Source organism: Bacillus rossius, chromosome 7 (assembly GCF_032445375.1).
Source record: "Bacillus rossius redtenbacheri isolate Brsri chromosome 7, Brsri_v3, whole genome shotgun sequence".
Classification (NCBI taxonomy): Eukaryota; Metazoa; Arthropoda; class Insecta; order Phasmatodea; family Bacillidae; genus Bacillus; species Bacillus rossius.
This window is the reverse complement of record NC_086335.1, coordinates 237,409-1,390,841: the sequence shown is the minus strand read 5'-3', so window position 1 is coordinate 1,390,841 and position 1,153,433 is coordinate 237,409. Positions and strand designations below refer to the sequence as shown.

Sequence of the window (1,153,433 nt, the reverse complement as noted above, 5' to 3'; positions counted from 1 at the left end):
GACCTTGACCCGCACTGCAGAGGTGCAGGCCCACAGGAGACCTTGACCCGCGCTGCAGAGTTGCACGCCCACAGGAGACCTTGACCCGCGATGCAGAGGTGCAAGCTCACAGGAGACTCTGACTGATGCTGCAGAGGTGCAGGCCCACAGGAGACCTTGACCCGCACTGCAGAGTTGCAGGCTCACATGTGACCTTGACCCGCACTGCAGAGTTGCAGGCTCACAGGAGACTCTGACACCACGCTGCAGAGGTGCAGGCCCACAGGAGTCCTTACCCGCTCTGCAGATTTGCAGGCTCACAGGAGACCTTAACCCGCACTGCAGAGGTGCAGGCCAACAGGAGACCTTGACACGCGCTGAAGAGTTGCAGGCCCACAGGAAACCTTGACCTGCACTGCAGATTTGCAGGCTCACAGGAGACCTTGACCCACACTGCAGAGTTGCAGGCTCACAGGAAACTCATACCCACGTTGCAGAGGTGCAGGCTCACAGGAGACCTTGACCCGCACTGCAGAGTTGCAGGCTCACAGGAGACCTTAACCCGCACTGCAGAGTTGCAGGCTCACAGGTGACCTTGACCCACGATGCAGAGGTGCAGGCTCACAGGAGACTCTGACCCCACGCTGCAGAGGTGCAGGCTCACTGGAGACCTTGACCCGCACTGCAGAGGCGCATGATCACAGGAGACCTTGACCCGCACTGTAGAAGTGCAGGCCCACAGGAGACATTGACCCGCACTGCAGAGGTACAGGCTCAAAGGAGACCTTGACCCACGCTGCAGAGGTGCAGGCTCACCGGAGACTCTGACCCCACGCTGCAGAGGTGCAGGCCCACAGGAGATGTTGACCCGCACTGCAGAGGTACAGGCTCAAAAGAGACCTTGACCCAAAATGCAGAGGTGCAGGCTCACAGGAGACTCTGACCCCACGCTGCAGAGGTGCAGGCCCACAGGAGACCTTGACCCGCACTGCAGAGGCGCATGATCACAGGAGACCTTGACCCGCACTGTAGAGGTGCAGGCTCACAGGAGACTCTGACCCCACGCTGCAAAAGTGCAGGCCCACAGGAAACCTTACCCGCACTGCAGAGTTGCAGGCTCACAGGACACCTTAACCCGCACTGCAGAGGTGCAGGCCCACAGGAGACCTTGACACGCGCTGCAGAGTTGCAGGCCCACAGGAAACCTTGACCCGCACTGCAGAGTTGCAGGCTCACAGAAGAACTTGACCCGCGCTGCAGAGTTGCAAGCCCACAGGAGACCTTGACCCGCACTACAGAGTTGCAGGCTCACATGAGACCTTGACCCGCACTGCAGAGGTGCAGGCTCACAGGAGACCTTGACCCGCACTGCAGAGTTGCAGGCTCACAGGAGACTCTGACCCATGCTGCAGAGGTGCAGGCCCACAGGAGACCTTGACCCGCACAGCAGAGTTGCAGGCCCACGGAGACCTTGACCCGCAATGCAGAGGTGCAGGCTCACAGGAGACCTTGACCCGCACTGCAGAGTTGCTGACTCACAGGAGACTCTGACCCATGCTGCTGAGGTGCAGGCCCACAGGAGGTCATGACCCGCACAGCAGAGGTGCAGGCCCACGGAGACCTTGACCCGCACTGCAGAGGTGCAGGCTTACAGGAGACCTTGACCCGCACTGCAGAGTTGCAGGCTCACAGGAGACCTTGACCCGCACAGCAGAGGTGCAGGCCCACGGAGACCTTGACCCGCGCTGCAGAGTTGCAAGCCCACAGGAGACCTTAACCCGCACTGCAGAGTTGCAGGCTGTCATGAGACCTTGACCCGCACTGCAGAGTTGCAGGCTCACAGGAGACTCTGACCCCACGCTGCAGAGGTGCAGGCCCACAGGAGACCTTACCCGCACTGCAGAGTTGCAGGCTCACAGGAGACCTTTACAGGTGCTGCAGAGTTGCAGGCCCACAGGAAACCTTGACCCGCACTGCAGAGTTGCAGGCTCACAGGAGACCTTGACCCGCGCTGCAGAGTTGCAAACCCACAGGAGACCTTGACCCGCACTGCAGAGTTGCAGGCTCACATGAGACCTTGACCCGCACTGCAGAGGTGCAGGCTCACAGGAGACCTTGACCCGCACTGCAGAGTTGCAGGCTCACAGGTGACCTTGACCCGCGATGCAGAGGTGTAGGCTCACAGGAGACTCTGACCCCACGCTGCAGAGGTGCAGGCCCACAGGAGACCTTGACCCACACTGCAAGGTTGCAGGCTCACAGGAGACTCTGACAACCGTTGCAGAGGTGCAGGCTCACAGGAGACCTTGACCCGCACTGCAGAGTTGCAGGCTCACAGGAGACCTTGACCCGCACTGCAGAGTTGCAGGCTCACAGGAGACCTTGACCCGCACTGCAGAGTTGCAGGCTCACAGGAGACCTTGACGTGCACTGCAGAGTTGCAGGCTCACATGAGACTCTGACCCCACGCTGCAGTGGTGCAGGCTCACAGGATACCTTACCCGCACTGCAGAGTTGCAGGCTCACAGGTGACTGACCCGCACTGCAGAGGTGCAGGCCCACAGGAAACCTTGACCCGCGCTGCAGAGGTGTAGGCCTACAGGAGACGTTAACCTGCACTGCAGACGTACAGGCTCACAGGAGACCTTGACCCACGCTGCAGAGGTGCAGGCCCACAGGAGACCTTGACCCGCACTGCAGAGGTGCAGGCTCACAGGAGACCTTGTCCCGCGCTGCAGAGTTGCAGGCCCACAGGAGACCTTGACCCGCACTGCAGATGTGCAGGCCCACAGGAGACCTTGACCCGCACTGCAGAGGTGCAGGCTCACAGGAGACCTTGACCCGCACTGCAGAGGTGCAGGCCCACAGGAGACGTCGACCCGCACTGCAGAGGTACAGGCTAACAGGAGACCTTGACCCATGCTGCAGAGGTGCAGGCCCACAGGAGACCTTGACCCGCACTGCAGAGGTGCAGGCCCACAGGAGACCTTGATCCGCACTGCAGAGTTGCAGGCCCATAGGAGACATTGACCCGCACTGCAGGGTTGCAGCCTCACAGGAGACTCTGACCTGCGTTTTAGAGGTGCAGACTATCAAGATACTCAAATCCCACTCTGCAGATTTGCATGCTCACAGGAGACTCTGACCCGCGCTGAATATTTGTGGGCTGACAAGAGACTCTGACCCGCGCTGCAGTGTTTCATGCTCACAAGAGACTATTACATGCGCTGCAGTGTTGCAGGCTCACTGGAGACTCTGACCCGCGCTGCAGCTTTCCAGACTCACAGCAGACTGACCCACGCTGCATGGATGCAGGCTCACAGGAGACTCTGGCCTGTTCTGCAGAGTTGCTGGCTCACAGGATACTGACTTGCGCTCCAGAGTTGCAGGCTCAAAGGAGACTCTGACCCACGCTACAATGTTGCAGGCTCACAAAAGACTCTGAGACGCGCTGCAGAGATGCAGGCTCACAGGAGACTCTGACCTGCGTTGCAGATTTGCAGGCTCAAAAGAGACTCTGACATGCTACAGATATGCAGGCTCACACGAGACGCTAAACCCGCACTGCCAAGTTGTATTCTTACAAAAGACTCTGTCCCGCTCTGTAGTGTTGCAGACTTACAAGAGACTCTGTCCCACGCTGCAGTGTTGCAGGCTCACAGGAGACTCTGACCCGCGCTGCAGTGTTGCAGGCTCACAAGATACTCTGACCCGCGTTGCAGAGTTGCAGGCTCACAGGAGACTCTGACCCGCGCTGCAGAGTTGCAGGCTGAAAGTAGACTCTTACCCGCGCTGCAGTGTTGCAGGCTCACAGGAGACTATTACATGTGCTGCAGTGTTGCATGCTCACAGAAGACTCTGACCCGCGCTGCAGTGTTGCAGGCTCATAGGAGACTATTACATGCGCTTCAGTGTTGCAGGCTCACATGAGACTCTGACCCGCGCTGCAGCTTTGCAGACTCACAGCAGACTGACCCACGCTGCATGGATGCAGGCTCACAGGAGACTCTGGCCCGTGCTGCAGTGGTGCTGGCTTACAGGATACGGACTTGCACTCAAGAGTTGCAGGCTCAAAGGAGACTCTGACTCGTGCTGCAGTGGTGCATTCTCACAAGAGACTCTGTCTCACTCTGAAGTGTTGCAGACTCACAGGAGACTTTGACTTTCGCTGCAGAGGTGCAGGCTCACAGGAGACTGACCCGCGCTGCAGTGTTGCAGGCTCACAGAAGACTCTGACCCGCGCTGCATAGTTGCAGGCTTTCAGGAGACTGACTCGCGCTGCAGATGTGCAGGTTCACAGGAGACTATGACCCGCGCTGCAGAGGTACAGGCTAACAGGAGACTCTGACTTGCTCTGCAGAGGTGCAGGCTCACAGGAGAGTGACCCGCGCTGCAGTGTTGTAGGCTCACAGTAGACTCTGATCTGCGCTGCATAGTTGCAGGCTCACAGGAGACTGACCGGCGCTGCAGATGTGCAGGTTCACAGGAGACTCTGACCCGCGCTGCAGAGGTACAGGCTCACAGGAGACTCTGACTTGCTCTGCAGAGGTGCAGGCTCACAGGAGACTGACCCGCGCTGCAGTGTTGTAGGCTCACAGAAAACTCTGATCTGCGCTGCATAGTTGCAGGCTCACAGGAGACTGACCGGCGCTGCAGATGTGCAGGTTCACAGGAGACTCTGACCCGCGCTGCAGAGGTACAGGCTCACAGGAGACTCTGACTTTCTCTGCAGAGGTGCAGGCTCACAGGAGACTGACCCGCGCTGCAGTGTTGTAGGCTCACAGAAGACTCTGATCTGCGCTGCATAGTGGCAGGCTCACAGGAGACTGAATGGCGCTGCAGATGTGCAGGTTCACAGGAGACTCTGACCCGCGCTGCAGAGGTACAGGCTCACAGGAGACTCTGACTTGCTCTGCAGAGGTGCAGGCTCACAGGAGACTGACCCGCGCTGCAGTGTTGTAGGCTCACAGAAGACTCTGATCTGCGCTGCATAGTTGCAGGCTCACAGGAGACTGACCGGCGCTGCAGATGTGCAGGTTCACAGGAGACTCTGACCCGCGCTGCAGAGGTACAGGCTCACAGGAGACTCTGACTTGCTCTGCAGAGGTGCAGGCTCACAGGAGACTGACCCGCGCTGCAGTGTTGTAGGCTCACAGAAGACTCTGTTCTGCGCTGCATAGTTGCAGGCTCACAGGAGACTGACCGGCGCTGCAGATGTGCAGGTTCACAGGAGACTCTGACCCGCGCTGCAGAGGTACAGGCTCACAGGAGACTCTGACTTGCTCTGCAGAGGTGCAGGCTCACAGGAGACTGACCCGCGCTGCAGTGTTGTAGGCTCACAGAAGACTCTGATCTGCGCTGCATAGTTGCAGGCTCACAGGAGACTGACCAGCGCTGCAGAGGTGCAGGCACACAGGAGACTCTGACCCCGCGCTGCAGAGTTGCATGCTCACAAGACGATCGGGAGGTTTCATTAAAATACTATCCTCAACATACCATCGAAATGATGCTATCTGGATGCACGTGGCTACACATTCATTTGGCTGCAACTGGCTACAATGGCTCCAACTGCTTTTGGCTACAACTGGCAACAATTTCTCCAAATGTCTCCAACTACATTTGGCTCAAACCGCTCCAATGTTTCCATTTGACTGCATTTGGCTCCTATTGCTGCAATTGCAGGCACTAACTATATTGACTACAAGTGCTTCGATGGCTCCATCTGGCTGAAATGGCTCCTACTTATGCAATGGATCAGTTCAGCTTAATTATTCCAACTGCATTTGGCTGCAACTGGCTTCAATTTCTCCAGCCGTATTTGGTTCTAACTATATTTGGCTCAAACTGAGATGACTCTAACTGGTTTCAATGACTAAATTTTTTTATTACTCTTAATTTTGTAACTAATTGGAAGTCTTTTTTAGACCTTAAACTTAAAAGTTAGATTACAAGAAATCAGCTTAAGCTTAATGTTAGGTTATATAGAATAAAACCTTTTTTTTTTCAATGTATAATATATTTTATTTTTAATTTCTTACAGATGCAGATAATACAAGTCTCTTGTATGTAACCCGCACTTCTTATATTATGAATTATAGTCCATTTTTCATATTTTTTTTTTTTTGCATTTTATGAAACAAGTAGATTTCTTAACCTGTCGATCAATATATTAGAATCTTCCCAAGGCGTGTGTGCTAAATCTCATCTGTTTCGTTATCTTTCTTACATACCTCATTAAGATGCTACATTCTTTGTTAGCTTTGAATTCAAAATCACTAACGAGATCTGGGATAGTGTTTTCAGCATCAGCATTTTCTCATTTTTTGATATCATAATAGTCATACAATATTTTGACTTCATTCCACTCCCTTGATGTTGTAGACTCGTCCCCGTTATCACAAGTCAGCTTGCGATCTTTTTTCAATACATATATTTGACAAAAGGTTTCCTGGCACTGACTGCAACGAAAGATTATTGGTAAGGACCCAAATCACACTCGTCTCTCTCATGACGCTAATCAATTTATCTCAAGGTAAACTCTTTGCTGCAGTAACTATAATGGTGGAATTTCGATAACTCTGCAGATATCGATTGGAAATCCATAATAGGCCTCTGAGAATTTTCGAGATGCATACTGAAATTTAGTATTACAATAAAATGCTCAAATTTGAATTAAATAATCTATGAGCAAATGTATATATTCTATTTTTGAAAAATTATTCCCAAAAAAGTTCTGCTTTTCACCAACAGATGTCGCATCATGTAACTACGCAACCTTTTTACATCTAGGCATTTTAGTAAGTTTATATAAGTTACTCTACAAGTGACATTCCATTCTGTCGAATATTCAAGTGTGAAGGGATAAAAGGTCAGATCACTTTTAAAATTATTATGTACACAGTTGGCAATTATATAAAAGTTGAAATCTATCTTATTGGCTTTAAAATATATCCTTAATTTTATTTATTTTTTGTTTTACTTTTCGGAATATTTATGCAAACAATAATTTTAAATTAAGAAAATTTAAATTCTTGATTTCTATTATCTGGTTAGGGCTTCAGATGATGTCATACCGATTTTATCAGCTCTCTATACCTCGATTTCTATAAATATCAGTATGATGACAGCATATTATTTATCCTTACATCATTTTTTAGTCACAACAGATGTCAGTTGTATGTCAAAATTACTTAAAAGTTCGTTACCTAGCTATGACTTACCAGTGATGTCAGACCTAGGTATTGTGTTCACTGGGCAATGCACAGTATACACAAATTAAACTTTTCACGTGGTCAATTTAACTTCAACATGTCGGTGACGCGACCTCACAATATTTTACCCATCCAAAAAGAGTGCAACGCGCACATGATACAGTCGAGTATATACAATGTATTAGAGTATACATGTACACAGGCCGCTGTGTGTCGCCAGTCTGGCGCAATACGTCACTAGCATGTCAGTGACGCGAACCCATATGTTTTGCCCATACCAAAAATCGCTCCACGCGGCTAAAGAAGTTTTCACTTCAAAAATATTTTACTGGAACACACTAAAATTGGTCATTCTTAAGGTAAACACGTTAGGTACACTCACCAAAACACACAAATAAAACTGAAAGAAGGCATTTGTAAATATTGCGCTGAAGTTGGTTTCAAACAGGCAGCTCAAGTATCTGTATGTAACTGCACTTTCTGTGTTTTAAACTTTCAATATAATTAATTCTTTTATATTGCGAACAATGCAGGGTGATAGTGTGTTACTGAAATGTTTAGAGAGTTGCACGAAGATATTTTTTTGTTAATAATGACTAGTATGTGTTAAACAATTTGATATTAACTTAGATAATCACATTTTGGCACTAATGTTTAATTATAAAGTCGTATGAGGCACATTTTTAACATGAAGTCGTTGTGTGACATATTTTTTTCTTCATTTGACTCAAAATTACAGTTGTATTAATAGTACCGTAAACTGGGGTGAATAGGGACAGTTTTTAATTGTTTTTACAAGTAACTTTTAAATGTAATTTTTTTGTGAACAGGCAGTATTTTTTCCTTCTTGCACTACCCTTAAGCTATTCATAGCCTGTTATAAATGTTTGCTACCTGCGGTCATTTAACATATATTAATTTTTTTATATGTGTCCCTATTCACCCAAATGTCGGGGTTAATAGGGACAATGGTGTATCATTAATGGTAGTCCCTATTTTTTAATCACTGGGGTGTATAGGGACATAATTTACAATGCATCAAGCAGACATTTACATTTGTACCAAATAAGGAAATAGTAATTATTTATTTTTACATGGTATTTTCTATTTTATTTAATGAAAGGAGGCTCCTAACGAAATGTTGACAATATTGATCTGTTTACAAAAAAAAAATCTTTATAGCAATGATCAACGCACACTAATAATATTTGGAACACATGTCAATAATTATAAGAATCATGAAACTGCTCTCAAATTTACACTGAGTTCAAGTCGAAAGTGGATTTGGAGTGAATGAGTAACGTCCCCTGCGCACAGTTGGTTCATTCAGGACAGCAAAAATGTCATTCTTTGAGAAGTCACTTTCATCTGGCACATTGGGAAAAACAAATATGTTTGAGCACTTGGTTGATTGCCGCAGAAATGTTCCAATGTACCGGTGCTCATCCGTCTCAAATTTCTTCACTATCCTTCCTATGAAAATCTTGATGCCCCGATCGTATGCAAATCTGACTTTTACCCAGTCCCCTTATGTTGGATCTTTTTCTCCTTCCTTGCCGTTAGGTATCTCACATTCACTGGATGCGTGTCTATTTAAAACCAATTCATCATGTTCTGACATCACATGTTCTGATTCAGAATCACTTGTATCAGATCCCTCTAAATCTGCAACTGTCACACTACGCCCTGCAGGGACATTTAGTCTCTTTTTTCTGCCCCTTGTTACTTCTTCATCAGAAGTTCCATACCTCATAGTTTTTAGGAATTCTGTTAGGCTGCTGTCTACAGTCTGTTCTTTTTGTTCATCCTCATTATGTCCAGAAGGTAGCTTGTCGAGCACTCTTTTCCTGTTGAGAGGAAAAATGCCTGCCTTAGCAAATCCAGCCTGGATGTTATGTTCAAGTTCCTTCTCCATCAAATTCATGGTCTTTTTCAGGAGGGATGGGAAATATTTCTTATCAAATGGCTTGTGTTTTCCTTGAGCCTTGGCCTTCGTTTCTTCTAGAACTTTTCTCCAGCTCATCTTGAGAGGCCTGAATAGACTGACATCCAATGGCTGTGTCAGATGTGTCGAGTTTGGAGGAAGGAAAACAAACAAGATTTCATTTTCCTCGCATAATCTGACTACTGTAGGAGATAAGTGTGAGCTTAAGTTGTCACCTAAAAGAAGTTTCTTTCCTTCGAATCGACGACAGTATGGGATGATAACTCGTTTGAACCAGTCGAGAAAGCAGTTGCCATCCATCCAACTGGACTTACTACGATTGTAAAAGGTTCCAGGAGGTCCACCTTCACTCCACAAATCGTACAAATATGTGGACTTGTAAATCACATATGGAGACAACATCTTCCCAGAAGCAGTTGCAGCAAACATGACAGACACACTTGCTTTACTCTGATTCATTACTCGTTCGGGGTACTTGCAGCCTCTTTTGAAAATGAGTTTCCGCCGGCCCGGGTCGTCGGAGAGTGCTGTCTCATAATTAATTATTAAATGTGATGGTATGCCATCTGCAGTCGCTTCTAGTTCATCAAAGAACTTATTGATGACAGGAGGTGAGACTTCTGCTCTGCTCCTTTTAATGTTTTGACATAATCTTTGAGAGAGGTCAGTTTTGTGTCGAGTTAAAAAGCGAAGTGCCCACTCATAGCCAGGCATGTTGTTTTTGAATTTTGCTATGGTCTTGCCCTCTCTGTCTAAGTGGTATTTGACAAAACAGCGTAAGTCGAACGCACTTAGAGGATATCCCCATCCAGCACAAGTTTGGAGGCACTCAACAATATCCTTCTCAAAATCTGAAGGGAGCAAAGTTTGACCACCTTTACTCTTGAAATCAATATGTTTACCTTCATTGTCTCTAAACTGCTTCAAATAACGATGCAAGGCAGACTTTGAAACTCCAAATTTTTCTTCAGCCTTCCTAATAGTCATGCCATTTTTAACAGCTTGCACTGCCAGATTCGCCTTTTTCCTGTCTATAGGACGATGCTCTTTTGAAAGAGGATCCCTTTTGTATTTTCTAGGCATTTTAATCACTGAAAAAGAAAGTAAAGTCCTAAATTACAACTTACAAAACAAAATATAGAACTGAATAATGTTAGTTATAATAAATTTAATTTAATAATATGACTAATAACAAAAACTGTAACAACAAAATTTTTGTAAGTGATTTGTACAAGTTGATTTTATGTCCCCATTCACCCCATTTTTATGAAGAAATTACAAGCTTGATAAAAATCAACTGATAATTTTTTTAAAAATAGGAGGATCTTTAATATTTTTTTGTGTAAAAACTTACAAGACTACACTAAAAGCTGACATTTACTTCAAGAAAACATAGAAGCTGAAATAAGCTTGTAGCAAACAACATTTGTGATGGCACAATATGGCCTCCCAATTCAACAGCTGTTAACTAGGGCTGCCAACATGAAATAAAAGCTACAAAATACAATTGCACTTGCTATTTTAGATAAACAAACAATTTTTTAACGTAGTCTACTATATATAAATTTAATACTCATTAGTTTAAGCAAACTATATTATAAATATAGTTTTTCCCAGTTTTTGTCCCTATTCACCCTCATGTCCCCATTCACCCCAGGTTACGGTAATACAAAATTGCATGGTTATGCGTGGTGTTTGATTAAAAAGAGCAAAAATAAATTGTACTTTTACACATGGACACTTGTTTCAATTGCATATATTTACACAAATATATTTTTACAAGATACTAACATCCTATATATAATTTGTCTTTGGTTTCTTGTTTGTTTTATTTAAGGGATTTTAATAATTGTCCTTCAAATTTAATGTTATTATGTTCTGTCTCTTTCCGGAGGCCTAAGATGGTGCTTTGCGCGGATTACAGTAAAAAGATTCCTTCTCAAATTGCATTTTATTAAAGGGCAACTAGTTAAATAACTACCTCCCATATTTTCTAACCATGTTGTTATGATTGCAGTTTCCTGATGTTAGCCTCACAGCTGTGGTTGTGGGGCAGCCATTCGCTCCAGCGATGCCTCTACGACTGCAAGGCCTTGTGGACCCCGAAGGGCAATCTTGCGGTGAGCGCTGACAGCGACGGCGACGAAGAGTTCTTGGACTCCATCGACGACATCTAGGATGAGGTGTCGTCCATCAATGTCGAGTTATTTTCGGGTGAAGACGAGGTAGACACGTCGGACAGCGAGTGGAGCCAGTCAGAGGCCGAAAATGAAGACTGTTGTGTCATGAACTGCCACATGACCGACAGAGTGAAGAGCAGGTCACACTCGTCAGACAGAAAGACACGTACCGTACCAGCACCTCACACATCAAGACTTGTACCAGCACCTCACCAGCACCAACATATCAACTCTCTCATCAGCACCTCATGCACCTCATACATCAAAGTTAGTACCAGCACCTCATGCAAGTCACGCATAAGACTCGTACAAGTACCTCAGGCACCTCACACAAGATACGTATTAACGTGAGGGTTGTCATGGACTTCTGACCAGTTCATATAATGCACCCAAGAAAATATATTCTAATATTGCTATACTATGTTTGAGCTCATGGACGATACTTGTTCTATTTAAGTTATAATAAGTGTGTACTCAATAACAGTATAATTTTTACTACCTTTTGTGTTGATGTGTAGATATCAATATATATATATATATATATATATATATATATATATATATATATATATATATATATATATTCACGGCATTAACACTATATTGTTATTTTCCAGACGTTATTGTGCTAACATATATTATTAATATTGAACATATAAGTGGATGTGTTGATGTGTCCCGGCACCGTGACTGGTGCTGGAGAGGCTGGAGGTGGGGGTGAAAAACCCCTGGGGCTGGATGTCCTCAGTCGATACTGCCGAACAGCTCCTGGAGTCGGGCAGCGAGTCTGGCTGAGAGGGGGTGTGGCCGGCCCTTTTGCTGGGCATGGGGAGGTGCAGGGGAAGTGTCCGGTAAAGGGTCGAGGAAGGGGAGTTAGTAGGAGCCCTAGAGCGAGCACCCAAGGGCCGCTCCAGGGGAGGGATTCTAGAGCGAGCTTCCGAAGACCGCTCCAGAGGAAGGAAGAGGAGAGAGGTAGAAGGGAGTGAGAGCAATAACTTCCTCTGTAATTCTCAATGTGCCAAGTTTAATAACCTATTACTTGGTGAGGAGCTCTGTCTAGGTAAAGTTTTACCTAGCTTAAATAGAACTCCTCCATACACTGGTCACTGACACAAGCGATACATTTTCTACACACAAGTGATTATTTTCCCTCCCCAGTAATCCGCACACAAGGACACTATTTAATTATTATGCACATCGTACTGACACGCATTTTACATTGTTCATTAATTAGCAAATACATATTCACTGTTATAAATGTCAATAATGCTTGATGCCATCTATGTTTGGTTGCGGCACCACTCGTCGCCTATATCCCAAGGCTGGTGTAGAGAAGCCTGTGGGATATGGCTTTTCTTTGAGAGGCGGCCATGTTGGTTTCAGAGGGAGGAAGCCGAGGCCAAATGCAGGACACTTCAAATCGCCCCCTCCCTCTGTGGCCTCGGCCTGGATCGTCGCACCTGCCAGAGGTCAGCAACCTGGGCTTCAGTCCCAGGACTGACCTCCCTACACTGGCCACTGCACTATGCGGAGGTTAGCCGGTAACGGGCCGGTCTGACCAGCTGGTCCCGTGGTCTGAGGGTCCTGGAGGCACTGTCTTGTCCTGGTGGGGAGGGACTAGCAGGTTCCTGGGGGTTCGGAGGTTCTGGGGAGGTGTCGTCGAGCGGTGAGTTGGTTGGAACATCCTTTTGGGGTACACCGGACATTCAGTCTTGATCACCCTGTGGGGATTTATGGAGTTCTTGTTGGTGGACCTTGATGACTTTCCCCGGCTTCTGCTGCAGATAGAACACCTGTCCTTGTTTTCCCACTACTTGGTATGGACCTTGCCAGCGTGGAGCAAGGATGGCACAGAAGTTGTCCTCCTTGGAGGACAAGTGGTGTGTCTTCCAATATGCGAAGTCCCCTACTTGGAGAGAAGAGGCAGGCTTGTCTCCGGAAGTTGGGGCTTGGGTCCGAAAGTGGTATTGTGATTGGTGTTCTCTGGCCGCTTGTTGTTTTGCTTCGGCTTGGGAGCAAGGACATTTCTGTGAGACACCTTGATCTGTGTTGGTTTGGGCCGCGGGTAAGTCCCAATCCCCTGGTCGTCGGAGGTCTTTTCCCATCAGTAATCGGCTGGGGCTGCAGCCGATTACATTGTTGCATCTGGTCCGGAGGGTGAAGAGGATGGCAGGAATGTGTCGATCCCATTGACGATGGTCCTCGCGGAGTCGTAGGCGTATGCCCTTCTTTATTTCTTGGTTTCGCCTTTCAGTTGGGTTTCCCTGAGGATGGTATAATGCGGTCGTCCATATTTTGACCTGCCACCGTTGGCAGGCCAGGTTCCACTGTTCCCCGGTAAACTGTTTCCCATTGTCACTGAGGATTTGCCTGGGGAATCCCCAGCGAGGAAAGACCTCGGTCTCCAGGATCTGTATCACCTTCGGTGCCTTAGCGGTCTTCATGGGAAAAGCTTCCACCTATCGAGAGCATAGGCCAGTCACCACTAACAGGAAACGGTTCCCTCGGACACTCTTTGGGTATGGCCCCATAATATCGACAGCCATGGTTTCCCACACTCGTTCGGGTTGTCGGGGTTGTAGTTGCCTGTGTCCGGTTGTACAATGTGCTTTGGCGGTGTTGCATTGACGGCACCTTCCTACGTATTCCTCAATGTCTCGTTTGATTCCTTCCCAGGTGTAGCCCTTGTGTATTGCCCGTCGGGTTTCGGCCATGCCGGGGTGGCCCGCGAGGTCCGCATCATGGTATTCCCTCAGCACCTTTTGCCGTAAATCCCGGGGAACAATTAGCTGTGGATTGTCCCCATTCTCTGGCCACCAGACTAAACTGCCCGATTGGAGGCGATGAGTCTGGAGGAAATGTTGGTCACCAGGGGTCCATTCTGAAGGCGATCGGCGTTGCAGGTCCTGCAGGCGCTGCAGCAAGGCGCATATCCAGGGATCAGACTGTTGGTTCATTTGTACTTGACAGAGACTTTTCCCGGGTACCTCTGTCTTTTGGAGGCTTATCTCTGAACTTCCTGGGGCTTGGCGCTCATTAGGGTCCAACATCATTCTATCACAATCCTGAAAATAGTTTTCCAGTAGTGGGCCGGTAGGATTTCTGGATAGCGAGGCCACGAGTTCATTTTCTTTCCCAGGGCAATGTTCGATAGTGAAGTTGTATTCCTGCAGCAGCAGTGCCCAGCGTGCGAGTTTGACTTTGCTGTCCTTCATGGAGCCCAGCCAGGTGAGTGCCCTGTTATCTGTACATAGCATAAAGTGCCTGTCTTCAAGGTAGGGCCTGAATCGTTTGATTGCCCAAATGATGGCTAGACACTCTAACTCGTTACTGTGGTATTTCTGCTCGGTGGGAGAGAGCTTGGCACTAGCGTATGAGATGATTCGTCTATCTCCGGAAGGAGACACCTGGTACAACACGGCTCCCAACCCTCGTTGACTGGCGTCTGTTTGCAGGGTAAAGGGCTGCGCGGAGTCAGGTCTACTCAGCTTGTTGATGTTAGAGAATCTTTCTCGAAGATCTGCCAGGGCCTGGGCCTGTTCGATGCCCCAGTGGAAGCGTACTCGTGGGCTGAGTAGCTGTGAGATGGGTCCACAGATACTGGAGAAGTGTGGAATGAACTCCCTCATCCAATTGCATAGACCCAGAAATTTTCGAACTTGCTTACGGTCCGGGGAGTTTCTGCCTCCATGATGGCTTGGATTTTCTTTGGGTTGGCTTTGTTCCTCTCGGCCGACACCAAATTCCCCAGGTATTCTAGCTGCTCCTTCCCGAAATAACATTAATTCAGATGGCAAGTCAGGTGATGTAGTTGGCACCGTTCCAGCACCTGCGCCAAGTGTTGGAGATGTTCTTCCCAAGAGTTGGAGAACACTATTATATCATCTTAATATGCAAAGCAGCACAGGCCGATGAGGTCAGGCAGCATGTCTTGAGTCATCATTTGCTGAAAGGTACTAGGTGCATTCTTGAGCCAAAAGGGCATAACCTTAAACTGGTATCGCTCTCCAGTGGGCGTGGTGAATGCTGTAAGAGGTTTAGAGTCCGGGTGCATGGGAATTTGCCAATAGCCAGACTTTAGGTCCAAGGTTGAGAAGACACGCCCCGTTCCGATGTCCTTCAGTGTCTCATGAATGTTCATGGCTGGAGGTGCCGCACTGATGGTTGCATGGTTCAGAGGTTGAAAATTGATGCAGAAGCGGGGTGTCTGGTCTTTATTCTCTACTATTACAATTTGGGAGTTGTAGGCTGACCGGCTGGGTTCTATGATGTCAGCGGCCTTCATTTCTGCTACTTGATCCATGATCAGTTTCCGTCTGAGATGAGATGGGGCGCGGGGCCGAATATAGATAGGTCGGTCATCCTTCAGGATCACCTGGTGGCATGCGCTGGAGGTTATCGGTAGGTTTCCATTGGGTTTAAACACTGCCCGAAAAGGTTGCAGGGGATGCAGGAGTTGCTGCTGCAGGGGTTCGGGGAATCCCTGTTGGAGGTATTCCAGTGTCAACGTCAGTGGCGTCTCGTCAGGGCAAGCAAGGCAAGCAGTGCTTGCCCAGGCAGTTTCCAGACATTGTATTTTTTAAATAAATATTTTATTCAGAATAGTATTTTACTTTGGCTCGTGCAGTTAGGTGTATGTATTTTTTACACTATCTTCTTGGGACCCAATACTGTGCGCTGTGCGCTATAAAAAAAACTCGTTGACACAAAAACATGCTGTTTTAGAAGCGTTGCTAGGTTTAGAAGCGCTGGTAGGATCGCTTTCAGCAGGAAGGCTGCCGCAGTAGTTTCCTTTCGGAAGGGGGGTGGCATGGTACAAAGGTTCAGGGAGGGGATTGGCTGGAAAAATACGCGGTAGAAGCTACGAAGGTAACGCTTTCTTGCCGAACTGGAGCGAACATGGCCGAAGCAGACGGTGGAATTTTTCCGCCGACTGCTTCGGCTATGTCCGGTACAGTTCGGCACGGCAGGTGGCGATGTCGCGTTTCAGTCGGCGGTCGTCTCTCGGGGCGCGCGCATCTCTCCCGCGGGCTGTTGGCTGGCAGTGCGTGGGGGATTTGTGGGCGTACGATGATACTACACTCCCACTTAGTATATAAGTAATGTAGAGTAGGTATTTTACTATCAGAATAATGTAAGTCAATCATTTTTCAAAAATAATGTATTTAAAAAAAATGTCAATTTTTCTACCTGTGGAATAGTCAATGTTCAGTTAAGAAAACTACTTAAATAGCACCATTTTGTACCTTGAAATCCATATTTTCCTGGCGGAGGGCCCCCAGACCCCCCCCCCCCCCAACCTCATCATGTTTTGGTGTGAACGGAGTTATTGCTTCCCCTCATGTAAACCTCACGCCTCGCCACTGGTATTCACTTGTTACAAATCCACTTTTAGTATACAACTTTGACCCTAAATAAAACATAAAACTCTTTAAAACTAAATCTTAACACCTCTCATTTAAAAACCTATTATGTAAAAATTGTAATTTTTTTTGTTAAACGATTGAAATCAGTCTCTAAATACGTTCTACAACAAACCTTCACTTTATTAAGCTAATTAAACATTTTAGATTTGAGGGTAACATTATCAGATCAATTTTTTTTTCATGGCGTGTAATGTATGTAGGCATATAATTTATAGTGTCTTTACAGTTTGACAGAGTTGCGCTAATTCTACATTTCATTGTTAACTAAGGGTTGTTAAGATTGTGATCCGTAGTTTATATTTGTCTTTATTGAAGTGGAACTTCTTTGCGGAGGGGGCTACAATTTTTGAATGCTACGAAACATCCGAACGCACGAGAGGAATGGTTATTTACGAAGGTGGAGGGAAACCGGTTGTAGAAGAAGCAGGGGCGTAGACAGGGGGAACCACACATAACTTAGAAAGTCACAACTTAGAACTGTCATAACTTAGAAAACTTGGAAAAATCCACGTAACTTAGAAACACACAACTTAGAAAGATCATAACTTAGAAACACACAACTTAGAAACACGCAACGCAGAACCACACAACTTAGAAACGCCATAACGTAGAAAGTCATAACTTAGAACTATCATAACTTATAAACACACAACTTAGAACAATCATAACCTAGAAACACGTAAGTTAGAAACACGCAACGCAGAAGCACACAACTTAGAAACGTCGTAACGTAGTAAGTCATAACTTAGAACTATCACAAGTCAGAAACACACAACTTAGAACTATCATAACTTAGAAACACGTAACTTAGAAACACGCAACGCAGAACCACACAACTTATAAACGCCATAACGTAGAAAGTCACAACTTAGAACTATCACAACTTAGAAACACACAACTTAGAACTGTCATAACTTAGAAACATGTAACTTAGAAACACGCAACGCAGAAGCACACAACTTAGAAACGTCGTAACGTAGAAAGTCACAACTTAGAACTATCACAAGTTAGAAACACACAACTTAGAACGATCATAACTTAGAAACACGTAACTTAGAAACACGCAACGCAGAACCACACAACTTAGAAACGTCATAAAGTAGAAAGTCACAACTTAGAACTATCACAAGTTAGAAACACACAACTTAGAACTGTCATAACTTAGAAACACGTAACTTAGAAACACGCTACGCAGAAGCACACAACTTAGAAACGTCGTAACGTAGAAAGTCACAACTTAGAACTATCACAAGTTAGAAACACACAACTTAGAACGATCATAACTTAGAAACACGTAACTTAGAAACACATAACGCCGAATCACGCTACCTAGAATTTGAATGAGAAGGCGTAAATATTTTGAAAGGACTGTAGTGAGAAATATTTTTGTTTGCACTCCCTGCATTCAGAGCTGCACTCTTGTGGCTAAATAGTTACTTTAGGGTTCAGTTTGGTTCTCTCTGGATAGATGGTGCTGTTAGTTCCACACACAGCTAAATTGTCTTCAGTTAATGGTTTGCTCCCACATCTGAACGACACGTTTATTTTATTCATGTTTTCAATTATTAAGTTTTAATTTGTGTTAGTAAAACAGTTTGTTTTGTTTGTATAGCTATAATAAATTAAGTTGATTACATAATGAGCGTTGGTCTAAATTCACGTGTTTAAATAACGACAAGTAAAACCAAGAAGAAAATAAAATTGAATTAATTTTCCCTGTTTCTATGACGTCGCTGTTGACGGAAATTTAAAACGAAATAAAAAAATATATAAATTGAACTTGTATTATCTCATTTACTTTCGTTGTAGCGTCATTAGGTATTCTTCTCTCGAAGGTTACATTAGTGACATTTATTTAATATAAAAATTTTACAATTTTTTTTAAAAAATGTAGCGTTAAATATAATCTTGAGAATATAAATACAGAATGTATGTAAAATAATCGTTAACACTTTAATAAGTGAGAAATCATGTAATGTAGAGAAAGCAGAAACATTAATGTTCAGACGCAGGGTAGCTATTAAATCTTTTTAAAACATTTTTAGATATAAAGCGTTGCAAATTTTATACATGACGAACATAAAAATTTAATTTTTCCATTTCATAAAATTTATATCAAGGTACTATTTTCCTGTTAATTTCCGGGGCAAAACTGCACAAGCAATGTTTACTGGGGATGCAGAAAACGTTTGGCCGGACAGCTGGTTCCAACATGACGGCTAGGTCATTGGAGAGGTGGTAAAAAATCAAGATTCATGAAATGTTTTCGAACCCGAGCTTTCGCATTTGCGCTACCTCGTTGTATTATACGTAGTGCATTTCCGAGTAACTCTCATTACTTGATGTGAGATAATGAAGTATTTTTACGGTAATTAGGTTTTAAATTTAAAAGAATATATTTTTTACAAATATTTTCTTTGTTACCTTGATTAATTTATTGTTTGCTAACCTATTTTCATAGTTTTAAAATAAAATTCGATAACTATTTTCGTTTAATATACCTATTCATATCTTTGAATGAGTTACCCGTAGTTATTTATAACTATTTTTGACTAATATTATAAAAATTTTGCAGGGGTATTTGCCGTTTATATCATTACTTTGAATTAGTAACAGTTTAGGAAAAATTGCTGTTTCTTTTCTTCGGCTCGTAGAAGTTTCAATCGAGTTCATATTTCAGCGTGACTCATGTGGCTGAAAATGCGGGTCGATCTGCTCGGTGTGACCTGCGTTATGTCCTATGTCTAAATCAGAAATTTTACTATCTCTCGCGGACTTTCTCTTCCATCACGTAAGATTGCAGCGTATTTTGTCTACAGACTTTTAAGTTTCCAATGTCTTAGTAAATAAGTTGAAATGTACGTACTACGGCAGCTCCCCCCCCCCCCCCCCCTTACCCATTTTTTTATTGTAAAGTGTTAACAAAATACGGTTTTTCATCAATTAATGATTACATTATTTTTGATTTCGTATTTCGCACAATAAACTTTAAAATTTAATATTATGTATTTTAATGGTTCTATGAAAAAAATTCCCTTTTATTATTTACTTTACTCTAAAAGTAAGAACTGTGTCAGGTGATTTGGACGAAAATTTTAAGCTCTATTGCTTGCAACCAGATAACTATTTACTCGACTTTGAATAAACACTACCACTTATTCATTGCCAAGTGCGAGTAGGTGAGTGGAGAGGAATTATTCACAAATGAGTTAACTAATTGTTTTCTTGAGAAAAATGCTGTGACACAATTACTTAATTGAATGTCTGTGTTTGGTTATGTTATGTGTAGACCTACATTATATTAGTCTGTGGCTTTTTGCCTCATAGTGCTACACTCCATTAACTAGTAATTTGAACATATTCACTTGTGTTGTTTTGTCATATTTTGACTCATTTTTTTTTGCAGCTGAAATTAACAGTAGGTCCTTTCCCTTGAAACACACAAAACTCCTTTTGATATATTTTTAAAGAATTCTTAACAAAAAAGTATTTATAATTATTAAGAAGTTCACGCCAGTATGCATTCAAAATAAACTTTTTTTCTAACATTCCCTATGAGAAGTGTATAAATGTATGTCCGGAAACTGAAGTTGGTGCGTGGTGTGTTTGTAGTCCGCCATCTGGGATTGTGACATCACGGCGGCCATCTTGAATGACCTTGACTATGATCTCGCCGCCATATTGGAATCCACCATTTTGTTTCTGAAACTTTCCACCATCTTAAAATCGAATGCCCCAATTCGTTACGGCCGCAATCTGGTTTTCCATAATCTTGCTTTTTATTTGCCAGAAGTTGTCATCTTGCTTTTTTTCCCTTCTACTGGAGGTCGCCATCTTGGATTATGTAATGTCTACCATTTTTGTTTCTGCTATTTTTTCCTAGTGTGTGTCAGCTACTCTCTGTCTCATGTACATAAGTTCGATGTTCCATTACCTACTAATGAGGTTATGACCCTTATCGACACATTAAATTTAATTTTTTTTACTGTATACATTGGCAGTTCGGAGCTCTGGATTAGAAACATACCCCTTTTACCACATGACCATCGAGACATTTAACAGACTGAGAATTATATAAGGTATATATAAAAAATGTCGCAAATTCGGACTTTAAATTTTTCAATAATATTAAATAAAAATATCAGAATTTGTTAGAGGGAACTGCCGCCATACTTGTTTTCAATTCACAATAATAGGAGCACGAGTGTCACGTAGTACACCAACCATATGCTAGAGGGCGCTGCCACCATCTTTGTTTTCAGTTCTTGCAACCAGGCACGTTAATGTCCAGCCGTATGCTATAGAGTGCTACTGCTATGTTGACAAGAGTGCAGGAGTATTTATTGCAAGAATGTTGTCACTTCCGCCATATTTTCGGACATCATAGCCGTCATATTGTAATTCTGTAATTATTAACCTATATATCTGGAAATGATTCCAAAAATTATACAAAAAATCGCCCATTAATATAATGATTGACCCGATTGATTTAAGTCTTTGGTTCAATCCTTGACCAATACAAATAAAGTTTTATGTTTCAAATTTAATTTAATTAAATTAATTTAAAAATACAAAAAATATATATTTACTGTCCTGATCTATCAGCTTCCAGTGAGCCGCAGATGTAGGTTTGGTCACCATATTGAAATTCTGTACTTAGTAATAAATAATCGAGAAAAAATCGACAAAATATTAGAAAATTAGCCAAATAATATAGCGATTGAATCAATCGATTTCAGTACTCGGTTCGATCCTTGGTCGATGTAAAAAAGGGGATTTTAGACTAAAAATATATATTTTTTATTTCTCTCTTTACCTTCTGACAATTGGATAGTTGGCCTTACAACGAAACGTCTCTCTAGACAGGCCGTATGACAAGCGTCTCCACACCAAGAGGTTTGGAAACCCCTTCAGCTTACTCATGTACCATTTCAGGTAGGTATAGACAAAGTATCCCGAACCAAAAGATCTAATTCATCGATTCTCAGCATACTGTTCGAACAGATCATTTACAATGTCAGCCTTGTAGGCCAAGCGTATCCGAACCACGATGTAATCGTTTTCGATACTTGTTATGTTTTTACTGCTGTTAAAGACACTGTACTCGTTAAAGTCTACTCTAGTATGTAAACGACGATGATAGACCTTCTACAATGATCTATAATGACGATAGTCAGCATTACTGTTGTTGTAGGTGATAGGTCATACTGAACTGAAGAACCTCCAATTGCTGATGGTACATACGTCATCAAGGTCTTCGTCGTTGTTGCGACTGCTACTGTCCAGTCCGAGTAAAGATAAAAATCAACAACTCCAAATTGCTCTGGCTTCCACAGCTCCAACTGGCTACTACGGCTACAATGGCTACAGCAGTTCCTACTGGCTACAACGGCTACAATGGCTCCAATTCTCTACAACAGCTACAACTGAATTTGGCTCCAATTGGTTTCAATCAAATTTAGCCCGAAATTGTCTCGATTGCTGAGAAGGCTTTTTTGTTACTTATTATTTTGTTTGGTGACGATTTTTGCATATTTTAGTTAGAAATTGTAGTGTGAGAAAACCATCTTAGGCGATAAATTAAAATACAAGAAATAAAACATTTTTTTCAAAATACAAAATATAACTTATTTTTCAATAAAACACACTTGCAGGTAAAACAAGGCATCTTAGTTCATGAAGTATAGTACATTTTTCTTTAGTGATGGATATATTTTTAACATTTTGGGAAGCAAGTAGAAGTCTTAACCTATCGACCAATATTTTAGGATATTCTCATGTTGTGTAATCAATCTCTTCTGCTGCTGCCTCCATCTTCTTTGCGTTTTTACTGCCAATTTTCTGAGAAACTCGATAGTTTCTGTTTTAAAACCAGCCTCATAGTTATTATAATCATAATCGTCCCATTGATGATCACGGAAATGATCAGAATTGATAATTTTAACATGTCGCTTCCATCGTTTAGGTCTCAGTGCTTCATCACAATTGTCAATCTTTTAAGATACAGGTGCTTCAGCTTGGTCTTCGATCTTGAAAGGTTCAAGTGCGTCATCACGTTATTCGAACTTGTCAGCTTCAGATGCTTTTATATTGTTTTCAGTTCTGCAAAGATGACTTGAATTTTCTATTGATTTTTTTTTTCATTTCCATTAAAGATGCTACTTTCTTCGTTAGCATTTAATTTCAAATCATTAACGAAATCTGGGATAGTGTTGTCTTTATTTCACTTTCTCGATGTTGAAGCACCGTTCTTTTTATCATCAGTTAGCTTGGTTGTACAGATCTTGTGATGTTTATTCAAGATATTTCGCCAACTAAATTATGCTGAGTGCAACTAAATAATTTTTGGTAATGACCCAAAATACACTCGCTTCTCTCATGACGTTTAACATTTATTGCAAGGTAAATTTCTTGTTGCAATAACTTAACTTGTGTCCGTTCGATAACGGTTACAGACATCGCTATGGAATCCATACTAGCTTCTGTGAATGTGGTCAGAAGCATACTGAGTGTTCCAAACTAAAACAGACATTCAAGTAGGAATTTCAGTAAACCACCAGCTAGAGTTAATTTTACATTTGTTGAAAAATTCATCTCCAAGTAGATCTGCTTTTCACCAACAGATGTCTCCTCATGTAATTGCTCACAGTGTTTGTGCTTTAAACAATATATCTGAATCCATCTAGTACAATTTACCTTGTATAATAATGCAAGTATAAAACATTCGTTATTTGTTATGTTGTAAAAGCGGTCACTGTTTTAGGCGAGATGCAGGATGCTCACTCACGATCGGAATAGAAGGAGAGCTTTGCTAGACCTCAAGCAGAAGGAGAATAGTCTTGCATGCTGTGGTTCTCAGCTGTTTTAATACATAGAAATCGACTCAGTGATAAATCTAATTTATGTGTGAGTTTCACCTGATTTAATTTGTAGTTGTAATTTGGTAACAGGAATTCACTAACTAAACGTAAAACTGAATACAATTGCATTTCTCATATCGAAAGTAATTTGGTAACAGGAATTCACTAAATAAACGCAAAACTGAATACAATTGCATGTATCATATCGAAAAAATGCTTTAAATGATTACCTACTTTCTAATGATTAACCAGAAGCACGCTAAGAAATTTAACAAAAGTTTTGACAGGAATAACCAGGAGCACAGGGAGAACACCAACAAAATGGTGTGAGGAATATGAAGCAGCCGAGGTCAAAGTCATTGCCATTGGCTGAGCAAGATGTAGTCCATTTTATGATAAATACCCTCATTTTTTCAGTCCCGCACCGCATTCTTTACCGTGCACTGGTTGGAGTAGGTAGTCCTATCTCTTAGCCTAGCCTGGTTTCCGATAACGGAAGCTCAGGTCAGTGGCCAGTGTTAAGGTGCTAGGTTCGATAGCTAGTTAGGACGCGGCGAATCTTACAGACAACCACGCCCGATAGTTCGGTCGACACGCCTGTTGTGTGCCCTGCTACGTGCTTGCGATGGCGAGCAGCGACGAGGAGATGGAGGTCGGCACTGCGACGAAGCGGCTGCACGAGGGCAGCGACTCAGGCACCGAACACTCGGCTCAATCAAAGAACCCGTCAGGGCTCCAGCCCACAACAACTGATGACGACTACAGTGGCTTCACCACTGTTGAGCGTAAGCAACGCAGGCGCAACAGCAATGCGACTCAAGCGGCACCGACACCGCAACAACCAATGCAAAGCGACGAGGCTCCGCGCTACAAACGCGTCCCTTTCGTCATAAGAAATAGTCAGGCAATCGGCAGCTTGGGCCCTGCATTCGCGCGACTCGGCGTAAAAAATCGTATGACACTGACTAAGCGACAGGAAGTCAACATAACGTTCGACGGGAAAACCGATCAGGACAAGGCGACCGCGTGGTTTAAGGCCAACAATGTGCCCCACCACACCTTCTCCCAGCCCAGCGAGCGAGGCGAGAAGGTTGTAATAAAAAACCTGAGTAAATTCACGCCGGTAGACGCGATCTCCGAGGAGCTCACCGCGCTCGGCTTTAAAGTAAATTTCATTAAGCAACTTAGTCGGCGGCTCACAGACCGCAACTCAGGACAGGAGGTTTTCGAGCCAACACCGTCATTCGTGGTGTGCGTGGCACCTAGCGCGCACGACATCTACGCCGTCAAACACTTGTACTACACAAGTGGTATAAAGATTGAGCGTTATACGACTCGCGCGGAGGACATCCCGCTTTGTAATAGGTGTAGTTCCTTCGGACACACCACAGGTAACTGCGCGGAAGTACCTAAGTGCATCAGGTGCGCGGGTTCGCATCCCCGCAGCGAATGCCCCGTCCCAGAGGAGGCACCAAAGATGTGCTCCAACTGCAGGGAGACAGGCCACACCGCGGCCTGGCGACAGTGCCCAGCGGAGTCGCGGAGACAGGCCGCCGCGGAACAGGCTGCACAGCCTCGTGAGCGCAGCCAGAGCCTCCTAGATGGGGGGGTGCTGTCATAACTTAGAAATACACAACTTAGAAACACACAACGTAGAAACACATAACTTAGAATTTTCTAAGTTATGACGGTTCTAAGTTATGACTTTCTACGTTATGACGTTTCTAACTTGTGTGGTTCTGCGTTGCGTGTTTCTAAGTTACGTGTTTCTAAGTTATGACAGTTCTAAGTTGTGTGTTTCTAACTTGTGATAGTTCTAAGTTATGACTTTCTACGTTACGACGTTTCTAAGTTGTGTGGTTCTGCGTTGTGTGTTTCTAAGTTACGTGTTCCTAAGTATGACAGTTCTAAGTTGTGTGTTTCTAACTTGTGATAGTTCTAAGTTGTGACTTTCTATGTTACGACGTTTCTAAGTTGTGTGGTTCTGCGTTGCGTGTTTCTAAGTTACGTGTTTCTAAGTTATGACAGTTCTAAGTTGTGTGTTTCTAACTTGTGATAGTTCTAAGTTGTGACTTTCTACGTTACGACGTTTCTAAGTTGTGTGGTTCTGCGTTGTGTGTTTCTAAGTTACGTGTTCCTAAGTATGACAGTTCTAAGTTGTGTGTTTCTAACTTGTGATAGTTCTAAGTTGTGACTTTCTATGTTACGACGTTTCTAAGTTGTGTGGTTCTGCGTTGCGTGTTTCTAAGTTACGTGTTTCTAAGTTATGACAGTTCTAAGTTGTGTGTTTCTAACTTGTGATAGTTCTAAGTTGTGACTTTCTACGTTACGACGTTTCTAAGTTGTGTGGTTCTGCGTTGTGTGTTTCTAAGTTACGTGTTTCTAAGTTATGACAGTTCTAAGTTATGTGTTTCTAAGTTGTGATAGTTCTAAGTTGTGACTTTCTAAGTTATGTGTGGTTCCCCTAGATGGGAAGCCAGACCGCGAGGGCTCGAGCAGGTCATGACGTCAGCACGCGACGTCCTTTGCCCTTGGCATTCCAACACGGAGGGAGAATACAGTTATTTTGAACAGCAGTGAGTGAGGAGCAGGCCTGAGCAGGCTGTAGTAACCGTGCGTGGGTGACATTTTGGCGAAAGAAAAAAAGTTGACAATTTATAGTATGCAGTTTTTTTTTTTTTAAATAAAACATGCCGTCAAAGTGCAGTGTAGCGACGTGCCGCGGCAATTACAAAAGCGGACCAAAAGTGGCGGTATTTCGGTTCCCGACGGATGAAAATTTGCGAACGAAATGGATACGAAGTCTTAAGAGAAAAGATGGCTTTACACCAATAAAATATTCAGGAGTGAGTACAAGTTTCTTTTTATAGCCTAAAACTAGGTTAATAATTTTGTACCTGTACGCCTTTCTCTTGACTTCGCACAAATGTGTAAATGTCGTTTGCGATAAACGTAACATTTTGGTGAACTTGCGCCGATTTCATTTGTAGACTGTTGCACAATACCCGGGAAATCTTTTGATATTTTGCTTTGAACCGCTAAAGTAGTAAGGTAACTGCTGTTAATGCTAAAGTATTTACAGTGATGACCTGACAATTTGTCAAATGGTTATCTAGAAATTTATCGTGAACGACCTATTACCATTTATTTAGTACTATGTTCTACCTTCGCTGCGGTAACAAATGGTATGGAAAGTATAAATTTAACTTGTAATCACTCGGATTTCCTTAATTATACTTAGGCCCTACTTATAAAATAATAGTCCCATAAATATTTGTAAACAATTGTTAATTCGCCTCTAATGGTAATATTTTTCGGATTTATTAGATTTCAAAATGTATCCAATTATAACAACTATCAAACATATTATAATTAATTATTGATGAAAATTTATTTTTGATAGGGCGAGTGAGACTTTTTTTAGGCTGTCAGTAGACTTCACTGTTTTAATGTACTGCAGGGAAAGATAAACATGTAAATTTGGGTTACTAGTATAATTAGTATTAGTCGTAAATCATATTTTATTATCAAGTGGCAAAAGTATTAAGTTAGCTGAAAGATATAAATCAGCTATTGCCTTCGAAAAGTGGTAATTCAATAGTGAAGGTCTTGTAAAAATTTTTTTTGCAAGTAAGTGAGACATTTACGACACACAAAGGTTTTGCTACAGGAGTTTTTAACATTATGGGGACATTTCATGTTTTTATTTTTAAGCCGGAATTACAACAGCCCGTCACGTCCGTCCGTCCGGCATCCGTCCGTCAATCACGTGACCTGCGGCCAATAGGATGGCCGGAAAAATTTCATCCGTCCGTTTGTCAAAAGTTTGGTAACGTCATACTTTTGACGGACGGACGGATGAAATTATAACAACCAAATATCTGGAAGTGTTTTGCGTGTCAAGTTTTTTTTTACAAATTATAGACACTAATGTTTGTTTAGTTTTTTAGATGCTTACATATTTTTTTCAAACATGTTTGAACACGTTTTCAAGAATTGTCCGACTTACAAAAGTGTAGGTAATAATTACGCTGGGTAGCGCAGAAAATGTTTAAATAAATGCTGGAGTGAAAAAGATCGTATATTAACGAGCTTTAAGCTCATAGCTTACATTATTAAAAAACTAACCTAATTATACCAGGTAAATTTCCTCCAAAATCGAAGGTGTTTCAACAGTTGGCAGCGTGTATAAGGTTAAATATATTTAACGGATAAACGGAGTGTTGTAAATCGCTCGACATCTGACGGATGACGGGCGGACGCGACGGGTTATTGTAATTCCGGCTTTACAGTCAAATATTTAGTTTTACATTTTGTAACATAATTTACAGCTCAATTTTTTCTTCTCCACCCTAGTGATTAAGTCCGGGAAGTATTGAACAAATTCTATGTTTTTTTAAGCAGACAACAGTTTAACCATTTGTCGTTTATAACGCCTGATGTAGGGTATGTAAAATGTAGTAATTACCGACAACATTCATCAGCATAAGCTTTAAAAATAGTTGAAAATTTCTTTAAAATGTATTGTTTGTGAGTTATGACAGTAACTTTTACACCGTTAGTAATGATTAAAAGATTACGATAAGACTTAACAGTAAATAAAAGTGCAGTCTAAAAATGACATGTATTTATCTAATTTATTTATTGTTAGATATTGGTTGACAGTTAACCACATATTAAGATAATATAACTCTAATTCACGATAGGCCCTCACCTTTATTTTCGTAAGTGGACATTTTTCAAATATTTTTTAGTTAAAATTTATTTTGTTTTGCAGTAACCTACTGGAAAATTGCTTTGCCGTAAAGAACGGTTACCGAAACTAATTTTCATTGGCAAACTACTTATTATGCCTACACAATATTTAAAAAAATGGTCGAATTTAAATACAGTTTACTTCTACGACACTCAAAGATCGCGTTATAATACTCAGTGGTTCTATTGCACATTTAAATGACAAAACCAGTACAGGTGAAAAATCTTATGAACCCGAGAAAATCCTCAAGGATATTATAAGATCATCAGTCAATATATTTCTGAACAACTATTGTAAAGTCAGGAATGATAAGCTTTTCAGTGCAAAGAATGCGGCAAGGCGTAAACTGAAAACACTAGATAAATAGGTTTGTAATTTTTTTTCTATTGAGATTTTATTCTTTAACAAATTTTTTACTAGGTTTTGTGACTAAGGTACATTATTCATAGAGTATAATTTGTACTAGCGTATTTCTGTATAGTTTATATCTTTCATACTTTATTCACAGATCTTCAAACTTTGCTGAAGCCCTTACAGTTTTAATATTCTGCCACCCACGTGTAAAATATATTGCGATGTGACTAATGTGTTGAGTGTCTAAAAAATAATTTTTTACGTTTTTAGCTGTACACTTTCATGGCACCCTTTTAAAAACTCAATTATTTAAATGTTCGCAATTTCAAGACATAAAATATGCAGAGATTAAAAATAAATGTAATTTTTTGGATACTGTTTTTAAGTATCCCTTAAAAATATTGTTGTGAATTTCCACCTTTTCACTTCCTCGAACAAGGTAGTGATCATTTGAACGGCAGTGTCACAGAGCTGCAGTAGCGGCGGGTAGTAAACAGTCCTGGCCGCCCGCCTAGCCGCCCCGAGTTTCTACCTGCTGTCGGACGTCGAGCGCTGACGTCACAAATCTGTGGTCTGGCGCAGCCGGCCGCACCGACGCGGGACAGTTTCCCCCCTCGCCCCCACCAGGGACCACGTGACTCGGCCAGCTGCAGAGCGCAGTCCGCGCGGCGCGCCGATTCCGGGAAACGCACGGCCCAGCGAGCAGGCCAGCCAACCGGGAAAAATAAATTCTCAGGCAGTAGCTTCCACGTCCTACGCGGCAGCGACGTCAGGCGAAAGCGCACCGCGGCGCTCGGCGGAACATATTGTGCAGGCTCGCGTCGAGAAGAGTCAGCGTAGAACAGAAACCGTGCCAGAAGCACAGGCAACGAACAACATCTCTAGCCTCGCGGAACTCGCAGAGATCCTGCGCATGTGCGACTACTGGAACTTAGTGAAGGCACTCGAACCGTTTTACACGCGCATCCGCTCCACCGAGAGCATCAAACAGCGCCAAACCATTCTATTGGAAGCACTCGCGACAGTGCTCCAGTAAATGGCAGTAAATATGGGGAAAACACTACAACTCCTAAACTTTAATGCATGTGGTCTCCGCCTTCGGTCTTACGAGTTGGAACAGTGCCTTGTAATATATGGGATTGATGTGGCATTCATTACCGAGACTCACCTATCACCGCACCATCGATTTAATATTTGTGGTTACACCACTTACCGCACTGACCGCGCCACTCGTGGGGGCGGCACAGCCATATTAATTAAACACGGGATTCATCACCATCCTATAGAAATAACTGGCTTAGAGCATCTAGAGGCCACCAGCATTAATATTCGTAATAAAAATGCGCATGTCTGCATGTCGGCAATTTATAAACCCCCAGATAAGCCACTGCTTTCTAGGGATTTAAATTAATTAATTAATCCACAGCAACACTTTTTCATCGCAGGCGATTTAAACAGTAAACACGAAGACTGGGGATGCAAAAATACTAACCCAGCAGGCAGGAAACTATTCGATCATTCGGTAGCAAATAATTACGAAATTTTTGCTCCAGGCTCGCCAACTTGCTACCCAACGAATGGTGGCATGCCTGACATATTAGATATAGCTGTTACAAACATACCAGGCGCGCAGGTTATTTCAGAAAAATTAGATGAGCTTGACTCAGGCCATTTTCCGGTACTAATTCAATTAACTTTTAATGCTCAATTTTGCGCAGCGATATTTAGCCGAACTTTTGGTATTCCCGACTGGGACAAATTTCGCGAAGACCTGGAATTAACTTTTTCAGAAACTCCAGAGATAGATACAGCAGATGAGCTCGAAACTCACGTAAAACGTTTCACCGACACAGTTACAGACGTGCGCAAAAAACACACGAAAATCGTGAATTAAGAGAATTTACGAGAATTAATTACCCCGATGTAGACATGCTAATCGTTTTAAAACGCCAGGCGCGCAACACTTATCAACGAACGAGAACACCGCAAGCTAGGACTGAATACAATCGCCTTAAAGCTCAAGTCTCGCAAAAAATTAAAGATTTAAAAATAGAAAAATACGGAAACCTAATAACAGAGTGCGCAACTAAACCTCGGCAAATGTGGCGGCTCACACGCAATTTACGAGGAAAAAATAATTTTATCTCTACACCTGCCATTGTTACAAATGCGGGCATTAAATATGACGCGATAGATAAAGCAAATGCTATAGCAGACATCTTTGAAAAACAATTTTCACCAAACGAGGACATAAACGAGCCTCAGTTTACTAGGACCACGACAGTAGCTGTTAATAACTATTTACAAATCGTTCCACAAGCCAAGCCGGAACTCGTAACAATTAAAGAGCTCTTAGAAGCTATTCACTCGCGACCAAAAAATAAAGCAGGCGGACCTGACGGAATAAATTTTGATACTTTAAAGAAATTATCTTTTCAGGCTATACAATATTTTCTTAAAATCCTACCCATCGTCATGGAAACTAGCTAAAGTTATAACCATTCCGAAACCGGGAAAAAATGCGTCACTACCACAAAACAGGCGACCTATTAGCCTCCTCCTAAATAGCATTTTCGAAAAAATTTTACTCAAACGACTTCAACACCATTCGGACGAACACGAAGTCATTCCAGATAACCAATTTGGTTTTAGAAGTGGCCACTCTACCTCTCACCCCCTAATTAAGCTCATTGAAGAGGCCACTGACGGTTTTAATTCACAAGCGAAATTTACTGTCGCAACGATGCTCGACGCGGAAAAAGCCTTCGACAAAGTTTGGATACCTGGCTTAATTCAAAAATTAATTACATTTAAATTTCCGGATACGTTTATTCATCTGGTGGCCCACTATCTATGGCGTCGAAAAATTTTTGTGTCAATAGAGGGGGCGAAATCATCCACTCGGGAGCTGACAGCAGGTGTGCCGCAGGGGTCCCCACTCTCACCCTTTTTCTGTAATGTTTACACAGCCGACATCCCGCGGGAACATGCCCATGTGCTATTATATGCAGACGATACAGCAATAATATATCAATCCCCGAATCTGAAGTTCGCTTTAACCAAAGTTCAGAGGCAGCTTACCTCACTCGAACAATGGTACACTCGCTGGCGCATTAAAATTAATGGAGCCAAGTCCACAACTATAATTTTAACTAAAAAATACACCGCCCCCGACCGCGAATTAAAAATTTTTAATCAAGCCATACCATTTGTTAAATCGGCTAGATATTTAGGATTAACTCTCGACACCAGGCTCACCTGGAAAGTTCACACCACTAAGGTGACACAGGTTGCGCGAGGCACTCTGCGCAGCCTGTACTCAATGTTTAAGGCCCCCCAATTTCCTAGAAAGAAAAAATTACAGCTGTATTTACAAATTGTTCGCCCTCAATTATTATATGCTTGCGAAATCTGGGGCTATGCAGCAAATGCCATATCGATAAAGTACAGGTAACTCAAAATAAATTTCTTAGAGCCATTGCAGATTGTGGCTGGTACACCAGCACACTAGAAGTACACCAGTTACTCAAAGTAGAATATGTAGAGGAATATATAAAACGGCAAAACAGGTCTTTTTATGGCCAGCTCCCTGAACATGCCACTACTTTTATGAATTCACTTCCGGATTATGACCCAGCTGCACAGAGACAGTTTAAAAAACCGCGACTTGCCTAAGCCAGGTTATACTAGAATCCACACATCCCATGTACGCAGGGCAACTTAGCAAAAATATCAGACTTTATTGGCCGATGTGCCTATCTACGTCCTGTGGTGCAAATATTCAACATTGGACTAGCCAATGATTGACATGCCCAGGACACTTAAAAAGTGCGTCAACGCTATTTTTTGCCCAGCGGGGCTCTAATTATTTGCGTCAAAACAACCTTTGGCCCAGCGGGGCTCTAATTAATTGCGTCAAGACTGCTTTTGGCCCAGCGGGGCCCTAATTATAACTCAGCGACAACTCGACCACAGGCCCAAATTCCTTAAAATTACCAAATTTTCCTTCCCACACCTCTTCCACTATTCCTTGATAGTTGTTTTCCCCGAGTCTCTTTTTTCTTTAAAATGTGACCGTGTCTGGTCACAAGACGTTAAATTAAATTTCCACCACCAAAACATTTAAGGACATGAAGAAGCTTACCTTCTATGTTGACATGTGGGAATAAACTGACCTCTTGTGACGTCACGACTCATAGATAAGCTACGGCTGTGTGCGGCAGAAGACAGTGCACTTTCAACAAAATACCATAGACAAAGTGGAGACTTCATTCCTACACAACATCGAATTCAGTGTTACCAACTCCGAATTTAGCAAGAAGAAGAATAAATCCCGGAAATTGGTTGTTTATCGATTATGTGAACTGGTATGAAGATCTTTCTAGAACATTCGAAAATTATCTCTATTAATCCCGAGAGATAAGAGGGGCAATAGGAGGGAAGGGGGGGTGAGGAATGGGTATATAAGCCCGGGATTTTGATCAGTTAGGCATGGAGCAGCAGGACCATCACTAACATCATCATGAGGCATTAGAGAGAGAGAGATTGACAGAAGGCAAGGTGTTTTGGAGAGCTAAGTATGGGTGTTGTAATTATTTGTTATGATATGGCCAGTAGAGTTTAAAGTTTTGATAATGATGAAAACAACTGTGAGTAGTAACCATTGGACTTGTGTTTTGTGCGAATATGATGCACCTGTTTAAGCTTAGTGTTGCTTTAGGTGTTCATAATGTGGATTGGCACTTGGTAAATTTTTTTGCGCCTCCTGTGCATTTTGCTGTTGTGGGCGGCCATATTGCTTTCAATAATTAATTGATTTTTAGCTCTCCAAAGACCTTTTCCTTGCGAGTTGATTAATGGTTTGTTTATTTTTGGTTTAAAGTCATTAAGCATTTAAATGTACTCTTCTAGCCTAGAGTTTTGAAACCAAAGAAAGTATTAAAGTCAGGAATATTTATTGTGTATAAATTATAAAATATTTGTTATTTATGAGATCTAACTATTCGTGTATTATTTATGAGATATCTCTAGTCAATTATAAAACATTTGTGATATATTTATGAGATCTAACTATTTTTGTACTATTTGTGAGATATTAAGATTAACAATAAACCTTGAAAATATATTTGATGTGTTCGGTCAATGTTTTTGCCACCTTACATTTTTCAGCATAGGTTTTGATGTTCACGTTGATTTTGAATTTTAATATGCAGGTTAGGCCCCATCTGGGCAAGTATTTACCTTGTGGGAAGTAACAGGGATTTTGTGCTTGCAGTGGGAGTTGGGACTCTAATGGGGCCCGGCCTAAAAAAAAAAAAAAAAAAAAAAAAAACTACAGCCATCATTGCAGTGTTACTAATCATATGCGTTATTTCACTCACCGGACTATACCTGCACGATGATATGCCTGCTTGGTCAGCCGGGTATGTGCGGCCTTGGAGCTATACACTACACTCACACAACGAGAATAATTAGGCTATTTTTGCGCACACTCCACACGCCTCTAAATACAGACATCACGACACTTTCATGCATCAGTTAGCCAACTAACTGAGGGGAAAGGGTGACCTCCCCCCGCCTGACATCTACACTATTAAAAATAGAGCCAAGCAACAAGCGACAGCTATTTTACTTCTTTCTGGACCGTGAGCCACCTTTAATCTTAAAATCGCACACTTCGCGCCCCGCCGTCGTTTCCAATGATTCGAACAAAGTGACGGGGTTGCACTGTTTTTATTGGCGACCACATAGCGAGTTATGGGAACGTAAGAGTTCCTGGTATCGCTGTCACACGCTCCCGGCCGAGCATATGAGGAAACGGCGGCAGTCCCGCACCTGTGTTTCCGTACCATGTGCGTCTCTGCCTGAGGACGGGAGCAGATAGCAGTTCCCGAAACGTCGCTTGTTTCTGTTTTAGAAAACTGTTGTGTTTGTTTCGTCTTTTTGTTTGGTCGTGTTTTTGTCTCGTTTTGACTGTTGTGCTGAATTTTTTGGGTTCAATATTTTTTGTGCTGTCATCATTTGTGGGGGTTTTTTCGTTTCTCTTTTTTTTTTTGGAAAACTATTGTGTTTTTTTTTGTCTTTTCGTTTTGCTGTGTTTTTTTGTCTCGTTTTAACTGTTGTGTTGAATTTTTTTTTTTGGGTTCGAAATTTTTGTGCTGTCATCATTTGTGGGGGTTTTTTCGTTCTGTTAGTCTTTTTTTCTTTGTTTTTTCCTTGTTTGTTGACCATATTCCTGTTGTGGAATATTGTGTGTCGTTAAATCCTGACAACAGCAATTTTTGCTTAATTTGTGTTTTTTGTCATTTGTGTTTTTTTGTAGTTTTCTTCTGCAGACATACATGTGCTAAGAAATGGCTTATGACCAAAAGCCTACATCAAGTCAAAGTCAAGTCATGCAAAATGGCCGCCGTGAAGTCACAATCCAAGATTATGGACCTCAACCACACACAATGTACTTGCACCAGCCGCCAATCCATCATATTGCCATCCGGGGCAGTTAGTGTGTGCGAGACCAGAAACCGAAGTTTCTATAACTCGCTTAGTGCATAGTAAATCATGTGCACCCCACACTTTTGTAGAATCACTTCGATCAACGGGCGGGGCGCGTGTCTTGTGGGATAAGTTTGGCACACGGGCCTGTGTGTGCGCTGGTAGGTTGTATAATGCTATAAAAGTTACGTGTACCTAATTCGGCGGGGGAGAAAAGCTCCCCACCAGCTAGATCGGCTAGCTGGCGTGATGTAGTGTCGTGTTGGTGTGCAATAGAGGCTTGTCGGTGTGCTGTAATTTCAAGTGACCTAGTTAAATTCGGGTGTGGCGTGTAGTGTAAAGCTGTGCAAGCCGCTCCTACGAACCCCTGGGAACACAGAAACATGCTAGGGTAGTTAGCCCATTATTGCATGTAACAAGGTAGTTCAGGCCGTCACTCGCACAGGCATATCATCGTGTGGTCGTGTTGGTGATACGGTAAAAGAAATTACATAGATTAGTAAACACCTGGCCGCCTTAAGGACCGAACTATTGCGTTCCAATATAGTTCGGTCAAAGTTAGGCTAAACCAGTATTGCTGTAGCTAGCCCCCAGGCTGTTGTCATCTAAACCTGAAAAATAGAAAGTGAAATTAGTAAATGAATGTCGTCCTATTCTATTATTGTTCGAGCAGAGAGATGCCCTCGTCCAGTTTTTTTTATTAATGTTTTTTATTATTTTTTTATTTAATCTAGACTTAAAGCTACTATACAAGCCCCCAGAGCCCTGCCCTGACAGGCATGCATGCCTCTCGGCCCGGATCCCCAGCGAGGGCTGGGGTAGCTCCCTCTACCAGTTCACCTGCATGATTCTGCCTTGACAAGGTGCTACGACGTGTGTGTGGATTGTCGCGCGTGTTGTAGTGGTGTGACTGTAAAATGTTACGTACCCCGGGGAAGGGGAAAATTAATTAGGTGATGATAGATTTACGGAACTAGCTTTGTTAATTCAAAATCCCATGCCTTTCCGAAATGCGGCCGGCACTGGAGGTGAAGCCTGCCAGGCGGGTCTCGCCCTTCAGACATAGGGAGTCAGCCCTAACAACACTGGCAGTGAACCCGAGGGGGTTGTATATACACCTGCGTGCTTCGGACCATTTTGAATTGTATAGGCCGTGTAAACTTTAAAGTTTAAACTGCAGGCTCTGCGCGGTGTGAACACGCCCGGAGTTGGAGTGCGACTGCCTTGGGGTCGGGCGGAAAAACAGTTTTGTTTGGAGGCCCCCAGCGCCCCGACCAATCAGAGAGCTTCTAGGCCTGTGATTGGCCGGGGCCCCGCAGGCCCCCGCACGAGGTGTTCGGAGAGCTATTTTATGTAACTTTAAAGTTATTGAAGACTTTTTTTTAAAACTGAATCCATGTCGCTTTCGTTTTTAATATTTATAGTTTTAATTTAAACGAGGTTTTTTTATGTTTATGTTGCTCGGACGGGTCGTAAATCGCTATTGAATTAATCAGTGCGTTTGCGTGCTGTGGTAAATGTAGGTACATTTTATTATTATTCTGTAACACCCCTCGTGCCTCAAAGTTGAATTATTTTAAAAGGAGCCTTGGAAACTGCTGGGTAAGAAAATAAGTTAAATAAATTGAATTACCAGAGGCGATACGAGGTGGGGAACAAACAAAATTTAGGAACTTCCTGTAACAAGCAAGGAGGAAGTGGGTGGATCGTTAAAATCAATAAATAAAAACTACACGATTAACTTGATCTATAGTTTCCCTGTTTTATTTGCCCTGATGAATTATCTTGTTTCCATTATTTTACACACAAAGGTTTTAACAAGTTTCAAAGATTAACAAAAAGAGAAACGAAAATGAGCCGGCCCGCGATTATTTAAAACAATTTACATTCTTAGTTTGAAATATAAACATTTGCATTATTAGTTTCACACCCAAAATTGGATGGATCCGATGATTACATTGATAATTAGTTCTATTCGTTCTACATCTTGAGGAAAACACTGGTCGCTGGTGGGTTGGTCATCCGCTTAAGATAGTTCGTAGCTAGGTAAGGGGGAAATGTTGAATTTACGTTACCACCCGGGGTCTTCAAACGATCACGTCGGGTAGTAGAAAAGTTTCTTCTAATGTGACCCACGGAACAGGAAAGGGGGGGGGGGGCACGAAATGAGAGCAATCAGTCTCTCCCCGTCATCGACCCTGTCTGCAACAGTCCAAATCAAAACTGATTAGAACTTGTATACAGGCAGTCTATGGGGCAGAAAATGCCCAAAAAAATTTAAGGGAAAAAAAGGGGGGGGGGGGGGGGTCGCGAATTATCACTCACCAAAACAGGGAAGTTGCCCAGCACGCTGTAGTCGTGGAGTCACCCAGGGTCTGGAGCTCGCGAATTGCGCGGCAGGACGCGGATGATTTCTTCATTTCAAAAAAAATTAAAAGCTAAAGAAAATAACTATTACATATTATACTACGCAGACGGACTAAACTACTTGAAAAAGATTATAGGGATAGCATCCCTCATTTAGGCGACTACATAGTCGGTTGCGGCCGGATGGAAGTTTTGCAGAGTCTTGTCGACTCGCCGATAATCAAACGGTCCGTCTGCAGTCGCGGCGCGAAGTGTCTCGCGGAGAAACGTGTCTCGTAATTAAAAGTGCCCGCCGGCTCTTACAGGTGGGGGGGGGGTCTGGGCCGCCGAAAGATTCCGAACTTGCCCGAATGCGGGCGGACAAAAACTTTGCCAGGAGTTTTGAAGTTGGCATCACTGGGCGACACTAGAGAACTCTGTCGGGGGGGGGGGGGGGGGGGGGGTCTGAGATGGAAACAATCGACTCGCCGCTGGCGTCCATATAACTCAAGGAAGAGCAGGTGCTGCTCTCTGGCGCCCTAGAGGGTAGACTAGCGGAGAAGTTCGCGACTTGGTCGCTAGGTAGCGCTTGTGCTCAGTTCTGGCGCACTCGTTTTGCGAGTAGACCTTGGGAACGGTCACTGGTGCCCAGGGGGTTACGACCGGTCATTGGTCTTACTTGGAACTGAGATGGGGGAGGGGAGGGTAAAAGTGCAACGACGCTGAGAACAAGCGTCCCGTCGTGGCTGCCTAGGAGAGAACCTAATACGTATTCGTGACCAGACTTACTTCTCTCAGCAGCTCTCTGAGAAGTAGCGGCTTGCAGCCCAGAAGCTGCTCTATGCAGTTAGGGTCACGAAGAGAAATGATATTACAGGCTTGAGGCGTGACTGAAGGCGGGGGAAAAGGTACGCTGTCTGCCAGTCAGGGATTAGACCAGCAAAATATCCGATACGCCGATGGGAAAGGGGCTTCAGGGCACTGAGACAAAGTTTAACTCAGAGGAGTACACCAGACTAACAAATTAAAATTACACTATAGTTGAGCAAATAAAATTTCCACACAAAAATTTAAAATCATAATAAAAATTTAAAATATATCGTGTCGAATTTACTAATTAACGGCACATACTTCCCCCCTGAAAGACGGAGTCAGGGTGGCTCACTTGAGCCACCAAAAACCTGGGTTCCAGAAACTTATCCTGTACCAGGATCTACTGTAGTAAACTACTTACAATGGCTAACAATTCTTACGTGTTTAAATAAAGCCTAAAACTTACAGATAACTTATTGAATTAGGGGCGCCCCTTTAAACTAGACAACTTAGTGTAACACTTCTTAACTTAAATATCTTATTAACTAGTACCATGGATTTTTTATATTACTTATAATTATGACCTAGGTTTTTTTATATCAACACGTTGGTTGAGTATGGCATGCCGTAGTAGGAACGCTGTTCCTTGTATAAAGAAACACAGTGAAGAGTGCCCTTACTTTAGGTTCGGGTGCACTTTTTTCAGCTGAGATATGTGCGCGCGCGCGCGATATTCGCCGGAGCTGGGGTCGGCTAACGCGACCGTGACCGGCGTGAGGTATCGCTGGATCTGCCAGGGGCCATTCCAACGATATGAAAGCTTGGCTGACCTCTTGTCGATCGCCTTGCTGAGTGTGTGTGCTCTGCACAACACTAAATCTCCTACTTTGTAGGGATTGGGATAGCGTTTTTTGTTATATTTTTGCCTGCTTGCCTCGTGGGCCAAGTTCAGGTTTTTACGAGCTCTACTCCAGACTTCCTTAATGTTCCTGGGGTCGTCTGGTAGTAACTCTTTTAACGTCCATTGATTAGAGAGTGGGGTGTTGGGCTGGTATGTAAACATGAGTTCAAACGGTGTTGTTTTGTGACTTTCATGTCTGGCGGAATTGAAAGCCATTTGCAACCACACGAGATTGGAATCCCACCTATCCTGCGAGTTCGCATGGAATGCTATTAAGGCAGACCGGAGGTTTCGGTTGAAACGCTCCGCATGCGAAGGCTGGGGGTAGTAGGGAGTCGTGGTCACATGCTGAATCCCGTGTGAAAAACACATGTTTTTGAACTGAGTCGACTTAAAGTTTGTGGCATTATCGGAAACAATAATGGAAGGTACCCCGGATATTTTGAAAATATAATTTTGGAGGGCTCGAATGGTGATTTCGGCCGTGGCTCTTCTAACAGGGATTAGCCACACAAATTTTGAAAATGCATCTACGCATACTAGAAGCATCGAATTTCCGTCTTTTGACCTTGGGAAGGGTCCCACAAAATCAATGAAAAGTTTTTGCATGGGCCTTTCGGCCACATCGGAACTCAAAAATCCGAATTGTGTTTTCTGGGCAGGTTTGCTCAAATTGCACAACTTGCATAATTTGACCCTCTGGGTTATGTCTTTATGCATTCCGTCCCAGATGAAATGCTTTCGGATGTTTTCAATAGTTTTGAAAATGCCTAAATGTGCGCCTAAAGGTGATGAGTGATAATATTGAAAAATCATGTCCCTGAGATTTTGAGGTAAGGCTATTTTAAAATTCTTACATTGCTGAGTTCTTCGATAAAGAATTCCCTTAGAAAGTTTGTGGTATTTTGGGGGTGAACCTGAGTTTATTTGCGCAATTATGTCAGACAGTTGCGGGTCCGAATTTTGGTGGGATCGTAAATCCGAAAAGGCTAGCGGAAAATCTGTGAGCAATGCGTGGCAGGCAATGGGAATTTCTTCCTGAATATAGGAATTGGAAGGTGACTCGAACATTCGAGAAAGGGTGTCTTCCACGATGTTTTGTGAACCTTCAACATATTAAATTTTAAATTTCAGAGAAGCAATCTTGACAATCCAGCGTCCTAATTTTCCTAATTGCTTGGGGTGAGCCAAAAGCCAAGCAAGGGCCTGATTATCGGTTTCCAGCAGAAATTCTTTATGTTCCAAATAGGGCCGGAACTTGTCCATGCCGAAAACTACAGCAAGGCACTCGAGTTCATACACCGAAGAGGCTTTTCTTTCTTGGTGCGTTAAGGTGCGGGAGGCGAAAGCTATAGGCTGCCTACAACCATCAAACTCTTGTGAGAGAACTGCGCCTATGGCTACGCTGGAGGCGTCAGTCTGAAGAATGAACGGCTTACTGAAATCTGCCATTCGGAGCACTGGAGGGCTAATTATGGCTTGTTTGAGGAAAGAAAATGCTTTGTCTTGTTCTGGACCCCAATTGAAAACGGAATTTTTTTTACGTAGAGCATTCAGTGGTGCTGCATGCTCAGCAAAATTGGGTATGAATTTGGCGTAAAAATTTGCCATGCCAATAAACCTGGAAATGCCCTTAGCATCTTTAGGGGGTTGGAAATCCTTTATCGCTTGTGTGCGATTAGGGTCAATGGTCACTCCTCGACTTGAAATCAGGTGTCAGAGGAAAGAAATTTCCTGCACTGCAAATTTCACCTTCTTTGTATTAACAGTGAGGCCGGATTTACGTAGTCGCTTAAGGACTTCTTGCAAATGAGCCATATGCTCTTCAAAAGATTCTGAATAAACAACGACATCATCAAGATAATTAAAAACAAATTTGAATTTCAGGTCGCCGAAAATTTGGTCTAGAAGGCGTGTTAACACTTGGGCGCCTGTGGCTAGGCCAAAGGGTACTACCTTGTATTGATACAGATTCCACGGAACGCAGAAACTTGTGACGTGTTTTGACTCTGGTGTTAGTGGTATTTGATGATAGGCCGAATTTAGGTCAAACACACTGAAAAATTTGGCTTTACTAAACCAGTGACATGCCGAATTTAGGTCTGGTAATGGCATCATCTCTACTTCAATTTGCCGATTTACGCGGCGGAAATCGACCACCATGCGGTGACCTTGGCCTTGGTCCTTGGGTACTAAAAATGCTGGGGAGGCGAAACTGGAAGTGGAAGGTTCGATAACATCTTTGTCCAATAAATTTTGTATGTGATCCCGCATTATCTGCATTTTAGGTCCTAATAATTGGTAAGGGTGACACCTAACTGTGGTTTTGTCCAAAAGCTTAATTTCATATTGGGTGAGATGGGTGCGCCCTAATTTTTCACTCAAAACGTCGGGAAAGTTACTGCATAACTTCTCTATTTCTTGTTTCTGTTCAAAGTTAAGATGGGTTAGTGAAATGTTATTATCACCTTTAGCCTCTGTGTGGATGGCATTTACTTTGCTCTGACATTTTGCGTCAGGTGACACAAAAGAAACAAAAACTTAGTTGTTAAATTTAAAGTGAACTCTTCGTGCTTTCAAATCAATTATCATGCCTGTTTTTGCAATAAAATTGGAACCAAAAATTAAATCTGTGGCCAAATCATCTGCTACTAAGAATGGGAAAGACCAAGAAAACAAATAGATTTTTACTTTAACAAAAACAATACGATTTACCTTCAAAGGCTGTTCAGCAGCTGTAAAACACTTTATTTTTATTGGCTCTACCTTTTGAATCAAACGGTCTTGTTGTAATTTCCTGAATAGCTGGCCTGACACGAATGATCGCACGGATCCAGTATCTATTAGGCCTGGAACTTCTTGTTTTCCAATTATTGTGTTGGCGTAGGGCAAAACTGTGGGTATATTAGCTAGAATATTATGACATGTTCTTTTGTCCGTGGTTCGCGGACATTGTCTGCACATAGGCCTAAACGTGTTACAGTTTTCCGTTTGCTTGTCTTGGCGGGCTTTGTTTTTCTTAGCTCGCCTTTGTTTCTGTTTTCTTCTTTTGTTTTTTCCTCTGTGTGGGGAAGCGGTGTTTTGTTGAACTTTTTGTTCGAATTTGGCATTAGGGCCGGTGTGAAGGGAAAAATTTCTAACTGTTGTTTGGGCAGCTGGCTCAGAAAGAATTTTTTCTGGCCAGCGATTTACACGTTTTTTTGAGTTACGCGAATTTTGATAGTTTGGGCGATAGTTTTTTGCGCGACACTGTTCAATGTAGTGCCCGGGTTTTTTGCAGTACATGCAGACAGGTATCCGTTCATCTTTATTTTGAGGCTTAGCGACTTGTTCATTGCTGTTTTTGTGTTGCGAATTTTTGTTATAATACTGCTGTTTATTTTCTGTTATTCTGGTATTGTTGTGGGCGTAGACATTAGCTTCTCGATTTCGCTGGTGGTCTGCGTATTCTACATTTGTGTTGGAGATGCACAAGCGATCAAGCTCGGCAAAATTTTGTGGTCGGGCCTGAAAGACTGCCCGCGATCTTTCTTGAGGGTTAATTCCATCAAGTATGTTAGAGACTATCTCACTCTCAGACACTCGCAACCGAAGAATTTGAGCGGCTAGTTTGATGTCTGCTATGTAATTAGGTAAGGCTTCATTTCTTTGTTGTAGCCTGTTGTACCATTCCAACCTGATGTTGGTCATCAAACGGGCTGGAACAAAATAATTTAGTATATCTTCGTGAAATTGATCAAAGGAATAATTTTGCTCAATGGCGAGCGTCACTCGCTCGCTCAAGGGTGGTTGTGTAAAGGGGGAAATAACTTCTAGGAGTTCCCTGTCTGGAAGGTTTGCCTTTTGTTTGATTTTGAACAAGTTCTTTAGGAAGTCGATTAGGCTCCTGGGCTCCAACCCTGTGGTTTCCTTAAAATTAGCCAGCAGTCTTTCAACGGGATTTGGTATCTTAGCGTAAAAACTACCTCCAGTTGTCTGATTGAAGGTAGGAACCACAGGTACTGGGTTCGGTGCTAGATTAGAGGCGTGAGGTGTGACTGGTGGAGGTTGAGTTTGGTTTTGAAGTTGGTATACCTGCGGGCCCAATGACAGGTATGTGGTGGCGGGGCTGGGGTAAGGAAGTTGTGATTCTATCCTGCCACCAGGGTGCACAGGGGCTAGTTGTGGTAGCGTAGCTGCCAGGGTGGAAGGAAAGGCTATCAGTGGTGAAACTGACCTTCCACTGGCCGAGGAGGTGGGAAGGGCTTCCGGAGAGGTATGGAGGGATGAGAAGGCTGACCGGAATTCATGATAGGGGTTGAAAATGGCGGGTGAGGTGGAGGGTAGGTATATGGGTTGGGGCATGTAAACAGGATGAGTTGAGAGCGAATGCATAGGATAGGCGAAGGTGACATTGGTGCTCGGGTGAGTACCAGTCGCCATGACAGTCGCAGATGGAAAATGAGATGGTGTGAATGTCGAACTCAATGCCTGGCGACATGATGTCGAAATCGGAGTTCGTACTCCAGCTCCTCACGGAGGAGATACTCCGGCGTGAGCATTGTGTCCCTTTCGTAGGTGGAGCTTGGTCCAGTCTTACGAGGACAGCAAAACATATACACAAAATTTACGTTGATTGGTCAACCAACAAAGGCTTAAAACTATGGTTGAAACAGTACCTTAAATTCTACACAAGACACTCTTAATTTAACTTAGCTTAATAATATCGTAGTTGCTCCGATGGGTCGGAAGTATGTGCCCAGAATAATGAAAAATATATTAGTTTAGTCAACATTAATTTGGTACTTCTCCTGCTCGCGAAAAGAAAAGAACAAGGCCACGGCGGGCGGACAGTGGTCTGCGAAGGTCGTGCAGGACGCACAGGGCGGTGAACTGAACTCGACGCGACAACGCGCGCCGTGAGAGATAAGCAGCGCGCAGGGACGGGGGAGGGGTGGCTACGACCTTGTCAACAGCACGTTCGGGGACGCGCGGTGGGGAGGACAGCTGGCTGGCTGACGGACGTCTCGCGCGCTACGCGCTAGCCTAAGTCCAAACAGAGATTTAACTCAAGATAAATTTTAAAATTTTTTAACTCAATATAACTACGGGGTGTACCAGCGATCAGTTTACAATATTATTACAAAATTGCTATTATCAAAAATTAATTTTAAAAAAAATTTTTTGTACTTTTATTTTTAGTTTAGATATGCTTATATTATTCAGGTATGCCTATAGATCAAGGAAACCACGCTCTGCTACCAAGTTGTAACACCCCTCGTGCCTCAAAGTTGAATTATTTTAAAAGGAGCCTTGGAAACTGCTGGGTAAGAAAATAAGTTAAATAAATTGAATTACCAGAGGCGACACGAGGTGGGGAACAAACAAAATTTAGGAACTTCCTGTAACAAGCAAGGAGGAAGTGGGTGGATCGTTAAAATCAATAAATAAAAACTACACGATTAACTTGATCTATAGTTTCCCTGTTTTATTTGCCCTGATGAATTATCTTGTTTCCATTATTTTACACACAAAAGGTTTTAACAAGTTTCAAAGATTAACAAAAAGAGAAACGAAAATGAGTCGGCCCGCGATTATTTAAAACAATTTACATTCTCAGTTTGAAATATAAACATTTGCATTATGAGTTTCACACCCAAAATTGGATGGATCCGATGATTACATTGATAATTAGTTCTATTCGTTCTACATCTTGAGGAAAACACTGGTCGCTGGTGGGTTGGTCATCCGCTTAAGATAGTTCGTAGCTAGGTAAGGGGGAAATGTTGAATTTACGTTACCACCCGGGGTCTTCAAACGATCACGTCGGGTAGTAGAAAAGTTTCTTCTAATGTGACCCACGGAACAGGAAGGGGGGGGGGGGGGCACGAAATGAGAGCAATCAGTCTCTCCCCGTCATCGACCCTGTCTGCAACAGTCCAAATCAAAACTGATTAGAACTTGTATACAGGCAGTCTATGGGGCAGAAAATGCCCAAAAAAATTTAAGGGGAAAAAAAGGAGGGGGGGGGGGGGGGGTCGCGAATTATCACTCACCAAAACAGGGAAGTTGCCCAGCACGCTGTAGTCGTGGAGTCACCCAGGGTCTGGAGCTCGCGAATTGCGCGGCAGGACGCGGATGATTTCTTCATTTCAAAAAAAATTAAAAGCTAAAAAAAATAACTATTACATATTATACTACGCAGACGGACTAAACTACTTGAAAAAGATTATAGGGATAGCATCCCTCATTTAGGCGACTACATAGTCGGTTGCGGCCGGATGGAAGTTTTGCAGAGTCTTGTCGACTCGCCGATAATCAAACGGTCCGTCTGCAGTCGCGGCGCGAAGTGTCTCGCGGAGAAACGTGTCTCGTAATTAAAAGTGCCCGCCGGCTCTTACAGGTGGGGGGGGGGGGGTCTGGGCCGCCGAAAGATTCCGAACTTGCCCGAATGCGGGCGGACAAAAACTTTGCCAGGAGTTTTGAAGTTGGCATCACTGGGCGACACTAGAGAACTCTGTCGGGGGGGGGGGGGGGGTCTGAGTTGGAAACAATCGACTCGCCGCTGGCGTCCATATAACTCAAGGAAGAGCAGGTGCTGCTCTCTGGCGCCCTAGAGGGTAGACTAGTGGAGAAGTTCGCGACTTGGTCGCTAGGTAGCGCTTGTGCTCAGTTCTGGCGCACTCGTTTTGCGAGTAGACCTTGGGAACGGTCACTGGTGCCCAGGGGGTTACGACCGGTCATTGGTCTTACTTGGAACTGAGATGGGGGAGGGGAGGGTAAAAGTGCAACGATGCTGAGAACAAGCGTCCCGTCGTGGCTGCCTAGGAGAGAACCTAATACGTATTCGTGACCAGACTTACTTCTCTCAGCAGCTCTCTGAGAAGTAGCGGCTTGCAGCCCAGAAGCTGCTCTATGCAGTTAGGGTCACGAAGAGAAATGATATTACAGGCTTGAGGCGTGACTGAAGGCGGGGGAAAAGGTACGCTGTCTGCCAGTCAGGGATTAGACCAGCAAAATATCCGATACGCCGATGGGAAAGGGGCTTCAGGGCACTGAGACAAAGTTTAACTCAGAGGAGTACACCAGACTAACAAATTAAAATTACACTATAGTAGAGCAAATAAAATTTCCACACACAAATTTAAAATCATAATAAAAATTTAAAATATATCGTGTCGAATTTACTAATTAACGGCACAATTCTTTGATATTATTTCGCGGATGTACGGAATTTTAAGTGCGTTATGAATAGTTTCGTTACTCGTAAATCTATTACAGTCTAAAATGGCCCTTAGGAAATTATTCTGTTTAACTTGTAGCCGATTTATATGGTGATTTGCAGCATAGCCCCAGACCTCACATCCATATAGCAACTGCGGGCGTACAACTTGAGTGTAAAGTTGGAGTTTTTTCCTGCGTGGTAAATTAGGTGCTTTTAACATAGGGTACAGGCTTCTTAAGGATCCTATTGCAATGTTTGTTGCTCGAGTAATGTGTTTGCTCCATAGTAATGTCCTGTCTAACGTGAGTCCTAGATATTTTGCCTGTGAAACATTAGGAATAGGTTGGTGAAAAATTTCTAGTTCCCTGTCTGGTCTGCCTCTACGTTTTGAAATTACAAGCGTGGTTGATTTAGCTGCATTAATTTTAATTCGCCACCGAGTGTAGTATTGCTCAAGTGCAGTTAGCTGCCTTTGGACGCATACCATGGCATATTTTAGGTTACCAGATTGTTTAATTATGGCTGTATCGTCCGCATACATCTGTACGTAGGCGTTTGCATGCGGTATGTCGGCTGTGTAAATATTATAGAAGAAAGGAGAGAGTGGGGAGCCTTGTGGCACTCCAGCTGTGAGTTCGTGAGTAGTCGATTTAGCCCCGTCCAGAGCAACATAAAAGTTACGACGCCATAGATAGTGGGCCACCAGGTATATATATGTGTCTGGAAATTTGAAGTTTATTAATTTTTGAATAAGACCCGGAATCCAGACTTTGTCGAATGCTTTTTCTGCGTCGAGCATTGTCATTACTGTCATTATCCGTCGGTAGCATCTTCAACGATTTTAATTAAGGGGTGGATTGTTGAGTGGCCTTTCCTGAAACCAAACTGAATGTCTGGAATCACGTCGTGTTCCTCTGCGTGTGTTTGAAGGCGCGAGAGTAAGGCTTTTTCAAAAATTTTACTCATACTGTTTAGAAGACTTATAGGTCGCCTGTTTTCTGCGATGGCTGGGTTTTTCCCTGGTTTAGGAATTGTGATTATTTTTGCAAGTTTCCAGTAATCGGGGTAAGTTTTGTGTGTTAGTATAGCGTTGAATATCGCCAGTAAATATTCGAGTGCCTCTAGAGGGAGTTTTTTAAGTGTTTCGTAGTTTATTGCGTCCGTGCCGCCTGATTTGTTGTTCGGACTGGCTTTAATTAGCTTTAAAAGTTCCCTTAACGTTATGGGTTCAGGAACAGACTGCGTGCCTGTTTGTAAAAAGTTATTTACCGCCTGTGTTGTTGTTAAAGTGAAGTTTCTGTCATTTACGTCTGTGTTCGGGGAGAATTGTTTCTCCAGTAGGTCTGCGACTGCGTTGGCCTTGTCTTCTGCGATGTATTTAGCCCCGGTGGCTGTTATAATAGCTGGGGTTGAAATAAATTTTTTGTTACCGCGGAGCCTGCGAGATAGTTTCCACATTTCCTGCGGTTTTGTGGCTACTTCGTTAGTAGTATGTAAATGGGCATCCGGGGACACGGGTCCTGGGTGTGGAGCCTGTGGAGACGGTCCGCCATCTTGGATTGTGACGTCACGGCGGCCATCTTGGATGGTTGTGACCTTGACCTTTGACCTTGACCTTGAATTTGATCCTCAAAACGGGTCAAAATTTGCCAAAATTGGGCAAAAATTGCCCAAAATTCCTCAAAATTTCCATTTCTGTGAAAAAAAAAATTCCGCCAAAAAATTTTAAAAAATTCCACAAATTAAAAATTTCTCTTTTGGAGGGAAAAATTCCCGTTTCGAGGGAAAATTTCTCGTTTTTAGTCCTTAAAAATCCCGGCGGCTAGAAATGTCCATATGTAGGCTTAAGCATCCATGTCGACAGCCTCCGATAAGCCTCACGTCATCATGGAATATGTCATCTTGGATAATGACGTCACCGTTGCAATTTCCGTTACGGTCGCCATCTTTAACTTTTTTATTTATTATCCGATTTTAATGAAAAAAAAATTTAAAATTTATAAAAAAATTCACCTAATAAAAATTTAATGAAAAATATTAAAAAAAACATACATTTACGACACGGAGCTCGGAGTCCTCGGTTCGAATCCGACGAGTGCAAAAAAATAAAAATGACGACCGATCCTTCCCCTGTGGTGGGTGCTGGCATACTGACTCCCACCACTTATTTCAAAGCATATATATTGTCACCTAGTATGACGTCATGTCCGCCATCTTGTCTTCGATGCTGGAAGCCATCATCATTGTATCGTCGGCTAGAGTGCGCTGATGACATGTTAATTTAATTCTTATCCGCTAGAGTGCAATAATCAATTATTGCTGTGACACTCGCCATCTTGAAATTCGGCCGCCATCTTGAAAATCTGTAATTATTTAGCAAGAAATTCGGGAAAAGTTCCAAAATTCATTAAATAAATCACTCATTAATTTACATATTGATTCGAGACTCGGTTCGATACCTGAACGATACAAATAATCTTAATTTTTATGTAAAAATACCTAAAAAATTACAGGTTTGAGGAAATAAAAACACCGCAAGTTCTTTTACAAACATAATATTTATTACATAATTTCTATTTTACTACAGGATCACCTGCGAAGGTTAGCAATCTTACAAACATTTAGGTCCGCATTGGCGTGAAATGACTAATTCTTAGCTCCAACCGGTTTATACAAGACAGAGTCCAACCAGATCCTTTACAGACATAGTCCTCCTCTTCTTGACAGAGTTTCTGGATACCTTGTTTAACAGTTTGCTTGACATCGTTAGAACTGTAAATTACTGCAGCCGATGTCTTGAATGCACACTTCTTCACTTTGTCATCGAATGGATAAGGCTTTCCATATATACAGTCCAACCACAAGTTATATTTCAAAGGTCCATTTGTTGCTACGTCATCAGTAAGCTGATTGATTATGTCCTGTCTGATATCATCAAGAAAATTACAAATGTCCTTCGACTCACTTAACGTACTTGTATAATAGTAGTCTTTCAATGTTCCACGAAATGCAGACTGCGCCAAGTAGAAGCCATTATCGTTCACTTGTAATGCTCCGATCACAGTCTTAGGTTTATTTTCATGTTCAGATGCCACAGTAATCGGTTGCTGCACATCGGTTTTTTTACTTGTACGCTCACGAGTCACCAATCTAAACTCAGGAGTCGTAATTGCTGCAGGTAGTTCTGCAGTAGGTCACGGACTTTACCTTTACAGTTTATCGCATGTCGGCGCAAATTATCAATTCGAGTAAACCATTTATGACACTCGTCAAAGCGAAACTTCATGCGAGAAGGATTCCTCGTACATTTACTCCTCTCATGTCTCCGTACATCATGTGCAAATGCAAACGTCATGTCGCAGTAGCCACAAGGATGCCTAGTTGAAGACAAACCCGAACCAGATGTCGCTGTTACAGCAACTTTACCATTTCCAGGCATACTCTTATGCACATCAATGCATCGTTGTTGTATAGAAACCTTTACTTTCTGCCGCACTGCAGGACCTTTACATGTCTCCAAGTGATGCTTCAAATTAACATTTCTTGTAAATTGCTTGCGACACTTAAAACAACCAAACATTTTACGATAAGGGTTCTTGGCACATTCTCTTTTCTCGTGTCGACGAGCATTACTGACGTTTGAGAAAATCTTGTCACAGTAACGACATCGATGTTCGTTAGTTGTTGACGATTCGCCATCCATTGAAGTCTCCATCGAGGGCGAAACAGCGTTCGTCGTGGGTTCCTGTACAGCCAGCACTACCGGCATTAAAGTCTCTTCTTTTGGTGGTATCACGTCTGTTGAAATCTCCTCCAGTGTTGACATCGTCGTTGCCAACGGGATCTGCACCTTCTCCGCCGTAGCTGACGTCAGGGTTCCCGTAGACGATGGTGCGTCGTCCATCAAGTTCAGCGTTTTAGATGGTAAAGATGCCATTGAAGTCTTAAGAACAAGCAATTACACGACTTATGCACCAGTAGAAACAAACTAGGTGATCCGTACACCGTCGACGTCAGTAACAACTGAGCGACCTGCTTTCTAGGTCTCGCTTATATACATGCACCGGTTAGAATAATATGCTAGTCAAATAAAGAACCAATTACTATAATACTCGAGTCAAATCTACAAATTAAAAAAGAGGATCATTTGATCGAAAAAAAAATTCGATCTCTCCAATATACGCCAGGCTCCAAGAGCTATAATTCACGTCATCAGATACATCTACATTTTGCTCCTATGCTTCAATTGACCATTAGCTGTAAGTGCTCCAACAGCTCCATCAGCTCCAACACGTAATGTAAGCAATGTACGCGCAATACATGCAATTTACACGCAATAAATGTAATGATTACACAGTACACACAGGAAACGGAACGTACACACAGTACACACAGGAAACGGAATGTACACACAGTACACACAGGAAACTAAACGGACACACAGTACACACAGGAAACTAAACGGACACACAGTACACACAGGAAACTAAACGGACACACAGTACACACACAGGAAATGGAACGTACACACAGTACACACAGGAAACTGAACGTACACACAGTACACACAGGAAACTGAACGTACATACAGTACATACAGGAAACTGAACGTACACACAGTACACACAGGAAACTGAACGTACACACAGTACACACAGGAAACGGAACGTACACACAGTACACACAGGAAACTAAACGTACACACAGTACACACAGGAAACTAAATGTACACACAGTACACACAGGAAACGGAACGTACACACAGTACACACAGGAAACAGAACGTACACACAGTACACACAGGAATCTGAACGTACACACAGTACACACAGGAAACAGAACGTACACACAGTACACACAGAAAACGGAACGTACACACAGTGCACACAGGAAACGGAACGTACACACAGTGCACACAGGAAACGGAACGTACACACAGTGCACACAGGAAACGGAACGTACACACAGTGCACACAGGAAACGGAACGTACACACAGTGCACACAGGAAACAGAACGTACACACAGTACACACATGAAACGTAATGATCACACATATAGTAGCGGAAACACACACATGCTTAGTTGGAAATCAGAATACAAGAAATAAAAACATTAAATTTTTACTTTCAATATTTTATTACTTCTCAACATTACACAAATACAAGTAAAAGAAGCCATTATTGTATGTAGCCAGCTTTCCTCAGTTCTTTGAGTATGAAGGATATTTCTTTGATGCACGGATAGTTTCCTGCACAAAGCGAGCCATGTAGAAGTCTTAGCCGGTCAACCAATATGTTTGGATCTTTCCATGATGTGTAATCAATCTCTTCTACCGCCATCTTACTTGCTTGTTTATTATAAATACTTTTAATATCACAATCGTCCCAGTGATCATAATAAGCGTTATCAGATTTATTTATTATAACACGACGTTTCCATCGTTTCGGTCTCAGGACATCGCCACATTCTTCGATCTTGTCAGCTCTAGGTGCTTCATCACAGTCTATGCCTTTGTCAACAGCCTCAGAGTCACTGTAACAATCACTGTAGAAGACACCCTCTTCACCCAGATTACCGTATGAATTCGCTATCGATGATGTCGAAGTGTCTTCATCGTCTTCATGCTTCCTTTTTAGGAGTCCATCATTTTTACAAAGAATGGAGGATCTACTGAATATAGGCTTGAATGTATTCTCACTTTTCACGGTGTTGATACTTCCATTAGTTTCAGTCTTCCCGAAGCCATTAGCATCCTTCAATTTATGTTCTTCCTCACGATCGGGTGAGCTAATACCATCACGCTCAGGACAACGAAAATTATTGTCATAATGCAGATCACTCTTCTTTAGTCTAATGGGTCCATCGGTGTCCTCTATGCCGTAAGTAGTCTTGACTTTACATGTTCTACCATGTATTTTTAAGCTGTCAATTCGTGTTAACAACCTGCTACAACGACTACAGCTTAACATGTTGCGTAGTGGGTTTCTAGCACAATCATTCTTCTCATGTCGTCTAGCATTCCTTCTCATGGCAAAATCCTTGCCACAGTATCTACAGCGGCTTCCTTCCGATTCAGCTATAGATAACAAACCACGATCCATGGTAGCTTCTGTGACTAATGTTAGATACAAACTGTCAGTTTTCTCCAATTGGAACCATTTCTTAAATAGAGTTTTTGACATATTTCATCAGCGAGAGTTAAGTTATCTAATGCAAAGCAAATTGATGCAAGTAGTTCCGGCTGTCGTCAACAGATGACGCCACGTGTTGCTTGCAGGTAAATAATATATATTTCATTAATGTGGGATGCGGAACGCTCACTATCGATCGCAAAGGGAGGTTGGCTTCGTTAGTATCCAAGGAGAAAAAAGTTCGTCCTTCCTGCTAGTGCTTCTCAGATTTCTCACGGTCCGCCATCTTGGATTACGACGTCACGGCGGTCATCTTGGATGGATGTGACCTTGACCTTTGACCGAAACCGCAGGAATGATCGCAAGCACACGGATTAACCATCAAAATATTGATAAGAATAATCAGGAGCACACGGAGAAAACCATCATAATATTGGCAAGAATAATCAGGAGCACACGGAGAAAACCGCCACAAGTTTTCTTTGATATCATTAAAATACAAAAAATAAAAATAATAAAAAAAATAAAAATAAAAACGAAAAAAAAAATTCAAACATTCTGCTAGCTTGTGAACTTCTCATTGTTGAGCAAAGATAGAGTTCTAGTACAAGCCAGAATGTTTGAATCTTTTTTCTTTTTTCTTTTTATTTTTTTATTAATTTTCTTTTTTGTATTTTAATGATATCAAAGAAAACTTGTGGCGGTTTTCTCCGTGTGCTCCTGATTATTCTTGCCAATATTATGATGGTTTTCTCCGTGTGCTCCTGATTATTCTTATCAATATTTTGATGGTTAATCCGTGTGCTTGCGATCATTCCTGCGGTTTCGGTCAAAGGTCAAGGTCACATCCATCCAAGATGATCGCCGTGACGTCGTAATCCAAGATGGCGGACCGTGAGAAATCTGAGAAGCACTAGCAGGAAGGACGAACTTTTTTCTCCTTGGATACTATCGAAGCCAACCTCCCTTTGCGATCGATAGTGAGCGTTCCGCATCCCACATTAATGAAATATATATTATTTACCTGCAAGCAACACGTGGCGTCATCTGTTGACGACAGCCGGAACTACTTGCATCAATTTGCTTTGCATTAGATAACTTAACTCTCGCTGATGAAATATGTCAAAACCTCTATTTAAGAAATGGTTCCAATTGGAGAAAACTGACAGTTTGTATCTAACATTAGTCACAGAAGCTACCATGGATCGTGGTTTGTTATCTATAGCTGAATCGGAAGGAAGCCGCTGTAGATACTGTGGCAAGGATTTTGCCATGAGAAGGAATGCTAGACGACATGAGAAGAATGATTGTGCTAGAAACCCACTACGCAACATGTTAAGCTGTAGTCGTTGTAGCAGGTTGTTAACACGAATTGACAGCTAAAAAATACATGGTAGAACATGTAAAGTCAAAACTACTTACGGCATAGAGGACACCGATGGATCCATTAGACTAAAGAAGAGTGATCTGCATTATGACAATAATTTTCGTTGTCCTGAGCGTGATGGTATTAGCTCACCCGATCGTGAGGAAGAACATAAATTGAAGGATGCTAATGGCTTCGGGAAGACTGAAACTAATGGAAGTATCAACACCGTGAAAAGTGAGAATACATTCAAGCCTATATTCAGTAGATCCTCCATTCTTTGTAAAAATGATGGACTCCTAAAAATGAAGCATGAAGACGATGAAGACACTTCGACATCATCGATAGCGAATTCATACGGTAATCTGGGCGAAGAGGGTGTCTTCTACAGTGATTGTTACAGTGACTCTGAGGCTGTTGACAAAGGCATAGACTGTGATGAAGCACCTAGAGCTGACAAGATCGAAGAAAGTGGCGATGTCCTGAGACCGAAACGATGGAAACGTCGTGTTATAATAAATAAATCTGATAACGCTTATTATGATCACTGGGACGATTGTGATATTAAAAGTATTTATAATAAACAAGCAAGTAAGATGGCGGTAGAAGAGATTGATTCCACATCATGGAAAGATCCAAACATATTGGTTGACTGGCTTAGACTTCTACATGGCTCGCTTTGTGCAGGAAACTATCCGTGCATCAAAGAAATATCCTTCATACTCAAAGAACTGAGGAAAGCTGGCTACATACAATAATGGCTTCTTTTACTTGTATTTGTGTAATGTTGAGAAGTAATAAAATATTGAAAGTAAAAATTTAATGTTTTTATTTCTTGTATTCTGATTTCCAACTAAGCATGTGTGTGTTTCCGCTACTGTATGTGTGATCATTACGTTTCATGTGTGTACTGTGTGTACGTTCTGTTTCCTGTGTGTACTGTGTGTACGTTCCGTTTCCTGTGTGTACTGTGTGTACGTTCCGTTTTCTGTCTGTACTGTGTGTACATTCCGTTTCCTGTGTGTACTGTGTGTACGTTCAGTTTCCTGTGTGTACTGTGTGTACGTTCCGTTTCCTGTGTGTACTGTGTGTACGTTCCGTTTCCTGTGTGTACTGTGTAATCATTACATTTATTGCGTGTAAATTGCATGTATTGCGCGTACATTGCTTACATTACGTGTTGGAGCTGATGGAGCTGTTGGAGCACTTGAAGCTAATGGTCAATTGAAACATAGGAGCAAAATGTAGATGTATCTGATGACGTGAATTATAGCTCTTGGAGCCTGGCGTATATTGGAGAGATCGAATTTTTTTTTCGATCAAATGATCCTCTTTTTTAATTTGTAGATTTGACTCGAGTATTATAGTAATTGGTTCTTGATTTGACTAGCATATTATTCCAACCGGTACATGTATATAAGCGAGTCCTAGACAGCAGGTCGCTCAGTTGTTACTGACGTCGACGGTGTACGGATCACCTAGTTTGTTTCTACTGGTGCATAAGTCGTGTAATTGCTTGTTCTTGAGACTTCGATGGCATCTTTACCATCTAAAACGCTGAACTTGATGGACGACGCACCATCGTCTACGGCAACCCTGACGTCAGCTACGGCGGAGAAGGTGCAGATCCCGTTGGCAACGACGATGTCAACACTGGAGGAGATTTCAACAGACGTGATACCACCAAAAGAAGAGACTTTAATGCCGGTAGTGCTGGCTGTACAGGAACCCACGACGAACGCTGTTTCGCCCTCGATGGAGACTTCAATGGATGGCGAATCGTCAACAACTAACGAACATCGATGTCGTTACTGTGACAAGATTTTCTCAAACGTCAGTAATGCTCGTCGACACGAGAAGAGAGAATGTGCCAATAACCCTTATCGTAAAATGTTTGGTTGTATTAAGTGTCGCAAGCAATTTACAAGAAATGTTAATTTGAAGCATCACTTGGAGACATGTAAAGGTCCTGCAGTGCGGCAGAAAGTAAAGGTTTCTATACAACAACGATGCATTGATGTGCATAAGAGTATGCCTGGAAATGGTAAAGTTGCTGTAACAGCGACATCTGGTTCGGGTTTGTCTTTAACTAGGCATCCTTGTGGCTACTGCGACATGACGTTTGCATTTGCACATGATGTACGGAGACATGAGAGGAGTAAATGTACGAGGAATCCTTCTCGCATGAAGTTTCGCTGTGACGAGTGTCATAAATGGTTTACTCGAATTGATAATTTGCGCCGACATGCAATAAACTGTAAAGGTGAAGTCCGTGCGCCTACTGCAGAACTACCTGCAGCAATTACGACTCCTGAGTTTAGATTGGTGACTCGTGAGCGTACAAGTAAAAAAACCGATGTGCAGCAACCGATTACTGTGGCATCTGAACATGAAAATAAACCTAAGACTGTGATCGGAGCATTACAAGTGAACGATAATGGCTTCTACTTGGCGCAGTCTGCATTTCGTGGAACATTGAAAGACTAGTATTATCCAAGTACGTTAAGTGAGTCGAAGGACATTTGTAATTTTCTTGATGATATCAGACAGGACATAATCAATCAGCTTACTGATGACGTAGCAACAAACGGACCTTTGAAATATAACTTGTGGTTGGACTGTATATATGGAAAGCCTTATCCATTCGATGACAAAGTGAAGAAGTGTGCATTCAAGACATCGGCTGCAGTAATTTACAGTTCTAACGATGTCAGTAGTATAGGTTAGCCGGAACTGGCGCAGGGTCCAGGGGCGAGGAGCGAGGAGCTGCACGCTCGAAAAAATGTCACGTTCCGGCCACCATATTGGATGGGCGTAACGGGACACTGCGTAACGGGACAAGCATGACATTGACCTTTGACCCTCAAAATTCGCCAAAATTGGGCAAAAATTGCCCAAAATTCCACAAAATTCGTCAAAATTTACATTTCTGTGAAAAAATTCCGCCAAAAATTCTCAAAAAATTCCACAATTTAAAAATCAGGATTTCGAAAATCCTCAAAAGTCGTTTTGTCCTAGAAAGAACCCAAATTCCTAAAAGCGGCTTAAAACTCCTAAGAGCTAGCCGCTCTAAGCCGCAGAGGTCATGACCTTGAAAATTAGGATGCCATGACAGCCATTTTAAATGATGACGTCACCGTTGCATTTTTCGTTACGGCCGCCATCTTTAAAATCTTAATTTATTATCCGATTTTAATGAAATTTTTTTTAAAATTTATAAAAAAATTCAATTAATAAAAATTTAATAAAAAATATTTAAAAATCATACATTAACGACACGGAACTCGGAGTCCTCAGTTCGAACCCGACGAGCGCAAAAAAAATAAAAATGGCGACCGATCCTTCCCCCCGTGGTGACTTTTGGCAGACTGACTCCCACCACTTTTTTTCAAAGCATATATATCGTCACCTAGTATGAAATCATGTCCGCCATCTTGTCTTCGTTGCTGGAGACCACCATCTTGTTTTCGTCGGCGAGAGTGCACTGACGCCATGTTAGTTTAGTTCTTATCCGCTAGAGTGCAGTAATCATTTATTACTGTGACACCCGCCATCTTGAAATTTGGCCGCCATCTTGAAAATCCGTAATTATTTAGCTAGAAATTCGGGAAAAGTTCCAAAATTCATTAAATAAATCACTCATTAACTTACATATCGATTCGATCCGCTCCTGTCCTTGGTTCGATACCCGATCGATACAAAACAACTTTAATTAAAAAAATACTAAAAAAAGTGTTAGGTTTGAGAAACTAAAAACACCACAAGTTCTTTTAAAAAAAATTTTATTACATAAATTCAATACACTACTACAAGTACAAAAAAAAACACTGACAAATTACCAAAGCCTTTTGGATACCTCGATTCAAACAGTCTTCTTGTTGTGTGGTACTACAATTGTGTATTACATAATCCCGTAATTTCAAGTTTTTGATCTTCTCACAGTACGTACAGTCGGGTGATGGAACACCGATGGATGCTCCTTCCTTCATCAATGCCACTGGAACTGTTGACAACCATTGTAACACTGCTGACATGCTAACTTCTGAAGCCTTTGAGGTCTGCTCTGCAGAAGATGTTGCACGCGTCGAAATCTCCTACTGTGCTGAGAGAGCAGGTGTAGCTGTAGACATCGTTGTCATCGTGCTCTGCACTGATGATGGTAGACCTTCGATCCAGGTTGGTATATATAGTGGTAATGATGCCATCGAGTTCTCAAGAATAGCTAGATACCGGTCTATTATGTTATACAAGTCTAACTATCCGATCCGTTCATTACCGCAGCCAGAGACGGACTGAAGTCCATATCACCAGGGTCTCACTTATATAGACTCATCAGTCGGTAAAACACATGAGTCAAAACAAGATCCATGTTCATTATACTTCTCGGAGCATTTTTTATAATGAAGATGTAAGCTATCAAGACGTGAAATTAGTTTTTTGCACTTATTGCACTGAAACAGTATTCTTTGAACATTATTCTGACAACTGCTTCTTTCATGTCTGCGAGCATTTGAGGTGATAGTAAATGATGCGTCACAGTATTTGCACTGACGCAATGTATGCTCTTCATTAGTTGAAGAATCCATTGCCGACGATGAAACTTCGGATGATGGTGGTATCACATCTGTTGAAATCTCTTCCAATGTTGACGCCGTCGTTGCCAACGGGATCTGCACCTTCTCCATCGTAGCTGTCGTCAAGGTTCCCGTAGACGATGGTACAACCTCCGAGTTCGACGTTAAAGACGGTAAAGATGCCATCGAGGTCTCAAGAACAGCTAATTGACACGACTTATGCACCAGAAGAAACAAACTAGGTGATCCTTACACCGCCGACGTCAGTAACAAACTGAGTGTCCTGCTGTCTAGGACTCGCTTATATACATGCACCGTATGGAATAATACGCTAGTCAAATCAAGAACCATTTACAATAATACTAAAGTCAAATCTACAAATTAAAAAAGAGGATCATTTGATCGAAAAAAATATCGATCTCTCCAATATACGCCAGGCTCAAAGAGCTACAATTCACGTCATCAGATCCATCTATATTTTGCTCCTATGCTTCAATTGACCATTAGCTGCAAGTGCTCCAACAGCTCCATCAGCTTCAACACGTAATGTACGCAATGTACGCGCAATACATGCAATTTACACGCAATAAATGTAATGATTACACAGTACACACAGGAAACGGAAGGTACACACAGTACACACAGGAAACGGAACGTACACACAGTACACACAGGAAACGGAACGTACACACAGTACACACAGGAAACGGAACGTACACACAGTACACACACAGGAAACGGAACGTACACACAGTACACACAGGAAACGGAACGTACACACAGTACACACACAGGAAACGGAACGTACACACAGTACACACAGGAAACTGAACGTACACACAGGAAACTAAACGTACACCCAGTTCACACAGGAAACTAAACGTACACACAGTACACACAGGAAACGGAATGTACACACAGTACACACAGTAAACGGAACGTACACACAGTACACACAGAAAACGGAACGTACACACAGTGCACACAGAAAACGGAACGTACACACAGTGCACATTGGAAACTGAACGTACACACAGTACACACAGGAAACGGAACGTACACACAGTACACACAGGAAACGGAACGTACACACAGTACACACAGGAAACGGAACGTACACACAGTACACACAGGAAACGGAACGTACACACAGTACACACAGGAAACGGAATGATCACACATACAGTAGCGGAAACACACACAGGCTTAGTTGGAAATCAGAATACAAGAAATAAAAACATTAAATTTTTACTTTCAATATTTTATTACTTCTCAACATTACACAAATACAAGTAAAAGAAGCCATTATTGTATGTAGCCAGCTTTCCTCAGTTCTTTGAGTATGAAGGATATTTCTTTGATGCACGGATAGTTTCCTGCACAAAGCGAACCATGTAGAAGTCTTAGCCGGTCAACCAATATGTTTGGATCTTTCCATGATGTGTAATCAATCTCTTCTACCACCATCTTACTTGCTTGTTTATTATAAATACTTTAAATATCACAATCATCCCAGTGATCATAATAAGCATTATCAGATTTATTTATTATAACACGACGTTTCCATCGTTTCGGTCTCAGGACATCGCCACATTCTTCGATCTTGTCAGCTCTAGGTGCTTCATCACAGTCTATGCCTTTGTCAACAGCCTCAGAGTCACTGTAACAATCACTGTAGAAGACATCCTCTTCGCCCAGATTACCGTATGAATTCGCTATCGATGATGTCGAAGTGTCTTCATCGTCTTTATGCTTCCTTTTTAGGAGTCCATCATTTTTACAAAGAATGGAGGATCTACTGAATATAGGCTTGAATGTATTCTCACTTTTCACGGTGTTGATACTTCCATTAGTTTCAGTCTTCCCGAAGCCATTAGCATCCTTCAATTTATGTTCTTCCTCACGATCGGGTGAGCTAATATCATCACGCTCAGGACAAGGAAAATTATTTTCATAATGCAGATCACTCTTTTTTAGTCTAGTGGATCCATCGGTGTCCTCTATGCCGTAAGTAGTCTTGACTTTACATGTTCTACCATGTCTTTTTAAGCTGTCAATTCGTGTTAACAACCTGCTACAACGATTACAGCTTAACATGTTGCGTAGTGGGTTTCTAGCACAATCATTCTTCTCATGACGTCTAGCATTCCTTCTCATGACAAAATCCTTGCCACAGTATCTACAGCGGCTTCCTTCCGATTCAGCTATAGATAACAAACCACGATCCATGGTAGCTTCTGTGACTAATGTTAGATACAAACTGTCAGTATTCTCCAATTGGAACCATTTCTTAAATAGAGTTTTTGAAATATTTCATCAGCGAGAGTTAAGTTATCTAATGCAAAGCAAATTGATGCAAGTAGTTCCGGCTGTCGTCAAAAGATGGCACCACGTGTTGCTTGCAGGTAAATAATATATATATTTCATTAATGTGGGATGCGGAACGCTCACTATCGATCGCAAAGGGAGGTTGGCTTCGATAGTATCCAAGGAGAAAAAAGTTCGTCCTTCCTGCTAGTGCTTCTCAGATTTCTCACGGTCCGCAATCTTGGATTGTGACGTCACGGCGGCCATATTGGATGGTTGTGACCTTGACCTTTGACCTTGACCTTTGACTGAAACCGCAGGAATGATCGCAAGCACACGGATTAACATTCAAAATATTGATAAGAATAATCAGGAGCACACAGAGAAAACCATCAAAATATTGATAAGAATAATCAGGAGCACACGGAGAAAACCGCCACAAGTTTTCTTTGATATCATTAAAATACAAAAAAATAAAAATTAATAAAAAATAAAAAAAAACGAAAAAAATTCAAACATTCTGCTAGCTTGTGAACTTCTCATTGTTGAGCAAAGATAGAGTTCTGGTACAAGCCAGAATGTTTGAATTTTTTTCGTTTTTTTTTATTTTTTATTAATTTTTATTTTTTTGTATTTTAATGATATCAAAGAAAACTTGTGGCGGTTTTCTCCGTGTGCTCCTGATTATTCTTATCAATATTTTGATGGTTTTCTCTGTGTGCTCCTGATTATTCTTATCAATATTTTGAATGTTAATCCGTGTGCTTGCGATCATTCCTGCGGTTTCGGTCAAAGGTCAAGGTCACAACCATCCAATATGGCCGACGTGACGTCACAATCCAAGATTGCGGACCGTGAGAAATCTGAGAAGCACTAGCAGGAAGGACGAACTTTTTTCTCCTTGGATACTATCGAAGCCAACCTCCCTTTGCGATCGATAGTGAGCGTTCCGCATCCCACATTAATGAAATATATATATTATTTACCTGCAAGGAACACGTGGTGCCATCTGTTGACGACAGCCGGAACTACTTGCATCAATTTGCTTTGCATTAGATAACTTAACTCTCGCTGATGAAATATTTCAAAAACTCTATTTAAGAAATGGTTCCAATTGGAGAAAACTGACAGTTTGTATCTAACATTAGTCACAGAAGCTACCATGGATCGTGGTTTGTTATCTATAGCTGAATCGGAAGGAAGCCGCTGTAGATACTGTGGCAAGGATTTTGTCATGAGAAGGAATGCTAGACGTCATGAGAAGAATGATTGTGCTAGAAACCCACTACGCAACATGTTAAGCTGTAATCGTTGTAGCAGGTTGTTAACACGAATTGACAGCTTAAAAAGAAATGGTAGAACATGTAAAGTCAAGACTACTTACGGCATAGAGGGCACCGATGGATCCACTAGACTAAAAAAGAGTGATCTGCATTATGACAATAATTTTCGTTGTCCTGAGCGTGATGATATTAGCTCACCCGATCGTGAGGAAGAACATAAATTGAAGGATGCTAATGGCTTCGGGAAGACTGAAACTAATGGAAGTATCAACACCGTGAAAAGTGAGAATACATTCAAGCCTATATTCAGTAGATCCTCCATTCTTTGTAAAAATGATGGACTCCTAAAAAGGAAGCATAAAGACGATGAAGACACTTCGACATCATCGATAGCGAATTCATACGGTAATCTGGGCGAAGAGGATGTCTTCTACAGTGATTGTTACAGTGACTCTGAGGCTGTTGACAAAGGCATAGACTGTGATGAAGCACCTAGAGCTGACAAGATCGAAGAATGTGGCGATGTCCTGAGACCGAAACGATGGAAACGTCGTGTTATAATAAATAAATCTGATAATGCTTATTATGATCACTGGGATGATTGTGATATTTAAAGTATTTATAATAAACAAGCAAGTAAGATGGTGGTAGAAGAGATTGATTACACATCATGGAAAGATCCAAACATATTGGTTGACCGGCTAACACTTCTACATGGTTCGCTTTGTGCAGGAAACTATCCGTGCATCAAAGAAATATCCTTCTTACTCAAAGAACTGAGGAAAGCTGGCTACATACAATAATTGCTTCTTTTACTTGTATTTGTGTAATGTTGAGAAGTAATAAAATATTGAAAGTAAAAATTTAATGTTTTTATTTCTTGTATTCTGATTTCCAACTAAGCCTGTGTGTGTTTCCGCTACTGTATGTGTGATCATTCCGTTTCCTGTGTGTACTGTGTGTACGTTCCGTTTCCTGTGTGTACTGTGTGTACGTTACGTTTACCTGTGTGTACTGTGTGTACGTTCCGTTTCCTGTGTGTACTGTGTGTACGTTCAGTTTCCTGTGTGCACTGTGTGTACGTTCCGTTTTCTGTGTGCACTGTATGTACGTTCCGTTTTCTGTGTGCACTGTGTGTACGTTCCGTTTTCTGTGTGTACTGTGTGTACGTTCCGTTTACTGTGTGTACTGTGTGTACGTTCCGTTTCCTGTGTGTACTGTGTGTACGTTTAGTTTCCTGTGTGTACTGTGTGTACGTTTAGGTTCCTGTGTGTACGTTCAGTTTCCTGTGTGTACTGTGTGTATGTTCCGTTTCCTGTGTGTACTGTGTGTACGTTCCGTTTCCTGTGTGTACTGTGTGTACGTTCCATTTCCTGTGTGTGTAATGTGTGTACGTTCCGTTTCCTGTGTGTACTGTGTGTACGTTCCGTTTCCTGTGTGTACTGTGTGTACGTTCCGTTTCCTGTGTGTGTACTGTGTGTACGTTCCGTTTCCTGTGTGTACTGTGTGTACGTTCCGTTTCCTGTGTGTACTGTGTGTACGTTCCGTTTCCTGTGTGTACTGTGTGTACGTTCCGTTTCCTGTGTGTACTGTGTAATCATTACATTTATTGCGTGTAAATTGCATGTATTGCGCGTACATTGCGTACATTACGTGTTGAAGCTGATGGAGCTGTTGGAGCACTTGCAGCTAATGGTCAATTGAAGCATAGGAGCAAAATGTAGATGGATCTGATGACGTGAATTGTAGCTCTTGGAGCCTGGCGTATATTGGAGAGATCGATATTTTTTTCGATCAAATGATCCTCTTTTTTAATTTGTAGATTTGACTTTAGTATTATTGTAAATGGTTCTTGATTTGACTAGCGTATTATTCCATACGGTGCATGTATATTGTCGCGTAGCTCAAAATTATCATTAATTTATTTAATTAGTTTATTTGTTGAAAATACAATTTTAAATTCTTTTCGCTAGTTCGGGACTAGGTTTCCCTCACGCTAAGATGGGGTAACACCTTTGTTGGATTTGGGTTTTCGGGGGGGCTGGAAGAGTGCGAGTCTGGCACGTCTTTGTCTGGGAACGCAGGCGTGACCGCGTTTCAGCCAGGCCAGCTGACACGTTGTTTGCTGCAGTTCCAGAGAAACGCGGCGCAGACTTGTTTGTCGTTTTTTTTTGAGGCCAGCTGAGAGCGCAGATTGTGCGCAGTCGCCGTGCGCAGGCGAGTGTCGCAATCTAGCGGCCGGTTTTCTGACTACGTGGACAACCTGGCGCGGCCGACCGCGCGGCCGGCTTGTTGTAATAACTTTACGTGTTTGTAAAACACAGGAAAACTTCCCGTCAGGATGTTTTCCCCGTAGGGGTTTTGCGGCCAAGAAAATAGCTTAAAAGAGATGTAAAATGTTTTCGCGGGGCGGTAATCCTGTGGAAGGCTGTCATGCTGCCCGGCCGCGCGGCGACTTGGTAATGGTTAGGTGAGTGCTATCGGAAATGGCGCCTGAGTGATGCCGGACTCTTAGCCTTCAGTGTTTCTTCGTAGTTAACTTTAAAAATTCTCGTTTGGTGTATTATTTGCTCTTATAAATAATTTGTTCTTAGAAACTTAGTGGTTTTAACGTGTAATACGTTGAGCACTACAGTTCCCTTTTTATTTTCAAGTATAACTCGGTAATTTGTTTGCATCACGATCCTTGTCTTTTCATGTAAATGATGACGTTATAAACTTAAATAATTTCTAAAATCCGTTTCGAGGTAGTGGATGTTCTTAATAAATTTTAAAAATGAAGTTGTGGAAGAGCTAATGAAGCTTGGTATCACTGGGTGGCCTGGAGGAAATTATTACGATTATGTTAATGTGTTAGTACTACTAAGAAAATCTTATATATGGTTTATTGTTTTTCTGTCGGAATATCTATAAGGCTGGTAGCGGACATGGAAGGTGCCTCATTATTTGTCAGCTTTATTTAATTGTTATAAATAAATGTGATTGTTCTATTGTTTTTAGGTTACTCTTATTTTTTTCTCAGTATCCTGATTTTCTATTCTTGTATAAGAATACACCTACTAAGATTCAATCCTCAGTGAGATGCTCTATGGCTAGTTAATGTTTTGAGTTTCTTATGTTCAGAGCTACATTTTTGAAGAATTGAACCCCCCCCTCTGAAAGTGAGACGTGACAAATGGTGGAGATCGCCGGTTAGTAGGTATAAAGAATGTTGGGATACTGAAAAATAAATTAAGATAATAGTGTTAGGTGTGGTCTAACATTTTGATTTATTTTAGTGAAGAAGAAGAGCATGCAGTGCAGCTGGTGTATTAAGATTGATGTGTTTATAGGATTAATTGTTTAATGATAATAAAATTTATTTTAGGTTATTTCAGGAAACCAGTGGGAGACCAGGGATGGCTGTATTTGTCTAACAATAATTAATTTAAGGTGAAATGTGAAATGTATGCTTAAGTTAAGGACTAATGAAAATAATTTAAGGTGGAGTCTATTAGGGATGGCTAGTAAATACACAATTGAAATATTGGATGACAAAGTAAAAAACCCTGAGAACAGTGATAGTAGTTCTTCGTCAGATGATGAATCATTGAAAGTGTTAAAAGATAAATTAAGCGACATAAAACCAGAATTGAAAGATCAGAATTTAAACATGGAGACAGGCAGGTGTTTTGTGGACCCGGGATATTTTTTTGGAAAGAGATGTGAGGAGGTTGAGGAATTTTTAAAACAGTTTCGCAGAGCAGCCAAGGTAAATGGGTGGAATGAGCAAAAATGTTTGTCATACTTGCCTACATTTTTGAGAGGGCCTGCTTTAAAATGGTATGACAGCTGTGAGAGCACATTGGAGAATTTAACTACATTTGAGGAATTAGCAAATAAATTAAGGGATGCGTTTGTGAGAGTGGGTCACATAGAGGACTTAGAGTTAAGATTGCAGGCGCGAGTACAAGCAGTAGATGAACCTTTCGAGTCATTTGTGTACGACATATTGAATCTTTGTAACCGACTTGATGCTAAGATGAATGAAGCTAGTAAGGTTAGATATGTATTGCGTGGGTTAAGGCCAGACATTGTAGAGAAAGTTATGCTTTTCCCAAACAATACTGTGGAACAGTTACTAGGTAATTTGAGGAATATTGAGGCAGGTCTGTATTACGCTAAAAATCATGAGAGGACACAGTGGGTAAATTCGAAACAGGAACAAGTACCTATCAGAAATCTTAAAGAAATTCAAACACCAGAAAGAGAATTGTCATCTATCAACACGAGAATTGAGGACAGTTTGATAGAGTTTAATAAACAATTAAAACAATTACGCGGGGAACTGGATACCATGAGATTACAGGCACAACCAAAGTCACAGTTTAGAACTCAGGGAGGAAATTACAAAAATAACAGTACACTAACACAATACCATCGAAATCAGAACAACAATTTTTTCAGGCAGACCCCAAGTAATTCATTTCCAAAAATAACTGACAGACCACAGTGGACCTCAGATGGTAGGCCGATTTGTTTAAAATGCAAACGACCAGGTCACTTGATACGAGATTGCAAAACGTCACAACAGGGAAACTAAATAGGGCGAGAGTCGGTCGGGGTGACAACTCGTCCCTTGTTAACCAAATGTCTCTTTTACAAAATGACGGTATTTTAAGTCAGAAGACAAAAATGTTCGGAAAAGAAATCCCCGTTTTTATCGATACAGGAGCTGCGGTATCACTAATTGAGGATAGATTAGTACCGAAAAGTTGTTGGAAATCCGCAGAACCAAGAGGTTTTACAGGAGTCTCAGGAAGAGTTCAGAAACTTAATAAGATGGCCAAATTAAGATTTAAATTAGGACAGTATGTTTATTCACATGCGGTAGGTCTGGTGGAAGCCCCAATAAAAGGGATCATTTTAGGATGTGATTTTTTAACCAAATATGGAGCAGAAATTTCTTGTAAGGGAGGCCAGAAAATGTCATTGACCATAACACGTCCTGATTGCTTCGTAAATACCACAAATACCGAAATAAGGGAGGTTAAAAGCCAAACCAAAGTAAAAAGAGACAAAATTCAAGTAGATCAAAACCAAAATCGGGTTAATCATAATGTAGGTCAGGATGGAACACAGGAGTTAAGCCAAATCGAGCCAGAAAATATTTTCAGGTTAGGTTGTGTGACAGTTCACAATCATGTTAGAGTAGAGCCAAGGATGCATCATCTTATCGAAATTAATTTTGAAGGAAATAATTTACCTGATGAGGTGCTGATAGAGCCTAAGGAGGATATTTACAACAGATATTCTGTACTTGTACCTAGGAGTATTGTAAACAGAAAACAGCATACTCACATTTGGGTTACTAATACTACTAACCAGTCAGTTACTCTTCATAAGGGAATGAAATTAGGATATTTAAATGAGTTTGAGGAAACACCCAGTATCGAGAACAAAGAAGTAACTAAGGTATTACAAGCTAGAGATAAAAATAATGTCGATTTTGATGTGTCTAAATTAAACATTAATCCAGAGTTACCAGAGGAACAAAAAAACAGACTGGTAGAGTTGTTGTATAAATATCAAAATGTTTTCAGTTGGGACCCCAGCCAGATAGGGAGAACAAAAGAGGAAGTAGTTTTTCTGGATACAGGGGACAGCACACCCATATCATCTGTACCTTATCGAGTTTCTCCTGGGGAACGGGAAATTATTCATAACATAGTACAAGAACACATTAAAAATGGGATTGTGAGACCCTGTGACACGAGTTGGTGTTCACCAGTTGTTCTTGTTAGAAAAAAAAGACAACGATTATAGGATGTGTGTGGACTACCGTCGTTTTAACACTATTCTTAAGGATAATAAATACCCCCTTCCTCGAATAGATGATTTCTTAAGTCACTTGACTGGTGCTAAGTATTTTACTCACTTGGATATGAATTCAGGATACCACCAATTGAGAGTAGCTGAACAGGATCAGGAAAAAACTGCATTTGTTACCACCGATGGTACTTTTTGTTTTGAAACCCTTCCTTTTGGTTTGAAAACCGCTCCGTCAATTTTTCAGAGATACATGGATAAGACTTTGGCAGGGTTAAAGTGGGGTTCATGCTTAGTCTATTTGGATGACATTCTAGTAGTGGGCAGTACGTTTAATCAACATCTTGACCGATTAGAACAAGTTTTTAAAAGGATGCAAAATGCTAATTTAACCTTGAAACCGTCAAAATGTACCTTCGGTTATTTTGAAACCGATGTGTTGGGACATTTGGTTAACCATGAAGGGATTAGACCCCACCCCGATAAAGTAGTAGCAGTGAAACAATTTCCTACACCTAAGGACCAACGAGGGGTGAGAAGCTTTTTAGGCCTAGCTTCTTTCTATCGTAAGTTTATAGCAAATTTCTCTCAGATTGCGAAACCCTTGTCGACATTGCTAAAGAAAAATGAAAAGTTTATCTGGACCGACAAGCAAGAACAAGCATTCCAAATTTTGAAAGAAAAGCTGATTTCTTCCCCCGTGTTAGCTCACTTCCAGGAAAACCAGCCCATTGAAATACATACAGATGCTAGTACCTTAGGGATAGGAGCCACATTGTTACAAAGAATTGATGGAAAATTACAACCTATTGCCTATGCCAGTCGAACTCTCACGTCAGCTGAGACTAGATATCCTATAACTCACCTTGAATGTTTAGCCTTGATTTATGCTTTAGACCAGTTTCGGCCTTACATTTACCTGAAGCCATTCAAAATTGTAACCGATCATCATAGCCTATGTTATTTGAATCGTTTGAAATTTAATGCTCATAGCGCAGGAAGGTTAACCAGGTGGGCATTGAAATTGATGGAGTATGAGTACACTGTATGTTATAGTAGTGGAAAAACTCATGTACATGTAGACAGTTTGAGTAGAAATGCTGTCAACACAGGGACAGCCCTTGACGAAGAAAAATCCCTTGAGTTACCTGTTTTTGTGATGCATGATGTGGATTTAGCTAAGCTGCAATATTCTGATGTGAGTCTAAGACCTTTAATTTCTGAGTTGACTCAACCGTCAGGAATCGATAATAAGTGAAGCCGACAAGCGAAAAATTTTTCTTTGCTGAATGGTGTTTTGTACAAAAATAACTCTAACCCAAGTGGTAGAGACAAGCTATTAGTAGTCCCAGAAAGCTTAAAGGCTGAAATTCTGAGGGAAAGTCACGACAATCCCACTTTTGGCGGTCACTTAGGAGTAGTTCGCACCGCAGACAAAATTATACGTCGTTATTATTGGACCAATATGCTAAAAGAGATTCAGGCCTATGTAAGGAGTTGTAGGGGATGTCAGGGGAAAAAGGGCGTTCCTCAAAAGAAAGCAGGGTTATTAGAACCATTACCTATCTGTGAACCTTTCGAACGTATTGGTGTCGATATTTTAGGCCCTTTTCCAAAAACCGTGTCAGGAAACAAATACATTCTTGTTGCTATTGATTACGGTACTCGATGGGCGGAGACTAAAGCCACCCCCACTAGTAACGCCAATGACGTAGCTAAGTTTTTACTAGAAAACATAATTTGTCGCCATTCTGTACCATGTTCCATATTGACAGATAGAGGAAAAGTTTTTACTTCCAAAGTCGTTAATGAATTACTTAGGTTAATGGATGTACAAAGTTTGAAAACCTCAGGATACAGGCCAAACACAAATGGATTATGTGAAAGATTAAATGGAACAATAGCAATGATGCTATCTCAGTATGTGGCATCCTCACAACGTAATTGGGATGAATATGTACCCTTGGTCACTTTGGCATACAACACGGCGAGGCAGGAAACATTAAAATTTAGCCCATTTGTGCTCATGTATGGTAGAGAACCTGTATTACCCTCAGATGTTCAATTAAGTCAGCCTGTAGAAGATGAGGACAGCCTTCGACTGCGTACTCGTTGGAAGGAGATCCTGCGACAGTCCAGAGAGAATTTAAAGAGACAACAGGGTATCGATAAAAAAAGGTATGACCGCAGACGACGAGCGGTGACCTATAAGATAGGACAGGAGGTTATGGTGTACACACCTGTTCGAAAAAAGGGTTTGTCAGAGAAACTATTGCATAAATGGTTCGGTCCTTATGTTGTGGTGGACAAATTGTCTAATAACCTGTACAGGTTAAAGAAGACGAGTCGAGGCAGAGATGTTTACGAAGTTACAAACGTAGAGAGAATGAAAAATTTTTACAGTGTATAAGTTATGATAAGTTATGTAATAGAGATTTTTTATTTGTGGTTGTGGATAACTAAATAAAACAAAGAGAGAGAGAAAAAAAAATAATTCGAAAGTTTTGTAACACTTGTAAACAAAAATCGAGCCTGTCTAATATTTAGTTTTGTATAGAATTTTTACAGAGTCTTAAGGCGTGATCATCTTCCGTACTGACGATGAGGATGCTACACATCGTCCTGGTGCTCCTGCAGCTGGGAAGCAGCAGACAACATCGACCGCTACCTGAAGGAGCAGTGGGGGTGGTTGCGGGAGCGCATTTCGAGCCGATACCTCAGGTAACATTGTACACTTCATCGGTACCAGTAAATTTTAAGGTTGCTTGGCCAATGCAATTAGATGACATTCAGGATAGTATCAAAGAAATCACTTCTTGTCCCTCCAATAGTTCAAGTGAATGGTGTGTTATTTTCAAAGAATTAAAACATAGCTTAATTTATACTGACATGCTAATTAATAAGGTAAACGAAGCAGCAGGGGATGACGTATTGGATTTTCAGTCTCAAGTTCGGGAAAGACGAGGGTTAAATTTCATTGGAGAGTTTTTTCATTGGTGTTGTGACATTGCCGTCAATAGTCAATTGAATAATCTTTTCCTAAATGAACAACAAATGTCAGAACACATAAACAAGATGGAATCACAAATTTTAAACACTCATGAGGCACTGGCAAATATGAGCAACACTATTTTTGTTATAAACGAGGGAATGACCGGAATTCTAAAAAGAGTACAATCAAAATTCACAAATTTGTCTGATTACTTAAAAGACCTCCGAGAGACTATGGTGACTAAGTTTTCAGGAATGGTTCAAGACATAGGACATTCATTCCAGTTTCAGGTACTGTTGGCCTCTCAATTAGCCAAACAAGCGCATACATTTACAAGACTAGAGATTCTGGACCAGTGCCGGTCAAATAAAATACCTGCCATTGTAGTTACACCAGCTCAATTGAAAGAGAAATTAAATATGCTAAATGAAATTCTTAATAGGGATGGTTATGCGTTGTCCATAAGTGTATCAGAAGTTCAGAAATATTTTAATTTACCCATTTGTAAATGTCAAGTCCACAAGGAAAATTTATACCTTCAAATTAAAGTACCAATTGTTAAACTAAATTCCAATTGGAGATTGTTTCAGTTCGTCGCAGTCCCATTTCAGTGGAAGAACTCAACTTGTCATTTGGATCATGCTCCGAATTTTCTGGCAGTGGATGGAGACCATCTAATCACTATTCAGGGTAGAAATTTATTAGATTGTAGACCATTTGAAGATAAATTGTGTTTTGTTCCCAGGTTCTCCGGAGATACCCTAGGTAGTGCTTTGTGTCCAAAGGCTCTTTTTCAGGGGATTACCGTTGAAAATCTTAGTACCACATGTGCGTTTCGATGCCATTCCGGAAACCAACTGATGATCACCCAGGCTGGACCAGAGCGGTACTTCCTAACAAACCCGTCAGGAAAATTAGACTTGCAATGCATGAAACATAACAATGAATCTTTATTTTTAGGAAGTGGAGACATCCTCGGAGCTGTAGATATAGAAGTACCGTGTGATTGTCGTTTGTATTTAAACCAAGAACTTAAAATTAACGAGTTGTATCCATGTGATGCGTTAACAAAATCTAAATTTCAATTGGTACATGTAATACCAGCTGCTTGGACGAAGTTACGTAAATTGAAAATTTTCCCTCATCCTACGTCAACACATACAGTTTTTCCATCCTTAATGGATTGTTTAGATGAAAATTGGCCAACTCTAATACCACATTTAAATTTTTCTTTGACAAAGTTTGAAACCCCTTTAGACCCGATTCATTTAAGAGAACCAGAAAACGTACCAAGATTTGTAATGAAAAACTTACAGAGTATTGCGCTTTCCATTGTAAGTAGTGTATTATTATTTATTATTATTAAAAATCCATATCTAGTAGGTATTGGAACGCTACCAAGAGTATCCGCCTTGGACAATGTTACTACCCTTGGCATAGAAATAAGTGTAACTGTAATTACTATATTGGTAATAGTTGGAATGTTTTTAGTTCTGTTATTAAAATATCTGAGAAATCGGAAACCCCTCAGTATGTCTGTAGAAATCTCGACTACAGTAGAAAATGCTGTTCCTTCTACCAGTGGAAAGGTAGAATTAAAAGACATACTAGCCAGAGATAATGGTTGTGTAGCTAAGTTATCCAGTGAAACTGGGGAGGAATTGAAAGTAACCATTTCCATTTGTGATGATCAGTAGTGAATGAATTTTGTTCAATGTAAAGCTTTACCTACGATTAGAAAAATTAGAATTTGATTAATGTTTATGTGAAGGGGCATGCGCCCATAAATAATTTTTATAGAACCAAATAACGATGGAGGGAGAATACCAGGTTCAATAAGGGGAATTATGACGTCAGGACTAATCATTGAGAAAGTGGGTGGGATCCTTTCCGTATTCCCATTTTCCACCATAAACCCCCCCCCCCCCTTGTGTTTTTATTATTCAAGAAGTGACATTGATAGTTTTCGTCAATCGAAGAGAATGACTTTTGAGGCGGACTTGTTAAGTGCAGTTTCGAAAGGAGTGCTGTGGTGCAGCTCCATCCAGAACTCTTGTCCCTTCTCGAGTTGGGAGAAGGCGCGTCGTTAAGGGTCAGCCAGATACCACGTGGGCCAGTTGGGAGAAGAGGACCTGCTTCTACCCATTGCTGCGGGCTGGTGCCCGTATCGTCGAATCGTGTGGTGATGCACGATTACCAGGAGTATCAGCGGTTTGGGAGTGGCCATGTCCAAGGACAGTGATTACGCATCGTGATAGGGTGTGGCCCCCCAAACAACAAATTTATCGAGAAGACTAGAATTATCCATCGTTTGAAACTACTGACCTGACGTTCAAAACAAAGTGTATAGCAAGACAAGGCCAGTGTAGTTATAAACTTTCAACCTACACGTGGACACAGTCAAGTTTTTGTTGTAAATTTTCCTATTAGGTACCTTACCTTATCCTTCCTCTACGAAATGTAGGGGGGTAGGCTTTTCTTCAAGATGTTGAATATTGCAGATGAGTTACGAGTTTAGTTTTTGAATAGTTACTTGTTTTAAGAATCTTTAAAAGTTATTTTTGTGTTGATACCTGGTATGACCCTCCTTGGTTAGTTGTGTTGATCTATGTTGATCTCATGAATACTTCTTGATAAACACATGAAAATACGTCATTAACTTAAGTAAGATAATTTAATTGTTTGATTTGTTCACTATTATTTTGATGTTTGAGAGTTTTTTTTTAGTTGTTTGTAATTGTATGACTCCTGATGCTGCTCATGTATTTTGTGTAGGAATGGTGTCGTGTACCGTGGATGACGAGCAGTTGGGATGAACGACGTCGGGATGGACCGGCTGGGAGAGGCAGAAGTTGGAGTGGGGTGTGATTCTGCAGCTCACAGTTCCGCTGGCTGTTCCTGTCTCTGCCCTGAGTTGGTGCATCTCTTCGCCGTATCCCTCCTGGCTGCTTGCTGTCCCAAGCAGTGCTAACATGTGAAATTTTGTAAAACACACTTGTCCTCCGAGAGAAAATTGTCAATAAGTGCTAGTAGAACTTAGAGTTGGTATTTATACCTAAACAACAACCACTGTAATCACTAATTTAAATTTGTAACTGGATCACATAGAAATGATAGGGACAATTGGTTTTTTTTTTTGAAGCAAACTTAAATATTCCCCAAGCATTGTTGTAAGCTTGTGGGGCACAAGCTCCTGCCGCCCGGGGTGATGTCGCGTAGCTCAAAATTATCATTAATTTATTTAATTAGTTTATTTGTTGAAAATACAATTTTAAATTCTTTTCGCTAGTTCGGGACTTGGTTTCCCTCACGCTAAGATGGGGTAACACCTTTGTTGGATTTGGGTTTTCGGGGGGGCTGGAAGAGTGCGAGTCTGGCACGTCTTTGTCTGGGAACGCAGGCGTGACCGCGTTTCAGCCAGGCCAGCTGACACGTTGTTTGCTGCAGTTCCAGAGAAACGCGGCGCAGACTTGTTTGTCGTTTTTTTTTTAGGCCAGCTGAGAGCGCAGATTGTGCGCAGTCGCCGTGCGCAGGCGAGTGTCGCAATCTAGCGGCCGGTTTTCTGACTACGTGGGCAACCTGGCGCGGCCGACCGCGCGGCCGGCTTGTTGTAATAACTTTACGTGTTTGTAAAACACAGGAAAACTTCCCGTCAGGATGTTTTCCCCGTAGGGGTTTTGCGGCCAAGAAAATAGCTTAAAAGAGATGTAAAATGTTTTCGCGGGGCGGTAATCCTGTGGAAGGCTGTCATGCTGCCCGGCCGCGCGGCGACTTGGTAATGGTTAGGTGAGTGCTATCGGAAATGGCGCCTGAGTGATGCCGGACTCTTAGCCTTCAGTGTTTCTTCGTAGTTAACTTTAAAAATTCTCGTTTGGTGTATTATTTGCTCTTATAAATAATTTGTTCTTAGAAACTTAGTGGTTTTAACGTGTAATACGTTGAGCACTACAGTTCCCTTTTTATTTTCAAGTATAACTCGGTAATTTGTTTGCATCACGATCCTTGTCTTTTCATGTAAATGATGACGTTATAAACTTAAATAATTTCTAAAATCCGTTTCGAGGTAGTGGATGTTCTTAATAAATTTTAAAAATGAAGTTGTGGAAGAGCTAATGAAGCTTGGTATCACTGGGTGGCCTGGAGGAAATTATTACGATTATGTTAATGTGTTAGTACTACTAAGAAAATCTTATATATGGTTTATTGTTTTTCTGTCGGAATATCTATAAGGCTGGTAGCGGACATGGAAGGTGCCTCATTATTTGTCAGCTTTATTTAATTGTTATAAATAAATGTGATTGTTCTATTGTTTTTAGGTTACTCTTATTTTTTTCTCAGTATCCTGATTTTCTATTCTTGTATAAGAATACACCTACTAAGATTCAATCCTCAGTGAGATGCTCTATGGCTAGTTAATGTTTTGAGTTTCTTATGTTCAGAGCTACATTTTTGAAGAATTGAACCCCCCCCTCTGAAAGTGAGACGTGACAATATAAGCGAGTCCTAGACAGCAGGACACTCAGTTTGTTACTGACGTCGGCGGTGTAAGGATCACCTAGTTTGTTTCTTCTGGTGCATAAGTCGTGTCAATTAGCTGTTCTTGAGACCTCGATGGCATCTTTACCGTCTTTAACGTCGAACTCGGAGGTTGTACCATCGTCTACGGGAACCTTGACGACAGCTACGATGGAGAAGGTGCAGATCCCGTTGGCAACGACGGCGTCAACATTGGAAGAGATTTCAACAGATGTGATACCACCATCATCCGAAGTTTCATCGTCGGCAATGGATTCTTCAACTAATGAAGAGCATACATTGCGTCAGTGCAAATACTGTGACGCATCATTTACTATCACCTCAAATGCTCGCAGACATGAAAGAAGCAGTTGTCAGAATAATGTTCAAAGAATACTGTTTCAGTGCAATAAGTGCAAAAAACTAATTTCACGTCTTGATAGCTTACATCTTCATTATAAAAAATGCTCCGAGAAGTATAATGAACATGGATCTTGTTTTGACTCATGTGTTTTACCGACTGATGAGTCTATATAAGTGAGACCCTGGTGATATGGACTTCAGTCCGTCTCTGGCTGCGGTAATGAACGGATCGGATAGTTAGACTTGTATAACATAATAGACCGGTATCTAGCTATTCTTGAGAACTCGATGGCATCATTACCACTATATATACCAACCTGGATCGAAGGTCTACCATCATCAGTGCAGAGCACGATGACAACGATGTCTACAGCTACACCTGCTCTCTCAGCACAGTAGGAGATTTCGACGCGTGCAACATCTTCTGCAGAGCAGACCTCAAAGGCTTCAGAAGTTAGCATGTCAGCAGTGTTACAATGGTTGTCAACAGTTCCAGTGGCATTGATGAAGGAAGGAGCATCCATCGGTGTTCCATCACCCGACTGTACGTACTGTGAGAAGATCAAAAACTTGAAATTACGGGATTATGTAATACACAATTGTAGTACCATACAACAAGAAGACTGTTTGAATCGAGGTATCCAAAAGGCTTTGGTAATTTGTCAGTGTTTTTTTTTTGTACTTGTAGTAGTGTATTGAATTTATGTAATAAAATTTTTTTTAAAAGAACTTGTGGTGTTTTTAGTTTCTCAAACCTAACACTTTTTTTAGTATTTTTTTAATTAAAGTTGTTTTGTATCGATCGGGTATCGAACCAAGGACAGGAGCGGATCGAATCGATATGTAAGTTAATGAGTGATTTATTTAATGAATTTTGGAACTTTTCCCGAATTTCTAGCTAAATAATTACGGATTTTCAAGATGGCGGCCAAATTTCAAGATGGCGGGTGTCACAGTAATAAATGATTACTGCACTCTAGCGGATAAGAACTAAACTAACATGGCGTCAGTGCACTCTCGCCGACGAAAACAAGATGGTGGTCTCCAGCAACGAAGACAAGATGGCGGACATGATTTCATACTAGGTGACGATATATATGCTTTGAAAAAAAGTGGTGGGAGTCAGTCTGCCAAAAGTCACCACGGGGGGAAGGATCGGTCGCCATTTTTATTTTTTTTGCGCTCGTCGGGTTCGAACTGAGGACTCCGAGTTCCGTGTCGTTAATGTATGATTTTTAAATATTTTTTATTAAATTTTTATTAATTGAATTTTTTTATAAATTTTAAAAAAAATTTCATTAAAATCGGATAATAAATCAAGATTTTAAAGATGGCGGCCGTAACGAAAAATGCAACGGTGACGTCATCATTCAAAATGGCTGTCATGGCATCCTAATTTTCAAGGTCATGACCTCTGCGGCTTAGAGCGGCTAGCTCTTAGGAGTTTTAAGCCGCTTTTAGGAATTTGGGTTCTTTCTAGGACAAAACGACTTTTGAGGATTTTCGAAATCCTGATTTTTAAATTGTGGAATTTTTTGAGAATTTTTGGCGGAATTTTTTTCACAGAAATGTAAATTTTGACGAATTTTGTGGAATTTTGGGCAATTTTTGCCCAATTTTGGCGAATTTTGAGGGTCAAAGGTCAATGTCATGCTTGTCCCGTTACGCAGTGTCCCGTTACGCCCATCCAATATGGTGGCCGGAACGTGACATTTTTTCGAGCGTGCAGCTCCTCGCTCCTCGCCCCTGGACCCTGCGCCAGTTCCGGCTAACCTATACTACTGATGTCAAGCAAAGTGTTAAACAAGGTATCCAGAAACTCTGTCAAGAAGAGGAGGACTATGTCTGTAAAGGATCTGGTTGGACTCTGTCTTGTATAAACCGGTTGGAGCTAAGAATTAGTCATTTCACGCCAATGCGGACCTAAATGTTTGTAAGATTGCTAACCTTCGCAGGTGATCCTGTAGTAAAATAGAAATTATGTAATAAATATTATGTTTGTAAAAGAACTTGCGGTGTTTTTATTTCCTCAAACCTGTAATTTTTTAGGTATTTTTACATAAAAATTAAGATTATTTGTATCGTTCAGGTATCGAACCGAGTCTCGAATCAATATGTAAATTAATGAGTGATTTATTTAATGAATTTTGGAACTTTTCCCGAATTTCTTGCTAAATAATTACAGATTTTCAAGATGGCGGCCGAATTTCAAGATGGCGAGTGTCACAGCAATAATTGATTATTGCACTCTAGCGGATAAGAATTAAACTAACATGTCATCAGCGCACTCTAGCCGACGATACAATGATGATGGCTTCCAGCATCGAAGACAAGATGGCGGACATGACGTCATACTAGGTGACAATATATATGCTTTGAAATAAGTGGTGGGAGTCAGTATGCCAGCACCCACCACAGGGGAAGGATCGGTCGTCATTTTTATTTTTTGCACTCGTCGGGTTCGAACCGAGGTCTCCGAGCTCTGTGTCGTAAATGTATGTTTTTTTAAATATTTTTCATTAAATTTTTATTAGGTGAATTTTTTTATAAATTTTAATTTTTTTCCATTAAAATCGGATAATAAATAAAAAAGTTAAAGATGGCGACCGTAACGGAAATTGCAACGGTTACGTCATTATCCAAGATGACATATTCCATGATGACGTGAGGCTTATCGGAGGCTGTCGACATGGATGCTTAAGCCTACATATGGACATTTCTAGCCGCCGGGATTTTTAAGGACTAAAAACGAGAAATTTTCCCTCGAAACGGGAATTTTTCCCTCCAAAAGAGAAATTTTTAATTTGTGGAATTTTTTAAAAATTTTTGGCGGAATTTTTTTTCCACAGAAATGGAAATTTTGAGGAATTTTGGGCAATTTTTGCCCAATTTTGGCAAATTTTGACCCGTTTTGAGGATCAAATTCAAGGTCAAGGTCAAAGGTCAAGGTCACAACCATCCAGGATGGCCGCCGTGACGTCACAATCCAAGATGGCGGACCGTCTCCACAGGCTCCACACCCAGGACCCGTGTCCCCGGATGCCCATTTACATACTACTTTCGTTTATTAAGTTTCCGAATTGATTTATTTTTTCCTGTTTTAATTTGCGCTGTACGAGATTATTTAGTCTATTGTATTTTTTGCACCAGATGCCGGGCATACATTTATATATTACTTGAATGCCACATCGGAATGTTTTAGGGGAAAATTACAGTGTAGCGGCTCCTGGAAAACAAGTTGAATAGTAATTACAGTTAAAGGTTAGTTAGGTTGCCTTTATTAATTACGTATAAAGTTTTACTTACGTTCCAAATAAATATTACTACTTCTGAATTTACGCAACGAATCTTCCACTTGACGGTTTTGTATTAGCCTTATTTACAAGAAGCTGCTATTTTATGAAATTACCATAGGCTATTAGGAACCTATCCTAATATTTTGTGTTACAATATAGATTTTATACTCCTTATATACGAATTCTAACCAAATGAATAGTGCCCACAGCGTCATATAAGAATAATTAGTTCTTGAGTTTGGCTAGGTTAATTTTAGTTCTCAGTACCTATATGTTCTTTAATACTAAGTGGGTTGAGTGTTGGAAAAACAAGTATGTTTTAACTGTGCGTAGCCTTGCATATGTGAATAACAGATTGTTTTGCAAACATCCTTTCTGTTTTATTTGTACAAAACATTTCTTTTAAGATATTTTAGTATGTAAGCTTTCACTTGATTCGTGTGAGGATGATTTTGACTTTCCACCAAAATCTATACAATTGGTTGTAGGGAAAGTGGAAAATAAGTACATTTCATCTTAAACAATTTTAGTAATTTGGTTGCTCTTGTATTATGTTCTAGCCAGGCCCCGATTTCAGGAGCCAGCGATCCGGGAAAATAATTTTTAGCCGCCCCCCTTTCTTTCCAGTTCCCCGCAAAAATAAAACTTTTCAAAGTCAAGCTTATTTATAATAAGTTTTAAAACAACATATTATGCAACTAAATACTAAAGTTTTTCAAAGACAAAGTCTGTGTGTATTTTTTTTATTTAATAAATGCTTGTAGCATTTGTATACGGCTGCTATAGGTACCCTAATAAAATATGAGTTACAGTATACTACTAAACGAACTTTAAATCTTTTTCTAAATTATTTTATTTAGTAATTTATATTTTAAGGCATTATTTCTCGTCCCTCAAACATTTTTGTCAAATTTTTTTCGTACCACGAATTCTTTCGCCGCTCAAAAACTGGAAATCTGGGCGAATGCCCGGTTGACCCATATGTAAATTGGGGCCTAGTACTAGTACATTTTGTGGATCTACACAGTGACGAAATTACTAGGATATGAAGCGTTATACGAAGTTAGGTCATGATGTAAACATATCAATGCCTGATTATTAACTATTAAAGTATACTTGGTTTATAAACACTTATCATTTTTTCCTATTATTATCGAGTTCTAAGGTAAAGCTACCATGAAGTGAACGATTTTGATAAGAAATTGGAATTAATTTTTTTATTTTCAGTATCACTGATAGAATAATATCTTTGAAAATATGATTTTTTTACATACGGTCATTCATATATGCTAATCCTGTATGTAACCTGTAGGTTGTTGTTTTAAAACTGATTTTTTTTGCAAGTTCTCGTAAAGCAAATGCAGTTGTGAATCATGGTAGTTGAAAGTGTAGACGTCCAATAGCGCTGGATTTCAGTAATTAATAAACTGAGTATGCGGTTGTTTTCAACGAGTTTATTTTAGAACTTTTAATATGTAGTTCGCTATTTTAAGACATTATTTTCAATTTGCCTCCAGAAGCATTACTTTGTTTTTCCAATTATATTTAATTATATAATTATGTTTATATACATGTGTGTGTGTGTGCGTGTAGGCGTGTGTGTGTGTAGATCATGACCGTGGTTATTTGATCGTAACTCAACAAATTTTCAGCTAATTAATTTTTTTCCTAACCGTGAAATTCAATCACTTCATTACCATTTGTTAAGTTTTCACACACTGTGGAAGCAGCGAACGCATATTGAAACCTAAATTTCTTGAAGTTCCACTACACATTATGGAGCGGGCTTGAGCGTTAGATACGTGGCACTTTTCACGTGGAAGAAGTGTGAAATACATGACAATTTAACAATTGGATGTAACTGTAGTAAATTATGTTTAAGAAGTGACCACGGGCGTCTGAAATTAAATAAAATCAACAAGTATAATTTGGCTACACCTTAAGGTGTTCACTAGTTGGCTACAAGGCTAATGTTATAAACTTCGCAAGAAAAGCAAACGCACAGGACGCTACATGCAACAAGTGCAATAATACTGCGGCAATTTATAGGTAAAATACGCCAGAGGCTAGAAATCGCCGACCCTAAAACTTGAAACAATACTAATGTCGAAACAATTTACATTTGGCTTATTTATATAAGTAATGTTAATTTTTATGTCAAAGTAAGCAATACTTTATAATTTCATTAAAAATTTTCGTGTGCTTTCATTGTTTGGTAGTTTCATAAGTGAAAAAGTGAAACGTGTAATAAAAATAAAGTCGTTGGCTTCCATACAATTAACTTCAGTGTTTTCGGAACAAGTTACATTAAATATGGAGGACAGGATTGCAAGATGTATTGTGTGATTTTTAAAGGTTATTTGAAAACATTGTTATTTAACTTTTCTTGAGTTTCTTGTCTGAAACTGATAAGACTCGGTCTGATTGGGGGCCATCCCTAAATAAGACGAAGTGTGACATTGTGTGACAAGGGAGGCGTCATAAGCTTCGTGATCTCACATGTCCAAATATAAAATATTTAAATGCGAAACTGTAAATGTAAGCGAAAAACTTAGAAATATTACCAACATATCAATACGCCTAAACGATTTAAGGTAATCAACTCATGAATGCGAAATTCAAAGAAGTTTTAGATATTTGAAATTAGAGCGAATTATAGTATCAGCTGTGCAATATTTTAAAGTTTTTGACTTGGATGCTATTTACATTGCCACAAATGCTCCGGAAAGAAGTGCATTCAACAGAGTTGAACGACAAATGGCCTCTGTGTTCCTGACATTAACAACCAAAATGAGAACGAAATGCCTACTATGTCAGTGATAAGCAATATAGAGGAGTGGGTTCAGAGTTCTTGTACACAAGATGATTAAGTTTTGTATCTTTCATTTATATAATTATTAGTTTATCATTCTTTAAATAATTTCTTTTGTCAATTTTAAGAAATGTTTGATTTAATGTTATTTTGTTTAAAATATATTTTAAAATATATTTTTAATGAAAGTAAAATAATTTTAAAACTGCTGTTTTAATTAAATTAGTTCAATATATAAAGTTGGAAAATTTGTGACGTCACACCATCAGTGACAAGGCCCGGGTGGTGTTGGTTTTGGGGGGGGGGGGGTAAATAATGATTCGTGTGACATAATTAAGGATGGCCCCTTGTAAGTGTACACGTGCGTCTCTCAAAGCTCGTTGTTGTACTATCTGAACGGGTGAAAAATTGTTGTGTGTTGTAAAAAGTGAAAAACTGCAGATTGTTATAACATTATTTAATGTGAAGGTTTAATTTTGGAAGTAACTTGAAACACTTAAACTAAACAAAAATTTATTTCCCCATAGAACTTAAGGAGACTGTATTGCGTTTTTTTTATATTTCGTGTTTGTGAATACTCGAATTTTATTTCATACAAACCAGCACGAAAATCTGCGTAAGTTTCATTCTGTCCTTTGTCTTGAGAATCCGTTTGCCCGTAAATTATTTCTCCACCACTTGGCAACTTCTCTCCCCTTCCCCAGTGACGCACGGGTTTCCTGCCACACCCCACCCTAGCACATTTCAGGTATTCTTCTCCAAAGACCCTACGACCTTGAGTCCGGGATCTCAACGCCCTGCTGAGGCATCACAATGACAAGCCATACAGTACAACCTGCAAACATTTCCTTCGACAACAAGCAGTCGCTGTGCTCGTATACACAATCATAAATATTCGTTCAACCTATTCATAAACAAAACTAAATTAACTTTTTTTATTTTAGTATCTGATTTCGGGAGGCACATATATAATTTCATTGAAATAAATGTCAATGACTTAAACAAATATAGGTAAACGACTATGAAAAATAAACACAGGCCTTTTCCCGTTCAATTAGCACTTTTATTCATTCATCCTACTAATATTAATAATGTGAATTTGATTTTGATTGTTTGTTTGTTACGCTTTCACGCCTTAACTACTCAATCGATCATCATTAAATTTTGCATACATGTTGTCAGGGGTACAGAAAAGGACATATGATATATCTCATCAAAAAATAAATTATAGTTTAATAAACTAAAAGAAAACTTTAACAGCAAATCTAACTGATATATCGCTGTGTGTACTAGTTATTTTTCGTTGCTATGAGCAATCCGTTAGCACGGAGAAATGTTTCCATGACATAAATTGTATGTATAATTTTTTACTGGCGAAAAATCTTATCAAATTTAAAAACAAAAAAAAAATTGGTGAAAGGGTCTGAGGAATTCAAAAAATGAATAACCTAGAACCACCTACATGCGATCCCGCTTCGAATGGTGATGGTCCCATACCGGTACGTTTAGTCGTGTTTACGTGATTGCACCTCAAAGCAGAAGAAATTTCATCATTTATATATATATACACTAGCTGCCCGACCCGGCTTCGCACGGCTATACTACAGGGAAAAGAAGACCAAATCTCCCATTTACAGTAATAATAAATGCAATACCGTCGCAATTAATTTATTACAATGTTTTTTAATGCATCGGAGAGAAAAATAATAGCACCGATGGTTTCCCGACTCTCGAGCACGCAACGTACAACTGGTGTACCCATACTTCGCTTCGGCAGTCTGCAGGCAGTATACTCTTGTGCCGCTCATTTTATATGCCCCTCCTTGTGGGTACGCCACTGCAGTGCCTCGAATGGAAAAAGGAATCGAAGCGATGCCCGTTGCCATGGAGACGAAGTAACCACTGTTGCACGGGCTTAACCACCCTTGGGAGCTGATTTTCGGAAAACGTCATCCTGCGTAACATAGGAACATTACTGTCAAGTTTCAAGTCTGTAGGATATATACTTGAAGAAAAAAAAGAGCAATTTTTTATATTAAAATTCCCCGCAAAATTTCAACGGTGAAGAGGACTGCACTAACAATGAAATAGCCGTTGCCATAGATACGAATGAAGCATCAACAATGCTACAGCCGTTGTCATGGTGATTTTCTACCAATTCATCACAACATACACCTCTAAACCTCTAAAATTATCAGTGTCTCTCTACTATATTTGGCATGTTTTATATATATATATATAAACCTTCCTCTTGAATCAATCTATCTGTAAAAAAAACCGCATCAAAATCCGTTGCGTAGTTTTAAAGATCTAAGCATACATAATCTGACCCGTATCAAGCCTCTGCGAGGCCCCTGGCATCATCCCAAAAAGAGGCCCCTTTCGCAGGAGTGAACATACCCCAAACAAAAAACAGGGGGTTCGGGGTCTTTCCCGGAAAAATTTGTATTACAAGGTGCAAAATGGTGCTATTATAGGTGTTTTTTAAAACCAAAATATTGAATATACTGGCGCCAACCGTCAATGTTCCTCTGTCGCATAGACCGCTATGCCTCATCAACGTCTCGTAAAAACGTGTGAACCGAACGCGCTCGTGCGCGCAGCAAAGTGTAGTGCGTGCGACGAGGCGAACGCCATGCAACGAGTGCTGCGCCGGCGGAAGGATCCGGCCGGGTGTGGCATATCCCTCCGCCGCACTACAACAAATTATTTTAATTATGTTTTCCACAGGTTTTTATTAAACATTATTTTTCATTAATTAATAATTCAGTCTTTGCAAAATCATGTTTCACTGTGCGATTTGTCCCGAACCTGGCCGGTTCAGTTTCCCGCGAAATTCACACGTTTCCGCGGGAGGGCCGGCGGGGGAGGGGGGTCGCGCGCGGCGACACCGGGAGTGTCCTTCGAGAGCTCAACCAGGCCGGCAGCCTGCGCGCAACGCGGAACCTTCAACCTTTGCTTTCACCAACATGTAGTTTTCAATAGTGTAATTTCTTTTCAACCTTTTTACGTACAGTTCCGCGGTCGGCCTAAATTTACCATGAGGTACTTAACTTAATTAACGATTCAGTCCCTGGGACACACCTAGACACCACGTAGAGTCGCCGGAGACACGGGCCTACGTGCTGCTAGCCCAGTTTACTAAGAGCTAGGTAATAGTGTAGTGTATTGTTCGTCAAGATATCGTGTGCCATGTCAGAGTGTATTTTTGTAACTATCGTATCACGTGTACAAGTCCGCCCCTCACGCGCATGAAAATCGTGAGCCGCCACTGAGGAAGTGAGCTGCGCGTGTGACTAGTCGCGTCGGGCAAACCGTTACGGCCAGAACGGGCAGCACCATGTATTGGGCTGTGCTGTATTAAATTCACCAACTAAACTTTGTGTTATTCTTCAGGCGTCCCGAGTGGCCATAACAGCCGTCGACGGTGTACGGATCACCTAGTTGGTTTCTTCTGGTGCATAAGTCGCGTAATTGCCTGTTCTTGAGACTTCGATGGCATCTTTACCGGCTTTAACGTCGTACTCGATGGAGGATGTACCATCGACTACGGGAACCATGACGTCGGCGCCGACGATGTTGGAGCAGATCCCGTTGGCAACGTCTCTGACAACACTGGAGGAGACTTCGATATGTGCTGTTCCACCATCAGCTGAAGTTTCATCAGCATTGAATATTTCAATTAATGAAGAGCGTACTTCGCATCAGTGCAAATACTGTGGTGCATCATTTACTATCACCTCAAATGCTCGCAGACATGAAAGAAGCGGTTGTTCTAATAATGTTCAAAGAATACAATTTCAGTGCAATAAGTGTAATAAACTAATTTCACGTCTCGATAGCTTACATCGTCATTATAAAAAATGCTCCGAGACATATAATGAACATGGTTATTGATTTGACTCATGTGTTGTACCGGCTAATGAGACTATATATATGTGCTATGAACTTCAGTCCGTCTCTGGCTGTGGTGATGAACGGATCGGATAGACATTTAAAGTCGTGTAAAAAGGCTTAGTCCGTACAATAAGAAGACTGTTTGAATCGAGAGATCCACGAAACTTTGGTAATTTGTCTGTGTGATTTTTGTACTTGTAGTAGTGTAGTATGTATGTAATAAAAGTTTTTTTAAAAGAACTTGCGGTGTTTTTTATTTTCTCAAACCTGACACTTTAGTGGTACTTTTTTAAAATATTAAAGTTGTTTTGTATTGGCCAGGGATCGAACCAAGGACCTTAGTCGATCCAATCAATCATTATATGGATTACTAATTTATTTAATGAATTTTGGATTTTTTCCCGCTTTTCTAGCTACATTATTACATGATTTCAAGATGGCGTCCGTTTTTCAAGATGGCGGAGGCACCTCGGTAATAAATGATTACTGCACTGTAGCGGGTTAGAATAAAATTAACCAGATGGAAATGTACTCTATAATACCAGTACACGCACAAGATGGTGTACTCCAGCAGGTGGTCGATCCTGGTAGCATGTACTGAACATAAAATGTCGGATCCATGATGGTCGACAAGGACATAGTCAAATTTCAAGGTCAAGGTCAAATTTCAAGGTCAAGGTCAAATTTCAAGGTCAAGGTCAAATTTCAAGGTCAAGGTCAAATTTCAAGGTCAAGGTCAAATTTCAAGGTCAAGGTCAAATTTCAAGGTCAAGGTCAAATTTCAAGGTCAATGTCAAATTTCAAGGTCAAGGTCAAATTTCAAGTTCAAGGTCAAATTTCAAGTTCAAGGTCAAAGGCCAAGGTCAACAGTTGAGGACAAATGTATGGTGACCAGATAATTATACTACATGGTATCGGCACACTGTAGCAGACGAAAACAATATGGTGGTCTCCAGTGGATGAAGACAAGATGGCGGACATGATGTCATAGCAGTTGATGATATATACCTTGGTACTGGTGGTGGTAGATCAGTCTAGGTAGCTTTCATGGAGGAAGGATCGAGCGTTTACTCTCGTCGGGAATCGAACCAATGACGTACATCGATATAATCAAACAGAATTCAAATACATTAATTTTTTGATGAATTTTGGAATTTTTTTCATTAAAATCGGATAATAAATAAAGATTTTCAAGATGGCGTTCAAATTTCAAGATGGCGTACATGACGTCATACTGCCGGATGATATATATGCTTTGAAAAAAGTGGTGGGAGTCAGTATGCCAGCAGTCACTGTGAGGGAAGGATAGGTCGCCATTTTTAATTTTTTTTGCACTAGTCGGGTTCGAACCGAGGACTCCGAACTCCGTGTCGTAAATGTTTGTTTTTTAAATATTTTTTATTAAAATTTTATTATTTAATTTTTTTATAATTTAAAAAAAAATTCTTTAAAATCGGATAATAAATAAAAAAGTTAAAGATTGCGACCGTAACGGAAATTGCAACGGTGACGTCATCATCCAATATGGCGGATAACACAATGCCGGAATGTTCGAGAACACATTGACGTCATCCAATATGACGGATCCAAGATGGCGGATCCAAAATGGCCGTCGGGGTCAAGGTCAAACTTGCCCCGTTACGCTATGTCCCGTTACACTCATCCAAGATGGACGCCGTGACGACACAGATGGGCGTGACGTCAGAGATGTGGATCGGTGCCACAGGCTCCACACCCTGGACCCTGTGCCAGTTCCGGCCAAACTATACTACTGTACACACTGTAAGAATAAAAGTACATTTAAGGATTTTACAAACAAGATTAAACCTTAAATCAAAAAAATGCAATGTTATTTCTAAATAACATAATCTTCGTAGAAACTACACTGTATTTTGATTTCCGAGTTTCATGTTCCGTTCCGAACCAAAATAAACACACACGTGAGCAAAAGTTGAGTGTTCTCAACAAGTTTTTGAAAGGTTTAAGATACCCAGATTTTTATTTTGGATTCAATTTCAAAGAAAGTTTACTCAGTGTCAGTCAATATACGACAGTAGCCTTAAATTTATGACGAGCCTTAGGTTTTTTGAAGCAAGTGTTCTTCGTAACTTGACGGCAAAAATTTGACAATGTAACTTAAGTTTCAATATGTAGGTATGACAAGCATATAGAAAAAAAATCATGGTTTGGAGATGCCTTGCCTTTACGCTTGTAGTTGGCTCTCGGCCTTCATGGTGTAAGTGTTTTATTTATAATTGTAAATGTATTAAATTTAAAATCTACTTGAAATGTTGAGTTATTGTATTTTCATAAATATGCAATGTTTCATTTGTTAAATGTAAAATAACGAATTTTACTTAGTAAACTATCCTTCAAGAGGATTTTTCGCTTAGCTCATAATATTGTTGTTTTAATTTATTATTTTCGAAACTTTCCATTTGTAAAACCTCTACAACAGAAATAATATCTTTGCAGTGAAATTTTATACTCCGGACATACAACATTTGAGGCTTTTGAAAATATTGCGAAAAAATTTAACTATTTTTCACTTTATATATAGGTAGTAACTAGGAGACCGAGCTTCGCTCGATGACTTGTGTTTGTAGATATAATTTGTAGTCACATTATGGAACAGTGTTGCGAGGTAATTTCTATGATGCGCGCGCAGACTGTAACAGGAATTGACAGGAAGAAATAAAGATTAAATACAAAAAATATAAACAAAAAATATATATTATTATTAAGTAATATAATTTAGTGATTAATATTAAATAATGGTCCATATTAAACATTTCTTTTTTTTTGAAAATTTCATGACAGGAGTGTATAGCTGAAATCTTATTAACTTTATACTAAAGGTGGGTTTACGATTGAAAATTAACCCTATGGATTAAGAATTCGTCGTGTACTTAACGAATGACTCCATGATAAGTAGTGGCATGGTTTATGATTGTCGTGTGCGAGATTTGACGGGTCTTGTGCGAATCATACATTGACTTAAGACTCAACCGAGATCGTAAAATTTTATATTTTGACTTAAGAATTACTGTAAGGGAAGCAGCAATCAGTGTACAGTAGAATATGTTTCTGGTGCGAAACAATGTTTCGTTTGGAAAACAAGTTATCATGTAGTATTAAAGGGCTAAAAAATATAGAATCATTAGCATCATGTCCTGAAATAATGATATGCATAGCAAAAAAATTCAAGAAACCTTAAAAAATTTATTCGAATATCAAGTTTGTTTAGGTTTTGCTAATTGATTATTCTGATGTGGTTTTGGTTCATCTTTGTTATCACATGAGCCGCTACATAAAACGGTATTAAAATCGATGAATATATTTAACTACAATGCCATTTTGTGGTGGCATTGAATAGATAAGATTAACAAAATATGAATAATTGTTTACATATTAAGTATTCAGCTTCGTGTAAAAATTCTCGGTTACGAGCTTAAATATTATAATTTTCAGGTTCAGTCATAGCCATGTATTTGGTATATCAACTAGGTACGAAACCAATTTCACCATTAATTAAAATGTTAATTTGAATAAAATACCAGTCGGAAACGATTCCAATTCCAAACCAAAATGCATTTCAAAGTGCAGACGGTACCTAAGAATACAAAAGTTCAGCATAAACAACATGGCTGCTTTCTCGCACGTTTCTATTGGCTCAAATTAACAACCACTAACTCAATCATAAACATATGTCTTAACACTATGTTCGTCATTGTACAGGTTAAGTTTATAACTCTTAAGTTTTTCGATCGTAATCCCACCTTGACTCTCATTTTCCACGACTTAGTCTACAAGGTATACGTATCTCTATGTATTTTATTTTACTAGAGTGTTTAGATATTTTCAATTTAAAATTGTATTTTCATGCAGTTGGGACCTATGTAGATGGATTCCTAGCCTCCAAATTCAGATTTTTTTGTCAATTTAAACGTAATCATGAGAGCAGTTGATGAGAAATTAGGTTAAAGCAACATTTGTAAAAATATTTTCTCTTTAGTAAAATCACACCTATAGAAATAAACTTAAAAATACAATCTCAATCAAACCACAAATTTCCATCGAAATGTTAAAGTCATTTACAAGATCCTTATGCATTATTGTATATGTTCATATATATATATATATATATATATATATATATATATATATATATACGCTCATACGAATAGCTCGCTTTTAAGATATACGATTTGGCATACTAAAGGTTTTCATATACATAAAAATAACATTAATTTTCCTCTTTTTAATGGTTCTTTCAAAAGGGAAGATTGATTGAAGATGTAGCTTGGGACATATTACATTCCTGAATATATAGTTAGTCATAAGAAATCACAATAACAGACGATAAGGATAAATATGCAATCACAAAGAAAAAAACCATTAATCAGGGAATTTCAAAGCACAGCTAATACCTTGGAAGGAGTTAGTCAAAAATTTGTTACATCACGGACACAGTGAGCCAACAAGACGAGACGGTAGCAGCAAGGACAGTAAATTAAGACAAAAAAAGGATTTTGGACAACACCATGACAAACAAATAACCCAACGATGATACTAAAAGATAACATTGAAAAAACAACGACAACACAAAGACGCTAAGGCGAATCCAATGATGTAACACAACAGTATTCCTAACACAACGATAAATAGCACAGACGAATAAAGGGTTTCTAAAAACAACAGTTGCGACGTTTCGGGCGAGAGATTGTAGATTGTTTCCGTCCCCAGGACAGATAGTTTCTTGTCACATACACTGTAATAGTGTATGCCCAAAACTTCACCTTCAATTATTAATTGTCATGTTATTTAAAAGTTTGCTTTTGTCATTGGCAGTTTGATTTTTTTTAAATTACATTAGATATAAATATATATTAATATTGAATTCTCTTAACAGGCCATTTCTTGTTGACCTGTGATTGTTTTGTTTTATGGATTGTTTTTGTTTGCACTTCTATTAAAAATAGATACAGGTATTAATGCAGAGAAGGATACTCATAAGAGGAATCGGTGTATTTTCATGTTTTCCGTAACAGTACATCACAAGGACAGAGATTTGTCACATTTTTTCCGAACAATTTGTTTCTCAATTTGTATTGTATTACACAAATAAACACCACAGGCATTATAAAAACACGTAAATGATCCTAAGATAATCTAAAATTCCATTATACGTATAGCACTACCTTTGTAGAAGATTTTCCGGAGGTAGGGGGTGGCTTGTTGCCCCCTCCACAAATAATGGTTACTTCCGTTGTGCACGATACGCACAAGAGATGTAAAGTAAAATTTTTGTGTAATTTTTTTTACAAGTAGTAGTTATATTGAAAATATTACACATTAAAATTACTTTGAAAACATCAAAAATAATACTACGAAAAGTGTTCATTCAACCAGCTCATTACAGTATTTCGAAATCACCCCCATTCTGCATATTCTGCAACACCATTCCCAATAACTGCATTCATGCAATTAAAAGCTAAATACACGGCAACTTTATCATTATCTTCAATTGCAAACATGAATGGTTCTCAAGTATACATTAAAAAAAACTGTAATAACGGTTGACAGGTTGGGCACACTGTCAATATTTTTTTTATACATTGATTATTAAGGAAACTATTTTCCAACACACAAGTACGCAGGAGGCACGCTGGTCGTGTGGTCAGAACACTTGCTTCCCACCAAGAAGACCGGGTTCCAAATCCCAGCGGGGTCGAACCCGCATTTTTACCAGTGGGAAAACGTTGCGGCCTTTGACGGGGTCTGTGGGATTTCTCGGGGTACTCCCGTTTCCCCTACAAAACAATCCCGTCGATGCTTCATACCCCATACAATCCACCTCATGCACCGATATATGTCTGTCCCTCAGGTGGGCAGCCGGCTCCTGTGAATATGTGCCGCAAAATTAGGATTTTTGGCACAATCCTTAATTTTGAATTTAAAAAAAAAATTTTCGGTAGTCATTTTTAGCGGCTAATATTTAAACACTCCCATTTAACCTTTGTCAGACCAGTCACCCCAATCTTTCCCTCTACTGGATCTGATTTTTGCCAATGCAATGCATGTCGTGCAGTGTACTCGTCTAACCCCGCTTCTAACGCACATTCACTGGCTGATATTCTCCTCCTCCTCACCCAGCAGACTATCAGATCAGGCAGTTCCTGAGAACCCTCCTTATGTGAGCGAGTTTCGGACACGAACACGAGTCGTCTTGCCCAATCCCTCGGCACGTCCCCAGGCTCGGTAGAGCCTTTTTCCGACTGAGGTTACGAGTTTTCACCCCCCCCCCCCTCCCCTTCATAAAAGGCTTCACAGGGAACATTGGCCAGAGCAATGACCTGGGCCAATAACCCCGACGACTCAAGGCTAAGACACAGCCTTCCTAACGTATGGCCGCGCTACACCACTGCCCCCTGGCGACTTCTGTTGTAAGCTATGTCCGCTAGTCCTTTTGCCAGTCGCCAGAGATCGGTACCTGTCCCTCGATTAGCCCCATGTTGTAGCAGACAATTTGAGTGAGTTGATATTTACTCGTTTCGGACACCTCTCAGTAGGTCGCGCGGACATCGGCCAGTACTACCAACTTAGAGATATCGAAGTCAGAGTTTTGTTTATTTACCACTCGGAAAACTACGGATTGAATCATATCATCGGCGAGACGCCCCGCAAGACTCCTGTCCGGCCGTAACTAAAGATGTAGTCAGCTCGGCAAGGGATGCTGTCCCTACAAGTCTTTTTAATTAGTTCTTATCCCATCTACATTCATCGTAGAAGTAGTTATGCTTCAGTAGTTAAATATAACATATAAATATTTTTTTTTAATTATGGAAACGTCCGTGACATCCGTGATTTTGCGATCTTCGGATCCTGGCGAGCTACGCTTCTAACACTAGAAGCCACCTCCCTGTCTGACAGGGTCAAAGGGTCCAAGAGCCATATCCGGACATAGCAGTGCTTCCTTCGAGTCCTCCAGCAATCAGGACGACTAGGGCGCCCTGAAGACATAAGATATCTGTTTCGGCCAGCGAGCACCAAACCTCCGGTGCTAAAGTTTTTTTTTTTTAACTTCCCTAACCACTTTTGCATCACGACGTAGACAACATCAAAAACCAGAAATATTTATTTCGGGACTTTATAGCACTTATTCATCACTCTGGGATAATTTTTTTCTAACGTTTTATTTCTTTATTTTTGTTTACCGACGCTAAATGAAACCTAATATTCCGTTTAGGGCCGGCCCATAATTTCAGATATTTTACAAGCCATATTTTTAATTATGTAATTTTAATGAGCTTTAATGTAAATTTAATAATTCAACGATTTAATAATTTAATATAATTATAATATATATGTGAGTCAATCAGAGGTTATCAATTTCATGTTATAAGCATTACCAGTCAAATAAACATATAAATACTTATATCTAGACGAAATCACACCTTGTTTCTTTATATTTTTCCTTTTTGAAACTAAAAGAATCACCGTTACAGCAAGTGTATGATAAAAGGTTAGCATTGATATGTAATTTAAACTTATTTTCCAACACTGCACAAACGTAACAAATGTCAGCCTCATCCACATAGACCCTGCCTCAGGCGAGGAAACTGTATGCATATTTACATTTCTTACACCAGTACGTAAAATTAATCTTCTGGTATTTTTCACGGTACATGGCTGAAAACAGCCCCAACACGACCAAAACAGAACCACACCAGATTTCAGACCAAGAAAACTGACTGTGAATCCCTACAACCCATCAGACACATAAAGAATGTTAAATAAAGTAGTAATATATATTTTGTTTTGTAAAATGATCCGCTGAGTTTCACTTTATCGTACATTTTATGTAACTTAGTTTATGAACCAAAAACAAAACTTAATTGAACTAATACCTCAAGGATGAAAATAGGTCGTGTCATTTTAAACATAATTTAAATCGTGCAATATTTAATTTATTTTTTATGGATTATCAGGGACTTATGATTTTCGGTCACGTGACTAAGATCAATACAATGGATTGCATTTCAACTAGTGACCTGGAGTTAACATTTGAAATAAAATCGCAAGCATTTGATTGCTGCTTAATTCTATAGCTTCTTCAGATAACAGCCATAATTTACCCATGTCTTTCGAGTATTCGAACTATGTGATTAGCATTTCATTACTTAAGACCATACAACGATTCATAGCAGCATTATTATACTGAAATTCACACATTTATTTGAAAGTAATTGTTATCGTTTAACAGTTAATCAAATTTAAAGCAATAACAATAAAATTTAATTCGATGTAGCAAGAAAATGATTATTACTATTATTGAACGAATTAACACCTTCTTTATTTGACATGTTTGAAAACGTATTTTTCATACATAAAAAAATATTATTCAATGTTTTAAACTACAACTGTCAGTATGATACGTGCTGATATCAGGTTTATGTACGAGAAGGACACAGTTTAGCCATAAAAGAAACAAATGATATCACTATACATTCACCATATCTCATCTCAAACAAATAACAGATATATGTAGGCTTTTTTTTGTAAAGACAAGATCAACATTAATCTTTAAAAAGTATGTTCAAAAAATCTAAGAACTTAAATTTAAAAGCTACAACAGCTGATTTCCATGTCTTAGAAATTTCTGGAATTTGCGGTGCCAGTACAAACTTATTGCTTACTGGCTGACGTAATATAGGTATTTAGTAAGTAACAACAAAATATTTCGGAGGAATAAATTTAAAACAAACACCAAACGACCCATAAACTATACCTTTGTAGGTATGCTCGCATCCACGTTTATTGTTTAGTGTTTCAATATATAAAACTCTTTAAGACCTTTGGATTTTTATTTGTATGTATCAATAACCGTTACAAGAGTTCTGAAAGTATTTAAAATTCTTTCAGATAATTAATATTAACTACATTTATTTCATAAAGACTTTATTTAATAATATAAAATGAAGATTTACTCAGAATTTAACTCATGCCAATGGTAGGCTATGCTATATTTTATTTATTTAGTACAAAGTTATCAGTTTACGGTGACCACATAAATAAGAACAATGATCCAAAATACATAACCTAACTATTTTTTATAAAATACAATCATTATCAAATTTTGAGTATCAACATTAGCACTCTAAAACTTATAACAGTTATTTTATAAATTAATTTAAATTTTATAGCATCTATCCTGAAGCATGTTTGCAAAAATATTTTGTTTATGAAATACATTAATTAATATTGGTTTATAATTTTTCATTCAAATAAATAACAGAATTTTGAAAAATAAGTGTAAATTATAGCCGATCCCTCGCGGGTTAATGCAAGTTTTCGATGCACAATATTGTTGCCAAACACATAGGCCTATTCTAACAATCTGTCATCCCATATAGAAATATTGGATAGTGCGTTTTGTTAAGAAAGCATACAGCAATCGCTGCTTGAGTTGTAAGATTGGCCTAATAAATTGTTTTATTACAGTGAGTTATTTAAAATGGATTTTTTTCGGGAGTAGTAATATTTTAAGAAGGTAGTAAGTATGTCTTAGGAGAGTAGTATAGGAATGTATTTCCTGAAACTGGCTTCTGGCTGTGGAGACGGGAGCCGGTCCGTCATCTCGGATTGTGACGTCACGGCGGCCATCTTGGAGGAGTGTAACGGGACACAGCGTAACGGGACAAGTTTGACCTTGACCTTTGACCCTCAAAATCCGCCAAAATTGGGCAAAATTTGCCCAAAATTCCTCAAAATTCGCCAAAATTTCCATTTCTGTAAAAAAAAATCCGCCAAAAAATCTCAAAAAATTCCACAATTCAAAAATTCCCGTTTTCGAGAGAAAAATTCCCGTTTCGAGGGAAAATTTCCCGTTTTTAGTCCTTAAAAATCCCAGCGGCTAGAAATGTCCATATGTAGGCTTAAGCATCCATGTCTACAGCCTACGATAAGCCTCTGACGTCATCTTGGATGATGACGTCACCGTTGCAATTTCCGTTACGGTCGACATCTTTAACTTTTTTATTTATTATCCGAATTTAACGAAATTTTTTTTAAAAATTATAAAAAAATTCAAATAATAAAATTTTAATAAAATATTTATAAAAATCATACATTAACGACACGGAGTTCGGAGTCCTCGGTTCAAACCCGGTGAGGGCGAAAAAATTAAAAATGACGACTGATCCTTCCCCCTAGGTGGGTGCTAGCAGACTGACTCCCACCACTTTTTTAAAGCATATATATCGTCACCTAGTATGACGTCATGTCCGCCATCTTGTCTTCGTTGCTGGAGACCACCATCTTGTTTTCGTCGGCGAGAGTGCGCTGACGCCATGTTAGTTTAGTTCTTATCCGCTAGAGTGCAGTAATCATTTAGTACTGTGACACCCACCATCTTGAAATTTGGCCGCCATCTTGAAAATCCGTAATTATTTAGCTAGAAATTCGGGAAAAAATCCAAAGTTCATCAAATAAATCACTCATTAACTTACATATCGATTCGATCCGCTCCAGTCCTTGGTTCGATACCCGATCGATGCAAAACATTTAATTTTATGAAAAAAAATAATAATTCCAATAAACCATGTTCAACATTCTTAAAGAGACTTTAAATCATCTACTACCATCATCCTATCAGACATCAAGACCACCATATTGGAAATTCGTAATTGTAATGCTAGAGATTCGGGAAAAAGTACAAAATTCAATAAATAATTCACTCATTAAAGTAATGATTGATTGGATCGACTTAGGTCCTTGGTTCAATCCCTGGCCGATACAAAACAACTTTAATTTAAAAAAATACTAAAAAAGTGTTAGGTTTGAGAAAATAAAAACACCACAAGTTCTTTTAAAAAAATTTTATTACATAAATTCAATACACTACTACAAGTACAAAAAAAACACTGACAAATTACTAAAGCCTTTTGGATTCCTCGATTCAAACAGTCTTCTTATTGTACGGACTAAGCCTTTTACATGACTTTAAATGTCTATCCGATCCGGTCATCACCGCAGCCAGAGACGGACTGAAGTTCATATCACTTATATAGTCTCATTAGCCGGTACAACACATGAGTCAAATCAATAACCATGTTCATTATACGTCTCGGAGCATTTTTTATAATGACGATGTAAGCTATCGAGACGTGAAATTAGTTTATTGCACTTATTGCACTGAAATTGTATTCTTTGAACATTATAAGAACAACCGCTTCTTTCATGTCTGCGAGCATTTGAGGTGATAGTAAATGATGCACCACAGTATTTGCACTGATGCGAAGTACGCTCTTCATTAATTGAAGTATTCAATGCTGACGGAACTTCAGATGATGGTGGATCAGCACATATCGAAGTCTCCTCCAGTGTTGTCAGAGGCGTTGTCAACGGGATCTGCTCCAAAATCGTCGGCGCTGACGTCATGGTTCCCGTAGTCGATGGTGCATCCTCCATCGAGTTCGACGTTAAAGTCGGTAAAGATGCCATCGAAGTCTCAAGAACAGGCAATTACACGACTTATTCACCAGAAGAAACAAACTAGGTGATCCGTACACTGTCGACGGCAGTAACAAACTGAGCGTCCTGCTGTCTAGGACTCGTTTATATACATCCACCGTATGGAATAATACGCTAGTCAAATAAAGAACCATTTACAATAATACTAGAGTCAAATCTACTAATTAAAAAAGAGGATCATTTGATCGAGAAAAAAAATTCGATCTCTCCAATATACGCCAGGCTCCAAGAGCTACAATTAATGTCATCAGATCCATCTACATTTTGCTCCTATGCTTCAATTGACCATTAGCTTCAAGTTCTCCAACAGCTCCATCAGCTCCAACACGTAATGTACGCAATTTACGCGCAATACATGCAATTTACGTGCAATAAATGTAATGATCACACAGTACACACAGGAAACGGAACATACACACAGTACACACAGGAAACGGAACGTACACACAGTACACACAGGAAACGGAACGAACACGTAATATTCACGCAATTGACGCACAGTACACGCAAAGTACACGCAATTTACGCAAAGTACACGCAATGTACGCAATGTACACAATATACATGCAATGTACACACAATGACTACGCTTCGTTCGCGCAGGACAAGCATTTAATGAAAACGAAGCACGTTAGGACGGAAATTCTATAAAACGAAAGCTCATTTAACGAAAAGGAGGCACATTCTCTCGTTCATTCAACTTGGTAGGATACGATCGTCAATGATAAGTTAGGATATAATCTCTCCAACAGTCTATGAATCCAACAGTTTATATTTCCATTAGCCATCGACTCCAACAGTCATTGGCTCCAACAGTCATTGGCTCCAACAGTCATTGCCTCCAACAGTCATTGGCTCCAACGGCCTTTTGGTTCATCAGCTCCAATGATATTTGGTTAGAATGCTACGACTCTAAGAGACTATGAGACTACAATTCTACGAGTGTACAAGACTCCTCCAACTACCTTCAAGTGTACAAAGCTCCAACTACTTCAGCAGCATTATGTTATAAGATTACATGACTGCTTGTTTACATAGCTACAAGTCAACGAGGCTACTTGGCTACGTAGCTACAAGTATACGAGGCTCCAAGCCATCATGACTACGCGACTACGAGCCATGAGGTAACGAGACTACGTGACTACGGGTATTCAAGCTTACGAGACTGCGAGGCTACAGAGCTACGAAGCTTCTAGAACAGAAGTTTACGAGACTGCGAGAATACAGGACTACAAGTGTACACGAGTACTTGACTACTTCTTAGCTTAATCAGCTCCAAATGGCTCCAACAGGTCCAACAGCCTCCAAATGCTTAACACAGCTCCAAATGGCTCCAAATGCTCCAAACGGCCTCCAAATGCTTGACAGCTCCAAATGTCTCCAGCAGCTCCAACAGCTCCAAAAGGCTCCAAATGCTCCAAACGGCCTCCAAATGGCTCCAACAGCTCCAACAGCCTCCAAATGCTTAACACAGCTCCAAATGGCTCCAAATGCTCCAAACGACCTCCAAATGCTTGACAGCTCCAAATATCTCCAAATGCTTAACACAGCTCCAAATGGCTCCAAATGCTCCAAACGGCCTCCAAATGGCTCCAACAGCTCCAACAGCCTCCAAATGCTTAACACAGCTCCAAATGGCTCCAAATACTCCAAACGGCCTCCAAATGCTTGACAGCTCCAAAAGGCTCCAAATGCTTCAAAAGGCTACAAATGGCTCCAACAGCTCCAAAAAAAAGGCTCCAAATGCTTAACACAGCTCCAAATGCTTCAAAAGGCTCCAATTATCGCATCTGTCTTCGTCGGCATTTTCTCTTTTGCTCCCACTGCTCCAACAGCATTATGTTATATGATTCCATGAATACTTTGTTACGTAGCTACAGGTCTACGAGGTTCCAATGCATCATGTTTACGAAGCTTCCAGAACACAAGGTTACGAGACTGCGAGGCTACCGAACTACGAAGCTTCCAGGACACGAGGCTACATGGCTACGAGACTACATGACTCTAACTGATTACAATAGCACCACTCAGTGGTGAGAGTTAGGCTATCTAATGCAAAGCAAATTGATGCAAGTAGTTCTGGCTGTCATCAACAGATGTAGCCACGTGTTGCTTGCAGGTGAATATTAATTAGTTATTTTATGTGGGATGCGGGATGCTCACTAACGATCGCAAAAGAAGGAGGGCTTCGCTAGACACCAATGAGAAGGAAGTTCGTCCATCCTGTTAGTGCTTCTTAGATTTCTCAGAGATTATTTGACTGAATAATGATATATATATATATATATATTTTTTTTAAATTTCCACCTGATAAAAATTTACAAGTGCTGATTTATTGGCAGAATTTCAATAATTAAATGCAACCTTGAATAAAAAATGACATGACCCATTAAGTAAAAAATTCTTCATGCAGAGATCAATTCCTCATTAGTAACCAGAAGCACTCGGAATAAACCATCATAAAATTAGCAAGAATAATCAGGAGCACACGGAGAAAACCACCAAAATATTGACAAGAATAATCAGGAGCACACGGAGAAAACCACCAAACTATTGACAAGAATAATCAGGAGCACACGGAGAAAACCGCCGCAAGTTTTCTTTGATATCATAAAATTTCAGGAAAAAATAGTAATAAAAAATTAAAAAAAAAAAAAAAATAAAAAATACATAAAATTCTGGCTTGTACTAGAACTCTATCTTTGTTCAACAATGAGAAGTTCACAAGCTAGCAGAATCTGTTTATGTATTTTTTATTTTATTTTTTTTAAATTTTTTATTACTATTTTTTCCTGAAATTTTATGATATCAAAGAAAACTTGCGGCGGTTTTCTCCGTGTGCTCCTGATTATTCTTGTCAATAGTTTGGTGGTTTTCTCCGTGTGCTCCTGATTATTCTTGTCAATATTTTGGTGGTTTACTCCGTGTGCTCCTGATTATTCTTGCTAATTTTATGATGGTTTATTCCGAGTGCTTCTGGTTACTAATGAGGAATTGATCTCTGCATGAAGAATTTTTTACTTAATGGGTCATGTCATTTTTTATTCAAGGTTGCATTTAATTATTGAAATTCTGCCAATAAATCAGCACTTGTAAATTTTTATCAGGTGGAAATTTAAAAAAAATATATATATATATATCATTATTCAGTCAAATAATCTCTGAGAAATCTAAGAAGCACTAACAGGATGGACGAACTTCCTTCTCATTGGTGTCTAGCGAAGCCCTCCTTCTTTTGCGATCGTTAGTGAGCATCCCGCATCCCACATAAAATAACTAATTAATATTCACCTGCAAGCAACACGTGGCTACATCTGTTGATGACAGCCAGAACTACTTGCATCAATTTGCTTTGCATTAGATAGCCTAACTCTCACCACTGAGTGGTGCTATTGTAATCAGTTAGAGTCATGTAGTCTCGTAGCCATGTAGCCTCGTGTCCTGGAAGCTTCGTAGTTCGGTAGCCTCGCAGTCTCGTAACCTTGTGTTCTGGAAGCTTCGTAAACATGATGCATTGGAACCTCGTAGACCTGTAGCTACGTAACAAAGTATTCATGGAATCATATAACATAATGCTGTTGGAGCAGTGGGAGCAAAAGAGAAAATGCCGACGAAGACAGATGCGATAATTGGAGCCTTTTGAAGCATTTGGAGCCTTTTGGAGCTGTCAAGCATTTGGAGGCCGTTTGGAGTATTTGGAGCCATTTGGAGCTGTGTTAAGCATTTGGAGGCTGTTGGAGCTGTTGGAGCCATTTGGAGGCCGTTTGGAGCATTTGGAGCCATTTGGAGCTGTGTTAAGCATTTGGAGATATTTGGAGCTGTCAAGCATTTGGAGGTCGTTTGGAGCATTTGGAGCCATTTGGAGCTGTGTTAAGCATTTGGAGGCTGTTGGAGCTGTTGGAGCCATTTGGAGGCCGTTTGGAGCATTTGGAGCCTTTTGGAGCTGTTAGAGCTGCTGGAGACATTTGGAGCTGTCAAGCATTTGGAGGCCGTTTGGAGCATTTGGAGCCATTTGGAGCTGTGTTAAGCATTTGGAGGCTGTTGGACCTGTTGGAGCCATTTGGAGCTGATTAAGCTAAGAAGTAGTCAAGTACTCGTGTACACTTGTAGTCCTGTATTCTCGCAGTCTCGTAAACTTCTGTTCTAGAAGCTTCGTAGCTCTGTAGCCTCGCAGTCTCGTAAGCTTGAATACCCGTAGTCACGTAGTCTCGTTACCTCATGGCTCGTAGTCGCGTAGTCATGATGGCTTGGAGCCTCGTATACTTGTAGCTACGTAGCCAAGTAGCCTCGTTGACTTGTAGCTATGTAAACAAGCAGTCATGTAATCTTATAACATAATGCTGCTGAAGTAGTTGGAGCTTTGTACACTTGAAGGTAGTTGGAGGAGTCTTGTACACTCGTAGAATTGTAGTCTCATAGTCTCTTAGAGTCGTAGCATTCTAACCAAATATCATTGGAGCTGATGAACCAAAAGGCCGTTGGAGCCAATGACTGTTGGAGGCAATGACTGTTGGAGCCAATGACTGTTGGAGCCAATGACTGTTGGAGTCGATGGCTAATGGAAATATAAACTGTTGGATTCATAGACTGTTGGAGAGATTATATCCTAACTTATCATTGACGATCGTATCCTACCAAGTTGAATGAACGAGAGAATGTGCCTCCTTTTCGTTAAATGAGCTTTCGTTTTATAGAATTTCCGTCCAAACGTGCTTCGTTTTCATTAAATGCTTGTCCTGCGCGAACGAAGCGTAGTCATTGTGTGTACATTGCATGTATATTGTGTACATTGCGTACATTGCGTGTACTTTGCGTAAATTGCGTGTACTTTGCGTGTACTGTGCGTCAATTGCGTGAATATTACGTGTTCGTTCCGTTTCCTGTGTGTAATGTGTGTACGTTCCGTTTCCTGTGTGTACTGTGTGTACGTTCCGTTTCCTGTGTGTACTGTGTGTACGTTCCGTTTCCTGTGTGTACTGTGTGATCATTACATTTATTGCACGTAAATTGCATGTATTGCGCGTAAATTGCGTACATTACGTGTTGGAGCTGATGGAGCTGTTGGAGAACTTGAAGCTAATGGTCAATTGAAGCATAGGAGCAAAATGTAGATGGATCTGATGACATGAATTGTAGCTCTTGGAGCCTGGCGTATATTGGAGAGATCGAATTTTTTTTCTCGATCAAATGATCCTCTTTTTTAATTAGTAGATTTGACTCTAGTATTATTGTAAATGGTTCTTTATTTGACTAGCGTATTATTCCATACGGTGCATGTATATAAACGAGTCCTAGACAGCAGGACGCTCAGTTTGTTACTGCCGTCGACGGTGTACGGATCACCTAGTTTGTTTCTTCTGGTGAATAAGTCGTGTAATTGCCTGTTCTTGAGACTTCGATGGCATCTTTACCGACTTTAACGACGAACTCGATGGAGGATGCACCATCGACTACGGGAACCATGACGTCAGCGCCGACGATTTTGGAGCAGATCCCGTTGACAACGCCTCTGACAACACTGGAGGAGACTTCGATATGTGCTGATCCACCATCATCTGAAGTTTCGTCAGCATTGAATACTTCAATTAATGAAGAGCGTACTTCGCATCAGTGCAAATACTGTGGTGCATCATTTACTATCACCTCAAATGCTCGCAGACATGAAAGAAGCGGTTGTTCTTATAATGTTCAAAGAATACAATTTCAGTGCAATAAGTGCAATAAACTAATTTCACGTCTCGATAGCTTACATCGTCATTATAAAAAATGCTCCGAGACGTATAATGAACGTGGTTATTGATTTGACTCATGTGTTGTACCGGCTAATGAGACTATATAAGTGATATGAACTTCAGTCCGTCTCTGGCTGCGGTGATGACCGGATCGGATAGACATTTAAAGTCATGTAAAAGGCTTAGTCCGTACAATAAGAAGACTGTTTGAATCGAGGAATCCAAAAGGCTTTAGTAATTTGTCAGTGTTTTTTTTTTGTACTTGTAGTAGTGTATTGAATTTATGTAATAAAATTTTTTTAAAAGAACTTGTGGTGTTTTTATTTTCTCAAACCTAACACTTTTTTAGTATTTTTTTAAATTAAAGTTGTTTTGTATCGGCCAGGGATTGAACCAAGGACCTAAGTCGATCCAATCAATCATTACTTTAATGAGTGAATTATTTATTGAATTTTGAACTTTTTCCCGAATCTCTAGCATTACAATTACGAATTTCCAATATGGTGGTCTTGATGTCTGATAGGATGATGGTAGTAGATGATTTAAAGTCTCTTTAAGAATGTTGAACATGGTTTATTGGAATTATTATTTTTTTTCATAAATGTAAATGTTTTGCATCTATCGGGTATCGAACCAAGGACTGGAGCGGATCGAATCGATATGTAAGTTAATGAGTGATTTATTTGATGAATTTTGGATTTTTTCCCAAAATTCTAGCTAAATAATTACGGATTTTCAAGATGGCGGCCAAATTTCAAGATGGTGGGTGTCACAGTACTAAATGATTACTGCACTCTAGCGGATAAGAACTAAACTAACATGGCGTCAGCGCACTCTCGCCGACGAAAACAAGATGGTGGTCTCCAGCAACGAAGACAAGATGGCGGACATGACGTCATACTAGGTGACGATATATATGCTTTAAAAAAGTGGTGGGAGTCAGTCTGCTAGCACCCACCTAGGGGGAAGGATCAGTCGTCATTTTTAATTTTTTCGCCCTCACCGGGTTTGAACCGAGGACTCCGAACTCCGTGTCGTTAATGTATGATTTTTATAAATATTTTATTAAAATTTTATTATTTGAATTTTTTTATAATTTTTAAAAAAAATTTCGTTAAATTCGGATAATAAATAAAAAAGTTAAAGATGTCGACCGTAACGGAAATTGCAACGGTGACGTCATCATCCAAGATGACGTCAGAGGCTTATCGTAGGCTGTAGACATGGATGCTTAAGCCTACATATGGACATTTCTAGCCGCTGGGATTTTTAAGGACTAAAAACGGGAAATTTTCCCTCGAAACGGGAATTTTTCTCTCGAAAACGGGAATTTTTGAATTGTGGAATTTTTTGAGATTTTTTGGCGGATTTGTTTTTACAGAAATGGAAATTTTGGCGAATTTTGAGGAATTTTGGGCAAATTTTGCCCTATTTTGGCGGATTTTGAGGGTCAAAGGTCAAGGTCAAACTTGTCCCGTTACGCTGTGTCCCGTTACACTCCTCCAAGATGGCCACCGTGACGTCACACTCCAAGATGACGGACCGGCTCCCGTCTCCACAGCCAGAAGCCAGTTTCAGGAAATACATTCCTATACTACTTAGGAGGTATTGCATTTAAGGAACACTGAAACATGGCTTTTGTTAACTTTAGTTATTATTGGTTTATTGTATTTTTAAAAAAAGTTAATAGTTGAAATCATTTGAAAATATTGTAAACTTAAATCTTATTTATCGCTGGCACGAAAGTTATTCAATTTGGTATTAAAATATGGTAGTTTTCCGTATGGCACAATTCTGCCTCGCCTCTACGAAACAGGCGGAAAAGTACCATACCGGAAAGGTGCCATACTTTAAAATCTAATTTATCTATGGCACGAATGTTATTGAATCTAGTAGTAAAATATGGTAGTTTTCCGTATGGCATAATTCCGCCTCGCCTCTTCGAAACAGACGGAAAAGTACCATACTGGAAAAGTTCCATACGTAAATATATAATTTATAGCTGCCACGAATGTTTTTGAATCTTGTAGTAAAATATGGTAGTTTTCCGTATGGCACAATTCCGCCTCGCCTCTTCGAAACAGACGGAAAAGTACCATACTGGAAAAGTACCATACTTAAATATATAAATTATAGCTGCCACAAATGTTTTTGAATCTTGTAGTAAAATATGGTAGTTTTCCGTATGGCACAATTCCGCCTCGCCTCTTCGAAACAGACGGAAAAGAACCATACTGGAAAAGTACCATACTGAAATATATAATTTATAGCTGCCACAAATGTTTTTTAATCTTGTAGTAAAATATGGTAGTTTTCCGTATGGCACAATTCCGCCTCGCCTCTTCGAAACAGACGGAAAAGTACCATACCGGAAAAGTGCCATACTTTAAAAAGGACACGTGCTGCTATCTGGCATCATTTGAGTTAACCTAAGAAACTGTTGGAGTTGACAGCGCTGTCTACAGACGAATTCTCCACACTATTCTGAGAAAAGAGGCGTTGTAGTCATTCCATGGAGTGTGTAAAAAAATATGGCACAATTCCGCCTCGTCCTTTTCCAAGTATGGTACTTTTCCAGTATGGTACTTTTCCGTCTTTTTCGAAGAAGAGAGGCGGAATTGTGCCATACGGAAAAAGTAGTATAGGAATGACGGTCCGAGATCAGGCCTCAGGCGGTGGAGCCGAGAGCCGGCTCCACCATATTGGATTGTGACGTCACGGCGGCCATCTTGGATGGTTGTGACCTTGACCTTTGACCTTGACCTTGAATTTGATCCTCAAAAATCGCCAAAATCCGCCAAAATTGGGCAAAATTTGCCCAAAATTCCTCAAAAATCGCCAAAATTGCCATTTCTGTGGAAAAAAGTTCCGCCAAAAAATCTCAAAAAATTCCACAAATTAAAAATTTCTCATTTCGAGGGAAAAATTTCCCGTTTCGAGGGAAAAATTCCCGTTTTTAGTCCTTAAAAATCCCAGCGGCTGAAAATTCCTAAAACTGGCTTAAGCATCCTTAACTCAAGCCTCAGTTAAGCCATTTCTAGGAATAAGGATACCATGACCGCCATCTTGGATTATGTCGTCACCGTTGCAATTTTCGTTACGGTCGCCATCTTTAACTTTTTTATTATCCGATTTTAATGAAAAAAAAATTAAAATTTATTAAAAAATCCAAATAATAAAAATTTAATAAAAATATTTAAAAAGCATACTTTTTCGACACGGAGCTCGGAGTCCTCGGTTCGAACCCGACGAATGCCAAAAAAATAAAAATGACGACCGATCCTTCCCTCGTGGTGGGTGCTGGCAGACTGACTCCCACCACTTTTTATCATCATCTAGTATGACGTCATGGCCGCCATCTTGTCTTCGATGCTGGAAGCCATCATCATTGTATCGTCGGCTAGAGTGCGCCGATGACATGTTAGTTTAATTCGTATCCGCTATAGTGCAGTAATAATTTATTACTGTGACACCCGCCATCTTGTCATTTGGCCGCCATCTTGAAAATCCGTAATTATTTAGCTAGAAATTCGGGAAAAGTTCCAAAATTCATTAAATAAATCACTCATTAATTTACATATTGATTCGATCGATTCCCGTCCTCGGTTCGATACCCGATCGTTGCAATAATGTTTAATCTTATGTAAAAAAAAATTTAAATAAACCATGTTCAACATTCGTAAAGAGACTCTAAATCCTCTACGACCACCATCCTATCAGACATCAAGACCACCATATTGGAAATGTGTAATTTTAATGCTAGAGATCCGGGAAATAGTTCAGAAATCATTAAATAAATTTGTAATCCATATAATGATTGATTGGATCGACTAAGGTCCTTGGTTAGATCCCTGGCCGATACAAAACAACTTTAATATTCTTAAAAAATACTAAAAAAGTGTTAGGTTTGAGAAAATAAAAACACCACAAGTTCATTAAAAAAAAATTTATTACATACTACACTACTACAAGTACAAAAAAATACACAGACAAATTACTAAAGTTTTTTGGATTTCTCGACATCTGCATCTGCCACCCACGAATTAAAGCGAGGTGGAAAGCCCCACCACTTGACGTAGGACCGTCCATTTCTTCGTTTTATAATCTTCTCCACCAAGTACGTATCGGGATACAACGTAGGCTGAATCTCTTCGGCATAGAAGCCTCCATGGATAGGTTTGTGGTCCAAATCTTCGAGGTAGTAGGTCCTAGGCTCTGATTCACGAACATGTGTCACACGGAAAAGTTCGGGACTCCAGTTTGCAGTGAAACCTTTCTCGAAGATACCTTTTTGCTTGGAGATTCGCACAATGTCACCGACGTTAGCTTTACGCTTTCGTGGATCTTTCTTCTTCGTGTTGGAAAACACTGTTTGAAGCAGGCGATTGTCCGTTACGTCCTTTGGCTTCATTTTCGTGGTAGAATGCACCGTGGAATTATACTCGCTTATTAGTTTCGACAAGATGTCAAGCCACTTGTAATTTCCGTTAGCCGTGAACTGTCGCCACATCTTGGAACGCAAAGTTCTGTTAAACCTTTCGATAACGGAGGCCTTGACGTTACTAAATGTAGAGTAGTGTTTGATGCCATACTTCTTCATCAAAGCCTTGAAGGTTGCATTGTAGAATTATTTCCCGAGGTCCGTTTGCAGGTGCGACGGTACACGTCCATCACGCAAAATATTGTTCATGGCCTTGGTTACGTCAGTTGCAGTCTTTGATTTTACAGGTCTAGCCCAAGCGAACTTGCTATAAACATCGATGACTGTCAACATGTACTTGAAACCTTTATTCAATCGGGAATACGGTATCATCTCAACAAGGTCCGCCTGGAATAAATCATCAATTCCATGAACTATGACTTTGCGACGAAGGTATTTTCGTCTAGCAGGAGCATGAAGTTCGCGAGCGATTCCGGTTCGACTCATTGTATGTAGCCGGCTTCCTTCAGTTCTTCAAGTATGGAGACTATTTCGTTGATGTATGAATAGTTTCCTACACTAAGCGAAGCATGTAGAATTCTAAGGCGATCAACTAATTCATTAGGGTCGTCCCAATATACATAGTCAAATGTCTGACCACTTTCTAGCTTTTTTAAACCTTCTCCGTGTATTGTTAGTTCACTGAAGAGATTAGCGAGAATGTCCATTTTTTCATGATCTACATCTTTATATACACCACTATCTGGATCGTTATCGCGAAAATGTGCATTGGTTAGCTCTAGCAGTTTTTTGTACTCTTGTAAGTCGTTGTGAGAATATCCTTTAGGTTCCCTGCGAAACAGCAATTCGTACAGACCCGGAGTCCCGCGCGTTTTGAACTCTGCTACGCGCACGATGTTTCCTGGTAGAAAGTCTATTTCTTTAGCACCGAGGAACCACTTATTATGTTTTCTGTACACTCCGTAGGTCGTGTCATTATTCCGGCTCGTAAACGATATCAGGTATGGTCGGACCATTGCATTAACTTGATGTCCCTTTTTCGGTATTTTTTTCTTGTGCATGGACTCTGTACTTGTTAAGTCCTCTTCTCGATCTGGTTCATACTTTCTCTTCTTTACAGTCGGCATTTCATCTTCAACTTCTGTCTTCACAATGAAGGCTGGTTATTCCTTGTTTTTAAGTTCGTCGAGGCGACTAGTGATTGGTTTAAATATCTCCTCATTTTCCATCTCACGTGCAAGTCTGGTTCGTCTAGCAAGTAAATATTTTTCGCGAACAGACTGTATAGCTTGATGAAGGTCACTGGCCAGGTCCGACATTGTACTGGCTGAAAACTTATTGCAAGACCTCCTTATATACTTTTTTATTCGTTCGCAGAAACTTCTTTCTTGTGTTTGGCCAAATCTGAATTTGTTGACGATTGAGATAGTGATGTTTTCAGACTACTTTGAAAAGTCCTCAGATCGTCACGTCTTTGTGCATTCGATACTTCGATCATGTCGCGAATGCGAGAATCCGAAGCTTCCACGCGCTGGCTACGAGGCTACGAGGCTACGAGGTACTCAAGTAATTCCTTTTTCACACTGTCTACTTTTTGAGCCAGTAGCGAAATGTATTTGCGGATAACGTCGTCATGAGACTTGAGAGCAGTACCTAAGTCTCGACTGCTACGGCCGAATTTCGAAATGCTATGACTCATGTTTGGCGATAAACTGATCGAAACCTCGTCTGTACCTGCCCTTATATAGAGGCCTGTCTTTGACTATAACTAGGAATCCGTGTTCTTCTTTCCAACACAAGGAGCACATGTCTTTGAATTCCTAGAATGTCATGTCGGTGTTTACGTGATCGTCATAAGCGTGGCGTAAATTAAGTTCGTCCATGCGAAACAAAACTATGACATTCGCGTTGTCTCGTAGGAGATGTTTTGGAATACGACCGTACGTCTGACACAGGTAAACGCAGTCTACCTTGGCGTGTCTGCCCATGGAAAAGTACTCTTGTATTATGCCTTGTTTCTCGCACATTACATCGTCGAACACAAACACGGAATTAGGCTTTGCTTCGTTTGGAGGTACAACATCGGTATTATCGCTAAACGGAAAATACTCCAGACCATCCACAGATTGTAGAACAGTTGCTAGGCGCTGGTACTTTGGCTGTTGCAACGACTTGGAATACAAGTAAACGTTCTCGAACCGAAGACCGTTTGGCTCCTCCAGTAAACTCAGTAAAACACACGTCTTGCCACAGTTGGACGGACCCGCCATTATGCATCGTACGGCAGAAGACAACAGTAAGCCATGTCGTGATTCACGCGCACTAAATACATCGTCTTGCGTAATGCGCACGGGCAAACACACGTCTTGCTTGACGACCTGAATTGTACTAAAGTAATTGTATAAAAGAAGCGTATTTATACTTTCTGGTCAGTTGCATGTAATGACTCGAAGAGGTAAGAACAAAAAACACATCGGCGCGGGACTCGTAAACTCGCTGATAAACAATCTTCCATTCGAGCTACACATTCCCGGCTACGGATTTTGCGGCCCCGGAACTAAACTAGCGAAAAGGTTAGCTCGAGGTGACGTGGGCATTAATTCTCTGGAAGAACAGTGCAAGCAGCACGATATCGCATATTCATTAAGCAAGGATCTGGAATCCAGGCACCGGGCCGACGAGACATTGGCACAGGAAGCCGAAGATATAAGTAAATCGTCGAACGCGGGACTTGGAGAGAAAATTGCAGCGTGGGGCGTTTTCCAAATCATGAAGGTAAAGACGAAATTAGGACTGGGCGCTCGTCGAGCCGGCTCCATCAAGTCAAAGACTAACTCGCGCAAGACCAAACGCAAGACTGGTGCAGGCGTGCAAAAAGCCAAGCAAAAATTACAGACTCTCGACAAGAAGATTATAGGAGGATTTCTTCCTTTGCTTTTGCCTGCATTGGGTGTTCTCGGCGGCCTCATCGGTGCAACGAGCGGTATAGTGCGGGCAGTCAACACTTCGAAGAATGAACGCAAGCAGTTAAAAGAAGCACAGCGACATAATGCCAGCATGGAAGCCATTGCCATCGGTAAAAAAAACGGCGCAGGACTGTACTTACGGCCGCACAAATCAGGCCGAGGCATGAAAAAGAAACGAGTAAAGAGAAAATTCTAAGTTCCCTACCGAAACGACCGCTCACCAATATAGATTTAATAAAGTACGCACGCAAACTTCAAATACCAAATTTCCGCGGTGTGTTTATGCGAGACACTTTGCCCAGCAAGCCAAAGACACGTGAGCGCGCCATCATTAATTTAGACACGTCGGCGGGTCGCGGCACGCACTGGGTAGCCTATGTAAAGACTGGAAACATGGCCGAGTACTACGATAGTTTTGGAAACTTACGGCCTCCGCCCGAACTGCGACAGTACCTGGGTCGGACCACTACGTTGTTTTACAATTACGAAACGGAACAGAGGCCTAATCAAACAAACTGCGGACACTTGTGTCTTCGCTTTTTAACAAACAAAAATTAGCTGACCAATAAAAATTGCTACTTAAAGGTTGTGCAGTGACGATAATTTATTAGTCATGTCGATAACACTTACCTTGACAGGTCATGCATCTGAGCTGCGGGCGGTTCATTTCCCGCCTCTGGATTTAGACGGAGAATGGTGTATCGGACTCGTAGATTTTCAAACGTATAATGCCATACCGAACATCGACGAGGAAAACTGCAAGATCTGCTTCCTGAAAAGCGATGGGACCGCTCATGAAATACGGTTACCTGTTGGCTCTTACGAAATAGATGACATTGCAAATTACATCATGGATATGTTACCACAGGATGTAGACTTTCAACTGCGTGGAAATCCAAACACTCAAAAAAGCATTCTAACATGCAGTGAAAATGTCGACTTTACGAAACCTGGGACCATAGGTACGATGCTCGGATTCGAATCAAAGGTGTATGATACGGGAAGAACGTACGAATCTACGCGCGCAGTAAACATTTTGCCTGTGAATGTCATAAGAATAAACTGTAATTTGGCAAGTGGAACGTATCTCAACGGAAGACTAAGCAACATGCTGCACGAGTTTTCGCCGATGGTCCCTCCAGGATATAAACTGGTCGAAGTACCGCAAAGTATCATTTACGTTCCAATCGTCAACAAATTCAGATTTGGCCAAACACAAGAAAGAAGTTTCTGCGAACGAATAAAAAAGTATATAAGGAGGTCTTGCAATAAGTTTTCAGCCAGTACAATGTCGGACCTGGCCAGTGACCTTCATCAAGCTATACAGTCTGTTCGCGAAAAATATTTACTTGCTAGACGAACCAGACTTGCACGTGAGATGGAAAATGAGGAGATATTTAAACCAATCACTAGTCGCCTCGACGAACTTAAAAACAAGGAATAACCAGCCTTCATTGTGAAGACAGAAGTTGAAGATGAAATGCCGACTGTAAAGAAGAGAAAGTATGAACCAGATCGAGAAGAGGACTTAACAAGTACAGAGTCCATGCACAAGAAAAAAATACCGAAAAAGGGACATCAAGTTAATGCAATGGTCCGACCATACCTGATATCGTTTACGAGCCGGAATAATGACACGACCTACGGAGTGTACAGAAAACATAATAAGTGGTTCCTCGGTGCTAAAGAAATAGACTTTCTACCAGGAAACATCGTGCGCGTAGCAGAGTTCAAAACGCGCGGGACTCCGGGTCTGTACGAATTGCTGTTTCGCAGGGAACCTAAAGGATATTCTCACAACGACTTACAAGAGTACAAAAAACTGCTAGAGCTAACCAATGCACATTTTCGCGATAACGATCCAGATAGTGGTGTATATAAAGATGTAGATCATGAAAAAATGGACATTCTCGCTAATCTCTTCAGTGAACTAACAATACACGGAGAAGGTTTAAAAAAGCTAGAAAGTGGTCAGACATTTGACTATGTATATTGGGACGACCCTAATGAATTAGTTGATCGCCTTAGAATTCTACATGCTTCGCTTAGTGTAGGAAACTATTCATACATCAACGAAATAGTCTCCATACTTGAAGAACTGAAGGAAGCCGGCTACATACAATGAGTCGAACCGGAATCGCTCGCGAACTTCATGCTCCTGCTAGACGAAAATACCTTCGTCGCAAAGTCATAGTTCATGGAATTGATGATTTATTCCAGGCGGACCTTGTTGAGATGATACCGTATTCCCGATTGAATAAAGGTTTCAAGTACATGTTGACAGTCATCGATGTTTATAGCAAGTTCGCTTGGGCTAGACCTGTAAAATCAAAGACTGCAACTGACGTAACCAAGGCCATGAACAATATTTTGCGTGATGGACGTGTACCGTCGCACCTGCAAACGGACCTCGGGAAATAATTCTACAATGCAACCTTCAAGGCTTTGATGAAGAAGTATGGCATCAAACACTACTCTACATTTAGTAACGTCAAGGCCTCCGTTATCGAAAGGTTTAACAGAACTTTGCGTTCCAAGATGTGGCGACAGTTCACGGCTAACGGAAATTACAAGTGGCTTGACATCTTGTCGAAACTAATAAGCGAGTATAATTCCACGGTGCATTCTACCACGAAAATGAAGCCAAAGGACGTAACGGACAATCGCCTGCTTCAAACAGTGTTTTCCAACACGAAGAAGAAAGATCCACGAAAGCGTAAAGCTAACGTCGGTGACATTGTGCGAATCTCCAAGCAAAAAGGTATCTTCGAGAAAGGTTTCACTGCAAACTGGAGTCCCGAACTTTTCCGTGTGACACATGTTCGTGAATCAGAGCCTAGGACCTACTACCTCGAAGATTTGGACCACAAACCTATCCATGGAGGCTTCTATGCCGAAGAGATTCAGCCTACGTTGTATCCCGATACGTACTTGGTGGAGAAGATTATAAAACGAAGAAATGGACGGTCCTACGTCAAGTGGTGGGGCTTTCCACCTCGCTTTAATTCGTGGGTGGCAGATGCAGATGTCGAGAAATCCACAAAACTTTAGTAATTTGTCTGTGTATTTTTTTGTACTTGTAGTAGTGTAGTATGTAATAAATTTTTTTTTAATGAACTTGTGGTGTTTTTATTTTCTCAAACCTAACACTTTTTTAGTATTTTTTAAGAATATTAAAGTTGTTTTGTATCGGCCAGGGATCGAACCAAGGACCTTAGTCGATCCAATCAATCATTATATGGATTACAAATTTATTTAATGATTTCTGAACTATTTCCCGGATCTCTAGCATTAAAATTACACATTTCCAATATGGTGGTCTTGATGTCTGATAGGATGGTGGTCGTAGAGGATTTAGAGTCTCTTTACGAATGTTGAACATGGTTTATTTAAATTTTTTTTTTACATAAGATTAAACATTATTGCAACGATCGGGTATCGAACCGAGGACGGGAATCGATCGAATCAATATGTAAATTAATGAGTGATTTATTTAATGAATTTTGGAACTTTTCCCGAATTTCTAGCTAAATAATTACGGATTTTCAAGATGGCGGCCAAATGACAAGATGGCGGGTGTCACAGTAATAAATTATTACTGCACTATAGCGGATACGAATTAAACTAACATGTCATCGGCGCACTCTAGCCGACGATACAATGATGATGGCTTCCAGCATCGAAGACAAGATGGCGGCCATGACGTCATACTAGATGATGATAAAAAGTGGTGGGAGTCAGTCTGCCAGCACCCACCACGAGGGAAGGATCGGTCGTCATTTTTATTTTTTTGCATTCGTCGGGTTCGAACCGAGGACTCCGAGCTCCGTGTCGAAAAAGTATGCTTTTTAAATATTTTTATTAAATTTTTATTATTTGGATTTTTTAATAAATTTTAATTTTTTTTTCATTAAAATCGGATAATAAAAAAGTTAAAGATGGCGACCGTAACGAAAATTGCAACGGTGACGACATAATCCAAAATGGCGGTCATGGTATCCTTATTCCTAGAAATGGCTTAACTGAGGCTTGAGTTAAGGATGCTTAAGCCAGTTTTAGGAATTTTCAGCCGCTGGGATTTTTAAGGACTAAAAACGGGAATTTTTCCCTCGAAACGGGAAATTTTTCCCTCGAAATGAGAAATTTTTAATTTGTGGAATTTTTTGAGATTTTTTGGCGGAACTTTTTTCCACAGAAATGGCAATTTTGGCGATTTTTGAGGAATTTTGGGCAAATTTTGCCCAATTTTGGCGGATTTTGGCGATTTTTGAGGATCAAATTCAAGGTCAAGGTCAAAGGTCAAGGTCACAACCATCCAAGATGGCCGCCGTGACGTCACAATCCAATATGGCGGAGCCGGCTCTCGGCTCCACCGCCTGAGGCCTGATCTCGGACCGTCATTCCTATACTACTGGAAAAGTACCATACCAGTATGGTACTTTTCCAGTATGGTACTTTTCCATCGCCCCCTACCTGCCGCTAGACCGGCTGGCTTTCTTCCTTCCCCACGGTAGTGTTAAACGAGTTTACAGGTGTAGTGGTCAGTGGTTTATAGCTTGCGGTTTAATATGTCAAATGTATTAGTGTAGTTTCTTTATGCATTCATTGCATGCTACCCGAAATAGCAGATGCCCGCATACCCAGAGGTATGCGAGTCAGAGATCCGCCTTGCGTAGAAGATAACCTACCGAAAAAGAGTAAACGGAAGCTGTCAGCATAACAACTGTATTCAGTATGCCACTAGAGGCCGCAATTTGTGTAAAGGCCAGAGCGCTAGCCTCCTGAACTAATTATTATTGACTATCACCTTTCATAAACGTGTTCTCTATTCGTCTATTGGCACTCACAATTTCCTTTTCAATGACCAACAAATACGCCTGGTACTATACAAATGTTTTTAGATGATATTTCTAAATTTGTATACAACTTGAATTTTTAATCGTTGCCTAATAATAGTTACTTTTTTTCTCCTTAACCCCCCGTTTTTTGTTTGAAATTTTGGGGGATAATTGATTTCATAAATAATTATTTCAGACGAAAGTTATAAATAGTAATTAAAAGTTAAACAATAAAAAAGTTATTTAATAGTGTACATAGTACAGATATTTTAAAAAAGTATACCCCTGTTTTTGCTACAACCCCTTTTAGCAATATTTGATTTTATCAAAAAATGTTTCAGCCAAATTTTTGAATAATAATTATAATTTTTGCAAACAATTTTATTGGTTTTCATAGCGTATCTACTAATGAAGTTATGAATATTTTTTCCTATAACCCTAATTCTTTTTCACGCCTTGCAGTTATGGTTGTATTAGAAATGTATATAGTAAAAAAAATATTTTTGGTATTACTGCTACGTGTTATCATATGTTAAAACAGATGCGTTATTTATTATATAATGGGAGTAACTGCGATTTTTTTTTTTTTCAAAAAATATTTCCCATTTCTAACCAGTTAGTCAAATTTTGCCCGTAACTAACTCGACCGAGATTTTCCATTACTATATTTTATATATGTTAGGAAGTAATTTGTGCAAATATACGGTAGTTATCGTTTGTGTATGTGTATATATATGTGTATATATACATGTATACACTTTTTTACTTGATGATGGTTATGTTATTTTTGTGATCATAAAACGATAAAAAAAATTTCCGAAAGCCGCTCCAGGGGAACGGCTGCAATAAGTAGGTAGCTTTTTTTTTAAATGTAGGCTCTACCCAAAACTGGCAATTATTACAAATGTGTAGGTGTGATAATGTAAAATGTTATAAATAACGATATGGGTTCTTAAAATGATTCTTGTTTAATCAGAATTCCAATGAAAAATAATATCTCCTGAAATTCGTAATGTGTTGAGAGATTTGGCAACAGCGCGCTCCATGTAAGTCGTGTACTGCAATCTAAGAGTGGGACGGAATTAAGTATGTGAGTATACTGAAGCCTTTGCCAGTTTTTCATTTACTGCATCAGCGTTTTCCATTTTCACACAATAATGTAGTTTTCTAGGTTATTGAGTGAAAAATGTGTTATTAGCTTATAGGTGTTCGGGGTGTGTCCAGATTACTGCGAAACAATAACATATGTAACTTAAATGTAGGCGTGTTTAAGGTGTAACGACCTAAAATAAATTCGCAACATTTTTTTGTCTCCTAATTCATTACAGACGTAGCCTATGCTTTCCATAGGAGTCACACACAATGTTGGTTATTTGTAAATGTTGTGAATCAGTTGCATACGTGTCGGGCATTAACAATTTCCAACCGAAATAACTTAGTATAATTTGAATCTAATTAATGAATTTCTACACAGCATGCCAAATTCATAAAAATCCTTAATTTTCTATTCATGTTTGCTCAATTTACAGCAGCTAAATTTAGAAATATTTTATCGTAGGACTTACTATTATATAAAAAATTACAGTTAGTGTGTCTTTTTGATTATTCAATCGAATAATAGGCTATTGTGTGAATTTTTCCTGTGTTTATGAAATTGTATCTAAAAGGATGAATGTACATAAATATGTGTACATGTGTATACATGTTAAGGCGCACTTAATTACATTTGCCAATTTAGCATTATCAACAATTCTATGATAATAATGTGTTTTAATAATTAGATACATTATATTAAAAAAAGGTGTTTTTAATATTACATAAAAAGGTATTTTTGCCTCAGAATATTTATATCATTTGTTTGTTTCCATGAGTTTTTTCATTGTAACCATGATTTTTTTTTAAATTTAACTGGAAAATAGGCAAAAACCTCGAATGGGATATGCCTCTAAGACACTGCATTGTCTATTAATTCACTTTTTTATTACTTTTAGCATGCCATATGAATTCAGAAGCGAAAGATAACCTGTGCTAAATTTTAATACAATGAAATAATGCAATAAAACTATTTTTATTTGATATATTTTATTACTAGTTATGGATTGCAGAGAATAATTAAATCAATTTTGAAGATGTATAATTATTTAATTTAGGTACCAATCATTTCTCAAGGTGCTAATGCATTTTTGTCATGTATATTTATAATCTAAACGCTTCATACAATTTGAAAGTATTCATATAATTTCAGATGAACATTACATTCTGCATTGTTGAAGCGTCAAACAACTACAGCTTGATATTGATTGTTAATGCATGGTAACCTCTTTTATAAAAATCGTTGTACATGGTCGTCAGACTGCTAAATAATTTGCAAAACTTATTTATGATAGTATTATATTAAAAAACGATTTAACTTTATCTGCTTTCTAATGTATAAAAGATATATTCGTGAAGATCTAAACTTGTTTCTCAATGCTGCAGACATACTGAATAAATCAATTTTATGTGTACAATGCTTAGTATGATTTTTTTTTAGATACAATGATACGGGAAAATTGCAAAAGGTTAATGTTAATACAAAACTTATTTCACGAAGCGATTAAAAGACTTGTTTAAAAACACATTTAAAACTATATATATATATTTCCGTGCCATGTTTTACCCTAGAGTCAGTTACGAATACCTGGCGTTTTTAATTTATGACTTCGTTTATTCATAAAGAAAATGGCAGTTATTTACGTAACCATTAAATAACCATACATATGTAGTAGTAAACATTATCTGGGGGATACATTTACATTACATTTTTAGACAATAACCGTAGCTTAGGCTGGTATTTATAGTCGTCCCTTGAGCAATGTCTTGAGACCATCTTGGCAAAGACAGTCTTGTTTCTCAAGATGGTGATTTCCACCTCCGTGTTTCATAGTCCCTGAATAAGATGAGCTTCATGAAGACTGCATGCTCAAGCAAACGCTTGTTTCACATACTTCCTGCTTGACGAAGAAATATCTTAAGACAGCCGAAAACACACGAGCATACACGAATCTTGCCAACTGGACTCGTTTGTCAAAAATTCTGCTACTTATCTCACAGAGAACTGAAATCTTAGAATCCGATGTTTTGAGATAAGATACCGCATATATTAGATTGATAAAATATCAGATTTAAATACACAGTAAAAAAAAATATTAAAATTAAGGTAGAAAAATTTTATGCTTAGAAAGTTAACATTAAGTTTGAACGAATCTGATATTGTAAGCTACGTGTACATAGTAAGAAATCTAGAATCTTTTAAAACCCTTTTTATTATTTGAATCTTTAGCAGTAATTGTCCTTACATTAAAATTGCTTTCAAACAAATATTTAGGACAGTGTTCAGTGTTTTTGCAATAAAATGTAATGTATTTGACTATAATGAGTTAATTTTGTGTTTTTAACACTTATTTTCACCTCTTGCAGTGAAGACTGGACGTATAAAATAAATTATTTTCAACAAAAGTTTAATTTCTTAAACTCTTATTTCCACCTCTTGCAGTGAAGATTGGGCATATATTTTCTGTTCCAGCCCCACTTGGTTATTCTTGCAGTAATGTTTCGTCTTAACAGAAATTATTTCAGAAGAACTTTTTATATATTGTTTGAAGATTTACAATAACTTGACAGAAATTTAATAGTAAATACGTTATGAATTCTTTTGTCTTTTAATAGCTGTTTTCCACCTCTTGCAGTTAATATTAGAAATATAGATTATGAAAATTTATTTGGTATTACTCTTACGAAATCTAACATCACACAGATGCAATACTGGTTTTATTAAGGGAGTTATAGAAAAATCTGAATTTTCAAAAACCTTTCCTCCGATGTATCACCTCTGTAACAGCTAAAATAGACAGTTTTTCCCCCTTATTTAAAATAGGTAATTTATTATCTCCCACTCAACCCTCGACAATTGTTTGCATGGAAATGCACATGCCATTATAAACTTAAATCTAAAGTGGAAGAAAACCATTTCATTTTTTTATTTAGGCAAACAGGCATGTAGTTAGTCCGTATGGAGTGTTCGTTTATTTATCAGTAATATATAACATTCATTTCCTTTTATATTATAATTAATTTTTCTAGTTCAAGTTACTTGGCATAGTATAATTTATTCTTGTTATAAGTACAACATTTGTCACAAAGCTAAACAGACCATTTTACTGAGCTATTATTTAAATATATTTTAATAATTGGATACAAAAAAGAATTTTTTTATCTGTTTCTTAAAACTGTGTATTATTCACTAATATTTATTTTAATTTTTTTTTAAAAGTGTCGAGATTTGAACCATCTCAACCAGCTCAGCGAATAACTGCTCTATCAATCGAGCTACCGATGCTGTCATACATTTTTGATAGAGATAATAATAATATCAGTATGTGCCATTATATTTTCTTATTGTTTTTAATTGATTTTAGTCGTCATGAATATAGATTACATATTTCTGACAGTGATTTATACATCAACATCATTAAATGCATCGTCTTCCACATTCATAGTAGGTACTCGTTCTGCTATCAGTATGTAAATAAACAGGTCTGTTTAGAACTAGAATATGTAATCAACATTCACAAACAAACCCTAGAATTATTTAAAACACATATCAAATTAATACGGCACTTCATACAGTATTTATATAAGTTTAAAAATACGAGGTTTACAAGAAGCAGCCATTTTCTTCACTGCACTCTGAACAAGCAATTGCTTGAGATATGTCTGCAGTGGTCTTGGCCAAGACGGTCTTATTTGTGTTCATAAGCAATGTCTCAGTGACTATGAAACATGCTCCTGCGATGGTGTTCTCAAGCAACAACTATGAGACAGGAAAATGGTCTCTCAGAAACAAGAAATATGGGACAACCATAAGATCGTCTTCATCAAGACTGTCTTGTTTTTGATCACTTGAGACAATCTCAAGAAACATCTATAGCACACAAACATTTAAAAACGAATGCATATAAGAATTTCTTGACGAAGGAATTGCTCAAGACATAAATATGAATACCACCCTTAGACACTCAGTACGTAAGTGGTGGTGAACCACATTAAAAAATTAATAAAAGGATTGGATATCACACATAAAGATCAAGTCATTATAGATTATTAATGGCGTATGTGAAAGCACACTATAACCTCTAGGGCTTTTGATAAAATTACAGCGTATTTTAATAAGCCTCTGAGGCTACCTTGTTTAAGAAATTTATTTTTTTGAAATTCAAACGACAGTTTCTAAACAAATGGAAGATGTTGTCTTTTTCAGGATATTATTTTACCCTCTTTGCGCTCTAAATAACCTATCAGCTATTAAACCTACCTTTTACCCTAAAATTATATTATTCAGTATTCAGTATTCAGATATTCCTAGTAGTCAAATATAAGAACAAACATTCCTCTTTCGAGGCACCTCAAAGAATAAGCATGACTTGTTCTTACAAAAACTACTCATTACAAACTGCAAATGTAGTGAGACGTCATAAGTTTTGGTTTTGCTATTTTTCTTGGTTGTTTTAACAATGGATTTGGCCCCCAGCATTAGTAACATAAATGTGTAGATTGGACAAAACTTTAACTGTCAAAATATTTGAAAATAGTTTCTTTACTAAAAAGTAGGAAAATAGTAGTAGGCCTACACATGTAGAATATCCATAAGTTAGTTTGGGTTCAATAATGCAATGTAGCCAAACAGGAGTAATTTTGTGACCTCAAAATATTTGTGCAGTTTCTCATTCTGTGTATTTTGAGGTGCTTACTTATAAATAAATTTTAAAATTGTGTGTTAAGGCTTAGCTGAACATATTTGAAATCCCTGCTTACTATCTGATCTTGTTTTAAATCATTCTGCTCAACGGCGAAACTTACGTACTGAGACATGTCCATACACTATTGCGGAGAAATGTTAAAATATTGCAAAGTTTAAAATGTTTCTGACATATTAATTATTATTACTCTTGTTCACATAGAGCAAATATACCGATTACAGGAGCAAGCAATTTAAATATTATACTTTATATAAGACGATATGACGTTATTGCACTAAACTATACTACTCCGCTCTCATTGCCAACTTGACCGGATTTTTATTAAATAAGTTTACGTTATATGCATTTATGGGCAGGAGTTATTTAAAGGGTGAATTTCAAAAATGTTAATTAATGGTCTGCCATCACAAAAACATTACTTGCCTATAACTGTGTAGCTTAAAATTTATTTTAAACCAATATTTTTAGCATGTGCATATGATTTATCGGTAGGCCTGTACGTATATTAATCAAATTATGTAACCACTTTCTGCTGTATAATTATTTACAGAAACCTCTAAAATATATTTTATTTAAAAAATACTGCTGTGTGTCTTGATTGTAACTCAAACCACTTTCAAGAGCCATGTCACCAAAAATAAATTAAAAACTTATTTGATTGAAATACTAACTAAATGCGTGGCTAAAGTATTTTGTTAGATAACATTCATTCATTATCTTTAAAAATGAGATTTGAATCGTTGGCCAATAAAATATCTTACCGAAGGCCATTTATTAAATTAACGAATCTTGACGATTTGCTCCTAATTTGCGTTCTTTAATTATTCACTTTAGCAAATTATTGCGTTTAATTATACTAAAGAGTAAAACCATTTTCTTATTGCTTAGGTACATGTTTATCACTCTTCCACAAGCTGTTGCGCTTCACACTGAAAGCCACTGTCTGGCTTGTCTAGCAGCAAAAGGAAACGCAGGTATAGCTGAAGTCTTCGAACAGAAGGCAGGGATGATTGACCGCACTTCCAAGAATGCCCCTCCTGCTAGGTTTACGTTTGGCAACATGGCATCCCGCGGGGCGAGGGAAAAGTACCATAATGGAAAACTACCATAATGGAAGTTTTCCCCTTGGCCTTTTCGAAACAGAGGGGAAAAGTACCATATTGGAAAACTACCATAAGTTAAAAGGACGAGGGGGAAAACTGCCATATTTTCGTATACACTCCATGGAATGAGTACCACGGCTTTGCCCTCAGAGTAGTGTATAGAATACGTCGCTAGGTAGCGCTGACAACACCAGCAGTTTATTTGGTTCACTTAAAAGTCTAAAGATAGCACTTCTGACGGCGAATTCAAGATATGGTAGTTTTCCATTATGGCATTTTTCCCCCCTGTTCCTTGGAGGCCGAGGGGAATTCTGCCATTATGGTAGTTTTCCATCATGGCATTTTCCCCCCCTGTTCCGTGGAGGCCGGGGGAAAACTGCCATTATGGTAGTTTTCCATCATGGCATTTTTCCCCCCTGTTCCTTGGAGGCCAAGGGGAATTCTGCCATAATGGTAGTTTTCCATTATGGCATTTTTCCCCCCTGTTCCGTGGAGGCCAGGGGGAAAACTGCCATTATGGTAGTTTTCCATCATGGCATTTTCCCCCCCTGTTCCTTGGAGGCCAAGGGGAATTCTGCCATAATGGTAGTTTTCCATCATGGCATTTTCCCCCCCTGTTCCGTGGAGGCCATGGGGAAAACTGCCATTATGGTAGTTTTCCACTATGGAATTTTTCCCCTTGCTTCAAAGGTTGCCAGGGGGAAAACTTCCATTATGGTAGTTTTCCATTATGGTACTTTTCCCCCGCTCCCGTGGATGGCAAGGGGAAAACTACCATAAAGGAAAAGTACCATAAAGGAAACTAAAATATTTCATATTAACTACAGTATTCATCTGTTAATTCAATATATATAATTTTTAATACAGTTATATGTACAATTCTATACATAATTATTTATTATTATAGCTAACTCGATTTTTTTATTATAGTAAAACCAGAAATATTATTTTGTTTGGAAGTGTTTAGTGTGAAATTTATAAAGCAAGCTAAATGCTTAAACCAGAAGTGTACCTATGTAATTGGGTTCCATTTTTTTTTCTTTTTTTAATATAAGTGTTGGTATTTAATTATAATAAAATTAAAAAAATAGCTGTTGGCAATCAAAGTTTCGTTGTTATTGGGATTACAACCCACCAATTGTAACTATGACCGTAGGTAGGGTGGCTTTTAAGAAAAAAATATTTGGAGGCAGAGTAAGATATAAATTATAAGATTTATATAGAAATGTTTCTGAGGGAAAGTGTGGTCACACACGGAAAATTTTTCTCACAAATATTGGGCCAAAACCATTTTCTTACGTCTATCCGTGAACAGTTATTATTATGTTATTTTATGTGTTCTTAGGTTAAAATTACCACGTATGAAAGTTAACCCATTCTCTAACACGGCTTATAGAGTAGAGTGGGGCAAAAGGACGCACTTAATATTTGGACTCAAATATCTGTCATGTTAATAGAGCAAACAATTTTTTATTTGTAACATAGAACCTATTATCATTCTTGAGTCTAATGAACTAGGTATAATTATAAATATTATGAATGCTAGGATGTGTTTGCCGACATGAAGTAAAAACGTACTTTTGCCCCACCAGTGGGGCAAAAGTTCGCATGATGTGGGGAAAAAGTTCTCATGTTACCATAAAATTGTAAAAGAAAAATTTAATTGTATAATTTATTTAGATTCATATGAGTTTTACTTAAGAAACTAATTCATTACATTTTAACACTAATAACACAGAAAAATAGATTTCAGTGGCAAATGTTAACATGTTATCAGCTTCAAAAAACAGTAGGGCTTATAATGTATTTTAACAGTTATCATAAATAACATCTTTCTTTGCCAGAACGATTAAAAATTGTGAGTCGTTTTTTTTTTAACTTTTTATTTCGTTGAACTCTATTTTATTGGTGCACAATAGGTTTTAGTAAACTTACTAGACATAATAATTTCCTTACTAAGGGATTCTTACTTGTTTGAGTCTTTTACGTAGAGTGGCCTCTGAAATGCCATAATCTGCAGCTATTCTACGTTTAGAATCTCGTTATGCAAGTCTCTGTTGAGCTATCGTCAAAATCTTTGGAGTACACAGCTTTCGCTTCATTTTCCTCTGATAATTCCTGCAAAAAAAATGGTTGTCTGTAAAGTCGGTTTACGGACGATAGTTTAACGTGTCAACGTCATAACAAAACATTGAGGAATTGATTGCATACATTTATGAATAAAATTGAATCATTTTTATTTTGATAATAAAAGAATAAATACTTGAAATTATACTAGTAATCAGATTTTTAAAATGCAAGAATAATTAACCTTTATTTCAGAAATTATTGTTGTAATAAGCAATGAAAACCACATTAACTTTTCACTTCACTTTATAAACAGTCGACGAAACAGTTCACGTGTAGATGACTTGTAATTAATTTTAAAAACTGACTTTTAGCTATAAAGTTTAAATATAATTATGAACAAGTTTTCATATAAATAATATGTAATCAAATATCTATCATCAGTTATATGAATAACCATAATTTTTCACGTTAAACTATCGTCCGTAAACCGACTTTACAGACAGACAGCCAATTTTTTTTTCAAATAATAAAGTTTCAATGTTAACAATTAAAACTTTAGTCAATGTTTAGAAATGAAATCGGACGCACAGGCCAATCGAGTGGAAGAGAGATAGATGCGGCGCAAGCGTACAATGAGCGTAACGGGACACAGCGTAACGGGCCAATGTGCATAACGGGACAAAGCGTAACGGGCCAATGTGCATAACGGGACACATTTTCGTGCGTGCAGCCGGCGTTCATCGATTTATTACACGTTGACACGTCAAAAATGATCACATTACTATATCTGAAGTTTAAAAGAATAAATATAAGCATGTAAATAATGTTTTAACATAACTATAAATTTAAATGGTATTACAATCATTACCCACAATATTTTCGAGGACTGTAAACTACAGATGTGTATGCGGGGTAAAAGTTCGCATTGCGGGGTAAAAGTTCGCAATGCGAACTTTTACCCCTCTTATACTTGCGTACTTTTGCCCCCGCAATACTTCTCTTCCATTTCCAGGAAGTGCTGCTATATGTGGTATGCAATGCGAACTACCTAATACTTTACGACACTCGGGAAGAACCACTTTATCAAACAGCCTAGCGTATTATTTTCGTACACTAACTCCTTTTTTGATAAACTAGTTCCAAGAAATCTAAATATTACATCAGTATCATGAAATACAATATTTACCTCATGGTTTTGATGCCGTTCGTACAAGCCAGCTGTTCTTTCGTGTAACGATGCTCCACCATGACACCTTTAACACCAACTAAGGTTTTCCAGTATAATATTAGTGGGAACAAATATACCAGCACTGCGTACTTTTACCCGCCGCGCACTTTTACCCCACTCTACTCTAATGTTCTTAATATGTGTTTAAAAAAGTAGCTACTCTATAATTATGCATATTATGTGGCCTTTTTTATTTATCTAAATAATCAAGGTTAATATTTACTAAAAATTAAACAAATAAATAATTTATTTCTGTTAAAATATTTAAAATAGATAGGAAACTGTATATGTATGACAATTCTGGGGTATGGGGAATGGCCCTTCTCCCTTCGACCAAACCCTACATTTCCTATATGTGCACTTAATATTAAAAACTGCCTTGATATATTAGTGCTCTTCATTCATATGGCGAGGTTCATAATTTCTGTACGAGCCCCTGGCATGACTAAAATATATGAGCACAGATTCGGTACCAAATATTTTGGGACCCACTATCATTATGTCTTAAAAATCGGCGCACAATGGTGTGGCGTAAAATTTTATCTTTACTTTCGCTTCCGAAAACCATGGGAAGGTTAAAATTCAAGAGAATAATTTACTTTAATGTTGTCCATTATCTTTCGGTAGGCTTTAAAAATCAAACTCAATACTTTAATAAAATTGTAATGCTACCGACTTGGTTTCACTTATGTGGCAAATGCAACGAATTATAAATGGAGATGTCATGACACAAAGTTGAAGTACAATTTTGACTATAGAATTTGGCCTTTGTGTTTTCAGTGATAAGTGTTGGAAGTAATGTATTTCTGAGCACTAAAAGTATTATTTTTGTTAGTAAATATTAAATAAAATAAAGAAATCCTATTGCAATACTTTCATTATACTCCAAATTTCCACAATAATCCAGTTTATTTACCTCTCGAATAAATGTGGTTGTAAATGTTTTCCATAAATTTTTGTTACGAATTTCAACCTCAAACTAAACGAGGTATGGGTGAAATGTTACTTTATATCGTTCTCAGACACTGCAACGAATGTCGGTCTTTCAGCTAGTGTTTTTGAGGTTAGTATAACCTGGCCAGTAACCGTGGCTGCTATGATACCTACAAGCCTTTAATTGGTGGATAGTTAATGTTTCTTCAGGCTTTTTTTTTATAGAAATATATGGTAGTTATTTACTACGTAAATTACGTCAGTCAGTAAGAAAAAATGTACTGGCTCACAATTCTCAGAAATTCGCAAGATATTGGATCAGTTATTTTATCTCTAGTGTACTTAAATATTAAATCTTTTATTTCTTTTTAAAAAAGTTATATTCATATCTTCTTTTTTTATTGTGTTAGTCGTATTTCGTTAAAAAGATTACAGATGGTGTATGATTATTGAAGTCACTTACCTGTTACTGGTGTGAAATACTGTTGGTTCACACAAATAAGACTGATATTAATACGCATCACATTTGTATAAGTAGTTTAAAATATTGAACAATAACTTATCTGTCTAAAACGGTTATATCTTTAAAATGTAATGGAAGGCGTTCTTTGGTTGGATAAATATAATAATCGCTTTTTATTTTTTACATATAAAGAAAATATCTCAAAATTTTATGTTACTTAAATAATTATTTTCAAGGGCTAGTATAAATTTTAATTACAAAAAGTAAGCATGAATCCTTCTAGGGTTAAATAAAGGAATGTGACCATATAGTCCTAAGTATTGAACGACATGAGTACACTACAACTGTTATGTATCTTAAAAATACCTTGCGGGAATAAAAAGCGTAATAAGGCTTGAGATTCTAATTGAATTGTTTAATACAGGCCACTAAATGAAATTAAATGTTATCCAGTGGTTATATCTGACCCCTGCGAATGAAAATTACAATTTATTGACAGCCGATTATTAATGAAGTAGAATATTGCATGTTTTATATCATATGCTTAAAATGCCACGACGGATTTTCACCATCAGGTGGCACTTCAGTTGAGTTTATTTTACTTTCTTATTGTCAAACTAACCGTCATAAATATAATTATTAAATAAACTTTAGAATTAGTTATTTCACAAGAATATGTTTACATTACTGCCACATTTATATCCACATGATGAACTTTGTAAGCTGATGTTAACACGAATTTACTTTTTGCCCCATCCTACAGGCGTATGATATCGCATAACACTAAAAATGCATAGTTTTAGACTAGAGTACCAACATAATCTGTATATTCACACGTCTTAAAAACATTTGTGACATCTAATATAAAATTACATATACAACTAATATTTTTCAATAATTTCAGTCAACAAAATTTTACCCTACTTCATTTGTGTGTGTAAACATATATGATTATTTTACACATTTAACATTGGGCGTAGCCATGATTTTTCGATGGGATGTTGGCGGGGGAGGAGGGAAGGGGAACAGAGCAAGCCCCTCGTCCGGAAAATGAATTACAAAGATATTGCTTAAAACAGCATTTTTTCTATTTGACAATCCTTTAGTGATTCTTAATTCCTACCGTGGTAATTTTCTTAAAATATAAAGGTAAAAATGGTGTCCATTATAATCTAGAAAATTCATCTTTTTCTTGTCTCTTATTGAGGTTTCTTATGAAATAATGAAATACAGTGTAACCAGAAACGGTATCTGTCCAAAACTACACTTGGATAAATCTCCAACACTGCAAGAACAATTAAAAGGAAAATTAATGTTTAATTCCAACCCTTATGTTAGCCAAAAATGCAATGAGTGCAAAATATTTTTTTTTTCGTGATAATCTCAAAAATATCAAATTTAGTATTATTAAGTATTGAATTTGGTAGTGAAATTAATATCACCATTTAAGTTATTATATCGAATGGAAGGTTCAAACATAATAAATTTAAAAAAAACAAACAAATAGTATGATCAAAGTGAAAATTATTTTTTTAAGGATATTTTACTTATAAAAAATTAATTTAATAGAAAATAAACATACATAGCCTTTCAATGAACATACCAGATGGTAACAGGTAAAACAGAGTATATATCTGATACTTTTACAAGTAGAAATATTACACAGTCAGAATCTTTATAACAACATATTTCAACGTTTGTTATAATTGAAAGTTCAAATAATTAAATAGCAATGCCACTGAGATGAGCACAAATCTCAAATAACTATCTGTAGTTAGGAATTCTAATATGTTCAAGGTTTAATAATTCCGAAAATTTTGTTAATTTTATGTGGGTTTCATTGTATTAAATAAACAATAAATGGTCTTACTAAGCTCTGTTCAATGCTACTACCAAGAATTCAGTACGCAGGTGTACTGTAGATTCCAATAATATATATATTTTTTTTTATTTCAGCTATTAGAATATTTAAAAAAGAAGAAAATATCACTAAATTGGTGTCATTTATCTAAATTCTTAGGCGTTCCGACCGAATAGATTTGTCAATACGGCCATTACCTGAAACACCGGTGGTGTTACTATTAAAAATTAAAAATAATGTTCCACTATAATCTATTCTATACTAGCATAAATCAAGGACTTAAATTAAGATATGAAAAGGCATTTTTGACTCTTGTAAAGCTATAGCCTAAGGTAGGCTATTGAAACCAACGATGTATTACATAAATGCGTAAAATTGTTGAGATGATAAGTATCGCAAATAAACGACGCAGTGCTGCAATTCCTAAAGAATAATCTCGACCTTATATATATTTTTTATAATTAAAATATTTCAAATCAATAAGTTGAAACATTTATAGAGTAAACAGCTCAAAATTTCAAACCATGAGGTTGTCGCTGCAACCTGCCAAAACTACAAGTAACTAATGAAATAGTGAAAACAAACACAAAATCATCATTTGAAGAGTCATATAAAATAATAAATATTTCACAGATTATGTTGCTTCAAATAAATAAAAGTTTATAAATGACCAAAATTCCATAGGCATTCTAATTATCACGTGATTATATAGTCAATGAATCCGTAATGCGAGATGTAAATGCCAAGTGAAATAACTAAGTTAAATTACTACGGCTTAAAAACCAGCTAAATAAAATGTTTCTGCTAACACTGCATGCTTCTAAGCACATATATATTAACTAAACCCAGACTTTCAATAGCCAATATTTATTTTAATATTACTTTGCTACCGACAGTGCATGCTTTTCCTTTTTTTTTTTTTTTACTAATCCCTATATATACGTAAGTATCGTAAAGCGGAAGTGTAAGTTTGTTAGAGAAAAATTAATTTAACAGTTGGCCGAACTATTTTAAAATAATGTTTTTTTCTGTTATTAAATTATATTTTTCCTGCTGGAAAAATGTTACCTTAGGTATGATTAAAAAAATTGTATTAAAATACACACATACAGAGCAGTACAAACAAATACACAATATAAAACACATCTCAAGGAAAGCATAAAGTTACACCAAAGAGATTTTCCTTCCGTTATAAATTGGTATTATTATCTTTTTTTTAACGCATAGATATCAGATTTGTGATATAACCACAGTAGGGAACCAATGAAAAGAAAATAAAAGGTATGTTAAACCTAGTAGATTATGTTGCACTGCTGGCTTTGAAATTCCCAAGCCACCACAACCAACTCGAAATTTGTCACGGGACAGTCATTCACTCTGGGAAAATGCCTTTAAAAAATTAAATTAGACGTTACAACAGCTACTAATTTTGGCACTAAAGGAATTATAGGATTTAACCAAGGGTATTTTTACCCCTTGATCGTAAGTTTACTTTTTTCGTAACACATCAATCATAATTTTTAATAAACATACCTCCTTTCAAATGAATATAAAATAAGTATTTTATACATTTTTGTGAGTAATCTAAAAGTAGAATCAACTTAAAATAACACTTCAAGAACACGATCATTGTATTCAAAGTTTCAAAAACAACTTGGACTATAGTTTTAATGAGAGGATTTACATATAATTAATTATACATGAGCTTGACAATGGAAAACACATCGAGGAAGACACAATGCTCTTATAAAATATTTTTAACAATCTAAAAAATGTACTGAAAAATAAAAACATTATTACGTTATTTACACAATCAATTTATTAGGACAATAATATTCCATTATTGATAGTTTTGAAGTCGGTGCCAGCCGAGGTTACTAAACGTGTAACGAAGTAGCTTAGGTATATATCGAATTAAATTAAATGTAACGTTGACTGCAACTAAGCGTTTCTTAATAGCCACAAAGACAGTAGCCGCGCGGCGTTGAACATCACGGGGTGCAGCGGCGGGCATATACGGCCGGCTAGGAGGGAGCACCCTGAGTAAGCGACCCGATTGCGGGCAGACGTCGTTGACAGTTGTGTCCGATATATACATTTTCGATGCACCTGTGTGTTATAAGTTTGTAAGATTAATTCTGTTGTGGTTTCTTGATGCTCAGAATCGTTTTAAGTTATTTATATATGTTTTGCACATCCTATGCTCATTTGTCAATAGATTTTTGATGCGTCACTTTAAGTCCCTGTTATTTCTATTTTTGTAAGTTCGTTTATTTAGTTTAAGGCATTTAATCTTTAAATTTGCTTGATTAGGTATTGCTACATTATCAAAATTATGATAATTTCCAAAATATTTTGTTAACTATAGGAAATATCATAAAATTTCTTAAAACTGGCCCTGACTCCAAAATTATTAATAATTTTATATTATTGTAACATTTTTTTTACTATTTAGTGCATTTTAGAGTGGATTATTTTGAAGTCGAGTTAGTAATGTTTGTTAAACATTTTATATTTCTTGCGTTTTAATGAATCTTGCTGGTTTTTCGAAAATTAATATGGGTAAACCTGCTAAACGCGCTGCTTTATGAGGCAGCGCCGTTTAAATAAGACGCGAAACGTATTGAACAGAGAAAGAAAATTGAAAGACACGCCCACCGTTTCAGATTGATTCGCGATGTCATCCATAAAAATGGGCGTAGAATTCCGATTTTAACATTTCCGTCGATGAAGGACAAGCGAATAGAGGAATGTGTAAAAAAAATTACCGGTCCTAAAATGAAATCATCTGGAGAACAGTGAGCTGCCGGAAGCCGTGCACGTAAAATCTGATGAAACAATTGGTCTTCAGGCTAAAAGATAGTAACGGGTGCATACCTATACCTCCATAAAGTACACATTAAAGGCGGAATAAAGGTTTGTTTTAAGTTTTTAATTTTTACATTTTTAGTTTTAATACTTATAGGTAGATAAGTAGTGTAGGGATTAGTTAAATACCCACACTTATTTAATCGTTGCTAACTCAGCGTCATGGGTAGGCCTACTTAAGGTGAGGCCCGCATATAGCAAAGGGAATAGAGAAAGTATTCAAGATAATAATTGAAGATTATCAAAGAATTCTAAGAGAAATGTCATATCTCTTAATGATGTAACAGGACGAGCAGAACAAGCACCTAATGATGGTAGGGACTTGTAAGCGTCGGAAGAACTTGTAAAAGGCCTATTTTGTTAGAACTATTTGTCTTTTACTTATCATTAATATTATACTATTTGATTTGAGTGAGTTGAAAAAAGAAACTGTACACGCCTTTAAATTTCGAAGATATTTCTCGATTTCAATGTGATCCTCTTATCAGATTCTGACTTGAGATCACCTCGAGTGTATATCCTTATTAAAAAAATTGTCCATAGTTGACGGAGATGTCGATAAACAAAAATAAATAAACACTTTTTTTATTAGGATTTCCCTTGATTTCCATGTGATCCCGTCTGACTTGGTGACACTGGGACCACTTTGAGTGTATACTCTTTCAAACAGCGGGAAAAAAAAAAAAAAAAAAATGAGAACCTCATTCTTGTTTAACACTTGATGCTATTATTTCGTCGCCAGTGTTTCAAACCCTTGCAGCATTGTTTGTATAATAAATAAATGTTCGATACATAAATTTAAATTTAAATTATTAGATTAATACAAAATTCGTATGGTTCCGAATTTGTGCATACAAATGTTTTCGTCCTACAACATTTTTTTCTTCGAATTTTTGCCAAATTAGCTCATCGTATTAAAAACTGTTTTAGTTAAATAAAAATTATAAGTTTTACGAAAAATTTGAACGGATTATATAGTGTTTCATGCATATATATGTATATTTTATAATTTACCATTATTTTTAAACCTATTCAGAAACAGTTCATCTAATTAAAAAAAAAAAAGGTTTTCGACGAAATTTTTAGATAAAAATTATAAGAATAGTATAAAATTCGCATGCATCGGAAGTTGTGCCTAAAATAGGAACTATGTTTTATTTTCTCAAGCTCTAGTTTTTTTCAACCCCCTGCAGCCATGTTTGGTTGTATAAAATATTATCTAAGGCCAAAATTTAGTGCATTCTTCTATACATTTTAATAGGATCAAACGAATGTGAAGGTAAAAATGTCATAGTGAAAGTATGGAACATAATCAAGAGGAAAGGAAAGTAAAAAAGAAAGCAAGTTGATAATATTGTCTGTGCCCCTACGAAATTTATTTTGAGAAGTTACTTTTGTCTGTGCATACTCAGTCAAGTAAGGAATATAATATTTTATTTGTATAGATATTTTGGTAAATTAGGAATTTTTTTTATTAAAATAGTTTCAACTATCCTAAATCTGTTTCAACCAACCAAGATTTAAAAAAAAAAGGGCTAAGTTTATGGTGAATTAATGTTCTGATTTTTGTAAATTTCTGATTTTTCTGCGATTAAGAGATTCTGCAGAAACTTGAAATTTATGTTTCAAGTAGGCCTATCATGACTACACGGCTTCTTTTAAGCTTGTATTAATATTGCGTCCTTACTTCATTTTTGTGTAAGATCTATCTATATTTACTAATATGTTTTTTGTTGTGTAAGTTATTACCTGCGATTAGTCAGAGACTACATAGGTTTACAACGTGAACATACTTTTTTTTTTATTTCAGAAGAGGGCAGATTTGTAATTAGGACTAGAATTATATCTTAGGGTTATGAGCATGTTTTACATAACATCATTATTATGAAAAACTTCATTTTGAATTATGTCCTGAAGTTTTTGAAAAGTTACAAATACACATCTTAATGGACTTCTGGCATACTTAAAACTTTCAGGTGTTGGTTACATCATATTTCGGTAAAATGTTTTGTGGTTACTAACGGCCCTGAGTAACAGAGGATGCATATTACAGTATTTACTAGTGATGATTCCAGTTGTTTACGAAATAAAATAGCTGAACAAAAACATTGAATTTTTTTTGGGACTGAAATTTAAGCAGTAGGTTGAAGCAAACCGGATATTCTTACTAAAAATTATGCAGGAAGACGGTATGCACAGAATCTTATATTTTAGAAACTTTAGTTGTTATTTGGTTTGAGAAATACTTTATAGTGTGTTTGAAAACAAAAAAAAAGTCTGGCAATTATATGTAATATGCCAAATCCAGCAGGCTGTGCTGTGGTGGAATTCTACCCCGCCACCACACGGGGGGGGGGGGGGGGGAAGTGGTCATAATTGATGGAAACGCTTACAATAATTAATAGCAAATCAAAACAAAACAAACATGAGTCCTTCCATTTTCATTGTAAAATATTTTGAGAAACATTTTCATGAGGCCTTGTTTAAAGAAATTCATAGGCCTGTAGTTAACTAACTAATTTTATATAACGATGATTATTTCGTGTTTTCTTCTCCAAAAATCCACATTCTCGTTTGCGGAATGGTATGAAATATCTCAAATATGAATTTACATTATACAACGGCAGGGAACACAAGCTACTGCAACGAGCAGGAAAGCATCAGCTCTCGGAGCTATGTTGTAAGCTTCCCATCCAGCGCCGCCAGGCACAGCAGACCACGCCAGCGTGTCTTTCACGCCCGGCAGCACAAATCAGACACTTAGAGCCGCATTCCAAGACATTCGAGTAAGGTAGCGAATAAGCACTGCCTTGTTAGGATACAACCATTACCTATCTTTCGGGACGTATTCCAAAACATGTCCAAACCCAATCCCTTTTAGGAAACGAAAAAGCAACAGTTTTAATAAACTGTACCCTGTACGAGGCTAGAAACTGATTTCAGTGCATTCTAGCGGAAATTTGTTAACTATCGATACAGATGTAAACCAAAGAGCCTACAGATAACAGCACTATAGTGCGAAAAATTAATAGTAAATTTATATTTTAAAGTTACGATGATTTGTTGTTTAGCCATTAAAGTGTACAAAATGTATTATAAAATAGTTATGTTACAATAATGTTTTATTTGGCACAACAACAAACTTAATATGCCCATGATTATCACGAAAATTACTATGTACGAGTTAATGGCGCCACAATCTTTTCAGGCATCTGGACAAAGGAAAAAGTGAGCAGTGCGCATGTGCGAAATTTGAGCGTTAAAACAGCAACGTTTAGGACAACAATAATCGTTGCCTAAAAATAAGGGACCTGCTGTGTCCTATCGTGTATTAGGAATATGGTTAGGGTACAAGTGTAGGATATTCAATACCTAAATTCTTATTTTTGTCTTTTGGAATACTGCACTAAGAACACCAAAATGTACAATTTTCGTAAACGAATATTCTGAAATTCAAAGCGGTTACCATACACTTTTATACTATTATTTTGATCATAACAATGTCGTCTTTAGTAATATCGTATCATATTTCACAAATTTTTGATAAATAACTGGGTATTCAGGCATCAAATAGCTTGTTTTGAAGAAGTAATTTTAGAATCTTACATCCGAAATTAGAACATGTAAAAATATGATTCCAGAAAGATTTCATTTTACTTGTAGCATAAAAAATTTAAGAGCTGTTGCTCTGATAGGATTATTTCAAAGTGCCTAAAACAATGCACACGTTTTTGAAACCTAAAATGTAGATAGGAACCTTAATAAATTGGCACATATTGCCCAACGAAAGCCCGACATTGTGTACACGTGACCGGAAGTACAATATCTGTGGTTTCAACTTCGCCATTAGCTAAAGTAACTTCATAAAATACATCTCTTTCAAGAAAATGAACGAGGCATGGACGGCACATGGTTCTGTGTCCGCATGGGACACATACCCTTGTTGCCACATTTTCCAGACATATAACACAAGGATTTTCGGACATATCCGTGCAAGCTATAGCGCCTTCGTCCCGAATCAAGCATAGTTGCAAATCTTCTTTTTGCTGGTAGGTGTTTGGAAATTCCATGAGTTGTTCCTCTTCTAATACCATTGGTAAATATTTATACATTTCGCCACAACGTGCGCTTGCAACTGAAAAAAAAATCAGTTATAGAAGTACAGAATAACTAAACTATAAAAAATTTTAAACATACAAACACTTGACGAAAAAAAAAATTGAAGGACATGAACGCTAAACCTCTTATACAACACGTCATAACTTTGTAATAGTTTTCCTTGTGAAATGCAGAATTGCTTCGAGTGAGAATATAAGGTTATGAACCACAACATTGTTTTACTGGCCTAACTGAAGGACGAGTATGCTGAGTAGTTCGAATGTATGCCCGAATGGTGTACTATATGCAAAATATGTACAATATGATGTTTTAGTTTTGCTATGTTAATTCTACTTGTACATTCAGGTACAGGTATGACACTTTATGTTTTGGTAGGAATATAAATATATAGAATCTAGCTATGAAAATAATCATAAATGTGTATATAATTAATATATTTTATTCTATGCTTTATACCATTCGTGAGTTACACAACAATACAATTTCTTTAACATTTAGTATTTTTTCGTATGTAGATAATCAACAATCAACAAAACAACTACACAACATTGGTAGTATAATTTCTGTTAAGTTACTAATAAAAAAACCAACAAATATGAATTAACGTAACAAAATAACTTTAAATGGCCGGAAGTATGATGTGCACTATAATAAATTCAATAGTCTGTAACCTTGATTGAATTATAAAATTCAGAGTATTGATGCATACAATACAATAGTTTTCCAAAACAGCTATTGTGTTTGTTTCGTCTTTTCGTTTTGTTGTTTTCCTCTCCATGTCTTCTGTGTTTTTGTCTCGTTTCAATGTTGTGCCGAATTTTTTTGGGGTTCAATATCATTTGTGCTGTCATCATTTGTTGTGGTTCTTTCGTTCTCTTAGTCCATTTTTTTCTTTGTTTTTGTACCATATTACTGTTATGTAACTATATGTTGTGTACCTATATATCCTGTTGACAACAGAAATTCTTTGCTTATTTTGTGTTTTTTTCTGTCTTTTGGGTTTTTTTGTAGTTTTCTTCTACAGACATACCTGTACTTAGCAATGGCGTATGTCCAAAAGCTTACATCAAGTCATGCACTCCCATTGCACAAATCTTTCAAAGATTATATGTAATTGTTTAGTTTTCACACACACCATCCGTTGTCAGTATAAAATTTCAATGTTTTGCGCTTACCTATACTTGAAAACTTTAAATATCGCTCACTATCTAATCACTTATGCTTTTAGCCTTACTACTATCCATAAAATATGCAGAAAGCTAGATAGTTCTGCCGAAGATCAATCAAATTGACCATCGTTTATTTGTAAATACCGGTAGGAACTAGGCCATTTTTTCTAACTTTTCCAAAATCTAAATATTTTCAATTTACTCTCAGGATTGTAAATGAAAGTATTGCCTGAGGTCACTATAAGGCTTTCTTATGACTATGGAACATGATATGTATTACAATTGATTAAAAAATTAAATTTAATGGATGTTTTAAAGATAGAAATGAATTTGCATTCTAATGGTTATATTATTACTATGCATTTTAAAGCCATATAACTGCCCCTATAGAGTTTATATTAGCTGTCATCTGGAAAAAAAGCTTTACACTTTATTTAATTTTACATTATAAATAATAATTTTGGCAGTCAAGTCAAAATTTTGTCTGTTTCTGAGGGTACAGCCCGCAAATGGGTACAAAAATGTTTCTCGTACGAAAATTTCCTTTGTGGGTCAAGAATGGTGTTTGTGGAGGGATACAAATAAGAAATGAATTTATTTTATGCATTCTACATTCGAATGTGGCACATTTTTGCATGGAAGTTTGTAAATTACTTTCTCATTGCTATGTTTATAGTGGTCTCATTCACATATGTTCAGTATTTTTGTTTTAATGAATGCCTATTTGGTATATTTAGCACGTCCTTGTATCCTTATTTACTATGCTACCTGAAAGGTTTTCCACGTCTTATTCATATTGTGAACTTCAGTTAAAATATGATTTTTTAGCGTTGCGTTCTTAAATTTTGTTTGCTTAAAAATAACATCGAAACATATTTACATGTTTACATAACATTTTAACAACATAGCGCAAATCCAACACGTATAAATAATCAACATTAATTTTAGGAACCCGTTGGTAAATTTTTCTTCATTATTACACACTTCCATTTTTCCAACACACATACGTACCATTATAGGGTCTGAATCTTCGTGAGGGGCTTCTCCTTCTTTGTATACGTCCAAAAGTTGTTCCTGCAGAACCGAAAATTACACAGTGGCAGAAAACGAAGACAGAGAGAGAGAGACTCAAACAAGTGTTTTAAAACCTAAAAAAGATTTTGTCAAACTGTATCAGTGACTAAGAAATAAATCCTCTAACCCATAAAAACCGAAGCTACGATAAACTAAACAAAGCTTCCACTTCAAAACCTGTCGATACTTTAAGCAAATTGTTTCAAAAAACATATCGACAGTAACATCTTAACTTGGTAACGAGAGAGAATATTCATTTATTCTAATGTTTCAAATACATTCACACTGCAAAACATCGGGCCTCGGACACGAAATTTAATATAGAATTATTGAAAATAATGACGATCGTAATAAATTTATGCAATTTTTTTTTCGACTAACTTTGCTGGACGCGAATACACGTTGTTCCGCACTCGCAGCCAGAATTAACTGTCAGAGCAGCTACGTAGACTGTCGAATCATTCATTTTGGAGAGCGAATTATAACTAAACTATAAAATTAAACGGCACAAATTAAAGAGAAAAAGACTTGAAAACGTACCGAACAACGTCGTAGAGCCTAATTTTCCATAAGAAAATATAAAATTACAGCCTAGCTTGCTAAAATTTATAAAACACTTAACACTACTAAGTTTTCTGTTGTATTTGTGAACATAAAGTCTGCGAAATATTCCACAGATGGCTGCACCGAATTTGTTACGCGTGTTCGTTTCTTGACTTCCGTCACATTCACGAAATTTCCATAACGTAATAGTTACCTTCTACTAAGAGGTAAGATGTTACACATCAAAAATTATACATGAAAAGTTTAATCGGGCTGGGCAGCCTTGGATGGGAGGGGCAGCTCATCCGTCCAACAGCAAATAAACTTAATCCCAAAGTAAACATTATTCAAGGACATCTTAATTTGTTTTGTCTTCCCTCTTCCTAACAGCAAATTATTATACCTACATTTTTCTGAGTTATAAAATTGTTAATAATTCTACCATTTTGTATAATACTAGTTTTAAAATAACTATTTCAGTTATTTTTGTCACAGTTATAATTGAACTTGAAACGTAAAAGGTAAGGACTGATGCAATTAATGTATTTTATGTACGTGATTGCAAGTTTGTTTTTTGTCAAACAAAGAGGATTTTTTTTTACTAAATAAATGTTTGTACAACAGTTAGAACGAGGTAAATATAATCAGAATGGTTCAGTTTGTTACTAATATGTAGGTAAATGAAAATGTTTTGATGTTTGACACTCAATCACATTTCTATTATTTATTTCAATAAAAAACCTTTTATTAAACAAAAATCATGGATCAAATCATGAACTGTAGAACTTATTTCTAGGCTATAGGTAGTGGTATGCAAAAATGGCCACTGCACTTATTTCTAAATATCCATCTCTTAAGTATGATTTCATTTGATTAAATAAAATTAAATTACAAGTTTTCAATTAAAACAACCGGAATACATATTACATAACGCACCTATTTCATGGTTCAAGGTGTGTCCATGGGAAGCTATGTTTGTTCGTCCATCACTCGTACTCGGAATCGCTTCATCTATCATGAGTGTACACGTCACTGAGCCTAAAATTTTTCAGCCTAAAATTAGGCTGGATGTATTTTAGGCTGAGTGACTGTAGGCTGAGTGACTATAGGCTATGTTACTTTAGGTTTAGTGATTTTAGGCTGAATGACTTTAGGCTGTACGACTTTAGGCTGAGTGACTTTAGGCTGAACGATTTTAGGCTGTGTGACTGTAGGCTGAGTTATTTTAGGCTTAATGTCTTTAGGCTGTACGACTTTAGGCTGAGTGACTTTAGGCTGAGCGACTTTATGCTGAATGACTTTAGGCAGAACGAAATTCTGATCTTGGCTGTTAATGTATGTGAGCGGTTGTATTTTTAGGCTGAACGATTTTAGGCTGAATAATTTTAGGCTGAGTGACGGTTCTGATACGCAATGGCATAAAAGTTTAAGTTTTGTGCGCTTCGCATCTCATGTAGTAACATAATTTATTCCTAGGTGGCAGCACTGAAACGATATATCGTAGAGGACGGTAGTGTCAGATTTAACCTGAAGATGGTGCCATGAGCACTACATTTTCGACCTTTTCATTTAGCGGCAATAACAGATAAAGCCACAGAAATTAAACTTAAATGTATAATGAATTGGCAAGGCGAACACAACAAATATGTTGCAAATACTAAAAAGAATAATAGTAGCAATACGTTGAGAATTTACATAGCGTTATGAAAATGTAATAATAATATACAAAACATTTGACTTAATTGGTAGAGGTCGATTCTAAATGAATGTGTGCATTAATTACAAAAATAATCTATAACCTATTTTTAATAAATAAAAAAAACATTTTGGCAGGTCAGTTATTTGTAGACTCAGTGCTATTTTGTGCCAAAAAATTAAAACCGTACTGAACGGCTTGAAATTGTGTTAAAAGACACATTTAGAATAAATTGTGGACGTTATATCCATCACGCTACCATTTGACACTGGCGTCCTTTTCTTTCTTAATATGTTTTGTATGTGTACCTATAATTCAAAGTTTTGTAAGTATTCTATGACATGTTTAACAACAATTTTTCTTGAAGAATTGTACTAATAAGTTTTAGGGTTCGCATTGGTATATTGTAGGAAGATGTAACTTTGTTGCGACGCGATATGTGTGTCATATTACAATAATATTTTAAAATCTTTTGAATAATTGTGAAGTGTGTGCATTTTGCATGGTTTTTTGCAGTTCAAGTTCAACAATGTCAGAAAATTTGTTATCTGTGAGATTTTTTGAGTACACGTCACTGAGCGCCAGCCTAAGAATACAACTTAAGACGGTACAATAATCACTGCAATACGAAATAATTAGCAACTAGACACATTTAATAATAAATTTAATAAGTCTTGTGGCAAGAAAATTCAATAACAATGTTCTTGTCACCATATCACATAATGTGAAAATAAAATAATGAAAGAATTTACGTCCAAGGAATGAACATTGGCTATCATAAACCACACATATAACAGACACAATTACCATTAAAATTGCATAGCTTTGTAGAGCTTTACAATAAATTCTTCACTAGGACTTTTACTTTTGTGAATAGTACTTGAATTATTCCCTGGGTAAATCAGTAAATAGATCAACTGAAATTAATTTCTCGGGACCTCTGGGCTAGTACATTTTAAGATATATTCGATTATACGTCAAGCACGAGTTCAGGAATACCAGTAACGTTTGAGCGATGACGTGAATTAAACTCACATATTTTAGTACAAAATACACTTCCGAAAAGTATGGGTCGACAATTTGATTAAACGAATTTTCCATGACTGTCGTAGGCTTCTCTTTGGGGTGACGCTTGACATCGTGCACTAAAGAAACTATTTAAAACTGAATTTTAAACCAATTAACACTGTATTTTTACCTCAAACTGTAGAAAACTTGTTTACTGCCAAAACTATGCTGATAATAGAAGATTAAGGGCCGAATTTATAAACGACATTCGAATGACTGCCGGCAAGCCGCCGGCTGTCACCCACCCAGCGGCTTACCGGCGGCAATCCACCCTTTCCTAGTTATAAACATCTGCCATTTGACCGCCCGAAGAATGAGAGTTGGATGGCTCTTCACCTTGAAATGTGGCAACGTTGCTGTGATTTTTGTGTTTGAAATACTTCCGAACCACACTTTTTCGATATTTTGGAAAACGCCTTGAAAATCATTTGCATTTTGCTTGTTATTGTTTTTGACTGTGAGCTAGGTGGCTCGAAAGTCGGAAAATAGTTTTAAGGTTATAAAATGTAAATACTAGAGTATGTGTTAAACATACTATCATTTTGAAGAAATAATGCTATTTACTTGAATATAAATAAGCGCGACGTGACGGAATACAAGAAACTTGAGGCAAAACGAATTAAGAAATTTAAACATGTAAAAAGGTTAGGGTGCATTAGGATTGGTCATATTTCTACAAATTGCTTTCGTCCTATTATATATGTCATAAAAAAATTTAATTCAACAACACATATACAATAAAATTGTAGTTTGTATGGACTGCCACCACTTAGCCTAAAATCGTTCAGCCTAATACCCTCTCTGAAACACTATTCAGCCTAAAGTCACACAGCCTAAAGTCATTAAGCCTAAAATCACTCAGCCTAAAGTCAATCAGCCTAAAGTCATTCAGCCTAAAGTCATTCAGCCTAAAATCATTCAGCCTAAAGTCACACAGCCTAAAATCGTTCAGCCTAAAGTCACTTAGCCTAAAATCATTCAGCCTAAAGTCGTAGAGCCTAAAATTATTCAGCATAAAGTCGCTCAGCCTAAAGTCACTCAGCCTAAAGTCGTTCAGCCTAAAGTCACTCAGCCTAAAGTCACTCAGCCTAACGTCGTTCAGCCTAAAGTTGTTCAGCCTAAAATGTTTAAGTCTTATGTTTTAAGTATCAGACTGCTGTAAAACCGTTATTTTTTATTACAATCGCTCAGTGATTGTAGTGCTATCTAGGAAGCAGTGTTGAAACTATTCTCGAAACCTAACTCTCGAGATGCAAAGCAAAATGTCTGACATCTGGTAAGGGATTGGGGAACCCACAGAATGATGATAAGCAGCATGTGCTCATATGTTTACATGCATGAAATAGGATTAAATTCGAGCCGAAGAAAAATGACAGGAGACACTTCAGTATAATATACCATATATAAAAATCACTAAACATTTGTATTTAGCAGCTTTATTTTCTTAAACCTAAAATAATAACGTTGGAAGCAGTCAATATCGAACTGTGAACACAAGCTTTGCACAATTTATTTGTGAAATTTTTCCACGTTTTTACACATGCATAATAAGATAGGGGTGACTCAATAAAAGAACGTGTAAATATTAAATTTTATTATAAAGGAATTATAAACATAATCGTAACACACTAACAAATATTAAAGTTTATCACAAATTCGGTAACAAAGTAAAGAGCATGACAGCGTATATACTGTACGAAAACTTTGGTACGTGGACGAGTTTTTATGGTATTGGCCATAGTTATATTTTAGTACGACTGTACACTAAATTTTTAAAACAATATTATTTGTCGTACTGTTATCTTTTAGGCATTACTATTATACTTATCATAGCCTACATATAAAATTCCGACATGATAGCAAGTGAGTACCTTGGGCGACAGACTGTGTTCCTTTTTAATATGGCAAACGATGGACCGCATAGAAGTGAAATTTCTTTGTTTTCCTTCTCTTAACAGAATCTCTTAATGAAGAACATCAAAAATGAACAGTAGAACAAAGAATGTGTTGCCTGCAAATGCATTTAATATAAACTTCTTATTGTAAGCACTGATTAATCGCTTACATATCACAAATCTGTTTCTCAGTTTTTCGAGTAAGTTTTCATTTGTATAATTGCGGATTTTTTGACACTTTATATTGGGGTTTTTATTGTAAAAATATGTTGTATTTATATCGCTATTAATAGTATTACTTAAACGAAACCATGACTTAGATCGTACGCTCTGAAATATTTATTTTTATGAACGTAATGCAACATGTAAAATTTAAAATTTCTCGATTTTCATTATTATCCTATTTACGTATTTTTTTATGTTAAATATTTTTTACTACGACACAACCATGTTAACATTTTGATAAAAAGTTGTCTTGATATCATTCACATGTATATTACCTCTATGCTTTGTGTACCATACTTAAATTTTGTTATGGCACCAATTACGCCAGTTATAGAGCTGTGAAGTCCGGGATTAGTATTTCGAATGATTTGCAACTTCCCGAATCCCTGCCATTAATAATGTATGATGGATACTTATTATTTCCTATTTGTGATGGCATGTGTATGTGACGCTATTAGTTTTTCGGCATTTTTGAAACATTAACGGCGTTAGGTACCTGCCATCTTCGGAAAAATCCGCTGGGGCGTGTTGGCAATGTCAAGGGTGCGATGAGATCTACAACTTATTTCGCGACCTACCATGTTGCCATGCTTAAAGCCAGTAAAAGTCGGGAATAACGTCTGGGTCCCCGGCCATTCCTCCCTTTGACAGCTAGTCAATACAGCAGAAATTCTACATAACAGCTTGGCCGGGGGAATTCCCAGTAAACCTTTAGTTTTTTTTTAAAGCCCAAGGCAAATTATGTGACTATTTAAATTTTTATTCTGCGTGTATATATAATGATACTGTCTAGGAACTGGATAAATTACCACATCACTTTGCATATAAATACGAAGTAAATAAAAAGATGGCCTTGAAATACATCACGAGAGAAAAAAAAATCGTTATTCAGAAGGTATCAATTTAAAAAAGTGAGTAATTGTTGCTAAGATACAGGATACGATTGAATTCGTGGTAACTCTTTTGTCGTTCATGTAACTTACTGTCCACGTGTTTTGTAGCAAACAGCAAAATAAATCAATATATTAAACGAAATCAATAAATATTGTTTTTCTCATTAGAACATGGTTTGTGTGCAATTATATCATTGTAACTGTTATGTTTATCTCTGCTCCCATTATTACTATCATAGAGAATATAAAACGATTTTTTGACAGAATTCTGTTGAACTGCAAATTAAGTCAGAGTTATGGCAATTTTTTTAAGCTTTTTGAAGTATAGAATATCGTTTCATTTGTACAGTACAAGCATAGATTTGTGACATCGTTATTGCTTGTCAAACCAAGTTAACACACTATAAATTTTCTGCTCCTACAAAACTATCTGATTATTTATAATTCTGATGGCAAGTGCCATGCCATCGTGTTCATAAAAGCACGGTAGGTGGTGGCTTCATGTGTATACTGTTGGCAGTATTTATGTAAAAATAGAAGATACCGTTATTGATAGATGAAAGCAAATGCAATGTGCCAAAATTTAATGTATAATTGCTTATTAAAAGAAACATAAATTTTAAAAATTATAATAAAAATTTAAGATGTTGTTAAAGTTGCGCCGTCGAAATGATACAGACGTTGGTAAAATCACACAAATATAAAACCGAAAACCGTTTCACTAACAGGTCAAGAATGTACTACTAAACATTATTTATGGAGAAAACGAAGTGGTAGGGGAGTAACATAAGTATTTTCTTACTGTTTTGAAAGCAACTGGCTAGAATTATTTAGCATATTCGAGACCTTCAGGCGCACAAACGCTATACATCCGTACTGAGTGCCTCGCACGTCTACGCGCAGGCCACTGACAATGAGTGTAGTATTTTTTTACGTTTACAGCATATCTTATTACGCATTTGTCTGTAAAGGATTAATTTTATTTATGTATATATATAATTTCTACAAGATTAATATATATTACAGCCTATATAATTCTACAAGATTTCGGAAACGTAAAAGTATGGGATGGAGTACAGTTGTTTGATGGTGATAACAGCTAAGCAAAGCAAAATCAAGACTATTTTAGTGTAGTATTCGTTGATCATTGATATATAGAAAACGTTAATGTAAGGCAGTCAACAACAAAACGTGCCAGAAGATGAGCGCAGTATCCTGTAACCAACCGCGGCCTCTCGTCACATAGGCTACTGTAAATAAATTGTTACGTTGATGTATTACGTTTCTTCGTTTTCTGCAGGTTATCTACCACGCTAGGCCGGTACCTGACTCGCATACCTCTGGGTTGCTATCAAGGGTAGCATGCACGGCCAGTATTAGCTATTTACATAGTAGAGCTAACATTCTTCCAGCTACGTTGAACCGAAATTTGTTAACTAACAACAAACCAAATAAATTACTGAATATGGCAGGGCTGCATAGTATGAGAAATCACGTGGTAAACACGTTAACAATTTTTTTTTCACAAAAAGCTGCAGCTGTAAGAACGAAAAGACTGGGGGTTATACATGTAAAAAAAAATCTGCGTTTTCTAAATGTGATAATATGAAAAGTGCATATAAATATAACATTGCTTGGTAGTACGATAAACAATATTATATTAATGACTATATAACAACTTGATAATGACCGGATATTTTGTCAATTATTTAGTGAGCAAGCAAATTGCATATATTAGGGCGTGTGTCAGGTCGTGTCTCAATTGGTTTAGAGTGCTCTGTCGTGCTCAGGTTTCTACGACATTTATTCTTCGTACAGAGCACTCTGGCCGTCTCGATAATGCGCTGAGAGAGTGCGAAAGAGCGAGAGTACCAGAGAAAGCGATGCTATATACTTGCTGCACTCTCTCGTACTCTCTGCCATCCGCTATATTGTTTATATTTGTAGAACGTGGTTATTGCAAACGGTGGATATGTTAAAAATGGTGCTGAGACATCACAATATTTCAATGCAACAAAGCATTGCAGTTGTAATTTATTTTAATTTGTGCATACATTTTTTGCGCGTATCATGTGTTTTAAATACATACTAACATTGCTTAGATATCGCATTGTCCCAATTCAGAATGCGAGAGCACGAAATAAGGAAATAGCACTCTTGCCATCAAATAATGCGAAATGATGCCAGGGGATGGATATAAAGAAGTCAAGGCTAATCTTGGCTTCGCTCTCTGAGGAATGTTAACAAAGGAAGGGGAAGAAAGGTTAACGCTTGCCATAGCTGTGGATTTTCCGAGAAACGAGAGGGTGGCGGGAGGAAGCAATTTTGTTTACCTGATTCAAGAAAGAACTGCAATGTCCGATTGCAACGCATTTCAATAACCGGGATTCGCGCCTAGGACAGTTAGGGAGGAATTCATAGTGAACTGCGTTGTTTTCATTTCACAGTACAATAAATAAGTATTACTTATTAGAATGCTTTAAAGTAATACTTCATGAAGTAATACTTGTTGAAGTACAACTTATTGTGATTTAATAGTCACTATAAGACATAAGTACTTATTTCTCAAGTATTCATAAACAAATAAGCAATACTTACTGTATAAACCGTTCTTCGTCAAGTTTGTTTATTATGCATATGTTGTTAAATGCATAAGCCGATTTTAATTGTTCAGTTATTATTTCTATAGACATATCCCATTTTTAAATTTCAGATTTCACATTTTTAGAACAGTTTGTTCATGAAAACTTAATTAAAAAGATAACTTTGCAGCTAGTTTGTAATCAGAACATCACCCTACATAACCTTTTTCATGCGTGCTTTGCGATGGATGTTGGCAAGTGCAACGATTTTGAACGACTTGTGGAGCACAAAATCTCCATTATTTGAACCAAAGCTGTGGAGTATTGAACGCTCCAGAATGTCGGAAAGCACGCAAAACCTACAAAAACATTTAAAAAAATTAATAAAAACTTATAATAGTTAAATTTTTAATTTGAAATGAAAATATATTTTAAAACAATATGTGAATATTAAAACACCGAAAAAGCTTGTTTCTATCATTTAAATTACAAAAGTATGGACAATTCACGACGCGAACAAAATGCATTAATTTTTTCGAAAACGGTGGCGTGTACGGCAAAAATGCTGTACGATTTTTTGTGTATTTCAGAATTAAGTTAATGACCACATCGCAACCATCGCTGAACAAATGACGATATAGGCCTGTGACTTCCCAATTGAACGCTTCTAAATATGAATGTACTAGTCTACAAAAATAATAATTCAATCACGGTGTGTGTTTTAAATGATGATAGTTTCAATGTGTATCTGACCGGCGTATGTAATGATAACTTGGCATCAGCCGAGTGAAAGTTTAAAGTAATTTAAATAAAGTAAGGGTTTGTTTTTTTACTATGTCCATGTATGAAATAATCACATGACAGCAATAAGTAACTATAGTGACACAACATTTGGGAATTTCTGGTGATACGAGTAGTATTTGGTTGAAATCATCTAAAAAAGCCTAGATTTATTGGCATTTTTAGTGTACGCTGATTTCCGATTTCATCTAATTATATCAACCACTTGGAAAGGTAATATTAATGGGCTGCTTTTCAGATCCAGACGAACAATATGTTATGTGAAATCACTTGAGATCAATATTCATTCGACAATCTTATTTTGTGGTTATTGTTTCCTTTAATTGAATATATATACAAATATATAGTCTATATATATCGAACTTTGCATTTGCTATACTGCTGAGGTATTAAAACAGAAACAAATACACTCAAGCGGACAAGAATATTCGGAAAATGTAATTATTTGTATGTTTTTCTTTATTTGTTGAAATAATTTGTAAGTAATTCATACAATATATATCGCAATACAAACTATAAGTATGTTCTGCTCAATACGATCAAAATCCCTTCCTTAACTATACTCTAGAGTATAAGAAGTAGTACATTCGGCGAGCTAAACAAATTAACAAATTACTATAGGTCATACACTTTATTTGATATAATTTATTATTGGTTTACTTTTATATTTAAAAAAAAGAGCACTTTTTGCATATTTCATACGATACCAGACAAGCCATCACATTATCCGGGCTTCCTAGGTACAGAGCTACGCACTGTGTTCGCAAATATAGTGAGAATATCTCATGTTTAAATAGCTGACCGCAGTAACCAGGATATCCGGGACAAGCTTTCAGCCAACGCACAGGCCACCCGCCTTAATACAGTTCACTTGATTACGACTGCTAGCCATTACGTCAGGCGTCGCAGCCAGTCAATGCGGATGTGTTTTAATTATGATACAATCACTGGCCGTCTCCAGCAACATTCACATTGGAACATTTTTACCAGCGAGATTGAGAAATATGTAATGTTGTGTGGCGCTTGTTCGTGTCAGGGGGGAAATATGGTATTGGCGAGGATGTCATCAGCATCCGCATCTACTCGCATACAGCTAAGATTTACATCTGCAATATAGTGACGAGTAAATGAGTCAACTGCACGGACTCAGCGGATATTTTTCCGAATGGTTAGTTGTCAGGATTATTAAGGGTGTTAGGCCCAAATTCATTTATATCATATTATTTTGTCTTTATATTGGCCTCATACGTACAAGTTTCTCTGCAAAACCTATTTTCACTATAACATAGTTTTCTCATAACAGGCACTCAAAGTTGAAATATATGACATTTCTTGTAGGTATTATTTCAGTAGCCGATCGATGTAATTTAGTCATTTTTGGTAGTTTACAAGTTCATTATGCATACTATTGAGAGATATATTTTAAAATTTTTAAAAGTAATCAGTAATTCGTGTGCTTGAGCCAGAATATGAGAAATTTTCACTTTTTTCTGGAACCAAAAAAATTTGTATAAAACATATAATAATACAATATTACGAAATACCTATCTGAATATACATTCATCTAAAATAAAATATGTGACTCTTACTGTATCAAAATCGTAAGCTCCAACGGAAGTAATGTATCCCCTGAAATTCCAAATATATCAAATGCAACCCGCCACTCTAGTGGTGCCGTGTTGTCTCACTCATCTGAAAATTTCAGGTAGGAAGACGACAGTATAAGTTCTTTGGTGGGGGGGGGGGATTAGCAGGTGATTTGGACCGGAAAGGATAAGGCATTTAGGAACACATTAGTGACACTGGAATTTCCCCAGCCTGTTTCATGCTACAGACAGGCAATAGCTCGTGTACCACTAGTTTTGAGAAGGGGTGCGGGAAACTTAAATATGATTAACTGTGGGGAAGGGAGAGGCCAGCAAAGGAAAAACGATGCTGAAGCTGATGTTATATCCGTTTGAGTGGCCTAGCATCCACAGTACTGGATGTAAACAAAACCTTCTTAATGGTAATGGGACCAGATATTTGTTGCATTTGGTTTTTGTACGCCATATTTAGTTGGAAGGAACAAGGTTAAGTTACTTTTTAATGCTTCGCTGAAATCATAATATTCCTAGGGAAACGTGCACAATGTTTCGCTTTGCATACCAATCGCATGACAAGTTGTTATTGATGCACACTGTGCATTAATGTCTACCGAAATTGCATATTATTATTTCTATCTCGTCTATCAACTATAGAAAATGTAAGCTATCAACTACCTGACTAATGAACCTCAATATGGAAATATGAGTTAAATACAGTTTTCTTAAACCTACTCAATTAAACATTGTGTTTGATTTTTTTTTTCACGTTTTCATTTATATATTTTATTATAGATGGATGGAAAAAGTAGGGCTACTGAAAGCAAGGGCAACATGAATTTAAAATTACTAAACGTCCACTAGACCTATATACTGTTCACTTTAAAGGCAGCCGCCTGGCTGGGGCTCCGAGGCTCGCAATAGATGGGGCGATAAGGTTGATCCGGCTATGAGTACCGAGTGCACTAGCACTTTTGAGTGTTATCAATGCTCCCAACTGGCGTGTATGCGGAATGACAGACACATTTTGTAATGGGACATTCAGTCGTTAACGTAAAATGTTATTGGTGAAAAATTTGTAGCAAAATTTAACGCATACTTCAATCTAAGTTTTGCTTGTGCCCGGTTGGTATTTATGAAATATACTTCAGTGTGAAGAAGCCCTGTTTGACTATGTTGCAGCGCTCCAAAATGATATTTCTAGCATGCGTGTCGTCTTAAAAGTTACATTCTGCCCTCGTCTTGAGTGCGTTTTCTTTTTGTAGGTAAACAAAATGTAGGCACGTGAAATAGTTCTGTCGAACAAAACGTGTTTTCAATTACGTTGCAATGAGTATTTGTCTTCATTGCAAGGGGCTCCCTTAAAAACAAATTATTATTATTATCGTGGAAAACAAACTTGCATACAGACAATTGTTGTTTGTAACTGCCGAAGAGAAACTTTGAACAAACAATTATGTCAGTGTTCTTATACGTAGCTCTCGTTTTGAGAAAATAGCTCAAAGAAAATACTAGGTAATCACCACACAATTGACTATCCTAATATATAGTATTACAATACATTTTTTTTGTCTCCTGAGCCGATAGAAACCAATTATATGTTTGTATAGGGCAAGGTATTTCCCAGGAATATTTAAGGGCCAATCTAAGGGAAATTGTGAATTACATTTTAATATGGGGCTTCACGAAATATATTGTAATCATGTCTACCATAGCCATTATGTTATAAATGTTTCGGTAAAATTACGTTTACAACTTTACTGTTCATGAAACTATACAAGCTGAATGTGATGACCCTACAAATGTAACCTTCGAGTCGAATCTGGGGGAAAATGCTGGATGGAATATGACAATGCGACTTTTCGCGAAATGTATCGTCATAAGGCCTAATTAGATATTACATTGTAAGTTTTCTCATTGCGTTCATATCTGCATAGCTAATCAAACTTTATAAATTAAAATTAATTTTCTAGTAATAAAATCGTTTCTTGTAAACTTTAATGCTGTTCGGCACTTCAAACATTATAACAATAACAGCCATTGAAGTAATGAACGGTAGCTGTAAAATGTAATTTATAATACTTTGACTTTATAGTTGTTAATAATTCACGTCTGCTGTGTGCACACTGTTGTACGAAATGCATTGATTGACAGCAGTAATGAGGCTCATAACCTACCTTTCTGTGATTATAATTTTTTCCTTGTTATTTGCGGGGGGGAGGTAAGAGACAGATGCTACTACGATCTTAGAAATATAAAATATAATATTCACAAAACCATCTTCCTTAACTGTGGTCAATTCGTAATATAAGCAAAGTGGAGATGTTTATGCGTTACCCAAAACAGCAAATACCCACGATATTTTTGAGTAATTTTACGTATAGCCTTCTTCTAATAAGTTATCATGTAACAAAAAATTTTTTTGCGATAAAGGTAAATGAAAAAAGTCTACGAAAACGTCTTTCAACGAAGCACAGTACTATTTTACCATAGCAACTGCATAGGAACGAGTTGTTTAGCTCCGAAATTGCTGTGCACTGGAATACCTCGTGCAGACGACTTCAGTAGCGTATGGTTCGCTTTACCTGTACGACGATGTCACTGATCCCTAGTCTCTGAAAATAGGAAGCGAAAGCTGCGAATTGAACTTACTTTTGTATTATACACTTGCTCTCCTTCATATGCATTTATATTATTTTGTCTAAATGGCTAGACCATCTATTATACAATTGAAACTGCATACTTGAAACAAATGTCTACTATTATGGTGCAAATGAGACGTAGATAATTTAAAAATCCGTTAGGAGAGAAAAAACATAAAATAGAACCCGAAAGATTTTTTTCACTAAACTGTCTCACAGTAAAAATGTCTGTAAATATCCACTGAGAAAAATAGTCACTGAGATATCAAAAAAACTGTTCTGTAATCCGTTTAAATGGTACCTGCAACAAGACTTTAGTAATATTAACAGATTGTTTCCTACTTCATTACAATAACTATCGTTTGAAGAACAATCCAAATCTTGTAACGCGTTTTCTGTTGGAGGAACTATATTCTCTGTAGACAGAACAGACAGTTTTGTTGTTACAAATGTATAAATGATTAAAAATACTGTCTCGAAGTATTGTAAAAATTACTAAACATGTTACTGCTGAGCCAACAAACTTTTTCGCAAGCAGCACCAATCACTTTCCGTTACAGTTACAATAACTTGGTTCTAGAAACTATCTGATTTTGTTAAAAGTTTGTAAACTAGCTGGGTAACCTTAACAGTACTATATCGTACCCGCAACAAGCTTGCTTCGGTTTAAAATACTATCCTACTTGTTGTGACTACCATCTGATTCTGTTAAAAGTTTACAATCAAACTGGGTAACCTTAACAGTACTATATAGTGCCCGCAACACGTTTGCTTCATTTTAAAATACTCTCCTACTTGTTGTGCCTACCATCTGATTCTGTTAAGTTTGCAAACGAACTTGGTAACTTTAACAATGCTATACTATGCCCGCAACATATTTGCCTCTATTTGAATTACTTTTCTATTTGTTGTGCTTACCATTTGTTTCTGTTTCAAACTTTCAAAGCAGTGCCAATATTCGAACCTCCGGTCCTGAAATTAATATGCAGGCATGCTAACAGTGAACAATAATTTTAAAAAAAAGTTTGCGATTAGTTTATAGATGTAGTTGTGGGCATTCCCATTTTGTACATAGCTTTGTAGTTAAAATAAATATAATCTTACTTTGCATTCATACATAGCATCGTAATAGTATTTTGTGAGTGGTGATAGTAGTGTCAGTGTGGTCAGACCACTTCACACCCACAAAGGCGATTCACGTTCGATCTCCGGTGGAGTCAGCCCCCGATTTTTCGCAAGTGGGAACCGTGGTGGACGTTGCCGTTGGCGGGCTAGTTTTCTAGGGAATCTTCTGTTTCCGTCAACTCTCCGCTGTACGGCCTAATTTAATATCATCCTTCAAGGCACGTAGTTGCGTCCGGGCTCCCAGACAGAAATCTGCATTCGGTGTACAATAGCTGCCCTCGGGTACCCTCCCCATTTCATACATGTTTGGCAGTATCATGTGAGATGATAGAACTTTGTAATATGCACGTACACTAAATTTAAATTAAAGCAACCTTGAACAAGTTCAATGAAAGTGCTGGCCACGTAATTCAAGTTCAAGTTCAACACGAACCTGATTTAGGCCTGCAGCTGTGTAATCGGTTAAAATGATTTTACTACATTGGAGAGCTAATAAAAAAATTAGGCAGGGTAAGTAAATATATATTCATGAGTACACACAAAAAAAATTGGACCACTTATAACATGATGCGTAGCATGTGGGCCATCACCGATGCAGCAGCTCACAGCCACAGCGATCTGAGTTCTACCAATGGGTCATAAATGAAATTTCGAGTGTTGTATTTTCGAAAGTCGGCCATAGCTAACAAGCTAGCAGAGCCATTATTTATCATAGCCAGAAGCTACCCAGCATTGCCAGCAGTAAACGTGCAAACGGACAACTGTAGTTTGCTGCATGGGAACTTAAATAAACTCGGTTCCTATTTTAGAATACTACCTGCGCGTGCACGTCCACCCACGGCTTTGCTGGCGTTAAATATTCGTAGCAATTTGTAATAATGTTTTGCCTTGGAATAATATCTTAAAATTTGATTTTAAATGCCCCACGTTTAATCGGTGCGAACTTCAGACCGTAGATTAAAATGACTAGTAGTTTCACTTCCTAATACGTTGAATTTCGAAAAAAAAAACTCATAAAACTAACTGATCTTATGACATTATTTGGAATGACCAATTTAAGTTTAAATCACGTATCGATAACGCGTCAAAAATATTGAACCAGTTATTGAAAACATATTTCATCCAACTCCCATACCTTTGGAGATGAAATTTCTTGTTTTTGCGTGAACAGCTTCTTCATAACTGATTAGTACTCTACTTAATGTGCAAACGCTATAGTTTCATAAACCAACACTTAAAAAAAGATTTATATGTTCATCATCTTTGCCATACTAATATGTTAATTTTCCGGGGGAAAACATGTCAGTTTGGAAATCTTTATTTGATACAATCTTATTCGACTATCTCTGTATGTACCACAAATGGCATATAATCATGCACTTCAAGTGCTATATGTAGTGTTAAAACTTATGCTACTCAATTAAATTATTGTGAAAGAATCAATTCACAGAAGTTGTTTATTTATCCGGTTTAGTAATATTGATATTTGTCTAGTTAAAATTATCTGTTTAAGATTTTGTTTATTTACTTATAGCCTAATTACCCACTGACCAATATTAACATATTTTTGGTTGTTTATTTTAAGAATTATTAATTGATTTATTTCTTTAAAATAACGCTATTTATTTCATTTAATATTTTATTTGTTTTTCTCTATGCTAGAACATTCTCATATTACTATGCCAGTTGAATTATTACTGCTTTGTGAAATATTTCCTTACTGAGTGTCACCTATATTTTTATATCTTTGGTGCACAGTTTAAATGAGATTTTGGCTTTGTTAGCAAAAATTCCGTGCTGCTGATTCGAACCTTGTCCGATGAAGACGTGACTGAGGCGTAGTCATGTCTCAATTCTTCCTAATTAATAGTTTAGAAACTTAGGGCCATAATTATAAACGTCATTCGAATGACAACCAAACCAACTGCCCTCCAGCGCAATCGATGGTTTCGTAGATTATAGTCCTCTTCCGGAGGTCGGTTGACCGCCGGCGAACAACCGACCTCCACTCCAGGGTGGATGAGGTCTGGCGCTCTGCCAGCGGTCCTCCAGCGGACATCCGACATCTCTACTTGTGAAAATGGCAACATATCTGATGAGGTTAGGTGGCATATGCAAAATGTTTTCAGCTTATACAAACAAATCGAGTAAACGGAATAATTGCTGGTACGAAAAAGATACTTTTGGGACATGGCAGACCCGTTTGATTACTGCTACGTGATAAATTTAAATAGTTGTACAGTTTGTAAATATGTGTGTATCGGTATTTGTAAACAAAACCTAACATCAGAGTACAATCTTTAAAAAAAGATGTTAATCCTACTTTCACAAAACCATATAACATGGTGTGATAATACTAAGTATCACAGAACACTGAAACTTTAGTTTAAATTGTTTATTTATATTTTTCAGTGTTTGTTTACTTTAATTCACGTAATTTTATTTATGTCAAATTTATATGTCTTTCAATTGTAATAATATCTAGAGTTTGTTTTGTTTATTGCTCAGAGCAGTAGCAATGTCTCTATGTTTTGACAAAATTTTCTAATGTTTGAAAAAGATACGTGATTAAGAGAAGGTGATTGGTCTATGGATCGGTGGACCTTTAAAATGGAAAATTTAGGCATTGTTGGAATTTTGACGATATAATTTTGGAGAGAATAATGAAGAGGAAGGTTTTGTGTGCCATTTTTGTGGCTGGTGTGTGTGGCCGCGTCGGGCATTTCCGACGCGGAATTCAGCTATATTTTCAGCAGATATTTCACTGAATAAGTGAGCTGTTGCGCCCCTGAGCCGGGGCGAATGTTACGGTAATATTTAATTACCGGGGCTACCTTTATCTATGGAAATATAAGGTACGAAAGTTTAATGTATTTAGGCCTGAAGTTTTGTGTTCCGCGAACCCCTTATATTAACTGTTTCGGCCTAGTAACTGATTGTTCCTGTTAATGCCTCTGGTTTTCGTCATGGCACAACATAATTATCATAACTTTCACCCAGTAGTCTCGACTTAAAGATTCTTGTGTGATCCGAGGGAACTGAGTTAGTTGATTTTTAATTCACTTTAACTATTATTATTTACCATAAATGAACTTTTGCTTTCGGTTGTGCCCAACATAACTATGTAGATAACTTATATTTTATTTTATTTTATATGAGTTATGTGTAAGCAACCTTGTTTCCCAGTGTTAATCACCTTATGTGTGTCAAACTAAGCTTTAATGTTATTGTGTTTACACTTATTCATAATTTTAATAAATAAAAGTGATAATTTTCAGTTGTATTAATATTTGAAATGGGTAACATTGGGCATAAGCCGCAATTGAAAAACCACTTATAGCAGTGGAAATATTTATGAGTAATATAGTAATATTAAAGTGTGGCGCCCGTATAAAAATAATAATAGTTGTCCTATTACCTATAGCAACTAAAATTCATTCATGAAATAATAGTAATTATATACAGACTAGTCATTGAAGTTATACATATATGATAGGTATAACACATGATCAGATGATTTAATTACAGAGTACAATTATAGAGTGGCTAACCCAACTTGGAGACAGTCAAACTGCGATTAATATAATTGTGGTAACGAGCAAGTAATTGTACAATGGATGTGATGTTTTCTTGGTGGTGTTTTGCAAATCAGTAGTGTTTGCAAAACTCGAAAACAACAACCATGTGATTAAATACATGACTAATATAAAAACCATCATTTTCCAAATGCCACTTTCGCTCAGTAGGACAAAACAAAAATGGTACAAGAAGAATTATTAGGAAAGGTTAATGAATCACACTTTATTGGGAGGATCCAATCCTCTCCTAAACCATCCTACCCCGTTACTGTAACTAGGTTATTATGTACACTACCTACTGACATTATTGCTTAGTTTTGGTGCTACAGATGATAGAAAGCACTTTTTTTGTTTTAATTTTAGGTCTACTGTGCAAGATTTCCAACATGCAACCATAAGTTGAACTACAATTCTTTATGGAGTAGTTGACCTAAGTTGTGTAGTTGTTTGTGCTAATGGCACGTTCAGAGTTAACAGAGCTTTGTACTGTGAGTGGCCTATGGATCATATTTTCTGATACACTCTGAACTGACATTGCCACTATGCTTGGTTTTGCTGGGGAAAAAAACGCAGGGTAGTAGTTTTTTGATTTTCCCTCCCCATCTTAAAGATCAGAAAATCAATTTTGTTTTAGAACAGGTAAAGATACAACTGCTGTTAGATCTCTAGTCAACATGGTTTTAAATTCATTTAACACTAACAACTTTATCCAAGCAAATATGTGTGAGTTGAGTAAGTCATTTGACTGTGTACCATAATATTTTATTATCCAAACTACAATTTTATTGTATATGTGTTGTTGAATTAAATTTTTTTAGGACATATATAATAGGACGAAAGCAATTTGTAGAAATATGACCAATCCTAATGCACCCTAACCTTTTTACATGTTTAAATTTCTTAATTCAAATGCCTCAAGTTTCTTGTATTCCGTCACGTCGCGCTTATTTATATTCAAGTAAATAGCATTATTTCTTCAAAATGACAGTATGTTTAACACATACTCTAGTATTTACATTTTATAACCTTAAAACTATTTTCCGACTTTCGAGCCACCTAGCTCACAGTCAAAAACAATAACAAGCTAAATGCAAATGATTTTCGAAGGCGTTTTCCAAAATATCGAAAAAGTGTGGTTCGGAAGTATTTCAAACACAAAAATCACAGCAACGTTGCCACATTTCAAGGTGAAGAGCCATCCAACTCTCATTCTTCGGGCGGTCAAATGGCAGATGTTTATAACTAGGAAAGGGTGGAAAGCCGCCGGTAAGCCGCTGGGTGGGTGACAGCCGGCGGCTTGCCGGCAGTCATTCGAATGTCGTTTATAAATTCGGCCCTTAATCTTCTATTATCAGCATAGTTTTGGCAGTAAACAAGTTTTCTACAGTTTGAGGCAAAAATACAGTGTTAATTGATTTAAAATTCAGTTTTAAATAGTTTCTTTAGTGCACGATGTCAAGCGTCACCACAAGAGAAGCCTACGAGGGAGTCATGAAAAATTCGTTTAGTCAAATTGTCGACCCATACTTTTCGGAAGTGTACTTTGTACTAAAATATGTGAGTTTAATTCACGTCATCGCTAAAACTTTACTGGTATTCTTGAATTCGTGCTTGACGTATAATCGAATATATCTAAAAATGTACTAGCCCAGAGGTCCCGAGAAATGAATTTCAGTTGATCTATTTACTGATTTACCCAGGGAATAATTCAAGTACTATTCACAAAAGTAAAAGTCCTAGTGAAGAATTTATTGTAAAGCTCTACAAAGCTATGCAATTTTAATGGTAATTGTGTCTGTTATATGTGTGGTTTATGATAGCCAATGTTCATTCCTTGGACGTAAAGTCTTTTATTATTTTATTTTCACATTATGTGATATGGTGACAAGAACATTGTTATTGAATTTTCTTGCCACAAGACTTATTAAATTTATTATTAAATGTGTCTAGTTGCTAATTATTTCGTATTGCAGTGATTATTGTACCGTCTTAAGTTGTATTCTTAGGCTGACGCTCAGTGACGTGTACTCAAAAAATCTCACAGATAACAAATTTTCTGACATTGTTGAACTTGAACTGCAAAAAACCATGCAAAATGCACACACTTCACAATTATTCAAAAGAATTTAATATTATTGTAATATGACACACATATCGCGTCGCAAGAAAGTTACATCTTCCTACAATATACCAATGCGAACCCTAAAACTTATTAGTGCAATTCTTCAAGAAAAATTGTTGTTAAACATGTCATAGAATAATTACAAAACTTTGAATTATAGGTACACATACAAAACATATTAAGAAAGAAAAGGACGCCAGTGTCAAATGGTAGCGTGGTGGATATAACGTCCACAATTTATTCTAAATGTGTCTGTTAACACAATTTCAAGCCGTTCAGTATGGTTTTAATTTTTTGGCACAAAATAGCACTGAGTCTACAAATAACTGACCTGCCAAAATGTTTTTTTTTATTTATTAAAAATAGGTTATAGATTATTTTTGTAATTAATGCACACATTCATTTAGAATCGACCTCTACTAATTAAGTGAAATGTTTTGTATATTATTATTACATTTTCATAACGCTATGGCAATTCTCAACGTATTACTACTATTATTCTTTTTAGTATTTGCAACATATTTGTTGTGTTCGCCTTGCCAATTCATTATACATTTAAGTTTAATTTCTGTGGCTTTAGCTGTTATTGCCGCTGAATGAAAAGGTCGAAAATGTAGTGCTGATGGCACCATCTTCAGGTGAAATCTGACACTACCGTCCTCTACGATATATCGTATCAGTGCTGCCACCTAGGAATAACATATGTTACTACAGTAGTATATAATAGTATTTCCTAGGACACGGGTTCTGGGTGTGGTGCCGGTGCCGGTGTCCGCCATCTTGGATTGTGACGTCACGGCGGCCATCTTGGATGGTTGTGACCTTGACCTTTGACCTTGACCTTGAATTTGATCCTCAAAATGTGTCAAAATCCGCCAAAATTGGGCAAAATTTGCCCAAAATTCCTCAAAAATCGCCAAAATTTCAATTTCTGTGAAAACAATTCCGCCAAAAAATCTCAAAAAATTCCACAATTCAAAAATTCCCGTTTTCGAGAGAAAAATTCCCGTTTCGAGGGAAAATTTCCCGTTTTTAGTCCTTAAAAATCCCAGCGGCTAGAAATGTCCATATGTAGGCTTAAGCATCCATGTCTACAGCCTACGATAAGCCTCTGACGTCATCATGGATTATGACGTCACCGTTGTAATTTCCGTTACGGCCGCCATCTTTAACTTTTTTATTTATTATCCGATTTTAATGAAATTTTTTTTTAAAATTATAAAAATATTCATTTAATAAAATTTCAATAAAAATTTTTTAAAAATCATACATTAACGACACGGAGCTCGGAGTCCTCGGTTCAAACCCGACGAGTGCAAAAAAAAATAAAAATGGCGACCGATCCTTCCCCCCGCGGTGGCTGCAGGCATACTGACTCCCACCACTTTTTTTCAAAGCATATATATCGTCAGGTAGTATGACGTCATGTCCACCATCTTGTCCTCGTCTGCTGGAAGCCATCATCAGTGTATCGTCGGCGAGAGTGCGCTGACGCCATGTTAGTTTAATTCTTATCCGCTAGAGTGCAGTAATAATTTATTATTGCTGTGACACCCGACATCTTGAAATTCGGCCGCCATCTTGAAAATCCGTAATTATTTAGCTAGAAATTCGGGAAAAATTCCAAAATTCATTAAATAAATTTGTAATCTATATACTGATTGATTAGGTCGACTAAGGTCCTTGGTACGATCTAGGACGATGCAAAAAAAAGGAAATATAACATCAATTTAACATAATAGTAACAGGTTCGAAAATAAAAACACTGCAAGTTCTTTTACAAACATAATATTTATTACATAATTTCTATTTTACTACAGGATCACCTGCGAAGGTTAGCAATCTTACAAACATTTAGGTCCGCATAGGCGTGAAATGACTAATTCTTAGCTCCAATCGGTTTATACAAGACAGAGTCCAGCCAGATCCTTTACAGACATAGTCCTCCTCTTCTTGACAGAGTTTCTGGATACCTTGTTTAACAGTTTGATTGATATCGTTAGAACTGTAAATTACTGTACAAGAACTCTATCTTTGCTCAACAATGATAAGTTTACAAGCTAGCAGAAACTGTTTATGCATTTTTTTATTTTTTTTATTTTTTTATTAATTTTTATTTTTTTTAAATATTTTTTTCCTGTAATTTTATGATATCAAGGAAAACATGTGGTGGTTTTCTCCGAGTACTTCTGATTAATCTGGTCAATATTATGATGGTTTTCTCCGTGTGCTCCTGATTATTCTTGCTAATATTATGATGGTTTTCTCCGTGTGCTCCTGATTATTAATGTCAATAATTTGATGGTTTTTCCCGTGTTCTTGCAATCATTCCTGTGGTTTCTTCAAGTGTTTCTGACTATTCTGAGGAACCACTCTCTGCATGGATTTTTTTTGTCTATTGAGACATGTCATTTTAATTGGAGTTACATTTAATTCGATAATTTCTGCTACTAAATCAAAACTTGCAATATTTTTATCAGGTGGAATTGACAAATATCATTACTCAGTCAAATTAATATTACGCCATGAGACATCTGTGGAGCACCAACATGTAAGACGAACTTCCTTTTCCTTGGAGTCTAGCGAAGCCATCCTTCTTTTGCGATCGTTAGTGAGCATCCCGCATCCCGCATAAAAGAACTAAATATTATTTACCTGCAAGCAACATGTGGCGACATCTGTTGTTGAAAAGCAGAACTACATGCATAAAGTACTTTTGCATGAGATAACCTAACTCTCACCACTGAGTGGTGCTATTGTAATCAGTTAGAGTCATGTAGTCTCGTAGCCATGTACCCTCGTGTCCTGGAAGCTTCGTAGTCCTGTAGCCTCGCAGTCTCGTAACCCTGTGTTCTGGAAGCTTCGTAAACATGATGCATTGGAACCTCGTAGACCTGTAGCTATGTAACAAAGTATCCATGGAATCATATAACATAATGCTGTTGGAGCAGTGGGAGCAAAAGAGAAAATGCTGACGAAGACAGATGTGATAATTGGAGCCTTGTAGATGTGTAGCTTCGTAGTCAAGTAGCCTTGTACTATTATAACATAATGCTGCTGTAGCAGTTGGAGCCAAAGAGAAAATTCAGCCGAAGACAGATGTCGTAATTGGAGCCATGTAGACTTGTAGCTTCGTAGTCAAGTAGCCTTGTACTATTATAACATAATCGAGGTGCAGATCGAAGAGATGCTGGCGGGCGGAGTTGGAGTCAAAGAGAAAATTCAGACGAAGACAGATGCCGCAATTGGAGCCATGTAGACTTGTAGCTTCGTAGTCAAGTAGCCTTGTACTATTATAACATAATGCTGCTGAAGTAGTTGGAGCTTTGTACGCTTGAAGGTAGTTGGAGGAGTCTTGTACACTCGTAGAATTGTAGTCCCATAGTCTCTTAGAGTCGTAGCATTCTAACCAAATATCATTGGAGCTGATGAACCAAAAGGCCGTTGGAGACAATGTCTGTTGGAGGCAATGACTGTTGGAGCCAATGACTGTTGGAGTCAATGACTGTTGGAGTCGATGGCTAATGGAAATATAAACTGTTGGATTCATAGACTGTTGGAGAGATTATATCCTAACTTATCATTGAAGATCGTATCCTACCAAGTTGAATGAACGAGAGAATGCGCCTCCTTTTCGTTAAATGAGCTTTCGTTTTATAGAATTTCCGTCCAAACGTGCTTCGTTTTCATTAAATGCTTGTCCTGCGCGAACGAAGCGTAGTCATTGTGTGTACATTACATATATATTGCGTACATTGCGTACATTGGGTGTACTTTGCGTAAATTGTGTGTACTCTGCGTGTACTGTGTGTCAATTGCGTGAATATTACGTGTTCGTTCCGTTTCCTGTGTGTACTGTGTGTACGTTCCGTTTCCTGTGTGTACTGTGTGTACGTTCCGTTTCCTGTGTGTACTGTGTGTACGTTCCGTTCCCTGTGTGTACTGTGTGTACGTTCCGTTTCCTGTGTGTACTGTGTGTACGTTCCGTTCCCTGTGTGTGTACTGTGTGTACGTTCCGTTCCCTGTGTGTGTACTGTGTGTACGTTCCATTTCCTGTGTGTACTGTGTGTACGTTCCGTTTCCTGTGTGTACTGTGTGTACGTTCCGTTCCCTGTGTGTACTGTGTGTACGTTCCGTTCCCTGTGTGTGTACTGTGTGTACGTTCCATTTCCTGTGTGTGTACTGTGTGTACGTTCCATTTCCTGTGTGTACTGTGTGTACGTTCCGTTTCCTGTGTGTGTGTGTACTGTGTAATCATTACATTTATTGCGTGTAAATTGCATGTATTGCGCGTACATTGCGTGTTGGAGCTGTTGGAGCATTTGGAGCTTTATACACTTGAAGGTAGTTGGAGGAGTCTTGTACACTCGTAGAATTGTAGTCTCATGGTCTCTTAGACTCGTAGCATTCTAGCCAAATATCATTGGAGCTGATGAAGAAAAAGGCCGTTGGTGTCAATGACTGTTGGAGTCACTAGACTGATAGAATCAATAGACTGATGGAACCAATGAATATTGGAGCCAATGAATATTGGAGCCAATGAATATTGGAGCCAATGACAAATGTGTGGCCTTTTCGATGATGGTGCTGCCTTTTTCGTTGTCGGTGCTTCCAAATGTGCTGCCTTTTCGTTGTCGGTGCTTCCAAATGTGCTGCCTTTTCGTTGTCGGTGCTTCCAAGTGTGCTTCCTTTTTTTTTAATGGTGCTTCTATTTTTTTAATGTTGTTTTGACTCTAGTATTATAATAAATTGTTCTTGATTTGACTAGCGTATTATTCCATCCGGTGCATGTATATAAGCGAGTCCTAGACAGCAGGACGCTCAGTTTGTTTCTGACGACGGCGGTGTAAGGATCACCTAGATTGTTTAATCTGGTGCATAAATCGCGTAATTACCTGTTCTTGCGAACTCGATGGCATCTTTACCGTCTTTAACGTTGAACTCGGAGGTTGTACCATCGACTACGGGAACCTTATCGACAGCTACGACGGAGAAGGAGCAGATCCCGTTGGTAACGATGACGTCAACATTGGAGGGGATTTCAACAGATGTGATACCACCAGCAGAAGAGACTTTAATGCCGGTAGTGCTGACTGTACAGGAAACCTCGACGAACGCTGTTTCGCCCTCGATGGAGACTTCAATGGATGGCGAATCGTCAACTAACGAACATCGATGTCGTTACTGTGACAAGATTTTCTCAAACATCAGCAATGCTCGTCGACACGAGAAGAGAGAATGTGCCAAAAACCCTTATCGTAAAATGTTTGGTTGTATTAAGTGTCGCAAGCAATTTACAATAAATGCTAATTTGAAGCATCACTTGGAGACATGTAAAGGACCCTCAGTGCGGCATAAAGTAAAGGTTTCTATACAACAGCGATGCATTGATGTGCATAAGAGTATGCCTGGAAATGATTCAGTTGCAGTAACAGCGACATCTGGTTCGGGTTTGTCTTCAACTAGGCATCCTTGTGGCTACTGCGACATGACGTTTGCATTTGCACATGATGTACGGAGACATGAGAGGAGTAAATGTACGAAGAATCCTTCTCGCATGAAGTTTCGCTGTGACGAGTGTCATAAATGGTTTACTCGAATTGATAATTTGCGCCAACATTCGATAAACTGTAAAGGTGAAGTCAGTGCGCCTACTACTGAACTACCTGCAGCAATTACGACTCCTGAGTTTAGATTGGTGACTCGTGAGCGTACAAGTAAAAAAACTGATGTGCAGCAACCGATTGCTGTGGCATCTGAACATGAAAATAAACATAAGACTGTGATCGGAGCATTACAAGTGAACGATAATGGCTTCTACTTGGCGCAGTCTGCATTTCGTGGAACATTGAAAGACTACTATTATCCAAGTACGTTAAGTGAGTCAAAGGACATTTGTAATTTTCTTGATGATATCAGACAGGACATAATCAATCAGCTTACTGATGACGTAGCAACAAACGGACCTTTGAAATATAACTTGTGGTTGGACTGTATATATGGAAAGCCTTATCCGTTCGATGACAAAGTGAAGAAGTGTGCATTCAAGACATCGGCTGCAGTAATTTACAGTTCTAACGATATCAATCAAACTGTTAAACAAGGTATCCAGAAACTCTGTCAAGAAGAGGAGGACTATGTCTGTAAAGGATCTGGCTGGACTCTGTCTTGTATAAACCGATTGGAGCTAAGAATTAGTCATTTCACGCCTATGCGGACCTAAATGTTTGTAAGATTGCTAACCTTCGCAGGTGATCCTGTAGTAAAATAGAAATTATGTAATAAATATTATGTTTGTAAAAGAACTTGCAGTGTTTTTATTTTCGAACCTGTTACTATTATGTTAAATTGATGTTATATTTCCTTTTTTTTTGCATCGTCCTAGATCGTACCAAGGACCTTAGTCGACCTAATCAATCAGTATATAGATTACAAATTTATTTAATGAATTTTGGAATTTTTCCCGAATTTCTAGCTAAATAATTACGGATTTTCAAGATGGCGGCCGAATTTCAAGATGTCGGGTGTCACAGCAATAATAAATTATTACTGCACTCTAGCGGATAAGAATTAAACTAACATGGCGTCAGCGCACTCTCGCCGACGATACACTGATGATGGCTTCCAGCAGACGAGGACAAGATGGTGGACATGACGTCATACTACCTGACGATATATATGCTTTGAAAAAAAGTGGTGGGAGTCAGTATGCCTGCAGCCACCGCGGGGGGAAGGATCGGTCGCCATTTTTATTTTTTTTTGCACTCGTCGGGTTTGAACCGAGGACTCCGAGCTCCGTGTCGTTAATGTATGATTTTTAAAAAAATTTTATTGAAATTTTATTAAATGAATATTTTTATAATTTAAAAAAAAAATTTCATTAAAATCGGATAATAAATAAAAAAGTTAAAGATGGCGGCCGTAACGGAAATTACAACGGTGACGTCATAATCCATGATGACGTCAGAGGCTTATCGTAGGCTGTAGACATGGATGCTTAAGCCTACATATGGACATTTCTAGCCGCTGGGATTTTTAAGGACTAAAAACGGGAAATTTTCCCTCGAAACGGGAATTTTTCTCTCGAAAACGGGAATTTTTGAATTGTGGAATTTTTTGAGATTTTTTGGCGGAATTGTTTTCACAGAAATTGAAATTTTGGCGATTTTTGAGGAATTTTGGGCAAATTTTGCCCAATTTTGGCGGATTTTGACACATTTTGAGGATCAAATTCAAGGTCAAGGTCAAAGGTCAAGGTCACAACCATCCAAGATGGCCGCCGTGACGTCACAATCCAAGATGGCGGACACCGGCACCGGCACCACACCCAGAACCCGTGTCCTAGGAAATACTATTATATACTACTTACTACATGAGATGCGAAGCGCACAAAACTTAAACTTTTATGCCATTGCGTATCAGAACCGTCACTCAGCCTAAAATTATTCAGCCTAAAATCGTTCAGCCTAAAAATACAACCGCTCACATACATTAACAGCCAAGATCAGAATTTCGTTCTGCCTAAAGTCATTCAGCATAAAGTCGCTCAGCCTAAAGTCACTCAGCCTAAAGTCGTACAGCCTAAAGTCATTCAGCCTAAAATAACTCAGCCTACAGTCACACAGCCTAAAATCGTTCAGCCTAAAGTCACTCAGCCTAAAGTCGTACAGCCTAAAGTCATTCAGCCTAAAATACATCCAGCCTAAAGTAACATAGCCTATAGTCACTCAGCCTACAGTCACTCAGCCTAAAATACATCCAGCCTAATTTTAGGCTGAAAAATTTTAGGCTCTGTGACGTGTACTCAGCAATAATGTCAGTAGGTAGTGTACATAATAACCTAGTTACAGTAACGGGGTAGGATGGTTTAGGAGAGGATTGGATCCTCCCAATAAAGTGTGATTCATTAACCTTTCCTAATAATTCTTCTTGTACCATTTTTGTTTTGTCCTACTGAGCGAAAGTGGCATTTGGAAAATGATGGTTTTTATATTAGTCATGTACTTAATCACATGGTTGTTGTATTCGAGTTTTGCAAACACTACTGATTTGAAAAACACCACCAAGAAAACATCACATCCATTGTACAATTACTTGCTTGTTACCACAATTATATTAATCGCAGTTTGACTGTCTCCAAGTTGGGTTAGCCACTCTATAATTGTGCTCTGTAATTAAATCATCTGATCATGTGGTCACTTTTAATGGTTTCTTCATACCAGATTTGTTGTATTTAATTATATATTTCATTAAAAATTTGTACAACACAGTACTTGATTCTGGCTTTCAAAATACTGTTTGCATGAATTTTTCTGAACCTATATATTTAAGTAAAAAAATAATACATTGTGACCATAGTCACCTCACTGATTGGGGTCACTATGGTCACAACACAAAACCAATGCAAAACATTCTGAAAATGGTGAATTTTTAAAGGGGTAAATATGGTCACACAAAATAATGAATACATAGCGATACACAAGAATTATATATATAAAATAGTTCTAAATAGGGCATCATGTCTATGGTACCCATAGTTATATTACATGCAGTTCCATAATTGTTCATTTTGCCAACCAATTTGTAAATTCTCCAACAACGTCACTAAAAAAACACAAGTTCGGTTGAACAGTTTAACCAACATTAAAGCTATCAAACGTTACATGAAACATTAACCTGCCTCTTCTCTCTTCAACTGGTGCAGGAAGAACTCTGATTACCTGTGCTTTCTCAATGAAAAGTATCCGCTGAGTCCGTGCAGTTGACTCATTTACTCGTCACTATATGGCAGATGTAAATCTTAGCTGTATGCGAGTAGATGCGGATGCAGATGACGTCCTCGCCAATACCATATTTCCCCCCTGACACGAACAAGCGCCACACAACATTACATATTTCTCAATCTCACTGGTAAAAATGCTCCAATGTGAGTGTTGCTGGAGACGGCCAGTGATTGTATCATAATTAAAACACATCCGCATTGACTGGCTGCGACGCCTGACGTAATGGCTAGCAGTCGTAATCAAGTGAACTGTATTAAGGCGGGTGGCCTGTGCGTTGGCTGAAAGCTTGTCCCAGATATCCTGGTTACCGCGGTCAGCTATTTAAACTTGAGATATTCTCACTATATTTGCGAACACAGTGCGTAGCTCTGTACCTAGGAAGCCCGGATAATGTGATGGCTTGTCTGGTATTGTATGAAGTAGGCAAAAAGTGCTCTTTTTTTTAAATATAAAAGTAAATCAATAATAAATTATTTAAAATAAAGTGTATGACCTATAGTAATTTGTTAATTTGTTTAGCTCGCCGAATATACTACTTCTTATACTCTAGAATATAGTTAAGGAAGGGATTTTGATCGTTGAAGTAGGTTGCCACGAATTAAGTTATATTACAAAATTAAATTACAAAACAACGGCAAAGTGCAGGTACAAGAAAGATTGAAGTTACATTATTATTTAAAAAAACTTTAACAAACAAATACGTGCGACGACGTCTCAGGGGGAGACAGTTGCAAACAGAAAAACGGAAGCGAAGGTGAAGTTTAATTTAAAGCAAAAATTCCAAACAGTTTTTGGTGGTAGCGGCCGAAAAGGAATTTAGACAGAACAAATTCGTGTATAAATGATTCTACATTAGGGTGAGGGCCACCGCCTCACTGACGACTCAAACCAACTTACATTTCTCCCCTGAGGTCGCACACGCACGAAGTTTAACTAGAAGCTCTCGGACTACATGCTAGTAGAATTACAACAGATCAGCTATTGTTGACAACCAAGCCTGACAAAGTCAACCAGTAGAAGAAGGCTCTCAACATGGTTGCATCTTAATTTATAAGCTCGCGCCGCAGCGCGCGCATGCGCCTATAATCAAAATGGTGGGGGAACGAGTACAAATTGAACAAACATTCCGGGGGGGGGGGGAAGGAGGGTGAAGGAGGAGGGGAGCGGAGTGCCGGAGGCCCGCGATGACGCGCGCCGTTTGAAAGTAGCGGACCTAACCGCTACATCGTATTGAGCAGAACATACTTATAGTTTGTATTGCGATATATCTTGTATGAATTACTTACAAATTATTTCAACAAATAAAGAAAAACATACAAATAATTACATTTTTCGAATATTCTTGTCCGTTTGAGTGTGTTTGTTTCTGTTTTAATACCTCAGCAGTTTAGCAAATAGGTACATAGTTCGATATATATATAGACCATATATTTGTATATATATTTAATTAAAGGAAACAATAACCACAAAATAAGATTGTCGAATGAATATTGATCTCAAGTGATTTCACATAACATATTGTTCGTCTGGATCTGAAAAGCAGCACATTAATATTACCTTTCCAAGTGGTTGATATAATTAGATGAAATCGGAAATCAGCGTACACTAAAAATGCCAATAAATCTAGGCTTTTTTAGATGATTTCAACCAAATACTACTCGTATCACCAGAAATTCCCAAATGTTGTGAAACTATAGTTACTTATTGCTGTCATGTGATTATTTCATCCATGGACATAGTAAAAAAAAACCTTACTTTATTTAAATTACTTTAAACTTTCACTCGGCTGATGCCAAGTTATCATTACATACGCCGGTCAGATACACATTGAAACTATCATCATTTAAAACACACACCGTGTTTGAATTATTTAGACTAGTACATTCATATTTAGAAGCGTTCAATTGGGAAGTCATAAGCCTATATCGTCATTTGTTCAGCGATGGTTGCGATGTGGTCATTAACTTAATTCTGAAATACACAAAAAATCGTACAGCATTTTTGCCGTACACGCCACCGTTTTCGAAAAAAATAATGCATTTTGTTCGCGTCGTGAATTGTCCATACTTTTGTAATTTAAATGATAGAAACAAGCTTTTTCGTTGTTTTAATATTCACATATTGTTTTAAAATATATTTTCATTTCAAATTAAAAATTTAACTATTATAAGTTTTTATGAATTTTTTAAAATGTTTTTGTAGGTTTTGCGTGCTTTCCGACATTCTGGAGCGTTCAATACTCCACAGCTTTGGTTCAAATAATGGAGATTTTGTGCTCCACAAGTCGTTCAAAATCGTTGCACTTGCCAACATCCATCGCAAAGCAGACATGAAAAAGGTTATGTAGGGTGATGTTCTGATTACAAACTAGCTGCAAAGTTATCTTTTTAATTAAGTTTTCATGAACAAACTGTTCTAAATATGTGAAATCTGAAATTTAAAAAATGGGATATGTCTATATAAATAAAAACTGAACAATTACAATCGGCCTATGCATTTAACAACATATGCATAATAAACAAACTTGACGAAGAACGGTTTATACAGTAAGTATTGCTTATTTGTTTATGAATACTTGAGAAATAAGTACTTATGTCTTATAGTGACTATGAAATCACAATAAGTTGTACTTCAACAAGTATTACTTCATGAAGTATTACTTTAAAGCATTCGAATAAGTAATACTTATTTATTGTACTGTGAAATGAAAACAAAGCAGTTCACTATGAATTCCGCCCTAACTGTCCTAGGCACGAATCCCGGTTATTGAAATGCGCTGCAATCGGACATTGCAGTTCTTTCTTGAATCAGGTAAACAAAATTGCTTCCTCCCGCCACCCTCTCGTTTCTCGGAAAATCCACAGCTATGGCAAGCGTTAACCTTTCTTCCCCTTCCTTTGTTAACATTCCTCAGAGAGCGAAGCCAAGATTAGCCTTGACTTCTTTATATCCATCTCCTGGCATCATTTCGCATTATTTGATGGCAAGAGTGCTATTTCCTTATTTCGTGCTCTCGCATTCTGAATTGGGACAATGCGATATCTAAGCAATATGCATTTAAAACACACGATACGCGCAAAAAATGTATGCACAAATTAAAATAAATTACAACTGCAATGCTTTGTTGCATTGAAATATTGTGATGTCTCAGCACCATTTTTAACATATCCACCGTTTGCAATAACCACGTTCTACAAATATAAACAATATAGCGGATGGCAGAGAGTACGAGAGAGTGCAGCAAGTATATAGCATCGCTTTCTCTGGTACTCTCGCTCTTTCGCACTCTCTCAGCGCATTATCGAGACGGCCAGAGTGCTCTGTACGATGAATAAATGTCGTAGAAACCTGAGCACGACAGAGCACTCTAAACCAATTGAGACACGACCTGACACACGCCCTAATATATGCAATTTGCTTGCTCACTAAATAATTGACAAAATATCCGGTCATTATCAAGTTGTTATATAGTCATTAATATAATGTTGTTTATCGTACTACCAAGCAATGTTATATTTATATGCACTTTTCATATTATCACATTTAGAAAACGCAGATTTTTTTTTTTACATGTATAACCCCCAGTCTTTTCGTCCTTACAGCTGCAGCTTTTTGTGAAAAAAAATTGTTAACATGTTTACCACGTGATTTCTCATACTATGCAGCCCTGCCATATTCAGTAATTTATTTGGTTTGTTGTTAGTTAACAAATTTCGGTTGAACGTAGCTGGAAGAATGTTAGCTCTACTATGTAAATAGCTAATACTGGCCGTGCATGCTACCCTTGATAGCAACCCAGAGGTATGCGAGTCAGGTACCGGCCTAGCGTGGTAGATAACCTGCAGAAAACGAAGAAAAGTAATACATCAACGTAACAATTTATTTACAGTAGCCTATGTGACGAGAGGCCGTGGTTGGTTACAGGATACTGCGCTCATCTTCTGGCACGTTTTGTTGTTGACTGCCTTACATTAACGTTTTCTATATATCAATGATCAACGAATACTACACTAAAATAGTCTTGATTTTGCTTTGCTTAGCTGTTATCACCATCAAACAACTGTACTCCATCACATACTTTTACGTTTTCGAAATCTTGTAGAATTATATAGGCTGTAAAATATATTAATCTTGTAGAAATTATATATATACATAAATAAAATGAATCCTTTACAGACAAATGCGTACTAAGATATGCTGTAAACGTAAAAAAATACTACACCCATTGTCAGTGGCCTGCGCGTAGACGTGCGAGGCACTCAGTACGGATGTATAGCGTTTGTGCGCCTGAAGGTCTCGAATATGCTAAATAATTCTATCCGGTTGCTTTCAAAACAGTAATAAAATACTTATGTTACTCCCCTACCACTTCGTTTTCTCCATAAATAATGTTTAGTAGTACATTCTTGACCTGTTAGTGAAACGGTTTTCGGTTTTATATTTGTGTGAATTTACCAACGTCTGTATCATTTCGACGGCGCGACTTTAACAACATCTTAAATTTTTATTATAATTTTTAAAATTTATGTTTCTTTTAATAAGCAATTATACATTAAATGTTGGCAGATTGCATTTGCTTTCATCTATCAATAACGGTATCATCTATTTTTACATAAATACTGCCAACAGTATACACATGAAGCCACCACCTACCGTGTTTTTATGAACACGATGGCATGGCACTTGCCATCAGAATTATAAATAATCAGACATTTTTGTAGGAGCAGAAAATTTATAGTGTGTTAACTTGGTTTGACAAGCAATAACGATGTCACAAATCTATACTTGTACTGTACAAATGAAACGATATTCTATACTTCAAAAAGCTTTAAAAAAAATTGCCATAACTCTGACTTAATTTGCAGTTCAACACAATTCTGTCAAAAAATCGTTTTATATTCACTATGATAGTAATAATGGGAGCAGAGATAAACATAACAGTTACAATAATATAATTGCACAAAAACCATGTTCTAATGAGAAAAACAATATTTATTGATTTCGTTTAATATATTGATTTATTTTGCTGTTTGCTACAAAATACGTGGACAATAAGTTACATGAACGACAAAAGAGTTACCACGAATTCAATCGTATCCTGTATCTTAGCAACAATTACTCACTTTTGTAAATTGATACCTTCTGAATAACGATTTTTTTTCTCTCGTGATGTATTTCAAAGCCATCTTTTTATTTACTTCGTATTTATATGCAAAGTGATGTGGTAATTTATCCAGTTCCTAGACAGTATCATTATATATACACGCAGAATAAAAATTTAAATAGTCACATAATTTGCCTTGGGCTTGGATGCACAAGTATAGTAGAATAACAGCTTAAAAAAAACTAAAGGTTTACTAGGAATTCCCCCGGCCAAGCTGTTATGTAGAATTTCTGCTGTATTGACTAGCTGTCAAAGGGAGGAATGGCCGGGGACCCAGACGTTATTCCCGACTTTTACTGGCTTTAAGCATGGCAACATGGTAGGTCGCGAAATAAGTTGTAGATCTCATCGCACCCTTGACATTGCCAACACGCCCCAGCGGATTTTTCCGAAGATGGCAGGTACCTAACGCCGTTAATGTTTCAAAAATGCCGAAAAACTAATAGCGTCACATGCACATGCCATCACAAATAGGAAATAACAAGTATCCATCATACATTATTAATGGCAGGGATTCGGGAAGTTGCAAATCATTCGAAATACTAATCCCGGACTTCACAGCTCTATAACTGGCGTAATTGGTGCCATAACAAAATTTAAGTATGGTACACAAAGCATAGAGGTAATATACATGTGGATGATATCAAGACAACTTTTTATCAAAATGTTAACATAGTTGTGTCGTAATAAAAATATATTTAACATAAAAAAATTACGTAAATAGGATAGTAATGAAAATCGAGAAATTTTAAAATTTTACATGTTGCATTACGTTCATAAAAATAAATATTTCAGAGCGTACGATCTAAGTCATGGTTTATTTTAAGTAATGCTATTAATAGCGATATAAATACAACATATTTTTACAATAAAAACCCCAATATAAAGTGTCAAAAATCCGCAATTATACAAATGAAAACTTACTCGAAAAACTGAGAGACAGATTTGTAATATGTAAGCGATTAATCAGTGCTTATAATAAGAAGTTTATATTAAATGCATTTGCAGGCAACACATTCTTTGTTCTACTGTTCATTTTTGATGTTCTTCATTAAGAGATTCTGTTAAGAGAAGAAAAACAAAGAAATTTCACTTCTATGCGGTCCATCGTTTGCCATATTAAAAAGGAACACAGTCTGTCGCCCAAGGTACTCACTTGCTATCATGTCGGAATTTTTATATGTAGGCTACGATAAGTATAATAGTAATGCCTAAAAGATAACAGTACGACAAATAATATTGTTTTAAAAATTTAGTGTACAGTCGTACTACAATAGAACTATGGCCAATACCATAAAAACTCGTCCACGTACCAAAGATTTCGTACAGTATATACGCTGTCATGCTCTTTACTTTGTTACCGAATTTGTGATAAACTTGAATATTTGTTAGTGTGTTACGATTATGTTTATAATTCCTTGAGAATAAAATTTAATATTTACCTACACGTTCTTTTATTGAGTTACCCCTATATTATTATGTATGTGTAAAAACGTGGAAAAATTTCACAAATAAATTGTGCAAAGCTTGTGTTCACAGTTCGATATTGACTGCTTCCAACGTTATTATTTTAGGTTTGAGAAAATATAGCTGCTAAATACAAATTTTTAGTGATTTTTATATATGTTTTATTATACTGAAGTGTCTCCTGTCATTATTTCTTCGGCTCGAATTTAATCCTATTTCATGCATGCAAACATATGAGCACATGCTGCTTATCATCATTCTGTGGGTTCCCCAATCCCTTACCAGATGTCAGACATTTTGCTTTGCATCTCGAGAGTTAGGTTTCGAGAATAGTTCCAACACTGCTCCCTAGATGGCACTACAATCACTGAGCGTTTGTAATAAAAATAATGGTTTTACAGCAGTCAGATACTTAAAACATAAGACATAAACATTTTAGGCTGAACAACTTTAGGCTGAACGACGTTAGGCTGAGTGACTTTAGGCTGAGTGACTTTAGGCTGAACGACTTTAGGCTGAGTGACTTTAGGCTAAGCGACTTTATGCTGAACGATTTTAGGCTCTACGACTTTAGGCTGAATGATTTTAGGCTAAGTGACTTTAGGCTGAACGATTTTAGGCTGTGTGACTTTAGGCTGAATGACTTTAGGCTGAATGACTTTAGGCTGAATGACTTTAGGCTGAATGACTTTAGGCTGAGTGATTTTAGGCTTAATGACTTTAGGCTGTGTGACTTTAGGCTGAATAGTGTTTCAGAGAGGGTATTAGGCTGAACGATTTTAGGCTAAGTGGTGGCAGTCCTATCATGACACCACCTAGAAGGAGAACAAATTATCAAAATAAAATAAATTTTCAAGCACCATATTAACAAGTTGAAATCGTAATGTATGAACGGAAAATTGTAAAAACCAAAGATAATGTACGTAAGCTATCTCGACTAAGTTCGAACACAAAATAAAAATTTACTTTATTAATGACTAATTTCTTAAAATTGTATAAAGGTATATCGTAAAAAAAAGAAAAAAACAATTAGATAGTAAATATATTTTAACATGAAATTTTTAATGACCATAAGATAATGAACGTATATATTTATTTCATTTTACTTGTCATTCATACGACAAATTATATACATTTAAAAACTATTTTATATATGAGTATTTAAATAAACTAAAACAATTTTTTTTTTACCCGGATGTAGTGGGTTGTTTACTGTTTGGCACTCTTCCTCATACATATTTTCGTAAGGACGAGGAAAGTCTTCTCGAACGTTTGCAAATGTTTCCGGATCGTAATCTGAAAAAAATACATATAAAATAAAAAATATACATATTAGGTGATATTGAAAGTTTGGGATCTTTCTAAGTGCTTGTAATTTTTTTGTCAATAAAAGAAGGGCTGTGGTTATCAAGTAAATGTATCGTCCATACAAATGATTAACCGGCCGAACAACTAATGTAAGACATAAACGAAAATATGTAATCTGAAAACATTTTTGCAGAAGAACGATGGTTAAATTTAAGTAAACGCTAGGTTAGAGTAAGCCTCTACCTTATATTATTTTACCTTGAATTTTCCAAAAACTATCAGAATACAGTCCTACAATTCGTATAATTAACCAAGACCACGTATAAATACATCATTAGGAACGATTTTAGTTCTATTGTCTGAAATTAGTTTCTAAGAAATCTAGAAATTTTGAAGTTATTTGGACAGACCGTATTAAAAGGGACAAATTAAAGTATAATATTATATTACCAATGTGATAAAAATCGTTATTCATCAGAAGGATGAGATAAATGGGCGATCTTAAAACATGTACTTGCTCGAAGATGTCTTTTTATATTGTTTTTAAAATAACTATTAAAATCAAAGGACAAACGCAATTGAATCAAGTATTTGCAAAAGGATTTAAGTCCTTAAGATGTAGTAAGGACTGAATGAACCCCTTTGGCAAATTCCTGATTTAATTACATTTGATGAATTTTCACAAAAATAAAAATAAAAATTTAACTTGGTTAAGGAACTTGCATGGATACTAACATCAGCTTTGTAACCGGATTAAGAGATAAAATAGTGAAAGCAATTATTCAAGTTAACAACAATGTTTTATTTATAGCAGAAGTATTTTTAAAATCTTGTTGATAACGGTTAAATTTCTTGCATGGAAATAACAGACCAATTTTTGTCCTACAAAAGTTACTTAGTTTAGAATTGGTTAAAATTATTTTTCTGCGTAGAAACTGTGCTTCAGTGCGTGGCTTTATAATACACTACACAGTAAAAATTGATTTCTTTAATTACGGTATGATTTAACTTAAAATAAATTACATAATGACGTACCTCTTTCTGGGTTCATGGTGTGTCCATGGGAAGCTATGTTTGTTCGCCCATCACTCGTACTCGGAATTGCTTCATCTATCATGAGACAACCTAGAAGGAAAACAGATTGTCAAACTAAAAAAAAAAAAAAAAAAACCACATAAAACCTGTATTTTTAAATTGAATTTAATGGTGACTGAATTCATAAGGTTTTTTCAAATTTAATAACCCCAGATATTGTACGTTAATAATTAAGTAAATGTTAAGTCACTAAATTTAAATTCAAAACTATTAAACTCCTAAAAAATAGGTTATTTTCATAAAAACTAAATCTTTAAACGAATATAAAAAAAATATTTATGCTTAAAATAATTTTTACCACCAAACGTCTATTCACTTACCTTTATTATATATTTTTCTTATCAATAGTATAACAGTTAATTTGCATTTAAAACACAAATGTTATAATGGTGGAGTCAAATACCAATAAAACTTCCAGGCTGTGATGCTTGGTTGTCTTCAGCTTGGCAGTTTTCCTCATACATATTTTCGTAAGGACGCGACAAGTCTTCCGGAACGTTTACATTAGTTTCCGGTTCATAATCTGAAAACACAAAAGCACGAAAGAGATATATATATATATATATATATATATATATATATATATGTGTGTGTGTGTGTGTGTGTGTGTGTGTGTTACGTCGAGATGTTGAAAATTTGGAATATTTCTAAGGGCTTGTAATGTTTTCTTGTTAATGAAATAAGGGTTTAGATACAAAGCACCTAAGTGTGTCTGTAGTTCGGACCAGAAAAAGCCTATTAATTGAAGATTTTTTTTTGTAAGTATAGCTTAATGGAACACCTAATTTAAGACTTAATAATCGTACTTTCAAGTGAATTTTCGCAGAAACGCATAGGATGGTTTACTTTATCTAAGCACACCATTTTTTAAAGTACATTTTATTATTTTTCTCTTACTTATTTAAAAAAATCACTTATAGTTCCATAATTTGTATAATTAACCTAGGCTACATATAAAAACCACATTATGAGTAACAGTAGTTCATCTGCCTGCAAGATTTGTCTAAGCATAAGAGATTTAGAATCCTTAAAGTTAATAGGACAACTTACAGAACATATTGTAATTTATTGTTTCGTCTCAGTTGTGATGAACATCGTAAGTATTCAGAAATAAGAGATATAGGTCGATCTTTAAAAGATGTGTCAGCTCGAATATCCTTTCTAAAATATTTACCAAAATAAAGTACGTTTTAGGCTACTTGGCATAGGAACTGGTATAATAACTTAGATCAACTGTTTCATCGACCTTTAGGATTATATACTGATTGCAAATATCAAATAAGCAATATTTTTTTATTTATGAAAATAATTGCTACTAAGATGTTGTTAGTTTTTTGGTAATTGTTATGTAATCATCTTGCTTAGAAATATATATTTTTTTATCTATGAAATAATGCATCAGTTGCACAACAAACTGCCAATCAAGTTTATTCACTTACTTTATTAAAAGGAACATTTACTTTTGTATGATTATGATTAGAGGAATTCAACTCTATGAGAACGAGTGAAATTGAATATATGATACAGTACGTATCGGCGCTTGTGTAGACTTCCATCTTAGTGTATGTATAAATATAGATTTTCCTTGAATAACTTTTTTGAGGAAGAAACTCGCATTATTACCACATGGTTCATTAGAACTCTAATTAGTATTGTAGTTTTCGTAAAGTCAGGAAACAATCTGCCACTGTCTTAATTCAAGAGAGCCTAATTTTCGACTGGATTTTTTTTTTCTAACAAGAGGCAATTATTTTAGGATTTGGTACATTGCTGATGTTCCTTATGTATATAAACTGAGGTTTAGTTAACGTATTATTAATTCACTACACAGTCACAATTTTTTTGCACTAATGAACAGCATGAACATAATATAATGTACTCGTAACATAATGACGTACCTCTTTCATGGTTCAAGGTGTGTCCATGGGAAGCTATGTTTGTTCGTCCATCACTCGTACTCGGAATTGCTTCATCTATCATACCACCACCTATAAGGAGAACAGATTTTTAAATGAAAAACAAATTGTCAACACCAACAGCGTTATAGTCATTCATAAAGACATTTTTAATGGGACTGAAATCATAAAGTTGGTTGAAATTTAAAAACGAAAGATATTGTCAGCTAAGTGAAATATCTCGACAATGTTCGGTCAAAATATTTAGAAGGAAAAAAAAATTAACCCAATTATAAATTAAAAAATTTTTTATTCAGTTTTTCATATCCATACGTTGATTAACTTTAAAATTTTGTTTTACTTATCAATAATATGACAATTTATCTACATTTTAAACGAGATGTTATGTAAGTGTATTTACATAAATTGAAACAGTAAAAGTTTTACCCTGCTGTGATGTGTTGTTTACACTTTGGCTTTCTTCCTCATATATATTTTCGTAAGAACAAGACAAGTTTTCCGGAACATTTGCAAATGTTCCCGAACACACACATATATATATTTTCGTGCTTTTGAAAAATTGGGATTTGTTTAAGTGCTTATCATATCTTTGGTTAGTAAAACAAGGGTTGTGGCAACCAAGTAAATGTTTCGTCCGTGTAGATGCTGCATACTCATTACTATTTTTTTTACTGGTACTGCTTAGTTGAACACCTTAATTAATGATGGTACTATAAACGAATTTGCTTTTTTAATATGTTGCATGGTTTGAATGAGATAATATTTTACAGTAGGCCCCTTATCTTATATTATTTTACCCCGAATTTTCCTAAATATTCAAGTAAAGTGCTATAATTTGTATAATTAACATAGGATATATGTAAGTACAGTACTATAGATAAATTTTCTGCGGTTGTCTGCAAAATTTGTTTACAAGAAATGTAGAAATTATTAGGACAGACTGTAACTTAATTAACACATTTAAGTCTATTGTTACATTACCAATGTGTAAAGAATCTTTATTTATATAAAGAAGAGATTAAAGGCGAATTTAAAACATATGTTAGCTCGAATAGCTTTTTTATAGTTTTGATAATTTTTAAAATTACATGCAAATGAAATTACATTTGAGGACGTTTTCACCCATTAAGGGATTTTTAACTTGGCTTGGGAACTTGTATGCATACTAACGTCAACTATTCAGTCCAGCGTTAGGGATAACATACTTTTAGCAGTAATTCAAGTCACCAACGCTGTTTTATTTATAGTAGAATTCGTTTTTAGAGTTTTGTTGATAACGGTTAAATTTCTTGCATGGATATTATATACCAGTTAAATAAATCATTGATATTAAAGTTTTGTCATTTATAGTAAATGACGTTTTTTTTTACTTATGCTAAAAAATAATCGAAGAAGTCCAAACATGTCCGACTGATTACACGCACCAGGTGTAAACGAATTATTTGAAATAACACGTGTCGGCACTTATGCAGCCTTCTGTCTGTGGATCTGCGGAAAGATAGATTTATTTCCCTGGGATATATCATTCCTACCACATTGTTCACAACAACTATGATTACTGTTGCAGTTTCCGCGAAGAGACAGGAAACAATTTGCCACTGCGTAACATTAAGTAGACCTAACCTAAGAATTTTTTTTCCAACAATAGGCACTTTATATGAGTGGTATCATTGCAGATTTTCTTTAAGTAGAGTAACTGGGGTTTATTTTGCGGTTTCACAAATTATTACAAACACACACATTCCCTTGCATTAAAAATAAAACAGCATGAATATAATATAGGCCTAATACGCACCTCTTTCGTGGTTCCAGATGTGTCCATGGGAGGGTATGTTTGTTCTTCCATTACTCGTACTCGGAATTGCTTCATCTATCATGACACCACCTAGAAGGAGAACGGATTATTAAATTAAAAATAAATGTCAAACGCCACATTATCAAGTTACTCATAAATAAGTTTTTAGTGGGTCTGAAATAGTAATGTAAACAACATAAAAATATAAAAACCAAAGATAATTTACGTGAAATGTCTTGACTTTGTACGGTCACAAAATTAACTAACTTTATCTACCACTTAAAATTGCAAAAAGGTGTTTCACAAAAAAAAACTAAACCATTTACAAATTATTATTTTTTTAACTTGAAATTTTTGATGACGATAAGTTTATGAACATTTATTAAATTTATTTCACTTATCAGTCATATGAGAATTCACCTAAATTTATATAAATTGTTATATAGGTGTGTTAAAATTAATTTAACATTTTATTTTACCCGGCTGTGTTGGGTTGTTAACTGTTTGGCAGTTTTCCTCATACATATCTTCGTAAGGACGAGACAAGTCTTCCGGTAAGTCGGCGTTTCTTTCCGGATCGCAATCTGAAAGTACAATATACATAGCCTACTTGTATAAAATGGTGATGTTAAAAGTTTGGAATCATTCCAAGAGCTTGTAGATTCTGCTGGTTGATAAAATAAGATATACGATTACCAAAAATAAATTTTTGTAGTTAGGTCAAGATGACGACTACTCATTGATACCCAGCAGATGTTCATTATAAAGAGAGAAATATGATTCAGTTTACGGTATTATAATTCACTACACAGTACCTGGTAGTGGTGCAAGTCCTTGAGGAACTTCACCGGACAGTTCTGTCAGGTCATCATGATTAGCGTCTCCTAGCAGATCTTTTGATGACCAATTTGTACACGGTGTCACATCGTCGAAAGAAATTCAAAAATCGTTATCCTCCCTGACACGACGTGTTCCTGGGCTTGTTGAATGCATCGACCTTGGAGAAGCCAAGTAAGTTTTCTTGGCCTGGAGACGTGCATCCCTTGCTCTAGTCTGGCGATATTTCGGCACTCACTCCCCGCAATACCTTGCAGAGTTTCTGCAAAAAAAAAGCTCTAAAAGTTATTGTGCATACAAAATTTCAACATAAAATGTTGCAGTTTAACGTAGATCAAAGGGAACGTTAAATTTGGCAATAAAGAAAACTTTCAAAGAAACAGCTGAAGGCATGGGTTATATATCTCTTTGTTTGTGGGCAATTACATTAAATTTGTTGTAATTAAACTTCGTAGTACATACTTATTTATACTTTATGATTCTGTGTACTCACATTATAATAATCGTACTGTTTTATATATTATAATACAATATATTAATATTAATTACAGTTTCTACATTAGTACATAGTCAAAAATCTGAAATAAATGATTACAATATGATTAGTGGTGCCAAACATTAAAAAAAACTTTTTTTGATACGAGTGAGAGAAATAATAAGTGTTTCATGAACAACAATGCAACAGGCGACGTTTTTTCACAACATGCTTCTACTAGACAAACGTGACACTTTACATACCCAACCCTTTAAAACAAAACAAAAAACCAACAGATAATTTAAAACCATGTGAACAATAATTCTCTCAACTCAAAAGACAGATATGGTCTTTATTCGATACTATTAATCCCAGGTGTTTATAAATTTTAATCTATCATCATTTACAAAACTAGATAAATAAATGTTGTGCACGTTTAAAACAAGTGTTTTAAAGGATATCTATAAATTATTACTAAACTGTACGACACCTTTATTCAAGGCTATTTTCTATGGATACGTGGCACAAGGTAAAAGTTACAGACCACTGCATTGAACGTTACTGATGGGTGAAAATTTCGGATTTATTAATATTATATAAATTTTGAAAATGGCTGGAGTTCACATTATAAGTACAGCCGAACATACTTAGGTACTTATTGTTCACTGTCACTTTCCTCCGTTACGGGTAGCTATTAGGACGTAATGGCCTGGCGTTGGTTTAGAAACGCTTACCGTTTATCATGGCTAGGCTGAGAGTCTACCTCCGGATGCGTAGCTCCAAATCTTCTTAGCACTCCGAAATATTATAACGTGGAACAATATCGTAGCATATCTTATATTACTTTACCGGCCTCCATCTCTCTTTCAAGAACCAAGTCATAGTTGGATACAAGAATTAGTTACACTTTTAAGCTGATTTGAACCACATTGTTTTCTTTTAGGTCATCGCAGTTGGAAGGCCGCAATTGGAAGGCCGCTTATTCGAAATGTTCAAGAACTGTCAGAAATCAATAACATCCCATAATGTACTGCCACTATAACGTTACAACCTTATACTGAAGACAGATTATGTACACTGAACTTCAACAGCCAAAGTATTGCAGTGTAATCTTAAAATTTACCAACATAATAAATATAGACAGTTTCTATGAAATTTCATTATAGGCCTATATATTTCTTTTCAAAATACAACCCCATTTGTTGTTGAGTTCAGAATCAGGCAATAACTCTAGACGTTATTGGCTGACACTAGGCAACACGGAGAATGTTCGTTGGACATGGTAGTTCAAGTCAAAAACTAGGTAAGTAGAATTTAAGTGATTTAAATGAAGCTGATTTAAATAAATAAAATTGAAAGTATTACATGCCCGATACGTGTATAGACCTACCAGCTACAAGTACCCAAATTTATTATTTATTTGGTCGTTATTGTTCATATTTTTATTAATGTATTTATTTATGTAAGTATACTTTGGAACTACCAGTATTGTTTCCAAGCTCTAGCCTCATCTAAAATCAATGTTTGTAAACGAGGTCTGTTAAAGCGTGTTATTTTTTTTATTAACTTATGGATGAACTTTGTATCCTTTGTGAAGTTAAGGCGTAAAAGCGTGACAAACAAACAAACAAATCAGCTAACATTCGCATTTATAATGTTAGGATATCTACAGATAGATAAATATATAAGTATATATCACTTTCTACGAGTAAAGTCTCAAATGATTTTTCTACATTCTAAAATTTTTAATACATTTTATTTCAAGTACCTGTGAAATGCCAAACATTTGGATGTGGCCTTCCGACTACCATCATCAAGTGTCTGTGGTATGATTATTGGGCGTTATTTGTTCTTCTAGCCTGCCCATAAACGGAGAATGATTTTGCCCCAACTTTCTTAAGCCACTGGTTCTCGAAGTACCTGAAAAATTTACAAAGCAATTATTACATTCCAGCAACGTTTTTAAAATGTTGTGTTCTTATAGTCATGTATGAAACTTTTGATCATTCAAAGATACTTATACTTTGTCATTTGATCCAATTTCTTAATGAAGGGAACTTTAATAATATAGTTTGGGTTTCTAGGCATTTGCGTTTTACTCATTCCCCTAAACTAACTCAAAAATAAAATTTTACTCTTACTTCAATTAATTATCCTAACTTTCAATAAAAACAAGATTCTGACTATATCTTGATCTAGCCGAAAATACTCATATGTATTTATATCGGATGTCAAGAAATAATTAATCTGTAATGCAAACAAGGTTTCTTACTTTAGTGTTGTAGAAAGAGTTGGCAGCAAATTTTTCGTTTCGGCAAACACCTTTACAGCGTTGTAGCCATCCAGTGCATTTTCTTGTGGCAAAAGTGGAAGAGCTTGTAGCATTCCCACAGCCTGTCTCACATCCTCTTTAAGGAAGGCCTCAGCTCCAACGAGGGCAATCGCCTTCTTCACGACAGCCTAAAAACATTGGTTATGTATGTAGTTATTAGAATGGTTTCTGGTGGTATTTATATTGTTTGAATTTATAAATGCAGAGAACAAAATGTATTCTGTATTATCACCTGTGCAAAGTGAAACCAGCAACCAACATGTTTCGATTGTGGAAATTGTTCTGCAACGGCTTTCTTCAAGGCTGCCTCGTAATCACTCATGATGCAAACTGGACTAATATTTCCGCAGGTGGTCTTTAAATACTGAAAAATCGCTTCATAAGCTTCAGTTGTTCTGCTTTCCATCAAGCAAAATACTACTGGAAATGCCTTGAACAAAACACCGATATTTGCGATTAAAAATCCTACTAATATTATAAACGCGAAAGTTTGTAAATATGGATGTTTGTTACTCTTTCACGTAAAAACTACTGAATGGATTTGAATGAAATTTTGGCCTACAGCTAGCTTATAACCTGGATTAACACATAGACCCAATATTAAAATGAAATTTCATCCCTAAGGGAGTGAAAAAGTGATAATTTCATTTTATAACAGAAGAATCATACGTCATAGACATACAAATAGTGAGTGAGTGTCATTTCTCTATGTCTGACACACGATTATACACATAGTAAGGTCTGGCAAATTAATATTTTTCTCCTTGGTAAGACCAGTCCGCTTAGTGGAGCTCGCAGTGGCTAGCAAAATAAAGGCGCTAATAACAGTTTTGTTCTTAACTTCGTCAATAGATTGAGTTGCCATGAATTTTAAACGCACCATCGTTTGATGCGTTTGTCATGTCTTTAATTTTCGTTTGTTTATGCCGTACGCGTTCCTATACCATTCATCCGATTGCGATGAAATTTTGGTGATTTGTTATGCGCATGCCCATGAAGGTTACCGAGATGTTATAACTATTTATCAATATTTGGAGCACGAATCGTGTCAAAAAATGAGTTTATTTCATTTCATATAGCGGCACTTCGTCTGTTTTTGTTATATAAGTGCGCACACCTGACACAATTTATTTAAATATAAAAGAGAGACAGAGATAGAGTGATATATATAGAGTGAGATAGAGACGGAGAGATAAGTTGACATAGAGTGAGGTTAGAGAATGAAATGGGTTGGATAGAGATATACCTATAGATGTATAGAGCTATATAGAGACTTATATATAGAAGATATAGAGATAGTGGGAAGTATATATGTAGATATAAAGAGATTAGAGATACATAGATGTATATAGATGTAGATAGAGATAAATAATATATAGAGAGATGGATAGATGATTTGTATTTGTGGAACTACTTCAAACATATTACAAAACAAAACTGAATGAGGCATTGCAATGCAGGCCGAGCATTAGCTAGATAATGGAATCTTTTCAATATTAGTAATCTCTTATTTTTCAGCTTTTTTCTATAGTGCTTTATAGAGTCTAGATTACATACAGACCAGGTAAATAACTATACACTGGCAGAATAACGTCTGTCGGGATCTGAAAGTGATATAAATTATTTTGCACACTTGACATTCAAATTAAGAAGACAATTACTAACTACGTCTGATTTCTAAAAAGGTCCCCTTCACCCTGTGTTCAGCCCGGGCAACGCCGGGTACTGCAGCTAGTGTGGCATATTATTACAGTCGCAGCAATTTGTCTTTTGGTAGATACAACACCAATTGATTGCAATAATGTTTTGAAGTGGCAAATGCTATCACCAGAACTTATTTCCCAAAATATTTTTTTCCTGCAAAACATTGGCAACATTTTCCTTCACAAAGTTTTCATAAAAATAAAACTTTAAATTAGTACTACGAAAAGAGAATGACTTGTAACTGTGATGAACGTGGCTTAGAGAGACATTAATCCCGTTCTTGGCGCGCAGATAATCAAAGATACAATACTTTTTACACGCCAAACTTCAGGAAACTAAAAGAATAGGAATGAAAGTTTAAACATTTGCATTTATATGTGCATTGATATGTGTGTCACGGGCACCTCAAAATACCCTCCAATTTATAAATTTCATAATGTTCTATAATAAACCTGTTTTTTCACTGCTAGTTCACAGCTATTTTAATTCAGTCCAAACCGAAGCACCAAAAAATATTAGAAGTTCGCTCTTGTTTTTTTTTCAAAAGTATTATACTTAGGCCTACGTAACTATCTCAGCTCAGACTTGAGATTTAATTTTACTTAACACCTATTACAGTGTCTAACTCCTGTGCAAATAGTATTTACCTGTTATAATGCTGTTAAGTAAATCAACCTTTCGGTTGGCTTTTCAACATTTACTACTACTTACGTGATCATATCCCATTGCCATAACTGTAAACAGCTGTCGAGCTTTCAAAGCGTTAGGCAGAACCTTGAATGTTCCGTCCAAATGTAGCTCGTTGCTGCTCAACAGTAAATGCTGAAGTTGTTGAATAATGAAAACAACACTTCTGTCGTTGTTGCCACCAGTAATGCCTCTGAAGAATGGTTTACCATCTACTACGCCATAACGAACATTATTCTGCTCCAACAGCATGCAATACTCTTCCAAATGTTTCGGAATTGGTGGATTGTATTTTTTGTGTGCTTTCTTCATCGTGCTTTCCAATTCCTTAAAAGAAATTCTACTGGAAATATGAATTGGATATCTGGAAAAAAATAACATATCATTATGCTCTCTTAAAATCCCCATAGATATTAAGAAAATGTTTGTACTATAAAGGCAAGGTTGAAATTTTAGTTACAAACAGTAAAATTATTCATTTACTTATTATTTTCAACACAGTTTATGAAAAACATGTTTGTTCTCTATGATCTCGTTTTAATGTCAACACGAAATTACCTTTCAGCCTCTGGATCTATTGTTACAAGGTTGTAAATTTAAATTGTCAATTAGATATTTGTTTTAAAAATTTTAATAATTTATTGAAGTGGGTGTACTTGTAATGAAATTGATTGTGGGTTAATATACAGTCGTTTTATTTTTTTAAACATTTTTCTATTTATAACATATTATGATCCTTGTTTAGTCTCCTTGGTATTCCTGATGCCACAATGGAAGGGGGTTGTAAATTTGTACCGGGTATAATTCAAGATTATTAAACTGTGGAGAACAGTATGTAGTATAATGAAATTATTTTACGACACTGAGTGAAACAAGATTAATATTATTTTTGCAGAACAGATCAAGAAACTGATTAATTTATTAATACCAGATTAGTAACATCATTCGAAGTAAATTTTATCTACACGACAATAATACGCAAGATTGACTTTCGATTATATTTCGAAGATAATAATGACCAACTCACACTAGACTACACGAAATCTCTTTAAGATCAACACCTACTTCAAGTTCCTGCACGATACCACTACTTCCAAAGAGCATAGGCTTAACAGATGGCAACGGCGTGACGGCAGTCGACGTATAACTCGGGGCGACAACTTAACGAGAATCATAATTATATAAAAAAGGCTTCGCAGAACGTCTAGACTCTACATTGGGCAAGAGATGAACGAGATATCAGTAGTATAGGAATGGGGTTCCGAGCGCACGGGTTCTGGGTGTGGATTGTGATTGTCGGTCCGCCATCTTGGATTGTGACGTCACGGCGGTCATCTTGGATGGTTGTGACCTTGACCCTTGACCTTGACCCCGGCGGCCATTTTGGATCCGCCATCTTGGATCCGCCATTTTGGATGACGTCATTGTGTTCTAGAAAATTCCGGCGATGTGTTTTCCGCCATTTTGGATAATGACGTCACCGTTGCAATTTCCGTTACGGCCGCCATCTTTAACTTTTTTATTTATTATCCGATTTCAACGAAATATTTTTAAAATTTATAAAAGAAATCAATTAATAAAATTTTAATAAAATACTTATAAAAAATATATTTTTACGACACGGAGTTTGGAGTCCTCGGTTCGAACCCGGTGAGGGCAAAAAAATTAAAAATGGCGACCGATCCTTCCCCCGTGGTGGGTGCTAGCAGACTGACTCCCACCACTTTTTTTTAAAGCTTATATATCGTCATCTAGTATGACGTCATGTCCGCCATCTTGTCTTTGATGCTGTATCGTCGGCGAGAGTGCGCTGACGCCATGTTAGTTTAGTTCTTATCCGCTAGAGTGCAGTAATCATTTATTACTGTAACACCCGCCATCTTGAAATTTGGATGCCATCTTGAAAATCCGTAATTATTTAGCTAGAAATTCGGGAAAAGTTCCAAAATTCATTAAATAAATCACTCATTAATTTACATATTGATTCGATCGATTCCCGTCCTCGGTTCGATACCCAATCGATGCAATAATGTTTAATTTTATGAAAAAATAATAATTTCAATAAACCATGTTAAACTTTCGTAAAGAGACTTTAAATCCTCTACTACCATCATCCTATCAGACGTCAAGACTACCATATTGGAAATTCGTAATTTTAATGCTAGAGATTCGGGAAAAAGTTCAAAATTCATTAAATAAATTTGTAATCTATATACTGATTGATTGGATCGACTAAGGTCCTTGGTTCGATCCCTTGTCGATACAAAACAACATTAATATTTTAAAAAAGTACCACTAAAGTGTAAGGTTTGAGAAAATAAACAACACTGCAAGTTCTTTTAAAAAAACTTTTATTACATACATACTACATTACTACAAGTACAAAAAAAAATACACAGACAAATTACTAAAGTTTTTTGGATTTCTCGATTTCCGCATCAGCCACCCACGAATTAAAGCGAGGTGGAAAGCCCCACCACTTGACGTAAGACCGTCCATTTCTTCGTTTTATAATCTTCTCCACCAAGTACATATCGGGATACAACGTAGGCTGAATCTCTTCGGCATAGAAGCCGCCATGGATAGGTTTGTGGTCCAAATCTTCGAGGTAGTAGGTCCTAGGCTCTGATTCACGAACATGTGTCACACGGAAAAGTTCGGGACTCCAGTTCGCAGTGAAACCTTTCTCGAAGATACCTTTCTGCTTGGAGATTCGCACAATGTCGCCGACGATAGCTTTACGCTTTCGTGGATCTTTCTTCTTCGTGTTGAAAAACACTGTTTGAAGCAGGTGATTGTCCTTTACGTCCTTTGGCTTCATTTTCGTGGTTGAATGCACCGTGGAATTATACTCGCTTATTAGTTTCGGCAAGATGTCAAGCCACTTGTAATTTCCGTTAGCCGTGAACTGTCGCCACATCTTGGAACGCAAAGTTCTGTTAAACCTTTCGACAACGGAGGCCTTAACGTTACTAAATGTAGAGTAGTGTTTGATGCCATACTTCTTCATCAAAGCCTTGAAGGTCGCATTGTAGAATTCTTTCCCGAGGTCCGTTTGCAGGTGCGACGGTACACGTCCATCACGCAAAATATTGTTCATTGCCTTGGCTACGTCAGTTGCAGTCTTTGATTTTACAGGTCTAGCCCAAGCGAACTTGCTATAAACATCGATGACTGTCAACATGTACTTGAAACCTTTATTCAATCGGGAATACGGTATCATCTCAACAAGGTCTGCCTGGAATAAATCGTCAATTCCACGAACTATGACTTTGCGACGAAGGTATTTTCGTCTAGCAGGAGCATGAAGTTCGCGAGCGATTCCGGTTCGACTCATTGTATGTAGCCGGCTTCCCTCAGTTCTTCAAGTATGGAGACTATTTCGTTGATGTGCGAATAGTTACCTACACTAAGCGAAGCATGTAGAATTCTAAGGCGATCAAATAATTCATTAGGGTCGTCCCAATATACATAGTCAAATATCTGACCACTTTCTAGCTTTTTTAAACCTTCTCCGTGTATTGTTAGTTCACTGAAGAGATTAGCGAGAATGTCGATTTTTTCATGATCTATGTCTTTATATACACCACTATCTGGATCGTTATCGCGAAAATGTGCATTGGTTAGCTCTAGCAGTTTTTTGTACTCTTGTAAGTCGTTGTGAGAATATCCTTTAGGTTCCCTGCGAAACAGCAATTCGTACAGACCCGGAGTCCCGCGCGTTTTGAACGCTTCTACGCGCACGATATTTTCTGGTAGAAAGTCTATTTCTTTAGCACCGAGGAACCACTTATTATGTTTTCTGTACACTCCGTAGGTCGTGTCATTATTCCGGCTCGTAAACGATATCAGGTATGGTCGGACCATTGCATTAACTTGATGTCCCTTTTTCGGTATTTTCTTTTTGTGCATGGACTCTGTACTTGTTAAGTACTCTTCTTCTCGATCTGGTTCATACTTTCTCTTCTTTACAGTCGGCATTTCATCTTCAACTTCTGTCTTCACAATGATGGCTGGTTCTTCCTTGTTTTTAAGTTCGTCGAGGCGACTAGTGATTGGTTTAAATATCTCCTCATTTTCCATCTCACGTGCAAGTCTGGTTCGTCTAGCAAGTAAATATTTTTCACGAACAGACTGTATAGCTCGATGAAGGTCACTGGCCAGGTCCGACATTGTACTGGCTGAAAACTTATTGCAAGACCTCCTTATATACTTTTTTATTCGTTCGCAGAAACTTCTTTCTTGTGTTTGGCTGAATCTGAATTTGTTGACAAGTGAGATAGTGATGCTTTCAGACCACTTTGAAAAGTCCTCAGATCGTCCCGTCTTTGTGCATTCGATACTTCGATCATGTCGCGAATGCGAGAATCCGAGGCTTCCACACGCTGGTCGATGGCAACGAGATACTCTAGTAATTCGTCTTTTGCGCGTTTTACAGGTCTAGCCCAAGCGAACTTGCTATAAACATCGATGACTGCAACTGACGTAACCAAGGCCATGAACAATATTTTGCGTGATGGACGTGTACCGTCGCACCTGCAAACGGACCTCGGGAAAGAATTCTACAATGCAACCTTCAAGGCTTTGATGAAGAAGTATGGCATCAAACACTACTCTACATTTAGTAACGTCAAAGCCTCCGTTGTCGAAAGGTTTAACAGAACTTTGCGTTCCAAGATGTGGCGACAGTTCACGGCTAACGGAAATTACAAGTGGCTTGACATCTTGCCGAAACTAATAAGCGAGTATAATTCCACTGTGCATTCTACCACGAAAATGAAGCCAAAGGACGTAAAGGACAATCGCCTGCTTCAAACAGTTTTTCCCAACACGAAGAAGAAAGATCCACGAAAGCGTAAAGCTAACGTCGGCGACATTGTGCGAATCTCCAAGCAGAAAGGTATCTTCGAGAAAGGTTTCACTGCAAACTGGAGTCCCGAACTTTTCCGTGTGACACATGTTCGTGAATCAGAGCCTAGGACCTACTACCTCGAAGATTTGGACCACAAACCTATCCATGGCGGCTTCTATGCCGAAGAGATTCAGCCTACGTTGTATCCCGATACGTACTTGGTGGAGAAGATTATAAAACGAAGAAATGGACTGTCCTACGTCAAGTGGTGGGGCTTTCCACCTCGCTTTAATTCGTGGGTAGCAGATGCAGACGTCGAGAAATCCACAAGGCTTTAGTAATTTGTCTGTGTATTTTTTTTGTACTTGTAATAAATTTTTTTTAATAGAACTTGTGGTCTTTTTATTTTCTCAAACCTTACACATTAGTGGTACTTTTTTAAAATTAAAGTTGATTTGTATCATCCAGGGATCGAACCAAGGAGCTTAGTCGATCTAATCAGTCAGTATATAGATTACAAATTTATTTAATGAATTTTGAACTTTTTCCCGAATCTCTAGCATTAAAATTACGAATTTCCAATATGTTGGTCTTGATGTCTGATAGGATGATGACCGTAGAGGATTTAGAGTCTCTTTACTAATGTTGAAGATGGTTTATTGAAATTATTATTTTTTACATAAAATTAAACATTATTGCATCGGTCAGGGATCGAACCAAGGACCTTAGTCGATCCAATCAATATGTTAATTAATGAGTGATTTATTTAATGAATTTTGGAACTTTTCCCGAATTTCTAGCTAAATAATTATGGATTTCCAAGATGGCGGCCAAATTTCAAGATGGCACCTTAGTAATAATAAATTATTACTGCACTCTAGCGGGTAAGAATTAAACTAACATGGCGTCAGCGCACTCTAGCCGACGATACATTGATGATGGCTTCCAGCATCAAAGACAATATGGCGGACATGACGTCATACTAGGTGACGATATATATGCTTTAAAAAAAGTGGTGGGAGTCAGTCTGCCTGCAGTCACCATTGAGGAAGGATCAGTCGCCATTTTTAATTTTTTTTGCACTCACCGGGTTCGAACCGAGGACTCCGAACTCCGTGTCGTAAAAGTTTATTTTTTATAAATCTTTTATTAAAGTTTTATTATTTGAATTTTTTATAATTTTTAAATTTTTTTCATTAAAATCGGATAATAAATAAAAAAGTTAAATATGGCGGGCGTAACAAAATTTGCAACGGTGAATTCATAAACCAAAATGGCGGAAAACACATCGACGGAATTTTCTAGAACACAAAATGACGTCATCCAAAATGGCGGATCCAAGATGGCGGATCCAAAATGGCCGCCGGGGTCAAGGTCAAGGTCAAAGGTCAAGGTCACAACCATCCAAGATGGCCGCCGTGACGTCTCAATCCAAGATGGCGGACCGACAATCACAATCCACACCCAGAACCCGTGCGCTCGGGGCCCCATTCCTATACTACTGATATCTACTTCTGGAATGAGTTGTTCGACGATCCATAGCAGTCTCATTTCCAGACTGTTAAGCAGAGACTGCGCCGGAGAGCTTCATCGCTTTGTGTTCTGATGTACCTACGTCATCGAGTTTGGTTGTCACCGCTTCGGATATCAATTGTAGCTATTTAATTTTAAAAACTGTTACTTAAACGTGCAAATTTTTCTTTGAATTGATTTACATATCTTTTGAGACCTATTCTTTCCAATGCATGTTCATCTAAATTGCTATTGATAATTTTGTACTTTGATTAAAATATATTTTAAAAATCTACGTCTTTGCACACGCTGTAATACAGTTCCTCTTTTCAAATGGATTCAGTAACGAAAATAACTTTCGCTTAAATTTGTAAAAGATCCCTTGCTTGAAAGTATTAATTTCCCTAGTGGTCCATTTTGTCAGTTACTGAGCAAACCAGCCATATATTTTATTTGTTTGGAATATTTATTATTTTCAACTGATAACTTTCAATACTATTAAAGTAATCAGTATTTTCGCAATTTTTCTATTAATTAATATATTCTACTGTTTATTTTGTGATAGATCGATAAGTAATTTCCTGAACTAAGTAATAACTAGTATTCAAACTTGATTTGTGTATCTACTTATTTTCAGAATCCATTTGAATTGATTAGTTTTAAATGTTAGAATCATGATTTAGAAATCCTGTAGCAAATTTTCTATACCATATAACTTTGTATGATATAATGCCCATCAGCCATTTTACTAGAAAATTCTCAATAATGTTAAAAAAAATCTGATTTCGATCTTTATAAAAAAACATTTCAACTCTATCAAGTCTAAAAAAAAGTATTTATTTATTTATTTATTTATTTATTTATGATATTTATTTTTATCTGTTGAGATTCTTTCACCATCCAGACACTAGTAGAATCTTTTGAGAGATTTTATTAATACAATTTAATATGTGGCGTTTAGCAATAATTTTTTTAGCAAGTAATTACTAATGTTCATATAATAATCTTTAATCCTACATCCTAGAGGTACCACAGTACATGATAAAATTAATACTTTTTTTTAGACTTCTGTATGGATACCTTGTAAATTGCCTTGCAATTTCTTACTCATACAACTGGATGTGTAACAACGTAAGTAATTGAAATAAATAATTAACGTTAATTATGCTTAAAATGTTTACTACCTAATATATTTAATTTAATTGAGTGCTAGTGTGAAATTTCAGTCAATGTATAGCCTATATTTAGCAGTATTTGATAAATATTTTCATTTATACAAAGCATAAGATGGAACATCACGACCATGTTAAATTTAATTCGTTCCGATGGTACACAGGCCTATATTTGGGGCAAAATTTGCCAATTCAACGCGAGTACTTTAGTATTGATTGATTGTGATAAAGTCAATTAAGTGGGGGGGGGGGGGGAATGCACGTACATATACAGCAAGGTCTTCTTTTTATATTTTTATAAGAAACAGAAATTTCGCCAAGATTTCAAGATTCTCTGGCAGGTATTTACTATTTGGGATAGTAGGCAAAATCAAACCATAGGCAGAGCTTTTAGAGAGACAGATTTCATTTTAGAAGGTCAAAGAATATTGTTAATTACGGAAACAACAGTCAGAAAAATATGTATATATATAAGCCGAAAATAAAAACAAAAAAATTATACATCAATGTATTCGTAGTAAGACAGTAGTATATGATAGCCGGTCCGACGGCAGGATGCAGGATGTGGATGGTGCGGATTGTGATTGTCGGTCCGCCATCTTGGATTTTGACATCACGGCGGCCATCTTGGACGAGCGTAACGGGACACAGCATAACGGGACACGGTGTAACGGGACATAACATAACGGGACAAGTAGATCACGGCGGCCATTTTGGATCCGCCATCTTGGATCCGCCATCTTGGATGATGTCATTTTGTTTTCTCGAACTTTCCACCATTTTGTTTTCCGCCATCTTGGATTATGACGTCACCGTTGCAATTTCCGTTACGGCCGCCATCTTTAACTTTTTTATTTATTATCCGATTTTAATGAAATTTTTTTAAATTTATAAAAAAAATTAAATTAATAAAATTTTAATAAAATATTTATAAATATTGAACTTTTTAGTCACGGAGTTCGGAGTCCTCGGTTCGAACCCGACGAGGTCAAAAAATTAAAAATGGCGACCGATCCTTCCCCCTGTGGTGGCTGCTGACAGACTGACCCCCACCACTTTTTTCAAAGCATATATATCGACAGTGAGCATGACGTCATGTCCGCCATCTTGTCTTCGATGTTGGAAACCATCATCATTGTATCGGCGGCGAGAGTGCGCTGACGCCTAGTTAGTTTGATTCTTACCCGCTAGAGTGCAGTAATCATTTATTACTGTGACACCCGCCATCTTGAAATTTGGCCGCCATCTTGAAAATCCGTAATTTTAATGCTAGAGATTCGGGAAAAAGTTCAAAATCCATTAAATAAATTTGTAATCTATATACTGATTGATTAGATCGACTAAGGTCCTTGGTTTGATCCCTGGCCGATACAAAACAACTTTAATTTAAAAAAATACTAAAAAAGTGACAGGATTGAGAAAATAAAAAACACCGCAAGTACTTTTAAAAACTTTTATTACATAAATTCAATACACTACTACAAGTACAAAAAATATTACACAGACATAGAACTAAAGTCTTGTGGATTTCTCGATGTCTGCATCTGCCACCCACGAATTAAAGCGAGGTGGAAAGCCCCACCACTTGACGTAGGACAGTCCGTTTCTTCGTTTTATAATCTTCTCCACCAAGTACATATCAGGATACATCGTAGGCTGAATCTCTTCGGCATAGAAGCCGCCACGGATAGGTTTGTGGTCCAAATCTTCGAGGTAGTAGGTCCTAGGCTCTGATTCACGAACATGTGTCACACGGAAAAGTTCGGGACTCCAGTTCGCAGTGAAACCTTTCTCGAAGATACCTTTCTGTTTGGAGATTCGCACAATGTCACCGACGTTAGCTTTACGCTTTCGTGGATCTTTCTTCTTCATGTTGGAAAACACTGTTCGAAGCAGGCGATTGTCCCTTACGTCCTTTGGCTTCATTTTCGTGGTAGAATGCACCGCGGAATTATACTCGTTTATTAGTTTCGGCAAGATGTCAAGCCACTTGTAATTTCCGTTAGCCGTGAACTGCCGCCACATCTTGGAACGCAAAGTTCTGTTAAACCTTTCGACAACGGAGGCTTTGACGTTACTAAATGTAGAGTAGTGTTTGATGCCATACTTCTTCATCAAAGCCTTGAAGGTTGCATTGTAGAATTCTTTCCCGAGGTCCGTTTGCAGGTGCGACGGTACACGCCCATCACGCAAAATATTGTTCATGGCCTTGGCTACTTCAGTTGCAGTCTTTGATTTGACAGGTCTAGCCCAAGCGAACTTGCTATAAACATCGATGACTGTCAACATGTACTTGAAACCTTTATTCAATCGGGAATACGGTATCATCTCAACAAGGTCCGCCTGGAATAAATCATCAATTCCACGAACTATGACTTTGCGACGAAGGTATTTTCGTCTAGCAGGAGCATGAAGTTCGTGAGCGATTCCGGTTCGACTCATTGTATGTAGCCGGCTTCCCTCAGTTCTTCAAGTATGGAGACTATTTCGTTGATGTGCGAATAGTTTCCTACGCTAAGCGAAGCATGTAGAATTCTAAGGCGATCAACTAATTCATTAGGATCGTCCCAATATACATAGTCAAATATCTGACCACTTTCTAGCTTTTTTAAACCTTCGCCATGTATTGTTAGTTCACTGAAGAGATTAGCGAGAATGTCGATTTTTTTCATGATCTACGTCTTTATATACTCCACTATTTGGATCGTTATCGCGAAAATGTGCATTGGTTAGCTCTAGCAGTTTTTTGTACTCTTGTAAGTCTTTGTGAGAATATCCTTTAGGCTCCCTGCGAAACAGCAATTCGTACAGACCAGGAGTCCCGCGCGTTTTGAACTCTTCTACGCGAACGATATTTCCTGGTAGAAAGTCTATTTCTTTAGCACCGAGGAACCACTTGTTATGTTTTCTGTACACTCCGTAGGTCGTGTCATTATTCCGACTCGTAAACGATATCAGGTATGGTCGGACCATTGCATTCACTTGATGTCCCTTTTTCGGTATTTTTTTCTTGTGCATGGTCTCTGTACTTGTTAAGTCTTCTTCTTCTCGATCTGGTGCATACTTTCTCTTCTTTACAGTTGGCATTTCATCTTCAACTTCTGTCTTTACAATGATAGCTGGTTCTTCTATGTTTTTAAGTTCGTCGAGACGACTAGTGATTGGTTTAAATATCTCCTCATTTTCCATCTCACGTGCAAGTCTGGTTCGTCTAGCAAGTAAATATTTTTCACGAACAGACTGTATAGCTCGATGAAGGTCACTGGCCAGGTCTGACATTGTACTGGCTGAAAACTTATTGCAAGTCCTCTTTATATACTTTTTTATTCATTCGCAGAAACTTCTTTCTTGTGTGTGGCAAAATCTTAATTAGTTGTCAAGTGAGATAGTGATGCTTTCAGACTACTTTGAAAAGTCCTCAAATCGTCACGTCTTTGTGCATTCGATACTTCGATCATGTCGCGAATGCGAGAATCCGAGGCTTCCACACGCAGGTCGATGGCAACGAGATACTCTATTATTTCGTTTTTCACACTTTCTACTTTTTGAGACAGTAGTATAATGTATTTGCGGGTATCAGAGTCGGGGCATACAGTATGTCTGCTGCTACGACCGAATTTCGAAATGCTATGACTCATGTTTGACGATAAACTGATCGAAACCTCGTCTGTACCTGCCCTTATATAGAGGCCAGTCCTTTACGATGACTATGAATCCGTGCTCGTCTTTCCAACACAAGGAACACATGTCTTTAAATTCCTGAAACGACATGTCGGTGTTTACGTGGTCGTCGTAGGCGTGACGTAAATTAAGTTCGTCCATGCGAAAAAGCACTATAACATTCGCATTATCTCGTAGGAGATGTTTGGGTATTCTACTGTATGTCTGACACAGGTATACGCAGTCTACCTTGACGTGCCTGCCCATGGAAAAGTACTCTTGTATAATACCCTGCTTCTCGCACATTACATCGTCGAACACAAACACGGAATTAGGCTTTGCTTCGTCGGTAGACACCACATCGGTATTATCGCTAAACGGAAAATACTCCAGACCATCCACCGAGCGTAGAACGGCGGCCAAGCGCTGGTACTTTGGCTGTTGCAACGACTTGGAATACAAGTAAACGTTCTCGAACCGAAGACCGTTTGGCTCCTCCAGTAAACTCAGTAGAACGCACGTCTTGCCACAGTTTGACGGTCCCGCCATTATGCATCGTACAGCAGAAGGCAACAGTAAGCCATGTCGCGATTCGCGACCGCTAGTTTCATCGTTTTGCGTAATGCGCACGGGCAAACAAACATCTTGCTTGACGACCTGCATTGTACTTAATAAATTGTATAAAATCAAACACATTAATACTTTCTGGTCAGTTGCGCGTAATGACTCGAAGAGGTAAGAACAAAAAACACAGTGGTGCAGGACTCGTGAACTCGCTGATAAACAATCTGGCATTCGAGCTACACATTCCCGGATACAGATTTTGCGGCCCCGGCACCAAACTAGCGAAAAGGTTAGCTCGCGGTGACGTGGGCATTAATTCTCTCGACGATCAGTGCAAGCAGCACGATATCGCATATTCATTAAGCAAGGATCTGGAATCCAGGCACCGGGCCGACGAGATATTGGCACAGGAAGCTGAAGAAATAAGTAAATCGACGCACGCGGGTCTAGGAGAAAAAATCGCGGCCTGGGGCGTATCTAAAATCATGAAGGCAAAGACGAAATTTGGACTGGGTGCTCGTCAAGCCAGCTCTATCAAGTCAAAGACTAACTCACGCAAGACCAAACGCAAGACTGGAGCAGGCATACAAAAAGCCAAGCAAAAATTACAGACTCTCGACAAGAAGATTATAGGAGGATTTCTTCCTTTGCTTTTGCCTGCATTGGGTGCTCTCGGCGGCCTCATCGGTGCAACGAGCGGTATAGTGCGGGCAGTCAACACTTCGAAGAATGAGCGAAAGCAGTTAAAAGAAGCACAGCGACATAATGCAAGCATGGAAGCCATTGCCATGGGTAAAAAAAACGGCGCAGGACTGTACTTACGTCCTCACAAATCAGGTCGAGGCATGAAAAAGAAACGAAAATCCTAAGTTCTCTGCCGAAACGACCGCTCACCAACGTAGATTTAATAAAGTACGCACGCAAATTGAAAATACCAAATTTCTGCGGCGTGTTTATGCGAGACACTTTACCCAGCAAACCAAAAACCAACGAACGCGCCATAATTAATTTAGACACGACTGCAGGTCGCGGCACGCACTGGGTAGCGTATATAAAGTCTGGAAAAAAAGCTACTTACTACGACAGTTTCGGTAATTTGAGACCTCCGCCTGAACTTAGGCGGTACCTGGGCCGGACCACTACACTGTTCTACAATTACGAAACGGAACAGAGGCCTAATCAAACAAACTGCGAACACTTGTGTCTTCGCTTTTTAACTAAAAAAATAATTTAGCTGTCAAATAAAAATTGCTACTTAAAGGTTGTGCAGTGATGATAATTTATTAGTCATGTCGATAACACTTACCTTGACAGGTCACGCATCTGAGCTGCGGGCGGTTCATTTCCCGCCTCTGGATTTAGACGGAGAATGGTGTATCGGACTCGTAGATTTTCAAACGTATAATGCCATACCGAATATCGACGAAGAAAACTGCAAGATCTGCTTCCTGAAAAGCGATGGGACCGCTCATGAAATACAGTTACCTGTTGGATCTTACGAAATTGACGACATTGCAAATTACATCAGGGATATGTTACCACAGGATGTAGACTTTCAACTGCGTGGAAATCCAAACACTCAAAAAAGCATTCTAACATGCAGTGAAATTGTCGACTTTACGAAACCTGAGACCATAGGTTCGATGTTAGGATTCGAATCAAAGGTGTATGATGCAGGAAGAACGTACGAATCTACGCGTTCAGTAAACATTTTGCCTGTGAATGTCATAAGAATAAACTGTAATTTGGCAAGTGGAACGTATCTCAACGGAAGACTAAGCAACGTGCTGCACGAATTTTCGCCGATGGTCCCGCCAGGATATAAACTGGTCGAAGTACCGCAAAGTATCATTTACGTTCCAGTCGTCGTGAAGTGCGCACACGAAGTCGTCGTCAGAATCGTTGACCAGCGAGGACGATTGGTGAATTTTCAAGACGAAGAAATTACATTACGGCTGCACTTGAAGCGATGGGCATAAAGTTCGTAACACCGAACAGTTATAAAAGAAGTCGTATTGACGTGAATAAGAACAGTTCTCTACCAGACATCGGTGCATTAACACCTGACAACATAAAGTATCTTCTTAGTATTGGACAAGTGCCGAATAAATATGGAAGACGAAATCCTCAACGTGGAAGATCCGGTCATTTTTGATGACAGCATTACGAAAATGGAATTGCACAAGTACCAGCCTTTCCTGCTCGGACCGTACGCACTTCCATCGGAAGTACGCATTGCTGTACAGCACCAAGATATTTGTACTTTACCTTCACAGTCATTTCTACGCATAAGAGGCATGCTTACAAAAGCGGATGGTACGCATCCGACAACGACGACAATATCCTGCAATGGTATTCTTCACCTCATCGAGCGCATTACTTATGTACTCAATGGCGTCGAGGTAGACCAGACAAGAGATGTAGGCATAACATCTTCTATGAAAAATTACCTTTCACTCACGCCAAATGAACTGACTGCTGCAAAGATGGCCGGTTGGGCTCTCGAGGATGAATATAAGCTTCCGGTTTATGCCGAAGGAAAGTTCGAAGTTTGTGTTCCTCTGTCCATGCTTCTTGGATTCGCTGAGGACTACACACATATAATCATTAATTCGAAACAAGAGCTCGTACTGCTTCTAGCCAACACGCACATTAATGCAATTGTCGTCGCTGCAGAAAACCCTCAAGATGTTTCGCTAACACTACAGTCTATCGAGTGGATGCTGCCCCACATCCAAGTGAGCACCGTTGAACGAGTCAAGATGTTGAAGAACATAGAAAATGGCAAGAACTTCGATGTGCCATTCCGATCCTGGAGCCTGGAAACTTATCCTGGCTTGCCTCATAGTCAGCGTATCAATTGGATAGTAAAGTCCAGCTTCGCTACGGAAAAACCAAGATACATCATCGTCGGGCTTCAGACCGGAAGACAGCTCAATGCAGGAGTAAGTCGTTCCTTATTCGATAACTGTCAATTACGTAATGTAAAAATATTTTTAAACAGCGAAAGTTATCCGTACGTTGATATGAACATGGACTTTGAAAGTGGAAGATTTCTTCTCGCATATCAAATGTATGCCAAGTTTCAGCAAGCTTACTATGGGCGGAGACAGTCACCGATACTGAGTCCCGACAGTTTCAAGAACAAGGCTCCGTTAATGGTGTTTGACGTTTCCAAACAGGATGATCGATTAAATTCAAACATCATCGACTGTAGGATCGAGATATCGACTAGCGGAAATATTCCACCAAACACCTATGCTTTTTGTCTGATACTTCACGATCGGCTTGCATCATACAATTGTCGAGACAAACTTGTGAAAATTCTGACTTAAATACTGTTTCGTTTGCGATAATAATTCAGTTACGATCGAGCATTGCTAGCGACAAGATGTACTGCAACCTGCAAGGTTTCCAGAGTCAAAACGGCTTTGTTCTCAAAGAAATTGCCGTCACCTCCGGAGACAAGACTCGAACCCGCAGCTTCCGACCTCCGTATCCTTGGAAACTACTAGACGAAAAAAGTAAACGTTCGAACGAATGGCTATGCAAATATTATCACGGACTAGAGTGGGACGAAGGAAAAATCCCATACCACCAAGTGAAAAACACACTTCAAGATTTACTAGTTCAAAACGAAACAATATACGTTGCCGGACCTGAACAGAAAAAATGGCTGAGCATGTTGTGTGACGACGGAGCAGTTGAAATTGTAGACTTACAGACCGACTACGGCTGTCCTTCCCTGCGCAAGCTTAGTGCAATATACGACGTGCAGCCACGTGACAAGTTTGAACGTGTCTGTGCCTGTACAAACTCACAGTTAATGCAGAAATGGCACACACAGTGTTAGTAGGAGTCTGCATATATAAATGTCGTACCTACGTACATGCCTTCAGTTGACGTTCGACCTGCAAGAAGATGTTTACGTTTCATCCTGCTAACGTGTACGTGAGCGCAAGACCTAGCTTCAGCAGTGTCGAGTACAGCTACTGGGATTCCGGGTATCTACGTACATATACTGAAACCTGTGATGGAGGTGCTCAGCATTGGCGGTTTGCTCACTTTCCTGTGTCCTACGAACCAACCCAGCAGCTATTAGACTGTTTCGAACCTGGAAACTGTGCCGTCTATCACATGAGACCGCACACAATCCTTCCTGCTAGCATCGATGAGGTAGTCGCCTCGTCTGCACGTGCAACACCAAACATGAGCGTGTTGCAACCTGTTGCTACCTGTGATGCTTCTACGCAGACGTCCAAACGATGTTCGTCTCGTCGTCGAAGTTCAGGCAGTGAATCTGTCCCAACTAGCACTGCAGTAGAGCCAAGGCGCAGACGTGGTCACAGACGCCATAGACCATGTCTTGCTCGAGATAACGACATCGCAGAAGATGACCGGCTGGAAACCTGTGTTCCTGATCCCGTGACCTGCGAACCAGTTGGATCCGTGGAAACCTGTGTTCCTGATCCCGTGACCTGCGAACCAGTTGGATCCGGAGTCGAAGAGGCAGTTCGTGCAGCATTAAAGACTTTGCTTGCGAAAATGCTTGATTCCTTAACCTAACATGCATTTGTGTAATTTTTATAAATAAATGTGTAAAACCTGAACTTGTGTTTGTTTTTTATTTCTACAATTTTTAGGTACCCAATAAAAATTAATTTTAAATACAGACAATATTTTGACTAATGTAGTATTCCAGTAGACCGCGGGTATATAAGCGAGGTTCAGACGAGTGGACCCTCAGTATACCTCTGGACGCGGTGCAGTACGGACTTGCTCTCTTCAGTAAATTACGTGAGGTTTAGTTATGTCGACCGGAATAGACTGTTTACCGTCAGCAGCGGGGACCTCGATGACAGCAATGATGATGGAGTCGGAGATTCCGATACCAGATGCAGAGGAGACCACGGCAGCGGAGAACTCAATGACTGCGTTGTCGACAGCTGCGGAGATCTCGATACCGACTGCAGAGGAGACTTCAATTAATGAAGAGCGTACTTCGAATCAGTGCAAATACTGTGTCGCATCATTTACTAGAACTTCAAGCGCTCGCAGACATGAAAGAAGCAGTTGTCCGAATAATTTACTGAAACGAATACAATTTCAGTGCAATAAGTGTAAAAAACTAATTTCACGTCTCGACAGCTTACATCGTCATTATATAAAATGCTCCGAGACAGTTAAGTGCAAGTATAATGAACATGGTTATTGTTTTGACTCATGTGTTGTACCAGCTGATGAGAATATATAAGTGAGACCCTGCTGATATGAACTTTAGTCCGTCTCTGGCTGCGGTGATGAACGCATCGGGTAGTCAGACTTGAATAATAGACCAGTATCTAGCTGTTCTTGAGACCTCGATGGCGTCTTTACCAGTATCAACACCGACCTGGATCGAAGGTCTACCATCATCAGTGCAGACCACGATGACTACGTCGTCTACAGCTACACCTGCTCTCTCAGCACAGCAGGAGATTTCGACGCGTGCAACATCTTCTGCAGAGCAGACCTCAACGGCTTCAGAAGTTAACATGTCAGCAGTGTTACAATGGTTGTCAACAGTTCCAGTGTCATTGATAAAGGAAGGATCATCCAACGGTGTTCCATCGCCCAACTGTACGTACTGTGAGAAGATCAAAAACTTGAAATTACGCGATTATGTAATACACAATTGTAATAATAACTCTGAACGCATTTAATATCAGTGCAACAGGTGTTTAAGCAAGTTTAAACGTTATGGAAGATTAAAACGTCACCTCAGGAATTGTGATAGACTGTCTGTACATTCATCAGAATCAAGCTGTATATTTTGTAAAAAATCATTAGCAACTATTCAAATTGCAAAACGACATGAAATATATCACTCTCCTTTTAATGAAGTCGATAATTCGGTTTTGTGTGAAAATTGTGGTGCACCATTATGTCGACCTGATAGACTGAATAGACATTTACGAACATGTAAAGGACTTAGTCCATACAATAAGAAGACTGTTTGAATCGAGAAATCCACAAGACTTTAGTTCTATGTCTGTGTATTATTTTTTGTACTTGTAGTAGTGTATTGAATTTATGTAATAAAACTTTTTTAAAAGTACTTGCGGTGTTTTTTATTTTCTCAATCCTGTCACTTTTGTGGTATTTTTTTAATTAAAGTTGTTTTGTATCGGCCAGGGATCAAACCAAGGACCTTAGTCGATCTAATCAATCAGTATATAGATTACAAATTTATTTAATGGATTTTGAACTTTTCCCCGAATCTCTAGCATTAAAATTACGGATTTTCAAGATGGCGGCCAAATTTCAAGATGGCGGGTGTCACAGTAATAAATGATTACTGCACTCTAGCGGGTAAGAATCAAACTAACTAGGCGTCAGCGCACTCTCGCCGCCGATACAATGATGATGGTTTCCAACATCGAAGACAAGATGGCGGACATGACGTCATGCTCACTGTCGATATATATGCTTTGAAAAAAGTGGTGGGGGTCAGTCTGTCAGCAGCCACCACAGGGGGAAGGATCGGTCGCCATTTTTAATTTTTTGACCTCGTCGGGTTCGAACCGAGGACTCCGAACTCCGTGACTAAAAAGTTCAATATTTATAAATATTTTATTAAAATTTTATTAATTTAATTTTTTTTATAAATTTAAAAAAAATTTCATTAAAATCGGATAATAAATAAAAAAGTTAAAGATGGTGGCCGTAACGGAAATTGCAACGGTGACGTCATAATCCAAGATGGCGGAAAACAAAATGGTGGAAAGTTCGAGAAAACAAAATGACGTCATCCAAGATGGCGGATCCAAAATGGCCGCCGTGATCTACTTGTCCCGTTATGTTATGTCCCGTTACACCGTGTCCCGTTATGCTGTGTCCCGTTACGCTCGTCCAAGATGGCCGCCGTGATGTCAAAATCCAAGATGGCGGACCGACAATCACAATCCGCACCATCCACATCCTGCATCCTGCCGTCGGACCGGCTATCATATACTACTTAAGACATTATGCCCTACAAAATTATGTGCTATTTGTCATAAAACACAGTAGTGTTATAATAAATGTTATTGCATGGGAAAGACTGAGCTACACGAGTAAGAGTATGATTTCTTGGAACACCTATTGTTAAAGTTTATGTAAGATTATTAAAATGTTATCTTAAGTTTATATTTTGTGCAGACAAACGTTTTGAAGAAATCGTTTACAATTAATTCAGAAGAACTAAAAATATATATTTTGTGTGTACTGAGATATAAAAAAAGAAAACAGAATTATTTATTATATTATAGTAATAAACAATATGTCTCTCTCAGCGTTTACTTAAATTGCTTTTCTTTTCAATATCATATTTTTTATGACATAAAATACTTAATGTTATTGTTATTCTTGATTAACTTTAAATATGAAATTTAAAACCCAGTGTGTTTTCTTCAAGTGTAATTCACATCTCGCAGCAAATTAATATTATGGTTTAGTCTATGTAATGATTATTAGTAGTATTACTGGTAACCATATTAGTTTATAATTCATATTAACAATTTTTCATCGAATAATTGTTGCAGAAAGATTTTAACAGAAGGCAAATCAATTTCTTTAAGGAAAGTTTTTTTATATAGAAATGTATGCCTTACTTTTATGATTCATTCAAGAAAGAACAGAAAGAAATAGCTATCTCTGTTCCTTCGGTAAACAAACTTATGGATGGTGACCCATCATTTTCAGTTAACTGTGTTTTTTTTGGATCGTTGGAGGAAAAGACACTGAATTAGAAAGCACACGGTTGCTAGCGAGAAGCTGTCAGCTGGGAATGAAGCAGTTGCCTATTATCTAAAAAAATATATATATATATTTTTTTTTTCATTCCCAAAACTGCTCACCGTATAAAATGCAGATGAAATTGGGCTGAATTTTAAGGATTATTATTATACGACGCCTTTTCGTTATGAGGGTAGGAAAATGATATTCGTAATTTGCATGACGGTAAACTAAAGCCAAGCTGCTGTAGCGTACAACAGCCGGGACCTCTTCGTAACCTATACCCCTCCCAAACAAATACAATTAATTTTAGTTAGGGTTCTAAAAAAAATAAATGAATGTTACTTTCTATGACTCTGACGATGATTGTCTCGGGGCGCGGTTACACGGGAGTCTGAACTACTTCAGGTGAACATGTTCAGCTGTTGAGTGCGGTTACACACAGTCTGAACATGTTTCGTTCGAGGCCATTTCTCATTTAACTTAAACAGGTTGGCAAAGTAGTTCAGATCGACATATCTTCTACATTAGCCTCTGATTGGCTGGTTAGAATATAAACAGTCTTTTGCAGAAATTCTAGTTGGAAAGTGTTTCTGGCACAAGTTCGAGTAATATTTTACCGAATGCAACAAAAAAACCAACAGATAATTATACATATTTTTTAATTTATCCTGACCTTAATTTTCTTAAAATTGAGATAGGTACTCTCGCTCAAAAAATAATAAAAAATAAGTTTAAAAATTTTACTGTGCATGTTTGAATTCCCGATTTGTAAAAAAATATTGAGCAATATGTAAACACATTTCATTTCTGCTGATAATGCTGTATAAACAAGTGAGAAAATCCCGCGTTTTCTGGATGCAATTAAAAAATAGAGATCAACAACACAGTCATTCGTTGACAGTAGACAATCGGTTTTAGAGCTAAACACACTTTTCAGCAACTACCGTGTAACCGCACACTTTCGCGTTTGTAAACGTGTTTACTTAAACATGTTCACCTGAAGTAGTTCAGGGTCCCGTGTAACCGCGCCCTCGGTCTTGTTCTGTGACTACAGAAGATAAACATATGTGAATGGAAGGGAGAGCGGGGAAAAAAATATTGTAAAAAAAAAAAATGAAGGAAACATAACTAAAGATGCGAAGCTTTCGCATTTTACGCTTTAATTTACATCTCTTCACCTTCGCACGAATCGTAACTGTGAGGAAGTAGCTTTACGTTTAGTTTTAATATTCTAAATATGATTCCATTTTTTTAAATTTGTTGTATGGATTATTATAAGCCTACTGAATAAATGCATATTTATACATGTATATATAATATGACCCACCTATTAAAATTACATAACGATTAAGGAGAGATTACTTGGTCTTTTTCAAAAAGTACCATTTTAGCCTCTACCATTTTTAAGTACCTATGTACCATATTTTCTCAACTTTCATAATGTAATCAAATTTTGTATACAACCCTTTGCGACTGACTAACCGACCTATACAAATTAATACATACTTTTAGACCAGCTAGAAACTGAAAATTTTCACGGGCGATAGATCTCTTCCGTAACCTATGGGGAAATTCCGAAAAGTTTGACTTTTTATTTTTGAACCCCTGAAATAAATTAAAAACCTGTAAAAAAAAACAAAGCCAAGCCATCTTAGCACGTGACAACACTATCGGACCAATGTTTATTTATTTACGAGCAATGGTCGTAGACTACAATAACACATTAAGACCGAACAAACTTTGCTCTTTATTTTGAGTGATTTTTTTTTAGCTGCTGAAAGATATTGAAGAAAATGGTGTCCATTACGATTCAAGCTGAATGTTTTGTTCGTGCGTGCGCCATCATTTACGAATCTCTTATACAGTTTTCTGTGATATTTACGTTATCATATTAACATTGCTACTGAAATCGTGCATCTAGCTAGTGTTATGATAATAATTTGGCGTTATGAATGAAAATTTTGAAGGTTTGGTTGACGTCGTCTGGCCGACGACCACCCCAGAGCCCGACCTGCACCCGCCAGTATACGCTCCCACTAACGGAACACACCCCTGGCCATGGCCCACCCGAGTCAGGCGACCCGAACAGCATTTAAAGGCAAAGCCGCGGAAACCTGAGTAGACAAGAGAAGAACCGTACCCATTCCTCCTGAAACATTAAATTAGGATTTTAGCGACAATAAAATCTCTTCCAGACACACCCGTTTGGAGTCTAGCGTAATGAGGTCACGCCCGGCGCGAGAGAGGCCGAGCCTCCCTCGGACGCCATGCCAGTTCGGCAGTTCAGCGCAGCTCATGGACCGGGGCGGACCTACGTCCCACGGAGAGGCAACATCCTTTGTCTACATTGAAAGTAACGTCCGGTAAATATAGTCACTAAATAACAAAACCTCTTTATTACTTAACCTCTCCGTGAGTACCCGGTCCCTTTTTTCGGTCCAGGACCTAATCCGGCCGCATCAACTTAAGGACACCCCGCACCACACTTGGTCAGCGGGGCTGCTCTTCAGCATACGGCACAGGCCGTCTCCCGCAACGTACAGAACTTTATTTAAGGTCACGCGCACGGCGCTGACCACAAACCCGCAAGGGAACTTGGACAAACTTAATTGCGGTGCGTGTTTCACCACAGTGGGCACAACACCCGCGCCGAGACATTTGCATACGGGATTGGCCGTCTCCAATCGCCCGCCCCCTTAATTCAGTGTATTTTTGTATCCCGTATTTTGTACTGCTAACTTACGTTACCCGAGTAACGAGTGCCACGTAACGTGTGCGCGCCCCCTTTATCCAGTGTATTTTTGTATCCTGTGTTTTGTATTGCTAACTTACGTTACCCGAGTAACGAGTGCCACGTAACTTGTGCGCACCCCCTTAATTCAGTGTATTTTTGTATCCCGTATTTTGTATTGCTAACTTACGTTACCCGAGTAACGAGTGCCACGTAACCTGTACGCGCCCCCTTAATTCAGTGTATTTTGTGTCCCGCCTTTGTGTTACGAAATTACGTTACCTGCGTACCCAGTGAGACGTCTGAGACATAACAGCATCCGAGGCCACGTAACGCGGAACACAAACAATACGGCGCCACGGAATAACAAGTAAAAACCCCCCCCCCGGGGACCTCTGTAGAGTGTTGTATTGTGTACGACTCGCTCCTCTGAATAAAAGGTACGACACCGCCACCTCAACTCCACGTCTCTTATTTATAATCATCTCACGCAACACCGCCGCCGGCCCTAGTGGGCCACGCAGGGGCACATACATCCACGACCCCAAATTCACGACTAGAAACGAGCTAGTCTGGCGCCCACCCGGACAACCCAGATCAAGAACCGCCTTTTCCCACTAGGAGCCACACCGGGACTCGAGCCCGAGACCCCGGACGACGGCATTTGGCGCCCGCTGCGTGGGGCAGAAAATAACGTGAAAAATTTTTTTTCCCCCTTCTGGACATTTTCGAAATAAATTCACCAACAGGCGACAGCGGAGACACGAAACGGCCATTTTGGACACAGGAAGGGTTGAAGGCCAGACAGACCGGCGCGACGAGGCGAGCGGACAAAGGACACGCCAACCACCCCCACCCCCGCACGTCATCACGGCGAGGCGAGCAACGGAGCGACGTCACCACCCCCACTCCGCGCGGACCGTTTTCGCCTCCTCTTTGTGCGGCTGTCCGGGCACCTACCCCCACCTCGTCACCCCGCTTCACGCTCTCCGCTTCGGGCAACCATCCTGATACCCCCACTCCGCGCGGACCGTTTTCGCCTCCTCTTTGTGCGGCTGTCCGGGCACCTGCCCGCCGCCGATCTCAAACCCGCGCGCTACAACACGCGCCCAGACTACAAACAGCCCGTCACAGGCGGCGAACTTGAACGTACAACATACAGCTCAACATGCAGGCACCACCTACAGACCTCGTGTGCACGCGTTGCCTATTACCAAGGGAAATAGACCTATTGACGGGATCACTGCCATGGTACAGGACATGCCAATGCGCGAACACCCGGGACAACGTCACCGAGCAGACCTGGGGCAAGCCCTGGAGCGAGGCGTTACTCGGCGAGCCGCACACCCAATTACCGTGGTCATGGGCACCGCTCAAGACGGAGGCACAAGCTAACGTCACACTGGGAGGCATACTACCGACTATGGGCCTCACGAGTGCCCGGACCAATCTGGCACCCAAATACATCCCACCACCAAGTTCAATCACCGGACCAAACACGGGGATGCATACACGCAACCCATGCTACACAGGGAAGTTAGCACTACCCGAGTTCAGCGGAATAGGGCACGAAGAACCCAGAGACTTCCTAACACACTGCGAGGTCAGACTGGCACGGTCCGGAATACCGACCGATGAATGGTTGGGGCGAGCGAGCGAACAGCTGAAGGGGACCGCCCGCCAATGGTGGAACATCTGGGGACGCTTCGGCATGCCCTGGGAGGAGTTTGCCACGTCATTCAACCGCCGATTTGACACGGAACACGCACTGGTCCAATGCACGACACAGTTCTATGGCGAACGCCAACGCGACGGCGAACCCGTCGAGCAGTTTCTGGCCAAGAAAATGCAGCTGTTCAATCGAGTAGCACCTGGCGCCGTGCCAGCCACCGCGCTCGCAACCATTACCACCCTCCTACACAATGAACTACAACCGTTCATGCGGTGTTACCGCGCAGAGGAAGTCGAGGACTACGTCCGACAAGCCATAGACACGGAACGGAACATCCGGGGACTGCGGCACTACGACTCCCCGAACACCGACCGGGACCTGGCCAGACGCCCAATGGGTCAGAGAATAGCCAGCGTCCAGAACCGGGAAGCAGGGGGCTACCCACCCGACCGCCCGCGACGAGCCATCGAGGACGCACCACCACCTGGTAGGCCCGATGGGACATCGACGCAACAGGAACCCCCACTACCGCGATGCCAGTTGGGCTGCCCCGCAGGTACCCGCCACTGGCATGTCGACTGCCCACGCCGGCAAACACCACCCGTCACCAACACGTCGGGAAACGCCCACCCGGGGGCATGGCGGTAAAACCCGCGCCTCCGAGCAACCCGAGCCAACCCACACCCGCCGTGGAAACAGCCACACCGCAGCTAAACCAGCTAGTCCGTCCCCGCGACGGCCTACTCCGCATCCCCGTGGAAGTCAACGGGCGACCCACGGCGGCCCTGGTAGACACGGGCGCGAGGCACGTGTTCGTGGCCCCCCACCTGGTACCCCCCGGCGCGCTGCAGCCCCACCAAGCCGAGTTACTGTTAGCAACCAGCACGCAACTGGGAAGGACAGTGGGGCAAGCCGAACTCGAGGTACGCATTCGGGACGACGTCACCACGGTAACCGCCCTAGTGGTAGAGGACTTACACGAAGGGATAGTACTAGGCCAACCATGGTTAGCGAGACAAGATGCGGTGATCGAAATGAAACCCAGACGAGTTTACATTGGCACCCGCGAGCGGCTCACGGTGTACGCCATAGGCACTACCCCCGAGAGTCAGGGGGAGAAAGTATACTTAGACCAGTTCCGCCACAACGTCCCCCACGAGTACCGAGCAGCAGTGGAACGCGTGTTGGCAGAAAGGCAGGACGTCTTCGCGGTAGCCGACCCACTGAAGCGCACCACCATCACCGAACACCACATCCCGACCACCCACGACAACCCAGTACACGAGGGCCCGAGAGGCTACGGGTTCCGGGAGCAGAGGGCCAACCGGGAGCAAGTGGCGGACATGCTTCGCGACGGGGTGGTCGAACCGTCCAACAGTCATTACAATGCTTGCGTCGTATTAGCCCCAAAGAAAGACGGTACGCTACGCTTCTGCATCGACTTTCGGCCGCTAAACGCGATCACGATTAGCTCACCCCCACCTCAAATCAGCGTCGACGCCGTCGTAGCCGGACTCGGCCGCGCGAAAGTCTTCAGTACGCTCGACCTGAAGGCTGGGTATTGGCAAGTGCCCATACAGGCGGAAGACAGGGGGAAAACCGCGTTCACGATACCAGATGGGCGGAAGTTTCAATTTCGCGCCATGCCTTTTGGGCTAAAGTGCACACCGGCCACGTTCCAGGGAATGATGACCCGAGTGTTGGAGGGGTACCTGGGCCGGTTTGCGATCGCGTACCTCGACGACGTGATCGTCTTCTCCGAGACGTGGGAGGACCACGCCAGACACCTGGCGCTGGTCCTAGAACGCTTGGCCACACACCATCTCACGGCCGCACACCACAAGTGTCATATCGGGACCCAGGAGGTCGAATTCCTGGGCCACCTAGTAAGCGCGGCTGGCAACCGACCCCAACCCGTTCACTTGCGCAAGATCGCTGAAGCGGCACCACCGCGGACGAGGAAGCAACTCCAACGGTTTATCGGCCTGGTGAACTGGCTCAGGGGGTACATCCCCGACTTCTCCCGTACCATCGCACCACTGACCGACCTCCTGTCACCACGGGCGCGGTACCATTGGGGCGAACCCGCGTAATGCACCTTTGAAGAAATAAAAGCCGCCTTCACTCGCTGTCACACCCTCACACGAGTAGACTCCGGACGCCGCCTCTACCTTCAGACCGACGCCAGCGCACTCGGTGTGGGCGCGGTGGTTTTTCCACACGGACCCGAACGGGGTCCGCGAGGTCATCGACTACGCTAGCGCAAAGCTCGGACCGGCCGAACGCCGGTATCACAGCAACGAGCAAGAGTGCCTAGCCGTAGTCTGGGCCATGAAAAAGTACCGGCCCCACCTGGAGGGGAAGTGCTTCACACTGAGGACGGACAACAGCTGCCTCACCTGGCTGCGTACGATGCAGGGACGGAAAGGCAAACTCATACGAAGGGCGCTATTCCTCAAGTCGTTCGACTTCGATGTCGAGCACGTTCCCGGCACGGAGAACCAGCTCCCCGACTTACTGTCGCGGGAACCCGACGACCGAACAGAGCTGACGGACGAGGACGACTGGGAGGAGATCCTACCCCCGGACACACCACACGGACACGCATCGCACGACTCGGCATGCGCGCGAATCACGGCCGATGCGGACGGGGACGAAGACCCACCCAACACCGTGGCCGACGTCCAGGACCGGGTACGTCGAGCACAGGAAACGTCAATAGACGCGGCAAGACGCCGCCAGCAAGCGACCGCCGGACACGAGGCGTGGCGCGTGCAAGACGGCCTGATTCAGACTCACACACCCGGACACCAGGAAGACTGGAGGACCTACGTCCCGACGGAAGCCCGAGAAGCGGTCCTTCGGTTCTTCCACGACCACGACCTCGCTGGACACCCGGGGACCGATCAGACACGACGAGAAGTCACCCGGCACTACCACTGGCCCCGCGTCACGTACGACGTACGTACGTACGTGCGCGAATGCGAGGTCTGTCAGGCGAGGAAAGCGAGGCAGCGTGACGGCGAGGAGCAACAACGACCCAGGGAACCCACCACCGCCTTCCAAACGATAGCCTTAGACGTAATGGGCCCCTACCCCCGCACGCCGCGCGGCAAACGCTTCCTCCTCGTCGTGACGGACCTCTTCACGCGGTGGACGGAGGCGTATCCATGCGGGAACATGCGCACACCTACCATCATCAGCCTGCTGACCAGGGAGTTCCTGTCACGTTGGGGATACCCCCAGTCGGTGTTGACGGACAACGCCAGTCAGTTCCTGGGGCGACATTGGAAGGGCTGGTGCGACGAACACCAGATCGAGCACCACACGACGCCCGCCTACCACCCGAGAGCAAACCCGACAGAGCGCCGGAACCAGGAACTGAAGGCACAGCTCCGGATCCGGCTGGGGGCGGACCACACGCAGTGGGACCTGCACGTGGCTGATGCCCTCTTCTGTGTACGACGCCGCACCAACGCCGCAACCGGCCGCACACCGGCCGAAATGATACAGGGCCACAACCTGCCCTTACCGGGAGAATGGGCCACACACGGCACTCCACACCCCGACGAGACAACGGAGGAACGTGACCAACGACGGGTGACTCTGCACGACGAGGCAAGACGTAGGCAGGAGAGGTACGCCAACCGGATCACCCCAACCACAGATCATCCTCCACCCGCCGTGCGGGTCGGCGATCAGGTGTTCGCGCGACTACACCCACTTTCAGCCGCACCCCGCAACTATTGCGCGGGACTGGCCCCGCGCTGGGGCGGGCCATACACGGTACGGCTACGACTAGGCAGGACGACGTACTTAGTCCGCACGGAGGGACGGAACCTGAAGAAGGTGCACAGGGACGACATCCGGCTCACCGCCCTACCTGGGGAGAGGAACCCACACGGAGACGCAGGACCCCCCACTCCGGACGAAAACGGACGCCGTACGCCGGAGAGCGACGCAGTCCAGGAAGAGGACGACTCGCCAGAAGCGACCCCCGCTAGGAGCCGACCCGAACCGCGCCCATACCGCACCCTGGTGTTCACGAACACCACGTCCAACAGGCCCCGCGACGAACCCGCGGACACGCCCAGGACATCACCCACAGAGGCCGCGTCAGACGACGAGGCGAGGCCACAACCACGGCGGTGGCGGCGCCCGCCCACGTACCTCGACGATTACGCACTTAGCACGGTCACGGGGGACACCGGGGGCGACCCCGCCCACGACGTGCCAGACGAGCCGGAAGAGGTCCACGAGGACGCACCGGAGACGGCAGTGGTACCCTGGGAGGGGAGCGGGGTGTACGAGAGCCCCCCACCGCAATACTACCCACGGGGCGAGGACGAAGAGGCCGTGGAGATCGCCGAGCTGTCGCACAGCATAGGTCAATCCGATGCATGCAACGACGACGGGCCAACGCCGATCGTCACGCAACCCGGAGAGACCGACCCGGAGATCGCCGCCTCAGCATCAGCTGCCATACCCGAACGGGAACGGACTACGTACCAGTCCACGAACTGTCAACCGCCGCCGAAGGAGGACCTCCGCGGACCGGGACATCGACTGGGGACAAGCGAACCCGCCAGTGAGCCCGTGGAACGACCCCGACGGGCCCACAGACCTCCAGTTCGCCTGGCCGACTACGACCTGGGAACAGGGCGCAGAGCCTGTCAGCCGCAAGGCCACCTCGACGAGTCGACCCCCGGATGTTCGGCGTGGGACGACCCGGGACAGGTGCTCGGGCCCTACCAACTGCGGCCACCGCGAGCGCCACCCGGGTGAGCTGTTGCCGGAGCCAAAGGCGCCACGACGCCGCCCCCGGCACGCCTGCCACGACGGCAACCGGGGCGGCGCGCACGCTGGCCCAGTCGGCCACAATCACCAGGTCCAGTGCGCTGACCCTATCAGCCGCTGACCCTGCCCAGGCGCCACGACGCCGCCCCCGGCACGCCTGCCACGACGGCAACCGGGGCGGCGCGCACGCTGGCCCAGTCGGCCACGATCACCAGGTCCAGTGCGCTGACCCTATCAGCCGCTGACCCCGCCCAGGCGCCACGACGCCGCCCCCGGCACGCCTGCCACGACGGCAACCGGGGCGGCGCGCACGTTGGCCCAGTCGGCCACGTTCACCAGGTCCAGTGTGCTGACCCTATCAGCCGCTGACCCCGCACAGGCGCCGCGACGCCGCCCCCGGCACGCCTGCCACAACGGCAACCGGGGCGGCGCGCACGCTGGCCCAGTCGGCCACGATCACCAGGTCCAGTGCGCTGACCCTATCAGCCGCTGACCCCGCACAGGCGCCACGACGCCGCCCCCGGCACGCCTGCCACGACGGCAACCGGGGCGGCGCGCACGCTGGCCCAGTTGGCCACGATCACCAGGTCCAGTACGCGGAGCCAACCAGCTGCTGAGCCGCGAACCACGCCGGGATGGAGCGGCAGGAGCTAGGGGTGGCCCCATGTTAGCGGGACCATAAGCGGCGCAAGGTCGGGCTTCACAGGGGGGGGGGGGGGGCGTTTGACGTCGTCTGGCCGACGACCACCCCAGAGCCCGACCTGCACCCGCCAGTATACGCTCCCGCTAACAGAACACACCCCTGGCCATGGCCCACCCGAGTCAGGCGACCCGAACAGCATTTAAAGGCAAAGCCGCGGAAACCTGAGTAGACAAGAGAAGAACTGTACCCATTCCTCCTGAAACATTAAATTAGGATTTTAGCGACAATAAAATCTCTTCCAGACACACCCGTTTGGAGTCTAGCGTAATGAGGTCACGCCCGGCGCGAGAGAGGCCGAGCCTCCCTCGGACGCCATGCCAGTTCGGCAGTTCAGCGCAGCTCACGGACCGGGGCGGACCTACGTCCCACGGAGAGGCAACATCCTTTGTCTACATTGAAAGTAACGTCCGGTAAATATAGTCACTAATTAACAAAACCCCTTTATTACTTAACCTCTCCGTGAGTACCCGGTCCCTTTTTTCGGTCCAGGACCTAATCCGGCCGCATCAACTTAAGGACACCCCGCACCACACTTGGTCAGCGGGGCTGCTCTTCAGCATACGGCACGGGCCGTCTCCCGCAACGTACAGAACTTTATTTAAGGTCACGCGCACAGCGCTGACCACAAACCCGCAAGGGAACTTGGACAAACTTAATTGCGGTGCGTGTTTCACCACAGTGGGCACAACACCCGTGCCGAGACATTTGCATATGGGATTGGCCGTCTCCAATCGCCCGCCCCCTTAATTCAGTGTATTTTTGTATCCCGTATTTTGTACTGCTAACTTAGGTTACCCGAGTAACGAGTGCCACGTAACGTGTGCGCGCCCCCTTAATCCAGTGTATTTTTGTATCCTGTGTTTTGTATTGCTAACTTACGTTACCCGAGTAACGAGTGCCACGTAACTTGTGCGCACCCCCTTAATTCAGTGTATTTTTGTATCCTGTATTTTGTATTGCTAACTTACGTTACCCGAGTAACGAGTGCCACGTAACCTGTACGCGCCCCCTTAATTCAGTGTATTTTGTGTCCCGCCTTTGTGTTACGAAATTACGTTACCTGCGTACCCAGTGAGACGTCTGAGACATAACAGCATCCGAGGCCACGTAACGCGGAACACAAACAATACGGCGCCACGGAATAACAAGTAAAACCCCCCCCCCCCCCGGGGACCTCTGTAGAGTGTTGTATTGTGTACGACTCGCTCCTCTGAATAAAAGGTACGACACCGCCACCTCAACTCCACGTCTCTTATTTAAAATCATCTCACGCAACACCGCCGCCGGCCCTAGTGGGCCACGCAGGGGCACATACATCCACGACCCCAAATTCACGACTAGAAACGAGCTAGTCTGGCGCCCACCCGGACAACACAGATCAAGAACCGCCTTTTCCCACTAGGAGCCACACCGGGACTCGAGCCCGAGACCCCGGACGACGGCATGGTAAATTATGTTAAAGAAATAGTATTATTTACTAAACTTTTAAACATTTCGAATCTAGCTTCATGATTTATATTTATGTGTAAGCCATATTGAAAAACAAAAATTACATGGATAACATAATGGTTGTTAAGAACCATGTATTGAAGCGGAAATTAAGCTCCGTAAAATTATCACCGGTGGTCATATATAGCTACAAATTATGCGAAAACATTGAATTAAAATGTTTTCTATTGCACCTTTCATTAATAAAAGTTATTATTCTGTTACTGCAGCACAGCGATATTGAAATAATTAAATAACCTACACTCAAACACTGCAAATATTACTGTAACATACAGTCATATTTAGCATATTCTAAGCAGTTGGAACGGCGGGTATTCATGACAAATATACGACACCCACTTTCTTATTAAATTGGAAAAAATTAGTATTTGTTATTTTAATAAAAAATGAAAACGCACAAACTCATGACATTTCCTACTAAATTTATAGCTTTAGATCCCGTGTGGGGTCAGGGAACACAGCCCCCAACGAGCGAAAGCGAGTATAACCATATAGAAATAAATTTATTGGGACCTAGGCAATGCTGTTGTGCTCATGATTATACCAACAGGTTACCTATAATTCAGGTTGTAATCATATTTGATGAAGCAGTTAATAATCAAATTTTGTAGTCTTGTGTGACATCGTAAGAATATTATAAAAACTTAATTTCGTACTAATTTATTTCGGGAATGTATGAAAGTTGTATGTTTTTGTAGATTAATCATCGCTGATATCTCATAAATTCTGTATTAGGTTCTTTTCATATCATTTTCTCGCAATTTAAATTTCGTTGATTTATTTCTGAAAACATGTGCTAGTCACTAGCTTGTTTGTTGTACCAAAGCCTGGTTACTGATTAGTAACCTGTCTATGCTAAAAAAACACATATTTTTTAATCCTGCTAACATTTACTTTATCGCTTATAAATGGAGTTTTAGAATTAATTCCGACTTGGGCCTTGGAGAAACTTGAAACTGAAATTTCATTTAACTGAAAAATCTGTACCACAAAAATCACAGAGAAAACAATAGGGATGAGTATTTGAAATCAACCTAAATAATCAATGATATCATGTAATTAGTAAAAATTGTAAAGACAATCAATATTACTAATCGCAGCATGATTTTTTTAAAGGTTGGTGGGTGGTTGGTTAGTTTCGAGGAGAGAGTGATTCATGAAAAATCAGATGAATAATAATTCAAGTAAAGGGTTTTACGAAACCGTGTTGAACCTTAGGCTACCACATAAATGTAAAATGTTTATACTAAGTGCAGTAGTAGAAAAGACATCTTGCTGCTCCGTAGGAGAGTGGATTCTTGATATTTTAATTTAATCAAGCTATTATCTGAAGTCACTTATTTTGCCAGCTTTGATAGCAAAGTGATGAAATCTGTTACAAATTTCGACGTGTACTGTTATTGTTTCGTTGGTTACCTCCGTTTTACTCTTATATCAAACAAAGTCAGTTTGTGTGGTTTTGTACTTACTGAATGAAGATCGTTTATCGAGTATCTGAACTAAATATTTCAACTAATAGGAATAACAAACGAGGCAAAAAATTTTAAACTTCTCGAACACTTTTCATACATTTCAAATTACGTGAATAGCAATTTTAAAACCAAAGAATACGTATGAAATAAAAAATAGACTGCTTTAACATTGTTTTGCATTAAGTTACGTTATTATGCATTCTTAAATATTTTTTCAAATGAAATGTATTTTGAATTTAAATTTTATCCCGGTTAGTAAAGTCTCACTGTAGTTTCTGGAATTTGCAGTACCTCGCAAAAAAGAATAGGTCCATTATCATTTCAGTACATACTCTGTCAGGATAGTAACAATACATCGTACCGGTTGACATGGATCACATTTTCTTTCTGGGACCTACGAGTGTTTTTATGGGAAATTAATAACCATTCTTTAGGTTCTTCAAATCAAAGGGTGCACATTATACGAATATTGATTTATTTAGATGGGTAACTGCAATTTCATAACCTGCAACTATGATGAGTTGTACAAATTAAGGAATAAATATATTTAACAATCTAAAAAAAAAAATTACTACGCGGATCTTTACAATCCTAATTTTACGTACGCTTTATTAAAAAATATTTTTTTTTAATAATTTTTCATTAAATATTTGCTAACCTTAAAATAATTATTATGTTAAGAATTCTATGACTAAGAGTAAAATGGCACTGTAAATTTGGGTTGCAGTTTCTTTTTTCCATAACTGGTCAGTCACATTTGGCGAGTTGTAATAGTAAACTCCTTTGCAAAATTTTTAGGTTAGATTAATTTCATGTTAAGAGTTTCATAACCACGATATAAATATAACTTTACAAAGCTTTAGTACCTATCCTTTGCATTCGAACTCAAAATGTCATTAAATTTTACTGCATTACATGTAAATATAGAATTGCAATGTGACACTCTGAGGAATTATTTTTAGATTATGTCAGTCAGTTAAATTTCCGTTCACTGTAGAGTTATCATACGGATATATATATATATATATATATATATATATATATATATATATATATATACATATATATAATTGTGTTTTTCTTTATATTAGTTAATTGTTACGTTTGTTTTTACGTATGTGGAATGGACCTATCGGAAACAATACACCGAAACTGTGTTACAGTAACAAATATTTCAACAAGCTGCATAATGTACCGGATTTAATAATAATGTAGTCTGGAAAAGCCTATTTTATTAATAGTTAGGAAAACAAGTTAGTAAAAATTCTTTACTTTATAGTGGTGACATATCCTATCAGTCTATTAATAAACTTCACATCATATACGTACATGTACTTCTTTGAGCTATCAATACGATTATTTTAGAATTTTAGATTCTTAAGTGATCGGATGATGCATTGAAATTATTTCGTGAGTAAAAAGGACCAAATTCTTTTCTTGTAGGGTTGGTGCAATAAGATGAAAGACAGCACTATCAATAATTTATGCAGGCCCCGATTTACAAATGGGCCGACAAAATATCGAGGAACTAGAAAAATAAGTTTTGTGACGTACAGTAATAAATTAACTTTAAAAATTACATGTCATGGGATAATGTCTACTTATGATAACTACTGCAGTGCGGTCACAAATATAATATCTTAATCCAAATATTTCAGAAACTGGTTTAGCAATATACAGTATACAATAATTCATGTAATATTGCGGTAGTTAAAACAGCCGTATAAAACTGCCACAAATATTAAGCCTATAAAATTTCTAGAAAAAAGATAAACGTCTATATCTTTGGAGAAACCCTAGGTATTTATTTGCAATATAATGAATAAGCTTGAATTTTGTTTGAGGAATGCTCGCATATCTTAGCAAATACAAGAAATAAGACCTTGCTGGTATAACAATGAGTGTATATGAAATACCCTTAAGAATTTAAGTTTCAATAAATTTTATAAAATATAACTTTAACTTACGTATTTGAGGTATTTATATTACTTATTGAATAAATTGGCACATCCAATACGCTGGAGAAATGTAAACAAATATTTCTTCGGTAAATCTCACAATAACAAAAAAAATTTGACAAAGGGAGTTAATTGATTTTTATGTACACTTACCTGTTGCACTCTTCCAGAAAAATTACACTTGCTCTTGTGTTTTCTTTCTTGCACCTATCCATAATTTTTTTCCGCAGCTCACATTCTTGCAGGAAATCGCCGTCTCTTGTACACGAATGTGCTTTGATCTGTCTGATAACACTCTCGTCCTTTGCCATGAAAGCTCTGCCCGCACATTGTCCAATTTTACATACAAGTGAGAAACTCCTGAGATTTATTACTTTGATGCGGTAAAAATACCCATCACCTACTGTGTATAAAATACCGCCATTTTTACCTGGACAACGCTCTACGTTCATTGTTAGTACAGGCGAGTTATCGTCTCAAAGCACGACTGACCCGGAGCGACTGGAATCGACTTTTCACTGTTATCTTTTCGGGTATGCATGTCTGGGTTTTCCCAAGGGCACGAAGAAAGAACTTTCCTCCCTTCGCTAGGAAGACAATTTTTTTTTTTTCCTAACCTAAGTTAAACTACGTGTATTGGGAGGGGTCCGGGTTAGGGAGAGACTCTAAGTGCGTCTCAGGCCGAAGCCTATACGCTCTAATCATGCAGGGGGTACCATGCAGAGAAGGGAACATGCATATGTGCTAAGGAGGGGGATTGGCCAGCCATGGCAGCAATTGGCGCCATGACTAACTCCCCTCACTTGACTATACTAGACTATACTAGATAAGTTGGGCCCAGGTAAAACCTGCATAGACACAGGGAAAACCCTGGGCACTGACATGCGGGATGCAAAAATTCATGCATTAATTTAATGCTGGTTGGCTACGGGAATAGAAGGATGGCTCAGGAAGAAGAGTTGGAAGAGTAGAAAATGTCTACTAAGCAAGGGCGGGCACTTGGACATTTCTGTCCGCATTTTAGGTTTGGTAGGACTGGTTTTTAGGGGGCGACTTTAGTCGTTTCCCGCCAGGCTGCCAGCCAGCCAGGTTAGCTGAAAAAGAAGTACATATTGCAGCTGTATATATATGACCGCAGCTCCCAGGTTGCCCCAGCTGCCACGGTCATGCATGCCCGACACATTGTGCTGCCAGCCTGGGCATGTCAATCATCGGCTAGTCCAATGTTGCATATTTGCACCGCAGGACGTGGTCAGGCACATGGTCAGACACCTATTATGTTCACTAAATATATTTTAATCTAAGGGACAGTCAGGACATATGTGTGTAGTTCATTAGGGCCCCGATGGGCCAAAAACGCGACTGGTTTCATTAGAACCCCGCTGGGTCAAAAACGCGACTGGTTCAGCGATCGGCGCAACGAGTGTAGTGGGGGTGTGGGGGCCTTAATTCCGACACATGATGCTGCCAGCCTGGGCATGTCAATCATTGGCTAGTCCAATGTTGCATATTTGCACCGCAGGACGTGGTCAGGCACACGGTCGGAATCCTATTAGTTAATACTTAATATTATACTTAAAATAGAATGTAATATAATATAATATAATATAATATACCACCCTACTGCACCCACCATTTACTGCAGCATTCCACTCGTTGGCAAGGTCAGCTTCAACGGTGTTTATTTGCACTGACAGCTGGCGGCACAGCAGAGTAGCATCTAATTTACTATTATTTAAATTACTCAGCCCTCCGAGTATTTAAATAAATTTAATCTAAGTTTCGAGCTGCCTTGTGTGGGTTTAAATAATTAAATTATTTAAATAAGCTATGAGTTGAAGTGAAACCTTGCAGGTTAAATGCCTATGCGAAAGCAGTAGTCAGTAATTCAAAATCTCATGTCTTTTAGAAACACAACCAGCACTGGGGGTGAAACCAACCAGGCCGGCCATGCCCATCAGTCATAGAGAGTCAGCCCTAACATGTCAGGCAGTGAACTCCTGGGAGCCGAACCACCACCCGCATGCTTCGGACCATTTTGAATTAGCATTCAAACAGGTTGGTCGTGCATGTAATTGTGTGTTGGCTGGAGGGCGCCGTGTAAGCCTAGTGGGAAGGCTCTAATCATAACATGTTCTATGAGCTGTTTGGGTGACGCGAGCTCCGCGCGCGAGTGTGCGCGTACGGAGCCGGGGAGGTACTGCGCTGCTCCAATTAAAATTTATGACAACTGCCCCTCCACGCAGAAGTCAGTCCCACACAACCTGTGAAGGAGTGGGTCCTCAAAATGGGGGTGATTTGACTGGAGGAATTTACGCGTGCCAGGAACAAGCCTATACGCTTAGGTTGAAAATCTGTAAAAATGCCATGTCACGTCCCCCCCCCTGGGAGGGAGGGGGAAGTGACAGGCGGTGGCTTGCATCTGAGTGCGAGGGAAGGCTGCAGAGGCACTGCCAATTAGTGCCCCTGCAGCCACTAAGGGGTTAGCAAAGTGGGGTGCAACAGTAAACCAGTGACGCACTGGAGGAAACCTGTTGCGCGAGTGTGGACAGTTAACGCGCCCGATATCCCAGTATGGAGGGGACGGGGAAGTGGGAGGGTGTGCCACTTCAAGCTGGGATGGCGAGAAGCGGTATTGTTGGGGTAAACATATTACCTGTGCACTACAGGCAAGTGCGATGTGGAGGCTGATCTCGGAGCACCGAGTGCGCGGCTCCAGCCGGCGCCACCTGTAAACTCAAAAACTAATACATTTTTGTACTGCCACTAGGACAGATTGTCAAGATCGTGATAGGTTGGGACAACACTGGTGCTGTGGTTGGCGTCTCTGTGTTGTAAGGCAAGGATTTGAACTTATACGTACGTTGCGAAATATTATTTAGGCGAGGCACTAATAATAATTTACAAGGGAGTTGGGAGCACTGGGGACAAAAATTAATTACGTTGCGAAACAACTTTTATCTCACTAAAAATACAAGCACTAGGCAAGAATGTAGAGAGAGAGAAGAGGGCATTATTGATGTTGAGAAATATTTATTAAACGGTGCACTAAAAATTTAGTTAGGGGGTTGGGAGCACTGGGGACAATTTTATTACGTAGCGAAATTAATTTAAACACTAAAACATAACACTTATCAGGGAATGTGGGGGTACGAGCCTCTTGGGGAATTGCTGGCTTCGTGCTGCAACAGTAGATCTCTCACAGGGCTGCAGGCACTATGGTCGGTGTCTCTGCAACACTGAGTCGGCACTGCTGCAGAAGATCTGTGGCGCTGTCTTCGTGTTGATGCCGTTGCTAGATGATCTATGTTGCCACTTGGAAGCTGTGTGTGGAGTGTTAGCATTGTAGATGTCTTGTTATGTGTGTTATTCTCAGCCGCGCGGTCATTGTAGCGACGAGTCGGGGCGAGAGCTGACTGTGGTTGTGTGAAAGTTTTCTGAACCGTCCGCAACGCCGAGGGGCTACCTAAGCCACGCCCCCTCAGCCAATCACAGTGTCGCGGACGGGGCTGCGAGTTTCTGCATTCGGAGACGTGTTTTTTAGGGTGGTTTTTCGCACAGCACATGTTTCGGGCGCTTGTAAACCCTGATGTCTTCTGGCATGTATTGTCCTAATCGCCGTATGAGTGGATTTGCATGTGTGGCAGATTTTTGGTAGAAAGATTTAGCTTGCTTAACATAAATATCTTGCAGTGGTACCATACGGAGTTCTTTGTGAATAAGCGCTGTTGGTACATATATTGGTACTTTGGCTATTGTACGGAGTGCTTTATTTTGCACTATTTGTAGTGGCCGGAGGTTGGTTGGCGCTGCGTAGCTCCACGCTGGCGAAGCATACGTCATGATAGGCCGAACACATGCCTGATATAATGTTTTTGCATTTGCTGTGGAGAGTGTGCTCTTGTAATTGAGTAGCGGATATAATTTTGCAAGTCTTGCATACGCTTTAGCTTTCTTGCTGTGTGTGTGAGCCTTCCATGTGAGTTTGTTATCCATGAGAACACCTAGGTATTCAACACAAGGAAAGAAGTTTATTTCCGAAGCAAAGAGCTGTAGTTTGGGTAGATTTGCTGGGATCCTGCGGCGAGCAAATATTATTGCTTTTGATTTTCCTACATTTACAGCTGTTCTCCAGTCTGTGAACCATTGTTGCAGTGAGTCTAATGCATTCTGTACTCTTTGTAGTGCAGTGCGGGGTCGGACGGAGCTGGAGTATAGCATGGTATCGTCGGCGTAGCATGCTATTTCAGCCCCTTGTGGGAGGGTGGGAAAGTCTGCTACATAGATGTTAAATAGCAGCGGGCCCAGTACACTGCCCTGTGGCACGCCGGCTAGAATAGCGCGGGAGGTGGAGGTCGCGCCAGGAATACAGGCATGGAAGGTGCGGTCGTGAAGATAGGAATCAAGAGTGCGGATATAGGTATCTGGGAGTTTGGCTTCATGTAGCTTATAGAGGAGACCGTCGTGCCACACTCTATCAAAGGCCTTCTCTATATCCAGGAAGGTTGCAGCTGTGTACTGGCGCCAATCATAGGACAATGTTATCTGCTCCACTATTCTGACTAGTTGGTGTGTGGTTGAGTGGCCGGCGCGAAATCCAAATTGATAGTGTGGCAGAGTTTCGTTTGTGGTTAGGTGTAGCTGAAGTCGATTCGCCAGGATTTTTTCCGCTACTTTTGATAGTGTATTTAGTAGACTAATGGGACGATAACTGGTGGGAAGCCTAGGATCTTTCCCTGGTTTGGGAAGGAGGATAATTTTTGCATTTTTCCACACTGTAGGCCATGTGTTTGTTGTTAAGATGCCATTAATACAGGTAACAATAGCCTGAAGGGCTGGACGTTGGAGTTGTTTCAGGACAATGGCTGCTATCTTGTCATTGCCCGGCGCTTTGTTGTTTTTTAGCGCTTTCACTAACCTCCGCACTTCCTCTGTACTCGTAAGTAGCGGTTCTGTGTGTAGAGGCAAGGCTTTAAGCTGTATAACTCTGTTTATTACTTGCTGCGTGTGGTCTTGATTTTGTGGCAGCTCATTTGGCCTGAAGGCTTGCTCTTGACTGTCAGCAAGGGCCGCTGCCTTTTCTTGCGGGGTGAATGCTAAGGATCCATTGGGAAGCTGGATAGGAGGGATGATGACAGGTTTTGAGGAGAGGGATTTATTTAATTTCCAGAGGGAATTGTCTGAGGTGGTTAGGAGAGCCAGCTTCTCGTCCCATACACTAGCCTTGTGTAGAGCTATGTTGTTGTACAGCTCTGTTTGTAGTTCTTGATATATTCTCTTGAGGTCCGCGCATCTGTTCCTCTGCCAGCGGCGTCGGGCATGGTTCTTGTTTGTAATTAGTTGCTTGATGTGTGGTGGTAGAACAGTAGAGTCAGCTGAACGTTTCATGAGTGGTACTGATCTGTCTATTGCTTCTGTGATCACTTGGGTAAGGGATTCGGAATAGGATTGAAGGTCAGCAGGAGAGGATATTTCTGTGTCGGGATTTAAGTGATCAATTATGTAATTATTTAATTTGTCCCAGTTTGCCCTTCTGTAGTTTCGGCCTGTTTTTGGTATTGTTGCCAGCGCTTCGACATCTTCTAGCCTAGCTATTACTGGCATGTGATCCGAGTGAAGCTCGTGTATAACCTCCAATTCATAAATAAAATTTGTGTTTTTATAGATAGTGAAATCTAGTATGTCAGGCCTCTCATTAGGGGAGGTAGGGTAGCGGGTGGGGTGATAGGGAGCACAGACCATGTACGCACTCTGTTCTTGATGTCTGTACAGGATGCGGCCATTACTCGTTGTTCCTGTACAATTCCAGGCCGGGTGCTTCGCATTTAGGTCTCCTAAGAGGAGGAAGGTAGGTGTAAATGTTGCTAGCGCTTGCAGATTGGCGGCTGTCACTGTTCTTCCCGGCGGTGCATAAGCTGAAATTATTGTACATTTTTGGCCCTTAATTTCCAATGTCGCTGCTACTGCTTCTATTTGCCCTAGGTCAGGGACTTGTATGGCATGATGTAGAATTGATGTTTTTATTGCGAGTGCTACTCCACCGCCTAGGTTGTTGCGGTCTCTTCTATGTATTATGTATCCTCGCAGTCGCAAAGGGTCTGTCGGTGAGAGGTGTGTTTCAGTTAGTGCTATTATGTCTATGTCGTGTTCCCGAAGAAATTCGTCTAATTCCGCCGTTTTGTTCCGAATGCTACAAGCATTCCATGTGGCAACATTTTTAATCTTTATTTGCTTATTGTGCACTGGCATTTGAGACACAGGACATGGCAGTGATTAGATCAACTGCTAGGTGGATTCTTCTGTCCAAAGGTACAGTTGTGTCCAACCAGGCAGTGAGCAGGTTGACGAGTTTAGCTGCTACGTCCATAAGAATGGGTTGCTGGCTGGCAACATGGGTTAATGTGCCGTGTAGGATATTGCATGCCTTATGATTTTCAGCTGCCTGCTCAGCTGTCACAAACTGTGGTGGTGTGGGTAATGGTAAACTGGCTGCAACAGGCAGAACAGGTAGGCCAACCTGTCCACTGGGCTGTGCAGGACAAGCTTTGTTGTCTTGTGCGGGCGGAGGTGCCTGGTGCACAGCTGGTTGCGGGGCCACTTGGGTGGAGGGCAATGGCATTGTTGCCCGGGGCTGTCTCTGCTCCCTAGCGGGCTGTTCTCGCTCCTGGGTCATGTTGTCTCGCCTATTTTGTTGTTTAGGCGGGCTCCAGTTGTTTTGTCTGTTTCTGGGCTGCCTGGCATAGCCCTGGTGCTTCCGAGGTGGATAGGCGTTAATTTCAGGGTATTCTTCTTCATCTTCATAAAAACCCTCAAATCGGTTGTGGGTAGGTGTCTTCCACTCCTGGTACTGTGGGCGAGCAGGCTGCCGCCTTACTGCCTTGTGTTTGCCAGCTATAATCCAGCCATCCAGGGTGTTTTGTGATGGCTGCTGGCGTCTGGGTTGGGGGGGCGGGGGGGGCGGTTGCTCCCACCGCCTTGCGGTCTGATTTCTGTGTGATTGTTTGTTATTGTTTGATCGTTGTGTCGGAGGACCTCTGTCCTTAGGCTTGCGGCGCTCAACTGCCTTAAGGTACTCGGGGCACCCCCTGTACTTTGCATTGTGACTGAGCGCACAGTTGGTGCATTTGGGCGGGTTAGGGCAGTCTTCCCTGTGTCGGTGTAGCCCGGCACATTGCGGACAAACAGCACGAAACCTACACTGTTTTGTAATATGCCCGAACTGAAAGCAGTTTCCACACTGCAGGGGCGCATCTGGGTGCCTGTAATCAGCAACTCTGATTTTCAGGCCTATCACATGTCTCAGATTTTGTACTTGAGCCTCGTTGCCCTGAGGAACATCAAGTAAATACATATTTAATGGTCGTCTCCGAAAGTCGTACATTTGATGTACCACAATCACTGGTACATGTTGTGCGAGTAGATCGCTAGTGATCCTGGCGATGTTGGTGCCACTGGGTATGTCTTTCAAGACGTATTTGAGTGGCTTGTCCTCCGTGGCCCGCGTGACGAAATATTCGGCGCCTGACTCATTTACCGCCTTGAGCGCCGTTTGGTATTGAGGTACCGACTCAAAATAGTACATAGTACCTCGCTGCGTGTTTTTGGCATTAAATTTTAGTCCTAGCTGGGTGAATCTGTCAAACATTGCCTCATAGGGCATGTTGGCATCGTGCCTCACAGTAATGGGGGCCGACCTGTACACAGGGACGCCTGTGGGAGCCTGATTTTGCTGGGCTGCGTCTTGAATTTTGTCGCCCATTGTTGCGCCTCTCGGGGCATTTTGGCCGCTTGTGGACTGGACCAGGGCATGTGTTGACATGTTCTGGTGGTCGTGACCTTGTATTTGTATTTTTGTGGCCCTGTCATCGGTGCCTTCACATCCCCTTTTTAGGGTGGGGCGGGGTTGAGCCGAAGCATCAGTAAATTCAACATCCCCCCCTGATGCCATGATAGAAAGAAAAATAGAAAATTTTTATAAAAGCCTATGGGATTTTTTTTACGGCGTACCTCCTAGCAAAAAACAAGGGAGTGGAGCACCCACAGTCCGACCCGCCCTGGGACTAAGTTAGCCAGGGCTTCGCGGCTAGGCACGAGGCACTAAGCCTCGGGTGTCACACACTCATATATTAATGCCCTACGAAGTGACCGAACGCGGTAGTTCAAAACTGGGGGTGGAAAATAAGTGCTACCAACTGCTGCGTGAGGAGCGGAAACCTACATCCTCGAGCTGGACTGAGATCTGTCTGCGCTGCTCCGAGCGCCGGCAACTAGTTTTGTTTGGAGGGGGTCGTGCGCTGGTTGGCTGTCAGGCTCGGCCAATCAGGGGGCGCCTCGCCCGCAGCTACGGCGGGCGGTGCGCCAGGATTTATTTCGGAAGCTTATACTTCTGTGTATTATTTGGATCATAGTTTCCAAGGGAGGAAATATGTGGATTTAAATTATTTACGCATTTATCGTAAAAATTTTGGGTTGTGCGGATATAAAAATCTTGCAAAGTTTCAGTGTTAGTTTCACTGTGCAAGTTCTCTACTGGACAGTATATCGGGGCGTCTGCAGCGATTCGAATGCATCTATTCTGAACTCGCTGCAGTTTTATTAGATGGCAGTATGCTGCAGTAGCCCAGACTGGGGCTGCATACGTGATTATCGGGCGTATGAGAGCTTTGTAGAGCAGATATCCATTTTTGACTGTGCTGCCACATCGCCTGCTCATTACAGGATATAATGCGCGCATTCTAACCTGAGCTTGGGTTTTTTTAATGTCAATGTGCTGTCTCCACAGTAGTTTCCTATCCATGTGGACTCCTAGGTATTTAACTACGTCCTTGTGAGGGATTGGCTCATCAAATAGGCGTAGTTGCGGCCTGTTGTCGGCTGGCGGGAGGTTTTTGCGTGTAAACACAATCGCCTCAGACTTGGTCGTGTTTACTTTTATGCGCCAGGCTGTACACCACTGTTCAATTTCAGTGAGCGCAGTCTGGAGCCTGGTAGTGGCTAGCTGTAGGTTATGAGATCTGCTATACAGTACAGTGTCGTCTGCATAGCAGCCTAGCTTGACTAGTCTGTGTGCGGGGCGAGGCATGTCGCGTACATATATATTAAATAGTACAGGGCCTAGAATGCTGCCCTGCGGCACTCCGGCTTTAATTAATTTTAGGTCAGACGTTGCCCCTTCAGATGACACTCTAAAGGTTCTGCCTGCTAGATAGGATGCTATGAGTTTAGTGTAGCAATCCGGGAAGTTTGCTGCATACATTTTATGTATGAGCCCTGCATGAAAAACTCTGTCAAAGGCCTTTTCTACATCGAGAAACGTAGCAACTACGTAGTCTTGGACGTTGAATGCGCTGGTTATCTCTTCAGTAAGACGGACCAGTTGGTGGGTAGTCGAATGAGCACTGCGAAAGCCAAATTGCTCATTTGGCAGCAAGTTTTGTTCGTGTATGTGTACTTTGAGTCTGTGTAAAATTATGCGCTCCGCAACTTTAGACACAGTACTTAAGAGGCTTATTGGCCTGTAATTTTGGGGCAGTGTTTTGTCCTTGCCCGGCTTGTGGAAGACTATTACTTTAGCTTCCTTCCACTGGGAGGGAAAAATATTCAGTCTGAGCATTGCATTAATGCATTCAGCCAGATATTCTAAGGCTTCGTCTGGGAGCTGTTTGAGAACAACTGCTTGTATGCCGTCGTTCCCAGGGGCTTTTCGCGGCTTCATATTCTTGATAGCACACTTAATTTCTTGGGCCTGGGTGGGGAGAGGCTCAGAGATAGTGGGCTGGTGTAGTTTAGCGCGGAGTTCGCGGTAAATTTGTGCAGTGAATGGCCTGTCACAAGGCTGCAAATTGGGCTGGAATGCTGTTTCTAAGGTGCTTGCGAAAGCTTGCGCCTTGTCCTGGGGAAGAAATGCGAGTCCATTATTTGTTTGGAGGGGTGGAATTTTATCAAATTTATTCAAAATTCGCTTAGTCATTGCCCAGGTACTCCCGTCCTGTACATTGAGCTTCGCGATTTTGGCTTCCCACTGGCTGCTACGCCACAACGAGAGTTCATCTGATATAGCAGTTTGAAGCTCGTTGATTCTGCGTTTGATAATGTGCGTGCGTCGCCGTGTGTATTCGCGGCGCAGTCTGTTCTTTTGCGATATCATATCGCAAATGTATGCTGGCAGCTCGTCATGCACTAACTTAACCTCCTTTTCTGGGATGCACTGGCTAATTCCGTCTTGAATTTTCGCGGTAAAATTGGTTATAGCGTTTTCTAGATTATCACTATTATTTATTTCGTCAAGTTCTGAAAGATTTAATGACAAAAAATTTTTAAAACTAACCCAATCTGCATTTTTGTAGTCCCTGACTTTACGAGGTGGGTTCGATTCGACATTTGCGTCATCAAAAATTAAATGAACAGGGAAGTGGTCAGATGTTAAGTCGTGTACAACTTCGAGTTCGAATCCCGAGTTCACACGTTTATTAATAACGATGTCTAGAACATCTGGGAGAACCCCCACACGCCCTGTGTCGTGTGTGGGCTCCATGGGAGCATGAATTTGGTAGTTGTGATTTAGTTGGTGGTTATAAAGATTTGTACCATTCTGTGTGGCTCGCCTGCTGTTCCACTCTCTGTGTTTAGCATTTATGTCTCCTAAAGCGAGGAAGGTCGGGGCCGCCCCATACAGGGCGTCCAGATCAGCCTCGCTCAGGGACCTACCTGGTCGCGCATACATAGAAATAATTTTTATGTTTTGCCTGTTAATAGTTAAGTTAATTGCTACTGCTTCGAAATTCTGAAAATCGGGGAGCTGCCATTCAGTGTGTTTTATGCTTTTATGGACAATAAGGGCTACTCCCCCTCCTCTTTGATTAACTCTGTCGCGCCTATAGATTACATAATTTAGTATAGTAATTCTATCAGTCGGAGTTAAGTGGGTTTCATTGATCGCAGCTATTTTTATTTTGTATTTTTCTAAGTGGTGTATTAATTCCGGTAGTTTATTTTTAATGCCGCGTGCATTCCAGAATAGGAGGGACTTAAGACTATGGGCCGCGGTTGGTATACAACACTGGGCCTGATTATGAGCTGCCATTAAGCTTGGCAGCCAGTGTCTGGACGAAGCCCATCATGGCGTGGACTTTTTCTGTTAGGGCAACAGATGGGTCGCACCATATGACCATAAGCTGGCACATGGGGACAATTGTGGCCGCCAGATTTGCATCCGTGTTGAAAGTGCGCGACTGCTCGAGCACTTTCTGGAAGTCAGCCAGGCCCGGTTTCGGGGCTGGCTGCTGTTGGGGCGCGGGCGGTGCAGTTGGCAGCACTGGAGCTGCGTCTACCGCCATGCTCGTCTCAGGTGCCGGGGCTACCTGCGACCGGGAGAGCGCGGTCGTGCGCCTCGCCGGGGCTGGCGCAGCCTTGGCTGCCACGAGCTTGTCCTGGGCAGGCTGTCGCGGCCTGTCCGGTCCAGGCTGCTGGGGCCTGTCCTGGGTGGGTCGCGGGGACTTGCCTTGGCCGTTTTTGTGGCCCGTCGGGTGTTTCTTGAACCCCTTCCGCTGCCAGGGGTTGTTCGCCAGCACTAGGTAGTCCAGCTCGTTGTAGCTGGGCTCGCAGTGCTGCTCCAGGGGCGCAAATCGGTTGCCACCTGCCTGCTGCAGGTAGTCGCCGAAGCTCTGGGGAGGAGGGCATCTCGGTGGACCCCAGGGGTTTTGCCTCGGGGGGCCGAAGAAGCCCTGAGGGGGCCGTGGCATCGGTTGCGGCTGGGGCTGCGATGCAGCTTGTTTGTTTGCGCGCAAGTCGCGGCGAGACTGCTGCTCGCGCTGCTTGCGCACCTGGGGCGGGAGGTGCCTGCGGGTCTCTTTCTTGTACACCTGGCAGCCCTTGTAGTTTGCGCAGTGCGCCTCTTTGCAGTGTGCGCATTTCTTAAACTCCTGGTTGCCCCCATTGGGGCAGTCGGGAGCGCGGTGTGGCCCGCTGCACCACCGGCACACTGGGGCTGCGTGGCAGGCCTTGCCAACGTGATTGTAGCGCTGGCAGACGCTACATTGAGAGGGGCCTGAGGGGCGACGGTAGTCGTCGACACGCACGAGCATGCCGGCGAACTCTTTCAAGGCGTAGATGCGCTCAGAGTCGCAGCTCTGAGGCACCTCGATGACAAGTGCATCGCACTTCTCTCTGCGCTGCCGGTTCTCCAGGAACCAGTGGTTCTGGACCGGCAGATTCTGGGCACGGAATTCCTCCTGGAGAAATTCGGAAGGCGTGTGGCGGTGCACCCCGTGCAACACGAACTTCTTGGGAACCTCGTCCCTCTGAAGGAGGACCGAGTGTTGGGCACCGATGGCCTGCAGTGCTTTAACTGCTCGTTGGTAGTCTGGGACTGAGGCCACGTTGACCTGTATTTCGTCACGCCCGCGGTTCTGGCACGTGAATTTTTCAGCCACTGCCTGTTTCAGGGCAGTGTACACACGCGGGTACTGGTGTCCCTGATCAAGGAACACGAACAGGGGCTTAATTTTGGGCGCCCGCTTGGCGGCCTCGGTTGGTGTTGGCTGCTGGGGGCGGGGGGCGGGGCCCGCCTCGTCATCACTGCCCGCACCGGACACCTCCGCGTGCAGGCGTTTGGCTCGCTTTCCAGCGGCGACTGTCCAGCCGCTGGATTCGTCACTTGTGCTCGGCCCTGAGGGGGCCTCGCCGACTGTCATTTCGACAGCTTCGCTAGTCATCTCGTACTGGTCACCTGACACTTGGGTACACCCACTGATCGTCCCCCGGGGCCAGTTAGCCGGGTTCAGGCTAGGCTGCAGGGGATCTAACTCCCCGGGTGTTGCCAAGCTCGTCTGACGTCACTTACACAACCTAGGAAGACAATAGTTGCTCGCGAGGCAGGTATAAGTAAATTTGGTCCTATAGGCGGGCACCTGCATCCCTCCTCCCCCTTCAGAGTTCCCGCCCCCAAAATGCTTGCTTGAAAGTAAGAGGTAGCGAAATTTGGTGTTTCTCCTAGGATTGCTTTCGATCAAAAAAAATTACCAAATAAATTAGCAATGTACATTTTTAGGTGCATAAAATATTGATAAAATTACATAATTGTTTAAATATTATATTTATGAAGTTTTTACGTGTATCCTTTTCTATTATAAATTAATTATCTGCATTTAAAACTTCTGTTTTATAGTGTTCGTAATATATTTCATCTTGTTGTTGAGGTAGACACATTGAAAAATTAAACATGCACGTAAATTATTTTAGTTATATTTATTCAATCGTTACACTGACAATTGTATTTATAATATTGTTAAAGCTGTTCATCGAATAGAAACATAACTTTACGTTAATAAAAATACCTAACATTATTTAAATTATTCCAAAATATATACTAAATAAATTTTCACTATGAATTTTTAGGTGCATAACATATTTATAAATTACGTAAATATTTAAAGAATTATATTTATGAAGCAGTAACGTGTATCCTTTTCTTTTATAGATAAATTATCTGCTTTTAAAACTTCTGTTTCAGAGTGGTCATTATATATTTCATCTTGTTGGAAATCACACATTTTCATTTCACGAGGTAGACATATAATCAAAAATAAACACGCACGTAAATATCAGTATTATATTTATGAAATCGTAACACTCACAATTTTATTTACTATGGTTAAAGCTATTTCTCAAATAATAAAATAATCTTACGTTATTAAAAATACTTAACATTATTTCAGGATATTTGATACAATCGCATATTTATTTTAAATGTAGAGTAAAGTAATAAATTTATCATCCAACGTGTTAGATAATTTTAAATTTGCTCATTATAACTCAAACAAAATCTCCAAATTTCTTATCCCACGCCTTTTTCCTCAGAGTTATGCCACTGTTAAATTTAAGAACGGAGTATATATGGCAATCCAGGTAAAAAACAAAACTCCTTTTTTTCACAGTGATTATAAAATTATTTATTAATTGTTACATGCTTATTAATGGTACCAGAAATTATTAATCACGCTTGATTAAATAGGAGATTTATTTAAAATATACTTAATACTTTTTGACCTTTAGGAATTGAATTTAAATTAAATGAATAATTTGTGGTTGTTAGTTTTATATGTTTATTGTTGTTACCCCTACACATTTAAACAATTCATTACATACGGAAATATAGGTTTATTTCACAAAAAAAAAACTGGTTAGGTTTTATATTTTTGTTATTGGTAAACAAATTCATCTGTTATTGTGCTTAAGTAAATTCAGAGATATATTTATTACCGAATTTTTAGAACATTCTTACCCGTTTACACCACTTAGAGGTTGAAATTTAAAAAAAAAAAAAAAAAGTAACTTTTATATGTGTATTATTGTTACCCAAAATCATTTAAAACGCTTAGTTAAATTCATACATATAACAATTTGACTTCAAAATATACCTAGCCATTTATCGCCACTTAGGGGTTAAATTTTGCATTTCATCCAATATACATATTTTTTCCCTTAAAACAGTTTTATTATATGCATATATTAGGTTTTAAATGTTAGTATTGTTTGAAGATAACTAAATTTATAGAAGAAAGTTCTTGGCTTTCGTGGGGGGCATAGCACTATATTTTGATGAGGCTGATAGTTTCAGCATTTTTTTAGTGATAAAGGAGTGGGCTGTGGCTTAATTTAAACGTAAGTCTTAGTATGTTGCATCGAAAAAAGGCAATGAAACCAATCAAGGAGTTTAACTTCAATGCCTACATCTGGATGTTGAGTAAGCCTTTTCCTTCACATTATCGGTGAGTTAAGTATCTTAAAAATTATGGCAGTAGAACGTGCATCACTGACACATTGACCGACTGTTTTGACTGAACGATTGAATGGGTTGATTTGTATAATAGTGTGTATGGGTTTATTTGTGTAATTCTGAGTAATTTATTTTTAAATATATCTGTGCGTGAATGATTGTGTGTTTGGTGAAACGTATTTTCCTTTTTAGGTTAACATTCCTTTGGACTTCACTAATTTATGCCTAATTTCTTTCTATATACATATATGCTCATTATCCTTCCATATGTAAGCCCATTATCTACCCTTATGTCGTTCTTTGTTTGAATGAGCTGCTCGTAAGTGATTATTTGTTGGAATATTTTATGTGATTAGGTTTTTATGCAATTAAATATTAAATATATAAGCTATTGTATTGTTCAATATATTTAAACAAATGTTTTCTCTTTTATAATGAGTGAGGACTAAGTTGCTGCCTTTGAAAGCGTTGCTTGACTAATGAAAGACAGAAGAGGTGGCTGGCTATTCAAAGTCAAGAATCGCGTGCGAAAATTCGTGCCTTAGATGCTGCCTCTCAGCAAGAACGCTACAACGAAATGACACCCGAAAAAATAGTCTCAACATCAACACAGTGAACGAGTGACAACCGGACAATCAGCACCTTATTAAGTTGCTCATAACGTAATATAGGAACGGTATGTTGATAGAATTACGCTCCGGAAATTGGAAGCTTTTAATACAAACAACGCTGCCTCTTCCACGACAACGCATCGAACGAATGCCACCTAGAGAATTAGTTGTTCATCTTGTTCGTGCCGCATCACGGTGACGTCATGACGATGGTCTTAATTCTCTGCAGATAGATGCTCGTCATGTTTCAAACGTAGCTTCACATCGATTGGCTCAACAATGCTAAAATCAATCAATTCGCAGTGAAGCAATAATTTTTTAGAAGCTCGCTTCAATGAACAAATTTTGTAGCAGTTCATTGAACCACGAATAGTAAAAGCAGCCTACTAAGTAAAATGTAATTGTTTTTAAATTTCAAATACTACTTTTCATCCTTGGCAGTAGATACGTAGTCGTATAAAAATATTCTTTGGAAAAATATTTAACATAATATTAAAATGGTGAAAAATTTATTACATTTATTACAATAAATTCATGCTATTTAATGCTAATGTATTTTTTAAAATTATAAACCATATTTTTACTGTTTTTATTGAAACATTTTTTAGCCAAAAGATTCAGAAAAAGTTTGTGAAGTTTAATAAAAATGTTTGCTAAAGAGGTAGGTTTAATAACTGTTGCATATTTCTAACATTGGTATTTCCAACCTTTGCAGGAATGGTTTGTAAAAAAAATTACCTAGTAAAACATCTGCAACAATATTTAAAATATTTAAATAAGAACAAAATTTAATTCCACAGAGAACATGGTAAAGAAGCTTTAATTATTTTCTTATTTCAAAGCAAAGTTTTTTCAACCCCTTTTAGCAATGGTTTGTATTATCAAGAATGTTTCAGAATTAATTGGTTGGATGAATATAATAAGATTAATACAAAATTTGAACGGATTATATGTTTTGCCTACGAAAGAGCTATGAATGTTTTCGTCCTCTAACCTTTGTATTTTCAACCCCTTGCAATATTGTCTCATCTCATCAAAACGGTTTTAGGCAAAAGTTTTCGATGCATATTATAAGAATGACAGAAAAATTGAACGGATTTGATAATGTACTTACTAAGGGTGCTAATGAATTGGTTTTATAATTTACCTTACTTTTGTTAACCACTTTCTGAAATAGTTCGTCTAATCAACAGATAAAAATTATAAGAATTCTCACGAATCCGAAGTTGTGCCTACTTTGTTATTTTTGTCCTCCAACCCTTGTTTTTCAACACCCTGCAGTTATGGTTGGTTGTATAAAAACAGGTAAGACAAAAATTTATTTAATTACTTCTAAAAATTTTAATACGTTCAAACGGATGTTGTATTTTTCTGTATTACGACGAACCTTACCCATTTCTACCCCTTTCGTCAGATATTGCCCATTAAAGAACTCGACCGAGATTTCGAACTTCTAGAATTTATGTATAAGCTAAGTGATTGGTGAAAAATTTGCGGTAGTTAACGTATCCACAAAATGTTGATATATATGTGTATAACTTACTTATGTATATGTATAAAAAATATTTTAGTTAACTAAGGATTTGAGGTCTATGGACCATGAAACGAAAAAATTTATAAAAATTTTCCGGGTACGGCTACAATAGGTAGTATTTCTTTGAAATATTTCAAAAACCGGGAGAAAATTATATAGGTAGGTTGTGAAGTAGTTCAAGTGAAATTTTTGTTTTTCGAGAATGGCTATGTAACAAAAAAAAAAACAATCAAAAATATAATTAGCAGAAATTAGAATAAAGAAAATAAAATTGTTCCAATTTGACGTTATCAAATATTTGTTCCTAAACACTATTTATTTTTATAGGGCCAGAAACACCTTCAGCCTGTTTCATAGCAGCTGGGAACCTAACGTGTGCAAGATCAAGGAACATAGAACATAATTCCCTGTTAATGTCATCTCCGAAATCAGCCACATATGTGCCGGGGCAAGGACACATATGTTGTATTACTACTTATAACCAGTATTTTTTTATTGTGGTGCAATGAAACAGTATCTGAAATATTTAATCGAAATATTGTTATGAACATGAACTACATAAAATGTATTGTTTTTGAATATTGTGAATTTTCAAGCATCGTTTACGTTAAATCATGATTCGATGCCTATGCCAACTAGCAAATTAAGACTAGAAATTTTAAAACTAATGAATTTATGATTTTTAAGTATATTATAAGTTCTGGAACGTTTTAATAAGTGGCGTCATTCCAGTACGACGTTCTTTATATTGTGTGTGATATAGCTGTTTACTAGATATTAGGTATTTATCTTACTGCAGATGTATACACACTTATGACTGTGTTAGCTATCTAGACAAATAAGAGCAAGACGTTTCGTGTTTAGGAGTGATTACAACCAAAGATACCCATTAAGTCATTGTTCTACTACAGCTTCCATGTTGAGATCTCACAACTGACGCCAAATTGCTCTAATGAATTTGCGACATGTAAAAGTGATTTATTACATGAATTAGAAAATATAAACTGTTTACACACATTGTAAAAAATCATACTGACGCAGTAACATACCGACCGTTAATTTGTGAATGACAAACTACAGTTCAATGGTCACGAGTGCAAAGTTTTCGTGTTCTACCAACTATTGTGATGAGAAAAACTAGGGCGTACATTAATAGGCTCTAATGCAACAAAATAAGACGTTGTAGTAGTACAGAAATTGGCAACCAAGGTGGGGTTAGTTATATAAACTAAATATCTAGGTTAGGTATCATTCCCTTTCTACTGAAGGAACTCACCTGGCTTGGAAAAAGCGTGACTATGAAACGGTTTGATGTTAAAACTACGTCTTCTGTGAAAATTTCTGTATATTTTAAAGTTTTCTGCTTATTCAATGCATGTATGTAAAAATATGGGCAGTACCGTATACAGAAATGACGTGTCAGTTAACCCCACATGCAAAACACTTGGGTGACGCAGGCTCCTGGAAATATCTGCGAGCGAATCGTACATATTTGCTTTCCTTAGTTTAAGGGGTGCATAAGAAACTTTTGCGTTATTTTGAAATATTGTACGAATTATTTTTTTTCGTCTCTTGATATTAATAAACAAATATTGGCTTATAAGATGTTTTATTGGATGCTAAAGGATTGTTAATCTGAGAATGTCTGTTCAACTTTTTTACTATAGCGCGTTATTGTTTTAATAATCGTAATATATATTTACACATATATTCATCTTAAACAATGGACACATCAGCATCTTTTAAATTAATGGTTATAAATACGGCATATCAGAAAACGTTTATTGAGTAGTTTCTCTAATAATTAACTGTTACATTTAAACTCACTTTGACACACAAATATCAAAACTGTATTTGAACAAAGACGTTTAGCAATGGTCTCCCGTTAACTTCATAGTTGAGTCGTAACACATTATTTCATCGTTACGCATCCTTTTTCTAACTTGAAATAGATCAAACAGACATGCACCAAACCAAACTATGTTTGACTAATGCGATTTAATTAAACGAAGACACTTATCTAAAAGTGAAATACTAATCGATTAGCAGTGTTATTTAAAAAAATCTGTAAAATTGTTTTCTTAACATTAGTAAGTTGTACAAGTCAAATAAATGATATTAAACAGCATTTTCTTACAAGTCACAATCTGAATGACATTCTCATGTTGGTGTGTACGTTCATTTGTGTGCAATAAGCGCAGCGCAGGCCCTAACAATATCCCGTTGCGCTAACCTTCATTCATGATAATGGGGGGCGGAGGTTTTCCCTGTCCCTTTTCCTCTCGTGACCATCATTGTTTAGCAGTCGGAAACGCCGTGGGCGGTGGGGGGGGGGGGGGGGGGGGCATTCCCGAACACCTGCTATCTGTGAACTTGGGTGCGAGGAGCTTTGCATTCTCAGAACTGTTAGGACAACTAGTCATCTTTCTCTTCCAACAAAGCAGGTCAAAATATGCTGGTAAAGAGTACGACGGCAAAAAGGGTAGGGAGTGAAAGGCGTCGACTTACTCAGCAAATCGTCGCAGCAATAACGGGTTGGAGACGCACTTGCATCTTCTGAGTTTTTATCTACTGCTAATATAATAGCTACTTCCGGCTCAATTAATTTGGCCCTACACACGAGCCATCGTGGTGGCTGATACTCCTGACTGATAGCTGCAACATTACTGTCCAAATATCTAGCTGTTAACATGTGAAAAAATGCCTATTTTATTTATTCAAATAAACGCCTTTGTGTGTGGAAAAGTTAGGTGTTACGTCTTCTTTTACTCTGTAACTTATTAATTATTTATTATTACGTTAGCAACATAACATAAATTCAGTTTATGCTAGTTCTAGCCAAAACCCATCCGCTCTGTTGGGCATAAAATAAGGTAATCGTATGGAGTTAAGCAAACAATTAAGAAATTGCAATAATAAATTGAATTTATAGGTTATGAATTTCACTATAAAATAACGAATGGCTATATGAAATAATAAACAATAATATATTTAAAAATAAATATTTTTATTGATACTGTTTGTATTAAATTTTCTTTCACTAATTTAAATATAAAGTCATTATGCTCCCAACGATTTTAGTTATACACATATGTGGTGTATTATTTGGCTGTTGAACAAACATTTTAAATTTAAATTTCATTTTTAGTTTTAAATTCACTAAACAATAAAAGCCTGCTAATTTATTTATTTTAATATTGGTTTATTTCATACTTTTTAGTCTCAAAATTAAAATAAAAACATGAAATATGAGTACCTAGTTGAAATAAATTTAGACAATACTAAATAAGAGTGGTTAAATTATTTATTTGTTTCAATGAACCTAAATTTAGTCATTAATCGTCAAGTAATCTTGTTATTTCAGTTAATTTGTCAAACTTACGTAAACTTTTATTGTTATCTTAGAGCAATAAAGTATTTCTACTTAGGGAACATCAGCGACTGTACGCGAATAAGTGCTTTATAAGCCCACAGTGATTTTGGCTTGTCAGTTAAAAATTATTGTGAAATTAAATAATAAATAATATTTGTCGTTTTGAAAAACTAATTAAAGGAAAATTAATGTACATTTGTGAGTTTTAGTTCAAATGACAGCTCTAAATCGTTTTTTAAGTATAAGTCTACAAACTTGAAACGCAGCAGGGATGTTCTACGCATTTACTGAGAACGGTTTTTTTTCTTCTTAAAATCAGCCTCCAAAGCTGTTTACGTAAGCCTTAAATATTTGAAATCATCCGTCTTTAGAGTATATATCCCACAGACTTTACCTGATGTGTAAAGCCCGACAGTATATTGTATTGCAGCTAGTCTTTAGAATGAAGATTAAACCACTGGTTATATTGTTACTATCAAAATATTATGTACACATAAAAATTTTATCGAATAACGCCATTAATTTTGTAGTCAATTCATAAGCAATAATGAATATAAAAGGGTTTAACTCTTCCTCTTGCACATTTCCCACCATAACACGATCTCGAAACTCTCTAAAGCAAAAAGAATATATTTTTGAAATTTTCACCTGGGCACATTTTTCACCTTAACCCGACCTTTTGGATCGGAACACTCCAAACTGAAAAAAAACATTGTGTTTTAACATAAAGTTTAAAATGTTGGGTCTTTGACAACCTCCTTCCTCCCCGTGAGCACAGTCATCTGAACCCTTCCACATACTACGCCTTAAGTCTGAGGCCTACAGTTATCAAAATATTGTATTGTCAACGGCCCTCGACTGGTGTGCAAATTTTCAAATCAATCAGACGCCTCTCAGTTGGTGAAAATTACGTTGAAAGAATAAGTTACATTAATAGACAGATATATTCACACATGCATGCAGGTCAAGCTAATAAAATCTTTTTTTTAAAACGCTATATATTTTTTAAGTTAAGAACTAAACTGTTGTAAGTTCCTTCATTTTGCTATCCGCCGCAAGCTCCACTAAGCGGACGGGTTCGCAACAAGGAGAAAAATTGAAGTTGCCTGACCTCGTAGAAATAGATAAATGACACTCACTAACTATTTGTCTGTCTATGAAACGTGATTTTTCTGCTATAAAAATGAATTTATCAATTTTTCACTAATTAGGTATGGAATTTTATAAAAACACGTAGTCTATATGTTAATGCTAGTTATTAACTCTCTGTTTGCGAAGTTTAATTTAAATCTGTGCAGTAGTTTAGGCTGGATTCTTTTAAAGTTTTTTTTTTATTTATTTAGAGTGTTTCGATACAAAAGTCAGGTTATTGTGTAAAGTGTGCCCTAGTGAAGCGATGGAGGGGAGGGGGGTAATGCCCCCAAATTGTGAAATTGAAAAATATTATCACGTTTTAGAGTGTTTCCGATGTCGTATTATAGTTAAAAATATGCCGGGGGTTCATCGTTCTTCCCATCGCAGTGGTGAGGGGGGCCGTAATGACCCTGATTTTCGGTAATTTTAAAAATGTATTCTTTTCAGTTTAGAGTGTTTACAACTATGTAACAAAATAGTTCCATTAAATTTTCACCCGCTCTCCGACGTCCTAATGTGCTGAAAATTTGCACGTCTATAAAAAACCTCTGAAAATAAAATATGTGGACAACTTAAACCTGAATTTGATGGTGTGGTTAGGGGGAGGAGCGTGGCAATGTTCAGAAGGAGGATAAAAAGAACACTGATTTCAAACTACGGGTGGTAACCAAGCCTTTTGTGTATCCATGAAGTCGGGGCTAGGTGTACATTTACTCTGGTGTGAACTGTGCCACTAGAGAGAAGGGTTTAAGACCCAAAATTTCGAAAATAAAACTTAGAGGTTTTTTCTATTTAGAGTGTTTCCGATTCAAAAGATAAGGTTATGGTTGAAAATGTGCCTGTGTAATGAAGGGGGAGGGGGGGGGGGCTTAAGGCAAATAAATTTTGGAAATTTTAAAAGTATTTACAACGCTGGGTTATGGTGAAAAATAAACACAGTGTTCATCTTTCTCCAACTATAACTTAATTTGTTTTGAAATGATTCTTATAACACGCTTTTATTAGCTTGAACTGTAGCCTATGTATCATTGCAAGGGAATCTGTAAACGTAATTTTCAACATCTTAAAGGATTCTGATAGAAGTTAAAATCTGCACACGTGTTGAAGGCCGATGACAATTCATAATTATGTTAATATCTTAGAATTAATTTAAGAATGGAGGGGGGGGGGATTTGTTTTGAGGGTAAAAAAACACTTTATTTGAGCTATGGGTAGTAAACAGGTTTTTTTTTGTGTGTGTTCATGAGTTCAGGCATGGTGGGAATTTACCCCTAGGTTGAATGTGCCGCAGGGTTAAAGACTTGAAATTTTTAAAATTTTAAATGTTTTAAATTTAACAACTTTATAATTTTGGGTGTTTTGATCCAAATGGTCAGGTTACGGTGAAAATGTGCCCGGGTAAGGAAGGGGGGTGTAATGCCTATATATTTTCAAATATAAAAGAATATATTATTTTCAATCTAGAGTGTTTCCAAAGTCGTTTTATTGTTTAAAATGTGTCCGGGGTTCATTTTTTGCCACCTTAGAGGGGTAATGAATGGGAAGTAATGCCATTAAATTTTGAAAATTTTCAAAACCATAGGCCTATAATTTTCGATTTAGATTGTAATTGATCATCTTGACCGGTATTATGTTTGTAGGTATGAATGAATGGACTATGTAATAAAATATTTCTATTCAATGTTTACCTACTGTTTGACATATGATTGTTTTGAAATCTTGCATAAATATAAAGAACCACTAACAATACAATATTTTGATTACTTATGACCAAAGAGTTTTGGGGGAGTGGGGAGAGAAGTTTATATATTTGGGAAAAAAACAATAATTTTGATCTGTGGCTGATAACCATGCGTTTTGTGTCTCAATAAGGTCAAGAGTATGGTATGGATTCCCCCGGGATATTCTGTGCCCCTTCAGGGTGTGGGGGAAGGGATGAATACCATAATATATAAAATATTATTAATTAATGCTTTTTTTTTTGGAGTGTTGTCCGTTTCAAAAGGTTTGGGTATGATGGAAATGTGCCAGTTAAAGTTTTAAAGCACATAAAATTTTGAAAATTAAATTAGTGTTAACTGCATACATGAATGGACTATGTCATACTATTAACTTAAGATCTTATTAGTAAGAATGAGTGGGGGTGGGGTCAACTTGACACGTACGCTGAAATGATGAGATAAAGTGTGCATTAATGAAAAATGTTAAGTTCATTGTAACAAATAAATACTTTAATCACCTACATTAATTTTTTTATTTGTTTCAGTTACCCCTAATTCAATTTTTTTTACTAAAAATTAAAATAGTATATATAAATATATTGTTTAAGAAAAAAACACTTATCATTCAGTAAACCCAAAAATAAAAAAATTAAAATTAAAATGAAGGTATTTCTTTAACAACTAAATAATGGGCCTGTAGAGATTGTCTCTGAAAAAGTAGTGTATTGTTAGAAAAAATTGGGATAAATCGAATTTAATTACATTTTGCAAACATTCTTTCTGATCAGACATTCTATTAAGGTAAATTTACCTAGCAGGCTTAGACATAACTACAAATTCATTCAAATGTTTTTTTTTGTAACTTGAGGAATTAGTGTATTTCAGTATTGTAAATTTCAAAGGTAAGTTCGACACAGAACATTCTTGTGAAAACAATACCATGTCGGTTTATATTGTCACAAAATGTTAAGGAGAGGAAGAGTTGACATAGGTCGTCGAAGTCAGTCAAATTTGATTTTAAACTCCTTTAATAACTCATGCATGTGGCCTTATCTATGACCATCTACAAATTACAAGGCCAGTCGTTGTAAGTTTGCGAAATTAACTTAGAGTTTCCGTGTTTCACGCATGGACAACTGTCTCATGTTCGAATGCCGGAAAGCCATTATCTCTGTTTATTTACGCGCCAGAAAGAAAACGAAAAACCAAGTTTACCAGAAACCTTTGCATTGAAATTTTTTTGGAATTTCTCTCTTAAGTCAATAAAATAATTTGATTTCAAGTAAGGTTCGTTTCAAACAAACCTTAAACCATATAAAATGTGGACGTCTCACCTTCCGGCCATTACAACTAGCGTATAGCACGCCACGCTACGTACATATCGACCATGGGCTTAGATCCCGTGGGGGGGGGGGGTTACCGCCCCCCCCCCTTGGAATTAAGAAGTCCCTCCTGGAGGGGGCCTGCCTGATCTTTTAAAAGCATGACTATCAAACGGGTTTAATGTTAAAACAATAGCTATGTTATGGAGAACTCTCCGTATATTTTAAAGTTTTATGTTTACAACATTCATACAGGCCAAAATATGGGAAGAATACAACATACAAGCACCTTATCCAGAGATTATGTGTCGGTCAACCTCACGTGCAAAATCCTTGGCAGCTTGAGGCCCCCCCCCCCCCCTGGAAATCTCTATGGGCCCCCTTGGGAATCACACAGATTTGCGCCCATGCTATCGACCTTCCCTCGTCAGCTAGAGCATGTGTTGAAGTGGTGTCGCCGCTGACATACTCTCCTCCTGTTCCGGTTTCCCCACCACGCATCTAACTATTCTCTTGTGATCGGAATTTTCGTAACGCTCGAAAAAATTTATTTTTCCAGGTTTCTATTATAACCCACACTAACACAATGTATACACACGTGCGCACACAAAATGCCATGAAGACCATTTAAGCTGTATTTGTTTCTACCCGTGTCAGCAATCTATTCTTATATTGCCAACATACGCGCGGCAGACTGCAATGAATGCCGCATGAAGGTAGTGCACAGTAGGGTTCCAAAATGGTTCATGTATGATCCCGCCCAACCCCCTCCTCCCTTTCTCCACCGCCAGCCTTCGGTATTGTGAATGGGCACACTGAAAGCACTCATTGAGAATACCTTTCAGTCACAAGTCCGTTTCCGTTATCTTCCTCCCCACGCACGCGCGCGCAGGTAACCTGCTTCCCTCCGATAATGGGTTTAACCCACCATCCTATACCTGGCCAGTTTCCAGGCTGGCTCCGCCGAGCTGCGGCATGAGACCGATGTAAAAATACCAATATTTTCAGAAACTGCGGACAAAAGTGTTGAACGTAGGTTTTTACTACAAGAATTTATTTAGAAAAAAATTATTTTATTTTAAAATACGAGTTCAGTTTCTTTCTTTCTTTCACAAAACTGACCCAAAGTTAGACTTTTTATGATATTTTATTTCAGATTTTGAGGCACAAAAATTAAACTTTATACTTATACGCAAAACTTTCGTAGCTTTCAATATTGTAGTGTTGATAAATTATACCTGTGTTATAATCCTCCAAAAAATTTAGTTTTCACTAACTTTTGATGCCACCCGTAAGAGGGACCTAGCTTTTGCAAGATGCTAGCGTGAAGTCCGTTTCATAAACCATGTAAGTGGCTTGTTACTACAAAACTAGTAATTTAAATGCCAAAATTTAAATTACAATCAATTCTAAGCCAGAATATGTACATGTAATTTATACGAATCAAACATATTTAAATAAATTTTTGGCACGGTGGGAGCGCGCAACTTAACTTTTAGGTTTGGTTTTACAAACAAAATAGTTGATTATTCTTTTACTGTATGAAATTAACCCGGACACATGCAAAAAAATTAACTTTTCGTACGAAGACTTCCGTCTAATATCATGACTCACTCAGTGCTATCGTTTTTGTGTGGCGAAAACAAGGCTTCGAAAATAACAGTTTGTGGTAATGTTTTGTTCAGAAAACATGTGTACTAATATAATGTAATATTAGATGTGCTATATTTATGTCAAAGTTACATGTCAAAAATTCAAGGTAGAACCTGACTTTCACAACTCCAAAATCGAATTTCGACTCGCAAGACGTAACTTATAGCAACAACTCGGAAATTTGAAAGTATATGAAATTTTTTTGTGATTTTCCTCTATTTCGCACTGTTAAATTATGAAGTTCACCAACGTGAACGCCGCCACTGGTAAAAATAACGAAAAAAATGTTGTCACTGCCAAAGTTGCGCTACTAAAAGTTAAGTACAAAAACGCGACATTTTTAAAATTCATGGCGTATGACTCGGTTTATACAGAAAAGTCTATCCAATAATGTGACCTATTTAATTTTGGCGTTGAAAAAGGTTCAAAGTTTATTTTTAAACCAATATGTCAAATTTATATGATGCCATTAATGTAAAATATTCTTTACATCAAGTTTTGTTAGAAAATACAACCTTGAGAATCAATTTTCCAGATTGGATGTTAAGTGGCTTAAGCTCTTTGAGCACAGACACATTTGTGTAAAATATATCAAGTGCATTAATTTGGTAAAAACAGTTTAAAAAATACTTTGAATTGCTCTACATAATAAAATAATTTATCATTTGAAAAATCCATTAAAAAGCCATTTTTGTATGGTTACGAAAAAACCTTCCTATTTTTTTTGCTTCTGAAAGATAATGAAAAACATGGCGTCGTTTACCATTGAAGCTGGATGTATTATTGTACGTGATCCATCTTTTACGAATCTAACATACATTTTTCTGTGATATTCACATTGCTACTGAAATCAGGCATGTATTTATGTCAAAGTTAACTTTGCGTTAGAGCCCCAACGAGCGATAGCTCTCTTCTGTGAGATTTATATTATTTGCCATTGCATTATTGTCGATTTAAGCTGTATATTTAGTGAGTATGCCATGTCTTACTTACTTAACATTCGTTTTTCAATTATGTTTATAGTGCTGCTGAAAGCATGTATTATCATTTCCTAATTCCTGGCATAGTTGCAGATTAAGCTAAGTTTTTAGAAGTTAAGAATGAAAATATTTTAAGTTTTGCACGCTGAAATTAGCACACAATTTGCATCTTACTGAACGTTTCGCGTAAATGTGTAAACGTACGTGACTTTTATAGCAGTTTCTGATACGTATTACTCATGATTTATATTTCTGTTGTTAAAAGTAAGAATAAATATTGCTTACGTATCAAGGCTGAACGCAAACTTCGTAAATTTACACCGACAGAAGTCTGCAGTCACGATTAATGCTGAGAACAAATTAATAAATACATTTTTTTTTTTCAGTTTTAATTAGTTACTGTGATTTTTCTGTTGCAGCAATATTTTAGTTAAATAACAATTACATCAAAAATAATATAAATGGATGGTGGTTCAGATATCCCATTTAAAAAAGCAAACATTTGTAGCAGAACGATGGGTAAGGTTAAGTACATTTATATTATTTAGAAATTATTTGAAATGTATTTTACGTATTATTTTCAGGTTTTTTTCAATGGAATTTTTTTTTCTCTAGAATATTTAATTCATACCAGAACGTCACGGCAGCCATATTCGGTGTCAAATTTTATCAAAATTTTTCAAAAATTCCACATTTTCGGAAAAAATCCCTTGAAAAAATAAAAAAAATAAAAAATAAAAAATCTAAATTTTAAGAAGAAAAAAATAAAAAATCCAAATTTCGAAAAGCCTCAAATTTTATTTTCTTTGAAAATCCACAAAAGTCCGTATAGAGGCTTAAGCATCCATCAAGCAAGCCTCAGCTAAGCCTATCAGAGTACACGTCACTGAGCCTAAAATTTTTCAGCCTAAAATTAGGCTGGATGTATTTTAGGCTGAGTGACTGTAGGCTGAGTGACTATAGGCTATGTTACTTTAGGCTGGATGTATTTTAGGCTGAATGACTTTAGGCTGTACGACTTTAGGCTGAGTGACTTTAGGCTGAACGATTTTAGGCTGTGTGACTGTAGGCTGAGTTATTTTAGGCTGAATGACTTTAGGCTGTACGACTTTAGGCTGAGTGACTTTAGGCTGAGCGACTTTATGCTGAATGACTTTAGGCAGAACGAAATTCTGATCTTGGCTGTTAATGTATGTGAGCGGTTGTATTTTTAGGCTGAACGATTTTAGGCTGAATAATTTTAGGCTGAGTGACGGTTCTGATACGCAATGGCATAAAAGTTTAAGTTTTGTGCGCTTCGCATCTCATGTAGTAACATATTTTATTCCTAGGTGGCAGTACTGATACGATATATCGTAGAGGACGGTAGTGTCAGATTTCACCTGAAGATGGTGCCATGAGCACTACATTTTCGACCTTTTCATTCAGCGGCAATAACAGCTAAAGCCACAGAAATTAAACTTAAATGTATAATGAATTGGCAAGGCGAACACAACAAATATGTTGCAAATACTAAAAAGAATAATAGTAGTAATACGTTGAGAATTGCCATAGCGTTATGAAAATGTAATAATAATATACAAAACATTTCACTTAATTGGTAGAGGTCGATTCTAAATGAATGTGTGCATTAATTACAAAAATAATCTATAACCTATTTTTAATAAATAAAAAAAAACATTTTGGCAGGTCAGTTATTTGTAGACAGTGCTATTTTGTGCCAAAAAATTAAAACCATACTGAACGGCTTGAAATTGTGTTAACAGACACATCTAGAATAAATTGTGGACGTTATATCCACCACGCTACCATTTGACACTGGCGTCCTTTTATTTCTTAATATGTTTTGTATGTGTACCTATAATTCAAAGTTTTGTAAGTATTCTATGACATGTTTAACAACAATTTTTCTTGAAGAATTGCACTAATAAGTTTTAGGGTTCGCATTGGTATATTGTAGGAAGATCTGACTTTCTTGCGACGCGATATGTGTGTCATATTACAATAATATTAAATTCTTTTGAATAATTGTGAAGTGTGCATTTTGCATGGTTTTTTGCAGTTCAAGTTCAACAATGTCAGAAAATTCGTTATCTGTGAGATTTTTTGAGTACACGTCACTGAGCGCCAGACTAAGAATACAACTTAAGACGGTACAATAATTACTGCAATACGAAATAATAAGCAACTAGACACATTTAATAATAAATTTAATAAGTCTTGTGGCAAGAAAATTCAATAACAATGTTCTTGTCACCTTATCACATAATGTGAAAATAAAATAATGAAAACTTTACGTCCAAGGAATGAACATTGGCTATCATAAACCACACATATAACAGACACAATTACCATTAAAATTGCATAGCTTTGTAGAGCTTTACAATAAATTCTTCACTAGGAATTTTACTTTTGTGAATAGTACTTGAATTATTCCCTGGGTAAATCAGTAAATAGATCAACTGAAATTCATTTCTCGGGATCTCTGGGCTAGTACATTTTAAGATATATTCGATTATACGTCAAGCACGAGTTCAGGAATACCAGTAACGTTTGAGCGATGACGTGAATTAAACTCACATATTTTAGTACAAAATACACTTCCGAAAAGTATAGGTTGACAATTTGATTAAACGAATTTTCCATGACACCCTCGTAGGCTTCTCTTGTGGTGACGCTTGACATAGTGCACTAAAGAAACTATTTAAAACTGAATTTTAAACCAATTAACACTGTATTTTTACCTCAAACTGTAGAAAACTTGTTTACTGCCAAAACTATGCTGATAATAGAATATTAAGGGCCGAATTTATAAACGACATTCGAATGACTGCCGGCAAGCCGCCGGCTGTCACCCACCCAGCGGCTTACTGGCGGCAATCCACCCTTTCTTAGTTATAAACATCTGCCATTTGACCGCCCGAAGAATGAGAGTTGGATGGCTCTTCACCTTGAAATGTGGCAACGTTGCTGTGAATTTTGTGTTTGAAATACTTCCGAACCACACTTTTTCGATATTTTGGAAAAGGCCTTCGAAAATCATTTGCATTTTGCTTGTTATTGTTTTTGACTGTGAGCTAGGTGGCTCGAAAGTCGGAAAATAGTTTTAAGGTTATAATATGTAAATACTAGAGTATGTGTTAAACATACTGTCATTTTGAAGAAATAATGCTATTTACTTGAATATAAATAAGCGCGACGTGACGGAATACAAGAAACTTGAGGCAATTTGAATTAAGAAATTTAAACATGTAAAAAGGTAAGGGTGCATTAGGATTTGTCATATTTCTACAAATTGCTTTCGTCCTATTATATATGTCCTAAAAAAATTAATTCAACAACACATATACAATAAAATTGTAGTTTGGATAATAAAATATTATCGTACACAGTCAAATGACTTACTCAACTCACGCATATTTGCTTGGATAAAGTTGTTAGTGTTAACTGAATTTAAAACCATGTTGACTAGAGATCTAACAGCAGTTGTACCTTTACCTGTTCTAAAACAAAATTGATTTTCTGATATTTAAGATGGGGAGGGAAAATCAAAAAACTACTACCCTGCGTTTTTTTTTTTTTTTTTTAGCAAAAACCAAGAATAGTGGCAATGTCAGTTCAGAGTGTATCAGAAAATATGATCCATAGGCCACTCACAGTACAAAGCTCTGTTAACTCTGAACGTGCCATTAGCACAAACAACTACACAACTTAGGTCAACTACTCCATAAAGAATTGTAGTTCAACTTATGGTTGCATGTTGGAAATCTTGCACAGTAGACCTAAAATTAAAACAAAAAAAAAACGTGCTTTCTATCATCTGTAGCACCAAACCTAAGCAATAATGTCAGTTTTTTTTTTTTTTTGGTAGAGAGGTTTAAAAATCTTCAAAAGACACCAACATGTGGAATTGTTGGTAGTGTCAGATTTTTACTGACTAAAAACAGTCCTCTCTTTCTGCCCTTCTTTTAGGAAGGGGGCCAGACCGGAAACCGCTTTCGCATTACTTCAGCCTGAACCCAAGATACGCGACTAGGCGCTCTTCTTGGTCAGTTCTCAAGCTTCTTTGCTCTCAGAACTGCTTCGGCGTAGCTCATTATTGTCTCCCAGTTCCGCGGAGAGCTGCTCATAAGGGAAATTATGTTTCCTTGGCTCAATTTGGCTCCGACTGTTTCTTCGGCCGCTGTTCTTTCTGTCTCCCATCTGCCGCAGTGGAAGAAGGTGTGGCAGGCATCATCAGTGTTTGCTGGGCAGTATTTACACGCAGGGCTGTCTGCTAGCCCCATGCATGTCAGTAGGTAGTGTACATAATAACCTAGTTACAGTAACGGGGTAGGATGGTTTAGGAGAGGATTGGATCCTCCCAATAAAGTGTGATTCATTAACCTTTCCTAATAATTCTTCTTGTACCATTTTTGTTTTGTCCTACTGAGCGAAAGTGGCACTTGGAAAATAATGGTTTTTATGTTAGTCATGTATTTAATCACATGGTTGTTGTATTCGAGTTTTGCAAACACTACTGATTTGCAAAACACCACCAAGAAAACATTACATCCATTGTACAATTACTTGCTTGTTACCACAATTATATTAATCGCAGTTTTACTGTCTCCAAGTTGGGTTAGCCACTCTATAATTATTGTACTCTGCAATTAAATCATCTGATCATGTGTTATACCTATCATATATGTATAACTTCTATGACTAGTCTGAATATAATTACTATTATTTCATGAATGAATTTTAGTTGCTATAGGTAATAGGACAACTATTATTATTTTTATACGGGCGCCACACTTTAATATTACTATATTACTCATAAATATTTCCACTGCTATAAGTGGTTTTTCAATTGCGGCTTATGCCCAATGTTACCCATTTCAAATATTAATACAACTGAAAATTATCACTTTTATTTATTAAAATTATGAATAAGTGTAAACACAATAACATTAAAGCTTAGTTTGACACACATAAGGTGATTAACACTGGGAAATAAGGTTGCTTACACATAACTCATATAAAATAAAATAAAATAAAAGTAATCTACATAGTTATGTTGGGCACAACCGAAAGCAAAAGTTCATTTATGGTAAATAATAATACTTAAAGTGAATTAAAAATCAACTAACTCAGTTCCCTCGGATCACACAAGAGTCTTTAAGTCGAGACTACTGGGTGAAAGTTAAGATAATTAGGTTGTGTCATGACGAAAACCAGAGGCATTAACAGGAACAATCAGTTACTAGGCCGAAACAGTTAATATAAGGGGCTCGCGGAACACAAAACTTCAGGCCTAAATACATTAAACTTTCGTACCTTATATTTCCATAGATAAAGAAAGCCCCGGTAATTAAATATTACCGTAACATTCGCCCCGGCTCAGGGGCGCAACAGCTCACTTATTCAGTGAAATATCTGCTGAAAATATAGCTGAATTCCGCGTCGGAAATGCCCGACGCGGCCACACACACCAGCCAAAAAAATGGCACACAAAACCTTCCTCTTCATTATTCTCTCCAAAATTATATCGTCAAAATTCCAACAATGCCTAAATTTTCCATTTTAAAGGTCCGCCGATCCATAGACCAATCACCTTCTCTTAATCACGTATCTTTTTCAAACATTAGAAAATTTTGTCAAAACATAGAGACATAGCTACTGCTCTGAGCAATAAACAAAACAAACTCTAGAGCTTATTACAATTGAAAGACATATAAATTTGACATAAATAAAATTACGTGAATTAAAGTAAACAAACACTGAAAAATATAAATAAACAATTTAAACTAAAGTTTCAGTGTTCTGTGATACTTAGTATTATCACACCATGTTATATGGTTTTGTGAAAGTAGGATTAACATCTTCTTTAAAAGATTGCACTCTGATGTTAGGTTTTGTTTACAAATACCGATACACACATATTTACAAACTGTACGACTATTTAAATTTATCACGTAGCAGTAATCAACGGGTCTGCCATGTCCCAAAAGTATCTTTTTCGTACCAGCAATTATTCCGTTTACTCGATTTGTTTGTAGAAGCTGAAATTATTTTGCATATGTCACCTAACCTCATCAGATATGTTGCCATTTTCACAAGTAGAGATGTCGGATGTCCGCTGGAGGACCGCTGGCAGAGCGCCAGACCTCATCCACCCTGGAGTGGAGGTCGGTTGTTCGCCGGCGGTCAACCGACCTCCGGAAGAGGACTATAATCTACGAAACCATCGATTGCGCTGGAGGGCAGTTGGTTTGGTTGTCATTCGAATTACGTTTATAATTACGGCCCTAAGTTTCTAAGCTATTAATTAGGATGAATTGAGACATGACTACGCCCCAGCCACGTCTTCATCGGACAAGGTTCGAATCAGCAGCACGGAATTTTTGCTAACAAAGCCAAAATCTCATTTAAACTGTGCACCAAAGATATAAAAATATAGGTGACACTCAGTAAGGAAATATTTCACAAAGCAGTAATAATTCAACTGGCATAGTGATATGAGAATGTTCTAGCATAGAGAAAAACAAATAAAATATTAAATGAAATAAATAGCGTTATTTTAAAGATATAAATCAATTAATAATTCTTAAAATAAACAAACAAAAATATGTTAATATTGGTCAGTGGGTAATTAGGCTATAAGTAAATAAACAAAATACTAAACAGATAATTTTAACTAGACAAATATCAATATTACTAAACCGGATAAATAAACAACTTCTGTGAATTGATTCTTTCACAATAATTTAATTGAGTAGCATAAGTTTTAAAACTACATATAGCACTTGAAGTGCATGTTTATATGCCATTTGTGGTACATACAGAGATAGTCGAATAAGATTGTATCAAATCAAGATTTCCAAACTGACATGTTTTCCCCCGGAAAATTAACATATTATGGCAAAGATGATGAACATATAAATCTTTTTTTAAGTGTTGGTTTATGAAACTATAGCGTTTGCACATTAAGTAGAGTACTAATCAGTTATGAAGAAGCTGTTCACGCAAAAATAAGAAATTCCATCTCCAAAGGTATGGGAGTTAGATGAAATATGTTTTCAATATTTTTGACGCGTTATCGATACGTGATTTAAACTTAAATTGGTCACTCCAAATAATGTCATAAGATCAGTTAGTTTTATGAGTTTTTTTTTTGAAATTCAACGTATTAGGAAGTGAAACTACTAGTCATTTTAATCTACGGTCCGAAGTTCGCACCGATTAAACGTGGGGCATTTAAAATCAAATTTTAAGATATTATTCCAAGGCAAAACATTATTACAAATTGCTACGAATATTTAACGCCAGCAAAGCCGTGGGTGGACGTGCACGCGCAGGTAGTATTCTAAAATAGGAACCGAGTTTATCTAAGTTCCCATGCAGCAAACTACAGTTGTCCGTTTGCACGTTTACTGCTGGCAATGCTGGGTAGCTTCTGGCTATGATAAATAATGGCTCTGCTAGCTTGTTAGCTATGGCCGACTTTCGAAAATACAACACTCGAAATTTCATTTATGGTCCATTGGTAGAACTCAGATTGCTGTGACTGTGAGCTGCTGCATCGGTGATGGCCCACATGCTACGCATCATGTTATAAGTGGTCCAATTTTTTTTGTGTGTACTCATGAATATATATTTACTTACCCTGCCTAATTTTTTAATTAGCTCTCCAATGTAGTAAAATCATTTTAACCGATTACACAGCTGCAGGCCTAAATCAGGTTCGTGTTGAACTTGAACTTGAGTTACGTGGCCAGCACACTCGTGTGAATATTGTTCATTGAACTTGTTCAAGGATGCTTTAATTTAAATTTAGTGTACGTGCATATTACAAAGTTCTATCATCTCACATGATACTGCCAAACATGTATGAAATGGGGAGGGTACCCGAGGGCAGGTATTGTACACCGAATGCAGATTTCTGTCTGGGAGCCCGGACGCAACTACGTGCCTTGAAGGATGATATTAAATTAGGCCGTACAGCGGAGAGTTGACGGAAACAGAAGATTCCCTAGAAAACTAGCCCGCCAACGGCAACGTCCACCACGGTTCCCACTTGCGAAAAATCGGGGGCTGACTCCACCGGAGATCGAACGTGAATCGCCTTTGTGGGTAAGTGGTTTGACCACACTGACACTACTATCATCACTCACAAAATACTATTACGATGCTATGTATGAATGCAAAGTAAGATTATATTTATTTTAACTACAAAGCTATGTACAAAATGGGAATGCCCACAACTACATCTATAAACTAATCGCAAACTTTTTTTAAAATTATTGTTCACTGTTAGCATGCCTGCATATTAATTTCAGGACCGGAGGTTCGAATATTGGCACTGCTTTGAAAGTTTGAAACAGAAACAAATGGTAAGCACAACAAATAGAAAAGTAATTCAAATAGAGGCAAATATGTTGCGGGCATAGTATAGCATTGTTAAAGTTACCAAGTTCGTTTGCAAACTTAACAGAATCAGATGGTAGGCACAACAAGTAGGAGAGTATTTTAAAATGAAGCAAACGTGTTGCGGGCACTATATAGTACTGTTAAGGTTACCCAGTTTGATTGTAAACTTTTAACAGAATCAGATGGTAGTCACAACAAGTAGGATAGTATTTTAAACCGAAGCAAGCTTGTTGCGGGTACGATATAGTACTGTTAAGGTTACCCAGCTAGTTTACAAACTTTTAACAAAATCAGATAGTTTCTAGAACCAAGTTATTGTAACTGTAACGGAAAGTGATTGGTGCTGCTTGCGAAACAGTTTGTTGGCTCAGCAGTAACATGTTTAGTAATTTTTACAATACTTCGAGACAGTATTTATAATCATTTATACATTTGTAACAACAAAACTGTCTGTTCTGTCTACAGAGAATATAGTTCCTCCAACAGAAAACGCGTTACAAGATTTGGATTGTTCCTCAAACGATAGTTATTGTAATGAAGTAGGAAACAATCTGTTAATATTACTAAAGTCTTGTTGCAGGTACCATTTAAACGGATTACAGAACAGTTTTGTTGATATCTCAGTGACTATTTTTCTCAGTGGATATTTACAGACATTTTTACTGTGAGACATTTTAATGAAAAAAAAACTTTCGGGTTCTATTTTATGTTTTTTCTCTCCAAACGGATTTTTAAATTATCTACGTCTCATTTGCACCATAATAGTAGACATTTGTTTCAAGTATGCAGTTTCAATTGTATAATAGATGGTCTAGCCATTTAGACAAAATAATATAGCATATGAAGGAGAGCAAGTGTATAATACAAAAGTAAGTTCAATTCGCAGCTTTCGCTTCCTATTTTCAGAGACTAGGGATCAGTGACATCGTCGTACAGGTAAAGCGAACCATACGCTACTGAAGTCGTCTGCACGAGGTATTCCAGCGCACAGCAATTTCGGAGCTAAACAACTCGTTCCTATGCAGTTGCTATGGTAAAATAGTACTGTGCTTCGTTGAAAGACGTTTTCGTAGACTTTTTTCATTTACCTTTATCGCAAAAATTTTTTTTGTTGTATGATAACTTATTAGAAGAAGGCTATACGTAAAATTACTCAAAAATATCGTGGGTATTTGCTGTTTTGGGTAACGCATAAACATCTCCACTTTGCTTATATTACGAATTGACCACAGTTAAGGAAGATGGTTTTGTGAATATTATATTTTATATTTCTAAGATCGTAGTAGCATCTGTCTCTTACCTTCCCCCCGCAAATAACAAGGAAAAAAATTATAATCACAGAAAGGTAGGTTATGAGCCTCATTACTGCTGTCAATCAATGCATTTCGTACAACAGTGTGCACACAGCAGACGTGAATTATTAACAACTATAAAGTCAAAGTATTATAAATTACATTTTACAGCTACCGTTCATTACTTCAATGGCTGTATTATTATAATGTTTGAAGTGCCGAACAGCATTAAAGTTTACAAGAAACGATTTTATTACTAGAAAATTAATTTTAATTTATAAAGTTCGATTAGCTACGCAGATATGAACGCAACGAGAAAACTTACAAAGTAATATCTAATTAGGCCTTATGACGATACATTTCGCGAAAAGTCGCATTGTCATATTCCATCCAACATTTCCCCCCAGATTCGACTCGAAGGTTACATTTGTAGGGTCATCACATTCAGCTTGTAAAGTTTCATGAACAGTAAAGTTGTAAACGTAATTTTACCGAAAAATTTATAACATAATGGCTATTGTAGACATGATTACAATATATTTCGTGAAGCCCCATATTAAAATGTAATTCGCAATTTCCCTTAGATTGGCCCTTAAATATTCCTGGGAAATACCTTGCCCTATACAAACATATAATTGGTTTCTATCGGCTCAGGAGACAAAAAAATTGTATTGTAATACTATATATTAGGATAGTCAATTGTGTGGTGATTACCTAGTATTTTCTTTGAGCTATTTTCTCAAAACGAGAGCTACGTATAAGCACACTGACATAATTGTTTGTTCAAAGTTTCTCTTCGGCAGTTACAAACAACAATTGTCTGTATGCAAGTTTGTTTTCCACGATAATAATAATAATTTGTTTTTAAGGGAGCCGCTTGGCTTGCAACGTAATTGAAAACACGTTTTGTTCGACAGAACTATTTCACGTGCCTACATTTTGTTTACCTACAAAAAGAAAACGCACTCAAGAAGAGGGCAGAATGTAACTTTGAAGACGACACGCATGCTAGAAATATCATTTTGGAGCGCTGCAACATAGTCAAACAGGGCTTCTTCACACTGAAGTATATTTCATAAATACCAACCGGGCACAAGCAAAACTTAGATTGAAGTATGCGTTAAATTTTGCTACAAATATTTCACCAATAACATTTTACGTTAACGACTGAACGCCCCATTACAAAATGTGTCGGTCATTCCGCATACACGCCAGTTGGGAGCATTGATAACACTCAAAAGTGCTGGTGCACTCGGTACTCATAGCCGGATCAACCTTATCGCCCCATCTATTGCGAGCCTCGGAGCCCCAGCCAGGCGGCTGCCTTTAAAGTGAACAGTATATAGGTCTAGTGGACGTTTAGTAATTTTAAATTCATGTTGCCCTTGCTTTCAGTAGCCCTACTTGTTCCATCCATCTATAATAAAATATATAAATGAAAACGTGAAAAAAAAAAATCAAACACAAGGTTTAATTCAGTAGGTTTAAGATAACTGTATTTAACTCATATTTCCATATTGAGGTTCATTAGTCAGGTAGTTGATAGCTTACATTTTCTATAGTTGATAGACGAGATAGAAATAATAATATGCAATTTCGGTAGACATGAATGCACAATGTGCATCAATAACAACTTGTCATGTGATTGGTATGCAAAGCGAAACATTGTGCACGTTTCCCTAGGAATATTATGATTTCTGCGAAGCATTAAAAAGTAACTTAACCTTGTTTCTTCCAACTAAATATGGCGTACAAAAACAAAATGCAACAAATAACTGGTCCCATTACCATTAAGAAGGTTTTGTTTACTTCCAGTACTGTGGATGCTAGGCCACTCAAACGGATATAACATCAGCTTCAGCATCGTTTTTCCTTTGCTGGTCTCTTCCTTCCCCACAGTTAATCATATTTAAGTTTCCCGCACCCCTTCTCAAAACTAGTGGTACACGAGCTATTGCCTGTCTGTAGCATGAAACAGGCTGGGTAAATTCCAGTGTCACTAATGTGTTCCTAAATGCCTTATCATTTCCGGTCCAAATCACCTGCTAATCCCCCCCCCCACCCTAGAACTTATACTGTCGTCGTCCTACCTGAAATTTTCAGATGAGTGAGACAACACGGCACCACTAGAGTGGCGGGTTGCATTTGATATATTTGGAATTTCAGGGGATACATTACTTCCGTTGGAGCTTACGATTTTTATACAGTAAAAGACACATATTTTATTTTAGATGAATGTATATTCAGATAGGTATTTCGTAATATTGTATTATTATATGTTTTATACAAATTTTTTTGGTTCCAGAAAAAAGTGAAAATTTCTCATATTCTGGCTCAAGCACACAAATAACTTATTATTTTTAAAATTTTTTAAATATTTCTCTCAATAGTATGCATAATGAACTTGTAAACTACTAAAAATTACTAAATCACATCGATCGGCTACTGAAATAATACCTACAAGAGATGTCATATATTTCAACTTTGAGTGCCTGTTATGAGAAAACTATAAGTTATAGTGAAAATCGGTTTTGCAGAGAAACTTGTACGTATGAGGCCAATACAAAGACAAAATAATATGATATAAATGAATTTGGGCCTAACACCCTTAATAATCCTGACAACTAACCATTCGGAAAAGTATCCGCTGAGTCCGTGCAGTTGACTCATTTACTCGTCACTATATGGCAGATGTAAATCTTAGCTGTATGCGAGTAGATGCGGATGCAGATGACGTCCTCGCCAATACCATATTTCCCCCCTGACACGAACAAGCGCCACACAACATTACATATTTCTAAATCTCGCTGGTAAAAATGCTCCAATGTGAGTGTTGCTGGAGACGGCCAGTGATTGTATCATAATTAAAACACATCCGCATTGACTGGCTGCGACGCCTGACTTAATGGCTAGCAGTCGTAATCAAGTGAACTGTATTAAGGCGGGTGGCCTGTGCGTTGGCTGAAAGCTTGTCCCAGATATCCTGGTTACTGCGGTCAGCTATTTAAACTTGAGATATTCTCACTATATTTGCGAACACAGTGCGTAGCTCTGTACCTAGGAAGTCCGGATAATGTGATGGCTTGTCTGGTATCGTATGAAGTAGGCAAAAAGTGCTCTTTTTTTTAAAATATAAAAGTAAATCAATAATAAATTATATCAAATATAGTAATTTGTTAAATTGTTTAGCTCGCCGAATATACTACTTCTTATACTCTAGAATATAGTTAAGGAAGGGATTTTGATCGTATTGAGCAGAACATACTTATAGTTTGTATTGCGATATATCTTGTATGAATTACTTACAAATTATTTCAACAAATAAAGAAAAACATACAAATAATTACATTTTCCGAATATTCTTGTCCGTTTGAGTGTATTTGTTTCTGTTTTAATACCTCAGCAGTATAGCAAATGCATTGTTCGATATATATATAGACTATATATTAGTATATATATTTAATTAAAGGAAACAATAACCACAAAATAAGATTGTCGAATGAATATTGATCTCAAGTGATTTCACATAACATATTGTTCGTCTGGATCTGAAAAGCAGCCCATTAATATTACCTTTCCAAGTGGTTGATATAATTAGATGAAATCGGAAATCAGCGTACACTAAAAATTCCAATAAATCTAGGCTTTTTTAGATGACTTCAACCAAATACTACTCGTATCACCAGAAATTCCCAAATGTTGTGTCACTATAGTTACTTATTGCTGTCATGTGATTATTTCATACATGGACATAGAAAAAAAACAAACCCTTACTTTATTTAAATTACTTTAAACTTTCACTCGGCTGATGCCAAGGTATAATTACATACGCCGGTCAGATACACATTGAAACTATCATCATTTAAAACACACACCGTGTTTTAATTATTATTTTTGTAGATTAGTACATTCATATTTAGAAGCGTTCAATTGGGAAGTCACAGGCCTATATCGTCATTTGTTCAGCGATGGTTGCGATGTGGTCTTTAACTTAATTCTGAAATACACAAAAAATCGTACAGCATTTTTGCCGTACACGCCACCGTTTTCGAAAAAATTAATGCATTTTGTTCGCGTCGTGAATTGTCCATACTTTTGTAATTTAAATGATAGAAACAAGCTTTTTCGGTGTTTTAATATTCACATATTGTTTTAAAATATATTTTCATTTCAAATTAAAAATTTAACTATTATAAGTTTTTATTAATTTGTTTAATGTTTTTGTAGGTTTTGCGTGCTTTCCGACATTCTGGAGCGTTCAATACTCCACAGCTTTGGTTCAAATAATGGAGATTTTGTGCTCCACAAGTCGTTCAAAATCGTTGCACTTGCCAACATCCATCGCAAAGCAGACATGAAAAAGGTTATGTAGGGTGATGTTCTGATTACAAACTAGCTGCAAAGTTATCTTTTTAATTAAGTTTTCATGAACAAACTGTTCTAAAAATGTGAAATCTGAAATTTAAAAATGGGCTATGTCTATAGAAATAATAACTGAACAATTACAATCGGCTTATGCATTTAACAACATATGCATAATAAACAAACTTGACGAAGAACGGTTTATACAGTAAGTATTGCTTATTTGTTTATGAATACTTGAGAAATAAGTACTTATGTCTTATAGTGACTATGAAATCACAATAAGTTGTACTTCAACAAGTATTACTTCATGAAGTATTACTTTAAAGCATTCGAATAAGTAATACTTATTTATTGTACTGTGAAATGAAAACAACGCAGTTCACTATGAATTCCGCCCTAACTGTCCTAGGCGCGAATCCCGGTTATTGAAATGCGTTGCAATCGGACATTGCAGTTCTTTCTTGAATCAGGTAAACAAAATTGCTTCCTCCCGCCACCCTCTCGTTTCTCGGAAAATCCACAGCTATGGCAAGCGTTAACCTTTCTTCCCCTTCATTTGTTAACATTCCTCAGAGAGCGAAGCCAAGATTAGCCTTGACTTTTTTCTATCCATCCCCTGGCATCATTTCGCATTATTTGATGGCAAGAGTGCTATTTCCTTATTTCGTGCTCTCGCATTCTGAATTGGGACAATGCGATATCTAAGCAATGTTAGTATGCATTTAAAACACATGATACGCGCAAAAAATGTATGCACAAATTAAAATAAATTACAACTGCAATGCTTTGTTGCATTGAAATATTGTGATGTCTCAGCACCATTTTTAACATTTCCACCGTTTGCAATAACCACGTTCTACAAATATAAACAATATAGCGGATGGCAGAGAGTACGAGAGAGTGCAGCAAGTATATAGCATCGCTTTCTCTGGTACTCTCGCTCTTTCGCACTCTCTCAGCGCATTATCGAGCGGCCAGAGTGCTCTGTACGATGAATAAATGTCGTAGAAACCTGAGCACGACAGAGCACTCTAAACCAATTGAGACACGACCTGACACACGCCCTAATATATGCAATTTGCTTGCTCACTAAATAATTGACAAAATATCCGGTCATTATCAAGTTGTTATATAGTCATTAATATAATATTGTTTATCGTACTACCAAGCAATGTTATATTTATATGCACTTTTCATATTATCACATTTAGAAAACGTAGATTTTTTTTTACATGTCTTTTCGTCCTTACAGCTGCAGCTTTTTGTGAAAAAAAAATTGTTAACATGTTTACCACGTGATTTCTCATACTATGCAGCCCTGCCATATTCAGTAATTTATTTGGTTTGTTGTTAGTTAACAAATTTCGGTTCAACGTAGCTGGAAGAATGTTAGCTCTACTATGTAAATAGCTAATACTGGCCGTGCATGCTACCCTTGATAGCAACCCAGAGGTATGCGAGTCAGGTACCGGCCTAGCGTGTTAGATAACCTGCAGAAAACGAAGAAACGTAATACATCAACGTAACAATTTATTTACAGTAGCCTATGTGACGAGAGGCCGCGGTTGGTTACAGGATACTGCGCTCATCTTCTGGCACGTTTTGTTGTTGACTGCCTTACATTAACGTTTTCTATATATCAATTATCAACGAATACTACACTAAAAAAGTCTTGATTTTGCTTTGCTTAGCTGTTATCACCATCAAACAACTGTACTCCATCCCATACTTTTACGTTTCCGAAATCTTGTAGAATTATATAGGCTGTAATATATATTAATCTTGTAGAAATTATATATATACATAAATAAAATTAATCCTTTACAGACAAATGCGTACTAAGATATGCTGTAAACGTAAAAAAATACTACACTTATTGTCAGTGGCCTGCGCGTAGACGTGCGAGGCACTCAGTACGGATGTATAGCGTTTGTGCGCCTGAAGGTCTCGAATATGCTAAATAATTCTAGCCGGTTGCTTTCAAAACAGTAAGAAAATACTTATGTTACTCTCCTACCACTTCGTTTTCTCCATAAATAATGTTTAGTAGTACATTCTTGACCTGTTAGTGAAACGGTTTTCGGTTTTATATTTGTGTGATTTTACCAACGTCTGTATCATTTCGACGGCGCGACTTTAACAACATCTTAAATTTTTATTATAATTTTTTAAAATTTATGTTTCTTTTAATAAGCAATTTTACATTAAATGTTGGCACATTGCATTTGCTTTCATCTATCAATAACAGTATCTTCTATTTTTACATAAATACTGCCAACAGTATACACATGAAGCCACCACCTACCGTGCTTTTATGAACACGATGGCATGGCACTTGCCATCAGAATTATAAATAATCAGACAGTTTTGTAGGAGCAGAAAATTTATAGTGTGTTAACTTGGTTTGACAAGCAATAACGATGTCACAAATCTATGCTTGTACTGTACAAATGAAACGATATTCTATACTTCAAAAAGCTTAAAAAAATTGCCATAACTCTGACTTAATTTGCAGTTCAACACAATTCTGTCAAAAAATCGTTTTATATTCACTATGATAGTAATAATGGGAGCAGAGATAAACATAACAGTTACAATAATATAATTGCACCCAAACCATGTTCTAATGAGAAAAACAATATTTATTGATTTCGTTTAATATATTGATTTATTTTGCTGTTTGCTACAAAACACGTGGACAATAAGTTACATGAACGACAAAAGAGTTACCACGAATTCAATCGTATCCTGTATCTTAGCAACAATTACTCACTTTTTTTAATTGATACCTTCTGAATAACGATTTTTTTTCTCTTGTGATGTATTTCAAGGCCATCTTTTTATTTACTTCGTATTTATATGCAAAGTGATGTGGTAATTTATCCAGTTCCTAGACAGTATCTTTATATATACACGCAGAATAAAAATTTAAATAGTCACATAATTTTCCGTGGGCTTGGATGCACAAGTATAGTAGAATAACAGCTTTAAAAAAAAAACTAAAGGTTTACTAGGAATTCCCCCGGCCAAGCTGTTATGTAGAATTTCTGCTGTATTGACTAGCTGTCAAAGGGAGGAATGGCCGGGGACCCAGACGTTATTCCCGACTTTTACTAGCTTTAAGAATGGCAACATGGTAGGTCGCGAAATAAGTTGTAGATCTCATCGCACCCTTGACATTGCCAACACGCCCCAGCGGATTTTTCCGAAGATGGCAGGTACCTAACGCCGTTAATGTTTCAAAAATGCCGAAAAACTAATAGCGTCACATACACATGCCATCACAAATAGGAAATAACAAGTATCCATCATACATTATTAATGGCAGGGATTCGGGAAGTTGTAAATCATTCGAAATACTAATCCCGGACTTCACATCTCTATAACTGGCGTAATTGGTGCCATAACAAAATTTAAGTATGGTACACAAAGCATAGAGGTAATATACATGTGGATGATATCAAGACAACTTTTTATCAAAATGTTAACATAGTTGTGTCGTAATAAAAAATATTTAACATAAAAAAATTACGTAAATAGGATAATAATGAAAATCGAGAAATTTTAAAATTTTACATGTTGCATTACGTTCATAAAAATAAATATTTCAGAGCGTACGATCTCAGTCATAGTTTCGTTTAAGTAATGCTATTAATAGCGATATAAATACAACATATTTTTACAATAAAAACCCCAATATAAAGTGTCAAAAAATCCGCAATTATACAAATGAAAACTTACTCGAAAAAACTGAGAAACAGATTTGTGATATGTAAGCGATTAATCAGTGCTTACAATAAGAAGTTTATATTAAATGCATTTGCAGGCAACACATTCTTTGTTCTACTGTTCATTTTTGATGTTCTTCATTAAGAGATTCTGTTAAGAGAAGAAAAACCAAGAAATTTCACTTCTATGCGGTCCATCGTTTGCCATATTAAAAAGGAACACAGTCTGTCGCCCAAGGTACTCACTTGCTATCATGTCGGAATTTTTATATGTAGGCTACGATAAGTATAATAGTAATGCCTAAAAGATAACAGTACGACAAATAATATTGTTTTAAAAATTTAGTGTACAGTCGTACTAAAATAGAACTATGGCCAATACCATAAAAACTCGTCCACGTACCAAAGTTTTCGTACAGTATATACGCTGTCATGCTCTTTACTTTGTTACCGAATTTGTGATAAACTTGAATATTTGTTAGTATGTTACGATTATGTTTATAATTCCTTGATAATAAAATTTAATATTTACACGTTCTTTTATTGAGTTACCCCTATATTATTATGTATGTGTAAAAACGTGGAAAAATTTCACAAATAAATTGTGTAAAGCTTGTGTTCACAGTTCGATATTGACTGCTTCCAACGTTATTATTTTAGGTTTAAGAAAATATAGAAGCTAAATACAAATTTTTAGTGATTTTTATATATGGTATATTATACTGAAGTAACTCCTGTCATTATTTCTTCGGCTCGAATTTAATCCTATTTCATGCATGCAAACATATGAGCACATGCTGCTTATCATCATTCTGTGGGTTCCCCAATCCCTTACCAGATGTCAGACATTTTGCTTTGCATCTCGAGAGTTAGGTTTCGAGAATAGTTCCAACACTGCTGCCTAGATGGCACTACAATCACTGAGCGTTTGTAATAAAAAATAACGGTTTTACAGCAGTCAGATACTTAAAACATAAGACTTAAACATTTTAGGCTGAACAACTTTAGGCTGAACGACGTTAGGCTGAGTGACTTTAGGCTGAGTGACTTTAGGCTGAACGACTTTAGGCTGAGTGACTTTAGGCTGAGCGACTTTATGCTGAATGATTTTAGGCTCTACGACTTTAGGCTGAATGATTTTAGGCTAAGCGACTTTAGGCTGAACGATTTTAGGCTGTGTGACTTTAGGCTGAATGACTTTAGGCTGAATGACTTTAGGCTGAATGACTTTAGGCTGAATGACTTTAGGCTGAGTGATTTTAGGCTTAATGACTTTAGGCTGTGTGACTTTAGGCTGAATAGTGTTTCAGAGAGGGTTTTAGGCTGAACGATTTTAGGCTAAGTGGTGGCAGTCCGCCTATGATACATATATGAACATTGACCTCGTCCGCCATCTTGAAAAGCTGCACTTTTCGTTACGTCCACCATCTTGAAATGAGGCGGCCATCTTGGAAATTCGTAAATATTGACTTAGAAAATCGGGTGAAATTTTAAAATTAATAAAAAAAATATTAATTAAAATTTAATAAAAAATTTATAAAAAAAATATTTAATAATAACCGCACTAGCATCTAGTGTCATAGGTTCGAACCTGGCGAAGTCGTTAAATTAAAAAAGTCGAAAAATCCTTCCTCCATGAAAGCCACAGGCAGACTAACCTACCACCACCAATGTCAAAGTATATATTTCATCAGCAGGTATGACGTCACGGCCGCCATATTAATTTTTTCTGTAGCACTGGAGGCAGCCATCTTGGTTTCTTTCAGTAATCGATAGTACACACAATTCAGAGTATGCTGTTCGTTTGATTTTTTTACGATAGAGTGCACTTGTAATTAATAGCGTCTACCATTTTGAATTCAGGCTGCCATATTGAAAGCAGTAATTATAATGCTAAATAGTCGGAAAAAGTTAAAAAAATCATTAACAAAAAAATTTAATTCAATTTCAATAAAATGACACTCCGCCATCTTGATTTTAGAAAGTCATAATGTAAATTCGTATTTTTTTAGGCTAGAGAGTTGGGAAAAATTCCAAAATTCATAAAAAAAATCGCACATTATATCACTGAGTCAAGTATGTTCGTACATCTCCGTTACTTAAGATCGCTCATCTTCGAATATTTTTAACCAATAATCCTACCTCATGGTTCGCTACTTGACAAGTGTCGACTGCAAGGTTTATTATGGTCGTCGAACACAATATGTCATAATTTGCTTGGTATTGGCTACTTGTAATGTAAAAATTGCATTAATGTAGCCTTCACGGAGCTGCCTCAAAATAATTATAAACATGATAAATGCCAAAGGATCGGTCGTGACTCGAACCCGCGACCTCAAGATTATTAGCCTGGTGTCTTGACCATCGCATTAACTGATCAAAGTTGCAGGTATGGATTTATAAACGATCATATACAGCTTGCGAATTTTAAAATTTAATTCGAATTTGCTATAGTGTCGTGATGATTATAACCGTGACTTCCGCCACCTCAGGATTTTTTTTTTTTTTTTTTTTTGAAAATTTACGATTTCAAAGCTAGAAATTTGGAACACATTCCAAACAATATAATCAAAAAAAAACTAATTAAAACCTTGTTTGACTGGAACGATTCTTCCCACCGTTGGTTCGATACCCATCAGTGATACGAATAACTAAGGTTTAATATCAAATTCTGTTTCATATTACATTTTGTGAAGTTAATTATTAACTGTACGGAAAACAGCTCTATATATGATTCCTGGCTAGCCCGGCTTGTCAAATATTATGATACTGGGAATAAATTCCACCCCGGTCATATACAAAGTCGCTCGTACAGACCAGGCATCTCCAAACCAAGAGCCCAATCAGTCATAAGTAAAGACTTAACGTTACACGATAAAAAAATAACCCTACAATAAACGAAGCACAATCAAGAATGCAATAACGAAACGTACATGCAAAGAACGTGCACGTTCATGTAGGTACACGCAGGACACGCAGGACGCGCAAAGTACACGCAGAGTACACGCAACAGTCAAGAGAACAAACTAAGCTATAAATCGGATTTAGAGTAATAAAAAAATTTTTTAAGCAGAAATATTTTATTTTTTATTTTTTCTAAGTTATACACAATCCGCTAAAACATCATTATAATATGTAGCCTGCATTTCTTAGTTCTTTGAGTATAGTAGCTACTTCGTTGATGTGCAAGTAGTTTCCTTCACTAACTTTAGGCAATAACAGTCTCAATCGGTCGACCAATATGTTAGGATCTCCCCATGATGTATAATCAATCTCTTCGACTGCTGTCAAATTCCTCATTTGATTATTAGACATAGTTATAAGATCTCCGCAATCTCCAGTTTCATCAGTCTCAAAGTCACCATCATCCCATCGATCTTCGTAAGCTGGATCAAAATGAGTTCTTTTATCGTACTGATTATGACGTTTCGGTCTCAAGACTTCATAACCGTCTTCCATCTTGCATACTTCAGGTAGGGAACCACACATAACTTAGAAACACACCACTTAGAACAGTCATAATTTAGAAACCTCGAAAAAATCCACGTAACTTAGAACTGTCATAAGTTATAACGATCATAACTTAGAAACACGTAACTCAGAAACACACAACGTAGAACCACGCAACTTAGAAACGTTGCAACTTAGAAATTCATAACTTAGAACTATCAAAACTTAGGAAAACACAACTTAGAACTGTCATAACTTAGAAAAATGTAACTAAGAAACACGCAACGCAGAACCACGCAACTTAGAAACGTCATAACTTAGAAATTCATAACTTAGAAATTCATAACTTAGAACTACCACAACTTATAAACACACAACTTAGAACTGTCATAACTTAGAAACACGTAACTTAGAAACACGCAACGTAGAACCACACAACTTAGAAACGTCATAACTTAGAAAGACACAACTTAGAACTATCACAACTTAGAACTATCACCTATAAACACACAACTTAGAACTATCATAATTTAGAAACACGTAACTTAGAAACACGCAACGTAGAAACACATAACTTAGAAACGTCATAATGTAGAAAGTCATAAATGAGAACTATCACAACTCAGAACTATCACAACTTAGAACTATCACAACTTAGAACTATCACTACTTAGAACTGTCATAACTTAGAAACACGTAACTTAGAAACACGCAACGTAGAACCACACAACTTAGGAACGTCATAACTTAGAAAATAATAACTTAGAACTATCACAACTTAGAAATACACAACTTAGAACTGCCATAACTTAGAAACACGCAACATAGAAACACGCAACGTAACACCAAACAACTTAGAAACGTCATAACTTAGAAAGTCATAACTTAGAACTATCACAACTTAGAAACACACAACTTAGAGCTGTCATAACTTAGAAACAAGTAATAAAGAAACACGCAACGTAGAACCATACAACTTAGATACTTCATAACTTAGAAAGTCGTAACTTAGAAATGGCATAACTTAAGAAAATTCTATCTTCTGTGTGTTTCTAAGTTATGACAGCAATCCTATCAGGTAAACCATAGCAGTTTTTGGTCATGCCACTAGCTGTAGAGCCACTGAGATCATTATCGTAGAAGTAATCATCTTCAGCAGTATTACTGTAAGAATTCGAAGTTTTTTCATCGTCTTCAAGCTTTCTTTTAAAGTGTCCATCATGTGAACAAAGTACGGACGGACAATCTACCTGAATTCGGCCTGAGCGAATTCTCATTTCTCATACTACTTCCATAGTATTCAGTCTTCCTTAAACAATCAGCATCCTTCAATTTAAGTTCTTTGACAAGGTCCGGAGAGCTATGAACATAATCACGTTCAAGACTAGGATAGTTATTCAAACTATGCTGCACACTATTCGTTAGTGTAGTTGCTCCAGCACTGTCGTACGGAAGTTTGGCTTTACAAGTTATTATGTACCTTTTTAAGCCTTCTTTACATGTAAACGACTTCCTACACCGAGCATAACTTATCATTATACGTGGTGGATTTTTAACACAGTCATTCTTCTCATGTCATCTAGCATTCTTTCTCAGGACAAATTCCTTGCTGCAGTAACTGCATCGATGTCCTTCCAATTCAACGCCAGACATAGAAACAGGATCCATGTAAGCTTCTCAAACGAGTACCAGACGCAAGCTATTTATGATTGTAACATTTATTTAAATAGAATTTTCAATATTTTATCAGCGGGAAATTAAATTATCTCATGCAATATAAAATGTTGCAAGCAGTTCTCATTCTTATCAACAGATGTCCTAACTTGTTGACAAGTATTTTTTTTTATGTGGGATGCGGGTGCTCACTCACGATCGCAAGAGAAGGTAGGCTTCGCTAGACATCAAGGAAAAGGACGGAAGTTCATCTCGTATGTAAGTGTTCTCAGTTGTTTATAAGATAAATTAATCATATATGTACACATTGCTTTATTCTATATTCCACATGTGAACAGGAGTTCATCAGTTAAACATCACTATAGATAAAATTCAAATTCTCATCTAGAAATATAATCATGTGTGGATTGTATATTCAGAAGTAACCTGAAGCACTTGGAAAAAATCAATAAAAATTAACAAGAATAATTAGGAGCACACTAAGAAAATCAATGTTCGTGTTGTTCAAACAACACAAAAAATTATCAGAAAAAAATTAACAACACAAAATCAAAAATTACAAAAACTAAATCTGGCTTGTGCTGTAACTCTATCCTGTCTAAAGAAAGAAGAAGTTCACAGGCAAACAGTCTTAAATTCTGTTTAAAACGTATATTTTTATTTTTTTAAATTATTGTTCTACAAAATTAAGAGATTTACTTTCAATAAAAAAAATGCAGTCACCAAAAATCTATGAACTAGCTTGTGGTTTCAGCATAAAATTAATAAAATTGATCTAATCACAAAAAATATCTCCAACATTTTAACCTTCAAGATAACTGTGCGATGAAAGGTTTTGCAAGTACAGTTACGCTTTCATTTATAAAAATCTTTCGCACAATGACGACAAATCATGTCTTACTACGAGATTGAGTAAAAAATCTAGAACTAAAATAATGAAAAATAATATTAAATATTTTACTCTTAGACATAAATATAGTCAGGCGCGTAGGAACCAGGGGGGCGACCCAGGCGACTGCCCGGCCATAACATTTCATGGCCGGGCAAAGTGATGGTTTTGCCCGGCCATTGCATCAGATGAACAAGAGGCATTGTCTTCATTGCAATGCTTAGTGGTTTTGTGGGATTTTCTTGTCTGTGCGTTACCTTATTCTTAAAATAAATTAAGACTTTTCGATAAGTGTACAGGCACAATAAATACGGCAACTGTTCTTGTTTTCTTCTGAATATTCACGTTTCACAGTGCTGATAGCGGAAATATTATTGTGGGATATAAGACCAGTAAATGATTCCGCTCGTTGCAGTAGCTTACGCTCCGTTTTTGTCCACCCTTGTCTACCTGACCTGACCTTCAGACCCTTGCATTCACCCCGCTTCGTTTCTACCTTAAGGGGCCTCCCTAGTAAAAATTTTTAGCGCGGTGGGCCACTGGCCACGTGCTACGGCCAGTGGTTGGGCGGGGCGATATACCTGAGCCTGTCGCCTGCGCCGTGGCGGCGGGGGGAGAGGGCGTTTCAGCGAGGGGGGCGGAAAAATGGGAGGGTTGTCATTGTGTGGAGTCCATTTACTACTTATACCTGCGTTATCTGCGAACAAGATCGTGGCAAGAAAGGTGACTGTTTTTCCCTTTCGCTACATTCAACCAAAAGGATAATGTTCTCGCATTGCCTTGCTTGCTTCCTGACAGTGTTTATTAACTTGAATTATTAAATTAGTGTTGCGATCCAGTCCATATCCATGAAATGCAAACAATCGTCAATTCTGTTTAAAACATGTATTTTTATTTTTTAATTAACGTTCTACATAATTAAGAGATTTACATACATTACAAAAAATGCCGTCACCAACAATCGATGTGTTAGCTTGTGTTTTCAGGGGGGAAAAATTGCAAAAATTATATCATTAAAAAAATTTCCAACATTATACTTTCGATGATGTCGAACTGACATTTGTGTGATGAATGGTTTTGCACGAACATTATGCTTTCATTCATAAAAGTCTTCCGCACCGCGACGAGAAATCACGTCCTACTAATAATTGAGTAATAAAACTGGGAATAAAATGATGAAAATAATATTAATTATTTTTACTCTTAGACACAAATCAACTTTTTAAATCGAAATAACGACAAATAAATTTTTAACTTACTTCCTGAATAAAAGGTGCATGTCAAACTTACTTTTAAATTCTGTAAAGAAAAAAAATGTCAGGAACAAACAAGTGTTCCCACCAACGACACATCGTCAACTTTGTATTCTAGGGTTCACGTCATATTTAGTTACACTAAATATTACTGCATATTATTATTTTCTGGCTCTTATTACATGTTTAGCATTTTATTTTATTTTTGCATATTTTTTTAATGACTTTAACGTTGCATAATATGATGAATAAGTATACACGAATGAACTGGAATCCCGTTTCGAGTTACATACAGACTGTTCACTACGAACAGTGTACATTTCTTAGCTGTTGCAACAGCGGCCTACAGGTGGATTCAGACTGCAGGCTTAGTCAGTCACGCTGAATCCACCTGAGTTCAGATTTTATCGAAGACAAGTGCGGGTGGTATGGAAGAACTAAGTGTGCACTGACTGTTGTGCTCAAGGTGTCAGTGAAATGTATAGCTGGAATCACGGGCGAAAATTTGTAGGATTCCCATGAGGCCCACGGGATAACGTGAAGATTTTGCAAATGCAAGCGGGCCCCCTCAGACGGACTTTTTTATTTCAGGGAGGTTCGGGCCACCCTGAGATTCTCCCCTCCTCCCGGAATCTACGCATGCAGCTGGAATTAATTTTTAGCCAAGTACGTCATTTGGCGCTGTATTTAGGCTGTCAAAGAAGATACGAAATATGGCTGCTTTGATAATTGACGATAACTCCTTTTTATTGTGGAATAGTACCCATCTACAAAGAAATCCCTAAATATACCACCACTACTGTTGGGGATTTTCTATACAAACTATCAAAATAATTTTGGTTTCGTCACTGTCACTAGCTATTATTGTATCATACGAAAACATGTATGTTTTGTGTATTAATTTACGGTACTCATCTCTGTCAAAAAAAAAAAATATTTTTCGATAATAGAGTGTAAGCAAGGTAGAATACAATGGCTAATTTTAAAATAAAAATGGAATAAAGTATTTTTTGCTTGCAGTAGTTCAAATTTTTGAATTAATTTAGTTGTTTGTTTAAAAAACCCTTCTAAAATCAAAGAAACTACCTACTTCCTAAATAGATAAATAGTGCTTTAAGATCACACGCTTTCATAAATATTTAAACGCCAATATTTAAAATGTAGATTTCACATAATGATAAAATCTTATCTATTTTCATGGTCACGCCTAATGGAAATAATACACAACAATTCGTCATATATGTTTTCTATGCTTTTAATAACTACTCTACACATGCGCAAATTTCAATATACATAAAACTGAGGAACTCTGCATTACATTTCTAATCTGTGTACGACACTAACAGAAATTGAAGCATAAAACAACATTTTAATTTTTTAATTAATAAGTATTTCATCAACGTGAGCTTTGCTTTCATCTCAATGAAGCCACTCTACATAGAGGAAGTGCACATGTATTCAGTCTTAACATTAGACCCTCCGGATCACAGAGTAAACGAATGAATGGAATTCATAACATTACGCAGGGTTTTAAGACATATTTTCCCTTCTACTCAATCGCAACATCTCACTTAGCGCGTAAAATGGTTTCAGTAAACATAACATAAAAAATATTCGCCCCATGTACAGTAGAGGAAACTAAAATGTTTGGAACACTGTAAACTAATTGTATTGTCACTTCTGTAGTCGCTCGAAGTGGCAAACTATGTATCTTTGTTCAATAAAACGAAATATTAAAACAAACAAACAATAACATTACGTTCAGACAATTCGTTACGTGAAGTGAATGTAATAAAATACACAAGACAGTTACACACACCATTACCAAAACACAATCCCATAAAAATCATAATATTACATGTCGACTTAAAATTATTATTATTCACCATGATAATTTCTTGCGGGTAGCCAGCAACAAAGGGACACAATTTTAATTCATTTAATTAACTTTGACCAAACTTGTAAAACCTGGCATGAGCAAAGTAAGCTAATTCACAATTTTATTTTGCGTCACAATATTAAACATCAACTAGTAATGAATTAAGAGTATGCTTCGCTTGGTAGAACACCGAATATAGTCATCTCCAGGTATTAAACTGAATTTTGAAAGAGGGACTCAAGTTTCTGAAGAAGTTGTTAACTTTCCTGATGATCCATCGACAGTTCGTAAACGGTCTCATCGTCGGGATGTCGAGCTTGGGACCTTTTTCCTCACCATAGACCCGTGGTCTGTTCTACCATTCGCACAGCTATCCCAACCTATACAAATAGCCTAGTGCTACTACTCCCGTTGCTTCTATCATGGAGCTCGCCCGCAGTCGTACTTCCCTATCCAGCCTGCGTAATACACGCGTCCTACCTGCTAGCCGCCAAGAACGCGTCCATTTGTGAAAAAGCCTCACCCGCCAACAATACTAACTCATTAATTATAATATGCAAAACATAAAAACATTACATATGCGATAAAACAAAATTTTCTGCTGTCATAAGCCGAAGAAAAAGAATCAATTTGAAATATAACATAGACAGATAAATCTAAAATGGAGTTATCGATAGTAATGTTTTAATAAACACAATATTATATGTCGTATTACACTAAATACGTGTTCTTACTGACAACCGAATTTAAAAATAAATTAAATTACTTTTTTTTTCTTTTTAAACCATAACCGCATAGAAGAAACAATACTTTTGATACAATTTTTTGCATAACTATACGACAGGACTAAAAGTACATTGTACATAATAAGTATTTGCTTAAAGGAATTAATGCTGCAGAATATACGAATAGATTCAAATGCATAGAATTTAATATATTGTCAAATTTATTTGGAAATATGCATGTAACAAAAGATTGAATTTGAAATGAATTATCTGTTTTTAACTACAAATATAATTTTATCATATCTCAATTTCATTCAAACTTAAGAGTGTCATTTTCAACAACAAAATAGCCACAACTACACTTAAAAATATTTTAACTTGATACTTACATTGTATAACTTTTGATGAAATTAAATGTTAAGAGGTTCATTTAAGTTTGTAAGGAAACATAAATACAACGTTCAAAATAAATAACAAAAATTTTGTGTAGTTAGGAGCTCCGCATCATGCAAATAAAGGAAAGTTAAACTTTTCAGTATACGGCTGCAATAATTATAGAGGAAAATGTTATTTATTCTTTACTTTTAATTCCCGTTTGGAGAAAATAAATCGAAAAGTGCTATACCGAAAGTATAAAGTTGAAGTTCAATATCGCTTGTCAAGTAAGTTCAAGAACAAAATTAAAAAAAAGAAAATTTGTTTTCTTGAATCTACTTTTTTCAGAAAAGTATACATACATACAATATTATTATATTATAAAAATAAAATTTTTTAGTCCTTAAGTATAAATTACTGAAATATTTTTTAGTTAATTAATTTTTTCATGCGAAGAAGTATTTAATTGTTAAAATCACGAGAACATAATTTATTATATTTATGTATTCCAAAAGCTTATGTTAAAGATCGACTATATGCTATTCAATTTGCCCAAAAATTTTACTGAAATAGGAGAGCATTACAAAAACACAATTTAACTAATGTAGGTATTATAACAATAAGTTATGTTCATAAACTATATTAATGGGAAACAAATATTTATCATTTAATGATATGCAACTATTTTCCTTTGAGGTAAAAATTGAGGTATATTTAATGTAATAAGTAAATCCTCTCATAAAATTTACTGAAACTAATATTCTTCATTGTCCATCATATTATGATTCCAAACAGTTTAAATCAACTGAAACATGAAATAAAATAGTAAGGTTAACCATGAGGTGTGGAAGAAATTAGAGATTACTTTGTAAAATGTTTTAAAAATTTCTCATGAAATATTGTGATTATTATGTTCGTACATAATGTAAAAAAAAATTCAATACATGAAATTCAACACATACTTTGTATTGAAAGTTATTAAACATATATTTTAAAAACACATGTGCGTATCTAAGTCGAATTGTTATGTAATACATGATGAACATTACCGATACAACTTCCCTTACAAATAATTTTCACCCAAAGATAAGGCCGCGGACAAATTAGGTATACACGCTGGTCGCACGAGGAGCTGAAATAAGTCATATAAGAAAGCTGTCCGGAGTAATTCTTTTCAAGCCAAAGCTTGTTGTTTGTCTAAAGCAGGCAGTGAAATGACATACAAGTTTACAGAATAGCCATATAAGATCTTTGACGCTTCTAATCCCGTCAGTGGACTGTACGCGAAGAACCAACTGCATCATGGCCCGCCGCCAGTTTTATACTTACGTATGAATACACTTGTAAACGTTGGTTTGTATATTGTGTGTTGTGTATGTTGCCGACATCGATAGGTATTCTTTGGCAGCTCGATGTGGATTCATTCGAACACGTTTGCGCTAAACACGACATATTTTTACATGAGAGTGACATCGCGCACTGAAAAAAGTTGCAGGTCTGTAACGCAACAGTGATACAAATATTACATAGTTCGAACATTTTCTGGAGAACGACATTCACTTTGGGTAATGCTAAGCTACTTGATAGGTACCCTTTACCCGCTTTATAAGTGATAACTTAAAAAAAAAGTGTACATGAAAGCAGACTCAGCCATATGTTTATTGCTGTTGTATTTGTCATAAACCTACCCTACGTTCAATACAGCCTGTAAGTAGAACCATGTTTTTTTTACTTGTGTACAAGCTGTGGTTGTAAAGCGAATTTATATTCTTAGTTAACTAACGTCTATCATAACATATTTGGAATAAGGCTACCTTAATTTTTTTTCTAGATTGCTATATTGTTATATATATATATATATATATATATATATATATATATATATATATATATATATAAGTATTACTTAAACGGAAATATCTGTTAATAAAAATAAATGAAAAAAGCATGAAAGGTTAAGGATTATTTTTTTTTCAACAACAAATAATTTATGGTTTAACTGCTTTGTGTACTATATAAAAACAGAACAAACTTTCAAAATTTCAAAATTTCTTTGATTATCCGTTATAGTTATGTTTGGTTTTAACTCATAAATATTTAAGTTGATTGCCAACGTCACGAATGTACAATAATTTATTTCACACCGCTCTGGGTAGCAGGTAAAGTAACAGGCGTGCAATTTGATCAGAAACGCGTTCTACTTATTCAGGCCCTTTAATTGGGCGTGACGGACCATGTGCCAAATATGTAACAATTATAAGTAGGTGAATTATAAAAAAATAAAGAACTTGTATGCAAAATAATGCATCTAACAAAAATAATTTGCAAGGTTCTTTCGTGAATGTTGTAATGTGTGGGCAATATTTACTTAATTTTGGTTTTTGGATAAATTAATTGTGGTTTAAAATTTTTTTGTATAATTGCTGTAAAAATTTTATTTCCTGCCCTTATTAATTAATTGAGCTGTAGAAATAAGTTTATCTGAAAATTTACGTCATCTTTATTAAACATTGCCACTAATTATACTTTTTAACTTCAAAATAGTTTTTGAATTTTGTAATTAATAACGTACCATCCATAACTACATATGTGAGCGATCGGTCACTGACCTCATCTTCAATCCTCCTCGTGATTCCTGCGCCAGGAGGAACATTTACATAATTCTGACTAGCTTATTTAATATAGAACTTCCCTAGTTTTAATTTTTTATTTATCATTCCATGAACATTTTTAAAACAGTGCAGACAATCAGATATCTATCTAACCAAAAAGCATAGCAAAATGACATTTAGTTTTCAAAATACGATTTTTCTTTTAATTTAAGATACATTTTATATAAAACCTACATTTTTAAGTATCAAAACTTTTGTAAATAGTTAACCATTTGGTTAATACCAGTATAAAATTTTTCCTTGGCGTTGTAAGATGTGTAAAATCATTTTGGAAAACTAAAATAATTTTAAAAAATATTGGGTAGTATAATAATTGTTTCTTGAATTTTTATTAAAAATAAAAGGAAAAACAATGAAGTGTATTTTCATGTTAAAAATTATATATAAATTTTGTCGAATTAGCTAGCGAGACTATAAAGCCACCAATAAATAGTTTGTAGGACAACTTTCAATGTGTTGATTGATTAGTTTCAATACTTTATTTCGTAATACATGATCTAGTATTGTAAGCTTTAGGATATTTGTAGTTTAAACAAAAGCAATGTTTTAGAGATACACGAATATAGTCACAGAGTAAGTCGAGCACATGGTACTGTGGCGAGGCACACTAAAAGCAATTCTGAGAATTTCTTTCGGTCACGGGATTATCTTTTACCGGTGCCGGTTGTGGGTTGTCTCCCTCTCACGCACGCACGCACGCACACACAGGTAGCCTGCCTCCCCTCCGGGAACGGGTTCCTCCACCACGCTACCTGAGATGTGGCCTGCGAGCTGGCTTCGCCGAGCGGCAGCACGAGACGGTGGAAAACTTTCAGGATTTGCAGAAATTGTGGAAAAGATATCTCGGAATTCAAAGCGATGACTATATGTTTTAAATACATGAATTTCTTCAGAAAAAAATTATCTTTTTTTCTAGACTTGTACTTTTTTTCTGTCATTCTCCTAAGCAGTATAAAATGGCCCCAAAGTTGGACAAGTTGGTGATTTTTTATTTCATATTTTGATAGAAAAAAACAAAAATGTAAAAGTATACAGACAATTCGTGTATTATCTTCTCGTGGGTGAAAAATTTTCAGATTCGTAGTGTCGATTAATAAAGTCCCATCATTATTTTAAAAACATAGTGTTCCGCTAACTTCTGATGCTACTAGTGAGGCCCCTTAAGGTAACGACCTGACGTGCAGAGTGCTTTCCACATCAGTCATCATTCAACAGCTGTACGTCTTGCTTGGAGAAAATTTATAACAGTATTTTAATTTTTGCGGCGTACAATGATTCAGAAAAGCATAAACTTTTTCTTCAACAACCGTTCTGCACAGTCCTGCAGTTCATCACAACCACCGCCTAAAAAGGCTGTAATGCCTGTGAAGACAAATATCCTAAAGAAGAGTTGGATTCCTTTAACTCAGGTATTACTTTTGAGCAGTTTAGACTGAGACGAATTTTTACATGATCCCGAAAACCATATGTAATATACCTATTTAACATTAAAGTTTAGTATGTCGGTACATTATTTTTTTCCGCTAGTCACTCGTGATTATTCCATCGAGTAATAAAAAAATTTCTTTGAATCTACAAATCATTGAACAAGAATTTATCAAACAGATTTGCAGTTATTTTTAAGCATCTTCACTCGCCTATTCTGTGGGTTTCGCATTTTAAACTTATTCTTGAGGGGAGTCTGACAGTAAAAAAATTAAAATATTGACCTTTTTAATTTTTAATACCAAAATAAAATTTCGACTTTCCTGAATAAAATGATATGAGTGTTATTGCGAAAAGCTTTTTTCCATCTGTATTTTTTTTTAATTTTTTTTAAAGTTGAACTGCATTTTTCGAAAAATTAATTTTTGTGACATTGTTAATTTTAAATGCTAAAAAAAATTATTTTGACATTTCTGAATACATACAATGTAAATACTTTCTAGTACTCCTTCAATAAAAAATATAACGAATAGTAAATTTTCTAAACTTTGGAGCCTTAATTCAGATTTAGTTGATGTATAGACCTTTCCTGTATTGACCTTGATTTATTAAGTCTGACAGTAAAAATAAAAAAAGAATTTTTTTTGTTCATTTTTAATGTCAAAATAAAATTAATACTTTCCTGAATAAAATTATATGATTGTTATTGCAAAAAGGTTTTTTTCCATTTATATATATTTTATTTTTTAAGTTGAACTGCATTTTTGAAAATTATTATTATTTTTTAACTTTCAAATTTTAAATGCTAAAAAAAAAAAATATTATTTTGACATTTCTGAATACAATCTAAAGACTTTCTAGTACTCCCTTCAATAAAAAAATATAATGAATACTGAATAGTATATTTTCAAAAAATTGGAGCCTTACTTGAGATTTGATTGCTGTATAGACCTTTCCAACTTGCCTTTAAAATGAATTCTACGAGGCGAAAACTGAAAAGTGAACACTGTTTTGTGATGCTGAGCCTTAAGTAAATTTGTTATACAAAAAATTTAAAATTTCTGCTAGTAGTACATTCTATTTTTATGCACGAAATATGCTTAAATAGCACCATTTTGCTCCTTATAATACAATTATTTTTCTAAGAGGGAGAGCCCCCGGACACCCCCTTTGTTAAATCCACCACTTATAATGATACTCTCCTTTGCCCCCCCCCCCCCCCCAATTAAATATTTGCTTCCTACGCGCCTGAATATAGTGTACTAATGTCGTTCAATACTTAGGACTATATGGTCACATTCCTTTATTTAACCCTAGAAGGAATCATCCTTACTTTTTGTAATTAAAATTTATACTAGCCCTTGAAAATAATTATTTAAGTAACATAAAATTTTGAGATATTTTCTTTATATGTAACAAATAAAAAGCGATTATTATAATTATCCAACCAAAGAACGCCTTCCATTACATTTTAAAGATATAACCGTTTTAGACAGATAAGTTATTGTTCAATATTTTAAACTACTTATACAAATGTGATGCGTATTAATATCAGTCTTATTTGTGTGAACCAACAGTATTTCACACCAGTAACAGGTAAGTGACTTCAATAATCATACACCATCTGTAATCTTTTTAACGAAATACGACTAACACAATAAAAAAAGAAGATATGAATATAACTTTTTTATAAAGAAATAAAAGATTTAATATTTAAGTACACTAGAGATAAAATAACTGATCCAATATCTTGCGAATTTCTGAGAATTGTGAGCCAGTACATTTTTTCTTACTGACTGACGTAATTTGCGTAGTAAATAACTACCATATATTTCTATAAAAAAAGCCTGAAGAAACATTAACTATCCACCAATTAAAGGCTTGTAGGTATCATAGCAGCCACGGTTACTGGCCAGGTTATACTAACCTCAAAAACACTAACTGAAAGACCGACATTCGTTGCAGTGTCTGAGAACGATATAAAGTAACATTTCACCCATACCTTGTTTAGTTTGAGGTTGAAATTCGTAACAAAAATTTATGGAAAACATTTACAACCACATTTATTCGAGAGGTAAATAAACTGGATTATTGTGGAAATTTGGAGTATAATGAAAGTATTGCAATAGGATTTCTTTATTTTATTTAATATGTACTAACAAAAATAATACTTTTAGTGCTCAGAAATACATTACTTCCAACACTTATCACTGAAAACACAAAGGCCAAATTCTATAGTCAAAATTGTACTTCAACTTTGTGTCATGACATCTCCATTTATAATTCGTTGCATTTGCCACATAAGTGAAACCAAGTCGGTAGCATTACAATTTTATTAAAGTATTGAGTTTGATTTTTAAAGCCTACCGAAAGATAATGGACAACATTAAAGTAAATTATTCTCTTGAATTTTAACCTTCCCATGGTTTTCGGAAGCGAAAGTAAAGATAAAATTTTACGCCACACCATTGTGCGCCGATTTTTAAGACATAATGATAGTGGGTCCCAAAATATTTGGTACCGAATCTGTGCTCATATATTTTAGTCATGCCAGGGGCTCGTACAGAAATTATGAACCTCGCCATATGAATGAAGAGCACTAATATATCAAGGCAGTTTTTAATATTAAGTGCACATATAGGAAATGTAGGGTTTGGTCGAAGGGAGAAGGGCCATTCCCCATACCCCAGAATTGTCATACATATACAGTTTCCTATCTATTTTAAATATTTTAACAGAAATAAATTATTTATTTGTTTAATTTTTAGTAAATATTAACCTTGATTATTTAGATAAATAAAAACGGCCACATAATATGCATAATTGTAGAGTAGCTACTTTTTTAAACACATATTAAGAACATTATAAGCCGTGTTAAAGAATGGGTTAACTTTCATACGTGGTAATTTTAACCTAAGAACACATCAAATAACATAATAATAACTGTCCACGGATAGACGTAAGAAAATGGTTTTGGCCCAATATTTGTGAGAAAAATTTTCCGTGTGCGACCACACTTTCCCTCAGAAACATTTCTATATAAATCTTATAATTTATATCTTACTCTGCCTCCAAATATTTTTTTCTTAAAAGCCACCCTACCTACGGTCATAGTTACAATTGGTGGGTTGTAATCCCAATAACAACGAAACTTTGATTGCCAACAGCTATATTTTTAATTTTATTATAATTAAATACCAACACTTATATTAAAAAAAGGAAAAAAAAATGGAACCCAATTACATAGGTACACTTCTGGTTTAAGCATTTAGCTTGCTTTATAAATTTCACACTAAACACTTCCAAACAAAATAATATTTCTGGTTTTACTATAGTAAAAAAATCGAGTTAGCTATAATAATAAATAATTATGTATAGAATTGTACATATAACTGTATTAAAAATTATATATATTGAATTAACAGATGAATACTGTAGTTAATATGAAATATTTTAGTTTCCTTTATGGTACTTTTCCCTTATGGTAGTTTTCCCCTTGCCATCCACGGGAGCGGGGGAAAAGTACCATAATGGAAAACTACCATAATGGCAGTTTTCCCCCTGGCAACCTTTGAAGCAAGGGGAAAAATGCCATAGTGGAAAACTACCATAATGGCAGTTTTCCCCATGGCCTCCACGGAACAGGGGGGAAAAATGCCATGATGGAAAACTATTATTATGGCAGAATTCCCCTTGGCCTCCAAGGAACAGGGGGGGAAAATGCCATGATGGAAAACTACCATAATGGCAGTTTTCCCCCTGGCCTCCACGGAACAGGGGGGGAAATGCCATAATGGAAAACTACCATTATGGCAGTATTCCCCTTGGCCTCCAAGGAACAGGGGGGAAAAATGCCATGATGGAAAACTACCATAATGGCAGTTTTCCCCCTGGCCTCCACGGAACAGGGGGGAAAATGCCATATTGGAAAACTACCATTATGGCAGAATTCCCCTTGGCCTCAAAGGAACAGGGGGGAAAAATGCCATGATGGAAAACTACCATAATGGCAGAATTCCCCTCGGCCTCCAAGGAACAGGGGGGAAAAATGCCATAATGGAAAACTACTTTTAAGTGAACCAAATAAACTGCTGGTGTTGTCAGCGCTACCTAGCGACGTATTCTTTACACTACTCTGAGAGCAAAGCCGTGGTACTCATTCCATGGAGTGTATACGAAAATATGGCAGTTTTCCCCCTCGTCCTTTTAACTTATGGTAGTTTTCCAATATGGTACTTTTCCCCCCTGTTTCGAAAAGGCCAAGGGGAAAACTGCCATTATGGTAGTTTTCCATTATGGTACTTTTCCGCGCCTCCGCCACATTCAACCAAAAGATAATGTTCTCATATTGCCTTGCTTGCTTCCTGACAGTGTTTATTAACTTGAAACATTAAATTAGTGTTGCGATCCAGTCCATATCCATGAAATGCAAACAATCGTCAATTCTGTTTAAAACATTTATTTTTATTTTTTTAATTATGTTCTACATAATTAAGAGATTTACATACATATCAAAAAATTGTCACCAAAAATTGATGCGTTAGCTTGTGTTTTCAGAAAAAAAAAATGTAAAAATTATTATAATTAAAAAAAAAATTTCCAACATTATACTTTTGAACTGACATTTGTGTGATGAATGGTTTTGCACGAACATTATGCTTTCATTCATAAAAGTCTTCCGCACCGCGACGAGAAATCACGTCCTACTAATAGATTGAGTAATAAAACTGGGAATAAAATGATGAAAATAATATTAAATATTTTTACTCTTAGACACGAATCAACTTTTGAAATCGCAATAACGACAAACAAATTTTTAACTTACTTCCTGAAGAAAAAGTGCATGTCAAACTCACTTTAAAATTCTGTAGAGAAAAAAATTTCAGGAACAAACAAGTGTTCCCACCAACGACACATCGTCAACTTTGTATTCTAGGGTTCACGTCGTATTTAGTTACACTAAATATTACAGCATATTATTATTTTCTGGCACTTATTACATGTTTAGCATTTTATTTTTTTAAATATTTTTTAATGACTTTAACGTTGCATAATATGATGAATAAATATACATGAATGAACTGGAATCCCGTTCCGAGTTACATACAGACTGTTTACGAGCAGTGTAAATTTCTTAGCTGTTGCAACAGCGGCCTACAGGTGGATTCAGACTGCAGGCTTAGTCAGTCATGCTGAATCCACCTGAGTTCAGATTTTATCGAAGACAAGTGCGGGTGGTATGTAAGAACTCAGTGTGCACTGACTGTTGTGCTCAAGGTGTCAGTGAAATGTATAGCTGGAATCACGGGCGAAAATCTGTAGGATTCCCATGAGGCCCGCGCGATAACGTGAAGATTTTTCAAATGCAAGCGGGCCCCCTCCGATGGGCTTTTTTATTTCAGGGAGGTTCGGACCACCCTGAGATTCTCCCCTCCTCCCTTGAATAAAGTATTTTTTGCTTGCAGTACTTCAAATTTTTGAATTAATTTAGTTGTTTGTTAAAAAAAAACTTCTAAAATCAAAGAAACTACCTACTTTCTAAAATAGATAAATAGCGTTTTAAGAGTTCACACGCTTTTATTAATATTTAAACGCCAATATTTCAAATGTAGGTTTCACATAATGATAAAATCTTTTTTTTTTCGTGGTTACGCCTAATGGAAATAATACACAACAATTCGTCATATATGTTTTTTATGCTTTTAATAACTACTCTACACATGAGCAAATTTCAATATACATAAAACTAAGGAACTCTGCATTACATTTTAAATCTGTGTACGACACTAACAGAAACTGAAGCATAAAATAACATTTTTATTTTTTAATTAATAAGTATTTCATCAACGTGAGCTATGCTTTCATCTCAATGAAGCCACGCTACATAGAGGAAGTGCACATGTATTCAGTCATAACAACAGACCCTCCGGATCACAGAGTAAACGAATGAATGGAATTCATAGCATTACCAGGGTTTTAAGACATATTTTCGCTTCTACTCAATCGCAACATCTCACTTAGCTTGTATAATGATATGGTTTCAGTAAACATAGCATAAAACATATTCGCCCCATGTACAGTAGAGGAAACTAAAATGTTTGGAACACTGTAAACTAATTGTATTGTCATTTCTGTAGTCGCTCGAAGCGGCTACTATGTATTATTGTTCATTAAAACGAAATATTAAAACAAACAATAACATTACGTTCAGACAATTCGTTACGTGAAGTGAATGTAATAAAATACACAAGACAGTTTCTTAAAAATACACACACCATTACCAAAACACAATCCCATAAAAATCATATAATATTCCATGTCGACTTAAAATTATTATGATAATTTCTTGCAGGTAGCCAGCAGCAAAGGGACACAATTTTAATTCATTTAATTAACTTTGACCAAACTTGTAAAACCTGGCATGAGCAAAGTAAGCTAATTCACAATTTTATTTTGCGTCACAATATTAAACATCAACTAGTAATGAATTAAGAGTTTGCTTCGCTTGGTAGAACATCGAATATAGTCATCTCCAGGTATTAAACTGAATTTTGAAAGAGGGACTCAAGTTTCTGAAGAAGTTGTTAACTTTCCTGATGATCCATCGACAGTTCGTAAACGGTCTCATCGTCGGGATGTCGAGCTTGGGACCTTTTTCCTCACCATAGACCCGTGGTCTGTCCATTTGTGAAAAAGCCTCACCCGCTAGCAAATACTAACTCATTAATTATAATATGCAAAACATAAAAACATTACATATGCGATAAAACAAAATTTGTTGCTGTCATAAACCGAAGAAAAAGAATCAAGTTGAAATACCTATAACATAGACAGATAAATCTAAAATAGAGTTATCGATAGTAATGTTTTAATAAACAGAATAATGTATGTCATATTACACTAAATACGTGTTCTTACTAACAACCGAATTTAAAAATAATATAAATTACTTTTTTTTTTTCAACCATAACCGCATAAACGAAACAATACTTTTGATAAAAAAAAATTGTATAACTATACGACAGGACTAAAAGTACATTGTACGTAATAAGTATTTGCTTATAGGAATTAATGCTGCAGAATATACGAATAGATTCAAATGCATAGAATTTAATATATTGTCCAATTTATTTGGCAATATGCATGTACAAAAATTGAATTTGAAATGAATTATCTGTTTTTAACTACAAATATAATTTTATCATATCTCACTTTCATTCAAACTTCAGAGTGTCATTTTCAACAACAAAATAGCCACAACTTCACTTTAAAATATTTTAACTTGATACTTATATTGTATAACTTTTGATGAAATTAAATGTTAAGAGTTTCATTTAAGTTCGAAAGGAAACATAAATATAACGTTCAAAATAAATAACAAACGTTTTGTCTAGTTAGGAGTTCCACGTCATGCAAATAAAGGAAAGTTAAACTTTTCAGTATACGGCTGCAATAATTATAGAGGAAAATGCTATTTATTCATTATTTTAATTCCCGTTTGAAGAAGAATAAATCGAATAGTGCTATACCGAAAGTATAAAGTTGAAGTTCAATATTGCTTGTCAAGTAAGTTCAAGATCAAAATAAAAAAGAAGAAAATTTGTTTTCTTGAATCTACTTTTTTCAGAAAAGTATACATACATAGAATATTTTTTAAAACTAAAATAAACATTTTTATTCCTTGAGTATAAATTTACTGAAATATTTTTTTTAGTTAATTAATCTGTTCATGCGAAGAATTATTTAATTGTTAAAATCACTAGAACATAATTTATTACGTTTAAGTATTCTAAAAGCTTATGTTAAAGATCGACTATATGCTATTCAATTTGCCCAATAATTTTACTGCAATAGGAGAGCATTGCAAAAACACAATTTAACTAATAGGTATTATCACAATAAGTTATGTTCATAAACTATATTAAAGGGAAACAAATATTTATCATTTAATGATATGCAACTTTTTCCTTTGAGGTAAAAATTGAGGTATATTTAATGTAATAAGTAAATCCTCTCATAAAATTTACTGAAACTAATATTCTTCATTGTCCGTCATATTATGATTCCAAACAGTTTAAATCAACTGAAACATGAAATAAAATAGTAAGGTTAACCATGAGGTGTGGAGGAAATTAGAGATTACTTTGTAAAAAGTGTTAAAAATTTCTCATTAAATATTGTGATTATTATGTTCGTACATAATGTAATAAAAAATTCAATACATGAAATTCAACACATAGGTACTTTGTATTGCAAGTTATTAAACATACCTATATTTTAAAAACACATGTGCGTATCTAAGTCGAATTGTTATGTAATACATGATGAACAATAACATTACCAACACAACTTCCCTTCCAAATAACTTTCACCCAAAGATAAGGCCGCGGACAAATTATACACACTGGTCGCACGAGGAGCTGAAATAAGTCTTATAAGAAAGCCGGCCGGAGTAATTCTTTTCAAGCCAAAGCTGAAAGTAATGGATGTTGTTTGTCTAAAGCAGGCAGTGAAATGGCATACAAGTTTACAGAAGAGCCATATAAGTTCTTTGACGCTTCTTATCCCGTCAGTGGACTGTACGCAAAGAACCAACTGCATCATGGCCCGCCGCCAGTTATATACTTACGTATGAATACACTTGTAAACGATGGTTTGTATACTTATGTATGTTGCCGACATCGATAGGTATTCTTTGGCAGCTCGATGTGGATTCATTCGAACACGTTTGCGCTAAACACGACATATTTTTACATAAGAGTGACATCGCGCACTGAAAAAAGTTGCAGGTCTGTAACGCAACAGTGATACAAATATTACATAGTTCGAACATTTTCTGGAGCACGACATTCACTTTGGGTAATGCTAAGCTACTTGATAGGTACACTTTACCCGCTTTAAAAGTGATAACTTAAAAAAAAAGTGTACATGGAAGCAGACTCAGCCATATGTTTATTGCTGTTGTATTTGTCATAAACCTACTAAGTTCAATACGGCCTGTAAGTAGAACCCATGTTTTTTACGACTTGTGTACAAGTTGTGGTTGTAAAGCGAATTTATATTCTTAGTTAACTAACGTCTATCATAACAAATTTGGAATAAGGCTACCTTAATTTTTTTTCTAGAACGAAAATATCTGGAAATAAAAATCAAAGGAAAAAGCATGAAAGATTACGGATTTTTTTTCAACAACAAATAATTTATGGTTTAACTGGTTTGTGTACTATATAAAAACATAACAAGCTTTCAAAATTTTACAATTTTTTTGATTATCCGTTATAGTTATGTTTTGTTTTAACTCATAAATATTTAAGTTGATTGCCAACGTCACGAGTGTACAATAATTTATTTCACACCGCTCCGGGTTGCAGGTAAAGTAACAGGCGTGAAATTTGATCAGAAACGCGTTTTATTTATTCAGGCCCTTTAATTGGGCGTGACGGACCATGTGCCGAATATGTAATAACTAGCTGCAGTACCCGGCTTTGCCCGGGCTGAACACCGGGTGATATATTGTCCGCGAGTTACAGCAAAATGGATAGCGATATGTCCAGTGTGGTGGACATTAAGAAATGACACATAATTGCTGTTTGTGTATCTGTGACCTATGGTTTTCTGTTTACCCATGGCGATCGGTTGAAAGGTTCAGAAGTTGATGCGCTACAGCGCCATCTAGCGGCGAGTTGCAAAAAAATGGTTAGTATAAAAATCTTCTCCATGATAAAAACACTTCGATGTGCCAACTTTCACGGCGATCGGTCAAACGGTGTAAGAGTTTATCAACGCCATACATGCCAACATCCAATTATATATATTCTTATATTTCGACATTTAGGGGCTTTCACTTTTGCGGAAAGTGGATGTTCAGGACCTCGAATGGTTTGGAACACTCCATCTCGAAAGAATAGATATGAGTAGGCCATTTGCAAAGTAAGCCTTGTCCAGCATATATCATTTTGCGTAATGCAGGAAAAACTGCTGCCGCCATTTACCAAGCGTTAACAGTGATTTAAAAAATACTACCAAACTGCTAGTGAGTCTTCTTTCCACGGCACAAAGTATCATACAAATTGCACAATTGGGGTGTCTTAAATTAAATAAAATTGTTTGGACATAGCCTATTTTGCAACAGTCAGCTGGACATGGCTTATTTTGAAACTGCTGGGTTTGGACAAGATGCACTTTGCTAAAGGAATGTACATTATAACTAATTAAATTTATATTGTGTATTTTAGCTACAGATGCAGACTTTGGAACAGACAGGTCATTTAAATTGTAAGTTAAGAACACTAAACAAACCGACTTGCTTACCATTGTTTTCAACACAATTTTAACATACATATGCAAATAAAAAAATTAAAGGTTTGCAATGAGCAAACAGTGAGTTCCTTAGTTTGTCCTAAATACTAAGTTCATCATCTGTCATGATAATGTCATCTTCAGCATCTTCTGCCTCACCTACTGTTGTGTCTTCAAGGATAGAACTGTACCAGCCAAGAAGGGGATTGTCTTTCCATTCACTTCCATAATGCTTACACAAAAGGCTTTCCACAACTTTTAGTTTCTCAGGTTTTATTGGTACTCCAAATTTCAATTCTTGTGGTGTTATGTATGAAATGGTTTTGCCACGCCTGCATATTGATTTAGCAGCTCCAGCATCTATCTACCTTGTAGTTAGGCTCTCCTCTTACGAGAACACTTCCATTTTCTGAACGATGTATTACGAACCGCTTGAACGGAGAAAATTGAAAATGCCAGTTACCAGGTTTCTTTAATATTACTTCAGCTGCACTCTTCCAATCATAAACCTTATAATCTTCTACTGGTCTAAATAGCTGGCCATGCTCCCTGGATAGTTCATAGTATTCTTCAGGAGCAACTATGGTTTCCCTCTTCTTTATCACTTGTTCAATGAGGCCAAAGACTCTATCGGGAGGGATGTATGAATGTCCTGTGATCGGAAACGTCAGTATAATTCTGTTTACATTTTGTGGAGCATATGATTGTAACCATTTGCATAGCATACCGATCATTGAGCTATTTTTGTTCTGGCCACCACAGCCATCACAGTACAGACTTACAGTATGTACACCAGCAAGGCTGCGTTCCTTAGTCGATGGTAGACTGCAGATGCAATAGCATTAGACCCATTATACCTTTCTGGCTCAGTCCACGTGTAAACATAAGTACTATGGTAATCTTGTATGGAGGATGACGTGCCCTGGCATATCGTAAAGTTGTAGCAATAGAGTTGTCGGCTGCAGTAAGCAGATTGATCAGGTAGTTTAGGTAGCACTTGATTTTTTTTGGCAATCAAAGCTAAAACTAACTACACCATCTTCTTCTTTCTTAAGCAGTTCATAAAACACTTTTGCTTTGAGCTTATGCATTCTGTATTGAGTAATTAGATTTTGTTTGCTGCCCTGATCATGGGTGTAACTAATCTCCTCTTTCAACCGAATACAGAATAAAAATGCATCTGTTGATGGGCAACCAAAACTAATATTGAAGTCCTCAACAAAGATCTTTCTAAAGTATTCATATTTAACTCTTAGGCTGATGTCTGAAGCTTGGTTAAAATAACGCCAAAGCTTCTTTATTGTAAGAGAACTCTGCAAATATTGCTGTTTTGATTTGCCACGACAGTAGTGCGATTCTAGTAGTTGTAGTGATTGAATGTATGTTTTGACAGCTTGTTTTTTTAAGGCAAATTGTTTGGATCTAACATCACCACTGCGATTTTCTTTTGGTGCACCTTCAACAAAACGAAACCAAAATTAAGTAACAATATTAATGCTATGGCTGAAGTGATAATAAATTAATATAGTATACAACTCCTGTAAGCAATTAATGTTTGAAGTTGATGTTAGATTTATCACTTTGGTATATTTTAAAAACTCGTTTTATTTTATGCCTACCCAGTACAAAACCACACGAGTGAAATAGTTTTACGACACTATAATATTTACGACAATATTCATCAATATTGGCCTTTTTATTTTACACAACATTTGTAAATTTATAAAACCTTTCACAGCACGTACTAATGTTTAAATAATGTTAAATGGACAAGACCCATTTTGACACCACGCATTTGAAAACACTAGATATTTAAAGGACAAGACCTATTTTGCTACAGTATTCGGGATGGACATAACCTGTTTTGTAACAGTAGCAAATTTGGACAAGTCATGTTTTGAAACTGTACTGGTATTTTGTGCTGCTTTTAAACAGGGAAAAGAATTATTTTGTTCCAGTTTCTTAACTGTCACTGATACCAACCACAAAGGTGCACCCAAAACCACCATAAACTCGTTTTTCAATTTTTGTGGACAAGGCTTACTTTGCAACTGGCCTACTCATATTTGAAATTCCTGAAATTGTCGTAATTTTGGGGCTTTGTTCCCAGAGGGGGGCGGGGGGTTCGAGGACCCTAAATAGCTCGAAAACACTTAAAATCGAAAGAGATATATTTTTAAAATTTTTTAAACTTTCGAAATTTTGGGGCTTTAACCACCTGTGAGGGGGGGGGGGGTGACGTTGAGGACCCCGAATGGCTCGGAAACACTCCAAATCGAAAGAGATATAAAGGAATATAAGAATGTAGGCATTTACTGTACTCCTATCTACCATAATAACAATATTGACAAATAGAAAGCTTATTACCTACCTATGAATAATTATCTAAATAAATTAATAAATAACTGTATGTTTAAGAATTTACGTACATACATAATATTAAACTTCAAACTATACACACCAAAAAAAAAAACTAAGGATGTTTGTGAAACTATTTTTTATTTGTCATAATGTTTAAAACATTTGTAGGATTTGTTTATATGTAAAACTGTGGTGGCAATATTCCGCTTATCCAAAGGAGTATAGAAATTAATAGAGATATCACTCCCTGTACACACCACAAATCTTTTAATTAAGTAAAAAAAATACATAGTCCAAAATGAAACAAAAAGTATAAATAACAACTAATTTGACAAAAAAATTTATACAACTGGAATGACAATGTTAACATCCGCCTGAAATTTAATAGAAGTAGGTAGGTAAGAATATATATAAGAAATTAAATGAAATTAAAGCATACATAAATAAAATTATCTCACACTCAACCAAACATAATGTTTATTATGAAATAAAGGAAGATGGCAATTACACGTAACTATTCTAATTAATAAAAAAAATCAACTTTACTGAAATAGTAAAATTCAAATTTTTCAACAATATATTAAATAATTGATAAATATTTCTGGTCTTCGGTCTCAGCAGCCCTAAGACTCTTGACGCTCAGCAGATAAATTATAAACACTAAACCAAACTCCTTGCAAATAAGTAGGTACTGTAAAAAAAATAACAATATTGACAAATATAATGAATAAATTTCGAAGAAATTTATAAGTTTAAGAATTTATGTACCTACATAATATAAAAACTTGAAACTATCAACACAATAAAAACCTAAGAATGTTAGTGAAACTAATTTTTTTTATTTGTCATAATACCTAAAATACGTATGTTTCCAAAATGAAACAAAGTATAAATAATGACCAATTTGACAAAAAAAATTGTACAACTCGAATGACATTGAAAACATACACGTGAAATTTAAAAGAATTATGAGTGCCCTAGGTAGGGAGAAAAAAATAAATATAAAAGAAATTAAATAAAAAAAATGGGTGCGTGTACTTAGGTACGCGCATGAGAAGTTATACTTCTTTGGCATCATTAAAAAATAGTTTTTAATTGCATGCAAAAATATTGCGTGGAGTCCCTCCGCGTGGAAGAAGTGAAACTTCGTAATGTGGAAATGAAAATAGGAATGGGTAGAAATTGATTTTTAGTGAAATCATATTGTATCAAATCAAACAAAAAATAAAGGAAATAAATTTGTAACGATTCATAGATTGATCTTCAGAGAGAGCGAGACACCTATTGAATGTCTGTAAAACTAACTTTTTTATGAGAGCAGATTTTCATGAAATAAATCATGAAACCATTCAACGATAAAAGCTGTTTATTTAAGTAAGCAGACAGGTTCGCCCCAAGGAGAAAATTGACGCGGCGAGACCTCGTGGACATAGAGAAATGACACACACACTATTCATGTGTCTATGAAACATGATTTTTTTCTGCAATTTAAATTGTAATATACAAAAACGGTATTGAAAATTGAAACAAATATGGCGACACTACAAACTGTCAAGATCTTTATTTTTTTCTTACTCTCTACTTAGTTCCTTACAATAGCAAAACGTAACGCAATGGCTTGAAAGCTATTGCTCGGCAGACATAGAGGAATTACACTAACAGTTTGTATATCTATGACACACATTACATAAAATTAAGATAAAATTTTTTTAACCCGTTTAAAATTTATATTTTTAGACAAAATATAGCCTATGTCCATCCCCAGGATATAATCTATCTCCTTACCAAATTTCATTACGATCCGTTCAGCCGTTCAGTCGGGAAAAGGTAACAAACAGACGGACAGACAGAGTTACTTTCGCATTTATAATATTAGTAAGGATTATAAGTAGGTGAAGTATTAAACAAAAAGAACTTGAATGCAAAATAATGCATCTAACAAAAATAATTTGCAAGGTTCTTTCGTGGATGTTGTAATGTATGGGCAATATTTACTTAATTTTGGTTTTTGGATAAATTAATTGTGGTTAGTAAAATTTTAATAATTTTGTATAATTGCTGTAAAAAATTTATTTCCTGCCCTTATTAATTAATCGAGCTGTATAAATAAGTTTATCTGAAAATTTACGTAATCTTCATTAAACATTGCCACTATTTATACTTTTTAACTTCAAAATAGTTTTTGAATTTTGTAATTAATAACGTACCATCCATAATTACATATGTGAGCGATCGGTCACTGACCTCATCTTCAATACTCCTCGTGACTCCTGCGCCAGGAGGAACATATATATACTTCTGACTAGCTTATTTAATATAGATCTTCCCTAGTTTTTATTTTTTATTTATCATTCCATGAACATTTTTAAAACAGAGAAGACCATCAGATATCTATCTAACCAAAAAGCATAGAAAAATGACATTTAGTTTTAAAAATATGATTTTTCTTTTAGTTTAAGATACATTTTATATAAACCTACATTTTTAAGTATAAAAACTTTTGTAAATAGTTAACCATTTGGTTAATACCAGTATAAATTTTTCTTCAGCATTGTAAGATGTGTAAAATCATTTTGGAAAACTAAAATAATTTTAAAAAATATTGGGTAGTATAATAGTTGTTTTTTGAATATTTATTAAAAATAGAAGGAAAACACTGAAGTGTATGTTCATTTTAAAAGTTAAATATAAATTTTGTTGAATTAGCTAGCGAGACTGTAAAGTCACCAATAAATAGTTTGTACGACAACTTTCAATGTGTTGATTGATCAGTTTCAATACTTTATTTCGTAATACATGATCTAGTATTGTAAGCTTTAGGATATTAGTAGTTTAAAAAAAGCGATGTTTTAGAGATACACGAATATACACACAGAGTAAGTCGAGCACATGGTACTGTGGCGAGGCACACTAAAAGCAATTCTGAGAATTTCTTTCGGTCACGGGATTATCTTACCGTTGCGGTTGTGGGTTGTCTCCCTCTCACGCACGCACACACAGGTAGCCTGCCTCCCCTCCAGGAACGGGTTCCTCCACCGTGCTACCTGAGCTGTGGGCTGCGAGCTGGCTTCGCCGAGCGGCAGCACGAGACGGTGAAAAACTTTCAGGATTTGCAGAAATTGCGGAAAAGAAATCTCGGAATTTAAAGCGATGACTATATGTTTTAAATACATGAACTTCTTCAGAAAAAAATTATCTTTTTGCCTAAACTTGAACTTTTTTTCTGTCATTATCCTAAGCAGTATAAAATGGCTCCAAAGTTGGACAAGTTGGTGATTTTTTATTTCATATTTTGATAGAAAAAAACAAAAATGTAAACGTATACAGACAATTCGTGTAGTATCTTCTCGTGGGTGAAAAATTTTCAGATTCGTACTGTCGATCAATAAAGTCCCATCATTATTTAAAAAAAATAGTGTTCCGCTAACTTCTGAAGCTACTAGGGAGGCCCCTTAAACGCGAGCTAACCGTGGGATAAAGCTAGGAAGTAGTAAATGTGATAGATATTATTTTTATTATATTTAAAGAAATGAATGTATTATGTATCATTCATTCATTTCTTATTCTACAAACTGCACATATATATTTACTTTATATATTTATTTACATATATATTTATATAGGGCAAGTGTACCGAATATGAGACCCCTTTTTTAAAATATTTTTTTTGTTATTAAAATTACTATTGTTAGATTTATTTATCTTATATGATATATTATGTAATGCACTTTTACTTCAAAACAGGATTGAGCACTTGTATTAATACAGAAAATAATTAAACTAAGAAATAAAAAAAATGCGAAATTTTGTGAAAACAAAAATGTGTTCCTAATATGAGACACCCCCTACATTATGTTACAAATTCCATATTTGATATCATTTAGTCACTTTTTGCACTTTTGTTTGTTACGCATAGGACACACAAAACATGGATCAGCTCCGCAATCTTCATGAGCGCACCCATAGCACTTGAGGCACTGCCGCCATTTCTCGCCATGTTTGTCCTCTGAGAAAAGGCACCCGCATAACAAACACTCTGCATCCATCACTTTCAGATCCATCACTTTCATTTGAACTGTCATGCAGCGAAATATTTTCGTCACTGGAGTCCTCAGAATCTTAATTTGTCCGTGTTGCGAGATCTGGTTTGTGTAGGTCTAGCTTCGTTTCCTTTCTGTTTCCCAAGAACCAATTTCTTACGAGCTTCAGCCTTTTTCTTTCTTGCGACATTTTCATCCAAGCTTGTTTTGTATGGCGATGATATGATAACATTAGCACTGCCACATCTACTGGATGTTTCTTTTGAAGGAAAATTTGGTAGTGGTGAAATATCCACAGGTCTGATAAAGGGCCTAACTACACTGCTGCAACATGGCTGATCTGCCTGCATCGAAGTTTCTCTTGGGTGGCTCTGGTCTTCTCTACAAATGGCTGTATCTGAATTCTCTTGAGCTCCATTTTCTTCTCTAGTTTCTTGGCCATTTAATGATTTAGAGAAAGCGCCAAATTCATAATCACGAAATATGTTTTGGTTAAATGGAAACAGGCTTTTTTTATTAAAAGAATTAACAGATATTTCCATTGTTGCTGCTCTTTGGTATGCAGCACTGAAAAGTTTAGCCACTGCAAAGTTTGTAACCACATGATTTGGGTTTCGGCACAGCCAGTCTTCTACTTCTTGAGCATAAGATGTCTTGAGAGGTAACATAAAACCTACGTCCAACGGCTGCATCTTATGAGATGAGTGTGGAGGTAAGCAGATGATCGAAACGTGGCTTTCCCTGGCCTTCTCAGCAGGGCCTACATATCTAACTATGTTCTATTACAAAATTTCAAGATATTTTATATATAATTAAACTTATTAGTTACTGTTCTTACAGCGACAGTATTATTTTTAATCTAAATCACCTAATATGAGACCCTTACTCCTAATATGAGACCCTATCTCAAATTAGGACACGTAAGTGGTCTCATATTAGGCACCTTGTCATGGCCGCTACAAAACACATCAACAAGGCTGAAATTTTAAACTGCCATAGTTCCTTATTTATACACATGGAAGCTTACTTCACTGCGCATAAGAAAGTATGAATGGATAATTAATATAAACGTACCTCTATGTTGATAATAAAGCTGCAAGATGCAACTCACGAAAACTCAAAATGAAGAAAATCGTATAAACTGTTATTCTGGATCTCGCGCGCATCAGATAAATGTCTCACTCTATCCGTGGTCGGGAAATGGAGGCTGCTAGTAGTTCCAAGAGCGGCTGATAGGTAGCAGCTCTTACTTGTCAAGATAACCAAGGGTCTCATATTAAGGCCGGGTCTCATATTTGGGTCACCTACCCTACATATATATTTACTTTATCTTAAGTGAAGTATAAACATACTTGTAAAACATTTATTTAATAAATTAGTTGTATAATTATTTATTTTTTTTAATTTTTAGACCAGATTTTTCTAATGAAAAAGGTGTGTGACTAAGTAAGTTGTATGGTTGGATCAGATTTAGCATGTTTTCTTTAAAGAAGCAGTACAAATAACTGATATCAAAATGAATGTAAAATTCGAACAATTTTTTATATTTAGTTTTTTAATTCAACTTTATTTAATTATTGCTGCAGAAATGTGATAATAATAACAGATGGACTGGGTTAACATTCAAAAGTGATGTTAACTTGTGAGTATTATAATATATCATATTTCAAAAGCACGTGTGCGCCACGTTCCGGTGCAACCATGCAGTAATAAAATAGTAAGTGAATCAATGAATTATTTTTTTTAACACATTAAATAGTCATAATTGATTCTACACAAAAATATCACCAAGAAAGTATTGAAATACAAATTATTTTATTCCGTACTTAAATCGAAACTGAAATGTTAACATCACACATAATTTTACAACAACAAACATATTAAAAGTGTAAATCTACTTAAATATTTGTTGTAAAGCCAATTTAATTAAAACGCCAAGGTTTGAACCGAGTAGGAATTTGAATAATTAAAACTTATTGACAGTTTCTAAAGAGAAATGTGTGTAATTTGAATAATTAAAACTTATTGACAGTTTCTAAAGAGAAATGTGTGTAATACACCAAGGGCCTTTCACGACTGCAGTGAAGAAAGCATCGACAATTCAATAGCTGCGGTCAGTAGGAATAACACGGAATAAGGACTATACTAAAAATCAGTCAAATTAGAAGTCATGCTACAAAATAATTATGCTGTAGATAAAAACAAAACCTTTTAAGTGTTTTTTAAGGAATTTCCGAATAGAAAAAAAAGTTCATATGAAGAAAAAAATACTAATATAATATAAAGTAAACTTAATATATGCAGAAGAGGCATGTGAGGCGAGTATGTTTAAAATAATAGTTTTATAATTTATGTAACACGGGATTTGTCGCGTTGCCGAGGTGTATATAATGGCGTAAAGATCGTTTAACATGAAATAAAGGAAACTTTATTAAATTACCCCCTTCCCTTTCCTCTCTTCCAGAAGAATCTATGTAACAAATTAACGTCTCCGAGCAACGCGAAAGACAGACAGAAAAACTAATTTATTATTGTAATTGACAGAATTGATAAAAATGCATAGCAAAAAAGGGTTTAAAATATATGCATTGATCTTAAAAGTAGAGAAACTTTAAAATATATTTATTGTAAAGAAAGATGGTTTGATTAGTTAGCAAAACGTAGTTAGGTTCACACTGATGGCTAGCGTCTCCCTTCTGAGCTCCGTGTGCGTGGCTGACAGCAAATAAAGACGAGACTACAATCACATTACTTAATAATGTACATGTAAATGAAAGACTGTAACGCTATAGGCGTAGCTTGACAGGAGCAAGGCACTGAGACTAGGGATTGCAATACAGCTAAGTGGAATCCCGCAATCCCGCGGGATACAGCATCATCTGAAGGCCTGGGGGATCCCGCACTGCTTGTGGATCCACATCGTGAATTTGTTGACAAATCGCGCAAAATTCAGTCAAATTTGCCATAAAATGCATGCACTTTTGTATGTTGTAAGTGAATCCAATTATATGTACAAATAAGGCGTTTATAAATTATTGATTTGTATAAACAAAAAATATGCGTCTTCTTGGTTAGAACTTTTGCAATTTTTTTTTAATGATGTTACATTACATGACACTTGCGTTGCTTCTTGCAACAACTAAATCAGATTTTTTTTTGTTAAATGGGTATTCCTGTATTCACTTAAATATAGAACAAGAAAACAATGACGTTAAACTTTTTTCCCTACCTTAAAATATTTAAAATGACTATGTATATACCATACGTTGCCAAACATTTCTAAAAATAATTATTTGCATTAAAAGTTATGAAAGAATTTCATCATATGAGAATAATTGTCATTATTTTTTTTTAATTGTATGAAGATTTACCAGCATTCTTTATATTTTTATGACATGTTCAGTGAGATTGAAAAGTTAAAGAATAGAAAGAGTATTTGAACATAAAGACTTCCTGCTTGCTGCGGAGGAGATCAGTCGCCTAATGGGCTTGGAAGTGTAAAGACAGCGGTGGATTTTTCGTTGTCTTCCCGAGGTTCAAATACCGTAATTGAATTAATTGACACTAATAATTTTTTTTTCATGTGACTGGTTTCAAATACGTCTTAATTTAAGTTATATTTATAAATAGTTGTATGAAGAAAAGAGAATGAAAACAGAATTCATAATTTTTGTAATTTATTTAATTTTTTTTATTTGAATCTTTCAGTTTCAAGGTAAAATTGGAATCTAGGATTCAAATTTCACTCGAAATATCAAATTCTACCTGAGTTATGGAACTTTATTAGATCTGTTATTTTTCTGTCAAAGTAATACGTCAAAGTCGGGAAGAACCCAACTTTAACAACAATAACAACTCTAAATTATGTTTTCGACTCGCCAGACCTTACTACTTGCAAGAATTCAGAAATTTGTTAGTCCATGAAAATGTTATGTAATTTTGTTCTCTTTTAATGTTAAAATATTCAAGTTAACCAACATGAAAATATCTGTTTAAATGCTACTTTCCTTATTCATATAATTTAAAGGAATTTTGTAACTGGTAAAAATTACGACAAAATTTTTGTGACTGCAGAAGTTACACTAATTATTTTGGCAACCAAAGCCAAGTACAAATTAAAAATACAGCAGTATGAATCAGTCCACCGGGAAATATCTTCAGGCAATATTTTGTATGGTTACGAAAAAATAAATACTTAAATTTGTTTTCAGGCTAATTTTTCATATAAAAATTTTAAACATAGTTTTTAATTATGATGAGTCTAGAGAAATCGTTTTAAAATAGAATTCTGAAGTAGGGGCCTATTAAGCATTAGCACAAATAAATTATGGATAGTAAAAGTAAGCTCAGGAACAGTATAATTAATGTAAGGTTATAAAATTAGTTCTTAAAATAAAGACTCTCTTAAACAATTAACGTTATTGAGTTAAAATAAGATAGGATGGCTGGTCGCTACAGCAGTATCAAATATAATTTCGGAACACAACTCATAAACTTTGTACGTGTTTTTGGTATTGTTTTCTTGATTACTCAATACACGATCAAACTCTATTCGACAATCCGTTTGAAGTGTACAAAACTATGTTGCTAAGATTTTTTTTCTCATTTCCATTAGCCTACAACACAAACTTTAGATGATTTACTTACAAATAAAAAAATGGTTGAAGTAATATCTTGTAACGTGTAATGAAACCATTGAACTATCAAGTATATATTTTAAATTTGCATGATTATAAAGCCCTGCAGTAAATAATAAAATTTACATATACAAAAAAAAGCATATGAAATATGTTGATTTCAAACTTTTGTCAAAATATAGACCCGTAAGTCTGCTAAGTGTGTATTTATTAGACCAAATTTTAAACTAAAATAATACTATTTAACTGTGAATTGCACATAATGAAAACTTAAAAAAATGTTTCACTGTAAATGTATTGGCTAACTTTCTGTGTTGTATGGGATGATTATGCATTTTCTATAAGACAACGACTAGCCGTAATCATTAATGCATTTTATTACAAGTAATACTTCAGCGAACAAACATTATTATTGAACATTGGACTGTGAATTAATTTTTCCGTTTCACAAATGACAAATAAAGCGGAGCTTTATCAATAAAACGAAATAACATATAAATTTAAAATATTTGTTTTAATTACGCAGTTTAAAAACACGAAGAGTTATTTGGTGTTCAGTATTACAAAGAATAAACCAATCGTATTGTTCCCAGTTTTAAAACCATGCAATCAAAACTACCCATCAAGTTTTAGGCATTGCTAGCTAATTTAAATGGCCGTTATTTCCATCATATTGGTAATTGGATGTTACCTTTATTTTTTAGTTCAGTTGAAGTAATTTTTTGTTGGATTGCGCTTCAAATAATTTAGGCTATTTTTTTTATACCATAGTTCAACTTTGTGTTTCAATTGGAGATAAGCTCATATTTTACTATTCTACAATTAATAATATATAAAATATTTCTCACAGATGTTCTTTGTTAAATGTATGTACTGTGTGGAAATGCCATAGTTAATAAAAAAAATTTAAAAATGTAGTATTTAAAGTAACCAATAGAAAGCTCTCCTGGTAAAGATGGTTAGGTATTCATCTCCATCTAGCGGGCAAAGTGAGAACTATGTAGGGACTGCATGAAAGACCGTATGAAAACCTTCGCCACAAACTAGCAACCGAATGTTAACAATTCAAGTTCCACACAACTTAGAAACGTCATAACGTAGAAAATCATAACTTAGAACTATCATAACTTAGAAACACACAACTTAGAACTGTCATAACTTAGAAACACGTAACTTAGAAACACACAACGCAGAACCACACAACTTAGAAACGTCGTAACGTAGAAAGTCACAACTTAGAACTATCACAAGTTAGAAACACATAACTTAGAACGATCATAACTTAGAAACACGTAACTTAGAAACACGCAACGCAGAACCACACAACTTAGAAACGTCATAACATAGAAAGTCACAACTTAGAACGATCACAACTTAGAAACACACAACTTAGAACTGTCATAACTTAGAAACACGCAACGCAGAACCACACAACTTAGAAACGTCGTAACGTAGAAAGTCACAACTTAGAACGATCACAACTTAGAAACACACAACTTAGAACTGTCATAACTTAGAAACACGTAACTTAGAAACACGCAACGCAGAACCACACAACATAGAAACGTCGTAACGTAGAAAGTCACAACTTAGAACTATCACAAGTTAGAAACACACAACTTAGAACGATCATAACTTAGAAACACGTAACTTAGAAACACGCAACGCAGAACCACACAACTTAGAAACGTCATAACGTAGAAAGTCATAACTTAGAACCGTCATAACTTAGAAAATTCTAAGTTATGTGTTTCTAAGTTGTGTGTTTCTAAGTTATGACAGCACCCCGATTCGAAACATTCCTGTCCTTTGTTCAATCCCTGGGTGATGCAAAAAAATTATATAAAAAATAACAATTTCAATAAATCATATTCAAAATTCTAAAAAAAGGGTCAAGTTCCTCACATACAAGCCTCCTGTAAGCCATTATGACCACCATCTTGGAAATTTGTATTTATTGACCTATAAATTCGGGAAAAATTCCAAAATTGATCAAACAATCACCAATTATTTACTGATTAAATCTTTACTTGGTTCGATACTCTTTCAATGCAAAAAAAAGTTTTTTTAATTAAAAATATCACAAAACTGACAGGTTCGAAAAACAAAACATTGAAAGTTCATTTTCAAACATATATTTTATCAAATAGATTCTACATTACTATAAAAACAGAAAATTACTAAAGTCTTGAACATTTCTCGATTTCTGCAAATGCTATCCACTAATTAAAGCAAGGTGGGAAGCCCCACAACTTGATATAGGATCGTCATTTTCTTATTTTTATAATCTTCTCCACCAAGTTTGTATCGGGATACATCGCTGGCTGAATCTCTTCAGCATAGAAGCCGCCACGAATAGGCTTGTGGTCCAAATATTCGAGGTAGTAGGTCATGGGCTCTGTTTCACGAACATGAGTCACATGGAAAAGTTCGGGACTCCAATTCGCAGTGAAACCTTTCTTGAAGATGCCGTCAGCTTGGAGATTCGCATAGCTTTACGCTATGGTGGATCTTTCTTCTTTGTTTGGAAATCACTGTTCGAAGCAAGTTGACGTCGTACCGACCGAAGGCCATTAGCCCGGCCTCAGCCCGCAGTACTGGCTCCTGCTGGCGGAACGCACCCCTCGCCAAGTCTTCACCCAAATGAGACGAGCGGCGTAACCTTGGTGCATGGAGGGAGTGTCCCCCCCCCTCCGCACGCCAACCCCTGAGGCAGTTCTGATCAGCTCGCGGCCCGGAGCAGACGTGCGCGTACCGTGGGGAGCCTTCAAGTTTTGTCTCTGATCCCTCACGACTGGTAACTATAGTCATCACCGAATACCTTTTTCAACGCAACTCCCCACGCGACTCCGGGTCGGTTTTTTTTTCTACGGTGCAGGGATTAACCCGGCCGTCGCTACTTTCCAAGTCAAGCCTCCGAGTCTAGGGGAAACGCTGGGGCCGATCGACCCACTCACGGTTAGACGACAGAGCTAGCCTGGCGCCCTCCCGGAAAACACCCCAATTTTCACGTACAGCTCCTTAGACTCGCCGCGGGAATCGCACCCGAAACCCTGGCTGATGGCAAATGGCGCCCCTGTGTGTGGCAAATAGTGCAAAATAAATTAGCAAGAGAAACACCCGTCAAGCAAAACCGGACGGAAAACAATCCAGGAGAAATTTAAAAACAGAATTCTTCAAGCCATTCCCAACTCAGGCGACAAAGCGGGCACGAAACGGCCATTTTGCGGGCGAGAACATATCAGGTTCAGACAGACGGCGCGTCGAGGCGAGAGGACATACGAGCTTCTCCCCACCCACCCGCATCATCAAGCTTCGCGTCCTTCGCGACGCGGTAGCGCGACGCCACAGCCCGACATCCCCTCCCCTGAACGACCGTTTTTCACCTCCGCTTTGTGCAGCTGTCCGGGCGCTCTCAGCCGTCGCTTCGCACGCCCATCCGCATCCCCTCCTCCGCCGCGACCATTCTTGACCTCCGCTTTGTGCGGCTGTCCGGGCGCTCTCGGCCGCCGCTGCGCATTGCTATCCGCACTCCCCCTCCTCCAGCCTGCCTGTTCGGTCCTCTGCTTTGTGCGGCAGTCCGGGTGCTCTCGGCCCCTACCTTCACACGGGTGTCCACACCACCCCCTTCTCCCGGCCACTGGAGCGGTGTGCGCAACCAACCCGCCCTCCCAATCGCGATCTCCGCTTTGTGCGGCTGTCCGGGCACCTAGCCCGCGAACCCGCTAAGGCGCGCGCGGCACGTCAACGATAACAGCTGTCCAAAGCACCACGAGTCGCAACACAACTATGTTTCACCAAACATCCAACGGGACACGCGCACACTGCAAGCAACCGAGAACCGCCGACTTGCTGACAGGCTCACTGCCTTGGCAAAGCACGTGCCAATGCGCAGCGCAAACCAATACCATGTCACCAACCATCCAAGCGAACCACGAACAGTGGAACATAGACTGGGAGAAGATTTGGAAGGAAAAATTAGAGACAGGCTATACAATACCACCACAACCCACACTGACAGTGCCAGTCACCGGGAACAAGCCAAACACATGTTACGGCATGCCCCCACACCAAACCACAGCACAACCGATTGGGCACGACATAGCAACGCGACCCACCAACACGCGCATGGAGTCGGTGCGAACCGCCCCATACTCATCGAGGTTACCCGAATTCAGTGGTGCGCCTCACGAGGACCCTCGCGCATACCTCCACCAGTGCGAAATCCGACTCACGCGAAGCGGAACCCCAATCGACGAGTGGCCCGAGCGGACCAGCGAACAGCTGCGGGGAAGCGCCCTGACATGGTGGCGCCTATGGGGCCGCTTCGATATGGAGTGGCAGGAGTTCACAGAGGCCTTCAGCCAACAGTTCGATGCAGGCGCGACGATGGTGCAATGCACCGCACAATTCTATGGGAACACACAGCGAGACGGCGAACCCGTTGAGAACTTCGTGGCACACAAGCTACAGCTCTTCAAGCGCATAGCACCACTCGCAGAGCCCACCAGAGCACTCCCCACCATCACCCTACTGTTGAGGGACGAGCTCCAGCCATTCATGCGCGTCACCCACGTAAACACCGTCATGGAATACGTGCAACTCGCGGTGGCGACGGAGCAAAATGTTCAGAGGATGTGGGGAAGGAGCGCACGTGGCCCCGAGCGAGAACGGAGCAGCCCACCCAACCGCCGACACCTGCTAGCAATCCAGGCACCACCACCCCAACCACAACAGAGGGGCCCCAACCTCAGGGAGCCAAGAACGCTACGCACCGACGGCCTGGCGCGGCCAGAAGCCAACGCGAGTTATCAACCGCCGCAGTGCAGGTTAGGATGCTCCCAGGGCACGTACCACTGGCACAGCGACTGTCCTAGGGGGGCAAACGCCCGGCGCACGACACAACCCGCCTACCGGCCACTCACCACCTCGCACGACCAAGAGCCGACGGGAAACGAGTAAGGGGGGGACACAGATGGAGCCCCCCACCCGCAATACCGACACGCGAACCAGGTGATGCCACGACCACTGCAAACCCACCCGCGACAAGGGCAGCACGACGTGAACCACCCACCACGACACTCACGACAGGATGCGATGACCCCAGCGCCGCACCATGCTCAACCGCAGAGTGCATCCACCATGCCGACATACGCCACATGAGCACCGGTGACAACCACGACGAGCCACGACAAGCGCCGCCCACCACAACACCTCGCTACCGAAGACTACCAGGTATACCAACCATGTCAGAACCCACCACGACACTCCTGACAGGACCAGGCGACCCCATAACCACACTACGCTCAACCGCCGAGCGCACTCACCGCGCCGACATACACCACGCCCAACAGCCCGGCCACAGCGGACCAATCCAGTTACAACCACTCAGGATGGGACAACTCGCACAGCCCAGCCACCACCTGCTCCGCGTGCCCGTCGAGGTGAATGGGCGCCCGACCCTCGCCCTCATCGACACGGGGGCGAGCCAGGTGTTCATCCACCCCTCGCTGGTACCTCCCGGCACCTTCTGCCCACACCAGGGCGAGCTCCGGCTAGCAACCACCACCCACAACGGCCGGATGATGGGACATGCGGATGTGAAGGTAAGCCTTCGGAAGCTAACTACACCAGTGACCGCTGTTGTTGTGGGGGACTTGGGGGAAGAGCTTGTGTTAGAGCAAACCTGGCTGGCAGAACACGATGCCATGTTGGAGATGGGGCCAGATAAAATCAATGTGGGGCGAACTGAGAGATTCGTTGTGTATGCAGTGGGTCGAACACCTAGTCCATCAGGCCCAACCATAACACTAGACGACCTCCACCACGATGTACCACCGGAGTTCCGTAGCGCCATCAACAAAGTCCTGCACGAACGACGAGGCGTGTTCGCGACCGCCGAGCCCCTACGGCGCACCACTGTAGACGAGCACTCCATCCCGACCACCACCGACCAACCCATCTATGAATCACCCCGGGGTTATGGGTACAAGGAGCAGAGGATCATACGGGAGCAGGTCACTGAAATGCTGCACAGTGGGGTGATCGAACCCTCCAACAGCCCCTACAATGCGTGTATCGTTCTGGCCCCCAAAAGGGACGGTACCCTGCGGTTTTTGTACTTATTTTCGCCCCCTCAACGCTGTAACCATCAGCGCACCACCCCCGCAGATCAGCGTCGAGACGGCGGTATCCGGCCTCGGGAGGGCCCGAGTGTTCAGCACGCTAGATCTGAAGTCAGGGTACTGGCAAGTACCAATCAAACACCAAGACCTGGAGAAAACCGCCTTCACCGTCCCTGATGGCAGGCGATTCCAGTACAGGGCCATGCCTTTCGGGCTCAAGAGTGCACCAGCGACATTCCAAGCAATGATGACGCGGGTGCTATAAGGGTACCTCGGCCAGTTCGCCCTCGCGTATCTAGACGACGTTATCGTCTTCTCTGAGACATGGGAGGACCACTGCCGCCACCTAGCACTCGTGCTCGAGAGACTCGCTACCCACCACCTGACCGCGAACCCCACTAAATGCCACCTGGGTACCGAGGAGGTGGAATTCCTGGGGCACCGTGTCAACGCGGAGGGGAGCAAGCCTCAGACTGGCCATCTCCAGAAGATCGCGACCGCGGAGGCTCCACGTACGAGGAAGCAGCTCCAAAGGTTTATCGGTCTGATCAATTGGCTGAGGGTATACATACCCGATTTCTCCCGCGTAATCGCACCCCTCACCGACCTGCTGTCACCGCAAAGGCGCTACCACTGGGGCAGCGATGCGCAACGTGCGTTCGAGGAGGTGAAGAGCACGTTCACTCGCTGCCACACCCTTGCGCGTATTGACGCAGAACGCCCACTCATCCTGCAGACAGATGCCAGCGCCTTAGGGGTAGGCGCTGTCCTGTATCAAGTTGACCACCTAGGAGACAAGCACGTAGTGGAGTACGCCAGCGCGAAGTTTGGGCCTGCTGAGCGTAGATACCACAGCAATGAGCAGGAGTGTTTGGCGGTGATCTGGGCAGTTAAAAGGTACCGGCCGCACCTCGAGGGCCGGACCTTTACTCTCCGGACCGACAACCGCTGCCTCACCTGGCTCCAGACAATGCAGGGCAGAAAAGGGAAACTCATACAGTGGGCATTACTCCTCCAGTCCGACTTTGTGGTGGAGCACGTGCCAGGGCGAGAAAACCAGCTGCCAGACGCCCTGTCGCGGCAACCGAGCGACCAACACGAGGTCATCGACGTGGAGGAGTGGGAGGACATGCTGCCGCCCGGTCCCAACACCGAACACATCTCGCCACTAAACACCTGTTTACAGATCACGACTGACACCAACCAAACTGACCCACCACCTGACACCGCAACTGACGTCGACCAACGGGTCATGACCGCTCAACGTCAATCAACCTAAATGACCCGACGACGACAACAAGCCGAAGACGAACTACACCCGACGTGGAGAGACCAGGACGGCCGGATCATGCACCGAGCACTTGGAGTAGCTGGGTCGTGTAAGACCTACGTGCCTCCCGAGGCGCGCGAGGCCGTCTTGAGGTTCTACCATGACCACGACCTGGCAGGACACCCTGGTACGGACCAGACACGACACGCGGTCTCCCAACACTACCATTGGCCTGGCGTGGCACGGAATGTGAGGGAGTACGTCCGGGAGTGCGAGGTCTGCCAGGTCCGCAAGGCGCGCCGACGTGACGGGGAGCAGCAACAGCACCCACGACAACCGACCCACGCCTTCCAGACCATCGCACTCGACCTGATGGGGCCCTACCCCAGGTCACCCAGAGGGAAGAGGTTCATACTCGTCGTGACAGATATGTTCACAAGATGGACAGAGGCATATCCATGCAGCAATGCCAGGGCATCCACCATCATCCACCTCATGATGCAGGAATTCCTGCCTCGGTGGGGCTACCCACAGTCAGCCTTGACCGATAATGGCAGCCAGTTCATCGGCAAGCAATGGCAGGACTGGTGCGCGCGGGTGCATATCCAGCACCACACCACCCCAGCTTACCATCCCAGAGCCAACCCCACCGAGCGCAGGTACCAGGACTTGAAGATCCAACTCCGACTCCGACTGACTGACGACCACTCGAAGTGGGACCAACACCTCGCCGACGCCCTGTTCTGCATCCGCCGTGGTGTGAACGCAGCCACAGGCCACACATCCCGCCGAGATGGTGCAAGGGAGTAACCTGCACCTCCCAGGCGAATGGGCCACCCATGGGACGCTGCACGATGGAGAAGGGACGGAGGAACGTGACCAGCGCAGGACAGACATGTATGAAGACGCACGGCGATGACAAACGACCTACTCGCAGAATATCACCCCCAAGACCACGCGGGAGCCACCCCTAGTCCGAGCGGGAGACCAAGTCTACGCCCGGGTCCACCCGCTGTCTGCAGCCCCCCGCAACTACTGCGCCGGATTGGCACCGCGCTGGAGCGGGCCTTACAAAATCCAGAGACGCGTGGGCAGGACCGCATATCCGGTCAAACTCGGCGGACGGCGCATCTGGAAGATCCACCGCGACGATCTACGACTGGCCACGACACCGGGTGAGCTGATGCCGGAAGTACCCGACCACGACGAGACACACAACGACATGCACGACGATGAACAACCGGTAGCAGACGAGCCCGAACCGGCTACTGGAGAGCAAGACCACGACATCCGAACCAGGACACCAGAAAAGGTCCTCGATGACCTGGAAACACCAAGTGATGCACAAGATCTCACGCACGAGATGACAACATCACGCCAACCAGGACAGATGACCCGCCACGGACAGGTGACCATCACCGACGTCTCACTGAGCGATCCGGAGGGCCTATTGGGAGACACCACCACCGTCATCAACGAGCCCGATGACATGGTACTCGGCGCCACCAGATAACTACAACTCTGTGCGGCTAGGCCAGTGATCGCCCACGCATCAGAGGAGGAGGCGGCAACCCTACCTGAGGGCACTACACCCGTCGTGGAGGAACCCGACGACGAGGCAGGAGAAACCCCGGGTATACCCGAACGAAGGAGGCAACCTTACTCTAGCGGGCCATCCAACAACCACGACGCGAGCAACCGCCGTACAACACCGACGGAAGACCACAACACCACCAAAACCACCACTCGGACGCCTCACGACCCACCAGAAGCGCCAGACGAACCGCCCACACGTCAAGTGATGAGACCCGCCAGGGACAGGCGGCCCCCGGGGTACCTGGCCGAGTACGATCTCGGGAGGGCCGAGAGAGGCCACTGCGGCCCCCGCAATCCTGAGGGCACGACGGAGAAAACTCGACCACCGGTGGACACGCACTACTACCTGTGACCGCCCAGAGCCCCAACCGCCTGGACATGCTGTGAAAACTAGGCCACCACACCACACCACCACAACACTGCACACCACCACCTACCTTATCACGCCTCCACGTGGCCCCACCAGCCGCAGCCACCAGGTCCAGAGCGCCGGCCCCACCAGCCGCAGCCACCCCAGGCGCCAGGATGGGGAGTCAACGACATGCTAGGGGTGCAAACCGCCGCAGAGCCTGATCGCGTGCAAGGCCGGGCTTCTTCGGTGGGGGGCGTTTGACGTCGTACCGACTGAAGGCCATTAGCCCGGCCTCAGCCCGCAGTACTGGCTCCTGCTGGCGGAACGCACCCCTCGCCAAGTCTTCACCCAAATGAGACGAGCGGCGTAACCTTGGTGCATGGAGGGAGTGTCCCCCCCCCCCCCTCCGCACGCCAACCCCTGAGGCAGTTCTGATCAGCTCGCGGCCCGGAGCGGACGTGCGCGTACCGTGGGGAGCCTTCAAGTTTTGTCTCTGATCCCTCACGACTGGTAACTATAGTCATCACCGAATACCTTTTTCAACGCAACTCCCCACGCGACTCTGGGTCGGTTTATTTTTCTACGGTGCAGGGATTAACCCGGCCGTCGCTACTTTCCAAGTCAAGCCACCGAGTCTAGGGGAAACGCTGGGGCCGATCGACCCACTCACGGTTAGACGACAGAGCTAGCCTGGCGCCCTCCCGGAAAACACCCCAATTTTCACGTACAGCTCCTTAGACTCGCCGCGGGAATCGCACCCGAAACCCCGGCTGATGGCAAAGTGATCAACCTTGATGTCTTTAGGCTTCATTTACGTTGTAGAATGGACTGTAGAATTGTATTCACTTATTAGTTTTGGCAAGATATCTAGCCACTTGTAATTTATGTTAACTGTGAACACTCGTCACATCTTGGTGTGCAAAGTTCTCTTAAACTTTTCGACAATGGAGGCTTTTAAATTACTAAATGTAGAATAGTGTTTTATGTCATACTTCTTTATCAAAGCCTTGGAGGTCGAATTGTAGAAATTTTTACCGAGATCCATTTGCAAATGCATCGGTACATGCCATCACACAAAATATTGGCATAGCCTTGGCTACATCAGTTGCAGTCTTCAAATTTACAGATCCAGCCCAACCGAACTTGCTAAACACATCGATGACTGTCAACATATAATTGAAACCTTTATTCAATCGGGAATGTGGTATCATCTCAACAAGGTCCACCTGGAATAAATCATCAATTCCGCGAACTATGACTTTGTGACGAAATAAATTTTGTCTCGTAGGAGTATGAATATCGTGAGCGATTCTGGTTCGACTCATTAAATGTAGACCGCTTCCTTCAGTTCTTCGAGTATGGAGACTATTTCATTGATATGCGAATAGTTTCCTGCACCAAGCAAAGCATGTGGAAATTCAAGATAATCAAATAATTAATTGGAGTCATTCCAAAACACATAGGCAAATTTCCGACCACTTTCTATCTTTTTTAAACCTTCACCATGTACTGTTAGTTCACTGAAGAGATTAACGAGAATGTCTATTATGTCATGATTTACATCTTTATATATAGGTACCACTTTCTGGATCGTTATCGCGTAAATGTGCATTGGTTAGCTCAAGCAGATTTTTTTGTATTCTTGTAAATCTTCGTGAAAATAGCTCCCGGCGAAACAGCAATCCGTACAGACCAGGAGTCCCATGCATTTTTAACTCTTCTACGCACACTGTATTTCATGGTAAAAATTCTATTTTTTTAAGCACCGAGGAACCGCTTATTATATTGTCTGTACACATCATAGGTCGTGTCATTATTCTGACTCGTGAAATTTATCAGGTATGGCCAAAACATTGCATTAAATTGGTGTCTTCCTTTCCTTAATTTTTATTGTGCATTGACTCTGTACTCGCTAAGTCCTCTTCTTCCCGATCTGGCTCATATTTCCTCTTCTTTACATTTGGCATTTCAACATCAACTTCTGTCTTCAAAGTGATGGTTGGTTCTTCTTTATTTTTAAGTTTATCGAGAAGACTAGTGATTGATTTAAATATTTCTTCATTTTCCATCTCACGTGCAAGTCTGGTTCTTCTAGCAAGTAGATATTTTTCACGAACAGACTGTATAGCTCGACGAAGGTCACTGGCCAAGTCCAAAATTGTACTGGCTGAAACATTTTGCAAGACTTCATTTATATTTTTTAATCTTCCGCAGAAACTTTTCATGTCTTTGGCAATATATAATATGGTAAGTGATGCATTCATATTGCTTTGTAAAGTCCTCAAATCATCAGGTCTTTGTGCGTTGGATACTTCAACCATGTCACGAATTCAAGAATTCGAGGCTGCCAAGCGCTGCTAGATGGCAAGCAGGTACTCTAGTAATTCGTTTTTTACACTCTCTACTTTTTGAGCCAGTAGTGAAATGTATTTCCGGATATCGGCGTCGTGAGACTTGAGAGCAGTACCGGTACCTACGTAAGTTTCGAATGCTGCGACCGAATTTCGAAATGCTATGACTCATGTTTAACGATAAACTGATCAAACCTTGTCTGTACCTGCCATGATATAGAGGCCAGATATTGACTATAACTACTAATCCATGTTCGTTTTTCCAACACAAGGAGCACATGTCTTTGAATTTCTGGAAAGTCATGTCGGTATTTACTTGGTCATCTTAAGCATGGCGTAAATTAAGTTCATCCATGCGTAAAAGTACTTCGACATTCGCATTGTCTCGTAGTTGATGTTTTGGAATACGACTTACGTCTGGCACAGGTAAATACAGTTGCCGTCGTCCGGGGTCTCGGGCTCGAGTCCCGGTGTGGCTCCTAGTGGGAAAAGGCGGTTCTTGATCTGTGTTGTCCGGGTGGGCGCCAGACTAGCTCGTTTCTAGTCGTGAATTTGGGGTCGTGGATGTATGTGCCCCTGCGTGGCCCACTAGGGCTGGCGGCGGTGTTGCGTGAGATGATTTTAAATAAGAGACGTGGAGTTGAGGTGGCGGTGTCGTACCTTTTATTCAGAGGGTCGTACACAATACAACACTCTACAGAGGTCCCCGGGGGGGGTTTTTACTTGTTATTTCGTGGCGCCGTATTGTCTGTGTTCCGCGTTACGTGGCCTCGGATGCTGTTATGTCTCAGACGTCTCACTGGGTACGCAGGTAACGTAATTTCGTAACACAAAGGCGGGACACAAAATACACTGAATTAAGGGGTGCGTGCAGGTTACGTGGCACTCGTTACTCGGGTAACGTAAGTTAGAAATACACAATACGGGATACAAAAATACACTGAATTAAGGGGGTGCGCACAAGTTCCGTGGCACTCGTTACTCGGGTAACGTAAGTTAGAAATACACAATACGGGATACAAAAATATACTGAATTAAGGGGGTGCGCACAAGTTCCGTGGCACTCGTTACTCGGGTAACGCAAGTTAGAAATACACAATACGGGATACAAAGTACACTGAATTAAGGGGGTGCGCGATTGGAGACGGCCAATCCCGTATGCAAATGTCTCGGCGCGGGGGTTGTGCTCACTGTGGTGAAACACGCACCGCAATTAAGTTTGTCCAAGTTCCCTTGCGGGTTTGTGGTCAGCGCCGTGCGCGTGACCTTAAATAAAGTTCTGTACGTTGCGGGAGACGGCCCGTGCCGTATGCTGAAGAGCAGCCCCGTTGACCAAGTGTGGTGCGAGGTGTCCTTAAGTTGATGCGGCCGGATTAGGTCCGTGACCGAAAAAAGGGACCGGGTACTCACGGAGAGGTTAAGTAATAAAAGGGGTTTGGTTAATTAGTGGCTATAGTTACCGGACGTTACTTTCAATGCAGACAAAGGATGTTGCCTCTCCGTGGGACGTAGGTCCGCCCCGGTCCATGAGCTGCGCTGAACTGCCGAACTGGCATGGCGTCCGAGGGAGGCTCGGCCTCTCTCGCGCCAGGCGTGACCTCATTACGCTAGACTCCAAACGGGTGTGTCTGGAAGAGATTTTATTGTCGCTAAAATCCTAATTTAATGTTTTAGGAGGAATGGGTACGGTTCTTCTCTTGTCTACTCAGGTTTCCGCGGCTTTGTCTTTGATTGCTGTTCGGGTCGCCTGACTCGGGTGGGCCATGGCCAGGGGTGTGTTCCGTTAGCGGGAGCGTATACTGGCGGGTGCAGGTCGGTCTCTGGGGTGGTCGTCGGCCAGACGACGTCACAGTCTACTTTGGTGTGTCTGCCCATGGAAAAGTACTCTTGTATTATGCCTTGCTTTCCGCAAATTACATCGTCGAAAACAAACACTGAATTGGCTTTCGCTTCGCTAGGAGGCATCACGTCTTCATTATCATTAAATGGAAAATACTCCAGACCATCCACTGATTGTAGAACCGTAGCTAGATGCTGGTAGTTTGGCTGCTGCAACGATTTGGAATAGAGGTACATGTTTTCTAACCTAAGACCATTTGGTTCTTCCAACAAACTCAGTAGGACACATGTTTTACTGCTGCATTATGCATCGTACGATAGAAGGCAAGAGTAAGCCATGCAGCGATTCGAGTACATTGGCTTGGTCATCTTGCATAATGCGCACGGGCAAACAAACTTCGTGCTTGACTTCCATTGTACTGACAAAAAAATTGTATCAAAGAAGCATATTTATAGTTTTTAGCTCAGAATGCTGCAATTAGTTTTGCAAGCAAGTCAGGAGAACTTGTAAACTCGCTGATAAACAATCTACCTTTCGAGCTAACATTCCCAAGTACAGGTTCTGCGGCCTTGGCACTAAACTAGCCAAACGAGTAACTCACACTGACAAGGGCATTAATTATCTCGACGAAAAGTGCAAGCAGCACGATATTGCCTATTCCCTCAGCCCGCCTGTAAGCCGATTGTATTGCTGTTGCCATATTTTATAGTATCATTGAGATAGACTTAAGTGTTACCCATGTGAAGATGATTGTATGAATAAAAACCATTTTACCATCACCCATGATATTCTTTTTGTGCGACTATGTGTAAATCTATACAGAGACCCAGGCATGTGTAACACCTTGAGAGCCCACATAGGACTAGAATTTAACACCTTAAAAGCATGTCCGATGGCCAGAGCAGACCAAGTGAATGAGGTTTGAGGAGGAAGCCAACTGGCTACATGTGTTCATATCAGAGTTCTCTGTCATCACTGCACCACTGACTGAACAATCCCCACCAGTGTACTACGGGAATGCAAGCCGTATTCTAAGAACCGAAACGCAGGTTCTGGCAATGCCACTTGCTGGCCCAACTACGCCCGGAGAAGCAGGCAATCGTACAGTCGGACACAAGCCAAGAGGGGTTAGGAGCCATCTTGTTGCATCTGGGAGATGCGGATAAACCATGCATGATCGAGTACGGGAGCGCAAAGTTAGGAGATGTACAGTGGTGGTACAGTGTAAATGAGCAGGAGTGTCTGAATATAGTTTGAGACCCTGAGAAAGTACCGTTTGCACACAGAGGGACAACATTTCATGTAACAAACAGGCAGCCAGTGCTTGAAATGGTTAGTCACTATGCAGGGATGCTGGTCAAAACTAACATGGTGGGTCATGGTGATGCAAGCCCTTGACTTCACCATTAAACATATCGCTGGTAAACAGAACGAGACAACCCAGATGACACGGTGGAAGCACGGGATGACGCGGACTGGGACATACTCCTACCACCTACTAGCGGCACCTCGACACCAAGCCTACATATTCGCAGTCAAGATGCAGCACTGTGCTAATCAATGATGTAAACAATACCCCCAGCCTACCAGCAGGGGTGGAACTTGACGATCTGGTTACGTTCGTGCATGCGGCCCAACTCAATGATAAGCACACACAAGAACTGAAATGTCGGTGTGACGAAACCGAATGTGAGAGGGGTACTGCATACTCTATGGACAGATACAGGTATGTACTGCTGGCACCCAGCAACCATGGCAGACGTTTGCACACATAGGGGCACGACGCAAAATATTTACTATGTTATACATGAACAGACTCGCTGGGCTCTGAGCACAGACCAGACTATATGCACAGTTTGAGACCTCTTCTTCTGGCCGGGCGCAAACAAGTACATGCGAGGGGACGGCACCATCAGCGGTGGAAGATGCGGAGATACAGCAGGCCAGAACAACAGACACATGCAGCTGGTTGAGCTGTTTCACATGGTCGCGTTGGACCTCATGTGGCCGTACCTGAAATTGGATCGAGGGAAGAGGTTCTTACTTGTCATGAGGGATTGTTTCACATGTTGGTTTTTTGGCCTTCCTGTTGTGAACTGCCATGCAGGCCACCATTGTTAAGTGCCATGAACACCGAATTCTTCCCATGCTGTGGCTACTTTCACGAAATTTTGAAAGATAATGCATCACAATTTTCGGGGTGAAGATAGATGGACTCATGCGAGATGTGGTGTGTTACAGCACACACCACACCAGTGTAAAACCCTCGTGCCAACCCCACTAGTCATGCAAATGGCACGGAGGTAAACCCAGAGGAACATGTACAGAACATCGCAGGCAAGCAGACTATTAAGTGCAACACATGCCTATCACTATACAACCGCCACAAGCACTGGCAACTAGCCAGATGGTGTACGAGTGCTTAGATAAACTCTCAGCCGGGAATTTGAACTTTTGTGTGGGACTCGCACTCAAGAGGATTGGGCCTGTGTCAGTGTTACATGTGCTGGGGAACACAGCAGTATCGTCACACTACCACAGACAAGGGTTCCTGGAAACAGAAGTTGAATCGCTGGTCCCAGCCCCGCACAGGATAAAGCCAGCAAGATGAATATTTATGGAAACAGATGAGAAAGACAGGCCCTTCCTCGGGTCACGGAAGTAGACACTTACACCACTGACGTTGACGACATGCCCTCGCCACTGATAGACACTGGACGAAGAGGACAACATACCCGAAACGCCTAAACGTGATGAGATGATGTGGCCATTCCATTACTGTATAGAAGACTCTGAATTCTGAATAACTGTGGAAGAGTCTTCGGAACCCTAAACAGACAGGTCAGAGGGAGAGACACCTGAGCCGGCCGCTGGGACAGCTGCGAGCCCCGAGCTGTTGTACAGTGCGGGACATAAACCCTACGCCATAAAAAACAGCAGGGATGCTAACAGGACTGCGCCCACCCGATGTAAACAACATTGCCATGCTCACATCACAGCAGCCTACTTTCGGGGGGGGGGGGGGGGTTCGACATCATCCAGCTGGACTCACAATGCCCCGCATTGCCGTGAAATACTTTTCCATTTTGATGCTGCCAAAAAAGCACTAAATAAATAATTAAATTCAAACATTTTCGCTCTGATATTTATTAAAATATTTTCAGTTTAGATATCTTGCTAACATTTTAAACGTTATTTCATCCGCCCGTCCGTCGAAGGTTAAAGCTTTGTAAGGTTTTTACAGACAGATGGAAGTAATTTTTCATGTCATCTGATTGGCTGCAAGTCACGTGATTGACGGACGGGTGAGACAGATGATTGCGAGTCCAGCTTTACCCTTTAACATCCTGGCCCTAACTATGTGTGCACATGATTGTGTGTGTTCGTATCTACCGAAAGAGACGTACTTAGCATCAGTGCCATGTACCCTTCCTTCATAATTACCTATTTCAGTAATTAATATAATTGTCACTTAAATTTTTACTACAAATTCCCAAGTATATGTGTTCCCTAACAGATATAAGGAACGGAGCAGCGACATGTATAACCTCCCTTCGGAACGCATCCTCGTAAGAGTGGCGGAGAGTTAAATTAAAAAAATAATGTTAGTTTTCTTACATATTAATTTTTGCCCTAACGCTAATTCCGAAGTATCTCATCACCATGACACTCTGACCAAAGCCCAGTAGGTACCTATCTCTCTTCCGCTGCCCGGAGTAGGACGCAGCTACAGCTGCTACAGCTCAAGGTCATCACTATTGGTAAAACTGATCTAGTCACATCTGCCGTTAATATTCTTTAAACAAAACTTTTCTTTTTACCTTTGAGACACACTCCGGTAGTTGACTGTTCAAATTAATACTTTTAAGTTCCTTGTTGAACATTTGAAACTACCTCTGAGATTTAACTTTCATGGCAGGTACCGTAGTGTCCTGGTCAGCCCGTATGCTGAATGTATTGCAGTTGTCATTTTTTAATGTATTATTGCAAGATGCAAGAGACTTATGTGTTACCCATGTCTAGAGGAGTGCATGAATAAAACCATTTTACCATCACCCATTAGCATTCTGTTCGTGCAGCATGTATAACTATTCAAGGACTCAGGCGTGTGGTATGCCTTGAGAGCCCACCAAATCTAACATAAAATACCTTAACAGCGTGCCTAATGCTCTAAGAGGACTAAGTCATTGAGGTTTGAGGAGATAGGAGTAAGAATTTTGAGTCTCAGCCACACACAAGCGACTTCATGATCCTGTTATAGTGTCTCTGCCGGGTCCGTATGCCCAGTGAAAATACAGTGGTGACCAGTTACCTCCTGTCAACATTTACGATCAGGACATGAAAGGCCGAAAGACATGAAACATATAGTTTATGAAGAACACACATCATTTATAGACTTATGGCCCTTTTTTTTTTTGTAAATTAAAAGTAGACAAAACTACATTTATGATCGTCAAGTTTTGAACTTGAAGTAAAAATATTAAGAACAAAAGGTAGAGATTCAATAGCACTGAGTGTTCACTCAGTACTAGTACTTTTTTTAATCTACGGAACTATCCTGGTTCGTCAAGGGAAGATGTAATGATGTTTGGATGTGGCGAGGTTGTCTTCAAAAGTTTCATATGTTGCATTCATTGCCGAGGTGTACACCATTGGTTAAAAGTGAGATAACGCATACAGTTTTAAGGAATATAACAAGGTTACAAGGTGGGAGGCCATAGCATGGCAAGGATTGAGGAATGGTATTCGTTTCACAACAACATTATTCAATTACATTATTTAATTAGGCCAAAAAACAAATTTTTTAATGAAACAACAACCAATATGGTCAACAAAAATATCCAGAATCAATTAAATTGATAATACACACAGCAAAATTTCAAGTGAACAAGCCATTATCAAGGCCACAAAAAATAGAGAACAGGTTTCTAGTTTTACAAGTTACGCCGGCGAAACATTGCGCGGTCCCATTACGAACTATCAAAAGGGGGCGTCACAAGGTAGACGCATTCAAAACAGCAAAATTACAACAAAGTCGTTATGTAGGGAAAACCTACTACATAAAGCGCGTTACATGCGTAGGTGGCGATCGAAAGGGAATTTAAACAAAACAGACAAGAATTTACAAAAGCTTACTTTTGTGTACTCTTTATTTCATCCCGTTACATACAATAGTTACTTATCAGTCCATATATTTCTCTACAACTCGTGCACGCAAACCTCCATTACTAACTACTACAACAACAACATTGCCGCCAACCTGCCCTGCGGCCCACAATACACAATACTCCTCCCTTGTTAGGTTACTTCAACACATAGTCCTTCAGCTTTGTTGGTAGTTGCCTCCTCCGCCTGCGAGTCGTGTTTTGCTCGTGCCCCCTTGGTTCCCCCTTGTGCTCACTGCTAGCCTCTCGTTCAAAACCTCTAAACGGACTAGGCCCTGGGCTTATAGGCTGGTCGAGCTCACGACTCGGGGCAGCCTGTTCGTCCGAACCTGACGAATGGCCCCCTTCCTGGCGATAGTCCCCCCGTGTCACTTCTGCCCTTTGCTGCACCTGCTGCTACCCACAGCGGTCCTCCTCCATTGGTGTTCTCTCCCTCTGTTTGCCCGCTACCAGGTTCCCTTCCTGTTTCCTCTCCAGCTCCTTCTCTTCCTCGTCTCTCCTTCCATTCCTCTCTGTTCTAGAATGTATCGGTAACTGTATCTGTTCTCGGGGAACCGGTATGTGCTGGCTCTGTCCTACACGTCGTAACAGCTGATCTACACGTCTCCTGTATTTGTTGCTCGATACATCGGCCACTTCATAAATCCACTGTCCTTGTGACGCCCTTATTACTACTGGCAACCACTTCACCCCTCCACGGTAGTTACGGAACAGTATCTGCTCTCCTATGTGAAACCGCCGCCCTTCTGATACTTCTGTGGTTGGGGATGACGGCTGATGGGCCACTGGTTGACTCCTTGGGTGTAACTGGTCCAGAGCTGTACGTAGTGTCCTCCCCATCAACAGTTCCGCCAGGGTCTTCTGTAATCCTGAACATGGCGTCGTCCGAAGTGCAAAGAGGGTCCTGGCCAGTCTCGTTTGACAATCCCCATCTCCCAACTTTCTTAGCTTTCCCTTCACCGTTTGAACCATCTGTTCCGCTTGCCCATTGCTGGAAGGGTGGAATGGTGTTGCCTGAACGAGTCGGATGCCATTCCGTGCCGGAAACTTCTTTATCTCCTGAGAGACAAACGCCGTACCGTTATCAGAGACGATGCACTCCGGTATCCCATGGTAGCTAAACATTTCTCTCAGCTCTCGAATCACAGCCGTGGAGGACCATGATGCTACCATCTTCACCTCCAGCCATTTGGAGTACGAATCCGCTACCAGGAGGAACATCTTCCCCTGAAACGGCCCAAAAAAGTCAACGTGTAGCCTGGCCCACGGTTTTGTTTCTGGGGGCCAGCTTACCTCCTTTATCTTTGTGGGGTTAGCTCGAAGCTGTTGGCATTCGGTGCACTCTCGAACGTCTCTTTCTATATCCTGATCCATTTCCGGCCTCCACATATAAATGGGAGCCACTGCTTTAGACCGTACTATCCCATCGTGGTTGGCATGCACAATTGCCAGCAGGATCCGTCGTACTACCGTTGGTATCACCACCCGATTCCCCCATAATATACATCCATTGTATAACGACAGTTCCTCCCTCCGATTCCAATAGGGCCGCAGCTTGTCTGTCATGCCGTCCTTAGCCTAGCCTATCATTGTGTTTCTCTTCACGAGCCTCAATACCGGGTCCTCCTCCGTCAGGGTAGCTAGCCTTGTGGCATCAATTGGGGGTTCTGGCAACGCCTCCAACATCAACACATCCCCCACCACTGGAACCTGCGTCTCTGGTGCCGGTAATGGAAATCTGCTCAACGCATCCGCATGGCCAATCTTCGTCCCTGGTTTGTATATTAACCTGTAATCATACATGGACAACCAGAGACTCCAACGCAGCAAGCGGGGTGACAGTATGTCCGGGGTCTGTTTACTTGGGTCCAGTAGCCGTTGGAGTGATTTATGGTCGGTCACGATCGTAAAGGGTCGTGCCGCCAAATATTGTCGAAACTTGGTCACCCCGAACATGATGGCCAAAGCCTCTTTGTCTATCTGTGCGTAGTTCCTCTCTGGTTTATGCAGGGTACGAGATCCATACGCTATTGGTGCTTCCCCCTCTTCAGTCTCATCGGCCAGCACCGCCCCCAGGCCGTATTCGGAGGCATCGCAGGTTAGAATAATGTGCTTTGTGGCATCATAGTGGGTGAGCACCGCATCTGACTGAAGAAGTTTCTTCGCAGCCTCAAATTCCTGTTGATGGGCTTGCGTCCACTCCCATTCCTTCCCCTGGTCGAGCAATCTGTGTAGGGGCTCCAAGAGGGCTGCTTTCTGTGGTAGAAACCGCTCATAAAAATTTAACAGACCCAAAAAAAGACTGTAGCTCCTTCCTTGTTGTCGGTTTTGGGGCCCCATGTATTGCTCGCACTTTCTCGCTTGTCGGGTGTATCCCTTGGCTGTCCACCATGTACCCAAAGAACTTCACTGCTGTGGCTGCAAACATGCATTTTGATTTGTTAAGACGTAAACTGGCTTCCTCAATTTTTCTTAACACTTGATGCACCCGTACCCAATGTTGCTCTTCTGTTGCTCCTGTAATCAATATGCCATCCAAGAGCACCACTACCCCTTGTATCCTGGACAATAAGGTTACCATTAACCGCTGAAATATCGCCGGGGCAGCACATACTCCAAAAGGCAACCGTTTGACCTTGAACAGTCCTTTCATCGTGTTCACTGTGAGATGTTCTGCCGTCACCTCATCCACTGAAACTTGCAAATATGCTTCAGCTAGGTCTAACTTCGTGGAAAATCTCCCACCTGCCAGATTCGAGAATGCCTCGTTTGTGGTCGGAAGGTGGTAATAATTTTTCTTGCATACTGTATTGACGGTACATTTGTAGTCGCCGCAGAGTCGAACTGATCCGTCTGTTTTCTGTACCGGCACTAAAGGCGTAGCCCATGTTGAATACGTCACGGGTTCCAGTACCCCTAGTTCCACCTACCGGTCAATCTCTTCACTGACCTTCTCTGCCAAAGCAAATCCCACTGGCCAGCTTTTACCTCAAGCTCTATGTTCACTGGTGGTCCGGTATAACGTCCTAGCTCCATATCTCCAAATACCCCTGGGTATTCCTGGATCACTCTTGTAACTTGTTCCTGATGAATATAATGGATCCCCTCTACGCTAATTCCTAAAGGCTCCAACCAGCTATGCCCTAGCAAGCTTGAACCTTCCCAACAGGGTCAACCTAGCTGATGCTTTTTTCATTTGCACTTGTACATTCATATATCCCAAAACTCCCAACCATTCTTGCGACCAAGTATGCAGTACCATATTTGCCGCTTGTAGCTCCGGTTGCTCTGGCCAAAACTATTTGTATGTATCACTGCTAATAAAAGTGTGGCCAGCCCCCGTGTCAACTTCCATCTCCAACTGATGCCCATCTAACCACACGTCCACTTTGATCGGTGGGTGGCTTTTCAAGGGGTTACTGTTAACATTGTATAAGCTGTATGTTGCGGTGTCTTCATCCGATGACTGCTTGTCTCCAGTTACCCTGTAATTGGCACTCTCTCGGTTGCCCCTAACTCTCGTTTGTGCTTTACCCTGATGGCTATTTCTTTTCGTTATATATGACCTTTCTAAATGCCCTTTCTTGGAGCAAAAATTACACACAGTGCCCCGATGCCTACATGTGTGGGGGTTATGAGACCCAGCACATCTCCAGCATGATGACTGCCTTTCTTATGGATCACTCCTAGTTGGTGTCTTGACAAATGTTTTTCTCCCGGCATCTGTCTGTCTATTTTGATACCACCCATTGCACCAACCAGTTCACTCCCTACTGCTCCCTGGATATCACGTAAATTCCGACTTGCCGTCTCTGCCGCTACCGCCAAGTCCACTGCTGCCTTAAACGTGAGCTTGTCCTTAGATAACATCGCATGTTGCACCGTTTTATCGTGAACCCCGCACACTAGACGATCGCGTAGCATCCTTTCGAGGTCTGTAAAACTGCAGTGTGCTGCCAGCCGTCGCAAAGCCGCTACATACTCGGCAATATTTTCACCTTCTTGTTGGTCTCGCTTGTGAAACTTGAAAGACTCCACCACCTCACTCGGTCTAGGTTCGAAATGTGTCGACAGTAAGTCCAAAATCTCGGATATCGCCACCTCGCTCGTAGCCTTTGGAGACACCAGTGATGAAACCAGGTTATAAAGTTCCGTGCCACACACCGTGAAAAATATAGCCTTCTGCTCTTCTTTGTCGGTGACCTTGTTGGCCACCAGGCAATAGTTCCACCGTTCTGCATACGTCTTCCAGGCATCTTTCCCTGGCTCAAACTCTCCAAATGAGCTAAAACGCGCCATCGGTGTTTACTGTTTACTGTATTACCATTCACGCCACCGGCCGGCAACACATGCACGAATGGATCCTATCCTCGTCGCCATTTTTGTGTACTCTTTATTTCATCCCGTTACATACAATTAGTTACTTATCAGTCCATATATTTCTCTACAACTCGTGCACGCAAACCTCCATTACTAACTACTACAACAACAACATTACCGCCAACCTGCCCTGCGGCCCATAATACACAACACTTACTTTAAGGCAAGGGCCACCGCCTCACTCCAATCAAACCAAACTTACATTTTCTTTCCCCCCGAGGTCGTTCTCGCACGTCGTACAAATTTAAGCCTAACTGACTACATGCTGGATTACAAAGACAATGCAGCTACTCGAGCTACCGAAAGAGACTAAGACAAGACGAGACCAGACAAGACAAGACCGAATAAAGCTTTGACAGCCGTTTATATAGCATAGGTTCGGCACAGCGCGCATGCGCCGACCGGAGGAGGGGAGGCGAGGAGCAGCAAGCACACACTAGGAGGGGGAAGGAAGGAGGGGACGACGTGCCAACGCCCGCGCTGATGCGCGGTTTTTGAATGATGCGGCGATCCCGACGCTACAAGTTATTCAACTAAGCTGTTTCCATATTTGAGAGTGCATTTATACTTACAGAGAGGATGGGAATGCACAGGACAGCAACACGACAATTCATGAGACTTGCCAATAAAATCAAAATGGTTAGAGATACAAAAACTCGATTACAGGTTTATTTTGATCATTATTATGAAGTCTTCTACGGGAAATGCATATTCTAGCAGCCTTCGATCAACGCAAGACAAGGTGAAAACGCATGCTAATTCTAATATTGGCAGAAGAAATGGTTTGAAGTGTGTGAAATAGGGCAATACCAAAAAGAACTATCAATTAACGTATATTCAGTTTCAAAACAATGAACCTCTAACAGTTTTTTATGAGAACAAATTATAAAAAAAAAAATTCTTTCAAAATATACAACTAATTCTCCCAATTATGATTTCATATAGCATAAACAAAGATGTGAACGGAATATACTTACACTTCTACAAAAATGATCTTAAGTTTAAGTAGAAATATTCATTGCTTAAACAGACAAAATTGAAAATGCCCAATAAATGCATAAATATATGAACAAATAATTTAAATATACACAACATATAATATAAAGACAAATAGCTTAACTGACTCAAGTCTAACTGGACTAGAATATTATGAAATTTCATACAATTCAATAACACCCAACATTTAAAGAGAAAGAGTACAATCTCTTCAAAAACATTTAAGCTTACAAATATTAACACGGGAGGGCTAAAAGTAGAACACTGCAACGGAGTCGCAACGAAGCTTCACCATCTCGCCGCCCGCAGCGCTCCTTTCCCCGCTTCCCCTCTTCCACCCCTCCATTTTTTGTTCAGTTCTCCTCCACTCCACCCTCATACCCCTCCTCTCGTCCCTCCCCTCTTTTCCGCTGCGACTTCAGCGCCTCTATCGGCGCACCTTTTTCGGGCTATATAAACCCCGGTGTTACGAAGGAGTGATGACGATCCACCGGGCAGCATTAGCATAATTCTGGAGACACTCGGTGATGCTATGCCCGATTTCATAGCGATAGTTTGGGGTTTTAGTCCTTATTACGATTTAATGCAGTTAGGTGTCTTTAACGTCAGCTTGTTTCCGTTAACCTCATCAAGTGTCTCGCTCTTGTCCTTTTAATGATTAATGTTAACTTAGTTGCTTTGAGGTTTCCATGCGCACGGCACTTTCGACCTTAGTAGACATTTGTTATGCTTATGTAGCTTTTCTCTATTTCATGGTTTTAGCTTATTCAGAGCCATCTGCTCACTATGCTCGCGAACTTTACCGTTTTTGTTTTTCTTGCTTGCTGAACGGTGTTTTGTAACTTAATTTATAGTCTACACGTCGTGGCGCGCCGTATCTAATTACCGGTTTAAGACTTATTTATGTTGTACTTGAGTACGTTCAGGCGCACTTACCTTGTTAGCTATACAGGGAGTTCGACTTAGTAAATGTTTGTGTTAACTAATGCGACTAACAATTTATGTGTCTGAATTACAGTACCGACTCACTTCTATTAATTCTATCGATCTATTAAAGTCTATGAACACAAACTTTGACGGAAATGTTACGTTAAAAGTGCTAACACGGAAAGAACTTTATTTGTGAATAGTGGTAAAATAACCTTTTGTGTAAAATATAGATGTAAACTTGATTGAACTATTATTGAACTATTATATTGTATTCGAGCAGGGCCGGCGCGTCCATATAGGCGAACTAGGCAACCGCCTAGGGCACCAAGTAGCTGGGGGCGGCGCAGCACGACACATAACAGCTGATATAATATGTTTAACGATTATTGAAACTAGATGAAAATGGATTTTTGTAACAGTTTGGAATGTTTATATTGATATAAGTAATTATTTAAAGTCCACGGTGACCTGTTTATGAATTGTAATAAGTAGAACAGAAAAAAAAAAACACAAGCCTGCTTACATTTAATTGTTGACAAAATATTAGGCTTACATGATGTATTTTGAAGCAAGGGCAATTTTTTTGGGTGTCCGGCCCGGTGGGGGGGGGGGGAAATTGAGTTTTTTTCCCCTAGGGCGCCAATTTACCTTGCACCGGCCCTGTATTCGAGCGCGCTTAGAAACGTGTATCCCTTCATACCATACACGCATTTAAAATTGTGAAATGTTTTAATGTTTAAACATCTACCTACCTACATTCATGTGTAATAAAGAGTCTATTTTTCTTAAGTTCTTTATATCATTTACGACACACCTCTCTTTCGTAACTTGTAATCGTGGTTACAGTTTTTCTCAGAGTACCTTTCTTAATTTTTTATAATTTTTATAATTTACATATTATTCTGAGTGTTCTTATTGGAGTGAGGTTGGGAGTATAGTAGGCTTTGCTCCAACCTCGCTTCAAGACCTGCGCAACTCTGCTGTTGCAACAACTGAGGTGTGTGTGTTCTCTTATTTTCCATGGCGGCGAGTGGCTCTGGAGCGGGGATCGGTTGGGTTTACCGTCTCCATAAAGAAGAGCTGACGCAGTATCTGCCCGTAGAGGACGGGGACACGGTGGCGGTTCCCCGCTCCCGTCTCATCAACTTCCTTCGGGACATGGGCGAGCCTTCCAACAGTGTCTCGACCAGAGTCAATGAGGGGTCAGCCAAATCCAGACGTGAGTCCTAATTCAGATCCATTTTCCCAGAAGTTGTACTTTCAGGTACTCAACTCATTGCCAACATTAGAGAGCAGTGAGCCCAACGCGTCCTTGAATTTTTCATACAGGCTGAGAAACTGTGCAAATTAAAGTTGGTGTCTATGCAGTCTCTAATGAAGGGTCTCCTGACCAAATGCAGTGCGGTTTATGTCAACAGGATGATGGAGGCCATTTTGTCCGGCGACGATTTTTATAGCTTTAAGTCGGCAGTGATTCTTACTGTATGCCCGCCGCGTATTCTAGACGCTTGCAAGCGTGATTTAATTTTTCGGTTTCAACGACCTGACGAGTCCGTCACGCATTTCATAGATGAGGTTTTGGCCTTTGCTAATATATTGGACTTGGATGTAGGGGAGACAGATTTAGTACAATTGGTGTTAGGTAATGTCGCACCTCATTTTCTTAGCATGTCTAGTATGCCATCTCCTCCAACATTTTACGATAGTTTACGCACCTGGGGTAGCGAGTTAGAAGCGCGCCTGGTTGTGGCGAGTACATACGAATCGGAGTTCATGATGAAACACACGTCAAACTCTAGTTTTGAGAAATCCACACCCGGAATCACCTCACAGCCGCATTGTGCCAATAATAAGGGCGTACAGAACTCTTATAAATCAAGTGTTGAGTTCTCATACTCTTCACCTTTTAGAAAAAAGGGGGGTGAAGACTACTCCGCTAATAAGGTCGTGTTTTGTGAGGATAATCAGCTGCGCTCATGCGCAGGCCCCCAGACTTCGTCTAGGGTAAGTTCCCCTGCGGGTCGCGCGGCCGCTAAGAGTCAGGCGTGTCGTGGCCTGCTCGGCAGACACAGGGTGCCTCAAACTACACGCACGCTAGGTGTGCTAACTGCTGTCTTTTCGGCCATCTAGCTGATAACTGTGACAAGCCTCGTGTAGGATTAAATGAACGACGTTGTTTTACCTGTAAAGGGGTAGGGCACTATAGGGCTAACTGTCAGGGAAACGACCACTGACAGGGCGGAAAAGAGGTAACCACTGTCGGTTGCGCAAAAAATCCTCTTTACCTATGCACTTACACTATTTACCTGTTAAAATACAGAATCGTTATTTTACAGCCTTACTGGACACGGGTGCCACGCGCTCGGTCGTGAGTGAGCAGTTCTTGCATAATATAATAGAGTTATTCCCACATTTAATTTCCCCACATATGATCACCTCAAACACAGTTGACATTTGTGTCGCTAATGGCGAAATCCTACATGCAAATAAATCAGTGATTATTCACTTCAAGGTAAAACACTTATCTTGGAGCTGGGAGTTTGTTGTCGTTCCAGGAATTTCTCCCGAGTTTATCCTGGGATTATATTTTTTGAGTAAGAGCCGGAGTGTGTTAGACATAGGATGACACGAGCTTCATTTCGATTTTGCTCCAAGTGTGAAAATCCCCTTACGTTTTGACTCAGCTTGTAAGGTAGTGTTTGAATGTCACGATGTGGATAGGTTGTCCCAACGGGCTGCCATGGAAGAAGTGATCAAAAAATTTCCGGATGTCATTACCACTAAAATTGGCCGCTGTGACATATTACCCTATAAATTTTATCTTAAAGATGAAACGCCAGTGCGTAGTAAATACTACAAGCTATCTCCTCCAAAATTACAAGCCATGCGGGACATAATAGACAGGTTAAGTTCAGCAGGTGTAATTTCTCCATCTACATCTAATTTTAGTACCCCCACCTTTTTAGTACGCAAAAAAGACGGCGTAAGTTGGCGTATGGCACATAATTATATTCCATTGAACAAAAAAATTGCCTATGAGGACGTATATCCGATGCCTACTATTGAAAGCGGGTGCATGTCGCCAGCCCCCCCAAAGCCGATCAGGATTAAATTTTGTCAGTGGTTTGTGCTCAGTTTGTGCTAGTTTGTGCTGTAAATTTTAGAGTTTGTGCTAGTCTGGTTAATGAGCTATTAATTATTTAGAGTGGTGGCCTGGTATGTCACCAACCAGCCCCCCCCCCCCCCCAAAGCCGATCTCGATTAATTTTTGTCAGTGGTTTATGCTCAGTTTTTGCTAGTTTGAACAGCAAATTTTAGAGTTTGTGCTAGTTTGGTTAAAGAGCTATTAATTAATTAAATTAGTGGGCTAGCATGTCGCCATTCCACCCGCCCCCCCGCCCCCCTCTAGATTAAATTATGACCGTGGTTTGTGTTCAGTTTGTGCTAGTTTGTGCCGCAAATATTAGAGTTTGTGCTAGTCTGGTTAATGAGCTATTAATTAATTAAATTGGGGGCTGCCGACATGATAGCACCCCCACCTCCGCCGATCTCGATTTAATTTTGTCAGTGGTTTGTGCTCAGTTTGTGCTAGTTTGTGCCGCAAATTTTAGAGGTTGTGCTAGTCTTGTTAACGAGTTATTAATTAATTAATGTGGTGGGGCTGGCTACATGCTAGCCCCCCCCCCCCTTTCCCGAACTCGATTAAATTTTGTCAGTGATTTGTGCTTAGTTTATGCTAGTTTGTGCCGCAAATTTTAGAGTTCGTGCTAGTCTGGTTAATGAGATATTAATTAATTAAAGTGGGGGCCTAGCATGTCGCCAGCCCCCCACCTCCGCCGATCAGGATTAAATTTTGTCAGTGATTTGTGCTTAGTTTATGCTAGTTTGTGCCGCAAATTTTAGAGTTTGTGCTAGTATGGTTAATGAGATATTAATTAATTAAAGTGGGGGACTAGCATGTCGCCAGCCCCCCACCTCCGCCGCTCAGGATTAAATTTTGTCAGTGATTTGTGCTTAGTTTATGCTAGTTTGTGCCGCAAATTTTAGAGTTCGTGCTAGTCTGGTTAATGAGATATTAATTAATTAAAGTGGGGGCCTAGCATGTCGCCAGCCCCCCACCTCCGCCGCTCAGGATTAAATTTTGTCAGTGATTTGTGCTTAGTTTATGCTAGTTTGTGCCGCAAATTTTAGAGTTCGTGCTAGTCTGGTTAATGAGATATTAATTAATTAAAGTGGGGGCCTAGCATGTCGCCAGCCCCCCACCTCCGCCGCTCAGGATTAAATTTTGTCAGTGATTTGTGCTTAGTTTATGCTAGTTTGTGCCGCAAATTTTAGAGTTTGTGCTAGTATGGTTAATGAGATATTAATTAATTAAAGTGGGGGCCTAGCATGTCGCCAGCCCCCCACCTCCGCCGCTCAGGATTAAATTTTGTCAGTGGTTTGTGCTCAGTTTGTGCTAGTTTGTGCCGCTAATTTTAGAGCTTTTTCTAGTCTGGTTAATGAGATATTAATTAATTAAAGTGGGGGCCTAGCATGTCGCCAGCCCCCCACCTCCGCCGCTCAGGATTAAATTTTGTCAGTGATTTGTGCTTAGTTTATGCTAGTTTGTGCCGCAAATTTTAGAGTTCGTGCTAGTCTGGTTAATGAGATATTAATTAATTAAAGTGGGGGCCTAGCATGTCGCCAGCCCCCCACCTCCGCCGCTCAGGATTAAATTTTGTCAGTGATTTGTGCTTAGTTTATGCTAGTTTGTGCCGCAAATTTTAGAGTTTGTGCTAGTATGGTTAATGAGATATTAATTAATTAAAGTGGGGGCCTAGCATGTCGCCAGCCCCCCACCTCCGCCGCTCAGGATTAAATTTTGTCAGTGGTTTGTGCTCAGTTTGTGCTAGTTTGTGCCGCTAATTTTAGAGCTTTTTCTAGTCTGGTTAATGAGCTATTTATTAATTAAAGTGGTGGCCTAGTATGTCGCCAGCTCCCTCACCTCCGCCGATCAGGATAAAATTTTGTCAGTGGTTTGTGCTCAGTTTGTGCTAGTTTGTGCCGCAAATTTTAGAGTTTGTAATAGTCTGGTTAATGAGCTATTAATTAATTAAAGTGCGGGCTAGCATGTCGCCAGCCCCCCCCCCCTCCCTCTTCGCCGATCTCGATTAAATTTTGTCAGTTATTTGTGCTCAGTTTGTGCTAGTTTTTGCCGCATATTTTAGTGATTTTTCTAGTCTGGTTGATGAACATCAATGTAGAATTTTTTCAACGATTTTTGCTCAGTTTGTGCCCCATATTTCGCAGTTAGTCCCTGTCTGGAAGACTTGTAATCATGCGTTGATTGTAGGTATTCTAGTGTATGACAATGAGTTAAAGGGATTATAAGAATACATCATTGTTTATGATAGCTAAAAAAATATGATTTTAACTCTATTGGAAATGTCTATACATACTGTCACAATTTTAATGGTAACACGGACCCAGCTTTAGAGTTGCGATATTATGTGAAAGAAGACAAAAGTATGCATACATATGAGAAAGTATGTAATCGTTTACAAAAGTATTTTAAAATATATGACATCAAGGCGCGTTGATGATAACCCTTTATTGGCTATTGGTAAACTTAAATATTTAGCCGAGTATCACAGCAGTATAGTGGAAATAGTTCTAGACCCATTTCATGTTTATTACTGGAAACCAGCTCACCTTTTTGTATACCAAGAGTACTGCAAAATTAAGTCGAACCCATCACTTATGATAGATGCACCAGGAGGGTTAGTTAGTAAACTTCAACGCCCGTTTGGAAATGTTTCAGGTGTAGTGTACCTGTATTCTGTTACATTTCATGACTCTACAGCTGGTTTGCAGTACACAGTTGCAAACATGCTTTCAGAAAGTCATCACAAGAGAGTTCAACATTTCCTACAAACATGGCTACGAAGTGGTGCTCCGACTCCAAAAGAAACTATCAGTGATCACTCACTAGCCCTTCTGTCTGGACTAGTAAAAAGCTTCACTCAATTCTGTTCTCTTGCAAAATACGTGGAAAACTGTTTTAACAGCATTTTTTTGTTCTGGCTATTATGAAATTCCTGACTGTTTCGTACGTTGTGGTGTAGCGCACACATGAAAATTAATAGCAAATTTACCTCCCCTTCACGGCAAGCCAAAAAAAATTAGACATTTCTACATACGATGTTAGCCCTGATGGTTCAAAGCACGAACATTTATGATGTTAAAATTTTACTGGAGAACATTTTTACAGTAGCACTTAGCGAAACAGGCGAAACGACTGCAATCACAGGCGAAAAGATGCACAGTGAAAAAGCAAACGATGTTTTAAAAAATATGTTTCTAACAGGACCAAACCCAGCATTACAAGCAACCATTGAAATGATTTTATTTGACGAAAGTGTTTCAAATACACAAGGAATTACCACTTATTTCACCAAATGGCCACTTAAAATTGCGGCAGAAGTTCACGGAAAGGTTAATGATGAAGGTGACCATGACAATTGATATTATTTCTTACCAGAAATTGTAACAGTCATAAAAATGTTAACCTTAATGGTGCCAATTTTTGGGTATGGTTCTTTGACAGCTTCAAGTGCTTCAGTAGAAAGCATATTCAATGACATAAAGTACCGTACTTTTCAGAACGTACGTCTGCCAACGACTGGGGACTAATTTCTGGAAAAACATTTGAAATCTGTTGGTGAAATGAAGTTAGTCGCAACGAATATACCAAGCAAAAACATGTTCAAGCATAGAGAAGAAAAAGCATCTCATGATTATGTTGAACAACTCCTATTTTCATCCGATGTAAAGGAAAACAAAACAAAGAAAGTTGGAAATAAAAAAAATTAAGTACTGAAAACACAGTGGCGATTGATACACAACATACGCTCATCAATGAACCCAATAAAAGCTTTGCATGTGCCAGAGGTGATTTGCCAACAGGTGCTCACACTTGTTGTGTCTACGGCATTCCGTTCCATGTTGCATTTACTGAATATTAACTCCCATATTGAAAGTTCTGAAGAAGGGTATGGCGAGAAACGTATATGCGTGAATTGTGTAAAGAATGGTACTGTCCATACATTATACACTAAAGGAAATAGCTCCACTTATAATATAGATATTCACGAACAGGTGCGTAGGAAGCAAATATTTAATTGGGGGGGGGGGGCAAATGAGAGTATCATTATAAGTGGTGGATTTAACAAGGGGGTGTCCGGGGGCTCTCCCCCAGTAGAAAAAAAATTTGTATTATAAGGAGCAAAATGGTGCTATTTAAGCATCTTTCGTACATAAAAATAGAATGTACTACTAGCAGAAATTTTAACTTTTTTTATAACAAATTTACTTAAAGCTCGGCATCACAAAACAGTGTTCACTTTTCAGTTTTCGCCTCGTAGAATTCATATTAATTACAATTTGTTGATTTTTCCCACTGCACAGAGTACATAAATTACAAGCACCTTCAAATTTAGTCCCCAGATATCATCAAGTTATCTAGAGCTGTAGAAAAGGCAAAGATGTATTTATAACTAAAAATATGTTTCACTAATTGCATCATAATTACACGACGGTGGTTGAAGATCAATATTTGTAGTTTGAGATAACATATTTTGCCAACTATCTATAGCTATAGTTACATTTTATTAATATGTGCTAACAAAGAAATGCAATAATCAAAACAAGCTATAATAAAATATTTAAGTGAGGCTGAGCCTTGAGTAAACAATTTAACAAAGACGTCATTATCCCACTCATTGCCCACTCTTAAGTAAATTCAGTTGAATATCAGGACAGGAGAACTCTTAATGTTACACACCTTTAATTAAATATTCTTAGATGATGCCAATATTCAGAATGTATTGACACAAGCATATGGTGTACCTAGTGTCCACTGAATATTAATTTAAAACGTGACAGAAAAACTGCTTGACCATTAATAAATCTGAAAATCTAAATATCTTATTTTAAGTTATATGAAAGAATAACACAGTCAAATCACAATATAACAAAACTCGGAATAGTGCACCGTTCAACATATTACTATCATAGCATTTTTATGTTCCTCATTATTTAATTTACAATACATAAAAACATTCTCAAAATTCACAGAATTATTTGTACGAACAATCCGTATTTTTTCATTGACAACTACACAGCTACTAGAAATGGCATCACAAGTTTTGATGTAAAGGAAAGAATTATTACAGCACCCAGACTTCATGTTTTGATGAGTAGCAACAGGAAAATTAAACTTTACCAAAAACGCTCTTTCTCTCGACCTTGCGGCAGACAAATTTTTTCATAACCGACTTGATGTCTATTGATGCAGTTTTATCACTATGGATATGAAGCAAAGTCAAAAGAGTGGGACGTCTTTGGGACATTGAAGATCGCAAGTATGTCTTCAAACGACGAAGTGCACTAAATGAACGCTCTGCAGATGCGGCTGGAGCAGGCACAGTCATGATGAGTATCATGAGTCGAGTTACTTGATCGAGCAAAGCACGGGTCGTATCACTCTCTTTACCCAACTTTTCAGCGAATGCTGCACAAGTGTCGGGGACATTTCCAGGAAGATTCTTCAATAGCAGCAACTGTGTAAGGAGACTGTCTAAATTGAAATCTTTGTCAAAGACACCGAGTATTGTGCTTAATTCAACTTGTGTAGGTACCCTTCCTTGAAGTGAATTCATCATGAGCATTTCGAATTCACATAGTTGTTCCAGCCAACTCTGCTCAAATCGGTTCGACAGCTTGTTTTTAAGGAGATCTATGATTTGATAGTATTCTAGTCGAAGACTGTCTGTCGCCTGTATTTTGGCTGATGGCTCTGTCATGGACGAATGGTCATAGCGTTGTGGCCACTTTTTCTGTCTGGGCTCCACTGAAACATTCAACTCAAGCTTCTTGGCAGTTTCATGTGTCTGCTGGTAGATTCTGTTGAAATATGTTTCTGTTCTTAACTCTTACAATTTTCTAATCACCAACAGAGCAGAATGCTTTGCACCTGAAGCAGTGATACGTGGATTTTGTAGAGCCCGAGCCAGTTCTTCGCAAGGACTAAACACCTCGATACTTACATTAAGATAGAAAAGTGTTTCCAATTTTCTCAACCTGGCAATCCATCCACGCACAGCAGACTTTCTTTCATCAGAAATGGTTCCTTTTTTGTCATTGATAGCATCCAAAGTTCTCTGAACTCGCTCGTATTCTTTCTTGAATCTTTTAAGTGAATCAACCCTGACACTCCAACATGTAGGGCACAGAGCAATAAGTTGAGTTGGTTTTACAGTGACCACATCTTCGTCTAAAGCTCCAATTTTGCAAGGAGGCAAAACAATATCTTCGTAGATTTTTCTCCTTTTTGCCGAATCCAAAATTATATTGGATACATCTTTAACTGTGCAGAGTAAATCGCACATTCTATTTCTCTGACGAGCTACTTCTTGCAAGGCTAAGTCAAGTACATGGTTTGAGCAGTGTACATAAAGAGATTTTGGCTGAATACTCTCTAAAATCTTTTGAACTCCTTTCTCTCTTCCAGACACATTAGCAGATCCATCAAAGCAATGTCCTCTGAGATCAGAAATTGGAAGTTTGATTCGTAGAAGCAGACCCTAAATGGCCGCAGCAAGTGTCGCCCCCTTGCTATCATGAGGGTTGTAAAATCCTACAAATAACTCTTTTGCAACTAAAGTTTGATACATACAGATAACTGCTCCTGACCAGCACAATCAGTAGTGCCATCTGCAATAACCGAGAACCATGGAGAAATTTCAATTTCAGATACAATTTCACGCAAACCCATGTGAGTCATAATCTCAATTATTTCATTCTGTATTTCAGGACTCAGGTAGTTGTCACAGCCACAGCTCCAGTTCCTCAATTTCTGATTTCCTCTCTTCTAAGAGCATGGCAAGATTACCAGTGCCACTTTCGTGACCTCGTACAGCATTTCCAGAGCGCACTAAATAACGAATAGAGCTAATCATAGCAAGTAAGCAGATTTGAGCTTTCATTTGCTCCCTCACATGAGCATCTGACATTTGAGAAACGACCAGAACAAATTTTTCCCTGCTTATTATCAGCTGAAAACATTTATTGTGGAATGTACTCCTTCGATGACCTGCAAATGTTGCTGTCGCATCCTTCCAGGAGCGGAAGCCCACATAAATAATTCTAATTCTGCATCACTATAGCATGGCCTGTCTTCCTTGCTCACCATGTTGCATGCCCTAATACACACGAAGCACAAAACACTATCGTTTACACTATCATAGTGAAGCCATCCGTAATCGCTAAACCACTGATGCCGCGCTCTCCTTCCACGACTATCTCCGTCGGTTCTGGTAGGAAAGATAAATGTACTTTGAGGATGACATTTCTCGCTGGTAAAAGAAATATCAGGAACTTTACTGTCCCTGGCTTGCCGGGTATTTCTATTTCTCGAGTCAACCACACATTTTTCCTCTGGTCCATTTTCAGCAAGAGTAGAAGAACCTAAAATAAATCAAATTATTTATTGACATATTGTATTGTACATAACATAAATAGCTTAAATAAATGTACCTATAGTCGTGGTTTACTTCTTACTTGGACAACCATTGCTTATAATTAGCAATGTAAACATAAGTGCGAAATGAACTGTAGAAACAAAGACAAACTCACTGCATGGCGAGTTATTTTTTAAACTGAATGTTAAAAAATCTTTTTTTCTCGAAAAAGAACGTTCTGGGAATGTAGTAACAGAATAAACAAGGCAACGACATGTACAGAAAAAAGTTACGTAGCCATCTGATTGGCTGTACGCCAATGTCATATGTTATTATGAATCTAACTTAAGGGGAGTCTGACTGTCCTATCTTGCACAGGTTAAAAATGGTATGTTTGTGTCCCATTAGTAGTATAGGTTGACCGGTCCGCGCACTGGGTCCTGGGTGTGGTGCCTGTGGTGCCGACCGCCATCTAGGATTCTGACGTCATGGCAGCCATCTTGGATGAGTGTGACCTTGACCATTAACCTTGACTTTGAATTTGACCTTCAAAATTTTCAAAATTTACCCAAAATTCTTCAAAATTCGCAAAAATTTCCATTTTTATGAAAACAAATTCGCCAAAAAATATCAAAAAATTTGCAAATTCAAAAAATAAGATTTCGAAAAACCTCAAAAGACATTTTGCCCTAGAAAGAACACCTCGTCCATATTGAGCCTTAAGCATCCATGTCGACAGCCTCCGATAAGCCTCTGACATCATCATGGATTATGTCATCTTGGATTATGACGTCACCGTTGTAATTTCCGTTACGGCCACCATCTTGAAAACCTTCATTTATTATCCGATTTTAATAAAAAAATGTTAAAAATTATAAAAAAAATTCATTAATAAAATTTTGATAAAAAATATTTATAAAACATACATTTACAGCATGGAGATAGGAGTTCTCGGTCCTAACCCGGTGAGGGTAAAAAAAATGGCGACTGATCCTTCCCTCATGGTGGATGCAGACAGACTGACCCCCACCTCTTTTTTCATAGCATATATATCATCAGGTAGTATGATGTCATGTCCGCCATCTTTAAAATCCATAATTTTAATTCTAGTGATTCGGGAAAAAAATTCCAAATTCATCAAATAAATTGACAATAAATGTACTGATTGATTCGATCCATTCCCGTCCTTGGTTCGATCCCTGGGCGATGCAAAAAATCTTAATTTCCTTGAAAAAAATATAAATTTCAATAAATAATGAACAAAGTCCTAAAAGAAGCATAGTTTCCAAATCAACCATCATCATATAAGCCATTACGACCACCATTGTATTTATTGACCTAGAAATTCGGGAAAGATTCCAAAATTCATCAAAAAAATCACACATTACTTTACTTATTAAATCGATACTTGGTTCGATCTCTGAACGAAGCTAAAAATACATTTAATTTAAATACCAGAAAAGTGACAGGTTCGAGAAATAAAACACCGCAAGTACTTTTACAAACATCATATTTATTACATAATTTCTATTATACTACAGGATCACTTGCGAAAGCCAGCAATATTATAATAATTTAGCCCTGCATAGGCGCGAAATGACTAATTCTTAGCTCCAATCGGTTTATACTAGACAGAGACCAACCAGAACCTTTACTAACATAATACTCCTCTTCTTGACAGAGTTTCTGGATACCGTGTTTAACAGTTTGCTTCACATCGTTAGAACTGTAAATTACTGCAGCCGATGTCTTGAATGCACACTTCTTCACTTTGTCATTGAACGGATATGGCTTTCCATATATACAGTCCAACCACAAGAAATATTTCAAAGGTCCGTTTGTTGCTACGTCATCAGTAAGCTGATTGATTATGTTCTGTCTGATATCATCAAGAAAATTACAAATGTCTTTCGACTCACTAAGCGTATTTAGATAATAGTAGTCTTTCAATGTTCCACGAAATGCAGACTGCACCAAGTATAGTACGGCAAGATACTTGTGAACCTGCGTAGACCCCAATTCGTGGCGTGACTCACACTACCGTCACGTGATAGTCGCCAGGGGAAGTGGAGGGGATCAGTTCCGCGCTTCACTCGGCTGCGTGAGGATTGCGTCAGTGCGTCATGCCAGGACCTGGGTTACACGGTACAACAAGCGAGCCTATCCCATCAACCTCGGGAATTAAGTCAAACCTTATTCCAAGACGATCCTTGTGAGGACAGGCGCGTGAAATTGTATACAACTTTGCCACGCATCTGAAAGAAAAGAAGTTGCTGTACGGTTTAAAATACAACGTTACTGAAGCGACAAGTGCTGCAACGGGTGTGTCTGAATCAACGGTAAAAAGGATTTTGGCTGAGGGGAAAGTAAAAAGTAAAATTGGTCTGAACTTTTCAACACCTACTGGCCAAAAAAAAGAACTCAAAAAACTGTTAGAAGTCGACGATTTTACGTGTGGTGCTGTGAGGAGAAAAGTGCATGAATTTTACACTGTCAGGAAAACTGTCCCAACTTTAAATAAATTAAAGATGGCTTTGCGTGATGATGGAGTTTTGCACTGCAGTAAAGAATTTTTGAGAAAACTGTTAAAGAGACTGGGATTCCGTTGGACGGAATGTCAGTCAAGAAGAAGGATTTTGATTGAGAAGCCTGATATACAAGAAATGCGCAAGTTTCGAAACTATGGTCGTTCAATCGTTTATGTAGATGAAACGTACATCCATGCTACCCACAGCGTTAGTTCTTGTTGGCAATCGGACAATGAGCTGGGTGTTACAGAGCCAATCGGGAAAGGCCAGCGTTTAATAATTGTGAATGCAGGCGGAGAGGAGGGATTTGTACAGAATGCATTGTTGATATTCCGGTCGAAACAAACAACGGGAGATTATCATAATGACATGAATTTCGAAAACTTTTCGATATGGGTTACACATAAACTGCTTCCAAATTTGCCTAAAAATTCCGTCATTGTTCTAGACAATGCAAGTTATCACAATGTACAGACAAATAAGAAGCCGACTTCCGCTAACACCAAACAAGTGATTCAAGAGTGGCTAAAAATAAACAACGTAGCTTTCTCCTCTGACCTAACAAAAGCCAACCTTCTATTACTTGCGAAACAAGTGCCCACTTCCAAAACTTTCAAAATTGACGAAATCATTAAAATGAACTCCCACGAAGTAATCAGGCTTATACCCTATCATCCTGACCTCAATCCGATTAAGTTAGTGTGGGGATATATTAAAGGAAGAAATATCATCCTCACTCGAAGACAAGAAGACATTATGTGAACAGCTGTTTAGTAGATACTCTAAAGAGCAATGGAAATAATTCTGCCGGCATGTGGAAAAAATCTAGAATGAATACTGGAACAGTGATAGGCTATTAGATACTGAAATAGATAAGATTATTGTTAAGCTTGAATAATCTACAACGAAGATTCCTCTAGTGAAACGGAAAATGCCAGCTTCACATCAGACTCAGATTAGGTAAATAACATAATAACTATCTAACTATTAAAATATTACGTTGGCATCTTAAAAATATGTATCTATAATCAACACGCGTTTTTGCGTCGAACATTAGTGACGGAAAAAGTAGTGACAAAACGAAAATGTTCTGTATTTTACCTTTAAGAAAATGCTATTTTTACCGAACCCTTAACCAAATGATAATTTGACAACAAAGCCTTCAAAGAAACAGTAATTTAAACACATGCAGCATTTTTGTTTATGATAATATAGTTTTTTCACAGAGAGGTTTTTTATGACTGCAAACAAATAGCGTGACTGTTAGGATGATGATGTTTTTTGAATTGATTTATTTTTGTAAATATGTATGTGTTTGAATTATTTGGACATGGGTTAACGATGTAGTGTATTTTCCAGTTGTGATTACATCATGGAGTTCATGCGTTATAACCCTTGTGACGCGTTCGTGTAAGACGGCCTGACACTCCATCGCCGTGATTTGGAGGGGTCACCACGCCTTCCCCTCCAGACTCTGTCGTTGTGCTAAGGGGTGGTAAAGGGGAAGGCAGGCCATGCGCACAGTGATAACAGAGACGGTTCAGATTTAACTTTTCCCCCTATAGAAGCCATTATCATTCACCTGTAGAGCACCGATCACAGTCTTAGGTTTAGTTCCATGTCCAGATGCCATAGCAATCGGTTGCTGCACATCTGTTTTTTTTTTGCTTGTACGCTTTTGAGTCTCCAATCTAAAGCAAGGAGTCGTAATTTCTGCAGGTAGTTCAGCAGTAGGCGCACGGACTTCACCTTTACATTTTTTTGCATGTCGACGCAAATTATCAATTCGAGTAAACCATTCATGACACTTATCACATCGAAACTTCATGCGAGAAGGATTCTTCGTACATTTACTCCCCTCATGTCTCCGTACGTCATGAGCAAATGCAAACGTCATATCGCAGTAGCTGCAAGGATACCGCGGTGATGAAGACGAGCCTTTCAGACTCGATCCAGATACTGACGTTGCTGCAGTTGTACAATTTCCAGGCATACTCTTATGCACATCAATCATTCGCTGTTGTATACAAACCTTTACGTTCTGCCGCGCAACAGGTCCTTTGCATGTCACCAAGTGTTGTTGCAAATTGGCATTTCTTTTAAATTGCTTGCGACATTTCTCACAGACAAACATTTTTCGATAAAGGTTCTTAGCACATTCTCTCTTCTCGTGTCGTTGAGCATTGCTGTTGTTTGAGAAAATCTTGTCGCAGTAACGGCACCGATGTTCGTTAGTTGATGTCGAATAACAGCCATTGAAGTCTCCATCGAGGGCGAAACGTCGTTCATCGAGGTTTCCTGTGCAGCCAGCTCTGTAGTCATTCTTGGTGGTACCGCGACTGTTGAAGTCTCCTCCAATGTTGACATCGTCGTTGCCAACGAGATCTGCTCCTTCTTCGTCGACGCTGACGTCATGGTTCACGTAGTCGATGGTACAACCTCCATCGAGTTCGACGTTAAAGACGGTAAAGATGCCATAGAGTTCACAAGAACAGGTAATTACGCGACTTATGCACCAGAAGAAACAAACTAGGTGATCCTTACACCGTCAACGACAGTAACAAACTGAGCGGCCTGCTGTCAAGGACTTGCTTATATACATGCACCCGATAGAATAATACGCTAGTCAAATAAAGAAGCATTTACTATAATACTAGTGTCAAAACATCATTTAAAAATGAATCACATATGTTCTAAAAAATTAGATGCAGAGTGATACGTTCTCGTCTGATTAATTCGATCTCACCAATATGTGCTAGGCTCCAAGAGCTTCAATTCGTGCCATCATATCCATCTGGCTTCAAGAGCTACAATTCACACCATCAGATCCATCTACATTTGGCTCCTATGCTCCAATTGACCATCAGCTTCAAGTGTTCCAACAGCTCCAAAGCTCCAAAGCTCCAACACGCAATTTACGCAATGTACACGCAATACACGCAATTTACGCGCAATGAATGTAATGAATACACAGTACACACAAGAAACTAAATGAAGAAATAGTACACAAAGTAAACGGAACGAACACGTAATGTTCTCGCAAATGACGCACAATACACGCAAAGTACACGCAATGTACACAAAGTACACGCAATCATAAGCGTGCGCACGGTAGGTGCCACAGGTGCCTTGGCACCACCATTAGGGTTAACGTTATTTTCTTTTTTACAAGCAGAAATAATACATACTTACAAAAATCCGTATTATTTCCACAAAAAAAAATTCCAATCGTGTCGAGTTACAGATATGTGCTCATAACACTATCAGTATATCAATTATCAATCTAACCAACTATACACACGGAAACAGGCCAGTTGCAATTACTTGTGTTGTACACGCGGGCCGCGGCTACGAAACTTCTGAAATGTAAATACTTCTCCTAGTTCTCCTCGAATTACATAGAATGCGCGCTCTGTGTCCGGTGTCCACTGTTCACTCCACTCGGCAGGCGCACGGAATAATAGCCGCCGTCCGCCAGGGTTTATTTAAAAAAAGAGAGAGAGTTTAGTTAGTTAAAAGGATAGGCTTACTCGATGACTTATATGCAGTCGCCGACAAAATTTTATGTTGTATTCCAAAAGTTAAAACTTTTGCCCACTTTTATTTTTGTATTTTTATTATTTTAATTTTTTACATATTTAAGGTATGTTACAAAAACTCCCTTGATTTGTTGATTTTAAAACTTTACACTTGAAAATGTTTTTTCTAGCATTTATTTGGCGTCTTCAGAAAACATGTAAGTACGGTTTTACAAAGCCACCAGCATGAATTCCGTGCAAACAATTTGTGCAATTTACTTTATGTCTCAACAAATCTTAAAACTGTAAATAGTTTAGTAGTTTTCCTAATGATTATAACGTTCAAAGCCATAGTTCACCATAAGAAATGTTAAAATTTTTACATCTGTGTATTTAATGTTTTTGTTCGGAAACACCTTAAATAGCACCATTTTGCGCTTTCAAATCCAAATTTTTCCGGCCCGCTTTAAGCTCGAGGTACGTGAATGACAGGGCTGTTGTGTAATCTGGCACCACCAATACTGAAGTCCTGCGCACGCCTATGCACGCAATGTACGCAAAGTACACGCAATGTACGCGATATATGCAATGTACACACAAGTACTACGCATCGTTCGCGCAGGACAAGCATTTAATGTAAACGAAGCACGTTTGTACGGAAATTCTACAAAACGAAAGTTCATTTAACGAAAAGGAGGTGCATTCTCTCGTTCATTCAACTCGCTAGGATGCGATCGTCAATGATAAGTTAGGATATAATGTCTGCAACAGTCTATGAATCCATCAGTTTTTAGTTCCATAAATCATTGGCTCCAATAGTCATTGGCTCCATCAGCCATCGACTCAAACAGTCTTTTGGCTCCAAAAGTCATTGGCTCCAACAGTCATTGGCTTCAAGTGCCTTTTGCTTCAACAGCTTCAATGATATTTGGCTAGAATGCTACGAGTCTAAGAGACTATGAGGCTACAAAGCTACGAGTCTACAAGGATCGTGATCGGGGGTAAGGGGGGGGGGGCGCTAGCGACATGCTAGCCCCCCACTTCAATTAATTAATAGCTCATTCACAAGACTAGCACAAACTCTAAAATTTGCGGCACAATCTAGCACAAACTGAGCACAAACCACTGACAAAATTAAATCGATATCGGCGGAGGTGGGGGTGCTTTCATGTCGCCGGCAGAGGTGGAGGGGCTGGCGACATGCTAGGCCTCCACTTTAATTAATTAATATCTCATTAACCAGACTAGCACAAACTCTAAAATTTGCGGTGCAAACTAACACAAACTGAGCACAAACCACTGACAAAATTTAATCGAGATCAGCGGTGGTGGGGGGGGGGGGGGGGTGGGGGGGCTAGCATGTCGCCAGCCCCGCCACTTTAATTAATTAATAGCACATTAACCAGACTAGCACAAACTCTAATATTTGCGGCACAAACTAGTACAAACTGAGCACAAACCACTGACAAAATTTTATCCTGATCGGCTGGAGGTGGGGGGCTGGCGACATGCTAGGCTCCCACTTTAATTAATTAATAGCTCTTTAACCAGACTAGCACAAACTCTAAAATTTGCGGCACAAACTAGCACAAACTGAGCACAAACCACTGACAAAATTTAATCCTGATCGGCGGAGGTGGGGGGGCTGGCGACATGCACCTATTGAAAGCGCCTTGCAACATTTAGGAAAATAAAATTTTTACTCAGTCATTGATTTGAACCAGAGCTTTCATCAGTGTTTACTTGATCCATCATGCAGAAAATATACAGCCTTCTGTACTCCATTTGGCCACTATGAGTTTAATCGCGTGCCCATGGGAGTTAGCTTCGGCAGCCAAGCTATGAGTAGAATACTTGATCACATTCTGGCCGACTTAAAATATGAATATGTATTTAACTACATTGATGACATTATTATTTATAGCAATAGTTTTCAGGACCACATCGAGCTTGTAACCGAAGTTCTATCCCGATTACGATCCGCGAATCTTACCGTAAATCCTAAAAAGGTGGAACTAGGGCGGACTTCAGTCAAATTCTTAGGTTTTATGATCTCGCAAGGCAAATTAATCATGGATCCTGATAAGATTACTCCTATTGCTCAATTTTCGCGCCCTATTTATCTAAAAGGAGTTCACTCATTTTTAGGTATGTTAGGTTATTTTTCCAGGTTTATAGAAAATTTTGCAGCAATTAGTGCACCCCTAAACCAATTACGCAAAAAGAATGTTTCATTTCACTGGGGCCAAGATCAGGAAGATGCTTTTCAAAAATTAAAAAGGTGCATGATGTCTTCTCCGGTACTTATACTACCAGATTTTGATAAGAGGTTTGCCATTAAAGTAGACGCATCTTCCATAGCCTTAGGTGCAGTCCTTGGGCACCTAGATAACGGTAAAATACAGCCCATAGCCTTTGCTAGCCGATCCTTATCCGAGTCAGAACTCCGGCTTAGCGTTTACGAAAAGGAGGCTCTAGCATGTCTGTTTGGTCTAGAGATGTTCGAAAGCTACCTAGATGCACGCGAATTTGACTTATATACAGTTAATAGAGCATTAAGCTGGCTTTTCAATCATCCTCATCAGTTAGGGAAGCTAGGTCGATGGATTTTGAGACTGTCACGATTTCGTTTCTTATTACATAATATACCGGGTAAAGATAACATAATAGCTGACTCATTATCACGCATGTTCAACTCTGACGATTTTGAGCCCATTAATACTAAACCAGAAAAAACATCATTTGAATTCCTAGGGGCTTTCAAACTTCAACCAGAGTCATATTTCAACATCCAAAGGTGTCAGGAGCATGATTCGGCATGTCGGAAAATTCTGAAAGATTTAAAAACCTATAAACAGATACCATACATTCAGGAGCAGGGCATAATTTATTTTACCAGCACATCGGGAAGGGCACATAAAGCGGTTGTACCTGAACAATTAAGGCCTATGGTATTAGCATATTTTCATGGATCAGTGGTAGGAGCTCATTTAGGGATTGACAAGACGTATCGTCGGATAGCAGCACATTAATTTTGGCCTGATCTTAGATCTGATGTTCAGCAGTATGTACGCGCTTGCGCCGATTGCCAGCTATCCAAACCCCCTCATAATTCCAAAGTCGGTTTGTATGCCGCCGATCCTCCAGTAGCCCCTTGGCAGGTAATCCACATGAACATATTTGGTCCCCTCACACGCTCCAAAAAGGGTAATATTTGCATCTCAGTAGCTTTAGATATATTTTCTAAATTTGTCATACTTTTACCGATGAAAAACATGAAAGCTAATTCCATCGTGAAAGCCCTTACTGACCAGGTTTTCAAAGTGTTAGGTCCCCCTTGCGTGATAGCTTCAGATAATGTTCCCTTCTTCCACTCGGGAGTGTACAAAAATTTTCTCTTTGAATGGGAAGTTAAGGCAGTGTACAGTTCACCTTATTTTCCACAGGGAAACATGGTAGAGAGAGTTAATAAAGTCTTAAAAGGTATTTTAAATTCTTTTTATCGAGGGGATCAGACACAGTGGGACACTGACATAGCCTTCATTAATATTGGATTAAATTCAGCCTTCCACTCAGCCACCGGCTATCCTCCTAGCCTCCTCTTCCTTGGGCGTGAGCTCTCTCATCCCCTCCTAAACCAGTGGGGCTTACCCCCCATTAATTCTACACTGGACGCTGACGGTCTCGATAAACTTTTAGATTCCGCAGCTTGCAATTTGCAGAAAGCCAGATCAGAGGTTGAAAGAAAGTATAACCGCAACAGAGCCACTCCACAGTATGAAGAAGGGGATATTGTTTTGTGCAGAAGCTATCAACTACCGAAGTTATCAGCACAGTTAAACACTAAACTTCTAGCTCCATTTGATGGCCCATTTGTTATTGAGAAGTTCTTAGGAAACAATACCGTACTTTTAAGGTCTACTAAATTTAAGCATAGGCGGCGCAAGGCACATGTTTATCAGCTTAAGCCATTTGTTACCTAGTATGTTTGCCAATCGCCTTCAATTTAGTTGTATTATTGTGATATGCTGATATAAGTCTATATTCTTAGAAATTAGGCCAAGCACTAGGAACCATTTTCCGGGTTACAAGTGTTTTTGGGCTAGGGTAGTGTTTTAGGATGTTATATTTGTTTGTTTAGTTTTGTTCGGTGTGTGCGGCTTCCTTTCCCTTTACAGTTAGGCGCGCCATCCCCTTACCCACCCTCATGCTGCGGCGGCCGTCATCGTTCTACATTTAGATCTTCGCATCTTCGGACTTCAGGGAGACGTCCCTGTTCTTCGGCCTCTCCTCCCTTATGCTGAGTCATGCCTGATTGAGGACCTGCTTGCGCTCTGTACCTGTGCCTGCATTTTCGACGTGTGGAGTCTCCCAACGCACTTCCCAGGGGGACAAGAGTCTTGGACGCTGCATCGAGTGTGTTCTTTGAGCATCTCCACAGACCCAGGATCATTCTCTTACAAGGACAGTGTGGGTGAGCCTTACTCTTCGAGCTGCTTGGACATTTGATCCTGCGGACAACTTACAACGTGTTTCCTTCATGTGGTGGAGTAGAGACCATCATGAGACTGTCTGCAACCTAGTCAGAGCCTCATGTTTCGACATTATAGAAGTCTAGAACTGTCATTATACCCCGAGTTTGTCATCCGGATTTCTTCTGTGCGCAGATGTGGACAGCTGGTTCATTGGACCTCTCGGTAGGGACCGCTAAGGGAGGGGGAAGTTGCAACGGAGTCGCAACGAAGCTTCACCATCTCGCCGCCCGCAGCGCACCTTTCCCCGCTTCCCCTCTTCCACCCCTCCATTTTTTGTTCAGATCCCCTCCACTCCACCCTCATACACCTCCTCTCGTCCCTCCCCTCTTTTCTGCCGCGACTTCAGCGCCTCTATCGGTGCACCTTTTTTGGGCTATATAAACCCCCGTGTTACGAGGGTTTGTCACTGTCTGAGCTCACTAGGAGAGATAACGATCCACCCGGCAGCATTAGCATAATTCTGGAAACACTCGGCGAAGCTATGCCCGATTTCATAGCGATAGTTTGGGGTTTTAGTCCTTATTACGATTTAATGCAGTTAGGTGTCTTTACCATCAGCTTGTTTCCGTTAACCTCATAAAGTGTCTCGCTTTTGTCCTTTTAATGATTAATGTTAACTTAGTTGCTTTGAGGTTTCCATGCGCACGGCACTTTCGACCTTAGTAGACATTTGTTATGCTTATGTAGCTTTTCTCTATTTCATGGTTTTGCTTATTCAGAGCCATCTGCTCACTATGCTCGCGGACTTAACCATTTTTGTTTTTCTTGCTTGCTGCCCGGTGTTTTGTAACTTAATATATAGTCTACACGTCGTGGCGCGCCATATCTAATTACCAGTTTAAGACTTATTTATGTTGTACTTGAGTACGTTCAGGCGCACTTACCTTGTTAGATATACAGGGAGTTCGACTTAGTAAATGTTTGTGTTAACTAATGCGACTAACAATTTATGTGTCTGAATTACAGTACCGACTCACTTCTATTAATTCTATCGATCTATTAAAGTCTATGAACACAAACTTTGACGGAAATGTTACGTTAAAAGTGCTAACACAGAAAGAACTTTATTTGTGAATAGTAGTAAAATAATCTTTTGTGTAAAATATGTCGTGGTCTGGTCGACTAGTTCCTGACAATGCTGCTGTTCTGCCGGCTACTCAGGGTTCGATAGAGGGGGGTTCAGGCCGCGTGGCCGAGGGACTTAGTCTCCAGAGATGAAATGAGAACAACTCGACTAATGTTTGTTGGTCCTTTATACTCAAGACACTGAACACTTTACAAGGGGCTGCCGCGTTTCCGCCTTTGACTATTTCTATGTGGGTCGAAACCCGGTTCCGCGCACTAATCTGGTTAAGAAAATTACGGGACGTCCCGCCCGTGACGACTATTACTTCCACAGTAAGAAATATAATTCTTATGACCCACACGCGAAAGGATATCTGTCTGACGGTGCAGCACACTTGCCTGAAATAAATGAACAGCCCAGAACCTATGACGACGAATGATCAGTTTGAAAATGAACCGCGACTCGCCAAAATTGAGAGAAGAACACTCGTGCGTGCTAATAACAAGTTGAGAGCTCGCGACTGAATAGCAAATTAACAAGCTCGACTGCAAAGTTGAGAAAACGTCTCCGCACTGCAAAAGTCTAGAACCTCTGCTAATATCGCGCCCGCTTTTCTCACCGTCCCGGAGCGGCGTCACCAACACGTCCGTCGCCTCTCGTGCTGGGTCCACGACTGCCTCCCGCTAGCGCGGAGCGATGACACTCGCGTGACCGCTGTCTGCCGAGTCCTGGTGACGACTGACTTCCACTCCCCTGCCGCGCCTCAGCGCCCGCGTCTCCCCCCCTTCTCCGCGAGCCCGCGGAACACGCTGATTGGTCACAGGCGGAAGCCACGGCCTTGGCGCCTGGTGAACAATTAAAACTTATAAAATACAAAACCCTTTAATACAAAATTAATTAAAATAAAATAAGAAAGAAATATGTACAAAAATGAAAAATAAAAATATATTTACAATAAATAATATGTCAAATCCTGTAATGAAAACAAACGTCGCACGTCATCATCACTTGCGTCACACAACACGCTCAAGAGATGGCGCTGGCGAGGCATAACAGCCTGAAGGAGCCGGGGAGACACTTGGGTCGACGTCAAATGCCCCCCCTCCGACGAGGCCGTTATGTCCGGCAGCGCCACTCATTTACTCGCATGGATGTGATACATTGGGTTGCTGTACTGGAACACTGACCTGGTGTGTCCGGCATTGTCGTGGTGTCCGTGCTGACCATACCTGCTGCCATGGGGGCGGCCGAGGAGGGCGGCGGCGGCAGTTGTGTGGCGGTGCCTTCTGCGTCAGGTGGCGTCGTGGCCGAGGTGGTGCGCGTGGCAGGTGGCGGTGGTGTGTCGGCGTCTTCTGCGTCAGGCGGCGGCGTGCCCCAGGTGGTGCGCGTGGCAGGTGGCGGTGGTATGTCGGCACCTTACCACTTCAGGCGGCGGCATGCCCCAGGTGGTGCGTGTGGCAGGCGGCGTCGTGCCCCAGGTGGTGCGAGTGGCAGGTGGCGGTTGTGTGTCGGCGCCTTCTGCGTCAGGCGGCGGCGTGCCCCAGGTGGTGCGCGTGGCAGGCGGCGGTGGTGTGTCTGCGCCTTCATTGGCGTGTGTGGCGTGCTGCAGTGGCGCACTCTCCGTGGTGGGCGGTGACGGTGACGCAGCGCCTTCATGGGCCGCTCCTGTTGCCATGGTGATGGCGGCATGATGGTCAAGTCATGGTATGTGACTGCTTCGGCTACCTGTTGGCTGTCCGGAAAACATGGTGATGTTGTCCAGGTGAGACGCAGCACCGCACCGGTAGCTTTCTCAGCAGGTGGTGGCAGCGGCATCTCGGCCGGCATCGGGGGCGGCATCTCGGCCGCGACATGCAATGGCGTTCCATCAGCAGTCTTGAAGTGCGTTGTCTCGCTGACGATGCTGCCTGGCATCGCACCAGCAATCCACTGGTCAGCTGGGGGCGGCGACGTCGGAGGCGGCGTCTGGAGTGGCAGCATCTGTTGTGGCGGCTGTTGCGGCGGCATCTGGTGTGGTGGCGTCTGTTTCGGCGGCGTCTGTTGCGGCGGCGTCTGTTGTGGCGGCTGTTGCGGCGACGTCTGGTGTGGTGGCATCTGTTTCGGCGGCGTCTGGTGTGGTGGCGTCTGTTGCGGTGGCGTCTGTTTAGCCGGCGTCTGGTGAACTGTCGTCTCACGCCATGGCAACGTGTCGGCGTCCGCACAGTACAGCTTCACTCGGTATGGTTCACATGTAAATCCAAACATCCACGCCTCTTCTCGAGCGATCGGATGTAAACACTCATCGTGCCTCAGATTCCCGCACTCCTCGCAGAACCACCCATCAGGTGTCCCGCCGGGGCATGAATGCGCACCGCACTTCGTCCTGCCGTACATCCGGTATTCGGAACAAAATCCACATTCATAATTAGTAAAGTCCTCGCAACTCTCACCTGGCTCTCGAAAGTCTGCGTCGGCCCACGACTCATATGCTTCCTGGAAGTCGTTCATGTTTGTCGCGGCGTGCGGCCTCTGTCGTGGTCGCGATGGCTCAATCTCAGTAATGTCTCGGGGCGTCTGCTCAGGCGCCAGCAGGTTCCCGTTCCACTCTCGACTCGTGCACATCTTGTCTCGTCATCCAAACCACTCGCCCTGCTCGTAGTTATCTCCCATTATCCGTTACTCGTCTTCCCGGCGTATTCAATCTCCGCCTTATCTCGTATCTTCCCGCTACGTTATCTCCCCCAGGTCGGCCATCTCTTCCCGTCGCGAGATACGTGATCCCGCGCGGCCAGCGATAAGCCACGCTGATCCGCCGCGCGAAATATGATGCCGGCGTGAGACGCCCCACGTTATCTCGCTCCCGCGCCACTGTGTTGCGCCCGTTTCCTGCGCAGCTGCTCCCACGTCTCACGACTGTCTCCGTGTCTCGTCTCGCCCTGCACACAATGTCCGAAAAACTATGTCCAATGTCCCACGTACTACGACTTTTGCCACTGTTCAATGCTCTGCATGCGTAGTCTTTTCACATAGACAAAGTTCGAAAACGTATTTTGGCTAGGCCACACTAGTTAGGGCGCCACATGTCGTGGTCTGGTCGACTAGTCCCTGACAATGCTGCTGTTCTGCCGGCTACACAGGGTTCGATAGAGGGGGGTTCAGGCCGCGTGGCCGAGGGACTTAGTCTCCAGAGATGAAATGAGAACAACTCGACTAAAGTTTTTTGGTCCTTTATACTCAAGACACTGAACACTTTACAAGGGGCTGCCGCGTTTCCGCCTGTGACTATTTCTATGTGGGTCGAAACCCGGTTCCGCGCACTAATCTGGTTAAGAAAATTACGGGATGTCCCGCCCGTGACGACTATTACTTCCACAGTAAGAAATATAATTCTTATGACCCACACGCGAAAGGATGTCTGTCTGATGGTGCAGCACACTGGCCTGAAATAAATGAACAGCACAGAACCTATGACGACGAATGATCAGTTTTAAAATGAACCGCGACTCGCCAAAATTGAGAGATGAACACTCGTGCGTGCTAATAACAAGTTGAGAGGTCGAGACTGAATAGCAAATTAACAATCTCGACTGCAAAGTTGAGAAAACTTCTCCGCACGGCAAAAGTCTAGAACCTCTGCTAATATCGCACCCGATTTTCTCACCGTCCCGGAGCGGCATCACCAACACGTCCGTCGCCTCTCGTGCCGGGTCCACGACTGCCTCCCGCTAGCGCGGAGCGATGACACTCGCGTGACCGCTGTCTGCCGAGTCCTGGCGACGACTGACTCCCACTCCCCTGTCGCGCCTCAGCGCCCCCTTCTCCGCGAGCTTGCGGAACATGCTTATTGGTCACATGCGGAAGCCACGGCCTTGGCGCCCGGTGAACAATTAAAACTTATAAAATACAAAACCCTTCAATTCAAAATTAATTAAAATAAAATATAAGCAAAAATATGTACAAAAATGTAAAACAAAAATATATTTACTATAAATAATACCTATGTCAAATCCTGTAATTAAAACAAACGTCGCACGTCACCGTCACTTGCGTCACACAACACGCTCAAGAGATGGCGCTGGCGAGGCATAACGGCCTGAAGGAGCCGGGGAGACACTTGGGTCGACGTCAAATATAGATGTAAACTTGATTGAACTATTATTGAAAAATTATATTGTATTCGAGCGCGCTTAGAAACGTGTATCCCTTCATACCATACGCGCATTTAAAATTGTGAAATGTTTTAATGTTTAAACATCTACCTACCTACAGTTAGGTGTAATAAAGAGTCTATTTTTCTTAAGTTCTTTATATCATTTACGACACACCTCTATTTCGTAACTTGTAATCGTGGTTACAGTTTTTCTCAGAGTACCTTTATTAATTTTTTTTTTTAATTTACATATTATTCTGAGTGTTCTTATTGGAGTGAGGTTGTGAGTATAGTAGGCTTTGCTCCAACCTCGCTTCAACGCAACCAGTAAGAAGCTTAAAACAGGACCTACAGACTGACGAGGCCTGCAGACATGTGGAAATGAATTTACATGTACATATAAACTAATAAATAATTGGTTGAATACGATCTATCTATTCTGATCCAGTGAAATTTGGTTCCAAATTAAGTTAATTCATGGCCCCCACATACGATTATGGGCCCTGGACCCAGGATCAGAGACGGGCCCCTCCAATTTTACAGTTACGTGCTACGTTATAATTGCATGGTTATTTCTTACCTACACTCTTTTTAGAATGTTATTTAACCTGAAAATACAGGGTATAATTATTGTTACTATTTTATAAGTCCAAAGTAAGCTTTGTTTATAATTTTTTTTCTTCAAAATAACTACAGCAAGTATTTATATTGATATCATACACTAAGATTAAAATGAAAATAGTTACAGAAAAATAAAATTAGCTGTAGGTGTGTAAAATCTTCTAAAATTTCAATGAATAAAAAAAATTAATTTTTTTTGTTTGTAAAAAATGATAATAGTCAAACATTTAAAAATAAACAGGGCTGGGCCCGGACCCTGGACCCAGCTCCACCCTTGTGGGGGCCATGTGTTAATTTACCAAATTAACTCCAAAGTGCAAAAAAATTTACAACTACAGGTCGAATGTGGTGACCATGACCCTATATCAAGTAAGGCTTGCAAAACTTATCATTTCCAAAAATTAAAAATCTTCCAAAAAGTGACAAATATTCAAGAGCAAATTTTATGGGAGAGCAACGAAAACAAGTTATCATGCGCAGGGACGAAGGAACCGTGGGGGGGGGGGACAGGGGGGACCTGTCCCCTTGAACTTTTTGGGTGGAGGGGAATGTCCCCCCAACTTTATAGACAATGAATTTTATTTTATAATATTATTCCGCATTACTGTTATGCTATTTGAATAAATCAATAATCTAAGCAATTATAAGCGAATCGGGTACCATGTATCAAAGGTTCATGTGCAAGAAATATGTCCAGCATCGAAATTATAACATTAAAAAAAATAGCAAAGTGACTTTACTTTAAACTGTCAAAACTTACCGATTTTATTTGAAATAGAGTATACCTGCAGGACTACACCCCTTCCACTTTGCAACCAGACCTAATGCAGAAGACCAGAGAGTTGTAGATGTAGAGTCGCACCTGTGTTTTCGTAGCTGTGTTTTCGTACCATGTGCGTCTCTGCCTGAGGACGGGAGCAGATAGCAGTTCCCGAAACGTCGCTTGTTTCTGTTTGACTTGTCCCGGGCTTCTGCGGGGGACTCTGGAGTGGTTCAGGTGGGGGTAAAACCCCCCGATGAGTGACGCGATCAGGCGTCTGGGCCGAAGAGCTCTTGCAGCCATGCAGCAAGTCTGGCCGAGATGGGCTGTGGCCGCGGGTCCCTAGGGCTGTTACAGGCCGTATAGGGCTTCGGGGGGCGGCGGTCGGGGAGAGGAGAAACTTCGATGGGGATGAGGGGAGGAGCGGGAGAGCCGGTGGGTGAGACTGGGGTAGGGGGATGAGGGAGCAGGAATTGAGCAGAGGGCGAGTGCCCTGGGGAGTAGGGAACAGGGGAGTATTGTCCAAGGGATTCGGGATGGTAGGTAGGGCTGGGTTCCGCCGGCCCAGTGAAGTAGCCCAGCTGGCATGGCTTCAGCAGCTCCTCCGATGTCTCCTTCCGGGGTCGTCCCTGCTGGCGAGAGCGCTTGCGGCCAGCCCTTTTTGTCATTTGTCATGGAGGGGCAGAGGGGAGGAGCAGGAGCTGTCCCCGAGCAGGGGTCGCTGCCCAAGAGCAGGGAGAGGTAGGAGCGGTCCCCCAGAGAGGTCGCTGCCTACCAGAGGAGGTAGGAGTAGGAGCGGTCCTTCAGAAAGGTCGCTGCCTACCAGAGGAAGTAGGAGTAGAGGTGGTCCACAAGGGAGGTTGCTACCTAAATAATACTGTTCAAGTTTTTTTTTTTTTTTTTTAACAAAGGGGACTCCCACTGAAGGGAGTCACCCACCAAAAAATCCATCATTTAATAAAAAAAAGGGCACAAGGTACAATAAAAGATTGGTACATGGGCACAAGGCCTGCAAGGTGACAATAGTCTTTATTCAACAACAAAGCAGAGCTTCCCCGACGAGGTCGTCCTTGATGCCCAGCTACTTATTGATGGGCGAGTTCTTCACGGCTGCTGGGGGGTCCTCAGGGCTCGGATGGTGCCGCGCCGTTGATGGGCCGGCGCGGAACAGCGGAGAGAAGATCATCATGGCGGCGCCGAGGAGGATGGGGTTCCCACAGTGCTACCAGTCGGCGTGGAGGCCCCAGGGTCATCTGTCTGGTCCCCGGCCGCGCCTACGTCGTCCGGCTGTCCTTCGTTAAGTAAGTGATCGTAACTGAAAAGCGGACGTCGTGGGTGCGGTGCGTCGGGCGGCGGCTCCGCCAGCTGCCGAATGTACGGATTGTCGCTACGTCGGCAACGACGGAGGAAAGTGTCGGTCGTCTGACAGAGCAGGTGGTGGAGGTGCGGAAGTCCCGTCCTGTCCAACAGTGTCTGGCGGAGCGTGGCGCGAGGGAGGCCGAGGAGAAGGCGGGCACCAAGAAAATATGAGCACGTGACAGGTCGAAGGTTGGAACGAGATGAGTGAACCCAGACCGGGCAGGCGTAGATGAAATGTGAGATGACATATGAGCGATATGCGGTGAGGCGAACTGGGAGAGGAACGGCAGAGGACGGCCTGAGTACGGTGGCCAGCTGGGCCAAGATGGCGCGGGACTTGGTGCGGACGGATTCCAGGTGTGGAAGAAAAGTGAACGAACGATCGAGGGTGACCCCGAGATAGCGGAGGGTGGGCGACCAAGGGACGACTACGGTGGAGATGCGGGGGGGGCGGTCCTGGTGAGGATGAAGACGGGAGAAAATGATAGAGCGTGATTTGGAGTGATTCAAGCCAATGCCGTGCGCAAGGAACTGGGCGTTGAGTGAGGTGAGTCCGCGGGCAAGGCGGTCGCCGAGCAGCCGCTCGGAGACGGAGGAGGCGAGGAGACAGGTATCGTCGGCGTACTGCACCAGGTAGGTCCCAGGCGGGGGCTGCAAGTCGGAAATGTGGAGGGCGAACAGGAGAGGCGAGAGAATGGCGCCCTGGGGGACGCCGGCGAGAATGGGCCGGGGTGCGGAAAGCGTCCCCTCTACTCGAACCCGGAAGGAGCGACCCCCCAGGAACGAGCAGAGGAGACGGACCAGGTGCGGCGGAAGACCGATGGCGGAGAGGCGAGAGATGAGTTGGGAATGCGGAACGGAGTCGAATGCACGGGCCAGGTCCAAGAGCACCATGCCCGTGTGTTGCCGCCTGGCGAACCCCTGCACCACCAGGAGTTCCACACGAGCAATGGCGTGGGTGGTGGAATGACGGGGGCGGAAACCGAACTGGTGATGGGGGAGCAGGTGAAGGGTGATGACTTGAAGAAGAAGGCGCCGGTGGATGACTCTCTCTGCGATCTTGGAGAGGATGGGGAGAAGAGAGATAGGACGGTAGGAGGAAGGTAAGGATGAAGGCTTGCCGGGCTTGGGGATGGGCGAGACGATGGCGAGTTTCCAAGGAGACGGAAAATGGCAGAGGATGAACATGGCGTTAATGATGCGAGTGAGAAAAACAGTGGCTTTACGGGGAAGATGGCGCAGAACGGGGGCGGGAATGGAGTCGGAGCCGGGGGCCGAACGAAACTTGAGATGGGAGAGCAGAGAGGTGACTTCAGAAGGCGTGGCAAGCGGGAAGGGCAGGACATCAGGGAGGAGGGGGAGAGTGACTTGACGGGACAAGGGGGAAGGAGCATCATCATCGTCCGAGGACTCCGACGACAAGGTGGGGTGGGGGGCGGAGGCGAAGGTGGTGGCGAGGTAGGCGGCGACCGCCTCGGTCCGCTCCGAAGCCGTCTCCGCCACCCCGACAGGAAGAGTGAGGGGAGGGATGGAGGTGGGGACGGAACGAAGGCGACGGACGTAAGACCACAGAGAGCCAGAGGTAGCGGTGAGGGAGCCGAGGCGCCGCGCCTCCAGTCGGGCCCTCCACCCCGCGATCAACCGGCGGCACCACCCCCGGAGCACCAGGTAAACTCGGCGATGCAGCGGGGAGCGGCTCGCCTGCCAGCGACCACGGAAGCGGTTGCGCAAGGACACGGCGTCACGGAGATACGGCGGGAAGGGGACGATGAGAGGGCGCGGAGGCGCGAGCGGAATGTGAGAAGAAGCGGCCGTTGAGATGGCGTCGGAAAAGTAGAGGACTCGGTCGTCGAGTTGAGCAGGAGTGGCGAAGGGAAGCGTGAGGTCCAGAGCAGCGGAGAGTGAATCCTGGAAGCCATACCAGTCGGCGTGGATGAAGTCGTACCGGGGGAGGTGAGGGTTGGTGTGAGGAAAGAAGTGGAGCGAGCCGAGGACAGGCAAGTGGTCGGAAGTACCGGCGGTGATGGTGCGAAGGTGAGAAATGACGGGAAGGGGTGATGAGAGAGCGAGGTCGATGACACTGGGGCGGCGATGGCGCTGGGCCGGATAGAAGGTCGGTGTGGGTGGTGCGTGAAGAGAAAGGTGAGTACGCCGGAGGAATTGACGGAGGGAGCTGCCCCGCCGGTTCGCGGCAGCGCAGCCCCAAAAAGGATGGGTCGCATTGTAGTCCCCGGCCAGCACGACGTGGGCGTCGAGCCGTCCGAGGGCCACAATGTCGTCGGTAGGGAAGGGGAATTGGGGCGGGAGATAGAGGGAGACCAAAGTCAGGGAGTACGGAAAACCGTGCAAACGCACGGCGACAGCCTCGGCCGCGGGGGAAGACGGAACGAGACGACGATGGTGGGACAAGGTAGCGCGGACGAGTAACGCCACTCCTCCGCCCCGACCATCACGATCGGCGCGGTGAACGGCGTACCCCGGAATATGGAGGGGTGTGGGGGGGTCGAGCCAGGTTTCTGCGAGGAACACGACATCGGGAGAATGCACCCGGAGAAGGTGGAGAAGATCGTGGAGTTTGGGAGGAAGGGAGAAGGTGTTCCAGATAAGGATACTAAGGGGTGGGGCGTGATTCATCAAAGAAATTGAGGAGGGCTTGGAGGAGCACCTCAAATTTCTCCGATGGGGTCTGGGCACGGGAAAGCGCTGTCAGGACCTGGCGGATGAGTGGCAGGTAGTGGCGGATGAGCGTGATGAGTTCCCTCAACATGGATGTCAGCGAAGTGTCGTCTGAGTCGGCATCGGCGGGGCGAGTGGAAGTGGATGACGTGGCGGGTGGCCTCTGTGAAGAGGATGAGGGGAGGTGAGCAAGAGGTGGTGCCCGGGAAGAGGAGGAAGGCGGGTCGTGGCCCTGCCAAGCAGGAATCCGCAGGGCCGGGAAAGTCCGAACGTCAGAAGGGAGCGGAGCAGACGGGCGCGGAGCGTCGGTCGTCATCGTCGGGTCAGCAGGTCGCGGCGGGTGTCGTCGGATGTATGCCTGTATGACTCGGCAGTCCGTCGAGGTAGCAAAGTGCGGCCCGTCGCAATTGACACACTTTTTAGTCGTAGAGGTGCAGTCTCGCGACCAGTGGTGCCCAGCGCATTTGAAACACCTGGGGTCCCGCTCGCAGCGTGTCGATGGATGTCCGGTGGACTGGCACCGATAGCACTGGGGTACCCTCCCAGAGCCCCGGTAGCGCTCTACGGTCACCACCCAGCAGCCTAGCGTCTTCAGTTTGAGGAACCGCGTCGCCTCCCCTAGTCCGTTGGTGCAGACGAGGAAGGGCCGGGTTGTTGAGTCGGCGGAGGTGCGGAGCGGCAAGACGGTGCCCACCGGGAGGCCGAGGTCCAGGAGAGCCTCCTTTACCTCGTCCGCGGTGGTGGAGGAGGGCAGGCGCTTGACCACAACACGGTCGGTGCGCTCGTCGGGACGCATGTGGGTGTAGGGCTGGTAGCCATGTCTCTTGAGGTGGTCGTAGAGGAACTGATGGTCGTGAGGATTAGCAGTGTAGAAAGACGTACGATCGTTAATGGAGGTGGCGGTGAGTGGACCGGTGAGCAAGGACTGCAAGTGTTTGATGTGGAGGAAGGGTTGAGCGGTCGGCGAGGAGCGAATGCCAATGGGTGGCATGCGAGGCGGCTTAGGTGCAGACGGAGCAGAGGTGGCCGGCCGCTGAGACGTGGATGGCTGAGGTTGCAGAGGGGAGACAGATGTAGAAGGTTGAGGCTGGGGCGGCGCGGCAACAGTCTTATGTCTCTTCGGGTGCTGGGTACGACGAGGCTTGGCGGTGAGAGGAGGAGCAGATGATGCGGCGTCGTCGATGTCAGAGTCAGGCAAGGAGGATAAGGATCCGTAGCGGTTTTCCACTGGGACGGCGTCATCCGAAGAGAGCACGTCGCGGAAAGGCCGCTTGGTGGTCTTCCGAGGCTTCACGAACCCAAAGTCGTCGTCTGAAGTAGCTGGAGCGGCGGTGTCCATGGGGTCCACAGGCGCGTCAACGACGAGAACGGGTAAGGAGGGAGCGGCAGTCACGATGGGCGAGGTGATAGAGGCAGTGGTGGTGGTAGTGGTGTAGACGGACAGAGTAGGAGACGAGGTAGCAGTCGGAATAGTGGACAGGTCGATGCCGGCGAGGTGTTTCGAGTCGCTGACCTTGATGTTGGCGCTCTGGGGGCGGACCCCCGCCGGTGCCGAGGGCGAAGGCAGAGCCCCCCCCCCCCCCCCCGACGCGGAAGAGGCCGCCACACCAGGCGCGGTCAGCTTCGTCGTCGATGGTTGCGAAGATGCAGTTGCTTTCGCTGGTCGTCCATAAGGGTTCGTCGGCGTTGGTCGGTCGGTCAACATGGTGGCTTCGGCCGAAGGCCTCGGACCGAGATCGTCTCCGCCCAGGTTCGGCGTCGTCGGGTGGGGATCCATTCCAGATCCCCCCCTCGACCTCCCCTATAGGCTACGATTCGGTAGCACACAGCACTCACAAGAAGAGGATCTAGGTGCTAAGAGCTAGATCTACGACAAGAGCACTCCTGGTGGTCGACTCAGGAACTTGCAGCAGCAAGTCTCGGCAGCTCGCTAAAATCGCTGAAAGGAAATCAGTTAGTATAAAGCCGAAAGTGCACTGATTTGCTTCAAATAGCTTGCAAAAATTCCCCTGAACAATTCTATGCCTTTGAAGGGAAACCAGCGCACTCCATCTACCCAGAAATTACTGGGAAGAGCTTTCTCTCTGGCTTAGCTCAGCCAGAGTAAATATACAATGCATGTACATATTCATCAGGGTGGGCACACCTGTACCATTCCTGTGTATCCATAGTAGAATTACAATAATATTTACATTCACTTGTATAATTCAAAGGATTCCTGTTACAACACTGGGTATTTACATATTTGTCCTGAATTATGCTGGGCAGGTTGACAAAGTTTCCTTAATTTACATTATCCTTTGTCTGCCATCTAGGGGCGGGTGGCGAACTAACTTTCCTCCCCATAGATTATGTAGGATGGGTGGCACACTTGGGGCTTGCGCTATCATAACAGCCGAGGCCAAACTGGTGGACATGACAATTCGCCCCCCTCCCTCTGTGGCCTTGGCTGGGATCGTTGCACATGCCAGGAGTCAGCACGCTGGGCTTCAGTCCCAGGGCTGGCTCCTCTACACTGGCCACTACACTTCGCTTTATGACCACCTGTACCGTGCCGGTTGGTGAGGCGGTCCCGTGGTCATAGCCTCTGGCATGGACTGGAATGTCTTCTTAGAGTGATGTTTTCTTCTTGCCGAGTGTCCTGGGATCCTGATGACGTTGTCCCTAATGATGGGGATTTGGGGAGGTTATCTGGGCCCAGGTTAGGTTTTCCGGTGGGATCCCTTAGTGGGGATTTTCGTAGGTCCTTTTGGTGGACCTTGATGGTCTTCTGAGGATTCATTTCTAGGTCGAGAACTTGTCCGTGTCTCCCCACGATTGGGTAGGGTCCCTGCCACCTAGGGGAGAGGCTGGCGCAGAAGTTATCCTCCTGTGAGGACCTTGGGTGTGTCTGCCAGTAGGCCCAGTCCCCTACTTGGAGTGTTGATTCTTGTACTCCTTCAGGAGGAGCAGGTTGAACCCTTTGGTGGTATTGAGACTGATGTTCTCTGGCGGCTTGTTGTCGGGCTTCGGCTTCGGCTCCGGTGTGCGGAATTTGCTCCTGTGCTTCTTCGGCTTGTTGGGGTTGGGCAGTGGGTAACTCCCATTCTCCAGGTCGGGGAAGTTCGTTTCCCAGCAGCAACTGGCCGGGGCTGCAGCCGAGCGCTTCATTGAATCTGTTCCGAAGGGAGAATAATATCGATGGGATATGCGAGTCCCATTGGCGGTGGTCTTCCCCAAGCCAAATCCGTATTCCCTTTTTAATTTCTTGATTCCTTCGCTCTGTGGGGTTCCCCCTGGGATGGTACAGTGCGATGGTCCATTGGTTCACTCGCCATCACTTGCAGGCTTTGTCCCATTGTTCTCCGGTGAATTTCTTCCCATTGTCTGTAAGGATCTGTTTGGGATATCCCCAGCATGAGAGGACTTCATTCTCCAAGGTTTGTATTAACTTTGATGCTTTAGAGGTTCTCAAGGGAAATGCCTCCACCCATTGGGAGAAAAGGTTGGTAACTACTAATAGGAATCGATTTCCCCGGGCACTCTTGGGGTATGGCCCCATGAGGTCGGCTGCTACTGTTTCCCAGAGTTTCTCTGGGCAGCGAGGATGAAGGTGATCGGGCCCCGCAGGTCGCTGTGCTTTGGCCATGTTGCACCGATAGCATTGCCCTACATACTCTTCCACATCCCTCTTTATCCAGTCCCAGGTATATCCCTTTTGGATTGCCCCCCGGGTTTCCGCCATGCCGGGGTGGCCGTCGAGATCCGCATCATGGTATTCCCTTACTACCTTTTTCCTTAAGGCTCGGGGAACTAATAGTTGTGGATTGGCCCCCTTGTCAGGCCATCTTACTAGGCCAGCGGGGTGGAGGCGGTGGGTGCGAGCAAACTGTTGATCAGCGGGCGATTGCTCAGAAGGTGGGGTATTATGTATGCGCTGCAAGCACTGCACCATCATACAAATGCCTGGGTCTGCTTGTTGGCCCTGTGTTACGGCTTGGCAGAGACTTTCCCCTGGGATTTCCGTTTGCCGTAGGCTCATCCCTTCCTTTGCTGTTGGAGGGAGTGGGTTTGGGTCAGCGACCATCCTGTCGTAGTCTTGGAAGTCATCTTCCAGTGGTGGCCCTGTGGGTGCTCGGGACAAGGCATCTGCGAACTCATTGTTTTTCCTGGCACAATGTTCAATGGTGAAATCGAACTCCTGTAGCATCAATGCCCAGCAGGAAAGTTTCACCTTACTGTCCTTCATGGATCCCAGCCACGTAAGTGCCCTGTTAGTGCACAACGTGAAATGCTGGTTTTCCAGGTATGGCCGAAATCGCTTGATGGCCCACATGATGGCCAAGCACTCCAGCTCATTGCTGTGGTATTTTTGTTCTGCTGGTGATAGCTTGGTGCTGGCATAGGAGATGATCCTTCGGTTTCCCGGAGTCGGTTCCTGGTATAGTACCGCTCCTAGTACCTTTTGGCTGGCATCTGTTTGTAGAGTGAATGGCTGGGTTGGGTCGGGTCGGCCTAGCCTCTTGATCTGGGAGAATGTCTTGCGGAGGTCTGCCAGGGATTGTGCTTGTTCGGCCCCCCAGTGAAAGCGCACTTGGGGGCTCAGCAGATCGGTAATGGGTTGGCAGATACTAGAGAAATGTGGTACAAATTCCCTGACCCAATTGCAGAGACCCAATATCTTCCGGACTTGACGTACCGATCTGGGTGCTTCAGCTTCCATGATGGCCTGTATTTTCTCTGGATTAGCTTCGTTTCCATCTGCTGATACGATGTGTCCCAGGTACTCCAATTGGCTCTTTCCAAAGTGGCATTTTTTTAGATGACAAGTTAGATGGTGTAACTGACACCGTTCCAGTACTTGTGCTAGATGGGTTAGGTGCTCCTCCCAAGAGTTGGAAAAAATAATAATGTCATCAAGGTAGGCAAAGCAGCATTGCCCAATGAGGTCCGGTAATACATCCTGTGACATCATTTGCTGGAACGTACTAGGGGCGTTCTTCAAGCCAAAGGGCATGACATTGAACTGATAATGCTCCCCTGTCGGAGTGGTGAAGGCAGTCAAATGCTTGGAGTCTGGGTGCATGGGGATCTGCCAACACCCTGATTTAAGATCCAGGGTGGAAAATACCCGTGCTGTCCCAATGGCTTTAAGCGTTTCGTGGATATTTACTGCCGGGGGCGCTGCACTGACTGTCGCTTCATTCAGCGGCTGGAAGTTAATGCAAAAGCATGGTGTCTTGTCCTTTTTAGTCACTATGACAATTTTCGAGTTGTATGGAGACTGGCTGGGCTCTATGATATCCGCCTCCCGCATTTCAGCCACCTGTTCTGCAATCAACTTCCCCTTGTGGTGTGGGGGATCCCCTGGCCTACAGTAGATGGGACGGTTGTCTTTCAGCGTGATTTGGTGACATGCACTTGAAGTCCGTGGCAGGTTTCCATTGGGTATGAAGAAAACTCTATAGGGCTGGAGCATATCAACTATTTGTTGTTGAAGAGACTCAGGGAAGGCTTGTTGCAGGTCTGCCAATGATAATTCCGGTAGTGATGTCTCAGTTACTCGCCGGGCTACCCAGTAGAGGGTTTGGCGTGGAGCTCTTCCAAAACATATCGGATCTGCTTCGAAATCCATAACAGCCTTTTGTTCAATAAGCCAGTCTTGCCCCAGTATCATGTCTTCATGGAGGTCCTCGGCTACCCAGCAGGAAACTGGCACTTCCCTGTCTCCAATGTGGCATTTCAAGGAGGTCCTGCCTTGGAGCATAATATGGGTGTTTCGTTGTGCCAGTTGGGCATACTGTACTTGTGGGGTCATGGCGGCTCCCGTCTGCTGAACCAACTCGGCTTTTACGTAACTGGTAGTGGCTGCAGAATCCAGTAATGCATAGATTTGGTGATGGCCCAGCTGTACGGAAAGGCGGGGTAGGACCCAAGGGTGGTCCTGCTGGATGCTCGTCACTTGCCCAGCTCCCTCTGGTTCTCTTGATATGGCAAGTGGGTTCTTGTATTCCTCCATTCCCTTGGGGAAGGTTCCAGAGGTAGGTTTCCTTCCCCTTAGGCGTTTCCCTGCTCCGGGTCTCTTGACAGTCCTGTTGTACTGCGGTTGCTCGGAGATGTAGTTCTGCCCAATCCTTTGGAGGTGGGTGTCTGAGGAATGGCCGTAGGTTGGGTCTGACCAATTCCAGTGCTGTAGGAAGGAATTCCTTCACATTTCTATAAGGGCAGAGGCGTTCATATAGTTTCGTCTTGCGGGCGAGGAAACTCTCTATTTCCTCGCTGTCCTTCTGCTTGCGGCTGAACAACTGGGCAGTAAGTTCCGCGATTCGTGGCAGGCTGCCGAACTGGTTGACGAAACTTGAGGCAAAATTTTCCCAGGTGTCGTAAAGTCATTCATGACTCTTCCACCATCCAGTAGCTTCTCCCATTAGTAGTCCTCCGACATGGTCAATCCATTCGCCCTGGGGAATCCCCTGGGTCTGTAGGGCCTGCTCCCAGTGCTGGAGCTGTTTGACAGGATCCTCATGGTCTTGTCCCCAGAAGGGCCTTGGTGTCATCTTTTTTTCGGTGCCACTGGAAATTTCTGGGGTGTTCCTACATATCCCGCACTTAAAAGAGAGTTCCGCGAGGTTCAGTGGGGTGTCATCCCAGCCTAGGCAGGATAGATGGTACTCCCGATAGCAGCTCTTGCAGGTGGTAAGCACTAGGGCAGTCCGTGGGCAGTCTCGGGCGAAGCTTCGGCGTGGTACAACTGATGTTGGCTTCTGGTCCCACAATTGTTCTCGGCAGGTTTGGCATATGTGGATCAAGTCTTGGGGATCGATGTCTCGATTATTGTGTCCCAGACACTGCAAATGGAATAATGTCCTGCAACACACGCAGGATGTTTGGGGTCCATCCTGGGTACGGCAATCTGGGGTGGCACACGGTGAAGCCTCCATTGCTGTATTTCTGTTGGGCGCCACCAGGTGTTGTCTTCACTCCTGGAAGTGGATGTTTACTCCGGCTGTGCTGATAGATCTCGTAGAGGCAGGGCGTGGTCCTCAGCTTATCCAAGCTGACTGGCCCCACGTTGGGCTCCAAATTGACTTGTCCCGGGCTTCTGCGGGGGACCCTGGAGTGGTTCAGGTGGGGGTAAAAACCCCCGATGAGTGACGCGATCAGGCGTCTGGGCCGAAGAGCTCTTGCAGCCGTGCAGCAAGTCTGGCCGAGATGGGCTGTGGCCGCGGGTCCCGAGAGCTGTCACCGGCCGTATAGGGCTTCGGGGGGGCGGCGGTCGGGGAGAGGAGAAACTTCGATGGGGATGAGGGGAGGAGCGGGTGAGCCGGTGGGTGAGACTGGGGTAGGGGGATAAGGGAGCAGGAATTGAGCAGAGGGCGAGTGCCCTGGGGAGTAGGGAACAGGGGAGTATTGTCCAAGGGATTCGGGATGGTAGGTAGGGCTGGGTTCCGCCAGCCCAGTGTTCAGCAGCTCCTCCGATGTCTCCTTCCAGGGTCGTCCCTGCTGGCGAGAGCGCTTGCGGCCAGCCCTTTTTTGTCATGGAGGGGCAGAGGGGAGGAGCGGGAGTGGTCCCCGAGCAGGGAGAGGTGGGAGTGGTCCCCCAGAGAGGTCGCTGCCTACCAGAGGAGGTAGGAGTAGGAGCGGTTCTTCAGAAAGGTCGCTGCCTATCAGAGGAGGTAGGAGTAGGAGCGGTCCTCAAGGGAGGTTGCTACCTAAATAATACTGTTCAACTATTATGCCAATTTTATTTCCCCAGAACTTACTGGGAAGAGCTTTCTCTCTGGCGATTTTTTTTTCCTAACCTAAATTAAAACTAAGTGTGTTTGGGAGGGGTCTAATTTCACTGGGCTATAGGGTGGGGGAGTGCTCATAAAACCAGTCACATATCGTCCAGCCTGATGAACTTTGCTGTTGTCATCTTGAGAATCAGGATATACTCATCATGCAGTTGTTGACTGAAAGGCAGCACCTTATCATCCAGAATGTTAGTTCAATCTATGATAAGAAAACACCCCCCAAATCACCACAGACCCACCCCTGGCTGGAACCTGACCTTGCACATATCCAGGTGTACTCGACCGCGTGTGTTATTGAAATACAGAGGTGACCGACTCTTAATGTTAGTTGCTTGCAGTTCCCATCGCAATGTTCTCTCGCTATAAGATTGGGATGGACCACAATACGTTCCGCCAGTCAGCTACTGTCCACAGCCCACTGAAGACACCCAGCTGTATGTGCCTGTGTGAGCGATGGTCTCTTGCGAGGGGTCTGGATTAGGGACAGGCTCTTAGGGCGTCCCACACGCCGCTGACCAGGTTAAGGACCCACGTGGCCCCCCCGAACACAAAACGCATAACTCAGTTAATTGGTTTTTATTTTACTCACGGTACACGTCCTTACACGATCCTCCGTTGATACAGCTTTAAACGCCCGAGGCACGAATTAGATTAGGTGAGGAGGCGAACCACGCACGTGGCCGCCTCAAGCCGTTACTTAATACACCGATGAGATAAAAACTCCGAAGAGTGAATAATTATTACTTAAGCAGTCTCTCCGACCGAGAGAGGCCCCGAGGATGAAAAAAGAAAGCGATTTGAATAAATTAATTTACAGAATTACTAATCGGTGAACCAACGGTGATGTCCTCGGGGTGTCTGCAGAGACGTCCGCTCTCGGCCGGCTGTAGAAGGAGACTGGGCTGAGCTCATGGCTTGCGGGTGGCAACATGGCGCCCTTCGCGCCGAACACAATTACCGTTACAACTTTGCTGTATCGTGCCCCGGGTTACTATTAGAAAATACATAAATCCTTTTACAATAATTATTAAATTACTTCCATGTCTATACCGTCTGTAATAATTACTTATAAGCATAAAACAGGGTTCAAATGAGTTGCATGCTAGTTCCTCCGTCGCCCGCTAGGGAGCGTCCTTGTTCGTGCTTGGACTTATTAAATAACAAAAGATCATGAAGTTATTAATTAAAAGACACTCACATGCATAGCCATTGTTACACTGTTTTGGGGCGGAAAGAAAAAGAATTACAATATTAATTAATATATATTAGGGGTGCGGTGCACTGCATCTAAGCGCCCTCTTGCCGGGCTAGAAACACACGCACACACGCACGCACGAGCGGGAGGTTTGAACATAGATGGTGGTTGGGCAGTGCCATATCGGGATCAAAGGGGCCGCAGGCCCGGACGTCATTATCTACATCACCATTATGGCCGTTTCACAAGATCAAATATTTATTGAATTCAATCAGTTGCATTCATTGTACATGATTTTCGATATGTAGATTGAATTCAATAGAAATTGAAGATGTTACTCAACTAAGCTTATTCTTATTAACTTAATGTTAGTCTTGATGTTAGTCTTGTGAGTTATTTCGTCCTCTAATATGCTACAGCAATATATAAAATTAAGTTTTGTTAGTGTTTTAGTATTGTGTAATGTTACAGTGTAATGTAATCAATTCAATATATATATATATTTTTTGTAAATTTGTATTCATAAAGATACATACCGTAATAAGATAAATAGTAATATTTGTAAATTTAAATTCTTTGAAACAACGTCGTTAAGAGGTTCTCCTACCTCTGTTAAACTGTATGATGGTGCATTGTAAAAAATTAGGTAGTCTGACTTAAGTGAGATTGTATTTAGATTGTGTGTAATGCATATGCAATATCTAAGCATATGAATTTATGTTATTATCCTTTTAAAACGTTACATGATGAATTTCGTATACTTTTTAATGTCAAATAACATTATTTTTCACGGAATATTACATCCAGATAAAGAATAATTACCACATGTTTGAAGATTAATTGTATTCCGATACGTTTAAAGTTTTAAAATTTTTAGATACGACTCATACTACAGTTGTAAATGTGAGGTTTCTTGATTCTGAATTCCTGCATCCGCAATTTCCTAGTGAGCCGCCGGTCAGATTGTCGAGGAACCAGATACATTTTTTGTCGCGTAAGCTGTAGCTGTCAACCTTCCCACTAATCCTTTGATAAGGGTATAGTAGCTTTATCACGCGCTGCGGCAACAGTTACTTCAGTTGAATAATCCACTAAATCTCACTGTTAAAAGAGAGAATTTCTAGAGAAGAATATTGGAAATAAACATTTACTGACACTGCCTCTTAAGTCTTGGTTTCCTGGACTAAACCGTGAACCGGATTATCCGGGTTTTTTTACTGGATTTCAATTATCCGGGCATCTGTGGGTCCCAATTAACACGGATAATCGGGAGTTTAGTATAGTTACTTTTGTGTGTCAACCACAACAAGCCTCATTCATTCATATAACACATTTTTTATATATAAAATAGTAGGGTGGGGTGTTGTGGGGTGAGTAGTTGGCACAACAATTTAACAATTTCACGATAACTAAGATTTCAGATTATCGGACATATCTCGCAAAAAATCAAGCGGATTTTTACAATTAAGGTGTCTATTCAACTTGGAATTTAATGCTCTAAAACTTTATTTTTTAGGTTTTGTTGATCAGAGTGGTGGTTTAGATCATATCTGACTGTAAACAGGCGAGAAATTAAAATATTTACAAATATAGAAAAACTTTATAATATTAAAATGTCGATTGCGGCCAAACCACTGAACCGATTTGAACGTTTGTGGTCTTATTCGACGCATAATAAAATACACTGTAATTATGCTTAATGCTAAGTTTAACCTAAGATGCATCGTTTTAGAGTTACGTACGAAAAACTGAAAATAGTCCGATAATTTCACAGTTTTTTCCACCCCCCTCCTTAAGCTCACCACCTGTGAGGGCGAAAACTCAGGATACTCTATTTGGATGCCAACCAAAGGGTTTAAGATGATTTCCAGCTTTCCAACAATTTTTTCCACATCAGGGTCTTATTTAACTGGGCTACTATTACATCTCTATTGGCCTGCAAAATCACCTGACTTGAAACCCATTGAAAATCTGTGGGACATGAAACAGCAGGTAAAACACAGACATTAACATGGAACAGCGCGATCAGATCCTCAAGAGGCTTACCCTGCACAAACTTGTGGACTCGCTTCCTAACCGATGCATGCAGGCGGTCAAGTCCAGAGGCGTAGTTACATGGTATTAAATGATGCTTGTAATGATTTCTACACGGGTGACCAATATTTGGTCTGTTGAGCTTATTAACATGGTTGGTTTAACTTATTCTATGAAATGAAACATTTTCCTGTCATTATTTATATGGAGAAAAAAAAATCAGTTATATAATCAAAATTACTTTTCAAATAAATGTATTCATACTTCCTATTCCTCTTCTGTTTGGATTCGAAAGGCAGAGGGTGATGTAAAAATAAAACAATTCATAAAATAAAAATGCATCTACAAAAAGTACCATATTATTTGATATACATTTGGTAGTAACAAGTAAATATCATAAAAATAATCAAATAATGAATTTTGCTGACATCTAGGACACAAATGTGTTGTAATATTTCATGCGAAACAAGGTTTAGGCATTTCCAATATTCTATGGCATTTAGAATGTTTGTAGAAAGTAGAAAAGGAAAGGATATAATTTAAAAACCACAAGGTTAGCAAACAGCAGTATATTTAAAAATTACACTCAAAACCCTTTTGGTGTAACAGAAATTCAGACAATCATTAAATTTTAATCATTACTTTACAAACTACAGCGCCATGTTTATAAATTTGTTCTGAAAAATTTTCAGACTAAAAAAAAATCAATGAATTAAAACAGAATGCTTAGTAGTAGACACACAATCACCTGAGGAACGCACAGATGCACCCACACATGTATTGCCTAGGGCAACCAAGTGACTAAACGCACAAGCATTCTGCACGAGGCCAGCACAATTGGCTGATGTGGTTTGACACAGGGGGACTGGGCTCACAGCCATCAGCCAATCACATTCTTCACCACGATGCATGTCTTTGTGATAACAATGAGATCACGGGAAAGAGTTGATAGGCACGGCACATACATCACATGCAAACAGACAGTTGTTCAGAACAAATACCCTAATGATAAACTGTTCTAAAACTTAAGACTTAAATACTATAGTAAAAAGCTTCATGTATTCTGACTTAATTTGTACACTGTGCTACACAATGATTTGAAACATGCAAAAAAATTTCCCCAACAATAAATTTACAGAACTGTCACAATGCAACAGCTGACATCAAATTAAGAAAGGAAAATCAAGTTTACAGCTTTTAGAGGAATTTACAACAGTAAAAAGACTGTACAGGAATTTATGCTTAGTTTGACAAACTATATTTCTGGAACAGGATATTTGGATATTTCTTAAAATTTAAAAATTAGAATTAGCAACACAATATATGTAGTTTTATTTCATTTGTTACCATTTGCATCTTGTTACTATTACACAACAAGAAAATGTTATGATTGAATACCACAAATTATGAAAGAACAACTCAAAAATGCTATTTTACCACAGAATGCTAGTTCAGCCAATAAACATCACATGGGATTCAGACATTTCCTGAGAGTGTAAACACACCAACAGCTCCATCAAGTGACTATCGTGGGAGGCAGGCTGCAAGCTAATGTACAGAAACCTACTGTGACAGAACAGTAGTACTTGGCAGCAAGGCGTGCTTCAGCTGATAGCCCAACACAAGCACAAATTAGATGACCGAACACTACACTACCCTGTTGGTCTAATTACAACACAATTGTTGAATATTTCAAAGTACAATGTTGGTTCTATTCAAATGACAGCATTTTTGGTCCTCTGCGAAAATAAGCAATCAAGACACGCATGCATCCACACACTTGCACAGTGTATCTACCTCACACATGCATGCATTCGCTAGTCTCTTCTTGTTTTGCTATACTAGAATTCAAAAACCAAGTGAATCTTCTTAAGTGAACAACTTTGGGTAACAATGAGCTGACACAGACTATGATGCCAACTGAAACACACGAAGAAGCTTACCATGAAAGAACACAACACAATATTAGAACGCCCCCCAACAAGAGGCAGAAGAACCTGCCTGACATCCTAAACATGCAGAAAATGTAAGAAGAGTGATGGGCAATGACAGGCCTCCCACGTCGTGGGAAGGTGGCTGATCATTAGAACTAGGAAGGCTCACCATCCGAGCTGTTTCAACATGGCACACTTAGCAACGTGACACCGCACTGGTAACGCATATAAGCTTCCTGAAACACTTCAAGTGCACAACTAACACAGACTACTTTAGAACACAACATTCACTAATACTCCTACCTACAACTGAAAGCTATATAACTTGAAAACAGTTGGAATATTTTGATGGAGCAGGTAGATCTGGATTAATGCTGAACAGAGGCTACGGAGTACCATGTGGAAGGTCATGTTTGTTGTTGACTTGCAACAGCCTCTACGCGGCAGTCAGTGATGTCTAGTTGTGGCCAGAGCAGATTCCTGATTGGACGGGTTGTGAATCACTAACAAATGCCAGAGATCTACGATGTCATGGCTGGGCAGAATGGCCACTAAATCCCAGGATTGACGTCTAGTTCCAACCCCTGAATCTAGCATGTACCATGCATTCATGAATTATATCTTACTTTTGGACGGAAGAGCAGTAGCACAGAAGGGTTTTTAATACAGATTCTATTCTTACAATACATTTCTTATCATGCAATGATTTAAATGAATGACCACATGCCATTGTGCTATGTTAACATTATACACATTGTTAAGTTGGCTGGATTGGTTCAATCTTCACTATGATGGAAAGAGGTCTGCAAATTAGTACTTCTTAAAGTTTTATTTTTTAAATTTATAGACAGAAACACATAAGTGTCTTTACAATAGGTACTCCACTGCATAAATTGCTCAGTTGACAAAATCATAAATCTCACCTTTCATCATCTGTGTGACTGTGTGCAGGTGATGTAAGAAGCAACTCCAACAGATGTACAAAGGACAAATACAGATTGAATGCTAGTGACCACACCACAGTAAGAAAGACTACAAACACGAAACTGTCACAAATGAATCATTCCGTTGGTTAACCCAGTGAATTTAAGATCAATGAAATATAGTCTTGTCTCTACACAAATGATTCTTGAACAATTTGGTTTTAATTAACAATAAAGCTTCTCTGGCCCACTCAGCAAGAGTCCGGGTAAAATTTAATTTCAGCACATCATAAACCATTAATAGTTATCACAACTGCAGTAACATATGCACCTAGTGCAAAAATAGTGCAGAATAGGAATAATTGTAGACATGTTACAGTTACATGTCATACATCTGGTGTTTATGCTTCTATCTTAAAAAAGATTCTACCATTGCAAAGCAGAAAGAGCATTGTATTTTTACACATGAATATACAAACAAAAGTTAAATAATTTATTTATAGTTAAATAATTGATTAACAATATACATTGCACCTCTGATAAATGTTCAATTTTCTAAATTAGTTTTCAACCTTGTTAGTTCTGTGGTTTGACATTCAAACTAGAGTGATGTAGGATGCTGATATCAGAAAAACATATACATAGGTAATAAACTCCCGACACTTAACAAAATTAATACTAAATTTTATAGTAAAACAAAGGTTTTTTAAATATAATTGCAATGAAATGTAAATGTATTCCTACCCTTTAGACTTGGACTAAGGTACAGATGGTTACATGAAATCTGAGATTATGAATGCAGTACAAAAACATGTGAAATTGATTAAACATAATGAAAAGTGCAACAGCATCTCACCACTGCAACCAACACTGCAACAGGATAATAAACATTGAAATCTTTGGTAACTTTGGTCTTGTGACATCAGTTAAGTTTTGGCTGTGGATAAAGCAATAATTTATCAGACTAGTTGGCCATCTCTGCGACACAGTGCCTTGACTGCTAAACTGGGAGAGTTACAAGCACCAGCCCGCATCTCGCACAAGTAGTTTGTTAGACAGGTAGTGAGGACAACTGTCTGGCCACAGTTACATCACAGCAGCTACAGCAGACATCACGCTCCACAACAGTCACACCAACTACACACCAAGAGTGTGCATAGCGCTTACGAAACATTTATTAAAATTTTTTACAACCAGTGATACTAAATTATTTTATTTGTTTAAATACCCTCTCCCCTCCCAAAATACAGGAAGTGAGTGAAATAGTATGCCTTTGCCCATGAAAAGCATAGATTAACGTACTCAAACTATTATTATATCGGTGATGAAAGTTCAAATGCAGTCCCAACCATGCCAAAAGAAGCTGTAAACTTGTTTTGCATTAAAAAAATCCACTATAGTAAACAATGACACATAAATGAATAATTCATCAGCAAAAATAATGTGTATATGTTACATTCATGTTGAACAAAGAAAACTACAGTTCAGGATATAATACTTTCTAGAGTTAAACATAAAATACACTTTCCACATTATGCATATAAAACACAGCAAGGTTTTCCCTTGAATGATTTTGTCACAAGTTCATTTCCAAGACATAGTTCAACAAAAAATCAAATATAAAAAAGTTTATTATATTTTTCCATACATCGCACTACTTTTAGGAATGGATAGAACATATTTCACCAGCATCAGCTCAAAACAAGTCAAATGAATGAAAGGGCAGTCTCACAACTGTAACATTTATCTATGAAACATAATACTCATGATCTCGCCAAAGAAATGACGCAAACACTAGACTGATCCAGTCACAAGACAGAAACATCAGAAGTGGCAGTCTCGTCATCACATCTGACCCGAGATGTATTCCTCCAAAGAAAACATTGCACATGCAGATATGTTAAAATACTTTGTAGTAAAACACCAAAAGCAGCTGCTCAACAAAATGCATCATTAGGCAGTTATAGTTTAGTTGACATTAGAAAAATGTTATTATTTTTTTTTCTTCTTGGCACAATTTCTACATGAAAGAATACATATGAAAATCTTAAGTTAAACCTTAATAATCACGACACAACTAATTAAACAACCTATTAAGATTCAGAAGTAATCATTTATTTTTTAAATATTTATCCTAAAATTTATTATAACATACTAAATGTAAAAAAAATTAAGGATGATACTTACAAGAAAATAATAGTTTTTTTAATTGTCATAGCCTTTGGACTATCCCCACATAAGTGATTTAAAGTTTTATTATGACACAAATTATTTTCTTTTGCATTTGACAACCTGGCCGAGGATTTTCTGACAGTTGGTTGTTAACTGAACACCAACTCAAGCCAACTGATGCACTAATGGACAAGGTATCTTGTCTGGGCTTTTAATAATATAGCACTTTCTTCATTTTATAATGGTTTCATTTATTAGAAGGTTCTTTTAAAAATCCATACCCTGCTACATATTAATTACCATTAAAATGGTTTCCTTTGCTATTTACTGCATAATTATTTTACATACAGTATGATGCAACCACTGTTTAACTAATAGGTGTATACTTTTCAATTTTCAAGTGCATAAACCAATTATAGAACATATGGCTTGGCACTGAAATACACGAAGCAAAATTTGTTTAACAACAACGTAACCTGGTCCAGCGCCCAGCCCTCAGTTCCCTCGCTCTGCCTGCGCGACACGAGCCACCACGAGGGCGCAGTAGCAGCAGTGACTCGCACCCGCAATGACAGTGTCAACCTGTTCTTTGTTATACAGCATTGTTCAATTAGTTTTCAGTTACTCCAGCACCATGCACAAAGATGTAGCCGGATGATTCCGAACATGCCCAAATGGGCAGTTATTTAAAGATAGTTTCATGTAATGAGGGCGTGAAGCATACAAGTGTGTGTTAACCCGTGGCACGTAATCCAAAAAGAGTAACGACCCTGTTGTTGCTCGGCCGTCGGTCTGCATCTCCGGCCGAGGACACCTCCGCACTCCGCATCGCCGACCTAGTCATTCCATTTTCATATTTAATAATCTTAATCGCTTTAATAATGTCCTCGGGGCCTGCCTCGGACGACAGACTGTTTAACTGAAGTATTATTGGCCCGTCATGGGACTTTGAATTCAGTCAACGAGTAACATGCGTGCGACCCAAGTAACTGATTGGTGCCATAGGACCTTTTATCTGTCATAATGTAAACGTGTGGAGAGGCGGATTGTAATAAATACGTGTCGATCACCTAGAAAACAGGCGTGTGGGAGTCCACGCAGTGTTCAAGTGTAACATCTGAACAGCGGGTCAGGTCTGTACGGGGGGGGGGGGGGGGAAGTCTCGAGCACACACGGTGGCGCCCGCGAGCCCCTACGACAGGCACTTGGTGCTTCGTCCTTGTCATTCCTAGTTGCTTCGCACATGAAACTCCAGTGCCGTAAACACTTTTTTAATATCTTTAGATATTTACAGTTTTCAGCTTTGGCACTATCTAGATATTGTATGGTTTAACAAGAGAAAAATATTATCTTGCAGGGTTACCAAATGAGTTTCGAATGAAACATTTTTATACGAAAAAAAAGAAGCAAATAAACAAAAATAAATTTGTTCTTGAAATAATTTTTTACTTAGTACAACACAAATAACTTGGTCCACTGACCATCTTAAGCTACACGTTGTTTAGTTACATGAATATGAACATAGATGCAAGCTTGAATAACCCAGTGATAAATAAGTATGAAAGTTGTTTTTGTTTCAAGTAAGCATCTTCATGAAGATTTGTTTCCACCTTCTCCTACATTCTTGTATCGCAGGACAGGTGTTTGTCTGTTTATTGTGGCACCCCACCCCCCGCCTTTAAAATGTTAAAAATGAGGAAAATAACCATCTTTAGGCCTTAAAAAATGCACATCAGAAATAAAATTAACATCAATATACCAAAAATAATTTTCTATGTGCATACAATAACGAATAGTGAAGTTATTTTTTAAAAGCTTATATTACTGTTTAATTTCAAGAGGGAAATGGACAGTAGCATGTGAGTAGCAGCCTAATGTTTTCTTCTGCCATCTGGAAGTATAATCACTTCCAGAAGTTTTAGGGTAGCCTATGATACACAAATCTGTGTGGTAAACTTTCACAGCACTGAACGACATTCGACCTACCGAGTTGTTTACCAGGTCTGACAATGCTATCCTAGAATATTACCTTGTGACTGAATATTAATGGATAGATTATCCACAAAAGAAAATGTACAAAAACTTTTATCCAACACAAGTTGTGTATGTCAGAAAACAAGCAAGCATGTAAATAAAACATTGCATTCATAGTAACAATAAGTGGATACATACATCCAGGAGAAAGAAGTATTAAACTGTTGGAATACACATGTGTATAGTTATTTTTTACACTAAACCAAAACATATTTATAAACTAAGTAATATAATTTGGGTATGAATTTACACATTATGATATTCCCACATTTTTATTATCCATTTTTGACATTGCTCAGTTGACTACCTGTAGAATAAGTCAAAGTTACACATTGTAACTGGAATACATGTCAGCACCCAACACCAACTATTTCTCTCCTTTACTAAGCTGTGGTAGTGGTGCATGCCAGCATCAGACCCTTCACACTGCGTCTAGTCACTCCCGCTGCTTACAGTCAACACTCTGATCAGCTTCGCCTAAAGCACACACCAACCACTCAAATGTGTGAGGGACTGAGGGAAAAGTGTTGTTCGAATAATGGTGAATGCCACCAAAATAACAGCTCCATAACTAGTTTGTATTACAAAGCCTGACCGAGTTATACTCTAGTGTTTTTAAAGTATGCATGTTCAGGTAGTATTATGAACTTTATAAACATTTAGTCTAGATGCCCAAGCTGTATCATAACTCTTGCATTTCATATTAAGTAGGCATATCTAAACACCCTAAGCCACATCGCACACATGTACGTGACCAACAGTGAGGAGGTACCGGTGCAGACAGGAGGCTTACTGAACCAGCCATCCAGCCGAGATAACAGACAGCTCTGTCTGACCTGACAGCTGCGTCACCGAGGAGATTAACTATATCGGGAGACGTCGGCTAACAGTCAGTCAATACTAGTTCAAACTACTGCATTTCATTGTAACCTACTCCCGGCTCTTCCTCTTACCGAACATCCTTTCCACCCTCGCCATATTCATGAGTAGGGCCTGGAATTTTTCGCGATCGCGAATTTTGCGAAAATTCGCATGAAAACGCGAAAAGTAAGTACATTCGCGAAAACCACAACATTTCTATATTACACTGCGAATATATCCCCGAAAAGTACCATTACAGTAGAATCTCGCCGATGCGACCCCCCTCTGATGCGTCTATTCCGTTTATACAACCGTTTTTTTTGAGAAACCGTGAAAAATTTGAGCAGAGAAAGTCGAAAATTTTAGTAAAATCGGCTGAAAAACAAGTCTGTTACACTTTGTTGGGCGCTGTGTGTTCACGTTTAACTTGGCGAGAGCTGTACTGTAAGCAGGCAGGCATACTCAAGACGGCTAAAAATAGATACCACCCCTCTAGACTGTCCACGCGGCAGTGTCTAGCCGATCTCGGCGCGTCCACTATCGCACGAAAAGCCGTCTCAGCTGTCATGTTATCTTACCCGCCCGCACGAATAGCCGCTGTGGTAGCTTCTGCGACAGCGTAAGAAACTTGTCCGGGCCAGGCTGGCGGTAGCGGTGGCATGACGTCATACGTGACGTGACGTGACGTGACGCGACGCTTACCTCTCCCATCCCCTGCTAATTCTTCAAGGCTCATCCCTCCCAGAGCCACAAACAATGTAAAAACACCCCCCCCCCCCTCCTTTTCCAGCTAACATTTCAACATGAGTGCGTAGTTAGCCCCCCCCCCCCCCCCCCAAAGTTTCAACACATTCCCTCCCTTATTTCAACCTTCTGCGTGAAAACTGTCAGCATTCTCCTCCCCTCCCACACCGCGTGCGACAAAAGCCGTTCTCGGTAAAATAAATATTTTTATGGGCTTATACGACTGTTCTTAGCCGTTAATAAATACTTTATAAGTTTAAGTTATTATGATACAATTTGTTTATTAGTCACACAGCAGTTTCTGCTGAAAAATCACTAACACCTCGAATTTTATTGAATTAAAAAATTTAGCAGGGCCGTAAATATATTTATTTTGCTGCATAGTTACTTTTCCATCTGCATTCTGTGTTTTATTATTCTTTTTTTTTTTTTTACGCCGTGAAGGGACGTGGAAAAGATAATTGCTTGAGCTGTCAAAATAAACATCGCTGACAGCAAGGGCGGGAGCGCATCCTGTCGGTCTGTCGTTGTGATTATCTACTCCAAAAACATGTCACAGCATTTCAGGATAGCATTGTTCTTATATCTTTCGTTTATAGCCGAATGTTTTCTACCTGACCCACACAAGTTCCTTCGCATCTGTGGTTGACGTCACGAACCGCGACAGCGTTCCCAACGTAGTGGCATTCCACTGCTGATATTTATTCGTGCACCAAGTTTAGTTGATTGTTTTCGTAACAGCCTGTATGTAGTATTTTGCAACATATTTCTGTCTAGAGTTTGAAAATGGCAAATAATACTTTGAGTGCTCGAGACCGAGCATATCAGTATCAGAGACATGTGTTTTATTGTACTGACAATAGCACAGTGATGTGCAAATTTTGCAACTGTAAAGTTTCATGGGAAAGAAAAGATTCCATTGACAAACACCTAAAGTCGGCTAAGCATGTGGCATCGGCAGCTGAAAAAAAACATCTATAGCAACGTGTCTGTTTTGTGTAACTGTTTTGGATTTAATTGGCTGTTGTTATGCATATTAGTCTATTCCTAGTATACATGGATTGTTTATTAAATATGTAAACTATTATATTCAATAACTGCACAATTTAGTCAACATTTAAAATACCGGTAAAATTTCCATTGCATAATGAAAATACCGACTTTAAACCACCGCTTTTCTAATTTGAAAGTATCGCTTTTTGCATACTGAAAACACCTACATTTTCTAGGCCCTATTCATGAGTAATAACGTACGTTGTGTGGAGCTATGCCTTAAGTCGCACACATTAATACATACAGAGAATAATGCACACAATGTAGTTTGGAAGAGAGTTTGTTATTTATGCACAGCAACATTGGCACTGAACATAATTTGTAAAGAAAAATTTTACCAGAGTATGTATATAACATATATAATGTATTTAGCTTCTTCTTTAGCAACAGGATTCCAGACTGTGATAGCATCCGGAGACCTATTCCGAGTGGTAGATTGTTTCATTTAAATGTTTTAAATTTTGCTTTCGCACTTTGCCTCAATACTGGAAGTTAACAAAACAATGTATATGTATATGCTGGGTATCAAAAGCATTTGGAATTTCTTTCAATATTGATTGTGATATTAAAAAAAATACTTTCTTAACATTATAAACTAAATATTTATTTTAAAAGTGTTTTTTAAGCAAAGTTTTTCATTCCTGGAAAATATAACAAGAACAAAACATTAAATATTTTTATGTTACAAAAATTTACATAATTTCTGGCTCAAAATCTGGTGATGCATATAATGATCTCCATTTTTACATTAATGCACCAAAAATGTTTTTAATATAGAGGCATATGAGCTGTGTATGTGGCAAAATATATCTGAAGGTTGCAATTACTGTGTTATTCAGAAATAACTTTATGACATATACTGCATGATTTTACACTAAACAGTATGTTTTTCAAAGAAAGCCCTCCATAATAAAAGTAAGAGTAATATCGTGACGGGGAGGTTGGGGCCCGGGCAGGTCCGCAGAGCCATCGCCTCGAGGGGTGGCAACGTGCTGCTCCTAGGTGCGGTGTGGTCGGGCCATTCTACATTTCATAACAATATAACCAAATAATTATAAATAATTTCAACATGAATGAGTTTTACATAACTTATCATTACAGTTGGAGTGTTATTTTAAAGGTTTGAAAAAAGTTGCTCATAGCAACAATAGAAACAAAAGTGAATTAAAATGAACTAATATGAAATCTGATGTGGAGTTCAAATAGGTCTCGCTGCATTTGGCAATGTCTGGTGGAGGGGAGGGGGAGAGGGAGCTGAATGCAGGGGAGGGGATGGCTGCAGCTCTTCTGTCCTCCCGGTGTCGGTGTGACACTCATCTGCCAGTTATCAATAGACTGGAGGATAGTACAGTATGTGGTATGAAGTATCAAAAGCATGCTATAAACTAATGTCTCACGGTGATGAAGTAGGACTTATTTTGATATCAATAAATTTGTAATAAAAGTTTTAAAATTGACGTATTATTTACTTTTCCATAAATAAATCAGGGCCACAGTCTCAGATGAATGACAAAAGTGTCACTACACACTTGAGCATGCAGCAACCACTCTCACACTCCATGGAACAAACTACACATCACAGACCCACGTGATCACAAATATGCAGAGGCATGAATGAAGAGTGTGATGGGCAGTGGGGGAAATGAGGGGGAGAAAACACAGCTAGGATATGGAAATATAGATATTGCTAATTATCATAAAAATAATATATATATAAAACATACACCATACAGAAAATAAAAAGGCTGTAAAAAGTGTGAAACAGCTCCTGAAGGAACAAAGGGGGAACGGGGGGAGAGAGAAGGGGTCCCTGTGTTCAAAAACTTGTTTCCTCACAAAACGTTCTTTCAAAGTCATTTATTTGGAGGTGAGGGTAGGGTGAGAAAGGATTGTTCCAATTTTTCATTTTGAAATTAATGTCTTAATGATTTCAGCTATTAAGTATCACATCTGCCAAAAAATATTTTTAGAAAACATGCAAAAAAGATTAAAAGTCATAATTTAAAAAAGCTACATTTATCAAAATAGTGATCTTGCAAATAAAAAAATTTAAATCATTACTTATTACAAAATATGTATAAATACTGCAATGGTGACTAAAAAACTTCACGCTTTAATATGTCAATTTGGTAACATGAAAATGTACATTCATTAAATAGTAACAGAACAAAAAAAATTTTGCAATATAATTCCACAAGTTTGTACGGCTTCCCAACTCACAATCCTCACTGCTTAGACTTTGGTTTTGAGCTGTTACCTGCACATCAAGAGTCCATGTCACACAACTGGAAATGCTTGCGCATTCAGCAAATATCACATAAGACTCTATACAACAAACATCATTGTGTTCATTAAGACAAAATAATTGACAACTTAAAGGTACACAAATGAACTTTAGCAAAAACATTCTACTAATAAAATTACTTCATCAATATACCAGCTAATGACAAACAGATTCTGTAAGAGAGCTTCAGTTTTAAACTACAAAAACTATTTATCACATGAACATTCCAACACCATACTTGCTCATCACCAGAAACATAAACTTACAGGTACTCCCTGTTACAATATCTAAACTTGACAACTGTGAAATACCATGGAATATATATATTATATATATATAAAACTATATGTGTATCATTATTTTTACTAATCAAATTTCTTTAAAATATTTGTTTGTTTTATGCTTTTTGCATTTTGGATAAAATACCACGACTGCATTTATAATAGTGCTACAAACACACCATGTAAAATATTATGTGTTTTCGGTCAAACGAGAAAAATCAGGCATTTTCATAAAGAAAAATCTAGTGTATGTTATCTAAATCACAAATTGTAGCCACCTTATTTCATACCAGCCTTACATTTTTTCCATATACGGTGGCTCTTGAGCAGATATGGTGGTGAAGAATGTTCAAATAAAAATCTTTTATAAATTCCCAGCTTGAGATCCATTATATATGTAACATATTATTTGTTCTGAACAACAAAGTAGGCATTAAGAAGTCCTCAGGGCACAACATTGTTCTCGAAGTCAAGCATGTCTGTAAGAATAAAAACTGGAACCATTGTACGACAAATATCAACTTGCTTAACCCAAATACAATTTCAAATGCACTCGTTATGGACTCCGCTAACAATTCATCAAATTCTTGTACAAATCACAAGCAGCTTTCTTTAGCAACGACATTAAAAAATTGATGGAACCGGACAATGTTAAGTACTTTTTACAGACAAATAACCAGCGATTCCAAACAGCATCGTCCATCAAACATTTAAACAATCGCATACACAGGCAGTGAGAATGTACAGCAGCCATAACAAAAGAAACAAAGTATTAGGTAACTGTGAAACTTCCGTTCTTAAACAATATGCCACTACACACACAAGACTGCGAGCGAGCGCATGAGCTATGAGTGTTGACCAAGTCAGCCAAACTCATAACATTCATAGGAAAGTTTTAATTTTACCAACTATTTCTCAAAAATTCAAAACAAAAAGTGGCTATTCTGAAGCCAAGTAATTTATGCATAACATTTAACATACCACATAAATACTGCAGTTCACTCATATTTTAAAATTCAAACCAGAATCTTAAGGTTTGTTTTACTCATGAAAGTGGATATGAAATGACAAATTACACATAAAATACACCTCTAAGAAAATTTGGATTACAATGAAATAAAAATGTTTTTGCTAATGACTTTATTACTCTTGCAACCTTCGACATTAAAAAAAATTTCAAATTGAACATGCAAGTGGCCTTTATTTCAATTTACAATAGTAAAACCAGTAAAATAAGGTAGACTTCCATATTTGCTAATAATGTGGTTCTGCAGTCAGATCCATGTTGAAGGAACTATTGTCAGGCGTTGGCTGCTCCCAGTAGGTTTAGAGGAAGGCAATGACATGCATGAGTGTGGAGGCTGCCATTTTTTTGGGATACCATTAAGGATACTTGTTTACTGCAAAGCTATTTGAATACACAAAACGTACTTTCTAGACAATGTAAAGACGTAATATTACTAGCAACAAGATTATGTTTTATTTTTAATTTAGTTGAATTTTTAAACTAACAAAATTAAATTAACAAAAGGCAATATTAAATCAAGAATACAGATAATTTTCTTACAACTGTTTTGCCAGAACAGAGTCAATATTATTTGAATGAGAAATAGAAAAACAAGAACTCGGATAAACATCATGAATGGAGCACGGTGGTCGAAGGTGAGGCAAGCGAATAGAAGGCTGGCTACGAGGAGGGATATGATATAAGACAATAAGCTGACAATGCAGTAAAAACTAATCCATCATATACTGATCCCCATAAAATATTGTCTCGACTGCTTGCACGCAAGGCAGAGTTACTGGCATCAGCGTAAAAACGCCACTGCTCACAAAACGGCCACAGCGACAATTACTTACAACATGTATGTAATAGCTAACTGTTAATGCCACCCAATTGCCAGCGCGGCCCCAAAACGTGGACAGTTTGATTATTCTCTCATGAGGTTGTCACGATGCTACTGGTTACATTCTCACCCAATGCTGTTTCCTATGTCATGGCTCAACAGAGCCAATACTGACTGTTTTTGAGAGGACTCTGAAATTTCAGTATCAAGCTCTTTGATAGCTTCGAACAGGTTATAGGCCGCACCACAGTTTGGCTGCCTATCAGGTTCTCTGCTCTCCTGATAATTAATTTAAATGTAAAATAAAAATCTATGAGACCACTCAGAGTGGCTCAAAGACACAGGAGCACTCACATAGGCCACTTGCACACCCCCTCCCGGGCACAGACCAAACCCTACATCCCTCGCAAGTACACGCTACACTGTCCTGCGAGGTGGGTTCACTGCACGTGAAACAACCTGGCAGCTGCCTCTCAACTCGCGGTCCTCCCGAGTGAAAACCTACTGTCGACAAGGGAGTCTTTGACTTAGATCTGACTGCAAGACTGTGGGGTAGTGCGTGCATTTGCAGATTAACTGACACCTACACCTGGTCTAGTTTAAAAATTTAGCCTAGCAACTAAACTGCCTTTTCCTGGCATGATAGATGGTGAAAATACCATCTCTATATTGCAAGTCTTTTTTGAAAATTGTAGGCAGCAAATTTAGATGACACTATGCAAACAGAATATGTATAGGTAATATAAATGTATATGATACAGTCGCAAACCAGTTGAATGCCAAATATGAAAAATGCCAACATTCCGAATTTATTTTCAGGAACATCTGAAATTATTTTTTATGTCATGGCATTTATTTTCTTAGCACGCAGAGACTGCAACAAACACATTCACTCCCACGCCGGTTTACTGTTGTACAAGCTTCTAGTTACACCCACTGCGCCAAGAACTGATTGCAGTTCAGTATCAGCTTACAGTCAGTATTCACAAGTGTTCCGAGAAGCTCACACAGTTTTCCAGTTCTGCTGCTGTGCTCTCCCGAGTTCTTGCAGCTACATATTATGTTTCACTGCACATTTTAATTTAAAAAAATGTATTTAATAAAGGTATTTAACAATTCAAACTATGTAATTTCCAAATAAAGTGCATGACAGAATCTCACAAAACATCATACCAGTAAAGAGTGTTAAGAAAATACAAGTAGAAGAGGAAGTGCAAGAATAAAAAAAATATTCTGTAAAAAAGATTCTGTAAAAAATAATAAATGCCAGAAAATCTACGCCATTATTTACAAGTGTTCTTTGAAACTTTTAGAACTTTCAGAAAGATACAAGCTCATGCCTTATAAAACTACTGCAGTCACAGGAAATTACTGTCTAATACCCTCTTTTATCGCATAATCGCCGCACCCATATTTTTGGGCGTCAAAATTTGGATAAATAAAAACCTCTCACGTAAATGTCGCATGATGTTTTTGGTCCCGCTATTAGATTCGGAGCGCTTTGTGTGGGTATTTTTTTCCGTATAAAACGATGTATTTTAAAATAGAAATCTAATATTTATTCGGTCATTACCTCTTACTTATTTAATTAATGGAAATATGTAGTTGTCTGATGTGTAAATTTTCTTTTAAAAATGTTATAACGTTCATCTTTTCGTCTGCGTCGCCGCAGTGTACCACTTACAAAAATGTAGCCAGCGCTCGTTGCAATCATTAATGTTTGGTTATGTTGCTTCCCGTATAGAGCGCGCACACGTAGCCGAATATCGATATCTCGCCGAGTTCATGCAACACACATTATCTGTTTGGTTATGTTGCTTCCCGTATAGAGCGCGCAAACGTAGCAAAATATTATCTGGCCGAGTGATACAACGCACGCTCTCTGTCGAGTGCCGAGTTAACTACATCTGATGGCCCACTCTCTTTCGTGGAGTGTGTACTTACTGCGGTGATAGTTACATGTTTGTTCGGCTTGCATTTGGATCACAGATTTTGTTTTTCTATTTAAAGTTGAAAGGTTTTTGGTTGCATGATTTATTAATTTAAATTGTTTGGCGTGCTCTTTTAAACTTCACGTTTTAAATAAACGTACTTTCCATGAGTTGGTTTTGTTTTATGAATATCTTTTATCAAACAAAAAAATTTTTTCCGCAAAAACGTCTCACCCCTACTTTTCAAGCTTGATTTTAGAATAAAAAGCGCGACGATTATGCGAGAAAACACTGTAGCTTTTCAAATAAATTTAAATGGCAATGAGACAACTTCTGTGTCACAATATGCACTTCTCAGAGGTAAACATAGACAGAGAGCAAGTGAAGCAACATCAGCTCTCTCAATAAAATAAAATAACTGCAGGATCATATGTGAATTATTTCAGATAAACACCAGAGTTCACTAACATTTAATTTCACACAAACTTCTTCATTAAATGGGAGAAACAATCATGAAATATTCACGCCACTGACACATAACCAAGAACAACTATTAATGTCTCGATGATGGATGATGAACGACGCTGCTCAGGTGTCGTCCAATCAGCTATCAGCATTGTGCTTCGCAAAACCATGGTTCCAACATGCAGATGAAACATCACTGCAGGCTGGATACGCACTCATATGAACAATTGATCATGTGACATCCAATCTCATGCATCCACAGATTCACAACCACACGTAGCGACGGAGTTGAATGAAGGCTTTCTTACACTTTGATTACAGTCTGCTCCAAGCAATGTACTCAAAATTAAAAAAAACTCCCTTACATACGAGATAAGAATAACAGGTTTGTACATAGAACATAGTAATGGATGTATTAAAATATTTAAAATATTACTAAAAGACAGGATAAAAGACAAACTGATTACATGAGTTTAAGATAGCAAAAGAAAGTACATTGCCAAGCAACTAATTTTAAGTTTTAAGTTTAAATACATATAAATTAAATAACATATATTTATATATGTGGCACATTTCTTAAACAGTAGTGAACAACTCTGTCACTATATTTTTGAGAGATGAGCAAGTAAATACTTAATTTAAGCTAGTTTCCTTCTTTTTGTACTCTTTGTAGTCATTTTCAAATTTATCTCTGCCATAACGTTGATGTGTTTGACATTTCTGAGTGGCTAAAATAATAAAAGAGAAACTTTTATTTTAAAGATAAACGAGTCAATTTTGTCACTAAAAATCCAATAAATTAATTATTTTAATCAAACACATTTGTTCGAGTCCAGTTTCAATCAGATAAATAGAAGTGCTATGCAAAAGTATTAATTATTATACCCACAATTGCAAAATAAAGTAAAATAAAGTTTTTGATAATCTCGTAAAACAAAACAATTAAATGTGGTGAAAGTAAGTAACTGGCTCAACTGTACCAAAAAGCTATATTTTCTCCTTAGCACTTATGTCAGTCAAGTGGAGAAAATGAAGAATTAAACACCAGCCATATCAAACACAGAATATACGACGGCTATAATCAGAGAATTTCTTGGAAAGACTTTAAAATCCAATGTCAGCTACTAAGTGCACAGAACGTGAAACACTTGCTGCAGTGTTGTCCAGTCTCAGCATATATCTCCTGGCATCACAACATTTCATTGTAGGTCCTAATGAAGTAGAAACTGAGTAGTTTACCATTTTGGAAAGATAAACAACAAGTATTAGTAGGAGCAAGCAATTAATTTTTATAAATGTTTTCAAGTTATTTTTCTTGAAAATATATTTTTGCTGGCCTGAATTAGGTGTTTTTAACCTGATATATATAACACGTAACTGCCAAGGCATGTGGACATGTCTGATCTACTATCAGGGGTGTGTGAAGCTTCAGAAATTCAAAGTAAATTCAAAAACTTCAAAGATTTTTTTAACAGCAGTATACCTCAAAAAATTATTTTAATGGGCCCACATACTAAAACTGGTGTTTTCCAAAAGAAAAAAAAAAACAGTCAAGTCGTTGAAAACAGGTTAGAACTGTTCTTACACCCACACAACACAGCACTCACTAGTAATGAGGTTCGTTCAAAATGCACCAAGAGAAGGAAACTTGCATTGACATCCCACAGGTTATCCGACAGCTCAGGCAATTATTTTCTGCCGGACAAAACAAAAGGGTTGCCTTACCTTTCCTCGCAATGAGGCAAAAAAAAAATTGGTGTCTTTACAAGCAAGTATAGATGAAATACAAAGAAAAAAAAAATGTGCTAAGGTTTTAATACCTTATATTTTCATACTCTTGAGTTACATAAAAAATAAGCCACGAGTGTTAGTACAATACTTGAGTGACAAAAACACTTGCTTTAGTATCTTTGATTTTTTAATGTTATCACCTACAAAATAACTTTATACAATCTGCAACCTGACAACAGGAATTGATACAAATGAATTGTGACCAACTGATTATCATGGTTCCTATAAACCAAATTAAAAAAAAAAAAACAGAGAGACAGCTAACCAGATGCCATTTCTAAGGAGGTTAGTAAAAAAGGAGAGTCCTTACCCTAAAACTACTTTTGAGACCTTACGTAGATTTGCGAAAGATAGGCTGCAATTGCACTAAGTTAGTATATGTATAGAAGAGTAAAACTCTTCTAGTACTTGTAACTGTTAAAGATTGTTTCAATAATTCATGCAGCATATACATAACAAGTAACAGAGAAAAATAATTCCTGATATAGTGCTCCTTAATTTACACAACAGACTGTTTTCTAGTCTTTACATATGCAATACTAAGATACCTAGTATATTTCAAAATTTTTGTGCTTTTTATTACAAGTAGTGGCCAGGGCCATCAAGAGAAATTAAGGGCCCGAGAGAAAATAATTTTATTCTCCCCCCCAACCCATAACTTAATACACAACTCTTCAAACACCTCACTGTTTAAAAAAGTGAAGGCACTACAACACTTTACGAGTTTATAATGCTATGTAAACAGGACAACACTTAAGAGATTTTATACAGCAGTTTTAAGATACGTTAAAAATGTTTCTCTCAATAAATCATAATTTTTATTCCTTTACAGATTATAAATACTATGACAAAATTTCAACCTGATTAAGATTTCTATGAGTTACCCTCTTCGATGATGTATTTTTGTTTCAGTGGTAGAGATAACTTATCTGACAAGTCTATAACAGTCGTAGCTAACTCGGCACTTGACATAATTTGAACATCAGTACACAATGATGAGTTCCAAATCTTGAGAACTATGGGGAATTTTGAATGAATTATCTACCTCCTTACTTTGTTTTTCATCTAAGATAGATGACAAACATCCAATATTAAATCAATTTGTCTGACCTTTGTTAGTTTTTTCTTCTTTTTGATGCTTTTCTTTCTGCTTCTGAGCTCCTGATTTATGTCAGTATTCCATAATTTCCTACAAAAATTTAGCACATTTTATTTTACATTACTTGTATTTATAAATAAATATATAAAATAAAAAAATTGCATGTATTAATAAGCTTAACAAATCTGCTCTCATATTTCTAGCTACAAACAACATTAGATGCTATGTATATTTAATATGTCACATAACAAATATTTTTAAGATACCCTATTTATTATCTGCATGTTCAGCTTTACACACCACCGTTTCACGCATGAGATTTTGGATCTTTGTAGTTACAGGTCAGGTTTGTAGTTCCAAGCCAACTAGAGGTAACTGAAAGTAAACAGACACACATATATATAAAACAATTATTCTTTGCCAACTATAGGTGTGTGTGTTGTGCCCACTGTAACACACTAAAACTGAATAAACAGGGTAGAGAAATTAAGCGTAAGTAGATCAGTTACTGGCTGGCACAGAAACTATCCTGCTCATTATCTTGAAATAACATCTCCCTCACACAACATCCACCTGCAGAAAGAAAGAAAGAGAAAGAGAGAGAGAGAGAGAGAAAGAGAGAGAGAGAGAGAGAGAGAGAGAGAGAGAGAGAGAGAGAGAGAGAGAGAGAGAGAGAGAGAGAGAGAGAGAGAGAGAGAGAGAGAGAGAGAGAGAGAGAGAGAGAGAGAGAGAGAGAGAGAGAGAGAGAGAGAGAGAGAGAGAGAGAGAGAGAGAGAGAGAGAGAGAGAGAGAGAGAGAGAGAGAGAGAGTGTGTGTGTGTGTATGTATATATATAGAGAGAGAGAGAGAGAGAGTGTGTGTGTGTGTGTGTGTATGTATATATATATATATATAGAGAGAGAGAGACTCTCTTCTTGTAGTCTGTTGTCATAACTTTCTTCCAGGCAGATTGGCTTGTACAGTTACTGTGGTACGACTGTAAACGTGATATGAGCATATCGCATAACTTAAGGTTTCCAGACTTGTAAATGTTGTCCTGTTATCACACATTAGTCTTGAAAAGTAAACCTGGCCCCTTTGTTGCCTGGGCCTCAGAAATCCCCCTCCCCCCCCACACCTCACCTCACCCTCTTGACGGCCCTGGTAGTGGCTGTTGGTTAATATGATTAATGTGCTTCCAACATTGTTCTTATTTAGTGTGTGACTGTGTGGTATGCAATATGTGCTTAAAAACATGTACTTAATCAAAGTTGTATCAATAGAATTTATTTAACGTAGCAAAATGTTCAAGCGGATTTTCACTTCGGCAAAGACTTACATGTTCATCTTAATTTTTAATTAGAAAAAATTGTCTGTGCTCAACCCAATTAATAGATTAATAAAATTTGAAGGAATATATATATTATTGCAATTTTTTTTTTTAACATTGGGGGCCCATAGATAAACTAACAAAACTAAGACACTGAATTATGTATAAGGTACTAATATTATATGCATTTTGCATTTAGTCAAGCTGAGAGATCTCTAGGAATTATTTTATTTATTTATAATTTGTCAATTGTCCACCAACAGTCGAAGGACTTTGACAATGGTCTTTCCAACTTACATAGCAGCCATCACTGTTGCCTGTGATGCCGTCGAGAGCGGTATCAACATGGTCAATTTCTGGATCAATTTAGCTTGAAAACAAGAATCAAAAGTGTTTATAACCAAAAATATAGAGAACTGTAGGATTTGCATACACGTATTTGGTAGTTGAATTCTTCTCTGGAAAAAAAATATAATAATAATAATAATCATCCTGTTTGAATAGGCCTAAGCCTACAGATGAACAATTTTTGTAACTTCATAAAAATATGTTTTTAAAATTTAGTACTAACATTGACCGAGGCTACGCCCTCCTTTGGCCTGATGTGCCTCGCCGCACTTCAGGCCCCTCTCCCCCCACCTGCTCCCTCTATGGCCCCAGGATTGAATCTCCCGCCATGCGTGTGCGTATCTGGAGTCTGTGCTACGGCCCCCTAACCTTGAGTAATTTAAATATAATTGTCATCTTTGTTTCTTTTTTATATAAGCCCCAGAGTGTTACTATGTAAGACGGTGCAGCGCCAGACGCGGGCAAGCTTTGCACTACCCTCGCACGAGCGATTCACATTTGACTTTGAATAACTAATGTTTGAATAATTAAAGTATGTTAATAGCTAACATTCTTGTTAAATAATACTTAGTTTTTAAGAGGATTTGCTCTGCTAAATATGTAAGCAGGTAACTATAAAGTGACCTAAGGGTAGTTTAACTGTTTCCTGCGGCCATGACACCCTGGCCTCGACCAGTCTCTTCCGATCGTCGCCAGGGGTCGGACGCCATCTACGAACCTCATCGACTGCAACTTTTTACATAACTGATCTGGTAGTGTCCACTGTGTTTTAGATGTTCTTAAACCTTTGAGGCCTACCATGGGTGGTAGACTGTTTAACGTAATTATTTAAGTTCGTACCGAGCATTTAAAATTAGACTTTGTTAATAACTTTCCAGGCCACGAGGTTCCCTGGTCAGCACCTAAACTGATCATTTTTGCAGTTTGATACGTAATGACTCTATCTTTCTTTTTGTGTAACCATTAATCTACATTGTACCACTCAACGTGAATAAAATACCTTCTGCCGACTTGTGAGTATTTGTCCGCCAGCCTAGACTTGGAGGCATGTGGGACGCTAGAGAGCCCACCAGTACAACAGCCTACAGGGGCATCGAGCCAGCAACACACGGGCCACGTCACGACCCAGGGCCAGAGTCTCGAGCCGGGTCCACGTGCCCAATCACGCAGTGGCACTCATTGTTTCGAGTAACGCAACTGTCGCCTATTACTCATGTTCCCTGCAGACAAGAATACAACATTTTTTCTTGGGACCTGTAAAAATTAGTTTTGTTCCATTTGTCATTTTCATGCCCCTATACTCAAAAATAACCCTGAACAAAAGCCAGAATCTAATTGCTATGAAACATGCTCAAGAGTTATACAAAAAACTGCCAGAGCAACATTTTAAAATTCAATTTCTTATTTTGTCACAAAACTGCAGCATTCAAGAGAAAATACCCAGTAGAAAGAGAAGGCAATTAGCTAGTTTGCTACGTAGTCCTGCATTAGGGATGTAGAGCCTGTTGCAAGCTAGGGCCACACCGGACTGTGCTTCAGAAGCAGTCTCAGACCTGGAGACTTGGAACTGACATGTTGTGTCTGAGTAGCAGCAGTGATCTCATTTTAAAGCATACTAATAAGAAGGCAAAGTTGTGCTGCAAGTTTCCATTAAATACAATATATTTTGCTACAAATTTCAGTCCTCAAACAGATGGTAAACTGAACGTAAGGTAGTCACATCAATACATGAAAACAAGGCTGAGCGTGCATTATTCAACAAACTTGTTTCCTCTCCTGTTAGTTCACCAACAAACACATAATGAATATAGCTAACATGTCTGTGACATATGACATTTTGCTCCTCACTGACAACAATAATGCTCCATATTTAAAACTAAACAGAAAATATAATTTACCATATAAATACTATCATGTACAGCATTTATTTTAAAATACACAAATATCTTACTTTCCGTAACCTCAAAAATGCACGCAATTAGAATAAAGTTATTAACTACAGGCCACCAACTAAATAATTTACAGCACTTATTAACATATACTAAATATGAAATTTCCACAAGCAACAAGATTTTTTGATCAAGGTATCAATATGTTAACAAAGAGTTGTTCCAAAACGATACTTAGCCAATTATTAATCCACCAATTTTTGATCATAATCAGCTGATAATCACATAGTTGGTCGATACAGATTTTTGACAACTGCCCAGATCGCCAATACACCACAGAGTGCTGATTATTAAGTCCAGTATGGACTTATGGAAGTCCAGTACAATAATTAGGTTATATAACGAAAATTACTTTATAATGATAAATTATCCCGGCACAGTCAGTTAGCCTGTTCTTTTCATGGAAATATTAGTTTTTTAAAAATATTGTACTTTGGCCTGGAATTCACAACAGTAAAATTTTTTAGAGCCCTCACAATGCGTAAACAAATTTCTATTTTCAGGTAATTTCTATTTATTTCTCAGGTTATTCCAATAAAGAAACCCTAATGTGCTTAACAATTCATACTGTCATTGATGAATGCATTGAGGCAACGCTGATGGCCATGCAACGAGCAGCCACAGGCCTCGGAACGAGCACAAAGACAAACAGTCACCACACATCGGTATGTGGGCTTGTCGCGCTTTGTCACCGCCTGGTTCCATTTGTTGATTCTGTTTTAAACACGCAGGACAACAACATTGTACACTACTGGATATTGCAGTCATTATGATTCTCTTTTCTTAAATTTCTTCAATTTGCCCACAAAATTAGAAATTACTGAAGATTGGAAGATAGTACATATAAGTGAAGATGCAATGAAGTGACATCACCAACTTTGTTAACAATATTAAAAAAAAAAATCTGCATCACTGAAAGACTGCACACAATGATATAATAAAAACTGAATAGGTGAAAACATGCCAACTTGAATAACCTTGTTCTGACAAGGCCTGGATATTCCAACTGATGTCCCAATCGTAAAAGCAAAATATGCACAGCTGGCACTGGTTACCAACATTAATGACAATTTAAAGTGTAGCAATGCTTGGCTACAAAGATTGAAAGCCAGAAGGAAAATACCAGTACATTAGATGTTTAGACGGAAAGCATACCGTAATCAGTCACAGTTCACAACTGACAGCCTATCTATGTATCACTCCTACGAGTGACGAGTCAGAATTGTTATGTAACTTACTTCTCAGCAAGACATTGGCAGTGAGATAAAATTCTAGCAAAGGAGAAAAATGAGACATAGAACAACTTGCTGTATATTTATACGCATCAAGAACGGTAGTGAAAAATTAAAGCTGTTTGTAATTCGGAAGACAGTGAATCCTCGCCCTTTTTAAAGGTGCGTATGAAACCAATGTAGATGAAATTGCAGTTATTCAACAAGTGGCTACATAGCTTGGAAATAATGGGCGTAAAGAACAGTAAAGTTGTGTAGTTTAATCTCTGCCTGGCAGATTCAGACATTCGACTGAGCAACGCGGAACTATTTTTCTCACATGTGAACTGCACAAGTGTATAGCGGCTGCTGGATCAGGGAGTCAAGATTTGCAAAATGCTGTGAATGAGGACTATGTCATGAGATCAGTCGAACTAAGCAAGCTGGTGGACTCAAGACGGCTGGAGCAATGCTGAAGGAAACTTACAATTACAGATCACTTTGATAATTTTATGTCTACAGATAAAACTGTAGTGTGCATGCAACTAACCCATGCAGAACTTGATTTTGCCTCTCCTAGAAAGGACAAAAATGTGTATGAAAAACTGAAAATGAAAATAACTTGTTCCAACTCATTCTTAACTAATAGATGCCCAAGATGTAACAAATAACTTTTACCAATACAAATATAGATCCATCAATTAGTTGCTAGAGTTAGAAAAAAAATGTAATAATTTGTTATCAAACAGCATGTCAAAATTTAAAGAAACTAATGTTCAGTAATTTTTCAATAAAAAGTAACTTTTGAATTTTACCTCCCAGTAGATACCTGGGTTTTTTCTGTTCTATTAATATTATTTATTCTGGTAGTGCCATGGTTTTTAGGTTTAGTAAAGTAACATTTACTGGTGACAATAAAAAATATCAATAATTCTTGAATGATTTGAAGCGCATCTCGCAACTGCAGGCTGGCACAGGGGCAACATGAGGCACAGCTGTGCATGAGAGCATCTTCCAAGCAGTGACCTGCCTTCTTAGGATGCAGTTCTCATTTTATTAATAAGTACAAGTCATTATTTGTAGATAAATATTTGCCACGATTCAAGTCATACTGGTTTATTTTAATGAGCTCTTCATTAGCTAAAGATTTTATTACTTTTGGCAACTACAAAAAATATACATACATATAATATATTTAAGAAATTTTTTCTCGAAACAGATTATGTTTTATGAAATAATAGTTGGTTATAACCTGTAACAATAATTCTTGCTGTGGTTATAAAATATCCTTATAGTAAAATTCCACTTTATTTCAAATGGCAGTAATTTAAGAAGGTACTTAAAATAAAGAAAAATTAAATACTACATCGGTTGAGAGTTTTGTGTTCCTTGCTAATTTAATTTTACAGTTACACATAAAATAAAAGCTATGCTTACTGGCACATAGATGCAGCATATTAAAATGCAAAAATATTTTATAATAATGAGGTAAAGAAAAATTGACATTTAAGTTAAATTGCAAAATTTTTATCAATTGAAGTTTTAAGGCCGTCCCTGGTCCAGCGACTTGATAGGGAATTGTAAGTTAAAAAGTGTTTTCTACATCTTCTACAATTTTTCAGATAAAAATTTCGTACTTGGCTTGTTTGCTGCAGTTTTACAACAGAAATCATCTGTCAGATTAATATTGTAGAAAAAATATTGATAAGTATTTTATTTTACGTTTTTAAAATTAAGGAAAACAGAAAAAGTGGTATAAAAAACAGGCTGTAAGATATACAAATATTTAGAGCCAGTACTATTTTTCCTTCTAAAGAAAAGATAAAAAAAAGTAAGCGGTGGCATACTGCTAACTTTATTAGAACAAGAAATATTTTGTATTTTGTATTTTCAGCTATTTTTTCTGGCTGCGAGTAGGTTCACTTGCACCTGTCTTGCGCGCGGGAGCATGCAACCGGCTGCCGTGTTGCCATTACTACGGACCCATCCTCGGCTAACGGAATCTGACCCCACCTCCTCCGTGCCAGTAAATAATATGAATGGTGCGGAGTACTGTGTCAACGACATGAAGAAAGCTAAGAACAGCGCTATCAATTCAGAGACGCATGGATGTGCTGCGAAAAGCGAAAGGTTTGAAGAGAAGGTGAACCCAAATTTTTTATAGTTTTAATTATTTTTTCCATTTACTTTAAAGTTTGTTTGGGCAAAAAAATATTTTGTGCCATAATGTGCTTTACAAAAACTTCCAATTTTTTAAATTTGAAATGTGTTCAAGTGACGGTTTGCAAGCTGAACTATCCTGATTCAAGAAATGAGTTTATTTTTATGTAAGTATAAGTTAGGTAAAAAATCCTCAGCTTAAAAGTAAGAGTAAACAAACAGTTCTACGTGGAAAATAAGATTTGGTAAGCATGAAAACAAGTTAATTTTCAACCGACTTAAAAAATAGAGGTTCTCAATTCGGTTGTATTGTTTTCATTCACGTGAGTATAAAAGCTGTCCAAGCCAAATTGTTAGTTACAATTAGCCAACTTTTAAACAAATTGTTGCTTATAAAAATATTGTGCCTTACAATTCAATATATATTATTTCAGTTCCTATGTGTAAGACTTAAAAAATTAACATGGCTACGTATGGGAATTCAACCCATATTCAGCGGCAAACTTAATTTCTTAGCACCATTCGTTACTCTGTCAATAATTTTTACTTAATTCGTCTACCGTGAGAATCTCAGTGCACTAGCTGTGAGATAGTTTCTCTATTACCCCCCCCCCCCTCCTTTTTTTTGTTGGAGTTCAAGACAATGTGAACCAAAAGTGGAAACTTGAAACTTGTACCTTAGATAGGTTAAATATATTTTACATATTTTGGAACAGCTTAGATCCGCTGTGCGAAAAGTTTCATAATGGATTTCATACTCGCATGCTAAGGTTTACATTAAATAAAAGGCTCAGTAGATTAACCATTGTACTATTTATTACATAACATTTTAAGTTATTCTGTTCTTCGGAGGAAAAAGAATAATAGTAAATTTTAGATGACTTTCTGAATGTAACTTAAAGATAAATCCCTTTATCAGGCATTATTTTGTTTTTACTTAGGAAGCTACATTGAATGAATCCACATAGCAATGAGACAACAGTTTGAAAATCTTATTAGTTGCCTAAAAATGAGTATTTTATTTAATTTTAGTATACCAATATTAGTCACAAAAAATGTAAAATGTATTGGGGTGTGTGGATATTCATAAACACGAATAGTTGCGCAGTTATTTATGAACTATTCACATTCGGAAGTCGAATATCAAAGATTAAAATTGCGAATACTTACAGGCACATCTGTAGTTGCTGGTTGTTACTCAGGTGAAGCCAAACTTCTCTTTTTTTCATAAGATATTATAGTCGTCATTGCTTATTTGCCGATATACAGTAAACTCTTAATCATGCAACACTTCACGATTCCAGGTAAAAACATCGTTATTGTCATTTACACTAGTTTTGACCATCCCCGATCTAACCTAATAAAAACATTTTTTTCTCTCTTGAATCCGTATTCAACCTTCTCTAGCACGAAAATAATACATATTACACTGTTATATCTAACTATTTATTTCCCTTAATAGATGGCTGTCTTATGAAAAAACACTGATAACCTACAAGAACATGTAGGACCTGAATTTATACCAAAACAAGCCGTGACACGTGACCGTTCGTCTGGCAGCTAGCAACTGCGGGAACAATATCAGCATTCAAATAATGCAGGGTTTATTTCACGCAATGTTACCTCAATACTGTGTGTACGGCAGTCCTCACCGCCGCTATGTGCCCAGTCGTATTGTGAAGCTCCGCAAAAAGGTTGTATTTTTCGTTATGATATTACGTGGAAGTAAAAATGGCAGTTACATTTATAGACTCTGGTTTCTACCTACTGATCACTTTTTGGTAACCAATGAACGTTTTAAGATAATCACGTTTTAAATAGCGAAACTAAACAGATTTACATACAAACACATTTATAAATATACGCGTCACAAGATGATAACACCATCGCTTAGCACTCGCTACCCACGACCGTGCTACCACATTCGTGAAATGTCAGCCTTCACTTGACACTCCTGGAAAGAGATCTACAGAACCATCAGGAGATTGCCGCTACTTTCGGGCAGCTGAGAATGTCTGCCTCAAGTGGTGTATGTATGTACGTGTGAGGGCGCCCAGTGACAACACGAAACGAAGCGCTGAATCTCAAATACTAGCTACTCTTCAGTGGGCCGTCGACCTTGGGTAGCTAACACAAGCTGGCTGGTAGTATAGTTCTCTTGAAGAGGATCTCAACACGCGGCACCCGTGAGTGCAACAAGTTATTTTACATCCTACTTCCTTCAAATTTTACAAATTCTCAACTTCCCCCCTCCCCTCCGTTATTCATTGTGGTCATGGAATTTGGATTTTAATTTTAACTTTAAAAAGTACAACACTGCACTTTTTAATATTGCTATCTGAGAAATGTGCATATTAATGATGTTTACATTGCTTCAATAGTTAATAAACATGGTACAATTTTCACTTTGTCTACAAAAGTTAATATAGTATTACTATTTTCACTACATGTGTTCTGTATTGTTATGTATCTATCTAAGTGAAAATGTAAGATAAATTTTCGACTTTGAAATTATTCGCAATAAATTTAAAAAAAAAAAAAAAAAATTCCTGTTCGATTCAAAAATTTTTGACCACCAAAATTCACTATTCGCACAACCATATAATGTGATAGATTTGTGTAGTGAAATATGTGTACATGTGATTTGCATAACTTTTCTTAACGCTATTACTACAATGGTTTTTTTTAATTTAGTTTCGGCAAAGACAACTTTCCAAGAAAATGATAGAGAATGGAAAAAAACTAGCTATTGCCATAGGGAACGTAGAAAATGATACACCACATATTAGTGTCGTAGGGGACGGCGGCTGGAATAAGAGGACTGACTGACATAGTTTCAATTCAAGTGGAGTGGTGAGTTATCTTTCTATTAACACCAATGCTTACTCTATAGTCTGTTGTTCACCAAATAAAATATTTTAGTAGTTATAACATCCAGTCAAAATGTGCATATTATCTTTTTTTTTTCTTTTGAATAATTGCATTATCGGAGCCGAAACAAACCAACTCTTGTACCTGGGAGTGAAAGGGAAGTATTGCTGCGAATGTGCAAGACTCAGAGACAAAAAGGTGAATGTACATATTTTCTTTAAAAACTATAGTGGTCCGGGCACTGTAATGGAACAAACTATAATAGTAGAAGGGTTCTGCGGGAGTGTTGAGCAGCATTTGTTAAAATACTTATTTTGGTGACGGAGATTCAGTGTTTACTTTAAAATAAAGCAGCGAGTTCCTTATGGAAGGGAAGTCTTAAAAATTGAGTGTGCAAAACACATTGTAAAAAAACCATTTTCACAAATTTTCCAGAAATATGTCATTTCCACCTTCTGCGCGTCGTTTGCTTGAATCAAAAATAGTAAGATTAAAATCCAGCGCTAGAAAAGCAATCGAAATTGCTGGAACATCTCTTGTTGGTACATCTGTCGTTCGATTGAAACTTGACATAAAAAACGGTCCTCACCATGTATTCGGTTGTCACGAAAACTGCAGTGTAGAATACTGAAAAAGAAAAAATACCAATGAAAATTTTGTGACATTGGTGAAAGAGTCGGGGATTATGGAAGCTATTGAAAAGGCTCTTGATCCTATGGTAATGAAATCTGATAGACTCGTACTTAAAAAAACTAAAAATCAGGCTCAGCGATATATGAGTATGGTAGCTAAGTTTTCAGGTGGAAAACTGGTAAACTTTGCTAAAAGAGGCTCTTATCACGCTCGTTGTATGAGAGCTGGACTGGCCCATGTCAGAGGTCCTAGGTGGCACTTCATACCATGGAAAAACAAATTTGGTCGAAGCCCAGAAAAGTACTTCCAAACAGATTTAAAAATTAGCTGTCTCCAGTATGAAGATGGCCCTCCAAATAAAAAGAGACGACCAAACAACACTCCTGGTCCTGATTTGGAGTATGGTCCAAGTGCTGAAGACATTTTGTGTCCTGAAGAAGTGTTGAGTCCTAAAGAACTTGATACCAAAGATGAAGTTTATCCTCAAAAACCTGAATCGGGATCCAACAACATTAAAAAATATTCATGAGTTGGAAAGAAGGAAGTACTGTTGGTCAACACGAGAACACTAAATGGAGGGATGCTTCTATGAACAGACTTACAGCATATAGTTTCGGTTGTGGTAAAAAGAACACATACATCCTGCCACTGTCTAGTAAAATAAATTTTGTATTACAAAGAGATAAATTCCAAAGCCATTCAGTTTGGATGAGTTAGCAAAAATGTGGCTAAGAATATGTATTCCAAACTAAAAAATGTCGAAGTCGAAGTTTGTGGCTTTTTTTGTACACCCAAGTTTTTCATTTCTCTGAATATCTCCAGATGTACTAGTGGCAGACGATGGTTTGCTGGAAGTTAAATGCTTATTTTCAGCTGGGGACGATAAATTAAAGGACTATGTTTCAAAAAAGAAAAAAAAATATATGTGTATCGAAGAAAAACTTGGAGATTTGCGTCTAAAGGAAACCCAGATTATTATTATTATTATTTTTTACCAGATTCAAGGTCAACTTGGCGTCTGCAGTAGAAAATATTATGACTTTGTAGTTCATACGAAAAATGATTTCCATGTTGAAAGAATTTTGTTCGACAAAGAAATTTGGGAAAGACTCATGCTGTCAAAACTACAACTATTTTTTGCGGAGTGCTTACTTCCAGAGATAGCAGATCCATTAAATACCTGAAGACTAAATGCGCGAGAGCATGACTTTGTAAAAGAAGCTCAAAAATCACTAAAGAAAAACATAAAACAGATTACTTCAATTTTGGTTTCCTAAATGTTATGCATGTTTTCTTCTGTTTTTGACACAGTTATAATATAACAGTGTAGATAATATTATGATCATATTTTGATCGTGAAAGCAATACGATTTTTTTTAGTATTTGGGTTATCAAACACATATTTTATGTTTATTTGTAGCTTAAATTCAAACTTATTATAAATTTATTTAGACATATATTTTACTAAAGTAATATTATATGTATCGTAGCAGTGAAAGTGCTTGAAAGACTATAATTTCTCTGTTTAAAAACGTATGTCAACATGTTAATTTCAATCTTTAATGTTATGCTAAATTATATGTAACTAATATATTTATTTAAATAGTACACATATTGCATACATTTTTAATGGTGTCTTTCAACGGTATCATTAATGTACATATATAAAAACTATCTTTGTGAACTCTCAGTAAAATTACACAAAAAAACTCTGGCCATTTATATAGTGTTTGTTCCTGCAAATTTCAGGAAGTATTTAAAACATTACTTTATTAAAGTATTTAGTACAATTAAAAGTAGTTATTTCTTATCGAGTGAAAGGTTTTTTAATCGAATAGAGTTATAAGACTGGGAATTTTTTTTTATTGTTTTCGGTTTACGCTCGAAATTAGACCACAAAATCATACCCGGGCCGATATTATACATCAGTATCTCTCGCTATAAGCCACTCTTCAAAAAGTAACTAAATCCCAAATAAATAAATTGTTTCAGCGAAGAAATTGTAGTTGACAACTGTTTCATTGAAAAGGTATGTAAAATTTCACGTGCACAGCATGTGAAGGCCGTGGATCCCGGCGGAGCTGGTGTCTGGCCGCGAGGAAACATATCGGGTGGCAGGGAGGCAGATAACCAAGGCACTGCGACAGCGGCCAGCGCGCGACTGACGACTTGGCAACCCCGCGCGCGGAGTATGCCTCGCCGCATCCGAGCGCTGCACATTCGCGACATCCATGCGCTCTATCGGATAACGACTGACAGGACTGGCTCTTGTATCCTGTTAAAATAGGTAATACATGCAAAATTTTAGAGTAAATTTACATACATGCATACAGGCTAATTACAAATGACTTTATTTCAAAAGTGGTTTGAAAGCTTCTAGTTTCTTTCACCAGAGATGGTGCATGTTTACGACTCAGTGTAACGTCAAAATTGATATTGAAATGTGTTTGTTAGAACAGGAATGGATTATATCTGAGCCTTAAGTTAATATATTTACCATTTACAGTGGCTTTAGTATTTTTAAGAGAAATAAGTAAAAAGTTCTTGTGTATCATAATTTTTTATGTATGTATAAAGTTGAAAAAAAATAACAGAAGCTACCCTTGCCAGTTCAAGAATAAACATCTCGACCTTATTTTTTAGATTTATAACATCAGAAGGCGAGAAAGGTGACGAATTAGCACCATCACTACAGAGTTACAGTTGGACCAGTTTTAGAATTGTGCTTAAAGCCATGGAAAACCAATATCAGGCTCCATGGACCTGGGTCGTCCCGAATGTTAGTCTGTTTCACCGTTGCACCCCCTCGGGTGTGTTAAAACTGTCATCATCACTTTTTGTAAACAAAGCTTTTCAGGCCAACTCTTTTCACAGTACTTAAAGTCAATTTTACATCATATTCATCGCACTGACCAACAATTTTTCATGAAATAAGACTGTTAATGAATGTTTGCTTAGACCTTTGTACAAATTTGTATATACAATACAAGCATTCTTAAACACAATGATTTAAACTCCTACGCAAAGAAAAAAAATGTTTATGCAGCAATTTTTTTTTTTTCCCTCACCAATGCACAAAATTTTGTCAGTGCAATAAATATAATTATTTAAAATAAATCTGAATTGGTTACATACTATTCAGTAAACCTACTTTGCTTTTGTCAAGGTTTATTTTTGTAAACAAGAAATGGTGATGTTAATCCATGAATAGTGTCATATTGCCCATATTATTTGCCCAATCATTAATTAATTAATGAATACTCTACACATAAATACCTACATAGTATATTTATTTGTGTACGACTAAACATTGCATTCAGAAAAAATAAAAAAAATAAAATAATTAAATAAAAATATTTGTTTAGTCATTGACGACAGTTTAAATAAGTGCATTTTCAGCATACCCTACACCAAGTGAAAACAATGTGGAAGACATTTAGCAAGTTAATCAACTGCCACAGCTAGAAAATATAGACCTATAATTGTAAATACAAACATTACTTAAAAAAACAGCAAGATAAACTTACACATGTAACTACATTTAAAATGTAAACATAATATAATTATTGCCTGAAACAAATTATCTTTTCAAAAAGCTTGAAACTAGGCTGTTGTCATAAATTTTGTTTTTATTTGTTAAATGTATAAGTATTCAACACCAAGTAAATAGTTAAGACTTAAAATTTGGTACAAAGAATTTGGCTGTTTTTTATAATTTTAACAAACTTAACGTAATATGACAAATATCTGTAGGTGAAGGATGCTCCTTTATTAATAATGCTCTATCACCATCAGAAGAGGCATTTGGTTCGGGAGGGGGGGGGGGGGGGGGGAATAGCGGTGAGTCTGGATAAGCAGCTAGTTGCAATTCATTTATACTGGTTTTGATTGCCGGCCTGCAAAAACATACAACTTATTATGTAAATGAAAAAAATAATAAAATTACCATCAGACAAGTATAGTATCTATTGTTATTGAATTAAGAGCAGCTAATAGCAGATGTAAAAGCTTGGCACAAACATTTCTTGTCCTCTCCAATGCATGCATACTTGAATGGAACGATTGTGCCAAGAGACAACCCTTGTTCTCGCTTGCCCGAGCTGTCAAACAAACATCACCCAGCAGTTACATCGCTAGGGAGTGAGGATAGGGCTTCCGGCCAGGCCTATTATATGTCTGGATAGTTCAGTTCTTATTCCTTATCTTTGTGGCCTCAGATCTATAGATATTTCCTTTTATTTGCCATGTTCTGTAATGAAACCAATCACAGGGCACCTGCATGCAGTATATCTTCGCTCTGAAATAGTAAGTAATCAAATCAGACAATGAAATTGTTTCACTAAAAATAATGATAAATGTAAATATATCCTAAAAAATTTCAACTTCTACACTTGTGTTGTGCACTGTTTTACAGTCACATTTTAAGCATCATCAGTGTGCTAACAGTTCAAATCTATTTCTAACAAATAATCTTGCTGTAAAATGCAAAAGTGTTTGCGATAGCACGGGTGTTAGTCATGTCCCCCCAACAACGGCTTTTGTTTGTAGTGTCTGAATAGGACGGGTGCTGTACGGTAATAATGTAGAACAGCGAGCAGACAGTAACTCCATTACTGTATTGCTGGCACATCAATAACCTAAGATGCAGTACACAAATAATTCACATGTAATTTTCCAAGAAGCTTCAAAACAGAGTAACTGATAATATATTTCTCTTTACTGATAGCAGACATCGGAAAAAGGACGATAATCCCAATATCCGATAACTATTAACAGACAGAGGACCGCGAGGGTAAATGAAACTCAAGTAAATCTATTTGGACTGTACAGGTTTAATCAATTAATTAAATAATCTTTTAACAGTGGGTTGTGTAAGTGCAACATGGAATTATACATAAAGTATTGTAAATAATGGTTTTTTTCTGACCAGGTGACCTCCAGGTTTCAGATGTGTGGTACGTGTTAACGAGCTCAAAGAGTACACCAATACTTACGCGTGTCTGATGTGCAGAACGGCCAAAGTGATCAGCGAATAAAGACATTTTACTAACGGAAATGTTAGAAGTCTCGGCTCCACATGGGCCATGGCATGGACTTGCCGGGTCCTACATGGGACGTGGAACGCCCTGAGCGGAGGTCTCTCTTGGGTCCACATGCGGTGCCCACTAAGAACTACATGATCATCCTATCATGTGCCCGACCACTGTTGGTCGATGCTATAAGACAGCACCTTTGTTTATGAAGGTTGTTTTATGTTTCAGCCCTTAAGAAATTAGTGCTACAGATGGCAGTGGGGAATCAGACAAAAAGAATAGTATTTAAGAATAAAATATAAAAACCATAATAGCATAAAATAAAGGCAGAAATAAGTTTCTTATTTGGGTAAGTCTTTCAGCGATATAAATATCCAGTTTAGATGATCCAAATATATACCTATACTTAGCATTTCACATGCAAAACAATTCAAAGTTATTTTACTACTGTCTCAGAGAGTATTAGAGGAAAACATTGTGAGGAAAACTGAAAAAATAGACTATTTTTAACATTTTGAACTTAAAAAACAACTATAATTTGTATTTGTTTCAAAAATTGTTCCATCAGTGAGAAAAAATTAATTAATTATAGTTTATGACCAAGGACTACAATAGAAAACACAGACACTCCTTTGTGATGGCCACTAAAAGTAGCAGAAGCGACAAATACAGTTGGTGTATAAATTGATTGTCATGGTTCATCTACCACCATGCAACACAGTGACAGCTTACTTGATGTATTTATCTATGAGGAAACAGATGTTGTGATTCAGCATAATTTCCACAATATGTTAATGTAGTACTAGTTGCTTTTGCAAATTAACTTGAATAACAACTAAAGTATAAGGTTAGATAGGTTATGTTAGTTGCATAAAGAAACATTAAAAAAAAATTAGAATATTAAACAAAATTTTACGAACAAACTTTTTACTTGTTGTTATTATTATTATTATTATTATTATTATTATTTCCATTACGTAAATGTCTTGTGAAAGTAAAAAAATATCTTTCAAAAGGTATTTCAGTTATCCTCATTCTTACTATTAAAATTAAATATTCATACTCTAGAATCCATACTCATATTCAATTAAAACTAAACCAAAATTAATAATAACACAGACGTAGCTATGATATCACCAACTAGCAACCAATAGCAAGTCATTTTTAATGTAAATGGCTGCATGGCAAAGTTCCAATTTTTAAAATTTTAACATGTAATAGATTGAAAAATAAATTGCCAACTGAGATAAAAACTGTGTGTAGATATATTAACATAAGTAATTAATTAAATTACATAGGGTAAAATTATTACTTTTCTAGTAAGTATTCCTATTATGTGCATTTATCTCAGAATGCATCCAAGTCAAGTAATTTTGTATATATTTCAACAAGCCTAAGTCTAGCATCAGAAATCATAAAATGTAAAACAGTAAAATCATGACATCACATCTCTAACTGCAACCATTCTCGTTCCAATCTATACCACAAGAAATGTGGCTTATTCTGGATTTCACTTGTGCTAAAAAAATCACCCTCTGCTGAAAGGGAGACATTTTGTTTTCTCACACTGCTTAGCAATTTATTGCATATTCAAAGTCAAACTTAAAAATTTACCTACCACGTGTAAAAGAAATACCGTATTTACTCGTGTATAGCGCGCCCTCGTGTATAGCGCGCACCACGATTTTTGCAACAAATTCCAAAGAAAAAATTTTTTTTTTCCCGTAAATAAATTGTACTAACATTTTGTGGTACCTGTTAAGTAATTACGTATGAAACAAATGATAATTTAAATTGATGTGTGGTGATGCGTCAGGAAAATACTTAAACTCTGCTGTGTAGACGGAAGATAATGAAGCGCTGTATCGTCACAACTGGTTCGTGGACGGGAGGAAGGGAGGCAGGCAGGAATGTGACACGGAGGACTAGATGACTCACCGGTAGCAGCTGCGACGAAGCGAAGGAAGTGGGAGGGGGACTGGTGTCAACATTCTCTCTCTCTCTCTCTCTCTCTCTCTCTTTTATTTTACTAGCTGTAGAGGGGGAGGTCTAAAAATAAACAAGAGACCTGCGAGCTTGCGCGCGCACGTGTGTGTGTGTGTGTGTGTGAGTGTGTGAAAGAGAGGCCTTGTTGCTTGTGCGTATGTGTGGGGGCTGGCCAGAAACGTCACCCGTCAACCGGCAGTTAACGACTTCCACTCCTCCCCGCCTCATCTACTCACTTTTTTTTTTCCGTGTATAGCGCGCATCCTTATTTTTTTCCTTTACTTGAGGGGAAAAAAGGGCGCGCTATACACGAGTATATACGGTATATATTTTAGTAAAACCTTTCTTGACATAAAATGAACTGCAGTTAAACTTATTTAATTTTATTGCAGCCATGTTGTATTGTCAAACAAGACATTCAGAGGTAATTTGTTTTTATTTGAGCCTCCAATATCTATGTATGGCAGTGACAATGAAAATTTTAATACATAAATAATGAAACACAATGACACCGATCAAAATTTCATTAACATAATTCCCACTTCTAATTATTTCATTTATTGTTTAGGATCAAATACTTTCAATTCCAAGAAAACCATTTGTTTTCAAAAACACTGACTTCAAAAGAATGAAGAACAAGTTCAAAAAGGCATGTGTGGTGTTTGTGAGATAGTATTTAAGTAAAAATGTAGTCTTTCATCTACACTGTCCCTTTGCTTACTCCATTTTTTTCTCTAGCCCTTAAAAAAATGTTAACTAGGGTTCTCTTTTATTATGAATATATGTATGCTTAATTTTTAAAATAAGATTTCCTAACTTCAAAACAACCATTTAAGTTGAATAATTCTTACAAGTATAGACTGGACAAACATCATTTGATTGATAGCAGTCGCGGGCTGCCAAGTTTTGTTTGTTTTAAGAGCAGTGGCATCCTGTACTGAGGTGGGAAAACACTCTCGAAAAAGAGGATATACTTGCTGCTGTTGCATTGTGTCTTCATTACTAGTGTTAGAGAGAAAGATGAACAGGTTATGTACATGTATACCAACAAAGGAAGAAGAAAGGAGAGAAGTAGATTGAAGGTAGTACTATATATTCAGCTGGGGCATTGGGGTATTGATATTGGAACAACTCTGTGCGTAACAAAAATGGATTAGGAGGTACAATACTTCCAAACATCTGGAAACAGGGTTGTATCAAATGTATAGTGCTATAGTGAATATATAACCTACTACACATATTGCGTTTTTCTTCTTGGAAATTTAGAAACTGACCAAAAACAAATGCTAAATAAAAGATGTTTGACGATTCTAAATTTAAATTACATGAATACCTTTCATCAACATCAGACTCAATTATAAATTATCACAAATTATGATTCTTCCCAATTACCTTAAAATAATAGTACAGGAGTTTATGTTAAAAATTGCACTAATGCATACGGTACGTATAAATATTTTCCATTTATTAACTACATATCTTTAAGGATAATATTTGAGATAAATCTGGTTCTATGATACCATATAAACAAATGTATCAAAATAATGTAATCATTCATAGCATTCACAAAAGTTATAGAATGAGCTTCCATAGTCTAAACCTAAATATAAAAAAAACAACTTAAAATTACATATAATGTTTCACTATTTATATAAATTATTGTAAAAAATGAAAACGTTTAAATAAAAATACACTAAAGTGCACAGTGACAAAATCACCTGCATTTTTAATTTTATTAAAAGTATAAAGTGCAGTGTCAGATCTAGAAAATCTGTAAAAGCTTATAACACTAACAATAAATTTAGAACTAAATGTAATTACATAAAGTCTAAACAATTGACACTCCATAAACCTTACAGTTGATAGTTTTATGTCTTGTGGAAGTGCAACAGCACAAATTCAGTTGGCTACGAAAAGCCACAACACTTCAGTATTATTATTATTGTTATAAATGTAATTTTTTTAAATTATTATTCGTTTAAAATTTCTTCATGCACTTCAATACTAATTGACTGATTATCTTATGCCACGAATGAAATTTATATTAAACCGAAACTATCACGAGACAAAAAATTTAGGTTAGAATAAAAAACCAAATAAAATCAATTAGTGCCAAAATCAATTTACCAAGAAATGCTATTTGGAAACTCTGAATAAAACAATGATTTAGAATACATTTTGTAAAAATGCAAAGTTCTCACGCCCACTCACAATCCTTCACTCAACTCTCGTAAATAAAATGTTAGCACCGATTGCCCCCACAAACCCCTCAGACACACAAATACACATGTGTATCCACACATACACAAAAAAACACATCCAGTACGCAACGGCACAAAATGCATTGAAAACGAGGAAAAAAAGTTTTTGATATTTTATTTTGTACTCCCGAGGTGTGGCGTCAGTTCAGAGTGATATCACAAAGTGGCATTGCACAGGCAGTCGCAGCGGTCGCAGCGGTCGCAGCGGTCGCAGCGGTCGCAGCGGTCGCAGCGGTCGCAGCGGTCGCAGCGGTCGCAGCGGTCGCAGCGGTCGCAGCTGGGCGCGGCAGGCCTCCCCGAGTGTTACCTGCGCGAGATCAGCCCGTTGGTGGTGGGGGGCGCGCTGGGGGTCATCTCCAGCTCCACCAGCAGCGGGAAGTGGTCTGCAACATGGCGGCAACACACCTCACACTACAACATTACATCTCAGCACATGGTGAACTTCATTTCATACATTTCATGTAGCTTGTTGTACCAACTATGTTAAGACCGAGGAGATGTGAAACACTACACCATATTTCAAAGAATTGTAAAAATGCTGAAAATGACAGTACCAACCGTTAAAAAGTATAAGTCACATCTATCAGTGTGTTTACACTTGTAATGCCAAAACTTTAAGTGTTCACTCAAAATTTGTGGTTGAAAAATTCTGCTTGATTTCCATTTGAAGACCTTCCAAAGAAATATATAATAAAGTCAACTCCTGAATCTACAGAAAAACACTCTTGAAGTAACAAACACGTCTGAGGAGATTGGAAAATTTAAAAAAAATTTAGACTTGGTTCCATTTCTTAAACATGTTGATTGTCTTCATATGAACTGTACAACTTGCTGCATGTGTAATGTAACCAAGGTCGCTGGCCGGCCACGTCCACACACTGCTGACCGACCGGGCTGGCTCTCTAACATGCGCTGAGCTGCACATACTTCCACACAGACTTCCCACGGGAGTAGCGATACCCCCCTCCCTTCCCTTCCACTCCAATGCTCGTTCAGTCACGCCAAGGACTGAGCAGTTTTGCAGTCTGCCCCTATCACCTTTCACTAAAACTTTTCTACTTACATCAAGAGTGTTTTTATGAATGTGTATAGTTTTTTGAAGCATTTTAATAATAGTGCTACAATTAAATTGCTGAAAATCAGATTTATTCTATGTGTGTCAAGTAGGCATCCGCACAGTTCTGCCATTTATAACATGTTTACTTTAAACTTTCTTGAGTAACTGACTCCAAAGTCTATGACTGCTTACTGACATTTTAAATTTCATATAACTGCCACCCAATGAAAAATGTTGCGCACTTCTCCAGAAGCGTGCAGTAGGGGACAACATGCAGTAATGTATAACATGCACCAAGTCATGGACTCAACTGTACAGTTACAAGGCTGCTAGCCATTCACTCCCTGCATCATGATGTAACCGTCCATCTTTGCTTAGTTAAATAATTTATTATTAAATACAAAAGCTTGGATGCATACTGAATAAAACACAATTATTAAAACAAATTCAGAGATTGAGAAGGTGTTACAATTCTATAGTTACATAATTAAATTTACATTTCCTATTGAAACTGTTAGTGGATCAAATTATTTTACATGAATAAGGTTTTCAAATAAATAATAAAACAAACTTTAATGCTATACTTTTGCTAGTTATGAAATTTAAGATTCAAGAATTTACTTTATAACTATTACAGAAACATAATTATGAAAACATATTGTTACAATTTACTGCGGGTTCGTAAAGGATAGCACAATTAAAGATTTTTATCACACATAGTTTTATTTATTACCACTACTTGTCACTTACAAATAATCTCTTAAATTGGCAAATAATGAATTGCACTTAAAGAAAGGTCTATTCCTCAGTCACTTGTTCCACACACTTCGCTGGGCCGCACCTCTGGCGCAACTCTCGCCGCAGCACCCCTCGTGGTTCTCCGTCGCAGCACTCCGCCGCCGCCGTCACACTTCCCCTTCGCCGAGATCCCACTTGACGCCTCGCTCGGAACTTCGCCACGCCCGTGACACTATCGCCCGGAACTGAACTCTTCGCCCTGGAACCTTCGTCCAGGGACTTCGCCACTCTATCGCCCGGAAACTCTGCCGCGGGAAAACTCCCGACTTCACTCTGAACTCTCTGCTCAGACTGACTCCCCTCACGACGTCCTTGGACCTATATATAGGCCCCAGTGAAATTCCAGAACTCACGAGAGCGGCTGGGGCCAGTAGCGTCATCGCGAGCCGTCACGACAGCAGAAATCTCTCGAAAACACGCGTCGGCGGCTCGCGCAACTCCCAGCTGTACGGTGTCAGTTACGTGTCAAAGGCAGGGCGCCGCGCGGAGAGTTGGGGGAAGGAGGGGGGAAAGCTACAATTCTTGTTATCTTCCAGGCGCCTGTAATCTCATAAATTTTTGAAGTAAAATATATTATTTCTGTAGCTGTTTTTTGAATTCACGCCGCCTTGGAACAAGGCATAGGAACTACACAGCAGCTCATTCCAAAGGATATAGAACATCATTCAGAGGCACACTGAAGTTACAGATGGTACTCTCGAACTGGTATTAATGAACCCACAATAATGTGGGCTCAGACTATGTACTCAAGATATAGTAAAGAAAAAGCACAGTAACACAACACAGAAGCTAGGCAACTTGACTCATAGCATAACACACCTATTAGACTTTGAAATAATCACTTTAACAGTAAACTACCTGTGGATTTTGAAGAGTCTATTGGGAAAGATTCCCGATTCTTCCACAACTGATTTTTCATCGAAACACAGTGGAAAACAGAGGAAACGAGGGCTGGACTAGCTACCATGCTAGTGGAAAAGGTATTCATGGTGGTTAGTGGACACACTTTGACTGTGACTGATACATCATTGGGCAACACAGGTAGTCTTGGAAGTCGCGTACAGCTTCACAGGTGAAGTTTCTGGTCTAGAGGGAGGAAGCCTGTGTGAGAAGGCAGAAAGCTGCAGGCTTGCAGGAAAGTATCAAGCCCGGAGAGCCCGGGCAACATCTGAGTTGGCAATAAGCTGGCCCAAGGCTGGGGCCCGATAGCTGTAAACAGTCTTGACTGACAACTAGCGAGGCTGCCCCAGTGAAGAATGCACTTTCACGCCCAAAGACTTTAAATAAGAAAATTGAAATACCCCAAAGTAAAAATCTCCATAGAAAAATTACAAGTTTGAAAAAGTTAAACTCCTTGAAAAAGTACTATAAACCCACCTCTCTCAAGCCCTATGTCCTGGAGACAGACCTGTGAGAATTGGTTACTAGATCTGAAATACTATGTTAACAAATAATTGGTTTTCTGAGCAAGAAGCAGCTGAAAAAGGATTGAGCAGGCCCTTTAGACGTAGATAGCGTGCTCAGGCTATATATATGTGCCTCATATATTTAACTGTAAGCATCACTATTTCATATATCAGATGATGTGTGAGTAAAAAAAAACCAACATACTACATGCAACAAACTTTCATTGGTGCAATCAATACACAAGTTACTGGGTGGGGGAGGGACTTGCAAGGCAAACCGGAGAGCAAGTCAAACAGTGATTTCTTATTCATCACAGGCTGTTATTTGTTAATTGGTGGTTTAATTATGACTGTTCTGATACCAGATACTAATATCAGATGGCAGATATTCAGCTCTCGGTGGAAATCAAGTTACCGGCACAGGTATCTGTGGTATTGGGAAAAACAATGTCTGCAAGGATTGTTTTTCAAAACCTAGCTTTGTTGCCAGATCATATCAATCAACTTGAATTTTTAAAGGTAATGTTCGGACTTTGTGACTTATGTCCTTGTTGTGTGAAGTGTTACTTGCCCCTTTTGCGTGTCGTATAAACAGTTCGGCAAGATGGCGGGCCGCATACAGTCGTGTCGTTTGTTTTGTATTTGGCTATCGTTTCGTTGTCATATTTGTATTCATTAAATCAGACTTTTAATATATTTATGGTCCTCCGGAAGAAATTCGTTGAAATAAAGAACATTTGGTCCACACGGGCCGGATATTTACCAGTAATCGTGCGTGTATTTGTGTCGTGTCTCGTGACGCTCATCTATTGTGATAGCGTTTTTTTTTTGATCTCATGTTGTCGCAGTGTTGGTGAATACTTTATTTGTCAAACTTTCATTCCCTTTATTTCTGTTTTGTGCATCAAACGGCAAAATGAATGACAAGACAGAAGTGTTAAAGATTCGTCTCGAGCGTGGGGAAAACAGGTTATGTCGTGCCGATGCACTTGCCGATAAAGTGATGAGTGACGATACGCAACGTGAGTTGTTTATCGCAACGTGTCGTGATCTGTCACAATTGCGTACTTGTTTTGAAGACGATCACTTGTCTTTGGAGATGTTGCTCAAAGATGACCCGGATTTCAATAAAAAACAGCACAGTGATCGCCTAAATGCTTTCGACGACACGTATTATCGTGTTCAGGCAATATACATTGCCACATGCAACAAGAATAAATTGCATGACGGCACGAAAGCACCAACTTCGCACAACCCATCTCAAGTAACTCTTCCAGCTATAAAACTACCACATTTCTCAGGAAATCCAACAGAGTGGCTTAATTTTTCTAACCTCTTTACCACATTGGTGGTAAACAATGCTCACTTGAACGATATTGAAAGGTTATCATACCTTAAAACATCACTGTCACTAGAACCACTCTCTCTTATCCAATCCCTGCCATTGATCAATGAGAACTTCAAAGTAGCTTGGAATTTGATTGAACAGAGATACAAAAATCTCAGGCTTATTGTGTCACACCACATTGATGCAATTATGCAGGCATCTACAGTGTCTCTTGCTCATCCTGCTTCATTAAGTGTCTTGGTGTCAGTGTTAAATGAACATATGGCTGCATTGCGTACTATGAAACTAGCAGTAAATTCTTGGGACCCACTCTTGCTACATTTTTTGGAGAGGAAGCTAGATAACCATTTACGTCAACAATGGGAACTACATATTTCTGTGAGTGACACAGAAATGCCTACATTTGCTCAGTTTTTAGCCTTCCTTGAAAGTCATCGCCGGGCTTCGGAGGCAATGTCTGGAGCCTCCAGTAAGTCAGGGTATCGAGTAAGGCAGGCAAACTATAGCACTGTATCTCAGTCTCGCTCACAACACACTTCACTGTTTGTTGGAAACACATTTGATTCTGCTGTAAAGTGCAGTGTATGTGACAGTGACCACCCACTTTACAAATGTCCACAGTTTGTACAATGCAAGCCAGAAGACCGCTACCAGATTGTCAAGAGACTTAACCTTTGTTTAAACTGCCTGGGAGCATCTCATCAAATGAAACAGTGTTGGTCAAAAACCAGCTGTCACTCATGCAAGAGTAGACATCACTCGCTTTTGCACTTCACTGAAGCCAACACGCATACACTTTTGAAAGAAGAAGCAACTTCATTTCAGCATTCTCCACCTGAATCTGCAGCAACAAAACCTACACCAGCTGTTGCATTGGCTACAGCTCAGAGACCTGGTCAATCAGAACCCAGAAACGTGTTATTATCCACTGCCTTGGTGGATTTACAGGACAGTGTCGGTGGTTACCAGAATTTTCGAGCAGTCTTAGACTCAGCCAGTCAGTCCAGCTTCATAACTGAACATTGTGCCCAGCTTTTGGGGTTGACTCGTCAGAAGGCGTTCTTACCAATTTATGGACTATCACAAGCTCCCTTACACACAGCAAAGGGATTAGTTAAATGCTGCATTAAACCAGTTGGCAAAACAAACCCACAACTGCCACTTGCTGCATATGTTGTACCGAAAATAACTGCAGATTTGCCCACATTTCCTGTACATTCTGACATGTGGGATCATGTACTTCATTTGAATTTGGCTGACCCGACATTTGCTACTTCAAGTTCTATTGATATTTTGATTGGAGCAGATTTGTTTCCATATATACTCACGGGGCACAAGCTAGTAAAAAATGTGGATTCACCGGTCGCATTGGATACAGTTTTTGGTTGGATTCTTATGGGTAAAGTGCCCAGTCCCATTGAACCAACCAACCATAGTGTCACTCTCTTCGTATCGACTATGTGCCCTCCGCCATCTCTAGAAACTGTGGTTGAAAGGTTTTGGGAAATAGAGGACTTCCCCACTTGTGCACATCTATCGCCAGAAGATGAAGCCTGTGAGGCTTTCTTTAAAACCACTCACCATCGAGAACCTTCTGGACGTTACGTGGTTTCCCTTCCATTCCATTCACCTAAACCAATACTTGGAGACTCAAGAGCACACGCTGTTCGCTGTCTAGAGGCCTTGGAGCGCCGTCTTGTCAAGCAACCTGGACTGCGTACCGAGTACCAGGCCTTCATGGAGGACTACTTGCAGAGTGGTCACATGGATGTCATTGCCAACCCATTGCATGATGTTGAGTCAGCCTATTATCTTCCTCATCATGGAGTTATCAAGGCAGAAAGCACCACCACCAAGCTGCGCGTTGTCTTCAATGCTTCTGCTAAGACCCAGCGAGACGTGAGTCTAAATGACATGCTGATGACCGGACCCAAATTACAGACAGATGTTCGAGAAATTCTGCTTCGGGTTCGTGTACACAAAGTTGTATTCACTGCAGACATCAAACAAATGTATCGGCAAATAATGGTGGACAAGGAGCATCAAGACTACCAGCGAATTGTGTGGCGTTGTTCTCCAACCGATCCTATAGTGGACTATCGTTTGCAGACTGTTACTTACGGAGTTTCATCTGCCCCTTATCTAGCAATTCGCACCTTGCATCAGCTGGCCCAAGATGAGCAATGTAACTTCCCTCAAGCAGCTCATGTTTTGAAGTCTGATTTCTATGTGGATGATGTTGTCACAGGGGCCAATAGTGTTGAAGAAGCCATTGCTCTTCAAAAGGAACTTATTGCTTTGTTGGCAGCTGGTGGCTTCCATCTCAGGAAGTTTGCCAGCACTCATAGTGAAGTGCTTGAATGGCTGTCCTCAGACCAGCTACAATCCCCAGCATCTATGTCTTTTGACAAAGAACAGCCAGCTGTGGTGAAAGTTCTTGGTGTACAGTGGAACCCTAGCTCAGACTGTTTTTCTTATCAGATGACTCCATTAAACAGCTCAAGCACCAAGAGGGCAATTCTTTCAAATATCGCCAGGATCTTTGATCCCCTTGGATGGCTGACGCCCATCCTCTTGTATGCCAAGTCTCTTGTACAGCTGTTGTGGCTCACTGGAGCAGGATGGGATGAACAGCTTCCTCCAGAGGTCTTATGTAGGTGGTGTGATTTTAAGTCTGAACTGTCTTTGTTGTCACAACTTCGACTGCCTCGGTGTGTATCAGGCTCAGTAAACGCTGTTCATGAACTGCATGGGTTTTGCGACAGTTCAGAGGTTGGCTATGCGTGTGTCATCTATCTCAGATCAATGTTTTCAGATGGTGGAATCAAGGTCTCACTATTGATGGCAAAATCAAGAGTAGCACCAGTGAAAAGGATCTCTTTGCCTCGCCTTGAGTTGTGTGCAGCTGTGATGTTAGCCAAGCTAATCAGTTTTGTGACCAATGTATACAAGGGGGTGCTGGACATCATGCAAGTGTATGCATGGTCAGACTCAACAGTTGTTCTTCATTGGATTGCATCATCACCCCACCGATGGAAAACATTTGTGGCAAATCGTGTCAGCATCATACAGGACTTAACTGATAAGGAATTCTGGAGACATGTTCGCACTGAAAACAACCCAGCAGATTGTGCATCCCGTGGCTTGTTGCCCTCACAACTTATTGATCATCCTCTGTGGTGGTCTGGAGCCCCATGGCTTAGACAGCCTCACAGCCAGTGGCCAAACGATACCCTGGGTAGTGTGGTAATTGATGATGCCATTGCATGTGAAGAAAAACTTACAGCAATAAGTTGTGTGACAGAGGTATCCCTAGAATTTGTTGCCAGATTCTCTTCCTTCAGCAAGCTGCAGCGTGTTGTTGCTTATTGCCTTCGGTTTGCAGACAACTGTCGTCAACCTAAGGAAAGGCGTTCTCTGGGACCGTTGACAACTACGGAACTGCAAAGGGGCTTGGAAGTTTGCATCAGACATGCCCAACAATGCTTTGCAGCTGATAAGGTTAACTTGGACAAGGGGCAGTGCAGTTCTCATCAAATTCGGCGCTTGTGCCCCTTCGTGGATAATGTGGGTATCATCCGTGTAGGAGGGAGGTTAAGTCAGGCATCCCTTCCCTATTCTGTTCAACACCCTATATTGTTGCCCAAAGATCACCCATTCACGTTAATGGTAATCAATCATTTTCATTGTTTACATTTGCACCCTGGTCCTCGAACTTTGCAAGCCATCCTGAGCCAACGATACTGGATTCTTTGTGCACGCTCTGTCATCAAAAGGGTTTTACGTGGGTGTATTAAGTGCTTCCGCACTAAACCCTCTCCATTCACTCCAACCATGGGAGAACTTCCATCTCCTAGAGTCCAACAAGTGACTGCTTTTCACCATACTGGTGTGGACTATGGTGGGCCCTTTCAGGTTACCACGACTCGCACTCGTGGTTGCAAGTCCACAAAAGCATACTTATGCTTGTTTGTTTGTCTTGCCACCAAAGCCCTACATTTGGAATTGGTTTCTGATCTCTCAACCAGTTTGTTCTTGGCAGCATTTTCTCGCTTCATCTCTCGAAGGGGAAGGCCAGCCCACGTTTACAGTGATTGTGGAACTAATTTTGTTGGAGCTCATAGAGAACTCAAAGAACTCTACCAGTTGGTAAGACAGACAACCCATAACACTGAAGTGAGCAATAAGCTGAGTGAGGAAGGAATTGCATGGCATTTCAACCCCCCAGCAGCACCGCACTTTGGCGGGTTATGGGAGGCTGGCATGAAGTCTGTTAAAAGCCACTTAACTAAAGTCATTGGCTTACAGATCCTTTCTTATGAAGAGCTCTCGACCATCCTGATTCGCATCGAAGGGGTCTTAAACTCTCGTCCTCTTTGTGAGATCAGCTCAGACCCGTCAGAACTTGATGTCCTAACACCTGCTCATTTTTTGATTCTACAGCCCATAACATCATTACCCGAACCTGACATCACCCACCTCAACATTAACCGATTAAATCGCTGGCAGCTGGTCCAACGTATAATTCAAGATTTCTGGAAACGCTGGAGAAAGGAATATTTGTACTCACTCCAGCAGAGAAGCAAATGGACACAGCCAGGTGGTCAGCCCAAGATTGGAGATTTGGTCGTGATCAAAGATGAGCACACCCCTCCACTCAAATGGGGTCTCGCTCGAATTGAAGCTCTTCACCCAGGACCAGACCGAATTCCCCGGGTGGCTACTATCCGGACTGCTACAAGTGTCTTGCAACGTCCGGTGATTAAACTGTGCCCTTTGCCAGTGGACAATGGTTATGATCTAGGACAGAATTCAACAAGATCATGTAATCTGTAACAAATTGCTTTCTTTTCCTTGCTGTATATACCTTTGTGTTTGTTACCTGGAGCTAACAACGGGGGCGGAATGTTCGGACTTTGTGACTTATGTCCTTGTTGTGTGAAGTGTTACTTGCCCCTTTTGCGTGTCGTATAAACAGTTCGGCAAGATGGCGGGCCGCATACAGTCGTGTCGTTTGTTTTGTATTTGGCTATCGTTTCGTTGTCATATTTGTATTCATTAAATCAGACTTTTAATATATTTATGGTCCTCCGGAAGAAATTCGTTGAAATAAAGAACAGGTAAATCTAAATAAATATTATTAAGTGTCTATTGTTTAATTATGAGTAAGCAATAGGATGTTTTGTTTATCTGACCATTATGTGTTAAAATGAGATTATTTTAATTTTAGATAATTTTATTTATATTTAAAAATAAAATTATGGTATTTACCAACAAATTTATAAGGAACATTATGTTTAAGAATTATTTATAAAGTGTTGCCAGTAATTATAAATGTTAATAGTATTATCAGGTATCGTTGGTTGCTATCGGCATATTGGCATCGATAATATGGTGTCAGAACAACCGAACTCCTGTTATCAATTAAGACATTATATACATCTGAGCGTTTGCTCGTGCAAATTGAAAATACACAGCATTCTGTGTTTATAATTTGTTATTTATTTATTTATTTATTTATTTATTGCCTTATTTTAAGTGGGGTGCTTTTTAAGATATTATCAAAATGACAATCCTTCTACTCATATATGTCCATAAAATATTTATAACTATTGACACCATGTACCCCATGCTTTTTTTTTACAATAAAAACATTTTTTTTCTTATTTACACTATTCTTTATTTGTATTTATTAAAATTTTTTATGCTATTCTTAATTGAAATTTATTAAAATTAATTTTTTATTTTTTAGTTGGATTGTCTATAAAAGCATGTTTTTTTTAGTTTTTCAAACTATTATTTATTTTATTTATCTAATGCTAAAGTTATAAAGATTTAAATATATTTAATAACCTAAATATTTATGTAAAAAACTAACTAAGACACAAACAATTTATATATATACACACACACACACCAATACATTTTCTTATAATAAATCATACATATACATGCACATTCACACATATTCAATCACACATATGATACCACAGCTATGCCTAATTATTGGAGCTAAGCAAGTACCTCAATAATGTTTTCTTAAACATAGAAAGGGAATTTAGAAGTCTGATTGACTCGGTTAATTTATTCCAGGCACGAGCAGTAGTCACAGAGAAAGATTTTGAGTATACAGCTGTCTTATGTTGGGGGATGAGTAAAGAACAATTACTCTGAGAACGTGTGCCTATACCATGACATGAACCGAGGAACTGAAACTTGTCAGCTAGATAGGACAGGGTCTGTGTCACTAATGTTTTCTTAAGCAGTAAAAGGAAATGGAACTGTCATCTTTTGTACAGTTTTAGCCAAGACAACCTATTGCAGTACGGGGAGATATGTTCACGACTCTTTAAATTAAAATTAAAATGGACACACAAATTTTGAATGTGCTGTAACCTTTAGCATTGCACCTCGGTTAAATCACCATAAACAGTATCGCAGTAATAAAAAATTGGATTTATAAGTGACTCAAATATTTTTTAACACAGGTCGGCAAAAGCTTTTACAGACGTTTGAGGCCATGCAAAGCGCCGAATGCCCGTCTACATACCAATGCATTGATGAAGGCAATTTCGGAACTCTCTGACAGCTTTTCAGCATATAGGGGTACTAGCTGCCCGACCCGGCTTCGCACGGCTATATTAATGGAAAAAAATTAAGCCACATCTCCCATTTACAGTAATGGTAAATTTAAAAAAAATTCAGTGAAAATTTATTACAATGCTGTATATTGTACCGGAGAGAAAATGAATAGCACCGATGGTTTCCCGACTTGTGCACGCACCGTATAACTGATGTACCCGTACTTCGCTACGGCAGTCTACAGGCAGATCACTCTTGCGCCGCTCATTATACATGCCCCTCCTTGTGGGTACGCCACTGCCGCGCGATGCCCGTTGCCATGGAGACGCAGAAGGCATGAACAATGCAAAATCCTGTTCTCATGCAGACAAAGTACCCACTGTTGCCTGGTTTTAACCACCCATGGGATCTAATTTTCGGAAAATGTCATCCTGCGTAACATAAGGAACATTACTGTGAAGTTTCAAGTCTGTAAAATATATATACTTGAAAAAAGGGCAATAAAAAAACAAATTAAACACGGAGAGAGGAAACAAAACAATAGTTTAGGTTTGCGATTTAAAGTGATAAAAAGTATTTAAATACTAATTGAACTCTTATGAGGACACTGATTGCTTCATTGTTAATATCACATGGGTGTTTTTTACTTGTATGGGAAAATTAAGAATGATAAGGCATCTAGTGTGTGGCAACAATGTTAATAGGCAATAGGAAATAAACTTCTATGCGCCTGCGGCATTGTCAACACACACTTCGTACGTGTACTGCATGTTGTATCTAACCCCCTCCAACGCATTTGATTCTAAATTGGACTTTTAGTAAGGATCCCTAATGTTATTGATAATATAATATAGCCTATAGCCTTCCTCGATAAATGTTCTATCCAACACTGAAAGAATTTTTCAAATCGGACCAGTGGTTCCTGAGATTAGCGCGTTCAAACAAACAAACAAACTCTTCAGCTTTATAATATAAGTATAGATAGCGGTGATTTCCTCCAAAATTTGCTTCTTCAGTTCTTCCAAGGAGTGAAGACGATGTTTGAAAACCTTTTCCTGGTCAGCGCGGGCCCCGGATTTGAGTGTTTGCGACTTCTTCCTGTGGGGTTTTCAAACATCGTCTTCACTCCTTGGAAGAACTGAAATTGCAAATTTGGGAGGTAATCGCCACTACACTCCTCAAAATGTGCTGAAAAATAGTCAAAGCATTTCGAAATCACCATCAATGCATCGCTGCTGATGGCCACAGTCTTCCTGATGTGATCTTCAGAACTTGACAAAAGAAAAATACGGGGATGTATACTGATACCAATAAAATAAACCTCATTTATGTAAGTTTCTCTGTATTTTTGTATAGCCTTTCAAAACCGATACACACCTACTGCCCCACCCTGTACCAACTCCACATGTCAGTATTCTGGCAAAACTTGACAGGCCAACCAAATCATGAATACAATCCATCCATCTAGCCATCAAAGACATGAGTGTGCCTAACTTTTGACAAATTTTTTGGGTCCTCTGATTGGCTGCAGGTCACGAATTGGGTAGACGAAGGTGATGGGCAATTGCAATTCTGCCTTTAAGTTAAAGACTTGTAAACTTCTCTGGCTACTTGCTCACCATTGCATTTGCTAGTTGATGTATGAAGAGTAAATTTGTAAAAAATAATAAGTAATATTTGGTATATTTACAAAATTTTTGACTAATATATTAACAATATTAAAATATAACCTCATGTGAACTACTTCGGAGCAAGCATAATATGGCAATTCAGACCTCCGGCTAGCTCAAATTGGTCTACATTACACATACATAAACTCTTAAAGAAAAGAATTTACTGGGTTTCAAAATAATGTCAAGTTTCCTAAAAATGTTGGTCTCAATGATTGATTACTGAAATAAAGTCTCTTGGACACAAACTGGTTTTAACAGTTTTTCTTTTTCTTTTATGAAAAATCCACAACTCAAAACTAACCACCATCTTCCGACCATGAAAGACATATAGAGAATGAGAATACAAACTGGTAGCACAAAACATCTTCAATGGCTACAAACATCAGTTTACAGTTGGTTCCCAAAGTTGAACGATACATACTGTTCATTAGTGAATCCTGTGGGTGCTTGCAACTCACAGTACATGCTGAAGAACTATGCCCTCAAAACAATGTCGACTTAGCCTATTCTTGTTGTGGGCAATTACCGGCGACTGTTGTCAAAACTTCTAAATAAAAGCTTGAAACAATGGAAACAAAAAGGTTTAATATAAACGGTAGAGCTCCAACCACAGCCAGAAAGTTCTCTGCCTCTACATTCTTATGTTAATTTTGAGCGGCTGCTTGACGCACGACCATTTGGTATCTTGACCAGAAACTGACTAACGAACATGGCCGCCCTTTGTCCTAAGGAAGGTCCAAAGGCACCCCTGTGATGTAATTTCCCATAGTCACTACATAAATTATACATAAAAATACCAGCCAATCACGGGCACATGCCAAAAGCATCTCAACCAGTTCTAGAGTATTTCCCATGCTTGTAGAATTAATATGAATATCACTGTTTCTATCCTGACTTCCTTGTCATGAGATGTTGCATCATCCCACTTTTAGACAAGGAACCATTGCAAATAATACAAAATAAATATGTGAAATCACATAAAAACTTAAATGAGTAAGCAAAAATATATAACATTAAAAGCTAATTTATAACAATAAAGTAAAAAAAACATCAGAAATATAAAAACACAAAATCTAAATTATGATCACAAAACATGTTGCAAACACATGAATACCTCTTATAAGAAATAAACGGTCATTACTTACATGCAAGTATAAAACTAGGGATGGGTTGAGCACACATTTTTATCGATTCCGATACCGGTACCGATTCCTAAATTTCGATTCTTGATTCAGAGTCATTCAAGTTTTAGATTCCTGGTAATTCGGGTCACATAAGTAAAACTATTTAAGAATTGAATGCATTACGTAATGATAATAACATGCATAAAGGATAATTATAAACTTAGGATTAAATGTTCAGGTTTTTTTTTTTTCAACTACCAGTGAAGAAGCATCTTCACATAAAGTTTGTTTGCTAGTACTAGGCTGTGCACAAAAATGTTCAACATTTAGACAGGGTTCTTTAACAGGCGATAACGCCGATAACATAACATCTCTGTTGAAAATGGGTTCAAAAGTAGAACTACTTTTTTCTGTGGTACCTTTTGACTTCGTTGGTGACAGTGCTATAAACAAAAGTTTACTCTGTTTTTCTGGTAGTAATGTGTGCCGGGATTTCAAATGCTTCATTAAATTGGTTGTAGATTTGGAAGTACAGCCCCGTGAAATTTGCGCACTACAATGATTACAAATTGCATATTTGTCATTTTCACTATTGATGCGAAAATGTTCCCAAACTTTAGACATGTTGATACAATATCAGACCATTTGCCACGTAATTTGTAACGACAGTCGGCGAACATTCGTTTTACTAACAAACTAGCAAAACACTTGAAAATAGTTTTAGCAAAACAATATTTGTGCCAAATAAATAGCATAATATTATGCGAAACAATTTACAGTAACCTCAATAGCACGACGGTGAATTACGGTTTTCCTTTGCAAGTAATAAACACCAGCCTCTGGTGGCGGTATGGCCAGAGAATTCTTTAAAATCGATTGTTGTTTTCATTATACGATTTGTCCCGTACGCAACGAATCAATACGTTTCGACTTGACTTTGTTTTATGGGCACCAGAGGTTTTGTTGAAACCATCATCCTTGAATGGATCACAACTAAAATGGTGACGACACGTGATCTGATCTCGTTTCATAACCGTCACTTTCTTCACAAAAAACAATGGACTTTTCTTAACTGTAAATAAAATTAATTAGTCTTTTTACAATTTATTTACGTCTAATACATGAGTGAGGAATAAAGTTCTTCGATCGTGGATTTTTAATTAGAGGTTAAACATGCCCGGTAACATTGTTTTTATTTTTTATTTTTATTCATATAAAATTAATATTTAATAATAATGAGCATTATTAGGAATTTTATGCGCATACGGCAGGAAAGATATATTAAAATATGTAAGAAAAGCTCAGACGAAAATATATTACTACTGTATTTGCTTAATTAACTTAACCGATACCTAACCTACCTTGTCCTTTTTTAGTACCCGATACTGAGTACCCAAATTTTTTTAATCGGTGGTATCGAGGAATCGGAGAATCGAATCGACCCATCCCTATATAAAACCTAACAAAACCCTGAAAATGACTAGAAAACATAAAAACTTAATACAGTGATTTAAAAATTGAGAGAGCTGTAGCCTGGGTTGCTAAAAGTGTATTTCACTGGCTTGTATAATCCATATTCTTGCATCTAGTCACGACGGGACATTTCGTAATTGTTTAGGTTGCAGCAATGTGGTATAGTAGGAGCAAGAAGCATGCTGAAGAAACCCAGTAGCCATCAGCCATGTTCCGCACGTGAAAACTTTAGGAGTGACCCCATTGGAGACGGTACCTGTATTGGTATAGTTTAGTGTGCTGACTGCATAGACATCCTGGTCCCACATTTAGCTGTCTTAAGAAATTAGGGTCAGATTCTGTGTATGTGAAAGTAAAATACTTAAAAGGCTGAGCTGGATTTCATAAAGTTAAACAATTATGGTCATGGCCAATAATATAAAATTTTGTAATAATAAAATCATGCTTACTGACCTGAAGGTACATGCGGATGCGGACAGCCAATTATCTTGTTGTCCTTTAGCCAATCAGAATCCACGGGGCCCAGCAAACCCAGAGGCGTCATGCTGGTCCTTGTGTAAAATATGTAGTCTATCGTGCCCTTGAAGTCGAACCTAGAGCACAGGCACTCTGAGGCACTTCCCTGCGATGGTCACATGTTCTTCCCCTTTTATCACTTTTCTATGAATAACTAAAACATTAATTACAACAAAAAAAATGAATTAAGATATGCTCGAATTCCAACACAAAAAGTGATTAGTAATTTGTGTTGAGTACATTTCAATTTAAGTGATTCAAATAATATGTAAGCAGAGGTGGGCACGAGCACTGCAGTGGTCACAGGTGTGCACGTGTGGCCGAGGCAACGCAGTCCTGGCACACAACATGCTCACTTGTCCTTGGACAATGATGCTGATGGCCAGGAACCCCGTTTTTCATTCATACTTAAAGTGTCCACCATACTGTTTCATTAGAGACGAGATTTTATGGTTTTATTTTTAGGCCAATTTCATTTTAGAAACAGGAGATTTTGGTGTTATTGATTTTATTTTTTTTGGATTCTGTTTGTTCATAAAGATAGCATCTTATTAAACACATATGACACATAAATGTTTTATGATAAATATGTCACCAAAACAGTGTAATTTTGACCGAGAGATGATGCACTCACAACAATAAAAATACATCTGCAAGTATTTGAAAAATTTCATAACATAAAAATTAATTACAAATAACAGTTTAGGATAAAAAAAAAAGTAAAATAAAATTTTTCAACTCTAATTAGTACATATAGTTTTGTAAAAACTTTATACTGAATACATTACAATCATTGAATTTAATATATTAAACATTATGTTATTGTGATGTAAGTTATGTTTTGAATGAAAATTATAATTAATGTCATGATAGTACCTACCTTTCGATGTTTTATGTTGCATTAACATACAATTTGGTGCTATGTGATGTGTTAAGATGCTTTTTGGTGATATTTAGGTTATATCACAATTAACTACATAATCTTGTCTCTATGTATTATTCACGAAAAATAATCATCACATTTTGAGTCAAGTTGCTTAATAATATTTTCTCTTTTTCTATGAACATTTGCCTTGAAATTTATCCCCAAAACTCATGACAATTCTGTAATTCCAGATAAATGCACAGCAAGTATCTTAGAGGTTAAATACTGGAATGAACAAAGTTGCCTTCAATGCCTTAAATATATAATACTAATAAGTGATCCTCAATAAGAAACTCACTTGCGAAAGCACTCTGTAACTGGGGTAGCCATTTAAAAGGAACGAGCTGAAAATTTGACAAGGGGTAAAAAAAATTTTGGAAAAATGCCTTAACAATGGTAAAACTTATCCAAAGAAATACTGTAAAAAATAAAAATCCGAGCGCACAATTTCTTAAAAGCATGCACAAGAAAACAAAGTTAAACAATATAACCTTTTTGCTGCAGTTAACACTGCGTGGGATCAAAGAGATGAGAGAGTACGCCACTCACGTGTAGTTGGTGAAGGGCATGATGTCCTCGCTGTAGGCTGACGCCAGCTTGAAGGAGTGCGTGAACTCGTTGGACTTGTCGCAGCCCGAGATCTTCTGCAGGGAGGACTTGTACGTGAGTGCCTTGAAGTCCCTGTGGTCCGCCGAGACCCGTCCCGAGGTAAGGAACTCTATCACACCTGCACAGCGCGCCGACAATGCCTCACGTGGGAGAAACACCAGCTCCTCATTCATATTAAAACACTACAAGTTTCTGTCAGTAGACATAGTTACTACAAGTGTAAGGGGAGGAGAAGGTGTGACCTGGATGTTGACGAGGAGGCAACTGAGAATCCACCAGTGTTGGCAGGATTGGCTCGCTCACCAGCTCAGACAGTGGCTTAGCACAATGGCGTAGTAGGGATTAACACTGCTCAGTTGTCCACAGGCCAGAAGGCAATCACATGGTCTTCAGACGAACATGCCGGCAGCATACCTGACAAGGACTGACATTTTGCAATAATCACACACCTAACAAGTAATAATATGGTAATGAATATACATGATAGTGAAATACCTATAATCTGACAATAAAACAACTAGTTCAATACTTTATTTCAATCAAATTTATGTCAATACTGGAAAGTGCATCATAAGAAAGACATTGCTTAGGTATCAGCATATAGGCTGATGTTAGCTAACAGAAAGTACACATGCAGGTAAGAACTATTTATTACTTGAAGAATGGTTAGCAGTTGGTTCCAGTAACATTACTTCAGGCAATAATTTGGGGTGTAAGGGTGAGAGAGAAGAGAGATGGGATAAAATTAGAAGGAACATAATCCTAAATTTTTGGTTCACTACTTTTTCAAAAGAAAAATAATGAAAAAAGTAATTAAGCATTCAAACATGTATTTGGTGGGAAACTCTATTAAGTAACTCACTCTTAATTGTTTATATTCAGATCCCTAAAAATTATTTACTTAGTAACTGTTGAAAGAAAAGTACTTTAATTATAAAACATTTTGTTCTATCCCCCCTGTAAGCTGAAATGAGCTTACACTGAAAAAAGCTTGTAGCCTGTTCCTTTTATAACTTTAAAAACTTACTTTACAAATACAACTAATTTCAAAGAAATGTTGAAAAAAATTTACATTATAATATGTACTTAGTATTAATTGAGTCCAGAAACTATGGACACTGGTGACTTCTTGCAGTAAGTTATTAATGAAAAAACAAAAACAAATACAAGAATCTAGCATGAAACATGCTGACGTGCGACGTGCCGCGCACGTCTATAATCACGAAGCCGTCAGCCCCTCTCTTCCTAAACACGTGTGCGCGCCGCCGCCGCCCGTGACAGCTGTCACCGCCTGGCCACTGCCGCATCGCCATTGCCAGGACAACCACGCCGCGTCCTTGGTTGCCATGCCAACCACCCGAATGTGCGCACGCTCCTACCGGCCGCCACCCCTCGGCCCTCGCCTACTCCTCTCTCGCCAGGCCAGCCGAGTGCGCGCGCAGCTTCCCCCTACTCACCCTCGTTTTTTTTCTCCCTAACCTAAGTTAAAACTAAGTGTGTAAGGGAGGGGTCTAGGTAGGGAAGACTCTAAGTGCGTCTCAGGGCAAGCCCTATACGCTCTAAACATGCGGGTTTTTAACCATGCAGAAAAGGTCACGTGCATCATGTGCTAGGAGGGGATTGGCCAGCCATGGCAGACGTTTTCGCCATGACTAACTCCTCACTCTTAATTCTAGACTAAAACTAGATAAGTTGGGCCCAGGTAAAACCTCCATAGACAGAGGGAAAACCCTGGGCACATACATGCGGGATGCAAAGTTCATGCATTATTACAAGCAGGTGGATCACAGGAATAGAAGGATGGACCTGGAAGAAGAGTGGGGCGTGGTAGAAGTTCTACTATGCAAGGGGTGGGGCACTTGGACTTTTAGTCCGCATTGGTTTGGTCAAGTCTGGTCTTTTGGGGGCGGCTTATGCCATTTCCCGTCGTGCTGCCAGTTAGCACTCATTGTGGCTGTGTAATATGATCGTGTAAGTGGGGCGGTCGCGAACTGTGGCGTCGGACTAGACTCCAGAGTGGTGACAGAGCTTCAGGTCGACATGTCGCCAGTAAAAGGCTGTCGGTCAGTTAGAGAAATTGCCACCATCTGTCATTGAAAAGTCCTAGCTGCAGTACTACGCTGTGTGAGCTACGATCGCGAGCAGGGCCTCCGCTGCCTACTGGCCGCCACCCCCCGCCTACCCCTCTCTCGCCAGGCCGAGCGGGTGCGTGCGCAGCTTCCCCCTCCTCACCCAGCACCGCCTACTGGCCGCCACCCCTCGCCTACCCCTCTCTCGCCAGGCCGAGCGGGTGCGCGCGCAGCTTCCCCCTCCTCACCCAGCACCGCCTACTGGCCGCCACCCCTCGCCTACCCCTCTCTCGCCAGGCCGAGCGGGTGCGCGCGCAGCCTCCCCCTCCTCACCCAGCACCGCCTACTGGCCGCCACCCCTCGCCTACCCCTCTCTCGCCAGGCCGAGCGGGTGCGCGCGCAGCCTCCCCCTCCTCACCCAGCACCGCCTACTGGCCGCCACCCCTCGCCTACCCCTCTCTCGCCAGGCCGAGCAGGTGCGCGCGCAGCCTCCCCCTCCTCACCCAGCACCGCCTACTGGCCGCCACCCCTCGCCTACCCCTCTCTCGCCAGGCCGAGCGGGTGCACGCGCAGCCTCCCCCTCCTCACCCAGCACCGCCTACTGGCCGCCACCCCTCGCCTACCCCTCTCTCGCCAGGCCGAGCGGGTGCGCGCGCAGCCTCCCCCTCCTCACCCAGCACCGCCTACTGGCCGCCACCCCTCGCCTACCCCTCTCTCGCCAGGCCGAGCGGGTGCGCGCGCAGCCTCCCCCTCCTCACCCACCTCCACCTGCCCGGCCGCCTCCTCCCGCATTCCCCTCACCCTCCAAGCCGAGGTCTGTCCAAGTCACGTAGGCCGGCTGGAATTCCTGGAAGCGCCCGTGATTTATGTAACCCCCGGCCCTTCCTACGTCACGCCCTGGCCCTTAGGCGGGGTATATAAGGCCGGCCCTTGGCCCAGGAGGGCAGTTCGGCTGGCTGGCAGCCTGGCGGGAAATGACTATAAAGTCGCCCCCAAAACAACCAGTGCCACCAAAACCAAATGCGGACAAAATGTCCAAGCTCCTGCCCATTTGCATAGTAGCCTTTCTACTCTGTCCAACTCTTCTTCCAGAACCATCCTTCTGTTCCTGTAACCAACCTGCTTGTAATTAATGCATGAAATTTTGCATCCCGCATGTCAGTGCCCAGGGTTTTCCCTGTGTCTATGCAGGTTTTACCTGGGCCCAACTTATCTAGTTTTAACTTAGAATAGTCAGTGAGGGGAGTTAGTCATGGCTAAAACTTTGCCATGGCTGGCCAATCCCCTCCTAGCACATGATGCATGCTTCCTCTCCTGCATGCCTAGAGCGTATAGGCTTCGGCCTGAGACGCACTTAGAGTCTTCCCTACCCAGACCCCTCCCAAACACACTTAGTAATTAGTTAGGTTAGGGAAAAAAAAAAAAGGAGGGCAGTTGGTGTCCTGGAGGCACCAAGGCTGCCGAGCTTGCTCACCGCGCCACTCCAGCCAGCTAGCTGACCAGCTCCGGCTCACCTCGCTAACCACCAACTCCAGCCAAGATTCAACCGCGCCGGCCGTCGGGAGTCTGTCTTCCGCGTCGCTCGCGAGTTCGGAACCAGCCGAGTCGAGTGTGTATAAGGCGAGAGTGATAGAATCTGCCTACCTATAGGCCGCAGATAAATAAGAGATAGCTTGTAGAGGGAAGGCTGTCGGCCCGTGCCAGTACCGAATAAACTGGTGTTTCTCCAAACTGAGTGACTTGTGCTTTCGGTGAGAGGGACCATCCCAGGGGAAACCTCACTGCCGCCATCACCCGGAGGAGGTCATCGCCGCCGCAGCAGCCATCTCAGCTACTCCTGGTAAGACGACCATCGCCAATGCCCTACTCCCGGAGAGGATCCCAGAAGAGCTCCCGGAAAACTCCAGGAAATAGCTCGATACCCCCGTGCTACCTCAGGTACATTTCCGTGGTGATATCCCCCTGAAATAATCAGGTCCTTCCCTCCGACATTCACTAGCTTGAGCAACCAGACTCATCAACCCGAGTAGGCAGTCTCGGCCATTATTTGGACGTAGAGTGAAGTCTTGTTTCACTAGGGAACATCTCTATGCAACCCTACCAGGGCCAAAGGGAGACCTAGGAGAGAACACCACTAGAACTGCGACAATGCATACATAAATAATTAGCAATATATATCCACAAAAGTTGGCAGAAATAACTGAAGGCACTAGTTGTAAAAGAGAGGAAAAATATTGTGTGAACAAGACCATGCTGAAATAGGACAAATGATCAGGGCCGGCACGTCCATATAGGCGAACTAGGCAACCGCCTAGGGCGCCAAGTAGCTGGGGGCGGCGCAGCACGACACGTAACAGCTGACATAATATGTTTAACGATTATTGAAACTAGATGAAAATGGATTTATGTAACAGTTTGGAATGTTTATATTGATATAAGTAATTATTTATAGTCCACGGTGACCTGTTTATGATTTGCAATAAGTAAAAAAGTAAAGTTGAGAGTGATTTGGGTGGCTATGAATAGCAATGTGCTTGCAAGACGATGAGGGTAGTAATTCGAGCAGGAAGCGGCGCCGGAAAGCAAGGACGGGGGAAACTATGAACTCTTGTTGCTTATTTTACTCATTTATCGTGGTAGGTATCAAGTGACTGGGGCATGGTGTAACTTAGAGGATGGGCGCCAAGGAGGGCAATACCTCCAGCCTCCACACCCTCATCGGTTGTGACTTTAAATGTGCTGTCCTTTGTCGCAGCAGCAGGTGTACCGGCGAGGCACCCCACTACCTTTCTTTTTCTCGTGTTTCTCGTGATAGAGTATCACACATTTTTATCAAAATCTTGAATAACACCCTTCAAACAGTAACTGTATACGTGTTATCATCACTGCCAGGCTGACAGCTGTGGCTCCTACACAAGACTTAGTCAGTATTTTGAAGTGAATGCGCATCCAGTTTTCTCAGTTGCCGATGAGCTTTATTCTTCTTAAAAGGTACATTTAGGTGCCACTGGTAGACCTAAGGCAATTTTGACATCCACAATGTTTTCGTTTAGGCTGTTTTCGTATTTTAGTGTGTATTAAGCCAAGGTGGAAGTAGCTCTGAAGACATGACATTTTCGTACAGTGGAACAGGTATTATTGGTTTAAATTTTACTCATTATGCATGGTTGGTTAAAACATTGTAAATTTATTGTTGCACTTGAATTTATTAATTTATAACATAAAGGTGTGCCGTTGGTCGTGCTGGTTTTCTCGGGGATCTCCCCATTTTCCCCAACCCTTTCATTCCAGTGCTGCTCCATACTTAATCTCATGTCACATCACACCAACGCTACAGGCCTAAGGCCTGCCTCCCTTGTGCTGTTTTACATGTAGGTGGCTCAGATGCGAGGCAGCAATAAGAACCACCAGACGCGCTCGCCTAGTGTCATTTCGCCCCTATGCGCAAGGTGCTAAACTGGCATGCAGTGTTGCCATTGTATCGCTGGAAAAGCGGTCATACTATAATTTTATTGCGGAAAAAAGTATGTAAGTTCACTGTAGGTTTAAATTATTTCGTATCAACCTGAATAAGAGATTTTGTGATATAGCTGTGCGAAAGGTAATTTTTAGTCATGTTGTAGGGCTCGGAAATAGCATTTCCAATGCCCATTAAGTTTTTTCAATGTACTTAATAACCCTTCTCTGTAATGTGTTTTCTTTTTATATACAAGTACATTGAAAAAAAGTATAGCAACTCTCCAAATAAACTGATATTCCTAACCAACTGCAAAGCAGTTCAAAAGCAAGGGAGGCAGGCCGCTTAGGCACTGACCAAAATCTGTCATTCACTCACATTCTTAAATAGACTTAATGTTTTCTAGTGGAATATTTTTAAATAATACATTTATTTAATTTTCATTTTCTGTTACTAAGAGGGAGAGACAATATAATATTGTGATTTTATACAGTTTTAAACTAACGTTACGGTTGTTGGAACATGAAAAATGGATCATTTTAATTTTGCACGTGATCGTGTTAGTAATTTAAGAGTTCAACCATTGATGTACTGCCACTACCTTTACTGTGATTCTCTGGCAGTTAATATGTTATAAATTTTTTTTTAATTATGAAGTTGAAAAAAAATTACTATTTTCCATTGAAGTGTGTAAAAAATATAAAGCTAAATAATAAAAAACACACCTGCTTACATTTGATTGTTGACAAAATCTTAGGCTTACGTGATGTATTTTGAGGCAAGGAAAATTTTTTCGGGTTTTCGGCCGGGGTATTTGGGGGGGGGGGGGGGGGGGGGCAGTAAGGTTTTTCGCTTAGGGCGCCAATTTACCTTGCACCGGCCCTGCAAATGATTTCACTGAAATGTAATGGATGGCTATGAAATAGTATAAACTAGAATAATGTGATGCTGTCCAACTGTCCAATTGCTCTCTTTAAAAAATGTGAGCAGGATTTAGTGGTAAAAAAAAAGACTGCTCTCAAAAGCAAAAGACAATTTGGAATTACTTTTCCTAAACTGTAGGCTTAATTTAATGTACTAGTCTCCTACTATATGTACGGTATTTATTTGTAAGATGTATGATACAAAATATATACAGTTTTGTGTTTGATTTCACTATTTCTTGAATTCATATTGTAGTAAACTGGTACAAACTCTTTTATAAAGATTGGTGATCCAAAATTGGAAAACCCAGTCATAAATTGTTTAGGATAATCTACCGTTATGATCATAGTGCTAAATTTAAAACCAGCTAATTATAGGGGATGTACTAGTATAAGGAGTCTTAATGATTGAGTTATTCTCCAACCAAACTACATATGAAATTATGCTGTGTACATTTTAATAATTTTACGGAATGGTTCTCAACAAATGTTTCCAATGCTTACACAAAATACAAAGCTAGGACCTGATATCAAAGAAATAACAGAAATTAATAGGGGTGGGCGAATGTAGATATTTTCGTTTCGAAGTGAATCCGAAGCAAATTTTTATAAATATTCCCGAATTCGAATCGAATACTAGGTCAAATCAAAGAATTTATTAAATGCAAACACCAAACAATGCAACAATCTTATTTATAATAGTACAAATCTTAAAACCTACAAGCTAGGTTGAATATAAAAAATAAATGTTATTCACAGATGCACAAAATATATGCACATTTAAATGCAAGAAATTCAAAATATTAAAGTACATAATACAGAACAAGTTTGGTGACAGAAAATATTTTTCAAAACTTATTTAAATTGTCATGCAAAAATGTTAGTTCCTGCACATGTTGAGGTGTCAGGGATTGACGACGTGCTGTCACCACATTTCCGGAGGAACAAAAACGATTGAAGGTAAATAATGTAAACTTTTTTTTTTTTACTTTTGGCCTTCAGCTTACGCGCACAGCCGTTTAGAGACAAACTACTTATTGTTAATTACAGTCCTTCCAACGTTAAAAAAAAATATCTTTACCCTTTGCACAAAAGCAGGCCTGGCCTAAGAAGTGTAGAAAGTGTGTGGGTGAAAAACGGAGTGGTTGTATGGTCGCCATCTTTGTTTAGATTAATCACGTAACTAATTTTTTCTACTGTTCCATCCATGGAATATTTTCCTTGTTTATTTATAAATGAATTTTATTCAATAATTTTATTTCATTGGATTCAGTGCCATAACTGCTCTTTTATAAGTCCGTTGGTGATATTGCATCACGTTAAATCATTATTGACGTAATTTATGCATGGAAAAAGAGCTGTTGTGGGGGGAGATTAAGACTAATACCGAAGTCTGGAATGAATCTGGCACGTTTCTAAAAATGAAAATAATTAATTGGGAGTTGCTATTTGCCATTTTCTCAGCAAAATACTATACTGACAATTATTTTACTCTAAGCCAATGTAAGTTGAACAAAGTATAACAAACATATTTGTATTATGGTTGAGGTTAGTTTTAATGATCAAGCATATAGGCTTAGGCTAAGCATGCGTGTTCTCATTATGCTAAGTTAACTCCAAGTTGACGTTATTGATCGTAGGCATTCTTTAACTTTTAGGCAATGTATGTATAGTAAAAGATTAGCTTAAAAACTCTTGAAATGTTTTTTTTCTATTTTTCGAACTTCGAATAATTTCATTTTTTTCGAGTACGAATTCTCATATATCAAATGTTCGACTCAAATTCGAACTTTCGAAGCTTCGCCCACCCCTAGAATTAATCAGGGCTTATACTGAAAAAGCAGTCAGAATATGATTTAACTAACACTCTTTCTTTTTTGTTCATCATATTTCATCACTCATGTACACTACAATGGATGAGTGGAACAGAAATGCTCATTTAGCTTACAGTTTAACCACGGTCTGCCTAAATGGTAAAATGATTAGTTTCACGTTATGTGTTTTGTCCACTAATACAGGATGAACAGAAATGATCTGTACACTTTCAAAAAATCATAAAAACTAAAAGGTGTGGCCAAATACCTAAAACTTCTTTCAGCCAACAGAGACTAACTGTGTGTTTTTGCAAATGTTTCTGTTTCATTTGTTGCAGGTTGCTTCAGCTATAAGCAGCTAGTGTTTATAATGGCACCTACCACACAGCAGAAGAGTTGGTACGTGCTTCAGTTAGCAAAAAGGGAGTTACTAACTGTTTGCAACATGAATTTTGCACACATTTTAGTGAGACAACCACCAAGCCGGTCATCCAATTATGCCTGGTACCAGATCTTGGAAGAGACTGGGGCATTTCAAAGGAACAACTCATGCTCGGTTCTCTGTGCCCGAGGAAGAAGTGGCCATGTTTGAGCATCATTTTTGCGTAGTCCATGGATATCCACTAGAAGAGTAAGTGGTTAACTGCAGATGCCTCAAACAATGATGTCGAACATTTGTGCATGAAAGCGTACAGACTCCAGTTGGTACAGGCACTCTAGAAAAATGATCACGATGCCGTTTGCACATTCTGCTCCGAGGTGCTAACGAGGATTGGCAATGACATCCACCTACACACGAGATTAATATTCCGTTACAAGGCCACATTCCACACGAATGGTAAAGTGAAGAGGCACAATACGCATTTTCAGGAAATGGAAATTTCACATGTCCCCATCAAGCATGATAGAAATTCCCTGTACGTGAAAGTGTTCTGTGCAATGTGTCCTTCTGTGTCCTTCTTTTTCCTCTAAAAAAAATGTCACAGGTCATTCCTACCTCGACATACTTAACTTGTGGCTTCTGCCTCAATCGGGAGAATATTCAAACGACTTCATCTTCCAACAAGATGGTGCACCACCTCACTTCCACTTGACTGTAAGGGAACACCTAATCACACGTGGCTTGGTCATGCAGGTGTCAATGATGCTGTGTGGGGCAGATGGTCACCGCAATCACCACACAACACTATGTGATTTCTGACTGTGGGGTTACGTCAAAGACCCAGTCTTTGTGCCACCTCTGCTGCTATCTTTGCGGATATGAGACAGCCAATCACAGTGGCAGTTGAGTCCAATACTGCCGAAACACTGCACAAAGTGTGGGATGAGTTTGTAGCGTAACTCAAGGAGCGCATATTGAGTCACTGTAACTTGTAAAACAAAAAAAAAAACTTTCAGAGGTTCACTTTTGACTGAAAAAGTTTCAGGTAAATCTGCTGCACCGTTTAGGTTTTTACGATTTTTCAAAAGTGTTTGTGCCTATCATGTAGCCTACCTACATGACACACCTCCAAATATTATGGCATTGCTAATATAACTTCTTGTCAGTCGTACTCCAATAATAAACACCAGACATTTTCTAACAAAAGGGTATATTGAAAAGTAGTGTTTGATGGCTTGGTGCAAGTGTAGTATAGAATGTATCTAAGAAGCTAACTTCATTGAGTTGACCGAGTTTACACCTAGTAAGTATAACTTAGAGATGGGTCGAGTCTTGGTTTATCGAGTCGAGCCGAGCCGAGTTGGGTCAGATTGACTCGACTCGAAAAAAGAGTCACATATTTGATCAAGTTAAGTACCAGCATCGTGACCAAATAGCACTTTATTATAGGTTGTCTTAACGTTTTCGCCAAGGCTTTAATACAACAAGAATCGATAATGACCTTCAAACAAAACAAATCCCGTGCAAACCTAACTTTGCCCGCTACCATGCTACGGCGCTATAATAGGTACAAGTGCAACCAAACCTAGGCCTACCTTCATTTATGAACGTGATGCCGTTAACGTGATTTGTCGATAGTGGCAACAGTTTATAGGACAAAATTATGTCACATGACGATTTTATATAAAAAAAACCTGGAAAACAGCGTGTACTGTTTTCATTTTGTTTTACATTCTGTGTTTACTTCAAATACGGTACCGCATTTGTTTACAAGATACGTCAATGGATTTTCACTGAAGAAAAATTTGAACCAAAACGCACATGTAATAATAATCATCACGTTTATCGTGCCCAGTTTATAATAACTCGTATAAACAAGAGATTTCCGTAACCTAAAAATAAAAACACTAAATAATTATATTATAATATTAAGTAAATAACATCCAAGCTGTGAAGCGTGAAAATGGCTGCGGGTTAGGCCAGCCAGCCTTGCATTTTGGAACTAAATTTAGCTGTGCTCTGCTACGCAGCGCTGCGTGTCAATAACGTTTAAGATAAAATTACACTCTTTTTGTTTCAATATAATATAATAATAACAACTCTCATGCATTTTATTTGGCAATCAGTTACTGATCGCCAAATCAAATGCATGAAATATTTATTTACTACATATATTGATATTCTTGTGGTTGTAACAGTTACGGGCGAATAATCTTGCCGCGGAAAGTGTATTTACATTGAGAAGTTACGTAACTCAACGTTTGCAACACTGACTAGTGAGAAGCCAAAAACGGCATACGAATTTCGGTAAAAGTAAATACTGATACAAATATTAAGTGGATTTTACATGGAGAAACAATCGGAACACGGTAGACCACATAAGATTAGTTTTTTATATTTAAATAACATAATGATTTGCTAATTAATCATTTAAAATATTCAAATAATGCAGATGCATCTTGGATACACAATTCTTATATCAATGGATGTGTAGTAATATTTTATTTTTCATATTTGATGCAAAAAAAATATAAAATTATGAAACTCGAACTGACTCGACCTCTTCAAAAATGTTGTGGCTCGAACTCGACTCGAATTGCTAAACTCGGCTCGGCTCGACTCGATGCCAAAATACCTCAACTCGTCCATCTCTACTATAACTTCTAACGTGCTTACATAAGTAAATGGAATTATTTTTTTAAGTAAGTAGACATTCTACCACTTAATAGTTAAAGGAATAATATATTAGAATTTTATTTGGCCCATCAACATTTTCACAGCCAATAGTAGGCCTCACCGGGCTTTCATCCCGCATGGCCTCTGCAGACTCCCGTCAAGTCCAGTAACCATGTGGCTATCACTTCAGATAGCCGTGATTATGCATCATCTTAGCCTGCTGTGCTGGCTACTCCGAGCACCAGTCTACGTGCAGACAATGTATCGCTACCCTTGCTCTGTTCCCAGAACTACAAGCAGTTTTCCTCCCCACCGTTCTCCGTGCTACGACAGTGGCCCTTTCTCCAACTTACTCTGCCGGTGCATGAGTATGAAATAAGATTATTGTGATCAGTTAGTGATATAATTGCCAACTGACAGGGTAGTATCCCCAGGTTTTACAACTTTCAGCATCATACCTTCCCTGAACGTGTACGGTTGCGATAGCATGTGGTGTTGCATTTGTGCAGTGTTGCAATAGCATGAAGTGTTGCAGTAGCATGCAGTGTTGCATTAGTGCAGTGCTGCATTAGTGTGTAGTGTTGCAGTAGCATGTAGTGTTGTATTAGTGCATAGTGTTGCATCAATGCATATTGTTGCAGTAGCAACAATAGTGCATAGTGTTGCAGTAACAAGCATTGTTGCATTAGTGCATAGTGTTCATTAAGTGCACAGTGTTGCATTAGTGCAGTGTTCATTTAGTGCACAGTGTTGCAGTAGCATGTAGTGTTGCATTAGTGCACAGTGTTGCGGTAACATGTAGCATTGCAGTAGCAAGTTGTATTGCTGTAGTGTGTAGCAGCATAAAAAGTTGCCAGTATACTTGGCTCTCACTAAAAGTGAAATGATTACAGTAATGTTCATTGTGTATTACTAGTTGTGACTACTGCCCTGCTAGTCATAACTGGTCCACACACCGGAGTCTGGCAGGGAGTTGAAGTCGCCACACAGCAGCAGCTGGATAGCAGAGGTGTCGGGCTTGTGGCCCGGACGGAAGCTTTGGCTGGCATCTTCCAGGATGCTGCGCAACTCGTTCGACAACATCATGGTCTGGATGAGCTTCACGTCGCAGAACTCCGGGTCCCAGTGGATGTGTGCCGTGCACACCAGCAACGGTTGTTGCACCTGACTGGCATCTGGTGGCAGTCCTGTGCACATCAAATCACATCTCACAATCCATTGCCTTACTTCCTTACTAACAGCACATCAACATCAACAAATAATTCATAACATGTCCAGCTTTTATTGCAAAATATATTTAACAACTCCACTATCCACACTAGCATATAAAAGTAAAAAATAACTCAATTTTACTACCATAATTTGATTCACACACAAAAGACATTTATAGTGCACACTTACATAAAAAGACGCTATTACAATTGTCGGGACTATAATAATATTATTAATAATAATAATCATTAATATCATCATCATCATCATCAACAACACTAGGAAAGTTCCGAAAGTAAGTTTCCTCAATTTATTTTTCAGGAAAGCTATATTACATACAGAAGAAGTGGTCTCGAAAAAAAATATTATGTTTTGGGTATTTTTCTGCTTAGTCTTTACCGACATCTATACATTTGCCATACTGCAAAAACAATTTGAAGAAACCCATCTGGTAAAAATCAGGGCCTTGAGATTTCAGGAATTTCTTCACAGCCTGTTGCACCTATTCATTGCTTCCAAAATGACGTCGTGATAATGCTGACTTCATTGCAGTAAAAAGGCCGAAGTATGATGGAGCAAGATTGAGGCTGAAGGTCAGTGATTCAATCTCTCCCATCCGAGATAACCAATGTGTTCTGCAGTGTCCCTTGCTACGTGGGGTCTTGCATTTTTGACCAAGAATCTAACCCATCGACTCAAGAGTCCTGGTCTCTTGCATCTAATGGTGAACTCAGTTTGCTAGGTTGAAAGCCTATAAGCTTAGAGGCGAGGATGGCCATAACATGGCTGGGACTGCGGAAAGGTGTTTGGGAGTAGGTTTAATTACTGGAAATACATTATATCAGTTTACGATTTACGTTTGCATTTAATTAGGCCAAATATAAATACTGATGAACAGTAAGACAGCAAGACAGACTATGTTTACAATAAGTTTCAATTAATTAGTGACATTAATAATTGACAAGGAACATGATTATTTAGGTGGACGAGCCATCTATCAAAGCCAAGAAAAATGCAAGTGACACCTGCTGAACAGTGCGTGGTCCCTATACGGACCATCAAAAGGGGCGTTGTGTCCACACAAGACAGCCGCCTCAAATACACGAACAACAAAATAATGCACGCAACAGAGTTACATGCTGTAAAAATAAATTACTTTACGTACGTTTTACGTACGTCGACGCCTCAGGGGAGAACAGTTACTACAAGTTGAAAGTTAAGTTCATTAAGTTAAATAAGTTAATCCAAACATAATTTTCTAGGTGGCGACCGAAAGGGAATTTAAACAAGACAGCCTATTATTTTACGTTACATCAGGGCAAGGGCCACCGCCTCACTCACAAAAAAGAATAACACTTACATTCTTTCCCCCGAGGTCGCTCTCGCACGTCGTTACAATTAAAGACTAACAGACTACATGCCGATTTAAACAGACAATGTAGCTACTCAAGCTACTGAAATAGACCAAACGAGACGAGACAAGCAAACCAAGCTAACAAGACCGAATTACAACCTGACAGCAGCTTATATTAAATCGGCGCGGCACAGCGCGCATGCGCCAACCACAGGAGGGGAGGGGAGGAGAAATCAAACACACACTAGGAGGGGGAAGGAGGGGGGGAAGATGCGCCGACGCCCGCGCTGACGCGTGAAGTTTGAAGGTAGCGGACCTGACTGCTACAAGGTGTGTGGCAATAGTATGTTACGTTGAAGGACCCTACAGTGAGGAAATCAGACAAAATTATACCATTTGCTTCCTATAACAGTGTCAGTATGTCTTCTCTATGGACTGCAACAATTTTAATGTTTTAGTGACGGGTGAGCTGGGGATGTTTCCATGACATTGAGATTGGTCTTCATCTTCTACACACTGTCTTCCTTTACTGAACATTATTAACACCAGCACCCGATCACTTGACAGGATGTGACGTCCTCTCCACAGATGCTTTGCAGGCATCAATGAAACACTATAACCACAAGCCCATTTATAGCGCATGACAGCATGCACTTCCTTTTGTGGCCATGTTTCCAGCACACATCTTTATGCTGCATATTATTCTTTGGCACAATGCACATGTGCCATTACTCCTCTGATTTCACTCCTCCTGTAGTGAATATAGGAAAGATCGTCTTTTATATAGCTTTCCTATCAAAAAAATTACGAAACTAGTTTTCGGAAAGTCCCTCGTAAAATAATGTACTTGCGTGTGGTAAAGATATGAAGAACATCAACATTTGTAGGTTGCCTTGGCCACTGGTCACTAAAAGATCAATAGTTTTTCTGGCAAGGGAGCTGGCATTCAACAGTATAGGAGGCCATTCCAAGTATACGCAGGTATGTCGCTAAAGTAAAGTGATAATAAGAAGTAAAAATTTAATGTCAATGAATCTTCAGTTAAAAGTAGTAAGCTTTGGTAATCTTTTTCTAGTAAATACATGTAAGATAGATAATGAGTTATAATGTGACTAACAAAAACTTACACAGGTTATAAACTTAAAGGAAAAAAAGGAAATGGTAGTCAGTAGATTATACACAGACATAGGAAAAACTCAGTAATCTATTTAGTGGTCAAAAAATACTCAAACCCTTACACCTAATTGGTGCATTTTTGATTAGCCCATATTTAATTCATAGTTTTCTACACCAAGAAAATATTTGTCACCAAGGGCCTAATCACAAGCAACCCACTCCAAACTCTTGCAAGTTTCAAGTTTAGTAGCCAATGAAGTGTTATGTGTTTAGATAACTATAGTGTCCGTCCAGTATGTAGATGAATCTGCAAATTTCTCCAGTAAGTATTATTAGAACAGATAAATATACAAGTTTTTGTGCTCTTATATTTTGAATACAATCATTGTGTGTGACCAGTGAAAAATTTTGACTAGTCATCTAGTTGTGATTATTTAAGTCTCATGGAGAACCTTATTGCGAGTAACTGTGAATGTATGTACATGGCCCTGACTGATTGATGATAATTATGGTGTGTGTGCCGCCTCAAATTACTAATAATGCAAATATGTGCTGTGTACACTGGGCTCGCTGGTAGGAGGCGTGGCTGGAATAGCGAAAAGCGTAACCACAGCTAAAAATCAGGTGAAACTTTTGCAACAAAATTCACAACATAATAAACGTATTCGAGCCTTAGCAAAAGGATCAGGCTTTTTTTTAAGACTGTACCGCATGACTGGCAGAGGTTGCATTCATCGGCGAAGTTAGGTAGGGAAGCAAGGGAGGGATGCGGACAGGTTGCCGATAGTTTTGCCTCAGAGCGCTCATAAATACGGACTTAGAGCGGGCCGCAGCCAACCTGAAATTATCAAATTTTTAAGGAATTTTCTTTAGAGACGGCTTACCTTTAAAACCAAGACATTATGAATGTGGGATTATTAATTTGGATGTATTTTCAAAAACAGGGACACACTGGGTCGCCTATAAAATGTCTGGCCGCAGTGCTCTACTTTGACAGCTATGGCGATCTCACACCTCCTCCAGAAGTAAGAAAATACCTTAAAGGCACCAAGTTAAGTTGTAATTACGAACAGACAATTAACTCGTGAAATTGCGGGCATCTGTGTTTAAGATTTATATTCTCTGTATATAAGAAGCACAAGAAATAGTTTATGCATCACAGCTACATTGACACAACCATTCTATACTAGAGTGCAAACTAACCTGTCAACTGCGAATAAACATTCTATTCTAGAACACAAGCTAACCTGATAGTTTATACTAGAGTGCAAACTAAACTGTACTGTCAATTCCATTAATATTAATGGGAAAAAGCTCCGAATTGAGATCTGTACACTTTCCGCCCCTACAGACGAAAATTGGCTAATAGGGGTTTTTGACTTTCAAACATACCATTCCATTCCAAACGTTGGAAGAAAAAAAAAACAGCAAATTTTGTTTTTCAAAAAACAATGGACCTGTGTCTCAAATTACTCTTCCCATTGGAAGTTACGTAATTTCCGATTTGGAAAGTTACATCAAAGAGCAATTACCAGCTGATGCAATGTTTGTTTTGAGAGGGAATCCAAATGTAATCTGCAATGAAATATGCATTCTAATCATGATATTAATTTTACGGAAAGTGATAATCTTAGAAAAATTCTCGGCTTTGAAGCCAAGATTTACATGGCAGATCGAAAACACAAGTCAAACACAACTAGTCAATATTTTCCCTGTATCGATCATACAAATAAATACAAATGTTGTTGGTTCCAGCTATTTAAACAGACAACCGAGCACAACCATGCACAAATTTTATTCAAACGTCCCACCTGGTGATTGAAGTCCCAAAATCTATTGTATACGTTCCTGTCATCATGAAACGAATACACGAGTTGTCGGTGAGGACAATTGATCAAAACGGGGACCTGATTGACTTTAGAGATGAATAAATAACGTTACGTCTGCATTTAAAAAAATGTGGGAGTGAAATACTTTGGTTTTCTTACAGGCTCTGGCTGTGTCAAAGCCAGACCCAGCAGTCAGCGAGATGCAAAGTGGTTAACACGTAAAATATAAGTTTTCTCAAGAAGCTAGGGTTTTACCAAAATGGATTCGAGCAATCTTCAAGTCGACCAGCCGGTGCAGTTTGAAAATGCACAGACGATTCATTTGCTTAAGCTCGTTGAAAAAGGTAAAAATATAGAAATTGCATTCCGCTTGGGGGCCTTGAAACTTATCCGGCCCTGCCGGAATCTCAATCTGTCCACCAGGCCATAAAAACATTGTTGAATACGGAAAAGTCTATATATATAATAGTGGCATTTTAAACGGGTAGACATCTGAGTTTGATCATGTTAAAATTAAGAAATAAAAGTTTTTTTTTTTTTAAATTCTGAAAGTTACCCTTAGTAATTTTCCCAAAGGTAGTCACTTGCTTGTAACATGTACACAGAATTCAAGTATTTTATTTTGGTTGTCAATCATCATCACTTCTTGACCCGGAGAAATTTAAAGAAATGGGGCCACTGATTGTGTTTGATGTTTGGAAACCAAATGATAAGATGATTGGAGGAGAGCTACGACTGTAGAATATAAATTACTACAGCAAAAAATATTCCCACCGGTACGCAAGCATTTGCCCTAATTCTGCATGAACAATTAGTTTCTTATAATTCAAGCGATAAATCAATTAAAATTCTAATGCAAAAGTGAGATTTGCATCAGTCTTTCCTAGTATGTCATGCTGTATGCTAATCTCCAGGGCAGCTACTCTCAAAAGGGATTCATTCTCAAAGAGATAAGCTTGGCAAATGATGTACGACGGATAATTACGAGAATGTTTCAGCTACCATTCTCATGGAATATCTCAGCATAAAGGAACAGAAAACCAATTCATGGTTAACTAAACACTTCCAGGCATTCACTGGGATGACGTTGCCTAACATCCTGGCTGCACATATTACTGGAAAGGTAATGGTGTCAGGTATTGAGCAAAAAAATATGGCTTGCAAAATTTTGCAATAAACATGAAGACGCGCAGACGGAGCTTGTATGTGCATCACTGAGGGAATTAAATAAAATGTATTCCCAAGATAATAACAGCACACTACCCGTATTTTCACGACAGAACGCAGCTCTTCTTAAGAGTGTGTGCCTTGGAGAGACCAGGGGCCTCCTACGAAGTTATAAATAGAACAGATCACTGAGAATGAGGCATATTCGCTCTACAGATTCCCTGCCTCCGAATGGAGTTCAACCTGTCACTCTGTACCGCGACGTGTGTCATCACTGTCAGATTAGTTTAACAAGTATGGATAATGGCCACTACACCCACGTGTGCACCTCGTTGGGGCATGTGATAGTCGGAGAGCTTGATAACGGTGATCCCGAAGCTTTCGAGTTGCCCAGCACTCGGCAGCAGTGAGGGTATACACGCAGCTCCCGTGTTCCCAGCCAATGTTAGTAAGCCAGGCCGCAGCTGAAACCATCGAGGTGTGGTCTGGTCAGGAGAGCGAGTACGTTGAGTTCAAGATTCACCCCCCCAATGAGGTTGTGGTAAGGTGGAGCGATTTGTACGATTGATACCACCATGGTACGTTTTTGGACCCTGTGTGCGATTTGCCCGCCGCGGCCCCGCCTGTCGAAGACGAGGAGGAAGCATACCTGGCGACTTGCCGTTGCGGCTAGGTGCCGCCCCCACCTCAGCCGTCTTGGTGAGTGACGCCATCATGTTCCCGCCAATGTGGGGTACAGACCGCATCAAGACAGCAAGGGAAAAAGCATTTTCAGTATGCGGACCATATCCTCCAGGCTTAAGACTTGCATCCAGGTTTCACCTGGACGTTGCCATGTCCTTGTTCAAAGATATGCATGATTTAGACTTTACTGCAGAACAAGTATCGGACGATCACAGTGATCATGATGATTCTGCTATGCCTCTACTGTTTGCTTCACGTGTATGGTGCGAAAAGGCAAAGAAACAACATGTTGCAGATCCCAGATGTACTGACATTTTATTGCAACAAATGTATGATAGACAGGAGACCAAATAAAGACATGTGCACCCTAGCATGCATTGTGTAGAATATTGTGTTAGATATTACGATGTGGGTAAAGACTGTAAACGCTTGCCGGTGTATTCTGATCATGTTGCGAAAATATTCATTTTCGAATGTCCTGGTATAAAGCAATTACATAATTACAATGAGACTGCTAACTTCATTCCACTGCAAAGATAATAACTGTTGTGTACACTTATGTCACTCGCTCGCAACACAACCTGTACTGTAGATGAACTCAGAACATCTAGAGTCAAAGATGATGTAACTTTCACAGAGAGTTGTAGCCGTTCTAAACACTGGCGAACAAAAGAATAGTACATTCTTCTGCAAGATGATGACATCTTGAATGTCCTGTGTGTAGGTCACCTGTGTTCAGTGTACCGTGCAAAAGTGATAAAAGCCTCGAACTTTTCAGTGTTGAAAGTATTAACTTCCATGGCATGTATTGGTTTCAAGTTAGACACTCAACGTAAACTGTTTTAAAATAAAATTTTAAATGAGCTGTTGTAACAAGCCCACGTGTAGTAAAATGTCCACGTGTTGCATCACTCCAGCAGGCTGTGACACGCCTGCGTGCAACAATTGAGAAGTACATAGCAAAAGCATTTGATAATATGTTTGGATAACTGGAAACTCTGCCATTCACTTTTAAGGAATGTTGTTCTTGATAGCAGTTTTTCATTATTTTCACATAACTCCATAACTTCTTTGGACTGTTCCTGATATTATTGTTATTTGATCTCATCTAATTGATTTTATCATGCTTGATTACTTAGCCTTGATTACTTACTTATACTTAGCCTGTTTCCTGAAGAATGAGAATTTAGAGTAATAAAACATGTTTTGTTTCTTCTATAGAGTTTATGAAAGTATTTCTTCGATTTGAAGAATTGAATCAAATCTTTAGAAAACCAGTTTGGGTAATTGGAAGTTTTTTTTGTAAAAGCCGGGATTAAGGCATTGATACCGTTACAAATGCAAGTACTTAATTCATCTTCAAGGAGGTGATAACATACAATGATTTCAGGAGAATTTATCATGTTAGGGATATTATCAAGTGTTACCTTGATATTTAAGGCAGGATGACATTAATCTTCCTTGACAAGAGGTTCATCAGCTTCTGTTAATAAAAATTGAGAAATGTTGCTGAAACATAGGTCTGAGGATAAAAGTGTAGTAGAGCAAGACTACAAATAAAGTTGATCAGATGGTGCACCTTGTCTCTGATGTGAGCTTGTACCATGTGGGCAGCTTGTTTGTTGGTCCAGTCGACATCACAGAGTGACACTAAATCATCTTCATGTGCAGTATGTTCATCTTCTAATGCCTCAAACTAAAAGAGATAAGTATTTGGTGATGTTTGAGGAAGTAGATACTAACGAGAATAAAAAAATTTGTTTTGACATAAATTAGTTTTTAAACAAACAGCTTCAATTCCAGGATAGTCATGAGTAAGAAGCAGCTAAAAATATATAAATTTCAATTTATCAACTGCTATTAAGGCACAACTACCACCACCACCACCACGTTCTTTAGATATTAGTAATACATTTATATAATTTATATATATGCTATATTGAACAATGAAGTAGAGCAAATTAATACTAGTCATTAAACCAGGTTTCTGTACGGCAGATAATATCTTGAAGAGAATTAATCAGATTTGCAAAGAATTCAATAGATTTTATTGTTAGGCCTCTGACGTTCTGAAGATTGGAAGACACGGAAGAAATGTACGCTGCTTCTCCAGGCAGCTGGGATAGGTCTGGGACTACCCTTACTGTATCAGGATGTAGTTTCTGTAAAATCCCCTGCTGGGCCAAAACACTGAGTTGTTGATTCTATTAAAATCTTTCTTCCAGAACCAATTAATATATGGAAGGATGCATATGTATTAAATTATTTTCTAAGTTTGGCTACTTTTCACATGGGATAGAGTCCATTGGAAATATAATCGACAATCTCATGTTCCTGCACAGTCGGGTCGAAAAGCATAACAAACTGTCATTGAGTTTGTTTTGGAACTGGTTAATTAATAGTTTTGAGAGTAGCGATGTTCCTTATGTCCACTTCCATCCACGATCCTGGTCCCGCTTAGCCTCAAGAGTTTCACATGCATGATGGCACATAAAAATAAAATTTCAACTTATAATCAATAGTTTTGTACTTTCTTTTCGTGGGTGAGAAAATTATCAGTTTCGTAGAGTTGATAAATGTAGTGTTTTACCATCATTCAAAAAAATATGATGTTCTCTAGGGAGAGTCCTTGCCTGAGGCTTGGAGTTCAGTCTCAAGTCTGTGCATACATGTGGCATGTATTTCCTTACCTTTACTTAATAACATTACAATGTTTTATGCTTCACAAACATTTAACAGAGCACATGTGAGAAATAATGTATAGGTTTTATTTATTGGTTAATTTATTCAGTTTTCTAGGATCAATTTTAATTTATACAGAACCTATAAATTAATACTGAAAGCCAAAAAGGGTCTGTGTAATTTAAACTGCTGTATGCTGATTAAAGTTGGCTTTAAATAACCAACCGGGGCAAGGTGGTTACAGAGCTATTTCAGTTACACTTGCACGAATAGCAGCAAGTCTCTACGTATGTTGTTCCTTTTTGAAGTATGATTCCCATAATATTCTACCACTTACACTCAAGGAACATCAGTACTTCTTCAAACAAAACCTTCTTTATTTTTTACAATAAACCCTATTAAATCCATGTGAGTTGGTATGAAACCCTGTGAAATTCGCTTTGCAGTATTCTACATTACCTGCCTCTCATCTTGACCATGAGAAGAGACCGGTGTCAGAAAGTGCGTAAGTCATGGGTGGTGAATTACAGGTGTCCCCCATTATTTGGGACCATCAGCTTAAAAATTAAAATGAAAAGTTAATAGAAGTTAGTCTTAGAAAATATTTATTGATTAGTAGAAAGACTTGAAGGAAAACACTAGCAGCTATCTAAATGCTAACTTTTATAGTCAGAGTCCCTCAGAGATAACAATGACCTTATGATTATTACGCCCAATCACAAACTTATCAACAAGAAAAACTAGGCTTCAGTCCTCTATGCCCAGACCACAAATTGTGGTACAGTTTGTCAAATGTCATAAATAATAAAAATTCTGATTTCTCAACACATAGTGTTACAATCCTCCACCAGAAGCTAAAAGAGTGCCCCCTGCCCAGCTGCCGGGACGAGGGAGGGTGCCTTCCTTCCCGTATCCTCTCAACACATCACTTTCCCACCAATCACAGAGCTGCTTCATTTACAATACCATACATTTATCAGCACTGCAAGCTACTGTGTACAAAGGTCCTAACTGGATGGCCATTACTGATCCAGTAGATGGCTAAGTTATGATGCTGTTGAAAAAACACAAGTCATCTATATTGTGTTGTATTTTTCTGTGATAGCATAGCCAACACACTAAAAATAAATAATGAAAATTAAGTCTACGTGAAAATAAAATTGATATTGTCTCTAAGAGATAAAATATCAGAAAATACCTACAACAGAATCAAAAAAACAAAAACTTAACTGACTAAATAAGCTGTGCCGCCAATTAGTATTTTTGGCACAATTCTATATTTGATTTTTGAAAAATTATGTTGCCAGTCATTTTTTGCTGCAAAAACTTAAACTTTTTCCGCCTCCTGTACACTCCCCTTTAATATTTGTCAGGCCTCTCCCCAAACTTTCCCAGCATTAACACTAATTTTTCCAACCATCTAATGACCCAGCAAGTGCTATCGTCTTATCCCCGCCTTGGTGCACGTCCGTCGCCTGTAATTCTCCTCCGAGCCGTGACAAGAACTGCTATGTCCTGCAAGCCATTAGGGCAGCTAGGTTCTGAGAGCCAGCCTTACGCGAGCGATTTCAGGCACACCCGCGGGCCGCCTTAACTTACGTTTCGGCACGCTTCGGGCCCCAGCAGAAAGAGTTCCCACTGGAAGCAGCACATTCCCCCCCCCCCCCCTTACAGCCTTTCCAGGGAACCATGCCCAGTTCAATGGCCGGCCATCAACCCCGGCCCAATCTCAAGGACACCTATCGGTCTCCGAATGTATCGCATCTGCCCTCTCGTGGCAGAGTTGCAAGTTATTTCCTCTGGGTGTTTGAATGCCCACTAAATGCCTGCCCCCTGGCACCTCATGCAACAAACAGTGCCCCGTAGTTCAATTCCAAGCTACCAGAGCGCTGCACTAGTCCCCTCCATAAGCCCAATGCTTTAGCAGTCGCCTCGTGTGAGTCGATCTCTCCTTGTTTCGGACACCCCTCAGTAGGTCGTGCTGACGTCGGCCAGTACCACCAACTCGAGATATTGAAGTCAGTATTTCTCGACCACTCCCTCGGAAATCTTCGGAACCTTTTGGTCCGGAAGCCGAAGTCTCCCCCCTGTTTTTTGATTGACTTCGTCTTTTAATTACGAGTCGCTGCTGCCCCAAAATTACTTCGCGCCGCGAGAGCAGACTGAACACACCACATCTTCGGCGAGCCACACATCAAGATTTCACTTTGGTCATTGTTCAGAATGTAATAAGCTAGGCAAGGGATGTTGTCCCTACAACTATTACTAATTAGTTAGTAATTAGTCAGTCTGTGTACCTCGTAGAAGTAGTCATGCTTCGTTAATAATACTTCATAATATTTTCTATCTTTTTAAATCATGGAAACGTCTGCGACAACCGTGTATTCGCGAGCTCCGCACCCTGGCTGACGCTATAAGCCATCTCCCTGTATGGTGAGTTTTTGACGAACTTTATTCCCCGACCATCATCGTTGTTAGAAGGCATTTTCTGCCTATTTTGCCAACTGTCTGTGAACCAGTTCTGAACATGTTTGTTTCGGACCAGTTCACAGACAGGGTCCAAGGGCCGGATGCGGACCTAACACCACCACCCTCGAGTCCTCCCTCCAGCAATCAGGACGACTAAGGCGCCCTGACGGCTCGTTAGCAGCTCAACTTCGGCCAGCGAGCGTCAAACCTCCGGATCTTCAGCTTTTTTATATCTTCAGAATAACAGTTAGTTCACGACGTTGAAAAGATCGATACACCAGAAATTTTTTTTCGGGACTTTAATCGCTCTATGCGCTCACACTGGGATTGTAAAATTAACTTGTTTATTGTTTCTATTTTAATTATGTCCAATGAAACTTAATGGTAATTTTCTAATTAGGGCCGACCCATTCTTTAGATAAAGTAATTAAAAGTTAAATAAACATAGAGGTACTTTTATCTAGATGAAATCATCCGAGCCATTATTTTGCGTTCTGAAACTAAAAGATCCACCAGTTACACACGTCATCGAGAGAGAGTGAAGTGTAACAAAGCTTCATATATTAAGTGAATACAATCATTAGTAGTAATCTATGATTATAGCCACTAATTAAATAAAGGCCTGTTAACTGGCAGAGGGGTGCTGGATTTCACATCATGACTTGGGTTTTGGAAGTTTTGAATCCATATGACACCTTTGTGGTCCCATGAAATGTTGAATATGTTATTTATAATTTATTTGAAATTCAGTCAGTTCCCTTGGTAAGAGTAAAACAAGGACTTCATAGAACATGAGCTTTTATAGTAAATTTCCAAAATCGAACAATTATATTGTGTACAAAAGAATGCTGAATACATAGACATATTAGGAACCAAGATAATGGATAAGTAAGCCATTTATTTGTAAATTTTTCAATTTTTTTAGGCACATTTGATACTGAAATATCTTGATTTCTAGTAGTATTTTTCCTATTGTGAACAGATATAAGAACACACAGGCAGGCCAAACGATTTTAATGCAATTGTAAAAATGCACTCATAAAACTTCTGTAGTTTTCAGTACAAAAGATTAAAAATTTTGGAGATGTTATGCGGAGTGTCTGTTGCCATTGGAAGATACTCATATATTTATTAAGCTGAAACGTATCTTTTCTATTTCCATGAAATTGCCTTTAAACAAATTCAGTTTTGCTGCTGAGAAAATATGTGGTGTTCAGCACACTTACAGGTAAAACAAATACATTAAGTTTATGTGAAAAAAAAGGTGGTATTAACACAAAGTACTTTTGTTAGAGGCAAGATTATATGGTGAATTGCGATAAAACTGAAACAACAGCGAAATTAAGTTGTCATGAGGAGGGGGGGGGGGGGGGGTTTGAATCGGCGTACGTTTATATCTTGGGTGCCACCACGTGGATGGGCACGTGGACCCGGCTACCGACTCTGTCCCAGGGCCGTGACGTGGCCCATGAGAAGCTAGGCTCGACTTCCCCCCGCTAGCACTCACCGGCCTGCTCTCGGCGGCGGGAACGCTATGTTACTGCTCGTGGGGTCACACCTCCGTCTCTGTGCTGGGAAACTTGTGGTCGAAAATTAAGTGTAACGAGTCTGGTGAATATTGAGCTTTATTGGTGCCAACACGTACACTCACGACGCACACAGAAAACAGCACAGAGTCCAGGTTTCCTGCTGACCAGGACACCGCGTGGCCCGGCCCCGAAAGTATAAGTCCGGGATTAATCTAAAACGCTCTGGGGAGCTTTAAGTAATTAAGTTAAACAGTCTGCCGCCGGGGTAGGCCTCGAAGGTTGATTAAAAAAGGTTTAAAAAATAGTTACGATGGCGGATGTTAACGGATTGGTTATAGTCCATTGAAATGTTACATGAGCTTTGCATTTTTTAGAGGATGCAATTTTATTTTTGGGACATGTGTGGGGGGTCAATAGAAGCTTAACCACAAGTTTGTGGGGTCGCCACCCTTGTCCTCCGGCCGCCATCTTGGAAAAAGGGGTGAAAACACTTTTTTCACGATCTTGGAAACTATGCATCTTACAAAAAATTTGTAAAGTCATAATTTGTAGCAAATTGTTTTGCCTACAAATATGTTCATATAACTTTTTGCCCTAAATTAAAAATTAAAGAAGTTATAAGCAAAAAAGTGAGAAAATGTTTATAAAGATTTTCGTTTTTGCTCTATAACTTTTTTTATACATCTTACAAAAAAAATTACCTTAGACCAATCTTGTAGATGATTTTTTGAGGAAATGTTTTCCCTATATTTTTTTTTTCATTCATTTAAAACGCTGTTACAGCGCTCCAAAGTTGACCCGGTTCATCAATGCTCATGAGAAAAAGAAGTCTATGTACTGAAATTAAGTTTGATAAGAGTACCGTACAAACAATATCTGAAGAAAAATTTCTTGGTAATAAAAAAAAACAAATCAAACTTGATAGATCTTCTGAAAACTGCTCTTTCAGAGGTTGGTTTTTCTGTCGACCAAGCTGAATCAGATGCAGATTCAATCATCGTCTCTGCTGCGCTTACTGCATCCCGATCTCATGATTCTGTTATTATTGTGGCAGAGGACATTGACATTCTTGTATTGCTCATGGCATTAGGTACAAGACAGCCTAACATTTATTTTTATACATTTAGTTTTATGTATGTAGATCTCATAACACAGAATTTGCTGTTTCTTCTTGCTTTTTCAGGATGTGATACAACATCAGCAGCCTATATGGGGAAATTAAAATTTATAAAAATTATGGAGAAACATCCTGAATTAGCTGGTGATACCGCTATTCCTGAGTGAGAAAGTCGATTCATCTTTGCTCACTCTTGTTGGCAAAAGTTTTTTCATAGCTTTATACGGCGGTAATAAAGACGACTCACTAGACGGCTTGCGATACAAACGATTTGCCAAGACAGTGACTAAAAATTCATTTAATTAATCATCGCTGCCTCCAACACAAGATGCTGCTCGTTTTCACAGTTTCCGAGTATATCGCCAGGTCCAGTCGTGGCTCGGAAGATATCAAAATCCTGAAGATTGGGGCTGGAAAAAGCATGCAAACATTTGGATGTCAATACAAGCTTCCAAGCCTCCAGCACCCCCCGATCTCATGAAATTAATTTTCTGCAGATGCAAAGGAAACTGTGGAAGCATGTGTGGCTGCAGAAAAGCAGGCCTGAAATGCTCTACAGTATGCCTCCATTGTTCTGGCGAAACATGCAGCAACATTATGGAAATATCAAAGTTAATGGAAGAAAATGAATTTAAAGATGAACTTCCAGCTATGACTCCAATTTTAAATCCTGTCATTCCTCAAACTTTCACATTTGACGTTGATTTAGATTCTGAGCCACAGCCTGGACCATCGAAGAAAAGTCAATTAGAGTAGGTAGCTAATAAGTGATTAAAAATATTATGATGTCGAGGATAACCTTATAAGAAAGATGTCCGTGGAGTAGGCCTACTGGGGATACCACGTAAAAAAAAAAGCGCCTACACACTCTACCTCATAGGTGGCGGGGAAAAGAGTTAGGAATGAATAAGTAAAGTTGTACTAATTTAACAAAAATTTTGTAAGAATATATTTACAATAAAAAAAAATAAAAAATAAGTTAAACATTTCGTTTAGACCGGATTCGCATGAGCATTGACGAACCCGGTCAACTTTGGAGCGCTGTAACGGCGTTTTAAATGAATGAAATTTAAAAAAAAAATTATAGGGAAAAAGTTTTCTCAAAAGATAGCCACGTAAAAAAAAAAGCGCCTACACACTCTACCTCATAGGTGGCGGGGAAAAGAGTTAGGAATGAATAAGTAAAGTTGTACTAATTTAACAAAAATTTTGTAAGAATATATTTACAATAAAAAAAAATAAAAAATAAGTTAAACATTTCGTTTAGACCGGATTCGCATGAGCATTGACGAACCCGGTCAACTTTGGAGCGCTGTAACGGCGTTTTAAATGAATGAAATTTAAAAAAAAAATTATAGGGAAAAAGTTTTCTCAAAAGATAGTCTACAAGATTGGTCCGAGGTAATTTTTTTGTAAAATGTATTTAAAAAAAACAGTTATAGAGCAAAAAAGAAAATTTTTATAAAAATGTTCTCACTTTTTTGCTTATAACTTCTTTAATTTTTAATTTAGGGCAAAAAGTTATATAAACACATTTGTAGGCAAAACAATTTGCTACAAATTATGACTTTACAAATTTTATGTAAGACGCATAGTTTCCGAGATCGTGAAAAAAGTGTTTTCACCCCCTTTTCCAAGATGGCGGCCGGGGGACAAGGGTGGCGACCCCACAAACAAAGCAATAGTTGAAGTTGACGAGGTGCTGAGATGCGTCCTGCCCCGCACGGCGAGCGGAAGAGACTGCCCGGGCCCCGGGCGTCATGGCCGCAGGAAGTGCTAACTTACCTTTAGTACATTAACATTAAATACCGTTAAACATAACTATTAAAACCTTTTAAAAATTGCAAGTTAACTAAGATTTAAGGATTACATATTACAGATATTTAAGAATTACATTATATGCTCAGTGGGTGCCAAAAGTGTTGGCGCAGTGCGACCGGACACACGGGAGGCTTGAAACAGAGGGTGTTGGTGGGAGGAGAGGGGGTCGGCAGTGGCGTGAGGCACATCGGGCTCAGGGAGAGTGTAGCCAAGGTCGACGTCAAAGTCATTACATTGCCAAGCACCAAAATGGAAGTCAAAACACCACTTAACACAGAAAAGAAGCAAAATTCACCTGAATTATCTCATTCCTAATTATTAAAATATACAAGTCATTTCATATCATAAATTGTTAGTTTAGGATTTTATTTAAAAACCTAAAATGTTAAATACAAAGGAAAAAAAAAACACTATGTAGTTTCTATCTATGGTTCTTTCAAAGTAAAGTAAATTAAAGCAGTCCACAACTGGTACCAAAGAGTCATGGGTAAAGGTATATAGAGAAACATCACAAGAAAATTTACATGTATAAACCATTTTGAGCTTTTAACATTGCATAATTTTGTTTAACTTACTCTCATCAATAAATGTAGTAGTATTGTTAAATGTACACATTTGAAGTGTCTTACTATGAATAATTCATGGTAAAAAACTTGAAATTATTGTTGAAGCAGTTGATCGATGCAATTATGCTGGACATGTACTTATTATTACATGTGTTTTAATTCTTAATGACAATAAAGACAAAATAGCCTTTTTTAATGATAAAATTTGCTTTTTTATGAAATAACAAAATCTTAGCTCAAACTATTGTACACAAATCAGCAGAGACACAACTTTTGTTAAGCTAAATAAAACGTACCCCTGTACTTACATAGCATACAATGCATTGCTACCAACTTAGTTGTAAAACTCAACCCACTACTTGTTGCCAACTTTAAATGTGCCATTTGGTTTGAACAGATGAGCTGGTGTTGGTTTGTGTCTAAATTTTTTTTACTCTTGTTAGAGCATCAGCTGCCAATTTATGTAAGTAATGAGCTTGTAGTAATTTTTTACATAAGTTATTAATATGCTCCCTTTTATAACATTGTTTCAGCCACATGAAGTTTCAAGAATTACTTTATTGTACAAGTCAACGGTTTAGTCTCCACATGACATTCGGGGCCACATTCTGCAGAAGAGCAGCTTATGTTCAGAGGCTTTCCACTGTTGTTAGATAGTTTACAGCATATAGTTGAAAGCACACATGGCCATCGAGGAAGAAAACAGCAAGAGCCATTCCTCAGGCGAAACACTGGAGTCAGTGAAAGGGTTGCTAAAACCCTCTTTTTGAGCTGGGGTGCTGCAACTTCTGAGGCTTTGTTGAAGTTTGCCAATATCTTCAAGAAAAAAAATTTCATAAAATTTTGTGTAAGCAAAGTCAGATTTTCAAAGCATACAAAAGTTATTTTTTTCTTAAATTTAAACATGGTAATGAGTTGGTGGCTACAGGAAATAAGAATGTTTATTAACAGATTAGTAATGATTGAAAAGAATGTCCAACAGTCATGTAAACATGATGTTATTTTGCAACCCCCCCCCCTCCCCCAAATCGACAAAGGAAGCATTGATAGACCATGTCCCTCCTCTCACACTGAAAATGGGCTTTGGATGGAAATGTGGTATGGTGCCTTGGAACCCCAAAGAACTTGATCTTAAAAAACATGTAATGCAGGAAATAAGCCTAAAGCAAATCCTGTATAAAGAGATTCTAATCAAAAAGAACAAGGCTCAAAATACTTCAGAAATTTAAAGCCACATCAGATGTTTGGGTAGGTAAAAAATGTGATACTTCATAATTACTTTGTAGAAGAGAGTAAGAAATATTGTTTCAGACAAAATATTCATTAAGAGAAGTGAATGAACAAAGAAACAAAACTAAATTTTGGGCCAGAAAAAGAAACAGAAAAGCAAGAAAGCGAACAATAAGCCCGGGAACTGTGCAAGAAGATGAAATGCTCCAGACAGATATGGGAGATTAACACGCAATAAAACTGAAAATCCTAATCAAAAACAGTGCCAAACCACATACTGCCTGATGATGAATTATTCTTCCCCCATTCAGGAAGGCTCTGTTTATATGTTCAGGTATTGAGGAACTGCCAATACCAACTCACTGTCAGAAATATATCTTAAAGAACTTTGCAAATGAAGATCACTAGCTATTAGCATCCTTTACTTAATTTGACGCCCCCGTAAGCCCCAAGGAAAATATAAAAATCCCCTAAACTTAACATCAGTTACAATAGACACCTTATAGTGATTTAAAATCTCTGATAAACCAAGTTCGAGCTAGTTAACACCTTCCTTGTTACGCGACGTGCTCAATTGTTCGGGGGACGGGTACCCTTAAAACGTTCAACGCGAGTCTCTACCATTTGAATTTCATCACAAGTTTCAATTATTTACTTCACGTGTCCATATCGTAAAGTTGTTCAATGTGTACCCCCCTTAGACCCGAAAATTTGCGGAAGGCAGGATACAAAGAATAGACAGCGAAATAGTGAGTTAGTTATGTATTATTTGGTTCTTTATATGACCATAAGACAAATATAAGCAGAACATGCCAAACAATATATAAGGATATTAAATTTAACAATTAACAACAGGGTATATCAGGCTTCGCCCCTCTTGACTAGAAGTACATAACACTATAAAATAACAAGTATACCTATAACCCCCCCGGTGCACCACGGGTGTCGCACATGAACTAGATGCTGTTCTGACTTGGTTAACATCAAAAACCACCACAATAAATATAAAATACAATATTACTTGAAAAAAAAAAAAACAATATCACTTAAAACTGCAACCTAAAATACATATATATATATATATATATATATATATATATATATAGAAATATAAAATATTACCACCTTTCACAAAATAAATTAGGTGCTCGGTTCAGTTAATCTACTCATTCAATGTTTTTTTGGCAAAATAATTACTTGTTGACTCAAACTTTTCCAGTCCAATTCGAAAGTTCATAATCAGGCAGTAAAGAAAAAGTATGTATATACGATAAATGATTATAATAGTTCACAGCCAATTTTCTGCCTCACAAAATACCCTATCGAGCACCTGAGTACACACCTTTCGAAATTAACTTGATAAATACCTACATAAAAATTTATAATGTTATAAAAATTGCAACAAAAAATTACAATAAAATCTCATTAAAAAACAAATTTACCCAGTACGCATAACTCGCATAAAGGGTACAAAATATTAACAATTTCCCTCCCAAATAGGTAACCACTCAATTCCAGACTTGACGACGTAGTTACTTGCGGCTGTGTCTAATAAAAAAAATTGCTTCAAAAAATTACAGTTATATTCAAACGTTATCTCGAAGGTGAAAAATACCGGCGTAGCGTAGGCCACAAAGTCTACCCAGCGAAGGTCCACAGAAGGTCCGTCTGACGTAATATAGACGAAGACTAAATTTCAAAACTTACAGTTTATCTGTTGCCATCTACTTCCGGAGATATCCAATCAAGAAGCCTCGCAGACAAGCCTTAACAGGGTTGAAGAAGGATCAGCAGCACGCACGGCACCATTTGACGTCCACGACATTAGCGACTAGGCCCACTCTACAAAATTTTTAAATTCTCGATATACTAAAAATAAAATTTTTCTCCTCATCGGTAATAACTGCGTAGAACACTGCTGCACTCGAACATGGTATAACCGACGGAGCAAAACCTGCCGTAACTTAAGTTCTTATATTCCACCAAGGATTTACCGAACTTCCACACTAAGTTACAGCCATGAAATTCATTCCCGCAGCCACTCCATCGGCAGTAAAAGGTAACCCACTCAGGCCATGGCTCGTAGCAGACAGACCTTCCTCAGAGAAAACTCGTCAACAACTCAGCGCGCCACAGGTACCAACCTCAACCCACCAAAAGGAAAACACATGACAAACGCAAACACTGAGTACCGAAAAAAGCCGATCAGAGCCCCACGAAAGCACGAGCGGCTCTAGATCCTGACAATCTGAAACGTGCCCGCGCTCCTAGATCCACACCGGCCAAAACACCAAATCTGAGGGAACGGCTCGCGCCGCCACACGGCAAATGGTAAATAACACTGCGCCAGTACACAAAAATAACCCCCACCAAATGTGACGTGACACACACGTCACAGCCACCCCTCCTAAAAACACCCCCCCCCCCCCCGGGAAAGAAAAACCAAAGGAAACAAAAGCTTCAAATTTGTCAACTACCTCCAATGCTAACTCACCACACCAAAACAAACAAGGATGCACAAACCAAAAACTGAGGAGATCAACAAAAACTACATCAAGGAGCCAAAAGAAAGATCTCAAGAGGACAGAGGATGCTGGTGCCTAAAGCAACAACCAAATCCACACAACCTCCTAGGATGGAATATACTTTTTCACCGCTGACAGATGAGCTTTCTTCACAACTCTGCCTTCTTCAAGGTCCACAAGATTTACAGTGACTGGGGTCAAGAAACTTTGGACTCTATAAGGTCCTTTATATGCCAAACTAAGCTTGCTCGACACAAAATCTACCTTTTTGCTCAACGTAACCTTCCGACAAACCACCAAATCACCAATATTGATATTGCACTCAATGCGACCTTTGTTGTAGCGTTTACTCATGGTTTGATGAGCCTTCACCAAGGATTTGTCCACCTCGGACCAGATTTCCTCCAACTCTTTTCCGGTGGCCTCAAAACAGGAGGGAGAAATTCCCCATATACTCAATAAGGGATGAGGTAATTCTCTACCAAATAGAACCATGCTAGGTGACTTTTCCGTAGCTCCATGAGGAACTGAATTCAAGGCAACATTTAATAGCGGCAACTCTGTGTCCCAAAACCTTTGGTTTCGATGATGAAAAATGGTCAAAGCTACTTTGACAGTCTTGTTCACCCGTTCGACTAGATTTGGGCAAGGGTAATATGGGCTTGTGTGTACTTGCTTCACACCCCATTTAAAGCACATATCCGACATAGTTTTAGAAGTAAAGTAGGAAGCATTGTCTGAAATTAAGAGTTCTGAACTACCAAATATTTTCCAGGCTTCACGTTCTAGCTTTCCACTAATGGTACTGGCTTTCATATCCCTAAGAGGGAACAGAATGATGAACCTAGAGAACCCATCAACCAACAATAAGATGCAGTTATTTCCGCTACTGGATCGAGGAAGAGGTCCGAAGATGTCTATAAAGACTCTTTGCCATACCCGCTCTGGGATTTGTACAGAATAAGGGCCCATTCTGGAGTTCTGGGGCTGCTTAGCCAACTGACAGTGGGAACACTTTGCCACATACATTTTTATGTCCTCATGCATGCCAGCCCAATAGAATTCCCTACGAATCTTGGCCTCTGTTTTACTAACCCCCATATGGCCTCCGACCGGGGTGTCATGAAAATAGCGCAGAACCATCGCTCTCGCAGCTTTAGGAACCCAAGCAAATCTTCTACCTTGCTTGTTGACAAAATAAAGAATCTGTTTATATATGACAAAATTCTTACAAGTGCCTCCCTCACATTTCTGATGAAGCAAAACCCCTTCAGGATCATCTCTCTGCCACTCACCCAAATTAGTGAAAAACTCTGGAATAGATTGAAGAACTAAACAGGCCCCTATTGTTACTTTTCCTTGTACCTCAGATTCACCCTGACTATGCAATGATAAGACTTCCTCAGAAGGCTCACTCTCCCGCACCTCAAACTCACTTTGGTCATACATGCGCGACAGGGCATCTGCCACGTTATTATCTGCTCCTTTGACATGGACAATCTTAAAACGGAAACGGGTCAATCGCATAATCCACCTTCCTATTTTTCCTAACTGCCTAGGATGGGAGAAAACCCAAGTCAACGCTTGATTATCAGTTAGGAGGTCAAACTCATCATGTTCAATATAACAGGCAAAACGTTCAACTCCAAAAATACAAGCCAAGGCTTCCTTTTCATACGCGCTGTAGGCTTGTTCGTGGTCATTTAGGGTTCTACTCGCGTAGGCAATCGGACGCCGATTTCCCTCATCTCCCTGCAGAAGCACAGCACCTACCGCTAGACTACTGGCATCAACTTGCACAGTGAATCTCTCATTGAAATTGGGCAAAGCTAAAACAGGGGGATGGGAGATGGCCCATTTCAAGTCTGCAAAGGCAACTCGTTGTTCCTCACCCCAGTGAAAAATGCAGTTTTTCTTCTTAAGAGCGTTTAAGGGAGCACAGCGCTCAGCATAATTTGGCACAAATTTTGAGAAGTAACCCATCATTCCCAAAAAACGCATCACCCCCTTTACGTTTTTGGGTTCAGGAAAATTCACTATTGGGGAGATCTTCTCGGGATCCATAATCAACTTCCCTTCACACACCAGAAACCCTAAGAATTTGATTTGGTCACTGGCCCACACAATCTTTCCAGGGTTCACTGTGAGACCTGCCCAACGAAGTTTCTCCAAAACTAATTTGATGTGTTCCAAGTGTCCTTCAAAGGACTCAGAATAAATGAGGATATCATCCAGGAAGGATACCACAAATTTGAATTGAAAATCTTCCAACAGGGAACTTAGAATACGCGACAAACATTGTCCTCCAAAATTCACCCCGAAAGGCACGCGCTCCCACTGATAGTGTCCCCAAGGAGTCACGAAACCTGTGTACATCTTGCTGGATTCATCTAGTACACACTGATGAAAGGCGGAATTTAAATCCAGCACAGTAAAGAATTTGGCTTGACTCAGATACTGAAACAGAGTTTCGATATTAGGCATCGGAAATGGGTCTACTTTTACTTTCTGGTTCAGTTGGCGATAATCTAATACAAGTCTAAATTTTCCGGGCTCCTTCTTTTTCACCAAGAAAGCTGGCGAAGCATATGGGGAAAGAGTGTGCTTTATCACTCCTTGCTGTTCCAGCTCCTTTATAATTCCCCTAAAGGCATGAAGTTTGGGAGGAGAACACTGATATGGGCGGCATTTTATGGGTTCTTCGTCACTCACTTTTATTTTATAGGGCAATAGTTCACATTTACCCAAACGTTTGGTAACAACATCTCCAAACTCATCAATGAGTTCCTGTAATACCTTTTCCTGTTCCACATTTAATCCTTTCTCTCTTGCCTCAATACCAGAGTATGCTTTCACCCCATGCTTTAATTTCTTAGCTAGAGGAATTAAAACATTTTTGTCGAAACCAAAAATTAACCTATGCCCTGAGCAATCCACAAGAGCTCGCGATTCCTCAAGAAAGTTTAGCCCCAGCAACATATCACACAGAAGCCCAGGCAGAATCCAGAACTTTCTACTCCATGAAAACTTTCCTATTTTAAAATGTATTAACACATTAACCTTCACCTGAACACAACCACCATCTGCTACCTGTAAGCGGAAACCTTCTTCAACCATGATTTTATTTTTCAACTCTGGCATCTCCTTGACAACCTGGCTCACAAATTTCTGACTAACAAAACAATTGGTTGCCCCCGTATCAATCATGGCTTGTATAGTGATGTCACCAATATTCACATCAACCCAAAGGCTGCTTGTTTTCTTCCCTCCAGACCCATGCTTTATAATCGCAACATGCTGCTCATCCACCACACTAACATTGGCTGCCTCCGAACTGCTCCTTTTATCCCTATTATTTCTGCACTCCCTAGCAAAATGTCCATTCTTCCCACAATTATAACATTTACGCCCTATCGCACTATCACCCCTACATTTAGGAGCTATATGCCCCACTTTGCCACACTTGAAACAGACCACTGTTTTCCCACTATTTCCTGCCGGTTCTGAAACTTCCTTGACACCCAAACCAACTTCGCTTGATTTTCCATGAGACACTTGCACAAAATACTTTTGGCAAGCATACATAAGATTGTCAACCTGCATAGCCCAGGAATTTAACTCAATCTTAGTAGTTGGCAAGGTCAAAAAGGCACATTGTTGTCTCATGGCGGGGGCCATGTTTTCCAAGACCGAGATAAATTCATTATCGGAAAATTCCATCCCCAACGCATAAGCCGCCTCTCCAACATCTTGCACAAACTCTACCATCCTTTCCTTGGGCCTTTGAAAACGTTTAACAACATTGTTTATTAAATCCTCCTTTTCACGTGTGGGACAAAGCACCACCCAGAGCTGCTTCTTCACAGTAACCCAACTATCACCATTTTCTAGACCGGCCAGGAAAACCTCCAATGCCACCCCTGAGACTCGACATAACAACCCTTGAATGAGGTCCATATCTGACCGTAACAGTAGACTTCTTTTAACCCTGTCCACAGCAACGATAAAACTCAATAATTCGCAAGGTTCAAAAGATTTCAACATTGGCACAATATGCAGCGTAGACAACGCTAATCGACTTTTGAAATCAGTACTTTCCACAGTGCCCCCCACACTGCATGCCCCCTCCTGCACATCCCCTTTATTTCCTTTTAAGTACGCAAAAAACCGTTTCCTTAAGGTATCAATATCTTCAGTCTCTTCAACTGTGAGACCAGCAGCAATTAAGTTTGTTTTCAAGTCTGGTTTTGATAGTTTCTGAACCCACGCCGTCGGCATAATAAATGGTGATTTGTCACAACGATACTACCACCCAAGATAAACCGCAACTAACACCACTGCTCTCGCTGTAGCAGAGTGGCGCAGCCTGTACCCCCCTTAGACCCGAAAATTTGCGGAAGGCAGGATACAAAGAATAGACAGCGAAATAGTGAGTTAGTTATGTATTATTTGGTTCTTTATATGACCATAAGACAAATATAAGCAGAACATGCCAAACAATATATAAGGATATTAAATTTAACAATTAACAACAGGGTATATCAGGCTTCGCCCCTCTTGACTAGAAGTACATAACACTATAAAATAACAAGTATACCTATAACCCCCCCGGTGCACCACGGGTGTCGCACATGAACTAGATGCTGTTCTGACTTGGTTAACATCAAAAACCACCACAATAAATATAAAATACAATATTACTTGAAAAAAAAAAAACAATATCACTTAAAACTGCAACCGAAAATACATATATATATATATATATATATATATATATATATATATATATATATATATATATATATAAATATAAAATATTACCACCTTTCACAAAATAAATTAGGTGCTCGGTTCAGTTAATCTACTCATTCAATGTTTTTTTGGCAAAATAATTACTTGTTGACTCAAACTTTTCCAGTCCAATTCGAAAGTTCATAATCAGGCAGTAAAGAAAAAGTATGTATATACGATAAATGATTATAATAGTTCACAGCCAATTTTCTGCCTCACAAAATACCCTATCGAGCACCTGAGTACACACCTTTCGAAATTAACTTGATAAATACCTACATAAAAATTTATAATGTTATAAAAATTGCAACAAAAAATTACAATAAAATCTCATTAAAAAACAAATTTACCCAGTACGCATAACTCGCATAAAGGGTACAAAATATTAACAATTTCCCTCCCAAATAGGTAACCACTCAATTCCAGACTTGACGACGTAGTTACTTGCGGCTGTGTCTAATAAAAAAAATTGCTTCAAAAAATTACAGTTATATTCAAACGTTATCTCGAAGGTGAAAAATACCGGCGTAGCGTAGGCCACAAAGTCTACCCAGCGAAGGTCCACAGAAGGTCCGTCTGACGTAATATAGACGAAGACTAAATTTCAAAACTTACAGTTTATCTGTTGCCATCTACTTCCGGAGATATCCAATCAAGAAGCCTCGCAGACAAGCCTTAACAGGGTTGAAGAAGGATCAGCAGCACGCACGGCACCATTTGACGTCCACGACATTAGCGACTAGGCCCACTCTACAAAATTTTTAAATTCTCGATATACTAAAAATAAAATTTTTCTCCTCATCGGTAATAACTGCGTAGAACACTGCTGCACTCGAACATGGTATAACCGACGGAGCAAAACCTGCCGTAACTTAAGTTCTTATATTCCACCAAGGATTTACCGAACTTCCACACTAAGTTACAGCCATGAAATTCATTCCCGCAGCCACTCCATCGGCAGTAAAAGGTAACCCACTCAGGCCATGGCTCGTAGCAGACAGACCTTCCTCAGAGAAAACTCGTCAACAACTCAGCGCGCCACAGGTACCAACCTCAACCCACCAAAAGGAAAACACATGACAAACGCAAACACTGAGTACCGAAAAAAGCCGATCAGAGCCTCACGAAAGCACGAGCGGCTCTAGATCCTGACAATCTGAAACGTGCCCGCGCTCCTAGATCCACACCAGCCAAAACACCAAATCTGAGGGAACGGCTCGCGCCGCCACACGGCAAACGGTAAATAACACTGCGCCAGTACACAAAAATAACCCCCACCAAATGTGACGTGACACACACGTCACAAATGTAGCTGGGGAAAAACAGACCTCCGACGTAAAATAACACTCTCGGGCTTGACGTAATTATTTCTGCCACCAATCTCTTGCAGCATAACCCCGTTGCACAAGGGGAATCACAAGGGAAGTCACTCACGTATCGGCTCGTCGTCTCCGTTGGATTAGCGAATCCTCGCTAAACCCCACTGGTCCTCAAATTATGTTTGTTATACATATAGTATACTACAATATTAATGTTGATATAAGTGCATTTTAAAATATCAATGTTTCTGCTACATATAAATAACTAGACTTAAAAGCCTCAATGTATTTATAATTTAGCAGAACTAAGGAGTCGTCCTGTTTTTAATGAACACTCGAACTACTGATTGCTGAGTCTGTTGATAAAACAAAGAAAATTGCACATGTAATTTACTGCTGCACTTGTGAATGCACTTTATACTAATTTATAAATTCACTATTAATTGTTAGTTTAAAATTAAAAATAAATAACTTATTATTGGAAATTTGATGAAATAGTTTCAAAATGGTAAGTATTAGATTTCCCTTAGCGTTATTTCTCCAATATTTCTTATCACACTCCTAGTCCTATTCTCAATCCACGAGTGTCCTTGCTGTGTTGCAGCAGTTTTAAGTGTAATGATACCAAGTTTAAGCAGTGTCATGCCTAAACAATCTTTCCATATTAAAATTTCAAAAGGCTTACACAGGTAGGGGAACCTTAACCACCTTAACCACAAGGGAGGTATGACCCACCATGGAATTTACAATGCAAGTGCCATACTGAATTCCTACAGTAATGTTAGCCAAACTGAAGATATTTGGAGCGAAAATTCCCTGTAATAGTTAAACTGTGGTGTTAAGAAGAGTTCCCCATCTTTTAATGTAAGTTTCAGAAATAGTTGGTACGATAATAAAGTTTCTTTAGTCTAATGATATTTAAATCTTGAACAACCACAAAGTTTGATTCTATATTAGCTACAGTTTGAAGTATAAAACTTTTGAGCATGTTAAAGTTTTAATTGTTTTATTTGAGTTTAACAACAAAATGGACATTGACCATATGGTCAAGCATCCCCTAAAAAATTTAAAAATAAATATGTATACTAAACATTTATATTGTTGAGGTTACAGAAACATTCCCAAATTTTATATTATTTTAGGTTAGGTAGTTGTAAATGAGCCAAAATATAAATGATTTTAGATTGCATGGCTGTAAAACTTAGAATTTTTTATGTGGCAAACAATTATGTAATTTTTTCTTAGACAATTTTACAAAATTTATTCCTTGATGCCTATGTTGAAAATAAAGTTTTATATATATATATATATATATTAAACGTATTCAGAATGCCATTATTTTGGAAGCCTAAGGAAGGAACATTCGTTGGAAAGAATGCGTTCTTCAGTGTTCTGTGTGGTTCAGGAATGCTGCAGAGTTTTATCAGTAGCAAAAAAAAATATTCAATTTGGATTGTAAGACTTTAGATTGTTATGTAAAAAAGTATAATCAGAGTGAAAACAAAGATACTGTTAGTAAGGAACCTAACTAAAACACAGATCAAGAGTTTTCCAATGAATTGGAAAACTTGCTACATGAATACTTAATACACTGTCTGTCAAGTTCCAATATGGACTAACACCAAAAACAGTGTGTTTGTTTTTGTATCTGGCCAAGCCAATCATGTTAACACTTTCAAGCCGAGCTATCATGTTATTGTTTTGGCCTGACATCCCAGACATTTTTGTTATTTTCATTAAAATTTAAAAATTTTATTTTAAGAAAGAATTGAAATATCTTTACAGCTATCAAATCTTTGAGACTATATTTTGTGGGAAAAAAAAAAAAAAAAAAGGAATATCTCGTATGGGAGCGTTCAAGTATTACGTAACGAATTTGGGGGGAGGGGGGATCTTGTAAAACGTTACGATGCCTTACAGGGGGGGGAGGAAAAGGGGGGGGGGGGGGGGTTGACCTACGCGTTACGTCACAGTTTTTTTTTTTTTTTTTTTTTAAAAAACCCTTCAGAACACGGTCGCGTAGAGACAGATTCTTTCACGCATTTTAAAACTTTTTCTTCTCAAAATTTCAAACGGCATGATAACCTAATTTTTTTTTACCTTCACAAAATTGCTTCTGCTTGCTTTACATGATTAGTGAATATTGTTTTTTTTAACTCCAAACATAAAGCAATATATATATATATATATATATATATATATATTTATCAACAGCTGTGATAGTTTTTCTCGTCACTCCAGTAAAGTAGTTAAAACAAAAAATACCGCTATTCGGATGGCTTCGTTATACTTCGGTTGTCAACGTAGACTCCAATTCCCATATTAGAAATTATATAGGTATTGATATTCAAAATACACTGTTTTCTATGTGTGAGATTTTCTCTCATCACAACAGTAATGTTGGTCTAAAAGGTTAATAAAAATACTAGTGAATTTAAATCTCCCAAGTTGGCAACCCTTTTCGTTTATTTTTTAAGGAGGATTCCCGATTGAATTGTTCGTATTTTGTTCTCCCAAGATGGCAACCCTTTTCGTTTATGTGCTACAAGCACTCGACCGACTGTATGAAAATTGACAACTACGATGTCTCGGCGGAATATAGAAACCCTGAAGATAGCTTGCAGGATCTAGCAGAACCTAATATGGCGTGGTATAGCGCTCACGTCCGTGAATCGCAATATTTCTTGCAAGTTATTAAATGCGCGGATGAATCCTGCTGTTCCCACTTGAGGAGTGCATTAAAATCTGTCTTTCCAGAAACTTTCCTGCCGCCACCCTGCCCAATCCTTCAAACCGCAAACAAGCTCGTGGTACCTAGTCAGATAGACAAAGGATCATGCAAGTTTTCGCCTCTTCTTGTGAGGTTGTCTGTTGAACTGTCGCCTCCTCTAGAAGGGTTTAAGCAGATGCCTTACGATTTATTTTGCCCATCGGTACAATTCGACCTAAAGAACCGAGTATGTTCAACCTGTGGGATTTATTTTACATCCCACAAGAGTGTGCACATGCACAATCGTTACATGCATGGCAAGACTGCCCAAGACCTTTGTGAAAGTCGAAAACGGCCACAGCGACTTGCTGCAAGAAGGGCAAATGAGCTTCTCTGCATTGTGCGTCGCTGTGAAACATCGTCTGAGGATGCCGATTGGCTCAACGAAGATGAAGTTGATGCAAGTGGGTTAACAATTCCGGAACCCTCTTCGTCTGCTCTCCGGATGCCAGTAATGAAAGAATCTGAGTGGCTGGCAAACCCATGGACAGAGGAGCAGTAAAACTCCAATTGAATTGTTTTTTTTTTTACAATCTACTTATTTTAATTATGGCTAATTTTATTTTAAATGTTTTTCGTTCGATCGTATTCTTAAATACGATTATATTTTGACAAATATATTTTATTGCAGTTAGTTTTATGTTTGTAATTGCACGGCCTAAGGTAAAAATAATTATTAGAAATAAAATTTGTTATTTGATTTTAATAACTTTATTAGTAAAACGCTAAAATAGGAGAATGCATGAGAAGAACAATGGCGGATAAAGCAAAAAGTGTGTAAGGACAGAGCCAAGTCAGGAAAACGACGTAATTAAATGTATGATTGCTAAATGTATGATTGAGTAGGAAAAATTTATTAGGACAAAAAAACATTAGAAAGGTCTTGCTTTTAAAAACTAGACATTTCAAATGTTAATAAATAACATTAACGCGATTAAAACAATAACAAAGGTATTTTAGTGACTTATTCCGGTACGTTACGCCACTTAATTGTGACTTTTAGGTAGAAATGGTCACTTGGGGTTACGTAACGTTTTACTAGGGCGGAGAAGGGGGGGGGGGGGGGTAGTACAGAAAAACGTTACGGTGCGTTACATTGTGGGAAGGGGGGGTCAAAAATATCAAAAAATTGCATTACGTAATACTTGAACACTCCCTATTTTGAGAGTAGAATATTTTTATTTTATTTTGAAAAAGTACTTTTTTATATATCTATAGAAAACTCAGACATTATATAAGAATAAAATTAATTATTTATATCAATGTACATCTTTTTCTTATAAATATGAGACAGTTATTATATTGTAAAAAATTAAATCTTACATAAATATTTTACATATGACCTTTTATTTACACTGTAAGAAAATTATATTATTAGATATCAAATGCTTTAGAATTGATACTTTATAAAATAAAAATACAATAATTGCCTAGCGAATTGCAAACACTGTTTAGATCAAGTATAATAATTTAAAAAAAAAATTATTTTACATGTATCATAAATTTGTACACTGTAAAAATATACTTACATAACTATAATATACTCGTGAACCATTTTGTTCTCAATATAAAACCTTATCAGTTACTACTTGTAGGTAATGAACACTATTTGAGTGTATCAAACTCACACCTAATAAAATTATTTTACATGTAATTTTCTACACTGTAAAAAACACCTATTTATATAATTGAATAAAACTCTCAGACACTGATACTATCAATAAATAAATCAATTACTGCTTGGATGGTTATAAATACTGTTTACAGCAAAACACACTTTGTAAATGATGATAATAAAACACATGCAATGATCCAACATCTTTTTGCATGCCTTCTGAATTTCACACGTCCAAAAAGACATGTCTAATTTTATTTCACATAATTTCCCTTAGTGTGGTATAGCCTAAAGCAACCTGGGATACACAATGCCACCTTACACTGAGAGCTCCACCTGCATGTTTCTCTTCGTGTTGCTTTTCCTGTTTCTGCTTTTCCTTTTTCTGAACAGACTTTACAAATCCCTGTCGGCTGAGATTTTTTTTCTGTAGGAGGAATTTTGTCAGCGAAGTGCCTTCCTGAAAGCCTGTTTGTGTTCGAAGCACTGCCCACATCGTCATTTTCATTTACCGCTCCACCTTCTTTGACCAATTCTTCTACCAAATCTTGCATGAATGTTGCAAGATGGCAGCGCTTTCTGTCGTCTGCTCTTCGTCTCCTTGAACAAGATGAAAGCATTCACAATAGACATTACAAAGAGGTGGAAGAACAATTTTTTCCACCACTTTAGTTGTTTTCGCTTGAATGGGTAATATGCTATTACCTATTAACTGATCATTTCTGTCTACTCCAGTTTTGTGAAAATTGTAGTCCAGTATGGCATAGGGCTTTGATTTAGTCTGTTGGCCTACCTTTGTTCGAACAACTTTCTCAGTGCATGTTGCTTGATCAGCTGTTGACAAAACTAAAATATCTCTCGTGTCTTTCCATTTTATACAAAGGAGATGATTTCATCTCATATAAACCATTTCTTGTTTCTTTATTTTTTTCCTTACAATAGCATCTTTTGGCAGTTCTTTACGATTTGGCATGCATGCGCCTACAGCTTTAGTTTTACGTTGCCAGAGATAGTCAAAAACAACAGGCAAACTGTATAATCTATCCATATAGACAGTGTATCCCTTGTCAAAATAATCAGCTAATATTCTTTTCAAAAGTTAAATAATGCTATTATCTGCAGCACCTTTCCCAGTGTAGACTTCCATTTTTAGCACATAGCCTGTTGATGAATCACATACCCCAAATAACTTGATAACATATTTTTTGGGTTTGTTTTTCATGTACACACGGAATATGATGCGTCCTCTAAATCCACACATGCCTTCGTCCACTGTAAGGTTGGCATACGGAATGAAACTGGACGAGAAGGCTGTACAAAGGTGATCAAAATAAGGCCAAATTTTATGTAAGGGACCATGGTCAACTTCGTTCCGAGGTACACAAGTTCTATTGTCATTTATGTGAAGATTTGCCAAAATAGAACTAAAACGGTTGTGGCTCATGATGGATGGTGCAAACTGTGAGGATATGAATGCAGATTTTCATCAGTAGTCTCGTAGTCTTGGCTTTTTTACGAGACACACATGAATTATGATGGCAAAAAATAAATATATTTCTTGCAGTTTCGCCGGTACCCAAGAACTTCACATGCTATTTTTCTTCAATTTATTTGCACCCTTTGTCTTTCAACAATTCAAGCTGCATACTTGTTTTGTCTCGTGTTTGATTAGTTTTACTACGGGTGCTGGAAAGAAAATCAAAAAAGCAGTCAAGGGGTGTGGATGTTTCGTCAAGGGGTGCGGATGTTTCGTCAAGGGGTGCTGTGACACCACTGTGTTCCTCAAATGATGGCAGTGGTGGGGGAGTATCAATAGGTGACCACCCCAACTCAGCATCAGTGACCATTCCTGGTTCTTTACTGCGTTTTCTTTTACTCAGGTTTGTGCCAGAGGTGCCTGGAATATCTGGGTCAACAATGGTGTCGTTTTCATTTTCTAAACAGAAATTATCGGCAGGAGTTATTTATTTTATGTATGTAGCCTAAAGTGAGGATATGAATAAAGAAATATTGCTACTGAAATAGGCCTATACTTTTGGAAAATAATAATTATTCCTAACACTCACTGAATCTAGGCTTGAAACAAAATTGTAGTAATTATAATAACGTAAAATAATTGTTTCTTCCAAAATACCAATTACATAGCGTATTTTGGCATAGGCTCAAACGCAATGTCACTGCATCAGAGAAAAAAATTGAGAATTCAGCTATGTTGCTGGAATTATTTTATTACATTACATTTATTTTATATGATGCAAATTATTTACTTACTAACTTATCAGAACTCATTTCATACAATTCCTAAACTAATAACATTTTGTACAAATGCTTACCCTCTTTACAGAGCAGAAATGAAATAAATAATTTATCTTACCTTCATCAGTGCTGCTAGGATGAAAATCTGGGTCTACATCTGAATCGTCCTCTTACACTTCGCCATCCGAAGCATAATCGTAAATAAATTCAGCTGTCTTATCTGCACTATTATATTCATCTATTTTTCATCAGAAAAAAATTCCACCACTTGCCAATACAACTAAAATATGCGGGAAAATCATTTCACAGCGCATGTAAATAAACACCCGCTATTTAGTTACCAAAAGAAATACCAGATAGCAGTAGCGAACAATTCACGTTAGTAGAGAAAGAAAAACGAGTTACGAAGAAATGGAATATTTTACAGGCAATAAGTTCCTAAAAATCCAACAGATAGCAGCACTTATATAAAGAAAATATACAGTAGAGACCCAAGAAAAGGTACGAGAAGCTTTTGCTCGATAATCATTCGGCAGTTCAAATCAGTGCATTTAAATGTGTAAGCCCGAGCGTGCCTCGGGCTTGGGCCGTTCATTACTTAACCTAGGCCCGATACATACTCGGGCTTGGGCCGTTCATTACTTAACCTAGGCCCGATACATACTCGGGCTTGGGCCGTTCATTACTTAACCTAGGCCCGATACATACTCGGGCTTGGGCCGTTCATTACTTAACCTAGGCCCGATACATACTCGGGCTTGGGCCGTTCATTACTTAACCTAGGCCCGATACATACTCGGGCTTGGGCCGTTCATTACTTAACCTAGGCCCGATACATACTCGGGCTTGGGCCGTTCATTACTTAACCTAGGCCCGATACATACTCGGGCTTGGGCCGTTCATTACTTAACCTAGGCCCGATACATACTCGGGCTTGGGCCGTTCATTACTTAACCTAGGCCCGATACATACTCGGGCTTGGGCCGTTCATTACTTAACCTAGGCCCGATACATACTCGGGCTTGGGCCGTTCATTACTTAACCTAGGCCCGATACATACTCGGGCTTGGGCCGTTCATTACTTAACCTAGGCCCGATACATACTCGGGCTTGGGCCGTTCATTACTTAACCTAGGCCCGATACATACTCGGGCTTGGGCCGTTCATTACTTAACCTAGGCCCGATACATACTCGGGCTTGGGCCGTTCATTACTTAACCTAGGCCCGATACATACTCGGGCTTGGGCCGTTCATTACTTAACCTAGGCCCGATACATACTCGGGCTTGGGCCGTTCATTACTTAACCTAGGCCCGATACATACTCGGGCTTGGGCCGTTCATTACTTAACCTAGGCCCGATACATACTCGGGCTTGGGCCGTTCATTACTTAACCTAGGCCCGATACATACTCGGGCTTGGGCCGTTCATTACTTAACCTAGGCCCGATACATACTCGGGCTTGGGCCGTTCATTACTTAACCTAGGCCCGATACATACTCGGGCTTGGGCCGTTCATTACTTAACCTAGGCCCGATACATACTCGGGCTTGGGCCGTTCATTACTTAACCTAGGCCCGATACATACTCGGGCTTGGGCCGTTCATTACTTAACCTAGGCCCGATACATACTCGGGCTTGGGCCGTTCATTACTTAACCTAGGCCCGATACATACTCGGGCTTGGGCCGTTCATTACTTAACCTAGGCCCGATACATACTCGGGCTTGGGCCGTTCATTACTTAACCTAGGCCCGATACATACTCGGGCTTGGGCTTTAAAGTGTTAAAATGACTGACAGAAGGTACAAAACCAAAATGGCTACCTATTACTGGCTGAGAGGATTCATGCAAGAACATATCGCTTATCATTTAATATATGACGTAAGAGTTTTTAAAAATTTACAAGTATTACTTAAATATAAATTTGGCCCACAATCAATATTCAATGATAATGAGATTGAAATCAGCAATGTCCATAAACCATGCAATATTATAACAGAGAAAGGAGAAAAACCAGTTTCCAAAGTAACATCTGGTGAATGGGAAGTGCTTGCCACAGTATGATGTGCAGTTTCAACTATTGGAGTCCCAATCCCACCATTCTTTGAGGCTATGACGCATGGTACTTCATCTGTTCAACGGCCATTGGCCACCCCAAGTAGATGACCGGTATAGTTTTGAGAAATATTGGGAAAACTTTATTTAATTCTGCAAAATGTTCAACTGAGGAACCAGTTTTTGTAACACTGGACAATCATGATAGCACACACACCTACTGGCATCCAGAAATTTAAAGATTGTGGTATACCAATACTTTCACTTTCACCAAATGATAAGTCACAAATAACAACCACTTGACCAATCTGTTTTTTGTCTGTTTAAAAATTACAACAGGCTGCTGACAACTTAATGATAAATCACCCAGAACAAACAATGAAAATTTAAGACATTCCTGCTCTTACTGAACAGTCCTTGAGAACATTATTAAAGACTGTACTAGTACAACATACTTGCAGATTCAGACTTTCCAGGTGCCAACATGACTGACAAACCTCACTCTCAATCATCTGATAATGGTAATTCTTGTGCTCGTACTGTGGATGTGTCAGGCACAAGGCTCTCAAGCCAAGGTTAGTATTAGTCCACAAGCTTTACACCCACTTATAAGGCTGGTCCAAGAGGTGGACAAAGACCTGGTTGGCCTAAAATTTAAATTTTACACCAGTCATGAGGCAAACTGAAGATGCTTTTGCAGTAGAGCAAGAAAAAAAGAATAAAACAGAACAGGCCCGAGAGCAACTGTGTCATGGATTTGAAAGTGGTGATTTTGTATTGGTTAGATTTAGTTCATTAAGTATGATAACTCATTATGCTGGTAGAGTATTTTCAAAAGTAAATGAGTAAATGAGTATGATAAAAACTTTTTGCGGTGTACAGGATCAAGTCATTATTTTGTGTACCCACCTTGAAGAGACCTATTAATTCGGTAGTTCAAGAAGACATTGTGGTGAAGTTGCCATTACCTATGTCAAGTGGTGGTATAGAACGTGTAGTGTTAAATATCAAATTTTATTTGGATTCTTCATCCGTGGTCAATTTGTGGTAGACCTTTTTATGGGTGAACACTTAAAATATAATAATATGATTAATACAGAGTAGAACCCTAACATAACCGTTTTAACCTTGCTTGACGTAATGCAATAAATTCCAGTTGATTACAATGCGCCTACAATCTGCTTTCCGCAATTTACACTGTTTGTTTACGCTATACCTACACCTGTGTTTTGTCACGTACGTAAAATATCAAATCCAAAATGCTGTTGGGAACACCAGCACTGTAGCTCCTTGATTTTCCATATGCTCTTCCATTAAAAACAGTATTTGCAGGCTGAGAACACTGGTCTAATAATGGCAGACTTCCAGAAAATGTTAGCATGCGATGCTAGTGCCACAGTTTACCGTATTGGTCCGAAAATAGGCCAACCTTTTTTGCCAGTTTTGTCAACCTTGAAATCTAGAGTCGGCCTATAATGGGGCACTAGCCAAAATAGTATAATTAATTAAACACATACATTTCAAGGAGAATCACTTATGGCATAAAAATGTTATCAGATATACAATTCATTGACCTAAAATTACACCGTACTTACGTGGAATTAGTCATTTTCCCAACTTAGAAATTTAGTAAACACACTTAACCCCAATAACGTATAATATTTTAAGTTAAGTACATACATAGATAGATGTGGTCACTTGTAGCACATAGCTTTTAAAAGCTCAGTCTGGTTATTTTTGAAGTGTATTAAACAGCCTGCGGTAATTTTATTTGCTTGTAAAATGTGGTATTTACAGTAAACAATTAGTAAAAACAGCAATTTTGCCGTAAGGTTATTTACCGTAGTATGATTTATTTACTATTCTACCACAGGAAAATCAAAATGGCACCAGTGTTGGCAACTTGTAGTTGCGACACGAATAAACAAATACCGGTACATACCAACAGTAACAAGAACAATAAAATCTATTTGCAATATTGGCTGTTTTATGGTTGATTCATACACGTTTTACATGAAACCATTTTGGGGTTTTTTACGTCAAAATTAAACGTACCGGTAAATGTTTTTACGTCACAATTTCTATGAACTTAGAAAATGTAGCCATTGCCGTATAAAATGTTGGCACCACTTCAAAAGAATGTGAAGGTAAATGGAAACATAGCTTATATATATTTATACATTTTGGTAAGTAAGAATAACACATTTTGTCAGTTCAATAAATACTAACTCAGTTGAAGTGTTAGTGTGGTAATATGCTGCTGATAATCATTTTAGTTAGTTAAAATTTATTTTTCCCTGATTTTGAGTGTGCTGTATCAGGAGTCGGCCTATTATCGAGGTCAGCCTATTTTCGGACCAATACAGTATATTTATGGTATTCATCTTTGTCTACGTCCGTTAAAAATAACGTGGTCAGTAACAAATTTAAATGTCAATAAGTGTAAAATTTTGTATTTTACTGTGAGAAATTAACTGAATTTTTATCTTTACTAATTTTATCAAGATGGCAGCTTTTAAAAGATGGAAAACATTTCCAATTGATGAAAAACTAAACAATTTAAGTTCCTGGATGAGCACAAAAGTACTCCTTTTTGACTCTCTGTGGAGTTAGATGTACACTTTTAAAATCTGAACACAATTGTGAAAATTTGCGAAATCATTGAAGGAAATACAGCTTAGAATGGCGTTTAAGTAGTGTATCTTTATTAATATTCTTAACCTGTAAATGACTGATGTTAAAGTATAACTCCAATTATCCATACTCTTAACCATCTGGATAGCCAATTATCTGAATTACTTTGAGAAGAAAAAAAACTTAATTTTATTCAAGCAACAAGTTATGTAGTTTCGTTCGACAGTTATTACGTTACTAGTTGTTACTGTACGATCAGTAATGCGCTCTTTGTTGAACTCTTCTTACAGAGACTGTACTGTAGCGGCTACTGCATATGTAGATGAGTCATCAATCAAGTGAGCACCTTTGTTGCTGTCAGTCTGTGTCCTTCACCCAGTCTGGTCGCTATTCGTTCCGTACTCCGTGTACGTGTATGATTTGTGCAGGGGTTTTATTTTTATGTGCAAAATGTGATCAAAGAAATGTGTTGTGTCATCGTTGGTAGACAAACTAAAAATCCTTGAACAAGTGGATACAGAACAGACTGGCAAGCAGTTAGCTGAGCAGTTTGACATTAGAACATCAACAATTTCGGAAATAATAATAAAAAATCTTCAATTTTAAACTTTGAGTCGGTCTATGAGAATGGAGATGGTAGTTAATTTAGAAAAGCGATGAAAACAGCAGAAAACGAAGTTCCTGAAGAGGCTTATTCAAGTGGTTTTTGAAGCAGTGTGCATTGAGCAACTTTCTTTCATGGCCGATTACTTTTGAAAAAGCAAAAATGTTAGTTGGGAAAATTGACACCTTGTCTTCATTTAAAGCAAGTAATGGGTGAGTATGGAACTTCAAGGCAAGACACAGTATTAAAGATTGGATATAAATTGCAAGAAACTTTCAGCAGACCCTAAAGCAGCAGAAAAATTCCTTTGCCTAAATCCACTTTAGCTTCTAAAAGGGAAAGTAGTATGCCTAGTCATGAGATTTGTAAAGACCGTGTTACTGTGCTGCATTGTGCTAACTCTATAGAAAAACATAAATGCCCCCGGGCTTTCAAAAATGTAAAATTACTTGGCATATTTTACAAAAATCAACCAAAGGCTTGGATGACAGCTGCTTTATTTACTGAATGGTATAATTCAATTTTCATACCTAAAGTAAATAATATCAGAAGGCTATAGAAAAAGAAGGCAGTAAGGTTATGTTGATTCTGGATAATGCACCCACCCAACCACCCCGCAGAAAGCCGTTTTAAAACCCTTTTCCTGCCACCAAACGTTACTAGACAATGGCCTAATCAGTTAATGAAACTATGGCAGAAGCATAATATTTGATAAAAATACACACATTAAAAAGAGCTTGGAACAAACTAAAAGGCATTCCAACTAAGGAGAAAGTACAGAAAGAAAAAGAACATATGTGAAATTGAAGGTAAAGAAAGAGAAGTAGAAGATAAGGGCAACATGTCACCTGAGAACATAAGAAACATTCTCTTAAAAATATCTGGTTTCTCCGAATGCAGTGCAGAATACGTAGGTAATTGGTTTGCTTGTGGTTATTCGGAGCTAATTCTGGGTGTCACTCAATGGAAGAAACTGATGACCAAGAGGATGACGTGATTACTGAACCAGACACGGGACCATCAGCTAGTGAGGCGTGTCTAGAGACTGTGTCATCATGGATGGAGCGGTAGTCTGAATGTGACTACACCCAGCTGTTCACAGTCAAGCGGGTACAGGACTTGGCCCTACGGAAGGGACTAAACAGCTGAATCTTACTGAAATGTTTAAGTAAGTACCGTCAGTTGGGGTAACATTGGCCCTTTAAGGGTAACTTTGGCCCAAGACAAAAAAAATGTAACATATGTATCATCACATCTACGTAATAAATATTTTGAAGAGTTGTAACATGGTTTAACATTTTTTTTGTCTTGGGCCAAAGTTACCCTCAAAGGGCCAATGTTACCCCAACTGACGGTACTGAACTTTAAAATATGTAAACAATAATTAATTTTTTTGTTATTAAAGTAAATACAGTACCTAAATTTTTACTGTACATATCATATACAATTATTTTGCCTTTGTTAAAAGATATTACTATCTATTTTCCATTACTATCCAATTATACGTGGATATTTGGTTATCCTGATATGGTGCTGAATCAGTGCGGGCACTGCTTAGCGTTCCTTTCCCTCCCCACCGTTCCCCCTTCCTACCCCCCCTCTTCAACCCTTCCCCGCCGCGCCACCAGCGCACTCTGCCGTGTATTGTTCCCGGCCTATATAACCTCGGCACCCGGGCTATTTGCCGCAGTCTTCCGGTCGTTTGACACGAGGACTGTCACTTGGGGCTGGCGTCGCGTTGGTATGTACTCGGCTGTGAAACTTAACGTCTGTAATTTTCAGTAATTAGTATGATTTCTTGTTCTTGCTTGCGCGTTGTGGCCGCGCTTTCACTTTTGGATTTTTGTCATGTTTAGTAATGTTCGTAATCTCTTTTGGACCCTTCAGGTCAGTGCTTAATTGGATTCTTTGCCTTAGTTTCTCTTGCTCACGCCGAGTACTACCGGTAGTTTATGTAACAGTGTTATTCTGCGGTTGTATATGGGCATGCCATGATGGCTTTGGACACTTCTTGTCAAGCCGCGTCGTAACGGTAATAGTAATTGTATGTAACTGTAAGTGTAATCTCTTTCTTTCTTTCTTGTTGTTGCCTAGCGGCCCATATGATTGTGCTAAGTTAAACGCGTCGTCAGCTTGCCCCATTTATCTCAACTTTATTTTAAACTTGTCTCTGTGTGTATGATTCCCACGGGATGTTTCGCTCCGAATCCATAAATGTTATGTGCATTGTATGCTACATTTGTTAATAAATTACACTGCTTGTTAATTGGTATATGGACTTTGCTTTTTGTGCAGCACCAGCAAATATCTGCCGTTAGTCTTACCGGAAAGACTCCTGTTATTTCTCTTTTTTTTTTAGTTTTATCCCAGTAGGTGCGGCTACAGTGCAGTCCCAATTAATCCGGATTATTGGAGTTCTACTGTACTTTGATAAATTATGAAAGTACATATGTACATATACTGTACCATGTATGCTTACCTATACTCTATACAGAATGTAAATATAGGACTTTAATGTTAATTGTTCTATTTAGTTACTTAAACCACAATTATATGTATATCAGAATATGGTAGGTCTATGCTAAGGTCGTATATCACTGTTTTCTAAAAAAAAAAAAAAAATTTTCATACACCCTTGAATAGTGTAACATGGTGGTTCTACTGTATAACATTTGGTTTAATGTGGATTTTGCTAAAACATTACCTATATATCTTGTACATGTACCACGTAAACTTTAATGCCTTAGAGATTTGTTACGCAAAACATATTTCATACACTGTATTGTAGTTATAATTTTATTATAATATTAACTTGATATAAATACACACATTGATATCACTGACGTACAATAAAGTCATTATTTCTTATTATTTGCCAACTTGTGTCAAGCCTCTGTTACGGTTGAACAAACCACCCACACACGGTAAGCTTCACAATGATGCACTTAGTAAAACAATATAAAAAATAAGTAGTATTTAAATTGTCTATGGAGAAGGAAAGGTTATTATTTTGGTTCCGTGTAAACTAAGTTACAGAACTGTTGTATTTGAAATCCCTAGGAAAAAAAATTATTATTATTTTTTTATTTTATTTAAAGACATAGTCAAAGCAGCTCGGTTCGAGAATACATTATTCTTGCCATCATCTTAGCTGTTTCCTGCACGAGAGTAACTGTTCTGATGGACACTAACACACGATGTGTACATACAAAGCCATAGGTGAAGGACTAGAACACGGCGACGAGCAGCAACACGGCGTAGAGAATGGCGCACGGGTAGGCGAACAGCGCGGTCTGCGCGGGCTCGCCGGCGATGGTCGCCAGCTGGCGCGCCGCGCCCCAGCTGCTCCAGGCCACGGCGAGCGGGGCCAGCAGCACGCCCACGGGCCCGCGCAGGGGCACCAGCGTGCCCAGGCCGCACAGCGCCACCAGCGGAGGCAGGCAGTAGCCCAGCGCGGACACCACGGCCGCGACGGGCGGCGGGGCACGCCCCATGAGTCTCAGCAGCGCGTACACGCCACAGCAGCCCGCCACCACCAGTCCGTACATGACGTCGAGGCGCGCCGAGGCGCCCCCTCCCCCCAGCAGCACGCACCCTGCCATCGCCAGGCAGAAGGCGAGCGGGCCGGCGAGCTCCGCGGTGAGAGCTGCCTCTGCCAGCCCGGCCCCGGGGTGCAGCACGGCCAGGGCCTTGTGCGCGATGAGCGCCGTGTCGACGCCCAGTTCCTCCAGCAGCGGCGGCTCCGCCTGCACCGCCCGCACGTCACCCTCTGGCACCCTCTGGCAGTCTTCACGCTCACTGCAACGTGCCTCTGCCAGCACACCACTGTCCACCGAGGTTACTCAGCAACGTCTTACACAAAGAATATTGAGATGTTCTCACGTTCTTATGATGATGTTTTCATTAAATTAATTCAGAAACTTCCCAAAAACAGATTTCTAAAATTTTTATTTGCACATGGTTGCCAACTTAGTATTCAGGAATCTGAACTATCATATAAAAATATCTTCCAAATAAGTGTGCTACATGTACCTATTTCCAGTCCATTTTTTTTGTGTGATTTTCTTAATTATAAACAAAACTATCTGTAGTATTTACTCGTTATATTTACATCATTGCAACCCTTTCAGATAAATTCAGTTCCAATATATTGTGAAAATAACTGATACTTGCTTTATCACCACCATAACGTTGTAGGAAAAAACAAATACTTTAGATTTATCTAATATTATAAAAAAATAAAAATAAATAACGTCAACAAAATGTTTATTGAAACTTTCAATATTCTTCAAAATTCACATAAATTGGAAAACAAATTGATGCAGAAACAGTCTTGGCCCCAGACGGAACAAACTGACAATATCTATTTTTTTCTAAAACAGTCTTTGTTATGATATATTTATTTCTAAGAATCTTTGGAAAACCACCGGATCAAGTAGCATCTAGTATACAAATAAATTAATAAACTGTATGGCAGCTACAACAAAACCAGGGTAATCTTTCATGGAAAACAGATATGGCTATGGTATTAAACCATGACACAAATTTAAGTCACTGTAAATTTACATTAAACGTAATATTAACAATAATTTTCACCAACCATTAAGCCGAAAATATCATTTTTCATATGCAGCTACTCAAATATAACCTCAACTTGAAATAATTAATACAGGAAGAATCACCAGTTCAAATGTAATGCACTTTTACAGAATGATTAAAAACATGAAACATGAAATAATGAAACAAATTTTGGATTTTTTTTTAAAAGGAAAATTAGGGTAAATATGTAGTGTACGGATTAGCGCCAAAAAAAAATTGTACAAATATAAAATAACTTTCATTATATGCTCTTTTACGTCCTCTTTTCATAACCGCCTGCGGGGATAAGAAATTCCAAATACTTTAGGAGATATCGAATTTTTTAATTTTCATATTTGGGCAATATTTGTTAAAAAAAAATTTAAAATTCCTTTATTCTGTGCTCTTTAACTTCCTCTTTTCATTAAACCCGGCGGAGATTATAAATTCCAAATACTTTAGGAGATATGGAATTTTTTAATTTTCATGCTGTGCACTGATGCGGCGTTAAGCGGGAAGCCTATGATGCACTCATCCTTCTGGACATACCCGAATACTCACGTTGGCAAGCCTTCTTTTCTTAAAATTAGCAAGAAGTAATTAAAAATACTTTAAAACATTGTGGATGGTTGGTTATATTAGGTAAGTATAGCTACATTAAAAAATTGGTTGTCTGTAAAGTCGGTTTACGGACGATAGTTTAACGTGACGTCATAACAAAACATTGATGAAATGATTGATCCAGAAGAAAAGGAAATATCATATTCGGCCTGAGACTGAGCCTTAATAGGTTTTTGCAACCAAAACATTTAGGCATTAAAAATATTATATTATTTGAGGAAGAATATTTTTTTAAAATTTTTCTATCTTTTGTATGATAAAATCTACCTCGGCATACTTTTATGAATAAAATTGAATAATTTTTATTGAATTATCACTATTTTGTATGGATACAAAGGAGTGAAATGAAATATACAATTTACTTAATTAATAAATTTACTTTTATTTGCATTCATTATTCAAATATATTTATTACTTTTGAAATGTTACGTGCGCCGTATTTATTTTTACAGGTACAAAAAATTTTTTTGCACCTGCCGGGATTCGAACCGACAACCTTACAAATAGAAGATAACGCCGCTGATCGCTCACCCACGAGGCCATATTCAATTATTAGTTGTTTCAGATGTTATACATATATAAATTTATAAAATTTTTGTTATAACTCGATTTTATAACAAATACGCATCCCAAATACACCAAACTTATTTATAATGTATTACAATATTTTTTAAAACATTGTGCAAAAGATCCCAGTTGTAATTTGAATTATTATGTGTAACTGTAAAACACCATTGTTCGTTCAAAACTTATTTGAATATTCAACATTACTTTTAAATAACTGTACCGATTGTGCTGAAAATCGGTGGACAATCGTTAAATTAAATAATATTAATAATTAAAATGACGAAAATATGATTGAAAAGTCAAATCGATGGTCGTTCCAATCGAGTGGAAGAGAGATGCCACGCATGCATAGGCCCTACAATGAGCATGAAGAGAGATGCCACGCATGCGTACAATGAGCAAATAGGACACATCCGTAGTGGGACACTTTTTCGTGCGTGCAGCCGGCGTTCATCGATTTATTAGACGTTGCCACGTCAAAAACTGTAAAATCATTTTATGGCTGCTTAGCAAATAACTTTTTAATATGTAGCTATCCAGCGCTAGGAAACCGTTTACATGATTTCACAGTATTTTTAATGTAGCTATCCCAACCAAATCAACCATCCAAAATGTTTTAAAGTATTTATAATGTAGCTAACATAACCTAATTGACCATTAGTTTTCATGAGTTGCATATTTATTTACAATAAACAAAAAAAACAAAAAACAGAAGATGCACGATTGGGCGTTTGCCTCTCGTCTGTTGAAAGAAGGCTTGCCAACGTGAGTATTCGGGTATGTCCAGAAGGATGAGTGAATCGCAGGCTTCCCGCGTTCACAATTGTTGCTTGTTTACAAGTATGATTTTTTTTTCCTGATGTAGTTGAACGACTACATCACGTAAAAAGAAAATTACGTGAGTTCCTACTGTTCATCCTTTTTCCCGGTTTGTTAGGTCAGGTCAGCTACATTATAAATACTTTAAAACTAAACAACCATTAAAATTAATTTTATTATTTTTAATGTCCGTTTAATTTGAAGTATTTATAATGTAACTAACCTTACCTAATGGAAAATTTCTGTTATTTAGGCATTCACGCACACACGGCAAAATATAAAATGGCACCTATTGAATGATTACACAGGGCTTGTATTGCAAAATAAGAACGGCGATATCTTCAAAAGTAATTGGAATTTTTTATCTCCGCAGGCGGTTATGAAAAGAGGACGTAAAAGAGCATATAATGAAAGTTATTTTATATTTGTACGATTTTTTTTGGCGCTAATCCGTACACTACATATTTACCAAAATTAGTAATATTTGTCATTTCACATTTACGTCAGCATTCTCGATTGTAAATGAGTAATTTAGCTATCATTTCAAGTGGTTAAAACAATATCACTAAATTAAAGATACCTGCAGCAACAAAAGGATGCCGTACCTAATATGATATAAACGGCACGTCAGACAGGGCAGGTTGCAGTGAACTCGAACACCGCTAAAATCACTAGTAAAAACTGTACATTTACCTCTTCCGGTAACCACTGCTGCGACGGCGGCTCCAACCAAGACATTCTTCTTACGGTATTTTCAATTCACTGTTACGCACTTTCTTCAACTCGAGGATCACCAAAAAGACTCAACGCAAGGTTTACCTTTTACGTAACACATAACCCACCAGAACTTATTTCGCTTACGTACAACACCAAAGAATTCAAGATATAAACAAACTATTACCACGACAAAACATACAGCTGACAGCCAGACGCACGCGTATAATTACGCTGCGCTATTGTCGTCAGTACCAACGGAAGCAACTATATACGCGGAATACGGCCACTAAAAAAAAAAAAAAAAAAAAAACCGTGTGGTAGAGAAATGCCAATACCAAAAATTAAGTTTTGAAACATGAGGAAACATAGAAATTTATAAACAAACAAAAAAAATTCACCAAAGCAGTATTTTACGAACATTCATAGCTTATAATTTTTGGAATTGTGTCCATTTTTGCCAATGTTCGAATTATTTTGGTACCAATGAAATTAGAATGGCTTCTAAAGTATAGCCCATGGGGAGGAAACTGGAATAGGAAATTGTTGCACAGGCTTTTTTTTTTTGTTAGTTCGTCATTCGCCATGATACAGGTGACCGCGCTAAAAGCAATATCACACAATCACACTAAGGGCCGGTATTATGACCTCCGGCTAAATCTTCGGGTTATCTAGCCTTCTGGTTAGGCTAGCCCCTGGTTAACGAACGAGGGGTGTATTATGACCAATACTAAGGGCCGGTTTCACAAAGTCTTGTTATCGTCCGGTTATCTTCTGATTAAAATTTAAGTGCTGGTTAGCAGAATTACCTGTTTCTCAATGTAGGGTTAACAGTAATCGGCCGATTAACTGATGGTAACCAATGGTTAAGTTAAACACAAGAAGAGGTTTATTTATTTATTTATTTATTTATTTATTTGGTTGCCTCCTGTTTTCTCCAGTACATACTAGAAGGGAGTTGTCAATATACAAAATAGAAACAAAAAATTAAAACATATAGACAAACACAAATCTTAAATACAAAACGTAACCACACTCCTGGATACTACAATCTTTGTCTTGGCAATATTATTTAGGTTGCTGATACATCCTAACCACCATACTTGCTGAAATACAAAAATCAACATATTTATATGCTTATACCCTAAGGTATTCTTCAACTGAATAAAAGGATTTTTTTTACCAAATATTTCTTTAGTTCTTGTTTAAACCTTTTTAAATGGACAATTTCCTTAATTTCAATTGGTAATTTATTAATTAGTTTGATACTACTGTAGTAGGGTCCTTGTGAAAATAGTTTTGTTCTGATTAGTTGGCTACTGCTGATAGTTTTGAGGTTATGTATATTTTTGAAGCTGTTTGAAACCACATAGTGTGCAAAACAGAGATAATTGATTGAAGTGCCGCAGTGATGATGGCGAATGAATTGAACATTTTGTTTGAAGATGATGATGCAGAAATTGTTTATTATTTAAATAGACCACGAATATTTCTAGTAAGGCCAAATCACTTTCAAATGAATGACAGTGAATTTGCAATGAGGTTTCGGCTTAGCAAAAATACGGTCCTAGCACTGTTGCTTTGTGCCATATTTTTTGTATATTAAGCGCCCCATGCTTTTTTCTCATTTATACTAGTATTTCTTATATACTATTGTCATAAATTAAATTTTAAAATTATTTTTTACTTTATAGTTTGATAATCTTTAAAAGCATGTTTCTTTAGTTTTTTAAACTATATTTATTTTTAACTTTTTACTTTGATATTCTTTAAAAGCATGTTTTTTTAGTTTTTTAAACTATAGTTATGTATAATTATCATAGGTAAATGAGTTACCGACACTACCTATTACCATCTGAGATATTTGGAGTTGCAACGTCACAAAGAAATGGTAAAGTCTCTCCGAATCATTTACAGTTAGATGTATGGATATAATCTTAGAATTTACCGGGAAAAAAAACATTTTTTTTTTTCTTCGGCGTGGCCGGGAGTAGAACCCACGATCGCTGAATCCGAAAGCTGACGTCACAGAAGTCGCTCGCCTTAGACCGCTCGGCTAACGAACATAATGAAATTGGTGGGACATTTTACAGTGATGAGGCACTCACTCTTAGTCGAAAGAGTTACAGACGGACAGACAAACAAACATACAGGTGAAGCTAATATAAAGCATGTAAAATAGAAAGACAGTTGAAAGTGTTTGACATTGTTTTAGGTAAAATTTTCCACTAAAGATATAAGTAATTCCGTTTCCGAAGCAAGAAAATTTCCGGATCGTGGCCGCTTATTTTCGTCCATATTGATGTTTGTTTACAATTTTCTCTAACCGAACCTTAAGGTGGGTTTACGATTGAAAATTAAGAATTAAGACTTAAGACTCAGTCGTGTACTTACCATATGACTCTATGTAAACTAGTGGAATGGTTTATGATTGTCGTGTGTGAATTTTGACGGGTCGTGTGCGAACCATATGATGACTTAAGACTTAACAGAAATGGTTATATTTTATATTTTTCGTTAAGACCTAAGGGAAGCGACCAATCACAACAAACCAGAACCTTACAACCGGAAGTTTATGTCTTATTATTGGACCGAGCGAGGCAGTATTTTGGGTTAGAATTTGTATATTTGTCATTTGTAATCATCATCCATTTCGAAAAATAGATATCCCATTTGTCAATAACCTATTTCAAACCTGCTTCTCCGTTTCGAACAATGGCCGACCATGTGTTTTGTGCTGTGATTGGTTAGAATTAACGACTTCTATGTCAATCATAAACTGTAAAATGTAGTTTTGACTTAATCGTGTGCTCGATGTTAAGTTATAATTCTTAAGGAAATCAATCGTAAACCCAGCTTTAAACACTGGCCAAAAGTAACAAACGAAGGTAGCACGACAGCCAATCACGATCCAATACGTCATCGCCTGGTTGCTATATTTTCCTTAACCGTTGTTTAGTTAAACACTCGTTAAAAATACGTTGAGAAACAGTCAAATGATAATCAGTACTTTAATGTCCTGTTTAAATTAATCGTTCGATTAGATAACCGAAACTTTAAACAGACTTTGTGAAACCGGCCCTAAGACATATTCACTGGGGAAATAATTATGATTGTAAAATGTATACGAAAGAAATACATTTTTACAAGACCTGACATAATTTGTTTGTATTGTGATATGTTAGGTATTTTGAGTTATGTACAGGATTTTTCAACATTCTAAATTAAAACAGCAAGTCTAATGTAAAACAAGACCAACATATAAAGGGTCATGCTAGAGGTGGGTTGTTACAGCAATTTTCGGTATCTGTTTCAACCTGATACTGATACAGTAATGTACCTAGTTACAAATATCTGATATTTTTGTATCAGAGATTTAGCGGTCCCAGGAAGCGACAAGGTATCAGCATTCTCGTTACAGGGTACACATCCTCCGTGCCGTCATCACCAGCGTAAAAAGGTATCGGTGTCTCTGATACATTATTTATCACACCCGGTAATTCTCTACCTCTGTTACTCTCATGCCCTCCTGATACAGCCAGTATCAATCAGTTTAACATTCACTGCAGTTCGTCCTGGCCGTGTATTAATTACCACCATGTACATTGTTGCGGGTTGTCATGCTTTGTAGTTAGTATCTTTATAGTGAAATAAGGAATGGATAAGTGCAGGAAAAAGACTTCATTTGTGTGGAATTTTTTTACGGAAAATAAAGAGTTTGCTAATTGTAATTTGTGTAAACAAAAACTGAGTTATAAATCATCATCGACTAATCTGAAGAAACATTTGAAACGTAAACATTGATATAGTATGCTCACTAATGTACGTATCTGTTTTTTTTATTTTTAATTTTTGATAAAATCGTAATCTTTTAATGTATGAAAACACTAGTTACTAATTGTTTTCGGAAAAAAAAAAGTCCTAATGTTGATTACATCTGTTATTAGTGTCAACTGAGAATTTATTTGCATTTTCATAGCTGTTAGGTGCGCAAATATAAATATTATATCTTGTATTAATGTACTTTTTAATATTAAAATTTCATTAGTTTTCTTATTGAACGAGACTGTGCACGCACTGCGCACTGAGCGTAATTTGATGTGGGACAATAACCAAACGACTCGTAACAATTTCGCTTTGCGCCTCTCCTTCAACGCCTTCCCCTGCGCTTCCTCCCCTACATTATTTCCCTTCTTTATCCCTTATTCATCGTTCCTGCTCCCTCCCCTTTCACAAGGTCCGCCCAAGTGACCGTCATCTGCGATCTGGTTCTGCGCACGCGCACATTGGCCGTGGTGTTGTTCCAGGCGAATTCTGAACTGATACTAAAGTACTTGATACTTTTCAAGTGTACTCGTTTGACGTTCCTGATACAGGCGCGTATCAGTGCCAAAGTATCAAGTTTATACTTTTCGACCCACCTCTAGGTCATGCCGATAGGATCAAGGGATAAACTTGGATACGGGAAACAGAATAATTCCAGTGCTGTTTTCGTTTTGCACTTGCGTGGCAGGTAGATAATAAGTACCTAAAGGTTTGTAAGATAGGGAAGGGATAATTGGGTAACATTTATTTTCACATTCAATTGTATTCATTGAATTAGAACCACATCTGAAGTCGTATGAAGTGCATTTCATTCCCGGCATATGTCCACTGTATTACGAATAAAAATTCACAGATACAACTTCCACGAAAACACGCATTTTATAGGTAATAATAACCCTCGTTTTGCAATTTTAAAATTCACTTATTTACACATATTCTTAAGCAGGAACATTTAAGTTTATATACATTGCATACGTTTATGTACTTCGTGATCAATTAAAGTCAAATAATAATACACGACTCGACGAGAATAGAAAAGCGTGACTACACTTTCATGCCATGTAATTTTTAATAAAACTTTGACGAATACGGCGAAGCATTTTATATTTAGTAATAAATTATTCCATCGCATCCTGCAAATATTCAATAGAATTCCTCATATTGTCATCATCACTATCAACAACTAACCTCGCCTGATACCTCGCCATTTTATTTTGTGTTGCTTAGCCTCCGGTTAAGCAGCTAGCGGCAGGTTCATCCACCCGCTAGGTTAGCCGGAACCAGGGCTGCCACTCTGATATTCATGAAAAACCTAGATAACCTACAAAAAAAACCCCGGCACATGGGTAAAAAACCCAGATGCGTTTAAAATGCTATCGTTGAAAATGTTTGCGTACTAATTCAAAAATATAAACATAACTGGTTTTAATATAAAACAACTAATTACCTTACAAGACTGAAAATGGTTAAATACAACCAATACAAGAAAACTACACTGCAGCAAAATGGCTATATAAATAATTCTTGGAGCAGCACATTACATAAAAAAAAACCTACAAATATATACATAACAAAACAAACACCATCACTTCATTCTTTAAACCGGTAATTGTTTTTATAAAACTGCATCATGTACGTTAGTCTTTATTCAGAGTCTGATTCTACAAGATCGGTTTGAAGGTTAATTGTTGCATTGGTTTTGTGTTCTTCAAGCCTCTTTGAAGAATGTGTCTAATTTAATATTCGACTTAGCTTCTTAAAAACTAGTTTTGTGTTTATATGTATTTTAGTGTGTGAAACACATAGACTTGTTTGCATTTTTCAAACAGATATTGCAACAGATACAGTAGCTACCTTTATTATTGTTTTAGGTATAAAAATAATTAAAATTATAAAAAACCTAGAATTGTTGGAATTCATTATTTAAAAACCCAGAAACCCAAACACCATCGGAAAAACCCAGATCTGGATGGAAAAACCCATGAGTGACAGCCCTGGCCGGAACTTTAACTGGTAGGTAGACGTTAACAGGAAGTCATAAAACCGAAATAAGAGCTAGCCTGCGGTTAAATTTTAGCCGGAACTTTAGCTGGGGGTCATAAAACCGGCCCTAAAGACTTCAACAAGTATAGCATAGCTACTTGTACTTGTAACTAAGTTTCTACATAAATTTTTAAAATTATTCAGTATTATAATAAAAATAAATTGCTTTGATAATACTCCGCTAAAATAAGTAGGATATTTATTTGACTCGCAAGGGTTGACTTGCTGGCGCCATGTTGTGTTTAGTGGTAAACAACAACTTGCAGCTGGTAAATTAGAAATCATTTTAAAATATTTGGTTAGCAAGAAAACGTGAAAAGATAAAAATGTCTGGACGATATGCCTATGAGCGAAAATGTGCAGTAAGATGCTGTCGTTCAAAACCAGAAGAGCAAAGATTTTTTCTAATGAGTTTAGTGAATATTTTTATAAAATAGTGCATAACCAACTCCGTGTTCATCAGATTATTAATAATAATGTGTACAATACAGCCTCCATTTCTGGCACAACCTTTACATCGTCTTCTATTTTCATATATCCTGTAACTAAAATGGAGTTATTATCAGTAGTTCATAAATCAAAAGGTAAACGTTCATCAGGTTTAGATGCTGTACCTGATTTTATTATTAAAGACCTGTATTGATTATATAGTTGACCCATTGTTATATCTTTATAATGAATCTTTCATGCAAGGTTATTTTCCTACCTTATGGAAGTGTTCAAAAGTTATTCCCTTGCATAAAAAAAGGTCTTCGTGACGCCTGTCAGAATTATAGGCCAATATCTCTTCTGTCCTCATTCTCAAAAATATTAGAATTATTAAATTTTAATATATTAATGTCATTTTTTGAGAAAAATAAAATTTTAGTGGACAGTCAACATGGATTCTGGTGTTGTAAATCGACGATAACTGCACTTTATGAATTTATCAGCAATATAACTATGGACCTACACAGAAGGAATCATCCTGTTGGGCTATTTTGTGACCTAAGTAAGGCTTTTGATAGTGTTAACCATAAAATATTAATTAAAAAGTTAAGCACGTATGGTGTAAGAGATACAGTGCTTAATTGGTTAACATCTTGTCTCAGCGTTCACAAGTAGTCGTAGTACAACATATAGATCCCTTAACCAACATAAAATATAATGTTCATTCAGATAGGCAAAACATATCTGTTGGTGTTACTCAGGGTTCTGTACTAGGACCTTTGCTTTTTCTTATATACATTAACGATTTGCCTAAAAATGTTAAGAGTGGGAAAATTGTATTATATGCTGACGACACTAATATATCTATACATGGAGATAACCCTTTAAATTTAATTGCAAATATTAAAATTTTAACTAGGGACATCATAGATTGGTTTAAGGCTAATGAATTAATTCTTACTAACACAAAAACAACGTGGCTGCATTTTAACCTTAATAACTTATACAATTTGCAAGACCCAACTGTATCGATTAATGGTGATAGTATATCTCAATCAAATTCAACCAAAATACTACTAGGTAAATTGGAAATCTCATATTGCTAATTTAACTAAAAAAATGAGCTCAATATTATTTGCTATGAGAACATTTTCAAAACGGACAAATCTAAATGCTTTAAAAATTATTTACTTTGGTTATGTTGAACCTCACGATATGGAATAATATTTCGGGGTAATTCCACTGACTCATCTAAAATTTTTAAATACAGAAAATATTTGTACGTATAATGCATGTAAATTATCGTACCTCATGCAGACAACTTTTCAAAAGCTTAGGTGTCTTAACATTATCATCGTTATACATTTATAAATTACTTATATTTGCTCATTCACAATTGAATGAACTGCAGAATTTCAATTTACATAATTATTCGACTAGAACAAAAAATAATTTTCATATATGACAACATCGTACAAAATGTTTTGCAAATAGTCCGAGATACTCTGCTATATGTTTTTATAATACACTTCCACCACATTTTAAATCGGAAAACCAACTTTGTGTATTAAAAAAGAAACTGAAAGATTTGCTGTTGGAGTTCAGTTTTTATTCTATTAATGATATTATGGAGGCAAAACTATGCTAAAAATGTATTAATTATTATTATTATTATTATTATTATATAATGTACATTATTGTTTTTTTAAACTATTATTTACGTTTATGTGTATATGACTGTACTTAAATGTGTATTCATAATGTTTAATATTCTTGACGAGTCCTATACTACATGTACAATATAATTGTACATTTTTGTAGTCGACTTAGACATTTTAAAAAATAAATAAATAAAATAAAAACTTTTCTTCTTCTCGCTGCTGAAGAGTGTAAACATTTCTTCATATATTGGTTGATTTTTTGCTCATCATGATATTTAATGTATAAAATTTACTTGTCCAATATATTTGTAAAAAATTGTACTCTGAAATGATCTGGCGGATGTAATAAACTAATTAGTAGAGTAAATTATGTTGTTTGACTCAGGTAAACTAGTAATACATATAAATAGCCTATTCAGGTTACCTTTGCATGAAATATATTCTGCATTTGAAAATAATCTGGCCCAAATAGAGCTTTCAGTATACCCTGTGACAGTTATGGCACTACAGCACCACAAAAATGAGTGGGTGAAACCCTAACAACTGGAAAAATTACCTTGGTACATATTTACACTATTATACAGCATGAGTTTGTTGTAACAGTGTTGATTTTGATTGTTGAAATATAATTTTAACATTATTTTTTGTAAATATAGGAACACAAGACAACTATATTTGCAAATTTTATTGGCACCAGAAAACATGGGTTTAGGTTTTGTGTCTTGTGAACAGTGAACCTTTTAATTTGTTATTTTGAATGAAATTTAAATATATTGGTATAACATGTCTGAAGGTACATTTTTTATTTACAGCAAATTCAATTTTCCCTTTCCTTTTTTCAGAAAGTATGGCACATAAATGAGACATTCATTAATTCATTCATTGAAATAGGTTTCATATCAAACAGAGTGATCATGGTTAACTGTTTTTGCCAACTTTTGGACAGTTGTTTTGACAGCTTGATCTACTAGGGCTCCCAGAAGCCAGATTTTTGCAAAACAGAGTACACAGCATTATTGATCCGTCTGGATTAATGTATGCTCATGACTTAGGCAAAAACTGCTATATTTAATTATTCTGCTTTAGTTTTCTATATTCTGATTAAAAATCTGAATAGTTCAACAAATATTAACAGTGTTGATTATGGGTCACTGTTAGCCTACATTATATCCCAACCTTCAACATGCTTATTATTCTGCAAAAAAATATTCTGAGAAGTGGCGACTGGCAATGCAGTGCAACAGCGCACTTTCACTGAGTAGTTTGTAAAGTATAAACATGTTCTCGCTTCTCAATATGTTAATGTATAGTCTGTATGGCTACACTGCTTCTCCACCTGAAAGATAGTTTACCTACCTAGCTACTGCTGCCTTGTGAGGACCTGCCAAGCAGGGGTTTGGTCGGGCTTGCAGTGTGCAGAAAGATGTCATGGTCTGTAGGAACGCCACATAGTTTGTGGTGAAACTCTCCCTCCCACCTCCTTGCGAAGCCAGCTGTATGTGCTGGCCAACATTTAAGGCCCATTCTATAAGTGAGAATCTATTACAAAATGCAATTTTGGCCTATTTGTGTACCATGTAATTCAGAATTTTGAGGTAATATGTTATTAATGTTTAACTGTGTATAAAACCACTGAAGTTGTGGGGGGGTGTGTGTGTGTTGAAATTGTAAACCCAGTTGTGGTAAAATTGGTTTTAATGGTAACAAAGTAGGATTTAGTCAGGCCTACAGGAGAAAAAAACTTTAGTAACGAACATGATAACATCAGAACATTCCGGACCTATGTGTCCAAAGTGTAATTAAATGTATTCACACCTGGGTTAGAGGCCTGTATGATTTAAAATATAGGTACGTTTTATACATGCGCATGGTAACTTAAACCAAACAAAATGCTCACGAAAGTGATTCCATTCCGGCAATATATTTATTATTGTTAACATGACAGATGTCGGGGTTTCATATGGTACAAACCAGATAATATCAGGCACCTTAACAAGAATATTAGCCTTTCTTTGCAATTGAAAGCTTAAAGAAGGTTAAGTATTTAACGAGTGTAACTTTTAGAAATAAACATGCAGAGATGCAATAGGTCTGAGTTACGCCTGTTTAGATTTAGTACATAATTATTTGCCGAGAAAATTAATTACAAGTGTTTTATAAGGCAATATCAAAGTAATTGACCAATCTAGTTTAGAAAATAATATAAAGTAACATCCTTTGTGAATAAAGTATTGCTTCTCTGCATCTTTGCTTACAAAAAAATTGTTAATTTTCTGTATGGCGGGAAAAACAAGCATGTGACAGCTAAAAAAAAGGGCTCCTAATGCGCATGTGCCGCACGCTCGTTAGTTCAGGTTTTGCCACGACACACATGGTATCGCTGCGGTCGCTCCATAGCAGTCTGCTTATTGCGACACGCATTTAACATGGAAGTTACCACTCTTTCCGTATGAGTAATGCTCGTTGGTATAGCCTTTTCATGTTAATAAAGCACGAAAAACGTGTTAATGTAATTTAAATTTATCGTTCAAAATACGCGCTGGAAGAGAGTTAAACTTAAACATATTTTCGGCAAAATTACTCAACTAAAGAATTCACTTCATTTTACAGCATTCTTTGCTTAATCGTTCACGTGTTTTTTTTGTTGCAAATGTAGCTTCCAACCATACATAAAAAGATATAAACGTAAAAAAATTACATGTAAAAAAAAAATTGGTTGTCATTAAAGTCGGTTTACGGACGATAGTTTAACGTGACGTCATAACAAAACATTGATGAAATGATTGATCCAGAAGAAAACGAAATATCATATTCAGTCTGAGACTGAGCTGTAATAGGTTTTTGCAACCAAACCATTTAGACATTAAAAATATTATATTCTTTGAGGAAGAATTTTTTTTTTAATTATTCTATCTTTTGTATGATAAAATCTACCTCTGCATACTTTTATGAATAAAATTGAATCATTTTAATTGAATTATCACTATTTTGTATGGATAAAAAGAAGGAGTGAAATGAAATCTACAATTTAACTAATAAATTTACTTTTATTTGCACTCATTAATTCAAATATATTTATTACTTTTGAAGTGTCGTGTGTGCTGTATTTATTTTTACAAGTACAAAAAAAAAAAACTTATGCCACCGGGATTTGACCCGTGTACCTATCGATCGGTAGTCAGCGTCGCTAACACAGCCACGAGGCCATATTGAAAACAATTGTTTCAGATGTTGAAGCTTAATAATATTCCACGCACTATATTTATTTAAATTTCTTTTAACTAGCATATTCTCTGTTGGACTCGAAATATTTACACGCTCGTGGGCTCATAACTATAATACGGTGTGTGATTTAGTTAATCAAATAATAACTCATGACAAATAATTACCAATGTCAAACTAAAGCGTGAAAAGTATCATACCAGCAATAAATACTTAGTTACACAGCTAAAACAATACTTATACAACACTGTTTAAATATAAAATAATATGTACTTGTAAGAACACCATTTCCTTGCGAATATACTCCCGTGGCGCGGTGCACTACAATAACCTAGAACCCCGGCCGAGTTCTCTGTACCGTCCGCAACGTACCAGAGAGATGCCACGCATGCGTAAACAGGACACATCCGTAGTGGGACAATTTTGTGCATGCAGCCAGCGTTCATCGATTTATTAGACGTTATCACGTCAAAATACTTTCTGCCAAATGTAAAATTCAGTTCCTAATTACATTCTCACAAACTGATTGAGAACAGTTTGAACACACAAATCAACCTGGGAGTGATCCTGCAGAGCGACTTGCGGTGGGGAAAGCAGGTCAAGAAGGTGGTGAAGAAGGGCAGGAGGGGTTAGGGCTGCTTAGCAGGACACTGAAAGGGACAGGTAGGCATGTAAAGGAAAAGGCGTACGCGACATTGGTACGGCCAGTGTTGGAGTATGCTGCGGCGGTGTGGAGAAGGAAATTGAGGAGTTGGAGAGGGTGCAGCGCAAGGCAGCGAGATAGCGAGATGGGTGACGAATATGTGGAGGAGAAGGGAAGGCGAAGGCAGGATGGGGGAAACACACAGACCATCGGTGATGATGAAGCAGCAGCTGGGGTGGGACACGTTGCAAGAAAGGAGGAAGATGGAAAGGCTGGTGAGAATGAATAAGGTAATTCGTGGGGGGAAAGGGGGCTGGGGAAAGCTGGGAACTAGGTTGCACAGAGGGCTGTATCGAGGAAGGAGGGATCATGAGTGGAAGATTCAGAGGGAATGGAGACGGACAGAGAGAGGAAGGCAGGACGGGACGAGAGTGGAACGAGCTTGAGGGGAGGGCACTGGATCTGGGAGGAGGGAAGGACTTACGAAGGAGGCTCCAGAGGGGGGAGGAGTGAGGGTAGTTGGGGGGTGGGAACTCCTTGCCACCGAGCGGAAGCCCAATTGCAGGTGTAAAAATAATAATAATTATTATTATTATCACTGAAGATCAAGTTAGATTAGAACCATAGTTATGGTACCGGTACACACCAAAATAATAAGGGAATAGCCTAGTGCAACAACAGCATAAGTAAATTCGACAAATTAATGACATTTTAAAGGGTAACTATTTGAAAAAATTGCCAGGGTACCTTCTTAATCATTACTACACCTTATCGAATGATACCTATGTGTGCTTCAGGTAGTCAGATTCAGGGTGACAAGATCAATTTTTTTAATTACAGAGCCCCAAACATGGTGTCAGTGTCCATCCTTCTGGACAAAATCTCAAAAGGCACACGACTATATATGTACATTCTTTAATGTGTATTAGTAAGAAAAAGAAGGTACCCCTGCAATTTTTTTAATTATTCATCCTTAAACTTGGCATTTTGTGGACACTGACACCATGTTTGGGACTCTGTAATTAAAAATCTAGATCATGTGACCCTGAATCTGACTAGCTGGAGTACAAACAGGTATATGTTATTTAAAGTGTAGTAATGAAAAAGAAGGTACATCAGCAATTTTTTTTCCTTCAAATTTTACTCTTAAACATGCCATTAATTTCTCTAATTTACTTATGCTATTGTTGCACCAAGCTATTCCATTATTATTTTTGTGTGTACCATAACTATGGTATGTTCCAAGAGGTTTTCAGATTCAAATCTAACTTATCTTCAGTATTAACATCCTATAGCTTTAGTTTAATTCAAGGAATTCATTACACTGTGATTTTGTCTACCTAAAGTTATGTTTACACTGGACACATGGCATCGTAGGCCTAGTGTTTATAACTGTCCCACACTATGACAATATAGGGTCATTCCATGGAAAATCACCCAAGAGTGGTTGCTGACCCATTTTGAAAAAAATTTGAAATTGTCACATAAAAAGTACACTAGAGTCCCGTTATAGCGAGGTGTCACGGCTCCGGGTTTGATCCTCGCTATAACCGAATTGGACAAATTTTGGCCCCCAAAAAATAAAAATTAAACGAAAATAGCATAAAAATTGTGTTTAAACCTGTATAATTGGAAAATAACAGCTTATATTAACGAAATCTTAATTTCTGTGAGCAGATGTGTGAATTCTCTTTAAAACGATACCCCAAAAGTACGGATGCAATCACCGATTGCGTCAAAATAACCAGAATACCCTACCACGCCACGTAAGTATAGCATCTCAGCCCGCCAGCCCGGGCCGACGCAACATTGTCCTGCTATCTATCGTCGACGCGGGCTGTCTGCTGGCGGCCATGTTGGTTCGGGATGTTGCTAACAGGTGGTGCTAGTGTAGCGCGACGATTTAATTCCTTACAAAAAAGCAGGAGTGCGGCTGCGGCAACGCACGTACGCCTCAAACAAAATAGTCGCTGGAAAACTATACTTTTTTCATTTAAAGAAACCTGTCAACTTTTTTAGAAAATAAATTTGGGATTAAACTCAAACCATCACCACCCCTTTCCCGGACAGATACCGCAACAACTGACCGAAACAAAAGTTACAAGAAAACTGTCCTAGCAATTCGGAAATAAATACGGTAGTGCCTACTAGAGGTGTAAAAGTAACGAAAAAATGCGTACCCGTATGTATTCCGTTACAATAACAGTTAGTACTCGTTACTATCGTTACGTTACTCGTTACTTCTGATACCGCATAACATGCTATGTTATGTTGCAGCAACGAATCCAGTCGTATTGCGTACGCATACAGTATGACGTCGCGTAAATAATAATAAATAGAATATAAACAATTAAAAATATTTGATGATTAATAGTTTTTGTTAACCAAGAAACAATTAAATCTCATTAGAACGGCTTTTTAATATTATCTCTTTTAAGATAACAAAAAAAACGTGAAAATACGGGATTATAAAAACAAAAACATACATATTTCTAATTTGTAAAAAATACTTTCTTACGTTGTTTCTGTTCCAATCTCAAACTTTGTCTACACACGGCACAGATAACTAACGGAAGTTTGATAAAAGAAAGAAAGGACGGGATTCTATTTTTAAAGCCACGTACTTAGGTGGCGACTGCAAGGCTGAAGAATGTAACAGGTGTCAACGGCAAGATGTCTAGTGGCGAGCGAGAGGGGTGGAGATAAAGCAGACAAATGACAAAAGCGCGCTTAAAGTGATCACGCCGTAAATTCCTCAAAAATACCTCGTTATAGCCGTGTTCTCGCTATTACCGTGCTCGCTATAACGAGATTCTACTGTACATATTCCAACAGCGCAAACCTGAAGGTATTGATTTTTATCTGCCACCATTTTGATTTTACAGACCAAAATAGCCACTGCCATGTACCAAAATTTACATTTTCAAGCCTTTATGTTTTGTTTAATATCTTAATATCTATAAAAGGTACGAAGTCCTTCCAACCAGTTGAGCAGTCGACCACTATTCCTCCCTGGAGTTCCCAGCACCCTCCAATCCCCTCGCTCTACCCTGAGCCTTCAGAAATGGTATAAAAGGGCGGTAATGCCCTAATGCAGAAAAACCTTTTGATAAAGTCGGATCCCTGGATTAATTCAAAAACTTCTCACTGCTGGAGTTGCTCCTTCTCCTTTCTTTTATAATGTTTATACGACAGATATTCCAAGAGAAAATACCCACATACAACTTTATGCAGATGACACTGCTATTATCAAACAACTCTCGAACCTAGTCGCTGTTCTGAGGTAGCTTACTTCACTGGAACAGTGGTACACTCGGTGGTGCCTTTAGAGCAACCACACCACTAGGGCAGCAAGGAAAGCCACAGGAACCACAATAAGCACCACAATTCTCCAGGAGAAAGAAATTCCAAATATACTTGCCAATAATTATACCCCAAATTTTATATGCTTGCAAGATCTGAGGAAATACTGGTAAATGCCACATAGACTACGTCCAAATAATTCAAAATAAATTATTCCACACCATCGCAGAATATGATCGGATTGCTACCAATGCCAATGCACACAGACTATTTAAAGTTGAGTATGTTTCAAGCCTTCTAAATGCCAAAATAGATCTTTTTATGGCCAGGTCCCCACTTATGCAAACACCTTTATGCAAACTTAACCTAACTACAAACCAGCCGAGCGCCGACAATATGAACTGCGACTAGCACAAGCCAGCCCCAAACTTGGTCCTGTGTGATCCATCGCCACTCTCTCCACTAATCTCTGCTAGTTTCTGTCGAGATCCCGCATTCCGGAATTAGAACTGGGGCAAAGGCATCACAAATTAATTAATTTATTTCTCTAACCCTCTGGCGCTGCTTGCTGGCAACAAAATAAAATGAAGCTCTAGCCTTTTTGAAATGTATGCCATGCACAAGCTCTCGTGGAAATTTAATAAATTTGTATTGAATTAATGAAATTGACTAGTTAATTAACCTTGTTTTGCTTTATCTAAGTTCTTATCAACCACTGAAACATAATGCAGCCATAACTGATGCCAATGGTCGGGGTGGTGATGGGAGACCATTCTTTGCGTTGCAACACGATTACATTAACTATAGCAACAGTGTCGCAACTTCACCAGATCACTCACACTATGAAATGCCTCAGAATGTGACTGGCCAAGACTAGCTTGGTGCGTCAGGTGAATGACACATCATGAATAGAGCCTGACTGTCGCGAGGGGTCCTGGAGCTACACTCACGAGGTAACTAGGCCGCCTTGACACAGAATACACTACAAGCCTCTAAATACAGACATGCATTAGTTAGCCAACTAACTGAGGGGAAAGGGGACCTCCCCCCATCCGACATCGACACTATTAAAAATAGAGCCAAGAAACAAGTCACAGCTATTTTACTTCTCACTGGACTGCCAGCCATCCACGATCGCTCCCGCCCTGCCGTCGTATTCAATGATAACAAAGTGTACCTGAATATGAAAGCAAATTACAAAATCAAAAGCGTAGGTCAGACACAGTGAGTGAAAAAAAGGCAAACCAAATCATTTGTTGGTGGCAAATTAATAGTTAAAAGATAATAATATAATTAATAAAGTGATATAGTAAAACACTGAAGAGGCTGCGCCGTCTTCATGAGGTCTCCCACTTCCCCTCCGGACATCCCCTCCCCCAGGTTGTGACGTCGGCACTCTCCCACCTCTATTCGCAGCACCGCGACTGTAGCGCCATCTATGTTATTTATATAAGGGTGCGAGGCAGTTGGCCTCGGGTCTGTCGCTTAGTTGTCGCTGTTCTCTTGCCTTCAAATCAACTGCGGGTGCTGGTCGTCTGGGCTTCGGGTATTTGATTTCTTGTTGATTTTGTGCATGTTGCAGCCATGCATCGCAAACGTATCGTAACAGGCTCTGTTCCCCGTAAAGTTTGTGCTCTTGTTGTTGTGATCATTTCTAGAGGTAAATGTTAAGTTCATATATTATCATGTGTTGGGAACAACCTAGTACCTTCCCGACCATAAGCTCTCCTGATATCTGTTTCCGCGGGATTGCGTTACCGTGACTTGGCATTTTTCTTTTTGAGTTTGGCCATGTTTAAAGTAAATTTTTTGATCATACCCTTTTTTGCAACCGGCCAAGTTTAACTTGTAATGGCGAAACGCCCCCCCCCCCCCCCTCCCCCCCCGATTGACCCACTTGTGGTGAGCAGTAATAGTTATTGTTGTTTGTCGCCTTGCGATTATGAGACGTTTTCCTAAAGTGATTTGTCTAAACATCTTTGAACTTTCTTCTCTTTTCCTTATTTAAGTTCACCTTTGCTTGCTTCACAGTTTCATAGTTTGCAGTTGCGGCTTTAGCCCTACCGACCAGGCATATATGAATGCGCGGACCCACGACGCCGTGTTTAAATGTTTAAAGGCCTTTGCCTTTTACTTTCAGTATTAATTAATATTGTTTTAATGAGCCAATTTATCTTTACAGCACCTGCAAGTGCGTATAACCTACCCACCTATGAAACAATGTCGTTCTACTTATAATGTATAATTTCTGGAATGTCAGTGTTAGCATCCGCAATTGCGTAGAAATATATATACATGCAATCTAATGAAATGCTTGGGAGCTTGTATTGCCCATTTCTTGATACTATCTGTACCTGTTTCTATAAAACTTAATATACTCAGTTTGTATACCATTTATATATACATCATATACATTATATTCATTGTTAGATGGAATAAATAACAATAATGGATGAAATGTATGAAATTTGCCTGAGTTCTGATTCAACGCAACATCAGAAACTTTTGTGTGTTCCATCCAGCTGGAATCATTTAATTTAATTTTGTGTATTCGAGCACAGGTTTGTAAGGTGGTGCGTCTCATACCCCCACACTGCAATCCTAATAAGACTTTTTGAAAGGACTGGATTTTAAAAACTTATTAACAGGGAAAACGTTTTAAAAGGAAAATACTACAATCAGTTGCAACATAAAAAAATCACTAAAATGACATATAGGTTATGTGCTGTTTACTCAGCTTCCTCTTTTACAATTGGGCCGTTTGCAGGGATTCCACCTGCCACAATATTTGTTGTTTAGAAAAAGCCTCACATCAAACTTTTAAAGGTTTATTATGGACCCGAGTAATTATTCAAATTTATGAAATACCTCTTAAGTTACCATCAAAACTACAAATAGGAGGCCTTTAGAGGCTCTGATGCAACCTGTAGGAAGACCCTTATCAATCAGCTCTATCAGCATCATTGCACATTATGATGTGAAAAAAAAGGGACGGAATTTGCCTCAGTTGCGCGGAATTGCGTAGGCAGCTGTTGTCCTAAGCTCTCTGTACGATAACACACCCCAGCACACATTTCATGAAAAACTGTGCAGAATTTGCGGGTAATTACGGTATAAGTCCGGCCAAAAACAGAAATCATAGCAAGACGAGTAAACTAAAATGATCATCTTTATGTCCACCATATAAAATTTTTTACTGAAGTGCTCAACAAACAATGAAATTGTAATTAGTTCTTCAGATTGCTGTACCAGTTGCATCACGCAAACAGGTCAGCACATGGCTAGTGTTTTGTTGTGTATTCTCCAGACGTTATGCCTCGAAAGAGGGAAATGGTGTATAGATGAACCGCCTCACAAAGGAAATGAATACAAGGAGATGATTAGTTGAAAAATATATCTTAGTGTGTGGCACGAGGCAAAGGTTTTGACAGTCATGTTTGTTATTGTTTTTAAACAATTGTTTAATAGTTTAATTATAAATATAGTTTAAGTGTGTAAAGATAACTTTTATTACATGTTTTTTCTCAAATGATGAATGTTATATGCGAGAAGCATCTAAAACCACAAAAAATTGAATGGGAAAAAAATTAACATAGGAATATTTGGAATTTATTAAGGGAATAATTATTTAAATCTTATAAATGGGAAAATGTATTATGCAGGAACATCTTTGGCTAGTTTTACTGTAGTTGATAGTAAATTAATTAAACAGTATGTTCTGCACGTGTTGTAAAACTGGATTATCAACAAGTGTCATAGATAAATACAAGGAAGGATTGCATGATAATTTAACCAAATTTGATACAATGGAGAGAACATACACGTGAAAATTAACAATGCTTTACAGATTTATGATTAAAAGTACACTAAAACCTCGATTCTACCTACACTCACGGTTCTCCAAAATTTGTCCGTACGACCGAATTGTACGTACAAACCAGTGAAGCCTAAATGCTAGAGGTGGGTTGTTACAGTAATTTTTGGTATCTGTTCCAACCTGTTACTGATACAGTGTAACCAGTACAACTGTTTACAGTTATATTATTATTATTTTGATTATTATTGTAACATTAATTGTATATTTCATAAGCCGATCTTATGTATTTAATTATTTTATTGTAAAGAGGACAACCAAAGTTAACATATATAACACATCTAATTGCCAGATACAACACACTTTTTAACTTCAGGGTATTCTAAGCATTATTCTTTGGAAACTTTATTCATTTGCCTTAGTTCAGCACTCTTACACGCTAATATCCAAGTTTTATTTCACTATGAAGTTAATTTGGTTTGCTGATTTTTCTATAGCTCCTTGGTTCCTAGGGACGGAAAATAAATAGTTAGAAGGAAGAAGAAAGAGGAGACGCCATCGCCATCTTGCAGCGGGAAGAAGTTTCTCGGGCTGGGGCAAACCAAAGCCTTGGTTGCCGCCCGAGGAATTGAAGATTCGCGTCATCCGCGGTCGTGTGCTATACAGAATTCTCCATACTACGATTTGTGAGAATAGTTCTAGACTGAATAAGTCTCAGATAGGGAGTATCGGCGACATCAAGTGCCAACTTCCGCGTCGGTCCCGTTCGTCCCCGTAGTGGTTCCGGACGACTGATGTCAGCGCCAGCTGCGATCGGCCACGACGTTTGGTGAGACCGATCCAAATTCAAACAGACTTTTTAGGACGAGAGGGAAGTCGATTCTTCAGCCAGACACCCGGCTAAATCAGATCTTCTGTAGTTCGCCAATTACAGTTTCCAGCGTCCAGTGTTCCAGCGTCGCAGCAGACCACCTGGAGGTCCTAGGAAGAGAGCCTCAAGCCTCCGACAACTTATAGCTGGACCCGGCATGGTAGTCGATGTGTTCCTGTGACGTCAACTTACTGACACATAGGTCTGAACAAAATGCTAACATACACTGTAAATTATTTTGGTTGTTCCTCTCGCTGAATTGCATGTTAACAGTTACTTCACGTCAATATCTAAGAACACATTAAAATCGTATGTTTACCAGCTATTACTATTTTATTTACCGTAAATATCAGTTACGTATAAAACAGACCTGGTTATAGGTAATGCAAATTTCCACTAGTCACACAACACTACCAAATTTCTTTTTAATAATTACTCTCTTGCCAGTAATACAATGCAGTGACGTGCTAGCTGGATTAGCAGTCTGGGTAATCAATACAGCAGCAGCGTTCCCGAGATATACTGCGGAGAGAATAGGCGCCAAAACCCCGCAAGAACACATACTAGTACACAGTGGTACCCATTATCGTGGGGATTGTACAGTTGACCACACAATACATATATATACAATATTTAACTTAGAACAGTACAGTACTAGTTACAAGTAGCTGATACTTCTGTATCAGCTAGAGCAGTAGCGGTCCCAGGAAGCAACAAGGTATCAGCATTCTCCCTTCCAGGTTACACATCCTCCGTGCCGTCATCACCAGCGTAAAAAGGTATCGGTGTTCTCTTTCCACGCCTTTCGTAATCTGCAGCCCCCCCCCCCCCCCCCCCATTTCTCCTCATCATACTTCATTCCCCCCTTTCCGACGTTAAAGGAGTATTTCTCACTCTCTTCCCACCTCCCCTCCCAGTTCTTACTTCTCTCCAACAGTAAAAAAAAAATGCTCCGCATACGCAGACCGTGCGACCCTAAGGAGAATCTGATACATTATTTATCACACCCGGTAACGCTGTTACGCTCATGCCCGCCTAATACAGCAAGTATCAATCAGTTCAACATTCACTGGAGTTCGTCCTGGCCGTGTATTACCACGTACATTGTTGCGGGCTGTCATGCTTTGTACAGGTGTCTACCAGATCTAGTAAATTAAATTCCCTGATTTTTCCAGGTTTTCCAGGTCTAAAACTGAATTTTTCCAGGTTTTCTTTAACACAATTACGACATTCCAAGAAGAAGAAAAAAAAAAAAAACTGCATTATATTACATTGACGGGTTTCAAAGTATTTCAACTTACTTAAATTAGTAAAAAAATTACCTTCTTCCAAACGTGGCCAAAGTGATTCAATTGATGGCAAATAAAATATGCTGCTACAAATATTTCACACACTTCCTTTTGCAAAAAACATTAGTAAAAGGAAGCTCCCATCAATTTCGCAGTGACTCAACTTTTGTGTATATTGCACTTACTTCAGAACGAGCCAAATCCAACATTCGAGCCTTCTTCAACTGCAATGCCTTGATCTCCTCTTCAACTCTTCTTTTTTCTGCCTTCTTCTTGTCTGTAGCTTCCTTTTCTTTTTGTTTTGTTTGCAGGGCTTCCTTACACCTACAACTAGCATTTCTTACATACTGTAACATGGACTTGGTGATATCAACATGCTCTACACCTCCAGAACGTTGAACAAAGTCATACATCTGTCTTTGTGCGGTCAGTATTTCTTCCTGCAAGTTTTCAGTCAGCAGATTAGAATTCACTGAAAATCCTCTTTCCAATGATGCATTTCCATGGGAAAGTACCAAAACCATCCTCACAAACTTTAGAAGGCCTGTTTTGGCAGCTACTGTATGTGCTTTAAGAATGAGCATCCACAAGTGATCAAGGCGCCCGTCTTCTCGAGAAAAAGACGAGAACAGTGCTGCAGAATCTTGCGAGGAACATACCAAATGATATGATCACTCGATGTTATCAGCTTCTTGTCCTGATAGCCACTTGTTTTGAAGACAACATTCTAAACTGTACTTCACATGCTGTTTCCTCACACCCGAAATTAAAGCCACAGACGGATATAAGCAGGAAATCCCCTTGGTAAGATTGTACTTCAGGGGACTTTTGTCTTGAAGTTTTTTTACCATAACCTTTAGACAAGTCCTATCATTTTTCTGTAACAGGACAGACTTTTCTGGTACTTTCTCTTTCTTGATAGCATGGCGTACTGCATAACCCAAATTGATATTGTTAGCAGTCAATAGATTTTCCTGGTTATCTACATCAATTGAGATACATTGCGTTTCTCCCTAAAGCTCTTCAGTACTTCCGGTTTCAAAAACTTTCCTGCCAAAGCTAATAAAATGTCTACCAGTGAATCATAGAGAAAAGGTGCCATGGGTGCTTCACTTTGGAACATTGTGAGAAACAATTCCAGCTCTGATGCCGAAAAGTGGAAGAATGTCAATTTTACTTTTAAAAGATTATCTTCAAGAGCACTTTTCACTACACTGAAAGAGAGAGATGAAATACAAACTTCACTAAAAAATTTCTTTAGGTGGGGTAACATTTTCATGGCACGCTCAGCAACTGCAGTATTCCATCTGATTGCACAAAATTTCTTGGGAAAAAGCTCTGATCCAGTTATTCTAATGTAATCTGCCCTCCTTGCAGGTACGTGCTTAAACAAATAGTAACTGTGCCTCAAAAAACTAACAACGTCCAGACCTGCCAACATTCAAATTTAAAAAATCATGAGGTCCTCGATAAAAATTTTCAGGCCCATAAATACAAGTTAGAAATAAAATACAACAAATGAGAATCTTTAAATTTAAGTGACATACCTGTACATATGTTACATGGTCTCTGCTTCAAAATTTATTTCAACAAATTATAGGTTGAAGATTTAATTTGGTTGAACATAATTTAGCGCTGTCGTGTAGTGATCACGCAGGGCCGCAACTAAAAAAGATGTAAAATAACATTCTGCTCGTGTAACACTATTATCACTGTTCACAGCAAAATTAATTTTTTTATTGGAAGCAATACACTTCACGTGTTAGTTGTGTTTTTTTGTAGCGACATGTTTCACAATGTCTCCTCTTCCACTATGCGAGATAGAAAAATCAGCATGGCACATGCTACAAAACGCAAAATTGCTTCCTTTACGTGACTCGAGTATTGATGGAAACTCATTACTGTAAGCTTTCGTAAAACTTGTTTTGTAACTTTTACAAACAAAATCTTGGGGCCCCAAAAAATCGTGAGGAGAAACTATTTTGGCGTGAGGGCGTGAGATGAACCTTAAAATCATGAGCCTCACACCAAAATCGTGAGAGTTGGCAGGTCTGAACGTCCCATTGTGTAGCAGAAATTCCAGGTTTTGAAAGCACCATGGACCGTATGAAGCCCACAGCTACCAATTTCTAGCAACAATAGCGAATCATCACCAAAAGTGTCTGTGATATGTATTTTCAAAGCTAACAAAAATGTCCAGTCTACGTTGAGGGCATCCATAGATACTTAAAATGAAATGCACCTGTCGGTATAATCTGAACGTGGGAAGCACATGCTGCAGCACGTCACGTCAGAAGGATAACAGACCAGTTTGAACCAGTTTGTATCACGTGATTTGATGCCACTTCCGAATCCGATGGTAAATAAAAGAAAATGGACGTGGGAACTGTTCGTTATTTTCCATTCCAAAATAAAAATGGGAGGTGATACACATGATGCCACGTCAATGCAAGCTGATCAATAAACAAAAAACATATTGCCAACTACAACCTACCAAACAAAAATTCCCTGATTTTTAAAAAAATTCCCTGATTTTTCCCTGATTACAAAATTCCCTGATATTTCCAGGTTTTCCAGGTTTTCCAGGGTCAGTAGACACCCTGTTTGAAGTTAGTATCTTTATAGTGAAAGAAGGAATGGATAAGTGCAGGAAAAAGACTTCATTTGTGTGGAATTTTTTCATGGAAAATAATGAGTTTGCTAAGTGTAATTTGTGTAAACAAAAACTGAGTTATAAATCATCATCGAATAATCTGAAGAAACATTTGAAATGTAAACATCCTACTGTACAGTTACCTGATCAGAATCAAGATAGTTTAACATCACTATCACCGTCCAGAAGTAGGAACGATGATCCAGACATCGCAAATACGACACTGTACCTCAGCCAAAAAAAGATTCGGCCAGATATAGGAATTCCTTCTACAAGTAGTTCGTCGGTTCCCAAACAAGCTGTGTTGGAAAGAACCAATGTGCGTGACTGTAAAGTAAGTGATTTTGTTGTAAGAAAACTTTCTGTTTTTGCTAAGAAGAAAATTGATGACCAACTGTTAAATTTATTTACTGTAGATTTTCAACCATTATCAGTTGTTGAGGACGAAGGGTTTCGAGGATTTGTTTATGCACTAAATGCGTCGTATACATTGCCAAGTAGGAAAAATATAACAAACACATTGTTACCAGCTGCTTATGAAACTGTGTACAATAGCATTCAAGAAATACTAACAACCACTGAAATTAGTTCTGTTAAACTAACAACAGATTGTTGGACTTCGAAAAAAGAAAGTTCATATGTTGATTACATCTGTTATTAGGGTCAACTGAGAATTTATTTGCATTTTCATAGCTGTTAGGTGCACAAATATAAATATTATATCTTTTATTTATGTACTTTTTAATATTAGAATTTCATTAGTTTTATTATTGAACGAGACGGTGTTTTAGCTTTGCTCCCTAGATCGTAGATCCACATATCTATCACCTAAGGATGATGGATCTAGAACCAGTGTCCTTGGTCTAGTATCGCTATTAGCGTACTAACTAGAGTATTCAGTCTTCGCAAGAAGCACGCACTGCGCACTGAGTGTACTTTGATGTGGGACAATAAACAAAACGAATCGTAACAATTTCGCTCTGCGCCTCTCCTTCAACGCCTTCCCCTGCGCTTCCTCCCCTACATTTTTCCCTTCTTTATCCCTTATTCGTCGATCCGCTCCCTTCCCTTTATCAAGCTCCGCCCAAGTGACCGTCATCTGCGATCGGGTTCTGCGCACATTGGCCGTGGTGTTCCAGGCGAATTCTAAACTGATATTAAAGTACTTGATACTTGAATAGTGTAGTCATTTGCAGTACCTGATTCAGGCGTTTATCAGTTACAAAGTAGCAGGTTGATACTCTGCAACCCACCTCTACCTAAATCACGTCCATTTGTGGCTAATCCCCCGCCCCCCAACCTTTTTCCCTCTGCTTCCGCGGGAAATGAATTGCCGTTGCCGTGTCTATAAGGTCACGTACATGTGCCCTTGGCAAACAAGTAAGGTTTTCTACGTGTATGTTTATTATGCTGATGTATTTTCGATCGAAATGATATCCTATTCATGCAAAAACAACACTTGAGCTAGTCAAACATAAAAATTTAAAAAAAGACTCAACACTATGTCTAGGCCAAATATAGTGTCGTACGCCCCATTTTTACATTTTTGATATTTTATATCAATAAAATAATAATTAACACGTAACATATTCGCTGGAATAAAAAAAATACAGTGGGTTCTTTATAAATTTAGATAAGATTAGCTAGTAGGCCTAAAAACATCGTGAAAAACGTAACGTTTATAGTCGGCAGTGAGCATTTTAAATCGCAAAATATATATATTTTATAAAGTTTCTTTTATTTCTAAACATGTTTTAATTTAAGCCTAGGCATGTAAAAGAAGCATAGCAATGGGTATCACACACTGCACACAGCAGAATATTACGTCGCACTTTAAGGCCATGCCGAAATACTGGTACGAGACATAAACTTCACAAAATAAATGAGCGGAGTCTTGTAACTGTTTTATATGTATTTAATAATTTAAGAAGTATTACACAGTTGACACATATTTTTTAACTAACCATTTCTTTCTGGGGATTGTAAATAATAATTAATCATAGCCATTGGTATCAAGACATCAAGATGAACGTAAACTTGAACATGTCACGGCAGCGAGAAAACTGGTGCGTATACCAATAAACTGGTATCAGAACTGGACAAAACTGGTACACGGGAGGTGGAGCTTATATTTTTTTCCGCTAAGCTCGCATCTATTGGCTGGCTGCTGATGGAAGGTCATGAGTCTGGGCGGAGCATAGAGTGAGTTATACCGCGCATGCGCAGCTCAGGGAACAAAGAGAGCCAGCTGGCGGCTACCACCGCGCCGTAACAACAGGGACCGAGTACAATGATCTTTCTCCACGTACGGTGCGCTATTGACGGTAAATTTCCATCAATTTGCGGCCTTTTTTTTTTTTAATTTTTTACTATGACTCAATGTGTATGTAGCCTATATATGTTATAAACGCTGCAGTTTGCAACTGTATTTTAATAAACTTTAAAGTATTTATTACACATTTCATATTTTTTTTGCCTTATTTTTCATGGTTTCTGAAAATCTGTACATACGACCGAGGTGTACGTACGAACCGGGGGCCGTACGAGCGAGGTTTTACTATCTTCAAAACTGGCAAAAAATCAAAGCGACAAGCATGTTGGCACTTAATTAAAATAATATTTATAGAATTCTCAACAAGTGGTCGTCTGAAAAATTGTAGTTGTTTCACTTACAGCTAAAGGGTAGGAAATGAACAATAAAAAAAATACTAAAGTTTTAATAAAAATAAATCTTGTATCATGACAAACATGTAAAATTTTGTAATTTCCCATGCTTTATCTCGCTTAAAAAAAACACACACACATGCACACACGCCAAAACAAAAACACGAGCGCACTTGTCTGAGCATCTGGCTCACAGCACGCATGCACAGCAGAGCTCGGTGAACCCCAGAGCGGTCTCAGCATTTCCACAGCAGGACTACTGACCCCTAGTTCCGTGCTAGTGGTCCTACCGTAAAGATGAAACTTTCATTTGAACTCCTCTACTATTTAAATTTTAGTATGTAAAGAAAGTTTCCTACCTAAATTTTTTGTGGAAATACCCATTCTAACGTTTGAGGCAATGCAAGTCTCTGCCCTCACCAACTCTGCAGAGTATTCTTATGATATAATATATTTTTTGTAAATTCAAGGTTATGGCGACCTAGTTTTGTATTTTTATTTTACTAACATTTATATTAATGCAATTAAAATTGATGGTTAATTATTTTATTCTGAAAAGCCATGATTATTTTTTACTGGTTTCCACATTATTTGCTATGTTAGTACCTATTTGTTTAAATGCATTTTCAGTACTTTATACAATTTCAAAAAAGTTTTTTATGGCTAAATTTAATGTTTGGTATTATTTGGAAGCTATAATTACGGTTCTAGAACATTATGTATTAGACATTTATCAGTTACAGGGACATTGGAGTGCTTTTTGTATGTATTCTTATGATGTTCCCTCACACAGGGGACGGTAAAATTACTGGAGTTCTGTCACAGCCAATTTTTTGTATGTTTTGTTTTCTGCAAAAACACCTCAATGTGAGGGTTATGTATTTTATGTATTGTTGTGTCCTGCATTATGATTGGTCAGTGAGATCATACAGCTGCCACTTCCCTGCATGGTGTAGCCTTGTAGGTCATTGTTTGAGTGCTGGGCCAACAAGGTAGCATCATTCGGCGGCTCACAAAAACCATATTATGAGCAAATAAAAGCAGATAATTTTAAGTCTGGGGTGGTGGCCGTCTAGCAAGTAATGTGTTTGATGTTTGAACTAGAAATTTAGACCCCAGACGTGCGGTGCACACCCAGGTGGTCCGTAGGTCCACTCGCACGTCGGTACCTAGCTGGACGACAAGGTCGCTAGCTCAACGACATGGTCGCTAGCTCGACAACAAGGTCGCTAAGGACATTATTTCGTGAAGGAACAGGACTGAGGAGCAATCTGCAGATTGAGTGTTTTTGTTTAGGGCACACAGTTTAAAGGAAATGTAAACTTTATGATGAGAGAAGAAAAAATTACATACCCAAATTCATTTAAAACCCTTTTATTTAATTCACCCGGTAACAGTTTCCAGTAATTTAAAGTCATAGACCCCCCGACTACCTGCTACATAAGATGCAATAATTTTTGAGTGCTTTATGTATTTGCAAGGGACGATCGTAGTCTTAGCCGGACACAATTGTGACTTGCTACAAGTTTTCACAGCTAAAACAAATGCAGTTAAAAACCTTAACCAAAAATAAACAAGCAAGTAAAGAATAGTGTAAAGGCTATTAAATATTATTAATAGATGGAAACTTTAAATAATCTTAAGTATTGTGCACACAACCAATGGCACTTGGATGCCTAGCCAGCAGCTACAGTTACTGTGTCTCTTAGATGTTCCGTCAGGATTATGTACATGTGATAGTGTGGCTCCTATCCAAAACCCAGATGGCCAATGACATATACTCCCAAGTTAATGGGTTGGATAGCTCAAGGACAGATCAAGAAGTACAATGTTTTGCAAGCAGCGATGCAGTCAGAAAATGTATGCTGCAAATTAACAATGATGGCTAAACACTTCCTAGGATGATACAGCAAATTAAGTATTACTATTTTTCTGTTATTTAAGAATATCATGCTCTCAGAAGTTATTACATTGCAACAATAAACAAACAAATCCAACAGTTACATGTCTATGCTGTGAAATTGTAACCACAGGGAAAAATTATAAGTTACACTGATTTTAAACTTCTGCACAAGAAGTCCCTAAAAATTGTACTAATTCCCAACAGTAACGCCTTTACCAACATTATTTTTTTTTTAGTTATAATTGAATACAAATACAAAATTATTTTCAAAAATGAATATTGAATTTAAATAATAAGAATTGCATTAAATGCAATACCATTAAAATTTTTCTATCACTTTCATATTAGAAATATGTAAGGAGAGAAAATATGATGAATAATAACTAAAGTAAAAAGTTTGATGGTTGGCTACAATAGTAAAAGGTAAAATCTTTGTTAAATATTTTATTTTATATTTTTAAATTAGTTTTTATGCAACTAACATAACCTAATGAACATTTCAATTAAGTTATTATCCGGTTTATTTCCCAGAAGCTGCTACTCTACATACAGATCCCGGATATATTTTATTACAATCAAAAATATTTCACAAAAAATTAAAATTTAAACAAAAATAAACTCTTTATAAAATAATAATGAAATGAGCTGATATTTTCATTTCAAACCCTAGTTAATCACCCATCTTCATTGTTAAAGGCAGCCAGATAAACTGTATTTTAGTTCAGCCATAGTATAAACACATTTTCTGCCAGTTTTCCTCTAGAACTTAAGTTTACTTGCATTGTTTTTGAATCACGTCTTTTTCGTTATAAATAAATTGTGACTATCAATTTATACACCACTGCAAATATCATTTCCACTTTTACAATGACCATCATAAAGGAGTGTCTTTGTTTTCTGTTGTAGTCCATGGTCATTTATGTTTATTATTTTTTTTAATGCTGGAATGCATGTCAAAATGAAAAAAAATAATAGTTTGTTTTCAACTTTAATACGTTAAAAATTGTGTTTTCAAATGTTCACACAATTATGTCTATAAATGCTCCATGAGATATTAGTGAAATAACTTAAAATACTTGCTTCTTTAGAATGTCAGGTGTAGTTCATGTTTTTGATAGTGCCGTCCTGTTAAAACAAACTTGGTATTTATATCACACAAATAACTTGACCTCAACAGTAAACGTTGATGTACGACAAACTCACGAGGTATGTTCAGTTGGAGTGTCTGCATGCGAGGGCTGGTCAGGGCACTCACCGTTGTCCCACGCAGCCTCCTTGGTCTTGAGCAACGCGGCCAGGCCGATGTTGTCCTTGGGCATGACCCTGTTGAGCATGTGGTCCGAGCCCTCTGCGTTCGCCATCGCCAGCTGGTTGAACTCCACCAGGTGCTCCTTGATGAGCGTGAACCTGCCACACGCACACGCACATGCCACACGCGTGGGGGACCTCCCTGCACTTGCAAAGTGTGACCGACCGTGAGACGGGTTTCATTTCAAAACTCTGTCTCATGGAAAACTTTCTGTGAATTTTAAAGATTTATGCTTATTGCATGCATGTAGGCCAAAATATGACCAGTATACAACATACAAGCACCATACCCAGAGATGACATGTTTGATAACCCCACGTGCAAAAGTCTCAGTCATGCCCGGAAATCCACTTTCAAACGTACATTTCCACTTTACATTTTACGAACAAGGTCAGTAGAGATGATTACATAAAACATCTTGCACAAATAATAGAAATGGAATCCGACACAACCCAGAGAACGGAATAATCTGAGTTTGTCTAGAGTGATATTCAGCATCATGAAAATTTGAAATAAGTAGCTGAATTAGAATTTAATCCAGGTTCCTTCTCAATCATAGTTCTATGGTTAAAAACAGACTCCTCCAATGCAGGAAATTAATAATGTTCTAATGTAAACATCTATAATAATATTATAAAGCTGAAGAGTTTGTTTGTTTGTTTGTTTGAATGCGCTAATCTCAGGAACCACTGGTCCGATTTGAAAAATACTTTCAGTGTTGGATAGAACATTTATCGAGGAAGGCTATAGGCTATATATTATATTATCAATAACATTAGGGATCCTTACTAAAAGTCCAATTTAGAATCAAATGCGTTGGAGGGGGTTAGATACAACATGCAGTACACGTACGAAGTGTGTGTTGACAATGCCGCAGGCGCTAGTAGTTTATTTCCTATTGCCTATTAACATTGTTGCCACGCACTAGATGCCTTACCATTCTTAATTTTCCCATACAAGTAAAAAACACCTGTGTGATATTAACAACGAAGCAATCAGTACCCTCATAATAGTTCAATTAGTATTTAAATACTTTTTATCACTTTAAATCCCTCACTCTGTGTTTAATTTTTTTTTTACTAGAATTGTTTTTATTATTTTTAATTAATTTTCATTTTTCAGGCCAGCAATAATTTTCCTCTCCCGTTACAATTATGACAATGACTTGTATCCCCCCCCCCCCCCCCACATACACACACACACACCTAAACGTGTTTAGGGCCCCATGCGAGGACCTGCTCCCTTCAGGTGAATCAGAGGACTCGGAAGCAACTGACCTGAGACAGTGTTTGCGAGGACAATCGTCTAAACAAGTGAACGAGAGGACCTTTCAATGCGAGGACCTACTGCAGTGTGGCTTCGAATGGTACCACTGTTGGTTTAATCGTTTCACTTGTCAATAAAATGCACTTTTTAAATTTTTTATTTGCGATTTCAGCAAAAATGGAGTTTATCATTACCGAATAAATGCTATATTTTTGCTAAAATAAAGTTTTTATAATCAATACATGTTATAAACTTATTAAAGAAATCCTTGGTTTTAGTACTATGTAATCACGTGTGAATTAAAAGTATTTTAATAAATTATGCAAATTCATGTTCTTTTGTCTATAAAGAAAGGAAATCAATTGCACACTTATGGCTTGTTTCTTCAATTAATATAATATAAATATTTCCAGAAGTTGTTTAGGCCTAATCCTAGATTGGTAAACTAAAACATCTATAATATGATACTTTGTATTTTATGAATGATATCTAAAGTCGTATAATGGAAATCGGAAAACACTTGTGTATTATCGCTTGCACAAGTTGCAAATAAATTCTTTGCTAAGCGGGGAAACAGTCTCGCAGATTTGTCTTACAGGTGGTTGTGGCAAACGTCCAAAGCACGTAAATATGTGTGACAATGAAATATGTCCTGCGAAAATTGCCAGATATGTAAAAGTATGATGGATTTTTAAATTCATTAGCTAAGACCAGTGGTGTACGGAAGGGGGGAGGGGGGTTATAGAAATCCATCCCCCCCCCCCCCCCCCGAAATGTGTGGAAGTGTTTTTACTGGAGTTGCGTTTGTTATTTTAGCATTCAAAAATTAATAATACTTATAGCAGTACAATATTCAATGTTATATCATTAAAACAGCTAAAAAATACCCATTTTTAACCTAAAAATCAAAATTTTTCCGGAGGAGCACCCACGGACTACCCGCTTTATAAGGAGGAAGGGTGAATAGCCAAATATGTTTAATTTTCCCCCCCCCCCCCCAACTAAAATCCTGGCTACGCCTCTGGCTAAGACTTTTTTAATGTACGTTGTTATAAAAATAAAAACACGAAATACATGCTGCATGAATAGAGGCAGATTATTTCCAAACACATTTTAGTGTCGCGAACAAGAAATTTGTTTGGTACCGTATTTATTTTTGCTGTATTTTGTGTTAGTAAGCCTTGTGCATTTGAAGAGTTCGTGAGGATCTAATATCACACACTGCGCGCATTACAGTGAATATAAGTACGTCTTAAATTTTAACAGTCCAAACGAGGACTCTTACACATGTGTTTTAGTAACCTTGTGTGTTTAAGGCGTTTGCGAGGACTTAATATCACACACTGCGCGCATTACAGTGAATATAAGGACGTCTTAATTGTAACAGTCTAAACGAGGACCCTTAGACATGTGTGTTAGTAACCTTGTGCGTTTAAGGCGTTTGCGAGGACTTAATATCACACACTGCACGCATAACGGTGAATGTAAGGACATCGTGAATTTTAACATTCTAAACAAGGACCCTTACACATGTGTGTTAGTAGCCTTGTGCATTTAAGGCGTTTGCGAGGACTTAATATCACACACTGCAGGCATTACAATGAATATAAGGACGTCTTCAATTTTAACATTCTAAACGAGGACCCTTACACATTTTCAGCTTCTTATGCTTCGGCTTTCTGTTCGGTGATTTTGCCTTGTCGTTGTTCTTCCGCTACATAGTGTTCGATGCTCGTGTCTTCATCTTCTAGCTGAATTCCTTTCGCAGGTAAACATTTCTTCGCAGCTTGGTTGCAAATGATATCACCGGCTCTAGGGACGTGTTTATATGACCCTCGCTCAAGTCGCTCCCCCTATCCGCCCTCCTTTTCTCTGAACTCGCCCCATTTCCATTATCTTTTTGCTTGTACAGTAAACTCCCTATTATCCGCGGTGCAGATTATCCGCGCATGCTAAGAAAAAATAAAGCACATATGTAAAACTATATTTTATTTCAAATGAGCAAATTTGAACTCTACTGACGAGTGTATTGTGTGCAGTATACAGTAAAACGCCACAGACCTTCTCGAAACTCACGCAGTAGGCTGGCATGCATTGCTATTTTTGTCTGTCGCGCTTTGTTTCTAGTCGTATGGTTGAGCACTTTTATGTTTACATTACCGAAATGTATTTTATGTTGATTATTCAGTAAAATACTAAAATTTTAGCATCATTTAAAATTTTTTACTGTTAATTGTAAATTTTACTGTACATAAATGTTTAGATTTTTAAGTTAAAATTAATGTTTCCTTTTTTTGTTTCCCATTTTTGGCTCTTTTGAGGTTTATCCGCGGTGGCCCTGCCACTTAATTTCGCGGATAATCGGGAATGTACTGTATACTAGTATGTCTTCAAGCAAGACAAAGTACAATCCTACAACTTTTAATTCAATAGCTTTCTGTGTGGAGGAGTATTTAGTTTGTCGGGTTCTCTTTTACACAAAGGCATCTCTATCATGGCCTGATAAGCGATATGCGACGCTTGCCTTCTTCGATGCCAGGGGAAGCGAGTGGCGTGGGTAAGTGTGTCGGTGCTGGGCTGCGTGGGCCGAGGTCACTGTGCCGGCAGTGAGGCTGGTTGGGTGCGGGGCTGCGACCCAAATAGCGATATAAAATGTAAAAGTTTTGGTGAGTGACTAAATTTACCGGACACAGGCAGCACCCGGGCCTTATAACGCGTTTTTAATAACAAGTAATTTTATTTTCTTTCGGTTCACTTAAATTTCTTTTTTTATAAATTTTTTTTACGTCCGTATCCGTAGGCCGTTTGGGTGAGGGAGGCCCAAGCCTCCCACCCCACTTCGTAAAGTTTTTTCGCCGTGAGTCTGTGTACCGCGTGCAGTTTCATGTTTTAATTTCCTAGTTTCTCAGTTTGAACCATCTACTAATTATCTGACGTCTTGTAAACCGAGTTCAGTCGTGGCTACAAAAATAATGTAAACTGACATTTTGTAAATTTTGTAAAATTAATTGAATAATCAATATCATCAGAAAATCCAAATCTTTGATTTCACCACCGAGATACACTTTCCACCTTCATCTTAAAAGAAAAGGTTTCGTCTGTGTTTTGTCAATCATGGCCGTCTTCAGGGCGTGATTGTAGGGCCTTTTGTTAAGAAGAATTTGAGGCTTCCCATTACAGATATAACTGTCATGTTTTTTTTTGTGTGTACAGGGAAAGGATGAATGGGTCGATCTATAATTTTTATAATGCTTTTTAAAATTCGTAACATAGGTAAAAATATTTCTGAATGTGTGGTTTTACGCAGCTGTTTTATGTATCGTGTGTAATGCATACAGGGCTGCCAGCCACTAGGTAGGTAAAATTAGGGTGTTTTAGGGCCTTCAGACATAAAATTAGGGAACTTTCAGGGACTACTGAATTGAAATTAGAGACTTTCTAAAACAAATGGTTCACAGAGAAAATTTTCTACATATATATTGCTAATTACTTTGTAAAATGGTCACCCTTCTCTCCAGTAAACAAGAATACTGTATAAATTAATATAAATAAGCTTCCACAATTTCATATGGTGGTTAATTTAACTTTATGATATTGAAAATAAACAATGCATGTCACTAAAAACTAAGGACATTAACAAATTAAATTATTGATTTACACAATATTTTTGCTTACACCATTCCCTTTTCCACCAATGTATTTTCAATGATAGTTTTTTTACATTTGTATTAATATTTTTTATCTTATAGAAATAGCTCACAAATAAATGTGAAATTAAGATGAATAACAATTAATTAAGGTCCTTTAAAAACAAGGAAACTGGAGGTTACCGATTTCATAAACTGGAGTGAAATTCAAGATCAGTTGTTCCCCATTAACGTTACCACAGACAATGGTGATAGAGTGAAATGGTCACAGCTGTGTGGTCTTAAGTCCACCAAAGGAACACAGGAAATTGAGATTTGGTCATCTAGTGTGCATAATAAAGAACTAACGACATAAATTATAACAATTCTGAAACGAAGGAAAATCATGCCTGAAGTTGGACGGGCTTACCCTTATCAGATGCCAAGTACAAGACTTGCAAACTTTATGCAGGAAAATGATAATTCCACCAGAATTCCACCAAGAATACCTACAAATGCAGCATGATTCAAATGCAAAAGACTGTCTTCCTGAGACTGACAAAGAAGATGAAGTTGACTAATATTGCCAGTTTTTTTTATTGTACTCTTTGGTGTTAATTTTTGTTAATTTGATGATTAAAAATAGTGATAAATTAACCTCCACAGAACACAATAATATAATCTCTTGGATTAGTTGATGATAAAAACCAATGGACATATTAAGACGGCCCCAACAAACCTACTCGTGTGATTTGTAATAAGGACCCATGTGACATATTTTTATTTAAACTTTTGGTGTAAATCAATTTATATAATTTTCATTAGAAAGATGTCTCTGTTACATCTATATGACAATTTTCATATAATTACCATAAATAATTAAAATACAGTGATGCATTACAGAGTGATCATTTTGTTTTCCTGCTCTCCTGAAAAGTTTAGGGTTTGTAGCCCCTTCTTACAAATGACTAGAGACCTGCAAAATTCGCGGATTCATTGACCTCTAGGATAGACTCCACAGTCCTTTAAATACTCGTGGAAATGACACCTGTTCATTGGCTACTGACGCGTGAGACGTCTCAACTAGACTGTCCGTAATTCAGCACTTTCTTGGTTTAGTGTTTCCCATTGGCTCACAGTTCCACGGATAAAATGTGGGCCAATCGCAGAAGTGGTACGAAGGTATAGTTGTTTTGATGCTAGACTATCGCGAAATGAATCCGCGAATTTTGCATGTGTCTACAAATGACAGACGATATTGACATTAAAAAGAAAAACATTTGAAGCTTTATCTAATATTAAATTCTCACAAATAAATAATTGTGAAACAAAGATGAAATACATTTTAACAATACAATATTTGGATTGAAAAAAAAAAACATATGAATGTGAACCTAATGCTGCACATTTTCCAATCTTTATTTGAATTAACCCAAATTCAGTTCTCTGCCAACTTTTAATCTTTAAAGTTAGAACAAACGACTTTTTTTTTTACAAACAATGTGATTGAATAATTAATAGTTCTTGATTACAATTGTCATTTTTCCTCATTCTACTTCTTCTGAAAATAGTCTGTCATTAAAACACTTTTAGTTTTCTTCTGCAAAATATTTTGAAATTCATCAGCTCTTCTTTTGTGTGCAGATGCTTCCTTCTTCACCTTTGCAAGGAGGGCAGAAAAGTACCCACCTATCTGCTTATTAAAGAGTTCCATGTGGCAGTTTAGATAGAAGATAGTCAACATTTATTGCAGTACATATTTCATTAATCACCTCCTACTCCCCTTCAGCCATCCTTACCTCGAAAAGTGTTTTAATATACATTTTTGTTTCAAAAACTTCAATTAAAAAGGGACTTTTAGGGACTTGAATAAAATTAGAGGACTTTTAGGAACAAGCAGAAAAAAAAGGACTTTTAGGGAATTCTAGGGACCACTGGCAGCCCTGTGCATACATAAAAAGTAGACATACACAGCGATAGAGTATTAATCGTTGATTAAAATGGTGTAAAAAAATACATAGGTCACAGCTGAAAAACTCCCAGAATTCTTCTACGACGAAATGCATTTCCGCACATTTATTCTGCCGGGAAGTATCTCCTTCGCGCGGCGTATTCTTCAGCCGGCGACTGGAGCCGAGGAGTGGAGCGAGTGGCTGCTGTGAAGGCAGTCTGGCGGCTGCTCGGTCGCCTTATCAGCGCGTCGGGGTATCGGATATCGCGATAAGCACATGTGTTCGCAGGAAAAGTGTCTACCGCTGAGGCCGCCTGGTCGGGAAGTAATAAACAAGCGCGGCTCCTGAGGAGGGGCGCAGGGGGCGATAGCCCCTTCCAACCCCAAATTTTACTTCTTATTTCTTTGTAGGGAATATTAATGTTAACTTAAATACTTTCGTTAATGTGCTAAACTCTTATTTCAATCATAATTTGTACGAAAATACTACATTTCAGTATTTGAGACCATATATTTTGTGAATATCCCAAGGGCATCCTCCTGTGTGTGAGAACCCTGTCTGAGAGGTCTTTCTGGAGCCGCCATTGGTAAGAAATTCTAGGATTCAGGCAGTTATTTCCAGAGAAAACAACCATTCTACGCCCACCATATCGCGTGGCGAGAAGACTCAGTAAGACATACTCGGAGCCAAGTGGAGGTTATCTGTAAGCGGAAAAAGTTGAGCGACTGTTATTTTTACACGCTTTATATTAGCTTCACCTGTATGTTTGTATGTTTGTAACCGACTCCTTTGGGTGCGATTTTGACCAACTTTAAACGGTCAGATTTCATTCAAACTTTGTAGATTTATCGAGGACCGATGACAATACACTAATTTAATAAGATTATTCCATTATTCAATTTGCAAAATAATATTTTTTTCAATTTATATAATTTTCATCTATAGTCGATAAAGCAGGAATTTATGTTAAAATTAATTTCCAACCATTATCTTTAGCCGATTTCTCTAATATTAACAAATTTCCGAATACCAAAGAGAATTTTTAATTCAACAAAATAAGCAGAAATTTAAATTTACAATTTTTGAGGAAAGAGCCTTGTTTGCTGTTGTAATGAATGGTAATTGAGTTACCAATTAATTTTGTTCTAATAAAAATAATAGTTTTAAAAAAACTAAAAAAATATGCTTTTATAAATAAACTAAACTAAATAGTAGAAAATAATTAATAGTTCAAAAAACTAAAAAACATGCTTTGCATAAAAAAAAAACTAATAAATATAAATTATAAGAAAAAAATTAAAAATAAATTTTAATAAGGTCTAATTAAGAATAGTGTGAAAATTTTTATTAAATATAAATTAATAATAGTATAAATAAGAAAAACATTACACACAAACTTGACTTTCACGCAGTACATTAAAGATTTGATCATTTATAATAAACACTTGGGTAGGTGGTGCTTGAGGCACCGATAACGAATAATAGCTTTTAATCTAGAATTAATTGAATAGCATAATTTTCACGAAGCAGCTTTTAGACGCGCGAGCTTGTGAGATGAGAAAAAATCTAAATTAAGTAATCGGGATAATTGCATATGGAGCCTAATGAAAAGCTTCATTAATAAAGCAAAAAAAATACCACCGTTTAAATGATTAAAATTGTTCAGGAATACGATGTAACCTGCATCTAGCGAAGTCCTCGTATTCTGCTTTTCAGATATAGTGTGTAAAAAAATATCACGTCCTCAGAGTTGGCTGCTAAGCACAAGTGTGTCGTGACTGCGTCCTCAGATTCCGCGCTCACTACCTAAGTGTGTGTTTTTGAAAGTGTGTGGATAGCTGTGTAAGGGTCCTTATATAAGATGAGCAACGCTAAACGATACACAGCGTGTGTAGAGACGGGCGACAGTAGCACAACATGGTGGATACACACGCGAACTACATGGTTGACCCTTCACGTTTTATCCGAGGACCCGGCGAAAATCCTTCCAATCTCGTTTTCACACACCAAGTTGATCGTAGAACGCGAATTCAAGGAATTTTAATCCGAGGACCTGTGTAAGGTCCTCGGATTGCCACAGGTCCTCACATCCACGCTGAAATTTCATGTGCAGGTCCTCGTATAGGGTGCCAAACAGTCACACACACACACACACACACAAGCGAAATACCACTCACTGACTCACTCATCACGAGATCTCTAAAACTATACACCCGATTGACTTGAAATTTAGCATAGTTACTCATTTTGTGATGTAGACGCTCACTAAGAACGGATTCTGCGGAAATCCGATCCCAAGGGGAGTTTCGGGGGCGTAATATATCAAAATTTCCCGTTTTTGGTAGGAAATCACCATGGCAACGGCTGTTGCTTTGTTGATGCTTCATTCGTCTCTATGGCAACGACTATTTTATTGTTGGTGCAGTCCTCATCACCGTTGAAATTTTGCGGGTACTTTAAATATCAAAAATTGCCCTTTTTTTCAAGTATATATATTTTACAGACTTGAAACTTCACAGTAATGTTCCTTATGTTACGCAGGATGACATTTTCCGAAAATTAGATTCCATGGGTGGTTAAAACCAGGCAACAGTGCATTGTTCATGCCTTCTGTGTCTCCATGGCAACGGGCATCGCGCGGCAGTGGCGTACCCACAAGGAGGGGCGTGTATAATGAGCGGCGCAAGAGTGATCTTCCTGTAGACTGCCGTAGCGAAGTACGGGTACATCAGTTGTACGTTGCGTGCACGAGTCGGGAAACCATCGGTGCTATTCATTTTCTCTCCGGTACATTATACAGCATTGTAATAAATTTTCACTGAATTTTTTTTTATTTACCATTACTGTAAATGGGAGATGTGGCTTAATTTTTTTCCATTAGTATAGCCGTGCGAAGCCGGGTCGGGCAGCTAGTGTAATCTATAAAACCTTGACATTAACTTTTGTGACACCCAACATTAAATTATGACAGATTAAATAGTTTCAGGGTTCATATGCCTACTTAATAACTTTAAAAAGTCCTCAATTTGTCTTTAATTAAATAAGGGCCCTAAAAAGTCCTTAAATTTTACCAAGAAACCTTAAAAACTCCTTAAGGCTTCCCATGACAACAAAGGCAACGCGCCCATCTAGCTCAATATTTGTCTATTTCCCTGCCTGATCGTTAGACTCTTCTTCCACTGCGAGTCCAAGGGCAACAAATGTGAGACACAATAGGCGCGAAGATTGTGTTGCCGATAACCGGTTCCTCTCTCAAACTGCTTTCCGAAGGTGTAGCGCAGACATTATGGGCTAGTTGAACATAACATTACGTTTTTTTCATGTGCAATGTCGCAGAAAAAAGTTGGCGATTCTCAAAAGAAAAAAATAAGTCTACGTGTAAGACCATGTATCAGAAGAGCGTCAAAAAAGAAAATCTCTCGTCCTTGGTGGAAGAAAAGAAAGCAACAGCTAGTTCAGTAATAAAAATCTTACAGGATTTAATTTCAAAACACGCATTTTGTATTAATTATCATATGTAATTTAAGTAAGGGTATGAAGAGAGTGAATGAGTAAGTGAATAAGTTATTTTGGTATACACGATTCAAGGCCCTAAGCGAATGCAGCATGCATTAGACAGCTTGGACTGCCTGAAAATTTTGCTAAACAGCTGTACGTATCTGAAACAACCCATGGCTTGCTTAGGTTCTTACTTCTTGTTTACAATAAGAGTTGCTTATGAGTGGATAGTGCTTTATTTAATAAATAATAAGGGGATGAAATGATTGCATAATAAATGCTGTATCATCCGTTTACATGAAAAAAAGGTTAACTAAAGCAATAGAAAAGTATCCAATTAGATATACCCCCCCCCTCTCTCTCTATTATATATATATATATATATATATATATATATATATATATATTCTTAAAGTGTAAAAACAGTTGAAAAGTGATGTTTATTGTAAGACCTTGATAGTAAGTGTTACAGTTCTTCCCGAAATAATTTTTTTAAGAGAAACATTTTGCTTTTTATTTTTAAAGGATTTTTGCCATGGGCGGCAAGTTACTAATTAAATAACTATTTTTTACATCGCCATTGCAGTGCATACGCACTGTCTTGAGTTCTTCAATGCATTTCGGTACGAAGTACTTGAATAATTTGCATCAGTATTTTAAAAGCTCCCGTTCATGGCCTTAAACATGGACAGTAATATGAATTTTAATTCGATAACGTAACCATGTCCACAAAATGTCTGCATCATGAGCCAGTGGGTTGAAATCATGGCAGAGAATACAGACATATAGTGTATATGTATATATATTTGAACAATACAAACACCCAACCATTATACGCTTCATTCACAAAATTTAACAAAAAATCTTTGTATAAAAATATAACATGAAAGTTATATTTTACTTTCAGGAGCAATGCTAATGACAAGGCAGCAGCTACGCTCTCGCACATGCCAGGCCAAAATAATACAGGCTCGTGTTGTAATGAAAGCTGTATTGTGGGTGATATATCAAAAAATATATACTCAGCACTAAAGGAAATATTTAGGGGCAGCCATTAAGTGTTTCATTGACATCCACACTGCCAAATTGTTTATGGGGTATGTGCAATATTATGAAAGTGTCTTTACTAAACTTTTGAAGCCAATATGCAATTATTTATAAAAATAATTACCTACATCACAAAAATATTTTGGCAGGGTCAGCTATATTTCAAACATATTATCAGTGTACAAAATATAACGGAGTTAATAAGGGAAAATGTTTACAATTACATGTACATTTTTTTTGTTCTAGGAATGTACACAAAAAATTCATCGACCAGCAACAACGAGCAAGACAAAGAAGGAAACATCAACGGTTGCACAATACCAAGATACAAATGAAAGCGAAAAAATACTTTATACTGCAGATGAGCACTATGGTTTGGTACAGGTAAAGGAAGATCAACCAGAGATTACGATTACAGCATCAGAGCATGAGGAAAAGAAAAGAAGTTTCGTTGCTAGTCTCATGCGGACCGAAGAAGAGCGAAATGAGCTACAGAGAACAACTTTGTTGCAATACAGATGTCACTACTTGTGGAATACAGAGAGGAGGAAGTTACTAACTGCTTCCCATTTCGGCAGGGTTTGTAAAATGAGGGCTACAACATCTTGTAGAAACTTAGTTCATTCCATATTGTATGGAAACTTCAGGATGAAAGGTACACAGTATGGTATTGCCAACAAACCTGTAGCCAAGTGTAAAATGGCCGAATATCATGGAATAGTGGCAATAGAGTGTGGCTTATTAATAGATTCTGAATATCCTTCTCTTGGTGCAACTCCAGGTACATTTGAAATATACAATTATATATACTTTTTTAACTTTGATAATGTAATTTCTGTTTTACGATTAAGTCATTCAGAAGTCATATAAAATTCTGTTGAAGATGGTTTGGTGCGTGACGATGCCATTATGGAAATTAAGTGCCCTCTTTCAGCAGATGTACCAAAGTCCAAAAGAAGCTATCGATAATGGACAGGTTATCATATTCAGCTTTAAATGTGTTCCTTTTAGCTCTTTAGTATTGCTAAATACAATGACCACTTATTGAAAATGAACTTTTAGATTCATTTTGTACAATATTTGTGGCATAAAACATATCATGTACTGATTTCAGATGACTTACTGCGCAATAATTAACGGAAACCTGCTACTGAGACGTGATTCAAACTAATTTTATCAAGTGCTTGGGCAGATGCACATTACGGGAAGAAAATATTGTTACTTTGTTCTTTACACTTCCCACTGGAAGACTTTATGAAATTATCGAAAAAGACGACGCTTTCTGGTGCGAAAAAATGGAAGCATATTTGTGCAGGTATTTTTCTTATTATTTTACATACAATTATTGAGTAGAGCAGTAAAATGTGTAGTTCATACAGCGGTGATAATAAAGTCTACATTTCTATGCCTCTACGGTTCTTCTTTTTTGTAACACATCTTTCACAGTATGGTTTTATACTACTGATATCCATTTACAACATATACATTGCATTACTGGTAGTTTTTTCGTAAGCTATTTTGGTACACACACACATTTTCGACTCAAATAAGTCTTCTTATCAATAGCTTAACATATACAGAGAACTTGCAGTGTTAAAATAAAAATACAAGTAAAGTTTATGTTACACACATACAACATACCTAAGCGAATTTATAATTATGTTTGTTTCCGATTCAACAAGGAATGTCTGCTGCAGGAAATAGTAAACCCTCAGTTTTCAAAAAGATTTGCCAAGATGGATATTAAGGATCCCTTGTACATAATAACAGCCCAACAAGAAGCCCAGAGGGCCATAGAAGAGATACTTGTGAGGAGCTGTAAATTAATATAGAGTAAACCACAGCTTAATACTTGTATTTTGCACCACTTTAATGTAATTAATATAATTTCAAAAATAAATTTATTTTTCAAAAAACACAAAACGTTTAAAAAAAATTTCTTGTGCATCCCAATATTTAAAATCAAGCATAAAAAAAAAAAAAAAAAAAAAAAACCAAGTGAAAACAGTATTCCAGATTCATACAAATTCGCTGATATTAGGAATGTTAAGGTTGTGTTCCAAGAAACATTTTGCTTACAAAAATTAACTCTCAAGTGATATGTAAAATTTGATGTTTTCAATTGCGAAAGTAACAGTTTAAAGGGACGGAAGTGTGTTTTTATTTCTGGAATTTGAGTTCTCTTGAGTTTAATGATTTTTTCCTGAAAGGCTTTCTTACTAACATATTGAAGGAGGAATTTAGAGAGAAAAAAAGCTGTTTTCATTACTTTTATTGTATAACTTATTCGCAATGTTCAATAACAGCAGGAGCCGCGGAGATCAACTGACAAAGACCCTAGTATCCCACCACGGCGATCCGGGTTCGAACCCCGGTGGGTTCCATCCCCAGACCTTTGCATGTGGGAATCGTGCCAGATGATGTCGCTAGTTCGCGGGTTTTCTCGCCCTGGTTCATAACACGCTTCGATAAAAGTATCCTCAAAACACAAAATTTTTAAATATAATTTTGCAATGAAAAAATAAAGAAAAGGAAACAAGGCCATTGCCGATAATCCGTATCGGTTTCAGGAAACGTGAGTCACCACTTTCTTATTTCTCGCATGTCTGCTCCGTTATGTTTGTAATTGTTATAAAATTAGATTATAAAATTTGCAGAAAAGGTATAATTAATTAATACTTACAAATTTTTTAACATTAAATAAAATTTGATGAACTCTGATTTTCTAGCTAATATTATTTGTTTTATTATTATATCTGTAGATTGAGAGATGAAGATAGATATCAATAATTGTAAACACGTGAGAATAACAGAGCATTCAGTCAAGGCGTTGGGGATATAAGCAACATATCTCCACAAATAGATGTCCTGTTTTCATGAGAGAAAATATTTAAATTATTTAATTTTGATTACTAGTTTTACAGGCTGATTATTATTCAAGTAATGTTCAAGTTGCAAATTACTATAGAACATGGTAAGGTGTGAGTCTAAGACATAGCTTTTTGTGGTATTTATGCTGCATTCGTTCACTGCAATCAAGAAAATAATGTTAAAAATGGCTTTTTTCCATATTTTTTTATTGAGAAATTTTAAATAATTTTAAAAATATAAAAAGTCGCAGACAATTATATGACATTATATTACTTACTTCCATAATGTTTATAGCTTTAACTTTATTCATTCTCCCAAAAAAGATAAACAGCTGTACAGATGTTTCCCACTATTTAGCCCACCGTAACCAGCAGCCTTAATGAAGACTGGTAGCATGCAAGTAATGGATGAATGCTAGAGTCTTAATTTTTTTTTTGGTTCCACAAGCGCAGTACAATTTGCAAATTTTGGGCCATGTGATTAGGTTTTATACATAAAAAAAAACTTTTTTTTTTGTATTTTGTATATAACCTTTTAAATGAAAATGTGTGTTTTAAAGTTTTTCTATGAACTTATAAAGTAAATGTACACATGATATCAAATTAAATGTTAGGGCTTAAAATTTTGATTAGATACTAGATTGGGTTAGATATGTATTCCAGAGATAATTATGAACAACAGAGGTGTATATGTAAGAATTGAACTAACCAATAAAATAATGTTTCCTTTTTGCATTAACTATTGCTATTTTTTTGAGGGAAGTTGTGATACAACTTCTACCTCATGATAGTGGTGAGGGTAATGAAGTAAAGGTATCCTTAAAAAGTCATTAATTTTTGATTGCACGAGAAGGTACGAACCATGTATTTATAATGTAAGATATGTGTTGGAGCGAACCATGTATTTATAACGTAAAATATGTGTCGGAGCTCATCCGTAGAAATTTGAATTTTTTTTTTTTAACATTTAAGTTATACAGACTAAAAAAATTTTTTTTCCGAGTTGTGAAGTATGTATATAGTATGGCATAGCTTGTAGCATTGCACAGTGAGGATTTGTTATATACATTTTTTTTTTTTGGGTCATAAGAATGTTGATTAATAATAATTTTGATATGAAAGATAGTAATTATTTAATATGTAGATAAGGATAGTTCAGAGTTGTTAAGAATTGTTATTAATTACTTTGGTTGAATTTCATGGAAAGCCTTAAAATACTTATTTCCTTAAGATACTTAATTATTAATTTGAGGGTTAATTCCAGTCCATAATAAATAATGTTGTCATTTGATAATTAATGTCAGTAATTGTTTTGTTTAAAGCAGTATAGATTATAATTTTACAGGACATCATTTTTAAACAAAAGTTTCTAATATGGTATGAATTTCAACTTTGTTTACTAAATTTTTAACATTGTATTTGAATTTTTTGGGTAATTTTATATTCTATTGGATATTGCTAGTATAATATTTTGAGAATAGTCTGGAAGGTACAGAAGGAAGAGCGGACAGGCGCGACACTCTGGCGCCAGAAAGCTATTTTTCACTTTGTAAATGTGTGTTGGGGATTTACGCGTCACGTTGTACGCACAGCTGTAGCGACCGTCTGGAAGGGTCTCTGGAGGCTACCACTAGCCAGCCAATCAGGGCGAGTCCTGGCGTGGTGTGATGCGCTCGGCCGAAATTCCTTATATGGTCATGTTTTGGAATTATGTGCGCTGATTGGTCAGTTGGCCCACGGGGTTGCCTCCCTTGTTTTCACCTTTACAAGGGAAGGTAATCTCGTCGACCAAGTCACTTGTTGCTCGATCGTCGCCGAACTCGGTCGCGTCGTCGGCAAGTAGCAAGACAAATGGAGAATTACTAAGAGATAATTTAACGCCTAGGGGCTGGGGCCAGGTCGTATTTTTTAACTTAAGTTCATTGTTTTTCGGACTAGAAACTAGAAATTTAGGCCCTAGGCGTCGGCATCGGCCCGACTTCGTGAGATTACGGTCCGCGATCGACGGTACCTTGAGTTAGGTAATTAACCAAGGGACATTACTAAGTTTTTTTTTTCTTTGGCGAATGACAAGACTCCTCGACCATCAACGGCAAGATGTATGGTGCTGTGGTATGTATTTGGACCTCATCATATCAAAATTCAAAGACATTGTTAAAATTCGTATAAGAAAAGACAAAAACTGTGCAAGTAACGAAGTTTTTCTAACTAAATTCATTTGTAAAATTGTGTATTGAGGCCATGTAACAATGAGAAAAAACATTTTTTTTAAAGAAATAAACTAAGATAATTTAATAAACTCTTTTATTTCCAAATAACGCAGAACCATCGTAATGAAAAATTCCTCAGGAACATTGTTTGTTTTGTTTTGTTTTGTTACGTTTCTCTATGTGCTTAGCCGGGCAAAAACATACAACGTAACAAGCTTATTGTAATATTAGGAGACTGCTTGTAATGTAGAAAGACCCTGTTCTCCCCAGCTATTATAAGTATTTGTTAAAGAAAAAAATATTACATTTTGTCATTCAGAAGGGATTAGATGGTTATGTAAGTTCAAGGACACCGTGACCTAGTTTTGTATTTATATTTTATAATTGGTAAAATTCTTTTAATTCCATTTTGATATTTAATTAGTTTATTTAGAAAAACCTCTTTACTATAATTTAACTGGCATTCACTTGGCTGGCTAGGTTACTGTTTATGTAAGTGTGGATTGTAATAGTTTATTTTCTTTAAATAGTAAATTTCAAAATACAAAATTGATTACTTATGTGATTCATAGTGTGATAATCGTGGGGCAATGGGTCTGGTGAAAGAAAGAAAGACTTGCTGCTACATAGCATCCTGTGCAATAGGGAAACAGGCGTTAAAGCCAGAGACACGTGACACAACTGAGGGAAGGCCGCTGAGCAGGAAAGCACTTGGGGAAGTCCCCAGCTGTAAGCTGAGTGATGTGCTCGAAGTACTGTGCTTGAAGGACTCCACATGCGAGGAGTGGCGACTCACTAATATATAATAAGATTGCAAGGGTGGACAAGGTTACGTCTGGGTGTCGGGGCAGTGCCAAATTAAGTTTCAACCAATTTTTCGTCTTTTTTCTTTGGGAAGTTTAACACTTTGAAGGCTTGCTCTTAATCAATGGTTCTGACCCAATGGACGTAGCATAATTAAACATTTTTGTTACTTTTAATAATGTTATTTAAATTTTATTGTTTTAGTTATATTTTATGTGCATATATCATTTTTTAGATCTAATATTCCTCTATACAGTGAAATAAAAAGAAATAAAATTACATAGTTTATAAAATCTGTGTATATTTTATTATAAATGTTGAATTTTTAATGAAGTAAAATCCAAAATTTCCTTTAAAACCTCATTTGAAGGCAACAAATTACAAGAAAATGATGTAAAATAATATATATTTGCAAAATTTAGTTATAATCATAATAGCACAACTTCTACTAAGTATGATATGTACATAATTGTTTACAAGTCATGTAGAACTTGGGTTCTGTACATTTTTCACAAGATCCAATTCACAAATCAACATCATACTCTGACCATTGGTAGGTACTTTATGTCCTTTCCTCTTGATATTCTACTGTAATAACAATTTCTAGAGCTAAACTTCCTCTTCATACTAAAATAAAAATATAATCAATATTTTTATATATAATTTTTATATAAAATCGAAAAATATTTGTCAAAAAAACATTTTGAATGCAATAAATCACAAAAACACTGATGTAGAGTTATCCATGAAAATGCATAATTCAATTCTAAGTCTGAAGACAATGAATTCTCTTACTAATTATGTGTGTAAAACGTTATTTACAAGTCATATCGAACTTTAGTGTGGTAAATTTTGAAGCAAGGTGTGATGCACAAGCCAACATCACAGTCTGAACATTGGTACTGTGTGTCTCTTCTTGTTGATGTTCCACTGTGTGTTTTTCCTTTGCTTGAACACACATGACACCTCCGTTGTGCTTTCTTCTGACCTTCCTTGCGGTGTACCAGTTCTGGAAAATGCCTCTGTCTTAGTCTTGCAAGTTTGCCTCCTCCAACTGCTGAAGTGCTTACTTCTTCACTTTGTACAAGATGGTTGCAAACTTTCGATATGAAGTCAGTGGTTGTGATATTTTTTTCCTTTTATTTTCCGGAACAGGACACAACTGTTTACCACAACCATCATAATAAAATGTATTGTCAACTTTCGCCACCACTTGACTGATCGATGGTCAAATGAACCATATGACATACGTTGATCTACTAAATCAACTCCAGTTTTATGGTGATTGTAGTCTATCACTACTGAGGGTTTTTGTACACACTGTCCTCGTTTGTTTGTCAGTGGCACCATGGTAGGCTTGTGTCTCGTGCTTATCATCCAAACATCTCGCTTATCATGCCATCTTTGAACAAGTGTATTTCCTCTGCGACTGTGAATAGACTCCCCCTTCCGCAACCGCTTCTCTTTCATCACTGCAGGAATTTGTTTTCTTGACTTCATGATTGTTCCTACTAAACCAGTCTTAGCTTCAGCTAAGTCGTCGGCAAGCTGTATACTTGTAAAGAACCGATCCAGGTAAACTGTATGCCCAACACCAGTAAGCTCTTTGAGTAGGCGTTTGACAATCCCTGAAGCACTGTTGTCTTTCCCTTCAATTCTACCAGTGTACACTTCAAAATTGCAAATGTAACCTGATTTACTATCAGCCACCATGAAAATTTTGATGCCATACTTGTTCGGTTTTTGAGGCATGTACACCCTAAATCCTACTTTGCCTCTGAAAGGGCATATCCCTTCATCAACTGTGATTGCTTCTCCAGGAGTGAAACTGCTTTGAAATTTTTCAAGGAGTGCATCTAACAATGGCCTAACTTTGTGAAGGGGGTCAAACTCAGGATCATCCTTTCCTTTTGCTGTAGCATTATCGTTTATGTGAAACATTGACAAGATGAGCAGAAATCGATCTCTCTGCATTACGTTGGGGCAAAATGAGCATTGCATTACCAAATTTGTGGTCCAATGATTTCTCAAGCTTGGCCTTGAACTCACCGACATGTGCAAAAGTATGGCAAGAAAAATTTTTATTTCTAAGAGTGTGACAGTTGTCCAGTTTTGAAAACGCGATTTTGGAGACAGTTTGTTTTCCGCTCTAAGTTTGGCCAATCTTCTACGTGCAAATAAATTAGTTTGTTCCTTCATATTTTTTATTACACTGTCGTCAAAAAAGTACTTGAAGAAATCTATTTCTTCGCAAGTATCATCTAAAAGAATACCTGGATTAGGTCTTCCTATGCCTCCAAAAACTTCAATATCTGGGACGTCAATGAGATCATCAGTTGTCCATTGTTGAACAGTATCTGCTCTGTTTGTCCGGACTCTCTTCCGGGCTGGACTTGGTTCATTATGATGACTGGGTCCTGGCAATACCTCTTCAGAAATGTCTTCTTCTGATTCTTCTGAATCAGATTCATCTATAAATGAAAAAAAAAATCAAGTATGGTACACAGATATAAATATAAAAAAATATATAACAGCAAGTTTCATTTTATTTATGAATTCAGTAGGTCTATGCTAAATATTGTACAGAATAGTATGTAAATAAGGTACTAAAATTATGTGTAAATAAATATAACAATGGATAGTAAATAAATAATCCAAATAATTTGTAATTTTATCAATATTTATTTATTATTTTGTAGAAAAGACATACCTACCACATTGAGAATTGGATTGAATATGAATGGTGTGTGAATGAGGGACCCCAGTAGTATAAATATAATTTTTTCTATTGTTGGAATAAATAATTCCATGATTTTATAGTCAATTATTTTTTCTTTATCGTAAAATATAAACATTACCACATTGAAAACATGATAAAGCAGTATGTGAATCACTCAAGGAGTGTAAAAATAAATATAACTTCGCATAAATAATTACTATATTTTGTAGTTTTACCAAAAAAATATTTCCTTTGTTGTAAAAATCAAATACGTCTGCCACATTGAAAATTGTGCTAGCATGTTTTTGAATGCTACCTGGAAGCTGTCATATCAAATAATCATAGAAGGGAAATACTGTAATAATAAATATATGGAAATGAGAGGTTTTTTTCTTACCATTTTGTAGCAGAAAATTACGTTATTCATAAATAAATCGCGGCTAAATAAAAGCATGAAATATTTACCTTCATTTGTAGATAATACAAAGTCAGGATCACAATCGGAATTATCTCCGAGTCCATCAGATGACGAATAATTGTCTTCACTGTCTTGGGTATTCATTTTACGAAACATTGATGTATTCCATTAGCATATACTATATTTCTAAGGCGCCAAAAAATACTCCGCAAATGTAATTCCGTGTGGTGTCCAGCACAGTAAGGAATGGTGCAAGCTGCGCTATCGGGCGCCGCACTTCCAAACTAAACTCGAAGCCGCGATAAAATAGTAAGCAAATGCTGCTACCTGATGTATATAAAGTGAACTAAATGGACAGATGATGCCGCTAGAACAACCAGATGCCATAAATATACGTTACGCACGGTAAAAATACACGGCAAATGTTGCGCAGTAATATTGCGTCATTCGCATTTTTACCAAAACACACAATGACGTAATATTACGTCGGTAGCCTTCAAAGTGTTAATTAGAATTTCTAGGCCCCAAACATGCGGCGTATGCCATCCACTGCTCATCCACTGAGATGTATTTTCCAGTGTGCGTACCTAGATGACGGAGTCACTAAGGGGATTATTTCGTGAAGACACAGAAATGTGAATAACGATTGGCGAAAGTGAGTCTTTTCTGCAGAAACTATTTTGTAAAGAATTTTTTAAGTTTCTCGCCATAAGAAGAATAAATTGAAAGGTTCAGTGAAACTCTTTTATTTAAATTCCAAGAGTAACAGTTTTCAAATAATTGTGTAACTATTAACAGAATGCAACAGATGCTGAGAAATCCTTCAAAGGATACTCAATTAGTGGGGTTGCTCTCTAAAAACCAACCTCACACCCCCCCCCCCCCTATCCGCTCCAGCACCCTCCTGTGTCCCCCTGGAGCCCTGGAGGACTCACCAGACTCCCACAGCCCCGTCACGTGACGTGGCATACCTCTCGCAGCTTCCAGTGTTCAGCCAGGGGCTTTAATGACGCGACACTGCTGGATGCTACCAAACCAGAGTCATGAAACGCCAGGTTGACCTGTGGTGAGGGAAAGGCTGGTAATGATATCAGGGAATCCTCGCAGCGATGCAGTAGTACAGTGACCCCTTGGTGAGCAATAGCGAGTGATAAGTGAGAGTTTTCGGGTGTGAAGAGCCGAGCAATGAGGACGGTGATGCGGTGTGCCGCCAACTAGTATTTTTGGCACAAATTTAAATTAAATTTTTTTTTTAAATTAATTAAATATGACCAGTCATTCCTCTGCTGCAAGAACTTAAACTTGTTCCTCCTCCTGTACACTCCCATTCAACCTTTGTAGATTTGTCTCCCCAATTTTTCCCAGCCCTAGATCTGATTTTTTCCAAGTCGTTTGCCAGTCAGACTCAGCATCGTTTCATCTCTGCCTCGGCGCACGGAGCACGGACGTTTCCTGCAATTCGCCTCCGATCCGTGACGAGAACTGCTATGACTTACAAGCCCTTAGAGCAGGCCACTTCCAAGACCTCGCCTGACGCGAGCACTTCTTGACATGATCGCGAATCATCTTCGCCAAAGTATAGTCATGCCTCCGGGTCCTGTAGACCGTCTTTCCCACTGTCATCAGCAGACCCCACACACCCCCACCTCTCCAAGTTTTCCTGGGAACTCTGCCCTGGGGCTTTGACCGGCCACTAACCCGGCCAGGGTCGGCCTGTCCCCAAGGCCACCACACTAGTCCCAAATGTACATGCTTATGCCACCTGGTGGTAGTTTTGCTAATCACTTCCCCTGGGAGTTTGAACGCCCGCAGAACGCCTGCACTCTGGCGTCTCCCGCAGTAACCAGTTCCTGTAGTTCCTTCCCAGGCCACCACATTGCTGGCTCAGTCAATGCCACTAGCGGCTGCCTCGTGCGAGACGACATCTACTCGCTTCAGCCACACCTCAGTAAGTTGCGCTGACATTGGGCAGTACCACCAACTTCGAGATATCGAAGTCTGCCTTTCTCGACAAGCACCTCGGTAATCTTCAGAACCTTTTGGTTCTAAAGCAGAAAGCCCCCCCCCCCCCTTTTCTTTCTTTAACGTCGTTTTTTTAATTACGAGTCTCGGCCGCCCCTAACTTACTGCGTGCCGCGATTCGGGACGGACTGCATCGTATCTACATCATCGGGACGCCTCTCCGTTCTTTTCTTTTAAGATGTGATCAAACTAAACAAGGGATGATTCCTACAAGGGTAGTGTTTAGGCGTTAGTCAGTCCGTATAGATCTAGCTCGTAAAAGTAGTCATGTATAAGTCATTGTAAAGAATTAAATTTTTAAATCATGAATCATCCGCGGTGCGTTCGTGTACTCAACAATCGGGCAGATCCTGGAAGACATCACCCTGTTTGGTGAGTTTTTACTACAATCACTCCCCGACCATCATCGTGACTAGAAGGCATTTTCTGCCTATTTCACTTTACTGTCTGTGAGTCAGTTCTGAACCTATGTGTTTCGGATCTGTTCACAGACAGGGTCTAAGTGCCGGACCAGGGACCAAGTACCAGGGTACAAGCACCGGGCACTTTCCAAGGACCAGATCAGTCTCCACAGGCCGGATGACTAAGGCCCCCTGACATCCCGTCAGCTGTTCACTTCGCCCAGCATCCTTCAAACTGCCAGCCCTTCAGTTTTTGAAACCTTTCCGGACTAGCATCCAACCACGACGTTTCTCAGATCAGAAATCCAGAAGCACACTACGACTCTTTAAAATGTTTATTGTCACAAACTTTATTTAAATTGTGTGAATTGCCTAATAAGGGCCAGCCCTTTTTTTTATTAATGAGATCTTAAATCCATGTTGTATATGTTTTTTGTTAATCAACTTACATTATATATCTATATGATATAATGGAAAATAACCAAAAGTAAAAATAAAAACAGAGGAAATAATGTCTGGACGAAATCATTATCTTACCTTCTGAAACCAAAAGATCATCAGGAGAGACTGACGAGGCATAACAGCGGCATGGCGGATGAATGAAGAGTGCAAAGCAGTGTGCAGGGACCGAGGTGCATTGTAAGAGATGAATAGTAGAGACAGCCACTGTCGAGCCGAGCTCCAGTGGAGAGAGTAAAAAGTGGACTTATGAAAGTGCAATTAATTTGTTGTCAGTCATTTAAATTATAAATAAGAAAAAAAGTGTTTATATTAGTAAATAAATAAAACACTAGTTAATTATTAAGACTATCTTTTTGGACCCACTTTTCCCCCACTCGTAACAATGTATTATTTACTCTACACTATCATGATCAAATTGGAGTGAAACATACACCAAAGGTGTGCAGCGATAGAGGCAGATTCCTACTATGGTGATGTGTGAGTCGAGCAGACTTGTGACATGCCTAGCCAAGCAGACACTCACTTGGCGGTGCGGAAGAAGATGGCACACCCATCCACGTACTTCCTCTCATTCTCCGCCATCGTCTTGGCCCTTGACTTGGGAGAGAAGATGCCTTCGTAGCCGTCCCTCTTCAACTCCGGGAGGAAGAAGTGGTAAAACTGACTCGTCTCCACTTCCTGTCAGCAACAGTCACACATCATGTGAAGTGGTATCGGAGTGGGGCAACTGCGCTGCTGCTGTTTCTTTATTAAGTCATTCTCACAAATAATAAGACTATATTTGGAAACAACATTTCGGCAAAAAAGGACAATTAAATTTTTTAGTACCAAAACATAGGTTTAAAGTATACTGTAACAATGCTGCCAAGATCAGAAGACATTAAGTATACAATACCTTGTAGGAAGGTAACTTTGTCTTATTCTTGGAAGGTAGACAACAATTCAGCAACATCATATGTTTAAAACATACATAAGCCAAAAAATTTGGAGCAAATACTTTCTAAAAAAAACCCAAGATGTGACTACAAAAAGCCAAATAGGATTATTGCATGCTGAATGATGTAATTTTGAAACATTACCCAGAAAAATCTGTAGTGTTTGATATCAGTAAAGAACAAAATTTCCTGGTTTGGTGTACTGACAAATTAAATGTAGTAAGTAACAAAGCAAACTAAATTATCATATGGTTGTTTTTGAAAATTTTTAAACAAAAGCCAGCTAAAACATTACCTACCCAGAAAGAATTAAAATAACTTACAAATATTTATACACATGGCTTTTTATGCCAATGTACACTGTGCATCTACTAAAATAAGATTGCCACATAGGTAATTAAAAATTCCTAGCAATCAATAAGCCTAACAGCAGCACACACATCTGACCGATAAGGTTCTCTTCAAATTAAATTTCAATGAGGGCATACATAGTTAGGGCAATAATTGTAATGGCAATCAATGATACTCTGGTAATGGACATTTCAAACAAAATTATGTATGGATGTATAACTCACATTTTTACTTTACCTATTTATACATCTGCGAATACCGAAAAAGAAAATTCCATTAATAAACCAACCAGCCCATGTCCCAACTCACCCACCCCATGACCCAGCTTGCCCCCCCCATTACCCAGCTGATCCACCCCATGCCCCAACTCGCCCACCCCATGACCCAGCTGGCCCACCCCATGCCCCAACTCGCCCACTCCATGACCCAGCTGATCCACCCCATGCCCCAACTCACCCACCCCATGACCCAGCTGGCCCATCCCATGCCCCAGCTCACCACCCCCAAGCCGCAGCTTGCCCACCCCATGCCCCATTTCACTACCACATGCCCAAAATACCAACCCCCATGCCCTAACTTGCCCACCCCCTGACCCAACTCGCCCACCCCATGACCCAGCTTGACCACCCCATCACCCAGCTTGCCCACCCCATGACCCAGCTTGCCCACCCCATCACCCAGCTTGCCCACCCCATGACCCAACTTGCCCACCCCATGACCCAGCTTGCCCACCCCATGACCCAGCTGATCCACCCCATGACCCAGCTGATCCACCCCATGCCCCAACTCGCCTACCCCATGACCCAGCTGGCCCACCCCATGCCCCAACTCGCCAACTCCATGACCCAGCTGATCCACCCCATGCCCCAACTCGCCCACCCCATGACCCAGCTGGCCCATCCCATGCCCCATTTCACTACCACATGCCCAAAATACCAACCCCCATGCCCCAACTTGCTCACCCCATGCCCCAACTCACCCACCCCATTCCCCATTTCACTACCACATGCCCAAAATACCAACCTCCATGCCCAACTCACCCACCCCATGACCCAGCTGGCCCATCCCATGCCCCAGCTCACCACCCCCAAGCCGCAGCTTGCCCACCCCATGCCCCATTTCACTACCACATGCCCAAAATACCAACCCCCATGCCCCAACTTGCTCACCCCATGCCCCAACTCACCCACCCCATTCCCAATTTCACTACCACATGCCCAAAATACCAAACTCCATGCCCAACTTGCCCACCCCATGACCCAGCTCACCCACCCCAGCCCCAGCTCACCCACCCCAGCCCCAGCTCACCCACCCCATGACCCAGGTGGCCCACCCCATGAGATGACCCAGCTGGCCCACCCCATGCCCCAACTCACCCACCCCATGCTCCATTTCACCAAATGACCAAAATACCAACCTCCATGCCCAACTTGCCCACCCCATGACCCAGCTCACCCACCCCATGCCCCAGCTCACCCACCCCATGACCCAGGTGGCCCACCCCATGAGATGACCCAGCTGGCCCACCCCATGCTCCAACTCACCCACCCCATGCTCCATTTCACCAAATGACCAAAATACCAACCTCCATGCCCAACTTGCCCACCCCATGACCCAGCTCACCCACCCCATGCCCCAGCTCGCCCACCCCATGACCCAGGTGGCCCACCCCATGAGATTACCCAGCTGGCCCACCCCATGCCCCAACTCACCCACCCCATGCTCCATTTCACCAAATGACCAAAATACCAACCTCCATGCCCAACTTGCCCACCCCATGACCCAGCTCACCCACCCCATGCCCCAGCTCGCCCACCCCATGACCCAGGTGGCCCACCCCATGAGATGACCCAGCTGGCCCACCCCATGCCCCAACTCACCCACCCCATGCTCCATTTCACCAAATGACCAAAATACCAACCTTCATGCCCAACTTGCCCACCCCATGACCCAGCTCACCCACCCCATGCCCCAGCGCGCCCACCCCATGACCCAGGTGGCCCACCCCATGAGATGACCCAGCTGGCCCACCCCATGCCCCAACTCACCCACCCCATGCTCCATTTCACCAAATGACCAAAATACCAACCTTCATGCCCAACTTGCCCACCCCATGACCCAGCTCACCCACCCCATGCCCCAGCTCGCCCACCCCATGACCCAGGTGGCCCACCCCATGAGATGACCCAGCTGGCCCACCCCATGCCCCAACTCACCCACCCCATGCTCCATTTCACCAAATGACCAAAATACCAACCTTCATGCCCAACTTGCCCACCCCATGACCCAGCTCACCCACCCCATGCCCCAGCTCGCCCACCCCATGACCCAGGTGGCCCACCCCATGAGATGACCCAGCTGGCCCACCCCATGATCAAACACACCCACCCCATGCTCCATCTCACCAAATGACCAAAATACCAACCTCCATGCCCAACTTGCTCACCCCATGCCCCAACTCACCCACCCCATGCTCCATTTCACCAAATGACCAAAATACCAACCTCCATGCCCAACTTGCCCACCCCATGACCCAGCTCACCCACCCCATGCCCCAGCTCTCACCCACATGTCCCAACTTGCCAACCCCATTCCCCATTTCACCCACCCCATTACCTAACTGACCACCCCATGACCCAGTTTACCACCCCATGACCCAGCTCACCACCCCATGACCTAGATCACCACCTCATTACCCAGTTCAACACTGCAACTTTCAGAAGTAATTGGAGAAGTAATCAACCAGAGCCCATGCCTAGCGTGAACATATTCCAGCAATTCCCTGCAGCTACAATAGGAAATCACGAAAAACCGAAATCAGTACTGACAGTTTGGGATCTGAACCTAGATAATCTGGAATCCCAATCTGTTTCTTACCATTGCGTTAACTTGCTCCATTAAGAGCTGGACGTGTAACACCAGGTCAACACGACGACACAGGACTAAACGTTAGGACACGGATACTACAGGTTCCAGCCTAAGATAACAGTCAGGTTAAAGCAGTTCAAAGTCTTTGCTCTAAATTAATTTTGTTTACCTCATGGCCTATGTATATTTGGTAGCAACTGTAGAAAGGTTTCCAGAAGTAAAATCTGGGCAACTGTGTTCACTTAGCCTGTGTGTGTGTGGTCCATTCACATGATGACCCACAACGCCAGCCCAAAGGTTCCTCTGAAATGTTACTGTGCGTGCAAGACCACAGTCTGCACAGGGATTTGCATCACCCTCTATGTGGCTGTTAGACCTTGGCCATGAAGGGATCATTGCTTACTAAGTCATGCTGCACAGCGTGCAAACAGTTCAAAGAACCACTCTCCAAAATAAACACTGCAAGAAAAGTATTCTTACAAGTACCACTGACCACTACATAACTCCTGACAAAACAGGTTTTGTTGAAATATATTCTCATATAAACACAAATTTTAACAACAAAAAAACTGACTTAAAAAAAACTATTCCAAAACAAATTAATATGCACTTAAAAGTAAAAAAATAATTGCGTATTCTTCTACAACTTAATAATCAACTTACTTTTACTACTCATAAATATGTAGGTACAATCTATGTGTTTACCACGCAAGAAGGTAGGTATAATGTAGTTACAATTATTGTTATTTTTGGAGTCGGTGTCACACTTCAAATCTTACTCAACACATACCTACACCGTCCTTCTTACGGTAAGTCCTTGTGTTAAATATTGGCTATATTTTCGTATTACCGTTTGCTACATTATGTCTCAGCATAGTGTTGTATGTTCGTTTGTTTGGTTTAATTAGGTATTATTTATGTCATTTCAAGGTCGCAGATATTGTCATAATATATTGTCGTATAAAAGTTAATTTTTAAATGGGTTTAATTAGGTATTGGTATTCTGTCACAGTACTCACAGTATATTGTCGTTCGTATAAAAGTTAATTTGTAAAAAAAAATATTTCCTAAAGTATTCTCGCATTATTATTGCTAGGCATATTGTAATTTTTCCTTGGCTGACACAGACTCCAAAAATAACAATAATTGTAACTACATTATACCTATCTTCTTGTGTGGTAAACACATAGATCGTACCTACAAATTGATCAGTAGAAAAAGTAAGTTGATTAATAATAAGTTGTAGAAGAATACGTAATTATTTTTTTTTACTGTTTGGAATAGTTTTTTTAAGTCAGTTTTTTTTGTTAAAATTTATGTTTATTATTTGATTTTTAGTGAATCTGAAGTACACTAAATAATTTGTCTGAATATCGGTAGACCTACTAAACGTGCTGCTCATATGAGACAGCGCCGTTTAAATGAAACAAACAAAGTCAGGGAGAAATTCCTTTTTCAATAGAGGAAATCTACCTCGAGGACAATTTCAAAAGAGACTTGCGAAGAGCGCAAAAATAGACTTTCGAAAATGTGGCTTTGCATGAAAATGTTTTGAACAGGGAAATTATCGAAAAACGTAGTCACCGTCTCAGCTTGATCGATTGCCTATCGAATGAGACAGAGGAGCAACGTGCAAACCATCTCAGCTTGATCCACGTTACGGTAGGTGACAAAAATATGCGGGGATAGCCTATAAAAGATTCGGCCGAGTGTCATTAATTTGCTCCTAAGAATTGATGAGTTCCGTTACTTTGTCATGGATCCCATAATCATAACCTAAACAAACTTTCATCAAACTACCCTTGAAGTACATCCTTTTTAATAAAAAAAGAATCATTGAAATCGGTTGACGTGATATTGAGTTATTCGTCCATTTGTTGCACACATACTTAATGTAAATTTAAGACTTATATGGTTTTCTAATGGATGCCATTGTCAGAACTGGACCAAATTGAAATGAGACCACACGGGAAGTACCAGCTTTGAAATAAAAAAAGAATCATCAAAATAGGTTCACCCAGTCAAAAGTTCAGAGGTAAAAAACATAAAAAATAAAAAAAATACAGACAAATTGAGAACCTCCTCCTTTTTTGAAGTCGGTTAAAAATACTAACAAAAGATCTTTTCTAGAAACTATTAGTGGTCTTGATATGCAAACATAAGTTTCACTGATTAAATTTAGTTTTCAATTAGACAAAACCACAAATAAATATCTCAGTCCCTAGGACACTTATGATAGTTCATGAAATTACCTGTCAAATTACTGAAACATCAAATGGTACAGCACATGTTTGACTATAAACTTAAATTATTTTAGTATGAAATACTACACAGCTTGCTCACTACAACTGTCCCCATAAACCAGTCTTTGTTGTCCAATCAATGCACTGACACTTGGCAACGGCAGTGGAGCTAAATGCAACCAACAACCTTCTTGGAGTGAGCACCAACTGTGAGTAGCATCGTTCTAGAGTTGCCAACCTTCCAGGCATTCATTAATAACATTTTTTGACTTCTGTTACATTGTTCAGTTACATTTTTGATAGAGTGAATGTTAACAAAAATTATCCTACTCCCCACCCACTCCCAAACACAATTAACACCAAAATGTTAGTTTGAAGGCCAGTTTGACCACGTACATTTGAAGTCCTATAAGCGACCACAACAAAAATTTAAACAAAATCTTAAACCCTTTATTAGTATTGGACAAATCTCAACACACTTTTATCAGTAGAAGTCAGTGGTTTGCTAAGCAATATTGAAGATTTGGCATAAACGCAGTGATGTTTCAAATCACCATAGGTCTCTTTTATCACATTGTCATCTAACATTACATAGTAACACATCTACATCACTGGATCCAACAATGTATCTACAGTATAAATTTTATTTTTACTAAAATGTAAATTTTTAATTTTATAGGCATAAAACTATGTACTTCTTAACATGGATTTAAAATAAAAACTTGATGCCATAACATTTTTAAATTTTTTTTTTAAATTTTTTAACCAATTGATTGATACACTTCACTGTTAAAATCTTTCAGTATATTCTATGTTGTCACAGAGACTTTTGAAGTGGTGTCAGAAAATTATTATTTTCACCTGTTGATTTCATTTTTAAAACCAAACAGTATTTACATCAATGTTGTTAATTTTTAAAAAATTTAGCATTCCACTAGTATTGACTACATTTAATTTATTGGTTTACATGGTGGCACAAGAGACACCACGAGTTCAGGGCAAGCTGCCATAGTTGTTAAATGTTATAAAACAGGCCCCAGGTCTGGCTGCTCATCAACACTTCGAAGATGGTGTCACAACATTAGACATTGTGTAGCTCTGACACAAAGTTTTGCTTTAACTTATCAGGCAGCTCACAAAACCAGCTCTGGTATGAAAATGAAAACTGACATGTGGACGGAATAGGAGCCGGCTGCTTTACCTGAGGGACAGACCCGTTGTTCTCATTCAGCTATATGTTAGTTAAATCTAGTTTAATTATATTTATTACTTTATTAAACTCACCCCACTCATTTTAAACTCTTTCTAGTTGCCTTCCCTGTACCACTGAGCTACTACCTTCATTTTTGGGTTTTATCTACAATGGTTAAACTATCATAACATGCTCTGGCATGAAAATACAAAATTTCTACAAAAATAAATTTAAAATTAAATTAGCTTAATAACAACACAGGGAAAATATTAATTGATGGTTTTACTGCAGCTTGATAGCGGCCAGAGTACTTGCCTGTAAGCTGATTATGTCCGCATCGCAGTGCCTGATCTCGTCCAGGATGCCTTTCTTCCGGTAGTCCCACTCGAGCGCCCAGCTGGGGCAGTAGCCGTACATCTGCCTCGTGGCGTACTTGTCGCACAACACGTTGTAGCACATCACAGTGAATATACCTGCCACAAACCACCACAGCCATGCCTCGCCTCTTCTTTGACGGCCACTAAGCAACATACGCTTCAGCGAGGCTGATAACACATTATAGATATCAAATGTAAATGAGAACTAAAAACAAATGAAACAAAAAAAATAATTATAAACATACCAACAAATCTGAAGAAACATGTATATGGAGAAAGAAGAGTATTAACAAAAACTTATACATCTTTGAAAGTGACTATAATCAGAGTGAAAGCATAAGCTTTTAATTTTGGAATTGAATTTTGCATATATCATGGAAATAAATTTAACTAAAAAAGATGCATCAACAAAGCTTACAATTTTACTTACCAATCTTAATTGTCTACAAAGGGATTATTAGTATTTGTGTGTGTCAGTAAGTGATAATTGAGGGAAACCTGAAAGATCTTAGAAACCGCAATTAAAAATGTTACTGAAATTACTTCTCATCCAATGAACAAAACTTATTTTTCAAAATGTGTAACTTTCTACTGTACTAGACTGAGCTATATCCATAATCTGAAATTCAAGCCATATAAAGACCAAAGGTTTTACTGTGTTTGAACTTAATTCAGCTCTAGTGGTAACATTTTCCTTGCCATATGTTCTTTACATGAATGATATATTTCACCATGATGTCAACATTAGATTTAATTCTTGTTGTTATAACAGAATACCATCAAATTACACAAGCAGTGTGTAATATATGAAAATTTTAAGTCCAATAACTAAAAAAAGGCTAAAGCTATGATTCCTTTAAGTTTAAGAAAGACAACACCAACAAACAAATAAAATTTCATTTCTATTTATAATATGGTAAATTTACTACTGGAATACTAATGTGTTTTTGATATTAGTTGAGTCATCCATCTGCAATAGAAACCACTTTAACACTTTTACCCTCTCACTTAAATGGTTTTCTGTGCCCTACATCAATTCCATTATAAAGGAAATCATTAAATTGCTCGACAGAACAAGGAGTTTCTATTGATTTGCTGCTAAATTTCCAAGAACAGTAGCACATGCAATGGTATTGACATTTGGGTAGTCTATCTGTTCCTAGACACAGTGTAAACTAGTATTGCAAGTAACTGTTCTTATACTTTAATGAGAATTAACTATTTTGAACCAACCAGTACATTCTGGAATGGGCATGATCACAATGCAATACAAAATGCTACTGAAATGAGGACAAGAGCTGTGACCTGTGCATTACAAGCATGAGAGTGTTACCTGGGCAGTTTGCCAGTGGACCCCAGTGACAGCTTACTCAGCCTCACTCGATTGTCTGGTCACTTTATTATGAACGTTAAAAACAAAACATTATATTATGAATTTAGTTTGACTCGAGTGAGGTTAAATGCAGGCCAAAAGGCACTATGTGTATACAACAGATAGGACTGGTACTCACACGTCGGGCGTGTCCTATTCGGTCGAGTGAGAGGGATCCATCGCCTCTGTGGAGGGGTGGGAACGGTCACTGCAATCAAAAACCAAACACACCTACACCTCAGATATTATCCAATGTCATAATTATCCAAACATACATCTAAAGGACTCGAAAACAACAGACAAAAACATGATGAAAACTATTCGTATGGCAGTGTACCATTGGACAATTTCAAGAAAATTTCCAGATGGTAAAATCTTGAAATAAATTTTTATTTTGGATTTTTTTGATAGACCAGGCCAAACACATTGCTAGATTTGTAGAGGATACTGTCACCAGAGATGACATATTGCATCACATATGTTAGTGTAGCCCACAGACTGCCCCACGAACAGCTGAAATGTGTACTGCAACCGAATTTTATGAATGGCCAGCCAATAACTACTGGATATGTCTGACCACTAACTGAACGTAGTAACCTGACCTCAATCTGGTAGTGCCTAACCACCAACTGGACGTGTCTAGCCAACAACCTGAATATGGCTGTAAGCTAAATATATGCCTGGCCACCCACTGGTCGCGTATTGCCACCTACTGAACGTGTCTGACCGCAGAATAAATGTGACTAACCACCGACTGGATGTTCCTGGCCGTCTATTACGAGCCTGGCTACTGAATATACATGACTGGTTAATCAACTGTTATGTATAACTGACTCAAAAACACACGTCTTCTAAGAAGATTGTAGAAATCGAGAAACGCTAGTAATTTACTTGTTTGTATTTGTAGAATTTACTAGCTGCCCAACCCGGCTTCGCACGGCTATACTAATGGAAAAAAATTAAGCCACATCTCCCATTTATAGTAATGGTAAATAAAAAAATTCAGTGAAAATTTATTACAATGCTGTATAATGTACCGGAGAGAAAATGAATAGCACCGATGGTTTCCCGACTCGTGCACGCAACGTACAACTGATGTACCCGTACTTCGCTACGGCAGTCTACAGGCAGATCACTCTTGCGCCGATCATTATACATGCCCCTCCTTGTGGGTACACCACTGCCGCGCGATGCCCGTTGCCATGGAGACGCAAAAGGCATGAACAATGCAAAATCCTGTTCTCATGCAGACAAAGTAGCCACTGTTGCCTGGTTTTAATCACCCATAGGATCTAATTTTCGGAAAATGTCATCCTGCGTAACATAAGGAACATTACTGTGAAGTTTCAAGTTTGTAAAATATATATATACTTGAAAAAAAAAGGCAATAAAAAATAAATTAAACACAGAGAGAGGAAAAAAAAACCAATAGTTTAGGTTTGCGATTTAAAGTGATAAAAAGTATTTAAATACTAATTGAACTCTTATGAGGGTACTGATTGCTTCGTTGTTAATATCACACGGATGTTTTTTACTTGTATGGAAAAATGAAGAATGATAAGGCATCTAGTGTGTGGCAACAATGTTAATAGGCAATAGGAAATAAACTTCTATGCGCCTGCGGCATTGTCAACACACACTTCGTACGTGTACTGCATGTTGTATCTAACCCCCTCCAACGCATTTGATTCTAAATTGGACTTTTAGTAAGGATCTCTAATGTTATTGATAATATAATATAGCCTATAGCCTTCCTCGAAAAATTTTTCTATCCAACACTGAAAGAATTTTTCAAATCGGACCAGTGGTTCCTGAGATTAGCGCGTTCAAACAAACAAACAAACAAGCAAACAAACTCTTCAGCTTTATATTATTAGTATAGATTAAATAATTTTAAATTTTAATTTGTGTTGCTTTATTTCTCGAACACTACACTTTTGTGGTATTTTAAATTAAATATTTTTTTTTGCATCGCCCAGGGATCAAACCTAAGACGGAAATCTAAAGCACCAATCATTATTTTAATGAGTGTTTTTTTTTGATGAATTTTGAAATTTGTCCCGAATTTCTACCCAAATAAATACGAATTTCCAAGATGGCGGCCAAATTTCAAGATGGCGGGCATCACAGTAATAATAAATGATTACTGCACTCTAGCCGGTAAAAATTAAACTTTATGACGGTAGCACGTTCTAGTAGATGTCGGCTTCCAGCAGGCGAAAACAATATGGTGGACGTGACGTCATACCAGGTCATTATATATTCCTTGGCATTAGTGGTGGGAGGTCAGTCTGCAGGTTGCTTCCGTGGAGGAAGGATATATTGACATTTTATTTTTATTTTTGCTTTTACTGGGTTTGAACCACTTCAAGGTGTAAGTGAGTTTTGAAAATATTTTTTATTAAAATTTGATAATAAACAAAGATTTTAAAAATGTCAGCCATGGCTAAAATTGAAACAGTTAAGTCTAAATACAAGATAGCGGGTGTGACGTAAGACATTTTTATCACTTTTTATTTTTAAAATTTTTTTTTTTTAATATATTAATAAATTACTGGTTTACTCTCGTCGGGAATCGAACCAAGGACGGAAATCAATTAAGTAACTAAATATTTGAAGTATGCAAATTTTTAAATATTTTATGGAATTTTTTTACAAAATTTTATTTTTATGGTCAAGGTCAAAACCTCCCACCTGCGGCTTATCGGAGGCTGTAGACATGGATTATTAAGCCTTAATGAGGAATTTGTGTTCTTTTTATAGCAGAAGTCTTTTGAGGTTTTTCGAATTACGAATTTTTGAATTTTGCAGGACAAAAAACGGGAAATATACCCTCGTAACGGGAATTTTACCCTCGAAAAAGAGAAACGTTTTGGAATTCTGAGTCATTTTGAGTCCAAAATGGCCGTCGTGACGTCATAATCAAAGATGTGGCTCGACACCACCACCACCCTGGACCCTGCACCAGGAGCCCAATTTACATACTGCTATATACACACACACACACACACACACACACATACACACACACATACACACACACATATATAAACTTTTGAGTTTATATATATAAACTTTTCAGTTGACATTGGTTTTGGGGTCCAGGGACCATGAAATGAAAAAATATATAAAAATGTTCCGAAAGTCGTACAATGGTAACGAAATAGTAGGTAACATTACCTTGAAATGTACCTAAAATGCTTGAATGAAAAGAAAACAAAATTGTTGATAGGTCATGTCACTTCAAAAATCAACATATTTAACTTAAGTACAATTTACTCTAATTGTTTAGTTCCTATTCGAGCATAAAATTAAGACCACGTCTTCGTTGTTTAATCATGCGAGTTAAACGCTGGTCAGCTGTAGTGTAGAGAGCTGAAAATAATAATTCCACAAGTACAGATCTTGTCTAATAATTTCTCCAATGGCTTTAAAGGTGTTGTAAATATTTCCGTTTTGAATGCGCATTGAGCATGTGGGTCTATTATTATTGAAATAATTCATAGATTATAATGATTTGTGGACTTGTTTTAAACAAGTACCTGCTTAGTTTTGATGTAATTATTGAATCTGAACCTTATTTTCTTAATTTAAATATGATGTCCTGCTTAGTATGTATACACATATATTTGTTTCGAAAACAACAAATAATAAAGTGTGCATATACTAATGTAAACTCAGTTAGAAGCAATGTTATTTTTTTTAAATATACTAACTATTAAAAATTTATATTAAGAACCAATTAGAATAATTTGAACAGAAAAAATTTACAGGTAAATGTATAAAGAGTTAATTATATATATGTATAAAAGTACCTATAAAAGCTGAAGTAGGCCTACTCGCTTTTTCCCGGGCTCTACGCTGTGTAAAGATTTTTTTTTTGGGAGAGTGTAATTCGAAAACAGTTTATGTTTTAATTCAGAATTTTAAAAAACTGGTAAACAGAAGATGAAAGATTTTTTTCCAAATCGAATGAATAAAGTAAATTTTATTTTTATAGTTCCAAACCATGCAAACAGCACCGATCTGCTGACGAACATGCTTGTGGTTTTAATTCCTTCAACATAAACATTTTTTCTTTAAATAGGTGATTTATAAATGGAGGCCTTTGCTAAAATACTGCAGCACACTTACTATTCATACCAGAGACGGGGCATTGTGATTACATTGAAAGAAACGCTACTACCACAAAATTATGGAGAACAAACTAACTCGGATGAATTGTATCTTTATAATTATTTTTGAATAATAAGAGATGAAAAAAAAGATCCTGTTTATGTCACTGGTTGCTTATCTCTGCAACCTTAATAAGATTTTGTTGTTGTTGCTTAACCACAATATACCAAAGTCGTGGCAGTAAAAATTGTGGGCAATTTAATTATCTTATCTTTAAAACAATACGAATTGGAAGAATCATTGAAGTCGACTGTTTGTGAAATATTTTGAAAGGTAAACACCAGGCAACTGGTTTTTTTTTCCATTATGGTAGCAATAGGACATTGTTTATGAAAAAAAAAAAAAAAAAAAAACTTCTATCCAACCATTTACAAAGCAAGCCCCCTTTATCATTCCTACCAAGTGAACGAATGCTCATTAGGAGAGTAAAAAATAACTACAATTCAACAACACTGTGGGGCCTGAAAAGTTTTAAATTAAAAAAGGATGATTATTGCCAAGCCCTTGCAGACGATACTAAATCAGTTTTGTATCAATTCCAAATTAAATAAGACAACTGTGGGGCAATATGAAAGTTAATCCACCAATTGAATGTGTGCAATTGTGGTGCGCTCTGCCAGATAATTTTTAAACTAAAATTCGACCTCTAGCTGATGTCCATCTTCAGTTACCAACACCCAATTCGACCTCCCAGTAAAGGAGGGCATCACGCTCTGCTTGTGAACTCAACATACTCGACCGCGAGAACAGTTCGCTTCCAACACACGGCACTTAACATAAAAAAAAAATACAGCTCAGTGACCCCACCTGCCAGAGAACTATGGAACCATGATAGATGCCATGTTGTTATACAAAATGCCCGATAACAACAACAGACAACACCTGGATGTGACATAAAAATCCCCGATGTCCATCGACTCCTTCGAGAATGATACCACCGTCCCCTTCTCTCTCCCGGATCAACATGACATCTGACTTAACGGGTGGCAAGCAGCTGCTGCTAACCCTCCGATAATTTATTACCTTGCATCTACATTTGGTCCCTCATACCGGCATTTCCCGACTTAGACTTGCCTCGTATCTCCTGGAGTAGAAGCCAGAGAGCCTAAAGGCGCACTGCCCGTCGCAGTTGCGGACTTGCTCCGCAGCACCGACAACCACCTGCCTCGTTAATACAAGTCACTATCTTTCCCCGATTTCCTTACGCTTACAACATAAACTTTTTCGATATGATTGTATTACCACACCAACTGTCTTTCCTCAAATCGTACATCTTAAGACTTTCTGTCCTAGCTGTTGTAATCCTGAAATGAAGACGAGCAAACTCATACAAAATGCTGTTTAACATAATATGGAGCTCACCAGCAAGCACGGAGGTGCATACGTGCCATTCCTCAGATACTAGATAGAATAGGAAGAACGGAGTTCCCTTCTGATCGTATTTTCGAGGGTTTATCAATTTTGAGATATTTTAGAGACAATTTTAGAAAATTCATGGCAACCTGGCCTAAAATAACCAAAGAAAAAAACTAGTATTTGTAATTTACAAATAAATAACATCCTGTATTCCTTGTAGATGTGTTTGGAATCCATAACGAACATATACAGATGCTACGAAAAGCATTATTCACCAGTGGAGCCCGAAAATATATTGAAAAATTGACCTCACATACGCTTATGTCTTGAAGAATAAAAATCTTCAACAGAATAATTAACACCCCTAAACATGACCGGAAACTGCTAATATTCTTCAGATTTATAGTTGAGTAAATACCAACTTTTCACTTCTAACTGAATAAGAGAGTAATGGCTACAAGAGACAAACTGATAAAGTTTTGTTCAATTTTTAAATCTTAACTAGGTACTAAACCAAATATTTTATCATATTTGGTTTTTGTCTTGCACTGTGATTTTGTCTGTCATGCATTAGCTCTTCACAAAAATAAAATATTTTTCTTTCAAATTGTAGTTTTAAAACCACCAAAAAACCCCAGATAAACTATTACAATTATTTTTATTTAGGTTTGTGGAAAATGTTTATCAAGTATTTTTTTTTAATTTAAGGGAAAATGTTGTTCTACTAGATAATGCACATTGATTTCTTAGCAGGAGTTAGTCTCCTCTTGCTGCTACAACTTTCTTTTAATTCTCTGAGGAACTTTGGCAAATCCTTATCTGTATTACATAATTCAGGATAACCTTGGTTGCTAGGATGCACAGCTAAACAAGCCTATTCGTCGAGCCAGTCTTCCATCCGACAGGACTGCAGCTGTCCTCGAGGAGAGACCACTGCTTGACAGTACACGCACAAGGAGATCACTGCATGGTTCCACTCTGGTTCCGCTAGGCTCGGGCTTTCCGTAAAGACTACAATCCCACGTGTCTGATTATTTTTGAATGATTGTAATATGCTCTAACATAATATGTTATTACTGTACTGGCTATAGCTATAGGTTACAGTGTGTGTGTAAAGCAAATTAATAATTTCCACTTACATGAGATCTCTTATTAACTCCATGATCATCCGGGAGGACCAATTAGCAGTTTTAAAATAAAAGAAAGTGTACCAACTTCTTGGCCAAAGTCCGTCGATCTGTGAAGCATTAACATTCCCAGATGGATACACGATGCTGATACGTGAAGTTATCAAGAAAGACGGTATACATCTCATTCCCAAGAGAAAGTAACTATCGCTGATAAACATCATGCTCTCATTATGTAATTCATTTTATGATTACTGATCTCTGTACTCTTTCAATATCAGCAGAAGATAATAGTTTAAAGTAATTTAGAGATACCTGCCTGCACTAATTTATTCATACTTTCCATCATGCCACCCCTAAATTTCTGAAAATGCCACAACTTTATAGTTTTAATACTAAAGTAGAATTATAAATTGAAAATTCTAAAGGACTTTGCCAGCTCATTCAAAGATAGGTTGAACACCGAAACTGTTATATTGAAAACCTAACTTTGAGCCGTTGATTTTCACTTTATTTCTTTTGGCATTTCAGTGAAATTAGTTTCCACTAAAACCTTAATTATTTGATCAGTCTTATCGCGCACATCATATATTGAAAACAATTCAATAGCGACAGTACTTACAATGAAATTGTCTCTTAATATAACTCTTATCATGTCAACGAAGCTTAACGCTCTTTGTCCGTCTGAGAGGGCACAAAGAAAAGCGTTGCAGTCGAGCACATTAATTTACTGTGAAGTTTCCTGTCTTCAAACACATGTATTTTTGGAGTTTTATAGCACATTATATCAAATAATCCTATGTAGTTCATTTAAAACCAAATGAACTATCAAAATCGCTACTTTATACTTTAAGCATGGTTTTATCTAATATGATTTTGTTTTGTTTGCATGAAGTCGAAAGGGATCTGAAGGATATGCATATGTATAGAGAGACAATAGTGAAAGCAATGGTACGTAAGAAGGCCGGCGATCCAGAACAGCTCGAGCCGAACAGGAAGGATGCCCGAACAAGGCAGGTGGAGGCCACTGGACACATCGCCCCGGGCTGTGCCTCAATGACGAGAGAGTGACCAGCTACTCTATCCGGCCACCTGGCCACCTACCAAGCTCTTGCTTTGCTGTTTCTCTAGCGAGGCGAACCTGCTATGTACTTACACACAGATCAACGAGCACAAACAATTATTAAACACATATACTGAGACATCATTATTTATGAATTATGTTGCAATGGAGGTAGGTAAATCTGAGAATAATTCTGGTCACCTGCAACTGCAGAAATCTAGGAATGACCAATAAAAATATCTGTACAGAAAACATTAAAAAAGTTCAATTTAGCTGTTCAAAACAAAAACAAAAAACTAATTTATAGAACAAATACAAAGATTCCCTAGGTTTTGTCAGTATATTTTTATTTTGTAACAAGCTTTTCGTAGTTGATTACAAATATGTCCATCCCCTAGCTGATCGATAAACATGAATTATTATAAAAAAAAGACAATTTTCACAAGGCGAGTGAGTTTGTAGTCAGTGGACGTGCCCTTCCCTCTTTAGGTCACCGCACACTATCAGTCTTCTGGTTGCTGCTGCTGTTGGATGTAAAGTTTCATTGCAGAATATGAAAGAAACTCTGGATGTTGAAATTGCAGTAGCACTTTAAGTTAGAAAAAGAAAAAAGAAAAAAGCAAAGTAGGTAACCAAAGAGTATAAACAAAGATATCTGTCAAAACACTCAGATGATGGTTGATGAAGTAATTTATAGGACTGACAAATTTGGACTGCCAAGATGCTGTTCCCAAACACCGCCATTCACACTGAGGGCACTCAAACCCACAGTCCCATATGAAGATAATTTTGTCAGTCTAGTTCCGATTAATAAGGCCACCATTCTTGCTCACATGCAGCAGTTACGATTGTTATGTTTCAATTGATAAGACCGAACTAAGAATTTGTACCATTCGTGTGAAGGGGTTTTGTAACCAGCCATTCCACTGGCCGGAGGAGACAGTAGAAACACGTGGCATGTCAGCCAAGTCTACAAGTGCACCCACTGCCTCACCGTGCTCACGAACTGTGCTTTCAATAAATAATGTTTAAAATCACAAAAGTAAGCTCCTCATATACCAGTCTCCAGTAAGCATTTATGTCCACCATCTTGGAAATTTGTATTTATTGACCTATAAATTCAGGAAAAATTCCAAAATTCATAAAAAAATCACTTATTTTACTGTTAAATCTATACATGTTTAGATACTTGGTCAATGTAAAAAAAGATTATTTGATTAAAAATATCACAAAAGTGACAGGTTCGAGAAATAAAACACCACTAGTTCTTTTACAAAAATTAAATTTATTACATTAATTCTACACTACAAGTACAAAAAAAAAAAAAAAAAAAAAAAAAACAAGCAAATTACTAAAGTCTTGAACTTTTCTCGATTTCTGCATCTGCTACCCACGAATCTAAGCGAGTCCTTTACAAATCTTTAAAAGTCTTTTCAGTTAATCAGTTCGACTCATTGGTACACCACATTTTTACATAGATAAGAATTATCGATTTCATTAAAAGGACAGTGGTATATTTCATGACATTTTCCACTTGAAATATTTGTTAAAGTTTTGCCATAGAAGATACAGCTTGAATATAAAGAATGTTGAAACTGTCCTTTGCAAAAACCACATGTGCTTTTTCAATTTTCCATTGTGTATAAACCCACCACAACATCAGTTGCACTGATATTTAATGCGCTCAGAGTTATCATTACATAAATTTATTACATCATCACAAATTTTCAAGTTGATGTTGTCACAGTACGCACAAGTGGGTAACAGAACACAGTCAGATGCCGCTTCCTTTATCGATGTCACTGGCACTGTTGACAACCATAGTAACATCGCCGAAATGTTAACTTCGGAAGTTTTCAAGGTCTGCTCTGCGGAAGATATTGCACACGTTGAAATCTCCTGCTGTGCTGGGAGAGTAGGCGTAACTGTTGATGTCATTGTCATCGGGCTCTGCATTGTTGATGGTGGCCTTCAATCCAGGTCGATGTTAATAGTGGTAATGATGCCATTGAGTTCTCAAGAATAGCTAGATACTGGTCAATTATGCAAGACAAGTCTTACTATCCAATCCACTCAGCACCGCAGGCGGAGATGGATTGAAGTTCTCATTGTCTGGGCCTCACTTACATACGGCCATTGGCTGGTACAATAAATGAGTCAAAACAACAACCATTTTCATTAGGCTTACACTTAACTTTCCCGGAGAAATTTTTATAATGTCGATGTAAGCTATCGAAAAGTAAAATTAATTAATTGCACTTGATGCACTGAAACAGTATTCTTTAAGCATTATTTGGACACCTGCTTCTTTCCTGTAGCACACTTGAAGTGGTGGTGAATAACGCAACACAGTATTTGCACTGTCGCGATGAACGTTCGTAATTTGTTGAAGCCTGCAATGTTAATGTCGAAACTTCAACCGATGGAACAGCACAAGTAGATACCGGTATCACAGATTGGATCGAAATGTCTGCAGTTGATGGTACAGATGATGTCAGAAACTCGTGTAAGAAGTCAACGAGTTCTCAAGAACAGCGAACTTATACACCAGACTAGTCAAACAAGACGATCTGCACTGCACCACGACCAGAGACGGACTGAAGTTCTCAATGTATGGACCTCACTTATATGCATGCAACCTAGTGGTATACTATATGAGTCAAAATACTGACTTTATTTAAAAATTAATTTTTTATTAGATTAATATTCAGGTACATTAAAATTCTAGAAATAAAAACACACAAATTCAAGTTTTACACATTTATTTAGAACAATTACACAAAGGCATTTTAGGTTAAGGAATTAAGCATTTTTGTAAGCGAAGTCTTTAACGTTACACAAACTGTATCGTCAACTCTGGTTCCAACTGGTTCGTCGATTCCGATTCTAACTGGTTCGCTAGTCTCAAGCTCAGGAACACAGGTATCCAGCTGGTCATTTTCTGCACCGACCACTCCGGTGAGACATGGACGATGACGTCTGTGACCATGGCTTAGCCTGGGTTTTGAATTTTGAATCAGTGCTTGTTGAGACAGGTTCACTGCCTGAAATTTAAGACGCACGTCGTTTGGACGTCTGCATAGATGTGTAGCAGGTCGCAACCTGCTGCATCACGTCCATGTTTGGTGTTGCACGTACAGACGAGGCGACTACCTTGGCGATGTTAGCAGGATGGATTCTGTACTGTCTCATGTGATAGACGGCACAGTTTCCAGGTTCGCAGCAATCTAGTAGCTGCTGAGTCAGATCGTAGGACACAGAAAAGTACGAAAATCGCCACTGCTGAGCACCTCCATCACAGGTTTCCGTATATGTGGGTAAATACCAAGCATCCCAGTAGTTATACTCGTCACTGCTGAAGCTAGGTCTTACACTTAAGTACTCGTTTAAAGGAAGAAACGTAAACATCTTCTTGCAGGTCGGACAGCAACTGAAGGAACGAACAGTTGCACGCCTTTTATATATGCAGGCTAATACTAACACTGCGAGTGCCATTTCTGCATTAGCTGCGAGTTTGTACAGGCACATAATCGTTCAAACTTGTCGTGTAGCTGTACACCACACATTGCACTTGCACAGAGGACAGCCATAGTCGGTCTGCAGGTATACAATTTCAACTGGTGCTTCACAAAATATGTTGCTCAGCCATTTCTTCTGCTCAGATCCAGCAACATAAATTATTTCGTTTAGAAACAATAAATCTTCAATAGTGTTTTCAACTTGGTGGTATGATATTTTACCTTCGTCCCACTCCAGGCCATGGTAGTAATTGCATAGCCATTGTTTTGAGAGTTTACTTTTTTCGTCCAATAATTTCCAGGGAAACAGAGGCCGGAAAGTGCGGGTTCGTGTCCTGCCGTCGTCGTAGGCAATGCTAATCTCCTTGAGCACAAATCCATTTTGGCTCTGGAAACCTTGCAGTTTGCTGTACATCCTTATGGTAGCAATGCTCGGTCGTAACTAAATAAATATCGCAAACGAAACAGTATTTATGACTATTTTCACAAGCTTGTCTCGGCCATTGTAAAATGCAAGCCGATCGTGACGTATCAGACAAAAAGCATAGGAGTTTGGTGAAATATTTCCAATCGTAAACACCATTAACGGAGCCTTGTTCTTGAAACTTTCGGGACTCATTACCGGTGACTGTCCGCGACCATAGTATACATGCTGAAACTTGGCATACATTTGATAAGCGAACAAAATCTTCCATTTTCAAAGTCCATGTTCATATCAACATACGTGTAGCTTTCGCTGTTTAAAAATATTTTTACATTACATAATTGACCGTTATCGAATATGGAGCAGCTCACTCCTGCATTGAGCTGTCTTCCGGTCTGAAGCCCAATAATGTTGTAACTTGGTTTTACTGTAGCGAAGCCGTATTTTACTACCCAATTGATATGCTGACTTTGAGGCAAGCCAGGATAAGATTCCAGGCTCCAGTAGTGGAATAGTAAATCAATGTTCTTGCCATTTTATACATTCTTAAGGATCATGATACATTTAACCGTGCTCACTTGGATGTGAGGGAACACCCTCTCGATAGACTGTAGAGTTGGCGAAACATCCTGTGGATTTTCTGCAGCAGCGACAATTGCATTAGTGTGTGTTTTGGCCAGAAGCAGTACGAACTATTTTTTCGAATAAATGAATATACGCTTGTAGTCCTCAGCGAACCCAAGAAGCATGGACAGAGGAACACAAAATTTCTAACTTTCCTTCGGCATAAACAGGAAGCTTATACTCATCCTCGAGAGCCCAAACAGCCACCTTTCAAGCAGACAATTCATTTGGAATGAGCGAAAGGTATTTTTCATAGCAGATATTATGTCTAAATCTCTCGTCTGGTCTACCTCAACTCCATTGAGTACATAAATAATGCACTCGATTAGTTGAAGAATACTATTGCAAGATATTTTCGACGTTGTCAGATGAATGCCATCGCTTTTGTCAGCATGCCTCTTATACGTAGAAATAACTGCGAAGGTAAAGTACAGATAACCTGGTGCTGTACAACAATGCGTACTTCTGAAAGTAGTGTGTACGGCCCGAGCAGGAAAGGCAGGTACTCGTGTAGTTCCAGTTTCGTAATTTTGTCATTAAAAATGATTGGGTCTTCTACGTTGAGGATTTAGTTTTCCATATTTATTCGGCACTTGTCCAATACTAAGAAGAAACTTTATGCTGTCAGGTGTTAATGCAGCAATGTCTGGCATAAAACTTATATTTTTAACATCAAAGCGATTTCTTTTATAACTGTTTGGTGTCACAATCTTTATGCCCATCGCTACAAGTGCAGACGTAATGTAATTTCTTTGTCTTGAAAATTCACCAAGCTTCCTCGCTGGTCAACATTCTGAAGACGACTTCGTGTGCACTTCACGACGACTGGAACATAAACGATACTTTGGGGTACTTTGAACAGTTAATATCCTGGCGGGACCATTGGCGAAAACTCGCGCAGCATGTTGTTTAGTCTTCAGTTGAGATACGTTCCACTTGCCAAATTACAGTTTATTTTCATGACATTTACGATCAATTTGTTTACTGCACGCGTAGATTCGTAAGTTCTTCTGAATCGTAAACCTTTGGTTCGAATCCGAGCATCGTACCTATGGTCCCAGGTTTCGTAAAGTCGACATTTTCATTGCATGTTAGAATGCTTTTTTGAGTGTTTGGATTTCCACGCAGTTGAAAGTCTACATCCTGTGGTAACATTTCTCCGATGTAATTTGTAATGTCGTTAATTTCGTAAGCGCCATCCGGTAACTGTATTTCATGAGTGGTCCCATCACTTTTCAAAAAGCAGATCTTGCAGTTTTCTTTATCGATATATGGTATGGCATTACAGGTTAGAAAATCTACGAGCCCGATACGCTGCTCACCATCTAAATTCAGAGGCGGGGACCGGCCACAGCTCTGATACATGACCTATCATTGTAAGTGTTATCGACATGACTGATTTGTTTTCTAATCTGTACAGTTATTTCATAGGAAAAACTTTGTTTTGTAAGCTAAAGTTTTTAGTCGAAAAGCACAAGTGTCCGCGGTTTGTTTCGTTAGGAGACCGTTCGGTTTCGTAACTGTAAAACAATGTAGTGGTCTGGCCCAGATACCGTCCATGTTCTGGCAGAGGTCATAAATTACCAAATTTCGTAGTACACGACCATTTTTCCAGATTTTATGTATGCTACCCAGTGAGTGCCACGACCTGTAGATACATATAAATTAATAATGACATTATCACGAGTCTTTGGCTTACTAGGTTAAGTGTCTCGCATTAATAACCTCGGAAATTTGGTATTTTCAGTTTTCGGACGTACTGGATTATATCTATATTGGTGAGCGGACGTTTCCGCAAAGAACTTAGGACGTTTTCACTCGTTTCTTCCTCATGACGACAGGACTCGAACGCGCAACTGATGGCCTCCATTCCTTTGAAACTATTGGACGAAAAAAGTAAATGCTCCAATGAATGGCTGTGCAAATATTACCACGGACTGGGTTGGGAAAAAGAGAATATTCCATACCACAATGTGAAAAACACTCTTGATGATTTTTTACTGCAGAATCTGCGTGGCATTATTTATGTCGTCGGACCTGAGCAGAAGAAATGGCTGTGCAACTTTTGCGATGGAGCCACCGAAATTGTAGACATGCAGACTGACTACGGCTGTCCTTCCCTGCGAAAGCTTAATGCAATGTATGACGAGTAGCCACACAACAATTTTGATCGAGTATGTGGCTGTACAAACTCGCAGATAATGTGGAAATGGCTCTCAAGAGTGCGAGTAGAGTCTGCATATATAAAAGGCATGCAACAGTTCGGGAGATGTTTTCGTTTCATCCTGCCAACATGTACGTGAGTGTAAGACCTAGCTTCAGCAGTGTCGAGTACAGCTACTGGGATGCAGAATATCTGCGCACATATACAGAAGCCTGTTATGGAGGTGCTCAGGACTGGCGATTTTCGCATTTTCCTGTGTCATATGGACCGACTGAGAAGCTGCTTGATTGAGGCAAAACTGGAAATTGTGGCATCCATCACATGAGACCGCACACAATCCATCCAGACACCATGGAAGAAGCAGTCGCTTCGTCTGCATGTGCAACATGAAACTTGGACGTGTTGGATCCTGTTGCGACCTGCGATGCATCTACGCAGACGCCCAAATGATGTGCGTCTCGTCGTAGTTCAGTCAGTGATCCTGCCCCGACAAGTCGCAGGCGTGGTCGCAGACATTATCGTTCATGTCTCACCGAAGCAGTCGTCGTCAAAGAAGATGACCAGTCAGATACTTGTTTCATGAGCCCGAGAACAGCAAACCAGTTGTAACCGGAATCGATGAGACAGCACCCAAAGTCGACATGGGAGTTCATGCAGCGTTAAAGACTTTGCTTACGAAAATGCTTAATGCATTAATCTAAGTGTGTATTTATTTCTAGAGTTTTAAGGAACCTTCATATTAACCTACTAAAAAATGTAAAAAAAAAAAACTTGTTGTGTTACTCATATATAATACTAGCAACCAGGGGGTATAAGCAAGCCCCAGGCGACAGGGACCTTGAGTCCGTGGTGTAGTGGTAAAATGCATGGGTTTATAATCTTAGGGCACAGATTCGATACCTGCTAGGATTTTTTTACATTTTAATTTTAATATTTCTTGCAAAATTAAACTATTATTTACAGACATTAATTAAGTTTAAACAGTTAAATTACATAATCAGGTGAGATTCTGAGTAAAATAAACATTTTAGAAAATTCTAGCAACTAATTATCTACTCTTGCTCTTTATTTATTATCAGAAGAAACACTACATTTTTCATTTTATAATTAAATAATACGTTTTGAACTGTTTGAATACATTTAATTTCTGTTAAAGACTAACTGTTTGAAAATATTTAACAGTATAATTTTGCGAGAAATATTAAAATGAAAAAAAAAAAAAAATCCTCGCAGGTATTGAACCTGAGCCCTCAGGTTATCAGTACGTGCATTTTACAATTACACCACGCCGCTGTCTTAACTAAAGAAATAATAGCGGTTGAATAGTAGGTATCCTTGTTACATTAAAATTTTAACTGACGATTACGGCAAAGTTAAAAGTTATTGCTATGTATTCTAAGGCTGGGTTCACAATTAAAAAAATTAAGCGAGTGCATAGCAAGCCATTCACACGACCTGTGCACACGACCTGTGCGAACTGCGAAATCGGTTCACAATTGAATTCTAAACTGTTAAATTTCAGCCAATGAAATTTCGCGAACTATGCGACATCTGTTACCAGTGTTAGTAAATAAACATATTAACTTTCAAAATAACGATAATACTTTTATTATCTCGACATTTTCTTACCACAATATGGTTAATAAATATAAACATATTTCTAGTCCCGCCAAAAAAGCACCCTGCTCTTCTCTCACTGGCTGTTGTGCCATGCGTACGCGACCGAAATAAAATATATTCATTTCACTCCTATGCGCACAACCTCGCTCCCATGCACACGACCAACTTTCTGCTATTGTGAATCGTTAGGTTAGGAAACATGGCGTTCATATCCTATGCACACGACCTACTGTTACTGTTACTGTTATTTTTTCAATTGTGAACCTAGCCTAACCCTACAAATCTTACAAATAAATTAAAACCCTAAACTTTACATGACATTTAAAACGAAACAATTTTGAAAACAAAATATACCTACTTTTAGATAAAACTCCCATTTAATCCAATGATAATAAAAGTGACATCTATTACCAGCGCCGTTAGTTCGCAGGCCGCCGCGAGCTGCACTAAACCGAAGAGACACAAGGCAAAGGATAGGAAGTTCCCAGACCTATCTATATGACCGTGGTCTGCATTGCCAAAAAACTGTAAGCTAGTTTGCAAAGAATTGATAAATAAACATACTGGTATGTAAAGATTTCGGAGATTCATTTTCCCCAACAAATTCTAGAAGTAAAGTTCATAATTTTGATGATAGGTGTTTTTTTTTTAAAGTAGTAAATATTCTTCACCTTTTTCTTCCAAAACAAAAACCACACTGATTATATTGGACACCTGCCTAAAACCCGCAATTGCACACAATAATTAAATAGTAAGTTTTATGGTTCACATATAAATTTAGCTCCTTAAGGCGCTGTTAAATTCTTGCTTGCATTGGGAATATTGAATATTAGGGAAGCTTTACAGTAAACGCCTTGAAAAATGAATTCTTCTTTACAGTGAAAGCCAGATATAATGCTTTTTTCATTGAAAAAAACAATAGTCTGATAATATTATTTTACATCCCACTCTTACCAAATTTTAAATTTAAATTAATTACTCGACATTTTTTATAAAAAAACAATCATTTTAAATTTCAAATATTCCTTAAACTTTACTACCGTAAAAAACATAGCAATAAACTTAGAAGTTTTTGATAATAGCTGCTTTAACAAAATATATGTTGAATTCTGTACATTTTCACAAGCGGGGTAGCTTCAGAATGACACGGGAAACTAATAATTGACATATCGCAACTCAAAAATGCATAATTAAAAAAAATAAACTTCAAGAATAGGTACTACAAAACTTATACTGAAATAGTATAATCTTAATTTAAATTTCAGGTAAGTATTTATGGTGGTAAACTCTATTATATTCTATAGAACAGTAACATGGATCTGCAGCTGTGCTTCAGACGAATGTGAGATGCCATCTGATCAATATAGGTTAGTTCTTTGAGTAACATAACATTTCTTGCTTTTCTAAATTTTTTTTGTGATGACCCTCCATGTAATACCTATGCTACTTTCCCATCCAAAATTATATATATATAACTTAATATAATAAAATAAGACTTTCGAACCTCCTTCAGGAAAATTACTAATTCAGTTAGAACAAAAAATGAAAAGTTCGGTCACTGATGTCCAATGTTGCCTTGGGAAAAACTTGTAACAGGCACGTTCACATTGCTGATCAAGAAATAAACACATGGTTACATTGGCACGTGCTTCCTTCTTTCTTATATCGATACTGAGGTCTAACAGCATCATACTTCTACAGGTAAAAATTCTCGCTGGGATTGCAGGCTATCAAGGAGCCAATATTTGATAATATTTAAAGCATTTTATTTTCGTATATTTTGCTTGAGCATTTTAGCTTGAATTGTTCTCTACACGCTGCATAAATCTTTCTCCCAGGCCTTTATGTTTTACGAATTGATGATGATGAATAAAATTTCACAGTATTTCGTAGAAATTTTGCTTTCAACATTTTTCACTACACCGAAATTGCTTTCCCCTTCTTAAATTTTTTCCTGCTATTTTCTTGGAAGTTGTACGATTCTGCGCCCTCTGTATCATTAGAAATAATAATATTATCATTCTCTTCCGATTCTGATGACGATGCGCTTTTAGAATCAGAAGATGATGGCATACGAATATCTGGATCAAAGTCTGAATCGTCCACGCTTTCATCTAATGATTCCTGTGATGATGAAGGAATGTTTCTAAATCAGTATCACAATATTTAAATCAAGTGGAATCCAATAAAAATATTAATTACTCAGTCGATTACTATGCCTTTAAAAAGCTGAGAAACACTACCATGCAAGACAAACGTTTTCTTGATGTCTAGCAAAGCCCTCTTTCTCTTGCGACTGTGAGAGAGCATCCCACATCTAACATCCCAAATTAAAAATAAATGATATACACCTCAACCCAACATGTTACGACATATATTGGCAGGAATAGTAAAACTTGTGACAAGTGTCTTGCATTGGAAAAATTTAATCTTGCTGACGAAATATAAAAAACCTTTTTAAGTAATATATCCAATCCATAACGTTTTGTAAGCATCTGGAATAAGCCACAGGATCTAACATGGATCCTGGTTCGTTGTCTGCAGCTGTGTCGGAAGGACACTGCTGTAGATACTGCAGCGAGGAATTTGTTCTGAGAAGGAATGCATATAATGTATCATGTGAAGTATCATGAGAAGAATAATTGTGTTAAAAACCCACTACACAAAATGTTCAGCCATGATCGGTGTAGCAGGTTGTTTACACAAATTTATATCTTTAAGACATAGCAGGACTTGTAAAGCCAAGCCCACTTACGATATAGAGGACATCGATCAAGCCACACTACACCAAGGAAGAGTGTGTTGCATGATGTAAATAACTGTCTTTGACTTGAACTAGATTATGTTCATTACTCTCCTGATCTCGAAAAAGAACTTAAAATATAGGATTCTGACGGTTTAAGGAAGACTGAAACCAATGGAAGTATCAATACCAAGAAAAGTAAGAATACAACCAAGCCCATCACAAGCATGTCCTCTATACTTTAGAAAAATGCTGGACACTAAAAAAGGAGGCTTTTAGACGATGAAGAAGCTTCGATGTCAACAATTTCGAATTCTCACAGTAATCAAGAAGAAAAAGTTAACTTCTACGATGATGGCGACAGTGAATCTGAAGCAGGTGACAAGACCAAACACTATGATAAAGCATCTAAAGCTGGCAAGATCGAAGACTGTGATGAAGCCCTGAGACCAAAACGATGGAAACGATATGATTAAATAAACATATTCAGATCAACCTTTCGATGATCACAGGGAATATAGTAATCTTAAAAATATTAATAACAAACATTCCAGGAACATGGTGATAGCAAAAGAGATTGATTATACATCAAGGGAAGATCATAACATATTGGTCGATCGCCTGAGATTATTGATAGCATCAATTAGTCAACGAAAATACTTGCACCTAAACAATGTAGCCTTTATACTCAAAGAACTCAGAAAAGTTGGTTACATACAATAATGACTTGTTTTAACTGAATTTTTTTTAAATAAAAAAAAATTATTTTTGATTTTAAAAAAATATTATTTTATTCCTAACTATGAATGAGTTCTCATGACTGCGTGTTCAATGTGTGCATTTATGTTCATTGCGTGTTTGGTGTTTACATGAAGAGACCAGTGTGTGTATTGTGTGTCCATTGCATGCCCAGGGTGTGTATTGTAGTTTCATTGCATATCCAGTATGAGTATTGCATATCCATTGCATGTTCAGTGTGTGTATTGCATGCCAATTGCATGTCCGGTGTGTATATTGAATGTCCATTGCATGTCCAGGATGTGTACTGTGTGTTCATTGCATGTCCATTGTGTGTATTGTGTTATGTATCTTTTCTTGTGTTGAATGTGTGTCGTTTCTTTAAATATACGTAGTCAAGACTGAATTCTGGTAATGATTGACGTGGTTCGGAGACGACTGGTAAATTCGCCTGACACTGAACATGACCTGTTTAAATTGTTCGTTGAACATTGTAGAAAATACCTCTTGGTTCCAATACGCTTGGCATGTATGAAGATTTGTTGTTTCTTATTATTCGTGGCGATGTCTTTTTTTGTGGCATATGGCTTGGGTTTCACTCTGGCGAATGCACTACATAATATTTCGGGGCGCAAATGTTACATCGTAGGCTAGTTTTCACTCTCGTTCTGTTTTTCGTACTTAGAAGCAAATAAAACATGTAATTTACATGTACCTGGTTATGATTTTAACCTTGCTTTAACGCATTGCCCTGATGGCTGGGAAGCAGGGCCTCGAACGAGCAGCCGGTGGACTGCTACCCTACCATTCTGCTAGCTTAAACTATCGCGCAAGGGGTCAATGTACATTTCCAGGTGCCGTACACGTGCCTCGTCTCTTGCCTTTTGCATTTTTAAAACCTTTGTGGTTAACGAGTTTGAATTTAGGTACTTTTACCAGTCATGTGTGTTTACTTTTGATTTCACGTGTACTGGAAGTTATTTTCCTACATGAAGCAAGAAGAAAAGACAATTGGCAGGTGGGTATCGATCACGTGGTTCTTACCACATGGGTGAGTGGCATTTAGTGTGGGCTAAATCCTTAGGGCGCTTGCACACGCACCGGTATTTTCCCAGTGCTAGCTCCGGCAACGGATCCGGCGCCCGGAGCTGTCCTTGCACACGCTCCGGTTTATTCCGGAGCCCTCTCCGGCAGCGGCTCCGGCGCCGGCAGTGATGTCCTTGCACACGCACCAGCAAGCCGCTAGTTTGGTTTCAGCATCCGCGGTAGAAACATGTGCCCCGTTTGGAACAGGAGGTTGTACATATTGTACTTGTTCCCTTTTTTTATTTGCTGCTTTCTGTCCATGTCATGAAATTTAGGTTCCAAAAATGCGCACACTTCCGCCATGCGTTCTGCTTCTCTGTGCGATCTTTAAAACTATCGCTGGTTTTGTCCCACAAACACAGTCTGGTTTCTACCAATTCAATCAGCGTCACAGCGTCGTACCTGAACCCTGCCATCTCGCAAGTCTTTGCTGCACTGTGCCAGTGTTTTGTATTGTGCGAGCGACTGAGGTACCTGCTGCGACGGCCAGGGCCGCCATTAGGGTGGGGGGGGGGGGGCAAGCGGGGCATACGCCCCGGGTACAAAGCTGTGGGGGCGCCGAAATCGTTTGCATTGTAATTCCTACAACTAGTAACTGGTAAAAAGTTTTTTAACTTGCATGCCAGGAATGTCTAATCTGATTATAATATAACGTCTCAACATATTTAATGAACAAGTCTAGTGATTATACGGACTACTTTATGGACATAGTGGGTTAATGCATGGAAGGTACAGTAGCACAGACACTGTTACATGTAGGTATGGAAAATGCTTAAATAGCACCATTTTTCCGTGGGAGGACCCCCGGACCCCCCGCTTTATTGGTGTGGTATGTGCAAAAAAAGAGGGCGGGGGGGGGGGGGGGCATTAATCCATTCATGCCCCGGGCGCCAGAGACTCTAGTTGCGGCCCTGGTGACGGCCGCGCCGGGCAGGTAGTCCTCTCCGGCTGCACTCCGGCACGCACCCTGCCGGCCCGGACTCCATGAGGAGTCCTCCGGTGCCGGTTGTGCCGGAGCGTGTGCAAGCGCCCTTACTCCTCTGTTCTATTGTTTCACGTTGTAATGTTGCTTTGTAGTTTTGTATCTCAGACCTTATACTGTTATGTATGTGCGTATATAAATATAACTCTGTACTGCCTGGTATAAGCTGCAATGCGTATTTTAGAATAAATGTTAGTCCTGAAACAGCCGGTATAGATTGTTGAAAGCACCCAGGGCTATCTAATGCCGGAGTGGAGCTAGCGGCCCTGAGCAGAGTACTCCACAAGGTGACTGCGTCATGCGCTGACCTTGGCATTGTGCGCGCCGTGTGTGCTCTTGCATCACGGTCACCCACGCCCGGCTGGGCTTCATCTGCTGCTCCTCGGCTGTCGGCGGACATTCATTCACTGCCTATGTGTACAACCTGGCTCGTCAAGGCAGTTGCACATGTTAGAATGTTGCTCAGAATGAAGATAAATTTTTATTTAAATCACTATCATGAATGACATTCGTCACTTACACGTCATAGCCAAAGCAATTCTGATATTCGACGGAAAGGTCATGTTCGAAAGTATGCTGTAAAGGAGTTCAATTTTCTGAAATATTTTTGAACTATACTAATTCGGAAAAATATAAAAGAAATCGACAAACTTAAAAACACGATTACCTAGCCGTTATTGCGGCTACCTGTGTAAAGTAGTACACGATAGCTGGTCCGGACCGAGGAGCCAGACATGCCGAGTGAGTGACATGACACCGACTACAGGGCCCGACCGCGGCCTTGTAAGCCTGTACTCCATTCCTGGAAACTGTAATAGCCAACATCATCCTTGTCTCTGCAGTCATTTGTTCAAAACTGACGAACGCAACCACGTAATTTATGAGGAAAAAAAATTGGTTGTCTGTAAAGTCGGTTTACGGACGATAGTTTAACGTGACAACGTCACAACAAAACATTGATGAAATGATTGATCCAGAAGAAAAGGAAATATATAATATTCGGCCTGAGACTGAGCCGTAATAGGTTTTTGCAACCAAACCATTTAGGCATTAAAAATATTATATTCTTTGAGGAAGAATTTTTTTTTTTAATTTTTCTATCTTTTGTATGATAAAATCTACCTTTGCATACTTTTATGAATAAAATTGAATCATTTTTATTGAATTATCACTATTTTGTATGGATACAAAGGAGTTAAATGAAATGTACAATTTAATTAATAAATTTACTTTTATTTGCATTCATTATTCAAATATATTTATTACTTTTGAAATGTTACGTGCGTCGTATTTATTTTTATAAGTACAAAAAAAATTTCGCAGCTGCCGGGATTAGAACCGACAACCTTAAGTACAAATAGAAGATAGCGCCGCTGATCGCTCACCCACGAGGCCATATTCGATAATAAATAGTTTCAGATGTTATACATACATTTATAAAAATTTTGTTCACGGTAGGGGAATAATATTATTTCGTTTTTATAACTCGATTTTATAACAAATACGCATCCCAAATACACCAAACTTATTTATAATGTATTACAATATTTTTTAAAACATTGTGCGAAAGATCCCGGTTGTAATTTGCATTATTATGTGTAAATGTAAAACACCATTGTTGGTTCAAAACGTATTTGAATATTCAACATTATTTTTAAATAACTGTACCGATTGTGCTGAAAATCGGTGGACAATCGTTAAAATAAATAATATTAATAATTAAAACGACGAAAATATGATTGAAAAGTCAAATCGATGGTCGTTCCAATCGAGTGGAAGAGAGATGCCACGCATGCGTAGGCCCTACAATGAGCATGAAGAGAGATGCCACGCATGCGTACAATGAGTAGTGGGACATCCGTAGTGGGACACTTTTTCGTGCGTGCAGCCGGCGTTCATCGATTTATTAGACGTTGTCACGTCAAAAATGTAATCAAAACATCATTAACATAAATTTTTTAAACAAATTGTATAAAATTCCACATATTTTATATTTTAAAATTGTTCTTCTTAAATCCCGAAAAATAAGCTTTTAATTAAAATTTCAAAATCATTTTCCTCTATAATATTACCAGCAGATTAACCCCACAATTAATACCAAGGCATAGACTTGCATACTAACCCCGACCATTGGCGGTTAGCCATATTCGGCGCCATAATTGTTTATCTTGTTTTCTGCGTGTATTCTAGAATCAGACGCCAGATTGCTTCACTTGTTATACGTTATTAGAGTGCACTAGTGTTAGAACCAGATTGTCAGCCATTACAAAGTCTACCATTTTGACCGCCATCTTAGACACCCGTAAATACATTTACCAAAAATTCGGAAATAAAAAAAAACACCAAAATGATACTGAAAAAATAACTTTACTGCAATTGATTTAATTGAACCTCGACAATGAAAATAGCCCAATAAAACTAAAGCCATGGTGAAAGCTCAAGGTGAAATATAATATAATACACCATATACAATTTTAGACCAATGATGAAATGATTTGTTACTATAGACGATGCCACTTTTTTCTTCTTCTAGATTTAATATCCATGTGCAGCGTATCTGGCAGTATAGATGTCTGTATAATCCAATCTTTGAACAAATATCCGTGGTAACCCTAGCACTCATTTAAAAGATACTGCTTTGATCTTCCATTTGTCACACATTAATACAAAACACATAAAAGCAAAACAAAAAAAGTCCTGATAATGTGTATGTTACTATTAAAAAAGATAATGATCTATAATGGAAAATTTTTCAGGCACGATTTAAATAATGTGCAATGTGACTTCTTACTCTTTTGGTTGGGAGATATATTGTTTCCATGTTGGAGTTATTACACAATGATCCAAGAAATAACGAAACGAACATATTCTGTCGATTAAAGAAAGTGAAGAAAAATTTTCTGTGAGTGTGAATAAAGTCTATCATGGCGTAAAACGCCAAAGACAGTGAAAGTCACCCGCAAAACTAATTTTTAACACTGAATGGCATAAAACGTAGATGGTAAGAGCGACGGTCAACGCCGGACAATTGCCAACTGAATTAGAACAAAGCAAGAGGCGGCGTGCGCGGGTGTTGGTCCACCGACCTGTGCGGCCCTGCCAATAGACCGGCCTTCACGGCCAATGGCAACTTGGGACGTGACCGGTAGTTAGTAGGCGCGTCCACCGGGGAGGCCTGCAGCTACAGTACCGCACACACAGGCTGAGCAGCGAGCCATGAGCATGCAGCTACAGTACCGCAAACACAGGCTGAGCAGCGAGCCATGAGCATGCAGCTACAGTACCGCACACACAGGCTGAGCAGCGAGCCATGAGCATGCAGCTACAGTACCGCACACACAGGCTGAGCAGCGAGCCATGAGCATGCAGCTACAGGGACGCAGACCGTGTCTTGCTACGATGGGGTTGGTACTCACTCGGTACCACATGTGTGAGTCGCCTCATTGATAACAGCAGACAATGTTTCACATACACTTTACACATGCATTACTGTAATGATTCCGAAACGTATCTAAAACCTCCGGTATTTAAGGCCCAGGACTGGCTTGAAAAGAACGAACAGTAAATAATAAAGTGGTCTCTATTTTAAACTATAAAGAAGTTTAACAGCAAATGCAACGTTGCATGAAACAAGACGTCTGAAAATGATTATATCTCTAACAGTTATATTTTCCACAGATAAATTAATCTACTATTAAAAAAATATAATGAGCGTTTAATTGTGCATAGGTGATAGCAATTGTGCGTCGAATGTGTGTCGTGAATACGGCCAAATTCTTCGGTATGTAGCTTAAGTGTGCAAAATAGCTACATTGGTGGCCAAGTTTCAAAGTTGGGAGACTCTTGGTCCTATAGTGTGAGTAAAGTCCAAATTAATATGTGAATGTATGTATATATATCCAAATAGTCTCCTGATAGCTAAGCATCATGGTTCAATACTTGGTTTCATATTCCTTGAGAAGTATAATTGAGGTAGCCACTGTAGGTCTCGTTTTTCGAATACATTTGGTCAAACTGATGCTACAGTGGTGTTTGGTTTAGAAAACATCCGGCAGTAGTATAAAATAGTTCCTCCAGCACCTGGCTTCAGGCTGGTACCAGTCCACCCTCTTGTATTGTAATGTCACGGCGGCCATCTTGGATGACTTTGACCTCAGCGGCAAACTTAAATCCGCCAAGTTGGATTATTCAGTCTTGGATTCGCCATATTTCTTTCTAGAACTTTCAGACATTTTGAATTATGACATGAACATTGTAATTTTAGATACAGTCGCCATCTTGAAAATCCATAATTATTATGAAACAACAATTTGGAGAAAAAAAATATAATGTATAAAATATTTCACTAACCAAATTTGAATAAAGGATTATATTAAAAACACACTTACATCATGGAGTCCTTGGTGAAGGCAAAAAAAATGGCAACCGATGCTTCCACCACGGAAGCTGCCAGCAGACTGACCTCCCACGCCGCCGCCGATCCATCATATTGCCATCCGGGGCAGTTAGTGTGTGCGAGACCAGAAACCGAAGTTTCTATAACTCGCTTAGTGCATTGTAAATCACGTGCACCCCACACTATTGTAGAATCACTTGGATCAACGGGCGGGGCGCGTGTCTTGTTGGATAAGTTTGGCACACGGGCCTGTGTGTGCGCTGGTAGGTTGTGTAATGCTATAAAAAGTTACACCATTGCCAAGGTATATATATCACCAGCTAGTATGTCGTAATGTCTGCCATCTTGTTTATGATTTGCTGGAAGTAATCATCTTGTTTTCGTCTGCCGAAGGCCGCTATCTTATTTATGTCTGCTACAGTGCACTGCCGCCATGTTAGTTTAATTTTTACCCACTAGAGTGCAGTAATAATTGATTTATTACTGTGGTGCCCACCATCTTGACATTTGGGTGCCAACTTGGAAATTCGTAATTATTTAGCTGAAAATTCGGGAAAAACTCCAACATTAATTGAAAAATCACTCATTTACTGATTGAATCACAAGATTCCTATCGTTGCTTTGATCCTTGGTGAATACTAAAAAGGTAATTTGATAAAAAATACCACAAAAGTGACAGGTTCGATGAATAAAACACAGGTTCTTTACAATCAAAATGTTTATTACATAAATTCTAAACTACTAGTAGAAAAAAAAGAGCAAACTATTGAAGTCCTTAGTGTTTCTCGATTTCTGCATTTGATATCCACGAATAAAAAAAGTCCTTTACATGTCTTTAGGTGCCTTTTCAGTTTATCAGGACGTCTCATTGGTACACCACAAATTTCACACAGAGAGTTATCAAATTCATTAAAAGAACAGTGGTTAATTTCATGTTAAGCACTAGGAATATTTGCTAATGTTTTACCACACAATACACAGTTTGATTCTGATAAATGTTTAACCAATCCTTTGCAAAATCACATATGCATTTTCAATTTTCCATAGAGTTTAAACTGACTACAACACATGTTGCACTGATATTTAATATGTTCTGTTATTATTTCAATTGTGTGTTACATAATCTACAATTTTCAAGTTTTTGAAGTTGTCACAGTGCACACAGTTGGGTCATAGAACATGTCATTTGCTGCTTCCTTTATCGATGTCACTGGCACTGATGACAACCATTGTAACAGCAGTGAAATTACAACCTTGAAAGTCTTCAAGGTCTGCTCTGCGGAAGATATTGCACATATTGAAATATCCTGCAGTGCTGGGAGTAGGTGTAACTGTTGATGCCTTTGCCATCGGGCTCTGTGCTTCCATCTAGGTAGACATTAATAATGGTAATGATGCTATCGAGTTCTAAAGTATAGCCAGATACTGGATAATTATGTTAGACAAGTCCAACTATCCGAACCGCACAGCACTTCAGCCAGAGGTGGACTGAGGGTCTCATCGTCTGGGGCTCACTTATATACTCCCAGTAGTTGGTACAGGACATGAGTCAAAACAACCATTTTCATTATGCTCGCACTTAACTTTCATGGAGCAGATTTCATAATGTCGATTTAGGTTATCGATTCGTGTCATTAGTTTATTACATTTTATGCACTGAAACAGTATTCTTTGAGCATTATTCAAGCACGCATTTCTTTCATGTCACCGAGCATTTGAAGTTGTGGTGAATAAAGCATTACAGTATTGACACTGGTGCGATTAACTTTCATCGCACGTTGAATTCTACCATGTTTCTGGCGATACTTCAGCCGATGGAACAGCACCTGTTGTGTCTTCTGCAGCCGGTATCGGGATCTCCAACTCTATCAATGTCGCAACCATCGTGTATCCACTGCTGATAATAAACTGTCCATCAAAGTCGACATTGGAACAAAAATCTCACGAAACTTACTGAATAGAGCCGATCCGCACTGCACACTCAGCCAGAGGTGAACTGATGGTCCTGTCGTCTGGACCTCACTTACATACCTGCGGCCTACTGGTATACTATGTGAGTCAAATCTATGACGTGTTTTTCTTAAACGGTTAAAATGCAGGTACCTTAAAATATAAGTAGGTGTATTTGGTATGTTCTGGCACAGGGGTGGGGGGTGGGGGAGCCACAGCGGACATCAAGGATGACGTCACTTACGGCGGCCATCAAGGATGACGTCACTTACGGCGGCCATCTTGGATTGCGTCACTTCCGGCGGCCATCTTGGTTTTCTCGGGGTATCTCCCACTGGGCTCATACTCTATACCTCGAGCTAAACCCCCCATTTTGCACCTTGTCTTGAGTGGGCGTTCGTGGTTGTTTACGCAAAGGTTTGCATAATCAACTGCGTTCTGTTTTGCTGATTTGGTGTGAATGGGAGCATTGAATTGGAATTGGAATTGAAATTTTCTTGGAGAGAGGTTAAAGGGTACCGGGCACTGCCCCACCTCAAAGTTGGTCCGTGGGTGGCAACGACTGTTGGCTATCAGTCAGCCGGGTTTTTTTTCTGTGTGCTGCTATAAGACCAACAGCGGCTAAGAGGGCAGCTGGCTTGGGGTGATAGCCTCCTGCTTTAACGCATGCCAGACAGTCAATAGTACTGATTAGACAGTGTGAGCCCGCTGGTTCTACGATGGATCGAAAGCATTGGCATGAAGATTTGCAAGAGGCAGTTAAACATCCAATAGAAGGAGACTGGTCCGAAAGGAAAACCCTTTTGACGGATTACACTAAGGACAGAGGATTGGACTTGAAGAGAGTGACCATACTGGTTGACAAATTGCTGGATAAGAAAGTAAACTGGGCTAAGGAACCAGTACCAAATTTAACTGAAAGAAAATGGCTGCTATCTGTTGGTCCCATAATATGTGAACAAGACCCTACTATAGTTAAAATGATGATAAGGGAAATCTTCAGGAAAGACAAAACTACGGCTGAGAAGGAAGAATCGACTGAAGAGTTTGTGATAAACCCTAAATGGGATGAACAGGAGGTGCTTTCATGTGCTGAAAAATTAATAATTGAGCTAACCACCTACACGACCACAGAGATATCTAAGGTTAACAAAGCATCTACAAACTATATTCTGCCTAGAGTAACACAGCTAAAAGGCCTATTAGATAAGGTTCTGATAGACAATTCCCGGCTTAACGGAGTGATAAAGGGGATAGAATTAAGTAAAGGCCCTGTGATAAGGAAGACGTATGCGGAAGTAACAAGTGCAGCTGAAATTGGAGGGACTACTCGTCAACAGATCATACCTAAACAGAAGAAGGAGTTGCTGATTGTCCTGCCAAGTGACGAAACTCAAACAAGTGACACCACCAAAAGAGAGATCTTAAAGAACATTGATCCAATAAAGAATGGGCTGAAATTCAAAGGAATAAGGAAAATTTCGAAAGGAGGAATTATAATCGAAGCACAAGACTCCAGCACGATTGAAAAACTGCAAAAAGATGAGAAAATATCTAAACTAGGACTACGTACTGAGCGCCCTACAAAGCAGGGCCCGAAAGTTATTATGTACGACGTGCCTAGGGAGTTCGATAACCCTGATATAGCTGGCACAATATTTGCTCAGAATCTGAGCGCAGATGAAGTCTCACTGGAGGAGTTCAGAGCTGGTTTCATGGTGCGAACAAGACGCGGCAGAAAGGATAATAAAGAAACAGTGCACCTTGTCATTGAATGCACACCTAAAATAAGGAATATCTTGCTAAGCAGAACACATATGTATATTGGTTTTTCTGCATGTAAAATTAGGGATTTTGTGTCAATAACTAGATGTTTCAACTGTCAGAATTACGGACACCCCGCACATAAATGTAAAAGCAAAACTATCTGCTCTATATGTGGACTTGATGGGCATAAGTATACAGAATGTAGTAAGAAAAATGAAGGAAATAAGTGTGCAAATTGCAGACGAGAGAATAAACCACACGAGCATAGGGTAGATAGCACTGATTGCCCTGCCTATAAGAGAGCTTACGAAAGAGAAATAGAAAGAACTAATTATGGTGAAATATGAAAATAACATAAAAATAGGGCAACTAAACGCACAACGTTCAGCTGTTGTCAGTGCTGAATTAAATAAGATTGCAGAAAAAATGAAGCTTGATGTGATCTTATTACAAGAACCCTATGTATTACGTGGGCAAGTTGCAGGAATCCATGGTTTAATATATGCAATAGGAGATAATCCGAAATCGGCAATTTGGATTAGAAATGAAACTCTAACTACGATGTTACTCTCCGGCATTTCTAATGAACATCATGTTTGCATGATCATGCAGATGAGGATGATGAAAATATACGTTATCTCATCCTATTTTCAATTCTCAGATCCTATTGAAGTACATATTGATAAGCTTAATTCAATATTGGATACAATTGGACATGAAAATATAATAATTGGTGCAGACACAAATGCAAAATCTTCTTTTTGGAATTCACCAGTGAATGACGAAAAAGGTGAGATCATGAACGATTTTATCATGGAAAGAGATCTATATGTTATTAATGATGATCCATTAACAGGAACATATCTATCACCAGCAACTAATACTGAGACTTTCATTGATGTGACATTGACTGATAACAACATGAAAGAAAGAGTCAATGAATGGAAGATTCATCTGGACAGTTCAAGTGACCACAGATTGATGACTTATGAAATCCAATTGCAAAGAACTGAGATGCCTCCCATAATAATAAGTCCACGGTACATACATAAGAACGCGGATTGGAAGAAGTTTGATGAATTAATAACAAGCAAAATAAATGAATTATCACATGAAGAAGATGTATATAACTCCGCAGAAGCACTCGCCATGAGATTAACAATTATATTACAGAATATCTGTGAGAAATGCTTTAGGAAACAAACGAAAATTATTCCTGGAAATCCCTGGTGGGATGTTGAATTAGAAGAAACTAGAAGAGATCTGGAAAGACTAAGAAGAATCATGAAGAGAGCGGCAAATGGATTTTATAAACTTTTAATTTTACAACAGTACAGAATAAGGAGAAAGAAATATAAGAAAGATATTTTATTAAAGAAGAAGGTATACTGGGAAAAACTTGTCCTTAACAAGGGGAATATGGACCCTTGGGGATATGTGTACAAGGTGATGGCTGGCAAAGTACGAAGTTCTTTTGAAATCCCTGGGATGATGATGGCAAATAGACAAATTACTGACATTACAGAAAATTTGGAAACTATTCTACATGATTTACTACCTAATGACAACCCAGATGAAGATACGAATATTCAAAAGATGAAGAGAGAAGCGATGAAAGAACTGCCTGATACAGAAGACACAGTTTCTTTCACCATCCAAGAGCTTGACAAGATCATTAAAGAGTTAAAACCACGAAAAGCACCAGGTAAAGATAATATAACAACTGAGTTAATTTGGCGAGCTTACCCTCGAATCAAGGAAGTACTGTTACATCTGTATAATTTATGCTTATCTTCAGGAACATTTCCAAAAATATGGAAGGAAGGAGTTCTCAAAATCATATACAAGGGAAATGCTAAGGACCCGAAATTAACTAAGTCATACCGGCCTTTAACTATGCTGCCTAACATGGGAAAAATTTATGAGCGGCTCATTAATGCAAGACTAACAGCTTATTTGGAAGTAATACAGGGAATAGATAAACAGCAGTATGGCTTCAGAAGAGGGTATAGTACAGAAAAAGCGCTATACGATGTAAATCAATATATTAAAAACCTACAAGAAAAATATGTGCTTGGAGTGACGATAGATATAGCAGGAGCATTCGACCACGCTTGGTGGCCTCAAGTATTATGGCGCTTAAAGAATCTTAACACACCTAAGAACCTGTATGCCGCCATAAGGGGCTTTCTGCAAGATAGAAAGTGTGAATGTCGATTGGGCCACATAGTTGTGGAAAAGAAGCTCTCCATGGGCTGTCCTCAGGGTTCAGTCCTTGGTCCGCTACTATGGAATATAATATTTGATGAGCTTCTGAAAATTGAGTTACCAGTAAATAACATTATATATGGCTATGCAGATGATGGCTTGCTCATTATACCCGCTACTTCACGCTACGAATTAGAGCAGACAGCAGAAATTATTCTACGCTCTATCAACACCTGGGCAAGCAGTGTCCGACTTCTTATATCATCTGAAAAAACTGAAGGCGTATTACTAAAGGGAAAATTACATAAAGACAGACCACCTTTAATAAGATTTCAAGAACGAATAGTGAAGATAAAACAAAAAGTTAAGTATCTAGGGGTACAAATCACAACGGGAACAGGATACCAAGAACACATACAAGAAGCATCACAAAAGGCCCTACTGTTAATGCAAAAAATAAGGAGTCATAAACCTACAAATGTAGGATTGAGCACTAATACTATGACAACACTGTACAATGGAGTATACCTGGGCATACTTACCTATGCTTGCTCAGTCTGGTATGAACTACTACGCAATTCACATGTAAGAAGAAGGTTAAACTCATCCCAACGAACAGCTCTAATTGCTGTAACAAAAAGCTACAGAACTACGTCTTTAGAAGCACTGCAGGTTATCGCTGGAGCCTTACCTATAGACCTACTAATACAAGAAAGAGCAAAAGTTGTGATATTAAAGATGAACAAGGAATACACTGCTTCAAAATATCGCAGAATCCACATAGAAAATATTGAAATCTGGCAAGAAAGGTGGCGAAACTCTGACAAGGGAAGGCATACACACAATATATTCCCTTCAATAGAAGAACGGATGAAATTTTCATGGATAAGTACTGACCACTACACTTCACAATTCCTAACAGGTCACGGGAATTTTAAACACAAATTAAACTCTTTTAACTTAGTGGAAAGCCCTATGTGCCCTGTGTGCATGGAAGAAGACACAGTAGAGCATGTTCTAAATGATTGCGTTAAAATAGAAGACATACGAAACAAGTACACAAGGAAGATGGCTATGGAGGATGTTGATATTAAGGATATTAATCAAATTGTGAGAGATAAGAAGACTTATGACATATGGAGAAATTACACCTTTGAAGTATCCAAGAGACTGGAGCGTTTCGATAGTTGGATGCACGAACAATCTCTGATGGAAGATCTGCTTTCCGATACGGAATAACTTACTACAGAAAAATAAAATAACTCTTTGAATCTCCTACACAAGTTTCTTTGGCTGTTCTTCTTGTGTATAGTGTAATCGAACAGCCGGAATATTATATCAAATTAGATAAATGAACTGAAAAGAATTAATTAAGAATAAGAGAATTAAAAATATACACCAGATCTCTCTTTGAAAATAAGAATAAGAATTATGACAGAATAACGCCCTGGAAACCTGTATAAGCAAGCTAAAAGGATATGAATTATTATATAATATAAACTGTATTATATTATATAATATATATATATGTGTGTTAAAAATATAATCATGTGTGCAATAAATATAAATAAACTACTCTTGCAAACCTTATAAAAAGGATTATATCCAGAGTAGTCTTTAAGTAAACATACATAATCTATAATATGATTATTTTCTATAAAGGCCATCTTGGATCACGTCAAGTCCGGCGGCCATTTTGTTTTCTAGAAGCTTCCACCATTTTGAGTTTCGTCCGCCATCATGAAAATCTTAATTTATTATCCGATTTTAATGAAAAAAAATTTAAAAGTTAAAAAAAATTAAATAATCAAAATTTTAAAATAAAATTAAAAAATATTATTTAATAAAATTTTAATTAAAAAACCTACGCATCGAACACCCCACTCCTCTAAATTACAAATACATCATCTAGCACCTCCACCGCCCTGTAACAATAACATCGTCATCTAACACCCCACTCATTCCTGTTACAATTTTTCGTTACATCCACCATCTTGGAAAATCATAATTATTAACTTATAAAATCAGGGGAAAAAATATATACCATCATTGTCTGCTAGAGGCAGCCATCTTATTTAGTGGAGACTGCCATCTTGATTTCATCTGATGGGTGTCGTAATCGGTTGTAGGTTTATAAAGTATGTTAGTGTATGTTAGGTCGAGTTACAATTCTCTACCAACATTGTTATGAACCTTATAGACCAAAATCCACAGAATCCACAAAAATCCACAAAATCCACAAATATCCACAAAAATCCACAAAAACCACAGTCATTTCGTTGTTGTAACCACCATTTTTTTTCTCAAAGTCTTATGATTTATAGGTTTTAACTAAAATATATGTTATCAATACTATCGTTGTGGATGTGATAGTTAAAGTAATGATAATTTAAAAAAAAAACATTTATTACTCTATCATAGCGGACCAGAATTGTTTCCGAGTCCTAACTCACAAGTAATATTCTCTCCTCATGTTTGCGTACTCGGGTTTTAAAAGTTGCATGGAAGCAGATATTTTTAATATCAGCATATAATTATGTTCCTAAACAAGTTCCTGTTTGTGTACTCGTGTTTTAAAGCTGCATGGAAGCAGATATTTTTAATGTATGCGTATAATTATATTTTACCATTCTCTGAGACATTTATAAGTATTAGTACCTTGGATGATATAGGTGTTATGTTAAAATAATAAACAATTTGACGGAAGCACATTCATAGAAAAGGACGCACAATCGGAAGCGCAATCAACAAACAGGAAGCACATTTGGAAGCACTATCAACAAAAAAAGGAAGCACATTTGGAAGCACAATCAACAAAAAGGAAGCACAATCGAACATTTTACGTTTCAACTTAATGTCTGATCACTATAGTGTATATGATGCACTTACAACACTCACCTCAGCCATTACCTACTGCCACTACGAGTTGCACTTCATATCAAATGAAAATAGTATTTTTTTTAGTCGTGCCAAGAAGTCGAAGTAAATAAAATATCAAAAAAATATTTAACACTATTTAATAAAAAAAACACACAATCCTTCGCACCATCTTCTCCCCCTTGTTAACAGAATAGGTACCGTTCAGAAGGCGTTACCGACCCTCTTCACAACACCCCGCTCCGCAGTACTTTCCATACTAGCATCAAATACTTTGCCCACACAACTATACAAGCACCACACAGCTCCAAAGTCGATAATTGAGGAATAAGCGCCTAATATTCCGCCTTCACAGGTAGATCTGCAATGTCTTCCCTGGACTCTTCGTCTTCATCCATCGCAAGAGCTTCTTCCAATCCGCTAGCCTCCTGACAGCACGCATAGAACTCATCCTCAACAATCTTCTCATAGGTGGCCCGACACATCTTACTAGCTCTGTTGATAACTACGAATGATACATCCTAAGGCTGCAATTGTTAAACTGTCCCCACCCCTCTACCCTTTCTATTGCAGTCCTGTTCGTGCGTGCATAGCACACACTTCACTGACGCACGGCCTTTTACGTCAGCAAAACTACCCCCCCCCCCCCCAATTCTCATCAAAAACCATCCATGCCTCAAATAGCTGCGTCATTTAGACCTGTCACCACGCGTCCCCAGCCTCCTAATACCATTTTAAGCACCTTCGACGAACATCCCGACCTCTGGTAACTAGTGAAAAGTTTCAAACAGTACATAAATAAATACATTTTTTATTGATTTTAGACTTGCATATATTAATATAAAAATTTACAACATTTCAAAACATTAAAATTTATATGACATCAGTCGATTTTATTCCACTTATTTTCACATTTATCGAATCCTAGCCACTTCACAAACAAGGGATCATTTTTCTAATACATCAATTTTTCTACTTAATAATCGCTTGGGTACATGGTAGGCTGAATTTCTTCCCCATAGAATCCTCCACGTATCGCCGAATTTCGTAAATCTTCCAAGTAGTAACATCTCGGATGGTAATTACGTATTTTAACAACACGGAATATTTATATCGACCATTTATAAATACACACAAAATATACAATTTTAGCTCTAAGTTTTATTACGCCTAGTTTATTTCCATCAAAATAAACAGTTTTCAGGAGTGAGTCATCTTTTACATTAACAGACACCATGCCAGTTTTTCTGTATTTTCTGTAACATATAAATCCACATATAACTCCCTTTTGCTGCGAACTCCATTCACATGACTTCCTTTAGAGCAGGAATTAATCACTCATCCACCCATCCTTTATCTCGGTGAACATAGTTGTATTATTTATTTCGAACAAGGCTAGAAGACTTCTTGGCTACAAAGCTACAAGCTACAAGGTTCCAATCGGCTACGAGTCTACAATACTACCAGGCTACAAGACCACGAGGCTACAAGGATACATCAAACACATAGAAAAAAATCTGGGTATAAAAATACCAACTCAGCAAATTTAAAGCCTACTGTAGAGCAGAAATATCCCTGAAGTATGTATTTTATGCTTCCTACAAGACCAAGGGGTTTTGAACCATTACATATTCCACCCATGCTACAGGCTTCACAACATACATTCAATGAAACGGGCACACATTTGGATAAAACATTCAACTCAGTAGGATACGATATCTAGGATACATTAGCTAAAATAATAAAGGAAACGATAGGATCCAGCTCAAGCCGGCTACAATGCCTCCAACCACATTGATTTTAGTTACAATGTAGCACGTACCCCCCAAAAATGACGGAAAGACGTTATTATGACTCTCCATTTTGTTAGTCATTTATTACGAATATTACATCTTTAAGTTAGAAGTTGTTCTACGAGATCCCAACCTTAGCTAGAAATTAGATTACAATAAATAAAACAAAATTTTTTATTCAAAGTGTAATTTGGTTTTTCACTTTTATACACATGCAGACAAAACAAGTTATTATTGTATGTAGCATACATTTCTTATTTCACGAAGTATAGAGCATATTTGTTTGGTATTGGGTAAATTTTCTTCATTTTTGCGAGGCAAGTAGAAATCTTAACCTATCTACCAATATGTTAGAATATTTCCATGTGGCATAATAAATATCTTCGGCTTCTAACATCTTATGTAAATTTTCATTACTAATACTTTTAAGACCTCTAAAGTTCCGTTTTTAATACCAGCCTCAAAGCCATTAAAATTGTAATCACCCCACTGACCATCATAAGCCTAATCTGAATAATTTAGTTTAATAAGTCGTTTCCATCATTTTGGTCTCAACACTTTATCACAGTATTCGATCTTGTGAGCTTCAAGTTCTTAATCATAGACTTAGTTCTTGTAAGCTTCAGGTAAATCATAGCAGTCTTCGACATTTTCAGCTTTAGGCTGTTCTAAAGTGCTCTCAACTTCATGGAGGCGACTAGAACTTGGTGTAAATTTTTTTTAATTACCCATGAAAATGTTACTTTCTTCTGTAGCCAACACAGGACTCGAACCCAGCACATCACTCCCCTCCGTCCCACTTCCCCCACTCCAACGGGCAGCCTTTCCTCACCTACCAGTGCCCCCTCCACCATTCCTCCTCCCTTCCCCTTTTTTAGGTCGACAGTAGCGCCTCTTGTGGCATAGATTTAGTGGGGTATAAATAGGGCCGCCCGACCGGTCTTCCTCGCAGTCCTCGCTCACTAGGAGTAAGGCTGTCCATCTGCGTAGGCACGCTCTTTGGGATCATTTAGCTAGGTATATCTAGGTCGTCATTATGCTCGTGGAAACCGCACATGATTAACATGGGTCCCAGTTAAGAATTATTCTTCGGTGTGAAGCTTGCTTACTCTGGATGCACTCAGGCAGTGGCGTGAGCTCCGCCTCTGACTGCGTGTTGCGGGATTGTCAGCGTTTGAACTTTCTATCAGGCCGTGGGTGGTTGTAGGTCTTTCCCTCATTTGTTTAGATGCGTTTTCAGTCGCTTTGCACTGACTTAGTGTTGCTTCTAATTCAGTTAATCGGGTCCGTTTCATCCGTCATTGTGTGCCTACGTTCGATGTTAGATATTGATGGTTAATGATAGGTAGCATCCTTAGTAATGATGTAATGGTGTATGCGTACACTCAGTTTGAGTAAAATCTACGTATTTAAATGTTGCTATAATAACATTTATATCGCAAGGTTTAACGTATATTCTTTTGAGAGGTGTATTATGGGGTTCTGATATACACGTCCTAGGGTTGATAATACTAATGTACCTGAGATTACGTAAGGGGGGATACGTAACATAGCTTTCTTATCCTGTGTTGTAACGAAGTTTTTGGTCGAGTTAATAAGACGTCCATTAACTTTGGATATGCACCTAAAGGCGAAACAATTCAAGTAAGACGATTCATTGTTACGTTTGTTGTTCAAAAATATCGTCATAACTATTCTTCATGTACCTAAGACTATATCTCTAAAAACTTAATAGATGTGGTCACTATAAGCGTGTATGATGATATAAATGTGAAGAACTAAGTGATAAGATAATTTGTAAATCATTGCTTATGTTACCTTTCTTTTTTTTAGAGAATTGTAAAAATAATATTTATAAAAAAATACATGATTAAAGTTACATATATGTGTCACCGTTTCTAATCTTTCATTTCATAAAAAGATTACCTTAAATTCTTCAAAACAAACAGAGTACTGTATGCTAAACTAGCCTTCGCTAGTATTTTGCTCTGGTCACGTGTTATTTGTTCGCCCAGCTAATGTAATCAATCCGGGTGGTCAGGGGATTGGTTACAAGATCTGCGCTACTCTGCTGTCCGCAGCAGTTAATCTGTTTGTTTCTTCTTTTTCATGGCTACATCGGATCGTGGAGACGGTGTTGGATGGGTTTATAGGCTTCATAAGCCTGAACTCATCCAATACCTATCGGAGAACGACGTGAGTACTGACGGTGCGGAAACCGTTACGGAGTTGCGAGCCCGTCTGGTCGCGCATTTACGCGCGTCCATAGTTGAAACGTCTGGCAACCCAGTTGGTGCCTTCTCTCCCAAAGTTCCCGCAGTAAGTGAGTTTACAGATCCGTATGCTCCCAAACTGTTCTTTTCTACATTAAAATGTCTACCATTGCTGGATAGCAACCATCCTAAAAAGGTGTTAGATTTCTTTTTAGAGGCGGATCGCCTACACAAGTTGCAATTGATTTCACAAGATATCTTCCTAAAGGGATTATTAACGAAATGCGCAGGGGTTTACGTAAATACGTTAACGGAGGCGATAGTGCAGAGGCAATCATATGCTGAATTTAAACAATCAGTCCTTCAGGCTGTTTGTCCTCCTCTTGTCATGGAACAGTGTAAACGCGATTATGTATTACGTTTACAGTCACCAGTTGAAAGTGTGTCTCAGTTTATAGATAGTGTGATAGCTTACGCCTTGGTTCTGGGGTTTCATTTTAAGGAAAGTGAACTCGTGGAGTTGATAATGGGCAATGTTTCGCCGATCGCCATTAGTTTGTCAAGTATGTTGTCTCTTCCTCATTCCTTTGAGGAGTTACGTAAATGGGCAATTGCTGTTGACACTCGCATTCATGCACAAAGCAGATTCACATGCGGTAACGAGTTCAATACATCATATAGTAAGGATGAGCATAAGAACGTTACACCTAAACGCCTTACATCCAATCTTAACACTAATGTTGTTGTCACCCAGAATGGGCCTCCACCTATGGCTAATGTAAGTCCTCCTGTAGCCCAGACTACGGCGCGCAGTCCGGCGGCAGACACACCGCGTCATCAGGTACAGTCGGGGACACAATATTCTCACCGCCGGTGCGCGAACTGCACTCAATTCGGCCATGCTGTAACCGATTGTCAAGCTCCTAGGGTAGACTTTCACAACAGAACTTGTTTTAAGTGTAAAAAGGAGGGACACTACCGGGCTGCGTGTCCGGAAAACCGGTTTTGACGGGGCGTAAAAGAGGTCGTCGCCGTCGGTTCCTTCGTAAAGCCTCTTGTCAAAATCCGTGTTTACATTATGTACAAGTTAAACTCAAAGACCTTTTTTTTCCCGCATTAATCGATACGGGCGCTACACGATCTGTGGTGAGTCAACAATTTGTGAATGCTCTCATGAAAATGAAATGCTTTTCGTCTACGTCTTTTATACAGCAACCTATAAATATGTGTGTGGCTAACGGTAACATTATTTCGTCAGACAAGTCTGTGATTTTACACATAAAATTGAAACACTTTTCCTGGTCATGGAGTTTTGCTGTGGTGGATGGCATATCTCCTGAATTCATTATCGGTCTGGATTTTTTAAGTCATGCCCGAGCTGTGATTGATTTGAGTCATCATGAATTATGTTTTGACTTCGCGCCCACTTACAAAATTCCGTTGCACGCCAGACAGCAAGATGACACCGTGTTTGTATGTCCAGATGTAGACAGTGATATACCGAGATGTAAACTAGATGAAGTGATCGCCCAGTATCCCGACGTTATTACTAAAAGGATTGGGAAGTGCGATGTCCTTCCATACCGGTTTTACCTACGTGATGTACCAGTCCGCAGTAAGTGCTATCAAGCGTCTCCGCCAAAGTTACAGGCCATGCGTGAAATTATTGATAAACTTATTAAGGAGAATGTCATTGTGCCTTCAACTTCCGACTTCAGCACTCCTACTTTCCTTGTACGCAAAAAAGACGGTGTAAGTTGGCGCCTTGCTCATAATTATATTCCGCTCAATAAGAAAATAGTTTACCAGGATGTCTACCCTCTTCCGACAGTAGAGTGCGCTCTTCAGCATTTAGGTAAAGCAAAATATTTTTCTACAATAGATTTAAACAACAGCTTTCACCAGATTTTACTTCACCCTGCTTGTAGAAGATATACTGCCTTCTCCACTCCATTCGGGCACTTTGAATTTAATAGATTACCCATGGGAGTCACATTTGGAAGTCAAGCCATGAGTAGAGTCATTGATCACATCCTGGCAGATATAAAATACAAATTCGTATTCAACTATATTGATGATATTATTATTTATAGCAACTCCATGAAAGAGCATATCACCCATGTTACTGAAGTTTTAAATAGATTAAGAGCGGCCAACCTCACGATAAATCCAAAAAAGGTGGAATGGGGTAAAACTTCAGTTATGTTTTTGGGCTACGTTTTGCACCAGGGTGAATTGCATATGAATCCGGATAAAATAGCACCCATCATTCATTTTCCCAGACCAAATAATATTAAGGGTATTCAACGTTTTTTAGGGCTAATTGGTTATTATGCTAGGTTTATTCAAAATTATGCTACAGTGTGTGCTCCTTTAAACCATTTAAGAAAAAAGAATGTCAGCTTTACATGGGGTGACGAACAAGAGGGGTATTGTGGGACGGTTTGGGCGTTTTGGCACCCTCACCCCGGCCGGTCTTAGCCTTGGATAGTGTCTAGTGTCTCAGCCATCAACAACTATTTAACATTCTCTTCTACATTCTACTTTCAACCCTCTTTTAGAGACCTGTACGTGCTTTTTTGAGACTTAACATTTTCGCTGGCAAGAGGAACTTATGGAGGGGGAAGTTGTAGCCAACACAGGACTCGAACCCAGCACATCACTCCCCTCCGTCCCACTTCCCCCACTCCAACGGGCAGCCTTTCCTCACCTACCAGTGCCCCCTCCACCATTCCTCCTCCCTTCCCCTTTTTTAGGTCGACAGTAGCGCCTCTTGTGGCATAGATTTAGTGGGGTATAAATAGGGCCGCCCGACCGGTCTTCCTCGCAGTCCTCGCTCACTAGGAGTAAGGCTGTCCATCTGCGTAGGCACGCTCTTTGGGATCATTTAGCTAGGTATATCTAGGTCGTCATTATGCTCGTGGAAACCGCACATGATTAACATGGGTCCCAGTTAAGAATTATTCTTCGGTGTGAAGCTTGCTTACTCTGGATGCACTCAGGCAGTGGCGTGAGCTCCGCCTCTGACTGCGTGTTGCGGGATTGTCAGCGTTTGAACTTTCTATCAGGCCGTGGGTGGTTGTAGGTCTTTCCCTCATTTGTTTAGATGCGTTTTCAGTCGCTTTGCACTGACTTAGTGTTGCTTCTAATTCAGTTAATCGGGTCCGTTTCATCCGTCATTGTGTGCCTACGTTCGATGTTAGATATTGATGGTTAATGATAGGTAGCATCCTTAGTAATGATGTAATGGTGTATGCGTACACTCAGTTTGAGTAAAATCTACGTATTTAAATGTTGCTATAATAACATTTATATCGCAAGGTTTAACGTATATTCTTTTGAGAGGTGTATTATGGGGTTCTGATATACACGTCCTAGGGTTGATAATACTAATGTACCTGAGATTACGTAAGGGGGGATACGTAACATAGCTTTCTTATCCTGTGTTGTAACGAAGTTTTTGGTCGAGTTAATAAGACGTCCATTAACTTTGGATATGCACCTAAAGGCGAAACAATTCAAGTAAGACGATTCATTGTTACGTTTGTTGTTCAAAAATATCGTCATAACTATTCTTCATGTACCTAAGACTATATCTCTAAAAACTTAATAGATGTGGTCACTATAAGCGTGTATGATGATATAAATGTGAAGAACTAAGTGATAAGATAATTTGTAAATCATTGCTTATGTTACCTTTCTTTTTTTTAGAGAATTGTAAAAATAATATTTATAAAAAAATACATGATTAAAGTTACATATATGTGTCACCGTTTCTAATCTTTCATTTCATAAAAAGATTACCTTAAATTCTTCAAAACAAACAGAGTACTGTATGCTAAACTAGCCTTCGCTAGTATTTTGCTCTGGTCACGTGTTATTTGTTCGCCCAGCTAATGTAATCAATCCGGGTGGTCAGGGGATTGGTTACACTTCGTTAACTTTTAATTCCAAATAATTAACAAGACCTAGCATAGTACTATTAGAATCATCATCTTCACATTTCTCGTTATCATTATAGGCGTCTAATATTTTGCTACCATTTCACTTCCTTGCTTTTATAGACACACAATTCTTAACATTAACCAGCCTTGTTTAACCAGACCTCAAGGAGGGAGAGAATCATGTTACAAACGAGTGTTTCGCGGCTGTACTTAGCCTATTTAACGAATGAGTAATGGATATTTTTAATCAAGTACCACCTGATTAAAATGCGGAAATTTCTTATTTGGTGTCAGGAATTCACAATACAAACGGATATCTTTCAATATATTCCAAGACCAATACAAAAAATAAAACTCAATAAAAGATGTATGACTCAAGAAAATCTGGAAGCACATTCCATTAAATTAATTTATTAACTCAGAATCATTCGTATAAAAGAATACAGATGTGTTTTTTACTAATGTGAACACACATTTTAAACACTAATACTCATATTTCAAACACAATTCATCATATTTCAAACACATCTCAGCATATTTCAAACAATTATCCACACAATTCACAAAAGCCGCATATTTCAAGACCAAGAACAGAAGTTTGAAAGATGTTCTTTTCTCTTCTAGAGCGACTCGTGAAGTTACAACCATCTGGTTTTCGTCGATGCTATAGATGTTTATGCAAGCACGAGGATTCTGTTTCTCGAACAGAGGTATCTGGCGATGTGGATTGGAAAACTCGTTGTTAGTGAAGTTGAACTTCCCCTCCAAGTCATTGTAGCACTGAATGACATGCTCAGATGCTCACCCGCATTTAACTTGACCAGAATTGCACACTTAAAACATATGTGCTCATCTAAGTATTTACAGATTGACCACCGCATATTTTTCTTTGATACAGGTAGGTATTTCGATGTAGGAGCTAGCTCTAAGTGGATCAAGCTTGTTAATGTGTACTTGTAATCGCCAGACAAAGACCATCCGGACCCCTTTCATAATTAGTATTCTTCCTCTTTACATATCTTAAAGATGTATTCAGTAATGACATCCTCCACTTCACGAACTGCAAAGAGTGGAACATTCGTGGTTTTGAAGGCCCTCTTGTCTTCACACGTACCCATTGGCTTTTCACAATTGCACTCAAGCACGATGTAATACTTGAGTGGACCATCCTCTTCAATTTACTCTAGAAGTTGGCTTATTAGTTTAACCTTGATAGAGTCCAAGTATGTGCATGTGTCCTTGACAGAACTGGTATTATTTTCTACCACACAAGTCTTCAAGTTACCCCAGATTCCCACTTCTGCAATGATGAAGTCGTGGATGTTAGCCAAAACCCGCCTCTGTCACCAGCAATGTTCGGCTGGTGCTTGGCTTAGGTATGACTACAGGCTTAAGCGCGGCCATTCTCTGCTTCTTAGTTGATAGTGGATCAGGATCCTTGCACACTTTGGTATGTGCTTTCAACTTACCAGCCCTGGCGAACACTTTAGCATAGTTCCCACACGAATACATTTTATGGCTAGGTTGAGACCGCAAGCCGTCTTCTCATGATGTGTGACATGGCTGGAGTTTTCGAAGGTTTTGAAGCAGAAGCTACACCAGGTGACTGAAGTCGTGAGGGCAGCACCAGTACATGTTGTAAGATATTACCGCAATTTATCACTGCGAGCAACCATCTTTCCACACAGATGACACTGCTTGAGGTCATGCTGCTGGTTGTCAGCACACTGACGTTCATAACGATAGCAGTTATTAGCTGCCGTATAGGTAGCAGGGCAGAAACGTCATTTCTGCATGGTTGCTGTCATCACAACAATCGGTAGTCTGTGTTCAATGCACGGAACACACGAAGGAAGCCCGACGTACGGAGAACTATAACAGAAGTCTTAAGAAAACAATGTAGCTACCCATTACATGAAAATGTTTGCATACATAACTTCAAACCTACAAACTCAGCTTCAACAAACCAATCCTTAAGTTAGCAATACCTTACCCCGAAAAAAATCTAAAAAATCACTAAAATGTTAAAGTACTGTAACTGACAAGTTACACAGAAGTATTCAAAAAATATTCAAAGTCCTGGTAACTGGTAACTTTTACAAATTTTTAAGTACAGAGAAGCATTTAGCTGAAAAATTATCAAAGTCCACACAACTCCATCTCCACACAAATGTTTAAGTACAGAGAAGCATTAAACTGAAAAATATTCAAAAGCCCGCAAAGCTAAATTTTCACACAATAGTTTTAAGTACACAGAAGAAGCTAGCAGAAAAAAATGTTCAAAGTTCTGATAGCTAACAAAACTATTTAAAAGATCATATAGATAGCTATCAAAAAAAGAGGGGGGGAAATGAATACACAGCCTCAAATCCACTCATTTACACGAAATCCAAAAAATTAACCCACAAACTACAACTAATCATACTTACCCCTCAATATAACAAAGAAGCCCCTTGCTTGAAACCAACCAAACATAAAAATTGTTACAATTTTAGCACAAAACGTAGCTCATGTGCAGGTTTTCATAACTCCTGAGTTTCGGTAGGTATGTGATGTGTGAAGGGGTATGGGGTAAAAACATGTAGCAACCATGCAACAAGTATGATTAACCTCTATAGCATGGACCAAGTACAACCACTTTTTGCTTTGCCAATTAGAGATGAGGTCGCGAGGTACTTTCACAATCATGACTCATCTCTCAAAAATGTCTGAGAGCCTGAGCTATCCACAACAGTCTCAAGCAATTCACGACATCGTGGACCCATGAGTCCGTCAGCACACAACCATTATCTAACACAGTTAAACTTCTACATGTCAATACTTGACATAGTAAATGTTATAGTTGTGAAAGGAAATAGTTAGAAAAATTGAAATCCAATACTTTTTTGGATTCAGAACATACACATACATGTGTGAAACTAAGCATGGGACTTGAGCGAAAACATTAGTTGCTCACGAAACATTTTGTGTAAATAACTTCATACCTACAAACCCACATTAAATCCATATTCATAGTGATAAATTATCAAACAAACCCACAACACCATCAAATTATCCGCACATTAGCATATTGCAGCTACCCCCACCACCCTTTGAATTCAATCTAACATAAAAATCACTCAAATACCACCAATGTAAAAATTACAAGTCGAAATATTATGCATGAGATCAAGTATGGAGGTGATCTCATCCATATCAGTATAGGCTCCTACACAAAAAGAAACAATTAAATGTATCACCCCGGCCACCAAATCATTTAGACCATCCCAAGACACATATAATATCTCTTATGCTGCCATTATTCTGAAAATCACAAGATTCTTTGTTTTTAACACCAGCTACATAGTCATTATCCTCATCATCTTCTCTGATATCATCGACACAGCCATCATCATGATCAACATACTCATTCAGATTACTGTCATATTTCGTAATCTTAGGCGTCGAAGCTTCTTCTTTGTATTGAAACATTCTTTATAAGTGTCCATCAATTCTCCAAGTTCGAAGGCTCCGGAGAAATGGGCTGAAACATATTCTCACTATTCACAATAATGATACTTCCACCATCTTCAGTCTTCCTTAAACCTTCAACATCCTTAATTTCAAGTTCTTTGTCGAGATCAGAAGAGCTACGAACATTCATCCCAAGGAATAACATTCATCAGTGAGCATAACTTTACAAGTCTTACAATGTCTTTTTAAGCTCTCTCTTAGAACAAAATACCTGTCACACCGATCAAAACTTAACATTTTATATAGCTGGTTTTTGACATCATTCCTTCTCAATGTAAAACCCCTGTCACAATAACAACACCAGTGACCTTTTCATGACGTTAATAGCACCGATCCAGAATCCATATTAGTTTCTACGACAAATGTCAGAAGCAACCTGAAAGTTAAACGCAAACACTAAACTTAAATAGAACATTAAAATAAACTATCAGCGGGAGTTAATTCCGAATTTTAAATAATACATGGTTTAGTAGTTCCGCTTCTCACCAACATATTTTTCAAATGCCGATTTAAAGTAATTAATTATTTATTTCTAATGAAGTAAACCTTATACAAAGTACATACATAATATTAGTTAAGTAAACATAAATGTTACCCACATATGACTACAAATGTAGTCAATTCAGCAGCAAATGTAACCAATTATCTCCATCTGTCTACAAATGTAATCCTGTAGCCTATGTATTCCGATCTTCAACCCACTTCGTTTCAGAGTATGAAGGGTGCATTCATACTGTTTATAAAGCTATGTTATTATGTAGCATGCAGGATGTATACTTGGTGTTCGCAAGAGAAGAAAGGATTCGATAGGTCTTAAGGGAAAGAAAATCAAATTTGTGTTGTCCTCGTAACAAGCTACCTTTTGCTTATATGTAACAAAATAGTGAATTTTAATCAAGTGTCATCGTTATTTTCATTTGTTTAAACTAACCGAAATTCTCAGCACATAACCAGTCACTTGTAGAAATAATCTGACTATGGTGGATTATTACCACAGAATTCACAGAAAAATGCTATGTGAGAATCAATTTTATTTCTAAATAAGGTCACATTCGCCAGTTCTAAGAGTGAACATTATGGAGGATGTATACTTGGTGTTCGCAACAGAAGTAAGGATTCGATAGGTATCAAGAGAAAATCATCAAATTCTTGTCAGGTAAAAAAGCATAAGCACACGAAAAAAAAATTCTGACACAGTAAAGTTGAAGCAAACTTAGAAATCCATCGAAATTTCACGTGAAAAAATAGGAGCACTCAGAGAAAACCATCAGGGAGAATATGTCGTTTATAAACATCATATATTATCAATTTTTTTTAAAAAATTCAAATTTAATCCTGCTTAAGCAAAGAGTTTACAAGTCAGCTTGTGAACTCTTTGCTTAAGCAACATGAGAGTTCTGGCACAAGTCAGCTTGTGAACTCTTTGCTTAAGCAACATGAGAGTTCTGGCACAAGTCAGCTTGTGAAATCTTTGCTTAAGCAACATGAGAGTTCTAGCAAAATTCAGCTTGTGAACTCTTTGCTTAAGCAGGATTAAATTTGAACTTTTTAAAAAAAAATTGATAATATATGATGTTTATAAACGACATATTCTCCCTGATGGTTTTATCTGAGTGCTCCTATTTTTTCACGTGAAATTTCGATGGATTTCTAAGTTTGCTTCAACTTTACTGTGTCAGAATTTTTTTTTCGTGTGCTTATGCTTTTTTACCTGACAAGAATTTGATGATTTTCTCTTGATACCTATCGAATCCTTACTTCTGTTGCGAACACCAAGTATACATCCTCCATAATGTTCACTCTTAGAACTGGCGAATGTGACCTTATTTAGAAATAAAATTGATTCTCACAGAGCATTTTTCCGTGAATTCTGTGGTAATAATCCACCATAGTCAGATTATTTCTACAAGTGACTGGTTATGTGCTGAGAATTTCGGTTAGTTTAAACAAATGAAAATAACGATGACACTTGATTAAAATTCACTATTTTGTTACATATAAGCAAAAGGTAGCTTGTTACGAGGACAACACAAATTTGATTTTCTTTCCCTTGAGACCTATAGAATCCTTTCTTCTCTTGCGAACACCAAGTATACATCCTGCATGCTACATAATAACATAGCTTTATAAACAGTATGAATGCACCCTTCATACTCTGAAACGAAGTGGGTTGAAGATCGGAATACATAGGCTACAGGGTTACATTTGTAGACAGATGGAGAAAATTGGTTACATTTGCTGCTGAATTGACTACATTTGTAGTCATATGTGGGTAACATTTATGTTTACTTAACTAATATTATGTATGTACTTTGTATAAGGTTTACTTCATTAGAAATAAATAATTAATTACTTTAAATCGGCATTTGAAAAATATGTTGGTGAGAAGCGGAACTACTTAACCATGTATTATTTAAAATTCGGAATTAACTCTCGCTGATAGTTTATTTTAATGTTCTATTTAAGTTTAGTGTTTGCGTTTAACTTTCAGGTTGCTTCTGACATTTGTCGTAGAAACTAATATGGATTCTGGATCGGTGCTATTAACGTCATGAAAAGGTCACTGGTGTTGTTATTGTGACAGGGGTTTTACATTGAGAAGGAATGATGTCAAAAACCAGCTATATAAAATGTTAAGTTTTGATCGGTGTGACAGGTATTTTGTTCTAAGAGAGCGCTTAAAAAGACATTGTAAGACTTGTAAAGTTATGCTCACTGATGAATGTTATTCCTTGGGATGAATGTTCGTAGCTCTTCTGATCTCGACAAAGAACTTGAAATTAAGGATGTTGAAGGTTTAAGGAAGACTGAAGATGGTGGAAGTATCATTATTGTGAATAGTGAGAATATGTTTCAGCCCATTTCTCCGGAGCCTTCGAACTTGGAGAATTGATGGACACTTATAAAGAATGTTTCAATACAAAGAAGAAGCTTCGACGCCGAAGATTACAAAATATGACAGTAATCTGGATGAGTATGTTGATCATGATGATGGCTGTGTCGATGATATCAGAGAAGATGATGAGGATAATGACTATGTAGCTGGTGTTAAAAACAAAGAATCTTGTGATTTTCAGAATAATGGCAGCATAAGAGATATTATATGTGTCTTGGGATGGTCTAAATGATTTGGTGGCCGGGGTGATACATTTAATTGTTTCTTTTTTGTGTAGGAGCCTATACTGATAAGGATGAGATCACCTCCATACTAGAACTCATGCATAATATTTCGACTTGTAATTTTTACATTGGTGGTATTTGAGTGATTTGTATGTTAGATTAAATTCAAAGGGTGGTGGGGGTAGCTGCAATATGCTAATGTGCGGATTAATTTGATGGTGTTGTGGGTAGGTTTGATAATTTATCACTATGAATATAGATTTAATGTGGGTTTGTAGGTATGAAGTTATTGTCCCATGCTTCGTTTCACACATGTATGTGTATGTTCTGAATCCAAAAAAGTATTGGATTTCAATTTTTCTAACTATTTCCTTTCACAACTATAACATTTACCATGTCAAGTATTGACATGTAGAAGTTTAACTGTGTGTATAAAATGGTTGTGTGCTGACGGACTCATGGGTCCACGATGTCGTGAATTGCTTGAGACTGTTGTGGATAGCTCAGGCTCTCAGACATTTTTGAGAGATGAGTCATGATTGTGAAAGTACCTCGCGACCTCATCTCTAATTGGCAAAGCAAAAAGTGGTTGTACTTGGTCCATGCTATAGAGGTTAATCATACTTGTTGCATGGTTGCTACATGTTTTTACCCCATACCCCTTCACACATCACATACCTACCGAAACTCAGGAGTCATGAAAACCTGCACATGAGCTACGTTTTGTGCTAAAATTGTAACAATTTTTATGTTTGGTTGGTTTCAAGCAAGGGGCTTCTTTGTTATATTGAGGGGTAAGTATGATTAGTTGTAGTTTGTGGGTTAATTTTTTGGATTTCGTGTAAATGAGTGGATTTGAGGCTGTGTATTCATTCCCCCCCCCCTTTTTTTGATAGCTATCTATATGATCTTTTAAATAGTTTTGTTAGCTATCAGAACTTTGAACATTTTTTTCTGCTAGCTTCTTCTGTGTACTTAAAACTATTGTGTGAAAATTTAGCTTTGCGGGCTTTTGAATATTTTTCAGTTTAATGCTTCTCTGTACTTAAACATTTGTGTGGAGATGGAGTTGTGTGGACTTTGATAATTTTTCAGCTAAATGCTTCTCTGTACTTAAAAATTTGTAAAAGTTACCAGTTACCAGGACTTTGAATATTTTTTGAATACTTCTGTGTAACTTGTCAGTTACAGTACTTTAACATTTTAGTGATTTTTTAGATTTTTTTCGGGGTAAGGTATTGCTAACTTAAGGATTGGTTTGTTGAAGCTGAGTTTGTAGGTTTGAAGTTATGTATGCAAACATTTTCATGTAATGGGTAGCTACATTGTTTTCTTAAGACTTCTGTTATAGTTCTCCGTACGTCGGGCTTCCTTCGTGTGTTCCGTGCATTGAGCACAGACTACCGATTGTTGTGATGACAGCAACCATGCAGAAATGACGTTTCTGCCCTGCTACCTATACGGCAGCTAATAACTGCTACCGTTATGAACGTCAGTGTGCTGACAACCAGCAGCATGACCTCAAGCAGTGTCATCTGTGTGGAAAGATGGTTGCTCGCAGTGATAAATTGCGGTAATATCTTACAACATGTACTGGTGCTGCCCTCACGACTTCAGTCACCTGGTGTAGCTTCTGCTTCAAAACCTTCGAAAACTCCAGCCATGTCACACATCATGAGAAGACGGCTTGCGGTCTCAACCTAGCCATAAAATGTATTCGTGTGGGAACTATGCTAAAGTGTTCGCCAGGGCTGGTAAGTTGAAAGCACATACCAAAGTGTGCAAGGATCCTGATCCACTATCAACTAAGAAGCAGAGAATGGCCGCGCTTAAGCCTGTAGTCATACCTAAGCCAAGCACCAGCCGAACATTGCTGGTGACAGAGGCGGGTTTTGGCCAACATCCACGACTTCATCATTGCAGAAGTGGGAATCTGGGGTAACTTGAAGACTTGTGTGGTAGAAAATAATACCAGTTCTGTCAAGGACACATGCACATACTTGGACTCTATCAAGGTTAAACTAATAAGCCAACTTCTAGAGTAAATTGAAGAGGATGGTCCACTCAAGTATTACATCGTGCTTGAGTGCAATTGTGAAAAGCCAATGGGTACGTGTGAAGACAAGAGGGCCTTCAAAACCACGAATGTTCCACTCTTTGCAGTTCGTGAAGTGGAGGATGTCATTACTGAATACATCTTTAAGATATGTAAAGAGGAAGAATACTAATTATGAAAGGGGTCCGGATGGTCTTTGTCTGGCGATTACAAGTACACATTAACAAGCTTGATCCACTTAGAGCTAGCTCCTACATCGAAATACCTACCTGTATCAAAGAAAAATATGCGGTGGTCAATCTGTAAATACTTAGATGAGCACATATGTTTTAAGTGTGCAATTCTGGTCAAGTTAAATGCGGGTGAGCATCTGAGCATGTCATTCAGTGCTACAATGACTTGGAGGGGAAGTTCAACTTCACTAACAACGAGTTTTCCAATCCACATCGCCAGATACCTCTGTTCGAGAAACAGAATCCTCGTGCTTGCATAAACATCTATAGCATCGACGAAAACCAGATGGTTGTAACTTCACGAGTCGCTCTAGAAGAGAAAAGAACATCTTTCAAACTTCTGTTCTTGGTCTTGAAATATGCGGCTTTTGTGAATTGTGTGGATAATTGTTTGAAATATGCTGAGATGTGTTTGAAATATGATGAATTGTGTTTGAAATATGAGTATTAGTGTTTAAAATGTGTGTTCACATTAGTAAAAAACACATCTGTATTCTTTTATACGAATGATTCTGAGTTAATAAATTAATTTAATGGAATGTGCTTCCAGATTTTCTTGAGTCATACATCTTTTATTGAGTTTTATTTTTTGTATTGGTCTTGGAATATATTGAAAGATATCCGTTTGTATTGTGAATTCCTGACACCAAATAAGAAATTTCCGCATTTTAATCAGGTGGTACTTGATTAAAAATATCCATTACTCATTCGTTAAATAGGCTAAGTACAGCCGCGAAACACTCGTTTGTAACATGATTCTCTCCCTCCTTGAGGTCTGGTTAAACAAGGCTGGTTAATGTTAAGAATTGTGTGTCTATAAAAGCAAGGAAGTGAAATGGTAGCAAAATATTAGACGCCTATAATGATAACGAGAAATGTGAAGATGATGATTCTAATAGTACTATGCTAGGTCTTGTTAATTATTTGGAATTAAAAGTTAACGAAGAAAGTAACATTTTCATGGGTAATTAAAAAAAATTTACACCAAGTTCTAGTCGCCTCCATGAAGTTGAGAGCACTTTAGAACAGCCTAAAGCTGAAAATGTCGAAGACTGCTATGATTTACCTGAAGCTTACAAGAACTAAGTCTATGATTAAGAACTTGAAGCTCACAAGATCGAATACTGTGATAAAGTGTTGAGACCAAAATGATGGAAACGACTTATTAAACTAAATTATTCAGATTAGGCTTATGATGGTCAGTGGGGTGATTACAATTTTAATGGCTTTGAGGCTGGTATTAAAAACGGAACTTTAGAGGTCTTAAAAGTATTAGTAATGAAAATTTACATAAGATGTTAGAAGCCGAAGATATTTATTATGCCACATGGAAATATTCTAACATATTGGTAGATAGGTTAAGATTTCTACTTGCCTCGCAAAAATGAAGAAAATTTACCCAATACCAAACAAATATGCTCTATACTTCGTGAAATAAGAAATGTATGCTACATACAATAATAACTTGTTTTGTCTGCATGTGTATAAAAGTGAAAAACCAAATTACACTTTGAATAAAAAATTTTGTTTTATTTATTGTAATCTAATTTCTAGCTAAGGTTGGGATCTCGTAGAACAACTTCTAACTTAAAGATGTAATATTCGTAATAAATGACTAACAAAATGGAGAGTCATAAAAACGTCTTTCCGTCAATTGTGGCGGGTACGTGCTACATTGTAACTAAAATCAATGTGGTTAAAGGCATTGTAGCCGGCTTAAGCTGGATCCTATCGTTTCCTTTAGTATTTTAGCTAATGTATTCTAGATATCGTATCCTACTGAGTTGAATGTTTTATCCAAATGTGTGCCCGTTTCATTGAATGTATGTTGTGAAGCCTGTAGCATGGGTGGAATATGTAATGGTTCAAAACCCCTTGGTCTTGTAGGAAGCATCAAATACATATTTCAGGGATATTTCTGCTCTACAGTAGGATTTAAATTTGCTGAGTTGGTATTTTTATACCCAGATTTTTTTCTATGTGTTTGATGTATCCTTGTAGCCTCGTGGTCTTGTAGCCTGGTAGTATTGTAGACTCGTAGCCGATTGGAACCTTGTAGCTTGTAGCTTTGTAGCCAAGAAGTCTTCTAGCCTTGTTCGAAATAAATAATTCAACTATGTTCACCGAGATAAAGGATGTATGGATGAGTGATTAATTCCTGCTCTAAAGGAAGTCATGTGAAGGGAGTTCACAGCAAAAGGGAGTTATATGTGGATTTAAATGTTACAGAAAATACAGAAAAACTGGCATGGTGTCAGTTAATGAAAAAGATAACTCACTCCTGGAAACTGTTTATTTTGATGGAAATAAACTAGGCGTAATAAAACTTAGAGCTAAAATTGAATATTTTGTGTGTATTTATAAATGGTCGATATAAATATTCCGTGTTGTTAAAATACGTAATTACCATCCGAGATGTTACTACTTGGAAGATTTACGAAATTCGGCGATACGTGGCGGATTCTATGGGGAAGAAATTCAGCCTACCAAGTACCCAAGCGATTTTTACTTAGAAAAATTGATGTATTAGAAAGATGATCCCTTGTTTGTGAAGTGGCTAGGATTCGATAAATGTGAAAATCAGTTGAATAAAATCGACTGATGTCATATAAATTTTAATGTTTTGAAATGTTGTAAATTTTTATATTAATATATGCAAGTCTAAAATCAATAAAAAATGTATTTATTTATGTACTGTTGAAACTTTTCACTAGTTACCAGAGGTCGGGATGTTCGTCGAAGGTGCTTAAAATGGTATTAGGAGGCTGGGGACGCGTGGCGACAGGTCTAAATGACGCAGCTATTTGGGGTGTGGATGGTTCAGGGGTGGGTGGGAGGGTGTAGGTCTGCTGACGTAAAAGGCCGTGCGTCAGTGAAGTGTGTGCTATGCACGCACGAACAGGACTGCGATAGAAAGGGTAGAGGGGTGGGGACAGTTTAACAATTGCAGCCTTAGGATGTATCATTCGTAGTTATCAACAGAGCTAGTAAGATGTGTCGGGCCACCTATGAGAAGATTGTTGAGGATGAGTTCTATGCGTGCTGTCAGGAGGCTAGCGGATGGGAAGAGGCTCTTGCGATGGATGAAGACGAAGAGTCCAGGGAAGACATCGCAGATGTATCTGTGAACACCTCCACTCTGACTGTGGAGGATATTTCTGTTGTGAAGGGGGAATATTAGGCGCTTATTCCTCAATTATCGACTTTGGAGCTGTGTGGTGCTTGTATAGTTGTGTGGGCAAAGTATTTGATGCTAGTATGGAAAGTACTGCGGAGCGGGGTGTTGTGAAGAGGGTCGGTAACGCCTTCTGAACGGTACCTATTCTGTTAACAAGGGGGAGAAGATGGTGCGAAGGATTGTGTGTTTTTTTTTATTAAAAAGTGTTTAACATTTTTTTGATATTTTATTTACTTCGACTACTTGGCACGACTAAAAAAAATTACTATTTTCATTTGATATGAAGTGCAACTCGTAGTGGCAGTAGGTAATGGCTGAGGTGAGTGTTGTAAGTGCATCATATACACTATAGTGATCAGACATTAAGTTGAAACGTAAAATGTTCGATTGTGCTTCCTTTTTGTTGATTGTGCTTCCAAATGTGCTTCCTTTTTTGTTGATAGTGCTTCCAAATGTGCTTCCTGTTTGTTGATTGCGCTTCCGATTGTGCGTCCTTTTCTATGAATGTGCTTCCGTCAAATTGTTTATTATTTAAACATAACACTTATATCATCCAAGGTACTAATACTTATAAATGTCTTAGAGAATGGTAAAATGTAATTATATGCATACATTAAAAATATCTGCTTCCATGCAGCTTTAAAACACGAGTACGCAAACATGAACTTGTTTAGGAACGTAATTATATGCAGACATTAAAAATATCTGCTTCCATGCAACTTTTAAAACCCGAGTACGCAAACATGAGGAGAGAATATTACTTGTGAGTTAGGACTCGGAAACATTTCTGGTCCGCCAAGATAGAGTAACAAATGTTTTTTTTTTTTTTTTTTTTTAAATTATCATTACTTTAACTATCACATCCACAACGATAGTATTGATAACATATATTTAAGTTAAAACCTATAAATGATAACACTTTAAGAAAAAAATGGTGGTTACAACAACGAAATGACTGTGGTTTTTGTGGATATTGTGGATTTTTGTGGATTTTGTGGATTTTGTGGATTCTGTGGATTTTGGTCTCTAAGTTCATAACAATGTTGGTAGAGAATTGTAACTCGACCTTACATACACTAACATACTATATAAACCTACAACCGATGACTGACACCCATCAGATGAAATCAAGATAGCAGTCTCCACTAAATAAGATGGCTTCCTCCAGCAGACAACGTTGGTATATATATTTTTCCCCTGATTTTCTAAGTTAATAATTATGATTTTCTAAGATGGTGGATGTAACGAAAAATTGTAACAGGAATAAGTGGGGTGTTCGATGACGATGTTATTGTAACGGGGGGGTGGGGGTGCTAGATGATGTATTTGTAATTTAGAAGAGTGGGGTGTTCGATGTGTAGGTTTTTAATTTAAATTTTATGAAATAATATTTTTTTAATTTTATTTTAAATTTTTGATTATTTAATTTTTTTTTAAATTTTAATTTTTTTTCAAAAAATTGGGATAATAAATAAAGATTTTCAAGATGGCGGACGAAACTCAAAATGGTGGAAATTTCTAGAAAACAAAATGGCCGCCGGACTTGACGTAACCCAAGATGGCCGCCGGAAGTGACGTCATCCAAGATGGCCGCTGTGGTTCCCCCAGCTACCCCACCCCTGTGCCAGAACATACAAAATACACCTACTAATATAGAAAAAAAAACACAAGTTCAAATGTTAAATTTTATTAAAATAATGCACCAATACATATTAGGTTAAGGCATTACACATTTTCGTAAGCTAAGTCTTTAATGCTGCATGGACTGCAATGTCGACCGTAGGTGCTGTCTCGTAGACTCCGGTTCCAACTGGTTCGTAGATTCCAGTTCAAAATTGTTCGCGGTTCCAAATTGTTCGCAGGTAAAAGGCTCAGGAACACAGGTTTCCGACTGGACGACTTCTTCCGCAATGACTGCTTCATTGAGACATGGACGATGGCTGAGATCACAGCTGCGAATTGGCTCTGCCTCTGTACCTACTAGTTGGGGCATGTTCACTTACTAAACCACGACGAGATTCATGTTGTTTGGGCATCTGCGTAGATCCATCGAAGGTCGCAACATGTTGCAACACCAAACATAAATGTGTTGCAGCAGCAGACGAGGCGACTACCTCGTCGATGCTGGCTCGAAGGATTAAGTGCGGTCTCATGTGATCGACAGCACAGTTTCCAGGTTCGCAGCAAAATAGACGCTGCTGAGTAGGTTCGTAGGACACAGGAAAGTGCGAAAACCGCCAGTGCCGAGAGCCTCCAACACAGATTTCCATAAATATGTGCGCAGATACCCGGCATCCCAATAGTTGTACTCGATACTGCTGAAGCTAGGTCTTATGCTCATGCACATGTTGGCAGGATGAAGCGAAAATATCTTCTTGCAGGTCGAACGACAACTGATGATATGAATGGTTGCACGCCCTTTATATATGCATGCTCCTACTCACACTGCGAGTGCCATTATCACATCATCTGCGAGTTTGTACAGCCACATATTCGTTTAAACTTGTTGTGTACCTGTACGCTATACATTGCACTAAAGAAAGCAGTATCGGTCTGCAGGTCTACAATTTCTACTAGTGATTCACACAACTTGCACTTCAATTTCTTCTGCTCACATCCGACGACATAAATAATGCCTCACAGATTCTGCAGTAGCAAAACGTCTCTAGACTGTTTTTCACTTGGTGTGGAATTTTACCTTCGTCCAACTCCAAGTCATGGTAGTTTCTGCATAGACATTCGCTTGAGCATTTACTTATTTCATACAAAAATTTAAAGGGATACGGAGGCCAGAAGTTGCGGGTTGAGTCATGCGTCGTCCTCATTGGCAAGGCCAATCTCCTTGAGCACGAATCTATTTTGGCTCTGGAAACCTTGTAAGTTGCAGAACATTTTGGCACAACCAATGCTTGGTCGTAACTACATTAATATCACCAACGAAATAGTAGATAAGACAGAATTTTTAGATGTTTGTCTCAGCAATTGAAGGATACAAGACGAAAGTGAAGCATCAGACGAAATGCACTGGTGTTTGGTGGAATATTTCCACCCATCGATATATAGATCCTACAATCAATGTTTGAATTTTTCCGATCATCCTGTTTGGAAACATCAAACACCATAAACAGAAACTTGTTCTTGAAACTGTCGGGACTCAGTACCGGTACCTGTCTGCGACCATAGTATGCATGCTGAAACTTGGCATACATTTGATATGCGAACAAAATCTTCCATTTTCAAAGTCCATGTTCATATCAACATACGTGTAGCTTTCGCTGTTTAAAAATATGTTTACATTACGTATTTGACAGTTATCAAATACGGAGCTTCTCACTGCTGCATTGAGCTGTCTTCCAGTCTGAAGCCCGAAGATGGTTTTTCCATAGCAAAGCTGGACTTTACTATCCAATTGATACGATGACTATGAGGAAAGCCAGGAAAAGTTTCCACGCTCCAGTATCGGAATGGTACATCAATGTACTTGCAATTTACTATGTTCTTCAGCATCTTGATATGTTCAACCATGCTCACTTGGATGTGAGGCAGCATCTACTCGACAGACTGCAGTGTTAACATAACATCCTGTGGGTTTTCAGCAGCAGCGTCAATTGCATTAATGTGCGTGTTAGCGAGAAGCAGTACGAGCTGTTTTTTTCTCGAATTAATAATTATATGCTTGTAGTCCTCAGCATATCTAAGAAGCATAGACAAAGAAACACAAACTTCGAGTAGGAGTGGCAGGCTGTTTCTGGACCAATGTAAACATTGAAATGTAAACATTGCACCAGTACCAGCCTGGGGGCCACCATCTTGTTTCATGGGGGGGCGCCATTGTTGTTGACATTGGTTACCAGGGCACGCCACCATCGGCGTCACTGGGGGCCGCCATCTTAGTTCAGCCTTTAGTTACCGGAGAGCGCCACTGTCGCTCCGAAGGCGGGAATTGTATACAAAAATCCTGGGCGGCATGGGGATTCGATCCGTGGGACGCAGCAACGTCGTGGTTACAAGACAGATGCCTTGACCACTAGACCACGGGACCAGTTGAAGTATGAGGAATTAAATAACGAAAATATGCTTAAAATATGCTATGCTTAAAAGAAGCTATGTTTGAATAAGCAACCGCCATGTTTTTAAATTTTGAAAAGAAACCCCCATCACTCCACAACCACCGCCATGTTGTATGCTCAAACCATCAAATTTCGAGAGAAAAAAATCCGCCATGATATATGCCTAAAGCAAACCCCAACCACTCAACAATTACCGCCATGTTTAATATTTCCAACCGCTATGCTTAACCCGCCATATTTAAATTTCGAAAAGAAATAAAATATCTCTATGCTTAAATTAAAAAAAAAAAACACCACCATGATTTTAAATTTAGAAAAAAGGAATACCGCCATGATGTATGAATAAACCAAACCCCCACCATTATGCTTAAACAGTTATATTTAAATTTGGAAAAGTATGCTTAAACCGCCATGTTTAAATTTCGAAAAGCAAATACCGCAACCCCCACCATTATGCTTAAAGCAATTGCCGCCATGTTTAATTTCCAACCACAATATTTCAAATTTCCAACCGCTATGCTTAAAAGATGCCAACAGCCAGAGTATGCCGCTATGCTTAAAAGCCCCGCCATATTAGCTATGACTTTGACGCCACTCCCGCTGCCTGTTTTTTAGCTTTTAAATTAATTATTAATGTTGTAAAATATCTCAGGGGTTTTACGGGGGTTCGGCCTCGTGGCTGCAGGCAGGAGCGCGTCTCGGAGTTTGAAAAAACGTTCAGAAATTACCTGGGCTGTTTAGGCCACCCAGGACGCCTCGTAAATGAATGGAAAACGGTTTACAGGACACTGCACTTTATTCAGTATCAATACACTCATACGCCCCGAGACTGGCCGCGTCCGTTGTCGGACCGCTAAGACACGCGTATCTCTAAACGTGACGGTTCGCGCGACCAAGATAGATTGCAAAGTTATATTGACAAGCTGAAACAGTGGCTTCACGTCCCTATGAAAGGTTTAGCAAGTAAATGAATGGCTGTTGCCGAAACTTAGGCCAGCACGTGAATACGCAGGCAAGATTCTATGTTCAGGGTAGTTTGCAGTCTAGCCTGCTACGAAATATTAACGTCTCTGAAATTACGTGGGCACGCCGACTGAAGATGTACACGTAAAAGTTCCTTACACATAAAAGTTAGTCACTTAATTACACGTTACACTTTGCACTATAAAAACGGAGAAAGTTACAAGACGAAAGTTAGTCAGTGCTATTCTCAACACTTAATACTGAGGATCTACGACGATAACGATTAATTGGCTCATTAGCCGAAAACTGCGTACCACTACTACGCGGTCCTTAAACTGGACATGGATTACGTATGAAAAGTAAAGTTCCCTGGTGGGAAGAATTTAAATTAATTAAGAGCCGCACGAAATATCCTGCGACTGGGTTGGGGTCGGCGCCGAGTTAAATAAAGGATTCCGAAAACTTACACTATTGCTGAAATGTTGAAGAGATGCTAGAGTTGATGACCCGACGTTCGCGGAGCGTCCGACCCCTTCGAGCCCCGAACGGTAACTGGGCGCGAGACCGCCCTGCGGCCTCGCGCCTAACCACGTGAAACGCGGGAAAACCGACCCGGCCAGTTTTGGACTTAAAGACAAGTTACAAAATATATGCTTATAAAACAATTAGACATAATTTCCCTTACATGAATCCTCTTTCAAATTGTTATTAATTTAGTTATTTTAATTTGACAAATAATTATATATAATTAGTTAGGCGCATTGCCACACCCGGCCGGGCGCTGACGTCCCTGCGGCGTTCGTTGCGGTGCACTTCCTCACACTTTGTGAAGATCACGCTCGGGCGTGTTCGCCGCACTTCGGAGCCAGTGTTGTTGTGGCATAACGACCTTTGCGGACCAGAGGGAGCACCGGCGGTTGGCGTCAACTTTACCTGGGAGAAAAATAACCTCAAAAATTCCCAGCAGAGAGAGAGAGAAAGAGAGAGAGATGTTGTCCGCTGGAGCGTCATGCACAAAATGAGCAATTATAATTCCCACATCATATTATAAGCATAATAATGTCTTTAAATATTTAATAAATATAAATATTACCAACACTGTTTGTGGAAATGCTTTGGTGGTAGCACTTGTGCAACATGACAAGTAATAAGCATAGTTAAAATTTATAACATTGTAAAGATAGAAAATAAGCATAGTTATAAATGTATCAAGCATAGTTAGGACAAAGACTATTATTTTACGTCGAGTAAAATAAGCGTTGTACAAACGTTGTGCTGAGAGATGGAAGCCTCGCTCGTGCGCTGGGCATAGAAACGTATTAAGCATAGTAAGGACCCCTACAGTTATCACGTAGCGTTAAGTAATTAAAAATAAAATGTAGATGCGGCACGATCGCCAGAAATAAACCAAATAGTGTGAAGTGACACGTACCAATAAGCATACATAAAAAACTCACCTGAACACACCCAACCCTCCCCGGGGACGTGTAACAAATAAATTAAAATAAATGTTGTGTAAAGAGCTGCAAGCATGTTCTCACACCGGCAGCCGCGCTGCGTCTGCAAATGACTTGTTGACTAACGCTAGTGAAAGTGTTGATGCGGCGCGAGGTCAGAACAGCGTCGGAGGGGGAGGAGAAAGTTGTTATTCAGTCACTCCCGGACTCGTTCGCGAGGTCGAAGCAATGCCTGAGGGGAATGACGGAAAACTTGTTATTCACTCCCGGATACCGACGGACAAGACACATCCTAGCGTCGAATATCACCGGCACTAATCCACGTCTGTACGGAAATGGGAAACCCCTTCCACGACACTACGAAAAGTTCGCCACACTTTTTGTGAATTTTATTCACTAAATAGGTGTCGGGGTACGCAGTTACTTGAATCTCAGGACCATAAAAGCCGCCTTTAATTTCATTACCATCCAAATCACTCAAATGAAACACACGTGGAAAATTATGCATAACATTGACCACTCGGAAAACCTCATGCGACCACCTCGGTTTGAATCCCTTCTCAAAAATCGTCTTGTGTTTTGATATACGTTCATACGAACACACGCGAGCCTTTAACCGTCTAGAAACTATTTTCTTAACATATCTATAAACTGTTTGTAGCAAAGAGTTATCCCTCACAGCATTCGGAGCCTTGCCTATAGTGCAGTGGAACCTATTATCGTAGACAGAAAGTAATTTCGGTAAAAGTGTAAGCCACTTTTAATTTACTTGTGCCGAGAACTCACGGTAAAGCATATACTTTAATGCTCTATTAAAACGTTCTACAACAGACGCCTTGACTTCGCTATAACTAGAGTAATGATTAATCACACACTTTTGCATTAAGCCTTGAAAATGTTTATTGTAAAATTCCGCTCCAGCGTCGCTTTGAATATTCTTAAAACTTCCCGCCTCATTTAAAATACTCTTCATGGCCGCGGTGACTAATATTCCCATCTTTCGTTTAACTGGAACCGCATAAGCACGTTTGCTATAAACATCTATAGCAGTAAGAATGTACTTGAAACCGATATTTATCATGCTGTACGGAATCATCTCCACCAAATCAATCTGTAATAAATCGCGAAGCCCATAGGTCAACACAGAGGTCTACGAGGAGAAATTCTGACAAAATCTCCGCGATGCAGTTCATTAGCAATCCCACGTTGTGCGACACTCATTTCGCTAAATATCCAGCTTCCTTCAACTCTTCAAGAATAGATATCACCTCGTTGCTATGTCCGGTATGGCCAGCAGATTGCAAGGCCATTAGTAATCTGAGGCGAGCAATAATCTGGTTTGGGTTGTCCCAATAGAGAAATTGCTTTGTGTGTTGCAAATCCAATGTTTTTTGTAACAAACAACTTCATCGCTGAGATGAGTCAATATTCGGAAACAATCCCCTAATGATATCAAACTTTGCTTGCGTTTCGCTTTTATAACGTTTTGTCGTAGGATCATTTCTTTTATAATAAGCATTTGTAATATCTAGTAAATGTCCGTATTGTTTTAAGGCGCACTCTAAATAGGTGTGCGGCACTCGGCGGAACAATAATTCTAATAAGCCGGGAGCAGGCTGTATAAATTATTCATTGATGCGAATTAAATTATTATCATGAAAAAATACTTCCGTATCCCCTAAGAACCAATGGTTGTTGTGTTTAGAGAGACCGTAGGTCCCATCACCCGAGCGAAGGTTGTAGCTCCGTAAGTAACACTGTAATTCACCCAATGAATCATTCATAACATTGCGACGTATACTAGTGTCAGAATCATAACCATCACTCATTACCGGTTCTGGCTTCACCTCCAAAGACTCTTGTTTCGGAACAATATGATTTTACGGGATAGCCTGCACGAGCGACTGTCCAAACGCGAATTAACAGACTTGAACATGTCCTGATTAATCGCATCCCTCTCCATTCGCGCTCGCTTAACCAAAATATATTTGGCACGTATGTTCCGTATGACATGATCTAAAGCGTTTGCCTCGGCAGACATGACTGAAGATAACCATACAGCATAAAGCCTTTTTATATACAAAATGTCTAGAGCTATGTATTTTTAGGAGTCGGTCTCTGAGGTGTAGGTCGCTTAGCAACAGTCCTCGCAGTCGATGCAGAATCCAATCCATCAATTCCATTCTTAACAACACCAATAGTCAGAGCCATTTGAGAAACCCGTTGCGAAATGTCAGCGCTCCTTTACCTTTTCTATAATCGTATTCTCAAATAGATAGAGTTTATTCTCCAACAAATTAACATACATATCACCCAACTTTATTGGTAGTACCGATAGACGAGAATTTATTTGATCCACAGACCGTTGTTCCTTCACCTCGAAATTACGTAAAAACTCGGTAATACCAACCTGTACATCCCGTACATTGATTAACTATGAATTGAGCTCCGTAAACCGACGCAACAGCTCCTCTGTCAACGTGCGAGAGAATACACTCGCGAAGGAGTCAATATAATGTTTACTCGCGCCATCCCCAGCATCCTTAGGCATACCCACACACTTTAAAAGTTTACCGCCCAAATCGCAATTCCCATCAAGATCGCGAGATATACACGAGTCAAGCTGACGTTTCAGAGGACCACCTCCAAACTTGGATACGCTGTAGGACATCCTTCAATGAATCGCTACAATAAAATGATCAAAACCACAACGATACCTCCCATTAAGTAAAGGATAATCCTTTACGATAACAAGAAAACCATGTTCATTTTTCCAACACAAGAAGCACATATCCTTAAACGTGCGAACTTCCATATCACTGTTTACATGATCATCGTAGGCATGTCGCAAATTAAGCATATCCATGCGGAAAAGCATGATAACATTCGCATTATCACGAAGCAAATGTTTAGGTATTCTGCCATAAGTTTGGCCTAGGTAAAAACAATCAACATGTGCGTGTCGACCCATAGAAAAATACTGCTGTATGATTCCTTGTTTCTCACACATTATATCGTCAAACACAAACACTGAATTGACCCTGGCCTCACTAGGAGGTATCACATCAGCATTTTCCGTATACGGGAAAAACCCCAAACCATCCACCACTCTAAGAACCGTAGCCAACCGTTTATACTTTGGTTGTTGCAGCGATTTTGAATATAGATAAACATTCTCGAACTGAAGACCGTTCGGTTCCTCGAGTAAACTAAGTAGGACACACGTTTTTCCACATTCGGACGGACCGACAATCAAACATTGTATTGTCGAAGGTAATAAATAACCATGCCACGACTCGCGAGCACTGGTTTCATCAGCCTGTGTAATCCGCACAGGCAGCAACTCGCGCTGTGGCACTACTTCCATCACGCAACAGAACAGAAAACTATAAAAACAGCATACTTATACCAACTGGAATCAGTATAGTGTTATGCATTGTACATGAAAGAAGGTACAAAGAGGTGGAGGAATAAAAAACTCTGTTATTAACAAGCTGCCAGTAGAAGTACATCTGCCAGGATATAATTTCTGCGGTCCGGGAACGAAACTCGCCAAGAGGCTAGCACGCGGTGATACAGGTGTCAACTCCCTTGACGAGGTGTGTCGTCTCCACAATATTAGCTATTCTAAAAGTAATAACCTAAGTGACAGACACATAGCCGACGGTATATTAGCGAACCAAGCCACACAAATAGCAAAGAACCCCGCAACGAAATTCGGTGAAAAGATTGCAGCGTGGGAAGTCAATAAGATAATGAGAGTAAAACGTAAGATTGGATGCGGTGTCTCAACAAAGAAAAACCGTGCGAAAAATGGCGGACTATTACCTTTCATTTTCCCAGCGCTGGCAGCGCTAGGTAGTTTGATTGGCGGAGCGGCGGGTATAGCCAAGACCTTGAACAATGTACAGCACAATAGTAAATTGCGGGCGCTTGCAAAAAATGGTTCGGGCCTATACCTGCGTCTCTACCCAAAGTCAGCGGGAGGGGTCAAGCGGAGAAGAAGGAAGAGGGGCGGGAAAAGGAAATAAGGATACTGAGTAACCTGCCAAAGCGAGCTCTTACCACCACAGATCTAAAGACAGCAATTAGGAAATTAAAAATTCCACATTTTAGAAATGTGTTTATGAAGGATAAATTACCCACAAAACCATATCACAACGAGAGCGGTATTATTAATTTAGATATGAGTAAGGGACCTGGAACGCATTAGGTAGCGTATGCCAAGGCCGGTCATAAGGCTCGGTATTACGATAGTTTTGGAGACCTGCCACCCCCTTTAGAAATGCAGCGATACCTGAGAGGTTGCAAAATAACATATAATTACAATAGACACCAAAAGTTAAACTCATTCAACTGCAGTCACTTATGCATAAAGTTTCTCATCTCGTTATATAAGAAACATAACACACGCAGTCGAACCTGCTTCGAAAGAACATGTCCATCAAGTTAATTCTAAGTGGAAACACATCGGAACTGTGTTCAACACAGTTCCCACCGATCGACATAAGTGATGGGTTATGGCAGCTCGCTCTCGTGGATTCTACTTTATACAATTATATCCCGAACGTGGATGAAAACAACCAGATTTTTAGGTACAAGCTTAAGAACGAAAATATGGCACGAGAGATTAAATTACCTATAGGTTCCTACGAAGTCTTATACATTGAAACGTATATTATACAACACCTACCCACAGACGTAATGTTTTCGTTGAAAGGTAATCCAAACATTCTACAATGTGTATTGCACAGCAATGCACAAATCGACTGCACCGGCGACTGTTCCCTAGCCTCGATGCTTGGATTCTAACCGGAAGTCTACGAGGCAAATAAAATTCACAAGTCGACCCAGCCCGTAAAACGTGATGCCGGTAAATGTGATTAGAATCACAGCGAATATTATTGGCCACAGCTTACATAATGGAAAACCAAACAGTACGATACACGAATTTTCCCCGAACGTTCCTCCAGGATATAAGCTCAGTGATACACCTCAAACACTCATTTACAGTCCGGTTACCGTGCAACAAATAGGAGAGTTGGTTATTAGAGTGGTAGACCAGAACGGTAAATTAATCAACTTTAGAAACGAGGTGATTACAATACACTTACATTTGAAAAAAGTATAGGGGTAAGATACTTACGTTTGCATAAAAGGGCGGGGGTGAGCAAACATAGAGCCAGCACGAAAGCAAACATCAAGCGGTTAACATCTGCCAACGTGAGGTTCCTAGAAAAATTAGGTTTCAAAGTATTTCCAAATGGAATATAGTATACTCGATGTGCAACAGTCACCGCAGTTTGACGATGCAGTCTCAAAATGTGAAATGCACACGTAAAAATTATACATCGCGGGACCGTGCAAGCCAAATTCCGAGATAGTTATAGCAATACAAAACTCTGTCGTGTATACACACATTGCTAAATTGTTTCTGCGAATTCGCGGTGCATTCAAGAAACCAAATGGGCAGAAACCAGACAATGCAAAAATCGTAAACAATGGTATACTACATATGATAAATCGAATATCATTCGAACTTAACGGTGTGACAATCGACGAGGTACGCGAGGTTGGAATTGTGAAAACGGTGAAAAACTATTTATCGCACACGCGTGATGAAAAAGATGTAAGTAAGATGGCAGGATGGTGTCTGGACGGCGATTACAGTTTAACACTTACAGCGCAAGGTGAGTTTGAAATATGCGTTCCGTTGAACCAGTCACTTGGCTTTGCAGAAGACTACAAACAAATATTAATAAATTGTAAACAAACGCTCGTTATAATCACCGCAAACAGTTATATTAATGCTATAATGGACACAAGCGATCAGCCACAGCAAGTGACATTAAGTTTGCAATCTATCGACTGGCTTGTTCCGCATGTAATGGTAAGCCCCGCCCAGCGCACACTGCTGTTGAAAATGATTGAAAAAGGCAGCGACATAGATATGGCTTTCAGATAGTGGGGAGTAGAAGTTTACCCGAGTTTACCACCATCACAGAGTGTCAGTTGGGCTGTAAAATCTGGCTTATCCAGCAAACGCCCTCGTTATATAATAGTGGCATTTCAAACTGGCAGGCATAATGTTCTAGCCGCAAACAAATCTAAATTCGATCATTGTAATTTACAAAATATCAAGGTCTATCTTAATCCCGAGGCGTATCCATTTTCGGACCTAGCAATAAACTTTACGAATGGTTACTACCTACTTGCATATAATATGTACTCGGACTTTCAAGCGAGCTACTATGGTAGACTAAATACACCTCTACTTGACCCGGAGGGATTTAAAGATAAAGCCCCTCTCTTTGTATTCGACGTGTCACATCAAAACGAAAAACTAACCTCAACCGTCATAAATTGTAAAATAGACATTACCGCAGCAAACAATATACCGCCGCTAACACAGGCATACACAATTATCCTACACGATAGATTAGTATCATACAACCCGAGGGATCAAAGTATTAATATAATGAGCACAACGCGATGTATGTTCAGTCGTGTCTCAGCTGCCATGGCAAAGTGTGTTAACCTCCAAGGCTTTTTCTCACTGCACGGGTTTATCGTTACGGAAGTTAGCATTGCAGACTCTGAAGGGAACGTGATTACGTGCTCGTTTCGACCACCATTTGCGTGGGAACATTTAATTAGAAAGCATCAACAAACAAATACGTGGCTCACCAACAACTTCCACAATCTGAAATGGGAAGACAGAATATTTCCATACACAAGTCTGTCAAACATATTGGTGGCGCACCTGAGTGGAACTATAATGGTCGCCGGGGCCGAACAGAAACGTTGGCTAGCTAAAAATTGTCGCAAACATGATCGCATAGTGGACCTTCAAAGTGAAAAAGGCTGCCCATCATTAAAGATATTAGATAAAACGTACAGCAACAACCGCAGAGGCACAAGACCGGTATCGTCGCGCCACAATGCAGCGCTGCTCAGAGCATGGATGATTGAAAACATTGCCGGGAGCAATGAGAAAGCAAAAATGTCAGAGGAGGAGGAGGAGGGGTAGGCTCCAAGGTCGCAGTAAGCAGCTAGAACGTAAAAAACAAAAACGAGATGTCGGTATAAATATAGCTCGGTGGTCCAAAGCTAACCAGTAAACGGTAGCCCACACCCGTTGGGAATGACGTTCGACCCAACAGCACACTACCTGGAGGTAACGCCGGGCTTCCGCCGCGGGCAGTTTGTCACCCCGGACGGTCAGTTTCAGCTACACGTATGCAACTTTAATCATAATTGGGTGAGTGACTGCGACGAGGAGAACCCAAACATCCTCGAGATGCCCTGCAAGCTGTCAGACTGTGTCGTACACCATTTACGGCCAGATACTACTTTCCCAATAACACTAGAAGAACTTAAAGCAGCGGCCGACACGGAAACTATAAGCTCAGTCCCCGATTATTCCTCCGTAACGTGTGAACTGACACGCATCACAAAGCCAGAGACTATCAATCGTTGGGTAGAGAGGTGTGGTGGTTTTATTCACTATTCCATATATGGTAATCATAAATGGTACACATCGTGCAGCTTCCTACAGTGTAGACTCTACCGCTTCAATCCCCTCGTGTAAAATGCTACTTAACCGCAAACCATGTCGGACTCTGAACGAAGCAATCGCAGCAAGACTTAATGTTGGGCGCTGGGATGAAGACTATATACCTGACGCTATAGACATACACAATGATTCTGTATTCTATCCGCTGTGGCATCTACCGCCGAACCCAACACATCGTGAAAGTCAGGCATGTTTGACCCTACCGAAAAAAGATACATGCTTACCCATGCGGGTTTGCATTGTATAGAATACAGAATACCCTTCTTTGATACAAACAATCCAAACATTATCAAAGCCTTCACATACCTCGAGTACTGCAGAGACAACACGCATTTCCGATTGAGGTGGGAACCGAAACGACCATATCATACTGTGCAACGTGTGAGCGTGTTTCAGTGTAAGGACAAAGACTGTATTATCCATTTTAACCATCCGCATGCACGCTTCCCATGCATGCGTCACGATCTTGAAGCATCCAGAATACCTGATGAAGAATCCGGTTACGTCGAGTCGTGTACCGGATCATCACATTGTCACTATGACCTGCCATTACCAACAAGATGGATACAAACACATAACACGCCTTGTAGTCACGATTTGTGTCCAGTGGGGCGAGCCTACATATTAAAATTAAACAATTTCTCAGTGCCTTTGTATCTAAATACCCAAGTAACAGGTCGTGCACCGATACATTGCCTTTGATGCCACTCCGCCTCATGCAATGAACTGTTCAGAGTGCTGCGATTGCATAATACATTTAATTATTCATCTCATAAATATTGTTTTAAATAGACACGCAGGTCCGTGCGTGAACAGTCGTGCAGAAACAGTGACGGTGTAAAGATGGCTAGCTTTAATCCCCGGAACACGTATCCAGATGTAACTCCAGGCGTAGGCAGTGTAGAGTATAGCGAGTGGAGTCAGGGCGCGTTGAGACATGTTACGGAAGAATGTGACTCTACAGTGCACTCGAAACATATACACAACCCAAGACCGGAAGACCTGCCTCTGGAAGTGATTCATTGCCCCGGCTTCGGCGAGTGCTGTGTTAGTATGCTACGCAACGATACAACTCTACCCGCAACAAGTGAAGAGGTCTACGCACACGCCTTCGATCTGCCAGCAATGCAGCCACCATTGCCCGCCTGCAGCCAGACTTCACCGCCAGCTCCATCGTCGGTAGAGCCGAGACGCCGACGCCGCCCCTCATCCCGCAGAGCGCGGGGCCTTCATGAGGGTGACCTGGGTCCAGCGGTAAGCAATGACTACTACCAAGCATTAGACAAAAGAGTGTTAGACATTGCCAGAACTACACTGCGGAAATTGCTTACAGACTTTATAAAGAAAATATAATGTAACTTTTATTTTATACGTAAAAATTAATTTCAATGTACTCACATTGCTTTATATATACGTAAATTGATTTCAATGTAACTTTTATTTTATTAATTTCAATGTAATGTAACTTTTATACATAAAAATTGTTTATATGTAAAATTGTTTATATGAAAAATTGTTTTCAATGTAATGTAACATTAAACGTTTTTTTAAAAAGAAAAAACAATACTTGGTTTGTAACTCTATTCCAACGGGTGTGTGCTAATAAAAAAAAAATCTCGATGTATGTTTTTTCTTTCTACTTGACCCTGACAACCACATAAATATTTTTTATAATGTGTTCACACTTGACCCTGTAAACCATATAAATATTTTTTATTATGTGTTCACACTAAATTTTGTCTTAAGACTGAAAACATTAGTGTGACGTAAATGTTTACGGACGTGTGGTGAAAGTGTGTCCAACCCGGACTGACCTAGCTGGGCATGCATAAATACCGCCGGCAGGAGGTGAATTCTTGCATTTGATATCCGCGCATGCTACGTGAGGTAAGTCTCATTTGCTTGATTCTACTTCTGATAATTGTATTACACATCTTTACGCGGTACCCTCCGCGACTGCTGGCGGGGCGGGCTCCCCTCCCCGACTGCGGGGAAGGCTCCCCTCCCCGACTGCAGGGCGGGGTAAGGCTCATTGTCATGACAACACAGTGCGGAGCGGAGGGGAGTGCGCTTAGACGCGATTACGGTGCGCACAGAGTAACATGTTCACATAGCTTGCACTTAGTCAAGCGTACGGCGTTACATGTACAAATAGCATGGGCTTCACTCAGTATACATAAGACCGATTCCTTTACTATTTACAAATGATTATTTTATGTTTCCAGAACATTATTTATACCGCTGAACGTAACTTTCCGTCTATCCCCTCCTAACCATGTCTACTCCTCCCGAGGCGAAGCGACCCCGTCCCAGTGAGGCTTCCACGTCTGATACTCACGACAGCACGCGGGGGTTCGGGGTGGAGCCGCGTGAAGCTGGTGACCTGCCTCCCCTACAGAGTGTTATCTTGGACTCCGCTTTTGCCAACCAGATAGTGGACTTTCGGATCGGTAATGATGTTGAGTCTATTGATCCCGATTTGGACCGGTGTCTACAGAGATGTAGGGTTCCCTTTCTGGCCTTAACTTCCGTCCTGGTACGCCCCTTTTTAAGTTTACATTTCACTCTCGGCTTCATTTGTTAAAGAATCTGTGGAGGGAGGCGAGAGTGAGACATTTCATTTTAAAACCCACTCAGCCGCGGTAATGCTCTCTGATGAGGTAGGGGAAATCTATGATTCAGTATTCATTCCGGAAATCAATAGGAACGTTAGCGAATTCGCTGCTCGTGGCAGTGGGTGGGCTCTACAGCGATTGATTAACATGGATGTACATGTTTCAAGCTATAGGGCTTTCACTGTTGGCGTGCCGCACACGAAATTACCAAAGTTTTTGTCCAATAGGAAAACTTGTGTCAATATTGAATGTCCCGAGCAGCACTGCTTTCTGTATGCCGTTATGGCAGGTGTGATGCCGGCGGAAGCCCATGTTAACCGAGCCAGTTCGTATCCGGATCCACTTGTGGCTTTCAATACGTCTGGTTTGAGTTTCCCGTCCACTCTCCATCAGATTAAGACATTCGAGAGGAACAATAATATTTTTCTATTAATGTTTATGCATGCGTAGACAGTAAGGGGAATATTGTTGATAAATGTTTTAGTGGCAAATCTGAATCCTCTATCCAGCCTCTTCGCGTATCCTCTGAGCGAAGAGAGAGACATGTAAATGTTTTAGCGATTTGTTCTAGTGATGCAGCAGAGCACCTACACTTTGTAACAATTAAGAGTCTGTTCAGATTATTAAATTCCCAATTGTCAAAGTCTAATCGTAAGAAATGGATTTGCGAGCGCGGTCTTCAATACTTTACAAGTGAAGACAGGTTAACTTCACACACTGTTCTCTGCAGCCAGCATCAATCAGTGTGTTCCTGTTTCCCTACAGAGGAGAACAAATATTTACAGTTTACAAACATTGCAAAACAGTATCGCCACGGCTTTATTGCGTACTGTGACACCGAGTCATACCTTAAGCCGATATCCACCTGTTTACCCGGTGATGAGAAATCTAATACCACATGGGTAAACGAACATGTGCCATACGCATGCAGCATTTTGTTAGTGTGTGGGTACGATAATTCTTTGATCAGGTATGTGCAATAAGAGGGTGATAATTGTATTGCTGAAATGGTCGCCGAATTAGTTTCAATGACAAAGTGGGTATGTGATATTTATTCAAAGACCGTTCCTGTTAAGATGCCGACTCCAGCCGTCTCTGCAAGGCTTGCGAGTCAAACACATTGCCATATCTGTAAGAAGGTATTGGCTGGGCAGAAGGTGCTCGATCACTGCCATTTGACTGGTGAAATATGTGGTTATGCCCATTCGAAATGCAACCTGGCTTTCAGGATGCAAAAGAAACAGCTTGTCGCTGTTTTCAATAATTTGCAAAATTTTTATGCCCACTTTTTAATGAAACATTGAGTTTCGCGGCGCATTGCACAGCCGGACGGCTCCTTTGTTGTGGAGAATCCTGGCGAGGTCAAAGTCCTAGGCGTAACTCTAGAGAGTTATAAATGTATTACTAAATACATACATGTCTCAGGTAATGCGCAAGGAGGCGTGCGCGCAGTGCGTCTTCGATTTATTGATTCACTTAACTTTTTAAATTCATCTATGGAAACTCTCGCTGGCAATCTCATGCCGGATCAGTTGAAACTCACCCGTTCAATGTTTCTGGATGACACAAAGTTTCAGTTAGCTATGTGTAAAGGTGTTTCCCTATGACTTTGTTAAGTCTAGTGAACAATTGAAGGAAGCATTCCATAACGTATTGAGTGGCACGGACGTGAGTGATCTGGACTATACTCACACTCAAAGGGCTTGGGACGTCTTCCATTGTGCCACATTGAAAGAGTACGCACTTAGTTATCTGAAGATGGATACTTGTTTGCTGGCCGACATTCGAGTCGTTTCGTTTCGTTTGCCTACAGCATTATTCTTTAGATCCCGCTCATTACATTACCGCTCCCTCGCTCGTATGGGATGCACTTTTAATTAAAACCGGTACGCGTCTTGAGCTTGTGACCGACCCAGACATATACCTCTTCCTAGGGTCTGCAGTTCGTGGAGGTATTACAAATGTAAGTCGATGTCACACGAAAGCTAATAATGTGTACATGTCCAGTCACGACCCTAACATTCCTTTTTTATACATCTGCTATTTCGATGTTAACGCTCTGTATGCTCACACAATGTTGGATAAGCTTCCTGTGGGTAATTTCCAATGGGTACCCAGGGATGAGTATACGAGTTGGGATTTCAACACCATTGACATCGATGGTGATACATCATTTTTCGCGGAAGTAGATTTGACCTTTCCCGATGATTGTCACAATCGCCTATCAGATCTGCCTCTGGCTCCTGTGAATGGCGTACCGCCAAACGGGCGTATGAGTAAATTACTGTTAACTCTCGCGCCGCGTACTTAATATGTTGTCCATGCTAAAACACTGCGGCACTACGTTCAGTATGGGGCGGTCTTCGGCCAGGTTCACCGTGTGCTGCGGTTCCCGCAGGAGGCCTGGATGAGGGATTACATAGCCTTTAATGCTGAGCGTCGTGCCCAGGCTGAGAACCCATTCGAGAAATCGTTCTTTTAAATTACTATCGAATTTGGTTTACGGGAAGAGCTTGGTAAATACACGAAAGCATAAAGATATACGCATCGCTTCATGATACGATCCATTTATGGGGTGGCTGAGCTGATTGGTCGTCCGACATTCAAGGCTCGGCGAATCATCGATGAGAATTTAATCCTCATAGAGATGCAAAAAGGGACGATTACCTATGAGAGACAATTGTACACAGGTGTCGCCATTTTAGATTTATCAAAATTAGTTCTCTACGATTTTCATTATAATTACATGCAAAAGAAATTCCGTCCACAGTCTCTGCATCTCTTGTACACGGATACGGATTCTTTAATTTACCACATTGTGTGTGACAACATTTACGATTCGATTCGCCCCTATTTAGCTTCACATTTTGACACTTCCAATTATGCGCCAGGTAATGAGCAACGCTTCCCCTTGTTTAATAAGGGTGTAATGGGGTGATGAAGGATGAGGCCGCTGTAAATATCATCACGGAGTTTGTTGGTCTTCGCCCGAAGCTTTACGCGTTTAAGATGGAGGATGGTTCTTCGATGCGTAAGGCCAAGGGAATCAAGGCCAGCGCACTGCGTTCACTCCTGTTTCCTCAATACCTGAATTGCTTGCTTCAAAATTCACGGATTCTCGCGACCCAACACCATTTCCGATCGCGAGGCCACACTGTGTTTACGGAGCGTGTGACCAAGGTAGCATTGTCTTCAGGAGATGATAAACGTTGGCTTTCTGAAGACGGTGTCAGCACTCTACCTTGGGGACATAAGGACCTACGCCTTTCCCCGGACCACGATTAGCCTTTTCCCTTACGTTACGTTCAGCTATGCTGTCGTCCCCCGAGGGATGGGGTGGCCTAGCGCTCTGATCCTCACACCCTCTCGAACCACGCACCATTGCACATGGAGAATAACCTATTGGTATGTCACTGTACAAACGTATTTTCTTTTAAACAAGTAATTTAATTTTCTTTTAAAAAAAAGTTCTTTTTTACAAAGGCTAATGTAATTTAATTTTTTTCTTTTACACATGTAATTTATTTTCTTTTACACACGTAATTTTTTTTAAAATTTAAAGTTAGAATGGTAATAATGTAATTATTTTCTCTTTTAGACACATAATTTATTTTACATATATTTCTTTTAAAAAATAAATGTGATCTATTATATAATTGTTTACGTGTTTAAATTATCTTTTAAAGCTAGAATGATTTTAACATAATTTTCATACTTTTACATAAAATAAATTTCTCTTTTAAACATTTAATTTTCTTTTTTCATGTTAACATATATTCCTTTTCTCTTTTACAAATTTGAACGTACTTTCTTTTAAACATGGAATTGGTTTCTTTTACACAATTAATTATTTTATCTTTTAAACATGAAATTTATTTTGTTTTACACATGTAATTTATTTTACCAATATTTATTTTCTCTTAAAAAAAATCTTAACGTAATTATATTCTCTGTTACATATATTTATTTTCTCTTTTACACACGTAATTTATTTTACACACTTGGGTTATGTTGTAGCTACTGCGTATGTATTGTTCTGCAGATCTCCCCCACACAAGATGGATGTATCCACACACGACCATTTGGCGAGTCAAATACTCAGAGAGATAGCCAAGCTATTTTTCATGGAGGTGAACCACATCCACCACGGGACCTTCGGGGACATGAACCTAAAGTTGGCCACAGCGATGGGTCGACCGCGCGTTCGCTGCGGCCGAGGGAGTTGAAGTGTTGGCGGGGCCTTCGGGGACGTGTCCCTGGGGTCGTCCGCCACCCATGATTGGTCGACGTGGATATTATATATACCCATAATTAAATAAAACCAACATTCTTTTTTACCCGTGTGTTGTCTACATTATTTCTTTTTCCTCCTCTAAATGTTCCTTGTGCATGCTCCTTTCCTGTATGCAGCGATGGCCTGACCTTGTTTCTCTGTGGTAAACACTTTCACTGTCACCCAGCAGGTAAACACATTCCTGCTCGCCAGCGCACGAGCGAGGAATCCAGCTCTCAGCACAATGTTTGTACAACGCTTATTTTACTCGACGTAAGATAATAGTCTTTGTCCTAACTATGCTTATACATTTTTAACTATGCTTATTTTCTATCTTTACAATATTATAAATTTTAACTATGCTTATTACTTGTCGTGTTACACAAGTGCTACCACTAAAACATTTCCACACACAGTGTTGGTAATATTTATATTTATTAAATATTTAAAGACATTATTATGCTTATAATATGATGTGGGAATTATAATTGCTTCTTTTGTGCGTGACGCTCCAGTGGACAACATCTCGCTCTCTCTGCGCGGGATTTTTGAGGTTATGTTTATCCCAGGTAAAGTCATAGCTAATATGGCGGGGCTTTTAAGCATAGCGGCATACTCTGGGTGTTGGCGTCTTTTAAGCATAGCGGTTGGAAAATTTAAAAAATGGTGGTTGGAAATTAAACATGGCGGCAATTGCTTTAACCTTAATGGTGGGGGTTGCTGTATTTGCTTTTCGAAATTTAAACATGGCGGTTTAAGCATACTTTTCCAAATTTAAATATGACTGTTTAAGCATAATGGTGGGGGTTTGCTTTAGGCATACATAATGGCGGTATTTTTTTTTCTAAATTTAAAAACATGGCTGTGTTTTTTTTTTAAATTTAAGCATAGCAATATTTTACTTCTTTTCGAAATTTAAATATGGCGGGTTAAGCATAGCGGTTGGAAATTTTAAACATGGCTGCAATTGTGGAGTGGTGGGGGTTTGCTTTAGGCATATATCATGGCGGATTTTTTTCTCTCGAAATTTGACAGTTTAAGCATACAACATGGTGGTGGTTGTGGAGTGGTGGGGGATTGCTTTTCGAAATTTAAAAACATGGCGGTTGCTTATTTAAACATAGCTTCTTTTAAGCATAGCATATTTTAAGCATAGTTTCGTTATTAAATTCCCCATACTTCAACTGGTCCCGTGGTCTAGTGGTCAAGGCGTCTGCCTTGTAACCACGATGTTACTGCGTCCCACGGATCGAATCCCCACGCCGCCCAGGATTTTTTGTATACAATTCCCGCCTTCGGAGTAACGGTGGCACGCTCTTATAACTAAAGGCTGAACTCAGATGGCGGCCTCCACATAACAAGATGGCAGCCCCCAGTGACGCCGACGGTGGCGCGCCTTGGTAACCAATGTCAACAACAATGGCGGCCCCCATGAAACAAGATGGCGGCCCCCAGGCTGGTACTGGTGTAATGTTTACATTTAAATGTTTACATTGGTCCAGTAACAGCCTGCCACTCCTACTACTTCAAACTATCATTCGGCATAAACAGGGAAAATAAGTTCATCCTCGAGAGCCTAACCGGCCATATTTGCAGCAGATAGTTCGTTTAGTGTGAGCGAAAGGTAAATTTTCATAGCAGATGCTATGCCTACATCTCTTGTCTGGTCTACCTCGACACAAATGAGTACATATGTAATGTTTTCGATTAAGTGAAGTAAAATGTTGCAGGACATTGTCGTCGTTGCAAAGGTAAAGTACAGAGATATCTTTGTGCTGTACAGCAAAGTGTACTTCTATATGTAATGCGTACGGCCCTAGCAGGAAAGTCTCATACAAATGCATTTCCATTTTCGTAATGCTGTCATCCATGTTGAGGATCTCGTCTTTCATATTTATTCAGCAATCTTTATGCTTTCAGGTGTTAATGCACCGATGTCTAGTAAATAAATGCTCTCTTTCATGCCAAAGCGATTTCTTTTATAACTGTTCGGTGTTACAACCTACATGTCCATCGCTTCAAGTGCACACGTGATGTAATATTTTGGTCTTGAAATTTAACCAAGCGTCCTCGCTGGTCAACATTCTGACGATGTATTCGTGTGCGCAATTCACTACGACTGGAATATAAAATATACTTTGCAGTACTTCGACCAGTTTACATCCTGGTGGGACCATTGGCGAAAAACTCGTGCAGCATGTTGTTAAGTCTTCCATTGAGATACGTTCCACTTGCCAAATTACAGTTTATTTTTATGTCATTCATAGGCAATATGTTTACTGCATGCATAGATCTGTATATTCTTCCTGCATCATACACCTTTGGTTCGAATCCGAGCATCGTATCTATGGTCCCAGGTTTCGTATAGTCGACATTGTCACTGCAGGTTAAAATGCTTTTTTGAGTGTGTTGATTTCAACTTTTCCCTGATGTAATTTGTAATGTCGTCAATTTCGTAAGAGCCAACAGGTAACTGTATTTATTGAGTGTTCTCATCACATTTCTGGAAGCATATCTTGCAATTTTCTTCGTCGATATTCGTATGGGATTATATTTTCGATCTACGAGTCCAATCAATACACCATTCACTATCAAAATCCAGAGGCGGGAAATGGACTGATCACAGCTCTGATGCATGACCTATCAAAATGTTAACTACATGAATGATTTGTTTTCATATTTGTACAGTTATTTTATATGCAAAAAATATTAATAGTAACAATTTTTTAGTTAATAAGCGAAAGCACAAGTGACCACAGTTTATTTGGTTAGGCAACTGTTCGGTATCGTAATTGTAGAACAATGTAGTGGTCCAGCCCAGGTACAATCTAAGTTCTGGCAGAGGTCGTAAATATCCAAAACTGTCGTAGTACTTGGTCCCTTTTCCAGAGTTTATTTACACTACCCAGTGTGAGCCACGACCTGTAGCCTCGTCTAAAATAATAATGGTGCGCTCACGAGTCTTTGGCTTGCTAGGTAAAGTGTCTCTTATAAACACACCTCGGAAATTAGTTATTTTCAGTTTTAGAGTGTACTTAATTATATCTATATTGGTGAGTGGACATTTCAGCAAAGAAATTAAGATTTTTTTCACTCGTTTTATTCTCATTCCTTACCTGCTTTGCGAGTCCGTAGGTAAAGTCCTGCACAGTTATTTTTTTACCGATGTCAATGGCTTTCATGTTGACAATGTCTCATTGTGCTTCCTTTAACAGTTTTTGCTGGTTCTTGCTAGTGTAGACAGCCCTGGCTATGTTAGCAGCAGAAGCACATCCGCCGAGTGTTCCAAGGGCGGGTAAAAGCAGAGGTAGGAAACCACTTCTTCTTACTCTTTCAAAGACTAGACTTGCGCTTGCAGGGACTAGCCTGATGACGAGCACCCATTCCTAATTTAGTCTTGGCCTTCAGGATATTGGATGTACCCCATGCCACGATTTTTTCTCTTAGTCCTTGTATCTTTGGCTTCCTGTGCCAATGTCTCGTCAGCTCGATGTCTTGATTCTAGATCCTTGCTGATGGAATAGGCAATATGGTGCTGCTTGAACATTTCGTCAAGAGAATTAATGTCCAAATCACCGTGAGCTAGTCGTTTGGCTAGTTTCATTCCTGGACCCCAGAATCTGTGGCCGGGAATGTGTATCTTGAAAGGCAGATGATTGTTTACCTGCGAGTTCACAAGTCCTGTACCAATGTGTTATTTATTCTTACCTCTTTGTGTCATTAGCACAACTGAGCTAAATCTATACATATGCTTCTTTTATAAAAATTTTTTGTCAGTAATGCAAGTCGTCAAACAAGAAGCGTGTTTGCCCATGCGCATTACGCAAGATGACGAAGCCAGTGCACTTGAATGGTGGCACAGCTTGCTAATGCCTTCTAACTACGATGCATAATGGCAGGCCCATCAAACTGTGGGAAAACATGTGTTCTACTGAATTTGCTGGAAGAATAAAATGGTCTTATATTCGAAGATGTGGACCTCTCCTCCAAGTCTCTGCAACAGTCAAAGTACCAGCAATAAGCTATGGTTTTACGATCGGTTGATGGCCTGGGGTATTTCCCATTTAATGATAAAACAGATGTGGTGCCTCCAATCAAAGCAAAAGCGAATTCTGTGTTTGTTTTGGACGATGTCATGTGTGTGAAGCAAGGAACAATGCAAGAGTACTTTTCCATGCGAAGACATGCCAAAGTAGACTGCATTTACCTGTCACACATACAGTCATATTTCAAAACATCTCCTACAACCAATGCGAATTTATAGTACTTTTTCTGTGGATGAACTTAATTTATGCCATCCTTATACGATCATGTAAATACTGACATGACTCCAGTAATTAAAAGACATTTGCTTCTTGCATTAAAAAAACTAGCACGGATTCCCTATTACAGTCAAGTACTGGCCTCGATATAAGTGCAGGTACAGACAATGTATTGATCAGTTTATCGTCAAACTTAAGTCATAGCATTCCAAAATTCGGTCGTACCAGTCGCATACTTTTCTTAAGTCTCACTACGTCGATATCCACAAATAGATTTCACTACTGATTCAAAAAGTAGAGTTTGTAAAAAAAAGAATTATTAGAGTACTAACCATCAACCAGCGCATGGAAGCAACGGTTTCTCAAACTATCGACATGATCGAAGTATCCAATGGATAAAACCGCGATGACTTAAGAACATTCCAAAGTAGTCTGAAAGTATCACTTACTCAAATGACAACAAAATCAGATCTTAATAACCACAAAAAATATGTTTTTGTGAACGAATAAAAGAGTATAAAAAGGAAGTCCTGCAATATGTTTTCAACATAGCCTGAAGCCTGGCAGTGGAGAAACTATCATATACCACTTCTGGCGTATAGGATTGCTAATAATATACCTAGAGTTTTCTATGTGGTTCGGAGCTATATTCTGATATTGAGAGTTTTTAAGGTGTAATCTGTACCGTGTTTTATATATGAAGACTTCTTGGCACAGAGTATTTTGGTATATGTAGTTGCAATAGAGTGTATACATAGTTGGCATAAAGTGCGCCAGTTATGGATCTAAAGGTATCGTAGTTAGGAGACATGGTCTTATGTGTTTATAATAGCAGGGTTCATACACAAATTGAAAAAAAAAAAAAAATTCAAGGTGAATTCCAGGGCATTTCACAGATTTTCAAACATAAGAATTGTTATTTGATACTATGTTTTAATTGATAAAATGGCAAGCACTTAATTCAAAGATAAACACTAATAATAATAATAATAAAAATGCTGTTTTTTCAATATTTTTCAAGGATTCTAAACTACAACAAAACAATTATTACCTTTTTTAACAGTTTTTCAATCTCTTCACTTAACTTTGCGACTTCGGCTGCCGATTCATATGATTTTTTCCTGAATGTGTATGACTTTGAAAGAAGAGTGAAATCATATATTTTCTCAGCAAGTAATGCCATTGGATAAGCTTCTTATTCATTGAATCAATTGATTTCTCAATCTGCAGCTTCTTCTTCTTCTTCTTCTTCTTCAGTTCTTGGACAGTTTCTAACATGTGTGATATTTTTCTACTACTTTCCTCTCTAGATGTTTGTTTCTTCTGTTCATCCAAGAAATGCTGATAGCGCATTCTCGATGATCTAGCATTTTCCAACAGTTCTTTAATGAAAATAACATCACTTACTTTTTTATCTTTATATTCATCATACACAATCCTCATTGCTACTGGAGTTTTTCTGTTAAATTTTCCACAAGCATTTCTCTGTTGACAGAGAAACCACCTACTACAGATGCTTGGCCATGATACAGAGTCAAAATAAGTTTAATTACTTTCCATAAATCTGCATACTGTTTGTTGTCCAGGAAATATTTACAAAAAAAAAAAGAATCTAACCTTTGAGTATTTCTATCAAAGTTTGTAAACTGTGAAGGATCTGGTGACACTTCTCTGAGGAACAACTTGAACTGTAGTAAAGTTGCATCACACACACCTGTACTGATCAGTTTTCTATTTTCAATCTGCTGAAGGAACTTTTTAAATGTTTCAGTGGTTTCAGTTTCATTGCATAGTAGAGTTCTAGGGTCAAAACACCTGGAAAATCTCAATACAGGATATTTCAATGGATTTTTATCTTGAATTCTTTTAACCAATACTTTCAATAACTGTAGACATTCAGATTTGAACACTAAAACATCCTTGTCTGTGACTTTCTTTTGTGTAACACACATAATCAGTTGTTTTCTTGTTGCAAAACCAGTTTCGATACTCTCCGTAAACACTGTGTTATCCTTGCTATTAGGATCAAGTGCACACAAATCTACATCATTGTTTGCTTTATCCAAAATTTCCTTCTTTATGAATAATGACATTAGTCCTTACAACAATTCTATTGTGACAGAAGTTTGGAAAGGAATCATGGAAGAATCAGTCTGGTAGCACTTGAGGTATGGTTGTATCTGACTTCCAATAAAGGAAAAGAAAGACTATTTGGCAACCATCAGTGGATCTTTAGTAGCCTTCTGAACAGTCTGAAAAGACTTGGTACACAGATGCAGATTTGGGTTTACCTTTGTAAGAATCGACGAATGCTGTAACTTGTGGCCAAATAGCAATAGCCCGTTCTGAAACAACATCCTCCACCCACCTAGTTGAACAAAACTTTAATGGAAACAACTGAGTTTTTTCATTATTCTGTACAAAGTCACTTCTTCTTGCAGGCGAATCTTTGAATATTTGCCACAAACATCGCAAAATACTGGCAATATCTCAACCTGTTTCCTCCACTGCAACCTGAAATCTCTATGTACAGTGTGCACACTACATGTACCAACATCAATTAGCAGTGGATAGTCCGGATATTGGTCTTTCCTTTGGCAAATATAATCTTTGTAAGCTTTCAAATTCACATTAGGTCCATCCATACCAATTTGCACTATATTCATAGAGTTTACTTTTTCCATTCCTTTTTCTAAAGCATTCCTTACATCATCGGCTCTAGCATGCCCAAGAAACTGTGAACCAATATACCTTGTGCACACTAGCTGAGAGCTTACATCCCAGAATCTAATGATAATATCCAGTTGATCTCGTTGGAGAACTTTATTAACACTTCCATCAAAACACACCACAAAGAATTCTGACTTACGACCACAGTGAACAAGCCTATCCTTGTCTGCTCCACAAGAATATTTTGCTGCAATATGACTGTCTGGGAACATAGCAGCAAAAAGTATATTGTTGTCTTTGCAAGAGTTGAATGACATGTGTTTCATTACAACATTAAGTGTCCACAAAATCTGTGCTTTGAGTGTGGATTCAGCAAGAACAAGATTCGATAAAGTACTCGGTTCTTTTTTTGACACATCAAAAACGGTAAACTCTGGCTCACTATGAATGCAATTTTGAGATGAACTTGCAACAGCATTTTCCTTTACTGTGGGTGCATTGGGAATTTTAAAATAATCCACTAATGACTTAGTTGTATGTAATACTTCAATCATTTTTCCATGTTTTCCTGATTTCATATGACTCTGTAATGCTTATGCACCCATTATTGCAAAATCAACATTCTTTTTACATAGTTTAAAGAAAACCACATTTCGATTTGTTTTATTCTCTTCTAACCACTGTTTATATTTGGGGTCTGACAACCATTCTATCATGAAACTACACTTTCTAGCAGAGGCATTCATATTTAATAAACTCACGCCAAGAAAATCTGGTGAAAATATTCAGGGGCGTAGGAACCGCGAGGGGGGTGGGGACAGGGGGGATGTTTCCCCCAGAACTTTTTGGGTAGAGGGGACTGTCCCCCCCAACTTTCTAGACCGTGATATTTTTATTTTATAATATTATTCTGCCCAACATGATTTGTAATTTCTTCACTCTCAAATTTTATATTAAGGAAACAATAATAATTTTAACATCGATGTATCCAACGGTTAGATACAAAAACTGCTTAAAAAGCGCTATTTTGCACATTTAAAATCAAAAATTTCCGGTGGAGGACCCCCGGTAGGTAAGAGGGGAATGGGTTAACATGACATTAAAATCATTATTTGCCCCCCCCAACTTTATGAACACAGCTACGCCAATGAAAATATTAACGCTGCATAGAAACACTACCAGTAAAAAACACTTAAACATTTTCGCGGTTAATTAAGCAACGGCTTATCAACATATTTAAATTTGTTAAACATCACATAAATGCAAAGATACAATTTTCCACTTAAATACAAACAACTTAAATGTCACTTTGATTCATTTTAATTACATAAATAAAAGTCAGCCGGGTGATATAAGCTATATAAATATTCCACTTGCATCGAATCAACTAAATTAACTAACAAGATACCAGCGAACAGGGCTGTAAGAAAGTAATCTTCAGGTACATGTAAATCAAGGAAACTCATGTATATGTAATCGTTGGGACATTCAAATTTGGTGCAATTTTTTTAATTTTTGTTTATGTAATCTTTTATTTGTTAAGGTGTAATATGTATTGTTTTAAATAATCCCGGGGCACCCCCTTAAATTTGTTACTTACTAAGATCTTTATTGTCATGTTGAAATAATGCGAAAACAAAGTCTCTTAATAATAAACCAGGAAAAACTATAGACCAAGCTACCGATATAGTGTATTTATTTATCAAATACCTTCTTCATTTTATCGATCCACGAACTCCCCTAGTTACTAGTGTGCAGGGAGTGTAAATTTTGTCTTGTGCACCGCCTCGTGCCCCCTCTGGTAATTAACTTTAATTTTCTTTGTATTTTGCCCAGCAGTTTCCAAGGACTTTTTATTAAAATAAAATAATTTTATTTTGAGGCACGAGGGGCATTACAATTGGTAGCAGAGCGTGGTTGAGTCTATAGGCATACCTAAATCGAGTAGGCATACCTAAAATAAAAAATAAAAATAAATATAGATAAAAAAAATTAATTAAATTTTGTGATAGCAATTTTGTAATAATAACATTGTGAACTGTTCGCTAGTACACCCGGTAGTTATATTGCTTTTCTATTTTAAAGTTATGATTGAGTTTTAAAGTCCCGTGCGGACTTAGTCTGCGCGCGGCGCAAGAAGTCGCGGTGTCCGGTCCGCTAGCGGGCTGGCAGCGAGACGTGTCTTATCTCTCGCCTTAGCTGGCGTTTCCCAACCCCACCCCCCTCCCATCATCACGCTCTAGCCAGAGACACACCCGTAATCTGAGGGCGAAGACACGGCCCTGTTCCTCCCGCACACCCCTCTCCCTCTGTCCGTCGTTGCAGACGACCTTGCGAGTGGCAGGTCAATCCCCTTGTGGACGTATACAGGTGATGCAGGTCAAGCTGACAGGGGAAGTTCGCGCAGTTGTTTGAGTAGCACGGCGACATTATACGCAAATAAGTTTGGGCACGTACCCCCCCACCGTAAAAGTGTGACTTACTCCCCGCGCAATGGGGCTAGTTGGTATATTATATTAATATAGGAAGCCTTATGAAGTAATTAAAATTAAGATAGTTGTTAAGAGAGGAGTATTTATGGTGTACATTTGAATCGTACATGTGTGTTAAATTTGTGTGTTAATTAGTAGTAAATTACGTCCGAGCAGTATGTTTAAGCCGGAGTTATTGCTGTCAGATGAGCTGACCTATGAGTTACAGCTACGCAATTTGCCCTCCAATGTCAATGACCAAGTCCTCAGGAAGAGGCTCAGGGCCACCCTTCATGATGGCATGCCCACTAGTGTATCGAATTTGGATTTAGATGTAACTGAAAAATTCCACCTTGCTTGCGCCAAGTTTTATGATATTTCGGCTTTCGTAAGCTACCTAGATGTTGAGGCAAATTTACCCAATGTCGAGCGACATATAGTCAGGCTAAAACATGTTACCTGATGCTTACAAAACCTGAAACAGTTTTCGGCAGACATTCTCCATGGAATTTATATAAAAGAGATAGAACAATTTTTACAACAGACGGTAGGTTTCCACACAAAATTGGTGTAGAGAGCAGCCTTTTTGGAAGACACACAGCACAGTCAGCATTATGTGGCTGAAGCACAGGCTTTAGGCATCGATTGTCCCGCCTTCCCGGAAGGGGACTCTCCTAGCTTGCCCCTGGGAGTAGAGCAACCCGACATGCGACAATCAGAAAAACGGGCGACGGTAAACAGACAGGAGAGGGAAACAAGCAGATCGCCAGACGCAGCCCCTGACTCTCAGCCACTAACGTCGCTTCCAAATCAACCGATACCCGTATCGACCACTCATTCAGAGCCGCTTGTGCCTTGTGCGACAAACATTACAACGGGTCACGAGACAACCCACCCCGTCACTAGCGTGACATTTTCACAGGGATTACCAACCTTGGCACACCAAATGATGCAACCATACCCACCAAACATGTTTTTCCTGTATCCGACCGCTCAGGGCTACTTTAACCCTTATGCTCAATTTCAGCCACAGTTTCCTTCATGGCAAACCACCCCACTTCCGAGTGCTGGCATTTTGCAGCCGCCACTCACAAACACCCCAGCTCACTCCACCACAAATCAGTCCCTCGGGTGCGACTCGGGAAGAGACTCGATCGCACCCGCTGCCACAAGACCAGCCTTCACCTTAGCCGGCAGGACCCGCGGCTCAGCCCCACGACTCAGTATTGAGGAGCACGACAGCCCCAGAAACTGGCTACAGTTTCTACGGAAAAATCACCCATCCTGTAGAAAGGCTACTCAAGGATTTGCCAGAGGCGTCGGGTCTGGACGCACACAAACTGATTGATTTCCTTCGAGTCTTGTTAAAGCTACGGCAAAAGGGAGGGATTCCCGACAAACAAATTTTTGAAATTGTTTACCCATACACCCAAGCTCCCTTAAGTGAGCCGATCATGGCAGCCATTGAGAATGACCTCACTTTCGATGAGTTTAATGAAGACGTGTTAATTTTTTGTATACCGAGTAGGCTACTCACAAACATCCAGTTGGATTGGTTTAACCGCTTGCAGCAGCGTAATGAAGCCTTGCCGAACTACGTTGCTGACATACGCGAAGCCAACCAGGTACTCAGGCTAAAGATTTCAGAGAGAGAGGTCGTGAGTACGATTCTAGACGGTTTGAACCCAGCGGAGCGCTCGCGCTCAGTGTTCCAGGCACGCCCCCAAAATTATGCTGAGCTAGATAAACTTTGCGTACATGCCACAAACATAGAATACGCTGATTTTCAGCGAAATAAACAAGCCACATTCGCTAGTCAACAAGGTAGCAGTGCGGGAACGGAGCGCAGTAATTCGCAATATAAGAATGCAGCACAGAAACATCAGGGCAATACATTTTTCTCTTCAAGGCCACAAGGTAGATATCAAAAAAATGCACATTGTAATTTCTGTAAGACGGACATTCCTTGTCCCAGTGTTACCACAAAAACAACAAACAAAAGGCGACACTCCAAAAAACGCATAACGCGGTGGCCCGAACAACCTTATTCAGGGCCACCGAAAAATTGAAGTGTTAAAAATTTTTCTTATAAGTGGGAAGTTCAACTTGCGCAAAATAATGACAGTACACAAGAAACATCATTACATAAAAACAATAATCATAAGAACAAGGAGCCCAGGAATAAACGTAACAAGGGAGGTCACAAACATAAACAAAGAAAGCACAATAGCAGGAGAAATAGCCAAAATAAGGGAAATGGTAATTCAACGCACACGTACTCATGTAAAACGTGTGTTGATCCTACAAATAAGGGCAAGAGAAAGTGCCACCAAATTTTTGGCAATATTCCTACAGTAATTCCATATGCAGTAACAACGATTGGCGAACACAATTTATACGGGACTAATTTATACGGGATCAGCGCGCAGCCTGATTTCTGGGCAGTTATTTAACAAAGTTAAAACAGAGCAAATTAATTATAAGAACTGAGAGCACTAAGTTACAATGCTTCACAGCTTCAGAGCAGCCATTAAATATTAGGTTAGCAGTTGTAATCAAGGTGAAGATTGATTTATATTCATGGAATTTCCCATTTTTGGTGTCTGATCAACTTGCCACAGATCTAATCTACGGGTCTGATTTCATTGCCAAGACAGGTCTAATCATTAATCTTCAGGCGAAGAATTTTGTTTTCAAATTCAACATGGGTAATCCTATTCCTTGTGGGACCCCAAGCAATTAGTTGCGGTTCCGGCCGAGCCAACGGCAATCCATCTTGGATCAGGGTAACACTACTACACACAAGCACCTTAAAACACCGCAGCGGGCCGCCATTGATAAATTATGCAGCAGTTTTCCAGATGTCTTGACTAGTAATCTAGGTCGCACGAATTTAGTCGAGTACCAAATTGAGTTAGCAGATAAGATACCAGTGAGATCTCACCCTTATCAATTTTTAGGCCATAAGATGCAGACGATGCGCAATCATGTTCAGAAGCTTTTGGACAAAGGGGTAATCGAACCCTCGACCTCCGCCTACAGTTCCCCATCTTTTCTGGTGCCTAAGGGCAAGGATCAACAACGATGTGTAATTGATTACAGAAAAGTTAAGGAGAAAATAGTCATACAAAACATACCTTTGCCAGACCTAAACACTGTTTTTCATTGGTTCAGTAAGGCCAAATATTTTAGTATGTTAAATCTAAATTCTGCTTACCACCAAATTCCCCTTACTGCGGATTCGAAACCCATCACAGCCTTCTGTGTCCCTTGGAACTTGTATCAATACACAGTAGTACCTTTCGGACAGGCCACGGGAGCCCAAGTACTAACTTGACTCCTGGATCAGATACTAGGAGATCTAAAATTCAAAACAGTGTACAATTATCTAGACGATGTCGTCGTATATTCAGAAACATTCGAAGAACACATCAAAAATTTGGAGGAAGTCCTAAGTAGATTTCGTAAAGCAGGGTTAACTGTCAACACAAAAAAGGTTAAGTTTGCAGTCCAAGAACTGTCTTTTCTAGGACACTTGGTTTCTAGCAAGGGAGTCACCATTGATCCTTCACGTACACAAGCTATTCGTGATTTTCCGCCTCCCACAAACCCTAAGGGTATTTCACGTTTTATTGGTATGGCAAATTTTTACTCAAAATATATTCCTAATTTCGCTGAGCACGCAGCACCACTAAATACATTGCGTAAGAAAAACACACCTTTCACATGGGGTCCGGAACAAGAAAAAGCTTTTAATTTCCTGAAACAGGCGATTTCTTCCCCACCTGTACTCCGCATGGCAGACTTCACCAAACCTTTCATTTTACAAACTGATGCGTCCAGTGTGGCTATTGGCGCAGTACTGTCACAGGAAGTCGAAGGGTGCAGACAGCCCATTGCGTTTGCCGTCGCGGACACTTACCCACGCCGAGAGCAAAGCCTCCTCGATCTACAAATTAGAATGCCTCGCCGTGGTATTCGGCATTGACAAATTCCGCCAATTTATAGAACACAGTGAATTCCTGTTAGAGACAGATAATCAGGCATTAGCCTGGCTTTTGGCACACCCGAAACAATTAGGGAAACTCGGGCGATGGATTGCAAAAATTTCCTCTTTAAAGTTCAAAATCCAACACATTCGTGGCACACAGAACATAGTAGCGGACACACTGTCTCGCATGTTCGAAAATCAAACTCAGGCTTCGCCCGAGGGAACACCACTCTTATGTCAAGCCCTATTGACAGATTTTCCGTTGGCATTTCAGGATTTACAGAGCCAGCAGGAAGCTGACCCACACATTTCCAGTATTATTAACCTTTTTAGTTCAGGAACGGCACCAAAATACTTTAAAACATCTAAGGGGCTGTAGCAAAAACGCACCCCCCAATCTAAAACATGCAAAATTGTGCTCCCACAAAATATGCGTAATATGATATTCCATTATTATCACACCTCGCCGGTGGGCGCACACCTTGGTATATATAAGACCATTCAGGCTATCCGACGTCATTTCGTGTGGGACGGCATGCACAAGGACATCACCGAGCAGGTGAAACTATGCAAAATCTGTGCGCTGAGTAAGCCAGCGCAGAACACTCGTTTCGGTTATTTAACTTCAGATGTGGCCGAGCGCCCCATGCAAAAGATGTTTATCGACTTTGTCGGGCCTTTCCCGCACTCAAAGACAGGAAACACTATGCTGCTGGTGTGTATCGACACCTTCACAAAATTTGTCTGGCTCATCCCGATGCGAAAAGCCACCGCAGAAAACACTGTATCTGCGCTACGTAATCAGATCTTCAAGACGTCGGGAGTCCCGTCTATAGTAGTTTCAGACAATGCAACCCAGTTCACGGCTAGGATTTTTAAGAACATGTGCTTCTCACATGGCATTCTGCACGTCACAACCTCGCCTTATTATCCACAGCCCTCACATGCTGAGAGATTCAACCGCAATCTCCGGTCTGCTCTAATAGCTTACCATGCACAGGAGCAGGATAAATGGGATTCGAATTTGGTGTGGCTGCAAATGGCCTTTAATTATGCACATCATGAAGGACACAAAAGTACTCCTTTCGAACTCATGTTCACTTACAGACCTAATACCCCTCTTTCAAATCTTTGGTCTTTGAATGACCTATTGCCCGATGATCCGAGAGACATCAGGGAGATTTGGAGAAGAGCTCGTAAAAATTTCAATCTGGCTCATGAGAGCAGAAAAAGGAAATACAACGAAAACCGATCTCCTAACCCTTACAGGGTAGGCGATTTTGTGCTGTGTAAGGCACACCCACTCAGCAAGGCAGAGGATAAGTTTTCCACCAAGCTGGCGTACCGCTGGAGAGGTCCCAATCAAATACAGCGATTTTTAACGCCAGTTACGGTTAGCCTAGCTGACCCCAGTTCGGGAGAATTCGTGACCAGAGCGCACATCTCCCATCTAAAGAAAACACAGGCTGACTTAAAGTAGATGTGTTTAATTTCTTTCCCCTAACATAGGGGACTCTCTAATATTACGCATGCCAGAAATCCTCGAGGTCTTAAAAATCCATGGTACTAGAAATAAGAATGCTAGCTGTAAGTTGTATTAGTTTTAAGTGGCCACTTAGTTAATAAGCTCTTAGTTAATAAGTTTGTTGAAGGGTTATCGATATGATGTGCCTGAGAGGCGGACGCATCTCAAAGGTGTTAGAATATAAGTAGTAGGATATAGGCGAATCTGGTAATAGTTTTACTGAGGAGTGTAAATGTGTTTTTTTATTTTCCCTATATGCTCCGCATTCAAGCGAGGGAGTATGTGCCGGAAATGAGGCATTTCGTCACCTTTTTTTAATTTTTCTATCATTTTAATTTTTTTTGGGATTTCTTATTTTTTTAATTTATCGGGTTGTTAATAGGGGTGATTTAAAATTTGTTAGGCTGGTGTACGCCACGTATTTAAACTTTGTGCCAGTGGACCGAAGTCCCTTCCCAGGGGGCCAATCTGATATTTTGCTTTCTAATATGGACATGGTCAGCCTGGTTGAAATTTCTCTCACCTGCAGTCAGGCCCGAGTATGTAATTTTCATTCCCTGCATGACCAAAATTGCATAGAGCAGCTCCTGGGCTGCAAGCTGCTACCTTGTAGAGGCCTGCTGAGAATAGCATGTCTCGTCACGAAGCAGTCTCCAGTGGAGCTGCGTTCCCACCTTAGTGGTGTTTTCTGTCCCCCCCCCCCCCCAACATTCCTCTCTTTCCACCCCACTTTAGTTCTGAGAAATCAAGCTAGGAGCAGTGACCTGACGGGACGATGGCCTAATTCAAGGACCTTCTCCCTGGCCCGACAGAGACGTCCCCGACATCTAGCGGAGGAAAAAGTAACCGCGGGCCTGGTCGCCAGCGTGCAGAGCTCACCCTCATGACACCTGGTGGCAAGTCAGCTCACCGCCTCAGTTGGTTCCCCTTTACGCCGCTAGAGAGCAGCGCTGCGGCGCCCTTTAAGCCCTATGCTTCCTTCTCGCGGCCTGTAGAAGTCGATTGTTTGTTGCCTTCTATTCTGGCCAGTAGAGATCACGCATGCCGTGTTCTTGTCACGCCACCCTCGGACTCCTTCGGAAATTTTCGGCTTAGAACCGAACCTTCCCCCTCCTCCCTAGGGCGTTAGCGCCAGTTTTTAATTAGAAGCCTTATCCGCCATTGTGGCACTTAGTTCTCCGATCTCGGCTACTGACCACGTCTTCTCGGCGTCCTCTGTGCTAAGAGGCTTGTCGCAGGAACGGCGAAATCGTGTGCACGAGAATGTAGTCAGCTTGCTTTAGGGATGTGATTCCAGTGGTACAGTAGCCAGTCAAATGTAGTATCTAGAAAAAGGTCATGTTTAGTTAAATTTTAGTATTTTTTTTTATTTTTCTTATTTTTCCTAAAAAATTTAGTTTCTTCCGCGCTTCCGCGAATTCTCGGTACGTGCCATCCTGATGTCGGCGTGAGACACCTCGCGAGCCCTGATTTCACACCCTGTTTGACAGGGTCAAAATTTCCGGGGAGAGAAATTGCTCCCCGCATGATCTTCGGGACCTGCTGCTGATTTCCCCATTTAGAAGAGTTTTCCTCTCGGTCCGACGTCATCCTGGGAAGAACCGGGTGATATAAGCTATATAAATATTCCACTTGCATCGAATCAACTAAATTAACTAACAAGATACCAGCGAACAGGGCTGTAAGAAAGTAATCTTCAGGGATATGTATAGTCAAGGAAACTCATGTATATGTAATCGTTGGGACATTCAAATTTGGTGCAATTTTTTTAATTTTTGTTTATGTAATCTTTTATTTGTTAAGGTGTAATATGTATTGTTTTAAATAATCCCGGGGCGCCTCCTTAAATATGTTACTTACTAAGATCTTTATTGTCATGTTGAAATAATGCGAAAACAAAATCTCTTAATAATAAACCAGGAAAACCTATAGACCAATCTACCGATATAGTGTATTTATTTATCAAATACCTTCTTCATTTTATCGATCCACGAACTCCCCTAGTTACTAGTGTGCAGGGAGTGTAAATTTTGTCTTGTGCACCGCCTCGTGCCCCCTTTGGTAATTAACTTTAATTTTCTTTGTATTTTGCCCAGCAGTTACCAAGGAATTTTTATTAAAATAAAATAATTTTATTTTGAGGGACGAGGGGCGTTACAATAAGATTATTACTTACTATATCGGGCCGAATGTGAAAGTAAATAAAGATAAAATCATTTACGTGGAGAATGCGGCGTGTATAAACTCTTTTTTTATACCTTCGGATCCATGGGAAAGAAAAAGGATAGTATCAACTTGAAAATTTTGCAGCTGTAAATATATTTTTATGATTTGTGACAAGAAGGAAACTGTGATTTTTTTTTCTAAGAGTATTACTGACAAATTAATATAAAAGTAAGAATTATGTACAGATCTGACTATAAGTAAATAATACATTTCCTCATTTTAATGGCTTCAAAAATGTTTTTACTAGTATCTCTGTATCTATACTAATATTATAAAGCTGAAGAGTTTGTTTGTTTGTTTGAACGTGCTAATCTCAGGAACGACTGGTCCGATTTGAAAAATTCTTTCAGTGTTGGATAGTACATTTATCGATGAAGGCTATAGGCTATATTATATTATCAATAACATTATGGATCCTTACTAAAAGTCCAATTTAGAATCAAATGCATTGGAGGGAGTTAGATACAACATGCAGTACACGTACGAAGTGTGTGTTGACAAAGCCGCAGGCGTTAGAAGTTTATTTCCTATTGTCTATTAACATTGTTGCCACACACTAGATGCCTTATCGTTCTTAATTTCCCCATACAAGTAAAAAACATCCGTGTGATATTAACAACGAAGCAATCAGTACCCTCATAAGAGTTCAATTAGTATTTAAATACTTTTTATCACTTTAAATCGCAAACCTAAACTATTGTTTTTTTCCCCTCTCTGTGTTTAATTTGTTTTTTTATTGCCCTTTTTTTCAAGTCTATATATTTTACAGACTTGAACCTTCACAGTAATGTTCCTTATGTTACACAGGATGACATTTACCGAAAATTAGATCCCATGGGTGGTTAAAACCAGGCAACAGTGGGTACTTTGTCTGCATGAGAACATGATTTTGCATTGTTCATGCCTTCTGCGTCTCCATGGCAACGGGCATCGCGCTGCAGTGGCGTACCCACAAGGAGGGGCATGTATAATGAGCGGCGAAAGAGTGATCTGCCTGTAGACTGCCGTAGCGAAGTACGGGTACATCAGTTGTACGTTGCGTGCACGAGTCGGGAAAGCATCGGTGCTATTAATTTTCTCTCCGGTACATTATACTGCATTGTAATAAATTTTCACTGTTTTTTTTTTATATTTACCATTACTGTAAATGGGAGATGTGGCTTAATTTTTTTCCATTAGTATAGCCGTGCGAAGCCGGTTCGGGCAGCTAGTTAATACATAATGTTCATATTAATTTTGATGATTTACTTTGGGAATCAACAAAAAAAATCACATTGGTGAAAACACCGAAATTAAAAAAAAAACTGCTTTAAAGTGCAAGTTCGTGTATTACGCCTTTTTAGTTTATAGATGAACGTCTACTTCACGACATGTTATCTATGAATGTATGTTATTTACAATACATGCTGTACGGACGGAGAATAAACTACAGTTAAAGGAAACTTAAGTTATTTAATCAAGTGTTTTACTGTAACACAGTGTGTGGTAAATAAAATTTCAAGGATACCGGTAAAATTTCCAGGACAATTTACAATTATTTGCGGATTCCAGGAAATTTCCAGTACTGGAAACAGTTATTTTTAAATTCCAGGTTTTCCAGGACGTATATTAACCCTGAATAGGTTCTATGGCGCACACAAACAGTAATGCGTTAAACTCTATATACCTACGCCTATTTGTATGGTCGCTGAAGATTCCAAGGATCAGGGACTGTTGGGCCTAAAGGCGCAAAGCGCACCGAGTATGGCCGCAGAGCATACCTTTTATGTGCTTGTAATAGGTTGCCTTATAGTAATACTTCAGCGCGTCAGATTTGTCCGTGCAGTGGGCCTAATGGTTCAAAGACGTTTAGTGTTAGTGCTTATGAGTGACCATGCTGAGTCGGCAAGTCACCTGGCGTATAACTCAATTGTAAGTGCAATATGGTTGCATCAATATGCAGTCCAGAATTTACCTTGTTAGAAGTGCGTTGTTCGTAGTGAGGGTACTTAGTTTTCTCACCAATGTAGTATTGGAAGGATGCGATAATTTTTTTCCTTCATATGAGATTACACTTTAGTTGGACCTTAGATTTTTTTGGTAGAATCAATTTTGATTAAGTGAGGTGATATTTATATTCATGTATTTAAACTGCAATTTTTAAAGCCTAAATTAAGTCGCTCACTAATCAGGAATTGCACCAAGTAACCGTCGGTTAGATGTTCAAAAAGTTTAATCTATAACTATTTAATATATTACTTCTGGCTCAGGCTGCAGATTGCGGATTGTCGACGATATCTTTAATTGTGACGTCACAAAGGCCATCTTGGATGACCTCGACCTTCAAACTTTGCCAAAAATAACGCCAAAATTTGCCCTAAATTCGCCAAAATGTTCTATTTTTTGGAAACAAAATTCCGCCAAAAAATCTAAAAAAAAAAACATTTTAAAAAAAATTCTACTTCCGAGGGAAAAAAATCTCGTTTTGAGGGAAAATTTCCCGTTTCATTTTTTAAAAATTCTAAATTCAAAAACCTCAAAAGAATTTTGCCTTAGAAAGAACCAAAAGTCCGCAAAGTGGCTTAAAAATTCATATACAAACATCTCTACGCCGCCGGGGTCATGACCTTGACAATTAGGATATCATGACTGCCATCTTCAATTATGACGCCATACACATCCAATATGGCGGCTGTAACGAAATGTGCAAAGATGTTTTCAATTAATATTATAATAAAAATTTATTAATTAAATTTCTTATGAATTTTAAATTTTTTCCCAATTTTCTAGCATAAAATTATATGATTTCCAAGATTGTGGCAGTAACTATAATTGCTGCGATTACATAATAATCCAAGATGGCGGTCATGGTATCTTAATTGCTAAGGTCATGACTACGACGGCTTAGGGATTTTTGTGTATATGGATTCTTAAGCCACTTTGCGGACCTTTGGTCCTTTCTAAGACAAAAGTGTTTTGAAAATTTTACGAATTAAGAATTTTTTAGTTTTTTAAAAATAAAACGGAAACTTTCCTTAGAACGGGATTATTTCCCTCGAAGTAGATAAATTTTTTATTATTAAAACTTTTAGAGTTTTTTTGGAGAATTTTTTTTCTCCAAAAAAACTGGCCATTTTGGCGGATTTTGGGCAAATGTTTGGCAAATTTTGAAGATCAATGTCAAGGATGGCCTCCGTGACGTCACAATCCAAAAATCATCAAAAATCCACAATCCACAGCCTGCATCCTGGGCCAGAAGTAACTATTACATACTATTTATATATTTGAATTTGTTCATAAATATTTTATAATTTTTAATTTTTTTTTTGTAGAAGGTTGTTTTCGATAAGTAATGACGGAGCATACTAATTCTGATTTTTTAAATATGTAATATTTAAGAATTTTTATTTTTTTAATTTTAAAATGGTTTTCTAAGTTAATTAATCATTACATATGGTGGCCAATAATCAACGCGTCTTACGATTTTGTGATTGAAATCAGTGCATAGCTACAGCAGATAACATAAAAGGTATCACTACGAATCGACACAAGCTAACTCCAGCATGGCGACTACAGTGAAATCACATTGGTATAGGTGGGGGAAGGGGGTATAGTCAGCTGGTGAACATCGCGTAGGAAGGCCATGTTGTAAATTGTTACAAATGCATCTATCGAGTATCGAACCCTGAACACCTGACGTCATTGAAACAAGCTATTTATTATTAAGGTATTTATATTATTTCTTAATCCTAATACTATTTTTGTGAATTTTTTTATTGAACATTTAAAAATTGTAGGTGGTTTGTACGATGACCCGGGGCCGGGAGTGCGCAGTGGCGCTGGCACGCTCTACTTGCCCGATCGCCGCCTCGTTCCGCGCAGCGACTCTGCCGCTTTCACCGCCGACTGTCGCCAGAGCTCCTGGCTCTCCGCTCACTCCCTCGGCCACACGTCTTTCCAGCGTGTCCACAGGGGAACTTTCAGACGATAAAAAAACCAGATATAAATATATTTTATTGACAAATTAAACACAAACATCTTTAAAATAAAGACTACTTAGGAAAACAAAACCCGTAAAGAAGGTAGTCAGTAGAGCTCTACTGATAAAACAAGAAAACTTACATAATTTTAATTAATAAATTATTAAAATAAAAATCACCTGGGCTTAGTAAAATTTATTATTTTATTTACTGCATCGCTTTCGAAAGTCTAGCTATGTCTGGCAGGTAACTATTTATTTTCAGTTTCCAGGCATGATTGTGAGTTGTAGAGCTGTGAAGGGAAGGAAATAGCCCCTGGGCTAGACCAGTACCTAACAACACTGTGTGAGACTATGCACTGCCTCGCAGGCAACCTTGCCAGATAAAATAAAGCATAAAGCTCGGTGCTTATTACTGAATAAAGTAGACAAGGCCAACGCTCTTCCTTGTCACAAAAGCACAATCCGTAGAAAAGGTCACGGAAAAGTGTTTGAAATATAAAAGCAGATATGGTATCTTTAGCGAACTCCCCCACACTGAGTCTGGATACTGCCTAGTGTAGCGACACTGAAAGTTTGCGGTATGCTGGTGGTAGCGTGACCTGGGCATATTAATCCCACCCAAGGCAAGGCAGAAGCCGACACATACAGGCCTAGTAGATCTCGACTGTGATAAATACAGGCTTTTGTGCGGCGGAAATTAAAATCAACAGTCAGGTGGAACAAACATGGTAACCAATAGCAATGCAGTTGCACTACTCTCTTCCTAATCTGTTTTGTTCCTTAACTTTCTAAGCTTTACAATGATTTCCGTTATGCTCTGACGACATTCATTGCCTCTACTGTAAAGAGAAACAAGCCAGGTCATCAAAGCTTTGATAGACTTTGAAAGTTGTAAGAGTGAACCTACAAATAATTGCACTTCCCATTACTATATCTTCACCCCCTCCCCCCTCTCTATTTGTAAACACTCATCCAGCACCCAATATCCCGTACCTTACGCCTGACAACGTAAAAAAAAAAAACTTAACTTTCCCTAGGGGTGTTTTTCTTTAATCTAGTGAAAAAGGACGTGTTTTCGGTCTTTACACAAATAAATATTTTTTTTGTTACGACCAAAATGTCATGCCAAATCACGAAAAACGTTTACTTCAAATACATTGAATTAATAGATCTGCAGAACACGATAAAATACCAGTTATCCAGTATGATAAATGTATCCGTTAAAGGTTTCATGTTCATCTCGTATATATAAAACATATAATTTCCATAATTGGAAATTGCTTTAGAAACATATTGTTGATTAAAATGTTTAGGTGTAATTGTTTTCCATAATATTTCGATATTTTTTCTGACATTTCCAGGTTTGCTATGTCTACTGAGTAGCACATAATTAAAGAGCGGTTGGGACAATGCTGAGCAGTCTTTAAAAAGTTTTAGTTAAAGGGTTATGGAATTCTTACAGCTGGACCTATTTTGATATTATGTTTTTTTCCAAAGATATTTGAGTTCCTGCGCCCCCATGTTACATAGCAATATCTGATGCTAATTTTTCGTATAAAAATTTAAAATTGTACAAAAAAATTATAATTATAAACGTTGGCTTGGTGTTAATATAACAATTCTTATAACTATCCCAAACATAAAAAAAAACCAAGCCTGATATTTTACAGTTCAGTAGTAACCATTAGCTTGGTGTATAGCACAGTGGATGGATGGTTGTGGCACTTTACACTTTCGATTTTGTGAGATTTAGCGAGTACGATGCTGCAATTACAGACTGGAAAAACAGCAATAGCACGGCAGACTTTACATTCGCAGAGATAGCCGATATGTTGAAGGTGCACGGACAAGTGTAACAAACTGCAGCAATAGCAGTGTGCATTTACCAAGGAGCACCTCATAATAGAAAGTCGCTGCCTAACACTAGGAGTTCCTTACACGAAGGGTGATGCACACAAACCTGGCCCGGCTCATTACCTGCTTCGACCGCTACTCGCTGCGATCCCATGTCCTTTCAGCCAGTGGAATAGCCCCTAATGCCCGCCACATTCAGTTCGTACGCTACTGTTCGTGCCTGTAACCTTGCAGGTTTTCATTTCCGGGCACATGTTCATAAAAAAAGTTTTATTTTTATTTTTCTGCCACCTATTAAATTTATGCCTATAATTTGCAGAAAACACTATCATTACCCGGCCAGTAATAATTGAACCTTTACAATTATTTAAACACGTACATACTTGGTCTGCTTTCAGATGGTGCACACACCAGCCGCCATCTTGGATTATGTCAAAAGCAGCCATTTTGTTTTCTAGAACCTTCCCGCAATCTTGGAATCACGAACATTCCGCCATTGTGGATTATGATGCCACACCGCCATCTTGGAATCTAAAAACTTCCGCCATTTTGCAACCCAGCATTTTGTTTTAAAGAAAAATCTTGATTTACGCCATTTAAGTTATTACATCACGTCTGCCATATTAAAAGTACATAACTATTGTCCAAAAAAATTAAAAAAATTAAAATGGTAATTTTCATACAATTTTAATAAAAACTTACACAATAGAGCTTGGAGTTTACAGTTAGAGCTTGTGAGTTAATTCGATTAAAAATGTCAACGGGTCCTTCCTCCACAAAGGCTACCAGCGGACTTACCCCATAACATTAGTGCAAGGAATATATAATATAAACCAGTATGATGTCATAACGGCCATCTTGAATCCACCAGTGTGTTTCCGTATGCAAGAGTTTGCTGCTGCCAGTTATTTTCACCTGCTAAAGTGCAGAAGAGCCAAACACCACTCTGTCGTAATATACCTATGCCATTTTGTCAGTCATCTTGGTCACCTCATTGAAAATCTGAAATTATTACCTAAACATTTGTAGGAAATAAATCATTAAAAAAAACCTTTTATTATATTTTTGATTAATACAATCTATTCCTGTTCTCGGCACGGTTTATTGTGTATTCAAAAAGATAAGAGTTTGGTTTAAAATATTTATTAAGTTAAACTATCACTCAATTTAACATTTTACCATAAAAGTCAGAGTTCCAGGTTCAATAAATAAAACCACGCATTTTTACGCGAATAAGCAGACCCGCACGTGTCTAACGAGAAATACTAGTTTCCTTAACAGTTAATAATTTTGGGACAGACACCCTATCGCCACTAAGGTCATAACTGACGGTCAAGCCCTTGCAAAAAAAAACCCACCCGGCTTGTTGTCACTCTAGGGATCCAACGAAGTCAGCTATCCAGCAAAAAGATACATCAAGCTAAAAAAGAAGCTAAATCTTACATACTAAATATTTTACAAATATAACTCTTGTTTTGTTTATTTTTGCTAATAATTTCAATATACTAATAATATTATAAACGTTAAAAGAAATACCTATTAATACTTAAAGATGTAGTAGTTATGTGATTTTTGATGTAGTCGTGAAATGATTTTAAAGAATTAAATATCTTAAAATATTTTAAAATATAGGCTTAGTTAAAATTTTGCATTGTATGTTCAAAAAAAAATCATAAAAAAAATAATAAAATTTGTTAATTAAATACTTTTAAAATTTCAATAATAAAATTTTTGGAACAAATTATTTAACCAAATAGAAAACCCAGGTCTCTTAGTTATTTCGATTTCCTATTATCAAACAGAAATCGTTTTGTGTAAATTTTCATGTTGTATCAAAAATCGCGCATAAAAGAGAATATATATATATATATATATATATATATATGGAAAGTGGCCCAAAACGATCCCTGCGGGTAAAATGATCCCTCGCCGTTTTTATTATATTGGTGATACTATCTAGTGGCCGCCACCAGAACTGAGTGTAGAGACGCGTAACGAGTCATTTTGTTGATGTTTAGTGCCGGAACAAACGTACATTTTTTATTTAAACGATAAAAACGATTTTTGAAGTGCGTGATCTAAGGTAAGTGTTTTGAAAACATAATCACTAGTGTATGTGTGTATAAGAGAGGGGAAATTTCAATAGAGCAAGAGTATACACAAATGTCATACAACATTTTGTGGTGTTCATGTAATCTTCCAACATGGCTGTTTTCTTAGGACGTGATGTGATTGTGGAAACCAACTTTTGGTCAAAATGATCCCTCTGGTGGATTAATTTGACCGCAGAGGGATCATTTTGCCCGTTTTTAATTTATTGATGCGAATTTGTTAATTAAACTATTGTAACTAGTTTGAACATGGAAAATAAATTTTAGTACCTTTATTTTATCTTCCTTTACTGAGATATTTGTTTAATAGCTGGGTTTTATTTATTATCTGTACATCCGAAGAGAAAAAGTTTAACTCAATAAAATGTAGGATATTCAAGGCCATGTTGTAACATTCTATTACACTACACAGTATGTTTCATTTCAGTCAAACACCTTCAAATTGCCCATAATATGAACAAATGTTTTTATAATTTAACCATTGTTAAGAAATAGGAAAGGGGCTAAGTTATTTCTAACTTTTTTAAAAACCTACCTTTACTTGTTTTAATGAAATTATGCAACTAAATATGAACATATTTGTTATTCATATTTTTCAGGCCGCAATGGTCCAGAAATATAAAATTAAAAAAAACACAGAGGCAAGGGTGGAATGCAGAGAACATGCGAAGAGCCTTGATTGCTGTCGAAAAAGGCATTTCATTTAAAAGTGCAGCTAGACAGTTCGGTGTTTCGGTAATGACTTTGAAGAGACGTCACAAATGTGAGAACATGTTTGCTTTGAAGCACGTGAAAACCCTTGGAGGTAAGAAATGTGTATTTTCGGATGAGCCAGAGGAGTAAGTAGCACATATTCTAGATATGGAGAGCAGAATGTATGGTTTAACCAATTTTGACGTTAGATCGTTAGCCTACCAATTAGCTGTGAAGAACTTTATTCCGCATCCATTTTGCAATAAAACAAAACTTGCTGGCAAGGACTGGCTACGTGGCTTTCGTTGTAAGACACCCAGAACTGTCTCTGAGATGTCCAGAGTCAACATCAGCGGCTCATGCTCGAGCATTTAATCGGCCAGTTGTCAAAAAATTCTTTTCACTTCTCCGCGAGGTAAATGACAAGAAACAATTCCCACCACACATAACTTTTAATGTGGATGAAACGTCACTGAGTACTGTCCCTGGTAGGAACTGCAAAATGTTTGCAAAGAAAGGGACAAAGCAGGTCGGGCGAGTGGTATAAGCATAAAGGGGCAGTTCCACTACAGCTGTTGTTTGTATGTCAACGGGCGGCAAGTTCATTCCTCCTATCTTAATTTTTAACAGGAAAAAGATGAAGCAAGAACTTCAAGATGGTGCACCCCCCGGTAGTGTGTTTGCTTGCAATGATTCTGGGTGGATGAAGTTGGAAGTATTTTCAAAGTGGTTTGAACATTTTCTTGCTCATGTCAAGCCCACAGAAGATGATCCTGCTCTCCTAATCCATAACGGGCATCTCTCACACACCAAAAACTTGGAGGTGATTGATGAGGCGAGGAAGAACTTTGTTAGCATTTTGTGCCTACCTTCTCATTGTAAGCACAAGCTGCAACCTTTGGATGTAGGTGTGATGTTCCCACTGAGCCACTACGGCACTTGAAAAGTGAATGAACATCCTGGGAGAGTGGTGACATTGTTTCAGATTGGTCAAATCTTTGGTGAGTCGTATCTGAAAGCCTGCACTCCTCTTAATGCCATTAATGGATTCAGGAAAACTGGCATCGTCCCATAAAACCCCGAAATCTTTACAGACATCGACTTCACAGCTGCAGAGACAACTGAACAAGCTGCACCTGATGAATTCGTTATGGGTAATAAACTTGATGCACCTGATGAACCCAATGTGACTGATGAACCAGATGTGCTTGAAGAACACAATGTGTCTGATGAACCCGATGTGCCTGATAAACCCAAAGATTTTGAAAACAATCAAAACACAGAGCCAGAGGAGCAACAAGCAAACAATGACCTTTGCCTAGCTAGTGCCGGCAAACAGCCAACTTCTTTGATAAATCCTACTTCATCTTGTCACACATCTCCAGCAGCTGGTTCATCCACCTCTCATCTACATGCAGCTATTGTCAGGCCTCCTCACGAGCATATTTCGAAAGATTTATCCCCTTCCAGCTCAAGATTTTTTGTAACACCTCAAGCAATCATACCTGTTCCAAAAATTTCAGTAAAACAGCATTCTGTCAAAATGAGGAAAAGCCAAGGCACAACTGTGTTAACAGACAGTCCTTACCGGAACATGCTAGTTGAAGACCGGCGCCAAAAGCTAGAGCAGGCAGAGATAAAAGCTGTTAGGCAACAAAAGAAGCAGAATTCAGTTACAGCACAGAAAGAAGCCAATAAAAAAAGATTTGCTGCTGTTAAATATATGCCTTATGTTGGTTGTAAGAGGAATAGGCAATCTAAGCTGTCCGAAAGTGACAGTGATTCAGATGGCGAACAAAGTATATGTATTTATTGTGGTGAACTATTTTCTAATTCATTGCCAGGGGATGGCTCCAATGTGTGGCTTGTAGAATGTGGGCACATGATGAATGTGCTGGAGTCGAAGATGACTGTAGAACTTACACTTGTGATTTGTGCAACGAAAAGCGAAAAACTGCAATGAGGAATGTCCGCAGGAAATTCTAATACACACAAGTGTTGCCATAACTTGCTTGCTTTTAAATTTTTAACATTTAGGTGTTTTGACTAAGTTTTTTTTTACAAGAAATGCAACCCTTACTAGCAGTGTGTAATTTTTTTTTCATTCTATCACTGCTATATTGTTGTAAGTAAAATGTTTTTAGTGTCTTGCCTTTAATAAATAATTACATTCGTGTGACTGCAAAGGTTAGTTTACATGCCACACTAAAAAAAACTATTTACCCATATAATTTACACAGGGGATCGTTTTGTACCATGTGTGGGGCAAAATAATCATTTTGCAGGTTTGTGTATTATACCTTGGCTCATATATTACTATTTATTTTAAAAATCTGCTAATATGATAAGTTGTACTACAGTAACAGAAGACTATGATCAAATAGTTACTTTAAGTATAAAATGTCTGTTTGTAATTTTTTTAGTGAATTTACCTTAGGGGGGATCATTATGGGCCACTTTGCTATATATATATATATATATATATATATATATATATATATATATATATGTATATATGTGTGTGTGTGTGTGTGTGTGTGTGTGTGTAACTTAAATATACCAGTAGTGTAGACTATTTTCTCCAAGCCCAAACTTTTGCAGGAGCCAGAGAACCTGAAAGCCATCTTGGATTGTGTCGTCACGGCAGCCATCTAGAATGACCTTGACCCCGGCGACCATTTTGGGTGCGCCATCATGGATCCACTAACTTTAAATCGAGCGCCCCGCTCACTAATGCTGCACTTTTCGTTACGCCTGCCATCTAGGACTATATAACATTGCAATTTTCCTTACGGTCACCATATTGAATTATAATATGGCCGCCATATTGGATCTGATTAACAGACACTTTTTAGATTCTGACACCATGACCGACATTTTGTTTTCGTCTGCTGGAAGCCGCCATCTTGGATGCCATGTCCACATCTGGTTTTTTTCTAGTATGCTAGAGGCCACCATTTTGAATACCAACATCTTTGATTTTGCTGTTTACTTCTAGAGCATCAGTGGCACTTTTCTCATCATGTGAGGTTGATGTTCCATTACCAACCAGAGCTGCTATGATCCTTATCGACTTATTAAAATTTAATTTTTATGGAAAATACATTGAAAGCACTGTTACTCGAACCATCGCAGCTCTGACCTCTAGGTCAGAAAACATATGCCTTTTACCGCACGGCCATCGAGAAATTTACTAGACTGAGAATTAAATAAGGTATATAAAAATATTAGAACTTCTTATTTTTTTAATTTGAATGTATAATAGCATTGCCTGTTCGAGACCGAGCCGCCAAATTTAATTTAAATACTTGCTACCAGGAGAGCTAGTTAATGCACACCACATGCTAGAGAGCACTGTCGCCATCTTATTTTCAGTAGTAGAGACAAGGAGCGCTAGTGTCACGTAGTATACATGCCATCTGCTAGAGTGCATTACCATCATGATAGAAAAATAAAATTTCCAAAAATAAATGAAAAACTATAATAAAAGATAAAAAGCTGTGCCGAAATACCTAATTTCCGGCACAAAATTATGCAATCAGTTCTAATACAATAAACCTCTGCACCGCTGTCCAAAAGAACGAGTAATTTGATGCTGTAAACACTTAGAATAATTTCTGGACACAGGGAATCCTTTATCTCTAACAGTACTTCAGGTTCATTACACAAAAATTCAATTTTTTTTTCATTTAACACAATAGTACATAAGCTATGTTTATTTGAGTAGTTATTTTCAGGACGTCTATCACACTCAGTTAATTCTGCCTCCTACTTCTTGCATAAATAGATGACTGGAGCCCTTCGACATCGATGACCTTTAGTTTAAAGCAGATGGCGCCTGATCATGGTTCACTACAGGTGACCAAGATAGTGCTGAAGTAGTGTTTGGAAACTGTGTAATTACCGTTGCCTGTTGTTCGTGACTTTGATTTCCTGCAAGCAGTAGTTGCAAACTGTCTAAAATGCGGTGATTCGTCGAGGTCGACATTTGCTGCACAGTTGACACACGAATGCGAAATCTGTAGCTTGTACATAGTATTTACAGAGCAGTAACACAACATAGAGATTGTAGCTGCAAAATGTCTTTGTAGTAAAGTTGTACAACGTAGAGATTGTAGCTGTAGAAAGTTTTTGTAGAAAGATTATCCTCGACGACAGCAAATTAAATCCATGATATACACCATCTGTTCGTGGAAGGAATAAAGTCTATAAAGCATTTTGTATTAATAATTTTCAACGTTATATTAATAATTCTTAATATAATTTTGATCATAAAATTATTAAACAGTAACTTCTTTATATAACACTATAAATTCCAATTATCTCTTGCACATAACTTCCAAATCGAATATGAACTTCCTTTCCACAAGACTTAATCAGAACATTTTAATTATAACATTTTATAACACCTCAAAAGGTTCTTAAATCAACAACTGTTTTTTTTTTTCATATTGCAAATATTGAATTTTCAAAGACATGGCACAAAATGTTTTTTTTTGGTTATTTCCCCCATGGATATAACTACAAATATTGCATAGAGGAAGATGATTTAAAATAGACTGATTAAAACTTTACCAAAATGAAGTGTTACTCTAAGAAATGACATTATATATATATATATATATACACACACACACACACACACACACACACACACACACACACATACAGTATTCCAATTTTGTGGAACGTAACTCTACAAATGCTAAACCCAAACCAAATATATTTTTATTGACATGGTCAACACTTGTTCTCAAAATCCATTCTACTAATATTATAAACGCGAAAGTTTGTAAGTATGGATGGATGGATGTTTGTTACTCTTTCATGTAAAAACTACTGAATGGATGAATGGATTTAAATGAAATTTGGCCTACAGCTAGCTTATAACCTGGATTAACACATAGACCCCATATTAATATGAAATTCCATCCCTAAGGGAGTGAAAAAGTGATAATTTCATTTAATAACAGAAAAAATCATTGGTCATAGACATACAAATAGTGAGTGTCATTTCTCTATGTCTGAAACACGATAATACACATAGTAAGGTCTGGCAAATTAATATTTTTCTCCTTGGTGAGACCAGTCCGCTTAGTGGAGCTTGCAGCGGCTAGCAAAATAAAGGCACTAATAACAGTTTTGTTCTTAACTTCGTCAATAGATAGAGTTGCCTTGAATTTTAAACGCACCATCGTTTGATGCGTTTGTCATGTCTTTAATTTTCATTTGTTTGTGCCGTATTCGTTCTTATACCATTCATCCGATTGCGATGAAATTTTGGCGATTTGTTATGCGCATGCCCATGAAGGTTACTGAGATGGTATAACTATTTTTCAATAGTTGGAGCACGAATCGTGTCAAAAAAATGTGTTTATTTTATAAAGCGGTACTTCGTCTGTTTTTGTTGTATAAGTGCGCACGCATGACACAATTGATTTAAATATAAAAGAGAGACAGAGATAGAGTGATATATATATATATATATATATATATATATATATATATATAGGTAGAAACGGAGAGATAAGTTGAGATAGAGCGAGGTATAGAGAATGAAATGGGTTAGATAAAGAGATATACCTATAGATGTATAGAGCTATATAGACTTATATATAGAATACTAGCTGCCCGACCCGGCTTCGCACGGCTATACTAATGAAAAAAAATTATGCCACATCTCCCATTTACAGTAATGGTAAATAATAAAAAATTCCGTGAACATTTATTACAATGCTGTATAATGTACCGATGGTTTCCCGACTCGTGCACGCAACATAAAACTGATGTACCCGTACTTCGCTACGGCAGTCTACAGGCAGATCACTCTTGCGCCGTTCATAAAACATGCCCCTCCTTGTGGGTACGCCACTGCCGCGCGATGCCCGTTGCCATGGAGACGCAGAAGGCATGAACAATGCAAAATACTGTTCTCATGCAGACAAAGTACCCACTGTTGCCTGGTTTTAACCACCCATTAGATCTAATTTTCGGAAAATGTCATCCTGCGTAACATAAGGAACATTACTGTGAAGTTTCAAGTCTGTAGGATATACCATATACTTGAAGGAAGAAAAAAGAGCATTTTTTATATTTAAATTTCCCGCAAAATTTCAACTGTGATGAGGACTACACTAACAATGAAATAGTCGTTGCCATGGAGACTAATGAAGCATCAACAATGCTACAGCCGTTGCCATGGTGATTTCCTACCAAAAAAATTTTGTCTAAAAAATAAATAAAAAATTTAGGGGTGGACTACCCCTAACATTTAGGGGGATGAAAAATAGATGTTGGCCGATTCTCATAGATACCGGATAAGCACAAAAAATTTCATCAAAATCGGTCAAGCCGTTTCGGAGGAGTATGGCAACGAAAACTGTGACACGAGAATTTTATATATAAGATATAGAGATAGTGGGAAGTATATATGTAGATATAAAGAGATAAATAGAGATAGAGAGATACATAGATGTATATAGATGTAGATAGAGATAAATATATAGAGAGAGATGGATAGATGATTTGTATATGTGGAACTACTTCAAACATATTACAAAACAAAACTGAATGAGGCATTGCAATGCAGGCCGAGCATTAGCTAGATAATGGAATCTTTTCAATATTAGTAATCTCTTATTTTTCGGCTTTTTTTCTATATTGCTTTATAAAGTCTAAATTACATACAGACCAGGTAAATAACTATAAACTGGCAGAACAACGTCTGTCGGGATCTGAAAGTGATATAAATTAATTTTCACACTTGACATTCAAATTAAGAAGACAATTACTAACTACATCTGATTTCGAAAAAGGTCTCCTTCACCCTGTGTTCAGCCCGGGCAGCGCTGGGTACTGCAGCTAGTGTATATATATATATATATATATATATGTATATATATATATATATACACACACACACACATACATAAATACACACACACCCCCGCGCAAAGAAACAAAAAATCATAACGTTAAAATTGACTACATTCCCGCAATTAACTTCGCAACTTTATAACTACGCGAAGCCAAAACGAATAACTATCCTCCAGTGTAAAAAATAGTTTAACGCTGGATTGATGTTTCTGTTCTTTAAACAACCAAATGTAGAGTGGAGGCCATAAAGTGACATGGCAATGGAAAACTAAAAGTATATGCATCATACATCACTTAACTTGTAATTTAAAAAAAGGTAAAAGTGTCTCACAATACAATGATGAAAATTTTTAAATAACCATAGTAGTAACTATTTTAATATAAAATTTAACTTTATATTAGGGCAAGAAATGACTGTTCGGCTAATGTGACGAAACACACGAAAATAAAATGCCACCCATTTGTGCGCGGATGTTTTAACATATACTCACATACATTGCCACACTTGTGATGACATTCTGCAAGCTGCTTAATGCAAACTGCCCTACCTTACTGGTCTTCGCTCCCGCAAACACTGATCCTTACCTGAAACAAACAGAAACAAAAACTGTCACCTCCGGATAGAGGTATCTGAGCCTACTATCGCGAGATACATGCCGTCTGCCTAATTGTCGTCACTAGAGTCACTGCAAGCCGCGCTCACTTGCCTACAAACCACACTAGTCACGTACTGCTACTGTTCGTGACGGCTAGCAGCAGATAGCTAATATCATCATCCACCAGTGCCTCTGCATGAGAGAATAACACGGATAACATCATGGCAGTTCACGCTGCACTTTTTAAGCAATACCAAATCATCAATGTGGCTCTAGTTAACACTAGACTCAACTACGTAACTACGTTAGGGTAAACATGTTTATACATGTGGTTTTTAGTTGGGTTAGCACAAACAATGCTCAATTGCACTTGTATACTTTTGTTTACATTCTAAATTTGTATAATTGAATGTGTTAAATTGAGCTTAAAATTAAATAATAACATGTTATGTGGTTAATTTTCGACCTGTTTCAAAGTAAATAGGCCTATAGCTACATAAATAAATGCACAGGTCAAATGCAACGTGCTGTCCAATTCACGCTCTCTATAAACCCTAAACATAAAGATGCCAATTCAGAAAGAAGTTATTGTAGTAGTGTGGTGTTATCTGTTTTCAATATATGTATGGCTTCGTCTACAGACTTACACTCATTATGTTTGTGTACATGTGTCAAATTTGTAGTAGTGCTGCCTACAAGTCTGTCATCAAAGTTATGTACACAAAAATCATTACTATAATGTGATAGTAGGCTCCACTTAGTTATTTTATACACCTTTATTGGGTTGATGTGAGGTTGTTTTGAACAAGTTATTGTAGTAGTGTGGTGTTATCTGTTTTCAATATATGTATGGCTTCGTCTACAGACTTACACTCATTATGTTTGTGTACATGTGTCAAATTTGTAGTAGTGCTGCCTACAAGTCTGTCATCAAAGTTATGTACACAAAAATCATTACTATAATGTGATAGTAGGCTCCACTTAGTTATTTTATACACCTTTATTGGGTTGATGTGAGGTTGTTTTTAACATAATTAAAACAGTGCATTAACATATAAATAAATGACTAACTTGGGTTATCCTGAAATAAAATACATATACCATCTACCCTATCCTGTACAATAGCCCAGGAAAAGAAGGTTTTATGTCGGGAAAAATTAGAGACAAATTGAACTTTTGGCAAGTGTTAGGACCCAAAAAGAGGTGTATTTTCTCAAAAGTTCCCACCCCTCCCTTCTGTGCTTACCCCTACCACCCCTTAAACATCCGATTTGCAAGCATTTGGATTACCCTTCATATCTCCGTTGTTATTTATCGCAGTCAAATTTTCTATATATCGTTTTATTCCTTATATTATTATCTACAATAAAGTTATTTATAGTTTTGTTCTAAAATTAGCAGTTAACTAGACATTAGCTGAGGAATGTCACGTTTTACAGTTTTATGTTAAGTTTGTTAAGAATATTTAAGTTTAAAATTTTAATTTGGGACAATTTCACGAAACACTTAAGATAAAAAGTGTAGAATAATTCTTTAGCTTTCCAACGGTATTAATTTTTCATATTTTGGATGACGATAACATGTGTATAACATTAGATTATGCGAGGAAGGCGCTGTATTTTGTTCTATCCTTGGTACGTGCTGCAGTGGGTGGCATCAGGAGGCTAAACAACAGGCTTACTATCAAGAGCGAGGGAGCTGGCGTGTTGAGTCGTGGAAATGTCCCTAACCACCCCCGACCATACATTTCTTAAGACATGTTTACTGCCTTGAGTAGCCCGTCTTCCAGAGACTAGTTCTTGGAGTGGTTTTGAAGCGTGCGGTAATGCTCTGGCGTGTATGTGCGTGATTTTCTAAAACTTCCACTTACTCTACGTCACATTAGAAATTAAAGATAGTTTGTTGCAGAGATGTGAAGATCGGAGCGATGAATGGGGAGATCAAGTGAAAGCACGCATTTTAAATGTAAGTGACCTTGTAGCCCCAGAAGCACGATACCATAAAACCTGTCATGACAGTTTTTCAAAGACAAACCCAAGTGAAGGATTTGTAGGCAGACCAATGACAGATAAAGAATCTTTTTTAATGTTGTGCAGTTACATTGAACAAAGCGATGAATGCCAATATTCAATTCAAGAGTTGCAAGATATAATGGCATGTATTTCAGGGGAAAAAAAACTTATTCCGACAAACACCTGAAAAGTCTTCTTCTAGAACACTTTAAAGAACGCATTATGGTATCTAATGTTTCAGGTAGAAAGAACATTGTGCGGTTGTCTGATACTGTACATAAAATTATTGAGACCTGGTACAAAGAAAGAGATAGGAACCTAGAAACGGAAAAACTTAGGATTGTATTGGCTGCAGCTGACATCATTAAAGAAGATAATCAAAAGAAGGCATATGATCATGAAACATATCCAGATATCAATGGCATTACATGTGGAGGAGAACATTTAATACTAAATACATTAGCAGCTTTCACACAAAGAGTTACGAAAAAGAAAAACGTTTCAGAGTTTGAAATGGTAGACAGAAAATATGTAGTCATAAACCATGCTATTATATCAGCTGTAAGACCCAGATCATTTTTGTCACCACTTCACATTCGCTTAGCTCTGACACAACATCGTTTATATGGATCTAAGCATCTTATCAACATGCTATCTTCTATGGGTATTTGTGCATCCCATTACGAAGCTTCCGTGTACATTAATGCTCTCATAAATTAAGGATCACCAAATGTCAATGAAGATGCTTTCATACAGCATGTTTTTGATAATGCTGATGTCAATGTTCAAACACTCGATGGCGTGAACACGTTTCATGTAATAGGCGGGGTCCAAACTATTACCCCAGATTCAGTGTTGAAACTCAAGTAAAGGTTGCAAGGAAATCTTCTGGAACATTTAATCCAGAATGCATTAGGAAACGATCTTACTCAAAGAAAAAAGCCCACAACGGACTTAGTAGCGTTACTGTGAAAGACTACAACGAATTAAAAGCTGAGCTGAAAAATTCAGACTTCACAGTAGCAACCATGTTTCCTCTAAACGCTATTTGGCTTTCTGGAATGAATGTACAACCAGGATGGAATGGTTTCATGAACCTCATTAACAGTAGAAGGGGACAACGTGACTCGACCTATGTCATGGCTCTTCCATTTATTCATTTGGATGCTACTAATATGCCTACAATTTTTACAGCTTTATGTTTTGCTGCTGAACAGAGCAACCTTTATTATTAAAGGCTTTAGAAATTGTAGCTTCTGCTGAAAGCGACAGTGAATTTTTAAAAATAGTTGTGAGACTTGGTGGATTTACCTTTTAATGTCATTTATGGGCTCTGTGGGACGAATAATGGAAGACAGTGGACTTGAATGTTTGTGGGCTACTGTGTATGGTAAAAATACAGTTCAGACCATGCTTAATGGTCATTCATATGCTAGATGTGTCCGAGCATATGCACTCACAGCCTCTGCAATTTTTAATGTAATGAAAGACCATTGTGAAGAGCTGAAGGACAGCATCGCCACCTTGGAGACGTTTCACGAGCAAATTATGAACCACGATATGGATCCAGAATATGTAGTAAAGAAACCAGAAGTTATTGAAGCTCATGCTAAAATAGTTACTTTTATAAAAAAACATGGAAACTCAAGCAGGACTTCAAAACTTTGGCTGACTCTTTTAAAATGTATATACCTAATTCTGCAATTCATTTATGCAGAAAGAACAGGAGATTGGGATATTCACTTGGCTACAACTGTGAAAATGCTTCCATTCTTTCATGCTGCACGACACTTACCTTATTCGAAATCTGCACATTTATATGTCCAGCAAATGATGGACATCGACTCCAAACTGACAGAGAGGGATCTAGAATTGTTTACAAAGAGGTTAATGTTCACAGTAAGACGAAGTGGCAAATTTTGGTCAGGGACTTGGACATATATGTGTATTGAGCAGTGCCTCATGTGCCCAATGAAATATGTAGGTGGTTTGATACATGGCAGAGGTATAACTGAAATCACACTGTCCAAATGGGTGTTTGGAACTCCTCTTTTATTTTAAGATGAGAGGCCATTGAAAAATTTTTAAGATGTGCTATTACATTCACTGAACAACACATAGAAATTAGAGAATCAAGAAGAAACAGAGACGACAACGATTTGGAAAAGTTCACTGTGTGGCTTCGAGATCACAATCCATTCACCAAGTTATCTGGTGAACTTGTCTCTTTATCATGTGGCTATGTGTCTGACGACTCCGTGAACTGTTATAAGACTTATGAAATCGGTATTGCAGCAATAAGGAAAATGGAAGGAAAGAGTTTTGCCGATTTACATTTGCAGAGAAGGGACATGGTTAAAATTCAAGCGAAACCGAAAATGGTGAAAGTTCAATCGCAAGAATTGACAGTTAATCCTCAACAGCTTTTCAACAGAATACTGTGTGTTTGCGATAGTCCAAATAAATTAAAAGAATACCTTGCATATGAGCTGGCATCTAGGCCACCATCTCTATTCGATGATGTGTCACTCCGAAAAGGCACCAAATCTTATTAATGAAGATATTTGAAAATGGCATGCAGGGAGATATTGATGACACTGGTACTATATTTGTACTTGATGGAGGATTTTTGATTCATTATGTCAGCTGGCCAAATGATTACACATATGGAGATATAATTAACAAATACTGAGAATATGTAATAAGTAACTATGGAGAACATACCACTATCATCTTTGATGGATATCCGGAGCACTCAACCACGAAAAACGAAGAACAAACAAGAAGAGCTGCAAAAAAAACTTCATGTGACATAAACTTCGACAAAAATACTAAATGTATGGTGCCTAAAGAAAACCTTTTAAGGAATAGAAAAAACAAGAAAAAATTATTACAGGCAGTAGCTTCTGAAATATATAAAAAGGGTTTAGCCACCTACACTGCAGAAGAAGATGTCGATGTTGAAATTGTGAAGGTTGCCATGGAAAAACTAAATCCGTTCTCCAAGGTAGTGGTTGTAGGTTCCGATACTGATTGACTGGTTCTGTTAGTTTCCCTAACTCCCGAGAATGTAAATATGGACTTTTGTAAACCAAGAGGTGGTAAAGATCCAGCCAAAGTATTCTACAATGTTAAAACGTTGATTGAAAAACAACATGACATCAGAAAAGCCCTCTTATTTGCACATGCAGTGAGTGGCTGCGATACGACATCATGCTTTTATGGTTTAGGCAAGGTAAAATCAGTTGAAATGTTAAAATCTTCGCCTGAGGCAAAGAAACATGCTTTGATGTTTACAGAATATAAATGTATCAAAAGAACAATTGCTGATCAGTGGAGAAAGATTCGTACTACAACTATATGGAATGAACAAATATTCTAGCTTGAATGAAGCACAATACTTCAAGTTCACTATAATGGCAAAGAAGTAAAATTTAAGGTCGAATTTTGATTTGGCTAAAATGCCTCCAACAAAGAGGCATGTCAGCAACATATGTTAAGGGTTTATTTGCAAGTCCAGAGATGGTTGGGAAATAATTTACCACCTTCTGAGTGGGGATGGAAGCTGGAGGCGAGAGAAACGTACTTAAGCCAATTACCACATCTAAGCCTTTTGCACCAAACAATATGTTGCACTTATTGTCAGGTTAATGTAAATATGCATGTGGGAACTATTGTGGATGTCGAAAGACAGGTTTACATTGCTCAGCTATGTGTGAACACTACAATGGTCTTACGTGTAACAATGCAACAGCCATAGATGAAGATGAAGATGCAATTGATGATGAATAATTATGTATGTAGGCGTTGAGTCGAAAACATTATGAATAGATCTGTTTGTAAAATACATTGAAGTACTTTTGTTGTAAGTAGAAATTGTCTATACAAATTAAATAGCATGATGTGTAAATAATAGCAAAGTTTGGAAATGAAAAATGAACATAAAGAAGTGATAATTCAGTAAATGTCACAACAGCTTGAAGTGGGTGGGTGGGTGGGTGGTCCGTGATGCTGTGGATGATACTGATTGCTCTTTATCTCATACTGTGAATAAGCAGTCATGTATTTGAGTTCACAGCTGCCGATTGTTGCCAGTCCGGGACATGGCGGGTCCACAGGTGGTGGATAATGGAACGATCCTATGTGGGTTAGGGTTGAAGCCACACCGAACCAAAACTGGCAAAAAATAATATAAAATTAAACCAACTTTGTTTCTGTATTCTGAACTAAAATTGTATATATAATTTATTTAGAATAATTAGGAAGAATTACAAGTAACGTTTAAGGCCAGCTGAGCGAGCTTGAATATGGTGCGGCAGATTGCTTTTAAGTCCGGGTTGCGAGAGGTGAGTTCTTGGTTTACTTACGGCCCTTCTACTTCATGTTATCGTCATCCAAACTATGAAAAATTAATACCGTTGGAAAGCTAAAGAATCATTCTACACTTTTTATCTTAAGTGTTTCGTGAAATTGTCCCAAATTAAAATTTTAAACTTAAATATTCTTAACAAACTTAACATAAAATTGTAAAACTTGACATTCCTCAGCTAATATCTAGTTAACTGCTAATTTTAGAACAAAACTATACATAACTTTACTGTAGATAATAATATAAGGAATAAAACGATATATAGAAAATTTGACTGCGATAAATAACAACGGAGATATGAAGGGTAATCCAAATGCTTGCAAATCGGATGTTTAAGGGCTGGTAGGGGGGAAGCAGAGAGGGGAGGGGTGGGGACTTTTGGGAAAATACACCTCTTTTTGGGTCCTAACACCTGCCAAAAGTTCAGCTTGTCTCTAATTTTTCCCGACATTTATACATTTTTTCCTTTCATTTCCTGGGCTACAAGAATGTCTCTGGATAAATATACTGGAGTTACGGCGGCACAGAGCATAAACGTATTTATTAATTAAATACAAAACCAACAGTTGCACTTTGTAACATACACTGTATTGGCAATGAAACCAACAAAATATAACCAAATATATTTTTTCAGTTTTTCTAGGGTTCTATACGTCCGACAGGCTAGTTCAGCCAGAGAACACAATCTCTGTTTCTTAGGCCCACTGAGGTCACGAGTGTTCTAACTTGTTGTATGTTATCACTTTAACTTTTAATAAAATATTTAAATTTCGAGATAATATTGCAGCACGATACCTTCTTACACAGTCTTGATTCACAACAATGCTTAAACGCCAAAACAATTACGTTTATCAAACTTTCTAAAGCGTTGGCATAGTCAGTCATGTTTACAAATATAAGCATATAAAATGGTTGCAGATACAGAATTATTGCGTAATCTTATTTATTCATATTTATTCCGAAAGGAATTGCCTTAATCAATTTACTTCGCCCTAGTAAGTTTAATATTTTATCCGCCCTTGTGCGACGATTGCTACAAAATTGCTAAACTAACACACTGATTAGTTTCTGGACAAAAAAATATTAAATTTTTTGTTACGATGGCGTCATTTCTTGCTACAAAAGTTCTTAGTTCAAGCTAATTTAAATTAACATTGTTTGAAAATGCTGTACTCACATTGGCTGGCTGATACGCTGATAAACATTACCAGTCGTAGCAGAACAGAACTCAAAACATAAAAATTAAACTGTAAATATTCAAAAAATTATCAATTTAAACATAAAATCGTTTGACATTGCAATACTCTGCATTAAAGAGTGACTTGATGGGGTGATAACATATATCATTACCTCCCAGAAGAGTCTAGACAGCTGAACCATTGCAGAATTACGTGTAGGCATTGAGTCTAGGTAGTGTGATAGACACATATAATCTAAAAAAAAAAAATGATTTAAGGAAAAATAAATAAATAATAGTTAGCTGTCATTATAAATAAATCAAAAAGGTACGAAAAAACTGTGTCGTTACGACACATCATGCTTTGTAATTATTCCACTCGTAAACAATAACATAAGTATTATTTTAAAGGTAACAATTATTGAAGTCGTACTTTTCATGTCCGCGTTTACAACAGGAGTCGTTTTCTTGTTTACGCTAAATCAAATACGCAATGTGACGGACGAAAACTCAATTTTTTTACTAAATAAAAACTAATTTAATAAACTTTATCCAAAAAAAATTTTGGTTGATTAAAAAAAATAAAAAAAATTAGAACTAGAAAAAATTTTGAAACTAAACTATCTATAGAAGAAATTCCCTTAGGAAAGACAGTCCTACATTTCTTTCCATGTGACTTGACTACGGCATGGAGAGTGGCAAAGTGGTTACTCAATGGATAGGTCACATCTACTGCGGCATAGAAAGTAGAGTAGTGTTAACTCAATGGACACGCAACTGACGATTATGACATGAAGAATGGCACAGCGTTAACTTACTGAACATGTGACTGACGATTACGACATGAAGAGTGGAACAGTGTGAACTCACTGAACATGTGTCCGACGATTACGACATGAATAGTAGCACAGTGTTCACTGATTGAACATGTGACTCACGATTATAACATGATTAGTGGATCAGTGTTAACTCACTGAACACGTGACTACCCACTGTGGCCATGAGAGTGGCCCGGTTTTAACTCACTGATCATGTGACTACACATTATAGTACACCGGGAATCGGTACAACTGCTGCAACATCATCATCTGGTTATGGGTCTGATCATCAACTAGACATCCTTGCGGCTACTGCGATATGTCGTTCGCATTTTCCCATGATGCACCAAGACATGAGCGGAGTAAATGCATGAAGAATCCTTCTCGTATAAAAATTCGCTGCGATGAGTGCCATGTTTGGTTTACACATATTGATAGTCTGCGACGACACGCCAAAAAAAAAATAATGTAAAGGTGAAGTCCGTGTGCCTACTGTTGAACTAGCTGCAGAGATTTCGACTCCTACCTTTATATTGGAGACTCGTGAGCGTACAAGCAAAAAAACAGATGTGCAGCAACCTATTGCTATGACGTCTGGACATGAAACTAAACCCAAGACTGTGTTCGGTGCATTACAGGTGAATGATAATGGGTTCTACTTGGCACAGTCTGCATTTCGTTGAACATTGAAATACTACTATTATCTAAATACGTTCAGTGAGTCGAAAGACATATGTACTTTTCTTGAGGATATCAAGCAGAACATAATATATCAGCTTACTGATGACGTAGCAACAAATGGTCTTTAAATAAAACTTGTGGATGGACTGTATATGTGGCAAACCATATACGTTCAATGACAAAGAGAAAAGGGCGATTTTAAGATATCGGCTGCTGTAATTTACAGTTCTGACGATGCGAAGGAAGCTGTTAAGCACGATGTCCATAAACTCTGTCAAGAAAAGGAAAACTATGACAGTAAGGGATCAGGCTGATCTCTTGTCTAGTATAAACCGATTGGAGCTAAGAACTAGTCATTTTACACCGATGCAGGACTAAATGTTTATAGGATTGATAACTTCCGCAAGAGTTCCTGTAGTAGAATAGTAATTATATAATACGATTTATTTTGTAAAAGAACTTGTGTTTTATTTCTCGAATAGGTCACTTATGTGGTATTTTTAATTATTATTTTTTTAGCATCGACCAATAATCGTACCATGGACAGGAATTGATCGATTCAATCAGTATATAAATTGCAATTCTTTTTATTGAATTTTGGAATTTTTCCCAAATTTCTAGATAAATAACTCCACAACTCCAAGATAACAAATTTGAAGATGGCGGGTGCCACAGTAATAAATGATAACTGCACTCTAGCAGGTAAAAGTTAAACTAACATGGCATAAGCATACTCTAGCAGACGAAAACCAGATGGTGGTCTCCAGCAGACGAAAACAAGATGGCGAACATGACGTCATACTAGCAGGCTCTATATATATATATATAAACATACATAACTTAGAATTAGTGGTCAGAGGTCAGTCTAGCGGCAGCTTCCGTGGAGGAAAGATCCATTGATGTTTTTTTTATTTATATTTGACCTCATCAGGTTTTAACCGATGACTCCATAAATTAAGTGCGTTTAAAAATAATATTTTATTAATATTTAATTCTAGCACTACAATTATGGATTTTCAAGATGTCGACCATAAAGAAAAGTGCAACGATCTGGAACTCAATATGGCGGATATAACATACAGTGTAATGATAACACCATATTCATACAAAATAGCGGACGTAAGGAATCAAGCAGTGTTTCTTGCATCCAAGATGGAAGGAGTAGTGGCAGGTAGGATGTTCTGGGACGACGTAAACATTGAAATGTAAACATTGCGCCAGAACCCCCCTGGGGGCCGCCATCTTGTTTCATGGGGGCCGCCATCTTGTCTCGTGGAGGCCGCCATTGTTGTTGACATTGGTTACCAGGGCGCGCCACTGTCGCTGCCACTGGAGGCCGCCATTTTGTTATGTGGAGGCCGCCATCTTAGTTTAGCGTTTAGTTACTGGAGCGCGCCACCGTCGCTCCGAAGGCGGGAATTGTATACAAAAAATCCTGGGCGGCAAGGGGATTCAATCCGTGGGACACAGCTACTTCGTGGTTACAAGGCAGATGCCCTACCACTAGACCACGAGATCAGTTGAAGTATGGGGAATTAAATAACGAACATATGCTTTAAAGAAGCTATGCTTAAATAAGCAACCACCATGTCTTTAAATTTCAAAAAATATGCTTAAAAGCCCCGCCATACTAGCTATGTCTAAACCGCCATGTTGTATTCTTAAACCGTCAAATTTCGAAAAGAAATAAATATGCAGCCATGTTTTTAAATTTCGAAAAGAAACGTCTCCAACCCCCACTACAAGTATGCTTAAATAATGCCACCAACCCCCACCATCACCACTATGCCTGAATAAAATACCGCTATGCTTAACCCGGCATATTTAATTTTTGAAAAGAAATAATATTACGCTATGCCTAAATTAAAAAAAAATACCGCCATGTTTTTTTTTAAATTTCGAAAAAAAAATGCTTAAATAAATTCGCCATACTAGCTATGTCTAAACCGCCATGTTTTTTAAATTTACAGTATGCTTAAATAAAGCAGCCATACTAGCTATGTCTAAACCGCCATGTTTTTAAATTTGGAAAAAAAATGCTTAATAATGCAGTCATTTTAGATATTTCCAATAAACCCCGAGTATACTATAATCAATTACCGCCAACCCCTCCACCCCCACTCCGAGTATGCTTAACTGCTATATCTAATTTCCAACCGCCATGTTTAAATTTCGAAAAGCAAATGCCGCAACCCCCACCATTATGCTTAACCGCCATGTTTAATTTCCAACCACCATATTTTAAAAAAATTCCAACTGCTATGATTAAAAGACTCCACCACCCAGAGTATGCTTAAAAAACGTTGCCATATTAGCTATGACTAAATAGCTGGGAGTAACATAACCTCAAAAATCCCGCGCAGAGAGAGCGAGATGTTGTCCGCTGGAGCGTCACTCATAAACTGCGCAATTATAATCCCCACATCATATTATAAGCATAATAATGTCTTTAAAAATAACACTGTGTGGAAATGCTTTAGTGGTACAAACATAGTCAAAATAAGCATAATTAAAAAAATAGGACCTCTATTGTGGTAGATCACGTTCAAATAGTAATAAGCATAGTTAAAATTTATAATATTGTGAAAACAGAAATAATAAGCATAGTTAGGACAAAGACTATTATTACTTTACGTCAAGTAAAATAAATATTGTACAAACATTGTGTAGTAATTGGCTCTCTGCCAATGGCATAAGCATAGAAATGTATTAAGCTTAGTTAAAGGCCCCTACAGTGTAGCAGTTGTGCGAAGTGCCAAAAGCAAAAACATTAAACCCCTACAGTTAACACGTAGCGTTAATAAAAAAAAATTGTGGGAACGCTCGACCGCGACACGATTGCCAGAAATAAACCAAATAGTGTGAAGCGACATGTACCAATAATCATACATAAGAAAAACTCACCGGAACGCATCACGCCCACCCCGGCGACGTGTAACAAATAAATGTTGAACAAACACACGTGTAGGAAAGAGTGTTGAACGATCGCTCGTGCGCCGTAGCGTTAAGTAATAAACATATTTAAAATAAAAACCGCACGGAGTGGGCGAAGACCCAGGAAAAAAAAAATCAAGAACACCGACCCACTCAGCGGCGGCACGAACGCCAGAAATAAACCATATACGCATAGTTAAAATAAAAATATATGAGCCATCCAAATAGCACTCTGAGACACGTAGCAAATAAGCATACATAAAAGAAAAACTCACCGGAATGCACCCAGTCTAACCCGGCGACGTGTAATTAAAATTAAAAACGCAGACGAAAAGATATATTAAAAATAGGAACGCTATGTAAACCGTGTGGAGAGCAACCCGCACAACCGACAGCGTTTAACGATAAGTAAAATTATAAAATAGATTACAAAGCGGGAGCGCACGTCTGTACGCTGTGTATGCACTACTGAAACTGTAGACAAAGTCCTCGTGCGACGACAGCGAGAAGGGGAAAGTTGTTTTTCGACCCTGGCACGCAACATTCTATAGTAGCTTGCAGGAGAGTCACGGAACTCACCTAGGCGTGGAACATGATTAAAAAACGTACAGCCCAGTAATACATGAAACCGCCGAATGCATGTGACAGGAAATACCATAAATCAAGTGTAAATACAAAAAAAAACCTATTAAAGAAAACAAAAACAATCAAAATGATATAGCAGACACAAATGCAATACAGCGCAATGCAGATAAAATCACAGCAGCGAAAACTCCCATGAAATAATACTCGCTTAATGAGACATCATGATGCCTAGAGTAAAAATCCCTATACGTAAATAGGAAAAATAAAACAAACGCGGAACCGCGAAAAAACAAGCAAAACCATCGACAGCAAAAGAAAGAACGGCAATAAAAATACTAATCCAGTTACACATTCAGGAAATAAATAAGGATGGAAACCCCTATTTCCCCCCCCCCCCAAAAAAAAAATTATACCACTAAGCTAAACATAACCCATAAGTAAATCACCTATCGCCTATTTCAATCTGACTAGCCCGGTTATTGGCAGACCAACAAGGAAAGTAATTTGGTTAATACCAAATTTGAGAACCTCTAAAGAACATATATGATCTCTGAGTATATGTTTATGATTATTGGTGGTGAATTACTAACAATCAGTAACACTTTACGTTAAGGGCGCGGTTGACAAAATTGCAAGAAATTCTGAGCACATTTGGGTGGCTGTAATAATCATATTTAATAAGAAATAAAAAACATAATACTGACAAATTAAAAAAGAATGCTTTCTTTCCACACACACCATAGTTAGAAAAAATAAATGACCCACATTCTGTAATAAAGTTAATAATAATACTACCTCTTTACAATACTTTTGGAATTAAGTGGTTTAGTGTTCATTTTGCCTAAAAAATGTTAGATGATCGCTGTCTTATATTTACACGAATATGTAATAACCCTGTTTTTAAACTGTATTGTGTTCGTCATGCTGTGATAAAAAAAAGTATTTTTAATTATTTTTTTTGTGTTCGAAGTTTGCTTTGACTGGTCACAAAATACACATTTTTAAGGATACAAAGCTTTTAAAATGTATAAACTTGTGGTGTAGTGGTTGGTTTGCATTTGCACTTTAATTCTGACTTAAAGAAAAAAAACTATCTCCAGTAGTTTAAACGTAAAACAATAAACAATGAGGATACGCGCGGGAAAGCTGTTCTCTAGTTGAGAGGCGCGCTACCAGAGCGCACTCGATGCCTTATCAGCAACCGCCTCGGCGCAGCTGCGCGGGCTCGGATAGCCCTGCGTTGCCATATCTTTCGACCCGACGTCTCTACTCACTGCTAGCGGGACTGTTGTTCGTGAAGCAATGGGTAAGAGGAAAGTTCACTACTACAATAAAAAGAAAAGTAAAAGGGCGTTAGCGATTGCAGAATCTTGGCGAATAGGAAAGAGGATCCAATAATACAAGATGTAGTAGAAGTGACGCAAGAAACTGAATTGAATGATGCTCATTCTAATACAGAGTAAGTAAGCTTTCAGCTGGAAAAAAATTCAATGTTTTTAAACTGTTTAACGAATATGTAGTAATAATTTTCTTAGTGATGTATACTACGATCTGTAGTATACGTCTTTTATTTTATGAGTAATCTTAGTGTTGTGAATGCTTGTGCGACTTTCGTTGCGTGCATGAAATGAGGTATGCTTACACTTTCCTTTATTAATTCATGATAACATGTTAGTTCGTTAAAAACAAAACAAAAAGTAAGCGTAAATAATTTACGTTTCTGACAGCCACGACAGCTCATTTGCCGGTTTACTTGCGGTTCGTAACGCAGAAGTCACTCAATAAAAAATTCAGTATCTTTACACAGCAAAATGAATCCTTGCAACAGTTAACATTTTGGAATATTAATATTGTAGTTTACATTTGTAACAATGCTGTTATTTCGACTGCAATATTTTGGTTGATGAGGAATGTTGGAAATCTTGATTGTTGTTCGTTGAAAAAAAAGCTAATTGCATAATTAGGTAATATTTTATATGGTGCTTATTTATCATCAATAAATAAATAACAATATATTTCTAATTACTGACATGTTTAAAATAGATTGGAGAAATTAAGTTCTTTTGATTTGATTATTATTTTATATTCCATTTCTCTGCCTAAATAAAAATTAAACGATCTACTTCATAGATCTGTAGTTCGTTCCATTTATAGTTTCTTCACAGTACAATCTGACATATTTTGATGTTACATACCTCTGTATATTATGTCGACATTTGTTTCGTAAAGAAGAATAACAGTTTATTTCATCGTGCACCGTAAGTCATGACCTATAAAACAGTGCGTATTCTGAGTTACAAAAAGCTGTACTTACCTTCAAAGGATAATTTAAGTATGAAGTATTGAATCATGTGACCAGTGTCAGTTGCCAATAAAAGTCAGTAACATGTTTGGCCTTTTCATGTGAAAATCATTATACTTACATGTGTTTCTCAAACTTATTTTTTGTAATTTTGTGAATGAATCGGGAATGCGAACAAATTGCTAATATTTATCACTAATTACTTTTTTTTTTGTGGGGCCATGGCGTTGCAGTGACCAGAACTCTTTCCTCCCGTCGAGGCGGTCCGGGTTTGATTCCCGGAATTTCGCGCTTGCATTCCAGCGATGTTCCATTCCCGCCTCAACTCAACATTAGCTTCAAGCTGGCCTTGTGCGCCCCCCCCCCCCCCCCAAACACCCCCCCCCCCCCACACACACACATCGTTCTTCCTGTTCGGTAGGGGCGTCAGACCCGTTCCGTGTCGACCTCTCATTGCAGCTGCAGACCCTGCGGGATCTTTATAAAATATGTATTTATATAAATATTTATTACTTTTCTGGCTCTTAAATATTAGTTTACAATGCAGTGAATGCGTTAATGTCTATCGCAAACACGAAATTTCCCTTCGTAGAATTGAATAAAATAAAACAATACAATTATAATTCTTAATATCATAATAACATTCATTGCATAGAACATCCACCACAAAAACATTTAATGGTCGAAATTTTTTGGCATTTAAAATTAGGCCCTGCTGCGATACTTTATTTTGGTTACATGATTGGCAACAATAAATAGTTTGAGACATCTTCATCAGCACGAAAAATAACTGGTATTGCATTTGACTTGCTACTCGCAGCAGAACGTCGGAATACAAGGGCGGAGAGAATACTGGACGTCTCCCCCAACTTCGGATTATAGGCATCGAACGGTGCTGTTACCACTTGTGAAAATACTCGCCCGACCTCGCTGGATACGCTGAATGCGCTCTAACCGTTTTGAAACTCGTGGGCCCCGTTTCACAACTTACGATACTTAATACTCTGAACTTTATACTGGTCACTTAGTCAAAAATTTTTTGTGCCTAACTATTATTATATTTCCAAAATACTAAGAGGCCTATTTTTAATTAGATTTTTTTTTTTTTTTGCATTTCAGGGAGAAAATAGTTTTTTGTGACGAAGATAGTAATTTGCCTGCGCTGATTACAGAGTCAGTGAATTTGAAAACTTCTTGGGATGACTTGATGGGAAACAGAATTTTTAATCCTGCTTATGTTTTTCCATTCATGCTTAATTTGCAAGCTCAGCACACAAGACAGTGTACGGCAGGGACCTTACAATTCACAAAAGAAATAAGGAAAGGCATAGAATGTCAGTGGTTGCTGGAGTGTGATGGCTGTCATCGTGAATTCAGAATTTGCAATGAAAAACCTGGCAATGAAACACTTAATAGTGCAGCTGCTTGGGCAGCTATTACAAGTGGAGTCGGGTACACGCAGCTTGAAAATGTGCTGAATGTCCTCGAAATACCTGCTATGAGCAAAAATACATTTTTCAAGAATGAAATCCATTTGGAAAAGGTAACTTGATTTTCGTACAACGACTTTCAAATAATTTAGAAAAAATTTTAAACACTCAATATTATGATATGCAATAATTTCCTTAAATTTACAGGTATGGAATGACTACTTGGAAACAACCATCACAGAAGCAGGTGCACTGGAACGTAGACTAGCTGTGGAAAAAGGAGACGTGGATGAATATGGTGTCCCTTTTGTTACCGTAATTGTGGATGGAGGCTGGAGCAAACGGAGCTACGGGCATAACTACAACGCAGCATCTGGAGTGGTATTTTATTCACTTTATAAATACAAAGTTTGTGACCCATGAACCGTGAATCGTATTCAAAGAATCATACTGACACATTTTGCAGGTTATATTTACTGTAGTGAGTATCTCTTAAAGTATCCTACATCACCCAACGAGTAAGTAGTTAGTGAGCATAAATTAACAACAGAAATGTGTGCAAATTTATGGCATCATCACACACCAATATTTAGCAAACTCCTCGTGATAGTATGTTCTAACTCTTTACACTTGCGGTGTTTAGAGCTCATTTTAATTCAGTTGTGGAAAAAATTACAAACTGCTCTAGGTAGAGTATTTTAATGAGGAATTGTCGTAAACATTAAAATATATTTTAATTACTGTAAAATAATACATTCTCTTCATTACATGTTGTAAATGCAACTTTACATTAAATGGAGAAATATTTCTTTCTATCAATTTTGCACCTTGGATATCAGTGGACATATACCGTGTTTCAGATAGGAATGCCAAATTTAGTCATCCTTCCAAGAGATGTCATTTTCATGACCTTTCTTCTCGCATACAATCTATTTTATGGCAGTATGTATGTAAAGAAGATCCCAACAGTCAATCAGAAGTGATAATGGCATATAATGTGTTGCAAGAGAATACATATTTATGCCGTTATATTTGGCTGTTATTTATTTTATACATTTAGAGTTATTATGTTACTCAGAGAAATGTATAAATTTTATAACTATTTTTAGAAAATTTTGAGTTAATAATAGCATTTGTAACGATGAAACATGCATCTTCAATGCATGTTATACGTTTTGAACATCAATAATAAAATTTTTCCTTTTATTTCAAAACGCTGATTAACATTCATTTGATTTAGGCTTTTGTAAAGTTACTTTCCAAATGAGGTCATTTATTTATGTTGTAGTACTAACAACAGAAATGGATCTGCTGTATATGTACTTAGCAAACCAACCTCCATCAAGGCAATCCGGGTTCAACTTCCGGAGGGGTCGGACATTGGATTTTCGCATGAGAGTAGTGGCTTGCATTGCCGGTGTTCGATGGTTTGTCTCAGGATACTCCCATGTCCCCACTCTTATGATGAACCATCGTTCTCCCCCACCCCCTGGTTTCATCTTCATTGGCGCTGAAGATACAGATGAAGTACCATTAAACCTATATTTACTAATGAATGTTTACTTGCCAATGTTTGGCGTGCTGCTTCTGAACTGCATTTGACTGATTTATTACAACAAATATCTGTAACCTATCAATATGTATTTAATTGTTTTTCAGGCTGTTATCATTGGCCAGGCTACTGGTAAGCTGCTTTTTATTGGTGTCCGCAACAAATACTGCTGTATATGTGAGCGAGCAGCAAAGCAGAATGTCCCAGGGATACCCCATGTGTGTTATAAGAATTGGGACAAGTGCAGAGCTTCGACTTCAATGGAGCAAGATATTCTCGTAGAAGGTTTCAAGAATAGTGAAGCAATGCATGGGCTGAAATACAAATATTTTGTTGGTGATGGCGACTCGAGCGTTTATGCTAGACTCATGCAAAATGTTTCGTACGGACGCTCTATCCACAAAATAGAGTGTTCCAACCACTGTGTTAAGAACTATACAAGTGCTCTCCACAAACTTTCATCCGACAAAAACTTTCCCACCGAAGCAAGAAAAATCTTGAAATCGTCCATTCCTCGTTTGACAGTAGCAGCGAGAAGTGCCATTCGACACTGTGCCAATTCTGGTGACAAAGTTGAAGATCTGATAAAAGATTTAAGCAATGGCCCTTATCATGTCTTTGGTGAGCACTCTAACTGCCGTAAATACTTTTGCTCCCAAGAAAGCTCGAACTGCTACATTTAATCTCTTAAGGATTCCAAAATATTTGATCAGGTTGAAAGTCTAGTAAACAGATTGGTTGCTAAAGCACCAAGACTCATAGCAGATAAGACAAGCAACCAAGCAGAATTTTATATGAGTCTCCTGGCGAAGTACAACGCCGGTAAAAGGATTAATTTCACACAAAGGGGATCCTTCAAGCGTCGATGTACTGTTGCTGGAATGCGATTCCAGAAAGGCCACACTTGGGAGATCAGCCCTTTTAAGAAACTGACTGGAAGAAGTCCAGGAATGGTACACAAGAAGTTAACCAAAAAAAGAGTTCGACAGCATGTGACTATTACACGTCGTAAATTGGAATATTCTGAAACCGACAAGCCAGTTAAACGACATAAAGTCTTCACGCCTGCTGACGAAGACTACGGGCCTGATTCAGAGGAACCTGAGGATTTAAATAATGTGCAAAGAAAATGCGAAGAATTTCTTAAAACTTTGAGTGTGACAGCAGAAAGCCGTGACCATATTGTTCAACAGACGATTGGACAGTCAGATTGTGAACTGTGGCATGAAGCCAGAAGAATACGTCTCACAGCCAGCAATTTCAGGCCAGTTTGCCGGAGGAAAGAGACGACTTCTTGCTCTTCCCTCGTCAAGCAACTTCTGTACAAGCCACCAGTAACAACAGCTGCAATAGAATACGGACGATCAAATGAGTGTGTTGCAATAAAACGTTTTGAAGAAGAAACTGGTTTGTTTGTTGAAAAATGTGGTTTATTTGTTGACTTGGCATACGGGTTTCTAGGAGCAAGTCCTGATGGCTTATTGAGGGATGAAAATTCAATCATCGAAGTGAAATGTGTTCCTTCAGCCATTGGAATCGGGCTCAAAGAAATGGCCAAACAGAAGAAAAGTTTCTTTTTAGAAGAAAATGAAGGAAAATTAATTCTGAGGAAAACACACAATTATTTTTATCAAATTCAAGGGACACTGAACATTTCAGAACGAGATGCTTGCTACTTGATAGTGATGAGTGACCTGAAAGAAAATCTGCATATTGAAAAGGTTTACAAAGATGTTGTATTTTGGGAGAGAGAAATGGTTCCGAAACTTCGTCGGTTTTATATTCACTGTTTGTTACCGGAGATTGTAGAACCAAATGTGAGCAGGGGTAAACGTATTCGTGAACCTGAATATATCCTAAAAGCGCAAGAGGAACAGAAGAAAAAACTGTGCACCAAGAAAAGAAAATAAGGCGAGATGAAGAGTGTATGTAAATAATTTAATTCAGTGCCAACAAACAGAACTTACATGAAAGTAGGTTTAAGGTTAGTTCGTAGACTCAATGAATTGCGAGACAGCAATACCATAATATTTCTTGTAAGGCGAATCAGTGGTTGATTTTAGAAGTAACTAATTTCATTTATCATAGATTTTGCAGAAAATTAAGCAATTTGTGGCTCTGAGTTAATGAAAAGGTATTGTTCGAGTATTTTTTGTCGTGTATACAATATTATTATTATTATTTATCGTTGGTTTTGTGCATTCACTCTACGTCTTACGTAACACAATTTAAAAATGGCTTAGTGTTAACAGACTACTGACTTTATTCCTTAACTTAAGCTATTTAATGATAACTTTCATACATACTTGATAGTAATTGAATAATAATTTCATAATGATATGCATACTCTTTGTGACCAAATTGTAACAATAACATCCACCCAAAATATTATACCTACTGCAATTAAGTTAAGGTTTTACAATGGGCTAATTTTATTTACATTTTACAATTATCCTTTTTTTACACGCTTTTATTAACTTCACTTGTAACTAACTAACTAGGTAACTATGTAACTAGCTAATTATGTAACTAGCTAACTATGTAATCAAACATTGTAAGTTTATTTTAACCTACTTCTAATTGTCTTATCGCTTTTAAACTTTGCAAGTTTATGTAACCCAGATAACAAAACAATTTCGTACCATCGAACTGATCTCACTTGTAACTAAGTAAATAACGAGCTATGTAAACAAATTTTAAAAGTCGGTTTTAACCAACTTCTAATGGTCGTATGGATTTGAAAATTTGCAACTTTCTATAATCCAGATGTATGTATGTATACATATTACAGTCAAGAGCCCCGTATGTAATGGACGGGACTTGCAAACCATGTACCAAGTACATAGCTCTACACAGCTCTACACAATTCATGCTGACATTGGCTGTACATTACTCCTGGTTATAATTATCCAGCCAGGTCCGAATACTCTCTTTCGAAAAAATGTAAATATTGTCAGAATTTTATGTACTCATTTAAATATTTCGTCAGCGAGATTTAAGCTATCATTAATGAAAGACATTAGATATAACTTAGGCTAGGAAAACAAAACTCACTTACGATCGCAAGAGAATGGAGGCTTCGGTAGACCTCAAGGAGAAGGTCAATCATCTCATATGCCAGTGTTTCTCAGCTGTTTGAAGGTTAGGTAATAATAGACTCGGTAATAAAGGTTTTTTTTTTTTTACTTTTGAATTCCATACGATTTTAAGTTTATCAATTTTAATTTCGTAACATGGATTCAGAAATTAAACGAAAAGCTAAATGAAAATACATGTCTCATCTAGAACAAAAGTGTATTGAAGTTACTAACTGGAAGCACCCGTAGAAAATCAGCAATTTATGGTCAGTAATATCCATCAGCACGCGAAGAATACCAACAAAATATTGTCAGCAATAACCAGCAGCACACTGAGAAAATAAACATATTGAACGGAGTAACAACAGCACGCAGAGAAAACGCAACGAAATATTCACAGGAAAAAGCAGAAGCACAAAAAAAAAAATCAAATTTTTGCATGAAAAAATTGGAGCACTTGGAGAAAACCTTCAGAGAGAGAATTTCAAATCAAATCCTGGCTTATAAACTCTTCGCTTAAGCAACTGGAGAGTCATCCGGATTAGATATACTTGCAAAGTTTCAAATCTATACGACAGTTAGAAGTAGTTTAAAATCGACTGCCAATATTAGTATACGAAATTTACTAACAATAAATATCTTAGGATTATTAATAGAAAAAATGACAACGGGAATGCATGTCGCTAATTTATGCAATCGGATTAATATTCATTTTAATTATATATATCAATATTATACAATTTGAAGTAGTTTAAAATGGACTTTTTAAATTTGTAAATACAATGTCTCGTTGAGAACCACGTAGTTCTATTAATTTTGACATATCGCCCCAAGCCTATTATTAACTTAGTCATTTTCAGTAAAAAAATATATATTATTTTATACTTTTTGTCCATGATTTACTAAAGTGCAAATTGTAAAATTATTATGAATGAAATACTTATTAGTGTGTAACTGATTAGTGTGTTTTTTTTGTATTTGAAACTGTATGATAATATTTTAGTTAGAAAATAAAAATTCATGATTTGCCAATATTTTTCGGTTATTCATTAACAGGAAAAATGCAACATTCAAGACAATTTGTGTTGCACTTGTTGCAGTAAAATATGATAAAACCATCTTTGACATTACTTCGATATATACACATAGAGACAGTACGTGTCACCGAATGTGTTAATAGCATACCTATAAAACGAATGGTTTTCATATGTCGTTGGGTGATTTTTGTAATCAAGTAACATGAAATAGTACTTTCTGCAGCTGTTGTTAGTGCAAGGAGCTGGAGCTGGATGTCCACCATCTTTGATTGTGTTGTAAAGGCAGGAAGCCATCTTGAATGATGACATCATCTTGATTTCCAACATTTTTTTTTTAAAGTTATTTTCACCATTTGGTTTCTAAAACCTTTAACCATTTGGACAACGCCATTTTTAATATTATGACATTACGTCCGCCGTATTAAAAATCTTTAAATATTAACCAAAACATTATTATGAATTAAAATTTAGAAAAAAATTGTTGAATAATAAATTTAATAAATTTTATTATAAACTCATTTACGTCATGAAGTTTAGAGCATTGAGACCTGGGTTCTAACCTAAGGAGAGTACAAGGAGAGTAGTTTTTGTAAATATTATTTCTCCATGGTGGTTGCTGGCAGACTGACCCACACCACTTTTACCAATGCATATATTATGCCAACCAATATGACGTCATGCGCGGCCATCTTAGATGCGGTTACGAATGTCTGATAATCAATACTACTGCACTTTAAAGGATAAAAATTAAACCAGTATAGCAGCAGCAAACTCTTTCAGACAAAAAAAATGGTAGTTACAAGATGTTGGTTTATGTAGTCATACTAGTTGATGAAATATATGCTACACATTGGTAAAAGTGGTGGGGAACAGTCTGACAGCTGCCATCATGGGGGAACGATTGAATATTTTGGGGAGGGGGAAGCGGTACGGCTGCACGACCCAAGAATTTTTAGTGTGGGTTTTAACCGACACAAGTATAGGGTGCTCGAATATTGTATATAGCCAATAATTTGGTCTGTATCATGAATTAGAATAAAACTTGAAAATACATATACAGAAAGTTTTCCATAAAACATAGTTTTGATGCTTACGCTGCTGTTTCACAGTCGCTTTTTTTTTTTAATGGAAACAGTCCCCCACAGTGAAGGGCTTCTATACTCCGGGGAGGGGGGGGGGCTGCCCCCTCCCGGGTTTTACTTATACAAATATACACACACATATTTATTCACATCACACACACAGATAAAAATAACTGAAAACGTATATTTCAGATTTACCGAACCCCTGCAGTTGAATTTAGGAGTGCTGAACTGAGTAAGTGTATGCACTCGTAAAGGCAGCATTGTCGCAGCTAAAGTTAAATAATTGTGGTAGTCGCACATAGCTTTATCATTTAAATTGGGCCATTCTTATGTTTATTATGTATCGACTTGCATCGGGTGTCTGGAGGACATGGTAGTACAGTCTACCTTGACTGGCAAGTGCCATACGATTTGAGTATCATTACTTTCATTTGAAATTTGAGTATAGTAACTGTAACAATAACATTGGATTAGTCTTTTGAATTGTTTTATGTTGAAGTGATAAATTATTATGCAAAGAGACTCTTTCAGACAGAACTGTTAAACATATATTAACATTTCCGACGAATAAATAGTCTCCATAACAGTTGCTAAATTGCATTACTAACTTTATAAATAATAAAGATTGGCTGGGTGGCTGGGTGATGGATGGCAGTGGCTATGGATACGCGTGGAAAGAGCCGGCGCGGCGGCCGACTAAGAGCGGGGAGGTTTGGGAAGGCAGATGCCAATACGCGTGGCAACACTGCTACGGCTGTGTGACGCTGGAGGTGGGGGAAGGTCTGAACTACGCGGTTATCTGGAAGGCTTATCGCGAAGCAACCTGACACAGCCTCCTCCTCCGACAGCCGGCTCTCAACTGAGCGCTTCCTGCTAGCCACACGGTCTATATACAGTCTAGAGGAGTAGTAGGGAACATCACTTCGACACCAACTACCATGTTACACCAACAGAATACAGATTTGCGAGAGTGGCGATTTTTTATGCTTGAACCGCGCCCTTAAGGTGATCCACTGGGTTATTTATAAACACAAAATTATACTTATCATTAATCTTAATTTTTACTCCAATTCCAAAAATAACTCAAACGATTCACTGTTGTAACATGAATAGTTGTATTACTGGAAATGATATTGTTTTCACATTACAACATTCTAATTGGAATTTTTACAAGAATAACTATATTCAGTAGAATGGTTTAAAAGATTAATATTGCACACCTCTTCAAATAAAATTTTAATATTTATATTGCAATATCATCTTGGAACTTGATATTACAAATATTGCTATATTCAGATGTAGTAAAGTTTGAACTTATTTTAGCTCAATCGGGACTCTTCGGTTAGTATCTCAGGTTATATGGGTGTAAGTAGGTGAATCAGACATAAGATTGATAAACTGTTGTCGGGTTATGTACTGCTACTAATTATAAGCTTGTGGAGTTGGAAAGATGTAAAAATTTCTCGTAGTTCATAGTTACCTCAGAATATGCCGCAAGTTAGGGACGATACCACCTTAAGATATGGTATTTCAACTATACCGTGAACTGCGGATCTCAGTAACTACATTCGTACTGACGTAGTGATGTCCTAGTTCTCGATCTTCCTGATGATGACTCCACAGGAACAGCGGCCTCTCGATCTTCCTGATGATGACTCCACAGGAACAGCGGCCTCTCGATCGTCCTGATGATGACTCCACAGGAACAGCGGCCTCTCGATCTTCCTGATGATGACCACAAGAACAGCGGCCCTCGGTGTGTACAGCTGGATGTGGTACAGGTCCCGGTGTGGACAGCGATTGTTAGTTGATGGGTCTCCAAACCGGCGATTCTTGATGACGACGAAGGGCAGTTGTTCACATTCTTGATAATGAAGCAGTGATTTACTATCCTCGATGAGGCATATGTAGTTCTTGACTATCTTCGACGACGATTATGTAGTTCTGGTCTATCTTCGATGACGACTATGTAGTTCTTGAATACCTTCGACGACGATTATGTAGTTCTTGACGAATATTGGCAGCGATGAACTATAAGTTTAATATAAATTTTAGATTCGTACATTTCGAACTCTCCGTCAAGTTTGCTGCTTATCATTTTCTTTCATGCTCGCCGTTCGAATTCACCATTCCTAATAAAAATTCTCCCTCGACCTTGTAATTCAAAAGCAAGAATAGAGTAAGTAGCAAATAAATATTTTTAAATCCAAAGATATCGTTGTTAAAAGTTACTATGAAGTATAATGGAAAGAAAAAGAAGAAAGTTCCCCAAAACACAAGTTGTGTCAATACTTCACAAATAAATATATACAAATTTTGAAATTAAATAACATTATTAATTACTATAAACTACTGGTTGGTTTATAACGCAAAGAGTAAAAGTCCCTATACGTAAATAGGAAAAATAAAACAAACGCGGAACCGCGAAAAAACAAGCAAAACCATCGACAGCAAAAGAAAGAAAGGTAATAAAAATACTAATCAAGTTACACATTGAGGAAATAAATAAGGATGGAAACCCCTAGTTCCTCCCCCCAAAAAAAATTATACCACTAGGCTAAACATAACCCATAAGTAAATCACAATAAACAAAAAACCAGTCTTAAAAAAAAAAAAATCAATCTACGAGAACAAAATCATAAAAATACCACACTCTCCAACACACAAAATGGCATGGCCCGAGAAATGACAACACAAATAAATATCAATAACCATAAATACCTACATCCTCAAAATATGTTATTAAGCAACCGAAACATAAGAGACATACATACACAACAGGAAAGAACGACCAAGCCCAGGGAAAGATCCGAAACCAAGACCTCCCACCCCGCACCACCACACCAACTGAAGGAACAAGCTAAGAATGATAGAAGCGCTCATGCGACACGAAAATATAGAACGTAAACCCTGTAAAACGAAGACAGAAATAATTAAAAGCCAGCGGAACAAACCAATGCGCGAACGAACGGCACAACACCAGAGACAAAACATGTGATTTTCATATGTTAAAAAAAAATAAGACGCACATACGAGTCTTTAGTGCTACATTCATTAATAAATAAAATAGGTTATAGTATTTGTGTAGGCATAGTGTACTATAGTTATTAAATAGGAAGTACAAAGCGATATAGCCACAAGAAGTTGTTAAGTAAAAATATACTAAAAAGTGTAAGTATAGCCATTAAATAATATATATGTAAGTAAAACGTGTTATACCCTAAACCAAATAACTGCAGGTTTAAGCTCTTATACTCAAACTTTGTAGGAATATAAACATAAGTCGTTTTAACGGTCTGTGTAATACAAATGCTTATAGGTAGATCATCAGCTCTGACTAATTTGTCCTTCATATAAGAAAACTAGTTCCCGGCTATAAACATAGCATGTTATTCTAATAATAAAAAAAAACTATGTATCATTATAAAATAGTTATACAATCGTTACTAAATAACCATTTTATTTATTTATACAAAAAATATTAAGTGTTATCCATCCCTTTCGCTCATGACATATACATAGAGAGTGTGTGGTGTTCTAAATAAGGAGTGTTGACACCCATAAAGGAATATTATATGAGTCATGTTGTACAGTAAGAATGCTTATAAGATTATTGTTAACTTTCCATCAAGGCTAGATAAAAAAAAAACAATCTCTATATAATGGTACATGAATAATCAGAGACAAACTATAGTCTTCATACTAGTAAATAATAATTAAGGATATATCGGAGTAAATAAAAAAAATAACCTATATATAACTACATCCCAATAATCATAGGAAGCTCTGGCGTTAATAACAAAACGTAAAATAAAAGGTTACTGGTTCAGTTTTAAATAAAAACTACATTCTACTACTACGCATTCCATTAAGCATAGGAAGCACTATAATCCCATTCCGACGAAACCTGAAATGGACATACCAGTAATGTTTGTGAAAGAACACACGAGGATATTCATATTAATAACCACTTAGACAAAATCGTTTACAGAATAACAGACATAGCAATTCCATGCCTCAAACACCACATCGCTTCAACGATGGTCCAGAACACAAAAATTATATCTGCCTTCCTCAAGAGACTGCTACAGTCGCCTCGGCGGACCACTAGTAACTTTCACATCGCCGGAGGGCAGACGGAAAAAACACACACGCAGCGTCCTCCGACCACAAGCCCCACAGCTGTAATGCTGGATAAAATAATATATTAAAATATGTAAAACAACAAGGATGCCTTGCAAACTATTAAGTATGACACCCATGCCTTTAAACCATGTATCGTGAACGACGAAGCCCGACAACGACTTTCAAGTGACAAGGAGTAAAGAATAAAAAAATATATATATATTTACATGAAAGTAAACATGTGGTGTACGAATACTATTTGCCCACCAACTATGTACTACCTACTAGTGCTAATCCATTTATTGCCAGACATAAATTAACCAATTATTACTATATAAAATATCTTTACATTAAAATAAATAAAGTGTCAGGAGAATACTAAAAAAATAAGTATTGAAGTAACTGAAGCGTTTACACAAACAAAACTGTATAATTCTCATCATAAACATTCCTTGAATTTGAACCCGCACATAGACAATTCGTTAATATTACCGTAATATAGTTATCAGTAATAAATAACAAGACAACTCGAAAAACCAAACAACGCCTACAGGCATATAGAAATATGCAACCTACATCGAAACGAGCACAAGACGCAAACCCAGACACTTCATAAACCCACAGAGATGGCCAGGAGAAATTACATTCCACATACTACAGATGCTGTACTAAAAAATACACGAATATGCCAATGAGAACAGGTGTAACCGCCATAACTGAAAAGTATTATATAAAAGAATCAATACATTAATACCACAACCTCAAAAATAAAAAAAAATAAAACAGGATAATGAACTAAAAGAGCAATTTCAAAAGTCTAAACTGAACAGAAAATTAGGCAAATATTGATGTATACACATGAGAGTACAAGTAAGTAGAAATATATATTTTAAAAAATTACATTACCTAGCGTAAGAAAAAAAATGCATTCAGAAAGACCAGACATCGCTTCCACATCACAAAATGTTCGATGGTAATAGTCACAATCCCTAATAACATACATGTGAAATAGAAAGAGAGACCGACTTTAAAAATACAACCACTCGTTAAAGACGTGTAAAAGTTAAAGGACTAAGCTAAATTAATATAATGAAGCCACATATACGTTTGCGACAAAACACGATTCCTATACTAAATGTCACATCCCAAAAAAATAAAATTCATCATCTAAAATAAAAAAGGTTTTTTGGTTCACCTAAACGAAACCTAGTTTCAAAAACCCATATGGAAGAGAGATTCCGCATTATAATAAAGTATATTGAAAGGAATTTCGAACTCTAGAGACCCATGGTCTTCGCACTACTCATTTTAATTAAATTATGTATGTTGGCCGACAAGTTGAGAAAAATGGATTAGATTTGATGTTTGCTCTTTAAAGTGCTATGTAGTGACAAGAAACGATAAAAGCGGAATTATGTATATTTAGATACCAACCATACAATTATAACAACTTAAATACGAAACATATAAAAAAAAATCCTCGCGTATGTCGTATATATAGAACCATACTGTCACCAGTAGCTCCCTATACACATAATGAAGTAATAATAAAACATCCAGTGGTTACAAACAGAAATATTACAAAAAATATGCACTTAACAATCAGTTAGGTTATCCAGAAGCATATAGTAATAAATATACAATTGAAAAGCAAACCAAATTACCAATAATATGGAAACACTTCAAAAAAAGAAAACAAAGTTCAGACATTACAAACACAGAAAGGTGAAAAAACGCAAGTAGATCAGTAAAAGCTTCAAAGACCAATTCCCTCGCGGATAAAGGACGATAATCATTACAGTAGCACACATTGTCCCACATATGTATCGAAACACAGGGTTAGATCGTAACACACACACACACACACGACTTCCAGGTTTCCACCATCATGTTTGGAACCTTTATACTTATTTTAAATTTAAATTTACATTGATTAAAAACGAGAACTGTAATATATAAACAATAGCACCGATAGTAGATAAACACAACACACTTAATAGAATATTCTCCATCACTTTCACAAACCCATCCGTGAAATAAAAAATGAAGCAGCCAAGAAAAAGTATCGATATAAAGACCTTAAATTCTGCCGGCCACCGCAGCCCAGCATGAATTGCCAGACGTGTCCTTCACAGACAGAAGGGGTTGCCAGTGCGCAACCAATATGTAATTATTGTAAAAGACTCAATTAAAACAATCAAACGTGTACGTTAAATCAGGCTAGCATTCTCATTGTTTAAGTGAAAACAGGCCGGAACACAACTTGGTAAAATAATATTAGCTATTCCTACACCTTAAATACATACAATGTAAGAAATCGCACTAGCCAATTTACACTCATATTCCACAAAATATAAGTTCACCGAGATACAATGACACACGAATATATGCATGGATGATAGATAAATACTATACAACACCCCCCCCCCCAAAAAAAAAATTCAAAACATATATATCAAAATACACTTTAAATACTATCCCAATGAAGCAGAAAATTCCATTACACCCCAAACATTGTATATGAAAGTAAGCACATATCACAATTGAACTAGAAAAAAAAAGCTAGCGAACACAGACAAATATTCATCATAACACCATTGGGTGGAAAGAAGATAGTACCATCAATTTCATCTCTACAGCCACGTGCATTAAGAAAAAAAAAATATAATTATACTTTTATTAACCACACAGGAATCATTTAGTGTATAATCGTTGTGTAGAAAAATTAGGAGGATAAAATTACAATGTATTTAAAAATATATATACATACATATATATATATATATAAATATATATATAATTACAACTATTAAAAAGTATGTGTGCTAACTCACAAGTGTAAAACCATTAATGAAAACTTACAAAACCACTCTCTTCATATATCTCTCTCTTTCTTTCTCTCCTTCTCTCTCTTATTCGCTCTATATACTGGTTGCGAAATTCCACGATTGATACAATTAACTTAGAGATAATCCCCACACCGATGCATTGTAACGTCAAATAAGTAGTTAGGTTATGCCGATCCGAGCGCAGTGGCTGGTGGCAAAGGATTCAGGATTGGTGACCCTTGACCCCTGACGTCACTGTTATGACCTTTGACCGATGACATCATCACCGATTTCCTGGAAATTTCCCGATTTTCCGCCAATTTTCCTCAAAATTTCCCGTTTTTCCCTCAAATTTTCCTCAAAATTTCCCATTTTCCTACAAAATTTCCCCATTTCAGGAATTTTCTAACAACCCGCAAATCTCCGGATAGTGGCTTGGTATCCCCCTTACCTACCCTCCCATCTCCGGATAGCGGGTTGGTATCCTCCTTACCTACCCACCCACCCATAGATGACATCACCGCACCCCCATCTTGGATTACGTCATTTCCGGCCACCATTTTGAATTCTAGAACTTTCAACCATTTTGTTTTCCAGTATTTAATATTATGAATTCATAGCCGCCATTTTAATCACACCTGTTGCAATTTTCGTTACGATCGTCATCTTTGTTTATGAATTCACAACAATCATTTGTTTTCGTCTGCTGGAGGCCGCCATCTTGAATGTTGTTACTATCGCCATCTTGATTTTTTTTTCTTCTGTGCTGGGGCCCACCATCTTGTTTTACATTATGTTCCGCCATCTTGGATTTCCCCATCTATGTTTCTGATGTTTTTTTTCTCCTAGAGAGTATCATCGCCATCGCTCTATTCATACACATAAGGTCGATATTACGTTACATACCAATGTTATTATGGTCCTTATCAATATATTAAAATATTTTTTTTTATACAAAATACATTCGGAACTGCTGAGATTCGAACCATCACACAGCTCTGACCTTTAGGTTAGAAAACATACGCCTTTAACCGCTCGGCCATCAAGACAATTACCGATGTAAGAATTAAATAAGGTATATATATATATATATAAAACATTAACACACATATTCGGACTTGTAATATTTTTATTGAAAGTAATAATAGCATCATCTTTTCGAGAATTATACGACATATATATTTTTATTATTGTTTCAATACTTGCTACCAGGAGCACTAGTGTCTAGCAGAGTGCAGCCGCCATCTTGTTTTCCGTATTCGCTACCAGGAGCGCTAGTGTCTAGCAGAGTGTGCAGCGGCCATCTTGTTTTCAAAATTCGCTACCAGGAGCGCTAATGTCTAGACAAGTGCAGCCGCCATCTTGTTTTCAATATTCACTACTAGGAGCGCTAGTATCACTTAGTACACACATTAACTGCCAGAGGGCGTCATATTAGTTTGATTCTGCCCTGCTGGAGTGTAGTGCTGTCTTGACCTATAACATCTTAAATATGTCCCTCACCTTGAACTTTCCACTATATTGGATTATAGCATTTATGTTCGTCATCTTGTCACCAACACTATCTTGGCATCATCACATTTCACATTACTGTCGACACCCTGAACTTCCCGCCATCTTGGACTATATCATCACATTTGACTTATAACATATCCACACCGCCGCCAACTTAGATTTTGTTATCACACACTTTAATCTTGACCACCAACATATTATATTATCATCTCATGTATGCACCCACCATACTTGATTATATTAGCATACTAACTTTCATCCTCTGCTAGAGTATGTAGCTTAATTATTCGTAATGAGCATCACCTGATCCTCCCAAATACTAAGATTTAAAAAAATGTATTTTCATTAAACTTATCACGGTCCTTATACCAAAGTCATACTGCAGACTGTGCACTGTAGCACCCTACTCAAACTGACTTACATAGCTTATGTTTTCTTTACATGCTTTCATTCGCGCTTACAATTTCTTTGAGGGCTTTCATTTGCGCTTACATTTTCTTTGCGCTTACATTTTCTTAACATGCTTTCACTTGAGACTACAATTTCTTTGAGGGCTTTCCTCTACACTTATGTTTTCTTTGAGTGTTTTAAGGTTCGCTTATGTTTTCTTTACATGCATTCCTTTGCGCTTACATTTTATTTATATTGTAACTCTGTATTTCATGTAAACAATATTTAAGTATCCATATATATTATTAATCTTAATAGCAAATGTTATGGTCATGCATGCATCCTTATTTTTATAGTTGTCACCATAAAGTAAGCAGGATAAATTAAGGGAAATTAAAAACATAGTATACATGAAACATTTATTTTATTTATAAAGTTTATTATATACACAGTCTTTTTACACAAAGATATATACATCTATTTATCTAGTGGGTCGAAATGGCTAATTCTCAGCTCCAGACGGTTCACCGAATTCAGCGTCCAACCAGATCCTTTACCCATATATTCTTCTTCTTCCTTGCAGAGTTTTTCAATACTCTGTTTAACTGACTGCTTCACGTCGTTTGAAGTATAAATTGCAGCAGCCGATGTCTTGAAAGCACGCTTGCTCACTCGATTCTCGTGCGGCTCCGGTTTACCATATAGACAATCCAACCATAAGTTATATTTTAAAGGCCCATGCGATGCTGTATCGTCCATAAGCTGTTGTATTATATTCTGCTCAATATCACTCAGAAAAGTGCAAATATCTTTTGCCTCACTAAAAGTATTTAGATAGTAATAGTCTTTCAGAACTCCTCCAAATGCAGATTGTGCCAAGTAAAATCCATTAGCATTTGTCTGTAACTGACCAAGCACAGTGTTAGATTTATGTCCAGTTGACGATGCGGGTGGTTGTTGATGCTGATTTCCTTTAATGCCGGAGCCTGTGCGCATGGGTACCTCTAGTTTAAATTGAGGAGTCGTGACGTTCACATGCTGTTCTACAGGCAAGCGAACTACACCTTTACAAATCTTCATATGTCTTTTCAAATTATCTTTGCGAGTAAACCACTGATTGCACTTAACACACCGAATCTTTATACGAGAGGGACTTTTCATACATTTACTTCTCTCGTGCCTTCGCGCATGATGAGCAAATGCAAACATCATGTCGCAGTAGTTGCAAGGATGTCTATTTGATGTGCCTTCCATGTCTCGGTTAGCTGTGTCCAAGACCGATGGTGCTTCACTTAAGTTTGGTGTGCTATTTTCAAAATCAATGCAACGCTGTTGTGCTGATGTCCTAACTTTCGACCGCTTAGCTCTTCCTTTGCATATCTTCAGGTGTATTTTCAAATCATCATTGCGAGTAAACTTCTTCCAACATTCATCACATCTAATCATAGTGCGAGACGGATTCTTCAGGCAATTACTCTTCTCATGACGTCTCATATTAAAACCTGTTGAGAACATCATATTACAGTGCGGACACCGATGCTTGATTGGTGGCGATGGCTCCATGCAGGATTCCGAAGAACTCGCGGTAGGATCCATACTCTCCCCAGATGTCTTTGTAGTTAAACAAGAAAGATAGCTCCCAAGCGATGTTCACTCTTCGGAGTCAGGATGACAACTAAGCTACTAATTCCGTCCACATCCCTACATATATAAAGACAACACCTACCCCCACTACGGCACTCTTCACATCATCAAAATGTTTATTTAGGACTCAGCTTACACAGGGTCTCTCTCTCTCTCTCTTCTACTCCAAATCATTCAACTATCATAGAAGTCTTGAAACTATCTAGATGATGCAGATTCATAACCTGACCAATTCAATCATGAGATGATTCTTGGTATGGTAAACACAACTAAAATACATCTCCTCCAGCTGCCATGATATATTATTAATAAAAAAAAGCCTAGCATCCTCTTAAATATTAACATCCTTATAGGACTTTGCACACCTCATTTAATTTCAAAAACTCCCAGCCACTATATCTACGCGGAACAATAAATAATTAATACTATCCCAACTCAGTCTCACACCAGCATATTTGTGTAATATTATCCACTGTATTTTTTTCGTAAAGTTAGCATTCCAACATAACCTACTGACATAATACTTAAATAATGTTATGTAGCATTCCGTCCCATTATATCAGTTAAAGTTGTTACCGTGCATAACTATACTCTAGCCATTGTTCCAAAGCAGCCAGAATTTAATACTATCAGTCCATCATCATCAAACTACTTAATATAATTCCATAAACATTTACCATATGCAAACATTAACTACACCATATTAAATATGTACTTGGTCCACTCAACAATCCAAAATGAATATCGGTCAAAAGGCAGTTTTAAATCTACGAGCCATAACATACATTCCTATTCCTCAGCCTGCAGTACCCAACATTCTTCAGCTTACAAACTCTTTAAATTAAACATTTATACATTTATGTACTTTCTTTCATGCTTTGAATGATTCTTGCAGTAAAGAATTTTGAGTCAAATACCACTTACAGACATGACCAGTCACATCATGCCATACAAAAAAAAATCACAGCACATCTCGACTTAACCATAGGATAAATCCATACAACATCTTCAACTAAATAGATAATACTTAAGATATGTACAAAGTCCGATCTAACATTCTGGTCGAGTCATTGCATATGAATACAAATATGAGGAGGGTACATACAAGCTAAGTCATTACATACGAATACAAACATGAGGAGGAGGGATCGTAGCATACATAAATTACACCCAACTTTACTCAAATACCAACTATATCAACCAGAAAGTAAATTATAAGAGTTCTGTTTCCAATTTAAATTACTTTCCGATCAATCATTCAGAAACCAAGGCACAAAACAAAACATAAAAATTTCGTCTAAGATCAAAAGAACTGCAAAGTCAACATTTAATAAAACTGATGTCACAGTCTAAGCCATAAGATCTATGTCCATCGCATTTTTATCAACCTTTTCCCTTATCCACCTAAATTGTATGAAATCTAAGGCCAGCAAAAAGAAATACTCGATACATATCGCCCATTTTAATTGTCCTTTTTCACAATGAAAATACCTGTAATGATTATGCGTAGAGATTCCGAAACCAATTTCTTACTTAAATAACAACTACTATGCCACCAATTCATATTATGAGTACTGGTAATACCACATCTCCTTACCCACATAATACGAACGTAGTGTCAAAAAAAAAATAATCAACCATCATTCTCAGTTCTCATATTCCTCAACATGTTAGTAGATCTACATAACAACAATATGTAAAGTCATATGTATAAGTATTTACAAAACTTGCACGAATCTAGAAGTTAAACCATACAGGCTAAACATCACTTTAAGACTTTTAAAAGCAGTTCACAACGAGTTTTCCCGAACGATGGAACATATATTTAGCTTTTGCATTGTTGCTAAGCTACATACATACACCCAAGTTAATGACATTAGCAATCATTCGATTATTGAGTAACAATATTGAAGCAACATCTATAATGTAATGTCAGAAAAAGGAGAAGTAAATGAAATGAGAAGAATCTAGAATTAACAACAAATGCTGGAATTTGGCGCATAGCTTAATTTTACTATCTATCACTGATACAGGTAGGTACATGATAGCATGGACAAGTTCTTGCACTTTCAATTACGGCCGATAATATTCGATGATTCTGGATTCAACTGCGAAAACATATCATGAAAAGAAAATGTTCTTTATCAGGTTCTTGTAGTCGGACATTACTTAATGTGCCAAGTTAAATCTCTTTAGGTGAATATCTATTACACACCGTAAGTGAACAATCATTTCCAACTGCTTCACTTGAAAATCACATCATCATCATCATCAGGAAGCTGGCGAGATCTTGTAAACTGGAGGCCAGTCTCATAGTAGTTTGTGCTGGGCTGGATGCTTTCATAAGAATGAAATTATATGTTGCAGCGACTCATGTGCACATTCAAAATATCGCTTCGTGAAAACAACTTTCCACATCTATCACACTGATGCGACTTGGAGGTAGGATTCACAAGACAATGATGTTCTTCATGTCGCCGAGCACTACTGCTGCTTGCAAACTTCTGCTTACAATATCTACACAAAATTCCGGATTTACACTTCACAATATGGAGGTTAAAATTTTCTCGTCGCATCAACAACTTTCCACATCTGTCACACAGAAGTATTATATCGGGGGAAGTCTTCATACATTCATATTTTCCAACACGTGATGATTCTGGTGACACTATAGGTGATGTAGGCGTTGGTGATGACGGGTGCGATGACCTCGGCTTCATTTCCTGTGTAGTAGAATGATTCACTGCTAGTGATCTACCACTAAATATTTGGCCCATTGCAGGAGAAAAAATAACCCGGGAAGGCTATCCCAAAGAGTCTCCGCTATTTAAAGCCCAGAAACAAACTGATGGATTGCTATTTACATTGCGCCTTATATACTCTCGAAACCATGATCACATCATAATAACCAATTAAAGAGAGCCAAGTTCTCTTACATACATAAATATGTATTCACATGGACATTCACTGCACTCACTGAATACACACAATGACCATACAATGAGACTAAAAACTAGCTCCAAATGGATCCAAATACCTTCAGTAGCTATAATAGCTCCAACTGCTACCATAGCTCCAACTATCTCCAATAGCCCAAATAAGTTCATTAGCTCCAACTAGCTCCAATAGTCCAACTAACTTCATTAACTCTAACTAGCTCCAATAGTCCAACCAACTTCATTAGCACCACCTAGCCCCAATAGTCCAACTATCTCCAACTAGCTCCAATATCAACAACTGCTACATTATCCCCAACTAACTTCATTAGCTCCAACTAGCTCCAACAGCTCCAACTAGCTCCAATAGTTCCAACTATCTCCAATAGTTACAACTATCTCCAATAGTTACAACTATCTCCAATAGTTCCAACTTCTATAATAGTCCAACTGCTGCAATGACTCAAAATGAATCCAACTGATAAAATAGCTGCAAACGGCTCCAACTATCCAAATAAATCCAATAGCTCCAACTAGCTCTAATAGCTACAATAGCTTTAACTAGCTTCAGTACTTACAATTAGCTCCAACCTCATCTGAATCTAGCGCCTCAATTGCCCCATAGACTCCAAAGCACCAACCGATTTCAGATATAAGATTACACGAAATAAAAAAGTTTATATTCATATTAAAAATTTATTTCACAATTTTATACACGCTTCGGTAAAACATATTATTGTATGTAGCCTGCTCTCCTTAGTTAACGAAGTATAGTCAATGTTTCTTTGGTGATGAATACTTTTTCAGCATTTTGAAAAGCAAGTAGAAGCCTTAACCTATCGACCAATACATTAGGATCAGCTCATGATGTTTAATCTATCTCGCCTGCTGCTGCAATCTTCCTAACATGTTTGTTATTAATATTTTTAAGCTATCTGAAGTCTTCTGTTTTAGCAACCATCTCATTGTCTTCCACGCAGTGATCATCATAAGAATGACCAGGTTTATTTATTTTAACACGACGTTTCCATCGTTTAGGTCTCACCGCTTCAACATATTCTTTAATAGTTTTATCTTCGGGTGCTTCATCAAAGTCTTTGATGTTTTCAGTAACTCAACACTTCCCTTGTTTAGATCTCACAACTTCATCACATTCTTCAATCTTGTCAGTTTCGGACACTCCATCACATTCTTCAATCTTGTCAGTTTCGGGCACTTCATCAAAATCTTCGATACCTACGGTTCCATCGTTTAGGTCTCAAAACTTCATCACAGTTCATAATCTTGTGAGCTTTAGGAGCCGCATTACAGTCTTCGATATTGCCAGCTTCGAGTGCTTCATCAAAATCTTTGAAGTTGTCAGCTTCAGCCTATTCTATGTTGTTCATAATTTAGTGAAGGTAACTTGAATTTGGTGTAAATAATTTTTTTTAATTTCGAATGAAGACACTACTTTCATCATTAGATTTCAATTCTATTTCATTAGTGATATCTAGTTATAGTTGGTAGAACCAGCATTTTCAACTTCGAGTTCATAATAATTTTTTAATAATTTATCTTCTTTCCTCTTCTTTGCTGTTGTAGACCTGACATCGTTATCATTAGATAGCCTGGTTGCACATATCTTGTGATGTTTATTCAACAAATATCTTCGACCAAAGTATTTCTGACACAGATTGCAACAAAATGGCTTTTGGTAAGGACTTAATGTACACTCTGCTCTGTCATGTCGCTTCGCATTTTTTTTCCCCCTCAAGGTGAATTCCTTGTCGGAATATACACACCTGTGTCCTTTCGACTAATACCAGATGCATATTGGAAGTTTTAATTTGTAACAAATACTTAAATATTATTTTTTTAACATGCCATCAGCGGTAACTAATTTTCCTTTTTTAAAATATGTAGGTTGCAAGTAGTTTCGCTTCATGCTAACATATATCACCACATGCTGTGTCAAAGTAAAGTTTGTGTATAATTAGGTAGGATGCTCTTTCACAGTCACAAGAGATGGAGAGATTCGTTAGACCTCTAGGGGGAAGAATTATTTCTCAAGGAAAAGATCAGGTAACATACCGAACTGATGCTGGTAGCGATAAATAATCCATGTTAGCTTCTACAACCAATACAACTTATGTGTTATTTTAATAGTAGACTTATAAAATTCCAACACCAAGAATAAATGTTACTACTAAGATAAATAAAATAATAAATTGGAGAAGGAGATGTATCAATGTATTTGAATATTAGAATATGTCGTTGCGGATGAATGTATGTGTGTTGACAGCTTTCTTAATATTTTTTTTTATAACAACTGCCTGCAGTCAGCTAAAGAAAAATCAAGCTATAATAAAATAAATTATCTCCCACGACGGACAATTTCTTTTCTGATGTAGGTGGGCACCATATATATATATATAGTATATAACTTATGCTAAAGCATATAATATGCTTAAGCATAAATAAATTTTAATTTTAGATATGTTAAAATATATATGCTTCAGCATATGTTTTAAATATATATATAATACAAATATGCAAGCATAAAAGATATGGTGCCCACCTACATCAGAAAAGAAATTGTCCGTCGTGGGAGGTAATTTATTTTATTATAGCTTGATTTTTCTTTAGCTGACTGCAGGCAGTTGTTATAAAAAAAAATATTAAGAAAGCTGTCAACACACATACATTCATCCGCAACGACATATTCTAATATTCAAATACATTGATACATCTCCTTCTCCAATTTATTATTTTATTTATCTTAGTAGTAACATTTATTCTTGGTGTTGGAATTTTATAAGTCTACTATTAAAATAACACATAAGTTGTATTGGTTGTAGAAGCTAACATGGATTATTTATCGCTACCAGCATCAGTTCGGTATGTTACCTGATCTTTTCCTTGAGAAATAATTCTTCCCCCTAGAGGTCTAACGAATCTCTCCATCTCTTGTGACTGTGAAAGAGCATCCTACCTAATTATACACAAACTTTACTTTGACACAGCATGTGGTGATATATGTTAGCATGAAGCGAAACTACTTGCAACCTACATATTTTAAAAAAGGAAAATTAGTTACCGCTGATGGCATGTTAAAAAAATAATATTTAAGTATTTGTTACAAATTAAAACTTCCAATATGCATCTGGTATTAGTCGAAAGGACACAGGTGTGTATATTCCGACAAGGAATTCACCTTGAGGGGGGGGAAAAAAAAATGCGAAGCGACATGACAGAGCAGAGTGTACATTAAGTCCTTACCAAAAGCCATTTTGTTGCAATCTGTGTCAGAAATACTTTGGTCGAAGATATTTGTTGAATAAACATCACAAGATATGTGCAACCAGGCTATCTAATGATAACGATGTCAGGTCTACAACAGCAAAGAAGAGGAAAGAAGATAAATTATTAAAAAATTATTATGAACTCGAAGTTGAAAATGCTGGTTCTACCAACTATAACTAGATATCACTAATGAAATAGAATTGAAATCTAATGATGAAAGTAGTGTCTTCATTCGAAATTAAAAAAAATTATTTACACCAAATTCAAGTTACCTTCACTAAATTATGAACAACATAGAATAGGCTGAAACTGACAACTTCAAAGATTTTGATGAAGCACTCGAAGCTGGCAATATCGAAGACTGTAATGCGGCTCCTAAAGCTCACAAGATTATGAACTGTGATGAAGTTTTGAGACCTAAACGATGGAACCGTAGGTATCGAAGATTTTGATGAAGTGCCCGAAACTGACAAGATTGAAGAATGTGATGGAGTGTCCGAAACTGACAAGATTGAAGAATGTGATGAAGTTGTGAGATCTAAACAAGGGAAGTGTTGAGTTACTGAAAACATCAAAGACTTTGATGAAGCACCCGAAGATAAAACTATTAAAGAATATGTTGAAGCGGTGAGACCTAAACGATGGAAACGTCGTGTTAAAATAAATAAACCTGGTCATTCTTATGATGATCACTGCGTGGAAGACAATGAGATGGTTGCTAAAACAGAAGACTTCAGATAGCTTAAAAATATTAATAACAAACATGTTAGGAAGATTGCAGCAGCAGGCGAGATAGATTAAACATCATGAGCTGATCCTAATGTATTGGTCGATAGGTTAAGGCTTCTACTTGCTTTTCAAAATGCTGAAAAAGTATTCATCACCAAAGAAACATTGACTATACTTCGTTAACTAAGGAGAGCAGGCTACATACAATAATATGTTTTACCGAAGCGTGTATAAAATTGTGAAATAAATTTTTAATATGAATATAAACTTTTTTATTTCGTGTAATCTTATATCTGAAATCGGTTGGTGCTTTGGAGTCTATGGGGCAATTGAGGCGCTAGATTCAGATGAGGTTGGAGCTATTGTAAGTACTGAAGCTAGTTAAAGCTATTGTAGCTATTAGAGCTAGTTGGAGCTATTGGATTTATTTGGATAATTGGAGCCGTTTGCAGCTATTTTATCAGTTGGATTCATTTTGAGTCATTGCAGCAGTTGGACTATTATAGAAGTTGGAACTATTGGAGATAGTTGTAACTATTGGAGATAGTTGTAACTATTGGAGATAGTTGTAACTATTGGAGATAGTTGGAACTATTGGAGCTAGTTGGAGCTAGTTGGAGCTAATGAAGTTAGTTGGGGATAATGTAGCAGTTGTTGATATTGGAGCTAGTTGGAGATAGTTGGACTATTGGGGCTAGGTGGTGCTAATGAAGTTGGTTGGACTATTGGAGCTAGTTAGAGTTAATGAAGTTAGTTGGACTATTGGAGCTAGTTGGAGCTAATGAACTTATTTGGGCTATTGGAGATAGTTGGAGCTATGGTAGCAGTTGGAGCTATTATAGCTACTGAAGGTATTTGGATCCATTTGGAGCTAGTTTTTAGTCTCATTGTATGGTCATTGTGTGTATTCAGTGAGTGCAGTGAATGTCCATGTGAATACATATTTATGTATGTAAGAGAACTTGGCTCTCTTTAATTGGTTATTATGATGTGATCATGGTTTCGAGAGTATATAAGGCGCAATGTAAATAGCAATCCATCAGTTTGTTTCTGGGCTTTAAATAGCGGAGACTCTTTGGGATAGCCTTCCCGGGTTATTTTTTCTCCTGCAATGGGCCAAATATTTAGTGGTAGATCACTAGCAGTGAATCATTCTACTACACAGGAAATGAAGCCGAGGTCATCGCACCCGTCATCACCAACGCCTACATCACCTATAGTGTCACCAGAATCATCACGTGTTGGAAAATATGAATGTATGAAGACTTCCCCCGATATAATACTTCTGTGTGACAGATGTGGAAAGTTGTTGATGCGACGAGAAAATTTTAACCTCCATATTGTGAAGTGTAAATCCGGAATTTTGTGTAGATATTGTAAGCAGAAGTTTGCAAGCAGCAGTAGTGCTCGGCGACATGAAGAACATCATTGTCTTGTGAATCCTACCTCCAAGTCGCATCAGTGTGATAGATGTGGAAAGTTGTTTTCACGAAGCGATATTTTGAATGTGCACATGAGTCGCTGCAACATATAATTTCATTCTTATGAAAGCATCCAGCCCAGCACAAACTACTATGAGACTGGCCTCCAGTTTACAAGATCTCGCCAGCTTCCTGATGATGATGATGATGTGATTTTCAAGTGAAGCAGTTGGAAATGATTGTTCACTTACGGTGTGTAATAGATATTCACCTAAAGAGATTTAACTTGGCACATTAAGTAATGTCCGACTACAAGAACCTGATAAAGAACATTTTCTTTTCATGATATGTTTTCGCAGTTGAATCCAGAATCATCGAATATTATCGGCCGTAATTGAAAGTGCAAGAACTTGTCCATGCTATCATGTACCTACCTGTATCAGTGATAGATAGTAAAATTAAGCTATGCGCCAAATTCCAGCATTTGTTGTTAATTCTAGATTCTTCTCATTTCATTTACTTCTCCTTTTTCTGACATTACATTATAGATGTTGCTTCAATATTGTTACTCAATAATCGAATGATTGCTAATGTCATTAACTTGGGTGTATGTATGTAGCTTAGCAACAATGCAAAAGCTAAATATATGTTCCATCGTTCGGGAAAACTCGTTGTGAACTGCTTTTAAAAGTCTTAAAGTGATGTTTAGCCTGTATGGTTTAACTTCTAGATTCGTGCAAGTTTTGTAAATACTTATACATATGACTTTACATATTGTTGTTATGTAGATCTACTAACATGTTGAGGAATATGAGAACTGAGAATGATGGTTGATTTTTTTTTTTTGACACTACGTTCGTATTATGTGGGTAAGGAGATGTGGTATTACCAGTACTCATAATATGAATTGGTGGCATAGTAGTTGTTATTTAAGTAAGAAATTGGTTTCGGAATCTCTACGCATAATCATTACAGGTATTTTCATTGTGAAAAAGGACAATTAAAATGGGCGATATGTATCGAGTATTTCTTTTTGCTGGCCTTAGATTTCATACAATTTAGGTGGATAAGGGAAAAGGTTGATAAAAATGCGATGGACATAGATCTTATGGCTTAGACTGTGACATCAGTTTTATTAAATGTTGACTTTGCAGTTCTTTTGATCTTAGACGAAATTTTTATGTTTTGTTTTGTGCCTTGGTTTCTGAATGATTGATCGGAAAGTAATTTAAATTGGAAACAGAACTCTTATAATTTACTTTCTGGTTGATATAGTTGGTATTTGAGTAAAGTTGGGTGTAATTTATGTATGCTACGATCCCTCCTCCTCATGTTTGTATTCGTATGTAATGACTTAGCTTGTATGTACCCTCCTCATATTTGTATTCATATGCAATGACTCGACCAGAATGTTAGATCGGACTTTGTACATATCTTAAGTATTATCTATTTAGTTGAAGATGTTGTATGGATTTATCCTATGGTTAAGTCGAGATGTGCTGTGATTTTTTTTTGTATGGCATGATGTGACTGGTCATGTCTGTAAGTGGTATTTGACTCAAAATTCTTTACTGCAAGAATCATTCAAAGCATGAAAGAAAGTACATAAATGTATAAATGTTTAATTTAAAGAGTTTGTAAGCTGAAGAATGTTGGGTACTGCAGGCTGAGGAATAGGAATGTATGTTATGGCTCGTAGATTTAAAACTGCCTTTTGACCGATATTCATTTTGGATTGTTGAGTGGACCAAGTACATATTTAATATGGTGTAGTTAATGTTTGCATATGGTAAATGTTTATGGAATTATATTAAGTAGTTTGATGATGATGGACTGATAGTATTAAATTCTGGCTGCTTTGGAACAATGGCTAGAGTATAGTTATGCACGGTAACAACTTTAACTGATATAATGGGACGGAATGCTACATAACATTATTTAAGTATTATGTCAGTAGGTTATGTTGGAATGCTAACTTTACGAAAAAAATACAGTGGATAATATTACACAAATATGCTGGTGTGAGACTGAGTTGGGATAGTATTAATTATTTATTGTTCCGCGTAGATATAGTGGCTGGGAGTTTTTGAAATTAAATGAGGTGTGCAAAGTCCTATAAGGATGTTAATATTTAAGAGGATGCTAGGCTTTTTTTTATTAATAATATATCATGGCAGCTGGAGGAGATGTATTTTAGTTGTGTTTACCATACCAAGAATCATCTCATGATTGAATTGGTCAGGTTATGAATCTGCATCATCTAGATAGTTTCAAGACTTCTATGATAGTTGAATGATTTGGAGTAGAAGAGAGAGAGAGAGAGACCCTGTGTAAGCTGAGTCCTAAATAAACATTTTGATGATGTGAAGAGTGCCGTAGTGGGGGTAGGTGTTGTCTTTATATATGTAGGGATGTGGACGGAATTAGTAGCTTAGTTGTCATCCTGACTCCGAAGAGTGAACATCGCTTGGGAGCTATCTTTCTTGTTTAACTACAAAGACATCTGGGGAGAGTATGGATCCTACCGCGAGTTCTTCGGAATCCTGCATGGAGCCATCGCCACCAATCAAGCATCGGTGTCCGCACTGTAATATGATGTTCTCAACAGGTTTTAATATGAGACGTCATGAGAAGAGTAATTGCCTGAAGAATCCGTCTCGCACTATGATTAGATGTGATGAATGTTGGAAGAAGTTTACTCGCAATGATGATTTGAAAATACACCTGAAGATATGCAAAGGAAGAGCTAAGCGGTCGAAAGTTAGGACATCAGCACAACAGCGTTGCATTGATTTTGAAAATAGCACACCAAACTTAAGTGAAGCACCATCGGTCTTGGACACAGCTAACCGAGACATGGAAGGCACATCAAATAGACATCCTTGCAACTACTGCGACATGATGTTTGCATTTGCTCATCATGCGCGAAGGCACGAGAGAAGTAAATGTATGAAAAGTCCCTCTCGTATAAAGATTCGGTGTGTTAAGTGCAATCAGTGGTTTACTCGCAAAGATAATTTGAAAAGACATATGAAGATTTGTAAAGGTGTAGTTCGCTTGCCTGTAGAACAGCATGTGAACGTCACGACTCCTCAATTTAAACTAGAGGTACCCATGCGCACAGGCTCCGGCATTAAAGGAAATCAGCATCAACAACCACCCGCATCGTCAACTGGACATAAATCTAACACTGTGCTTGGTCAGTTACAGACAAATGCTAATGGATTTTACTTGGCACAATCTGCATTTGGAGGAGTTCTGAAAGACTATTACTATCTAAATACTTTTAGTGAGGCAAAAGATATTTGCACTTTTCTGAGTGATATTGAGCAGAATATAATACAACAGCTTATGGACGATACAGCATCGCATGGGCCTTTAAAATATAACTTATGGTTGGATTGTCTATATGGTAAACCGGAGCCGCACGAGAATCGAGTGAGCAAGCGTGCTTTCAAGACATCGGCTGCTGCAATTTATACTTCAAACGACGTGAAGCAGTCAGTTAAACAGAGTATTGAAAAACTCTGCAAGGAAGAAGAAGAATATATGGGTAAAGGATCTGGTTGGACGCTGAATTCGGTGAACCGTCTGGAGCTGAGAATTAGCCATTTCGACCCACTAGATAAATAGATGTATATATCTTTGTGTAAAAAGACTGTGTATATAATAAACTTTATAAATAAAATAAATGTTTCATGTATACTATGTTTTTAATTTCCCTTAATTTATCCTGCTTACTTTATGGTGACAACTATAAAAATAAGGATGCATGCATGACCATAACATTTGCTATTAAGATTAATAATATATATGGATACTTAAATATTGTTTACATGAAATACAGAGTTACAATATAAATAAAATGTAAGCGCAAAGGAATGCATGTAAAGAAAACATAAGCGAACCTTAAAACACTCAAAGAAAACATAAGTGTAGAGGAAAGCCCTCAAAGAAATTGTAGTCTCAAGTGAAAGCATGTTAAGAAAATGTAAGCGCAAAGAAAATGTAAGCGCAAATGAAAGCCCTCAAAGAAATTGTAAGCGCGAATGAAAGCATGTAAAGAAAACATAAGCTATGTAAGTCAGTTTGAGTAGGGTGCTACAGTGCACAGTCTGCAGTATGACTTTGGTATAAGGACCGTGATAAGTTTAATGAAAATACATTTTTTTAAATCTTAGTATTTGGGAGGATCAGGTGATGCTCATTACGAATAATTAAGCTACATACTCTAGCAGAGGATGAAAGTTAGTATGCTAATATAATCAAGTATGGTGGGTGCATACATGAGATGATAATATAATATGTTGGTGGTCAAGATTAAAGTGTGTGATAACAAAATCTAAGTTGGCGGCGGTGTGGATATGTTATAAGTCAAATGTGATGATATAGTCCAAGATGGCGGGAAGTTCAGGGTGTCGACAGTAATGTGAAATGTGATGATGCCAAGATAGTGTTGGTGACAAGATGACGAACATAAATGCTATAATCCAATATAGTGGAAAGTTCAAGGTGAGGGACATATTTAAGATGTTATAGGTCAAGACAGCACTACACTCCAGCAGGGCAGAATCAAACTAATATGACGCCCTCTGGCAGTTAATGTGTGTACTAAGTGATACTAGCGCTCCTAGTAGTGAATATTGAAAACAAGATGGCGGCTGCACTTGTCTAGACATTAGCGCTCCTGGTAGCGAATTTTGAAAACAAGATGGCCGCTGCACACTCTGCTAGACACTAGCGCTCCTGGTAGCGAATACGGAAAACAAGATGGCGGCTGCACTCTGCTAGACACTAGTGCTCCTGGTAGCAAGTATTGAAACAATAATAAAAATATATATGTCGTATAATTCTCGAAAAGATGATGCTATTATTACTTTCAATAAAAATATTACAAGTCCGAATATGTGTGTTAATGTTTTATATATATATATATATACCTTATTTAATTCTTACATCGGTAATTGTCTTGATGGCCGAGCGGTTAAAGGCGTATGTTTTCTAACCTAAAGGTCAGAGCTGTGTGATGGTTCGAATCTCAGCAGTTCCGAATGTATTTTGTATAAAAAAAAATATTTTAATATATTGATAAGGACCATAATAACATTGGTATGTAACGTAATATCGACCTTATGTGTATGAATAGAGCGATGGCGATGATACTCTCTAGGAGAAAAAAAACATCAGAAACATAGATGGGGAAATCCAAGATGGCGGAACATAATGTAAAACAAGATGGTGGGCCCCAGCACAGAAGAAAAAAAAATCAAGATGGCGATAGTAACAACATTCAAGATGGCGGCCTCCAGCAGACGAAAACAAATGATTGTTGTGAATTCATAAACAAAGATGACGATCGTAACGAAAATTGCAACAGGTGTGATTAAAATGGCGGCTATGAATTCATAATATTAAATACTGGAAAACAAAATGGTTGAAAGTTCTAGAATTCAAAATGGTGGCCGGAAATGACGTAATCCAAGATGGGGGTGCGGTGATGTCATCTATGGGTGGGTGGGTAGGTAAGGAGGATACCAACCCGCTATCCGGAGATGGGAGGGTAGGTAAGGGGGATACCAAGCCACTATCCGGAGATTTGCGGGTTGTTAGAAAATTCCTGAAATGGGGAAATTTTGTAGGGAAATTTTGTAGGAAAATGGGAAATTTTGAGGAAAATTTGAGGTAAAAACGGGAAATTTTTAGGAAAATTGGCGGAAAATCGGGAAATTTCCAGGAAATCGGTGATGATGTCATCGGTCAAAGGTCATAATAGTGACGTCAGGGGTCAAGGGTCACCAATCCTGAATCCTTTGCCACCAGCCACTGCGCTCGGATCGGCATAACCTAACTAGTCAAATACATTCCGCTTTTGAGAGGGAAACGATAGCAACACGAGAACACTCGCAGGCTCACAGCAAGTCCGCCACATTTACACACAGAACTAACCACTCGTTCCCACCAGAGGGATACGAACCCCGAGAAAAATGCAAACACCTCCGCTTAAACACAATAAAAAGTGACCTAAATGTAGAACGATAGTGCTAACGCGAGCAAACACATTGGATAAAAACTTTTTTAGAATAATGGAAGCAATACGCTCTTCAATTCTGTGTCTCAACATCTTTTATAAAGAACCCTAAAGGAAAAAAAAAAATCTCAAAGTAAATGATGAAAACAAAAACATAGTATTTGTCGATCGATGGTAGTGAAATAATGTGAGATAAAACATTAAAATAATGTTAAATAAATCTATTCAATTTTTTTTACTATAAAATGACTCCATTTATAACCATACGTTTTTTGATAATAATTCAACAAATCAACATAGACTTAAATTAATTAAAAGTTGTAATACTAAATTCTTAAAGATTCAAATTAATTTTAAAAAATAGTTTAATAATACATTTTAAAATCCATTCATTTTTAATTTATTATAAAACATCTGCTTTTAACCATTAGTTTTTTGATAATTTACAACAAATAAACAAACATTTATTTATTAAAAAATTAATTTATAACAATATTCTTAAAAAATTTTTTAGCTGGCTTTTTATTTTTTTGTGTCTTCGTTTTACAGGGTTTACGTTCTATATTTTCGTGTCGCATGAGCGCCGCTTCTATCATTCTTAGCTTGTTCCTTCAGTTGGTGTGGTGGTGCGGGGTGGGAGGTCTTGGTTTCGGATCTTTCCCTGGGCTTGGTCGTTCTTTCCTGTTGTGTATGTATGTCTCTTATGTTTCGGTTGCTTAATAACATATTTTGAGGATGTAGGTATTTATGGTTATTGATATTTATTTGTGTTGTCATTTCTCGGGCCATGCCATTTGGTGTGTTGGAGAGTGTGGTATTTTTATGATATTGTTCTCGTAGATTGATTTTTTTTTAAGACTGGTTTTGGTTTATTGTGATTTACTTATGGGTTATGTTTAGCCTAGTGGTATAATTTTTTTTGGGGGGAGGAATTACGGGTTTCCATCCTTATTTATTTCCTCAATGTGTAACTGGATTAGTATTTTTATTACCTTTCTTTCTTTTGCGGTCGATGGTTTTGCTTGTTTTTTCGCGGTTCCGCGTTTGTTTTATTTTTCCTATTTACGTATAGGGATTTTTACTCTAGGCGTCATGATGTCTCATTAAGCGAGTATTATTTCATGGGAGTTTTCGCTGCTGTGATTTTATCTGCATTGCGCTGTATTGCATTTGTGTCTGCTATATCATTTTGATTGTTTTTGTTTTCTTTAATAGGTTTTTTTTTGTATTTACACTTGATTTATGGTATTTCCTATCACATGCATTCGGCGGTTTCATGTATTACTGGGCTGTACGTTTTTTAATCATGTTCCACGCCTAGGTGAGTTCCGTGACTCTCCTGCAAGCTACTATAGAATGTTGCGTGCCAGGGTCGAAAAACAACTTTCCCCTTCTCGCTGTCGTCGCACGAGGACTTTGTCTACAGTTTCAGTAGTGCATACACAGCGTACAGACGTGCGCTCCCGCTTTGTAATATATTTTATAATTTTATTTATCGTTAAAGGCTGTCGGTTGTGCGGGTTGCTCTCCACACGGTTTACATAGCGTTCCTATTTTTAATATATCTTTTCGTCTGCGTTTTTAATTTTAATTACACGTCGCCGGGTTAGACTGGGTGCATTCCGGTGAGTTTTTCTTTTATGTATGCTTATTTGCTACGTGTCTCAGAGTGCTATTTGGATGGCTCATATATTTTTATTTTAACTATGCGTATATGGTTTATTTCTGGCGTTCGTGCCGCCGCTGTGTGGGTCGGTGTTCTTGATTTTTTTTTCCTGGGTCTTCGCCCACTCCGTGCGGTTTTTATTTTAAATATGTTTATTACTTAACGCTAGGGCGCACGAGCGATCGTTCAACACTCTTTCCTACACGTGTGTTTGTTCAACATTTATTTGTTACACGTCGTCGGGGTGGGCGTGATGCGTTCCGGTGAGTTTTTTTTTATGTATGCTTATTGGTACATGTCGCTTCACACTATTTGGTTTATTTCTGGCAATCGTGTCGCGGTCGAGCGTTCCCACAATTTTTTTTTATTAACGCTACGTGTTAACTGTAGGGGTTTAATGTTTTTGCTTTTGGCACTTCGCACAACTGCTACACTGTAGGGGCCTTTAACTAAGCTTAATACATTTCTATGCTTATGCCATTGGCAGAGAGCCAATTACTACACAATGTTTGTACAATATTTATTTTACTTGACGTAAAGTAATAATAGTCTTTGACCTAACTATGCTTATTTTTTCTGTTTTCACAATATTTTAAATTTTAATTATGCCTATAAAATAAAGCATATTCGTGAGTGTGCCACTCCCGCTATAGTAGTATAGGATAGTATTTCCTGAAACAGGCTTCAGGCTGTGGTGTGTGTGAAATAGCCACATCTCTGATTCTGACGTCACGGCGGCCATCTTGGATGAGCGTAACGGGACATATCGTAACGGGACAAGTACATCACAGCAGCCTTTGACCTAGACCTTTTAACAGGTCCTTTACCCCCGCAATCATATTGGATATGCCATATTGGATCAGACATCTTGGATACCTTCGACTTTGTTTCTGTTGTTTGTTCCTAGATAGCGCCAGCGTCGCTCTTGATTTTTTTTCTGTTCCACTGGAGGCCGCCATCTTGGATACCGTCGACTTTATTTCTGTTGTTTGTTCCTAGATAGCGCCAGCGTCGCTCTTGATTTTTTTCTGTTCCACTGGATGCCGCCATCTTCGATACCGTCGACTTTGTTTCTGTTGTATGTTCCTAGATAGCGCCAGCGTCGCTCTGTCTTACCACGTAAGGTCGATGTTCCATTACCTACCAGAGCTATTATGGTCCTTATCGACATATTAAATTAATTTTTTTATTCAAAATGCATTGGAAGCGCTGTGATTCGAACCAGCGCAGCTCTGATCTCTAGGTTGGAAAACATACGCCTTTAACCGCTCGGCTATCAAGACATTTACCACACTGAGAATTAAATAAGGTATATTTAAAGTAACATGCATATTCAGACTAGAAATTTTGTTTTAATATTAAGTAATAATAGCACTATCTGTTCGAGACAGAACCACCATCTTGGTTTATAACGTCGATGTCGCAATTTGCGTTACGCCCGCAACCTTGAAAATCCGCAATTTTTTAATGTTACAAAATCGGGAAAATTTTCAAAAATCATTAAAAAAAATTAAATAATCGAATAAAATAAAAATCTTAAAAACCACTGTTGCACTTATCGTTATGGTCGCCATCTTGGATTATATAAATGTTGCATGTTTCGTTTCGTCCAGCCATTTCGGTTGAGTACGATGCCATCCTTACACTTTATGTTACGACCGCCATATTGGATCCTATTTATGTTGCAATTATCGTTATGGTCGCCATCTTGAAATTTAGACACCATCTTGTAAATCCGTAATTTTTATGTTAGAAAATCGGGAAAAATTCCAAAATTTATCAAAAAATTAATTTAATAGAATTCTAATTGATTATATAGATTCCCGTCCTTGGTTAGAAAACGGCGAGGGCTAAAAATAAAAAAAAACATCAGATCCTTCCTCCACAGAAGCAACCTACAGACTGACCTACCACCAATATCAAAGTATATATCGACAGCTGGTATGACGTCATGTCCGCCATAAAGTCTTCGTCCGCTGGAGACCGTCATCTTGTTTTCGTCTGCTAGAGTGTGCTAGCTACATGTTAGTATAATTTTCTGTTCACTATACCTTTAACCTCTACTGTTGGCATTAAACTTTGACCATGACCTTGAACTTCGACCCTGAACTTTGAATATGACCTTCAACTTTGACCATGACCTTGAAATTTGACCTTGATCTTTGACTTTGACTTTAACGTACATCATGGATCCGTCATTGTATGTTCAGATCATGCTACCAGGAGCTACCACATGCTAGTGGTCATTGCCACCATCATGTTTTCGTCTGCTGGAGGACAACATGTTGTATGTACTCCTCTTACCATCAGGCTAGTTTTATTATAACCTGCTACAGTGCAATAATCATTTATTATTACTGAGGTGCCCGACATCTCGAAATTTGGGAGCCATCTTAAAATCATGTAATTATTTAGCTAGAAATGCGGGAAAAATTTCAAAAGTCTCCGAAAAAATCAATTATTAATTTACAAATTGAATCGTTGGATTCCTGTCCACGGTTCAATTCTTGACCGGTGACAGTTGTAACTAATTATTAAATAAATTTTATATTCTGTTTTCCATTACCTTTCACTGAGTTTATTAATCATTCACTCTACGAAAATCAGATCAAGACAATATACCTGACCAACGAATTAAATACAGTGCTGCTATGCCTAACATGAAAGTCTAATTTTTCATTAATCTCAATAACCTTTAAGCCGTTTATGTACAAAACCACACATAAAGAACAATTGTCTTCACACCATGAGACCGAGTCATGTCATTATCAGACGTATAGGCTAGTTATTTCAGGACCATATGACCTTCGTCGTTAGCTAATTATATTCAATTAATCTATCGTGACATTTTTTATACATACTAAAGGACCAAGTGACCTTGTAAAATATTTTAGTAACACCAAGATGTTTAAACTAGTAAATATTCAGTCACTACATTTTGTACTACACGCAATCAACAAAAAGGAAGCACCGACAACGAAAATACAGCACCGCCAACGAAAAGGAAGCACATTTGGAAGCACCGACCACGAAAAGGCAGCACAGATAACGAAAAGGCAGCACATTTGGAAGCACCGACAACGAAAAGGCAGCACCGCCAACGAAAAGGCAGCACCGCCAACGAAAAGGCAGCACATTTGGAAGCATCGACAACGAAAAGGCAGCACCGTCAACGAAACGACAGCACATTTGGAAGCAGCGACAACGAAAAGGCAACACCGATAACGAAAAAGCAGCACATTTGGAAGCACCGACAACGAAAAGGCAGCTCATTTGGAAGCACTGACAACGAAAAGGCAGCACCGCCAACGTAAAGGCAGCACCGCCAACGAAAAGGCAGCACATTTGGAAGCATCGACAACGAAAATGGAGCACCGTCAACGACACGACAGCACATTTGGAAGCAGCGTCATCGAAAAGGCAGCACCGTCAACGAAAAGGCAGCTCATTTGGAATCACTGACAACGAAAAGACAGCACCGCCAACGAAAAGGCAGCTCATTTGGAAGCACCGACAACGTAAAGGCAGCACCGCCAACTAAAAGGCAACTCATTTGGAAGCACCGACATCGAAAAGGTAGCACCGCCAACGAAAAGGCAGGCCATTTATCATTGACTCCAATATTCATTGGCTCCAATAGTCATCGACTCCAATATTCATTGGCTCCGTCAGTAAATTTACAACATCAGTCTTTTGGTTCCAAAAGTCTTTTCAAAAGGCTCCATCAGTCTTTTGGCTCCAACAGTCTGTTGGCTCCTATAGTCATTGGCTCCAATAGTCTTTGGCTCCAATATTCATTGGCTCCAATATTCATTGGATTCAATATTAATGGGCTCCAAAATCAATTGGCTCCAATTGTTCCAATTGCTCCAACAGGCTCCAAAAGGCTCCATCAGTGTTTTGGCTCCAACAGTTTTTTGGCTCCAACAGTCTTTTGGCTCCTAGTCATTGGCTCCAATAGTCATTGGCTACAATATTCGTTGGCTCCAATATTCGTTGGCTCCAATAGTCATTGGCTACAATATTCGTTGGCTCCAATATTCATTGGCTCCAATATTCATTGACTCCATCAGTCATTGAAACCAACAGTCTTTTGGTTCCAAAAGTATTTTGGCTCCAAATATACTTGTCTAGAATTCTTCGAGTCTAAGAGACTATGAGGCCACATGGCTACGAGTCTATAATGATCTAGCTGGTTACGAGTTATACATGGCTTGCGAGGCTACAGAGCTACGAAGCTTCTAGTACTAAAGTTTACGTGACTGCAAGGATACAGGACTACAAGTCTGCATGAGTACTTGACTACGAAGCTACTCGTCTACAAAGCTCCAGTTTCCGCATCTGTCTTCGAAGGAATTTGCTCTTTTGCTCCAAATGCTCCATCAGCATTATGTTATAAGAATTACAAGGCTGCTTGCTTACGTAGCTTCAAGTCTGCGAGACTACGAGCCATGAGTTTACGAGTCTACGCGATTGCGAGTCTTCAAGGTTACGTGATCGCGAATCTATAGGACTACGAAACTTCAAGTCTACGAGGCTACTTGGATACGTAGCTACAATTCTAGGAGGTCCCAAGACATCATGTCTACGCGACTAAGAGCCAAGTGGTTACGAGACTACGTGACTACGAATCTTCAAGTTTACGAGACTGCGAAACTACAGAGCTACGAAGCCTCTAGAAAACGAGTTTACGTGACTGCGAGGATAGAGGTCTACGAGTCTGCATGAGTACTTGACTACAAAGCTACTCGTCTACATAAAATTCTGGCTTGTACTAGAACTCTATCTTTGTTCAACAATGAGAAGTTCACAAGCTAGCAGAATATATTAATGTATTTTTTAATTTTTTTTTAAATTTTTATTAATTTATTTTTATTTATAAATATTTTTTTCCCTGAAATGTTATGATATCAATGAAAACTTGTGTCGTTTTTCTCCGTGTGCTTCTGATTATTTTTGTCAATATTATCGTGGTTTTCTCCGTGTGTTCCCGATTATTCTTAATAATATTTTGATGGTTAATCCGTGTGCTTGCGATCATTCCTGCGGTTTCGGTCAAAGTTCAAGGTCACACTCATCCAAGATCGCCGCCGTGACGACGCAATCCAAGATGGCGGAGCATGAGAAATCTGAGAAGCACTAGCAGGAAGGACGAACTTCCTTCTCCTTGGAGACTATCGAAGCCATCCTTCTTATGCGATCGATAGTGAGCATCCTGCATCCTGCATAAAAGAAATAAATATTATTTACCTGCAAGCAACACGTGACGTCATCTGATGATGAAAAGCGGAACTACTTGCAGCAAGTACCTTTGCATAAGATAAATAAACTCTCACCACTGAATAGTGCTATTGTAGTCAGTTAGAGACATGAAGATTCGTAGCCATTCTGCCAATTAGTCATGCAGTCTCGTAACCATGCGTTCTGGAAGCTTCGTAGTCCTATAGCCTCGTGATCACGTAACCTTGAAGACTTGTAATCGCATAGTCTCGTAACCTCATGGGTCGTAGTCTCGTAGTCATGATGCATTGGAGTCTCGCAGACTTGAAGCTACCTAAGCAAGTAGCCTTGTAATCTTATAACATAATGCTGGAGGTGCAGTTGGAGCAAAAGAGAAAATTCCGACGAAAACAGATGCGTCAATTGGAGCCTTGTAGACGAGTAGCTTCGTAGTCAAGTTCTCATGCAGACTTGTAGACTTCTATCCTCGCAGTCACGTAAACTCGTTTTCTAGAGGCTTCGTAGCTCTGTAGCCTCGCAGTATCGTAAACTTTAGTACTAGAAGCTTCGTAGCTCTGTAGCCTCGCAAGCCATGTATAACTCGTAACCAGCTAGATCATTATAGACTCGTAGCCATGTGGCCTCATAGTCTCTTAGACTCAAAGAATTCTAGACAAATATATTTGGAGCCAAAAGACTTTTGGAACCAAAAGACTGTTGGTGTCAATGACTGATGGAGTCAATGAATATTGGAGCCAATTAATATTGGAGCCAACGAATATTGTAGCCAACGCATATTGTAGCCAATGACTATTGGAGCCAAAAGACTGTTGGAGCCAAAAGACTGTTGGAGCCAAAACACTGCTGGAGCCTTTTGGAGCCTGTTGGAGCAATTGGAACAATTGGAGCCAATTTATTTTGGAGCCCATTAATATTAAATCCAATGAATATTGGAGCCAATGAATATTGGAGCCAAAGACTATTGGAGCCAATGACTATAGGAGCCAACAGACTGTTGGAGCCAAAAGACTGATGAAGCCTTTAGAAAAGACTTTTGGAACCAAAAGACTGATGTTGTCAATAACTGTTGGAGCCAATGAATATAGGAGTCGATGATTATTGGAACCAATGACTATTGGAGCCAATGAATATTGGAGCCAACGAATATTGGAGCCAATGACTATTGGAGCCAATGACTATAGGAGCCAAAAGACAGTTGGAGCCAAAAGACTGTTGGAGCCAAAACACTGCTGGAGCCTTTTGGAGCCTGTTGGAGCAATTGGAACAATTGGAGCCAATTGATTTTGGAGCCCATTAATATTAAATCCAATGAATATTGGAGCCAAAGACTATTGGAGCCAATGACTATAGGAGCCAACAGACTGTTGGAGCCAAAAGACTGATGGAGCCTTTTGAAAAGACTTTTGGAACCAAAAGACTGATGTTGTAAATAACTGTTGGAGCCAATGAATATAGGAGTCAATGACTATTGGAACCAATGACTATTGGAGCCAATGAATATTGGAGTCAATGATAAATGGCCTGCCTTTTCGTTGGCGGTGCTACCTTTTCGTTGTCGGTGCTTCGAAATGAGTTGCCTTTTAGATGGCGGTGCTGCCTTTTAGTTGTCGGTGCTTCCAAATGAGCTGCCTTTTTGTTGGCGGTGCTGCCTTTTCGTTGTCGGTGCTGCCTTTACGTTGTCGGTGCTTCCAAATGAGCTGCCTTTTCGTTGGCGGTGCTGTCTTTTCGTTGTCAGTGATTCCAAATGAGCTGCCTTTTCGTTCACCGTGCTGCCTTTTCGATGATGCTGCTTCCAAATGTGCTGTCGTGTCGTTGACGGTGCTCCCTTTTCGTTGTCGATGATTCCAAATGTGCTGACTTTTCGTTGTCGGTGCTTCCAAATGTGCTGCATTTAAGTTATCGGTGCTGCCTTTTCGATGTCGTTGCTTCCAAATGTGCTGTCGTTTCGTTGACAGTGCTGCCTTTTCGTTGTCGATGCTTCCAAATGTGCTGCCTTTTCGTTGGCGGTGCTGTCTTTTCGTTGTCGGTGCTTCCAAATGAGCTGCCTTTTCGTTGGCGGTGCTGGCTTTTCGTTGTCGGTGCTTCCAAATGTGCTGCCTTTCGTGGTCGGTGCTTCCAAATGTGTTGCCTTTTCGTTGGCGGTGCTGTATTTTCGTTGTCGTTGCTTCCTTTTTGTTGATTGCGCGTAGTACAAAATGTAGTGACTGAATATTTACTAGTTTAAACATCTTGGTGTTACTAAAATATTTTACAAGGTCACTTGGTCCTTTAGTATGTATAAAAAATTTCACGATGGATTAATTGAATATAATTAGCTAACGACGAAGGTCATGTGGTCCTGAAATGACTAGCCTATACGTCTGATAATGACATGACTCGGTCTCATGGTGTGAAGACAATTGTTCTTTATGTGTGGCTTTGTACATGAACGGCTTAAAGGTTATTCAGATTAATGAAAAATTAGACTTTCATGTTAGGCATAGCAGCACTGTATTTAATTCGTTGGTCAGGTATATTGCCTTGATCTGATTTTCGTAGAGTGAATGATTAATAAACTCCGTGAAAGGTTAATGGAAAACAGAATATAAAATTTATTTAATAATTAGTTACAACTTTCACTGGTCAAGAATTGAACCGTGGACAGGAATACAACGATTCAATTTGTAAATTAATAATTGATTTTTTCGGAGACTTTTGGAATTTTTTCCGCATTTCTAGCTAAATAATTACATGATTTCAAGATGGCTCCCAAATTTCAAGATTTCGGGCACCTCAGTAATAATAAATGATTATTGCACTGTAGCAGGTTATAATAAAACTAGCCTGATGGTAAGAGGAGTACATACAAGATGTTGTCCTCCAGCAGACGAAAACATGATGGTGGCAATGACCACTAGCATGTGGTAGCTCCTGGTAGCATGTACTGAACATACAATGACGGATCCATGATGTACGTCAAGGTCAAATACAAAGATCAAGGTCAAATTTCAAGGTCATGGTCAAAGTTGAAGGTCATATTCAAAGTTCAAGGTCATGGTCAAAGTTTAATGCCAACAGTAGAGGTTAACGGTATGGTGAACAGAAAATTATACTAACATGCAGCTAGCACACTCTAGCAGACGAAAACAAGATGACGGTCTCCAGCGGACGAAGACATGATGGCGGACATGACGTCATACCAGCTGACGATATATACATTTATATTGGTGGTAGGTCAGTCTGTAGGTTGCTTTTGTGGAGGAAGGATCTGATGTTTTTTTTTATTTTTAGCCCTCGCCGGTTTCGGACCAAGGACGGGAATCGATATATTCAATTAGAATTCTATTAAATTAATTTTTTGATAAATTTTGGAATTTTTCCCGATTTTCTAACATAAAAATTACGGATTTACAAGATGGCGTCTAAATTTCAAGATGGCGTCTAAATTTCAAGATGGCGACCATAACGATAATTGCAACATTAATAGGATCCAATATGGCGGTCGTAACATAAAGTGTAAGGATGGCATCGTACTCAACCGAGATGGCTTGACGAAACGAAACATGCAACATTTTTATAATCCAAGATGGCGACCATAACGATAACTGCAACAGTGGTTTTTAAGATTTTTGTTTAATTCGATTATTTAATTTTTTTTAATGATTTTTAAAAATTTTCCCGATTTTCTAACTTAAAATTGCGGATTTTCAAGATGGCGGGCGTAACGCAAATTGCGACATCGACGTCATAAACCAAGATGGTGGTTCTGTCTCGAAAAGGTAGTGCTTTTATTACTTAATATTAAAACAAAATTTCAAGTCTGAATATGCATGTTACTTTTTTATATACCTTATTTAATTCTCAGTGTGGTAAATGTCTTGATAGCCGAGCGGTTAAAGGCGTATGTTTTCCAACCTAGAGATCAGAGCTGCACTGGTTCGAATCACAGCGCTTCCAATGCATTTTGAATAAAAAAATTAATTTAATATGTCGATAAGGATCATAGTAGCTCTGGTAGGTAATGGAACATCGACCTTATGTGGTGAGACAGAGCGACGCTGGCGCTATCTAGGAACAAACAACAGAAACAAAGTCGACGGTATCCAAGATGGCGACCTCCAGTGGAACAGAAAAAAATCAAGAGCGACGAAGGCGCTATCTAGGAACAAACAACAGAAACAAAGTCGACGGTATCCAAGATGGCGGCATCCAGTGGAACAGAAAAAAATCAAGAGCGACACTGGCGCTATCTAGGAACAAACAACAGAAACAAAGTCGAAGGTATCCAAGATGTCTGATCCAATATGGCGTATCCAATATGACTGCCGGAGTAAAGGACCAGTTAAAAGGTCAAAATCAAGGGTCGCGGTCATCCAAGATGGCCACTGTGATCTACTTGTCCCGTTACGATATGTCCCGTTACGCTCATCCAAGATGGCCGCCGTGACATCAGAATCAGAGATGTGGCTCCGACACACACACCACAGCCTGAAGCCTGTTTCAGGAAATACTATCCTATACTACTCGCTTTGTATTATATTTTATACATTTACTTATCGTTACACACTGTCGGGTAGGCGGGTTGCACTTTACATGGCTTACATAGCGTTCCTATTTTTTAATGTCTTTTTTTTGTGTTTTTATTTATTTGTTACACGTCGCCGGGGTGGGCTGGGTGCTTTCCGGTGAGTTTTTATTTTATGTATGCTTATTGGTACGTGTCGCAGAGCGCTATTTGGAGGGTTAGAACTGTTTTTTATTTTTTTTATTACATCTACCATTTTATTTTTAATTACTTAACGCTATGTGTTACCTGTAGGGGTCCTAACTTTGCTTAATACATTTCTATGCTAATGCCACTGGTAGAGAGCCAATTACTACACAGCGTTTGTACAATATTTATTTTACTTGACGTAAAATAATAGTCTTTGTCCTAACTATGCTTATGCCACTGGTAGAGATACAATTACTATACAATGTTTGTATAATATTATAAATTTAAACTATGCTTATTACTATTTGAACGTGATCTACCACAATAGAGGTCCTACATTTTTTAACTATGATTATTTTGACTATACTTGTACCACTAAAGCATTTCCACACAGTGTTATTTTTAAAGACATTATTATGCTTATAATATGATGTGGGGATTATAATTGCGCAGTTTATGTGATACTCCAGCGGACAACATCTCGCTCTCTCTGCGCGGGATTTTTGAGGTTATGTGACTCCCAGGTATTTAGTCATAGCTAATATGGCGACGTTTTTTAAGCATACTCTGGGTGGTGGAGTCTTTTAATCATAGCAGTTGGAATTTTTTTAAAATATGGTGGTTGGAAATTAAACATGGCGGTTAAGCATAATGGTGGGGGTTGCGGCATTTGCTTTTCGAAATTTAAACATGGCGGTTGGAAATTAGATATAGCAGTTAAGCATACTCGGAGTGGGGGTGGAGGGGTTGGCGGTAATTTATTATAGCATACTCGGGGTTTTATAGACATATCTAAAATGACTGCATTATTAAGCATTTTTTTTCCAAATTTAAAAACATGGCGGTTTAGACATAGCTAGTATGGCTGCTTTATTTAAGCATACTGTAAATTTAAAAAACATGGCGGTTTAGACATAGCTAGTATGGCGAATTTATTTAAGCAATTTTTTTTCGAAATTTTAAAAAAACATGGCGGTATTTTTTTTAAATTTAGGCATAGCGTAATATTATTTCTTTTCAAAAATTAAATATGCCGGGTTAAGCATAGCGGTATTTTATTCAGGCATAGTGGTGATGGTGGGGGTTGGTGGCATTATTTAAGCATACTTGTAGTGGGGGTTGGAGGCGTTTCTTTTCGAAATTTAAAAACATGGCTGCATATTTATTTCTTTTCGAAATTTGACGGTTTAAGAATACAACATGGCGGTTTAGACATAGCTAGTATGGCGGGGCTTTTAAGCATATTTTTTGAAATTTAAAGACATGGTGGTTGCTTATTTAAGCATAGCTTCTTTAAAGCATATGTTCGTTATTTAATTCCCCATACTTCAACTGATCTCGTGGTCTAGTGGTAGGGCATCTGCCTTGTAACCACAACGTAGCTGTGTCCCACGGATTGAATCCCCTTGCCGCCCAGGATTTTTTGTATACAATTCCCGCCTTCGGAGCGACGGTGGCGCGCTCCAGTAACTAAACGCTAAACTAAGATGGCGGCCTCCACATAACAAAATGGCGGCCTCCAGTGGCAGCAACAGTGGCGCACCCTGGTAACCAATGTCAACAACAATGGCGGCCTCCACGAGACAAGATGGCGGCCCCCAGGGGGGTTCTGGCGCAATGTTTACATTTCAATGTTTAAATCGTCCCAGAACCTCCTACCTTCCACTACTGGTGGGGGCGTAACGGAAATTGAAACGATCTAGAATACAATATGTCAGTCGTAACATAAAGTGTAACGATGACGACATAATCATCCAAGATGGCGGGAATAACGAGATATGCAATGTTTCTAGAATCTAATATGGCGGGCGTAACGATATATGCAACAGTATTTTTTAAATATTTTTTATTAAAATATGAGTTGTAAATTTTTTTTATAAATGTTAAAATTTTTTCTTCTGTCTCCGATTCAAGATTGTTATCAAGATTGTTTGATGGTTTAGTAATATCACTATTTATGGGTTTAATTTATGGAACTAAAGCTTTATAATGACCATTGTTGTAGTTTCCAGAAAACCTGAGACTTTTATTCCATCTAATTCTTCGCCAAACGTAGCCCTGAGACAGCCATCTTGATATACTGAAACTTAAATGAGCAAAACATTTTTGAGCTTGGGTAAGTGTTGTAATAAAAGTTATTTGATAAATAATTTAAAAAATTAAATTTTAATTATAACCATAGATAAAATTTCATTAAATGTATTTATTATCAAAAACTTAAGAATTAAATTTAAAAAAATATGTTTAATAAACTTTAGAAAATATGAACTTATGTTTTTTAATTTAATTAAGAATCGAGTAATTACTATTAAATGGAGATGTAATTAATATTTCAATTATTACTTCAACTTTGAATTATTTAAATTATGGTGATAAATCACATGGGGAAAATAGTAGACTATATTAGAATTATATACGTTAAAACGGAAAATCCAATTAAATAAAATCTCACCAAAACTTCAAGAATATGAAGAATAACTTCTTATTGTTTGAGTTCACCAAGTATGATTTCACTACCATTAAATATCCATGAACTTACTTCTTCATTGAGTAAAAAATTAATTAAATTATCATCAACTACACAATAACTAGCAATCAACTCAAATAAAAAAATCATCAAAACGAAGAAAATAATAAGAACAATTATAGATTAATAATTAATCTCACTTAATTAAGGTCACTTAAATCTGGTCTACTTGATTTAATTAAAACAATCTGATCAATTTTTTTGAAAATATTTATCCTGACAGCTGTCTGGTTATATTTTTATTTTGACACAATAAAAAAGTATCAAAATGAATGTCATTTGTTTTTAAGATAACTTCAATTCTATAAACATAATGAAGTTATATAATAACTACTGTAATATTTACTAAATATAATAAAATAATATATAAATTATTTACAAATAAATGACCTATTTCATTTTAATAACTGAAATAAAAATTAATATATTTACAAACTACAAAATTAACCAATTTAACTAAAAAAAATATTTTAATTTATATAAACTAACCTAACATACCTAAAATAACTAATTAATTTTTTTTGGTCAATATTTTATAAAAAATGGATTTAAATAATTTTAATTTAGAGCAATTAATAAATGGAGACAATACATTATGACCTCCATAAATTAAATGAAATACAATTAAAAAAAATTAATTCTAATGAATTGGTAAAATTTATTCTTATTCTTCTGATTGTTATCTTTCGAACTGGAGATTTGCAAATTCAGAGGTTAAATAATAGTCATAGAACGTAATAAATCGAAAATCGAGAATTGAAAAGGTGAGAAAATAAATGCCATCGTCATCTACGTCCGAAAACTGAACTCCAAATTCAATTGTTGTATTCTCAGCAATGAAAACCTATGAATAAGGAAAAAATATTAGATAAGATATAACTTTTCATTTATAATGTAGTGATAATTATAAAAATTAATACTTGGTTAGCTAAAATCATCATTTTTTTCAAATACTTAAGACGCTGATTGAAATCAAATGCTAAGTTTATTGACAAACAAAGAATTGTGTTTATGTTTTTTACAACACTTATTCAATTTCTATAACAAAAGAATATTTCTGTCAACATCAGCAATCTAAATTGAACCCGTATAGAATCATTCATATTAATTTTATTATTCATTATAACCCGTACTGTAATTAAGATTTTTTTTTTACTTTCATTATAGGGCAAGGTTTCCTTATTCCGTGATATCCCTAACTCCGTGATAATTTTTGTTTTCCTACTCTGGGTCGAGTGGGTAGTAGCACGTAGTTCCATGAACAAGCAACAGATAGCGCGGGATGTTTTCTTTGGAAGATATGCGATGGCACTGCGTTCGCGCGGTTTTTTGCTCAGACAGTGCACAGTTGTTTTGAGAGTGAGTGTTTTACAGTTCTTTTTTTCATCTTTCGCACACCAGCTGAGTTATCGGTTTTTTTTCTAGTCCACCCATTAGGTATAATTTTGGTGCAAAAGGTTGAGGAGTTTTGAAACTTGGCAGGATTGTAGACTTGGGAGCCTGAAATATAACCTTAAGTTTGCGACCTTGGGCGACCGCCGCTACCACCGCCATCTTGAAAAAATGGCGCCCAAAATAGGTTTTTTTTACAAATAACTTAGTTCCTGAATGTTTTACAGAAACATGTTTCAAATAAAAAATGTAGAGGATAAAATTATATACAAAATTGCTTCTATGTGCTTTTTTCGTCAGACCTAAATTTTTCGAGTTATAGGGCTGAAAATTGAGGAAAACATTTTAAAATTGCATTATATCCGCATTAGCAAAATACTTTGGGCCGATTATCTGCCCATTAGCTTACTAAAAGTTGTTTTAAGCAATAAAGTAATAAAAGTTTATCATTCAATTAACTCGTTTCCACACCACCCATGAGGCAGAGTTGAGGGGCGCGTTTTTTTTAAAATGTGGTATCCCTCGTAGGCCTAATCCACGCTCAAAACAGTCCTTCCTCAAAGCTTACATGTATGTTTTCTGTCGTTTTGTACTAAACAATGTCCCTGGTTCACTATGCTCACAATCTTTAGTCTTGCTCGTATCCATCCTCCTCCAACACCATACCTGCCAACTTTCCAAGATGAAAATTAGGAAGACATTTCAAAATGTTAATTTTTCGCGTAAAGGACACGCGGCAATTTTTACTTCATGCCACAAAAATTACTGTGATTAAAAATAATTCTAGAAGCAATGCTAAATAGCCTAAACCAACCATTTATCACATAAATATGATGTAAATTAACAGAAAAGTATATAAACAGCTGTTTCATTGTCTTTTAACTTAATTTGAGGTTGAGCATTGCGATTTCAAAGAGGAGGCTGTCGCCTTCTTCGCTTTCTTCAAAAATTCTGCACTATAATTCTGTTCATAACAAACACCAGTTTGTCTTGACTTGAGGATAGAAATTGCTTCCAGAGTTTCATTTGACATTGATGACCTGAACTGTGTTCGATTCTTCATAATTAAGCTGAAAGTACGCTCACACTCTGCGTTACTGTGTGGGATGGATAAGATTGATAACATTACTCTAGCTATCCGATTATACTTTGCCACTCCATCTACTCCTCGAATACTGGCTAACTGAGACCATTTTATATCTTCACTTACTTCTGTTGCACAAATATCTGAAATGTCGTTGACCTGAAGAGTTGTGAACTGCTTTTGTATTTCGTCTATAGCAGCATCTTGTGTTTCCCCTTCCTTTATAGCAAGCATAATAGGAAATAATTCCACAAAATAATGGACAGAAGAAAAGCTGGCATTCTCAATGTTACTGAGTCTAGCAACTTCTGCATGTTTCAATACCTCATCTTTTAAAGGAAACTTGTTGACAATGTAATCGCAAGCTAAGACAAAGTACTTACGAACAGAAGAATAGAAAACTATTTTTTCTTTGTCTTCCAGTGTTTTCACAATGTTAACAGCCTGATTCCCTACAACTAAATCAGCGTCTTCTTTCTGATTCTCAATGGAGTGGTAGTCGAGTTCAAGTAAGGAGCTGCCTTTAATTACTTTCGGCTTGACAAAGTTTGATAACAGGTCTCTCAAAAAATCAAACAACAGTTGCCTAAGGACATGGATATGTGGAGATGCCGACTGGAGGGTTGTATTTACCTTATCAAATGATGGTATTACACTAAGAAGAAATAGACAAAAAGCCTTGCTGAGTTTAGATGTCAGGAACATAAACAACTTTTCTTCTCGATTAATGACAGGAGTTAGATTCTTCAAACAAGGTTTGTCACGAGAGCTTGCTAAAGCAACTGTCTTACTATTGGAACTAGGGACACTAATGGAATCTGATTTCCTTTTGCGTTCATTTTCATTTTTGGCATTTAGGCCTACTCCAACAGGGTTTGGAATGGGTTTTTTTTTTTTAAGGGGCTCATCTTAGGAATTCTGTACGAGCTAAGGCTACCAGATGATGACGATTTCTGACTTGCAACTTCTTCACTGAAGAAACTAACCAATGGGTCCCATTGTTCAACTAGCCTACACAAACTACGCCCAAGAGAGAGCCACCTTGTACTAACGTGTTTCAAAATATTTTTTGCTTCCTTATTATGAAGCTCTTGGAATTTGTGGAATCTGTCTATTCTCTTTGCAGTTTTTTCTAAGTAATAGAATATATCCACAAGTATTTCATCTATTTTTATGGGTAAACCCCCTACAGCTTTTTCGGCAGCCAGATTAATTAGATGGCAAATGCATCCTACAACTATGAGATCATTTTGCTTTTCTTTTAATACAGCTGCAACGCCGTTCTTGCGACCTACCATTACAGCTGCATTATCACAACACAATGCTATACAATTCTTAACAGGTACTTTCTTGAGTTCAAACTGTGAAAGCCCTAAGTTCCCTATATTACGTCCGGTGGAATCACCCTCCAATGCAGAAATGGACAAAACTGTGTTAACAATTTTCTGCTGCTTTTCATCATAGAATGTGACAACAATCGGGTAAAGTTTCGCATTTGAGTCGTTACTACCATCAGTAGCAACAGCAAATGGTCCATTTTGTAAACAATGGACCAGGTCTTCTGTTTTATCAGAAGCCATTTCACTTACAATAGCTGCAGTTTTAGTTCTGGCACACCCGTACTTTTTGGCTATCTCAGAGTTTGGAAACATTTTCCGTAGCAATGCACCTGCATGATCTGCAGCAGTCAAAGGTATATTATGCTCTACCAAAAAGGCCGTAAACAGGCACTCTGCTTTTATCACGTCTAAGTCGGCATTTCCCGTTTTGACAAAAAAAGTTGATATTTTCTGGCTTTCTTCCTGGCATTTTACATTTGCGGCATGTTTGGCGCTTCGACAATGAACCGTTATGTCCGTTTTCCCACCATGTGCAATATTTATGTCGGATATACAAACTGTACAGTAAGCAAATATGTCACCCTTTACAGACTTCTTAATAAAAGAGAATTCAACACTGTACTGTTCTCTAAATACTTGATAATACACTTTCTGTTTTTTCGTAGTACTCATTTTTACCGAATTTAAATCAAACAATAACAGATTAACGGCTTACCTAACAAAAAACTTGTGCCTCAAAGGCCGAAACCATAATTAATAAAGAAACTAAACGTAACAATACCAAATTACGCTGCACAAATGGTATACTGCTACATTAAAAAAATCTTTAAATCAAATTACATCACGCATTAATTAACTCCGCTAAAACACCGCCACCTTAACGGCAACTAATGAAAACAGAAAACCATCAGCATCAACAAACGGGATAAAACAAACGATACAACAGTATCGACACATACTCTAATGTAAATATATCGTTTCCTAAGGTTCACATCGATATATCGATTACAATACTCGAGATAAATCGTTCTGTTACGCAGAATTTATTCAAAGTTGTGGAAAATTCGTACAAAATAACACTTGTCCGTAAAATCGTACAACGAAGCTATTTTTCGTACATTTTCCGGGAAATTCGTACAAGTTGGCAGGTATGCAACACCCTCTCCAAAGAATCGAGGACATCAACCTCGAATGTATCTTCTGAGTCGGAATCCGCTACTAAATCGGGAATGTTTTCATATGCTGTCCCATTGCAGTAAAGACACATCACCGAGCACTTGAAGCCAATTTTCCGACATCCACATGCTCCTGCTAGAGGTGGGTCGAAAAGTATCAACAAGATACTTTGTCACTGATACGCGCCTGTATCAGGAATGGCAAACGAGTACACTTGAAAAGTATCAGAGACTTTAGTATCAGTACAGAATTCACCTGGAACAACACCACGGCCAATGAGCGCAGTACCCGATCGCAGATGACGGTCACTTGGGCGGAGCTTGTGAAAGGGGAGGTTTTTTTTTGTTTTTTTTTCTTAACCTAAGTTAAAACTAAGGGGAGGGAGCAGGAACGACGAATAAGGGATAAAGAAGGGAAAGAATGTAGGGGAGGAAGCGCAGGGGAAGGCGTTGAAGCCTTGAAGGAGAGGCGCAAAGCGATATTGTTACAAGCAGGGCTGCCACTCATGGGTTTTTCCACTCAGATCTGGGTTTTTCCAATGGTGTTTGGGTTTCTGGGTTTTTAAATAATGAATTTCAACAATTCGAGGTTTTTTATAATTTTAATTATTTTTATACCTAAAACAATAATAAAGGTAGTAGCTACTGTATCTGTTGCAATATCTGTTTGATAAATGCAAACAAGTCTATGTGTTTCACACACAAAAATACATATAAACACAAAACTAGTTTTCAAGAAGCTAAGTCGAATATTAAATTAGACACATTCTTCAAAGAGGCTTGCAGAACACAAAACCAATGCAACAATTAACCTTCAAACCAATCTTGTAGAATCAGACTCTGAATAAAGACTAACGTACATGATGCAGTTTTATAAAAACAATTACCGGTTTAAAGAATGCAGTGATGGTGTTTGTTTTGTCATGTATATATTTGTAGGTTTTTTTTATGATATGTGCTGGTCCAAGAATTACTTATACAGCCATTTTGCTGCAGTGTAATTTTCTTGTATTGGTTGTATTTAACCGTTTTCAGTCTTGTAAGGTAATTAATTGTTTTATATTAAAACCAGTTATGTTTATATTTTTGAATTAGTACGCAAACATTTTCAACGATAGCATTTTAGACGCATCTGGGTTTTTTACCCATGTGTCTGGGTTTTTTTGTAGGTTATCTAGGTTTTTCATGAATATCAGAGTGGCAGCCCTGGTTACAAGTCGTTTTGTTTATTGTCCTACTTCAAAGTACGCTCAGTGCGCAGTGCGTGCACCATCTCGTTCAATAATAAAACTAATGAAATTTTAATATTAAAAAGTACATTAATACAAGATATAATATTTATATTTGTGCACCTAACAGCTATGAAAATGCAAATAAATTCTCAGTTGACACTAATAACAGATGTAATCAACATATGGACTTACTTTTTTCGAAAACAATTAGTAACTAGTGTTTTTATACATTAAAAATTCACGATTTAATCAAAAATAAAAAATAAAAAACAGATAGGTACATTAGTGAGCATACTATATCAATGTTTTTTCAAATGTTTCTTCAGATTAGTCGATGATTTATAACTCAGTTTTTGTTTACACAAATTACAATTAGCAAACTCATTATTTTCCGTGAAAAAATTCCACACAAATGAAGTCTTTCTCGTGCACTTATCCATTCCTTATTTCACTATAAAGATACTAACTATAAAGCATGACAGCCCGCAACATGGTGATACACGGCCAGGACGAACTGCAGTGAATGTTGAACTGATTGAAACTGGTTGTATCAGGCGGGCATGAGAGTATCAGAGGTAGAGAATTACCAGGCGTGATAAATAATGTATCAGATTCTCCTTCCGGTCGCACGGTCTGCGTACGCGGAGCTTTGTTGCCTCCTGGGACCGTTAGATACAGAAGAATCAGAGACTTGTAACATGGTACAATGCTGTATCAGTATCAGGTTGGAACAGATACCGAAAATTGCTGTAACAACCCACCTCTAGCTCCTGCACACCCTTTTTTTACATTTGCAGGATATCGATTTTAAAATGATGTCGGGGGCTGGTTCTGACGTAGTACGAATAGCATCGAGCCTATGTTTCGTTTTCTGCCAGCCATATTTCTCAGGATCTTTTTCACTATCACACCACATCGCGACTTGGTGGTATGTTCGCAGACAGTGTTGTCTTGCAGCATCTCTTGTGGGTGGAAGGGATGCAAGATTAAATTTGTTCTTGGACACAGATTTCACAAAAGTTTTGAAGCGTAGTGAATCCAATGTGTCCTCTGCAGACGATCCACCATACAGTGCCAATAAGAATGTTTCACCAGCTGCGGCGAGAGCCTCTACATCTGCTTCTATGTCTTTGAAGGTTGCTGCGGTGTGAAGCAACGATTCGTTTTTTCCCAAGAGACTGAAGAACTTCAATTTACCTTGATTAAATAGAGCAGAGGTGGTATCACAACCACTGATTGCATGTAAAAACAAAATATTCTTAGCCACATCTTCGTTATATTTCAGGCTTCGTGTCGAATAAAGTGTTTCTACACTTTTGCCAATTGCCGGTTTCAGCAAAAAAATATTTGAATGATTTCTCGCCTTTGCAGTTAAGAGAACCAACAAATCTATATCTGCTCCGACAACAAAAACACGTGTAAATGTTGACGACATGTCGATGGCGGTCTAAATGATGAGCACATCCGCATCTTCTACTGCCTGCTTCACTGTGAAATTATTTTCTTCAAACTTTGTAACCAACATTGAAATTAAATTCCTTTTGTTAGCATCGCTCGCCAAAAATTTTTCTTGCGAAACAGGCGGAATCATATCTTCACCAAAAATTATATCAGTAGACATACGTGCTCTGGAGCGTCGACATCTTTCTGCACCCGTTTTTATTACGGCTAGCAGCGTTTGCTGGATAACCGTCAAAGACTACAACTGTACTAGGACCAAAGTGTCTTTGGACATATTGCACGTAGTACATGCATATTATGCCATACGAATCGTTGCGATGCCATACCACTCGATGCAACAAGAAGCCGCCATCCAATACATTTAAGCTGTCATTCAGTTGTACAGGTTTGTCCACTGGACTAAATGCTTTAGACAGTGACGATTTTGTTCCTTTTCGCATACCATCCTCATTAAATAATGATATAGGGAATGGTGCAAGTTCATATTTGAAATAATTTTTCAATTCTTCATCACTTTTTTTGGCGATACAGATTATTTGAAACAACAGCAGTGGATTGATGAAAATAGGAATGTTATCTACTTTGATACTGCTATTTGCTGCTCCCAACGAAAGTACTACATCTTTACGCTTGAATTTTAAGGAGCCAAAATTGTTGCCAACCGTCTTTGTGACAGCCACAGCACCAATTTCTCGGGCCATATGGCAATTTAATGTTCCAACACCAACGATGCCACTTTGATGGAAAGTAAACTGTCGACTTGCGGAAAGGGATTATGTTGTGACAACCATTCTGTAATCTTTATCACATCGTTCCTGTCACGTTGCATACGTGTTGGGCGCATATCAACATGCTGCTCTGTTGTTCCTGTTCGGATGTTGCTGAATTCTTCTATTTCTTCACAGACATTATGCAGATAGGGTATCCCTAGTGTACACATGGTTAAGACACTGTCCGTCATACCGCGTCCATGTGTCAGACCACCAATGCTCTTCATGGTGCGCATTAGTGTCTGTTCTATGGTCATATCCGACAAAATGCCGGACCAAAATTTATCTGACCGCCTGATGGTGAAATGGCCTTTCTTTGTAAGAGACCGATTTGTAGCACTCATTGTTATCCATCGCCAGTACAGCAGCTTTATCATTTTTATTGAGTAGCAACATCATTCCAGTTTCTTCCTCCTCTGATAGGTCTACATCATGCCAAACTATATTAGCTATCGCCTGATGACATAAAATATGAGCCCTGATCACCCTTTCATAGGCATGTCCGCTCAGCATTTTCTCTACAGTTTGTTCAGCGTATATGGTGGACAATAGTTCCTTCAAACCACTGCCATTCATTACATAACCAATACATCCCATGAATGACATTACACAGTGAAAACCACCAAGTCTGAGGGCAACATGATTTAATTCTGGACCAGGGTGACTGGCAATAATATCTCTAGCGTTGATATAAAGTGGTTGATCGAAAGTGATGAAACATGTTTTCTGCTTCAAACTTCTGCATTTTTCTGCAGCTGACAGAAGAGCAGTGAATATTGTATCATGGTTGTTTGGCCGGGCATTGATGAAAGGCAAGCACAGTACTTGTGATCTTTTGAAGGGTTTGTCCTGTGTAGCTTCCTCCATGAAACCATTCCAACTTGGAATTGACAGCATATTCGCACTTTTACCATACAGCCACAGCAAATCCCAACTCGAAGGTAACACATCATTCTTACATGGATGTACTGTCTCAATGTCTTGAATGACAATTTCTTGCAGCCCCGACTGGTTATTCCTTCTGAAAATCTGTGTAGGCACATTTCCAAACTGTCCGACGACCTAAGCTGAAGGCATCGTTTCTCTACGAAGAAGAGCTTGGTCTGGAGCAATAGCATCCTTAGGTGTCACACAGTGGATTCCTCCCATGGCGTGGCAAGTATTCAAGCCATCTAAAAGTATTTGTATTGAAGTCAGCATTGTCGAAGACAAACTGCGAGAATGCTCCTGCGAGGATTCCGATTGGTGGACGCATAATAGTTGATATTTCAAACAACACACATTCCCTGTACGATGCTGAAAATCCCAAAGCTGACAAAACGTCTAGTAGCTGCTGCGAGCCAAATTTCTTGTACAAATAAGTACCAACACCGATTTGCAATGCAGACAAAAATGACCGTGGTCTGGCATTTGCGATTATAAGCTTAAATAATACATTTTCACATTTTAAAAAAGTAATATCTCTTTACCTTTCTTATATTTAAAAGTATGTTTCTAAAAACCACATGTAAAAACTACCGCACGCATTGTCTGCAGGTAAAGTGAATCTTGTTTTCAACAATGGAAGTCCGAAGCAATGGTGCGCGGAGTTAATGCGCATTAAAAAACGCGGAACTCAACTCGTCCTCGGGGGTGGGGTGGAAAATAGTTGGTAGAAGTAAGAGGTTTTTTATTTCTTTATTGCATGAAACATTTTTTCGTACGCTATTGGGCGGGAAATTGGTGAAACATAGCTTGTAAATACTGATTTTCTAAAGTTTATAACCACTCACTTGATGTTTTGGCCCTGTAACTCGGAAATTTTAGGTCTGACGAAAAAAACTCTTAGGAGTGATTTTGTAGAAAATGATATCTTCTTCATTTTTTATCTTAAACATTTTTCTCTAAAATCTTCAGGAAATAAGTTATTTGCAAAAAAGCTAATTTGGGCACCATTTTTTTAAGATGGCGGCGGACGCGGCGGTCGTTCAAGGTCGCAAACTTAAGGTTATATACAGGACACCCAAGTCTTCAATCCTGCCAATTTTCAAAACTCCTCAACCTTTTGCACCAGAATACCTTTTTTATGTCTATAATGAGTGAACTAGTCCCGTTTCACGTTTTTTTTTTTTTTCGTTTTGTGTGCACTTCACTTGATGGCAACAACCAACATCAAGGGTTCGTGTATTAATATTTTTGTTGAAAACTTCTTAATGAAGGCTGTATTTTATTCTTGACCATGTGTAGCTGATCCCTTATAAGATAAAAAATATTTTCATAGGATATTCACAAATTAAATAGGCTTGGAACTGTAAGTTGAAGGTCCATTACAGGCATGTTTAGGGACATCAAAATGAGTGTTTGATTTTTTTTACTTATTTAAATTAGTAGATAACGTTTGTTTGTTGGTTGATTTGTTTATTTCAGTGGTTCCGTTGAAAATGGGCAAAGAGAAAAATAAAACTTGTTCCGGTGGAAGAAGGCCTAATAAGCACTACGACAAACAAGCAATGGAACAAGCTGTAAGGAAAGTTCTTCATGAAGAGTGGACTGTCTACAAGGCGGCCAAACATTTTAAAGTGCCGTGGTCAACTTTGAAAGAAAATGTTGTGAGAGCTAGTGAACATTTTAATGAAGTTGGTGATTTTAATTTAGAAGTTGCGGAAGTTGGTAGACCCATTGCACTTAGACTTGACATAGAATGCAAAGTTGCCAAATATGTGATACAGATGCAGGAACTACGATTTGGATTGACTGTTCTACAAGTCAGGAAACTAGCATACGACCTAGCCAAAAAATATGGGTCAGCAGATAGATTTAATGTAGAGAAAGGAGCTGCAGGAAAAAAATGGTACCGAGGGTTTCGTGAAAGATTCAATTTAACTCTCAGGCGACCTGAAAACTTGTCCCGGTATCGTGCATCATGTGCCAATCCTGTTTTACTACAGGAGTTTTATAGCTGTTTAGAAAAATTGCTGCTTGAACATGACCTTTTAGATTCCCCTCACAGAATTTGGAACTGTGATGAAACTGGACTCATGTTTGTAATTTCTGGCTCAAATGTCGTAACTAGTGATGGAAAGAAATATATTTACAGACGTGTCTATGCTGAGAGAGGCACAACTACCACAATTTTTTGTTGTGCTAGTGCAGCAGGTAAAAGTGGTCCATTTATGGTCATATTCAAAGGTGTCCAGAACATTCCTGCATTAAAAGATGGTGCTCATATTGATGCTACAGTTGCAGTTTCTCCCAAAGGCTGGATCACCAGCGAGCTCTTCCTGCAATGGTTGAAAGTCTTCATCTTATCTGTGCCTCCACCTAGACCTGTCCTTTTACTCATGGACTCTCATGCATCACACACATCACCAGAGGTTCTCCTAGTGGCTGAAGAGAATCAGATAATCATACTCACATTTCCGTCCCACACTACACATTTACTGCAACCATTGGATGTCGCTGTCTTTGGTTCCTTAAAAGCAGCATGGAGGGATGAACTCGATAAATGTATGCGAAGAAATCCAGGTAAATCTCCCAGTCGGTATGACTTCCATTCTCTATTGAATCCATCATACAAAAAGAGTTTTACGCCACAAATTATCCAAGCTGGTTTCCGTAAAACCGGGGTATTCCCATTTAACAGAGACGCCATTGCTCCTGAGGCAACAGCTCCTGCTATTGTTTCCAACAGAAATTGTGGTGAAGAAGTAGGACAGATTTTTTCAGATGAGTCTCTATTGACCTTCCCAACCTACGAGACACCAAGTTTGCGCACACCTTCCAGGAAATCGCAGTCTGCCAAAGTTCACACAGTTTCACCAACATTGAAATCTGATGCTGGTCCATCACGCAGCCATGACACCAGTCCATCATGTAGTAAAGTTGCCAGAAGAAGCCTTCGCAAGAAGAATCAGTGCCCCAAAAATAAATCCACAATGCTATCTGTTGACAGTGACGATAATTCATTGTGTTCTATCTGTGGACATAGTTATGAATACGATGTAAAAAACAACACAAGTTCTAAGTGGATTCAGTGTTCTTTTTGTCTGCAATGGTACCACTATGAGTGCGATGGTATTGATGATGAATTTGATGACGATGTTTATATGTGTTATCAGTGTTGAGAATAATTAGCCTCCATGGAAAAGTTGTGAAAAGGTCTACTGAAGACATAAAATGTTTATAACTATCATTTCCTTTGTAAAATGTTTCCATTTTTGATTGTTAATACATTACTAATGATATAATTGCAAAAGCAACATAAATGTTTGGTTATTTTTGTCTATGAGAGAGTATAACGGAATTAGGATACCACTATCACGGAATAAAGGCACTTGTCACGGAATAAGGAGCCTATGCTATTATTGATTTGAAAATTTATTCTGTTGCAATGTGTACTTAGAAACGAGTGAAAGTACACTGAACTTATTGATAATATAGTAAGTTTCACTTTAAAAATTGGTACATTTAAAAAGTCTCTCAGTAATTTCACTGAACTGTAGTAAAATTTATTTATCATGGAATAACCAACCTTACCCTACTGCCCTCCTAAGCAAGAAAGCCTTAACTCCAATAAACCAAATTTTACAGGAGAGCAAAAAGAACATTGTTTCTTGGCTAGACTATACTAATTTATTTTTGCACAATGTATTACATTGAAATGGAATCCTTAGTATGTAAAAGTATTATGATATGGTTTTTAAACATAATTTATATACGGAATGTATTAAAAATGGAGTTAAGGTGTTCATACCTAGAAAAAATGGTTATACAGATATGTACTTTTAAGGAATAACACCTTATCTCCGACAAAACGTATTGTCTCACTATCAGAACGAAAAAGAAATCTAAATTTACTGTGAACATGTGTAAGCAGCAATACAATTACTTTAACAATACAAATAAAAAATTAATTTAAATGTATGCAATATTAACAACCAATACTGGAGTTTGTTATCAATCATTTCTAGCAAAAACTTCAGCAAACAAACTATTAATTACAGCATGCTGCACAGTCATTACAATGTGATATAAAGTCAAAAGTTATGGTATAAGAACTAACTGTGTTCTAACTGTGTTATGTACATTTCTCATTCATTACTTATCGTCAGAGATACACAGATCTGGAACATTGTTTACAGGCAGGTCTTTCCAAAATTGTCTGCCACTCTCTGGCATGAGTGGTACAAGTTTTTTCAGTATATCTTGTTTTTTCTCTGGGCAGACACCTCTTGCAGATGTTTTGAATGTTGGAGGTTTCAAAGCAGTGGACATGCCTTTCTTGGTCATGAAGTCAAAGTTTCTTGTTGGGGAAAATTCATCATAACATGACTTATATTGTAGATTGTTGTTTCCTTTTTCTGCCTTGATGTAGACTATGTCACTTAAAAGAGGACGGTTTTCATCCTTCTTAAGTTTGTGAAATGAAACACAGGATGGCCAGTCAGCAAAGTTGTCGTACCTCATACATTTGACTTCAGTTTTTCCAGAGTTAGCCTTTGCAACAGAGTCTTGAAAATCCTTGAAGTCATACACCTTACCATGGCGGTGTAGGGATTGCTCTACTTGGTGGTGGAAAGAATCAGCAGCCATAAAAGTATGGCCTGGCTCAAAGAAAAACAACTCAGTTACGTGTGTGGATACATACTCAGAATTGACAATATGCACAAGATACATAAGTAAGCGCCAATTCTTATTCTGTCCGGAGCAGTTGTCCAGCCATAAAACTATGTGGTGTATGTCTCTGCAGTGTAGGAAAAAAGCATTGAATGCAATAACTATGTCCTCTTTCTTTCTGCCAGATATGCCTTCATGCCATATGACAGCTAGAGGTTTCAAAGAGTTTTGTTTGCCACCAACAGGAACAAAACTCTCATTGAATGCATTGATGCGCTTTGTAAACATTGCAGACTTGAAACCTTCCATTCTTGGTAACATAATGACTTTTTGTAAATCAGCAGTTAAATAAACTTTGTTCCCACATGGTTCTTCATCTCCATGTTTTCTGTACAAAGTTCTGGCTGCGTTACTTTGGTCAATGTGGTGTTTCCATTCTGTACATTGTTCACAGTCTAGTACCAAACTATCTTTGCTATGGTCTGAATTATGGTTATTAAATGCCTCACATGCATCACATTCTTCATTGCCAAGCTTAGCAAATGATATATTCATGTCTTTGACAACAGATCTATATAGATTCTTCATTGCCAAGCTTAGCAAATGATATATTCATTTCTTTGACAACAGATCTATATATATCATACGAACACTTTATGTCAGGGTGAGAAGCAACAAAGTTCTTATATATTTCATTTACATTTATGTTACTTGGAAGATATCGCCTATTGGGTGCATGGGAGCGACGGTAATGGGCGATGGAAGGGTTGTATGATTCAATGTTATCCTTCAAGACCTTTCTATCAACCTTGGTTGGAGGTATACCTTTACCCCTCCCATCTGGTGAAATGTTGGTGGGATCATTCTCCACACACAAAACATTGTGTAAAACAGTATCATTATTTTTCGTGTAGCCTAACGTTGTTAAGAAGAAAGACTTACATACTTGAACTTACTCTCCATTTCCATCTGTAAGGTAATATTTGAACGAAAACCTACGTCGTGTTGAAGACTCACCTCCCCGCCTTCTTTTAATACCTTGCCTAGTTGTTGATATTAGGATAAAATGCCTTCGATCAATCCAGCTCTTCTTGGTATATATCTCATTAATAGCAACTCGTCTTGATTCAGGAATACGTGCTGTACACTTCAGGCGGCATGCATCGCAAGGAGGGTGTAAAGGGTGCTTATCACTATAATTCTTGATGCTTATTGCGTGTTTTTCTTCCTTTGAAAGCTGTTGTTTTTTTCTTTCGTTGACGCTGTTTGCCTCTCTTGGTAAGTTGGAGTACTTGGTCACTTTGATTGTTCCCATCTACTTCTTCGTCGAACTGTCTTAATTCCACATTACTAGTTACATGTTCCACTACATAATTTCTGAATTGTCAGAATCTTTTTCATTGTTATCTAAATTGTCCAGCAGTCTTTCTCTGTCCAAACCTTGTCTTCCTTTCTCATTAGCTTCAAATGCTTGCTCGACATTTGTCTTGCATATGTCTATGTAATGTTCTTCTTCAATACACTTGCTTGAAATATTAGTGATTTTCATAGGCGATAATTCAGTTAGAGTATAATTATTATCATTGTCTGCATTCTCAGGAACTTGACTAGGACATAGACCTACATGTACAAATGAAGCATTAGGGCTACACAAAAAATCACTGTCATCACTTGTGTTGTTTCGCTCTAGCAAACTACAAATATACCTTTCTCTTGAAAGTGTTTTGTGTGTGTCACTTTTATTCTCAATATTATTACTTGACATCTTCAATTATATTATTTCACATCACTGAATCTAAATTTTTTTGACTTACATTGTTGTGGATATATCTGATGGCTAAATAAACCACAAACATGACAATAAACAGTACAGTATGTTACATATGTATCATAACATCTAATAAATATTTGGAAGAGTTCTAACATGGTTTAACATTTTTTTTTGTCTTGGGCCAAAGTTACCCTCAAAGGGCCAATGTTACCCCAACTGACGGTACTTAATGTTGACAACGAAAGTAACAATCAACATGGCCATTCCATAGACTCATATGTACAAACCCAGTGGCACATAATATTGCCTGTAGATTTTGTGTTCCACACAGTTCTGCCATCTCTGTCCTGGAGAAATATTATAATAATTACTCCCGAACGGAGATAGAAGCACAGAGGCTAAAAGAGTCTCTACAAGTAAAAATTACTGTTTTCCAAAACATATGATGTGGCGAATCTTTATTTAAAGTGTAAATGACAAGAGACTCACTTTTAATTTACTTAGAAGCACCTAAGGCATTGTGTACACCTTTGTCAACTATTGAAAACCGTAAGAAAGAAAGCCTTAAGTACAAAGACTGGTGCACTTAAGGCTTTCTTCCTTCAAATAGTAAACATAAGGCCTTCTTCCTTAGTTTTGCCCTAACTTTTGGACTTATGGCTTTTTTCACTAGCGATTTAAACCGGCAAAGATTCGTTATGACACTGTTTTTGTAGCGTAGAAAGGTGTATTCTGTTCCAAAGCTTCAGAATATGTAAAAAAACAAAAAAATAGAAACAAATGGAGTTAAGGCTTTCTTTCTTAGGAGGGCAGTATAACGCCCCCGCAATCCCCTTCGTGGGTGGGATTTCGTAAAATTCGTTCTCAGTTGAACTCAAGATGACAAAAATAATAATTTCGCCAAATTAAAAATCTGTAGGAGCTATAGAATAAAAGTTCAATTTTTTGAACGACCCCGCACTGCCCTTTGTCGGTGGAATTTCATAAAATTTGTTCTTGGTAAATTTTAACATTCCAAAAAGAATATTCTGGCCAAGTTTAATACCTATAAGACCTATAGTTTGAAAATGTGGATTTTTTTTTTTTTTAATTAACGCCCCCGCAACCCATCTTGCGGGTGGAATTTCGTAAAATCAGTTCCTAGCTGACCTCATACTCGGCGAAAGGAATATCCCTACCAAATTTCAAGTCTACAGGCCTTATGGTTACAGAGATATCGTGATGAGTCAGAACATAGGTGGAAATCTCTTACACCGGTTGACTTCTGAATTGGAATAAAACGAAACATTTTTTATCTCTCTAAATGATAAATTTTGTAGAACAGAAAATTATTACAGAAAATAATTTGTTGAGGATTATGTTATTATGTGGAACATTATGAATGCTAATTTTCGTTTAGTGCAAAGGTTTTGTTCCGTATTCAACACTTCGCGTACAAGTGTGAGAACATGTTGCAAGTGGGATGCTCTCACGGTGTTGTTTATTTAGTCTGTATGGTTAGCAGCGAGCAAAAAACCTTCTGGCGGTTGGTCTGTCGTTGTTGTTATCAACACATCATTTCAGTTAACAAAAACCTTTTAAACAATGTAAAAAAAAAACTTTTGCCTGTAAATACAATAACAATCATGTAGGCCTATAATTAATGAGAACATGCTTGTCCTCCAGCAGAGCAGGGTAAAACAAGTATTTAAGTAAAGTAATACAATAAAGTCCAAGTTATAAGCGTTAGAAAAACTTTTTACACGGAAACCAGCTATATAGGTCGAGCTTTGGAAGTTCGTTATTGATAGCAGCACTCGCTGGGCTGGTCTCTATATTTTAGTATAGTCTATATGGCAGCACAAACAATGTTAGTGCAATGAACTGGTTTTCAAATTTAATACTATGAAATGGACACACTACACATTTTTAATATTTTTTTTCGTATGTATCCCAGTGTTTAACATCAATTTAACTATTGTTAAGATTATATTTAAAAAAAACGCACTAACAAGAATTATGTAGGCTGAAATTCCAAGTGCACTCGACAGTGATAGTAACTAGACTACAAGGGGCGAGCGACACCGCGGCGCGCTCCGGCTAACGGTGCGGGGTCCATACTTGCGGTATCCCCCGCCTTCTGCAGCACCGCGCACCGCGACACGTGAGCCAGATACCACCGAACAATCAATAACTACTGTGTCAGTGCAATATGAAAAATAAATTGTTTCACTAGTCAATTAAATATATATTTTTTTAGATTTTATTTTTATATCAGACACGTATACTATCAGTGATTTATTTCATGGTTATTTAATTTGAAGATGCAGTAAAATAAATTTGTGTCGTCAATGTTGCAATACTTGTGTGTTGCCGTAACAAACAAAAAATACTACCGTAAATATGGTTTACTTTAAACTTCATTGTAAATTAATGTGTTGGGCTTAAAAGTTCCAGATCAGATAAAAAGAAAATCGTGTCACTAAAATTTCACATTAGTTAACACTTTTTATAGTTATCTTTACATCGCTATCATATTATTCGATTCACATCACTCATTAATACATACGTGGTAATCAAGTAGCACCGGTGCGTTAAATATTATTCGAAATGTGTGTTCATACTGAAAGATTACGGTACATTTGGTCAGAACGTCATCCATGGTCGTAGTTTAAGGTAAAATGTTTTTGTGATCACGTAGGTTCTTCCCGTGCATCCTTGCACCGCAACATGCGTGTTCACAACCAGCCCCCGTAAGGCATGCGTGTTCACAACCAGCCCCCGTAAGGCATGCGTGTTCACAACCAGCCTCCGTAAGGAATGCGTGCACATTTCAAACAATACACTGCCATTTATAAAGATATTGTTACGATTTAAAATGTGGGGAGAACTGGGTATGTAAGGGATAGTCCAATTAAATTTTATTACAGTTTTATTAATTACTAATATTGAAATTACTAATAATAAATCGTACTTAAAAAAACTTTATTCACCAATCACTGGCACATCAACATGTTTATTCGCAAGATACTAAATGTCTCGTCCAATTCCATAGTTCGCCCATCACCTAGCGCCTGTCCACACCCACAGTCTCGCGTCACTCGGTCGCACTCTGTTGATCCCGTCGCTCCGCGTCGCGCCACTCTCGAGGGGGTCTCTCACCCTCTTCGCCATGTCGGGGAACCCTCTGAACTTGCTCGGAACTGTTGCGGAGGCCGGCGTCGCTACTTATGTACCTGAGGCGCCCATCTCAAACCGACGAGAGCGGCTGTGACGAGTCGCGTCATCCTGGGCCGACCCGACGTCCGAAACATCGAGAAAGGCGTCACCCATTTATGCCACTCCGCGCGGCAGCCTTCAGAATCCCCAAGGTCACTCAGCGATAGATAACAGCGCCGAGGCAGCGCGCCGCGCGGGGAGAGGAGGGGAGGAGGGGGTAGTCCGACGAGGCACGCCAGTGGTCGTGCAGGGCCGCCAGCTCCGAACCTGGCATCATGCTCTGATCTCTCACGTGCGTACAGCATGATGGACAGTTCCGAACAAAGGAGAGGTGTGTGCCTCGCACTGGGCCAGCACGCCCCGCTAGCTCGAGCTGGGGACACACGGTTTGCACTCGCCAGACACCAAAAATAAACGATTCAATATCAAATGTTTCTTCCTGTTACATACGCAAAAAACATACGACGGCAATCAATGCCTGCAGGTTTTTTAATAAATATTTTTACGAAAGCAATTTGTTTAATTTAAATTTAAAATAAATTGTACAAATCACTGAGCATAAACGCATTTCAGAGAATTAGTTAGTAAATAAAACCTTAAAAATAAATAATGGTAACAGAATTGCCAATGCACTGGATACAAAATTCTGAAATGCATTTCAATAACGCCCCACCCGTGAAGCGAGAATAGAAATGACAAATCATTTCTAATAGGGAATTCTATCGCATGTGCCATTTTTGTCGCGTTTTACGTCATGTGAGGAAATTGACTATTTCCACTGTAGATATCACGATAATTAGCACGTAATCATGCACATGTATGCGCTAACAGTATCACTTCAATCGTAAACCGCCTAAAGTACAGTTAACGTGTGTCCGCGTTAACTAATTTTGTTCTTTATGACCACACTTGTGAATTGAAAAGTCATTTTAACTATCAACCTGCAGTAACCATTAATCTAGTTATTTGTTGATTACAGAACCAAGTGCTTCTTCACCTCCACACGCATAACGGGCAGGATTATCGCCATGATGCGTGTAACTATGAACGAATTATTTTAGCGTCAATTAAACTTTTAACAAGTGGAAAGCGATTTGAGGATCAACATACAAGGCGATAGAATTTTCATAGACTTTAGTAAAATTTACCAAACAACAATTTTAAAAATTAGTTTCTAACTTTAATGAAGAGCTTGGATAAGTTTTCCACATAAACGAAATGCATTTCAAGTAAATTCCCAGCAAGTCCCACTTAATATTCCTTGCGTACGAAATTTATTGCAACCTCAAGCACGTCAACATTATTTTTAAAAATGGTATATGATGTGCATTGTACAGCGCAACTTGACTTCAAATTAAATATTTAAAACAAAACTCATGAAGATAGTTCTGGTTGAAACTGTGACCAGTATAACACAGAAATGTTGACTAAGTGGACCGGGGTTCGTGAGAGCTGACCGACTGCCTCGAGGGCGGGTGCCGTGGGCGGCGGACCGCTAGGCGCCAGAGCACGTGCAGGGCCAGATATAGCACTTGGGCACACCACGGACAGTTGCAGACACAGAACAGTCACCCAACTAGTCCATGTACAGCGGCGAAATTAAAAGTACAGATCCTCGTTTGCCGTTGGGTTGAGGATCCTAACCAGAGAAGTTTGAGTCCTGCCTCCAACATGGTTTCTACCGTGTAGAAAGTCGATACCGCGACGTCCTAGAAAGCTTCCACCTCTATTATTTCTGTGCGCCACTGGGTCTGACATAACACTCTCACTTTAAGCTGGTTGAAATTTTAAAAATGCGAGATATCAACTCTGTTACAGCCCCCCTTGGACAAAAATCACGTACATGCAGGGTTTTCATTAGTGTTTGTGTAGACGTTTCCTATAGGTTACAAAATCAAATCACATAAACGATATTTAAAAACCCACTAATCTAACACACATATATCATACGCAAAACTCGTAAGCCCCCACACACGATTTATCAGCTCCCAGTTTGTTCTGCTCAGCCCGAACTGACAGTTTGGACTGAACTGAAGCCTTCCCCATACACAATCAGTCTCGTGGTTGCTGTTGCTGTTAGAAGTAGTATTGTAAAATATGGAATACATTTGGATATTGAGTTGCAGTTGTACAGTGAAGCTTTTTTTCGTCTTCAAAGGCAGTGGCAGTTCAATAGCACAAATGCTTCCTAATGTCTCTAGAAAAATGCCAGGTCATGCAGCTTTTTTCCCCCAACCACATCTGTATAAAACTTTCATAAAAATTGTTGTACTAAAAACTATTCTAAAAGAATAAAATATATATCTCAGATTCTAACAGCAACATTTAAACAACGCAAGAAAAGACAACAAGAAGACAGAAAAAAGCTGAGTCTAAGTAAAAAAAAAAATTAACAAAAAACTAAATTAAGAGTAGGAAAATTATAAAACTAATTGATACCCCAAATCAAGGTCTTAACTTCTCAAATATCTAAGTCCAATAGAAAACTTGCTATTTATTAAAACACCAATCCAAACTCTAAAGCAAATGTAACCAATAAGTTATATATCGACAAATACAAATGAGAAAGGCGGGAGACAAGGCTGCGAGTTGCCTGGCGGGCCCGCACGGCCACTGACGTCACACACATACCTTCCGGCCTTGTCCCCACCCCCCTTTACCTATTAAACTATTTTTAAGCATAAAATACATATTTTACTATGGCTTATTATTTATTCACCCATAACTTTTTATTTCATGTAGTAATTTGCAATAGCACTAACTACCACATCATAAAGCGATCTAAATATTTTCATTATTCCTAACCAATATCCCACCTCTCGCTTATTAGGTTCGGGGATATGATTTCATGTTATGAAACCAATCTTACTATTTTCCAACACCTTAGGGTTTATATTTCGTAAATGCAGAGCCTATACATCAATTCAGTTAGTCCTTGGTACCAAATTCAATCAAAATTGCAGAGCAGTTTCTGCGTATTTCACAAACACACAAAAAAAAAACTTTTTTTTTGCAGTTGTATCATGTATCACCAAATCTACTTTTTAAAAGTATATTAATAGAAAAAACCAATACTCCTTTGCAATTTGATTAAAGTCTAGAATATTGACATAATTATGGTTGGTTTGTTGATTGTTTTATAATAGTAAACCATAATAAACTCGTCTCGGAAAAGAGCCTGACAGGAGATTGCGGTAAGTACACAAGTGGACAGTCGGCGCGCGGTTCAGGGCGAACGACCGTCCCCCATCTTCGACCTCGGTCACCTTCACCTTCAAAATGCCCCAAATTTGACTTAAAAGTGAACAAGAGCGACTTAAAATCTCTTCTAGTCTCTATTTTTTTCTTTTCGAGAAAATTTTACGGTTTTGATGAAAACCTTTCCTCTTTACTAATCAAAAAACGTCGGTGGCTTACAATTTACACAACGCCTTAAAATCAACAAAAATCCAAATCAAACCACTGAGCTTAAATTAGACACACAAGGTGAATTTTGACACTCCGATCATGTGTTTACATTCTATATCCAACAATTGAATGTCCAAAAATTATTAAAAATTAAAAAATATAAATATTTTAATAACTAATGTACTTACGCCGTTTAGTTTTGAGTACTCGGTATAAAACTCGTAGAGGGAAATTTAATTAAAAAATGGTAAAGAAATTTATTTAAAATTTTTTTAGAAATTTCAATAATATAAAAAATATTAAATACTGACACCATGGACTTTGAAATCTTAAGTTCATTTCCACTTTTAAAAAATTAAACACATCGTTTCTCCACAATACTTACCAGGCGACTGACCTTCATCCACCACTACCGCTCAGGCAAATATATTCCAACCAGTGTGACATCACGGCAGCCATATTGACACACATCGTGAATTATCTTTTCGTCTGCTAACGTATGCTACTGTCATAATAATTTTTACCCCCTAGATTGTGTCAAGTAACAGATCGTCCGCAAACTTAGCCGCTATCTTGAAAATCCGTAATTTACAATCAAACTTTAAAAAAAATAATAAAACCTTTATTTAAAAAAAATTATTTCCAATACTTATTAATTTTATTGATTGCTGTACTTGTTTCGATCACTGGTTTAATGATAAAACTATTTAAAGTTTAGGGACATTACAAGGGGAAAAAAATACAAACCTTTATTACAAAATTATTACTTAAGGGGTATTGATCCCCAAATTAAAAATATTTAGATAACGCTTTCATTTCGTTAATTGTTCCTTAAATTTAAAAAATAAATATAATATGAGTTCCCTTAACAAAAAAAATTAACATTTTTTAATGTTTTTTTGGAACTTTGAAATTTAAATTTGAATCTTGTTTTGCATATACTCCAGCATGAAGCAAGTGCAATATTTCTTTCAATACACGTGTTTTTACTTAAGAATAAAGAAAATTGAATGCGATGTTGTACAAAGTTTCTTTATATAGTGTTTTAAAAATACAAAATATTAGTTTTAAAATTTGATGCAAATAAACTTTTTTCAAGTTGAGCTTTAACATCTTTCAAAACTAAATTAAATTGAGTAATAAATTTAAAAGGAGAAAAATGTTACAACACACCATTTTTTAACATTTAAATGATGTATATCTCAAACAATGTTGAAGTTAAATTGCGTGGATTACTTGCTGGAGACGCCAAGATAAAAGGGCGTGCTGCCCTCTCGCGGCAAACAGGCGAACTGCCCTGCTCTCCGCCCCTCGCCGGAGCTGTGGGTTTGACCAACACCCTCTGGATACAAGGCCTGCTCTAAACGGAGGGAGGCGTGTGACGTCAGAAGGAGTGGTCCTAGCCTGCCCCGGCCGGCAAGGGTCGAGCCTAGCGCGCGCACGTGTTCCTTCCCTTCTGTAGCTTGTACAGATTCCGTGCTGAGCGGTCAGTTCACATGCTGGTTCACTGCTTTGTTACTCGATGTCAGTTTTTGCTGCAATTCGAACAGAGCTATCAGTTAACATTCCGTACAGCCGTTGTGTCGGGATGTGGTTGGAACTGAGAGATCAGTTAACATGCCGTATCGCTGTTGTGTTACCGGATGTAACGGTAATTATGACAATGGGCCTCTAGTTCAAGTATTCAGTTTTCCTAAAAACGATGACCGAAAACGACTCTGGCTGCGAAAAATTTTTCGTGCCAATTTCGAACCATCAGATTCTTCCAGGGTAAGTTCAATTTTTATGAAAAATAGAAATAGTCCGTATTAAGTGAAAACCATTATCAAAATCATTATTTCCTCTGTTATCTTCGTAAACAGTGAACTTTTGTTCGATCACTTTTGTTATGCATGTTTTTAGTTTACAATTGTAAAAAAGGTTTCGTATTGATGAACATCAAACAGCAGATTTTTCACCTTTAAATTTCTTATTTCCCTAGTTTTAGCAGCTTCACGGTTAGTTTTTTACTATAAAACAAAATCATTTATAACCAAAGAGAAAAAATAAATATAATACAGTAAAGCAAAGGCCTATTAGAATTATATTTGAAATTTCCTGCAAGAAGCATTAAATATACAAGTCACTAATACTCACGATATATATATATATATATATATATATATATATATGTACCTACACTTATATATTATACATCCACTTTCAAATTTATAATGCTATTGATATTTAAACTACCATATATATTGGAGAAGTTAATATTTAAATGTGTTAGAATTAATGTCAAATTATGAATTCTTTCAAAAATACTTTAAAACATTTCAAGGAGCAATTTTCTCTTAAAAAATAAAATTGCCTAATTTTAAAAATTATCATTTAAGGAATTTAGAGAAAAAAAGAAAATAAAAATTTTATTCGATTACATCTTTGTTTCGTGTAAAGAATGTTAGATGTTCATATCTTCTGTATGGGCCTTTTTGTAGATAAACATGAGAATTATGATGCATAGTGTAAGAGAAAACGATTTTTTATTTGTTTGTTAACTTTACAAATTAATACAGGTTAACATAAATTGCATTTAAAAATCATTTTTTCGGTAACTCTGATAACTAAAGCTCATTTTGGTTCAAAATTAATATGACTATTTATTCGTGAGACTATGAACTATGTTGGTGCATAATTTTTAGTTAGGCCTATAGCTTTATAAACATTACTAAAAGTTTCGTGGTATTATTTTTTCGTATTATTTTGAAACAAAATTAACGAATATTGATTCTCATCACTAAAATAATTTGCCCAGAAATTGTTTTGATTTCTTAATAACATTGGATTTAAGTGGTATCAAATGCATTAAACTATCGCTAAGACTGTCAAATTTAACTTGCTCTTTCCCCACAAAGCCAGTAAAATAAACGAGCATTCTTAGTCAAATATACCAAGCAGTGGTATTATAGTATTTAATACTTACTGATTAATAGGTTTCTCGGATGTATGTTTTAATTGCGTGGTTTTATACTGAAAATTCTTATAAAACACTATTCAAAAGTCAGAAAATTACTTACACTTACACTTTTTATTGGCAGAAAAATGTTTACTTTTAAAATGCATAATAAACTATTGTCAACAAAAGTTTTAAAACAGCCAAAACAGTTTATGGATAGTAAATGGAATGACAGAATTTGTTTTTAAATTACTTCAGCAGAGTTCGTTTGTTTCGATGAGCTTATTGAACTTACTGAACTAGCTTATTGACAAACAACCTAAAATTCATTAACATAAAGAAAACAGAGTTTGCTTGGGTGGCCTGCTGTCGTGATACAACAGTCTGTAACTATGTTTATTAACGAAACTAGCACTGCTGTGAGGAGAAACGATTTTACAAAATATCCAAAGTATATTTTAAAAGAGCATTTTAGAAAATATAATAAATTAAAAAAAATGACTATGGCTATAAACGTTAAGTCAATTTCTTAAAACCGTATTATAACACACTTATACGTTTTTGTGATGCTTATCTTAGCCACGCATTTTTATTATTAAAAATATTAGTTTTAATAACATGATTAAATTAAATGATCGACGGATACGATTTAATGAAATGTGTCTAATACTATATTAGACAAGCTAAGATTATGTGTGTCGAAGATTTCCTCTTCGAGAAATTACTGATTTTGCTATCCGGCTTTTAAATCACATGACTTAACTAGTTAAATTTTAATCCACAATTACTTTTAATGTTGTATATGATGTCCATACAGTGAGACAGAAATATAAGAATATAAAAGTAATAAAATAACAGCGAAAAGTAGCTGAAACGCGGAGCGAGGGACCACCCTTGATGACGTCACGCGCTTGAAAGTAGGCCTTGTGTCCAGAGGGTGTTGGTTTGACGCGCTGTCGGTGGTGGCGAATCACGTGACATGATTAAAATTTTAAGCGAAAAAAGAAGTTTATAAAGACATGGCAGGATTAGTAAAGGAACGGTATCTTAGAAGATAGAGGACAAAGATCGAGTAGGTATGCTGTATAGTAGTGCACTGGCCCAGGCTTCAGGCTGGAGTGCGGTGCCGGGATTCAGGCTGTGGATTCTGACGTCACGTCGGCCATCTCGGAATACAAATTACTCAAATTGTCTAAAACATTCCCTATTTCGTGGGGAAAATTCCCGTTTTGAGGGAAGGTTTTCCGTATTATTCCTCGAAAATTCATAAATTGTATTACGAAAACTCGGCATTAGATAGAAATCAGATTTCGAGAAATGAAACAACCACTATTGAAATACTTTTTTTTTTTTAATTTTATACGCATGCGAGTAATACAAGCCATTATTATATGTAACCAGCTTCCCTCAGTTCTTTGAGTATGAAGGATACTTCTATGATGTGCGAATAGTTTCCTTCACATAGCGAAGCATGTAGAAAAGTCTTAACCTGTCAACCAATTTGTTAAGATTCTTACCCTGATACGTAATTAATTTTCTGCTGTCAACTTCCTTGCATGTTTATATTAATAATTATTAAGATCTCTGGAGTCTTTCGTTTTAACACCAGCCTCTTGGTCACTTTCGTCAACGAACCAGTGATCATCCGAACCTTGGTCAGAATAATTTATTTTAACACCACGTTTCCAAAGTTTTGATCTCATCGCTTCATCACAGTCTTCAAACTTGTGAGCGTCAGGTACGTTAACACAGTCCGCGATCATGTCAGCCTCAGATGTGTCATCCATCATAGTCTTCAAGCATGTCAGCTTCAGATGTTTCATTAGTCTTCATCCTTGTCAGCTTCAGATCGTTCTCGTTGTTCGCATTTTCATTAAGACGACTAGGATTTGGTGTAAATATCTTTTCATTTCTCATGAAGTTGCTACTTTCTTCGTTAGTTTTAAATTACTATCGTGATCTAGGATAGTATTTTTAGCAATAGCATTTTTACATTCTTCATATCCAATATAGTCGTCTTAATATTTTGCCATCGTTCCTCTTCCTAAGTGTTGTAACCCAGCCTTTGTTATCTTTAGTCAGCTTAGTTGTACAGGTCTTTCAATGTATATTCAAGAAATATCTTCTACCAAAGGATTTCTGACACTGACTGCAACTAAATTGTTTTTGGCAAGGACCCAAAATACACTCGCTTCTCTCATGACGTTTAGCATTTTTTCTCAAGGTAAACTCCTTGCTGCAGTATCTACAGCGATGTTGTTTTGAAACAGCAACAGACAACGTACCAGGATACATGCAAGCTTCTGCGACTAATGACAGATGCAAATTGAAAGTTTTCAATGGGAACAATAACTTAGAATTTTTTTTTTTAATTTTTCATCCGCATGAGTTATTTATCTCATACAAGAAACTTGTTGCAAGTAGTTCTGCTTTTCAACAACAGATAGCGCCACATGTTTCATGTAAGAAAATATTATTTATTTTATGTGGGGTGCGGGATGCTCACTAACTATCTCAAAATAAGGTAAGCGTCGCTAGACATCAAGGAGAAGGAAGTTTGTCTTGCTTGTTAGTACTTCTCAGATGTCTCAAGACATATTAGACTGAGTAATGGGTGCTTCTTTTTTTTGAATTCCAACTGATAAAAAATATTTTTAGTTAGGTAATTTGGTGGCAGAAATTCACAATTTAAATGTAACTCATAAATAAAATTGCATGCCTCATTAAGTAAAAAAAAAAATTCATTAAGAGATCGATTGCTCGGAAATAACCAGAAGCACGTGGAGAAATCTCAGGAATGACCAAAAGCACTCGGAAAACCACAGGAATAATCAGGTGCACATGGAGAAAACCAACAAAATATTGTTAGAAATAATCAGGAGCACACTGAGAAAACTAAAGCACGTTTTACTTAATATCAGAACATCACAAATAAAAAAAAATGATAAAATACAAAAAAAATTCTGGCTTTTTCCATAACTCTATCTTTGCTCAAATACGGAGAAGTTTACAAGCTGGAAGAATCTGTTTTTCTAATTTATCATTCAATTTTTTTTGTTTTTATTTTTAATTCCTAATATTTTCATATTATTTGCATCTGGTCATTCACGACGATGCTTCTGTTGGTTTTCTCCGTGTGCTGCTGGTTATTCATAGAGACTTTTGTTGGTTTATTTCGTGTTTTTTTTTTTTTTTTTTTTGTTATTCCTGAGAAAACAATTCCTGCATGTAATTTTTTTCGGAATGAGACAAGTAATTTTATTTAGAGTTTTGCTTGCTTAGTGATTTCCTGTTATCAAACCATCACTTACAATATATTTTTTCAGACAATGTATATATTACTCAGTCGAATACTATGTTTTGGGACAGCTGAGAAATGATATCATTTAATACGAGCTTTCTTCGCCTTGGTGTCTAGCGAAGCCTTGCTTCTCTTGCGATCGTTAATGAGCCTCCCACATCCCACATAAAATAAATTAAATAAATAATTTTTACTTCAACACAATACATGACGACATCTGTTGGGAAGAATCGGGACTACTTGCAACAAGTTATTTTGCATGGGATAAATAAACTCACGGCGCTGAATGCAACCATGTAGCCTCGTAGACTTGTAGATATATTGCCTCGTAGCCTCGTAGCCAGTTGAAGTCTTGTAGTCCTGTAGTCTCATAGTTTCGTAGACTCCTAGCCTAGTAGTCAAATAGCAGCTAGGCCTGAGACCTATTGGAGCCAAATACTTTTACCACCATTGACTTTTGAAGTCAAAAGACTGTAGGAGCCATAGACTGATGGAGCCAATAACTGTTGGGGCCAATGACTTTTGGAGCCATAGACTGTTGAAGGTATTATATCTTATCATAAATTGGTGATCGCATCCTACTTATTTGAACAGTCCAGCTCATGTACGTCCTTATCGTTAAATGAGCTTTCTGTTCATCGTTTTCGTCCAAATGTGCTTCCTTTTTGTAGAATTTTCGTCCAAATTTGCGTCATTTTCGTTAAATGCTTCTCCTGTGTATAGAAACATTACGTGTTCGGTGAAAATTGCGTGTTCATTAATTGTTTGGTGTGTACATTGCATTGTAGTAGTATAGGAATGACGGTCCGAGCGCAGGGTCCAGGGTGTGGTGTCTGTGGTGTTTTCCACCATCTTGGATTGTGACGTCACGGCGGCCATCTTGGAGGAGTGTAACGGGACATAGCGTAACGGGACAAGTTTGACCTTGACCTTTGACCCTCAAATTTCGCCAAAATTGGGCAAAAATAACCCAAAATTCCTCAAAAACCGTCAAAATTTACATTTCTGTGAAAAAAATTCCGCCAAAAATTCTCAAAAAATTCCACAATCCAAAAATTAGAATTTCGAAAAATCCTCAAAAGTCGTTTTGCCCTAGAAAGAACCCAAATTCCTAAAAGCGGCTTAAAACTCCTAAGAGCTAGCCGCTCTAAGCCGCCGAGGTCATGACCTTGAAAACTAGGATGTCATGACAGCCATATTGGATTATGACGTCACCGTTGCGATTTCCGTTACGGTTGTCATCTTTAACTTTTTTATTTATTATCCAATTTTAATGAAATTTTTTTTAAAATTAATAAAAAAAATCACTTAATAAAATTTGAACAAAAGATTTATAAAAAACATACATTTACGACACGGAGTTCGGAGTCCTCGGTTCGAACCTAGTGAGGGCAAAAAAAAAATGGCGACCGATCCTTCCCTCACAGTGACTGCTGGCATACTGACTCCCACCACTTTTTTCATAGCATATATATCATCCGGCAGTATGACGTCATATACGCCATCTTGAAATTTGGAAGCCATCTTGAAAATCTTTATTTATTATCTGATTTTAATGAAAAAAATTCCAAAATTCATCAAAAAATTAACGTATTTGAATTCTGTTTGATTATATCGATGTACGTCCTTGGTTCGATTCCCGTGGAGAGTAAACGCTCGATCCTTCCTCCATGAAAGCTACCTAGACTGATCTACCACCACCAGTACCAAGGTATATATCATCAACTGGTATGACATTATGTCCGCCATCTTGTCTTCATCCGCTGGAGACCACCATCTTGTTTTCGTCAGCTAAAGTGTGCCGATACCATGTAGTATAATTATCTGGTCACTAAACTTGTGTCCTCAACTGTTGACATTGAACATTGACCTTGAACTTTGACCTTGACCTTGTACTTGAAATTTGACCTTGACCTTGAAATTAGACCTTGACCTTGAAATTTGACCTTGACCTTGAAATTTGACATTGACCTTGAAATTTGACCTTGACCTTGAAATTTGACTTTGTCCCTGAAATTTGACTTTGTCCTTGTCGACCATCATGGATCCGACATTTTATGTTCAGTACATGCTACCAGAGGATACCACCTGCTGGAGTACGCCATCTTGTGTGTGTACTTGTATTATAGAGTACATTTCCATCTGGATTATTTTATTCTAACCCGCTACAGTGCAGTAATCATTTATTACGGAGGTGCCCCCCGCCATCTTGAAATTCGACCGCCATCTTGAAATCATGTAATAATGTAGCTAGAAAAGCGGGAAAAAATCCAAAATTCATTAAATAAATCACTCATTAACTTACATATCGATTCGATCCGCTCCAGTCCTTGGTTCGATCCTCGATCGATGCAAAACATTTAATTTTATGAAAAAAAAAATAATAATTCCAATAAACCATGTTCAACATTCTTAAAGAGACTTTAAATCATCTACTACCATCATCCTATCAGACATCAAGACCACCATATTGGAAATTCGTAATTGTAATGCTAGAGATTCGGGAAAAAGTTCAAAACTCATTAAATAAATTTGTAATCTATATACTGATTGATTAGATCGACTAAGGTCCTTGACACGATCCTGGACGAAGCTAAAATAAATTTAATTAAAATACCAGAAAAGTGTAAAGTTCGAGGAATAAAACACCTAAAAGTCTTTTACAAACATAATATTTATTACACAATTTCTATCCTACTACAGAATCACTTGCGAAAGACAGCAATCTTATAAAAATTTAGCCCTGCATAGACGTACAACGACTACTTCTTAGCTCCAAATGGCTCCAAATGCTCCAAACGGCCTCCAAATGGCTCCAAAAGCTCCAACAGCCTCCAAATGCTTAACACAGTTCCAAATGGCTCCAAATGCTCCAAACGGCCTCCAAATGCTTGACAGCTCCAAATGCTTCAAAAGGCTCCAAATGCTCCAAATGCTTCAAAAGGCTCCAAATGCTCCAAATGCTCCAAACGGCCTCCAAATGGCTCCAACAGCCCCAACAGCCTCCAAATGCTTGACAGCTCCAAATGTTTCCAGCAGCTCCAAATGCTCCAAATGGCTCCAACAGCCTCCAAATGCTTAACACAGCTCTAAATGGCTCCAAATGCTCCAAACGGCCTCCAAATGCTTGACAGCTCCAAATGTCTCCAGCAGCTCCAAATGCTCCAACAGCTCCAAAAAAAGGCTCCAAATGCTCCAACAGCCTCCAAATGCTTAACACAGCTCCAAATGGCTCCAAATGCTTGACAGCTCCAAATGCATAACACAGCTCCAAATGGCTCCAAATGTTCCAAACGGCCTCCAAATGCTTGACAGCTCCAAATGTCTCCAGCAGCTCCAAATGCTCCAACAGCTCCAAAAAAAGGCTCCAAATGCTCCAACAGCCTCCAAATGCTTAACACAGCTCCAAATGCTCCAAATGGCTCCAACAGCTCCAAAAGACTCCAAATGCTTCAAAAGGCTCCAATTGCTCCAAGAGCTCCATCTTCAATTGGTTCCAACTGATTCCTATTACTTTTATCGAACTTGGCATGATTACTAACATGTCTTTATCAGTATACATTTTGACTGGCAGTGGTAACGTTTTTTACACCTTTAAGTTATAAGTTTTATTTAGAAATCAGATTTCGATAAATGATAGCTTCCATCTGGAAATAAAATATATTAATTTATCTTCAAGTTTATACACATACATTTAATTAAATCCATTATTGTATGTAGCCAGCTTCCCTCAGTTCTTTGAGTATGAAGGATATTTCTTTAATGTTCGAATAGTTTCCTGCACAAAGCGATCCATGTAGTAGTCGTAGCCTGTTAACCAATATGTTAGGATCTTCCCATGAGGTATAATCAATCTCTTCTGCTGCCTTCATCATCCTTGCATGTTTATAATAAATATTATCTCTGGTGTCTATCGTTTTAACACCAACCACAAGGTCACTTTCGTCATCTTGCCAGTGATTATCACAAGCTTGATCAGGATAATTTATTTTATTACGTCGTTTCCATCGTTTTGGTCTCAAACCACCATCACAGTCTTCGCTCTTGCATGCTTTTGGTGCTTCAGTACAGTACTCAATCATGTCAGCCTCAGATGTGTCACCACAATCTTCAATCATGCCAGCTTCTGATGTGTCACCACAGTCTTCAATCATGTCAGCACCACAAACTTGATCAGGATAATTTATTTTATTACGTCGTTTCCATCGTTTTGGTCTCAGACTGCCATCACAGTCTTCGATCTTGCCTGCTTTAGGTGTTTCAGTACAGTACTCAATCATGTCAGCCTCAGATGTGTCACCACAATCTTCAATCATGCCAGCCTCAGATGATTCATCAAAGTCTTCGACCTTGTAAGCTTCAGGTGGTTCTCCATCTTTCACATTTTCATGGAGACGACTAGATATTGGAGTAAACATATTTTCATTTCTAATGTGGTTACAACTTCCTTCGTTTGTTTTAAAATTTTAAATTATTATCTTGATCTAGATCAGTAATTTTAGCATTAGCTTTTTCGCCTTCGTTCCTCTTCCGCGATGTTGTAGCCCAGTCTTCGTTATCTTTATTCATCTTAATTGTACAGGTCTTGTAATGTCTATCCAAGTAATATCTTCTACCAAAGGATTTCTGACACTGACTGCAATGAAATGGTTTTTGACAAGGACCCAAATTACACTCGCTTCTTTCATGTCGTTTAGCATTCTTTCTCAAGGTAAACACCTTGCTACAGTATCTACAGTGATGACGTTTTGATACAGCAACAAATCCCGTTTCAGGATTCATATTAGTTATTGAGACTAATGCCAGATGCAAACTAAGAGTTTTAAATTAGATATATTACTTAAATAGAATTTTTTAATTATTTCATCAGCGAGAATTAATTTATCTCATTCAAAGGTACTTGTTGCAAGTAGTTCTGCTTTTCAACAACAGATGTCGCCACATGTTACTTGCAGGTAAATAATATTTAGTTCTTTTATGCGGGATGCGGGATGCTCACTAACGATCGCAAAAGAAGGATGGCTTCGCTAGACTCCAAGGAGAAGGAAGTTCGTCCATCCTGTTAGTGCTTCTTAGATTTCTCAGAGATTATTTGACTGAGTAATGTTATTTTTTTTTTTAAATTTCCACCTGATAAAAATATTAAAAGTGCTGATTTATTGGCAGAATTTCAATAATTAAATGCAACCTTGAATAAAAAATGACATGACTCATTAAGTAAAAAATTCTTCATGCAGAGATTAATACCTCATCAGTAACCAGAAGCACTCGGAGAAAACCATCAGATGTCTAGTCAGGAATAATCAGAAGCACCCAGAGAAAACCATCAAAATATTGTCAAGAATAATCAGGAGCACACGGAGAAAACTACCATAATATTGTCAAGAATAAACGGGAGCACACGGAGAAATCCACCATAATATTGACAAGAATAAACAGGAGCACACGGAGAAAACTTGCGGTGGTTTTCTTTGATATCATAAAATTTCAGGAAAAAAATAATAAAAAATAAAAATAAATTAATAAAAAGGTAAAAAAAAAATAAAATAAAAAAATACATAAATATATTCTGCTAGCTTGTGAACTTCTCATTGTTGAACAAAGATAGAGTTCTAGTACAAGCCAGAATTTTATGTATTTTATGTATTGTCTTGAGCTGCAAGGCCCGTTTCTACGGCGAGGCGCCGAGGGACACGGAATCGGTGGAGAGATTCCTGGCGGGCAAGTTGAACGTTAGTGCGGGAAGAATTACAACCCTTCCTCAGGCCGTATTGCAACGGGTCTGTTGAAGAATATGTGCGACAGGCCGTAGCCACGGAGGGCAACCTGCAGCGCCTTCTGGGGCGACGGATAACTATGACCACTCCCGGACGAGAGCCCAGACACGAGTACAGAGCGCCCGCTCTCCCAGAGGGAGACATGCAGCTCGAACGTCCACGGCAGATGGTAGCACGGGCAATCGAAGGCCCACCGAGTGGCAGACGACAGACCACCGCACCAGAGTGGCGGAACGCGGGGAATCGGCGGGACAGAGGCCGACCACCCCAGTATCGCCTTGGATGCCCGCAGGACACGTTCCATTGGCACCAGGACTGCCCAAGACAACAACAATAACAACAACAACCGGTGGGAAACGGGCAGCAGGGGGTGTAGGACCAACAGTTCTGCCCCCCACATCACCTAACCTCCTTCCCGAAGCCACGGCCGAGACACGCATAACACTGGGACAGCTCACTACCCCAGACGACCGGCTGATGCGGGTACCCGTCACTCTGAACGGGAGACCGATGGCCGCTCTCGTAGATACAGGTGCGAGCCACGTGTTCGTGGCCCAACACTTGGTGCTGCCAGCGGACGTCACACCGAGACGCTGTGCACTGCGTCTGGCCACGAGCACCGGAGTCGGGACAGCCATCGGGGACGCCATCATAATGGTGAGTGTGAGGGAGCTGGTTACCCAGATGGCAGCAGTTGTAGTAGAGGGACTCAGGGAGGACCTAGTGCTGGGACAGCCTTGGTTGGTAGAGCATGACACAGTGATAGCGCCGGCCTCTGGGCTAGTGAATGTTGGCAAACATGAGCGCCTGGCAGTGTATGCACTAGGTAGAGCACCACCTCCCCCGAGAGAGCCCACGAAGTTAGAAGATGTGGACAATGATGTACCCCCAGAGTATCAGGATGCATTCAGGCGGCTCATAAGGGAAAGGCAGAGCATCTTCGCCACTGCCGACCCACTCAGGCGCACAAGGGTGACAGAACACCAAATCCCCACTATGCACGACCAACCAGTGTATGAGGCCCCCAGGGGATATGGTTTCCGCGAGCAACGGGTGATACGTGAGCAAGTGCACGAAATGTTGCGAGATGGTGTCATTGAACCCTCCAACAGCGCATACAACTCATGCATCGTCCTAGCTGCCAAGAAGGATGGGACCATGCGCTTCTGTGTGGACTTCCGTCCCCTGAATAGTGTCACCATTAGTTCTCCACCACCGCAGATCAGTGTGGACGAGGCCTTGGCAGGCCTGGGCAATGCACGAGTGTTCACGACCCTTGACTTACGTTCGGGGTATTGGCAGGTGCCAATACACCCAGGTGACAGAGAAAAGACTGCGTTCACGGTGCCCGATGGTAGACGATTTCAGTTCTGTGCCATGCCCTTCGGGCTCAAGTGCGCGCCGGCCACATTTCAAGCTATGATGGCCCGCGTACTGGAAGGGTACATTGGCCAGTTCGTGACAGCCTACCTCGACGACGTGATTGTGTACTCCAAGACCTGGGAGGACCATGTGCAGCACCTGTCCCTGGTCCTGGAGCGGCTCCAGATGCACCACTTGACCTGTGCCACACATAAGTGTCACATTGGACGGAGAGAGGTGGAGTTTTTGGGGCATGTGGTGGATGCTGAGGGAAATCGTCCGCACCCGATGCACCTGGCGAAAATTGCAGAAGCTGAACCCCCTAGAACCCGCAAGCAGTTGTAGAAGCTCTTGGGCCTCGCCAACTGGCTGCGGAACTATATCCCGCAGTTCTCCACGCTCACTGCCCCTCTGACAGATCTTTTGTCACCACGACAGCGCTACCACTGGACACCAACTGCACAGCAGGCGCTGGACAGCTTGAAGGCGGCTTTTCTCCGATGCCACACTCTGTCACGGATAAACCCCGAGAGGAGGCTGTACGTGCAGACGGATGCGAGCGCCGAGGGGGTGGGCGCGGTGCTATATCAACGAGACGAAAATAGGGACAGGTGCATAATCGACTACGCCAGTGCCAAGTTCGGCCGCGCGGAACGGAATTACCACAGCAATGAACAGGAGTGCCTGGCTGTGGTATGGGCACTGAAGAAATACCGTCCCCACCTCGAGGGTAGGCAATTTGTATTGCGCACGGACAACCAATGCCTCACATGGTTGCGGACCCTCCAGGGGCGGAAAAGCAAACTCGTGAGGTGGGCGCTGTTTCTACAGTCGTTCGACTTCGTTATGGAGCACGTTCCAGGAGTAGAAAACGAGCTGCCGGATGCCCTGTCACGGGACCCTAAGGAGGGATCGTGCCTGAAGGACGAGGTATCTTGGGACAAGATACTGCCAACTGGCCGTGAGACGGATCACCACCACCCAAGGGACCCAACCTGCCGCCTGCTTGCTCTAGGTGTAGACGACGACCCGCCTCCTGCGGACATGGTCGAGCTGAAACGTCGGGTGCACGATGCCCAACACACCTCTCAGGATGCTGAGCGCAGACGCGCCAAGCAAATAGCGGAACCATGTGAGACCTGGACTACGAGGGACGGTGTGCTCTACATACGAGGACTGGGACCCGATCAGGAGTGGCGCACCTATGTCCCACCGGAGGCACGTGAAGCGGTGTTGCGCTTTATGCATGATCACGACCTGGCCGGACACCCTGGGGCAGACCAAACATGGCGGGCGGTCGGTCAGCACTACCACTGGCCCGGCATGGCCCGGGACGTGCGGGAGTACGTGAGGACTTGTGAGATGTGTCAAGAGCGGAAAGCGCGGCAGAGCGACGGGATGGAGCAACAACAGCCTCGCATTCCCACTACCCCTTTCCAGTCCGTCGCGCTGTATGTCATGGGGCCATATCCCCGCACAGCCCGGGGCAAGAGATTCCTGGTGGTAGTGACCGATCTCTTTACCCGTTGGGTAGAAGCTTACCCCACCAGCAATGTACGGGCCAACACCATTGGGACAATATTGCAAACGTAATTCTTCCCACGTTGGGGCTACCCGAGAGACCTGCTGACGGACAATGCCAGCCAATTCGTCGGGAGGCAGTGGCAGGAGATGTGCAACTCGTGGCACGTCGAACACCGGACCACACCTGCCTACCACCCCCGAGCCAACCCGACGGAAAGGCGAAACCAAGAGTTGAAAGTCCAGATGCGCATAAGGCTGGGTAGCGACCATACTAAGTGGGACAACCATCTTGCAGAGGCTCTGTTTTGTATCCGTCGCAGAACCAATGCAGCCACAGGAATGACCCCGGCGGAAATGGTCCAAGGCCACAATTAGCCCTTGCCAGGAGAATGGACAGCCCACGGGGTAGCCGATGAAGAAGAAGATCCAGAGGAGCGCCGTCAACGGCGAGAGGCAGAAATGACAACAGCGCTCGAACACCAGAGGGCCTATACTCGCCAGATAACACCGCAGACGACCCGAATGCCACCAGAACTCCAACCTGGAGAACTGGTATACGTGCGCACGCAGCCTCTGTCCAGCGCGCCGAAGAACTACAGTGCCGGGTTGAGCCCCAGATGGTCGGGACCACACCCGATCCTTAAACGGCTAAGTAGGAGCACCTACCTAGTCCGCCTTGATGGACGGCAGGTGCGAAAAGTGCACCGAGACACCATACGGAGAACATCAGTCCCAGGAGAAAATTTGGTCTCTGAAGATGTCACCCTGGTAGAAGTGGACGAAACGCCTACTTCCGACGACTCGATCACACCCCGAGGCATGCGGGGCCTGTTCCATGCCACTCCCAGCCCCGGAACAGCGACCCTGGAAACAGCAGGAAGCTCGGCCACAAGTCCGAGGCGACGCCGTCGGAGACGCACGACGCGGACACAGATCGATGACGTCACCGGGATGCCCGAGGCGGGCGCCGATGCGGCGGGCGAACAACCTCTGGTGACCAAGCCGGACGAGGAGGAGGCAGATGAGCCACTCTCCCCCACCCGAGGTGGATGGGGACATGGTGCCTCCCTCGCCGATGCAGAGTTCAGAGTAACAGTCGAGGAGCCGGCTGAGACGACCCCGAGACGCAACCGGCGACGTCGACGAGCCCCACGTTACTTGGCAGACTATGTCACAGGCTCGGAGCTGGACGCGTTTGTGTACGACAACCCGGCGAGTACGGGGCGAGAAAGGCGGCCCTAACTCCAACGACCGCCGTGGGAGAGGGCGTCCCGATCCTGCTGCCTCGGGTGGAAGCACGGACGGCATTGACCCGGGCTTATCCAGGGGGGGGGGGGATCTGACGTCGTACCTCCGTGCCTCCGGGTTAAAGCCCGGATCACAGCCCTGTCCGCAGCGCGCCGCGGCTTTGGGAATGACGTCACTTCCGCTCCGTGCGCGCGAGAGCAGTGCGCCGGCGTCCTGGTCTCCAGTTCCGTGCGAGCCACCTTCGAGGCTAGACGCAGCCGCGAGACGCTCCATAAACTCGCCGCTATTATCGCTTTTGGATTCTGTTCTATAGTGTGTATAATCTCTTTTTTATCGTTTTCTTTACCGTGTGCGTGAGTGTTGTTTTGTATCTGGTGTGTCCGCAGGCCAAAACACATGGACTAACACAACTAGCCTGCACCGCACATTTCTCCAGCGCGCGACATCCCTCGGCAGCTACACGGGCCGGACGGTCCACCCCTGCCTCCCCGCAGGAGGCTGCTCTACGCGAGAGAGCTGGCGCCGGGCAACACTAGAAAATGGCCGAGCGAAGTCCGCCACGTCTCCACGCATTCTACGGAGGCGGGTACGCGACACATTACTAATACTTTTAAGACCTCTCAAGTTCCTTTTTTAATACCAGCCTCAAAGTCATTTAAATTTTAATAGCCCCACTGACCATCATAAGCCTAATCTGAATAATTTAGTTTAATAAGTCGTTTCCATCATTTTGGTCTCAACACTTTATCACAGTATTCGATCTTGTGAGCTTCAAGTTCTTAATCGTAGACTTAGTTATTGCAAGCTTCAGGTGAATCATCGCAGTCTTCGACATTTTCAGCTTTAGGCTGTTCTAAAGTGCTCTCAATTTCATGGAGGCGACTAGAGCTTGGTGTAAAAAATTTTCAATTCCCCATGAAAATGCTACTTTGTTCGATAACTTTTAGTTACAAATAATTAACAATACCTGGTATAGTACTATTAGAATCATTATCTTCTCATTTCTCTTGATCATTATAGTCATCTAATATTGTGCTGCCATTTCACTTCCTTGCTTTTATACACACACCATTATTGACATTAACCAACCTTGTTTTACAGATAGAGGGCTTGGCCAGACCTCAAGGGGGAAGAGAATCATCTTACAAACGAGTGTTTCTCGGCTGAACTTAACCTATTTAACAAATGAGTAATGGATATTTTTCTTCAAGTGTCACCTGATTAAAATGCGGAAATTTCTTATTTGGTGTCAGGAATTCAAAATACAAACGGATATCTCTCAATATATTCCAAGACCAATACAAAAAATAAAACTCAATAAAAGATATATGACTCAGAAAAACTGTTAAGCCAGAATCAGTTTTTTTTTGTAATTTTTTATTTTAAATTTTTATTTTTTTTTAAATTTTTATTTATCAAAGAAAATGTGTGGTGGTTTTCTCCGTGTGCTCCCGATAATTCTTGTCAATTTTATGTCGGTTTTCTCCGTGTGCTCCTGATTATACTTGTCAATATTATGATGGTTTTTCTCCGTGTGCTCCTGATTATTCTTGTCAATATTATGACAGTTTTTTCCGTGTGCTCCTGATTATACTTGTCAATATTATAATGGTTTTTCTCCGTGTGCTCCTAATTATTCTTGTCAATATTAAGAAGGTTTTTTTCCGTGTGCTTACGATCATTCCTGTGGTTTCTCCAAGTGCTTCTGGTTATTTCTGAGAAACCGATCTCTCCACGAAGGAGTTTTACTCTTAATGAGACATGTCATTTTATTCAAAGTTACATTTAATTAGCGATTTTCGGCTACTAAATCGACACTTGCAATATTTTTATGAGGTGGAAAAAAATATATATTATTACTCAGTCTAGTAGTATGCTCTGAGAAATCTGAGAAGCACTAACTGGAAGAACAAACTTCCTTCTCCTTGGAGTCTAGCAAAGCCGTCCCTATATTGCGATCGTTAGTGAGTGTCCTGCATCCGTCATAAAAGAAATAAATATTATTTACCTGCAAGCAACACGTGACTTTATCTGTTGTGGAAAAGCGGAACTACTTACAACAAGTACCATGAGATAAATTAACTCTCACCACTGAATGGTGCTATTTTAGTCAGATAGACACATGAAGTTTCATAGCCAAGCGGCCAATTAGTCAGGCAGTCTCGTAACCATGTGTTCTGTAAGCTTCATAGTCCTATAGCCTCGAGATCACGTAACCTTGAAGATTTTCAATCGCATAGTCACGTAGTCTCGCAGTTATGATGCATTGGAGCCTCGTAGACTTAAAGCTACGTAAGCAAGTAGCCTTGTAATCTTATAACATAAAGCTGATGGTGCAGTTGGAGCAAAAGAGAAAATTCCGTTGAAGAAAGATACGGTAATTGGAGCCTTGTGACGAGTAGCTTCGTAGTCAAGAACTAATGCAGACTTGAAGTCCTGTATCCTCGCAGTCACGTAAACTTGTGGTCTAGAAGCTTCGTAGCTCTGTAGCCTTGCAGTCTCGTAAACTTGAAGATTCGTAGTCGTGTAGTCTCGTAACCACATGGCTCGTAGTCGCGTAGTCATGAAGTCTTGGGACCTCGTAGAATTGTAGCTATGTAGCCAAGTAGCCTCGTAGACTTGTCATGACATGACAAGTAGTCATGCAATATAATAACATAATGCTTCTGGAGTAGTTGGAGCCGAGTAGACTTGTATTCTTGAAGCTTCAAAGACATGTAGTTTCGTAGCCACGCGGTATTTTAGCCATGCAGTCTTTCAGCCATGCAGTCTCGTAGCCATGTATAACTCGTAACCAGCTAGATCCTTTAAGACTCGTAGCATTGTGGCCTCATAGTCTCTTAGACTCGTAGAATTCTAGCCAAATATATTTGTAATTGATGAGACAAAAGACAGTTGGAGCCAATGACTGTAGGAGCCAATGACAAATGTGCGGCCTTTTCGATGATGGTGCTGCCTTTTAATTGTCGGTTCTTCCAAATGTGCTGCCTTTCCGTTGTCGGTTCTTCCATATGTGCTACCTTTTCGTTGACGGTGCTTCCAAATGTGCTACCTTTTCGTTGATGGTGCTTCCAAATGTGCTGCCTTTTCGTTGTCGGTGCTTCCAAATGTGCTACCTTTTCGTTGTCGGTGCTTCCAAATGTGCTGCCTTTTCGTTGTCGGTGCTTCCAAATGTGCTGCCTTTTCGATGATGGTGCTGCCTTTTCGTTGACGGTGGTTCCAAATGTGCTGCCTTTTCGTTGTCGGTGCTTCCAAATGTGCTGCCTTTTCGTTGTTAGTGCTTCCTTTTTGTTGACGGTGCTTCCAAATGTGCTGCCTTTTCGTTGTCGGTGCTTCCAAAATGTGCTTCCTTTTCATTGACGGTGCTTCCAAATGTGCTGCCTTTTTATTGTGCTTCCAGAATGTGCTTTCTTTTTGTTGATGGTGCTTCTATTTTAAATGTAGTTTTGACTCTAGTATTATAATAAATTGTTCCTGATTTGACTAGCGTATTATTCCATCCGGTGCATGTATATAAGCGAGTCCTATACAGCAGGTCACTCAGTTGTTACTGTCGTCGACGGTGTACGGATCACCTAATTTGTTTCTTCTGGTGCATTAGTCACGTAATTACCTGTTCTTGCGAACTCACTGGCGACTTTAACGACGAACTCGATGGAGGTTGTAGCATCGTCTACGGGAACCTTGACGACAGCTACAACGGAGAAGGAGCAGATCCCGTTGGCAACGACGACGTCAACACTGGAGGAGACTTCAATAGACGTGATACCACTATCAGAAGAGACTTTAATGCCGGTAGTGCTGGCTGTACAGGAAACCTCGACGAATGCTGTTTCGTCCTCGATGGTGACTTCAATGGATGGTGATTCGACAACAAACAACGAACATCGGTGCCGTTACTGCGACAAGATTTTCTCAAACAACAGTAATGCTCGACGATACAAGAAGAGAGAATGTGTTAAGAACCTTTATCGAAAAATGTTTGACTGTGAGAAATGTCGTAAGCAATTTACAAGAAATGCTAATTTGCAGCAACACTTGGAGACATGCAAAGGACCTGTTGCGCGGCAGAAAGTAAAGGTGTCTATACAACAGCGAATGATTGATGTGCATAAGAGTATGCCTGGAAATGGTACGACGGCGGCAACGTCAGTATCTGGATCGAGTCTGAAAGGCTCGTCTTCATCACCGCGGTATCCTTGTAGCTACTGTGATATGACGTTTGCATTTGCTCATGATGCACGGAGACATGAGAGGAGTAAATGTACAAAGAATCCTTCTCGCATGAAGTTTCGCTGCGATGAGTGTCATGAATGGTTTACTCGAATTGATAATTTGCGACGACATGCGAACAAATGCAACGGTTAAGTCCGTGCGCCTACTGCTGAACTATCTGCAGAAATTTCGACTCCTCGCTTTAGATTGGAGACTCGTAAGCATACAAGCAAGAAAACAGATGCGCAGCAACCGATTGGTATGTCGTATGGACATGGAACTAAGCCTAAGACTGTGATCGGTGCTCTACAGGTGAATGATAATGGCTTCTAATTGGCGCAGTCTGAATTTCGTGGAACATTTAAAGACTACTATTATCTAAATACGTTAGGTGAGTCGAAAGACATTTGTAATTTTCTTGACGATATTAGATAGAACATAATCAATCAGCTTACTGATGATGTAGCAACAAACGGACCTTTGAAATATAACTTGTGGTTGGACTGTATATATGGAAAGCCATATCCGTTAGATGACAAAGAGAAGAAGTGTGAATTCAAGACTTCGGCTGCAGTAATTTACAGCTCTGACGATGTGAAGCAAACTGTTAAACACGGTATCCAGAAACTCTGTCAAGAAGAGGAGGATAATGTCAGTAAAGGTTCTGGTTGGTCTCTGTCTAGTACAAACCGATTGGAGCTACGAATTAGTCATTTCACACAGATGCGGAACTAAATGATTATAAGAATGCTGGCTTTCGCAAGTGTTAGTGTAGTAAAATAGAAATTATGTAATAAATATTATGTTTGTAAAAGAACTTGTGGTGTTTTATTTCTCAAACCTGCCACTTTAGTGGTACTTTTGTAAAATTAAAGTTGTTTTGTATCGGCCAGGGATCGAACCAATATGTTAATTAATGAGTGAATTATTTAATGAATTTTAATTTTTTAATTAAAATCGGATAATAAATACAAATATCCAAAATCACGGACGTACTGGCTTATGGGATGATGGTTGATTTGGAAACTATGCTTCTTTTAGGACTTTGATCATTATTTATTAAAATTATTATTTTTTACACAAAATTAAATGTTTTGCATAGTCTAGGGATCGAATAAAGGACAGGAATCGATCGAATCAATTAATATATTTAATGTCAATTTTTTGGTGAATTTTGGAATTTTTCCCGCATTTCTAGCATTAAAATTACGGATTTCCAAGATGGCGCTCAAATTTCAAGATGGCGGATGTCACAGTAATAAATGATTACTGCACTCTAGCAGGTAAGAATTAAAACTAGCGTGGCATCAGCGCACTCTAGCAGACGATAACATGATGGTGGCTTCCAGCAAACGAAGACAAGATGGCGGACATGACGTCATACTAGGTGACGATATATACTTTGACATAAGTGGTGGGAGTCAGTCTGCCAGCACCCACTGTGAGGGAAGGATCGGTCGCCATTTATTTGTCCTCGTCGGGTTCGAACCGAGGACTCTGAGCTCCGTGCCGTAAATGATTGTTTTTAAAATATTTATTATTAAAATTGTATTAATTTATTTTTTTCTAATTTTTAATATATTTTTTTCCATTAAAATCGGATAATAAATAAACAAGTTAATGATGGCAGGCATAACGGAAATTGCAACGGTGACGTCATAATCCAAGGTGACATATTCCATGATGATGTCAGAGGCTCATCGGAGGCTGTAGACATGGATGCTTAAGCCTCTATATGGACATTTCTAGCCGCTGGGATTTTTAAGCACTAAAAACGGGAAATTTTCCCTCTAAACGGGAATTTTTCCCTCGAAAAGAGAAATTTTTGAATTGTGGAATTTTTTGAGAATTTTTGGTGAGAATTTTTTCCCCACAAAAATAGAAATTTTGGCGAATTTTGAGGAATTTTGAGCAAATTGTGCCCAATTTTGGAAATTTTTAGGATGAAGGTCAAGGTCAAAGGTCAAGATAACACTCATCCAAGATGGCCGTCGTGACGTCAGAGCAATCGGTCATTGACCCGGCACCTCGCACCTCACCCTGAACCCTGCGCTCGGCGCCCCCAAAACATTTTTTTTTTATTTTTTTTTAATTTTTTAATAAAATGAACTCGACAGATTCAAACTGGAAACTCAAAACTTAACTGTCTACAAAATTAATTTCATGTAAATACTTCTTATATATGAAGGATTCGTTTAATAAATTAGATTTTAGATTTTTAAGATAAAAACATAATCGCAGTGTTTAATTTCACCCAAGGTGTCAAGTTTCGTTGTCGGAGATCAAGGCTGAGGTTACAGGTATGGAATGTAAGTTGGCGCTCATGGACACCATCCACATCCAAACTGGACCCTGTGCCCGACTCGCCGTTCATACACTACTAACAACGAATACTTTTTTTTTCAGGCCACAACTGTCCAGAATACACATTCGTATTTTTCTTGGCTTTGTTACACATCTAGCAAAATGTGTTTATTTAAAAACTACAAAAAAAAAAATATTGTCACAGCAAATTTTATTAAAACTTTTCTCGTTTCATCAGTACATTTCACAAAGTAGTCAAGCAGACATGAATGCCAAAACATAGTTTCGATTGTGACTAGCAAACATAGCTTCGGAAGCAGGCCATTTTTACTAGCTTTGTGCACACTTATACAAGAAAGTACAAAACTTCTGCACGGCAGAAGAACATAAATTATTTATGATTGCGGAGATATCTTCCACAAAAACCACCTAAAATAATTTACAGAAAACAATAATTGTATGGCTTAAAGAAGACACACTTTGGACAATAAAAAAAACTGTACCTCAAAGTTATCATTTCGCAACATTGCTTCCGAATTGCAACTTTCAAAAGCAAATACAGTTGTATGGAAACATCAATATTGTGCCTAGACAACGTCCCAGAAACACGTAAGAACAATTTTACTTACAGCATTTAAGCAATAAATCATAACGATTAAACATGCTTCATGCAAAATCCAAAATTCGTAATTGAATGGTTAGAAACTGTAAACCACAGTAATATAAATATATATCTATAAACAGCTCTAATCATCAATGCTACTCAATAACAATAATGCTGTAAGGGTTCAAAACTATAATTACAAAACACGTTACATTTGGTCTATCTAGATAGTTTCTAAATTAGCTTTGGTTTTAAAGTTCAGATGACAAACATTACCAAACTATATTTATTAAAAAACCCGAAAATTAACTTGGCAAGGATTTTGATGTCTCAATTCAATCTGCAACTTCGCAGTTTCGAATGGTGCAAAACACGTAAATTCATCTGGTTAAAGTACAGACATACGTCACATCCACCCAACTAACCATTCTAAACCCCGTCACCGCCCCTATATACACCCGCACGCAATGATCTCTAACCTACCCCATCAAGCCACACCCACAGAACCACAAGAACTAGCCAGCACCTCACCACCCTAACAAACAACCACTGCTTTAAAAATATGCCGACATTTGATTGGCGATATTCCTTAACACAGAAAATATTGTGAATATTCTTTGTAACATTTTTTTTTAGCTTAACACTAAAATAGTATCACCCAGAATACGAAAAATTGGTGAGAACCTGGAATTATTATAATTAACAATATCATCGTATTTTATATTTCTTTAACGAACATTAAAACAAATGTCAATTTATAGATAACACACTATTTATCATTATTTTAATGTTGTGCATTATGTTTCGTTGCAGATAAATCTGTATGAACTATTTCTAAAATAATGACGAACCATAAAACTGATTAAAACATAAATATGTAAATAGCATTGAACAGAAATCGCCACACAAAAATTACACCCCAACAATGAATGGGTAAACAAACATTCATCAAGTATACAGAAAAGTTTCAAACCTTGAGGTTCTTGATCTCTTAGATTAAGTTTTTTATGTGCATGAGAATATGAAGTATTGTATTTGCGGCAGATGAATACTCTGCGGCACAATAAGCAACAGACAGAAAAATAAACTGGACGTGACAGAATAAACTTAGAGTAAAAAAAACAAACAAAAAAACCCGCTTTTATTGTTGAAAAAACTAAAAATTTAAAAATAAAATTTAAGTTCTTTTTCTAGACAAATAATGCACCACAACTTAGTATAAATCAAACGTTGGGTGCTTGATATAAATTGTCTTAAATTTCTTATCACTAATTTTAGGATAAAGTCATTATGAATATAAAAGAACAGAGCACCCCACGCTTTTAGTTATATAGAGTTGTGGTGCATTATTTGGCTGTTAAACATAAAAACGTAAATTAATTTTTTTTTTTAATTTTTAGTTCATTTAACGATCAAAATAATTTTTTTTTTAATTCTAGCTTCAAAATAAATTAAAAATATTGCATATGAGTAATTGAAACAAATTAAAATACTAAATATGAGTGATAAATAAAAGTATTCGTTTGTTACAGTGAACTTAAAATTAGTCATTAATGTTCACGTAATCTAGTCATTTCAGCTAATGCGTCAACATTTTTTTCTTTTTTATCTTAGAACTACTTGGAGACCATCCAATGACTTTACGCGACTAAGAACCTCATAAGCCTGTCCGGCAGCAACTACATAATCTAGTGAATGCAACCTTGTATTTTATTCATGGTAGATGCCCAACTCAGTATCCATGGCAACATTCGACTATCTCCAGTACCACAGCTGAATGGCTGTTGGTTTAAAACTCAACACGGACTGATGGAATGACCGTCACACACACTTGAAAACACCGGAAGAGTAGCCAGATGATTTCAGATATAGTACCAACATTGCCATTAACGAACCGCGGGCACATTTTCCACCATAACCCGACATCTGAAATACTCTAAATCAAAAAGAATATATTTTTTGCTATTTTCGAAATTTAGGGGCATTACGCCCCCCTCCTTTTTTTTCCTAGGGGCAGAAAGTCAAACCCCGGGCACATTTTTCACCATAACACATGACCTAGGGAAAATTCTAAATCGAAAACAATATACTTTTAAAAATTAATTTTTTTTTGGTTATTTACCCCCCCCTCCCCCTTTTACAGGCATATTTTCCACCCTAACCCAACCTTTTTTTTGATCGGAGACACTTCAAATCGAAAAAGCATTGAGTTTTAAAGTTTGTGAAAAATTGGGTCTTTAACCCCCCCCCCCCCCGCCATACTTTTTAGGGTAACAGACGATCCGGGGCAAATTCCCACCATGACCCGACCTCATGGGTACACAAAAAGGCTGGTTATTAACCATAGCTCGCAACTAGTGTTTTTTTTAACCCCCTGACCCACCTCTAATCCCACTTAACACTAAGGTTTTAAGTTATCAAAATATTGTATTGTCAGAGGATCTTTATATGTATGCAAAATTTCAACACATTCGGATGTCGAAAAGTGGGTGAAAATAGAATCGAAGGATTTTATTCCATAGTCCATTCATACATACATACATGTGAAGCTAATCAAAGCATGGTAAAAAGACAAGTTGTACCCGATTATAACAATCTGTATTTCTGCTCGGCACATAAGTTACTACAGATAAGCTTTACTTGCAGGTGCATTAACGAAAGGAAATAGCAAAAGAATGGTATTTAAATTACTAACCAATTTGAAAAGTCCACTTTCAGTTGGAAATCAAAACAGGGAATTATTTATCATAATGACATGCTGACTTAATTAAAAATAAATGTACTTACGCCACTGCTGCACCAGTCGTAAAAAACCGATCTCTATAGGTCTCGGCATGACAACCATTGTGAATCAGCAATGACGTATGCCCAACGTTTCATTTTTAATCAATCTTCCACCGAGCAAGAATTATTTAGAGAATATGATGACTTTATCCTTGAATAATAAGTCCAAACTCAATCACATGCACACAGCGAGACTCGCTTCTCGGACAATCCATCCTGATTTTCCAGGCAATGCTGGGATCACAAAGCAATGCTATAACTAATATTTTTATGTTCTTTTGAAATCAGCGAACTGTGCTGTATTAATAGGCAACCTAACCACCTTAAAAGTGGTTAAATTTTTGTAAATAAATGTTGGCAACCTTGATTTTTTGGTCGTTCTTTGCTGGGAATATTCACCATATATGATTAAGATAATCTATTTTCCAATACGATACAATCAAAACACAATGTTAAAATGCTTTATCTTTGGTTTAAAATTTAAAAAACTGCACACTAGAGTTTAAATCATAATATCAGTTTCAATTGCAAAAAAAAAACACACCCGGTCACAAGTCTGCAAACGTGCACATGTCAGCCATGCTTATGACAATTCAACATTTTCAACAATTACTACAAATCATACAATTTGGCAAACATACTCAATACGCCTCTCCGTTAATTCTATAAATTCTGAACTAATAATGTTAAGTTATGTTTAAGAAAATGCTATGTTTTCTTTATATTTAAAACCAAATGTTTGATGTAGGCATTTCTGAAGCGCATATTCGAGCATATTAGTGACGTATCCCACCTGTCTCTCTCAAGCTGCGCCGGAACTACACAGCTACACAGCTACACAGCTACACAGCTACACAGCAGTGGCTCCAAGCATCACACCGTGATTCTAGTCTAGTTCTACATTATAACACATCAGCATTTCTACTGATCAACTAACTAAATATATAGCACAATATTATGACAGTGACCCGTGTTTAAATTATGTACACAAAGAATTCTTAGAAAAAAACGAATTCTACTTCATGATGTTTAATCTGATTGATACTAAAGGATAGATTACACGGATATAGTAAACGCTCCTTAAGCCTGTCTCACACGCCGTGTTTTATTATTTTATTTCCATGTCATATCCTGTACTTGTTGCTGGTCCGCAAATCTCTCCGAGCTGTAAAGAGATTAGGTTACCGATATCATATTTATAGTTATACTCATTACTCACTGACTCTGTAACGCCAAAGAGATATGTCTATCTTTGGAGCAAGCGTTATCATAAAACACAAAAATTAGCTTACTCTGTAGAGATGAGTATACAATTTAAAATTAAGTGTAACAAAAGAGTAATATTTTAAATACAGCTACTAGTGGAAGAAGCCTCAGTTATTAAAATAAAATATTTTTAATATTCATAATTTTTCAATGGGCGCCTTAGGCGCCTTACGAATAACTATGCTTATAATTACTAAAAGACTTATATCTCTTAAGTTTAGCTCTAAACGAAAAACTGTGCAAATTATTGCCGTTTTGAAATTAAAGTTTAAAATTTAAAGTTTGAAATTAAAGAATCGTTTGATGCCTAAACAAAAACTTTTTTCTTATTTATTTTTTTAATTTTTGAATATGTTAATATGTATCTTTAAAGTTTATAATTTTATTACAAAATCTTTTTATGATTTTCTCATATATATGTTTATATGCCGGAAAGATTTTTGGCAGATTTACTCTTTTGTAGTTACGCCCTTTGAGATTTTATATTATATTTATTTAATTAGGTCACTTAATTTATTGCTGCTAAAATTATCATTAAATAGCACAGACACACTTAATATATGTATATTAATACAATTTTTGTCAATTTTTTTTTATAGTTCGATATATTTGTAACAGAAATAATTTCCATTTACACGTTTTAAAAAACAACTATTAATACAAATGTCGTGTATATTATATTACATTAAAGTGTTTATTCTATTCATAATTTTCCGTTTAACATTTCCTAGTGAAATATTCGTCGAGAAATGAAATGGAGAAGACAGGTGGTGCCGCGGAAAACAGTCGGCAGGGGGAGGGGCGGAGCGACACGTGCCACGCGCCATGCCCTTACCACAGCGTGCGTAATTTGTTAAGATGCTACCAGCGTGGAAGTAACGAATTTAGAAGTTTAATCTCATCAATTTCAGTTTAGAATAAGTTGGTGCTATAGTTCCCGTATCCAGCGGGATTTAACCTGGAGAGACACAGCGCGACCAGGGAACAAGGCCTCGTCACAGCACAGTCCCGCGCGCTGGCAGGGCCTATCAGCTGCGCCTTGGAGTCTCAAGTACTGGGCTTTAATAGTTTCATAACAACCTTTCATGAAAGAAAATGTATCGCGTGATTTTAAGTATTTGAGTACAAATACATGTACCCTCAAAAATAAAACTCATTAATTACTAAAATCTTCTAAGTACACTTACGCCAGAGAAGTTAACTAATGTCAATTAAACAAACCACCCTAACTATAAAATTCACTTTCGATAAAGGCTATCACCCCCATTTTGTTCTGAAGCCGCGCTTGGAATGACAGCTTTAATAACACAGTAGACACTGGCTATGCCAGGGCGAGGGCGAGGGCGAGGGGTGCAGCGGTCTCCCTGCCCGGGCTCCCGGGCTGCGTGTGCGGGCCGGAGACATAGCGGTGGTTGCCCTGGTTGCCCTGGTTGCCCGCCGCACTGGTGTTTACATGCGGTGCCGCTAGATGGCCATGCTCTAGCTTTAGCACTCCGCCAATCACAAGTCACTCCAGCCCAACAGTTAGTCAACCCGCACATATTTTCCAATTCCAATACTTCACTAACAGTTTCCTTGTTTTAACTTTATTTTAAGAAATTCACTAGAAAACCGCCTCATCACTACTACAGTGACAAAAATAAAAGTTACAACGACTAAAATTAAAGTCAAATTAGTGCTTTACCTCTAATAAATGCCCTTTTTACGTAAAATTAGCAAAATTTCTCTAAACCTACAACAGCACTTACATTAACGCCTTAATTTATTATTATTTTAGACCAAACAAAATGATATAGTAAAAACAACGCTGTGAACATCTCCAAGGAAAGAATACAAAACTAATCAGGCAGGGAGAACTTGGCAGTAATGTTCCTCAGCCTGAGCCTGACGCGGGTGGCCGTGTCACGCCAGATTCCCTTATACAAACAAACAAGCTAATGATATCAATTACAAAATTAAACCCAAAGTTGAACCGAAAATTTAACCCCAGACCGAATTGTGCCAGAATCGCACTTTGTATTACTGAGTCGTCCTAAGCAGCAAGCAGCAAGCAGGTCTGCAATGTCTCGGCAATACACGCACGAGTCACGAAACTACCGATGAAATTTATATAACGAAACCGCTAATGCACAACATTTGTCACAATTTAACTGTTAAGTATTTCTATAAAAATATACAATACTATGACGAACATTACAGTTTTGTTTACATGATTAACAAATTTCAAATAAAGTTTGAAATTTATTTAAATACTGAAATGGCTTCATAGGCTCACCTTATTTGAGTTACGATTATGAGGAATAAACATTGAATACACAATTAACAAAAAAACAGCAAGGCAAAGAAATATATATATATATATATATATATTAATACGAAAGTTGTCAGCGTAAATTGTAATGGTGATAAGAACTACACCTACAAGTGTACACGTGTATACTGCAATATAAGAGACCGTTGCCAAATACAACTGCTTGTGGAAATATTTCAAGCCCGAGGCGCACATGCAATTTTATCTCTGGATGCTTTACTTAGTTGTACTTACCACTTGTTCCACTCCAAACATGGTTCGGAAAAGCAATAACTCGCGCAGTCGATACGGCACACGAGTTATAACAGAAAATATTAGTATTTTAAAATTATTTTACATGTTTTATCTCGAGCCACTTATTTTAAATAAGACACCATTGAAAGTGAAATCAGCTCGCAGAGGCCAGACAGACGGCGAGCTGTTACTGGACCAGGAACTAACAGAGGCGCTGAGGCGGGTCTACACGCGCGCACTCACGGCTGTCACTCCTCGTTGTTTACTCTCCGTGTCCGTTTCATTTTATACCCAATAAACCGACACGTATACAAAACACAGCGCCAATATTTAGGTCCTACAAACTCGATGACATTACTAAGAATTGAAGCTTACATACAGAGATCATGTTGACAATCAACTAGGGAAGCATACGACAAATGTGAGTGGTGTTAGCAAGGCCTCGTGGAGGCTGAAGACACATATGAGCACAACCATGCCTCAATGGGAAACATTTAACTATGAAATAGCTCAAGTTCCAACACAGGAATCAGTCGGCAGACGGCAGGCTACTCCTCGGCGAAGAGGCGCAGGCGCGCGGACTCCCACATGTCCCACGAGGGGCAGCGGCGGCTCGGGCGCAGTCAGCGAGGCCGAGTAGCGCGGCGTGTGCACGTCCCACACGCGGCTCGCCGGGTCGCAGCAGCGGCAGCTGCAGCTGGACGGCGCCTGGTCCTGGTCCTCGTCCTGGTCCTGGGGCGGCGAGGCGGGGGCGGCGGGCGGCGGCCGGCCGCGGTCCTTCTTGCGCCTCTTGCGCGGCTTGATGACGCGCGGCAGGCCCGGGGGCGGCGGCGGGGCCGGCTTGCGCGCGGGCGGCGGCGGCGGCGCGCGGCGGATGAGCGGTGCGCCGGCCAGGCAGGCCAGGGGCAGCCCCCAGGGGCGCGCCACGAGGCAGGGCCCGGTGCAGCGCTCGACCTGCGCGGCGGGCCCCATGCTCGCGACTGAGCCGCTGCCCCCCCTGCTAGCCCCCTGCTAGCCCCCTGCTAGCCCCCGCTTCCCCCCGCTTCGCACTGCTAACCCACATCCCGGCGCGCCGCGCGCAACAGCGGCGCGAGTGCCTCGCCACTGCCGCTCACACCGCCATCCAGGTTACACGCATTCAACAACACTTCAAACATTGAAATATGAAATATAAAGTAATTATAAATAAAAAAATGTTCCCTATACTGTTAAAATTAGGCAAATTCTGTTAGATATTGTTCAAATAAGCAAAAAAAAAAAAAATATAGAGCACTGCAATTATGACGTGTTTACTTGTACTTACACTTCACAAGATATAAGTACACCTAGGTTTATCATATCGCAGAGAATCAAATTTTACAGAAAAAAATTATTAAGTTTATGTTGTGTTTGATAAATGTAGTTATTTCTACACAGAAATGAAGAAAAATGCCACTGCTTACAAATTTCTATACTAAAATAACACTTTCAAAAATTGGCAAAAAATGTTTTATGCACAATCTAAAGACCTGCAGTGTGTTTGCAGCCGGTCAAAACAATTTTGGCTTTTAATGAGCTTCGGAAAACGAAATGGCAGGAGAAAAAATATTCTGCACCCGAGATGTATTAATCTTTTGGTTGTTTAAAGTGAAAAGTCATGATGGCCATGATGCTGTGTATGGCTAGTGTTGTTCACTGGAGGACGTGGGAGAGTGTTCACGGGACATTGCTCCACGTGTGATGAGTACATCCCACACAGCTATAGTTTACAGAGAACGTAAAGGACCCGTCTAATCAGGGATGTATCTGTGTTGCTGCTTCTATAGCCCGTCCCACTCTTAGATTGCAGTACACGGCTTATGGCGCGCGCTGTTGCCAAATCTCTAACACATTACGAAATTCAGGAGATGCGTGTATTTGTAATTTGGATCGAACAAGAAGCATTTTAAGATATCATATCGTAATTTATAATATTTTATACTATTACACATATAAATTTGTAATAATGTCACTTTTACGTAAATTTCAAATAAAAACAAAAAGACAAAAATTTCTTATAGTTTTCTTTTCTGTTCTAAAAATCCCATATATATATATATATATATATATATATATATATATATATATACATACATATATTTATATATATATATATATATATATATCACATTTTAATGGGCCCGATAAATGCCGTATTTTTGGACAAGTCATGTCCAAAATTATAAATAAAATACGGTAATGGAAATTCTCGGTCGAGTAAGTTATGGGAAAAATCCGAACAATTGGTTCGAAATGGGGAAGATTTTTTGAAAAACAGAAAAATCGCAAAAAACTCCCATAATATGAATAATATCGAATCCGTTTTAACGTATGATAACTCGGATTACCTAATGCCGAAAAATGTTTTCTAAATACATTTTTGATACGACCAGCCATAACTGCATGGGTTCGAAAAAAAATTTCACCGGACAAAAAAACGTAACTGCCTTAGTAAACACCTTATCAAATCTGTTTAAATTGTTTGTAATAATATCATAATTATTTTCCAAAACTTTGTCTAAAACAATGTTTGATAAGATGCTTGGTGTTGAGAAGGATAGAAAAATAATTCAAAATTTTGTACCATCATCGCTATTAAATTCCTTCGTATTTATTTCATACATTTTACATATTATGTTCAAGAATCGATTATAATATTTTTTGTTGACTAAGGAAGCCATGTATTTGAAATTGCTTGTAGGACAGAACCCCACTTATCTAAACACACGACCCTGTTTCCTCTTACGACGGCAGCGCGCGCTCTTGTACTGATAAGACACATCTTTAACAGCTATTTCCACGGAAACTGTAGAATCAATTGGGGCTGCTTTTAAAAACTAATTCAATTCATTGTGAACATTTTTCTCGCTTTCGTCCCCCATCTATCTTTAACAGAAAAAAAGTTTTCCGCGGGTCAACTTTTTGATGTGTCAGTTTATGAGAAAATGCATTTCAATATATTAAAAAAATTATTTAAGTGAAACCTGTACAGTTTTTGTCTTAACATTTGTTCGGTGGCGTCCTAAGGCATTAATTTACTAATAAAAAAAATCTGAATGAAATACACAAGTAGGTTTTCTTTTTTTGATGTGAAACATATCGGAATACTTTAAAACAGTTCGCAGCGAATAAGTTATGTTTTTTAATTTTTTCGGACACTTAAAATATTGTTAAGTATTCGAAATAAGCATTGCCTGATGCGTATTTTGATTATATACAATATGAAAAAAAGCTTGGTCCAAAAATTAAAATTTTAAATTTCGTTTGATATTTGGCAACAACGCACGAAGAAACAAGGACAGTGCTAACGGCAATCGGCGTGTGTGTGTGTGTGTGTGTGTGTGAGAGAGAGAGAGAGAGAGAGAGAGCGAGAGAGAGAGAGAGCGAGAGAGAGATAGAGAGATAGAGAGAGAGAGATAGAGAGATAGAGAGAGATAGAGATAGAGAGAGAGAGAGAGAGAGAGAGAGAGAGAGAGAGAGAGAGAGAGAGAGAGAGAGAGAGAGAGAGAGAGAGAGAGAGAGAGAGAGAGAGAGAGAGAGAGAGAGAGAGAGAGAGAGAGAGAGAGAGAGAGAGAGAGAGAGAATGCGCCCATTTACTTCCACACTGCAATCTAAGAGTGGGATGCTCTATAGCACCGTATCGCCTCTAAGAGCAAGGCTCTGAACTGGCGCGCAGTCTTCTCGTCGTGCAAAGGGAAATTATACAGCCATATGAAACATTCAGTTATATGGCGTAAAAATGAGGTTTAAAGTGCCTAAAGTATTATCAAGGATCTCAACCTCGAGTTTCATGAATAAAAAATATCCTAAAAACATGCGTTTTAGTTTTTTTCAATCTCCTAAAACTACCGTTTAAAATCCAAATCCGTAAACAGAATTACTAGTCCAAACCCAGTGTATTATTAATTATTTAATATAATATTTTATATAATATTATTATTTTTTTAATTATATTATTATAATGATTTTTGTAAACAGAAACCACTCAGATATAAGTAATTTAATTTTATTATTATTTCAGCGATTAATCATTTTAAATTTATAGTCTACAGGTCTTATGATATGACACCCTCGCAAACCTTTATTTAGGTTCCCGAAAACCCTCATAATGGTCGATTATTGGGAAAAAATATAATCAATAAATTAATTTAAATTCAATGGATATTAATGCCAAATTTCATTTCTTATGATAAAATAACTCGAAAATTAAAGTTATAGGTGCCTCCGAAAACACACACAGGAATTGATTTTAGAAAGAAAAAAACTACTAATAATTATCATGACAACGGATATTTATTCGAAATATTGAGTCTGTACGTCTAATGGTCAAAAAACTAAGTTTTCGACACCCCCGCAAACTCCAATAGCAGTCGATTTGCGGCCCGCTTACCCACTTAGGGATGAATGTTCGTAAAATCTCTTCTTGACTGTTCTCTACTCCACAAAACAAACATTCCTGCAAAATTTCAGACAGTAGGTCTAATCGTTCAGGAGATCTAGTGATGAGTAAGTCAGTAAATCATATTTCTTTTTCTCTTTCTCTCACACACACACACACGCGCGTGTGTGTGTATATATATAATTATTATTAATCTCATCCTTAGTTAAAACAATAATAAATAAAAACTGAACATAACTTACTGCGGAATTCCACCTAGCAAGCAGGCCCAAGTGTAGATTTTTTTTAAGGGGCCAGAATTCGAAGTCAATAAATATTATCTACTGTGAAATCTTATCGTACACAATTAGTCCGTTCATTACAATCTAAATACTTCTAAAAAACAACCTTCAAGAAATACCAGTGTGTATTATTGTGAATGGGCTGGACATAAACCTCACAATTATAAATGGGCATGTTCAGTAATAAGACGGATGTCCTTCCATCAAAAAAAAAAAAAAAAAAAAAAAAAAAATTATTCGCTGCTATCTTACAAATCCGATGTATTTTAAAAATTCTGTACTTGATTAGGCTTAAAAATTCCCTAACCATATTATGAATTGCATTGCCACTGTCGCATCGCAGGCAATATAGTAAATGTAATAGTATGATTCAGTGACTAGAATTCTGTCTGGGATGCAACTATCGTTGTTTCTGTTTCTTTAATACAAATTTATTTACACAATTAAACAAGGATTAAGTTTTTTTGGTGAAAATCAAAGATTTAAAGTTTTCGCTCAGGGTTTTTTTAAAAAAAATTAAAGATTTAAAGTTTTCAATTATGTGACATCATAGTGATAAATTTAACACTTAAGTCGTATTAGGGTGGGTTTTGGGTTACACAACATTAAGTTGTAATAAACTTCTAATCATAATAATTGATAAAATGAAAACACTCGAGTTGAAGGAACTAGTCCCTGCGGTGACTTGCGCCGGTGTTGCGCGCAGCCGGATCCGGAACTAACGGTACCGGAGGTTTCTCCGGCCGGCGGCAGCCCTACTCCACTTTCCACGGGTCGCCGAGTGCCGTCCCCACCGCCGTCTGGCGAGAAGCAGCTCCCAGCTCCCAATACTCAGCTCCTTGCTCTCAGCTCCCAGCCCCTAGCCTTCAGCTCCAAGCTCGTCCCAGTGCCCAGGACCCAGCTCTCAGCTCTCAGATCCTTGCTCTCAGCTCCCAGCCCCTAGCCTTCAGCTCCAAGCTCGTCCCAGTGCCCAGGACCCAGCTCTCAGCTCTTTGCTCCTTGCTCTCAGCTCCCAGCCCCTAGCCTTCAGCTCCAAGCTCGTCCCAGTGCCCAGGACCCAGCTCTCAGCTCCTTGCTCTCAGCTCCCAGCCCCTAGCCTTCAGCTCCAAGCTCGTCCCAGTGCCCAGGACCCAGCTCTCAGCTCTCAGATCCTTGCTCTCAGCTCCCAGCCCCTAGCCTTCAGCTCCAAGCTCGTCCCAGTGCCCAGGACCCAGCTCTCAGCTCTCAGCTCCTTGCTCTCAGCTCCCAGCCCCTAGCCTTCAGCTCCAAGCTCGTCCCAGTGCCCAGGACCCAGCTCTCAGCTCTCAGCTCCTTGCTCTCAGCTCCCAGCCCCTAGCCTTCAGCTCCAAGCTCGTCCCAGTGCCCAGGACCCAGCTCTCAGCTCTCAGATCCTTGCTCTCAGCTCCCAGCCCCTAGCCTTCAGCTCCAAGCTCGTCCCAGTGCCCAGGACCCAGCTCTCAGCTCTCAGCTCCTTGCTCTCAGCTCCCAGCCCCTAGCCTTCAGCTCCAAGCTCGTCCCAGTGCCCAGGACCCAGCTCTCAGCTCTCAGCTCCTTGCTCTCAGCTCCCAGCCCCTAGCCTTCAGCTCCAAGCTCGTCCCAGTGCCCAGGACCCAGCTCTCAGCTCTCAGATCCTTGCTCTCAGCTCCCAGCCCCTAGCCTTCAGCTCCAAGCTCGTCCCAGTGCCCAGGAACCAGCTCTCAGCTCTCAGCTCCTTGCTCTCAGCTCCCAGCCCCTAGCCTTCAGCTCCAAGCTCGTCCCAGTGCCCAGGACCCAGCTCTCAGCTCTCAGCTCCTTGCTCTCAGCTCCCAGCCCCTAGCCTTCAGCTCCAAGCTCGTCCCAGTGCCCAGGACCCAGCTCTCAGCTCTTTGCTCTCAGCTCCCAGCCCCTAGCCTTCAGCTCCAAGCTCGTCCCAGTGCCCAGGACCCAGCTCTCAGCTCTCAGATCCTTGCTCTCAGCTCCCAGCCCCTAGCCTTCAGCTCCAAGCTCGTCCCAGTGCCCAGGACCCAGCTCTCAGCTCTCAGCTCCTTGCTCTCAGCTCCCAGCCCCTAGCCTTCAGCTCCAAGCTCGTCCCAGTGCCCAGGACCCAGCTCTCAGCTCTCAGCTCCTTGCTCTCAGCTCCCAGCCCCTAGCCTTCAGCTCCAAGCTCGTCCCAGTGCCCAGGACCCAGCTCTCAGCTCTCAGATCCTTGCTCTCAGCTCCCAGCCCCTAGCCTTCAGCTCCAAGCTCGTCCCAGTGCCCAGGACCCAGCTCTCAGCTCTCAGCTCCTTGCTCTCAGCTCCCAGCCCCTAGCCTTCAGCTCCAAGCTCGTCCCAGTGCCCAGGACCCAGCTCTCAGCTCTCAGATCCTTGCTCTCAGCTCCCAGCCCCTAGCCTTCAGCTCCAAGCTCGTCCCAGTGCCCAGGACCCAGCTCTCAGCTCTCAGCTCCTTGCTCTCAGCTCCCAGCCCCTAGCCTTCAGCTCCAAGCTCGTCCCAGTGCCCAGGACCCAGCTCTCAGCTCTCAGATCCTTGCTCTCAGCTCCCAGCCCCTAGCCTTCAGCTCCAAGCTCGTCCCAGTGCCCAGGACCCAGCTCTCAGCTCTCAGCTCCTTGCTCTCAGCTCCCAGCCCCTAGCCTTCAGCTCCAAGCTCGTCCCAGTGCCCAGGACCCAGCTCTCAGCTCTCAGCTCCTTGCTCTCAGCTCCCAGCCCCTAGCCTTCAGCTCCAAGCTCGTCCCAGTGCCCAGGACCCAGCTCTCAGCTCTCAGCTCCTTGCTCTCAGCTCCCAGCCCCTAGCCTTCAGCTCCAAGCTCGTCCCAGTGCCCAGGACCCAGCTCTCAGCTCTCAGCTCCTTGCTCTCAGCTCCCAGCCCCTAGCCTTCAGCTCCAAGCTCGTCCCAGTGCCCAGGACCCAGCTCTCAGCTCTCAGCTCCTTGCTCTCAGCTCCCAGCCCCTAGCCTTCAGCTCCAAGCTCGTCCCAGTGCCCAGGACCCAGCTCTCAGCTCTCAGCTCCTTGCTCTCAGCTCCCAGCCCCTAGCCTTCAGCTCCAAGCTCGTCCCAGTGCCCAGGACCCATCTCTCAGCTCTTTGCTCTCAGCTCCCAGCCCCTAGCCTTCAGCTCCAAGCTCGTCCCAGTGCCCAGGACCCAGCTCTCAGCTCTCAGGTCCTTGCTCTCAGCTCCCAGCCCCTAGCCTTCAGCTCCAAGCTCGTCCCAGTGCCCAGGACCCAGCTCTCAGCTCTCAGATCCTTGCTCTCAGCTCCCAGCCCCTAGCCTTCAGCTCCAAGCTCGTCCCAGTGCCCAGGACCCAGCTCTCAGCTCTTTGCTCTCAGCTCCCAGCCCCTAGCCTTCAGCTCCAAGCTCGTCCCAGTGCCCAGGACCCAGCTCTCAGCTCTCAGCTCCTTGCTCTCAGCTCCCAGCCCCTAGCCTTCAGCTCCAAGCTCGTCCCAGTGCCCAGGACCCAGCTCTCAGCTCTCAGCTCCTTGCTCTCAGCTCCCAGCCCCTAGCCTTCAGCTCCAAGCTCGTCCCAGTGCCCAGGACCCAGCTCTCAGCTCTTTGCTCTCAGCTCCCAGCCCCTAGCCTTCAGCTCCAAGCTCGTCCCAGTGCCCAGGACCCAGCTCTCAGCTCTCAGCTCCTTGCTCTCAGCTCCCAGCCCCTAGCCTTCAGCTCCAAGCTCGTCCCAGTGCCCAGGACCCAGCTCTCAGCTCTCAGCTCCTTGCTCTCAGCTCCCAGCCCCTAGCCTTCAGCTCCAAGCTCGTCCCAGTGCCCAGGACCCAGCTCTCAGCTCTCAGCTCCTTGCTCTCAGCTCCCAGCCCCTAGCCTTCAGCTCCAAGCTCGTCCCAGTGCCCAGGACCCAGCTCTCAGCTCTTTGCTCTCAGCTCCCAGCCCCTAGCCTTCAGCTCCAAGCTCGTCCCAGTGCCCAGGACCCAGCTCTCAGCTCTCAGCTCCTTGCTCTCAGCTCCCAGCCCCTAGCCTTCAGCTCCAAGCTCGTCCCAGTGCCCAGGACCCAGCTCTCAGCTCTCAGCTCCTTGCTCTCAGCTCCCAGCCCCTAGCCTTCAGCTCCAAGCTCGTCCCAGTGCCCAGGACCCAGCTCTCAGCTCTCATCTCCTTGCTCTCAGCTCCCAGCCCCTAGCCTTCAGCTCCAAGCTCGTCCCAGTGCCCAGGACCCAGCTCTCAGCTCTCAGCTCCTTGCTCTCAGCTCCCAGCCCCTAGCCTTCAGCTCCAAGCTCGTCCCAGTGCCCAGGACCCAGCTCTCAGCTCTCAGCTCCTTGCTCTCAGCTCCCAGCCCCTAGCCTTCAGCTCCAAGCTCGTCCCAGTGCCCAGGACCCAGCTCTCAGCTCTCAGCTCCTTGCTCTCAGCTCCCAGCCCCTAGCCTTCAGCTCCAAGCTCGTCCCAGTGCCCAGGACCCAGCTCTCAGCTCTCAGCTCCTTGCTCTCAGCTCCCAGCCCCTAGCCTTCAGCTCCAAGCTCGTCCCAGTGCCCAGTGCCCAGCTCTCAGCTCTCAGCTCCTTGCTCTCAGCTCCCAGCCCCTAGCCTTCAGCTCCAAGCTCGTCCCAGTGCCCAGGACCCAGCTCTCAGCTCTCAGCTCCTTGCTCTCAGCTCCCAGCCCCTAGCCTTCAGCTCCAAGCTCGTCCCAGTGCCCAGGACCCAGCTCTCAGCTCTCAGCTCCTTGCTCTCAGCTCCCAGCCCCTAGCCTTCAGCTCCAAGCTCGTCCCAGTGCCCAGGACCCAGCTCTCAGCTCTCAGATCCTTGCTCTCAGCTCCCAGCCCCTAGCCTTCAGCTCCAAGCTCGTCCCAGTGCCCAGGACCCAGCTCTCAGCTCTCAGATCCTTGCTCTCAGCTCCCAGCCCCTAGCCTTCAGCTCCAAGCTCGTCCCAGTGCCCAGGACCCAGCTCTCAGCTCTCAGCTCCTTGCTCTCAGCTCCCAGCCCCTAGCCTTCAGCTCCAAGCTCGTCCCAGTGCCCAGGACCCAGCTCTCAGCTCTCAGCTCCTTGCTCTCAGCTCCCAGCCCCTAGCCTTCAGCTCCAAGCTCGTCCCAGTGCCCAGGAACCAGCTCTCAGCTCTCAGCTCCTTGCTCTCAGCTCCCAGCCCCTAGCCTTCAGCTCCAAGCTCGTCCCAGTGCCCAGGACCCAGCTCTCAGCTCTCAGATCCTTGCTCTCAGCTCCCAGCCCCTAGCCTTCAGCTCCAAGCTCGTCCCAGTGCCCAGGACCCAGCTCTCAGCTCTCAGCTCCTTGCTCTCAGCTCCCAGCCCCTAGCCTTCAGCTCCAAGCTCGTCCCAGTGCCCAGGACCCAGCTCTCAGCTCTTTGCTCTCAGCTCCCAGCCCCTAGCCTTCAGCTCCAAGCTCGTCCCAGTGCCCAGGACCCAGCTCTCAGCTCTCAGCTCCTTGCTCTCAGCTCCCAGCCCCTAGCCTTCAGCTCCAAGCTCGTCCCAGTGCCCAGGACCCAGCTCTCAGCTCTCAGCTCCTTGCTCTCAGCTCCCAGCCCCTAGCCTTCAGCTCCAAGCTCGTCCCAGTGCCCAGGACCCAGCTCTCAGCTCTTTGCTCTCAGCTCCCAGCCCCTAGCCTTCAGCTCCAAGCTCGTCCCAGTGCCCAGGACCCAGCTCTCAGCTCTCAGCTCCTTGCTCTCAGCTCCCAGCCCCTAGCCTTCAGCTCCAAGCTCGTCCCAGTGCCCAGGACCCAGCTCTCAGCTCTCAGATCCTTGCTCTCAGCTCCCAGCCCCTAGCCTTCAGCTCCAAGCTCGTCCCAGTGCCCAGGACCCAGCTCTCAGCTCTCAGCTCCTTGCTCTCAGCTCCCAGCCCCTAGCCTTCAGCTCCAAGCTCGTCCCAGTGCCCAGGACCCAGCTCTCAGCTCTCAGCTCCTTGCTCTCAGCTCCCAGCCCCTAGCCTTCAGCTCCAAGCTCGTCCCAGTGCCCAGGACCCAGCTCTCAGCTCTTTGCTCTCAGCTCCCAGCCCCTAGCCTTCAGCTCCAAGCTCGTCCCAGTGCCCAGGACCCAGCTCTCAGCTCTCAGCTCCTTGCTCTCAGCTCCCAGCCCCTAGCCTTCAGCTCCAAGCTCGTCCCAGTGCCCAGGACCCAGCTCTCAGCTCTCAGCTCCTTGCTCTCAGCTCCCAGCCCCTAGTCTTCAGCTCCAAGCTCGTCCCAGTGCCCAGGACCCAGCTCTCAGCTCTTTGCTCTCAGCTCCCAGCCCCTAGCCTTCAGCTCCAAGCTCGTCCCAGTGCCCAGGACCCAGCTCTCAGCTCTCAGCTCCTTGCTCTCAGCTCCCAGCCCCTAGCCTTCAGCTCCAAGCTCGTCCCAGTGCCCAGGACCCAGCTCTCAGCTCCTTGCTCTCAGCTCCCAGCCCCTAGTCTTCAGCTCCAAGCTCGTCCCAGTGCCCAGGACCCAGCTCTCAGCTCTTTGCTCTCAGCTCCCAGCCCCTAGCCTTCAGCTCCAAGCTCGTCCCAGTGCCCAGGACCCAGCTCTCAGCTCTCAGCTCTCAGCTCCTTGCTCTCAGCTCCCAGCCCCTAGCCTTCAGCTCCAAGCTCGTCCCAGTGCCCAGGACCCAGCTCTCAGCTCTCAGCTCCTTGCTCTCAGCTCCCAGCCCCTAGCCTTCAGCTCCAAGCTCGTCCCAGTGCCCAGGACCCAGCTCTCAGCTCCTTGCTCTCAGCTCCCAGCCCCTAGCCTTCAGCTCCAAGCTCGTCCCAGTGCCCAGGACCCAGCTCTCAGCTCTCAGCTCCTTGCTCTCAGCTCCCAGCCCCTAGCCTTCAGCTCCAAGCTCGTCCCAGTGCCCAGGACCCAGCTCTCAGCTCTCAGCTCCTTGCTCTCAGCTCCCAGCCCCTAGTCTTCAGCTCCAAGCTCGTCCCAGTGCCCAGGACCCAGCTCTCAGCTCTCAGCTCCTTGCTCTCAGCTCCCAGCCCCTAGCCTTCAGCTCCAAGCTCGTCCCAGTGCCCAGGACCCAGCTCTCAGCTCTCAGCTCCTTGCTCTCAGCTCCCAGCCCCTAGTCTTCAGCTCCAAGCTCGTCCCAGTGCCCAGGACCCAGCTCTCAGCTCTCAGCTCCTTGCTCTCAGCTCCCAGCCCCTAGTCTTCAGCTCCAAGCTCGTCCCAGTGCCCAGGACCCAGCTCTCAGCTCTTTGCTCTCAGCTCCCAGCCCCTAGTCTTCAGCTCCAAGCTCGTCCCAGTGCCCAGGACCCAGCTCTCAGCTCTTTGCTCTCAGCTCCCAGCCCCTAGCCTTCAGCTCCAAGCTCGTCCCAGTGCCCAGGACCCAGCTCTCAGCTCTTTGCTCTCAGCTCCCAGCCCCTAGCCTTCAGCTCCAAGCTCGTCCCAGTGCCCAGGACCCAGATCTCAGCTCTCAGCTCCTTGCTCTCAGCTCCCAGCCCCTAGCCTTCAGCTCCAAGCTCGTCCCAGTGCCCAGGACCCAGCTCTCAGCTCTCAGCTCCTTGCTCTCAGCTCCCAGCCCCTAGCCTTCAGCTCCAAGCTCGTCCCAGTGACCAGGACCCAGCTCTCAGCTCTCAGCTCCTTGCTCTCAGCTCCCAAACCCCTAGCCTTCAGCTCCCAGCCCCTAGCCTTCAGCTCCAAGCTCGTCCCAGTGCCCAGGACCCAGCTCTCAGCTCTTTGCTCTCAGCTCCCAGCCCCTAGCCTTCAGCTCCAAGCTCGTCCCAGTGCCCAGGACCCAGCTCTCAGCTCTCAGATCCTTGCTCTCAGCTCCCAGCCCCTAGCCTTCAGCTCCAAGCTCGTCCCAGTGCCCAGGACCCAGCTCTCAGCTCTCAGCTCCTTGCTCTCAGCTCCCAGCCCCTAGCCTTCAGCTCCAAGCTCGTCCCAGTGCCCAGGACCCAGCTCTCAGCTCTCAGCTCCTTGCTCTCAGCTCCCAGCCCCTAGCCTTCAGCTCCAAGCTCGTCCCAGTGCCCAGGACCCAGCTCTCAGCTCTCAGCTCCTTGCTCTCAGCTCCCAGCCCCTAGCCTTCAGCTCCAAGCTCGTCCCAGTGCCCAGGACCCAGCTCTCAGCTCTCAGCTCCTTGCTCTCAGCTCCCAGCCCCTAGCCTTCAGCTCCAAGCTCGTCCCAGTGCCCAGGACCCAGCTCTCAGCTCTTTGCTCTCAGCTCCTTGCTCTCAGCTCCCAGCCCCTAGCCTTCAGCTCCAAGCTCGTCCCAGTGCCCAGGACCCAGCTCTCAGCTCTCAGCTCCTTGCTCTCAGCTCCCAGCCCCTAGCCTTCAGCTCCAAGCTCGTCCCAGTGCCCAGGACCCAGCTCTCAGCTCTCAGATCCTTGCTCTCAGCTCCAAGCCCCTAGCCTTCAGCTCCAAGCTCGTCCCAGTGCCCAGGACCCAGCTCTCAGCTCTCAGCTCCTTGCTCTCAGCTCCCAGCCCCTAGCCTTCAGCTCCAAGCTCGTCCCAGTGCCCAGGACCCAGCTCTCAGCTCTTTGCTCTCAGCTCCCAGCCCCTAGCCTTCAGCTCCAAGCTCGTCCCAGTGCCCAGGACCCAGCTCTCAGCTCTCAGCTCCTTGCTCTCAGCTCCCAGCCCCTAGCCTTCAGCTCCAAGCTCGTCCCAGTGCCCAGGACCCAGCTCTCAGCTCTCAGCTCCTTGCTCTCAGCTCCCAGCCCCTAGCCTTCAGCTCCAAGCTCGTCCCAGTGCCCAGGACCCAGCTCTCAGCTCTCAGCTCCTTGCTCTCAGCTCCCAGCCCCTAGCCTTCAGCTCCAAGCTCGTCCCAGTGCCCAGGACCCAGCTCTTTGCTCTCAGCTCCTTGCTCTCAGCTCCCAGCCCCTAGCCTTCAGCTCCAAGCTCGTCCCAGTGCCCAGGACCCATCTCTCAGCTCTCAGCTCCTTGCTCTCAGCTCCCAGCCCCTAGCCTTCAGCTCCAAGCTCGTCCCAGTGCCCAGGACCCAGCTCTCAGCTCTCAGATCCTTGCTCTCAGCTCCAAGCCCATAGCCTTCAGCTCCAAGCTCGTCCCAGTGCCCAGGACCCAGCTCTCAGCTCTCAGCTCCTTGCTCTCAGCTCCCAGCCCCTAGCCTTCAGCTCCAAGCTCGTCCCAGTGCCCAGTGCCCAGCTCTCAGCTCTCAGATCCTTGCTCTCAGCTCCCAGCCCCTAGCCTTCAGCTCCAAGCTCGTCCCAGTGCCCAGGACCCAGCTCTCAGCTCTCAGCTCCTTGCTCTCAGCTCCCAGCCCCTAGCCTTCAGCTCCAAGCTCGTCCCAGTGCCCAGTGCCCAGCTCTCAGCTCTCAGCTCCTTGCTCTCAGCTCCCAGCCCCTAGCCTTCAGCTCCAAGCTCGTCCCAGTGCCCAGTGCCCAGCTCTCAGCTCTCAGCTCCTTGCTCTCAGCTCCCAGCCCCTAGCCTTCAGCTCCAAGCTCGTCCCAGTGCCCAGGACCCAGCTCTCAGCTCCTTGCTCTCAGCTCCCAGCCCCTAGCCTTCAGCTCCAAGCTCGTCCCAGTGCCCAGTGCCCAGCTCTCAGCTCTCAGCTCCTTGCTCTCAGCTCCCAGCCCCTAGCCTTCAGCTCCAAGCTCGTCCCAGTGCCCAGGACCCAGCTCTCAGCTCTCAGCTCCTTGCTCTCAGCTCCCAGCCCCTAGCCTTCAGCTCCAAGCTCGTCCCAGTGCCCAGTGCCCAGCTCTCAGCTCTCAGCTCCTTGCTCTCAGCTCCCAGCCCCTAGCCTTCAGCTCCAAGCTCGTCCCAGTGCCCAGGACCCAGCTCTCAGCTCTCAGATCCTTGCTCTCAGCTCCCAGCCCCTAGCCTTCAGCTCCAAGCTCGTCCCAGTGCCCAGGACCCAGCTCTCAGCTCTCAGCTCCTTGCTCTCAGCTCCCAGCCCCTAGCCTTCAGCTCCAAACTCGTCCCAGTGCCCAGGACCCAGCTCTCAGCTCTCAGATCCTTGCTCTCAGCTCCCAGCCCCTAGCCTTCAGCTCCAAGCTCGTCCCAGTGCCCAGGACCCAGCTCTCAGCTCTCAGATCCTTGCTCTCAGCTCCCAGCCCCTAGCCTTCAGCTCCAAGCTCGTCCCAGTGCCCAGGACCCAGCTCTCAGCTCTCAGATCCTTGCTCTCAGCTCCCAGCCCCTAGCCTTCAGCTCCAAGCTCGTCCCAGTGCCCAGGACCCAGCTCTCAGCTCTCAGCTCCTTGCTCTCAGCTCCCAGCCCCTAGCCTTCAGCTCCAAGCTCGTCCCAGTGCCCAGGACCCAGCTCTCAGCTCTCAGATCCTTGCTCTCAGCTCCCAGCCCCTAGCCTTCAGCTCCAAGCTCGTCCCAGTGCCCAGGACCCAGCTCTCAGCTCTCAGATCCTTGCTCTCAGCTCCCAGCCCCTAGCCTTCAGCTCCAAGCTCGTCCCAGTGCCCAGGACCCAGCTCTCAGCTCTCAGCTCCTTGCTCTCAGCTCCCAGCCCCTAGCCTTCAGCTCCAAGCTCGTCCCAGTGCCCAGGACCCAGCTCTCAGCTCTTTGCTCTCAGCTCCCAGCCCCTAGCCTTCAGCTCCAAGCTCGTCCCAGTGCCCAGGACCCAGCTCTCAGCTCTCAGCTCCTTGCTCTCAGCTCCCAGCCCCTAGCCTTCAGCTCCAAGCTCGTCCCAGTGCCCAGGACCCAGCTCTCAGCTCTCAGCTCCTTGCTCTCAGCTCCCAGCCCCTAGCCTTCAGCTCCAAGCTCGTCCCAGTGCCCAGTGCCCAGGACCAAGCTCTCAGCTCTTTGCTCTCAGCTCCCAGCCCCTAGCCTTCAGCTCCAAGCTCGTCCCAGTGCCCAGGACCCAGCTCTCAGCTCTCAGCTCCTTGCTCTCAGCTCCCAGCCCCTAGCCTTCAGCTCCAAGCTCGTCCCAGTGCCCAGGACCCAGCTCTCAGCTCTCAGCTCATTGCTCTCAGCTCCCAGCCCCTAGCCTTCAGCTCCAAGCTCGTCCCAGTGCCCAGGACCAAGCTCTCAGCTCTTTGCTCTCAGCTCCCAGCCCCTAGCCTTCAGCTCCAAGCTCGTCCCAGTGCCCAGGACCCAGCTCTCAGCTCTCAGATCCTTGCTCTCAGCTCCCAGCCCCTAGCCTTCAGCTCCAAGCTCGTCCCAGTGCCCAGGACCCAGCTCTCAGCTCTCAGCTCCTTGCTCTCAGCTCCCAGCCCCTAGCCTTCAGCTCCAAGCTCGTCCCAGTGCCCAGGACCCAGCTCTCAGCTCTCAGCTCCTTGCTCTCAGCTCCCAGCCCCTAGCCTTCAGCTCCAAGCTCGTCCCAGTGCCCAGGACCCAGCTCTCAGCTCTCAGCTCCTTGCTCTCAGCTCCCAGCCCCTAGCCTTCAGCTCCAAGCTCGTCCCAGTGCCCAGGACCCAGCTCTCAGCTCTCAGCTCCTTGCTCTCAGCTCCCAGCCCCTAGCCTTCAGCTCCAAGCTCGTCCCAGTGCCCAGGACCCAGCTCTCAGCTCTCAGCTCCTTGCTCTCAGCTCCCAGCCCCTAGCCTTCAGCTCCAAGCTCGTCCCAGTGCCCAGGACCCAGCTCTCAGCTCTCAGCTCCTTGCTCTCAGCTCCCAGCCCCTAGCCTTCAGCTCCAAGCTCGTCCCAGTGCCCAGGACCCAGCTCTCAGCTCTCAGATCCTTGCTCTCAGCTCCCAGCCCCTAGCCTTCAGCTCCAAGCTCGTCCCAGTGCCCAGGACCCAGCTCTCAACTCTCAGCTCCTTGCTCTCAGCTCCCAGCCCCTAGCCTTCAGCTCCAAGCTCGTCCCAGTGCCCAGGACCCAGCTCTCAGCTCTCAGCTCCTTGCTCTCAGCTCCCAGCCCCTAGCCTTCAGCTCCAAGCTCGTCCCAGTGCCCAGGACCCAGCTCTCAGCTCTCAGCTCCTTGCTCTCAGCTCCCAGCCCCTAGCCTTCAGCTCCAAGCTCGTCCCAGTGCCCAGGACCCAGCTCTCAGCTCTCAGCTCCTTGCTCTCAGCTCCCAGCCCCTAGCCTTCAGCTCCAAGCTCGTCCCAGTGCCCAGGATCCAGCTCTCAGCTCTCAGATCCTTGCTCTCAGCTCCCAGCCCCTAGCCTTCAGCTCCAAGCTTGTCCCAGTGCCCAGGACCCAGCTCTCAGCTCTCAGCTCCTTGCTCTCAGCTCCCAGCCCCTAGCCTTCAGCTCCAAGCTCGTCCCAGTGCCCAGGACCCAGCTCTCAGCTCTCAGCTCCTTGCTCTCAGCTCCCAGCCCCTAGCCTTCAGCTCCAAGCTCGTCCCAGTGCCCAGGACCCAGCTCTCAGCTCTCAGCTCCTTGCTCTCAGCTCCCAGCCCCTAGCATTCAGCTCCAAGCTCGTCCCAGTGCCCAGGACCCAGCTCTCAGCTCTCAGATCCTTGCTCTCAGCTCCCAGCCCCTAGCCTTCAGCTCCAAGCTCGTCCCAGTGCCCAGGACCCAGCTCTCAGCTCTCAGCTCCTTGCTCTCAGCTCCCAGCCCCTAGCCTTCAGCTCCAAGCTCGTCCCAGTGCCCAGGACCCAGCTCTCAGCTCTCAGCTCCTTGCTCTCAGCTCCCAGCCCCTAGCCTTCAGCTCCAAGCTCGTCCCAGTGCCCAGGACCCAGCTCTCAGCTCTCAGCTCCTTGCTCTCAGCTCCCAGCCCCTAGCCTTCAGCTCCAAGCTCGTCCCAGTGCCCAGGACCCAGCTCTCAGCTCTCAGCTCCTTGCTCTCAGCTCCCAGCCCCTAGCCTTCAGCTCCAAGCTCGTCCCAGTGCCCAGGACCCAGCTCTCAGCTCCTTGCTCTCAGCTCCCAGCCAATAGCTTTCAGCTCCAAGCTCGTCCCAGTGCCCAGGACCCAGCTCTCAGCTCTCAGCTCCTTGCTCTCAGCTCCCAGCCCCTAGCCTTCAGCTCCAAGCTCGTCCCAGTGCCCAGGACCCAGCTCTCAGCTCTCAGCTCCTTGCTCTCAGCTCCCAGCCCCTAGCCTTCAGCTCCAAGCTCGTCCCAGTGCCCAGGACCCAGCTCTCAGCTCTCAGCTCCTTGCTCTCAGCTCCCAGCCCCTAGCCTTCAGCTCCAAGCTCGTCCCAGTGCCCAGGACCCAGCTCTCAGCTCTTTGCTCTCAGCTCCCAGCCCCTAGCCTTCAGCTCCAAGCTCGTCCCAGTGCCCAGGACCCAGCTCTCAGCTCTCAGCTCCTTGCTCTCAGCTCCCAGCCCCTAGCCTTCAGCTCCAAGCTCGTCCCAGTGCCCAGGACCCAGCTCTCATCTCTCAGCTCCTTGCTCTCAGCTCCCAGCCCCTAGCCTTCAGCTCCAAGCTCGTCCCAGTGCCCAGGACCCAGCTCTCAGCTCTCAGCTCCTTGCTCTCAGCTCCCAGCCCCTAGCCTTCAGCTCCAAGCTCGTCCCAGTGCCCAGGACCCAGCTCTCAGCTCTTTGCTCTCAGCTCCCAGCCCCTAGCCTTCAGCTCCAAGCTCGTCCCAGTGCCCAGGACCCAGCTCTCAGCTCTCAGCTCCTTGCTCTCAGCTCCCAGCCCCTAGCCTTCAGCTCCAAGCTCGTCCCAGTGCCCAGGACCCAGCTCTCAGCTCTCAGCTCCTTGCTCTCAGCTCCCAGCCCCTAGCCTTCAGCTCCAAGCTCGTCCCAGTGCCCAGGACCCAGCTCTCAGCTCTCAGCTCCTTGCTCTCAGCTCCCAGCCCCTAGCCTTCAGCTCCAAGCTCGTCCCAGTGCCCAGGACCCAGCTCTCAGCTCTCAGATCCTTGCTCTCAGCTCCCAGCCCCTAGCCTTCAGCTCCAAGCTCGTCCCAGTGCCCAGGACCCAGCTCTCAGCTCTCAGATCCTTGCTCTCAGCTCCCAGCCCCTAGCCTTCAGCTCCAAGCTCGTCCCAGTGCCCAGGACCCAGCTCTCAGCTCTCAGCTCCTTGCTCTCAGCTCCCAGCCCCTAGCCTTTAGCTCCAAGCTCGTCCCAGTGCCCAGGACCCAGCTCTCAGCTCTCAGCTCCTTGCTCTCAGCTCCCAGCCCCTAGCCTTCAGCTCCAAGCTCGTCCCAGTGCCCAGGACCCAGCTCTCAGCTCTCAGCTCCTTGCTCTCAGCTCCCAGCCCCTAGCCTTCAGCTCCAAGCTCGTCCCAGTGCCCAGGACCCAGCTCTCAGCTCTTTGCTCTCAGCTCCCAGCCCCTAGCCTTCAGCTCCAAGCTCGTCCCAGTGCCCAGGACCCAGCTCTCAGCTCTTTGCTCTCAGCTCCCAGCCCCTAGCCTTCAGCTCCAAGCTCGTCCCAGTGCCCAGGACCCAGCTCTCAGCTCTCAGCTCCTTGCTCTCAGCTCCCAGCCCCTAGCCTTCAGCTCCAAGCTCGTCCCAGTGCCCAGGACCCAGCTCTCAGCTCTCAGCTCCTTGCTCTCAGCTCCAAGCCCCTAGCCTTCAGCTCCAAGCTCGTCCCAGTGCCCAAGACCCAGCTCTCAGCTCTCAGCTCCTTGCTCTCAGCTCCCAGCCCCTAGCCTTCCGCTCCAAGCTCGTCCCAGTGCCCAGGACCCAGCTCTCAGCTCTCAGCTCCTTGCTCTCAGCTCCCAGCCCCTAGCCTTCAGCTCCAAGCTCGTCCCAGTGCCCAGGACCCAGCTCTCAGCTCTCAGCTCCTTGCTCTCAGCTCCCAAACCCCTAGCCTTCAGCTCCCAGCCCCTAGCCTTCAGCTCCAAGCTCGTCCCAGTGCCCAGGACCCAGCTCTCAGCTCTTTGCTCTCAGCTCCCAGCCCCTAGCCTTCAGCTCCAAGCTCGTCCCAGTGCCCAGGACCCAGCTCTCAGCTCTCAGATCCTTGCTCTCAGCTCCCAGCCCCTAGCCTTCAGCTCCAAGCTCGTCCCAGTGCCCAGGACCCAGCTCTCAGCTCTTTGCTCTCAGCTCCCAGCCCCTAGCCTTCAGCTCCAAGCTCGTCCCAGTGCCCAGGACCCAGCTCTCAGCTCTCAGCTCCTTGCTCTCAGCTCCCAGCCCCTAGCCTTCAGCTCCAAGCTCGTCCCAGTGCCCAGGACCCAGCTCTCAGCTCTCAGCTCCTTGCTCTCAGCTCCCAGCCCCTAGCCTTCAGCTCCAAGCTCGTCCCAGTGCCCAGGACCCAGCTCTCAGCTCTCAGCTCCTTGCTCTCAGCTCCCAGCCCCTAGCCTTCAGCTCCAAGCTCGTCCCAGTGCCCAGGACCCAGCTCTCAGCTCTCAGCTCCTTGCTCTCAGCTCCCAGCCCCTAGCCTTCAGCTCCAAGCTCGTCCCAGTGCCCAGGACCCAGCTCTCAGCTCTCAGATCCTTGCTCTCAGCTCCCAGCCCCTAGCCTTCAGCTCCAAGCTCGTCCCAGTGCCCAGGACCCAGCTCTCAGCTCTCAGCTCCTTGCTCTCAGCTCCCAGCCCCTAGCCTTCAGCTCCAAGCTCGTCCCAGTGCCCAGGACCCAGCTCTCAGCTCTCAGCTCCTTGCTCTCAGCTCCCAGCCCCTAGCCTTCAGCTCCAAGCTCGTCCCAGTGCCCAGGACCCAGCTCTCAGCTCTCAGCTCCTTGCTCTCAGCTCCCAGCCCCTAGCCTTCAGCTCCAAGCTCGTCCCAGTGCCCAGGACCCAGCTCTCAGCTCTCAGCTCCTTGCTCTCAGCTCCCAGCCCCTAGCCTTCAGCTCCAAGCTCGTCCCAGTGCCCAGGACCCAGCTCTCAGCTCTCAGCTCCTTGCTCTCAGCTCCCAGCCCCTAGCCTTCAGCTCCAAGCTCGTCCCAGTGCCCAGGACCCAGCTCTCAGCTCTCAGCTCCTTGCTCTCAGCTCCCAGCCCCTAGCCTTCAGCTCCAAGCTCGTCCCAGTGCCCAGGACCCAGCTCTCAGCTCTCAGCTCCTTGCTCTCAGCTCCCAGCCCCTAGCCTTCAGCTCCAAGCTCGTCCCAGTGCCCAAGATCCAGCTCTCAGCTCTCAGATCCTTGCTCTCAGCTCCCAGCCCCTAGCCTTCAGCTCCAAGCTCGTCCCAGTGCCCAGGACCCAGCTCTCAGCTCTCAGCTCCTTGCTCTCAGCTCCCAGCCCCTAGCCTTCAGCTCCAAGCTCGTCCCAGTGCCCAGGACCCAGCTCTCAGCTCTCAGATCCTTGCTCTCAGCTCCAAGCCCCTAGCCTTCAGCTCCAAGCTCGTCCCAGTGCCCAGGACCCAGCTCTCAGCTCTCAGCTCCTTGCTCTCAGCTCCCAGCCCCTAGCCTTCAGCTCCAAGCTCGTCCCAGTGCCCAGGACCCAGCTCTCAGCTCTTTGCTCCTTGCTCTCAGCTCCCAGCCCCTAGCCTTCAGCTCCAAGCTCGTCCCAGTGCCCAGGACCCAGCTCTCAGCTCTTTGCTCCTTGCTCTCAGCTCCCAGCCCCTAGCCTTCAGCTCCAAGCTCGTCCCAGTGCCCAGGACCCAGCTCTCAGCTCTTTGCTCCTTGCTCTCAGCTCCCAGCCCCTAGCCTTCAGCTCCAAGCTCGTCCCAGTGCCCAGGACCCAGCTCTCAGCTCTTTGCTCCTTGCTCTCAGCTCCCAGCCCCTAGCCTTCAGCTCCAAGCTCGTCCCAGTGCCCAGGACCCAGCTCTCAGCTCTCAGCTCCTTGCTCTCAGCTCCCAGCCCCTAGCCTTCAGCTCCAAGCTCGTCCCAGTGCCCAGGACCCAGCTCTCAGCTCCTTGCTCTCAGCTCCCAGCCCCTAGCCTTCAGCTCCAAGCTCGTCCCAGTGCCCAGGACCCAGCTCTCAGCTCTCAGCTCCTTGCTCTCAGCTCCCAGCCCCTAGCCTTCAGCTCCAAGCTCGTCCCAGTGCCCAGGACCCAGCTCTCAGCTCTCAGCTCCTTGCTCTCAGCTCCCAGCCCCTAGCCTTCAGCTCCAAGCTCGTCCCAGTGCCCAGGACCCAGCTCTCAGCTCTCAGATCCTTGCTCTCAGCTCCCAGCCCCTAGCCTTCAGCTCCAAGCTCGTCCCAGTGCCCAGGACCCAGCTCTCAGCTCCTTGCTCTCAGCTCCCAGCCCCTAGCCTTCAGCTCCAAGCTCGTCCCAGTGCCCAGCTCTCAGCTCTCAGCTCCTTGCTCTCAGCTCCCAGCCCCTAGCCTTCAGCTCCAAGCTCGTCCCAGTGCCCAGGACCCAGCTCTCAGCTCTCAGCTCCTTGCTCTCAGCTCCCAGCCCCTAGCCTTCAGCTCCAAGCTCGTCCCAGTGCCCAGGACCCAGCTCTCAGCTCTCAGATCCTTGCTCTCAGCTCCCAGCCCCTAGCCTTCAGCTCCAAGCTCGTCCCAGTGCCCAGGACCCAGCTCTCAGCTCTCAGCTCCTTGCTCTCAGCTCCCAGCCCCTAGCCTTCAGCTCCAAGCTCGTCCCAGTGCCCAGGACCCAGCTCTCAGCTCTCAGCTCCTTGCTCTCAGCTCCCAGCCCCTAGCCTTCAGCTCCAAGCTCGTCCCAGTGCCCAGGACCCAGCTCTCAGCTCTCAGATCCTTGCTCTCAGCTCCCAGCCCCTAGCCTTCAGCTCCAAGCTCGTCCCAGTGCCCAGGACCCAGCTCTCAGCTCTCAGATCCTTGCTCTCAGCTCCCGGCCCCTAGCCTTCAGCTCCAAGCTCGTCCCAGTGCCCAGGACCCAGCTCTCAGCTCTCAGATCCTTGCTCTCAGCTCCCAGCCCCTAGCCTTCAGCTCCAAGCTCGTCCCAGTGCCCAGGACCCAGCTCTCAGCTCTCAGCTCCTTGCTCTCAGCTCCCAGCCCCTAGCCTTCAGCTCCAAGCTCGTCCCAGTGCCCAGGACCCAGCTCTCAGCTCTCAGATCCTTGCTCTCAGCTCCCAGCCCCTAGCCTTCAGCTCCAAGCTCGTCCCAGTGCCCAGGACCCAGCTCTCAGCTCTCAGATCCTTGCTCTCAGCTCCCAGCCCCTAGCCTTCAGCTCCAAGCTCGTCCCAGTGCCCAGTACCCAGCTCTCAGCTCTCAGCTCCTTGCTCTCAGCTCCCAGCCCCTAGCCTTCAGCTCCAAGCTCGTCCCAGTGCCCAGGACCCAGCTCTCAGCTCTCAGCTCCTTGCTCTCAGCTCCCAGCCCCTAGCCTTCAGCTCCAAGCTCGTCCCAGTGCCCAGTACCCAGCTCTCAGCTCTCAGCTCCTTGCTCTCAGCTCCCAGCCCCTAGCCTTCAGCTCCAAGCTCGTCCCAGTGCCCAGGACCCAGCTCTCAGCTCTCAGCTCCTTGCTCTCAGCTCCCAGCCCCTAGCCTTCAGCTCCAAGCTCGTCCCAGTGCCCAGGACCCAGCTCTCAGCTCTCAGCTCCTTGCTCTCAGCTCCCAGCCCCTAGCCTTCAGCTCCAAGCTCGTCCCAGTGCCCAGTGCCCAGGACCCAGCTCTCAGCTCTTTGCTCTCAGCTCCCAGCCCCTAGCCTTCAGCTCCAAGCTCGTCCCAGTGCCCAGGACCCAGCTCTCAGCTCTCAGCTCCTTGCTCTCAGCTCCCAGCCCCTAGCCTTCAGCTCCAAGCTCGTCCCAGTGCCCAGGACCCAGCTCTCAGCTCTCAGATCCTTGCTCTCAGCTCCCAGCCCCTAGCCTTCAGCTCCAAGCTCGTCCCAGTGCCCAGGACCCAGCTCTCAGCTCTCAGATCCTTGCTCTCAGCTCCCAGCCCCTAGCCTTCAGCTCCAAGCTCGTCCCAGTGCCCAGGACCCAGCTCTCAGCTCTCAGATCCTTGCTCTCAGCTCCCAGCCCCTAGCCTTCAGCTCCAAGCTCGTCCCAGTGCCCAGGACCCAGCTCTCAGCTCTCAGATCCTTGCTCTCAGCTCCCAGCCCCTAGCCTTCAGCTCCAAGCTCGTCCCAGTGCCCAGGACCCAGCTCTCAGCTCTCAGCTCCTTGCTCTCAGCTCCCAGCCCCTAGCCTTCAGCTCCAAGCTCGTCCCAGTGCCCAGGACCCAGCTCTCAGCTCTCAGCTCCTTGCTCTCAGCTCCCAGCCCCTAGCCTTCAGCTCCAAGCTCGTCCCAGTGCCCAGGACCCAGCTCTCAGCTCTCAGCTCCTTGCTCTCAGCTCCCAGCCCCTAGCCTTCAGCTCCAAGCTCGTCCCAGTGCCCAGGACCCAGCTCTCAGCTCTCAGCTCCTTGCTCTCAGCTCCCAGCCCCTAGCCTTCAGCTCCAAGCTCGTCCCAGTGCCCAGGACCCAGCTCTCAGCTCTCAGCTCCTTGCTCTCAGCTCCCAGCCCCTAGCCTTCAGCTCCAAGCTCGTCCCAGTGCCCAGGACCCAGCTCTCAGCTTTGGCTTCCGAAATCCTAGCATCCCTGCACCCTGGCACCCTAGCATCCGTGCATCCGTGAAAACCAGCTTTCCATTTGCGCCTTGTGGTCATGCATGATCCTTATATTTTCAGGTACTTTTATTTTTGTAATTTATCAATACTGTAGTTAAACATTGTCTGTATATGTTAAGTTGAATCACGGAAATGTTAAATATAGTAATTGTGTTACAAACATCTAAGAGCCAATTATATTAACCTTCGTTAGTATGGGGTTTATAGCCTAACGAGGTGGAAATTATGTTTTACGATCTGAGTTAAGTTGTACTGCTAACTCTATATTTTGTTTCGCGGTAATGTATCGAGTCGTGGGAGGCGGGTTTTAGTTTTTAATACTCCTCTAGCAACAAGGAATATCAATTGAACCACTTCCCGAGTCGTTGACAGGTTTCGACAGCGAACCCATCTAAACATCTTATTACGACGTGATAAACCTTTGGTAACGACGGGTAAAAAAACCTGTGGGGATGCAAGTGCTAGTGTTCGGTAAACAAAACGTGGTCTTTCGCCCTAGAAAATAAATGTGAGAGTGCTGCGACTGCCTAACTTTACATTTATAGAATACAAATGTTACGATCATACGTCAAGCAATTGTATTATTCAATTCTGTGAATTTTCCTACGTCTATATGAAAAAAACCCAAAACTATTTTATTTATTTGAGTGTCAAAAATGTAGAAACAATAATTGGAGGCATATAAACTAGAACTATATATTTTATAATCGACCATGTTGCTAACAGAGAATTCCCTAAATGTTACACTCAACATTGTATTTTATGGGATGGTAAATTCATAATGTTCAGCATAATTTTGTTGGTAATGTATGAATGAATAAGCATTCTTAGTAGCCAGAAATTATCAAGCAAAATTAGTATGACACAAAATATTGCTATAAATGTACAATAATGTACTCAAAACTATTATGTTATTGATGTTTAAAACAAAGTATTCGGACAAGTGACAAAAATAAACACTATTGTACACCGTCAACAACCCAACTCATGATAAATACTAAATATCTAGTAACTTTGTATTGCCAAATTATACATGAAAGAACAACTGAATTTCTGAACAGAATTTCTGAACAGACTGTATTCAGCCAAGGATGATATAGAAGTAGTAGTAGTGCAACTCATTCTAGAGTGAAAAATAAGATTAAACTAACAGGGCGTTACTTCACACTAGAATAAAAACCATGTTCGTACAACTGGGCTTGGAAAAGTTTACAAACTTGTAATCTGATGTAATGTTATAGTTATAGACAAGATGTTATGGTGTTATAAATAATTAAATTTCGTAATTTTCGTCATTACTATTTAAATTAATAATAAAATTAATTAAAAGCAGAATCACAATCAATAAACGATTCAAAAATTTGTAGTAAGACTTTTAAAATTTATGTATAAATATACTAAATAATTATATTAACAATTGTAGTTAAACAAAAAACTGCAACTTAAACATTAAATATACTTGTATAAAGTTCCTAAGTTCACTGGATGGTTATAAATATGAAAATACAAAAGTACAGCTAAATATTATTTTTAATGAAACGTCTACAGCAAAGATTTTATAGTTTTGCATTTTTTTACATTTTCCTGGATTTAATTTTTACTATAAAATAATTGTGCATTAATAGCGTTACGAACGAGAGACAAGACCGCGACACGCGCCAGGTTCGGAGCTGGCTGGCGGCCACGCACGGCCACTGACGTCATGCGCCGTCCACTGACGTGAGGCATGCCACGCAGATTACAAGGGTCCTCGCTACCAACCCCCATTCGCTCCCCACGCACTATCTCGCCTCGGGCTATTGTCACCTTTAGGGGCCTGGGAATTCTGGGCCTACAAAGGCCGACGCTAGGAGTGGCGTGAATAAGCGTTGCCATTCTCGATGTTTCGGGCGTCGGGTCAGCCCAGGATGACGCGACACGTCACAGCCGCTCTCGTCGGTTCGAAAAATTCGAAAATTCCAATATTCATTAAAAAAATCACTCAATTTAATGATTAATTCCATCGATTTCCGTCCTTGGTTCAATACTTGATAAATTAAAAAAAAATTAATGTTATGTAAAATTAACAATTTTAATAAATATGGTGAATAGTCCTAGAAAATTGGCTGTAAATTTGGGAAAAAACTTTTTTTACAAATACAATTTATTACATATTTTCTATTCTACTACAGGAACACTTGCTAAAGTTAGTAATCTTAAAAACATTTAGTTCTGCATCGGCTTGAACTGACTAATTCTTAGTTCCAATCGGTTTACTGAAGACAAGAGACCAGGCAGATCCTTTGTCTACATAGTCTTTTTCTTCCCGACAGAGTTTCTCGATACTATGTTTAACATACTGCTTCACATCGTCGGAATTGCAAATGGAGTATTCACTGTGTTGAATGCACACTACTTTACTTTTTCCTCAAACAGGTATGGTTCGCCATATACTAGTCCAAGCAAAAGTTATATTTTAAAGGTCCGTATGTAGCTACTTCATAAGTAAGCTGATTGATAATGTTCTGCCTGAAATCTTCCTAAAATTACAAATGTCTTTCGACTCACTGAACGTATTTAGATAATAATAGTGCTTCAACATTCCACGAACTGCAGATTTCGCCAAGTGGAATACATTATCATTTACATGTAATGCACCGAGCACAGTCTGAGGTTTACATTCATATACAGGCCTAATCACATTCGGTTCCTGAACATATGTTTTTGTGCTTGTACGCGTACGAGTCTCCAATCTAAAGCGAGGAGTCGAAATGTCTGCAGACAGTTTATCAGTACGCACACGAACTTCAACTTTACATTTCTTCACATGCCGTCGCAAACTGTCAATACGTGTAAACCAAACATGGCACTCATCACAGCGAAACTTCGTACAAGAAAGAATCTCTACACATTTACTCCGCTCTGTCTTCGTGCATCATGGTCAAATGCAAAAGACATATCACAGTAGCTACAAGGATACATAGTTGATGAAGACGAACCTTTCAGATCAAAACCAGATGATGATGTTGATGATGCTACAGTTGTACCAATTCCAGGTGTACTCCTATACAAATCAATCAATCGCTGTTGTAGCGAAACCTATACTTCATGCCGCTCAGAAAGACCTCTGAATGTCTTCATGTGCGTTTTCATATTATCAACTCTGGCAAACTGCTTATGACATTTCTCACAGCCAAATCTTTTGCGAGGAGGATTCTTAGCATATTCTCTCTTCTCGTGTCGTCGAACATTACTGTTCGAGTAAATCTTGTCACAGTAACGGCAACGATGCTCGATAGTTGTTGTATAACCAGCCATTGAAGTCTCCATCGAAGGCGAAAAGTCATTCGATTCATCGTGTATTCCTGTGCAGCCAGCACTGAAGTCAATAAGCTCTTTTATGCTGGTGGTAACACGCCTGTTGAAGTCTCCTCTAGTGTTGTCGTCGACGTTGCCAAAGGAATCTGCGCCATCGTCGTCGCTGACGTCAGGGTTCCCGTAGACGATGGTACAACCTCCATCGAGTTCAAAATCAAAAATATGGTAAAGATGCCATAGAGTTCACAAGAACAGGTAATTACGTGACTTATCCACCAGATGAGAAAAACTAGGTTAACCTTACACCGTCACCGACAGTAACCAACTGAAAGTCCCGCCGTCTGGAGACTCGCTTATATATATCCGCAACCGACTGAATAATATGCTAGTCAAAACAAGTATCATATACTGTAATACACAAGTCAAAACAACATTCAAAAAGGAAGCACACTAAATTAAACTTATAGTTAAAAAATAACTAATAAATTCCTACTTTTATCGATTAACGAACTAAAAATTTTAAAAAAATTTAAATTAAATTTGAACTTAATTTTTTTGTCCAACAGCCAAATAATGCACCACAACTCTGTATAATTAAAAACATGGGGTGCTTGATATCATTTGTGTAACTTTTTCTATCGGTAATAACAATATGATTTGTAATATATATTTTCTACCACTAATTTTAGGATATAGTCATTACGAAAAGGAATATATGAATTTAATAATAATAATGAACTTAAAATTGGTAATAGGGTGGTTCAGGTGCGCAAATATGTAGGATTCGCAAGATGGGCCCGCGGAAATTTACGGGGGGGGGGGGGATGGCCTGATAATTTTGCACGTGGGGTTAACCGACACGTCATATCTGAATGCGAGGCCTGTATGCTGCGCACTGCCTATACTTTGGCCTACATGCATTCAATAAGAAGAAAACTTTAAAATATACAGAACGTTTTTCATAAGGCATAGTTTTGTCATCACACATGTTTCACACGCTTTTGCAAGTGCAGGCTTCTTAATTCTAGAGGGTCAGAGGCCCCCCCCCCCGCCCCCAGGGATATATGTCAAGGGGGTTCTTGATATCATTTGACTTAAATTTTCTATCACTAATTTTAGGATACAGTCATTACGAAAATGAAAGAAGAGAGAACCCCACGCTTTTAGTTATACATGTTTTGGTGCATTATTTGACTGTTGGACAAAAATAAATTTAATTAAATTTAATTTTTTCATTTTTAATTCATTCAACGATAAAATCAGGATTTTATTCGTTTTTTTTAAACTAAAAGTATATTTTATTCTTTTTAGTCTCAAAATAATAAAAAAAATATTGAATATGAGTAATTGAAACAAATTAAAAGTACTAAATATGAATAATAAAAATATTTATTTGTTACAATCAACATAAAATGAGTCATTAATGTTCTCGTAATCCAGTTATTTCAGATAATGCGGCAATATTACATGGACAATTTATTGTAACCTTAGAGCAACCAAGTTCTTCTACTTGGAGACCATCCAGTTACTTTACGCGACTAAGGGCTACATAAGTCTGTGCGGCTGCAAAGAGACGCGATCCCAAACAAACAACTGCATAATCTACAGTGCAACTTACATTTTACGCACCGTAGATGCTCAACTCAGTATTAATGGCAACATTTGCCTTTCAGCAGTACCATTGCTGTATTTCGCTGGAAACTGAATGGCTATTGGTTTAATTATAGGTACACCATCTATGCCGAAATCAATACGGACTGATGATCACGCCGGAAGAGTGGCCAGATAATTTAAGATATAGTACCCATATTGCCATTAACGAACCCCGGGAACATTTTCCACCATGACCCGACTTCGGAAACACTCTAAATAATTTTTTTTTTTGACATTTTCGAAATTTAGGGGCATTACGCCCCCCCCCCCCCCCCCAATCCAGGGTAACAGTAGTCCTTGGGGTAAATTCCTACCGTGCCTTGACCTTATGGATAACAAAAAGCCTGGTTATTAACCATAGCTCTAAATTAGTGATTTTCAGACCCTCTGATTCCCCACTCACCCCTTTAACACTAAGGTCTTAAGTTATCAAAATATTTTATTGTCAGAGGTTCTTTATACGTATGCAAAATTTCAACACATTCAGACGTCGGAAAGTGGGTGAAAATTGAATGGAAATATTTTATTATATGGTCCATTCTATCATACATACATGCGAAGCTAATAAAAGCGTGGTAATAATGGGACAATTCTTTCTAACTATATATATATATATTTTTTAACAAAACTCCCTAGTGGATCCTGCCAGTAGTCATATGCTTGTCTCAAAAATTAAGCCATGCGCATGCCTTAGCACGCGCCTAGGTACTTAGCACAAAGACACTACCGGGTATCGGATATAAAAAAAATCGTTAATCCTGAAGATCCTGTAAGGATAATGGGACAAACTATTTAAATTATTGCATTGTCATCGGTCCCTGATAAGTGTGCAAAGAAAGTATCAATTAATCCGACGTTTTGAAGGGGGTGAAAATCACGTTCAAAGATCCCGTTACACAGATACATACAGGCGAAGCTAATAAAAGCGTGTAAAAAAGGTAACACATTTGGATGCAAATTCGTCAAATGAAATGGTCACGCAATACACACTTGGAAGCAAATTCGACAAATGAAATGGTCACGTAATACACACACCAAACATGCAATGAATTTACCATACACGTAATGAACACGCAATGTTTAAATCGAACACGTAATGTACACACCGAACGAAAAGGACGCAAGACACAAGACGCAGGACGCGAGGACGTAAATTCGACAGAAAGGAAGCACAATCAAAGAAAAGGAAGCACAATCAAAGAAAAGGAAGCACAATAAAAAAATGAAGCACAATCCACGAAAAGGAAGCACAATATCACGCACAATTAACGAAAAGGAAACACATCCGGAAGCACATTCGACAAAGAGGAAGCACAACATTAACAAAGAGGAAGCACATTCAACAAAAAGGAAGCACAATCAACGAAAAGGAAGCACAATCAACGAAAAGGAAGCACAATCAACGAAAAGGAAGCACAATCAACGAAAAGGAAGCACAATTGGAAGCACAACCAACAAAAAGGAAGCACAGTAGGACGCACAATTAACGAAAAGGAAGCACATTCAACAAAGAGGAAGCACAATTGGAAGCTCAATCAAAGGAAAGGTAGCACAATCAATGAAGAACGATACGATAATAGTAGTATATAATAGCCGGTCCGGAAACAGGCCTCAGGCGGTGGTGCCGGTGCCGGTGTCCGCCATCTTGGATTGTGACGTCACGGCGGCCATCTTGGATGGTTGTGACCTTGACCTTTGACCTTGACCTTGACATTTGACCTTCAAAAATGTGTCAAAATCGTCCAAAATTGGGCAAAATTAACCCAAAATTCCTCTAAAACCTTCAAAATTTCCATTTATGTGGGAAAAAAATTCCGCCAAAAAATCTCAAAAAATTCCACAATTCAAAAATTATGATTTCGAAAATCCTCAAAAGCCGTTTTGCCTTAGAAAGAACCCAAATTCCTGAAAGTGGCTTAAGCATCCTTAGAGCTAGCCGCTTTAAGCCGCCAAGGTCATGACCTTGAAAATTAGGATGCCATGGTAGCCATATTGGATGATGACGTCACCGTTGCAATTTTCGTTATGGTCGCCATCTTTAAAATCTTAATTTATTATCCGATTTTAATGAAAAAAATTTTAAAATTTATTAAAAAATTCATTTAATAAAATTTTAATAAAAAATATTTAAAAATCATACATTAACGACACGGAGCTCAGAGTCCGCGGTTCGAACCCGACGAGTGCAAAAAAAATTAAAAATGACGACAGGTCCTTCCCCCTAGGTGGCTGCTGGCAGACTGACCCCCACCACTTTTACCAATGCACATATACCATCAGGTAGTATGACGTCATGTCCGCCATCTTGTCTTCGATGCTGGAAGCCATCATCATTGTATCGTCGGCTAGAGTACGCTGACGCCATGCTAGTTTAATTCTTACCCGCTAGAGTGCAGTAATCATCTATTACTAAGGTGTCCGCCATCTTTAAATTTGGACGTCATCTTGAAAATCCGTATTTATTTAGCTAGAAATTCGGGAAAAATTCCAAAATTTATTAAATAAATTTGCAATCAATATACTGATTGGCCCGGTCAGTTCCTACCCTTGGTTCGATACTCGATCGATGCAATATATTTTTTATTTCATGTAAAAAATAATAATTTCAATAAATCATGTTCAAAATTCTTAAAGAGACTTTAAATCCTCTACTACCATCATTTTATCAGACATCATGTCCGCCATCTTGGAAAATTCGTAATTGACTTATTAATTCGGAAAAAGTTCAAAATTCATTAAATAAATTTGCAACCAATAAAATGATTAGTTAGATCGACTAAGGTCCTTGGTACGATTCGGAATGAAGATGAAAAAAAATAAACATAATATAATAGTGGCAGGTCCGAGAAATAAAACAACACAAGTTTTTTCACAAAATAAACTTTATTACATAATTTCTACTTTACTACACGAACACTTGCGAAAGCCAGCAATCTTATAATCATTTAGGTCCGCAGCGGCGTGAAATGACTAATTCTTAGCTCCAATCGGCTTATACTAGAAAGAGTCCAGCCAGAACCTTTACAGACATAGTCCTCCTCTTCCTGACAGAGTTTCTGGATACCGTTTTTAACAGTATGCTTCACATCGTTAGAACTGTAAATTACTGCAGCTGATGTCTTGAATGCACACTTCTTCACTTCGTCTTCGAATGGATACGGCTTTCCATATATACAGTCCAACCACAAGTTGTATTTTAATGGACCGTTTGTTGCTACATCATCAGTAAGCTGATTGATTATGTTCTCTTTGATATCATCAAGAAAATTACAAATGTCTTTCGACTCACCTAACATATTTAGATAATAGTAGTCTTTCAATGTCCCACGAAATGCAGACTGCGCCAAGTAGAACCCATTATCATTCACTTGTAATGCGCCGAACACAGTCTTAGGTTTATTTTCATGTTCAGACGTCATACCAATCGGTTGCTGCACATCGGTTTTCTTGCTTGTTCTCTTACGAGTCTCCAATCTAAAGCGAGGAGTCGAAGTTTCTACAGGTAGTTCTTCAGTAGACACACGGACTTTACCGTTGCATTTTTTCACATGTCGTCGCAAACTGTCAATACGTGTAAACCATTCATGACACCCATCACAGCGAAACTTTATACGAGATGGATTCTTCTTGCATTTACTCCGCTCATGTCTTCGTGCATCATGAGAAAATGCGAACGACATATCACAGTAGCTGCAAGGATACCGTGGTGATGAAGACGATCCTTTCAGACCCGAACCAGATGATGTTGTTGCAGCAGTTACACCATCTCCAGGCATACTCTTATGAACATCAATACATCGTTGTTGCACCGAAACCATTACTTTCTGTCGCACAGCAGGACCTTTGCATGTCTTCATGTGCGTTTTCATATTATCTTGTCTTGCAAATTGCTTGCGACATTTCTCACAAACAAACATTTTACGATAAGGGTTCTTAGCACATTCTCTCCTCTCGTGTCGTCGAGTATTGCTGCTGTTTGTGAAAATCTTGTCACAGTAACAGCACCGATGGTCGTTAGTCGTTGTTGAATCACCAGTCATTGAAGTTTCCATCGAGGGCGAAACGAAGTTCGACGAGTTTTCCTGCGTAGTCAGCACCACCGGCATTAAAGTCTCTCCTGCTGACGGTATCGCGACTGTTGAAATCTCCTCTTTTGATGACGTCGTCTTTGCCGACGGGATCTGCACCTTCTGCACCGTAGCTGACGTCAGGGTTCCCGTAGACGATGGTGCGTCGTCCATCAAGCTCAGCGTTTTAGATGGTAAAGATGCCATCGAAGTCTCAAGAACAAGCAATTACACGACGTATGCACCTGATGAATCAAACTAGGTGATCCCACACCGACGACGTCAGTAACAAACTGAGCGACCTGCTGTCCAGGACTCGCTTATATACACGCACCGGTTGGAATAATACTCTAGTCAAATCAAGAACCAATTACTATAATACTCGAGTCAAAACACCATTGAAAGAAGAAGCGTACCAAAATAAGGTAACGCATTTGGAAACAAATTCATCAAATGAAATGAACACGCAATGTACACACAGTACACACAGGAAAACGAAAAGTACACACAGGAAAACGAAATGTACACACAGGAAAACGAAATGTACACACAGGAAAACGAAATGTACAAACAGGAAAACGAAATGTACAAATAGGAAAACGAAATGTACAAACAGGAAAACGAAATGTACAAACAGGAAAACGAAATGTACAAACAGGAAAACGAAATGTACAAACAGGAAAACGAAATGTACACACAGGAAATCGGAACGTACACACAGTACACACAGGAAACGGAACGATCACACATACAGTAGCGGAAACACAGACTTAGTTGGAAATCAGGATACAAGAAATAAATCATACTTTTTTAAAATATAAATAATTCATTTTATTTTTCATTAGTACACACATTACAGTTAATCAAATGATTATTGTAAGTAGCCAGCGTTCCGAAGCTCTTTAAGTATGGTCGATACTTCCACGATATGCGAGTAGTTTCCTCTACGAACAGATGCCACCATCAGTCTTAGCCGGTCAACCAATATGTTTGGATCTTTCCATGATGTGGAATCAATCTCTTCTGCCACCATCTTCTTTGCACGTTTATTATAAATAGTATGATCTCTGCTGTCCTCCGTTTTAACACCAACCTCAGGGTTACTTTCATCATCGAGCCAGTGATCATCACAAGCTTGATCAGATTTATTTATTACATCACGACGTTTCCATCGCTTCGGTCTCAGGACACCACCACATTCATCGGTCTTGTCAGCTTTAGGTTCTGCATCACAGTCTTAGATCACGTCGCCAGCTTCAGAGTCACTGTAGCAATCACCGTAGAAGGCATCGTCTTCACCCAGATTACCGTATAAGAACTCGTTATCGTCGATGTCGAAGTGTCTGCATCGCCTTCATGCTTCCTTTTTAGGAGTCCATTATTTTCACAAAGTATGGAGTATCTGCTAAATATAGGCTTGAGTGTATTTTCACTTTTCAAGGTGTTGATACTTCCATTAGTTTCAGTCTTCCCGAAACCATCAGCATCCTTCAATATTTGTTTCTCGTCACGATCGGCGTGCTACGGCTTCCATCATTTCTATATTAATAATATTATTTGTCTTAAAATCTCCGCGTCCGTGTCACTATCACAGACGTAAAGACATCATCTTCGTAGCTGTCATCAATATTGCCATGAGCTGCATCAATATCACTCATTTTATGATATCGTTTCCACATTTCAGTTGTCAGTGATTTACCCGCAATCTATGATCTTGTGAGCTCCATTCTCTTTTTCTTTAAAAGCCTATGTGTCCAGTTTTATTATTTAATCCTTCAACCCATCATCCCAAACCCAATTAAATCATCTTTGTATATAGAAAAAAATCAACCAAGTTCCTTTCATTTAATCTTAGGAACCGCATCATCCTTTCCACCTATATTTTAGTTTCTTGAGCCCAAGAGTCTTTCATTATATATACCATGCAGTGTTCTTCAAGAGATGTGGTATACAACCATTTCTACATAAAAATCCATCCTATCGATGATTTGTTTACACATAAAAAAACCTTCACGTTTGTTTTACATGTTTTATTAAATTATCTTTTCAACTAAAATAATTACCACACATAGTAATTTCTACAAAGGACACTTTGTCCAAGACATTTTAACCATAATCTTTCTGAAAACAACCATGTTCCATCTATATCACAAAGTAAACGAGGGTTAGAGGAGATGAGACAAACAAGTGCTAGTCACCCATAGGGTAAGAACCATGTGTTCGATACCTATCTCAGTCAATGTAGCATCTATGTATTTCTCTTAGCTCATGTAGAAAAATATGTTCCAATGCATACGAATTTAAACTTATTCACGTACGACTAGTCAAAAGTACATAAATTCAAGCACGTTAACCTAAAAACAATTCTCAAGGATAGAGGCAGAGACTTCTCGATCGAGACACGCCTACCATCACCTGCAAATGAACATTGACCCCTCGCGCGGGAGTTGCAAGCTTGCAGAATACCTGCGACACTCATATGTTTTGCTCGAGACATGCATACATCACACCGCTAGCCTTCCAACTCAGTGCACGTAAAACTCCAGTGAAATCGTAATCAAGCTCATGTAAAGTACTTGACGGAACCACTTCAAAGTATACATCACTGAACCAGAGCAGAAAATCAGCCTACGAATGTATATCTTGCTACCTACAAAAATAAATGTGTAGCACATATACGAGAGGAGTCGATTCCTACATAGCATACTCCTTACGCTGATAATTATAAGCGGCAAAATACTTCAAATCATGACCCCGGCTAGTATACATTTTTTTCGTGAACCCTAAATTCATGTTAGTAATCGGTACAAATGTGTGAGTAATTCGGACGAATAATCGCTTACCAAGTATCCAGAATCTTACTGTTACAGCCCAGCCAGTTCACCAGAGTACCCCGAAGTGTGGTCAATTGATAAACATTCTTTAATTTTTTAATATCACCTCCGTAGTGTACACCGATATATGACAGGTTACGATTTAAAACCATAAATTTCCCACAAGTCTGTTAGTTTTATTTCGGGAAGTAATAAATTATTTCTCAAAAATAATAAATCAAGTTCTTAGTCAGATTTGCTCTAATGCAACGGTATTACCTGTACCAGCACTTTACCAAAACATCTCCCATAAAAATCTTAAGAATGCAGATGGCATACTCAGACAAAAATAATTTTAGCAAAAAAAAACAGTCTTCATCATTATTGGTAAAAAAAATAATACACACAAACAAGACATAGCGCGCATTACAAATTCGACCAAAATTACGTGTCACATGTAGTTTATTGCATTAAGATAAACGATGTAGGTTAGGGAAAAATAAATAAAAAATTCTTTAATTCTATAATTTATTTAAAATTGTACATTTATACACATTAAAATCTGACTATATATATATATATATATCGTATATATTTCTCAGTCCGTGCGACATTCATTTTTATTAAAATAAATTATTATAGTTCGTATTAAGAATGACAAAATACAAATAATTCATACAGATCTCGATACATCAGTTCAGGAGTGTAACACCTTAGAGGACCAGAAATTATGCTAGAGACCTTCCTTTACAAAATTTATAATGTTTTATCAAGTAAAATTTTCGTGTAACCTGTATACCGCACTTCTCACACAGAAATTTTACACGATCAAGATTTCTTCTGCAGCCATGCTTTTCATGGATGCGTGTACTTCGTAGTCGTTCAAAACGTTTACCACAGTAGCGGCACTGATACAGATATTCATCGCAATTATCATCGCTTCCCCGCTGTACAACTTGCAAATGAACTTTGCTTTTACAATGCCTAATCAAATTACTTTTGTTTGTGAAATGTACACCACACGGGTCACACGGAAATGTCACACGATTAGCGTTTCTTCTACAGACATGATTTTCATGTCTTCTTGCATGTTGACGGTATTTAAAACTTTTGTCACAGTAACAGCACCGATGTTCGTTAGTCGTTCTTGAATCACCAGTCATTGAAGTTTCCATCGAGGACGAAACGAAGTTCGTAGAGTTTTCCTGTGTAGCCAGCACCACCGGCATTAAAGTCTCTCCTGCTGACGGTATCACGACTGTTGAAGTCTCCTCTTGTGATGACGTCGTCGTCGTTGCCGACGGGATCTGCACATTCTCCGCCATAGCTGACGTCAGGGTTCCCGTAGTCGATGGTACAACATCCATCAAGTTCGTCGTTTTAGATGGTAAAGATGCCATCGAGTTCACAAGAACAGGTAATTACGCGTCTTATGCACCAGAAGAATCAAACTAGGTGATCCTTACACCGTCGTCGTCGCCAGTAACAAACTGAGCGACCTGCTGTCTAGGACTCGCTTATATACATGCACCGGTTTGAATAATACGCTAGTCAAATCAAGAACCAATTACTATAATACTCGAGTCAATACATCATCCATTGTTATTACTAAAAAAAATTAGTAATTTCAAGGAATAAAAGTTTAAATTATATATTGAAACAACTAATCTCTCATCCTACATACACGGTTTATTTAGACTTACTAGAAGGATTAAGAGTCTCTGAACAATGGAACTTTCAGAAACCAAACATAGTTTCAACTACTCAAATTTAAATTTTATTATGTACAGCTACACATAACCTCCAACTGATTCTAAATGTCTACAACACATTTCTAAAATAATTTATACGATACCGGGCTAGGTCCAAAGTCAATTATTTTTGTACCTCTCATCTACAGTTCAGAGGACCTTCAGTGTTGATATAGCTACAGACAAGACATGTCCAGTACCATACATCTTCAAAGCCTTCAGAGTAGATCCTTGTTAAGCCTTATGACAAAAGTCTCCGAAACAAGAGACCTACTCTATAAGTTTACTATACACTTTTATGCTTTATATAGCACACATCGATAAATATCTTCGTAAATAACCCAAAATATTATCAGACCACTAGCATTCGATTTATGCACATACAGTAGGACACCAACATATCCATCAACACAAGTCCATTCTACATTAAGCTCCTCACTTATTTTCATCAGTCTACACTCAGCACACAAAAACTAAATGAAGTCAATTAACAACCTAGTATTTATATGCATCCAGTCATTTAACAGCATACCGATGGCTAGTTAAATAAGATTGACAGTGAACATGTTAGCAAAGTTTAAATTTATATAGGACCAGGGACCCATTGAACCTTCAGAACCGAGCTACACATACTCAGTGCTGGATGCAAGTTAATTCTACACTCATATTACATCATCGTCACTCAATTTGACACTCATTTCCCATCAACTACACTCAATTCGACACTCATTTTCCATCATAGACACTCAATTCGACACTCGTTTTCCATAAGACACTCAATTTCCATAATCGACACTCAATTCGACACTCAATTTCCGTCATCGACACTCAATTCAACACTCATTTTCCGTCATCGACACTCAATTCTACATACGTACTCTTTCCTTCTTCAACACTCATTTTCCTTCATCTACATAAAATAAAATGTAAACTCTCCAACACCCACACACACACACACACACACACACACACACACAGATATATATTAAAATAGTCATCCGCAACTCAATTCTTTAAAGTAGCAAACACATTAACTTTATTAGGGCATGAATAACGACACATTTTAATATCAATTTTTTAAATTATACTTATATCACAAAATACAAAAGTATAAAAATCCGTCAGTCAATACACATTACTAACTTATTATATATACCCTGAAATTCTAAGTTCATTATGAATAGTCCACGTTTCTTTGATAACTGATACAATTACGTCATCTTGCGAAACAAGTAAAAGTCGCAACCTGTTCGTTAACACGTTCGAGTCTTTCCACGATACATAATCAATTTCACTTGATGACACCATCTTCTTCGATTGTTTGCTGAACATATTCTGAAAATCGTTGTAATAATGATTATGATAATTTGTATCATCATCATCGCTGCTGTCCTCATCTTTAACAAACACACTGACATCTTCATCTTGCATATCCCAGTATTTCGAATTTTTTGATATTGGAGTGCCGTCATTGGTATCAAGCTTACTTGCTAATTTTCCAAAAAATATATTCCAAAGTACGTATAAGTCTACTATAAGACGACTTGTCACTTTTTCTGGAGATGTTACTTTCATTATCTTCTACCTTACTTATATCTTCAACACCAGTTAAGCTATTTCCTTCCTCAAGACCTGGAGAGATTTTAACACAATCGCTTTTAAGACTAGGTCGATCAATTTCATTGTAAGACATACTGTCCCCGAGCATAGCGTCTCCATCTACGTACTTTATCTCCTGAACGAGCTTGGCTTTACAAGTTTTATAGTGTATTTTTAAATTCTCTCTTCGTGTCAACCGTCTTCCACACTTGCCACAAATTAGTATTTGACGGTATGGGCTTTTAACACATTCGTTCTTTTCATGTCTACGAGCATTATAGATGTTATCAAAGTATTTGCTACAGTATGTACAATGTCCTCCAGATCGATATCGATATTTGTGTATCGTACCTTCACTAGTCTGTACGTACTCCATAATGGTTGAATAGCAACTAAAGGTATTTTTTAGGTACTTCGTATTTTCATGTATGAACATTCATCAATTATTTACGAAAAAAGATTTTTTTTCTCATTTTGAAGAAAAAATCATGTTCCACGTAGTTTTACTACCCACCTTCATATTTCCTCATATGTTATGTTGTAAAAGCAACCAAAGTTGGTTGTAGGTTATGGAATGCTCACTCACGATCTCTTGAAAAAGGTGTACCTCCCTAGATCTCAAGAGGAAGAACATTGACCTTATTTAAAAATTAGTGAATAATATCATGGTCTAGCAAGAATCACAAGATAATCTATTCTCATATTAGCAACCATCATGTACCAGTTGTCTGTATATGCAGTCTCTGTTGTCTGTATAAGTAGACAATGTTTTGTGTGGGATGCGGGATGCTCCCTAACGATCGCAACAGAAGGAGGGCTTCGCTAGAACTCAAGGGGAAGGGAAATCTTCGTGTGTGATAGCTTTTCCCATTTGTTTCAAGACAGTGTAATCGTCTGATTAATGAACTTTTGTTTTTGTGTGATTTCCACCTGTTAAAATTATTTTTTAAGTGTTGATTTGATAATATGACTTCGGAAATTTATACGAAACTCTGAATAAAATTACCTGTCTTAGACACCAAGGACAATACAGTTTGTCCTTCATGTTAATGCTTATCAGCTGTCTCAAAGCATATTATTTGTCTGAGTAAAGTTATTATTTTTTAAATCCGCCTGATAAAAATATTGTAAGTGGTGATTTATTGACAGAATTTCACTAATTAAATGTAACTCTGAATAGAAATGACATGACTCATAAAGTAAAAATTTCTTCATGCAGAGATAGATTTCTCACAAATAATCAGGAGCACTCGGAGAAAACCATCAGATGTCTAGCCAGGAATAATCAGAAACACTTGGAGAAAGCCATCAATAAATAATATCAAGAATAATCAGAAGCATTCTGAGAAAACCATAAGATGTCTAGTCAGGTATAATCAGGAGCACACGGAGAAAACCACCACAATATTGTCAAGAATAATCGGAAGCACACGGAGAAAACCACCATAATATTGTCAAGAATAATCGGAAGCACACGGAGAAAAACACCATATATTGATAAGAATAATCGGAAGCACACGGAGAAAACCGCCACGTTTTCTTTGATATCATAAAATTTCAAGAAAAAATATTAATAAAAATAAAAATAAATTAATAAAAAATTAAAAATAAAATACAAAAAATACATAAAATTCTTGCTTGTACTAGAACTATATCTTTGCTCAACAATGAGAAGTTCACAAGCTAGCAGAATCTGTTTATGTATTTTTTGTATTTTATTTTTAATTTTTTATTAATTTATTTTTATTTTTATTAATATTTTTTCCTGAAATTTTATGATATCAAAGAAAACGTGGCGGTTTTCTCCGTGTGCTTCCGATTATTCTTATCAATATATGATGTTTTTCTCCGTGTGCTTCCGATTATTCTTGACAATATTATGGTGGTTTTCTCCGTGTGCTTCCGATTATTCTTGACAATATTGTGGTGGTTTTCTCCGTGTGCTCCTGATTATACCTGACTAGACATCTTATGGTTTTCTCAGAGTGCTCCTGATTATTTGTGAGAAATCTATCTCTGCATGAAGAAATTTTTACTTTATGAGTCATGTCATTTCTATTCAGAGTTACATTTAATTAGTGAAATTCTGTCAATAAATCACCACTTACAATATTTTTATCAGGCGGATTTAAAAAATAATAACTTTACTCAGACAAATAATATGCTTTGAGACAGCTGATAAGCATTAACATGAAGGACAAACTGTATTGTCCTTGGTGTCTAAGACAGGTAATTTTATTCAGAGTTTCGTATAAATTTCCGAAGTCATATTATCAAATCAACACTTAAAAAATAATTTTAACAGGTGGAAATCACACAAAAACAAAAGTTCATTAATCAGACGATTACACTGTCTTGAAACAAATGGGAAAAGCTATCACACACGAAGATTTCCCTTCCCCTTGAGTTCTAGCGAAGCCCTCCTTCTGTTGCGATCGTTAGGGAGCATCCCGCATCCCACACAAAACATTGTCTACTTATACAGACAACAGAGACTGCATATACAGACAACTGGTACATGATGGTTGCTAATATGAGAATAGATTATCTTGTGATTCTTGCTAGACCATGATATTATTCACTAATTTTTAAATAAGGTCAATGTTCTTCCTCTTGAGATCTAGGGAGGTACACCTTTTTCAAGAGATCGTGAGTGAGCATTCCATAACCTACAACCAACTTTGGTTGCTTTTACAACATAACATATGAGGAAATATGAAGGTGGGTAGTAAAACTACGTGGAACATGATTTTTTCTTCAAAATGAGAAAAAAAATCTTTTTTCGTAAATAATTGATGAATGTTCATACATGAAAATACGAAGTACCTAAAAAATACCTTTAGTTGCTATTCAACCATTATGGAGTACGTACAGACTAGTGAAGGTACGATACACAAATATCGATATCGATCTGGAGGACATTGTACATACTGTAGCAAATACTTTGATAACATCTATAATGCTCGTAGACATGAAAAGAACGAATGTGTTAAAAGCCCATACCGTCAAATACTAATTTGTGGCAAGTGTGGAAGACGGTTGACACGAAGAGAGAATTTAAAAATACACTATAAAACTTGTAAAGCCAAGCTCGTTCAGGAGATAAAGTACGTAGATGGAGACGCTATGCTCGGGGACAGTATGTCTTACAATGAAATTGATCGACCTAGTCTTAAAAGCGATTGTGTTAAAATCTCTCCAGGTCTTGAGGAAGGAAATAGCTTAACTGGTGTTGAAGATATAAGTAAGGTAGAAGATAATGAAAGTAACATCTCCAGAAAAAGTGACAAGTCGTCTTATAGTAGACTTATACGTACTTTGGAATATATTTTTTGGAAAATTAGCAAGTAAGCTTGATACCAATGACGGCACTCCAATATCAAAAAATTCGAAATACTGGGATATGCAAGATGAAGATGTCAGTGTGTTTGTTAAAGATGAGGACAGCAGCGATGATGATGATACAAATTATCATAATCATTATTACAACGATTTTCAGAATATGTTCAGCAAACAATCGAAGAAGATGGTGTCATCAAGTGAAATTGATTATGTATCGTGGAAAGACTCGAACGTGTTAACGAACAGGTTGCGACTTTTACTTGTTTCGCAAGATGACGTAATTGTATCAGTTATCAAAGAAACGTGGACTATTCATAATGAACTTAGAATTTCAGGGTATATATAATAAGTTAGTAATGTGTATTGACTGACGGATTTTTATACTTTTGTATTTTGTGATATAAGTATAATTTAAAAAATTGATATTAAAATGTGTCGTTATTCATGCCCTAATAAAGTTAATGTGTTTGCTACTTTAAAGAATTGAGTTGCGGATGACTATTTTAATATATATCTGTGTGTGTGTGTGTGTGTGTGTGTGTGTGTGTGTGGGTGTTGGAGAGTTTACATTTTATTTTATGTAGATGAAGGAAAATGAGTGTTGAAGAAGGAAAGAGTACGTATGTAGAATTGAGTGTCGATGACGGAAAATGAGTGTTGAATTGAGTGTCGATGACGGAAATTGAGTGTCGAATTGAGTGTCGATTATGGAAATTGAGTGTCTTATGGAAAACGAGTGTCGAATTGAGTGTCTATGATGGAAAATGAGTGTCGAATTGAGTGTAGTTGATGGGAAATGAGTGTCAAATTGAGTGACGATGATGTAATATGAGTGTAGAATTAACTTGCATCCAGCACTGAGTATGTGTAGCTCGGTTCTGAAGGTTCAATGGGTCCCTGGTCCTATATAAATTTAAACTTTGCTAACATGTTCACTGTCAATCTTATTTAACTAGCCATCGGTATGCTGTTAAATGACTGGATGCATATAAATACTAGGTTGTTAATTGACTTCATTTAGTTTTTGTGTGCTGAGTGTAGACTGATGAAAATAAGTGAGGAGCTTAATGTAGAATGGACTTGTGTTGATGGATATGTTGGTGTCCTACTGTATGTGCATAAATCGAATGCTAGTGGTCTGATAATATTTTGGGTTATTTACGAAGATATTTATCGATGTGTGCTATATAAAGCATAAAAGTGTATAGTAAACTTATAGAGTAGGTCTCTTGTTTCGGAGACTTTTGTCATAAGGCTTAACAAGGATCTACTCTGAAGGCTTTGAAGATGTATGGTACTGGACATGTCTTGTCTGTAGCTATATCAACACTGAAGGTCCTCTGAACTGTAGATGAGAGGTACAAAAATAATTGACTTTGGACCTAGCCCGGTATCGTATAAATTATTTTAGAAATGTGTTGTAGACATTTAGAATCAGTTGGAGGTTATGTGTAGCTGTACATAATAAAATTTAAATTTGAGTAGTTGAAACTATGTTTGGTTTCTGAAAGTTCCATTGTTCAGAGACTCTTAATCCTTCTAGTAAGTCTAAATAAACCGTGTATGTAGGATGAGAGATTAGTTGTTTCAATATATAATTTAAACTTTTATTCCTTGAAATTACTAATTTTTTTTAGTAATAACAATGGATGATGTATTGACTCGAGTATTATAGTAATTGGTTCTTGATTTGACTAGCGTATTATTCAAACCGGTGCATGTATATAAGCGAGTCCTAGACAGCAGGTCGCTCAGTTTGTTACTGGCGACGACGACGGTGTAAGGATCACCTAGTTTGATTCTTCTGGTGCATAAGACGCGTAATTACCTGTTCTTGTGAACTCGATGGCATCTTTACCATCTAAAACGACGAACTTGATGGATGTTGTACCATCGACTACGGGAACCCTGACGTCAGCTATGGCGGAGAATGTGCAGATCCCGTCGGCAACGACGACGACGTCATCACAAGAGGAGACTTCAACAGTCGTGATACCGTCAGCAGGAGAGACTTTAATGCCGGTGGTGCTGGCTACACAGGAAAACTCTACGAACTTCGTTTCGTCCTCGATGGAAACTTCAATGACTGGTGATTCAAGAACGACTAACGAACATCGGTGCTGTTACTGTGACAAAAGTTTTAAATACCGTCAACATGCAAGAAGACATGAAAATCATGTCTGTAGAAGAAACGCTAATCGTGTGACATTTCCGTGTGACCCGTGTGGTGTACATTTCACAAACAAAAGTAATTTGATTAGGCATTGTAAAAGCAAAGTTCATTTGCAAGTTGTACAGCGGGGAAGCGATGATAATTGCGATGAATATCTGTATCAGTGCCGCTACTGTGGTAAACGTTTTGAACGACTACGAAGTACACGCATCCATGAAAAGCATGGCTGCAGAAGAAATCTTGATCGTGTAAAATTTCTGTGTGAGAAGTGCGGTATACAGGTTACACGAAAATTTTACTTGATAAAACATTATAAATTTTGTAAAGGAAGGTCTCTAGCATAATTTCTGGTCCTCTAAGGTGTTACACTCCTGAACTGATGTATCGAGATCTGTATGAATTATTTGTATTTTGTCATTCTTAATACGAACTATAATAATTTATTTTAATAAAAATGAATGTCGCACGGACTGAGAAATATATACGATATATATATATATATATATAGTCAGATTTTAATGTGTATAAATGTACAATTTTAAATAAATTATAGAATTAAAGAATTTTTTATTTATTTTTCCCTAACCTACATCGTTTATCTTAATGCAATAAACTACATGTGACACGTAATTTTGGTCGAATTTGTAATGCGCGCTATGTCTTGTTTGTGTGTATTATTTTTTTTACCAATAATGATGAAGACTGTTTTTTTTTGCTAAAATTATTTTTGTCTGAGTATGCCATCTGCATTCTTAAGATTTTTATGGGAGATGTTTTGGTAAAGTGCTGGTACAGGTAATACCGTTGCATTAGAGCAAATCTGACTAAGAACTTGATTTATTATTTTTGAGAAATAATTTATTACTTCCCGAAATAAAACTAACAGACTTGTGGGAAATTTATGGTTTTAAATCGTAACCTGTCATATATCGGTGTACACTACGGAGGTGATATTAAAAAATTAAAGAATGTTTATCAATTGACCACACTTCGGGGTACTCTGGTGAACTGGCTGGGCTGTAACAGTAAGATTCTGGATACTTGGTAAGCGATTATTCGTCCGAATTACTCACACATTTGTACCGATTACTAACATGAATTTGAAGTATTTTGCCGCTTATAATTATCAGCGTAAGGAGTATGCTATGTAGGAATCGACTCCTCTCGTATATGTGCTACACATTTATTTTTGTAGGTAGCAAGATATACATTCGTAGGCTGATTTTCTGCTCTGGTTCAGTGATGTATACTTTGAAGTGGTTCCGTCAAGTACTTTACATGAGCTTGATTACGATTTCACTGGAGTTTTACGTGCACTGAGTTGGAAGGCTAGCGGTGTGATGTATGCATGTCTCGAGCAAAACATATGAGTGTCGCAGCATTCTGCAAGCTTGCAACTCCCGCGCGAGGGGTCAATGTTCATTTGCAGGTGATGGTAGGCGTGTCTCGATCGAGAAGTCTCTGCCTCTATCCTTGAGAATTTTTTTTAGGTTAAAGTGCTTGAATTTATGTACTTTTGACTAGTCGTACGTGAATAAGTTTAAATTCGTATGCATTGGAACATATTTTTCTACATGAGCTAAGAGAAATACATAGATGCTACATTGACTGAGATAGGTATCGAACACATGGTTCTTACCCTATGGGTGACTAGCACTTGTTTGTCTCATCTCCTCTAACCCTCGTTTACTTTGTGATATAGATGGAACATGGTTGTTTTCAGAAAGATTATGGTTAAAATGTCTTGGACAAAGTGTCCTTTGTAGAAATTACTATGTGTGGTAATTATTTTAGTTGAAAAGATAATTTAATAAAACATGTAAAACAAACGTGAAGGTTTTTTTATGTGTAAACAAATCATCGATAGGATGGATTTTTATGTAGAAATGGTTGTATACCACATCTCTTGAAGAACACTGCATGGTATATATAATGAAAGACTCTTGGGCTCAAGAAACTAAAATATAGGTGGAAAGGATGATGCGGTTCCTAAGATTAAATGAAAGGAACTTGGTTGATTTTTTTCTATATACAAAGATGATTTAATTGGGTTTGGGATGATGGGTTGAAGGATTAAATAATAAAACTGGACACATAGGCTTTTAAAGAAAAAGAGAATGGAGCTCACAAGATCATAGATTGCGGGTAAATCACTGACAACTGAAATGTGGAAACGATATCATAAAATGAGTGATATTGATGCAGCTCATGGCAATATTGATGACAGCTACGAAGATGATGTCTTTACGTCTGTGATAGTGACACGGACGCGGAGATTTTAAGACAAATAATATTATTAATATAGAAATGATGGAAGCCGTAGCACGCCGATCGTGACGAGAAACAAATATTGAAGGATGCTGATGGTTTCGGGAAGACTGAAACTAATGGAAGTATCAACACCTTGAAAAGTGAAAATACACTCAAGCCTATATTTAGCAGATACTCCATACTTTGTGAAAATAATGGACTCCTAAAAAGGAAGCATGAAGGCGATGCAGACACTTCGACATCGACGATAACGAGTTCTTATACGGTAATCTGGGTGAAGACGATGCCTTCTACGGTGATTGCTACAGTGACTCTGAAGCTGGCGACGTGATCTAAGACTGTGATGCAGAACCTAAAGCTGACAAGACCGATGAATGTGGTGGTGTCCTGAGACCGAAGCGATGGAAACGTCGTGATGTAATAAATAAATCTGATCAAGCTTGTGATGATCACTGGCTCGATGATGAAAGTAACCCTGAGGTTGGTGTTAAAACGGAGGACAGCAGAGATCATACTATTTATAATAAACGTGCAAGGAAGATGGTGGCAGAAGAGATTGATTCCACATCATGGAAAGATCCAAACATATTGGTTGACCGGCTAAGACTGATGGTGGCATCTGTTCGTAGAGGAAACTACTCGCATATCGTGGAAGTATCGACCATACTTAAAGAGCTTCGGAACGCTGGCTACTTACAATAATCATTTGATTAACTGTCATGTGTGTACTAATGAAAAATAAAATGAATTATTTATATTTTAAAAAAGTATGATTTATTTCTTGTATCCTGATTTCCAACTAAGTCTGTGTTTCCGCTACTGTATGTGTGATCGTTCCGTTTCCTGTGTGTACTGTGTGTACGTTCCGATTTCCTGTGTGTACATTTCGTTTTCCTGTTTGTACATTTCGTTTTCCTGTTTGTACATTTCGTTTTCCTGTTTGTACATTTCGTTTTCCTGTTTGTACATTTCGTTTTCCTATTTGTACATTTCGTTTTCCTGTTTGTACATTTCGTTTTCCTGTGTGTACATTTCGTTTTCCTGTGTGTACATTTCGTTTTCCTGTGTGTACTTTTCGTTTTCCTGTGTGTACTGTGTGTACATTGCGTGTTCATTTCATTTGATGAATTTGTTTCCAAATGCGTTACCTTATTTTGGTACGCTTCTTCTTTCAATGGTGTTTTGACTCGAGTATTATAGTAATTGGTTCTTGATTTGACTAGAGTATTATTCCAACCGGTGCGTGTATATAAGCGAGTCCTGGACAGCAGGTCGCTCAGTTTGTTACTGACGTCGTCGGTGTGGGATCACCTAGTTTGATTCATCAGGTGCATACGTCGTGTAATTGCTTGTTCTTGAGACTTCGATGGCATCTTTACCATCTAAAACGCTGAGCTTGATGGACGACGCACCATCGTCTACGGGAACCCTGACGTCAGCTACGGTGCAGAAGGTGCAGATCCCGTCGGCAAAGACGACGTCATCAAAAGAGGAGATTTCAACAGTCGCGATACCGTCAGCAGGAGAGACTTTAATGCCGGTGGTGCTGACTACGCAGGAAAACTCGTCGAACTTCGTTTCGCCCTCGATGGAAACTTCAATGACTGGTGATTCAACAACGACTAACGACCATCGGTGCTGTTACTGTGACAAGATTTTCACAAACAGCAGCAATACTCGACGACACGAGAGGAGAGAATGTGCTAAGAACCCTTATCGTAAAATGTTTGTTTGTGAGAAATGTCGCAAGCAATTTGCAAGACAAGATAATATGAAAACGCACATGAAGACATGCAAAGGTCCTGCTGTGCGACAGAAAGTAAAGGTTTCGGTGCAACAACGATGTATTGATGTTCATAAGAGTATGCCTGGAGATGGTGTAACTGCTGCAACAACATCATCTGGTTCGGGTCTGAAAGGATCGTCTTCATCACCACGGTATCCTTGCAGCTACTGTGATATGTCGTTCGCATTTTCTCATGATGCACGAAGACATGAGCGGAGTAAATGCAAGAAGAATCCATCTCGTATAAAGTTTCGCTGTGATGGGTGTCATGAATGGTTTACACGTATTGACAGTTTGCGACGACATGTGAAAAAATGCAACGGTAAAGTCCGTGTGTCTACTGAAGAACTACCTGTAGAAACTTCGACTCCTCGCTTTAGATTGGAGACTCGTAAGAGAACAAGCAAGAAAACCGATGTGCAGCAACCGATTGGTATGACGTCTGAACATGAAAATAAACCTAAGACTGTGTTCGGCGCATTACAAGTGAATGATAATGGGTTCTACTTGGCGCAGTCTGCATTTCGTGGGACATTGAAAGACTACTATTATCTAAATATGTTAGGTGAGTCGAAAGACATTTGTAATTTTCTTGATGATATCAAAGAGAACATAATCAATCAGCTTACTGATGATGTAGCAACAAACGGTCCATTAAAATACAACTTGTGGTTGGACTGTATATATGGAAAGCCGTATCCATTCGAAGACGAAGTGAAGAAGTGTGCATTAAAGACATCAGCTGCAGTAATTTACAGTTCTAACGATGTGAAGCATACTGTTAAAAACGGTATCCAGAAACTCTGTCAGGAAGAGGAGGACTATGTCTGTAAAGGTTCTGGCTGGACTCTTTCTAGTATAAGCCGATTGGAGCTAAGAATTAGTCATTTCACGCCGCTGCGGACCTAAATGATTATAAGATTGCTGGCTTTCGCAAGTGTTCGTGTAGTAAAGTAGAAATTATGTAATAAAGTTTATTTTGTGAAAGAACTTGTGTTGTTTTATTTCTCGGACCTGCCACTATTATATTATGTTTATTTTTTTTCATCTTCATTCCGAATCGTACCAAGGACCTTAGTCGATCTAACTAATCATTTTATTGGTTGCAAATTTATTTAATGAATTTTGAACTTTTTCCGAATTAATAAGTCAATTACGAATTTTCCAAGATGGCGGACATGATGTCTGATAGGATGATGGTAGTAGAGGATTTAAAGTCTCTTTAAGAATTTTGAACATGATTTATTGAAATTATTATTTTTTACATGAAATAAAAAATATATTGCATCGATCGAGTATCGAACCAAGGGTAGGAACTGACCGGGCCAATCAGTATATTGATTGCAAATTTATTTAATAAATTTTGGAATTTTTCCCGAATTTCTAGCTAAATAAATACGGATTTTCAAGATGACGTCCAAATTTAAAGATGGCGGACACCTTAGTAATAGATGATTACTGCACTCTAGCGGGTAAGAATTAAACTAGCATGGCGTCAGCGTACTCTAGCCGACGATACAATGATGATGGCTTCCAGCATCGAAGACAAGATGGCGGACATGACGTCATACTACCTGATGGTATATGTGCATTGGTAAAAGTGGTGGGGGTCAGTCTGCCAGCAGCCACCTAGGGGGAAGGACCTGTCGTCATTTTTAATTTTTTTTGCACTCGTCGGGTTCGAACCGCGGACTCTGAGCTCCGTGTCGTTAATGTATGATTTTTAAATATTTTTTATTAAAATTTTATTAAATGAATTTTTTAATAAATTTTAAAATTTTTTTCATTAAAATCGGATAATAAATTAAGATTTTAAAGATGGCGACCGTAACGAAAATTGCAACGCTGACGTCATCATCCAATATGGCTACCATGGCATCCTAATTTTCAAGGTCATGACCTTGGCGGCTTAAAGCGGCTAGCTCTAAGGATGCTTAAGCCACTTTCAGGAATTTGGGTTCTTTCTAAGGCAAAACGGCTTTTGAGGATTTTCGAAATCATAATTTTTGAATTGTGGAATTTTTTGAGATTTTTTGGCGGAATTTTTTTCCCACATAAATGGAAATTTTGAAGGTTTTAGAGGAATTTTGGGTTAATTTTGCCCAATTTTGGACGATTTTGACACATTTTTGAAGGTCAAATGTCAAGGTCAAGGTCAAAGGTCAAGGTCACAACCATCCAAGATGGCCGCCGTGACGTCACAATCCAAGATGGCGGACACCGGCACCGGCACCACCGCCTGAGGCCTGTTTCCGGACCGGCTATTATATACTACTGATAATAATATCTCTTTGAAGTTGTTTTCAGCATTCTGCTTGGATCTGAAAACATTATTCGTTTCGTCAACATTAGCTACAGAATTAAAATTTGTAAGCCCGTAAGAACATGCCAGTTTTCTCGCAACTATATTAGCGGGAAAAAATTAGAAATTAATTCGCTGCTCGTAGTAATACTCAGGTTTACAACTAACTGCTAAATAATTTATAATTTCGTATGTTGTAGTTTATATACTTTTTTTTTACATGAGAAAAGTTTTGGCTGTAAGTTTGATCGCGTTGAATTTTACAAGTGCTACGGATCGTTAGTAAGTAAAGTGCTACGCCGATGTGGAATGCACGTCCTACCATGCCAGGTGCAAACACACTGACATGCTTGCGGAAATAAGCTAGCAACCAGCCGTCATATTTCACTAATATTTCGACAGAAATATTAAACACAGTTTTGAGGGTTAACATTTTGTTCTCTGCTGTAATTGTATAAAATTTTTAACACCTATAAATAATTTGCGAGTTCTCTAGGATGTTTTAAACCCCCGAAAATATCAAAGTAAATTGAATTTTTACCTTGTTGATCACTGCACTACCATGTACCCAACCAAAGCTAGACAAGTACTGCACCTGTCACGAGCTAGATCGGTATTTATCACTGCACCACCGAATACTAATCACGAGCTATAGAGGTGCTGATCTCTGGACCACCGAGTACAAATCACAAGCTAGACGGCTGTTGATCTCTGCCACACCGAGATCCCATTGCAAGCTAGTCAGATGCTGATCACTGCACCACGCGCTAAAGATACGTATGTATCACTACACTACTGTGACCGGCCACACATTCAGCCTGGCATGTATTTTCACTACCCGCGACATGCTTGCTGACCTCAATGCGAAGAGAGATTACCGCGTCAGCCCCCCGGAGTGGGTTTGAAAGACCGCGCGTGCTACTTTCTGCAGGTGGAATAAATGCAAGCAACGCACCTATGCAGCATTTACATCAACCCTTTCTTGTTACACCATAAAACAAGTGTAATTTTAAACCCACGGAGGTGGCAGCGGTATCCTGTGTAGTTGTATTATTACGACACATGTGCAAGTTTTTTTTAAAACAAAAACAGGAATGAATATACAGTTTTATTGTAAAATACTACAATAAAGTAGGTGTGATTGTAATATTTAGCATTAAAAATCAAATATAGGCGTACACTATATGCGTAGTTTTACACAGTTTTATTTTACCCTTATTTAAACTCATACACAGGGTGGCTACCAAAGTGTAAAGAATAAATTCCCTGACTTTTCCAGGACAATCATTTTTATTTCTTGACCATGAATAACAATCTCATATTTTTTTTAAGCGTAAAACCTTCTTATTTTTGCATATTAACTAACTTATCAGATTACATACACAAATATATGTCAAACAAAAATCAGACAAACAATAATAATCACATAATCCCACACACTTACCGTATTTACTCCGTCATGATAATTTGTTACATCTTGAGGTTTAGTTAGTAAAACACACATATACACTATTTAAACACACTTTTAAGAAACCATTTTTGAGAGGTCTGTATTTTTCATGTCAATGATTTGTCTCTGAGCTTCAAGTAATATCCTAGCACCTTAGCATTATTTTCTGCAAGTTACCTTATTTACTCTGTCATGATATTTTGTAATATCTTGAGGTTTATTAGGTAAATAACATACACTATTTATTCACACTTTTAAGAAGCCATTTTTGAGAGGTCTATAATTTTAATGTCAATTATATTTGCCTCTCTTTGAGCTTCCAGTAGCAGTCTTGCTTTCTTTTCTACAAGTTCCTTCAAATCGTTACTTGCTTTTTTCTTTATTGCTTTCAAAGTATCCTTCTGCAGATCTTCTTTTCGGCGTAAATCAGCAGCTTCCTTTGAGCGTGCACGAGCGTTTCTTGCAGCATGAATCAAGCTTTTAGTTATTGTAATGTTGGACACTCCTCCTGCTGCTTTAACAGCATCATACACCATTCGCCTAGCGATTGGACTCTCTTATTTCACGTTTTCCACCACACAATCTGCATTGACTGAAAAACCTCGTTCAACATTTCTATTACCATGTGACAGCACCATCACAAGCTTCATAACTTTGCATAAATACTTTGTATTGTCATTACACAAACTCAGCCAGAAGTGATCAAGCCTCTGTTGAGTTCGTGAATAGCTGTGTAACAACGCTGTAACACCAGGGCGTTTGCATAGATCCCTGTACTGTGAAGCAGCTCGATCTGCACACAAACCATCAATTAGCTTGTTGGCAACTAAAATTGACAGAAGTGTTTCCAGGCATTTGGATGCCAAAATCACCTCAATAGCCACAACAGCTGGGTCAAAACAGGACCCAACTTTAGTTACTTTGAGCTTCAAAGGTGATCTTTCAAATTTTTTTTTGTGATTGTCTTTAAACACATTAGACATTCTTTACGAAAGACAAGAATGTAAAGGTCTGCGACTTTTTTGGAACCCCTAACCTCTCTACATTTCCTAATGGCACTTCTAGTAGAATTCCCTATCTTTACTTCTTTCACATTCAAGAGGTTTTCTGATTTATCTATGTCCAGCTTGGTGAGGGAACACTTTTACAGCACATCGGACTTCATAAATCTGTTCATTATGTTTCTGCAAGTTGATGACAATGCACAATGCAAAAATGAGGCCATTGGAGCATCGCTTTGAAACTCTCTTAGGAATGGTTCTATGTCTGAAGCCACAGTTTTGAAGAAGCCAAGTTTAGCACCCAGTAGAGGATCTGCGACACATTTTTCAACAATAGTGAAGCTGGCAGATTGGTTGTATTTATTTTCTTTCAAAGTCGTTTCCACAAAGGTTATAACATTAGGTAACATTTCTATTGCCCTCTGAGCTACAACTTGATTCTCTAACCACCTAACAGAGCAAAATTTCTGTGGAAACAGAGTACTGGAAGTCCAAGTAGTCTGCTCGACGTGCAGGAGAAAAATTAAACAAATTATACAAGGCTCGCACAAACGTGACAATACCCCAACCTGTGACTGTGATTCCAGCCTTAAATGCACAGTGCAATGTATGTAGTCCACAACTGCGCATGTCCAAAATCACTTGTTCAATTTCATCTTCTTTCATCGAAGCCTTCAAATCCTTGAGAAACTTGTAATTAACATTTGAAACATCCATAGAAACTGGACCAATTACTTTAGGAATGGTCAAACACAGCCCAAGAAACCACTAAGTCAGTCATGCACAGTGGTATGACCAAGAAATACTGAAGTCAGATACCGAGTTGTAGCTTCTCCTCTGACTGTGTCCCAAAAACGAATGTTGATGTCCATTTGTTGTTTGTTTGATACTTTATTTAGACTCTCGTCAATTCCTACCATAACATGATCAGAATCTCCAATTACCTGCAAGAGCTCATTTTTGAAATATGGACTTAGGCCATACAATATTAAGTAACCATGCTTATCTCACTGTAGTTTAATTTTCTCTGCAATTTTACTGTGCGGAAACACATTGGGGAAAGATCGTCTTTAACAGATGTACGCATAGATTTGTGTGTCGTTACAGCATGAAGAGTAAAAAGTATTTCAGCCTTTGTAACGTCTTCCCCCAACATAAAATTGTCCAGTTGTTTACGAGCTGCTACTGGCTGTGGATTATTGCAAGAAAGGATAGACTTTTCACTTCTTACCTGCTGAGTGGTAGTGTACTCCAAATTAACCTCTTAAGACAGTTTACTTTGAAAGGTGACAGAATCCCTTGCTGGAAAAAATACAGCAAGGGGCATAGATACACTTCCTACAACCTTAAGGTGTTTCTTAGATTCTGAGTGACTCGTCACCACTCGTCGCCCCATGTTACTTAAAGAAAATGTTGTCCGGCATAGTTTACATTTTGCTGAATGTGGAGATCCTTCAACTTCTTCCAGCCAAGAAAACTTTGGATCGTAAAGCCAATCACGACTGAATCTGCACTTCTTCCTTGCAGACAACATGCTTGCCTCTAAAACAAAGTATTACAAAACTAATAAATGTTTTAACCATTCTTAAGGGGGATGGAAAGGTAAACAGCAGTTCAAATGACTCAAATGTATAATTATGTACAAAATTAAAACTATTATCTATACATTGCTCTTAAACATGAATTTCGATTGATAGGCATAGCATAGTCCACTGCAAGGTAAATATTAAGAGTAGGCCTAGGTACTTATTGTGTACGGCTAAACTATTGATAATAGCAGCATGGCTTATTAATGAAAAATGATTCTCTTGGTCTGAAAACGTATCGTCAATAAAGAAAACGTTATCTTACCAATGTTAATTTTCTTCGGTTTTTCGGAGATTTTCAAAGACCCCCCCCCCCCCCCCCCCCGGTATAGTTTCCAAGTTCTTCAGGCATGTTTGGAAATCTCCGAAAAACTGCAAAAATAGACATCAATAAGGTAGTTCTTTTTGACTACTTTTCATCACTAAAGAAGCATTTTTCATTTAAAAAAACTATGCCGCTAATGTGCTATATAATATCAATAGTTTAGCTTGTAGACGATGAGTAGCTACTCTTAATATTTACCTTTCACTTTTCTTATCCTGTGTTGGAATTCTTTAAAAAATGGTTTACTCCATAAAAGTAATGGGCTAAAAATTTGAATATAACCGAAAAAACACTTTAACGCATTACTCACCTTTACTCTTAGCTTTCAGCAACGGCAATATTCTTCCCAAGCCCACGCGTTCATATCTGATGCCGCGCACATTTTTGTTTCATCTTCTCTTCTACTTCTATTCTCTCCTTTTTATCTTCAGAACAAAGCCCGACTAGCTTACTAAATAATACTGAAAACCTGTACACGCCACTATTCAAAATGTTTACACAAAGAGGACAGCAAAATAAAATAAATAGTACATCTGAAAAGTAAAACGTAGAGAAGCACTATACGTCTGGGAACAAAAAAAAAAGCACACACGTTTTCATCCCAAAACGTTCGTGTACTTGTACCACAGTTGCCAATAATACGAGAAACAAAAATATAACTATCTCGGACATCTCGGTGTACTATGGGCTATAAAACTAGTAACCATAGAATAATTTGGTACACGTACCATGTCTATGGTGGTAATACAGTGATGAATGCGCGCGCGCGTGCGCGCCAGCCAGTTGTTATCAGCAACGCAAAAACAGCAAATAGTTTTTCATGGACCCGCGACATCAAAAATGGCTTCATTAAAATGTCAAACTTTGTATAAATTATAGTATTCAGAATTTCAGTTTTTCCATGACTTTTCCCGGTTTTCCCGGTTGGTCGCCACCCTGACACACATGCTCTCTTTGTATTTATGAATGAGTAACATAGTGTGGGTGTGTATGTGTGTATACATATATTACACACACACACACATACATATATAATCCCTATCTCTCTCTATATATATACACACACACATATCACAATTTTGAGGACACGATAACTGCCACAATTTTTTTCACAAATCACTTCCAAACTGATACATAAAATCTAGTTATGAAAAATCTTGGTCTAGTTCATACATGGGTAATATCCGACCAGGAGGGTAGAAATGGCGAAGGTTTTTTTGAAAAACAGAAAAATCGCTGTAACTCCCATGACATGGAAAATATCACATCCGTTTTAAATTATTAGGCGTAATACAAAAATCTTTTGTTTGACTAAGTTTTTGATACAACTAACCATAACTGCAAGGGGTTGAAGAAACAAGGGTTGGAGGACAAAAAAATAATAACTCCCTTCGAATGCACAACATCGAATTCGTACAAATTGTGCATTAATCTTATAATTTTTAACTAAAACTTTTGTCTGAAACAATGTTTGATATTAAAAACCATTACTGCAAGGGATTGAATAAACCTGTGTTATTAGGTATTAAATAAAGAATGATTTCGTCATGATTAATTTACACAAAAAAAATTCATCATAATGTATAAAAGATATGAGACATATACAGGTAATTGAATCAAAATTACTGTCGTGCATATGGCTTAAGAGTTCATAAAAAAAGTATTATCATCTTATAGAAAAGATAATATCATCTTAACTATTGATGTAATTACTTAAAGTCATGAAATGAAAATATTAATCTATGAATAAGAGTCTTAAGTATGGTTGTGTCCAGGTTGTGTCCACCAGTGACATGATTAACACAAGAAATGGAATACCACGTAGATATATCAAATTATTTTTTAACCATTTCATGATATCATGAGAAATATGTACCCTCTTTTATAGCATAATCGTCGCACGTGCGTAATCATCGCACCCATATTTTAGGGCGTTTAAATTTTCATAAAAAAAAACCTCCCCGGTAAACATTGCATGATGTTTTTGGTCCCGCTATTAGATGCCAAGTGCTTTGTGTAGGTATCTTTTCCGTAAAAACTATGTATTTTAAAGTATAAATATAATATTTATTCAGAAATTACAGCGTACTTATTTAAATAACGGAAATACGAAGCTGTGTGATGTGTAAATTTTCTTTTAAAGACTTTAAAGACTTTATAACCTTTATTGTTCGTCTCCGTCGCCGCAGTGTACCGCTTACGAACACGTAGCCAGCGCTCGTTGCAATCATTCCTGTTTGGTTATGTTGCTTCCCGTATAGAGCGTGCACACATAGTCGAATATCAGTATCTCGCCGAATGCATGCAAGTGCGCTCTCTATGCGGAACCGAGTTAACTACATTTGATATCCCGCTCACTCGTGGTGTTTACTACGGTAGTTACGCTTTCGTTCCGCTTGCATTTGGATCACAGATTTTGTTTTTCTATATTAAGTTTGTTTTTCTACTTCAAGTTGAAGAAAGGTTTTTGTTGCATAACTTATTAAATTAAATTGTTTGGCGTGAAATAAGAAAACAAATAAAACTTCCCTCCATGTACTCTATCAAATTAATGTTTATTTTTGTTTAACTTTTTAAATATTGTTGAAAACTATTGTCTGAAGCAAATATTATATCAAAAATCATTACTGTAAGGGGTGGAAATAACAACAGTAGAAAGACAAAATGTCATTACTGTTTTAGATATACTAATAAATCCATTATTATTTATTGTAAAACTCCTAAACGTAATGTAAAACCTTTGGCTGAAACAATCAATAGTCAATAGTTATGAATTATTTAGTTTGAAGTCATTAACTAAAGCCTTTACAGAGTTGCTGATTAATACACTTTTATCACTTCATAGGAGTATCTTTCCAAACCCTGTTTCCCCCATTTGCAACAGAATGTAATTTAATGGTACGAATACAGGTATTTTGCAATGTTCCTCGGGGCTTCGCTAGACAGCACGTCTCGGTACACTGGGAAGGTAGCTATACTGTGAACCTTGTAGAGACTGCTATACACTCCAGTGTTATGAAAACAACATTTGTACATACCCCTTCATCCAAATAAAATGTTTTGCTTCACTTCAATAGATAGGTGTTTTTGAATATCAATTAAAATAAATCTTACATACATGTGTTTATTTTTTACTTGAATTACCAATTTACATAACATATTGTAAAGAGAGTATTTAATCTCTCTTTCAAGTGGCATAGTTTATTCTTCTAAAATAGCTAACAGCTAATAAGTAAAAAAGTTTGCGATTTGGGTGATAAGCATGTAAACCAGGGGCAAATATAGGGAAGGGGAAAAGAAATCCTAAACACTATTATTCCACCAATAAAAGGAAAGAATTTGAAAGCAAACAACAGGCTACGAGGTTCTATAACACACACAAACCGCCCCACCCCCCCCCACCCCCCCTTCCAACCAAAAATGACATTCCGCATACGTTCCCCTCATGTGAAAACATATTTTTTGATAAAACTCACTTATTTTTCTTGTCTGCTAAATAATACTTTCCTTCTGCTTTGGCACTATAGTACAGCAGCCACTCTGAGATCGAGATCCACATAGCTGGCCACTTTAGTTATGTAGTTGTGTCTACAAGGTTAAATTATACATGTAATAATCAAGAGCTATGTCATAAATTCCAATTACATATTGAGAAACATTTTTATAGTATACTAGCTGCAGTACCCGGCCTTGCCCGGGCTTAACACAGGGTGAAGGGGACCTTTTTCGAAATCAGATGTAGTTAGTAATTTATTGTCTTCTTAATTTGAATGTCAAGTGTGCAAAATAATTTATATCACTTTCAGATCCCGACAGACATTCTGCCAGTGTATAGTTATTTACCTGTATATATCTAAAAAATTGGTGGTCTGTATGTAGTCTAGACTCTATAAAGCACAATAGAAAAAAGCTGAAAAATAAGAGATTACTAATATTGAAAAGATTCCATATTATCTAGCTAATGCTCGGCATGCATTGCAATGCCACATTCAGTTTTGTTTTGTAATATGTTTGAAGTAGTTACACATATACAATTCAACTAACTGTCTCTCTAAATATTTATTTATCTCTATCTACATACATACATACATACATACATACATACATACATACATACACACACACACATAGATATACATATAATTATATATACATACACACACACACACACACACACACATATATATATATATATATCTATCTCTATTTATCTCTTTATATCTACATATATTGGTGATGAGATTTTCGATACCTCGATACCTTCAATACTTGACGGTATTGTAAAGTATCGAGTATCGAAACTGTAAGTTTGATACATTTTTTCGATACCGGAATGCTTGTTCATTTGTATTGAATTAAGTTTTGAGTCGCCATCGTACAAAATACAACTACTAGAACAGCTTATTAGCCATAATTATGATAACCAATAGGCTTACATCAGAATAAATTATAATTATATAAGTCGTTACTGCAACTTGCCATTAGTAAACAAACGGTAAAGTAAGGTTAAGTTGTTTTTGTTTCGTGTTCAAGAAGTTACGTTTTTCATACGTAACACTTCTGACACTGAATTCACAGGAAATTTGAAAAAAAATTAGTAGAAATATCGAGCACTTAAAATTCACATTAATTGACTCCACTCGCAATCCATCGCAATAGTAACAATAACACGCCTAGCTGAGTTTTGAAATAAACAAACACCGTCGTATCACTGCGCCCCGTCAGCAAGTGATAGGCTGAATTCATCTTGCGCGCCAAGCACTAGTTGCAACACACTGGTTGTTACAGCAATTTTCTGTATCTGTTCCAACCAGTTAATGATACAGTAATGTACTAGTAACAAGTAGCTGATACTTCTATATCAGCTAAGCAGTAGCGGTCCCAGGAAGTAACAAGGTTCTCGTTACAGGTTACACATCCTCCGTGCTGTCATCACCAACGTTAAAAGGTATCAGTTTTCTCATTCCATGTTCTTCGTAAAAAGGTATCAGTTTTCTTATTCTACATTCTTCGTAGTCGTAAAAAGGTATCAGTTTTATCATTCTACATTCTTTGTAGTCGAAAAAAGGTATCCATGTTCTCTTTCCACGCCTTTCATAATCGGAGTCTTCAATCTTTGCAAGGAGCACGCACTGCACACTGAGCGTACTTAGATGAGAAGCCTAAGATGTACATCAAGCTCTGTCCCTGCCCAAACACGCCCGAATATTCACCTTCGGCCAACCTGGGGATTTGTTATATTTTTGCGCAGGAAAAATGAATTCAAATATTAAAACTGGTCGGTTAGGTTAGCTACATGAAAACACTTTAGAACACTATGGTCGATTAGTTAGGTTAGTAAAGCTACATTAAAATAAACAGATAAATATAAATATATATAAATAAACCCGAGGTTGGCCGAAGGTGAATATTCGGGCGTGTTCGGGCAGGGACAGAACTTGATATAAATCTTAGGCTTCCCCTCCCTTACATTCTTTCCCTTCTTTATCCCTTATACGTCGTGCCGCTCCCTCCCCTTTCACAAGCTCCGCCCAAGTGATCGTCAACTGCGATCGGGTTCTGCGCACATTGGCCGTGGTGTTGTTCCAGTTGAATTCTAAACTGATACTAAAGTACTTGATACTTGAATAGTGTACTCGTTTGGAATACCTGATACAGGCGTATATCAGTTACAAAGTAGCATATTGATACTCTGTGACCCACCTCTACAATACACACACTTCAGTACAATCGGTGCTAATAAACTAACGGAGAAGTAATATAACAGGAAGCACCGTAGCACTTTGTTCAGCGTAGGTGGTTCATTTGCGAAGAAATAACTATGCACTTTACGACTACTAGCCGTCTTCACAAAATCATCACAAGTTTTGATAACAGGATACTCACGTTTCCTTTTCTTCCCGGGAGATGTTAATGTCCCAGTGTCCTATAATTCTTTCCTTGCACAAAGCACACTGCTCTTCAAAACACCCGTAAATTCCGCAGTTAAACTCGCGATATCGTTCACACGACAATCCGGATATTTGTCTGAAAATTTTTCAAAAACATTCAACACAATATTTTCTGTGCACTTTTCAAAGGCTTTCCCGTTCTGTGCTTTACAAAACTCGGTCCGGCGTCAGCCATAACAAACCGTGCGCGCGTGAATCCGAAATACAACTGTTGCGCCGGGCATCAACAGTACACTGTATACACGGCGTCTGCTAACATAATTGTAAGTAAATACTTGCTGATACATTAAACTGTATTGGATATTAACAGTGAAACGCTATAATGCTATATAACAACAATTGTTATAAAAAAGGCAGTGTAAAAATATTTACAAATGGTACGTAACCAAGGGACTATTTCTTGCACACGAATAATGTGCGTGGCGGCCGGCAGCCAATGAAAATGTTTGTTTACAAGAGGCTTTGTATATTCAAAAACTCAGGAACTATCATTGTTTGCGGCAATTTTATTTAAGAGCGCAACCTATCTTAATTTACATTTGTTCGCGGTAAAAAAAGTGTACTGAAAATAAAGGGCTAACTCTCTTGAAGATAGTTTGTATTTCGCTTCTATTTTTTTATATTTACTGAACAAAATAAAATGAAATTAAATTAAATATTGATTTTTATACTCAAGTCATTAAAGTTGTTTGCAGTTTGAAAATATGTGGTATTTTTGGTCAAGTGTTTAAAAACGTGCTTAAAGTTGTTGCAGTAAGATGTCAGATGTTTGAAAGTACTTTTTTATAGACAGCAATGACAAAACAAGAGCTGTGTGTATTTTTTGTAAGAAATCATATTCACGAGGGAAACATTTGTTTAACCCTAGCAATTTGAAGAAACACTTGGACAGCAAGCACAAATTTGAAATTGCCGAAGTAAACAGTAATCAACTCAAGCTTGCTGTACCAAATACAACAGAAGTTTCAAATGCAGCTGAAAAACAAAATGAGACTGTGCCCATTGAACATGAAAGTTCCGATGTTGGACCATGTAGCTCTGGCTCTGTGAGTGTAAACACTGCTTCATGCCTACCAAAACCAGCCAGCAAACAGGTAACTTTAGCAAGTTACATTGATAAGAAATCAACATTTCGACCATGCGATTCGCGAAGCAAAGCCATAACCAAAATAATTGCTGAAATGATTTGTCTAGACAACCAGCCCTTTAGTGTTGTTCAAAACAGAGGTTTCACACAATTGTTGCATCACCTTGAACCTGGCTACCATTTACCTTCGAGGAAACACCTTTCAGCAAATGTGATACCCAATTTGTACCAAGAATGCAAAACAAAGGTAAAAATACAGATAGAAAACATTGAGTTTGTGAGTGTAACTACAGATCTTTGGTCTTCTACAGCAAATGACGACTACCTTAGCATCACTGTTCATTTTATAAACAGTGAATTTGAACTGAAACACTTGTGTTTGGAAGTGATTCCTTTCCCAGAACAATCACACACTGGTGAAAATATCAGAAATCTAATGCTGCAAACTTTTGCTGATTGGAATCTTGCAGGAGCAAAATTAGTGGCAGTTGTGTGTGACAATGGACGGAACATTGTGAAAGCACTTATAGAATCACAGTTTGAACACATACCATGTTTGGCCCACACGCTTCAGCTAGTTATGAATAAGGGTATCTTGAGTTCACCATCAGTATCTCATTTGACTGCAAACTGTAGATGTGTAGTTGGTCATTTTAAATATTCAGTAGTAGCATGCAAACTTTTGAAAAAGGCCCAACAGACTTTGAATATCCCCCAACACAGAATGATTCAAGATGAGCCTACTCGCAGGAACTCCACCCTACACATGATGGAGCGTCTTGTGGAGCAGAAGCAAGCTGTGATATTGGTAGACACTGAGCATCAGCTGCCTGTTCAGTTCACAGCACATTATGGGAGTTCATGCAACATGTAGTGGGACATCTCAAGATTTTTGATAAAGCTACATTCACTCTAAGCAGAAGTGATGTGACTTTATCAGAAGTGTTGCCCATTGTCACAAGTACATGGCGTGAGCTTGAAAAATCTTCAAACATTACCGTTGTTCAAAATTTGAAGAGTGAACTACTTACTCATTTGAAAATAAAGTGTGAAAGCTACGAGACAGAACCTTTATATTGCCTAGCTACTTTGTTGGATCCAAGACTTAAAGGTTTTGTTTTTAGAACACCTGAAGTATATGAAAATGCTAAAATAATTTTGATTAATGCTGCTAAAGAACTGGACATGACATATAATGTTACTGTAAGTATTTTAACTTTATTTATGCATTTTTCTCTAACTTTACTGCCAACCATTGTACTGCCAACTTGTAACTGCTTTGTTATTAGGAAGAAGAAAAGTTGGAGCAACAACGCATGACGACTTTCTATTCAGAAGTCATTTCGCAGTCTGCTCTGTCAGTCACCAACATTGGACAGTCAGCAGATAATGAAGTTGAAGTGTATCTGCAGGACCCACTGTTGCCGCCCAGTACCAACATATTTGCTTACTGGAAAACTCAACATTCGTTTCCTCGCCTACGCCTGTTAGCAAGGAAATACCTTTGTATTCCACCTGCTACTGTTGAGTCTGAACAGCTGTTCAGTACCGCTGGACTTGTTGACAAGAAGTAGACTTGACCCTGAACGAGTTCGAATGCTTGTGTTTCTAAACAAATATCTGTGATTTTTATTCAGCTATAACAGATAGCAAAAGGCCTATCGTAAAGGTTAACTGTCAAATCTACTATAAATTTAAAGTATTCTCATTACAATACTACTACATTTCTTTGAGCTTCTCAAAGTTCTCATTTGTATTTATATAATAAAGAGGGAATTTATATAGTTTAAAACTAATTTATGTTATTTGTAATAATTGTTACTTATGGGAAAATATTTTTCCCTGGAGTATCGAAAGTATCAAAAGTATCGAACTGAAAAAACAATACAGAATCGAGTATCGAAAGTGTGGTATCGTCCCACCTCTAACATATATACATATATAACTCCCACTATCTCTATCTCTTCTATATATAAATTTCTATATAGCTCTATACATCTATATATCTCTTTATCTAAACCCATTATATTTATCTATACCTCGCTCTATCTCAACTTATCTCTCTGTCTCTCTCTATCTCACTATATATATATGTATGTGTGTGTGTGTGTGTGTGTGTGTGTGTATATATATATATGTATATATATATATATAATCATTCTATCTCTGTCTCCCTTATGTATTTAAAGAAATTGTGTCATGTGTGCGCACTTATACAACAAAAACAAACGAAGTGCCACTATATAATATGAAATAAACACTTTTTTTGAAACGATTTGTGCTCCAAATATTGAAAAATAGTTATACCGTCTCAGTAACCTTCACGGCCATGCGCATAACAACTCACCAAAATTTCATCGCAATCGGATGAATGGTATAGGAACGCATACGGCACAAACAAACGAAAATTAAAGACATGACAAACGCATCAAACGATGGTGCGTTTAAAATTCAAGACAACTAACTCTATCTATTGACGAAGTTAAGAACAAAACCTTTTTGAGCACCTTTATTTTGCTAGCCGCTGCGAGCTCCACTAAGCGGGCTGGTCTCACCATGGAGGAAAATATTAATTTGCCAGACCTTACTATGTGTATGATCGTGTGGCAGACATAGAGAAATGACACTCACTCACTCACTATTTGTATTTCTATGACCTATGATATTTTCTGTTATAAAATGAAACTATCACTTTTTCACTCCCTTGGGGATGGAATTTCATATTAATATGTGGTCTATGTGTTAATCCAGGTAATGAGCTCGCTGTAGGCGGGGAAGGTTATTAAGTGTTAACTGAGCAGCTATCGACCGGGTTGTAAAATATAAAATGCTATTAAAAATTAGGGGTTGGTGATAGAAGGGTGAAAATTTAGGTTGGTATGTATTATTTTAATGCCACATTATAAAAAAATAAAAATAAAAAGTTTGTCCAAAAAATTTAAAAAAAAAAATGTTAGGGGTGGACAACCCTAATCACTTAGGGGTATGAAAAATAAATAGTAGCCGATTCTCAGACCTACTGAATAGACATACAAAAATTGATAAAAATCGGTCCAGCCATTTCGGAGGAGTATGGTAACTAACACTGTGACACGAGAATTTTATATATAAGATGTTACTATGTGAAGCTTTAACATATTGTAAATATATTTATGCATGAAAAAAAAAAAAAAGAAATTGTATGTTCTCCATTGTTAGATATTTGTTTTATCCATATTTCTTTTGGTTAAAGAAAAAAACTGCAGCACAAGACAAGGCACTGCTGTTTGGATACGAGGAAAGCTCTACACAGTAGTATATAGTAGAACCTGTCATACACTTTTCAACGGAGGGTACAAAAATGGTGTATGATGTGGGAAACTGTATGAAAAGGGGAATGGCAATAAAAATTATTTTATTCCAATCTAGCATACCAACACAATGTCAGATTAAACATAGTTTACATTGTGCATTATATTAATGAAAGATATAAATTCATCATTATATATACATACAATAAAACCACCAGAAATATAAAATACAGTACATAATCAAGTAAAGCTGACATGAGAAACAGTGTCCTACAAAATGTTATGACATCCTTTCTTGGAGAGGGGGAAGGGGGGGGGGGGAAAGTAACCAAAACTAAATTAGAAATAAAGAAAAAAAAAATTAGGCTATTTAATGGGAAAAAAAATAATCAGAAATTTATGATTCAGATGTTAAAACTCCATCATCAATACAAACTTGTCGAAGGTGACATTACTGCCCAACATTTCTTACTGACCTGGACTAACTAACATCACTGACATCAGGATCCTCAATTGTGATGTCCTCCTGAACAAGAAACCCTGCTTTCTTAAAACAATTTCTGATGGTACTGGGGTCAACTTGAGACTAGGGATGGGTCGGTACTGGTTCTCAGTTCTCGGTTCCTACGGTTCTCAGCATTTTAACCGGCACCGAGAACCGCAGCTAAAATGTCGGTACCGGTACTGGCAGTATAGCAAAATCCTTTACGAAAATAGTCCTTCACTACAACTTAACTGCAGCATGAAATGGCTCAACTCACGTCTTATCCACATATGAATTATTTTTTTGGACTTCCGTGGAATAATATTCATCTCTAACTATAAAATAAATTACTCGTGAAAATATTTAATGTTCTCGTCACATCTGTAAACAAAGTACCGTTTTACAATCAAAACATAACAGTTGAAAGTGCCATAGATGTAGTTCATAGATGTGTGCAACTCTAAAACGTGCCTCAGCAAAGATGTGAGAACATAAAGACGCCATGTTTGTTTCAATTTGTTTTTAAAAATAGGCAGTTAATTGAGTCGTTGACACGTAAGGGTGACTGGTGTATTGCAAATTCCACAGAATATTTGTTTAATAGAATTAAATTTTGATTAAAAATTTTCCGTAATAATTTTCGACATTATAAAATTTTATGCATTTTTGTGCAGTCCTTGGGAGTGTAAGTTCACTGCGTCTGCATCCATCTAGCGTAATGGCAAGTAACTTTCTCTTTTAAGTAAACGGTATTGTGGTGTATAGATGTGTAGATGTATTTTACTATTGGCTGGTCAAACTAAATGCTTGTTGACACTTGTAAAGTAGAATTATTCTGGCCAAATAGAGCAAATTGTGTAAGAAATGGCATCAGAAGTGTTGCAGTAACTTACTGTTGACTTGCAAACAAACTGAATTCAATGTAGGCAATAAGTTTGATGGACAATTTAATATTTTAATTCTTTGAAAATTCACCATCATTGTATTTATTTCCATTATTGTAACATTTTATTTTTATTCCTATGTTTTAAAAGAGGGTGTATGTAGATTTCTTGAAGTAAATACTAGATTATTATAGTAAATTTTAGTTTTATTAAGTGTTCTCTATATTATTTCGAATTTATTTTTTTATTAATACGTATTATATTTTTAATAGATTGGTGTGTTAACTGTAGCTTGAAAACTATTCTAAACCTTTTAATTTGCTTTGATAGCCTCTTTAAAGACTGAAACATTATGCCAATGCATTTCTTTGTAAGCATATAATAAAACAACATTGAGGACAGAACAATACAAACAAATTATTATTTTCAGTGTTATAAACAGTAAATTGTTCAAGATGTAAGTCTGGATACAGGCTTTTTAGTGCTTTTTAGTTTATTACTTAAAACACCTCATAAATAATGTGTGAATAATATTTATTTTATTGTTTAAGTCAGAACCGAGGACCGAGAACAGAGAACCGATTTTTTAAGAACCGGTACCGAACCGAGAACCGGGAAAAAACAGGAATTGACCCATCACTACTTGAGACCAAGCCAATGCAATAAAATGCAGTGCAATTAACACACTGATTGACAGTGAACTTGGATCTTTAGAACACTCGATCATGGTGAGAGACTTTTGAACAAGTCTTCTCCTGGACTTGGCTTTGAAACTGAATTATTCCCAACTCTAGTAGCTGCAGATCGCTCGAACAAGTTGGTGGGAACAAACAAACTGTAATGTTTCTCAAAGTAACAGTCTCGGTGTGAGCTGTACAGTTGTCGATGAATAGAATAATCTTGCGATTTTGTACCCCCATTTTTGCATCTAAAGCATGCAACTGCAATGAAAACAACTAACTCCCTAGTCATCCATGTTTTTTTGTTAGCATGATATTTTGTTGGCCAAGTTTTCACACCTTTGAAACACCTTGGCTTCAATATTTTACCAACAACAACAGGCGGTAACTTCTCACTACCATCACAGATGGTGAACAGCAAAACAGTCAGCCGCTGCTTACTAAGCTTCCCACCATGACAACTTTAACCACGGAAACTCAAGGTTTTATTTGGCAAAACATAAAAAAAAGTCCAGTTTCGTCCGCACTGAAGATATTGCGGGGTTCGTAATCACTCACAAGAGATGGTAGCTTCTCTTTCCAGTGTTCCAGAGTTTCTACTCTCCCCACATACAGTGTTGTAAACAATGTTGTGTTGTTTTTTTAAAATGATCGCTCCAGCCGTTTGAAGCAGTGAAATTCTGGATACCTAGGCAGGAAGCTACATGCAATGCTTTTTCTCGCAGTAGTTTACCATCCGCGGGAAGATCTGCCGCACGTACATTGATAAACCATTCTTTCACCAAATCGTAGAGTTCTTCAAACAGCTATGTTTTGATGGCCATAATTGTTTTTGCCATTGGCCCAGCTCTTAGTGCAATGTCTTAAATAGAAGCTTGCATTTTCGCGATCATGTTAATTGTCGACATCGGCATCTCATTTTTATTTGCCAACGACACATGTGTACCGACATGAACATCCAACTCTTTTAAGGGGTCCATCTTTTGCTCAATTGTAAACGGTTTTCATTTCCTGCTACTAGACTCCATTGCCGTTAAAGCGTTTTTACAAACCACTTCATGCAAGAAAACAATTTTCAACAAAATTTTAACCTTAGATACATAGAATACAATCCGATTGTAAGAAAACAATAACAAACAAGTATATTCAGTTCAAAGATTAATGAATGCACAAAATATGAGATCCGTGCCTTGGTAAAGCGCGTGCACCATTTTCATAATCATTGCTAGTTTGCGCCACTAGTTTCGCTTCGGTGCTGGCCATAGATGCTACTAGCGAAGTGCACAGTCTTCCTGATACTATTCATATCTTAGGTGCGATAAAGTTAATTTCTTACGTTTGCAAAGGTAAACAATATACATTTTTTCAAAATAAAAGCATAAAAACGTAGTTGGTAAGGAGGAATATTAAAAAAAATTGTGAATTTTGGGACTTTTCCACTTTATAAAAACGTATGAAAAGGGAAATTATTGATTTTATTAGTGTATGTTCCGGGAAAGTAAAACATTGTAAATATAGCGGGATCAATATTAATGGGCGTATGAAACGGGAAAATGTACGAAACGGGAAAGTATCATCGAGGTTCTACTGCACATGAATTCCACAACACAGGGGTGGCTCATGTACAAGAAATGCAGAGCTTAGGTTCAGCATTAATATCTATTACTCTAGCAAAAACATATATTAAAGTGTAGTATTTTCTTTAGTATTCATGTAATTGAATTGACAGAGACAAGTTTATATGGTGAATTGTGATAAAACCAAAATAACACCGAAAAGCATATCATACACCATATAACACTAAAATTCAAGTTAATGCACCACAAAGCACCAAAATGCAATTAAAATCATAAAATTTATCAGCATTTTCAATAAAAACTTGACTCTAATGACAAATACCTAATCTCAGGGTGTCTACAGACTCTGAGAAAATTATTTTAGTGACCTTTTGGGGAACTTTTAGGGACCCTGAGGCAAAATATTTTATGTAACTTTTTGGGTTTAAAATGCATCAATACTACATTTTACTTACGTGTGTGTGTGTGTGTGTGTATAAATATCTTGTCGCGGGGGGGGGGGGGGGGTCGATCCGTCGGCTTTACGGTGGATTGCTAGAGGGCGCCACCACGTGGTACGGCACGTGGACCCGGTGGTGAGACTCCTAACTCAGGGCGTGACGTCGCCCATGTGAGACGTGATATCCCCCCTTGAAAACATCTAGCACTAATTCCTGCCCGCTCTCAGCGTCGGGCACGCTTTTCCCTACGAAGTGGGCTCTCAGGCGTCCCACACACCGTCACTCTCCACGTGGTCACACAGATTACAATAAAAGAATAATACGTGAAATTCACACACCTGATTTATTCCGCTAATTCCGCTCACACAAGTACACGGTTGAAGCTGCAAAACGCCCGCGGCACGAACCGGTTTATAGGTGATGAGCCACCACGTGGTCACATGTTAAATTACGTAATACGAGGAAAAAGACCGAGACTGGTCGTAAACTAATTAATGAAACAGTCCCCCGACCGAGAGCCGCTCCGAGGACTAAAAGAAAATGATTGAGACGAAGTTAAAGTTAACAGAATTAATTGGCAGAGAATACTAGCGGTGAGGTCCCCGGAGTGCTGACGCGTCTGCTCTCGGTCGTTGATGGTGGAAGACTGGGGGTGAGGTCATGGCTCGCTCGACTAACATGGCGTCCTCCCGCTGAAACAATTACCGTTAAAAGATATTAGCGAATTCGTGCCACGGGAAACTAAATCAACATTACAAGAATGCATTGATAATTATGTAACAATTTTTGAATGAAGAGAAAAGATTATACAAATAATAATTATTAAGATTGAAACGTAATTATTGTCTGGCTTCGGGTTTCCTCGGGAATGTACGGAAACGCTATGATTTTTTAATACATTATTTAAAAATAAAAGTACATAAAACCCTCCCGGCCGATCTGCCGTCACGTTGCACTTAGGGAATATAAAAACAAACAACACAATTATATATACTTATGTTTTTAGGGGTGCGGCGCACTGGCTCGACAGCGCCCTCTTGCCGGGCGAACACACACACACGCACGCACACGTACGCACGGGTAGGCGGGAGGTTTGAATGGAGGGTGGATGGTGTTTGGGCGGTGGTATATCGGACTTAAAAGGGGCCGTAGGCCTGGACGATGTCAATATATAGGAGAATCCCGTTATAGCGAGCACGGTAATAGCGAGAACACAGCTATAACGAGGTCTTTTTGAGTAATTTACAGAGTGATCGCGTGAAGCGCACTTTGTTTATTTGTGTGCGTTATCTCCACCCCTCTCGCTCGCCACTAGACATCTTGCCGTCGACACCTGTCACATGCTTCAGCCTTGCAGTCGCCACCTAAGTGCGTGGCTTTAAAAATAGAATCCCGTCCTTTCTTTCTTTTATCAAACTTCCATTAGTTATCTGTGCTTGCATCATTGGCTGGCTTCAAGGCCAAGGTATGCTCGAGTCGAATAAACCAAGCCTTTCAATATACATATACTTGTACGCATTTCTTATTATTTAGAAAATAGACAAAATCTATTTTTTCACGCCATTAAACGTAACGATGTGTACTTTTTTTTAAAAATATAAATGCTCTTAATTAATTTGTTGGGACATTTTCATTAATGAATAATAACATTGTTTATAACTATGTTAGGCCAGAAAAGTCAGAGCCATCTTTATACTTGCTGCTAATTGATCACGTTAATAATACACAAATATTTATAAACTTGTTTGGAATGATTTCAGTCGTGACATGTTTAAAAACACGTTTTTATTTATTTTACTATCTGATAAATAGTAGGCACTTCCGTATTTATTTCCGATTCGCTAGGGCAGTTTTCTTGTAACTTTTGTTTCGGTCAGTTGTTGGGGTATCTGTCTGGGATGTGATGGTTTGAGATTATTCCCAAATTTATTTTCTAAAAAAGTTTACAGGTTTCTTTAAATGAAAAAAGTATAGTTTTCCAGCGACTATCTCGTTTGAGGTGTACGTGCATTGCCGCACTCCTGCTTTTTTGTAAGGAATTAAATCGTCGTGCTACACTAGCGCCACCTGTTAGGAACATCCCGAACCAACATGGCCGCCAGCAGACAGCCCGCGTAGACAATAGATAGCAGGACAATGCTGTGTCGGCCGTAGGCCAAGTCGAGTAATTGATTGCGGGATGAGATGCTATACTCACGTGGCGTGGTAGGGTATTCTGGTTATTTTGACGCAATCAGTGATCGCATCCGTACTTGTGGGGTATCATTCTAAAGAGAATTCACACATCTGCTCACAGAAATTAAGATTTCGTTAATATAACCTGTTATTTTCCAATTATACAGGTTTAAACACAATTTTTATGCTATTTTCGGTTAATTTTTATTTTTTAGGGGCCAAAATCTGTCCAATTCGGTTATAGCGAGGACACGGTTATAGCGAGGATCAAACCCGGAACCATGACACCTCACTATAACGGGACTCTAGTGTGTGTGTGTGTGTGTGTGTGTGTGTGTGTGTGTGTGTGTGTGTGTGTGTGTGTGTGTATATATATATATATATATATATATATACACATACACACACACAGTAGAATCCCTCCCGAACGACCCCCCTCTGGAACGACCATTCCGTAAGAACGACCAGTTTTCGAGGAACCGTGAAAAAATTCGAAAAAAAAAATGAGTAAAATCGGATGAAAAACAAGTGCGCTACACACTATGTACGGCGCTGCGCGTCACGTTTTTCTTGGCGAGCGCTGTACTGTTGGCAGGCGCACGCATGGCTAAAAATAGATACCACCCCTCCAGAGTCCAGACTGGCCACCCTAGCGATAACGGTAAACAGTGGTGCGCATGCGCATTTCTGTTGCCATCTCGATCCCGTGTCTTTGTCTTGTGGCTTGTTAGTGTGATCTTGCTCGCTGGTGGATACGCTTCTTTTGCTTGTTGATTCGGATATTTCTTGGTTTTTATTATTGTTGACGACTTATTACGCTTTGTTTCTTGGACGCCGATTTGGTTAGTGGTTTGATTTTGTGAATTTTGTATATTGTTGACGACACACGCATTTGTTTTTGGATTTTGATTTGGTAAAATTATTGGCTTGATTCTATGAACGATCGTTGACGACACACGCCGCTCTATATTTCAAACCACCCAGTTACGTACCATGTAAAATAGCTTTTTGGTCCGACCCTTATTTATAACAACCTCAGCTGTCACATTTTTAAAACCCAGGGAAAATACTCTGACATCCGCTTCCCTTCTCACGTCAGTTGGTTATTATGTCCGCCGCCCGTTAGCTCGCCTGGCGCCGAGAGACGTGTCTGGCAGGCATCTGGCGCGGCGGGACGAATGGTGACGCCGAAAGAGTGGGAATGGGGGGGGGGGGGGGCAATAAATGGATAAAAAATAAACTACCCACGTTACATAACGTTAGCACGATGTTATTTTAAAGCTGCCCAAATAAAGGACGGTTCTTTCCGTGAAACGGCCGGAGGGGGTTGGTTGGTTGAGTGGGGGGGGGGGGGGGGGGGAATTGGCCTAAAATTGCCCAAATTCTCTGGAACGACCCTTCCGTAATTACGACCGTTTTTTCGGGAACCGTGAGGGGTCGTTCCAGCGGGATTCTACTGTATATATATAAAATTATAAGTAAAACATTTTTAGTATTTATGCATAAATTTATGGGTTAAATAAAATTTGTCTTACGTTATTAAACTTGGTATTTTAATTGCAGGTAGAAACTATTCCAGTCTATATTTAGTTATATAATTAACATAATCAGTAAACAATGTCAATGTACACTATGTTTAACAAATACTCAAAATAGTTTACAAAACGATGATGAAATCCTTAAATAATAATTTGCACAGTAAAGAGAAATAACTGTTAAACATAAGGATGCTTGGAACCACGTTTCGCAGTCTATCCAATATTTAATAATAAATAAAATTAGATAACTTATGTATTTACATGAGAGAAGTGTTTTAAGCCTGTTTTTTTAAAGCCTGTATTCTCTCTGTTAGTGAAGTTTGTTTCACTGTGGACAAGACGGAAACCCACTTAGCATGACGCTTTCCCTTTTCGTGTGTTTTCACGCAATAAACACCACCATGAGCAATATCAAATTCACTATTACATAGTGTACACAGTGCCTTGCTATGTGAATTTTCAACAGGCCTCAGTCACAACGTCCACTTTCCTTCGGCAGCGCATGGCAAACTGTACCACTGCTCTTGAAAACTGCATTTCTCGGGAATTTTATTTTAAAACACTACCGCAAAAATTTCTCTTACACAATAAGAGACATTTTTGACACTCCCGCAGACTGCAATGCACGTTAGACGTTAACTAGTTAGCCTATACACCACAACACTATTGGCAATACCGAGTTGTATAAAAAACGTTTAAGCCTCAATACAAAACCAAGAACACTTTCAACGTAATGCACCGAAACAATTACGCTGAACTAATCAGATAATGTTTACCACAAAAGAAAAGGCGCGCAAATTACTACATCAGTTCCGTTAATTTTCTTTTACTTAATGCTGGAATCCTGAAATAACACTTTAAGTAAATTACTTACTTTAAAAATATTTAATTTCTTCCACTACTTTCTCTACTTTAGACAAAACAGACATTATTTCATATGTTAACACTTTGGCGCTATAACTTAAAACAGCGCATATCTAACCTTAATACTGCTGCTGAAAAATAGGTCATATTTATTCCCTGCAGATTCACACAGATGTTTTGACGAATTCGCCCACTGCACAAGATATCTCATATGCGTGATAATGTTTGGAACAAAGATAACTACAAATAACTGTACTAATATTAAACACCAAAAGAAAAATAATAAACATCGACGCAGCCATTTTCTTTCCATTATTTGCTGTAGACAGACGCTTCCCTATAGATTATATATTCAATTTTTGTCTCGATCTCTCTATGCGTTGTCCAGTTCCAAATATCGATTAAATTAAGGGTCATTGCGTATGTAGACAAACCGCACGGTGTATAGAGCCAAAATTTTTTGTAAAAACTATTTTTTTCGGGTCATTCAAATGTATATAGATACTTTTTCGGTACTTTAGTGACCTAGGTGAAAGTTTCATTACTTTTGTGACCTGTAGACACCCTGAATATTTTAAATTTTAAATTTAATGACATTTATTTATTTATTTATTTAGCATAATGTTATTACCAAAATTTAATTTTAAAAAAAGTTGGAAAAAATGTACTTTTTTTAATCCTATAATTGTTACCATTTACTCATTTTACATTACGAAATAAGAACATTTTTCAAAACCAGAAATTCTTAACAGATTTATTTTATTTGTTCTGAAAAGTTAGAAATATTTATAAATCATTATATTTTAAAAGAGCATTATGTATCAGTCAAAATAACCCTTTTTTTTTTTTGGAGAAATTAGTATCCAGGAACATTTAAGTATCATATTTGGTCAGTAATATGCTATCTTTTTTAATAAACAGATTTCATAAAAGCTAAAAACAGCCTGAAAATGAAACTGACCTTGCAGGTTGTCCAGCATGTAGCTGAGCAGCTTGTGGGTGCCGTTGGGCTCGCTGTAGATAGCCAGCACCTCCTTGGTGAGCGGGTTGCCCGCCAGCCCCAGCACGTGCAGCTGGAACAGCTTGCCCAGCTCATACGGCAACGAGCGCAGGTGGTTGTTGTTGAGGTGCAGCTCCCTGCCAACAACACCCCTCGCATGGCACCGCGTCCCTGGAGTCCCCCCACGCCACATGCCTTGGCATTCTCCTCCCGTGTGACAGAACAGTGGGTGGAACCTACCTCCGTAAAGGCTGTCTGTCACGGGTTGCCGCCTGACGTAAGTAGTGTACAACGGTCGTAACAAGTGGCTGTCTCGCCCGAGTGTTCATGTGGTATAAACTGATTGCCGTACCATTGCCCGAGCATGATTACTACAAGAAACCTGCCCGATGAGTGTGAGTATTCTACAACCAGAGACTGTATGTGTCAACACCATATTTTAAACACTGGACAAGTTCAGCCCAGTTTTATCACTATACCGTGTTCCTCTCACTGATTACTGATTACTCAAACAGCCGCAGTTAGTCGGACAGCTGGTTCCAAAAAAGGTAGCCGGAAACACTTTGGAAAGCAATGACCTATGTAAGTTTGATTGAAAGCATCACGCAACAAATTAATACAGGACGTTAATTTCCATGATCTGCTAAACACCGAGAAATAAAGTTAAATTAATTTATTTTAGTTGGAAAGTAAAAAGAATTCCTAATTATCAAAATAGTGTTGAAGTACCACATATTTACAATTTAAACTCTAGTTATATCTTCCTTTTAGTTAATTGTGACAACCACGCACCCATTCAGGATTTGTCAAACACATTTATAGCAAATTTTCACATGAATCTGGTACATATACATTTATTTTGCTTTTGAGTAGTAAACCTCAACATCTATATTGTCATCGAAAAATGCAGCAATAATCTCCTTTGTGTGAAGATGGTGGTAGATCAATCATATAGATTTTAAATAGTTTTTACTATCATTTTCAAAATTGAACGTAATATAAGATGTTTATTTTTTGGGTGTGGGAAAGGGGAGGGGGAAGTAGTCTGTGATCATAGACAACTTTTTTCATAATTTTTCCAGTATCAGTACATGCTACGTTATACAAAACATATAAATTATTTTTTTTTACATGTTTAATGTGTTAAATACAGTAGAACCCAGTTATAAGGGGGCATAAGAAAAAAACAAATAGGAAATATAAATTTAGAACTTGTCAGTGTTTGAACTTTTCACCAATGGACTCATCAAGCTATATACATAATTATTATGTTAAAACCACTGATGGGTGAACTCAAAGCTTGAATGTGCTTAACTAAGCCAACAATTTTTCAAAGTCATCGTACTTCCAGCTTCTATTTCATTTCTTTGAAGGTACACTGTCACATTTCTGTAAAAGTGTCTCATGATTCGTGATGAAGTTTAGAGTAGGTTTGCCTTATTTCCGATTCTTTTGCCTTGTGAAAGTGTGTAATTTTGGGATTCCTATTTACGAATGAAATAAATTAAGCTCTTTATCAGCAATAGAAAACACTTTTTTTGCCATCATCGAATAGTTGGCAAACATTAGCCAGTACTAACAAGTGGTGCTAGTATTTGTATTTTGGAACACTTGCATTTTGTTTATGCATATAATCCTATTTGAACGATCTACATCTAAGGTATAACATACGTAAAGTGTAAAGTAATCCTTTTCATGAGTTAAAACTCTACAGATGGGATAAGTGTTGGAATAGTTAGGTTTTTAAAACTTTTTTTTTTACATTTATGAATTTCAGAAAGCAAACATCATAAGCAGGAAATGCACCATTAATGAAACATTATATGCAGAAAATAAATACATTGTTCTTATAAAGAAAATGTTGGGACTTAAAAAAAATGATGTTATAAGTAGGAACATTATAGCAGGGTTTTAATATAGTATTTTCAATTGTGGACATAAGTAATTCTGCTAACATTTGTAGTGACAGTAGGAAACTTTTGTATATATGTTTTAAATGCTGAATAAAGTGCTTGTTTATGATTGTACATGTGTTTTTTTCTTATGCAATCATTAATACTTTAAAGTTTGAACTGTTAATAATGGTGTATTTTCAATTGTGTGCATGTAATTAATAGGTGTCGTGGTAAATTCACAATGTGGATAACCTGCCCGCAAATAATCGTTAGTTGACCGTTTGTCATGCTCATTCACGCCATCAAAATTCCAGACCAAAGTTCTGCAGCAAACCACTGCTTTCAAGACAACGTGCATGGATAACCAATAGTTCAACCAAAGCTGAATCTGTTCCTTCATCAAGTTCAACAGAAAAAATGTACATAGCATTTCGTAAGTGGGGTGGATTTGGTTTTCAAACCTAGGTACATAGTTATTTCCTGACTAGATGTTCTATTACAATGTATAATACTTCATTTTTTGCTACTCAAAGAGTGTCTTTGATGGAACGCAAAGTAGAAATGCTAAATTTAAAAGAGACAAAGTTTGTTGTGTGAGGAATACCTTCTTGCATAAGTAGAGCAAGCATGCAAAAGTGTTCATAAGATGTTCACAAATATTTGGCTAAATTTTATCACACTAGGGGCGTGGAGCCTGGAATATAATTCAAGTTTAACAAAACCTGTGTGTGCAGCAGAGTTTTCTTTTCATGTCTGAGAACTCTCTCCATGTGGAAGCGTGTTTTGTTAAATTTGTGGCATAACAAACTAAATTTTCCTTAATATTTGCATTAGGGCTGGGCCGATGCCGATCACCGATCACAATAATCGGCAGATTTTAACACATCGGCATCGGTACCGATCTGCAAATCATATACCGATCACCAAACGCTGATCATTACATACTAAATCCAAATTAATAAATACTGAATTAAGCTTAAAAATGCAAAGTTGTACGTTTCAAATTTACTTACAAAATAACTAAATAAGGTAGGCCTACAATCACGTATATCAACAAAAACACGAACTTACAGTACAGTAGAACCTCGATGATACGTTCCTGTTTCATACATTTTCCTGTGTCATACGCCGCTTAATTTTGGTTCTGCCGAAAGTAATATACTATTTACAATGGTTTATTTTCCCGGAACATACACTAATAAAATATTTAATTTCCCGTTTCATACGGTTTTACGAAGTGGAAAAGTCCCAAAATCCACAAATGTTTTTTTTTTTAAATGCTTTTATTTTGAAAAACGTCCATTGTTTACCTTTGCAAACGTAAGAAAATAACTTTACTGCGCCACAGATATGGATAGCATCAGGAAGAGTGTGCACTTCGCTAGTAGCATCTATGGCCAGCACCGAAGCGAGACTAGTGGCGCAAACTAACAATTATTATGAAAACGGTGCACACTCTTTACCAAGGCATGGATCTCATATTTTGTGCATTCATTAATTTTTGAACTAATATACCTGTTTGTTATTGTTTCCTTACGATCTGATTGTTATGTATTCTAAGTTTCTAAAGTTAAAATTTTATTGAAAATTGTTCTGTTGCATAAAGTTGTTTGTAAATACAAACAAACATTTCTGATATTTTTTTTCTTTATTTCTAATTTACGCTTGGTGACTTGTTTATTTTAGTGATCCTTTAAAGCACTTATTTTCAAGACCTGTGAAAGTGTTGTATGGGTACTTTTGTTTGTGGGGTGGGAAGGTCTAGAAATAGTAGAAATAGGAAATACTTAGTTTACATTATATTATTGTTCATTTTTAAAAACCAATGAACAAATTGTCTTCCGTCAGAAGTGTTAAATAAATGGTAAGTTATCATAAGGTAACTTTTTCATCAAAATTTTTTTTAGGTTTTTATTATTAACATCAAACCAGCTATATAATTCTTAATTTGTCTGATCAGTGATCGGCAATGATCGGCGCCGGTCATCGGCGGAAATGATTGGTATCGGAATGATCGGCAAATTTAGTGATCGGCCCAGCCCTAATTTGCATCATAAACAAAAAAATGCTCAGTTAACTTTCCACCCATCAAAAGGTTACTGCTTGCTTTCCTCTTTTTGCAGTGTTTTAATCAGCACTAGAAGAGCCAGTTGACTGTCCAGGATAGCAAGGAATCAAAAACACTGCAGATTTGTTTATGTTTTCAGAACAAGAGGAATTGCATTCATTGTGTCCGTTTTCTATCGGTATTGCTTCAGATGTCAATACTGTTTCTGACATGGCGTTTCCACTGTTTGGAAAAATTGACTATATTTTTTTACTCAAACTGAAGAACTGTGTGAGAGTCTAACTTGTATTTCGATATTTAGACACAATTGTGTTAAGTAACAAATATACTAATTACCTTGCAGTTATTAATGTTCTGCTAATCATGAAATAATATCCAGCAATATCAAAGAGATGTTATGAATCAAGAAATGAGTCCTTTGCTATAAGATCAAACCTGTTCTCAAGATAGCGACTTCAATGACAAAAAAATAAAAGGGCTATCCAGAAAGTAAGTTATGGTTTGGAATAAAAACAAAAGAAAGTGACACAAATAAAATAAAAAATAGGCAGTCATGGGGACTGTCGACAGAAATGAAAACTTTGTTTTTAAAAGTGTAATATGACATCATTTCTAAGTCAAATGTATGTAAGAAAACAATTTTGGTATTATATCATTATGATGTCAGCATGGTATCATTTATACTTACATCATTTTTTCAGTCACAACAGATGTCAGTGGTATGTCACAATTACGTAAAAATAAATTACCTAGCTGTGACTTACCAGTGATGTCAGACCTAGGTCATGTGTTCAATGGGCAATGCACAGTATACACAAATTTAACTTTCGACGTGATCAATTTAACTTCCCTTACTGCTACTACAGCAGGTCGGTGACGCAAAGTCACAAGATTTTACCCACCCAAAAAAGTTCAACATGCAGATGATACAGTGGAGTACATACAATGTACGAGGTGTAGCTATTAAATAACCGGACTGATGCTGCTCCCAGCAAACTACGAGCGTGCCGTGACATGTTTGAACATGACTCTGTCTTATGGTTCTTCCCCCACGCTGAGCTCGCTAGACAAGCCAGCAGGTCGCTCAGTTTGACTGTAGCAGTTGATGGAATTAGTCTACGCACTAGTGACGCGTCGTAAAAATCAAGTGGTCAGACGGAGCAACGGGTTAACTTCAAGTCTCTTGTTAAACTAGGGAAAACTGCAACAGAAGCTTATGCAATGTTGAAAGAAGTCTACAGGAATGAAGTTTATCCGGCATACAAGTTTTGAGTGGTTTAAACGGTTTAAAGAAGGGTTTGAAACGACCGAAGACGATCGGCGCCCAGGACGGCCCTGAACATCAAAAATTGATGAAAACAATTTGACGTCGTCCGGGCCTGCGGCCCCCTTTCGAGTCTGATATGCCACCGCCCAAACACCACCATCTCTGTTCAAACCTCCCGCTTGTCCGTGCGTGTGTGCGTGTGTTGGTAGCCCGGCAAGAGGGCGCTTAGCTGCAGTGCACTGCACCCCTATTTGTAATAATAATATCATTATAACCTTTTCTTTTCGCCTCAAAATAGTGTCACGACGATTCTGTATGTGAGTGCCTTTAGTTTCATTATTATGTTATGTTTTTGTAATAAAATACGTCCAAGCACGGACAAGGACACTCCCTAGCGGGCGACGACGGAACTAACACGTAACTTGATTTAAACTATCTTTTACCACATAAGTAATAATTACAGATGGTCTGGTCGTGGATGTATATCTGATATTTTTGTAAAGAGTCTATAATAACTCGCAATAGCTAAGATGTTAACGGTAATTGTGTTATGCGCGAAGGGCGCCATGTTGCCTGCCGCAAGCTCTTGTCTCAGCCCAGTCTCCTTCTACAGCCGGCCGAGAGCAGACATCTCTGCAGACACCCCGAGGAGGACATCACCGTTGTCTCACCGATAAGTAGTTCTGCTCAGTTAATTAATTCAAATTGTTTTCTCTTCATCCTCGGGGCCTCTCTCGGTCGGTGAGGCTGTTTAATTAGTAACTCTTATACTCTCCGGAGTTTTTAACCAGCCGTGTTATAAGTAACGACGTAAGGCGACCACGTGCGTGGTTCGACTCCTCAACTAAATCTATTCGTGCCTCGGGCGTTTTTAGCAGTATCAAGGAAGGATTGTTTAAGGGCGTGTAATGTGAGTAAATAAAACCAATTTTAATAAGTCACGTGTCTTTGTGTTCGGGGGGGCCACGTAACGCCCTGAGCAAGAGTATCGAGCCGGGTCCACGTGTCCACTCACGTGGTGGCGCCCACTATTTCCACCAATAATACAAACCTTAACGCCGGTACGCCCTCAAATTGAACTGAAGTAGTGCAGGCACTGCATAGCATTCCTATCCCTTGTTTCCCCTCCCCTCTCCACCTTTCCCCTTCCTACCCCCCCCCCCTCTCTACCTCCCTTCCCAGCCGCGCCACCAGCGCACTCTGCCGTGTATTGTTCCCGGCCTATATAACTTCAGCACCCGGGCGCAGTCTTCCGGTCGTTTGACACGAGGACTGTCACTTGGGGCTGGCGTCGCGTTGGTATGTACTCGGCTGTGAAACTTAACTTCTGTAATTTTCAGTAATTAGTATGATTTCTTGTTCTTGCTTGCGCGTTGTGGCCGCGCTTTCACTTTTGGTTTTTTGTCATGTTTAGTAATGTTCGTAATCTCTTTTGGACCCTTCAGGTCAGTGCTTAACTGGATTCTTTGCCTTAGTTTCTGTTGCTCACGCCGAGTACTACCGGTAGTTTATGTAACAGTGTTTTTCTGCGGTTGTAAATGGGCATGCCATGATGGCTTTGGACACTTCTTGTCAAGCTGCATCGTAACGGTAATAGTAATTGTATGTAATTGTAAGTGTAATCTCTTTCTTTCTTTCTTTCTTGTTGTTGCCTAGCGGCCCATATGATTGTGCTACGTTAAACGCGTCATCAGCTTGCCCCATTTATCGCACCATTGTTTTAATTTGTATTCCCGCGGGAATCGAATAATTATACGCATATTATATGCATTGTATGCATTGTGATTAATAAATTGGATTGCTTGTTATTTCGTATTTTTGTGACTTTATTTTCTTTCAGCACGAGCGCACCACTGCCGTGGTCGTAATAGAACGACCCCATGTTGTTTGTGTTGATTTCCTGTTCCAGTTGTAGGTGCGGCTACAGAACAAATTGGTAAATTAATCCGTAGTAAATGTTGCGTAGAAGCAGACCAAATTGTCATAAAACTTGTCACCTACTATCGATCAGAGGAATAAAAACCATTTTGCTTGCCCTGTCACTACAGCAGAATGAAGTTGTCATTCCGTTACCAAATAGTGTCATTCCGTTACTGTTCTGTTTATTTTTTGTATACTGTCAATAAGGGTGTGAAACATTTAATGAATATGTAATTTTGTTCCTCTTTCTTTTCTTTCAATTATTTAATTTTTGTATGACTTTGTATACAGTTAGTTAGCTGAATTAATATTGTATTGTATAGGAGAACAAAATGCATGTCCAAAATGATGTCATTCCGTTACCTGCAACTGTTTTGCCATTTTTGGAGCTGATTCCCCCTCCACAGTCCACTGTTTTGTCTATGTTTTTGTTTTAGATGTGTAATGGTAAGTCCAAATTTTATCTGCAGTAATTAATCGGCGACAAAACTCTGATTTCTTGCGCCTACACTGCCCTAACAGAGCGTAAAAATGTTCATTTGTAACATGTTTTTGTTCCAGAGTGAGCAAACATGGTACCCAACACGTGAAAGCTTTCGTATGCCTAAATTTTGATTCAGTATGTGACAAACACATTCTTTGGACATGTTCATAACCTCTGCTATCTGTCTAACCTAATTCAATAGTTTTAAGCAACATTTTGTGAACTTGAGCGATGTTATCATCAGTGTCTGGGCGATTCCAATCATTCATTTGTCACTCAAGCTGGTACGTAATGCTGGAACATGGAAATTTTCCCACCAGGTGGGAAAATATTTTTTGGGAAAATATAGGGAATTTGCCCAAATTATATTTTCCCACCCAAAAACTGGGTATTTATTTTTCTTTAGTTTTAATATATAATTATTATATGTTATATTATATATTTATTATTTACCATTTGGTTGCAATAATTATTACATAATAACAATAGTTTCAGTTGGCAGTTTTGAACTAATAACTTCAAACATTTTCAATGTGACTGTTGGTTAGCATGCTAGAAATGTAAATAAACCATAACCTCAAAACTATGTGCTATTGTGATGACTTTAGTTACTTTGTGGTGATAGTGTTTATGAAAGCCAGTTGAAATAAACATGTTAAAAATGGGAAGAAATAATAGTAGTGTTTGGAAAGTGTACAACGAAAGAGGTGATAAAACTGTAGACTGCAAGTATTGTGGAAAATATTATAAATTTGCAAATGTCACAAAAAAGTCTGAGCATATTGTTATATGCTATAAATGCCCAGTGGACTTAAAAAACAGTATTTTAAGAGTTGGGAAGATAAAACATCAGTTATAAATGTCACAAACAATTTAGAGACTGCTTCTGTGCCTTCATCCATGCAATCAAACTCAGATGTAGGCCTAATTACTGCAACATTGCCAGTAACATCACATCTACACCTACCTGCCGTCAGTAGTATTAGTACAATACCTATTTGGAATGCTAAAGCTAAACAAAAACCACAGGCAATGGGAATGTTTTTGGACCGCATTACTAATGAAGAGAATGCACACTTGAATACAATGCTTGCAAAAGCTATATATGTTCGTTGGGTAGCCCTTTCATTAGTTGAACATCCCTTGTGAATAGATTTTTTCAAAGCAGTGAAACCAGCTTATAAACTTCCTACACGAAAGTCTCTGGCTATGACACATTTAGATGAACAGTATGTTGAAATGCAGACACTACTATCTGCAGAATTACAAAGTGCGAAAAATCTAAATCTGCACTGTGATGGGTGGAGCAACATTCGTAATGAAGGCATCATAGATTTTGTTTTGACTAAACCCGAACGAGTATTTGTTTATTTTATCTGCACAAAAGAAAACAGACACACAAGTGAATAACTTGAAAAGTAATTTCTTCTGTTATCGAAAAATATGGGCCCGAAAAGTTTCTTGTTGCAATAGGAGACAATGCAGCAAATATGCAAAAAGCTTTCACATTAGTGCAACAAAAGTTCAATCCTTTAGGATGTTTCGCCCATACCCTGCATTTGTTATGTAATGATATTCTGAAATGTAAGTCTGCCGGAACATTCATGGCAACTGTTGTTGACATAGTCAAAACAATAAAAAATAAACAGGTTTTAAATGCTTTATTGTAAAAAATTAAATCAGAAAGGAATTGTAATGTAAGTTTGAAGTTGCGTGTAAAACTCGCTGGGGGAGTTACCTTCAGTTCCTTGAAAGTCTTCTCGACTGTAAAGTTAGTCTTCAGATCTTATCAGTTCACGGAGAAGCAACAGCAACTCTTACAAAGGAAATGAAAACACAACTTCTTGATGAAGCTGTATTTTGGGTCAGGGTCGAAAAAATTAGCAATATTTTAAAACCAATAGTTTCATGGATTACTATGCTAGAATCCAATGACTGTAACATTCACAAGGTTTACAAAGCATTCAGTGAAATCGAAAACAAGCTAGTTGACTTACTTCCACAATCCCCTTTATCAACTTCAGAAGAGTCAAGTATTTTAGTGAAGTTAAAATCGAGGAAGGCTAACAGTATACAAACCATACATTATGTTGCTGCCCTTTTGGATCCATAAACTCAAGGTCACTTTCTGACAAAAGAAGAGCAGGTAGATGGCATGGAATTCATCCACTCTCTTTGCATTAACATGAAAGCTGACGTGGTGAATGTTATGAAAGACTTAGCTAATTATCGGTCCAAGGAGGACTTGTGGGGTAAGAAATTCATATGGATAAGTGTGGAAACAATGAATCCAGTATCATGGTGGCGGAGATTATTTGGAACCACAGCGTTATCAGAAGTGGCTGTTTGAATTTTGTAATCGTGGTGCTGTGCTCAGGATAAAACCATAATTATTAATAATAAATGTCCGGTGGAAGCGTCAGGCTAATTATCTAAAAGGACTTGCCAGAGGGGCACAGCCCACTTACAAAACACAATTTAAAATTAACCTCCCTGACAGTAGGAAAGGTTACGTGGATTGTAGTTTCAAGTAGCAGCAAATAAAAACAATTGTATGGTTTGGTTTCATTAGAGGCTTTTACTGTTGATTATGTACGTACTCTTTTGCCCTCACGCACACACTTAAAATATTGGTATATGTTTAGGCACCACCTCTATGGAGATGTACATACATGTAACACGTTGGGCTGTGTTGAACTGTGTAGGAAAAATTGATAATAATTGTGTGGCTCTCCACTGGTAAGTATAGATATCAAGTAGGCCACAGTTAGGTATTAATCAAATAGGTACAAACATACATAAATATACACTGGGATAGATGACACTATAAATAACATAACACAACACTCAAATAAAAATATAAAATTATTTATTTCAAATGAAAAATGGATTCAATATTTACCCTTATTAATTATATTTAATTAATTATTAATTATATTCAAAACAACCTAACTGGTACTTGACCTCATATAACTCAAATAAATCTCAATTACCAGGAGTTATGGTGCGCACATTTAAGTTTTCACAAAAGTCTTAATTCGGGTTCGTAGAAACTGCACAGTTTTAATTTATGTTCTTAGGGATCTTAAATCTATTTACCTCGGCTAGTAAAATTCGAAAAAATCGTCGGTAGAGCTCAGAGTCTCTCAATCTATAGGACCTCTGAGTCAGAAAAAAAGTGTGTAAAATCGTTAAATTTATATCAAAATATTATTAAAATCGTAGATACTGTCAATTTACTTCATAAAATCAATGTTTATATTAGTTTCTGACGGCGATGTGACGTAAAAACGGGAGTTACGTGACGAGAGTATGAGTATAAGACACAAATTCTAGGCACTTTTATTTACTCACGTTTCACACTCCTAAGTTGTTTATCTTTTTAGATAAACCCTATTTTCGTATCTGGACTCCCTAATGATACATAATTATCATCCACTATCCGGGATGCCTAGTGCTAAATATCTAATTCGAAGGATTTATTATCGCCGACGTCACGAAGTTACAGCTCTCTTAGCTGGCCATTGTAGAACTCTCTTTCCTACTAGCTTCTTAAATTAAGCCAGTAAAACTTAACTTTCAAATGGCGGCCTGTGATTGGCCGAAAACCAAAATCAGTTACATAATTTCCTTATTAAAACGTGAAATCAGCACGCACAATAGCGCGGATTACAAAATTTCACGTACAATTTAAATAAAAAAATATTAATAAATAATTTACATTATAAAATAACGGCGTTAATTTTACCGTTTACCGTCTTAAAGTTCATTTAGTCCTTAGACGGGTATCACCAATACCTATTTCAAATAGTCCGGTAAAAATCCAAAAAGTCACTTTCTCATAGATACACATAAAATAAATTACCGTTTCTGAAAATAAATAACATTAGACACAGAGCAAACAAAATAAATAAATCGTAAATAAATAATAATTAAACTGTCAAAACAAATAACATGTTGCAGTACAGATTTTGCCGCCCTTGTCAATTACATTGAACAGTACTCTTTGACCTGTTCAAAACGGTGCAATGTGATTGGCACATCCCTTTCTCCGTCGCACAATACACAACACTCTTCGTTGCCTAGCAACGCGCGCACAAAACGACAAAAAAAACAACTCGAGAGCGATTACCTCTCCTTCTCAACTCGTTTTTTACCGGTGCGCAACTGAAAATCGCGCCTTTTTAAAACACTTTCCGTCGGGTCGTCGCTGCTAAAAGACCTGCGCGATGACGTTCACGGATTTTGCAGCGCAAAATCTTAGAAGGCGGGAACTGCTGCTGCTCTCCGACTGCTTCTGCCTTGAGCCGCTCCTGTTGAGAGGGACTCGGGAGGACTTACTTACTGTAAGTATGATTCACTAGAAAGGATTCGAAGGGGTGCAATGTACACGTGAATCAACAATAGGACGTTCTCCAGGTCACGTCACGGCAGTGGATCAGCGTCCACCTGCGGTGATGACTGCATCCTTGCTGCGACTCCTCCTTCCTGCAGCGGACAGCGGCGTCGAGCCGGCGCCTGTCATCAAAACGACCAACAAACCTGGCCTTGTTCACCACGCGTCGACGGGGTCTGGCGTGGGGCGATGACGCTGTACCAGACAGCACGGCATCTGGCACTGCAGCTGACGTCATCAACTGCTGATGTGGCGGCATCCAGCCGTCCTGCCTCACGACTACGCGCGAGACGGCGTCGTGGCGTCTGCGGTGCTGATTGTGTGGGGCGAGGTCACCACTTCCCACAAGGAAGCACTCGTCTATTCCCCTCACTGTTAGGTACACAATCGTTGCGAACCGCACTATGTCTAGCTCACTCTGGTGTAACCTTCGCACCTGACTTAAGTATAGGTGTCCGGGTCTTAATCAATAACTTAATCACTATGTGCGTACTTGTACTCTTGCAAATACAAGTGTCTGCAGGCAATACAACTTGTGTACTTGATGCCGAACTATATGATGTCAAGTACCAAAAAAAAATATATATATATATATTAAATAAATTCTTAACTAAACATATACCATTCACATTAATAACATCATTGTTAGAAAAAGAAAATACAATTAATTATTAGATCTCAATTCTTGCATAACAATGCATGGTTATCAATAACCATTAAATTCAATATTAGCATTTTGCTTGCTACTAACATATCACATTGTTAGTTTATATTTGGTTAATATGCATCACAGTGCATTTGCTTGTTTATGTTCTCATTTCATGAGATTTCATACATATCACAATACATATCATTATTGAATTTCATTATAACATATCATTATTGGATTCTAAACATCAGATGTTTGTTTTTCATTATTAACATATTAATAGTTAACACTTGCTATTCATTATTCAATGTTTGTAGTTCACATGTTTACAATTGATTATTAACATATTTGCATTTCATTATTAAATATTTGCATTTAACTATAGCATCTTTAGCTTGCAATTTACATTTGCATTTCATATCACATGTTTACATTTCACTGAAGAACACATATCATATCATGTACATATTACCAATTAATAGTTCATTATTATGTTTACATTGCACATATTAGCAATTGATCATAAAACATATCATTTACATATAATTATATATATAATAACATTTACATTTCATTATGTTTACAGGTTATACAATTCAAATTTCATAGTGTCTTTACACATTGTTTTCATTAGTAAGTTATACTTCATATACAGAGAAGTCGTTGGTCTACACAATTACAAACTTAGTGATTTTTCGTTTTCAGTTTGCTGTGCTCAACTTAGCAACTGTAGAGGTCTTATCTTCCTCTTCTCATCTTTCATTACTGTTGTTTTCATCCCGTAGCAGTATCGCTGGGTTGAATAAATGTTCATATTTCATTATCATCTTGGTTACTATCAGTAACATGAGTCTTGCAATCTACTGAGGCTCCTGGCTTCAGTGTAGATAAAGTTCCTTTTTGCAATCAGCTGTTTCACAAACATGCTGTATCAGGATAGCTTTCAACACATGGTATCATATGTTCAATATTTTCTCATTTCATTTTAAGAAAAAATTTCTTGCTTTTTACAATTTTCGTAACTTCTGTTAGCGAAGTTGCTTGTGGACACTTGATTGCCGGAGTACCTTCACTTCTCGCGACAAAGGGCTTAGATACTGAGTTTTTCAGATCCACATTCTTCGCTATTCTTCACATCATTTGAAGAATACTATTCCAGCAACTATAACAGTTCTGCGAGTGAATAGTGCTGTGACGAAGTAATTTTCTTGTAAAGGGGCTTCTCCCAATAAATCCTCCAAAATCGTCGATTTCCAAATTTCGTGTTTTTATTTCATAAAATATCAGTATCTTGACATCCAAGGTTTAATAAAATAAATGCCTCAACTAAATCTGATTGGATTTGTATGCGAAAGGAGTGCATACTTTTCTAATCTGCATTCTGGGGAGAATGCAATCCTAAAGATCATTCTTTTCCCTAAATCCATCCCAGAAATGGTAATAAAATAGTGAATTTTTTTTTAAAATCTTAGTGAGTTTTTCTTATAAATAGCAGAAAATTCAGTGCTTTTTTTATTTTTTTTCATCAAAACAACATTACTACGCATTTGGGATTACCCAGCATCATCAATAAATCAAGGTAACCTGCATAATATTATTCTGCTTGTAGTTGCAAAGTGTTATGTGCTTTTAGAGATGCTTTGCATGCCAGTGTTTACATATGTTTACACAGCAGGATGGAGTATCATACCACATAGTTTCATCGACACTAAATAAGCTTAATTTCTTCTCGTTTGTCAGTACACAGTAAATACAGCTTCACATATATAGGCAAGTCTAGTTTCAGGTACAGGAATTTGTGAGATTTGAGTTCATACTCATACGAGGAATTGTGCAAGCCAACTGATACATTGTACACTGGTAGCTTCGCAGGCTACAATAACATCTGTATGGGTGGCATTTCACTTCACCTCAAATACAGCAATATAGCGGGAATTACACTTCCGCATAACCACAGGGTAAATATCTGCATAGGTGGCATTTCACTTCACCTTTACACAGAAACAAGCGGGAATCATACCTCCGCTTAAACAACAAATTACAGTGGCTGCACTACGCCTCACATGGCGTACTAGATCACATAATCACAGTGACATACACTTACTCATCTGTACAATTCAGATCCTTGGTCTGAAACTTACACTTAGACTGCGCTCAGCTGTTCATGGTACTATAGCTTGTACCATCACGAGGCATTTATAGCTTAGGTCGGTACTGCTTACATAGTAGTAGGGCTCTTGTATTCCCTTAGCTGCGTTATATTATAACGGCCTACTGGTCGGCCTGTTGCTGGCTCTGCTAGTGCATAGCAATTCTCTTGCACTATGTCTGTGATGACATAAGGACCTTCAAATAACAAAAACAACTTTTTTGTTACATGTTCCCAGGCCTTGCTTACTGGAGTTGTCTTCTACAGTACCTGGTCTCCGATTTTAAATTTTGCTAATTTTGATGCTGGTTTCCTCTTGCGTCTGATGTCAGCTTCTGCTGTCAGTTTTCTCTTTACTAAGGCTTCTACCTCTTCTCCTGTAGGTAGTTTTTCCTCTTCATTAGGGGTTTGTTCACATCGGGGTAGATATTTCGGGTTGATCGCCACCGATCTATTCAGGCTCATAGCTTCTCCAGGGGTAACTCCAATAGAACCATGTACAGTATGGTTAATCACACATTCCACATAAGGCAATTTATCTCGCCATGATTGTTGAGAGTTGTGGCATAGCATACGCAGTAGACTCCCTATTGACCTCATGAGTCTCTCCACAGGGTTACTTTGTGGATGTCGTACACTGATAGTGGTAGGTATTGCACCTAATTTCCTGACTCCTGTTTGCCATAAATCACTGGTAAACTGGGTACCTCTGTCTGATAATACCACTTTAGGTATACCAATTTATTCAGTGAAAACTTTCAATTTCAGCATTACTGCTTTCGCAGTTGGGTTCACAATTGCATACAATTTTGTGAATTTTGTGAAAACATCTTGCATCACAAAAACATACTTAACACCTCCCTTTGACTGTGGTAGAGGGCCAAATAAATCAACTGATAATAATTCCAATGGTGCTGTTGGAATAATGGGCTGCAATTCTCCATGCAGGTGTTGTCCAGGTGGTTTCACCTTCTGACATAGGTCACAGGCACTTGTGACCTTACTTACATAGCGTGACATGTTAGGCCAATACAATTGCCTCTTTAATGCCTCAATGAGCTTCTTGCTCCCTACATGTCCCAATGCTACATGTAGTTCCCAGGTGATTGGTTGTCTCAAATCAGCTGGTATCACTGGTTTCCAGTGATCTTCGAAAATGCCTCTTCTCTTAGACTGGGCAAACAAAACATTATCTTCAGATAAACAGAAATGCTGATGAATTTTGTTATCAGCTGACTGCTTCTGCAGCTGGTTGATGGTGCTCTTGCAGTACTCATCTGCTCGTTGTTTGCATCTTATATCCTTCAGGATATCTCGAAGTATAGAATTTGTTTTGAATATTTCCGTGGATACTGGTGCCACTAGGAATTCCTTCTGTCGTTTTGACGTTGACGGTGAACTCTCTTGCAGTTCATGCAGGCGACTTAGGTAATCTGCAGTGGTGTTGGCAGATCCCTTGATATGATGTATATGTATATCATATTCCTGCAGTAGCAAAAACCATCTCGTAAGGCGGCTCCCAAATAACTTGCCTGCCTTAAGGCATGTTAACGCCTGGTGATCCGTTAACAATTTCACTGTTTCTCCAAGTAGCAGATCCCTGTACTTCTGGAGTGCCCATATAATGGCCAGAGCCTCTCGCTCTGTAACAGTGTAATTTCTCTCTGCCTGGTTGAGAGTGCGACTAGCCATTGCTACAGTCTTTTCAACTCCATTTTCCTCCTGTGCAAGCTTGCATCCTAGGGCTGTGTCAGAGGCATCTGTGTATAACATAAATTCCTTCCCTTGGGTTGGATGGTAGATGACGTGTTCAGTCAGGAACAAGTTCTTCAGGCTGATGAAGGCTTGCTCGTGCTCTTCACTCCACATCCATGCCTGACCTTTCTTCAATAGGCTGAACAGCGGAACTGCACACTGTGCAACTTGGTTGGAGTAAATCCTGTAAAAACCAATTATTCCAAGAAACGCTCTCAGCTGTTTCACGTTCCTCGGCGTAGGAAATTCCTGGATGTTCTGCAGCTTGTCTGGGGCTGTCTTGATGCCTTCAGGTGTGAGGATGTGACCTAGAAAGGGTAATTCCTCTCTGCAGAAAACAGATTTTCTAATTTTTACAGTCATGCCTGCCTATTGCAGTCTATGCAGTACTGTGGCAACATGCTGCATGTGCTCTTCAAAATTTGATGATGTTATTAATATGTCATCGACATATGCCCTTGCAAATCCCTGACACTCGGGTCCTAAGGTTGCGTCTAAACATCTCGTAAAGTCAGCCACTGCGTTACACAGTCCAAATGGCATAACTGTAAACACATACTGTTGATTTCTAAACAGAAATGATGTATATTGGCAGGAGTTAGGCTCTAATGGTATCTGCCAATAGCCTGACGACAGATCCATGGTAGTGAGATACTTCACACCTTGATACAATCTTAAAATTTCTGCCGTTTATATGGGACTTTCCCTGTCCTTGATTGTAATTTTGTTAAGCTCCCTAGCATCGAGACACAGTCTCACTGTTCCGTCTCTCTTACTCACACAAACTATGGGGTTAGCATAGGGGCTTGCTTCTCTCCTGATTACATTCCAATCGATCATAAGTTGTAGGTAGGCTGTGGCTTCCTGAACGTACTTCACCGGAATGGGATAGCATTTGCGGTGGTACGGAGCCTCCTCGTTAATTTTGATTATAGCCTGGTAGAATCTGTTTCTGCCTGGCTTGTCAGAAAATACTGACTGAAAGTTTGCCAGTACACCAAACAGTTGTTGCAACTGGCTGGGTGATACACTCTTCACCTCCTGTAGTGACTGCCGGATATCTTCAAGTGATGCCTGAAGTTGCTCACTTGCTTGTGCATTGTATATGTGCCTGTGCATGGGTTCACTGTACAATATTCCCACAAAATTTTCTCTCACATGCCACTTGCCTGTGAGTGAGACTGGAGTTTCACAGTCACTCGAGTGAATTGCACTCAGTTTAAAATCTATCACTACACCAAATTGTGATAGAAAATCAGTATCTATTATTAGCGGTTTGGCTAGGCCCTTCACAACTAATGCAGTCATGTCCTTTGGTTTGCCTAGGTCGTGTACTGTTATCAGTACCTGTCTGTTTACAATAGGGCTTGCCCTTGATGTCACTCCAATTATCTTGAGTGCTGGTACTGGTATCTTGGGTAGTCTTATGCCCTGGTGCTCGAGGTAGTTCACCAACTCCTCACTGATACACGTGACTTCAGCGCCACTGTCAATTAATGCATCCACATTGCATTCTTCAATTTTTAATGTCACATGTGGACAAACTGTACGAACTTGATGAATCCTATTTTCATCATTTTCATTACTTAGAAAGTCTCTTTCACTTTCTCTTAACATTACAGTGCATATAAACTTATCGTAGCTGATGCAACTGTAGATTGGAGTTTTTCCGTTTTGTACCCCTGAGCCTGAATAGTGGGTTTCTGTTCGGGGCGATCTAACTGAAACCCGTTCTAGTTTAACGTGCTTTGATTTGCACGTCCACCTGGAACACGTTGTTGTCCCTCGTTGTGGTTCCAATGACTTGGTCCTGCGACGCTGGACACTGCAGCCTTGAACTCGGCTGCTACCGGGTTCACTTCCCCTCGCTGGTAGTATGCAGCCTGATGTCCTGCATGCTGCGCCTGGAATGGTGGTGGAAATGTCGCGTTCTGGAATCTTTGTTTGTTTCCAGAGAACTGGCTATTATAGGCTTGGCCGCCATGGTTCTCTGTCGTCTGGGAGGAATAATGGTGGGGTGGCATTCGGGTCTCTTCGTGCCGGCCCTGGTATCGAGGTTCCTCGGTCTTGCGGTAATTCCTCGCGTAGTCTCTCTCGTCTTCAGACGATGATCTTGGGCGTCGGTCACGGGATTCCCTGGGAGGCCGTACCTCTGGCGAGTAGGAGCGGCGGCGGTTGTCATTGCGGTCGTCCTTCCTCTTGCGCTGGTACGCTTCTTCATCGCTGTGGTAGTTCCTCGCGTTCGACCACCAGGTCTTCTTCTTGCTGTATGGGCCCTTGCGTTGGCTCGTAGCGTACCTGCCGTATGAGCTCTGCTCTCTGCCCTTGGGTTGCCAGCTCATCGTGTGGACAGCCGCTTGCCTGTTGTCCCTTGGCTTGTTGTCCCTGTTCTGCCAGTAGTTATTCAGGGGTGGCTGGCGGTTTTGCTGAGGCACCCTCTCGTGGTCCTCCTTAGGTGCTGGCGTCCTGATCATTTTCTCCAGCTTGTCATAGTTCAGGAGCCTCTCCCTGAACTCGGTTATGTCTCAGTACGTCAGGCCGGACAACTGCTTCTGATAGCGAAGCGGCAGCTGAGTCAAAATAGCCGCTAAAAACTCCTCGTCCGTCATGGGCAGGTCGAGGTACCGCGTCTTCTCGAACATGGTGGACAGGTGGGCTTCCAGTGTTGTACCCTTCCTGGGGTCATACCTCTCGGTATGGAGCTGGGCACGCAGATTGCTCTGGATGCGCAGACTCCAATACTGCTGGCGGAACATGGCCTGGAAATGGCTGTAGCTGCTGGTGGTTGCACTTAGCATCTCCCACCAGTAGAAAGCCTGCCCCTTCAATGCACTGTTGAGGCACTTCAGTACTTCAGCCTCGCTGAGATTGAACGTGGCAGTGTACTCTTCAAGACGTTTCAGGAACCGGATCGGGTTCTCTGTTACCCTCCCTGAGAACGTGGGCATGGCTTCTGCCCAATGTTTGGCCGGGTGATGGATCAGAGTAGCAGGGTCCAAGCTCGATGTGTTTACGAACGTCCTGCTAACTGGCCGGTGAGTGATGGAGGTAACGTGTGGCTGCTCCCGGGGCTGGTGCTCAGTGTAGCACTCAGTGCCGCCCTGTTGCTTGCCTGCGGTGGGCAGTGTAGGAACAGTAGGCTCCTGGCACTCGCTTGCCTGGGCCTGGCCTCGACTACCAGCTGACTCAGCTGTAGGGCTCGGTTGGACGGACATGTTTTCCAACCTGTCCCTCAATGTTGCGGTGGCCACTTCTATGTCACCGAGCCTGCTCTCCAGGTGCTGGATGTGTTCGCGCACCTCTTCCCTGGCATTGGCCTGCCCTCGGTGCTCGTTGGCCATTATGTTCCTTAAGGAAGTGACGTGGGATTCCAACCCATCTACACGGCTGTTGTATAGGGAGACCTGTTCTGCAATTTGTTGCATCTCCTCGTGCTGTTGTGTGAGCCTACTCTCGATACTGTGTTCGAGATTCCTTATGCTGGTACTGGCCTCATCTAACTTTGCAGTGAGCACAGTGTTGTTTTGCTCTAACTTCTCTGTTAGGGTAGTGTTGCTCTGCTTCATTTCCGTGTTGTTCTGCAGCAGAATCTGCATCAATGTCTCTAGGGACACTGGTGGTGGAGTAGGAGTGCTGTCCTGGGGTGCAGCTGAGTGAAGGACAGTGTCATTCAGGTTTTCCTGCTCCATGATTAAAGGAGATGTGGGCCGCTCTAACCTCTCCTCACAGGTGCCTACAGGAGAATTCCCTGCAGATGATGTAGGATGTGATTCACTGCTTGAAGTTTGTGCAGTAGCATACTCCTCACCTACACTGAGTGATCTGTTTCTTAGGAAGTATGTATTTTGCTCGCTGGCCATGGTGGTGTGTTATGAGGTAATTGACAAGATAATAGATTTACACAACTAGTGCACTTGCACACAATACTGAGGTGATACAGTATTTACACACTAAAAAAACGTTGAGGTGTCCCTTAACCTCAATATTCGGCCCTACCGTATGGGATCCAATTTGTTATGTACGTACTCTTTTGCCCTCACGCACACACTTAAAATATTGGTATATGTTTAGGCACCACCTCTATGGAGATGTACATACATGTAACACGTTGGGCTGTGTTGAACTGTGTAGGAAAAATTGATAATTGTGTGGCTCTCCACTGGTAAGTATAGATATCAAGTAGGCCACAGTTAGGTATTAATCAAATAGGTACAAACATACATAAATATACACTGGGATAGATGACACTATAAATAACATAACACAACACTCAAATAAAAATATATAATTATTTACTTCAAATGAAAAATGGATTCAATATTTACCCTTATTAATTATATTTAATTAATTATTAATTATATTCAAAACAACCTAACTGGTACTTGACCTCATATAACTCAAATAAATCTCAATTACCAGGAGTTATGGTGCGCACATTTAAGTTTTCACAAAAGTCTTAATTCGGGTTCGTAGAAACTGCACAGTTTTAATTTATGTTCTTAGGGATCTTAAATCTATTTACCTCGGCTAGTAAGGTTCGAAAAAATCGTCGGTAGAGCTCAGAGTCTCTCAATCTATAGGACCTCTGAGTCAGAAAAATAGTGTGTAAAATCGTTAAATTTATATCAAAATATTATTAAAATCGTGGATACTGTCAATTTACTTCATAAAATCAATGTTTATATTAGTTTCTGACGGCGATGTGACGTAAAAACGGGAGTTACGTGACGAGAGTATGAGTATAGGACACAAATTCTAGGCACTTTTATTTACTCACGTTTCACACTCCTAAGTTGTTTATCTTTTTAGATAAACCCTATTTTCGTATCTGGACTCCCTAATGATACATAATTATCATCCACTATCCAGGATGCCTAGTGCTAAATATCTAATTCGAAGGATTTATTATCGCCGACGTCACGAAGTTACAGCTCTCTTAGCTGGCCATTGTAGAACTCTCTTTCCTACTAGCTTCTTAAATTAAGCCAGTAAAACTTAACTTTCAAATGGCGGCCTGTGATTGGCCGAAAACCAAAATCAGTTACATAATTTCCTTATTAAAACGTGAAATCCGCACGCAACAATAGCACGGATTACAAAAATTCACGTACAATTTAAATAAAAAAATATTAAAATAATAATTTACATTATAAAATAAAGGCGTTAATTTTACCGTTTACCGTCTTAAAGTTCATTTAGTCCTTAGAGGGGTATCACCAATACCTATTTCAAATAGTCCGGTAAAAATCCAAATAACATTAGACACAGAGCAAACAAAATAAATAAATCGTAAATAAATAATAATTAAACTGTCAAAACAAATAACATGTTGCAGTACAATTAGTAGTTTAGTATCTTTTTCATTGCCGGTTTCTTACATTTGAAAATATCTTACGGCATTACAGCCATTACAAACAAAACAGGTAACAATGTTAGATTCTTATTTTTGATACATTACATTGAGTACACTAACGAATAAAATAGAGAAAAAAAGGGGGTGGTGGAGGGGGGGGGGGGGAGGAAAACCATTTCATGCTATAGCCTACTAAGTTCAACTGTTTAGGAACATTGAGCTCGCAGGCTCATAAAACAAATATATGTGTTTAAAATACAATATTTTATAATAATAAGGAAAACGTCCTAAAACTGGGGGAGTTATCAAGATGTTCTTCACTTCTTTCTGAGGGGTGCCGAAAGATGGAGGGAGACTCCGTTATAGAGGCTCACGAGTTACATTTTGAGGTGCAAAATGTGGCGCCGGAACTGGGCCACCATCTTGAACTGGTCTGGGGTCCTTGAAGCACTCTGGAATTCTTGAGTACTCTGGGATTCTGGAACCCTCTGGGATTCTGGAACCCTGCCTATAACCAATAATCCACATGGATTAGCTTGGTTAGCAGGCAGTTTATGCCGGGCGAAGTTAAGCCCAAAAAAAAGGCAACCTAACAGGTTTTGTGTGGGACGAAGTGCAGCTTACCTTAGCTGGCAGGGTGAAGTAGATAGTGGCTGTCCCTGGGAGTGATCTGGGGACGCGCGGCGCGGGAGCTCGCGGTAGCCATAGAAGAAATAATTATGCCGAAAACCAAAAAAAAACTAAAGTTAAACATAACTATTTGGGCAGCTACAAAGAAAAACTAAAAAAATCTAGGCGACATGGCCTGGCTCAGAAAGCAACTACATTATTGCCGAAAGCGGATCACGATAGCTGCTGGTCGTTACTGCGACCTGTTGCGAAGATGCGCGCCGGACGAGAGCTGCCCTAAAAATCCCTGAAAAGGCGCCGGGACGCTAACTTAAAATTAAGCCCGGTTGTCTGTTCCTCTGGAGGAGGGGATCGGGAAACCCGAAGTGCTCCGAAGGGCTCCGAAAGAAAAAAAGGGCTCCAGCGACCTATCGACTGAGTGTGAGGTCGACTGTTTCTCCTGGTGGGGATAGGATGGTTAGTAGTGCGCTCTCGCTCTCAGCTGGTTCGTCCTTTCGCCGATAGATGGTGTGGGCATGCGGATTGGAGTCTCGCAGAGACCATTGCGGCACTTGGTGGCCGCCATTTTGCAATGGGGGGGAGGGGGGGAACACCTGGTGAATGACCTGCCCTGGGGGAGTTCGCCGTCCGGACGTTGGGACGTGCGGCGGAGCTTGAAAAAAGGACACCAAAACGTGTTAGAGACCGCAAACTTCAGCACACCTCCGAGAAGGGGTGGGGGTGACCATGGGAAGCTTAGGGCGGCTACTTTCGTCACGCGTAGCGCTAAACTCGTGACGAAACGCGACGGCCAGCGGATACCGTTGCTGATGATAGCCCTGTAGTCGGCTAGACCCAGCAAATTTGGTGGGAAACGGCGGTAAGAGCACTATACTGCTCAACAAGCTAACCTGCCGGTACACTCGACCGAACAAGTTTGGATGGGGCGAAAGCAGCGGGCGAAAGAGGAAAATTAAAGTTATAAAAAAAATTTAAAATTTTGTAAAACTAAGAAAATAAAAAAAATTCGTGCCTAAAGTAGCACTTATTCGGCACAATTTTAACAGCTCCAGTAACATCTGCAGCCACCGAGAGATCCTTCAGTACATTTTCGTGGATTCATAGCAAGAAAAGGAATCGCCTCACAACTTCTAGGGCAGGTAAAATTACCTACTTGTCCCACAACTGGAAGCTAATGCAAAAGCAGAACTCATCTCAGTGACAGCAAGATAACCAGAGGAAATATTCCAAAGATGTAAGCTTATCTGAAGTCCCAGCATGCTCTTCCTCTATGCAAGTAGTACATGCAGAGAATAAAAGGTACTGTCAGTTTTATTTATATAATTTATTTATTTATTTATTTTGTGACATGCCCATTAGACTGACTTTTTTTAAATTATTTATTTAAAGCTTCAAGTGAAAGTTAAGCAGTAGCAGTTCAAATGATGCTGACGAAACTGACTCCAAAGCATGTGAAGAAGTTACATAAGTTGAGTCAGATAACGAAACTTCTGAAGATGAATAAATAGCTTCGAACTATTATAGTGCACCATAATTTGACATTTCTGCAAGTTGCAAAGAAATTACTATGTACCTATATTATAATTGTTCATCTCTGTAGTAGGTAGTTTTAGTAATTAGATATAGATATTGGTCGAGATCGTAAATTCCAGAATATTCCATGTCTTAAGTCATTTAATACTGTATTAAGGCCTATCAAGTGAAAATTAATTAAATATGCATAGTATTATATGAAACACTTTTTTTTTAGTTTCCCGGTAACAATCCCATCACTACTGGTACGGCCATGTTTAAATTCAGCTGCCAGAATTTTCATAGTGATAAATGATGGTGCAGAGTCCCCGTACACTGCGTCCAACTCGTCATTAATTTGCGAATGTACATTCCCTCACAAAACAAATATTAATGACAGCCCAATACTTCATTTTTTTCCATTTTCACGAAAACTTGCATATCAAACCACGCAAACAATTGTAAAAAAAAACAACTTTGCATCTAAAATTGCTGAAATTTCAGAGTACATTCCAAAACATGCACACACACATTGCCTAATGTTTGTTGATGAGTGCTGCCATCTTCACGTTGGGGTCGGAAATATTTTTGACAACCCTGGTATATTATCACGTGCCAGACGATGCGTAGAAAACACGTTTGGAGAAATTGCAGTAGGTTTCAGTATTTTTCATATTACAATAAATTGGCAACCATTAAAAGTATTTTATATTGAAATGGATTGTCATTCTACATAATTTTTTACGTCAATAAAATAGAGAAGGGTATACCACGGGATCTTTTTTAGACAAAGAAAGTGTGGAAGAAACACGTGTTTTAAATGAATAGAGAAATATGCAACCTGAAGGATGTTTTGATAGGCTAGGTGAATGTTGATACTGGAGCAGCTGCAAATCAAGATAACTTCATTTGGTTATTCAATGGGCCCATAAAGGTTTCATCCCAAGACAAAATAGGGCACAAAGGCAGACACTAACATATTATTGGATAATGGGTTTTGTTTACGCTGGTGGGTGGAAAATAGTCATTTATGAACATCCTTGTGCACTGTTAAGATAGAGAAACCATGTGGTAAGCAAAACTATGTAAAAAAACTGTTTTTCATTATACATATAATGATCTTAAGGGAAAGGAATAAAAATACATTTTTTAATATGTACATTAGAAACAATAATAAAATCATAAGAATAATGTACATTGAAAATAAAATGCTAGACAAACAATAAATGCATAGCATTATTTACTTTTCACTTCACCTCCTTCTATGCTACTAATGGTTTCTTGGTCTGCGATGTATATAACAGCAAGTCAAAGTACCACAGTGTCTACTTGTACACAGCATCTCTTGACGCACCCCTTGGTTTGCTTTCCCAAACGCAGCACAACTCCTTCCTGAACAATGCCCGGATAATCAAATATTCTTACCAAAATCCAAATCAGCAGAGGGAAATTTCTCCTGTGTAAACTGCACAAGCAAATACCAGGCTTCATCCCTCTTTTCCCGATTTTAAAAATCGGTGCTACAAACCTGACATAAAACTGGCAACTGATGATATTTGTTTACAAATTTATAAATTTAATTTAAGATTCATGGCTCATGAATACCTTCATTGCTCTGAACAGTGTGCTTCTCAATGAAAAGAAGTGGTTCCTAATGACACGAGAACACAGCGACGGCGAGGTAGGTACCTGAGGTAGATGAGGTCGCCCAGCTCGGCCGGCAGGCTGCGCAGCTTGTTGCCCGACAGGTCGAGGGAGCGCAGGTTCGCCAGCTGGCAGATGTCCGGGGGAATGCGCGACAGGCAGTTGTCGTTCAGGTACAGCGCCGTGAGGTGTCGCAGCGCCCACAGCCCGGGGCTCAGGCTCTTGATACACCCTGCCACGTGCGCACACACACACACTCGGCACTTGCTCCCGTCCCCTGCTGCACTATGTAGCAACATTTTATATTTTTTAACAAAACAAAAGGAATTCACACACCTAACTGAATACAATATCAAGCTTTTTGACGTAACCCCACTAAACTTTCACCAGACATAATCAAACCACTACCCTTTTTGTTCAGTTCACCTACGTTTTAAGTTCCTAAAGGGAAAGCTTACCGCCAAGTGATCAACTATGGAAATTGAATCTATAGATCGATATTGAACCAATACCACTCCCGGATCACCATAAAGCCATCCATTGGTTCAGCATGGTATAATATTTTAGTATGTTTGATGTAAACTACAGAATCATCAAAACACCTTACTGGAATCTTTATGAGCACAAGGTCGTGGTTACTAATGCCAAGGTGCTATCTAATTTGCTCACTGCGCCTTAAAATGGTGTGTGCAAGAAAAATGTACTGTTCCAATGGGGACCAAAACTGGATAGATGTTTCTAATTCTTAAAAAGGCTAATCCCCGTCCTAATGTTTTGCATATGGCCAACTTCACTAAACCTTCATCTCGCAGACAGATGAGAGAACTGTGAAAGCAGCAGAGCAGTCTCTTCAAAAAAATTTTATGGTTGTCGCCAACATATAGCTTTTGCCTTAAAAACTTTAACCCATCAGGAAAGAAAAGCGTCATCAGTTTTAGAATTACAATTAGAATTCCAATAAAAAACAATTGTAGCGGTTAGGTCCGCTACTTTTGAACTGCGTGCGCCGCCGCGGGCCTCCAGCACTCCGCTCCCCTCCTCCTTCTCCCTCCTTTTCCCCCTCCTAGTGCTTGTTCAATCTGTACTCGTTTCCCCCCATGTGGGGAGCCTTCTTCTGCTGGTTTGTTTAGTCAGGCTCGGTTGTCAGCGGTAGCTCATCTGTTGTACTTCTACTAGCATGTAGTCCGTTAGGTTCCGTTTGAACTACGTGCGTGTGCAACCTCAGGGGAAAAATGTAAGTTGGTTTGAGTCGTGTGTGAGGCGGTGGCCTTCACCCTAATGTAGAGTCATTTATTCTTGAATTTGTTCTGTCTAAATTACTTTTCGGCCGCCACCAAGAAACACATGTTTGGTTTTTTGCGTTGAATTAACTTCATCTTCGTTTCCATTTTTTTGTTTGTAACTGTCTCCCCCTGAGACGTCGTCGCACGTATTTGTTTGTTAAGTAATAATGTAAATTCTTTCTTTAATTGTACCTGCACTTTGCAGTAGTTTTGTAATTCTTATTGATGTGAACTTAACTTCATACTTGACAATGCTTTTGTTTCGAGTCAACTGCGGATTGTCCCCTTTTGATGGTCCATTGTTTGGATTGCTTACGGTGTGGCCGGCTTACCTTTAACATTTATTGATGTTAACAAGCACGTTTTGTCAAATTCATTGTTCCCAATTTATGTACTTAGCCTTGCCTAAATTGTTTTCACTTAACATTATCAGTAATGTTAACGTAATGTTTTGATTTGAATTTGAATTTGAATAAAATGTCTGTGTACCTGAAACCATTTACCTTGCATACCTGATCTGCTCCATTCACGTATATCCCAGTCCATGCCAGGTTCTGGCCTCCCTTCTCGCCTCCAAAGCTTAGTTAGGCTTTTCAACTGCGCAACTCTGCTGCAGGACTGTGAGTGTTAACGTGTTTCTGTTCTTTTTTTCATGAACCATGGGAACTCCGGCAACCGGGTGGATATACCGTTTGCGGAGAGACGACGTCATCCAGGTTTTGACGGAGGAAGCCGTTCCTTTCGAGGAGGACGCAAATGTGGCGACCCTTCGTGGATTGCTCGTCAGGCACGTGCGCGGCGCCTGGGAGTTATCAGATGAGCTCCCGTCTCGGCAAGTCCCCACCCCCGCTAATCCAGTTGGGAATAATTCCAGATTTAATGAAAAGATTTTTTTTCGAATTTGAAACTTCTCCTACATCTTGATAGTGGTGAACCGCGTGCGGTTCTAGATTTTCTGAGTGCCGCTGCACGTTTAGCTGGTTTAAAGTTAGTCAGTGAGGCGGAGTTTTGAAAGCTCTCTTGAGCCTGTGTGGAGCGGCGTTTTTGCCACTGCTCACTGACGTCGTAAATCAGAATCTGACATTCGCACAGTTCAAGACGTCTGTGCTACAGTTTGCCTGTCCGCCACGTGTGCTGGAAACGTGTAAACGCGAACTTGTATTCAGGTTTCAGAAGCCTGATGAGCCCCTGTTGCAATTCATTAATTCAGTTGCGGCTTATGCTGAGGTACTGGAGTTGAACCTCCCTGAGGCGGAATTAACGCAAACTATTGTTAGCAACGTGTCTCCGCTGGTGTTACAGCATAGCGCCATGCTTAGCCCTCCTTCCAGTCTGAGTGCTCTCCGTAAGTGGAGCTCAGAAGTGGAGAATAGATTGCTAGCTGTCAAAAAATATCACGAGGATTTTCACTCCAAGCCCACTCCAGGCAGTTTTGTTCCTGTTTCTAATTCTAATTCTAAATTCAATTCTCCTAATGTTCAGTTTACGTCTCAAGTCAATGCCGTAACCGCTAGCGCGGTGCGCGCCACGCGGCAAGTTGAGTGCGCGGCTAGTGTGAGTGATCCTTCTGTCGGGGGTAAGTTTTGCCGCCGGCAGACGTCATGAGTCGGCTAATGCGCCCGGCCCGTCCTCTAACCGTCCCAGGTGTGCCAACTACTGTACTTACGGCCACGCAGTGTCTGAGCGCACGCAGCCCGCTGTGAGCCGCGAGCAGCGAAAATGTTTTCGTTGTAAGCGCACTGGGCATTACAGAAATCAATGTCCGGGAAACGGGCCTTGACCAGGCGTGCGAGTGGTCGCCACGGTCGTCACATGAGGAAAGCCGCTCATTACTTGTACAATAATTTTGTACACGTTCGTCTATTTGGAAATAATATTCCGGCTTTATTTGATTCTGTTGCTACTTGTTCTTTGATTAGTTCCGAATTGTTCGATGCATGTTGCATCAAACATCCGCATTTGTTAAGCCGTGTATGTACCGGCTCTGACGTGAAAATTTGTGTCGCCAACGGCGTGATTGTTACGTCAGACGTAGAAGTTGAAATGCACGTTAAGATAGCGGGTTTCTCTTGGAACTGGCACTTTAATGTTGTTCCCGGGTTATGTCACCCGCTTATTCTAGGTTTAGATTTTCTGGGGAAGACGCGATGTTTGTTAGACGTCGCTAACCAGGAATGGTTTTTGGTTTTCATCCTGCTCATAAAATTAAACTTATTCATCAGGACTCCGCTCCTATCGTCATGTCGTGCGCCGTCAAGTCTGACGTCATAACTGGGGACGCGGTCATTGCTGACATCATGAACAGGTATTCTGACGTAATTTCCAACCGGATAGGCAGGTGTGACGTCATGCCCTATAAATTTTATTTAAAGGACACGACTCCTGTTAGGGCTAAAGGACATAAAATTTCTCCTCCCAAATTGCAAATGTTCAAATAACATTATTGATCAACTCCTAAAAGCAAGAGTTATTGCTCCGTCTGTTTCCGATTTCACTTCGCCTTCCTTTTTAGTCCCTAAAAAGGAAGCAGGGGAATTTCGGATGGTACACAATTACAAGGAACTGAATGATAAAATTAAGGAGGACAGCTACGAGTTGCCAACCGTAGAGAGCGCCCTTCAACATCTAAGGAATGCCGCCATATTTTCCGTCATTGATTTAAATGCTAGTTTCTACCAATGTTTGTTGCATCCGGATTGTCGTAAATATACAGCATTTTCTACCCCGTGGGGGCAATTTCAGTTTAATCATGTGCCTATGGGTATGTCTTTTGGTAGCCAGGCGATGAGCCGAGTGCTAGATCACATACTAAGTGACTTAAAATTTCAGTCAGTCTTCAATTACATTGACGATATTATCGTCTACAGTGATAACCTGGAACAGCACAAGCAACATTTGTGTCAGGTGTTTGATCGTCTCAGAGCCGCTAACTTGACAGTTAATCCCGAAAAAATTCATTTGGGAAAAGAGTATGTAAACTTTTAGGTTACATTATTTCGCAAGGCAAACTCATAATGGGTCCCGATAAAGTTTCCCCCATTGTAAACTTCCCTCCTCCTAGGAATGTCAGAGAAGTTCAGAGATTTCTCGGCATAACGGGATATTATGCTCGTTTCATCCCCGATTACGCCACGTTATGTGGTCCGCTTAATAGGTTGCGTAAAAATAATGCTGTTTTTGAGTGGGGCGACGCTCAGCGGAAGGCCTTTGACGGTCTTAAGGCCTTCATCTCTTCTCCCCCTGTCTTGGTTCTTCCTGATTTTCAACGCAGGTTCGCCCTCCAGGTAGATGCGTCAAGCATCGCGGTAGATGCTGTATTGGGGCATATTGAAAACGATAGGTTGCGCCCTATTGCCTATGCCAGTAGAACATTTACTGACGGGGAACGACGTCTGGGTACCTATGAGAAGGAAGCTTTAGCATGTCTGTTTGGCGTCGAGAAATTCGCGTCTTATCTCGATTGTCACGAATTCGATCTGTTCACGGACAATCAAGCGCTTGTCCCGCTTCAAATTCAAACTACATCATATTAAGGGTAGTGACAACGTTGTGGCAAATGCGCTTTCGCGAATGTTTTCGCCTGATGAGTTTGCGACTTGTGTTTTGTCTGCGGATGAAACACAGCCGATGTGTGCAGCCGTTTGTAAAGTATTTCCGGAATCATTTCTTAGTATTCATCAATGTCAACAGGAGGATCCTTTGTGTGTTCAAATTCGGAAGGATTAGAGTGCCGGTAAAGCCGTGCCATATGTTGAGGAACAGGGTGTTGTATACTATACCGAAAATCTGGGAGGCAAAGGAAGGCTGTTGTTCCTGCATCCCTCCGCCCAATGGTTTTGAAATATTTTCACGATTCCTTATTGGGTGCACATTTGGGCATCGACAAGACGTTCCGTCGAATTAGTGCACATTTAGCTTGGCCTGAATTGCGAGCTGATGTTCAAAAACACGTGCGAACTTGTAGAGATTGTCAAGTCTCGAAACTGTCGCAGTGTGCCAAAGTCGGCTTGTATTGTACTGATGCTCGTTGCCCCCTGGCATATGCTTGACATTGATATTTTTGGTCCCCTAACACATTCTAAAAAAGATAACAACTGTATTTTGGTTATTCTGGACTTTTTTCGAAATTTGTGTTGCTCATCCCCTTATAGAACATGAAAGCTAATAGCATTGTTAAGGCATTACGAGATCAGGTGTGGAAATTTTTTGGTGCGCCTGCCTTGATCACGTGTGATAACGCAAGTTACTTCCGCTCTATACAGTTCAAAGACATGTGTTTTCAATGGGCCATTAAGCCTATTTACAGTAGTCTTTACTGCCCCCAGGGAAATCTATCAGAGCGAGTCAACAAAGTGCTTAAGAGCATTCTCACTGCTTTCTACAGGGATGATCAGTCGCTATGGGACAGCGACCTGGATTTTATCAATGTAGGGCTCAATTTAGCTGTGTATTCCGCTACTCGATTCCCTCCTTCGATCCCATTCCTTGGTAGAGAGCTGACCCACCCTCTCCTTAACCTGTGGGGACTGCCGCCCCTGGAGGCTGCCTCGGATGACGAGTCACTGGGGGCCGTGCTGGATAGTGTGGCTTGTAATCTCACGAAGGCTCGTCAAGCAGTGGCTAGTTCATATAACGCTTCCCGGAGGCCTCATGGTTTTTCTGTTGGACAGCTGGTCCTAGTAAAGAGTTTTGTGCTGCCTAATTTAGCTTAAAAGATTAACGTTAAATTAATACCGCCATCTGTTGGGCCATATGTTATTAATAGATTCCTTGGTTACTGTGTTGATGCACAGTACGTCTGGTTCTAAAAAATTCAGAAAGGCCCATGTGGGGCAGTTAAAAATGTTTAATACATAATTAGAGGGTTAGCTGTTGTTTTGGCGTGCGCGTCTGGTTTTGTGCTTTTTTTTTGTTTTCAGTTTGGTTTGGTTATCGTTCCTCCCCCTCCTTCCTGGTCGCGGATGCCGTGCCCTCAAGAGGATCTGCGCCACTACGGACCTGAGGATCCTTCGCCTGCCCGCTCCGTCGTGGTCACTGGTGCCCGCCCGCTATTCGCTGCGTCTACGAGGCCGCCCGCCTCTTTCGTTGTCTGAGTCTGTGCGACTCCATCATTCGGAATTCCGCATCAGCATGCTGCTGTGCGGCTCTTCCCTGGCTCGCCCTGAGGTGCCTACTTGAGTCGCCGCGGTTGATGTATGCTGTCCCTGGGTGAGCGAGCGGCCGGCTGTTCTGCCGTGCTGGTGTGCTCGCGTGAGACTCCGTCCCGCCAGTCTGGAGCCGTGATGCATGCCGCATGCGAGCCTGCTCAATGTACGCAATTGCATCTGGAAGTCCTCGCCCCTGTGAGCACGCAACCCGCTCGACAGGGGTGCGAGGTGAAGAGTCGAGCCTGCCAGGCGCTATCGTCGTCAGCTGCCATGGGGACGCCTGTGGCAGTTACATCCGGAGATGCGTCTGTCTGTCGACGTACGAGCTATGGAGCTCGTCGCAACAAATTGTTGAAAAAATGAACTTACCTGGGGCGTCCCTCAAGATCAAGAAAACTCTTCTGTGCTGAAGATGCTCCCTTTGGTCTTTGTATTTAACCTATGTAATCCTTCAAGAATCCTTGGCCATTATATACGGCGTATTAATCTTGCACTGGCAGTTAAGTTTCTAAAAATTGTGTGTTCGTCTTAAAAGTGAACATTGACATTGACATTGTCATGAAGTTGGAGAAGGCGGCGGGTACCGTGGTTTAAGGGCAGGGGAGTTGTAGCAGTTAGGTCCGCTACTTTTGAACTGCGTGTGCCGCCGCGGGCCTCCGGCACTCCGCTCCCCTCCTCCTTCTCCCTCCTTTTCCCCCTCCTAGTGCTTGTTCAATTTGTACTCATTTCCCCCCCCCCCCTATGATCGGCAAATGCGCGCGCTGCGGCGCAATCTTATAAATTGAGCTGCAACCATGTGGGGAGCCTTCTTCTGCTGGTTTGTTTAGTCAGGCTCGGTTGTCAGCGGTAGCTCATCTGTTGTACTTCTACTAGCATGTAGTCTATTAGGTTCCGTTTGAACTACGTGCGTGTGCGACCTCAGGGGAAAAATGTAAGTTGGTTTGAGTCGTGAGTGAGGCAGTGGCCTTCACCCTAATGTAGTCATTTATTCTTGAATTTGTTCTGTCTAAATTACTTTTCGGCCGCCACCAAGAAAAACATGTTTGGATTTTTGCGTTAAATTAACTTCATCTTCGTTTTTTCATTTTTTTGTTTGTAAGTGTCTCCCCCTGAGACGTCGTCGCACGTATTTGTTTGTTAAGTAATAATGTAAATTCTTTCTTTAATTGTACCTGCACTTTGCAGTAGTTTTGTAATTCTTATTGATGTGAACTTAACTTCATACTTGGCAATGCTTTTGTTTCGAGTCAACTGCGCATTGTCGTCCCACCCCGCCCTTATGCCTATAGACATTACAACTACGCTACTCTGCTAAGGATTGTGTTTAACGTTTATTTGTTCTTTTTTTGCATGCACCATGGGGACTCCAGCAACCGGGTAGATATACCGTTTATGAAGAGACAACCTAATCCAGGTCCTAACTGAGGTAGCCGTTCCGTTAGAGGATGACGCAACTGTGGCTACCCTTCGTGGGTTGCTTGTTCAACACGTGCGAGGCGCCTGGGAATCGTCAGAAGAGGTACCGTCTCGGCAAGTCCCCACCCCCGCTAATCCTGCTGTGTCTAATTCTAGATTTAATGAAAAGGATTTCTTTGCAAATTTGAAACTTCTCCCTCGTCTAGACTATTGTGAACAGCGTGCGGTTCTAGATTTTTTGATTGCGGCTGCTCCCTTAGCTGGGTTGAAACTAGTCTGTGAGGCGGAGCTTTTGAAAGCTCTCTTAAGCCTCTGTGGCGCGGCATTTTTGCCACTGCTCACTGACGCCATAAGCCCGAATTTAACTTTCGCGCTGTTCAAGACGTCTGTGTTACAGTTTGCCTGTCCACCACGTGTTTTGGAAACGTCTAAACGTGAGCTAGTATTCAGGTTTCAGAAGCCTGATGAGCACTTATTACAGTTTATTAATTCCGTTGTGGCCTACGCCTAGGTATTTCAATATATTGAGGCTGAATTAACTCAGGCTATTGTAGGCAACGTGTCACCGCTAGTGTTACAGTATAGCGCAATGCTAAGCCCTCCTTCCAGTCTGTGTGCTCTCCGCAAGTGGAGCTCGGACGTGGAGAATAGATTATTGGCTATTAAGCAGTATCAGGAGGATTTTCCTTTCATGCCTACGCCAGGTAGCTTTGCTTCGACTTCTAAAATTAAATATCCTAATTTTCAGTCCGCTTCACATGTCAGTTCTGAACTCGCTCGCGCCGTGCGCACCTCGCGGCACGTTGAGTGCGCGACTAGTGTTAGTGATCCCTCTGCCGTGGCGAGTCAGGCCGCCGGCAGACGCACAGAGTCGGCTAATGTGTCCGGCCCATTCTCTAATCGTCCCAGGTGTGCCAACTGCTAAACATTCGGTCACGCGGATTCTGAGTGCACACAGCCCGCCGTGAACCGCGAACAGCGAAAATGTTTCCTTTGTAAACGCACAGGGTGTGCGAGTGGTCGCCACGGTCTTCGCTTGAGGAAAGCCGCTCATCATTTGTACAATAATTTTGTACACGTTCCTCTGTTTGGCGAAATTGTTCCGGCCCTAATAGATTCTGGTGCTACCCGATCATTAATCAGTTCTGAATTTTCGATGCATGTTGCATCAAATCTCCGCATTTGTTAAGCCATGTTAGTACCGGCTCTGACGTGAAAATTTGTGTCGCCAACGGCGTGATTGTTGCGTCAGACGTAGAAGTTGAACTTCACTTCAAAATCGCGGGTTTCTTGTGGAATTGGCGATTTAATGTTGTTTCCGGGTTATGTCACCCGCTCATTCTTGGATTAGATTTTCTGGGGAAAACGCGATGTTTGTTGGACGTCGCTAATCAGGAATTAGTATTCGGCTTTCATCCTTCAATTCTGACGTCATCAACAGGGACGCGGTTATACTGACGTCATGAATAGATATTCTGATGTAATTACCAGCCGAATAGGCAGGTGTGATGTGATGCACTACAAATTCTATCTTAAGGACACAACTCCCGGCAGGGCAAAGGGACATAAAATTTCACCGCCTAAATTACAAAAATGGAAAATTATCATTGATCGTCTCTTAGATGTAGGAGTTATTGCTCCCTCTGTTTCCGATTTTAGTTCACCGTCCTTTTTAGTCCCTAAGAAGGAAGCTGGTGAATTTAGGCTGGTTCATAACTATAAAGAACTCGATGATAAGATTAAAGAGGACAGCTACGAGTTGCCAACCGTAGAGAGCGCCCTCCAACATCTAGGGAATGCCGCCATATTTTTCCGTCATTGATTTAAATGCTAGTTTCCACCAGTGTCTCTTGCATCCGGACTGTCACAAATATAATGCATTTTCTACCCCTTGGGGGCAATTTCAATTCAATCGAGTGCCTATGGGTGTGTCTTTTGGTAGCCAGGCGATGAGCCGAGTGCTAGATCACATTCTAGGTGACTTGAAATACAAATCAGTATTTAATAACATTGACTATATTATCGTCTACAGTGCTAATCTGGAGCAGTACAAACAACATTTGTGTCAGGTGTTTGACCGCCTCAGAGTCGCTAATTTAACTGTAAATCCCGATAAAATTCACTTGGGAAAAGATTACATGAAATTTTTAGGTTACATCATTTCTAAAGGTAAATTGATCATGGATCCCGATAAAGATTCCCCTATTGTAAATTTCCCTCCCCCTAAGAACATACGAGGAGTTCAAAGGTTTCTTGACATGACGGGATATTACGCTCGTTTCATTCCCGATTACGCTGCGGTTTGTAGCCCGCTGAATAAGCTGCGTAAAAAGAATGTTGTTTTCGAGTGGGGCGACGCTCAACGGAAAGCCTTTGACAGCCTTAAGGCTTTGGTGTCTTCTCCCCCTGTCTTAGTTCTACCTGATTTTCAACACAGGTTCGCACTCCAGGTAGATGCGTCAAGCATTGCGGTAGGTGCCGTCCTTGGGCATATTGAAAACGATAGGTTACGTCCTATCGCCTATGCCAGTAGAACACTCACTAACGGGGAACAATGTCTCGGTACATACGAGAAGGAAGCCTTAGTGTGCTTGTTTGGCGTCGAGAAGTTTGCGTCTTTGCTGTGGCTAATTTGTATAACGCTTCTCGGAGACCTCATGGTTTTGTAATTGGAGACCTTGTTTTGGTTAAGAATTTTTTGCTGCCTAAGTTGGCTGATAACATTAATTCTAAATTAATTCCTCCAGACGTTGGTCCGTACGTAATGAATAGATTTTTAGGTGACAACACTGTTTTGTTGCATAGTGCTGCCGGCTCTAAGAAATTCAGAAAGGCCCATGTTGGCCAATTAAAGAAATTTATGTGTAGCCTTGATGGCCCGCAGTTGTTTTGGCGTGCGCGTCTGGCTTTGTTTTTTTTTTTGTTTTCAGCTTGTTTGGTTATCGTTTCCCCCTCCCCCCCTACCACGTCGAGGACGCCACGCCCACAAGAGGATCCGCGCCGCTGAGGACCTGACACTCCTCTGCCTTCCCGCACCGCCCGTTCGCCGCTGCGTCTACGAGGCCGTCCGCCTCTTCTGCTGCCTGAGCCATCTGGAACGCCGCATACACATGTCGTTGTGCGGCCATACGCTGCCTCTCAGGGCAGGGGCCCGCCCTGAGGAGCCTTCTTCGAGTCACCGCGGTACGCTCGAGGCTGTGCTGGCTGAGCAAGCTGCCGTCTACTCTGCGACCCTGGCGTGCCGACGTGCTGATGTGCGAACCTCATCCCGCTCGTCTGGAGCCGCGACACTGGCCGTGAACGAGTCGCAAAAGAAGCCCTCGCCCCTGTGAGCATGCAACTCGCTCGACAGGGGTGCGAGGCGAAGAGCCCAGTCAGCCAGGCGCCCGTCTGCACGCTGGGTTAGGGAACCTGACGCATGCTGTGCCTGGTGGCGCATCGGCTGTTGACTCTCGAACTCTGGTGCTTGAATCAATTGAACATGAACTTTCCTGGGACGTCCCGCTAAATTCAAGAATTATCTTCAGCGCTGAAGAGACCAATGTAATGACTATGAAGATACCAATGTATTTGGACTTTGTAAACACATATTCAAGAATCTTTGGCCTATGTAAATGGTGTATTTATTCACGTGTATGTTTTTGGATTGTATGTGTATGTGTTTGGAAATTATTGGAAATTATTTTGGACTGGCAGTCAGACCTCTTCGTGAACACTTCAAGTTTTTTATTGGCAACTTATAACTTAGAATGGACATTGACTGTTGCTGACGAGGGCGGCAAGCACGGTGGTTCCAGGGCAGGGGAGTTGAAGCATTAGGATCGCCGCTTCGTTCAAGCACCGCGCGTCTGCGCGGGCGGCGGCTCGTCGTCCCCTCCTTCCTTCCCCCTCCTAGTGTATGCTTGCTTGCTTCTCCCCTCTCCTCCTCCGTTCGGCGCATGCGCACTGCGCGGCACATTTGTTATAAAAACAGGAGTTTTCTAATTATTCGGCCTTGTTCTTCTTGTATCTACTAGCTCGACTGATCTCGTTTAGTCTCTTTTGAGAGCTCGAGTAGTTGTTAGCCAGCATGTAGTCAGTCAGTTAGACTTTAACTTTGTACGACGTGCGCGACCTCGGGGGAAAGAAAATGTAAGTTGGAGTAAGGCGGTGGCCCTTGCCATAATGTAAACGTTTGTTGAATTTTGTGTGTTTTGTCTAAATTCCCTTTCGATCGCCACTTGGAAAATTACTTTTGATTTCATGTAACTTGACTTAATTTAACTTCACCATGTTTATAACTGTTCTCCCCTGAGTCGTCGACGTACGTAAAACGTAACGTAAATTTTCATTAAAAAAAAAATGTAACTTGCTTTTGTAATGCATGTAATGCGCATAAGGCAGTAGGTTTTCCCTGCATTTTGACAATCTTGTAATTTGGAAGTTTCAATGCGTCTACCTTGTGACGCCCCCTTTTGAGGCCCCTTAATGGGACCGCGCATGTTTTGTACCACGTTGCGCCGGCGTAAACTCTCACCTTTTTTGTGGCCTTTATAATGGCTCGTTCTCTTTTGCTGTGTGTGTTAAGCACATTAAAACACCATATTGGTTTGTTTGTTACGTAAATGATCACCTTATTATTTATTTTTGTTTAGTTTTATTAAAACTTTATTATTGTTAAAATTTGTTGTTGTGTTACAAATACCCGTTCTCAATCCTTGCCATGCTATGACGTCCTACCCCGCCCTTATGCCTATAGGCATTACAAAACAATAAGGAAAACTTGGATGCTAGATCATCCAAATTTCTTCATTAAAATTACTAATACAGCACATTCGAGGCACACAAAACATATTAGCATAAACACTTTCTTGAATGTTCGAGAACCCATCTAATCAAACTCTTACAGAGGATCCTCCAAATTTGTGTAGTGGTTGTGTGGCGGAAATTAGGTATTTCGGCACTTTTTTTTAATTTTTGGAAATTTTATTTAACATATTTTTTGGTTACAAAAGGGTGATTTACACTTTGTTAGGCTGGTGTACTCTACTTCGTTAAACTTTACGGCAGTGGACCGAGGCACCTTTTCTCAGGGGCCAATCTGATCTTTTGCAAGTTTAAGACGTCGTTAGCAGCCTGGATGACATTTCTACCGCTTGCTGTCACGTCCGGGGTTTGTAATATTAATTCCCTACATGACTAAATTTGCATAGAGCAGCTTCTGACTTGCAAGCTCTATTTCTTAGAGACCCGCTGAGACTAACGAGTCTCGGCACGAACGAGTATCCCATGGACCTTCTTTCCCAGCCTCGCATTTTTTGTCCACCCTCACCCCCCAGCTCCCCACCTTGGTTCTCAGAATTTGGGCCAGGATCATAGCCCTGACGTGAACTCGGCAGGCAGTGGCCTACTTCAATGATGATTTGCCACAGAAAAAATATGTGCAGATATGGACCACCCTAGACATCTAGTGGCAGAAATAGTTACTTCTGCTCCTGTTGCCAGCGAATGGAGCTAACGCCCACGATACCTAGTGGCGATTTTACTAACCTCCTTCTTTCCTTCCCCTTTAGGCCGCCAGAGAGCAGCACCGGCTGCGCCATAAGGCCCTATGCTTTCACTCACATCCTGTAAAAGTCGATCCTATGTAACGTCCTGTGCCCGCTGGTAGAGAGCGCAGTGGTCGTCCCTCGGCGCAACAACTGAAGGTGTAGTTGCGCTCACCTCGGTCACCTCCTGACATTTTCGGTCCAGAGCCGAACCTTCCCCCTCTTTTCCCTAGGGCCGAGCGCCCGTTTTAATTAGGAGCTTTGTCTGCCATTGCGGCACTTAGACTTCGGCTACTTACCGCGTCATCTCGGCGTCTCCTCTGTTGAGAGGTTTTTTCGCGGCAACGACAAACTCTTCCTTCAAATTAGGAATGTAGTCATGTCTTAAGGGATGTGATCCCAGTTTCTAAATTTAGTAGTAGCCAGTCAGTCGTTGTAATTAGGCAACAAATAATGTTATAGTTTACATTTTATTAATTTCTTTATTCTTCCTAAATCATGTTTTTTTCCGCGTCATCCGCACTATTCTCGGTCCGCACCTTTCGGATGTCGGCGCGAGACATTTCCTGAGTCCAGGAGCTACACCCTACTTGGTGAGTACTCCGGTATTTTTTTCCTCCCCGAATTCCTGTTTGTTGGCCTTTTCGCACCGACTGTGTTTGACTGTCTGGAAGCAGGTCTAATTCGTCGGAATTTGACTTGTGTTTCAGACAGGGTCCAACATTTGGGCGTCGAAATTGCACCCATCATGTTGTCCAGGACCTCGAGCTTCGAGTCTCTTTAAGAAAAGCTTTATCCCGGCCAGACGTCCAACTTTGAAGCCCCGGGTGATATTTAAAATATAACTTCTCCCTACAACCAACTAAAGAAATTATTTAAATGAATACTAGCGAGCAGTGCCATAGAGAACTTAACAAATAAGAATATGTGAAATTGTTACAGTAATGAGTGGACGAACCTAACCTGCTATAATATGTCAGGAAGGACATTTTTAAATTGTTTCTCTGTACTTGATTTGTTGTTAAAAGTATAGTATAACGTGTGTTAATCATATCGGGACGGCCCTCCTTTTAGTAATGTGTTAATACTGTTTATTGTGAAACCAAAACAAAGGAAAAACAGATTTAATTTAGTTCTTTTTAAATAAACCAGGAATCCTATAGACCAACCTACTTATGTAATGATTTTTTTTACTAACCTATATATATTTAAACGATCCTCTAGCTCCCAAGTTGCTTGTGTGCAGGGAGTATCAAATTGTCTTGTTCACCACCTCGTGCCACCTCTGGTAATACTTGTCTTTTTCTTTATATTTTTGCTCAGTTGTTTCTTAAGTTTTTTTTTATTAAATTAAAATAATATAATTTTGGGGTACGAGGGGTGTTACAGTATGCTTAAAGAATTTCCTCTTTTTTTTTCTTTTCTTGAAGACCAGAAGTCCCATTAACAGCGAGACCCATTCATTTAAAACATTACAGATCAAGTGAAATCAGGTTCTGTAAATAAATTTTATAAATTTTCTAATGGGTTTTGTACCATAGATCACAACAATTAAAATCTTTCGAAGCTGTTTTACACCAAAATGTGAAAGATATGATTTCCCAGGGCCACCACACATCTTCTTTAGGTGCTCATTTGGGCAGCTACAAGAGACCTAAGGAATATGTGGTTGTGAGGGCGTACGGTGTTATGGTGAAATTATCGGTGGAAATTAGTGGGCGCCACCACGTGAGTGAGCACGTGGACCCGGCTGGAGACTCTAACCCAGGGCGTTACGTGGCCCGTGTGCGGCGAGATATTAGCCCTCTAGATGTTACACGCAGCTCCCGACCCTACCTAAGCCCGCTCTCAGCGTCGGGCACGCTTATAATCCGCAGTGGGCTCTCAGGGCGTCCCACACGCCGCTGACCAGGGTAGGGACCCACGTGGCCCCCCGAACACAAAAAACACGTAGCACAGTTAACTGGTTTTATTCTACTCACGGTATACGTCCTTACACGCTCCTTCACTGATACAACTGAGAAAACGCCCGAGGCACGAATCAGATTAGGTGAGGAGGCGAACCACGCACGTGGTCGCCTCAAGGCAGTGACACGACCGCCCTCGGCCGGCAGGAGAGAAAGACTGGGGTGAGCTCATGGCTTGCGGGTGGCAACATGGCGCCCCTTCGCGCCGAACACAATTACCGTTACACTTTGCTGTAGCGTTCCCCGGGTTACTCTTAGAAAATACATAACTAATTTTACAATAATTATTAGATTACTTCCATGTCCAGACCGTCTGTAATAATTACTTATAAACATAAAACAGGGTTCAAATGAGTTTCATGCTAGTTCCTCTGTCGTCCGCTAGGGAGCGTCCGTGTTCGTGCTTGGACTTATAAAAATAACAACAGATCATGAAGTTATTAATTAAAAACACATACATGCATAATCATCGTTACACTGTTTTTGGGACGGAAAGAAAAAGGTTACAATGTTAATTAATATATTTAGGGGTGCGGCGCACTGCAGCTAGGCGCCCTCTTGCCGGGCTAGAAACACACGCACACACGCACGCACGAGCGGGAGGTTTGAACTGAGACGGTGGTTGGGCGGTGTCATATCGGGCTCAAAGGGGCCGCAGGCCTGGACGACGTCAGTTGTTTCACTTGGAATGGTATGCCTCATTACATTTCAGAACACAATGAGCTTGGTGAATTCTGTGCCCTCAGCAGACTTGTTCAAAACACCAAGTTTGGTTCTTTATCTTCAGATGTAGCAAAAACTATTCAATGATTTTGTAGAACCATTCGCCCATTCCAAATATGGACATACCATACTGCATGTATGCTCTAATGCCTTCTCAAAATTTGCATGACTCACATCCTTAAGGAAAGATATTACTGCCATCATCATTTCAGTTTGGCAAAATCACTTCAAGATTTCCGGTCAACCATCAATATTCGTCTACTGAAATGGTCCCCAATTTACATAAAAATCATTCAAAAATTGGTGTTTTTCCTCTGGCAGCCAACATGTCACACCACTCTACTACAGAAAACCAGTATAGCCACCCCACTCTGCACTTAAGTGTAATGCCGCCCCTGAAGTTGAAAAAACAGTTAAATTAATGTCGTGACTTAACGGTGGTTGACTGTTAACATAAGCATCCAAGCAATACTGGGCCTGCGATTGTAAAACTATTTTATAATTGAATCATCGTGGAGCACGTACACCACCAAGCCTGGAGCATGGCAAGGGGGAAGGAAAGTAGTCAAAGATTCTTAAAAGTGTCTCATGGAGGGATATTTTAAATGCATGCATTTTAAGATAGATATTCAATTAATACAGAGCCCTTTGTTGAAACTTACAAAAAAAATTTTCACTAGTTTTTTTTATGTAGGTTATATTGTCATAAGCAATAATATATAATGATTAGATATAAACGAGACTGTATCATTCCATTACAGTCCAGCTTCTGTTGTATTCATTCCTCTGCTGTCAAGTATATCTGTAATCTACTTTAAAGTTTTTCAGAGAACTGGACAAGCAGTAACATTCATAGTTTCTTTAAAAATAAACTGTTAACTATTGACAGGTAGTGATAATGGTAAGCAATAAATCACATAAATATATTTTGTCTTACCCTTTCTTTATCATTAATGATCCATGAAATGCAGATGTTCAGGTAGTGTCTACATTATTATTTTTTATTGTGTTATTTTTCTGTCAAATCTCAAGCTCCTAACTTGCCTAATGCTTAAGTATATTTTACCAGTACACCTCCAACTGACTTTTAATCTACCATGAATCATACATACTGGCGATAGGAATTCTTGAATGTCAGTCAGCACTTCCACTGAACATAAGTGAAAAGCAGCATGACTACATGATGGGTGAGGCCAAGGTAGCTGTGAAACTGCTGAGTTCAGGTGATTCAGTAGGTTTTAGTGACGTGGCACCGATGGCCACTCATTAAGCTTGTGGCAGTTAGGCTCTCGCTGAAGGCGGACGGGAGGGATGACGCTGACCTGCAAGAGGGCAGAGGCCCTGGCGACAACGAAAGCCACATGGAAAAGCTTCATGAGATAAATCATGATTTTATTTCAGTTGTAATATTGGCTAAGTTTAATTTACGATGCATCAAACTGAATGTTCAAGCATTATTTAGTATTTTTATTTAAGTTTATGAGTTGCGAGTTCATTTTAAAGTGTAGAGCTAAAGTGTAAAATTAACAACTTTAAAGACGCTTAGTATTCCTGGTAGGGCGGCACTGTTTTCATTTCTATTATGAAGATCAAAATTCATAAAAATTTTAATTATACAAACTACTAAGAGAAGAATAACGGGTAGTGAAAAGAATAGACATTGCAATAGTGTAATAAATGCTTAACACGCAGAACTAATACAGTATTTTTATATTTTAACTTTTACTCAAAATAGCTAGGGTATGGAAATGTAACAAATTGATTCCTGAGAAGACCTTGTTGTCACCTCTAGTCTAGCTTTGCGAGTTGGAACCCATGTTGAAGTGTTTGTTCTGTTAGTGTCTTGTTATTCTCCAAGCTCCTTGACTTGCAAGTCAAGCAACCCGAAGGTGGTGGCTGATCTTTTAAAGAAATTCTGGAAAGTTTTAGCACGTAGAAGAAATTTAAGAAGTACAGTTACTAGGTAAAGAGTACACGTATCCCCAGTCCTCCCAATTATATTCAAAACAATAAACAAATATGTATAAAATAAATATTCATTTAAATTCTATCAAAATTAAAAATTTATATGAAAATTATTGGATCATTAAAAAACCTAAAAATTTACTTAAGCTCTGTTCGCAATATAACTAGATAAATCTTATTCAATACTAAATACTGATAAAAAAAATTAGTGTGTAAAATGCTATATTTAACATGAAAAAACATTATATGTAGCAACAGACAGGACCTAGGCTTATAAACTAGAGCAAATATGTGTGTACATGTGTGTGTATATGTGTGAGTTGGTCCATGTGTGTGTCAGTGTGTGTGTCTGTCAGTGTGAGTGCCTGTCAGTGTGAGTGTCAGTGTGTGTGTGTGTGTGTCTGCCTCTGTGTGTTGTCTGTCTGTGTTTGTATCCATCTCTGTGTCTGTTTGTGGTTCTTTGTGTGATTTTCTGTCTGTGTGTCTGTATATGTGTGTCTGTGTGTTTTTCTCTCTCTTTGTGTCTGTGTGTGTGTCTGTGTGTTTTTCTCTCTCTGTGTGTCTGTGTGTGTGTGTCAGTGTGTATGTCTGTGTATCCATCTGTGTGAGTTTCTGTGCATGTCAGTATGTGTGATAGTACTATCTGTCTGTGCCAGTGTGTATCTGCATGTGTGTCTGCATGTGTGTCTGTCTGTGTGTCTACCTCTTTGTATGTCTGTCTGTTTATGTCTGTCTGTGTATGTCTGTCTTTTTATATGTCTGTGTGTGTGTGTGTGTGTGTGTGTGTCCATGCGTGTTTCTGTATCTCTCTGTCCATGTGTCTGTGCATGTGTGTTTCTGTGTTTGACTCTCTAGGAATGTGTTTGTGTATGTATGTCTGTGTTTGTGTCTGTGCATTTTGCTGTGCCTGTGTTTCTGTGCATGTTTGTGTGTGCGTGCTTCATGCTGTCCATCAATCTGTGTGTGTGTGTGTGTGTCTGTCTGTCTCTCTCTCTCTCACACATTTTTCTAGACACGATAACATCCGTATATTTTCACCAATCACTTTCGAACTGATACATAAAATCTAGTAATGGAAAAATCTTGGTTAAGTTCGTTAATGAGCAAAGGAGTAAAAATAGGGAAGGTTTTTCGAAAAACAGAAAAATTACCATAACTCCCATAATATGACGAATATCACTTCCATTTGAATGTAGTACAACTAATAGTAGTACATAGTACCAAAAACTTTTGTTTGAATATATTTTTTTATACAACCAACCATAACTACAAGGGTATGAAAAGAAACAAGGGTATGAAAAGAAACAAGGGTATGAAAAGAAACAAGGGTTGGAGAACTAAAAAATTAATTACTACTTTTAAGTAGGGACACAATTCAATTCATTCAAATTGTTTGTAAATCTCGTATATTTTATCCAAAACTTTTGTCTACAAAAATATTTTAATAAGACGAACCATTGCTGCAAGGGATTGGCTTTAAAAAATAAATAAAACTTCCATACCATGCACACTATAAAATCAAATATAATTAAATGTAAAAATTTTAAACACTGTCTAAAACTTTTGGCTGAAACAATTTTTGATGAAATGAACCTTTACAGTAAAAAAAAAGGAGTTAAAATAATAATAAAAAAATACTTTCTTACTATTAAATTTGTTCGAATATATTTTAAATAAAAAATATTAATATTATTTAAACCATGGTACAAATATAATTTTTATAGGACTAACTATAAGTGCAAGGGATGAAAAGTAGTGTTTGAAGACAAAAATAAGTCATAACTATCTTAGTAGGCATAATATGAAGTTTGTTCAAAGCTATTTAATGATGGATGCATAAAGTCAAAAATTGTGCAAAACATTTTTGCTGCATGGAATATGAGAAAAAGTTTTATCAATCAGTTTGAAATATTAGAAAACATATGGGATATCAAGTACATTAAGTTCTTAAATTGTTCCAGAAGTTTATAGAAGTAACCAGATAATTTCTAGAATAAATAGGTACTTTGAAATCTACCTATGCCTGTGCCAAAATATTTTTTTTTACAAAATATGCTCAACCTATAATAAATTGTATATTTTTTGGACATACATCTAGTATCTCAATGATTGCAAATATAAAAATCATGATAGATTTACTGAGGGCCAGAAATAAAATGATATCAAAACAAATTTCATTTTAATTTTGAAACATCATGCACAATAACAAGCTTGAAATGGTGGATAAGATTCCAGATCAATTTTATTTTAGTTTTAAACAAAAAAATTATCAAGTACTGTCCCAATGGACTACAAATGAACTGACTTACAGTAAACATGCACAAATGAACTGGGACTGAAACCCACAAGAGCCGAGCTCTGGCAGGTGGACACTCTTACCAAGCTACCAGGTAGTCTACATAGAACAAACAATAAAGCACGATCAACACCTTCACCTGTTATCTCCAGTTCCGACCAATTAGATTTCTTTCCAGAGGCTGCATCCTCGGCCGACATGATGGAGTGTGCACGTCGCGAACTGGGATTCTCATACTTTTCTTTGTGGCTGCTGCGGGACATACTGACACCTGCAAACACAGCCTGCACGTCAGACTCCAATCTTCACATCTCCCTTCACAATAACACTTCACTGCCAAACAATGTCCTTAGAACATCACGAGCACCGGAGAATCTGTAATCCAGTTGCATGGCACACTCACCAGACAGCAAAGAAAGAGATGAAAAATCACAGCAAATACTACATAATGTGGAGAAAACCTTTGGGAAACTCTCCCAAACATAGGTGACTACATGCTAGTGAAGAGGTTGGCACTTAAAACTCTGACCAAAAAACCAACCGGGCGGAAATAAGAAGCTCACCTATAGACACGATGATGGTCTGTATATTTCTCATGCCACGACGTCTCGTCAAGAGCCAAGGATCTAGGGAGCTTAGCTGTGTCTGTGCACCGGAAGGCGAAAGTAGAGCTGGAGGGCGGATCATACATTCTAGCGGTATAAGGGCCAGCAGTGAGGAGAAGTGAAGAAGTAGTTCGCGAAGGGATACGAGTGGGCCGTCCTGCGGTGCTGCCGAGTACCTGTAAGTGGTGGTGGTAGTTAGGAATGCTACCCGGTGTGGGAGCGAGGCTGCCGTGGCATTTCCCGGTGTACTTATCATTACTGCGCCGTACGCAAACCAGGAGGAACACAAGTCTGCTTTGTGTAAAAGACGCGGTGCACTGTAGACTAAGGCATGACGATACTGCCTTGTAACAGGGCCCTAAGGCTGTGTGCAGCAGACGATAACTGACGTGGGCTCGCTGAAGGGAAGGCTGTCCAGACGTGTGACAGGAAATAAAGTGGGCTGAAACCTGGTGGGGTTGCGGGGAACTACAACAGGTTTTGGGGCCCACAGGCCACTAAAGTAGGTAGAAACCTCAAACAATACTAAAATCCAATAAAAATTTTAAAACACAAATGTGAGACCACCTTGTCATTAATTTGAAGTTATATGTAGTGCCTCAAAACACACACATCACTCTTTATTTGTATATTATTTGTAAATAGATTGTTGGAAAACATGCTGAGTTAAAGAAGTTGAGAAACACGCGACAATTATTAAAAATTAATCTGTTAAAAATTTCTAACACTCTGGGGATTAGAGCCTGTGGTTAAGACCACTGTCTAAAAATAAAGAAAAGAAACTACATCTAGGTTTTTTACTCTATGCTTTACTGGTCAAGAGAGTTTGCTTTTTTCATATTTTACAACAGAAAAATCATAAACAACAAAAAATATTAATAAGGGCCTTTTATCCAATTATTTTTAACGACCACATTATACAAAAATTATATGGCTTAATGTTCTTTTCAATGTCCATAGTAATTTCAGTGCTTTGAAGGTAAAATGAAAATAAATCTTCCGCAGCTGTGTCGGGAGCCGCCTGGGAGGCAGGGGTGTAGCCAGGGGGGGGATTTAGGGGTTGAAACCCCCCCCCCCCTTAGTGAAAAATCCTTTTTTTTTCTTATCTGAAAGCAGGTTAGCTAAAAGCCTGGGTGTCTTACTGCTATCACCGGCCACTGCACTGGAGGGGAAGAGTAAGCGAGCCTTACCGATTCTCTTTCCCTGCACCTGCCGCGAGCAGAAGCTATAAGGTTGTGGCGCCGTGACGGGTCCCAAGCTTTCAGATATCTTACACCAACCAGCACGATAATTATACGCAGGTGGTGACTAGGCTTCCAAAAGTGTAAGGTTCGCTGTGTGTGTATAGAATTGAGACGACGACATGGTGTTATGTAACTCTTCAAGCTAAGATAATTTTTTTCCCAGGAATAGGCCAGTTCTGCCGAAACCCAACCCTAGTTGACAAATGAGAATGGTTGGAGGGTAGGAGCCGGGGAGGGGAGGGCTCTGCGTTGATTCTATAGACAATGCTCAGTAGTCCGTACGCGTACAGCAAGATTAGTAGTATTTGTTACCGTTACCGACCGAGGATATTTGTGTCTGTGTATAAAGATTTCAGTGCAAACGTGCACATGGTGGCTCTGTATACCTGTAACTGTAAGCATTAACGTTTTATTTATGTCTTGAGTTTGTTGTAATCATTAACTCGGACAATCGTTTTCTGTTAGACTGCTATGGAACCTGTCAAAAGAAAAGGAACGTTATTGTCCTTTTTTGCGAAGGAATGTCCGACGAAGAACCAAAAGGCTGTTACTGAACACATTCAAACAACTCAAACTGGCGCCAGAAACAACAATCAAGAAATGGTGAAAAATCTTGAGACAACGTCAACGTCAGGACCTTCAAGTAGTGCACAATCCGAATGTAACAAGAATGATATCGGAGCATTCATCCATAACTTGGACACTGGAAAGGAACAAGTAAGTAATAACTTGATGTGACAATGTGATTTATTGCATAATTTTCAAGACATGTGTCACACATTAACATTGCGGGCAAAAATATAAAGATGCTTATAAAGATGATCTTCCTAAAACCAAACACTAAGTGCTTTCTCTGTTAGTAAGAATAGGGGATACTATCTTATTGATAACAGTGTGAAGCAAAGCTGTTTCAGAAAATGTTTGTAATAACGTAAGGAAAAGTTTATATATATTTTTTAAATTGTCAATCTTATTAAAAATGTTAGTAGATTTTAAAAATTAAGGCATGTCTTAATTATATAAAAACAAATAATTTCCTCAAGTACTGTAGCTCTGTGATTTTATGTTCGTTGTAAATTTTTGTTGCTGTAATATGAATAGTTTTCGCTATTTGCATGAAAAGAAAACAGTAACTTAAATTGTGCATTTGTCTTGCACTAACATGTAAACTATTTACAAAAGGTTAATTTGCGGGAAATAACAGTTCAATCAACACCTAAAATTTGATCACACTTCTGTACCACAAATAAAAGATTTTTTTTTTAAAACTAGTATGAACACTCCTAAAAATGCGTAAAAGTGCGAAGTGCGGACATTTTTGTGTTTCATATCACTAAGAGATACTGATACCGATATTTTTATGGCTTTCTTCGTATCCTGTAATAAGTTTACGAATTTTTCGTAATGGAGCTATGCACTTTAAATGCATGTTAAGGGGCCTGCCTGCTACATAGAGCTATTTTCCGTTGCTGAGGCACGGAAACTTCAATAAAAATATTAAGACTAATACACTTTATTTAATAAGTATAATCCATGGAATTACTGTTTCAACTGGAATTGTGTTTATCATATAATAATACAGAAAAATACAATGACATTAGAAATAAACAAAAATTTATGCAGCATTTTTCTTCCACATATTTCAAGTAATTTGGATCTTATTTTTCAGGTTATCACAGAGCAGGACAGGTTAGAAATTCTGCAAAACCCATGGACACCAGATATTTCCTACTCGTTTCCTAGAAGTGGCAAACGCAACCTCAAGTTCCAGCACAACTGGTTGAACTGCTGTATTCTAAATTTACAGATGGCGCATACTGTAAGTACTGTGCTTTGTTTTGCTGTGGGAGTGGAGCAGGTAGGGGATACCAAGCTTTAGGCGTACTGGTTAAGAAGCCATTTAGACGTTGGAAAGATGCTGTAGAACAGTACTTTTTGCATGGAAGTACAGAATACCACAAACAGTGTATCTTGAAAGCAGAAAATTTGCTTTCAGTTGCTAAAGGAAAGCAAAAACGAGTTGATTTGTTGCAAAATTCTGTTTTGGAAAACCAAATCACAGAAAACAGGAACGCTGTGTTGCCTATCATAAGTACTGTACTATTTTGTGGACGGCAGGGAATAGCATTACGGGGGCATAGGGATTGTGGTCCGCTGACACTTTCAGAGGATAATGTGGACAATGATGGAAATTTTCGCGCTCTCCTGCGTTTCCGAATAGAAAGCGGGGACACATCTCTCAAACTCACCTCGAGAAAGGGCCGAGAAATGCTTTGTACTTGTCTCCAGCATTTCAGAATGAGGTTGTAAGTGCTTGTAATGATTTTGTTTTGGAGAAATTAGTAAGCATGGTTAATTCAGCTGAGTGCTTTACAATTTTAGCTGATGAAACTACAGATATGTATATCCACGACTGAACAGTTTAGCATAGGAGTGAGGTATATTTTTGATTTAGAAAACAAAATCAGGGAAGATTTTCTTCAGTTTGTGGAAGTAAGAGATGTTACTGGAAAAAACCTGGCTAATGTTTTACTTAGTTCTCTGGAAAAAATTGGAGTGAAAGTACAGAATCTGAGAGGCCAAGGATATGACGGGGCTTCTGTAATGAGTGGAAAATTTAATGGAGTACAGGCATGTGTACTTGAGAAGCACCGGTGTGCTTTATATGTTCACTGTGCTGCTCACAGTCTAAATTTGGCTGTAAGTGCATCATGTACAGTTACTCCTGTAAGGAATTTCCTTGGTACAACTACAAACATATGTACTTTCTTTAACACTGCCAAGAGTAGTTGTGTGCTAGAGCAGTCTATATACAAACTTTGCCCTCAGTCCAATGCTACAAGACTAAAGCAGATGTGTCTAACCCGATGGGTTGAGAGGCATGATGCTATAATTTTACTAGCGGAAATGCTGACTGCTATTCATGATGCTCTTGGAGAAATCACAAATTGGACTGATATGGACACATCTTCAATGGCATTACAGCTTCGCTGTGCTATTGAGCAATCAACATTTTTGATTTGTTTACAAGTTCTTGCAATAGTTTTTTCCATCAGTTTTCCCTTGTGCCGTTTTCTTCAAACAAAGAATACAGACCTGGCTGCTGCAGTCAACATGGTATCTCTAGTGGATGAAGAATTACAGTCTTTACGAGGAAATGCTGAAACTGAATTCAAAAATATATACAATTCAGCATCTGGAATGGCAGAGAAATTTGGGGTAGAAATATCCATGCCTCGCATAATTGGTCGCCAGATACACAGATGCAATGTCGAAGTGAAATCGGTGGAAGAATACTTTAGAATTAATGTATTTATCCCCTTTTTAGACTTCTTTTGTAATGAATTGAACCAACGGTTTTTAACACATAAAGAAATACTGAGCAGCTTTGTATGTTTATTACCAGATGGAAAATCAACTTCTCCAACAGAACAACAGCTGAGCAGCATGAAAAAGCTGACCACATTTTATGAAGAGGACATGCAGAGTAGTTCATCCATAGTAGCCGCTGGCGAATTGAAGCTTTGGTACCGTCACATAGCGCAGCTTTCAGAAAAGCCTAAAAATGCCATTGACTACTATTTCAAATGTAATAAAGACGTTTTCCCGGTAACTAACCGTCTCTTGAAGATACTAGCTACATTGCCTATTTCAACAAGCACCGTTGAACGGTCATTCTCTACACTACGACGCATAAAAAGCTATCTTCGGAACACAACAGGGGAAGAAAGACTAAATGGCTTGGCACTTTTAAATGTTCACAGGGAAATCCAAGTGTCACCAGACAAAATATTAGACATTTTGGCACAGTCTAACAGGCGTATGAAATTAAAACTGAACTGAAAAACAATACATACTACTACCATAGTAGGATAAAAAAAAATGTATAAAACAGTACACTGTACATGAAGTACAGAAAATGTTAAGGTTCCTTGTTTTATTATTTGCAACTTCCATATACAACCAACTTATATAGTCTTTATTGATTTAAATGTGAATATTTTTGTGTTTAACAGAAGACAAAACTTTCTGGAACTATTTCCTGCATTTCTTCTCCTTCATCACCTTTTAGACCAGCAAATTGGAAGGTTTAGTAAAGCCTGAAATTAATGTTTCTGTGTTTATTTATTTTTTTATTTTTTATTTTTTTGGAAAAGTCACATTTTTTAACAACTTATTGTGTAGCCTGGGCCTATATTGCAAGATAATTTATTATTCCTTTTTTTTTTGTATTGACGAGCTTCGATCATGATTTATGATTTTGAGTGGACGTGGACAAGGCACTCGGATTGATTAAAATATCTTTAATTAATTTCTTATTCATTACTCAAACAAATTTCATATTAAAAAAATTAATAATATTTTTACCATTACAATATTTAAAGTTAAGTACCGAAAACTGCTGAAATAGCACTATTTTACACCTTAAAATCCAAATTTTCCCGGGGGAGGGCCCCCCCCCCCCCCCCCCCCCCCCGCTTTAATAGGGGTGACCAGCTTCTTAACCCCCCCCCCATACACAAATCCTGGCTACGCCACTGCTGGGAGGAGACATCTTCAGGACACGCCGACCAGGGAATCTCTCAAAAGCCAGAATACCAGAGAACAGTTGAATTTTGGGCGGTACTTGGAACTACAGCATCACAGATAATGCAACATAATTAGAGACAAGAACAAGCAAAGGAGCTTCAACTCAAAAGCCATAACTTTACAAAAATTAAAGGGGCGTCATTGTTATAAAAAAAATTACCCTTAGCAATTATGAGGGTAGGCAACGAGTAATCAAGACATGATGAAAAGAAATTGAAATACCCGAGCGTCCATGCACAATTAAGTAGCACGACACACGGTAGAATACCAAAAGGTTGGCAAAGACCAGAAAAGTCAACTACATGTTATAATGGATAGAAATTTTGGGAATCAATCCCGTAGTTTTCTGACTACATCCTATATTGAAACTTGTCACTGAGCACTGATATGCGAACAGCGGTTCAGACTAGAGCAGCGGTCATGTGTAATAACAATGAAGGTTCGGAAGATTCTCTCCAAAATCCGGCCAAGGGCCGAGAGGAATAGCGGGTTTCGTGTATCATTCCACCTGGAGGCAGAAGTAGTGCCAGCGAGCGGGATGAACAAGCAATGCCCGTACGTAGGCCAAAAAAAGGGGGAGGGGGTCAAAGTTACATAGAAGATAGTCCGCAGAGGGATAAAAGTGTGCCGGCCATGGACTGTTGAGTAAGGGGGATGGGCCCGAGGAAAAGGAGGGGGGATTTGTTGTACCAGGGGCATTTAGGGGGAAAGGGGGTGTTTACAAGAGAATTGTCTTTCCAGTGGCACTCGGTGACAGGTAAGTTGAATTAAACTTAGTAGCGCTGAGCATAGTTGGCAACAGTGCTGCCAGGTGGCGTTCAGAGATGCCGTGGTATAACCTACCGCTAGAAGACGGGGGTCTAGGGGAGAGCACTGCCTGGTGGGACAAAACGGAGTTAAAGGGCGTAAATTTAGTCCCGCAGGGGGTCGACAGATAGCGCAGGATGGCGTTGCACTTGGGGGCCAATGTGGGCAAAGGTAGAAGCCCCACGGAAGAGGGAAACTGGGGGAGGGGAGGTTTACCGAGAAGCACAGTGAAAAACAAAGGAGGTGAATGGGTGTGGGGAAAATGCTGCCACCGACAGACATGCAATGCCTGTCTGCTCTGCAGGCCGACAGAGGATACGCGACGAGATACGCAGAGCCCAGCCGATACATTAGCCGCTTCCATGCTCTGGGTGCGCTGACGGTCACAGGCGTTCAAGTGCAGGAGCATGCTGCTGGTGGATAGGACTGGAGAAATTACACTCCGGGACGTGCAGGAAGATGGGAGAAACAGGAATCGTGCTGCTAAAACAGCTTGGGAAGAAGAAAGCTCGGCAGGCATCTGTGGTCAGACCCCCACGCTAAAGATTACATTAGGATACAGAGGTTAGAAAAATATACTGAACAAAGAACAAAAATAATAGGAATTTTCATTGTGCTGAGAAAAATGCCTAATTTGTGGCACAACAGGTTGGTACACAGATAAGGACAGTGCCTAAGTACTTTGTCTTAGCACTACTGATGTCAGAATCAATGGAAAAAATCAATGCATGTTATTTTTACTTTGTAATCGATGCATTTATTCTTCCGCTCTTCTTCCCCCTTTACCATCACTATCAACAGCCCTTAGGTACTGCTCCTTCACATTAAATATATTTACAGGAAGGAAAATGTTAAATACAGCTGGCAAAGTTTTTATTCATTTTTATAGTCACTTTCACCTTTTTCTTCGCCCATTTCTGAACAGATGTTTCCTCAATGTTAAATTCCTTGAAATACACTTCTTTGTTCTTGCAAATTTGACACATTCTTTCCATACATTCCTCACTTTCACATTTGCAGCACAGTGAAATAACAACAGCTTTTGGGTCATTTTCTTTAAACATGTTTCGTTTGTGCAGTTTCTTTACCAAATAGGCAAAATTTTCATGTATCATTTGGCATGTATCTCTGTCTTTAGACTTTGGTACAAGAATCCAGAATGGGCGGTATGTACAAAAAGCAGCATATGAAAGTTTTATGCTGGAATGACAGTCAATAAAATTTTTGTACAAATTCATTAAGGTGTCATTGAGAAACCTGTTCTGTTTCTTTTGTTTATTTTTTGTTATGGTATCCTTTTTCCCGGAAGACAATCGACTGGACTCGTCTGTTTCCAAAAAATAAGCAACCAATTTTCATTTGTTGATGTTGCCTATTTTTGTAGTATTACCAACATGTCTCATTCCTTGTGGTACCATTTTACGAGAAGTTAGGCATTTAAACTGCTCGAGACACTTATACTTTTTTACTATGTTCCCAGATAGTTTACGTACAAATTCTCGTTTCTTCTTTAGCTCTTTTTCTTCAACACTAAAAGCACCTTTGATTTGATGTGTCACAACTTCGCCAAAAATCAGTTTCCTACGAATTAGTGATGAAACCATATGTCCTTTTAAAAGTTTTCTTATCTTAGTTTATGGTGTTCCATTTCTCGTAGCAAATTTCTTGTTTGTATTCCTATAGAGCCGCTTCCTGTACTTCTCACACTGTTTTTTTTCATTTCTGCAACTTTTCTTTCTAGTTTTATAATTTTGTCTAGAAGTTTCCTTCTGTTTTGCCTTCTTTTTTGCTTTCCAATTGCTGAACGCTGAATACTGTTACCATTCTGGATGTTCTGCACAGGGTTAGGTTGAGGCTTGTGTATATCCACAGTTTCCAACATTTTTTTTCTTCTCCTTTATTATGTTCCTACGTTTCCGTGTTTTCTCTCTCCAGAGTTTCCTAATCTTTCTTTGTTCATGATCACTCATTTTTCTTCTAGCATTTTTTATCTTCCCACATTTAACACATTCATGATATCTTTTTTGTTCCTTTTCCTTCATTTGTTCATATTTTTGTGGATATTTTCTTATTCTTTCTCTATACCTCCTCATCCGTTCTTTTGCTTCAATAGTACTAAATTTTGCACTTTTTTTCCGTACACCTGCTATTTTCAGTTAGCCTAAAATAAGTAAACAAAATTATTTTAAAGAAGTTCGTCCAAATACTTTAAACATACAGACTAGTTGAAATAAACGGAACTTTGCTACCTTTGCTATACAAAGTTGTATTGTTTAAGTACAAGCAGTCATTAAATACGAACGGATATAAACTATTTCACAGCTTCGAATCTTTCTCGATTCTCTTTTACAAGTACATTTGCTAAAGCGGTTATACACAACACATTTAGATATGCCAACACAATTTATTTCCACCATCTCTAATATTCCAGTTAATGTAGCAAATGTAGAAAAAAAATTAAGATTACTGTACAATTCAACTAACTGTAAATTGCCTAGTTTTTTACATATTTTATTTTAAGAAAAGGGCAACGTAGATCTACTACATACGTAAATCAAAACATATCCTCCATTACAACAATGATAACCTCCGTTACACTACCTGTGTAATGGAGGAGACATCTATGGAGGAGACAGCAGACAAGTTTTCTTTTTTCTGTTTTTATATTTTAGGTTAGGAACTTAATTTTTACATTTAATTACTGTGGGTGATCAACACTAACTGCCACACTGTACTACATAATACAAAATAAGTAATTTACAACTATATGTTATGAACAGTAAAGACACAATGCTGAAAATCACTTACCAATATTTTACAGTGATTATAAAGTATCACCATGCTTAGTGCATTGCAGCAGCTTTTGCTCTCAAAACTTCAATATGGCTTCCTTTTCCTCCTTTTTAAAATAAACATCACACCACCTATGCACTCTGGTGAGAATTATTGCAACTTAACATATGAGTAACGGAGGAGACACACTGGTAGTGGGACACAATTCCAAATTATTTCTAAATAATAAAATTAATTATTTGAAAAACAACTAACATATCAGTGGATGTATTACATTTTCTAGAATTCATAGCACTTGAAAAATTTTGTGATAATGTAACAAATATTACAAAGTTCATCAAATTTATTCTGAGAACTGTATGGTGGGACATGTAACGGAGGATACTAACAACAACTATTTGTGGAAAAAATCAATAAAATAAAACTTCTCAATAAATATTGTTCCTTTATATGCTTAGTATGTTTTTAAGTAATGCATTACCATGTACACAATTTCATTTTTAACAATATTTCTTTTAAATTTTTGATTGGTTTTTTAGAATGACCCACTAATTTATACGTAGCGGCAGAAAGAGAGTGTAGCATTGCAAAATGAAGATTTGTTATATACATATTTTTTTTTTGGGTCATAAGAATATTGATTAAGAATAACTTTGATATGAAAGATAGTAATTATTTAATATGTAGATAAGGATAGTTCAGAGTTGTTAAGAATTGTTATTAATTACTTTGGTTAAATTTCATGGAAAGCCTTAAAATCCTTATTTCCTTGAGATACTTAATTATTAATTTGAGGGTTAACTCCAGTTCATAATAATTGATTTTGATATTCGATAATTAATGTCAGTAATTGTTTTCTTTAAAGCAGTATAGATTATAATTTTACAGGACATCATTTTTAAACAAAAGTTTCTAATATGGTATGAATTTCAACTTTGTTTACTAAATTTTTAACATTGTAACAATTGTAACATTGTAACAATGAGAAAAAACATTTTTTTTTAAAGAAATAAACAAAGATAATTTAATAAACTCTTTTATTTCCAAATAACGCAGAACCATAGTAATGAAAAATTCCTCAGGAACATTGTTTGTTTTGTTTTGTTACGTTTCTATGTGTGCTTAGCCGGGCAAAAACATACAACGTAACAACATGGCGCCCCACGTTGGACGCCATGTTGTTACGTTGTATGTTTTTGCCCGGCTAAGCACACATAGAAACGTAACAAAACAAAACAAACAATGTTGGACGGACAGTATCATATTGTAAAGAACGCGAGACACCAGACCATGGTGTCAGGTTCGTAGCTGGCTGGTGGCCCTACATGTCCACTGGTACCGTGTCCCATGCGGTCCACTGACCTAACGCATGCTACGCACGCCTGGTCAGATTACAAGGGTCATCGCTACCCCTTTCCTCTCCACTCCCCGGGCACCGTCCTCCCTCGACACTGTTATCTACGAGCGGTCTTGGGAATTCCGTGGGCTGCCGCACGGAGCAGCGTGAATTGACCCTAATCTTCTAGACTGTTCGGGCATCGGCCACTCTCGCCTGTTCGAGAAGGGTGCCCAGGTACTTGAGCAGTGAAGCCGGCCTCCGCGACAGTTTGGCGACAGAGTCCTGTGACGGTAGGTGCCGTGAGTGCGGCGAGAGTCCTGCGACGAGTTCCGACTGGATTCAGAGCGAAGGGAAGTGCAACATCGGCCAAGAGGGTGAGAGACTCCCCTCCTGAGAGTGGCGCGACAGAGTTCGACTGGATCGTAGAGTGCGGCGACAGAGCAGCGCTAGACTGTGTATGAGGACAGGCGCTTGGTGAGGGGCGAACCACTGTTCAGCCTAGCTCCAGTCAGGAGTGCGAACTGTGGAACTTGACAGACATTGAGTGACTTGCGAATAAACATATTTAAGTGCCAGTGATTTTTGATTGGACACTTTCAAATACAATTATGTATTATTAATGTAAATATTAGTAATCAATAAAACTGTAATAAAACTTAATTGGGCTATCCCTTACAAATCCGCAAAGGCCAGCTTCACTGCCTAAGTAGTCTGTGTGACGTCCTCAAACCAAAGAGAGCAGTTACGACAAGTTGCGTCATCCCGGGCGACCCGATGCCCGAAGCGTCGAGAATAGCGTCGCTTGCTTACGTGACTTCACGCAACGGCCCGCGGAATTCCCAAGGCCGCCGAGGCAGGATGATGCGCGGGGAGCGGAGGGGGAAGGGAGGTAGTGACGACCCTTGAGGTCCGGCCAGGCACGGGTGGCATGCCTTACGTCAGTGGAGACCACGTGATACGCACATGACGCCAGTGACCTGGCAGGGCCGCCAGCCGCTCCAAAACTGGGGCGTGTCGCGGTCCTGTTTGCATTCGTAACTTTATTATACATTTTTAGAGCTGTGAATGGACAGCTTCAATGCATTGCTTTTGCTGCAGCTCCCACAACAACCTTACCTCATACCTTACAGAGCGGCCATTACGGCGCTCTCATCTTTACTGCTTGCACAGTGCATCTAGACATTCAGAGATATGACTAGCAAATCAATTACATATTTATTGGTAGAACCTTTATTAAAGATGAAGTGTGGATTCCTGCAAGTATTTTTTAACTTAGGGTACACAGGATATTTGGAAATTTCATTTATTGCTTTAAGTCTAGTTAAAATGTCACAAACCAGTGAAAATGGCACCAGTTTGAGAGATGAGGGCTTAAAGGTGGTCTTATCATTAATGATGTTGCCTTCATCAATGTGCTACTCCAACCTCTCCTCCTTTTAGCAGGACATAGCTAGTCGACTTCAGCAACACCAGATTGTTAGCTCTCGAGAGTACTAGTCTCCGAGTGGCAAGCTTCTTTCAGGGACATTGTACGTCTAATGTCTACTTGCACATTTCACCCAGCTCAATGCCACTGATTACTAGTTAAAAGAAAATAAGAGAATTCTCATCTCTAACAGTAGTACGCAGTATGCACACTAAATAAATGCTGTAAAATAGGCTCTGACTCAATACTCAACATGACAGTTTGAATGCAAAGAACTTATTAATTGAACACTCTAAGAGTGAAAGATTTTAAATTAAGTGCTAATAAAGAATATTTGTTCTCCTGTTCATTATATTCTGTTACAGAATTTATAGACATATCTTTATAAATTGTTAGCATGCTAATGTATAGAATATAAGTAAACATTCTTCTATATCCAAACTTTTTTTTTTCATTTTAAGATTTTATTGTAAATGCTGATCTGAATTGTTCCACAGCCTTAAGGTTTTTACCTCAGCAAAATGATGTGTAGTAAAACTCTTATTGAAAATATAATAGACTAACCACAGAGCTCAGAACAAACAATAATGTTACAAAACATTATTTTCATTTTGAATGTGCAACTAGTTTGTAACCTTTCATTATAAATTTTACAAAAAAAATTCAATGAGAGTATTAAAACTAAACTAATTAAAAATCCCTTATAAATTGCACTTAAGATAAACTACAGACTTTTTTTTTTTAAATGCTACTACTCACACAATCTTTTGAAGTTGAATATATCCCACAGTCCAATATTGGCAATTGGTATATCAGGACATTCCATGGTAATTGCCTACATCAATTAACTGCATACATAAGATAGTGACTTGTCTCAATTGTAAATAACCACAAAATCTTGACACATGTTTCTGGTCTTCGTGTAAGTGAAAACAAGTTTTCAGAAATGCAGAAAAATATGTAGCAATTTAGCAATGTGCCAATTTATAAAAAAAAATATAAGGTTTTAAATTCAAATTTTCAAAACACTTTTTATAAAGTAGAACAATGAAAGAAAGAACTAGATGTCAGGTTGCTCGATATGTAAAAAAAATCTTTCTCCCCTCCCCTGCAATACTTTAATTTACCACTAAAAAAAATTCATAAAATACTAACATAAACTGGATCAAGAGACAGGCCACATTCTCTTCTGCATTCAACACACTCGAGTGTTTGATGGAAGGTTATGTCCATGGTGCCCACATCATGGTCTGTAATATGCATGTCATTTGTAAACATTACAAACAGCAATTATTACCCAAACACTTTCCCAAAGAGAAAATATAACACAGACAATATTAGCCAAATATTTCAATGCTCTAAACCTTGGCACTAGCAAATCCTACACAGCTCATTACTGGCAATCCACAGTTTAGCATGGAGAACATAGAGACCATCGGGAGGAAACTTGTATAAGAAACGGTGGCAGATAGTGGTTTCAGACTGGGCCTTTTTATATTCTGTGACACAAAAGCAACTCTATAAGCATTTCCGTCACATGGTTTATTTTTATTTTTGAACATTATTATTGCATATTTATCTCATTGATAAATTATTTCATTTATTTATTAATAATTGGTTCCATTAATAATACCTGTGGAAATTCTAGTGTTGTATTACAAATACATATAATATATTTTCAGTTTTCTACATAGGGAATGTAATTCATCATTTGTTGGTTGTTAAATTAAAAAAAGTGGCTTTATAATTGGTTTCCATTTGGCTTTTTTCTACCAATATACAATATTTGTTTAAAATACACTGTTCAGCATAAATATAAATTATTACATGTAAATAAAATAATTTTACTTCAGTTGCAGATAAAATTATCAAATTTTTAAACTTCTTCATGACATATAATGTACTCTCAGCAATTGCAAGCTTAAGCTAGATGTAGGGAACATCTATGTTATGAGAAACTATGTGTTTAAAGGCAAGTCTACTTAAAAGAACTCAGATGAAAATTAATGTAGATTTTATTACAGAAAAAGTATACGATACAGCAAAGCTGACATGGTGTTTTTGTAGAGAAATCTTGAAGACAGTGTAGTAAACTGATTTAAAAATTTCTGTATTCATAAATTTTAGCATTGGTAATTTGCTTGATGTACGTTAGCACAAGTCGAGTTTGTTTTATTTAAATAAATCTTAAAGAGTTGGCCCTCTTTTCTTATGTACTCTGTAACTTCAACTTTGTATTGATAAGCGTAGTTAAGTTACTGAATAAATAACTTCATGTTTCAAAGTAAACTCATGAGAAATGTTTGCTCCAAAGGAATATGGATTAAAATTTGCAGCGTTTGGCTGTAAATCAAAATCAATATCTGCAATTTATTCTCAAGTTTCCCAGTCTGATGCACAAAAATCTAGATTAGTCATGAATGTGGGTTAACTTCAGAGGAACTGAAAGAAATAGGTGAATATTCTGAGTGAAAACTGACATTAAATTATGACAAATTAAAAATATATATACATACATACATACATACATACATACATACATACATACACACACATACATTATATATATATGTGTGTGTGTATTTTAAAAAAACTATACATCAAAATTTGTTCAATGCATAATCATTCTAATTGTTTTCAGGCTTATTGGTTTTGCTAACAAAAACATAGACAGAGGTTAGTGAAATAGACTGTTCTGTAGATGACACTAGACTAGGCAAGTAAAACAATTAAAAGTTATTTTAGAATGTTTTCAATTATTTTAATTACCATTATATTTACGTATCCTCCATCTCCATTAAAGCCAATCTTTTAAAGAAATTAAATAAACAAAAGGTAGTTGTCTGATTTAGGAGCACCACTCTAAAAAAAAGCCAAACACCCAAAAATGTATTCAGTTTCTTATTTTATTTCTAATTATACTATCAAGGTGCAATCTGATATTTTCAAGAACTTCACATGTAATTAACCAATGTGCATTCGCCGCCACCATGCTCCAGTCCAGGGAGACATTTGATAATATTTTCTGGTCAAAGGATAGTGCAAAATTATTTTAAATACTACCTGTAATGTAAATATGGTGAAGTAAATTTGTTCTGTGCTTTAATAACAGAGCCGATGATTGTTTTTAACGAGAGATTGGCTTGACTGTTGTCGCTGCCCAACTGTATATATATATATGATAATAGCTGCAACAATATTATGTGTTTCTCCAGAGATCCTTAAAAAGACAGCGTAGTTGAGGCTGTTTTCAAAAAGACGGATGTTTATTGTAAGTATGTTACAGGTGGGGACAAAACTATTTTCAGACATAATGGTACCTTATTAGGGCTAATAAATTAACAGCAAAAAAACTTTTTTAAAAAAAGCTTTTATTTAAATGCTCTAAAAGGAAGAAAATAAACTTTTCCTTAAAAATTTTAACTATAATATATAACCTCATTATATACAATTTCAGGGTTCCTACAGCCTAAGTCCAATTTATTTCCCTGACTTTTCCCTGACTTTCCCTGACCATTCATTGAAACTTCCCTGACCAATTACGAAAAAAAAATTCAGTTTTACAAAAAATATTGATGTTTTAACTGTGCCCTAATTATATTGGCCTCCTCCTTTCCTTCAGCTAACCGTACCACACCTTAAATATAAATATCAGAAAGCAGACACAAACTTTACTAAAACTTCCATTTTTGACATGAATATTAAAAAATTCAAAACACTGTGATTCAATAAATATGTAATTCAATTACAAAACAAAATGTTAACATGTAACAAATAAATTCAAAATAATTGAAATACTAGTTACAGCAAAGCTCTTTTTTTTTTCAAGTTCTTTTAATTCCCTTTCCATTGCTTCCTTTTTTTCTTCTATTTCCCTCATAATTTTTTTTCTTTCTTCTACTAACTCTTTCACTTCTTTTTCTAACAATCTCTTTTCTCCCTTTCTTGTTGTTTCCTCAATTGTTTTCTGTTTTCTAAGTTCCAAATAATCTTGATATCGTTTTCGAGCACTTTTCACATAATCTAACATCCTTTTATCTATTTTCACATTCTCAATCCCTCCTGCCTGTTGCACTACATCTTGAATATGGCGTTGTGCTATCACTGTCTTTTCTAGCATGTTTTCAACCAATAGTGACTTATTAATTGAAAAACCCCCTTCCACAGTTGCATTACCATGGGAGAGCACAAGACATATCTTAATAACTTCCCACAGGTTTTTGTGCACTTCACTTCCTCTCATGAAGTTTCCATAGGTACTATCTAGTCTTGCCTCCTCATTATTTTTGCAGTGTTCTTGAAACATTTCACTAAGTACAGTTTTCTTCATATCACACAAGTTACAGTATTCTTTTTTAGCCTTTTCTGCAACTTCATCATCTATTTTGTTTGAAGCAAGTAGCTCATCTAAAAGAAAAGAAAACCTTTTCTGACCAAGCGAAGGTGAGTGTTGAATAATCGAGGGATCTAGAGAAGACAATCCTCTAACTGCTTTGTACTTCAAAGGACATCTTTCTTGAAGTTTGGCAGTCATGGCTGTCAACATACCCCGACATTCATGCATAAACTCAAGCTTTTCTCTTTACGTTACAGAGATTGATACTTCTGCAAGAAAGCGTTTTGCTGCAAATCCAACATCAACTTTATTGCTTAGGATCAAATTGTCTGATTTTTTTACATCAATAGAGAGAAGATTTGTGCTAGTACACTTCATCACGTCAGGCTTTACACAGCGGTTCATAATTTCTCTCAGAAGTTTCTGCACTGCTTCAAAAATAAATGGACTCATGGGTTTTGAAGTTTGAAACTTCTTAAGAAAGGGCTCACACTCATCTGCAATTGTCTTGCAGAATGCCAATTTACACTTTACGAATGGATCACGAATGGCTTCAATCAAGATTTTTGCAAATTTTGTCTTCGGAAGCTTGGCTACATTAACAAATTTTGCAACATGATCCCATATCTCTAACGCTCTTTTAAGGCACTTGGCATTGTCTAGCCATCGTACATTACAGAACTTCAATGGAAATATTGTGCATTCCGTCAGCTCTGTAAATAATGCTCGTCGAGCTGGAGAATCATGGAAAAGAAAATATAAGTGTAGCAACAAGGTACTAATGTCCCATCCAACAGATTCAATGCCAGTTTTCAAAGCACCATGAACCAAATGCAAACTACACGTTCCCAGATTCAGTAATGTGAAAGTTTCATTGCTTGTGGTGGATCTGATGTGTTCTTGGAGACATTTGAAAAATTTCAAATTGACGTTGGGGCCATCCATAGACACCTGTATTATTTTGGAAGGTGACAGAGGAGCAATTCCATCCAAAAAATTCCTAAGCAAATGTTCAGTTGTGCTTCTATCAAGAAACACACTGTTCAAGTATCTGGTAATAACCATTTGCTTTTCTTCATACCAAAACCTAATTACTATGTCCATTTGTCCTCGCTGAATTACTTTGTTCAATGCTTCATCAAAACATAATACAAAATTGTCGCACAACTTCAGGCGATCTAGCATATTCTGCTGGAAGTACGGTGCTAGCCCGTGGACAAGAACATAGGCAACTTTATCTCCTCCTAAAGTAAATGCATTGGCAACTGCACTATCGGAAAACATCATTTTAAATACAGTACTTATGTTACTGCAAGAATTAAAAGACATTTTCTTGCACACAACCTGCAGACTCCAAATAATCTCTGCTTTCATTGCATCTTCTTTTAAAACGTAACTGTTGAGATTTCTTTGAGGCACTACATTCTGTAGACTAGTGACCGTGTTTATCTGAAGCTGAGTGCATTGTGACGTGAAGACACTATTTGAGCAAGAAGAATCACTACTCTGTCCCTTGTCTAGGTTAACGCCTGAAATCGCTGTTGATCCAGAACAACTTGCAATATTACCTGGCGTCTTTATGAAAAAAGAAGACAAAGAAGTATACAGTTTTTTTGTCAGACATAATGAACTGTAACAGTCTTTACATAATCAACCTGGAACAAAACAAAGTAGGTGGATGGTTACACACAAAAGCTTACTACTCCACATGCAACAAACAGGTAGCCTTCTTTTCACAGGCAAGAGAGTCACAACCACTACCCGAACAGTTCCGAAGTTTACCAAAGTGAAAGGTTAAGTTAGGTCCGCGTTATTTAACATCCTATATCACTGTAAAATATATAAATACTTGAAATATGGTGTTTTTCAAGGGTGATCGTTCCATGTAGTGAAAGGAACACGTCCGCATAGCAAATACAGTTTCTCACTCCTTGGCAAAAGTTGGCAACAGATACTGCATGCCACTCTGTTTGTTTGGTACCAGTGATTTTGGGCTTTGTTTTTGTTTATCTTGACGTAAATTTTCGTGCTTTATTGACACGTTCTACAGATAATTTATTCACGTTTATGATTACTTTTCGCGATATTCGTGCAATGGCGAGTGGTCGTGAAAGAAACGCTGTTAACAGTTAAGCAAAAATTTAATATTTTGAGTTAGTTTGACAACAGCGTTGGATCGCGTGTGGCCTTAGCCAAGGCATTGAGAATTTCTCATGTCTACATTAAACACAATTATTCATAATCGAACGTCCATCGAAAATGCCGCAGAACAATGTGAACCAATGGCAAAAAAATTTAAAAATATCAAGTTGTTAATGTTAGGCCTATAACATATTTTTACTTAAGTTTTAGGATTGCCATTAAATACTAAAGTTTATTGCAAACAAAAATAATATAGTTATTGTTGTAAAATCTTATTACATCAAGCGTTGACTTGAAGAATAATTATATCTATCATCATGTAGTTTTTAGTAAAATTTTACTTTCCCCTCAATTACACTTTCCTCCGAATTACACCTTTTTCAGTTTTCCCCTTGAAAAGTGTAATTCAGGGGTTCCACTGTATTTTGAAACAAACTAGTAAGTGTGTTGGCAAAACACTACAAATGGTAAATACAGCATAATACTTAATATATCTCAAAACTTAAGACATACAAGCCGAGTTAGTGAACTTCTTTACTACTTTCACATCTTCATTCACTACTGCATGCAGAAGACTGCAGTAACCTTCAAAAGACATAGTGAGCGGAACAGAATTTATTGCAACTAGAGATGATCTATGTACATAGCTAATAGCCAGACCTAAGATGTTTTTTGATTAGATATATTTCTTTCAGAGTTATTTTTCGAAATTTTACTTTCCACTTCATTTCACTAACGTTATAGCTATCTCCCTGACTTTCCCTGACTTTATAGCTATCTCACTGACTTTCCCTGACACCTTTATTTTTCCCTGACTTTCCCTGACTATCCCTGACATTACAGATTCTAGGAACCCTGAATTTATATGATCATAAAAGCTTGTTGCGCAATTTGTAAAAAAACTAGTACCAATTTTATTATGTAAATTGATCTGCTAAGTTTATTGTGTTTTCAATTTCAATTTAATTAAATACTGATAGGTAATTAAACCTCGCGACAAGCTTTTATGATAGTATAAATTGTATATTATGAGGTTATAAGTTGATAATTAAAATTTTTAAAGAAAATCATATTACACCCCGATGCCACTCAGTCCTCGACACGGCCTCACCTTGACTTGGGTGTTTGGGAGAATGCGCCACTTATTTCAGTTTGGAGTTTACTTGTGCCTGACGAAACACAGTTCCGAGTTTGATTTTGGAGTTGTCCTTCTCCTAGACAGGTTGTAGACCAATGCTGATGACGCCCATCTCGCCAAATTACACAAGCCAAACTTATTTCAGCTTGGAGCTCACTTTTCAATTTACTCTCAATGAGCCCTTTCATTTGATACCCATATTGTAGAAGTGCATTAAAAATAACTACTCCGCCACCTTGGATGGTCCGCCATATTGGATCTAAAATGATGCCAAATTATTTTTTCGGAGTTATTCTCAACAAGCCCTTTCATTTGATATCCATATTGTAGAAATGCATTAAAAATAACTATTCTGCCATCTTGGATTTAGAATGATGTCACACACCATATCGTGCATTGTCATCCAAACTAAACGTGTATACAAAATTTCAGCTGAATCGGTTGAAGATATCTACTTCAAAATTGAGTTCAAAGATTCCACCCGAACAAACATACATACTTACATACATTGCAAGTTAAATAAAAGCTTTTAAAAATAAGGAGAATTCACATGAATAATTTTTTGCCTGAACATTAATGATAATAATAATGGGTGAAAATACAATTTTGGTATTAGGTAATCTATCCTACCATAAGAAAATCAGTGGTGATTAACTTCCATTTATAACAATTATTATGTTGGCATGAAGCAACTGGTGAATACAATAGAAAATAGCTTGGGGGGAGGGGGGGGGGAGATTAGCTTCTAAGGCCTGAACTAGTTCAGTATGTATATGCATATCTCTCTCTCTCTCTCTCTCTCCCCCCCCCCCTCTGTGTGTGTGTGTTTGCGTGTGTGTGGGCACACTGGGTTAGAAGGGGAAAGGGACAAGGATGAAAAAGCTAGAATTATGAATTGGCATAATTATTATATTAAGTTTTTATATTTGATGTATAAGGAAACTTTTATTTTACTTAACCCAAGAGATTATTAAAGAATAACATAGGAATGTTAAATTATAGTTTACAAGGAAAAAAATTAAGAAAATTGGTTTTCTGATCTAAACCCTTTCCATGTCCTGAAAACTTTACAGTTTCTTTTACTAAATACATTAAACTTATGTTTCATATGTAGGATTATAATTATTGTAAAAAAATATTATTTATTTGCATTATTATGTACAAAACAAATGTGAATGAGTCTTTATTACTTGCCAGAGATGTGTTAACAGCTAAACTCCGTAATGAGCAAAAACACAAATAGTATGGAACTCTGACACAAAATTGAATGTGGAATCCTTTAAAATAACGCAGACTGTAATACATAGGAATATGCAAATTGTGTTTTCAACTACATCACATGTAGTTTCCGCACCCACTGCTAGAATTTGCTGCCGCAGAAGCTGCGTGAAATATTGAATAATTCGATTCACAGAGATAAAAGTAAAAAAAAAAAAAAATACTTGAAAAAATAGCTTTGGACCTGATTTATGACAATGAAATTTATTAGACTACAGTTCATCTTGTTAACATTCATTAAAAAGTTAATATATTTCACCTTCGGCTTTGTGAACTTTGGTCCGTGCCATCCGCCACAGATGGCAGCCCCGTCGTTACACATTTCCACTCCTACCATATAGCCGAGAAGCTTGGTTAGCCGTGCTCCTGCACTCCAGAAGGTTCTGGCTACGGCTGAGGGCTAACTGGCGTGTCGTTCCCCCTCCCCTGCGAGGAACACCTGGCACCCCCACCCCAACCAGACCAAACACTCAACACACTACTCCGAGGCTGATAGTTAAGAACTTATTAAGACAAGATTATGTAGGCATTTTCTTTACGGTTTAAATTCATATCCTGATACCAATATGTTTCTGATTGAAGAATGTTTCTTGTGGTCATAACAGACCTTGGAGTGTATGCAGCACTATTCTGCTCATTGCGATCACTGAATAAGTGCATGGGAATGAAAGCATAGTACGTCTATCTTCATCATGCACCATTCCCAGCAACATCACACAATCAACATAAATTTACCAAAGCCAGCTCGCATCATGTAACACTGTTGCAATTTTTGCATGTGCAGTTGTGCAACTGACAGGTGACGATCGAAGGGCATGTGGGCATGACATCACCGCCAAGACTCTGACCGGCCACACAGCAATAAAAGCAATTAAATTTTGTACTTGCCAAGAAAAGGAATGTTATGCAGAAATCATAGTGGGTTGAAAACCACTTCAGAAAACGACGCAGTGCACGTGAGCAGTCATGCCATATGGTGGTTCAGAACCTACATATGACCCTCAATTCAAGGCTATCCCATCCCATTAAAAGAAGCCTCTTTACGATGCACAACGTCCGTGCAAAGCCGGCTATTTCAGCTAGTCCATCCTACTAATATTATAAACGCGAAAGTTTGTAAGTATGGATGGATGGATGTTTGTTACTCTTTCACGTAAAAACTACTGAATGGATTTGAATGAAATTTGGCCTACAGCTAGCTTATAACTTGGATTAACACATAGACCCCACATTAATATGAAATTCCATCCCTAAGGGAGTGAAAAAGTGATAATTCCATTTTATAACAGAAAAAATCATAGGTCATAGACATACAAATAGTGAGTGAGAGTCATTTCTATATATGTGCGCCACACGATCATACACATAGTAAGGTCTGGCAAATTAATATTTGCCTCCTTGGTGAGACCAGTCCGCTTAGTGGAGCTCGCAGCGGCTAGCAAAATAAAGGCGCTAATAACAGTTTTGTTCTTAACTTCGTCAATAGATAGAGTTGCCTTGAATTTTAAACGTACCATCGTTTGATGCGTTTGTCATGTCTTTAATTTTCGTTTGTTTGTGCTGTATGCGTTCCCATACCATTCATCCGATTGCGATGAAATTTTGGTGATTTGTTATGCACATGCCCATGAAGAATACTGAGACAGTAAAACTATTTTTCAATAGTTGGAGCACGAATCGTGTCAAAAAATGTGTTTATTTCATTTTATATAGCGGAACTTCGTCTGTTTTTGTTGTATAAGTGTGCACGCATGACACATTTGATTTAAATATAAAAGAGAGACAGAGATAGAGTGATTATATATATAGAGAGAGATAGAGACGGGGAGATAAGTTGAGATAGAGCGAGGTATAGAGAATGAAATGGGTTAGATAAAGAGATATACCTGGGTCATTCCACGCAAAAGGGGAAATTTCATATCCCAGCCTCATTTCTTAAATAAAATATTGTCCAATAAACGTGACAATTTTTTTAATAATGTACTATAAATTGTTTTAAAAGACAGTAAACTTGAAATGTCAGATAATTTTAAAAAAATGTATTTAAAAAAATAGTTTAGCCTGGAAATATCATTCCCTCACTGTTCCCCAACCACAGTTAACATGTTGTGACACAATTTCTTTTTGAAAGTTATGAGCAATGAGATTTCATAATTATTAGGGTTAATCCAAACAATTAAAAGTTTTAGAAAATGTGTACATTTCATTTTTCCTACCTATCGTCTTAAAAATAAAAAAAGTTAAATTATGTCCCCATGTTTGGGTATCATTCCCTCACATCTCGATGTTAACAAATTTTCTGGTCAGTAGATGCCTATGAAGGCCATTGCTAGTGAGTCAGTAGATAGCTATCTTAGTTGTTGATGTGAAGCTGTGATAGTTTCAGGCTCAATGGTGATTATTAATTTTTTATAAATTCAATAAGTTTTGAAATTTCATGAGTATTTTTTCTACACATCATTCCCTCACAAATCATTAATCAGCTGTAAGTAAAGTAAAAAAATTAGTTTTAATAGTTTTACGTAACAATAAATGGGTATTTCCCCAAACTGTAAGGAAAAGTTTAACAAGTTCAACCTGCTGTGTTTGAAGAACAGTTAACTACAATTTCATCATTCCCTCACCATCATTCCCTCACTATGAGGGAATGATGAGTGTTGTGAGGGAATGATGTCCAATGTACACAAGAAACCATCGGACTTGGTAAGAGAGCTTTGTTGTTGCAAAGACAATTTAGCTTGTCTTCAGAGAAAATGCAATGCTTGCAAGAGCAAGACTATTTACTATGAAATCATAGATCCTGAGCAAGAAGTCAAAGTAAACAAGTGGATGGTAAAAGTGCAATGGATAGAGGTTAAAGGCCAAAAAAAGAAGGTAAGTAAACCATTAAAAGAAGAGTTTATTATTGATGTAAGATCATTGGTAACTGAGCTGGAAACTATCTTTCCTAGATACCTTCTCCATATAGGAAATATTGCACACCAGTACAAGACTCTAAATGCAGCAAAAAATCGGTTGGATGAAAGTTCTGCATTTATTCATATAGACTTTAGTGAGAACTATAATTGCAAATTCAGTGAAGAAATACAGGCTGTTCATTTTGGTGGAGGAAGGGAACAAATTACCCTTCCACTGGTGTATTTTATCTTAAACAAGAAAATTGAAGGCAAACTTTCGTCCTGTGTCAAGGCACATCCATTTTATTCATTGAGCAAGTCATTAAGACATGATGCATTTTCGGTTTGGGCTCATCTTAAGCCTGTTTTCGAGTGGGCATTCCAACAAAATATCAACTTGACAAACATACACATACAGAGTGATGTGAGTTGTTACACAGTATAGGAATAAAACAATGTTCTGCATATAAAAAAAAACTAAGTCATATATTTCCCAACATTTCAATTTTTACTTGGAACTACACCGAGTCAGGGCACGGTAAAGGTGCTCCTGATGGTATTGGGGGAACGTTGAAATGAACTGCTGACCGCATAGTTGCGCAAGGCAAATATGTTGAAAATTTTGAGTGCCTTACAAATGTACTGAAACAGCATTATCCAGGTGTGAAGATTTTTGAAATTCAACACAAAGACATTAGTGCAATGGAAGATCTAGCCAAATGTGCAGGAAATGTTAAGTGTTTCGCCGGCACATTGAAAGTGCATCAGGTTATGTTTAATTCGGCTTTTCCAGTTCTACATTTCAGAAGTTTAAGTTGTTTTGAATGCAAAAGTGAATGCTCTCACTTCCACTTGGGCAAAGGTTTTCAACTTGAAACATCTGCAGCTACCAGTAATGTAATGCAAGACAAACCAGAAAGCAAAACATCTGGTCCTTCTTCCAGAAACCCCAATAAAGGTACTATACTTTTTCTACCTACAGAGACTGACAAATCTGTTTTGTTAGGCTCAAAGAAAAACCTCCGATATGAAGATGTCTATTCATCATCGGATGAAGATGATAATCTAGGGACCAAAAACTCTCTTCCACTCGGAAGTTTTGTCCTAGTTCGTTTTAGCAGTGACAAGAAGAAAAAGAACACAACAAAAAATTTGCCAGTTCCTGGGAATTATCCAAAGTTGTGTACAAAACAATGGAATCGAAGTCATGTTTTTGAAAAATTCTTGTGGGGACAATACATTATTTTATGTAGATGAAAATTATGTATGTTTTGTATCTGTTAAACAAATTGTTGCCACTGTCACAACTCCTATTGTTATTAACAAAGGGTGTAGGATTTTTTATAAATTTAAAGACCCAATTCGAGTCTTCTAATGACATGCCAAGGCTTTATTTTCCCTTCAGATATTGTAATTTGTGGTAAGATAAATATAGTGTACGTAGTTTGTAAAACTAGATTCAAATTGTAATTTAAACTTGGCATAGCAAACTCACGAGACTGATTACATGCTGTTTTAGCAACTGATTATGCTTAAATTAGTATTTTAATATTGAAAGTTGTACATTATTCAATTGAAAATTATGTAACTTTGGTTAAGAAACAAACATGTTGCCAAGGAAACCAGAATATCAGAACCGAATCATTCCCTCATTCTACATTTATCATTCCCTCACACGTCATTCCCTCACCCATCATTCCCTCACATCAGAGAGAAATATTTTATTTTATAAATGTGTTGAAATTCAATATTGTTCACTGCCCATATAAGTAGTCAGTTACTGAGGTCTTCTGGTTCACTTTGACTAAATAAAAACCATTTTCAAAAAATTTTTTTTTACAACTGTCTCACAATATATATTTGCCCTATTACATGGAATGACCCACCTATAGATGTATAGAGCTATATATAGACTTATATATAGAAGATATAGAGATAGTGGGAAGTATATATGTAGATATAGAGATAAATATATATAGAGAGATGGATAGATGATTTGTATAAGTGGAACTACTTCAAACATATTACAAAACAAAACTGAATGAGGCATTGCAATGCAGGCCGAGCATTAGCTAGATAATGGAATCATTTCAATATTAGTATTCTCTTATTTTTCAGCTTTTTTCTATATTGCTTTATAAAGTCTAAATTACAAACAGACCAGGTAAATAACTATAAACTAGCAGAACGTCTGTCGGGATCTGAAAGTGATATAAATTAATTTTCACACTTGACATTCAAATTAAGAAGACAATTACTAACTACATCTGATTTCGAAAAAGGTCGCCTTCACCCTGTGTTCAGCCCAGGCAACACCGGGTATTGCAGCGCGCGCGCGCGCGTGTGTGTGTGTGTGTGTGTGGGTGTCTAGAAGAGTTTCCGTTTGTAAGTTTGTTTGTTTTTAATACAATACTACAGTTTTACACTGTGCCGGAAATTAGGAATTTCGACACGTTTTTTTAATTATTTATAATTTTAAATTATTTTTGGAAATTTTATTTGCTCTATAATTTGGTTACTAAAGGACGATTTACACTTTGTTAGGCTGGTGCACTCCCCTAAGTTTAACTTTGTGCCAGTAGTCTGAAGCACCTTTCCCAGAGACGTATCTGATATTTTGCAGATCTAATACTTTGTTGGCAGCTCGCTTAAAATTTCCCTCGCTTCCAGGCACGTCCCAGTCCTGTAACGTTACTTCACTTCATGACTAAAACCGCCTACAGCAGCTCTGGACGAGCTGTTACCATTTCTCAGAGACGAGCTGACCGTAGCCTTTACTGTCACGAATACGTATTAGGTTCACTCCCCTGGAAGCACGTTATGGACGCTTGTTCCCAGCGTCGTTGCGTTTTCCCCCTCTCTTGAGTTCTAAGAATTCGCCTAAGACCAATGTCCGGTCATACACCCCAGCAGACAGCGACCGTCTACAAGGACGCCTCGCATAAAAAATGTGTGTGCCAAGATGGACCACCCCACGACATCTCGCGGTAGAAACAGTAACTTATTATCTTGGCCGCCAGAGTGTAGCACCTGACTGCCCTTTATTCCCTTGGTAAAGCAGACGCCTGGGGCGAGTCGATTCTTTTTTTTGTTTCAGACACCTCTCAACAGGTAGCGCTAAAGTCGGCCAGTGCTACCAACTTCGAGACATCAGTCAGAGTTTTTTTATGACTCCCACTCGGGAAACTTCGGAACCTTTCGGTCCGGACTCCCAGCCCCCTCCCTTCCACTTTTGATTAAAGATTTACTTTTAATTACGAGACGCGGTTCTCCGCGAGACACTTCGCGTCGCGACTGCAGACTGACCTTTTTGCGATTATCGGCGAGTCGACCAGACACTGCAAGACTTCCATCCGGTCGCAACCGACTATGTAGTCGCCTAAATAAGGGATGCTATCCCTATAATCTTTTTCAAGTAGTTTAGTCCGTCTGCGTAGTACAAGTGTAATAGTTATTTTTCTTTTAAATTATTTCTTTTGAAATGATGAAAACGACCGCGCCCCGCCCAGTATTCGCGGGATCCAGTTCCTGGCTGGCGACGAATCGGTAAACAGAAGCCAATTCCCCTGTCTGACAGGGTCCGAGAGCCGGACACCGAATTGGCCTTTTCATCTCCCTTCCTCAACAGGACACAAGCGCCCTGGCACAATGTACCCGCGTGATCTCCGGGAAACGAAGCCCCGATCTCCGGTGCTTCTGTATCTTTTGACCCTCTTTTAAACTTTCTTTAAATTACGCCGTCAAACAAAGTTAATCATACAAACATAATTTCTGGACTTTAAGTACATACATATACTGGGATAGTTTAAATATATTTGTATTTTTTTATTGATTTGTGTATTTTTCTTTAAATGAACACTTTTTATAATTTAACAACGGGTCGACCCACAAATTTTTTTTCTCACTTTCTGAATATACCTGAGAGCTGTTTAAGAATGTAATTAATATTGTACGTTAATATTTTCTTGTATCTGTTATAAGTTTCCTCAGTATGGAGTAATTATATTTCAGACGGAATCACACCTTGTTTTTGTTCATTTCTAATAAACTGGAGAAACCTAAAGATCCACCCAGCAAGGCAAAGATGGTAATCAGACCGTGGTTTGCTGCTACAAAAATGGTAGCAGTTAGCTTGGTTTGAACCTTGCTACAACACGGAGCGTGACAAATTTTTTGCATACTTGAGCTTCAAAACAAGAAGGCCACTGATAGTGAAACTAATTTAACAATTTTTGTACACTTGATGTTCGAAATAAAAGAAAAATTACTGTATATAAGTTTTAAAAAAAAATCCATCCTCAAATCCCTGTCCATTTGAAATTTGGGAAAATCTCCTGAAACCCTTTCTCACCCCTTAAAGTAATATTTTGGTATTTTTTGATAAACTTTGCAAATTACCAACTACAATTGATATCCATAAAAGAATAAGTACGTACATTGATTTCATAGGATTAAAAAAAAAAAAAAAAAAAATCCTGCATCCTTGATGCAATTTTTCGCTCGCAATGTTAAAAAAGATGGTAGCCACAATGTCACAAATACAAGGTGCGGCCAAACATTCTCAATACACACCCTGGACTTAGTGCCCAGAGGAACTATTATACCATCATGCACATGTGAAAAAAAATTAATCATAAAATGTTATATTTAAAAGGAGCTGTAATCCATTTAATGCAAAGGCCATTTGGCCTGTATTTCACATTTAGCAAATTTCATGTCAAACTTTAGGTGTGTGTCTCTCCAGAAAATAAGTTTTTTTATGATTATCATTGCAAAATCTGTGTTTCAAAAGCATTATCAAGGTGCTAAGATTAATTAAATTTTTACCAAACGCCTCTTCATGCATGCCTAGAGGAGAGAATGGGACAAGATGCTTGGAATCAAATCATTTATTTGATATGCCATTCTTTAGGTCAAAAAAAATTAACTGTTTTTTATCAAACTGACTGTTATAAGGAACAAGGCAGGGAATGAAACCCTGCAAAGTTGCAGCAGCAAACAATGGAAGGCTTCAGGTGTGTACGACATTAACTGAAAGGCAGTACATTCGCAGCGCAGGGACGTTCAAATGCTCCGTGGGAAGCCGGCAACGAGCCAGGATCAGCTACATAAACAAAAATTCACACAATTTCATAGTATTTTTAATGTAGTTAACCTAACTTAACAAACCACTGTCACGATTTTACGCTATTTTTAATGTAACTAACCTAACTTAACCATTCGTTAAAATGGTAAACTACTTTAATTATGTATCACAACATACTTTTCGAGAATGATTGGTAAACATGTCATGAAGAAAAAAAACCTACTGAATATTTTATTATTATTTTAAGGAAAAGCCATAAAGTAAGATTTTTACAGAATATCCGTTTAAACAATAGGTATGTAATATATCTCGCCTAATAAACCACTGAAACAGAAAACTACCTACTGATAAACTACTTTAAGTATCATAGTGCCCATTCACAGAATAGTTAGGTAGCCTAATAATAACTAAATAAAGTACCTAATGTACTTACCCCTCTTTTTTACCACAAAGCCTTAATTATCTGGTAAGTATTATCAGTATCTAAAAAAAAATTACTAAAGTTAACCAAGAGTTTCAGTTAAAACTGGCCAACTGTAACTATAAATCAGTGTAGAGATAAAATGAGTGGTTGTGTGATTTTAGTAGTGAACAGGAAGACGACTTGTTTCGCGATATAAAATAAATTACAAATGGAGGATAAAAAATTGTTTTGGGATTAATTTAACATCTGCAAGAAAAATATTGGCAGTAAAAATTTTTGCTATAAAGCCAAGAAAGGGAAGTGGGTAGGTATTCATGGCTTTTAAATGTTTGTGATTTGTAATTTAATGTGCATTTCGTTTGATGTTTTAGGTGAGAGGTGAAGTGTGTTAAGTTAGTTTTACAACCATGGAAGTGAAAAAACAGACTGAAAGTTTTGTTGAGGGTATATTAGCTAATTAAAAACAGTTACATATGTACATTCACATCAAGATATGGTAAGGGTATCGGTGAAGTCATCAAAAAGGTTTTGCTGAAGCAATTAAGACCTGTACATTCTTACGTTATAAGTAGGGAAATTTATGGGTTTTGGCGAGACAGAATGCAGACGCAGTAATTTTTGCATATTTTATTTAGTTGTTTAGCGATCCCAGTATTTCATTTGGTGAAACTGAGACATTTTGCAATAATATGTTGGTGGTATCGTGAAGTAGATAAGTCCCATACGTCTAGCCCAGTTTGAGATGCCTGTATTTTATTCCTCAAAATTCACCAGGTTTTCGGCTGTTATATTCCACGATACCGCCATCAGTTGTAACATCTGCAGACATCATTTCTGTGATAACAAAATACTTACCTGTATCGCAAAATAGACTAGGGCAGGGGGATTATAGTCAAGTTTACGCTACCGAAAAAGTATAATATTCAAAAACTTAAATACATCAGAAATAATGTGGTTATACTTCCTGCCCAAGCCCCCATATTCCCACTCTTGTCCTCCAAGAATGTAGGAATGGTAATGACGTACACAGTGCCATCTTGGTGACATTAGTATTGTTATGGAATCAGGATCTAAACTACTCCCAAATATTAACTGACTAGTTTTTCCACACTTGTCACATTAGAACATAGTGGTGGTGGTGATGTAATTAATATTACAGAATTCTATAGCACACTAATCCTGGAAAATCACAGATGGCTAGCAGTTGCTTCTGCCATATCTGACTGGAGCATATTAAGAAATTCATTTCATGAAGAGGGGGGGGGGAGGATAGAACCAATTTGCCCACTGTTTTTCTTTCAATTTCTTTTCTTTTATTAATGGAAATGTCCAATTTTTATAGATATATATTTAGGATTTGAGAAAGGGGGGGGGGGGGGGCATATAGCCTCCCTATCCAAGCTTTGTGGTAGGACTACACCCCTGTGCCTCATACCAGGCAAAGCTGGAACTGAACAAGTGGACACCCAATAAGACGTCTTATTTTAACAATTTAAACAAATGGCTAAATGGCTACACAACTAATATTAAAAATACAAATACATCAGTTTATAAACTTAACCTTTCCTATTTAGGTTCCTAAGTAAATTTGTACCAACAACCTATTTCAATCACATATGTACTTAAAGTGTACATTATTTCTGTCATAAATTAATTTACAAATATGACATCATGCTTAAATTATCATTTTAATGGTTACATTTAATTAGTTTGCCTCCTACCAAATACACATACTTACTATTGCATTAAATTTCCTGCTTAGCGCATTATTTAATCAAATATAACAGAAACGCATTAATATAAAATTAAAAATCCTTTAAAAGTGATATTAATAATATGTCCACACCCCCAAACACAACTGTCACGTACGGCAATTATATTACAATATAATGTATTTACCAATGATTTATTATTACCACTCACTAGCATAATTTATCATCCAATAAAATTGCTATATTTAAATAAATAGTACTGTAAGATAAAAAGCCACTGAAAGGTTTAGATACAAGGGCAATGGACTCTCTAACCTAAATACTTTGATTGGGCAACGTATCGACGAATGTGTTTCAACAAAACGAGACGTGGTGCAGACACGGCACGTATTATAAAATGAATTGATTCCCTTTTAAGTTGCTGCCAAACAGTACCTATTCATTTCATTTGGGAAATATAGTAACATGATAACTATATTCAAAATGTAAACACGCATAAAACGTCGGGGACATTGAATGCTTTCAAAATACAGCCTTTTCCTAAGTGGTCAATTATACATAAAAATGAACTATTTATGGTACATCATGTACGTAAATGAACTAGAACTTCATTTCTAAAGGAAACTAAACCACATAAAAATCTTGCGTGGTTAAAAGACAAGTATAATTCAGGGCATACTGCTGGAACAACACTTGTCACCTCTAATGTTGTCGAAATTGCATGGCTATATCTTCATTGTGTTCAATAAAACCCACCCATATCAGACGACTAATAATTACTGTAAACATCACGCACCTTCATCTACCTTCAGCACGCACACAAATACGCTGATAATGGCAAAAATCCTCAAATTTTTGTAGTAAACAAAACGAAATTCTTCAAAAACAACTTCGCCATTGGTACTTGTCGGACGACCATCGAAGCTAAGCTGAATCGGAACACGCACGAAAATTTACGATGTCCCGAATCCTCCTTCAACTTTGCTTTCAACAAAATAAGCAAGATGGCGGCGTACTGTAGGGGTCAGTTTTGGTTGCTTTTATTATTTAATTTGTTTTCAGGAAAGTGTATATTTAACTTTCGTCGTTAAAATATAATTCAAAGAAATTTAATTTTTAATAGGATGATCTATTGTGTGTTGGTTTTAATAAAACATAATTATAGAGCGCAAGTATTTATCATCCTTGTTATAGGTTATGTGCTTAGGAAACGTATTCCACATCTGTGTTATTGTCTTGTAGTAGGATTCTGGTGACATGTTTATATATTAAGTCATTGTAGAACTAAGAGGTTTTTATTTTAAATAAATGAGGGGGAAATACTTTTGAGTACATAGTCCGTCTACGAAAGTTGTTCATGAGGTAGGGTCTCATTTCAGGAGGGTACTTGATCTCAAGGCCCAGGAACACTCAACATAGTATTAACATATGAATAGTTATAGCTATAAGCACTTACACAACACAAAACTAGCACAGCAGCCTGGCTACAACTGACTTTAAATTAAAATAACCCCATTCCTCAATCATTTTCGAAAAATTAATGCTGATGTAGTTGGTAGAGAGTAATCATAAGAAAAAACTAGTATTTAAATAATAAAAACTTTAATTTCTTGAAATATTTGCAAAATTAAAGTTTTCTTCTGCAAGTGCGCTGTAAAGATTAGCCTATAGCTTAACTCAATTATGGGAACATATTTAAGTGAAGAGAATAATATTTGACACATCCTAGTTAACACATTTTCTTATTTCTAAAATTATTACTTAATGACTACTTAGTAAGAAATTTAGAGCTTCTAAGTAAATGGCTGAAAATGTCATGGGTTTAGCGATAACACAGTACTAACAAAGCAAGTTTTAAACATAGAGCAAATTCTTTTTAATACTATTACTGGGCTTGTGTAAATTCTTATTGTGATTTAAGATGCAGCTATTCTGATGTAATTATGGAAACTTCAACTTAACGTATAATGCTGTGTTGTATTAAACCTATGCCACATTCACGATAGCGTGCAAACAGCATATAAATAGAAAAGTTTCATTTACACAGCACAGAAGTAGAATCTACATTCACACACAATAAAGTTGTTCAATAGCCTATATGTAGTCCAACAGTCATTTCACCTGTCAAAATTTTCAGTTTCAAATGTTAGAATTTATCTTCTGTTATTTACAGAAGCCAGTTGTTTACCTTAATCCAAGCATTTAATTTCACTGCTATGTTTTTAACATTTAGGAATAATAAATTTAAGACTTTCCTCACATATAAATAGGTACATATATATTCGAGTTAGTTTTACTCTTTATCTTTGATATGCACATATCAAAACATCAATGATTCTATGCTGCTGGCGTGGTGTACGCTGATTGTACGCAAACAGAAAAGTTCTAAGTTTGACAACTTTCTGTGTGCAGTGCACATGCTGTTTTGCTTTGCAGGTGCTATTTTCCAATGTGGCTGCTGCTGTCTGTTTGTGTGTTATCAACTTCTGTGCCTCTGTGATGTATGCGAGCTGTTGCGAATGCAGCCCAGCCTTCAGTGAGATGCTTATGTTGAATGTTGATAGTTTCCAGGCCTTCACTTGACACACTTCCTCTTGCACACACTCGGAACAAACTGAGATGTACGTGCCTATGTCCTCGACAACCTGCATATGCTAACACAGCCTGTTTCTATAATTTAATATTATTTTACCAGTACTAAATCATCTTCTAGACAATATAGGTATTCACACAATGTATTTCATCTCCCGATCTTTTTCATAAAATTGTATTGCAGAGGGTAATATTGGAAATTTTTTGCATTATTTGTTGTCATGCCTTACACAAACACTAGTATCTTTGTATTGTAGGCTATTATCTCCAGACACATTGATCCCATAAATAAAACATGGCACCTTTTACTTATACACTACTACATATCTCACTAAACTAGTACCTAAGAAACTATTTTTCATTCTCTTGTTAATTAGTACAAATTTTTTTAAGATTTGACAGTCAGTAACCTAGATGTTTCTACAAAGTGTCATTTTTGTATACTTTGCCTTGTATGATACAATTCACACTGACTTAACTGCCTTACCTACTATGTTTTCGCATCAAAAGTCAGCATGTCATTTCACAACAGGTTTCAGTTCTCATTTAGTTTTAATACAGACATTCAAAGTAATATTTAATTTATGTACTCTACCAATTTCATTTTCCAACCCAATTGTTCTGGTAGGCCTATAGGTATGTTTATTTAATCACTTATATTTACTCGAGTCTAGCTATAATTCATACTAAATTGTTTTCTAATGTCCATCCATTGAAGAATGTTATCCTAATTTAATGCAGTTTTATGAACATACGCAATTGCAGTTTTGCACTGTTTGTCATGGAAAAATTCTGAGAGAAAAAAATGAAGATAAAAAATTCACAGAAATCCAGACAGAATCAGCTGATGTTGGACAAACACAACCAACGATGAAACTAAACAAGTATTAAGGACAACACAACAGCGACAGCATATACCAGAAATATTCAACTTCTAAATATCAGACAGCACAAGAATTCCATTGAGGAACTTAGTCATGAAAAATAACATAACAACACAAACAAACACAGTGGGCTAACAACAACAAACCTGGACAACGCAGCAAGGATGAAGATAATCAAGAACAATGGACAGCATAACGACGACAGCACTGATCAACACAGAAGGTTTTCAATGACAACAGTTGCGACATTTGGCAACTGACATCTGTCACCATCATCAGGCACAAACAGAAGGATGGATCTGGATGAAGAGGTGGACAGAATAGAAAAGAGTCTACCATTCAGGGGTTGGGCACTTGGACATTTCTGTCCGCATTGGGTTGGGTGTAGCTGGTTGTTTTTGGGGCGACTTTCTTCGTTTCCCGCCAGGCTGCTCGAAAACCATGGGTTTATATATGTTAGAGCTCCTCTCCTTGCACAGCCAATGGCAGGTGAAGGCTATTCTGATTGGCCGCGCACAAAAGGGGTGATGTTATTGGCTGATGCTGGTTTGCAACTGAGTTATGAAGTAAATTGGTTTATTTTTAATTAAAGGTATCCATATATATATATATTTTTTAATTCACTGCTTGTTGACTGATAATATTGCTATTGCTGACAATAAATGCTGATTCCTTCAATTTCCTTTAAATTGGTTGTTCTTTCTGTGGTGCATCGTTGTTCCAGAGTATTCTATCGCTATTGTCCCAGGCATGTTTGGCAAGTCTAGATTTTTGAGTTTCACCCTTCTTTATGTTATTTTTGTGCTCCTTAATGCATACATTAAATCAAAATTCCTCATTGCATGAATCTTTCAAAGAATGCTATCCTAATTACTCTACCTATTCACATACCGTTCCTGTTAGTTCGTGTCCATACACCACTGTTCCCAAACACTCTCTCACTAATACTCACTTGAGGCAGCCTCTCAAACATCTCCTTCGGTCGTGCTTTCTTCTGCCGAACAGTTGCTCATCACCTCACACTTGATCATTGGTAACACTGAACCCACAGACTTGCCTCAACTGGTCAGCTGACATGCTTACGTACTTAGTGGGATGAGCTAATGAATGATCTCGTAGCTATTGACTGCTGCAACTGATATGTTCTTTATCTGCTCCCCATAACTCTCTTGAAAGGCAAGAGTGCATATCAACATCACATGTGGTACCTGGATGATTGCAGTGGCGTTGTGACACACGGTAGTTTGGAAGGTAGGATCTATAGCTAAGTCTACAATATCTCGCAGACTATTGGCACCAGGTGGCATTTGGGCGGCCTGCCTTTCATCTGTTGTCGGCTGTGCAACCGCACCAGATCTCTCTTCTGTACATATCACAGTCACCTCACGTTCTATGAGCGGCCAGAGCTGAGCCTACTGTTGCTCTAGTTAGGCCATATGCTGTTGTGAAGATTGCTATTTACCTTCCAACATCTTGCTGGCTTCTTCCTGCACAGCCACCACCCTGTATTTCATCCTTTTTCTTGGCTAGTGTGCATCTCTTCTTGGCCCATCTTTGTCACTCCTCGGATATTCTCCATCTCTTCTTGGATCTTCATCTCTACTTTTTGTTTCTTTATCTCTTTATGGTGCCTTTTTTATTTCTTCTCAGCTCTTTTCCACCTCTTGGATGTGCTGCTCTGCTTCACTGTTATTTCACTTCTTGGTTGTTCTTCTCTTCTTGGTTGTTCTTCTTACCTTGACCTATCTTCACTTAATTTTGAGCTTTATGGTATTGTTCACCTCCTTTGTTTGCTCTTTATTTCATTCTTCATTTCATTATTACCCTCTTCTTGGTTGTGTTCACTCTTCATGGCCTTACTCACCTCTTCTTGGTTGTATTTATTTCTCTTTTCATTTTTTTCTTTATGCCCTCCTGGTTACACTTCATCTCTTCCTGGCCAACCTTCATCTCTTCGAGGCAGTTCTTTAACTCATGCTTCATTTCATTCACAAAGTTCATTTAATTCTTCATTTCTTCCTGGATATTCTTTTATTTCCTGGAATCTATTCATTTTCCTCAATTTTCTTAGAATATTTCCTTCATGAAAGCTCTCACTTGCCTGAGCTCTTCAACCATAAACTCTACAGCATCCATCTCTCTCATCAATAGAATAATTAAATACACCTAACTAATTACTTATTCCAATAAAATTTCACCTATGACCTACACATAAATTTATATTATTTTTAAATGTTACTTATACCTATACCTAAACTTACACTCACAATTAGATACAGTTACAAACATTAATTTATTCTAAACTGTATTAATTGGAGTTATCCCTACTTCTGACACCAAATGTTACAAGTGTGGAAAAAACAGATCCATAAAAGTATAGCCCAAGTTGATTAATTAGAGTTTATTAACTGTTGTATACACTGTTTACTAAATTACAACAATCTAAATGGCTGTCCACAAATTAATCACACTTTCGTAAGTCCACGTTTTTACTCTCCCCAATGGAGTTTGGCTCGATAATGGTTCTCTCTATTGCTCGTCTATTACCAAGCACCTAATTCTATCGCAGTGCTTCGCACTCCTCACTCGTCCGTGCTGCGTCACTGTCCCCAGTGCACCAATCTTCATGCTCGAAGCCCGTGGCTCATCGCCTGCTATCACTCGCCAGGAGGTCACTCACCAGTGTCGCCAACAGCCAGCCTCTAGGTGGGCGTTGCCTCATGTATCTGCCAAGTCCTGGCCGCCTCGTAACAGTACTATTGGATAATATTCACGGTTTGTTAGTGCACCCACAAATAATGATTCCAGGGTGTCTACCATCATGAAAGTCACCAATAAGTAATGAAACTGAAGTGCTGGTCATGAAAGTCACAAAAAGTTCCAAAATAAACAGTAACCATTCAGGAAGTCACGAAAAAAAATTTTCTAGTGCTTTTTTTTTAACTTGCATTTTATCTTTTCACACATTTTATTCTATTTATGGATGCTCGTCTATTTTCTTATTAATAAAAGGCAGAGTTTTTCTGCCTGTCTTACTGTCTGTTGTTCATGTAGTTCAAAGATGAATAGGCCTAGAGGCATGAACTTTGGGACTAGATACTCCAAAGAGAGTCCATTTGCACTTCAAAATGGTTTTTTCAAAATTTAATTTAGTTTTTCTCTTTAATTTTATAACAATTTTTGACCTCCCAATTATCTCCACTTCTGATACCCACACACAAACACACACTTACACACTCATACACTGATATTTACAGGATGTCTCAGTTCCTTATGACCAAACACTCAAACCCAATTATTTAGTTCAAAACCAACCAACAAAAAAAAAACACACTTTTAATAATTAAAAAAAATGGTTGTCTATAATGTTGGTTTACGGACGATAGTTTAACGTGACGTCATAATAAAACATTGATGAAATGATTGCATACTTTTATGAATAAAATTGAATCATTTTTATTGAATTATCACTATTTTGTATGGATACACTGAAGGAGTGAAATGAAATCTACAATTTAATTAATAAATTTACTTTTATTTGCACTCATTAATTCAAATATGTTTATTACTTTAACGAACAGATTATTTTAACTATAACTTTATACATGTTTGCTATTTAACTTCTTCCAATCTGTGTTATTCTGTTAAGGATAGGATGATGATAGGAAAAGTAGGAAACGAATAGGAGTGTTTCAAGTATAATGTGCCTCGAAAAAGTCAAATCGATGGTTGTTACAATCGAGTGGAAGAGAGATAGATGCGGCGCAAGCGTACATTGAGCATAACGGGACAATGTGCGTAACGGGACACTTTTTTGTGCGTGCAGCCTGCGTTTATCGATTTATTAGACGTCACGTCAAAAACTTTGTTTGAGAGATATATATATTTTGTGTTTTTTCCAACTTTTCACTACCTAACCATATAAACATGCTTATAATTTCAGATATGTTTGGCTACGACATATTTGATTACACCTTTTGAAAGAGCTCTAGATTTCCAGTCAATCTTTTTTATTTTTCCTATAACAGGTTGGCCATCATCAGGTTAAAACGTTAAAAATTTTAAACATTTAAGATGTGGAATATTTTGTACCCTTAATGGATTTTTTTTATTCCAAAAATCATCAAATTTCACAAAACTTCTTCAGCTATTTCATTTTGCATTGGATTAACCAGACACAAAAATAATGTTGCAGTAGGGTTAGAAAATAACGGTTGAATGTTAGAAATTGTAGTTCAAAATTAAATTTTTATGAAGGTAAGGGAATTAATAACTACTTGTTGATAGTCCAGATTAAACAAGTACTTATTTTATTGCACAAAAATTAATAGTAAATGTTTGTTTTAAATAAAATGCTTCTTATCAAAACATTTTAGATTTCATCAAAACATCTTGAAAAAAAACATAAAAATAAAATTATTTTTTACCGGGATCTGCATTCAAATAGAAGAGAAGCACTCTGAGATAATACTCTTTAAAAAAAAAAGGAAATTTTGTGGGGTTTTATTTTTAAAAGATTTGTGGATTTAAAAATAAATTCAAGAAGAAAATCATTATTTTTTTTAATGTGAACTTTTTTGTTTTGTTTTTGTAAAATAGAAAGTCCTAATTTTATTTAATTTTTACTTTATGTACTGTAATTTATTTTTTAATCTCAGAAGAATAGTAGGCCCTATATTAAAAATTGAAAAAATTACAGGTTCAATGATCTTGAGGATTTCGTATACTTGGGAAAATGTACCCACTCATAGGGTGCTGTCTTGTGAGACGTCCTAAGGTAGCAGCCTGGGATTCAGTAAAGCTTTTCTTATTGGCCTAAAGTTCTGCAGATTAGTTGTGAGCCAGTAACACAAGCAGCACCAAAAAAAAGACAAAAAAACTTTGAATTTTAACCCAACGTGAAAAGAATCTGAAAAATTTTTCTTTCTTCATATTTGGATATACCAATGTATAGTCCATTAGATTAATAAATGCCTATACGCATTAGGACGGGGTGGGACGTCATAGCATGGCAAGGATTGAGAACGGGTATTTGTAACACAACAACAAACTCTAACAGTAATAAAGTTTTATAAAGCCAAACAAAAATAAATAACAAGGTGATCATTTACGTAACAAACAAACCAATATGGTTTTTTAAAGTGCTTAACACACACAGCAAAAGTGAACGAGCCATTATCAAGGCCACAAAAAAGGTGAGAGTTTACGCTGGCGCAACGTGGTACAAAACATGCGCGGTCACATTACGGGCCATAAAAAGGGGCGTCATAAGGTAGACGCATTGAAACTGCTAAATTACAACATTGTCAATATACCGGGAAAACCCACTACATTATGCGCATTACGTGCGTTACAAAAGTAAGTTACATTTTCTTAAAATGAATTATTTACGTTACCTTTTACATACGTTGACGACTCAGGGGAGAACAATTACCAACAAAGTGAAGTTAAATTAAGTTAGATCACATGAAATCCAAACGTAATTTTCTAGGTGGGGATCGAAAGGGAATTTAGACAAAATACACAAAATTTAACAAACGTTTACATTATGGCAAGGGCCACCGCCTCATTCCAACTTACAATTTCTTTCCCCCAAGGTCGCGCACGTCCTACAAAGTTAAAGTCTTAACTGACTGACTACATGCTGGCTAACCTGTGGCCGTGCGCCGGCCAGGTGCGCTGCTATGTGCCAGGAAGGGCACGTGCTGTTGAAGGGTGAGGTGCGTGCAGTGACTGGCAGGGGCGTGCTGCAGGTGGCCTGCTGCGAGGGGTGCTGTGGCCGTGCGCCGGCCAGGTGCGCTGCTATGTGCCAGGAAGGGCACGTGCTGTTGAAGGGTGAGGTGCGTGCAGTGACTGGCAGGGGCGTGCTGCAGGTGGCCTGCTGCGAGGGGTGCTGTGGCCGTGCGCCGGCCAGGTGCGCTGCTATGTGCCAGGAAGGGCACGTGCTGTTGAAGGGTGAGGTGCGTGCAGTGACTGGCAGGGGCGTGCTGCAGGTGGTCTCCTGCGAGGGGTGCTGTGGCCGTGCGCCGGCCAGGTGCGCTGCTATGCCGCCAGGAAGGGCACGTGCTGTTGAAGGGTGAGGTGCGTGCAGTGACTGGCAGGGGCGTGCTGCAGGTGGTCTCCTGCGAGAGGTACTGTGGCCGTGCGCCGGCCAGGTGCGCTGCTATGTGCCAGGAAGGGCACGTGCTGTTGAAGGGTGAGGTGCGTGCAGTGACTGGCAGGGGTGTGCTGCAGGTGGTCTCCTGCGAGGGGTGCTGTGGCCGTGCGCCGGCCAGGTGCGCTGCTATGTGCCAGGAAGGGCACGTGCTGTTGAAGGGTGAGGTGCGTGCAGTGACTGGCAGGGGCGTGCTGCAGGTGGTCTCCTGCGAGGGGTGCTGTGGCCGTGCGCCGGCCAGGTGCGCTGCTATGTGCCAGGAAGGGCACGTGCTGTTGAAGGGTGAGGTGCGTGCAGTGACTGGCAGGGGCGTGCTGCAGGTGGCCTGCTGCGAGGGGTGCTGTGGCCGTGCACCGGCCAGGTGCGCTGCTATGTGCCAGGAAGGGCACGTGCTGTTGAAGGGTGAGGTGCGTGCAGTGACTGGCAGGGGCGTGCTGCAGGTGGTCTCCTGCGAGGGGTGCTGTGGCCGTGCGCCGGCCAGGTGCGCTGCTATGTGCCAGGAAGGGCACGTGCTGTTGAAGGGTGAGGTGCGTGCAGTGACTGGCAGGGGCGTGCTGCAGGTGGTCTCCTGCGAGGGGTGCTGGGGCCGTGCGCCGGCCAGGTGCGCTGCTATGTGCCAGGAAGGGCACGTGCTGTTGAAGGGTGAGGTGCGTGCAGTGACTGGCAGGGGCGTGCTGCAGGTGGTCTCCTGCGAGGGGTGCTGTGGCCGTGCGCAGGCCAGGTGCGCTGCTATGTGCCAGGAAGGGCACGTGCTGTTGAAGGGTGAGGTGCGTGCAGTGACTGGCAGGGGCGTGCTGCAGGTGGTCTCCTGCGAGGGGTGCTGTGGCCGTGCGCCGGCCAGGTGCGCTGCTATGTGCCAGGAAGGGCACGTGCTGTTGAAGGGTGAGGTGCGTGCAGTGACTGGCAGGGGCGTGCTGCAGGTGGTCTCCTGCGAGGGGTGCTGTGGCCGTGCGCCGGCCAGGTGCGCTGCTATGTGCCAGGAAGGGCACGTGCTGTTGAAGGGTGAGGTGCGTGCAGTGACTGGCAGGGGCGTGCTGCAGGTGGCCTGCTGCGAGGGGTGCTGTGGCCGTGCGCCGGCCAGGTGCGCTGCTATGTGCCAGGAAGGGCACGTGCTGTTGAAGGGTGAGGTGCGTGCAGTGACTGGCAGGGGCGTGCTGCAGGTGGTCTCCTGCGAGGGGTGCTGTGGCCGTGCGCCGGCCAGGTGCGCTGCTATGCCGCCAGGAAGGGCACTCGTGAGAAGGCCAAGAAGAAGAAGGTGAAGGTGGAGGTGACAAAGGTCGGCTTCATTCCACACCAACTACGAGACTCTGTTAAGTGAGTTCACTGCACATCACCGGTTCATATTTATGTACAGTAGAGTCTCGCTAATCCGTACTTGTCCGGACCCGACTCTATCCGGAGCAACAAAAGTTTGGATTAACCGTAATCAACTTTAAAATGTATGCTTAAAAATTAATTGTGTTTTTTTTATTTTAAAGTACTTAAGAATTTATGTACATATGTATGTAACTTATAAATAATACAATACATTAAATTTACAATTAATTTACATTTAATTTTTCGTTGAGATTGAGCACGAACGATTATAATGTTACGCCTGACAGCGGAATGCCTTGTTCACGTTGTTGGTCAAAACCAAATCTACAAAGCCTCATCTAAAGTTTCATTTTTTGGTTTTTTTAATGTGCTACTGTTACCCAGACTGTATTCACTCACCATTTTGGCACAAAAATCATCAATATATTTCCGATTTTTTTCCAATTAGAAACAGTTTTTTTTCCAATCCTAAATCTTACTTGATTCTAGTTTATGATTCACCCTCATCAATACGAAATAAGGCATGGTGTTTTTGCTCCATTGTTACAGTCACTTTCTTACATTTAGTAGCCATTAGGTTGCTCTTAATAAGTGCACACAATACAACACTCGCACTGAATAAAAATAACTCTCACGAGCACCTATCACCAGCACGAGTAACCATCGACTGAAGGGAACAAAACAAAACAACTCGCAGGTGTATAGTCACTTCTTGGAAAATAGACGATGAGCGGTAAGACTCCCGGCAACTGAGGGCAAGAGGACCCTCTCTTATAAATGTGTTTTCTTATTTTCCTTTGTCACAACATTCTTTTTCATCATTTTTTTTTATATTTTAGATCTGTCCGGATTAACCGGATGTCCGGACTAGCGGGGTCTGGATTAGCGTGACTCTACTGTAATACTTTGTTTTCTATCAGTTAGCAAATTGTTTTTTTACTTATTTTGCCTGTGCAACTTAATCACTTATATTGTTCATGTAGAATATTGAATTATTTAAAATCATTCACATAATTTAGCTGCAGTTTAGTTTCTGTAATTTTACACTCTTAGTATATAAAATTCTGTAAAAAATGTTCTGTAGCAGATGCAGTAAACACATTTTACAATAACTAATCATTATAAAGCTACCAACAAGTGAAAATATTTTTCCTAGAGAGTGTTGGTTTGAAGTGCGGTTTTTTCAACTTCTGGAAACCTACCTATTTTTTACATACAATATTTTCATCTGCAGTGACGATTAATAAAGCAGTCAGATAATAACAAATTGTGCACGTGAAGTCCACGCATGACAGAAGTTAAACTTTTGCTTTTTAGTTATAGAGAGAGATAAATTATTTTCATTTTCGATCTAATTATCCACATAAAAAATGTATAATTATAAACTTAATTGCACAAATCATTAGGTAACTCTTTTTCAAACGAAGAAATTATATTTAGAATCTTTTAATTAAAATAAAAGAAATATGGCAGTGTCAATTGTCTATGTTACGAAAACTGAGGAGTAGACAAAAATAAGCAGCGTTAAGAGATTTCAGTAGCATCACTGCTGTGTCTCTTCTACCTCTCCCCTGCCGTCTCCCCTTCCTGTGATTACATCTAGTATACAGCATGCTCCATTACGTATCAACCCCCTCCCCTCTTTTTTTTGCCATCTTCCCATTCGACCGCTAGCGCATGCGTTGGAGTTGCGTCGCCGCTGACGCACTCTCCACCTCTACCGGTTCCCCCACCACATTCCTAACTATTCCCTTCATGAGATCAGATTTTTTTGTAATGCTGGAAAATTGTTGCCCCTCAGCAAAGAAGTTTCAGTTCATAAACCAACATCTAAGTCATCACTATCTGATTCCAATGGTCTAAAACCTAATTCTTTACTCAATGGATCATCTGTGTTACTATCTGATGGATGAGTCAACTTTACTTTTCGTGATTTTTATAGCTTTTTTTGCTCTTTTACATACCATACATGTAATTTTTCATTATGTCTAATATTTTGTCTTTTTGGTTCCATTCCTTTATACTGTTTCCTAACAACTGAATACGTACTTTCTTGGATATCAGGATTCTAGCTGTTACTTCTTCCCTGCACATTTCCTTTTTGCAGTCCACAGTTTAGAAACTGTAACATTTCTTCAGGAGTGTCTTATGTTGCAGATTTTGGCTTTTTTATAATCATTTTTCTGGGTGCTTTTACTGCAGTGTATTTTGAGTCAGGATAGGTGTTAGCGAAAGTAGATTCATCAAATTGTTGTGGATACTGTATTTGAGGATATAGTTGGTCCAGGACACTTAAAACATCTTTCAACATTGGAGAAGATGCATGTTTTTCTCTGGAAAGTTATTTATATTTTCATTCATTCCTTCAGGTGCAATATTTGTTGGTGTGCTATGTATGTCTGTCACACTTGCAGCTTTTTTTCTTTCAAAAGCCAAATTGTTTTAAGGATAAAATCTTTTCTTTAAATCCAATTTTTATGTTCTCTTTTGGCCGAAGGTCTGCATGAAAATTGAGTTTAGCTGGTAAATTTCCCAAATTGTTATAGCTCTCCCAGGGTTAACAAAAAGCATGGATTGAAAACATCTTAGCATTGATTCTTTAATTATCAAAAACCGACAAAATCGAGAGGATGCAGCCTGTGTTTCGTTTGTTGTGGGAAGGTTCAATGATGAATTCCATTAACTCTGCAGAACGCTATCACCTCCAAGCTGGCTGCCCAAAGTCAAAATTAAAGGTTCTTCATTTTTGTGCTCATGTTTTGCACAAGCTTAATCACATCCAAGAATAGTTCACTGTTCATTCAGCCCATTTCTAAGTATAGTGCTATGCTGCCTTCTGAGGTTCCGTTTAGCATTGCATAGTTTACCACAAGCTGATAAAGCCATGTCATGTGCAGTTGTAGTGGAAGTGTGTGCTGGTAAAGGCTAGAACAAGACAGTTAAACACTTTTGTGAGAGCAACGATAAAACTTTGTGCAAATTCAAATAAACATGCACTCATACAGTCTTGAGACTCTATGATTCTTGCAATATCCACAGCGAGTAAACTGCAACAAAGAACTATGAACCGAGAAATACTTCAGTTACTCGCTGTTACAAAATTAATCACAAAGTAGCATTCCACAAAATTGGTGTTATTGCAGCTCATCAAAAAGTTAATTATTACACTTCAAAAATATACTGCTAACAAAGAATTAGGCTGCAGACTGAAAGGAAAACAATGTCTCTACAGTTTAACTTTAAATGGTTACAACAACCAAAACTCAACACTCATTAATCTTCCAATGTTTACATTACTGTACATTTTGTGTAGATTTCCTAAAAAAAAATTAAACATAAAGATTTTATACTAATCATTATCACTATAACTTACAACTTGTAACCCCATAAAATACTAACACTAAAAGCTACAGTCTGTAAGCCTTGAATTGTTCCTAGACACTGATACAATACAATAGAAGACCCCTTGTTTGCTGAGGTAATACAAGTTTGAGCACTCACCTTACAAACTGCAGTCTGGGTGTCCACTCCAGGGCGTTGCTGTGGTAAGTAGTCTCATGGTCACCTGTTTCGTCACGCTCTCCCCACAGTCGGCAATCTACACGGTCTTGGACGGCGATGCACTGATAGGAACACCAAGTCCCGCAGCTCAGCGACCCAGTAGTACTCGCCAGCTCGCAGGGTCTACACACTACTGTAATAATACCTGTGTTCCTGTAGACTTAGTAGGTACTTCAAAACAAAAAGCCTAGAAACGTAGGCCATGGCATACGTCAAGAAGACATATGAACAGTGAACAGAGGCGGAACACAGGTAAAATAATTGGTGGGTGTTAAGGAGAATCGTAATATATAAAAATATATTAAAACAATGAAATCTGGTTACTTCTAGATTATTTTAATGGTTAACTTATTTTATTTTGAACAAGCCAGATTTATCATAGTATGGTCGTTAATACTTTTGGTCACCACTTTAATGACTTACAAACTAGTGACAATAAATATTTTTATGAAAATTCACAGGTTCAGTAAACTCAAAATTTAGTACATTGAATTATAATAGAATTGAATTTTACTACACGCAGGCCGGCCGCGGATACTTTGATAATTACTTTACAGATTATATTTATTTTAAAGTAATTTGCACAAACAAGGTTTCAGAGTAATAAAATCAAAAATAAACAACTTTCCATTATTTAGGATTGACAAGTACTTTTATTTACTATATTTTATACCTTTTTCTTAAAATGGTAGTTAAATAGTTCGCAAATTGTTCGTAGAGAATTTAAAACTTTAATATTTCTTACATTGTGTCTTCCAAACATAGACTTAGCTGCATGCGAAGTGCTATTATCCGAACGGCGAGGTGTGACGGGGCGGATAGCAGACTAAAGTTGACAGCACGATGCAAGGAATTTAGATGGCCGAAATCAGGAACTCAGTGCGGGTAGATGTGGTTGTCTACCCATCACTGGGGATGGAAAACCCCACTGTGGAAACAAAAGTTCTCACAGTGTTATTAAGTGGTTATGGTCAGCGGGAAAGTTCTCGGCCACAAAGGGCTCAAGAAAACAGGAAATCAAAAGGGCACTAAAATCACTACTCACCAAATTGTGGGGTAGGTCGGTGGTACTATCTATCCATGTGATGGTAGACGTCCACTAGCGCGGTTGCACGCACTTAATTCACCAGAAAAACACTAACACTAATATAAAGTAAGTCTAAACTTTAAAATTGTATGGGGGTTTTCCCCTGGTCGTCGCGACTACATCCTATAATCTTTGATGTCCGACTTCTCAGGAGGAGAGACGCGGTCGCGGTAGAAGCAGCGCGGCAGATGTAGGATGCTCCCCGTACCACAGTTGATTGACGACTCTTTTTACTTGAGAGAGTCCCTTAGTTCCTGCATGGGCTCAAAACCGAAAAGGGTGAGGGGGGAAGAGAGAAACAGAGTGGGCGGAGCTAAGTGGGCCATGGGAGGAAAAGTGCCTTGGGATTGGTCAGGGCTTGTGACACAAGAAAAATATAAAACTCTTTATGAGCGCCATCTTTAGTTGGGACGGGCGCCATGAGATAGCGCACCGAGCGGTGGTGTTACTGTATGCCGTCTAAGGCAAAGGGGGATTGGAAGGTGGTGCTCCCTGGCGGGAAAAACTGACATTAGCATGCTTAGTTTCGGTTGTGCTCGAGAGATCGCGCACAAGCCTCGTGGAGAGGAGAGGAGGGGTTGACGAGGGAAGGGGCATGGTTCCTGGAAGCATAGCAGAGAACCTAAGAGGGCCAGGGGTGGCGGGGAAGACCAGCACATCCGCTCTGCTCGCCAGGGCCTCGAGCCTGGGAAAGCGAGCTAGGCTCGCCTGACGAGGCAGGTCCCCTGCGTGAGGAACAAGGCGGAAGGCACGTCAGGCAGGGAGAGTTATCATGCCTGTTCCTGCATGCCGGCGAGATAAACTTGACTCGGCTAGCCTACGCTGTGTGTAAGCGTCTGCATGTCTCTGCTGAGACGTTGAGACTCTCTAAGACCCACTAGTAAAGTTTTAATATGTATAGCCCTGGGTGGTATAGATGAGAAAATAAATTTTGATGATGTACTCTAGCTTATGGGAAGGCAAAAATATCTTAATTAATAAAAATTGAAAAACTGAGCCAAGAAAATACTAATTTTCGGCTCACTACTTACTACATGCTACCTCTTACCATAGGCGACACCGCTTCGGGGTCGCACAGCCTCACTCCAAGACTATGTCACTGCTGTGGTCCAGTTCAGAGACACTGCCCTTCCTGTCATTTGCTGCTCAGGCTTATAAGACACTGCTCTCTTATCATTAATGTGACATAGACCCTTGTTGTTTGTTCTTTTCTTGAACTCGCTGTCTTGCTTACTCGCCCAACAAGTAAAAATGTGACAGTCGTCAGAGAGCGTTTTCCACCCTCAGGCGATTTTTTCCCACACTCAAATGGTTCAGTTCCGCTGAGCAAGTTTTTCCACGTAGGAGTCGCCTAGTGAGTAGCAACTCACTCCACAAGTTGCACCAGTGCGTATGTTGACCGATACCTGCTACATTCTTCGAGGGGCTAAGTCCATTGAGCTCCTTGACTGCAATTGCACTAAGTCCGAACTGACTGCTGAAAAGTTAGTGAAGCTTACCAAAGTTTCAGGCTAGGTCCAAATCAGTGCGCAGTCAGGCAGAATGACGGTGTCGGCCAGTGTCGATGCCTGGCTGGTAAGGGATTCTGCTGCTCCTGATAGTGGCCAGGGCAGGCCTGTTTATAACAGTTGCCCACCCCTTCATAAGCTTCTAGAGTAGTTGAGTTACTTCTGGCGGGAGGTAGGTCAGGTGACCTGTCATGTGATGTCCCCCACCACTGCCCAGCCTTGCTCGTGCTTCAAGGTGCTCGTATGTGCCGGGAGGTTAGGCAGCCCGTGCTGCCTTGCAGGATAGCGGATGCTCCGAGAACTTCAGCGCACGCAGCCTTCCGTTGTGTTTGGAAAAGCCACGGCCACACAGTCACAATGCCAACAGACATCACCTGCTTACATTATGGTTTTTCATAGCTTTGAGTTAATTATTAAATAAAAAATGCTAGTATGCTAAAACTGGGTTGCAGTGGGCCTCAAAAAGTGGGGGGCTTGTCGTGTGTTGTCTGCTAGTCAGGACAAATATGGACATTTCAAGGGATTTCCCAGATGATTAGAAAAGTTTATGGGTTTTTGTTTGATTTGTAGTAAACAGATATGTACTTAAGAAATTAATAGGCATATAATAACCAAATCAGAAGCAATAAATTATTTACTAAATAGGGAAGGAATAATAAGTACTTATCTTTATCCCATATTGATCACAACTGCTAAGTTTCCTTAAACCTTTTGGCCAATTTCTTTGATCCTTGCAACAGCTATCACTTTAGTGTTTCCTGGTCACCCGTTCTACTCAGTGAATTAGGTGGAGTTATCTCCTGTCATATTATATCTTATTACTAGTTATAAGATGAATGTGGAGATTGGTAGTTTCTGAAATTGGTGTTTTTGTGTAATGGACATTCTAGTAATAATTGCCATATTAGCAATGTATTTACTCTTGTGGTATGCAATAGTCTCACATTACGTATGGTATTAACTCACTAGACCCTAGAATATTGTGTCGTACCAAAAACTGTATGCGTTTTTACTTTCTTTGTTTCCATTTCTGTCTTCTAACCTAAAGCTATCTCATTAATAAAATATGTAAATTAACGTGTGAAACTTAATATTATAAAATAATTGATTCATCAGAATAATATATTTTATGTGTAATATAGTAGTTTAGCTGCTATAACTTATAATTTAACTAAAAATATTATCTGAGCACAGGATATTGGATAATTGACTTGATTCATTCCAAATGGTATCTTGTTGCCCCTCGTCTTGCCAACCTAGCGGGAGTACACCAGGCAGACAGAACAACAAACCAGGCAGCTATTACAACTTGCTACGTTGTATGTTTTGCCCGGCTAAGCACACAGAGACACGTAACAGAACAAAGACAAACAATGTTCCTTAGGGATTTTTCATTACGATGGTTCTACGTTATTTGGAAATAAAAGAGTTTATTAAATAATCTTTGTTTATTTCTTTTTTAAAAAAAATGTTTTTTCTCATCGTTACATGGCCTCAGTACACAATTTTACAAATGACAAATGAATTTAGTTAGAAAACTTCGTTACTTGTACAGTTTTTTGTCTTTTCTTATACAAATTTTAACGATGTCTTTGAATTTTGTTAGGATGAGGTCCAAATACATACCACAGCACCATACATCTTGCCGTTGATGGTCGAGGAGTCTTGTCACTCGCCAAAGAAAAAAAAAACTTAGTAATGGCCCTTGGTTAATTACATAACTCAAGGTACCGTAGATCGCGGACCGAAATCACACGAAGTCGGGCCGATGCCGACGCCTAGGGCCTAAATTTCTAGTTAATTAATCCGAAAAAAAATGAACTTAGGTTGAAAAAATACGGCCTGGCCCCAGCCCCTAGGCGTTAAATTGTCCCTTAGTTAATTCTCATATTGTGTCATGACTTGCCGACGACGCAACCGGCTTCGGCGACGATCGAGCAACAAGTGACTTGGTCGACGAGATTACCTTCCCTTGTAAAGGTGAAAACAAGGGAGGCAACCCCGTGGGCCAACTGACCAATCAGCGCACATAATTCCAAAACATTACCATATAAGGAAATTCGGATGGGCGCATCATTCCATGCCAGGGCTCGCCCTGATTGGCAGGCTAGTGGTAGCCTCTAGAGAACTTACCAGACGGTTGCTTCAGCTGTGCGTCCACGTGACGCGTAAATCCCAAACACGCATTTACAAAGTGAAAAATAACTTTCTGGTGACAGAGTGTCGCGCCTATCCGCTCTTCCTTCTGTACCTTCCAGACTATTCTCGAAATATTATACTAGCAATATCTATAGAATTTAAAATTTAGTAAACAAAGTTGAAATTCATTATTTATTAGAATCTTTTGTTTAAAAATGATGTCCTGTAAAATTATAATCTATACTGCTTTAAACAAAACAATTACTGAAATTGATTATCAAATATCAAAATTAATTATTATGAACTGGATTTAACCCTCAAATTAATAATTAAGTATCTCAAGGAAATAAGTATTTTAAGGCTTTCCATGAAATTTAACCAAAGTAATTAACAATTCTTAACAGATCTGAACAATCCTTATCTACATATTAAATAATTATTATCTTTTATATCAAAGTTATTCTTAATCAATATTCTTATGACACAAAAAAATATATGTATATAACAAATCCTCATTGTGCAATGCTACAAACTGTACATGGCATCACTGTAGTGGTTCCACTGTGTGTTGTTTGGGGCAAGACACACAAAAGAACCAAGTGTGCGGTGTTTGGGGGGTCGGCAGGTTGAAGGCGGCCACCCAGCGCCGGATCATCAAGGACGACCTGAAGTCGGAGCCCGTGGACGACGTGTGGGTGGCACGCTACCACAAGTGGCGCACCTACAGTTTTGTGGAGGCGGTCCTGTGCCACAAGGAGACGCACCACCCCACCGTCTACAACGTGCCTGACGCTCCGCTCACCGTCACCTTCGAGCTGGACCTGTCCACCGACAAGAAGGTGAGCCCCGTGAGCCCCGCATCTAGGTGCTGCTTCTACATTTAGTCTTCATGTTACTCATTATTATTGTTCACTCTCAACAAATTTGTAATCTCAGTTTTTCTGCGACAGTGTTCTCAATGTCCAAAATAGTTACAAACTATGGTTTTTATTACATGTGGATATGAAGCTATTGAAACTATTAAATGTATTGTTACTGTATGGAGGTTGTATTTGGAGCATTTAGCCGTCGAGATGTTCAAAGTTAATACTAAAGAAAAAAAAAAAACACTGGGTTGTTTCGCTTGACTTGTCTTAAAAATTTGCATTATTCAAATGCTTGCATTTATACATGCTTGCTGTCCTTGTTAGTGTATGATATGTTGATAACAATTTATTTTACTTGAGGGCTTTATATCCTTTTTTGAACAAAAGTCTTATAATATTATAAGTCAGGCAAATTGAAATTATAAGTGATATCAATAACTATTTTCAAGTTTAAAACTTAGAAGCAATTACTTATAACTTAAAATATACATGAGAAAACTATTTTATTAAATATTGTGAAAATTTATCATGAAATGTTGCCATGAAACTTTTTACAACCTTCATACTACTCATTTTTGATTATAAAAAATTACAGATGAAATCTTGCTTACATCTTGAAGTTTTTACGAATGTTATTTTGAAGATAAGATTTTATAAGTATTTTTCACTGCCATTGACTGGTTTTGTACACCATTTTATATCCTGCTTTAAGTGTAATGCATATTGTATGTTTGCTGTACTCACTCAACCCTGCTGGTCTCCAAGCTAGGCCTCGGTGACCCAGCTTCAGTCTCAGTCATGAAGCTCACTCAGGAGAATCCAAACTCAGTTCCAGTTTAGGCGGTTCAGTGAGCTAGTGGGTGTCCTTTGCATTATCCTGCTGGCCCCCAACAGTGTATTCTGGAACTTTGCCATCTTATCCATCCACTTCTGGTGATGTAGTGATGTTGACATAGAACCAGATTCACATTCCCAGGCAGTCCCTAGTTGTATCTTCCCAAATGGGAAGGTCTCCAGGGCCTCCAGGTGGGGGGTGGCCTGGCCTCCAGCCGTGTACATTGTACACTACGGCCCCACCTTCGGGTAGCCACTTTAACTCTGTAAGCATACAGCTCACTATAACATGCCCCAAGTTATGGCAACCAAATTATTCTTTACTATCATGAGCATACAAAAAAAAACAAATATTTAATGGGATTGGGCGCCTTGTGTTATGATTAACATAACCTAGTGATAATTAGTACCACCATAAAATAAAAAACAACATTTATTTTGGTAGAATACTCAACAATAGTAATCAACATGACTCTAAACACAGATTTCTCGAATATGTCCAAAATAAAACAAATTATTTCCAAATCTATGTTCAGTTACGTTGGGCACATGTTTATTAATTTTCAAAAGTCTATTTATTATTTGCCTCCAGCTAGTCAGACACGAGACTCTGACTCCTAGGCCTACTGGACCTGTGTGCGACAGTTTGATGAAATAGTTTGTTGTTTCTAATAAAATTATTGAACAAACATCAATGCTAATTACGTGCGTGATTTTAATATTGTTCACTGGGACGGAGCTATCGACTCATGGCGCAAAGTCTCTAAATGATGGTGCAACCAGCCATACCTGAGTCCTGGTACAAGGGAATTTCTCAACCTTATAATTCGCAGCAAATTCGTCGCCGCACGCTGCCTTCATTTGCTGATGTCCATAGTGATTCGTTCTCGCGTTTAACTTCACCTTTGTCATTAAACACGACGCTGATCTGCTTCAAACGTCCAAATTTCGCACGGGAATTATCGCCGAAATCACGCCATATTCCCGGCATCAGAAGCACTTTTTTTCTTAATCTTTTAAATTTCACATTGTCGGTATTAATCGGCCAATCCAAACGTCGACGCTAGGCGTCATTATTACAAGCGACCAATTACAATGTTATTGTTTCGAACCACGGCCGAATGTTGTTGATTTCATGCGTAGTTATGGCAACGTCCGAGGCCGCTGACGCTCGTGACCACGCCAAATAAAACATTGTCGAAAGTCCGGGAACTAAACACAAACAAAACAAGTGAGCATCAATAACAGTTGCAGTGAACTTGTAAATACGGTAGTATTACAACAGCTGCTGGGTGTGGTGTGTGGTGTGTGCAGACGAAGCAGGTGGACAGCCTGAGACGGCTGGTGCAGATCCCACACCCCTTCAACCCCGACGAGGCACGCAGTGTGATAGCCTTCTGCAAGGACGCTCAGGCCCAGAAGGAGGCGCTGGAGGCGGGGGCGTCCGTCGTCGGAGGCAGCGACCTCATCCGCAGCATTCAGGTCTGCACTTTGTCACACTTCATCATCTATTTTATCACTTTCAAGAATCATTAACAAACAAATACTGTCTCAACGATTCATAGAATAATAGTACAGTATAACGCGCCATTCTTCCTCTTCCATGGATCACACACTTTAGTGCACGATATGATCTAAGCAATCAATTGCTGTCTCGCCTCTCTTCAAGACAATTGCTTTTAGCTGCGCCAACTTTTGGTTATTTGTAGAGCACGTTTTAAAAGTTTTAATCAACGCAGATACAAACGTTAAATAAAAATTATATTTTAATTTATATACGAAATAGAAAATCCAATAATGTTAATTTATGTAGGTTAAGTTTTGAACTGTTTGGTGTCACAACATGGCCTACACGCTTTGTGTTGCCATGAAGGTCGGAATGTCACCTGGCACAGCCATGCTCGTGACGCGCGCTCCTAGTGCGGCGCTATGGTTATTTATGGATGCGAGTTTTGTTTACGTTTGACGTGGCGCGAGGCAAACAATATTGTTGATTGAATATTTTAATCAGGATGGATGGCCAAAAAGATAAAAAGAAATGCAAGCAGTTCGCTTTGAAGGAAAACGTGGAAATTTTGAAAGAAGTTGACAAAGGCAGGAAAAATGCAGATGTGGCATGGTCGTTTGGTTTGGTTCCCACTACACTGTCAACAATAATAAAAGATCCCGAAAAAATTATTCAACTGTACGAACAGTCATCTTTGTCTATTGGTTGCAAGAGACTTCACCTAGGAGATAACAAGGGAATTCTATATCCATAAATGTATATATCTGCAAAATAGTTTAACCCATTTGTCATTTTGTGATCGACAGATATAAATTTTGTACATGTAGGCCTAGAATTTAGGCTACTGTAATAGGTTCATTAATTTTTTTTTTAATTCTTTTGGTTTTACAAATATTTGCTTCTAAGCTAATGTAACATTTGATCCCCTACTACTTTATTTTTAAAAATTCAAAAATACTACGTTTTAAAGGTAAATATATAGACTTTCAGAATAAAGTACTTTCATTACTTAGTATGAAAGTTGAAGCTTTATTGATGTACTTTATAACAAGATTCTACTGTAATTACTTTTAAAACATAGTATTTTTGAATTTTTAAAAATAAAGTAGTTGGGGATCAAATGTTACATTAGCTTGGAAGCAAATATTTGTAAAACAACAAGAATTTCAAAAAAATTACTGAACTTAATACAGTAGCCTAAATTCTAGGCCTACATATACAAAATTTATGTCTGTCGTACACAAAATGACAAATGGGTTAAACTAATTTTCAGATTGGGATAGAATTCCCTTGTTATCTCCTAGGCGAAGTCTCTTGCGACCAGCAGATAAAGATGACTGTTCATACAGTTTAATAATTTTTTCGCGATCTTTTATTATTGTTGACAGTGTAGTGGGCACCAAACCAAACGACCGTGCCACATGTGCATTTTTTCCAGCCTTTGTCATTTTCTTTTAAAATTTCCACTATTTCCTTCAAAGTGATTTGCTTGCGTTTCGTTTTATCTTTTTGGCCATCCATCCTGATTAAAATATTCAATCAACAATATTGTTTGCCTCGCGCCACGTCAAACGTAAACAAACCTCGCATCAATATATAACCCTAGCGCCACACTAGTAGCGCGCGTCGCTAGCATGGCTGTGCCAGGCGACATTCCGACCTTCATGGCAATACAAAGCGTGTCGGCCATGTTGTGACACCAAACAGTTCAAAACTTAACCTACATAAATTAACATTATTGGATTTTCTATTTCGTATATAAATTAAAATATAATTTTTATTTAACGTTTGTATCTGCGTTAATTAAAACTTTTAAAACGTGCTCTACAAATAACCAAAAGATGGCACAGCTAAAAACAATTGTCTTGAAGAGAGGCGAGACAGCAATCGATTGCTTAGATCGTCTCGTGCACTAAAGTGTGTGATCCATGGAGGAGGAAGAATGGTGCGTTATACTGTACTATGATTCTATGAATCGTTGAGACAGTATTTTTTTTTACGTTTTATACTTGTTAACGATTCTTGAAAGTGATAAAAATTAATCAATTTATTAACTGCGCAAACACAGTAACAATTATGTATGTAAAATTTTCCTGATAACTGGAAAAGAATTATGGTTATATTGAAAGGTAGGATACGTTTTTATGTTACACTAGGCGCAATATAACTCCGAGCTTGAGCTACATCACACATGAGGAGTAGGGACTGCAACACGTGTGGGGGTCGGGTGGATGAGGAGGGGGTATAAGCAGATACGGTGACCTTGCACAGCAGATAGAGAAAAGCAGAAAACATTGACTACTTACCACTGACGTTCCAAGCACTACCTCAGTTCTCCAACGCCACTGACTGTTCCATCCGAAGAGTCTGATGTGTATACGTCACTGCTGTCACTGTTTGCTTCACCTAACTGAACAATCACTTTATCAATTTCAATGTCAAAATGCACATCTTTATCCCAGTATTCGTTCTCGAGTGTCTTGACGTGTTTGCAAATTGGTATCCATACTTCTGGACCCATTCGGTTGAATATCTCCTAGCAAAGTTTTTTTTACAGTTGCCAAATTGCAAGTAACATTTCTTGAAGCGACTTCTCCTTTAACTTTAGCCCATATGCTTTCTATCGGATTCAAATCCGGATGATAAGGGGGCAGACGAAGAAATGTGTGGCCACTATTTACCAATAGTCTGTCTGCCGAGTACTGCACTTGCGAAGGTTTGTGCTTCTTTATGAGGTTATACAAGTTTGGTTTGAGTATGTCGCTAGTAAAGGAAATATTCTCCTTACTTAACCACTGCTGCATTTCCAATTTTGTCGAGCTGGAGGTAGGTGTTTTATTTATTTTTACATTTTATCACAACAACACTGTTTGGTGGAAGATTTGGTATTAATTGTTCTGTGAGCCATTTTTCATAATTATCTTTATTAGTGATGGCCCGATATCCAAAAACCCGATACTGATACCGATTCCGATATTTCCAAATTTACTGATCCGATACCCGATACCCGATATTCCGATAATAGGCCTATCTCATTTCTAACACTAATTCTATAAAATTGTGGTTCTGGAGTATTGTTAGAGACCATAATAAAAAATGTTAAATATTGTAAATTCACATTAAATGAAAGCTAATAATGAAATTATCATAATGGCCTACAAATAAGCTCTTTAAATTCAAGGTCTTAAAAAATTAAATTGTTTTTCAAAGCCAGATAAAGCAATATTCTGGTGTAAGTATTACCTACAGTATGCAAAAAACATATTGTAACTTCAAGGAAACAAATTTCAGATTTTTATGGAGAAATGTTAGCATTTGAATGTGTTCAGGTGAAAGGCGATTCCGTTTTTGTACAAATTCCACCTGCAGAGTTAAACAATCTTTCAGAATGAATTGAGGCAGGTGGAAAGCCAAGATATATTCTGGCTAGCAGTTTCAGTCTCAGGGATGCCGGGATAAGTGATTCCACAAATTTGATGTATTGAATGTCCTAAAAGATTTCCCACCACGCAATATTTCTTTACAGCAATAATTGCAAATTGCTTTTGCCTTATCATTGGTTTTTACTTGAAAATGTAGCTAGATGTCATTTTTCGGCGGCATTGCGCATTGTACTCACAAAACAATAATGCTTATAACCTAGACAGCTCTATACTAACAACACAGGCGGGAGTGTGAAAAATACCCTAGCGGCAAAAGGCATGCCGTCTGCCATCTATCGGACTGAGGTGAAAACAACGCCACGTTTTCACACAAAAATCTTGTGACTGTCCGGGATTAGTCTCTAGTGTATGTGCTTATAATTAGGGCCTGGAAAATTTCGGTGTTTTCAGTATGCAAAAAGCGGTACTTTCAAATTAGAAAAGCGGTGGTTTAAAGTCGGTATTTTCGTTATGCAATGGAAATTTTACCGGTATTTTAAATGTTGACTAAATTGTGCAGTTATTTAATATAATAGTTTACATATTTAATAATCAATCCATGTATACTAGGAATAGGCTAATATGCATAATAACAGCCAATTAAATCCAAAACAGTTACACAAAACAGACATGTTGCTATAAATGTTTGCAACCACACATATATATATATTTTTTTTTTATTTTTTTTTTTTTTGCTGCTGCTGCTGCTGCTGCTGCTGCCAATGCCACATGCTTAGCCGACTTTAGGTGTTTGTCAATGAAATCTTTTCTATCCCATGAAACTTTACAGTTGCAAAATTTGCACATCACTGTGCTATTGTCAGTACAATGAAACCCATGTTTCTGATACTGATATGCCCGTATTTAATGGAGTGAAGGAACAGGGGGTTGCCACTTGAACAAACCCCAGCACACAAATGAGAAGAAACTTAGTGTGAACTATATCCCAGATCAATTTTGAGCATCAAAACCATACACGAACACGACTTATGTAAAAATACGGTAATTATGCTGAAACACAAGACTTGGGTTAAAGGATACTTTAACCTTGTGTGGATCAGGTAGAAAACATTCGGCTATAAACGAAAGATATAAGAACAATGCTATTCTGAAATGCTGTGACATGTTTTTGGAGTAGATAATCACAGCGACAGACCGACAGGATGCGCTCCTGCCCTTGCTGTCAGCGATGTTTATTTTGACAGCTCAAGCAATTATCTTTTCCACGTCCCTTCCCAGCGTAAAAAAAAAAAGAGAAAAAAAACACGCTGACAGTTTCTCACGCAGAAGGTTGAAATAAGGGAGGGAATGTGTTGAAATGTTAGTTGGATAAGGAGGGGGGGGGGGGGGAATTGTTTTTACAATGTTTGTGGCTCTGGGAGGGTTGAGCCTTGAAGAATTAGCAGGGGATGGGAGAGGCAAGCGTTGCGTCACGTCACGTATGACGTCAAGCCGCCGGGCGGGTAAGATAACATGACAGCTGAGACGGCTTTTCGTGCGATAGTGGACACGCCGAGCTCGGCTAGACACTGCCGCGTGGACAGTCTAGAGGGGTGGTATCTATTTTTAGACGTCTTTTGTATGCCTGCCTGCTTACAGTACAGCGCTCGCCAAGATAAACGTGAACACATAGAGCCCAACAAAGTGTAACAGACTTGTTTTTCAGCCGATTTTACTCAAATTTTCCACTTTCTCTGCTCAAATTTTTCATGTTTTCTCAAAAAAAAGTCGTCGTATAAACGGAATGGACGCATCAGAGGGGGGTCGCATCGGCGGGATTCTACTGTAATGGTACTTTTCGGGGATATATTCTATATTCGCAGTGTAATATAGAAATGTTGTGGATTTCGCGAATGTACTTACTTTTCGCGTTTTCATGCTAAATTTGCACGAATTTTCGCAAAATTCGCGATCGCGAAAATTTCCAGGCCCTACTTATAATGTATGAATCACGAGTCACTGCATGTACTTAGTCCAGTGTCTCAACTGTAAGGGATCGTCCATTAATCACGTGATTTTTTTTTTTTAGCAAATTTTTAACCCCACCTCCCCTCTAGTGATTTGTGGTGAGGTTTCAGACTACACCCCCCCCCCCCCCCGGCCCCCAATAAATCACGTGTATTTTTTTGCTACAAAATATTTTTAAAAATTTCAGAATATTATCTTTAAGTATAGGTATAATCTAATTTAATTCTGGAAAATTAAGCACAGTGATAAAAGTGTTCAGACACACATTAAGGTTGCAGGTTTATTCTCACTGGCATAAAAATAATAAAGGAAAGGCTTATATGTGATTTACGCATGTATTCGGCGCCAAAATTACAGTCTTACTGGTGACTGGGAAAATCGGGCGAAAAAATAAATACATGTGATATCTCTCTACACCCCCCCTCCCCCATTGTGATATTTCGTGATTTTTCCCGACCCCCCCTCCCCCATTTTGAGCCTCACGTGATTAATGGACGATCCCTAATCTACGAAAAATACCGTCTGGAAAACATCAAACTTTTGTATCCTTTATAAAATTTCATCATGGTAAACGACACTCTAGAAAGAAAGGTCTTCAATTAGCAAATTTTGTAACCATTGTTCAATTGTATCACTCCATTTATTGGTGCGAAAACACGTTAAAAATACGTGAAAAGTAATTTCAATACAACTTTGAAACGTACTGCAGAGTTTATAAAACCACACATCTTTATTTATGTTGTTGGCAATGCACTCAATATAGCCAAAATAATACCTTTGCTGCAACTTTCCCTACTTAACACGTTTCTAGTGATGGGTCGAGTCACCCTATTTCAGCATCGAGTCGAGTTCGAGTTAAACAAAGAAATTTATCCTCGAGTCGAACTCATAGAAATTTGTCTTCGAGTCGAACTCGAGCCGAACTCATGGAAATTTGTTGAGATGAGTCAAACTTAGCGAGGTTCAAGTGGCAGAATGATGAGTGAAATAAATATAAGTTAAATATTTCTCAATATAATATATGTAATTAAATATGAAAACTTTGAATTATTAAAGGTTTCCCTACACATTTTGATTTTTGTATTTTTTTTTTTAATCTTCATACTGACGCTTTAAGTGAAAATGCACATCCAAGTGTCGAATCAGACGTGAATTTGATGATGACTGAGTCTTGTATTTTTTGCAGCACTTGCATTTAGCTGTCTGATGATCAAATTTTTCAAAAAATTCCCAAATCTCTGCTTTTGATTTCTATTCGTCACTTTTTGACGTCCCAGGCCGTACAAACATATCTATTCCACTAATACTAAACCGTATATGATTAATACGACGCCGGCGACGCAAACTCAATTGTAAACATAAACTTCAGCAGCCTCAATTTTCCGTTCGGCCATGGAAAACTGGTTGGAGATTTCAATTATGTATTGTTGATATCAATTTGCCAAAGTGGCAACATTCCCTGGCTGTATTAAGACTTACGTAGGCCATTGGCCCGGAGTTAAAATGGCGGCTTAGTAGTAAATATTATTTACTTCCAAAGCTGCCCAAATATTAACGTGGTCTTGTTCATGACTGAATCTAGAGAACATTTTTTAAATTCCGTTATAGTTAAATAAAGGTATTTTGTTGCAGTTATAAATATTAAGTGCATATTGAAGGATGGGATACACTGTTTGCGGTTACACACGATCGAAAATAAATAATCTTCCGACTTCGTTTTCAAGGTTTTCAGTGTTGGATCAGAGGTTTTCCACTAGGTAGGCCTAAATAATACATTTTATTTTATTTTAAAGTGCATGGTTTCGGATAAGTACCTACCTTCACTATTGGAAATTGTGCAACATTATGGTCGAGCCAAAAACTAAACTTTGACGAGACTCGAGGACACGATCTTAATCAACTCGGTTTTCGAGTCGAGTTTAGTTTCGCCGGCTCGACTCGACTCGCTCGATTTTTCGAGTCTCGACCCATCACTACACGTTTCATATTAAAACTTTTGTAAAACTTATGTAACGTATTTGTATAGAACAGCAGTTGGCGACCATGAAACAACACGAAAAGAAAATGCCTGTAATATCAAGCAGCAACTTTATTCTTCTTCATGTTTACTTACGGCTACACCACTTATTAAATTAAATATCGTAATTATTTTCGTTTATGTTTTCATTTTATGTACACTTAGTGAACTTCGAAAATTCATCAAGCGAAAACATTTTGCGAATATCTGAAATGAATAAATATGCACTAATTACTGGGATTTTTGTACACATGGAAGAATTGTACCGTAGGGATGCATTGCAGTATCAGAAAGAAGAAATAGGCTTGAAATTGTTTCAGTGGAAAATATGCTTGGAATTACTAGGTAATATGGGATAAAACCTTTTTCCCCACCTGCGTGAATCATTATTAATCTTTGACCCTTCACGACAGGCACTAGTAAACCATTTGAGCACATGTCACTTCACATTTTATTTTTTACATGAGACGAAAATATGTACGACTCATCCATGTATATAATTGTGCGTACATCGTTTCTATATTGACGCATACTCTTGAGATATTCTATACGTTTTTGCCGAATATCTGATTTTTCTATTAAAAGTAAGCGCTGCGTTTTGGTTTTCTGCCACCTGAATCCTAGCTTCTTCAAAGTCATCCTTAAATTTGTATTGCTACCTTGGTAATTTATGTCATTCTTTAGTTTACGTCGTACAGTTGACAGTCGGCACACGTTTTTCAAGTAAGTAAAAATTGTACACAGTACGTCGTACCACAGCTTCATCAAATGTGTCCAGTTCCTGTTTACATGTTTTCTTTCGCTTCTTGTTGGGCGTTTCGAAAAATGTTCCTTTACCGGCTACATTTCTCTTAGCCTCCCTTTTAATTGTTTGTACAGTCGTGCGAGACACACCCGTCGCCTTAGCTGTTCTCAGCTGTGCTTTCTCTAGTGAAATGGAGGGTTCCTGCAATCGCGCTTCATTTTCCATTAACTGCAGAACGTTATAGACGGTTTCCCGCGCCTGCGAGTGCAACTTTTTACTCTTAACTTTTGACAACACTGGAGGCATTTTATGTATACAGTTGTACTTTACTGAAGTACTACACTACATATGTAACACTGGCTCTGGACAAAAGTGATACACTACATCCACACAAACCTCAGATCCAAACTGTAAACGAAAACATTTAGTAAGTACCACGGATTTGTTAACAAACGTATTCGTCGGACTTCACCGAAGGACTAAGTTTTCACTCTGTGCAGTAGCATGTAGCCCCTGTTATCAAGTTGCGCATTATCGCTCGATGCCGCGTCAACTCTGCCTTCCCCAATTTCGTGACTCACATACACACATAGATTTTCTAACCGTCACCCAGGCTCGGAGTTATGTTGCGTCTACTGTTAAGTGAAATATTTTTACATTGTTTACATTGGTGTTTTGTGTGGGATTTTAAAATCATACGTTGAACTGAAAGATACGTTATTCTGAAGTACGTTGTAACGGAATTTCACTGTAGTTGTTTCCTCCAGCAATGTATTTGTTCATAAAGAGGTCCACCATGAATAAAAGTTTTGGAATGTATCAATTGTAAACAAAAAAATGATATAACTCACTAGCAGGGTATCAATAGTTGTGAAAGTCATGAAAAAGTAACAAACCTGAAGGACTGGTCAAGGAAGACTCCAAAAAGTGCCGAAATAAACAGTAACTGTGCTAAAAGTTAGGAAACTTTTATTTTGCAGCTATTGCATTTGATTTTTAGATGCTTAACTTCAGTCACATATTAAAATACAAATAATTGCGGACTGTTTATTTTAATCATGTTATGCTGCCAAGAATTAACGATTCTCTGTAATGAATACCTCTTTAAACATTCATTTGTGAAATTACGAGTTATTTTTTACCAAAACACTGAAACTTAAACCCAAAAATATTATATCAACATATTGTACATTTAATCTTTATCATTATGCCGGTTGTCTCTTGGCTGCATGTGTTGCACAAAAATTCTGGCATGTCTGTACTCACGGCACAATAATTTCAGTGATGCATGTAGGTATATGTTGGCAACAGTGTAAAGGCTTGCAAGAATTACAACAGCCAACAAATACTATTGTGTTGCCTTTCGCGTTGCCATTGAGTTATGAGAGATGCAAACAAGAAGTGTGCTGGCTTTTCTTTTGCATCAGACTTCAGAAAGGTTATGTAAAAGTTCTAAAGTATAGGAATTATAAAAGTTGTTTTGTGAATTATGACAGCCATAACCACTGAAGCATCAAAACTACGGGAAAGTGCTATGCGTATTGTAAAAATGTAACAGAAGTGTGTGTGTGTTTTTTTGTTTGAGTATCACACAAAAACTACTGGACTGATTTTGATGAAACATTTTGTGTTCAAAAGCTTATGATTGGACTTAAAAACTGGTTTATATTTTATCTCGTTACAGTGGCAAGAGCTGGAGATATATTAATAAAATAAAATTTTTTTACAACCAAGTGCAATACAAACAGTGAATGTGTCATTTCTCTAGGTCTTCCACACAGTCACACAGTAAGGTCTGGCAACTTCCTATTCTTCTCCTTGGCGAGACCCGTCTGTTTAGTGATGCTCGGGCAGCTAGAGAACTAATGGCACTAATAACAGTTTAGTTTTGAATTTCCTCAATAGATGGCATTGCCTTGAATTTCAAACAAACTATCGTTTGGTGCTTGCATCACGCCTTGCCTGGGGGTTACTTGCGTTCCCAGAAACTGGAGCCGAAGGTTAGCGTACCAGTTTATCTGATGTGTAACCTTGATGCCCCGCGTTTGTGCAACGGTACCAGGCTGTGCATCTCAGAGTTCGGGAGAACTGTATTATGGAAAGATGTGTATGTATTATACTTTAATCTTAGTTTAACAATTATTACCAATATAGTACATTATTTTGTTTTCTTTAACTGTGCGTTCGAAGCAAGTTATGAATAGCACTTTAGTAATTTTTGAAGATAGGTTGTAAGACAATTTTTAAAGAGGAAATATTTCTTGTATCAACTTGCATTGGTGTTTTCCTATTTCGTACAAGCCAGTCTTCATTTCCTGACTCACTTTCTGCTTGAGCTTGTGTTTATTATAATTATAAACTATGGTGTCACCTTCATCACCAACCGTCTTTTCGTTTGTGCTGTTGCTGACGTGCCGGGAAATCAGCTGCATTGCATGTAGATCAGCAACATAAGTAGGGGGATCGCAGCGGTACAGGATCAACAGTTGGCCAATTAAAAAGGCATTAATCATAATTAGTGACTCCCTGTCACCTGTAAATTAAAAGCCAATTAATCTTAAGGAAGTTTAATTAGTGTGTGCATGACTCCTACCCCCACCCCCTATGACTCACCACCACCTGTATTGTCTTCCACCCCCTCCCCCTGTCCCTTAGTATTATTTAGAATCCCATTAATCCCAAATGGAGAGTAATCCCATCAATTCCAATTACTTCCAAGTGGTGTGTGTATAACTCAGTATCTCCACCCTCTGTGACTGGCCACCGCCACAAGGCCATCACCCCCCCCCCTCCTCCCTAAAGCACTCTGTCAGGCAGCACTGACGGCAGCTCTTTAATGTGACAGCAGCAGGTTCAAATAGTGGTTATTGGATAGCCACACAGTTTGCTTTTAAACTTTTACTTAAGTATGTTCTGAACCAAGAGAGCAGAATAATCTCTGTGTTGTGCTATCCACTATACCACAAGTACAGTAGAACCCGTTTATAGTGAACCCGCCTATAATGAATTCCCGTTTATTGTGAATTTCCGTCTCGGTCCCGGCAAAATGATGTGAGGTTATGTATTAATTTATTGGGTATAGCGCACAACTTTTGTCAATGTTGATACGTTTTCCCGTGTACCACGAACAAATTTTGCCGACATAATGCACATTTATCTCAAATATTTTCATTTAATTACAAGTTTTTTCACGAAACGTCTATTCTGGATCACATTGAAGTTTTTCTCCGCAATACGTTACTCGATTGTCCATTGTTCATATAATAAACAAGTCGTATTCGAGTGGCCTCGGTAGGCTACGTGTAGCCAAAGATGATCAGTTTGGTGAAAATAAAAAATAAGTTTTCCCTTCATAGTTAAAGAATGGGCGAACGCGTGTACATTTAATATGTTATCAAAATTAAACATAAATTACCGCCACACAAATACGTATGTACATTATAGCAGCAAATTCAATATTTTTACGTCTCATTTTTATCGTTCACGTTTCAGACATTTTTATCGAGTAAGGTTCGTAAGACTACCACTAGATAGAACTCTGTGGACTAAATTTTTCCATAGAAAGTGAGAAAATTTTGTTCCAGCTTTAGCAACTGCGATACTAAATGATACGTAGTGATCTTTGATGCGCTAAACTCGTTACTTTTCGTTTATTTACTTTTGACGGTAAAAAGAATTTCGTGTTATTAAGCTGAAAATGTGCTTCAATAAGAAATATGTACATAAAACGGGATGAAAAACGCGGTAAAAATCATAAGGCATTCTCTGTGTGAGATAAACTGGACATTATTGAAAAGATAAGACTCCAACCCCACTGTCCCGCACGTGTTAATAGCAAAGGAACTGGGAATTGCAACATCCACATTAAGTACAATATTAAACAAGCTGAACAATCTTCTTTCTCAAGCTGTGAATACGTCACAGAGTATTAAACGCCTGATAAATGGAAAATACGCCGATGTCGAAGAACCATTAATAGAAAGTTTGTACATGTGTAGTGCATTAAAAATATCTGCATTTGCTCATAAAACTGTTGCTTTGAGTATTTTCATTCGTTCTTTTCTTGGCTTAGGCCAATGTGTAATTGTTTTTGTTTTTGAGTATGTATTGTCAATATAAAAGTTTTTCCAGATATAAAGTTTCCCCTCTATAGTGAACATATAAACTACTCCTTTCAGATTCGTTATAACAAGGTTCTACTGTATAGTTAAGGATACGAGGGTGGAATAAGGCATACATGATGCGTGAGGGTGAAGTGTTGGCCAACGTCTTGACAGGCGTCTTGGCTAATGTCTTGGAGAAAGTTATATTAAGTCATAAAAGCCTTGCATGAGTAGCGATGGTGGCTATCTTGCCGACATCTCTTTCGAAGACGGAAATGGCCCTCATTGGTAGTGAAATGTGTTGGTAGCCATCATGGCAGCAATGCCTCTCAGGAGTGGTGAAGGAGGCGGCCATCGTGGCCGATGTCTCTGGAGCAACTGATCTCGTTCCGGCGCAGTACCTTAAAAGTGTGTTATTTTATTTTCTTTCTAAGTTTCTTAAAACTTGTTACAACCTGAAAACGGTTTATTATGGAAATAAAATCCAGTAATATCTTGAGTCAAAATTTTTTTATGTACTAATTTTTTTCTTTTCAGTACACACAAACTATATAAATATACGCCAATTTCCTACACTATATAAATATTCATGAAGCATATATAAAATCAACATGAAGTTTGTGCTTACCTAGGGGAGAGGATTGAGGATTGCTGGTGTTTTCCTTAACCCCCTCTGGAGACAGTCGTTTTAAAGATCCTGGTGATGAGGAGAGGCAGTTGTCAACACTGTCTTCATCTTTGGGGAGATGGGGCAACCCAATGGTGAAGGCATCAAGAGGAAAGACTGTGACATATCACAAAAGCAATGCAGTTTCCTTGTCACTTCAGATTTGAAGGGTAGTGGGGAGGAAGAGGAGGTCAGGAATCTCTCTCCCTCACACACGGACACAGGCGCGATGCTCAGCCGACATGGACCCCTGTGAGGAGCCACAGCAGTGGTTAAGCAGCAATGGCGGTGGCTGTGGTGACAGGTTACTCTGGCAGCAATAGTGGTTATGACGGGTGTCTCATCAGTGATGTGTGCAGGGAAAAAAGCTAACAGTCAGAATCAGAGTCGAAGTGATGTTGAGGGGAAGGAGGTTTGGGAGTTGGTTCCAATATCTAATGTCCCCAAAGAAGCGTGGCGACGCCATCAGTTGGAAATGCATTGCTTGCTGTCCATTCTGTTGTGACAGTATGATTTTGAGAACAAAAATTATACTGAGTTCCCCAAACACTAGAATTTTTTTTTGAGTCACACTCGGTATTTTTCAAGCAGGAGGTTGTGGAGTATTCTCACCTTAATGCCCTTGGCATCATCCTCCATCTTATATGCGTAAAACTTCAGCCAAAGACCAGCGAACTCAGTGATGATTTACCCTTTGGCCTTTGTCCTTCATCCCTCCTGTTACCCCTTTATTAATGGGCAAAAAAGAACTCTTGAACTTTATCTGGAGCGTATTTCGGCGTGTTAAGTTGCGCAGCCAAATCAGAGGTTTGACTCATATATGTCTTAATGTTAGAAAAAATATGATACCGTCAACAAAACTCTGCTACAAACGTGCTTTACGAAAAGTAATTAAAAATCAAAAACTCAGTGTAAATGATTTTGTTTTTATCGTATTGTCTAAGTAAGTCAGAAGTTTATTCAAAAACTATGTTTTATATAAAATATCAAATTTACACCAATAACATTAAGAAACATTCATATTATGTAGGTACATGCCATGAGAAATTAAAAACAAAAGAAAAAAGATAAGCTCATTTTGTTTGGTTCATACCTGTTTTTTTTCTTCAATGCCATAATAAATTTTAACTTTGCATAGCAAACAAACAGACAAGAAACTTTTGATTGTCACTGTTTATATCAAAATATTACCATAATGACAATCCTTTCTGTACTGATGTCATTTTTTGTTACTAAATCTGTTAAGAATTATGTTAAAAAAATACTTTACAATAACCTCAAACTACAATAGCACGTTTGTTAATAACCTCAAATGATTGTGTTTGCAAGCAATTCAACAAGTCAATGAAACACTTTCTAACTTCACTCATGAACGAATAAGACTCGAATTCACCCGAGTCCGCCTGATCGTTCGTGCGCTACCTACGCGAACTCGCTCGTTACGATGCCCCAGTTGGCAATGTTGAGCCGGATATCCGGCTATCCAGCTGCAAGGCATAACCACGCTGAGTGCTTAGAGTATGTGTGTGCTTGTTTTATAGTGTGTTGTGGAAACGTGTGGGTGAATGATTATGCGAGAGGCTATTTGCACAGAATCATTTATTACAATAAACATGTGGCAGTGAAATTATACAAAATCAGACATCAGGCTATTGTTACAAAACAGTAAACTTGAGTGCTCCCAAATAGTGGTCATAAGATAGTGGTTTCTGACAGGGTGTCCACCAGACGGAAAAGTACGGGAAATGTACGGGGATTTTTTATCATACGGGAATATACGGGACTGTGCGGGAAATGAAAGTTTCCATCCGGGAATTCGAAACGATAGACGATAACGTCATTGTGATAGCCAAGCCCATGTTCGGAAACGCTCGTTATGTCTCGGCTCGGTGGAATGCTAAATGCTACTGTGCTGTACCAATATTGTAGGACGTAAGAGAATAGTGGCACTTCTAAACCGGTAGCTTTGGGTGGTAATCTGTACGGGGACGAATTTTATGGCGTGTAGTACGAGAATTGTCATGTCTTGGTGCGAGAAACAAAAGGCGGTAAAAGTTACCGCAGTTCGTTGGCAAGTTGATTTGGTGGATAGGCCGTAGTGTTACTGTTTTACGGACATTTTATAAAGAGAACACAATATTTCTCTCGGATCACTGTTTAAATTGTTTCAGTTGAAATGTTACTCTTCGTGGGATAACCTCGGACTCTTTGTTAACATTCTCTAGACAAAGGTGTTGATACTACTAAGTGCGCCGTGAGAGATGGGTTATGACAGTATTTTTCCGCAGCACGGTAATTAACTAGAATTACAGATTTGCAAAAGAAACGTGTAGTCCACAAAAAGTGTGATTTTCTTTGTTGTGATTAATGTAATATTTATTTCTTTTTATGTGACGCTTCTTGTATGCTGCGTAAGTGATGTTCACATTGTGTTATGTTGGATACTTTTGTCTAGTATTGGTCATGTAGGCCAAGTTTACTAGTGTCATTTCAACATAGACGCCAGTGTCTGTAATTCCTATAAATAATAATGCGTTCGCAACGAGGCAAAATAAAATATAATAGTAAGTGGGAGCAAGAATTCACTTGGCTAACCCTTGTTAAAACCGACTTGCATAGAGCTAAATGCAAAGTATGCAACAAACATTTTGCTATAGACAGTATGGGTAGGAGTGCGGTGGTTTCTCATAGCAAAGGAAAGGACCATTTGTCAAGAATTAAAGTTCAGAACTCAACGCCACCATTGATGTATTCATTTGCATCAACATCTGTTGTACCTGATTTCACATCTGCTGCTTCAACATCTGCTTTACCTGCTTCTGCATCTACTGCTTCAACATCTGTTTCAACCGCTTCTACGTCTGCTATACATGCCTCTACGTCATTTGCACTTGATTCATCAGTTGTGTCTACATATGCATCCAGTCAAGATACTGACGCCGTCTCCGCTACCTCTGACTATTTAGACGTGATATTTGCTCGGGTTCGTGATCTCAGGGAAGGTTCGGCCTTGTGGCTAGAGGTAGGGGTTAACGCAGTAGGGCCCCCCGAGCTGTTATGGCCACTCGGGACGCCTGAAGAATAACACAAAGCTTCTGAAAGATAGTTGGTGAATTTAATACAGCACAGCCCAATACATGGTTCTGCCCGTTCTGGCCGTAACGGTTTGCCCGATGCGACTAGTCACACGCGCAGCTCACTTCCTCAGTGGCGACTCACGATTTTAATGCGCGTGAGGGGCGGACTTGTACACGTGATGCGATAGTTACAAAAATACACTCTGACATGGCGCACGATATCTTGACGAACAATACACTTCACTATTACCTAACACTTAATAAACTGGGCTAGTGGCACGTAGGCCCGAGTCTCCGGCGACTCTACGTGATACCTAGTTATGTCCCAGGGACTGAATCGTTATTATGTTCGATGGCACGCGTCGCCTGCTGGCTGCCCCGTGCAAGCCAAAACTAGGTAGCCTGTAGGCTAAGTTGGGGCGTGAAGCACCGACGTAAATTCACATAAACTCCCCACAGTACTTACGTATGACGTAGAACACTCATCTTGGAGCACTGATTTAATTAAGTTAAATACCTCATGGTAAATTGAGGCCGACCGTGGAACTGTACGTAAAAGGTTGAAAAGATATTACACTATTGAAAACTACATGTCGGTGAAAGCAAAGGTTGAAGGTTCCGCGTTGCGCGCAGGCTGCCGGCCTGGTTGAGCTCTCGAAGGACACTCCCTGTGTCGCCGCGCGCGACCCCCCTCCCCCGCCAGCCCTCCCGCGGAAACGTGTGAATTTCGCGGGACAAATCGCACAGTGAGACATGATTTTTCAAGGACTAATTGATGAAAAATAATGTTTAATAAAACCTGTGAAAAAATATACATAAATTAACTTCTTGTAGTGCGGCGGAGGGATATGCCACACCCGGCCGGATCCTTCCGCCGGCGCAGCACTCGTTGCATGGCGTTCGCCTCGTCGCACGAACTACACTTTGCTGCACGCACGAGCGCGTTCGGTGCACACGCTTTTGCGAGACGTTGATGAGGCATAGCGGTCTATGCGACAGAGGAGCATTGGCGGTCGGCGTCAATACGTGTAAAATAAGCATTGGACAAGAAACGTCAGTTGGTCAGTCAGTGAGCATACTAAGCATGCCAGTAACCAAAAAATCTGAATCGTCACCATTTCAATCACCTGACATACAACAATCACATTTACACACAGTTGAAGGTAGTGGTCTGAAAAGAATGCTGACTAAAGACAGTGTTACAAAGGCAGAGGCTTATTGGTGTTTATCCACGGTGCTAAACCACTCATCCTTACGCTCAGCAGAAAGAAATTGCAGCCTCTTTTAGAAAATGTTCCCAACATGTGAAATTGCCAATAGCATGCAACTCCACCGGACTAAAATGGCATATTCAATTGTTTATGGCCAAGCACCATACTTCAAGAATGAGCTAGAATGTCTGTTGAAAACATGTAGTAAGATTACTTTAGGCTTTGATGAATCCCTAAACAAAGTAGCACAGAGCCAGCAGATGGATGTAGCTGTACGGTTTTGGGATTGTAACACCAATACTGTATGTACCAGGTACTTGACATCTGTTCTTTTGAAGCATTCTACATCTGAATGTCTCCTTCATGGCATTAAAGAGGCACTGATAGGCATACCACTGAATAAAATTATGCAGTTGTCTATGGATGGACCGAATGTTAATTTGAAACTTCAAAAATTATTGAACAGTGAACTCTCGTCCTGTGAGGTTGATGGACCCAAGTTGCATGATATTGGATCGTGTGGGTTGCACACGTTGCACAATGCATTTAAGGTAGGGCTCAAGGGAACTGAATGGAATCTAAATGAATTTCTTAGAGCTTTGTATTATTTGTTCAAAGATTCCCCTGCTAGGCGAGGAGATTACATTCAGGTTACAGGAAGCTCTGTTTTCCCATTGAAGTTCTGCAATGTAAGGTGGCTTGAAAATGACATTGTTGTATCAAGAGCCTTGCAGGTTCTTCCTTGCATAGAAAAATATGTAAAAACAGTTGAAGGCACTCCAATGGAACCCAAATGCAATAGTTTCAAAACTGTTGATAGTAGTCTCAAAGATAGGTTATTATTGGCCAAACTGACTTTTTTTCAGTCTCTGTCCAAAGAGGTCGAGCCCTTCTTGGGAGAGTTTCAGACGGACAGTCCAATGGTGCCATTCTTGTTTGAAACACTGTCTGATCTTGTACGGAATATCATGACAAGAATAGTCAGAGCTGAAGTAATGAGCTCAAATTTTCTGAAGATTGACATTGGAAAAAAGGAAACTCTAATGCTTTCTAAAGACATTGATGTTGGTTTTGCGACGAGGTCAGCTCTAAAGAAATGTAAGGGTGCTACTGAAAAAGATATTCTTGTCTTCAAAAATGACTGCAGAACATTCCTGAAGTTATTTATCCAGAAATGTATGGAGAGGTCACCATTAAAGTATTCTTTTACAGAATATGTTTCTTTCCTTAGTCCGCATATTTCTGCATCAGATAAAGGAAATACAAGGCTACGACAAACTCTTGAAACCCTTGTTTCAAGGAATGTAATGGAAGGCAATGTAGCAGATAAAATACAACGTGAGTATACTGACTTGTGCTCTAGAGAAAGCGTCAAATATCAAATGATTCACTACTCAAGAAGTGATATATGTTTAGATAAATTTTGGATGGAATTCCTTGAGCACAAGGTAGAATACAGAAATCTGGAAAACTTTGTTAAACTCATTCTCATCATGTCACATGGCAACTCAAATCTAGAAAGGGGTTTTTCAGTTAACAGGGAATGTTTGGTGGAAAACTTAAAGGAACAGTCACTGGTGGCACAGCGAATGATTCATGATTCTGTAACTGTGAAGGGAGGCTTGGACAATATTGAAATAACAAAGTCTGTTGTGTTTGCAATGAGAAATGCCAATGGTAAATACAAAGAAGCCCTGGAAAAACAGTGACAGGAGAAAGACTCAGAAGAGCAAAAGCAAGATAAAAGAAAACGAATGGCTTTGGAAATAAGACAACTGGAAATAAAGAAAAGAAAACTAATTGAAGAGAAGGAAAAGGCACTTAATGAAATTTCAGCAAAAATAAATATGTTGAAAAATTGAAGCAGCAGTTAGAAATGGATTTGGATTAATAAGTGATGCAATGCAGTGTTCTTGTAAAATAAATTTATAGCATCTGAATTTGGTTTGCAATAATACTTGCTTAAATTATGTATTATAGGCGTAGGCATATTTTAATTCACTAAACAAATTTTGAAACACAAATCCCAAAATTGGTTTACTGATTACAATAATCAAGAACGTACATTGGTTAACTTTTATTGAACAATTGCTTGTGGCATAGTTGTAATTTCCAGAATGTTGAATGGCGTGGGTGTCATTGAGGACATTGTTTATAAGTGATACATAGTGTACTCAGCATTAGCAAGGTTTTCATAGACACTTGTACTGAAACAGTTTAACTTGCTACTTCTCTAAAGGGTAAGTTTGCTCTGCAGTATTTTTAAAGTATTCCATTTATATACATTAAATGGACTATATTTTGTATGTTATTTTTATTATGTGTAATTAAACTATGAATCAAGTCTACGTTCTTCGTGGTTTTAAGAAAATTAAATTGAGGCATCTATATTTATGCTATTTTCAAAATTGAGAAGTAACTGGAAATTAATTTGATATTTTTGAATGTACTGGAAAATGTACTGGAATTTTTTGTTATGTACTGGAAAATATTTTGTAAATATTGGTGGACACCCTGTCTGACTTTCTGTCTACACCCCTTACACTAGAAACACAAAATTTATCACGTTAATACAAAGCTATAAACATATTTCTTGAGTAAACAGAAAATGATGGTAAATATATCTGCAAGCCTTACTACAATCTTGCATCCAACTCTAAATATTGGGCTCTCATAATGTGCATTAAAATAAAAACAGTAATGGAGCCATCTCCATATCAAAATATTAATACTGTAATCAAAATTGATTTTTATGTAGCCTGTTTATAAGGTTAAATTTCCTCTTCAAGGCAACTCCATTTTTATTCATTTTAAGAGTTCACATGAAATATTGTGAGGGTGTATTTAATATAATGTAACACAATCAATATGGCTCTATTCAAAGTGGTTTCAATGGATGAAACAAATCATTTAAATATTTGTAACAATCTTTAATGCAAGACATTTAAAAGATTAAAAGTATTACTACAATTTAATTTCACAATATGGCTGGGTTTGCAAAAGCCGTCAATGCAACAAGATATTTACTGATTAAAGTTTATTAAAGTCGGTAGAAAAAGAAACCCTCACCAGACGAGCTGTATAAATGAAGACGTAGCTTGCCTTGTTGTATTGTACTGGTCTCTCCACTGCTACATGCCTTTCATCGTAAACGAGATCCCAGACTTGCTCTGGTAGGTCGGCTCGGCAGTGTGGGCTGGTTGACTCAGGTACTGCTAGTGTGTCCTCGTACAATCACTCTGAGAGCTGTGCTTTTTCACCTGTTTACCACAAGTGGCTTCCTTATTTACCCAGCATTTTGCGAGAATGTAATAATAGGTTCCACAAGACGATCAAGATGGCACCTAATGAAGTTTACTGATAATGCTCTGTTTCACAGTGTTTATAAACAAGTGAAAGTAATTGATACCAGATGTCTTAGGCCCATTTTAACGATTACATTTGTATCTCGAGGAATAAGGGCGAAGTTACGAAACGAAATGTGTAATTGGTCGTTTGAGATATTTAAAGTGAAGAAAATTTGGAATGATAAGCCACGTGTATACTCTCTGGTGGACCTTGATGGGAACAAAATACAGGGTGGCTTCTACGAATCTGAAATATAGTTTACCAAGTACCATGACATATATTATGAGTAAACTTCACAAATGCAAACAGGGTAGCTGTTTCCTTCTTGTCAGTTCGCTGGGCTTCCCAGGGAAGCTACAGATCGTACGTTGTGAGTAAGACTCTTCCTGACTGAAGCATTGTGCTGTGGCTCAAGGAGACGGACGGGAAGATGCCCTCATGACACATGTCCTCCGTGAGGTGGGGGCGCGTCTCAGCCGTGGGAAGTGACGTACTTCTGTGATGCGAGTGGCGACTGGGACGCTGATGCATTGTGGATGGGAAAGGGGTGATGCTTTTTTATCTGCTACAGGGCGTATCATTTGCGGTTGTCACCCGAGACTGTCAATTTGTGCTATGTTTTCTGCATAGAGATTGAAGAGGAAGGCGACAAGATCTGGGAGAAGAGGTTGGAAGACAACGTGCACAAGGAGCTTGAAGAGGGGGAGGGGTCTATAGAGAAAGTGGCTCCAACGGTAGCAGGGTTGTTGACCCAGTTTACGGAGCTGTCTACGGTGTATCTGTGTGAGCGGGCGATTGTGACGTTGTTCTGTAATGCTATCTAAAATTTTAATGTTTAGGATGGGGAGAGAATGGTATGTAGGTGAATGAATTATAGTTTGGTTTTTAAAATATAACTTTTTTTTTCACGTATTTTATTTAATTAAAATCCTTGTGAAGTGAATTGGGGAGAGGTGTTTATGCTGTCATTGTTTTACATACGTACACACACTGATGTGTAGCGTAGTGTACATACATCAATTTTCGCTTAGAATGTTACGTATTTACGCATATTAGATGCGTGTTGGTTTTGGTCTCTCGTAGAGAGGAATCACATCAAATACTTGACAAATATGACTTAATCGTATTTTTTTCTAACGTAATAAATTTCACAAAAAATACACAGGCTTAGACTGCGTGTTTCCTTTCATACTAAACCCTTGGTTTTCATGTTGTAACGAGTTTTAAGAAACTTTTAAAGTTAATAAAATTACACACTTTTAATGTACTGCTTGGATTACCACTGCGCCGGAACGAGATCTGCACAGTCTTCGACAGTTGCTCCAGAGACATCGGCCAAGAAGCCACCATCCAATTTCATCCCTCCTCACTCCATCGCTACTCGTGAGATCCTTTTATGACTTAATAAAACTTTCTTCAAGACATTAGTCAAGATGTTGATCCACACTTCACCCTCACCCATCATGTATCCCTTACTTCAATCTTGTACCTCAGATATACTCGTAATCTAGTGGATAGCGCGTCTGCCTTACGACACAGAGATCATTCTGCTATCGTGGTTTAAATCCCACTTTAGTAAAAAAATGTGTGTGTGCTATTGCTCTATTCAACAACCATTACTTGAACCTGCTGCTGCTGTGATGTCATCACGATGCTGCCATCAGCGCTGCCTGCTAAAGAAATTCAGAACCTAATTATACAATGAGAGAAAAGGGGAGGGAACACCAAAAAATAATGGCAGTTGTCAGTGGAGGAGTTAATGATATAACTTTGTAATGGACAAATAAATACCAAAATACTAGCCAGTTATTATTGTTAGTGTAACTACAAACACAAGCAGCACAAACACATCCATTGACTTAAGATATTTGGCCGCGACATTCACATTTGACCACGATTCTGACATTCTACGTCGACTGGGACATTATGCCATTACTGGAACATTCTGCCATTACTTTAACATTCAGCCATTACTTTAACATTCAGCCATTACTGGATCATTTGTCCATTACTGATACATTCGACCATTACTGAAAAATTCGGCCATTACTGGAACATTCGGCCATTACTGGAACATTCAGCCATAACTGAAACATTCTGCCATTACTGGAACATTTGGCCCCGCGTGGGACATTCGGCCGCGACTGACATTCGGCCTTTCAATCACACAACAACAGTCCCAATAAACTTGATTTTAAGCTGATTACAGTTTGCTAATAACAAAAATGTCTATATTAACTAACCGAGTATGTTTCAACAATGTCAGAAATTAAATTGTTAAGCTAATATGAAGATATTTCAGCCTTACGATAGCTTGAATAAATGCTAGTTTTTTCCAGTATAAATATTAGTTGACTACAATATTAGATAATTCAATAAAACATCACTGGCAATCAGTGATAAGAATTAATATTTGTTTCATGCCATCATCACATTGGTGATGATGATAATGATTGATGATGGATGATGATATAGAGGCTCTGCTTCCATATCTTAAACATAACAGTAATTTTAAATATGTATATGTTGTAATGAAAAATTATCAAGAAAATTTTTTTACTCTGTTAAATACCGTATTTACCCGCATATAGGTCACTGCAATTTTACCAGATTTGATGGGGAAAAAATGAAGTGCAGCCTATATGTGAAGAAAATTTTTTTTTACATTTTTGAGGAATTTTTTTTGCAATACAGTAGAATCCCGCCTATGCGACCCCGCTCTGATGCGTCCATTCTGTGTATACAACCGTTTTTTGAGATTCCGTGAAAAATTTGAGCAGAGAAAGTCGAAAATTTGAGTAAAATCGGCTGAAAAACAAGTCTGTTACACTTTGTTGGGCGCTATGTGTTCAAGTTTATCTTGGCGAGAGCTGTAAAAATAGATACCACCCCTCTAGACTGTCCACGCGGCAGTGTCTAGCTGAGCTCGGCGCGTCCACTATCGCACGAAAAGCAGTCTCAGCTGTCATGTTATCTTACCCGCCCGCTTCTGCAAGAGCGTAAGAAACTCGTCCGGCCAGGCTGGCGGTAGCGGCGGCTTGACGTCATACGTGACGCTTACCTCTCCCATCCCCTGCTAATTCTTCAAGGCTCATCCCTCCCAGAGCCACAAACCATGTAAACACACCCTCCCCCCTCCCCCCCCCTTTTTCTTCTAACATTTTAGCACATTCCCTCCCATATTTCAACCTTCTGCGTGAGAAACTGTCAGCATCCTCCTCCCCTCCCACACCACGTGCGACAAAAGCCAGGTTGTATAGTCCATTCTCGGTAAAATAAATATTTTATGGGCTTATACGACTATCCTTCGCCGTTAATAAATACTTTATAAGTTTAAGTTATTATGATACAATTTGTTTATTAGTCACACTGCATAGTTACTTTTCCATCTGCATTCGAACGTGTTTTTTTTTTTTTTTTTTATGCTGTGAAGGGTCGTGGAAAATATAATTGCTTGAGCTGTCAAAATAAACATCGCTGACGGCAAGGGCGGGAGCGCATCCTGTCGGTCTGTCGCTGTGATTATCTACTCCAAAAACATGTCACAGCATTTCAGGATAGCATTGTCCTTATATCTTTCGTTTATAGCCGAATGTTTTCTACCTGATCCACACAAGTTCCTTCGCCACGTTTTGAACGAAATTAACAACCAGCCGGCTAGCATAGCCAAACTCGCGTGACGTGAATTCACTTAGCGTTAGTATTTATCGGAACCCATAACGAAAACCGCTGTAGGTATAAAAAATCATAAAAGACATTTTTTATTCCTAATTAAATTTACTACAACATTTATTCTGTGCATTTTTTCAATACAAAGCACTGTTTTCGAGTTATAGTCTACAGTTAAGACATTTTAAGAAGTCAGGAATCTAACTCGACTTCAATTTTCTATATTCGGTTATAACGAGTACCTGTTACAACAATTTATCACGCCATTATCAGCTCACATAGTTTCAGAGTTTTACAGTACCCGTTAACTCTTTCGTGCACGGCGCGCCGGCCGTTCGCGTCATTAAATTACCGGTGCGACCTGTATGGGGGGAATCTTAAATACCAAATTCAAGACATCAAATTATGGGTGCGACCTATATGCGATTGCGACCTATATGCGAGTAAATACGGTAATTCCAGACTCTGTTTACTAAATGCTTGCCTGCCAACTGAAACACTAAAACTTACCACATAACTTACCACTAGCGTGTTCAGGTGGCGCTAGTTGAAATTGCCCTGAACGCTTTATAGGTTTTCTCACCATTCCATAGTTTGCTGCTGACTTGCCAGATGGTGTAATATAAACATGGCGTAATATAAATCATTGTAAAATTTTTAATGAACTCAAGTAAATATGACTGACCCCCACATCCAGGCATGTTGTGTGCTAGGCTCAGGTGGTCTCTGCTTGTAGGTTGGCACACGCAGAGATGCACGTCACACTTACCTTTTTTTTAATTTATTGTTGTTTATTCATGGTGCTGATATCACGGAAGTACAGTAGAGTCCCACTAATCCGAACAGGGCTAGGACAAAAAAAAAATTTCGACGTGACAACGTCTAATAAATCAATGAACGCCGGCTGCACGCACGAAAAAGGTTTCCGTAACGCACATTGTCCCGTTTCACTGTGTCCCGTTACGCTCATTGTACGCTTGCACCGCATCTATCTCTCTTCCACTCGAATGGAACAACCATCGATTTGACTTTATCGAGGCACATTAAACTTGAAACACTCCCATTCGTTTCCTACTTTTCCTATCATCATCCTATCCTTAAAAGAATAACACAGATTGGAAGAAGTTAAATAGCAAACATGTATAAAAGTTATAGTTAAAATAATCTGTTCGTTAAAGTAATAAACATATTTGAATTAATGAGTGCAAATAAAAGTAAATTTATCAATTAAATTGTAGATTTCATTTCTCTCCTTCTTTTTATCCATACAAAATAGTGATAATACAATAAAAATGATTCAATTTTATTCATAAAAGTATGCAATAATTTCATCAATGTTTTGTTATGACGTCACGTTAAACTATCGTCCGTAAACCGACTTTACAGACAACCAATTTTTTTATAACATTTAAGAACTAGGAAAAGTAAAGAAAAACAAGTTTTTTCAAGTAATGTTGTACGTTTATTAATATGTACATAAGAAACTTATAATTTATCTATTTCACTAACTGAAAAGAGATAAAATAGGATTACGTTCATATGTAGTACTTAAATACATATGTACGTATTAAAAATTTTATAATTTACTCACATACTATATGTGGAATTCATTTTCTGTACAGGACTGACACAAAACAAAACGTAAAAAAACAAACCATCATCGAAAAGGCAAAGTCAGTAATCTTCCTTTGACGCAATGCACTAAATTGGCTTGGAGATGCAATGTTTCGCCAACGCCGCATAAACAAAACATCTGTTGGGGTTGCATCGGCATGTTGCTGGACGTAGCGCAAAGCCAGATCAAGGGCACTGGCTGCGGCAGTGTGAGAAACATCAGTCGGCGCGTTCCCTTCCTCCTCACTGTCGTCTGCATCGAGATCAGTTGATGTTCCCTGCACAGCTGCTACAATATCTTCATCTGTGGCCACAGTCATAAATGGCCGTCCACTTTTTAACGCACACTTCTAAATTTTCGCAACCTGGTACATATTTGACATATCAGGCACTAAATACGCCTCAAAAAGACAATATATGGCATTATATGACAAAATCCCGCCTAATCCGAATTTTCGCTAATCCGAAAAGGGTTCGGTCCCAATTAGTTCGGATTAGCGGGATTCTACTGTATGTCAATGCAGAATCTGAAGTAAATTCATATTTTAAATTCATAATTTAATTTTCTCTTTGTTTATATTATTTTATAACTAATATACTCACTGTTATAGTGCAATATGTACCATGTTTGGAATTATGTAATGAGATGAGACTTTTTTTAATTATTTACATTTTATGGTATTTTTGGTAATTGTCTTTTAAGATGCCTATTTTTATAAACTTTAAAACATAAAAAAGACTTTTCCCTTCATTTTGTTTTCTTTGTGGCGCAAGTTTCCAGCCTGGTCAGCCACTGTGAGCTGCTTTCTTCCGGTCATCTTGCCAAGCAGCTATCCGCTTCAGGTAGCTGTGGTAACGTATGTCTTAGTCTGCTTCGCAAGCAGCCCGTTCCGGTACCAGTGGCCCACTACGCAGACTGCAGTTTCCTCCCCTCACCCCATGCCTAAGTTTCGCTCCATGGCAGCACTTGTTTACCTTCCTCTCCAGGGGCCAACCTAGGTAGTCTTCTGCCCATTGGTTAATGACCTTCTCTTTCCCCCCAGATCTCTCTCGGGCCTCGAAACGCTCTTGCGGCCACTAGTGAAGTGGCTCTCAAGTGGCAAAAACTAAGATCTACTGGGCAACTTTAATTATGCTTCAGTATGCCCTCTATAGTGACAATTTTTCTCGGGCCGGCTAGCACTTCATTTTGTCAGTACTCTGATTAACATAAAGTTCTGTAAAAAAATTCTTACATACTGATTGTTGTTGCATGTTAACATGAAATTATTTCCATTCACTTGCCAAGCTAATATGTAGTGAATACAGTGAAAACTCTATTTAACAAATCTCAAGGGACCAAAATTTGTTGTGTTTGTTGTAAAGGGGTTTGTTAAATGGAGGTTTCGCACGATATATTTCTAGTAATCATAAAGCTTCACATAAATGGCTAGAACTGTCTTTCTGAATGTTTAATATGATATGAGGAATTAAACATGAAAAAGTACATAGAATACACTTGTTTAGTGGCCAACCATTTGATCTTGGAAATTATCAATTCCCATCCCCAGTGCTTCCTGGCGTGCCTTTTTCTTGTAAAATCGGCCCAGAGACGTTGATGTTAGATGCCCTAGCCTCCATTAGCCAGTCAAAAAGTATCTTGTCCAAATCATCATTTTTACATACTTTCACACGTTTTCGATTTGTTCCTACCAGAGAAGCGTTGTTTTCGATCTGTTCGCGGTTGGATAATATGGTCGAAAGTGTAGACGCCGGGATGTCGAAACGTTTAGCTATATCACTTATTTTTACACCTTCATCAACTGCATTTAAAATTTCTAATTTTATTTTAATATCAATATGTTGCAGCTTTTTAGGATTAGAATTCATTTTACAGTAGTACCGGGTTGATTTCCGTAACTACGCGTGGAAATAAATAGTGGAAATAAACAAACAGTGAAAACTGAATAAACGGAAATTGTACTCATAGATACCATAGTTAAAAATATTTGCGTGTGCGCATCTTTAACCATAGAAACGCAAAATATACAAGTTGTTCGTCTTGCCAGAGTGATGGTACGAAAGGTTTCCGCCACTAGCGCTAAATGTACCCGCCATTTTAAACAAAGTGTGGCATGTATACACGACGTGTGTTATCCATGATGCTTCGTTTATTTATTGTCTTCCGCGTAGGGATGCAACATCGCTCTTAAAAACATCGATATCACGAACATCGATGTTCAAACGAAAAAGCATCGATGTCAAAATACATCGTTCTGACAACCGATACATCGATGTTTTAACCGATGTTTTTAAATATCAGGAAAAACATGCCAAAATGATTTAAATTATAGTATGTATGACACAGGCTTACTTTAAATAAAATTACCCTTGTTTTTAATGTTTTTAGTTATCATTACATCAATATATTGTAAATAGTACAGATAATGAGAGATCTATATATCCAAAAATGATTGCGATACGACATTTAGTTTTCAAGAAACTTTTTTTTTTTTAATTTTCAATACTTATAAAACTTACATTTTTAAGTACCTATAAATAAATGTTGTAAATGCTAAACCATTTTCGTTGGTATCCTTATCATTTTTTCCCAGTATTTTAAGAAGTCTAAAATCATTTAAAAATAACTATTTTTTACCCAATTTATTTTTTGTTGAAAAAAAAAATTGGGAAAAAGCATAAAGTGTATGTGCAGGTTTAAAATGTAACATTAATTTTCTCAATAGAGCTAGCGAGACCGTATCGGTACCAACCAATAGCTTGTATGTACAACAAGCTATGAAATTGCCCATTAAGTCTCGTTGCTTTTTCCCTATATTTTACAAAATTTAAAAGAAAATTCTTATGTAAACAAATTTTTATAACGGTATTTATTTTTTCCAAATGATTTTACACATCTTAAAGTACTGGGAAAAAAATTGATACTGAAATCAACCAAATAGTTCAGTATTTACAACATTATTGATACCTACTTAAAAATGTAGGTTTTTATAGTAAGTATAGACAGTTGAAAAAATTGTATCTTAAAAACTAAATGTTGTATCGTAATGTTTTTTTATATATTCAATAAATATTCATGACATGATAACCAAAATATTGTAAAAAAAAATAGGGTAATTTTAATGATGAACAATGTCAATGTTTTTGGACTTTTTCGTTGATGCATCAGCGATGTATCGCTCTTCAAAACATCGATGCTAACATCGATGTTTCATGAACGATACATCGATGTTTTGAAAACATTGATGTATCGTTTGCATCCCTACTTCCGCGATGGTGCATATTATTTTAAGGTTATACGCACGTATTTTTAAGCAGTGAATGTTAACAAATTAGTGGATGTCTTGTAGGAGATGTTTATTTTTGCGTGTTTTTCAAAGGCGGCAGTTCGTTGTAAAGGGAATTTCACTATTTTGGAACAAATAAAATTCGGTATTTAGAGGTTAAAAAAGCATTGATCTTATGGAGGTTCAGCGGGACCAAAATTATATTTCGTTGCATGGGGTTTTTCGTTAAATAGAATATTCGTTAATGGAGGTTTTACTAGTGTGTTTTTATTTTCCTGAATTTTTTAATCTTCTTTATGTCTACATCGCATATTCCATGTCTCACTTTATAACAACCCACATTATTTGTAAGTAAAACTGCACCGTCCTGGACTAAACCAGTTCCTACTGCACCGCCGTGGGCATTATAGCTTTTTGCACTGCTGTCTTTTTGGTTTCATCTCTCCCCGTCGCCAGCTTTCATTCAGTGCTCTGAGAAGAGAAGCAGACCCATATCCTTCTCTTCGCAACCAGTCTTCAGGCTGATCCACATGAGAACAGTCCTTGTGTTGTCACTATTATTTGTTGTTTTTTTTATAAGACTAAACACTGAAATCAACATGAAATACTTCACCATTTTTTTTTCTTCTTAAAATTAAATCCAACCTGTAACTGAGGTCTCCTATTAAAAATAAACTTATTATTCTTGATGTTAGCAATCTTAATACAATACAAAATATACTTCGTCATTTTATGTCATCCAAAGGCTCAATAATACAAATTTTTGTAGATAAGGTTTTTCTGGAGAATATTGAAAATACTTGCAGCTAAAATTAAAATCCAAACCTAGGATGTCTTCTTTTATTTCAAGTACCTTACCAATGCCCATAACCATAACATATTTCCTGATGAGTGAAACAATCCCGTGTTGTGAGTTATATTTTAGATCATTAATATTATTTCTGACAGGTCAGTGTAGCCTATGTCCAGAACTTCTGCTTAATTTGGCATAACTCAGTCCCACTATGAGTATAGTAGGCCAAGAGCAAGCATGTATCCACTTAGGTACCTAGTTAACAAATGTTGGTAGTAACAAGATGAATACTATTAATTTTCAATGTGACCTTAACACTCAAAATATTCTATTTTACACATTGTTAATGACAGTTTTGTTTTCAATAAAGAAATATTGTTTCCACCCACTGTTGTGTGAAGTGTGTCGGTGAAGGAGCCGGGCGGTGACGGGCGGTGTATGGCTGTGTTGCAGAATGGGGAGCTGTCACTGCAGGACTTCCAGCATGTCGTGTAACACCTGGACATCATGCTAGAGCTGGTCGTGCTCAAGGAGCCGGGCGGTGACGGGCGGTGTATGGCTGTGTTGCAGAACGGGGAGCTGTCGCTGCAGGACTTCCAGCATGTCGTGTAACACCTGGACATCATGCTGGAGCTGGTCGTGCTCAAGGAGCGTGGGGTGTATGGCTGTGTTGCAGAACTGGGAGCTGTCGCTGCAGGACTTCCAGCATGTAGTGGCACACCCGGACATCATGCTGGAGCTGGTCGTGCTCAAGGAGCTGGGGGTGTATGGCTGTGTTGCAGAACGGGGAGCTGTCGCTGCAGGACTTACAGCATGTAGTGGCACACCCGGACATCATGCTGGAGCTGGTCGTGCTCAAAGAGCGTGGGGTGTATGGCTGTGTTGCAGAACTGGGAGCTGTCGCTGCAGGACTTCCAGCATGTAGTGGCACATCCGGACATCATGCTGGAGCTGGTCGTGCTCAAGGAGCTGGGGGTGTATGGCTGTGTTGCAGAACGGGGAGCTGTCGCTGCAGGACTTCCAGCATGTCGTGTAACACCTAGACATCATGCTAGAGCTGGTCGTGCTCAAGGAGCTGGGGGTGTATGGCTGTGTTGCAGAACGGGGAGCTGTCGCTGCAGGACTTCCAGCATGTAATGGCACATCCGGACATCATGCTGGAGCTGGTCGTGCTCAAGGAGCTGGGGGTGTATGGCTGTGTTGCAGAACGGGGAGCTGTCGCTGCAGGACTTACAGCATGTAGTGGCACACCCGGACATCATGCTGGAGCTGGTCGTGCTCAAAGAGCGTGGGGTGTATGGCTGTGTTGCAGAACTGGGAGCTGTCGCTGCAGGACTTCCAGCATGTAGTGGCACATCCGGACATCATGCTAGAGCTGGTCGTGCTCAAGGAGCCGGGCGGTGACGGGCGGTGTATGGCTGTGTTGCAGAACGGGGAGCTGTCGCTGCAGGACTTCCAGCATGTAGTGGCACATCCGGACATCATGCTGGAGCTGGTCGTGCTCAAGGAGCTGGGGGTGTATGGCTGTGTTGCAGAACGGGGAGCTGTCGCTGCAGGACTTCCAGCATGTAGTGGCACACCTGGACATCATGCTAGAGCTGGTCGTGCTCAAGGAGCCGGGCGGTGACGGGCGGTGTATGGCTGTGTTGCAGAACGGGGAGCTGTCGCTGCAGGACTTCCAGCATGTAGTGGCACACCCGGACATCATGCTGGAGCTGGTCGTGCTCAAGGAGCTGGGGGTGTATGGCTGTGTTGCAGAACGGGGAGCTGTCGCTGCAGGACTTACAGCATGTAGTGGCACACCCGGACATCATGCTGGAGCTGGTCGTGATCAAAGAGCGTGGGGTGTATGGCTGTGTTGCAGAACTGGGAGCTGTCGCTGCAGGACTTCCAGCATGTAGTGGCACACCCGGACATCATGCTAGAGCTGGTCGTGCTCAAAGAGCGTGGGGTGTATGGCTGTGTTGCAGAACTGGGAGCTGTCGCTGCAGGACTTCCAGCATGTCTTGGCACACCCGGACATCATGCTAGAGCTGGTCGTGCTCAATGAGCCGGGGGTGTATGGCTGTGTTACAGAATGGGGAGCTTTCGCTGCAGGACTTCCAGCATGTCGTGTAACACCTGGACATCATGCTAGAGCTGGTCGTGCTCAAGGAGCCGGGCGGTGACGGGCGGTGTATGGCTGTGTTGCAGAACGGGGAGCTGTCGCTGCAGGACTTCCAGCATGTCGTGTAACACCTGGACATCAAGCTAGATCTGGTCGTGCTCAAGGAGCCGGGCGTTGACGGGCTTTGTATGGCTGTGTTGCAGAACGGGGAGCTGTCGCTGCAGGACTTCCAGCATGTCGTGTAACACCTGGACATCATGCTAGAGCTGGTCGTGCTCAAGGAGCCGGGCGTTGACGGGCTTTGTATGGCTGTGTTGCAGAACGGGGAGCTGTCGCTGCAGGACTTCCAGCATGTCGTGTAACACCTGGACATCATGCTAGAGCTGGTCGTGCTCAAGGAGCCGGGCGGTGACGGGCGGTGTATGGCTGTGTTGCAGAACGGGGAGCTGTCGCTGCAGGACTCCCAGCATGTCGTGTAACACCTGGACATCATGCTGGAGCTGGTCGTGCTCAAAGAGCTGGGGGTGTATGGCTTTGTATGGCTGTGTTGCAGAACGGGGAGCTGTCGCTGCAGGACTTCCAGCATGTCGTGTAACACCTGGACATCATGCTAGAGCTGGTCGTGCTCAAGGAGCCGGGCGGTGACGGGCGGTGTATGGCTGTGTTGCAGAACGGGGAGCTGTCGCTGCAGGACTCCCAGCATGTAGTGGCACACCCGGATATCATGCTATAGCTGATCGTGCTCAAAGAGCTGGGGGTGTATGGCTTTGTTGCAGAACTGGGAGCTGTCGCTGCAGGACTTCCAGCATGTCTTGGCACACCCGGACATCATGCTAGAGCTGGTCGTGCTCAATGAGCCGGGGGTGTATGGCTGTGTTACAGAACGGGGAGCTGTCGCTGCAGTACTTCCAGCATGTAGTGGCACACCCCGACATCATGCCAGAGCTGGTCGTGCTCAAAGAGCCGGGGATGCATGGCTGTGTTGCAGAACGGGGAGCTGTCGCTGCAGGACTTCGAGCATGTCGTGTAACACCCGGACATCATGCTGGAGCTGGTCGTGCTCAAAGAGCCTTGGGTGTATGGCTTTGTTGCAGAACGGGGAGCTGTCGCTGCAGGACTTCCAGCATGTCTTGGCACACCCGGACATCATGCTAGAGCTGGTCGTGCTCAAAGAGCCGGGGGTGTATGGCTGTGTTGCAGAACGGGGAGCTGTCGCTGCAGGACTTCGAGCATAACGTGTAACACCCGGACATCATGCTAGAGCTGGTCGTGCTCAAGGAGCTGTTCGGTGACGGGCGGTGTATGGCTGTGTTGCAGAATGGGGAGCTGTCGCTGCAGGACTTCCAGCATGTCGTGTAACACCCGGACATCATGCTAGAGCTGTGGCCTATTTCATAAAACTACAAGTGTACAAGTTACAAGTAACTTTGCTAGTAACTTGTAAAATCTTTGATAATGTTGTTTCATAAAGCTACAAGTAAATACTTGTAGTTACAAGTGAAATGCTACAAGTTACAAGTTAATTTTACAAGTAAATAAATGTTTTTGTTTCATAAACAAACTTATAGCTTGCAAGCATATGTAACTTGTGAGAAATTGCTACTAGTGTCATTACATAAGTAGAATATTATGTAAGTCAGTTATATTAGTTGTTAATCATTAATAAGTGTATGCTTTTGTATAGAATGATATTATAACATCTTAGAATACAATGGATATTATTATATTTACCGATTCTTATGAAGATGATATAGATATTGAGGTTATGAGGCGACCACGCAATTTTAGAGAGAGAGTGAACATGGGACTTGCACAGTATTTGAGTATAACGAAAGGTTCCGCATGAGTGCTGTTAAACTGGAGGAGCTAGTACAAGATATAGGTCATCCATTGGATCACCCTACACGAAGAAATAAATCGTTATCTGCAAGGCAACAAATATTCGTCTCTCTACATTGGTTGGGAAATGGCGGACAGTACCATGCAGTTGGAGATATGCATGGTATTTCCAAAGCAACAGTACACAGATGTATCATAACATTTGTGGGGCACAACTACTAGTGACTGAGCAAACGTCATTATATCAGTCCAAGCTAACAGCTTATCCTTTTTCGTCAGTTTGTCCGAAAATGCTCCAAAAAAAATGTTTTTATGTTCATTAATTTTTTTGAGCACACATATTTTGTCGTGCATCTGCATTTGTCGTGAACTTTTTTTATCAGCAGACACTTTGCAACTATAACCTACAAATTCGTTACATAATCAAAACACGAACAATAAACAGCTGACTCGTAAACTTGTAGGTATGTGTTACAAGTGCACCAACTTCTACAAGTCAAGCAACTTTCTTTGTGAAACACATCAGATTCACACTTGTAAGAGATTCCCTTGTAACTTGTAACTAGTAACTTGTAGACTTGTAGTTTTATGAAATAGGCCACTGGTCGTGCTCAAAGAGCCGGGGGTGTATGGCTGTGTTGCAGAACGGAAGCTGTCGCTGCAGGACTTACAGCATGTCGTGTAACACCCGGACATCATGCTAGAGCTGGTCGTGCTCAAAGAGCCGGGGGTGTATGGCTGTGTTGCAGAACGGGGAGCTGTCGCTGCAGGACTTCGAGCATGTAGTGTCACACCCGGACATCATGCTGGAGCTGGTCGTGCTCAATTAGCCGGGCGGTGACGGGCGGTGTATGGCTGTGTTGCAGAACGGGGAGCTGTCGCTGCAGGACTTCCAGCATGTCGTGTAACACCTGGACATCATGCTAGAGCTGGTCGTGCTCAAGGAGCCGGGCGGTGACGGGCGGTGTATGGCTGTGTTGCAGAACGGGGAGCTGTCGCTGCAGGACTTCCAGCATGTCGTGTAACACCTGGACATCATGCTGGAGCTGGTCGTGCTCAAGGAGCCGGGCGTTGACGGGCTTTGTATGGCTGTGTTGCAGAACGGGGAGCTGTCGCTGCAGGACTTCCAGCATGTCGTGTAACACCTGGACATCATGCTGGAGCTGGTCGTGCTCAAGGAGCCGGGCGTTGACGGGCTTTGTATGGCTGTGTTGCAGAACGGGGAGCTGTCGCTGCAGGACTTCCAGCATGTCGTGTAACACCTGGACATCATGCTGGAGCTGGTCGTGCTCAAGGAGCCGGGCGGTGACGGGCGGTGTATGGCTGTGTTGCAGAACGGGGAGCTGTCGCTGCAGGACTCCCAGCATGTCGTGTAACACCTGGACATCATGCTGGAGCTGGTCGTGCTCAAAGAGCTGGGGGTGTATGGCTTTGTATGGCTGTGTTGCAGAACGGGGAGCTGTCGCTGCAGGACTTCCAGCATGTCGTGTAACACCTGGACATCATGCTAGAGCTGGTCGTGCTCAAGGAGCCGGGCGGTGACGGGCGGTGTATGGCTGTGTTGCAGAACGGGGAGCTGTCGCTGCAGGACTCCCAGCATGTCGTGTAACACCTGGACATCATGCTGGAGCTGGTCGTGCTCAAAGAGCTGGGGGTGTATGGCTTTGTATGGCTGTGTTGCAGAACGGGGAGCTGTCGCTGCAGGACTTCCAGCATGTCGTGTAACACCTGGACATCATGCTAGAGCTGGTCGTGCTCAAGGAGCCGGGCGGTGACGGGCGGTGTATGGCTGTGTTGCAGAACGGGGAGCTGTCGCTGCAGGACTCCCAGCATGTAGTGGCACACCCGGATATCATGCTATAGCTGATCGTGCTCAAAGAGCTGGGGGTGTATGGCTTTGTTGCAGAACTGGGAGCTGTCGCTGCAGGACTTCCAGCATGTCTTGGCACACCCGGACATCATGCTAGAGCTGGTCGTGCTCAATGAGCCGGGGGTGTATGGCTGTGTTACAGAACGGGGAGCTGTCGCTGCAGTACTTCCAGCATGTAGTGGCACACCCCGACATCATGCCAGAGCTGGTCGTGCTCAAAGAGCCGGGGATGCATGGCTGTGTTGCAGAACGGGGAGCTGTCGCTGCAGGACTTCGAGCATGTCGTGTAACACCCGGACATCATGCTGGAGCTGGTCGTGCTCAAAGAGCCTTGGGTGTATGGCTTTGTTGCAGAACGGGGAGCTGTCGCTGCAGGACTTCCAGCATGTCTTGGCACACCCGGACATCATGCTAGAGCTGGTCGTGCTCAAAGAGCCGGGGGTGTATGGCTGTGTTGCAGAACGGGGAGCTGTCGCTGCAGGACTTCGAGCATAACGTGTAACACCCGGACATCATGCTAGAGCTGGTCGTGCTCAAGGAGCTGTTCGGTGACGGGCGGTGTATGGCTGTGTTGCAGAATGGGGAGCTGTCGCTGCAGGACTTCCAGCATGTCGTGTAACACCCGGACATCATGCTAGAGCTGTGGCCTATTTCATAAAACTACAAGTGTACAAGTTACAAGTAACTTTGCTAGTAACTTGTAAAATCTTTGATAATGTTGTTTCATAAAGCTACAAGTAAATACTTGTAGTTACAAGTGAAATGCTACAAGTTACAAGTTAATTTTACAAGTAAATAAATGTTTTTGTTTCATAAACAAACTTATAGCTTGCAAGCATATGTAACTTGTGAGAAATTGCTACTAGTGTCATTACATAAGTAGAATATTATGTAAGTCAGTTATATTAGTTGTTAATCATTAATAAGTGTATGCTTTTGTATAGAATGATATTATAACATCTTAGAATACAATGGATATTATTATATTTACCGATTCTTATGAAGATGATATAGATATTGAGGTTATGAGGCGACCACGCAATTTTAGAGAGAGAGTGAACATGGGACTTGCACAGTATTTGAGTATAACGAAAGGTTCCGCATGAGTGCTGTTAAACTGGAGGAGCTAGTACAAGATATAGGTCATCCATTGGATCACCCTACACGAAGAAATAAATCGTTATCTGCAAGGCAACAAATATTCGTCTCTCTACATTGGTTGGGAAATGGCGGACAGTACCATGCAGTTGGAGATATGCATGGTATTTCCAAAGCAACAGTACACAGATGTATCATAACATTTGTGGGGCACAACTACTAGTGACTGAGCAAACGTCATTATATCAGTCCAAGCTAACAGCTTATCCTTTTTCGTCAGTTTGTCCGAAAATGCTCCAAAAAAAATGTTTTTATGTTCATTAATTTTTTTGAGCACACATATTTTGTCGTGCATCTGCATTTGTCGTGAACTCATTTTTATCAGCAGACACTTTGCAACTATAACCTACAAATTCGTTACATAATCAAAACACGAACAATAAACAGCTGACTCGTAAACTTGTAGGTATGTGTTACAAGTGCACCAACTTCTACAAGTCAAGCAACTTTCTTTGTGAAACACATCAGATTCACACTTGTAAGAAATTCCCTTGTAACTTGTAACTAGTAACTTGTAGACTTGTAGTTTTATGAAATAGGCCACTGGTCGTGCTCAAAGAGCCGGGGGTGTATGGCTGTGTTGCAGAACGGAAGCTGTCGCTGCAGGACTTACAGCATGTCGTGTAACACCCGGACATCATGCTAGAGCTGGTCGTGCTCAAAGAGCCGGGGGTGTATGGCTGTGTTGCAGAACGGGGAGCTGTCGCTGCAGGACTTCGAGCATGTAGTGTCACACCCGGACATCATGCTGGAGCTGGTCGTGCTCAATTAGCCGGGCGGTGACGGGCGGTGTATGGCTGTGTTGCAGAACGGGGAGCTGTCGCTGCAGGACTTCCAGCATGACGTGTAACACCCGGACATCATGCTGGAGCTGGTCGTGCTCAAAGAGCCGGGGGTGTATGGCTGTGTTGCAGAACGGGGAGCTGTCGCTGCAGGACTTCTAGCATGTCTTGGCACATCCGGACATCATGCTAGAGCTTGTCGTGCTCAATGAGCCGGGGGTGTATGGCTGTGTTACAGAACGGGGAGCTGTCGCTGCAGGACTTCCAGCATGACGTGTAACACCTGGACATCATGCTGGAGCTGGTCGTGCTCAATTAGCCGGGCGGTGACGGGCGGTGTATGGCTGTGTTGCAGAACGGGGAGCTGTCGCTGCAGGACTTCCAGCATGACGTGTAACACCCGGACATCATGCTGGAGCTGGTCGTGCTCAAAGAGCCGGGGGTGTATGGCTGTGTTGCAGAACGGGGAGCTGTCGCTGCAGGACTTCTAGCATGTCTTGGCACATCCGGACATCATTTTAGAGCTTGTCGTGCTCAATGAGCCGGGGGTGTATGGCTGTGTTACAGAACGGGGAGCTGTCGCTGCAGGACTTCCAGCATGACGTGTAACACCCGGACATCATGCTGGAGCTGGTCGTGCTCAAGGAGCCGGGCGGTGACGGGCGGTGTATGGCTGTGTTGCAGAACGGGGAGCTGTCGCTGCAGGACTTCCAGCATGTCGTGTAACACCTGGACATCATGCTGGAGCTGGTCGTGCTCAAGGAGCCGGGCGTTGACGGGCTTTGTATGGCTGTGTTGCAGAACGGGGAGCTGTCGCTGCAGGACTTCCAGCATGTCGTGTAACACCTGGACATCATGCTGGAGCTGGTCATGCTCAAGGAGCCGGGCGTTGACGGGCTTTGTATGGCTGTGTTGCAGAACGGGGAGCTGTCGCTGCAGGACTCCCAGCATGTCGTGTAACACCTGGACATCATGCTGGAGCTGGTCGTGCTCAAGGAGCCGGGCGGTGACGGGCGGTGTATGGCTGTGTTGCAGAACGGGGAGCTGTCGCTGCAGGACTCCCAGCATGTCGTGTAACACCTGGACATCATGCTGGAGCTGGTCGTGCTCAAAGAGCTGGGGGTGTATGGCTTTGTATGGCTGTGTTGCAGAACGGGGAGCTGTCGCTGCAGGACTTCCAGCATGTCGTGTAACACCTGGACATCATGCTAGAGCTGGTCGTGCTCAAGGAGCCGGGCGGTGACGGGCGGTGTATGGCTGTGTTGCAGAACGGGGAGCTGTCGCTGCAGGACTCCCAGCATGTCGTGTAACACCTGGACATCATGCTGGAGCTGGTCGTGCTCAAAGAGCTGGGGGTGTATGGCTTTGTATGGCTGTGTTGCAGAACGGGGAGCTGTCGCTGCAGGACTTCCAGCATGTCGTGTAACACCTGGACATCATGCTAGAGCTGGTCGTGCTCAAGGAGCCGGGCGGTGACGGGCGGTGTATGGCTGTGTTGCAGAACGGGGAGCTGTCGCTGCAGGACTCCCAGCATGTAGTGGCACACCCGGATATCATGCTATAGCTGATCGTGCTCAAAGAGCTGGGGGTGTATGGCTTTGTTGCAGAACTGGGAGCTGTCGCTGCAGGACTTCCAGCATGTCTTGGCACACCCGGACATCATGCTAGAGCTGGTCGTGCTCAATGAGCCGGGGGTGTATGACTGTGTTACAGAACGGGGAGCTGTCGCTGCAGTACTTCCAGCATGTAGTGGCACACCCCGACATCATGCCAGAGCTGGGCGTGCTCAAAGAGCCGGGGATGCATGGCTGTGTTGCAGAACGGGGAGCTGTCGCTGCAGGACTTCGAGCATGTCGTGTAACACCCGGACATCATGCTGGAGCTGGTCGTGCTCAAAGAGCCTTGGGTGTATGGCTTTGTTGCAGAACGGGGAGCTGTCGCTGCAGGACTTCCAGCATGTCTTGGCACACCCGGACATCATGCTAGAGCTGGTCGTGCTCAAAGAGCCGGGGGTGTATGGCTGTGTTGCAGAACGGGGAGCTGTCGCTGCAGGGCTTCGAGCATAACGTGTAACACCCGGACATCATGCTAGAGCTGGTCGTGCTCAAGGAGCCGGGCGGTGACGGGCGGTGTATGGCTGTGTTGCAGAACGGGGAGCTGTCGTTGCAGGACTTCCAGCATGTCGTGTAACACCTGGACATCAAGCTAGATCTGGTCGTGCTCAAGGAGCCGGGCGTTGACGGGCTTTGTATGGCTGTGTTGCAGAACGGGGAGCTGTCGCTGCAGGACTTCCAGCATGTCGTGTAACACCTGGACATCATGCTAGAGCTGGTCGTGCTCAAGGAGCCGGGCGTTGACGGGCTTTGTATGGCTGTGTTGCAGAACGGGGAGCTGTCGCTGCAGGACTTCCAGCATGTCGTGTAACACCTGGACATCATGCTGGAGCTGGTCGTGCTCAAGGAGCCGGGCGTTGACGGGCTTTGTATGGCTGTGTTGCAGAACGGGGAGCTGTCGCTGCAGGACTTCCAGCATGTCGTGTAACACCTGGACATCATGCTAGAGCTGGTCGTGCTCAAGGAGCCGGGCGTTGACGGGCTTTGTATGGCTGTGTTGCAGAACGGGGAGCTGTCGCTGCAGGACTTCCAGCATGTCGTGTAACACCTGGACATCATGCTAGAGCTGGTCGTGCTCAAGGAGCCGGGCGGTGACGGGCGGTGTATGGCTGTGTTGCAGAACGGGGAGCTGTCGCTGCAGGACTTCCAGCATGTCGTGTAACACCTGGACATCATGCTGGAGCTGGTCGTGCTCAAAGAGCTGGGGGTGTATGGCTTTGTATGGCTGTGTTGCAGAACGGGGAGCTGTCGCTGCAGGACTTCCAGCATGTCGTGTAACACCTGGACATCATGCTAGAGCTGGTCGTGCTCAAGGAGCCGGGCGGTGACGGGCGGTGTATGGCTGTGTTGCAGAACGGGGAGCTGTCGCTGCAGGACTCCCAGCATGTAGTGGCACACCCGGATATCATGCTATAGCTGATCGTGCTCAAAGAGCTGGGGGTGTATTGCTTTGTTGCAGAACTGGGAGCTGTCGCTGCAGGACTTCCAGCATGTCTTGGCACACCCGGACATCATGCTAGAGCTGGTCGTGCTCAATGAGCCGGGGGTGTATGGCTGTGTTACAGAACGGGGAGCTGTCGCTGCAGTACTTCCAGCATGTAGTGGCACACCCCGACATCATGCCAGAGCTGGTCGTGCTCAAAGAGCCGCGGATGCATGGCTGTGTTGCAGAACGGGGAGCTGTCGCTGCAGGACTTCGAGCAGGTCGTGTAACACCCGGACATCATGCTGGAGCTGGTCGTGCTCAAAGAGCCTTGGGTGTATGGCTTTGTTGCAGAACGGGGAGCTGTCGCTGCAGGACTTCCAGCATGTCTTGGCACACCCGGACATCATGCTAGAGCTGGTCGTGCTCAAAGAGCCAGGGGTGTATGGCTGTGTTGCAGAACGGGGAGCTGTCGCTGCAGGACTTCGAGCATAACGTGTAACACCCGGACATCATGCTAGAGCTGGTCGTGCTCAAGGAGCTGTTCGGTGACGGGCGGTGTATGGCTGTGTTGCAGAATGGGGAGCTGTCGCTGCAGGACTTCCAGCATGTCGTGTAACACCCGGACATCATGCTAGAGCTGTGGCCTATTTCATAAAACTACAAGTGTACAAGTTACAAGTAACTTTGCTAGTAACTTGTAAAATCTTTGATAATGTTGTTTCATAAAGCTACAAGTAAATACTTGTAGTTACAAGTGAAATGCTACAAGTTACAAGTTAATTTTACAAGTAAATAAATGTTTTTGTTTCATAAACAAACTTATAGCTTGCAAGCATATGTAACTTGTGAGAAATTGCTACTAGTGTCATTACATAAGTAGAATATTATGTAAGTCAGTTATATTAGTTGTTAATCATTAATAAGTGTATGCTTTTGTATAGAATGATATTATAACATCTTAGAATACAATGGATATTATTATATTTACCGATTCTTATGAAGATGATATAGATATTGAGGTTATGAGGCGACCACGCAATTTTAGAGAGAGAGTGAACATGGGACTTGCACAGTATTTGAGTATAACGAAAGGTTCCGCATGAGTGCTGTTAAACTGGAGGAGCTAGTACAAGATATAGGTCATCCATTGGATCACCCTACACGAAGAAATAAATCGTTATCTGCAAGGCAACAAATATTCGTCTCTCTACATTGGTTGGGAAATGGCGGACAGTACCATGCAGTTGGAGATATGCATGGTATTTCCAAAGCAACAGTACACAGATGTATCATAACATTTGTGGGGCACAACTACTAGTGACTGAGCAAACGTCATTATATCAGTCCAAGCTAACAGCTTATCCTTTTTCGTCAGTTTGTCCGAAAATGCTCCAAAAAAAATGTTTTTATGTTCATTAATTTTTTTGAGCACACATATTTTGTCGTGCATCTGCATTTGTCGTGAACTCATTTTTATCAGCAGACACTTTGCAACTATAACCTACAAATTCGTTACATAATCAAAACACGAACAATAAACAGCTGACTCGTAAACTTGTAGGTATGTGTTACAAGTGCACCAACTTCTACAAGTCAAGCAACTTTCTTTGTGAAACACATCAGATTCACACTTGTAAGAAATTCCCTTGTAACTTGTAACTAGTAACTTGTAGACTTGTAGTTTTATGAAATAGGCCACTGGTCGTGCTCAAAGAGCCGGGGGTGTATGGCTGTGTTGCAGAACGGAAGCTGTCGCTGCAGGACTTACAGCATGTCGTGTAACACCCGGACATCATGCTAGAGCTGGTCGTGCTCAAAGAGCCGGGGGTGTATGGCTGTGTTGCAGAACGGGGAGCTGTCGCTGCAGGACTTCGAGCATGTAGTGTCACACCCGGACATCATGCTGGAGCTGGTCGTGCTCAATTAGCCGGGCGGTGACGGGCGGTGTATGGCTGTGTTGCAGAACGGGGAGCTGTCGCTGCAGGACTTCCAGCATGTCGTGTAACACCTGGACATCATGCTAGAGCTGGTCGTGCTCAAGGAGCCGGGCGGTGACGGGCGGTGTATGGCTGTGTTGCAGAACGGGGAGCTGTCGCTGCAGGACTTCCAGCATGTCGTGTAACACCTGGACATCATGCTGGAGCTGGTCGTGCTCAAGGAGCCGGGCGTTGACGGGCTTTGTATGGCTGTGTTGCAGAACGGGGAGCTGTCGCTGCAGGACTTCCAGCATGTCGTGTAACACCTGGACATCATGCTGGAGCTGGTCGTGCTCAAGGAGCCGGGCGTTGACGGGCTTTGTATGGCTGTGTTGCAGAACGGGGAGCTGTCGCTGCAGGACTTCCAGCATGTCGTGTAACACCTGGACATCATGCTGGAGCTGGTCGTGCTCAAGGAGCCGGGCGGTGACGGGCGGTGTATGGCTGTGTTGCAGAACGGGGAGCTGTCGCTGCAGGACTCCCAGCATGTCGTGTAACACCTGGACATCATGCTGGAGCTGGTCGTGCTCAAAGAGCTGGGGGTGTATGGCTTTGTATGGCTGTGTTGCAGAACGGGGAGCTGTCGCTGCAGGACTTCCAGCATGTCGTGTAACACCTGGACATCATGCTAGAGCTGGTCGTGCTCAAGGAGCCGGGCGGTGACGGGCGGTGTATGGCTGTGTTGCAGAACGGGGAGCTGTCGCTGCAGGACTCCCAGCATGTCGTGTAACACCTGGACATCATGCTGGAGCTGGTCGTGCTCAAAGAGCTGGGGGTGTATGGCTTTGTATGGCTGTGTTGCAGAACGGGGAGCTGTCGCTGCAGGACTTCCAGCATGTCGTGTAACACCTGGACATCATGCTAGAGCTGGTCGTGCTCAAGGAGCCGGGCGGTGACGGGCGGTGTATGGCTGTGTTGCAGAACGGGGAGCTGTCGCTGCAGGACTCCCAGCATGTAGTGGCACACCCGGATATCATGCTATAGCTGATCGTGCTCAAAGAGCTGGGGGTGTATGGCTTTGTTGCAGAACTGGGAGCTGTCGCTGCAGGACTTCCAGCATGTCTTGGCACACCCGGACATCATGCTAGAGCTGGTCGTGCTCAATGAGCCGGGGGTGTATGGCTGTGTTACAGAACGGGGAGCTGTCGCTGCAGTACTTCCAGCATGTAGTGGCACACCCCGACATCATGCCAGAGCTGGTCGTGCTCAAAGAGCCGGGGATGCATGGCTGTGTTGCAGAACGGGGAGCTGTCGCTGCAGGACTTCGAGCATGTCGTGTAACACCCGGACATCATGCTGGAGCTGGTCGTGCTCAAAGAGCCTTGGGTGTATGGCTTTGTTGCAGAACGGGGAGCTGTCGCTGCAGGACTTCCAGCATGTCTTGGCACACCCGGACATCATGCTAGAGCTGGTCGTGCTCAAAGAGCCGGGGGTGTATGGCTGTGTTGCAGAACGGGGAGCTGTCGCTGCAGGACTTCGAGCATAACGTGTAACACCCGGACATCATGCTAGAGCTGGTCGTGCTCAAGGAGCTGTTCGGTGACGGGCGGTGTATGGCTGTGTTGCAGAATGGGGAGCTGTCGCTGCAGGACTTCCAGCATGTCGTGTAACACCCGGACATCATGCTAGAGCTGTGGCCTATTTCATAAAACTACAAGTGTACAAGTTACAAGTAACTTTGCTAGTAACTTGTAAAATCTTTGATAATGTTGTTTCATAAAGCTACAAGTAAATACTTGTAGTTACAAGTGAAATGCTACAAGTTACAAGTTAATTTTACAAGTAAATAAATGTTTTTGTTTCATAAACAAACTTATAGCTTGCAAGCATATGTAACTTGTGAGAAATTGCTACTAGTGTCATTACATAAGTAGAATATTATGTAAGTCAGTTATATTAGTTGTTAATCATTAATAAGTGTATGCTTTTGTATAGAATGATATTATAACATCTTAGAATACAATGGATATTATTATATTTACCGATTCTTATGAAGATGATATAGATATTGAGGTTATGAGGCGACCACGCAATTTTAGAGAGAGAGTGAACATGGGACTTGCACAGTATTTGAGTATAACGAAAGGTTCCGCATTAGTGCTGTTAAACTGGAGGAGCTAGTACAAGATATAGGTCATCCATTGGATCACCCTACACGAAGAAATAAATCGTTATCTGCAAGGCAACAAATATTCGTCTCTCTACATTGGTTGGGAAATGGCGGACAGTACCATGCAGTTGGAGATATGCATGGTATTTCCAAAGCAACAGTACACAGATGTATCATAACATTTGTGGGGCACAACTACTAGTGACTGAGCAAACGTCATTATATCAGTCCAAGCTAACAGCTTATCCTTTTTCGTCAGTTTGTCCGAAAATGCTCCAAAAAAAATGTTTTTATGTTCATTAATTTTTTTGAGCACACATATTTTGTCGTGCATCTGCATTTGTCGTGAACTCATTTTTATCAGCAGACACTTTGCAACTATAACCTACAAATTCGTTACATAATCAAAACACGAACAATAAACAGCTGACTCGTAAACTTGTAGGTATGTGTTACAAGTGCACCAACTTCTACAAGTCAAGCAACTTTCTTTGTGAAACACATCAGATTCACACTTGTAAGAAATTCCCTTGTAACTTGTAACTAGTAACTTGTAGACTTGTAGTTTTATGAAATAGGCCACTGGTCGTGCTCAAAGAGCCGGGGGTGTATGGCTGTGTTGCAGAACGGAAGCTGTCGCTGCAGGACTTACAGCATGTCGTGTAACACCCGGACATCATGCTAGAGCTGGTCGTGCTCAAAGAGCCGGGGGTGTATGGCTGTGTTGCAGAACGGGGAGCTGTCGCTGCAGGACTTCGAGCATGTAGTGTCACACCCGGACATCATGCTGGAGCTGGTCGTGCTCAATTAGCCGGGCGGTGACGGGCGGTGTATGGCTGTGTTGCAGAACGGGGAGCTGTCGCTGCAGGACTTCCAGCATGTCGTGTAACACCTGGACATCATGCTAGAGCTGGTCGTGCTCAAGGAGCCGGGCGGTGACGGGCGGTGTATGGCTGTGTTGCAGAACGGGGAGCTGTCGCTGCAGGACTTCCAGCATGTCGTGTAACACCTGGACATCATGCTGGAGCTAGTCGTGCTCAAGGAGCCGGGCGTTGACGGGCTTTGTATGGCTGTGTTGCAGAACGGGGAGCTGTCGCTGCAGGACTTCCAGCATGTCGTGTAACACCTGGACATCATGCTGGAGCTGGTCGTGCTCAAGGAGCCGGGCGTTGACGGGCTTTGTATGGCTGTGTTGCAGAACGGGGAGCTGTCGCTGCAGGACTTCCAGCATGTCGTGTAACACCTGGACATCATGCTGGAGCTGGTCGTGCTCAAGGAGCCGGGCGGTGACGGGCGGTGTATGGCTGTGTTGCAGAACGGGGAGCTGTCGCTGCAGGACTCCCAGCATGTCGTGTAACACCTGGACATCATGCTGGAGCTGGTCGTGCTCAAAGAGCTGGGGGTGTATGGCTTTGTATGGCTGTGTTGCAGAACGGGGAGCTGTCGCTGCAGGACTTCCAGCATGTCGTGTAACACCTGGACATCATGCTAGAGCTGGTCGTGCTCAAGGAGCCGGGCGGTGACGGGCGGTGTATGGCTGTGTTGCAGAACGGGGAGCTGTCGCTGCAGGACTCCCAGCATGTCGTGTAACACCTGGACATCATGCTGGAGCTGGTCGTGCTCAAAGAGCTGGGGGTGTATGGCTTTGTATGGCTGTGTTGCAGAACGGGGAGCTGTCGCTGCAGGACTTCCAGCATGTCGTGTAACACCTGGACATCATGCTAGAGCTGGTCGTGCTCAAGGAGCCGGGCGGTGACGGGCGGTGTATGGCTGTGTTGCAGAACGGGGAGCTGTCGCTGCAGGACTCCCAGCATGTAGTGGCACACCCGGATATCATGCTATAGCTGATCGTGCTCAAAGAGCTGGGGGTGTATGGCTTTGTTGCAGAACTGGGAGCTGTCGCTGCAGGACTTCCAGCATGTCTTGGCACACCCGGACATCATGCTAGAGCTGGTCGTGCTCAATGAGCCGGGGGTGTATGGCTGTGTTACAGAACGGGGAGCTGTCGCTGCAGTACTTCCAGCATGTAGTGGCACACCCCGACATCATGCCAGAGCTGGTCGTGCTCAAAGAGCCGGGGATGCATGGCTGTGTTGCAGAACGGGGAGCTGTCGCTGCAGGACTTCGAGCATGTCGTGTAACACCCGGACATCATGCTGGAGCTGGTCGTGCTCAAAGAGCCTTGGGTGTATGGCTTTGTTGCAGAACGGGGAGCTGTCGCTGCAGGACTTCCAGCATGTCTTGGCACACCCGGACATCATGCTAGAGCTGGTCGTGCTCAAAGAGCCGGGGGTGTATGGCTGTGTTGCAGAACGGGGAGCTGTCGCTGCAGGACTTCGAGCATAACGTGTAACACCCGGACATCATGCTAGAGCTGGTCGTGCTCAAGGAGCTGTTCGGTGACGGGCGGTGTATGGCTGTGTTGCAGAATGGGGAGCTGTCGCTGCAGGACTTCCAGCATGTCGTGTAACACCCGGACATCATGCTAGAGCTGTGGCCTATTTCATAAAACTACAAGTGTACAAGTTACAAGTAACTTTGCTAGTAACTTGTAAAATCTTTGATAATGTTGTTTCATAAAGCTACAAGTAAATACTTGTAGTTACAAGTGAAATGCTACAAGTTACAAGTTAATTTTACAAGTAAATAAATGTTTTTGTTTCATAAACAAACTTATAGCTTGCAAGCATATGTAACTTGTGAGAAATTGCTACTAGTGTCATTACATAAGTAGAATATTATGTAAGTCAGTTATATTAGTTGTTAATCATTAATAAGTGTATGCTTTTGTATAGAATGATATTATAACATCTTAGAATACAATGGATATTATTATATTTACCGATTCTTATGAAGATGATATAGATATTGAGGTTATGAGGCGACCACGCAATTTTAGAGAGAGAGTGAACATGGGACTTGCACAGTATTTGAGTATAACGAAAGGTTCCGCATGAGTGCTGTTAAACTGGAGGAGCTAGTACAAGATATAGGTCATCCATTGGATCACCCTACACGAAGAAATAAATCGTTATCTGCAAGGCAACAAATATTCGTCTCTCTACATTGGTTGGGAAATGGCGGACAGTACCATGCAGTTGGAGATATGCATGGTATTTCCAAAGCAACAGTACACAGATGTATCATAACATTTGTGGGGCACAACTACTAGTGACTGAGCAAACGTCATTATATCAGTCCAAGCTAACAGCTTATCCTTTTTCGTCAGTTTGTCCGAAAATGCTCCAAAAAAAATGTTTTTATGTTCATTAATTTTTTTGAGCACACATATTTTGTCGTGCATCTGCATTTGTCGTGAACTCATTTTTATCAGCAGACACTTTGCAACTATAACCTACAAATTCGTTACATAATCAAAACACGAACAATAAACAGCTGACTCGTAAACTTGTAGGTATGTGTTACAAGTGCACCAACTTCTACAAGTCAAGCAACTTTCTTTGTGAAACACATCAGATTCACACTTGTAAGAAATTCCCTTGTAACTTGTAACTAGTAACTTGTAGACTTGTAGTTTTATGAAATAGGCCACTGGTCGTTCTCAAAGAGCCGGGGGTGTGTGGCTGTGTTGCAGAACGGAAGCTGTCGCTGCAGGACTTACAGCATGTCGTGTAACACCCGGACATCATGCTAGAGCTGGTCGTGCTCAAAGAGCCGGGGGTGTATGGCTGTGTTGCAGAACGGGGAGCTGTCGCTGCAGGACTTCGAGCATGTAGTGTCACACCCGGACATCATGCTGGAGCTGGTCGTGCTCAATTAGCCGGGCGGTGACGGGCAGTGTATGGCTGTGTTGCAAAACGGGGAGCTGTCGCTGCAGGACTTCCAGCATGACGTGTAACACCCGGACATCATGCTGGAGCTGGTCGTGCTCAAAGAGCCGGGTGTGTATGGCTGTGTTGCAGAACGGGGAGCTGTCGCTGCAGGACTTCTAGCATGTCTTGGCACATCCGGACATCATGCTAGAGCTTGTCGTGCTCAATGAGCCGGGGGTGTATGGCTGTGTTACAGAACGGGGAGCTGTCGCTGCAGGACTTCCAGCATGACGTGTAACACCCGGACATCATGCTGGAGCTGGTCGTGCTCAAGGAGCCGGGCGGTGACGGGCGGTGTATGGCTGTGTTGCAGAACGGGGAGCTGTCGCTGCAGGACTTCCAGCATGTCGTGTAACACCTGGACATCATGCTGGAGCTGGTCGTGCTCAAGGAGCCGGGCGTTGACGGGCTTTGTATGGCTGTGTTGCAGAACGGGGAGCTGTCGCTGCAGGACTTCCAGCATGACGTGTAACACCCGGACATCATGCTGGAGCTGGTCGTGCTCAAGGAGCCGGGCGTTGACGGGCTTTGTATGGCTGTGTTGCAGAACGGGGAGCTGTCGCTGCAGGACTTCCAGCATGTCGTGTAACACCTGGAGTCGTGCTCAAGGAGCCGGGCGGTGACGGGCGGTGTATGGCTGTGTTGCAGAACGGGGAGCTGTCGCTGCAGGACTCCCAGCATGTCGTGTAACACCTGGACATCATGCTGGAGCTGGTCGTGCTCAAAGAGCTGGGGGTGTATGGCTTTGTATGGCTGTGTTGCAGAACGGGGAGCTGTCGCTGCAGGACTTCCAGCATGTCGTGTAACACCTGGACATCATGCTAGAGCTGGTCGTGCTCAAGGAGCCGGGCGGTGACGGGCGGTGTATGGCTGTGTTGCAGAACGGGGAGCTGTCGCTGCAGGACTCCCAGCATGTCGTGTAACACCTGGACATCATGCTGGAGCTGGTCGTGCTCAAAGAGCTGGGGGTGTATGGCTTTGTATGGCTGTGTTGCAGAACGGGGAGCTGTCGCTGCAGGACTTCCAGCATGTCGTGTAACACCTGGACATCATGCTAGAGCTGGTCGTGCTCAAGGAGCCGGGCGGTGACGGGCGGTGTATGGCTGTGTTGCAGAACGGGGAGCTGTCGCTGCAGGACTCCCAGCATGTAGTGGCACACCCGGATATCATGCTATAGCTGATCGTGCTCAAAGAGCTGGGGGTGTATGGCTTTGTTGCAGAACTGGGAGCTGTCGCTGCAGGACTTCCAGCATGTCTTGGCACACCCGGACATCATGCTAGAGCTGGTCGTGCTCAATGAGCCGGGGGTGTATGGCTGTGTTACAGAACGGGGAGCTGTCGCTGCAGTACTTCCAGCATGTAGTGGCACACCCCGACATCATGCCAGAGCTGGTCGTGCTCAAAGAGCCGGGGATGCATGGCTGTGTTGCAGAACGGGGAGCTGTCGCTGCAGGACTTCGAGCATGTCGTGTAACACCCGGACATCATGCTGGAGCTGGTCGTGCTCAAAGAGCCTTGGGTGTATGGCTTTGTTGCAGAACGGGGAGCTGTCGCTGCAGGACTTCCAGCATGTCTTGGCACACCCGGACATCATGCTAGAGCTGGTCGTGCTCAAAGAGCCGGGGGTGTATGGCTGTGTTGCAGAACGGGGAGCTGTCGCTGCAGGACTTCGAGCATAACGTGTAACACCCGGACATCATGCTAGAGCTGGTCGTGCTCAAGGAGCTGTTCGGTGACGGGCGGTGTATGGCTGTGTTGCAGAATGGGGAGCTGTCGCTGCAGGACTTCCAGCATTTCGTGTAACACCCGGACATCATGCTAGAGCTGTGGCCTATTTCATAAAACTACAAGTGTACAAGTTACAAGTAACTTTGCTAGTAACTTGTAAAATCTTTGATAATGTTGTTTCATAAAGCTACAAGTAAATACTTGTAGTTACAAGTGAAATGCTACAAGTTACAAGTTAATTTTACAAGTAAATAAATGTTTTTGTTTCATAAACAAACTTATAGCTTGCAAGCATATGTAACTTGTGAGAAATTGCTACTAGTGTCATTACATAAGTAGAATATTATGTAAGTCAGTTATATTAGTTGTTAATCATTAATAAGTGTATGCTTTTGTATAGAATGATATTATAACATCTTAGAATACAATGGATATTATTATATTTACCGATTCTTATGAAGATGATATAGATATTGAGGTTATGAGGCGACCACGCAATTTTAGAGAGAGAGTGAACATGGGACTTGCACAGTATTTGAGTATAACGAAAGGTTCCGCATGAGTGCTGTTAAACTGGAGGAGCTAGTACAAGATATAGGTCATCCATTGGATCACCCTACACGAAGAAATAAATCGTTATCTGCAAGGCAACAAATATTCGTCTCTCTACATTGGTTGGGAAATGGCGGACAGTACCATGCAGTTGGAGATATGCATGGTATTTCCAAAGCAACAGTACACAGATGTATCATAACATTTGTGGGGCACAACTACTAGTGACTGAGCAAACGTCATTATATCAGTCCAAGCTAACAGCTTATCCTTTTTCGTCAGTTTGTCCGAAAATGCTCCAAAAAAAATGTTTTTATGTTCATTAATTTTTTTGAGCACACATATTTTGTCGTGCATCTGCATTTGTCGTGAACTCATTTTTATCAGCAGACACTTTGCAACTATAACCTACAAATTCGTTACATAATCAAAACACGAACAATAAACAGCTGACTCGTAAACTTGTAGGTATGTGTTACAAGTGCACCAACTTCTACAAGTCAAGCAACTTTCTTTGTGAAACACATCAGATTCACACTTGTAAGAAATTCCCTTGTAACTTGTAACTAGTAACTTGTAGACTTGTAGTTTTATGAAATAGGCCACTGGTCGTGCTCAAAGAGCCGGGGGTGTATGGCTGTGTTGCAGAACGGAAGCTGTCGCTGCAGGACTTACAGCATGTCGTGTAACACCCGGACATCATGCTAGAGCTGGTCGTGCTCAAAGAGCCGGGGGTGTATGGCTGTGTTGCAGAACGGGGAGCTGTCGCTGCAGGACTTCGAGCATGTAGTGTCACACCCGGACATCATGCTGGAGCTGGTCGTGCTCAATTAGCCGGGCGGTGACGGGCGGTGTATGGCTGTGTTGCAGAACGGGGAGCTGTCGCTGCAGGACTTCCAGCATGACGTGTAACACCCGGACATCATGCTGGAGCTGGTCGTGCTCAAAGAGCCGGGGGTGTATGGCTGTGTTGCAGAACGGGGAGCTGTCGCTGCAGGACTTCTAGCATGTCTTGGCACATCCGGACATCATGCTAGAGCTTGTCGTGCTCAATGAGCCGGGGGTGTATGGCTGTGTTACAGAACGGGGAGCTGTCGCTGCAGGACTTCCAGCATGACGTGTAACACCCGGACATCATGCTGGAGCTGGTCGTGCTCAAAGAGCCGTGGGTGTATGGCTGTGTTGCAGAACGGGGAGCTGTCGCTGCAGGACTTCCAGCATGTCGTGTAACACCCGGACATCATGCTGGAGCTGGTCGTGCTCAAAGAGCCGTGGGTGTATGGCTGTGTTGAATTACGGGGAGCTGTCGCTGCAGGACTTACAGCATGTCGTGTAACACCCGGACATCATGCTAGAGCTGGTCGTGCTCAAAGAGCCGGGGATGTATGGCTGTGTTGCAGAACGGGGAGCTGTCGCTGCAGGACTTACAGCATGTCGTGTAACACCTGGACATCATGCTAGAGCTGGTCGTGCTCAAAGAGCCGGGGGTGTATGGCTTTGTTGCAGAACTGGGAGCTGTCGCTGCAGGACTTCCAGCATGTCGTGTAACACCCGGACATCATGCTAGAGCTGGTCGTGCTCAAAGAGCCGGGGATGTATGGCTTTGTTGCAGAACTGGGAGCTGTCGCTGCAGGACTTCCAGCATGTCGTGTAACACCCGGACATCATGCTAGAGCTGGTCGTGCTCAAAGAGCCGGGGATGTATGGCTTTGTTGCAGAACTGGGAGCTGTCGCTGCAGGACTTCCAGCATGTCTTGGCACACCTGGACATCATGCTAGAGCTGGTCGTGCTCAAGGAGCCGGGCGGTGACGGGCGGTGACGGGCGGTGTATGGCTGTGTTGCAGAACGGGGAGCTGTCGCTGCAGGACTCCCAGCATGTAGTGGCACACCCGGATATCATGCTATAGCTGATCGTGCTAAAAGAGCTGGGGGTGTATGGCTTTGTTGCAGAACTGGGAGCTGTCGCTGCAGGACTTCCAGCATGTCTTGGCACACCCGGACATCATGCTAGAGCTGGTCGTGCTCAATGAGCCGGGGGTGTATGGCTGTGTTACAGAACGGGGAGCTGTCGCTGCAGTACTTCCAGCATGTAGTGGCACACCCCGACATCATGCCAGAGCTGGTCGTGCTCAAAGAGCCGTGGGTGTATGGCTGTGTTGCAGAACGGGGAGCTGTCGCTGCAGGACTTCCAGCATGTTGTGGCACACACGGACATCATGCTGGAGCTGGTCGCGCTCAAGGGCGTCATGAAGAAGAAGTTCCCGAACGTCAAGTCAGGTGCGCCCTGCCGTCATGTCTCCTGTATTCATTACTATTGCATGTAAAGTGTTTTTTAGTTCATTATTGAACATTGTTCCTATCATCATAGAAGTGCCATATCTTGAACTGGTAGGAACTACCAGTGAAAAAAATATCAAAACTGTACTTGAAAGTTGCTGTTTAATTTGTTTTTCTTTAAAGACATAGAAAACTTATTGTAAAATTTATAAAGTTGAATATTTATATTTGACATACAATTATAAATTAGTTTTCCCTTTAAATAAGTCTTTACCTTGAGGATTGCTTTACAGTGATATACTGTATTTTAAAAAAATCAGATTTTTTTTACAATATACAATAACTGTATGTGGCAGTTTATGAGTTTCTTTTTGGCATCCTTAATGAAAGAAAGAAAACACAGGAATCTTGTAAAGGAGTGAGAATTTAAAACAGTTATGTCTACATATTAAAAAAAACTTTGATAAATTGTTACATAATATAATATGAGGCATGTACGAAGACCATTTTTCCAATTTGGATCAAAGTCAAAAATGATAATCCAATTCTTTGCAAAAGTCGAAGATCAATTTAATATTTCGCTACATTGAGAAAATTCCATACATACAAATTCTGGTGCTTAAGTGTTTGTTTAATCATCATATCCTGCATATCACACACTGATAAGAATAATGTAGGATCAATTTAGCAAGTTAAACAACTGCCACAGATTGTAAATAAAAGGAAAAAATAAAACAAAAATTACCTAGCTAGATTAACTTATGAAGTACAATTAAAATGTAATCACATTAGGATTATTGCATATAATTAAGCTCCTTTTAAAAAATCTATAAAAACTGCTATTGTACAGATTCCAAAACACTATTTAAGAAATTGAGGTTATTTCTGTTAAATGCATAAGTAGGGTCCCTGAAAAATGGTAAATAAAAACTATCAATAGCGGTACAAAAAAGTAGTGAAAGCAGTGTAAAAAAAACAGTAGAAGTGGTGTAAAAAGTCATACTTTTTAATAAAGCTGTTAATAAAATTTGTTTCACTTAATACGTAGTACATTTATGTGGGGAGGGGGGGGGGGGGGACGAATACAGGAAAAGTGAAACTAACTTAACTGTTAAATTTTTACTTTCATTATGAGATAATATTGTAAACATCTTGCTATTTTAAACACTTGAAATTTACACATTTAAAATTGTAATATTAATATAAGCCCTTGTTGGAAATTTGCAAAATTTGCACATCATTATTTTTTTCTTTGCATCAAATACATAAAATACGTCAGTTGCAAATTCTGACTGACGGTTGTGAATTGATACAATTTTCTGCATGATTTAAACGCTTGTAACGCGTTTAGATATGGCGAATTGCCGAATTGCAATTGTATAACTGTTGATTAAATTACATGCTTCATTCGAGGGCAAAATACTAGATAAATTACTGTTTCAAATAAATGTATGAACATATAAATTCAAGAGTAACACTTAAATCCACTTTTCAATTAAATATATATATATATAAAGTGCGTATTCAACAATAAGAACTTCAAATCAAACAAGCCCGGAGTTTCTGAGCCAAAGATAATAAATCTGTTTCTCCGAACGTCTCAGAGAAGACGAGATAAATGTGTACGTAATTCTGTATTAACTTGATATATATTGTCAATGTTCTAGAAAATTAGGACTTCTTTTTCCGTATAAATGAGTTTTGAAAGAAAAAAGTTAAGATTCACAGCGAAAAATTATAAAATTCAACATGGCGTCGCTATGATAAAGTGTTTATGTACTTTCTATGGCTGTTAGTAAACTCGTTGGCCAACGAATGTAACAAAACAGTTGTGTTATTGTTAGGTTAATAAACCTGTTTCTTGAACCCGACTCCTCACTACTGACTGAGAGGCCGGGGTCCTGGGCTTATATAGGCCCAGGCGCCCTTCTAGAATTCACAAGCACGGCTGGGGCCAGTCGCGTCATTCCGCGTCGAACCGACGCGAGAAATCTCTAGACACGCGTCAGCAGCTGTCAGGTGTCAGTTACGTTGCTGAGATAAAGTGTCGCTAGGGGAGCGGAAGGAAGGAGGGAGGGAAGGGGCGACCCTTGTAATCTACCAGACACGCGCGGCACGTCTCACGTTGCGGCGGCCACGTGATGTCAGCCAGCCCTGCTTATGTTCGTAACAATACTCAAAATTCTTAGAATTTGCTGCAGTAACTGTTTTTTTATTTTGAATAAGCTTTAAATATCCTTTTCCTCATAAATATTACTTATACCATTTGTTACTGAAAATAAATAAATATATGAAATACATATCTATTTTAACTTCCGCCTGGCTCAAAATAATAATGCTGCAACTAAACGTGAAGTGAACCCACATGAACGACTATTGATGGAGAAACACCTACAAAGCGCCATACATACAGCACAAACACAACAGTTACCATAAAAGGAACTACAGATACCGTAGAAACACATGATTACTGGAGAAGTACAATAACTATCTCACATGCACCTGTGCCGGAAATTAGGCATTTCATCACTTTTTTTTAATTTTTCTATAATTTTAATCTTTTTGGGATTTCTTATTTTTTAATTTATCTAGTTGTAAGGGGGTAATTTACTTTTTGTTAGGCCGGTGTGCGCCACGTATTTAAACTTTGTGCCAGTGGACCGAAGCCCCTTCCCAAGGGGCCAATCTGATATTTTGCTGTCTAATGTGGACATGGTCAGTCCGGTTGAAATTTCTCTCGCCTGCATTCACGTCCCGAGTATGTAATATTATTTCTCTTCATGACCAAATTCGCATAGAGCAGCTTATGGCCTGCGAGCTGCTTCTTCTTAGAGGGCTGCTGAGAATAGCAATTCTCGTCACGAAGCAGTCTCCAGTGGACCGGCGTTCTCAAGCTAGTGGCGTTACCTGTCCTCCCCCCCCTCTTCCTCTCTCTCCACCTCACATTAGTTCTGAGAAATCAAACTAGGAGCAGTGACCTGACGGGACGATGGCCTAATTCAAGGACCTTCTCCCTGGTCCGACAGAGATGTCCCCGACATCTAGCGGAGGAAAAAGTAACCGCGGGCCTGGTCGCCAGCGTGCAGAGCTCACCCTCATGACACCTGGTGGCAAGTCAACTACCGCCTTAGTTAGTTCCCCTTACGCCGCTAGAGAGCAGCGCCGCGGCACCCTTAAGCCCAATGCTTCCTTCTCGCGGCCTGTAGAAGTCGATTCTTTGTAGCTTCCTGTTGCCTCCGGTAGAGAGTGCGTTTGTTGTGTTGTTGTCACGCCCGCCTCGGGCACCTCCGCATGTTTTCGGCCCTGAGCCGAACCTTCCCCCCCCCCCCCCCCCCTTTTTTTTTTTCTTAGGGCTGAGCGCCCGATTTAATGAGAAGCTTTACCGCCATCACCGCCACTCAGTTCTCCGATCTCGGCTACTGACCACGTCTTCTCGGCGTCCTCTGTGCTAAGAGGCTTTTCGCGGCAACGGCGAATTCGTGTGCACAAGAATGTAGTCAGCTTGCTTTAGGGATGTGATCCCAGTGGTACAGTAGCCAGTCAGATGTAGTATTTAGAAAAAGTCATGTTTAGTTAACTTTTATTATTTTTTTTACCTTCCTAAAAATTTTAATTTTTTCCGCGCATCCGCATATTCTCGGTACGCGCCATCCTGATGCCGGCGCGAGACACCTCGCGAGCCCTGATTTCACACCCTGTTTGGTGAGTAATCTTTTTTTTTCCCCAAATTCCCGTTGTTGGCTTTTCGCGCCAACGGTGTATGACTGTCTGGACGCAGGTCTGATTCGTTTTGAATTTGACATGTGTTTCAGACAGGGTCAAAGTTTCCGGGGAGAGAAATTGCTCCCCGCATGATCTTCGGGACCTGCAGCTGACCCCTCCCTTTAGAAGAGTTTTCCTCTCGGTCCGACGTCACCCTGGGAAGACCCGGGTGATATGAGCTATATATAAATTCCACTTGCTTCGAATCAACTAAATTCATTTACAAGATACCAGCGAGCAGGGCTTTAAGAACGTAATCCCAGGAACATGTAAAATCAAGGAAACTCATGTTTATGTAATTGTTGGGAGAATCAAATTTTGGTGCAATTTTAAATTTTTGTTTATGTAATCATTTATTTGTTAAGGTGTAATATGTATTGTTTTAAATAATCTCGGGGCGCCCCCTTAACTTTGTTACTTACTAAGATCTTTATTGTCATGTTGAAATAATGCAAAAACAAAATCTCTTAATAATAAACCAGGAAAACCTATAGACCAAGCTACCGATGTAGTGTATTTATTCATCAAATACCTTCTTCATTTTTCGATCCAGGAACTCTCCAAGTTACTAGTGTGCAGGGAGTGTGAATATTGTCTTGTGCACCGCCTCATGCCCCCTCTGGTAACTAACTTTAATTTTCTTTGTATTTTGCCCAGCAGTTTCCAAGGACTTTTTATTAAAATAAAATAATTTTATTTTGAGGCACGAGGGGCGTTACACACCATAGTTACCGTAAACAACCAATATATATTGGGCAAATTAAATGTTACTGCACGGTTACTTCACCCAATGAGCACAAGCACAATATTATCGTGTACATTTGAACATTCTTGTACTGGACGTATAGTGGATCGGGCAATAACGAACTTGAATATTTAAAATAGTGAGAAAATGATAGTAATGGTTGAAAAATTGTTTTCATTATAATGTTCCAAATTAACATTCTAAATTTGAAATTCTCTGTAATGCAACTGGATAATCATATTTTAGTCCTTGTGCTTCATAATATAATTTGAAAGAGTTTATTATATTTTTTAATTAATTGGTACTAGTTTATTACAGTTTTTTTTTTTTTTAAATATAAATTCAAATAGCTAACTTACATCAAAATATACTGTTGTAACATTGTTATCTAAATATAAATATTGAAGGTAGGGACCATAGGCTATTATGCGGTTAGCACTAGGATAGTGAGTAAAAAAATAATCATGAGATACTATGAACTTTTTTGCTACAAATTTGCTGTTATTAGAGCTTAAAAAGAAATTTAAAAAAAAAAATTCTGACTACTTGAATCGACTCAACAATACTCTAGTTTTTGCACTTCTCAACTAGACATTAAAATATTGTTACGATTATTAAAATAATAATCGTTGTGGGAAAACTACTGGGTTCGTAAATGGATAGCCCAATTAAAGATATTACTACACAGTTTTATTGATTGTCAATATTTACATCACTAAGAAATAATCTTCTAAAAATGCCTACTAATCAATTACACTTAAAAATGTTTATTCCCCAGTCACTCAGTATCTCAAGTCCTTACGCACCGCACGCCTCGCTGGGCCGCACCTCTGGCGCAAATCTCGCCGCAGCACCCTTCGTGGACCTCCGTCGCAACACTCCGCCGCCGCCATCATACTTCCCTTCGCCGAGGCTCCACTCGACGCTTCGCTCGGAACTTTGCTCAGGACTCTCGCCGCACCTGCGACCTCTCACCACCGACTGTCGCCGAGAACTGAACTCTCTCGCCGCACCCGCGACACTACAGGGTGTCAACTAGGTCACGGAAGTCACGAGTCACGAAAAAGTCACCATTTTTAAGTATATTTTGGTAAAAGTCACGAAAAAATTAATTACAAGGCTAGTGTATATTTCTTGTGCACTGATCTTGTATATACCATTATTTTAGTGCTTTTGGCAGCTTGCATTTTCAGGAAAATCATCCCTTAAGATGTTCTCACACAATACATTTTCCCGTGTTTAACTAGACCAGTCCCGCCATTTCCGCCATAAGACGTTTGCTTTAAGGCTAAGATCCTGAGTTTCTCGCGAGCGGGCAAACACACGCGTAGTTATCTACGTCCTCCACAGAGCGCAATAGCAGTACGGTTGAACGATGTAGCGACGCGTGGGAAAATGAAGGGGGGTGGGAAAGAGGACGCTGTTCTCAGAATTCTTATCGCCCAGCGGGAGTCATGTTTATGACCGTTCAGGGAGAGGGGGGTGGGGGAAGGGTGTACTCTGCCTCGGCGAGCATTAGATTTCCAATCCCTTTGCCTCTCTGTCCCTTTCCCTCACACCCACCCAAGACTACTCGATCCTCAACAAATCACAAGAGAATAAATATTACTATTTTTGGTACATTTCAGTTAGAAACCCGTACGTAACCGAGTGCAACCCAAGGTAATTATAATAAATATTACTTTGGTGCACTACACATATACGATATACAAATTGTATGTTTTACTGCGGTGATTATGTGGCCAAAACTATCAGATTTGATCTCTTTTGCAAGAACGCTCGTTCACAGCTAACCACTACATTCAAATAAGTTGGCCAGTAATGTAGTTTTCCTGCCCCCGTAAAAAAAAATATTTAACTGTGTGTGTGTACAACAAAGGTTTTGCACTTCTACAAATTTTATTTCTTTACCCATTTTGTCACAGGTGTGTGCGTATATGTATTACACAAACAGTTAAACGTTGACCACCTAATAGCATGACAGGTTGCAAAGCGGTATTATTTGCTATATTTGATATCTGATTAGGACTGTATTTTTCTGTGCAACTATATATACAGGCGAACTTTTTATACTATCGGAGAAAATTTTTGTAGCTGAATATCTGTCTTCAAAATATTGCAGGTTATTGCAATAATTTTAGTGTTTTAAATGTTTTATGTTTTTAAGTATGTATACATGAGGCTAGAGCTAGAAAAATGTTTGGTTTGCTTTTTTAGCTGACCTGCAGCTTGTGGCTTTTGATTACACTTCCTTTTTTATATGTGATGTTTAAAAACGATGTTATTAGTAAATTTCCTGGCATTCGTACTTGTAAAAAACATAATCATATTTTCGAAAATTAAGCTATAATTTAGTAATTTATTATTGCAATATAAATACTTGTGTATGTCAGTCGCGTCTGGTGAAATGAGGAGCTCCTTCACGCTATTCCTACTGGTGACGTCAAGCATCACTGGTAGTTTGTCTTTTATGTATGAACTGGAAGTCAAAGAGGCTCGAAATAAACATCAGTTGTAACTAATAATAATAATTTAATTCTGAAAGGGCCACATACTCGAAGAATCGCCTTCTCTACGCAATCAAACGTGTTGGAAGTAAAATATCTAAGGAGTAGGCTACACGTCATAGGTTGTATAAGAATATTTCGGAGGGAGCTAACCAAAGGATATTTTATCGTGCATACAGATAAAGTGATATTTTAAGAATAGTAATCCCCCCCCCCAACACCACCCACAAACTGATGGATTTATTGACACATCTGTACATAAAAAAACACTGCTCCAGAATCTGCACCTCAATAGTCTTAGTGGGGAAAATGCAAACGGGCAGCAGGTCGTCGACACGAGCACGCAGCATGGCAGGGGCAGGGCAGCACAGGGCAGCACAGGTCAGGCGGCCACCACCAGGACGGCAGGACGGGAGCACGAACAACTGTAAAACAAGCAGCCCGACAGCACAACGAAACCCCAGCACACAAGTCTGCCTACTGGGTTGTGTGAAAGTGTTTCAATTAACTAACGTATGCTTTGCGGAACTTGTTTTTCTTACTCACGTCTGTTAACAGGACAGTATTACTGCCAAGGAAACGCTGTATAAAATACGGCCCACAATAAGGTGCAATTAATTTTACGTTGGCTTTATCGGCAAGTGACGGCAAAACATAATTCCGGCAAAGCACACGGTCATTCACATGGTAGTCGTGCGGCTTCCTGTGTGTGTCATAGACTTCCTTCACTAACTCGCGAGCTTTCCGCAAATTATTTGTGACCTTTTGCGTCACCTGCTCAAAGACCTGTTCGTCGGCGGCTGCATCCAAGGGCGGCAGTCCCCACTGGTTGAGAAGGGGGTGGGTAGGTTTCCTTCCCAGGAAGGGGACGGAGGGAGGAAAACCTGTAGATGCGTGTACCGCCGAATTAAGCCCAACATTAATAAAATCAATATCTGTGTCCCAGGCAATCTGATCATCCCTGTACAAGGCTGTGAGAACACTCTTAAGGACTTTATTCACGCGTTCCGACTGGTTTCCCTGGGGAAAGTACGCACTACTATAGACAGGTCGTATGGCCCACTCTAAGCACATGTTTTTCCATTCATTAGATTGAAAATACAGCGCGTTATCACTAACGATCAAGGCCGGCGCGCCTAATATTTTCCATACTTGCTCGCGCAAGGTCTTTACTATAGTTTGGGCCTTCATGTTTCTTAAGGGCAGGAGTACAACAAATTTAGTGAAAATATCTTAGATAACGAGAATACAACTATTACCCTTGTTAGTACGGGTTAAGGGTCCAAAAATGTCGACATGGAGCACGTGCCACGGAGCCACAGGAGGGTCGGCACAATACAGTCCTACCCTGTAGCCCTGAGGGGGTTTTGAAATTTGACAGTCCCTGCACGAGCGTACAAAGTTACGTACCTCGGGCCAAGCTAGACGGGCGCACACACGTCGGCACGTTTTTTCAATGCCCAGGTGACTGCCTATGAGAGATGAGTGAAAATATTTTAACACCATGGGGCGTAACAAAGATGGAACAAGTACTTTACGCATCCTACCTGACTTCCCGGTGTAGAAAATTATGTCATCCTCGATTACATAGGGAATATTCTTTTTGTCCCGCAGATCACGTACAATGTCCTTACACAAGGGATCGTCACTTTGGCAATCCCGTAGATTGAAAAAGGATTCCGGGAATACCTTACACATGTTAACATTAAGGGGCTCAGTCACATCGGGCACGTCAGTACTTAAAAATTCCTCCGGGCAAAACATCCTGGACAAAGTGTCAGCTACCAAATTCTCGCTACCCTTAAAATGATGAATTTTAAATTTGAAACGGGAGAGCCTTAAAATCCAGCGTCCCAGTTTTCCCAGTTGGTGGGGGTGATTGTACAGCCAGCTGAGCGCTTGGTTGTCAGTGTACAAATCAAATTCATGACAGTCCAAATAAGATGCAAATTTTTCAATTCCGAACAGGCACGCTAACGCTTCTTTCTCGTACACGCTCAAACGCTTCTCACTGTCATTTAGTGTCTTACTGGCGAACGCGATAGGCCTCAAAACGCCTCCATCCATATGTCCCAAAACCGCTCCTAGTGCAATGCTAGACGCATCTACCTGTAGAGCGAAACGTCGGCCGAAATCCGGGAGGATCAGCACGGGGGGAGAAGCAAGTAATTCGTTTAAGGTGGAAAAGGCTTTCTGTTGCGGTTCTTCCCATACAAACTCTACGTCCTTTTTACGTAGGCGATTAAGGTGAGCGCAAACAGCCGCATAGTCAGGAATGAAGCGCGCATAGTATCCTGTCATACCCAAAAATTTTTGAATCCCTTTGACATTTTTAGGGCGATGAAAATTAACTATGGGCGAGACCTTTTCCGGATCCATGATAAGACGTCCCTGTGAGATAATGTAACCAAGAAATTTTACATGCTTTCGGCCAAGATGGATTTTTTCGGGATTGACTGTTAAGTTTGCTGACCTCAGTCGCGTAAAAACTTCTCGCAAATGCTTCAAATGCTCGTCCCAACTATTGCTATAGACGATTATATCGTCGACGTAATTAAACACAAAATTATATTTTAAATCACTAAGCACATGATCCAGCACCCTGCTTAAGGCTTGACTGCCGAAGCTCACGCCCATGGGGACTCTTTTAAATTGGTATTGACCCCACGGCGTGGCAAAGGCCGTGTACTTACGGCAGTCCGGGTGCAACAAACATTGATGAAAGCTGGAGTTCAAATCAATAACCGAAAAATATTTAGCACTGCCTAGGTGCTGTAGAGCGCTCTCTACAGTCGGAAGAGGGAACTGGTCGTCCAAAATACGGTGGTTCAGCAAAGAAAAATCATGAACTAAGCGGTACTCTCCAGGGGTTTTCTTGGCCACGAGAAAGGCAGGTGAACTATAATCAGACACAGCCGGGGAAATAACTCCGGTCGACAGTAAGTGATTAATGATGTTACGTAACATTTCCATCTTAGGAGGTGAAATCTTTATATATTTCCCTCTAACGGGTGTGTTGTCCTTTAGATAAAACCTGTAGGGTAAAATATCACACTTACCTAATTTTTTTGTAATGACGTCGGGAAATTCACGGATTAGCTTAACGATGTCCCCACTAAGATCGCGACTCAGTGAATGCTCTACCCCAGCCATGGCTATAGGAGTTCTATCCCTACTGCTTAAATATATTTTTACCTCGGGCGCAAATCCAAACTTTAATTCGTGGTTAGCAACGTCCAACACGCAGCGCGTGCCCCCCAAGAAATCAAGCCCCAGAATTAAATCTTGCGACAAATTGTTTACAACACAAAATTCCCAACTCCATGAAAATCTGTTGATTTTGAAGTGCAAGATAATCACCTTGCTGGAGTGCAAGATCTCGCCGATGGCGACGCAGATACGCAAATCCTTAATTCTACTACTCTTAATACTGTGGGGATACAGCGAACGCAGATTTTCCAGAAATTGTAAACTGATAAGGGAACGCGAGGCTCCCGAGTCCACTAAGGCAGGAAAATAATTCTCAAAAAGTTTAACCTGAACCACATTATCATATTCTCTATTGTTGGCTTTACGGAGGCGGCGGCTGTGACGACCAACTATGCGTCCAGCGCAGGTGCATGTCGCCAGCCCCCCCACCTCCGCCGATCAGGATTAAATTTTGTCAGTGGTTTGTGCTCAGTTTGTGCTAGTTTGTGCCGCAAATTTTAGAGTTTGTGCTAGTCTGGTTAATGAGATATTAATTAATTAAAGTGGGGGCCTAGCATGTCGCCAGCCCCCCCACCTCCACCGATCAGGATTAAATTTTGTCAGTGGTTTGTGCTCAGTTTGTGCTAGTTTGTGCCGCAAATTTTAGCGTTTGTGCTAGTCTGGTTAATGAGATATTAATTAATTAAAGTGGGGGCCTAACATGTCGCCAGCCCCCCACCTCCGCCGATCAGGATTAAATTTTGTCAGTGGTTTGTGCTCAGTTTGTTCTAGTTTGTGCCGCAAATTTTAGAGTTTGTGCTAGTCTGGTTAATGAGATATTAATTAATTAAAGTGGGGGGCCTAGGATGTCGCCAGCCCCCCACCTCCACCGATCAGGATTAAATTTGGTCAGTGGTTTGTGCTCAGTTTGTGCTAGTAATTTTAGAGTTTGTGCTAGTCTGGTTAATGAGATATTAATTAATTAAAGTGGGGGCCTAGGATGTCGCCAGCCCCCCACCTCCACCGATCAGGATTAAATTTTGTCAGTGGTTTGTGCTCAGTTTGTGCTAGTTTGTGCCGCAAATTTTAGAGTTTGTGCTTGTTTGGTTAATGAGATATTAATTAATTAAAGTGGGGGCATAGCATGTCGCCAGCCCCCCCTCCATCAATCTCAATTAAATTATGACCGAGGTTTGTGTTCTGTTTGTGCTAGTTTGTGCCGCAAATATTAGAGTTTGTGCTAGTCTGGTAAATGAGCTATTAATTAATTAAAGTTGGCGACATGATAGCACCCTCACCTCCCCGATCTCGATTTATTTTTGTCAGTGGTTTGTGCTCAGTTTGTGCTAGTTTGTGCCGCAAATTTTATAATCTGTGCTAGTCTTGTTAATGAGTAATGAGCTATTAATTAATTAAAGTGGGGGGCTAGCAAGTCGCTAGCCCCCCCCCCCCCTCCCCACCTCCGCAGATCACGATCCTTGTAGACTCGTAGCCTTGTAGCCTCATAGTCTCTTAGACTCGTAGCATTCTAGCCAAATATCATTGGAGCTGTTGAAGCAAAAGGATGTTGAAGCCAATGACTGTTGGAACCAATGACTTTTGGAGCCAAAAGACTGTTGGAGTCGATGACTGATGGAGTCATTGACTATTGGAGCCAATGATTTATGGAACTAAAAACTGATGGTTTGATAGACTGTTGCAGACATTATATCCTAACTTATCATTGACGATTGCATCCTAGCGAGTTGAATAAATGAGAGAATGGACCTCCTTTTTGTTAAATGAACTTTCGTTTTGTAGAATTTCCGTCCAAACGTGCTTCGTTTCCTTTAAACGCTTGTCCTGCGCGAACGATGCGTAGTCATTGTGTGTACATTGCATATATCGCGTACATTGCGTGTACTTTGCGTACATTGCGTGTACTTTGTGTGTATTGTGCGTCATTTGCGAGAACATTACGTTTTCGTTCCGTTTACTTTGTGTACTATTTCTTCATTTCGTTTCTTGTGTGTACTGTGTATTCATTACATTCATTGCGCGTAAATTGCGTGTATTGCGTGTACATTGCGTACATTGCGTGTTGGAGCTTTGTAGCTTTGGAGCTGTTGGAACACTTGAAGCTAATGGTCAATTGGAGCATAGGAGCCAAATGTAGATGGATCTGATGGTGTGAATTGTAGCTGTTGAAGCCAGATGGATATGATGGCATGAATTGAAGCTCTTGGAGCCTAGCGTATATTGGTGAGATCGAATTAATGAGACGAGAACGTATCACTCTGCATCTAATTTTTTTTTGAACATATGTGATTCTTTTTTAAATGATGTTTTGACACTAGTATTATAGTAATGGTTCTTGATTTGACTAGCGTATTATTCTATCGGGTGCATGTATAAAGCAAGTCATTGACAGCAGACCGCTCAGTTTGTTACTGTCGTCGACGGTGTAAGGATCGCCTAGTTTGTTTCTTCTGGTGCATAAGTCGCGTAATTACCTGTTCTTGTGAACTCAATGGCATCTTTACCGTCTTTAACGTCGAACTCGATGGAGGTTGTACAAACGACTACGGGAACCCTGACGTCAGCGTCGACGAAGAAGGAGCAGATCCTGTTGGCAACGACGATGTCAACATTGGAGGAGACTTCAACAGTCGCGGTACCGCCAGAAGAAGAGACTTTAATGACTACAGAGCTGGCTGCACAGGAAACCTCGATGAACGACGTTTCGCCCTCGATGGAGACTTCAATGGCTGTTATTCGACATCAACTAACGAACATCGGTGCCGTTACTGCGACAAGATTTTCTCAAACAACAGCAATGCTCGACGACACGAGAAGAGAGAATATGCTAAGAACCTTTATCGAAAAATGTTTGGCTGTGAGAAATGTCGCAAGCAATTTAAAAGAAATGCCAATTTACAACAACACTTGGAGACATGCAAAGGACCTGTTGCGCGGCAGAACGTAAAGGTTTGTATACAACAGCGAATGATTGATGTGCATAAGAGTATGCCTGGAAATGGTACAACTGCAGCAACGTCAGTATCTGGGTCGAGTCTGAAAGGCTCGTCTTCATCACCGCGGTATCCTTGCAGCTACTGCGATATGACGTTTGCATTTGATCATGACGTACGGAGACATGAGAGGAGTAAATGTACGAATAATCCTTCTCGCATGAAGTTTCGATGTGATGACTGTCATGATGGTTTACTCGAATTGATAATTTGCGTCGACATGCAAAAAAATGTAAAGGTGAAGTTCGTGCGCCTACTGCTGAACTACCTGCAGAAATTACGACTCCTTGCTTTAGATTGGAGACTCGAAAGCGTACAAGCAAAAAAACAGATGTGCAGCAACCGATTGCTATGGCATCTGGACATGGAACTAAACCTAAGACTGTGGTCGGTGCTCTACAGGTGAATGATAATGGCTTCTACTTGGCGCAGTCTGCATTTCGTGGAACATTGAAAGACTACTATTATCTAAATACGCTTAGTGAGTCGAAAGACATTTGTAATTTTCTTGATTATATCAGACAGAACATAATTAATCAGCTTACTGATGACGTAGCAACAAACGGACCTTTGAAATATTTCTTGTGTTTGGACTGTACATATGGAAAGCCTTATCCGTTCGATGACAAAGTGAAGAAGTGTGCATTCAAGACATCGGCTGCAGTAATTTACAGTTCTAACGATGTGAAGCAAACTGTTAAACACGGTATCCAGAAACTCTGTCAAGAAGAGGAGGACTATGTTAGTAAAGGTTCTGGTTGGTCTCTGTCTAGTATAAACCGATTGGAGCTAAGAATTAGTCATTTCGCGCCTATGCAGGGCTAAATGATTATAATATTGCTGGCTTTCGCAAGTGATCCTGTAGTATAATATAAATTATGTAATAAATATTATGTTTGTAAAAGTACTTACGGTGTTTTATTTCTCTAACCTGTTACTTTTCTGGTATTTAAATTAAATTTATTTTTAGCTTCGTTCAGAGATCGAACCAAGTATCGATTTAATATGTAAAGTAATGTGTGATTTTTTTGATGAATTTTGGAATCTTTCCCGAATTTCTAGGTCAATAAATACAAACATCCAAGATGGTGGTCGTAATGGCTTATAGGATGATGGTTGATTTGGAAACTATGCTTCTTTTAGGACTTTGATCATTATTTATTGAAATTGATATTTATTACATGAAATGAACATTTTTTGCATCGCCCAGGGATCGAACCAAGGATGGGAATCGATCGAATCAATCAGTACAATTATTGTCAATTTATTTGATGAATTTGGGATTTTTTTCCCGAATCACTAGCACTAAAATTACAGATTTTCAAGATGGCGGACATGACATCATACTACCTGATGATATATATGCTATGAAAAAAAGAGGTGGGGTCAGTCTGTCTGCATCCACCATGAGGGAAGGATCAGTCGCCATTTTTGTTACCCTCACCAGGTTAGAACCGAGGAATCCTATCTCCATGCTGTAAATGTGTGTTTTATAAATATTTTTTATCAAAATTTTATTAATTGAATTTTTTTATAATTTTTAACTTTTTTTCATTAAAATCGGATAATAAATGAAGATTTTCAAGATGGTGGCCGTAACAGAAATTGCAACGGTGACGTCATAATCCAAGATGACATAATCCATGATGATGTCAGAGGCTTATCGGAGGCTGTCGATATGGATGCTTAAGGCTCAATATGGACGAGGTGTTCTTTCTATGGCAAAATGTCTTTTGAGGTTTTTCGAAATCTTATTTTAAGAATTTACAAATTTTTTGAGATTTTTTGGTGAATTTTTTTTCATAAAAATGGAAATTTTTGCGAATTTTGAAGAATTTTGGGTAAATTTGGAAAATTTTGAAGGTCAAATTCAAGGTCAAGGTCAAGGTCACACTCATCCAAGATGGCCGCCGTAATGTCAGAATCCTAGATGGCGGTCGGCATCACAGGCACCACACCCAGGACCCAGTGCCCGGACCGGTCAACCTATACTACTAATGGGACACAAACATAGCATTTTTAACCTGGGCAAGATAGGACAGTCAGACTCCCCTTAAGTTAGATTCATAATAACATATGACATTGGCGTACAGCCAATCTAGTTTAAAAAATAACTCGCCATGCAGTGAGTTTGCCTTTGTTTCTACAGTTCATTTCGCACTTATGTTTACATTGCTAATTATAAGCAATGGTTGTCCAAGTAAGAAGTATACCACGACTATAGGTACATTTATTTAAGCTATTTATGTTATGTACAATACAATATGTCAATAAATAATTTGATTTATTTTAGGTTCTTCTACTCTTGCTGAAAATGGACCAGAGGAAAAATGTGTGGTTGACCCGAGAAATAGAAATACCCGGCAAGCCAGGGACAGTAAAGTTCCTGATATTTCTTTTACCAGCGAGAAATGTCATCCTCAAAGTACATTTATCTTTCCTACCAGAACCGACGGAACTAGTCGTGGAAGGAGAGCGCGGCATCAGTGGTTTAGCGATTACGGATGGCTTCACTATGATAGTGTAAACGATAGTGTTTTGTGCTTCGTGTGTATTAGGGCATGCAACATGGTGAGCAAGGAATACAGGCCATGGTATAGTGATGCAGAATTAGAATTATTTATGTGCGCTTCCGCTCCTGGAAGGATGCGACAGCAACATTTGCAGGTCATCAAAGGAGTAGTACATTCCACAATAAATGTTAGCAGCTGATAATAAGCAGGGAAAAATTTGTTCCGGTCGTTTCTCAAATGTCAGATGCTCATGTGAGGGAGCAAATGAAAGCTCAAATCTGCTTACTTGCTATGATTAGCTCTATTCGTTATTTAGTGCGCTCTGGAAATGCTTTACGAGGTCACGAAAGTGGCACTGGTAATCTTGTCATGCTCTTAGAAGAGAGGAAATCAGAAATTGAGGAACTGGAGCTGTGGCTGTGACAACTACCTGAGTCCTGAAATACAGAATGAAATAATTGAGATTATGACTCACATGGGTTTGCGTGAAATTGTATCTGAAATTGAAATTGCTCCATGGTTCTCGGTTATTGCAGATGACACTACTGATTGTGCTGGTCAGGAGCAGTTCTCTGTATGTATCAAACTTTAGTTGCAAAGAGTTATTTGTAGGATTTTACAACCCTCATGATAGCAAGGGGGCGACATTTGCTGCGGCCATTTAGGATCTGCTTCTACGAATCAATCTTCCAATTTCTGATCTCAGAGGACATTGCTTTGATGGATCTGCTAATATGTCTGGAAGAGAGAAAGGAGTTCAAACGATTTTAGAGAGTATTCAGCCAAAATCTCTTTATGTACACTGCTCAAACCATGCACTTGACTTAGCCTTGCAAGAAGTAGCTCGTCAGAGAAATGGAATGTGCGATTTACTCTGGACAGTTAAAGATGTATCCAATATAATTTTGGATTCGGCAAAAAGGAGAAAAATCTACGAAGATATTGTTTTGCCTCCTTGCAAAATTGGAGCTGAAGACGAAGATGTGGTCACTGTAAAACCAACTCAACTTCTTGCTCTGTGCCCTACATGTAGGAGTGTCAGGGTTGATTCACTTAAAAGATTCAAGAAAGAATACAAGCGAGTTCAGAGAACTTCGGATGCTATCAATGACAAAAAAGGAACCATTTCTGATTAAAGAAAGTCTGCTGTGCGTGGATGGATTGCCAGGTTGAGAAAATTTGAAACACTTTTCTATCTTAATGTAAGTATCGAGGTGTTTAGTCCTTGCGAAGAACTGGCTCGGGCTCTACAAAATCCACGTATCACTGCTTCAGGTGCAAAGCATTCTGCTCTGTTGGTGATTAGAAAATTGGAAGAGTTAAGAACAGAAACAGATTTCAACAGACAGCAGACACATGAAACTGCCAAGAAGCTTGAGTTGAATGTTTCAGTGGAGCCCAGACAGAAAAAGTTGCCACAACGCTATGACCATTCGTCCATGACAGAGCCATCAGCCAAAATACAGGCGACAGGCGGTCTTCGACTAGAATACTATCAAATCATAGATCTCCTTAAGAACAAGCTGTCGGACCGATTTGAGCAGAGTGGACTGGAACAACTATGTGAACCTGAAAGGCTCAAGATGAATTAACTTCAAGGAAGGGTACCTACACAAGTTGAATTAAGCACAATACTCGGTGTCTTTGCCGAAGATTTCAATTTAGACAGTCTTCTTACACAGTTGCAGTTATTGAAGAATCTTCCTGGAAATGTAACCGACACTTGTGCAGCATTCGCTGAAAAGTTGGGTAAAGAGAGTGATACGGCTCGTGCTTTGCTCGATCAAGTAACTCGACTCATGATACTCATCATGACTGTGCCTGCTCCAGCCGCATCTGCAGAGCGTTCATTTAGTGCACTTCGTCGTTTGAAGACATACTTGCGATCTTCAATGTCCCAAAGACGTCCCACTCTTTTGACTTTGCTTCATATCCATAGTGATAAAACTGCATCAATAGACATCAAGTCGGTTATGAAAAAATTTGTCTGCCGCAAGGTCGAGAGAAAGAGCGTTTTTGGTAAAGTTTAATTTTCCTGTTGCTACTCATCAAAACATGAAGTCTGGGTGCTGTAATAATTCTTTCCTTTACATCAAAACTTGTGATGCCATTTCTAGTAGCTGTGTAGTTGTCAATGAAAAAATACGGATTGTTCGTACAAATAATTCTCAGAATTTTGAGAATGTTTTTATGTATTGTAAATTAAATTATGAGGAACAGAAAAATGCTATGATAGTAATATGTTGAACGGCTCACTATTCCGAGTTTTGTTATATTGTGATTTGACTGTGTTATTTTGTCATATAACTTATCATAAGATATTTAGATTTTCAGATTTATTAATAGTCAAGCAGTTTTTCTGACACGTTTTAAATTAATATTTAGTGGACACTAGGTACACCATAAGCTTGTGTCAATACATTCTGAATATTGGCATCATCTAAGAATATTTAATTAAAGGTGTGTAACATTAAGAGTTCTCCTGTCCTGATATTCAAATGAATTTACTTAAGAGTGGGCAATGGGTGGGATAATGACATCTTTGTTAAATTGTTTACTCAAGGCTCAGCCTCACTAAAATATTTGATTATAGCTTGTATTTGTTATTGCAGTTGTTTGTTAGCACATATTAAGAAAATGTAACTATAGCTATAGATAGTTGGCAAAATATGTTATCTCACACTACAAATATTTATTTCAACCACCGTCATGTAATTATGATGCAATTAGTGAAACATATTTTTAGTTATAAATACATATTTGCCTTTTCTACAGCTCTAGATAACTTGATGATATCTGGGGACTAAATTTGAAGGTGCTTGTAATTTATGTACTCTGTGCAGTGGGAAAAATCAATAAATTGCATTTAAAATGAATTCTACGAGGCGAAAACTGAAAAGTGAACACTGTTTTGTGATGCCGAGCCTTAAGTAAATTTGTTATAAAAAAAATTAAAATTTCTGCTAGTAGTACATTCTATTTTTATGTACGAAAGATGCTTAAATAGCACCATTTTGTTCCTTAGAATACAATTTTTTCTACCGGGGGAGAGCCCCCGGACACCCCCCTTGTTAAATCCACCACTTATAATGATACTCTCATTTGCCCCCCCCCCCCCCCCCCCCAATTAAATATTTGCTTCCTACGCGCCTGTTCGTGAATATCTATATTATAAGTGGAGCTATTTTCTTTAGTGTATAATGTATGGACAGTACCATTCTTTACACAATTCACGCATATACGTTTCTCGCCATACCCTTCTTCAGAACTTTCAATATGGGAGTTAATATTCAGTAAATGCAACATGGAACGGAATGCCGTAGACACAACAAGTGTGAGTACCTGTTGGCAAATCACCTCTGGCACATGCAAAGCTTTTATTGGGTTCATTGATGAGCGTATGTTGTGTATCAATCGCCACTGTGTTTTCAGTTCTTAATTTTATTTCCAACTTTCTTTGTTTTGTTTTCCTTTACATCGGATTAAAAAAGGAGTTGTTCAACATAATCATGAGATGTTTTTTCCTCTCTGTGCTTGAACATGTTTTTGCTTGGTATATTCGTTGCGACTAACTTCATTTCACCAACAGATTTCAGATGTTTTTCCAGAAATGAGTCCCCAGTCGTTGGCAGACGTACGTTCTGAAAAGTACGGTGCTTAATGTCATTGAATATGCTTTCTACTGTAGCACTTGAAGCTGTCAAAGAACCATACCCAAAATTGGCACCATTTAGGTTAACATTTTTATGACTGTTACAATTTCTGGTAAGAAATAATATCATTTGTCATGGTCACCTTCATCATTAACCTTTCCGTGAACTTCTGCCGCAATTTTAAGTGGCCATTTGGTGAATTAAGTAGTAATTCCTTGTGTATTTGAAACACTTTCGTCAAATAAAATAATTTCAAATGTTGCTTGTAATGCTGGGTTTGGTCCTGTTAGAAACATATTTTTTAAAACATTGTTTGCTTTTTCACTGTGCATCTTTTCGCCTGTGATTGCAGTCGTTTCGTTTATTTCGCTAAGTGCTACTGTAAAAATGTTCTCCAGTAAAATTTTAACATCATTAATGTTCGTGCGTTGAACCATCAGGGCTAAAAATCGTATGTAGAAATGTCTAACCCTTTTTGGCTTGCCGTGAAGGGGAGGTAAATTTGCTATTAATTGTCATTTGTGCGCTACACCACAACGTACGAAACAGTCAGGAATTTCATAACAGCCAGAACAAAAAAAATGCTGTTAAAACAGTTTTCCACGTATTTTGCAAGAGAACCAAATTGAGTGAAGCTTTTTACTAGTCCAGACAGAAGGGCTAGTGAGTCTTCACTGATAGTTTCTTTTGGAGTCAGAGCACCACTTCGTAGCCACGTTTGTAGGAAATGTTGAACTCTCTTGTGATGACTTTCTAAAAGCATGTTTGCAACTGTGTACTGCAAACCAGATGTAGAGTCATGAAATGTAACAGAATACAGGTACACTACACCAGAAACATTTCCAAACGGGCGCTGAAGTTTACTAACTAACCCTCCTGTTGCATCTATCATAATTGATGGGTTCGACTTAATTTTGCAGTACTCTTGGTGTACAAAATGGTGTGCTGGTTTCCAGTAATAAACATGAAATGGGTCTAGACCTATTTCCACTATACTGCTGTGATACTCGGCTGAATATTTAAGTTTACAAATAGCCAATAAAGGGTTATCATCAACGCGCCTTGATGACATGTATTTTAAAATACTTTTGTAAACGATTACATAATTTCTCATATGTATGCATAATTTAGTCTTCTTTCACATAATATCACAACTCTAAAGCTGGGTCCGTGTTACCATTAAAATTAGGACAGTATGTATAGACCTTTCCAATAGAGTTAATATCATACACAAACTGAGCACAAATCACTGACAAAATAAAATCGAGATCGGCTGAGGTAGGGGTGATATCAATCGTACACTTTAATTAATTAATAAGCTCATTAACCAGACTAGCACAAACTCTAATATTTGCGGCACAAACTAGCACAAACTGAACACAAACCACTGACAAAATTTAATCGAGATTGGCAAAGGGGGGGGGGGGCTGTCGACATGCTAGGCCCCCACTTTAATTAATTAATATCTCATTAACCAGACTAGCACAAACTCTAAAATTTGTGGCACAAACTGAGCACAAACCACTGACAAAATTTAATCCTGATCGGCGGAGGTGGGGGGGCTGGCGACATGCTAGGCCCCCACTTTAATTAATTAATATCTCATTAACCAGACTAGCACAAACTCTAAAATTTGCGGCACAAACTAATACAAACTGAGCACAAACCACTGACAAAATTTAATCCTGATCGGCGGAGGTGGGGGGGCTGGCGACATGCTAGGCCCCCACTTTAATTAATTAATATATCATTAACCAGACTAGCACAAACTCTAAAATTTGTGGCACAAACTGAGCTCAAACCACTGACAAAATTTAATCCTGATCGGCGGAGGTGGGGGGCCTGGCGACATGCTAGGCCCCCACTTTAATTAATTAATATCTCATTAACCAGACTAGCACAAACTCTAAAATTTGCGGCACAAACTAAAAACAAACTGAGCACAAACCACTGACAAAATTTAATCCTGATCGGCGGAGGTGGGGGGGGGGCTGGCGACATGCTAGGCCCCCACTTTAATTAATTAATATCTCATTAACCAGACTAGCACAAACTCTAAAATTTGTGGCACAAACTGAGCACAAACCACTGACAAAATTTAATCCTGATCGGCGGAGGTGGGGGGGCTGGCGACATGCTAGGCCCCCACTTTAATTAATTAATATCTCAATAACCAGACTAGCACAAACTCTAAAATTTGTGGCACAAACTGAGCACAAACCACTGACAAAATTTAATCCTGATCGGCGGAGGTGGGGGGGCTGGCGACATGCTAGGCCCCCACTTTAATTAATTAATATCTCATTAACCAGACTAGCACAAACTCTAAAATTTGCGGCACAAACTAATACAAACTGAGCACAAACCACTGACAAAATTTAATCCTGATCGGCGGAGGTGGGGGGGCTGGCGACATGCTAGGCCCCCACTTTAATTAATTAATATCATTAACCAGACTAGCACAAACTCTAAAATTTGTGGCACAAACTGAGCACAAACCACTGACAAAATTTAATCCTGATCGGCGGAGGTGGGTGGGCTGGCGACATGCTAGGCCCCCACTTTAATTAATTAATATCTCATTAACCAGACTAGCACAAACTCTAAAATTTGTGGCACAAACTGAGCACAAACCACTGACAAAATTTAATCCTGATCGGCGGAGGTGGGGGGGCTGGCGACATGCTAGGCCCCCACTTTAATTAATTAATATCTCATTAACCAGACTAGCACAAACTCTAAAATTTGCGGCACAAACTAATACAAACTGAGCACAAACCACTGACAAAATTTAATCCTGATCGGCGGAGGTGGGGGGGCTGGCGACATGCTAGGCCCCCACTTTAATTAATTAATATCTCATTAACCAGACTAGCACCAAACTCTAAAATTTGCGGCACAAACTAATACAAACTGAGCACAAACCACTGACAAAACTTAATCCTGATCGGCGGAGGTGGGGGGGCTGGCGACATGCTAGGCCCCCACTTTAATTAATTAATATCTCATTAACCAGACTAGCACAAACTCTAAAATTTGTGGCACAAACTGAGCACAAACCACTGACAAAATTTAATCCTGATCGGCGGAGGAGGGGGGGCTGGCGACATGCTAGGCCCCCACTTTAATTAATTAATATCTCATTAACCAGACTAGCACAAACTCTAAAATTTGTGGCACAAACTGAGCACAAACCACTAACAAAATTTAATCCTGATCGGCGGAGGTGGGGGGGCTGGCGACATGCTAGGCCCCCACTTTAATTAATTAATATCTCATTAACCAGACTAGCACAAACTCTAAAATTTGCGGCACAAACTAATACAAACTGAGCACAAACCACTGACAAAATTTTATCCTGATCGGCGGAGGTGGGGGGGCTGGCGACATGCTAGGCCCCCACTTTAATTAATTAATATCTCATTAACCAGACTAGCACAAACTCTAAAATTTGCGGCACAAACTAATACAAACTGAGCACAAACCACTGACAAAATTTAATCCTGATCGGCGGAGGTGGGGGGGCTGGCGACATGCTAGGCCCCCACTTTAATTAATTAATATCTCATTAACCAGACTAGCACAAACTCTAAAATTTGCGGCACAAACTAATACAAACTGAGCACAAACCACTGACAAAATTTAATCCTGATCGGCGGAGGTGGGGGGGCTGGCGACATGCTAGGCCCCCACTTTAATTAATTAATATCTCATTAACCAGACTAGCACAAACTCTAAAATTTGTGGCACAAACTGAGCACAAACCACTGACAAAATTTATTCCTGATCGGCGGAGGTGGGGGGGCTGGCGACATGCTAGGCCCCCACTTTAATTAATTAATATCTCATTAACCAGACTAGCACAAACTCTAAAATTTGCGGCACAAACTAATACAAACTGAGCACAAACCACTGACAAAATTTAATCCTGATCGGCGGAGGTGGGGGGGCTGGCGACATGCTAGGCCCCCACTTTAATTAATTAATATCTCATTAACCAGACTAGCACAAACTCTAAAATTTGCGGCACAAACTAAAACAAACTGAGCACAAACCACTGACAAAATTTAATTCTGATCGGCGGAGGTGGGGGGGCTGGGGACATGCTAGACCCCCACTTTAATAATTAATAAGCTCAATAACCAGACTAGCACAAACTCTAATATTTGTGGCACAAACTAGCACAAACTGAACACAAACCACTGACAAAATTTAATCGAGATTGGCAGGGGGGGGGGCTGTCGACATGCTAGGCCCCCACTTTAATTAATTAATATCTCATTAACCAGACTAGCACATACTCTAAAATTTGTGGCACAAACTGAGCACAAACCACTGACAAAATTTAATCCTGATCGGCGGAGGTGGGGGGGCTGGCGACATGCTAGGCCCCCACTTTAATTAACTAATATCTCATTAACCAGACTAGCACAAACTCTAAAATTTGCGGCACAAACTGAGCAAAAGCCACTGACAAAATTTAATCCTGATCGGCGGAGGTGGGGGGGCTGGCGACATGCTAGGCCCCCACTTTAATTAATTAATATCTCATTAACCAGACTAGCACAAACTCTAAAATATGTGGCACAAACTGAGCACAAACCACTGACAAAATTTAATCCTGATCGGCGGAGGTGGGTGGGCTGGCGACATGCTAGGCCCCCACTTTAATTAATTAATATCTCATTAACCAGACTAGCACAAACTCTAAAATTTGTGGCACAAACTGAGCACAAACCACTGACAAAATTTAATCCTGATCGGTGGAGGTGGGGGGGCTGGCGACATGCTAGGCCCCCACTTTAATTAATTAATATCTCATTAACCAGACTAGCACAAACTCTAAAATTTGCGGCACAAACTAATACAAACTGAGCACAAACCACTGACAAAATTAAATCCTGATCGGCGGAGGTGGGGGGGCTGGCGACATGCTAGGCCCCCACTTTAATTAATTAATATCTCATTAACCAGACTAGCACAAACTCTAAAATTTGTAGCACAAACTGAGCACAAACCACTGACAAAATTTAATCCTGATCGGCGGAGGTGGGGGGGGCTGGCGACATGCTAGGCCCCCACTTTAATTAATTAATATCTCATTAACCAGACTAGCACAAACTCTAAAATTTGCGGCACAAACTAATACAAACTGAGCACAAACCACTGACAAAATTTAATCCTGATCGGCAGAGGTGGGGGGGCTGGCGACATGCTAGGCCCCCACTTTAATTAATTAATATCTCATTAACCAGACTAGCACAAACTCTAAAATTTGCGGCACAAACTAATACAAACTGAGCACAAACCACTGACAAAATTTAATCCTGATCGGCGGATGTGGGGAGCTGGCGACATGCTAGGCCCCCACTTTAATTAATTAATATCTCATTAACCAGACTAGCACATACTCTAAAATTTGCGGCACAAACTGAGCACAAACCACTGACAAAATTTAATCCTGATCGGCGGAGGTGGGGGGGCTGGCGACATGCTAGGCCCCCACTTTAATTAATTAATATCTCATTAACCAGACTAGCACAAACTCTAAAATTTGCGGCACAAACTAATACAAACTGAGCACAAACCACTGACAAAATTTAATCCTGATCGGCGGATTCGGGGGGGCTGGCGACATGCTAGGCCCCCACTTTAATTAATTAATATCTCATTAACCAGACTAGCACATACTCTAAAATTTGCGGCACAAACTGAGCACAAACCACTGACAAAATTTAATCCTGATCGGCGGAGGTGGGGGGGCTGGCGACATGCTAGGCCCCCACTTTAATTAATTAATATCTCATTAACCAGACTAGCACAAACTCTAAAATTTGTGGCACAAACTGAGCACAAACCACTGACAAAATTAATCCTGATCGGCGGAGGTGGGGGGGCTGGCGACATGCTAGGCCCCCACTTTAATTAATTAATATCTCATTAACCAGACTAGCACAAACTCTAAAATTTGCGGCACAAACTAATACAAACTGAGCACAAACCACTGACAAAATTTAATCCTGATCGGCGGAGGTGGGGGGGCTGGCGACATGCTAGGCCCCCACTTTAATTAATTAATATCTCATTAACCAGACTAGCAAAAACTCTAAAATTTGCGGCACAAACTAATACAAACTGAGCACAAACCACTGACAAAATTTAATCCTGATCGGCGGAGGTGGGGGGGCTGGCGACATGCTAGGCCCCCACTTTAATTAATTAATATCTCATTAACCAGACTAGCACAAACTCTAAAATTTGCGGCACAAACTAATACAAACTGAGCACAAACCACTGACAAAATTTAATCCTGATCGGCGGATTCGGGGGGGCTGGCGACATGCTAGGCCCCCACTTTAATTAATTAATATCTCATTAACCAGACTAGCACAAACTCTAAAATTTGCGGCACAAACTTATACAAACTGAGCACAAACCACTGACAAAATTTAATCCTGATCGGCGGAGGTGGGGGGGCTGGCGACATCCTAGGCCCCCACTTTAATTAATTTATATCTCATTAACCATACTAGCACAAACTCTAAAATTTGCGGCACAAACTAATACAAACTGAGCACAAACCACTGACAAAATTTAATCCTGATCGGCGGAGGTGGGGGGGCTGGGGACATGCTAGGCCCCCACTTTAATAATTAATAAGCTCATTAACCAGACTAGCACAAACTCTAATATTTGTGGCACAAACTAGCACAATCTGAACACAAACCACTGACAAAATTTAATCGAGATTGGCAAGGGGGGGGGGGGCTGTCGACATGCTAGGCCCCCACTTTAATTAATTAATATCTCATTAACCAGACTAGCACATACTCTAAAGTTTGTGGCACAAACTGAGCACAAACCACTGACAAAATTTAATCCTGATCGGCGGAGGTGGGGGGGCTGGCGACATGCTAGGCCCCCACTTTAATTAACTAATATCTCATTAACCAGACTAGCACAAACTCTAAAATTTGCGGCACAAACTGAGCACAAACCACTGACAAAATTTAATCCTGATCGGCGGAGGTGGGGGGGCTGGCGACATGCTAGGCCCCCACTTTAATTAATTAATATCTCATTAACCAGACTAGCACAAACTCTAAAATTTGCGGCACAAACTAATACAAACTGAGCACAAACCACTGACAAAATTTAATCCTGATCGGCGGAGGTGGGGGGGCTGGCGACATGCTAGGCCCCCACTTTAATTAATTAATATCTCATTAACCAGACTAGCACAAACTCTAAAATTTGTGGCACAAAGTGAGCACAAACCACTGACAAAATTTAATCCTGATCGGCGGAGGTGGGGGGGCTGGCGACATGCTAGGCCCCCACTTTAATTAATTAATATCTCATTAACCAGACTAGCACAAACTCTAAAATTTGCGGCACAAACTAATACAAACTGAGCACAAACCACTGACAAAATTTAATCCTGATCGGCGGAGGTGGGGGGGCTGGCGACATGCTAGGCCCCCACTTTAATTAATTAATATCTCATTAACCAGACTAGCACAAACTCTAAAATTTGCGGCACAAACTAATACAAACTGAGCACAAACCACTGACAAAATTTAATCCTGATCGGCGGAGGTGGGGGGGCTGGCGACATGCTAGGCCCCCACTTTAATTAATTAATATCTCATTAACCAGACTAGCACATACTCTAAAATTTGCGGCACAAACTGAGCACAAACCACTGACAAAATTTAATCCTGATCGGCGGAGGTGGGGGGGCTGGCGACATGCTAGGCCCCCACTTTAATTAATTAATATCTCATTAACCAGACTAGCACATACTCTAAAATTTGCGGCACAAACTAGCACAAACTGAGCACAAACCACTGACAAAATTTAATCCTGATCGGCGGAGGTGGGGGGGCTGGCGACATGCACCCGTCCAGCGCCCCTGCGTTTTCCGGACAGCTATCACGGTAGTGACCCGTGCGTTTGCAACGAAAGCACGCGCGCTGGGACACGTCAAGGACGGGCTGCGTGCACTCGGGTCGTGTGCCCAAACGCGCTGCAGTTGGCACACCTGCCGCGGGCATTGGCAATCGCGGGCGCATTAGACTGTGCCGCGGGGTAGTGTCTCGTGCTCGTCTCCTTAGTCTGCGAACGAGGGTTACCAACCTGCACTAAGGCGGGTTCACGCCTAGGACTGCGTTCTGAATTAGCAGACACGTCTAAAGACGACGTGAATTACCAGTTTCTGCGGGGAATCTACTCTCTTTCTTTACACTCAAAACTTCATCGTGATACTTCTTTAACGTAATCAGCCGGTTCTCCAAATCACCGCTCCATTTGCGGAGTGTCTCCAAGTTATTGGGCGGGGTCAGCATGGCGCAATTTTGCGTAACTATAGGTGACACATTTCCTAAAACTACCTGAACAAACTCAGACTCGGGCATGCCTACTTCCAGTACCTCAGCATAGGCTGCCACAGAATTCACGTATTGCAAGAGCGGCTCATTAGGGAGCTGAAAACGAAAAACTAGATCCCTTTTACAAGATTCTAAAATACGTGGCGGGCAAACAAATTGTAACACAGTTTTTTTAAACTGATCAACAGATTTCCCTTTTGCAATAGAATCAGTTAACAGCTGCAAATAGGACTCGCCTACCAAACTAAGTAGTGATTTAAGAAATTCGGCTTCAGATACGAGCTGCAGCTTCGCAATCTGCCCTGCGCAAATTAGGAAATCACATGCTGCCCTCGGATTGCTGCCTTCAAGGCGCGGCAATGTCTTAAGTGAGTTAAAAAATAACTTTAAACTAAAATGGTTACTGGAAGGACTCACAGGGAGAGGAGACTGCTGCGGTTGGGCGGCCGCCGACGTCTCACTATCCTCACGGACGTATCGAACAAGTAACGTCCGGAGTTCGGCCACGGTACTCGTCTCACTGAAGGCGATGCCATTTTCGGTGAGATACTCGACGAGTTCGGACCTCCTTAATTTGTAGATCCACGTAGTTGCCGCCGACGCCATGACACTAGTAACAGAAAACTCAAACACACAAAACCCAAACTCTGAATAGCAGAGTTGCGCAGTAAATTTGCAGCCTACTGGGTTCGAACTCCACCCAAAACGCCCCAACTTTACCGCTCTGGATAAGAGCAAGAGAAATACTAAATTTGAATTAAGACGTGCATTATGTTATGCACAACAGAGTGAGGGACTAATAGTGTACTGAGTAACGAATAACAGGAGATTTTGCCCATTACAACATTAGACGCTTTTACTGGGGTCTATTATAATATTTAAATCGATTACAATCACGATTACACGATACATAGATGTCAATCAATACAATATAATAATATAAAAATATGTGATTTAACAGGTACAACTCAGTTTATCTCCAACTAAATGCGCGCTATAAGTCTGTTTACATCAGATAGACTAGTTGTCAATTTAAATAAGGTGATTACACGCAATGCATAGTAACAGTAATAGAGAAGCGTGTTGCCGAGTATACAGTCAGCCAAAAGTAATAGATTATATGTCAGTGACATAGAAACAAAATAAGTCTACAATAACCATACTTATAAAAGAACTTTACACATGTCCCTAGTAATATACGTAGTGATACTATAATATGCGAGCATCCCACTTAAGGCTATTTAACATGAGGCTAAATCAAACAAGACATATATTACATCCAACATTTTTGGGACTCTAAAATACGACGTCGTAAATCGAAGCCGTAAGTACATATCTTAAGGTATCATTCAGAAGTTCTACTTTAAGTACGTTACAATCGTAAATTACATGCCCCCAGGCAAACGTAAGTAGTGCGTCAGAAAAAAAAAAACCATTACGTGTCACACGTGTCACAGAAAGAATCGGCCAAACGCCTAACATCGAATTTACGTGTGTTGGGCTCAACATAGCACCTATGCTCGTAACGTACATCAAGGCAATGGCCTGTCCTGAGTTATGCAAAATGGGGAAATTCAACGAGCACAAAACAAAATGTATAGCTCCATAACGGAAGGAATTGAGGTTCACAAAGTATACGCATTACAGTGAACGAAATCAGTACAACCACGCGAACGTGGCCCGGTTAAACTAGTCATGGCAGACTAGGAACACAAGAGCTAAAGTTAAGGGGCGATCACACTATTTTTAAGGCGCCCAACTATTATAATAAATCTCTATCTACTAAAACAATTCAGTAATTGTAGTTAGATGATTTTAAATCAAAAATATTCTATGAAAAATTTGTCACGGCAAGTGAAGCATATTAATTATAATTTACATCACTGAGAAGCTGACAAATCTTCTTTATATATATATTTCTTGTGTGCGTGTGTATGTCACTGAACTCCTAGACGGCTGGACCGATTTTGATGAAATTTTTTGTGTGAGTTCACGGGGATTCGAGGATGGTTTAGATTCACAATTGGATATTTTATCTCGATTCTGAGTTAAGAAAAAACTAAAAAATGTAATGTGTGTCATAGATATACAAACTGTTAGTGTCATTCCTCTATGTCTGCCGAGCAATAGCTTTCAAGCCATTACGTTACGTTTTGCTATTGTAAGGAACTAAGTAGAGAGTAAGAAAAAAAAAGCTCTTGACAGTTTGTAGTGTCGCCATATTTGTTTCAATTTTCAATACCGTTTTTGTATATTACAATTTAAATTGCAGAAAAAAATCATGTTTCATAGACACATAAATAGTGAGTGTGTCATTTCTCTATGTCCACGAGGTCTCGCCGTGTTATTTTCTCCTTGGGGCGAACCCGTCCGCTTAGTTAAATAAACAGGTTTTATCGTTGAATGATTTCATGATTTATTTCATGAAAATCTGCTCTCATAAAAAAGTTAGTTTTATAGACATTCAATAGGTGTCTCGCTCTCTCTGAAGATCAATCTATGAATCGTTTCAAATTTATTTCCTTTATTTTTTTAGTTTGATTTGATACAATATGATTTCACTAAAAGTCAATTTCTACCCATTCCTATTTTCATTTCCACATTACGAAGTTTCACTTTTCCACGCGGAGGGACTCCACGCAATATTTTTGCATGCAATTAAAAACTATTTTTTAATGATGCCAATGAAGAATAACTTCTCATGCGCACCCATTTTTTAAATTTAATTTATTCTATATATTTATTTTTTCCCTACCTAGGAAACTCATAATTCTTTTAAATTTCACGTGTATGTTTTCAATGTCATTCGAGTTGTACAATTTTTTTTTGTCAAATTGGTCATTATTTATACTTTGTTTCATTTTGGAAACATACGTATTTTAGGTATTATGACAAATAAAAAAAATTAGTTTCACTAACATTCTTAGGTTTTTATTGTGTGGATAGTTTCAAGTTTAATATTATGTAGGTACATAAATTCTTAAAGTTATAAATTTCTTTGAAATTTATTCATAGGTAGGTAGGGCCTATTAATATTTTCTATTTGTCAATATTGTTATTTTTTTTTACATTACCTACTTATTTGCAAGGAGTTTGGTTTAGTGTTTATAATTTATCTGCTGAGCGTCAAGAGTCTTAGAGGGCTGCTGAGACCGAAGACCAGAAATATTTATCAATTATATAATATATTGTTGAAAAATTTGAATTTAACTATTTCAGGAAAGTTGATTTTTTTTATTAATTAGAATAGTTACGTGTAATTGCCATCTTCCTTTATTTCATATTAAACATTATGTTTGGTTGAGTGTGAGATAATTTTATTTATGTATGTTTTAATTTCATTTAATTTCTTATATATATATATTCTTACCTACCTACTTCTATTAAATTTCAGGCGGATGTTAACATTGTCATTCCAGTTGTATAATTTTTTTGTCCAATTAGTTGTTATTTATACTTTTTGTTTCATTTTGGACTATGTTTTTTTTATACTTAATTCAAAGATTTGTGGTGTGTACAGGGAGTGATGTCTCTATTAATTTCTATACTCCTTTGGATAAGCGGAATATTGCCACCACAGTTATACATATAAAGAAATCCTACAAATGTTTTAAACATTATGACAAATAAATATAGTTTCACAAACATCCTTAGTTTTTTTTTGGTGTGTATAGTTTGAAGTTTAATATTATGTATGTACGTAAATTCTTAAACATAGAGTTATTTATTAATTTATTTAGATTATTATTAATAGGTAGGTAATAAGCTTTCTATTTGTCAATATTGTTATTATGGTAGATAGGAGTACAGTAAATGCCTACATTCTTATATTCCTTTATATCTCTTTCAATTTGGAGTGTTTCCGAGCCATTCGGGGTCCTCAACGTCAACCCTCCCCCCCCCCCCCCCTCAGGTGGTTAAAGCCCCAAAATTTCGAAAGTTTAAAAAATTTGAAAAATCTATCTCTTTCGATTTTAAGTGTTTTCGAGCCATTCAGGGTCCTCGAACCCCCCGCCCCCCTCTGGGAACAAAGCCCCAAAATTTTGACAATTTCAGGAATTTCAAATATCTATTCTTTCGAGATGGAGTGTTCCAAACCATTCGAGGTCCTGAACATCCACTTTCCGCAAAAGTGAAAGCCCCAAAATTTCGAAATATAAGAATATATATAAATTGGATGTTGGCATGTATGTCGTCGATTAACTCTTACACCGTTTGACCGATCGCCATGAAAGTTGGCACATCGAAGTGTTTTTATCATGGAGAAGGTTTTTATGCTAACAATTTTTTTTGTAACTCGCCGCTAGATGGCGCTGTAGCGCATCAACTTCTAAAGCTTTCAACCGATCGCCATGGGTAAACAGAAAACCATAGGTCACAGATACACAAACAGTAATTATGTGTCATTTCTTAGTGTCCACCACACTGGACATATCGCTATCCATTGTGCTGTAACCCGCGGACAATATATCACCCGGTGTTCAGCCCGGACAAAGCCGGGTACTGCAGCTAGTATATCTATAGAAATTGTCGATAACGTGAGACGGTTTTCAATTCATTGATTACTATTGCTGATACTAGTGTTGTGTTTTGACCGTTTTGAAGCGGTAATATTCCCGCCTGAACTCCTGCGATATTCGAGGCATCTAGTGAGTAAACTCGGAACTAATCGGAGCTCTAGCGGCAAACTGTTGAACTCGTTCCTTTCATAAGCGGCAAGTGACAGTTAAATCACAATATTTTATACTCAGATTATTTAAATTCTGTACGTTGTATTAAAAAAATTATACGGCTGAATTGTTCATTGTACCTCCTTTAAGTTGTGTGCAAAGTAACAGCCGTGTACCGTTTAAATATATACCTAATATTTAGTTTTGAAAATTTCAAAATTAAAATTAAATAAGAAAGCATTTTTTGAGAAAATTTTAATCATCATATTTACAAAATTTAAAGTTTTGTTTACAATTCTGCCGTTTATATATATTTTTTATCTACTACGATATTCATGGCAGAAATAATTTTCTTGGAGGCTGCAAAACTAAGGATCTTAGCCTTAAAATCCCGTTCAAAATGTTGCTTACAGCTTCTATTCTCCTACGTGCAACGTCATAATTTTCACATAGAATACAGAGAAAATTTTAATAATAGCAATTTGCTCTTCTTTATTTTTAAAAAAAAGTCCAGTAGAATGCTGTGAAAACATAATTTATTCAATTCTTGTACCTTACACGCTTAAGGCTAAGATCCTTAGTTTTGCAGCCTCCAAGAAAATTATTTCTCCCATGAATATCGTAGTAGATAAAAAAATTAATAAACCGTAGAATTGTAAATAAAACTTTGAATTTTGTAAATATGATGATGAAAATTTTCTCAAAAAATTCTTTCTTATTTAATTTTAATTTAGAAATTTTCAAAACTAAATATTAGGTATATATTTAAACGGTACACGGCTGTTACTTTGCACACAACTTAAAGGAGGTACAATGAACAATTCTTCGGTTTAATTTTTTTAATACAACGTACAGAATTTAAATAATCTGAGTACAAAATATTGTGATTTAACTGTCACTTGCCGCTGATGAAAGGAACGAGTTCAACAGTTTGCCGCTAGAGCTCCGGTTAGTTCCGAGTTTACTCACTAGATGCCTCGAATATCGCAGGAGTTCAGGCGGGAATATTATCGCTTCGAAACGGTCAAAACACAACACTAGTATCAGCAATAGTAAGTGGACGTGTATTTAAAATGAAGCACAGCAGGAAATGGAAAGAAGCCCATCGACGCCAACTTGAGTAAGTATTTTTATGTACTTGTTCTACATTGTAATCACATATTGTATTTTTTTTTCCCCGGAAAAGTAATTCCAGTCCATTCATATGTATATATTTATGTTATATATATTTATATTATTAGCCGTTTTATTGGTTTAGAGTTTAAAGAATTTATTAATTTATAACTAGCGGTAATTTTTTTTTAAATAATTACATTACCCTTTTCTTGTACATACTGTGTTGGTGTTAAAATCAATGGCATTATATTAAAAATCCCTTTCGCCCGTATATTTTGTAGTATTTATTTATTTGATAAAGGTTTGAGATAGTATTTCGAATTTTTATAAAAAATTAAGACGTATATATTATATAGCGTAGTTACTCAAACAATGATTTTTTTTTGTTATTTCACCCATTGCAGTGATGCTTGGTTATATAAAAATTTAAAAATATGAATATTCTTTAAATGTGATACATGTTTCCTAGTAACTGCAACACCTCAAATTAAATAACAAATTGATATAGCAATGAAAGAGATTGTGTTTATTCAATATTTCCCCATAGTTTTTTGCTATAGCGAAAATTAAGGATAACTCTGCAATGATTGGGTGTATCTAAAATTGTTTCAGACAAAATTTTTTGATAACGTTTATAAGATTTACAAACAGTTAGAACATATTCGATGGTGTGCCTACTAAGGGAGCAATGATTTTTTTTTGTCAATTCCTGTTTAACCCCTGCAAAAATGGTTCGTCTAATCAAAAATTGTTTCCGACAAAAGATTTAGTTAAAAAAATTACAAGGTTTTTGAAGAATTATAACGGATTCGATAGTATGCATAATAAGAGAGTTACGATTTTTTTGGTCCGAAACACTTTAATTTTTACACCCCTTGCAGTTATGGTTGGTCGTATCAAAAACTTATTCAGACAAAAGTTCTTCCTATTTTTTCCTTTAAGCTTTATGTTCACACGGATGCGATATGCATCATATTATGGAAGTTGTTGCGATTTTTCTGTTAAAAAAAACCTTCCCCATTTCTACCCCTATGGACTGATTTTGTCCATTGACGAACTCGATCGAGATTTTCCATTACTTGATTTTATGTATCAGTTTGGAATTGATGTGCGAAAAATTACGGCAGTTATCGTGTTCATAAAATTGTGATATATATATATATAATATATATATATAATATATATATAATATATATATTATATATATATACATACATATACATATAACTTTAGAACTGATGATGGTTATGGGTTTCTTGGACTATGAAACGTAAAACTACATAAAATCTTTCAGGAAGTCGCACCGCTGGTACGTTGAAAATTCTATATTTTTTTTAATGATTTTTCCTTACGTATTTGAAATTTTCTAAAGAAAGTAATGTAAGGAATAAGAATTAGATACAAAATGCACGTTTTATATGCCATAAAAAAACATTGGTGTGCTAAAACAAAATGAATGCAAACAAAACAAATATCGTAGCAGGACTGTATTTGATACGGGGGAGTTTAGACTAGGAAATCAAATTTGTATAAATGAGTGCATACGTATTAGTCCGCGGCAATTATTATATAGTTATCGATGGTTTTCATGCATTCTACGCGGCACAAACATATTATGAATTTTTAAACTTAAGTACTTACTTAAAAATTCCATTTGAGTTGTAACTGTTCGTTCTAACCTGGGAAATACAACCTAAATGACAAGACAAATCATATTACATGTCGTACATCGTTCCATTAAGTCAAAGTTTATAGTATATTCCTATAACAAATGCGTATATAAAATACAGTATATAATGCACTAAAAACAAGCAGGCCATTTAGAAAAATTTTATTTTCTGTTGACAGTTTACGTGCACAAAAACATAACATTTAATCGTCTCTGGCACGTTATGAGATTAAGTTTATTTTAGATACTTCCTCTTTCGAAAAAAACAAACAAACAATTTCGTCACATACTGTTTTTTTCTTCTGATTCCAGCAATCCTTCAACTCATTGTCTTACAGAATACCAACATTTCATTACAAGTTTTTCGCTGAAATGGCCCATTATTAAATTAAATCTTGACTAATTTTATAAAAAAAATATTTAACCATAATCACGATGATATCCGTGTATGTAAACAGTTACGTAACACTACAAATGTGAAAATGTACCCACACACAAACGAAATTTCGTTTTGTAGCATAAAGATTAATACAGTAGATAAATATTTTTCAAGTTTAGTTTTGTAATATTTACTTTTTATTTCCGAAGGTACAACTACTGTTTGCAAAAATAATGAAAAAAAATTAAGTACTATTAAAGAGCATCTACAGGTTTAAAATTTGCCAAATGTAATACTATATGAATTCTGAGCAACATATTAAGTTATTGACAACATCTTTTATAGTTACGTAAAATTCAGTAACATGCTAAAGGTGGTTCAGAATAGAATTCAAAATTCCAAAGACAGTTTAAGCATTTTTAAATACAAATGCGTAATTAATCACATAAAAAACATGTTAGACATTTTACCGTGCCACCTATTGGTCGAAACTTATGCTATAATGTGTAGTAAATAAATCAAAATTTCCGCAAAAATTGCTATAAGTGCACCCAGAAAAAACCTTAAACAATTCGAGAGTAAAATCAACAAACAAAAACCACTTAACTCAGAAATATTTTAAAAAATATTACAGATGAAAATAGACAACAGAGAGATTAATGATTAATGGACTAAATCTAGGCAAACAGCAGATGAATCACAAAAAAAAAGAAGGGGGGGGGGACAGGCTATTTTTAATTAAATAGTTTCCTTTAAATAAATTTTTAATAAATCTTAAACTAGCAAACTTAATGAATATTAAAGCAAAGGCAAATTAAAATTCTTTAACTACTCTAATGAATTATATTATTTCACTTAGGCTTGCAACATTAGCGAGAAAAAAGAAGAAGCTGGGGTTGACACAGAACCCTCTGCCTGCTGGTGATGGTCCTGCAACACCAACCTTGCCAGAGAGCCCAGGCGGTGAAAGTTCGGTCCCCACAGTGCCAGATGTAACCACCATGGCGTCTTCAGTGGCGGCGTGTACATCACGCAACACTGATGACAGTACACATACTCTGTCCGATGACTATCAAGGGTAAGCTTTACACTTACATATCTTGTTTGTGATATGACAGGTAAATTTAGAATTCATGTGATAATACTCATATGAATAAAAATTATTGTATGGGCTATGTTTCTTAAAAGGGAATAACTCTTCTAGGAATGATGACCTTCCTCCGCTGATAGTGGTTTACGAGCCTCCATTGCCACAGACAGATCCGGGACTCAGTATGTTAGAGGGTCGAATGATGGTTGACGTTCGTCACTTCATGGTGCAATGCCGTCTTCTGGAGAGACACAGGTAAAAATTGTTTTATGTAAAATTGAGTTATTTAGATTTTTTTCCACTACTGTTTACCGCCTTCTGAACGTTTAACCGGCTGGAAGGTTGAAAATCTTCTACAAACTTATTGACTTCATTAGTTAGTAAGTAAATAGGATAGATATGTAACAATACCGATTTAAATTAATAAATGTTGAAAATAAAAGGAAAATATATTTGAGCCATATTGACGAGGAGAGATAAATAGCCAATGTAATCACAGCTAACGCATATATCGAGTGAACTGTGGTGGAGCTACTTACTAACGTAGTAAGCCTTTATTCGATAAGAGGTTAAACACTATAGTGGAAAAAAAATTGCACACCATATAAAATTTTCATCGGGGAAAGATGGACTTTTGCCCCAACAAACAAAAAAAATAATTACTATGCTAAAAAATTACAGGGTTCCATTTTTATCGTATAGTTTTACACTAATCAATGCAAAGTTGAATTGCAGTACGAACAATATTATGTTTTTCTTTTAATTTCATACTTTTGGCAGCCGCGCAAAGGAACCCCCCTGCGCGCCGAGCGGACCAGCCGCCTACGGCCACTTCCTCCCGTAATTATTTAGTTATGTATATAACGATACAAAAATAAGGGCCAATCTCTCGATGCTGTCGTTCAACAATGGATTTTTCACTACCCAAGCATTTATTGTATCACTAACCCCTAGCAGTTACACATTTTCGTTAGTTATACAAGTTCGTTAGAAACACAATTACAAGGCAGTGGCGATTCTTTTTTTTTTTTTTTTTTTTTTGCTTTTGGGGTCTGTAAAATTTTGTTTGTAAACAAATATTGGCCAGAAAGAATTATATATTTTTCAATTTAACTTCCGCTACATTATTTGCAACTATAAATGATCATAGAAACATAAGTTCCACGTGCGCGCACACACAACAAGTGAAATGAGGAGTTTTAGCAAATAAACATTGAGGTAATTTTCCAAAATACAATTTTAAAGACCTTTATACTGTGTTCTTACATTTGCAGTTAGATTTATTTAAATTCTTTGGCAAATGTTACAATTTAAAAACTTTGTTTAAGTATGTCCAGTTATTTTTTTAGGTAATTTTATTTGTTACAAGAAACCGAAGACCTTGCTGAAGTAAAATTATTATGTATAGAAATTGTGTTTAAATGGGTGTGTAATACTTAGATGAAATTGATACAGAATTATATGAAATAAAATTCTATTGTTTTACCAGCCTTTGAGCTTTCTGGCTGACGTGAAATTGTTATAATTAAACTTAGGGCCTAAATTTAGAATTGCTCGAATATGCAAAAAGTAATTCACTCGCTCACACAATGGCCTATACAAATTCCAACCCACTGTCAAAAGGGCTGGAAACTTTAAATTTGGGTCGCAGCCTCAATGATGAAAGTGGGAAAAGTACCAATTTTTATTTTCTAATTACTGAAAAAATAAAATTAAAAAGTAGGCACGCACCTTTAAAATCGGTGTATACCTTCTTTCGGAAGAACGTTGTTGCAGAAATTTTTTAAGAAACATAGTAAAAGGAACAAGATAAATATATTTTTTAATAATTTAAAAACGTAATATTCTAATTGTGCATATTCTTGTTACTTATAATAAGATAGCATCATAACATTTGCACGCTTGGCTTACGACAGTTGGACGTGCCAACGTGTCTGCCGATATGGCGATAGTACCTATCTGTTCTACGAGTAAGTAACATTTTAATACCTCAACGTAAATATCCAATTTATTTTTTATTAATTTTTTATTATTAATTTTTTGGAGGTGAAGACGATGACGATCGAAATAGTGTTTTACTATACCATGATGTGTAAGAGGGCAAATGCGCGAATAAATGTGGCCATGGCCATATGGCTTCTTGCAGCACAGTGAAATGCAAATGAAAATTGTATCCTTTTCTTGAACAACATTTCAGACTTACATTAAAATAGCATAATTTTTAAGCATGTAAAATGTATATCTGTTCGAGCCATGTCACAATTATTTTTTTATTTAATTGTGACATGCACATCAACAGTTTGGGAAAACTGTAGTGGTGTGCATGTTATTATATTGATAAGTACAAAGATAAAGAAGCTTCTGTTCATATTCAAAAATTAGCGAACCTACTGGCATGTAAGTTTATCTCTTTCATTTTATTCTGTTCACATGTCACTCGACAGAGCTCAGGAGCTGCTAAGATTATTGTGTATGGTGAAACGAGGTAACACCCGTACTGATAACTTGACCACCTTACCTCAGTGCACTTCAACGTACATTTACGTATATATAGAATAATCTTTTATCACAAAGAGTCGGGCAGATCTTTCAGGATTCACTGCAAGCTATTTATGTTCGATTTTAACGACAGTAGTTTGGATGTATGCAATATTATGCTGTTAGAGCAGTTGTATGAAATTAATAAAATCACAACCTAACAGCTTGAGTACCAATGTATAGCAATAGTTATAGCTAAATTGCCGATGCTAGTAAAAAATTGTCTTGTTTATTGTGTGAAAGCCAAACGGGTAACAAATGTTTTTGGGAGATGTTACCAGAAATTATTATTATGTTGGTTTTACAGGTGTCCCATTTCATCTTCAGGAACATATTTTCTGGAAAGTGTCAACAGGTACGGTCTGCTGACAAATTTTAAATTTAAGTGCACTCACTGCAATCAAGAGCAGCAGTTCAAATCTGAGCCTGTGGAATGCCTTCCAGTGGGAAGAAAAAGAAAATGCAAAATCGATACCAACTTAGATATCAATGATAAGATTGTTTGGGGCGCAATTTCGGTTGGTCTAGGCTACGGACCATTGTATGAACTATTGTCACTAATTGATATGCATCCTATGAGCCCGGGTTGCTTTTCTTATCACGAGAACAGAATCGGAGAGCACTGGAAGGCAATGTTGCAGAAGGAAATGGAAGATGCTGCACTGGAAGAGTTCTCTATGGCGAAAGATGATGGACGCATCTGTATGGTTGGAAATGAGGAATATGCTTGGACCATAGGAATTTTGGATGGAGGTTGGAGCCAAAGATCCTATGGTCATAGGTATTCTGCTAAGTCTGGATGTGCTATAATAATTGGCTTCTACACTAAGAAATTGTTATTCCTTGGTGTGAGAAACAAATATTGTACCGCATGCATTCGGAGCGAACGGATGGAAAAGGAACCTACGCCTCACCTGTGTTTCCGGAACTGGACTGATTCTTCCACTGCAATGGAGGCAGACATTATAGTGGAAGGTTTCCGGTTCTGTGAAGCCAAGTACAAACTTCAATTTAAGAAGTTTGTTGGTGATGGGGATTCAAGTGTGCATGCAGCCATAGTTGCAAATGTTTCGTACGGAAGAGATGTTGAAAAGATTGAATGTGCTAACCATGTCGTGAAGAATCTCAAAAAGAATCTTTATGCCATAGCCAAGGGCATCCATATGCGGCATCTCAGCCAGTCGAAAATCAAAGCCCTCTGTCGCTGTGCAAGAGGTTGTATCAGCAACTGTGGGGGTGATGCTATGCTACTTCAATCAACACTTCTAAATGTGCCCAACCATGTGTTTGGAGACCATAAGTTATGCAATTTAGATGTGTGTGAGAGAGCTGGTAAAACAGCAAATCCCTGCAGTTATGACGCATTGCCTCGTGAATTGATTGTGGGAATCAAACAAGCTTTTGACCGAGTGAGAGCAAAGTCACAAGCACTTGTAATGGATCTCACAACCAACCAAGCAGAAATGTACATGTCATTAGTTGCAAGGATGGCTGGCGGTAAGCAGATAAACCGTTCACAGCAGGGGTCTTACAGCCGTAGGGCTACTGCTGCTGGTTTGTCTTTCCAACTTCGCTACAAATGGCATGGACAAACTATGAAGGCGATCACAGGTCACAGCCCTGGAGTGACTGTGAAGCGATTAATGGCAAAAAGACAGAAACAGCAGGCGAACTGTAGGCGAAGGTTGGATATGAATCCGCATGTACCACGGAAATCGGAATCATTTAAACCACAGGGTGATAAGAGCTATGGTCCTCATGCAACTCAGCCTCCAGCTTCTGGTCTTGAACTAGAAATTCTGACTGAGTCTGTGATGAGAAGCATAGAGCTTACAGTGCAAGAAAGGAATGATCTGGAGGTGCAGACACGAGATCAAGGAAGCAGTCAGTTGTGGATGAAGGAGCGGAGAAAACGAGTCACTGCTTCCTTTTTCGGACGTGTCTGTAAAATGAGGGAAAATACTTCGTGTAAAGTGACAGTGGAAGCGATTGTGTACAGTCGTGTATTGGAGAATGCTGCCACAATACATGGTCTAGCAAACGAGCGCATAGCTGTCGCTTTATACGAAGAACAAACAGGCCATACTGTTAAACAATGTGGTCTCTTCGTTGACCTTCAGCATTGCTTTCTTGCAGCTTCTCCTGATGGTTTAGTTGATGAAGATGGTTTGGTGGAGGTGAAATGTCCATACTCTGCAAGGGAACTTAACCCTTTAGATGCAGCAATGCAGCTGAAAACGTTCTTTTGCAGAGTTGTCGACGGCGAGCTTTGCTTGAATCGCTCTCACAATTACTACTATCAAGTGCAAGGGCAATTACACATCACACGAAGAAAGTGGTGTGATTTTGTCGTTTGGACAACGAAAGGCATTTCAATAGAAAGAATTGTGAGAGATGATTGTTTCTGGCTTGAGAAAATGGAGTCAAAATTGTTGCGATTTTTTAACAACTGCTTGTTGCCAGAGCTTGCTGATCCATGTCGTCCCAGGGGACAACCGATTCGTGAGCCAGAATATATTATACAGGCACAAGAAAGTCGTTCAAAGAAACGCAAAATTTCAGATGTGTGAATTTTGAGAGACAGAAATTGTGTGGCTGACGAGAACTCTTTTTTTTAATTTGATACAGTGATGCTTTATATCTGATAAAAAAATTCTAATTATTGTTTACTTCTCATGCTTGTACAAATTGAACAGTACTGTAAATGTATTTGATGACATAAGCAATAGTAAGTTATTAGCTGATATTGAATACAAACATTTTTTTTCATGACTACAAAAAATAAGGTTCTCTGGTTGGCGAGTGATTATATTATACTAATGTCAAAAAGATGTTATCGGTAAAAAATAAATGAAGTTATTTTATACCACTGATTCACTACCCATAAAATCAAACTGTAACGTCTTTGCAACTAGTATCTCATACAAGAAATATATAACATATTCGTGCTTCATTTTGTATAAAAATAAAACACATATATAATATCGGGAGACAGCCTTGAAAATCGTGCATATCACCAACATGGCCAATCAGACTCACAGTCATGTTTACGATAGCAAGACAGCTAGCAAACCAGTTCAGTTTATATGCAGCTTAACTGAAAAATTTATTCAATATTTTCGGGGTGGTTTTACGCTCAAAATTAATACAAAACCAAATCAGCAATCCTTGTATTATCATTTATAATACTACAAAATATCTTCCATTTCCTTCGAATTGTATTGAGCACTAAAATATTGATTTACTTTTGGCCCAGATTTTATTCGACGATACTCTGTAGAGTTTAGCTTGTTTGCATTCTTTATTTATTAGGTTTAAATCATGGCCAAATTTATTGAAGTGTAACACAAATTATATATTTGTGTGTGCCTGGTTAGGAATTTGTATGATGTACTTACTAGAAAAACTATGTCATATCAGTGTAATAGTTGTACCCTTACAAGCGTTGAATATTTATGAAACATTTTATTTCTTTTGTTTTTAAAGCCGCAGACTTGTATTTTATTTATTGCATTTAGACAACAACATGCGTCCGTGTTTTCTACATTGCACGCTCTGTAATATTTTGAATGTTATAGTAATTTTTGCTTTTTAAAATCTGTGATTTATGTGCAGTAGAATGATTTGTAATTTATGATTATTTCTTTTCATATTTTTAATGAGCCATTTGCTAATATTATATACACTTCTCCATTTATTATAATAAACACATATTCCATTATTGGAATTATTTCAGAATGGGAATCACAAGACTACAAAAACTATTCTCCTGCATAAGAAAGGTGATAATACCAGTAAAGAAAATTATCGTCCGAGAGCAATTACGTCTTATATTTAGGGACACCTGTATTTCGCTAATACATTTCGTGTCAAGGTATTTAACAAAACACTGTAGATTTTTCTTGTAATTATTGGCTGTGGTCGGTGAAGGCTGTTTTCCCGCACTTGACGGGGCCAATGAGGACGTAGTTACCGTACTGCTGCACGCCCGCAATTCGCCAAACCTCTAAGAAAAAAAAGCTACAGTTATGTGTGAAATAGCCTGACACGAGATGTATTCACGAAATACAGGTGTCCTTAATTATATCGAAAAATATTTGAACATTGTATGATAATTTTAAGTATGAAAAGTACAAAATACTTTCAAATTTAATACATGGTTTTACATCAACTCTAAGCACTAAAACCCATACTGCTTATTATCTACAAAATAAATCTATACACGGCAACTGATTATGAATCAGTTGAGTTTTTTTTATAAAGCATCTAAGGCCTTGATTGTATAAATATATTGTTGGATAAATTAACTAAACTAGGAATACTATAAAATGCACAAAAATAGAAGAGTTTGATCTCAATGACATAAAGCATAATTTATCTATTTAGCACAGCCTGTATAATTGCTTCCCCATTGTCAAGACTAAACTTAAAAAAACTGCGAAAGAAGCAGTATAAAATATCTATCTCATTATCTTTGCGGGTGACTCAAATATCATACAAACAAAACGAAACGCAAGAAAGCATATTTTAAACACTGTAAATAACTTAGATTTTAAATAAAAGGATAATAATCAGTCTGTAAAATTTAGTTTTAACGATGAGTTGTAAACAGAACATCAAACATATATCATAGGTGTTACTGCGAACAGAGAACTCTCACAAACAATACAATTCCTTTCTGCGCAACCTGCAAGCTCCGGTACCTTCTGTAAAAAAAATATATAAATGTAAAACTTTTCCGGAAGTCGTACCATGGTAATGACTAAAATATGTAGCCTTACTTCTAAATCTAATTATCTAGAGAACAAATTGTATTACATTATTTTCATGATTTAAACGGTAGCAAAATTAACACCTACATACGAACAGAAGTTTGCTCTTTTATTCATTTTTTTAGTTACGTGATAATTTTTTTGAGTTATAAAGAAATCCAACTTAAACAGTAAAAAAGAAAGGCTTTTAATGAAAAAACCTACTCAGTCATTATAGATAACTGTTCAAACCATTTAAGATTCATCCTGTTACATAAATTTTTATATTCATATACATCTAATGTATACACATATCAGAAAAAAGGCAATAAATTCATATTAACTTCATTATCAAACTATAATAAAACACAAAATACACTTGCAGAGAACCACCAAATATATTGCGTAAGTGTTTCTGCAATGAGTTAAACTTTAAAATTGACTTTATTATTTCAAAAAAATAATTTAAAACTCCAAGCAAATGTAAGAACACGTCTTCTAGATATAATGTAAGATTATAATGCCGTGTCCGAATTCGCCTGAAGAATATACTTGTAGATACTTTGGAAGTGACTTTGCAAGACTGTCAGAAATGGACGTGAAGTATGTATGCTATGCAATACGCAAGTAAATGAGTCTGTGTAATTCTCGCGTACTTGAAGTTGAAAATACTTCTTCATTTGAAATATTTTTGGTCATATTTTATATATCATTTAAATAATTTAAGAGGACGTAAAATAAATATAATTTATTTTGTATTTTACTGGTATCTATAAATAAATTGACAAAATTAATTTATGTATATGGATGTTTAAAACGAAGTTTCAACAAACACATGTACATATTTAGCCTACAGATCGTTACTACAAAACAAAAGTACAATAATAATGTATGTTGCCGTAAATTCACGTGACAGCGATGAAGTGTTAAAAAAAAAAGGACTAATTTCACATGCGTTTAAAAATAAAATCTAAACATCCTTTTCGGCTGGCTAAACATTGAACTTATCCGGATTCGTTAAAGGCAAGTGAAGTACGTAAGGTTGCAAACATGTAACTGCATTACTTTCTGATTAATTTTAATAAAATTATGCATATATCCAAAAAATGTTCAGTTAAAATTAGTATTGTATTGTATTGTATTTTATTTTATTGTATTGGTGTTTGTATCTGGGTATATTTTTATTGTGTGTTTAAGATTTATTGACTTTTGTGCCTCATGTACTTTTGGTGAAAAATGAAAATGTAATTATGTATTATTATCAGGGCCCAAAGCAAAACTATTTGTTCGTTGGCCGAAAATGAAATGTAGTTATACTTGTATATCTAAGAAAAATATTTGTATTTTGTATGAATGTAAGTATTTTATTATGTAAATTTTTATTACTTACAAATATTTCGTACTCATAATATCTAGTTTCCATTTGTCTTAAGACATAATAAAATGATATACTAAGCAAAAAATGTTTATTGGTTCGCAATTTTTCATTGTTACAATATTTTAAAATGAAAAATTTGCTATTCAGCAATATCAACTTCTAAAACGTGAGTAAAAATTATCATTAAATTATATCAATGGAATATTTATTGCATTAGTATTCCTTGCTCCTAATCACTTACTCTGGTTGATTACCTTCCTTATAACCTCAGTGATCTCGTAATTTATGTACACCTTTTTCCCACTAAGACGATTCAGGTGCAGATTCTGGAGCAGTGTTTTTTTTTTTATGTACGGATGTGCCAATAAATCCATCAGTTTGGTGGTGGTGTTGGGGGGGGGGGATAATACTACTCTTAAAATATCACTTTATCTGTATGCACGATAAAATATCCTTGGTTAGCTCCCTCCGAAATATTCTTATACAACCTATGACGTGTAGCCTACTCCTTAGATATTTTAAAACACGTTTGATTGCGTAGAGAAGGCGATTCTTCGAGTATGTGGCCCTTTCAGAATTAAATTATTATTATTATTATTAGTTACAACTGATGTTTATTTCGAGCCTCTTTGACATCCAGTTCATACATAAAAAACGAACTACCAGTGATGCTTGACGTCACCAGTAGGGATAGCGTGAAGGAGCTCCTCATTTCGCCAGACGCGACTGGCATACACAAGTATTTATATTGCAATAATAAATTACTAAATGATAGTTTAATTTTCGAAAATATGATTATATTTTTTACAAGAAGTACGAATGCCAGGACATTTACTAATAACGTTTTTAAACATCACATATAAAAAAAAAGTGTAATCAAAAGCCACAGGTCAGCTAAAAAAGCAAACAAAAACGTTTTTCTAGCTCTAGCCTCATGTATACATACATAAAAACATAATACATTTAAAACACTAAAATTAATGCAATAACCTGCAATATTTTGAAGACAGATATTCAGCTACAAAAAATTATCCGATAGTATAAAAAGTTCGCCTGTATATATATATATATATATATATATATAGTTGCACAGAAAAATACAGTTCTAATCAGATATCAATATAGCAAATAATACCGTTTTGCAACATAAAGTCATGCTATTAGATGGTCAACGTTCAACTGTTTGTATAATACACATACGCACACACCTGTGACAAAATGTGGAAAAAAAAAAAAATTTTGTAGAAGCGCAAAACCTTTGTAGTACTCAGTTAAAAATTATTATTTTTTTTTACAGGGGCAGGAAAACTACATTACTGGCCAGTTTATTTGAATGTAGTGGTTAGCTGTGAACGAGCGTTCTTGCAAAAGAGACCAAATCTGACAGTTTTGGCCACATAATCACCGCAGTAAAACATACAATTTGTATATCGTATATGTGTAGTGCACCAAATTAATATTTATTATAATTACCTTGGGTTGCACTCGGTTACGTACAGGTTTCTAACTGAAATGTACCAAAAATAGTAATATTTATTCCCTTGCGCTTTGTTGAGGATCGAGTAGTCTTGAGTGGGTGTGGTGGAAAGGGACAGAATGGCAAAGGGATTGGAAATCTAAATGCTCGCCGAGGCAGAGTACACTCTTCCCCCACCCCCCTCTTCCAGACCTGTCGTAAACATGACACCCCGCTGGGAGATAAGAATTCTGAGAACAGCGTCCTCTTTCCCCCCCCCCCCAATCCTTTTTCAGCGCGTCGCTACATCGTTCAGCCGTACTACTAGTGCGCTCTGTTGAGGACAAAGATAACTACGCGTGTCTTTGCCAGCTCGCGAGAAACTCAGGATCTTAGCCTTAAAAAAAGGGTGGTATTCGTTCCGTGGCGGCCACGGCATAGTCAGTTTCATTCTTACTCTACAGAGCGCACAACGATCGCACATAATTGATTGTAGCTGTCAAGGCGTCAATGCGCGCGACCCGCGTCCATATCGATAAATTGTTAGCCAAATGGCGAGCGTTCATAATCGAACTTATAGCTTTGAGTTTGTTTGTTTACTGCTTGCTTGTGTGTACGAAACGTAAATTTATGTTTGGCTAGGATAAAAGAAAGCCAAAAATTTGTGCACAAAATGTGTGATGTATTTTCATGTTTTGGTTTTGTTAAGGACTATGTTTACAAATTACAAAACACTAAATTACTAAATTGCAGCCACATTTTATTTTCCATCTGAAATCATTGTTGAAGAGGTTAACGTGCTACGGAATGGGATTGTAATATTTTCTATGATATGATGTGCTAAAAATGTTTGCCAACAAATGTTAACTTGTTTTAGCTCTTAAAGTGCGACGAAAAATTGGCATGCGGGAAAGCATATCTAATTAATTTTATTCAATTAAGTTTCAAACTAACCTTTTGTTAACTTTGTATATTTTTGCATGCTTTTACTGCAACTACATGCTAATAATTTTATTTTCAATGTTAATTGAATGATAAGTAACTAAGAAAACGAAAATGCCTGGCAAATGTTCTTTTAAAGAATATTGGCTCTCAGATGAAAATGATAGGTTTTCAAAGTGGTTGCATCCTGTTAAAGATGACAAGTCCAAGGCATTTTGCACACTCTGTAAATCAAAGTTTGATGTAAGTCACAGTGGTTGGTCATCTGTGAAGGTTCATGAAGCAGGAAAAAAACATCTGGAGCTGTCTTCTGCCATACTACAAAGCAAACAATCAACACTAAGTTTTTTGAAGGTTGACAATCTCTCACATTTGGGTCAGGAAAAAGATACTACACCTTCCACTTCAAGTAGTTCAGGAACCGTGACTTCTATTGATAAATCATTTACAACTCTTTCAAATTCAAAGTCACAACATTTCCCAGGTTCTTTAAATAAATATTGTATTGATGAGAATGTGTGGAAAGCAGAAATATTGTGGTCACTTAATAAGGTAATGACACACACATCTGACAGAGGTTCATGCGCTACCAGTGATTTGTTCCCCATAATGTTCCCAGACAGTGTTATAGCACAAAAATTCAAAATGCAGAAGGATAAAATTTGTTATGTGACAACCTTTGGCCTTGGCCCTTTTTTTAAAGGAAAACTTGCCAATACAGAAGCATACATTTTTTGCAGTTTCGCTGGACGAGAGTCTGAATCGTATTGCGCAAAAAGGGCAGATGGATATAATTGTTCGTTACTGGGACCCTAGTTTAAACATGGTTTCAACTCGCTACCTAAACTCCGTGTTTCTAGGGCATGCCACTGCAGCTGATCTTCTTGAGTCTTTCACTTCAGGAATGCATGATTTGGGATTGCCTCTGAAAAATGTTTTGCAGATAGCCCTAGATGGGCTAAATGTGAACCTTAAGTTTCTGAAGTACTTCAACTACATGATGGAAAAATCTGCAGACAACGAAGAAGATAAGAAACTGATTGATGTTGGAACTTGCTCTCTTCACACAGTTCATGGGCCTTACAAGACAGGCCACAATAAATGTGAGTGGCAAATAAATAATAACAACGTGCACTATACTACCTTTTTAAAGATTTTCCATCCAGAAGAGCAGACTACTCTTAAGTCAAGTGGGTCCACCGAGTTCCCTCTGAAAATGTGTTCCAACAGATGGGTGGAAAACTCGAAATTCATTGAACGGGCTTTAAAGATGATCCCACATTTGAAAAAATATGTAGCTTTTGTTCAGCCCAAACGACCAGAAACAAAGAATTTCAGTGTTGTTGAAGATTTTCTTGAAGACAGTTTTCTTGAAGTGAAACTTTTTTTCTTGCAAACAGTGGTAAAAGAAGTTGAGCCATACTTGATAAGCTTCCAGAGTGACAACCCAATGTTGCCATTTCTGTATGTATAACTGTATTCAGTGGCACGCAGCATTGCAAGCCGGTTTGTGAAAAGGGATGTAATGAGTTCTGTGAAGAACACAAAACAGCTTCTTGCAATTGATGTGAAAAATAACTTGTTATCCACACAAAATGTGGACATAGGATTCGGTGCGAAAAGCAGTTGTAAGAATGTAAAAGAATTCGATGTGCAACTATTTAGAAGAGACTGTATAAGCTTTTTACTTGAAATGTACATGAAATTGACTGGACCAAAGTCTCCATTACGTAAGAGTATGGTAAAAGGAGCTGCTTGCCTTTCACCAACAGTATTGTTGAATGACATATGTCATAATTGTTCTTGATGAACTAACTTCAAAAAATCATGTCTCCAACATTGAGGCAGACCTGGTTAAAATAAATTATCTTGGCATCTGTGAGCAATCTGCTGCTAAAGAAAAGTTGAAGACTTTTGACATAAGTTCACACAGGTTGGATTCTTTCCTCTTTGACATCCTCACAGATGCTAAAGCTAACCAGGCATTGTTGTCATTTTGCACAATTATATTTACATTATTTCATGGCAACAGTGAAGTTGAGAGGGGATTTTCGATCAATAAAGAGTGTTTGGTTGAGAATATGAATGAACTCTCTCTTATTTCTCAACGTAGCATTAATTCTGCTGTGCAGGCAGTGGGTGGAATAAATAATATTGAAATATGCAATGGATTGATCCAAGCAGCTAGGCGTGCAAGCTTCAAGAGGAAGGAAGCCCTTGAAAAAAAGAATTCAAAAGGAAACCAAGAGGCTAACAAGATAAAAACTGCCATGTAAAAGCTTGCGAAATTAGCAGTCCGGTAGAGAAAACTTCTCTTGGAGGCTGAGGAAGAAGCTTCTGCACTCCAGAAGGAAATTGACATTGAGAAGAAGAAGAAGCTGAAAAACATGTCAACTAATTAGAAATTTAGTTTCATACTTTACAGTTTGTTAGTGTAAATACTCTCAGAATTTTTCAGAGTAAATACTTGTTCTTCACGGAATACAGAGAAATCAGTCAAGAAGAGTGTTTTGCAAGTAACTTAAGTGTTGTCGTCCTGCCGATGTTGATGCGTGGTTGGGTGGTGTCTTAGGGCGCCAACTAACCTTTAACAGGGGTGGTTGCTGTGGGCTAGTTTACAGCACGAGACTCCTTCTCTCGGTGGTCGTGACTTCGCCACGTGGCAGGCAGGAGTGGTTGGACCACACACACGACTAACTTGTAACGTTCTCGGTACACACACGACTGTCCGGTCCGCACACGAACGCCGATGGCCGAGTGACCCGCGAGTCGCACATGACTGCTTACGCCGAGGGGTGAAGGCCAACTGGCGCGTCCTGGCAGGTCCCGTTAGAGCTCGAGTCGATCTCCGCTCTCCATGACAATCGACCTACACCCGTTCCAGACACTACCACCGACCACACACGCCGACCGGTGAGGCACCGAGGTGGCATAACGACCTGTGCGAGCCATGGGAGCACCTGGGACGACGTCAAATGCCCCCCCCCCCCTCACCGAGGCCGTTATGCCCCTCGATGCCCCCATCACACGCATTGCCTCGGGGCATTTCCTCCGTAGGTACACTGTAAGTTCTCTGGAGTGCACTGAGTCTGAGAGGTGTTGGTAGATGTAGTGGAGTTGGGCTGGGCGATATGGGGTAGTAGCCTCATCACTGAGCAGTGGTGTGCATCCGGGAAAAGGTCCTGTCTAGGGTTGGTGCGGCCCCCAGCATGGACCCCTAGTGGTGGTTGGTACCCCTCATTTACCCCAAACCTGACAGGGGGGACAGGGGACATGAGGCCGGGTCGATCGCCGCACCACCTGAGTTTGTGACGTGGCGTCTGGCTCAGCTCGGTTGGGTACAGGCGGTGCTTTCCCTGTGTCGTCTGCCTCATCAAGAGGGACGATGGTCACTCCTCCGTCCTCCTGGCTGGGTTGCCCGTCGCCTCGCTGGTCTGCCCCTGTGGACTCAGGCTCGTCAACCCGCACCGAAAATGTCGATCTCTCCAGACTCGCATCCGCTGGCCATTTAGGGGGGGACATGCCCTGGCTAACGGCAGATGCCGTTAACCCCAGATAGTCTCAGTAACCCAAGCGCCTCATCATGTGCTCCAGCTCGGGCATCGTGGCCTTGCTTGCCTGGGGCTCGGGCGACGAGCAAGTATGGTGCGCATTCGCCGTCTGCATGGCCTGTGACAGGAGGGGTTGACCTGTGGCTGGTGTCAATGGGCTTGGTGATACTATGGTTGCATGATCTGTGTCCGATGTCGCCGCGGGAGGTGATGGGGGGAATTGATGTTTGTCTGATGTCCTTCTTGTCCTCTGTGGACCTTTGTGCAGGTGTCCCGGACCAACCTTAGGGTGGACTAACCGGAGATCATCTCGGTGAACCTTGGCGGCTCTTCCACTCCGTGTTGTGACCGCGTAGGTGGTAGGCCCGAGTCGCTTCACTACCCAACAGGGTTCGGACCATTTAGGGGCCAGGCTTGCGCAAAACTTCTTGCCTCGGGAGGAAAGGTGGTGACATCGGACGTACACCTGTTGCCCCGGCTCCAATGGCAGGGGTGGGTGAGTGGTCTGAGGGGTATGAGTGGCTCCAAACTGTGCCTGATTCCGGTGTGCATCCTCCCGTCTTTCGGCGACAGGCATTTGAAGCACTCGTTCAGCAGCGCCCGCTACCTGGAGTTCCCCTGGGAGGGCGAGATCCCGTCCCTGAAGCAACTCCACAGGGGAGTAGCTGGTTACCACGTTTCGGCGGCGATGGAGGCAGTACAATATCTTGGGGAGGAGCACACCCCACTGTGGTCGTCCTCCAGACATAGCCGCAACTGGACTTTGATGTCCTGGTTGCGTCGTTCTGTCGGGTTTGCTCTTGGGTGGTACGTGGGTGTCGTGTGGTGCTCCACCTCCCAGCGCTTACAATCGGCTTTCCAGCGCCGGCCTTTGAATTGTGTGCCATTATCTGTGAGTAGCACTCGGGGAAACCCATATCGTGGGAATACTTCGGCATCGAGGAGAGTGGCGATGGTCTCAGGTCGTACATTGGTGACGGCGAACGCTTCTGCCCAGCGTGTGAAAGTATCCATGATTACAACCAAGAATCGCTTCCCACGGGATGTGCGGGGGTATGGGCCCATGACGTCGAGAGCCACTGTGTGAAATGGGTCATGGGGCCTTCTGGGGCACTGTTGCTCTACCCTGTCAGGCCGACGGGCCTTGCGCTGTTGGCATGGTTGGCAGACTCGCACATGATCGCGGATGTCACCTGCAACGCCCGGCCAGTGGAACCACTGCCGCAGTGCCCGCTGGGTCTGGTCGGCCCCCGGGTGTCCCGCTAGGTCGTGATCATGATAAAAATGCAAGGCAGCCTTCCGTCCGGCCGGCGGCACGTGCGTGCGCCACGAGCTCATGTCTCCAGGCACACGGCTCTGGAGTACCCTGTCAAGACTACCTAGGTGGGGAAGCTCCTGTTCTCTGCATTTAGCGAGGTCTGCTTGACTGACCAAGTCCTCGCTCTGTGCGAGACAGACGATCTTCATGAGGTTGGCTAGGGTAGCTGGCGCAGGGTCGCGGCGCCTCTCGGTTGTAGTGGCGTATAGCGCTGCTGGCGGGGGCTCACTTGTAGACCCCGTCTGGGGGTTGCAGGGGGGAAGTAAGTCGTCCCATCCCTGATCGTCCTTGAACACAGTGTTAGCATCCGGGTGACGGGAAAGCTCTTCCGCCAGCTGGTTCTCCCGCCCAGGGACATGCTCCAAGCGAAAAGCGAAGTTCTGAAGCATCAGTGCCATCCGCGTGAACTTGGATTTGCCTCCCTGGGCAGTGCGGAGCGTGAAGCATCTCCCCTCGAGGTGGTGTCGGTATCGCCTGAGTGCCCACACCACCGCGCGACACTTCTGCTCGTTGACGTGGTACCGCCGCTCTGCAGGTCCAAATTTGGCACTGGCGTACTCGATCACCCGCCTCTTCTCCAGCTTCTTGTTGGTAGATTACTGCCCCCATACCTTCCTGGCTCGCGTCTGTCTGGACGAATAGGGGAATATCGAGCACTAGCCGTGACAGGGTGTGACAATCCCTGAACTGCTGCTTGACACAGGCGAGGGCCTGCTCTGTCGCGTCCGTCCATCTAAACCTGCTCTTGGGTGACAGGAGGTCCGTCATTGGTGCGGTGATGGTGGCGAAGTTCGGGATGAATGACCTGAGCCAGTTTAAAAGTCCCATTAGCTTCTGCAATTGTTTTCTGGTACGGGGAGGCTCTTTCCCCTCTATCAGGGCCAGCTGATCTGGCAGGGGTCGACACCCGTCCGCGCTCACGAGGTGCCCCAAGAACTCCAGTTCCTTCGCGCCGACATGGCACTTGCGCGGCGCACACGTCAGTCCGTGCGTGGCTAGCCTTTCAAGGACCAATGCGAGGTGACGTGCATGATCCTCCCACGATCGTGACCATATGATCACGTCGTCGAGGTAGGCCGCGGCAAACTTGCCAATGTAGCCGTCCAAGACGCGGACCATCATGGTCTGGAAGGTCGCAGGGGCATCCATCAGCCCGAACGGCATGGCACAAAACTGAAACCTGCGCCCATCGGGTGCAGTGAAGGCAGTCTTGGGGCGGTCCTCAGGCCAAACTGGCACCTGCCAGTAGCCGAACTTCAGGTCTAGTGACGTAAACACCTGGGCATCGCCCATGCTGGTGAGTGCTTCTGTAAGATTTATGAGTGGGGGTGATGCCGGGATGGTTAGGTCATTAATTGGCTTAAAATTGATGCAGAAACACAGCGAGCCGTCTTTCTTACTGGCCATGACTATGCGACAGTTGTATGGTGATGTGCTGGGCTCTATTACCCCATCCCCCAGCATTTCTGTGATTTGTTCCTGGATAGCAGTGAGCTCGCGGGGACCGAAACCCCCTGGCTTGGCGAATGGAGGAACATGGGGTACCATGGGTATACAATGTTCTGTAATATTCGTGCGGCGCAGCCGATCAGCTGACGTGAACACCTGCGGTTGCTGCCTGAGGGCTCTGTCTAGAAGGGCACAATAGTCTGGTGGTACGCCGTGGTGTAGGTCTATCAGCTGGGTAGGGTCCGTCCAGGTAGGTGGGCGGTGATGTGACAACCCATTCACGGTCCAGCGCCTCTGGGTCCCGACATGCATCCTACCTGCCCCGACTTCTATGTTAGCATCCTCCTGGACTAGCCAGGGTAACCCTAGGATGAGCTCATCCCTGAGGTCCTGCACTACGAGTGCGCACGTCCTGGTCACATAGTCCCTTATGCCGACACTCACCTCCAAACGCCCAGTCGTGACCGTGCTAGTTCCCTTTGTTGCGAGCTGAATGGTGTCTGCCTCAGGTGTCACTTCAGCATCAGGGACAAGGTGGGCCGCAACGTAGGTGTGAGTCGCCGCGGTGTCCACCAACGCCTCCACCGGCCTCCCATCCAGCGAGACAGGGATGCAGATGAGGTTTCCAGCCTTCGGTCCCATCCGCCCCAGCGCGGTGGTGCTTGGCTGGGGTCCCCAGCTGAGGGTCGGGTCACCGGCGACACCTGGTGACTCGTGTCGCTCGCTGGCGACGTGGGGCTGTCCGTTGTTGGGTGCTATGGGCCGCCTCCACTGGCGAGTGGTAGGTGAGACAGTGCGTCTCTCGCCCCCCAGCTGTGGGTCGGGTCACCGGCGACGCCTGGTGAATGGTGTCGCTCGCTGGCGACGTGGGGCTGTCCATCATCGGGTGCTGTGGGCCGCCTCCAATGGCGAGTGGTAGGTGAGACGGTGCGTCTCTCGCCCCCCTAGCTGTGGGTCGGGTCACCGGCGACGCCTGGTGAATGGTGTCGCTCGCTGGCGACGTGGGGCTGTCCATCATCGGGTGTTGTGGGCCGCCTCCACTGGCGAGTGGTAGGTGAGATGGTTCGTCTCTCGCCCCCCCCCCCCCCATCTGTGGGTCGGGTCACCGGCGACGCCTGGTGAATGGTGTCGCTCGCTGGCGACGTGGGGCTGTCCGTTGTCGGGTGCTGTGGGCCGCCTCCACTGGCGAGTGGTAGGTGAGACGGTGCGTCTCTCGCCCCCCCAGCTGTGGGTTGGGTCACCGGCGACGCCTGGTGAATGGTGTCGCTCGCTGGCGACGTGGGGCTGTCCGTCATCTGGTGCTGTGGGCCGCCTCCACTGGCGAGTGGTAGATGAGGCGGTGTGTCAGCGGAGGCAGGGCATGAGGTCCGGGGATGGCGGCCAACTGCGTCGTCGCCCCCTAGTTGCAGTTTCCCGACGGCGCGGGTCCTCCCCTTGACGCCATCCACCGCGCCTCTCTGGTCGGGCACACTCTATACCAGTGGTGTTTGGGCGTCGGGCAGTATTGGCAGCGTGGCGGATGATCGTCACGTTCACTGGAAGGGCCGCCACGTTGGCTGCCTGCCCGTGCTTGTCGCACCGCCTGGCCGCCCTGATTCGGACGCGATGCCCCTCCCCCCTCCTGTAGAAAGTTGGACGGAGGTTGGGCTTCCCTTGGTGGGGGAGGGGGTTGCACATATCGCACCACGGCCAGGGCGTCCTCCAGGCGTCTTGTAGGCCTCGCCTGTGGGACTTGGGGCGTCGTGATGCTCCGGACATCTCGTGCTGCCTTGAGGTCCTGTTCTACTTCCCTTGTGAGGGCGAGGAAAGCGTCTAGTCCCTTCTCCACTGCAGTACGCACGAAAGGCTGTACCTCGGGCGTCAAGAGCTTGACAATGTTCGGTAGCACATCCTGTATCCTACCGCGGGGTGTTAGACGTCGGTAGAGCCGCAGCTTCCCGTGCACAAATGCTTCTACTCCTTCCCCGCTAGACTGGGCTCGGCAGAACAACTCGTTCATGCAACAGGCCCGTGCGCGCGAGTCATCAAAGCGTGCTTTCAGGCATTGTGCAAAATCAGTCCACACGGTGTCGTAATCGCCTGTCTGAGACCACCAGGTTCGGGCGTCGCCGCGCAACTGGCTGCTGGCGCGTTCTGTCCACTCCTCTGGTGCGATGTGATGGCGTGCTAATTTTTCCTTGCATACCCGCAGGAACATGGCTGGGTCCTCGTGGGCGTGACCCGCGAACTCCGGCAGTATGATCGGCCCACTCGCGGCGCGCAGCGCGGGGGTTAGCTGTGCGTGGTACGCTTGCATCATTATGCTCTCGCAGGTGACGCAGAGGAACAACCCATCACGAAAATGCACGAACTCGCGTACTTCAGTGCACGCGCGGTGTTTTGTGACCCCGCACTGTTGGGATCGGGCCGTCTCGTCTGGCTGCGCGCGGCAGCTCGCAGCTGCGCACAGCGTGTTTGTTGTACCCCTTGCGGCGCTTCCCGGCTGCTCCTCTTTGACGCGGACGCGGCCGCACGCACACTGACACTGAACGCTTTCGTTATTTACGAGTGACTCCGGAAAGGGTCTAAGACAGCCCTCACACAATCCCTCCATGTCGATGGCTATGTCCGGATCTATCTGCATCCTCTTGGAATGTGGCTGGCCGCCCCGGGAGACGGGATGTGTCCGTGAACGCGGTCCGCGGTCGAGTGTGCCGATTCGGCTGCCTTCGGTTCCACTCGGTTAGGCTCGGGTGCCGCCCGGCCGGAGTTGGCTTCTTTGGTGCACGTGCACGCTCGGCACCCCGGAGAGAGGAAAGTGGTGGCCGGTGCTCCTTTCTAGCGCGCGCGTTGCTGGGGTGGGGGTGGGGTGACCTCGTCTGCCCTTGGGTCCCGTTAACGGCGCTGGTCAGACGCGCCCTTTGTCCTGCACGTGGGTTTTCCTCCCCTTTGTCCTGGCTCGCCTTTCAACTACTTTGCCGTAGTTTTGACGGGAATTTTGACGAGTTTTCTTTGCCTAAATTGTTTGCAATTTTGATGACCCACCTAGATTGGCGCCATTTGTCGTCCTGCCGATGTTTATGCGTGGTTGGGTGGTGTCTGAGGGCGTCAACTAACCTTTAACAGGGGTGGTTGCTGTGGGCTAGTTTACAGCACGAGACTCCTTCTCTCGGTGGTCGTGACATCGCCACGTGGCAGGCAGGAGTGGTTGGACCACACACATGACTAACTTGTAACGTTCTCGGTACGCACACGACTGTCCGGTCCGCACACGAACGCCGATCGCCGAACTCCGCGAGTCGCACACAACTGCTTACGCCGAGTGGTGAAGGCCAACTGGCGCGTCCTGGCAGGTCCTGTTAGGGCTCGAGTCGATCTCCGCTCTCCATGACAATCGACCTACACCCGTTCGAGACACTACCACCGACCACACACGCCGACCGGTGAGGCACCGAGGTGGCATAACGACCTGTGCGAGCCACGGGAGCACCTGGGACGACGTCAGTGTATGCAATTAGTTTTGTATGTATGTAGGCTTAACTTATGTCTTTTTTTTCCAGCGCTTAGGCCTATACATTTTGATAAAGAAAAGCAAACGTTAAATTTTTCATTAATTTTGATATAAGGTATAGGCTACACTTAATTTTATAACAATTAAAAATTATACCATTTTGACAAGTTTCGTGGTCACACATCAGTAGAAATTGTCATGAAAAAGTCAAGAAAAAGTCACTAATTTTTATTTTTGTAACTCATTAGACACCCTGCACTATCACCCGGATCAACTCCCCTCCCAACTGCCTTGGAGGCCGGTGTCCTGGGCGTATATAGGCCCAGGCGCCAGTTCCAGAAGTCGCGAGCGCGGCTGGGGCCAGTCGTGTCATTCCACGCCGACTAGAGGTGTGCGAATACTCGAAATTGCAAATATTCTTACACATCAAATATTTGATTCGATTCACATTCAAAACCAAATTAGGTATTTGAAATGTTCAAATATTCAAAAGTTTTTGAATGTATTAATACAGTAGAATCCCGCCGATGCGACACCCCTCTGATGCGTCCATTCCATTTATACGACAGTTTTTTGAGAAACCGTAAAAAATTTGAGCAGAGAAAGTTGAAAATTTGAGTAAAATCAGCTGTAAAACAAGTCTGTTACACTTTGTTGGGCGCTGTGTGTTCACATTTATCTTGGCGGGAGCTGTACTGTAAGCAGGCAGGCATACAAAAGAGGGCTAAAAATAGATACCACCCATCTGTCTGCGCATAGACTGTCTACGCGGCAGTGTCTAGCCGAGCTCGGCGCGTCCACTATCGCACGAAAAGCCGTCTCAGCTGTCATGTTATCTTACCCGCCCGCACGAAACGCCGCTGTGGTAGCTTCTGCGAGAACATAAGAAATTCGTCCGGCCTGGCTGGCGGTAGTGGCGGCTTGACGTCATACGTGATTTGTCGCTTACCTCTCCCATCCCCTGCTAATTCTTCAACGCTCATCCCTCCCAGAGCCACAAACCATGTAAAAACACCCCCCCCCCCCTTTCTTTTCCAGCTAACATTTCAACACATTCCCTCCCTTATTTCAACCTTCTGCGTGAGAAACTGTCAGCATCCTCATCCCCTCCCACACCGCGTGCGACAAAAAAGGCAGGTTGTATAGTCCATTCTCGGTAAAATAAAAATTGTATGGGCTTCTACGACTGTCCTTCGCTGTTAATAAATACTTTTTAAGTTTAAGTTATTATGATACAATTTTTTTATTAGTCACACAGCATTTTCTGCTGAAAAATCACTAATATCTAGAATTTTATTGATTAGAAAAATTTAGCAGGGCCGTAAATATTTTATTTCACTGCATACGTATTTACTTTTCCAACTGCATTCCAACGTGTTTTTATTCTCTTTTTTTTTTTACGCTGCGAAGGGACGTGGGAAAGATAATTGCTTGAGCTGTCAAAATAAACATCGCTGACGGCAAGGGTGGGAGAGCATCCTGTCGGTCTGTAGCTGTGATTATCTACTCCAAAAACATGTCACAGCATTTCAGGATAGCATTGTCCTTATATCTTTCGTTCATAGTGAATGTTTTCTACCTGATCCACACAAGTTCCTTCGCCACGTTTTGAACGAAAATAACCACCAGCCGGCTAGCATAGCCGAACTCGCGTGACGCTAATTCACTTAGCGCGATTATTTATCAGAACCCATTGTTCGGGGTATGTGAGTCCGAGGTGTAATATGAATTTAAAAAGTTGTCTTTTTTACACCATAGACTATTTGAATATGAAATCTATGCGAACAAAGGCAATTTTTTATGTATTTGGATATATTTGTGTGGGGAGGGGGGGGGGGAGGGGTAAAAATTGGCCCGAATTCTCAATTGCTACCATTCCGTTTATAAGTCCGTTTTTCCGGAAACCGTGAGGGTTCGCATTAGCGGAATTTTACTATAATACTTTTTTTTAAAAAAAAAAAGGTGTGATTCAATAATATGTCGAACCTGGAGAAATCATTTCCGAGAGACATAATGGAAGAAAAAAACTAAGAAGACCTTTAAGTAGTTAGATTTAGTAGGTCCGAGCACAGAGGCTGGAGGCATAGGAGCTCCGAGCAGTGACCTTTGACCCCTGACGTCACTGTTATGACCTTTGACCCCTGACGTCATCACCGATTTCCTGGAAATTTCCCGATTTTCCCCCAAATTTCCTCAAAATTTCCTATTTTTCCCTCAAATTTTCCTAAAAATTTCCCATTTTCCTAAAAAATTTCCCTACAAAAATTCCCCATTCCCCCAAAACTCTAACAACCCGCAAATCTCCGGATAGTGGCTTGGCAATTTTCTAAGAATCCCCCCATCTCCGGATAGTGGCTTGGCAATTTTGTAAGTATCCGCAAATCTCCCCATTGCGGGTTGGTATCCCCCTTACCTACCCACCCATATCCGGATCTTGGATTACGTCATTTCCGGCCACCATTTTGAATTCTAGAACTTTCAACCATTTTGTTTTCCAGTATTTAATATTATGAAATCATAGCCGCCATTTTAATCACACCTGTTGCAATTTTCGTTACGATCGCCATCTTTTTTATGACATCACAACAATCATTTGTTTTCGTCTGCTGGAGGCCGCCATCTTGGATGTTGTTACTATCGCCATCTTGAATTTTTTTCTTCTGTGCTGGGGCCCGCCATCTTGATTTTACATTATGTTCCGCCATCTTGGATTTCCCCATCTTTGTTTCTGATGTTTGTTCCTAGAGAGCATCACCATCGCTCTATTCAGACTCATAAGGTCGATATTTCATTACATACCAATGTTATTATGGTCCTTATAAATATATTAAAAATATTGTTTTTTATACAAAATGCATTCTGTACAGCTGAGATTCGAACCATCGTTCACACAGCTCTAACCTTTAGGATGGAAAACATACGCCTTTAACTGCTCGGCCATCAAGACAATTACCGATCGAAGAATTAAATAAGGTATATATATATGTAAAACATTAACACACATATTCGGACTTGTAATATTTTTATTGAAAGTAATAATAGCATCATCTTTTCGAGAATTATACGACATATATTTTTATTATTGTTTTAATACTCGCTACCAGGAGCACTAGTGTCTAGCAGAGTGCGGCCGCCATCTTGTTTTCTGTATTCGCTACCAGGAGCGCTAGTGTTTAGCATAGTGTGCAGCGGCCATCTTGTTTTCAAAATTCGCTACCAGGAGCGCTAGTGTCTAGCAGAGTGTGCAGCGGCCATCTTGTTTTCAATATTCGCTACCAGGAGCGCTAATGTCTAGCCAAGTGCAGCCGCCATCTTGTTTTCAATATTCACTACTAGGAGCGCTAGTATCACTTAGTACACACATAATTTGCCAGAGGGTGTTATATATTAGTTTAATTCTGCCCTGCTGGAGTGTAGTGCTGTCTTGACTTATAACATCTTAAATATGTCCCTAACCTCGAACTTTCCACTATATTGGATTATAGCATTTATGTTCACCTTCTTGTCGCCAAAACTATCTTGAACATCACATTTCACATTACTGCCGACACCCTGAACTTCCCGCCATCTTGGACTATATCATCACATTTGACTTATAACACATTCACACCACCACCATCTTAGATTTTGTTATCACCCACTTTAATCTTGGCCACCAACATATTGTATTATCACCTCATGTATGCACCCATCATACTTGATTATATAATCATACTAACTTTCATCCTCTGCTAGAGTATGTAGATTAATTATTCGTAATGAGCATCACCTGATCCTCCCAAATACTAAGATTTAAAAAAAAAATTTATTGTCATTAAACTTATCACGGTCCTTATACCAAAGTCATACTGCAGGACTTGTGCACTGTAGCACTTTACTCAAACTGACTTACATAGCTTACATTTTCTTAACATGATTTCATTTGCGCTTACAATTTCTTTGAGGACTCTCATTGGCGCCTACAATTTCTTTGAGGGCTTTCATTTGCGCTTACAATTTCTTAACATGCTTTCATTTACGCTTACAATTTCTTTGAGGGCTTTCATTTACGCTTACAATTTCTTTGAGGGCTTTCATTTGCGACTACAATTTCTTTGAGGGCTTTCATTTGCGACTACAATTTCTTTGAGGGCTTTCCTTTACACGTATGTTTTCTTTGCATGCATTCCTTTGCGATTACATTTTATTTATATTGTAACTCAGTATCTCATGTAAACAATATTTAAGTATCCATATATATCATTAATCTTAATAGCAAATGTTATGGTCATGCATGCATCTTTTTTTTTATAGTTGTCACCATAAATTAAGCAGGATAAATTAAGGGAAATAAAAAAAACATAGTATGAATGAAAAATTTATTTTATTTACAACGTTTATTTTATACACAGTCTTTTTACACAAAGATATATACATCTATTTATCTAGTGGGTCGAAATGGCTAATTCTCAGCTCCAGACGGTTCACCGAACTCAGGGTCCAACCAGATCCTTTACCCATATATTCTTCCTCTTCCTTGCAGAGTTTTTCAATACTCTGTTTAACTGACTGCTTCACATCGTTTGAAGTATAAATTGCAGCAGCCGATGTCTTGAAAGCACGCTTGCTCACTCGATTCTCGTGCAGCTCCGGTTTACCATATAGACAATCCAACCATAAGTTATATTTTAAAGGCCCATGCGATGCTGTATCATCCATAATCTGTTGTATTATATTCTGCTCAATATCACTCAGAAAAGTGCAGATATCTTTGGCCTCACTAAAAGTATTTAGATAATAATAGTCTTTCAGAACTCCTCCAAATGCAGATTGTGCTAAGTAAAATCCATTATCAGTTGTCTGTAACTGACCAAGCATAGTGTTAGATTTATGTCCATATGACGATGCGGGTGGTTGTTGCTGCTGATCTCCTTTAATGCTGGAGCCTGTGCACATGGGTACCTCTAGTTTAAATTGAGGAATCGTAACGTTCACATGCTGTGCACCTTTACAAATCTTCATATGTCTTTTCAAACTATCAATGCGAGTAAACCACTGATTGCAACTAACACACTGAATCTTTATACGAGAGGGACTCTTCATACATTTACTTCTCTCATGCCTCCTTGTATCATGAGAAAATGCAAACATCATGTCGCAGTAGTTGCAAGGATGTCTATTTGATGTGCCTTCCATGTCTCGGTTAGCTGTGTCCAAGACCGATGGTGCTACACATAAACTTGGTGTGCTATTTTCAAAATCAATGTAACGCTGTTGTGCTGATGTCCTAATTTTCGACCGCTTAGCTCTTCCTTTGCATATGTTCAGGTGTATTTTCAAGTCATCGTTGCGAGTAAACTTCTTCTGGCATTCATTACAGAAAACAATAGTGCGAGACGGATTCTTCAGGCAATTACTCTTCTCATGACGTCTCATATTAAAACTTGTTGAGAACATCATATTACAGTGCGGACACCGATGCTTCAATGGAGATTCTTGCTTCATACTGGATTTCGAAGAACTAGGGGTAGGATCCATACTCTCGCCAGATGTCTTTGTAGTTAAACAAGAAAGAGAGCTCCCAAGCAATGTTCACTCTTCGGAGTCAGGATGACAACTAAGCATGGGCGTAGCCAGATTTCAGTTTTGGGGGGGGTTTACAAAATAAAATGACAAAACAATGCAACATTAATATACACGTGAATAGAAAGTGCATACTGCATACACAATTACACTTATAGAATTATTCTTCTGTTTTTCATTTTGAATATGTCCACTACTTCATCCGCATCTATTTCTGCCCCATAGTGTATATTCATAAGAGCCAAACCGTTCAGTCTGTTTTCACTGGTTGTGTTGCGTAAGTAGTTTTTCAGTCTCCTTAGGCTTGAAAACGTCCTTTCTGGGGTAGCAGTGGAAACAGGTATGGTAGCCAAAATTTGTAGCAATGTGTAAACATTTGGATATAGTTTTTGATCGCACTTATCTAGGCATTCCAAAGCAGATTTTGGAGTAGGGGAGGTGTTTGTCATCACTGCTTTCCACACATCTAGTTCTGCTTTGACTACAGATGTACTTCTTTCGGGAAGCACTGAAGAGTACATACAAACTGCCTCTTCAATTTCAGAACTGGCTGCGAAATTTGATGGCAAGATACCAGAAAGTGCAGTCACTACTTTACGGTGCTTCGTAAACCTTTCGTTCAATTGTTGAATGGTATGGTCAAGGAATGGGATGAAGAAATTTATTTTGTAATGCGAGCATGTATCAGACGCAGGAATGTTTGAGCGGTTCAACTGCCTTCCGACTATGCGTGGCATCTGCAGTATACCGCCATTTTCTTCGAGCAAAACCTTTGCTTCTTCAAAAATATGAGGATACTCGTCATCAACTTTATTCCTCAGAAGTTGCAAGGTATTAATAACATCATCCACATGGCTGAATGCTGTAATCAGGTCGGTGTTAGCTGTTTGCAGCTGTTTGGATAACGACAATGTATAGCTCATGACTTTCTCAAGAATCACTAAGGACATCACAAAATTCGAAGATCGAAGTGTGTTAAGCATTTGGACGGCTTGTTGTGATGTTTCCTTATTATGGCTAGATTGGAGTTCTTCGAGAGCATTGACAATCGCTGGATAAATTTCTTTGAATCTCATGACAGCTTCATGCTTGTTGACCCACCGTGTTTCGCACATTACAAGCAGGCTTTTTTGGTGATCGGCGGGTAACAACTCTCGAATTTTGTCTTTCAAAACAGCAGTGCGTTGAGCGGAATGTCTGAAATACGAACCGACAGACTGTACAATCCCAACACAATTTCGGATATCTGCTTGTGAACATGAGTCAGCAATTGCAAGGTTGAGAGAGTGTGCACTACAGTGTACATAAAGAGCAAGAGCACATTCTCGACGAACATAAGCTTGGGCCCCGTGCAAATACCCACTCATAGCTGCAGCCCCATCGTAACCTTGACCAACCACATGAGAACACTCAAGCCCATGCTTTTTCAGAGCTGTAATAATTAGATTTGCTAGGCCGGATCCTGTGACATCAACAGTAGGAATGTACTCGAGAAACATCTCCTTAACTTTATGATGTTCAACATCCTTCAAATCAACATATCGCAAACACAGCGAGACTTGCTCCACACGCGAGATGTCAGTAGTTTCGTCAGCGAGAATAGCAAATAATCGGGCTTTCTTTACTTCTTCGATTATCTTATGTTGAATTATTTCACCACAAATGTCTATTATTTCATTTTGGATCTGAGGGCTTGTGTAAAGAGCATTCTTCTGAGAAGTGGCCAAATGCTCAGAAAGATCTTTATCCCCAGACTCAGCTCCGTACCGCAACAGTGCCCGAAAATTACCATCATTCTGCAGTGGTTGATCAGGCTCTGGTACAATCCGCCCAGAATCTATTTTACCTCTTAATGGGATGCCTTGTTTACCGCAAAAAATTATTCCTTTTACGATAGGGATTAATTTCTTTCGGTTTTCTTCTTGCTGCCTCTTTCTCTCAGAAGACAACTGCTCACTGACTGAAAAAGCCTGCAAAGATGTTACTTTAAGAAAGTTTTCTGCAAGTTCCAAATTTCTCTTGTGATATCCTGTTTTTGCATGAGTTTCAAATATTTCTAATGCATTTTTCCACTTGCAGAATGGCTCGGTTACAAGCTGGCCAATTCGCTGATGGCTGCCTTTACCTTCAAGTGAACGTCCCATTACAACACAAATTCTGCAGAATGCTCCACTTTTATATTCAGAATATGACAACCAGGGGAATCTCTCTATCCATTTAAGTTGAAAGCGCAAATTTCGTTTTGTGGAAATGGGAAACTTATAATCTTTGGGTGGGGTCCAAGGGACTTTTAAAATTTGGACTTTTATATATTCATTCACCATTTCATCTTGATTCGAATAAAAACCAACGTCCAGTTTAGCTACAGGATGAGATGATGATGAAACAGGCAAGCTGGTCGGTTCCTGAATAAACGTAGGCTGGTTGGTCGTACCCATTAAACAGGCTGCAGGCACCACTGACTCGAATTCGTCGTTAGATACTGTAACTGAGGTCACAGGTGCCACTGACTCGACTTTGTCGTTCGATTCTGTAAATGAGGTCGAAGGCTCACTTGCCACCACAGTCTCATTACCAGCAGCGCGCAAGCTTGTTGTAGTTTCAGTAGCCAAATGTGTTTCCTTACTGGAAACCGCTTGACCACACCACTTTTTCCAGTAGTCCATACCCTTAAACTTATCGCCTTTTCTTTTTTTTCCCTCCATTTCTCGACAACATGAAACTCGTACCTAGAAAGAAAAATAAAAATTACAACTAAATAATAAGAGTTAATATTAAAATTAATGTAACTGAAATTATTCATTAAGTACATTACAGCAACAGTGCTATGTGCTAACCGCGCGAGTCGTCTGAATTGAATTATTATATCACTGAATTATCATTATTTTGTATAATACAAAGAAGGAGTAAGTTGTAAATTACATTTTTTTCGATAAATGTAACATTTATTCGCACTCGTTAATTTTAAGGTTTTTTTATTTTTGTAATAAACAATGTAAACCACGACAATGGAAACACTCGGCTCAAACGGAATGGGACACTTTTTCGTTCGTGCAGCCAGCGTTCATCGAGGTATAAGACATTATCACGTCAGAAATAACATTAAAGAACATTGCATTTGCTATGTATACTATTAATTAACATTCAATATGGAAAAAAAAAGAAACTTTTTTTACGACATCATTACAAATCTTTCTAGAATTTTCTCTACTATAATATGCATGTATAATACGGCCAAATATAGCTTACAAATATTTACGTCACCGAATCATGAAATTTCTTGCATTAATTTGTGCAGCCAAATTTCACTTAACCCGCACTGTTTTACTGTATTTTGGCATAACAAACCACTTTTCACATATTATTTGTTCAAAATTAAGCTTCCCCTAATGCGGGAGACGCTAAAAGTTTCAAAGGAACAAATCAAAACTTTTTGATGTTTTAAAGTCTCAGCATGCCATGGGCCGCGGCACTATTAAGCTGGAATCACAATGCCACGACGGGTCCGACACGACAGGCCCGACAAACCGTCGTACAGCATTGCAGCACGACAGATTTAATAGCCTAGGGTCACAATGCCACGACAATATTCAACCCGACGATTTCTGATTTGGCTGTCGGCAAATCGTTCCAAACAAATTATTTTCATAAAATAAAGTATATCTGACGTTTAAAAAAATAATTGAAAGAGAAACAGATGATGCTATTACAGCCCATGCTTTTTTCTCGCTATTTGTTAGGATAATTATGGCAGTTTTTCAACCTAATGCCTTACAAAATAGATTCAGCCTTAACTTTATTAATATTTAGTTATTCGCTAAACTCATTCATTATTAAATTCAAACTTCACCAATCTACAATAACAACTTTAACCATAAACACGATTAAATTTGTACAAACAGATGAAGGCAAGATATAAAACTCACTCGCATGTTAAACAAAATTACGAAGTAGGTAAATATTTTTGAAATTTAGTTCCGTACTGTTTCCTTTCCGTTGCCGTTTTGTTTTCTGTCGGGCCGTACGACACGACGGAATTAGAAATAAAATCTATTCGTTGCGGGCCGTCGGGGTGCGTTTTCTGACGGAGTGACGTCACGGTGACATTGCATTTCATTGGCTATTGAGCTTGTCGGACCTGTCGTGTCGGAGCCGTCGTGGTATTGTGATTCCAGCTTTATTCAAACATTTGAAATGCCGCCCGCCGCGACGAGGACCAGTCACATGCAGCGAGCCCGAAACTCCAAACAAAGCCGTTACTGATTCATAGTTTTACAAAACACAAGGTTATAAAAAACGTAATTTTACTCTTATATAATTAATATTAAAATAGAATTAGCAAAGTTTTCTAAGCGAAATCAGCAAACAAAAAAAAAATAAAAATTTGATGTAAACAAAACAACTTTCTAATCCACGATGGCTTCTCGGCGACTGGAACTGTTCACCGAATGAAGTTTCGAATTTCTCTAAAGGTGTATATGTATATTACGATAATATACCCTTACAGCCTTAACATAAGTTGAGTAGTTTAGAAGATCTAGGCGTACAGAGTTGCAAACTAACAGCTATAGAGACAACCAGACAAAAGCGGGAAGCGAATTAATTTTATAGTAAGTAAAGAAGATTACAATTTACTTACTCCTGTAATATGGCCAGTGGCCACTTAAGTTACTCGAAGTGAAATCACAGCCAGAGCAATGATCACACAAATAACTATGTCCAATTGTCCACACTTCACAGTACACGGTACACAGATTCAGTGATCGGTGGCAAGGGATCGGTGGAGACTGGCGATAGCCGAGCTGATTGCACGCAACGGATGCATGCGCGGCGCGGGTTACAACACGAAATCAAGTCTAAGGTTACCAAACGAATACGATGATGCGGGCAGTGTCATTGGATAATCGGCGGCGTGCGGCGGCAGCGCGGCATGTTCAAAACATTGTTGTAATAGTGAGCAATTACCGTGGAACAAGTGTTAATATTTCAGTATATATTAATGAGATATTTTGAATATTTCGGGGGGGGTTTGAACCCCTAAAACCCTCCCCCTGGCTACGCCCCTGCAACTAAGCTACTAATTCCGCCCACATCCCTACATATAAAGCCAACCCCTACCCCCACTACGACACTCTTCACATCATCAACATGTTTACTTTGGACTCAGCTTACACAGGGTCTCTCTCTCTCTCTCTCTATCTCTCTCTCTGCTACTCCAAATCATTCAACTATCCTAGAATTCTTGAAACTATCTAGAAAAAGCAGATTCATAACCTGACCAATGTAATCACGAGATAATTCTTTGTATGGTAAACACAACTAAAATACATCTTCTCCAACTGCCATGATCTATTATTAATAAAAAAAGCCTAGCATCCTCTTAAATATTAACATCTGTATAGGACTTTGCACACCTCATTTAATTTCAAAACTCCCAGCCACTATATCTACGCGGAACCATAAATAATTAATACTATTCCAAATCACAGTCTTACACCAGTATATTTGTGCAATATTATCCACTGTATTTTTCGTATAATTGCCATTCCCACCTAACCTACTGACATAATACTTACATAATATATAGTGTTATGTAGCATTCCATCCCTTTATATCAGTCAAAGTCGTAATCGTGCATAACTATACTCTAGCCATTGTTCCAAAGCAGCCAAATTTAATACTATCAAGTACCAGCCCATCATCATACTACTTACTATAATTCCATAAATATTTACCATAAACAAACATTAACTACATCATAGTAAATATGTACTAGGTCCACCCAACAATCCAAAATGAATGTCGGTCAAAAGACAGTTTTAAATCTACGAGCCATAACATACATTCCTATTCCTCAGCCTGCAGTACCCAACATACTTCAGCTTACAAACTCTTTAAATTAAACATTTAATTATGTATTTCTTTTCATTCTTTTAATGTTTCTTGCAGTAAAGATTTTTTTTTTGAGTTAAATACTATTTACAGACAATACAATTCACCATCCTGCCATATAAAAAAAGATATCATATCTCGACTTAACCATAGGATAAATCCATGCAGCATCTAAAAAATCAACTAAATAGATAATACTTAAGATATGAACAAAGTCCGATCTGACATTCTGATCGAGTCATTGCATATGAATACAAATAGGAGGAGGGACCATAACATATGGATACAAATATGAGGAGGAGGAGGAGGGATCGTAGCTTATGGATACAAATATGAGGAGGAGGGATCGTAGCATACATAAATTACACCCAACTTTACTCAAATACCAACTATATCAACCAGAAAGTAAATTATAAGAGGTATGTTTCCAATTTAAATTACTTTCCGTTCGATCATTCAGAAACCCAGGCATAAAACACATAAATATCGTCGAAGATCAAAAGAACTGCAAAGTCAACATATAATATCACAGTCTAAGCCATAAGATCTATGTCCATCGCATTTATATCAACCATTTCCCTTATACACCTTAAGTGTATGAAATGCAAGGCCAGCAAAAATAAATACCTGATACATATTGTCCATTTTAATTGTCCTTTTCACGATGTAAATACTTGTAATTATTATGCTGTAGAGATTCCGAATAAAATTTCTTACTTAAATAACAACTACTATGCCACCAATTCATATTATAAGTACTGCTAATAACTCTCCTTACTCACATATTATGAACGTAAAGACAAAAACTACTCAACATGTTAGTAGATCTACACAACAACAATATATAAAGTCATATGTATAAGCATTTACAAAACTTGCACGAATCAAGAAGTTAAACCATACAGGCTAAACATTACTTTAAACCTTAAATTTGTAGATCATAAATATATTATTTTCCGAAGGATTGAAACTGTATTTGGCATAAGCATTGCCGCTAAGCTACATACATACAAGTGAATGGCATTAGAACTCATACGATTATTGAGTAACAATTTTGAAGCAACATCTATAATGTAATGTTAGAAAAAAGGAGAAGTAAATGAAATGAGAAGAATCTAGAATTAACAACAAATGCTGGAATTTGAGTCACAGCTTTATTTTACTATATATATCACTGATACAGCTAGGTAAATTATACCAGAAACAAGTTTTACACTTTCAATTACCTCCAACAATATTCGATGATTCTGGATTCAGCTGCGAAAAACATATCATGAAAGAAAATGTTTTTTATCAGGTTATTGTAGTCGGACATTACTTAATGTGCCAAGTTAAATCTCTTTAGGTGAATATCTATTACACACCATTAATGAACAATCATTTCCAACTGCTTCACTTATAAATCACATCATCATCATCTGGAAGCCGGCGAGATCTTGTAAACTAGAGGCCAGTCTCATAGAAGTTTGTGCTGGGCTGGATGCTTTCATAAGAATGAAATTATATGTTGCAACGACTCATGTGCACATTCAAAATATCACTTCGTGAAAACAACTTTCCACATCTATCACACTGATGCGACTTGGAGGTAGGATTCACAAGACAATGATGTTCTTCATGTCGCCGAGCACTACTGCTGCTTGCAAACTTCTGCTTACAATATCTACACAAAATTTCGGATTTACACTTCACAATATGGAGGTTAAAATTTTCTCGTCGCATCAACAACTTTCTACATCTGTCACACAGAAGTATTATATCGGGGGAAGTCTTCATACATTCATATTTTCCAGCACGTGATGATTCTGGTGACACTATAGGTGATGTAGGCGTTGGTGATGACGGGTGCGATGACCTCGGCTTCATTTCCTGTGTAGTAGAATGATTCACTGCTAGTGATCTACCACTAAATGTTTGGCCCATTGCAGGAGAAAAAATAACCCGGGAAGGCTATCCCAATGAGTCTCCGCTATTTAAAGCCCAGAAACAAACTGATGGATTGCTATTTACATCGCGCCTTATATACTCTCGAAACCATGATCACATCATATTTACCAATCAAAAGAAGCCGAGTTCTCTTACATACATAAATATGTATTCACATGGACATGCATGGACATGCACTGCACTCACTGAATACACACAGTGGCCACACATGTGACTAAAACTAGCTCCAAATGGATCCAAATACCTTCAATAGCTATAATAGCTCCAACTGCTACCATAGCTCCAACTATCTCCAATAGCCCAAATAAGTTCATTAGCTTCAACTATCTCCAATAGCCCAAATAAGTTCATTAGCTCCAACTAGCTCCAGTAGTCCAACTAACTTCATTAACTCCAACTAGCTCCAATAGTCCAACTAACTTCATTAGCTCCACCTAGCCCCAATAGTCCAACTATCTCCAACTAGCTCCAATATCAACAACTGCTACATTATCCCCAACTAACTTCATTAGCTCCAACTAGCTCCAACAGCTCCAACTAGCTCCAATATATCCAACTAGCTCCAATAGTTCCAACTGCTATAATAGTCAAACTGATAAAATGACTCAAAATTAATCCAACTGCTAAAATAGCTCCAAACGGCTCCAACTATCCAAATAAATCCAATAGCTCCAACTAGCTCTAATAGCTACAATAGCGTTAACTAGCTTCAGTACTTACAATTAGCTCCAACCTCATCTGACTCTAGCGCCTCAATTGCCCCACAGACTCCAAAGCACCAACCGATTTCAGATATAAGATTACACGAAATAAAATAAAAAAAAGTTTATATTCATATTAAAATTTATTTCACAATTTTATACATGTTTCGGTAAAACATAATATTGTATGTAGCCTGCTCTCCTTAGTTAACGAAGTATAGTCAATGTTTCTTTGGTGATGGATACTTTTTCGGCATTTTGAAAAGCAACTAGAAGCCTTAACCTATCGACTAATATATTAGGATCAGCCCATGATGTGTAATCTATCTCGCTTATTGTTATTAATATTTTTAAGCTATCTGAAGTCTTCTGTTTTAACAACCGTCTCATTGTCTTCCACGCAGTGATCATCATAAGAATGACCAGGTTTATTTATTTTAACACGACGTTTCCATCGTTTAGGTCTCACCGCTTCAACATATTCTTTAATCTTTTTTATCTTCGGATGCTTCATCAAAGTCTTTGATGTTTCCAGTAACACAACACTTCCCTTTTTTAGATCTCACAACTTCATCACATTCTTCAATCTTGTCAGTTTCGGACACTTCGTCAAAATCTTCGATACCTACATTTCCATCGTTGAGGTCTCTAAAACTTCATCACAGTTCATAATCTTGTGAGCTTTAGGAGCTGCATTACAGTCTTCGATATTGCCAGCTTCGAGTGCTTCATCGAAATCTTTGAAGTTGTCAGCTTCAGCCTGTTCTATGTTGTTCATAATTTAGTGAAGGTAACTTTAATTTGGTGTAAATAATTTTTTTATTTCGAATGAAGACACTACTTTCTTCATTATATTTCAATTCTATTTCATTAGTGATATCTAGTTAGAGTTGGTAGAACCAGCATTTTCAACTTCGAGATCATAATAATTTTTTAATAATTTATCTTCTTTCCTCTTCTTTGCTGTTGTAGACCTGACCTCGTTATCATTAGATAGCCTGGTTGCACATATCTTGTGATGTTTATTCAACAAAATATCTTCGGCCAAAGTATTTCTGACACAGATTGCAACTAAATGGCTTTTGGTAAGGACTTAATGTACACTCTGCTCTGTCATGTCGCTTCGCATTTTTTTTCCCTCAAGGTGAACTCCTTGTCGCAATATACACAACTGCATCCTTTCGATAACATTGCTGGCAACGACTCAGAATACATATCAGCTTCTACGACTAATACCAGATGCATATTGGGAGTTTTAATTTGTAACAAATACTTAAATATTATTTTTAAACATGCCATCAGTGGTAACTAAATTTCCTTTTTTAAAATATGTAGGTTGCAAGTAGTTTCGCTTCATGCTAACATATATCATCACATGCTGTGTCAAAGTTAAGTTTGTGTATAATTAGGTAGGATGCTCTCTCACAGTCACAAGAGATGGAGAGATTCGCTAGACCTCTAGGGGGGAAGAATTCTTTCTCAAGGAAAAGATCAGGTAACATACCGAACTGATGCTGGTAGCGATAAATAATTCATGTTAGCTTCTACAGCCAATACAACTTATATGTTATTTTAATAGTAGACTTATAAAATTCCAACACCAAGAATAAATGTTTCTACTTAGATAAATAAAATAATAAATTGGAGAAGGAGATGTATCAATGTATTTTAATATTAGAATATGTCGTTGCGGATGAATGTGTGTTGACAGCTTTTAACATTTTAATTTTTTTTTATAACAACTGCCTGCAGTCAGCTAAAGAAAAATCAAGCTATAATAAAATAAATTATCTCCCACGACGGACAATTTCTTTTCTGATGTAGGTGGGCACCATATATATATATATAGTATATAACTTATGCTGAAGCATATATATGTTAACATATCTAAAATTAAAATTTATTTATGCTTAAGCATATTATATGCTTTAGCATAAGTTATATATATATATATATATATATATGGTGCCCACCTACATCAGAAAAGAAATTGTCCGTCGTGGGAGATAATTTATTTTATTATAGCTTGATTTTTCTTTAGCTGACTGCAGGCAGTTGTTATAAAAAAAATTAAAATGTTAAAAGCTGTCAACACACATTCATCCGCAACCACATATTCTAATATTAAAATACATTGATACATCTCCTTCTCCAATTTATTATTTTATTTATCTAAGTAGAAACATTTATTCTTGGTGTTGGAATTTTATAAGTCTACTATTAAAATAGCATATAAGTTGTATTGGCTGTAGAAGCTAACATGAATTATTTATCGCTACCAGCATCAGTTCGGTATGTTACCTGATCTTTTCCTTGAGAAAGAATTCTTCCCCCCTAGAGGTCTAGCGAATCTCTCCATCTCTTGTGACTGTGAGAGAGCATCCTACCTAATTATACACAAACTTAACTTTGACACAGCATGTGATGATATATGTTAGCATGAAGCGAAACTACTTGCAACCTACATATTTTAAAAAAGGAAATTTAGTTACCGCTGATGGCATGTTTAAAAAATAATATTTAAGTATTTGTTACAAATTAAAACTCCCAATATGCATCTGGTATTAGTCGTAGAAGCTGATATGTATTCTGAGTCGTTGCCAGCAATGTTATCGAAAGGATGCAGTTGTGTATATTGCGACAAGGAGTTCACCTTGAGGGGAAAAAAATGCGAAGCGACATGACAGAGCAGAGTGTACATTAAGTCCTTACCAAAAGCCATTTAGTTGCAATCTGTGTCAGAAATACTTTGGCCGAAGATATTTTGTTGAATAAACATCACAAGATATGTGCAACCAGGCTATCTAATGATAACGAGGTCAGGTCTACAACAGCAAAGAAGAGGAAAGAAGATAAATTATTAAAAAATTATTATGATCTCGAAGTTTAAAATGCTGGTTCTACCAACTCTAACTAGATATCACTAATGAAATAGAATTGAAATATAATGAAGAAAGTAGTGTCTTCATTCGAAATAAAAAAATTATTTACACCAAATTAAAGTTACCTTCACTAAATTATGAACAACATAGAACAGGCTGAAGCTGACAACTTCAAAGATTTCGATGAAGCACTCGAAGCTGGCAATATCGAAGACTGTAATGCGGCTCCTAAAGCTCACAAGATTATGAACTGTGATGAAGTTTTATAGACCTCAACGATGGAAATGTAGGTATCGAAGATTTTGATGAAGTGTCCGAAACTGACAAGATTGAAGAATGTGATGAAGTTGTGAGATCTAAAAAAGGGAAGTGTTGTGTTACTGAAAACATCAAAGACTTTGATGAAGCATCCGAAGATAAAAAAGATTAAAGAATATGTTGAAGCGGTGAGACCTAAACGATGGAAACGTCGTGTTAAAATAAATAAACCTGGTCATTCTTATGATGATCACTGCGTGGAAGACAATGAGACGGTTGTTAAAACAGAAGACTTCAGATAGTTTAAAAATATTAATAACAATAAGCGAGATAGATTACACATCATGGGCTGATCCTAATATATTAGTCGATAGGTTAAGGCTTCTAGTTGCTTTTCAAAATGCCGAAAAAGTATCCATCACCAAAGAAACATTGACTATACTTCGTTAACTAAGGAGAGCAGGCTACATACAATATTATGTTTTACCGAAACATGTATAAAATTGTGAAATAAATTTTAATATGAATATAAACTTTTTTTTATTTTATTTCGTGTAATCTTATATCTGAAATCGGTTGGTGCTTTGGAGTCTGTGGGGCAATTGAGGCGCTAGAGTCAGATGAGGTTGGAGCTAATTGTAAGTACTGAAGCTAGTTAACGCTATTGTAGCTATTAGAGCTAGTTGGAGCTATTGGATTTATTTGGATAGTTGGAGCCGTTTGGAGCTATTTTAGCAGTTGGATTAATTTTGAGTCATTTTATCAGTTTGACTATTATAGCAGTTGGAACTATTGGAGCTAGTTGGATATATTGGAGCTAGTTGGAGCTGTTGGAGCTAGTTGGAGCTAATGAAGTTAGTTGGGGATAATGTAGCAGTTGTTGATATTGGAGCTAGTTGGAGATAGTTGGACTATTGGGGCTAGGTGGAGCTAATGAAGTTAGTTGGACTATTGGAGCTAGTTGGAGTTAATGAAGTTAGTTGGACTATTGGAGCTAGTTGGAGCTAATGAACTTATTTGGGCTATTGGAGATAGTTGAAGCTAATGAACTTATTTGGGCTATTGGAGATAGTTGGAGCTATGGTAGCAGTTGGAGCTATTATAGCTATTGAAGGTATTTGGATCCATTTGGAGCTAGTTTTAGTCACATGTGTGGCCACTGTGTGTATTCAATGAGTGCAGTGCATGTCCATGCATGTCCATGTGAATACATATTTATGTATGTAAGAGAACTCGGCTTCTTTTGATTGGTAAATATGATGTGATCATGGTTTCGAGAGTATATAAGGCGCGATGTAAATAGCAATCCATCAGTTTGTTTCTGGGCTTTAAATAGCGGAGACTCATTGGGATAGCCTTCCCGGGTTATTTTTTCTCCTGCAATGGGCCAAACATTTAGTGGTAGATCACTAGCAGTGAATCATTCTACTACACAGGAAATGAAGCCGAGGTCATCGCACCCGTCATCACCAATGCCTACATCACCTATAGTGTCACCAGAATCATCACGTGCTGGAAAATATGAATGTATGAAGACTTCCCCCGATATAATACTTCTGTGTGACAGATGTAGAAAGTTGTTGATGCGACGAGAAAATTTTAACCTCCATATTGTGAAGTGTAAATCCGAAATTTTGTGTAGATATTGTAAGCAGAAGTTTGCAAGCAGCAGTAGTGCTCGGCGACATGAAGAACATCATTGTCTTGTGAATCCTACCTCCAAGTCGCATCAGTGTGATAGATGTGGAAAGTTGTTTTCACGAAGTGATATTTTGAATGTGCACATGTGTCGTTGCAACATATAATTTCATTCTTATGAAAGCATCTAACCCAGCACAAACTTCTATGAGACTGGCCTCCAGTTTACAAGATCTCGCCGGCTTCCAGATGATGATGATGTGATTTATAAGTGAAGCAGTTGGAAATGATTGTTCATTAATGGTGTGTAATAGATATTCACCTAAAGAGATTTAACTTGGCACATTAAGTAATGTCCGACTACAATAACCTGATAAAAAACATTTTCTTTCATGATATGTTTTTCGCAGCTGAATCCAGAATCATCGAATATTGTTGGAGGTAATTGAAAGTGTAAAACTTGTTTCTGGTATAATTTACCTAGCTGTATCAGTGATATATATAGTAAAATAAAGCTGTGAGTCAAATTCCAGCATTTGTTGTTAATTCTAGATTCTTCTCATTTCATTTACTTCTCCTTTTTTCTAACATTACATTATAGATGTTGCTTCAAAATTGTTACTTAATAATCGTATGAGTTCTAATGCCATTAACTTGTATGTATGTAGCTTAGCGGCAATGCTTATGCCAAATACAGTTTCAATCCTTCGGAAAATAATATATTTATGATCTACATATTTAAGGTTTAAAGTAATGTTTAGCCTGTATGGTTTAACTTCTTGATTCGTGCAAGTTTTGTAAATGCTTATACATATGACTTTATATATTGTTGTTGTGTAGATCTACTAACATGTTGAGTAATTTTTGTCTTTACGTTCATAATATGTGAGTAAGGAGAGTTATTAGCAGTACTTATAATATGAATTGGTGGCATAGTAGTTGTTATTTAAGTAAGAAATTTTATTCGGAATCTCTACAGCATAATAATTACAAGTATTTACATCGTGAAAAGGACAATTAAAATGGACAATATGTATCAGGTATTTATTTTTGCTGGCCTTGCATTTCATACACTTAAGGTGTATAAGGGAAATGGTTGATATAAATGCGATGGACATAGATCTTATGGCTTAGACTGTGATATTATATGTTGACTTTGCAGTTCTTTTGATCTTCGACGATATTTATGTGTTTTATGCCTGGGTTTCTGAATGATCGAACGGAAAGTAATTTAAATTGGAAACATACCTCTTATAATTTACTTTCTGGTTGATATAGTTGGTATTTGAGTAAAGTTGGGTGTAATTTATGTATGCTACGATCCCTCCTCCTCATATTTGTATCCATAAGCTACGATCCCTCCTCCTCCTCCTCATATTTGTATCCATATGTTATGGTCCCTCCTCCTATTTGTATTCATATGCAATGACTCGATCAGAATGTCAGATCGGACTTTGTTCATATCTTAAGTATTATCTATTTAGTTGATTTTTTAGATGCTGCATGGATTTATCCTATGGTTAAGTCGAGATATGATCTCTTTTTTTATATGGCAGGATGGTGAATTGTATTGTCTGTAAATAGTATTTGACTCAAAAAAAATCTTTACTGCAAGAAACATTAAAAGAATGAAAGGAAATACATAATTAAATGTTTAATTTAAAGAGTTTGTAAGCTGAAGAATGTTGGGTACTGCAGACTGAGGAATAGGAATGTATGTTATGGCTCGTAGATTTAAAACTGTCTTTTGACCGACATTCATTTTGGATTGTTGGGTGGACCTAGTACATATTTACTATGATGTAGTTAATGTTTGTTTATGGTAAATATTTATGGAATTATAGTAAGTAGTATGATGATGGGCTGGTACTTGATAGTATTAAATTTGGCTGCTTTGGAACAATGGCTAGAGTATAGTTATGCACGATTACGACTTTGACTGATATAAAGGGATGGAATGCTACATAACACTATATATTATGTAAGTATTATGTCAGTAGGTTAGGTGGGAATGGCAATTATACGAAAAATACAGTGGATAATATTGCACAAATATGCTGGTGTAAGACTGTGATTTGGAATAGTATTAATTATTTATGGTTCCGCGTAGATATAGTGGCTGGGAGTTTTGAAATTAAATGAGGTGTGCAAAGTCCTATACAGATGTTAATATTTAAGAGGATGCTAGGCTTTTTTTTTATTAATAATAGATCATGGCAGTTGGAGAAGATGTATTTTAGTTGTGTTTACCATACAAAGAATTATCTCGTGATTACATTGGTCAGGTTATGAATCTGCTTTTTCTAGATAGTTTCAAGAATTCTAGGATAGTTGAATGATTTGAAGTAGCAGAGAGAGAGATAGAGAGAGAGAGAGAGAGAGAGACCCTGTGTAAGCTGAGTCCAAAGTAAACATGTTGATGATGTGAAGAGTGTCGTAGTGGGGGTAGGGGTTGGCTTTATATGTAGGGATGTGGGCGGAATTAGTAGCTTAGTTGTCATCCTGACTCCGAAGAGTGAACATTGCTTGGGAGCTCTCTTTCTTGTTTAACTACAAAGACATCTGGCGAGAGTATGGATCCTACCCCTAGTTCTTCGAAATCCAGTATGAAGCAAGAATCTCCATTGAAGCATCGGTGTCCGCACTGTAATATGATGTTCTCAACAAGTTTTAATATGAGACGTCATGAGAAGAGTAATTGCCTGAAGAATCCGTCTCGCACTATTGTTTTCTGTAATGAATGCCAGAAGAAGTTTACTCGCAACGATGACTTGAAAATACACCTGAACATATGCAAAGGAAGAGCTAAGCGGTCGAAAATTAGGACATCAGCACAACAGCGTTACATTGATTTTGAAAATAGCACACCAAGTTTATGTGTAGCACCATCGGTCTTGGACACAGCTAACCGAGACATGGAAGGCACATCAAATAGACATCCTTGCAACTACTGCGACATGATGTTTGCATTTTCTCATGATACAAGGAGGCATGAGAGAAGTAAATGTATGAAGAGTCCCTCTCGTATAAAGATTCAGTGTGTTAGGTGCAATCAGTGGTTTACTCGCATTGATAGTTTGAAAAGACATATGAAGATTTGTAAAGGTGCACAGCATGTGAACGTTACGATTCCTCAATTTAAACTAGAGGTACCCATGTGCACAGGCTCCAGCATTAAAGGAGATCAGCAGCAACAACCACCCGCATCGTCATATGGACATAAATCTAACACTATGCTTGGTCAGTTACAGACAACTGATAATGGATTTTACTTAGCACAATCTGCATTTGGAGGAGTTCTGAAAGACTATTATTATCTAAATACTTTTAGTGAGGCCAAAGATATCTGCACTTTTCTGAGTGATATTGAGCAGAATATAATACAACAGATTATGGATGATACAGCATCGCATGGGCCTTTAAAATATAACTTATGGTTGGATTGTCTATATGGTAAACCGGAGCTGCACGAGAATCGAGTGAGCAAGCGTGCTTTCAAGACATCGGCTGCTGCAATTTATACTTCAAACGATGTGAAGCAGTCAGTTAAACAGAGTATTGAAAAACTCTGCAAGGAAGAGGAAGAATATATGGGTAAAGGATCTGGTTGGACCCTGAATTCGGTGAACCGTCTGGAGCTGAGAATTAGCCATTTCGACCCACTAGATAAATAGATGTATATATCTTTGTGTAAAAAGACTGTGTATAAAATAAACGTTGTAAATAAAATAAATTTTTCATTCATACTATGTTTTTTTTTATTTCCCTTAATTTATCCTGCTTAATTTATGGTGACAACTATAAAAAAAAGATGCATGCATGACCATAACATTTGCTATTAAGATTAATGATATATATGGATACTTAAATATTGTTTACATGAGATACTGAGTTACAATATAAATAAAATGTAATCGCAAAGGAATGCATGTAAAGAAAACATACGTGTAAAGGAAAGCCCTCAAAGAAATTGTAGTCGCAAATGAAAGCCCTCAAAGAAATTGTAGGCGCCAATGAGAGTCCTCAAAGAAATTGTAAGCGCAGATGAAATCATGTTAAGAAAATGTAAGCTTTGTAAGTCAGTTTGAGTAAAGTGCTACAGTGCACAAGTCCTGCAGTATGACTTTGGTATAAGGACCGTGATAAGTTTAATGACAATAATTTTTTTTTTTAAATCTTAGTATTTGGGAGGATCAGGTGATGCTCATTACGAATAATTAATCTACATACTCTAGCAGAGGATGAAAGTTAGTATGATTATATAATCAAGTATGATGGGTGCATACATGAGGTGATAATACAATATGTTGGTGGCCAAGATTAAAGTGGGTGATAACAAAATCTAAGATGGTGGTGGTGTGAATGTGTTATAAGTCAAATGTGATGATATAGTCCAAGATGGCGGGAAGTTCAGGGTGTCGGCAGTAATGTGAAATGTGATGTTCAAGATAGTTTTGGCGACAAGAAGGTGAACATAAATGCTATAATCCAATATAGTGGAAAGTTCGAGGTTAGGGACATATTTAAGATGTTATAGGTCAAGACAGCACTACACTCCAGCAGGGCAGAATTAAACTAATATATAACACCCTCTGGCAAATTATGTGTGTACTAAGTGATACTAGCGCTCCTAGTAGTGAATATTGAAAACAAGATGGCGGCTGCACTTGGCTAGACATTAGCGCTCCTGGTGGCGAATATTGAAAACAAGATGGCCGCTGCACACTCTGCTAGACACTAGCGCTCCTGGTAGCGAATTTTGAAAACAAGATGGCCGCTGCACACTATGCTAGACACTAGCGCTCCTGGTAGCGAATTTTGAAAACAAGATGGCCGCTGCACACTATGCTAGACACTAGCGCTCCTGGTAGCGAATTTTGAAAACAAGATGGCCGCTGCACACTATGCTAGACACTAGCGCTCCTGGTAGCGAATACAGAAAACAAGATGGCGGCCGCACTCTGCTAGACACTAGTGCTCCTGGTAGCGAGTATTAAAACAATAATAAAAATATATGTCGTATAATTCTCGAAAAGATGATGCTATTATTACTTTCAATAAAAATATTACAAGTCCGAATATGTGTGTTAATGTTTTACATATATATATACCTTATTTAATTCTTCGATCGGTAATTGTCTTGATGGCCGAGCAGTTAAAGGCGTATGTTTTCCAACCTAAAGTTTAGAGCTGTGTGAACGATGGTTCGAATCTCAGCTGTACCGAATGCATTTTGTATAAAAAACAATATTTTTAATATATTTATAAGGACCATAATAACATTGGTATGTAATGAAATATCGACCTTATGAGTCTGAATAGAGCGATGGTGATGCTCTCTAGGAACAAACATCAGAAACAAAGATGGGGAAATCCAAGATGGCGGAACATAATGTAAAATCAAGATGGCGGGCCCCAGCACAGAAGAAAAAAATTCAAGATGGCGATAGTAACAACATCCAAGATGGCGGCCTCCAGCAGACGAAAACAAATGATTGTTGTGATGTCATAAACAAAGATGGCGATCGTAACGAAAATTGCAACAGGTGTGATTAAAATGGCGGCTATGATTTCATAATATTAAATACTGGAAAACAAAATGGTTGAAAGTTCTAGAATTCAAAATGGTGGCCGGAAATGACGTAATCCAAGATCCGGATATGGGTGGGTAGGTAAGGGGGATACCAACCCGCAATGGGGAGATTTGCGGATACTTACAAAATTGCCAAGCCACTATCCGGAGATGGGGGGATTCTTAGAAAATTGCCAAGCCACTATCCGGAGATTTGCGGGTTGTTAGAGTTTTGGGGGAATGGGGAATTTTTGTAGGGAAATTTTGTAGGAAAATGGGAAATTTTGAGGAAAATTTGAGGGAAAAAACGGGAAATTTTGAGGAAATTTGGGGGAAAATCGGGAAATTTCCAGGAAATCGGTGATGACGTCAGGGGTCAAAGGTCATAACAGTGACGTCAGGGGTCAAAGGTCACTGCTCGGAGCTCCTATGCCTCCAGCCTCTGTGCTCGGACCTACTAAATCTAACTACTCCTTTACTTACATCAAATTTTAGGTTAGGTAAATGGGCATACTGAGAACAATTAAAGCCAATGTAGCATGAAAATTATCATAAATTCTTACAATTTTACTGCAAACTTTACGTGATGTGTAGCATAATTAATTAATTAATATATCCAGTTGTCCTTAGCACAATTTTCGGGCGAGCCATGTTTGTGCCATATAAAAGTGTAAAACTATTTAAAACAATGCCAGCGTATCAGCTTTCACCTTTAAAAACTAATGCACACATACTCTTTGGTCACAATTCTATTAATTTTACTAGTACAAAACTAAAGAATTGTTTAACGATAAAAAAAGTAAACACAGCGGCCATCATGGCTACAGCAAAAAAGAAAACGTGTCCGTTTGTGTTGATGGCCAGCAGAGCGGCCCATGGCCAGAGAATTGTGTTGCTAGAATTGCTACAGCGCAATCGCTTTTTAAACTACCGAAAATGTTACGTAAATAATTAGATAAAATTAAAAAGACAAGATAAACAAAATTCATTAAAAATTATTTTGCCTTGACACGTTTGATTCCAAAAGACTCTGAGTACGTAATATTGACCATACTTACGAGCAGTTGTAATAAACATCTCTTCGATATATCGATTGGTAATCGCTTGACTATTTACTGCCGAGAATAAAACTGATATATCGAAGATCTGTTTACTTTCATAAACTTTTTTGACGTGACAACGACTAATAAATCGATGAACGCCGGCTGCACGCACGAAAATGTGTCCCACTACGGATGTCCCACTACGGATGTTCCTGTTTGCTCATTGTACGCATGCGTGGCATCTCTCTTCATGCTCATTGTACGCATGCGTGGCATCTCTCTTCCACTCAATTGGAACGACCATCGATTTAACTTTTCAATCATATTTTCGTCGTTTGAATTATTAATATTATGTAATTTAACGATCGTCCACCGATTTTCAGCACAATCGGTACGGTTATTTAAAAGTAATGTTGAATATTCAAATACGTTTTGAACCAACAATGGTGTTTTACAGTTACACATAATAATTCAAATTACAACCGGGATCTTTTGCACAATGTTTTTAAAAAAAAATATATTGTAACACCTTATAAATAGGTTTGGTGTATTTGGGATGTGTATTTGTTATAAAATCGAGTTATTAAAAAGAAATAATATTCGTCCCCTACTGTGAACAAAATTTTTATAAAGGTGTATATAACATATGAAACTATCAATTATCAAATATAGCCTCGTGGCTGAGCGGTCAGCGGCGCTGTTTTCTAATCGTAAGGTTGTTGGTTCGAATCCCGACAGGTGTGAATTTTTTTTTGAACTTGAAAAAATAAATACAGCGCACGTAACATTTCAAAAGTAATAAATATATTTGAATAATGAATGCAAATAAAAGTAAATTTATTAATTAAATTATACATTTAATTTCACTCCTTTGTATCCATACAAAATAGTGATAATTCAATAAAAAAGATTCAATTTTATTCATAAAAGTATGCAGAGGTAGATTTTATCATACAAAAGATAGAAAAATTAAAAAAAAATTCTTCCTCAAAGAATATAATACTTTTAAAGCCTAAATGGTTTGGTTTCAAAAACCTATTACGGCTCAGTCTCAGGCCGAATATGATATTTCCTTTTCTTCTGGATCAATCATTTCATCAATGTTTTGTTATGACGTTGTCACGTTAAAATCTTATCGTCCGTAAACCGACTTTACAGACAACCAATTTATTTTTTTTTAATTTTCAGAAGAAGTGAAGTTCAGAAATATTGTTTTTCTGCTTCTGGGAACATTATCACTTCCAAGAGGCAATGCCTGGATCCAGAACATGTAATGGAATTGGTCTTTTTGCACTGCAATTTACGTAATGTTTATGGCAAGGTGTAGGCTTGGCTTTTTATGAAGACATTTCTATATCACTGATTGTGTTTTATTACTAAACCATTAGAAGAGACATAAAAATTTACATGTTACTTGAGTAATAAAAATGTATATAAAGCTAAAGAACATTACTTTTTTAAACAACAATTTATAATATGCCAAATTTTGACTGTAATTATTCAGATTTATACCTAGAACTTAATTAGAAAATATTCGCAAATTATTCGCTATTCGCAAATATTTGCAATTATTTGATTCACATTTGATTTACATTGAAAAAGTCACATTCGCACCGCCGACCCAATGCCGGAAATCTTGAGACACACGTCGGCGGCCCGCGGAACTCCCCAGCTGACGGCACCGAGACAGAGCGCCGCGTGGGGAGTGGCGGGCAGGAGGGAGGGGAAGTGGCTACCCTTGTAATCCACCCCTAATATTTATTTATTGCTAAATGATATAATTTCTAAATATTATCTGTACTGTTATACTTAATACTATGAAAACTATTCAAAGCTTGAATTCTATTGAAGGGTCTGCATCAAAATGTATCTAGCCCCTAATATTGATTTTCAGTTTTTTATTGATTCCTGTGTAAAAAATGTTTCTCTATTGTTTGCACTATGCCCAATCTATCTCAATGTACTCCATTCCTTTATATCATGAATCTTACAAACTTCAAACTAATAAACATGCATTTTTTAAACAGTTTTTTCCTTGTGCCCCTTAAACCTTTGGAAATGAATATAAATCCATTTTCTTGCAAATCATTTGTTTAGTTTGTGTGATATTTACAGTGAGACAGATTCCTTGTGAAACTCAAAATGAAACAAATCATTTTTTGAAATTATTCTATCAAATTAAATTAAATAGTCTGCTATCCTTATATTACTAACTGTTTCATACAGACAAACTTAATTTAATCTTTAAATTTTTAAATATAATTTATGTATTATCACGTTATTAAAAAAAATTGCAAAAAAAACAGACCAGTGTTGCATCATTTTTAAATCTTGCTTTAATGAGCTATCTTTTAAAATAACTTGTCTGAGAAGCAAAGAACTTTTTTATACAGTGTTAGTAATAGTTAAGTTAACTGATTATATTTTTTTCTTCTGATAAAACGTGCAAAGAATTTTCCCTTTCCCCTAAAAGTATTGCATTTAATATTTTATTTTGAATTGTTATCGATATTAGGGTTATTCAGGATTGCATTACAAAAATTAGAATAGTGTAATTTGTATAGAAATTTGGAGTCTCCATATCTAATATGTAATTTGTAGTAGAGTGGGGAATTTATACATACTGAAAAATGCCTGTGACTCGAAAACTATGACATTTTTAAATATTGATTTTTTATTCACAACCGTTATTAACTGGCATATCAACTGGTATTTGCTTGACATTGAGTTGTGAGATACCATATTTATCAAGTAATGTAATATCCAACATTTATGAGTTTGACTTACGTGTAGAAAAAAATTACCCTTTTCATGATAAGGTAAGAATTTTTCTTAAGCAAACATTTAGATATTTAAACATCTTATTTTGTTACTAGACTTTTTAATAATGTATGAATAAATATTTATTTTGTTAATTTCATGAGAATATCTAGTTACAAAAGTCAATGTTCACTGAACAGCCAAAAATATCCAGCCTCGTCTTGAACAGAATGTAGTAAAACTTAGAGTTTCTTTTCTCCAATGCCTGCACGCCCATAGTGGCAGGCGACTTCGTTCATCATTCTATCTCCTGCCAATCAGCTTGTGTACTTAAATATCTAAAAAGAACAACGCACATAAAAATATTTATTCTAGGTGAAAATACGTTTAATAATCGCGAGCTGGCGCAACAGTTCTCACTCCAGAATGGATAGAGCAGCAGGTCGCCTGTCGCCAGTAAAAGGCTGTCGGCAGTTAGCGAAATGATCCAATCTGTCATTGCATCTATTCTTCAGGAGCTATGAGTTCATTAGTTTACAATTGCCTTGCCACAATATGGTGCATCAGAACACACTTGGGAAGGGATAGAGCTGCAGGTTTACCTGTCGCAAGTACGCAGTTAGAGAAATTTTCCAGTCCTGCATCGCAGGGCCCTAGCCTTAATTTCTATGCATTTTTGAGCAACAATTTTAAACGGGCTTAAAAATAGCTTAATCTATGTTTAGGAACTGCCAGCATACTTGTATTAAGTGTGCTGATATATATTAATGATCGAATATGTACTTGTACTGCCTAGCTCAATGTTAAAGCTTACGGCAGTTTCTTCTCACCCGTCCGCAATGCCAGGGCTAGGGTCGGCTTGCAGGAAGCTGCACTGTGATTGGCGGAGGACTCATGGCTCAGTCTACCACAGAGCACTAAGTGGTCGATGAACAAGAATCATTTTAGGTAATTTAAATTTTTGTATCTTGTGGGATCATGGTTACCGAGAGATGAGACAAGTGGGTTTTGATATATTTCACATTTATCATAAAACATTTTTATGGTTTGTACATAGAAATCATGTAAGGTTTCAATCTTCATCACAATGTATTGGGCTGTAACTGGTGGTTTGTGTGTAGCATTGTGAATACATATGGTTTTAATTTGCTGAAATTTAATGCCCATTCTAGGGCCGTGTACATAATTACTGGTCGTATGAGGGCTTTATAGAGCCACAGTTCATTTTGAACTGTACCGCTGACGTACTTGCTCTTACTGTGTAGAGTGCACACATTCTGCCATTTAGCTTTGTGTCTGTTTATGTAGGGTAAAGTAAGGTAATTTCGTGACACAGGTAATTTCGTGACATTTTTTATGACGTTTGTAACGAAAATACCAGCGGTTTTTTGGAGCTGCATTTTGGTCTGGTATTTTCAGCGTTCTCCATTAGATAATGTGGTATGTATCGTTCGTGTCTTGGAATGCGTCAACGTCACAAAACAAAAGTTTTCGTAAAAGTGGGCAAAGTGTCGTTAAATTTGAGTACTCTTTTGCAGGTTTAACTTCGAATATTCATAAAAGGATCCATGTACATGGTATGTTAGCATTTAATACACAGTTTTGTAGAGAATCTAAACCTCTTACAGTGTGAATAATTTTATGATTTTCCACGTCTGCATACAGTTGTTATTGCTTATGTTGTTCATGGCGTTTCTTAGCATTTTTGTCCTTGTTAAAGATAAATTTTCAAAGCCTTTAATATGAATTGATCTTGTAAGTTTTCTAAGCTTGTTAGAACAAAATTATTATGAGAGTTTGTGTTGTAAATTAAGTTTACAATAACTTAGTTTCACTTAGAAAGCTAATTATAGTGTGTCACGAAATTACCTATATCACGAAATTACCTATATCACGAAATTACCTATTGGCTACCACAAAAATATATTGGCTCTTATTTTATTTTTCAGTTGAATGATGAATAAAGCAAGAAGTAAATACAGAAAATATGACTCCAGACAGTTAATTGCAGCTGCTGAATTCGTTAAACAACAAAATTGTTCACTTTATAAAGCCTCCAAGGAAATGGGTGTGCCATGGAGTGCACTAACAGACTGTCTAAAAAATAGCACCTGTGAAAACAGGAATGAACCTCTGCCAAAACTAGGAAGACCATTCGCTCTCACTTCAAACCTAGAAATTAGTCTGTATAATTACATCATAGAGATGCAAGAGTTAGGATTTGGTTTGACTGTTTCTACAGTAAGGAAATTAGCACATGAACTCGCAAAAAGTGCCGGCCGTGAAAATTTATTAAATTCCGACAGTGAAAGTGCAAGCAAATGGTGGTGGACATATTTCAAGAGTAGGTACAATCACTCATTAAGATCTCCAGAAAAACCTTACAGCATACAGGGATTCTATGGCAAATGAAGAAATCATTGGGGATTTTTATATTAAATTAGAGGAATTACTGGACAGATTGGATATCAAAGAAGCGCCTGATAGGCTATGGAACTGTGACGAAACAGGTCTTTCGTATGTCGTGAAAGCAAACAAAGTTGTAACAGCAGTGGGAAAGCGATATGTTTATAAGAGAGTTTATGCAGACAGGGGAGAATAACATACACTTTTGGGATGTGTGTGCACAAATGGGACATGTATTCCGCCTATGATTATTTTCAAAGGTGTCAGGTGGAACGATAACCTAAAGAGAGATTGTTTGCCTAATGCAATAGGGAAGTTGTCTCCAAAAGGGTGGATTAACAGTGATCTGTTCTTTGAATGGTTCCAGTTCTTTGTAGCCTCTATTCCTCCTGCTCGACCAGTCATCCTCTTCATGGATTCACACGCATCGCATATTAACCCTGAAGTTATTTCGTTTGCGAAAGAAAATCAGATTTTCTTATTTACTTTCCCAGCCCATACAACTCATTTGTTGCAACCGTTAGATGTAGGAGTTTACAAATCCCTAAAATCACATTGGGGTCAACATTTAACTCCTACACGAAGGAAAATCCAACGGAAAAACCAAATAGAACAAATTTTCATACGATTATGAATACTGCCTTTATTGAGAGCTTCTGCACTAAGAACATTACAAATTCTTTCAAGAAAACGGGAATTCATCCATTCAACAAGTGTGCTATTCCTAAGGAAGCTTTTGAACCCTCCAAACTAACAAACAAGCCTCTACCTCAAGAACAGCCGGAAAAGGATCAGATATTGGTAACTGACAAGATCTTGGTCCTGCCATCAATGTCAAGAGACACCCTCATTAACAAAGGAAAGAGAAAGCGAGACTCAAGTGCAAGATGCCTTACTCCAGTAGGAGAAATTACCACCTTGGGGTCAATAAAATACGCATCATTGAGACCTGCCACTTCAACTTTAAATGCTGCCCTACCAACATCGAATCCTGTAATGTCATCATCGAAGGATATCTTATCAACCACAAAGGCTACCCCATCAACGTCCAAGGCTGTCCCATCAACTACTAAGGCTACCCCATCAACTTCCAAGGCTGTCCCATCAACTACTAAGGCTACCCCATCAACTTCCAAGACTGTCCCATCAACTACTAAGGCTACCCCATCAACTTCCAAGGCTGTCCCATCAACTACTAAGGCTACCCCATCAACTTCCAAGGCTGTCCCATCAACTACTAAGGCTACCCCATCAACTTCCAAGGCTGTCCCATCAACTACTAAGGCTACCCCATCAACTTCCAAGGCTGTCCCATCAACTTCCAAGATTGTCCCATCAACTTCCAAGGCTGTCCCATCAACTACTAAGGCTACCCCATCAACTTCCAAGGCTGTCCCATCAACTTCCAAGATTGTCCCATCAACTTCCAAGGCTGTCCCATCAACTTCCAAGATTGTCCCATCAACTTCCAAGGCTGTCCCATCAGCTACTAAGGCTACCCCATAAACTTCCAAGGCTGTCCCATCAATTACTAAGGCTACCCCATCAACTTCCAAGGCTGTCCCATCAACTACTAAGGCTACCCCATCAACTTCAAAGATTGTCCCATCAACTTCCAAGGCTGTCCCATCAACTTCCAATATTGTCCCATCAACTTTAAAAGCTTCGACACCAACATTAGAACCGTTCATATCTGGTCCAGAACTTCGCGAATGCAAGACAAAATCAAAGGAAGTCCAAATTCTTTATGAAGATTGGATCTGTGGTATGTGCGGGAACAGTTATTTCAGAGACGTTCAAATAAGAAATGGCGCTAAATGGGTACAATGCTGTTATTGCTTGATGCCTTATCATGAAGAGTGCCAACCTGCTGATTCTGGGGAAATAGTTTTCATGTGTGATAATTGTGCTAATGCTGAAAGTGAGTTGAGCGAGGTAAGCATCTAAAAAAAACTAGACTTAACCTAATTTTTCGAAAGTTATTTGAACATTTTTTTGAAGAAATGAAGAAAACAGCAATTAGAATGCATGTTACAAGTTAAAATTATATTATTTGTTTTTATAGATGGTATTTGTTTGAAAATATTTGTATTGTTATTGCATCATGAAATTGCCTAACCCCTATCACGAAATTAGATACCCATATCACGAAATTACCTGTCAAACCATTTAAAATTTGAAATTAAATTTTGTGTTGAAAATATGTATATAATTGTAAGTTTATTACTTATCATGTTAGTATTACACAGAAATTAAACAATTTTGCCCAAATACGACAGTAATGGTTGAATAAAACAATATTTATTAGCGAAAAATTAATTTTATCACGAAATTACCTTACTTTACCCTACACCATAGTATTTTTTATTCCCCTACAATGCCATAAGGTATTTCCTAATATCCCGTGTACAATGTTTGCTCTCAACAGGGTTAGTTGTGGCCTGAGATCAAAATGCAGCAAGTTTTTGCGAGTAAACACCGCTGCCGTTGATTTTTTAGTGTTTATTTTTATTCACATGTCATGCACCACAACTTCATCCAGTGAGCACGGGTTTCAGTCGGTCAGTGGCAAATCGTTAGCCTGTATGAATATTCAAATTATTTGTTTATTAATATTATTCATATTAGATTCTACCTTTAATGCTAACACTTTGAAATAACGAATATTCGTTTTATTATAAATATTTGATATAGTATTAGCTTACCTCGTGAGTTTGTCGTGTACCAACGTTCATTGTTGAGATTATATAAATACCCTTTTATGATTTTAAATAATGGTTGTTTTTCTGTGTATGTAGTGTACCAAGTGCTGTTCTGTATGCAAGTATTGCTGGGAATATGTTGCGATCGAGAGTGAGGCTGAACAGTGCGACGAGGTACCCAAAAGAAATGAACTGATGTTGTAAGGGGCAGAGTTTTAGTAGTACCACATTGCACCACTAGGGTCAAATAGAGCTACCATTCCCAAGTCAATAAGCCAAACATCTTAACTAAAGAATGTTCCATTTGATTTTTTTGATATTTTTTTTTTTTTTAGGTTGACATTTGTTTTGTGTAAACATTTTTTCTGATTCTCGTAAACAGCGCGTAATTGTAAAGTTTTAATTCTCGTTCGGAAAAAACTGGTGTTGTAACTCTTAATGTTAAAAACGGCCTACGGAAATGATGCTTTTGGTAAAACTCAAGTGTTTTGAGTGGTTTTCCCATTTCAAAAAATGTGAAATGTCAGTTGTTGACAATCCTTTTTCTGGGCATCCTACAGCACGCACTGAAGAAAATGTTAAAAAAATTCACAAAATCATCCTGGAAGATTGCCTACAGACCATTGAAGAAGTTGTGGAGCATCTAGAGTGGCTTGGAGTTCATTTCATTTGTGCCTCGACTCCTAACTGCAAAGAATAAACAATATTGCGTGGAAGTATGCTGTGCTTTGAAAGAAGAATTCAGAAATGATCCAAACTTTTATTCCAAGGACATGGCTGGTGACGAATCATGATGCTACGAAACAGCAACCAAGCCAGTTGGCCTCACCCCAAAAAAGCTCTTCAAGTGAAATAAAATGTCAAAGCAATGCTGATTTGTTTTTTTGATGTGAGACGAGTCATCCATTCAGAATTTTTTTCCCAGAGTAAGACAGTTAACCAGGCTTTTTACCTGGAAGTTTTTAAATATTGAGCGACATTGTACGATGGAAGAGGCCTGATTTATGGCAATCGGGAGACTGGTTTTTCCACCAATTTTTTTTTAGCAAAAATCTCTTGAAAAGATACATGAAAGGAAAGTATTTTGCCAACTTTGCTGAGGTGAAGAAAAAAAAACACGGAGGTGCTGTCAGGCATCACAGATGATGACTTTAACAACATGAATAATGGAATAAAAGATTGTGCAAGTGTATCAGTGACAGTGGAGAGTAGATTAAAGGTTTTTTTTTTAATTTTATGTAATAAGTTTGGTTTCTTTTGGGTACCCCTCGAACATCATACACTTCTAGATATTGTTTTAAATGGTGGTTGCAAGAGATGACTTAAACCCCCTGAGAGTTGAAGATGAGTGAAGAAGAGCACCACGACCGATCAAGTGGCCAAGTGCACACTTCAATGCAAGCCAAGTCAAATGGCAAAAGGGATAGAGTTTGTAAAACACCTAACAAAAGCCATGGGGCCTCATAACAGATGCAAACAATCTTAACATTCAAACAACTTATGAAGAGCTCACCAGCATTATTTACCTAAAGAATCTCAAAAGTAAAGTCTCAATACGTGCGCTGCTGTCTAATTCACCCCCGAAATGCTAAAGCAAACTCGAAGCTAAGCAACAAAACACTGCATGTTGCTACGTCCAAAGCTACACAGAGAAGTAGATCTCCTGAGACTGTAAAGCAATGGGAAATGACCTACCCACATACTGTGCATGCACGAAGGGGAAATAGGAAAACACATAACTCATGGGCTGGAGTAGTAGGGTAAGGTTGCCTTATTCCGTGATAAATAAATTTTACTACAGTTCAGTGAACTTACTGAGAGACTTTTTAAATGTACCAATTTTTAAAGTGAAACTTACTATATTATCAATAAGTTCAGTGTAGTTTCACTCGTTTCTGAGTACACATTGCAACAGAATAAATTTTCAAATCAATACTAGCATAGGCTCCTTATTCCGTGACAAGTGCCTTTATTCCATGATAGTGGTATCCTAATTCCGTGATACTCTCTAATAGACAAAAATAACCAAACATTTATGTTGCTTTTGCAATTATATCATTAGTAATGTATTAACAACCAAAAATGGAAACTTTTTACAAAGGAAATGATAGTTATAAACATTTTATGTCTTCAGTAGACCTTTTCACAACTTTTCCCTGGAGGCTAATTATTCTCAACACTGAGAACACATGTAAACATCGTCATCAAATTCATCATCAATACCATCGCACTCATAGTGGTACCATTGCAGACAAAAACAACACTGAATCCACTTAAAACCTGTGTTGTTTTTTACATTGTATTCATAACTATGTCCACAGATAGAACACAATGAATTATCGTCACTGTCAACAGATAGCATTGTGGATTTATTTTTGGGGCCCTGATTCTTCTTGCGAAGGCTTCTTCTGGCAACTTTACTACATGATGGACTGGTGTCATGGCTGCGTGATGGACCAGCATCAGATTTCAATGTTGGTGAAACTGTGTAAACTTTGGCAGACTGCGATTTCCTGGAAGGTGTGCGCAAACTTGGTGTCTCGTAGGTTGGGAAGATCAATAGAGACTCATCTGAAACAAGCTGTCCTACTTCTTCTCCACAATTTCTGTTGGAAACAATAGCAGGAGCTGTTGCCTCAGGAGCAATGTCATCTCTGTTAAATGGGAATACCCCGGTTTTACGGAAACCAGCTTGGATAATTTGTGGCGTAAAACTCTTTTCGTATGATGGATTCAATAGAGAATGGAAGTCATACCGACTGGGAGATTTACCTGGATTTCTTCGCATACATTTATCGAGTTCATCCCTCCATGCTGCTTTTAAGGAACCAAAGACAGCGACATCCAATGGTTGCAGTAAATGTGTAGTGTGGGACGGAAATGTGAGTATGATTATCTGATTCTCTTCAGCCACTAGGAAAACCTCTGGTGATATGTGTGATGCATGAGAGTCCATGAGTAAAAGGACAGGTCTAGGTGGAGGCACAGATAAGATGAAGACTTTCAACCATTGCAGGAAGAGCTCGCTGGTGATCCAGTCTTTGGGAGAAACTGCAACTGTAGCATCAATATGAGCACCATCTTTTAATGCAGGAATGTTCTGGACACCTTTGAATATGACCATAAATGGACCACTTTTACCTGCTGCACTAGCACAACACAAAATTGTGGTAGTTGTGCCTCTCTCAGCATAGACACGTCTGTAAATATATTTCTTTCCAACACTAGTTACGACATTTAAGCCAGAAATTACAAACATGAGTCCAGTTTCATCACAGTTCCAAATTCTGTGAGGGGAATCTAAAAGGTCATGTTCAAGCAGCAATTTTTCTAAACAGCTATAAAACTCCTGTAGTAAAACAGGATTGGCACATGATGCACGATACCGGGACAAGTTTTCAGGTCGCCTGAGAGTTAAATTGAATCTTTCACGAAACCCTCGGTACCATTTTTTGCCTGCAGCTCCTTTCTCTACATTAAATCTATCTGCTGACCCATATTTTTTGGCTAGGTCGTATGATAGTTTCCTGACTTGTAGAACAGTCAATCCAAATCCTAGTTCCTGCATCTGTATCACATATTTGGCAAGTTTGCATTCTATGTCAAGTCCAAGTGCAATGGGTCTACCAACTTTCGCAACTTCGAAATTAAAATCACCAACTTCATTAAAATGTTCACTAGCTCTCACAACATTTTCTTTCAAAGTTGACCACGGCACTTTAACATGTTTGGCCGCCTTGTAGACAGTCCACTGTTCAAGAAGAACTTTCCTTACAGCTTGTTCCATGACTTGTTTGTCGTAGTGCTTATTAGGCCTTCTTCCACCGGAACAAGTTTTATTTTTCTCTTTGCCCATTTTCAACGGAACCATTGAAATAAACAAATCAACCAACAAACAAACGTTATCTACTAATTTAAATAAGTAAAAAAATCAAACACTCATTTTGATGTCCCTAAACATGCCTGTAATGGACCTTCAACTTACAGTTCCAAGCCTATTTAATTTGTGAATATCCTATGAAAATATTTTTTATCTTAATAGGGATCAGCTACACATGGTCAAGAATAAAATACAGCCTTCATTAAGAAGTTTTCAACAAAAATATTAATACACGAACCCTTGATGTTGGTTGTTGCCATCAAGTGAAGTGCACACAAAACGAAAAAAAAAACGTGAAACGGGAAAGCACATACACTTTTTTAGACCAGCTCATTTGTAAAAACTGACTGACATAAAATACACTCTCACATTGCCGAAAAAAGCAGTGTAAGAATAATGTAAATACCAATGGACTTACCTTATTAAAAAAAACTGATAACTCAGCTGGTGTGCGAAAGATGAAAAAAACAACTGTAAAACACTCACTCTCAAAACAACTGTGCACTGTCTGACCAAAAAACCGCGCGAACGCAGTGCCATCGCATATCTTCCAAAGAAAACATCCCGCGCTATCTGTTGCTTGTTCATGGAACTACGTGCTACTACCCACTCGACCCAGAGTAGGAAAACAAAAATTATCACGGAGTTAGGGATATTACGGAATAAGGCAACCTTGCCCTACATCACAAAACAGTCTCTTGTCTGGACAAACCTTACACAGGCCAGCGCACACAGTTTGAAGAAGTCAAACCAGGTCCTCTGCAACCAGCTAAAACTGCATTTTTTTAACAATACTCACCAGGCTTCACTTAAAATTGTATTGTGTTAATATCTTTACAAATTAGCTTTATGGATGTAAAAGTAATTTTTCATTCAATTCTCACATCATTAGATTCAACAGTAATATTTTCCTGATTAAAAGTTAAAGTGTTGATATCATCTTACAATTGAGTAACCTTGTATTTGCATAAAAATGTTCATTGCTGTTGTAAGTATTCTTTTTTAACCTTGGCTGTGAAGCGCATGGCCACTTGCTACCGTGGGTGGGTGCTGTCTGCTGGACAGCTTGCATGTTGCATGTTACTAGAGCTTAGTATGAGTACCTTATTAGCCTACTGTGCAGATTGTGATAGTGTTTGTCATCATGCAGGGCAGTTACCATAACAGTGCCTCTCTATGCCTCTCCTGTCATGCCATATAATCTGTCATTCATGTACACTATTGTTTAACCAGCCAGAGATCATGTGTGTGTGCAGGCAGCCTGGGGCAGGACCTGTGCTCACTGGTGTACACTGGTGTACACTGTTGTTGCACCAGCTAGTGATCATGTGTGTGTGCAGGCAGCCTGGGGCAGGACCTGTGCTCACTGGTGTACACTGGTGTACACTGTTGTTGCACCAGCTAGTGATCATGTGTGTGTGCAGGCAGCCTGGGGCAGGACCAGTGCTCACTGGTGTACACTGTTGTTGCACCAGCTAGTGATCATGTGTGTGTGCAGGCAGCCTGGGGCAGGACCTGTGCTCACTGGTGTACACTGGTGTACACTGTTGTTGCACCAGCTAGTGATCATGTGTGTGTGCAGGCAGCCTGGGGCAGGACCAGTGCTCACTGGTGTACACTGTTGTTGCACCAGCTAGTGATCATGTGTGTGTTATGTTACTCCGCACCTTCGCTTTGCTATCGATTCGTATTAAAGTTGAAAAGTCAAAACACATCGAAACCAACACCTACTTCTAACATATACTTGGTCGGTTTAATGCAATATTTAAATGTACTCTGAATATTTAAATTTGAGTATAGGGTAATAAATTACTTCCGGATTCTAGGGCGCCAATTAACCTTCATAAACTGTTAATCACTGACCTGTCCAGCCAAATCTGTCATGAAATCTAAATATTAACTTTGTCAGATCTATTTTTTTTTAACAACTATCTGACCAGGTTTCATTACAAAAATATGAATACTAATTCCTGCATCATAGTCGATCAGCAATATCTTAACACATAAATGCTTATTTACATAACCTTTTAAGATAATACTAATATATGATTTGATATTCCGATTTCCATCGGTGGAGATTAGCCAGTTTCAGTTAGTGATACAAATGAGTAGGTTAATAGATATATATCATATAATTAAATCAAACAATATTATTCTGACTAAGCTCAGTGTGAGTAAAGCAATGGCAAGAATCTTTCTCTCTAGGGTACTCTAATAGGCTTTTAGTTAGTACAGAAATGAACTGAAGATTGGCATTGCATTCAACAAGGCAATTTACGTTAGTTCAAGACAAGTAACTATTAAGTAATATGGGAAGGAATAATAACAATGTGTGGAGATGGAATTTGGAATATCACAAAATTGCATAAACACTTACGAAGTAAACATTTACATGCACAATACACTGAGTTGAGTACATACATACCATTCGATGATACATAAAATTGGACAATAAATTAATCAAAGGATATATTGAGGATTTTGTACGATGCTGTTCAAACGTCACGTACAATAGAATGTGTCGCAGTACAAGCGGAGTTGAAACAGTTCACAGCACGATGGAAGAAAGTGGAATAGTCAGCAGCAGTCCTCGTCGGGCGTGCTCTTTGCATTGCAGACTTGTTCCAGACGATCGCGGCGACTTCTCTTCAAAGACAATTGTAGTAACATCTCTTGTAGAACGTAGTTAAATTGGTGTAATTCAAAGTTTATCAGTTACTTCTCGAAGTTCCCCGTCGAATTTTAATTAAAAGTATTTGTAGCTCAACTTCTCAAAACATAGTTAGTTGACTAACTTCAACATATCTTGAGTTCCAGCTAGTTTCATATATCACATCGTAGCAAACTATAATTTTATTTCACAGTTTCTTGATATGCATTCATATTTAATTATGTAGTCAGTATTTTTGAATAATATTTCAATTCATTACCTTCTATTGGGTGGTGAAGAATGCATTGTGTGTGAGTGTGTATATAACCCCAACCTTGAATGTGTAGGTGAGTGAGCGAGTGTTGAGACTTATACACCATTCACTAATAGACTCTACTCTTCACTAAGCAACACCTGCATTATGGGTAATTAAAATATACTCATTCAAATAATTATAGTTTGGGCGCCGTATAGTAAAAGTTAATTCTGAACACCTTATCAAGTATCTGTCTATTCTCAGGTTACGTAAATAATAAATTACTTGAATTGAAGTTAAATGTATTTTGTTGAAAAACCAAAACAAAACCCTACAACGTGACAACTTCCTGAACAGAATCGTAGTAGCTACAGAAATTATGTTGGTTTTAACTTCTTTACGAACACCTTAAACAAACAGAACTCATAATTGCGGGCATTCAAAATGTATGTTCGAGTACTGCTTCGCAGTCTCGTGTATGACTCTACGTTAAATACAATTAAATATATAAGTTGACTAGAGCAAAACAAATGACTCTAAACTTTATAGCCAACTTGGTTGCACTCGGTTCTAGCTCTGAAAGATAGCATCATAAATAAGAGATTCTATTAAAATTCTACAGGAACCACTGAGCGTTTCTTAGGACAAAGCAATAATTATCTTTAACACTGGTCTGTAATGTTAATGAGTGCAGGCAAAACAAGTGTGATTTCAAAGTTGTTAGCATGCTCAGTTATGCTGCTATATATATATCTTGAATGCCTTAGCTACCAACACTAAAAAATACTAAACTAAGTACTACACATGGAACACTTACTTAAATTCTAAGTCACAATACCTTGAATTGAACATTGTAACATACAATGCTGCCGATCAAATAATTCTTGCAATTTGAGATACAGAGGCAGTCAATCTAAACACCTCCGTAGGGAAACTTCAATATATTCCAACGCATTTTTGGTCTTCGACAGTTCTCTGGATGCAGATCCTTCGTGTCTTGGTTCGGGCGTGGATCAGGCTCGTGCAATCAGGAACATTTGCGACGTATTCTATTCCCAGATGAATAAGAGCGCCTCTTCTTATAGCTATGCGCTAAATAATTGTACATCCACCAATTTCATACACTTAACACATATCATGTCACGCAAATAGTGCCTCTTCATTTAACTTTGCACTTTTAACACAGTTCATGAAATATTATCACTCCAACGTACAATAACTTTTAACTGTTGCATATTTCATAGAAATAGGAGTGCGTACGAACAATATACAGTTTATATCCACTTCCTCCAGCTACTTACTGGGACGAAAGTAAAGTCCATGTTGAGAAGTCTTGAAATGGTGCTATATTAAAATAATATCAGCACAACTATAACACCACGAGTTCAGCTTGCTAATTAACTCATAGCAGCGGATCATTTCCATCAATTAGTGGTGTAAAACAACCAAAATTACACAAGACTATGAATTTCATGTCTGTCACATCCGAATAATTCCATGATTCCCTTCCTAGAACGTTTTTAATCGTAACTATGTACGAACCAAAAATGTAACTCTCCAACTTATTTCCATAGCACGAGCGAAAATAAAATGTTTTAAATGATATTGCTGTGAACTGTCCATGGATTACAAAAGTTTCTCAGCGCTAATGAAATAATCAAAAGCATAGCATAAAGTCGAAGCTTAATAATTACCATCGAAAATGTAAAACAAATTAATGAGAATTTCTAATAAGGTTTTACCTTATAACCTCAATGTCTTATTAACAGTAATTCATTTTCATTACACTTCTGATATCATACAACCTTCTACCATTAATAATATTTTCATACAATAACGAATTTCAAACAACAGATTGTCTTTTTCCTTTACATCATAAATTCGAAGCAGTATTGCATAGTGCAATTAATATAAATGATATTTTACAAAGAATTATCATTTATGGTTGGGAGAAACAAAATAAAATATTCAATTATGTGACATGTAATATCACAGTGTGCAGGCAGCCTGGGGCAGGACCTGTGCTCACTGGTGTACACTGTTGTTGCACCAGCTAGTGATCATGTGTGTGTGCAGGCAGCCTGTGGCAGGACCAGTGCTATCTGGTGTACACTGTTAATGCACCAGCTAGTGATCATGTGTGTGTTGTGTGTGTGCAGGCAGCCTGGGGCAGGACCTGTGCTCACTGGTGTACACTGTTGTTGCACCAGCTAGTGATCATGTGTGTGCAGGCAGCCTGGGGCAGGACCTGTGCTCACTGGTGTACACTGTTGTTGCACCAGCTAGTGATCATATGTGTGTGCAGACAGCTTGGGGCAGGATCTGGGCTCACGGGTGTACACTGTTGTTGCACCAGCTAGTGATCATGTGTGTGTTGTGTGTGTGTGCAGGCAGCCTGGGGAGGACCTGTGCTCACTGGTGTACACTGTTGTTGCACCAGCTAGTGATCATGTGTGTGTTGTGTGTGTGCAGGCAGCCTGGGGCAGGACCTGCGCTCACTGGTGTACACTGTTGTTGCACCATATAGTGATCATGTGTGTGAGCAAGCAGCCTGGGGCAGGACCTGTGCTCACGGGTGTACACTGTTGTTGCACCAGCTAGTGATAATGTGTGTGTTGTGTGTGTCCAGGCAGCCTGGGGCAGGACCTGTGCTCACTGGTGTACACTGTTGTTGCACCAGCTAGTGATCATGTGTGTGTGCAGGCAGCCTGGTGCAGGACCTGTGCTCTCTGGTGTACACTGTTGTTGCACCAGCTAGTGATCATGTGTGTGTGCAGGCAGCCTGGGGCAGGACCTGGGCTCACGGGTGTACACTGTTGTTGCACCAGCTAGTGATCATGTGTGTGTTGTGTGTGTGCATGCAGCCTGGGGCAGGACCTGTGCTCACTGGTGTACACTGTTGTTGCACCAGCTAGTGATCATGTGTGTGTGCAGGCAGCCTGGGGCAGGACCTGGGCTCACGGGTGTACACTGTTGTTGCACCAGCTAGTGATCATGTGTGTGTTGTGTGTGTGCATGCAGCCTGGGGCAGGATCTGTGCTCACTGGTGTACACTGTTGTTGCACCAGCTAGTGATCATGTGTGTGTGCAGGCAGCCTGGGGCAGGACCTGTGCTCACTGGTGTACACTGTTGTTGCACCAGCTAGTGATCATGTGTGTGTGCAGGCAGCCTGGGGAGGACCTGTGCTCACTGGTGTACACTGTTGTTGCACCAGCTAGTGATCATGTGTGTGTGCAGGCAGCCTGGGGCAGGACCTGGGCTCACTGGTGTACACTGTTGTTGCACCAGATAGTGATCATGTGTGTGTGCAGGCAGCCTGGGGCAGGATCTGTGCTCACTGGTGTACACTGTTGTTGCACCAGCTAGTGATAATGTGTGTGTGCAGGCAGCCTGGGGCAGGACCTGTGCTCCTTGGTGTACACTGTTGTTTCACCAGCTAGTGATCTTGTGTGTGTGCAGGCAGCCTGGGGTAGGACCTGAGCTCACTGGTGTACACTGTTGTTGCACCAGCTAGTGATCATGTGTGTGTGCAGGCAGCCTGGTGCAGGACCTGAGCTCTCTGGTGTACACTGTTGTTGCACCAGCTAGTGATCATGTGTGTGTGCAGGCAGCCTGGGGCAGGATCTGTGCTCACTGGTGTACACTGTTGTTGCACCAGCTAGTGATCATGTGTGTGTGCAGGCAGCCTGGGGCAGGATCTGTGCTCACTGATGTACACTGTTGTTGCACCAGCTAGTGATAATGTGTGTGTGCAGGCAGCCTGGGGCAGGACCTGTGCTATCTGGTGTACACTGTTGTTGCACCAGCTAGTGATTATGTGTGTGTGCAGGCAGCCTGGGGCAGGACCTGTGCTCACTGGTGTACACTGTTGTTGCACCAGCTAGTGATCATGTGTGTGTGCAGGCAGCCTGGTGCAGGACCTGAGCTCTCTGGTGTACACTGTTGTTGCACCAGCTAGTGATCATGTGTGTGTGCAGGCAGCCTGGGGCAGGATCTGTGCTCACTGGTGTACACTGTTGTTGCACCAGCTAGTGATAATGTGTGTGTGCAGGCAGCCTGGGGCAGGACCTGTGCTCACTGGTGTACACTGTTGTTGCACCAGCTAGTGATCATGTGTGTGTGCAGGCAGCCTGGGGCAGGACCTGTGCTCTCTGGTGTACACTGTTGTTGCACCAGCTAGTGATCATGTGTGTGTGCAGGCAGCCTGGGGCAGGACCTGGGCTCACGGGTGTACACTGTTGTTGCACCAGCTAGTGATCATGTGTGTGTTGTGTGTGTGCATGCAGCCTGGGGCAGGACCTGTGCTCACTGGTGTACACTGTTGTTGCACCAGCTAGTGATCATGTGTGTGTGCAGGCAGCCTGGGGCAGGACCTGGGCTCACGGGTGTACACTGTTGTTGCACCAGCTAGTGATCATGTGTGTGTTGTGTGTGTGCAGGAAGCCTGGGGCAGGACCTGGGCTCACTGGTGTACACTGTTGTTGCACCATCTAGTGATCATGTGTGTGAGCAAGCAGCCTGGGGCAGGACCTGTGCTCACTGGTGTACACTGTTGTTGCACCAGCTAGTGATCATGTGTGTGTGCAGGCAGCCTGGGGCAGAACCTTCGCTCACTGGTGTACAGTGTTGTTGCACCAGCTAGTGATCATGTGTGTGTGCAGGCAGCCTGGGGCAGGACCTGTGCTCACTGTTGTACACTGGAGTACACTGTTGTTGCACCAGCTAGTGACAATGTGTGTGTTGTGTGTGTGCAGGCAGCCTGGGGGAGGACCTGGGCTCACTGGTGTACACTGTTGTTGCACCAGCTAGTGATTTTGTGTGTGAGCAAGCAGCCTGGGGCAGGACCTGTGCTATCTGGTGTACACTGTTGTTGCACCAGCTAGTGATCATGTGTGTGTGCAAGCAGCCTGGGGTAGGACCTGTGCAATCTGGTGTACTCTGTTGTTGCACCAGCTAGTGGTCATGTGTGTGTGCAGGCAGCTTGGGGCAGGACCTGTGTTATCTGGTGTACACTGTTGTTGCACCAGCTAGTAATCATGTGTGTGTGCAGGCAACCTGGGGCAGGACCTGTGCTCACTGGTGTACACTGTTGTTTCACCAGCTAGTGATCATGTGTGTGAGCAAGCAGCCTGGGGCAGGACCTGTGCTCACTGGTGTACACTGTTGTTGCACCAGCTAGTGATCATGTGTGTGAGCCATCAGCCTGGGGCAGGACCTGGGTTCACTGGTGTACACTGTTGCACCAGCTAGTGATCATGTTGTTGAGCAAGCAGCCTGGGGCAGGACCTGGGTTCACTGGTGTACACTGTTGCACCAGCTAGTGATCATGTGTGTGTGCAGGCAGCCTGGGTCAGGACCTGGGTTCACTGGTGTACACTGTTGTTGCACCAGCTAGTGATCATGTGTGTGTGCAGGCAGCCTGGGTCAGGACCTGTGCTCACTGGTGTACACTGTTGTAGCACCAGCTAGTGATCATGTGTGTGTGCAAGCAGCCTGGGGCAGGACCTGGGTTCACTGGTGTACACTGTTGCACCAGCTAGTGATCATGTGTGTGTGCAGGCAGCCTGGGTCAGGACCTGGGTTCACTGGTGTACACTGTTGTTGCACCAGCTAGTGATCATGTGTGTGTGTAGGCAGCCTGGGTCAGGACCTGTGCTCACTGGTGTACATTGTTGTTGCACCAGCTAGTGATCATGTGTGTGTGCAGGCAACCTGTGGCAGACCTGTGCTCACTGGTGTGTACTGTTGTTGCACCAGCTAGTGATCATGTGTTTGATAAAGCAGCCTGGGGCAGGACCTGTGCTCACTGGTGTACACTGTTGTTGCACCAGCTAGTGATCATGTGTGTGAGCAAGCAGCCTGGGGCAGGACCTGGGTTCACAGGTGTACACTGTTGTTGCACCAGCTAGTGATCATGTGTGTGTGCAAGCAGCCTGGGGCAAAACCTGTGCTATCTGGTGTACACTGTTTTTGCACCAGCTAGTGGTCATGTGTGTGTGCAGGCAGCTTGGGGCAGGACCTGTGTTATTTGGTGTACACTGTTCTTGCACCAGCTAGTAATCATGTGTGTGTGCAGGCAACCTGGGGCAGGACCTGTGCTCACTGGTGTACACTGTTGTTGCACCAGCTAGTGATCATGTTGTTGAGCAAGCAGCCTGGGGCAGGACCTGTGCTCACTGGTGTACACTGTTGTTGCATCAGCTAGTGATCATGTGTGTGTGCAAGCAGCCTGGAGAGGACCTGTGCTATCTGGTGTACATTGTTGTTGCACCAGCTAGTGGTCATGTGTGTGTGCAGGCAGCCTGGGGCCGGACCTGGGCTCACTGGTGTACACTGTTGTTGCACCATCTAGTGATCATGTGTGTGAGCAAGCAGCTTGGGGCAGGACCTGTGCTCACTGGTGTACACTGTTGTTGCACCAGCTAGTGACAATGTGTGTGTTGTGTGTGTGCAGGCAGCCTGGGGCAGGATCTGTGCTCACTGGTGTTCACTGTTGTTGCACAAGCTAGTGATCATGTGTGTGTTGTGTGTGTGCAGGCAGCCTGGGGCATTACCTGTGCTCACTGGTGTACACTGTTGTTGCACCAGCTAGTGATCATGTGTGTGTGCAGGCAGCCTGGGGGAGGACCTGGGCTCACTGGTGTACACTGTTGTTGCACCAGCTAGTGATTTTGTGTGTGAGCAAGCAGCCTGGGGCAGGACCTGTGCTATCTGGTGTACACTGTTGTTGCACCAGCTAGTGATCATGTGTGTGTGCAAGCAGCCTGGGGTAGGACCTGTGCAATCTGGTGTACACTGTTGTTGCACCAGCTAGTGGTCATGTGTGTGTGCAGGCAGCTTGGGGCAGGACCTGTGTTATCTGGTGTACACTGTTGTTGCACCAGCTAGTAATCATGTGTGTGTGCAGGCAACCTGGGGCAGGACCTGTGCTCACTGGTGTACACTGTTGTTTCACCAGCTAGTGATCATGTGTGTGAGCAAGCAGCCTGGGGCAGGACCTGTGCTCACTGGTGTACACTGTTGTTGCACCAGCTAGTGATCATGTTGTTGAGCAAGCAGCCTGGGGCAGGACCTGGGTTCACTGGTGTACACTGTTGCACCAGCTAGTGATCATGTGTGTGTGCAGGCAGCCTGGGTCAGGACCTGGGTTCACTGGTGTACACTGTTGTTGCACCAGCTTGTGATCATGTGTGTGTGCAGGCAGCCTGGGTCAGGACCTGTGCTCACTGGTGTACACTGTTGTAGCACCAGCTAGTGATAATGTGTGTGTGCAAGCAGCCTGGGGCAGGACCTGGGTTCACTGGTGTACACTGTTGCACCAGCTAGTGATCATGTGTGTGTGCAGGCAGCCTGGGTCAGGACCTGGGTTCACTGGTGTACACTGTTGTTGCACCAGCTAGTGATCATGTGTTTGTGCAGGCAGCTTGGGTCAGGACCTGTGCTCACTGGTGTACACTGTTGTTGCACCAGCTAGTGATAATGTGTGTGTGCAGGCAACCTGTGGCAGGACCTGTGCTCACTGGTGTGTACTGTTGTTGCACCAGCTAGTGATCATGTGTTTGATAAAGCAGCCTGGGGCAGGACCTGTGCTCACTGGTGTACACTGTTGTTGCACCAGCTAGTGATCATGTGTGTGAGCAAGCAGCCTGGGGCAGGACCTGGGTTCACTGGTGTACACTGTTGTTGCACCAGCTAGTGATCATGTGTGTGAGCAAGCAGCCTGGGGCAGGACCTGTGCTCACTGGTGTACACTGTTGTTGCACCAGCTAGTGATCATGTGTGTGAGCAAGCAGCCTGGGGCAGGACCTGGGTTCACTGGTGTACACTGTTGTTGCACCAGCTAGTGATCATGTGTGTGTGCAAGCAGCCTGGGGCAGGACCTGTGCTATCTGGTGTACACTGTTTTTGCACCAGCTAGTGGTCATGTGTGTGTGCAGGCAGCTTGGGGCAGGACCTGTGTTATTTGGTGTACACTGTTCTTGCACCAGCTAGTAATCATGTGTGTGTGCAGGCAACCTGGGGCAGGACCTGTGCTCACTGGTGTACACTGTTGTTGCACCAGCTAGTGATCATGTTGTTGAGCAAGCAGCCTGGGGCAGGACCTGTGCTCACTGGTGTACACTGTTGTTGCATCAGCTAGTGATCATGTGTGTGTGCAAGCAGCCTGGGGAGGACCTGTGCTATCTGGTGTACATTGTTGTTGCACCAGCTAGTGGTCATGTGTGTGTGCAGGCAGCTTGGGGCAGGACCTGTGTTATCTGGTGTACACTGTTGTTGCACCAGCTAGTAATCATGTGTGTGTGCAGGCAACCTGGGGCAGGACCTGTGCTCACTGGTGTACATTGTTGTTGCACCAGCTAGTGATCATGTGTGTGAGCAAGCAGCCTGGGGCTGGACCTGTGCTCACTGGTGTACACTGTTGTTGCACCAGCTAGTGATCATATGTGTGTGCTAGCAGCCTGGGGCAGGACCTGTGCTATCTGGTGTACACTGTTGTTGCACCAGCTAGTGATCATGTGTGTGTGCAGGCAGCCTGGGGCAGGACCTGTGCTATCTGGTGTACACTGTTGTTGCACCAGCTAGTGATCATGTGTGTGTGCTAGCAGCCTGGGGCAGGACCTGTGCTATCTGGTGTACACTGTTGTTGCACCAGCTAGTGATCATGTGTGTGTGCTAGCAGCCTGGGGCAGGACCTGTGCTCACTGGTGTACACTGTTGTTGCACCAGCTAGTGATCATGTGTGTGTGCAGGCAGCCTGGGGCAGGACCTGTGCTCAATGGTGTCCCGGTTCCGAGCGGGTATAGAATACGTCAGCGGCAAGCATGAGGCTAACCCGGAGTACGGCTGGATTGACGTGGTCGTGGGCAAGGTGAGAGTCTTTTTTTTAAGCTTTGCATCAATTACATTTTTGAAAGTAAATGTATCAAATTAGGTATAATTTTAAAGTGATTTTCTTAAAAAAGTTAATGTAAAATAGTGACAGGAGTAGTTGGGGAAAGTAGGTGAAATTTTGTCTCTTCATTTTCCGTCAACATTATTGCAGTTTTTAGACAGCAGTACTACAAAAAAATTGTACAAATTATTTTGATTGAACTATTTTCTTTGTATTATTCAAAATCACCTAATTTAATAGAGTTATGTATAAAAACCAATACTAATCTACTTACCGATACATTATTTTTACAGATTGATAATAGAAAATTGATTCAATACTTTTATAAATTATCACAGTGCAAATCTCCAGTAATTCAATATTTTTAATGTTTGTTTCTTTATAAAATTATAGTGTATAAAATTTGTTCATAGCTCAATACACATCAATCCTTTGACCAATTAACAAATACAACATTAAACTTCAGAAAAATTAGAGTATTAGATCAATATGCAACTGAATGGATGAATTGTATTTTTTTCATGTGCATCTGTTTTGTTTTTTTTTTTTTTTTTTTTTTTTTTTTTTTTTTTAAGTAATATTTGACAATAATTACTATAGAAATACAAGTAATTGGGAATATCGGTCAATTGCTTATAGTAAACTTTAAACTGAATACCCATGTTATTAAATGATGAAAAACTTTCTCCTTACATATTGTACTTGCATATTGTTTTTTCCATAGTAAAGTATGTATGTTGATCAAAGGAATAAATTATGTACAAGAATATTTAAATTTTATTTGGAGGTCTTTACTGTCTTTACCTATTTATTAAATGTATTTTATAGCACAAAGAGTAAACGTGATCTTACAAATGTAGAAATGTCAAAGTTTGGATGTTTGTTATTAAGTAATTTTTTTACTACTGTACATTTTAATGAAATTTGGAACAGAGGTTTCGCAAATATGACAGGCTTACGTTGAACCTAGACATTTTGGAGATATTTGACCCGCAATTTATTGTTCCCAAAAACCACCAATTGTTTAATAATTGGTGGCTGTTACAATTATCAGAGGTTTCGTCTACTTTAATATATAACGACCTATGCAATTTGAACATTAGTGACTGAGTTCCAAACAATTAAATACTTTTATTTTCCTTGTACATTCACATTTCCTGATAGCAGTGTTATTTTATAGTGGTTTTTGGGCTTAAACATAAAATATGCCTAAATTTGATTTTAAATACTTACTTAAGAGTACTTGACTTATTGAGATGATCCTTAAGGTGTTAAATTTACCATTTATAAAATTAAAAATATAAGGTTAGTAATTTATATTAATTTATTTTTGTACACCTTCTGACTGATTTTATAGTTTAAATTATTCCAGAATAACTTACTTAACTGGCTCTTTCAAATGAATGTGAATGAACCAACAAAAAAAAATATTTTTTGCTCTTTATATTTTAGTTTTTAACCCAGGGTGGCCACACAACCATGAAAAACGGAAAACCTTGAATTAGCCAGGAATTTTTTTAATATCTGGAAAATCGTGAGAAACTCGTTAAATTTTGAAAGCTATTGGGAATTATTGGTTTGTCTAACAAGTTAAAAAGCGCTTAGTTGAAAAACCGCTGGTTGTGCCTAAGAACTTCATTACTTATGCCATTTTTGAGTGGTGTATGACTTTTCTTTTTGAGCACTGTTTACAGCTTAGTTGAAAAGCCGTGCCTACGGTGTCACTACCATTTTTGACCAAACCTCAGCAGCGGATGTTAGATATGTGACAATGTGACATGTGTTGAACTAACACTATGGGTTGCCGGTGATTAGCCAAAGGGGGAGGATGTCTCTACTCAAATTTTTTTTTGCGTGTGTTTTCTCTTTCTCTTTTTTTTTTTTACTTTTACATCTGAAGATTTTTGCCACCACATGACTGAAAGTTATAACATTGATTCGTCACGTCAAATACTGGAGGCTCTACTGCAGAAAAAACGAAAATATTATTTTGAACATGCAAGAAACTATACTAGCATATAATGCTGTAAGACAAGGGTATGGCACAGTGATAAATCCAGGAGTCCAAGCAGTTAAAATTATAAATCCCTTGCAGCAAGTAGTTCAAATTGCCCATTCTTATGTGGATACCATGAAGGGAAAGGGGAAAAAATTGACCAGTGGCAATAAAATGCAGCCAGAGATAAGAAGTGCCCTGCTAGAGAAATGAGGAAAAAAGACAAAAAAAAGTTAAATTGCTCTGTGAAGCTGAGAAAGAGGTAGAATTTATATATATATGAGCACATAAAAGATGTCTAATGTTGTGTTAGTAGTTTTGTGAACTGGTAATTTACTAGCAAAACATTTCTTAAACAATATATCGTCGGTATACTGCCAAAAGTGACCAAGTCAAAAATGAGCTAAAATGAGATAAATTGACCAACTTGCTGCAAAAGTTCATATCTTCAACAGGAAAAAGTATCGAAGTCGAATAGGAACTGTTAGTTGTAACAATCCGTGTCACCAAATTGTCCAACTTAAAAAAATGAGAAATGTGTACAGCAAAAAAAGGCTAAGTCTACTTAGTCCATTTTGTGTGTTATATAATAAAGAATACAAAGAAAATCAAAAATGACCAAGTGTACTTGGTCAGTTTTTCTTGTAAAATATGCTGTTTTACAGATTGGCCAGTGACTTGGTCATTGTTGCTGTATTAGGGGTTATGTTTTCACAGTTGCTACACTAATATTTATGTGGCATTTGTTGTTGTCTTTAGCTGTGGCTTGAGTGGTCGTTACAAATCATGATACTTAAATGATTACATGTTGAATCATAATGAAAAGAGCATTTTTAATGGTACAACTAGGAAGAAAGAGAATGAAAGAGGGCGAGGCATGTTCTGAAGAATGAGAAATGTCGTGTCTGCAAGGAGTCCTTTTTGAAAACACTTTGCATCAGCCATGACCCACTTGAAACTGCATTATCAGGAGTAAGTGAAATTGGCATGTTTAAGCATGGCGGTCATGAACCACAAAATAAAAAAACCAGAAGTAATGGAAACAGTAAAATGGCACATTGAAAGCTTCCCGAAAATGGAATAGCACTACTGTCGAAAGTTTACAAAATGGGAGTATCTTGATCCGCTACTTTTCATAAGCAAAATGTACTAATTGTATGTATGTTGAACAGTGTATACAAAAGACAGAAGAAACTTAAATAGAAGAACAAACTGTTTCACATATAACATACAGACCTATATTTTGCCAAAACTACAATCTCTCATTCTACAAGCCAAAGAAAGATCATTGCATAATGTGCAACAATTCATCAGACAAAGTACTTACATATGAAATGAAAACAATTTGAAGCACACCCAAAGAGAAGAGATTAAGCAAACAGTGCTAAACAAGCTCATAAACAGCGTGCAAACAATGACAAAACGTTTGTAAGTGTGACATTCGATCTGCAAAGTGTTTTGCAAATTCCTGCATCCAATGACTCAGAAATGTACTACAGCAGGAAAATTTATGTTTACAATCTTACAGTTTATGATGCAGCTCAGCCTCACAAGGCATATTGCTTAGCATGGTCTGAGCTAAATGGACAAAGGGGAAGTTGTGAAATTGGTACTGCACTACTTCAGTGGATAAAACAATTACCTTACACAGTGACTGAGATTTCACTGTTCTCAGACATGTGGGTTATACCTCAGGAACTTCATGGGTGGTATGCATAATTGCCAGTTGACAAAAAGAAGAGAGACTGTGATCCAGAACCTGTAGATTTGGACTCTGAAGAATCAAGCATTGACTGAATGTAATGATGAAAATAAGTGAACAACTTTAGTAATGGAATGTCATAATTGGCTTGCAGAAGTGTCAGTACACGTCTTTGTTCAACTTATTTCTGTTTGTTTAGTTGTTTTTTATTTTGTGTTGCACTTGAGTACTCTCATCCTTAAAAGAATCGACAAGATTTCAAGTTATTTTACTGGTTTGGTTTGAAAACTCTACAGAAAAAAGGAATAAATGGACAAATAGATAACTGAATGTTGAAGAAAGTGAAGTAATTTTGTGATGAAATGTAATAATAGTATCGCAGACGTAACAGAACACGTCTATGTTTGTTCAATTTATTCTGTTAATTTAGTTAAGCGTTCTTTTATTTGTATTCCGCTTGAGTACACATATCCTAAAAGGAATGGACAAGGCCAAGTAATTGCATGGTTATCTTTAAAAAAAAAGGTAAAGGTTTATTGTTTTCAATCATAACTATTCTTATGTTATGTAGTAAAGTTACATTTTACTAGCGGGGTTCGTTCATCTTTAAGTAATTTACCATTTATGACTTCAACGGAAACATTTCTGTGAATAGGTGTATAGGTAAAAAGTGACCAAGTCACTTTCGTTTACAAATGTGGCCATGACCAAGTCACAATACTGTTCACAATAATTACAATTAACTAACATTAATGTTTAATTATACACGTACATTGAGTTTGAACACTGTATAGGATAAATAATTATAGTTAAAACCAATGAAATTGTCACGCCGTATTTTTTGTAGGCTTTATAATCTTTAATTGCCATTTCCCAAAAACTAACATTTTTGACTTGGTCACTTTTGGCAGTATACCGACGATATATTGTATGTGCATAAGTCATATATTTCTGAAAATTCCTTTTCTTCGAAGTGAATGATTGAAATATTTTAAAATTTTGTGATGTGAATTGTAAAAATAGTAAATCTGTGAGAAATTTTTGTATGCTTTAAAACTAAATTTTAAAATCATTTTGCAGAAAATTGAGTAAATTTGTAAAAGTAGCTATGTCCCTAAATGTACTTAAAAATTTTTAGCTCTTCAATGTACTAAATTTTTACAAAATAAATTATTGTTTTACTGCTAATGTATTCTTGGAATATCTAGTATGAGTATTCATAGTTACAATAATCATTCCTAAGAGATTAAAAACAAGAGAGAAATTCTTATTGTTGTTTTGAAAGCATGACATCAATTCATAAATTTGCTTGATAAATTTATTAAATTGCCCAATATTGTTTCAAAGGGAATTGTTTTTTAAATAATGGAAGGCAAAACCTGGAATTTTATATTCAGAGCCTTTAAAACCTGGAAAGAACTAGCAATTTAGATTTCCATGTAGAGTGGCCACCCTGAACCTATTTTTTGAATTGGCCTAAAGAGATTACAGGCCTTGCTGCAATACGATGGTCCTCGGATGTGACATTACTTGCTGCTCCTGATTCTGAAAATTGATTGGACGTGACACTGCTCAGGCCTCCTGTGACATAACAGTTGAGTTGGCCAACTTTTATCTTTGAGGTCGTGAGCAGGACGGCTGGGTGCATGTTAGTCACCATTTTTTTGTGACGTCACCAATGAATAACATGCCATATCAAATGTCTACCTGATATAGAAAGGTGTAATTAATACAATTTTAGGCTACTCAAAATATATTCCAGGAATTAAAAGAGTATTAGCAAATCGTATTTACCCAAATAATACATGCATAATTTTTCACAATAACATTTAAAACTTGTCAATGCCGCATAACAACATTACATAGCACAGTTTATTTCCAGCTTCAAGTAAATATTGTAGTCTGACAACATAGGAAAATCTTCAGAAAAACTGGTGACACGTTACACAGCGCTTCTAGCGGCAGTGCCTGATCCTGTGGCGGTAGTGCATTTGTGATAAGCCATTTGTGATTTAGCCATTTAGAATGTTGGTTTTTCCCAAGTTTTCTGCAGTTGTGGTTATTTATTACGACTGGAGAAGTTTGTGCAATTACAATGTTTTAACTGCTCAAAAGTTAATTTTAAAGTTAAATTCCTTGGGCACATTAGTGCCAAAGTCGGTCTATATGGTGGCATTAACCTGTTATATTTATATTTATTCAGTTATGTAAACACCAGGAGACATATCAAGCATATCAGTTTGCCAAATAAATGTCTGTGATAGCAACAATTTCTCGAATACATTTTATAGATTAGTAGATTTTTAAAATACGTTATAATTTTGGAAGTGCACTTATCACTTTGAAAAGCTTTTGAAGCAGTATTATTACCAATATGTTGAGCTTGCTCTGACTCAAATAAATATAAACAAGAATGAGTGAGTTAGCCAACAAACCATCTGAATTAAATATTATAATTCACCATAAAATGTCTCTTTAAAAGTATTCAAAAATATTACTGGGTGCACACCACTTATGGAATGAAAGCTGAATATAAACGTTATCATATGAATCTGATAACTATCAGTAGCCTCAACATGACAAAACTCATAACTGTAATGCATGCACACGCACGCACGCGCGCACACACACACACACACACACACACACACATTGTGGCTAATATCACAATGAGTCTTTATTGTAAGCAAGCAATGTCATAACTAGACCCGATGCAGAAGCTGCTAAAAATATATTATAAGAAATAATGTTGATTATAGAGGACAAATTGAGTCCAATGACTTCACAATCCTACAGACTTGCGGGCTATTTATTTTCGTAAATCGCCTCCAGTTGAGACGCAGAATCCTTGGAACCAAAAGGGCGGCCCTCTCTGCTCTGCAGAACGAGTGTGGTGCTGCAGACTCGAACTGCAATGAAATCGGGTGATCGCTGCAACTTGCGTCCCCCAGGGACGACTCGCTGTAGACTGGTGCGGCACTCTCACTGGGTGCACAGTTGTACTCCCTTCCCTGGAGCTAGCTGGCACTCCGTAGTCCTCAGAGATGATAGCTGTGCCTCAGGCCCCAGTAACATTTGTTCTGTACAAACACAACCAGAATCACCACACTTCGTCTTCTCTTGTTACGTCTTACATCAACATCAGTGTTTAAGTCCTTATCCTGAAATATGTTACTCGTCCACAGACAACTCCGACACCTTCGCCACAGCCCTCTCCTTTTCCATTTTCTTACAACACTTTTTCAACATCCTACATGTGACGTACTTGTGCGAAACACTGCTCGCTCTTCTCCATACCAGAAATATTCTATCACCGTTACCTAATCGTTGCGTAACTTACGTATGTCTTCCGCTTACATATTCGGATGTACCATCCAGAGTTTATCTTCCAGAATACTTTATACGAGGCAGTAGATACCTATTTTCCAAGACTTGGATGGTGTGGACGGCGTGGCGACGTCGACGATGGTTTGCGACGGATGGGTGTCTTCTCCACCTGGATGTCGTGCAGCACGTGAAGTGGCTCATCGACGGCTCACACTTTGCTTCAAGACGAGTCGCCGGCAGAGATGGTCACTTGGCCGAGAACATTCTAAAATTCGCTGGCCGAAGTGACTGGAAGTTCCATCCATGTGGCATTTAACCAGATTGTGCCACACATGTTTCTCTCTTTTTTTAAGTGCTTTGCAGGTTGTTTACCTCTCAGGTTTTGAGGTAGTTCAGGCACCGCAGACATGCAATGTAGAGATGTGGGAGGGGGGTGCACTTCGCAACATTATAAAAATAAATTTAAATACACAGCTCAGTTCGTTGGTTTGGTTATTTTTAGGCCTATGTGAATATCAAATTTTCGGATATGAATAGGAATTTTAAACTATTTAGTATTCAATTTGACTCCGAATACTAAAACTTTGAAATAATGAATATTCATTTGCTTATGATTACTTGACATAGTATACCTCATGAGCTCCAATGTTCACTGGTGATATTAAGTCATTTGTGTGATATAAATTAAATACAGTTTTTTTATGTTTCATATGACTTCAAATCAAAAACATGAACAATGAGCAATGTTTTAAACATGCAGCAAGCATTAAAAGTTTTTTTTCCGCTGCTGTCTCATTAAAAAGTAACAGAATAATCCATGTAAACAATTATAAACACTGCATATTTGTCATTTCAAACTTGAAAACAAATTTTAATTTGTATTCTTTTCGTCACATGCACCAGAAGTATGAAAAAAATAAAAAAGTAAACAACCATGGACTACAACACCACAAAACATGCACGCTCCATTGAGATGGGTCTCTAAAAGAAGTAATTGTCATAGTTTCAACGGCGTATAAATTGATAATCACAATCTATCTAACACCATGTGATACAGAAGCAGCTCCTATATATCTGTGATGAGACAGACTTTCCTATTCAAAATAAATGTAAATAATGGTTTAAGGTGCAAGATGAAATTAGCAAAAATTATGTTTAGAATATTGCTGAACTCAAAAAAAATTTACCTGGCTGCCGTTAACGAAAACTTGGGAATAACTAGAGTTTAAATATGTAAATGTAAGCTTATTCAATCACTAAATTGGGAATACAAAATTTTTTATAAATATTCATGTTTTTCGTAAAATATATTAACGTACAAAAGAAGGGCTTATGTTTGTTTGTAAGTTTTTTATACAAATTTAAAGTTTTATACCGAGCTTGATGAAATTGTGCGCACTTAACCTTCAAAATAAGAACAATGTCCCTGTCTGTATAAGATTCCTAAAACCACCCCCATTACCCTTCCCCACCCCTTAAAGTGGAATTTTAATACTTCTAGGTGAAACTTTACATAACTAATGTTTAATATAAGGGGAACATTACTGTCTACATCTAATTGTGAAATAAGTGTATCTACGACCTTTACGGAAACAAGTCTAAATGAGATTACTGAGCATGAAGTAAAGAAGTTACATATATGCAAAATTTAGTGATTTTAATTGTTTATTCTTTTTTATATTTATACAAAAGGAACACTAGTCCATAAGGTGCACTTAGCATGTAAAATCCACTAACATATAAGAGAGATGCAAATTAGTACATAAGATAAATATGTAACTTAGTTCGTAAGAGAATGATGATACCTAGTTCATAAAGTTATGTGTAAACAATGAATAATCATGTCACTTAGTTTTTAAAGTGGTTTTGTATGGTCATGTTACCGAGTAAGTTCATCAGGTATTGTAAGTAGTTTAACTAAGTCGATTCTGGTACAGGGTAAGTATGCCAGATTTCAATCATTTCATGTTCAGTGTTGGTTGCTTACCCTGGCTCCACCTTTCAGTAGGGGAGTATGTGCCGGTAATTTGGTATTACGACACGTTTTTTTTAATTTTACTATAATTTTAAATTATTTTTGGAAATTTTATTTGCTCTATAATTTGGTTACTGAAGGGCGATTTACACTTTGTTAGGCTGGTGTACTCCCCTAAGTTAAACTTTGTGCCAGTAGTCTGAAGCACCTTTCCCAGAGATGTATTTGATATTTTGCAGATCTAATACTTTGCTGGCAGCCAGCTTAAAATTTCCCTCGCTTCCAGGCACGTCCCAGTCCTGTAACGTTACTTCACTTCATGACTAAAACCGCCTACAGCAGCTCTGGACGAGCTGTTACCATTTCTCAGAGGCGAGCTGATCATAGCTTTTACTGTCACGAATACGTATTAGGTTCACTCCCCTGGAGTCACGACATGGATGCTTGTTCCCAGCGTCGTTGCGTTTTCTCCCACCCCCCTTACTCCACCCCTCTTCCCACTCAGTTCTAAGAATTCTCCTAAGGCCAATAAAAGGTCGGAAACCCCAGCAGACAGCGACCGTCTCAAAGGACGCCTCGCATAAAAAATGTGTGTGCCAAGATGGACCACCCCACGACATCTCGCGGTAGAAACAGTAACTTATTATCTTGGCCACCAGAGTGTAGCACCTGACTGCCCCTTTAACCCTTGGTTTAAGCAGTCGAGTCGATTCCTTTTTTATTTCAGACACCTCTCAACAGGTAGCGCTAAAGTCGGCCAGTGCTACCAACTTCGAGACATCAGTCAGAGTTTTTTTATGATGCCCACTCGGGGAACTTCGGGACCTTTCGGTCCGGACTCCCATTTCCCCCCCCCCCCCACCACCCCACTTTTGATAGAACAGTTACTTTTAATTACGAGACGCGGTTCTTCGAGAGACACTTCGCGTCGCGACTGCAGACAGACCGTTTGCGAAAATTGGCGGATCGACGAGACACTGCAAGACTTCAATCCGGCCGCAACCGACTATGTAGTCGCTTATGTAAGGGATGCTATCCCTATAATCTTTTTCAAGTAGTTTAGTCCGTCTGCATAGTACAAGTGTAATAGTTATTTTTCTTTTAAATTTTTTTTTGAAGTGATGAAAACGACCACGCAAAGCCGCGTATTCGCGGGATCCAGTTCCTGGCTGGCGACGCATCTGTAAACAGAAGCCAACTCCCCTGTCTGACAGGGTCCGAGAGCCGGACGCCGAATTGGCATTTTCATCTCCCTTTCTCAACAGGACACAAGCGCCCTGGCATCATGTACCCGCGTGAGCTCCGGGAAACGAAGCCCTGACCTCCAGCGCTACCGTATTGTTCAATCTTTTTTTTTTTGAACTTTCCTAAATTATGCCGTCAAACAAAGTTAATCATACAAACATAATTTCTGGACTTTAAGTACATACCTATACTGGGATAGTTTAAATATATTTGTATTTTTTTTTATTGATTTGTGTATTTTTAGTAAATGAAACTTGGATAATTCCATGTACGGCCGGCCAACAATTTTTTTTTAATATACCTGAGAGCTGTTTACGAATTTAATTAATATTGTATGTTTATATATTTTTTAATATCTGTTATAAATTTTTCTTTAATAAATTTGACGTAATTATATACAGGCGGAATGACACCTTGTTTTTGTTCATTACTAATAACATTGTGAAACCTAAAGATCCACCCAGCAAAACAAAAATGTTAATCAGACCGTAGTTTGCTGCTACAAAAATGGTAGCAGTTAGCTTGGTTTTAACCTTGCTACAAAAATGGTAGCAGAGTTGGGGTTCTAGTTGTTAGTGTGATTTCGTCTCTAAACAATCCCAGTAATAATAACATAAAGTAAATTAAATTTTTAGATCTTTGATTTTTTTAATATAAATATTTGAGCGGGAATCTTGTTATAGTTTTTTTAGCGCGAATTATCCTTAATTTTATTACCTTATAAGTAATATTAATCTAACTTTCACGCAAGACGTCGCCAGCGTTTCCCAGCTGTCCCGACCGCACCGCGACGGTATCAGACTTGACACACACAAGGTCACAGACACCCCTCCCCCCTTTCTCCCCGCCCGACGGCCGAATACCGCGCCGTCTCGTCTGTTGACAGCTGTAATCTTGCCACGCGTGCGTGATAGCACGCTGCCTTCTACTCCCCTCTCTGCCCTCCGCCCTTCACCTGAGAGGACATTACCCTTTTGTCGGCGGGAATGCAAAATGTTATAAGTACGCGACCCACTGATTATGCAGAGTCAGGGCGCAACCAAATAGTTTAAGTGTTAATTTAAGTTTAAGTTAAGAGTGTTTTGTGCATTGCATGTCAACCTAGAGTAACAGTTATAGGTTCTAAGAGTTTTTAAAATAAGTTAAACATGATCACTCCGGAGTACCTCCTTAAGGACGAGATAATTTATGAGCTCACGCTCCGGGGACAACCGACCTAAGGAGATGTCCAAGAGCTCAGGAAACGACTCAGAGCCGTTTGCCAGAAACAAGTACAGCCAATTGCCTGGAATGTACATTTGGACTCACTAGAGGAGTTCAATATTGTCTGTGATAAATTCCAAGACATAAGCTCTTATGCTAATGATGTGCACAACGAAACAAACAAAACAAACATATTAAGAATCATCACACGACTTAACCACGTTGCCACTAGATTCCACAACCTGTCCATTTTATCAGGAGGTAAATTGAATGGTGTCTACACCAAAGAAATTGACAAATGCCAACAACAAATACCTGACCTCACACATAAGTTGAGTGCAAAACTCATCACCATACAGGACCCACTCTTCGAGAGCATTACTAACGTAATTCCCATCCCTCAGGAACAGAGGACTGTTACAAGTACACAGCCTGAAACGGCGCCTACAGAAATACCAGGACTACAGACCAAGGTCACTCTGGTACCTCCATTACCAGTATCGCCCCCGCCTCCACCTTCATCGCCGCCACCTGTTTCCTTTACATCAATCCCGTTTCCTGCAGTCTCTACTATTGGCTACCCATCCACTCACATGTGGTTTCCCTCCGCTTCTATCGCTAGGCCGGTACCCCAGCCAGTCACCAAGGTCACCTACATTCGACCTATTCCCGAAGTCATTGCGCACCCCTCTCACCCCACCCAACCAATGTACCTTCCACCAAACATGGCGGGAATGTTTAACCCATACCTCCAGTTCCAGTCAGCATTTTCATCCTTCCAGACCACCCCGGAACTCCACACTCCCTCTGCGGCCGTTGGCACGCAAATCTCACCCCTACCTCAGGTAAGTGCATCTAACACCGCGACTTCTCTTGCACTGTCCACCGCCATTACAGCTATTCCCCAACCAGACCCACAAATTCCCCAAGTCAGCCCTTCAACCTCGTACCTCCCTCTGGCACCTGCAGCACCCCTCCCTCCACACAACCCTAATCCTGCACCAAATCACCCCCCACCACCACCTGGCCAAGGTCAAACAACCGACTTCTACAGTAAAATCGCCCACCCAGCAGAAAGGCTACTCACCAATCTCCCGGAAACCAATGGATTGGATCCTAAAAAACTGATTGAGTTTTTGCGACAGTTACTGAAACTACACCAAATATGCAACCTACCAGACAAAGAATTGTTTGAGATAGTTTTTCCCCTTACCCACCCACCTCTCAGCGAACGAACCTCATTGGCAATAGAAAACAACCTAACCTTTGATCAGTACCATGCTGACATACTAGATTTTTTTATTCCAGCGCGCATGCTCACAAACCTGCGACTTGATTGGTACAACAGACTTCAACAGAAAGACGAACCACTAAGCAAATACATTGCTGACATTAAGGAGGCCGCTCGAGTGCTTCGATTAGGCGCCTCAGAGTGCGAAATCGTTTCCAATATCCTAGATGGGATAAGCCCTGCAGAGAGATCGCAAGCAGTTTTTCAGAGCAGACCACATACATTTGCGGAGCTGGACCGTTTGTGTATACATGCCACTAATGTAGAATTCGCCGACTACCAAAGGAATCGTTACCCGAGTTCCCTTGATCGACACCCCATTCTGTCAGTATCACAACCTCAACCGAGAAAAGAGAACATGAACACAATTCACAAAACAAAACAAAATGATTACAGTCGCCATCAGAGTGGATATAATCATAACCAGCAACAGATGCCATTTTGTAAATTTTGTAAAAGAACCGGGCATGTGATTGAACAATGCCGCACAAAGTACAGACAGAAAACTTATTACCACAATCACAACAACAACAACAACAACAACAACAACCAAAAAAACGAGTAATGAGGTGGCTAGAAAGCAAGCCTTCTGTGCCACCTAAACAAAAATCATATCCAGATAATTCATGCAATACAGTCACTACTCCACATGCACCGAGTAGATACAATAACAGATTTAATTACCACCAAAAGAGTAATCACGAGATACAACAACAAAAATATACAAAAAATTCAAATAGGTCGCAAAAGTCAAACAAGTCTCGCAGAAGGAAAAAACGCAATAAGTACACAAATACAAATAAGGTAAAAAATTCTACCGACCCTAGGACACATTGTGAAAATTGCATAAATCCTAAAAATTCAGGCAAGAGGACATGTCATAATATCTTCGCAGGTATACCAACAGTATTACCTTATGCGAGCACTTTAATTGGCAAACACGAAATTTCAGGACTGATTGATACAGGCTCAATCCGAAGTTTTATTTCAGCAAATCTTTTTCATGTTTTACAAAAGGAGAAATTGGTTCAGGAAATTAAACCAATAAAAATGCAATGTTTCACCGCCTCAGAGCAACTACTAAAGGTTAACCAAGTAGCCATCATTAAAGTTAAAATTGATTTATTTACCTGGATGTTTCCATTTTTAGTTGCACAGGATTTAGCTACTGATCTAATTTTTGGATCGGATTTCATTTCTAAAACAGGCTTAGTAATTGATTTGCGAGCAAGAAATTTCAAGTTCAAATTTAATAAATCTGTTGTTATCCCATTTGTTTCATCTAAAATCCAACATCAGAGTGATGTAAATGCAACCCGTACCGAAGCTGAGGCTGAATGTGAGTTATCCTTGACACACCTCGACACATCGCAAAGAAAAGCAGTGGAAAATCTATGTCATAACTTCTCAGATGTCTTGACAAAGAAACTAGGTCGCACTCACTTAGTGCAATATGATATAAAACTTTTGAATAAATCCCCAGTCAGATGTCACCCGTATCAATTATTGGGTCCCAAAATGGAAATCATGCGCGAACACATACAAGACCTATTGGACAAGGATGTAATTGAACCATCGACTTCCAGTTTTTCCTCTCCAGCATTTTTGGTCCCCAAAGGTCAAGGTCACCGCTTAGTTGTGGATTTTCGAAAAATTAACAAACAGATAGACATAGAAATGGTACCATTACCTGATTTGAATTCAGCTTGCCATTGGTTTAGCAAAGCCAAATATTTTAGCGTTTTTGATCTTAATTCGGCTTACCATCAAATACCTTTAACACCAAAATCAAAACACATCACCGGATTTTGCGTGCCCTGGAATTTGTATCAATATAAAGTAGTTCCATTTGGACTAGCCACAGGCGCACAGGTACTGACTCGGCTCCTAGACCAAGTTTTTGGCGATTTAAAATTTAAATTTGTATTTAACTACCTGGATGACGTTGTTGTGTATTCCGAATCTTTTGAAGACCACCTAGCTCATTTGTCTGAAGTTCTCACACAGCTGCGTAAAGCAGGACTGACAGTAAACACGAAGAAGGTTTAATTCGCAGTTTCTGAAATTTCTTTTCTAGGACACATAATTTCCAGTAGAGGAGTAACAATTGACCCAAGCCGCACTCAAGCCATCGCAGATTTCCAACCTCCAAAAGATCCAAAAGGAATTTCTAGATTTATTGGAATGGCTAATTTCTATGCCAAATTCATCCCAAATTTTGCAGAACATGCAGCCCCTTTAAATGCTCTTCGGAAGAAAAACACATCATTCAATTGGGGTCCCGAACAAGACAAAGCTTTTAGTTATTTGAAACAAGCTATAGCCAGCCCACCTGTTCTTCGAATGGCGGATTTCACTAAACCATTCATACTACAGACAGATGCATCGAGTGTCGCCATTGGCGCAGTTCTATCACAAGAGTTCGATGGCCACAGGCAACCAATAGCTTTCGCCTCTCGCACCCTAACTCATCAAGAGAATAAATCGTCCTCAGTTTATGAACTCGAGTGCCTAGCAGTTGTATTCAGAATCGACAAGTTTCGGCAATACCTTGAACACAGGGAATTTTTATTAGAAACCGACAATCAGGCCCTTGCTTGGCTTTTGGCTCACCCTAAGCAACTAGGAAAACTAGGCAGGTGGATAGCAAAAATCTCCTCACTTAAATTCACTATTCAACATATCAGAGGTACGCAGAATATTGTAGCGGATGCTCTTTCTCGAATGTTCCAGAATCCCTGCAAATCTAATCTTCAGGAGGAACCCCCAGTTTCATGTAATGCTCTACTCACGGATTTTCCTTTAGCGTTTTCAGACTTACAGTGTCACCAAAATTCAGATCCTTACATTTCAGATATTATTCAGCAAATAAAATCAGGTACACCGCCAAAATATTGCAAAATTTCAAAAGGTCTCCTGTATCGACGAACAGCACAATGCAAAACTTACAGAATAGCCCTTCCTCAGAATTTAAGAGACATGGTTTTTAAATATTATCACAGCTCACCCATTGGAGCACACCTGGGCACATACAAAACAATTGACGGCATACGCCGCCATTTTATTTGGGATGGAATGCATAAAGACATTGCTGAGAAGGTAAAATTATGTAAATTATGCGCCCTGAGTAAACCAGCACAGAAAACACAATTTGGATTTTTAACATCAGATGTGGCTGAAAGGCCTATGCAAAAATTATTTATAGATTTTGTTGGCCCCTTCCCCCGTTCTAAAACTGGACACACCATGCTTCTCGTAGCTATTGATGCATTTCCTACATTTGTATGGCTCATTCCCCTCAGGTGAGCCACCGCAGAAACCACAATACTAGCATTGCAAAATAATATTTTTAAAATATCAGGCTTACCTTCAATAATTGTGTCAGATAACGCATCACTATTTACATCGAGACTTTTCAATAATATGTGCTTTTCCCATGGCATACAGCATGTAACCACTTCTCCCTATTATCCACAGCCTTCACATGCGGAGCGTTTTAATAGGAACCTCCGATCCGCTTTAATAGCATATCATGCGAACTCGCAGGATAAATGGGACACTAATTTGGTCTGGTTACAAATGGCTTTCAACTATGCCCGACATGAGGGACACAAAACCACACCATTTGAAATCATGTTCACGTATAAACCCAATAATCCACTTTCTAATCTCTGGTCACTACAAGAGCTTCTCCCAGATAACCCTCGCAACATAAAAGAGGTCTGGAGAAGAGCTCAGCATAACCTGAACTTAGCCCATGCGGCAAGCAGGCAGAGATATAACAAGAAACGTTCGCCTAATCCATATAGGGTAGGTGATATGGTGTTGTGCAGATCACACCCACAAAGTAAGGCGATCGACAAGCGATCAGCCAAACTTGCTTATCGCTGGAATGGCCCGTGGCAAATCCAGCGCTTTTTAACCCCAGTAACGGTCGCACTAAACGACCCAAGTTCTGGTGCGTACATAACGCGCGCGCACATTTCGCATCTAAAGAAGGTGCACCCCAACTTAAATTAGGTGCAGCCCTCTACTCCTTTTCGAGGAGTCTTAAACAAAGCTTCGGCATGCCATCTGGAACTCACAGTGTTGACAGATATAAAAATCCTAGGTTCTAATTATAAGTAATAAAAATCCATGGTACTAGTTTGTAAGAGTGTTTACATTTCAGATGTTTAGTATTAAGAATGTTTTAGGATAAAATATTAATTTAAGTGGCACCACTTAGTACATAAGAGCACTTAGTACATAAGAACACTTAATACAAAAAGAACACTAGTCCATAAGGTACACTTAGCATGTAAAATCCAATTAACATATAAGAGAGATGCAAATTAGTACATAAGATAAATATGTAACTTAGTTCGTAAGAGAATGATGATACCTAGTTCATAAAGTTATGTGTAAACAATGAATAATCATGTCACTTAGTTTTTAAAGTGGTTTTGTATGGTCATGTTACCTAGTAAGTTCATCATGTATTGTAAGTAGTTTAACTAAGTCGATTTTGGTACAGGGTAAGTATGCCAGATTTCAATCATTTCATGTTCAGTGTTGGTTGCTTACCCTGGCTCCACCTTTCAGTAGGGGAGTATGTGCCGGTAATTTGGTATTACGACACGTTTTTTTTAATTTTACTATAATTTTAAATTATTTTTGGAAATTTTATTTGCTCTATAATTTGGTTACTGAAGGACGATTTACACTTTGTTAGGCTGGTGTACTCCCCTAAGTTAAACTTTGCAGCAGTTGCCGCCTCCCGGGCTAGCAGAGCGCTCCCTTCCCCTCCATCCTTTCCCCCTCTCCACCTTGCCCCAGCCTTCCCCTCCGCACTTCCCCTCCTTTCCCGAGGCTTCCCGTCTTCCCTTCTCCTCGTTTCTCGAACCTTCCCCTCCGCCGCCTTTCTCTATTGTTCTCGAAAGACAGTTCGCCTGTATATAAGGCCGCGAGTTTGCTTAGGCCGGCACTGTCTTCAGTCACTCTCGCTCGTAGGCAGTCCGCTGGGAGGAGGCCGCGCTACTCATGCTCATGGTTGATTAGTTATGTTAGAAGCTTCGCTTTAAATCCACTATGGATCTCTGCCTTGTAATTTCCGCGTGCATTAATGCTCAAGTTTAACTTCTTTCTTACGAGCCTTCTGCTCTTGATTGAGTGGTTTAGATGGGTCTTGTACCTAATTTTGTTGGATGTTCCATTTATCACCGACCTTAATTTACACGACTGTTTGCTTGATTATTTGTTTTGCGCATTGGGCTTCCTCCCTGTCGTAATATTTTTTGTTTTAATGTCTTTTAGCTGGGGTTCGCGATTCCCATTTAAATTTGCCGTGAAAACTTATGTTGCGTGTAAACTTAATGCATAATTTAAAGCCTTAATATTTATACCTAATTGTTTGATAACGAATTTGCTCTGCGTGAGACTTTTATATGACTTTTGTCTGCTTGCTAAGGTCTTTTAAATGTACATTAATTAAGAGAACTTTCCTTATGCGCAGTACTTATATACGTGTTATGTCAGGCGCATTTTCATTGCGCAATTTGTTCATGATGCTCTCTTTTCAAGCATCTGTTTTATACTCATGTTTGTAAAAACCATAACGATTAATGGGTGTTGTCTGCACATTTGTTATATCTATTTGTACCTTAATATATTATCATTTTTGTTTAATAAATAAAATATATATTTTTTTTATTTTTTTTTTTTGAAAGTAGAAAAAAATATATTTTATTCATTAAACAAAAATGATAATATATTAAGGTACAAATAGATATAACAAATGTGCAGACAACACCCATTAATCGTTATGGTTTTTACAAACATGAGTATAAAACAGATGCTTGAAAAGAGAGCATCATGAACAATTTGCGCAATGAAAATGCGCCTGACGTAACACGTATATAAGTACTGCGCATAAGGAAAGTTCTCTTAATTAATGTACATTTAAAAGACCTTAGCAAGCAGACAAAAGTCATATAAAAGTCTCACGCAGAGCAAATTCGTTATCAAACAATTAGGTATAAATATTAAGGCTTTAAATTATGCATTAAGTTTACACGCAACATAAGTTTTCACGGCAAATTTAAATGGGAATCGCGAACCCCAGCTAAAAGACATTAAAACAAAAAATATTACGACAGGGAGGAAGCCCAATGCGCAAAACAAATAATCAAGCAAACAGTCGTGTAAATTAAGGTCGGTGATAAATGGAACATCCAACAAAATTAGGTACAAGACCCATCTAAACCACTCAATCAAGAGCAGAAGGCTCGTAAGAAAGAAGTTAAACTTGAGCATTAATGCACGCGGAAATTACAAGGCAGAGATCCATAGTGGATTTAAAGCGAAGCTTCTAACATAACTAATCAACCATGAGCATGAGTAGCGCGGCCTCCTCCCAGCGGACTGCCTACGAGCGAGAGTGACTGAAGACAGTGCCGGCCTAAGCAAACTCGCGGCCTTATATACAGGCGAACTGTCTTTCGAGAAAAATAGAGAAAGGCGGCGGAGGGGAAGGTTCGAGAAACGAGGAGAAGGGAAGATGGGAAGCCTCGGGAAAGGAGGGGAAGTGCGGAGGGGAAGGCTGGGGCAAGGTGGAGAGGGGGAAAGGATGGAGGGGAAGGGAGCGCTCTGCTAGCCCGGGAGGCGGCAACTGCTGCAACTTTGTGCCAGTAGTCTGAAGCACCTTTCCCAGAGATGTATCTGATATTTTGCAGATCTAATACTTTGCTGGCAGCCAGCTTAAAATTTCCCTCACTTCCAGGCACGTCCCAGTCCTGTAACGTTACTTCACTTCATGACTAAAACCGCCTACAGCAGCTCCCCTCTTCCCTCTCAGTTCTAAGAATTCGCCTAAGGCCAATGACAGGTCAGAAACCCTAGCAGACAGCTACCGTCTCCAAGGACGCCTCGCATAAAAAATGTGTGTGCCAAGATGGACCACCCCACGATATCTCGCGGCAGAAATAGTAACTTATTATCTTGGCCGCCAGAGTGTAGCACCTGACTGCCCTTTAACCCTTGGTTTAAGCAGACGCCTTGGTCGAGTCGATTCCTTTTTTATTTCAGACACCTCTCAACAGGTAGCGCTAAAGTTGGCCAGTGCTACCAACTTCGAGACATCAGTCAAAGTTTTTTTATGATGCCCACTCGGGGAACTTTGGGACCTTTCGGTCCGGACTCCTTGTCCCCACCCCCCCCCCCCCCCCCCACCACCCCACTTTTGATAGAACAGTTACTTTTAATTACGAGACGCGGTTCTTCGAGAGACACTTCGCGACGCGACTGCAGACGGACCGTTTGCGAAAATCGGCGGATCGACGAGACACTGCAAGACTTCAATCCGGCCGCAACCGACTATGTAGTCGCTTATGTAAGGGATGCTATCCCTATAATCTTTTTCAAGTAGTTTAGTCCGTCTGCGTAGTACAAGTGTAATAGTTATTTTTCTTTTAAATTTTTTTTTTTAAATTATGAAAACGACAGCGCCCAGCTGCGTATTCGCGGGATCCAGTTCCTGGCTGGCGACGCATCTGTAAACAGAAGCCAACTCCCCTGTCTGACAGGGTACGACAGCCGGACGCCGAATTGGCATTTTCATCTCCCTTTCTCAACAGGACACAAGCGCCCTGGCATCATGTACCCGCGTGAGCTCCGGGAAACGAAGCCCTGACCTCCAGCGCTACCGTATTGTTCAACCTTTTTTTTTTTGAACTTTCCTAAATTACACCTTCAAACAAAGTTTATCATACAAACATAATTTCTGGACTTTAAGTACATACCTATACTGGGATAGTTTAAATATATTTGTATTTTTTTATTGGTTTATGTATTTTTAGTAAATGAAACTTTGATAATTTTATGTACGGCCGGCCAACAATTTTTTTTTTAATATACCTGAGAGCTGTTTACGAATTTAATTAATATTGTATGTTTATATATTTTTTAATATCTGTTATAAATTTTTCTTTAATAAATTTGACGTAATTATATACAGACGGAATCACACCTTGTTTTTGTTCATTACTAATAACATTGTGAAACCTAAAGATCCACCCAGCAAAACAAAAATGTTAATCAGACCGTAGTTTGCTGCTACAAAAATGGTAGCAGTTAGCTTGGTTTGAACCTTGCTACAATATAACTATTTTTAAAAGCATTTTTGTAAGTATGATATGGTAATTTTTTATAGTAGGTTCTATTCTAAAAAAATTAAATAAAATGTTTCCTTTTCTATTTGATGACTGCTAAACAGCATTGCAATATTTCAATTAGATTACCATTTGTTTACTGTTTTTAACATTTGATATGGTTACGTTAGTTACATTTAAAATACTGTAAATTTTTGTAAATGTTTGGATTGCTTAAGGTAGTAACATTTTAAACACTAACAGTGTTTTTCGGGACAGTAGTACTTAAAAATTACATTTTTTTTATTTTTCATATTTTTTTTAGAAGATAACCTATTCTAAAAAAATAAACTATTTTATCTTGTGGCACAGAATTATGTACAAAATAAATAACTTACAAAAAATCTAGGTATAAAGTTAAGTACATTTCATTGTTAAAAGTTATATGATCTGTATTTTTATTTTCATGTACATATTTAAGTCATTATGTTTTTTGTAGATTGTGAAAGTGTATTTAAATTATGAATAGTTTGATTTTATACAAATATATGGAGTGTAATTTCATTACTCTATGTTAACAATATTTCAAACACGAGAGAAAAATGTGTTCCAAGATCACCCATTGTAATACAAGGCACTTTGAATTTTGCGAGCGTTCTGCAAGCCAAACCGCTAGGATCTCTGCATTCAAGTGTCTCCAGCATTCACCATGTTAAAAAGCATCAGTTTCCTATTTTGTCACTACAATATTTGCTTTAAGGTTCGATGAACGACTTGAACGTGGTTTGAGTGTGTTTCTGTGAGAAAGATGTTACAATAATTACCTGACTAAACTAAAAGTTTAAAAAGGCTCAGGAAGTGGGAAATCGTGCTATGGAAAGAAAGTACATTGTCGAAAAGTCGTATATGTGACTGGAGGAAAAAAAATATATATTTTTGACTAATGGTGTATTGCAATAAACTTGAATTTGAAAGGTGAGAATTTGTTGCATGACTTTCTTTAGAATTTTCCCAATTTTTTTTTTTTTTTTTTGCAATACATACTTATAATCTGTGTAAAATAGCATTTATTTTAAGGGAGGCCATAGTAGTCATTCATTGTGTGGGGAGTGGTACCGATGGATCGCAATGGCTTGGAAAATAAATTAAAATGTAGGTGGAGAGTCAATTTCATGGCTGTGGACCCAGTGGCATCGATTTACAAACAATTTTGGACATTTTATTTTGATAGTGTTGACTAGTCGGTGTTAAGCTCGCAACAAGATTTTGAAATTTATTTTTAGTCATAATTTCAAGGACAGAGTCCTTGGCTTGTACTGTGAGTTTTTGTGTAACCATAGGATTTAAATTTCAGTAATAAATCTTAGTTTTGTTGGGCATTTCAGTATACCATTTCAAAGTAAATTGTGTTCTTGAAGCAGCGAACCCCTTTTTTTTTTTTTTAGATACGTGGTGAATATTCTAGAACACAGCCGGAAAATGGTAGCCGTTGTGAATGGTAGATTTTCGTGAAGGATAAATAAAAAGTAGTTTAAATCATTTTTGTTGTCCGAGAGACTTTATTTCAGTGATCACTGATCAAACATTGACATTACCATTTTTTTCTGGAACTTAAATCATTTTTCATCTTTCAATCAAAATTTCTTCCACGTGTTTATGCATGTAACAGCCAGTTTAATTTGGCTTGTTGCAAATTCTATGTAATTTACTGATACCTTTTGACAGTAGGTGATCTGGATGTGTTTACAGTTCATGGAGTAGAGGTGGGTCGAAAAGTATCAACCTTATACTTTGGCACTGATACGCGCCTGTATCAGGAATGGCAAACGAGTACACTTGAAAAGTATCAAGTACTTTAGTATCAGTTCAGAATTCGCCTGGAACAACACCACGGCCAATGTGTGCAGAACCCGATCGCAGATGACGGTCACTTGGGCGGAGCTTGTGAAAGGGGAGGGAGCAGGAACGACGAATAAGGGATAAAGAAGGGAAATAATGTAGGGGAGGAAGCGCAGGGGAAGGCGTTGAAGGAGAGGCGCAAAGCGAAATTGTTACGAGTCGTTTGGTTATTGTCCCACATCAAAGTACACTCAGTGCGCAGTGCGTGCACAGTCTCGTTCAATAATAAAACTAATGAAATTTTAATATTAAAAAGTACATTATACAAGATATAATATTTATATTTGTGCACCTAACAGCTATGAAAATGCAAATAAATTCTCAGTTGACACTAATAACAGATGTAACCAACATTAGGACTTTTTTTTCCCGAAAACAATTAGTAACTAGTGTTTTCATACATTAAAAGATTACGATTTTATCAAAAATTAAAAATTAAAAAAAAACAGATACGTACATTAGTGAGCATACTATATCAATGTTTATGTTTCAAATGTTTCTTCAGATTAGTCGATGATGATTTATAACTCAGTTTTTGTTTACACAAATTACAATTAGCAAACTCATTATTTTCCGTAAAAAAATTCCTCACAAATGAAGTCTTTTTCCTGCACTTATCCATTCCTTATTTCACTATAAAGATACTAACTGCAAAGCATGACAGCCCGCAACAATGTACATGGTGGTAATTAATACACGGCCAGGACGAACTGCAGTGAATGTTGAACTGATTGATACTGGCTGTATCAGGCGGGCATGAGAGTAACAGAGGTAGAGAATTACCGGGCGTGATAAATAATGTATCAGAGACACCGATACCTTTTTACGCTGGTGATGACGGCACGGAGGATGTGTACCGTAAAACGGGGTTACTTTGACTTTAAGGGTAACTTTGACAGTTTTTGGGGCTACTTTAACAGAGTGCCAAAATATGGTGTAAACGTGTGCGGAGCGAACTCGCGTGACCTTGTGAGGCAGAAGGGGATTGCTGTGAGTGCGGGGAGTGGGTTAGTGCATAGTATGGGGGGAGTGGGGTGAGGGGGGCGCGTGGGTTTGCTTTGCGATCACCTGACTCGCCGACTTTGTGAACGAATTTGCAGCTCGAAACTACCTCACGCAAAGACTGGCCACAAACATCAAAACTTTAAGGGCATCAGTGGGTCCTAACGAGATAAAATAGTTTTTTTGAGAATCTGAGACCAGGATACAGGATACACGTCCTGCTCTAATTTATTATTTTGATGAGACAAATATTACAGATGACCCGGGGGCGATAAATGTCCTAGTACGCCGAGGGCACAAACGCGTCAAAAGAGTCCAGGAACATTCGAAATCATCATAATATTGATTTCAAGACTGGTTATGTGCCTATAATTGTACCCTTAGTGTTTGATATTATTGTGTTAAATATGCCTTTAATAAAAATGATATATTGCTTAGCAAAACTCGTTTTTAATTTAATTTTGTGTATAATGAATAAAATATTAATATTTGTTTATCAAAATAATGTCAAAGTAACCATTACGCTTTAGATATTTGACATCAGTTGCATTTAAATGCCTTGTCAAAGTAACCCCACACTCGGAGTAACTTTGACACTTTTTAAAAAAAATATATAAAATTTTGGGCAGCTAGTGGGGCGTGTTATTGATATGAATTTGATAGCCAATGGACACATTGTTATGATGGAGCAAATATATAATTAATTTAGGATGTTAAAAAAAGGTAACCACCAAAAAACTTCCACAATATGTCAAAGTAGCCCCATTTTACGGTACCCTGTAACGAGAATGCTGATACCTTGTCGCTTCCTGGGACCGCTACTGCTCTGATACAAAAGTATCAGAGACTTGTAACTAGGTACATTACTGTATCAGTATCAGGTTGGAACAGATAGGGAAAATTGCTGTAACAACCCACCTCTAACATGGAGTGTGTGTGTTGGCAGCTGGACATGTCGTCCGAGCAGCTGGAGGGCAACTTCAGGGCCGTGGTGCGGGACGTGCTGGCCGCCGCTCCCTTCGTGACGCGCTGCAGCGCCACCAGCCCGCCCTCCGTCGAGTGCCTCAAGGTCGACCTGGCGCCCTACGTCCCCTCGCGTCATATCAGTGTACCCAGTCAGGACGAAACCTAACATTATTGACATTCATGAAGAATAAAAACATAGGTAGGGACAAGAATTTATCATTTTATTTTGAGGTCAATTTCTTCTTACACATTGTCTATTAGTGTTGTATTCAATAAATATTATCCTAAAATGTTTTTTAATACTTATTTCTAGAGGTCTGCGAGTACTCGAAAATCGAGCTTGAGCCGAGTACTTACTTCAAGCATGAGCTCGGCTGGAAAAAATTGTTAGGCTCCAAAATTTTGAGCTTCAACAGCAGCAGGTTATTTGGCCGGAAAGTATTGTGACGGTGTTTTACTATTTACGGAAGAAAATACAGTAAAACTCGCTTACGGCTGTCCCGCATGGTAGGTTTTGCCGTATAAAGCGTTTAAATTGTCCGGGGTCTCGTCATCTACGCCATTAAATGTGTGATTTAAAGTCCCGTTTAAAATTATTCCGAAAGTTCCTGTCTCAAATAGTAATGGCGCACGTAAATATGAAGAAAAGAAAAATGAACCACAACTTACGAAGAAATATGGATGATGTACCATAACTACAGTCCAAACCCAGTAGTTATCTTAAGATAATTACCATAAAAAGAACTAAAGATTCTTTGTAGGTACCATAATTACTACAGAAGCATGATAGCTACCACAATACAACACCGTAACAACCGAGATGTATATTTACCGTGATGGTATGACGTATTAAAATTAAAGAACATTATTGAAGAAAAAAAATATGTTAAATTTTGATATGTACGGTTGGCACATGTTGCTAAGAAATAATGCAAGTTGAAAGAATACAGTACTACTATGAAAAGTGAATAGGGTACTCGTGAATTTTGCTTTTTAAGTTAGGTATTTTAACGAAAGTTAGGTATTTTATAAAGTTTTTATTTTGAAAAATAGTTTATTTTTTAATAAAAAAAGTATTACAATTAAGTTCTCTGATCAAATTTCGTAAGTTTTTATTTATTTATTTATTTATTTGATTTGTAACATGCCACACCAACAGCACAAGGCTTTAACGGTGGGCACAACATTTAGGATAAGTACAAAACAAATACAGTAACAGAACAAAAACTAGAACAAAACAATTATAAAAACAAACAAATAGTTGGACAAAACAATGACAAGATAACACAACAAATATCCATATGAATGCTTAAATTCTAATAATTACTTAAACTAACAAAAAGTTTCATGAGAGTTAAATTAACATATATAGATAAAAAATTTAGATTAATTAAAAATTACAATTATATAAAATTTTAATACTACATGTAACATAAAGATAATTAATCTTTGGATGCCGAAAAAATAATTTTTTTAACAAGTTTTTCTCTCTGGTAGGTTGTAAGTGATTGACATGCATATTGAAATTGTTAACAAGTCTATATATAATATCATTTGTATTTAAGAATGTGCATAAAAAAAGGAGAATTACGGCTATTAAATGAAGGAATTTTAATGCCAGCAACATCAAATATATGAGGACATACAAGATTACCATAATAAAAATTGAAAACAAAAATGGCATCTAAAATCTTTCTTCTAGTTGATAATGAACCGAGGAGGGAATTTAAATCTATGTTATTGATGGTTTTTAATTTTATAGTTTCAAAAAGAGTTTTAAACTTGTCTGATTATTTTCTGATAAAACAATTTTACATTATATACCAGTCACTGTTCCAGTTAACCTTTGTAGCTTCATGTCACTCGATATAAAAAAAATAAGTCCCTTATTTAAGTTTACTTAACAATGTACATCATCTCACGGAATTTTCCGGGGGGGGGGGGGGGGTCGTCATGCTCACCCTGGGCTGGTTTCCGACGCCTCGGGTGAAAGTTCTAATTTAATTATTGTCTGAAAAATAGAAAGAAAAAAAATGACAACTCAGCCTGGCCCTAACCAGCAGGCATTTCATTGTCACTTCGTGAATTCTCTTCAGAATTTCCAGAGTTGCCTTGCACCATGAAGTTAGGTACTGAGGGCCTACTGGTGTTGCGTTTTATACTGATTGTGGAATTAGTGGGCGCCACGTGGACCAGACTGGAAACTCTTACTCAGGGCGTCACGTGGCCCGTGTGCGGCGAGGTATTGGCCCTCCTGACTCCAGCGTTCACACCTGTACCTGTACCTAGCCCGCTCTCAGCACGCGCCTACCTAATCGCAGTGGGCTCTTAGGGCGTCACGTGGCCCGTGTGCGGCGAGGTATTGGCCCTCCTGACTCCAGCGTTGACACCTGTACCTGTACCTAGCCCGCTCTCAGCACGCTCCTACCTAATCGCAGTGGGCTCTTAGGGCGTCACGTGGCCCGTGTGCGGCGAGGTATTGGCCCTCCTGACTCCAGCGTTGACACCTGTACCTGTACCTAGCCCGCTCTCAGCACGCTCCTACCTAATCGCAGTGGGCTCTTAGGGCGTCACGTGGCCCGTGTGCGGCGAGGTATTGGCCCTCCTGACTCCAGCGTTGACACCTGTACCTGTACCTAGCCCGCTCTCAGCACGCTCCTACCTAATCGCAGTGGGCTCTTAGGGCGTCACGTGGCACGTGTGCGGCGAGGTATTGGCCCTCCTGACTCCAGCGTTGACACCTGTACCTGTACCTAGCCCGCTCTCAGCACGCTCCTACCTAATCGCAGTGGGCTCTTAGGGCGTCACGTGGCCCGTGTGCGGCGAGGTATTGGCCCTCCTGACTCCAGCGTTGACACCTGTACCTGTACCTAGCCCGCTCTCAGCACGCGCCTACCTAATCGCAGTGGGCTCTTAGGGCGTCACGTGGCCCGTGTGCGGCGAGGTATTGGCCCTCCTGACTCCAGCGTTGACACCTGTACCTGTACCTAGCCCGCTCTCAGCACGCTCCTACCTAATCGCAGTGGGCTCTTAGGGTGTCACGTGGCCCGTGTGCGGCGAGGTATTGGCCCTCCTGACTCCAGCATTGACACCTGTACCTGTACCTAGCCCGCTCTCAGCACGCTCCTACCTAATCGCAGTGGGCTCTTAGGGCGTCACGTGGCCCGTGTGCGGCGAGGTATTGGCCCTCCTGACTCCAGCGTTGACACCTGTACCTGTACCTAGCCCGCTCTCAGCACGCTCCTACCTAATCGCAGTGGGCTCTTAGGGCGTCACGTGGCCCGTGTGCGGCGAGGTATTGGCCCTCCTGACTCCAGCATTGACACCTGTACCTGTACCTAGCCCGCTCTCAGCACGCTCCTACCTAATCGCAGTGGGCTCTTAGGGCATCACGTGGCCCGTGTGCGGCGAGGTATTGGCCCTCCTGACTCCAGCGTTGACACCTGTACCTGTACCTAGCCCGCTCTCAGCACGCTCCTACCTAATCGCAGTGGGCTCTTAGGGCGTCACGTGGCCCGTGTGCGGCGAGGTATTGGCCCTCCTGACTCCAGCATTGACACCTGTACCTGTACCTAGCCCGCTCTCAGCACGCTCCTACCTAATCGCAGTGGGCTCTTAGGGCATCACGTGGCCCGTGTGCGGCGAGGTATTGGCCCTCCTGACTCCAGCGTTGACACCTGTACCTGTACCTAGCCCGCTCTCAGCACGCTCCTACCTAATCGCAGTGGGCTCTTAGGGCGTCACGTGGCCCGTGTGCGGCGAGGTATTGGCCCTCCTGACTCCAGCGTTGACACCTGTACCTGTACCTAGCCCGCTCTCAGCACGCTCCTACCTAATCGCAGTGGGCTCTTAGGGCGTCACGTGGCCCGTGTGCGGCGAGGTATTGGCCCTCCTGACTCCAGCGTTGACACCTGTACCTGTACCTAGCATGCTCTCAGCACGCTCCTACCTAATCGCAGTGGGCTCTTAGGGCGTCATGTGGCCCGTGTGCGGCGAGGTATTGGCCCTCCTGACTCCAGCGTTGACACCTGTACCTGTACCTAGCCCGCTCTCAGCACGCTCCTACCTAATCGCAGTAGGCTCTTAGGGCGTCACGTGGCCCGTGTGCGGCGAGGTATTGGCCCTCCTGACTCCAGCGTTGACACCTGTACCTGTACCTAGCCCGCTCTCAGCACGCTCCTACCTAATCGCAGTGGGCTCTTAGGGCGTCACGTGGCCCGTGTGCGGCGAGGTATTGGCCCTCCTGACTCCAGCGTTGACACCTGTACCTGTACCTAGCCCGCTCTCAGCACGCTCCTACCTAATCGCAGTGGGCTCTTAGGGCGTCACGTGGCCCGTGTGCGGCGAGGTATTGGCCCTCCTGACTCCAGCGTTGACACCTGTACCTGTACCTAGCCCGCTCTCAGCACGCTCCTACCTAATCGCAGTGGGCTCTTAGGGCGTCACGTGGCCCGTGTGCGGCGAGGTATTGGCCCTCCTGACTCCAGCGTTGACACCTGTACCTGTACCTAGCCCGCTCTCAGCACGCTCCTACCTAATCGCAGTGGGCTCTTAGGGCATTACGTGGCCCGTGTGCGGCGAGGTATTGGCCCTCCTGACTCCAGCGTTGACACCTGTACCTGTACCTAGCCCACTCTCAGCACGCTCCTACCTAATCGCAGTGGGCTCTTAGGGCGTCACGTGGCCCGTGTGCGGCGAGGTATTGGCCCTCCTGACTCCAGCATTGACACCTGTACCTGTACCTAGCCCGCTCTCAGCACGCTCCTACCTAATCGCAGTGGGCTCTTAGGGCATCACGTGGCCCGTGTGCGGCGAGGTATTGGCCCTCCTGACTCCAGCGTTGACACCTGTACCTGTACCTAGCCCGCTCTCAGCACGCTCCTACCTAATCGCAGTGGGCTCTTAGGGCGTCACGTGGCCCGTGTGCGGCGAGGTATTGGCCCTCCTGACTCCAGCATTGACACCTGTACCTGTACCTAGCCCGCTCTCAGCACGCTCCTACCTAATCGCAGTGGGCTCTTAGGGCATCACGTGGCCCGTGTGCGGCGAGGTATTGGCCCTCCTGACTCCAGCGTTGACACCTGTACCTGTACCTAGCCCGCTCTCAGCACGCTCCTACCTAATCGCAGTGGGCTCTTAGGGCGTCACGTGGCCCGTGTGCGGCGAGGTATTGGCCCTCCTGACTCCAGCGTTGACACCTGTACCTGTACCTAGCCCGCTCTCAGCACGCTCCTACCTAATCGCAGTGGGCTCTTAGGGCGTCACGTGGCCCGTGTGCGGCGAGGTATTGGCCCTCCTGACTCCAGCGTTGACACCTGTACCTGTACCTAGCATGCTCTCAGCACGCTCCTACCTAATCGCAGTGGGCTCTTAGGGCGTCATGTGGCCCGTGTGCGGCGAGGTATTGGCCCTCCTGACTCCAGCGTTGACACCTGTACCTGTACCTAGCCCGCTCTCAGCACGCTCCTACCTAATCGCAGTAGGCTCTTAGGGCGTCACGTGGCCCGTGTGCGGCGAGGTATTGGCCCTCCTGACTCCAGCGTTGACACCTGTACCTGTACCTAGCCCGCTCTCAGCACGCTCCTACCTAATCGCAGTGGGCTCTTAGGGCGTCACGTGGCCCGTGTGCGGCGAGGTATTGGCCCTCCTGACTCCAGCGTTGACACCTGTACCTGTACCTAGCCCGCTCTCAGCACGCTCCTACCTAATCGCAGTGGGCTCTTAGGGCGTCACGTGGCCCGTGTGCGGCGAGGTATTGGCCCTCCTGACTCCAGCGTTGACACCTGTACCTGTACCTAGCCCGCTCTCAGCACGCTCCTACCTAATCGCAGTGGGCTCTTAGGGCGTCACGTGGCCCGTGTGCGGCGAGGTATTGGCCCTCCTGACTCCAGCGTTGACACCTGTACCTGTACCTAGCCCGCTCTCAGCACGCTCCTACCTAATCGCAGTGGGCTCTTAGGGCATTACGTGGCCCGTGTGCGGCGAGGTATTGGCCCTCCTGACTCCAGCGTTGACACCTGTACCTGTACCTAGCCCACTCTCAGCACGCTCCTACCTAATCGCAGTGGGCTCTTAGGGCGTCACGTGGCCCGTGTGCGGCGAGGTATTGGCCCTCCTGACTCCAGCATTGACACCTGTACCTGTACCTAGCCCGCTCTCAGCACGCTCCTACCTAATCGCAGTGGGCTCTTAGGGCGTCCCACACGCCGCTGACTGGCACCCAAACACAAAAACATGTGACTCATTTCAGTTGGTTTATTTATTTAGACTTTACACGCCCTCTTACACTCCTCTCTTTACACGGTTGAAACGCCCGAGGCACAAATTGGTATAGATTGAGGATGCGGACCACACACGTGGCCGCCCTAAGCTTTTACGTAGAGTGAATGCTAAAAACTCCTGGGAGTATAAAAATTTTTTAATACACAGCCCCACCGACCGAGAAAGGCCCCGAGAATACTAATAAAGCAGTTTAGATTAATTAAATATACAGAACTACCTATCAGTGAATCAACTTTGAGGTGCCCGGTGTGTCTGCAGAGACGTCCGCCCTCGGCCGGCTGAAGAAGGAGACTGGGGTGAGCCAAGGCTCGCGGCGGGAAACATAGCGTCCTTGGTGCCCAACACAATTACCATTATCATTTGTAAGACTGCGTGCCCCGGGTTATTAGAAAGAATAACATGCACATCTTACAAAATTAATATATACGTACATACCAGACTTTCTGTATTAACTACTTGTACATGGAAAACATTTTAAATAAAGTTTTATATTAGTTCCGTCGTTGACCGCTAGGGAGTGTCATTCACCATGCTTGCACTTACTTTACTAAAATTATCTAATAAAGAATCAAAAGAACACTTACTCGGCTGATCTGCCGTAACATTACTTAGGGGTTAAAAGAAAAAGTCTTACAATATTAATTTATGTGTTTTAGTGGTACGGATCACTGAAGCTAAGCGCCCTGTTGCGGCAGTTTGTAGCGCGCAATGCAAACACACACGTCTACATACGTATCGATACAAATGCCAGGCAGGATAGGGATGGGTAGGGAAATGGAGGATGACGAGGCTCATGGGGCGAAGCCCCGGCTGACGTCAGTACCTTACTTTACAAAGTCAGATACAAAATGAGGTAACCCCATGGGCAAACTTAGCAATCACAGGACATGATTAAAAAAAAAAAAAGACCATACATGGAATGTTATGTTGCGAGAATATTTTTCTGAAAGTCAGGATAGACACAACACATGGCTCGCCCTGATTGGCTAGCTGCGCAGTCGTGTTGGGTTTTTCCAACAACGCACAACTTGAGATGTGACAAATAACTTGCTGGCAACAGTGTGTCACGCCTGTGGTTTCCTTTCTTTTTAAACCTAGAATGTTCTAGAATGTTACAGTCTTACTGCCTAGAGTATGCTTTATAATAGTAAGCACATAATTAGTAGACATTAATTTTAACTGACAAAACAAATAGTGTGAAAAAGTAATAATAACTAAATACTACATTCAGCTTTATGTAAAACCAAAACCTAAATTAATAATAATATTAAATCACAAACAAAATATTTTAAATATCTATGTGGAATAAAAATGTTATTAGTATTAGTATAAATTAATGGAAATACGAAGTTGTCTGACGTGTAAATTATCTTTTAAAGACTTTTTAAACGTTATAACCTTCATCTGTTCGTCAGCGTCGCCGCGGTGTATCGCGTACAAAACTCTAGCCAGCGCTCGTTGCAATCATTAATGTTTGGTTATGTTGCTTCCCGTATAGAGCACACGCACATAGTCGAATACTGATATCTCGCCGATTGCATACAACGCGCGCTCTGTATCAGGTGCTGAGTTAACTACATTTGATAGCCCGCATTATTTCGTGTTGTGTACAACGGTAGTTACGCGTTCGTTTCGCTTGCATTTGGATCACAGAAGTTTTTCTATTCAAGGTTGAAGAAAGGTTTTTGTTGTATGACTTATTAATTTAAATTGTTTGGCGTGCTCTTTTATACTTCCCTTTTTAAATAAATGTACTTTCCATGAATGAGATTTGTTTTTATGAATAACTTTATCTAACAAAAAATTTTTTTCCGCATATTCATCGTACACCTACTTTTCAAACTTGATTTTAGAATAAAATGTGCGACGATTATTCGAGAAATCACGATACTCAAAAACACCACTTTAATCTTTTTAGTAAAAATCCACATACTCTTGGAAATTAATGCAAGTAGTATAGGAATGGGCATACTGGCACAGGCTTCAGGCTGAGGTGCCGAGGTGCCGACCGCCATATTGGATTGTGTCGTCACGGCGGCCATCTTGGATGAGTGTAACGGGACATAGCGTAACGGGACAAGTTTGACCTTGACCTCGGCGGCCATTTTGGATCCGCCATCTTGGATCCGCCATTTTGGATGACGTCACCGTTGCAATTTCCGTTACGGCCGCCATCTTTAACTTTTTTATTTACTATCCGATTTTAATGAAATTTTTTTTGAAAATTATAAAAAAATTCAAATAATAAAATTTCAATAAAAAATATTTAAAAAAATTGTACTTCTACGACACGGAGTTCGGAGTCCTCGGTTCGAACCCGACTAGTGCAAAAAAAAATAAAAAATGGCGACCGATCCTTCCCCCGCGGTGGACGCAGGCAGACTGACCCCCACCACTGGTACCAATGCATATATATCGTCACCTAGTATGACGTCATGTCCGCCATCTTGAAATTTTGGACACCATCTTGAAAATCTTTATTTATTATTCGATTTTAATGAAAAAAATTCCAAAATTCATCAAAAAATTAACTTATTTGAATTCTGTTTTATTATATCGATGTACGTCCTTGTTTCGATTCCCGGCGAGAGTAAACGATCGATCCTTCCTCCATGAAAGCTACCTAGACTGATCTACCACCAACAATACCAAGGTATATATCGTCAACTGGTATGACATCATGTCCGACATCTTGTCTTCATCCGCTGGAGACCACCATCGTGTATTCGTCTGCTAGAGTGTGCCGATACCATGTAGTATAATTATCTGGTCACCATACTTTTGTCCTCAACTCTTGACCTTGAACCTTGACCTTGAAATTTGACCTTGACCTTGAAATTTGACCCTGACCTTGAAATTTGACCTTGACCTTGAAATTTGACCTTGACCTTGAAATTTTACCTTGACCTTGAAATTTGACTTTGTCCTTGTCGACCATCATGGATCCGACATTTTATGTTCAGTACATGCTACCAGGAGCTACCACCTGCTGGAGTATGCCATCTTGTGTGTGTACTTGTATTATAGAGTACATTTCCATCTGGATGATTTTATTCTAACCCGCTACAGTGCAGTAATCATTTATTATGGAGGTGCCCCCCGCCATCTTGAAATTCGGACGCCATCTTGAAATCATGTAATAATGTAGCTAGAAAAGCGGGAAAAAATCCAAAATTCATTAAATAAATTAGTACAGGGTGGCCAGCGACCGGGAAAACCGGGAAAAGTCAGGGAATTCCAGGAAACCTGGAAAAGTAATGGAAAAGTCAGGGAATTTTTTTAGCTGCCAGGGAAAATTTTTGTAGGTGATTCAGTCTGTGTTTATGTACTTTTATGAAAAATGTCATGTGTTTAGCGATTCAAAATCTTTTCTAAACATAAATCTTCATTCCAGATTTGAAAAGCACGTGTGTATTTATTAAATGTATCGTGATGTTCAACTAGTAACACGTCAGACTATGTCTTTGAGAGCAATCGAACTTTTCGTAATCGATTGTAATGCGTGACTGCGAGATACATATTGAGATTGGTACCCAATGCAGTCGAAAATATCGTAATCAAATGGAAAATGCGCAACTGCGAGAAACGTGACCGTCGCTATGTACTTATTCGTTATTGACTTCTTGGTTATGTAATACGTTGTTAATGTGATTGATATGCGAAATTGCGAATGCCGATTGAAGTGGAAAGTCGCCGCAGTGTTTTTTTATCACGTAAGTATTCTCCACATTTGAATGTGTTTATACACAGATTTTGTGGTTAGGCTGTACCCCAAAATGGCGGTTTGCTAGTTTCGTTTTTGTGTTCGGTATTTTTAAATCAAACACTAGGCGCTTGGTATTATCATTTCTCTGACACTTCATGTTAACTGCTGTCTAACTCAGTAAGGTTTTTCGGTAAATGCTGAAAGTTTGATAGTGAATATGAGAGAAGAATCATTTACCACGTTTCCATGTCGGGTTTAAAACGTTTCGGGTATCCAATTTAGTTTGTGTACGATACCCGTTTCCATGCAATAATTAGATCCAGTTAAAAACGACTTCGATTCGCTTGATATATTTGCTTGTTATAAGGGTGGCGACATTGAAATTTATGTTGGCTCACATGAAATAAATAAAGACGTAAGTAAATAAACACAAACAGGTGATTTGTCATTCTACTACGTCCGAAATACTTTCCGTACGAAAATAGAATGGATAAGCAAAACTAACACTTCTGTTGTCCACACATTCCTACTAACACTCGTCATTTTTAAACAACAACACACTTTAAAGTGTTATAAACAACTGCCATTGGTAATAAATGCTGTGCGTATTTGCTTTCTATCCGTTTCCAATACGTTAACCGTTTCCATGCCATTTTTCCCTCTGCTCAATCCCATTCCATCCTACAATTTTGGTGTATCGACCTTGAAACTCATAACGTTTTGGAACCCGTTTCCATGGACGTTTTCGAATCGGTAAGTGTTCTTAAAACGTTTTGAACCCGACATAGAAACGTGGTAATTGATTGCAAGGAGAGTCGTGTATGATGCTGTCACCAACGTTGGAGGTTTGAACAAGTTAACTATCACCAGTCCTCTGATTCATTCTGTAAAAAATGCCCATGCTCGGTACAAAGAAGCGAATGAAAAGAAACATGAAGCAGAATATGCGTTATCAAAGGAAATGTTGAAGAAGAGGAAAGCTGCCGCTCTGGTAAAGGAGCTCGAGGCAAAAAAAAGCTGCACTTATGTTAAATGCACAGAGGGAAGTTGAATTAATTGAGAAAGAAATTTTGTCTTTGAATTAGTGATATGTTGTTGTTCGCAGCTACAAAAGAAAACAAGTGTGTATACATCTATGTTTCAAGTTTTTTCATATAGTAATTTCTTTACAATTTAGGATGGCTGTGTGGGAAACTTTTGGCTAACAAACATGAGAAGTGAGATCTTGGATAGTTTTCAGTAATTATACCTGTGTCTTCAGCATTTTTATTTATTTATTAACAATACCAACTTTATTCAGATTTAGAACATTGTGCTTGTCATTTTGTTGAACATCACATCAACAGGCATGCTATCTTCAAATGTGTGATCAAATGTTTAAACTACTTAATAAACACACTATTAAAGTGCAATTTATTTTATGTGAACTGCTGTGAAGAGTTTGAAGCCGTTAGGGTGAATAATCATATTTTTGTCAATTTTTCCATTGGATAAATTTATTACATGTTGCTTATTATTCACATATAATTTAAAATTTTCAGTAATTCTGTGTTAGCATAGTTGCCACATTGTTATTTTTGTATCTTTGCTGAGAAATTAATGCATTTTAAGTAGCTGCATTGATAGGCCTACACTATATCGTGTAAATTGTTTGTATTTTATAGTGGTCAGGGAATTTTCTTTAAGACCTGGAAAAGTCAGGGAATTTTTTTATACTGACTTGCTGGCCACCCTGTAGTAATCCATATAATGATTGATTGGATCGACTAAGGTCCTTGGTTCGATCCCTGGCCGATACAAAACAACTTTAATTTTAAAAAAATACTAAAAAAGTGTTAGGTTTGAGAAATTAAAAACACCACAAGTTCTTTTAAAAAAATTTTATTACATAAATTCAATACACTACTACAAGTACAAAAAAATACACAGACAAATTACCAAAGCCTTTTGGATTCCTCGATTCAAACAGTCTTCTTATTGTACGGACTAAGCCTTTTACATGACTTTAAATGTCTATCCGATCCGTTCATCACCACAGCCAGAGACGGACTGAAGTTCATAGCACTTATATATAGTCATATTAGCCGGTACAACACATGAGTCAAATAAATAACCATGTTCATTATACGTCTCGGAGCATTTTTTATAATGACGATGTAAACTATCGAGACGCGAAATTAGTTTATTGCACTGAAATTGTATTCTTTGAACATTATTAGAACAACCGCTTCTTTCATGTCTGCGAGCATTTGAGGTGATAGTAAATGATGCACCACAGTATTTGCACTGATGCGAAGTACGCTCTTCATTAATTGAAGTATTCAATGCTGATGAAACTTCAGCTGATGGTGGAACAGCACATATCGAAGTCTCCTCCAGTGTTGTCAGAGGCGTTGCCAACGGGATCTGCTCCAACATCGTCGGCGCCGAGGTCATGATTCCCGTAGTCGATGGTACATCCTCCATCGAGTACGACGTTAAAGTCGGTAAAGATGCCATCGAAGTCTCAAGAACAGGCAATTACGCAACTTATGCACCAGAAAAAACAAACTAGGTGATCCGTACACCGTCGACGGCAGTAACAAACTGAGCGTCCTGCTGTCTAGGACTCGTTTATATACATTAACCGGTTTGAATAATACGCTAGTCAAATCGAGAACAATTTACTAAAATACTAGAGTCAAAACAACATTGAAAAAATAGAAGCACCATCAAAAAAAAGGAAGCACATTTGGAAGCACCTTCAAAAAAGGAAAAACAATAGGAAGCACCGACTACGAAAAGGCAGCACATTTGGAAGCACCGACAACGAAAAGGCAGCACATTTGCAAGCACCGACAACGAAAAGGCAGCACATTTGGAAGCACCGACTACGAAAAGGCAGCACATTTGGCAGCACCGACAACGAAAAGGCAGCACATTTGGAAGCACCGACTACGAAAAGGCAGCACATTTGGAAGCACCGACAACGAAAAGGCAGCACATTTGGAAGCACCGACAACGAAAAGGCAGCACATTTGGCAGCACCGACAACGAAAAGGCAGCACATTTGGCAGCACCGACAACGAAAAGGCAGCACATTTGGAAGCACCGACTACGAAAAGGCAGCACATTTGGAAGCACCGACAACGAAAAGACAGCACATTTGGAAGCAACGACTACGAAAAGGCAGCACATTTGGAAGCACCGACAACGAAAAGGCAGCACATTTGGAAGCACCGACTACGAAAAGGCAGCACATTCGGAAGCACCGACAGTAGTATAGCATAGCCGGTCCGAGATCAGGTATCAGGTAGTGGTGCGTGGTGCCGAGCCACATCTCTGACGTCACGTCCATCTCTGTCGTCACGGCGGCCATCTTTGATGAGCGTAACGGGACACAGCGTAACGGGACACAGCGTAACGGGACTAATCGTAACGGGACAAGTAGATCACGACGGTCATTTTGGATCCGCCATCTTGGATCCGCCATTTTGGATGACGTCATTGTGTGTGTTCTCGAACATTCCGACGTTGTGTTTTCCAACATATTGGATCCTATTAATGCTGCAATTTTTGTTACGGTCGCCATCTTGAAATTTGGACGCCATCTTGAAAATCTTTAATTATTATCCGATTTTAATGAAAAAAAATCCAAAATTCATCAAAAAATTAACTTATTAGAATTCTGATTGATTATATCGATCATCGTCCTCGGTTCGAACCCGGTGAGTGCAAAAAAAAACTAAAAATGGCGACAGGCTCCTTCCTCAATGGTGGATGCAGACAGGCTGACTCCTACCACTTTTTTTTCAAAGCATATATATCGTCAGCTAGTATGACATGTCCGCCATCTTGTCTTCGTCCGCTGGAGATCACCATCTTATTTTCGTCCGCTAGAGTGTGCTGATACCATGTTAGAATAATTATCTGGTCACCACACCTTTGACCTTGACCTTGAACCTTGACCTTGAAATTTGACCTTGACCTTTGACCTTGACCTTGAAATTTGACCTTGACCTTGAAATTTGACCTTGACCTTGAAATTTGACCTTGAAATTTGACCTTGACCTTGAAATTTGACCTTGAAATTTGACCTTGACCTTGAACTTTGACATTGACCTTGAAATTTGACCTTGACCTTGAAATTAGACTTTGTCCTTGAAAATTGAATTTGTCCTTGTCGACCATCATGGATCCGACATTTTATGTTCAGTACAGGCTACCAGGAGCGACCAACTGCTGGAGTACGTCATCTTGTGTGTGTACTTGTATTATAGAGTACATTTACATCTGGTTAATTTTATTTTAACCTGCTACAGTGCAGTAATCATTTATTACCGAGGTGCCCCCCGCCATCTTGAAATTCGGACGCCATCTTGAAATCATGTAATAATGTAGCTAGAAAAGCGGGAAAAAATCCAAAATTCATCAAAAAAATCACTCATTAACTTACAAATCGAATCGATGGATCCCTGTCCACGGTTCGATTCTTGACCAGAGACAGTTGTAACTAATTATTAAATAAATGTTAGGTTCTGTTTTCCATTACCTTTCGCGGAGTTTATTAATCATTCACTCTACGAAAATCAACTCAAGTCAATATACCGGACCAACGAATTAAATCAGTGCCGATTAGCCTATTATAAAAGTCTAATTTTTCAATAATCTGAATAACATATAAGCCGTTCATGTACAAAGCCACACATATAGATCAATTGCCTTCAGTCCATGAGACCGAGTCATGTCATAATCAGACGTATAGGCTAGTCATTTCAGGACCACATGACCTTCGTAATCCATCGTGACATTTTTATACATTCTAAAGGACCAAGTAACCTTGTAAAATATTTTAGTAACACCAAGAGGTGATAAACTAGTAAATATTCAATCACTACATTTTGTACTAAGCGCAATCAACAAAAAAGGAAGCACCAACAACGAAAAGACAGCACCACCAACGAAAAGGCAGCACATTTGGAAGCACCGACAACGAAAAGGCAGCACATTTGGAAGCACCGACAACGAAAAGGCAGCACATTTGGAAGCACCGACAACGAAAAGGCAGCACATTTGGAAGCACCGACAACGAAATGGCAGCACATTTGGAAGCACCGACAACGAAAAGGCAGCACATTTGGAAGCACCGACAACGAAACGGCAGCACATTTGGAAGCACCGACAACGAAAAGGCAGCACATTTGAAAGCACCGACAACGAAACGGCAGCACATTTGGAAGCACCGACAACGAAACGGCAGCACATTTGGAAGCACCGACAACGAAACGGCAGCACATTTGGAAGCACCGACAACGAAACGGCAGCACATTTGGAAGCACCGACAACGAAAAGGCAGCACATTTGGAAGCACCGACAACGAAAAGGCAGCACATTTGGAAGCACCGACAACGAAAAGGCAGCACATTTGGAAGCACCGACAACATAAAGGCAGCACATTTGGAAGCACCGACAACGAAACGGCAGCACATTTGGAAGCACCGGCAACGAAAAGGCAGCACATTTGGAAGCACCGACAACGAAAAGGCAGCGCATTTGGAAGCACCGACAACGAAAAGGCAGCACCATCATCAAAAAGGCCGCACATTTGTCATTGGCTCCAATATTCATTGGCTCCAATATTCATTGGCTCCATTATTCATTGATTCCATCAGTCTATTGATTCCATCAGTCTAGTGACTCCATCTGTCATTGGCTCCTACAGTCATTGGCTCCTACAGTCATTGGCTCCAACAACTGTCTTTTGTCTCACCAACTCCAAATATATATTTGGCTAGAATTCTACGAGTCTAAGAGACTATGAGACCACATGGCTACGAGTCTAAAATGATCTAGCTGGTTACGAGTTATACATGGCTTGCGAGGCTACAGAGCTACGAAGTTTCTAGTACACAGGTTTACATGACTGCGAGGATACAGGACTACAAGTCTGCAAGAGTACTTGACTACGAAGGTACTCGTCTACATGACTCCAGTTACCGCATCTGTCTTCGACGGAATTTTCTCTTTTGCTCCAACTGCTCCATCAGCATTATGTTATAAGATTACAAGGCCTCTTGCTTACGTAGCTTCAAGTCTACAAGCCTCCAATGCATCATGACTGCGAGACTACGATCAATGAGGTTACGAGTCTACGCGATTGCGAGTCTTCTAGGTTACATGATCGCGAGGCTATAGGACTACGAAGCTTCTAGAACGCATGGTTACGAGACTGCGAGGCTACAATTCTACGAGGTCCCAAGACATCCAGGCTACGCGACTACGAGCCATGAGGTTACGAGACTACGTGACTACGAATCTTCAAGTTTACGAGACTGCGAGGCTACAGAGCTACGAAACCTCTAGTACACAGGTTTACGTGACTGCGAGGATACAGGACTACGAGACTTCGAGCCATAAGGTTACGAGATTACGTGACTACGAATCTTCATGTTTACGAGACTGCGAGACTACAGAGCTACGAAGCCTCTAGAAAACGAGTTTACGTGACTGCGTGGATACAGGAATACAAGTCTGCATGAGTTCTTGACTACGAAGCTACTCGTCTACAAGGCTCCAATTGACACATCTGTCTTCGATGGAATTTTCTCTTTTGCTACATCTACACCATCAGCATTATGTTATAAGATTACAAAGCTACTTGCTTACGTAGCTTCAAGTCTACGAGGCTCCAATACATCATGACTACGAGACTACGAGCCATGAGGTTACGAGACTATGCGATTGCAAGTCTTCAAGGTTACGTCATCGCGAGGCTATAGGACTACGAAGCTTCCAGAACGCATGGTTACGAGAATGCATGACTAATTGGCCGCATGGCTACGAAACTTTATGTCTCTAACTGACTACAATAGCACTATTCAGTGGTGAGAGTTAATTTATTTCATGCAAAGGTACTTGCTGCAAGCAGTTCCACTTTTCAACATCAGATGACGTCACGTTTTGCTTGCAGGTAAAATAATATTTATTTTATGCGGGATGCGGGTTGTTCACTATCGATCGCATAAGAAGAATGGCATCGATAGTCTTCAAGGAGAAGGAAGTTCGTCCTTCCTGCTAGTGCTTCTCAGATTTCTCACGGTCCGCCATCTTGGATTGCGACGTCACGGCTGCCATCTTAGATGGGTGTGACTTTGACCTTTGACCGAAACCGCAGGAATGATCGCAAGCACACGGATTAACCATCAAAATATATATAAGAATTATCAGGAGCACACGGAGAAAACCATCATAATATTGGCAAGAATAATCAGGAGCACACGGAGAAAAACGACACATGTTTTCTTTGATATCATAAAATGACAGAAAAAAAAATATTTAGAAATAAAAAAAATTAATAAAAAAATTAAAAATAAAAACAAAAAATACATAAAATTCTGGCTTGTACTAGAACTCTATCTTTGCTCAGCAATGATAAGTTTACAAGCTAGCAGAATCTTATGTATTTTTTGTTTTTATTTTTAATTTTTTTATTAATTTTTTTTATTTCTAAATATTTTTTTTTCTGTCATTTTATGATATCAAAGAAAACATGTGTCGTTTTTCTCTGTGTGCTCCTGATTATTCTTGCCAATATTATGATGGTTTTCTCCGTGTGCTCCTGATAATTCTTATATATATTTTGATGGTTAATCCGTGTGCTTGCGATCATTCCTGCGGTTTCGGTCAAAGGTATAAGTCACACCCATCTAAGATGGCAGCCGTGACGTCGCAATCCAAGATGGCGGACCGTGAGAAATCTGAGAAGCACTAGCAGGAAGGACGAACTTCCTTCTCCTTGAAGACTATCGATGCCATTCTTCTTATGCGATCGATAGTGAACAACCCGCATCCCGCATAAAATAAATATTATTTTACCTGCAAGCAAAACGTGACGTCATCTGATGTTGAAAAGTGGAACTGCTTGCAGCAAGTACCTTTGCATGAAATAAATTAACTCTCACCACTGAATAGTGCTATTGTAGTCAGTTAGAGACATAAAGTTTCGTAGCCATGCGGCCAATTAGTCATGCATTCTCGTAACCATGCGTTCTGGAAGCTTCGTAGTCCTATAGCCTCGCGATGACGTAACCTTGAAGACTTGCAATCGCATAGTCTCGTAACCTCATGGCTCGTAGTCTCGTAGTCATGATGTATTGGAGCCTCGTAGACTTGAAGCTACGTAAGCAAGTAGCTTTGTAATCTTATAACATAATGCTGATGGTGTAGATGTAGCAAAAGAGAAAATTCCATCGAAGACAGATGTGTCAATTGGAGCCTTGTAGACGAGTAGCTTCGTAGTCAAGAACTCATGCAGACTTGTATTCCTGTATCCACGCAGTCACGTAAACTCGTTTTCTAGAGGCTTCGTAGCTCTGTAGCCTCGCAGTCTCGTAAACATGAAGATTCGTAGTCACGTAATCTCGTAACCTTATGGCTCGAAGTCTCGTAGTCCTGTATCCTCGCAGTCACGTAAACCTGTGTACTAGAGGTTTCGTAGCTCTGTAGCCTCGCAGTCTCGTAAACTTGAAGATTCGTAGTCACGTAGTCTCGTAACCTCATGGCTCGTAGTCGCGTAGCCTGGATGTCTTGGGACCTCGTAGAATTGTAGCCTCGCAGTCTCGTAACCATGCGTTCTAGAAGCTTCGTAGTCCTATAGCCTCGCGATCATGTAACCTAGAAGACTCGCAATCGCGTAGACTCGTAACCTCATTGATCGTAGTCTCGCAGTCATGATGCATTGGAGGCTTGTAGACTTGAAGCTACGTAAGCAAGAGGCCTTGTAATCTTATAACATAATGCTGATGGAGCAGTTGGAGCAAAAGAGAAAATTCCGTCGAAGACAGATGCGGTAACTGGAGTCATGTAGACGAGTACCTTCGTAGTCAAGTACTCTTGCAGACTTGTAGTCCTGTATCCTCGCAGTCATGTAAACCTGTGTACTAGAAACTTCGTAGCTCTGTAGCCTCGCAAGCCATGTATAACTCGTAACCAGCTAGATCATTTTAGACTCGTAGCCATGTGGTCTCATAGTCTCTTAGACTCGTAGAATTCTAGCCAAATATATATATTTGGAGTTGGTGAGACAAAAGACAGTTGTTGGAGCCAATGACTGTAGGAGCCAATGACTGTAGGAGCCAATGACAGATGGAGTCACTAGACTGATGGAATCAATAGACTGATGGAATCAATGAATAATGGAGCCAATGAATATTGGAGCCAATGAATATTGGAGCCAATGACAAATGTGCGGCCTTTTTGATGATGGTGCTGCCTTTTCGTTGTCGGTGCTTCCAAATGCGCTGCCTTTTCGTTGTCTGTGCTTCCAAATGTGCTGCCTTTACGTTGCCGGTGCTTCCAAATGTGCTGCCGTTTCGTTGTCGGTGCTTCCAAATGTGCTGCCTTTTCGTTGTCGGTGCTTCCAAATGTGCTGCCTTTTCGTTGTCGGTGCTTCCAAATGTGCTGCCTTTTCGTTGTCGGTGCTTCCAAATGTGCTGCCTTTTCGTTGTCGGTGCTTCCAAATGTGCTGCCGTTTCGTTGTCGGTGCTTCCAAATGTGCTGCCGTTTCGTTGTCGGTGCTTCCAAATGTGCTGCCGTTTCGTTGTCGGTGCTTCCAAATGTGCTGCCGTTTCGTTGTCGGTGCTTCCAAATGTGCTGCCTTTTCGTTGTCGGTGCTTCCAAATGTGCTGCCGTTTCGTTGTCGGTGCTTCCAAATGTGCTGCCTTTTCGTTGTCGGTGCTTCCAAATGTGCTGCCATTTCGTTGTCGGTGCTTCCAAATGTGCTGCCTTTTCGTTGTCGGTGCTGCCTTTTCGTTGTCGGTGCTGCCTTTTCGTTGTCGGTGCTTCCAAATGTGCTGCCTTTTCGTTGGTGGTGCTGTCTTTTCGTTGTTGGTGCTTCCTTTTTTGTTGATTGCGCATAGTACAAAATGTAGTGATTGAATATTTACTAGTTTATCACCTCTTGGTGTTACTAAAATATTTTACAAGGTTACTTGGTCCTTTAGAATGTATAAAAATGTCACGATGGATTACGAAGGTCATGTGGTCCTGAAATGACTAGCCTATACGTCTGATAATGACATGACTCGGTCTCATGGACTGAAGGCAATTGATCTATATGTGTGGCTTTGTACATGAACGGCTTATATGTTATTCAGATTATTGAAAAATTAGACTTTCATAATAGGCTAATCGGCACTGATTTAATTCGTTGGTCCGGTATATTGACTTGAGTTGATTTTCGTAGAGTGAATGATTAATAAACTCCGCGAAAGGTAATGGAAAACAGAACCTAACATTTATTTAATAATTAGTTACAACTGTCTCTGGTCAAGAATCGAACCGTGGACAGGGATCCATCGATTCGATTTGTAAGTTAATGAGTGATTTTTTTGATGAATTTTGGATTTTTTCCCGCTTTTCTAGCTACATTATTACATGATTTCAAGATGGCGTCCGAATTTCAAGATGGCGGGGGGCACCTTGGTAATAAATGATTACTGCACTGTAGCAGGTTAAAATAAAATTAACCAGATGTAAATGTACTCTATAATACAAGTACACACACAAGATGACGTACTCCAGCAGTTGGTCGCTCCTGGTAGCCTGTACTGAACATAAAATGTCGGATCCATGATGGTCGACAAGGACAAAGTCAATTTTCAAGGACAAAGTCTAATTTCAAGGTCAAGGTCAAATTTCAAGGTCAATGTCAAAGTTCAAGGTCAAGGCCAAATTTCAAGGTCAAGGTCAAATTTCAAGGTCAAGGTCAAATTTCAAGGTCAAGGTCAAATTTCAAGGTCAAGGTCAAATTTCAAGGTCAAGGTCAAATTTCAAGGTCAAAGGTCAAGGTCAAAGTTCAAGGTCAAGGTCAAAGTTCAAGGTCAAGGTCAAAGGTGTGGTGACCAGATAATTATTCTAACATGGTATCAGCACACTCTAGCGGACGAAAATAAGATGGTGATCTCCAGCGGACGAAGACAAGATGGCGGACATGTCGTCATACTAGCTGACGATATATATGCTTTGAAAAAAAAGTGGTAGGAGTCAGTCTGTCTGCATCCACCATTGAGGAAGGAGCCTGTCGCCATTTTTAGTTTTTTTTTGCACTCACCGGGTTCGAACCGAGAACGATGATCGATATAATCAATCCGAATTCTAATAAGTTAATTTTTTGATGAATTTTGGAATTTTTTTCATTAAAATCGGATAATTATTAAAGATTTTCAAGATGGCGTCCAAATTTCAAGATGGCGACCGTAACAAAAATTGCAGCATTAATAGGATCCAATATGTTGGAAAACACAACGTCGGAATGTTCGAGAACACACACAATGACGTCATCCAAAATGGCGAATCCAAGATGGCGGATCCAAAATGACCGTCGTGATCTACTTGTCCCGTTACGATTAGTCCCGTTACGCTGTGTCCCGTTACGCTGTGTCCCGTTACGCTCATCCAAGATGGCCGCCGTGACGACAGAGATGGACGTGACGTCAGAGATGTGGCTCGGCACCACGCACCACTACCTGATACCTGATCTCGGACCGGCTATGCTATACTACTACCGACAACGAAAAGGCAGCACATTTGGAAGCACCATCATCGAAAAGGCAGCACATTTGGAAGCTCAATCAACAAAAAAAAGGCAAAAAGGAAGCACAAGTTACGAGATCTAAGTCTTAGTTAGAAATAAGAATACAAGAAATAAAAACATTAAATTCGTATAATTTTAATTTTTTTTTATTGCTTTACATTATACAAATGCAAGTAAAACAAGCCATTATTGTATGTAGCCAGCATTCCTCAGTTCCTTGAGTATGAAGGATATTTCTTTGATGCACGAATAGTTTCCTGCACAAAGCGAACCATGTAGAAGTCTTAGCCGGTCAACCAATATGTTTGGATCTTTCCACGATGTGTAATCAATCTCTTCTACCACCATCTTCCTTGCACCTTTATAAATATTATGATCTCTGGTGTCTTCCGTTTTACCACCAACCTCAGGGTAACTTTCATGTTTGAGACGGTGATCATCACAAGCTTGATCAGATTTATTTAATATATCACGTCGTTTCCACCGTTTCGGTCTCAGGACACCGCCACATTCTTCGATCTTGGCAGCTTTAGGTGCTTCATCATAGTCTATGTCTTTGTCAACAGCCTCAGAGTCACTGTAACAATCACCGTAGAAGGAATCGTCTTCACCCAATTTACCGTAATAATTCGATGTTGATGATGTTGAAGTGTCTTCATCGTCTTCATGCTTCCTTTTTAGGAGTCCATCATTTTTACAAAGTAGGAAAGATCTACTTGAATTCGGCTGGAATATATTCTCACTTTTCACGTTAAGGATTCTTCCATTGTCTTCATTCTTCCGTAAATCATCAACCTCCTTCAATTTAAGTTCTTTGTCAAGATCGGAAGAGCCAAGAAAATTATTGTCGTAATGCAGATCACTCTTCCTTAGACTAGTAGATTCATCGTTGTCCTCTAGCTTGTACGCAGGTTTGGCGCTACAAGTTCTGCCATGTCTTTTTAGGCTCTCTCTCCGCGTAAACGACTTGCTACATCGAACACAACTTATCATATTGCGCAGTGGATTTTTAACACAGTCATTCTTCTCGTGTTGTCTTTTATTCTTTCTCAAGATAAACTCTTTACTGCAAAACTTACACCTATGTTCTTTCGATACAGCGTCAGATCCCAAATCAGAATTCATATTAGTTACTGAGACTAATGCCAGATACCAATTGAGTGTTTTAAATTAGATCCAATACTTAAATAGAAATTTTTTCATATTTCAACAGCGAGAATTAATATATCTCATGCAAAAGTACTTTATGCATGTAGTTCTGCTTTTCAACAACAGATGTCGCCACATGTTGCTTGCAGGTAAATAATATTTAGTTCTTTTATGCGGGATGCGGGATGCTCACTAACGATCGCAAAAGAAGGATGGCTTCGCTAGACTCCAAGGAAAAGGAAGTTCGTCTTGCATGTTGGTGCTCCACAGATGTCTCATGGCATAATATTAATTTGACTGTGTAATTATATGTGTTAATTCCACCTTATAAAAATATTGCAAGTTTTGATTTAGTAGCAGAAATTATCGAATTAAATGTAACCCAAAATAAAATGACATGTCTCATTAGACAAAAAAAAATCCATGCAGAGAGCGGTTTCTCAGAATAGTCAGAAACACTTGAAGAAACCACAGGAATGATTGCAAGAACACGGGAAAACCCATCAAAATATTGACAAGAATAATCAGGAGCACACGGAGAAAACCATCAAAATATTGACAAGAATATTCAGGAGCACTCGGAGAAATCCATCAGATGTCTAGTTAGGTATAATCAGAAGCACCCGGAGAAAACCACCATAATATTGTCAAGAATAATCAGGAGCACACGGAGAAAACCACCATAATATTAACAATAATAATCGGAAGCACACGGAGAAAACCACCATAATATCGACAAGAATAATCGGAAGCACACAGAGAAAACCACCACAAGTTTTCTTTGATATCATAAAAATACAGAAAAAAAAATATTTAAAAATAAAAATAAATTAATAAAAAAATTTAAATGACAAAAAAAATTAAAAAAATAAATAAAATTCTGGCTTGTTCTAGAACTATATCTTTGCTCAACAATGAGAAGTTCACAAGCTAGCAGAATCTGTTTATTTTTTTTTTTTTATTTTTTTTTGTCATTTAAAATTTTTTATTAATTTATTTTTATTTTTAAATATTTTTTTTTCTGTATTTTTATGATATCAAAGAAAACTTGTGGTGGTTTTCTCTGTGTGCTTCCGATTATTCTTGTCGATATTATGGTGGTTTTCTCCGTGTGCTTCCGATTATTATTGTTAATATTATGGTGGTTTTCTCCGTGTGCTCCTGATTATTCTTGACAATATTATGGTGGTTTTCTCCGGGTGCTTCTGATTATACCTAACTAGACATCTGATGGATTTTTCCGAGTGCTCCTGAATATTCTTGTCAATATTTTGATGGTTTTCTCCGTGTGCTCCTGATTATTCTTGTCAATATTTTGATGGGTTTTCCCGTGTTCTTGCAATCATTCCTGTGGGTTCTTCAAGTGTTTCTGACTATTCTGAGAAACCGCTCTCTGCATGGATTTTTTTTGTCTAATGAGGCATGTCATTTTATTTGGAGTTACATTTAAATCGATAATTTCTGCTACTAAATCAAAACTTGCAATATTTTTATAAGGTGGAA

The 1,153,433-nt window shown here is 39.6% G+C and overlaps 6 protein-coding genes across 10 annotated transcripts; 4 read left to right on the top strand and 2 right to left on the bottom strand.

Annotated features, from left to right (window-relative positions):
* The first annotated feature begins 64,475 nt into the window (after window positions 1–64,475).
* LOC134533634 (uncharacterized) lies at window positions 64,476–75,189 on the top strand. Its single transcript, XM_063371133.1, has 2 exons — window positions 64,476–64,599; window positions 70,495–75,189. The coding sequence occupies exon 2, from the start codon at window positions 70,539–70,541 to the stop codon at window positions 72,624–72,626; it is 2,088 nt and encodes a 695-aa protein (XP_063227203.1). The 5' UTR covers window positions 64,476–64,599; window positions 70,495–70,538; the 3' UTR covers window positions 72,627–75,189.
* A 332,137-nt stretch (window positions 75,190–407,326) lies between these two features.
* Window positions 407,327–923,194, bottom strand: LOC134533631 (CCR4-NOT transcription complex subunit 6-like). Of its 4 annotated transcripts, none has more exons than XM_063371129.1 (12): window positions 923,034–923,194; window positions 890,560–890,691; window positions 870,141–870,327; window positions 844,335–844,510; window positions 546,025–546,093; window positions 544,452–544,609; window positions 537,071–537,225; window positions 513,200–513,351; window positions 437,935–438,165; window positions 425,598–425,775; window positions 424,061–424,200; window positions 407,327–408,529 (listed from the first exon to the last, which is right to left on the bottom strand). In XM_063371129.1, exons 2-12 carry the CDS (start codon window positions 890,681–890,683, stop codon window positions 408,450–408,452), a joined length of 1,650 nt encoding a protein of 549 aa, XP_063227199.1. In that variant the 5' UTR covers window positions 890,684–890,691; window positions 923,034–923,194; the 3' UTR covers window positions 407,327–408,449. The 4 variants fall into 4 exon arrangements, with proteins under 4 accessions (XP_063227199.1, XP_063227196.1, XP_063227198.1 ...); XM_063371126.1 differs by having other exon boundaries at window positions 890,554–890,691; window positions 923,034–923,178; XM_063371128.1 differs by lacking the exon at window positions 923,034–923,194 and adding an exon at window positions 904,380–904,485.
* LOC134533633 (protein YIPF5-like) lies at window positions 479,108–483,905 on the bottom strand. Its single transcript, XM_063371132.1, has 2 exons — window positions 483,604–483,905; window positions 479,108–480,071 (listed from the first exon to the last, which is right to left on the bottom strand). The coding sequence occupies exons 1-2, from the start codon at window positions 483,646–483,648 to the stop codon at window positions 479,553–479,555; spliced, it is 564 nt and encodes a 187-aa protein (XP_063227202.1). The 5' UTR covers window positions 483,649–483,905; the 3' UTR covers window positions 479,108–479,552.
* Window positions 668,807–676,862, top strand: LOC134533624 (uncharacterized). 2 transcript variants are annotated; one of them, XM_063371113.1, is made up of 4 exons: window positions 668,807–668,979; window positions 670,942–671,365; window positions 671,460–671,633; window positions 672,912–676,862. In XM_063371113.1, exon 4 carries the CDS (start codon window positions 673,599–673,601, stop codon window positions 674,712–674,714), a length of 1,116 nt encoding a protein of 371 aa, XP_063227183.1. In that variant the 5' UTR covers window positions 668,807–668,979; window positions 670,942–671,365; window positions 671,460–671,633; window positions 672,912–673,598; the 3' UTR covers window positions 674,715–676,862. The 2 variants fall into 2 exon arrangements, with proteins under 2 accessions (XP_063227183.1, XP_063227184.1); XM_063371114.1 differs by having other exon boundaries at window positions 670,942–671,633.
* Window positions 923,195–923,203: 9 nt separating the features above from the next.
* On the top strand, window positions 923,204–1,129,511 carry LOC134533632 (large ribosomal subunit protein uL1m). Its single transcript, XM_063371130.1, has 7 exons — window positions 923,204–923,260; window positions 933,028–933,181; window positions 942,105–942,318; window positions 944,494–944,661; window positions 997,765–997,879; window positions 1,104,347–1,104,465; window positions 1,129,202–1,129,511. Exons 1-7 carry the CDS (start codon window positions 923,242–923,244, stop codon window positions 1,129,385–1,129,387), a joined length of 975 nt encoding a protein of 324 aa, XP_063227200.1. The 5' UTR covers window positions 923,204–923,241; the 3' UTR covers window positions 1,129,388–1,129,511.
* On the top strand, window positions 1,032,645–1,043,433 carry LOC134533630 (uncharacterized). Its single transcript, XM_063371125.1, has 3 exons — window positions 1,032,645–1,034,561; window positions 1,034,688–1,034,828; window positions 1,037,419–1,043,433. Exons 1-3 carry the CDS (start codon window positions 1,034,320–1,034,322, stop codon window positions 1,039,679–1,039,681), a joined length of 2,646 nt encoding a protein of 881 aa, XP_063227195.1. The 5' UTR covers window positions 1,032,645–1,034,319; the 3' UTR covers window positions 1,039,682–1,043,433.
* Window positions 1,129,512–1,153,433: the final 23,922 nt, after the last annotated feature.

Bases quoted from the DNA above. Each gene is read 5' to 3' on its own strand.
- LOC134533633 (XM_063371132.1), bottom strand. From the start codon at position 483,648: ATGTCTTGGTTGGAGCCGCCGTCGCAGCAGTGGTTACCGGAAGAG. The intron at 480,072-483,603 runs GTAAATGTACAG...CGGGCGGTGCAG, and splicing joins AGCAGTGGTTACCGGAAGAG to GCGGAGCCGCCGCTGCTGGA.
- LOC134533624 (XM_063371113.1), top strand. From the start codon at position 673,599: ATGAGTCTCCTGGCGAAGTACAACGCCGGTAAAAGGATTAATTTCACA.
- LOC134533634 (XM_063371133.1), top strand. From the start codon at position 70,539: ATGAGGATGCTACACATCGTCCTGGTGCTCCTGCAGCTGGGAAGCAGC.
- LOC134533632 (XM_063371130.1), top strand. The intron at 933,182-942,104 runs GTGAGTTCACTG...GGGGGTCGGCAG, and splicing joins CAACTACGAGACTCTGTTAA to GTTGAAGGCGGCCACCCAGC. The intron at 997,880-1,104,346 runs GTGCGCCCTGCC...GTGTGTGTGCAG, and splicing joins GTTCCCGAACGTCAAGTCAG to GCAGCCTGGGGCAGGACCTG.
- LOC134533630 (XM_063371125.1), top strand. From the start codon at position 1,034,320: ATGAATTATATTATTTCACTTAGGCTTGCAACATTAGCGAGAAAAAAG. The intron at 1,034,562-1,034,687 runs GTAAGCTTTACA...TAACTCTTCTAG, and splicing joins CTGTCCGATGACTATCAAGG to GAATGATGACCTTCCTCCGC. The intron at 1,034,829-1,037,418 runs GTAAAAATTGTT...TTGGTTTTACAG, and splicing joins CGTCTTCTGGAGAGACACAG to GTGTCCCATTTCATCTTCAG.
- LOC134533631 (XM_063371126.1), bottom strand. From the start codon at position 890,683: ATGTCCCGCAGCAGCCACAAAGAAAAGTATGAGAATCCCAGTTCGCGA. The intron at 844,511-870,140 runs GTACCTACCTCG...TGTTGTTGGCAG, and splicing joins GGCGACCTCATCTACCTCAG to GGAGCTGCACCTCAACAACA. The intron at 513,352-537,070 runs GTGAGTGTCTGC...TGCGTGTGGCAG, and splicing joins ATCTTCTTCCGCACCGCCAA to GTTCACGCTCATCAAGGAGC.